Source organism: Pleurodeles waltl, chromosome 5, assembly GCF_031143425.1.
Source record: "Pleurodeles waltl isolate 20211129_DDA chromosome 5, aPleWal1.hap1.20221129, whole genome shotgun sequence".
In the NCBI taxonomy this organism is placed as follows: Eukaryota; Metazoa; Chordata; class Amphibia; order Caudata; family Salamandridae; genus Pleurodeles; species Pleurodeles waltl.
The window spans coordinates 1,055,219,143-1,056,372,575 of record NC_090444.1 but is presented as its reverse complement, the minus strand read 5'-3'; the positions used below and the strand labels follow the sequence as shown (position 1 = coordinate 1,056,372,575).

The window sequence follows — 1,153,433 nt, the reverse complement described above, 5'->3', positions numbered from 1 at the left end:
AGGATGATGCACTCTGGGCACCATGCCCCCTCCAGAACCAGTGGAGACTGTCATCCACAACCTCTGTCCTTAACAGGATGAAGCACTCTGGGCACCATGCCCCCTCCAGAACCAGTGGAGACTGTCATCCACAACCTCTGTCCTTAACAGGATGAAGCACTCGGGGCACCATGCCCCCTCCAGAACCAGTGGAGACTGTCATCCACTACCTCTGTCCTTAACAGGATGAAGCACTCTGGGCACCATGCCCCCTCCAGAACCAGTGGAGAATGTCATCCACTTGTGAGACTGTGGCTTTGCACTCCCCAGGATTGAACAGTGGGCAACCCACCCACTGTAGAGACTTGTGAGACTGTGGCTTTGCACTCCCCAGGATTGAACAGTGGGCAAACCACCCACTGTAGAGACTTGTGAGACTGTGGCTTTGCACTCCCCAGGATGGAACAGTGGGCAAGCCACCCACTGTAGAGACTTGAGAGACTGTGGCTTTGCACACCCCAGGATTGAACAGTGGGCAAACTACCCACTGTAGAGACTTGAGAGAGTGGCTTTGCACTCCCCAGGATGGAACAGTGGGCAAACCACCCACTGTAGAGACGTGTGAGACTGTGGCTTTGCACTCCCCAGGATGGAACAGTGGGCAACCCACCCACAGTAGAGACTTGAGAGACTGTGGCTTTGTACTCCCCAAGATTGAATAGCTGGCAAGCCACCCACTGTAGAGACTTGAGAGACTGTGGCTTTGCACTCCCCAGGATGTAACAGTGGGTATGTGGCCCCCTTGTGGATTTGGCGTCGTGCACTCAAGCGGCTGAGGTGCCCCCACATCCCCTCCCCCTGAGGTGCCTGTTTTATTGGTATCTGATGCCCCTGCAGTGATCTCTCCGTCATGGTCGGGGATCTTGTGTGGGCCTCGCCCATACCGTGTGGTCCCAGTGTTCCACGGACTTTCTTAGTGCACTACCTGGACTACTATGCTTGGTATATATTTTGTACATGGTGTATGCATATATTTCTGCCTACTTGTTTTTAATATATTACAATGGTTACACTCATTTTCTATTGTCTTTGCATACTTCCGGGAAGTTTGGGGGGTGTAACTGTGATGTATTGATATGCATTTGTGTGTGTTGTAGTGGGTGAGGGTGGGGGTGTTGCGTGTGCGTGTCCCTGTTTTTTCCCTCCCCCCTCCCTGTTTCGTAGGTGCAGTACTCACTGTGGTCTTCGCCGCCGGCGTTCGTGCTCCTGGTAGAAGAGCAGGAAGACTATCGCAGGTAGAATTTGGAGTTCCGGGTCCATGGAGTCCTGGTTCCTCGTGGGGTGTGTAGAGATAAGCGTTTTCCCTTTGAAATTCCTGTTTCCACCTTGTTTTTATCTGCGGTGAATCCACCCCGGAAAAGGTGGCGGATTGGCCTGTCATAATAGTGTGGGCGGTACTTTGTCCTCCGCCTGTCTGTTGGAGGTGACCGCCGCGCTGAACAAATTTTTTTAAATGGGAAGACGATTAGTCAAGACGGAGTCGGGGCTTACATAAGATGGAGCTGGACATTAAAGGCTTTACGTCAACTCAGGGGTGCCACTGCCTCTAGAGACCAATGGTACTCCTCAGTGCAATGTTTGCGGTTGTCCTTGTCTTTTAGCAGTCATCACATATTAAAATGGATCAATGACACAATATCGAGGTTAACAATATCATTTGACATAGATATCATGTCAAAAAAATTGTTTACCAAAATATCATATCCCTATACTTATATATCGGACATAAAATATTGTTTAACATTAGTATTGTCAAAAACATACAAATCATTAACACATATAAAATATACATATATATATATTGAAGTAAATTTGGTATTCCTGCCACATTTATTTCATATAGCAGAAAAAAGGGTCGCACCCAGCGTGTCAGCTTCTCAAACCAAAAGCTTTATTTGATTTGCCAATCCAAAATGTACATCTGATATGGCTACGCGTTTCAACACCAAAGTGTCTTCATCAAGGCCCAATCGAAAAAATCTGTGCATATTTATACTTGGCTTGCGCAGTGTTAGGGTCATTTATTTTGATGCTAAAACAGCGCTAATCCAACTCCGTATTTATATTTAGACGCTAGACCCATGTAGTGTCAAAATATTGGCGTTATCTACATTTTTAGGATGCGCGAATCCACCTTGCATCAATGAGATGCATACATGAGGTAGGGGCTGCCAACAAATGGTTATTACGTTATGTAGGAACAGAACACTGTCACAACTAAGGGTGCAAGGAGCATTGCCTGCATGGTACATGTGTGAGAAGGGTAGAACATCATTGTGAACAGTGGTCCCTCCATAAATGCCCAGGGATTGTATCCAATGTCAGATGCTGAGCCTACACCGTGTGTCCATGGGATTGTGTCCTGGCACTGTCAATGTGCACAACCCTGGCATATATTGGACTGTACCTCACGTATGGCACACACACATTGGTTGTGGAGTGCGCAATAGGTTGCCTTGACTACATAATTAGTTATGGGTGCACAATCAATATCCAAACATATGACCCATAGACACCGTCCATGGATGTTTTGGGACAATGCACTACCACATTTTCAACTGGGTTGAATGTAGGCAGAGTTGCAAATATTCACTATGTACATAAGGTGCACACTTGTCATACAAATCTGCTGTCTTGACACATGGCTACAGCTAATCTAGGCAAACATGTGCAGACTGATGTGTGGGTGTATGTTGTAGGTAGCAACAGGTTTGCCAGGATCAACAATGCTTGGTGTGTCAGCATGTATATCTAGTATTCTGTGTAAACTATATCACACAGCATAAAGCAATACACACCACCCCTTGTCACCCACATGACAGAACAGGTGCATGATAGCAACATTAACAAATAGTCCCATACATGTTGTGGCCTCCAACTTCGCAATCGGGTGTGGGATGTGCTACTCTGTTCAGCAATGTTGAAATATGTCTGAGACACAATGTCAAACTGAGTGACCTACTCATATATGTTGCAATTGGCAAATAAACTCTCCAGCACTGAGATGATGTGCCACCTCAATATCAGTCAGTCATGGTAAGAGTTACCTTGGTTGTGCCATGCTGGAAGAAAAGCAAACACATGTACAATGGACTTTCTGGATGGACTGCTTCCAGACACCTACGGATACTCAGGAAGTGAAATGGAGACAACAAAAGTGGTGTGGCAGGAGTGATGTCATGTGTGTGTGGAACTCATGACAACTCACGAAGACCGTCAATGGAACCGTAATCATCAAGTAGGCAGGAGAAGGAGATGTGAACATATTCCATATACACAAGTCACATGTTGCATGATGTCCATGTATGAATAGACAATGTTGCAGTAGAAGATGTGCACAAAGTACAAACAGACTAAAGAATCGGAGCAATGTGGGTGACAATACATGCCACACCAGTAGTGCAGGTGTACATGGAGAACGGAAACACATAGACCAACGCTGACAGTACAACACATCAATGTCTACATGTCAACATTTCATATATGTACAGAGAGGGTGGCCAGGTCAGTACATCACCCAGTCATGTTGGCCACTAGCATACTATGGTATTCGTCCATTGCATGCCACCATGACAGGAGGCTGTGACAGACAACACCATCTGTACCCTGGCATGTTTCCAATATTGAAGTCACAACAGAGATCCAAGCCCAAAAAGATGCCCAAGGAAACTGCTAAGGACATCAAAGCATGTCACATGTCTCAAAAGTGCAAGACCCGAATGTTGTATAAGACAGGAGAAAGCTGACATCAAGGACGGCAGAGGTAAATGTGAGATCCTGGGCTGTATAACCACCTTTGTGCATGTGTCTGTCTGCTGGGGAGTGTGCATAGTACTGCTGTGTAGCAAACATGAAGAGGATAGGTCCCTGCTCAATGAACCCACACACCACTGCTCTAGCTCCATGAACTTATCACATTGTCTGAAGCCTGATGCATGTGCACAGGGGGTGATTAAACTGGAGGTCCATTGGCTTTCCCCTTCACATGCAACCATAGGTTTGTGTTGCTATAGAAACGCACTGTTGTGATGATGGGAAGGCTGGCAGCTATGCCAGACTGCAACACTGTTTCACAGTGGTATGCCATTGTTTGTGACAGTCAATACAAATATGATGTGGACAACTATGGGTGCCTAGATGATGGCATGCATACATATGCCACATATGTCAGCACACATGTACCACTGCATTGGCTCATGCATGGTAATGTGTAAGGATTGAGAGCCAAAGGCAACCTAGCATAAACGTAAGGGCATAGGTATCACTAGATCAGTGACTGTCAGAAATGAGCTTCACATGTGTTCTGACATACGGAAACCTAGGTGACACTGATGTGACAACACATGCATTTGTCAAATGGCAAAATGTGTCCATGCAGGAAGATAGTAATGTGAGGTTTCACATCCCATGAACACACCAGTGTCGTCATCTGTGACAGAAATCACAAAACAGATGTCCATACACACACACAGCTGATACCAATCTTCCCCAACACATGTGCACATGACATCTCCTGCAAGTACAGTGCATGGGGGTACAAATGGCACACGTGTAGCAGAGCAATATGAAGGAAAATCCAGCGACACACCACAGAGTGGACACACATACACAGGCAAATTGGCAGGGTTGAGATGATGCCAATGCAGGCCAAGTCCACTGAGTACTGTGTGTAGAAACTTTCATGGTTGTCAAACGCTCTACCATGTGTTGGACATAGGCCACCAAACACATTTGGTGTTGTAGGTATCTGTATCTCAGGCATAACAATGTAGTCCACCCCCAAGTTAGTTTACATACGCATCCATACACACATAGCATACATGTGCCAACATGTCTGTGGACACAGTATAGCTACACTTGCACATGTGCATGAGGTATTGAGTAATCACATGCAGCAGACTCACAAACAAACCCATAGGTCCACCCTACCATTGTTACCGTAATGACAGTACTGGACATGCACCTACATGTTGCTATACCACATATACATCATTGTTGCACACCCCATGTAACATGTGATGTCACTCAGGGTTCACTCAAGACGCACAATGCAAAAATCCACGCAATGTTATCATGCGTGAAAAAAAATTCACACGTACATATATGCCATGCAATACCTCTAAGCAAATTGACGCATAGCCCCTGTGCGTCTATTGCGCGTGCACAGGCCTTTTCACGCTAATGGTGAGAAAATAAGATGCGTAACTGTCATGAGTCCAAAAAAACAATGCATGACTGAAAGACGTGAATCACATGCCCTGGATGTACCAGGATATCCTGCCTGCAAACATGCTACCTCACGGATGCAAGGCTGCTGCGGTGGGGCAAGGTGCGTCACCACCTTACCGGATATTTGCTACTGGAAGGAACAACCACCAAATAAAGCATCGCTGGGCAGATCGGTATCAAGGGAGAAGGATCTGTTCGACTATTTGGGAATTCAGATTGGTGGAACAGTTGGTAAGTCTCCCATTGCCATACAATCTCCTTTATTTTGCATGTGCATGACAGTTGCAGATAAGTTTAAGTGCTGCATGCAATGGTTGTGGACAAGTCGTATGTAACCTGCATGAAGAGTCCCTGCGCCATGTTAGGGTTGCATTTCAAATGTACAACAATAAAACAAATGCATCATTTACCCTGCACACCATCACAAAGGGTTGTGATGCACGCATAGTATAACTCGGTAATGAGCAATGCAAATGAGGTCTGTCCCATCCAACATGCATGAAAGGGGGTCCCAAAACATTGTTGGGATCCCAAAGCATGACCCTCTGAGTCCAAAGATTATTCCCTATGTGCAATTTTCAAGCACTCAGAAAGGCTGCTGAGAGAAGGTGTGATATGTGGGCATATAAATGTATGAGAAGAGCCCCCATGTACTCAGCAGAAATTATGATGATATGTTGCATCTCCTGTGAGTGCATCATGTGACCTTCACATGAATAGATGATGTTGGACCACACCTGCATCATGCTGTGGCCTATTTCTAACTGCGCACACATACAGTGAGTAAGGTGTGAACTGAGGACCACAAGGACACTATAGATGCGATTTGTGCTGCACCACTGTAGTTCTATCAGCCCCTTTGTGCCATTAGCCAAGGACATGTAAGGGTGCTTGATCATGCACTGGTCCAGGCAACTGGCAGTTCAATGTTCCAGTTCATTGTATATCATAGACAGCCTATATGATGTCCAAAACCAGACACATGTGCAGAGTCAGTTCAACAGGCCTGCCGCTTCTTACAGACAGTATGGGGCTGTCCTGCATCTGCTCCATCACTGGCACATTACTCACTAACCTGCACCATCAGATGTACCCTTTGACCACTGAGCAAGTGTGTCTGTGTTGAGCCATATTTCTATGCCCATGTTCTCATCCCTCACTTGTCTAACAATGGTATACCATGGCAACAATGGCAGGCTACACACTATTGGCACTATATCCATGTTTAATTCAGTCAATGTGTAGATAGGTACACCAACTTCACATGAGTACACTCCCATAGCAATTTTGAAAGTCTGTGTGCCTTGTGATGGCACACACATATTACTTACTTCACTGAAGGATGTATAATGCCATTCCTCAACATCTTGGAATACCCACACAACCCGAAGGTATTAGTTTGTCAGTTTGCTGTGACAATGATGTAGATGTATACAATATCTGATGCAGGCTGAAATCCAGTGGGTGTTACAATGGGCCCAAGCACTGCAACAACCATTGCATGACCCTTAGATGGAATATACATTATCAAGCAGTCCCAAATGGTTATGGAGGTGTCATGCTAACAGACAGCTGCATGACAGTGCCATGTATAAATGGTGCAGTGAGAAGCACCACAGGAGTGTCAGGGACAGTGATGGTTTGTAGGTGTGTGGGTCTCCCTTATATGAGAGTATGTGTGATTGAGTGATCTTAGATGTTTGTCAGTTACTGTGATCTACCCCTAGGATGACATCCTCTCTCAGCCTAACAAGTATACACTGTACAATGTTGTCCATTTACTGATACTTAGAATTTACACTAAGCAATGTTTTCCATTCATGTCTTGCAGGTGGACCATTGCCCTACATCACAGGATAGGTGGCGCGTTTGCAAGACCCCGATGTATCAAGTAAATGTCATATAGTGTATCCTGTGAGCAAATCCGGGGTTTGGTGTGAGTCAGTCAGAAGTGTGGAATGCAATGACAGATGTTTTTGCATGACCAATGATGTGATATCATAGGAGGATGGATGGTAACATCATGTGTGTTGGAATGTTGTGAAATGAGAATGGCTTGCATGTAGTTCATGGGCCAACGTGTGGTAGCATGGAATTGTGTGTAATAGGAATAGTAATGGCGGACCACATATTCATTGCTGCCTATCATTACAGGTCACAGGGCAGCTGTATATAAACATAGCATGCGTGTTGACAACAACTTTGTCATAGCACCATTGTCAGTACTGTGTGCCACACATAGCATACACTTATTGACAAGATGATACAGATGTGGGTTCTATCTGCAGAAGTCTTCAGGGAGTTTATGTAGGAGACACACACACCACAGGTGCCCTGGTACCCTTCAGATATAATGAGGTTGTAGTACTGCAAGGAGCCATAATGTGCTGCACAGCAGTCAGTAGTGTACACAATTTGTGGACAACTTCACTCCAGATGGTTGTGGGAAATGTCTATGATTCTCCCACACCAGACGTCTGCAGTTTGCACAACATGGTCCTGCCACCATGTTAATTCTAACTGATGTAGGTCACATCACATATACATGTGATGTGAATTGTGTGTGTACCTGGTACTTTGAAGATGTCTGACATGCATGTAATAATGATTTAACACGTTTCAGGATACAGTTGCAGCACTCAATGCAGTGCCAAAAACACTGTGGGCTTAAGGGCATCCATACAGCCACCATGTGTGTGCTGTTTAACACATGTAGGTCTACATAGCACCGGGTAGGGAGCTTCAGTTCTGTACTGTGTTGACAACAGTGATTTGCAGCTCAGGCTTTGCCCAACCTTTCTTCTGCCAACATTGCATCAGTTGTACATGTGAGCACATCATGGGAAAATGGTGTGGCCCCTTGTAACGCATGCTCAGGCCAGGTCTTACACCAGGACACACGTATGTAGATTTACCAAACCTTAGAATATCAGGTTGGTAGTTAGCAACCCCACTATTATAGGGGCCACACGTTAACTTCAAAATGAGTGGTCAGGCCTTGATGCCTTGATGTATCATCAAGGATGTTGAGGTGATGATTGCATGCCCAGCCCCCCTTATGCTCAGGGAGACAGGAAATCCAGACCTGTAGAGGAACGTGATCCTCACAAGTTAGATGACACAAATGTTGAACAGGGTTTTATTTGTTTCTATCAGCTCTGAGCCCATTTGATTAACAATGGACTGATGTCATCCCACTGACAAGTACATGATACTGGTGATGTCTGGTTGGAAATGGACATAGATGAGGAGGGAGTCACTGCTGAGGAATGTGTGCTGGACTGTATGTGTTATTTGCTGTTGCAGTGTACTGTACATTTCTGTACAAACTCCACCATATGCTGATACTGCTACTTGCTTGTCCTCATATTTCATCAGCCAACATGACTCATGAGCCGATGTGGAATTTTATGAAGAGGGCAGAATGTCACTGCCATATCCTTGAGGTGGAAGCAGGATACCGCAGGATGGGCCATCAATTCCGTCAGGAGAAAGCTTCAGGGGAAATGTTGTGCCTTTGCACATGGGGGACCAAGAAAGCAGGCACCAAAGGACACAGGAGTAAGCTCCTCAGGGGTGCAGGGGCTCACAGCTGGACCTACACCCTCCACATCAGCTCCACCTGTCTCCACACAGCCACAGGTACTGCCACCAGCAGATGGTGTTCCTACATAATTTGAGCAAACAACAGGAGGATGTTTAAGTACATAACAATGTTCAAAAAGAGGAATACAAGAACAATTAAACTTGTGAACTACCTCCCAGTTCCTTCCCCTCCCTTTTAAAGTTTTAATACGTTTTAGGTTGGGTTTTAGATAGTTAGTATTAGGTTAGTGTAGAGTTGTCATAAGTGAGGTTAGGTATAGAGGGGTGGGTTTTTCTTAGTATGTTTTAATTTGGGAGGGTTGTGTGGGGTGTCATGTTGGGGTATTTGTGTTTATAAAAAAAATATAAAAGCAATTATAAAATAATAATAAAATATATAACAAAAAAATAAGTATTTGTTTAGGCCATAAAATAAGTTAGTACATGTGTAGTTATAGTAATTGATGTCCTACTTGTATCTTGTTACTTAAGGGGTGTGGGGGACAATGTTTGGAGTGTTGTGTTCCATGTGTAAGATAAATTTAGAATAGGTTAGACAGATGTAGTTTTTGATAGGTATAGTTAGTATAGGTTAGTTTAGGATAGGGTAGGTTTCAATTAATATAAAGGTTAATGGTTTTATAATAAATCCTGCATATATGTTGTATAAGTTGCTTGAGTATCTGGGTCTTCTCATGAGTGCACTGGGCAAACTGGGGAAATAGCCTATGGAATCCTTACTGTCTTGACATCCCTGATTTACCATGTGCTTCCCCTATTGACGAAGGAGCTGTCACATTGGCATTCACAATGTCTATGTATACTTTGTCTTGGACAGGTAAGTCTGGTACACTGCTGTCACAGCTGACAACAAGCACACTTGACACTGTATCCTGCAACACTGACAGGTGCCCATCACTGATAAGGTTAGCTACCTCTGTACCACACAATTGAGTTGTTTTTGTACTCCCAGCTGGCTATATTTTCATTGACTTGGTCCTCAGCCATACCTGCTGTATATCAAAAGGAAATGATATATGTATCCATTTTTGTTTTTATACTCAGTGAATTTGTTGTATAAGACAACACCATCACACACCTTTCTCATGTTATGATCCTTGTGTGTAGCTTTGGGTCCCACAGTCCTGCACTCATGTACGGCTATTCTGTAATCATTGACATGGATTCACACAATACAATCATTCAGCTGAGTAGATGGATCACAGAAAACTTATACATGCTAAATGTGTACAAGGTGTTTATTTACAGGTGGCAGTGTTAACGTGAAAATCATAGATATGTGACACAATCAGAGTCCAGGGTTGAGGGAAATGTCATGAGACATGCGTAGGAGTAGTGTCCATTAGTGAGGGGAAACAAAAATTGCCAATTGATATGTCAGAGACAATGACAGTACATAGCAGACAAATCAACAGTGGGTGGGTGAAGAGAGCACATTTCCTACTGTCACAACACTGGCATGATCATAAGCCCAGAACTGAGGAGAAATTGTCCATGTGGCACAGACTGGTCCTACTGAAGGTTATTTCTTGCAGATCTTCATCCTCTGATGTGTGTGGTGCCTCCTGTGCCATTGGCGGTTCTGTTGTAGAGGTAAAGGGGGCCACACACATTTCAGGGGATAGAGATGTGGAGTCAAGGGACCCTGCAGCTGTCATTTATGGCAACACACAAGGCATCACTGCTGCAAGGAGGAATGCTGATTCTTCAAGACCACAATAATGTCACGGTGGTAGGCAGACATGTTTTCCCTGAGGGCGGCCACTTCCCGCTGTAGGGTATTCTTCATGCTGCTGGTATTTTGGGAGGCCATCTGTTGTAGCATCTGGTTCACCATAACAGCTATGTCCGCTAGGGACTGCTGGAGTCCAATTAGAGGGGAATGGGTGCCTCTAATGGCAGCTGAGTTGAACGTTTTTGGACTCGGACACCTCTGCACTCCCTCTAGGCTGCCTGCCATGGTCTCCATCCCCACCTGAACCTGCTTTGCCAGCTCATGCTGGACTCCTACCACAGTTCTCTGAAAGCTGATCTCTAGATCCTTGGAGTCCAAGGCTGTGGGTGGACTGGCTGGTGGTGTCTGTTGGTGGCTGGGTGGTTCACGTGGAGATCCCGCAATTCTGTTCGTCCCCCCAGCGACTGTAGGGGGCGTCTGGAGGGATCATAGGACATCTTGGAGAGTCTGTTGATTGGTGGTTGCCAAGACAGGCACGTCGGCAGGAGGTAAGCCATCATCCTCTGCAATGAGATAGTGTAATATCAATTTTACATTGCATTGGCTGTTGACATGGTACATCATGTATTTGTCATTGGAGACTTAGGTGGTCATTCCAACCTTGGCGGTAAAAGCCGCTTACCACTGTCAGAAGACCGCCAACATACCGCCGCGGTAAACCGCCACGGTCATTCTGACCCACAACAGGCAAACCGCCAAAATACAGACATCCACAAAAGTCCGCCACACCAAAGGTCAGCGAGAAACTGGCGATGACCAAACCTCCACCGTCACGCCAACAGAAATACGCCCACACTATCACGACACATGAATCCACGCGGCGGTCTTTCAACCGCGGTATTCCATTGGCGGTACACACCGCCGCGCTCAAAATACACACATATTTACAAAACACATCCACATTGGACAATTCAAAATACACACACCTGATACACATACACACACCACTCCCACACACCCAACACAATATAAAACACACACCCACATCACTCACAAACCCCCACTTCTAGAGAATCGGGACCACGTACTGAGAAAAAGAGAACTGAGCACCCAGACGTGCATTTTACTTTCACCCATCAATATTTCCACGCACTTCACACAACACACCAATACACATCACCACACAATCCACCCCACACATCACCCACACCACCCCATGGCACTGCAAAGACACCCCAGGTTCTCAGAGGATGAACTCAGGGTCATGGTGGAGGAAATTGTACGGGTAGAGCCACAGCTCTTCGGGACACAGGTGCAGCACACCACCATTGCCAGGAAGATGGAGCTATGGAGCAGAATAGTCGATAGGGTCAACGCTGTGGGACAGCACCCAAGAAATAGGGACGACATCAGGAAGCGGTGGAACGACCTACGGGGGAAGGTGCGTATTATGGTATCCAAGCACAACATCGTCCTCCCCCAGAATTTACAACATGGGAGGAGCAAGTCTTGGCGATCCTGCATCCTGAGGGCCTCGCAGGAGTATCTGGAGGAATGGACTCTGGTAAGTCTCATCTTCACTACTTCATCCCCCCCACCCCACCAGCATGCCAACTCATACCCCCACCCTCACCCCCATCACATCCTGCTCCTTGCAAATGTCTCACCATCACAGCCCACCCATCCCAACACCAAGCCCTGCATGCGACCACAAAGCATGGACACCCATCACCAAAGCATGCCCACTGCACATACCCATCTCCCACCAAATCACTGTCACAAAAGCCCCCACACGGGAATGCCAGCACTGGGGTACAAGGGCACCCACCCATTACACGCTATGGCACACACAAATGCAATAACCATACTTTTATACCCCTGCAGGACCCGAACGCCACGTCACCGCGCAGGAGGGTTCACAAATGTCCACTCCACTCCTAGAAGAGGCCCACAGTGAGGACAGCACCTCTGTCGACCTGGATCTAGATGACCAGCCTGGCCCATCGGGGACCTCGGGACAGTCGGTTCCCCTCAGACAGCCACAGCCCATAGCAGACCTTCCCCCCTCTGGGAAACCAGCACAACACCCACCCAGCGGGCCCATCCCTCAGTCCCCAGGACACGTCAATCAGTGGTGTGTCCACCACTACAGGGCACCCAGGTTAACCCCCCACCCCAACAACAACAGGGACCTGGGGGCAGTGGTATGGGCACACGGTCCAGGGGACAGAGGCACAGGGAAACAGGGGAACTGGGAGGGCTGCTGTGCGACAGGGGGGGGACAGGCCCAGGGAACCCACTCTCCACGAGGCCCTCTCCTCCATCATGGGAGCCTACCACCACTCCCAGGAGACGATGGCGACGGTCCTGGCCAGGTTTCAGGAGATCCAGCTTCTGCAGGAGGAACAGTATTTGGGGTTCAGGGAGGAACTACGAAACATCAGTTCCGCCCTGGCCACCATTGTAGGGGCTCTGAATCAGGTAGTCACCACATTGCGGGACACTGTGGCAGGACAAAGGGCCCCTGACACTAGCATGGACCAAGAACTGCCTACCACCTCCGCCGGCGCTAGTGGACAGGAGGCCCCGCCACAGACCAACAGGCCACCAGCACCCCACCCCCTGCAGAAGGAGAACCACCCCGCAAGCGGGCCCTGAGATCCAGGAAGAAGACAGAGTAAGATGCCAAGACCCCCGCCAGGAAAGGATAACTCCCTGATTGTCATCCCACTGTCCCACATTGACACCCTGTCCATTCTTATACTGCCCATGCTCCACTTTCCACAGGCATTTGGACATATCACCTGTGATACTTATAGTCTGGACTCTGCCATGGACAATCCTCCACCATCACCCCTCACCGACTTGCAACCACCCACCAATATAGATCACTGAAATAAACAGTTATACGACCAAACAATCAGGAGTCTGGCTGTGATTTTGTACTAATGTATTAGACATTACCGTCCCAAAATGCATATTTACATTGTGATGCCAACATACCACTGTCACACAGCTGTAGTCCATGGGGAAACAAAGCAGATGTCACGCAGTATAGCCCACATCTCTGAAATTGGAAGGGAAAGTCACAACTCAGTTACCATACACAGGGGGAAAAGGTCAGACAGTAGAGAGGTAGTAGGGGTTAAGTATATGTAATATGACAGGTTGGACTCTTACCTGTGGGTCATTGAAAATACTGCTGTATTACTGTGTTCCTGTTGTCCATGTCGTCCTCTTCGGCTTCCTCTTCTTCACTCTCCACAGGCTCCACAGCTGCTACAACACCACCATCTGGACCATCCTCCTGCAGAAAAGGCACCTGGCGTCGCAAAGCCAGGTTGTGAAGCATACAGCAGGCCACGATGATCTGGCACACCTTCTTTGGTGAGTACAATAGGGATCCACCTGTCATATGGAGGCAGAAGGTGATGACTCTTTTTCTCCCCCTGTACATTTCACATAGGTCAGCGCCCACCAGAAGATAGACATTTGGCGTGCCATCGCCAAGGACGTCCGGGCCCTGGGGGTCCACCACTGACGGGGCACCCACTGCCGGAAGAGATGGGAGGACATCCGACGCTGGAGCAGGAAGACGGCGGAGGCTCAGCTGGTGATGGCCTCCCAACGTGGGAGGGGTGCCAGTCGGACTTTGACCCCCCTGATGTCCCGGATCCTGGCGGTGGCCTACCCTGATTTGGATGGGCGCGTGAGGACATCACAGCAGACACAAGGGGGTGAGTACAACCTCTTTCTGCTGACTTTGCGTGCAGTGGAGGTGTCTGGGTGGGGGAGGAGGGCTGTGGGTATCCCTAGGCCAGGGCAATTTCTGTAGGCTAGGCCCCTCCGTAAGGCATGGCCCTGTGCCCCCGCCCCCCACCTCTGTAGGGTGCCAAGTACAGTTATCCATGGCCCTGTGTCATCTATGTGTGCAGTTGTCATCCATAGGCTTGTAGGCCATGTCCCACGGATTGAGTAGTGGTCCCCAAGTGCGCGGCGTAGTGCTGGGGGCTTCTGTGTCTGTCCTCTCCGCCAACGGTGTCGCCAATGCATGCCCTCAACATGTCTTTCTTTCCCCCCCCCTTTTTTGTGGTCTTCCTGTTCATGTGTGCATTAGCATCATCAGGCGGAGGAGAAGTGGCATCGGAGCACGAGGGAGCTGCATCCCACATGGCCCTGGAGGGCCATGCAACGGATTCCGAATACACCAGTGGGACGGATGGCGAGGGGAGCTCCACAGCGGGGACTCGTGCAGACATTAGTGACACAGACTCGTCCTCTGAAGGGAGCTCCCTTGTGGTGGCGGCAACATCCGTGCCCCCCGCAACAACAGGTACAGCCGCCACCCAGCGCACCAGGACCGCCCTCCCAGCAGCCCCTTAGCGTTTATCCCATGCCCGCTCACCCAGGAAGGTGGGCATCTCCTTCGCCCCAGGCACCTCAGGCCCTGCACCTGTCACCCCTGCTGCCCTCAGTGAGGAGGTCATTGACCTCCTGAGGACGCTCATTGTTGGGCAGTCTACCCTTTCGAATGCCATCCAGGGTGTAGAAAGGGAGGTGCACCAGAGTAATGCATACCTGGAGGGCATTCATTCTGGTCAGGCTGCCCATCAGCGATTGTTCCAGACTCTGGCCTCAGCACTGATGGCAGCCATTGTCCCTGTTACTAGCCTCCCCCCTCCAACTTCCTCCACCCAAACCCTATCACCTGTACCTCTGCCTATCCCAGACACACCATCAGACCAGCCTGCACACACCTCAACACCCAAGGGAAGCTCATCCAGACATAAGCACCACACATCACACAAGCATTCACATAAGCAACATCCACATACAGATATACCAACACCCACTGCCTACACTGTGTCCCCCTCCTCCTCGTCTCCCTCCTCCCTCCCTGTCACGTCTCCACTCACACTTGCATGCACAACATCTTCAGCCACTACGTCCATCACCAGCACACCCACCAGAACCCCCCACACACGTGCAGTCACCACCCCCACTACCATTTACACGTCCCCTGTGTCCTCTCCCAGTGTGTCTGTCTCCCCCTCTTCCAAGATACACAAACGCAGGCAGCCACCCACCCAACAGCCATCCACCTCACGACAGCCTCCAGCCCAAGCACCTGCACCCAAAGACACCAGACTTAAAACTCCTACAACCACAACCTCTTCCTCCACTCCCATACCCACTACACCTACCCGTCCCACTGGTCCTAAATTGCTATTCCTGTCCAAACTTAACCTCTTTCCTACAACTCCCCCACCCCGTCAATCTCATAGGACTCCAGTCAGCACCTCAGCCACCACAAAATCGGGCCCTGGGATGACAGTCTGCCATGGACTGTGGAGTCCCCCACCCTCAAGGGCAGCCAGTTCAGTACGGAGCCAAGGCACGGGCAGCCCACCCCCGGAGAAACACCCGAAGATAGTCAGAGGCCGGCGCGAGAGGGTGAAAACCCCAGGCACTAAAATCCCTACCATGGCTCCGGCACGAAGTGTGGAGACAGGTGGCACACCGCCCAAGGTGGGGAAGGGCCACAGGCGAACAGGGAAGGCTGGGAAGGGCAGCACGCCCGAGGAGACCGCCATCAGCCCTGCTGGCCAGGAGGGCCCCGCCCGCCCCATCCCAGGTGGGCAGGAGGACACCAACAGGCCCGGTACTGCAGACCAGGAAGGCCCCGCCAGCTACCCGACAGATGGGCAGGAAGGCCCCGCCAGCCACAGGACAGGTGGCAAATGACCTGTACGCCATGGCCGGATCCGTTGAACTGGGCCCTTTCACTCAAGCACTGCTGAACTGGGCCCTTTCTCTCAAGCACCGCTGAACTGGGCACCGCCGTCTCAAGCACCACTGAACTGGGCCCCGCCGTCTCAAGCACCGCTGAACTGGGCACCGCCGTCTCAAGCACTGCTGAACTGGGCCCGCCGTCTCAAGCACTGCTGAACTGGGCACCGCCGTCTCAAGCACCGCTGAACTGGGCACCGCGTCTCAAGCACCGCTGAACTGGGCACCGCCGTCTCAAGCACCGCTGAACTGGGCCCTTTCACTCAAGCACGGCTGAACTGGGCCCTTTCTCTCAAGCACCGCTGAACTGGGCACCGCCATCTCAAGCACCGCTGAACTGGGCCCTTTCTCTCAAACACCGCTGAACTGGGCCCCGCCGTCTCAAGCACCGCTGAACTGGGCACCGCCGTCTCAAGCACCGCTGAACTGGGCACCGCCGTCTCAAGCACCGCTGAACTGGGCCCTTTCACTCAAGCACCGCTGAACTGGGCCCTTTCACTCAAGCACCGCTGAACTGGGCCCTTTCTCTCAAGCACCGCTGAACTGGGCACCGCCGTCTCAAGCACCGCTGAACTGGGCCCCGCCGTCTCAAGCACCGCTGAACTGGGCACCGCCGTCTCAAGCACCGCTGAACTGGGCCCTTTCACTCAAGCACCGCTGAACTGGGCCCTTTCACTCAAGCACCGCTGAACTGGGCACCGCCGTCTCAAGCACCGCTGAACTGGGCCCCGCCGTCTCAAGCACCGCTGAACTGGGCCCTTTCACTCAAGCACCGCTGAACTGGGCCCTTTCTCTCAAGCACCGCTGAACTGGGCACCGCCGTCTCAAGCACCGCTGAACTGGGCCCGCCGTCTCAAGCACCGCTGAACTGGGCACCGCCGTCTCAAGCACCGCTGAACTGGGCCCTTTCACTCAAGCACCGCTGAACTGGGCCTCTTCTCTCAAGCACCGCTGAACTGGGCACCGCCGTCTCAAGCACCGCTGAACCTGGCCCCGCCGTCTCAAGCACCGCTGAACAGGGCACCGCCGTCTCAAGCACCGCTGAACTGGGCCCTTTCACTCAAGCACCGCTGAACTGGGCCCTTTCACTCAAGCACCGCTGAACTGGGCACCGCCGTCTCAAGCACCGCTGGCCCATTCGCGGCTGGGGCAGGCCTGCATCTGTGTCGGGCAGGACTGCACGAAGCACTCTGGGCACCAGTCCCCCTCCAGAACCAGTGGAGACTGTCATCCACTTGAGAGACTGTGGCTTTGCACTTCCCAGGATGTTACAGTGGGCAATCCACCGACTGTAGAGACTTGAGAGACTGTGGCTTTGCACTCCCCAGGAAATGGCAGTGGGCAAGCCACCCATTGTAGAGACTTGAGAGACTGTGGCTTTGCACTCCCCAGGATTGAACAGTGGGCAAGCCACCCACTATAGAGACTTGAGAGACTGTGGCTTTGCACTTCCCAGGATGTTACAGTGGGCAATCCACCGACTGTAGAGACTTGAGAGACTGTGGCTTTGCACTCCCCAGGAAATGGCAGTGGGCAAGCCACCCATTGTAGAGACTTGAGAGACTGTGGCTTTGCACTCCCCAGGATTGAACAGTGGGCAAGCCACCCACTGTAGAGACTTGAGAGACTGTGGCTTTGCACTCCCCAGGATTGAACAGTGGCCATGGAGGCCCCTAGTGGAACTGGCATCGTGCACTCATCTGGCTGAGGTGCCCCCCCTTCCCTTCCCCCTGAGGTGCCTGTAGTTTTCCTATCTGATGCCCCTGCAGTGTTCTCTCCGTTGGAGTCAGGTATCCTGTATGGGCTTTGCCCATGTGATTTGGGCCCAGTGGTCCACGGACAATGTCTGCTACAATGCTCGGACTTGTACATATATGTATATAAGTGTTTTTGATGTGTAGAAATATATATATATAATTCAGCCAGCATTACAATATATTCCAATGTTTAGAATCATTTCCTTTTGTCTTTGCTTTCTTCCGCGGGGTTTGGGGGGGGGAACTGTGATGTATTTCTATGCATTGATGGGTGTGTTGTAGTGGGTGAGGGTGGGGGTGGGTGTGTCGCGTATGTGTGTGCCCGTAACATTTTCTCCTCCCCCCTCCCCTGTGTCGTAGGTGCAGTACTCACCGTTGTCTTCTGCGCCGGCGTTCGTGCTCCTGGTAGAGGAGCAGGAAGACAATCGCTGGGAGGATGTGGAGTTCGGGTTCCATGCTGTCCTGATTCCTCGTGGGGTGTATGGAGGTGAGCGTTTTCCGTTTGAAATGGCTGTTTCCACCGTGTTTTTATCGGCAGGGCTACCGCCCCGGAAAAGATGGCGGATTGGTGTGTTGTGATAGGGTGGGCGGTACATTGTCTCCCGCCTGTCTGTTGGCGGTGACCGTTGCGCTGTTTGTTTGTCCTGCCGTGGCGGGCGGTGTGTTGATGTGGCGGTCTTTGTTGGCGGTTTCCGCCAGGGTCGGAATTCCATTTTTTTTACCTCCTGCCTGTTGGCGGTTTAGCCGCATCTTTAACACCGACCGCCAGGGTTGGAATGACCCCCTTAGTGACATGTCACTGACCCAAGGTTGTGGTTGTACTTATGTGTAGCACTGTGCAGCTCACACAGGTCAAGCTCACTAGTTATTGGGAATGTATACACAAATAACAAAAAAAATTGTGGCTGTGCAAAGATGGTGCGCACTTCCAGAAAGTAAGCTACCATATATGTGCAGAGTCCATGGTAGTAAAGTCTATATTGGAGGAGGGAGTGCCCAAGTGGTTTGGCACCCAGCCACAGGGTGCATGGACTGTCACCTTGAAAAGGCCAAAGTTGATTTGTAAGAAGAAGGAAAACCACGGCACATCGCAGATACATAGAGATTTCAATTTATTCCTCTGTGGTGTCTGAGGAAAAACATCACCTGACCCAGTAAGACACAATGGGCATGTGTCAAAAGGCCAATACAATTCTCATGTTCGGAAAAACAACAGCCAACACGTGTTTCGGCAGAATTGACTTTATCAAGGCTGTGAACATATACAGATGGAATACGTCAGTCACAAATATTGCTAGTATAGTCAAATACTACAATGCCTAGTGTGAACTGGAGTAGAAATGAGTCTTGTGAATAAAGAGAGAGGTCCGATGCCACAGATTGATGGTATGCCTTATTTAAACCACAAATAAAAACATAACACTTCTACAACACCAGTGAAAGTGAAAACATTCCAGTGATTGATATATAAATTTTCTTGGCAACAAAATGCCAGTGCCAACATGTAAAATGTGTAGTGGCAGGCAGAAAACAGTGAAAAATACATAATCAAAGGAAAAAAGAAACCAAGATTCATACACCGTGTTGAGGATTCCAACCGCGTTCTGTGTGGAGTTGTGGTAATAAATGGAAAGATTCTGCCATCAAGAAAGGCACATACACATGCAAGAAAAAGAAGCAGACATACCTCCAACTTGTGGAAGTATCAAGTGGTACTGTAAAGCTCCAATGGCCACTAATGTTTTAGAGGTAACATAGCATGAATTGAAAAAAGTATCCGAAGACCATGATAAGCCTAAATTGTAGAAATAAAAAATGAACCATACAAAAAAAGGATGATAGGATGTAATTTATGAGCTAAGCTCTAAAAACAGATTATCGGAATCAAGGGCAATTAAATAGATTCAAAAAAGTATTTATACTTATTCAGAAACAAATGACAGATTTGTCTGTCCCCCTTACAAAAAGTTTTTTCACTGTTGCCACTTCTGAAAATGGCAATAAAAGAAGGTGATGTAAAAATGAACCAAACAAAATTATCTCCTTAGTTGTTAAAATCTGGAAATTCCAACCGACATATAATAGGTGTCATGTTAATATGAAAGACCATTTATATACATATCTGTTCCTTAACTATTCAAAGTTGGAGAGCCGTTAAATAAGGATTTGGTAAAATAAACAAAACACGGCCTGCTCAGAGAAGTGTAGACCGTTTCAAGAAATGGCATGTATTGTGAAAGCATTTAAAGTCTTTGAACGCAGAGAATGATGATCTACAAAAAATAGAAACACGAAGCTGGCAGGAAAAGCAAACAAACGGCCGCTCGTAAGCTCATATGCTGTGTTGATACACCGAAGGAGACCGCTACATTAATAAAGCGTGTCTCCAAATAAACTGAATGAGATACGACTGAAAACATCTTACCTTAGCAGACAGTGGAGAGTGTTTGTTCAATCTGTTAACGGCGTTGCATCTACATTGCTCGCCAATGAACAGCTCCTATTTATGTTTAGCTAAAGATGAAGAGAGAAAACGGACTCAGACACAGCCGATTCCAGTGCCCGCCATCTTAGGAAGGAAACCCAAAGTGAAAAACATACGGGAGAGAAATGGTACGTGTGCCCGCAATCAAAAAGACAGTGCCATGCAAATAAATGATAAAGCATCACATCATAAAAAATATATACCAAATATATACAAATGCGCAAATTAAGATACGTAAATTGGCAGTTATTTTTCATGATCAATGAGAAACAAATGCGATCACATATGAAAAGTGAGAGATGTTTGTGGCATAGACAACATCATTTGAATTCCACAAAGGTTACAGTACAAAATGTGACAATTTGCAACAAGAAAGTCCAGAATTGTACATGTAAGAAACAAATATCATGATGGTGGTAACAATTCTAAAAAGGTTATATTGTTGAGGGTGGATGGACTACAGAAAAACATGTAGGTCTTTGTATGAGTTAAGACCCTCCTCAACTGCCTGTAGTCTAATGATCCATCTGCTCTCAAGTTGTCTAAGCCGGAGAGTCTTATTGCCACCCCTTGGGCAACTGCCCAAGGTGGCAATACCGTGTTTATGTATGCCCAGTCTTTCTTGCAACGGATGTTCCAAGTTATAATGCACCGCAAAGGGATAATCATTGTTCTTGTTTTTGATTGCCCTAATATGTTCCTGTAGTCTTTCTTTAAACGGTCTGATGGTACTGCCAACATAGATTTTTTTACAGGTACAAATAATGCCGTATACAATGAACTTGGTGTTGCAATTCATGAATTGTTTAATGGTATGTGTCATACTTGTATTGTAACAGAATTCCTTTGTTTTGTCCATTCGCATACATTACAGTGACCACAGTTATAAAAACCCAAGGGTGGTGAGGGTAACCAACTGTTGTTTGCAGCTGTTGGTAAAAAACGGTGGCACAATTGGTCCCTTAGAGTACGTTCCCTGCGGTGAATCATATCCGGTTTGTTTTTGAGACCTTTCTTGAGGGTCTCATCTGATAATAGTATATGCCAGTTGCTCTTGAGGATCTTAAACACATCTGAACTGGCACAATTATATGTGGTTATGAACGATAAGGCTTTCTGTTTGTCAACTTGTCTGTGTGATTTTTTAGCAAGTAGGGAAGCTCTATTGACTTTCACTATCCTTTCATGTGTGTTGCTCAACAATTTCTAGGAGTAGTCTCTATTCAGAAAGCGATGTTCTAGTGATTCTGGGCTGTTTAGAGAATTCTTGGTCTTCTTGGCAATTACGTCTGATTCTGACAGCTTCACCAAAGGGGATGGCTTTGATTTGAGAATGTGGGTGTGCACTACTGGCATGTAGAATCGAGTTGGAAGCCGTTGACTTTCTGAATAGCTTAGAGCAAATATGGTTCCCTTTGGTGTAAAGTGTCAGGTCTAGAAAATCTACACTAACTGTGCTGGAATGGCTGGTAAAGTGTATATTATAACAGTTAGTGTTTAAATATTTGGTGAACAAATCTAGTGTAATAGAGTTGCCTGACCAAAAAAGTAGAACTTCGTCGATTTACCGGCCCCAATATATGATGCACTGCGTAAGCTCTGGAGGGCCTTTAGTCCACATATGGTGATGTTCATAGTATCCCATATATAAGTTGGGAAAAGAAGGTGAGAATTTGCCCCCCATGGCAACCCCTTGCTTTTGTCTGTACCAAACCCCCTCATGTAGAAAGACATTGTTGACCATAACAAGATCAATCAGATCCATTCGCATGTTAGAGTGTTGCAAAAGTGTTGCTTCTCTTTTGTCCAAAAAGTGCTGAATAGCAACCATACCCTCTTCTTTAGGTATGCAGGTATACAGAGAAGTGACATCAAGTGTTGCTAGAATGTGCCCTTCAGTCCATTCATAGTCGGCTATGAGACTGAGGAGATGTGTAGTGTCTTTAATATATGAAGGTAGGTTACAAACAAAGGGTTGTAAATGGAGATCAATGAATTCGGAAAGTTTTTCAGTGGGGGAATTAATGCCAGAAATTATGGGTCTGCCAGGTGGAAAGGCTGCTGGTTTATTTACTTTAGGGAGAGTGTAAATGCATGGAAAACTAGGCCTAGGGTTGAAAAGGTATTTATATTCCAGATCTGTGAAGAGACCTGTGTCTCTCCAAAAGCCCAGTTTAGTCTCTATGTCCTTGGTTATTCTGCCTATGGGATTACTGTAAAGCTTACAATAGGCCTTTTGATCTTGAAGTTGCCTGTCAATTTCTCCAATCTAGTCTTTTCGGTTCATGATAATGATGTTTCCCCCTTTGTCCGCCTCTTTTATTACTAAGTCTCTAATATGGTCAAAGGAACGCAAAGCCTTGTGCTCCTGTGGACTCATATTGTGTGACCATGTTTTGCGCCCAAGCGCATATTGGTTTTCCAATTGATAGAGATCTTTGGTTACTAGTTTGTAGAAGACATCAATTGAATTGTCTGGTGATAGAATTGGTGTCTACCTAGAACGAGTTTTAAGGCCACTGTTACATGCTGCTGGGGTCATGATACCCAAATCCGCTAGAATGTCATCACAAGTAGGTACATTGTTGCTGTTGTCAATATCCTCCAGAGAGAGTAGGGTCTGTATATCTCTTAGGTCGCCAATAGAAAGTTCACATGGGACTAAATCCTCCCTGTTGTCTAGGTTGTGTTGCCGTTTATAGTTGAAATGTTTCAGTAATTTGCATTTGCGTATGAATTTGAAGAGATCAATGTGCATCCCTGTGAAGTCCGGAAATGACATTGGTACAAAACCCAAACCCTTCCTAAGAACACTCACTTGTTTGTCATCAAGTATTTTGTCAGATAGATTCATGACACATAGATTATCCCTATGAGTTGTGTGGTTCCCTAGTTTTTCATATTGCGTAAGACTGATCTTGTAGTCACTCCGGTCTTGTTTGCTACCGGTTCTGACACCTTTTCTCTTCCCCCTTCTGGTTCTCTTAGGTGTGTAGTCTGTGCCATTCTGTTGTATTTTTGGCCTCTGCGGAACCTTTCCATTTCAAAACAAAAAAAGTTGATTTGTTGTTAATGGTGGTTCTTTGTTCTTGTAGGGAGCTACTGGCTTCCTCGCTGGTGATGCTGGAGCAGCTGGACAGATCTGTGTCGCTGGCTGTAATATTGGACACAGTTGATAATGCTGGTAATGATACCCTATTGTCCTGTCTCTCCATGTTCATATTATCAAATTTAAGGGCATATGTAAAAACCCTGCCTGTGACATAATCATTGGCATCATGTATTAATTGGCGCATTTTCTACTCATTGATATATTCTTGGTGTTTCTGAAGTACATCTCTTAAGATGTTATAGTTTTTGCCTATTGCTTCCTTAAGATTTGTGTCCTGAATCTCTTTTTCTAGGACCTCAATGTCTACAAGTAATCGTTCTCTCTTTTCTCTAGCTTCTCTGATGAGTATATCCATAATTCCGAAAGAGGAAGTTATCAATAACTGTTCCTATTCTTGTAACAAAGTGGGGTTGAGATCCCCAAATGACGGGAAAAGTATAACTCGGAGCCCCCTAGGAATCTGTTTGATCTGTATATATCTTTCAAGGATAGTAAAATCCCACCACCTCGAGAGCTCTTGTTTTTTCATCCGTTCCAGTCTTACAAATTTAATTTTCAACCCCTCTTTCTTATTACTGGTATTGTTGACGAGAGTAACTACATTTGTATTGATATTGAAAAGTTCTTCTAGTAGGGCCTCTCTATTATCATTGAAAGTCGACATCTTGCAATTTCAAACAAGTCAAAATCATTAAAAAAATGGAAACATGCAACCAAATTCTCAAATATATGTAACAAATGTCATAAAGCTCGGAGTGCGTCTCCGTACACAAAGTATGCATACACAAGTAACAACAAAAATTGTGGCTGTGTAAAGATTGTGCGCACTTCCAGAAAGTAAGCTAACATATATGTACAGAGTCCATGGTAGTAAAGTCTATATTGGAGGAGGGAGTGCCCAAGTGGTTTGGCACCCAGCCACAGGGTGCATGGACTGTCACCTTGAAAAGGCCACAGTTGATTTGTAAGAAGAAGGAAAACCACGGCACATTGCAGATACGTAGAGATTTCAATTTCATTCCTCTGTGGTGTCTCAGAAAAAACATCACCTGACCCAGTAAGACACAATGGGCATGGTGTCAAAAGGCAAATACAATTCTCATGTTCGGAAAAACAACAGCCGACACGTGTTTCGTCAGAATTGACTTTTTCAAGGCTGTGAACATATACAGATGGAATATGCCAGTCACAAATATTGCTAGTATAGTCAAATACTACAATGCCTAGTGTGAACTAGAGTAGAAATTAGTCTTGTGAATAAAGAGAGAGGCCTGATGCCACAGATTGATGGTATGCCTTATTTAAACCACAAATAAAAACACAACACTTCTACAACACCAGTGAAAGTGAAAACATTCCAGTGATTGATATATAAATTTTCTTGGCAACAAAATGCCAGTGCCAACATGTAAAATATGTAGTGGCAGACAGAAAACAGTGAAAAATACATAATCAAAGGAAAAAAGAAACCACGATTCATACACCATGTTGAGGATTCCAACCACGTTCTGTGTGGAGTTGTAGTAATAAATGGAAAGATTATGCCATCAAGAAAGGCACATACACATGCAAGAAAAAGAAGCAGACATACCTCCAACTTGTGGAAGTATCAAGTTGTACTGTAAAGCTCCAATGGCCACTAATGTTTCAGAGGTAACATAGCATGAACTGAAAATGTATCCGAAGACCATGATAAGCCTAAAATGTAGAAAAAAGAAAGGAACCATACAAAAAAAGGATGATAGGATGTCATTTATGAGCTAAGCTCTAAAAACAGATTATCGGAATCAAGAGCAATTAAATAGTTTCAAAAAAGTATTTATACTTATTCAGAAACAAATGACAGATTTGTCTGTCCCCCTTACAAAACTTTTTTCACTGTTGCCACTTCTGAAAATGGCAATAAAAGAAGGTGATGTGAAAATGAGCCAAACAAAATTATCTCCTTAGTTGTTAAAGTCTGGAAATTCCAACCGACATATAATAGGTTAATACAAAGACCATTTATATACATATTGGTTCTTTAACTATTCAAAGTTGGAGAGCCGTTAAATAAGGATTTGGTAAAATAAACAAAACACGGGCCGCTCAGAGAAGCGTAGACCGTTTCAAGAAATGGCATGTATTGTGAAAGCAATTAAAGTCTTTGAACGCGGAGAATGATGATCTACAAAAAATAGTAGCACGAAGCTGGCTGGAAAAGCGAAAAGCGAACACACAGCCGCTCGTAAGCGCATATGCCGTGTCACTACACCGAAGGAGACCGCTACATTAATAAAGAGTGTCTCCAAAATATTTGAATGAGATACCTTAGCAGACAGCGGAGAGTGTTTGTTCAATCTGTGAACGGTGTCGCATCTACATTGCGCGCCAATGAGCAGCTGCTATTTATGTTTAGCTAAAGATGAAGAGAGAAAACGGACTCAGACACAGCCGATTCCAGTGTCCGCCATCTTAGGAAGGAAACCCAAGAGAGAAATGGTACGTGTGCCCACAATCAAAAAGACAGTGCCATGCAAATAAATGATAAAGCATCACATCATAAAATATATATACCAAATATATACAAATGCGCAAATTAAGATACGTAAGTTGCCAGTTATTTTCATGATCAATGAGAAACAAATGCGATCACGTATGAAAAGTGAGACATGTTATTGGGAATGGTTGAGCGCAGCACTGCGCTGAGAGTGGCAGCGCCCCTCTACATCATTTTCACAGATCAGGAATGCACAATATTAATTTGCACAAAGGGCACTCCTGTGTTGTACCCTGCCCTGGCACGAACTGGATGTGCCTAGTGCCAATGCAGGCATACTTACACCATCCTGCAAAGATGTCTGCATTGATAGGTTTGGTTGTTCATCTGTAGGGAGGTGTCCCTTCCTGCACATTAGCACAGTTTTGTGTCATTTAGTATAAATATAGGCCTAAATATTTTACTATAAAACATTAATATAATGTAAATTAGATACATTTAACTAATACTTAATACTACATATAAATATACACTTATATGAACACACACACATATATATGCGTGTATGTGTGCTTTTTATGTGTATTTTACACTATATAATTTTGTATTTATTTATATATATATATATATATATAGATAGATATATATATGACTAAAACTTAAGAAAACACACTTCAATTACAAAATATTACACCAGCTACCAAATAATTAAGATATAAAAAATTGAAAAACCAAAAACACAAATAAAAACAAATTATACAAATTTAGGAAATGTAAGAAAATATTTAAAATATAAAGAAAATATAAAAATGTTGAAAATATATAATCATAATAATTTTATTCAACTTGCAACAAACATCATACAAATATACATTGCAAAAAAAACAGAAACATTAAAGGGATGATGTTTAAAATCAGAACATGGTTAAAAACCCAGAACATTTTTTAAAAAATAAAGAGAGTAAGACCTCAGAGAGTCATTATGCCACAAACAACTTTGAACAAAGTGCTTAGTGCAAAAGAAAAGCATCCGATGGTACAGCAAACAGGATTATACCTGTTGGCAGAAAAGGTGCAAAAAAAGACTAGAGACTTGTACTAAAAGCACCAGCCAGAAACCTTGGCACACAAAAACACAATGTAAATATAGATAAAAGTTGAAAAAATGTAGGTCTAGTCTGTCTAAAATTCATGTGCAACAAAAGGGGTTTAATGTACTTAAAGCGAAGGGAAGTGAATCTGGGACAAATGAGCACTAAGTGCACACTAAGTCGCACACTGATACATTAGCACAAGTACAAGGAGGCACATTAGATGGTTTATGCCAGACCCCATTTGAAAATAAAAGCTGATGAGAAATGCCCAGTCTAAAATTGGTTAATAAACAACAGTTATGACTGGACATTTCTAAGAGGAGGTAGGGTTCAACACCACTCACAGATTTTACAAGTATGTAAGTTCACATTGACTGCTTGGATAAAGCAGAGGACTTCTATTCGGCTCCCACCCTATGGGAGAATGCCTGCTTGACTTTGGCAATATCTTTGTTCCTGATGCCCTCAGGTTCAGTAAATAAGACTGGCCTCCCTAAATCTTTGAAGGTGGACTTTATATAGTGGAGCCAGGGTATTTGAAGTGCGTTATCCAAGAACAAACATTCTCTAAGGATTCATCTGTTTAGATGTACTCCTCATTGTACCAAACTGAGCACATTAGTTAAAGTGGATGAAGTCAAATAAAATCTGTGATAAAACTCACACCCAGTTCTTCATGTACAATTTCGGCTAGACTGTCCTGTCCCACAGACAAAAGTCTACTCAAAAATGTGTTTTCTGTTGCTTGAATGATATCAAACAGTGTGTATCCTCAGATCTCACTCCCAAATGTTGTCATAGCGATACATTTGGCCTTATAAACATCTATCTTTAACTTTAGGGGGCTATGACCAAAATGACTAGCAAAATCATCCAGGCCAGAAATAGCCCTCTTTAGACACCCACCATTTTTTTGATCAATGGTTGACAACTAACACTAGACTTTAGTAAAATCTTCAAGCAGGGAACATTTTCCACCCTTCTTGAAATCTAATCCTGGGCTGAAAAGCTAGCTGTTTTCGTATTCTTGGGGTCAAGCCTGTCAACACCCTAGATGGACTGGGTCAAAAACGCAGAGCACTCAGTCATAGAGGGCTAGAAATGTTCCACCCAGATCCAAGCAGGTACAGTGGCCACCTGGTCAGAAAGCTGATCTTCTTTAAAAAACAAATATGGCAATGTCCTTCAAATTACATGCCATCACTAAATCATACCACAAATCATTCTTTAACTGATGCTCCCTATCCCTAAGCACGACTATATAGTGTGCCAACACCTTCTGACCTCCTTGTCTTGTGGTGTTTTTTTTAGTGTCATCAATAGCTCCTTTCTTGACTTACTGCAGTTCTTATCAAGCTATCTGCAGGGCATGGGAGGACCAGCCCCTCCCAGGTTTACTGAGTGCTAATTTTCTGTATTTACAGATTGCATCAAAAGTCTTCAGGATACTATCATCCAAAGCCTCATCATTTAAACTTACTGAAATCCATCTGTCAAGCCTAAATCATATCAGCCTATAATGTCTCTGAGATAACCTTTTCTCATATGACTTTTCCTCCTTTATCTTTGGTAGTGGCCAAAGCCTTATAAAGGGCAAAATTGTCTGCCTGTGTTATCTGAAACCAGAAAATAGCAAATAAGGGGTTATGTTCACTATGAACATTCCATTCTATTACAATGTAGTCAATAATGGAGCACTCCCACCCAAACCTTTGAATTTTGGAACAACATCAGCCTATTCTAAAGTGCATTTACTGAGCAGGTTGATTAATTTATAATCCGCAGCGAAATCGTACAGACAGTCCCCTTGGGCAGTATGCTTAACATGCACCTGTTCAAAATCTGCCTCCTTGGAATCCAAGCAATCATAGAGATAACAATTACTACATGGGTGAAGAATAAAATCCACGGGTTATCATAAAAACTGTGTGCTGAGGGGGATGAGAGGTAAGATAAGCATTTAAAAACTTAAGAAGTTCCTCCATTGCATCTGTAATTTCTCTCCCATGTATAGCACTATAAACATTGATACAAAGAATACTAAAATTGTACTCAAATGTTAATAAAACGCAAATAAAAGAGAGGAATTAGAGGGAATCACTTTGGGCTTACAATCCAAGTCTAATTTAACAAGGGTAACTATGCCCCCTCTAGCTTTTCCATTCAAAGATGGACTCCCCTTGATACTAAAGGCTCTGTAACCTTCTAAATGTAGCTCTCATTTGGGATCCCATGTTTCCAGGAGACTGATGATATCATGGCGACTGAGTTCCTTAAGCCAATCAAGGTCACCCAGTTTCCCTTGCACACCTGGTATGTTCCAGCTTAAAACGTTTAACTCCCTCATTGTGGTATTTACACTATGGGAACAGTGTAATCTGTACATCATCCAAATTAGTTTTGATCATTCAGCACACTCTAATGTTTGAACTAATCACTCAGTGGCATGGGATGTCTCTGAATATGACCAAGCACCCCATCTATGGTGCAAGTTATTCTCCCTCTGGTGGAGATCTCCCCTCAAGGGTTTGTAAAAAAAAAAAGCCAAGAAATAAGAGTATAATGTTACTGTGTGGAGCTTGGTTAGTCAGAGACTTTTTCAAAATAAAACCCACCCTGTTGGCATTGAAAAATGTTATCACAACACAATTCCAATCATTGATCTACAGAGTGTTGCCAAGCCAACCCACCCTTCTGATCATTATAATCTCCTCAAACAGGCACTGTCTCACGAGGTTAGGAAACCTGATTCAGCTTGTTTTACGGGAGTCAGATTGGCCAGAACTAAAACATATGGTTTACAGGCTGGGGGAAGTAGGATGGTAACATCACAAGGAGTGTAACTGGAAGGAATGTTATCAGTTATTTGTTGGCCAGGTCTTGACCCGCGTGCCTCTCAGTGTCTTACATAAGAATTCACAGAGGTAGCTAAGGACACCTTAAAGTGGACGGGGGATAGTTAGGATCAAGATTACAACAAACCACATGCCCAGATCCCCCATACTGGTCTGGTATTTGAACTAGGTTATTACTCCCCTTAATAACTTTTGAAAAGACGTTAGAGCCCAAAGAAGGGGTTGCAAAGAGGAGACCCTTCAACACAGTGACTTGCAACTGTTCTCGCAGGGTCCACAATGAATTACCTAGGGTCCCCACTGTAACCTTCAGGTTGGTAATTCTTTGACTGAGTGCATCGAATGTGGCTAGAATTGTACTTTCTATCTCCAGGTAAATTTCCTGTGAGGTACTCCACTTTGGTGATGTTGACGAAAGCCCCCTTTTTACTCCCACTGGCATTTTTGTTGCTTGATTTTTGACATATGAAGGTAACCCCTTTTTACTTTTTGGCCTTGCCCCACCTCCTTATCCTCCAGCTTTAATTACTTTCTGAGATACCCCATGACCTTGCAAGATGGGAGTAGCGGGTTTCTCCTGAGCTTCCTTAGAGGCAGAGGGAGATTAGGTAGGAAAGGGAACCTGAATTGGAGTTGAGTAGACTGTAAAAAGGCCCCTAAATGTAGGCTTCTAAACTACTGTAAGACAGTTTGATACCTTTTGGGTTTGAGTGAGTTGCTCTTTTACACTCGAATTTCTTCAGTGAGCACCTCCACCCGTTAATTAAAAAGGACAGAATTGTGGTTTGTTCTAAGATGTCTGTCCTACACATTTTATGCCTCCCCTTTCCCATTTTATCAAAAAATAGAAGGAAGATTGGGTTTCTACTGTAGCTCATACTATGGGGGGGCAGCCCACTCAGCTAAGCTCTTAAACACTATGGCTGGGTACAATATGACCTTGTTAAAGGAGATGAAGAATGCTCACAATCATTACACACCACCTCGATAACTATATAAATATTGCCTAAGCACATCAAGCAGGAGTAAAATCCTTAGGCAAGGTTGGCATCTCACAAAGGAGGGGGTCTAATATATAGAGACAAGTAAAACCAAATAATAAAACCCCCTCGGAGCAGCTGGCTTGGGCACTCCAACAAAGTCCTCCAAACCATGTGGAAGTTCATACAGCACCGAGGGCCTAACGCAGGTAAATGAGAATCATTCAAGAACAGGCTGATGCACTCTTCCAGGTAACTCAGCCTACCCTGCAGCAACGCTGGTGGCGAGTTACCCCCAAGACTGAGCAAGTTGATGGAATTGAAGGGACTGGATACAGGAAGGATCTTATGGCAAGCAGGCAAGATTAGACAACCAAATTACAAACTACTTACAGGGCCCCTGCAAATCTGCCTGTGAGGGCTCTAGTAGTCTGAGTTCAAAGCTCCCAAGCAAACAATACATAGGTGGTGGGATGGTAATTCAATACCCTGAGAGAGCTCTTACCAGTCTAGAAAGTGTCCTCACACTGAATCATGGGAGATGGCCCTGCCCTGCCTCTTCCTGGTGCTGACTGGTGCAGATGGGCCCGCCCTTGGCCCAGGCTTTACTCAGGTGCGGCATGAGCAGCTTCCACGCAGCAGGGCTGCTCAAAGCACTTTGTAGCGCAATGCAGGAGGCCAAACACCCTTCCTTTAGGTCAGCAGCTAGGTCTGCTGGTGTTATGAGCAATGGGCCATGGAGTCCCCTCAGGCCGGTGGAATCTGTGAGGGCCTAAAATCCTCAAGTCACCAGCAGTGATGAACCAGAATACTGGGCTGCTCAGAGCGCTTTGTAGTGCAATGTGGGAGGCCTGGCCCCTTCCTTCGCATCAGTATCTGCACCTTCTGGCCATTTTGAGTAATGGGACATGGAGTCCCCTCAGGCTGGTGGAGTCCGTGGGGGGCAAAAAAACCCTAGCCGCCAGCAATTATGTATAATAATAAAAAATAAACGTAATCAGTATGAGGAAAAGTATTGGAGTCTGGGGACATTAGATATACAATTCTCATTCCAGTTGATGCAACAGTCGGGAAAATGTAGGAATTTGGAGAGGTTAAGTTTACTGCTGCCACCACAAACAGCACAATAGTAGGCAAAGTGGTGGACTCCGTAGGGGTTGATTGACCTATTCCCATTCCAAACAACGCAGCAGTAGGGAAAGTATTACAATTCGGAGGAGTTAAAATTATGATTCCTACTCCAGTCAAAGCAACAGTAGGGACAACTTACGACTTTGAAGGGGTTAGATTTACTATTCCTACTTTAGTCTCTGCAATAGTAGGGTAAGTGTTGTACATTGGAGGGGTTACATTTATTATTATCATTTCAGCCTAAGCAACTGTAGGGAAAGTATAAACTTTGGAGGGGTTACATTTACTATTCCTACTCCAGTCACCCCAAAGTTGGGGAAAGTGCTGGACTTCAGAGAGGTTAACTTTACTATTCCCACTCCAAACAGTGCAAAAGTAGGGAAAGTGTTGGTCTTTGGAGGGGTTAAATTTACTATTCCCACTCCAACCAGTTCAACAGAAGGCAAAGAGTTAGATTTCGGAAGGGTAACATTTATTATTCGCACTCCATACAGCACAACAGTAGTGGTAGACTTTGGAGAGGTGAGATTCACGATTTCTACTCCAGTCAGCGAACACTAGGGAAAGGTTTGGACTTCCCAGGGGTTTACCTTTACTATTTCATCTAGTCTACACAACAGTAGGGAAAGTTTTAGACTTTGAAGGGGTTACATTCACTATTCCTACTCCAATTATCGTAACAGTAGGGAAAGTGTTGGACTTCGAAGGGGATATATTTTCTATTCCCACTCCAAACAGCACAACAGTAGAGAAAGTATTGGACGTCTGAGGGGCTAAGTTTACTATTTCCACTCTAGACAGCTCAATAGTAGGGAAAGTGTTGGGCTTGAGAATAGTAAGATTTACTATTCCCACTCCAGTCTGTGCAACAGTTGGGAAAACGTTGGACTTTGAAGGGGTTACATTTAGTGTCCCAATTCCAGTCTAAGTAATAGTAGGGAAAGTACTTTACCTTTAACACATTACATATTTGATAAACCCTATAAATTTCAAAAATAAATATTCAATTCTTAATATAAACATTACTAATTTTAATGAAATATATATTTATTAAAAATAAAAAACAATTAAACAATGTACATAATTAATACTCAATTAAATAATTAACCAATCAAATATTGTCATTAAATTATGATATAACTTTCCATCTGATACATCTGCAAGCCTAGAAGCCCACTCCTAAAACAAAAACTAAAATAAATAAATATAGCACAATTTACATAATTGATCATAAATTAAATATTTATTTAACAAGAAATAATTAATTGTTAATTAATTAATTATTACTTAGTTAACTTCCCACCCTATACCCCTACAAACCTAGCAACAGGCACCTAATATATAACTAAAATATATAAAAATTAGACAATTTAACATAATTAATAATCAATTAAAAAACTAACAATTATTAATTGTTACTTAACTTCCCCTCTACAGCCCTTCAAACCTAGTAGTCCACACCTAAAATGTGGCTAAAATATGTAAGTATTACACAATTTACATAATTAATAATCAATAAAAAAATTAACCCTATTTGAATAACTAACTGTTAATTATTTCTTAATCAGCTTCCAACCCTAAACTGCAACCAGCCTAGCAATCCACATCAAAAACGTAAGTAGAATAAATCAGTATAATATCATTTAAATACATAATATCAATCACTTAATTTATTAAAAAGTATAGATAGGCAGTAATTAATTATTATTTAATTAACTTCCTACAACATCCCGCTGCAAACCCAACAACCCACTATGACAACTTAAATTACTATTAGCAATTAAATAAAAATTCTGAATCACTTAAAATTACCAACTGTGTTAGAAGGATAATAACAATTATACAAAAAATAGTAACACATAAAATTAATATAGGATCTAAAACACGTCAAATAATTGAAAAATTATATTGTTCACAACTATATTACTGAAAATTACATTAAAAACAATGATATTCGTAAAACGATATTACCTAAAAAATATTCTTGACAACAATATTCTTGCATCACTATATTTTTGTATTACTATATTTTATTTCTGATATTTCTGCCTCCCGTCATTTACCACAAGGTATTTTGTCCAAACACCTTTTAAAACAGCTAGTCGGGTCTGTGATGCTTCAGTTCTCTCAGGGGTATGTGCTGTAAACTGCTGGGCCTTCAGCCTAATTTTGTATCACTGTTTGATAGGCCTTCCTTGGCATACTAGTCAGCTAACTGGCCGGAAATAACACACTTTGAAACCGCTACTGTCTATGCCTGCTTCAGTACGTTTAATGGTCTTCCTGCTGCCTTGCCAAACCTTAAAAGTCACATAATCCTCCTCAGTGTCATGTTCACTGGGTATTGTAATATGCAGTACAGCTACATCTGCTTTGCTCAAAAATGTCATCAATTCTGGAGTGACTGTCACCAGTAGAACGCAGCCCAAGTCCTGAGGTTCATCACAGTAGGATGGAACAGTGTATCTACAGCCACTACGGTATTTTAAGGCACTATGGAGGTGATGTTTTGGAAAGTTAAGTTCAAGAGTCAACAACACGTAGCTCTCTGTCTTCCAAACCTGCTGTCCCTATCCCCCTATTGTTAAAAAATGTTAGTTGATTAGCCATTAAGCCTATTCCAATTCATGGCTTGGAAATAAGTCCATCTTGTCATAGCTCTATCATGGTATCCCATATGCATTCTGGAAGATTATTAGTCTTCTATACTCAGAGTGCTTACCAAAATGGGCCACAATATATCGTGCAAAACATGAATGTACTTGGAATTTTCTGAGATTCACTTAGAATCCAAATGTACAAATGTTCAGAATAGGTTGAGCTTCCATGGTGTACAGTCAAGTAATCCCGCCGATGCTTCTCTAGGAATCCTCATGATCAAAGTGAAGAATGGGGAGTGTAAGGAGTATTGATTGTGTGCTTAAGTACATTAGGAGAATATCTTGGGACTTACAGATTCAATGTTCAGGTGTAGAAGGATGGAATTTCTCATGCAATAGTTTGGCATATTTAAAGAGATTTAAGAAGTAATAATTGGTGGTCAGTCAGGAATGTTAAAATGAGTGTATGTTAATCGAATGGAGAATTTACGTTTATAATTTATTAGTTCCGGTGTGTTGGTCCAATTGGTTCATTTAAACAGTATCAAGATTATAACTGCTAGAATACAACTAAAACTGCAGGATTAGAAATTGTGTATATTGTAACCTTCATTATTTGGTAAGCATGATCTTAATACTAATGAGGAAACATGAAGCAAAGAGAAAGGAGGGTGTTCTTCTCTGTGGCCTCGACATTGACTCAATTAGATTCTCCAAACTAAAGCGGCTCATCGGGAACTGGTTGGTGCAAACCTAGAGGAGCTTTTATTTTGCCCTAAATGCTCATGTATGCTTGTGTACTTATAGGTAAGGGGAAGGTATGTACCATCTAAAAAGAAGGCAGATTTTTCAATGCCCGGGGGCTGAATTTTCTTGCCCCTACCCTCTTCCTGCAGCAAGGTGGAGCCATTCAAAAGAGGTGAGAACTTGTAGTGTGAGGAGAGGAAGAGCAAACATTTATGCAAAGCACACACATGGCCCACCATTTCCCACCCATTCTATCACAACTTGCCTTTCTCTCACTTTCCAAGTCCTGCATCACAGCCACTTGAGTGCCCTGTACGCATTTCTGGCAGCTGGAATAGCTTGGATGGGCTGGAACATATCCCATTATCCTGCCCATATACACAGCACCTACAGTGGAAGTGACATTGATGCTTAAGCTCCTGCTACCACCAAAGCCGAGATAAGCAGCATCCCCTGACCACTGCTCTCCTCACCACCAGACTGTTACAGGTATGTCTGTGTTGTGAAGCAGGAGTGGATATGAGAATGCATGGATAAGCATAGCTGGCGTAGGGATAGTCACTGTGCGCATGTGGGTGTGTTTGTGTGTGTATGTGAGCCCATGTGTGCCTACATAAATATGTGCCTGTGTACATGCCAGAGTGAGAGATAGGGCCCAGAGATGCAGAGAGAAAGAGAAAGAGAGAGAGAGAAAGAGAGATAGTTTGAATGAAAGAGAACCTTTCTAAACAGTAAAAATGCAGATGGCATCTGACAGCAATCCCAAGCATGCTATTGTGATCCCTTATATATTACACTGATCCCTAATATCTTATGACAGTCCTTCGCCTGGTATGTTGATCATTAGCTGGTATAGTGATCTATGTGACAATCCCCAGCAAAGTATGCAATCCCTGGGATATGTAGTCAATCCTTGGCATATGATGCCATTTGTTGTATATGATGATTTCCCTTGCATAAAATTAAAATCTATCCTATTGGAGCACAATAAATTGAAAAGATTTAATGTAAATGATAGTGATCTAGCATTTGAGGACAAAATGAGTTTATTTAGTAATATGACAATATTTTTTGAGGATGCTCTATGTGGTAATGTTATTGAAAACAGTGAGCTGATGTTATTTGGGAATAACAATATATTTTCAGAAATACTTATTTTTAGAAAACATCCTGTTTTTCTTTAATCATATCGACTTTTCACGTTAAAAAAGCTCAACATGTTTCACCCTAAACATCAGCTTGTTTTGTGGAATGCATTTTTGAAGGTAAATATTCGCTTTCCATTTTAAAAAGCACTTATCTTGCCCCTCGACAAGAATGGCTCAAAGACAGCCAAGTTAATATCGGGGATAAAATAAAAGCGCATATGAGTAATATTTCAGAAAATGTGTAAGTGCACAATTATTTTACACCCTTAAAATAAAAAGCTGGTGTTTGAGTACAAAGGTAAAATCCCTGCTGAAAGTGATATGCTGAGGATAGTTATATTGTGTGATGATATTTTAAAGCATGATGGTACCTGAAAATGTGTCCTGGTGCTGCAGGATGCCGAGGAAAATGGTGAGACAAGCCATGTAAGCTTTGAAGAGCCAACTTTTGTTTGCTTTCTAAAAGCGAAATGATTGCCAAGAAGACAGACCTCCAACACCTCCCCCATTTACCCCCCCCAACCGAGGAATTCCAAATTGTAGCTGACGAGGAATAAGAGTAGCTATCCAGCCATGGGTGATGGACTTTGGCAACATGCACCAGGACCTTGAGTGCTGAACGAAGAGTACGCAATGGATGGTACAGATAATGTTGCAAGTAAGAAGGTTCTTGTTGGTTAAAATGCTCAGATGCATATGGCTTTGAACACAGAACGCTTACATAATAGAAACCAATGGAGCTTCTTAACAGGCAAGGAGGCCACTGATCAGGCAAACAGCAGCATGTTGAATAATCTGAAGGTGCTGGATGAGATAGGACAGAGGTCCTAATTCTAAGAGACGTCAATAGTCGAGGTGGGAGACAAAACATTTTTGCATCATTGGTTGTCAGGGGGTGGCAAGGAGAAAAAGAACCACCAGCCTCGGGATATGGAGTAACATGAAACAAGTAGCCTTTACAACCTCTGAGCAAGATGGTGTTGGCGTAGCGGAGAGGCTCGGAAAGCCCCGCCCACCGGAACCAAGCACCGAGCTGCTGCTGCCTCCCTTGCGTCCGAGGAACGCCGTGAATGCCGTGTTGCAGCAGCGAGGATTCCCCTCGTTAGAGGAACCCAGCCGCTGCCGCTTTTGAATAGAGATTCCCCTGCTCCCTCGCCGGAGATCGCGGGGGGCGCGGGGACGCCTTGCTCTCTCGGACTTTTTATGGATCTGAGAGACACATTAGACGCGGTTAGTATTCAGCGCTCTCAAGGCTGAAACCACGCTTTGAAAGGACTTTGAAATTGCTGTGTGTCTCGCTCCGGTAAGAGGGGAAGACGTGGATGGGCATTTTGGAAAATGCACAGTGAGTGCAGTACAGTGCTTATTGTGCCTTTTTAAGCACATAGTGATTCCTGAACTTTGCTGCTGGTCCCGGATGGGGGAAAAGACTCTTGTTTCCTTTGTTTGTGTCTAAGGGGAAAAATTTGACTATTTTTCTGAGGGGGCTGAAGGCATCAGGAACATGGAGGACGGAATGGCCGCTCTTAAAAAAAAAAAACTCACAAAAAAAGAGAGAATTACATAGTTAGTAACTAATCTCTGAGTGAGAGAAGAAAAAAAAGGAGGAGTGAAAAATACTTTTCATAACATTGAGGTAATTGTGTAAATAGTGAGCATTAACGGTCGGCGGCCCTATCCGACTATTATTAAAGTGCTCTGAAGGCAGGACAATGATTGTTAGCTAAACGTATCAGATCCCCACATTCGACAAAGCACTCAGGGGAAACTGAGGAGTGAGGCTAAAACAGTTAAAGTGTCAGGTGGGGTAATTGAAAAGCCTCAGGTGTGCATGGAGTGTAATGTAATGCAGTTTGGTATCAGTATACCCCCTCATGGCTCTTTAAAGAGTGCTATTGAACGATCAATATCGGACGTACTAACTGCAGTGGCAGGAGTCACAAGATTTATCAGAATATTATCTTACGCTGTCAAAATAAAAATGGCACCTAAACCCGTTCGGAATCTTGGAGATAAGAGTGGAGGGCTAAGATGACGCATATCGGTAAGGATAAAGGAGAGGCAGTAGGGGCAAATAAACACCTGACCTCAATAACTGGCAAAGCGGCTGGGAACAACGTGTCCGGAACGTCGAGAGATGCCAAGACGGGTAATAGCAATACCCCCCCATTGGAAGCAAGACCGATAGGCAAAAACCAGTCAAATATCACGGCCTTCCTTGCAAGCGGGATGCAAAATAGTCTTCCTACACATACAACCCCCCCTTTGGAAAGCAGAGGGCCAGGGGTGGAAACCCCTCTTCCATGTGCCGGTATAGCGATTGAAGACAGTAATAAAGAGATAAGTGAGAGAATACCTGGTATCTCTGGGCTCAGGCAATCCCAAAGACAACAACTTAATCAAAATGAGGAGTCGGAGCTTCAAAATAAGGTGGGAGCTATAAAAGCGTCAGGACCTGCATTAGAAAAGGATGACCTAACTACCCCTCTAGGAAATGGGAAACAACGGGATAAAGCAGTTGGAAAAGACCCCCAACTTATGGACTGGGGTAAAGACTGTAGTGATAAATTCGACTCTTTAACGGAAGAGTCTGATCTCAGCAGTGTGGACCACAGTTTTAGTGAATCAGAAGGGAGTGAGACATCTGAGGCTGACAATAAATCTCCAAGTAATGAACTTACAGTGCGGCAATACCGACAACGGAAAATGGTCAGAGCACGCCCTGGGTCTCAGGAGGGTGCTGAAAATACAGCATCTATGAGCGGCAGGACTTTAAAGTGGGACTACTCTGGTATTGGTTTAATAGATGTTCCTACCAGTGGCTTCCAGGGTCTTGATAAGGAGAAAACAGAAATTGGAGCCTCTGCAGGCATCCCTGGCAACGCATCTGCGTTGGGCACTGAGGCAGGGATCCTGCAGTCAATATATAACTCAATTAAAGAACTGCAAACTGAGACCAGGATCGAAAGCCGGCGGGCAAGGATCGCTACTAAGAGACTGCAGGGGACGGTTCGCAAAGTCGCAAAATCATGCACAGAGATTGAAGCCAAGCTATGCTCAATGGAAGAAAGGATTGTGGCGATCGAGGAGGATGTGGACACTCTGAAAGAGCAGAACGCCGAGAGAGACGGGCAACTGACAGATGTGATGTGGAAAATGGAAGATTTGGAAAATAGACAGAGAAGGAAGAATCTTCGATTTCTGGGCATACCGGAGGGGCTAGAAGGAAATAATATACAGGCGTATATGGTCAATCTCCTACGTGGGGCTTTCCCAGAGCTGGGGAACTGGGACTGGCATAACGAGCTACAACGGGTCCATAGGTTTTCAATAACCCAACGGGAGGGGGGCCAGCGAGCAAAATCAAAATATCCAAGAGCGATCTTGGTCTATTTTGGGAATTATTTGTTACGACAAGAGATAGCGGACAAAACCTGTCCTAATACCCCACGTTCTTTGGACGGGGTCACTTTCTTTACCCGCCCTGATTTTTGCCATGCTACCGTGGAGCGGAGATGGCGGCTACGACAACTTATCAAACCATTCTCAGACAAAGGAGGGGAAGCTTATTTGTTGGCCCCTGCTACACTAAAAACAATAATGAAGGGAAAAGTAAAGGTCTTCACCTCAGAAATTAAGGCAAAAGAATATCTAATGGGGGACAAGCAATAGAATATAGAAATATAGGGACGAAGTGGTGCTTGGGAGACGGATGGGTGGGTGAGCCGCTGTGTTTACGACACCAATATCCAGGCCATAGGTGGTCTGATTGCTCAACAAGGTGGGGGGCAGTCTCGGGGGGGTGGGAAGGAGATGAGGTGGGGGAGGGCGGAGACTGGCTCAGGGAGGTGGAGGGGGGATGGGGGGAACAGGGAGGAGGGGAAGTGTAAAGGGGGAGGGAGGGGGAAAAAACGAGGGAAGAAAATGGAAAGGAAAGGTTCAAGAGAAGCGAGAGAAATGGAGTGGGAGAGCAAGAAATGTCGAGCAGTCGGAGCGGATGATTCAAGAGAAAATGAAGCTAAATGTAAGGAACCTATCGAGTAGAAGGAGGGGAAGGGAAAGGAGGAAAAAGGGGGGGGGGAAAGGGAAACAACCAAAATAATGAATGGCTAGGCTTAGAATTGTCTCAATAAATATATGTGGACTAAATGACCCCCGTAAAAGAAGGGGTGTGGCCGAGGAATTGAAAACTTTTAAGGCAGATATGTTTTGCTTGCAAGAGACACATGTGGAATATAAAAACTCTGGGATCCTTGACTCGCTTGGTATGAAAGTGATCGCCCGGACAGAACAAGAAGCTAGAACCAAAGGAGTAGCAATATTAGACCGGACTAACAAACTAAATATTACTCGGCAGAAGGCAGATATAGGTGGAAGATGGGTAATAGTAGAATGTTGTTACGGGCATAGTAGCTTTACATTATGTTTTCTGTACGGGGTGGTTAAGGACGATCCAGTAGTGGTAGATACTCTTGCCATTGAACTAACAGATTGGGCCCCTCCCTATATTATATGCGGGGACTTCAACGGATCTTTGGAGGGATTGCAGGATTTACTAGCACCTACAACCAAGAGGTATCGGGGGCGCAAACCTCGGGTATATAAGGCAATGGTCGCTTTCCAGCAAGAATTAGGATTAGTGGACGCTTGGGTGAAGCTGCGTAAGCCAGACCCTGGATATACTTATTATTCATCCCCTCATGCGAAACTGGCACGACTAGATTATTTTTTAATCACTCCCGTACTTTTGAAGCAGGGTAAGATTGAGCTACATCCACGGATCATATCAGATCATAATCCGTTAGTTCTAGATTTAGAACTGAGTGGGCTAGAGCCAAAGGTTAGTAGATGGACATTTGAACGTGGGCTCCTCAAGGACCCGGAGTATTGTGAGCATATGAGAAAGTGGCTAGTGGAATTTCTGGGGTTTAACCAGGGGTCAGCTTTAGTAGAGATAATCTGGGACACTTTGAAAGCAGGAGTTCGAGGCGAAACATTGAGTTTTAGTATTAAAAGACAGAAGGATATCCAAGGGAGAATAAAAGAGCTCCAAGGGAAGTTGCAGGAGGCAGAGAGGCAATTGATTATAGCTATAGAAGCTGGAGCTGATGTAAGGAGTGTTCAAGAGGAGGTTGCTATAGTAAAAGCAGCAATGAACAGGGTTACGGCCCAAAGAATAGCAGAGAAATATCTAGCACAGCGTGCACAAGGGTTTGAGTATGGAGAAAAAGTCGGGCGACTGCTAGCGATACGATCAAACCAGAAAATAGCATCTGGGGTCATCAGAGAGATCAAAGACTGGCAAGGCCAGACAGTAACTGAAGTAGATGAAATTAGAAAGGTATTCCATAGATACTATCAGGAATTATATAATGATATATCTGGACATTCGGATGAAGAGATGTCGGAGTTTCTACACCCCATGAGGGTTGAGAAATTAGCCAAGAGTGATATATTACGCTTGGGGGAGCGGATAGATATCTCAGAAATTGATAAGGCAATGAGCGATCTACCTACCGGGAAAGCTACAGGGCCCGATTCGATTCCTTTAGAATTTTTCAAAGTTTTTAAAGCATTTTTATTCCCTGTGATGGCAGAGCTGTTCATTCAGGTTCAGAACGGAGGGGAAATTCCCCCATCGTGGGATCTGGCCAATATAGTTATGTTTTTGAAGAAGGGGAAACCTTCGTCAAGCCCGGCCTCATATCGCCCGATCACATTAATAAATAGTGATGTCAAAATATACTCAAAGATATTGGCTGCTCGATTGTCGCGGGTGATCAAGGAGCTTGTTTCCCCTAGGCAGCATGGGTTTGTCCCAGGAAGAGACACTACTAACCATATCCAGAGAGTCATAGCACTCTTGGATGCTACGGAGGTAGCAAAGGAGCCTATGGCGGTTGCTTTATTGGACGCAGAAAAGGCATTCGACCGGGTAAATTGGAATCATCTGTGGTATGTTATGGAATATTACGGGTTAGGGAAGAAACTTATTACAGCGGTAAGGGCTCTATATAGATCACCGGTCGTGAAAATACAGTTAATGGGAGGACAATCTGAGAATATTATGATTAGGAGAGGCACTAGGCAGGGATGCCCATGCTCCCCCCTTTTGTTTGCATTGTACATAGATCCTTTGCTCAGACAGTTGGAGGCAAATAGCAAGATCCCACCAGTACATAGGCTGAGATGGGATACCAAAGTATTAGCATATGCAGATGATATAGCCATTTTAACGCCCTCCCCCGACTTAGCACTGAGAGAGGTTGAAGAGGTGACTACAAAATTTGGAAAGTTCTCTGGATACTTGTTAAATAGCGCTAAAACGCAGCTGCTGGCTAATCAATACACAAACACCGAAGACAGTCGGAGGGTGGATCAGGCAATATATTTAGGTATCAATATTACACCAATGATAAATGAAATTGTTAATCTGAATATAGATCCTATACTGAAGAAAACTAGAGAAGATATGTGCAGATGGAACAATTTACATCTGACTATTGTGGGAAGGTGTAATATGGTGAAAATGATCCTCCTTCCTAAATTGTTGTATCTTTTTCGGGCCATACCATTGAGTTTTAATAATCTTAGCTTTAAAGAGATAGAAAGAGTGATTATGAGATGTATTTGGGCATATGGTAAGTGTAGAAGAGCAAGTAAATTTTTGTCTCTCCCTCGAGAAAGGGGGGGGTGGTCGTTACCGATTATAAAACTGTATCAAATCGCAGCAGCTTTTCAGTACATGCGTCCATTATGGGGTCCCAAGAAAGAAGGCAGTACGGAGGTAGACGGCCCTAGTATTTATGAGCTGCAGATAGGAGTAGATGCTAATGGGTGTTTTGTAACGTATCATGAACCTGGTTATTATAAGAAAACTAGATTTAAGGTTTTGGGAGCAGCATATAAGTGCTGGCGAGTATGGTATAAGAAGAAAGGACTCGGTAGATATCATTATTATACCATGATTGAGAAGAATCCACTGCTCCCCGAGATCTTTCAGGATAGATATATGGCAAACTGGGTCTCCTTAGGCATAAGTAGGCTAGGGAATCTCTTTGATAGTTTTGGGGTGAAGGCATTTGGAGATTTACAGGAGCAGTATGGTCTTGAGCAAAGGGACTTTTTTAAATATTTACAGATACGGGATTTTTTATGGAGAAAAACAGGAGGTGCGCAGGGATTCAGAAGTAATCAATTACTGAACGATATCCTGGCCAATCCTAATATAACCATCAGATCAATTTACCCTTTAATGCTGGCGGATCAGCTAGACGATCTAGAGAAGTATAAGGAGAAGTGGAATAAAGTACTGGTGGATGGGAGTAATAACTTTATGATCTGATTACTTGGTGCCACACTCCTCCACCTTACAGGTTTCTGACCACAGGCTTATCAGGGTCTACTACTACCACTGCCCTCTTCTTACGTGTTCACTACCTCACCCAGGTACACTACTGACAGGTCCACTCCTAGAAGTTTCAATTGACCTTCTGGAGCCCAGCTAACTGATCACGGGGCTCCCTCGCTACTTACCGTTGTCACATACCATTCTGGCCGGACGGCCCAGCCTTGATGAAGTCACTTGTGTGACGAAACACGTGTTGGCTGTATCTCATTGATGACACAATGATCTCTGGCATCTACAATTAAAGGCAACATCTGTAAAACAAGAACTTGGACTCCAGCCTACTTTTCACTTCAACATTATACTTTCAGGGATATTTTCCCTGTCACACCATTGGACTATATATTCTGTGTGCTGTGGCCATCTTGTTCTAATAACTTTATGAGGTCATTGGAGCTGGGATGTACCATTTTATTATCTTCTTCCTTGCAAGCGCAGCATTATAAAACTATATTTGACCTGTATCATACTCCAGCTCACCTTGCCAAATGGGGGTGTACGGCAGGAACAAACTGTCCAAGATGTGGGAGTTATGGTACGGATATCGTACATATGATGGCTACATGTGGGGAATTGGAGGCCTCGAGGGAAGGTATTCAATCGGTCTTGAAGGAGGTTTTGGGATGTGACTTCGTCCTTACACCCAAGATTATGGTTCTCGGGGTAGCTGGCGATCTGGATGGTTCACATAGAGCATTTATTTTTGTAGCCATGGCAGTGTATCGAATATGTATAACATCCGCATGGCTGAATGTACGACCCCCGTCCTGGCAGCAATGGTTGGCCAGGCTGCTCGCTGTATATCATCTGGAGATGGCATTATATGAACGCAAGGGGAAACATGCCAGGCGGAAAGAGAAGGCAATATGGGAGCTACTTCAGGTCTGGATTCGGACTCACAGTGAATAGCGTATAAGTGAATAAATCCCCCCCCCTATCTTTTTTTCTCTCTCTCCCCTGTTTTTTGTTTTTGTTTTTGTTTCTCTACTATCGGCTTGGAATGATATGTTCTCAGTGTAAAGTGATGTAAGAATATATTTGCTTTATGATTCTTTCCAATAAAAAATATTAAAAAATAAAAATAAAAAATAAACAAGTAGCCTAATGTTTGCTCATTTGATTGATAAAGGTGAGCTCCTTATCAAACGTAGTACACTCAATTGTTTCCCTTGTAGAGATCCTGCACCCTCTTGGAGCAGGTGCCTCTGCCAATGAAGGTAAAAGTCCTCCAGTAACACAGTTCAAACAAGAAGAGGCAGACACTCAGTGGCTGTGGGATTTCAGAGGAGCATCAGAGGGGCTTACAGCTGGTATCTTGTTCTTCTGAGTTATCAATGGCTTTGGGGGAGGCACCTTTTTCTGAACCAGTGGATAAAAGCAGATGGCCGGCTGCAAAACACTCTTCCCAGTGTTAAATTTCTCACTATGATAAAATATATATCAGACATTCATTTCTAAAACATTTCGAGCCTCATTTTTTGGACAACCTTAAAAGATACATTTGGGAATATCAGTTGCATCTTTTGTGGATTGATGGTGTCATCCATTTTGTAAAGATACTGTAATGCTTACTGTGAGAGTGATTGGTTGTGATAAAAATAACATGGAGGCAATCACATGTCGGTCGTGGGGCAAATGTCATGTGGTTCTGGGTTTAATTATGCATTAAAGGAAATTTCTATTCTCAGTGAGGCACTCGACTAGCTTTTTCGAGGGACTATCTACCGTGTTTTGGGCCAGATGTAGGTAGCCTTTTGCGCCTCACAAACGGCGAAAAATGCCGTTTGCGAGGCACAAAAGGCCTCACGCGATGCAGAAATACATTTTGCGAGTCGGAACCGACTCGCAAAATGTGTTTCCGACTCGCAAATAGGAAGGGGTGTGCCCTTCCTATTTGCGACCGCATCGCGATGTAGAGCTGATTTGTGACCGCGAAAGCGGTCGCAAATCAACTCGCAGTTACCATCCACTTGAAGTGGATGGTATCTCATTCGCAAACGGATGAAAAAACCCCAAACAAAAAGGTTTCGGTATTTTTTCAATTTGCAGCTCGCTTTCCTTTAAGGAAAACGGGCTGCAAAAAGAAAAAAAAAAACTGCTTTATTCAAAAGCAGTCACGGACATGGTGGTCTGCTGTCTCCAGCAGGCCACCATCCCCGTGAGTGCCTAGACTCGCTATGGGGTCGCAAACTGCGACCCACCTCATGAATATTCATGAGGTGGGTCTTTGCGACCCCATAGCGAGTCGCAGAAGGTGTCTGAGACACCTTTCTGCATAACATTTTGCGAGGTGCAAATTGCGAGTCGCTAGTACTCACAATTTGCACCTCGCAAAATGTTTTCTTCCTACATCTGGCCCTTTGTTCTTTTTGTAACTTCTCTTTAGCCGGTGTGCATTATTAGAGACATTGTACTTTTATTCTAAAACATGAACATTTATCAAAAAATCACGACAAGAATCTCCACAAAAAGTGCCACTCTGTGATTCGAGTAGAGAAATATCTGTATCAAGCTACTTTTTGTCTCATAAGTGTACTCTTTTGACATAATAAATGGACGGGATGTGTTTTAAATAGGGTGTCTAAAGCTGGGAAGAATACCCTACACAAAATTCAGGAAGTTTATTAACATCACCTCAAACATCAAAATGATTGTGAAGGTGTTAAACAAATTGGTGCTAAGGTAAAATCCTAGTAAAACATAGTTTAGATCTAAGGGTTTCTGTTCAAAACTTGTGGTTGAAAATTCTTCCTCCAGAAAATAATCTGCAAGAATGATGACGTCAGTACGAAATGTTAAGAAGTTGTTAAACATCAGAGTCTTTGTTTTGGGCAGTGTTTGTCAATTTTGCAAACCTCTGTGGCAAATATTCATCTTTCCACACTTTGACTCCAAAAGTAATCAATATCCGTCTCTCCTTTAATAAAAATCGTTGGTAACGAACCCACGTTCCCGCTCACAGTTATTTTGTTAAAATTAATGTCTGATAAGTCTATGCCAGAAATCCTTTTAAAATGCACCTGAAACTTAAGACCATTCTTTTAAATAAAATCAAGTGGCCTAAGTGAGTCAAGTGCAGCATTCTATACTAATGTTCTAATAAATAGATACTAAATAAAAAATAATCCTCAGTACATTTGTTACTCTAAAAGCGAAGATATTAATTTATCTCTGAGGCTGCTTTGTTTTCCTTGTAATACCCTGTCAACGATTCCTATGTGTTTCACCATTTAGGAGCTTTTCACTTGCAATGGTCTCTGGAAGATTTTTTTTTTTTTAGATTGTTACCAAATTATTATTTGTAGTTGTTTGTGACAATAAAACTATTTTTTTGCATTTCAGTTCCTCACAACTATTTGTAGTTTTTTGTACAGAAAATACCTCTTGTATCAAAGCCTAAAACGCTCACGTCAATGAAAGTTAGATTAAGCAGTTCTGTGATAACAGTTAACAGTGATAAAATGCTAGGGCATTTCCGTGTTTTATAGGTAAATACGCGTCAGTGGATTCTCGAGAAACATAGAAATAGTGTCTGTTAGCGTCTATTTTTTAATTACTTGTTTCTGTAACAGTGCTTTGTTGTGTAATTCTGCCTGTATGTTGTTTTTACTCTTAAGCAATTTAATCCCATCAAAATGGCACTCTCCTCATCGAATTGCCCAATTTATTAGTAAAGTCAATCCCAAGCACAAAAATAAGTGCCACTGGTGAAAGTGGCCGGAGAGGGACAACAAACAGGGCGCCAGCGGTCTCGAAACGTTGGCCTACGATTATTTTTATACTTTGTTTGACAGACACTTCTGGAAATGTCTTCTTGTTTTACGTCGTCAGCAGAGCTCTCAGCAAAGTTCCTTACGTATCTTTAAATACTGCTAAGCTGAAAGGCATTTGCTCTCCCACCCTCTCGGCAAGAATCATGGGGTCAGGCTTGGCAAGAATGACTATTATTTTTTTTTCTTTTTTAGGAGAACAGCTGTCCTGGGTGCTTCAGCCCACCCTGGCTTGTCGAAAAAAAGCCAAGGCCAGGCGTAAGAACAGAATAAAAACGTATTCTTATTAATTGGAGGGCAACAGCATGTCAAAAGCTCATATTGGTCCTTCGTGCCTATGCCCTGACATTTCCACAAAGAGCTTAATTGCTTGCACGGGCCACAAGGGTATGTTCTTTTTATAAATTGCATATGCTGTCTGCCAAATACTAGCTTGGGCTTGCTGCAAGTGGTTTTTAAATCAGCAGCAGCTCCTGCTATTTTGAGCTCTAACACAGCTTGAGGGTTTTTTTTTTTTAATTTTGGTGATCAAGTCAATCAGTTTCTGGCGATTCTGGGTTCAGATGAGCTCCAATAAAACGTCCTGCTTAAAGAGAAAACCACAAAGTCTTTGTAGCGGGAATCAAGTGTCTGCAACGACTCTATGATCGGGGAAAACTTGTAAAGCTTTGCATGTTTTTAGACATGTGGAGAAATGCAAACTCACCTGATCTCAACTATTATGATGCCTCGCTGTACTAACGTGGTATTATATAGATTCCACCTGTGCCAATACCATTTTGCACTGACATTTTGGCCAACTGACAATGCTACATGTGGCTATGCTCTTGTGAATCAATAGAAATGGGTCCTCGACCAGAACATATTTAGTACTAGACGAGTCAGTCAGGTTTTAAATCTCCATACAGCAAAGCTTTAAATTTAACATTAACCTTTTCAAAATAAAGGTCTACATCACCCTAACATTGTTCCTCAATCAAATATGTCCTCGAAGTTAATAGGCGCAGTGTGGGAAGGCTGAGGAGTTGATGGAGTTGACCAAAAACTCAATGTAATTTGTTTTTATTTTAGGTAAATTTTTAGTTGAAAAATGAAAATAGATTTCATTGAATCACAAAAGTGTTCTTACACTTTAAGATGTGCTGCTTTGGTTTATATTGATTTATGAAAAACATAATACTTGAAACTTGACCCCGATTTTGTGTATTTAAGCAATAAAGCAAAGTGCATTAAAATAAAGCAGACTACTTGGACGGGGAGTTAGGAGCTCGAAGAGCAATAGAGCACCCCGAACCGAATCAGGGAATTGCTGTGTTTTTTTGTTTTTCAATTAATGTTTTTTAACATTAGTATTTCAAACGTTAGCCCAGTAATTTTAAAAGGAAACAAAAAAATATTTTACAAATGTTATTCAATCCTCCTAAAAAATCTAAACACATCTACCATTGTGACCCTGGCTTTAGAAACCCAATACTTGAATGTCACAAGATTTTCTAATGCTTAATCCACAAAAAACAGAATTTCTTCTCATAACTCCCTGGCACAGAGATAAATGGGACACTACACTTTTGCACACATTGAATACCAAAGGTCCCTGCCGTCACCTCCCTCACTGTAAAATCTTTGGCTATTATCTCAGACACTACAGCAGTGGTGTAACAAAACCTGGGAGCACCCCCCTGCAAAATTCATGGAGGGGGCCCCCACACTCCAGATCCAGTCAGGAGCTCTCAGGCCAGGGGCCTGCCACCTGTGCACAGTGTCGGAGTGGTTCTCCTGGAGTTCTGGCCCCCACTTTCACTGTGGGGGTTGAGGTGGCTATTGTTACACCACTGCACTACAATAAAACTTACCCATCACATCAACCAAGATGGGCAAAAATCTGATAACTTCTACCTTCATGCCTTAAGGAAGATAAAACATTTAGGGCCAGATTTACAAGGCCCTAGTGCAGTGGTCTTCAAACTTTTTAATGCCGCGCCCCCCCCCCAGTTCAAAAATAAAAATCTTTGGGCCCCCCCTCAGAATTTTTCACAATTATTTTAGAAAGATGGCAATGTTTAAATATGTCTAAACCTATTTAAACATTGCAGTTAGGTATTGTTATCTTTTTAAAACTGCAATAACATGCTTCTGCTTAAAACAAAGGCATGTTATCTTTATAATATTTCTTCTGGACAGAGTTTGGCGCCCCCCCTGTGATCACTTGAGGCCCCCCTGGGGGGGCCCGCCCCCCCAGTTTGAAGACCTCTGCCCTAGTGCCTCATGCGCCACACTAACATAATTTTTTTTTTACGCTAATGTGGCTCAAGGGGGCAATTTTCACAGCGGCATATTTACAAAGTGGCTCAATGCATGCATTGCGCCACTTTGCGACCCCTTGCACCACATTATGTCTACGTCAGGCATAATGTATGTGAGGGCGGCTTTCCGTCATTTGGAGGCCCACAAATATGGCGCAGTGAAATCTACATGATTTCCCTGTGCCATTCTTGGCATCATTTTTAACACCTGCTGAAAGCAGACATTAAAGTGACACACCTATTTTTATCAATGGACCTCCTTGCCCTTTGCTGCACTAGCGTCAAACATTTTGACGCTAGTGCAGCAAAACGCCACAATAGTCAAAAAAATGTTGATGCTATTGGCCTAGCATGCGCCATGGTGCGCCGTATTGTAAATACGCGCATCCATGTTTTCATTAGGTGAGGCAGGGGCAACCAAGAAAACTGGAACATCAGCACTGATGCGCCAGTTTCTTGTAAATTTGCCCCTTAATCTCTTTGCATTATCTGAAAAATCAGTAGGAGCCCTCATTCATTTGAACCTTTGATTTTGGAATCCAGTCCTGGTTTGTGCCCCACAATCACTCTCTCCAATTAAGTCAATTTGATAGCCCTCTGCGAAACTTATAGAAAAAAAAAAAAAATCAACCACATCAGTCCAATTCTCTGTGATCTTCAGACTGTTTCTTACTTTTAGAATTTTTTTAAAACTGTGTTACCTCAACTAAAAAGTAATTCACTAAAACCATCAGCCCTCCAATTCATTCAATTTACTCACCATCTTGTGCAGATGCCGAGGACCTGATTACGATCTTGGCAGATGGGGTTACACCATCACAAAAGTGACGAATATACCATCCTCCATATTACAATTGCATTGTATCCTATGGAGATCGTAATACGTCAGATAGAATATCCGTCACATTTGTGATGGAATATTCCATCCGCCAGGATCATAATCAGGCCCCAAGTCTCAGAATTCAAAATGTCCTGCAGCACGAGGTACCATAACTCAAAACTTTATTTTAACAAACGCATTCTTTCACAACTACTATCACTTGGAATGTTTTCCCCATCGACAAATGAAAAAACACTTTTTCTCTTTAAGAAAGCACCTAAACCCTACCTCCTCTATCTATTTTTACACTTAACACTTCTCCTTCTCATCCTAATTCAGTTTTCAAAGCTTCTTTCCTAATGACTAATGCTTTCTATTCGTAACAAGGAAAATCTGAAATATAACTCATCCTCAGGCATGTACTTCTTCTCCTGACATGTTTCTTTTATCTCTTTTAAGGGGACACATTTGTTGTAAAGCCCCCTAATACTCACAGTAGAACAAAAGCGCTTTGACATCTTGAAATAAATCAATTAATAAATAGATATTAGCTTTTTATTCCACTGCATATGTAGTCATTCTCAATAAGTTGAAAACATTCTATGTTTGGAATGTGACAATATTTTAGAATTGCTACATACAAATGTAGAAATAAACTGGTAGCTGGCGCAATGTTCCAATTGTTTCTATGTGTGTGCATAAATGATGGATTTGTAGTGATTCACATACTTATGTTAATATCTAGTATTGGCTACCTGCTTTATCAGATGTACAAAATGAAAGTATTTGGTGTTCGGGCAGAATTGTGACTACTACCTATTGCATTACACCAATGCACTTGAAATAGATTTGTTGTTTTACAGTTTACAATTTCTTACTCATAGAAGGTAAAATCTGACTTGGTTGAGGCATTTTAACACTTTACACTATATTGATTCAGATATCAATTGGTTGAGATCTAGCTTGAATGTCACTAGCTCTGCCCTGACAATTATGACTATTTTTCAAGTACTAAAGAAGCCAGTGTGACTGCATCATAAGTCCATTTCTGCAGTGAGTTTGCCAGACTAACCCCTTTTCTCATGTATCTCTCTATCGCTTTCTCCTTTACAGGGAGACTTACTATATTTTACAACTTTAATCTTTAATTTCCTCTCAATATCTCCAACTTTGTAAAATATATCCTTGCTGTTGCTCTATGTAATGCTACTATTACTTGCAAATGTGCTACAGAAAAGTGTTAAGTAAATAGTTTGGTTTGTCATGGTTGCTCTCTTTTAGATCTTCTTCCTTATGCTTTTAAAACAGCCCAGGACACTGGCAGCATTTTACAATGGGCTGTGCAGTGATACAGTGTTATCCTATTTGCTGTTCTGAGACAATACTTGGCTTTTGGGGTAAGGAAGGGGGAGGCTGTGGTAATCTGAGATCTGAAAACAGCAGGGGGGGAGCATTGAAAGCTTCAAGGCCACTGGCCACCCACAAGCCACTTGCCCCATAAAATAAGTGGCCAGAATGCCTGAGGCAGGTGCTCAGAGAAGTGAGGCATGTTTTTTTTCTAACCAACAGTGAATATCTACCTTTCAGGGTTTGACCCATATTTGCCATCCATGTCCTTGAACAATCCTCTGACATTCCCATTTTGTTGCATATTACGCCCCTAGCGATATCACTTTCTTCAGTTCTAAGTAATCTTTTGACAGCACACATTATTTATTTGTAACACACATGCGCACAGAGTGTAGGGCGCTTATGGCAGAAGCAATCACATTGGTACATTGAATATGTCTGGATTTTTGAATATTCAGTATTTCAAGTATGACTGATGAATTCGACAACCTGCACGCTTGGTAGAATACATTTGTTAAATAAGTATTTCACTTCTATGTCACATTTGTTTTTATTTTGAAATATTAGGCATAGTGTTCCGTCGACCTGGGTTTCACTCTTCTGGAGTTTACTTAGGGCTTTAGTGTGACCACCATATAAATAACTAGGTAATGTTTTATTGCTTTATATTCTTTTTTATAGCAGCCTTTGGATTCCAACCTAATTTTGAATAAGTCTTTAAAATTGTATTAAACCTACTCAGGAACGTGCCTGCCTGCTGTCTTACAGATAGATTCTCATCTAAGTATGAGTGGAAATTTGCTCATATTTATGATGGTTTGTAGATGATTGGGCATTTTTTTCAAGTAGCTTACGGTAAATTCTTTGGCACATCTGTGATCTGTTCAGGCAGAAGATTTGCAAAATAAATGGATTATCTTTCAATTGCTCAATCCCAGTCAAACTAAAGAACAATGTTTTCTTTTTGTGAGGTGCACTGTGGGGTTCTCTACCCAAACAGCTGAAACTCGATGATGAATTAACAGAACTCTGGTTGTAGATGGAATTTCTCTTGCATGACATTGTATTGGATTCTACGTAGCTTTACTGCCCATGGAATGACTAGACTGGATATCTGAATTTCACACAGGTGTTCACAGACAAAATCCCTAGCGAAGCTGTCTGTACCCTTTCTTTATGGAAGACTTAATGGACAGCAGTTATTACTTGTGTACTACATGGGAAAAGCCTCACTAACTACACCTAGTATTTTGTGAAATTGATTCTAAGTGATGTATACTATTCATTGTTGGTAAGGTATAAATTATGGTGCTCCCTAAAGCATAGAGAATAGGAGTGTGTGGAAATAAGATATCTGACATTGTGTTTCTATTTGGTGCCATCTCAAAAACCTTGTTTTTCTGCATTCTTTTCAAATTATGATCAATATTTTATGATGTTTAAGCCTTTCTAAACTGTTCTATCTCCTTTTTGTTTGTTAAAATCAGAATATTTGGTTTACATGCTCCAAATGTTTTATTTTTAAGCAACTATAGATGATTTGTTGTAGAGGTGCATAAAGTGGGATGTTTTCTTCACAAATTTGTGGAGTTCTTCACTAGCTCTGCGAAGTTCACAAAAGTTACATTTTTTAACATTGCTAGAAAATAGCTGACAGAATTTAAGGCCTGAATATGAGTTTGGCAGTCTGACCGCCGTATTACGATGTTGGCGGATTGCTGAACTAGAGACCACCAGAGTCCCACCTACACTGCCAGCCATTCTCCGATGGCCTTGATGGCAGCTTGGGAAAGCAGCTTTCACAGGGCAGTATAGACAAGAGTACCACAGTGCACATTACGATGTGCTGTTCCACCGAGCCAACTGTGGCCAGAGAGACCGTCTGCTTTGAGATGGCTGAAATACAGGAAATGGGGTGCAATCGCCCCCATTTCCTTCTTTTCCCTTCTTTCTCTAAAGTGGGCTGCTTCACCCAGGGTCCCTTCTTCACAGCAGCAGCTTCACCCCTGACAAAAACAAAAATACAGGTAAGTACAATTTTCATTTTTCTGCCATTGACTGGACTGTGCCTATATGGCCCAGTCTCAAGAAATTGAATGGTACAGGCACTATATATTTTTACACTTTTCATGCCTATGTGTAACTTTTGGTCAAAATGTACACACCTGCATTGGCACAAATGTAAAAATATACCTTGTATTGCTGACTGCATCACCCGCCGGACAACTACCGTCAAGTACACCGCCGCTGGGCCAGCAGTAATATTGTAATACGGCAGGTGGGAGACCGTCGACTCACTGGTCTTTTTGGGACTGCCTTCCTGGCTGTCTGGAGGTCCAACTTCCAAACTTGTAATCGGGCCTAAGTTTCTTGGGGACCATCTCTGCAAAAAAAACACTTTTCAGTGTAATTTTCTCACATAAAAGATTTTTCCTGAAATATCTTCAATGAAAACTTGTTTTTGCTCAAATTTCACCCACAGGAAGCATTCTACAGAGCTGGCACATTTTAAAACATTTTGACATTGAAAAGCCATCACAGACAAGAATATAATTTTTCAGACTCCTGCTTTATTATCTAATTAATGTAGAACATTCTACTTTAGATAAAAACATATTTTGCTAGATCTTAGCTGAACTCTGAACAATCAGTTGCTGAAATAAACAGTGTATCTTTGCCACTGTTGATGCACAATTAATTTCGCAAGATCTCTTTGGAATTATACTGTCAGCAGCATAGTATAGCTTCGGAGTCACTGCTATTACACATCTACCCCAATGTCTACCTCAATATTAACCATTCATGACTCCATTACTTCCTGCCTGGCTTGCCCAGCTTCTTCTCATTTGATTCTTAAAAGGCCTTTGTTCAGTTCCTTCACCATTTGGGTTGTTTTTGGTGCGGTGCTGGGAAATAAACTTTTGTGTGTAGGATGCTGACATCATATCACATACTGTGGTGAGGTTATGCGCTTGCAGATCATCTTCATACTTTGACCAGGCTGCAGTAAAAAAATTGCTAAATCAAGGAGGAGACATTTTCATATATAAAATTAGGAACTGAGGTAATCCAGATAAATGTATATATTTATTTTTTTAATTGAAAACTTTATTATAAAATATTTATTATAGAAAGATACCAAATAACTTTGAAATGTCAATATTTCTATGTAATATTTTCAACAAAAGATGTTAAATAAATTACAGTGTCGCGTCACCAGGTTTATATGCTCTCATAAAACTAGGGATGTGTCAAAATCCATGGGTGCTGCGTGGGAACACCTACTGCAACACCCATGGAATACTTACCTAGTGCAGAGTAAGGCAACATAGTGACTTGTGCTGCCATGCCCTACTCCCTATCTATAAGGCCATTCAAAGCCACACAAATTGACAGATATGATTTTGTAGTCTGTGTTGCTGGAGCATCAAAAAAAGTGATGCTCCGATAGCGCACAGGGCTCATAAATATGTCCCAAAATGTTTTGCATAATTTTCTAAATACATATGTCTGATCAAAAACATACACAGTTTATGAAGTCAAGAAAAAAAGTAAACAATGTGGACCTCCACAAAGTCACAATTTACAACACCGGGGGCTGCATAGGTTAGGGATAACAAGATCAATGAGGCAGACTTTACATTAAATAGAGAATTCAGTACCTGGAACCATACAAGATCAGGTTCTGCACATTACGAGGAGCCACATGGCATCACAGAGAACAAGGCCACATGCAAAGTCTTGTGAATTCACAGTACTGGGTATATTTATAAAAAATATCATGCAACATAACTCAGCAACCACACGTTGTTATGCTTTGTGGCATGAGAGAAAGACCTTGTCATATCTACTAAGATATGGAGCTGGTGCTCTTTCTGTAGTGCTGACAGTTTGTCTAGTTTCGCGTATACACTTTTGTGCCATAGTTCAAAGGAATGTGCATACTGTTTGGTATAGGTTTTATGGGTACACTTTCAGTACAAAATACTATGCTAAGACTACCTGAATCTTTTCTCACTTGACTGTGTGCTGTACAGTGCAGCACACATGCAAAGGGTGGAAACAGTTTAAGAAATACAAATATTTCTCCATTTAATGCCTGTCTTGAAGCTGTCTTTTCTTTGCCACAAAGACCTCGCCAACTTTGGAAGGTAGGTATGTGCATCAAAGCATGGGTCGAACCTTTGCGCTGGAAAGTAAAACTCTAATTAACAATTTGCAGCTGTTTGCATCACTTTTGTAACGTAACCTCGGTGCAAATTGTTAGGCCATCTGCCCAAAGCTCTTGCATAATTTGATGTAAACTGATGTACAGTATTAGAGAATTAATTTTACATAAAACAGAACACCATTGGGATCACTCAGTGGAGTTTCCAATGAATACCCTAGAAACAACATGAGCGCTCTCGTTGGTCTCATGTAATTAAAAACAATCATAAATAAAAAATATATACATATATTAGTAATAGAGGAGCTTTGGGTGATCCTTCTTCAACCCCTAGCCTGCTTAACTGTCATTCACATTTTGCTTTCGTCCAAGAGAGTTTACATCTGGAGCAATGGATCAGAATATTTCAGCCATTAGCTCTTTGCACTGTAAATAATAGCATTTCGCGTGATTGCATGGACGCCTTTGCCGAAAAATAAGTGGGCTTCAGTTGCTGGGTGGCGAGCCAATCCTTTACTTCGACAATGTTTTTTTCCTTTCTTTTCGCTAAGCTGTTTTTTTTAAAGTAGTCATCCTGTCTTTAGGTTACAGCAATCTAAAGACAATAGTATATTTTCTTTGTACCAACAAAAATATTTTTTTCCTGTGATGCGCAATAAACTAAAAAGGTTTTCTGTTTAAGCTGTAAATATGCGTTAGAATACCACTGATTCCATGATATTTCTTCTAGACTTTTTTTCGTGTGTGATATTTCTGCCTTACTCAGAATAAGGAAGTAGGGTCGACCGGAGAAAAGGTTCTTTTTGTGTTTATTATTACACACGCAGACAAACCAAATGAGCATTTCCCCATTTTTTACCTGTGTAGAGTGTATGCAATTATACCCAGTGCCCGGGGAAGCACCAACTGGCTGCAGAATGCGCAGGATTTCTTTCTGCTGAAGCTCTTTACAGAGGTCGATTTTTGTTCTTTCTTGGTACTAAATTAGGTGCAGGTTTTTATGTAGAGAAAGGCACGTGTCTTCACGCATGTTCTCGTTTATTTTTCCAAAGCTGTGGCCTCTACAGGGGCTTGACCAGTGACCCTGAAGTTTAGCAGCCTCCTCGCGATCTATATTTACCTCTGGTTCCATTTTTGTGACGCTTCTCAGCGGTCGACTCCACCCACACAAACGCACTATTAATATCAATGCTGGGTAATGGTTTCTTATTCTGTCAGACTTTCTTGAAGAAGTCTCTGTCACCGTCAAAACTTAAATACGTTAACATTGTTTTACCTAATGCCAAGAAAAGGCACCGCAAAAGCCTCGAAATGATTCACCCGATTACCGCCATGTTTTTGGCCTTGTGCCACCCGCAGATCCATAGCTAGGTGCTCAGTATTTGCTCTCTTTTCAGGGTGGTCCCATGTTCATGTGCTCAAGGCTTGTATGTTTTCTCAGTTGTCTTTCCCAGTTATCCATGACAATTAACACAGGCATCTGATGGCTTTCGCTTGCCTTATGTTAAGTGTATTTTTGGTCACAAATAACCTTTTTTCTTCTCCTGTGAAGCTCTTTATAGGAATGCGTGGCATCCATCAACGTGTAACGTTCACAGTGCTGCTTTCTGTGAAACTGAAAACGTTTCCCTTTCTTTTATCAGTTGCACTAAAGATGTCTTTGTGAGCTACATTTCTCCCAAAAATGCAAGGGCTTCAAATATTACAGGCCCCAAATTTAAGAGTGTCTTTATTAGACGTTCAGAACCTATTGCAGCAACAAAATTCAGCAACTTGCTTTACATCATCTATATGATGTGATGCCCATCGATTTGCAAGACTGGTAATTTGTATAATCGCAATTTGCGGAAATGTGACCGCATAGATTCATGATGTAGGAGGAGAGTGGCAAAGAGACTGTACCAGGCACAGAAGCCAGAAAGAGATTTCACCTTTCGTTCTTTTAAGTTGGAATTCTCCCTCTTGCATGTCAGAACATAGTCTAAAGAATTACTTCATGACAAAGACATTGTTTACAAAAATATTGTCACATTCGGTGTAGATTTTCTATTATTCAATCCACTGGGGCAATATTTTTGTAGATCATATTTAGGACACAAGATTCTGACAATGAAATTCTGGTGACATTGGTCAATATTGCGCTGTTCCCTATTCTTTCCTTCTTTCTTGCTTTTAATTATTTTCATTTTCATTTATTTAGGGTTTTTTTACTGTGCTTCTGCGTTTTCTTTTGTGCACCCATGTGCTTCATTTAAAGTGTACTTCTAAAGTTGCCCACAAGCACACAGTTTTTAAAGTAACCACAATCTAAAGCTCTGTGCTTCAAATGCCTCCCCGCCTTCCAAAGGCTCTTAAGATGATACCTGAATTTTGGCACTGAGACAGTAAAAGGCTGTGTGACAGAAATACAAGAAGTTACTTAGTAAATGTTAATGGTTTCTCTAACAGACATTAGATATTGTGGTCATTGAATGATGTTGATTCATATTGTCCAAAGTGATGCATTCAGAAGAGGTGCCAGCAGAACATGGTAGAGGGAACAGAGTGTTTAATTCATTTATCTATTTATGGTTTTTTTTCAAAAGAGTTCCTACTGCCTAACACCAGAGATCATTTACAAGGGGTGCTGAACATTCTCACTTAACATTCTGATATTGAAAATGAGATAAAGGGTGTTCCCGATGTGGGGTGCCTACAGCCAGACTTTTAATATCTAAATCTAAATGAGGACAAGGAATTCTTAAGCCAACATAAACCTGGGGCTAACTGTTTTCCAATGCAGACAGGATTCTTTCTAGTAGCTCAGAAAGGATGTCATCTTTTGAGGCAGGATCCACCTGATTTACAAACGGTTGATCCCTTTCTTTGTGGCTGAGATAACCTACTAAAGGATGGGATGAAATGAAACTCAGAGAAAATCTCAGTAGTTAACACATTTTGGATTGTGCACGCATATCCATCACTTTTATTATTGTTTCAGAGAGTGAGTAGTAAGTTAATCACATGCTATGAGAATGTGAAAGAAGGCAATGATAAGATAATCTGCAAGTCATTAAAAAAGTAATTGAAAACAGGAAAGAGGTGAAACTGAATGGTGACTCAGAACTGGATGATGTATAGGTGAGGTATTGCAGCATGGAGCCTTCAACAAAGTGTTGTGCCTTCTACATAAAGTGGTGTATTATGCAAGGCAGTCTGTCTTCAAGAATGTATTTAAGTGGTACAACCCTTCACGATCACTGAGCTATAGTATCAGTCTCTGTTAGTGGTTCCTCATTTCTATCGTGCATCACTTGGTGATCAAGTCTTTTCCATCTCTGATGCCGAAAGATGAAATAAACTTCCTGTGCATCTCAGGGAAGGAGCACACCTTCTCAGGTTTGGGTCTTGAGACCCGTTTTGTTCCTATCAATATATTTAGTCATAGTTTGTCCCCAAGCCAAATAGTTGGTGATAAGTTTTTGGACTGGTTGTTACTGTTCATGTTTCAGACGTTTGAGTGGCTGGATATGCATTTCTGTGATAGTTTGTTGTTTTATACATTTCTGTAAAAATAAACATAAAAATAAACATACAAGTGTTGGAAAATGGGTTATTGGTAGGGCAGGTAGGTACCTACACCTAGCAACAAGCCACTAACCTCCACATAGGTACAGTTAGGTCTCAGTAAATTAATCCCAGCTCAACCCTTGGTAGCTTGGCAACGAGCGTCAAGGCTTAACTTAGGAGACAAAGTGTAAAGCATTCAAATATCACAAAACAGTAATTAAATAAAACACAGGAAACAGTTTAAAAATCCAAAACCAATTTATAAAAATAGTTTATATTTTTATCTTTAAAATGACACAAAAACGATTAAAATCGGTTCAGGGGAACCGGAGATATGAATTTTTAAAGAATTATTACTTTTCTAGCGCTTAGAAACAAAAAGCGCCAATCGGGTCATCTGGTTGCACCTCGACCGGGGCAAAGTAAAACTTTCAGGCCGACCGCGATGGAGCCCTGCTCGGCTACAGTCGCGGGAGGCCTCGGTTAAAAAGTTACCTTCTGACTTAGTCTTTATTTTGAAGTTTTTCTTCACCGGGACGAACCTGCCAGTTGAATCCGACCTCCTGGAGCCCTTGTCCGGATACGCGATGTGGGTTTCCTCGGTGGAGACTTTTACCTTCGGACTTAGTCGTTTTTTCGAGATGAAAATCCTTCGACCGGGGTAAACCTGGATCTTGATCCGACGTCCATGGAGCCCTTCTCGGATACAATGGCTGGGAGGTCCCGGTCAACTTTTTACGTTCGGACTTAGTCTCTTTTTTGGATGTTTTTCATTACCGGGACGAACCACGAAGTCAGGCTGGGTCGCGGTTGAGGCAAGCCGGCTAGAATTTCCGCGGCGGGTCGGTCCCTCTCTGGAGCTTTTTTCCAAAAATTCTCAAATCTTTTCCAAACTTCTGGGGCTTCACCCAGATGTTCTTTTAAGGTTCTTTTGGGGTCCACAGCTCACCCCAAGGGTCCAGAAGTTCTGTGATGGTCCTTGGGGGGGTGCGGACTTCAACTCCCAGAATGCACCTGGCGAAAACTCCTTTTTGGCCACTGGACAGTGGTCAGCTGGTCGCTTTCTTCAGGAGTTGGTGCAGGGGACTCTGGTTAGCAATTTTTCACCTGTAGCAAACAGGGAGTCCCTCCTTGAACCAGTTGAAGCCAGGCAAAGTCCTTCTTGTGGTGAAGCCCAAGTGTGCAGCTGGTGCAGTCCTTCTGAGTGCAGGGTCCAGGTGCAGGCCAGGGGTCCAGCAGGGCAGTCCTTCTTCTTCTTTAGTTCCTTTCTTGTTGAATTCTGGAGGGGATCTGAGGCGTGGGTGCAGGTCTGCCAGTTTTATCCTTGCTCCTGGGTGAAAAGCAGGGGGGCCCTGGTTCTCCAATCAGGGACAGGGTCGTCCCCCTGTGATGACCACTTCCTGGGAAGTGTGGCAAAAATCCATCCCAGAAGGCAACAGTCTCCAAAAATCCAACATGGATGAATCTGATTTTTGGAGGTTACATCTGGCTGAGCCCACCCACTGGTGTGGCTAAAAATCATAAACACACCCCTCTCCTGCCCTCTCCTAATCTAATCAAGGGGGCACCTAATTGTCTGGGGTTGCAGGATGTGGGGGTGTTGCTGGGTGCTCCAAATGTCCTTCTCTGCCTTTGAAGACCAGTTTGGCAGCCCTCCCCCTTCCTGCCTCACCATCTGCTGAGGGGAGATTCTCTCCCCCAAGCACATTCCTTTGTGTGAAGTCAGGCCACTTCACACCTCATCAAGGTAGCCTGGCAGAAGCTGCTGCAGGCTGGCCAATCAGAGCACAGCAGCAAAAACAATGCAGAGCTGAAATTGGCAACTTTTTAGGTAAAGTCTAAACTTTTTACCTGAACAAGTTATATTAAATCCAACAACTGGAAGTTGTGGGATTTATTACAACAATTAATTTGATACCAAATTCTTGGTATGTAACATTTAAGGAGACTTTAAAATTTAAAATAAAGTCTGCCCATTCTAGCCTATGAAGGCCATTTACTTCAATGAGGGAAAAACAAATTTGGCTGTTTTTACCTCACCAGGGCTTATAAATCTATTTTTATAAAGTCCCTGCTTATAGTTACATGGCACCCAGCCCTAGGGGCACATAGGGCACACCTTAGGGGTGACTTATATGTAAAAATAAGGTAGTTTAAGACTTTGGAAGTACCTTTAATTCCAAAGTCGAATTTGCATATAACTTTAATTTAAAAGCAGCCAGCAAGGCAGGCTTGCTTTTAAAATGACACTGGGCACCTCAGCAATGCACCTAGGTGTGCACCACCTATGCTGTGGTCCCTAAACCTACATGCCCTACCATATACTAGGGACTTATAGGTAGGTTAACTTAGCCACTTATAATTAGCCTAATTTGCATATCCATTTTACACAGAGCACAGGCCCTGGGACTGGTTAGCAGTACCCAGGGCACCTTTAAAGTCAGGAAAACACCAGCAAAAAGTGGAAAATGGGGGCAAAAAGTTATGGGGCCTCTGCAATCAGCCCTGTTTTCTCACACAACCCCCCCCCAGCCCACACGCCCAGGAGACTCAGCCCAACCCTGGGAGAGTCTTCCTGGCTTGTTATGCGAGGAAGACAGTGAAGAAAACTGGCTGTCCCTTTGCAGGGCCTACTCTGCCTTATATCCTCCTGTCAGGGTCACTCCCTATGGGTAGTGAAGCCATCCCAACAGTAAAAGGACCCAACTCAAACTGAAACTTTCCTCTAGGGGGGTCTTCCTCCTCTCTCTCTGCCAACTTGGGTAGTGAGGTGCCCACCTCCCCTACTCCTAACTTTGCTAGGGCAACACCTAGCTTACCCAAAGAGGTCACCCAACACTTGAGCAACCCCACCATGACCAATAGGGTCAGGGGGCCTACTTTGCTATTGGCCCTGGGGTCTGTCTCCCAGACCAAGTACAGTGCTGCCAGGAAGGCTAGCACCCAGCAGAGGCTACTGACAGCTGTCAGTACCCAGAACCACACCCTAAGCTCTCCACTGACAGGTGGCTGAGCTGCTTTAGGGGCATCTTTGGGGTCCTGGCACCCCTCTTGCTGTCTAGAGTGGGGGGCTACCACCTCCTGTGGCAGACACCCTCCTTCCACTCTCCCTTCTGTCAGTGCAGGGGCAACACCTTGCATCTGGACAGCTGCCTGACTACTCAGGACTTCCTTAGGGTCAGGGGAGGCCTCACCAGTGCCAACTCTGGGCTTCCCCCCTACTGGGGCAGAAGGCCTTTGGCTCCCTGGAACTCTCTTTAAGAGTGGCCTACGCTTCCTTTTCTTCTTTCCTTTTCTTGGGGACCCCTGTCTCCTAACTGTAGGGACTGACTCCCCAGGACTTTGGGTTGGGGGGGCGCCCTGGGCGACCACCCCATCTGTGACCAGACTCACCTCTGAGAGGTCATTGCCCAGGATACAATCTAGGGGGAGGTCAGCACTGACTACCACCCTAATCCAGTCAAGGATACCCTCCCTCTCTAGGGGCACTATGGCTACAGGTTTGGAGGTGACCTCCCCTGTGGCTATCCTGACTTTCTTTGTCTTTCCTGGGACATACATGTCTGGCGTCACTAACCAGTCACTCACTATAGTGTGACTGGCACAGGTGTCCCTCAGGCCAGTGGTAGGGATCCCATTCACTTGAATGTGGTGGAAGTGCCTACTCCCACCCTCAGGGATCACCAGCTTACCATCTGGTCCTGTCTCCCAGCTCAATGCTAGGAGGACTTCATCATCTGAGGAATCCTCCTCTATTGCTACACTGGACAGCCCAGTGCTAACCACTTTCTTTGGACAGGCTGCATCTCCTCTGAAGTGACCTGTCTGCTGACAGTCAAAGCAAGCCCTACTGTCCAAGAGCTTTTTTAACCCTGGGTCTCCCTGTCTCTGCTTGTCAGAGTGGGAGTGGGATTTACTCTCCTCCTTCTTAGGGTTCTGGGGTACAGAGGGAGTCTCTGTGGTGGGCTTACCACCTCCCTCCTTAGGTTTTTGGGGACCTGTCCCCCCCTTCTTGGAGTCTCCCCCCCGGGACTTGACAACCACCCTGGTTCTCAACCACTCATCAGCTGCCTCCCCTAGCTCTCTAGGGTTGGTCTGCTTAGAGTCCACTAGATGCTGGCGTAACCTTTCTTGGGTACAATTGGTCAAGATGTGCTCTCTCATGATCAGATTGTATAACCCCTCATAAGTATCTACTTTGTTACCAATAATCCAGCCCTCTAGTGCCTTTAGTGAAATGTCCACAAAGTCAACCCAAGACTGGGTACTGACCTTCTGGGTGTCCCTGAACTTCATTCTATATTGCTCTGGGGTCAGACCAAACTTCTTGGCTAAGCACCTCTTCATACTAGGGTATGAATCTGCCTCCTCCCCCCTTAAGGTCAGAAGCCTATCCCTCCCTGAGTTGGGGACCAACTCCCACAAAAGGGAACCCCAGTATTGAGGCCTAACCCTTCTCATTTGGAGTGCCCTCTCAAAGGCCCCCAGCCACTTATCTATGTCATCCCCCTCTACATAGGCAGGAACCACCCCTTTGGGTAATCTGGGGCAAACTCCCCCCTCCATGGACACCTCAGCTTCTTTATCGCTGCTTCCATCTCTTTTCTCTTTGTATGCCCACTTTTTCTTTTCTATGCCAGCTTCTCTGCTTCCAAAGCTATGTATGCTAGCTGGACCTCCAGCTCTCTTTCTCTGATGGATGGGTTCTCTCCTCCTGAAAGGACCCCCTTCCCACCACTAGCTTTGGATCTGCCCCTAGTGACTGTATTTACTGAGGACCGTTCTTCCTCATCCTCACTTGGGCTCAGATGCCTTCCCTCCCCTGAGTGGTTAGAGCTTGCATCCTCCCTTCTTTCTCCCTCCTCTGGAGCTTCTTCTGACTCTACCTCTTGGGCCTCAGCCCATGCTGTCACGGATGTGATCAGGATTTGCTTCCTGAGATCAGTGGTTGCAGGCAACCCTCTTTCAATACACAACCCCCTAAGCTGGACTACTGTCAGTGTGGGTAGGCTAGCCAGATCAAGCTCCATGGTTCCCTAGTTTTGTGTCAACAAAAACTTTTTGCAAAAATTGGAAACAAGAATTTAGAAAAATTACAAAAATTCAATAATTGAAATTAATCCAAATTAAAAATTAAATACAATTTTTGCACTAGGACAATTTAAAGGATTTTTAATTTGTTTTACCCAAAACTGTAACGTGATATTGAACACAAGTACAGGATCCCGTCTCTGCTTCCAATTATGTTGGAAAATGGGTTATTGGTAGGGCAGGTAGGTACCTACACCTAGCAACAAGCCACTAACCTCCACATAGGTACAGTTAGGTCTCAGTAAATTAATCCCAGCTCAACCCTTGGTAGCTTGGCAACGAGCGTCAAGGCTTAACTTAGGAGACAAAGTGTAAAGCATTCAAATATCACAAAACAGTAATTAAATAAAACACAGGAAACAGTTTAAAAATCCAAAACCAATTTATAAAAATAGTTTATATTTTTATCTTTAAAATGACACAAAAACGATTAAAATCGGTTCAGGGGAACCGGAGATATGAATTTTTAAAGAATTATTACTTTTCTAGCGCTTAGAAACAAAAAGCGCCAATCGGGTCATCTGGTTGCACCTCGACCGGGGCAAAGTCAAACTTTCAGGCCGACCGCGATGGAGCCCTGCTCGGCTACAGGTCGCGGGAGGCCTCGGTAAAAAAGTTACCTTCTGACTTAGTCTTTATTTTGAAGTTTTTCTTCACCGGGACGAACCTGCCAGTTGAATCCGACCTCCTGGAGCCCTTGTCCGGATACGCGATGTGGGTTTCCTCGGTGGAGACTTTTACCTTCGGACTTAGTCGTTTTTTCGAGATGAAAATCCTTCGACCGGGGTAAACCTGGATCTTGATCCGACGTCCATGGAGCCCTTCTCGGATACGATGGCTGGGAGGTCCCGGTCAACTTTTTACGTTCGGACTTAGGGGGTGATTCTAACCCCGGCGGTCTTAGACCGCCGGGGCCAGGGTCGGCGGGAGCACCGCCGACAGACCGGTGGTGCCCCGCAGGGCATTCTAACCGCGGCGCTTTGGCCGCGGTCAGTGCAGGAAAACCGGCGGTCTCCCGCTGGTTTTCCGCTGCCCCTTGGAATCCTCCAAGACGGCGCAGCTTGCTGCGCCGCCGAGGGGATTCCGACCCCCCCTACCGCCATCCAGTTCCCGGCGGTCCGCCCGCCGGGAACCGGATGGCGGTAGGGGGGGTCGCGGGGCCCCTGGGGGCCCCTGCAGTGCCCATGCCACTGGCATGGGCACTGCAGGGGCCCCCGTAAGAGGGCCCCTAAATGTATTTCACTGTCTGCTGCGCAGACAGTGAAATACGCGACGGGTGCAACTGCACCCGTCGCACAGCTTCCACTCCGCCGGCTCGATTCCGAGCCGGCTTCATCGTGGAAGCCTCTTTCCCGCTGGGCTGGCGGGCGGCCTGAAGGCGGCCGCCCGCCAGCCCAGCGGGAATGTCAGAATTACCGCCGCGGTCTTTCGACCGCGAACGGTAACCTGACGGCGGGACTTTGGCGGGCGGCCTCCGCCGCCCGCCAAGGTCAGGATGAGGGCCTTAGTCTCTTTTTTGGAGTTTTTTCTTTACCAGGACGAACCACGAAGTCAGGCCGGGTCGCGGTTGAGGCAAGCCGGCTAGAATTTCCGCGGCGGGTCGGTCCCTCTCTGGAGCTTTTTTCCAAAAATTCTCAAATCTTTTCCAAACTTCTGGGGCTTCACCCAGATGTTCTTTTAAGGTTCTTTTGGGGTCCACAGCTCACCCCAAGGGTCCAGAAGTTCTGTGATGGTCCTTGGGGGGTGCGGACTTCAACTCCCAGAATGCACCTGGCGCAAACTCCTTTTTGGCCACTGGACAGTGGTCAGCTGGTCGCTTTCTTCAGGAGTTGGTGCAGGGGACTCTGGTTAGCAATTTTTCACCTGTAGCAAACAGGGAGTCCCTCCTTGAACCAGTTGAAGCCAGGCAAAGTCCTTCTTGTGGTGAAGCCCAAGTGTGCAGCTGGTGCAGTCCTTCTGAGTGCAGGGTCCAGGTGCAGGCCAGGGGTCCAGCAGGGCAGTCCTTCTTCTTCTTTAGTTCCTTTCTTGTTGAATTCTGGAGGGGATCTGAGGCGTGGGTGCAGGTCTGCCAGTTCTATCCTTGCTCCTGGGTGAAAAGCAGGTGGGCCCTGGTTCTCCAATCAGGGACAGGGTCGTCCCCCTGTGATGACCACTTCCTGGGAAGTGTGGCAAAAATCCATCCCAGAAGGCAACAGTCTCTAAAAATCCAACATGGATGAATCTGATTTTTGGAGGTTACATCTGGCTGAGCCCACCCACTGGTGTGGCTAAAAATCATAAACACACCCCTCTCCTGCCCTCTCCTAATCTAATCAAGGGGGCACCTAATTGTCTGGGGTTGCAGGATGTGGGGGTGTTGCTGGGTGCTCCAAATGTCCTTCTCTGCCTTTGAAGACCAGTTTGGCAGCCCTCCCCCTTCCTGCCTCACCATCTGCTGAGGGGAGATTCTCTCCCCCAAGCACATTCCTTTGTGTGAAGTCAGGCCACTTCACACCTCATCAAGGTAGCCTGGCAGAAGCTGCTGCAGGCTGGCCAATCAGAGCACAGCAGCAAAAACAATGCAGAGCTGAAATTGGCAACTTTTTAGGTAAAGTCTAAACTTTTTACCTGAACAAGTTATATTAAATCCAACAACTGGAAGTTGTGGGATTTATTACAACAATTAATTTGATACCAATTTCTTGGTATGTAACATTTAAGGAGACTTTAAAATTTAAAATAAAGTCTGCCCATTCTAGCCTATGAAGGCCATTTACTTCAATGAGGGAAAAACGAATTTGGCTGTTTTTACCTCACCAGGGCTTATAAATCTATTTTTATAGAGTCCCTGCTTATAGTTACATGGCACCCAGCCCTAGGGGCACATAGGGCACACCTTAGGGGTGACGTATATGTAATAATAAGGTAGTTTAAGACTTTGGAAGTACCTTTAATTCCAAAGTCGAATTTGCATATAACTTTAATTTAAAAGCAGCCAGCAAGGCAAGCTTGCTTTTAAAATGACACTGGGCACCTCAGCAATGCACCTAGGTGTGCACCACCTATGCTGTGGTCACTAAACCTACATGCCCTACCATATACTAGGGACTTATAGGTAGGTTAACTTAGCCACTTATAATTAGCCTAATTTGCATATCCATTTTACACAGAGCACAGGCCCTGGGACTGGTTAGCAGTACCCAGGGCACCTTTAAAGTCAGGAAAACACCAGCAAAAAGTGGAAAATGGGGGCAAAAAGTTATGGGGCCTCTGCAATCAGCCCTGTTTTCTCACAATATCCCAGGAAGCCAAAACTTGAGGTGCAAAAAGAGCTATTGAATAAATGCAAACAGATACCTGCCAACTTTATAATAGAATGAGCATGTGTATCATTTACAAAAATGTTTTCCTTTTCAAAATAACGTCCCTGGCCCTAACCCGGGAATCACGTGTGCTCTAATCGTGGACATACTTCAGTCCACTTATCGAAGGGGGTCCTCCATGGGAAGGGCAGGAGGCGGGAGGTGGGGGGGTCACAGGGTGGGGAGCATGTGGTAAAAACGTAAAAAAAGGTTTCCTCATTCACCTCAATAAAAGTGGCACCCAGGTGATAATGGCGGGTGAGAGTAGTAAATGCCAGGATCCCTCTTCTGTTCAGTTATTCTCTTGAAATGTGAATGGATTAAGAACAAAGGGTAGGAGAGACAACATTTTACAATATTTAAAAGTCTCCCCTGCTCAAATTTTAATTCTACAAGAGACTCATCTGACTAGAGATGAGGGGGTTGATCTCTTTAAAAAGCTAGCATGGGTACACTCATTCGCCTGTACGGAGCATAATTTCAACACTAGGGGGGTTGCCATTTTAGTTAAGCATGGGATTAAGGCACAGGATTGTTAGAGGTACGATCTGATCCAGTGGGAAGGTGGATTATAGTTAAGCTACAAATTTATGACAGAAGATTTACTGTGGCGGGGTTTTATAGTCCAAATTGTGATGATACAGGCCCTCTTGAAAAATGCTTTTCACAGTTAGTCGACTTCCCGGATCCGGTCCTAATTGCTGGGGATTTTAATGTTGTGCTAGATAATAATTTGGATAGATCTGAGAAGTGCAGGTCACTAGGGACTCCAAAATCCCAACATTTTTTGAGAGGAGTGATGAAAGAGGAGGGGTTAAGGGATGTATGGCGATAGAGGAAGAGAGAATTAAGGGAGTTCTCTTTTTACAATCAGAAATAGAAGCACGCCTCTTGTATAGACTATTTTCTCATTGACTGTAGGCTTGAAGGTTTGGTAGCTAATATCACTTATTTGCCCACCCATCTCTCAGATCATGCAGCAGTGGTATTAGAATTAAAGGTGGTTGGATGGTCTGGCGGTAGCGGATGGACGTTTGACCACATGTTACTGCAAGATTTGGAGGCTCTTGCGAATAGAGGCGGCGATCTTTTTTAAAACCAATTTGGGTTCGGCTTCTCTGGCAGTGGTATGGGACACTTTTAAAGCAGTCATGAGAGGTAAGGTTATGAATATAGCTATCTATAATAATAGGCAGTACAGGGCCACTATTCTCCAGTTGGAACAGGAAATGCTTAAAGTGAGGAGGCAACTTTTAGGGGATACTAAGGGGGAGGAGGCTGAGGCTTTGGAGTCCAAGTTGAAGGGGCTAAGGCTTCAGTTGGAGGAGGTGTTACAAGTTAGAGTCACCAAAAGAGTAGAGGCTAGCAAATTAGCGCACTTTGAGTATGGGGAGAGTGCAGGTAAGCTACTAGTTTTGAAATGTAAGCAAGATTTAGTAAGGAACTATATGAAGGAAGTAGAGATAAATCAAGCAGGTGAGAAATCATCGAATAGGAAGAAAATGAAGGTAGCTTTCCACTCTTTCTTTTCTGAACTGTATAAAGAAGAGGCTGAGGTAGGAGAGGAGGATATCGATAAATGGTTGGTGGATGACACCCTCCCACCTATATCACAAGAAGAACAAACCGCTTTGAACAGTCCGATCTCAGCTGGGGAAATCAGGAAGGTGTTGATGGGTAGTAAAGATGGTAAGGCACCTGGGCCCGATGGCATTCCTATGGAATTCTATAAATTGATGGCGGAGTCAATAATTCCAGTTTTGGTAGACTTGTTTGTTGCGATCTTTGAAGACAGGGCACCTATCCCTGGTTCATGGAAAGAGCCTAAGATTGCTTTAATTTAGAAATCGGGTAAGAGTCCGGTTAAGTGTGAATCTTATAGGCCCATCTCTTTGCTGACTTGCGACTATAAGATATTTGCTAAGATTCTTGCTGATAGACTCAGCAGAGTGGTGGGTCAACTAATTCACCCTGGTCAAAAGGGATTTATAAAGGGTAGGTTTCTCTTTGAATTGACTTATAACTTGGTATATGGCTACATCCTTTGAAACGCCTTTGGCCGTGGTTACTTTGGATGCAATGAAGGCCTTTGATGGGGTGAACTAGATATACTTAACATTCATCCTGAGATCAGCTGGTTTAGGAGAAAACTTTTGCAGAGTTATAGATTTAATGTATAGAGATCCCATTGCCAGAGTTTTAGTAAACGGTAATCTTACTAAGCCTTTGAAGATTGCGAGGGGTACTAGGCAGGTTTGTCCTCTTTCCCCATTGCTGTTTGATTTGTATATAGAGCAACTAGCCAGAAAAATAAGAGGCAATTCGGCTATTGCTCCTTTTGAGTGCAATGGTTGGGTGAAAAAGGTGGCTCTGTATGCTGATGACCTCTTAATTTATTAAGTACTGGTTTCTGCCTTGCCTATGCTCTTGTCTTTAGCTGATGATTTTGGTAAAGTTTGGGGATTTTGGGTAGATGCAGAAAAGACAGAGGCTATGGCTTGGAAACATTTGTCGGTGGGACAGATACAATTGAAGAGAGAAATTAGATATTTAGGGATTCTATATACTCAGGATATTCAGCTACTTACAATAACAAATCTAAAACCAGTGATACAGGAAGGGTGCAGATCCCTTCAGAGATAGATGTACCTTCCCCTGACATTGGTAGGGAGGGTTAATTTGGTGAAGATGATGATTCTGCCTAAACTACATTTTTTGTACAGCTCTATACCTTTGCTAATGCATAAGCAGTATTTGTTAAAGCTTCAACAGGCTATTACCTCTTTTGTTTGGGCATCAAAGGGATCTAGGATATCATGGAAAAAACTGAGAAGGAGGGAAAAAGGGGGGCTAGCGCTCCCGGATTTGAACTATCATGCCTGGACTTTTCAACAGAATTCAGTAAAAATGCTGTTTTCTATTATTGACGCTTCGACGATCAGTGTAATGGTTAAAGCTATGTTGAGCTCGGTTAAGGGATATCTTTTTAAGTTTGGAGACCCAAATTTTTTTTTTAAAATAAAACTGAAAATCCTCAGTGATCTCACATCTAGTTGGTACTATTTGAGGCTGGCAGCAGGAGTTAGTTATTACAGTCCATGTGCTCCAATTTGGGACTCTCCTGGTACCCCTGAATGTTTTAAGGACGTTTTGACATTGCCATTGAAGAAGGCAGGGATAATGGCCTGGGGGGATCTGTTTAGCGATGGAGTGCTAATCCATCTGGAAGATCTTGAGGTGAAGTTGGGGTGTACCTTTTTTATATTGAAGCATGCTCAAATGAAAGGCTGGCTATGAGAATCACGAGTGGCATGTGGGGCTGCTGTTTCTTTGGAAGAACTTGTGTTATCTGAGTCCCCCAAATTTAAGCGGGTCTCAAGTTGGTATTGGGAGATACCAGAAGGCCTGGGTGGGGAATTTATATTGCCAATCTCCCGGTGGGGGAAGATTATGCCACAGGGAAATGCGTGCAGTGGTGGGAATCCTCTATGTCAACTCTGTTTAGGATTGCCAAGCCGGCATATCTTTGGAGGAATCATTTGTTTACGATTCATAGAGCATACCTTTCCCCAGGGAGACTCTCTAGAATAGGCAGTAACAAGGTAATTAAGTGTCCTAAATGTGACTCACAGCTTGCCTCTGATCTTCATATGTCTTATGAGTGTCCAGGGGTGGAGCTTTTTTGGAAAGATCTTTGTAAATATCTCTCTCATGTGTTGGGATGGGAGGTTTTGGTAACTCTCCCTTTGATTATCTTTGGCCAGACGCAAGGGGCGGCTGGAGGAAGGCATAAAATTAGTAAAGCACCCAAGGACTTAATGTTCTACTCTATCTTGGTGGCTAGGAGGGAAATTTGTCGAAAATGGACAGCGAATACGCCTCCATCGTTCAAAGACTGGCTGCAAGCCCTTTTTTATTTTGCAAAAATGGACCTGGCGGTGGAAGGCTCATGCAAGAGGAGAGAGGGAATGTGGGCTCCCCTGCTTGGTGGGCAAGGAAGATGAATATGGTTATAGTCTAACAGGGAGCGTATAAAAATGGTTTGGTTTGTTAAGGTCCAATGATTATTTCTCCTCCTCCCCATCTCTCGTTGACTGGCTGGCGCGGGTACATCATCTACCGCTTAAAGCCTATATGAGAGAAATTGGCGGCTTCTCTGCAGGATCAGCTCTTTTTGGGAAGTGGTGCCAGGATCAACTACGGGGCTGATATAGGAGTTTCTGTGAGGTGTATGAGGAAAAAACAAATGTTTTCCTTTTCAAAGAAGACTACTACAATTTTGCCTCCCCTAATCCCCCGCATTGTGCGACTCTATGTAGCTGATTCACAAAAAAATTATCAGAACAGGAAGTACTACTGCAGTAGTACTTTTACAGATACTCTTACATGCCTTTGTGAATCTGCTCTAAAACATTCGACTGCCTATATGTAAGAGAGGGTAAAGGTATTTTTGCTTGTAATGATTGTTTAGGAATATGTCTTTAATATATTCCCATGTATTCACTTTTTAGATGTTTTGGGAAGGTTGACAAAGGCTTGTAAGAGTAAGTGCAGAGTACTAGAGGACTACTACTTTACCCACTCTAAAATGTCTTTGGTAATTGGCCACCTATGTGGTGAACTATGATGAAGAGAAGATGTGCAACAACATTAATTACTTTAACAAATAAAAAAGGCACATGGAAGTGATGTATTAACGATATCTGTTTATGGATGCACTCTAGATATTAGAATTTAATATTTATCGTAAGAACTTTTAATCCATTTCTTTGCCTCATCAATATTAAAGAAAGTAGGGGTTGGAATGGGAATGTCCCCTCCATAGTGTATAATAAGGGTCCCCCTTCCCTGAGTGCCCAACTTTGAGTAACTGGTATCCGGGTTTTTGGGTTTGGCCCCAGTCTCATATTAATCTAGCATGAGTGAGGAGGATTAGGCCTGTTCCAAGAGAACTGTTATAGACCTGTCCTGGACCTGCAGGGGCACACCGATCATCTAAATACATGATTGCATCCTTTTGTGTGTGCCCTGCATGGTGGATTAGTGTGTATTTATGTACCAGAGTCAGAGAGACCTGTGGGTTCCATTTGGAAGTCCCTTGCCTGTTCCTGTGCACACAATCGAGGTGAGGTTTACCAAACAGCTAAAGTGTATCGCTGGTATTCCTGAAGCTGGAGGTAGGAGACCTAGACATTAAAGCAGGGAAAAGGGAGACAGCGTGGCTCCTTTTAGAAATTCAATTAGATCCGGTTGAGCAAAGGAGCTGTCAAGAGTCTCTATGAGCATAACCATTGGTAGATGGTGGGGGTGATAGGTGAATGCTGTCTCTATTGTTCAGAATGTAAAGGCCTTTTAGGTGAGTCCAGACTTTTTTCTCTTCCTGATTGTGTGTGGTGTCAGAGCTGCACCATGTCAAACCATGAGAAGTGCCTATGGTGGCTCTGTGACCTCTGACCCAACTGACTCCCCCTGAGCCCAGGAGAGGGCATACCAACCAACAGAGATTGACAGTCTCTGAGAAATTAAACCTGCAAATCTTGCTATCCAGACAGAGATCAGATTGCCGATGCACTTGCAGCCCATGTGTCTTCCTCCCAGAGGAGGGAGGTGAAAAGGAATGCATGATGCATCCATGATCCCAACTGGCAAGAGGACTCACATTGGTGAGATTAGCATTGGGATAAAGTATGTAGATCTTAGCACATGATCACTGCACTTGTGCCTGAAATCTTCTACACATACTTTACCTTGAGACAGAGGAAAGTGAGGTGGAGTAAGGGGGCGACCTTGAACCCTGGGTTTTGAGGCCCAGGCCAGTGGGTACTCCTAACTGCATTGTGTAGTGTGTAGTATTTCAATTTTAAGTGTATGTATCAGGCTAGCGAACAGATCACAATGCAGACCGCATGGAAGTTTGAGATGTTTGTTAACAACACCTGGATAAGGGTTGGTTGTTAGTTTGAAATTAAAAGCTGGAAATACTGTTGTATGTACTGCAGTCTGGAGTTACAACACTTCTTTTTTCCCTTCTCAGGCTCTTTGTCTTTTTAGGGCAGTTGGCTTCTCCTCTTCTAATGCCCCTTCAGTGGAAGCAGACCCTCTGGAAAAAAAAGTATTTTACCTATCTGGAATATCAGGCTGTTCCCTGCCACCATTCCCCAATGAAGTGTGTTTTTTTTAAAAATATGTGTGACATAGACATCCGTCTCCAATGTTCCCGTGCCCCATCCTGGCCCCTGTGTATCACACAAATCTGACCGGTCACCGTGGTCCCTTTGTCCCCACTTCACAAACATGCAACAGACAGACACTGGGCTGGACAATCCATTCTTGCACTGTTGGATGATTGTTAAGAGCTGAGCTTGATATACCCAAGCCCGGACTGGCTGTAGCAGGCATCGGGCATTTCCCCGGGAGGCTGGAAGGGTGGGACCTGGTCTTCCAGCAGTGGGGGCAGTTTTGTTACTGTGGCGCTGCAAAATCAGCCCCCAAAAGCATCAGTCCTTCACACTTACACCCCCGGGTCTGGTCTGACAATGTTGCCAGGGGTGGTTTGGGTTCCCTGTATGGCCCTTTGCTGGTGGTGCCCCTGAGAGTCAAGTGCTGAAACGGTTGTACTTAATCAGTTTGCACAGTCATATTAGGATGTACCCCTTGACATCAAAGGCAAACAACTCCAACCATTACGGCTGAAACTCAGTAGCCCCTGCATGCCCCATTGCCACTCCGACAGGAATCTGATAGTAGGATAAAACCACTCCAAATACAATAATATCAGAGAAAGTATTCAACATCACAAAGCGAGTGATCACAAGTGAAATTTATCGAAATTTTTCCATTGTGGGCAATTCCTCCGAATTTGAAGAACTGTAGCTTGTGAGATGCATATGACTCAAATGCTACCTAAATAAAAATAAAAAAACTAAACAAAAGACTGTCCAAGCCTGATCATTAGAAAAGTATATACTTGTGCAAACATTAACTTACAGTTACTAATTGATAAAAAAAGAGGGCACCAAAGAATATGAATGAGTCACAGTATTGAAATATAAATATAAAGAACATAGCAAAAAGTATAAAACCTGATATCAAGAAAGATAGAAAAAATGTAATGCATTTACAGGGGTTTCACCTTGAAGAACAAATTAGGTCATACCTATGCAAATCCACCTATAAAAAAGTTCAATAACTGAATGGGGGGGATTGTAACCACTTCTTAGTCACCATAGCTGTGGATCCTGTAATGTACACATATTCAGAAAGAACAAACTGTTTATAGGAAGATGAAAAGGAACAGGTATAGGTGATCTACAACCGGATTAATAATAGATTTTTAACCTGAAAAGCATTTGTTTAGTAAGTGAATGTAAGAAAACTGTTATTGACAAAATAATAAGAACTATAAAGTAACATGAATTCACCAGTTAGGGCTATAGGTACTAAAATAGGAAAACACATGTACCCCCGGCCCCTTAACTTTTGGCAGTCCCTACTGGGTGATTATAGTTAGGTCAGCGTTTCCATAGGAAATGCCTTTTTTGTTTTGCTCATAGCTTTGGAACAGTTAGACAAATTTTCACAAGACTTTCCAAAACAAGTGCTCTTTTTTGCTTAGTGTCTGGAAAGTTTACAGGTGATCCAACAAGCAGGGGCAGAGAGTAAAGGCGGTCCCAAAATAGAAAATCTTCATGTATTGTCCATAGACTTTTATTAGAAGCGTTTTCACAAAAACTCCTGAATGAATTGTACCAAATTTAACAGGAAGCTACAATTTGGCCTGCAGATTGTGCTTTTTGTCATTTGGTATAAATCTGTATCTGGATGGTTGAATGCAACCCAGTTTTAAAAAATGGAGTATTCTGATTGGCCCTGGGAGCTTTTTTCCTTTGGGCCAATTTGCTCCCCCAGGAGTCAGACTCCTGCAGGAACGAGCGCTCTGACTGACTGCCAGCAACATGAGAAAAATGTTGCTGGCAACCATTACAGAACTCGGGTCTTAGTGCCCTATCCTGAAGCTTAAAAAACATAATAATCCAAGTCAGAAGGGTAGGAATACCCTACCCCCCAAGGCCATGTGAGGGAGATGCAGAGGGAATCTCCCAGGGCTAAAATCAAAAAACAATTGCTGGTTTTTGCCATGATCCCATGGGACTCCTACAGGATCACTACAAAAGAAAAAAAAGAAAATGTTGGCTGCCATTTTCCTTATTAAATTTATGAGGCTAGGTTGTGGGTAGGTTTCCTTTCCCCAAGCCCATTTTGGGTCCCAGAGACCCCATCCCCGGGACAGGGTATAATTTTTAAGGAGAGGGGCGTATGACCCCCTTTCCCAAGACTAAAAGGCATTGCTAATTACCCCAGATGTGTGTATGTGTATGTATATATATGTGTGTGTGTTATAGTTAGGGTCAATATTTTCTTTGGCAACGTTTGATGAATCATCAAGAAACTTTCCAAAATAGTGGTAATTTTTTTTGGTATGATCCGTCAAGCGAGGGCCAAAAAAAAAGGGCGGTCCCAAAATGCAATGTCCCCATGCAAAGGCCATGGCATCCAAAGCTCTGGACGACATTCTCAAATCTGTTGATTGGTCTAATGTTTCTACATTTGGAACCTTTTATTGAAAATCAGTTTCTTATGTGGCGAATTCTGTTGTTAATATGCTTTAAACTAGCCTTCTGTCTTGTAATAAAATTGTGATTTTCCTGGCTTTAGTGAAAGAAAGTCTTGTTTTTTATTACAGACAAGTACGCAGGTATTATCCAACCACAGTAATTCTGGTAACCCTCCCTATTCTTATCTTTAGTACTGGTCGCATCTACGAGCCAAACTTCTTGAGATGAATACCTGGGTCCTCCACGACATTGCCAACCAGCATACTTCTCCTTTAGTCCAGTCCTACCAGCACATGAAACAATTTCCTAAATTGGCAGATCTGATGCCTTACAGGATATAAACTTTTCTCTATTGGATTTTTGAAGGACCTTTTTAACTCTGTTGATGGCTTTTGGAGTAGTTTTGTTACTGTTCTGTTGTTTCAAAGTTCTTGATCTGCTCCTGCAAGAAAAGAGGACTTGTTACTCCCAGTCAAGTGGCTTATAGACTTGTTCAACTGTGATTAGTTACTTCTTTAAAATATAAATCCTTAGTTGTTTCTCTATTGCACAAATAGAACAGTAGTTTTACCTTGGCTGCTATTTAAAAGCAAGAAAATACAGCATTAGAGAAGCCTCTTATCTTGTCACAAAATCTCCTCTTTTTTAATGTAAGTCAATGGGGAAAATCAAATTCCCAAGAAAGAAGCAAGTGCAGCAAGCTTAGCATACTGGACTGAGAGTAGGGGCAGTTGGAGCACAATGGACCATGAAGGGCAGGAGATAGGTGGCAGGTGCAGGCCAATGGACCATGAAAGGCAGAAGGGAGGGAGTCTGCAGATGGAAAACAGAGGGCAGGGTAGGAGCAGCAAGCTGTCCATGAAGGCAGACGGAATGGGCAATGGAAGCACAACACACCATGGAGTGCAACAGGGAGACTATAATGGCATATACACTGAATACGGAGGGAGGTTGGGAGGGGGTCAGGGCAGCAACTGACCACACAGGACAGGTAGGAGGGACTGTAGCAGCACAAAAGACCATGCATGGCAAGTAGGAGGGTTAGTGGAAGCACAATGGTCTATGGTGGGAAAGAGGGAGGGCGCAGGGACATGCAGAAAGGACCATGGAGGGCAGAAGGGAGGGGGAGGGGATGGACACAGACAAGAGAGGGCAGGGGAAGGGAAAGGGGCTTCACAACAGATCATGCAAGGAAGACAGAAAGAGCTATTTCAGCACAACTTAGCATGGAGGGAAGAAGGGAGAGGCAGCAAAATGAACCATGGAGGTTGAGGGGATAGAGGCAAGGAACAATGGAAGGCAGGGTGGAGGGGGCAGGATAGGAGGTAGCCATCTGACCACGTTGGGAAGGCAGGAGGGCCAGTGGCAGCTCAACAGAATGCTCAGAGTTGACAGGAAGGGCAGCAGCAGGTCCATGGAACATGGTGAGGGAAAGGGAAGGAGCAGGGGCATGCACACAGACATCAGAGGACATTGGGACAGAGGGTAGTGGCAGCAAACTAAGCATGGAGGCTAAGCAGGGGGGCAATGATAGGAATGTAGATTCAGGCAATGGAGTATGGTAGGAGAGGGCAGGGACATCAAGCTAACTGGAGGGCAGCGGAAGCACATCAGACCATGCAGGGCAGTATGGAGCGGGCAGGTCCATCAACTCGGACAATAGAGGGTAGGGAGAAGGTGGGTAGCGACTGCAAGTTAACTTGGCAGGGCAGGCAGGAAGATCAGTGGCAAAACAGTGTCCACAAAAGGCTGGACGATAGGGCAGAGTTATGAACTGTGAAGGGCAGGAGGAGTGGGCAAGGACATCCGGATAAATGAAGGGCAGTGGCAGCACATCAGGCAATGCAAGGCAGGAGGGAGGGAGCAGGTGCATGAACTGGGACAAAAAAGGGCAGGGAGCAGGTGGGTAGGGGCTGGAAGCTAACTGTGCAGGGAAGGCAGGAATGGCAAAACAATGGCCACAAAAGGTTGGACCGTGGGGTAGAGGTATGGACCTGGACAATAGAGGGCAAGGAGTAGGAGTAGGCAGGGGCAGCAGGCTTGGACGGAGGCAGCACAACTGACTATGCTAGGTCAGACCCTACATCCAGCCTCCCCACCATGTATTTCAATGGACATCTTACTTTATGTTAAAAAAAACTAGAAAGTCACTGAAAAAAAGGTTAAAGCGACATCATAGTTAGGAATTGTAAGAATATTTCTCATTACATTTTTAAAAAACCTTAGAAATTCACTGAATAAAACAAAGGTTAAAGGAATTTTATAGCTAGGTAAAAATGTTACATAAATCATACCATTTGAAACTAACAAAACTGACAAAACTCACCAGTAATAGTTATCTCAATTAACTATAACTCGAACCCTAAAGCAACTATAACTTGTACCCTCAACTTGCACTGCTTTTACCCACGCATATTAAATCACTCATGACATATTTATTGACTACATTTATAACCTAATCACACCTGAATTGCCATTGTTGTTGATAATAATCTGCACGGTGGTCTCGCAAAATTTATAGCTTCAATTTATCGATCAGCCCCACCCTCTTCAACGTGTACATGATACCTCTGGCCCACATCTTCTGTGCACACAGCATCAAAATCCTCTTCTTCACCAATGGCACACAACTCATACCCTCGGAGAAAACTCCCCAACACAAGAAACAACTTCATCATCTGCATGAACAAATCACTAACTGGATGAAAACCAACTGCCTCAAGCTGAGCACCGACAAGACAGAAGTAGTGTCCATGGGTAAGAACATTTTGCCATTGGTCTCCAACTGGTAGCTGGCCAAACTGGGACCCAAACCCACAACCAGCACCCATGTCAGGAACATCAGAATAATAATTGACAGCAAACTGGACATGATCGCACTGGTCAGTGTAGTCACTGTATCCTGTTTCCAGACCCTGAAGATACTGAGGAAGGTCTTCAGTTGACTTTCAATCAATTCCAGATAAACTGTCACTTGCACCCTAGTCATTAGCAAGGTGAATTAAACGAACACCCTTTTTGCTGGGATTATGAAGACTACAAAACATCCAGAACTTGGCAGCCAGCTTCTCCCTCAAATACCCAAACAGAAATCACATCACACAACTCTTCAGGGAGCTCCAGTGGCTCCCAATACACAAACATGTTGATTCCATACTCCTCACACACATTCAGGAACTATACAACTTAGGCCTCACCTACCTGAGCAATTGAAACCCCTACCACCAACCACCCAGACACCTCTGCTCTTCAAGACTCCCACTTGCACACATTCCACGCATACACAGAACCAGATGTTCCCTTACATCATTCATAAAGCATGGAAAAGCCTCCCACTCCACATCAGAACCTCCTCCCCCTTTTTGAATACCAAAAAGCAGCCGAAGACCTGGCATTTCAATTAACCAACTATCTCAGTGCCAGGATACACTTATGGATGATAGTTCACTTTAAAAATGCACATGACATAACACTATAGGAAAGCACATTAGTAGTAGGTGTAGCTACCCACCATTTAAGAGGCAGAAATGCATAAAGGTTTATTAAAGTTTAAGTTTTGTTTATAGTTTATAAAGGTGAGGGCAAGTATGTACACAATCCCAGAAAAGAGACCACTAACAACAACTTAAATGTGATCCGTAGAAAAGCAGCAAACCTGTGGGAGATTTGGTGCAATCATAGGTCCATCTGCTAATAAATATTTCTACTTAACTGTATTTGATAATGAAAGTAGTATCATTAAACATTAGAGACCTAAATTCAGCAAATAAAAGAAACACATTGTGACGCCATCTGTGGGAAAACAGCTATGATATACTGATACTGCAATAAACCACTTAATATAGTTGAATGAAAACAGACTTCAAAACAAACAATACCCCTTGGTTATTACGCAGCAGCTCTAGCAAAAAATATTGGAGAAGCCATCTACTTTCACAAATCTCTGGCATTTACGTGTAAGGTACAAGAGAGATAAGGAGGTTCAACACTTTATGATCTCAGGAACCATTCCAAACTGCACCCTCACCACTGTGATGCTTTATGTCCGAACTCAAAAATCTTGCAGGTTTTTCAGAAGGAGAGATAATTGCTATGCAGGATTTCAATTAGATCTGGGATGCAGTTGTAGTGAAAAACAGATCGGAACACCATGCAGCTCATTGTAACACCTTTTACAAAAATCTAGAGAAGAACAATAACGGAACTGTGTCTATATGATCCTTTGAGAGAGCTACATGCGGCCAAAGGAATTATACATTTTTCATAGGTAATTCCTACTCATTCCAGTCACAGCAACAAAATAAGGCATACCATATGTACCTCTAAATAACAAAATTAAATTTATTAAAAGGCCAACAAATCCAGTGAAAAGGATATCTACCCATCAGCAGCAGAAACCTGTACACTGCAGTAAAGCATAACAGAACAGATCCATACCAGGTTACATTTGTCAGTAAAATAATTTAGCTTACATTAAAAAATAAAGAGGTCCAAGCTACTCTAATGTTTTAAGGCAGCATGTTTCTTGGTTGTCTTCCAAAAAAAAGTCTAGGACAAACCATCTGGCTTATTCCAGTTTATGTCATTTACTATGGGAGGTCCTAAGGAGGAGGAGTTTTTAAGGTAGCATAACTAAAAGTAACTAGTACATTTTTGTGGTTTCGATCTGCCTGAGGCATAAGGCTTCTTTAAATGCTGATGGGGCCACATCCTGTAAGTACTTTAGACAGGGCAAATAGAATATGAGTTCACCTTCTGCCTCATCCATAGTTCAAGGTGGGCATGTGTTGGAAATGTGGTTACCGTTTGAGGGGGTGAAATCCTACTCAAGCAGCAACCACAATTTCTGTTAGGATGAAGTCACAGCACAGCCCAAATTAACCTGTGCTTGGCACAAAGCTGTCAGACTTTACCTAGAGGCAATATGTAAAGTATTTATGCAGCAGTTCAAACATTAATAACGTGAAAACACAACACAAGTAAAATCAAACACATTTTTTTACAAATAAATTACATTTCATAGATCATTTGACACAATCCATTTGTTACTACCAGGGATATGCAATTTCAAAGCATTAAGTAAAAATTGTGCCTAGAAACACAAAACACCAGCTGTCTTTATCTGCTTGTGTAGGACTGGGATAAAGTCACAAGTTCAGCCCCAGCATGATGGAGCGCAGGCCGGATACAGGGATCAAGCTATGCCTCTTGGACAAAAGTACCTTAAATCCTGGGTGCCAATCATTGCAGGATCCCGCTTCAAGAATGTGTCATCCAGTGGCAGGTCCAAGGAGCTGTGAAGCTGCAAAGGTCCTGAGTTGAAGATGCTTTCTGCACTGGTGGTTCTGAAGAGGCTGCAGGCCTGTGCCATCATTGAGAATGACATCGATGAGGGGCTTGCATTTAGAAGGCCTACGTTGAGGACGCATCACACAGTGGCAGTTCCGAGGAGGCTACGGGAGGCAATGCAAAATCTGTCATCAGGGATGTGTCACACTGCATGAGTTCCAGTGGAGCTGCGAGGTGATACATCAAACTCCATGAGTTCTGCTTAAAGGACCACAGTTGGGCTGGCAGAGGACCTTCGAGCCTACTTCCTAGGGACCAGGATACAGTTTGCACTACTTGGAATGTAGGACTCACAGCAAACAGAGCCTGGGTGCTGGATTCAAAGTGGGTGGATGTAGGAAAGTAACATCTTGCCTGGCATGTTACCCCCATTTTTACTTGTGTGTCAGTTTGTTTTTGCCTGTCTCACTGGGATCCTGCATGCTCAGTTTTCTTGAACCTGTGTTCAAGTACTTCTGCGGGTGCTGCCTGCTTCTGCGTGGGCTCTCTGTACTGCTGAGCACCTCCTCTGTCTCCTCCTCCAAGGGGCGACCTCCTGGTCCTTCCTAGGCCCAGGCAGCACCCATTTTCTTAAACCGCGACCTTTGCAGATAGCAAGGCTTCCTTGCGGTCTTTGTACGTGGAAACAACTCTGCATCCTCCACATTCCGTGGGACATCTTCTGTGCAAAAGAGAAGTTCCTGGCATCTTTCGTTGTTGCAGAATCTTCAGCTTCTACCACCCGGAGGCAGCCATTTTGCACCTTCATTCAGGGTTTAGTGGGCTCCTGCCCGCTCTGGACACTTTCGTGACTCATAGACTTGGTCCCCTTCCTTTGCAGATCCTCAGGTTCAGGAATCCGTCTTCAATGCTTTGTAGTATGTTGTGGTCTTTGCAGAATCTCCTATCACGACTTTAGTGTGTTTCTGGGAAAGTAGGCTAACTTTACTCCTACTTTTCAGGGTCTTGAGGTGGGGTATCTTGGACACCCTTAGTGTTTTCTTACACTTCCAGCGACCCTTTACACACTGCACTAGGCCTGGGGTCCCTAAGTGGTTCGCATTCCACTTTCTTAGTATATGGTTTGTGTTGCACCTAGGCCTATTGCATCCTATTGTATCCTACAGTGTTTGCACTACTTTTCTAACTGTTTCCTTACCTGATTTTGGTTTGTGTGTATATTTTGTGTATTTTACTTACCTCCTAAGGGAGTATATCATCTGAAATATTTTAGGCACATTGTCACTAAAATAAAGTACCTTTATTTTTGGTAACTCTGAGTCTTGTGTTTCTTATGATATAGTACCTATATGATATAAGTGGTATAGTAGGAGTTTTGCATGTCTCCTAGTTCAGCCTAAGCTGCTCTGCTATAGCTACCTCTATCAGCCTAAGCTGCTAGAACACTACTAATCTACTAATAAGGGATAATTGGGCCTGGCACAAGGTGTAAGTACCATCAGGTACCCATTATAAGTCAGACCAGCCTCCTACAGTGGAGACTTTTCTGTCCCTGAGGCTCTGATCAGGAATCACTATGATGGTCCTGGGCTCAAGATGCAGGTCCAGTTCTTTCACTCAGGCAGCAGAGCACCAGGGCTCCAGGGCAGGAGGGCAAGAGAGTAGAAGTCCTTCTTGCAGAGCAGCACATTAATCCTTCTGAGTCAATCACAGGTCCAGAGGTGTACTGCAAAGTTATGTCTGGGTGTCCAATATTTATACTTGGTGCCAGCTTTCAAGTAGGAGAAGGCTCTGGAGGTTTCGACCCAGAGGTGTTTGGCCTCCCTGCCCTGGCCCCAGCTTCTCTGGGGCCACAAAAGACTAGTGTCGAACCCTTTGTAAATGTGCCCAGGCCGAGCCTTTGCACTGTGCAAGTGTGGTAGGTGACAGTTCCTCCCCCTTATCAAGTCAGAGATGGCCCATCCAGCCAACATCAATGCTTCTTTGTCTTACTGTTCGGGAACATTAAACAAAGAACAACGGCCACCCACACCTAGTCATGTGACCCAGGAAACAGGCTGCAGGCATCAAATGGTAAGGACAAGAAAATGCTAACTTTCTAAAAGTGGCATTTTCCAAATTGTGACTTAGAATTGAACGTTACCACTTATCAAATGTAATAAATTAACCTCTCCTGTCATCCCTTAGGAGAGGTAGGCCTTACAGTAGTGAAAAACAAATGTTTTTCACTACCAGGACATGAAAAAGTTAAAAGTACATGTCACACTTTTTAAATAAACTGCACCACGCCCAATGGACTGTTTTGGGCCTACACTAGGGACTTATATGTATATAAAAGGGAGATTTAACACTGGAAAAATGTTTATTTTGCCAGGTTGATCTGACACTTCAAAACTACACACAAAGGCTGCAATGGCAGGCCTTGGACATGTTGAAAGGGCTACGTAAGTGGGTGGCATATGTAGTGCTGCAGGCACACTAATAGCATTTACTTCACAGGCCCTAGCTATATGTACAATGTGCCAATTGGTGTAAGCCAATATTACCATATGTAAGGGAGAGAGCACGTGCACTTTAGCACTGTTTAGCAGTGGCAAAGTGCAGGTAGTCCTAAGGCCAACAAAACGAGATCAGCAAAATTGTTGGAGTAAGGCAAACAATTTGGGGAGAATACCACCCTAAGGCTCACGGGTCTAACAATACGGCACTGAGAATGCTAGACACGGCACACAGCCTACAACTTTGACCCCTGTGCACTATCAAAGAAAATCACCCACCACAGCCATGCTTTCAGTCCAGCACATCCCGAACATGGCCAATGTTTGGGTGTGGTATATAAGGGATGAGGTACCCCCTCTGCCAAAAATTATAAGGAGATTGCAACTTACCGAGGAGTTATATGACCGTGCATCACCTTTATAAGGTCATGGAACTCCGTGGTGACTTGCAATATCCTTATCATGTATCCTTGGGGTACTTGATTTGTTCTAGTACATGATCACACCATCACCTTTCCTACAAACCACTTAAATACTTGGTGCTCTGCTCGTTCATGTGAACGAAATAGTATGTTTACAACTTGAAGAAGAAAAAGTAGAATCTGTAGTGCAAAATTAAACACACCGAAAAGCAGTTAGATATTTGTGTCAAAAAGATATTATACTCAGTTTAATAAAAGTCATGGTTTCTATCTTTTATATAATTACCTAAAGCATGCAAAAACACATGTTTTGCATATCTCGTTTCTGGTTGTCCCTGCTTAACTATAAAAACAGAGCAGAAAAAGGAAAAAACAAGTTTCAATTTAGATTTTTTTAAAGCTGCAGCTTTAACCATGCTCCGTTTCCTACCTTTCACTCTGGCTGCTGACTCTGGCTGAAGGCACTGTTTAGTCAGAGCTCAACTGTAACAAGTGATTACAGTTGAGCAGCTACGTCATTTCTTTATGACAGGCAACTAGTTGCATCACATGTTGCCTGTAATAAAGAAATGAGAGACAGAATTTTATACAGGGATTTCAGGACCCCTGTATTATATACAGTATAAAGGCACTACTCTCTGATATGCATTTTGACTAGTGGAAATAGGCTATGGCCCTGTGTGCACTACATACATGACATTTTCTTAATACTACACAATTGGATCCACAATTTGTGGCCAGATCCATGAACTTTATGCCTAAAACATGTTTTTGTTCCCCAACTGCACCATTTCCTACACCTCTTTGCTGTACTTTATCAACTTTGGTGTGAAAGTATGGCATGTTTGGACCAACCGTATCTTTCTTACCAAAGTTTTCTTAGCAGGATCAGAAGATCCCGCAGTCAGCAAATTCCAAATACTACATCAAAGATCCTCAAAAAACATTGTATTGATGCTCAAGTCCACCAACTTCATTGGGAGTTTTAATGTGACTGAAAATGTGTCAAAAACCATTCAAGAGTTTAAATTGGTTTGAAAAAACATTACTTTGTACAGACTCAATCCAGATTTGTACAGACTCGATCCAGATTTGTGCTGTTATTGGTTTTTACAACTGGCAACAAATTTCCTATGTGAAATTCTCCAAATAGCTTTCTTTTGGACTTCTCATTTAGGTGGTCATTACAACCTCGGCCGTCTTTTTACAAGACCGCCGAGGGACCGCCGTGCTGAAGACCGCCAGTGCAGGCGGTTTTCCGCTCAGCGCATTATGACTGCTGGCAGCCCTCCGTCCTTTTCCAGACGGAGAGCCGCCAGCAGCCATACTGGCGGTCGGCGGGGAAGTGGAGGTTGCTCCACCTCCACCGCTACGTCAACAGAACACCGCCCACCGAATCACGTTCTGTGATTCGGCGCGGCGGTGTTCTGATGACGGGGTGTTGGTGGCAGAGCAGCCCCCATGGATCCCGTCCCCTCACAGAGGATCAACGGACCAGGTAAGTTGATCATCCGATAGGGGAGGGGGGTGGGAGGGTGTTGTGTGTTGTGTGTGTGCATGGGGGTGTGCGTGTGAGTATGTAGAGGGGGTGTGTGAGTGTGTGTATGCATGCGGGGGTGTTGTGTGTTTGGAAATGTGTGCGTGGCTGTCTGTATGTATGTCTGTATGGATGTGTGCGTGTATGTCTGAATGTGGGGGTGTGTGTGTATGACTGTGTGTGTGGCTGTTGTCATGTTTGTTGGTGTGGGTGCAGGTATGTGTGTTGGTGGTGCCTGCATGTGTGTCGGGTGCGAATCAGTAATGTGATGTCCGGGGTGGGGAGGGGGTCCTGCCACCTTTGAGGGGTGGCAGGTGGGTGGGGGGTGTCGGGGAAGGACTCGGGGGTGGGGGTGGCGGGTGGCGGAGACCCCTATCAGTGCCAGGGAAGGAATTCCCTGGCACTGATAGTGCTCACCGCCATGGATTTCATGGTGGTTCCCAACCCCATGAAATTCATGGCGGAGAGCCGGGTCATGATACCGCCGGCGGTAGTGTGGCGGCCGCCGGGCTGGAGACCCAAGTCTCCAGCCCAGTGGTCGTCTCCGCCCTGGCGGTCTGATTGGAGAAGTGGCAGATGACCATGGTGGTAACCGCCATGGTCATAATTCAAAAATTTTTACCGCCACTTCTCCATCAACCGCCAGGGTCGTAATGAGGGCCATAGTTTTTAACCTCCTTTACCAAAATTTTCAAAATCAGTATTAATATTGAAGTTGATGAACTAAAAGAGAGAGGTATGTAGACAGGGAGTGCGTGAGTGAGGAAGTGCGTAAGGAATGGTGGGAGGGAGCCTGGAAAGATAGAAGGAGAAGGGAAGAAGGAAGGGAGGAAGAGGCAAAGATAGGAAGGGAGGATGGATGGATGTACGGACAGATGGATTGGGGTGATGGTGTTGCAGAGTTATTTTAGGTGAAAGAAACCATAGTCTCTAGATTAACTTCAATTTGCAATGGTGATCCAAAGGAAGGCCAAGTTTTTTAGGGTGGGGATGTGGAAATAGGAAAGCTCCTCTGAACATCTATTAGGGCACAGTCTCCCATCGATCAACTGGGCACAGAATGTTTTCTTTCAGAGGAGACCGTAGAAAGGAGAGCATACCTGCCCATTGACTGGGGCAGGGTTGGACACTTTCTTCTGAAGTAATAGTTGCTCACTTTCATGCAAGTAATGGGCTCTTCTGAAAAGCAATGTTCAGCTTAGGACTGATTTCACAGCCAACTTCCATTATCATTGCTAATATATATTGGCTTGAAGAGTCAAGGTGGCAGGTACTTTCTAACACAGCTCTGTGCCAAACCCCATTATGCATTAAGGCACATCTGCTAAGACTGCCTTTGGACCTAGTACACCACAGGACAGTGCCTAATTATTGGTGGAGTTGATGGCTGTGAAATAGCGGGGGACCAGCTCTTCACCTTCCAAAACCATTGTGCCCTAAGAAATGGTGATGTGGGGGGCTGCCGTTTCTCCTGTGGGGCCGAGCGGGCCAGGGGATCTGATGGGTGCTGCCACTGCACTGCGGGGCACAAGTATCAGAGGAATTCTCTGGTCGTGGAGACAAGGTGCGCTGATGGATGCACAGCAGCATGATGCCTGCCGCTGGCCCCTCTGGGAGAACTTGCGGCCTGGATTCTGCCAATGGCCCACTGGAAAGGTACTGTACACTAGCCTTGGCTTTCTTTGGCAAAATTAGGTCAGGGTGCTGTGCCTCCATGGGAGAGACACACCTAACTGGAGGTTGATGTGGGATGCTTATGCATGCAGGCCTCGATGCCCTCCTTCTGGCAGGGCTACCCTGCACTAAATAGCATTACAAATAACTCTACTACTTGGTAGCACAACGCAATGGGTTGCTGAAGCAGTGCCTACATGATTGCTGGACAGCCCAGACTCCCAGGATTCTTGTCTACATTGTAGGTAGGCGCTACTGCCCTGTGTGTTGATAAGTTACTATCCCTGGATGAACCCCCTCAAGGCAGAATTGTGGGCCTCTCTGCTGCATAGCATAATCGCACACTGTCTGCAGCAGTACACCACTTGAGCTGAGGCTGAGCTGTTTTGTTGACACCACTGAGCACCCCCTGTAGCCTGCTGGATATCACCTGTTCTGCACTTTCCCAGCAGCACTTGCTTCTACTTTCTCTTGCTGGGCAGTTACCGGCCTATCACCCTCGGCCCGTCGGGAACACAAGACTCTGTCCAAACTATATTCCATTCAACAGAGCCTGCTCACCGTCACACAGCCCCTGAAATCTTAAAATGTGGCACCATGCGACTTTCCTGAGGAATGCCCCACCCACTGGGCTGCTTGTGCCATGAAGTGCTCCACCTTACCTGAGTGCTCACAAGTGGGCCCACTGCCACGTGGAAGTCTGGTTGTCCCCCTGGCTCCACTAGCACTCCTTCAGCAAACCTGGGGTGTCTTCGGTCTGGAGCCCATCCTCCAACCTCGCATTCTTCAGCCCCACCCTCACTTGATCAAAGGGTGGTGGCCTCCTATGAGCCTTCAATCACACCTGCCACCTCAGACATCAAACTGGACATTATCCTGATAGCCATTGAAAAGTCCTGAGTATCATTACAGAACAAGATTGTTGCAGTGGAGACAGACCTCAATCTGTCAAGCGGCCACCATTGCAAACTAGCTGACAAAGTGACAACTATGGAACAGTCACTGGCCACTCTTCAACCTCAAGTACAGGAAGCATAGAATCAGTTGTGCACACTATGTCATCAGGTTTGCCTTTTGGAGGAGAGAGTGAAGGACGCTGAGGGCCGCAATCAAAGAAGCAATGTCTGCGTGGTGGCCCTTCCTGAGAACGCTGAGGATAGGGTTGTGGTGTCTTATTTGGATGCATGGTTCTGCAGTTTTGTCACCTCCTCTGCCATTTCTACCTTCCTTTCAGTCGAACAGGCTTACTCAGTTCTGATGAGGAAGCCCCTCCCGGGTGCCCTGCCGAGACCGCTGGTAGCATTACAACTTCACTACAAGGACTATGCTGTGATCCTAAGGAAGGCCCGCAAGCTTGATTAACTATTAGTGGACAATGCCCGAGTGATGATTTTCCCCAACTATTCATAGGCCCTTTAGGTCAATGGAGTTCTTTTTTCACTGTCAAGTGTCTGCTCAGTCGGTCAAACATTAAATACTCTCTTCTATTTCTTGCATGGCTAAGAGTCATGTAGGATGGCAAAACAATCTTCTTCACAGATACTAAAGAGGTCTGGGCAGTATACCACGAGGCCCTGGATGCTGTCTCGTCACAGGCAGGGCGATTAAGTTCCTCTGGAGTGTGCCATAGGCACCGTGGGAACTGGCAGTTAAAACAGGTGTTGCAGTCATCCAGCTCGCCTAATCTGGAGCAGGTCATACAAGAGAGGCAACAGGCAAATAACTGTGGCATGCCAAGATACTGCTTCGTCCTCAGATTATGTGTGAGAGGGCTCAAAATCTTCCACTGATTAGGAGTCCTCGGCATCCTGCTTTCCTCCACTGGGCTCCATCACATCACCCACAGTGACTCCACAAATGGCAGACAACATCCTTTATATACTTTCTGGTGGTGGGAACCTCTATATTTACACTTCCTTTCACATGCCCCAGCATCTATGTGACTACTTTTCCTACAGACACTACACAGCTTCTCAGGATTTGAAACACTGTATGTCTACCATGTTTAACATCAGCTCCTTATATTGGAGGAGTCCCTTAGAGTAATTGTACTCATGTACACTGGGCACTTTGTTGTGTTGTGCAAATATAGCTCCTCACTTGTTTACAGGGCCGTAGGTGACACTCTCCATCTCTAGCTTTACTGTGCTGACGGAGATCGCACACTGTTGTACAGGTTGCACACTAAGGGGCATGTGTCAGAGGCCTTTTTGTTTCTGAGGCCTACTCCATGGATACATGCCGCCGTGAGATGCAGTACACAGTGGATGCATCCTTTCAGTCCCCTTCGATATGCAGGGCCCACTCCTGCTGGGGTTGTATGCCTGTCACTTTCAAACCCTGCATGTTCCTCATGGGGTGACTTTATCCGGCTCCTGTCCCCTGGTCTCAGTCTCTGAGTCCATGCTTTAAACCTGCTAAAGGATGCCCTTGTTGATGACACCTGGTTTAGACTGTTAATATGTTAGATGCTGTAAATGAGCCCCATTTTACTCTCTTTGGTTTGTATGTGGTTTCTCCCCTACTACCCCAATGCTGGCCAATACGTAGAGTTTCCTTGCTAAATTTCTCCGCTAAGGCTGTTTTACTCTGAGATTTAGCAGACGGCAATGTAAGCAATAGGTGCTCCCAAACTACCTAGCATTGGGGTTTGCACCCTTGCAAGCTGTATACGCAGCCGCCCACCCTCTCATTAGTCTGCCTCCTCTGGCATCAGTTGCTCACAAGTTTGGGAGAAAACCTATTGTTCCTCCACTCTCAATTGTATTACAAGTTTTCTTTTGTTGGTTTTCATTGGAGCTCCCTTGTTGCCTGTACCTACTCTACTTATGGGCTCCTAGATGAGCTTTGTACCGCAAGCCTGCCCAGGGCTGGACACCACTCCTTAGATGACTATCCTAATGGCTAACAATAACATACTTACCTGGAAGGTTCCAAACATGCACACTCCTTCCCATAAATATGCAATATACTCCTATCTATGCTGCAGGGTGACACACATAGCATTTCTGCAACAATCCATCTAACAGGAGGCCGGGTATTTGCTACAAACTATTCCACATATGTCTGTGGGGTATGAGTCTGGATCAGAGCAGGTGCCTCTATCATTGCAGATGCCACAAATACAGATCCAGAAGGGCATTACATCTTTATTGAGGGCAGACTGGAGGGTCGCCATATGTTGCTTGGAGCGATATATATTTCAAAACTCTGAGCAGGCAGCTTTTCCAGATGCTCTATCTGTGATAATGTTGCCCTGGAGAGGACTCCCCTGGTTGATTGGTGAAATCTTTAATAGTATTCTATATGTTTTATTAGACTGCTCCTTTCCTCCATTCCCTCACACCATTCCTATGTCTAGCGCATGCATGCTATCAGGCTAGCTGACCCACTGGACATCTGGGGACATGCGATGTCTCCACAAGGGTTGATTCATGCTATTCAAGTCTACATGATCTCTATACTCAAATTGACTGCCTGGTTAGCACCACTAGATTTAACCCCATATGTCGTTTCCACTGATTACCTCAGAAGAACCCATTCAGATCACAACTCCCACATTTGCAATTATGCTGGAATAGTGGTTTCCCTCCAATCCCACTATGGTGCCTGCCGGTTGTGGTGCTGGCGGACCCCTCCTTCCATGCTTCCCTCAGCATTAACATATCAGAATACTTTGACAATAATTAAGCCACTGCTTCCTACCGTCTGATTGAGAGGGGATGCATTGAAGGTAGGGACTAGTGGATAGTGTCTGGGCTGCGCCCTAAGTATGTGCCACCAGCTTGACACTGAAATCTCCCAAGTGGAGAAGGTGCTGCTTGGGCATAAGTAACAGGTGCAATTTTTTATAGAAGGCAAGAAGTAACTACACCAAGTGTGCATGATCATTCTATGCTGATAGAAAGACTTGGCAGTCTCAACTACACGGCCTGCTGTGTGAAGACACACTCAGAGGCGAACAAGTCCAGAGCACTGCTTGCCTGGGTTGTCCTGCAAGATCAGCTATAACATCTCATACTTGCAATATGTACAGTATCTAGGGCTCTCATCCACACCCGGAGGGATAGACACACTGAATTTATGAGGCATTATGCATCTGTGGTGAATATTGATTCTTTCTTAACTAACATGTCACCCCCTCTGCTCCCTGCAGATGTTACTGGACCAAATCAAAGACTTTAACAGTGGCATCACACTGATTGAAATCAAAGAGGCTATACATGTGCTTTCATCTGGTAAGACTCCTGGCCCTGATGGACTCCTATCTGAATTCTAAAAAACTCATGCTACACTTCTCACCACGCACTTGAAGACACTCTACAATGAGGCAATGAGCGCCGCTTGACTTTCACCCTTGCTTCACAAGGCTCTTCTTATCTCTAAACCTAAACCTGGCAGGGATCCATCTGCCCTGAAATCTTGCCACCCACTTGCAATTCTCAACACAGATTATAAAATACTTGCTAAGATTCTAGTGGATCACCAAGCCACCCCTTGTCGCACATCTGGCCCATCCAGACTAAAATGGGATTGTAACGGCCAGGCATACCTACCTCAATCTGTGCCTGCTCTTTTGCATTCCAGAGTGTGATCCTGCTATCCGGCACTGAGCAGGTTGCCTGGTGTTAGACTTAGGAAAAGCCTTTGTTTCGCTGGAATGGACCTATTATTTGAGGTAGTTCTGAGATACACTCTCGGAACCCGCTTCATCTGCTTGATTAAACTCCTTTACACCCAGCCTCAGTCAGGGTGAAAGGGGTCGCCTCATAGGTTCCTGGCCCTGATGGGCTCCCCTCTGAATTCTACAAAACTCATGTTTCACTTCTCGCCCCGCACTTGAAGACACTCTACCACAAGGCCATGAGAGCTGCTTTGCTTTCACTCTCACTTCGCGAAGCTCTTCTTATCTCTAAACCTGGCAGGGATCCATCTGCCCTGGAATCTTATCAAGCACTTGCAATCCTCAACACAGATTACCAAATACTTGCTATGATTCTAGTGGATCGTCTAGCCATCCCTAATCCTGCATCTGGTCCATCAAGACTAAAATGGATTTGTAACAGCCAGATATACCTCCCTCAAGCTGCACCAGCTCTTTTGCATACTAGAGTGAGCTCCTGCTATCTTGCACCGAGCAGGTTGTCTGGTGTTAGATTTAGAAAAAGCCTTTGATTCACTAGAATGGACCTATTTGCTTGAGGTACTTCCAAGATACAGCCTGGGAACCCACTTCATCTGCTCGATTAAACTCCTTTACACCCAACCTTAAGTCAGGATGAAACGGATTGCCTCATATTTGACGTTATCTCAATTCACAAAGGCACCCGTCAGGGATGTCCACTGTCCCTCCGACTTTTTTCTCTTCCAATGGAACTGCTAGCTTAAGCCCTCCACGCACAAGTTCAACATTGGGGCATTCCATTAAAAGACAGGACTCAAGCAGTTTCCATCTATGCGGATGATATGCTCATCTACATTAGAGACATACATGACGTCCCAACAGACATAGCACGGATGCTCAATGACTTTGAGTGTGTGTCGGGACTCAAGGTTAACTGGGCTAAATCCTGCTTTTGCTCATTGTCCACAACTGCAATGGACCCTGTCCTTAGAATGAATAAAGTCCTCTTAACCTGGCAGCCAGTCATGTTTCATTACTTGGGCATTAGAGTATACCATATACCATTAGAGAATAGCATACCTCCGAGGACCCTCTTGACGGCAATCTTAAGCAAGCAGTGAGCATAAATTGCTTTCTGGCAGGCTTTACCGCTCTCATTGGTTGGCTGCATTGCTAAAAAATGGTGGTGTTGCCAAATCTACTGTACTTATTTGCTAATCTTCCTCTTTACAGCAATCGGCTGCATCTGTGGCTCGCTCGAACAACTGACAGGTGATTTCATTTGGCATGCTACCTGATGTAGGGTTGCACTCACAAAACTTTACCTCCCAACTGATCAAGAGGGCCAGGGAGTCACAAATATTGAGCATTATTACCTGGCTTCTCAGCTGCAATGGGTGGCGCACTGGTTGTCTGGTTGCCAGCTAGAGGATACCATGTCCACTTCCACTCCATGGGAGCTAACACTTATACCGCACCTTTTTCATCCTTTCACTAAAATGGAATTGCCCTGCTCTCGTCTCATACTGGCTGCATGCCTTAGCTTCTGGATACAGCTATATGCTCCTGCACTCCCACTGCTTAATACTCCTACAAGTATAACAATTACCTCCCTTACAGAGGTGGTCCTTTGGCATGCGGTAGAAATCCATAGTCATGGATGGCGTTCTCCTTTCACTGGAGGAACTCATTACTGCCGCTGGGCTTCATCCAGTTCAATTTCTAATATTCGACTCCCTTATCCGGGAGATGAGACTACACTGGGGCACAATTCAACAGGATCCCCCAATGCACCTAGTGAGTCAGTATTTGCATGTCATGAGGACAGACTGCCATCTAATAACATGACTTGCTGGCTATTTCCGTAAGCATGCTGCAGCACCGTTTACATCACTGCATCATCACTGGAACCAAGAGATGGGTTACCCCTGTTTGGACATAGAGTGGGGGAGCATCCAGGCATACCAGCCTTGGTATCTCATAGCGCTCAATTAAAATTAATTTGACACTACTTATTATACAGGGCCACCCTCACTTCAGATAAAATTAATCGCGACTTTCACCACACAGACGCTATTTGCCCCCTGTGCTACTTGATAGATGATGATTTTTTGCAAATGCTCTAGATGTGCCCCTCACTCTCCCAATACTGGCAGAACATCACAACTTTATTGACCCTCTGTACAGGGATCCAATCACTGGGGTGTGTGTCTGTTAGGCATGTTTTGATGCACAAAAAGGAATAATGTATCTGCGTAGATTTGGATCTGGCTCCTTTGCTATCTAAGCGATTGATCACTCATTGGTGGAAATCGCCCACTTGCTCAACACGCCGCCTGGACCCATTCCACTGATGTCTGGGCCAAGGCTAAGGTTCCACTCTTCATCAAGAGGATATTAGGGGCCTGTGTAACTATCCAACCTCTGCCTGCGGGGACACTTTGCTAACTGAGCTCCAGTCTTTGAAGGACGACAAACTTCTCCTTGATCTCACTATACCTTAGGCCCCACCACAGTACTTGATTTTCTTGATTGACACACTCATTGTTTTTTTGTTTTGTTTTTTGTGGCGGATAATGCCAATCTTTCCATTCCAGGTAACAAAAACTCCGTGCTGTGGCCGTTAACAGTGTTCACTGTGTAGGTATGGGCTGGTTACTCCGTTTGTAGTTGGATTGTGTTCGGTCTTTTTAGTACTCAAGTGACCAATCTGACGTACTTCTATTATATACTGTACTGTACACCTTTGCATTTAATGCTGTGCTACTTACATAAGTGTACTGCTCAAAGACACTTTTACTCGTATGCTTTACTCGTTGGCAGCATATCAAGCTGTACACGTAAACTTATAAAATGCTTGAATAAAAAGATTTTTTTTTAAACAATGCTAATGTGTACTTCCGCGTTGGTACAACTGCTAGCAAGGCCGAATGACTGGCAAAACAATATGGGTTTAACCGACGTTGTGAAATATGTTTTCACATGTGCACAGGGATATCCTGCGTTCCCTCGAGGCTGCCCTTGCGTGAAACTGAAATAACCAGGCTTTGCATGGGTGTTCTAAAGATATATGAAAACAACAGCTGATAATGTATTCAGGCAGTTGACAAATGACACGCTATCTGCACACCAGCTTGGAGACTCAGATGCCTCAATTCCTATATTGTGATTTATTTATTTTTTTTCTCCTGGATTAGAGAGAGCGTATTGACCAACCGAAGAGCACTGACTAGCTGGCCTTTCGTAAACCTGTATTCAGGGAGCATTTGAAATCAACTCAGACTCTTTGAATTGCTGTTCATCCTACTCAGTAATGTATCAACAGACTACAAACACAATTCGTGTCAATGTATCCAATATATACAGTGAGGTGCTAAATTCACTACACTATAGCCAGGGTCACTGGAATACTGCGTCAGCAGAGGCTCAAATTATGCAGCAAGGTTGACTAAATTATGCGGCAAAATAGGGCAAATTATGCAGTGAGACAAGATAAATTATGCAGTGTAACGTGGCACATTTTGTGACAGTATTACTACATGCTTTTGTCTTTTTCAATACGTTAACACTGTCTGCGCAAAGGTTCTACTGCATTGGTAACACTTTAACACTCAAATACCGCAATTGGCAGCAGAAACATGAGCAGCCGATTTTTGTCAAGGGCCTTCCACTGCCCAGCAACACGCGACACAGCGTTTTTAGTAGCGTTAAAACAGAATTATTTTTTTTCAGTAAAATCTGCAAATTGTGCAGCAGATGATGAATTATATCCAAATGCGCTGGACCCATAATTATGTGTAAAATACGCTGCAGCAGAATCGCATAATTCCAGTGGCCCAAACTATAACACATCGCAGAACTACATTAGCTTAGCTGTGGCTACAAAGGTAAAACATTTTATACAGACAATGTATTGTACTGCATAGTATTTGGAATCTCATGGCAAGTTGCAACCACAAATGTGGCTTTGTAGAACAGTTTTGTTCCTGTATAATTGGGGTTAGCTGAGGCTGATGTGTATGTTTGAAAGGGAACATAGTCACTGTGTCCCATATTTATACTTTTTTAGCGCCGCATTTGTGCCCCTTTTTGACGCACAAGTGGCGCAAACTTACAAAATATAATTGTATTTTGTAACTTTGCGCCGCTTGTAAGCAACCATTGTGTTTCGGTGAGTTGATTATGCAATAGTCATTAGGGCCACTACTCTTCCTTTTTAGATATTTCACACATAACCAGCCCTTCACTATGCTCTTCCTTTCTTCATCATATTAAACTGATCTGTGGATGCATTACTTTTATTCCATGGCATAGCAAAGGTACCGTGGACCATTATGCAAGCCAGGAAAATTGGCCCACTATCCCCTGCTTTGGTAGTGAAAAGCAGCTGTATTTGGCACCCAGTGAGCCCCTCACACCTCTGGGAACTGGTGCAACTGTACCTGCTGCATGGTTGATAGCCTCACCCTTGTTTTTACTTAACCTACATATACAAAATCATGTAAGATATATACATTCAGATCACTTCAAAAACTCTTCTAGGGAACAGGACAACTCCCAACATCACAAGGGTAAACAGCAAACCTGAAATAGGTGAATACATAAGATTCATCCTCTGGAACCCCTTCCAAGACCCATTTTCTATGACTGACAGATTCTTCTTCTTCGAAAATCTTTTTATCTCCGAGATGTTATGTTGCGTTTAGGCATAACTGGTTATTGTATACTGAGTGATGCAAACCGACTGCCCTGTTTTGAACAGATTTAATAACTAGACTGTATTTTTTTTCTCTCATTCTTATTTGATTTCACCTTTTTATGCAGTGTGTTCTATCATCTGCCCCACCCGAAGAATCTTTCCTTGATGATATTCCTGCAGTCCCTCGCAAGTTCTATGAACAGGGCTCACAATTCTCTTCAGAATTTGGAGTCTGCAATAAACCTTACCAAAAAATCCGAAGAGAAGGGCCTCAAAGTTCGTCTTCCAAAAATACGCTACCCGGAGAATCTCTTTTGTGGTCTGCACCAGGAAGTATTTTTCTGCAATTTGCAAATGTTCCTCCCACCAGTTGAATCTGAGGCACCAATGCACTCAGCCTTCCTTTACACAAATCCTCTCTTGACTGCCAGCGCACATACTTCTCCAAAAGCGTCCACTGAGAGCACTCAACGCTCAGGCGTGGCACATGTGCCACCTATTAGTTGGTCTGGAAGCAACTTCTCAGTTGCAACTGGTGATTGCCAAAAGTAGTGGGGAAGAAATACAAACATGCACTTGCACGTGCTAGTGAACCTAGCGAGCAAGCTCGATAATACCATGGAAGTTTTGGGGGGCGACCCCTGAGAAATGTTTTAAGGGATGAAAAGGACATTTACAACGGAAAACATATTAAACATATCAACAAAGTCCTGGTTGGCTAAGTGAGGATGCCCGTCCTGAGGGGTGCTTGCAAAACGCAAGACAGATGGCTTTTTAGATCACTAATTATTCCCCTGGTAATTGTATCCATTCTCCAGAAGCGGACAGACGTAATTGTGAACTTATTCTCATCAAACACTCCCTTAAATATCGGTTGCGCTCTTTGCACACCAGTGAAGCAAACGATTAATGATGGCACATGGCATTTCCATAGGCACCGTTGTGTGCTGATCAGCTGTTTAGTCATACTTGGTGCAATGTCATGTCCTTCCAAGTCGCGATGCCAATCATTTTGCAAGCTCTGGTTTGTAATCTCAGAATGCATATTTTGAAAGCCTAGCCCATTCTCTCTGAAGCCTGTGTGTCATACGTTTGTTCCTGTTTCTTTGGGCCTTATTTAGATACTGGTGGAAGAGTTACTCTATCACAACGGTAACGGATATCCCATCTGCCAAAATCGAAATCCCATTATACCCTATGGGATTTAGATTTCGGCAGACAGGATATCCATCACCATTGTGAAGGAATAACGCGACCCCCAATATCTACATCAGGCCCTTTATCTTTTAGTGTGTCTATGGGCCTGACTGATAGTCTGGCGGGGGGGTTATTCCATCACAAGCATGACGGAGAACCCATCTGCTGTATTACAAGTTCCATAGACTATAATAGAGTTGTAAAACGATGGGATATCCGTTACGTTTGTGACAGAATAACTCCCTCTGCTAAACTGTTAATCAGGCCCTATGTGTCCTGTCAGTCTGTGTACGTGTGTACTTCCCTGTGCGTGCATTTGGCATTGTTCATATCATTTATTGTGTGCCTGCCTGCAATTGTGTGTATGTGTTTGTGACTGTATGTGCTTCAATTGTGTCAGTCTGTGTTTTTGTTGCAGAGGCGTAGCAGTGCTCCATGATGAGAGTGCCATATTGTATCAATTCTAGTTTGAAGAGCAAACATCTTTACTATTTAGCAGGAGCCGAAATAATGGCAACCATAGAAACGAGAGAACGAATGGCTGTGGCATATTGTGACTCTATACATTAAAATCACAGAGATCCGGCTTCAGAAATATTGATTTATGTGTTTAGGGTGCACATGTTCATCAGTGGGTATGCTGGAGCTGAATAACACATATTCGCTACTGCACAACTCAGCAGGTCTCATTTTATCGACTTCATGTTCAGTGAGGATAAGTGGGCCGGCTGAGATTGGAAGTCATGCAGTCAAACACCGACTCCTGTAGAGAACAGTCCACTGAGGTTTCAGACCTAGCTAAGAAGCAGGAGGCTGTGGCTGACCAATTCTTTTCAAGAACTAATCAACATTACCATCTTTTGAACCCACACATCATATTCACTCACCTTCCCACTCATTTTCTCTGGTCACAATACTCACCCCTTCACTTTTGTCTTTTAATTTATTAAGAGATTTTACTGAAGGAGCATGCTTTATTTCAGTCTCCTCGTGGTGCTCTTGCTCACTTTCACTCTCCTACCTCCCACAATCCCCTACCTATTTACTTTCATTCATTTACTCACCCATTTGTGTATAACATTTAACTCACACTCATACACTGCCTTCGTTCTACTATCCACTCAAATTCACTCATCCACATAAGCTATCCACTACCATACACCCAACCCATAGATCCAACCAACTACATTTACCCAGCTATTCAGTCAATCCTGCAATCACCGACTCACCCATTCACACAATTGCACAGACGCATCCATTGAGTAACCAGCAGTGGCACGAAAAAAGAGCTACACTTTATAATGCTTGTTTAATTTCACCTGCATATTGCATCTGTTTATTGAGAAGTGGGACAATTAGTCTGCAGAGAAAATAAAACAAGCATCACTAATCATGACAATAAAACAGTTAGCACTGAACCCACTGTTGCTGAAATGAGACAACAGCATTTAGAGAAGAAAAGCAGGAAAGGTTAGGGGCTGGAGAGCAAAGAGTAGAATAGTGTTTCATCAAATTTCGTGAAACAGACACTCCGGGGCAGATTTAAAGCCCATATCCCCTCCTTAGCCCACATGAACTTTTATTTTTTACGTTAATGTGGCCCAATGTGATCTAAAACACTGCGCCAAATTTACAGAGTGGTGCGATGTATGCATTGTGCCACTTTGTAACCCTTTGCGCTACATTATGCCTGCTCCAGGCATTATGTATGCAAATGGGGCGTTCCCCCATTGGGGGAGCAAAATAAATGGCGCAAAGAAAGCATAGAGATTTCTTTGTGTCATTTTTTGGGGGGGGCACATTTAACGCCTGCTAACAGCAGGCATTAAAAGGAGGCACACCATTGTTAACAACGGGCCTCAATGGGCTTTGCAGGATTAACATCTACATTTTGGACGCTAATCCTGCAAAAATCCAAACTAGTGTAAAAAATGTTGATGTTAGTTGCCTAACTGCCGCCATAGTGGGCTGAATCTTACATATGGTGCCCACATGGTGGCATTAGGGTGGCGCTAAGGGGTGCTAGAAAGGTGGCGCTGCACTGGGTGAAGCTTCACTTTCTTTAAATCAGGCTGTAAGAGGCTCTACTTGTGTGCACCTTTTCAGGCAGTGCTCCTTCCAAATCATGGTACTCATAAGCACGATTTAAAGTCATTTCAGGTCACACTTGCCTCCAAACAAGCATTGGGTGAAGTCCTTTATTGACTTATATTCCTCTTTCTCTGCACTTCTATTGCTTCCGGGAAGGGGGGGGGGGGGGAATTACTCTTTTATAAACTTTTAATAAAAAGTGATTGTAGTGTCTCTGCCATCAGGTCGCATGCATCTTAACCCACCCTTTCCCATTTTATCATAGAGTGGGATGTGGTCAGTAATGTTCACTGATCTTACCACACCCCTTGTGGACAAAAAAAATGGTGGAGTAACAACAGCTTAGAGATGTGAGTGCTTTTACAGCCTGGACTGGATAGTAAAACACCCAAGGCTATTTTGCATCTGTTTATTGAGAAGTGGGACAATTAGTCTGCAGAGAAAATAAAACAAGCATCACTAATCATGACAATAAAACAGTTAGCACTGAACCCACTGTTGCTGAAATGAGACAACAGCATTTAGAGAAGAAAAGCAGAAAAGGTTAGGGGCTGGAGAGCAAAGAGTAGAATAGTGTTTCATCAAATTTCGTGAAACAGACACTCCGGGGCAGATTTAAAGCCCATATCCCCTCCTTAGCCCACATGAACTTTTATTTTTTACGTTAATGTGGCCCAATGTGATCTAAAACACTGCGCCAAATTTACAGAGTGGTGCGATGTATGCATTGTGCCACTTTGTAACCCTTTGCGCTACATTATGCCTGCTCCAGGCATTATGTATGCAAATGGGGCGTTCCCCCATTGGGGGAGCAAAATAAATGGCGCAAAGAAAGCATAGAGATTTCTTTGTGTCATTTTTTGGGGGGGGCACATTTAACGCCTGCTAACAGCAGGCATTAAAAGGAGGCACACCATTGTTAACAACGGGCCTCAATGGGCTTTGCAGGATTAACATCTACATTTTGGACGCTAATCCTGCAAAAATCCAAACTAGTGTAAAAAATGTTGATGTTAGTTGCCTAACTGCCGCCATAGTGGGCTGAATCTTACATATGGTGCCCACATGGTGGCATTAGGGTGTCGCTAAGGGGTGCTAGAAAGGTGGCGCTGCACTGGGTGAAGCTTCACTTTCTTTAAATCAGGCTGTAAGAGGCTCTACTTGTGTGCACCTTTTCAGGCAGTGCTCCTTCCAAATCATGGTACTCATAAGCACGATTTAAAGTCATTTCAGGTCACACTTGCCTCCAAACAAGCATTGGGTGAAGTCCTTTATTGACTTATATTCCTCTTTCTCTGCACTTCTATTGCTTCCGGGAAGGGGGGGGGGGAATTACTCTTTTATAAACTTTTAATAAAAAGTGATTGTAGTGTCTCTGCCATCAGGTCGCATGCATCTTAACCCACCCTTTCCCATTTTATCATAGAGTGGGATGTGGTCAGTAATGTTCACTGATCTTACCACACCCCTTGTGGACAAAAAAAATGGTGGAGTAACAACAGCTTAGAGATGTGAGTGCTTTTACAGCCTGGACTGGATAGTAAAACACCCAAGGCTATTTTTTTTATCTGTGCTGATGATGAAGGGAGAGATAAGCAAGAGATGTCACTCGTGCTATGAAAAAACATAAGAGCTGTGTGGGGGTGAGCCCTGTCAGCACTGCAGGCCAGCATCAGTCACATGTTCAGATGCTCACATGGGCGCAGTGAGGATTGGGAACATGCCTGATTTTCACTCTGAGTAAGGGTAGGCAGAAAGCAGAAAGTTGTCAACAAAAGGTTTTATTTTAAAATGTATTTAGGTAAATGTTTAAATAGATAGGCCACAAAACGGGAGGGGTGTAGCCCCAAAGCCCTTATACAACAGCCACCCCTGCAACCGCCCATTATATGATGCAGCCAATAAAACAATAGCACAGTTAAACTATGGGATCTCCAACGTCTTGTTTACTCATTGGAGTAGTGCTAAGTACAGCTTATATTTCTAAACAGTCAACATGTCATACTACAATGGCTGCAACTTCTTCATCAGATACTTTCCAGTGATAAAAAGCATTATTTTCCTATGAATGCCTTTCCTCCTAGGGAAAAACTCACCACTACGTTCTACTGAGAACGACTTGGATAGAGTTGTGTTGGCGTTGCTATCAGGACAAGGTACTGTTGTCTATTTTGTTTGTGATAGCCCAAATGTTCGCATCATCTGAAATACAGACTCGGATCTTTTCACATTCTAACCTTAACTCTGAACTGGTGAAATTCGATGATCATTTATTTGCCAAGAATTCAAAATAAAACTACAGCTTTATCTGGAGCTTTGATTCACTTTTAGGTGACATTGAAGGCCTGATTAAAAATAGCTTGAAATATACACCCCTGCATTTACTCCTACCTCCACAACCATTTGGAGTAGTAATCCTTGAATTTCCACCATTCACAGGTTTCCAGTCCCAATACTGGGAATACAGTGTGACAACTGCTATTTCCCTCTGCAAAGTTGTCTTCAGGAAGTTTACAAGATATTATGGCAAAACACTTCTTGATGTGCCTGCTCCTTACACCTTGCATGGGGTTTACTTCTGAAAAGTTAGACTCACTTGTGGCGTACATTTATGCAGTAGTAAAACCATTTACGCCTGCCAACTAGTCTCATGTATAAAACTCACAGGCATAAATTGAGGTATTTTGGCTGTAATTGGCTTTGAGAATCAGGTCCCTGTCTATATTTTTTAATTAATGTATACATTTATGTAGCACACCTAGATTGGTTGCCATGAGGGCGCGTTACAGTACAACAAGTTAACAAGTCTGTAAGGGCTACAGTGTTGAAGATAGCACAGCTGCACAGTTAACATTATTGCTAAACATGCGGTTCCACAGGAAATGTGTTTTTGCATTTATGTAGCCTTAGAACACTGAAGTTGAGGGTCCATGTTACCGGTTCTCATTCGGTGTGTCCTGATATCACACATTAAAAAATATAATTAAACTATTTGGAACACAAAATGAACATCCGATTACCTAATTTCAGTGCTCACTAAAACCCAATAATATTGTAATGGATTTTCATGAATGAGCAATATTGTGTTTATTATATTGTTCTAGACCACACTAGCGTTTGTCACGTTTGTTTTCACTGGATGTCAAAGTGATATGTTCTGATATTCCTTTTGGACAATGGAAATGTCTTAAAAACTGCGCACAAGAAAAAATCTACATGAAAAACCAGGTGAATAAACCACTAACAACATTTTGAAAACATTATTTTTTGTGAAAATGCTACAATATAATTTTTGATTACGCACATCATTATAACATGTGATCTAGAAAGCAACTGTTCTCAGTATATTAGAGGAGGAAAACTCCAAATCCTGCCTATTTCATTTATCTTTTTTAAGTGACATCTGCTTTACAGTCACAGCTGTCCAAATTCTGGCAGGAGCACTAGGATGAAGACTCATAAATGTCAATAAGGCACGTAGCATTCAGGAATCTTATCCAGAGAGTGTTAATATTTGAGAAAGGTTTGTTATGATTGTCCTCGGCAAAAGAGACAAGATTGGACGTAAAAGAATTCAATAAAAAAAAGAAATGGAAAATAAACTTTCCAAAGAATTTAATTATACGACACTGCTATACTTTTTCTGGCTGTGGGACAAAGCTGCACCTTGGGCAAAGGAAGGATGATCTACTGCAAAGGACTTGAGTCATCAAATTGCACTGTATTTTTATTGCAACATTTACGTAGTGCTTAGTACCCCTGTGTAGGGTACTGAACCGCTTGCCTAATTGGTTAGCAAGCGACACCAGATGCAAGCGGTGCACCAGAGCCATTATCACATGAAGTAACCACTGGGGGGGTCTATTTACTAAGTTTTAGCGCTGTGATTGCATCACATAACTGACGCAAAACGATGCTAAGGCCCTGATTTATACTTTTTGATGTAAACCTGCGTTAGCGCAGGTTTACGTCAAAAAGTATAGCGCCGGCTAGTGCCATTCCAGAGCGCCAGCCGGGTGCCATATCTAAGGAATGGCTCAAGCCGGCGCTAAGGCCCGGTTAGCGTCAAAATACATGATGCTAACCGGGTGGGGCAGTCGTAGGGAAAACAGGAGGTTGTGCATGAAAGAATGGTGCTATTCAGGTTAGAGTCAGAATAATGACTCTAACCTGACTAGCGCCATTGTTGGACGCACAGCCCCCATGGACATGACTACTGTCTAAGTAAAGACAGGAGTCATGCTCCCCAGCCCAGTGGCCATGCCCAGGGGACTTAAGCACCCTGGGCATGGCCATTGGGCACAGTGCCATGTGGGGGGCCAAGTTAGGCCCCCCATGGCACTTAAAAAAAAGGTAAATACTTACCTCTACTTACCTGTGCCCTTATTCCATGGTGTTCCACCATAGAAAGGGGCCGACAGGTCCCCTAACGCCTGCCCTGACCCAGGCGTTAAATAATGGCGCTAAGCAAGCTTAGCGCCTTTATTTAGGCCTGCCTCTCTCCCGTGCACCATTTTTGCATGGGAGGATAAATTAGACTTTAGGGCCTTTGAGTCATTTTTAGCCCGGGAACGACTACCTTGCATCTCATTGATGCAAGGTAGTTTTCCACAGGCAAAAAACTACTTTAACTCCAATATTTTGGCACTAGACATGACTAGCGCCAAAATATTAATATGGAGTTAAGTTTGTGCTGAATTCACGTAAAACAAAATGACGCTAATTCAGCACAAAACCGGGTATAAATATGCCCCCAGATTTTTTCACTAATTTACTTTCCAGCGCTAAACTTGTTTAGTGTTGGAAATTCACTCGAAAGTAGCACAAAGCAGCTCCTACCAATGCTCTGCATTACTTAGTGCCGAAGAAGCATATCATGGGTGGTGCATGGGAGTTCCCATGCAACCACCCAATGTTTCTGATGCTAAGCCCTATTTACTTGAAAAAATAAACAAGGTTTAGCCTCAGAAAATAGTATCCATTTCAGATAGGCGCTATGAAGGAGAAATGCTTTCTTTCTCCTTTATTTTCCGACTTTGCATGTGTGCTGCACTGTACAGTACACATACAAAGTGGGAAAATGTTTAAAGTTAGTCTAAGCATAGTATTTTGTACTGGAAAGGTATCCTTGCAGTAGAAAACCTATGCTAGACTCACAGAGTCACCCTTGTACTATGGTGCACAGGTGTGTCTGTGGCACACAGCCCCACATTTCTGTGCCAGCGTTAGGGAGAGGGGAGGAGAGTGCCATATTTCTGTAAATATTACACTGTCCAGCTCTTTTCTTCTCATGTAGCCCCGAATTTGCGGGTGCTGCACTGCGCTGCATGATAAACTGGTAAATCTGGCACTGAGTGATAATTTAAGGCATGTCTGCCACAGCTTTAGGCTGAAAGGTATCTTAAATAGTTAAAGAGGGGAAGCAGAACACTTTGACCATCTTAGACACTGTTAAATGATTGCTTGCCAAGGGAACATTAAAAACATGTGCTGTGTTTGGTTGGAAATGTAACAGCAGGGATAGTCATGTCTAAAGTAAATAAATGTACACAAAGCAACATAACAACACACTACGTAACATGACGCAACAGAACTGTCAAAGCAGAATGTGACATAGCAACCAGCAATACCTCATTGCAAAAATGCAACACAAAAAAACAACCAAGCACATCACCACCACAGCATGGCATGCAACAAATATGCTCAAACATTCTTGTCACAAATTATCACCTTTAGAAACCTGCTTTCATATTACATTGGTAAATGGTATTTATACCAAGCGCTGCCTCAAGTTACCTCAAAGCCCATGAAATACCAGCAAAATGTTTTGTGATCCATCAACAGATCCTGTCATTTTAGACAACTTTCAGAGTGGAACTGTAGGTCACCAACATCACCTTATCAAAAGCATATCAGCAGTGAAAATTCCAACTGCCACTTAAAGCGCGAGCGCACAAAAACAACCAAACACATTTAGCTGGAGAGCCTCAGGACAGTGGAAGGACCGTTTGAACCACAAACGAACGCCCAACTGAATATAGCATAGCAAGGGCAATGTAATTCACCATTACCATTCTAGTTCGTAATGAAGGTTTCAGAATTAACTTGTCACTGACCTGGTAACCTGTGCTTTCACCATTAAACCTGAAATGCACGAACAGAGATATATGTGCGTGCACCTGGTCTATGCAGACGTTGCACAGCATTTTAAATATGTGCTAGTATGGGGGGGTGGCCAAGCCAGTGGCCGTAATGGCCGCTCGGCTGTGAAGCTCCAGAGGAGATCCCCGAAGAGCAATGGACAATGGGCGGCCCGGGACGGCGTTCTTAGCCGATACCATAGCTGGGACACCCTAGAAGCTAGGGAAGTGCGGGGGAACCACTATTTAAGCGGCTCGCCCGCATACGGCCTGCGCACCTCAGAAGCCCTGCAGCTTCAGGGGCCTCAGGTGAGCGTGAGGCGCGCGTCCGGCTGCCCGGGAGAGGGTGCAGAAGGTGGCCTTCCCCTCCCCTGCCCATTGCCAGCAGTGGGCCCTCGCCCAGGAGCCGGATGGCTGAATGAGATGGGGGAAAGACTGGAGGCGGCACATGACCGGCACTGAGGGCTCTGGCTGCCCCGCGCTCAGTGCGGACCATTCATTTATCAGCCGCGCGTGACTCTGGGACTCTGTATGGACTTCTGAGCATGCTGCTATCCGGGGGCCTCTTAGAGTTGGATAGTGTCCTCTTGTCGACACTCTTTCTGGGGGCCCATGCGGGGCATGTGCCAGATGCGCCTGATCAACATTGCTGCATTAATTAACCAGTCACTGTATAATATCCAAGCACTGTCGCCGACTTGCTGTTCCTAACGCTTTTGGGGTGCATCTCTCCTGGAATTGTAGTGGCATTTACTGTACTGACATTGGCCCTACACATAAAGGCCCGCTGCCTCATCTGTGGCATAACGGGGCACAGCGAGCACAATGATACGGACATGGTGCATGGGGACCCCAAATGACGAAAGCTTCCCTACAAGAATCCTACATCAGAGCTCACGGGTTTGGTTCCTCTGGCAGAGAGGGGTGCTGCTGGCTGGTCGGTGAAACCGGGGAGGGCAGGTGCAGAGGACATCATGGCAGAGCTCCGTGCGGGCTTCCATGTGATTGATGTCCGATTCAACAACACCCTAACCTCCAGACTAGATGGCATAGGAGATTGTTTTGATAGACACCAGACCAGACTGGAGGACGCCGAGGAACATATATCATGGCTGGAGGATGGGGCCACAACAACAGTGAAGAGGCTGGAAAAGGTGGAGGCCAGACTACGCACAGTAGCGATTAACAACAAAGACCTAGAAGTGAGAGGTCACAGAATAACTTGCGTATCACTAGGACTGCTGAATACATAAGCACTGGCAGGATGGACCTTTTTGTGGAAGACCTGCTCGCAGAACTACTGGGGTGTCAAAGTTTCACCGCTACGTTCCTTGTTGAGCAGGCGCACCACTCTCTGGCTCCGCACCCGGCACCTGGGGCTCCGGCGCGGCTCATTATAGCGCGACTACTCAACTACAGAGACCGCGACACGGCACTCCGCCTTGCCAGAGAGAAGATACCCCTCCATTACCAAGGCATGGTTGTCTCTGTATTCCCCGACTACATCCCTGCTGTCCAAGAACCCCAGAGGAAATTCACTGATGCAAAAAGCGCACTTCAGAAACCGGCCCTACATTATGGCATGCTCTACCTGGCCAAACTATGGGTGGATGGGAATGGTAACTACGAAACTTCGACAACCCCACCGAGGCCATGACATACTGGCACGGATCTTTAGGTCTGAGAACATTACTGTATACTTGCTATTGCAATGTTTACTACCTTCTCTGATTTGCCATGTCTCACTCCTCAACACACCATGTCAATGACAGGTATCATATGTGTCAGGAAGTGGTCAACGGCGATGAGCTTCATGTCTTGGAACATACGAGGCCTTAATAACCCTCATAAGGGAAGCAAGTGCTGCAGTACCTGACCAGGCATGGGGTGCAAGTTGCCTTTTTACAAGAAACACATTTACCTGTGGGCTTCACACATTTGTTTCTGCTTGGGGTTCATACCCCTACTTTGCCAGTTACAGCACGTACTCTTTGGGGGTTAGCATCCTGATCTCCAAGAGCCTCACCTTTGCATACTCCTCATCCTACTCAGACGGAGAGGGTAGATTTGTCATGGTCACAGGTACACTTAAGGGCCTTAGGGTACTGCTTATAAATGTTTATGCACCAAATACTGACTCGTCTGACTTCTTTCAGGACTTACAGGCCCACATGGACTGCTTTGAAGCGAATCGTATACTCATGGGAGGAGACTTTAACATGGTATTAGACCCCTCGGTGGATACCATTGCCACAGTCCCTACCACTAAACGGTGGTCTCATTGACTCCTGGACAGTATCTGCAAAACATATTCCTTAAAGGATGTATGGCGCAGCCATAACATGGGCACAAGGGCATTCACGTTTCACTCAGCGCCTCACAGTACCTGGACATGCATAGATTACTGGCTCTTGTCTGGTCCAATTGCTCCACTGATTTCTGCTGTAAAGCACCTCCCCCTCACGTTATCTGACCATTCCCCTGTATTGATCACACTTACCCTTCCAGTGCGGGGGTGTTGCGCGGTCCTGGCGTTTCCCTGATCTGCCGTTGCACGATACAGCCTTCAGATCGGAGCTGAGGGAGGCCATAATTGAATTCTGCAGGATTTTTTTTTTATAAAGAATTTTTATTGGTTTTGCAATAAAATAAGGTAAAACAAAACAAGTATAACAGTTATATACATAGGTAACAAGGCGCCAATAGGCACCAAACAGTGGTCAATTCCAATGCCCCAGACAACACCCTGAATGAGTAGATTGTACATGTCTATGTTGGTGTGTCTCGTAAGTGCCTCATCCCATTCGAGAGGGGGTTGGAGGAATGTGTTTGGACTCTCCCTCTCATTGTGTCAGTCTGCATTATAGGGGGTTAAGTTGTCATGTCCTCCCACTTCCCCCAGATCTTGTTATATTTATTCGGGCACCCTCTAGCCTCATATACGAGTTTTTCACATTGAGCACACCAGTCCATCCCCCTTCTCCATTTGGTCAGGGCCGGTGCCTTATTGGCTTTCCAGTCCGTCATAATGTCTCTTTTGGCCACTAGGCACGCCACCCCTAGTAAGGTTCGCTCTGCTCTGCGTAGTCCCGATCCTCCCATGACCCCTAGTAGGGATGTCAATGGTGTCAGCTCCAAGTCCACTTGCAGGGTCATCGAGATCTCCCGCGAGATCATCTTCCAATAGGTTTTAATAATCGAACATGTCCACACCATGTGGAAGAAATCAGCGTCTGGTCTCATACACCGGGGACAGTCAGCTGTGGATCGGAGCCCCGCCCTGTGCATTTTGGAGGGTGAAAGGTAGGCCGTGTGGAGATAATAAGTCTGTATTAGTCGGAGACGAGACGTTGTGGTCAGGGTGTGGGGAGCTGCCAATGCCTCAGTCCAGTCCTCCTCTTCCATAAGGCCCACCCATCCCTCCCATTTCCGACGAAGCTCCTCCAGGGAACAGGCGGTGGTGGTGATTAGTGTGCGGTATACCTGGGAAATGCCTCCTCTACCAAGATTCCCCATCAGAGCCCTCTTCTCCATAGGGCTGCTTTCAGGTATGTTGTTCCCTGTCTGGACCTGCGTCAGTAGGGCGTGTCGTACTTGGAGATATCTGTGGAATTGTGTCTTATTTAGTGAAAAGGTTTCTTGGAGGTCCTTGAAGGAACGCATGTGCGCGCCCTCCCATACATCGCCCAGTGTAGAGATACCTATGTTATCCCATTTCTGGAATCCCTTAAGACATGCAACCTCTTTTAAGCACGTCCCATGCCACAGTGGGGTCTGCTGGGTAAGGCGCCCCCACCATCCTGATATCTTTTGGGCCGTCCGCCATCCCTGCAGCACCACCCCCGTCACCCCGGGAGTCCCACGTGTGATCGGGCTGCCATACAGGGCGTCAAAGATCTTAGGGTAACTCAGTGTCTGGAGTTCCAACCGGTACGCCGGGTCTGTCCATCCCCCCCCAACCAGTCATTGATCACGAGTAAATGCATCGCCAGGTGGTAGTAAAGGACATTGGACATTCCCAGACCCCCTTCATAGACGCCTCTCTGGCAGGTTTTAATCGCCAGCTGGGGACGGGTGCCACTCCACAGAAATTGGCGCGCTAGTGAGTCCATTTCTCTAAACCATTTCATGGGGATAGGGTGTGGATAGTTTTGGAGGAGGTAGAGAAGCCTGGGAAGGACCATCATCTTATAGAGTGGGATTCTTCCAAACAAGTTAAGGGGGAGGTCCTTCCACCGCTGAAGATCATTTTTTATTCTTCTGGTTAAGGGTGTGATGTTGAGCTTCCATGTTAATTCAGGGAGCGTTGCGACATGTACCCCCAGGTATTTAAAGCTATTCCTCCGCACTGGTATGTTTTGTTGCCAATCCATACAGTCTCTAGAGTGATGGAGGGGAACCAACAGGGATTTATTGGGGTTTAGGGTGAGTCCTGAAGCCTCTGAGAAGATGTCTAGAATTTGTATGATGCGGGGGCCGCTCCTGGCCGGGTTAGCGATGTAAAGTAGGACGTCGTCCGCGTACAGTGCCACACGGTCTTCCGGACACACATGCCAAGACCAGCCCTCTATCAGAGGGTCCTCTCGTAATAATTTCGCCAGGGGTTCTATTATTAATGCAAAGAGTAAGGGGGATAGCGGGCATCCCTGTCGAGTGCCACGACCAATCGGGAATACATTTGAGACCACTCCATTTACTTGGACCTGAGCCGTTGGATTAGAGTAGAGTAATCCCACCAGACCCCGGAACTTGGGTCCAAGTCCATTTTTTTTTGTACTTGTTCAAGATAGGACCAATCCACTGTGTCAAAGGCCTTCTCAAAATCAAGTAAGAGCAGCGCCAGAGGGGTGTGTGACAGGGTTTTACGGTGTGCTAAGGCAAGATGTAGTCGCCTAATGCAGTGCCTGGTGCTCCGAGTAGGCATGAAGCCGCATTGGTCAGGATGCACCAGGGTGGGCATTGCCTCTTTTAATCTAGTGGCCAGGATTGAGGCTAACACCTTGATCTCAGTGTTGAGGAGGGAGATAGGTTGGTAAGCCGAGCAGTTTGGCGACGGGGGTTGGGTCTTCGGTATCACTACTATTGTAGCTAGGTCAATCCCTGGAGGGAAGTGACCTTTCTGCTCAGCTTCTTTATACATCTCAAGTAAGTGCGGGGCCAAAATGTCACTACATTTCCTATACAACTCTGCTGGAAACCCATCCGGTCCGGGTGTCTTGCCCGATGCCAGGCTAGCGATTGCATTAGTTACTTCTGTGAGGTTAAGTGCCTCGTCCAACCTGGCCTTGGTCACCTGAGAAACTCTGGTGAGCGTTATGTCATTCAGGAGGGGGGATTCCTTTTCAATAGTGGGCCGGGGGTGTTCTGCATACAGGCGTGCATAGTAGGAAGCAAAGCTCTGTGCGATCTCGATGGGTGTTTTGAAAAGGGTGCCTGAGTCATCTCTAATTTCGGGAATGATTCTATTAACTAAAGGCCGGGTGGCCAACCAGTGCAAGAGCTTCCCGTTTTTGTCTCCCCAGCCATATATTCGGGCGGACGATGCCCTCCACATATGCTTTGCTGACTCTAGTACTAAGTGTTTGATTTCTTCTCGGACCCTGTTGAGCTGCCTCAATGCAGAGGCTTCGGATAAAGCCACTTGTTGGCGCTCCAGTTTTAACGCTTCAGCTTCCAACTCGGACACTCGTGAGTCGCGGGCGCGCTCGCGCGCGCGTAGGAGACATTTAGCATGTCCTCTTAGAGTGGCCTTGTAGGCAGCCCATAGTATACCCGTCGACTGGACCGTTCCCACGTTCAGTTCAAAGTATTGCGTGAGACGATCCCTAATCTCAAGGGTATAATCATCATCCTGCAAGAGCCAAGCATTCAGGCGCCACACCGGGCGTCTAGTGAGGTCCACTCCGCCCAGCCGGACTCGCACCAGTGCGTGATCCGACACCCCTCGAGGCAGTATCTCTGCCCCTGTGACGCTGGTGAAGTCCAGGGCCGGCATAAATAATAAGTAAATTCTAGAGTGTGTCCGGTGGGCGGCCGAGGTGTGCGTATATTGACGTTCCGTGGGGTGCCAGATTCTCCACACTTCACATAGGCCAAGGCTATCAGCCCAGCCCTTGAGGCCTGTGGCTCGGGTGGACCTGCTCGCGGCGAAATCCCCCGACACATCCAGTCCAGGATCTAGAACCGCGTTGAAGTCCCCTCCTACTACTGTGATTCCTTGGGGGAGTCCCGCTACTACCTGACGAAGTGAGAGTAAAAAGGCGCCAAATCCCACTGGGGACACGCACACAAGATTCAGTGGCGAGCCTCGAAGTAACCCTGAGACAACTACAAATCTGTCTTGCGGGTCGGACCTCGTAGATGTGACCACCATAGGTAGTGAGCGGTGGAGCAGGATAGCCACCCCCCTGGAGCCTCTGGAGAAGCCTGCGTGGTAAACCCTATCAAATCCTCCTTGTGCCAGCATAGGGCATTTAGTTCCCAGAAGATGGGTTTCCTGCAGTAGGGCCACCAAGGGGGAATACCTACGGAGAGTGTTAATTACTGCGGATCTTTTGATCTTGTCTAGCAGCCCATTCACATTCCATGAGATGATTTGTGTCAATGAGGACCAGGCGTGTGTTGCGTGGGAGTCTTGCAGTGTCGGGTGTCAGTCAATGGACGAAGAAATGACCAGTTAAAACTTAACAGTGCAATACTAATGTTATAAGGGACAATTGTCAAAATATAACTATCTAACCCTAACTTAGCCTTCTTCCCCCAAAACCTGCTCCCACCCCATACTCCCACCCAGGAAGCATCTGTCGCCCTAACACTCAACCAGAACAAAACAGCCAAAGGGGCTGTCATAGGAGTGGAGTGGTGGACCCCTCCATTCAGTCAGATCACTTACAACTATTCACAAGAAGTCAGGCCATACTTTACAGGTCTTAGGGAGAGCCCATGTCCCCGAAGTAGTCCCTCAAGGGTTTTCTCGGGATGGACCGGACTCTCCGGCCCCTCACACGCATCCCGCTCGGAGCTCCGTGTAACATGTCAGCCAAGCGCCGGGGATTGGCTCAAGCGGCCATCGTCTCCGGTCTGCGTCTGGATCTGCCTCTCTGGAGACTCGACGGGCAAGCCTCCTCTCCGTGAGCCAGTCTCTCCAGCCGTCTCCCCACCCATGGGAGTGTCTAAGTCTCTTTGTCTCCCTTTCCGAGATCTAGTGCGTTTACGGCCCCTCCAGGGCCCCCCAGCGGGGGGGGATCCACACGGGAGGGCTCCCCCCGCGCCGCGGACCCTTTTCGAGCCCCGATGCCCTCCTCAGTTAGCCAGTCCCATGCCTCCTCCGGGGAATCGAAGAAGTGCGCCTTGCCCGCCATAATGACTTTAAATCTTGCAGGGAAGAGGAGCATGTACGAAAGCTGCATAGCCCTAAGTTTTTGTTTAACCTGCTCATATGAGCGGCAACGGGTCTGGACCTCCCGGGTGTAGTCTGGGAATACTAAGATTTTGTGGTTTTCCCACTGAAGATTTTCAGAGCGCCTTGCTTCTTTGAGGATATTGTCACGGTCTCTGAAGTTGAGGATTCGTGCACTCATCGGGCGTTTTGGACCGCCCGGAGGGGGGCGCGAGGGCCCTGTGAGCACGTTCCACTGCAAACCAGGGTAAAAGAGTTTGGTCTGGCATCCAAGTCTTGATCCACTGCTCCAAGAATTCTGTGGCTTTATCTTCCTCCGAGCCCTCCGGGAATCCAACAAAGCGTAGGTTGTTACGTCTCGATCGGTTTTCTGCATCTTCCGCCCGGCGGTGTAGCTCGGATGTTCGAGTCTGCAGCTGGGCCACTTTGGTTCTAAGGTCAGCTAGTTCGTCTTCGTTTTGGGAGACCCGGCCCTCCACTCCAGTGATTCGATTCACAGCGTTTCTGAGGTCTTGCCTAATGAGGCCCATGTCCTCACTCACTTCCCCGATTTTAGTCTCCACAGCTGCTTGCGATGATTGAATTGCCTGGAGGATGGCGTTCACTCCGTCTGATGCTGGGCCTCCCGCAGCTGTCTCTCCTTCTCCTCTGAGGCCTGTTGATGTTGTAAATTGATCAATCTTTTGTTGAGAGGGTGGGGGATGTTTACTCGCTCTGTCCTTTCCCATTTTGTCTCGGGGGGATGGGGGTGACTTATTCGACTTCTGCAGCTCTTTTGTCTAAATTCTACACCCTAGGCGCATTCACAGGGAAAGTCCCAGAGGAGGACCATCAGTGGGGTCTCATCAAGGCGCGTTGGTGATCGCTGTTGTGGTCCCTTCCTTGGGCTTTGGCGGCCACCGATCAGCCACGTTCTGCTGGTCTGCCAAGTGGCTGGTTTCTCCCCGCTCCAGGTCCTGTCTTGCGACTTCAAGAAGTCACGGAGCGTTTTTGACCCTCTGGAGGCTTCAGCACATCCTCAGTAGTTCCCCATCACCGGGGTATGTTGGCATGTGTTATCAGCGTTGTGGCCGTGTGATGGGAAAGGGTGTCAGGGGGGTCTCTTCCAGTTAATCAAAGTTAAAGATTAGGGATTCGCGGAGGCACAGTCTTGTCGCCCAGGTCTGCTGTGCCATTTTGGGCCTTTATTGCGTTGTATTTGGGGGGCGCCAGGTCTCTCTTCTCCCTCCTTCCTCTCTCTCTCTTCCAGGAGGGGGCAAAATACTGATTGTTATTGATTCCTAATGTGTTGATTGATTATTGCTTATAATTAGTTACCAATGATTGATTTGAGTGATCCGACTATTCTTGGATGAGGAGAGCCCAACTAGGTTAAAAGGTCCACCGACCTCCAGCGTGTCCAAGTACAAGTATTTTATAAGGACTGAATGCTCTATCAGTAGATGATAGCAGAGATTGATGGTTTCGCCCTTTGGGACCCCATCCGAACAATAGGCGGATTCAAGTTAGAATTTTCTTTGATAAAACAAGTTGGAGAGATGATGATGCCCTAAATCCCCAATGACTTTCCCGGAATCTCGGAGCTTGCGAATGGAGGAAATGGAGGTGTGAGAATGTTTTCGGCGTTTCTAGTGACGGTATGAATGAAGTTAGGGTTTTGCGCTTGCAAAGCTTATGCCGCAGATGAATTGTGAAGTTTGTGAGGATTTTAGGGGGTTGCAAACTCCAAGGAAAATATTAGAGGAGTGACACTCCAAAGTGTGAGAGTAGGGAAGTCGTCGAACTTCACATGTGTGTAGCGCTTTTGTGCAGGAAAAATTGTCCACGTGGTTGTTGATGTTGAGAAGGGCCCTGCGAGGTCAAGAGACTCCGGAGTATGTTGAAAAGTGTATGAGACACTTGATTGATGTTGTAATCTGTTCGGTTTAATAGGTTGATCGGGCGTGGTCAACGAGTCAGTATGAATATTGAGGAATGAAAGAAAATTTTCGACTTTGAGATTTGACGAATTCTAAGGCGCCCTAGAATAGTTCATTGATCAGTTGAGAGTAAAATTTGCGGGTCAAATTTTGCTTGCGAAAGTGGGAAACCGAGAAAGATGGAATAACTGCCGAGGCTAGTGAAAAATCCCTAAGGTTTCTGAAGCGATTGTATTACCCTTCCTGTAGTAAACCGACAGATTTGTTTTCTTCCTTTTTGGTTAGTGCTCGCGATATGTTGCAGAAATCAGTTTTGAGTGAAGCTGAATGAAGGAGGACAAGCCGCGAGACTTTGTCAGCCGCAGTGTGTGGGTGTGACGTCACTAGGAGCCGCGCTGGGATAGGTTGGTTGGTGAGAAGGGTCGCGCGCGGATTGGACGCAGTCCGTGAAGCGCAATTGGTGGGGGCAAGGCAAGCGAAGAGTATTTAGGGAATTAAAGTCACTTATTGATTACATTTTAAGAAAATAAAAGACGGAAAGATGAAATTTTTCAAAGCATTTAAGAGTGCCTTGAGGGGAGATGTATATATTAAAGCAAATGTAGGAGAAGAAACACCGCCTGAGGGTACACCAGCTTATATCGTAATTGAAGAAAAGGGTGTCGCACCATGTCTTTGGTTAAAGCAATGGTGTAAATGAACAGAAAAGCATGGAAGTGTAGCGTTCCCTATCCATGGGTCGTTTAATCTAAGAGTTTTGGAGAATCTAAGGTTTGCGCTATACGACATGAAAGTACCTCCAAGACAAGCACAATTTGAAGCATTAGCAATTTGGGAGCTAATAGCTAGAAGGCAACAACAGAAGAAATTTGAAACAAGAGTGAGAAAAGTAGAAAAGACACTAGCGGATGCTAGGTGGGATAGTACTCAAAAGGTTTAGAGATCAGACATATTGCAGGGAATTAAATTGTTTCCAGCAATTACTGACGAAGCATAGACGGAAGGAAGGATAGCTACCTATAAAACAAACAGGAGTCAGTCCAGAGATAGAGAAGACAATAGAAATTCAAAAAGGTCAGATGAATCAGCCGATGAGGAGTTCATTCTGCAATTGCTAAATGACTGCCCGCCACCATATGTGGAAAGCGAAAACGGCCCAAGCACTAGTACTGCCCCTCCAGAACCAGTACAGGGTATTGTAACACCGAATTTGAGAATATCGCAGAGGCAAAGTAGTCCTGACATGCCTTTTACACCAGAAATACCACAAGTTCAGAGAATATATCCTGATGTGCCTAAATTGAAACCTGTCAATGATTATCAGCCACAGGTTCAAAGGTGCTATTATGATGAGCATAATTTGGAAATGACGTCTAGTTTAATGGCACAGGGAGGACAGAATTATCAAAGACTGACATTGATTCAAGCCGAATCAACACAAATTTTAATGCCTCAAAAGAAGATACAAGAAGTGCTGAGGTACACTCAAATAGCAGAAAACCAGTTAGACATGCCAGCAATGATGAACCATAATGTGGGAATTAACATGCCACAGAATTTGGGGAACAGACAGAATCCAGACGCAATATCTCTGCCTATCACTGTAGGTCCGCCGGTACCATTGTATATACAGGCAAAGCCGAATGTGTGCGACCAAGGGGTAATGACACAAAATGAGACAGGGAAAAGATGCATAGAAAATACTCCAGAAACAACTCCGGTAGGAACACTGCCAAATAGATCTTTGTTGGAATTTAGTCCAATTCCAATTTGTGCCCTGTCAACTGTGGTAAGGTCAGGTCTACCACTAACAGTACCGCTAACTTCAAAAACAGAAACGTTACAGAAACCATCAGTAGCAGTCGATGTAAGTGCTACATTGATGGGACTGAACGCGCAACAGTTAACACAATGGTTAAACAGCCTGAACTCCCCACAGAGTACACCCAGTGGGAAAGGAGAAGAGTATTTGAATAGAATAAGACTGGGCATGGAAGCAGATGAACTAGTAGAGGGTTTGAACAGGTTAGAATCATACACAGAAGAAGAGCTGAGATATATGTGCCCTAGAATTACAAGAGAAGTAAGCAGCATACATAAGAAGTTACAAAAAATTGCAGACAGAAACAAAGTCGACATAGGCAAGACCAAACACTTGAGCAGAAGTTACAGGTTAGACTTTGAGACAAAAGATTTTGAACACATGAGATCTGCAGGAATGAAAACACACCTTAAGGAGATACTGCAAAGCGTGCAGGTCTGGAGATGTTTAGACAAATGGGAGAGCAGGTGGGTTAAGAAAAAGGACAAAAAGAAAGAAAGTACCCCAGATCGGAATGAGAAAGTACAACAGAATGATGATCTGATAACAATGTTGCCAATGAGAGAAACGGCAGGGGGAAAACTTGTCCATGTACCACGGCACAGGTGTGATATTCAATCTTTTACGGATGATTTCCCAAAATTAAGAGAGAAACCGATCGAATGGTATCAACAAACAGATAGGTTTGTGAAACTCGCAAAATGTCTTTGGGAAGACCTGAATACTTTATTTGAAATTGTGGTTCCGGCAGATTTGTGGGAAGATTGTAAAAGGGCTGTAGGTTGGCCAACAAGTGAACCAGAAAGAGATAGAGACACAGGTGTGCCATCGCCTACGGTAATGAGTTTATACCATAAGGTGATTGAGCATTTGAAAACAAAGGTTGCGTCGAAAAATGTGGATTGGCAGAGAATTGACAGAACAGCACAAGAAGTTAAAGAATCGATACATGCATACTATGAGAGATTGTTGAAAGCATTTAAAAATTACAGTGGTACGAAACGATTGAGGCTAAGGAAATGCTCCATTTTGTGTTCAGAATTGTGGAAGGATTGAGACCCGAAATCAGCCAGATGATTAAAATGCATTTGATTTGTTGGTAGTCAAAGTCGATCGATGAAGTGTTGAACTATGCAAAATACTGCAGTGATGAGATTGAGACAAAGCAGAAAAGGTTGAAAGAAAAAGTGATGGTGATGCAGATTAGAGCAGCTCAGACAGGTTTGCAAGGTTTCCAACAACAGTTGCCGCAGCTGCAACAGCAGGGAAATGCTATGTTTCAGCCACAGATGAGAGGCAGAGGCCGAGGAGGTTTTGTGAATAATGGTCCTAATTTAAATACTGTTGTGATTCCAAATGGTATACTGGCAATGAAGAAGGTGATGGCATGTCACACGTGCGGAATCGTCGGGCATTGGAAACGGGAGTGCCCAATGTTGGTGCAGGAAGGTGTGAGTCAGCAAAACAATGATGTCAATTCATTTCAGAATATGAGAGGACCGAAAATGAGTGGTCCAAATCCAAATTTTCAAAATAATGTGAATCAGATGCAGGGTTTACAACCCGTACAACCACATCAGGTGCAAATGCCCCGTGTACAGATGGCACAGTTGCAGCCAATGCAACAGCAGTTTCCTATGGTACCTAATCAGCAAATGCAAATACCCTTAGCACCAATGAATCAGCAACAAGTAATGCTTCCTCAACAGGTCACGGGTCAAGGAATGAATCAAAATGACACTGTACACCAATTCCCGTTACACAGTGAGAATGGAATAAACGATGTGTGGGAGAGTGAAAGTTCAGATGAGGAGGGAAATTGTATGCTTGCAGCATCCTTGGAAGTTGATCAAAAGGGACCGTATGTGGAAGGAAGAGTTATGGGTCACAGCGCTTCGTTCTTGGTTGACACCGGAGCTACACGCTCTACAGTCAGAAGCATCGAAGTACCAAATTTGCCACTTTCAGGGAGAACAGTTCAAGTAGTGGGAGTAGCAAATAGGTATCTGACAAACCCAGTGCAAGTCAGAATTGGTAACTTTCAAGGATCACATAAATTTGTGGTGTGTGACTCAAGTCCGATATCCCTATTAGGGAGAGATTTATTGTGTAAATTGGGATGTTCGATTATGTGCTCAAATGATGGAATTAAAATTCAGACGAACAGTGATGACGAAGAAGAGGACAGTTTAGGAGAGGACGAAACGGAAACTGTCGATGAAGAGTATCCCCTGATTACTCTTTATCCTATGCTCAGTGAAGCAGATATTCCTGCTGAGTTACAGGAAACAGTTGAAAAAGAAGTGTGGGATATGACAGGGAAAGAGGTAGGATTGGTCAAAGGAGCAGAACCAGTGAAAGGGACTGTAAAACCCAATGTAAATTTTCCTCAGACTCCGTAATACCATATGTCACAGGACACTCTCATGAAAGTCGCCCAACTCATTGACGAGTTTGTAAAACAGGGATTACTGAGAGAAGTACTAAGTAGTCCATGTAATTCACCAATCATGGGACGCATAAAACCAAGTGGAAAGGTCCGAATTGTTCAAGATTTGAGAAAAATAAATGACATAATAGTAAAATGTTGTCCCATGGTACCAAATCCAGCTGTGATAATGTTTCAAATTCCCTGTGATGCAGAGTGGTTCTCAGTCATCGACTTGTCCCAAGCATTCTTTTCTGTGCCTCTTCATGAGGACAGCCAATTTCTCTTTTGCTTCAAATTCCTGGACAGAGTCTACAGTTGGTGTCGAATTCCTCAAGGGTTTTCGGAGTCACCATCAATTTTCAATCAGATTCTGAAGAAAGATTTGGAATCATTGGAATTACCCTTTGAATCAACCTTGGTACAGTACATTGACGATTTACTGATCGCATCCAAGACAGAAAACGACTGTATGGTTGACACTATAGCTCTGTTGAACCATTTGGGAAGAAATGGACACAAAGTATCCCCTTCGAAATTACAATTCTGTCAGAAGAAAGTGAAATATTTGGGTCACCAAATAGAGAAAGGGTCAGGAAGAATCATGAAAGAAAGAATAACAAGTGTACTTCAGATAAGTCCACCCAGAACGAGGAGAGATGTGAGAAAGTTTTTGGGAATGGTGAGCTACTGTCACCAATGGATTCCCAATTTCTCGGCTCTAGCCAAACCTTTACTGAAACTGACCCAGAAAAATGCGCCGGATGAAATAGTGTTGAAAAGAGATGAAATGGATGCTTTTATTGAATTAAAAGAATGCATGTGCAGAGCTCCAGCTTTAGGTATGCCTGATTACACAAAGCCTTTCACATTGTTTTGTCATAAACGTGATGCATGTTCCTTGTCCGTCTTGACTGAAGCCCATGGTGGCGTAAACAGACCAGTAGCGTATTTTTCAGCTACTTTGGATCCTGTCGCAGCAGCCTTGCCAGGATGCCTGCGTGCTGTAGCAGCAGTTGGTATGAGCCTAAATCAAAGTGAAGGAATAGTGATGGGACATCCTTTAACAGTTATGGTCCCTCACTCAGTCGAAATACTTTTGACACGTTCCCGAACACAGCACATGACCGGTGCTAGGCTTACAAGGTATGAGACAATAATTTTGGGTTCACCCAATGTGCAGCTGAAAAGGTGCTCTACGTTGAATCAAGCAACCTTGTTCCCCAGTGAAAATGCCGAAATTGAGAATGCCGAAGACATCGAGCACGACTGTCTCCAGGTGACTGAATTTTGTACAAAACCAAGACCTGATATCAAAGACACCCGATTGGAAGAAAATAATCAGATTATTTTTGTTGATGGTTCATGTTTAAGAGATGCTCTAGGAATATTGAAAGCAGGATATGCTGTATGTACAATAACAGGTGTTCTGGAAGCGTCTTGGCTTCAAGGAGTTTACTCTGCACAGGTAGCGGAACTAGTAGCCCTTACTAGAGCTTGCCAACTTTACACATTCATGAAAGTCACCATTTACACTGACAGTCAGTACGGATTTGGAATAGTGCATGATTTTGGACAATTGTGGTCGCAGAGGGGTTTCATGACCTCTTCAGGATCACCAGTGAAAAATGGTGAAAAAATAAGAGAGTTGTTACATGCCATCCAGTTACCAGGAGAAGTAGCAGTGGTAAAATGCAGTGCACACTCGAAATCACAAGACTTTGTTTCTTTGGGAAACGGATATGCAGATCAAGTCGCAAGATTTTGCGCATTGAACTGTATTTTGCTCAGAGACGAATGGAACTTGATAAATGAGCCAGAACTTGAACCAAGTGAAGCCTTTGCTCTAAAAGTTGTAGACACAATTGAAGAATTAAAGTTCCTGCAAAATAATGTTAGCAAGGATGAAAAACTCTCATGGAGCAAATTACAATGCGTAAAGAAACAAGACGATTTGTGGGTTTCAAGTGAAGGGAGATTGGTTCTACCAGACAGCCTTTTAACGCAATTGGCCAGGTTGTATCATGGACAAGCCCATCTTGAAGGGATTCCATGATTAGACTATTCAAAATTGATTGTTTTAATCCCAAATTCCGTCAAGTTGCTGAAGCAGTTTGCCATCGTTGCGTCATTTGCCAACAAATGAACGCAGGGAAGGGGACAGTAGTAAATTTGAGCCACATTGGAAGAGCAGGTGGTCCATTCAGCAGGATGCAAATGGATTTCATTGAGATGCCTATGCATGCAGGCCTGAAGAATGTGTTGGTGATTGTGTGTATTTTTAGTCACTGGATTGAAGCATACCCTACACGCAGAAATGACAGTCTCACAGTTGCAAAACTACTCTTGAGAGAACTAATACCACGTTTCGGATTCCCGATCTCTTTAGAATCAGATAGGGGAAGTCACTTCAATAACGAAGTAATCAAATTACTGTGTGCAGCATTGAACATTGAACAAAAATTGCATTGTAGCTACGGCCCTAAAGCATCAGGACTAGTGGAGCAAATGAATGGCACATTGAAGTCGAGGATGGCGAAAATATGTGCATCAACAAACTTGAAATGGCCTGACGCATTGCCCTTGGTGTTAATGTCAATGAGAAACACACCTGATAGAAAAACTGGACTGTCACCGCATGAGATCCTCATGGGCAGAGCCATGAGACTCCCAGCAGTTCCTGCAAATGCACTTGTAAATATTACCGATGATATGGTATTGGACTACTGCAAAGGTCTAGCTGATGTGGTCCGCTCTTTTTTTCACCAGGTGGAGGCAACCACCTTGCCACCGATCCAAGGTCCAGGACACGCCCTGAAAGCAGGTGACTGGGTCGTGGTAAAGAAACACGTGAGGAAGTCGTGTCTGGAACCCGTTTGGAAAGGACCTTTCCAAGTGATTCTGACAACTACCACCGCTGTGAAATGTGCGGGAGTTCCCAACTGGATTCACTCCAGTCACACGAAAAGGGTGACGTGCCCCACAGAAGAGGAAGTTGAAGCGCTAAAATCACCTGTGACTGACAAGAGAGTACCAGGCACCGAGACAGGACAAAGAGAACCTGGAGGCGAACAAGCAGAAATAGAGGAAGGGAAAATATTTTCTGAGGAAGAAACAGCTGATCCATTTGAGGAGGACCAAGGAGAAGCCTCAGGAACTGACAAAGATCCCGAAGGTGACAAAGAGCCTGCGACAGGTGAAGGAGCAGGAGAGCCTGATCAGAGGAGGGCTTTCCCAGAAGAAGACGATACAGGAAAAGGAAAGGAAAACCTGATTGACCTCCTAGGGGGAGAAGACAAGACAGGACAGAGTGAAATCGTTCAACTTCTTCCAGAACCGGTTGCAGGTCCGTCAGGTGAAAACAGTGCGAAACGGAGACAAAGCATATCGCCAGTGAAATTAAGGACTAAAGAAATATTAAACGAAAGTGAAGGGCCAAAGTTGAAAGAGAAAAGAAAAGAAGTGTCTGTTGCAATAACAACACCAAGTGAAGGGAAAGACCCAGCCAAGGAACAAGGCACCAGCGAGAGAGAATCAAAAGGAGATGCAAAATTGAAAAGGAAAAGAATACCGAGCAGAAGATATTCTGGTCCGGAGTGGGCATACATAGCCACTAACGATTGGTCAGACGAATTTCTATCTCTCAGTCTTGAGAATGAAGAAGCAGAATGACACTTTGGTACCTGAAAAGTAAAATTCCATGAACATTACCGAATAAGACATTGACAACCTGATTGACTTTGAAATAAATTTTGAGACAAAGCTGCTAAACCAATAAGAGACTAAGCTGCTAAAAGAAAACAGTGTGAACATTAACTCGTTCAGCTTTATATATATCTGCAAACTTGATTTGATAAAGTGTCTTCAACTTTCTGATTCTACATAGATCATGCCAGGCAGTACTACAAAGGGACATAAGATGAAGTGTTGTAAATACATGTGTATAGGTCTAATAACTGCACGTGTACTAATAATTATTGCAATAGTTCTTGGAATGCATGGGAAAAATGAGAGAGACGCGAATGATGCTTCTACTTCTAAAACTACTACTGAATTAACTCCTTTGCAGAAACTCGAACAAGACGAGAAATATTTACACGACAAGAAAGAATTATCCTCTAACGTTTTCTATCGCTTGCTGAATGAGTATGTTGAGACAATGGATGCGAAAGATTGTTATTTGTGCACAGTAAAGGAAGGAGTGACATATCATAGCATGCCTCTTACGTATGGAATTTCATGTAGTTTATTAATGACCAGATTTTATGGCCAGGAGTATATTCACTACTTTTATTCCAATCATGATGTTGTATTTGCATATGTCCCCATAATTGAGTACCTGAGTAAAATAGCAAGAGATTATTATATAAAGTTAGTTAGGGGTTTCTTTGAGCCATTGTCACCTTTTCACACAGCTTACGCTCACAGAGAAAAGCTTACATGCTTGCTTTCACCAATAGAGAAATGTTTTTTAGATCACACTGACGATAGGAGGAAGGTGGGGAAGGAGAAATTAGAAAGGGAATTACACAAAAGGACAGCTGTAGATAACTATGCTTTTGCCGCGATAAAGACACAAGGGAAACTAGCTTTAGATGCAATACACGTAGGGAGGCTTTGTATATATAGACCTAAATCATATTATGACACAATCTTTGTGGGAATGAGTGAATGTAAACATACGTTTTTGTTTCAGGCTAAATGGACGTTCATGTTAAATGGCCTAGACCCAGTTATTCCAGGGGTATATTATATTTGTGGACTTAACGCCTATTATCGTCTTCCAAAGGGATGGTATGGGAGATGTTATTTGGGAATAGTATTTCCAAAGATTTATCAATTGGACGACTTAAAGAATTTTCCAAAGCTGTCTGAATCACATCATGTTCAGAAAAGGGAGACAGCTTCTGGTGTGGTAGGAGATATATTTGGAGCAATGATTCCTTCAGTAGGAGTCATATTGAATTCAATTAAAATACGAAAGTTGTCTACTACTGTGGATAACATGTTGACAAAGTTCTCAGGAGCTATAATCCTGATGGATGCTGAACTTGCTGCAGAAAGAGCTATGACTCTTCAAAATCGGCTTGCTTTAGACATTCTTTTAGCAAAGGATGGCGGCATTTGCAAAATGCTTAGTGCACGTCACTGTTGTTCTTATATTCCAGACAACAGTGGGCAAATTAGAAAAATGCTTACAAATTTAACTAACAAGAGTACAGATTTGAAAGAATTGAAAGAACCAGGAGTATGGGAGAAGGTTGGAAAAGGATTTGCTTCTGTGGGAAATTGTCTCAGCAACATTTGGAACGGACTATTGCTGAAAAAAGTAAAAGGAATATTAATAACATTAATTTGCTTACTAGGTATTTGGGGAATATGGAAAGTTATTAAAATATTGAAAACAAAAAACAAAATGAAAAGAGATGAAAAAGAACAAAATAAAATGATAGAAATATACAGAGAAAAATCAAAGGGAACAAAAGGGAAGAGGGAATTGACTGAAGTGCCAAATTACTAAAACAGAATTTTAATGGAATAAAATTTGTTGGGAGATTTGATGTAATGACATAATTAGTCATCAGAGGAGGGATTGATGATGCAGAAAAAGAAGGACTAACAAATATTCATATATCAAGTAACCAAAATCGTATAAGGTAGTGTGATTTTAGCAAAGAAAAATAATATACGTGGGAAATTGTGCCCACGGGGTAGTTCGCCATTATTATAAACGGGCTTAATTAATCATGAAGAATTGACAAAAGTAGTAATCCGTCATAATTGCAAATGTATTCCATGATTTTCTTGTTGAAACTGTTATATGCTTAGCTTAAATTTAGCAGAGGCTTTGGCCTAGTTGCCTGGTCTCAAATTTTAACTGCGTGGTTTTTTCTTGCATTAACAAAGACATTATTTTATTTTAAGGCTGTATTTTTCCAGTAGAGATGACTAATACACTTATCTCAAGGTTTCGTGCTGGCCCTTTCTGATACTTCCTGGTTTGGCCAGAGCGTCTATCTGAAGATTATCTTTTCCCAAAAAGATCCAGAACAGTTTCAATGTTTAAAATATTTGATGTATTCAAGAGAATTGATGTATACGGTTTCAGTTCACGTAGTTTCTTCCACACATTCTCTCTTCCTGTCTGGACCCATAAAGTTAGACACTCAAGGCTTGAGTCACAAAGGTAAAATTACCCTTCTGTCCAAGTTTACTTCTTTTCAGTATTCAGAAACTATGTGTGGAGTTTTATGACTCCACACTTCCATATACTTACTTGTCCAGAGTTCTCCCCACCCAGAGAGTCCACAATAGGGGTAGAGAACACCATACATTTAAGTAGAGGGAGTCTGAAGTCATAAAATTCTACACTAGTTTCTGGATACCGAAAATTAATAATCTTGCACAAAAAAAGTGTGAGTTTACCATTGTGAACCAGGACCCCACTCAGTTGGAGGAACTGATGAAGAGGTATCAGGGAAGGGACTTCAGGATCATGCCATAATTCTTTTTGTTCAATACCCAAACAAAAGAAAGATGTATCTTCAAAGGTTCTGACTGGAAAAGGCTGAACACAAACCTACCATATTTTCCAGCCACTCATCACCAATGGTACTAGGAGATCTGCCCCCTAAGAAACAGCCACTGTAATGCTTGGATTATTTACCGGTAATCTTCATTACTCCGATCTCTCTTCCTCATCCCAGTACTTACTAAATGAGGTTAACCTCCTCTACCCCCTTTTCCAACACCTTGACCAAGCCTTTTTTCTATTCCTACTCTCCCTTTAAACTCCTCCCATAAATTCACCCCCGATCCCCAGCACTTCCTGAGCCCTACCAAAGCATAGCCAAAGAAGCCCAGATAAGAAGGCCAGGAAACAGGGAGGGAGGGGCGTAAGTACTGTGACGAGAAAGAGAGAATCAGAGAAATGAAGATCACCAGTAAGTAATCCGAGCATTACAATTCTCATCCTCTTCCTCGTCCCAGCCCTTACTAAATAAGGAAATACCCAAGCATAAGGCCTTCGTATCAAAACAGGCAGACCAACAGAAAACCAGGACACTGAGACATGGAGGTGGGAGTAATTTTTATTGAAAACAAAGCACACCACCTTACAAGCCCCAAATCTCCATACTATAAGAAAGGTCACACCATACTCCCACCCAATGGAACAACTCACCCTGGAATCTGTGAAGCATCCTTAGAACGAACCCCAGAAGCAAACTGAGACTCAGCAACATGCAGTCTATAGTGGGACACAAATGTGGACAGAGAGGCCCATGTTGCAGCAGCGCAAATATCTGCCACCGAAACCCCCGCCATTCTGCCCAGGAGGCAGCCTTACCCCAAATAGAATGATCCTTAACAAACACAGGAAACACAGAACCAGACTGCTTGTAAGCCAAGGAAATGACAGTTTTAATCCATTGTGCAAGGGTGGTTCTGGAAGGTTTACCACCTCTGTTGGCATGACTGAAATCAACAAACAGGTTAACGGATTTCCAAAACACAGAGAATTTCCTCAAATACACCTCAAGATTCCTCACCACATCCAAGAAGGAAACCGAAGGGTCAGAGGAAACATCCCTCAAAGATGGAAGGACCATGTCCTGATTTTGGTGAAAATAAGAGTTAATCTTGGGAAGAAATCTAGGACCCAATACAACACAACTCTATCTTCAAACATTTTCAAGTAAGGATAATAGCACTGAAGAGAGCCCAATTCTCCCAGTCGCCTGGCTGAAGTGATTGACACCAAGAAGAAAACCTTCAATGACAAAAACTTTTCCAAGGCCTCCTCCAAAGGCTCAAAAGGGGGACCCTGAAGGAAAGACAAGACCAACGGTAAATCCCATGGAGGACAAAACGACCTAACCTTAGGCCTAAGGAGGGAGAAACCCTGAAAAAACTGATGAACCAGGGAACCAAGAAGTTCCAATTACCCCCAGGGAGATCTAAAAGCCCTAATAGCTGACCATTGCAGTTTCAATGTAGAAACCGAAAAACATTTGTCAAAACCCTCCTGAAGGAAATACAAAATAGTTTCAGCTGAGCAATCCAGGGAGGAAAAACCCTTAGCAAGATACCACTTATCAAAAGAGGCCCAATGATGGTTGTAGGTAATCCTGCTGGATTCATGCCAAGAAGAGACCCTTCCTCAACAGACCCCTCCTCTCAACCTCCAGGCCGAAAGCCGAAGACGGCTCATAGACGGAAATGACAAGGGTGGATATATGATTGGAATGGGGGAAAATGAGGAATACACTCCTTGGAGACTGTCAGGGAATGAAGAAGAGAAAAACACACTCTCCCGGCTAATGTGGGACAATCAGAATCACATCCAAACCCTCCCTCTAGATTCTGAGAAGAAGCTTCCATATGAGAGGGAAAGGAGGGAAGGCGTACAGGAGACCCTGGGCTAGGGCTGGAGAAGGGCATCTACCCCTAGGGAGTGACTCTCCCGAGAATAAAACTGAGAAAGTTGAGAATTTGACCACTTGGCAAACAGATCTATGACTGGAACTCCCCACCTGCTGCACATATCCTGAAACACCAGGGGATTGAGGACAAAGTCCTGGGAACTCCGGAAATTTTGACTCAAACTGTCCACATGAATGTTGAGACTCCCCTGAATGTGGACTGTCCTGAGAGATAAGAGAATCTCCTCCGACCAAGTCATTATTTGAAAAACCAACTGATTCAGGGACTGACACTTTGTACCAAACTGGCGGTTGATGTATGCTTTTGCTATTGACCACTACTGCTGAGCCCCACACCTGAGACTGAAAAAACCTCAAAGCCTCCAGCTCCACCTTCAGTTCCTTCCAGTACGAGGAATGCACCCTGTCCTTGGTGGACCAAAGACCCTGAGTGGTCAACTCCCCCAGGAAAGCTCCCCCACCCCATTTGCTGGCATCTGTTATAAGAATCAAGGGGTCCAGATGGGCAAAGAAAACATCCTGTAGTAACACCAGAGAATGCCCAAAGTGGGGAGTGCAGAAAAAGTGCAGGCAGCACTCAGTGGCACAGACCTACTCTGCCAGTGAGGTCCTCATCCCTTTTTTCATTTGACGTGATGATGCTCAGAGCCCATATTCTTGCTTCTCTTCTTCAGACAGACCTTTTTAGAAGTCTCGAGGGGTAAAGAGGAGATAAATCAACACTTTAAATCAATTAACAGTGTAACATATTTGATTGCACATTAAATCATGGAAACAGAGAGTAAAGTTCAAGAGTTTATTACAAATTAAGGGCCAAACCTATTTAAATGAATCTCAAAAGCATGCCAAAGGTGAAGTAAATCGTCTAATGAGGTTAACTCATACAAGCAACAGGCATACAAGAATTTCAGTTCCAGCAATATAAAAGATAAGAAACAAGATCCGATGATCAATATATAAGTTGCAGTCCTCTTGGCTAATTATTGGGGAACCTAAATTAATCTAAGTACCAGAAACGAAGCAAAAGAAAGTCTTAATTATCTCTCAGGAAATACAAAAAGTGTTAGCCTAGCAGAAGCCTCAGTAGAAGTTCTGTTATAGAAAGGTGTCAGGTAGCGCAAAGCCACACAAAGGAATTAAGAGTAGAGAGGTCTGCACCTCTCCAATTCTCAAGGGGAATCTGCTCTCATCAGAAGCTAAAGAGAATCTGCTCTCCTCTAACTAAGTGAAAACCAATCAAACCTACATAACCTTTGGGACGTCTGCGTCATCAACACCAGTAGTTTTCCATCTTCCTTGTACAGTTGAAATTGGCATCTCTCATCAAATTACCATCCCACAAATCGAACATCAGGATGACCTTGACCTTGAGTGTTTCTTGGAGCCTGGTACTCAAACGAGAGTCTTCACTTCTCAGTTCGTTAGAACTCTGCTGGAGTGCCACTGGGGCCAAAAAAAGGAGTTTTACTCTCATGTTCTGGGTTCAACAACCACCAGCGCGCAGGTCAGACATCATCCCAATTCTCACATACAGAGGGTTACTGGATCTTTCGACTTGGTAAAGGAGGTAGTAGTCAGAAACACATTCAATCACAAATCAATGACAAATTACCATAAACATTACTGGACGCCACTGACAATTTACCTCTAAATCAAACTCCAAACCAAATGAATCTTCAAAGCTTTATTACAATCCCCAAATCAATGTCACATACATTTTGTGCAAAACTAAATTATACACATACAAGAAAATCATAGGCTGACCAAAGCGTCTGAAATGATTCATCCTACAAAACATCAATACCGTTAGACACTCCAAAGAATTACATAGATTAGCAAAAAGACAATATGAACATTAATATTATAATTCAGAGCAAATGATGGTGACATCAGAAAAACATCAAACTACAATTTCAGCAATAAATTTCAGATTTCAGGTTTCAGAGCTGGACCATTCCTAAGACTAACCAGAATTGAGACTTGCATGTGTGGGAACGGACTAACACACGCGGGCAAAAGCAAAAATAAAAGGAGACAAAAACAATTTGGAAAACATCTAACTAAAATAACTCACTACAAAAATATTCTAGTGCAAGTTACTGACTGAAAAGGAAAAACAAGAAACCACATTTAGTTATACCTCTTCTCATGGGACAGCATACAGTGTTGATTCATCAGCAGAATATTCACCATCTTCTGGCATCGGTTGGCAGCAACATCAGGACAGTGCAGAACACAGGGTGCACATAGGACAAATCAGGAGTCCAGAATTAGTTGGCCTTACTAGTACTGAACCACATAACAGGATCGGGCAGTTAAGACTATGATGAGAAAACTCATCAGGACATTCAAAGTAGCAGAATGTGAGAGAGCAGACTTAAGCAGACATTAACGGTCTTTAAGAAGAGCTGCCATGGACTGACTTCAAGAATGTTTAGAGGGATTCTGGCATCAAGCAGGTTTAAGAAGGAACTGACCACAAGAAGGGTTTGAAGAGGTCTGACTTCTGTTCCAAAGTTCTTCACTAATTAAAATTCACAAAATCCATCTATTGGTCCTTCTGATGGGCACATATTGGGCGTTAATTTCAGCATCCAATCATTGTAGATGGTACCAACAAGTTCTGCTACAGTTAGAAAAGTTCTCAGTAAATGTGCGTTGTCATTTTCCTCTGGTTACAGGATTCTGCCAAAATATTATATTTTCTAATAATCTGCTACATGCAGTTTGTTTTCCATGGCGCACAATAAACTAAACTAATATTCTTTTTCACATGAGAATCATGAGCTTCCTCTGCGAGTCAGCAGCTAGAAGAACTATTGTTACATTAACTAAACTTGAAACATGCTCTTCTCCTGGAATACAGTAGAACATTTGCATTACATTTTGCAGCCTAGAGAAATAATTCAGGTCAAAGTGAAAAAAAACAAATAACATTTTTCATGACTACTTGCAAAATGATCTTTTCAGGCCTAGTCAAGTTAAGAAACCTAATTGCACATTTAATACAGGTAATACATTTAACAAACCTTATTGCACACCCATAAATTGAAATCATGTACACAAAGCAATTATTTATCTAAAACTTTATTTGTGTCATGTCAAAGCAATTTCAAACACATGTTTATTTTCTACATATAATGAAAGCTATTTAATTCAATATAGGTTTGTTTAATTCTCATTTGTTTAATACTCAAAATGCATTTAATTTCTACTGTTTTTAAGTAAAAATTATATTTTCTTGTTAATGTTTATTAATAATTCACTCAAAATAAATGCACAATGGCTTCTTGTTAAACATGGTGTCAGAAAACAACTGGTAGTCACAAATGGTTCACTGTAATTTAAACGTGTACATTTTCAAACCTATGTTATTTTTATTTTAAGCTTTTAAACTGCATGCTTATTTGCTGCCATATGTTATTTTTATAGCACTAGTTTATTACTAAAACCTGATCCCTTTCAACTCTTTTGTCCTTGCCAAAGTATCCTCCCGTACCCCACTACCTCGGATACACAATATGCCTTTCATTAACGGTAGACTCAGATGGATGCACCTACAAAGAAAGAATATTGCAACACGAGGAAAACTACATGTTGACAGTTAATTAGATAATTTAAGGTCTTTGGATATGCTAACTTAATATGTCATTTCAATGCACCTTCGAAATACATGATTAAAAATGCGGCTTACTACTATAAATGAAAATAAGAATCATGTAAATGAAATATGATCATATGCAATTACATCAGAGCACCATCATTAGAATACACAAGTATAAATGTATAACAATTCAACATGTTAAATTCAAACATTAGAATACGCATATACATGAACTACTACTTTTCTATTGTGACTGCACTTTCAGTAATATGATTTAGATGTTCCACTTTACATTAGTAATGTTAAAGTACACAATATATGTATTGTCGATTACACTATGATGTCACTTCCTTAACAAATGATGCTGCAGCCAAAATTATGCGTTCCCTATCCCCTCCTCTGATGACATATTGAGTGATCACAACCATAAAAAAAATCCTTCAAGGAGGCCAGCTAGAACCTTGTAGTTTTCAACTGTTTCTGTCTAGACTCCTCCAGAAGCTCAACATCCTCTCTCTTCCTCTTCTTTGCCTGTTCAACTTTCATTCTCTGATAGATTCTAAAACCCACAAGTATAACTATTGCACAGATGGCAATAACCAACAACAACTTCAGACGAAAATCTACAACTCCACTTCCTAAGTTTCCAAACCATCTGTCTAAGCAGTAAATCCATCTCAAATAACCTCCCATGCACCTGTTGCTTCCAACTCCATCAAATCCACTGTCAAATCAGAAATGTTCTGAATGTATTTCTCCAGATCCTTACTTTTGTCTGGGATATAAGTACAGCATTGCTGAACCTTTAGCATCTGGCAGACTGTGCCCTCTTTTGCAAGCAGAAGGTCTAACACAAGTCTGTTCTGCAAGAAATTTGCTGTACTAATTGCCAGTTTATCCACTATCGTAGACAGCTTTCTAATCTTCAGATCATTCAAATCACACCTAGAGATGGGATTAATGCACCAGAAATATCTCCTACCACTTCTCCAGCACTCCACCTTTTTTAGTTCTAGGCTTTGTTTTCTATACAGGATCATTGAACTGTTCCACATGGTAAATTTTTGGGAAGACTATACCGAAAAACCATGTGCCATGCCACCCCTTGAGCAGTTTAAAATAAGCATACATAGAGTATTCTCTAGGAATCACATGATCCTTATCTATAAAAGGGATTCATTCTTCTCTCTAACTTCAAAGGTGTGTTCCTATAAATAACAGATCCAAATAACTCTGGTCAATATGCATGCAGAATTTACCTTACCCCTTTCTCACACATATACACACATACACCCACACCCACACACACAGCATATGCAAGTTTCAGCAGTGCCCTACGCTTGCATGCAATGTGTATGTATGGGTGAACAAGTGCCACCCACTGTACTCTTTCAGCCAGATGTAGCAGTAAGACACCCCGTTTCCTACATTTCCTAATAACCTGATCGACTGTAAGCGATTGGTGCGAGCCACACATGAGGGCGAATGGGAGTGCAAGACAATAAACTAGTTTTATTGACTGGCTTCACATTCAGTAACATTACTGGCAAAAAATGTACAAGCGCTGTCAATACACACCTTCTTATGTGCACAGTCTGTCAATGCCTGCGCTCTTATGTGCAAACTCTGTCAATGCATGCCTTCTTATGTCTCACTAAATGGATGTTTTTAGGTTTCGCCTGCACAGCACTTGCACTGTGCGTGTGAAATCTATTGTAGTTAATGTAAATCTTATAAGGGACTTACATCCTGCCCCTTTGCTTTCTTTGCTTTTCATTGGTTCATGTGCTTGGCACTTACTTTTCCTCAGTTTCTATTGACTGTAGCACTATTTCTTGGATTTACCAATACTTGTTCCTCCTGTGTTTGCTCTTATCAGTGTCCTGAGGCAAAAGAAATGTTCACATCTGCTTTTGGAGGACTTTTTTATGTTTTGGCTGCACAGCTCTTGTGCTGTGCTTGCTTTGTTTGTCTTCCGCTCTTTATGTAATTTGTTTGAGGCTGTCTTGTTGCCTACAAAGGTAGTGTGCTTTCTCTCAAGTGTGCTCTTCATTCTCTTGTTTAAGTAACTTTTATTTATATAACAAGAGGCTTGGGACACATCATTTTCCAAGCCTTGCTTCATTTGCTGTCCCCGCACTACAACACAGTCATTCTGTTGCCCATAGCTCCTGGCAAGACAAGATAGCTTTGATTAGCACTAGGTAAACTCAGCATCAGCAACCCCAGCGGTGGTTCCAAAGAACATAGGGTGCTTTTACTTTTAAACTAAGTAATCAGTGATGGCTGGAATAAATGATGCAAGAGCCACCTGCATGAGGGTGGTCATCGTGTAAATTCTGATATTGGATCGGCATGTGGCCACTGGCTCAAATTTAGTTTTGACAATGTTTACTTTGGCCTTGCAGGAACATCACTTACACCGGACCTGAAGGAAGAGGCACGCGAGGACATTGTTTGCAACAGATGTGCAGACGATGAGCTAGACGCTATTCCAAGTTATCCTTCTGGTGGGGAAAGTCCAGATCTGAACTATAGAAGGTAATGAATGACTGCTCACCACTGGCTACCGCTCCTTGACGAGGAAGGGAAAAAAATGCACCCTGTGATAAAGTGTGTGACTATCTGTATTATAATTAATGTCCAAAATACTTCTGAGTCGGCGTACACATGCAGCATAACAACTACATATAAATGAGTATCCCATAGAGTGTTTATTCCACAGCTTCCAAATTGGATACGTTCCATCACCTGCTCCAAGGTGACTCTGCCAGGACCATGGCATTGTTTCACGTTTATCACAGACAAATGTCAAATGCACATTCATGAGAGGTTTCCAATTATTGGACTGCTTCAGAACTTAGACTACATATTGCCACATTGATGATGTGTGAACCGAATACACTTTTTAGGCCTTACGAACTCGAGCAAATGCTCTAACTGGAGGAGAAAATCCCCCCCACCTTGCAGTGAGAAGTAAACAACAAATGGTGATGGAGCAAAAATGCTAGCAAATGTCGCAGCCACCTGCAGTTGCTCAGTGCACCATTCCAGTCAATCCTTTTTTTTGCCCCATTCCAGTCCATCCAGTTTTGTGCCCAGTGCACCACTCCAGACAGGGAGCAGTCGCATACTAATCAACCTTGGTCCTGCTGCTATAGGAACCATGTCGACTTAACTGCCAGGCCACATCCACCCGATTGGGAATAGTTCATCCATTCCACCACCCTCTCTGCTTGATTGTGGAATTCCTTACCAGCTGTACACTGTACACTCACGCAATTCTCATTGTGCAGTGATTACACATCAATCACCAAGCTATCAGGCACTGTACTAAGACACTTATCAGCCTTCGTTCATGCACCACTCATCCAGCATAGAGAGCACTCAAAGCATATAATTGCCATCCCCAGCTAAATGTTCCTTGTAAAGGCGAGACTAGTTAATTTAATTAATTACTGATGCTTAACCACGAATTTTCGGTGTAAAAAGAAATTTTACAGAAAATATTAGATCTGTCATTGTCCACTGAAAATAAAAGTAGCAAGAGCAATTTACCACGACTACCCAACACAACCCAAACAGTTTTTATTTCCCTCTCATCAGTACCTTGAGACATTTTTAGTAAGATTAAATATCTTAAATCTGTCTTAGTTCTGAAGAAATAAAAGTGTACCTTTCTGGAGAAGCTTGCCCCTCATGTCCATTCTTTCATTCTCCACAGCTTCAGGAATAGAAGCAAGGAGGGCTATGCCATTTAAAACTTCAACAACTTTATGTTCTCTTTGAGAAATATTTTTCAGAACACTATGTTCTTTTTCATTTCTGCCGGTAACGTGTGGAATGAATTTAACATAATCCAAATCCAAAACCACAATATGCAAAAATATGCATTTACATAGCACATGAATAACACCAAAATCCTGTTTAAAGCAATATCCAATGTCCATTTACATAAACACGCATGAAGCTTTTGAAATAAAATTCTACACAGTCACTGGATAAACATGCAGTGGCAAAGCCAAAAGGTCTGGTGTTAATCTATGGCCTCTTTCTGTTCACCCTTTGTCTGTACCTATGTATTTATTTCACAATCTTGTTGTCATGCATGCCACAGCACTGCAATCTCATGGAATAAAAGCTGCAGCATGACGCTAGCTTGAGGAGTAAGAAGCAGGGCAAAAATATAGAAGGCACATTGAGACAGATTGGACGGAGACACAACAAACATAGTCTGGGCACATTTGTGCATGCTTGTGGTTGCACTTGTTAGCACATTAAAACTAGACCTGTTAGCTTTACCACTGATTGTTGTCAATGTGTTCCCCGGTTTAGTGTGGGTAATAACATACAATGATGGCACAACTAGGAGATCTGCCCCCTAAGAAACAGCCACTGCAATGGTGCTTTGACACCCTATCACTAGAACAAGACCAAATGTCAGTAACTAATTGAAACTTATTGAAAGGGAAATGGGCCTCCACTGATCCACTGATTTCAGAAGTTTTTTTAACGAGCATTCCTTTCCATAACCTAACATGACCCAAGTTAGGAGCTTGAACTACCCTATAAAAACTCATGAAGAATGAACAGGACATGGTTATAGGCAAGGGATCATGGTCCACGTGTATGAAGCATTTTTCTAGTTGCAAAGGGGCCGATTCGCAGAATCGGCCCGTTTGTGACGAAAAAAATGTTTTTGGGGATGTACAAAGCCCAAACTGTTACCGAATCGCGGTTTGGGTTTTGCAATTCGGTATTAGGAAGGGGTGTGTCAAGGGCGTCCCTCCCTAATACCAAATCTAAATGGTATGTATGATTGTTTTGTGACCGCAAATGCGGTCGCAAAACAATCACAGTTAGCACCAATTTCAAATTGGTGCTAACCCATTCACAAAGGGAAGGGGTCCCCATGGGACCCCTTCCCTTTGTGAATGTATGTGAAAAAAAAATTTCAGAGCAGGCAGTGGTCCCACTGACCGCTGCCTTCTCTGAAAAAATGAAAAGGAAACGTATTTTTTTTTTCGAAACGCATTCCATTTTCCTTTAAGGAAAACAGGCTGCATTAAAAAAAAAATACTGCTTTATTTAAAAGCAGTCACAGACATGGTGATCTGCTGACACCAGCAGGCCACCATCCCTGTGAGTACCGACATTGCCAACGCGGTCGCAAATTGCGACCTACCTCATGGTCTATTCATGAGGTATGTCATTTGCGACCCGATTGCAAATCGCAGACAGTGTCACTGACACTGTTGTACATCCGGTTTTGCGAGTCGCTAAGATTCGCAGTTTTTGAGTCGCAAAACCGGATCTTCGGACATGTGGCCACATGTGCCTTCGAGAATCAAATTTGTAAAAGCGACTGGCCAAACTTCACTCTTACTTTACAAGGGAGCCTGCCCAGAAGCATTTAGAGAGGGAACTCAGAGTATTTTTTTTTCTGAAGCCTCAGAAAAGTCTCAGAAACTTTGGCTCAATTTGAATCATCACATCACACATCTATCTATCAATCTATCTATCTATCTATAGTAGATCATGGTGTAATATGCTTTTTCTTACCATTGTACCATAGTTATGTGTGGGGAGGGGCCATGAGTCAGGAGAGGCGAAGGCTCAAGGATGTCATGATGCACCTCTCTTCCCTCAACTGTGGTAAAAACAAACAGGTTATTACAGCATGTTTGTGCATGTGAGTGTGCACCACAGATGTGCCAGAGGAAAGCCCGACTGTGCTGCCTGCAACTGGATGATGCTGGGTGCGAGTCCTCCTGCTTCCTAAAAAGGCTTTCCCTAAGGAGTCTCTGGCAACTCTCTTTACACCAGACGGTAGACAAAATAAGACCAGCATCGATGCACTGAGGGCTGAGAATTTGTATCCTCACTGAAATTTCAGGCCCTTGCCTTAAAACTGTTGTTCTTTTACTGCATAAATCATCCTATAATACCTTCAATCTGTATCAGTTAAGTAATCTGTTGGGGCTGACAAGCCATGTGGCGCTTTGCTAAGTCATTCCAGGGCCCAGAAGACAGAACTGCTACAGCCTCTGTCTTTTAAGCCTTGGGTGGATCTGATCAAAGATACCCAAAAATCTTATGCAGTGAACAGGCTCGAGAGCCCTGTCAGAGAGGGTGCAGTGGGGAAGTGCAGAGGCAGGTGCAGGCTTCGCTCAGTGGCACGGACCCACACTGCCAGCGAGATAGATCCTCACTCCTTTTTCCATCGGACACTTTAGATTCAAAGTAAAAAAACAGAAAGCAGGAAATGGGCTGGGCTTTTGTCAGCGCTACAGATAAGACCCATTCCCAAACTGAAACCTGGAAAAATGGCTACTTTTATAAGTTGCACCATGCCCTCTCTCTCTCTCTCTCTCTCACACACACACTGCACATGCAAGTTTCAGATGAAACTAGCAGGGACCAACACTTGCATGAAAAGTGTATGTATTTGTATGTGTGAACAGGTGCTATCCTGCTGCAGTCTTTCAGTCAGATTGAGTAGTAGAACACCCTGATGCCCTGATGCAGTGGCGGCCATTTGTGCCAGCTACAAGAGTGCACATGAAAGGGCAAAGCATAAGCTAGTTTTGTTGACTCGGTCCACGTTCAGTAACAGTACTGGCACAAAAATGTACAAGCTCTGTCAGTACACCCCTTCTGATGTGCAAACTGTCAATGCACGCCTTCGTATGTCTCACTACAAGGATGGCTGTCCATTTCGGTAGTTGACATGGGCAGCCTGTCCCCATACTTATAGACTGCGCTCTGAGGAACGTGATTGCCTCTCTTTCTCTCTCAGAAGTCTAATTATTTTACTAATCATATTGTAAAGCACACAATGGAAATCCCCAGCGAAATGTCCCTTATAAAAGCGAAAGTAACTAATTAAATGAATTACTTGTGCTTTACCGTGCATTTTCCCAAACAACTTTTATAAAATGTTTTTCTCTGTAATTTTCTACTGAAAGTACATGTACTAAGAGCAATTTACCACAACACCCTGCAATCAGTTTTTATTTCCCTCGTATTGAGATTCTTAGGAAGATTAAATATCTTAAAACTGCCTTAGAAGAGATAGAACTGTACGTTTGTGAAGAAGCTTGCTCCTCATGTCACTTGAAATCGGCAGAACTTCAGGAATGTAGGTAAGGAGGAGTATGCCATTTAAAACCTCAATAACCTTATGTTCTCCTCGAGAAATATTTTTCAGAACACTGTGTTCTTTTGTAATTCTGCCGGTCCCGTACTGTGTGGGATGAACTTAACATAAACAAAAATTAAGCCACAATATGCAAAAATATGCATTCTTAGGAGGATACGTAGCACATGAATGACACTAAAATCCTGTTAAAATCGAGCACCATGGTCCACTTACATAAATATGCATGAAGCTTTAGAAATATCATTTTACCACACAGTCACAGGATAAACAAGCAAGGGCAAAGCTAATAGGTCTGGTGTTAATGATCTATGGTCTCTTTCTGTGCATCCGTTGCCTACTCTGTACCTATATTTTTATTCCCCAAGCTTGTTGTCATGCATGCCACCAGCACTGCAATCTCAAGGACTAACAAGCACTTGCAATGCAATAGGTCTCGCATTTGTGAGAGTTAGAGCTATTGGTGGTGTAAATGACAATGGGGGTCATTCCGCCGGGGTCGGCGGGAGCACCGCCAACAGGCTGGCGGTGCTCCGCAGGGCATTCTGACCGCTGCGGTATGGCCGCGGTCAGAAGAGGAAAACCGGTGGTGTCCCGCCGGTTTTCCGCTGCCCTGAGGAATCCCCCATGGCGGCGCAGTTTGCTGCGCCGCCATGGGGATTCCGACCCCCTCACCGCCATCCTGTTCCTGGCGGTTCCGACCACCAGGAACAGGATGGCGGTGAGGGGTGTAGTGGGGCCCCTGGGGGCCCATGCAGTGCCCATGCCAATGGCATGGGCACTGCAGGGGCCCCCGTAAGAGGGCCCCACTTTGAATTTCAGTGTCTGCTTAGCAGACACTGAAATTCGCGACGGGTGCTACTGCACCCGTCGCACCCTTCCCACTCCGCCGCTCCATTTGGAGCCGGCTTCCTCGTGGGAAGGGGTTTCCCGCTGGGCTGGCGGGCGGCCTTCTGGCGGTCGCCCGCCAGCCCAGCGGGAAAGCCAGAATGGCCTCCGCGGTCTCTCGACCGCGGAGCGGCCATATGGCGGTTCCCGCGAGGCGGGCGGCGACCGCCGCCCGCCGGCCTCAGAATGAGGCCCAATGTCTTTTACCTAGGTGTTTTGGTTTGGATTGTAGTGGATGAATATCAGATGCCACAGCAATGCTTTCAGGCCTGTCGCTGAGAGGACACAACAAGGTCGCCATCTTGGGAGTGTTTTTGCCCCATTTCTACAGACTGGCTGTGGTCCCCTAGAGATGCAACCCTTTCTAGTGTTTTAACCTAAACTTTTATAGCACCAAACAAGCCACAAAGAAGCACCTTTGTGGTATTTAACCAGGATAATGAGGGGGTCAAAAGAGTTAAGAAAAAAGCAAAGGGGGCAGCTATATATTTCTGTGTGTTAAACAGTTAAAGGAATTATTCCTCTATATTGCCAATAACAGCCTATTTTTTTAAAACATTGACTCTAGACAAAGAGAATAACAGAAGAGGCAGCTTAACTGACTAGGAGGCTTTAAATGTATGCAGGATGGTGAACAGAGATACAGTGGCAGATGGGCCGACAGGATAGGTTTGAGAGGTGCGACATCTGTGACCTTTGGTCAGAGTTTTAAATGGAAATACAGAAGGGCTGGTACTCTGTGTTCATTTAAAGCACTGCCTTTTGTTAATAGTCTCATGACAGCCTCAGGACTGGTCTCTGTAGAACAGATATGTGTACCTGAAACACCTGGGCCCTGACAGTGCCTTTTCGGTGCATACATTTGTGTACTGGCTGATAATTTTGAAGTGAGAATTATCTCTGTTGGGGTGGCTACTCAAAATTTGAAGTCTTGGCCTAGTTTGTGCCCTATGATAAGCTGCTTCTCTCACTGTGGCACCCTTATGTTAGATTATTTGCACTACAGGGTTAGGAAAATGGCTGCCTCTACTAACTGAACTCTATTTGAAGAGGCCCAATTTGCATCCAAAGGCTAGATGTTTTTTGCTATCAAGCTTGAGGCCGTGAAGTGTTTGGGTCTGGAGTCACAACTCCTTTTCCACCATTTTTGAGACAACACCTTTCCCATCTTTTTGCCCTGAATTAACCTATGTGCTTGGTTAGTGACCCTCCAGAGGTTATCAAAAGCACATGATATTGCCTAGTGTTAAACACTACTCAAGTCAGTTGGTTAATGCACCCACTGCAGAGGTCTTGACAGAACGAGATTGTCACAGTTTACAATTCTGAGATGGCTTTTTCACCTCTTCATCTCTGCAAAGTCAATGCAAACGAATGATAAAGATTTTGTTAAGAATGGCACTGGCTTTGCAGTGTTATGAAATGGCAGAACCTGTATTACCAAGCGCTACATAACAAAAACAAGTTATTCCCAGACTGCCCAAACTTGCACCAGACAAAGAACCTTAGGGGACAAGATCTGGCGTAAGGGCCAGAGCTTCCAACTTTGGAGCTGGGGAACACGGTTCGAGTCTTGGCGCCAGCTCAACATCCTGTGATTATGGGCAAATCACTTAATCTCCCCTTGCTACCAGAAATGAATGTGTTCTTGTGTAATATAACCAATGCACATGTAAAGTGCTGCAATACAATTGTATCAAGTTCATGCTAACTAAACTCTATTTGTAGAGACCCAATTTACATCTGGAGGCTATATGTTTTTGCAATCAAGCTTGAGGCCATGATGTGCTTGGTTCTGGAGTCATGACTCCTTTTCCATCATTTTGGTGAAAACACCTTTTGCCATCTTCCTGCCTAGAACTAACCTATGTGCTTGGTTGGTGATCCTCTATAGGTTATCAAGAGCATGTGCTATCGCCTAGTGTTAAACTCTAATCAAGTCACTTGGTTAATGCACCCACTGCAGAGGTCTTGACAGAATGTGAATATCACAGATTACAATCCTGACATAGCTTTTTCACCTCTTCATCTCTGTAAGGTTGCTGCAAATAAATTTTAGCGATTTTGTTAAGAATGGCACCTGCCATGCAGCACTATGAAATTGCATAACCTGTATTAGCAAGAGCTATGATAAAAAAAACAATTTATCTCCAGACTGCCCCAGCACGCACTAGACAAAGAACTCTAGGGGAGAGAATGTGACATAAGGGCCAGAGCTGCCGACTTTGGAGCTGGGGACATGGTTCGAGTCTCGGCGCTGGCTCAACATCCTGTGATTCTGGGCAAATCACTTAATCTCCCCTTGCTACCAAAAATGAATGTGTTCTTGTGTAATATAACCGGTGCTCATGTAAAGCATTGTAATACCTTTGTATGGAGTTTGCAATATATAAAAGTGCAAAAAATAAATAAATAAATAAAGTGCTCCAATACCTTTGTGGCGAGTTCGCACTACATAAAACTGCAAAAATAAAAAAATAAAAAAGACTCTGCTGACATTACAAAGAAACAGCAAGATACTTGATGAGGAAGAAACAACATACTGCCACGAGCATGAAGCGGCAAGGAAAAAAAAAAAAAATGCACCACATTAAGATGCATGCCCAATCATGCAATAATCCATGTAACAAGGTCAGTCTCCAAGGCAGTAATGAAATAGCCTAAAAGGTGGGACAAACAAAAAGCATTTACCAACAACATCAAGGGATTTTTGAAAGGCAGGCCCAGGAACAAATGAAAGTGATGGGCGTGAGATGGGCATGGTTAAAGCCCACGGAATACAGTAGATTACAACATGTCGAGAAGAGCTGAGCTTGTGCGCTGCTGTGCTCGACCTAAAAAACTGCAGCTTCACACAAGCTTGAGGAATAAGAAAGAGGGTAACAATTTACATTTGCAATGAAAGAGAAACGCTGCATTGAGGCATACAAAAAAGTCTGGGTACATTTGTGCATGTTTGTGGTTGCGCTTGTTAGCACTTTAAAGATAGAACTCTTGGCCTTGCAACTGATTGTTGGAAGTGCATTTGATTTCTCAAGATTTTTTATCACAGTTTAGTATGGGTCACGTGTGTTAAGGCAAGTATTTCGAAAGGTAATTAGAAGTGACTTACCCAATTTGAGTGGTTTAGAGCTTTCTGTGCGATATTATGAAAATCATGTTCAGGGCATGGAAGGTACAATGTTGTGGTAGGATTAGAGAGGAGAATCGTGCGTCTCTTCACCTTTTTCATTGTGGGTTTAAATTTCCCAGGAAAATCTGATCACAATTGTAATTTGATCAGTGCTATAATCTAGGAAGCTATCAATAGACTTTCTGCTGCTAAGTGGGCTATATAATGTGATCAGCTTCAGTGGTTTATTTATTTTTAGAACGTACACAATATCCAAAGGCATAATTATACTAGTAAGTAGCCATGGTTGCACACAATTGGAATCAACCCAAAAAAATGAAAAAGAAGATAGAGTCGCCTCTAGGAGCGAAATAAAATATACAACTTAACTGAATAGCAAGGGTTTAAAACGTCACTGAAATGCAGAATATTCCCAAATCAGGTGGAGGTGAAGTAGACGCTTGTTTTTATGGCTGGGGTGGGGAACTCTAAAGATCTCCAGCATGCTGTATACTGTCTTGAAATAGAAACCATGTACCTCATCTCCGCCATGTAGAAATATGGGGGTAATAAGGTTCAGCAAAAACTTTGGTCTGGTGCCCTATATGGCCCACTGCATGAAGCATAACATCTTGAAATTAACTATTTGTCTTATTGGAAGCCAGTGCACGGAGTGTCATTACCCTGGTCCGACAGAGATCAAAGATGTTTCTAACAACCATGTAACTTGGATGTGATGTGTGTAGGAGAAGGGTTACTGGGCAGAGAAGTAGTAATTTGTCTAAAGTTCCTCTAGCAGAAACATTTGTGTTTGTTTTTAGGACATTTAGCTCGGGAGTAAGTGTTGTTTGATGTGTGATCACAGAGTATTCAGATATGAGGTGTGTCAGGTGCAAAGTGTGTGGAAGAGTGATCTGAGTTGGGGTTGGGGTCGTGTTCAGTTCGTCAGTGGAAGGTGTGTTGCAAGAGATGTGATGGCGGGTAGGAGAGCAGTACCAGGGAGGAAAGAGCTTGTGGAAGGGAAATAGTATGGTTCGGAGACACTGTATCATTTCATGCCGGTGATCCAGCTTTAGTTTTATGTCATACTGTTTTTTTGGGAGTGGGATAAGAGATCCGTACTCTGGTCAGTATTAAGTAGCTGTAATGAAGCATGAGGCAAATAATCACACTGCTCTTGTAAATTACAGTCTCAAAGCCTGATGTCATTTCTGCAATCACAGTTTTGGTAAAATGTGGGAAATACAAATATTCAGAATAACAGAAATAGACAACCTGATAAAGAAAAAAGAAATATAAGAGAAACAAAAGCAAGGTAGGATGGCCAGACCAATCTCAGTTTTGACACGATGCAGAGAAAAAGAGAGTCGCTGCTGAAATCTAGTGAATAATGATCCCCAATTGCCACCAATTTGCCACATTTGGCTAATTTCTGAAAGACGAACCCATTATGAACTAGATGATGTCCCACCGTGCTGAGGGTATTCCAGAAAGTCCTGAGAGTGAACCTGGTGATACAGAGCGTCCACACTTGCCTGTCTGAGGTGAAGGTGTCAGGCAGGTGAATCAGCCATAGTGAAGAGAACTATAGTCTCTAGCACAGGCACCAGACAATGGATGGAACTCACTGCCCTGCTGCACCTGCCGAGGGGTGCAAGGGACATCCGAACCCCTGGAGACATTAGTAAGTAGTCACTCACTCTGCTGCGGCAATCCGTAAGGATTGTGCCAGGCTTGTTTTTTCCAGGGTTGCTGCGGCAGAAAGATTTGGCCAACTACTGAGGAGATTAGTGCACGTTTTGCTTGGAAACCAAGGTAAAATGGATGACATGGTGTCACACTGTAGGCCAGGAATTCTCAGGGGACACATTGTACAGTCACTTCTCAAAGAACACACTAAACAGTCTTTTCACCTCTGCACCTAGGTGAAGTGTCTACTAGAGACTAGACATGTATCGCAGATGGAGAACTAGGAGTGAATAAGAACAGATACTTGTCATTGATGGGAAAACTCATACAAATTGTGCAGAAGAGCATCCAAAATAAGGTTGTGGGGCAAACAAATAATACTTTATAACCTCCCCCATCAGAAATGCATTAAAAGAGGGGGAAAGAGAAGGGGAAGAAACGTTTAATTTCCGTAAGAAAAGATGCTAGCCAACAAGATTAAAGCAAGAGGGAAGCCTAACACTTACAGATCCCACCTGGAAAAGGAAGATCTTTGTCCATGGCAAACGTGAGGCACAGCTCTAACAAAGTTAGCACGCACAGACACCTTCAACACAAACCTAGGTGAATAGCACAAAACAGTAGAGAAGGTGGAAGGTTGGATGGCAGAGGTAAAGAGTTGAACAAGTTTGACATGAACTGAGAATACATTTGTGCCAGATGATGTAGGGGAGCTATAGTGCATCAAAAGGGTGATCCTTGAGAGTTAGAACCATACAGACAAAAGACTTGAAAGACTGTAAAAAACTCAGAGCGTCTAATTTGAACATGCTGTGTTTCTTGAACAAGAAAGAGAAGACTTTGTGGGATTCATTATGGAATTAATATAATATAGAGGCACTGGTGTTACTTCCATAGTATCATCAAACAGGGATATGCTAGTCATTCTAACTTGGAATTCCTAAAGAATTCCAGTAAAATTATACAAAACTGTGACTGCTGCAGCTTTAAAGGGGACTGCTTACTAGCAAAAGCAATTGCAAATGCGGAAATGTACCAAGTGTGCGTTCTGGAATTGATAGGAGTAAATCTAATGCCTATTTAACGATGAGAAATTTCCCAGAAATGATGAATACCCACAAACTCGACCCATACTGTGCTTTTCTACCTGAATAAATCCAGTTAATGAATGCAAAATCACGTTTGTGTATCGCAAAATTCAGTACTGTCACTGGCAACAGGAATACTGCCAATTCCAGTTTCCAGAAGGCATAAAAGGCAAGGGTCTTTCTTTCATTGTAAACACAAGATGCTAACTATGATGTATAGAAATTAGTAAGTAGGTATGTGTGGCTGCAGCTTTTCACTCACATTCTCTCCAGCACTTCATGCATATGCGTAGTGAAGCAAGTATGCACATGTTTGCAACATGCCTCTGAACCTCAAGCACCCTTAACTATCTAGGCAGTACTTAGTGGCATATTTACACTTGTTTTGCACCAAATTTGTGTCATTTTTTTGACGTAAATTCAGTGCAAAACTAACTCCATATTTATACTTTGGTGTTAGACCTGTCTAGCGCCAAATTTATGGAGTTAAAGTCATTTTTTGGACGTGGAAACCTACTTTGTGTCAATGAGATGCAAAGTAGGCACTGCCGTGCAAAAAATGACTCTATGGCCTTAGCGCCATATTTATCCCCCATGCTAAAATCACGCACGAGAGGGAGGAGGGGTCAAAAAATGGTGCAAAGCTTGCATTGCACTATTTTTTAACGCCTGGGTCAGGCCAGACGTTAGGGATCCTGTGGGCCTATTTCCATGGTGGAACACCATGGAATAAGCCCACAGGTGCCCTCCCCAGGCCCCAGGGACACCCCCACCCACACCAGAGGGACAGCGGAGGATGGGGGACCCCATCCCAGGTAAGTATAGGTAAGTACAGGTAAGTATTTATTTTTTTTAAGTGCCATTGGGGGCCCTGAAATGGGACCCGCTACATGGCACTGGGTGGAATGGCCATGCCCAGGCGACCCTGGTCCCCTGTGCTGGCCATTGGGGTGGTGGGCATGACTCCTGTCTTTCCTAAGACAGGAGTCATGTGGTATGGATAGTTTTGCATCAGAAAATGACTCTAAGCAGGTTAGAGTAATTTTTTTTTACTCCAACCTGCCTAACGTCATTTTTTGGTGCTAAACCTACTTTTTCTTACCGCCAGCCCCACCCGACTAACGTCATTTTTTTTTACGCTAGCCTACCCTTTGCACTGGCTTGCCCCATTCCATAAATATGGTGCTCGGCTGGTGCACAGAAATGGTGCAAGCCGGTGCTAAACGTTTTGGTGCATTAGTGCACTTTTCACCAAAAAATATAAATCAGGGCCTTAATTTGTAACATAATGAGTATTGGTGCCCGAAGCTCTGGGCAGAAGCCTCAAGCCAGTGCTATTAAATGTACCTGCACCGAATACCAAGACTGCATAGTCCTGAATCTACTTCATGCTTCTTCAATCCACTGCCAGACATTCCCTACACTTTTATTTCACTCTTGCAGGCTTCTGCTTTCTCCTACAAGCCAACCCTTCCAATTCAGATAGGAGACTACTGATTTCACAGCTGATCTTCTGCCTCCTGATTCCTGCATGTAGAAACCCAATATGGAGCTTTGTAAAACCGCCAAAAATGAAATTATGATGCCTGTCACACACATGGCAATCTCTCCCTTCAAGAATTACCACTGACATCAAAGGTTAACACTTAGGGCCTGATTACAACTTTGGAGGAGGGTGTTAATCCGTCCCAAATGTGACGGATATACCACCAGCCGTATTACAAGTCCATTATATCCTATGGAACTCGTAATACGGCTGGTGGTATATCCGTCACATTTAGGACGGATTAACACCCTCCTCCAAAGTTGTAATCAGGCCCTTTGTCCCTAATTCTCAGAGGTGGAGATTAGAGCATGTGATAGGCCTCAACATTTTATTTCTGGAAGTTCAATATAGCACAAACAAAAACAGAGTTTAGAACTCTGTTCTTGTTTGTGCTATGTTCTTAAACTTCCAATAATGAAATGATGATTTTCTGCCACAATACCTATTGTTAGAAATTGGGTCTCAAGTTGGCAGAGGTATGACCCTGTCCAAGTAGGGGCCACAATCCTAGAAAGGGTAAGTCAGTTACACTTTCTAGATTAACCTGTGCTCACCCTCTGATAGCTTGGCACAGAGCAGTCAGGCTTAAAGTAAGAGGCAATGTGTAAGGAATTTGAGCAACACTTGAATTACAATAACAAAGTGAAAACACTGCAAAGAGACTCCACACCAGTTTAGAAAAATAGGGAATATTTATCTGAAAAACTTAGGCCCAAACAACATAAATCCAATTACATTTGCATAGATTATCACGGTTAAAGTGTAGCATTAAAAATCGCAGTATTTAAAAAGAAGCGGGCGCTCCGGGAGTTACCTTAAATTCTCTTTAGAGGAGTACTAGGAGTACTAGGAAAGGGCTCGCAATTATAATTTCAATGCAGTCCACCTGATCAGAATAGTTTGCAGGGGATCATGTCCTCCCCGGCCCCTCAAGATTGGAAATCAATGCTGACCAGAAACACACAACAGGCAGCCTCAGAGCAGCTGCACGGGGTATCGAGCATGGAGACTGAGCAGTCGGCCCACTCCCCTTACTCACAGTGCCTTGTCGGTGTTTGGACTCCAGTGTCACATTGGCTGGCTCGGAAACAGCACAGCATTCAGAATGCTGGGAAGCGCTCAATACACACTGAGCTGGTAGACGAGGAAGTGCTATACGCACTGGGCTAATAAATGAAGAAGCGCTACAAACGCTGGCTTGCAAACAAAGAAGTGCTTAACACGCACTAATTTGGTAAACGAAAAAGCACTCGACACGCACTGACTTGTTGAACAAAGAAGCCCTCGACACACACTGACTTGGTGAACAAAGAAGTGCTCAGCATGCCCTGACTTGGTGATCGAAGAAGCGCTCAACGCACTAACTTGACAAACAAAGAAGTGCTTGACATGTGCTGGTTAGATGGAGTGTGTCACACACATGGAGCAGTCAGATACACAGTTCCTCATTGAAACGCACTGCTACCGGGCTCAAGGGTGACAGAGTACCTTGGCAGTGGTGCTCAGTTGAAATCCTTGATGGCCCAGAGATTTCCACCAGAGGGCAAGCCAACAAGCCCTTGGAGTTACTTGAGATGTCCTTTGAGGATGTAGAGCAGGAGAAATCCTTCTTACTGCAAGAGGCAGCAGGCCAACACAGCAGAGCAAGTTGCAAGTGGCATCCCTCCTAGCAGCACAGTAATCGGCAGGTCAACCCAACAGAACAGTCAGCAAAATGGCAGTCCGCCCTAGCATCAGAGCTTCTCTTCTTGGCCGAGTCTCCTCAGGACCCAAAAGTGAACTGATCTGTTGCGGGTCCAGTACCTATACCAAAATGTGTCTTTATAGTGGAGGGACTTCAAAAGGGGCCTTTAAAGATCATACGGTCCCTTCCCTTCCTTTCCTGGCTTCAGACACTGTACAGGGGGGTATGCAGCCCTTTGTGTGAGGGAGGCACAGCCTAATTCAGGTGTAGGTGTTAACTTCTCCATTGCTCCTAGTCCAGGAATACCCATCAGCCAAGTGATGGGCACTCAAGATGCAAATGTCCCACCCAAGCTCCCTGTGTGTATGACTGTCTAGAGGGAATGCATAAAGCCCAGATGTCATCTACCCCAGATGTGTGTTCAGATACAGGCAGAGGCACAGAATGGTTAATGTAGGAAAATGCCAACTTTCTAAAAGTGGCAATTTCAGATTTACAATTTAATACCCGTCTTCACCATAAGTTGAGATTTTAAATTGTGGGTCCAGAGACACCATCTCCAAATTTCTATCTCTTCCTAATGGTAAATTACACTTAAAGAATGTATTAAGGCAACCCCATTGGTATGCTATGGAGAGATAGGCCTTGCAATATTTGAAAACACATTTAAGAGTTTACCACTACATGGACATGTTAAACTAAAAGATGCATGTCTAACATTTTAAATACACTGCACCCTGCCCGTGGGGCTAACCAGGGCCTATCTTAGAGATGATTTACTTGTAATAAAAAGGAAGGTTTGGGCCTGGCAAATGTGTACACTGGCCAGGATGAAATGGTTCAAAACTGCACCCACAGGTTCTGCAGTGGTAGGCCTGAGACATGTTTGAAGTCTAATGTAGTAGTGGCACAATCAGTGCTGGAACCCACTAGTAGTATTTGATTTACATACCCTGCGCACATATAGTGCACTTTACAAGGCACTTGCAAGTAAATCAAATATGCCAATTGCGGATAAGCCAATGTTACTATGTTTAGAGTACAGAGCAACTGTACTTTAGCACTGGTCAGCAGTAGTAAAGTATACAGAATCTGCAAAGCCAGAAAAGAGTCAGAAAAACAGGAGGTCAAAGGGCAAAAAAGTTAGTGGAAACCATGCCAAGGATGTCAAGTCTAATACATACCAATAAACCCAGATCAGGCAGGTTGCCTCTACCCCAATTTAAGTTAATAAGGAAATACATTCTTCCGACTATTTCTTTCCAAATCTCCCACTTGCCTGCTCTAAAATGTTGGCATGAATGCTTGTTGACAGTTTTCCTTTCCGTCTTATCTTCCTTCTTTTTTCCTTCTTTCCTGTTTTGTGTTTTTCTCTTTCTTGCTCTCAGAAATGTCTGAGAAGGAAAAAATAAGTGCCAGTGAGCTTCATCTGCCAAAAAAAATGAGTGCTGTTAATCCCCCCCGCAACCACTGGCTAAAATTAAACACTGAATCTAGGTCTTGTCAAATCTGTTAAGAGTTACAATGAGGCTCTACAAGGCTGAGGCCTACTCCAGAGTCCCTCACCGCTGCAGCAACACTGTAAACTTCGTACTTGTATAGCACACTACTCACCCGTTAGGGTCTCAAGGCGCTGTACACACACCACTGTAGAACCCCTCCTGGCTTTTCCCTGTGAGGTGCCCACTCCTGGGCAACCTCCAAGGTGAAGCCAGGCATCCTAGCACTGTTGGGGTCGTTGTGGAGATTAAGCAAGCTATTGCCCAGAGTTACAGAGTGGGACCCATGAATTAGATTAGGCACCGATGCGAGAATTATCAGGTCCGAGGAAATTGAGCCCAAGCCCCGCCGAGGCAAGAATTGAACCCTGGTCCCGGGCCAGATTTCTGCATCAGGGTCTGCCGCTCTAACGATTGAGCCACACTTCTCCACTCTGGGCACTGGATACACTTAGAGGGTTACTGTGCACCGCCCCCAGGCAGTGCAGGCACCTCGATTTATTCCCTCAGCCCACGCCTGGCCCTCGAGATGAGTGGAGGTAACATTATATTGCAGTGGCCGGATGGCTCACTACATCCCTAACCACTTTAAAATTAAATAAAGAGAAGAAAGAAAAATAAAAGAAATAAATAATAACAACTCAACATCTCAGAAACAGTCAATTTCCAGGGGCATGAACAAGGACCACCACCAGCCGTATACCCATCTCCCAGCGCAGCCAGATCGTCTTCTCAGGAAATATCTCTCTAACAAACAAAGGGCCTCATTATGAGTGGGGCAGTCTATATACCACCTTACAACCCAGGCGGTCAGACGGCCAGGGAACCACTAGGGAACCACCAGCTCCACCAGGGTCTTGGATTCCGGCGGTCTGGTGGTGGCGGTGATCCTAATCCACCAGGTCAGCGTTGCGAGCAGCGCTGCCCTGGGGATTACAACCACGTTCTCCGCAAGTGGTTTCATTGTGGTAGCACTGCCATTAAAAGGCTGGTGGAGAACAGGTGCACAGGGCCACGGGGGGCCATTTTACTGCCCAGGCACTTGTCATGGGCAGTGCAGCCCCCCTCAGCCAGCACCATTGCAATGTTCACTGTTTGCTTTGCAGACAGTGAACATTGCAAGGGTGCTTGTACTCAAATATGAGTTGGAGACAATGCTGTAGCCGGTTTCCTGCTAGGCCAGTGGGCGGAACAATTGATTTCCGTCCACCAGCCTAGCAGGAAACCCATAATAGCTCTGGTGGGGAGGTCACCATGTAGGTGGCGACACCCTGTCGAGAGTTTGGCGGACAGCGTTTTCTGTCTGCCAAACTTGTAATGGGGTCCATAGTCTTTTAATCTTTGGCTGGGACATGGATTACTGTGCAGCTGATCGGGGTAGCCTGTCCTTTCCCTTTCCATTGCTAAAAAATGCAGCTGTTTCCCTTCTGGAACTGGTAGGATGGCTAGAGATGAGGTCTCAGCCAGGATTACAGTCTTCACTGGAACAACTGGGCTGTCTTGTATGCTGGAACAACGATTCCTCTCCTAGGATCTCATCCCACATGCTAGTGATCTCTGACTCCTTAGTTTGGCTACATTTTTCACCTAATCGTTTAAACCGGGACATGTTCCAGGATACCTGTGCGCTTCCACCACAGGCTGTGATCATAGTGCCTCTGACTCTCACAAATTTCCAGGTCTCCCTCTCATAGGGTGTGCACAATTTCTAGCCTGGATATCTGTCTTTTATGACTAACCGGTAACTTCCGCTTTTCACTCTCTGCTGGCCTTCTTGTTGTCTTATGACGTGAGAGATAGTCTACTGGGTTGTTCACCCTTGGCCTATGGACCATGTCAAATGAGTATAGTTGCAGCTGCACAGCCCATCTCTCAATCTGGGGTAGTCCCTTCCTTGCAGTGCCGAAACAGGGACACTAAGGGTTTGTGATCTATCAACACACAAAACCTCTGGCCACAGAGGTACAAGTGGAAGTGTTGGCACACCCACCGGATTGCCAGCACTTCCCTTTCAATCTAGGCATACCAGGTTTATACAGCCATGAGCGCTTTGCTAGCAAACGCAATGGGGACCCATTCTCCGGAGCTTTTCATCTGCATCAGCACTGCCCTCATCCCCATCAGCCTGGCATCAACAATGAGTTCCATCTGCCACTTGGGATTAAAGTATGTCATAGTGGCATTGGGCAGCAACCCTGCCTTCACCTCTTGGAATGCCTTGGCCTCCTCTGTTATCCATTCCCAAGGTGTGTGTTTTCATTTCAAGTTTCAGGGGGGCAGGAAAGGGTGGCAAGGTTTGGTATGAACTGTCCACAGTAGTTTGTCATGCCCAGAAAACTACGGGCCTCTGACTAGTTTTTGCTCTGATCGCTTCCACTTTTTGGAGGTCTACTTGCAATCCCTCTTTGGAAAATTGATACCCAAAAAATTCATCCTCGTTGGTGTAAAACATTCCCTTCTTGTGATGCAGTGCTAGACCTTTTTCAAGAAGCCATTGGATGGTGGCTGTCAACCAGGTGTGATGTTCTTCCAGTGTGTTGGAATAAATGAGGATGTCATCGCTCACATTGATGACCCCCACAAGTCCTGTCAGAACCTCGTGCATGGATTCTTAAAAGACCTCCGCCGCCGCTGACACCCGGAAGCTGAGGCGCTTTAATCTATGAAGCACCAGGTGGGTGTAAAACATAGTTATATATCCGCTAGGTTCATGTAACATCCTCTGGTGGTATTTTCAGTTCAAGTCAATTCTGGGGAGCCACTTGGCTCCAGCCACAGTCTCATCAATTGTAGGGGTAATGTGCTACTGCCAACAAATCGCCAGATTGGGCAGCCTCATGTCTATGCATAACCTGATGGCATCTGGTAGTTTAGGCTTTGGTGCTATGACGAGAGGGAAAGCCCAAGGTGTGGCCCCATGCCCTTTTCGATGACTCCTGCTTGGTCAAGTGGTTGCAGCTCCTTTTCCACCAGAAAGCATAAGGTTACCGATTTCACAGTTTAATCAATGTAGAGTTTGACATTCACTCCTTCGAGACACGCAAGTCTCTGAAACAACTCTGGGAACTTGTCTAGGATATCTTCGGCATGGGACTAAAGTACCTGTTTTGAAAAGAACATCAACCCCAGGTAACCGTTCCTCCTTAACTTCACTACCTAGGCACCTGCCGTGGCACCAGAGTCCTACACAAGTTCTGCTTCCATGGTCCAGGCTCTGCTGTCAGCTAGTTCGTAGGCCTTGCCCTCATGAGAGATACCTGGTTGCCTTAGCATCAGCTTCCTCAAGTTGATCGATTGGCACCCTTGGAATAACTGAGTCTTGATTTCATTGTGCTTGTCCTTTACAGTGCACATGCTTGTCAGCCTCGTTAGTCGTATGAAGAAAGTGTCCACGGGTTAGAAATGGGGTCTTTGGTTGGCAGTCAGATTACCCCCTTTCCAAGCAAGGACCCAAACTCTAGTCAGTTAACCCCCGCTCACCCTCCTTGGTAGCTTGGCATGAGCAGGCAGGCTTAACTTCAGAAGCAAGGTGTAAAGGATTTGTACCAACACACACAGTAACCCAGTGAACCCACTAGAAAATGACACAACACAGGTTTAGAAAAATAGATACTATTCATCTAAATAAAACAAGACCAAAAACTATAGAAATCCGACACACAAAAGTCAAGTTATGAATTTAAAAAGAAAAAGAGTCTTAAATCCTTTAGAAAACAGTGAGAACGCTGTTATTTCACAAAAGTATCTGGGTAGTGTCAAAATAAAGCAGCACGGGCGACTGTGCGTCGAAAAAGGCCAGTGATGCCTTGATTTCTCACCCACCAGAGAGAACGTGCATCATTCCTCCTTGGTCTGGTTGGCGGGTGTCGTTTATTCTCTCCTGCAAGAGAGCAATGCGCCGATCCAGATGGGCTCCTCGGGTCCGAGCAGGCTTTGCATTGATTTTCCGCACCCAGCGATGTTGCTTGGAAATCCCGGCACACGGTGTCAAGAAAGCGCGCTGTGTGGGGGCTTGCAACGTTAACAGCAGCCGCTGCGGGTGTTCCGCATCATTTCTCCAGCCACGTTGCATCAATCTCCCAGCCGCAATTCAGGTGGAGCGTCGATTTTAGCCGTGAGGCTGGCGGTGCGTCGTTTATCAGCCACGAGGCGGGTGGTGCGTTGAAAGTTTCCCCACATGGCGGTCTTTGCAGTGGATTTCTGTCCTTTTCCACCAGATTCACCTTTCAAGGGCCCAGAGACAGGTTAGGGCACCACTTGACAGGCAGGACTCTCAGCAGCAAGCCCAAGTGCTGGCAGAGAGAAGTCTGTGTTGTCCCTGGAACTTCAATAACAGGAGGCAAGCTCAGTTCTTCACCAGTGGAAAGTCACACAAAAGTCAGTCTTTGTCCTCTCTCAGGTAGAAGCAGCTACTGCAGGTCAACCCAGCAAAGCACAGGCAAAGGGTCAGTACTCCTCCACTGGCTTCTCGAGCTCTTCTCCTTGGCAGAGGTTCCTCTTGGTTCCAGAAGTAATCTGATTTTCAGGGGTTTTGGGTGTTATTCTTATACCCCTTTCTGCCTTTGAAGTAAGCCTACTTCAAAGAGAAGTTTCTGTTGTTTTCAAGATCCTGCCTTGTCCGGGCCAGGCCCCAGACACACACTAGGGTGTTGGAAACTGCATTGTGTGAGGGCAGGCATAGCCCTTTCAGGTGTAAGTGACCACTCCTCCCATCCCCTCAGCCCAGATGGCCCATCGGGATATGCAGGCTACACCCCAGCTCCCTTTGTGTCACTGTCTAGAGGGGAGGTGCAAACAGCCCAACTGTCAAACTGAACCAGGCAGGAAATCCACAAACAAGCAGAGTCACAGAATGGTTGAAGCATGAAAATGCCTACTTTCTAGAAGTGGCATTTTCAAACACACAATCTAAAAAACAACTTCACTAAAAGATGTATTTTTAAATTGTGAGTTCAGAGACCCCAAACTCCAAATGTCTATCTGCTACCAAAGGGACTCTGCGCTTTAATAATATTTAAAGGCAGCCCCCATGTTAACCTTTGAGAGAGCTAGGACTTGCAACAGTGAAAAACTAATTTAGCAGTATTTCACTGTCAGGAAATGTAACACACATAAGTACATGTCCCACCTTTAACATACTCTGCACCCTGCCCATGGGGCTACCTGGGGCCTGCCTTAGGGGTGCCTTACAGGTATAAAAAGGGAATGTTTAGGCTTGGCAAGTGGGCACACTTGCCAAGTTGAATTGGCAGTATAAAACAGCACTCACGGACACTGCAGTGGCAGGTCTGAGACATATTTACAGGGCTACTTACATGGGTGGCACAACCAGTGCTGCAGGCCCACTAGAAGCATTTGATTTACAGGCCCTAGGCACTTCTAGTGCACTTTACTAGGGACTTGCTAGTAAATCAAATATGCCAATCATGGATAAGCCAATGTACACATTTATTTTATACAGGGAACACTTACACTTTAGCACTGGTCAGCAATGGTAAAGTGTCCAGAGCAAACAAAACAGCAAAAACAGAGCCCAGCACACAGAAACAACCTGGGAAGTAAAGGCAAAATGTTAGGGGAGACCATCCCAATGATGCCAAGTCTAACACCACTGATTTACCTTCAGCCTGTCGAGCATGCCTGATTTGAATCTCTCGTAGTCCAGATTTAACTGGGGGTCAAAATGTCTATTCAAAGTGGCTACCGCATCAAAGATGTCGTCAGCATCTGTGTTTCGGCTTGTTTGTCTTGTTTCTGCGTGCTGGCATTGGTTGGGATGCACCTATTGATTTTCACTTTTCCTTCCTGTGTTTTGTTACTCTGCATTGATGCCTCACTGTATTCTTATTTATTTACTTTATCATGTATTTTGCGGTTTAGGTGCACCGCTCTGTTCACACCTTCCTTCTGTCGCTGATTTCTGAGCCCTGTGTCACTTACAACTCCTTTGTGTAACCTGCTTCCTCTGCTGCAGTCCTTACTTTCTGAGCCCTGGCACACAATGACTTGGGCCACGCACTCTCTTGTTTTTTGCCCTTCTGGCTTGATCTGGCCTCTTTCTCCCCCAGATGGTACTCTCTCTCTCTCTCTCTCAGTTTTTTTTTTGCCTTAGTGGCAGCCTAATTTCTTGGTGTGCAGTCTGTTCACAGGCCTCCTCACACATGTCCTTCCTGGTGTGCGCATCTCTTCGGCACTTGGCCACGCTGCTGATGTCTTCCAGCTGTCCCCTGGGGGTGATGTTGCTGGAGCTCACATGGAAGTATTCTTTCCGCCTCAGGTTCAGAAACCACACTAACTCTGATGGCATGCCACAACTTGTACCATCTACACTAGAGGTCGACCACATCGAGGAGTGTAGTAATCAGAATTATTCAACATAAACCAATAACATGAAAAACACAAACAATGTAAAACACAATAACCAATTGTCTACAGAAACAAGACTCCAAATTGAATAACATTTCAGAATTTTATTACAATCACAAAGCCAATATAAAATAAATGGTGGGCAGAACTAAAATATAAACGTACATGAAAATCATAGGCTGACCAAAATGTCTGAAAAGATTAAGCCCACTAAACATCAATACTATTAAACACTAAAAAAGAATAACACAAATCAACAGAACAATAATATGCACATACAAATTTGATTTGAAAGCAGATGATGCTGCCATCAGTAAATCATAAAAATTCAATCAATAACGATTTTCAGGCTAGGTCATCCTTATCCCTAATAAGAATTTGGACTTGCATGTGTGGGGACAGACTAACATGCATACAAAACAAAAGAAGAGATACAAATAATTTGAAAAATCATCTAACTAGGGTAACTCACTATAAAAATAAACTGGTGTAGCCATCTAAGCTGAAAAGGAAACAAGAAACCACATTTCAGATTATACCTCTCCTCATGGGACAGCAGACAGGAAAGGCTTGTCGAATCAGAATATTCACAGCTTTTCAGTATTAGTAGACAGCAGCATCAGGGCTGTGCAGATCATAAGCTGCACATTGGCCAGATCAGCAGTTCAGAATTTATTGGGCATTTTGGTACTGAACAGCATAACCAAATAGGCCAAATAGTAAGAATGACTAGGATCCCTCAAAAGGTATCCAAGGGGCAAAGGAATTTAGGAGATGAGAGAGAGAAGCATTACAGCAAGGCATCCTAAACAAGACTGACTAAAAGTTTCAAAAGTCTCTCACTAATTAAAAATGTCCATGAAGTTCTGATTGGTTAACTGTGTGGGCCCATCTTGCGCAAGTTCATCAATATCCAGTGGAAAATCATTGCTGACATCAAGTTTGCAACTATTCCGGATTTTCTCATGGAGGATGCAAAATCATCTCAATTAATTTTCATGTGAACTTTAATAGTTTGTCCTGTCTTGTTCAACAGCTAGAACAAATGTTGTTACATTTGTAATTGATTAAAACAAATCCTCTGTCTTCAATACAATAGGGCATTCTCTAACATGTCAGCAACCTAAGACATAACTCAGGTCAAAGGAAACATGATGAATTTGCATTTCTTCCACTACTGCTGCTAAATGAATCTTCAGGCCTAGTCTAGCTAAGAAACCCTAACGACATAGGGGGTCATTCCTACCCTGGCGGTCTATGACCGCCAGGGTAGGTGACGGAGGAAGCACCGCCAACAGGCTGGCGGTGCTTCCGGGGGCATTCTGACCGCGGCGGTAAAGCCGCGGTCAGAAAAGGGAAGCCGGCGGTTTCCCGCCGGCTTCCCGCTGCCCCAGGGAATCCTCCACGGCGACGCTGCAAGCAGTGCCGCCATGGGGATTCCAACCCCCTTCCCGCCAGCCTGGTTCTGGCGGTTTTCACCACCAGAACCTGGCTGGCGGGAACGGGTGTCGTGGGGCCCCTGGGGGCCCCTGCAGTGCCCATGCCACTGGCATGGGCACTGCAGGGGCCCCCTAACAGGGCCCCACATAGATTTTCAGTGTCTGCGTGGCAGACACTGAAAATCGCGACGGGTGCAACTGCACCCGTCGCACCCCTTCCACTCCGCCGGCTCCATTCGGAGCCGGCATCCTCGTGGAAGGGGGTTTCCCGCTGGGCAGGCGGGCGGCCTTCTGGCGGTCGCCCGCCAGCCCAGTGGGAAACTCAGAATGACCGCCTCGGTCTTTTGACCGCGGTACGGTCTTCTGGCGGTTCCCGCTTGGCGGGCGGTGACCGCCGCCCGCCAATCTAGGAATGACCCCCATAATCTAATTGCAATTAATACACATAAATCCTATTGCGCAACTTATATATACAAAGCAAATTATTTAATTGCTGTCATTATAAACAACATTAGAAGCAGTTTAAAAGTGTATTTATTTCTGCAAATATGTAACTCATGTTAATAAATTAATTTAAATCAATATAAGTATGATTAGTTCATGTTCATTTAAAACTCATAATACACTTCATCTCTATTGTTTCACTAAAAATAATGCTTTTAATTCATGTCAGTAATTCACTTGAATATAAATGCATAATATCTCTCATGGCAAAACGTGATGTCCAAAATCAATGGAGGACACAATGTCCACCCTCATTCAAACATGTACGTTTTCACATTTCATGTTAATTTCTCTGTTATAGTTTTAAACGAAGATTCATAAGTCGCCATATGCTAACTTCTATGCCACTAAAGTATTAGCTGTCACAAAAGGACATTCTCATTTACAGTGAGACAACTTAAAGCCTTGTAGTATGATAACGCATAGGTCTAGGTCTGCAGTAATTTTCAATTCTCTTCATGGTCTTCTAATATTTGTTTCTCATATTCTTTATTTCAATCTCTTACTTCCTCTCTTTATACTTTGCTCTTTGCATCTTCCAGAAATTGTAAGTCTTGTAAAATCCAAGTGCACAAATTATGCACACTGTCACAATCAATAAAGGTTTCAGGATCATTCCCACAAATCCATTCCCTAACTCTCCAACCCAGGTTTCCACCTTAGAGAATCCTTTATCTACTGTTTCCCAAATATTTGTCTGTTTCATGGCATTCAAGTCATTTTTCAGACTAATTAGATTAGAAAAGTATTTCCTTATCTCTTTACTGTTGTCAGGTATGTTAGTGCAACAGTGTTACAACTTTAAAACTTGACAGACTCCGCCTTCTTTTGCTAAAAGAATGTCTAACGCAAGGAAATTCTGCAAAACCACTTATCTTAATACAACCATTTCCGTATCCATTAGGAGCATTGCACCTGCAAAATCATTTGACATCTTATCTATTATGGTTGATAATATTCTTATCTTTATGTCATTGAAGATTACACCCACTGAAGGAATAAAAGCAATAAAAGCTTAAAAATATCTCCGGTAATCTCTGAACTACTTGCTCACCTTTTAATCCTGATCTTAAATTTCTCATTCCCTACTGGATTGTCCAAATTATCTACTTGATAGATTTTCGGAAAAACCACTCCTAAATAGCATGTGTCATACCAACCTTTTGGTATCTTGTAATAAGCGCTCTTCCCATAAATGCAATACACACCAGGCACAGCGAGGTCTTGCCTATTTAATATAAAGTCCCATACATTCTTAAACAAAAACACATGACTGAATTCAGTAGTCCCTACAAACGTATTTTCAGTTTTTGATTGCAACCTGTATATACAAAGCTTCCCTATTTATAAGTTGCCAATCTAAAGCTAAGAATCCTTGTGTGTCAGGTATGTTGTGAGCTGATTTCCTTTTGTAATCATGTGATACAATGCCCTTATCTATCTTTTCTTTCATTGCTTTCCTTCTGTCATCAATTATTAATAAACTAATTCTCTACCTGTGTAAGAATACATTAGATTATTCCTGTGAGTGTATGCTGTGCCAAATGTTAATATTGGTTCAAAGAAACCACCTTCTATATCTATGCTTTTAGCTTTTGCAATGCTACTTAAATGCTGATTAATGGGAACAAAAGAGATAACAAGGTTAAAGTTTGATTAAAAATACTGAATGTACTCTTGATTGTACAAATGTGTTAACAATAGGCTGCAACTAATGCCATACGTTAGTTGTATTGATGAAGGAATCTGTGTGCACATGTAATAGTCAAGCACATTTATTGTATCCACACACTCATTCAGCAGACTATAATAAACATTGGAAGACAAATCTCCCTTCATGTTTTCTAAATGAAGCAATCGTTCTTCCTTTTAGAAACTCATCCTGTTTAAATGGTGTTATTCCCTGCTTTGGAGTTGTTGTGCTCTGTATATCTTCTTTCATTGAAACACTCATTCCTGCAATCAATAAAATACACTTAATCATAAATACTATAACTAAACCAATGCACACATATTTACATCTACTACATTTACCCTGTTCCGGGTTCATGGTTTCTATACAATCAGATAGGAGAAAAAATGGAAAATTGGGGGAAGGAATTCCCTGGCACTGATAGTGCTTACCGCCATGGATTTCATGGCGGTTCCAAACCGCATGAAATCCATGGCGGTCAGCCGGGTCCAAATACCGCGGTATAGTGATGACTGCCGGGCTGGAGACCGAGGTGTTCCAGCCCAGCGGTCGTCTCCGCCCTGGCGGGCGGAACAGAGAAGCAGCGGATGACCATGGCGGTAACCTCCATGGTCATAATAGCAAAAAAAAGACCGCCAGCCTATTGGCGGTCTTACCGCTGCTTCTCCGCCGTCCGCCAGGGTCGTAATGACCCCCTTAATGTGTTGGCAGGAGTCAGTTGGCTTTGACTTTGCTCTTCTACATCTTCATCTGTATTTGAAATGCTTGCATTTTCGCCATTTTGCATGAGTTATGCTTCAACCACTTGTTCAGTCCTCACAGCCTGGTTAACCTGAACCCCTTTACATTCTGCATTCACTCCTGAGGGATCAGGCTCTGTGTTTTCAAAAGGACATGGAACTTTGCGTGTGTGGCTTGCATGAATCCAGTTTGGAAGACCAGTACACTTCACAGCTGTTGTTGTCACCAAGATAACTTGATACGGTTCTTTCCACCTTGGTTCTAAGCAAGTCATGTTTTTTGATGAGCACCCACTCACTAGCCTTTAAGCCGTCTTGAGCCGTTTGAACCATTGTTGCTTCAACCTGATGAGATAAAGAGCGAACCACATCAGCCAGACCTTTGCAATATTCCAGCGCTAAGTCATCTGTTATGCTCAAAAGTGTGTTGACAAATACTGCAAGTAACATCATTGCACGCCCCATGAGGATTTCACTCGACATCAATACTGTCATCCTGTCAAGAGTGCTATGCATGCTCTTCAGGACAAGTGTTAATGCATCAGACCATTTCAACGTTGTAGAGGCACAAACCTTTGCCAATTGAGCTTTTACTGTTACATTCATTTGTTCCACCAATTTATATGCCTCTTGTCTGTAACTGCAGTGCAATTTTTCTGTTAAATGGACCTCCTGTTCTGACTATGTGGCTCAAATTAAACACAGTGTGTTTTCCTACATTAATTTGTTACACATCTGTGACATACTACTTCCGCAATCAACCTAAATCGAGGGTTATACCATGTCTGTTTGAATGTACAAATCATTGCATCTCTGCCAAGATGAACTTGACCATGATAATATCTAGCCATAGAGGTCAGAAAACATTTTGTTGACACTACTTTCCCTTCATTTGAAAGCCAGACATCATCTTCCTCTCTTTGTACATAACCTGCTCTGCTCCAACTTCTGTGTTCTTCCTCTGTTGGCTCTTCCTACAATCTCTTAATTTCGTCCCAGGTATCAATTACTGACATACAGAAACTTTTATTTGTCTCATCGGTGTCACTTCCACCACCCCACTCTTCATTGAAGGTGACACAATGGAGTACACAATATCTGGCCATTTAGTTAGAGTAGGCATTGCCTAATGAGATATAATCATTCGATTTTTGATGTGCAAAACATTTTACAACCACAATTTTCTCAGGCAATTGTAATGCATTTAATAAACTGTGTATTGTTTCACCATTTCAAGTGGGTGATCCTGAAGAGGTCACAAAACCTCTCTGGTGCCATAACTGCCCAAAGTTGTGCACCAACCCAAATCCATATTGGCTATCTTTGAATATTGTCACTTTGAGCTGTTCAGATACACAGCATGCTCATGTAAAGGCAACTAATTCAGCTACTTGGGCAGAAATGATTCCTTGAAGCCATGAAGCTTCGACTTATCATGAGATGGTGCAAACTATTAACCACCTCTCAGAGTACCCTCCTAAACAGGAGCCACCAACAAATACAACTTGATCATTCTCCTCTAAAGGAGTATCCATGAATATTAGGTGTGGGTCTGGTGCATAGTTCAGTGACATGGAGGCAGTCATGTTCCACTTTGTTAACATCATTTGGGCCATCAACATTAACAGGTAACAATGTAGCAGGATTTAAAGCTGAGGGTCTTCTGATAGACACATTGAAAGATCCAAGAATTAATACCTCATAATGGGTACGATGGGTGTTAGTCCAATATTGGGTTTTGGTTCTGGTCAAAAGGACCTCAACTGAATGTGGGACATAAACAGTTAAATGGTGTCCCATCCCAATGCCTTTTCATTGACTAAATCAGGGGATGCCACATTCTTTAGGCAGCCAGGCAAAGCTGCAGGAACAGGATCCAATGTGGCAGAAAAATATGCCACAGGTTTGTTCGTTCCTCCATGCAACTGTGTCAAAACAGAAAGAGCACAACCATCACGTTCATGACAAAATAATAAAAAACCTTTCGCATAATCAGGCATTCCCAAAGCTGGAGCTCTGCACAATCACTCTCTCAACTCAGTGAAAGCTTTACTACATTCTTCAACAAATGGGAGTGGGTCAGTAACCTCTTTGTGCGTTACTTTCTATAGAGGTTTGAAAATCACAAAGAAAATTGGGATCCATTGACGACAGTAGCTTACCTTGCCCAAAAACATTCTGGCATCTCTCTGCATAACTGGGGGATTCATCAACATAATGGTTGCATCTCTCTCTCTGGACACTTTCCTTGAACCTTTCTCAATTTGGTGACCCAAATACTTTACTTCCTTCTAGCAATACTGTAATTTGATAGGGAAAACCTTATGTCCATTTTCACCCAAATGAGTCAACAATGCTATGGTATCTTGTCTGCAAGCTTTACGGTGCAACCATCAAATCCTCAATACATAGTACCAAAGGGGACTGAAGTGGCATATTTAAGAACTCCAAGTTCTTTTTCAGGATCTGATAAAAAATGGACGGTGATTTTGAGAATCCCTGTTGAGTATGACACCAGGAATACACACGGTTGCCAAATTTAAATGATAAAAGAAGCTGACTATCTTCATGTAAGGACACCGAAAAGAAAGTCAATAACAAAAAAACACTCTGCTTTGCATGGGATCTGAAATAACATTTCTGCTTGACTCGGCACAAACGGACAACAGGATACCACAATTTCTTTCACTTTTTACAAATTCTGGATTATGCAGTTTTTCCCATTTGGCTTTTGCAATCCCATAATTGGAGAATTACACGGGCTACCCATTACTTCTTTTACAGCTCTCTACATAACACAGTCAGTAATTATTTCAGTAATTCCCTCAATTACCTCAGGGGTTATATTGTACTGTGGCATTCTGGGAAAGACTACATTTGGCTTTATAGTTACCTTGACTGGTTCAACACCTCATCTGAGCCCAATATCCTTTCGAGAGAGATCCCAGACTCTCAACATTACCCTGTTCTATAATTCATCCGACAAGTCTCTGAGCGTCATGGCAGGAAACAATGTAATGAGAGGATACATCTCTTCAAACCGACTGGAAGTTTCATCATCACTATTTGTTTGAATTACTATACCTTCAAGAGTACAAGGGATGGAGCATTTTAATTTGCACAGCAAATCCCTTCCTAACAGACTTACAGGACTTGAATCACAGACTACAAATTAGTGGAAATCGTCAAAGGTTCCTAGCCCAACTGAGATATACTCTGTAATGGGGTTTTACCAAGTGCAGGTTTGCTACTCCTACTACCTGAACTGTCCTTCCAGAAAGGGGCATATTAGGGACTTCTGGGGGGGGGGGTGACCAAGCCGGCTAACATGGTGGACGCTTGATCGCTTAGCTCCGCATTGGCCCAACAAATATCCTGACTCAAGTACCCTATTGGGGCCCAGAACCTGACTCCACATGACAGCAGAGAAAGGGGAAGAGCTGATTGAATGAGCTGAGGCACTAGGGTGCTGAGAGGCGGTGGTACTGGTGAGGAGGCCTGCTCCAAATGAACGCCTAACATGCCAGACTTCCAGAGGAGGGGTCCCAGGCAGCCGGCGACATAGTGACACTGTGGGCCAGGATAGACTGCCTGGTCAGAGTGAGGGGACCGTGAGTGGCCCTGCAGCCTAGCCAGAGCCGAGAAGGGCCACAGGGCCTGCCTTCCCCCTCCGTTGCCCGCGAGGACACTGAGAAAGGAGTCACGGGCTGGACAAGACGCGTCAGGAGAAACGAGGCCTGACCTGACCCCCGTTGCTGTTGGCTACGCAGACAAGGGGAATGGCCCCACAGAGGAGCCACGCCCCATTCAGCACCCAGGAGGGCCATGAGGTGGTGCTGCAGATTCTTGGGAGAAGCCGCTCGCCTGGACGACGGCCTGCCTGGTCCCCTGGGACAGAGGGGGATGAGAGGTGAGCAGAGACGAATGGCAGTGAGAACCGTGGCTGTGGTGGCGGTCATAGGAGTAGTAGGGCCCTTTCTGGAGATGTTTGCATAGGCCCACAGGGAGCATACGACCGAGCGGGAGCAGCCCCTTGTGGTCACACTGGCCTAGAGTCTGTGGAGCTGCGAGAGGAAGTCAAGGGACTGCGGGGTGCAACCTGGTGCAATAATTGCAGACACTCCGCCTCCCCTGGTGTTGACAAGCGGGCGGCTATCGTTGGTTGCAAGTGGCTGCCCCTGTCCCCCACCCCCCTTTCTGGTCCCCTGGGACTTGCGGGCCCTGGTGACAGGGGCCAGTGCGTGGCTAATATTCTCCGCTTTGCCACTGCAGGCTAGATTGGACAACTTGCGCAGGAATGGACCTTGCTATCCACAATAGTGACCAGGGAGACTAATTGACCAGTAGGAGCCTCTTTCATGGCTGCATTTTACTTTCCACAACATCCAGCCTTACAGTATTGTAGCCCGAGGTGTTCATAAGCCCATTGGGGAGTATACTGGGGCTCTCCTGGGAACTCCCTACCTGCACTGCAGATGACTACCAAGAGCAGAAACAGAGCCAAATCACAAGGACAGAAGAGGGTGAGTGGCATGGCCACCCAGTCCCTATCTCATTACAAGCCACGCTGGATAAGATCGTGAGGGGCCATTGAAGACACCAAAACAACACTTCAGTGTGAAATAGGCCAGGTCTCCATTGAATTGGGCCTGCTGAGAGCTGACTATCTGAAGCTAGGCAATAGGGTCCGGAACACCAAAACCACACTCACGGACCTAAATCCATCTCACCAAGAGATGAAAGCCCAACTAGTACAATTGACCGAACATTTCCACTGCTTGGAGGGCAGAGCGGAGAATGCAGAAGGCCGAAACGAAGAAATAATGTACAAATTATCGGTCTTCGGGGGGCACCAAAGGGACTGACATGGTTACCTATCTGGAGCAATGGATGAGAACGGCGGTGGCTCCGGAGCAGCTCACTCCCTTTTTTGCATTGGAGATGGCACACCGAGTGCCAACGAGACCGCTGGCCCTGGGCCATCCCCCCTGCACGGTTGTGGCCAAATTACTGCATTATAGAGACAGAGATGTACTACTGCAGCAGGCCAGAGAGTCTGGACCTTTCAGGGTGGAACACGGCATGGTGACCCTATTCCCGGACTTTACAGCTGAGGTACAGGTCAGACGGGCCTCATGTACAGTGGTGAAATGAACACTCTGGGAGGAGGGCATCCAGTATTCGTTCTTGTTCCCAGCTAGACTGCGTGTAATAATGGAAGGTCACACAAACCTCTACCAAAGTCCGGAGGAGGCATGGGCCTGGCTGGAGACTTACAAAACAGGTACATATATCACCACTAAAATGGAGAAGACAATCCAGCGGGGGCGCGTGAGATCTGGGAAGCCAAGAGACCGCCCACGACGGGGACCCAGACCTACCCCCGGCACAGAATGAAATAGACAGAAGGGCAGCACTGAAAGCTGTGGCATCGTTACAGAGCACCAAACGGACAGGAGATACCAACAGAAAAGGTACCGACCGGCGAGCATCCTCCACGGACTCAGACTCGCATCACACAGATGAGATCATGTTCTTGACCCCCCAGACTGCGGACAAACTGGGGTGACCCAGTTTTCATCACAATGCATCATACAAATGGCCCTGATTGGGGCTTGCCCCAGCTCGTCAGGCCACAACAGCCATCTTCACCCCCAGGTTCTCGCTCAACACTCAGCTGATGGCGAGATTACTATATGACTTGTTTCAACTGTTATGTTAAATTTTTACGGTCAGGGCAAAAGACGGTTGCAGGATTGCCCCGGGAAGTGGGAGTTGGGGCTTGTTGTTGTATTACCAAGTTGCACAGGTGAGGTTGAATATTGCTGATCTGACAAGGATCCAGGCGGAAAGAGGGCGAGAGAGGGGGGAGGTCAGGTGCTGCCATTGGGGAGATATACACTTCACACTGATCCTGATTTATTACTATAGCTGATTACAAGCTGGTAACATGGAATATCCATGATATGGGGACCATCGCTAGACGCCACAAGATCCTGGCATATCTGTAGCGAAGAGGGTTCACATAGCATTACTCCAAGAAACACAAATTACAGCACAAGAGGCTGAAAGGCTGCAATGTAGATGGAGGGGGCAGATATTTGCCATCACATACTCGGCTTTTGCACGGGGCACACTGATATGAGTGGGGGCCGGGGTCTCGTTCGAAGCCATAGCCACTGATATAGATCAGGACAGCCGATATGTCCTGGTGGAGGGCAGATTGCATGGGAGACATGTCACCTTGGGATGTATTCAAGCACCCAACCAGGACCAGGTTTCGTTTCTGCATACCCTCTCTGGCAGATTGGCTAGATTCTCAGGGGGACAGCTACTGGTTTGTGGAGACTTTAATTGCACTCTTGAAATGAAGACGAACCACTCTCTCCCCCCATTACCTGGGGCCATGGCACACAGGACGACGAAGGAACAGAACGACTGGGTAACTCACTGGGGCATGGAAGATGTCTGGCGGATTCAGCACCCCGAAGACAGAGACTAGTCCTGTTACTTGAGCCTTCACCACCTCCACACCATAAAAGACCGGGTGGTACCACTAAGACTCTCAGCCCAGAGGCCGTGCACACCGAATACTTATGGCGCACCCTGTCAGACCACAGTCTACTGCTGCTCACCTGGTGCTGCGCAAGTAATAGGCCCCCAATCCCTACATGGACACTCCAGCCAGTGGCGCTGGAAGACATGACCTATAGAGACTCCCACAGGACCCATTTAATAGAACACATTAACATCAATAAGGGGTCCACCAAAGCCCGAATTATAGAATGGAAGGCCTTAAATGTAGTGACACGTGGACATTGTATGGGACAGACGTTGGGGGTCCTGCAAACCCTCGAGCGAGACCTAACCCACCTAGAGAAGGAGGTATACGATAGCAATAATGAACAAGGCACAAGTCAGGTGGCGCAACAAGAGGTGCTTAATACACGTGAGGCATATAATGAGACCTTGGAAAGGCTGCGTTGTCATAATTACCAGAGGTACTTGGCTTCAGTACACGAGGAAGAGGGTAAATCCGGCAGAATGTTAGCTTGGTTAGTGCGCCCTGGAAAGGAGTGCACCCCGATTACAAGCCTCCGTGTGGCGGATGGCACGTATATATTCCCCGAAAGGTATGAACGACGTGTTCAAAACATATTACATGTCCCTTTTCAGACCGCCGAGGATGAGCTGCCGCAGATGTTGGGACACCAATTGCAGACACTGACACTTCGAGCCCTTGAACAGGCAGGCAGGGACCCCCTGGGTGAGCCAATAACATTAGAGGAGGTTAAAGCCGATATTAAACAACTGGCAGTGGGCAAAACACTGGGCACAGACGGACTCCCTATGGAGTTCTATAAATCATATGCATACATCCTGGCACCCAAATTGGTTGAACTGTACACAGAAGCATACGACAAGGGTATACTTCCAGAGACAATGAGGGAAGCGCTAATGGTCCTCTTGCCCAAAACTAAATCTAAAGAGGCCTCAAAGACCGATTTCAGACCACTATCTATGGTGGACCGCAACTTCAAAATACCGAGCAAACCCATGGCTAATTAAGTACTCACTGATATCTCCCAACTAATACACGAGGACCAAAACGGTTTTATACCCGCACGTAATACATCTCTGAACCTTGGGCGTTCATACTCACTTTTGCAAATTCCCCACGACATGCAACACCCTAGTGCTATGCTCCTTTCAGTTGACCTGGAGATAGCATTCCACTCACTGAGGTGGGATTATCTATGGGCAGTGATGATCAGGATGGGACCGAGAGAATGATGGGTGAGGTGGGTGGAGCTACTATATAGTTTTCTAGTGACAAGAGTGAGAACAGGCAGGACAATATCAGAAGCCTACTGAATATTCCGAGGCACCAGGCAAGGCTGTCCCCTCTCCCCCTTACTGTTTGCCATAGCTATTGAGCTCTTCGCGGCTCAGTTCCCCATGCAAGGACAGGACAGAGGAGTGCTGTGGGGCACCACTAATCATATTATCTCGTTGTATGCAGATGACCTCTTAGTTTACATGTGAGATGGAACAACCGGGATCCATTTGGCATTAAATATACTTGAGGAGTTTGGGGGCCCTTCAGGTATTAAAGTGAACAGGAAAAAAACATGTGTGTTCCCACTGTTTGCTGCCATGGTACGTCCCATTACCTGTCCCCCTGACATTCCTTGGTCTCCCAGCACATTTAAATACCTGGGGATACAAATATTTCACGACCCTTGAGATCTCCGAGATGGAAACCTAGATAAAATGCTCAGGTCCCTACGATCTTGTGTAACATTCTGGCGCTCTCTTAGGCTTTCCCTGATGGCACGGATTTCCCTGTCCAAAATGATGAAGCTGCCCCCGCTCACTATACTTCTTTGTTAACTTCCCAGCGATCATACCAACACGCTGGTTCAAAGACCTGGATACTCTCCATAGGGAACTCCTCTGGGATGGTGGCCGGCAAAGGACATCCCTCTCTACTCGCTGCCGACCTACCAATGGAGGCGGCCTGGGGGTGCCAGACTTTGAGTTATATAATTTAGCTTTCCAACAACAGTGGATGGCGAAATGGATTGCAGTTTGGAACCACCTGCACCTGATTACATCCCAGGGGAGAGTCAGCAATGACGCGTTATTAGCTAGGATGCTCGACCCCAAGGTACCCCTTCTGGCCCAGAGTGCACTCCTGACAGCTGCCCTGACCTGCTGGTGACGTGGCCTGAGGTGTAATGGCGTGATGGTCCCATACGTTCCCGATCTGACGTTGATGGGCGTGCCTTATGGGACACTGGTCTGCCCCTTCACGGCACGTCAAATGCAGACCTGAAAAGACGCAGGAGTGGTGACACTGGGGCACTGCTTCCGGAATGGTGTTTTAATGCCATTCGAAGACCTCGCTGAGGAGACTGGAGTACCGGTGGGACAGTTCCTCACCTACTGAGCGCTGATGCATGCTACAAGGTGTTTATGGAGCAAGGTGAATGTAGAATCTGACATGCACAAAATACTTCAGCTATTACTGACAATGGGAGACGGTACTCACTTAGTCACCTGATTCTACAGAGCCCTCAACGAGATGACTCAGAAGTCATTGCAAACACTGTGAGCCAAATGGGAGGTGACATTGGTAGGGGAGGTAACAGATACAGAGTGGCAGAGGGTGCTGGGCTAGCACCACAGTGTATCCCATAATTCACAAGTTAAATACACTCAGTATAATTATGTCCATAGAACATACTTAACCCCACACAGACTCAGAACAATATATGGCAGGGAGCCCAAGGGATGCCCCAGATGCAATGCTCTGGACCCAGATTTCGATCACATGACATGGGAGTGCTCCAGAGTACAGTAGTTTTGGTGCAAGGCCCTAAGAACCCTGACTGGGCCCCTCTCTCTTCCTGCTAGGACCATTCCCCAGACCCACCCCCAGGAAGGTTGGCAACATGTTTTTGGATTTAGCCTCGGTCCTGGCTAGATGCAGGATAGCTATAGCCTGGAAATCCCCCATCGGCCCGACCTTGGCAGACTGGAAGTGAGATGTAACGAAGTGGGCAAAGGCAGAGATGTGCACTTTGAAGAGGGAGAAGGCATGAGGAATGCATGTGCGCGTCATTGCTCACCTGTGGTCCGAAGAGCTGGGGATGTGGGGGATGCAGGAGCGGCAGACAGAGGACAGGGTGCGTATAACCTGATTAGAACCAGACCCAACCCCTGCCTGGATGAGACCCTGGGGGAGGGACACACCTAACAAATACACCGCAGATACCAACCTAGGCGAGCACCAGCAGAGGCCGATGGGTGGAAAATGCTGGTGGGGCACTGCTGTAAAGTGCGCTAGCTAAATGTGCAGTCTCTAGACACGCCCCATACCTAATCAGAGGGAACTCCCTCTGTTACTGGAGACTGCGAGGCCTAAAGGCATTGGCTCCACCAACTGGACGCCCCCACAAAACCATGAATACCACTGCATACTTCAGCAAAGGTTTGTCCCTCAGGCACTATGTTCAAAGTTTCCAGTTTTTTATAAAGTTTTGATTGGTAATACCAAGATAATGTTGAATAATCAATCAAAGATATGATACCCTCACTGCAATGATTCATGGGTGCATACATGCTGAATGTCTAAACTGGTCTCAATGTATGAACCCGAAACGGGTACGGTCCCACTGCAATACCTGCTAGGTGCTAATGGATTGTGTGTACGAAACAAATACTATGCTATATCAACCCTAATCATGAGTTGTAATGCTTTTGCAAATACCAATAAAGGTTTTCTTTTTAAATTAGGGACTTCTGCAGATCTGACAGTAGAATGGGTTGCTCCAGTGCCAACCAGAAAGAAACATCATGACCCATAACACTTGCATTCACATAAGGATCACACTGATCTACTTCCAATGAAGCAGCCAACCCACATTCTTCCTCTTCTGAACTCTCATTCAGATATTTTTCATTCACTTCATAATCACTGAAATCAAAATTATGGGTATGGTGTGATTAACTGAATGACATTTGCATTTGCTCTTTGGTGTACATTCTGTTGAGGAGCCAGTACCTGTTGCTGTGCCATCAGAGCTTATGGAATCTGCTATTGCTGTGGAACTTGAAATTGCTATTGGAGAAATTGTACTTGTGGCTTGGAAACTTGCATTTGTACTGCTCCTTTAGGAACATTCAAATTTTGGTTCCGGGGCTGTTGAACTCTTTCATTTTTAAATTGACTGATTGTCAACCATCTGTGCAACACCACCACCTTGCACCAAATTATTTACGTCATTATATGGACACTCCTGTTTCCAATGTCCTACGTTCCCGCACTCATGCCAAGGAAGCATTCTCTTCATGTTTTAGACACCCACCAAATTAAAATTCTGATCTGCTCGAATTCCACAACCTTTATCTCTAAACTGTGGCATCCTATTGCCCTGCTGTTGTATTCCCTGCATTCCTCCTGCAGTACTTCATCAATCAGTTTACCTCGCCAGCAAATCAAATGATTCTGAATCATATTGCTAATTTCAGACTTCAATCCTTGAACAAATCTGAACACAAAATGAATTTTGTCTCTCGGTTCAATAATCTCTGTGCCAATGTATTGTTTAAATGCTTGCAACAATCTCTCATAATAAGCCTGGACAGATGCCCTTGACTCCTCAGCCACCTTGTCAATTCTCTGCTGATCAATATCTTTAGGGGAGGATCTAGTTTTCAGAAATTCAATCACCTTATAATAACTTGTCATCACCTCCTCAGAAGGCACACCGGTCACTGAATCCCTCGGCGGTTCACGAGTTGGCCAATCAACACTCAACTTACATTCGACCCACAAATCTGCTGGAACCACAATTTCAAATAAAGTGTTCAAATCTTCCCACTGACACTTTGCAAGCTTAACAAATCTTTTCATTTGTTGGCACCATGCCACTGGCTTCTCCCTCAACTTCGAGTAATCATTAGTGAATGACAATATGTCACATCTGCTCCAAGGGACTTGAACTAAATTCCCTCCTAGTATTTCTCTTATTAGCATCATTTTTACAGCTCCCTCAGCCTGCTGTACACTATTTAAGGATGCAGTTGTTTTTTTCTTCTGGTCTTTCTTCTTTGCCCATCTGCCTTCCTATTTATCCAATGCTCCCCAAGTTTGAATACTCTGAAACAATTCTTTAATTTGGATTTTCATAGCGGGTGATTTGCAATATCTGTAGCATCAAATTTTAATCTGTAACTTCTTTTTAACTGTTTGGATTTATTCATCTCAATTTCATATTTCTCGGCTAAGTCAGCTAATTTCACATAGACTTGTCCTACACAATGTGTGACATCCTTGCACACAAAGCGCAATTCATTTTCATTATAAGAATCCAGTCTCCCTCTAGCATTTAATTCAATTCCAATTTCAGTCTAGCCATATTCAGTGTCTTCTATCCTTCTGGCGTGTTTTTCAAAATTGTTACTTCACTCAGACTATCTAACCAATCAGTTAATTGTTGGGCTGATAACCTTTGTAAGCTAATATTATTACTTCAAGATATGGGTTGTGCATATGTACAGGGTGCTCTCATAGTTTGCTCCTGAGCCAGTAGAGTTCAGCCTGTACAGCATGGTGGACTTGTCATATTAATCAGCGGACCTACTTCATTACATATCTGGTTAGAACTGGAAGAATTCATAGGGGTCATTGCTGGCACAGTAGTGCTCAGTCTTTCCATTTCTGCTATAGTTCCAAAAGGAGAATTTACAGCCAATACCAGATTTGGAGTCTGTTGACCACTCCCATTACTACCCTGGGCATACAACAGAACGACTGGACCTATTGTCACAGGAACAGTCAATGCATCTGGTCCTAACAAATTTGTTTGGCTTGGTGAGAACATCAGTCCTATACCTTCACCTGTTAATATTGTACCAAAAGTCTGATTTGATTGATTTGGTACAACATTCTGTGGTGTCATTACGAGAGAATACATGGGCATTTTCTGACTCTAATTTATAATTTGTGCAGGTGTCTTTACGTTAGGCGTAGACTCTATTTAGTCACTCCTGAATTCTGAATTGGTGGTGTCATAACTGGGACTGGGACCTTCTGGGTTGTATATACAACAACAGGAACTGTCAGATAAACCACTGGTACCTGTGCTACAGTAACAGTAGGTACATTTGGAGTTACTTGAGCCTGACTTTGTGCAACCAGAGCTGTGGCTATACTCGGGACCACATTCTGATTTACTGATTCAACTGCATTATACGGTGGGAGGACAATTCTGTGAAAGCTGAGTAATAAAATCATCATCTGAATCACTTTCACTAGCTAATGTCTTCTTACGTTCATATAACTTGTGCTCTAGATCTTCTGCAGGTCACTTCTTGGCTTTAGTTCTAATACTTCCATCTTCCTCCTGTGTTATTGCTGGAAATAATTTCACTCCATGTAATGTTTCTGCCCTCCAGATCTTCTGCTCCTCTTCCCATCTAGCTTCTGCCAACATCTTTTCTGCTTTCTTCATTCTCCTCTCAAATTTCTGAGCCTCTTTCTGCCTCACAACTAACTCCCAAACGGCAAGTGCTTCAAATTGTGCAGGTCTAAGAATGGGTTTCAATTTATACAACACCCCCTCAAATTCTCCCATACCCTTAACCCCTTGTACACCACGGACATAATGGTTACGTCCGTGGCTGCGCCTCTTAGGCGCCACGGACGTAACCATTATGTCTGTGTACCGGCCCTCGGGGGAAGTGCTAGCGCTGCCCCAGAGGGCCACCCCCCCAGGTCAGGGTTGGAAGGGGAATTGCTTCATCTTCCACCTCTGCCCCTCCTTCCCCCGTGGTATCTGATGACATCAGCAGAGGCGCGGATTTGAAGAGAAATGCTGTTGCATTACTCTTCCGATCACTGGAGGGGCCAAGAAAGGCATGAAAGGAGAGGAAATGCCTTTCCTCTCCTTTAATGTCTCTCTCAGCATTTCTGCTGCCCGACAAATGCCCACTAGACACCAAGATTTTTTTTTTTTTGTATTGTCTTGAGGGGAGCGGCCCCTTGGGCAAGGGCCGCTCTCCAGGGGGCCAATTCTTTTTTGCCCATTCCTGCCCCCCTGGGGGCAGATCGGCCTAATATAATTACACCGATCTGCCCCCGGGGGGCAGAAAACCCCTAGACACCAGGGATAAAACATTTTTGTTTCTTTATTTTTTTTTATGTTTGGGGAGCGACCCTTTAGGCAAGGGTTGCTCCCCGGGGGGCCAAATTATTTTTAGCCCATTTCTGCCCCCCGTAGTATAATTAGGCCGATCTGCCCCCGGGGGGCAGAAACCACTAGACACCAGGGGAATTTTTTTTTATTATAATTACGCATAAGGGGAGCGGCCCCTTGGGCAACGGCTGCTGCCCAGGGGGCCAAATTATTTTTAGCCCATTTCTGCCCCCCCTGGGAGCAGATCGGCCTAATATAATTAGTCCGATCTTCCCCAGGGGGGGCAGAAAACACCTAGACACCAGGGATATTTTTTTTTGTTCATTTTTTTTTATATGTGGGGAGCGACCCCTTAGGCAAGGGTTGCTCCCTGGGGGGCTAAATTATTTTTAGGCCATTTCTGCCTCCTCTGGGGGCAGATCGGCCTAATATAATTAGGCCGATCTGTCGTCCCCGGGGGGGCAAAAACCCCTAGACACCAGGGATTTTTTTTTTTTGTACTTACACATAAGAGGAGTGGCCCCTTGGGGAAGGGCCGCTCCCCGGGGGGGGAGCTAAATATTTTTAGGCCAGAAACCACTAGACACCCAGTGATTGATGTGTGTGTATGTGTGTGTTTTGTTTGGGGGTGCAGTCCCTTGGGCAAGGGTTGCTCCCCATGAGGGCACATTACTGTTGGCCATATCTTCCCCCCTTGGGGGCAGATCAGCCTATTTGTAGAAGGCCTATCTGCCCCCAGGGGGGCAGAAAGCCCACCAGAGACCAGGGAAGATGTTTTTTATACCCCCACCCCAAATAAATGGGGCCAAAGTTGTTCTTTGGACAATTACCCCCGATCCACACCCTGGGGGGTCAGAAGGTCTACTAGATGCAAGGGAACTAAAATAATGGGGTGGTGGCTACCAACCAGTATGGGCCTGGTTATGCCCCAGCCCAACTGAAGGGGGTAACAGTCTTTCAGCTCTCCCCCGCACACTAAAACATCTTATCCCACAGCAAGCAAGAGGACATTTGATTATTTTGGGTTTTGGTTTTACATTTGGACCATGAGAGCTTGGCTAACTCTCAAAATCGTCCCACTTGGAATGGAGAGGGCTGCACTTTTTTAACTTTGGGACGCTGCCATGTAGAATAATCCACAAGACCTAGACACATCTGAAAACTAGACACTTGGTTGATTCCAAGGTGGTGTGGTTCACATGTACCCCGCACCATTTTCTTACCCACAATGCTCTGCAAACCTTCAACTTTGCTGGAAATCACACATTTTTCCCACATTTTTGTGATGGAAGCTTCCAGAATCTGCAGGAATCCACAAAATTCCTACCACCCAACATTGTCTCATCTATAACGATAAAAATTCTGCTGCACTTGTCAGCCTAAAAATGTTCTTTTTCAAACTGCCCTTTTGAACCCGCTTTGGTTCCCCCTTAATTTCGACATGTTTTTGGCCCTTCCCTATCACAGGCACTTGGCCCACCTACACAAGTGAGGTATCATTTTTACTGAGAGACTGAGGGGAATGTTGGGTGGTGGTCCCACAGAAATGTGGGAAAAATTTGATTTTTTAGCTAAATTTGAGGTTTGCTGAGGATTCTGGGTAAGAAAACTTTGGGGGATCCACGCATATCACAACTCCCTGGACTCCCTCGGGTGTCTAGTTTTCAGAAATGTCTGGGCTTGGTAGGTTTCCCTAGATGGCTACTGAGCCCACAACCAAAAACGCAGGTGCCCCCGCAAAAACAGGAAGTTTTGTATTTGATAATTTTGATGTGTCCAGATAGTGTTTTGGGGCATTTCCTGTCGTGAGCACTAGGCCTACCCACACAAGTGAGGTACCATTTTTATCGGGAGACTTGGGGGAAGGCTGGGTGGAAGTAAATTTGTGACTCCTTTCAGATTCCAGAACCTTCTGTCACCGAAATGTGAGGTAAAAGTGTTTTTTGGCCAAGGTTTGCAAAGGATTCTGGGTAACAGAACCTGGTGAGAGCCCCACAAGTCACCCCATCATGGATTCCCCTAGGTGTCTAGCTTTTAAAAATGTGCAGGTTTGCAAGGTTTCCCTAGGTGCCAGCTGAGCTAGAGGAGGCCAAAATCCACAGCAGGCACTTTGCAAAAAAACAGCTCTGTTTTCTTTGGGAAAATGTGATGTGTCCACGTTGTGTTTTGGGGCATTTCCTGTCACGGATGCTAGGCCTACTCACACAAGTGAGGTACCATTTTTATCAGAGGGACTTGGGGGAACGCTGGGTGGAAGGAAATTTGTGGCTCCTCTCAGATTCCAGAATTTTCTGTCACCGAAATGTAAGGAAAAAGTGTTTTCTGGGCCAAATTTTGAGGTATGCAAAGGATTCTGGGTAACAGACCCTGGTGAGAGCCCCACAAGTCACACCATCTTGGATTCCCCTAGGTGTCTAGTTTTCAAGAATGCGCAGGTTTGATAGGTTTCCCTAGGTGCTGGCTGAGCTACAGGCCAAAATCTACAGCTAGGCACTTTGCAAAAAACACGTCAGATTTCAATGTAAAAATGTGATGTGGCCATGTTGCGTTTCCTGTCACAAGCATTAGGCCTACACACGCAAGTGAGGTACCATTTTTATCAGGAGACTTGGGGGAACACAGAATAGCAAAACAAGTGTTATTGCCCCTTGTCTTTTTCTAAATTTTTTCCTTCCAAATGTAAGACAGTGTGTACAAAAGACGTCTATTTGAGAAATTCCCTGTAATTCACATGCTAGTATGGGCACCCCAGAATTCAGAGATGTGCAAATAACCACTGCTTCACAACACATTATCTTGTGCTCATTTTGGAAATACAAATGTTTTCTTGATACCTATTTTTCACTCTTTATATTTCAACAAATGAATTGCTGAATACCCAGTTAAGAATGAAAACCCATTGCAAGGTGCAGCTCATTTATTATCTCTGGGTACCTAGGGTTCTTGATAAACCTACAAGCCCTATATATCCTCGCAACCAGAAGAGTCCAGCAGACGTAACTGTATATTGCTTTCAAAAATCTAAAATCACAGGAAAAAGTTACAGAGTAAAACGTGAAGAAAAATGGCTGTTTTTTTAATCTCAATTTCAATATTTTTTCATTTCAGCTGTTATTTTCTGTAGGAAACCCTTGTAGGATCTACACAAATTACCCTTTGCTGAATTCAGAATTTTGTCTATTTTCCAGAAATGTTTAGGTTTCCGGGATCCAGCATTGGTTTCACACCCATTTCTGTCACTAACTGGAAGGAGGCTGAAAGCACAAGAAATAGTAAAAATGGGATATGTCCCAGTAAAATGCCGAATTTGTGTTGCACAATGTGGTTTTCTGATTCAAGTCTGCCTGTTCCTGAAGGCTGGGAAGATTGTGATTTTAGCACCACAAACCCTTTGTTGATGCCATTTTCAGGGGAAAAAAACACAAGCATTCTTCTGCAGCTCTTTTTCCGCATTCTTTTTAAAAAAACGAAATGTCCGCTGAATTTTGCCTAATTTCTTGGTCCCCTTCAGGGAAACTCACAAGGTATGGGTACCTCTAGAATCCCTAGGATTTTGGGACAAAAGGACGCAAATTTGGCGTGGGTAGCTTGCGTGGACAAAAAGTTATGAGGACCTAAGCGCGAACTGCCCCAAACAGCCAGAAAAAGGCTTGGCACCTGAGGGGGAAAAGGCCTGGCAGCGAAGGGGTTAAATTGAAAGTTCCGAAACAGGGAAAAGCTAAGTTACCTTCTTTCTCAGCGATTTTGCACCACTGTTTTACCTAAAGACATGCTGAAACTCCTTTCTCCTCCATTACTCCAAATGCTGGTGTTCCCTCAGGTGGAGTAAGTTCACCCTTCTGGACTGGAATAAAAACATCTCCTCTGAACGCACTACTTAAAGCTTTGAAAAACTTAAATTAACTCACAAGCACAAAATCTACCAATCTAGAAACTATTTTTAATCCCACAATCCTTTGTGCAAGCTTTCCTCAACTTAAAACAGCGCAGCACCGATTCGTGCGTGGCTCTTCTCACTAAACAACCAATTCCTGAGTGGACGAAATGACATCACACTCACTGTGACTCACTTCAGTGCCGTATCACACACCTCTCACGCATACACCTAAATGCAAATATTGCGAGCACAAAAACCAAACCTGCCTGCTCACTACAGGTAGGACTCAAACGCTTTGAAAGCTGCGCAGTTACACTTTTGACTGTGGCTTTCGCACATACACAGGTAAGATTTGACCCGCAAATCTCACTCCGGTTGATACGGATTCTCCCTGTGCTCTTAGGATTCACCAAATACCAACCAACAACTCACATGCACCCAAATAATCTACAGGTATTGTCAACAGTGCTCAATCGACCAACACCTCACTGCAGACAATAAATTACCCAAGTGTCTCCATACACTTGTGTGGTATTCCAGAGTCTTGGGTCATGCATGACCCATAAACAATAACAACCACCTGGGCCATTTTCTAGCACAAAGCGCACATTCACTAGGAGTATGCAAACTCCCTACTTTCTTACTTGGAGTGCGCCAACTCCCTACTCATTTACTTGGAGTATGCCAACTCCCTACTCACTTTACACATTACTTTTCATCACAATTTAGCCAAAAGCATTGCAAGCGTAAACCCTACTCAAAACATATACTGTACACTTGTAACACAAAGCTGGTATTTCATCCACCCCTACACTTCACCAAGAACAATTCACAATGTGGGCAAAATCTAATAGCTCCATAACTGCTACCAAAACTGATGCAGCGCACGCAGAAGTCTTCTTCCTGCCTCAGGTTCAGAAACCGCACTCGCTCTGATGAGATGCCACAACTTGTCCCATCTACAGGTGAGGTAGACCAGATCTTTAGACTCAGTGAGGAGTGTGGTAATCAGATTCATTCAACATAAACCAATAACATGAAAAACAGAAACAATGGTAAACACCATAACTAATTTGGCTACAGAAACAAGACTCCAAACCGAATAAAATTTCAGAATTTTATTATAACCACCAAGCCAATATAACATAAATGGTGTACAGAACTAAATTATAAATGTACATGAAAGTCATAGGGGATTACTCTCTCCCAAATGTGACAGATATTCCGCCTGCCATATTACAAGTTCCATTATATCCTATGGAACTTGTAATACGGCGGACGGGATATCCGTCAACTTTGGGACAGATTAATCCCCTCTGCCAAGGTTAGTAATGAACAGCATTAGCAAATGGTGCAAATAAAAAGAATGACTTGGATCCCACAGAAGCTTTCTAAGGGTCAAAGGGATTTAGGAGATGAGAGAAAGAAGCATTACAGCAAGGAACACTACGCAAGACTCACTAAAAGTTTCAAAAGTCTCTCCCTAGCTAGAAATGTCCATGAAGTTCTGATTGGTTGACAGTGTGTGCCCATCTTGCACAAGCTGATCAATATCTGATGTAAAATCATTGATGACATCAAGTTTGCAACTATTCTAGATTTTCTCATGGAGGATGCATCTCTATTAATTTATACAGTTCCGCCAAATTATAACACTTACCCTTCAATTGAAACTTTGCAATTCTGTCTCACGGTACACAGGATGATTCTAACAATTCTCATGTGAACTTCCTATCTTGTTCAACAACTAGAACAAATGTTATTACATTTGTTATTGATTAAACCAAATCCTGTCTTAAATACAATGGGGCATTCTCTAACACATCAACAATCTAAGAAATAATTCAGGTCAAAGGAAACATGATGTGTTTCATTTCTTCCACTTCTGCTGCAAAGTGAATCTTCAGGCCTAGTCTAGCTAAGAAAGCCTAACTACATACTTTAATGCAATTAATACACATAAATCCTATTGCACACCTTCCATTTTAAATCAAATATGCAAAGCAAATTATTTAATTGTAATCATTATATACGACATTAGAAGCAGTTTAAATGTGCATTTATTTTCTGCACACATGTAACTCACATTAGTAAAGTCATTTAAATCAATATAAGGACAATTAGTACATGTTCATTTAATACTTATATTAAATCTCTATGTTTCACTAAAAATAATGCTTTTAATATTAATTCATGTCAGTAATTCACTTGACTATAAATACACAATTTCTTTCATGGCAAAACGTGGGGTCCAAAACAAATGGAGGTCACAATGTCCACAATAATTCAAATGAGTACTTTTTTACATTTCATGTTAATTTCTTTGTTAGACTTTTAAACGAAAATTCATAAATCGCCATATGCTAACTTCTATGCCTCTAATGTATTAGTAAAATTTGATCTCTATCAATGTCGGCGCACCTACCTCTGCAGTGCAGCACTTCTGGGGGCAGCCATCCAGGATCACGCTACCACCGGACAGCCTCCTCAAAGTGAGTATCTTGCAGGGCTCCAACAAAGCAGACAGACGGGTTCTGCTCCTGCCGTTGTGCTGATGCCAGTCCTGGGGCACGATCAAGGTACTTGGCAGGATGACGCCCGCCTCATCGCCAATGTTAAGGGTTACAGTGGTGCTCCACATGGCTGAGGCCTATCCCAGAGTGTCTCCTGCTCCAACGACACTTAACATGCTTAGAGGGTTACTGTGCACAGCCACCTCTGTTTATTCCCTAGGCCTGCAACCGGCACTCGGGATGAGTAGTGCCATAGCAGTGGCGGGGTGGTTCATTTGAAAATCCAACAGCTTTCACACATACACCTCTAAAAGGGACAGTGCTGCAGACCAATAGTAGGCCCAGCAAGTTGTGCATTGATAAGGAGTGCCTATGAAAGTCTTTCCCGCTTAATTGTTGCATATATATATCACGATTCACGTCACTCAGCTGACAAGCTGTCATCCTGTTTGGAAATGTAGTTTTCTGCTTTCGGAAATTTAGACTGCGAGGGATCAATGCAAAATGGCTTAAATATGACATAAACTGTAATTAACAAGGTCCTACACAAATAACACAAGCTGAGTATTATTCATTATTAAACAGTTGCTAAAATACTGCAATCCTCTCAGAAAACTCAAGATTTAAGATACTGCGGGCATATTTATAGGCTCCTGGTGCCACCTTGTGCCACATTAACGTCATTTATTTTGACGTTAATGTGTCCTAACGAGGCCAAAATCCCCGCACCGTATTTACAGAGTGGCGCAATGCATGCATTGCGCCACTCTGTAACCCTTTGCGCGACATTATACCTGCGCCAGTCATCATGTATGCAAAGGGGGCGTTCCTCCGTTAGGGGAGCCGGACAAATGGCGTAAGGAAATCTATGAATTATCCTTGCGCCATTTATTACGGCACTTTTAGCTCCTGCTCAAGAGCAGGCGTTAAAAGGGGGCTTCCATTCTTTTTAATGGGCCCCAATGTACTGTGCAGGAGTAGCGCCAATATTTTGGTTCTACTTCTGCAGAGTAAATCAATAGCGTCATAAAAAATGACAGTATTGCCCCCTACCCTGCACCATGGTGCGCCATATTTTAAATACGGTGCAAACATGGTGGCGGTAGGAGGTGGCTAAGGGGTGCAGGGAAAGTGGCGCCACACTCGGTGCTGCAACTTTCCATAAATCTGCCCTAATGTGTTGGCACATCTTGAAACGTGATCGAATTAAGGCATACAGCAGAAAGCCATGTTGTACTTTTTATTTATGAGGGGGGTAAAAACGTAATCGCTCGCACGGGCTCTCTCGTTCTGTTCCCCTGATACAGAGTGGAAAAAGAAATCAACATCGCAATGAAACTTACAAATAACATAGCAGTTAGTTCGTGTCTAAGCACATCAGAGATAAATGTGCTTTATTTGCCAATCTTATGTACAACCCCAGATTGCTTGTTAAATTACTTCAATATTCAGTAGACTATAGTTACTGAGAAAATATATGTTCACATTAGGAGTGGGTAATTTTTTATGGAAGAAAAATTCACAAAATTGGCAAATTCAAGCATATTTTATTACATTTGGTGAATTTCACGGATGCAAATTTTTGTATGATTTTTTTCCCTCCGGAAAATGGTGTAGACTGAAAATGTCACTCAGCTGACATTCTCTTTGAGCCAGACACCTTCTGGTACGTTGTGACCTTTGAAAGGGATGTACATGTTCTATTTTTAACGGAGGTACTGTTAATTTGTTTGTTTGTTGTGAAATTTCATGTAATTTTATGTAATGGTTTGTGACCTTTCAAAGAAAAAATCATAATTTCGCACACCCCAGTTGTAATTTTTTCCTCTGAGTTGCTTTCACCTTCTGAAGTTCTCAAGTTGATCCTTCATTGCAAAGCTAAGGCTTACATCGCAGGCAAACTCCTCTTATGGTCCGTGCAATGAAATACTTTTTCTAATCAGAAACTGTCAATTGTTAGAATCTGGGTGTTTTATCCATTCATCATAACTATATTTATTCACAATTATAAATTGATTTGTTGTGTGCCACTTTGAGATGTTGATCCAGAATGTGAACATAGTGCATTACTTATGAGATGGTGTGGAGGTCCCTTAGGAAACTTAACTAATATGTTTCCTTTTATAGATTTGATTAGGTGATGCAATTGTGATGCACAAATGCACCTGCGAGTTTTTCGTGCTGCACAATGTACTTCTAGGCACACGCCTAACAGTAAATCAAGTAATTTTAGATGAAAAAAAAGCAGCGCAAACGTACAAAATATAATTATATTTTGTGAGTTTGCAGCAATTTTGCGTTAAAAAATGACATAAACGTGACACAAACTTTTCATAAATTAGGCCCTTAGTCACAATTCTAAAGACTCTCCAATTAGGTTAAAGCAAGATGATACAATTACACACTCAGTCAAGTCTTAAGGTTTTCTCACTTACTGTTAAAGAAAACATTTTAAGAACAGTCATTGTCTGCACACATATTATTCGATGCAGGGTGCTAATATGGTTTGTAATACAACCTTTGTGTCCTTTTCAACCTACCTATGGACATCTCAGCATGAAAATGATTCAACACAATTAGGGGCATATTTATACTCAGTTTGCACCAAATGTGCGTAAAAATTTTTGATGCACATTCGTCGCAAACCTTACACCATATTTATACTATAAAGCCCAGCCCCACGAACGTCAAAATTCCTCTGTGTGCGTCATTTTATGGATGCGGGAAATCGCCTTGCATTAACGATATGCAAGGTAGGCATTCCAGTCCAAAAATGACTTTAAGGCCTGTGCACCTTATTTATACTCCCGCATCATTTTGACGCACAGGAGGGGGCGGGCCTTAAAAAACAGTGCCCAGCTTGATGTGAGCAGTTTTTTAACGCCCGGGTGAGGGCAGGCTTTAAGGGACCTGTGGGCTCATTTCCATGGTCTCTGACCATGGAAGAAGTCCACAGGTGCCCTTCCGTGCCCCCAGGGACACCCACTGCCACCCCCACCCACCCTTGGAGGTCACCCATGGATGAGGGACCCATCCCAGGTAAGTGCAGGTAAGTTGAGGTAAGTATTTGTTTTAATTTTTTTTAGTGGCATAGGGGGCCTAAGTTGGGCCCACCTACATGCCAATGTGCCCAATGGCCATGCCCAGGGGACAGGAGTCCCCTGGGCATGGCCAATGGGCAGGGGGGCATGACTCCTGTCTTTCCTAAGACAGGAGTCATTTCAATGGGGGTTATGTGTCAAAAAATGGCGCAAGTCCGGTTAGAGCCATGATTTTTTACTCTAACCTGACTTGCACCATTTTTTGACGCACAACCCCCATTTTCCCCTATGCCGGCACTGCCTGGTTAGAGTATTTATTTTTTACTCTGACCAGCCCGCAGCGCCGGCTAACGTCAATCGATAAATAAGGCGCCCACCTGGCACATTGGAAATGCGGTTAGCAGGCGTTACATTTTTTAACGCAAACCAGTGCTGGTGCTGGTTTGCGTCAAAAAGTATAAATATGGGCTTTAGGGGCATATTTATACTCTTTGCGCCGAATGTGTTTCAACAATTTTGACCCACATTCGGCGCAAACCCTACACCATATTTATACTATAACGCCCTACCCCGCGAACGTAAAAATTCCTCTGTGTGCGTCATTTTCTGGATGCGGGAAACCGCCTTGTGTTAACGATATGCAAGGTAGGCATTCTCGTCCCAAAACTGACTTTAAGGTCTGTGCGCCTTATTTATACTCCTGCGTCATTTTGAAACACAGGAGGGGGCGGGCCTTAAAAAACAGTGCCCAGCCTGATGGGTGCCGTTTTTTAACGCCTGCCGCTGGTTTGCTTCAAAAAGTATAAATATGGGCCTTAGAGCTTGATTTATACTTTGTTACCTCTGCATGTGTGTCATTTTTTTACGCAAAAGCAGCGCAAACTTACAAAATTAAATTATATTTTGTAAGTTTACGCCACTTTTGCGTTAAAAAACGACACAAATGCGACACTAAAACAGTATAAATCAGACCCTTATTGGTTCCAGGCAAAAAGGATGTGCATACGAACTTGAGCTCCATATTGCCATGCACTTTGATATTGGCCCATGTGGAAACAAGTGATTTATTCTGGATTCACCCCTGCCAACTGCATCTTCATGACATGGAAAATATAACCGTATAAATCGGAGTTTGAAGAAAATCATGCAACATTTCAATAGTTATGTAAATCTGGTATTGTTGTGAGAGTTTATGGTACAGAGATCTAAGGTTCTTTCGATTCTGTGCTGTCTACAAAACTGTATGTATAATCTTCACAGCTTCACACCCAAATTGAGCAGAACAAAGGGGCTTGACCTATGAAAAGTAGCTAAGCTCTTTCCCATGAAACAGGAGTTGCATAAACAAACATCCCAGTAAATCTGCCTCGCTTGTCAACAAATCAAGTGGTTCATCTAGATTTACTGTGTGTGTGTATGTATTTTTTCAAAAGCTATGGACGATTACGTTTTACTTCAGGAAAATCAATTTTGTTAATAGTTTAAAAAAGCAGAGACCAATGCAGCAAACCGCTGCCCGACTGTGGGCTGAGGTTAAGCAACACTTTTGTTGAAAGATAAAAGGAAAGGTACATGGTGCCAAGAGGAAATAGGCTCTCAGGGAGGAAATGGTCCGTTGAAGAGCTGTACTTGTATTTTCACCGCTGGGAACCGTCTGAGGCAAAGCCATTCGCTTTGGCAGGATGAGGCAAATGAAATCCTTGAGAATGAAAAGAGTCAAACGACTGAGGAGGCGTAAACTGCGTTGTATACCTGAGGGCAGCAATCCTAACCTAGATGAACTCAGAGTGAGGTAGGTGATAAGCTTGTAGAACTAGGGCCCAGATTTACTAAGATTTTACATCAGGTTTTTCCACTTTTGAAACACAGCCCGACGCAAATCAGGATTACATTCCAAAATTAAAGCAAGGTACCCTTGTGTTACCTTGGGTCATGGAGGTGTTACTTGGGTGGAGTAGAGCACTCCCATGCACCCACCCATGTTTTTGAGGGATACCCATATTTACTAAGGTCAGTAAACATGGGTTTGCGCCAGAATGGTGCTTCCGCCCGAGGCGGTGTAACAATTCTGCATTCTGCAGCACACAAACATAGAGGAAATAGCCTCAATAGGTTTTGAGCAGAAAAGTATCCATTCCTTTACTTAAATTACCCTGACTACAACACAGGCACCTTTGTGACATGACGGGTGCCTGCACTGGAGCTAGTCAGCCACAAGTGTGACAGTGGTAGGAGAGAGCACAACTTCTCAAGTTCTGCTCTCTCCCCTTCATGCAACACGGCGCGGTGTATTGCACGAAATGTTATTAAATATGCCCCTAGGTGTGTGCAAAAGTTGTGTATTTTGCTTTCATGGAATTACGTGAAATTTCAGGAAAATTGTATGAAATGACATGTAATTATATGAAATGCAAATGTTTTCTTTAGCCTTATATTTTAGCATAAAATTCGTCTTAGCATCAGTTTTTAATACATGGACACACTTCACGCTAAAAATATACTGCGAGAAACACAATTGCCATGAACAACAGTCGCCTGCCTTCTGGCTGTTTGCATTGTTTATTTGGTCCAGTGCTATAATTTTGCCATGAACAGCAGCCTTATTATGCGAGATGGTGTAATGGCAGTATTCTGGAAATTTCACGTAAGAAGCATAATGCAAAATTCCCACAATTACACAAATTACACTGGTGTTATTTAAATTTCGCAAGGGCCTAGTAGCAACCAGCAACCTTTTTTTCCTAACAACGTATTTTATCGAATTTGTGAAAGAAGAACCGGTCTGCCATGCTTTGTGCTTCGAAGTACAGGGAAGTAGTACAATAACAAAGAGTCATATAGAATTTGTGGACTGTGTAACATTATTCATATCATATTGCAGCCTCTCACAAAACAACTAGTAGAACATGGAAAACAAAGCTAATGAGGACCATTGTACAGATCTAAATTCCCTATAACCCCACCCTCTCCCCAAATTGCTATCGACCAATTCTCTCCATGTGTGCTTTTGTGGTGTCTGATAGTCCCTGCGTAGGATGGAGAATTGTATAAATCTGAAGCTGTAAATGTGGGAAACTGAGCTGGGATATTTCAGGAGGAAGTGCCATTCTTTAACATGCAACACACTGCAAGTCTGTATCCCAGTGCGCTACTGAGGACCACAGATCAGTGTGTAAATGGGGCACATTTACCCCTGTAAATCCATTTAACTAGATATCTGGCCATCCTCAATTCGTGTACTTTGAAATAAAAAGTGGGTGTCAGGTTTTGCCTCAGCTCGTGACCAATGGGTGTGTACATATTGTTGAATGACAGTGTGCGTCAGAAAGTGGGAATTTCGCAGGGCGTGATGTTCATTAAGGGGCATATTTATACTCTGTTTGCACCAAATTAGCGTCTTTTTTTAAAACTCTAATTCGGTGCAAAACTAACTCCATATTTATACTTTGGTGCTAGACCCGTCTACTGCTAAAATGATAGAGTTAAAGTCATTTTTTGGAAGTGGAGACCTACCTTAACTTAATGAGATGCAAGGTAGGCGTTCTCGTGCAAAAAATGACTCTATGGCCTTAACGCCATATTTAAGGCCATATTAAGGCCATATATGGTGCCCAGCTGGTGCACGGAAATGGTGCCAGCCGGTGCTAAACTTTTTGGTGAAAAACAGATTTAGTGCAGTTTTGCAGCAAAAAGTATAAATAAGGGCCAATATTTTGAAAGTTTGCGCCACTTTTTCATCAAACATTGCGGCGCAAAAAAAGTATAAATCAAGGCCTTGGTGCTAGACGGGTCTAGCACCAAAGTATAAATATGGAGTTAGTTTTGCACCGAATTAGAGTAAAAAAAAATACGCTAATTCGGTGCAAACAGAGTATAAGTATGCCGCAGAGTATAAACATGCCCCTAAATATGGCGTTAAGGCCATAGAGTCATTTGTTGCACGGGAACGCCTACCTTGCATCTCATTAAGGCAAGGTAGGTTTCCACTTCCAAAAAAATGACTTTAACTCCATAAATTTGGCGCTAGACTGGTCTAGCACCAAAGTATAAATATGGAGTTAGTTTTGCACCGAATTAGAGTAAAACAAAATGATGCTAATTCAGTGCAAACAGAGTATAAATATGGTCCTTAGCGTAAACAAATGACACTAATCTGGTTAGAGTAATTTATTTTGACTCTAACCTGCCTAACGTAACTTTTTACGCTAGCCTAACATTTGCCACGGCTTGCACCATTCCATAAATATGGTGCCCAGCTGGTGCTAAAAAATGGTGCAAGCCGGTGCAAAACTGTATTAGTGCAGTTTTGCATCAAAAAGTATAAATAAGGCCCTAAATTCATTAAATTACAAATGAGACATCAGTATGCTTTCCACAAAGAGATCTCTAATCATGGAGATCCCTCTGTCTCCAATACATTATAGCATAGCTAAGCAGTAATGGAAGATGAGAAGGCCAGGTCAAGCCACATACTTTATGTATACCATATCTCGTTGAGGTTCGTACCTGCTAGCCAGCACAAAAACCATTGCAGTTGTCCGGCCAAGCACTATGCTCTGAATTCCGGGGCACCCATCCCTCCCTCCATTTGTGGTAACTTAGTAGAAACCAGCTACTTTGTATGCTGAGGGATCTTTTGCCTGTAAAAAGCAAAATATGGAGAAAATGTAGGGAGTTTCAAAATGTTCTGCAAAGAAAGTGATATAGAGACATAAATGCCATGTAAAGGATAGCATAAGGTGAGCATGTTGCATGGAGTGGTTGTAGCGTCTCCTGTGATGAGGCTAAATGCAATTACATCTATTCATCCCAAGTTTATTTCGATATTGAGGACCATACTGAACAGTTGGCATTTGCATGTAAATAAACTGCTGATGACATCCTAATCCACTTACTGTTAAAAAACAGATGAGACACAACTAACATCCACTCGTGCCTGCACCTCAAATACCATTTGACCTATGCCTAGACCACATGCACTTCTGCAAGATGAAGGCAAAGGCGATGGAGAGATGCTGACACCCCCCCTGTTTGGAATTATTTACAGCCCCTAAATATGGAAAATTTCAGGTTTTATATATCTATTAAAAATGTACATACAGACTTTTGAAGATATAGAACTATTATAGTTTCGTTACAAACAAGGACCATAAAGCATAACTTCCCCAAACTGTAAAACAAAAGTTTTAGCCATAAGAAAACTTAAATATATAATGAATGGTAGTAGGGATAATATTTTGGAGTCCCCACTAACATAGCGTGGGGATCTAGACATGATATAGACTGAAAGAGCACATTGTGGTCAATGTTTTCAAGGTGGTCCCATTATTCTACGACCACCACAGACTGAGTTATGAGCAAAAATGGTTTGTAAAAGTAATGCCATGCAAAGCATTATGGGACAAGTTTCCATGCCATGAATATTTTAATATGTTTATAAGACTGTAATGCATAGAGTAGCCCATAGAAAACACCACAGTGAAAATAACATTTGTAAGAAACATGGTCATGTGCCTATATAGTTAGCCTAACCACACAAAAAATGACAATAAATAATGCTGCATAACCATAAATTTAGCCACTAAAGAACATAGTGCATTATATATATATATATATATATATATATATATATATATATATATACTGTACATATATATATATATATATATATTCAGAAGTAGCATAACTATAACAATGATATTACAAAGAAGGCTCTTAAAACACAAACTAATCCCAGCTAAACAAAAGTCCCAACCATGAAAATGCTTAAACAGAGACTGAATGGTAGGAGGGGTTATTTATTTTGGAGACCCACTAACCTAGTGTGGAGACCCAAAGATGATGTAGACAGAAATAGCACATTGACGCAAATGTTTTGGTCCCATTGTCCTAGGACCACCACAGGCTGAGTTACGAACACAAATGTTTTGTAAAAGTAATGCCCTGCAAAGCATTATGGGTCAAGTTTTCTCAAGTGCAGTGAACATTGTAGTATTGGCTCTCCTGCTGTGCCGGGAGAACCGCTTTGACTTTGAGGATTTCTGTTTTACTAAACTTTAAGTGTTTTAAGAGGGGAGCTTCAAGAAATGATTCTGATTAGGTAACTGTGAACAATGTGACTAGCACTTTAATACCGCTGATCGAGTTCACCCTGTTGTACCTATTCACACTGTGAGCAACATGGCCACCATGGCCACCATGCAGCACAAAGGAGAGAGACAAAAGAAATAGTTCTCCCATGTTGAAGTATATTGGCAATCGTGCAATAATCCATGTAACAGGGAGACTCTGCAAGGCGTGACAAAAACAGCCTCAAGGCAGGACAAATGTAAAGCATTTACCAATGACATCAAGTGATTTTTGAAAGGCAAGCCCACAGACGAGTAAAAGTGATGGGCACTCAAGCGAAAGACAGGCCTTCTCTATGCTTCTAGGGTCTGAATCAAAATACCCATTAACATCAGAACATCTTAGACCCTCACACAAATCAGTGAAAAACTGAAGGCATATCTCTTAAAGGAGCTCAACCCTGGAAAACACTAGAGCATGTCTGTCGCTCTGCCCCTGGTAAATAATTGTAATGTCCTTTTGGGTAGCACTCTAGTTCAGCCTTTATTTGCTTCCAAGTTAGCTGCTATACAAGCAGTCCAATATACAAATATTCATACATAGATAAATAGATTCATACATAAATACATTCATAATTACATACATACATACACAGGCCCGGCTTTAGCACTGGTAGCGCCCAGTGCAACAATCTTTTTTGGTGACCCTCTCCCATGACTTCCTTGCTTTTCTTCACTTCCAACTGGCAAACGTGCCCCTCGTGTCTCCATAACCCCTCCCTCACACACATTTCAATTGTTTTAAAGTGCTGGTAAAGGCTGGATTTACTAATCCACTCAGTTGTCCACATAAAATACAGATCTGTTCTTTGCAGCAGACCAATTAACCCTCTGTGCTACTTTATGGCAAGTCAAAACTTCCACTAAACAAAACTCCAATCTCTCTCTTTAGCAGGAGCATTATTCACAAGAGTTATCTTACATTTTTTTTGCTGCTTGAAAGCTGGACTTACAAGGGAGCCTGCATCAGGTGCTTTTGAATCATAACGTGTTGCTAAACACAGCGTTTCCCCACCTGCTGTCACTGCCCCTCCTCCAGGTCAGCACCCAGTGCAACTGCACAGGTCACACACCCTTAAAGCCGGCCCTGTACATACATATTCTGCTGGATCCAGGTGGGGTGGTTGTCAGGAACAAGTTAAAGGTCCCTTGCATTAGTCACAAAGTCTACTGTGGGGAACGGTCAAAATATTGGTAGCCACTGTGCACCACCCAGGGATCAATGCTCAATGAGTGAATAGTTAATCAAGTAACAAATCCTCCAATGACTGATACATAGCACAGATCCTAGTGAGTAATTGGGGTTAGGTTAAACTAAACGTGATAGCCAAATCAAACTATAGGTTATTCAGGAAGTACTAGAAAAACCACGTTTTCCAAGTCAGTTAGAATTAAACTTTACACATAAATGAGGTTGTGGCTGAAGCTCTCACTTAACATGACTGTCCCACATACTTCATCGAGGAGTCTTTTCTGATAAAATTGGCACCACACAAAAGTAACAAAAATGCAACAAGCACCACTCTATAAAATCCCACCCTATAAATGAAAAATAATAAAAATATGATTTTTCCTGGAAGACAAGGATTACAGTGCTACAGCACTCTGTTAAAATTCTGCCATTAGAAAACGATAAAGATATAAGAAGAAATTACTTATTAAGATACAATCTATGAAATGGGTCGAATTGACACTGATATTCCGGCCTATAAGTGTCAATACTGCAATAACATATGGGCTCTGGCACTCGGACTGCATCCCACTCCATCATTTTTTTGTCAACCATGCCACCTCAGTTTTGAACCAGCCATATGCAAACCAGTCTTCACCCTGCTCCTCATGGTAGCAGTCCAGCCTGACCTGCCAGGTCCTCACTGCACAGGAACACAGCTGTTCCGATTGATTGTGATGCAGCTCTGAGTGATCGCCAGTGGCTGAGATTAATTCAAGCATTCCATCCATCACCTTGTTGCTTTTGTATATGCTGCCCTAAGTACACCAGGTATGCCCACACATGGGTGCCAGGCTCACTATGCCACTGGAGCCAAGCTATACCTGGCTGAAGAGCCCTAACTAGGGCAAAACTGGTCCTAGATTGCTTGTCTTTCAGTTCTGGTAGGACCTGGCCTGGGAATTTGGGCTAGACTGTTTCCATGATGAGCAGGGTCAAGACTGATTTGCATAAGGCTAGGTCCAAATGGAGATGGCATGGTAGACAAAAAAGATGATAGACTGGGAAGGGTCCCGGAGCGATCGCTAGTGTCTGAGATTAATTCAAGCATTCCATCCATCACCTTGTTTTAGCACAGGTCTCCTGCAGTGTCAGTTCTCTGTGGTTACCTGACCCTCTTGGAGTCATAGGTTTTTGTGCCCCTGAAACAGATAAGCAGGAGACCAATAGGAGAAACGAGTCCTTGTGTCCTGAAATGAGTCTGCTTCTTCCACAAAAGTCAGGAGTACTCTTCCAATAGGTCCATCTTTTCCTGTTGTTTTTGCAGGTCCAGGAATGTTCTTAGAAGGTGGTGGTGAAATGTTGTCTTCTCCACTTATCCTGTACACTAGCCAATGAGTGGAGAATTCCTTCCACCCAATCCTCACTACTTTCTCATAGTAGTCCCACCACCTTTTCAGCACCCCTTTCTGAATTTAATGCAAACCTTTCCAGTGTCCCTCAACAAAGATTGCCTTTGCTCTCTTCTATGTTATGTTAAGAGAACTTGATATAGCGCAAGTGACCCACTCCCAAAGGAGTTTCTCAGCGCTTTCCCTGAGACAGAGCAAGACAAACACATTAGAATAACCAGGTCTTTAGATTTTTTTTTTATCTGGCAAAGTCCGTACAGGAGGGCATATGGAAAGGAAATTTATTCCCGTAAAAGGGCATAAGGTAGAAAAAGGGTCCAGCCAACAAATCTCAAAGTACGGATATGGTGAGAAATGAGTAAGGCTTTATCCTTTGATCCAAGGTGGGGATCCACTGGCTCCCCATCAAAGAACGGATCCATTTTAAATCTCTCTGCATTGTCCATAGGGCCCTACATGTTAAAGGTCCCATCTCTATAAGGAAACGGATCTCCCTGCATACTCCTTCTAGGAACTTACGTTCCTCCTGTCTTAGGTATGCACACATTTCTCGATCTAAGAGAGCCTGGGGCAACAATTCTTTTTCCAGTAAGGCCTCCCACCTTTGGAATACCCTTCCTTTGGAGCTCCATTATGAATCCGCCGAGCACCTCTTTAGGAAAAAGCTCAAAACTTTTTTATTCTGTAATTAGCATTGATCCCCCCTCCTATTTGTGCGTTGCTGCTTTTAGCGCTGGGATGCCTTTGGGTCGCCATGCGCTTTACAAATCTTATAAACTAAACTAACTAAACTTATGGGATGAGGTTTACGGGATGAATTTCCTTAGTAAATAGATTGGACTGTTGCGAGCCAATGACTTATGAGTGAGACAAACAAGTTTAAACAAGGACCACTTTCTGAGTGGAAGACACTGCAGGGCTTTTAAAGTGGGTGCACTGATGGGGTTCCAGGAGGAAGATTACAAACCAAAGGTGCTCCTGTATTGTGAACAACCTATCGTTTGATAAGAAGAGTTTCATTTGCTGCAGCAGCTATCAGGGAATTGCCATAGTCAATATGACTCATGAGCATGCCTTGAATAAGAGTTTTCCTGGAACTTAAGGGAAGCCACTGGAACTCTTTTTTGAGCAGACGCATGGTAGGAAAACAGGTGCCACAGACAGATGAAACATGTTTCATTATTCTCAATACCGAGAGTTTTAACTGCCCTCCTTCTCCGACTTGGACAAGGAGCAGGACCCAATTCAGATGGCCAGCAGTCTGTAATCCATAAGTCCTTTGCCTTCACAAACACCAAAATCGTGGTCTTATCTCAAATTAGCTGTAAATAATTATGGGTCTTCCAAGCACTATATTCTTCATGCAGTCGATGAATCTCAATTTGACTTTCACAAGATTTGTCTCAAATGAAATAATTAATTGGGTGTCATCTGCATAGGATAAGATCTCAAAGCCACAATATTTGACAATCTGAGAAAGGGGGGCACATATATGTTAAACAAATTAGCGCTTAAGGTGAAACCCTGAGGGACACCCTTGTTTTCAAATACAAGATTTAAAAGAATCCAGTGCAATTGTCTAAATCCGATTTTCCAAAAGTCTTTGAGCCAATGTAAGGCTTTCCCATGGATTCATGACTTGATTAGCCTACCGACTAGGATGGTGTGAGAAACAGTGTCAAAGGCGGCTGACAAATCAAGCAGTACCAGCATTGCTAGATTGCCAGCACCCAGAGAAAGTCTAATTGAATGAGCCACAGCCACCAGTGACGTTTCTGTGCTACAGAAGGATCTGAAGCCAGATTGAGAGGGGTCTAATAAGCCATGTTCTTCCTGATAGACAGGTCGCTATTTATTGATAAGACCCTCCAGACTCTTACCTAAGAGGGGGAAGAGTGAAATGGGACGATAGTTGGTGAGGTTCTTGGGGCCTGTGTTGGTTTTCTTTAAAGTAGAGGAGATCTGAGCAGCTTTCCAATCCAGATGGAGTTTGGCTGACTCTAATGTTAGGTTCCAAACGTACGTTATGAAAGGTGTTAATGTGGCTGATAGGCTAGCAGCTATCGGGGGGCAAGGGTCCCATGTGGAGCCAGAGTTCAATTTTTCTAACATGTCCTGCACTTGTTCTTAGATGATGACCACAAACTTCTCCAAGCAAATTGTGGGATTTGCAGGTGGAGAATTTTAAGTGCAAAATCTTCTAGATCCGGAGCTAGCTTAGGGAAGTTCTGGTAAATTTTATTGATTGTCTCCTCACAGTAATCAGCAAGTAAATAACAGACTTCTTGTAAGGCCAGAATAGTGAATATGCAGACAAGCGGTTTAGTGAATTTGTTGAGAAACTTGAATAATTCTGTAATTTAGTTCTATCTGCAGGAGTTTGGCCCGCCCTCTCTCACTCCACTCCTCTCTGCCAATGTTAGAACTGGTTTTCCCTACTCACGGGAGTACAGACAGAATGTCGAGGGTGTGTCAGAATCAATGGCTGAGGTTTCTGGAAGCTCAGTTTGTCATTCCCACCTCAGAGGAAGAGCTATGAAAGATGTCCTATCTATGGGAAGATAATCCTGTCCATTACCCAGATGGCTAATCTCTCATAAATGCACACTGTTATTACCACTCCTGTTTTTCTGCACCCAGAAGTCTAGCCTTTGCCTTCTTGAAAGAGGTTTGTTAACAAATCACCTAAGAGTGTATATTCAATCTCTGGATTTAGGATGAGAGGAGTACCAGTTCTACACAGACTTTATGCTCTAGCAGAACAAAGTACTCATAGACAAAATTACTTTTCCACTAAAGTTATCAAAAATAAACTTTCACCATTGAACTGAATTTGTAAAACTAAGGGGAAAATAACGTTCAATGAACGCTCTAGCATTTTCATATATGTGAAAAAGTGATTTTATTCATAACTTTGCATATTATTGGGAAAACGTGCTCAGTGAAAACAGCCTTTTGTCATTTCTAACTATAACCGCTTCTTTTCCCGTCATCTGGTGTGCCCTAATTGTACATCTTAAGCACCCAGCTCTATGTACTTACAATGTACACATTGCGGCGATCACCGCAGTGGTTTTAAACTGCAGCCGTCAGAACCCCATTCTTCTCTTTGAGACCATATATTTTTGTCATGTGCTAGGCAGCAAAATACCCACTGAAACCCACACAACACGTATCTTCCATGTCACTTCGCATTTCATGTGCTATTTATCAAAGTTAAATGGACAAATTGGGTAAAACCAATTTTATGTCACAATTTTAGTGAGAGAGTATACACACTGGGGCAATGAAAGTCCGCATCACAGAATAAATCACAATATCAGAAAAACTAGGGTCCTTAAAATGGAAAAATATCTAAAGTGATCACGCACAAACGTCAGACATCCTGCTGTAAATATTAAATTCCTAAACGAAAAAAGCCTGTGATTTGGTATTTCGTTTAAAAGTACCTTCATGGACTACATTACTGTCCACAATGGTGCTTCAAGCAAGCACCATTCCTTTGTCAAGCGGAGAAACAGAAAACAGAAACTTATACATTTCAAGGGCAAAAGAAATAAAGTGTGGCTAGGGAGGTAAACCTTTTGGTGCTAGGGGCAAAAAATACTTGCATTAATACCTAGCCCCCAGGAGAATTGGTCAACAAAAGACAGGGAGAGGGTAGATACAGAGGCAGAAAGAGAACAACTGGATTGAAAGTAAAAAAAAAGTTTGAAAATACGTTTTTTATTTTTATTTTTAATAACATGGTGTACATATTGCATTTCCTCCTAAAAGCATTATACCAAGGTGCCTTACAATCGTGGCATGGTTTAGTAGCACTAGAGAAAGCAAGAAGTGCCACCACACAGGAGGAAATGCATGGGGATAATTGCAAATCTCGTGTTCATGCCAATTATTTACTTTTATATAGCCATACTTGTAGGAGGATGGCTCTCTATGTAGTGTTCAGAACTAGCATACCGTGCAGGGGGTCCAGGCAACCACATGTTGGTTTACAGAGGTGAAAGCTAGACCATCTAATGCTCCAATTTATATGGCAGCTTGGTCCAGCAGTTAGGCTAATCTTGGCGCAGTGCAACATATGTGGTGTACTCACAGTACCAATAAAGCAAGACACACATTAAAAAGAATAACTCAAGACCAATTCACAAAGCAAAATACTTAAGATTTTATAAAAATTTTAAGACCAAGATCTTCAAAATCGGGTAAGTACTTTTTAAGTTATGAATTTCTGAATTTTGTAATCAATGGAGAAAATATTTTGAAAATGCATATAAAATCAGGCAATGTGTTTATCAATTTCTTCTTTCACAGGTATGTCAAGGTCGTCGGTGGGTACTAAGGACCAACTGGAGAAGTTCAGGCGGTTCTGAGTATCAGCGGGAGCAGCTGCAGAAAGTCGCTGGAGCTTGTGCAAGGCCACAGCGAGAGACCACTTGGAAAAGCACTGCACAGGTGGACTTAAAGCTAAGTCCGGTGGGTCCCCTTGGAATGTTGAGGTTGCAAAGGGTAGGGGACCCTTAGGGCACAGCTAAATCTTCGGTGCAGGGCACAGGGCGGCCAGGTGCAGACCCAATCAGTGAGACATTAGCTGTGCACAAAGATGCCCTTGGAAGCAGGAGGTAGGTCTCTTTGAGGGTCACTTGCAGGTCAGCAGGGGCACTCTGGTCGGGAGTCCTGGTGGTTTCTGAAATCCCTTGACTGGGGCTTCCTTCTAGTCCTTTTACAGTCCAGAATGGACTGTCCTTCTTAGTGTCTGATGTGACGTGACCAGTACCAATGGCCATTACACGATTTGGCCGCTGGAGGGTGCAGTGCCACCAAATTTGGTCCGTCAGGTGGAGTTTGGTCTGCCTGCAACGTCTGGTTCATTGGTCAGCAGCCTGTCAGTGAAGTGGCCTTCACTGGGTCTTTGGTCTTGGGTTGTAGAAGAGTGATGCCTTCACTCTAGAGGGAGATCTTCAATGGAAGAATGGAGGTCCTCTGGGTTTTTGAAGAGTCTGTCCAATGTCTAAGTAACCCCTCATCAGCGATTGTCGAGTCCCCGGTGCAGCATGCAGGGTTTGGTGCCTTTTCTTGGTGCAGGAGGACTTCAGTTCTCGACCCTTGAGTCTTCTTTGTTGCTAGTCTTCTTTTGCCCATGGAATCTTATTTCTTGGTCTAGGGATGCCCACTAGATACTGTATTTAGTGGCTTTTTAGGGGAGTACCTACTAGTGACCAATGAGTCATCTACCTTAGGGTGGCTACACCCACTAAGTGACCACTTCCTGTGGGCAGAGCTCGCTTCCCTACACCTGATTGACTATTTACCTTCCTCGTAGGATGGAGGAAATGAAAAGGAGGGTCACCTTGCATGCAACACCTTACGGGTGGTGCAAGTTGGGGCTGACCACTCCTTCTGTACTTTGTGTGGTTTTCCTGCCATTGCTCCAGCCAAAAGTGAGGGTTTGCAATGGAGGCAGCCATCTGCTGCTAGCAGCACTTGGGGATTGTGTTTCAAGGGCGGTAAGTTCTTTAGAGCTTGCTAGCAGGGCAATGCACATTCCTGAGGAAAGGGGTGTTTGTACCTCAATCCAGGAAATGCTTTGTTCTGGGGCCCATAGAATAGGATCTCTCACCCCAGGGTTCTGGAATCTTGTCTGGTGGTGGCAGACTTGTTGTGACCAGCCAGCAACTATGCAGGGTTGTTAGCTTTTTCAGGGGCATCTCAAAGGTGACTCCTGGGTATGTTTGCTAAGAAATCCAATACTGGCGCCAGTTGGATTTATCATTCTGAGTTGTTTGATACTAAAACAAACAGGGTTCAGAGTAGCCATCATGTAGCTATGAAACTTGTACTGACCAGTGTCCAGCACATGTATTAAAATGGCTGCTTTGTTCACTTACTATGTCCCAGGTTTGGCAAGGACACTGTAGGGGCAGATTGTTCATGCATCTGTGCCCACACGAACAATATAGTGCACCATGCCTTAAGGCTGGAAAGCCTGCCAGATGGGTGACTTTCCTATAGTGCATGCAGTGTGCTGTGGACAGGGCACACAGGCTGTGTGCCATGTTGAGTTTCTCTTTTAGGATTGCATCAGAACACTCAGCCTGTAATGGCAGTGCTGGGTGCTTCTGGAAGCTTAGCCCTAGAGCAACGGTACTCAAAGTACGGCCCGCGGGCCGCCAGCGGCCCCACGGACCTAGCTTGGCGGCCCGCGAGACGCACACCAAACGCCACATCATAATGGCAGTAGTATGTAAACATAGAAGAGGGCCGCGGGAGCATGCTCCCGCGGCCCTCCTCTATGTTTACATACGGCAGCCATTGTTTATGGTGTTGCCCTGACGATCCTGGAAGCCAAAGCCCCATAAAAGTCAGCGCTTGCAGCTAACTTTTATGGGGCTTTGGTCGTCTGCTTCCTGTCACCGGCTCCACGTCTGCTGCCCGCCTGCCTGCCTGCTGTTCCATATTTGTGGCATCTTTACAGTGCTTTGAGTCAGGTAAGGCTCTTTGGTTATTTATTTATTTGTTTTTAATGTAGTGTGTGTTACTGGGGTAGGCGTGAGAGCAGATTGCGCTGTGTGTGTGCGCTGTGTGTGTGTGTTACTGGGGTAGGGGTGAGAGCAGATGGCGCTGTGTGTGTGTGCGCTGTGTGTGTTACTGGGGTAGGGGTGAGAGCAGATGGCGCTGTGTGTGTGCGCGCTGTGTGTGTTACTGGGGTAAGGGTGAGAGCAGATGGCGCTGTGTGTGTGCGCTGTGTGTGTGTGTTACTGGGGTGGGGTGAGAGCAGATGGCGCTGTGTGCAGATGGCGCAGTGTGTGTTACTGGGGTAGGGGTGAGAGCAGATGGCACTGTGTGTGTTACTGGGGTAGGGGTGAGAGCAGATGGCGCTGTGTGTGTTACTGGGGTAAGGGTGGGAGCAGATGGCGCTGTGTGCAGATGGCGCAGTGTGTGTTACTGGGGTAGGGGTGAGAGCAGATGGCGCTGTGTGCAGATGGCGCAGTGTGTGTTACTGGGGTAGGGGTGAGAGCAGATGGCGCTGTGTGCAGATGGTGCAGTGTGTGTTACTGGGGTAGGGGTGAGAGCAGATGGCGCTGTGTGTGTTACTGGGGTAGGGGTGAGAGCAGATGGCGCTGTGTGTGTTACTGGGGTAGGGGTGGGAGCAGATGGCGCTGTGTGCAGATGGCGCAGTGTGTGTTACTGGGTAGGGGTGAGAGCAGATGGCGCTGTGTGTGTTACTGGGGTAGGGGTGAGAGCAGATGGCGCTGTGTGTGTGCGCGCTGTGTGTGTTACTGGGGTAGGGGTGAGAGCAGATGGCGCCGTATGTGTGCGCGCTGTGTGTGTTACTGGGGTAGGGGTGAGAGCAGATGGCGCTGTATGTGTGCGCGCTGTGTGTGTTACTGGGGTAGGGGCATTGTTTTGAAAAAGGGGGTGGGGTGGTTGTTCCCCCTCTAAGCCCCGCCCCCTCTAAGCCCCGCCCCCCGCCACACTTCAGTGCGGCCCTCGGCCGCAAACCATACTGCAATTTTGGCCCCCGAGAAAAAGTTTGTGAGTACCCATGCCCTAGAGGGTGGCACAATCTGTGCTGCTGCCTTCGGGAGCCTACCCTTAATAGTCTATGCCCTGGGTACCTAAGTACCATTTACTAGGGACTTATAGTGGTAGCTAAATGTGTTTCCAATTGTGCAAATGCTTCACAACAGTTTTAGGGAAAGAGATCTGGCCCAGAGAACCTGGTTAGCAGGGGCCATGGGCACTAACAACTTTGAGACTACATCAAATACCAGGGAAAACGTGGGGACTAACCATGACAAAAGAGGCCTTTTCTCACAATATTGTTAACTAGTAGAGTCACCACACCGTAAAGCATGAAAATACAATAAACAGTGTTAGTTTCACAGAGCTGTGATCTAAATCATTTCTAAGCACTTCTATTCATTTGGACAGCAGAGCCTGGGAACCTTGAAGGATAAAGTTCAGTAAAGGATGAAATCTTTCACAACAACGGTAACCCTTCATACTGTCATCCTATGTGCTTTGTACGTAATCAAATTAGTAAGAGGCAGTGGGGTAGCAAACATGACACAAATACAAATATTTCTTTATTGTAGCATGTGCTTTTCAATACTCAAGTAAAATAAAAGTTCACTTTCATGCAATTTTCTGAATTTACCTAGTAAATACTTGGCAAAGTCTACATCAAAACTATAGAAAATGTGGATTGGAAGAGAGAGGCTGTAGTCTTGATATTAGTTGTTACTTTTCACACATGAACCAAACAATCCCACCCTCAAAAGGTCAAAAGTGGTTTCTGTGAGGTAATTCTGGCCCGCCCTTGGTCGACTGGATCGGGCAGTAAGGCTTTCCTCAGAGAAATGCATGTGAAACATGGATAACTACTTAGGCCCATGTTGACGGGGACTTGCACTGCAGTTGTGTCACTTTTAGTGACACAGCAGTGGCACAAACCCTTAAATCCAATTTATAAAGCAACACAAAGCCACTCTGCATGGCTTTGAATGGCCATGGTAAAGCATTATCAGGTATGCTTTTAACAAGGCCAAAAAATCTTTTCACCTAGCACAAGGGGTAGAAAGGTGAGGCATCAAAACTCAAACAACAATTCAAAATGGCAGTATGACCAATTTGGTCAGACAAGTAAAACTCCAGTCAAGAATAAAGTTAAGGATTTTATTACCAACTAATGCTCAAATTTTATATAAATGATTCTCAAAACAAGATTATAGATATACAGAATCACCATTGGTTGCCCAAGGCGTCACAGGAAGCTTAGGCGAACTAAAATCAAAAGGACTAACCACTCAACAATAGCAATACAAAACATCAACAGAATTATCTCATGATCTGAAAACAAGTGCTGCCCAGTTCTTTTGAGCATGAACGCAATTTGGGAGTCATCTGGGTTAGCTAGCTAAGATGAGAGAAATACCTACAGATTAACAATTTATAAGTAAGCATGTGTTTAGCTACAAGACATGAGGGCAAAAAGTAAAAAGAAAATAAAGGACAAAAAGAATTTGGAAAAACATGATCTGGGACAAAATAGGGCTGACCAATGTTGACAAAAAGTAGGTAAAAGGGGAAGGCGTCAGCATTTTGACATTTTAGAAGTTCGGTCAAGAGTCTTCTCCTTTATTCAAGAGAAACGTTCCAAGTCTCAGCAAAGCATTGAAAGTGAATGGTAAGGGTAGAGAGGTCTGTACCTCTCGAAGGTTCAGACGGGGTCTCTAAGGAAGAATGCTACTAGCCCCACTGGGGAACAGTATATTAACGTCCAATATGCATGATGATTTGTCAGTCCACATGAATCAGAATGTTTAACTTTCCAATAAGCAGTCCATTAATGAAACATCAGTAAAGATTCCCATTACCAGCATGGGAAAAGCATAGATCTTAGCTCATCTGTATGATTTGAAACAATTGTGTGCCATTCATTTCCACAGTTCCTTAATGTACTGGGTTCAAGGTTGCTTTCTCAGGCTCACTGTGGGTAAAACACTAGGACATTTATTTCCAAGCTAACATTTCATGGGAATTAAGTCTGAAAAGAAATATCAAGTTAGCAAGAATGACTAAACATTTTGCTTCCCATTTTATGAAACAGAGTCTTGCAGTCCTCACATAGACTAACTAAAGTGAATTAAATAATGTCACTGTAGTAGATACTTTGTCTACTCTCCAGCTCAATTTTTTCTTTTCTTTTTCCATATATAACTTGTAGAGACCAAAGGCAACTAATTCACACAAAATGATTATCAATATACGTCTCAGGATACTGCCAACAATCCTACTACATACGTTTCTGAACCATTTACCGACTGCTGAAAAACCACTCCCTATTGATTCCCAAACATTAGCCGTCTCTAACTCCTTCAAATCCTTTTTCAGGTTTGTCATATTCACAATGTTCTTTCTTAGCTCCTTACTACTGTCCGGTACGTAGGTACAACATTGTTGAATCTGTGGTATCTTGCAGACTTCACCCTCTTTCGCAAGAAGGATATCTAACTCAAGTTGATTTTGAAAAACCATTGATCTTGCAGCAACCATTTTAGTGTCTATTAAAAAGAAAGCACCTGCTGTATTTGTAGATAGCTTATCTACAATTGTTGACACCTTCCTTATCTTGTGATCATCCAGGATCACTCCCACAGATGGAATTATGGCACCAAAAATATCTCCTAAAATCTCTGAAGCACTGGCACCTATCTTCGCTTGGGTATTTGACTTCTCATCCAAAACAGGACCATTTAAATGCTAAATCTTTGGAAAAACGACTTCTTGATAACATGTTCCATACCATCCTTTGGGTAGTGTATAATAAGCCTTTTTCCCACAGATGAAATAGACTCCTGGTATGGCTGGGTCTTGTCCAGCTAACCCGAATGTCCAAAAACACATGTCTACATTTACTAGTCCCTACAAATTTTGTGTCAGTTTTTGATTTAGGACTATGTACACATAGCTTCCCTACATGTTACCAATCTAGTGCAAGGGATCCTTGAGTTTCTGCTAGTAAATGGGCTTCTTCTTCTCTAACCAACTATGTAGCACTACTCCTTTCTCTGTCTTTGCTTTCATTGCTCTTCTTCTGTCTTCAACTTGTCCTATAAACCCTTTTTTACTGATATAGTAATACAAGGTAGATTGTTTCTATGGGCACAGACTGCACAAAATGTAAAAGTAGGTTTTAAAGAAACCTCCCACTGTGTCAATGTTTTCGGTTCTGGCAATGTTGCTCAAATGGTTCACGATGGGGGCAATTGAGAAAAACGAATCGTACTTCGAATAATAATATTGGAAATACACTTGCTGATACAAAAGAGTCAGCAACAAACTACAGGAGAGTCCATAAGTCAAGGGGATACTATGATAAGTAATTCCCTCACTTGCTGATAAAGGCAATTGGGTGCAGACGTTGCAATTTTTAACTTCCATGGTATTAACATATTCATACAGTAATTTATAACATACATTTGAAGACAGATCACCTCTAGAACACTCAGCATGTAAGCATGTAAGTTTCTCATTGAACAAGGGCTTTTTATTTGCTATGGGCTTGTAGATATAAGGGCACTTGTGGATTTAACCTTCTCTGATTTAATAGGTGTGGATAAACTCAATCCAATAAGCAATAAATTAATCATTATAACTGTTATAACTAACACTCCTGCACATAAGTACTTCAGCGTACCACTCTTGTTTCTATTTGACTCCAAGTGTTCTCTAATTTCAGACCAAAAAAAAAATGCAAAATGCAAATTTGCTGCAACAAAAATATCAATTGTCTGTTTCAGTCCTTTTTTATTTGAGAGCAAAGGAAATAGAAACATTGTCTCTTCAGCACAGTGCACACAACAATCTTCTTCATCTTTTAGAAAGTTCATCAAGTTTTTGTAGCAAATATTAAAAAAACCTCTAAATAACACACAGTTCAAAATCACCAATAATCATATCCAGGATATCTGTTGAGGTCCATCCAGTGGCAATGACATTTCAAAGTTCAGTTCTGCCACAAGAACAAATTCAAGAATGTTCAGCTGGATATGTACTGTTAAAACAAAAGGTTGCAAATTCCTTCTCCCAGTCATTTGCTGCAAAACATGTCCATGTAGGTGCTGCGTACTTTTGACAATGAACTCTCTTTTTCTTTCATATCCGAGCTACTGGTATGTATCACTGTCGCTCTGACCAGATTCTTCAGTTTCTTCTGAAATAATTGAGGGCACTTGTACTACTGGCTCAGTTTGCTCATTTGGCCATTTGTCTCTGGGTACAACTCTTTTGCTACAGCACTAGGTACTTCATCAGCATCTGAGATTTTTTGGAGCCAACTGTTTCTGTCTTGACTGCTGTTGACCCACTCAGACCACTCCTGAGACCGCAATTGTACTGTATCAGTTATTTGTGCATCCCTAACAGCTTGACTAACCTGCTCCTTCCATCTCACTTTAAACGACCCTTCAGGGACAGGCAATGTATCTTCAAGGAGACATGGAACCTTGCGCGAATTAGCCATGTGTAGCCAACTAGGGAGATGAACACACTTCACAGCTGTCATTTTCACCAGCACGACCCGGTGAGGCCCCTTCCAGCACAACTCTAAGCAGGACTTCTGTGCATGTTTTTTCACTATGACATAAGGCATGACAGAACTCCTGTTGCGGCTAGACAGTAGCTTCTCCAAACTGATGAGACACAAAACACACCACATCAACTAGTCCTTTGCAATGATCCAGTACCAAGCCATCTGTGATGTCCACAAGCACATTTGCAGGTACAGCTGGCAATCTTATAATGCCCCATAATAATCTCATGTGGGGAAAGGCCAGTTTTTCTGTCTGGAGTACTGCACAAACTCATCAAAACAAGAGACAATGCATTAGGCCATTTCAATGAGGTGGAAGCACAAACATTTGCCAGTAGGGACTTTAACGTTCCATTAACCTGCTCCACCAATAAGGAATCCTCAGGCCCGTAACTGCAATGTAATTTTTGCTCCACTTGTAATGCAGCACATAATAATTTCAGGACTTCACTGTTGAAGTGTGTCCCTCTGTCTGATTCTAGAGAAGACGGGAAGCCAAATCTCGGAATTAAATCCCTAAGCAACAGTTTTGCTACTGTCAGACTATCACTTCCCCTGACTGGGTAAGCTTCAGTCCAACAAGAGAAAATGCATACAATAACCAAGACATATCTCAGCTCACTGCACAGAGATAGATCACTGAAATCGAGCTGCATTATATTGCAAGGTCCTCCTGATCTTCCTATGTGACTATGTGTATGTTTGCCTACATTCATCAGCTGACATGTAACACATCTATGACAAAGGATCTTTGCCATTAATCTGAATCTGGGGTTAGACAAAGTTTGCCCGAATGTCCTAACCATAGCATTGTGGGAAACATGAGGTGGTCCATGGTACTACCTTGCCATGTGTGATAACAAACTGTCACTGTCATCACAACTTTTCTATCATTTGAAACCCAAACCTTGTCTTTATCGGTTTTTATACAGCCTGCTCTACAGCAATGTTGCTGTTCTACCTCTGACACCTCCTCTTGCTACTTCTTAACTTCCTTCCAGGTATCTGTAGCGATGAACAAAAGATTGTAACATGTATCATCATTTGATTCATTGGGGTACTCACCATTAAAAGCAGTACAAATGAGTGCACAGTATCTTGCCACCTCATCGGCATAGTTGTTGCTGAGAGTTACATAATCAGTGGCTTTGCAATATGCAGAGTACCTCACGACCGCAATTTGGGCAGGAAACTGTAATGCATTCAACAGATTATACAGTTTTTATCTGTTTTGGATAGGCAAGCCATAAGAGGTTATAAAACCTCCCTAAGACCACAACTGTTCAAAATCATGAACAACACCAAAGCGATATTGACTATCAGTGAACATTGTCACCTTAAGCTGTTCAGAAACACATCATGCTCTTGTAAGAGTAACTAATTCATCTCCTTGGGCAGAAAGGACCCCTTGAAGCCAGCAGGCATTGAAACACCTGAGACTGTACAAACCGCATCAGCAGCTCCCAGAGACCCATAATTGTCTCTTAAACAGGAGCCATCAACAAACATCACATAATCAGATCCGGGAAGTGGAATATCTTGAATATCAACTCCTGACTTGGTGCATAGTTCAGTTGTGCTCAATTTCATCAGTACAGTCATTTACATCTTTTTCATTCACAGGCAAGGGCAACAGATTTGCTAGGTTCAAGGTATTATAGCCCTTACGAGAAATGTACCATGCGGTCAATATGACCTGTTCATGGCATGTTAGACGTGCACTAGTCAAATGCTGCATTTTGGTGCAGGTTAACAAAATTTCCACTGAATGGGGAACAAAACATTCAAAGGATAACATATCACAGTTCTTTTGCACTGTACAGCTGCAGCAGCTTTACAGCAACCAAGCAAAGCTGAAGCCACAGGATCAAGAGTGGCAGAAAAATATGCCACAGGTCTGTTGGCATTTCCATGCATTCGAGTCAAAACTGAGAGAGCACATCTCTCACTTTCATAGCAGTATAAATTAAAACATTTAGTGTAATCAGGCATTCCCAGAGCAAGGGCACAACAGAGATTTTCTCTCAGCTCTGCGAAACCAAGTTTGCAGTTGTAATCCAATGGTACCGGATCAGACACATCTTTGTGTGGCAGCCTCTGTGAAGGCTTGGCCAAAAGGGAAAAGTTTGGAATCCACTGGTGATATTAGCCAACTATTCCCAAAAGCATTCTGACTTCCTTCTGAGACTTTAGGGATTCATTTTCAGAATGGCTGAGATTTTTTTTTGAGAAAGCTTCCTTGCACCTTTCTCAATATGTGTCGTAAGTCTTTCTTACTATACTGCAATTTAGTTGGGGAAACTTTAAGTCCTTTCTCAGCTAAGTGGCTCAACATGGCAATTGTATCTCTCCAACATGCTTCTTGAGTATTTGATGCCACTTGTAGGTCATCAATATGGTGAACCAGGACTGAATGATAGAGCATTTTAAGCATCTTCAGATTCTTTTTCAAGATCTGGTTGAAGATGGACCAGCTCTCAGAATACACTTATGGTACTCAGCACCATGCCGAAACACAACTGTCAAACTGTAACGCGAAGAGAAACTGGCTCTCCCCATGCAACGGTATGGAGAAAAACGCTTGGCACAAGTCAATCACATTGACTCACTCTGCTTCACGTGGGATCTGAAATATGACCCAACTTGCCACAGTCGTGACACGGATTAGTTCTCTTCAAAGTCGGCACATCCACAACATCACTCTGATCTGACAGTACACCACGTCCTCTAACTTGCTGCTGGAAATGATTACCTCCCTGTTGTTGCACTTCTTATATACCACCAGTATTCCCTGCAAACTGTTGATTCTGACAAGCTGTATGTGCAGCTTGCAATTGCATCAGCTTTTCTTTCAACTGTTTCTGCTTTAATTCCTATTCATCACTGCAGTATTTTGCATACCGCAGGATCTCATCAATCGTTTTGTTCTGCCAAAAAATCAAATACTGCTGAATCATATTATTTATGTCTGACTTCAATCGTTGTAACAATCTGAGCACAAAATCACCCATGTCTTTATTCTCTATGGTCTCAGTACAATCGAAATGCTTCAAAGCATGCAACAATATCTCATAATAGGAATGTATCGACTCCTTAGACTCCTGAGTCGTTCTGTCAATTCGCAACCAGTCAATGTCTTTAAGGGACACCTTTTCTTTCAAAAAGCAAACTACCTTATGATACTTTTTAATTACCTCTTCAGACAGCTCATTTGTCACTGGATCTCCTAAAGGTTCACTTTCAGTCCAATCAACAGCAACCTTACATTTAATCCACCAATCACCCAGAACCACAATATCAAACAATGTATCCAAATCTTCCCACAGGCATTTTGAAAGTTTCACACATCTGTCTTCTTATACAACTCCACTGGTTTCTCTCTCAATTTCGGAAGGACAGAATATCACTCCTACTCCAAGGTACAGAAGCATGTCACCCACCAGTAATTTCTATCATCGGAGACATTTTCCCATTTACCTCAACTGAACTTGCTCCGACCGGAGGTAAATATGTTTTGGTTTTCTTCTGATCTCTTTTCTTTGCCCATTTTCCTTCCCACTTGTCTAAAATTCCCCATTTCTGAATGTAGCAAATGAATTCTCTTATCTGCAATCTCATTCCTTGAGATCTCATGTTCAATATATCCTTGTCACAAAATTCAAATCTGTAACTTCTCTTCAAAGGTTTTGACTTCTCTAAATCAACATCATATCTCTCAGCTACTTCAGCTAACAACAACAACTGGGTCATTCAGGGAATTCTATACATTTGAACATTCTGGACATTTATGGCCTCATTACGACTTTGGCGGCTTTTAAGCAGACCGTTGAAGCCACTGCAGTCAACAGACCACTAGTGCTGGCGGTCTATTTTCCACCATATTAGGAGTCCTGTTTGGACTGCTAGCCATTTATGGGGGTAAGTCCGACACCGTTGGCCTGGCTGGCGGAGTTGAAGAGGTTGTTGCATCACCAGCACAGCCACGCCAGCAAGACTTCCTCCGCCATATTACGATACATAATACTGCTTGCCGTCCATTACGGTGGTACAGAGCTGGCGGTGCAAAACACAAGGACCCATCCCCTCCTGGATTACCAGCTCACTGGAAAAGGTAAGTTGATCGTCCGAAGGGGGGGTTGTTTGGTGCATGTGTGTGGTGTGTCTGAGTATGGATTCCTGTCGCCAGGTGCGTGACCACCAGGGTTTTTGTAGCCTGGTGGTCTGCTGCCTTGTAATCCAGCTCACTGCTGGCTGCATCAATGCGACCACACCAGCGGGCCAGGCAGCTTTGAGGTGGTTTGGCTTCAGCCAAACCCCACAACTCGTAATGCTGCGGTCTTGATCACCAGGTCCGCGGCAGTAAGACCGCTTCCGCGAGGTCGGCAGTCTGATGATCACCAGCCCCGAAATGAGGGCCATAATGAGTGTGCATTATTTCTAGCCATGCCTGGAACATACAAAGGAACAACTAGACCTGTTGTCACTGGTTGTCAATGCATCTGGTTTATGTATTTCATCTGATTCTGCGGTACTGCCCTTCCTAAACTCTGTCCGGTCAAAGTAGTATTTAAGGCTTGTCCTGTTTGGGGTAAAAATCTGCACATGTTGATGTGAACTAAAGTTTTGCACAGACTGAGTCAAATTAAAATTCTGTGCTGGGTGATTCGTGTTAGAACTCTCAACTGACTGATTTCTGACAAAGCTTTGAACTGGTTGATTTGTATTGGGAGTCTGCCCTACTGAACTACATTCGACCTGTTAGGAGTCTGTTCAGCTGTTCTAGCAGGCACATCAAAGGTCATATTTCTCGCTGCTTCACCTGTCACTCCTATCTGCTCAGAATTATGTGGAAGTGGACAATTTAACAATAGCGGATTTATAAAATCATTATCCTAATCACTCTCATAAGTTTCAGCTTTCTTTTCAGTATCTGTTGCCTGTTCTGCCTTTCCTGTCTTTTTTAACTCTTTGGTTTATTGCTTTCTTCTTCTCACTAGTAATGGCTGGATACAATCTAGCTCCCTCAATGATGTCTGCTCACCAAGCTTTTTGCTAATTATCCCATCTTGCCTCTGCAACTGTCCTTATCACTTTCCTTACTCTATTCTCCTATTGATCTTTCTGTTTCTGATGAGCCAAATGTTCCCAAGTATTAAGTGCTTCAAATTGTGTGAGTCATGGAGGGGGTTTCATCTTATAAAGTACTCACCTCAGGTTCTCCATGATTCCTAAATTAAATGATACATAGCGGTGAAATGCTAATGCATCTTCTTCCTCAGTAATCTTATTCCACTGTTCAAGCCACAAACACGCATAAGGAACTTTTCAGACAAAACATTATGACTTGGATTACCTTCGGGTGGGGTCTTTATTTCCTCTCTAACCGGGATAAATACATCTCTTTTGTTCAGACTTTTCAGTGCTCTAAAGAATTTCATTTTCAATCAATGATACACAAATTCACAATTTACTTTTGTTCAAATTGGGAAATAACTGTTCCCACAATGCTCTTTTTGATGCTCTCAAACAATAGCAGTGCGGCACTCTGTGACGTGGTCCACCAATACCAAGGCACCTATACCACGGCCATGCAAGATGACATCAGTCTTACTCCTTATATCAGCTCTCCCTCCTTTACAATTCTCTCACACAGGCACTTTTCACACACCTAATACAAAATACTGAAAGCAAAAACCAACAACAGCTGTCTGCTCACTACAGGACAGGGTACCCACACGCTTTAAAGCAGTACTGAGCTGCACTTTCGGACTAAGCTTCCACAATTACACAGCGAATGAGATTTGAACAGCAGATCTCACTCCGGTTGATAGAGTTCCTCCATGTGCTCTCAAGATTCACTATTACCAACCATCCACACCAACACAAGGAAATACTATTGGCACTATTGACAACGTCTCATGACAACCACCTTATACTGCAGACAATAAATTAACAAAGGTCCATTTTTATACTTTTTTAGCGCCACATTTGCGTAATTTTTTACGCAAAAGCGGCACAAACTTACAAAATACAATTGTGACCAACATGGGGAAGGCATCCAGCCTAGCACATCTGAATGTTTTGAAACGTGTTATCGTCCATTTCCACAGTCTCTCAATGTAGTGAGTTCAAGATTGCTTTCTCAGACTCACTATGGGTAAAACAATAGGATATCTATTTTGAAAAACTAACATTTCATGGGAACGAAGTCTGAAAGGAAATATCACGTTAGCAAGAATGACTAAACATTTTTCTAACCATTTTATGAAATATGGTTTTGCTGGCCTCACATAGGGTAACCAAAGTGAAATAAAATACCACATTCATTATGTTAAGCAATTCACATATAACATTCAAATTTATGAATTCATCATCAATACATTTTGTCATGGTTCATGTTACAGTAGATTTAAAATGAAACAACTCTGTTAACACATTTCAGTTAGTATGATGCAGAACTACAAATTTCAACAATAAAATGTGAAATTGAGAACATTTTGGCCCTCATTATGTCATTGGCGGTGAAAACCGCCTACCGCCGTGGTGACGGCCGCCAAAATACCATCACTGCGGCTACCATCCATCTTCCATACTATGATCACTGCCGGACTTCCGGCACAAGAAGGGTGGAAATCTGGCAGTGATCATACTGGCGGATAGTGTTAAGCTGGCGCTGCTACCACCAGCACCGCCACGCCAGTTGAACACCACCAGCCGTACCATGACTTGTGATATGGCCTGGTGGTGTTCTGCTGGCGGGTGCTGCTGGCGGTAGCATCACCCCTTCCTGTTCCCTGCCGGTAGGCCTCCTAGAACAAGGTCAGTTGGGCTTCTGACAGGGGATGGGGGTGGGGGATGTTGTGTGTGGTAGTGTGCTGAATGTGTGCGGGGGTGTATGCATGTGAGTGAATCAGTGTAGGAATGGTGAAGTGAGTGCGTGTCTGCATGTCACTGTGAATGTGCGTAAGAATGGTGAAGTGAGTGCGTGTCTGCATGTCAGTGTGAATGTGTGCGAGCATGACTGGATGTATGCGTGTATGAATGCATGTATGCCAGTGTGAGTGATTGGGTGTATGCGTGGTGCGTATCTGCGGGTGTGTGCGTGTATGGGGGGAGTACGAGGATCGGAAGGGGGGTGTTTGGGTGGAGGTGGAATGGGGGGGATCAGGTGGGTGTTGAGGGGGCTGGGGTAGCTGCCTACCGGTGACAAGGAAGGAATTACCGGTCACTGGTAGGGCATACTATCATAGTTTTCGTGACATTAACCATGGTGGTAGGCAGGCTCAAAAAGCCGCCAGCGGTACTATGCCAGCCATCGGGCTGGAAATTGACATCTCCGCCCGGCTGCTGATACCGCCATGGGAGTATGAGTGGAGAAGTGGCCGACTGGCTGCAGCCAACCCGCCATTTTCATAATGTGGCGGTATGTACCGACAGCCTGTTGGCGGTACTACTACCACATTACCTATCACCGCCCGGGTCATAATGACTCCCTTTGTTCTAGAAATTCATTATTGTTTTAGTGAAAACTGATAATTATCATCATAAGGAAACATACGGAATCAAGTTAATTGACAATACATGAAGTTTCAGTGCTATACCACATCACTTAAAATCACTATTCAACAGTCTTTGCAATTTAATATAGGCTTTCAGTGCAGCACTTTACAATTAGGACTTACAATAGCAACATGCAAACATTGTCACATATAGATGATTACTGTGATATCAAATTAGCAATATCAGCCTCAAAAACATGGTATAAGACAAGGCAGTGCAAATCGCTGTGTTCCCTTAGTGTGCGCTAGGGAGGTGTTCCATGGGCGTTGCTGTCGGTGATCTCATGCCACACCAATGGATTTTGATGCATCCCCAGATTTACAAGACATTGTAAACCTGGGAATGCTCCAAAACCTTATGCCTTCCAAGGAAGGTGCAACAAGGAGAACTATCTTTATTTCTCCTTGTTTTTTCCACTTTCTATGTGTACTGCATTCTGCCCCACACATAGAAAGAGGAACAAGCCTGCCTGAATTGAGTTTGTGCAGGAAGGTGAACCTTTATGCACAAAAACAATCCTGCATTCAACGTAGACACTCTTTCACCACAGAGCAAGGGTACCTGCATTGGTGTTAGGCTGCCAGAACGACACCAGTGCATGGTGTAAGGACAGGAGTGCACCATATTGCTTAAATACAACACTTTCCTGTCCTTTACAGTTGACACAGGGCAGTGCTGCAAGGTGGCTTGCTGAGCTGCTCTGCACCAAAATCTTGTACAAGTGGGCCTAAGTGATACAACAATAGAGTTATGAAGTAAGGGACTTAGAAGTTCCAACTCCGACGAGCAGAACATAATGTAAATTTTAAGAAATGCAACAAAGTGAGAAAAACTAGTTTCGGGATTAAACCTTTCAGCAAAAATAGAAATGCTACCTTCAAAAGGAGAGGAAATCAAAGGTCCATTATTATTCTGTGGGACAGGGTCGATCAGAACCTAGGAACCCATTTCGCATGACTCGCTTCAGAATTTCTTTGAGGACAAATATTTCATCAGGACAAGGCTGAGGAGAGATTCTAAAATACTGGTGTAAATTATGGAATAATATATTAACATGCTTGGTAAATGGATAAAATGTCTAATGATGTAGGCACAATAGGAATCACACTGCAGGTCATTAATTCTACAAAATGTAACATTAAAAGAAATAGAAATAATTCCACTATAATAAAACTTCTTTTATTACAGTTTGCACTTTCCAACAGTAATGGTATGGTAATCTTTGAGAGGTCGTTTTGGTCTGAGTTCCAAAAACTGCCTCCGTAGCTGCTGACCAAATCACCACACTCTAATATGCTGGCAAGGCAGGCTACGTGATGAGCAGCACAGTGGGTACAGCTTACATTGGCTGTGTTACTAAGGATGTACTAAGCATCAATACACTATGGCCCTCATGACGACCCTGGCGGTCCGAAGACCATCAGGGCCGCTGTGGTGGTGTCACCACCGACGGGCCGGCGATCAATGCCGCCAAGTTAGGAGTTTGGCAGTTTGGATTTCAGCCTCCACCTGTACTGCCACATTATCACTTTCCACCGGGCTGGAGGTGAGCACCTCCAGCACTGCGGATGTCATGATACCGCTAATGTTATCATAAGGCAGGAGACTACCAGCATTTCTTCTGGCAGTCGCACTGCCAGAAAAAGATGTCTGTCTTGCACCCTGGCTACAGGAATAAGCATTCCTGTTGCCAGGATACACTCGCACACACGTCCAAATACCTGCACACATGCACTCAGACACTTCTACACACAAACACACCCCCACTCATCCATGCAAACGTGACATACACACCCATTCACACTGACAAACATACACAAACACCGCACTCATGCATGCATTCACTCTCCCTACTCCCTCCTGCCATGTGCATACATACATTCACACACACACACCCCTGCAGCGCATACACGCACTCACCCACTCTCTCCCAGCCACCTGACACAAACACTCATCCCTCCCTGTCCACACAATCACTCACACACACAGAAACGCACACACAAACACTCCTCCCTCCCACCTCATTCATGACATTCACACACACACTCACACATTCACACACACACCCCTCCCCTGTTGGATGATCCACTTACAGCATTGTCGAGGAGGTCGTCCGGGAGGGGAAGGGTCCTGGCGCTTCCACTACAAGTAGCGCATCGCCATCTGGGCACCGCCACACCATATCACCGGTTGTAATACAGTATGCAGTCTGTTTTTGGTGTTGCTGTACTGGTGGCGGTATCTCCTCTGCCCCGCTGACTGCCAGCACAACTGGTCTTGGAATTCCACCCTATTTCGGGCAGAATTCAGACATCAGTCATATTAGGGTGGTCTTAAGACCGCCAGCACTGGTGGTAATTCGGCGCCTGTGGCTTCAGCAGTCTTTGGAAAATACCACAGAAGTTGTAATGAGGGCCTATATACACTATAGGTATTGATACAGACTAGTATGTGGATATGTGTGTGGTTGCTAAGGTAGCACTGATAAAGCCCAAAATCCTGCAACCACACCTCCAATGCAACAAGCCTCCTGAAAACAAAGTCATAACCTACAGGACTAAGTTTAGCTGATGAAAAGAAAGGTCATGATAGGACACTAGAAGTCCTTCAAAACACCGTCGCCGCGGCTACCTACCGTTTGCCATATTATGACCGTAGCCGAAATTCCTGCTGCAGCCATGGCGGTGGACGGCGGTAAGGTGGCACTGCTGCCAGTAGACTGCCGCAGACCGTATCATGACCCATGATACGGCCAGTGTGTGTGAATGGATGTATGCATGCGTGGGTGAATCTGGGTATGAGTGTATGTATGCAGGTGTATGTTCGTGCGTGAATGTGTGTGGATGTCGTAGGGGTCTGGAGTGGGAGGGTGGAGGAGGGTTTTGGGGACGGGGGTGAGGGAGACCCCTATCTGTGACAGGGAAGGAATTCCCTGGCACTGATAGTGCCTACCGCCATGGTTTTCGTGGCGGTCAGGAACCACAAAAACCATGGCGGTAGGCGGGGTCATAATCCCATGGTTGGGACAGTGACGGCCACCTGGCTGGAGACTTTAGCCAAATCACCAATGTCATATTTTGGGGAGAAGTACCACCAGCCTGTTGGCAGTACTTTTCTCCAAAATACCACCATCCGCCAGGGTCATAATGAGGGCCAAAGTATGCATTGTAAGCTAAATTGGCATGAAAAAGCCTGCGTATGTTTCTACAAAGGAGGTTGGTGATGGATATTGTGCCATAACAATTATTTTCATAGTTACCTAGTTGGTGTAGCTGAAGAAAGCAAATGGTGTATTGATTTTAAATTTCATCAAAGGGCCAGCATAAATGTAGTTATCTACTGGACGATGTATGGTAATTTACCAAAGATATAAAGGCATGCTTTTCCAATCTTGTTCCAGAAAATGAAGAAAATCATACTATGCATCCAAAAATGCTATGATTAGAAAATTCCCTTATGCCCTTCATACTACTCAGACGAATTATAATGTGGATGAATCCCCTGTCTTGAAGAATTCCTCCAATATTGATCTATTAGCATTGAGTGAGGGCCTCATTATGACTCTGACAGTCACCTGACCACCAGGGTCACGGTCACGGTCGGACCGCTCCCAAAGTGGCGACTGCGACATTACGACCATGGAGAAAGCACCATTGTCGGACCGCCGGCACTGCCACATTTCGGCCAACCACTGCCGGCAGTCCCAGTCCACAGGGCAGAGCTGCAAGCAGCACTGCCCTGGGGATTACAACCCCTCTCTTCGCCGGCGTTAACATGGCGTGTCACCACCATGTACATGCTGGCAGAGATGGTGTGCCAGGGGCCCCTGCACTGCCCATGCACTTGGCATGGGCAGTGCGGGGGCTCCCCTGGCTAGCCCTGTCGCGCAAATCACTGTCTGGTTTGCAGACAGTGATTTCCGCAACTGGTGCTGGTGCACCCGACGCACAACGGCATTGCCGCCGGCTCTGTTATGAGCCAGCATCAATGTTGTGCAATTCCCGATGGGCCAGCGGGTGGAAACTGTTTCCACCCGCTGGCCCAGTGGGAAACACATAGTAGGTTCAGCGGGAAGGCAGCCGCACTGGTGGCCTCCTGTCCTGCAGGAGTTTGGCGGATGGCCTTTTCCGCTCACCGAACTCCTAATGAGGGCCTAAGTCTCTAAGGGAAGTTGCTCAATAGTATAGCTCTCTCTTTAAAAAGCTGAATTCCAATAAGAGGGATTAAGCGGCTGTCTTCCAGCCTGAATGTACACTCACATTTTCGTTATATAGTTGTGTAACTTAAAACCATCTCTACAAAATCCTGAAATTACCCATTCATACAATGAAGTACCCACTCGGTATCATTTTCCCCAAATACAACAACAGCAAATGGTTTTGAAATTTCTGATAAATTAAGTCTAATTTCATATTAATGAATTTGGTGTGTTTACACCTATGCACCTTTCCATTTTTATAACACTGATTCAAAATACTTAGCAAAAATTACATGCCATGGTAACTCTGGTAAAATGGCGATCGTATCCCTTTTTAATAGTCTTTTTTGCAAGCTAAATGGTTCCTTTTAAAAAAAAATGCAACATGGCATTGTGAGCTCATAGATTAAGTGGTCTCGACGAACCCTTCCACATCTTTTTGCTTTCTGCTAAAACAAATGAATAACATTGGATACAAGGGTCTGTTCTGGGTATACTATCTGTAGAGAGAAATTCAAGTTTCTGTCTTCAGTCTTTTGGATAAGTTTGAATGTGATCACAACACAGCTTTTAAATTTCGCATGATCACAATAATATGATTTTCCAGGTCCAGGTAATTATAAAAAATGCCAGAATTGTGACTGTTTTGATTTCAGTATCTAGGTTAGTCACAGCGCTATGGATAGCTCGGTAGATGCTACTGATCAAGGTGAATTTAACATAAACTCTCTAAGTATGTTACAATATTTACATTCCAATAATTTACTTTACAACCGTTTTTTTACCTTTTTTATTTTTGTCCAAGGTTTCTTATTTTGAACGTTTTAGTCGTTTCGAGGTTGAATAAGCAGTAAACCTTTAGTAAACTTTCGCCTTTTGAAATGCCAGGAGGAAAGCAGGAATAATAGTTTAAGAAAAAACAGGAAAAGGGCTTGACAGCAATTTTTGAAATTATATATTTGGCACCAGTCAGAAAAAAATCGTTAAAGTATAATGAAATCAAAATAATTCATAACAAACATAAAACATACCAGGAGAATCAGTGGGAAAATTGACAACCCAGCACCTGCCTGGAGGCAAAAATAAGTAAAGAGGAAATCAATCAGGTATCAGGGAACTTATGGCTATTCAATTACTTGTGAAATTGATTTAACATGAAGAAATATTTTAATTTGAAACTTTGCACAACGCACAATAATTTATTCAGCACTTCTTTCGCTGAAAATTCACTGTCACATACATTGTCCCACAATGCCACTGGCCTCTTGACCAAGACCCAGGTAAGTAAATTTACAAGGTTTTAACTCCTACCATAGATCATGGAGTGGCACCAGATTACAATTACACAGTCTAAAGGGCATATTACATACTGTAGCATTGTTGAGGCCATCTTTTTTTCTTAGGGTTAAGCAGCCACATTTCAGATGCATTAGGATAAAGAAGAGGAACTTTATTTATGAAAAAATATCACATCTCATTAATGCTTTATTTTCTTAATATGGATAAACAAAGCATGTAAGCAGACTTCAGCATTTGCATTTGAAGAAATCAACCATCTGAAAATCCTCAGACATGCACACCCATTTTCATAAGAATCTGTAAACATGAACAGTGTTCTTATTTGGCTTAACCGACATCTTTGCATCAACTCTACTCTCCACTTGCAGCTGGAATGTAAGGAACTTGATTACAATAAAATCCTCAGTGATTATACAAGTATGTCACATCAGAAATTGAAGAGCAGGCTCAGTTGCACTCGAAAGTCATTGGCTCTTTGGATCAAGAGGGCTTCTGCGCAGTTCAGGTTCCAGCATGAAAAGCAAGCAGTGGTTTGGGGGCAGCTGTCGCTGAAGCAATCCATGTCAAATGCAGGATTAACAAGGCTTTCCGCTCCTTCTGCAGCATGATGCAGCATGATAGATGGCAGCTGAAGCCACCCAGAGGCTCCCACACTGTTGATCTATGCTTTGGGTTCCCTGGTCCTGGGTTTCTATTTGTCACGGCATGGGATGTGCTTGCCTGGGTTATCGCTGGTTTGCAATGTGTATAGTCCTCCTCTTTCACTCCAGTCAATCATGCGGCTGCTGCAGAGCCAATAATGAAGTTAATGGATCACGGCCTCCTCTGCTTCCCCACAGTTGTGCCCTATTAAAAGCAGCCAGTTAACAGTCATCAGGAAGTAGCAACACTCCCTTCTTTCTACAATATCAGTGCTTTGGTTAGATAAAATAGGTACACTTTTTTATCAGATCAATACTTTTATTAATTGAAATTATTTCAGGCATCATCAGTGTTCAGAAAGCTGACATTTAAAACCCTAGCTTCTTTCTGAAAAATGGCAACATAATACTTAGTTGTTTAATCGCACGGCAATGTAAGGAAGGAATGTGTGATTATTTTATATGGATGGTCCCATTGCTTTTTTGGCTGTTTGTATAGGCAAATGCAACATATCGGGATCGCTGCCTAATCAGTATTGCCATTTTGTCAATTGTTGAAAAACTTTAGCTAAATCTGTGGGCATCCCTATAGACAATCCAGAGGTATCAAAGTGCACTGCAGAAGTGCATTTTTCATGCAACCTACCCTAGACCTATCTTTGTGAGCACACTTATATTTGTTTTATAGCACAGATTTGGCATTTGGATATGACCATCTATTTGCCTTTTTAAACACTTAGGGCCAGATGTATCAAAAAATGTTGCACTCAGGTCAGGACACTGCCCAGGGCGGCAGATAAAACCGCAGCAACCTTTAAACAAAGACTCTGAAGGCAGCTCCTTTTGAATCATGCCCCCTTCGCCCTACCATTGCACAATTCCATGGAGACCTCCTGCACAGATTACCTCCTTTATCCACCCCAGGACACAACCCTCTTCGAGACCCTCAGATGGCAGCGCCCCTTTGAAGCTCTCTGTCAACTCCTCAGACGGTGAGACCATAAAGAATTTCTCAACATATTGCACAAAGACCTTATGCTTTTCTGCACCAACCTCGTGAGGCAGCCCAATAATTAATTTAATTGAAACCAAGGATTAGCCGACAGGCAAAGGAGCTGAGATGAGCGCTTACCTCCCACATCCAACACAACTGCCCAAAGCCCCTGCCACCACTTATATCAGTGCCAAAGGAACTGTTCCGCACTTTCTAATATATTGTAAACTTGGAAAGGTTCCCAATGAGCAGCACAGTGCTGGCTCCAGGTGTTCCTGGAAACCTATCTTGCTGGCCACACTGTCTTTACTGCACTCTGAGTGGCTGTCACCTGCTCCTTGGCCGTTCTGGATGCAGGTGCCAATATATCAGGAAGGGTGAGTTGGACCCGGTAGCTGAACATACATCTCTGTAGCAGGTGCTGTGACCCGCCATGGTAATTCACTGCGCTAAAGAGGGACAGGTGCACTCCTCCCTTGACTCCTTTTTGTTCACTGCTGCTCCTTTGACTCTCTGTTTGGGACATATGTACTTCTGGCCCTGCAGCTGGAGTTCGCCGTACACTCCTGGGCACCACTGCTCCTCTGCTGTGTCCATGCTTCTTGATCAGGATTGCTCCCCAGGGACCAGCCTCCGTCCTTGGCTCGCTGACCCTGCACAAGTTCTCAGCCCGGTAGGTACCCTCCACTGCGTGGGGAAGCGTAATTCTCTTTGCACAGCATCTCTGGTGGCAATGGGCAGCCATCGATGAAGAATGGCCAGTCTTTGTTGGGGCTAGGACCGCTTAGCGCCATTATTTAGCATTTGGGTGCAGGTAGGCACATTTTCATGGCTAAGCACCATGGAAAGGGCTCAAAGATACCCACCTGAAACCCCAGGAACACCACCACACACACCATAGGGACACTACAGGAGGGGGACCTCCCTCCCAGCTAAGTTTAGGTAAATATATATTTTTTTGTAAGTGCGATTGGGGGCCCCTTACATGGGGCCCCCTGCCTGGCACTGGGTATGTTGGGCCTGTACAGGGGGACACTAGTTCCCTGTGGTGGGCATGACTCCTGTCTACACTTAGACAGGAGTCATTTTTTGGCTGCTTGGGCATCAAAAAGTGGTTAGCAGCATATTTCCTTGCCACTAAACAGCCTAACATCATTTCTAGACCCACTAGCGCCATTTTCCCTTACCCCATCCCTGACTGGCTAGGGTCTTTTTTTGTTAGACACTAGCCATTCCTTAGCACCATCTTATGTCATTTAATAAATATGGCGCAAAGATGGCTCTAAGGAATGGCGTTAGCCAGCGTTACGTAGAATGACGCAAAACTGCGTTCGCTCAATTTTGCGTCATTTATCACAAACATAAGCCAATGTTCTTTAACCTACCAAAGTATTTCTTTTAGAAACTCTCTGAGTCATACTCAATGTTTGAATGAAAAATATAAGAACAAGCACACTATTCCGGACCACCTGTTTTCTTCTGAGAAGCGACGCTTTTCCCCAAATGAAAACACTGCACCTCTACTGAGATGTGCGAGTACTCAGTACAGTAGGCATCTGCCCTATTAAAGCACTGAGCCTACAAATAAAAACAGATTCCAAAACAGAAATAGTTTGCGCGCACATCCTCAGCACGATCATCCTGCATTTCCATGTACAGCGTAGATTTTTATCTTCTCTTTATTTTGTAAAGGAAACACTGTTGACGCATCAAAAGCGCACGCCAATGGATTTTAAACGTGTCACTTGAATCATACTCCGACGGAGATTGTTTCAGGAGTAAGCCTCATTATCCCTACGAACCGATCGATGTGTTCCAGATTGTTCCATGACTTCAGCAATAAGTAACACGTCGCGCCGTGCCAAGAAATGTAAGGAAATAAGAGTTTGGAAGAAACTGAAATTATAGGCACAGAGGGAATCTGCTTTCATCACCAGCTCTGTTTTTACATTTACTCTGTAATGAGGTTTAGGTTTATGCCTGTTAGGGAAGTTTGTGTCCAGTAGCAGTCAAAAGTCTGTTAGTCAGTTAAGTATTTGAAAGAACAATATGGAGTTACATTTTTTTGGAATAAAGATATTTGTCAAAATATACATACATTTTTACATATTTTCCTATAGGATGCTTGCGGAGACGTGATTTACAAGGATCAGATTTCTCCCTCATCTCATTGGCTGGCTTGGAATTGATATGTCTAATGAACACTGTGCATCCGGACCCACTTCCTGGTATACATGATAATATCTTTACAATCAAGTTGTTGAGTTTATGTAATCACATTTAAAACATGCTGTTTCAAAGAAGCTGCTGAAAGCGGAATACCTATTAACACTTCCTGAAAGGCTCTGGCTCAGGTTTCTGATGTCACTGGGGAGGGTACATGTGCGACCTCGCTTTACCCCAAGTTCCATCTGTACCAGCAATATCATATTTGCGCACTACCTGTCACATTATGGTCGGGCACTGTCAGGGTAGGTGGGACAGTTTCACACCGACTAATGAGTGAAATGGCATCACAATGCTAGTGAAAAGATCACACACACACAGAAATGAGTGAGACACTGATACGCACTTATGTGAGGGACATGGACAGATGTACAAAGCATTTTTCCAGTCATAAACAGCCCATCTTCAGTTTGCCACCGGAAAAACGCTTTTTTTAATGTGCAAAAAGTAACTTGTTACCAACTCGTATTTTGCTTTTGCAATTCAGTATTCAGAAGGGGCATGTTTATGGCGTCCCTTCCAAATACCGAATCAATAGGGTATATCAGTGGTGGTGGGTAATTTTACAAGGGGGGGAAAGTTACGCATACAACTAACTCACACTCACTCATTGACACATGCACTTACAAACTCATCCACAACACACACTAACACATACATTCATACAAGCACGCACCAAACACAAAAAAATATATAAACCTTACCTCAAGAGCAGCAGCTCTGACAAGGAAGCCTCACAGTTCCCAGGAGTGTTGGGGCTGCTGCTTACCCTCATTGGCTAACCTAATGTCAGGCAATGAGGGAAGGCAGCAGACCCAATCTCATCACATAGTGGGATGGAGTCACTGAGACTGCTGACCCCACCTGACTCTGTGAAGTGGGGTCACTGACACTCAGCCCTGGGCACTTCAGGGCTTAAAACTGAAGCGACCCAAGTCTAAAGCAATCATTGACATCCCCCCTCATAATGAGTGGGGTGGCCTTGAGGCACCTTTGCCAGGCTGAAGAGGTGACGCCCACAGGAGCTGTGACTTCTCCAATCCAGCAAATTTCAGCTCAGGCAGCGAGGAGTATGCCCATTCAGTGCATGTCCATCTCCTGGCTGCCTGACCTGAACCAGAAGAGTATCTGTCAGGCTGACCTTTGTTCAGTCTGACAGACACTCCTCACATCAGGAAAAAAGTAGGGGGTGTGGCCCCTCAGCCCGCACGGACGGGCCGCTGCTGTGGTAAGGATTACTGTTTTGCGACCGAATTCCGGTCACAAAGCAGTAATACTTTACCACCAGTTTCAAACTGATGGAAATCAGTCTGCAAAGGGGAAAGGATCCCCAAGGGACACCTTCCCCTTTGAGAATGCAAATAATAACATTTTTACGAGCAGGCAGTGGCCCATGGAGCACTGCCAACTCTTATCTTAAAAAATAAACTGCAAAGTTGCATTTTTTCTTTTTGAACACATCCAGTTTTCCTTCAGTAATCCCACCCCCGATATACCGCTGTAAAAAAATTGTTGTCCTGAGATTTTCATTTTTTATTTGTTTTTTTTTTTATCATTAGAGAAGTAATTTAGCTTGGGTAGACATTGCTGATCGAGGCCAAATTTTTCTGGATGGCATTTTTAAAAATGGTGCATGTGCTGCAGTGTTGATGTAATATTGTAGGAAGCATGAGACCTATATACTTCATTTTGGTGTCAAAACATAGGTTTTGCACATCAACTAGTCTTATGGAGACAGACAATTCCTCCTCAGAGCAATCCTTCCACCATTTTCCAAAATGGTGGTTATAATAGAGGAAGAAGAGCCATATATAGAAATAAAACGAATAATAATGTCTTTTAATCCTGCTATGTATACACCTAACAATGTTTATGACCTGAATCTGAATAATTGGAAACCCTTGGTCACTCCTCGCATCGCCGCCCCACGCCACCTCCACTTGGCCGTTCCCTTTTGCTTAAAATCCCCGCCGCTGCGTCCCCACGGCCCCTCCCGCCTCTCCCACCTCCTCACCGTCCGTTTTCCATCTTTTTCTCCTTTCCCTTGCTGCTGCGTCCCCGCGGCCCCTCCCATCTCCCACCACCTCCTCACCATCCGTTTTCCATATTTTTCTCCTTTCCCTTGCTGCTGCGTCCCCACGGCCCCTCCCGCCTCCCCCCACCTCCTCACCGTCCTTTTTCCATCTTTTTCTCCTTTCCCTTGCCGCTGCATCCCCGCGGCCCCTCCTGCCTCCCCCCACCTCCTCACCGTCCTTTTTCCATCTTTTTCCCCTTTCCCTTGCCGCTGCATCCCCGCAGTCCCTCCCGCCTCCCCCCACCTCCTCACTGTCCTTTTTCCATCTTTTTCTCCTTTCCCTTGCCGCTGCGTCCCCGCGGCCCCTCCTGCCCCCCACCTCCTCACCGTCCATTTTCCTTTTGTTTTTTTCCCGCTGCTGCTAATCCCTGTGGCCCCACTCCCCAGCCTTCCCATTCGCCCCGGCCTCCCTCCTCCCAGCTGCCACTCCCTCCCTCCTCCCCATTTATGGCAGCCGCAGGGCTGTAACAAGGAGCAACCCTTGGTCGCTCCTCGCACATCCTCACCATCCGTTTTCCATCTTTTTCTCCTTTCCCTTGCCGCTGCGTCCCCGCGGCCCCTCCCGCCTCCCCCAACCTCCTCACTGTCCTTTTTCCATCTTTTTCTCCTCTCCTTTGCCGCTGCATCCCGCAGCCCCTCCTACCTCCCCCACCTCCTCACCGTCCTTTTTCCATCTTTTTCTCCTTTCCCTTGCCGCTGCATCCCCGCGGCCCCTCCCGCCTCCCCCACCTCCTCACTGTCCTTCTTCTATCTTTTTCTCCTTTCTCTTGCCGCTGCGTCCCCACGGCCCTTCCTACCTCCCCCCCCCCCTCCTCACCGTCCATTTTCCTTTTGTTTTTTTCCCGCCGCTGCTAAACCCTGCGGCCCCACCCCCCATCCTTCCCATTCGCCCAGACCTCCCTCCTCCCAGCTGCCACTCCCTCCCTCCTCCCCATTTATGGCAGCCGCGGGGCGGTAACAAGGAGCAACCCTTGGTCGATCCTCGCACCGCCGCCCTGCGCCACATCCACTTGGCCGTTCCCTTTTGCTTAAAATCCCCGCTGCTGCGTCCCCGTGGCCCCTCCCGCCTCCCCCACCGTCCTTTTTCCATCTTTTTCTCCTTTCCCTTGCCGCTGCGTCCCCGCGGCCCCTCCCACCTCCCCCCACCTCCTTACCGTCCGTTTTCCATCTTTTTCTCCTTTCCCTTGCCGCTGCGTCCCCACAGCCCCTCCTGCCTCCCCCACCTCCTCACCGTCCTTTTTCCATCTTTTTCTCCTTTCCCTTGCCGATGCGTACCCGCGGCCCCTCCCGCCTCCCCCACCCCCACCTCCTCACCATCTGTTTTCCTTTTGTTTTTTTCCCGCCGCTGCTAATCCCTGCAGCCCCACCCCCAGCCTTACCATTCGCCCAGACCTCCCTCCTCCCAGCTGCCACTCCCTCCCTCCTCCCCATTTATGGCAGCCGCGGGGCGGTAAGAAGGAGCAACCCTTGGTCGCTGTTCGCACCGCCGTCCCGCGCAACCTCCACTTGGCCGTTCCCTTTTGCTTAAAATCCCCGCTGCTGCATCCCCGTGGCCCCTACCACCTCCCCCCCACCTCCTCACTGTCCTTTTTCCATCTTTTTCTCCTTTCCCTTGCCGCTGCTTCCCCGCGGCCCCTCCCGCCTCCCCCCACCTCCTTACCGTCCATTTTCCATCTTTGTCTCCTTTCCCTTGCCGCTGCGTCCCCACGGCCCCTCCCGCCTCCCTCCACCTCCTCACCGTCTGTTTTCCATCTTTTTCTCCTTTCCCTTGCCGATGCGTACCCGCGGCCCCTCCCGCCTCCCCCACCCCCACCTCCTCACCATCCGTTTTCCTTTTGTTTTTTTCCCGCCGCTGCTAATCCCCGCGGCTCCACCCCCCCAGCCTTCCCATTCTCCCAGACCTCCCTCCTCCCAGCTGCCACTCCCTCCCTCCTCCCCATTTATGGCAGCCGCAGGGCGGTAACAAGGAGCAACCCTTGGTCGCTCCTCGCACCACCGCCCCGCGCCACCTCCATTTGGCCGTTCCCTTTTGCTTAAAATCCCCGCCGCTGCGCCCCACGGCCCCTTCCACCTTCCCCCACCTCCTCACCGTCCTTTTTCCATCTTTTTCTCCTTTCCCTTGCCGCTGCGTCTCCATGACCCTCCCGCCTCCCCCACCTCCTCACCGTCCGTTTTCCATCTTTTTCTCCTTTCCCTTGCTGCTGTGTCCCTGCGGCCCCTCCCACCTCCCCATCGTCCTTTTTCCATCTTTTTCTCCTTTCCCTTGCCGCTGCGTCCCTGCGGCCCCTCCCACCTCCCCCACCTCCTCACCATCCGTTTTCCTTTCGTTTTTTGCCCGCTGCTGCTAATCCCTGCAGCCCCACTCCCCAGCATTGCCATTTGCCCAGACCTCCCTCCTCCCAGCTGTCACTCCCTCTATCCTCCCCATTTATGGCAGCCACGAGGCGGTAACAAGGAGCAACCCTTGGTCGCTCCTCGCACTGCTGCCCTGCGCCACCTCCACTTGGCCGTTCCCTTTTGCTTAAAATCCCCGCCGCTGCATCCCAGTGGCCCCTCCCGCCTCCCCCACCTCCTCACTGTCCTTTTTCCATCTTTTTCCCTTTCCCTTGCCGCTCCTTCGCCGCGGCCCCTCCCACCTCCCCCCACCTCCTCACCGTCCGTTTTCCATCTTTTTCTCCTTTCCCTTGCCGCTGCGTCCCCGCGAAAGACCGCCTCAATAGGCCAGGTGGTGGCATCGACATCCTACACAGGGACACCATCAAAGTCACCACCAGCTCCCAAGACACTATCGACAACACAGAACACATGCATTTCCTAATCCACATTAACAACAACTCCACCCTCCGAGGTACACTAATCTACAGACCACCAGGACCACGCCCGCCTTCTGCGACACCATCGCCGACACCATCAGCTCGCACGCCCTCACCTTCACAGACTACATCCTCCTCGGTGATTTCAACTTTCACTTGGAGAACCTTCAAGACCACAACTCTACCTCCCTCATAGACAACCTTACCAACCTCGGACTCAAACAACTGGTCACCGCACCCACCCACTCAGCAGGACACACGCTCAACGCAATTTTCAGCTCAAGCCAACACATAGCCTACACCCACACCACCGAACTCCTCTGGACTGACCACCACTGCGTCCACTTCTCCTTCAACAAACCCCCCACACACCACCATCAACACAGCACACCCTACCGCATGTGGGACAAGATCCCCACAGACCGCCTGAACTCCCAACTGGCTCACAACCTCCCCCCCACACTAACGACCCCAACGCAGGAGCACACAACCTCTCTAAATGGATCACTACCTGCGCAGACACACTAACCCCCCTCAGAAAACACATCGCCACCCGCAACATCAAGAACGCCCCCTGGTTCACCCCCGAACTCCAAGACTCCAAGCGCAAATGCCACCAAGCGGAGAAAATATGGTGACAAGAACCCTCTACAACCAACTTCTCCACCCTCAAAGCCACCATTCGCACCCATCACCAACTCATACGCACCGCCAAAAGAGATCACTACAAGACACACCGTGACAACAACTCTCAAAACATCAAAGAACTCTTCACCATCATTAAAGAACTAGCCAAACCCAAAGCCAGCAACATAGACCCTACACACACACAGCCCCTATGTGTCGCCCTCTCCAACCACTTCCACCACAAAATCCTGGACATCCACAACAGCTTCATACCACACACACCCACCACACACACCCCTCACTCACCCAACTCAACCAACTCAACCCCCACTAACGACCCCCCACCACACTCACCACCTGGGCCCCCACCACACACGAAGAAACCAAAAAAAACATGAACTCCATCCACTCCGGATCCCCCTCTGACCCCTGCCACATCTCATCTACAACAAAGCCAGCCCAACCATCGCCCCCATACTCCGCAACATAATCAACTCATCTTTCGATTCCACCACCTAACCAGACCCCTGGAAGCACGCGGAAATCACGGCTCTCCTAAAAAAAACAAAGCCGACCCGGAGATCCTCTCCAACTATCGCCCCATCTCCCTCCTCCCTTTCCCCACCAAGGTTGCAGAGAAAATAGTCAACGCCCGCCTGTCCCGCTTCCTCGAAGAAAACAACACTCTTGACCCCTCACAATCCGGGTTCCGCAAGAACCACAGCACGGAAACCACCCTCATCGCATGCACTGACGACATCAGGGCCAAAGTCGACAAAGGCGAGACCGTCGCACTCATCCTCCTAGACCTCTCCGCAGCCTTTGACACTGTCTGCCACCACACACTCCGCACACGCCTCCACAACATAGGAATTTGCCACAAAGCCTTAGAATGGCTCACCTCCTTCCTCACCGACCGGACCCAGAGAGTCTGCCTTCCACCTTTCCACTCCACCGCTACCAAGATTATCTGTGGAGTCCCCCAAGGGTCCTCCCTCAGCCCCACACTCTTCAACATTTACATGATCCCCCTGGCCAACATCCTCCAACCACACGGAATCACTATCCTCTCCTACACAGATGACACCCAACTCATCCTCTCCCTCACCCGCAACCCCACCACCGCCAAAACCAACCTCCACGCTGCTCTCCTCAACACCGTCAACTGGATGACAACTAACCACCTCAAGCTTAACTCCAACAAAACCGAGATCATCATCTTCGGCCCCAACACAACCATATTGGACTACTCATGGTGGCCCACCGCCCTAGGCCCGCACCCACCCCCGCAAACCACGCACGCAACCTAGACCCCTCCCTCTCCATGACACAACAAATCAATGCACTAACCTCCTCCTGCTTCCACACACTCTGTACTCTAGAAAAATCCTTCAAATGGATTCCCCCAGAGACCAGGAAGACAATCACCCATGCACTCATCAGCAGCAGACTTGACTACAGTAACGCCCTCTACGCCGGCACCTCACTCAAACTCAAACGCAAGCTCCAGAGAATCCAGAACACAGCCGCACACCTCGTCCTTGGCCTCCCCGCCACGAACAAATCTCACCACACCTCAAATCTCTTCACTGGCTCCCCATAGACAAGAGGATCACTTTCAAGATCCTCACCCACACACACAAATCCCTCCACAACACCAGCCCGACCTACCTCAACGAAAAAGTGAACTTCCACACTCCCACCCGCAACCTCCAATCAGCTGACCTTGCACTAGCTACAGTCCCCCGCATCCACCAAACCACCACAGGAGGCAGGGCCTTCTCCTACCTCGCCCCCACAACCTAGAACTTTCTCCCCACCAACCTCCACAAAAAAAAGATCTCCTACTCTTTAGAAAAAACCTCAAGACATGGCTGTTTGAATAGTAGCTCCCCCTCACTCCCCCCACTAGCGTCTTGAGACCCTCACAGGTGAGTAGCACTCTCTATTAAAAAAAATTGATTTGATTTGAATAATGAGTAACACTCCTCTTTTAGACACATTTTCATAGTTCACTTTATTTATTTGTTTTGGCAATCACTTGTGGTACATTTGCAGAATGTTGAACATTTGAGAAAAGCATATCGACAGGGACAACTTTTTGTAGCACACTTTTTGCAAGCACATGTATGTGTAAGTTCTATAGGTAAAGGCTTTAGATATGTTGTCGGTTTTAGCACACCATCAGTATCTTCCCAACCAAATTCTACACAAGGTATTTTTCTACGTCTTTATAGTCACATTCTTCATCTGTCTCAGCAAATACTTTTAAAAACTTCACAGGTTCAGCAGTTAAAGCTCCAAGCTCTGTTACAATTTTGCTCATAGTGTCATCACCCATAAGAATATGTGCCTTGATAGAAACACTGGGCTACTCTTGGTCAAGTTTCTTGTACAGAATACAAAGCTGGATTAAGGGCCACATGTAGCAAAGTTCCAATTTGCGACTCACAATTTGCAAGGGAGTCGCAAATGCCCACCTCATGAATATTCATGAGGTAGGTCACAATTTGCGACCCCCTGGGGAATGGCAGTCCTCACAGGGAGGGTGGCCTGCTGGAGACAGCAGACCACCATGTCTGTGACTGCTTTTCAATAAAGCAGTTTTTTTTTTTGTAATGCAGCCCATTTTCCTTAAAGGACCACTGCCTGCTCTGAAAAAATGTTTTCTGTGACATTCACAAAGGGGAAGGGTTCCCGTGTGCGGATGTGTTACCACCAGTGTGACAATGGTGGTAACTGTGACTGCTTTGCGACCGCATTCGCGGTCACAAAACAATCCTACCTCACACTGCGAGTCGCAATTAGAAAGGGAACACCCCTTCCTAATTGCGAGTCGCAAACCCGTCTTGCGATTCGTAACAATGTTACCAAATTGCAAAACTGGGTTTGTGCATCGGGAACTGCTTTTTGCACGTCGCAAACAGCCAGATCCGCTGTTTGCGAGGTGCAAAAAACATTGTACATGTGGCCCAATGTGTCTTTTCTCAACTGTTCCATAACATATCCATAACCTTGACAATCTTTGATTTATGAACATTACAACAAATCTAAGTAGCACAATAATAACCTCTGTGTCATTTGACAAAACTATGACTCAATTGGAACTATTTTGAACTGCCGACTCAACATGTGGCACAATATGAAGGTCAGCTTCCTCCACTTTTCTGTTAAGTTCTTGAACAATATGACCTGTACCTTTTGAATATATCTCTGCAGGCACCAACTCCTCATTGGCAATCATTCCACTTGCAATAATTGGAAATTTAGTGCTTACTGAAGCATCAGCAATGTTTTGGTGAGTTAACATCACCAAGTTCATCTTGTTTGATGTTGATGACCAAAATGTATCAAGTTGCACAGGTATAGGTGTTGAATTTTTGATGCAGGCAAGGTCAATTGTTTCACTTGTAGACATTCATCTCATCCTCTCACATTCTTTGATAGATAGTTCAAGATAACTGTCAAAGACAATGTGCAGTTCTTGCAAAGTGCACACTGACTTTGATATCTGTGGAACAGTCTGAATGACCTCTCCGAAGTTTTGCATAGATGAAATCTGGACCATTCGCAATTGTGACACACAGTCCACAACAACAGCAGTTTTCAATGAGGACACATTTTTGAATTGGAATTCTTCAGGTGAAAGTTTTATTATTGAGCTCTTGTACAGGTTTGTGCTTCACTGGTATGGTTACAGCATCCCCATCAAATAATGTGTTTGTTTGAAGAAGATCATGCAACAGAATTTACTTGCTAAATTCACCCCTTTCTTTTGCTACATCCATCTATGTGTTTGCGAAAGTTGTTTTCTTGTAACCTGTTTTGTAGTAGCTGATTGGACAAACTCTTACTATGGCAATGAAAGCCTGGAAGTTTATCTTTAGTGATTATATCAAAAAGCTTTTTCTCGTTCAATGCAAATCTCTGCTGCTTCAGTTCTGCACATAGTTTTGATCCATGTTCCAGGACATCTAGTAGATGTGTCTTTATGTTGTTATCCACATATTGTTTGTTCACAAAGTTGTGTAGTTTCACAGGCTCAGTCATTTCAAAAGGTTCTTCTTGCTTCTGCATGAAATGAAGAAGGCTGTCAACATGTTTATTCAAATGTTCCCCTCTCTTTCCTACACATTCAAGGTGAGGAACAGTTTCACAATGATCCATTCATTTTGAATTTTTCATCTCCCTTAAAACGTTGGAAATAGAAAGGACTTCATGGTTAACTAGCTGCCATTGAGCAACATATTCACTTTTACGCGTCTGATCAACAATTCCCTTGAAGCTTTTCTGTGACCACTCTATCGTCTGTTCCAGTTTCAAATCTGGAGCGATATCATTGAACCTTCCCTCTCTGTCTTTCACCACAAAATATTTGTGGATTAATTTTCTGTACAGGTATGGTTTTTTCCACTTCTAGCTTATTCCCTCTTTCCAAATACCAGGACCCATATCTCAGGTGGTCCATGCAATCGAATTCGCGAAACACAGTAATCAGTGACTCCACAGTCTTCACATGCAGCTCCCAATCACCTTCCCAGCATGTACCAAGATTTTTAACTAGAGCTATCATGAGTAAAACATTTCCCCAGTACTTGCAAAGTTCAGATTTTTCTTCACAATCTTGGACAAACTCTACAAACTTGGTTTTCGGGTTTTCTGATTTTGAACTGAGTGTATTGAACATTGCCTGGCTCTGCATTTTGTCTTTTGAATGAAGTGCACCCTGTGCCTTGTTCATTTCTGAGATAAGATATGCAAAACCTAATTTGTCATTCTTGTTGCAGAGAGCATTCCAATACAAGGTTTCTATAGCATAAGATATGATGAGCATACCTTGTAATGAACACAGATAATGAGTTCTATTCAATACTAACTAGACAGTGTTGCTTCCAAAGATTTCAGCCTCAATAAGTGCATTGTCAATGCTACATCCACTGAGATAACATTGCACACCACAACACAACTTTTGTTAAATAGAAAACACCCATCATTAGATAAAGATCATTAAATTCTTCTGGATTGATCATAAAAATGTCAGCTACAATACAGAAAACACCTTCATCACAGAAAATTGCCAGGATAGGCTTGTCTTCAGTTGAGCATACACATTTTGGATTTTTTTTAGAGCTGTGTATTCTGTTGCTTAGTTTGTGACTGGAGAGTGTATTACTGGTAAAAACCCAACCTTCGTTAGTGGGATGGTATTCTGGGAGAACAGACCATGAATTCTAGCCCACAGAGGAACTGGCTTTTCTTCATCCTTAAATCTGCACTGAATAAGCGATATGATAAATTCAGTTAAATCAGCTTTGTTGACCACATCACCATGTAGAAGATCCATCTCTTCAGCCACTTTGAAACTTTCTGATAGACCGGGATATGTTGATGTCTTGTAGTGATTTTGCACACTTTGGCATGACAGTTGGGTTATAAGTTTGCAGCTTTGTTTGTTTATGACTACAGCTGACATCCCTAGTTTTTGAGCAGCTACTTCACAGGTACTGTCTTGAAAAAGCACCGGGGCAGTATCATGCATGCTGGTTCCAGACAAAGAAGAGCTGTCTTCAAAATCAAAATTATCAGGAGCAGCAATTGTAAATCCTTTCCTGGTAAAGTGACTTGGAAGTGGAGTGCTGTCGGATTCACAAGATTTTACAGCATGAGCTGCTAACAAGTTCCTGCTCAGTACTATGTTATTATAACTTGTTGGTACACCAATCCTATTGCGTGATTAGCTTTCTACTTTTGCACTTGTCATAGATTGCATGGGCAGTCATCATGTGTAGCAGAGTTTTCTTTTCACTATGATGTAATTAATAAAACATGATTTAGAAAAGACAATACATTTGCACAGCATAAACCTATTGGTTCATGGGATTGTCTTCCACTTCTTCACTTATATCTTCAAAGCCTTCATCAATATTGTTGGCTTCTGTTCCAAACTCAAGAACTTTAATCTGTAACAGTTTTGCTTTGCTGATATTAAACAATGATGTAAAAATGTTTTTAGACAACATCAGGCATTCTTGTTGACTCCCATGATTTGCCGAGCTTTGGGGCATCACAAAATGTTATTAAGTCGAAAATCTAAATCTTTCAGGACATTTCTTAAAATGGTTCCTGCTGATTTTACAGAATCCTGTTATATTATTTTGGCAGCAAAAACTTCAGGAGTCATTTCAGCAGAGAACACCATAAGTGGCTCACTCTTTTTGTTAGACTGACAAAAATCAATTCCGCCATTGTATATTCTCACCAGAAAAATCTTAATTTCTTTATTATGGATCAATACAGTCTCATCAATGTTGATAATTATTTCTCCGATCTCACTGAGTGTGAACCCGTAACCAGCACTCAAGAGTGGCTTTAAAACTTAATTTGTTTTTTCAAACAGTGCCAACTTAATTAAAGGCTGGTGGTTACGTTGCTGCTGTGAGCTCATTGTACATTCATATTTTCAAATGTGTGCACACATGCAGTTCGAGTGGCCATACAAATCTGCTGCAAATACTTTTACACCCAGTTCTGTTACCCAGAATCCTTTGCAAACCTCCAAATTTGGCAAAAAACACTATTCCCTCAGATTTTGGTGATTGGAAGTTATGGAATCTGAGAGGAGCCACAAACTTCCTTCCACCCATCATTCCCCCAAGCCTCCCGATAAAAATGGTATCTCACTTGTGTGGGTAGGCCTAGTGCCCACGAAAGGAAATGCTCCAAAACACAACGTGGACACATCACATTTTCCCAAAGAAAATTGACCCGTTTTTGCAAAGTGCCTAGCTGTGGATTTTGGCCTCTAGCTCAGTCCACACCTAGGGAAACCTAGCAAACCTATACATTTTTCTAAATCTAGACACCTGGGGGAATTCAGAATGGGGTGACTTGTGGGGCTCTCACTGAGGTCTGTTACCCAGAATCCTTTACAAACCTCAAAATTTGGCAAAAACACTTTTTCCTCAAATTTCGGTGCTGCAAAGTTCTGGAATCTGAGGGGAGCCATAAACATCCTTCCACCCAACATTCCCCCAAGTCTCCCGATAAAAATGGTACCTTACTTGTGTGGGTAGGCTAGTGCCCGCAAAAGGAATGGATCACACAAGGGTCAATGGTAGTCCTTGCAGGCGGACTGCTGTTAACCCTGGAGTGATCCATTCCTGACGCAGGCACTAGGCACAGGCACACAAGTGGAGTTGTGTTTTTATCAGGAAAAGTGGAGAAACACTGGGTGGTAGGAATATTGTGGATCTCTGCACATTCCTGTAGTTTCTGTGATGAAAAAGCAAGGACAAATAGTGTTTTTAATCAACGTTTCACTTTTTGCAGGGTATTCTGGGTAAGAAACTTTGTGAAATCCAAACACGCCACACTTCTGTGGACTGTCCCAGGTATCTAGTTTTCACAAATGTCTGGTTTTGGTTGGTATCCCTATACGTCCGCCGAGTCCAGGACCAAATACTCAGGTGACTGTCTTACAAAACCAAGCTGTTTTGTGGTAGGAAATTTTGATGTCTCCACAATCCGTTTTGGGTACTTCCCTGTTGTTGTCACTTACTCACCCACTAAAGTGAGGCAATGTTTTTCTCTGGAGACTTAGTGGAACGCTCAGTGGTAGAAAATGTGTGGCTGCCTGCAGATTCCAGGACTTCCCTTCACTGAAATGCAAGGAAAAAGTGTTTTTAAGCAAAGTTTGTGATTTCAAGGGGATTGTGGGCGAAGAAAAACTGTTGAGAGCCACGCAAGTTCTGCACCCTTGGGCTCCCTTGTTACTAGTAGGTTTAAGTAATCCACCACTCACACTGGTTGGTTTTAGCACATCCAGAAATTATAGTTTCAAAGCATGAATACTTATCAAAGTATCTGAATATTGAAACCAAGCCTTCTGAAGGTGGGCCAGAAAACCACATCAAGGCACCAACCTCTTTATAGTCCATTCACAAGCCAATCATGCACAAGAAGCAACCCTTTCATACAGCCAGCCACGGGCCCAATCCAACCAATCACTGCACTCACATTAACTTACCGCTGCCAGACAAGGGCCCATCATATTCATACAACACAGGACGGAATACGTTTGACTACATTTTACCACCTGTCTAGTAACCACCTCCTTCTCCCTGAACTTTACCGAAGGTATGCATAACAAACCTTTACCAATGACTCCCATGACAGCCACCCAAGGCTCAGGAAGACATGTTTTTCATGCGCTTTTAGTGCATTCACTGTGCTAAATCCAACTCCTTTCAGTTTGTGGATGCAAGTTGAGGGTGTCCGAGTATCCCGTACAAAGCTATTCCTCGAACTGAGTGAGCATATCTGCCTTTGAAACCAAGGCAGACATGCTGGGGAATTTTCATGATGTTCCCTAAAGAGAAGGTCATAGGCTATGAAAAAGGGTAGTTTTTGGCACACAGGGGAGTCCGTGAGAACGTAGCACATGTCCCAGTCAACATTATGTGCAGTGCTGTGACTGTAATGCACTTATCATACAGAAAATTGAACATCTACTAAGTTCTAATGGAGGATGAACATGAAAAGAAGGTCAAACACTGACCCATACGTGTCATTGTCCTTCAGTGCTGAGATGGCACCAAAGGGTTGACTCCATAGGCGTAGATGATGTACATCTGTACTACCTTTCCTATCTGCCTTCTCCCTTGCAATATCCCTGTGAAGGCACACCTACCATAAGCTTTGCTTACGCATTCTTGTCTCTGTCCTCATCAGAGTCCTGACTAATCTTGTGTAATTGCCAAGTGAACGTATACTAGTTTGTGGATGCAAATTGGGGGTGTCTGAGTATGTCTTCGGGGGCCTAATCCTCGAACTGAGTGAATATTGCTACCGTTGAAACTAAGGCAGACATGTTGGTGAAGAAATCTTAAGTTCTCCAAAGTAAAAAGTCAAACAAATATCCTGTGGGACTCATTCACCAACACTTCTACTTTGAAAGTGAAGCTACAAATTGAGTTTGCACACTTTCAAACAAGTAGAAATGTTGGTGAATATGTCCGACAGGACATGTGTTTGACTTATTACACTTACTCTGGTTCTCATTAGCAATCATGGTGGTCCTTGTGTAGCATACATAAGTTCCCTAACAAGCACTTCAAAATGTAGTCATGCTATTAACATTTTGCCACACAGGGTACTCCATGACATGTGGCATATGTTCTGCTCACTAGTATGGGGACTATAATGCACGCTAATTGAACAGAACACCTACCACGTTCTTACGGTGGATATAAGTCTCAAGCAGGCCATAAGGAAGTCCATTATTTCCTAAAGTAGATGAAGTAAAATTCTGTGGCAGCTTGCCTAACCAAGCAGTGGCCCATGGACGTTCGGTATCCATACAGTGCCACTGAAAGGATTACCCAACAGCAGCTCCACCTCAGTCGATTTCCCAGAACGCTGCTTTAGTATGATACAACGTAAAGCAAGTAGGGACACAGAGGCCTAGTTGAGATGGGCACTGGGGACAATAATACCAACTCTCCTGCCGCTTTCCATGCTTCGAGCACACTTTACAGTGACGACATGGACAATCCTTTTTGGGTGTTTTAGGAATGCAATCAGCAAAGTGTCGCTCCCGTAGCCATGCCACATCCTCCAGAACATATGAGGTGGAGGCTGCTGCTGCTTCTGTAACAGCAGTGAGGCTTTCAATTATAGACAACTGGAAGTCAGGGAAAGTCATGAGTCTTCCTGTGATTGTTTGACGGTAAACAACATACGCATTGTATGTTGCCATCTGGATCAGGTGGGTAAACAGTTTCTTGTACCAAGTGCGAGTTTTATGACACGCATTATATGGTTAAAGAACCTGGTCATTCTTGTCCACTCCTCCCGTGTGCTTATTGTAATCACGTATACAGATGGGCTTGTGGACTTCAGATATCTGACCCCCAAACCGTGATGGGAGAAGTGCTCGCATCATGAATTGTAGCGAGCATGTATACATCATGCCTATCAAAGAACTTGACTGTGAGCAGTTTGTTGGAACGCAATGCCACACTCTGGGATTTCTGGAGCTTCTTGCAAACAAGCTCCTGCGGGAATCCTTTGCGGTTGCAGCAAACTGTACCACAGGCCACAGTGCCAGCTTTGTAGAGCTCACTGAACAGCTCTACTCCTGTAAAGAAATTGTCCACATAAAGGCTATAACCTTTGTGAAGGAGTGGCTGGAAAAGTTCCCATACAATCCTACCAGAGACCCCTAATGCAGAAGTGCAACCTACAAGGTTTAGGGTAGAGTCCTTCCCTGTATACACTCTCAAGCTGTACACATAACCAGAAGAGTTCTCACACAGCTTTATGCCATAGCAAGCTCGTTTCCTCGCAATGTACTGCCTGAACCGCAGCAGCACTACTACAGGATTAAGGACTCATCAACGGCTATATTCTTTCCAGGAGTATAGCTCTCTGGAAACCTGGCAGACAAATGTTCCACAACAGGCCATATTTTGAACAACCTGTCATGGTCTGGATGGTCCTGGGCCAATGCAGCAGAATTGTCACTGAAATGCAGCATGTGCTGCAGTAGCAAAAAACGATCTCTGTTCATGTATGGTGCAAAGATGGGGGTTGCCCAAACCATGCGAGTCGTCCAGTAGGACTGCAGGGTGGGTTTCTGCAATAACCCCATTTTGAGCGTGGGGCCCAAAAATATCTTCAACTCTGCCAGCAAAGTGGGAGTCCACTGGCGTGGCCTGGAAGGGGTGCACTAGAGTGCCTCCATGCTCCCTCAGAAATTGGTCTGCAAGCAAATTTATTTGCTGCACAATTTCTTGAAGGAAGTCAACATCCAAAAATAGATGGACGTAGTCAACTAGCAAAAAGTTGGCCATATTGACTTTACATCTAGCGTCACCAGTAAAAGGTGAAATTTGGGGCTGAACTAAATTGAGGGGCTGCCACGAGAGCACTCTCTTTGCTTGCGGCCAAACGCACCTGCTCCCTGGGTTCAGCTAACCCACTGTTGTCCTGCTGTGCAGACTGTGCTTGTGAAGGGACAGTACGACTGTCGTCATCGTCTCCCTCAGAATCACTGGAAGAGGTGTCGTCGGATGGAACTCCGCCGACTGAAAAATCACCCCCAGATTCTGCCCCATGGTCCTCTCCCTCAGATGTTGTCTCAGTCTGTGATCCTGCCTCAGAGCTATCCTCCATAACCTGAGTTAGGGCTTGAGCAGCAGTCATCCAACGAGATGTCATCTCTGCTACTGAGTAAACTTCCTTCACCTTACCACATACCCATCAACACAGCCTTTAGCGCTGGTCACACCGACAGTCATTTTTGGTGCTCTGCCTCCCATGACCTCCTCTTCTAATTCCCTCAGTACCACCCAGCAAAAGTGCCCCTTATATCTCCATAGCCCTACTCCACATACATTTCATTTGTTTTAAAGTGCAGGTAACGGCTGGCTTTACTAATCCACTCAGCTAAATACATGTATATCCTTTGCAGCAGGCATATAATTCATCTGAGCTACTTTATGGTGTCAATACTGCCAGTAGACAAAAGACAGAACTATTTCTTTATAGAGAGAATATATATATACATACACATCTATAGAGAGATTTGTATCTCATTACATATATATATCTACACACATATATACACATGCATATATATATATATATATATATATATATATATATATATATATATATATATATATATATATATATATAAATATATATATATATATATATATATATATTTATTTAGAGGGAGAGAGAGACTGACTCTCTACATCACTTCTTTTTTTCTACATGTGTGCTTTCCCTGGGGCCAATCGTGACCCTCCATGGCAAAGCACACATGTATAAAACAAGCATTTGCAATGCAATGGGTCTCACGTTTGCTCGAGTTACAGCTATTAGCGTTGTAAACTCCTAACCGGACTTTTCTGGGCACATAAACTAAAAAGTAAAACAGTTTCACATGAGCAAGCCGATGGCCGCTATGAGCGCAAAGCAAGGACACAAAAGGAAACAGAAGTTCACTCACAGTAAAACGTATCCCCAAAAGTGCAATTATCCATGTAACTGGCAAAAGTGCAAATATCATGTATTTCCCTAATTAAATCACCTTAATTTTAAAAGGCAAGCCCACGAACCAACCAAACTGATGGGCTTGACATGGGCGTGGTTAAAAGCCCACAGAGAGATTACACCAGGGACAGAGCACTTTGCGCTCAACCCTAAAAATGCCCCCTTAGGGGGTCAGCCCAAAGGCTGCCCCAACATTTTCATTTGTTTTTTAAAATATTCCCTGGGGGCGCGATGGAAAACCATTTATTTTTAAATTCTAAAATATGCCCCCTCTGGGGTCGGCCCGTGTAGAAAGGGCCGACCCCGCCATTTATTTCTTAAAAAAACATTTATTTCTTCATCTGGGGGGGCGCAATCGCTCCGCCCAGAATTACCCCAACATCTTTTTTTATTATTTTGTGCCCCCATGGGGTGCCGGCCCAATTATACAGGGGCCGACCCCTTCAAACAAGATCCCTGGTGCCTAGGGGTGTTTATTGGCCATGGATCGCAGCCGCGCTGTGATCCATTACCAGGAAATGGTGCCAGGAAGGCATCGATGGAAAGGGGAGACTCTCCTCTTTCCATCGATGCCTCCTTGGCATCTGGGGAGGCCATTTTGGCCTTTTGTTCCTCCCTGGAGTGGGGAAAGGACGCTCACCTGCTCCTCCGCTGCTCTAGTGGGGAAAAATGTGATATCTGTGCACCACGCTGCGCGCTGACATCCCAGAGGGGCGGGTGGGGGACAGGTGGAGACGCGGAAGTTCGTCAGTGGCAGACGGCCACATCAATGGGGTTAAAGTCCTATAAAAGGTTGATGTTTCTCTATGTTTGAGGCTCATCCTGTTCCCTTTCTTAGAAAGTGACTCTATGCAGGATTTCCAGTAGAACTTTAAGTTCTTCTGGTACTTTATGATTTATGAGCTTATATACTAATTGATGGATGGTCCGGCTTATTAATTTCTGGGCAGATATTCTTAAAGTAAACTTTTAAACTTGAGTCCTTCCCTGTCATTCTTAATGGGAATTTTTACAGTGAATTTCATGTATTACCTTCAACCAAGTAGAGACGGGTCCAACAGGAAGCACTAAAGTTTGAAAGGGACTGCACCGTTTCCGGTCCAAGCTGTAGCATGCACTGGACATGCTGACAGATAAGGTAGCAGAGCTGAAGGTTCTGATTAGATCCATCCAGTTCTGACCAGACCTAGTCAGATGAGGTAAACTGACCATGGAATTGGCATCCTGTGCCTTTGTGGTTCAGGTGGTTTTGCCCTAAGATTCAAATTGACCCAGCCTCAACCTAATCCTGATTCTCAAAGATTGTGGGGACATGAGGTGGCTGTCTCAGTAAGCCAGAAAGAACGACATATAAAGAGGGATTTTTGTGTATATGGACGATGGATGAGAAATGAGACAAATCACTGTATATTAGGATTTGTAGTTTGAGATGTGGTGGTGAAATGCAGTGAACGGATTTTGAATTCAATTAATATGTGGTATTAATGCTTGGATTTGTGGGGATACGCATTTGCAATCTTGGCTCCATTTCTTGACATTTGAAGACCTTAGTGTATGATTTGTTTCAGCTTAAAAAAGGTTTGCAGTACAGAATTGTAGAGAGGTGCCTCAGATGATCAGTTGTAACCTAAAGATTTGCCAAAATATCAAAGTTGTCTGCTAAGGTGAGGCATACTGTGAAGTGTAATCAGTAACACCAGGATAGGGATGCAACATCTCTGTTGCATGAATATACTAAACAAGCTCAGTGGTTATTCATTCCTTAGAGCACAAAAGTGAGCGCACAGGATACTGAAGGCTCCTGTAGGTTGAGAGTGTATTGTTGTATGAAGTGGGTAGTATTCTCCTATCATAGAACTTTTTAATTAGAAAAGCAGACAGACGTTGACAATGAAGAATTTAAGAGGAGCTGGCAGTATATGGGTGGTTAAATCATAGGATACCTTGAAGGGATTGGCTGACGAATGCTGAAGCCACTCTGCAATTGGTTGACCTTTGGCTGAGACGCGCTGGTATTGGTGAACGGATCGTGAACTCGGATTTTGGTGGAGAGTGTATGAGATTAGAACGAAGACCGAGTGTAAACATTGACTAAATGGGAAACCCCTTTTAAAAAAGCAAAAAGATTTTTAAAAGGAAGAGAAATTTTTACCCAAAGGCACACCAACTAAGGAAATGGCAGAAAAGAGAGTGTTAAGCACGTGCATATGGCTCAGCCAATAACTCAAATACACAGAGAAAAATGGGGATCTACAGTTCCAACTGAGTGGCATGTTCCACATGCTGAGAAACAAAAACCTGAGAAGGACTATGTAAGACCTAAGACCCGAGCCCAGACCCACACAAACTGAGACACTGGACATTTGGGAGCAGATTGAAAATAAAAAGAAGAGAAAGATGTTTTCGCTAAAACTCCTAGATAAGGCTTATTTGTTGATAACTGCACATGACGATGTGGGCGGAGGAGGTGATTGAGAATATAGGAGCTTACCGGATGAAAGAGAGTAAGGACACAGAGAAGGGAAAGCCCATTGACAAAAATAAATGTAGGTATGAGACAGAGTCAGAGAGTGAGGAGTTGGATACCCCTATAAAATGCAATACCAACATCAAGCACCACAGCACCGACATCAAGCACCACAGCTCAGTCAGTAACAGAGAACGGTTTGGTCGCCATGACCCCTCCAGAAGCTAGCGCACCTCCAAGTTACACCTAGACTACTGTCTCACCCCTGTTCAGAACTGGGCACTTGTTGCTTTGGTTATGTCCCAGTCTTCAAATAACTTACGCATCTCTTTCACCACAGAGATCACTGGCACATCTCTGAATCAAACCATTCGGAGTATTCCCTGGAAACTGGTAGATGTATCTAGTATATTCGATTCTGGAACCACACAAGGAGAGACCTTAGGAACTCCTGTTATGGGAGGTACCACAATCACCATGACTTAACACACTATTCCACAACTAAAAGAAGAGGCCGCTCAAAGACTAAATATAGCTCAGTTAAAAATGTGTGAAGAGATTGTGAAGGGAATTGTAGGTGTGGGTTTCTTAGGACACAACCATGAGGATGAACTGCTTTACTTGAGTAAAGAGGCTGTGAGGGTGGCTCAAAAAGCTTATGCAAAAATGGGAAGAGTGCCAGATGAATATGGATTTGACCTCAGGCAAAAGAAGAACTTGCAAAAGAATGTCCAGATCATAATGGACGAGAAGGAATTGAGATTATTAAAGCTGAAGTGATTGAAAATGCATGTGAGAGAACTGAGAGTGATGTGGAGAAATTTAGGGAATTGTGGTTGAAAAAGGAAATGTTGAAAGTAAAACAAACAAAGGTATCCATAGAAGATGGCGGAGAATGAGTCACAGAGGGAGGTCCAGGGAGGAGCATGTGTACATGTTTCCTGGTCTCAAACTGACCTCTTCTATTCCAAGAATAGTCTTCCAAGACTGAGGGAGCATCCCAACAAATGGTACACACAGATGGAACAGATAGTGAAAATTTCAATGGTGTTGTGGGAGGATTTGGACTTGCTTTTTGAGATAGCAGTCTCAAAAGATCTCTTGGCAGAATGTAAGAGAATTACAGACCTGGCCAATGCGAGAACCCCCTAGAGTACAAAACATAAATGCTCTGTCACCATTGGTCAAGACCAAATATGATGCAGTCATCGCTCACCTTAAAACTGAAGTTCATCAAAAGGAAATTAATTGGCCCATGATTTTCTGACCATTGCAAGAGCCCAATGAATCAATACATGCATACTTTGAGAGATTAATGCAGGTATACAGAGCACATATTGGTCTAAATGACTTGCTCAGAGATAACATGGGAGGGTTTCCTGCCTACTTGGTACATGGGTTATGACCTGAAATCAGTAAGCAGATCATACAGGGTATTCTCTGCTGGCAAAGCAAGCCTATACAAGAAATACTGCGGTATGCAAAATATTGCAGAGACATGTTAATGGCAAGTGAAGATGGCTGAAGGAAATCCGTCAAAATCTGTCCACTGCATTTCACCACCAAATCTCAAACTACAAATCCCAATTGTTGGAAATGGCCCTTTTTTTGCGCTTCAATTCATTTTTACTGGTTTTAGAACTCTGAGCACTTTACCAGTGCTGACTAGTGCTAAAGTGCAAGTGCACCCTGTCTAAATTGTAGTGGTGATTGAGTTATCCATGACTGGCACATCTTATTTACTAGTAAGTTTCTACTAAGTGCACTATGTGCACTAAGGGCCTGTAAATCAAATGCTAATAGTGGGCCTACAGCACTGATTGTGCCACCCACGAGTAGCCCTATAAATATGTCTCAGACCTGCCGCTGTAATATTTGTGTGTGCAGTTTTAAACTGCCATTTCGACCTGGCACATGCACGCATTTCCCAGGCCCATACCTTCCCTTTTGCTACATGTAAGTCGACCCTAAAGTAGGCCTGAGGGAGCCCCATGGAGAAGGTGCAGTGCATTTAAAAGGTAGGACATGTACTGGGGTGCTTTACATGTTCTGATGATGAAATACTGCTAAATTTGTTTTTCACTACTGCAAGGCCTATCTCTCCCACAGGGTAACATGGGGATTGCCTTGAAATATATTTTAAGTGTACTTTTCTATTGGGACAGATTGAGCTAAGGAGTTTGGGGTCTCTGAACTCACAATATAAAAATACATCTTTTGGTGAAGTTGGTTTTTGAATTGTAAGCTTGAAAATGCCACTTTTAGAAAGTACCTGTCCTCCCACAAATCAGTCCCCCCTTTCCGCCTGGGATGTGTGTCTGGGGCCATGGCAGGGAAAGGCAGGGTCTTGTGCACTACAAAGACTTCTCTTTGAGGTTTGCCTAACTTCAATGACAGAAATGTGTATAAGTACTGGACCTCTGACACCACAGAGTTAGAACACTTCTGGACTGAGGACATTCTGCCAGGAAGAAGAGATGGATGCTCCCCCGCCTTCCCCCGCCGCTGCAGCTCCACCTGCCCAGGCTCCTGCCACCTCCAGCAGACCGTAAGTGCTCCTTCGCGCTCCCCCCTGTCCAGCCCCTTGTTTTCTCTTCTGTCTTCTGTGCTCTCTTCCTTGTCCAATTTCCTTCGTTTTTCTTCTGTCCTCTGTCTTTGTCCAATTTCCTTCGTTTTTCTGCTGTTCTCTCCTTCCAATCTCCTTCGTTTTTCTGCTGTTCTCTCCTTCCAATCTCCTTTGTTTTTCTGCTGTTCTCTGTCCTTGTCCAATCACCTTCGTTTTCTGCTGTTCTCTCCTTCCAATCTCCTTCGTTTCTCTGCTGTTCTCTCCTTCCAATCTCCTTCGTTTTTCTGCTGTTCTCTCCTTCCAATCGCCTTCGTTTTTCTGCTGTTCTCTGTCCTTGTCCAATCACCTTCGTTTTTCTGCTGTTCTCTCCTTCCAATCTCCTTCGTTTCTCTGCTGTTCTTTCCTTCCAATCTCCTTCGTTTTTCTGTTGTTCTCTCCTTCCAATCTCCTTTGTTTTTCTGCTGTTCTCTGTCCTTGTCCAATCACCTTCGTTTTTCTGCTGTTCTCTCCTTCCAATCTCCTTTGTTTCTCTGCTGTTGTCTCCTTCCAATCTCCTTCGTTTTTCTGCTGTTCTCTGTCCTTGTCCAATCACCTTCGTTTTTCTGCTTCCAGTCTCCTTCGTTTTACTGCTGTTCTCTGTCCTTGCCAATCACCTTCATTTTTCTGCTGTTCTCTCCTTCCGATCTCCTTCGTTTGTCTGCTGTTCTCTCCCTGTCCTTGCTCCTTCGTTCCACCCCATCTCCTGTGAATTTTTCCCTTTTTTTCACACTTTCCCTTCTTTCTGGGCACCCCGCCCTCTGCTTTCCCGCCGCTACCCCCGTGCGGCCCAGCCCCCCTGCTCCCATTCGTCGCCCTCCCTCCCACCTCCTGCCCCCAGCTGACCCCTCCCCCCCCACCTCCCTCTTATGGCGGCCGCTGCGCGGCAGAGACAGCGACCCTTGACCCTAGGGTAGGTCGCTTTCCCCGCCGCTGCAGCTCCACCTGCCCAGGCTCATGCCACCTCCAGCAGACCGTAAGTGCTCCTTCGCGCTCCCCCCTGTCCAGCCCCTCGTTTTCTCTTCTGTCTTCTGTGCTCTCTTCCTTGTCCAATTTCCTTCGTTTTTCTGCTGTCCTCTGTCTTTGTCCAATTTCCTTCGTTTTTCTGCTGTTCTTTCCTTCCAATCTCCTTCGTTTTTCTGCTGTTCTCTCCTTCCAATCTCCTTTGTTTTTCTGCTGTTCTCTGTCCTTGTCCAATCACCTTCGTTTTTCTGCTGTTCTCTCCTTCCAATCTCCTTTGTTTCTCTGCTGTTCTCTCCTTCCAATCTCCTTTGTTTTTCTGCTGTTCTCTCCTTCCAATCTCCTTCGTTTTTCTGCTGTTCTCTGTCCTTGTCCAATCACCTTCGTTTTTCTGCAGTCCTCTGTCTTTGTCCAATTTCCTTCATTTTTCTGCTGTTCTCTCCTTCCAATCTCCTTCGTTTTTCTGCTGTTCTCTGTCCTTGTCCAATCACCTTCGTTGTTCTGCTGTTCTCTCCTTCCAATCACCTTCGTTTTTCTGCTGTTCTCTCCTTCCAATCTCCTTCGTTTTTCTGCTGTTCTCTCCTTCCAATCTCCTTCGTTTTTCTGCTGTTCTCTCCCTGTCCTTGCTCATTCATTCCACCCCCATCTCCTGTGAATTTTTTCCTTTTTTTTCACACTTTCCCTTCTTTCTGGGCCCCCCGAACCCTGCTTTCCCGCCGCTGCCCCCATGCGGCCCCGCCCCCTGCTCCCATTCTTCGCCCTCCCTCCTGCCTCCGGCCCCCAGCTGACCCCTCCTCCTCCCCACCTCCCTCTTATGACGGCCGCTGCGCGGCAGAGACAGCGACCCTTGACCCTAGGGTAGGTCGCTTCCCCCGCCGCTGCAGCTCCACCTGCCCAGGCTCCTGCCACCTCCAGCAGACCGTAAGTGCTCCTTCGCGCTCCCCCCTGTCCAGCCCCTCGTTTTCTCTTCTGTCTTCTGTGCTCTCTTCCTTGTCCAATTTCCTTCGTTTTTCTGCTGTCCTCTGTCTTTTTCCAATTTCCTTAGTTTTTCTGCTGTTCTCTCCTTCCAATCTCCTTCGTTTTTCTGCTGTTCTCTCCTTCGTTTTTCTGCTGTTCTCTGTCCTTGTCCAATCACCTTCGTTTTTCTGCTGTTCTCTCCTTCCAATCTCCTTTGTTTCTCTGCTGTTCTCTCCTTCCAATCTCCTTCGTTTTTCTGCTGTTCTCTCCTTCCAATCTCCTTCGTTTTTCTGCTGTTCTCTGTCCTTGTCCAATCACCTTCGTTTTTTTGCTGTTCTCTCCTTCCAATCACCTTCATTTTTCTGCTGTTCTCTCCTTCCAATATCCTTCGTTTTTCTGCTGTTCTCTGTCCTTGTCCAATCACCTTCGTTTTTCTGTTGTTCTCTCCTTCCAATCACCTTCGTTTTTCTGCTGTTCTCTGTCCTTGTCCAATCACCTTCATTTTTCTGCTGTTCTCTCCTTCCAATCTCCTTCGTTTTTCTGCTGTTCTCTCCTTCCAATCTCCTTCGTTTTTCTGCTGTTCTCTCCCTGTCCTTGCTCCTTCGTTTCACCCCCATCTCCTGTGAATTTTTCCCTTTTTTTCACACTTTCCCTTCTTTCTGGGCCCCCCGCCCTCTGCTTTCCCGCCGCTGCCCCGTGCAGCCCCGCCCCCCCTGCTCCCATTCGTTGCCCTCCCTCCCACCTCCTGCCCCCAGCTGACCCCTCCTCCCCCTCACCTCCTTCTTATGGTGGCCGCTGTGCGGCCGCGCCGCTGGCGCACCAAAGGCTAGCCCATCTGCACCCGTCCGCACCTGGACCGCGCCCAGCGCCAGTACCCCTGGCCCCCAGGGCTCCCAAACCCCACAGCACTGCAACAATGCCGCCTCCCTCCACGCACTCAACCCGGGATGTACTACAACCTGCTACCAGGCCAGCCCAAAACGCACTCATGGACCCTTCGCATGTCAAACCTACAAGCATACCTTCCACCGCGACTGCACCCCGCCCACCAGCCCACGCGCCAATAACCACCTTAAGTGCATCCTCATCAACGCACGCTCTGTCCACAAGCACGCCATTGAACTATGGGACCTCCTGGACTCTACCGCACCGGACGTCGCCTTCATCACTGAGACCTGGATGAACGCCTCATTGGCCCCCGACATCGCCATAGCCATCCCAGACGGCTACAAGATCGCCAGGAAAGACCGCACCAACCAAGTCGGAGGAGGAATCGCCATCATATACAAGAACTCCATCAACATCATTACCTCCACCGAAGACACCCCCCTCGGCGCCGAACACATGCACTTCCAGATCCACACCGACCCCAGGACCACCCTCAGAGGAACTCTTCTCTACAGGCCCCCTGGACCACGCGCCCTTTTCAGCGAACCCATCACAGACTTCATCTCCCTGCACGTCCTAGCCTCGCCAGACTACATCCTCCTCGGGGACCTGAACTTCCACCTGGAGCAGAACAACAACACCAATACCACCATCCTGCTCGACAACCTCGACAACCTCGGTCTCAAGCAACTGATGAACACCCACATCGCCGGACACACGCTCGACCCCATCTTCTCCGCCAGCAACCACATATCCTTCAGCCACTCCTCCGAAATACACTGGACCAACCACAGATGTGTCCACTTCACCTTCAGACGCAAGACTCTCCATCTTCGCACACAACCTATCTCACGCAGACCTTGGAACAAAATCTCCACAGAACAGCTACTCTCCACTCTCAACCACAACCAACCTACCATCACCTCCGACGCCAACAACGCAGCCCTCAGCCTCACACAGTGGATCACCAACTGCGCTGACAACTTCGCCCCCCTCAGACGTCTCCCAAGACAGACCAACACCAGGAAACCTCAATGGTTCACAGACGCCCTCAAAGAATCCAAGAAAACCTGCTGTACCCTCGAGAAAACCTGGCACAAAGATCACACCGTCGAAAACATGTCAGCCCTCAAAATCGCCACCCGCGAACACCACCAGCTGATCCGCGCCACCAAAAGAGCGTCCTTCAAAGAAAGACTGGACAAGAACACCCACAACAGCAAAGAACTCTTCAACAGGGTCAAAGAGCTCTGCAATCCCAACGCCAGCTCCAACTCCATCACGCCCTCACAAGAACTCTGCAACTCCCTAGCTACCTTCTTCCATCGAAAGATCACCGACCTACACGACAGCTTCAGTCTACAGATGCCGCTGACCACCATGGAACCCACTGCCCCAGCCGTCCCCCTCAACGCCTGGACACCCATCAGCGCCGAAGAGACCAAAACTACCATGAACACCATCCACTCCGGTGACCCCTCGGACCCTTGCCCACATTACATCTTCAACAAAGCCGACGACATCATCGCCCCCTATCTCCAGACCATCATCAACAGCTTGTTTGCATCTGCCACCTTCCCCGAGAGCTGGAAACACGCGGAAGTCAACGCTCTCCTGAAGAAACCCACAGCGGACCCCAGCGACCTGAAGAACTTCCGCCCCATCTCGCTCCTCCCCGTCCCGGCCAAAGTCATCAAGAAGGCCGTCAACAAACAACTGACAAACTTCCTCGAAGACAACAACCTGCTCGACCCCTCCCAATCCGGATTCCGGGCCAACCACAGCACGGAAACCGCCCTCATCGCAGTCACCGACGACATCCGAACTCTGCTGGACAACGGAGAAACAACCGCCCTCATCCTCCTCGACCTCTCGGCTGCCTTCGACACCATCTGCCACCGCACCCTAATAACCCGCCTCCGCTCCACCGGTATCCAAGGACAGGCCCTGGACTGGATCGCCTCTTTTCTCTCTGACCGCTCCCAAAGAGTCTACCTCCCGCCGTTCCACTCGGATCCCACCAAGATCATCTGCGGCGTCCCAAAGGGCTCCTCGCTCAGCCCTACTCTCTTCAATGTCTACATGAGCCCCCTCGCCGACATCGCACGCAAACACAACATCATCATCATCTCCTACGCCGACGACACCCAGCTGATACTTTCCCTCACCAAAGACCCAGTCACCGCCAAAACCAACCTGCAGGATGGAATGACAGACGTTGCAGAATGGATGAAGCTCAGCCGCCTGAAGCTGAACTCAGATAAAACGGAAGTCCTCATACTCGGAAACTCCCCATCCGCCTGGGACGTCTCCTGGTGGCCCACGGCCCTGGGCACCGCACCGACCCCCTCAGACCACGCACGTAACCTCAGATTCATCCTGGACCCCCTTCTCACCATGACCAAGCAAGTCAACACCGTCTCGTCTTCTTGCTTCCTCACACTCCGCATGCTCCGAAAGATCTTCCGCTGGATCCCCACCGCCACTAGACTACGGAAACACCCTATACGCAGGAATCACCGCAAAACTTCAGAAACGTCTTCAGCGAATACAAAACGCCTCCGCACGCCTCATCCTCGACGTACCCCGCCACAGCCACATCTCCGCCCACCTGAGACACCTGCACTGGCTAACTGTCAACAAAAGGATCACTTTCAGGCTCCTCACCCATGCACACAAAGCCCTCCACAACAAGGGCCCCGAATACCTCAACCGTCGCCTCACCTTCTACACGCCCACCCGTCAACTTCGTTCCACCAGCCTCGCCGTCGCCGCCGTCCCTCTCAACCGCCGAACCACTGCAGGTGGGAAATCCTTCTCCTACCTGGCAGCCAAGATGTGGAATTCCCTCCCGCCCACCTCAGGACCACCCAGGACCACCTTGCCTTCCGGAGGCAGCTCAAGACCTGGCTCTTCGAGCAGCAGTGACCCCCACCCCCTAGCGCCTTGAGACCCTCACGGGTGATTAGCGGGCTGTATAAATATGATTGATTGATTGATTGACTGATGCTGTAGGAGGGACTGCCACTATGTCTGTTGCTTTGTTGTGCTGACCTGCTGCTTGCTGCTTCTGTCCTGGGAGTAAAAAATATGGACTTGGCTTTCTACATCCTACTTTCAAAGGTTCTCTAAGGGCTTGAACTGAACTTGCCTCCTGTTAAGAAGTCTCAGGAACATCAAAAACTTCATCTGCCAGTGCCTAGGCTCTTCTGCTGAGAACCCTGACTTACCAACTCCAGTACCAGGGCCCTTGGAAGTGTGACCTGGGGACCTGAAGGAGAAAATCTACGCACTTATGCGCTGCAGCTGAAAAATCAAATCAGCAGCTGGTCTGCGGCTGGAGAATTGACACAACGCCGGTCCCGAAGCTGCAGAATCGATGCTGCATTTGTTTCACCACAGCTCCATCAACTCAGTGTGTCTGGATTTTCCATGCATCATCCTTGGGTGTCAATTCTTCATGAACCCCTCACCGCAGTAAGGAACAGAGGCAGTGTGTCCAGAAATCGACGTATCGCCTTTCCCACGAGGAAGAATTGATGCATCACCACCCCTGTTGCCTCTCCTTTGAGGAACGAATCAACATATCACCTCCCCTGCACAGTGAGGAACCAATGCTTTGCCTTGCTTTTTCAGCACCTCACCTCCCTAGTTGCCCGCATCATCTTTGTTTTTGTTGCATCCCAGGTACTTTGTGCTAAAAAGATACAACCATTGATTCCTAATGATTAAGACTCATTTAAACTTTTAAAAAGTGATATCTTTACTTGTGTATTTTGGATTTTTGTCTTGTTTTAAAATATTGGCTATTGGCTATTTGTCTAAACTGGTGTGGAGTCCTTTTGTAGTATCTTCACTGTGTTACTCTGTGTGTGTGTGTGTGTGTATGTGTGTGTACAAATACTTTACACGTTAACTCTGAGATAAGACTGACTGCTCATGCCAATCTTCCAAGGGGGTCAGCAAGGGTTATCCTAGCTGTGTGACTCCCTTACCCGGACTAGAGTGAGGGTCCCTACTTGGGCAGGGTACAAACCACTGCCAACTAGTGACCCCATTTTAAGACCAATATGCACGGGCCAGCACATGTGGGGTAAGACGGTATGGTGATGAAATTTAGGCAACGTTGGCATAATCCACACTTTTGTGCAATGGCAGAGAATCTGTGCTGTGTGATTTGCCAAAAGCAAAATGTGGGCAAGAATGTTGTAGTAACTATAAGCCACATAGGGAAGTCTGATGTTCCTTTCAACCATCTCGAGATTGATTTCATGGAGATGCCCCAATGTAATCAGTTGAGGTATATTTGGTCATTGTATGCCTATCCTCTTGTTGGGTAGAAGCATATCCCACCAGGAGATGTGACAGTCTAGCAGTTACCAAACTACTACTGTGGAATTTGATCCTGCTATTTGGGATGATGGTTCACCTTGAATCAGATCAAGAAAGCCACTCCAAGAGTAAAGCAATGTAGTTGCTATGTACGACATTAGGTATTGACCAACTATTCCACTGTAACTACAGCTTCAGGCATAGTTGAAAGAGTAAATAAATATTAATGCAAAACTGGCCGAAACGTCTGCTACAATATTACTCAAATGGCCCGATGCACTCTCCCTGGTACTAATGAGCATTCGAAGCACCAGGTGCAAGAGAACAGGATTATCACCTCATGAGGTACTGATGGAGAAAGCTATGAGATTTTCTTTTGTTGCGGTGTCTGCTCTTGTAAATATCACAGAAGATCTGGTTCTCAAGTACTGCAATAAATTGGTTGAAGGGGTACATTCTATCTCTCACCAAATCGATGCCTCAACTCCATATGAGTGAGAAGATCCATGTCATGACCTGAGTCTAAGTGACTAGGTTCATGTGAAGAAGTACATCTGCAAGTTGTGCTTGGAGGAATGTCAGGAAGCCCATACCAAATAATCTTAGTTACCAAAACTGCCTGGACCTGATCGGTTGAGGAACATTGACCACAGAACTGATTACTGGAGCTTCATGGCTCAGGCGGTTTTGCCCCAAGATTTAAACTGACTCATCCTGACCTGGTCCTGATTCCCAAAGACCATGGGAAGGAGAGGTGGCTGGCTCAGAAAAAATGATGTATCAATAGGGATTGAGGTGTGTGAGGAAGGTGGATGAGGAGTGAGGTAAGCAGTGGATGTTGGAATTTACAGTTTGAAATGTGAAATGCAGTGGTCAGATTTTGAATTCAACTATTACATGGCATTAGTTCTTAGACTTGTGGATACAGCAGTTATTGTGTTCTTGGCAATGTTTTTTGACTTTAGAAGACAACATTGTATGAATTGTTTGAACTTGAAGGCGAGTACAGTATAAAGTTGCAGAGAGGTACCTCTGTCAAATTTCTCGAGCTGTCAAATTTGTCTGCTAAGGTGAGGAGTACTATGAGGCGCTATCATTCACACCAGAACAGACATAGCCTTTTGGTTGTGCAAATGTACCAAACAAGTTTGATGCTTGTTCATTCCTTGGTGCACAGGAGGGAGTGTGCTGGGTACAGCAGGCTTTTGCCAGTCGAGAGTCTGCTTTGGTGTGAAAGTAGATAGTATACTCTGTATTGTAGAAATTTTTGGTTAGAGGAAGAAGTCAAATGTTAACATTAAGAAAGATGGGAAGAGTTCCGGAGAAGCTAGCAATATAAAGGTGTTTACATCATAAGGTGCCACACAGGGTTTACTGGTGAACATGGAAGCCACACTGCAATTGATTGACCTTTGATTGGGATACGCTGGTATTGGTGGACAAATCGTGAAGTCAGCAGAGTGAAGTGTGTGAGTATAAAACGAGGAACGATTAAAAATATTGAAAGGATGGGAAATCCCTTTTCAAAAAAAGCAGGAACATAAGGAAAAGAAATTTCAAACGGAAGGCACACCATCTAGGGAATTGGTGGCAAAGAGAGGGTTACACATGTGCATGTGGCTTAGCCAATGGCTTGAATACACAGTGAAAGATGAGGAATTATGGCTCATTTTATGTGGTACATTCCACATACCTAGAATAGAAAACCTGAGAAGAAGAAGGTATGACTTAAGAACCCAGCCCAGACCAACACAATTTGGAGTCCCCTGAATCTCTTGGGACATATCAAAAAAGAAAAGATGAGAAAGAAATTTGCATTAAAAGACTGTGATAAGGCTTATTCATGACTAAGTGCACAGGACGATGAGATGGAGGGATGAAGTGATTGAGACAATAGAAGCATCCCTGCTGATAGAGGATGACACAGAGAAGGGACAGTCTATTGATAAAAAATAAATCTAGGGATGAGACAGAAGTAGGGAACCAGGAGGAGAAAGTCTTCATAGACAAACTCCTCAGAATAAGACCACCCCCACATAATGCAGGACAGGCACCAGGTGCCACAGCTCAAACCATTGCCAAGAACAGAGCGGCCACCATGACCCCTCCAGAAGCTAGCACACCTCCAAGTTACCCTGACAGACTCTGAGTAATACCCTCCCAAGTGTTCCCCTGAAATTAGTCAATGTATCCAGTATGTTAGGTCCTGGCACCCTACATGGAGATACGTTTGAACCCCCGCTATGGGAGGTCCCATAACCTCCACAACATCACAAACTACTCAGCAACTCAAATAAAAGACCCATCAGGGACTCAATGTAGGCCAACTAAAAAACGAGTTTGAAGAGATAGTAAAGGGCAATGTTGGGCTGGATTTCTTGGGACATTATAATGAGAATGAACTGCTTTAACTGAGTAAAGAGGCTTTGATGTTGTCGCAAGAATAGAAAGAGTAGCAGATGAATGTGGAGTTGATCTGATGCAAGGGAAAAAATTGTGACAAAACATCAGGATCATGATGGGTGACAAAGATCCAAGATTGTTAATCCTGAGAGGATTCAAGACGCATTCCAAAGATCCTATCGGATCACTTGGATGTGCTTTTCAAAGAAGGGGTCCCAAAGAATATGTGGGTAGAATGTAAGAGAGTTGTAGATTGGCCAACACAAGAACGCCCTAGAGTAATAAGCACAAATGCTCCATCACCTTTGGTCAAAACCAAATATGGTGCAGTCAATGCTCGCCTTAAGACTAAGGTTCATCAAAAGGAAATTAGCTAGACCAGGTTCATCAAAAGGAAATTAACAGGACCAAAATTTTCTGATTATCCCAAGAACCCAAAAAATCCATACATGCACACTTTGAGAGATGAATGCCGGTGAATAGAGAGCATACTGGTCTAAATGACCCCCTTGGAGGTAACATGGGAGAATTATTTGCCTATTTTGTACAAGGGCTACAACAAGAAAGCACAATCAGATTATAGAAGGTGTTCTCTGCTGTCAAAAGAAACCTGTAGAAGAAATACTGAGGTACGCTAAATATTGCAGCAACTTGCTGGATGCCAAAAGAAGAGGGTTGAAAGAAACATTTATGGTGGCACAAACCCAGTTAGTGCAAAACAGAGGTGCAAAGGGAATCCAAATGCATGGTCCGTGGCTAGACCTTGGTCCAACATAAGATTAAACATGCAGGGAGTCTCCATATCGCAAGCCTGTAGACATAATACTGCAATTTGCAAAATATTACAGTGCCATCCTAGATGCCAAGAGAAGACATGGGAAGGAAAGGTTCATGGTATCGCAGACTCAGTTAGCACAGAATAGAAGTGTAAAATAATTAAAAATGCCTAGTCCAGGGCTAAACCTCAACATTAGCAGAGGACTAAACATGCAGGGAGCCTCCATGTCTTAAGGAGGAAAAGCCCAAGGAATGTGAAGAGGACCGGCAACTATGTCTGGAACCAGTATAAGCACTTTGAAGAAGGTTACCCCGTCACATTTGCAAAAAGGCCAGCAACTAGAAGCGGAATGCCAATATAATCCTGACCAAGCAATGATTTATGCTCCAGCACCAAATATGTGATGCAGGGAGAACTCTCCCCTGTACCAAGATCCCTTATGACAAACCTAAGAATTCAGAAACCAGGTTTACCACAAAACCCCTTTATGCCCATACAGATGCAAGATGGAAATCCCCATTTCCAACCCAGCAACTAAACTCAGCACAGCCCATTTACATTTTAGACTGCCTGATTCCCATAATGTTTGGGAACTCCATGGACTTCGAACAGGCTCAATAACTGTGACTGCAGAGGGACGATTAGTGCGTGCTTGGCACTCTCCTAGAAGTGCATCAGAGCAGTCCATGTGTGGATGGATACCACGGACAGAAACCAAATAGTCATTCCATGCTATCCATAGGTACCAAATCCTGCCAAAATTCTATTCCAAATTGCCCCAGAAGCTGAATGGTTCACAGTCAGTGACATTTGTTAAAGCAAAAATCTTAATTATAAATTATTAATTAATGTTTATGCATTTTGAATGATGAAATTAGTAGAAAATGATTAACGTAGTGTTAGAAACGGGGTCTTTGGTTGGCAGTCATGTTACCCCTTGTCCAAGCAAGAACCCTCACTCTAGTCAGGGTAAAAGAGAATCACCCTCAGCTAACTCCAGCTTACCCCCTTGGTAGCTTCGCACGAGCAGTAGGCTTAACTTCAGAGTGCTAGGTGTAAAGTATTTGTACCAACATACACAGTAACTTAATGAAAACACTACAAAATGACACAACACAGTTTTAGAAAAATAGAAAATGTTTATCTAAACAAAACAAGACCAAAACGTCAAAAATCCACAATACACAAGTCGAGTTATCAGTTAAAAAGCAAAAAGAGTCTTTATGTAGTTTTAAACACACACTAACACTGTTAGCGTGAAAAATGTACCTTGGGTGCGTCAAAAATAACCCCCCACGGGACAGTGTGTGTCAAAAAGGGCTTGCAATGCGTCGATTTCACTCACGAGTGAGACCATGCGTTGCGTCGATCTACTCAGCACTCTCGGTTCCGAGCAAGCCCTGCATTGTTTTAACACGCCCAGCGGTGTTTGCGTTGGAAATCCAGCTGCACGATGATCCAAGAATCACACAGCGCGGATTGCGATCTCACTAGCCTCCATCTGCGATGCTGCGCGCCGTTTCTCCAGCTCTGTGGGTCGATTCTTCGGTGGCGTTGCAGGCGAGCGTCGATTTTCAGCCGTGAAGCCGGCGGTGCATCGATTTTCCAGACGCAGATCAGAGTTGCATCAATCTTTTCCCTGCACGGCGTTCTGTGCGTGGATTTCTTCCTCTTAGGCTGCCAACTTCTCCTTTCAGGGTCCCAGGAACTGGAAGGGCACCACAGGGCAGAGTAGGAGTCTCTCCAGAGACTCCAGGTGCTGGCAGAGTGAAGTCTTTGCTGTCCCTGAGACTTCAAACAACAGGAGGCAAGCTCTAAATCAAGCCCTTGGAGATCTTCACAAGATGGAAGGCACACAAAGTCCAGTCTTTGCCCTCTTACTCTGGCAGAAGCAGCAACTGCAGGATAGCTCCACAAAGCACAGTCACAGGCAGGCAAGCTCTTCTTCTTCAGCTCTTCAGCTCTTCTCCAGGCAGAGGTTACTCTTGGTTTCCAGAAGTGTTCTAAAGCCTGTGGTTTTGGGTGCCCTTCTTATACCCAATTTCTCCTTTTAATTGTGAAATCCTGCCTTGCCCAGGCCAGGCCCCAGCCACCCACCGGGGGTTGGAGACTGCATTGTATGAAGGCAGGCACAGCCTTTTCAGGTGTGAGTGACCACTCGTCCCCTCCCTCCTAGCACAGATGGCTCATCAGGATATGCAGGCTACACCCCAGCTCGCTTTGTGTCACTGTCTAGTGTGAGGTGCAACCAGCCCAACTGTCAAACTGACCCCGACAGGGAATCCACAAACAGGCAGAGTCACAGAAATGGTATAAGCAAGAAAATGCTCACGATCTAAAAGTGGCATTTTCAAACACACAATCTTAAAATCAACTTTACTAAAAGATGTATTTCTAAATTGTGAGCTCAGAAACCCCAAACTCCACATGTCCATCGGCTCCCAAAGGGAATCTTCACTTTAATCAGATTTAAAGGTAGCCCCCATGTTAACCTATGAGAGGGACAGGCCTTGCAACAGTGAAAAACGAATTTAGCAATCTTTCACTCTCAGGACATATAAAACACATTACAATATGCCCTACCTTAACCATACACTGCACCCTGCCCTTGGGGCTACATAGAGCCCACCTTAGGGGTGCCTCACATGTAAGAAAAGGGAAGGTTTAGGCCTGGCAAGTGGGTACACTTGCCAAGTCGAATTTACAGTTAGAACTGCACACACAGACACTGCAGTGGCAGGTCTGAGACACAATTACAGAGCTACTTATGTGGGTGGCACAACCAGTGCTGCAGGCCCACTAGTAGCATTTGGTTTACAGGCCCTGGGCACCTCTAGTGCACTTTACTGGGGACTTACTAATAAATCAAATATGGCAATCATGGATAAACGAATTACATAGATATTTTGTAAAGGAGCACTTGCACTTCAGCACTGGCTAGCAGTGGTAAAGTGCCCAGAGAAAAACAGCAAAATCAGAGTCCAGCACACATCAACAACCTGGGAAACAGAGACAAAAAGTTAAGGGAGACCATGCCAAGGATGAAAAGTCTAACACAGAAAATTAATGTGCACGTTTGAAATTGAGATCTCGGAGAATGGCCACCAGTACTTACGAATTGCACTAAATGAGGGATTAATATAAATGAATTATTGAAAATGTATTAGATTAATGTAGTAATATATCATATTGAGAGTTATAACCCATGTTCAGCAATAATTGTAGGCCTTAACTTACCAAGTGTCTTGGCCTAGTATTGCCAGGCCTCATGCAGAAGCTGTATTTCTTAACGTTCAATGGAAAATGCTGACAAAATGAACTAACCGTGAACTGCTCATTGTTTAATAAAAAAAATGTTTAACTGGAGCTTTTTATGAGAACCGACGGTCAGGAGATGATGATTCTAGAATTGTATCAAACAGTGTGTAATGTGTGCTAGATGTACTTTCCCAGGACTCGAACAATCAAGACACTGACTGGAAAAGAAGATGCTAAATTTTTTAGACCTGACGAGCAGGATGATGAGAACATCGTAAAGCGGACCAATCAACGACATGACAACTGTGAAATATTAGAATTCATAGATTTGATTTACGGACATTATTGGTTAGGGTAATAACGTATGATTAATTGAACAATTGGAAATTGGGGGATAGTCTTGGTGACTTTGATATAACAACGTGACAGAGGGAAGAGAGTTTGGATGCTAGGGGAGCGAGACTGCAAGTTCGTAAAGGTGATTCAAGATTCTGTCCTTGGGCTCATACTCTCTGACAGACAGCTTGATGCGATGCTGATCGACTGATGACCTGAGGACGAAAACTGACTCTGTTGCTGATCCATACCGAGGATAGGAAGATATGACGATGTGACTGAAATGTATCTTTGTGCCTTTTCTTTCTAGGTACCAACTGCGCTGTCTAAATAGTATTCTTAGCTAGATGTTTTCTAAATTCTTGTTCCTAAATTGTTTGCATGAAGTCTTACATGCTGATGCTAATCTGGGTAAGATGAGGGTTTTGTTACATGTCGATTGATAGAATACAGAGACAAATGGTTGACGGACTGTTTTGCTGAACTCCATGATTAGAAATGATCTATTACATTTGTTTCTTTTATTGACTTATGGAAATGCTTTAGAATATACTCTAATGCAAGTTTTGATTAGGTTATGTTTTTGGCGTCTTCTAAATAATTAATGCTGTTATTTGAATTGAATTGTGTTTGAATTAATCTTATGACTTAGTATTGTAACTAATAGGGAAATAAAATTACTAAAACATATACTGAGGTGTGGTTATTCATGGCTGAAAGGACATGGTGTGATGTTCATTGTTTTTTATTGATTATTGATTAATGATTTGTCTAATGGTTTTTGAATGTTGTGCCTTGATTACTGAGAAGCATTGGTCACATCAAAGCTAGGATACTCCATGCGAATATAAAGGTTCATCTACCTATACGCGTCACCTTGTAAGTTTACTTATTAAGGACCGACGTGCTAACACATTTATGTCAGGCCTTCTTTTCCATCCCCTTTCACAGCGAGATTCAATATCTCTATGCTTTTATACTCCAAGAGAAAACACTCATGTTGTGTCATGCTCCTTAGGTGTAGACAGAGAGCCTATCATATTTCAATCAGATACGGAAGAAGAATTTAGAGACTCTGCAGTGACCATGCAGTTCAACCCTAGTCACGTACATCAATGACCAACTTGTTGCAGTGATGACAAAAGAAGATTGTAGGCAAGACAACATCACCCTACTCAACCATCTTGCTGAGAACGGGCCTAAGGTTTCCCTGAAAAGCTGCAGTATTGTCAAAAAGAAGTTAAGTACAAGTGCATATTTTTGAGTGGAGTACAGAGCTATCCGAAAGGATTGCCCTTTATGCCAACGATTTTCTGTTCTTTCCTACTGATCCAGAGACCTCAGGGCCACGGCTCATACAGATTATGCAGATTTTTGGCAAAACCTCAAGTCTCTATAGGAATGCCTCAAAATCCATTGTATTCCCCATGAATGGCTAGGTGGGGACTGCAAGTTGGGTGGCAGGACTGACACTGGCTGATAGCAGATTTAAATATTTAGGGGTATATGTATCTCCAGATGCAACATTGTCATGATCCTGGAAGGTGGCGTCAGCCTCGACCCGTGAATCTATGCCAGCTCTGTGTAATTTGTCAAAAGCAAAATGTGTGAAAAAGGATTACTGTGATCATGAGTCACAGAGGGAAATCTGATGGTCCCTTCAACAGTCTCCAGATTGATTTTGTGGAGATGCCCTTATGTAATACATTGAGTTATATCTTAGTCATTGTATGCCTATTCTTTCATTGGGTGGAAGAATATTCCACTAGGAGGTGTGGCAACCTGACAGTTGCCAAACTAGTATTGCGGGAGTTGATCCCATGATTCAGACTGCCAGTTCATCTTGAATCAGATCAAGGAAGCCACTTTAAAAATTAAATGAAGCAGTTTCTATGTACAATGTTAGGGATTGACCAAAGATTCCATTGTAGCTACAGATACGAAGCTTCAGGCATAGTGTAGAGAGTAAATGGGATGATTAAAACAAAACCGGCGAAAACTTGTGTGACTACATCCCATAAGTGGCTTAAAGCACTTTCCCTGGTACTGATGAGCATTCATAGCACGTCCTGCAAGAGAACAGGACTATTGCAGCCCCTGAGTGCAGCTGAAAGATGACCGCCACTATCTTGTTTCACCCCAAAGAGGCCCTGGGGGTGACGGGAACTGCAGCATCCAAAACAGAGGGAGACTAAGGAGGGATCTGGGCCCCCTCACCTACCTGTTTTGGTTCGGACCCGTTGCTTCCAGGGGGCACCATGCTATATATTGGCACCCACTCAGGATGGCCTAGTGTGCGAGAGCGGCCGCGAGGCTGTCAGGCTGCCGCTGACAAGAGCAGGCTCAACAGATAGCAAGGGACATAGTGTGACTGCCAGGAGAGCCAGGGGGCCCCAATAGTTTATCACTATAGCGCTGCCTGGCAGCAGAAAGAGCCAGGTGGTGCTGAACAGTGACATTGGCCTGCGCAACGCCCTGGGCTGGAACTGGCTCAGAGGAAGAGGTGAGCCTGATGGCTCAGGAGAGTCATGCCAGGCAGCTGTAGGTGTTTCAGCAACCAGTCCCTAGTGATTTCCCAGTTTGTGATCCCCTCAGCCCTCCCCTAGAGGTGAGTTTGGGGATCATAGGCCAGAGACACATCTCTCTTCCCTCCCCCCCCCACTCATTGAATCCTGGCGATGCTTGAGGTCGGAGACTTGCGAGGTTGAGTTGGAGTCTGGAGGTCTTGTGGCTATCAGTTCATGGCACTCAGAGATGTTGTTCCTCCCTTCTGCCCCAAATGCAATTCAAATGACTGGGTGGCAGTACTTGGACACCTCTGTAGTAGTGCAATGGATATGTGGGGGTGCTCCTGCCTGTGGCACTGCCAAGAGAGTGCACTCTCCCTGAAAAGGTGTTGTGTGCACTTAAACCCTTGCCTGAGGGGTGTGGCCTATGGGTTGAGCACTTGGTGCCTGCCGGTGGCAGCTAATGGACTGGCACAACATGGTTTGTGATAAGGTGGTCCAGCTGACAGAAAATGATGCAGCCCGCACGGAGGTGAAGGGAGGTGACAGACTATCCCCACTGACAGACATTAGCCTCGAGGCGCATACGTACATTATCCTGAAGGCCAGTCAGGAAACCAACATGACTTTGTAGGTCAAAATAGACTCTTCTACACAAGAGCTGAACTTACTCAGGGCTGACAACAAAAACATTGGTGGAGACTGAGAGCACTGTAGCCCAGGTTTGACCTACAGCGACGGAAAACTGTATCTGCCTCCAGGTCCTGGAGCAGGAGGTGGCCAGGCTTGCGGCCAAACTGAACGACTTTGAGGGTCGAGCCTGATGCAATAATGTCCAAGTAGTGGGTGTGCCAGAGAACCTGGAGGAGCCCGTGTTGAATTATACCTGGATGAGTGGCTGGCTAAGGTGGTGTTACAAGGGAAAACCTTGCAGTGGTTTACAGTGGTTTACAGTGGAGTGCGCCCATAGGGTATCAAGTTGTTGGCCCCCTCTTGCAAGCCATGGTGGCCGGGTTGCTGAACTTCTGAGACAGATATGCAATACCCATACTACAGGCTGCACAGATGCATGGCCTGTGGACTGAGAAGGGTGCACAGGTGAATATCTACCCTGATCACACGCCAGCCGTCAAACAATACCTCCACAAGTTGGGCATTAAGAAAGCCCTCCTCTTCCCAGTAAAGCTTAGATTAGTGGATAGGTACAAGACCTACTTTTTCAGAGAGGCAGAGACCATCTGGGACTGGTTGGAAAGGCAAGGATACCAACTGCCGTAGGATGTGGAGGAGTGGTTTCAGGTACTGAGATAGCAGGAGCAAAAACAGAGACGAAAGGCAGGACAAAGGGTGGCATCAGCCACATCAACTAAGTAACAGGCCCAAACGGACAGGGATAGGGTTGTGATGGACATACAGCAGGGATCTTCCTGGAACCACTAACAATGCTGCACTTACATACCCAAAATGGATAACCATCCTAATAGTTACATTGTCAACATTACTAATGTTACTTATGAACTAATTGAATTAGAAAAAACATGTTCTTGGGAAGGAATGCGACATTCTGGTCTATTGGAAGGGAATTAGCCAAGATATGTGAATGGCTAGGAAGTGTAAGTGGAGGAATGCTAAAATTGCTTTTGACCCTTTTCTTGGTCATACTAATTGGCTTTGCATGTGTGTTTTTCTTCCTAAAACTTTGCAAAGGAATTCCATCAAATGATGGGTTAACCCGTCAGAAACAAGTGGAAGAAAGAGAAAGAGAGTTAATGTAAAGGTTGAAGATATGTGGAGAGAACTTTATGATACCATGAAGGAATTGGAAAGATCCAAGCAAAAGAAAGCTAGAATGATGACAACTATTGTTTAATAGATACATGAATGTCATGATTTAGAAATCATCAGAGGAGGAAAGTTGTGGGATCTTTTTTTACATTGTAGTGATTAACATATAAGAGATCAAGCTTATGTTAACATAAAAGAGCTCTATGCTTTTCTTCTATTTTGGATGTCATATAGTAGCTTGTCACATGATCACTGTCGCTGTTGTTGCTTTCACTGTATTTTAAGAATTTTAGGCTTTGCAATAGAAGGCAAGAATTTCCCAGCCATACTAAATGTGATGTACCTACCTAAGGACAACTTGTCTCAGACTGAGTAACATACTATGAAACATGTTGTGTTACACGAATAGGCTTTGGGAATGTCTGAGTCTGATGTAGTAGAATTGTGAGAGAATTCTCCAATGTATTTTGTAGCAAATTGTTCCACATTGATGAGCCAACTTGTTAGAATTTTTACAGCTTCACGTTAATGTATGAGATTTAATTAAGTAATGACGGTTCCATTGGGGAGCACCGAAATCTGTTAGGGATTACACTGCTTCCGGTCCAAGACGTTGGCATGCATTGGGTGGATAAATGAGACGTCATATAAGTAAAGAGAGGGATCAAGAATTGAACTGGAAAGATTGTCTTTAACATATTCAGTCTACCATATGTCTGATAACACATCAGGAAAGAGGGTGAGTCCTGATCTTCATAGCAGGTCAACAGAGCATTAAAGGTGCCTCTCTCTATTCTGACACTGAGCTGCTTTGCAGCTCACATGATCCACACTGTCCAACCTGTCAGAAGAACTACAAGAGGTTCTTGCCAGGGTTCCAATACTCAGTCAACCTGTCATCGTTCCAAAGCTGACATTGTTCCCTACACAACCCATGTATACCATTTCTTCTCGATTTGATGATAATTATTGTCTACCCAGTGCTTAATTTATGCTTGTGGTTGCAGGTGGTGGGCCCCATCATTAAGTCGTGGGAACTTTTATCATCAGATTTTGACACTGAGCACGAAAGGGAAAGGCAGAAAAGAGAGAAAAACAGGAGGAAGAGAAAAATATGATAAAGTTGTGAAATGGAGATAGTAGAAGCCAAAAGAACCTGCAGGTATGAGAATAAGAGACTGAGGGTGGAGGAAAAAAGAGTCATGAAGTGGAACAAAGACAAGGCAACCTTGGTAGGTGCTGAGAAATGATTTGGTCGACAGCATTTTTTTTAAATAAATTAAGCACAGAAACCTCTCATTATAACTGGATATCGTATTTCAAGTGTTTGAGTTATTATGTCAATTGCAATGTTGGCCCTCCACAGTCTTGGAATTATTGGTTCTCTGAAATCTCACGAGTATAAAATGTCGGCTAAAAACACATTGATAAACACGAATTGACATAAACAAATAATTTGGATCAATCTAGGCATGTGTATTATTTGAGTTCTACTTTAGTAAATGCAATCGCGATTTGACGGGATTCAGTGCTTCCTTGGCGAGGGTATGATTCGCTTATAATCGTAATTAAAAACGATTATGATCAAGACACGGTTTAAGTAGACTTTATTCGCAGCATTAAAAATAAGCGTACTTATTTTCGAATTGTCGTGTGCGGTTGAATAATCAGTTTACAAATCTGCAAAGCTTCGGTTGTGAATTACTGGGGCTGAAGAGAATTGGCGCGCGCTATATTTAATGGCACAGTTGGCACTGCGCGTTAGCAGAGACTACCTTAACCCGACACTGAACCCAGGGCCGAACCCTATACATCACATTACTGGAGAGGGTGGGTCACTTTCCCTTCATACGTGAAACCGGATAGCCAGGGTAGAGGGAATTCATTCAGGCCTGTTGCATAGGACTGCAAAGCTACCAAGCCTCCGTTAATGTCATTTAAGTATACACATCAGCAGCCCTGCCGAGTGAATGTGCCTGTGCGTTTAAGATGATTGAAGACACTAAAGACCGATGTGGTGTTTTCATTACGCAAACTGAGAGCGAGTACACAACGAAACTAAGCACCAAATGTTGAATTGGTTGCTAGATACTGCGTGTTTTCTTTTACTTCTAAAGTCGACCTCGCTGACATCAACAGCATTCTCTTTGTTTTCTGAGATAGATTTTGTTGTGAATTTTGAAGAAAAATTCACTGGAATTTCTAGTCAGTATTCATTTATTATCCAGCTCCTGTGTCCTTTTAGGAGACAGCCTGCCACCCCTGGGAATACATTCCCCTTCGCAGTGAGTGCATCAATGTGAACCCTGTCTTTCGACAGTGTACTATAAGAAGCTAAGAGCTTCGATTCACAACAGTGACGTTTGGTGTTAAAGTAATTCTAATAATAACCCTTTTTGTAGCACCTTGAACTGCGTCTCTACCATTTCTAGCACTGCAAATGGCAGGTTTTTTAGCACCCGACTTCACAGTGGTTTGTGCCAATCTACAATGCAGGGTGATATTAAGACAGCAAGAAGGTGAATGACCCTGTTAGTTACCGGTAAACCTCATTACCTCAAACTGAATAAGTTTCAAAAATAGCTAAGGTGCGTTTTTCTCCGTTTTATGAACGTCGCTGCTGTATTCTTCAGGTCAATTTCTAAACTCCACTTTAATTGATTCTATTAAACAGCTATTGCTACCATGAAAAATAAATGTGCAAACTGAGGGACATATTTACAAGCCCTGTGCGCCACGATACGTCAATGCAAAGTACCTATTCTAGGACAAACTGTCTCAGACTGAGTATCAAACTATGCAACATGTATTATATGAATACCCTTTGGGAATGCCTGAGTCTAATGTAGTAGAATTGTGAGAGAATTCTCCAATTTATTTTGTAGTAAAATGTTCCCCATTGATGAGCCAGCCTGTGTATTCCAGTAATGATATTCTGAGTCAACTTTTAGACTTTAGTCTTTGTGTGTCATCCTTACTTAGAATATTTACAGCTTCACTTTAATGTATGATATTTAATTAAGTAGTGACGGTGGAATACACCGCTTCCAGTCCATGACGTTGGCATGCATTTTGTGAAGAAATAAGACGTCGCATAAGTAAAGAAAGAGATCAAGAATTGCACTGGAAAGATGGCCTTTAAAAAATTCAGTTTATCATATATCTGATAACAACTGACGTAGGAGGCTGAGTGCTGATCTTCATAGCAGGTCAACAGAGCATTAAAGGTGTCTCTCACCATTCTGACACTGAGCTGTTCTGCACCTCACATGACCCACACTGTCCAACCTGTCAGCAGAACTACAAGAGGTGTGAGCGCCTCTAACCTTATTTGTTCTCTGGTAATTTATAAGGGGACGCATTAGAGGTTTGATGGACCTTTTGACTATGTTTAGAGTGATTTCACCATACACAATCCTTACTCATAATCTGATCAGCAACAACATAATATGAACAACAAATCAATTTTCAAAGACTTTGAGTCTGTAATATTTACACACCATGACCCATGTGGCCATGAATAACCACACCTTTTAGTATAATTATAAAATATATTTCCCTATATTAACAATGCTAATATCACATAGATTAGTCTCAAAGTCAAATGATAAACATATACAAACAACACAGGCTGACCAAAACAGGAAAAGAGTCAAAATTTAACTAGAGCATTGAGAATTAAACATTCAGGAGTTACATTACAAGTTGATAGCATCAATAACCGAACCACAGAGATAGCATACATCTAGCTTCAACAGGTGAACAAAATCAAATATTGGTTAATATCATTTGTAAGCGTGTGACCCTCTAACTAACTTTCTAATTCGAATGGCATGTTTGGACTTCATGCAAAAATGAATTTAATCAAAAGTTAATTTAGAAAGCATCTAACTAGGGCGCTATCAAAATAGCAGTTGGTACCTAATGAGAAGAACAGAAAATCTAGCAAAAGCAATAGCATTTCATTATACCTCTCCTCAATAGAGCAGCAAGCTGCAATTACTCTTCATCAGTTGGACATCCATCTGGTCAGCTTCAGCAACAGGACAGTAAAAGGGAATGACTCAGCCACTGTTGGTCTCTAAGTTAACTGAACCAACTTTAGAAAAATTGAACTAAGTACACAGCATCAACAACATTAATGCAATTTCTCTATGAGGATGGTTAAGGGAAAAAGACATCTGGAACTGCGGTGTTCAACAACAGGACTCAGACATGAATAGAAAAGAATGGGTATAGTCTGGATAGACTAAATTCCCTATAGCATTTTCTCCTGCCGTCATTGGTCAGGAAATTGTACCTTCACAGTGGGACCAATAGTCTCTAAATTCTAAATCTGAAATATAACTAGACAGTCTTTCACACGTCTATGATTGGCTCCTCTTCTCCAGTTCCCCTTGTCAGCTTTGTCACATAACGTTTGTTGCACATTACGGCTGAAGTCAGTGCAGCCTTATCAGCTCCTGAGAACCTTTGCTTCTCGTGCATCAAAATTACAATGTATCAACATCTAATACAGAGCATTACAGCAAGCAGTGCTCATGAGAAAGTTTAAGACATTTACAAATCGCTTGGTCAGCGCTGTGTAAACAATGGACGACATTAATTCTCTGCTTTCACAAAACATTTCCAAGCATTTATTTATGCCATGCAACTTAACATGAGTCTTGGTCGACTGAGCCCAAAACTCCTATAGTTAATCAATGCTCAAATATTCTTAGCAAATACATAATATTAATGGGTTATTAAGACCCACTAATACATTTTATTCTACGTGTACACATTATTTAAACCTCAAGTACGAATTCTTTATTAGTTGTTAAACTTAATTGTGGCCACTCAAGTGGGCACATGCTCCATGACAAACTATTTTCTAAGCGTTAGCCTAATTCATGTTAATTCTTAACCATTAATCAATGTAAATTGATTGGTAATTAATTCAGCTTTCACAATCCCTCCTCTGAAGACTAAGGCCCGACTGCCGCCCGCCAGGCGGGAACCGCCATATGGCCCCTCCGCGGTCGAAAGACCGCTGGGGCCATTCCAACCTTCCCGCTGGGCCGGCCCAGCGGGAAGGCGGCCTGCAACACTGAAGCCGGCTCCGAATGGAGCCGGCGGTGTTGCAGGTGTGCGACGGGTGCAGTTGCACCCGTCGCGCTTTTCACTGTCTGCTAAGCAGACAGTGAAAAGCATGCTGGGGCCCTGTTAGGGGGCCCCTGCACTGCCCATGCCAGTGGCATGGGCAGTGCACGGGCCCCCAGGGGCCCCAGGACACCCGTTCCCGCCAGCCTGTTCCTGGCGGTGAAAACCGCCAGAAACAGGCTGGCGGGAAGGGGGTCAGAATCCCCAGGGCAGCGCTGCTTGCAGCGCTGCCCTGGCGGATTCGCCCAGCCGGGGGAAATCCGGCGGGAAACCGCCGGACCCGGTTTTCTGACCGCGGCTTTACCGCCGCGGTCAGAATGGGCCAGGAAGCACCGCCAGCCTGTTGGCGGTGCTTCCGTCATTCGCGGCCCTGGCGGTTTTTACCGCCAGGGTCGGAATGACCCCCTAAATGTGTAATCACACCTTCTATCACTCTAACACAATTTTTGTTTACCTAAATTTGGTCTCATAATAACTTTTACATTTCTTTTTTTCCCCGATTTTCCCAAAAGTATCTTTCTAACTTAATTTCTTCCCTCCTCTGATCATTTTTCCATTTCCGCATTTTAATCACAGTATACGCTTTACGAATTCCCCATAATCCAACAATACGAATCATAATAATCAGTATTATCTGTATTATTTTCATAACTATAATTTTCCCTAGGTTGCTCAGCCAATTTCCCACAGAAACAAAACCTTTGCCAACCCTTTCCCAAACTCCAATTTCTTTCAAGTCTAGTTAGCATTAGTCAAATTGTTAATAAAGCATCTAATTTCTCTACTATTGTTAGGAATAAAGGTGCAACAATGTTGTGACTTCAGCATTTTACAAACTACACCCTCCTTTGCTACAAAGATGTCCCATGTCTAACGCAAGGTGGTTCTGAAGAGTCAGAGATCTTACTCCAGTAATTTCAGTGTTCATTAGGATCATGGCTCCTGAAAAACTAGTCAGCGTGCTATCCATAATAGTTGACAACTTTAGAATTTTCATGGAATTTAGGATAACTCCCACTGAGGGAACCATTGCTCCAAATATATCTCCAATAATGCCAGAGTAAGATTCTCTCTTTGGTCTAGCAAGATGTAATTCATTCAGTTTAGCTGTCTAAATCTTTGGGAAAACTATTCACAAGTAACATGTGCCATACCATCCTCTGGGATGATGGTAATACACATTTGGTCCACATATGTAATAAACCCCTGGAATTTCTGAGTCTTGTCCATTAAACATAATAGTCCATGTACTCTAGAAATGAAACACGTCTGCATTCACTCGTTCCCACAAATAATGTATCAGTTCTAGATTTTGGCCTGTATATACAAAGCTTCCCTACGTGTTGCGCATCTAAAGCAAACTCTTAGTTTCACTAAGCACATAATCATTCCTAAACGTCCTTTTCACTAAGCCCTAATCTAACTTCTCCTTTAATGCCTTTCTCCTGTCATCAGTTTGGTCTAGAAAACTATTTTCTACTGGTGTAAGCAAGCATGTGAGATTGTTCCTGTGAGCGTAAGCTGTGCCAAAGGTCAATGTAGGTTCAAAGAATCCTCTCACCAATTCTATGTTATTTCCCCTTGCTACTCAAGTATCTGATAATAGGAACAAAATAAAATACCAAATCATAAGTTGAATAAAAATACTAGACGTATGCTTGGTTATAGAACCTTCATAGTAGAAGACTGCAACTGATTCCATAAGTTGGTGGCAAGCTATGATAGGTTATCCCTTCTTCTACTGATGATGAAATTTGTGAGCAAACATAACATTCTCTCACATCCATTGTCTCAACATACTCATGCAATAAGCGAATGAAAACATTAGATGAAAGATCTCCTGTGAATCATCTGCATGTAAGTATATCTCTTCCCTTCTAAGCTTATCTAAGTCTGTAACTGTAGTAGTAGTTTCTAAAGCAGAGTTATAATTAGCTCTAATTTCATTCAATAAACCTATACTCACATTCAATAACAAACATACTGTCATGCACACAATAGCTAAGCTAATACCTATGTATTTACAACACCTATTCTTCCTATCCTGCTCATTGTGATTACTCATGATCTGTAGAGAATCAGAAACTAGAAGAAAAATATATATCTATGCAGCAAAATAACAAACATCTTCTCGGCAGTTATTTACAGCATTCAGTCTCTTTTCCAGAACTTTTGCCAAAATCACAATTTGTCAAAATCTGTTTAGCATCTTGTAAAAATCAGCTCTGTTTCAATAGTCTATTCAGGTTATTTAAATTGTCCCTTCACACTTCTCAGTTTCATAGAATTCTCAAAATTCAGCTCAAAGTTCAGTTAATTGACTAACTTCACATGCCAACACATTGGCCTGGTATTTCACAATCAAAACAAAAAGACAAAAATTAACTTTGCCAATCACTAGTTGTGGCATGCGCCCATTCAGGACCTTCATACCTTCAATTTGCAATTTGTTTTCTTTCCAGTCCTCGATCTCCATTTCACTCTTTATCACTCAAATCTTCCTTTCTTGTGGTGTCTACTTCTTCTTCGATCGTTGACCCTGAAATCTATTCTTTCCTCTTTGCTTGTGATTTAGGCCACTTATCTCCTTTCAGTGAATTCTTGGTTAATGCCCTTTTCAGTGTTGGACTTTCAGCTTCTTCTTCTTCTGCAGGATTTCGACTTGATGTACCTGCGATTTCTTTTGGAGAAATCAGATCGGTTTGACTCTGATCCAACTCAACTCCTTTCACTGGGTCTGCGTGTTGCTCTACTTGTCTTTTGAACCCATCTGCTTCTGGACGAGCCCTCCTCTGACTAGACTCTCCTGCTACCACAGTTGAGGTTGGTTCCTGTAGGTCCTCCGTCTCGTCTCTTACGGGAGTGTTTGGATTGTCTTCTGTCTGCTTAGTCTGTCTCTGAGTCTCCAACTTCCTTTTCCGATTCTGGAGTCTGTCCAGATGTTGATGGTACTCTCAACAACTCTTCTTCATTGTCCAAAGGACAGGGTACATTCCAAATATGGCTGGCGTGAATCCAGTTCGGGACTCTTGCATCCTTCACAGCAGTAATAGTAACCAGTACCACTTGCTGAGGCCCTTTCCCCGTGGGCTCCAAACAAGTCTTCCTTACGTGTTTTCTGATCACAACCCAGTTTCCTGCTCTTAGGTTGTGGCTTTGATCTTGAGATGGCTGCACAGTTGTGGCCTCCACCTGATGAGAGAAAGAGCAAACCACGTCAGCCAAACCCTTGCAGTAGTCCAACACCATATCATCTGTTATGTTCACAAGGCCATTGGCAGGAACCGCTGGCAACCTCATTGCTTGGCCCATGAGGATTTCATGCTGCGACAGTCTAGTCTTCCTGTCAGGTGTGTTTCTCATACTCATCAGAACTAACAGTAGTGTGTGGGGCCATTTCAAAATTGTGGACACCCACATCTTTGCAAGTTTTGACTTCAAGGTACCATTCATTTGCTCCACAAGTCCTGATGCTTTGGGGTGGTAACTACATTACAACTTCTGCTCAATGTTCAGGGCAGAACATAGTAATTTAATTAATTCATTATTGAAGTGACTTCCTCTATCTGATTTTAAAGAGACCAGAAAACCAAAACGAGGCATCAGTTCCTTAAGTAATAGTATTGCTATGGTAAGACTGTAATTTCTTCGTGTGGGGTAGGCTTCAATCCAATAACTAAAAATGCAAACAATCACCAGGACATATCTCAATCCTTCAAACACAGGCATCTCAATGAAATCCATCTGCATTCTGCTAAATGGACCTCCCACTCTTCCAATGTGGCTCATATTAACCACAGTTCTTTTACCCATGTTCATTTGCTTACACATAATGCAGCAGTGGCAAACTGCTTCAGCAACCTGTCTAAATTTAGGATTGAACCAATATTGCCTGAATGTGCGCATCACAGCAGCCCTCTCAATATGTGCTTGACCAGGAAAATAACTAGCCATTTGAGTCAACAAGTTATTTGGCAGGGCTATCTGACCCTCTCCTGACACCCAGACATTATCTTCTCTCGGTACACATTTCATTTTAACATACATTTTCTTTTCATTTTTGTCAACATTTTCTTGTAGAGCTTTCAGCTCTTCCCAAGTGTCAATTACAGCTAAAGCAAAATTCGTACAAATTTCTTCTTCAGGTAACAATTCCCATTTGTCTCTGAAGGATATACAATTTAATGCGCAAAACCTTGCAACTTGATGGATTCTCTTACCATTTCTAAAAAGCGAACCAGTGAAGGTGAGGAAACCCCTCTGGGACCATAGCTGACTGAAATTGTGGACTATTTCAAATCCATACTGACTGTCGGTATATATGGTAACTTTAAGTTATGCAGAGACAAGGCATACTTTAATAAGAGGTACTAATTCAGCCACTCCGAAGCTCCGAGTATACCAGAAATTGTGCACATTGCGTATCCTGATTTTAATGTTCCCATGTTATCTCTTAAACAGGAACCATCAACAAAGATAATCTGGTCATTTTTTTCCAATTGGGTATCTTGAATATCAGGTCTAGGTTTTGTGTACAAATAAGTAACTTCCAGACAGGCATGTTCAACCTCTCTCAATTTATCAATTTCAACATTTTCTTTTGGAAGCAAGGTTGCTGGGTTAAGCACTGTACACCTTTTCAGAGTAACATTTGGTGACCCCAAATTATAGTTTCATATCGGGTCAATCTTGCATTGGTAAGATGTTGAGTCTTGGTTCGGGTAAGCAAAACGTAATGGAGAGAGGGACCAAAACAGTTAAGGGATGTCCCATCACAATGCTCCCACTCTGAGTGAGGCTCAATCCAACTGCTGCTACAGTTCGCAGGCAGCCAGGTAACGCTGCTGCAACTGGGTCCAAAGTAGCAGAAAAATATGCTACTGGGCGGTTTACACCACCATGGACCTGCATCAGGACAGACAAGGAACGTGCATCATGCTCAGGACAAAACAACATGAATGGCTTTGTGAAGTCAGGTATTCCAAAAGCTGGAGCTTTGCACAGACATTCTCTCAATTCAGAAGAGGCGTTCATGCAAGCTTGATCTAACTCCATGGGATCACTAACTTCTTTGTGAGTCAGCTTCTGCAATGGCTTTGAAATGATTGAAAAGTTGGGAATCCGCTGGCGACAATAGCTTACCATTCCCAGAAACATCCTGACATCTCTCTGCGTAAGTAGGGGATTCATCTGTAATGTGGCTGTGACTCTCTCTCTGGAAATTTTCTTAGCTCCCTTTTCAATCTGGTGTCCCAAATATTTCACATCTTTCTGACAATATTGTAATTTTGCTGGGGACACTTTAAGTCCATTCATTTCCAAATGATTTAGCAAGGCAATAGTATCATTCCTGCATGCGTCTCTTGTTTTAGCAGCGATTAATAAATCATCGATGTACTGAACCAATGTCGATTAGAAAGGGATTTCCAATGATTCCAGGTTCTTCTTCGTTTTTTGATAAAAAATGGACGGTGTTAGAAATGGGGTCTCTAGTTGGCAGTCGGTTTGCACCCTGTCCAAGTAGGACCCTCACTCTAGTCAGGATAAGGGAGATACCCGCTCAGATAACCCCTGCTCACTCCCTTGGTAGCTTGGCATGAGCAGCCAGGCTTATCTCAGAAGCAATGTGTAAAGCATTTGTACATAACACACAGTAATAAATGAAAATACTACAAAAGGACACCACACCAGTTTTAGAAAAAGAGTTCATATTTATCTATATAAAACAAGACCAAATACGATAAAAATCCAACTTATTTCTCTGCTACATCTGCTAATTTCCGATGTACCAATCCTGCTTTGCTGGTAGTGTGCACAAAAAGCGCCACTTATCTTCTCTATATGAGTCAAGTCTGTTCTATCCAATTGTTCCCTCGATTAATTCTTCTACTTCTAATTTAAGCCTTGTCAAATTTAGTGGACTGTCTCCAGTTGAATCTCCTGGTGTACTATTCAGCTTTTCCAGACACTCAGTTAATTGTTGAGCTGTCACACCTTGTAACGAGATATGGTTATTACTTACATTGGGCACTTGTTGCAACGTTAGGCATGGAGTCTCTGCTGTTCTCAAAAATGGGCTTGGACCTATCTCTGGTCTCCCCGGATTATTCGGTGGAGTCCTGGAATAACTCAAGTCAATTAAAGGGCATGTCGTGCCAAACGTCTGCTTCATCTGAGATATAACTCTTGTATTTACATTAAATCTCTTCATTTCCACACTTGAATTCAAAATCCTTTGTTCATTGCTCTTTTTATTTCCCTGGGCAAACAATGGTATGACTGGACCAATAGTAATAGGTTTTGACACGGCGTCTGGACTTGGTCGGATGTTTTGGTCTCTAGGGCACATTACTCCTGTATTCTGTCTTGTCAATGCAGACATTTCTGTCTGTGATCCTGTCATGGGTGTGTACCTCAGGATTGTCTGTGCTTGCATTGGTGCATTTACATTTGGCGCACACTCTACCTGAATCAGTGTCTGCTTCTGATAAGTCTGTCTCATTTGTGAAACTTGTCCTGTTGGCACAATTAAACTCGCTGCAGTATCTACAATAGGTACATCTGGGTAAATTCTTGGTACGTCAACTTCTGGCATAAGTATCTGAGATGTGGAAGTAGTAGGAACATTGTGACTAATATGTATCTGCCTCTGTGTAGTTTCAATGGATACCGGAGCTGTAGGGTCTGCACTAATACTTGGACCTATCTCATGTGCTGCATATGGTGGGGGACGACTTCTTAGTAGCTGCAAAATAAACTCATCATCGTCTGATTCCTCATCATAGGTCAAAGATTTTCTAGACTCCTTTAAATTCTGTTCCCTCTCCTCAGAAAGATATGAATCCCTCTTTTTGGTACTCTTTCTGGCATGGTTTTCATTCTCTTGTGTATTTGCAGGAAACATCTCAATTCCCTGTAAAGTCTCAGTTCTCCAAAATTTCTGTTCACTATCCCATCTCACTTCAGCTAAAGTTTTCTCAGCCTTTCTCATTCTTCACTCAAATGTCTGTTGCTGTCTGGCCACCAACTCCCAAATAGCTAAGGTTCAAAAATTGTGCGAGTCTTGGAGGAGGTTTCGAATCATACAGTACTCTCCCCAAATTCTCTAAAATTCTCAAATTGAATGTTCCGTGGGCAGGAAATGCTAAGCTCCCTTCTTTCTCAGTCTCTCCACCATTGTTTTAGCCAAAGACTTGGCGCAGCACCTTGTTCTTCGAATACAGTGTATGTGGGTGCACTTTCTGGCAGTGTACTTTCTCCTATTCTGACTGGAATTTGCACATCTCCCCTTCGGGCACTCTTTAATGCTTTGAAGAATTTCATTTCTGCATTTTACGTTACTCTTCAATCGAATCAGGAAGTGAATTTCAATCCCAAAATCCCTTTTGCTTACCTGCTCAACCAATGACGTTTCACATTTGTCCACCAATACGTTCGCGGCCTTGTTCACCAACCAACCTATCCCAGCACGGCTCTTGTGACATCACACTCAAACGTACAGCGGCTGACAAAGCCCTTTGGTTTGTCTTCCTCAATTCAGATCCGCACCAAAATAAATGCAAATATTGCGAGCACTAACCAAAATCTATTCATAAAACATGTCTGTTAACTACAGGTAGGTAACACAATCGCTTCAGAAACCTTACTGAATTTTCAACTGCGGCTTTTAGCTATAACAGATACTCTTTCTATCTCAGTTTCCTTGACTCACAAGCAAAATTCAACCAGCAAATTTTACTCTCAGCTGATCATTGGGTACTCCTGGTGCACATAGGATTCACCAAAGCTCAGTTGAAAACTAACATCTACCTTGACATGCACTCTAAGTTTGTCAGCCATGCCTGATTGACCTATTAAACAGACAAATTACAACGTCAAACCAAGTGTCTCATACACTTGTAGAATACTCCGGAGTCTTAGGCCACACAGGGTCCATATACCAACAACCACATGGGCAATTTTTTAGCACAGAGCACCACACACATATGTAGTATGACAACTTCCCTACACACACTCTGTGGAGTATGCAAACTCCCTAAACAACTTCATTGGAGTACGCAAACTCCTTAAACAACCTCATTTGGAGTACGCAGACTCCCTATTCACTCACAACATCGCAATTCACCTGCGATTCACTTAAACTGTGCATGCACAAAATCTATTCCATTCACACTCTCACTAGGAACGCTGAGAACATTCTCAAACAAGCATTGGCTAACTCCAAGGTTTTGGGAAAGTCATGGTAGGTTCTTAGGGAGACATGATCATCAGTTTCTACTACCAAGATCTAACAAATTTATGGTAACTTTTTAAGGAGGCGTACCCTCCAACTCTTCTATCAATAACTGGAAAAAGTATGGTGGCCTCTTAAGGAGACTAACCATCCTCTGCTACCAAGATCTGTGAGCGCATCTAACAATATTTGTTCTCTGGTAATTTATTTATAAGGGGACACGTTAGAGGTTTGATGGACCTTTTGACCACGTTTAGAGTGATTCCACCATCTACAAATCCGTATTCATAATCTGATCAGCAACAACATTACATGAACAACAAATTAATTTTCAAAGACATTGAGTCAGTAATCGTTATGCACTATGACGCATGTGGTCATGATTAACCACACCTTTTAGTATAATTAGAAAATGTATTTCCCCATATTAACAATGCTAATATCACATAGATTAGTCTCAAAACCAAATAATAAGCATATACAAACAACACAGGCTGACCAAAACGTTGAAAGAATCTCAATTTAGCTAGAGCATTGGTAATTAATCATTCAAGAGTTACAGTACAAGTTAATAGCATCAACAACTGAACCACAGAGATAGCATACATCTAGCTTCAACAGGTGAAAAAAATCAATTTTTAGTTAATAACATTTGTAAGCGTGTGACCCTCTAACTAACCCTCCAATTCGAATGGCATATTTGGACTTCATGCAAAAAGTAATTTTGTCAAAAGTTAATAGGTAAGGTGCATTTCTTCCATTTCCATGTGACCCAGTGCACCGCAGCCATGTCACTTGATGCACTGCCTTGCACCATAGGGCTTGTAAATATGGCCCTGTGTTTTAGAGTCCCCCTTGTGAGATCCCCAGGTGCTAATCCAGGTACTCGTAATACAAAACAAAAATAATGCAGGCATAAAGAAACAGTCAAGCCTTAATTAGCAGTGAAATTGGAGGTGTTTCTTCATCTGCCATGGTTATAGTTTTACTGTTCTGAGAAAGGGAGGCCTTAAGCATAATGACAAGTCAAAAATAGTAATAGCCAATTATTAAGCATCATAAATGCAAGCTTTCTAATTGTGCTGACGGGTGGGCTTTGCCTTATGATGAAAATCATTAATACTTTCCCCTGAAGAGGTCTCATACTCATTCAAAAAGAAACGTTTTTGCATGGGCTCTTTTTATGCATTTTGGTTTTGGTGTTATTAGACTATTGAATCTACACTACAGTGGAGGCTGATAAAGATTGGAACTGGTAGTTTGTAACTAAATACCTACTCTAAAATGCACTCACTGAGCTAGAGATCCAGGCTCTCTCTAGACAGGCTTTCACAGGGAAGGGAGTAACTTCTGTAGAAAATCTGAAGGAAAAGCTGTGCCAAATGTTGTATTTGGAGGCACAATTTCCACATAAACTGGATAAAGTTCCAGAAGTCCTGGTGGGGCAGTAATACAATATTCCAATACTATCAAGGTGTTCCTGCCAAACCTTACTGACACCAGAGGTGTTGAGGGACCACCCTTCCCATTACTACTTAAAAAAATAGCTATAGTCAACAACATATTTTTTTCAGCAAACAATATCCTTGAGGGCTAGCTACAATGGTATGGTTATCAAAGGCAGCTAAAACATTTTCATTATGGGCTATCAGTAAGAAATTAGGTTGTTGGATGAGGAGGGTGAAACCCTTCTCAAGCAGCAACCACAATTCCTCTCAGGGTGAAGTCACAAGCAAACCCTAAGTTAACCTGTGCTCAGCCCTCAGGTACCTTGGCACAGAGCAGTCAGGCTTAACTCAGACGCAATGTGTAAAGTGTTTGTGCAAAATGTGAAACAGAAACACTGTGAAAACACACCACAAAAAGGGTTCACAACACTGTTAGAAACGTAGAGTATTTTTTAATAAATAAAACACCACCAAAATAACAAAAATCCAATTAGTGGAACCAGAGATATTGAATTTTAAATATTTTGGTAAAAATAGCGCCAAAGGCGTAAAGCAACAACTGCTGGGTCATGTTAGACCCAGACAAACTCATCAGGCTTACCGCGATGGAGTGCGGGCTGGCTGCAGGGAGCCAGTTAGGCCCGCTGAACAGAGTACCTTAAATCCTGGTGTGCGGTGCATTACGAGGATCCACGTCAAAGTGTCACACAGCCAAATCGATGCATTGGTTCCGAGATGCAATGAGGCTGTGGTGTGAGGTACTGCTGCATCATCATCAAAGAACCCTTGAATGAGGGCTTGTGATGCAAAGTCAGGAGTCGAGGATGCACCATGTGTCAGTTCCAAGGAGCTGCATAGCATCGATGTGGAGTGCTGTATCGTCATCAAGGCTTCAGTCATTGAGAGATGCGAGGGCCTGCACAGAAGAGGCATCGTACAGTGGGAATTCAGATGCTTGTGATGGGCTGCGATGCGATGCAGGTCTTTGCAGCAGTTCTGATCAATGCAGCAATGGTGATGCATTTGTTCTACTCAGGGTTGCACCATGCAGCAGAGGCAATGCAATGGTTCCACTGGATCCACAGAGGCAGGTGGAGCACCTTAGGCCCACTTCCACAGGTCCAGAGGCACTTTATGGCAGAGTTGACTCACAGATTGCAGAGTGCAGGTCCAGCAGCAAGGTTGTTGGAGCCTTCTGTCCCTGAAGCTCAAGTCAGGAGGCCAGCAAATTACCCCTTGGAGTCTCTCTGGGGTCCTGGGTTCAAGAGATGCAGGTGTAGTCCTTCTCACCCAGGCAGGAGGACAGCTGGCCACAGGATGGCAAAGCAAGGCAGTAGACCAGCAGGGTTGCACTCTGACAGTGTATCAATCCTTCAGCAGCTCAGCAGTCCTTCTTCGTGGCACAGTACTGTAGTGTGATACACACCAGATGAAATAACATGAAGAAATTAGGTCTATTAATATTTTAATAAACCCAGGACACAGAGCAACAGGAAAATGAGAGTTGTCCCGTAAGTAGCCCATAAGACTACGTGCTCCAGAATCAGACAACACAAACCTTCCGGAAATCCTCCATGTCATGGAACTACATAAAAGAAATACTACAGTGGCGGGTAACGTTCTGTGAAACTTATTAAACACTACAATAAGTAAAACATTGTAATACTACACACCATCCTCCTTTCAAAAGAAAAAAACCGAAATAACACAAATCTCATAACAAATGAATATATATTTAAACTACTATGAAAGATCATAGCCTAATAATCTAGATGGCTACTTAATAGGTCTTTGAAATTGAGAAACTGCCACTCCCCTAGTAGAATCACTACATTGTCCTCTGTAGTATCACTTTGGCTTTGAACATTTTTCTTTTCATCACACAATGGTACATTGAGATCTGTACTTATTGTGGAATCTTCATCCTCTGTAGCATTCAAGCACAGTTCTAGATACATTTCAGCTTGTTGAGCAGTGATAGGTATAACTCTGTTCTTATTCCACTAACCTTTTCCTGAAAGCAAAACCGCACTCTTCCTCACTTTCATTATTTTAACTGGAATGCTAAATTTTGATTCCCCTTTCAATACTTTTGTGGGCTTCTTGATCATCAGTCAGCCACCTTCCATACACTCAGTTTCTGTAACATGTTTCGTTAAATCAAAGTACTTTTTGGGTGAAATTTGTTTTCTTTCAACACTTTTCCTTACTTTTTCCAATAATAAAGATGAATCATTCTTCTCCTCACTTAACCAGTTTGGAATACATTTCAAATTAGGAATGTGCCCTCTCAGCAAGGCAAAAGGTGGTACATCAGTGGTTGAGTGAGGGGTGGTATGATAGGCCCATACTTTTTCTTTCATATAAACCATGACATTCGTACCTGATGATATAGTGCTCTGTATTCCTTAGTTCAAGAAACGATTCATCTCCTCTGCTGGTCCATTAGCTGATGGACTATATAACGCTACTTGTATATATTTAATGTCATATGCTTGTAGGAATTGTTGCATTTCTTCTGCAATAAAATGGGAGCCATTATCAGTCAAAAATTCTTTTGGTGGTCCTTCTAAAAAGAATGCGTTTGTAAGAAAATAAATCACATTTTTGGCATGAGCATGAGGAGAATCAACAGAATCAAAATAAATTCACTTTGAAAAGTAGTCAACTAAAACTATAGCATAATGATTTCCACCAGGTAACACGTGGAATGGCCCAGAACAATCTAAGGCCAATTTATGCCAAGACCCTTATGGCAATGCAACTGGTTATAATGGTTTCTCTCTTACCCTCCAACATTTGTCCAAAATGACACATTGTGGACAAACATCAACAAATGATCTCACCTCTGAATCTAATTTCGGCCACCAATAAAACTGCCTCACTCTATTACATGTGGCTGAGATTCCCAGATGACCTAAATGAGAAAATCTTACAATCTTTGACCTGAGACTTATGGGAGGAACAAACAACCCATTGCACAAATAAATATTACCTTCACATGTAAATTCTGATAAAACTTTAATTATCGTTTTACTTTTCTTGGCCATCCTTCTCTTATATACTTCAATACTTTCCTCATCACAACATCTTCTCCCATGGCCCTTTCCCAATCTATCTCAGAAACATGTCCATCCGTTCCTTGCACTGCATCAATTATTCGCACCACACACTCCAAGTCCTCTTCATCTGATTTGTCTTCATTATTCAATGGTAAACGTGACAGACAGGATGCTCTAAAGTTTCTACCAACCTGAATGTATTTTACATGCATGTTATATTCTTTTAACTTGGCCAAAATGGTTTTCCCCATACATATATACACTTTATAGTTTTGTACAGCTAAGACACAGGCTAGCACCTCCTGTTCCAAGGTTCTGTAGAAATATTCTGACTTTTAAAGTGTTATTGACGCAAATGCTACAGTAGTTTCTGTGCCACTCTAAAATTGTCCTAAAACTGCTTCTAGTCCTTTTAAGATAGCTTCAAAAGTGATTACATCAATCACATTGGGTTTGAATGGTTTCAAAGCCAGAGCTTTGATTACCATTTCTTTAATTGTTTCAAAAACGTCATTTATTTCTTGTGTTCACACAAATTTCACCACTTTACCAAGAAATTCTCTCCTAGGTTAAACAATCAGGGCATATTCCAGCACAAAACAAGCATATTACTCACACAGGTCTCAAAAAGATATTAAGGTATCCTTATCATTGGGTGCTGGTGCTTTTTGGATAGCTTCCAAATTGCTAAATTTAGGTTTTATACCTGTTGCTGAAATGGTGTGTCCAGGATAATCAACTTTTTTAACTAAGTTTCTGCACTTCTCAGGTCTCACCGTCATACCTCTATCCTTCAAAATGCTCATTACCTTTTCTAACACCATTATATGTTTTTGTTTTTCTCTTGTAAATATTAAAATGTCATCCTAAAATGGCTGCACACATTCTAAGTCACCAAAAAGAAATTTCATCATTCTTCGAAAAATGCTGCCCGTTGACGCCAACCCGAATGGTAACCTTAAGTATTTATAAGCTCCATGTGGTGTCACGAACGTGGTAAGTTCTTGTGATTGTTCATCTAATGGGATTTGATGGTAAACCAAATACAGATCAATCAATTATGGAGAAATATTTTGCTCCACTAATATTTGCCAACATATTCTGTGTATGAGGAAGAGGATCACAATCCACCACCAAGTTTTTGTTAAGTAACCTTAAGTCCACACATGATCTCAACTCCCCATTCTTTTTTTCACAATAACAATTGGAGAAACCAATTCTGAAGCTCCAGTCTGTTGTATTACACCTTTGTTGCATAAATTATCAAGTAACACTTTCAATTTAGAACGCAAACGTAGTGGTACGGGACACACTTTATCCAAGATTGGACATACATCAGACTTTAGTTTAATGAGATGTTCAAATCCTAAAACATTCCCTATATCTTTTCGAAATTTCCCTAATGCATTTCTAACTACATCTCTATTTTCCTCAATTGAAAATACAGGAAATTCACCTAATGTAACTGGTTCTGCACGTCCAGGTCTCAGTACTATCCCCAGTCTTGCCAGATCCTTCCATCCTATAGCTACCTAACAGCTACGTATACCTTTGTTGAGGTTATTCTGCTTAAGCACTCCAAAGAACTTTCCAACTAACCCAATATGTCAATATCAATCTCCCCATAAGCTTTGGGATTAATGTCAATTTGTTTTAATTTAAATCCTTGTGGCCATAATTTAAAGAAAGCATGATTAGCCAAAATGGTGACTGGTGCGCCAGAATCAGCCATAACTAAATTTTTCTTTCCGTCCATATTTGCTTGTAGAAGGGAACCTTTAATTTGTGACATTACCTTGTTATTTTCAATAGTCAACAATACATTTTCAAACCTTTCTCCACACTCTTCCACACCACTCATCGCTACACTACTAATTTTTAATTTACTGCTATTGCTTTTATACATTTGGTTTACTGCTCTGCAAATGGCTTTAAAATGTCCCATCTTCCTGCAACGATTACATCTTTTATTAATGGCTATTAACACATCTTGTGAACCATGACGAAAACATATGATCCCTCCTCCTTTAAAAAAAATCTTTTTTGTTTACTGCACACACAACTTCATCTTCATTAACAACACACACTACTAGTGAATTATTCTGGTTGTCTGCTCAAGCCTTCGATGAAACAATAGATCATTCTATACTTTTTGCCACATCAATAACATCAGACAATGTAGGATTTCTGCAAGTTAACAGCCTCTTCTGATTTTATTTTTAAAAACAGTTAAAGGTGAATTGGTTGTGAACATAAATGGCCATATTATTTTTTAATTTGCATGTTAAAGACACAAAGATCTGCAGTAAATTATTCTACCGTCTCATCACTACCTTGCTTTCTTTTAGCAAAGTTATGTCTTTCCATTAAAACACTTGTTTCTTCAGAGTATTGCTTTTGCATTCTTTTCTTTGCCTCCTCATATATATCCCATCTGAGGTTTTCTCCAATAGGTGTTGGGACAACTGGTAGATTACCTTCTGACCAACTATTATTAAATGGTTAAACAGTAATGCTCTCTTGAGTTCGGCATCATATTTAGCTGCTCCAATTGCCACCGAATAATTTTCAAATATAAGCAGCCACTGCTTCCATTTCACAAAGGGTTTTCCAGGAGATTGTAAAAAAGGGGGTGGTTGAATCACGGTATTGGTGGTAGCCATAATTTGTTATATTTAATGCTGATCAAACAGGAAGATAAACAAGAACATATACTGCAGACAGAAAGATAATAAAGTAAGAAACTTAACGCAGTTTATTTGCAGGCACACATTTGTACTGCCCACAACTAAATTTCCAAGATTATTTGCAGCCTTTCACTTATAAAAACGAAAATTGTAATCTCTAAGTGTCCCTCACCAAAACATTGTACTCAATGCTTGAGCGACTTAAAATTGAGCATTACCACTATCCATAAAGTACCGTTTATGCCCAATTAAAAATGGCGGCAATAAATGTGATGCTTATATAAACATAGAATACTGCAACTGACAACATGACGCTGTAGCCGAGCCTCTCACATGCTGCTCAGCGCTGTAGTCACGTCTCTTATGTGCTGCTCATTGCCATGGATTTCATGCATCACACGATATTCTAAATCCCAGGATGCTGTACAGCAAGAGACAGACTGAGTGTCTCTCCTGCGATGCACTGGATCAATGGTTGCCAAGGATTCCTTTTCTGTTTGAACAAACCAGCGTTTCAGTTGCATTGTGTTGATATTTCAAATGGAGCCCAGGTAATCTGTTATGTTTTTTCTTTTTTTATAAATCCTGAATGATCTTTCAGCTAAAATAAGCCTTACTTGCTGGTGAACAGAAGGAAACTCCACATTTGTCTCCGACATCTGTGGGTTTAAATGACACCTCCAACGTTTCTTCCTGATGTACTCTAGTCTGCATTACGATCTTCACAGCCTCTTTCTCTATTCCACTTCTGACAACAATATGTAGTGTGAAGAAATTAGTTTTAATAATATTTAGATAAGCCCAGGGCACGGAGCAACAGGAAAACAAGTGTTGTCCGGTAAGCAGCCTTTAAGAATATGCTCTCTGGAATTAGACAACACCAACCTTCCAGAATCCCTCCATGTCATGGGACTACATAAAAGAAATGCTGCAATCACGGGTAACATTTTCTTATACTTATTAAACACTACAATATGTATAACACTATAATACTACTACACATATCCACAGGTCCAGAAGCGTACTGAAGTGGTGGTGTCCGAGGTCCAGTATTTACACCCAGTTTTGCCAGTTGAGGGAAAAGCTTCTAGAGGTTTCCCTTTGAAGTTCCCAGGCATCTTTCACTCCCTGTTCTGGCTCCAGACTAACTGCAGGGGGTATGCAGCCCCTTGTGGGAAGGAAGGAAACAGCCTATTCATATGTAAGTGGGGCTGTGCCCAACCTCTCCTTCCCGTCCTGCCAGTGATGGTCCATCCAAGGACACCTGAGCTCCCTATTGTGGGTGGCTGTCTAAGAGGAATACACAAAGCCCAGCTGTCTGCTACACCCAGTCATGTGACCGATGTCCAGGCTACAGGCACTAAATAGCTAAGGCAAGAAAAAGTGGTATTTTCAAAATTGTAATTACAAATCCCACTTCACCATAAGTTAGAATTTTTCATTACAATTTCAAAGACCGCAAAAATGAACTTGTTACCTGCTTCCATTTGAAAATTACTGCTTATTAAATGCAATAAGGTAACTTGAATGTTAGTCTATGGAAGAGGAAGGCCTTGCAGTAGTGAAAAATTACTTTAAGAGTTTTTCACTACTAGGATATGTAAAACTTAAAAGTACATGTTCAACGTTTTAAATACACTGCACCCTGCCCTCTGGGCTGTCCATGGCCTATCATTGCGACGACTTATAGGTATTAAAAAGGAAGGGATGGGCCTAGCAAAAGGTTTATTTTCCCAAGTCAGAATGGCAGTTTTAAAACTGCACATACAGGCTGCAATGGCAGGCCTGAGGCATTTTTAAAGGGCGGCACAATCAGTGCTGCAGGCCTACTAGTAGCATTTAATTTACAGGTCCTAGCACATGTAGTGCCACTTTACTAGGGGCTTATAAGTAAATTACATATGTCAATATAGTATAAGCTAATGCTACCATGTTTTGATGAGTGAGTACATGCACTTTACCACTTGTTAGCAGTGGTAAAGTGCAGGGCATCCGAAGGCCAGCAGAAATAAGATCAGCAAAAATGGACAAAGAGAACAAAACGTTTGTGGGAAGACCACCTAATGCTGACAGGACTAAAAACTTCTATATCTTATTTCCTTTCCTTTTTCTTCCTGCCTCCACCAAGTAAATGCTCATTCATATGATTATGACTGAGAATCCACATAGAACGGGTGGGTCACAAATTAAAGTTAACAAATCTGTGGATTAAGCATCATCATTTCCAGTTCCCTACTTCTATATCTAGGATCAGAGGCGAAGCTTAGTCAATGAGATTTGAGGGGTATGATTTCAACATTCCCAACAAAAAGCAGTGTGCTGCAGGGTGGAGGGGTGAGATGACCAAGGTTCAGGATGGACTGTTCCCATGAGGAACTGGATCAGTTATGATTAGTAATAATTAGTATTAGGTTGGTCTCTATCTAGAGTGGCATAGTAGGAGCAAAACAATTGGTTGAAATGCTATCCTCAGTGATTGCCATTTGTTAGATTATCTGCAAGCATTCATCCCATCACCTTTTGGGTGTTTGATTGCAAGTATAACAACACAAAAGGATGATGGACGGAGTGCTGACAATGCAAACACTCACCCCCAGTCACAGATCTGGGTTTAATCCATCGTTCTTTTGCTCACCATGCCACCCCAGTTTGGACCCAGCCATATGCAAATCAGTCTTGACCCTGTTCCTCATGGGAACAGTCCAGCCCGAACTGCCAGGCCAGGTCCTCCCTGGACCGGAAACAAGCATCCTGGGACCGGTTTCGGGGTTTCACCCCTCATCAGCCAGGCTAGCTTGATTCCAGTGGCACAGTGAGCAAGGGACCCACGTCTGGGCATACCCTTCCCACTTAGGGCAACTTTAACAACACAAAAGGATGATGGACGGAGTGCTGACAATGCAAACACTCACCCCCAGTCACAGATCTGGGTTTAATCCATCGTTCTTTTGCTCACCATGCCACCCCAGTTTGGACCCAGCCATATGCAAATCAGTCTTGACCCTGTTCCTCATGGGAACAGTCCAGCCCGAACTGCCAGGCCAGGTCCTCCCTGGACCGGAAACAAGCATCCTGGGACCGGTTTCGGGGTTTCACCCCTCATCAGCCAGGCTAGCTTGATTCCAGTGGCACAGTGAGCAAGGGACCCACGTCTGGGCATACCCTTCCCACTTAGGGCAACTTTAACAACACAAAAGGATGATGGACGGAGTGCTGACAATGCAAACACTCACCCCCAGTCACAGATCTGGGTTTAATCCATCGTTCTTTTGCTCACCATGCCACCCCAGTTTGGACCCAGCCATATGCAAATCAGTCTTGACCCTGTTCCTCATGGGAACAGTCCAGCCCGAACTGCCAGGCCAGGTCCTCCCTGGACCGGAAACAAGCATCCTGGGACCGGTTTCGGGGTTTCACCCCTCATCAGCCAGGCTAGCTTGATTCCAGTGGCACAGTGAGCAAGGGACCCACGTCTGGGCATACCCTTCCCACTTAGGGCAACTTTAACAACACAAAAGGATGATGGACGGAGTGCTGACAATGCAAACACTCACCCCCAGTCACAGATCTGGGTTTAATCCATCGTTCTTTTGCTCACCATGCCACCCCAGTTTGGACCCAGCCATATGCAAATCAGTCTTGACCCTGTTCCTCATGGGAACAGTCCAGCCCGAACTGCCAGGCCAGGTCCTCCCTGGACCGGAGACAAGCATCCTGGGACCGGTTTCGGGGTTTCACCCCTCATCAGCCAGGCTAGCTTGATTCCAGTGGCACAGTGAGCAAGGGACCCACGTCTGGGCATACCCTTCCCACTTAGGGCAACTTTAACAACACAAAAGGATGATGGACGGAGTGCTGACAATGCAAACACTCACCCCCAGTCACAGATCTGGGTTTAATCCATCGTTCTTTTGCTCACCATGCCACCCCAGTTTGATTGCAAGTATCATGCCTGGAAACTTGAGACTGGTGCTGCTTTTCAAGCCTACTACTACTAATGTTTGCGAATTTAAAATATTAGTACATTTCCATTTATTCAAGGAGTACTTATAAAGGTACAGATTTACTAAATCGGTCACTATATATTTAAGATTCCAGTCCAAAAATGAACAAGTTAAATCCTCTTAGCGAAATGAGAATAGTGAAATAAACTGACACAGATGTAGCAGACCCGACTTAAGTCCCCCGTACCCAGCTAGGAAACCAAAAATGCATTAGAGGTTTGTCACAGCTTAAATATCCCTGATAAAGCTAACCCCTGTATGTTCCTCCTAAGCCTGGTAGTTCCCCAGGGGAACTCATGATTATTGTCATGTACAATCCAACAATCTGGAGTCCCTGACCTTAGAGCACATATTTTAAAAATCTTTTCACTGCACGCACTCTTTTTCGTCTCTGCTACAAGAGTTGTCAAATCAGTGCATGCATTCAGGACTCCATGTTTATAGTCCTTGCTTTTTACAAATCATTTTGGGCCAGATGTATCATCACGGCCCTTTGCGAGTCGGAAATAGCGATTTTTAGGAAATCGGTATTTCCGACTCGCAAAGTGCCATGTATCACATTTGCGATTCGGTAATAGCGATTTTTAAAAATCGCAAATGCTATTACCTAATCGCAAATTGCGATACCGGCCCCATTCGCAACAATGTCCCATAGCTGCGAATTTTTTGTATTTCCAAAATTGCAATCTCTGAACCAGAAATCGCAATTTTGGAAATGCAAAAGCCCAGGGTGCTGGGGGCCTAAGGCCCCCTCTGCAGCACCCCAAAATTTTTGGGGGGACATGTAAGGTGCACACATGCCAAAAGGGCATGTGTGCTTTACATGTTCAATTTAAAAATGCATTTTAAATGCATTGTTTAATTTTGCACCAGGTTATCACCTGGTTTATTTTCATGGTATTTTGCATGTGCAAAATGCCATTCTGCGAAAAATCGCAATTTGCGATTTTTTTGCAGCATCTCCTTGCGATGTGGAGTTTGAGAATCGCAAATTGCGACTCGCAAAACCAGGTCGCAACGCAAGAAATCGCATTTTTTGCGATTTCTTATTTGTGGTCTGCCAATGCCTTTCATGCATCGCAGGCCACTTTTTTGCACTTGCAAACGGCCGAATTTTGTGATTCGCACCGTTTGCGAGTCAAAACATTTTCATACATCTGGCCCTTTATCATGTGACTGACAGCCCCAAATACTAAGACCAAGTTAGAGGAGGGAATGTAGGCAAATTAATAGGACAAGCTGAGCCAGAGTGAAGGCATGGGCCTGATTTGTCTCTAACAGGCTGTGCATGAGTCAAGCCATGAATAAATTTGGCATGTATATTATACAACTAACATAATGTAAAAATAGGATTTAATCGCTTCAATTATTTTTTTTAAAGTGCATTTCTTTAACATCCAGAATTGTTTCACCTTAGTAAATTATATTATATCCCTGCATACACAGGCATTTATTAAAAGTGATGTTTTTTAGAAACATTCATCGCTCCATGCCCAACAGTGCCATTGGCACAGTAGGAGGCATTTCAGTAGTAATGTAAATCCTAAACATGGCCTAGATTTTTATGATAAATAGGCAAACATTACAGTCCATTAAATCAAATATAAGAGGTGCTTGCACAGCGCACATCCTGAACTCAAGTATTCAAGAGTGTGCTCATATGTGAAAATAAGGACAAATGGAGGCTCCATGAAATAAAATATTTGCCTAGGATCACACAGTTTGGATAAGCAAGGAAGCTGCTATTGATTCCAGGTTATCTGATTTCACATTTTGAAATTCAGTCACCAGATGGGTATCTCTCTCAATTTATAGGTCGCTGTTTTTTTCGGCTAATAAAACTGACACAGAGGTAGCAGAGCCGACCAAGGGTCCCAAGACCCAACTGCCAAGTTGCTTCAATTATCTGTAATGGCAAACAAAGTGCATTAATCCCCATCTATAAAGGAATGAATCAGGGATTTCCTCTTTTGTCTATTTTGTATTTTTTCTTCATGGAATCCTGTGTAGCATCACTTCACCAGACCCACTGATCTGATAACAGACAGACATACCATTTAAATGTTAGCTGAGTTTGGGTCTTCACCGGCTACAAAAATGAACCATAACTGGAGGGAGTGACTTGCAAAATCTTACAAAATTTCACGTATGCACCTGTATGGTCATATAACAAGAACGTTATAGCCATATGTTTAGAAGATTACCCTCACCTTAGCTTGTGCAAATAGGTTAGCTGGAGAATAGGGAGTCACTTTCATACAGCTAAAAATAGCCACTAAAATATCAATCAAGTAAAGGTGTTATGGGTATAAATTAGCTATGAAAAATGTAAGGGTTAATTTGCCAAACTAAATATTTGATCCTGGCTTTAGGGGTTGCAACATAACCAGTCAAATATTTATCTTATTTCTTATTTTGACGTCCTTTCAGATCACGTTTCTAAACTAACTTTTTTGCATATTTTTCTCTTTTGAGTCTGTGTTTTTTTTAAATCTCATTTTAACTACAGGGCGTTCATTCAGACTGGAGATAACAGTGTCACAATTAGCATAGCACTGATCCACTTGATTTTCTCTTTGTGGCTCTGTCTCAAGGATGAGCTGGTCTTGGTTAGTGTCTCCAATATGTCAAAAGGAATCACAGTAAATCAATAAAGTCTGTTGATTGAGAATTATTTTAGGAAGTTCAGCTAGAGCCATAATCCCTTAGTAACATGTCAACATAATGCCATATTTTACTCTGATGATATGACGACTTTGAATATTAGAAATGACAAAAATGAATGTCATCTTACAATCCTACAATCACTGTAGAATTAGGCAAATCGAATTGACTCATACAGCAGTGCTACCTCTGCATTACAGGGACCTTACAGGATTCAAAAGCAGAAAGATTACAATGTCTGAAAGCAACGCTGAGTATATCAGCATGTTTTTTTTTAATATAGATGATGTAATGACTACACATAAGTTAAACAATTACAGGCAGAACAGTAGGGCCCAGATTTAAGAAGGCCTAGCGCCCCCTTGTGCCACATAAGCACCATTTGTTTTTATGTTAATGTGGCCCAACGGGCCAAAATCGCCACACAAGATTTACAAAGTGGTGCAATGCATGCGCTGCTCCACTTTGTAGCCCCTTGCGCCACATTATGCCTATGCCAGGCATAATGTATGTAGGGGTGGTATTTCACCTTTAGAGGGGGATGGAAAAATGGTGCAAAGAAATCTAAAAGATTAATGTCTGCCCAGAGAAGGCATTAAAAGGGGGCACACCATTGGTTACAATGGGCACCCCATGTACTGTTCAGGCTTAGCACCAAAAGTTTTTTGCTAACCCTCAACAATACATCAATAGCATCAACATTTTTGATGCTATAGCCCCCTTTCCTGTGCCATGGTGAGCCATATTTTAAAAGCAGTGCACACATGGTGGCGGCAGGGAGCACTAAGGGGTCGCAAGAAAAGTGGTGCTGCACTGAGTGCAACGCCACCTTTCTTAAACCTGCTCCTAAGTGTTGTCTGGCCCCGAAGAACAAAATCAACAATAAGCTGAACTAGGCATGACTTATCACTTATATCAGAAATGTAATCATTTGTTGCCCAAACATCAGCTTGCCTGCCCATGGAAATACAAACTTTTTGTTATAAAAGAATCTTGGATAAATATGCTCAATTCCCAAATAAAAGCATGCAGTGTTAATAACTTAAACACTAAGGGCCGTATGTATGACCTTTTGTTTTGCGACTCAAAATTTGCGATCTGTTTGGGAATCGCAAATTGCAAGTCGCAAACAAAATGTACAACAGTGTTGAGTACACTCTGCGATTCCCAATGGGGTCGCAAATGACCTACCTCACAAATATTCATGAGGTAGGTTGCAATTTGCGACCCTATTGGCAATGGCCAGCATTCAGAGAGATGGTGTCCTGCTTGGGACAGCAGACCACCATATCTGTGATTGCTTTTCAAAAACGCAGTTTTTTTAAAACGTATCTCGTTTTCCTTAAAGGAAAACAAGATGTATTTCAAACAAAAAAATGAAAAGTTTTCTTTTCATTTTTTCAGAGTAGGCAATGGTCCGTGGGCAAACTACCTGCTCTGAAAACATATTTGTGCTTCCATTCATAAAGGGAAGGGGTCCTTTGGAGACCCCTTTTCGTTTGCAAATGGTTTAACACCAATTTGAAATCGGGGCTAACTGTGACTGTTTTGCGACTGCATTCACGGTCACAATACAATCATACATACTATTCAGATTTGGTCTTAGGAAGGGATGCCCTGAACACCCCCTTTCAAATACCAAATCGCAAAACCCAAATTGTGATTTGGTAACAGGTTACTGAATCGCAATTTGGGTTTTGTACATCCCCCAAAAAAATTTCTAGTCGCAAACAGGGCGATGCATTTGCGACTAGAAATATGCTTTGTACATGTGGCCCAAAGTTTGCCGTGACACATCAGATTTTCATTTTTATTGCATGTTTATATGCATTTAATATGTATTTGGTCCCCAAACATCAGATTGTCATTCTTATCTTGCCATCTAATACACCACAGACAAACCTGGACAGATTATGAATTTCATTCCCATTTATCGTTATCAAATAGATGGGAGTCTCCATCATATGGCAGGGATTTCCAAAGCTAACAGGCCAATGGCTTAGAGAACTGCAAGTGGACATAGGAAACTACAATAAATAGGGTCTTGTAGACAGGCAATCGTGATGTTAAATGAGAGTTTAGAACTTGAGTGAAATATTCCAGTTTTAATGCGTTCTGTTTGCTTTTGTAGACACACTTTAAGACTTTAAAAAATTGCCAAAATGTTTTTTCTGGAGAATGGGTCCAAGCCATGCAATGCTGTGAAAACTATGGCCCTCATTATGACATTGGTGGTAAATGCCGCTTACCGCCGTGCTGACGACCGCCAATTTACCGCAGCGCAGGCGAATATCCATTCACCATATTATGACACACACACACCAATCCGACAGAATTTAGCCACATACTCAATTCCGCCAGACCAAAGGTCAGTGATAAACTGGCGGTCCCAACACCCACACCATTACACCAACAGAACAACGCCCATCCCATTATGACCCACGAATCACCACGGCGGACATTCAACGGCGGTAAACCATTGGCAGTATATACCGCCGTGCTCACAATGGACACCCACAGATAAAACAACACCACATTAGCCAATTCAAACAAGACACACCTGACACCCATACACAAACCACACCCACACCACTATAAAACACACACCCACATCATTCACAACCCTTTACGAATACAATTCATTGCCACAAGACTGACACAAAGACCACTGCGACAACTAGACACACACACCTCACACACCCATCACGCACTCCCCATCACAAACACCAACACATTACCCAACACACTCTCACTAACACACATCACATAACACCCATGGCACTACAAAGGTACCCCCGTTTCACTGAGGAGGAGTTAGGGCTCATGGTGGAGGAAATCGTCAGGGTAGAGCCACAGCGAATCGTGGACAGGGTCAACACCGTGGGACAGCACCCAAGAACAAGGGACAACATCAGGAGGAGGTAGAATGACCTATGGGGGAAGGTACGTCCATAGCAGCAAGACACCAGCTCGCCATCCAGAGGACTGGCGGACGATCCCCACCTCCTCCCCCACAACTCACAGCATGGGAGGAGCAAGTCTTGGCAATCATGCATCCTGAGGGACTTTCCGGAGTTGTAGGAGGGCTGAAATCTGGTAAGTCAACTCTTAACAATTATCACCCCCCATACCTGCATGCCATCACACACCCACACCCTCACTCTCATCACTCCACTCCATCCCACACACTCCACCATCACATCACACTAATCCCAATGCCAAGCCCTGCATGCTGTACCAATGCATGGACAACCCCTCAGCCCTGCATGGACACTCATCACCAAAGCATTCACAGCATAGAGAAACTATCATAACCACTATACACCAACAGCAAAAGCTGGCAGGGGAACAACAACCATAGAGGGAAGCTACAGAAGTACAAATGTCAGACACTTGAGGCATAATACATCATTTACATATCACAGGTATCCCAGCCAATGTCCCTGGAGATAAGGTGCCACCACTATCCAGTCCCCCAACAGAAGAGGCACACAGTGATGACAGTAACTCTGAATTTCAAGATCTGGATGATCTACCTGGCCCATCAGGGACCACTGGACAGTCGGCCACCCAAGCCCAGTGACAGACCACCACAGAGCCTCCCCCATCAGGAACCAACACCAAAGCACCCTCCCAGTGTCCCCAAACCTCTGTCCCCAGGACACGTCAATCAGCAGTGTGCCCACCTGTACAGGGACCCCAGGCCACACCTCATACCCAAGACAATCAGGGACCTGGGGTCAGTGTGCACACGGTTCAGGGGACAGAGGCACAGGCCAACAGGGACACTGGGAGGACTGCTGTGCATCAGGGGGAGGACAGGACCAGGGAACCAACTATCGAGGAGGCACTCTCTGAGATCGTGGGAGCCTACCAACATTCCCATGACACGATGGGCCAGATCCTAGACAACGTGCAGGAGAATAGGCGGCTGCAGGAGGGACAGTATCAGGGGATCAGGGAGGACTTGCAGGCCATAAACACCACCCTGGCCTCCAGAGCAGGGTTGCTGGCAGACATGGCCAACATCATGAGGGAGGCAGTGTCACACCAGCGGGCCCCTACCACTAGCCAGTCATCTGAACAGCCCTCTACTTCTGCTGCCACTAGTGGCCAGGAGGCCCCACCACAGGACCAACAGGCCACCAGCACCCCTCCCCCTGCAGAAGGTGAACCACCCTGCAAACGTTCCCTGCAAACCAAACAGAAGCCAGAGACACTTGCCAAGACCACTGCCAGGAAATGAGACTCTCCTGATTGTCCCCCTTGTGTCCCACTCAGTCACCTTGTCCACCTTGAACTGCGATTGCTCCCCTTCCTATGTCCCCATGGACAATGCACCTGTGCTACAAACAGACTGGAACAATACCTTGGACTTTCCTCCATCATCACTCCATTCCATTGCACTTTCCCTTCTATATTTTAGCACTACAATAAGCACCCTTGGACAAAACGCAACTACTAGTATTTCATGTATTGAAAATGTTTATTGATTGAAACAGCTACAACCATTGCAAATGAACTGTACATAGAATAAGCATACAATTAATGACCAGTAGCTGGCTGCTGTGATCACACCAGGAGAATGTGTCATTTCACCAACATTTGCAAAATGAATATCCAGAGGCAACAATAAGTAGTGCAACGAAGTGGGTAATGCCAGCATGGCAATGCCACACAGAATACAACAATAGCCATAGAAATGTAAAGTTGCACTGTCTCACCTGTGTGTCATTGGAAGTACTGACGTATCACAGATGTTCTGTTGTCCACATCCTCATTCTCTGCTTCCTCATCCTCACTGTCCTCAGGGTTCACTGCTGCCACAGGGGCCTCTCCAGTCTCCTGCTCCTGCAGAAAAGGTACATGAGGGCCAGGTTGTGCAACATGCAGCATGCCACTACTATCTGGCAGACCTTCTTGGGTGAGTAGCACAGGGTTCCACCTCTTAGATGGAGGTACCGGAACCTGGCCTTCAGGAGGACCAAGGTCCTTTCAATGATCCTTCATGTTCACCCATATGCCTCATTATTTTGTTCTTCTGCCCTTGTCCTGGCATTCCTCATAGGGGGTCAGCAGCCATGATAGGTTTGGGTAACCAGAGTCACCTGCAAATATTGAGGGACAAAATTTAGCCACACACTATCCTATATGGCCAACACTATAGGCATACACCAACATATACTGGGTGGGAACCAGGGCTCCCCTATTAGCCACACCCTGTGCCTCTGTAGTTGGGACATCACATTTGGGATGCTGCTGTTCCTCAGGACAAAGGCATCATGCACTGACCCAATATACTTAGCATTTACATGGGAGATGTACTGGTCTACCAATCACACCATCTGCACATTCATGGAGTGAAAACTCTTACGATTCCTGAACACCTGTTCATTCTGGCAGGGGGGCACAAATGCAATATGTGTTCCGTCAGTCGCCCCAATTATATTGGGGATATGTCCCATTGCATAGAATCCGGCCTTTACAGTGGCCAAATCCTCAACCTGGGGGAAAGCAATGTAGCTGCACATGTGTTTTATCAGGGCAGACAACACTCTTGTTAACACGTTTGAGAACATTGGCTGTGACATTCCTGCTGCCAAGCCCACTGTCACTTAGAAAGAACCAGTTGCCAGGAAATGGAGCACTTATAGCCCTTGCACAAGAGGGGGTATTCCAGTGGGGTCACGGATAGCAGATATCAGATCAGGCTCCAATTGGGCACACAGCTCTGTGATTGTGGCCCTGTCCAGTTTATATGTGAGTATAATGTGCCTTTCTACCAGGGAGGGGTCTGTACAAGGGGCTATGTCCTCATCTTCTATTCATCCACAGCGGTAGGTATCTAAGGGACACAAGAGTGAGTAGGCTGTCACAAACTGAACAATGGAGCCACAACAGCAGTCCGCAATGTGCAAACATGTTATGGGACAGTGTAATTAGTGAAGTATGTGCCTATTTATCCTGTGACGCAGCAATAATCAATAGGTCTGTTCACCCCCCCCCGAAATGGCTACCGCCTGTCCTGTGTGGAGGGACAGGTGGAAGTGAGGTAATGCTGCTGACGCTGTGCAATATTGGGCCTTATGGGGTACAGTGGCCAATGATGATCTACACCGGCGGTGATGGTATGTACCACCGCTGACGTGACCGCCATTTCCTTTCTTATTCCTCACTTGTTTCCAGACCTTCCATAGGAGAGGACCTACACTGCATGTGCTGCTGTGACCTGTGTCTGGAACCTATCATGGCCTGTGTGACTGGGGAAAGGGCCCTACCCCAGTACTGACTGCTGTATTGGCCTCCAGGCCAAGGAGTGAATACACCTTGTGCACTCTGCATGTTACATGAATTCATGGAGTTGTGTGGGAAGGTCTTGTGTAAGGGGGGGGGGTGAGTGGATGTCCTCTTGGCAATGTACATGTTGTGCACTGGGCTATGTGTATGCCAATGGTGATGCAAACGGGTATGGTGGGCCATTTGTGTGACAGACTGGACTGTTTGTCTAATGGTGTTCTCCTGTCTGTATTGCCTCTGCAGGTCAGTGCCCATCAAAAGAAGGGAATATGGCATGCCATCGACACGGAGGTGCGGACCCTGGGGCTCTATGAAAGGCGGAGCATCCACTGTCTCAAACGGTGGGAGGACCTGAGAAGCTGGGCACGGAAGACCGCGGAGACCCAGCTGGGGATGGCCTCCCAACAAGGAAAGAATGCCCGTTGGACCCTGACCTCCCTGATGGCCTGCATACTGGCCGTGGCCTACCCTGAGCTGGATGGGCGCTTGAGGGCATCACAGCAGGCACAAGGGGGTGCGTACAGTGGCTATCATTACAACTTACGGCTGGCGGGGTGGTCTCCGGGTGGTGGTTGTGTGTCCTTGGGTGCCCCTACGCCAGGCCAGACATAGCAGCATAGTTCCTTTGGTGGCTAAGGGTGTCGCGCCGCGGCGCATGGTGCGAGCCGAACATTCGGCTCGGGCCGCAACACCCGGCTCCCAGACGCGACGCGGCCCCAGTCGCCTCTGCACTATCAGAGGCCCCAAATTGGGCATGGGGCCTCGTTTCTTTTCAGCGCGGCACACCTGCAAACCCACATCATCTCCCCCCACTACCTGTTATTTTTGTCCTTCTTTCCTGTCGCCCTCGTTTGTTCTTTCCTTTATGTTTTTTCCTTTTTCCCATTATCCCCCTCACTTCCCAGCATGCATTGGTTCCCTACTCACTATGGTTCCTTGTCCATTACTTTCTATGTATCTTTCCCTATCCAATATGGTGTCCTTACACTTCCTGCTGGTCGCTTCCTGTTTTATGGGTATTTAAGGGCTGTGATTCTTGTTCTCCTTGCACTGCAACACTTTCTGTTTGGATGGTGTCTTCGCTCCTTCTCCCTTGTGTCAGATACTGGTTACGCTTCGTTCCAGTGTTTTTTCCTGTTCATTTTTGGTATTGTATACTTCGTATTGATATTGTGTTTTTGTTCCAGGAATTCCCTTTTTGAGTTTTTTTTCCCCTTTTTAGTTTTTTTTTTCCCTCTGGCACTACTTCTGAAGGACACGGACTGCCCTTGGCGTTCCTATCGCCTGCAGCACCGTGGCTACCAGAAAGAGTCGTCTCTACCTGGGCCAAGGCAGGACGTTCAAGAACAAGAACCTCGTCACTCGTTCAGTGGACTCCAGGCTCAAGCACCGCGTAAGTCGTGACAAAGGGTTTGAATGGGAAGTACTGCTTACCTAGCTTGTTAGTATTCACTCCTGAGCAGGGCTGCGTTGGTCCCAGGTGTGATGCAGTTAGCGGTGTGTGCCCCTCCTCATTCCTTGGTGAGTAGCCATTTCACTGGTAGTGCCATGCATAGTGCGTAGGCCTGTTCCCTGTGTGTGAGGGTGCTGTGTACGCTAAGGGTGTGTTGGTGCAGTCATTGACCTTGTGTATCCCTTGTCTCTCTCCCCCCTTTCTTGTTTTGTCATCTTGTACTTATATGCATCAGCATCATCTGGCGGAGGAGCAGAAGCACCGGTGACAGAGGGAGCTGCCTCCCACAGGACCCTGGAGGCAGAGTCCACCGACACCGAGGGCACCAGTGGGATGGGGGGTGAGGGGAGCACAACGGCGGAGACTGGAGGGGACAATACAGACTCTGATACCTCCTTCGATGGGAGCTCCCTGGTGGTGGCGGACACCTCTGTGACCACCTCAGCTACAGCCGACACCCCCGTACCAGCACCGCCCTCCCAGTAGCCCCTCAGCGGGTTGCCCATGCCGCTCACCCAGGAGGGTGGGCATCTCGTTCTCCCCAGGCACCTCAGGCCCTGCCCTAGTGAGCCCTGCTGCCCTGAGTGAGGAGGCTATTGACCTCCTGAGATCAATCTCTGCAGGGCAGTCAACCATGGTGAATGCCTTCTATGGGCTGGCAGCCCAGATGCAGCAATCAAATGCATTCCTGGTGGGCATTCATGGTGGATTGGCCACCCAACAGAGATTGATTCAGGCTCTGGCCTCCTCTCTGATGGCAGCCATTGTCCCTGTTTCAACCGTTCCCCCCTCCAACTTCCACTTCCCAGTCCCATTCTCCTCAACCCCAACCCATCCCAAGCACAGAGCCAGATGTGCATGTACACAAGACAACACACAAGAGTGTCACAGGCAAACACAAGCACCACAGGCATTCACACAAACACCATTCAGTTGCAGACACAACAACATCCACTAGCTCCACTGTCTCCCCCTCCTCCTCCTCGTCATCCTCCACCTCCCACCCAGTTGCGTCTACACTCACACCTGCATGCACCACATCAATATCCAGTACCAGCATCATCACCATGCCAAGCAGAACACACACCTCACTGGCAGACACCTCCACAACATCCATTCACGCGTCCCCTGTGTCCTCTGCCACCGTGTCTGTCCCCCCTCCTGAAGTACACACATGCAAGCACTCAGACACCCAACAGCCATCCACCTCACAACAGCATACAGCCCATGCACCTGCACCCAAATCCAGCAGACAAAAACCTCCAACAACCACTCTCTCACCCTCCACTCCCATTACTCCTCCCTCTTCCTGCCCCAACATCCCTAAAAGGCTTTTCCTTTCCCAGATTGACTTCTTCCCTACCTCTCCCCCCCACGTCCTACACGTATGGGCAGGGTAGCAAGGACCATGCCAAGCACCTCAGCCAAACAGTCCACAGGCCCAGTGGTATTCCCACCTACTCGTGGTGGTAAGGATTCCAGGTCAACAATTGTAGGAAGTTGGCTCTGTATGCACTATTTCAAAGTAAGGAATAGTATGCACAGAGTCCAAGGGTTCCCCTTAGAGGTAAGATAGTGGCAAAAAGAGATAATACTAATGCTCTATTTTGTGGTAGTGTGGTCGAGCAGTAGGCTTATCAAAGGAGTAGTGTTAAGCATTTGTTGTACAACCACAGGCAATCAATGAGGAACTCACACTCAGAGACAATTCCAGGCCAATAGGTTTTTATATAGAAAAATATATTTTCTTAGTTTATTTTAAGAACCACAGGTTCAAATTTTACATGTAGTACTTCAAATGAAAGGTATTGCAGGTAAGTACTTTAGGAACTTTGAATAATCACAATAGCATATATACTTTTCAAATAAATCACATACAGCTATTTTAAAACTAGACACAGTGCAATTTTCACAATTCCTAGGGGGAGTAAGAGTTTGTTAGTTCTTGCAGGTAAGTAAACCACCTACGGGGTTCAAGTTTGGGTCCAAGGTAGCCCACCGTTGGGGGTTCAGAGCAACCCCAAAGTTACCACACCAGCAGCTCAGGGCCGGTCAGGTGCAGAGTTCAAAGTGGTGCCCAAAACGCATAGGCTTCAATGGAGAAGGGGGTGCCCCAGTTCCAGTCTGCCAGCAGGTAAGTACCCGCGTCTTCGGAGGGCAGACCAGGGGGGTTTTGTAGGGCACCGGGGGGGACACAAGTTAACACAGAAAGTACACCCTCAGCGGCACGGGGCGGCCGGGTGCAGTGTGCAAACACACGTCGGGTTTCCAATGAAAATCAATGGGAGACCAAGGGGTCTCTTCAGCGATGCAGGCAGGCAAGGGGGGGGCTCCTCGGGGTAGCCACCACCTGGGCAAGGGAGAGGGCCTCCTGGGGGTCACTCCTGCACTGGAGTTCCGATCTTTCAGGTCCTGGGGGCTGCGGGTGCAGAGTCTTTTCCAGGCGTCGGGATCTGGGAGTCAGGCAGTCGCGGTCAGGGGGAGCCTCGGGATTCCTTCTGCAGGTGTTGCTGTAGGGGCTCAGGGGGGGCAACTCTGGCTACTCACGGTCTCGAAGTCGCCGGGGAGTCCTCCCTGAAGTGTTGTTTCTCCACAAGTCGAGCCGGGGGCGTCGGGTGCAGAGTAGCAAGTCTCACGCTTCCGGCGGGAAACGCAGTTGTCTTGAAGTTGCTCCTTTGAAACAAAGTTGCAGTCTTGGGTGAACTGAGCCGCTGTCCTCGGGAGTTTCTTGGTCCTTCTAGAGCAGGGCAGTCCTCTGAGGATTCAGAGGTCGCTGGTCCTGGGGAAAGCGTCGCTGGAGCAGTGTCTTTTAGAAGTGGGGAGACAGGCCGTTAGAGCTGGGGCCAAAGCAGTTGGTGTCTCCGTCTTCTCTGCAGGGTTTTTCAGCTTAGCAGTCCTCTTCTTCTTAGGTTGCAGGAATCTGGTTTCCTAGGTTCTGGGGAGCCCCTAAATACTGAATTTAGGGGTGTTTTGGGGTCTGGGAGGGCAGTAGCCAATGGCTACTGTCCTTGAGGGTGGCTACACCCTCTCTGTGCCTCCTCCCTGAGGGGAGGGGGCACATCCCTATTCCTATTGGGGGAATCCTCCTTCTACAAGATGGAGGATTTCTAAAAGTCAGAGTCACCTCAGCTCAGGACACCTTAGGGGCTGTCCTGACTGGCCAGTGACGACTCCTTGTTTTTCTCATTATCTCTCCTGGACTTGCCGCCAAAAGTGGGGGCTGTGTCCAGGGGGCGGGTATCTGCACTAGCTGGAGTGCCCTGGGGCATTGTAACACGAAGCTTGAGCCTTTGAAGCTCACTGTTAGGTGTTACAGTTCCTGCAGGGGGGAGGTGTGAAGCACCTCCACCCAGAGCAGGCTTTTGTTTCTGTCCTCAGAGAGCACAAAGGCCCTCACCACATGGGATCAGAAACTGGTCTCTCAGCAGCAGGCTGGCACAGACCAGTCAGTCCTGCACTGAACAATTGGGTAAAATACATGGGGTATCTCTAAGATGCCCTCTGTGTGCATTTTTTAATAAATCCAACACTGGCATCAGTGTGTGTTTATTATTCTGAGAAGTTTGATACCAAACTTCCCAGTATTCAGTGTAGCCATTATGGAGCTGTGGAGTTCGTTTTTGACAGACTCCCAGACCATATATTCTTATGGCTACCCTGCACTTACAATGTCTAAGGTTTTGCTTAGACACTGTAGGGGCATAGTGCTCATGCACCTATGCCCTCACCTGTGGTATAGTGCACCCTGCCTTAGGGCTGTAAGGCCGGTTAGAGGGGTGACTTACCTATGCCATAGGCAGTGTGAGGTTGGCATGGCACCCTGAGGGGAGTGCCATGTCGACTTAGTCATTTTCTCCCCACCAGCACACACAAGCTAGCAAGCAGTGTGTCTGTGCTGAGTGAGGGGTCCCTAGGGTGGCATAAGACATGCTGCAGCCCTTAGAGACCTTCCCTGGCATCAGGGCCCTTGGTACCAGGGGTACCAGTTACAAGGGACTCACCTGGGTGCCAGGGTTGTGCCAATTGTGGAGACAATGGTACATTTTAGGTGAAAGAACACTGGTGCTGGGGCCTGGTTAGCAGGGTCCCAGCACACTTCTCAGTCAAGTCAGCATCAGTATCAGGCAAAAAGTGGGGGGTAACTGCAACAGGGAGCCATTTCCTTACACAAGCCCCCCCCAGCCCACAGGCCAGGAGACTCAGCCAAAGCTGGGAGAGTCTTCCTAGTCTGTCAGGCGAGGAAGAGTAGAGGAAATAGGCTGGTTTGTTGCAGGGCCTACTCTGCCTTACATCCTCCTGTTCAGGTCATTCCCTCTGGGGAACTGACCCACTTCCACAGTGATAGGACCTAGTCTGAATTGCCTCTTGTCTGTGTCTTTAATGTCTCCACCCATTCTCTCTATTTTGGGGTTAGAGGTATCCACCTCTGCTAATCTTATCTTAGCCAGGGTCACCCCTAGCTTACCCAAAGAGGTTACCCAGAGCTGGAGTAACCCCACCATGACCAACAGGGTCAGGGGGCCTAACTTGCTATTTGGCATGGGGTCAGACCACCATGCCAAGGATAGTGCAGCCATAAAGGCTAACACCCAGCAGAGGCCACTGACAGCTGTCAGTGGCCAGAACCACACCTTCAGCTCTTCACCTGCAAGGGAAGGAGCTAAGTTACAGGCTTCTTTGGGTTCAGGGTACCTGTCTGCTTTGTTAGATTGGGGGGTTACTACATCTTGTAGTAAACACCCTTCTTCCACTCTTTCTTCTGTTAACTGAGGAGCCACCCACTCAGGTTTAACAGTTGCCTGACTATCCATGACTTCTTGTGGGTCAGGTTGGACGTTACCAGTGCCATTTTTGGAGTTCTCCCCTACTGGGGCAGAATCTCCTTGGCTTGCTGGAACCTTGGCTAAAGGTTGTCCACCTTTCCTACTCTGTTTTCCTTTCTTTTTCTTCTGGGGCCTACTTGCAGTTACTGCAGGGGTAGCACCTCCAGAGTCCTTGGGAGAGGACTGGCACTGGACCAGTTCCTCTCTTGGGCTCTGTCTAACCTCTGGGTAGTCATTTCCAAGGAGACAATCAAGGGGGAGGTCTGTACTGACTACCACCCTTCTCCAGCTAAAAGTCCCACCCACTTCTATGGGCACAAAAGCCACAAGCCTATCAGTGACCCTGTCTGGGCTAACTCTTACTCTGGCCATCTCACCTGGGATGTACTGGTTTGAGAACACCAGCCTGTCATGCACAATAGTGTGACTGGCACAAGTGTCTCTCAGGGCAGTGGCTGGGATTCCATTCACCAGTAGGTGGTGGAAGTGTCTACTTCCCTCTGGAATCTCCAACTCACCTGTTGGGCCCTTTTTCCAGTTGAAGGCTATGAAGACCTCCTCATCTGAGGAGTCATCCCCAATGGCTACACTGGTCACCCCTGGGATTTTGCTAGGGGGTTTGTTTTTGGGACAAGAAGTGTCCTTGGTGTTGTGCCCTGTCTGTCTACAGTTATGGCACCATGCCTTAGTGGCATCCCAGTTCTTACCCTGGTACCCACCTTTGTTTTGGGTTGTGTCTCGGGGCCCACCCACCTGGTCTGGTTTTTGGGGGCCTACAGAGGACTCTTTTTCTTTATTTCTAGTGTCACCCACTTTCTCCTGGGGAGGCTTTGTAACCCCTTTCTTTTGGTCACCCCCAGTGGAAGTTTTGGTTACCCTAGTCTTGACCCAGTGGTCTGCCTTCTTCCCCAATTCTTGGGGAGAAATTGGACCTAGGTCTACCAGATACTGATGCAACTTTTCATTGAAGCAGTTACTTAAAATGTGTTCTTTCATAAACAAATTATAAAGCCCAACATAGTCATGCACTTCATTTCCAGTTACCCAACCATCCAGTGTTTTCACTGAGTAGTCTACAAAATCAACCCAGGTCTGGCTCGAGGATTTTTGAGCCCCCCTGAACCTAATTCTATACTCCTCAGTGGAGAATCCAAAGCCCTCAATCAGGGTTCCCTTCATGAGGTCATAAGATTCTGCATCTTTTCCAGAGAGTGTGAGGAGTCTATCCCTATACTTTCCAGTGAACATTTCCCAAAGGAAAGCACCCCAGTGAGATCTGTTTACTTTTCTGGTTGCACAAGCCCTCTCAAAAGCTGTGAACCATTTGGTGATGTCATCACCATCTTCATATTTAGTCACAATCCCTTTAGGGATTTTCAACATGTCAGGAGAATCTCTGACCCTATTTAAGTTGCTGCCACCATTGATGGGACCTAGGCCCATCTCTTGTCTTTCCCTTTCTATGGCTAGGAGCTGTCTCTCCAAAGCCAATCTTTTGGCCATCCTGGCTAACAGAAGGTCATCTTCACTGAGGCTATCCTCAGTGATTTCAGAGGTGCTGGCCCCTCCTGTGAGGGAAGCAGCATCTCTGACTAACACAGTTGGAATCAGGGATTGAGGGTCCCTGGGTTCCCTAGTTAGGACTGGAACGTGGGAATTCTCCTCCAGTTCACTATCCTCATCCTCTGGGTTGTCATCCTCAGAGGGGTTGGCTTTTTCAAACTCTGCCAAAAGCTCCTGGAGCTGTTGTTTGGAGGGTCTTAAGCCAATTGGGATTTTCTTTATTTTGCAGAGAGACCTTAGCTCCCTCATCTTAAGATGGAGGTAAGGTGTGAGATCGAGTTCCACCACATTCTCATCTGCACCAGGCATTATGTTTCTAAAAGTTGAAATACTTTTTAAGAATCTAAAACTAGTTCTAGAATCTAATTCAAACTTTCACAAAACTTTTAAACTCTAAAAGAAATGCTAACAGGGACTAACACAAGGCCTTAGCAGGACTTTTAAGAATTTTAGAAAAATAGTTCAAATTGCAAAAATCAATTTCTAATGACAATTTTTGGAATTTGTTGTGTGATCAGGTATTGGCTGAGTAGTCCAGCAAATGCAAAGTCTTGTACCCCACCGCTGATCCATCAATGTAGGAAGTTGGCTCTGTATGTACTATTTCAAAGTAAGGAATAGTATGCACAGAGTCCAAGGGTTCCCCTTAGAGGTGAGATAGTGGCAAAAAGAGATAATACAAATGCTCTATTTTGTGGTAGTGTGGTCGAGCAGTAGGCTTATCAAAGGAGTAGTGTTAAGCATTTGTTGTACACACACAGGCAACCAATGAGGAACACACACTCAGAGACAATTCCAGGCCAATAGGTTTTTGTATAGAAAAATATATTTTCTTAGTTTATTTTAAGAACCACAGGTTCAAATTTTACATGTAATACTTCAAATGAAAGGTATTGCAGGTAAGTACTTTAGGAACTTTGAATAATCACAATAGCATATATACTTTTCAAATAAATCACATATAGATATTTTGAAACTAGACAGTGCAATTTTCACAGTTCCTACGGGGAGTAAGAGTTTGTTAGTTCTTGCAGGTATGTAAACCACCTACGGGGTTCAAGTTTGGGTCCAAGGTAGCCCACCGTTGGGGGTTCAGAGCAACCCCACAGTTACCACACCAGCAGCTCAGGGCCGGTCAGGTGCAGAGTTCAAAGTGGTGCCAAAAACGCATAGGCTTCAATGGAGAAGGGGGTGCCCCGGTTCCAGTCTGCCAGCAGGTAAGTACCCGCGTCTTCGGAGGGCAGACCAGGGGGGTTTTGTAGGGCACCGGGGGGGACACAAGTTAGCACAGAAAGTACACCCTCAGCGGCACGGGGCGGCCGGGTGCAGTGTGCAAACGCACGTCGGGTTTCTAATGAAAATCAATGGGAGACCAAGGGGTCTCTTCAGCGATGCAGGCAGGCAAGGGGGGGGGCTCCTCGGGGTAGCCACCACCTGGGCAAGGGAGAGGGCCTCCTGGGGGTCACTCCTGCACTGGAGTTCCGATCTTTCAGGTCCTGGGGGCTGCGGGTGCAGAGTCTTTACCAGGCGTCGGGATCTGGGAGTCAGGCAGTCGCGGTCATGGGGAGCCTCAGGATTCCCTCTGCAGGCGTCGCTGTGGGGGCTCAGGGGGGGCTCAGTGGGGGCAATTCTGGCTACTCACGGTCTCGTAGTCGCCGGGGAGTCCTCCCTGAAGTGTTGTTTCTCCACAAGTCGAGCCGGGGGCGTCGGGTGCAGAGTAGCAAGTCTCACGCTTCCGGCGGGAAACGCAGTTGTCTTGAAGTTGCTCCTTTGAAACAAAGTTGCAGTCTTGGGTGAACAGAGCCGCTGTCCTCAGGAGTTTCTTGGTCCTTCTAGAGCAGGGCAGTCCTCTGAGGATTCAGAGGTCGCTGGTCCTGGGGAAAGAGTCGCTGGAGCAGTGTCTTTTAGAAGTGGGGAGACAGGCCGGTAGAGCTGGGGCCAAAGCAGTTGGTGTCTCCGTCTTCTCTGCAGGGTTTTTGAGCTTAGCAGTCCTCTTCTTCTTAGGTTGCAGGAATCTGGTTTCCTAGGTTCTGGGGAGCCGCCTAAATACTGAATTTAGGAGTGTGTTTAGGTCTGGGAGGGCAGTAGCCAATGGCTACTGTCCTTGAGGGTGGCTACACCCTCTTTGTGCCTCCTTCCTGAGGGGAGGGGGGCACATCCCTATTCCTATTGGGGGAATCCTCCTTCTACAAGATGGAGGATTTCTAAAAGTCAGAGTCACCTCAGCTCAGGACACCTTAGGGGCTGTCCTGACTGGCCAGTGACTCCTCCTTGTTTTTCTCATTATCTCTCCTGGACTTGCCGCCAAAAGTGGGGGCTGTGTCCAGGGGGCGGGTATCTCCACTAGCTGGAGTGCCCTGGGGCATTGTAACACGAAGCTTGAGCCTTTGAAGCTCACTGCTAGGTGTTACAGTTCCTGCAGGGGGAGGTGTGAAGCACCTCCACCCAGAGCAGGCTTTTGTTTCTGTCCTCAGAGAGCACAAAGGCCCTCACCACATGGGGTCAGAAACTCGTCTCTCAGCAGCAGGCTGGCACAGACCAGTCAGTCCTGCACTGAACAATTGGGTAAAATACAGGGGGTATCTCTAAGATGCCCTCTGTGTGCATTTTTTTATAAATCCAACACTGGCATCAGTGTGGGTTTATTATTCTGAGAAGTTTGATACCAAACTTCCAGGTATTCAGTGTAGCCATTATGGAGCTGTGGAGTTCATTTTTGACAGACTCCCAGACCATATATTCTTATGGCTACCCTGCACTTACAATGTCTAAGGTTTTGCTTAGACACTGTAGGGGCATAGTGCTCATGCACCTATGCCCTCACCTGTGGTATAGTGCACCCTGCCTTAGGGCTGTAAGGCCGGTTAGAGGGGTGACTTACCTATGCCATAGGCAGTGTGAGGTTGGCATGGCACCCTGAGGGGAGTGCCATGTCGACTTAGTCATTTTCTCCCCACCAGCACACACAAGCTAGCAAGCAGTGTGTCTGTGCTGAGTGAGGGGTCCCTAGGGTGGCATAAGACATGCTGCAGCCCTTAGAGACCTTCCCTGGCATCAGGGCCCTTGGTACCACGGGTACCAGTTACAAGGGACTCACCTGGGTGCCAGGGTTGTGCCAATTATGGAGACAATGGTACATTTTAGGTGAAAGAACACTGGTGCTGGGGCCTGGTTAGCAGGGTCCCAGCACACTTCTCAGTCAAGTCAGCATCAGTATCAGGCAAAAAGTGGGGGGTAACTGCAACAGGGAGCCATTTCCTTACAACAATACTAAAGGGGAAGGAGCCTACACCAGCAGGCAGAGGGGTGAAGAGACCATCCATCAGTGCCAGGAAGAGTAAGGGATCCCCAACCCATGAGCAGGAGGAGAGAAGGCAATCTACGCCAGCGGAAGCTGACAGCTAAACACCTCCACTACCAGCAGGTGTCACAGGCCCCCCACCACCAGCCGTGGTTGTGCAGCCATCAGAGAGTGCAGGGGCTGAGCAGGAGCCTCCCACAACCACTACCGCAGTGCAGCCATCAGGGGCTACAAGGGCTGAGCAGGAGCCTCCCACAACCACCACCGCAGTGCAGCCATCAGAGGGTGCAGGGGCTGAGCAGGAGCCTCCCACAACCACCACCGCAGTGCAGCCATCAGAGGGTGCAGGAGCTGTGCAGGAGCCTCCCACAACCACCACCACAGCGCAGCAATCAGAGGGTGCAGGGGCTGAACAGGAGCCTCCCACAACCACCACCACAGTGCAGCCGTCACCGCTGGCGAACACCATATAGTCCAGCCTCCAAGGGCTGATGTGCGGACTGCCCCCGCCAGAACCAGCGGGCAAGACACCCACTTGAAAGGCTGTGGCCTTGCACTCCGCAGGACAAAAAGCGCAGGGCATGTTGTCCCCTCCAGAACCAGTGGGCAAGACACCCACTTGAGAGACTGTGGCCTTGCACTCCCCAGGACAAAGAGCACAGGGCATGTTGCCCCCTCCAGAACCAGTGGGCAAGACACCCACTTGAGAGACTGTGGCCTTGCACTCCCCAGGACAAAGAGCACAGGGCATGTTGCCCCCTCCAGAACCAGTGGGCAAGACACCCACTTGAGAGACTGTGGCCTTGCACTCCCCAGGACAAAGAGCATAGGGCATGTTGCCCCCTCCAGAACCAGTGGGCAAGACAACCACTTGAGACACTGTGGCCTTGCACTCCCCAGGACAAAGAGCACAGGGCATGCTGGCCAATCCAGAATCAGTGGCCAAGACACCCACTTGAGAGACTGGGGCCTTGCACTCCCCAGGACAAAAAGCAATGGGCATGTTGCCCCCTCCAGAACCAGTGGGCTTGAACCCGCATCCGGCTGAGATGCACCTCTCCTCCCCCTAAGGAGCCTGCCTATTTTCCAACTGATGCCCCTGCAGTGTTCTATCCACATTGGTGCAGGATTCGAGTGGGGCCTTGGACTGTGCCCTGTGGCCACGTTGGCCCTTTGAACTATGAACTCGACAGTGTCCCTTTTGTATACAAGTGTACAGACCTGTTTCATGGCCAGATCGGATTGTTGATTTTATTGTTGGACTGATTACAATCATTTTCGTAAATTGCTGTTGCCTTTGCATTATTCTGCTGATTTTCATGGTCAAATTGATTTTTGTAATGCATATGGTTGTGTGTATAGCGTGTGAATGTCGGGTGTGTGTGGTGCGTGTGTGTGTCACTCTCGTTTTCCTCCGACCCTCCCTTGTGTGCTAGGCGGCTGCACTCACCATCATCGTCTTCGCAGGCGTTGGTGTTCCAGGTGGAGCCTAACGTAGAAGATCATCGGAAAGACTTGCAGTTCAGGATCCATGGCAGCATGGTTCTTTCCTGTGTCCCCAATGGTGAGTGCTTTCTCTTCTGTGATGTGTTTCCGCCAGGCTTTTGATGGCGTTTGTACTGCCCCGGAAAAGGTGGCGGAATCGTGTGTCAAAATATGGTGGGCGGTACTTTGTCTTCCGCCTAGCTGTAGGCGGCTCCCACCATGGTGACTGTTGTTTCCGCCCTGGCGGTCGGTGTGGTACATTGGCTGTCTCTTGGAGCTATCACAGCCATGGTCATAATTTGGCGGTACTTACCGCCAGCTTGTTGGTGGTATTACTGCCACTTTATCACCGACCGCCAGGGGCCTATATGTTGTAATACCATTATCTTTCTCTCCTGGCTCTGGGAATTCTTTGGGAGAACTTTTAGTCTCTCTAGTGGGCATAACTGTGAGTCAAGTTAATACTGTTCGGCAGACAGCTCTGCACACTCCTCCAGTGAATTTTCGTTTCCGGCACTTCTGCTTTTGGCACTACCCACGTTACTGGCCTGTGTAAAATATGTTGCCCTCCATTGGTTTTTCTGGAGTTAGCATCTTTCCCAGCCTTAATTTCTGGTAGCCACTCACATGCTTGCTATTTCTACCGTGTGTCCCTTACAAGATGTCTTCCTTCTTCCCTATTCAAGAACTACTGTTTGAGGGCGCCTTCTCTGGGCGCAAGTATTACACAAATCATGATTTTGATCACAGTCTCTTTCCTTCTCTGGGTCCCAAGACAAGACTGAGGAGATGTACTTCCGGGTGGACAAGAACAAAAGCATTAAAAAGTGAATGTTCTTTAACCATTTAAAAATGTTTAGAAATTAACAGCGTTTAAAGAAATCCGACAGAAGGATACGTGTCGAGCATTATTCCTTTTGAGAACAAAGAGTTCTTCCCCGCTTTGAGAGGGCACGTCATAGCTGTCACTTGCTTTGCTTCCCACAGGAGGAAATGAAAATGGACTGATATGTAGTCTTTTGGGCTTTTGCTTTTATTGTTACAGATGTTCGGCTAAAATTCACTATTTTGGTTAATTACCATTTAGAGGAAAAAATACAAGAGATGTTTTACTTTCTCGTTAATTTCCAATCATTGGTGATATTGTTCTACATGTAACAATCAAAGTAGGTGAAAACTAGTATTTTTGGATGACATTATTTTAATGTGCATTCCTAAAATTTATTTTTCGTTCCACTTGGAAGATAGAACTTCTAACAATTTTTCTTAAGGAATGCCATGACTTTCTGCAACCCGGTATCCAAGGTATATACTCCATTAAAAGTACCTTCGTCGATAGTAGGCAGGTCCTGCCCAGATACGTACGTGCCTAACTGTTTCAGTCGGTGTTTTTTTCTTTGCATTTTGGGACTGTAAGGCGTATTAATCCCATTATTTACAAAACAAGAGTGTAATTCCCAGAAAAACCCGACTGGTGTAGCTAGCAACGCGTGAATCTTGAAAACTCAGCAGCTCTGTGCTTTACATACAGCAACAGCAGAACAGAAAGCCAGAAGGAGGAAAAAGGGTGTTAAAAGTTAAGTAGATACTTAAGACATCCTTGAAATGTTATTGAGGATGACAGATGGTGATGGACTGGAGGTGAGGAGGCGCATGTCAAGTGTCAGTACATTAGGCTCAGAGAACAAGCTATCTAAACTAAGAGAAACAATATCAGGTTTTAACAATAACATGGTGTGGATGTTTCTCGGTCCGCCCCGGCCACCGCCGTCGTTACCATGTCTATGAAGCAATCCTCTTAGAGCTCTGCATGGATGAATCAAACACCAGCTCACTAAAGGCCTTATGTACAAATTGTACGTTTGCCAAAAGTGATTGCAAATTGCACCCTGACTTTTTGTAAATGCCACCATTATGCAGGTTGCTATTTGCAACCCCCGTGACTGTTTACAAGAGACAGCAGACCACCATCTCGGTGATTGTTTTGAAATCGGAAAACGTACTTTTATTTAAAATCAGGCTGCTTTAAAAAGGAAAAAGAATATTTTTGGAAAACTTGAGTGAGAGCAGGCAGTGGAACCCTCCGATTCCGGAAAAGGGGGGAGTACAAAGTGGAGCCTTCTACTTTGTGATTCAGTTACCATCTCACTGTGGGTGGGAGTTGATAACAGGTACAATGGTTTGCTACTGGAATTACAGTTGCAAAGCACTGATACGTACCTTAAAGACTATGTGGAAGGAAAGCCCTTAACACATTTCTTCCAAAATGCAATTCGATATGGGTTTCTAAATCCATTTTGTGATTTGGGAAAACTTTTCCCAAATGCAAGCTAGGGTTAGTTCTAAAGAAAAAGTAGTCTGGAGGTAGAAAATCCTGTAATTCAGGGTTTGCAAACACTAAATCACTTTGTGCATCAGGCCTGCCAAGTGCATGTCTATGTGATAGGTGGTGTGTGTATATATCTTGTGAGTTCCTCACAAAAAAAAAATCAAAGAGGTGGATATGCATAGCTTTTTCCAGGCTTAAATGTGACCTACTCCTAGAAACTGTTGTAAGAGCCCTGGAGTCACACAAGCAGTTCAGTCATGTGAAGATTTTCTCATAAATACCCTAACACACTGAGTGAAGATACCACTGATATGAGTGGCTGGAAGCTGAAACACAAAGGTTTTAGCTAAGCGATGTTACCTTTTGATGACTGTGTAACTACAAAGGACATCCCCTTCACTCCAGACCAGAAGCTTGTTGCCCTATATGTTTAGGGTACTCATGGTTTGATCTTCAATCAGGTAGGTCCTGAGTGCATGCTGTTGGTTTGTTTTAGTAATAGACCACTTACTAACTAGGGATCCTGAGCCCTGAAGAATGCCCCAGACCTATGTAGGCTCATAGTGAGGGCAGAAACTTGTTGGCTTTTATAGCCAGTTAGAGTAATTAGGCTTTTCAAACTATTCCAATGTTTTTTATCATACCCACGGACACCATTAATAAAGATGCAACCAGGGCACTCCAAAATAATCAGTACGAGATAAATAAAGTTGCAGGAAATGCTTTAATCCTTTGTGCTGGGAAAATCCAATAAGTGCTCAATGATAATCATGTCCACATGTTAGGAAAGGCATATCAGAGTTTAGAAACAGCCAGCACGTGTTTCGTCCACACGGACTTTTTCAAGGCTGGAAATAAAAACAAATGGGAACTCTTAAAAGTAATAACTCTACCATCCGGTAGGTACAATAAACAAAGATATATCAGATTGAAATTAAAGTTACAGCAAAGAGATTATTGCATGGAATGCATAGCCCTTCGGCGTGCAAGGATGATCTAAATAGAGATACTCCCATTATTGAAAAGTTGAGCACAAAAAAAATGGCACCCTGGTAAAACCGGTGGATAAAGGACAGAGTTGAAGGGAAAATGTTTATATTAGCGAGTGAAGATGTGAAGAGCCACCACGTGAATAATTGGTGCAGTAAAGAATGTGATTACCAGACACAAAATTAGAGAAAAGGGAAATAGTGCACATGCTATATACAAGAGTGGGACAACCGATGCCCATGGAGAATTTCACCTATAGGACTACAGTGAGCCGACCAATTCTTAGAGTCCTTCCGAAATAGCCATAAGCTGCGGTTCTAGATCTCAGAGAGGCCCAAAGGGATACGCACTATAGTTGTGAGATCCAAACCATAAAAATGTGTAAAAGAGAATCGGGGAGGGAGAAAGCAACTGTTTTCCTACCAAACAAGAATGAGTAGTCCAGCAGAAAATAGAGCCGTCCCTTGCAGTGTAGGGAAAGATGTAATCTTCCAAATCAGTATAGACTGTAGGCATTGAGTATAACCGTAATTAGGATAACTCTGTGTAGGTGGGCAAAAATAGACCCAGCCTGTAATTATGGAAAAAGAATAAAACATATAAGAGGCGACAAATAGTTAAGCAAGGCCACATGGATATATAAGGCATAAATTATGATAACTTCAATAAAGTAAGCCACTAGAAAATGCAGAAGTTCGTGCATGAAAGAGAAATTGAGCAGAAAGATGACCTGCCATATAGGGCAAGCCGGCAAAGTACATGTCCTAAACTACTGTAGCAGAACGGGTGAAGAAACCAAATGGGCAGTACACCCAAAATAATGTCAAAAAACCTAATTCCTAAGGCAGCTGTTTAGATAAACTAAATAGTCGCCAGGATGTAAAAACATCCTGGTTGTCGGGGTCTTAGGCTCCGTTAGGGTGACCATGAATAAAAATTAGTAACAAGATAATCACTATATAAGTAAAGAGAACCACCCATTACGCATCTCCCATTAACCAAAGGTCAGCCACTGTATGGAGAATGCACAAAGATGGCACTAAGCATTCCCCCTTACCTGTACTCTCCAGAAGTCCGAGAGTCAGGAAACGCAGCGTGTCTGCTCAGTTGCAGCGCATGATAACGCTGCCGTATTTACATGAAACATGCACCGGTGAGTGTCAGCGTCTAAATACGCGCACTACACCAATGAAATAAAAGAAGGACTCAAAGTCTACGGAGAGAAAGCGAGCATAATCCACTCGTCGTTCATGGCTCTCAACGGGTGCCATTTGGAAGTAATAGACGCTGTGCCAAGGCAATAATAGTAAACACAGAAACACAGAAAATATTATAGAAAATATAGTGTAGAACATCGAGCGAGAGTTTTAATTTCCTTCAGTGAAAATGTGCCCATAGATAGAAAGTGACGTAAGAAAGAACCCTTAACTGGAATTTTTTAGAAAAAGACCAAAAGAGGCACTGAATAGAAAGTAATTCCATACATATACAAATAAGATTACATCGGACAATAAGCACAATAAATAAGAAATAAAAAACAGTCAGATATAGTATAAAAAGATGCATATAGACTATTCAAAAGAAACATAATCATTTACAGCCCTAAAGGAGGGTACTATTAAATATGTACTTATATGATGTACACAGGAGAGAGAGAGAGGACAAAAAATATATATAGTTCTGTAGGCAGACAATCCTAAAAACATGTATGTACTATTTTTTTTCTTCCTTTTCTTTCGAAACAGGGCGTGGTGATGTAATATCCCAAAATATACATAGTAGTACAACCGCTGGAAAATATGCCCAGTGATCTCACAATGAAGGTGTAGTGAAAAAAGGGAAGTATCAAACAAAATAAAAAATTAGAGAAATACATGAAGGTCCTTGTGGATATTGAGGCCCTGTTCTACTGCTCGTAGTTTAATAATCCATCTGCTTTCAAGGCGTCTGAGGGCCAAAGTCCGGTTGCCTCCACTAGGCGTCTTGTTTAGGGAGTCAATCCCATGGATAGAAATGTCCAAGACTTCTCTGTGTCCATGTGTCTCATTGTAGTGAGTCACAAAGGGATAGTTGGTGTTTGATGACCGAATAGCTCTCAGGTGTTCTTGTATCCTCTCTTTTAATGGTCGGATGGTGCTTCCAACATAAATGAGCCCACACATACAGACAATGCAATACACTACAAAACTTGAGTTGCAATGAATAAAATGTTTAAGTTTGTGTGTAACCTGAGTTTTGTACTGGAAACTCCACTGTCTTTTCTTTAATATACCCACAAATGGTACAATGGCCACATCTGTATGTGCCTGGTGGTGGTTTCGGCAACCAGGTATCCCTACTTTCTGGTGGCATGAAGCTATGACATAGCTGGTCCCGTAGGGTGGTGCCCTTCTTGTAAATGATGTTGGGTTTTACAGTAAGACCATTTTTTAGTGTGTCGTCTGTTAGTAGTAATGACCAATGTTTGCGTATGGTTCTAAAGACTTGGGAGCTCAATGCACTATGTTTTATCACAAGAGAGATATGTTTGTGTGAACTGTCCTTCCTAGAATTGGTAAGTATGTTAGAACGTTTTGTTTTCATGATCATATTGCAGGCTTTGTTGAGAGTCTGTGGGTGATAGCCTCTATGTATGAAACGTAGTTCCATGTTATGCAATTCTTCTCGGAACACTTGATCCTCCCTACAATTGCGGCGGATCCTCATGCTTTCCCCATATGAAATGGCATTGATTTGGGGCTTAGGATGTGAGCTGGTGGCGTGCAACACAGCATTGCATGCTGTAGGTTTTCTGAACAGTTTAGTGCAGATTTTACCCTGTTTAATGTATATGGTGAGATCCAGAAAATGTATGGAAGACTGACTGGCCTCATGAGTAAACTTGATATTGAAAGTGTTATTATTTAGATGTTCTGTGAGGAGTGTTAGAGAAGGTGCATCGCCTGACCAAAAAGCTAAGATGTCATCAATGTACCTACCCCAGTACAAAATGTGTTGTGTCAAGGATGGGGGGCAGGAGTGCCACACATGTGTTTTTTCCAGGTACCCCATATATATATTGGCATAAGATGGAGAGAATTTAGCCCCCATGGCCACTCCTTGTATCTGACGATACCAACACCCATTGTGCAAGAAGATGTTGTTGTCCAGGACCATACTTATCAGGTCCAAAAGCATATTTGTGTGATCTAGTAGTGAGGCATCCCTGGTGTCCAGGTAGTGTTGAATAGCAAAAAGACCCTCAACTCTTGGAATGCTATTGTATAATGAAGTAACATCCAACGTTACTAGGTAGTGGCCCTCCGTCCAGTCAAAATCTGCAATTTTACACAGTAAGTCTTTGGTGTCCCTGATGTAAGAGGGTAGGTTCTGGACAAAAGGCTGTAGAAAGATGTCAATGTATTCCGACAATTTCTCCGTAGGGGAGCCAATGCCGGAAATAATGGGTCTGCCAGGGGGAAAAATGCCAGTTTTCTGTATCTTCGGTAGAATGTATATACATGGTGAAGTAAGTGTATTGTTGTACAGATATTTAAACTCCATATCAGATATCAGATCAAAATTCAGAAAGGTTTGAAGTTTCTGTAAAATGCATCTATTAACTCCCGACATGGGGTTAGAGGTAAGTTTAAGGTAAGCAGTACTATCCGATAATTGACGATCCAGTTCGAATATGTATTATGCCCTGTCCATAATCACAATGTTCCCACCCTTATCCGCCTCCTAAATGACTATGTCCTTACAAGTTCCGAGGGAATGTAGAGCTTGCTTTTCGGCCAGAGTTATGTTATGCATAGAAATGGACTTGTGTCCCAACAAGTATTGTTCCTCCATACGATAAAGATCGCTGGTGACCCTATTGCAGAAAGCGTCAATTGCATAATCTCTGGGTATTACAGGTGTGAACTTGGAAGTTGTTTTCGGGCCACTGAAAGTCTTAGTGTTGGAAACTATATTTAAGTCAGTAAGGATCTCCGCGAGTGATGGCATGGGACCCTCATTGTGCTCAATTGATAGTAAGGTTTGAATGTCCTTGACATCCTTGATGGTCATTGTGCTGGGGGTATGATAAAGAGCAGTAGCAACCTGGGAGGGGGTGTTTGTGTCATAGAAAAATTTGTAGAGTTTGCATTTGCGAATGAACTTGAAAAGACTGATATGAAGTTGTGTAAAGTCAGGGAGTGTGGGGGGTACAAAACCTAAGCCTTTTTTAAGGATGTTCATTTGGTCAGGATTCAAAGTTACGGAAGATATATTGACAACAGAAATGGTATCGGGAGTATACCCCATAGATCCACATTTATCCGTCATTGTTGAGCACTGTGAGTTGTCAAACGCGTGGCAACGCCCTATGGTCGTCTGTTTGTGTTTGTATTTGTGCTTTCCCCGCCTAGTGGCCTTGTGGTTATTTCTTCTCTCCTTTGAGGTTGTTTTTGGCCCCTCCGAAATCTCTCCAGTTCTAATAAAAAAGGTGACCTATGTGTGGAGGAGGGTAATAGTGCTTGGTCCCTTGCATCTTCACTGGTCCCACTAGTCCCACTAGAGATACTGGATATGTCCGTGTCACTAGTAGTGAAGTTGGAAGGAGAAATGTTTTTCTTAGTGATTGAGGATTCCCTGTTACTATCTAGTTTGGTATTGTCATATTTGCGTGCAAAAGTGAACACCCTGCCATTCTTGTAGTCATTATCATCTCTCCTGAGTTTGCGTAATTTCTTATCCTTTATGTAAAGCTGGTGTTTTTGTAGGACCTCTTTGAGAATGTTAAAGTTTTTAGTTTTAGTGTCAGGTGAGTCTATGTCATTAATCTCTTTTTCCAGTAATGTAATGTCCTGTAATAGTTTATCTCTCTTGGCCTTGGCATCACGAATAAGAATATCCATCATACCATATGATGAAGTAAGTAGCAATTGTTCCCACTCCTTTAGTAAGTCAGGGCTAAGGTCATCAAAAGACGGGAATAATATAACCCTCAAACCCCTCGGGATTTGGTTGTTTTCCATATACTTCTGTAAAATAGTGTAGTCCCACCAACGTGAGAGTTCTAGTTTTCTTAGACGTTCGAGTTTAATAAACTTAGTTCTAAGGCCCTCCTGTGTGGGATTAAGTGCACGGGGAGCACTGGTTTGTGTATCAGTTTGAAATAGTTCTTTTCACAGGGTATCTCTAATATCATCAAAAGTATCCATTTTCAACATGTAAAATTATTGCTGTAACAAATGAAAAATACTGTGCACAATAGAAAGAACCATGAATAAACCAAAATGTTAAAAACAAGATTGTGTAGTAACAGAGTGCAGACAGCATCCAATTGCAAACAGTCAAAGTTACTAAGCAGAGGTGGTTGACGCTATTTCGTCGCACATCCGAAACAAGGAGCTCAAAAGTACTCAAATCATATGTAAAGTCCTGTGAAGGGTGCTAGCCTGGTTCAGAAACCCAACCACCACGGGTTTCGAGATGCACAGAACATAGGCGGAACCCACCTATTTCATGTGCTGTAAAGTACAAAATGCAAGAAAAAAGAGCAACCAGGGCACTCCAAAATAATCAGTCCGAGATAAATAAAGTTGCAGGAAATGCTTTAATCCTTTGTGCTGGGAAAATCCAATAAGTGCTCAATGATAATCATGTCCACATGTTAGGAAAGGCATATCAGAGTTTAGAAACAGCCAACACGTGTTTCGTCCACACGGACTTTTTCAAGGCTGGAAATAAAAACAAATGGGAACTCTTAAAAGTAATAACTCTACCATCCGGTAGGTACAATAAACAAAGATATATCAGATTGAAATTAAAGTTACAGCAAAGAGATTATTGCATGGAATGCATAGCCCTTCGGCGTCCAAGGATGATCTAGATAGAGATACTCCCATTATTGAAAAGTTGAGCACAAAAAAACATGTCACCCTGGTAAAACCGGTGGATAAAGGACAGAGGTGAAGGGAAAATGTTTATATTAGCGAGTGAAGATGTGAAGAGCCACCATGTGAATAATTGGTGCAGTAAAGAATGTGATTACCAGACACAAAATTAGAGAAAAGGGAAATAGTGCACATGCTATATACAAGAGTGGGACAACCGATGCCCATGGAGAATTTAACCTATAGGACTACAGTGAGGCGACCAATTCTTAGAGTCCTTCCGAAATAGCCATAAGCTGCGGTTCTAGATCTCAGAGAGGCCCAAAGGGATACGCACTATAGTTGTGAGATCCAAACCATAAAGATGTGTAAAAGAGAAATCAACTGTTTTCCTACAAAACAAGAATGAGTAGTCCAGCAGAAAATAGAGCCGTCCCTTGCAGTGTAGGAAAAGATAGTAACAGGGAATCCTCAATCACTAAGAAAAACCCTTCTCCTTCCAACATTACTACTAGTGACACGGACATATCCAGTATCTCTAGTGGGACTAGTGGGACCAGTGAAGATGCAAGGGACCAAGCACTATTACCCTCCTCCACACATAGGTCACCTTTTTTATTAGAACTGGAGAGATTTTGGAGGGGCCAAAAACAACCTCAAAGGAGAGAAGAAATAACCACAAGGCCACTAGGCGGGGAAAGCACAAATACAAACACAAACAGACGACCAGAGGGCATTGCCACGCGTTCGACAACTCACAGTGCTCAACAATGACGGATAAATGTGGAACTACGGGGTATACTCCCGATACCATTTCTATTGTCAATATATCTTCCGTAACTTTAAATCCTGACCAAATGAACATCCTTAAAAAAGGCTTAGGTTTTGTACCCACCACACTCCCTGACTTTACACAACTTCATATCAGTCTTTTCAAGTTCATTCGCAAATGCAAACTCTACAAATTTTTCTATGACACAAACACCCCCTCCCAGGTTGCTACTGCTCTTTATCATACCCCCGCACAATGACCATCAAGGATGTCAAGGACATTCAAACCTTACTATCAATTGAGCACAATGAGGGTCCCATGCCATCACTCGCGGAGATCCTTACTGACTTAAATATAGTTTCCAACACTAAGATTTTCAGTGGCCCGAAAACAACTTCCAAGTTCACACCTGTAATACCCAGAGATTATGCAATTGACGCTTTCTGCAATAGGGTCACCAGCGATCTTTATCGTATGGAGGAACAATACTTGTTGGGACACAAGTCCATTTCTATGCATAACATATCTCTGGCCGAAAAGTAAGCTCTACATTTCCTCGGAACTTGTAAGGACTATGGGCCTGATTCTAACTTTGGAGGACGGTGTTAAACCGTCCCAAAAGTGGCGGATATACCACCTACCGTATTACGAGTCCATTATATCCTATGGAACTCGTAATACGGTAGGTGGTATATCCGCCACTTTTGGGACGGTTTAACACCGTCCTCCAAAGTTAGAATCAGGCCCATAGTCATTTAGGAGGCGGATAAGGGTGGGAACATTGTGATTATGGACAGGGTAGATTACATATCCGAACTGGATCGTCAATTATCGGATAGTACTGCTTACCTTAAACTTACCTCTAACCCCATGTCGGGAGTTAATAGATGCATTTTACAGAAACTTCAAACCTTTCTGAATCTTGATCTGATATCTGATATGGAGTTTAAATATCTGTACAACAATACACCTACTTCACCATGTATATACATTCTACCGAAGATACACAAAACTGGCATTCTTCCCCCTGGCAGACCCATTATTTCCGGCATTGGCTCCCCTATGGAGAAATTGTCGGAATACATTGACATCTTTCTACAGCCTTTTGTCCAGAACCTACCCTCTTACATCAGGGACACCAAAGACTTACTGTGTAAAATTGCAGATTTTGACTGGACGGAGGGCCACTACCTAGTAACGTTGGATGTTACTTCATTATACAATAGCATTCCAAGAGTTGAGGGTCTTTATGCTATTCAACACTACCTGGACACCAGGGATGCCTCCCTACTAGATCACACAAATATGCTTTTGGACCTGATAAGTATGGTCCTGGACAACAACATCTTCTTGCACAATGGGTGTTGGTATTGTCCGATACAAGGAGTGGCCATGGGGGCTAAGTTCTCTCCATCTTATGCCAATCTATATATGGGGTACCTGGAAAAAACACATGTGTGGCGCTCCTGCCCCCCATCCTTGACACAACACATTTTGTACTGGGGTAGGTACATTGATGACATCTTAGTTTTTTGGTCAGGCGATGCACCTGCTCTAACACTCCTCACAGAACATCTAAATAATAACACTTTCAATATCAAGTTTACTCATGAGGCCAGTCAGTCTTCCATCAATTTTCTGGATTTCACCATATACATTAAACAGGGTAAAATCTGCACTAAACTGTTCAGAAAACCTACAGCATGCAATGCTGTGTTGCACGCCACCAGCTCACATCCTAAGCCCCAAATCAATGCCATTCCATATGGGGAAAGCACGAGGATCCGCACCAATTGTAGTGAGGATCAAGTGTTCCGAGAAGAATTGCATAACATGGAACTACGTTTCATACATAGAGGCTATCACCCACAGACTCTCAACAAAACCTGCAATATGATCATGAAAACAAAACGTTCTAACCTACTTACCAATTCTAGGAAGGACAGTTCACACAAACATATCTCTCTTGTGATAAAACATAGTGCATTGAGCTCCCAAGTCTTTAGAACCATACGCAAACATTGGTCATTACTACTAACAGAAGACACACTAAAAAATGGTCTTACTGTAAAACCCAGCATCATTTACAAGAAGGGCACCACCCTACGGGACCAGCTATGTCATAGCTTCATGCCACCAGAAAGTAAGGATACCTGGTTGCCGAAACCACCACCAGGCACATACAGATGTGGCCATTGTACCATTTGTGGATACATTAAAGACAAGACAGTGAGTTTCCAGTACAATACTCAGGTTACACACAAACTTAAACATTTTATTAATTGCTAATCAAGTTTTGTAGTGTATTGCATTGTCTGTATGTGTGGGCTCATTTATGTTGGAAGCACCATCCGACTATTAAAAGAGACGATACAAGAACACCTGAGAGCTATTCGGTCATCAAACACCAACTATCCCTTTGCGACTCACTACAATGAGACACATGGACACAGAGAAGTCTTGGACATTTCTATCCATGGGATTGACTCCCTAAACAAGATGCCTCGTCAGGGGGAACCGGACTTTGGCCCTCAGACGCCTTGAAAGCAGATGGATTGTTAAACTACGAGCGGTAGAACGGTTCTCTTTACTTATATAGTGATTATCTTGTTACAAATTTTTATTCATGGTCACGCTAACGGAGCCTAAGTCCCCGACAACCAGGATGTTTTTACATCCTGGCGACTACTTAGTTTATCTAAACAGCTGCCTTAGGAATTAGGTTTTTTGACATTATTTTGGGTGTACTGCCCATTTGGTTTCTTCACCCGTTCTGCTACAGTAGTTTAGGACATGTACTTTGCCGGCTTGCCCTATATATTGCAGGTCATCTTTCTGCTCAATTTCTCTTTCATGCACGAACTTCTGCATTTTCTAGTGGCGTACTTTATTGAAGTTATCATAATTTATGCCTTATATATCCACTTGGCCTTGCTTAACTATTTGTCGCCTCTTATATGTTTTATTCTTTTTCCATAATTACAGGCTGGGTCTATTTTTGGCCACCTACACAGAGTTATCCTAATTACGGTTATACTCAATGCCTACAGTCTATACTGATTTGGAAGATTACATCTTTCCCTACACTGCAAGGGACAGCTCTATTTTCTGCTGGAGTACTCATTTTTGTTTGGTAGGAAAACAGTTGCTTTCTCTCTCCCCGATTCTCTTTTACACATTTTTATGGTTTGGATCTCACAACTATAGTGCATATCCCTTTGGGCCTCTCTGAGATCTAGAACCGCAGCTTATGACTATTTCGGAAGGACTCTAAGAATTGGTCGGCTCACTGTAGTCCTATAGGTGAAATTCTCCATGGGCATCGGTTGTCCCACTCTTGTATATAGCATGTGCACTATTTCCCTTTTCTCTAATTTTGTGTCTGGTAATCACATTCTTTACTGCACCTATTATTCACGTGGTGGCTCTTCACATCTTCACTCGCTAATATAAACATTTTCCCTTCACCTCTGTCCTTTATCCACCGGTTTTACCAGGGTGACATGTTTTTTTGTGCTCAACTTTTCAATAATGGGAGTATCTCTATCTAGATCATCCTTGCACACCGAAGGGCTATGCATTCCATGCAATAATCTCTTTGCTGTAACTTTAATTTCAATCTGATACATCTTTGTTTATTGTACCTACCGGATGGTAGAGTTATTACTTTTAAGAGTTCCTATTTGTTTTTATTTCCAGCCTTGAAAAAGTCCGTGTGGACGAAACACGTGTTGGCTGTTTCTAAACTCTGATATGCCTTTCCTAACATGTGAACATGATTGTCATTGAGCACTTATTGGATTTTCCCAGCACAAAGGATTAAAGCATTTCCTGCAACTTTATTTATCTCGGACTGATTATTTTGTAGTGCCCTGGTTGCTCTTTTTTCTTGAATTTTGTACTTTACAGCACATGACATAGGTGGGTTCCGCCTATGTTCTGTACATCTCGAAACCCGTGGTGGTTGGGTTTCTGCACCAGGCTGGCACCCTTCACAGGACTTTACATATGATTTGAGTACTTTTGAGCTCCTTGTTTCGGATGTGCGACGAAATAGCATCAACCATCTCTGTTTAGTAACTTTGACTAATAAAGATGTATTGTACCAGCAGTCAAGAGTTTAAGTCCATCTGGATCCCTGTTTTTGTCCATTAATTTTTATGTAAGAACTCTCTGTGGTGTAGTCCTTACCATGAGGTTCAGTATGCCCTGGTGGCACTGCCCTATCAGGGTGGGGAGAGGTGGCAAATGATGAAGCATGACATGATAAGTGTGTGAGACCACCTCTTCCATTAAGGAAAATTCCACCTTGGATAACCTAGCGTTCCAAGAAGACACCAGTACTGGGCGAATTGGCCCTGTTATTAGAGAAGACGAATTCTCCTTCTCCTGGTTTTACACTGCCACACCATTTGTGATTGTTGATTTTCTTAGAAAGGACGTGCGGTGTAGAGATTTTTTCTCTCTCTCTCTCTTGCTTTGGTTTATATGTAAAGTGCCCTGACATCCTACATTGGTATGAGTAATGCAGTAAAGGAGATGAAGTACACGTGAGAGAAGGGCTATGAAGAGATGAGGAGCATTGTTGGTGGGTGGTAGTGAGAAAATCCATGGAGAAGGAGGTCAACTGGAGCTCCAGCAATAACTGTCGCAATGGGCACAGCCAGAGCGAAAGCCAGCCCTACACCAAAGCACACAGTCTTGCTTCATATCACATGGGTGTGCGTTTTCTCTAAAGTGTAGGTTTTGTACTTGAAGTGGACCGTTTGAGTAGAAAAAATATCCTTCAACACTTTACCCACTTTGAATATGTGATGCACAAGGCAGCACACATGCAAAATTGGAAAAATGAAACCATTTCTCTTCATAATGTCTTCCTCGAGGAGGCATAAGGTTTTAGTGCAAATTCCTGGCTATGACTGTAAGTGGTTAGGCATTTGTGTCAAAACCCAGGGGTGGTTGCATGGAAACAACCTTGTGCCACCTATGGAATGCTGCTTGATGAGAAATAATTCAAAGTACTGCAAAGAGCAACATTGTGTTACCTTGGGGAACTTTCCAATGCAAATTCTGGTTGCTTTGGAAAGTAAACCACACCCTAACTCTTTGCACTAGCTTTACATCAATTTCGTGATGCAAACCCAGCACAAATCATTTGTATATCTGGGCCTACATCTTCAAAGTTATCATGTTTTTTACCACACTCCAAGGTCCCAGCTCCACAGTTTGGTTGCAGACTGTGCTGGTGTAGATACCCACCAAGGTGAGTGAACTTGTGAGCTGAGGTGAGTGGAGAGGATGTGGGCTGACCTCAGTGAGCAAGTAGTGTGATTGATTCCATGAGGGAGCTTGGACAAACTGTGGTGGACCTTGAAGCCCTTGCAGAGAAGAAAAGCTCCAAAAAGAAATCAGGCACATCTTGAAATAGCTCAACATATTTTCAAGTCCTCCTGATCTATGCTATTCGAATATTACAGCACTGGAAAGTGGACCTTTCTTGTTTTATTTCCTATTTTCTTGTTCATCTTTAGGTACGCTTGTCATCGTTCATTAAATGCATGTGCACTTTATTGGGGAGTAATTGTTCAGTGGGTGAATTTTGCGCTCTATTGCTGAACCAAAGCTGTTACTTGAGAGGTAATCATTGATTTTGGGACCAGAAAATGGCATATTGTGTTGGCCACCACACTGATTGTAACACCTCAGGTTATTTTCTGCGTTTTGTATTCTTTTGGTCAAGACAGAAATGTCTAACATTGTAATAAATGTTATAGTACTGATGTACTGTGTTGTTTCCTATAAACATTCAGACTAAAAATAAATGCCCAGCAGAAAATGGATGCTAGTGCTCTTCCTGATCTACAAAATTATATATATTGGATTACGTTACTCCTTTTGCCACAACCGATCTAAATGCTGAAAAAGTTAACCACAATGTTCCATCTCTAGAAAAATTAACTGTTGATCTAGTGCTGATCCATACTTTACTTCCTGATTTCCCTACACGTAATTTGTATAGTGAGTAAATGCTTAATCTATCCCATCCAAAACCCAAAGCAGATATCGCTTTTTGGCTCAATGCAGAAGATGATTCTACTCTACCCAAAATATCTATCCTGGGCTATTTTGCCTACACTGGTGACAAGCTGAGTTATATTGCAGTCCAGTCTCCACCATTTGCCTCTGACAATGAGTTGCAGCAGACAAAACTTTGAGCTCCTGTTTAGAATTGACTCATTTCACAATGAGAACATCGTACTCCCATTTATTGCTGAACCATCTATCTCTGCAATCATATTGTCCATTCAAGGTACTTTGACCTCTTTAGTAAAATTACTGAGTAGGCTATCATTGGTGCAATATCATTCTTTACCAACCTTAACTACAATATTACAAGTTTTAGTTAGAATGCCTAGCGCTACCATTGGTGGCCACCTGGAGAGCCTTTGGATGAACTGCATAATTTAACAAGTACCAGACACTAATAAATGGATGTAAAGCATCCATTCATGGTTGAGAAAATACTCATTAAAAATAATGGCAATGTTGATACATGCCTAGTTATAGAAACTGCTACTGTATTTCAAATCCACCATATGGGACAACTCTATAGCAAAAGTACTGAGTGATGCATTAATTGATGAAGAGGACCCCTTACCCTTTTTGAAATCTTCTTTACAAAAAGGGAATATCAATTTTCACACTATGAGGTCTATAACAAAAAGGATAACCATGAAGAAACATATCTAAGTCTGATTTCCAACTGTGGAGGATACACAATCCACTGGCTCAGTAGAGGCTGCCATAAACACAGAAACTTTGAATCCATTGGCAGTTGAATTTACCCCAACAGCTCCACATCTAAGTTAATTTAGTTTGGATGCTACAACAGAATTTATACCTGTACGTCAAACTACTCCACAATGTGTAGCTTTGGTACAGCTCATACTACGGATTAATTGACATATATTCATATTTGGGATAACTGCAGGGCTGACCAGGTGGATTTAATGCTTGAGGATTTATTCCCCAAGACACAGCAAATCATACCATTAAATCAATCTTATTTATAAAAATCTTTCAATCAATATTGCTATTGAGATTAATCGAATCTAGCAATTTGTATTTGGTAAGGGTGGTGCGAAATTTGATTTTTTATTCTTATGACAATATGAATTATTAAAACATTTTCTTAAACAAATTGGGGATATAGCTTAGCAATGTCTGGAGAATACTCTTATTAGGAAGACGATGGGGCTCATTACAAGTTTGGTGGTCGAACGAGCCAACTGGCAAACTCGTGGGGATGAGACAACTGTTAACCCGGCAGCCTCACCCTGTCGTATTACGATGTTTCCACCGGGCTGACCCACGGGAACATCGTATTACCACATTCCCACCAGTCAACCAGGCGGGCACAGTGCTACAGTATTGGCCTCAGCTCTCTTAACAGAGTCAAGGCCAATACCATAGAACACCTGCACCCTCAGAATGCGCACTGTCTGCAAAGAATATAGTGTGCATTCAGAGGGTGCTGGGCATAAGGGCCCCTGCATTGCCCACGATATAGTCATGGGCAGTGCAGGAGCCCCCCTGTGATGCCTGCAATGTGTTTCCACCATGAAAAGGCTGGCGGAAACTGGACTCGTGATCAGCGTGGCAGAGCTGAACTCAGCGCCACCGTGGCTGACCACAAATGTGACTGCGTTCAGCCCACCAATAACCATGTTCCTGGCAGGGACGGCGGTCCGACTGAAGTGTGGCGGTCCACCTGCCACCACTCCATTAATGGTCCTAGGACCGCCAATGTCGCAATGAGGCCCGATGCGTCCACAATTTTAAGTATAAATGTCAAAATTATTGAAAGTCCAAATAAATAAAGCCTCCTTTAGGATAGCTTATAACATCTTTCTTGCTACCCAAAGAGAATAAAACTATTGGTGCTCTGCTTATTATAGTAACAAAAGGGAGCGCAGCCCTAATACTCTGAATCCAACTTCCAGTACAATAGCACATGCACACAATAATTTGGCTTCTGTGCTGGGGATCTATCAGTCAATTACTTCATCAAGAATACATCCATGTGATATCTAACCCTCAACTCTGTATTATTATTATATTGAAATCTAGTACACGTTGGTTTACCCAAAATCATGGTGACTATATTATCCTTTATCAGATTAGATCAAACTGGAACCAAAGTATTTTTTGGAATGAAAGTATTGAGACAAACTTAGCTAATGGCTACCGTTAGTTTGGCTAACTGTAGTATGCCAAGGCTGATCTACCCTAACATTAAAAGATACCCATTGATTAAAGAGATTTACTAAAGAATAGGGCCAAAATTAATGGCTCCTGGATACCCAAGAGGTATCCTTTTTAATCCTTTTATGCCTCTCTCATTTTGAGAAGCAGGCTGCAAGATAAAACAGAGAGACAGAAATTGGTATGCCATTTATAAACATCTGTGTACTCGCAATATGAAGTACTTTGGATGGTAGTGGCTGGGGCATGGGGGAAAAAAAAGTAATATGAAACTAGTTCCTATTGTTGAAAAGGCATTGATTAGCTGTTTTAGAATGTTTTATTGATTATTTTCATTTGAGACAGCTTCTGGTCTATTCGTTAAATTGTTTCACACAACATATGATAACGATGACCCATTTAGCACTGAGTCTAAAAACATAACCTAAAGTTATACATTACACCAAGGGGCATATTTATACACAGTTTCCAGTGAATAAGCATCAAAATAAATTACACTAATTCAGCACAAATTTAACTCCATACTTATACTTTGGCGCAAGACCCATCTAGCACCAAAGTTATGGAATGAACGTCATTTTCTGGACGTGGAAACCTACCTTCCGTCAATGAGATGGGAGGTTGGCGTTCCCGTGCAGAAAAAGACGATATAGCCTTAGCGCCATATTTATCCCCCATGCTAAAATCAAGCACAGGGGGATGGGGGCCTTAAATAATGGCGCTAAGCTTGCTTAGCGCCATTATTTAACGCCTTGGTATGGGCAGGCGTTAGGGGACCTGTGGGTATGTTTCCATGGTCAGAGACCATGGAAAGAGCCCACAGGTGCCGTTCCCTGGCCCCAGGGACCCCTCCCACCCACACCAGAGGGCTAGAGGGACACCACAGGATGGGGACCCGTCCTAGGTAAGTCCCGGTAAGTATTGAATCTTTTTTTATGTTTTTTCTCTCTTGTGAGGTCCTAACTTGGGGCCCCTGCATGGCAGTGGCCCCAATGGCCATGCCCACGGCATGGCCATTGGGGAGGTGTGCATGACTCCTGTCTTTACTAAGACAGGAGCCATGTCCATGGGGGTGGTGCACCAAGAAATGGTGTTACTCTGCTTAGAGGCATTTTTTAGCCTCTAAACAGTATAGCGCCATAATTTGGCGCACAACCTCCGGTTCCTCCTACGCCTCCCTCACCCGGTTAGCGTCATTTCCAATGCATGGAAATCCAGGGCGTGCAGGACAAAGTCACAGGCGCTGCGTCTATATGGTGGGCGATGCGTTGGAGTTTCTGTCGCACGGCAGGCACTGCGTCGATTCCTCCCGCAGGAAGTCGGGCTGCGTCGTTCCGGTTCGACGATGTGTCGGTCCAGGAGGCTGTGCACCGAAGTTCCGGTCGCAACGCTGGCGCTGCGTCGATCTCCACTTGGGGAGCCGGGCTGTATCATTCCGGTTCGGCAGTGATGCAGTGATTCTTTCACCGCTAAGCAGACTGTGTGTCGATTCCGGCAGGCTCTGCGTCGATTTTTTTATTACTACACAAAAGGAGAGTACTGGGAGTATATCGACCCCACACAATCCCACATATCCATGAAACTATAACACAACGTGTATGGGGAATATTAAGAACGGTTCCCTCTGGCCTGTTCCTGAGGTGAGTAAGTTGCCGGTTAGGCGGACTACTTTGTATACATGGAAAAAGGTAGTGATGTTTGAGTGTTGAGGGACGAGTGGGGGAGTTCCCTATACGGACTAGGTGGTCTCACACAGATTATAGTGTCATGCTTCATCATTTGACCACCTAGCCCCACCCAGGTAAAATGATACCACCTGGGCGGACTCAAGCTCGTTGTTAAATGAACTCTGAGGGAGTGCTGAAATATTATCTTTCTGGATAAAACGGGGATCCAGTAGAAGGGAAAAAATACTAAAATTACCTCACAAATCACCTATATGGTATAATACTTTCATGAAGGGGTTTGTTGGTAAGGTTAAAAGCAGTATGTGACAGGCTTGAACATAATGATTCAAGGTGTCAGAAATCTATGACCAACATGTTTCTGCCCTCTCCAATACCCCAAAAACAGTCTGGGGCATTCATCAGGGTCTAGGATCCCTAATGTATATCAGGCTAGCTAGGTATGCTAGATTGTGAGTAAATACATTAAAGTGCACTCGGGCCTACCTGTTTAAAGTGTCCGAGGGAGGCCTAGAAGTGAGAACAAAGTGAATACAAAACCAAACTGTGGTGTATATGGTGCATGTGGGAACTCACTCCACATCACTGTACACTAAGGTGTAAAACACCATGCCATGGGTCAAGCAAACGATCTTGCAAGGCTATTCTAAACCATTATACTAGGATTATGATAAAGCCCTCAATATGTATATTCAACGAGGGCCTCTTACCCTGTGGAATAGAGGCCATTTGCCTCAAATTTGGAAATGGGGGTGGGGAGTTGCCCCTTTTTTTAAAAACAGATTTTATTGGTTTTTCAATTCAACAACGTCTAACCATCAGGAATGGCCCAATGTCTGTATGCATAAACCATAGGTCACTGAACATTTTTTTGATAGATGCTTCGCATCTTTTGCTGTCATTATATAATCACAAAGCAAATGAATCATATCGGAAGAAGCATATAACTTTCTCTCTCATGCCCCTTTTAGTATAACTTATTCTCAGAATACATGTGCATGAGGGAAACATTGGTGTGTATATTTCTCTTATCAATAGACTAGGATACAATAATACTCAGTGCCATTCAGCTCTAACCCACTCCCCATACCCTCGCCACCCACCCGCCCTCAGCCCTGTGCCATGGTTTCTTAATGCACCTAAGCTTGTGTTGCATTATGGTGTCACTCAGTTTGCTCAAATCTATAGGTCCTGTATGAGTTCTGGCCACTGCTCTGCGTATGTTTTACTTTGAAGGGAGTATTGCTTCATGTTGTGGCTGGTGTTGTATGTACAACCTATTCTATGTGGGAAGGCCTAACTTCTTCCTGCAATGTTGTGACAATCTGCTCCCAGGCATTTGTTAGTCCTGGGGATCCCCCTCCCCATGCAAGCTCCCTTTTCAGCACTAAGTTTTCATACTCTGCCCATCGCCTTAGTTCTCTCTTCCAACTTTGGAAGTTGGGACCCACCGAACTCTTCCAGTTTTTTGTCAATTCTCGTTTGGCCAGTATGTATGCAAGATCCTGGAATTTGCTAGTTGCCCTATTCTTGGGAGTATGGGGGAACCAGTGCTGCAAGCATTGGGCTGGTGTGCACGCGGCTTCTCGCCCGATGATTTCCACTACGTATGTGGTCACTGTGTTCCAGTAAGTGGTCAAGTGGGGTCAGGACCACAGCATGTGTATAAATTCCGCCAGTGGTCCCTTGTAGTCACACTCTATAGGAGAACAAGGGTTCAGGTCAGGGAAAGTTAGTAAAAGCAGAAGGTCCTTAAGACTCAGTAAAAAGTTCTAATTGTTTTGACTCATGCAAACATATTACCAGGCGGGGAACAGCTCGTGAGATATACAATATAATATAATGAACAGACGACATAGGGTTCCCCAGTCTGTAGTTGTAAAGTAAGGTTAGATTCAAGCCATGAATAGTGCAGAAGCCCTACTTGGGGTCATAGTTACATGACATATACAGTGAGGGACAGACAAAACACTTCTTATCTGCCCGGTGGGTCTCTGGGGCTCCAGGATGGGTGGACTTACTACTCTAAAGGCAGCATCTCTTGTGTTCACCTAGAGGGTTCCCCGTCCCAGCTGCTTGCTCGTGTGAGCTGGGACGCGGCACCCATATGTAAGGCTCACGTCCTGAGGATGTCAGAGCCTCTGAATTAGTTGAGTGTCTACCGCGTGTGAGGGGCACCGCGGGAGGGCAACTCCCATCGGCCCGGGCTCTTGGAAAGTGTAGTCCCAGAGCCCTGGTCTTCTGGAAAGACTTGCGATAGTTCCGCGAGTGAGAGGCGCGTGAGACAGACGTCTCTCATGCACCCGGGATCATGGGAGCTTTAGTCCCAGAGCCCGGGGCATTGAAAGCGGAGAAGGGGAAGAGGAAAAAAAAGAGGGAGGGGAAAGGAGGATGAATAATAATAAACACAAAGATCAAAAAAGAAAGGAAGGGAGAAAATGAAGGGGGAGAAATAATAAGATATCTAGAGTGATAGAAAGGGAAGGAAAAGACACAAGGGGGCGTGGGTGGGGGAAGGGGGAGAGGGACCAGGGGGAGCAGGGGGGTTTGTTTGTGATGTGATGCGGAGAGGGGGAAATGGAAGAGGAATACAGAGGGAGAAGTGGAGGAGGGGGAGGGAACACACTAACACAGGAGGGGAAGTGGGGGGTGGGTTTGCAGGGGCCGATTTTCTCTGACCAAGGAGTTCCTTTGCAGAGATTTTTGGCCCTGATACTTCAGGAAACAGGAGGCAAGCTCAATCCAAGCCTTTGGAGAGCACTTCTGAGCAGAGGCCAGTAAGGCAGCAGGGCAACAGCAAGGCAGCAGTCCTTCACAGCAAAGCAGTCCAGGTGAGTCCTTTAGGCAGCCAGGCAGCTCCTCTTGGCAGGTTGCAAGAGCTGGTTTAGAGTATCTGCTTCAGGAAGTGTCTACTTTGGTAGGGTCAGGGACACAGTTTATATACCCCCAAAGTGCCTTTGAAGTGGGGGACACTTCAAAGAGTGGTTTTGAAGTACACAATGTCCCCTTTCAGTACAACCCTGTCTCCCAGGGTCCCAGTAGGGGGTCCATTTGGCAGTCCATTGTGTGAGGGCAGGCCACTGTCCTTTGAAATGTAAGTGTCACGCCCTCCACCCTTCCAGCCCAGGAGGACCCATTCAGTATGCAGAGGTGTGCAGGTGTGACTGAGCATCCTGTGTTTGTGGTTGTCCGGATGAAATTCACAAGGGAGCTGTCAACCAGCCCAGCCCAAACATGGATCGGAGACAGGCTGTAAGGCACAGAGCAATTTTAAGTGCAGAGAAATGCTCACTTTCTAAAAGTGGCATTTCTAAAATAGTAATATAAAATCCAACCTCACCAGTCAGCAGGATTTTGTATTACCATTCTGGCCATACTAAATATGACCTGTCTACCCCTTTCTGATCAGAACCTAACACTCAAACAGTATATGAGGGTAGCCCTAATGTTAGCCTATGAAAGGAGCAGGCCTCACAGCAGTGGAAAATTAATTTAGGAGTTTTCCACTACCATGACATATAAAACACACAGGTATATGCCCTGCCTTTTACCTACATAGCACCCTGCCCTGTGGGTTATCCAGGGCCTACCTTAGGGGTGACTTATATTTAGAAAAAGGGGAGTTTCAGGCTCGGCAAGTACTTTTAAATGCCAAGTTGAAGTGGCAGTGAAACTGCACACACAGGCCTTGCAATGGCAGGCCTTAGACATGGTGAAGGGGCTACTTATGTGGGCAGCACAATCAGTGCTGCAGACCCCTGGGCACATGCAGTGCAGTTTACTAGGGACTTACAAGTAAATTAAATATGCCAATTGGGTATGAGCCAATATCACCATGTTTTAAGGGAGAAATCATATGCACTTTAGCACTGGTCAGCAGTGATAATGTGCGCAGAGTCCTAAAACCAGCAAAAACTGTGTCAAAACGTCGAGGGAGGCAGGCAAAAAGTTGGGGTCAGGTCTAACAGATGGTAATACTGTTTTTGGGGTTATGGGGTGGTTGAGGGTATTAGGTGGTAAGGGTGTTTTTTAAGGTGTAAGAGTGGGTAACGAAATTGGCTGGTGATGGTATTTTAGGGTTTAGGGCAGGTAGGGGTATTGGGTGGTAATGGTGTTTTTAGTGTTTAGGGATGTGTAAGGGTATTGGGTGGGAAGAATACCGCTGAGTTGAAAATAAACTCCATGGAATTTAGAAGCCGGAGTTCCGTGCCACGCAGAGACCTCCACAATGCGCCCATCTCAGAAGTGCTAAGCAGGGTCTGACCTGGTCAGCCAGGCCTGACCCTGCTTAGCGCTTCTGAGATGGGTGCATTCAGGAGGGCTGTAGGCAGTGAAAGCTGGGCAGGCCGGTGCACAAGAGGCCTGAGACGGCAGCTTTCTTTCGCTGCCTATGGTCCTGGCCTGAATTCAGGCCAAGTCGTAGGCAGTGCAGTGAAAGCTACCAGGCCTCTTGTGCACCAGCCTTCCCCGAAGACTGTTTTTAGGGGTGGGTAAAGGTAATTGGTGGTAAGGTTGTTTTTAGGGATGGGTAAGGGTATTTATGTTCTAGGATTAGGTGTGTGTGTATATATATATATATATATATATATATATATATATATATATATATATATATATATATATACTTACCTTAATAATAATTTCCTTAAATAGACTTTCCATACGTAGTAAAGGCATATGCCTGGTAAAAACAAATGTGTGAAGATGTCTATAGACCCAACCATTTTTCACTTCCAAAGGACAACTGGTCATGTCATTAAAGACTGCAGAAAAGAAGGTCATCTATTTTTCTCCTATTGCTTTAGCCTCTAAACATGATCTTTCTCTTACAAGCCATTTAGCAATTGTGAGCCAAAGATTTGTTTGTCCTTTTTTACCACACCAGCTTTGAGAGACAATGATGTTGCATTAAAAAAATTAGTTTGCTTCTTTAATATGAATCTTTTGCAATTTTCCAAACCCAGATTATTTTCCCATGGTTACTTAGTGTTCTGATAAGGTAAAGAGGTTTTTCCTTTGTTTCCTTACTCCTTATCAACGTAGCCCACAATACCGGCAGTAGACATTATATTTCCCCTGTTGGGCACTGGAGCACGTGTGACCGTAGGTTTCAAAGAGGAAGTAGACTTTGGTTGTCCACTGACGTAGATGTTAAATTCTTTCCAATGTCTTGCCCTATGTAATAAGATCACATTTACTAGTTCTTATGTGAACTCTGGCTCAATTTCTTAAAGCTAGTCATCCAGTTTCTGTTTGAAAATGTTATTCCAACAGATTCTTGTTTTTGATGAACCCCTAATTTTTTATTTCACTATTTCTTCGGAATTAACTTCTAGATTTCCTTTTACGCCCATGGTGAGATTATTGTAGTCGTTTTCATGCTTCCAGTTCATAGCTACGTTTTCAGTTTTGTGCCAATCAAAAGCTCTCAGAAAAATTTAATCAATCACTGATGAGCACCAATGGGTATCATATGCAGGAATAGTTTGATCTTGGATCACATAAGAATTATGTGTGCTAATTAAGGCTTTATTTACACATTTTAGTATAACTTTGTGTTAATGCAGGGATACCAAATGCTAACTCAACTTGAGAAGGTCCACCAAATTGAGTCCCCATTCTCCTAATTTGCAGTTAAATATTGCAGGAATCACAGTTGATTTCCTTTCCACGGGCAGTTTTATTGGGAAAAATGGATGCAAAACCTCCCTTTTTAAACCAGCAGGAACATACATTCATAAGACTTGTTAGACTTGGCATCCTCAGCATGGTCTCCCCTAACTTTTTGCCTCTGTTTCCCAGGTTGTTGATGTGTGCAGTACTCTGTTTTTGCTGTTTTTAATACTCTGGGCACTTTACCACTGCTATCCACTGCTACAGTGCAAGTGCTCCTATGTAAAATGTATGTGTAATTGGCTTTCCATGAATGGCATATTTGATTTACTAGTAAGTCCCTAGTACAGTGCACTAGAGGTGCCCAGGGCCAGCAAATCAAATGCTACTAGTGGGCCTGCAGCATTGGTTGTACCACCCACATGAGTAGCCCTGTAAATATGGCTCATACCTGCCACTGCAGTGTCTGTGTGTGCAGTTTTAAACTGCCAATTAGACTTGGCCAGTGTACCCACTTGCCAGGCCTAAACCTTCCCTTTTCATACATATAAAGCACCCCTAAGGTAGGCCCTAGGTAGCCCCATGGGCAGAGTGCAGTTTATGTTTGAGGTAGGACATATACTAATGTGTTTTATATGTCAGAACAGTGAAATACTGCCAAATTCGGTTTTCACTGTGCAAGGCCTATCTCTCTCATAGGTTAACATGGGGGCTGCCTTTAAATATTATTAAAGTGTGGATTCCCTTTGGGAGCAGATAGAAATTTGGAGTTTAGGGTCTCTGAACTCAGAATTTAAAAATACATCTTTTGGTAAAGGTTGTTTTTAGACTGTGTGTCTGAAAATTCCACTTTTAGAAAGTAGGCATTTTCTTGCTTAAACCTTTCTGTGACTCTGCCTGTTTGTTGTTTGCCTGTCTGGGTCAGTTTGACAGTTGGGCTGTTTGCACCTCTCCTCTAGAAAGTGACACAAAGGGAGCTGGGGTGTAGCCTGCATATCCTGATGAGCCATCTGTGCTGTGAGGGAGGGGAGGAGTGGTCACTCACACCTGAAAGGGCTGTGCCTGCCCTCACACAATGCAGTCTCCAACCCTCTGGTGTGTGTCTGAGGCCTGGCCTGGGCAAGGCAGGATCTTACAAACAAGAGAGACTTTCCTTTGAAGTTTGCCTACTTCAAAGGCAGAAAGGGGTATAAGTAGAGGACCGAAGCCCCCTGAAAATTAGATCACTTCCGGATTCAAGAGGAACCTCTGCCAAGGAGAAGAGCTGAAGAGCTTACGAGAAGTGCTGCCCCTGCCAGTGACTGTGCTTTGTTGGGCTATCCTGCAGTTGCTGCTTCTGCCTGTGAAAGGGGACAAAGACCGGACTTTGATGTGCATTACTGCTTGAGAAGAATCTCCAAGGGCGTGAACTGAGCTTGCCTCCTGTTATTCAAGTTTCAGGGCCATCAAAGACTTCCTCTGCCAGCATCTGGACAATCTGCTGAGACTCCTGTTCTTCCAGGTGGTGCCCTATCCAGTCCCTGAGTCCTTGAAAGGTGAAGCAGGCAGACAAAAACTGAAAATCCACGCACAGAACGCTGTGCGGGGAAATTTACGACGCAACTTTGGCAACGTGGCTGATAAACAACACACCACTGGCTTCGAAGCAGATATCGATGCTCCACCTGCATCGCAGCTGGAAGATCAACGCATCACCCCTGGAGAAACGACGTGCGACATCCGCTTACTGAGGCTGATAATGACACAAACTCCGCACAGTGCAGTTTTCTGATACTGTGCGACCGGATTTTCCAAGCATCGTCCCTGGGCGTCCAACTCAACCTGACTCTGTGAGGATCTGAGGTATCCAGTCTGGAAATCAACGCATCTCTCTCTTGCCAGGGAGAAAAACAACGCATCGCCGACCCAACCGGAGAAGGAAACGGCACAGGGCCTCACTTGCTAGTAAGGAATTTACTCATTGCTACCCTTTTCCAACACACGCTCGCCTGTGCGACTTTATTTTAGACGCTAAACAGGTACTTTGTGTATCAACAGCATTCTCATTGTTTTCTAAGGATTAAGACTCTTATTCTTTTGAAAATTCATATCTTGACTTGTGTATGTTGGATTGTTGTCATTTTTTTGTCTTGCTTTTTAGATAAATATTACCTATTTTTCTAAACTGGTCTGGTGTCCATTTTGTAGTGTTTCCACTGTATTACTGTGTGTGTTGGTAACAATACTTTACACATTGCTTCTGAAGTTAAGCCTACCTGCTCGTGCCAAGCTACCAAGGGAGAGAGCTGGGGTTAACTGAGTGTGATTTTCCTTTACCCTGACTAGAGTGAGGGTCCTTGCTTAGACAGGGGGTAACCTGACTGCCAACCAAAGACCCCATTTCTAACACTGGTGATCAGCGGTGAGGATTGCACTTATATTTGTACTTGAAATACAGTGATTAAGTGTACACTACTGTTTTCAGTGCAGGCCATTATGTAACCACATTCAGCTTGTTTTTGCTTTTTCTCTTTTGGGATTTTTTTCCCTACTTCCATATTTTGGGTGATCCTTGATTGACTTTTGAACTTCATTGGGAACTGTTTCTCTGCCTTGGAACTTTGCACTTTTGCTGATTCTTCATCATGTCTCAATCTGGAGATGCAGCAGCTGGAGCTGCTTTTGACTCAGGGAAACTGGAGAGCTATACAGTTGCTCAGTTGAGGCAGTTCTGCAAGAATCTTGCCTGTCCCATTAAGGGCTCCACCAGGAAGGAGGATCTGAAGAAAGCACAGAGGGCCTGGGTGGCAGCCAAGGAAGCCGAGGGGCACACAGAGGATGAGGAGGATGAGGAGGTGCAATCCATACACAATGGTACAGTGGGTGGGCCTGTTATGTCCAGCAAGAGAGTCTCCAAGGCAGTGTGCCATCCAAGGGTCTAACCCCTGAAGAGTTACAGGACAGACAGGCAGCGAGGGCTCATCAGTTGGAATTGGAGAAGTTTAGGATGCAAAGGGAGATGGAAGAAAGGAGGATGGCTATAGAGGAGAAGAAGATACTGCTGGCTCATGAGCTCATCTTGCGGGAGCTGGATCAGAGGAGCCAGTCCAGTAGGGATGGTGGCAGCAATATCACAGTGCAGCCTGAGTGGAGGGTGGACATTCCTAAAGACCTTGTGAAGGATTCCAAAAGGAAGAATGACATATTCTTGTGGTTCGAGTGGTATGAGTCTGCTCTGCATATGAATCTGGTCCGTGAAGCTCATTGGGGGGGTGGGTCTGTGGAAGCACTTTGAGGTAGAGGGGAGGGATACTCTGACATCCTTAGGGGATCTTCAGGGGCTCACTTACTCTATCATGAAGGACACCCTACTCACAAGGTATGGTCTCACCCCCTGAGCAGTATAAGGATGGGTTTAGGGCCTATAGGAAGAAGGTATCCCAAACATGGTTGGAATGTGTTGATTCGTTTGCAGGTCACTGAATGTTTGGGTGAAGGGCAATAAGGTGACAATGTATGAGGGGCTTTACAATTTAATTGCTTGGGAGCACTTTTACAGTTTATGTTTTCCAGAGCTGCACCAGCACCTGATTGACAGCACGCTGACTGATCCCAAGAAGCAGACAGCTGGGAGAGCACCAGGGTCCAGAAGAGGTATGGGGAGACCACACCAAGGGTGGGTAGGGTCTCTCTCAGAAGAAAGGGGGGGTACGGTATACAGGGGGAGTTCTCTAAAGGCCCCCAACCTAGTTCCCACGCTAAGGATTCCCAGCCCTGTGAAAAGAAACCATGGTTGTCCAAAGGGAAACCTGTAGAGGGGGGTCCACCAAGTGTTATGCATGAGAACAGGTGGATCATGTGAGAGGGGGATCCCAAATGTCCCAAGGGTACACCGACACCCACTGGTGCTCAGTCACAGGGTTTGGCCAGTGTAGCACTTGGGAAGGAGTGGGTTCCAGGTATGTGGAAGCCAGCTGAGATGACCCTTGTCTCACTTGGGGATAGTGAGATGGTCCAGAGAACCCTAGTGCCTGAGAACACTAAAAAGTACAGGCAGTGGGTGACCATTAATGGGCAGAGGGTGGATACTCTGAAAGTCACAGGGGCCAGTGTGTCTACAGTGAGGAGTCACCTGTGTCTGAAGAGCAGATAGATGCCCTTGTACTTCACCAAGTAGTTGCAGTAGACAACTCAGAGCGCCTGTGTAGCGTGAGCTGGTTGTACCCTAGTGCTTAGAGCCTTCCTACTGGGTCTGGCTTATTATGTGTTTTTAGCTGGACATTTGGGGCAGGACATAACCTTTGAACTGCTGGTCACCCACTTTTACTGGCCCCTAATGAGCAGGCACTCGAATGTTCATTGTAGGTCTTGCGAAACTTGTAGGCAAGTGGCAAGAGTGGGGGGAAATGTAAGGCTCCCCTTCAACCTTTTCCAGTGGTTAGTACCCCCTTTTAAAGGGATGGTATTGACATTGTGGGGCCTCTGGATCCCAAGATAGCCATGGGCAACAGGTTCATCCTAGTCTTGGTGGAACATGCCACCCGGTACCCAGAAGCCATTCCTCTGAGTTCAATCACTTTCCCTGTGGTGGGTCGTGTGTTGATGGGTGCTTTTACCCATATGGGGTTTCCCAAGGAAGTGGTATCTGATAGGGATACCAACTTCATATCTACTTACATGAAGTCTCTGTGGCAGCGGTGTGGGGTAACATATAAGTTCACCACTCCTTACCACCCCCAAAGCAATGGTCTGGTTTAAAGATTCAACCGCACCTTAAAAGGCATGATCATGGACCTGTCAGAGCCCTTGAGGAGGAAGTGGGACATCCTCCTGCCATGCCTTCTGTTCGCCTACAAGGAGGTGCCTCAAAAAGGACTTAGATTTAGTCCTTTTGAATTACTGTATGGCCACCCTGTTAGGGGACCTTTGAATCTGGTAAAGGAGGGCTTAGAGAAAGCCCCCAGTAAACCTCCCCAGGATGTATTTAGTTACATGCTGGCCTTTAGAAACCAGACTGCCTGCTTCAGAGCTCTCGTATTAGAGAATGTAGAAGCATGCCAGAAAAGACATGAAACAGTGGTATGTCCAGAATGCCACTCTGGTCGAGTTTCAGCCTGGGCAAAAAGTGTGGGTAATGGCGCCAGTGGAGCCTAGGGCACTCCAGGACAAGTGGACTGAGCCATTTGAGGTGGTGGAGCGCAAGAGCGAAGTCACCTATCTGGTGGACTTGCAGACTCCCAGAAACCCCTTGAGGGTCTTGCATGTGAACCGTCTCAAGCCACACTTTGAGCGGACTGAATTGTCCATGCTCCTAGCGACAGATGATGGGGTGGAGGAAGAGATTCAGCCTGACCACCTGTCTGCTGGAGAGGAAGACAGGTCTGTGGAGGGAGTGAACCTCTCCCCCTCCCTGACCTCAGAACAACTGAGGGACTGTCACCAGCTATTGGGTCAGTTTGCCTCCCTGTTCTCCTTGATCCCAGGGGTCATACACTTGTGTACACATGATGCAGACACTGGGGACAGTCCACCCATTAAACAGAAGGTTTACAGGGTGACTGATAAGGTAAGGGCTAGCATCAAAGATGAGGTGTCTAAGAAGTTAACCCTAAGGGTAATTGAGTTCTCTAGCAATCCTTGGGTCAGCTCGGTAGTCTTGGTCCCAAAGGCTGCTGCACCTGGTGCCACCTCAGAACTCTGGTTCTGTGTGGACTACTGGGGTCGCAATGCAGTCACTTAAACCGACACGCACCCCAACCCCAAGCTGATGAGCTCATCGATCGGTTGGGAGCTGCCAAATACCTCAGCACATTTGATTTGACGTCTGGGTATTGGCAGATCACCCTAACTGAGGGGTCCAATGAGAGGTCAGCATGTTCTTCCCCAAAATGGGCACTTCCAGTTTAAAGGGATGCCATTTGGGATTAAAAATGCCCCTGTCACATCTTAGAGGTTGGTAACCAGGTGTTGATTGGGCTGGATGATTTCAGCGCAGCGTACCTGGACGACATTGCAGTGTTCAGTTCCACTAGGGAGGAACACTTTCAGCACCTCTGCAGAGTGTTGGAGGTCCTGCAAAAGGCAGGCCTCACTATTAAGGCCAGTAAGTGCCAAATAGGGCAGGGTTCTGTGATGTATTTGGGACAGCAGGTGGGGAGTGGCCAGGTGGCACCCCTACAGCCACACAATTGACACCATTCTGCCTTGGGAGCCTCCGAAGACCCAGACTGAGGTGAGGGTCTTTTTAGGCCTCACTGGCTATTACAGGAGGTTTGTCAAGGGATATAGCACCATTGTTGCCCCCTTGAATGAGTTGACTTCCAAGGAACAACCAAGGAAGGTGATCTGGACAGAGGCTTGCCAGACCGCTTTTGATGACCTGAATGCTGCCATGTGCACAGCACCTGTGCTGAAGGCACCTGACTACTCCAAGGAGTTTGTTGTGCAAACATACGCCTCAGAGCCTGGTATAGGATCAGTACTCTCACAGCTTAATGAAGATGGCCTAAATCAACTGTAGCCTTCATTAGCAGAAGGTTACTTCCCAGGGAACATAGGTGGAGTGCAATAGAGCGTGAAGCTTTTGCTGTGGTCTAGGCGCTGAAGAAGCTAAGATACTACTTGTTTGGGACTCACTTCCGAGTTCAGACCGACCACCGGCCCCTCAGATGGTTAATACAGATGAGGGGTGAGAATCCAAAATTGTTGAGGTGGCCCATTTCCCTACAGGGGATGGACTTTACGGTGGAACACTGCACTGGCATAGAACATTCCAATGCTGATAGTCCGTTCAGATTCTTCCGCCTTAGTAATGAGAACTCCCATGAGGTTGGGTAGTTGCTCCCCACTGTCAACTGGGGGGGAGAGGGCACACATGTTAGACTTGGCAACCTTGGTGTGGTCTCCCTGAACTTTTAGCCTCTGTTTCCCAGTTTGTTGATGTGCGCTGGACTCTTTCTTTGCTGTTTTTGATACTCTGGGCAATTTACCACTGCTATCCACTGCTAAAGTGCAAGTGCTCCTATGTAAAATGTATGTGTAATTGGCTTTCCATGATTGGCATATTTGATGTTCTAGTAAGTCCCTAGTACAGTTCACTAGGGGTGCCCAGGGCCTGTAAATCAAATGCTGCTAGTTGGCCTGCAGCGGTTCTGCCACCCACACGAGTACCCCTGTAAACATGGCTCATACCTGCCACTGCAGTGTCTGTGTGTGCAGTTTTAAACTGCCAATTCGACCTGGCAAGTGTACCCACTTGCCAGGCCTAAACCTTCCCTTTTCATATATGTAAGGCACCCCTAAGGTAGGCCCTAGGTAGCCCCATGGGCAGGGTGCAGTTTATGTTTAAGGTAGGACATATACTAATGTGTTTTATATGTCCTAATAGCAAAATACTGCCAAATTTGGTTTTCACTGTGCAAGGCCTATCTCTCTCATAGAATAACATGGGTGCTGCCTTTAAATAATATTAAAGTGCATATTCCCTTTGGGAGCAGATGGAAATTTGGAGTTTAGGGTATCTGAACTCAGAATTTAAAAATACATCTTTGGTAAAGGTTATTTTTAGATTGTGTGTTTGAAAATGCCACTTTTAGAAAGTAGGCATTTTCTTGCTTAAACTTTTCTGTGACTCTGCCTGTTTGTGGATTCCCTGTCTGGGTCAGTTTGACAATTGGGCTGTTTGCACTTCTCCTCTATACAGTGACACAAAGGGAGCTGGGGTGTAGCCTGCATAGCCTGATGAGTCATCTGTGCTGGGAGGGAGGGTAGAAGTGGTAACTCACACCTGAAAGGGCTGTGTCTGCCCTCACACAATGCAGTCTCCAACCCTCTGGTGTGTGTCTGGTGCCTGGCCAGGGCAAGGCAGGTTCTTACAAACAAGAGAGACTTTCCTTTGAAGTTTGCCAACTTCAAAGGCAGAAAGGGATTGTAAGTGGTGGACAAAAACCCCCTGAAAATTAGATCACTTCTGGATTCAAGTAGAACCTCCGCCAAGGGGAAGAGCTCAAGAGCTGAGGAGAAGTGCTGCCCCTGCCTGTGAGTGTGCTTTGTTGGGCCATCCCGCAGTTGCTGCTTCTGCTTGTGACAGGTGGTAAACACTGGACTTTGTTGTGCATTCCTGCTTGAGAAGAATCTCAAAGGGTTTGAACTGAGCTTGCCTCCTGTTGTTGAAGTCTCAGGGCCATCAAAGACTTCCACTGCCAGCATTGGGATTCTCTGCTGATCAATACAGAAGTATTCAAAAGAATATCTTACATTTGTATTGCAATGTGTCTTATTTTCCACTTCTTTATGTGTTTGCACGACCCCCTCAGTTTCTCTCTTTTTTGTGATTCCCTCCTTGGATTTAAATTTGTCCTCCTAAAAAAACAAGGAATCTCACCAACCTCTTCAACCAGTCTATATGAAGACCAACTCTTTATTAAAGAGTACTGGGGATGGATGCTTGTGCAGTTCATCATTCGTTTCTGGAATTTAGTTCTACCACCTCTATCTAATTGGTGTAATACATATTCCTTTCACACAGGAGTGTTTTTTGTATGCCCAACAAAACCCATGCATTGGTTCACTTGAAATTGCTGACCATTTAGTTACAGGTGTCTACCTTTTCTGCTTCTTTGTGCAGTCTGCAAATTAGGATTTTTTTGCTTCCTTGCCTATGTTCCTTAATGTCCATTTGTCATATTTTCTACTTGGTTGGCCTGTTAATTTTTATTGAGGCTTAACGAATGTTTCTTATGGCGACCTTCCTCATGTCTTCCTTCATATTTTCTCCTTTTGGGGTTCTTGCCTCCCCTTTGGGAGCTCTTATTACATTCATATCAGCTTTTTCGATCCCTCTTTAGTCGTATATTAACATGCTGGGTAGCGGTCCTCTTGTTTTCCTCTCATTTGCTAAAATCAAAATCCTCAACAATTGTGCTACAAGACCTTGTCTTACTTCCTCCAGGGAAAAGGTTTGACTCTATATCATAAGTGCAGCATCCTTTCTCGTTCTAGGATCGCTACTGCATATTGTTAGACAGTGGCTCTGGGCAGGAACATTGGACTCCCAAACAAATATTGGGCTTAAAATGAAATTCCTGCTATCAAGCTGACCTTCGTCCCTTCGCTCAGGTAATCAGAAGATGTAGTTGAATCTGCCCTTGTTATATATCATGCATACCCTCGGTGATTATCCCAGAGGCTACTATGTTTGCTCTCTCCTGCTTTCTCATCTCTCTGGTGGTAATAGGCCTGGTGAGAGGCGCTCCCATTTAATCTTCCTCTTTTGAATATTAACTAGGTTAGTACCAATTTAATGACAAACAAAGACAAAGAACTTCTCTGGTTCACCTTAAGTGTTACCTCTCAGCCTCCTTTGTCTTGAGGTGCTCATGGCAAGTACTCTCTACAAAGTTTTGCTTGTTTCTTCAACCAGTTTTACCATGGATGTCAATTCACCCAATTTTAGCGGAAGTGACATGACATGTCTTTTGATCCACAATGACATCTCAGGAAGTGATGTCACAAAACATCGCCTTGGTGCATTACAGGAAGGGATGTCATAGGATTTTTGACTCAGATGAAAATGACACCAGCAATGAAAAGCAAAACGAAAGAAGTGCAAAATAAGGAAAATATTAATAACACAACAAAGCCGTTGCTAAACCAAGTATGTCTATTTCTGTCACCAGGCATATAATAGTTAGGCTTCGGCTATAATATGTCAGAGGTACAGCTATCAATATCATATCCAGGGATAGCTACAACATGCCATGCAAAGTCCAGTAACAGCCTAAAGTATCAGACACAGCCCCAAATGTCCAAACATAAGTAGAGCTGGAAGGGTCTCTCAAGCACACTGATCAGCTACAGTATTTTCTGTAGTAGTGTAGGCTTCATTCACAGTCCATACACGGAATAGCAAAGGCAGTAGCAGTCCAAGCTTCCCTTATCACACAAAACAGAAACAGAATTAGCAGCAGTAATGTCAAGTGAGCCTCCTACTGGGACCTTGACTGTGGCTAACCTTTAGAGCATGACTGCCTCGGCTTCCACTTTTAGTACAAAACAATTCATGCCAAATGTTCCCTCTATCAATACAAAAGGCTAGTAATAAAATTCGAAAAGTGCCTCAATACTTTCTAAATTATTAAGAATACATTTCTTGGATTACAAAAAAGCATGAACGCTTTTTTTCTTATGTAGCTGCAGCAAGTCTTTGTAAGTGGCATAATAGCAAAAATAAATGGGCCCTATATAATCATTACTTTGCTTTCATAGTCTTTTGAAAGACACCTTGACTTGACTGTTAAATGAGTACATCAGTCCACCAGCATAAGTCTATAGTATAGATGACATTAACAGAGGCCTGGCGAAATAATTTTTGGACCAGAGTTAAAAACTACATGTGGGCCTCCTTCCTTCTTTTGATCCCAAGAACTAAAGGAGGACATAGTGAAAAGGGTTCATCTCTATGCACATTTGGCCCGTAACAATACTTTAACTGGATAAACATTTGGAGACAAATAAAAAACTAAGGAATCCTTTGAAAATTAACGATATTTTACATCAGATCGGTCCTCTGACCCTAATGGAAAAGGGATAGGATTGAAAGCAGGTTTACATGGTGTCTGGGTATTCTATTCAATGAATTTCTGATAAAACTTGTGTTATGTGGTACATCTGAAATTGCATGCGCTCCTAACACGGCTGAAAAAAATATGATAACATTTTAAAATTACTTTACAAAAGATGATTGGCTCTTCCTAAGGCATTTGTGAAAAAATTTGGAACATAGTATACTTTGAAACATATAAGACCTAGAACATTAATGAAAACTACAGGGCGTAAAGGTAACTCCACAAAACTGTTGGGGATATTCTCTAACAAATTTGAGTGAAAATTAGGAACTATGCAAACAAATAAAAGAACACTGAGCTTGTGACAGTGATGAAAATGAACAGGATTGCAAAACAACTATTTTAGGGCGCTTTTGCGTTTCTCAGAGAGATTGACCTGGAAATGTAATGGCATAAATAATTTCAGCTCGAAATCAATTTAACTTAACCGAACAGGAGGGGACAGTTCCCAGTTCAAAGAAAGATATTTAACTGGAGTTTACACTTCTTTGAAATACTACTTTGATATCCCATGAGCTGCATCTGTTTTATTTGTAAACTGTGGAAACGAAAAGCTTACATCATATATTATATGGTGCTTGTAAACCACAGATTTTGAAGTTGTATGGCCGGTAAAAACGTTAATGCACCTCACACTGACCCTAAATGTTTTGAAATAATTGTGTTGTTTAACGGTAGCAATAAACCTTGTTTGCCTCTCCTTGGGATGGGAACCCAGTTCTCACTTACTAGGAACATTAAAACAATCCTGGTTATCTACAAGGAGCCCTGCTAAATAATATGCTAACTGGGCCATTTGTCACAGAGAGCCAACTTCTGTCATTATCTTTTCTGCCAGGAGCATGCAATGGGGGGATTTCAGAGCGTGCGGTTTCTTCCTGAAACAGCAGGCTCTTACTGGCCAGCATGGTCCTCTTCCTATATCTTTCTGTGATCTATTAAAATACGTTTGTGAGGACAGCTGAAAGAACTCCCAGTGTCAAACTCTCATTCAAAAGTAGTAGGGTTCCACTACTTAGATAGCTTGGTTGGTTAGGGCACACGATGCACTGATCTGTATGAAATCTGCAGATCCCAGGTGCAGGCTTTGTCAACTCATTCGTGTGACATAGTTTCTGTAGGCTTGAATCATAAGACACTTGCCTCTGGAACTAAAGCTTTCACAAAAGGTGAAATTTTGTCTGTAAATTGATTTACCTATGCGTTACCTGACCCCAAGATGGTGTAGTTCTATGCACTGGTAAACCTGGTAAATTCTACTCCAAGGGTAAGGAGTTGGCATTTTGTTGCCAATATATCCTGGAAAGTTTGTAATACAAACTGCTTTCCGATCTGTACCACATACTCATCCCTTTCCCGCAAAACTAGTAAAGAGTTGTGACATGGGTTCTCCACAGGACAAAAAAATAATTTCTCTGTGGAGAAAAGAAAAAGTAGTAAAAAGCACAGTTGCACAAATGAGATTCCATGTACCTACACACAGCTGTATGCTGTGTGCAAGCATACACTTGAAAATCCACCTGTGTAAAAACAATTAGAAATTGACAAAACTATCCAGGTGCACACTTGGAAAGGTGCAACTGTTGTATGTTTCCAGGAGAACTCATGGTAAGGTTTGTGAATGGCTGATATTCGTAAATTGGTGTGTGCACAGCTAAGGATGCAGATTCAAATAACTTTGTGAAAGGGGCCCAACGTGTGCCACCAAGTTAGATAATAATACCTGTTTCATAATTAAGGGGGGCAAATGCATGGCAGATACAGGAGCAGGCTGGGCTGGGTCAGGCTGAGCCACATAGGTCGTGTAGTCATCCGCCACCAAATAGAGCTAAGACAGTGGAGGTCTTAGGCACAGCAAGGTAAATGAGCAACATTCTCTCTCATCCAAAGGCTCAAGCAGAAGCCAGCTATGCAGCTTGCTCTGGTTTGATGATCTAAAAGCAGCTTTCCTGCAGATCTGGGCAATTTCTAGACTAGGTGGGTTGAGGGTACTCGGTCCTCATGTGCGTGTCTGCACAGTGCATGTAGAAACGTTAATGGCCCTTTGCGAATTCCGAAAGAAGAATCTTCCTTGCCTTGACCCAGCACAACTAAGGTACCTCCATAGTGGTACAACTTTCCAAAGCTGGAAATGACGGCCTAATGTGCCTTGGAGCGCCACATCCAGTGGCCGAAGTGGGGGGGATCGGAAGAGCACGAGTGCCCATACTTTTTTGAATTATGAAGCACCGTTCCCCTACTTTTTGCAAAAACACAACCATCACGAGACTTAATTTTTACAGTTTATATGCCTCAGCTGAAGTGCCATTCAAAGAATCTCCTGTGGGGTGAAACCAAAGCCGAGCAGGCAGCCAAACTTCCCTTCCTGACCAAGGTGCCTACTTGCCTGAAAGAAATGCAAATGTGCAGTGCAAGTTAATCTGCAAATGTAAAGGATGCTTGGGAGCCCATATTGGCTTTATTTGACCTAATCGCTCAAAGCTTTGTGAAGACAAAGATTTATTATTTTTCAATGACAGTGCAAAGAGTTAACAACTGACGCTTACTTCACCTGCAGGTGCTGAAGAGACAGTCATGTAAAAAATAAATGTGCATTTAATAAATGTGCATTACGCACACCCTGGGTATTACTAAAATCTATATTTTTGAAGCACGGTTTTATTTCAAACATTTTGCACATTTTGTAGCAGTCTATCTTATATTGTGTGTAGTGTAAGTTTAAAATAATGAATTACATTTCACAGTGCTTTCTATCACAGGATGTGACCAGCTAGCAATAAAAATGTACCTCACTTCTCTCCACTGCACCACAGAAGACATCATTCTGGGGCTCTCTGGTTACACACAGACCTCTGTAGTACATTAACGAATAGAGGTTTCATAATAAACTATAATGCATTTCCCAATGAGTAAAAACTTTTTAAAAAAATGTATTTTTCATTTAAGCTGCATGTTATATGTAGCTTTCTGAAGGTGAAAGACCTTCGAAAAAACTTACAGATTATTTTATTTTTTCTAGCCACATGTTTGACCCCACCCCACGGTCAGTGACCCCGCCCCCACTGCATGCAGCATCACAGTTCCCATACTTTTTTAAATGCACTTCAACTGTTGACCACATCTGTATGGAGCCCTGACAAGGCTAACGTTTTTTCACAGCTGCTATTAGCGTTTTAATCTTTCTTGTACTATGGGCCAGATGTATCAAAAAAATGTTTTGCGGTTTCCTAATCGCAAATCCTTGCAATTCGTTATTAGAAAATCGCAAACTGCGATGTACAACAGTGTTTTAACAGTGTTTTAACACTGTTTGCGATTCCCAAATGGGTCGCAGGAGACCTGCCTCATTAATATTCAGGAGGCAGGTCGCAGTTTGCAACCCATTTGGGAATGGTCACAATCACAGGGATGGTGGCCTGCTGGGGGAAGCAGACCACCATGTCTGCGATTGTTTTTAAATAAAGCAATCTTTTTTTTTTAAATGCAGCCAGTTTTCCTTAAATGAAAACGGGATGCGTTAAAAAAAGAAACATGAAAAGTTTTATTTTCATTTTTTAAGATTAGGCAGTGGTCTGTGGGGCCACTCCCCGCTCTTAAAAAATGTTTTCGTTACCATTCTCAATGGGGAAGGGGCCCATTGGGGACCCATTCCCATTTGCAAATGGATTACCACCAACTCAAAGTTGGTGGTAACTGTGAATGTTTTGCGACCGCATTCATGATCGCAAAAAATTCCTACATTCCAGTGATGACCTAAACACACCCCTTCCTAACACTGAATCTCAAAAGCAAAATAAAATTCAGTAAACAAGTCACCAAGTCACATTGTTCTTTGATACATAGAAAAAAGCAAAGCACTTTTTTTGGTAAAAATACTTTGTACATCTGGCCCTTAGAGTAAAGACAGTGTGGAGCCCAAGGCTTACATCATTGACTGATTTAACAATGGTAGTTCTCCCTTTTGACAGCACTGGATTAATACAGCATGGTCCCCCACAGTCCATAGCCTCCAGAGAGTCACTCATAGTTCGAAGTACATGCACTCCTTCTATGCAGACTCGGTTCCACTCTTGGGTACCCATTCAAAACTTGTTCGCTCAGTAGACTATAGTTTGGAGGCACGTGCCAGTTGCAGACTTTTCCTGACTCTGCATGTTTGTTGAAGTACACAGGGAGGAAAATAAAGACCTCCCCTAGACCTTCAGTAGCCAATAGACGGCGGCTGAATGCCCGAGAGAAAAGTAAGGGGCTGTAGGAGTCCACCCTTTTTAAGAACCTAGTTTTCTCATTGGCCCCTACCCTAGTGCTGTACAGCTAAGACAGGAAGAAGGTGTGGTAACTACAGAATGCAAACACCACTCTAGGAGTGCTGAGTTTGCTTTTTGTTTTTGGTGAAACCCAGTGTGCCAGGGACCACAAGGGATGGACCAGGGGTTGCAAAGGGCAAGCCACAGGTCGCAGCTGCGACCCCCAATTGACGTCACACCTTTCACCCTCTTTCTACTACACCCCCAAAATGCAGCATCATTACGCTTTTGGCACTTTCTGTCAGGAGGTTTCTCGGTACACCAGAGTTGGTAAAGCTAAATTTCCCTGGTGTGTCATGCAAAAGTTCCAGGTCCTTCAGGCAATGCAGTTCAGTAAGGCTAGAGATCTTAAAGTCTCTTCTGGTCTAATTCATTCTCCATTTTTGTTTGAGCTCTTATTGGGATATCAACCCCCACCCCGTGCATGGCATTTCTATCTTCCATGCTCTTTCAGAATTGTCAGTACTCGCTTTAGCCTCTGCTCCATGTGTAGTCTTCCTTCAAAAGTCCCTGCTACAGCCTCTTCAAGCCCAGGCAGAAGCCTTAAATCAAACCTATTCCCTGGGCCTACGGTCACGCTGATTTTGCTTTTCAATGGAGTTTCTTCTTTTTGAGATTATAAGACCTTATTCAAGACCTGTTGAAAGATGTGTATACGCTTAGAGAATGTGAGCGAGAACAGCATTTGATCAATTCAAGTATGTAGGTATTAGTGGAGACGTATTATCAGCATTGTTCAGTGGAAAAGGAATTCAAAGCCAGATCTGTTTTGCAAGCTCAAAGAAACCATAGAAAATGGTTTAATGCCAATTCCACGTTGTACTGAGCAAAAAGTTAGTCACCAATATATACGTTTTGAAATAGCGGCCAAGTGATTCATTTAGAAACATAATTTTCCAAATATATGAGTTGAAAGCTAAGCATTATTATTTATAGGCACTTCTGAATAGAACTTCACAAAGTATTCCAGTACGTCATGCCAAGAACCTGATATCATTAAGGCCCTCATTACGAGTTCGGCGGGCTTTTGGCAAGACCGCTGTGGTGGCGCCTGCCAAAAGACCGCCAGTATTGGCGGTATTCCACCTGCCCTATTAAGAGTCCACACTGAAGACCGCCAAAAAACAGCCAAAAATCCGACACCGCCAGGACACTGGCGGGCGGGAAAGAGGCGGTCCCGCCTCCAGCACCGCCACGCTGACAACTTACTTCCCACCATATTACAATCCACAAATCAGCACAGCAGTCTTTCCATGGCGGAAAACCATTGGCGGCCGAATCGCTGCAGCCAGACCATATACTCCTGTCAGAACACAACACCACATTGGCACCAGACACACATACACACAACAAGCACACCCACTCACAGGACTATATAACACACCCTTAAACAACCCACAATCCTCTGCGAAAAAAGCAACATAGACAGCGAGGAAGAACAAAATCAAATCTTATCACATATACACCATAGGCACATATACACCTCACACTCACCACACACCACACAACTGCACCACCCACACCATACACACATCACAACTACACACAAACATCACAACCTACCACCACTCGCCAACTAAACAACCCCACCCCACCAAGCACCCTACAGTACACCAACACACACAATCCCCACCCACAACACAACCACCATGTCCCATCAAAAGCACCCACGCTTCACTGATGAGGAGTTGAGGGTCATGGTCGATGAAATCATCAGGGTAGAGCCACAACTCTTAGGAGCACATGTACGGAAAACATCTATAGCCAGGAAAATTGAGTTATGGCAGAGAATAGTTGACAGGGTCAGCTCAGTGGGGACCCATCCACGCACAAGGGAGAACATTAGGAAGAGGTGGAACGACCTCAAGGGGAAGGTGCATTACAAAAACTGGATGCTTCAACTGAGGACCACTACATGGCAATGACAGCAATGAAATGGCACAACACAATGCCAAACTAGCCCAGATACAGCACTGTCACCAATCCTAAGGGCCACTAATCCAGGCCTACTACCCTGAAATGGACTAATCCTGCCCCCTAAAGCAAGAAGGTATACTCCATGCACAACAGGCACAGACAGGGCAAACAGCCTAGCATACACATAAACCCCCTCCCATTTGGACACCATGCTGCAATGTACAGCCATTCCCACTCACATAAACCAAGTCAGAATGTGCACCTCCTAACAGGGCAAAACTGTCAGGTGAACCAACACACAGGAACAGAACCCACCCAGCTAAAGTGACCAAGCCTGATTCACAATAAACCCAAGGAGTATGGTACACATGTCACCATCCACAAACAGTGTGAGCTGTGCTGCACCTGTCAATGCCATTGTTGGATCTCAAGTCATGCCACTGTATGCATCCCACTAACAGACAACCATACACACCTTCAACATTTCATTCTCTCTCACTCCATCCACAGGTACCCCTGCCACTGCCACCACGGAGCGGTTACCAGAGACTGCCAGCCCTCCTCTGGATGAAGGCCCCAGTGAGGACAACACCGCTGGAAGTCTGGGTAGTGACAGCCTACCTGGCCAATCTGGGACCCCTGGGCAGTCTTCCACTCCCTGCCTCACCCTGCCTACATCAAGACTCCCCCCACCCAGTGGCAACACCATCACAGCCAACCCTTCATCCCCAAACCTGTGCCCCAAGGACTGTTCAATCAGTAGTGTGCCACACAGCACAGTGACCTGAGTCGACCCCTCTCAACCCAGACAATGAAAGTCCTGGTGAAACTGGAAGTGGGCACATTGTGCCAGGGGAACAGGCCAATGCTGCGAGTGCGCAGCCGAACCCGAAGGTGAGATTGTCAGGAGACAGTCTCTACATATTTTAGACAGTTTTTATCTCATAACCTTATTAGCAGCTTATTTTAGCAGTTTTAGAAGGAGGGGAGGTTTTTATTAGGATCATCATTTTAAACTTAGAGGCCACTGAATATATTCATTATTATTATATATTTCACCTTGTTTTGGTCTGGGATTGTATGTTTGACTCCTGGGCTGCCTCCGGTCCGTGTTCAGAGGCTGGTGGCAGCAGGGAACAGTAGCAGCCATTTTTACCTAGGCTCTCTGGCACATTATTGGGTGCCATCTTTGAAGGTCAGCGCTCTAGCGGCCTGACTCTTCCAAACTGGGGGGAAACTATTTCTACTGCCAATGCTGCGAGCGAGCAGCCGACGCGCGCAGCGTGCGACCCAAAGGCGCAAGCCCGTCTGCGTCCGTCAGCACCCAGACGGAACCAGTAGCCATGTTAAAAAACAGGTCAGAATTTATATCCTACGACGCAGACTCTTTTCTTTCTCTCAGGCCCACTCCTCTATGTACAGTCAAGGAAAAGGATGTGGCACATGTGATGGGGTAGATTTCCCAACTATAGGACCCCCACTCATTGAAAATGACTTTGACAATTTCCTGCAAAATAGGTTTCTCTTGACTAATTGCAGATCATTAGCTGCCCGTAAGCTAGATATTAATTTACTGCTGGACACGCAGAAACCAACAGCACTGTTCCTAATGGAAACTTGGCTACATGAGGGATCAGGACCTGATGTAACACTGGCTTTGCCCAGTAACTATTCTATCATTAGGGTGGATAGAGTGGGGGGAAAGGGGGAGGAATTGCTATTATTTTTAAGGAACAGTCAAGGTGACCTCATCTCCCCTTGATAGTTCTGGGTGAGAGGGTTTACTTTTTTCCCTGCTCCTAACCCCTAGTCTCAGCTTTTCAGGAGCCCTAATATACCATCCCCCAGGTCCAGTGCAATGCTTTATAGATGCATTTCCAGAATCTGTTGCAGAGTTAATTTTTAATAAGCCCAATTTTACAATTTTAGGGGATTTTAATATACACGCAGAAATGGAGGACAAGATCATAGTCCAGAAATTTCTGTCTGACATGAGAGCCCTGGACCTTACCCAATTAATTACAGGTCCGACACATAATAAAGGCCATACGATTGACTTAATTTTTAGCAATATAATGAATCTAGTGGTCTCCCCACCAACCCCGTTAGTATGGTCTGATAATTTCTTAATTGATTTTAGGCTCTCTAACCAGCAAGATGGAAAATCTATGCCGACTAAATCTTACCATATAGACATTGGCATATGCTTAAGGGCAATGATTGGTCTAATATACTATCCAGTACAAAACCAACACTAAATGGGAACCTGAGTAACTCCATAGACTCTGCGAACAAATGGATCACGAATAGTCTGGACGCCCTTATACCTTACACAGTAAGGCGAGCGACTCCTAGTAGAAAGAAAAGGTAACCTTGGTTCTCCCCTCAGCTACAGTCACTTAAAAATGACTGCAGAAGACTTGAAAGGAGATGGAGAAAATCTTACAAGGTTTCAGCCAAACTTGATTACAGGAATGGGATTAGACTCTTCCATTCGGAAATTAAAGCAGCCCAAAGACTCCATTATGCGGCAATAGTTGAACAGAACGCTAATTCTCCTAAAGTAATCTTTCAACTACTTAAAGAGATTGCCTCTCCTCAGCTATATGTAGAAGAGGTAGAAACTTCCTATAAGCACAGTAATGATTTAGGCTTTTTTTTTCCAGAATAAAATTACTGACATCTATTCAGCATTTCAAGCCAACCCCAGAAGTCATATAAATACGGAGATACAACCTCTTAATGATACAGTAAAGTTCTCAGATCTTCCCCCTGTCTTGTTGGAAAGCGTTGTAAAACTCATGGGCACCATTAAATCAGGATCCCCTCTTGATCCGGCGCCTCAGCAGATCCTAGCCCTTGGAGCATCAATAATTGCTCCTACGATAACTGAGCTACTGAATTTGTCATTAGAGACTGGGAGCTTCCCCTCCCAATGGAAACACGCAATTGTTAAACCCCTTCTCAAGAAAACCAATCTAGATCCTACAATTTTAATTAATTATAGACCCATCTCCTTGCTACCAGTTTTTGCAAAAATATTAGAAAAGCATGTGAATAGCCACCTATCGTCCTATTTAGAGGACAGTGATATCTTACACCCCTCCCAAATGGGCTTTAGACCTCGGCACAGTACCAAATCAGCTCTGATTGCAGTAATGGAAGGGGCGAGACGACGCCTAGATGACGGTCAGGCTTCAGCAGTAGTGTTACTGGATCTCAGTTCCGCATTTGATACAGTAGACCATGGGATCTTACATCAGAGGATGAAGGAGATAGGAGTCACAGGGAATGCGTTAAGTTGGTTTAGTGAGTTTTTAAACTCACGTTCATTTCAGGTACTGGATAGATCTTTCTACTCACAGTGCTTTTATGGTAAATGGGGGGTACCTCAGGGCTCCTCCCTTAGCACTTCATTGTTTAACATTTATATGCGGCTTCTGGCCAAGGTAGTGGAGCCTTTTGCCCTTTCTTTGATAACATATGCCGATGATACGCAGCTGGTGTTTTCGGTGACCTCAAACCATGACTCTCTAGACACCTCGCTTGGTCCCTGCCTACAGGCAATATCAAATTGGATGTCAGACTGTAAGCTCAAACTCAATGCAGACAAGACAGAGATTATGTTTTTGGGCACTCAAGCTCCCTTGACGCCATCTCCTTCTGCTGCCAGACTTCTCTTCAATATGCCGAAACACGAATCAGTGAAACCTGCATTTGCCACCCTGCATTGGCTCCCAGTTGAGCAGCGAATACAATTTAAGGCTTTGTGTTATATACATAGATCCTTACATGAGAAAGGTCCACCATAGTTGCACTCTTTGGCTACCTTCTATAAGCCTTCGAGATTTCTCAGGTCGTGATCAGCAGCCTTGGTTGGAATTCCACGTGTAAAAAAGACTAGATGGGGAGGAAGGTCCCTGTCATACCTAGGCACAAAGATGTGGAATTCCCTTCCCCTATCGATACAGCTCACAGAACAGGAACCAATTTTTAGGAGGCTGCTGAAAACATGGCTATACTGATCTTCTGTGAAAATCACTGGGAGGTTCTGCTAAAGCGCTGGGGAGCCTTCGGGTAGCCATGCGCTATACTGGTCAGATAACATAACATAACATAACATGGGGGCAGGGGGTGTGGGAGGGCACCTGTGGGCCAGAGGATGGGGCAGCCAAGGGAGTCAACTGACCAGGAGGCCATCTCCCAAGTCCTGGGAGCATACTAACAATACCAGGACAGGATGGGCCAGATCATTACCATCACAGGGTTGCTCAGGGAGCTCACAACTATCCTGTGTCCCACCTTCATGCACCAGCATCCCTACCACTACCAACCCCTCATCTGAGCCATCAACATCTGCGGTGGGTAGTGGAATGGAGACCCTGCCAGGGGAACTACAGGCCACTGGCACTCCTCCCCCTATAGCTGAAGTACCCCTCATAAATGTTGATGTCCACCCAGACATCCGGCTGGAGCAGATGCCAAGACCAAACCCACTGCCTGGAAGTGACCCTCTCCTGATTACACTTCCTTGTGTGCTACTGAGACACCCTGTTGACTGTTCAAATACATTCCTCCACTTTCCTGTGGCCCATGGACACTGGACCTGACCTACCTACAGCTGTGCCTCCTACTCTGAGGATTTTATCTACCATGAACCCACTCACCTGTCTGCCACTCTACTTACAATAAACACCATAGATCACAGCTACTGCATATGTGTCTTTATTTGTACAGATACAATTGTATGTTAACCAGAATGTCAATGTGGAATGGGACACAATCCAACAGGCAGTGAAATGGACTGCAGAGGGAGGCATCATCTACAACAGACACAGTACTACAGATATGTGCCAGGATGAATGTAAGGGAGTCACTAGTCTTGCCACACACCAGACTAAATCCACTTAGCCAACCTGAAAAGAGACCATGACAGAGACCACCATAAGGAAAGTAGGCATGGGGCCATACAAAACACATATGTAGTCCATATTTGAGGTACCCAGTGTAGTAGGCAACTATACAGGCCACAACAGATAACACTTCTACATCACCAGTTGCTGGGCATACATCACAAAACACTTTAGACGGCACCTCTCATGTGCAAAATACCACTCAGTGTTGGCTCAAACAATAGGTAGGAGTGACTAAGATGCACAGTCAGTCGCTGGAATGACATGAGAACAGGAGAATGCAGGACACATAGCACAATACAAACCTGTCCATAGGAGATGTGAGTCTTGCAACCTGCATAGAGTGAACATTTGAGAGGTAAGACATTTCAACTCAGCACCTTATATGCTGTCACTCACCTCCCACAAGACACACATAGGGATAGGTACACATTACACCACCACTGATATTCCAAATCAGGATAGCAAAGTTTGTTGACATACAACACATGCATATACACAGACAACATACCTATATGTTACTGGATGTACTGATTTACGAGCTCAGCCCTTAAGTCTGCTGCACATTCCTCACCTGTCTCCTCATCACTTTTCACTTCTGCATCAGCAGCTACTGGTCCAGCTGCCTCTTCCTCATCAGCTAGTAATGGTATCTGACGTCTCAGGGCTAGATTGTGGAGCATGCAGCAGGCAACTATGATCTGGCATATCTTTTGGGGGATGTAGAGGAGGGCACCTCTAGAGATGTGCAGGCACCTGAATCTTACCTTCAGGAGGCCATATGTCTTTTCTATTATACGCCTTGTGCTGCCATGGGCCTCATTGTAATGGTGTTCCTCTTCAGTGGCAGTGTCAACAGCCAAGGAATGTTAGGATAGCCAGAGCCACCTGTGCGCACAGAGATAGGACCTGTATCAGGATAGGTACAGCCACAGGGAACATTGTGGTGACAGGTGCCATAACAGGGACACACATCCAAATGCTTATATAACAAAGAGCCTAACCCTCTCACTCTGTAGATGTGCCATCATGTGTGAGACATTGCTGTTCCTCAGAATGTAAGAGTCATGCACAGGTCCAGGAAACTTGGCTGCTACTTGGGAAAGGTACTGATCTGCCCCACACACACACCACCTGAACATTGATGGAGTGGTAGTTTTTCTGGTTCCTAAACACCTGTTCATTGACACTGGGAGGGACCAAAGCTATATGGGTGTCATCAATGGCCCCTATCACATGAGGGATGTGTCCCAAATCATAGACGTCTGACTTCACATAGGCCAAATCCCCTCTTTGGGGGAACCTGATGTAGCTGTCCAGGTGTTTCCAAAAAGCACACAGTACATCCTTCAACACAAGACTGAACATGGGCTGTGACATCCCTGCTGCCAAGCCCACTGTAATCTGAAAGAATCCTGTGGCAAAAAGTGTAGCACTGACAGAGCTTGAAATGTGGGAGAGATGGCATAGGGATTATGTAAGGCAGGCAATAGATCTGACTCCAACAGGGTACATAGATCTATGATGGTCTGATGATTCAGACGATAGTTCAATATTATATGCCTCTTCTCCAGCGTTGCAAGGTCCACTAGTGGACGGTACACTGGTGCATGTCTCATTCTCCTCATGACAGGGTATCTAGGATGGAGAGCAGAAATTGTACAATGTGAAATGCACCACACAGATGTTACCACAACATATCAAAATAGCACACACCTGACCCTGTAGACATGCTGCAGACTGCTCACACATAGTATAGGGCATGCTGAAGTGGCAAGGACTACACCCTTGATGTACATTACTGCCGCCTAAACAATACTTCATGACTTAAATCACATGTGTCATGTACCCTAAGTGGAACACTGACCTGTCCTGAACCGAGCATGTATGTAGTCATGCCCTATACCTATACGGTAACAGTGCCAATCGGGCAATTAATTTCTAGACATGCTGATCAATAGACAACCAGCCACATAAGGTCACTGTGTCATGCATGCCACATGTATGTGCCAAACCATGATGACACAACTGGACCCTACTGTGTATTTTGCCAAAAAAGGTATATGGAGCACTTAATTTTCTGCCTCCAGGCATGATATGTGCATAAAATAGCAGCGACCTGTCCTGCAGCATTGGACAGGTGGAAGTGACCTAAGTCCGCTGGCATATCTTGTCATGTCGGTAGGCGGTCGCAACCGCCATGCACCTTCTCATTGGGTAACACTGCTGCATATGGGGGGCTGGGGCCAATAGCAAACACCGCTGGGAGTGACGGTGCAGTACGCGGTGTCCGTGACCACCATTTTCTGCTGCCTTGCTCACTTGACTCCTGACACTCAAGCAAGCAAGACCTCCACTATGTGAGCTGCTGTGTACTATCTCTGGGAGCCATCATTCCGCATCCTGCAGGTAATAGGACCCCTGCTGTCACCCAAGGAGAGCTGGAAAAGTTGGTCGAAGGGGTCCTACCCATTTATAGACAGCTTTACGGGACATCAGAGGAATAGGTGAGGCCAATGCCTTAGTCATGTGTGATTGGGGTGTGTACGATGGTGAATCCTGTACGTGTAACGGTCAGGGAGTACATGCATGCAGGAGGGATGGGGTTTAGCCGTGTGAACCGTGTGGTCGGTATGTGTGGGCATTTGATGGGTCTGCTGTGAATAGTCCACTGCTGTTGGTATGGTGCCAGTGTACATGACTTTCTCCTACTGTCAGTGTCATCCATGCCGGTCAATGGCCATTAGAAGAAGGGGATCGGGCATGCCATTGTCAAACAAGTGTGGAGCCTGTGGGTCCATAGCCGGCGGAGCACCCATTGTCACAAGCGGTGGGAGGACCTGAGGTGTTGGCTCCGGAAGACCGCAGGGGCCGAGCTGGTGATGTCCTCTCAACGAGGGAGGGGTGCTCTTCAGACCCTGACCCCCTAATGGCCCACATTTTGGCAGAGGCCTACCCTTTACTTGGATGGGCATTTGAGGGCAGCACAGCAGCCACAAGTAGATGAGTACTGACTGTATCCTGGAACTTGACTGCCCTTAATTGGGAGATGGGTGCATCAATGCTGCAAAGTGCCACTGTAGTTAATGCCACACGTGCCTCAACTTTTGGGATTTGGAAATAGGCATCCTGGCAAGGTATTATAGGTAGATGCGTCCCCATGCTTTACTGTCAGTGAATGTACAGCTCCCTGTGCCATACCTCTCCATAACTGTGATGTGGAGATGCACTTATCACATAGGCACATGTGTGACTCCATCCTGGCCATATGATGGATGTGAGGTTCAGTAGCACCCTAAGCATTGTGAATCAGCAGCTTCATCCATCTTCATTGGTGGCTCTGAGGTGTCAATCCACTGCCATCTGTGCAGGCTAACATACAGTTATACATGCAACTGTGTGACTCTCCTTTTATCATTGGGAAATCATGTACTGTTTCTGGTATAGACAGATTGTGGGGCTAGTATCACAGTTCCACCACAGAACTAGCCTTCATGGGACAGGAGTACTGGCCTGAGATCTGACTAGGCCTATATAGATGAACTGCTGACTGTAGGGTACGTGTAGATAGGCCATCTGAGATACTGATACATGTTGATTTGATGAGGCCTGATAGCATAGATGTTGTATTCCTAGGAGCAATACTTGTAGGGATGTGGCTGTGGCCTTCCATACCATGGGTTGGTACTGGTGGTGGTAAGTACCCTGAAATGTCACCATGGTGTGTATATGGCATCTGTTACAAAGCCCCTAGCTTGTCCTCTGCTGCATTGCTGACTGACTGCCTACATCATGTCGACATGGATAGTTTGAGGCACATCATATGGCCTGTGACTCTTACAGCTTTGCTTGCTTATTGGGCTGTGTGGGCATAGGTTGGCATCATGGGGATGAGTCTAGTAGTGCTATCTACTTGGGTTTTGCTGTGGGTGTGAGGGTTAACAGGTAGTAGTAACATGTAATGACATAATGTAGGTAATGTGTCTTTGTAAATGAGATTGCCTAGCCATGATTTGTATTGTGACAGATGTACATGTTTAGCTGTGTCAATGGGAGGTGTATGTTAACCATTTTGTCCCCTATCTCTCTCTCTCTCTTTCTCCCTCCCTCCCTCTCTCTCTCTCTCTCTCTCTCTCTCTCTCATTGTGTGTATCAGCATTGTCTGGCAAAGAAGCAGGAGCACAGGCCAGTGGGGAAGCAGCAGCCCTCAGGACCAGGAAGGTGGCACCACTGACACCGAAGTACCCAATGGGACGGAGGGCGAGGGGAGTGCCACAGAGGAGAGCAGATCTAACACCTCATTTCTGAATCCTTCTCCAGTGAACACTCCCTGACGGTAGCTGACCCATATGAGACCACCCCAGCAGCCTCACTGTCAGCCACCACCCTTACTAGCAGTGCCCTCCTTGTAATTCAACACCCAGTTGCCCGTGCCCGCTCATCCAGGAGTGTGGGCATCTCCTTCTCCGCAGGCACCTCTGCCCCTACCCCAGTCAGCCCTGCTGCCATCAGTGAGGAGGCTAATGTCCTTCTGAAGTCCATCTCTGTGGGTCAGTCGACCATTGTGAATGCCATCCAGGGACTGGCAGCTCAAGTCCAACAGAGCCATGCGTTCCTGGAAGGCATTCACGGTGCACTGGCTGGCCTCCAGAGATACTTTCAGGCTCTGGCCTCCTCACTGACAGCAGCAAGTGTCCCTTTGTCTACTGTCCCCCCTCCACCTACCTCTTCCCAATCCCAAAGCCCTTTCACCACTCCCATCCAGAGCACACATTCACAAAAACATGCCTCCACCTCAACAGACTCGATTGGCATTGCCAAACACACGCACCACAAGACCCACCACAGGCATGTACACAGAAAACACTCACCTGCAGACACAACAACATCCACTCCCTGCACAAACTCCCCCCAAACCCCCTCCTTCACAGACACTACACCTGACACTACTGCAGCCAGCACATCACCATTTGTAGAACCAGTCACCAGTCCCATCATACCCACAGTCACCACAGTCACCACAATATGAGACCCTCATGCTTCCACCCCCAGTCACCACATCCGCACTCACCACAACTACTGACAACCCCATATGCAGCACATGTAACATATATGCACCAACCCCCCAACAGACAGTCACCCATCCAGCTTCTCCCCCCTTCCTCCCAAGACACCTAAATGTCAGCACTCACCCATCCAACAGACACGCAGCACGCACAAGCATTCCACACATGCACCTGCCCCAAGACACCCTCAAAGACACATCTTTCCACCACTCCCTCCACTCCCAAACCCTTTTGCCATGACCGCTACTGTGTGCCAAAGAAATGTTTCCTGTACAAATTTTCCCTGTTATCTACCCCTCTCCCACCCTGTGAGACACCTAAGCACTTTGTGGCCCTCCCTACATCCAGCCCTTCCACCTCCAAGTCCCCCCTGCCACCCCTGGTAGTGCCCATGCCCCTCTCCTGACAAAAAGTCGACCCCTCCAAGGCCAAGGAGCACCCTCCCAATCCCAGACCGAAGGAACCCCCACCCAAACCCAAACACAAGGACCCCCCTCCCAAGCCCAAACCCCCGACCTCTCCCCTTGCCACTGAGGTGCCTGCCTGCCCCTTGATGCCCCTACCCTGTGGAAGTCAATTTGCCACCAGGAGTCAAGTTGAGGCACAGTGAGGTGCCTAATGTGCCTTTGGCACCTCGGACATTGGACTGACCTATGGCCTATTTTGTACATAGTTAATATTTATTTCTTATTTACACAATTAAATACATCTGGACCAACAAGATGTTGACATCCATAGAACACTACTTGTCCTACCTTTCTTTCTCCATGTCAGATTTGTGTTTGTGGTCCTTAGTTTGTGTGTGGGTGTGACATGTGTGTGTGTTGGTTGTGCCTGCTGTTGTGCATGGCCTGCATTTGTGTATGAGGCCCTGCCATCAGTCCAGCTGTGATTGGTGTGTATTGTGTGTGGGACATGATTGTGTAGTTATATGCATGTGTGTAGCTATATTGTGTATGGTTCGTGGTGCGATGTGTTGTGGTGGTGTTGCGTGCCATTGTGTGGTTGTTGTGTGTGTGTCCTTGTGTGTGGTAATGGCTATGTCCTATTTGTTGTGTGCTGTGTGGGTGTGGTGTGACATATGGTATGTTGTATGGGTGTGTGATTGGTTGTGAGTTGTCAATCTGTGTTGTTGTCAGTGTGCGTTGTCATGTGTAGGTGTGCAGTGCATTGGCTTGCCAATGCGTTGGTGTAGTTGCGGTTTTGATGTCATTGTGTGGCTCAGTGGTGTTGTGTTGGTGTGTTTTAGCCAGTGGTGGTGATGTGTGTGTGCAGGGTGGTGTGTGGTTGGCACATGTGTGCTGGCCGTGGTGTGTGTGGTTTGTGTGTGCGCGTGTATATGTAGCTGTGTGTGTGTGTTGGTATGGATGTGTGGTTGCGTGTGTGTCTGGTCGTCGCTGGCCCTTCCGGCCGTTTGTGTTGTTTCTGCGTGTGTTCTAATGGCTTTCCCTCCAGTGTGTGCTAGGTGAGTGTACTTACGGTTGTTGTCTTCATCATCGCTGGTTCTGGAGTCGTAGTGCAAGCAGGAGTATTGGGGGAACTTCCAGTTCTGGTTACATGGCAGTTTCGAACATGTCTGTGTTCCTGAAGGTGATTGTCTCCTTTTATTGAGTTGGTTTCCACCAGGGTTTTGATGGCGCTGAGACCGTGGCAGAAACCCTGGCAGTGTGCAGCCTCATAATGTGTCTGGCAGAAACATGGTCCCCGCCGGTATGAAGGTGCCTACCTCTCTCCACGACGACCTAACCGCATTGCCGGTACTGGCAGTGTATTGGCTGTAAACTGTTGGCAAGAGTCTTCACCACCGGGCCATCGATGGTACGACTGCCACCGCCAACATGGCGGTCCGGGTACTGCCAAACTCGTAATGAGGACCTAAGTCTCTATAGCAGCATGTCAGTTATGTGTCTGTAAGAATAATGTGTCACTCTCTCTGCTCTGCTTTAAGCCTAGGCATAAAATGAACACCCTGTCCCACTTCCTACGTCCTCCTTAGTCATTTTTCCCTGTTTGACCCAGGTCAGAACAGGGTACACGGAAATATGGTGAACCTATAGAAGAATTTAGAATCTTGTTAATAAAAATTTTCATTCTGTAGGACTCATGAGCAACTGCATATTTTTCAAAGCAATATACACTTAACTTTGAAATGACAAGTGAAAGCTTGACATCTTGAATATCACATGGTGTTGTGAAACTGTCATATCCTACCAGAATATCAAGTCTGACTGTGATATCAGTTTATGAAATTTGTGTCTCATCACTGTGTTATAAATACAGCACTTGACTCCTCTAGTACCATATGTGTTTTCTTTTGTTTGCATTGTTCACTACATCATATCACAAATTTATGCAATTTGAATACATATATTGTTACTAATGTGTACTTGTAAAACACTGATTCTTTTGTATAATCACATTACATCAAGTTATTTTTGCCCACTATCAGCTGCCATTAATTTGCCTTCTTTGCTTTGTTGGAGGTTATTTATTTAATTATTTGCATGATTAATTAAAACCTTAGCTAAATAGTCAACTAATTACACAATCATTACAGCTGGATGCGTTTACTAGCTGGCGTCAAAAAGACAATAGAGGAGTCACATAACACGAAAGACCATAACTCCAATATCCGCGCTTGTATTCTATATATTACACATCTGCCCAGACATCGTCTTCTAGGAGCACTGTGGCAGGAGAGGAACCTAAGGAAATGAACCCCACATGGCTACATCTCACCTTACAACCCCCCCACATTCCACAACATCCACAGTGATTAGTAGTGGTGGGGGCAGACTTAAAAATAAATACATATTAAGTGCTTGAGCTGGTTTAAAAAGCACAAGAGTATGGGCTGATTTAGAGTTTTGTGGACAGGTTACTCCGTCACAAGTATGACGGATATCCCATCCGCCGTATTACGATCTCCGCAGGCTATAATTGGATCATAATATGCCAGAGGGGATATCCCTAACGTTTGTGACAAGGTAACGCCCTCTGCCAAACTCTAAATTAGGCCCTATGTAAGAAAGTGAAGACAGCCAATTTAGTCTGTTCTACAGCATTCCCAAGAGTTAGGTCAGGGGCATGATCTTTTCAGGTAAAAGCAGCACAATTATGGAATACACTTCCTCTCCCCTGATAGCTAGGTCATGTCCTTCTGGATTTAAGAAAAATCTGAAAACATGGCTATTTCCAAAATAGCAGCTAGGCTCTAAATTTAGATCTTTGGGGGAATACTGTGGAAGAAGAGAAACATGAGCATGATACATGGGTGGGAATCGGCATGGAATAATAGCGTCAAGATGTCTGTTAGAAGAACGTTGTGCTTAACAAATGTCTGTTACTTTCTTACTTCTATGAGATCAGGTAGAACTAGGTCTAAAGCTCTTGCAGTGAACAGAATAAGAAAGGCACAGGTTCTAGCTAGGTTAGTGAAAGCTGGGCAGCCTGCAAAGGTGTCTCACATGCAGGTCTCTAGGTCAGAATGCCTTGTATCAGCCTCGATTGTAGGACTTTTCAAGAAGTCCTGTGTTGGGGATGCAGCTACTGTACTCTCTATTCAGTCAGATAGCTCAGGACTACAAGGGTGTGTGCCACAGTAGCAGAAATGGGAGCGTCCTAAGCAGCAAACTGCGGTAAAATGAACAGTGGTGTTAACCCAAAACCAGATCAAGTGAAATTAACAAAGGGTTACAGTGATAACCATAATGCTATTCACATTAGCGATGAGGGCCCAGTAGCTCAAGAACCAACAAGTGATAAGGAAAAAGGTTCAGAAAGTCATCACCTAATTATCCCAGCTGAGAATTTACTTGTGCAAGAAAAAGCAAAATCATACTGTTTCAATATCGCAGACATAACTCCAGGGCAGGACAATAGCCAGTAGTCAACACCACTGGAAGTCCAATGTGTCATGCCTCCTACTGGATCGTGAAAGGGGGCACAACAACGGCATTAAAATTCACTAGCACCGCAAAATAAATTATATATTGCGCTAGACAGAGCAATAAATGCATATTTAATGTTCAATGTATAGTGGTGAATAATTGCAACTGTTTTTATGCACATATTGTTTGGATGTAAAATGAAATTTTAAAATGAAGTGAGACATGCATGTAGCATTCTTGGGTATGGGAAAGTAAATGGAAAGCATTTAGGGCAATGCTAGGTAAGCTATACCGTGTTGCCAAAAAACGAGGCAATTCAGTTTTTACCAATTTGTCTTGTTAACTAATGTGACTGAAACACATAGTATTTGCTTTAAACTAGAGTTTGGTTTCAGAGAAATGGAGCAAACCAACTTCATACTCTGTTGACTTTGTTTACATATTAATACATTGATTACAATACATTTTCTTCTCCTTTCGAATGTGGAAGATGGGATTAAGTTTGAGGCAAAATCAATTGGGTCCATTTTATCTTTTTTTTAAACTAGAAGAAATATTGCAACATCAGTTTGCTCAATATTTTTTTTCTTAAGGTGTTTTTCCGTGTGTTGAGATTTGTTGCTAAAACCTCCGTTGTCCATATAAAATGGTGTGTAGGCAATGTGTGTGCTCTGTGTGTTTAGCAAGGCTACACCAAATCTTTTCCTCCATAGTCGCCTTACATCAGTAATCTTTTTGCAACATGGATCAAGGCCTAATTACTTTGCTCCACTCCCCATTTTGTCAGCACAAAACAGTGCAAGTGGGTTTCCTGTCTTTTTAAAACCAGAAAGATTGGTTTCTTACCTGTAATCCCAGTTCTTTCATAGGGGAATCTCCATTGAAGTCATAAGCACTGAATAGTTTTGCCCACGTGCAGGAATCCTGGAGCACTTTCCCATAGTATATGTTCTTTAGTGTAGATGTTCACATTTCTTCAGTAAGGCCTGCAGAATGACTCAAGAAGGAAAACATTATTCAGCCTATAGGAAAGGCTACAATGGCCAAATTCTACAGACTGTAAATAAAGGGTCCATAAACCCTTAATATATCATTTAATGCTGATATGCAGTAAAAACATCTTAAATCTCATTCACAGGCCTTTAGCAGCACAGTGTAACCCTACAGGTTGTCAATATGTGAGTTTAAATTAGCGTCTGTGTGTTTAAGGACCCGGGGACTACAAGTATCCAATTATGCCCAGCAGGTGGCAGTTGCTTCAGTTCTTTTTGATGAAATGTGTGAGTGATAGGTTGGTCCCAAAATCACCTCTGTCATCTCTACGGGGGAGGCGGAGAGTTTCTTATAACTTCAATGAAGATTCCCTTAAAAGAAAATTGGGATTACAGGTAAGAAACCATGTCTTCTCTCTTACGAGATCTCCATTGATAGTCATAAGCACTGAATAGAGTAGCAAGCCTATCCCCACTGTGAACAGTGAAAAAGACAGAGAAAGGACTGAACTAGCTGTTTCAGCAAATACATTTCTGAGAGACTCCTGTCCTACTTAAGCATCTGTTCTAGCATCAGACTCCAAGCAATAATATTTGGTGAACATATGAACAGGTCTCTGTGTAGCTGCTTTGCAAATTTCAGCTATAGGGACATTTCACATTAACTCTGCAGTAGCCGCCTTGCCCCTAGTAGAATGTGCCTTAGGTCTAGCTGATAAGGTCTTGGTAGCTTTCTGGTAGCATAACATGATGCAGGATACTATCCATCAGGAGATGGACTGTTTGGAAATAGCGAAGCCTGTTTAGACAGGACCGTAATTAACAAACAATTGGTCTGATCTGTGTAAGTTTCATGTTTTGTCTAGATAATTTTTAAGTCTCCCCTTACGCCAAGGGAGTGGAGTGTTCTTTCAGCCGGTGTGAAAGGAAGCTGAAAGAAGGTTGGTAAGGTAATTGTCTGATGAATGACGTGAAAATCTGAAATCATTTTTGGAAAGAATTTTGGATGAGTCCTCATTACAACCTTATTGGAATCAAAGACGCTGAAAGGTTCATAAACACCTGGATTTTGCTAACCCTACATGCTGAAGTGATTGCTACAAGGAAAGCAGTTTTCCACAAGAGGTGATGGAAAGATGAGTTGTGAATGGGCTCAAAAGGAGCCTGCATGAGATGTGAGAGTACTATATTGAGCTTCCAAGGAGGAGACGGATGCCTTATGGGAGGAAAAAACTTATTTAACCCCAATAAGAAGTTTTGTATGACTGGGATTTTGAAAAGAGAGGTCTGTGAAATACATTTTCTGTATGCAGTAAGAGCTGCTAAATGAACCTTTGTGGATGAAAACTATAATCCCAATGTTTCTACATAGAGTACTTAAGGAAGAATGACATGTTCCTGGCAGGTTGTTGGGTCTAAGGTCTTATTAGCACACCAAATGCAAAATCTCTTCGATTTGAAAGCATAGGCTGATGCTTTGATGGTCATTTAGCCTCCTTGAGGATGTCTATATAGTCTAGTGGCTAATTCAAGGGCCCGTAATAAACTTACTCAGGAGTCAAGCTGCCAAATTCAAGGAGGAGAGATTGGGGTAAACCATCTGGCCTCCGAATTTCGTTAGCATGGAAGATTGAGAGGTGCTTGCTGTGACCAGTGAAGAAAGTCAATGAACCACCATTGATATGGTCACTCTGGAGCACTCAAAATCATTCTGGCTCTTGAGTAGGACAGCTTGATGAGGACTGACGAGATAAGGGAGATCGGAGGAAAGGCGTAAAGAAATATGACAGAACCCTCGATCCATAAGACACTTGCCAGTGTCCCTGTTTGGAAGAACCTTGAGGCGAAGCTTGGGCTCTTTGTGCGGAGCACCCCACAGCCTGAAGATGTATTGCATGACGTCCTCTTGAAGAACCCATTTGTGATTTTACTGCAAGACTCTGCTCAGGGAATCTTCTTGCACATTTTGCACAGCAAGGAAATGAGTTGCTGTGATTCTTAGGGCTCTGGCTAACAGCCACTTCCAAATTGTTTGGCCTCATGGAATAGAGGCCTGAACTTCGTTCCCTCTTGCTTGTTTAGGTAGTACGTTGTTGTTGTGTTGTCCGTCTGAACAAGCAGGGATCTGGTTGTGAATGTCGGAAGAAAGGCTTTCAGTGCCAGGTGAATTGCTCAGAGTTTGAGGAGATTGATGTGGATTGTCATTTCTTTCTGAGACAATGTTCCTTGGAATTGAAGGTGATCAATGTGCTCTCCCCTTCCTAGTAATGTGGCAGTTGTTACTAGTGTCTGGGTGGGAACATCCTGATGAAATGACATCCCTTGGAGCAGATTCTTTGGAGAGCACCACCATTTCAGAGACTGTGTTGCATGGGGGAAGAGTGTTTTCCCATCCTCCCGATTGTCAGAGAGTTGGTCCCATTGATCTCAAGACATTCCTGAAGAGGACGCATAAGGACATGGGCATTTGGAGTTAGGAAGAAGCGTGCAGCCAGTGAGCCGAGGAGAGTTGACACTGCTCTCAACATGGGATGAGAGGCTTTCAGTAGAGAGTGACACTTCCAATGTATTAATAATAGTCTCTCCCCCGAAGGATACGCTCTTCCTTGGCTGGTGTAACTTGGGATTGATCTGATGTAGTACGACCATTCAAAACTTCTCTTGCTGAATCCACTTGTTGGCCAATTTCAAGTTGAGAATGCATCTGATCTCATTTTGGTGGCCCTTCTTCTTGACCAGGAAGTATCAAGAGTAAATATGTCTATTCGTTGTTGTTTGAGAGGAACAGTTTCCAACGCCTGTTTTTGAGGAAGAATGTTGACTTCCAATCACAGCATCTGCAGATGTTGATTGGATGGCTTCGGTGGTATATCCGGTGTAGGAAATGTGAAACTGAGACAATACCCATTCTGAATAAAATTAATTACTCAGTCATCATTTGTGACTCTATCAGAAAATCCAAAATGCTTCCCCCTATCAGAATGGGTAACGGAAGGGGGAAAGAAAGATTCATGGTTTTGAGGCTGTTATGGGCTTTCCCTCTTGAACAGGCTGTTGGCTGGTTTTTCTTCTATGTTCTTTTTGCTGCTGCTGCTGGTAAAGCCTCTGCTGACGAGATTGCTGATGGACTTGGTACCAGTGAGGGGTTTGAACCCTCTGGGAACAGCTGGTAGGGCTTGTAGGGACTTTTTTGTTCTTTTTGCTTTTCCAAGCCAACTTCTTTGAGGGTTTCCATTTCTGATTTTATCCATACCATCTGTGTGGCTGCTACACAGTGTGGACCCTGAGAATAGAAAATTCAGGATTCTTTGTTGTGACTCACGTTTGAGGGCTGTGAATCGAAGCCAGGAGTGCCTGCACAATGCCACTCCATGACAGTAACTATGCGCCACTAGAAAGGAGGATTTAGCTCTGGCACTCATGATCTGATTGGAGACCATCATCCCCTCATTGACAACCTCTAGGAAATCCTCCTGTTTCTCTCTGGGAAGGTCATCAGCAAACATCTGTATAGAGCCCCATAAGGCTCTATCGTGTCTTCCCAACAGAGCTGATGCACTTACTGCCTTTATAGTGGTTGCACTCGTACTGCATACATTGCAGCCCACTAAAACCAGCTTCTTGCTCTCCTTGTCAGGTGGTACAGTCAACAAAAGAGCAGTAGCATGATGTTTCTTGGCTGCTGATCACAGAGTCTGGAGGCGCGTCAGAGAGGAGAAAGAGAGGATCCTGCTCAGGAGGTTTATATTTTTTCAGTAGTCTGGATTCAGCAGACTTAGCTGTGGCTGGAGTTAAAAATAGTTTATTTGCTGGTTCCAAAATTGGAAGAAGAGGCCTTGACGCTGACCGAAGAGGAAGGGTCTCAAATTTAACCAATGTGGAAGGTGATGGACTGGACATTTGCAGCCCCTCTCATCAGGACCTCTTAGAATGTGGTGATGTCATCAACTGGGGAGATTTACAGTGGCAGCGAGTCTGATAGATTTGGTGAAAATCTGCCTATAGAAGGGGAAGTGGAATAATAGGAGAGATGTCTATATGTTGTGCGTGATCTTGATAGTGCTCTAGAAGAGTGAGGGGGATGATGAAAGCCCCTCGAAGGATGCCTGGATCTGTGGCTTCTGGAATGGTGCAAATGGTGGGGCGTCCTTGAATGCAGCCTCCATGGAGAAACTCTAGGCTTCGGAAGAGAGGCCTCCACAGGTGGAGTTGGAATTGGAGTCAGTGGAAGAGGTGCTGGAAGTAGAGGCTGTGGAGGGGGTGGTGGAGGCAGAGGAGTAGATGGTGGTGGAGGTGTAAGAAAGTCTGGAAACAGTATTGGTGAAGAAGGGAAGTGGACTCTTGAGTATTCGGAGTCAGTGGATGTATAAATGCGTCACTGCTTTCTTCTTTCCTTATGTCGTAATGTCCTCGACATCAGTACACTCCTCGACGTCGGCCTTCATCTTGATGGTGTAAGTGTCTTCAACGTCAACTTACCTTGTCTCTACATCGACCTTCGTCTCTTCTTCGACATTGACCCAGCCCTCGAAGGTGAACAGGTAGGTGCAGTACCTTGTTTTGACGTCAATCCTCTTAACGTCAATCTAGAACAACGTGGTTTCTGAGCTGAACTCCTCATTTTGGAACTTTCATGCCTAGGGTCCTTAGAGGTAGATGGAAGACCCCTGGCAGAGGACTGACCGTCTCCTCGCTCTGATGTCCCACCTTCAGACTACCCCTACTTCCTGCATTCTCGTCTGTGCCAAGGAGGCAAATCTTCTCTCTCTCCCTCTGCGTTCGCCTTTAAAACTTCCTGCAGTGCTGACATTTGTCAGGAACATGACTTTATGGAAGGCAAATAATACACACGTCATGAGGGTCTGACTTGGCCTTCTTTCTCCTACAGGCAGGACACTTGTCAAATAAATAAGGCATTTTATTTGATAAAATGCCACAATCTTCTTGTCAGAAAAAGTCAGAAAGAGTAAGAAAAAGATGAAAAAGCATTCAAAGAAGTTGCTGTCACAAAAATCCACTGGTGATTTTTTAAGAGAAAAATCTAAAAAGGCTGAGCTCAGTGCTCTAAGAGCCTGTCACCAGGAGCCGGAAAAAAGAACTAAAGCAACTGCCACCTAGTGTGCATGATGGGATACTAGTGGTCCCTGGGTACTTAATGGTAGAGACTCTGTTTTATACTCACATAATAACAACCAATAAGGCTGCACTGTCCGTCTATCCTTCATCTTTCTACCTTTACAAAAAATGGTCTGTGAAAGAGATTTAAGCTGTTTTTACTGAATACTAGCATTACATGATATATTATTATGGGTTTATGGACCCTTTTTTAAGTAGAGTCTGATGAATTTGGCCATTCTAGCCTGTTCCTATAGGTTGCTTAATGTTTTTCTTCTTAAGTGATTCTTCAGACCTGCTTGAAAAAAAGGCGAACATCTACACTTATGAACATATACTATGGGAAAGTGCTCCGGGATCCCCATATGTCGGCAGAGCATAGTTTATGTGAACAGATTTTCTAGGGACGCTCTCTCAACCCTACACACCATTGGCACTGCCTCTTCACTCAAGGCTTCTACCTTAAGTTCTCAATGCAGGCCTTGTCCTCCCACTCCTAAAGACTCTATAATAGACCCTGATGACCTCACCAACTAATGGACCATAACTCACCCACCTTTCTGAGGAACGACATTTGAAAAAGGAATTTGTGCTCTGCACCGGAAACAACAAGCATAAATTAAGCACTGGTCCGTGCGCTTCTCCACATGAATAAATGAACAAATGAAAGATAATTTGTAAAGTGCGAACAGCTGCTTCCAAAGAAGCATCTCAGCACTATGTTGAGTTAGAAAGGGAAGAAAATCTGATTACACCTCTCACAACAACAAAGTCTTCAGGTGTGCCCTGAAGGCGGATTCCATGGGGATAGCCCCAAGGTATTCCTGTACAGTTCCACAGGCCTGGAGCAAAGAAGGAGAAAGATCTGCTCCCTGCTCTGGCTCTTTGCATCCTAGGGATACATAATAGGGTTTAATTAGAAGATTGAAGAGCCCTATGTGTGATTTATATATTTTTTCCCTTGAATGTAGGAGCATCCTTAGAAAATTTAGTAGAGTATGAGATATTGCATTCTGCACCGGTTGTAGCTTGTTTGTCAGCTCCAATGAAGCTCCTAAATAAAGGACCTTGGCACAATCCAGTCTTGATGTAATCAGGATGTGCACAATATATTTCCAAGTTACCACTGGGAAGTATTTTATCATCTTAATGACTCAAGAAAATAAAAACAGCAGCAGTATTTTGCACCTGTGGTTTAAAAGATAGGGCTAAGTCAAGTTGAACCCCTAGGTTTTGGGCTATAGATGTAGAAGGATGGGCTGCGCTTAATTCAGTAGACCACAGTCTAAATGTACCTAAGAGGGAGCAATCCCAAAAGAACAGGATTTCCGATTTTTAGAAGTTTAGCTTCAAACAAATCACTCCCCATTTGTGTTTTTCAGCATCAAATTACCGGCAAATGTAGCACTGTGTAATATACTCATATACAACTTGAACCATAAACATTGAGCTTACTGGAGTCTTGATTGCTGTCTGTTAAATTAGTGAGGGTAAATCAGCACATCACTCATAGAAGCATGTCTCTTTGTCATCTCAGCATGAGGATCCTTTCCTAATCCTCAATGAAATTAGGCAACTATTCAGTTGGAAATACTGAAAAAAACCACAACATTTACTGTACACAGAAACTGCGCAACCCTTGCTAGCTTGTGTTCTTGACTTAACCTGTTGCTGCCAACTGATAAACTAGGACAAAATATCACATCCGCTGGGCAAGAGAACAAATTATAATGAACAGTCATAAACACACAAGAAGCAGCCCAGAAAAATAGAAATGATGTTCTGCATTGCCTCTTTATCATCAACTTTGATTGGCTGACTTCTATGCTTTCACTGCTACGTTTTTTAAACACTAGTTTATACTTTTTGGCTAAACACTCCATGAGAGTACATGTTTTTCCCCATGTACTGTTCCAGTCGGGGCAACTGCACTGAACTCCTGATCATCGTCTGCTGCCCTCCCCAGCTCCTCTGGCGGCTGCTGCTGCTGCCTCTGCCATTTGCCTGGGATGAACTGAGAGCCTCCTGACTCTCAATTCGAGGCCCTTCACCGCAGGCTCATCCCTATACCTCATCCCTGGTGGTCTAGTGGCCATCACAAGTATTTTCTCTCTGTGGCTCTTTCACTCTTGCTTTTTCTGCCTTTTCTCACTCATTTTTCCTTTTCTTTTCCATCTCTCCTCCTTTCCTCTGCCCTCTTTCACTCTTGCTTTTCTGTTTTTTCACTCGTTTTTCCTTTTCTTTTCCATCTCCCCTCCTGTGCCACTCCGGCCCCTGCGGCCCCACCCGCAAAGCACCTTTTCTCCATCGCTTTTCCTTTTCTTTTTTATCTCTCCTCCTTTCCTCTGCCCTCTTTTGCTCTTGCTTTTCTGCCTTCTTACACTCGTTTTCCTTTTCTTTTCCATCTCTCCTAATTTCCTCTGCCCTCTTTCACTCTTGCTTTTCTGCCTTTTTTCACTCGTTTTTCCTTTTCTTCTCCATCTCCCCTCCTTTCCTCTGCCCCCCTCCCATGCCACTCTGGCCCCTGCGGCCCCCCCCCCTCCTCCTTGCAAAGTACCTTTCCCACCCTCCCGCCTCCCAGCTGACTGCTCCCTCCTCATCCCCTCCCCTTCTTAATGGCAGCTGCAGCACGGCTGTGCCGCTGGCGTGCCAAAGGCGAGCCTGTCTGCGCCCAGACCGCACCCAGCACCAGGAACCCTGGATCTCCGTTAAACCACCCCCTGGCCTGGATCCTTTACAACACCGAGACCCTCCTCCGCCTCAAAACCGGATGACTCCGAAACTGCTGCATCATCTCCCCCAAGGACACTCACAGACCTCTCACCTGCAGGAACTGCAACTTCAGTGCCAGCCTCAACAGGCTGAAGGTACTCTCCACACACAGAGATATCAACAACCTCCACAACCCCATCAACAGCCTGCTCCTGAATATCCGTTCCCTCCACAAACACGCCACAGAAGTCTGGGATTTGATCAACACCGCTTGACCAGACATTGCCTTCCTTACCGAGACCTGGACCAACTCCACCTTGGGACTAGACATCCCCACCCATTGCCTTTCCTGATGGATACAGCATCCTAAAGAGGGATCGGCCCTCACGCCCAGGCAGAGGACTCGCCATTGTACACAAGTCCTCACTACGTGTCAAGGCCATCCCAGAACAATGCACCACCATGGAACACCTTCACTTCCTGGTCCACTCCAACCACAACTCCTCAATCCGTGGCACTCTGGTGTACAGGCCACCCGCCCCCCCACCCAGCTTCCATAGATGACGTTGTAGACATCGCTACCACCCAGGCCCTGGCGTCAGACGACTACCTCCTCCTGGGACACCTGAATTTCCACCTTGAGGACTGCGCCGATCCAAACACCACCGCTCTACTCGACAACCTCACCACCCCATCTTCACCTCAAGCAACCGGATCACCATCGAGACCATCTCCACCCAACATTGGACCAACCACATCTGCATACACTTCACAAGCACAGTACCCAGCAGCTGCACCCGCACCCCTAGGAACTCCCCACAGGAAATGGAACAAAGGGCCAGATGTAGGAAACAGTTTGCACGTCGCAAACAGCGAATTTCGCTGTTTGCGACGTGCAAACAGCAATTGGCAATGCACAAAACCCCTTTTGTGATTCGGTAACCTGGTTACCGAATCGCAAAACAGGTTTGCGAGTCGCAATTAGGAAGGGGAGTCCCCTTCCTAATTGCAAGTTGCAGTGAAATGCCAGATTGCTTTGTGACCGCGGTCGCAAAGCAATCGCAGTTAGCACCCATTTCAAATGGGTGCTAACCCATTCGCAAAAGGGAAGGGGTCCCATGGGACCCCTTCCCGTTTGTGAATGGCATTAAAAAACATTTTTCCAGAGCAGGCAGTGGTCCTATGGATCACTGCCTGCTCTGAAAAAATGTAACAAAAACGTTTCATTTTTTATTTTTGTAATGCATCTCGTTTTCCTTTAAGGAAAACGGGCTTCATTACAAAAAAAAATCTGCTTTATTTAAAAGCAGTCACAGACATGGTGGTCTGCTGTCTCCAGCAGGCCAGCTTCCCTGTGAGTGCTGCGAGTCTCAAGTGGGTCGCAAATTGCGACCCACCTCATTAATGTTAATGAGGTGGGTCTTTGCGACCCCCTTGCGAGTCGCAGATGGTGTCAGGGACACCATCCTACATTCCAATTTGCAACTCGCAGATTGCAAGTCGCTGTGACTCGAAATTTGCAAGTGGCAAATTAGAATATACCTACATCTGGCCCAAAATCATCAACGAGCAACTCACCTCATTTCTCGCCAAATCCCTCCCTCCGATGAAACCGACACAGCAGAGCGCAATCCCAACACATGGGTCACCGAATGCACCAACACTCTAGCCCCCCTCTGGCTGACATCGGCCAAACGTGTACCGAAGAAAGCCAGCTGGTTCACCACCGAACTCCAAAAATCAAAGCGTACCTGCAGAAAGTTAGAGAAAAAAGTGGAGGAGCAGCCAAACCAGTGAAGACCTCGTCTCCTTCAGAGCCGCAACTGCCACCGAAAAATCAAGAACGCAAGGAAGGATGCACTTAGGGAGCACATCAGCACAAGCTTTATTCAGTCATAAATAACCATCAAAGCATATAATCACAACAATCCAAATACATACATAATAAATAAATATAAAAGAATTTATGAACCACATCACTAATAAGATAGATTTTTTAAAAACATGTGTGTGTATACCATGCGGCCGCAAGGAACTTGCTAACTGCACAAGTTAAAACAGGGGAAGTGTCACTCCTCAATATCCTAAGGGCAACATTACATTGTCTTATGCCCATATTCCTGCAAACTGGACGTATCCATTTTCGCCGAGAGGAGGCATACGCTGGGCAAAAAAACATAAAATTTGCTACAGATTCAGAAACACAATTCCAACTAGGACATAAATCAAGTGTTGGTAATAGTCACCAGCTACCGCTAAAAGACTTTAAGGGTAGACACCCAAATCTAAAACGAGCATACAGGCTCTTACCTAATAAGTCAAGAATTGAGTCCAAGTAAGATTCAAACTGGGGATACCATTTAAAATCAATAAATTGTGTCAACCAACTCCTCCACACACAACTCTAAGGAACTCTTCTCAGACATCAACAGGTTCACAGATCCCCAATCTGAAGCCACCAGCATCCCCCCGTCACAGGACCTCTGCGGCAAACTCGCCACCTTTTTCCACCGCAAGATCCAGGACATCTATGAAGCTTCCTCTCAGAAAATCCTGGCACCGGAACCTGTGACTGATCCCCCCCCCCCCAGAACCCACCCACACCATCCACAGCTGGTCCATGCTCACTATGGAGGAAACAGTCAGCATCATGACCAGCACCCACTCTGGAGCCCCCACGGACCACTGCCCACACCACAGATATATCAGTCAGCACATCCATGGCCCCGAGCTCTGGAACACAATAAACTGCTCCATCAACACTGGCACCTTCCCTGAGGACTAGAAACATGCCGAAATACGCCCTTTCCTGAAGAAACCCAGGCCTTCCCATCAGAACCAAAGAATTTCCGGCCAATCTCGCTGCTACGCTACCCCGCCAAAGTACTGGAGAAAGCAATCAACGCACAACTACGGAATTTAATCGAGGCCAACAACTCCCTGAACAGCTCCTTCCACAGCTGGCTTCCACAGCAACCACAGCACAGAGACAGCCCTCCTGGCAGCCACTGATGACATCCGATTACTCTGAGACCACGGTCACATTGCAGTGCTCATACTCCTCGACCTCTTAGCAGCCTTCGACACGGTCTCCCGCAGCACTCTACGCACCAGACTCCATGACATAGGAATCCGCAAAAGAGCCCTGGAATGGATCCACTCCTTCCTCTTCAGGAGGACGCAGAGGGTCAGTCTCCCACCCTATACACCCAGAACCACAGGGGTCAACTGCAGAGTCCCCCAAGTATCCTCACTGAGTCCCACACTGTTCAAAGTATACATGGCCCTTCTTGCAGCCATCGTCAGAAGCCACAGCATGAACATCATGTCATAAGCCGATGACAGACAACTCATCATTTCCCTCACCGAAGACCCGAACACGGCCTAAAGAAGCTTCCACTCAGAAATGGAAGCCGTCGCCACCTGGATGAGAGAAAGCTGCCTCAAGCTCAACTCCGACAAGACTGAGCTCATTATCTTTGGAAACGCCACCTCAGTCTGGGTCGACTCCTGGTGGCCTACATCTCTTAGCGCACCCCCCCTACACCGACTGAGCATGCCCACAACCTAGGCACCATCCTTGAATCCTGCCTATCCATGACCCACCAGGTAATGGACCCACCTCCTCCTGCTGTCACACACTCTGGAAACTTCAGAAGATCTTCAGATGGATCCCAGCAGACAGTCGCAGGACAGTCACCCACGCAAGCTAGACTATGGCAACGCCCTCTACGCCGGCACCTCGACTAGAAACATCAAAAAACTACAACACATCCAGAATGCCACTGCCAGACTCTTCCTGGACCTCCCATGCGGAGAACACATCTCCCAACACCTGAGGACCCTCCACTGGCTCCCGTCAAGAAATTATTCACTTTCAAACTACTCACCCACACGTACAAGGCCATACGCAAAGCAGGACCAGCCTACCTGAACCACCGGGTCTCCTTCCACACCCCCACCAGATCCCTCCGCTCCGCCCAGATGGCCCTGGCCACCATCCCTCGCATCCGCAAAGCCACCGCCGGAGGACGATCCTTTACCTACATTGCAGCAAAGAGCTGGAACAACCTCCCCCTGCACTTCAGACAAAGCCCATCACTTACCATCTTGTGGGAGAACCTCAAGACGTGGCTCTTCAGGTGAGGCCCCCGTCCCCCCCCAGCGCATTGTGACCCTCACGGATGAGTAGCCGCGCTTTTCCAAAAACTGATTGATTGATACTTTTTGGTTAAACACTCCATGAGAGTACATGTTTTTCCCAGTTTTTCCCTTGTGTACGTCTCTCCCTTTGCACTCTGTGTTGCTCTCTGTCATCTGTGTGCTTCTCCTCATCCCGCTCTATATTGCACTCACCCTCATGTGCTTTTCACCATTGCTTCTTCCGTGTGCTTCTACCCTGGCCATTCTACAATGCTCTCTTGCCTGTTGTTGTCCTCTTACCACTGCTATCTGTTGCTTTCCCCACCTGTGCCCTCATCTCTCGCTCGTTGCTTCTCCCCCATCCTGTGTTGCCCCAATGCCGGCTCCCTCTTGTGCTTCTTTCCTTCCCATTCCACATTCTCACATGTTGCTTCTCTTTCCCCCACTCATGCCCTCCATGTTGCTTCTGCTCCAGGTTGCTCCTGTTGCTCCTGCTTTTTTTCTATTTAGTTACTAAATCAACCCAGATCAGTAACTAAACAGAAAAAGAAGCAGCCATGTAACTTTCTAGCTGCACACATGCGTTTTTCACAAGCCCGCACAACGAAAGGGGCAGCCACATCAAAGATTTTTTTGTTGTCTTTAGCCATGCTGCACAGCCTCAGAGTTGCTTTGCAGCATTACTAAAGAAACATTTACAATGCAATAGGTCTTGCATTTCTTTGAGTTAGAGCTATTGATGTTGTAAATACATAACTGGACTTTTCTTGCCATATAAATTGGTCAACCCTGCCGCATAATTTGGTTCTGTCTGTCACAAAACTCTAGTAGCCCTGCATATAAATAAAGCACTTCCATTTACCTTCTTCCTCTATCTGCAGCAAAGATTTCCCCTCACTACTACCAGTTCAACAACCAAATATTGGAAAAAGGAATGGAAAGCTGACTGGTTAAAATTTGCAAAGGGCCTTCCACTCCACATTAACCCACTGCATTTTTGCTGCATTTTTAGTAACTTTTGAATTGTTTGAGCTAGAAACAAATTTTTGAGTAAAAATCTGCAAGTTAGGGAGAAAATGATGGATTATGCGGCAGATGCAGCAAATCCATAATTATGCGAAAAAACGCTGCTTAATCGCATTATTGCAGTGGACCTTCAGTATGACATCGAATTGTGGTTTCAGCAATTACTCAACCTTTATGAATGGACAAGAAGTAATGGACACTACTTATACCAAATTTGTTTTGACGTTTTGCTCAAATATTTTGCACACCAAGTAGTAAAGTTCATTGCCAACATGGGATGTCTTCCTGTTCCTCACCTTATGCTATGGGCAGTTTTGTGTATCATTCTGCTTCCAATGCAGTGCTTCGATTGCTGTGCAATAGGACATCTAAAAGTACTCTAAATCATCGCACATTAATGTATTAATCTCACATATGCATTGTATACAGAAAACAACCGTTTTTGTTTTGGTTCTACATTTTCGTAGCATTTTTAATATTTTACCCAAGGCTCAAAACGTAAGCCACCTCTATTGGCTTTGCCAAAGCTTGTTATTACCTTGTATTTGTAGTTCGCTGAAGTTGGGTGGTGTGTGTAGAACTATTAAAGCAGAGATGGACATACCTGTCAGGAAACTGGAAGCAGTCAGTCACGGACGTGTGTGTCCCTTTTAAGTGTCTCTCAGGCCCTGTTTTAATCATCAGAGGTGCCAGAGCCACTCATTGGCTCGCTTTCTGTCTTGTGTCTTTCTACACGAGAACAAGAGTAGTCAATGAACTCAATCCATCCTTGATGTTAATCAATACTAATCACAAAATAGGCACACCGTCAATCTTTCAGGTTTCCTGCTCCCAACAATTACTTGAGCTTGGTTCGCAGCAATAGATAGTTTTAAAACATTGCCCCTAATTTGAAAATAAAGCAAAAAGAAGAGTTAGAGCTTTTAGTGTTGTAATTACCTAACTGGACTTTTCTTGACACCTACATAGGAAAAATGAAAAGTAAAACAACTGACACAAGCAAGTTGATTTAAAGCGCCACAGCCGCCATGAGCGTGGAGAGACACAAAAGAATAAATGAAAAGTAAAACATTATTTGACATAAGCGAGCCGATTCAAAGCACCACAGCTGCTGTGAGTACTAAGGAGACACACAAAAGGAAAAAGAAGTTTCCTTGCAGTCAAACATATGGGCAACTATCCATGTAACAGGTTCAGTCCCCAAGGCATAACAAAACCGCCCCAAGGAGGGACAAACGTAAAGCATTTACCAATAATAACAAAGGATTTTTGAAAGGCAAGCCCACAAACGAGTGAAAGTGATGGGCATGAGGTGGGCATGGTTAAAAGCCCATATAGATACCAAGACGTCAGAAAAGCAGCGCTTGCGCACTGCTATGCTCAACCTAAAAACAGTGGCCACGCCTAAAGGTCGCATAAGCGAGACCTGTAGCCTCTGCCAAAGCTCAGTGTCTTTATTCCTACGTGCTCAAGTAAAAGTGTCTCTTTCCAGCTGCCATAATGGAGGTTGTATTAGGCCCTCTTGTGTACTTGTACCAAGGGACGTCTGCAAGAATCCTCTGAGTCCCAGGCCTAGCCCAATTCACTATGTTTCTTTGGGTCCCTTACAAGTTTCGCCTTATTCTTTTACATTAAGGCTGGCTGTCATTATTTCCATTTCCTAAGACTACCTAGCCACCTCTTTTACTTAAAGCGAAATGCTCAACAACTGCCAAATTCTACAGTCAAATTCAAACACTTCAGAAGATTTTTAAATATGTTTGAAATTAAAAGTGTATTTTTATGCATTTTATTACAATGCATTTTCCCAGTTACAAAAAAGAAGCACATGTAAACAGATTCTATTTTGTCCCACCTCCCACTGCCAGAGAAAAATACTTAGCAAAAGAATAACTGTGAGCTCTAGTTACCAGTTCTTTTCTCATGGTTTCTAGAGGTGATTCCCCCTATGAAGGCCTCGCCTGTTAGCCATGTCACTCAGTGACAGCGGCCAACACTGTATCTAAACATAGGACTTGACGAAGCAGCGTGGTAGTTGGCTTTATCAAGAATTGCAGGTCAGTAATATCCAAGGGAGGGGTGTGCAGAAGAAATACCAAGCACTCCACAGCATACCATTCAATAATGCCGCTGAAATATGGCAGAAAATACAAAGTCGCATTGTAGCATTTATATTGACTATGACGTTAAGAAGAGGAAAACCATGGCTGGGCCAATTTTGCAATACCATAAAATCCTTGGAGAAAAAGTGCTTGTGAAAATTACAGGATCATGATTAGATAAGACACTTGCAGCTCCCAGGCGAAATGTCTTGCATCAATTTCGAATCAGTATCACTCTGAGTGGTTATGCTCAATATACTTGTCACAACTTAGGACAAAAGAACAGGGAGAATTTGTAGCAAAAAGTGAGGACATTTTATTTACCCAGTAACTGTTCCTGAAATAAGGATCCTTTTCGGGCATACGCACCATTACCGTACATTCCATATTCGACCTGACTTTTCATTAGTGAGGGCAAATCTACTGTCTTAACTTTGGGTGCGAGATCTACATCGTTGTAATGATCATAGTTAAACCACTGGGATGCACTACGGGCAGGGCCGGCTTTTGGGCGGTGCGCCACTTTTCTTGCACCCCTTAGCGCCCACCTAACGCCACCATGTGTGCGTCATATTTAAAATATGGTGCATCATGGCGGTAGTTAGGGGACTAGCGTCAGAATCTTTTACGCTAGTCCGACACTTTGCAGGATTAGCATAATTTTTTTTTACACTAATCCTGCAAAACACCCAGAGGCCCATTGTAACCAATGGAAGACTCCTTTTAATGCCTTCTGTGAGGAGGCATTAAAAGTGCTGGAAAAAAATGAGGCAAAGAAATCTGTCAGATTTCTTTGCACCATTTTTTTGCCCTCCCCCCTCACAATGGGGAGATGCCCCCTTTGCATACATTATGCCTGGCGCAGGCATAATGTAGCGCAAAAGGATACAAAGTGGCTCAATGCATGCATTGTGTCACTTTGTAAATATGGCACAGGGTTTTTGGCCTCCTAACACCACATTAGCTTAAAAAAAATGACACTTATGAGGTGTTAGAATGGCACTAGGGTCTCTTACAAAAGTGGACACAGTGCTGCACCACTTTTCTTGCACCTCTTAGCATTCCCTTAACTCCACCATGTGTGCGCTGTAGTTAAAATATGGCACAACATGGCGGTAGTTAGAGGACTAGTGTCAGAATTTTTTACGCTAGTCCGGCGCTTTGCATGATTAGTGTCAATTTTGACGCTAATCTTGCAAAGCACCCAGAGGCCCATTGTAGCCAATGGAAGCCTCCTTTTAATGTCTGTTCTGAGCAGGCGTTAAAAGTGCCGGAAAAAAAAGCTGCAAAGAAATCTAGCAGATTTCTTTGCGTCATTTTTTTGACCCCCCTAGGGGGGATGCCCTCTTTACACACATTATGCCTGGCGCAGGCATAATGTAGCGCAAAGGGTTACAAAGTGGCGCATTGCATGCATTGCACTTCTTTGTATATATGACACAGCGTTTTTAGCCATCTAACACCCCATTAGTGTAAAAAAAAATGACACTTATGTGGTGTTAGAGTAGCACCAAGGGCTCTTACATATACCCCTATGGCAGTGCTTAATATGTGCTTGTTGTTTCCTGTGCAGAGCACCAGCACTTATTTTTGAGGGCCGGCGCTTATTTTTCTGCCTCAGGCATTTACTGTGAGAAAAAGACACATATGGGAAAGATGAAGGAATAGAAAAACAAAAAAGCGTCACAATGGGAAAAAGCAGAAATCCGCAAGCGTGAGCTGAAGGGGCAGGGATTGGCTGTAAATGGGTTGAAGAAGCCTGAGATGGCTTCAGGATTACACTGCCTCTGTATTCCGTGTTCACACATTTAATTGCAGCAGCCGTGTGTTTAAGAGGAGTGCTTTAGGCACCGGCATCCTTTTTATTTACAAATTAAGCACTGCCTTATGGGGCATATTTGAATAAAGTGGTGCTGCACCACTTTTCTTATGCCCTTTAGCGCACCCCCTAACGCCACCACCTGTGTGTCATATTTAAAATACGGCACACCAAAACAGTATTTTGGGGACTAGCATCAGAATTTTGTATGCTAGTCCGGCGCTTTGCAGGATTAGCATCAAAAATGAAAACGCTAATCCTGCAAAACACCCAGATGACCATTGTAACCAGTGGAAGCCTCCTTTTAATGCCTGCTGGAAAAAATCTGACAGATTTATTAGCACCATGTTTTTACCCACCCTAATGGGTGGATGACCCCTTTCCATACATTATGCCTGACTCAGGCATAAGGTAGCGCAAAAGGTTACAAAGTGGCGCAATGCATGCATTGCGCCACTTTGTAAATATAGCGCAGCGTTTTTGGCCTTCTAACGCCACATTAGCCTAAAACAATTACACTAATGTGATGTTAGCATGGCACTAGGGGTTCTTAAATATGCCCCTAAGGAGCACATTTGAAAAATATGGTGCTGCACACAGTGCTGCACCACTTTTCTTGCGCCCCTTAGCGCTACCCTAACACCACCATGTGTGTGCTGTATTTAAAATATGGCGCAACATGGCGGTACTTAGGGGATTAGTGTCCGAAGTTTTCTACACTAGTCCGGCGCTTTACAGGATTAGCGTAAAAAATGTTGATACTAATCCTGAAAAGCATGCAGATACCCATTGTAACCAACAGACGCCTCCTTCTAACGCCTGCCTTGAGCAGGCGTTAAATGTGCCGGAAAAAAAATGGCACAAAGAAATCTGTCAGAATTCCTTGCGCCATTTTTTTGGCCTTCCCTAACGAGGGAATGCCACCTTTGCATACATTATGCTGGGCGCAGACATAATGTAGCACAAAGGGATACAAAGTGGCGCAATGCATGCATTGCGCCACTTTGTAAATATGGCATGCATTTTTGGCCTTCTAACGCCGCATTAGCATAAAAAAAATTACACTGATGTGGAGTTAGAATGGCGCTAGGGGCTCTTAAACATGCCCCTATATTTTATGTGGCTAGCTGAATGGATTAGTAAAGCCAGCCTTTACAAGTGGTTTAAAACGCATGAATGTATGTGAAAGGGGAGCGATGGAGAGATGAGGGACACATTTGCCAAGTGGTAGTCAGTGAAACCGAGGAGGAAGTCATGGGGTGGGAGGCACCACAATAAACTATCGCACAGGCGCCACCAGTCCTAAAGCCGGCCCTGACTATGGGCTAGATGTACAAAGCATTTCGGAGGTCGCAAATGGCCCAATTTGCAGAATAAGGCTCTTTGTGACCACACAAATACTATTTCTAAAGTATAAAGACCAAATTGTGGTTTGGTAGCTTGTTACCGAATCGCAATTTGTGTCTGTGACCCAGTTCAGATTCTGTATTTGGAAGGGGCCTGTTTAGGGTGTTGTTCCAAATAATCAATTGTTGCTGAACAAATTAATGATTTAAGAAAAATGTGGTCACAAAACATTAATATTGTACCGTCAGTTCAAGGGAGGTGATAATCCATTCACAAATGGTAAGGGGTCACAGAGGGACCTCTTACCCTTTGAGAATGTTAAAAATATTATATATTTTTTAAGAGCAAGCTGTGGTCCCACAGACTACTGCCTACTCTTAGAAAACAGAAAGTTAAGTATTTAATTTTATTTTTTTGGAAAGCATCCCGTTTTCCTTAAAGGAAAATGGGCTGCATTTAAAAAAAAGCTTGCTTTGTTTAAATGTAGTCACAGACATAGTTATGTGCTAATCCCAGCAGGCCACCATCCCTGTGATGTCTGTCATTCCTATTAGGTTGTAAACTGTGACCTACCTCTTTAATATTCATAAGGTAGGTCAGTTTATGACCCACTTGGAATTGCTAATAAAAAAAAGTTTATTACATTAGGAATAGCCATTTCTTAACTGCAATTTGCAGAAAATCACACTTTGAAAATTAGTATTGTTAGAAATTGCGTCTCTAGTTGGGAGAAGTTTGCACCCTGTCCAAGTAGGGACTACAATCCTAGTCAGGATAAGTCAGTTATACTCCCTAAATTAACCTATGCTCACCCTCTGATAGCTTGGCACAGAGCAGTCAGGCTTAACTTAAGAGACAATGTGTAAAGTATTTGTGCAACACTTAATTTCAGTAACACAGTGAAAGACACCAATAAGTAAAAGTTGAGATATTAATTTTTAAAGATAAAACTAAATATAGGGCTTATAACTCACTAGCGGTCAAAAGGTTACTTGAGGTCACAAGGAACTGGTGCAAATCCAAAATTCAGGCTGACCGCAATGAAGGGTAGGCCAGCTACAAACCCACGCAGGATCCTGCTGGAAGAGTACCTTGTATGGAGCAAGCTTTGGCATTGAAGACTCAATGTGAGGAGCTGAGGAGGTGCCATATTATCGTCGATGGAGGCAAAGCATTGACGCCGATCCACGCAGCCAATGGAGGCTGCAGTGTCTAACCTTTTTACGATGTAGGCACTGCATAGATGTCGCACTGCAGTGTCCATCAGCGTCGAGCTGCACAGTCCATTAAGATGATTTTGTTGAGCAGCCGCTGCATCGAAGTGGGGTGCAGGAGTTCCGGTTGGTGCAAAGTCCCTGATGTGTTGATGCAAGGTGGAAAAAGCTGCAGAAACCCACATCTGAGGCCCAGGACTAGAGAGGGGCACCTCAGGCAAGGGTAGGACTCACAGATGGCAAAGTCTTGCAGCACTAGAAGGGTTGCAGGCAGTCTTTGATGTCCCTGAGACTGCAAGAGAACACAGGGCAAGCCAACAAGCCCTTGGAGAATCTTGAGTTCAAGGATGTAGAGAACAGGTCGAGTCCTCCTCACTCCAGGCAAGAAGCAACAAGCAGCAGGCCAATAGAGCAGAGCAAGTATCAAAGTGTCAGTCCCTCCTACAGCACAGCACACAGCAAGCAGTGGGCCAACACAACAATGCAGTTAGTAGAGTGGAAGCTTCCCCTGGCAGAACAGTAGTCCCTCTTCCCGGCAGAATGTCCAGTAGAGTTCTCCTTTAGTGGGGTTTGAGGTCCAGTGATTATACCAAGATGTGCCTTTGAAGAAGGGGAGACTTCAAAGAGGCCTTTGAAGATCTAAGGTCCCTGCCCTTCATTCCCTGGTTCTAGACACTCTATAGGGGGTTATGCAGCCCTTTGTGTGAGGAGAGGCACAGCCCAATGTAGGTGTAAGTGTCAGCTCCTCCCTCCTCCCTCCTATCTAACCAAGGAAGGCCCATCAGCCTGGTGATGGGCCATCAGGATGCAAACATCACACCGCAGCTCTCCTTTGTGTGTGACTGTCTAGAGGGAATGCACAAAGGCCAGCTGTCACCCACCTCAGATGTGTATTCAGAGACAGGCAGAGGCACAGAATGGTTAAAGTAAAAAAATGCCAACCTTCTAAAAGTGACATTTTCATACTCACAATTGAAAATCCAACTTCACCATAAATCCAGAGACACCAAACTCAATATTTCTATCTTTTGCCAATCTGAAGTTACACTTAAACAATGCTTCATGGTAATCCCCAATGTTAATCTATGGGAGAGAAAGGTCTTGCAGTAGCGAAAGCAGTTTTTCGCTACCAGAACATGTTAAACTTAAAAAAGTACATGTTCAACTTTACACACTGACCCCGCTCTCGGGGCTAACTGGGGCCTACCTTAGGGGTGGCTTCTATGTAATAAAAAAGGCCGTTTGGGGCCTTGCAAGCGGGTGCCCTTGACAGGTCAAAATGGCAGTTTAAAACTGCACACTCAGGCTATGCAGTGGCAGGCCTGAGGCATATTTAGAGGGCTCCTGTAGTGGGTGGCATAATCAGTGCTGCAGGCACATTAGTAGCATTTACTTTACATGCCCTGGGCACATATAGTGCACTTTAAATGGGACTTACAGGTAAATTAAATAGGCCAATTGGGGATAAGCCAATGTTGCCATGTTTAGAGCACAAAGCACTTGTACTTAAAGCTGGTCAGCATTGGGAAAGTGCCCAGAATCGTAAGCCAGGAAAAATGAAGTCAGAAAAACAGAAGGTTAGAGGGTCTAACAGCTATCCCCAGTGTTAGTATATCTGTCCCTATTTTAGGAGGGCAAAGGTAAAAACTGGAAAATGTTAGTATTTTTTATAGTAAAAAAGAACAGAGCAATTGGGATGTGAGCCAAAAACAGAAGTAGGACAGAGTCAGAATGGGTGCAATTTAAATTAGTTCCGGCAAAAAGGGCTCTATGTGCAACAGATATACACTTCTGAAATTGTTATCTCATTAAAACACAGATCAATCTTTACATTTACATTGCAAGGTTATGGAAAGCAACAATGTTTAATAGGGTAACAGAAAAAGGCTCTACATTTTGTATAAATGCAACAAAATAATCATCCTACTTTCTAGACAAAAGTGTGTAGAATTCCATATTGTGAGCCAACAAACACATTTACTAGAATTGAGGGGTTTTCCATACTTTTTACCAGATAAGAAAGATTTGGGTTTATAGAGGTTTTGGGAGAGAATGTGAGGTTAAATGAACAAATGTAAAAGGGTGTGTTTCAGTATTCATAAGCTTTTCAGAAAGATGTGGAATGAATGATGGACAGGAACATGGTTCTGAGCAATCACCAAAGGCTGAGAATAATTCAAGCACTCCTATCATCACCCTACTCTTTGTTGCAGCTGATGAACGCTAAGTGCAATGTGCATGCTCAGAGATGTGTTCTGTGATCACTGTGGCACTGGCCACTAGCTGTACCTCACTGAAAAGGTATAAGTACGTCAAAACTGGCTCGAGGTTGCTTGTGTTCCTATCTAGAAGGGGGATGGCTGGTAGCTTGGATTGGAATTTTCCTGTTGTAGCAAGATAAAGACTGATTTGTATTTGAATGGTGCTTGTTTAGAATGGAATATTTGGTGGAAAAACGATGGACCCATATGCGGTCCGAGCGATCACCAGTGACTGAGATCAGTTCAAGCATTCTTTGCATCGCCTTGCTGTTTGTTGCAAAGAACACAGATGGAAAAAGCTTAGACTACAGATACCAGAGGAATTTCTCAGGTGCACAGATCACAGAACTTTAGGTTCTCAGGCAGTTAACAATGGAACAGCAATAGGGCATGCTTGATAGCCTGTTCATCCAGTTTTGGAGATGTTTCAAAGTAGTAAGAGACACACTAAACTGTGTTGCCTGTTCTCCACCTGTTTCTGGGAACCAGAAGGCTGTCATGATATTGGTGATTGCAAAAAGGTGAGTTAGGGGTCTATAAGGCAAGTGGGCTTCTAGAAATTGCAGAACTAACAAACACAGGCCCTGGGGAGAAGTGTGCCAGCATGTAATAGAAGTTTCGGGAAATGTCAAGCTTAATTTGATTGACCTTAACTTCTTGCAAGAGACATTCTACAAAAAAAGCACTAGCAAAGCAGATAGGTCTAGCATTGGCTGCCAGTCTTTTGGCTTTGCAAATGCCTGTTTTGTGATGGCTTTTGCAAACTTTTATTGCTGAGAAAGCTAATCTAATGGTCAATCTAAAAAAAGGTTGGCTAAATGCAAATACATGTTTTGGTCTCAAAAGCATGCATTGCCATAATAGTCCCTGTCACTGAAGGGAACAACTTTGTGTGTGGATGTGCTCCTTGTGGAGCAGCAGAATATTGTCACTCACAGTGAATTTAGGACAAGGCAGAACTGGGCTGATCCATCACCCCATGCTATATGGTGTAGGGCTGGCTGAAAGCCCTTATAAGTAAGTATTTTTAAAAAATGATTTAAAAAAACACAAGACCTAAAAGTAGCACACTGAGAGCAATGTACGTGTGCCTTATAAAGAGGCTTCTTTGAGCCAACTTATAACTATTACCACACAACATGAATCTATTTAAAGAACAATGATTTTCCCTTCGCAATGGAACAGAGTATATGTCCTCTCCATTTTCATTCTATAGTCAATGCCACTGTCCCGTATACCAGAATTGCAGCAAACTCATTCCATATACTGTGAAGAGACTTTTTCGCTCTGAGGCAAAATGTTCATTACAGTGAAGGGACTAACAGGGATCTTAGGTGAAACTACAGCCCATCTATGTTTACTGGCTATAACCCCAATGCATTTTAAGGAGAAAACATAGAGACAATAGCTACACTGTAACTAAATGGCAATGGTGGAGTATGTACCCAGTAAGTGGATAGCTCTAATGGGGAAATGTAACAGAAGTGAACAACTAATGAACACACTTAATGAAACACGGTAAGGAAGCCTTTGAGGTTAATAAAGACAAAAGGTTGATGGACAGAATGCTTGGAATAATCTCCGCCACTGGCACGTACTCTGGGCAGCATTCCAGTCCATTGTAATTTATTTTTCCTGAATGTGTTCCTGTAGAAACAAATCAATCATATGAAAATCAGTGCTAGCCTGCCCTAAAAATGACAGCAAGCCCAAACTGTGCTGATTTACCCTAGGGTCAGAGATACTCAAGGCATATGTCTATAACCCTGTGAAACGTTGAATTTTACGTAAAACTCTTAAAAATAAAACACAACACATCAGGAAGTCTAAAGTCCAACTAGCATTTAATGCAAAATAGTAGACAACATAGCAAAAGAATCAAAGAGAAATGCTATTTCACCTGACAGGGTTCTCGTTAGAAAAAATCAGATGGAGAATAAAGTTAAAATCATCTAGCATTCAGACCAGTAAAAATAAGCCTTTTCTGAATGTAAGTCAAGGGAGCTTAACCATGTGACTGATTACCTGTTACTTTCAGCAAAAAAGCTAATGAGCTGGTGGCAGGAATGTCTCCTCAAGGAAACGAGATTGTCCTTGAGGACATGATGTCATTCATAAATACAATACTAGGTTCATTATTCTCCTAGAATCCTGCTTCCACTTGCTAGGTTAGAAAGTGAGGCTGCACTTCTTGGATATGAGCAAATGTACAACAATTGCATGGCTTCTGGATCTACTTGTGCTATGAAAATTAACAAGCATATTCTATTTGTTTGAATCGACAAACCATTGTAGAACATCCATATTTGATTCTAAAACACTGCCATATTCTTGATCACAAGTGTAAACACTAATAGAGTAATGCTTACCAGTATATTTGCATGATACAAAGAGGACTTAGATGTACACAGGACTAGGCGCTCCTCTCCACTGGTCAAGGGATGTGTTGTGTTTGTAGCTGCATCAATAGGATGCTGAGAACTCTCTAACCCTGGGGTGAAAGCATCATCATAGGGCCCATGCCTCACTCTTGCCATTGTGTTCTGACAGAAGTGGGCTCAGCATGAAACGTGAGGGAGCTTTCTTTGGATAGGAGAGTTGTGAGAACACACTATCACTGTGAAAGTCCTATATGTAAGGGGTATGGGAGATCCTAAATCGTCATAAATTTAACACTACCTAGTGGCTGGCCAAAGACTTTTCTAGGGATTGCCAAGTGGTAATATTCAGTTAAGACAGAAGAAACGTGTGTTATTCAAATCTGAGCTTTAGGCCAACATGTGTGAACCCCTAATGTGTATGTTGTACGTGTGGGGTTTTCATCAGGACCTGTGGTCAGTATATAAATAAGTGATACGAGAATAAATATGTAATTGAAGTTAATTTATGACCAGACCAACTTTTGGCAGTGCAGGGGCAGGAAAATGTCCTAGCAACAAAGAGCTATGGAGTAGAAAGTAGCACAATTAAACACAGTAATACATTGATCCATAATTCCTTATACAATGGTAAGACTGGAAGTAGTGTCATACAAAAGAATACAAATAGTATTAAAAGTATTCTAATAATGGCTCAAAAGCAACTTATTGTGAACAAGTGAACAGATCTACCCTTTCATCACACACACACACATGCACACATGAGCATCGCACACTTGTCACAACAGACTAGGACATGATCTTATAATTTATGTCAAAAGCTCCACATGCTGGACAAGTAAGTAGGAGGCACTATGGCTTCACTAAAGCTGTAACAAAACGGATGAACTTTCACAGAAATGGTCAATCATGAGCAGGGGTGTATAGGAATTTAGCGTCTGTTAGAGTTTCACCAAATTTCAAAGGATCAAGATACTGCTGCTAGCGCAGGTGGTTTTAATAAAAAATATTAATGAGTATTCATGTATTCTGAGTAATGGATTTGTGTAGAAAATTTAATAACATAGAAAAACAATGCACACATTGAAAATGTGATCACGATGAGTGGCCGCCAATGTTCATGAAGTATACTTATTAATGGCTTATTAATATGAAATGTTGAGCATATGTTTGATTAATGTGGTAATATGTCATATTGATGGTTATGCATTATGTATTAGCTTTATAAATTGTAGGCCTTAACTTCACGGAGGTATAGGCCTAGTTGCACTGCCTCATGTCAAGGTGTATTTCTAAACCGATTAAATGTCTGTCTTAGAGAGTTAAACTGTGATTTTCCACTGTGCGTCTAAATGTGCTAGTAGTTTAAAGTTTTTCTCATGATAACCGATTGCTAGAAGATTCTGTTTTTGCTAAATGTGACATTATAAATGTAATGTGTGCAATACTGACTTTCTCAGGAGAAGAACAATGGAGACACTGACTGGAGTATACATTGCAACAATATTGTTACCTGAGGAGCCGGATGATGAGGACATTACAAGAGGAGCCAATCAGCGACATGTGAACTGGTTACCAGTAGAAAGTATGGATTTAAAGTTTTAGTTTTATTGGACAAAGTGTGAACATGCGATCCCTTGACCAATAGGGACCTTGGAAGTAGTTTTAGGAAATTTAATTTAACAGGACTGCACTGAGAAGAAACCAGTATTACGCACTTTGCCTTTTGCCACAGCCATAATTTCTTGTACGTCTTGACAAGAGACATGCTTAAATTTAATGCTTAATGACTTTGCTTTTTCTGAACTTTGATGGTGAATCCTGATGCCTTGCTGACTGAACTGATGTCCTGATGACAAAGATTATCTTAGCTTGCCGATCCAATTGAGGAGAGGTATTGTTTTACCCATGTGTTGTGCTATGCCTATTTGCTTTTTCTTTCTAGGTACCAACCGCACTATTTTAATGGAGCCATAATTAGATGTTTTCCAAATTTATGTTTACTAAATTGTTTTGCATGAAGCCCAACATGCTGATGCTAATCTGATGTTAGATAGGGATCCTCACTAATGAGAATTTGCTATAGGGAATAACATTTGATAAAATTCTTTGCTGAATCTAAATGTATGTGATATGTTTGCATAATTATTCTTGTTATTAATTTTCACTGTAACTTTAGAATGTGTAGTAGTTCAAGCTTTGATTAGATTGTGTTTCTTTCGCAGATTTGGACAGCCAGTGTTGTTTCTATATGTGTATCATTTGATTTTGAGATTATTTTACATGACATTAGCATTGTTAATACAGGGAAATAAACATTCTAACTTTTACTAAATGGGTGGTTATTTATGACTGAAAGGTCATGGTGTGTGGCAATTACTGACTCCATCGATTACTAATGTTATTGAATGTCATTGGTTATTGGTGTTGATGATTAATTATTGATTATTGATCTGCCTGTACTGGATCTATGGTGGGAACCTCTTAATTGTGAGTCAAAAGGTTAATTGACCTATTGGGGTCCCCTTGCAAGTTAACTTATTAAGGTCTGATGCGCTAACAGTGCAATACCTCTTCTGCTCACCATCTCTTGTCTGGGGTAACTAAATGCCAGGATAAGTAGCTTTTTTTAAAGAAAGAGCGAATGGATGGCTCTTCTGTGCTATTGCGGCCTGACCACAGGTGAAATGACGTAAATATGGGGTGACAAAATCGCAATACATGATCATCACCATCTTTAGTTGAAACAAATAGAGATAACAGTTATTTACGCAATGGCAGTGTCTGGCTGCCAAACTAAAAGCTGTCAAAAGTAAACATAGAAGATACAGGTTAACTCTGTCATTTTCTTAGATTTCTGGAATTTAACATTGACGTCTAAAGAATACGTCTATGCCTGCTTAAACAATTATTCTCATCGGAGCTCATTAGAGCATGCTGAGTGTCACTGTATCGATGGTGGTCAATTCAGGTCAAAGCCTGTCACCCTACTTAGTCCTAAATGTGAAAAACACACTAAATGTCACAGAGGTACCATCTCCTATAATAAATTGTGTGCGTAGATTCCTTTGTACAAAAAAAGGTCAAGTAAAAAAAAAAATACAAAAAAAAGTGTTCATAGGAGAGAAGATGGTTAGGACGAAAATGAAAAGCATTAGTATTAATCATGTCCGCTCAGCATCTGAGCATAATCACAGATACACAGTATTAACTCACATGCCAAACAAGGTAGTCATCGTCCAGTACTTGTACGTCCGTACATAGGATATAAATCCACTGTTATTTATTGAGGATAAGCGGGTGGCTTGCATTCTGAGATGACACGTGACACAACATGCTGCCCTTCCTCTAAAAAGATGGTAACACCGGCTAGTGCCTAATAGCTGCACAGCAAGATGGAGGATTAAGGTATGAGCTCTGGTGACCCAGTAAACCGGTGAGATTAGGCAACACTATCTGACTCTATCAGCCAAATGTCTGCACTAAACAGTTCCCCCATTACAGTGTGATGTCTGCAGAGCTGGAGAAAATAACAGAAATCCTGCAGGGCAAGAAAAATAAGGACAATAGGGTCGTCAAAGCAGATTTGAGGCCTGTTAAGGCAGATGATTCTTTATGGGTGCTGGTAAGCGGCAGAGTGTGTGCTCAACAAGGTCGGAGACTCCTGAGAGAGGTGGTGAGGAACCGAGCAAGGTTGTTGTGGGTCGCGATTTAAGCCTGTGAATGCCAGACCCAACCAACCCATGGCTCAGAAGGTGGTGAACCCACAGTACTGTGTGACCAGACACTGCAGTCGGAAGTGGGGAGGAGCAGCTAGCTGACATAAACAGTGACCTAGTTGGCCTGGGGTCAACACCGAAAAATGGCCCAGTGCCAGATTATGCCTCTCTGTTGAGCAAGAGGTACAGCACCACAAAAAAAAAAAAAAATGGCAGCACTTTAAGGTCCATTGGACCTGGCACAGAGATCAGATTTCATGAGACAGGAGCCAGGAAGAAGGATCAGTAGTTGTGTGAGGTACAAGCTCCTGATTATGTACCACCAGGCATACTGGACACCTGATCTTCACATGCTCCTGTCGTGCTTCACCCCATTTCTTAGCCCATCCTCATATTGGAACAAACTGAATTGAGAGGGGGCTGAGAGAGACCTAGATTGAAGCACAATATGCACAGTAGTCACAGTAGTCATTCAGTTAATTTATCAACTAGCACAGCGTATTACTGGATGCAAAATGACACACATGGTGTCAGAGCTGCACCAAATGGTTTGGATTTCGCCACCTAGACAAGTCGAGAAGAAAACAACCAAAGCTGTGCAAACAGCCATACTAAGCCTCACTAGAGTGGCCTATGTTCCCGAGCAATGGCCTAATCCTAAGCTCGGGACACATTTGGAAAACCCTTTTTTTGACACATGGGAACCCCGTGTGAGGACCACTCGTGCCGCCTCAATAGATCCCACGTCTGGGCGAGGGCTGATGGGTCACAAATCATATGGGCACAGGACGCCCCCAGGCGCATGACCTCCGGAGGCCCATCATGGCAAAGGATACACTCTCCTAGCACAACAAACAGGAGCTAATGTTATGTTGCTGCACCACGACTTCCGCCGAGCTTTGAAAGGATAGCAGAAGTTGAAGTTAAAGTGACCAGAATGGAAGACAAAGATGTAGAAATGCAAAACATGATTCAATCTCCCAAGAGCAGGCTGCTGGGGTAGAAGATACTGAAGGGCAAGACAGAAGGAACAATCTTCGTCTTGTGGGATTCCCAGAGGACTGTGAAGGGCCCCTGCCAGAGACATTCATAGCTCAATAGCCATGCTCCATTCTGCCAGCCGGCTCTTTATCCATCTGCATTGTCATTGAATTGGCCCACAGAGGTTTAGCCCCAAAACTATCCAAAGGGTCCCCAGCCAGGCCGATCATTGTTCATATACTGAACTACCACGCCACAGACCTGACCTTAAGAATATCTGCTGTTTCAATCTAAAAAACTATTGTTTTTTCTGGACTATACCAAGATGGTCCAGAAACAGTAGAAATCTTTTGTAGGGGGTAAAGAAACTTTACAGCCTAAAAATCCACTGCATTCTGCTATACCCTTTAAAAAATCAAGGTCATATACCAAGCCCAAATCCTCTTCTTTGATTCTCTTGAAGTGGTATTCCAATGGACAGACGAAAGCACCACCATTCGGCCACAAATGCCAACTCCACTTGAAACAAGTCGAGCTCCAGAAATCAGCCTTGAACCTTCCCAAGGTAATCCAGAAAATGGGGGCAGAACAGGCACCACTCATGCTCCTCTTGGCGTGACAGAACAGATACATCTGAGGGGCTGCAGAAGAATCAGGGCCACAAGGTGATGGCCCCAGAGACAACACTGGCAGAGGCTGAGGATAGCACTATACTCTAAGACTCAAAGATCTAACCAGCACCAATCACGGAGGGGGAAGGGCACCAAGTGGGGAACCTTACACCTGCAGCATATTGTCTGCCCGTCAACCAGAGTTGACAGCCAAACAGAAGCTTTACTTCAGAAATGAGACCTGGGACAGGAGGGTAGTAGCGCCACACAACAGACCCGCCACCCCACAGCACCCAGTGTCCCGTGCGACAGAGAGACACAGATCATCCTGGTTTACTTTTTTTCTCGCAGATAGGAGATTTCTCCTTAGGGAAAGTTCTCTCAGAATAAAGAGTAGTGGCCTCAGGAGTCTCACAAAGCTCCTCTTTGAGCCCTGCACTGTTTAACATTCATATGACCCATCTTATTTCCTTGATTACCTCATTTCGCATTGCCACAACTTCCTACACTGATGATAGTTCATTTTATCCTTCGATAGAAGCTTTTTTGCTTCTGAACTCAATGTTTACAAATGCCTCACCAATGTCATCCTCTGAATGCAAAATAATTATTTGAAATGTAATTCGGATAGAACTGAAATTCTTTTATTCAGTAAGTCCAACTTTTTTTCTCTTACCCAAAGGTGGAACAATTCAGTCCCTCCTCCTCCAGCAACTGTGGAAGTTGCCTGGAATTTGCAAGTGAAGGTTGATACCATCCTTTCCTTCCACCCTCAAGCTGTGGTGGCAGCTGGCACATGTTTTCAATTGATAAAGTCACTCAAAAATGTTTTTGAGTTCCTCCCACTCACTGCCAGGAAAATGGTTGATTTTTCCCTAACAACCTCTAAACTAGACTACTGCAATAGATCGTATGCAGGGACCTCCAAGCAATTGCTCCATAAGCTTCAAATGGTTCAACATGCAGCCACCAGGCTGGTGTTGAAACTTCCAAAGTGGAGCTCTGCCTCCACTACACTAATGACACTCCACTGGCTGCCTATCCATAAGAGGGTCATTTTTAATACCTCTTATTGGTCTTTAGGGCATTCAGTTCTAATGAACCAAAATACCTCATAGCCCGTTTCACACGCTACAAAGCCCAGCGGGTACTGAGATACTCCCATGCTAACTTTTTAAAGCCCACTTCTTTTAGATTAAAGTACCATGGGGGAAAGTCTCTGTCATTTCTTGGGACCAAAGCTTGGAATCAACTCCTAAATTTCCTTCACTTCATAGGCAGTGACGTTTTGTTTAAAACAAGTTTGAACATGTGTCTTTTAGATTCTTCTGACTCTCTTTGTCATTCCTTTTCCTAATTCCTCCTATACTTTTTTAGTTGTGGATTTTAGCCCCACTCTCAGCTCCAGGATGCTCAATTGCGAGTGACAGTTGCACTTTAGAAGTTTCCATTCATTCATTCATCATTACACTGGGACACAGGGAAAGGATATAACTAGTTGGGAAGGGCTCAGTTTGGGGCATGGCACTCCCGATGCCCTGTTGGCACTGGGTGCAAGCCTGTTCTATGACAGATGCTTCATGGTTTCGAAGTATAGGGTGGGAGTGAATGGGATATTCTCGTATACAGTTATCGGCTCCAAAGCAATTCCCTACAGTCATCGCCGCCCATTACACCAACAGATCCATGCTCATTCTAGCTAGATTATGCTACAGAGGCTCAAAAGGACCAGATTCACACAGTATTCTGGAATGTGAATGGCTTATTACACAAGATCAAACGTTTGGCTGTACATAGGACCATTAAAAAGATGCAAACAAGCGTTCTTTTCCTCCAAGAGACCCACTTGCTGGCCAACAAGACACCCTTCCCAACCCATTATGGATTCAGTCAAGTATTTAACACAGGTATTACTAAGGACCCCCAGGGCGTAATCATCCTGATTAAAGGTCAGCTCCCTTTTGTGGTTAAAAAGAGTGGTCTGATAAATGGGGCAAGTATGTAGCAATTACTGACCTCCTATGTGGGCAATCTCTGACACTAGTGAACATATATGGCCCACTGCCCCTGAGAGCAGCAGTTGTAACAAGATTTGCTATGGATCTAACAGTGGGTGTTGCAGTCCTTGGTGGAGACTCAAACCAGGTCAAAGATGATGCTGCAGAAAGATTTTGCAGGGGCGGTAGGACCATCAACAGTCGTTTCCTGATGATACACCTCAGGGAAGCACTAGGCTCTGCTGATGTCTGGTGCCTAGTGTCTGCCTTATCTGTGAGAGAGAGAATTCACATTCTGCTCTGGGGTACACAACACTATCTCAAACATCCATTATTTCCTATTACCCAAGACAGCAATGCACAGGGTGAATATGACACGAATTGTGGCCCACGGCCTCTCAGACTACTCCCCAATAGAAATCTGCTTGATGACTGTGCACCTCCTGTTCACGCTGTGGTGGAGACTGGCCACTTGGTTCCTTCAAAACATGATATGTAACACAAATAGGCAAGGCAATTGACATGTATGTTTATAATAACCAGGAATACGCAGATTCCACCGCCATTCTATGGGAAGTCTACAAAACGACTCTCAGAGTAACCATCTTAAGCTAGTTGACAATCAAAAAATGTTTTAAAAAAATAATCAGAAAATGGTAAATTATCTGGAGTCCTGGATTTTGGATCTAGAGATGCGTTGTCTGGAAAATCTGCAACCGGGCCTGTGGAGAGAAATGATTCACAATCAAATGGTATAGTAACACAAATTGCTAGATGAGGAAAAGACTATGGGGGTCATTACAGCATTGGTGGTAAAATCCACTTACCGCCGTGCAGAAGACCGCCAACACACCGCCGCAGAATTCCGCCACGGTCATTATGACCCAAAGCCCGGAATTCGCCAAAATCTAGACACCCACACAAGTCCGCCACACCTAAGGTCAGTGATAAACTGGCGATAACAAAACCTCCACCATCAAGCCAACAGGAATACAGCCACACTATCACGACCCACGAATCCACGCAGCAGTTTTTCAACCGCGGCATTCCATTGGCGGTACACACCGCTGCGCTCAAGATACACACACACTTACAAAACACATCCACATTGGACAAATCGAAATACACACACCTGATACACATACACACACCACTCCCACACACCCAATACAATATAAAACACACACCCACAATACCCACAAACCCCTACGACAAAAAATTCCAAAAGAAGGCCAGAGACAGACACCACCATCAACAACACTAGCATCCACAGGCACACAACACCATCACTCACATAACATCCACGCACCTCACACAACACACCTTTAAATAACACCCCCCACATCACAACACACACCACCCCACACATCACCCACACCATCCCATGGCACCGCAAAGACACCCCAGGTTCTCTGAGGAGGAGCTCAGGGTCATGGTGGAGGTAATCATCCGGGTAGAGCCACAGCTATTTGGATCACAAGTGCAGCACACCACCATAGCTAGGAAGATGGAGCTATGGCGAAGAATCGTGGACAGGGTCTACGCAGTAGGACAGCACCCAAGAACTAGGGATGACATCAGGAAGAGGTGGAACGACCTACGGGAGAAGGTGCATTCCGTGGTCTCAAGACACCACATTGCGGTTCAGAGGACTGGTGGCGGACCCCCCACCTCCTCCTCCACAACTAACAACATGGGAGGAGCAGGTCTTGGCTATACTGCATCCTGAGGGCCTTGCAGGAGTAGCTGGAGGAATGGACTCTGGTAAGTCAAATCTCTCACTATTTCATTCCCGACCCAACCTGCATGCCACCACATACCCCCACCCTCGCCCTCACCCCCATCACTCCAACTCCTCACACATGTCCCAATATCACAAACCACACATCCCAAACCCAAGCCCTGCATGCAACACCAAAGCATGGACACCCATCACCAAAGCATGGCCACTGCACATACCCATACACCCCCCTAAACCATCATCACACAAGGTCCTACACAAGAATGCAAGCACTGGGGTGCACGGTCACCCACCCATTGCACACCATGGCACACACAGATGCAATAATCATGCTTTTACACCCCTGCAGGACCCCTACCCAATGTCACCGGACAGGAGGGTCCAGATATGTCCACTCCACCCACAGAAGAGGCCCACAGTGATGACAGCAGCTCTGTCCAACTGGATCTAGATTACCAGCCCGGCCCATCTGGGACCTCGGGACAGTCGGTTCCCCTCACACTGGCACAAGCCACTACAGAGCTTCCCCCTCTGGAAACACCAGCACAGCACCCACCCAGCAGGCCAATACCTCTGTCCCCAGGACAGGTCATGCAGCAGTGTGTCCACCACTACAGGGAACCCAGGCTAACCCACCACCCCAAGAACACCAGGGACCTGGGGGCAGTGGTAGTGGGCACACGGTTCAGGGGACAGAGGCCCAGGAACAAAGGGGAACTGGGAGGGCGACGGGGGAGGACAGGCCCAGGGAACCTAGTCTCCACGAGGCCCTCTCCAGCATCATGGGAGCCTACCACCATTCCCAGGAGACGATGGCAACGGTACTGGCCAAGTTTCAGGAGACCCAGCGGCTGCAAGGAGGAACAGTATTTGGGCTTCAGGGAGGAACTCAAATCCATCAATTCCACCCTGGGCACCATTGTAGGGGTGCTGAAGGAACTCGTGAACACCAGGAGGGACACTGTGGCACAACAAGGGGCCCCTGACACTAGCCTGGTCGATGAACTTCCCACCACCTCCGCCGGCGCTAGTGGACAGGAGGCACCACCACAGGACCAACACACCAGCACCCCACCCCCTGCAGTGGGAGAACCACCCCGCAAACAGTCCCTGAGATCCAGGACAAAGACAGAGAACAATGCCAAGACCCCCACCAAGAAATGAGACCACCCTGAATGTCATCCTTTTGTCCCACCTTGTCACCCTGTCCATCATTAAACTGCCCCAGCTCCACTTCCTATGCCCCTTTGGACAATGCACCTGTGAGACTAATAGAGTTGACTCTGCCATGGACATTCCTCCACCATCACCCCTCACCATTTTACAACCCCCTCCAATATTGAGCACTTAAATAAACACCCTTAAAGCACAAAAACAATCAGGAGTCTGTCTGTGATTTCGAAATAGTGTATTAGCAATTACAGTGGCAAAAAGCTCTTTGTATGTCAACATACCTATGTCACACAGCTCTAGTCCATGAGGAAACAAAGCAGATGTCACGCAGTGGGACCCACATCTGTGAAATCGTAAGGGAAAGTGACAACTCAGGGACCATACACTGGGTGAAAATGACAGACAGTAGAGAGGTAGTAGATTTAAATCAGATGTAGCAGGCAGTGTTGTCTTCTTACCTGTGTCTCACTGGAGGTATTGCAGGATTACTGTGTTCCTGCTGTCTATGTCCTCTTCTTCTGCTTCCTTGTCTTCACTGTCCACAGGGTTCACAGCTGCCACAAGACCTCCATCTGGACCATCCTCCTGCAGAAAAGGCACCTGTCGTCGCAAAGCCAAGTTGTGAAGCATACAGCAGGCCACGATGATCTGGCATACCTTCTTTGGTGATTAGAATAGGGAACCACCAGTCATATGGAGGCATCGGAACCTGGCCTTCAGGAGGCCGAAGGTCTGCTCTATAATCCTCCTAGTCTGCCCATGGGCCTCATTGTAGCGTTCCTCTGCCCTTGTCCTGGGATTCCTCACTGGGGTCAGTAGCCATGACAGGTTGGGGTAACCAGAGTCACCTAAAATGGCGAGGGACAACTGTTAGACACACACTAACTCATAGGGACATCCACAGACCCAGACAACTATTCCCACTGTATTGGGTCCATGTCCTCACCTAATAGCCACACCCGGTGCCTCTGGAGTTGCCCCATCACATAGGGATGCTGCTATTCCACAGGATGTAAGCATCATGCACTGAGCCAGGGAATTTTGCATTAACATGGGAGATGTACTGGTCTGCCAGACACACCATCTGCACATTCATGGAATGGTAACTCTTCCGGTTTCTGTACACCTGTTCACTCCTGCGGGGGGACCAAGGCCACATGTGTCCCATCAATGGCACCTATGATGTTGGGGATATGTCCCAGGGCATATAAGTCACCTTTCACTGTAGGGAAATCCTCCACCTGAGGGAAAACGATGTAGCTCCGCATGTGTTTCAGCAGGGCAGACAACACTCTGGACAACACGTTGGAAAACATAGGCTGGGACATCCCTGATGCTATGGCCACTGTAGTTTGAAAAGACCCACTTGCTAGGAAATGGAGTACTGACAGCACCTGCACTTGAGGGGGGATTCCTGTGGGATGGCGGATAGCTGACATCAGGTCTGGCTCCAACTGGGCACACAGTTCCTGGATTGTGGCACGATCAAGCCTGTAGGTGATGATCACATGTCGCTCCTCCATTGTCAACAGGTCCACCAGCGGTCTGTACAACGGAGGATGCCGCCATCTCCTCACATGCCCCAGCGGACGGTGCATATGGAGGAGAACAGCGAGCAGAGAGTCAACCAACTCTGAGGAACGTAAACACAGCTTACTCTGAAAATATTAGCAAATCTAAATTTGCATGTATGAGTGTTTAGGCAAGTCCTAGAAATGTGTGACGCAGTCCAAAATAATGCCATGTGGGCCCATTAAATGGCGGCTGCCTGACCTGTAAAGTGGGACAGGGGGATATGAGGTAACTGCGCTGGCGTTGTACACCGTTGCGGTAGGCGGTCGAAGACCGCGGCGCAATCCTGCATTGGTTAGTATTGGACCATATGGGTCCCAGGAGCCAATGACGATGTACGCCGGCAGTGACGGTACGCACCGCCGCGGACGTGACTGCCATTTTCTCTCTGTTCAATCACTTGATACCTGATCTTTGACAGGAGAGGACCTACACTGCAAGTGCTGCTGTGACCTCAGTCTGGAAGAGACAATAGCTCGTGTGTCTGGGTAAAGGGACCCTGCCTTCAGCACGGAGGAGTTGGAGAAACTCGTGGATGGGGTCCTCCCCAGTACACGCTACTCTACGGTCCTCCAGACAAACAGGTAAGTACACTGTGAGCATGCTGTATGGGCAATGCCTGTGTAGAGTGGGGTGGATAAAAGATAGGGGGGGGTGAGAATGAAGCATGCATGAAACAACAGTGAGTGCATGTGCGTCACGGCAAGTGTAGGGAAGCGGGCCAATGACTGTGACGGTGCAGATGGTAATTACTTCTCTTTTTCCCCTGTACAATTCCTGTAGGTCAGCGCCCACCAGAAGAAGGACATTTGGCATGCCATCGCCAAGGAAGTCCGGACCCTAGGGGTCTACCACAGACGGAGCACCCACTGCCGGAAAAGATGGGAGGACATTTGCTGCTGGAGCTAGAAGACAGCGGAGGCCCAGCTGGGGATGGCCTCCCAACGTGGGAGGGGTGCCCATCGCACCTTGACCCCACTGATGTTCCGGATCCTGGCGGTGGCGTACCCGGAGTTGGATGGGCGCTTGAGGGCATCACAGCCGCCACAAGGGGGTGAGTACACTCTCATCCTGCTGATTTTGCGTGCAGTGGAGGGGTCTGTGTGGGGGAGGTGGGCTGTGGGTTTCCCTAGGCCAGTGCGAGTTTAGTAGGCAAGGTCCCTCCGTAAGGCAGGCCATGTGGCACCCCACCCCACCTCTGTAGAGTGCCAAGTACACCTAGTCATGCCCCTGTGTCATCCATGTGTGCAGATGTCGTGCATAGCCTAGTAGGCCATTTCCCAGGGATTGAACAGTGGAGCCCAAGAGTGTGGCGTAGTGCAGGGGGCTTCTGTGTCTGTCATATCCGCCAACGGTAGCGGTAATGCATGCACTCAACATGTCTTTCTTCTGTCTCCCCCCCCCCTTTTTTGTGGTCTCCCTGTTCTTGTGTGCATTAGCATCATCAGGCGGAGGAGCAGTGGCACCAGAGCAGGAGGGAGCTGCATCCCACATGGCCCTGGAGGGCGGCACTACGGAGTCTGAATTCACCAGTGGGACGGAGGGCGAGGGGAGCTCCACGGCGGGGACAGGAGCTGACACCAGCGATAAGGACTCCTCCTCTGATGGGAGGTCCCTTGCGGTGGCTCTGTGCCCCCCGCATCTACAGGTACAGCCGCCACCCCCCCTACCAGCACTGCCCTCCCAGCAGCCCCTCAGCGTTTGGCCTGTGCCTGCTCACCCAGGAGGGTGGGCATCACCTTCACCCCAGGCACCTCAGGCCCTGCCCCAGTCACCCCTGCTGCCCTCAGTAAGGAGGCTATTGACCTCCTCAGGTCCCTCACTGTTGTGCAGTCTACTATTTTGAATGCCATTCAGGGTGTAGAGAGGCAGTTGCAACAAACCAATGCATACCTGGAGGGCATTCACTCTGGTCAGGCAGCCCTTCAGCGAGCTTTTCAGACTCTGGCCTCTGCACTGATGGCAGCCATTGTCCCTGTCTCTAGCCTCCCCCCTCCAACTTCCTCCACCCAGACCCACACCCCTGTACCTCAGCCTATCCCAAGCACACCATCAGACCAGCATGCACACACCTCAACACACAAGGGAAGCTCTGGCAAACATTAGCACCACACATCCCACAGGCAATCACGCAAGCATCAGACACATGCAGACACACCAACATCCACTGCCTCCACTGTGTCCCCCTCCTCCTCGTCTCCCTCCTCCCTCCCTGTCTCGTCTCCACTCACACCTTCATGCACTACATCCTCAGCCACTACTTCCAACACCAGCACACCCCGCTCACGTGAAGTCACCACCCCCACTACCATTCACACGTCCCCTGTGTCCTCTCCCAGTGTGTCTGTGAGGCCACCTCCCAAGGTACACAAACGCAGCCACACACCCACCCAACAGCCATCCACCTCAGGATAGCCTCCAGCCCATGCACCTTCACCCAAAGTCACCAAACGTACACCTCCTACAACCACTACCTCTTCCTCCACTCCCAAACCCCCTCCAGCTACCCGTCCCAGTGTTCCTAAGAAACTTTTCCTGTCCAACCTTGACCTCTTTCCCTCACCTCCCCCACCCCTTCAGTCTCCTAGGGCCCGACTCTCCAGGTCCCAACCTAGCACCTCAGCCACAACATCGGCGGGACCAGTGGTGCCAGTAGTCACCGGATTCTGGAGTGCAGCAGGGCAGCCAGTGTGGCAAGGAGCCAGTCCCCCACCTGTAAAGCATAAAAAGTTGGCCAGTGCGCGGCGGGAGAGGGGAAAGAAATCAGCCACCAAAGCCGCTCCCAGGGGTACAGTTGGGAGTGTGGAGACAGCTGCGACACCATCCAAGGTGGGGAAGGGGCACAGTAAAACCGGCAAGTCTGGAAAGATCAGCACGGCGGACAAGACTGCCACCAGCACCGCTGCCCAGGACAAGACCGCCACCAGCCCCGCTGCCCAGGACAAGAGCGCCACCAGCCCCGCTGCCCAGGACAAGGCCGCCACCAGCCCCGCTGCCCAGGACACCGCCACCAGCATCCCCCGACTGCCACCAGCCCCGCTGCCCAGGACAAGACCGCCACCAGCCCCGCTGCCCATGACAAGACCGCCAGCAGCACTGCAGGACAGTGAGTGCTAATGATTACAACGTTACTGAGGCCGCCACGGGCCGGATGAAGCACTCTGGGCACCAAGCCCCCTCCAGAACCAGTGGAGAGTTATATCCACTAAATCAGTTCTTGGCAGGATGAAGCACTCTGGGCACCAAGCCCCCTCCAGAACCAGTAGAGAGTTACATCCACTACCTCAGTCCTTGGCAGGATGAAGCACTCTGGGCACCAAGCCCCCTCCAGAACCAGTGGAGAGTTACATTCACTACCTCAGTCCTTGGCAGGATGAAGCATTCTGGGCACAAAGCCCCCTCCAGAACCAGTGGAGAAAGGCATCCACTACCTCAGTCCTTGGCAGGATGAAGCACTCTGGGCACCAAGCCCCCTCCAGAACCAGTGGAGAAAGGCATCCACTACCTCAGTCCTTGGCAGGATGAAGCACTCTGGGCACAAAGCCCCCTCCAGAACCAGTGGAGACTGTTATCCACTTGAGAGACTGTGGCTTTGCACTCCCCAGGATTAAACAGTGGGCAACCCACCCACTGTAGAGACTTGAGAGACTGTGGCTTTGCACTCCCCAGGATTGAACAGTGGGCAAACTACCCACTGTAGAGACTTGAGAGACTGTGGCTTTGTACTCCCCAGGATTGAATAGTGGGCAACCTACCCACTGTAGAGGCTTGAGAGACTGTGGCTTTGCACTCCCCAGGATTGAACAGTGGGCTTGGAGCCCCCTCGTGGATATGGCGTTGTGCACTCATCCGGCTGAGGTGCCCCGCCCTTGCCTTCCCCCTGAGGTGCCTGTTTTATTTCTATCTGATGCCCCAGCAGTGTTCTCTCCGTCTTGTTCGGGTATTGAGTGTGGGCCTCGCCCATGCCTTTTGGGCCCAGTGGTCCACGGACTATGATGGTGGAATCCCTTGGACTTGTGTTCTTGGTGTATATAATTGTTTATAGTGTAAATGTATATATATATGTAATTATTTTTGATTACTGTATTTTAATATATCACAATCATTCGACTCATTTCCTTTTATCCTTGCATTCTTCCAGGGGGGGTTGAGGGGCGTAACTGTAATGTATCATGCTGTATTTGTGTGTGTGTTGTAGTGGGTGAGGGTGGGGGTGGGGGTGTTGGGTGTTGCGTGTGTGTGTCACTGTTTTTTCCCTCCCTCCTCCCCTGTGTCGTAGGTGCAGTACTCACCGTGGTCTTCGCCACCGGCGTTCGTGCTCCTGGTAGAGGAGCAGGAAGATAAAGGCTGGGAAAATCTGAAGTTTCGGTTCCATGGCGTCCTGGTTCCTCGTGGGATGTGTAGAGGTGAGCGTTTTCCCTTCCAAGTCCTGTTTCCGCTGTGTTTTTGTTTGCGGTGAATCCACCCCGGAAAAGGTGGCGGATTGGCCTCTCATGATACTGTGGGCGGTACATTGTCCTCCGCCTGTCTGTTGGCGGTTACCGCTGCGGTGTTTGTTTGTACCGCCTTGGCGGTCGGAATGTTAAAGTGGCTGTCTATGCTGGCGGTTTCCGCCACGGTCGTAATTCCATTTTTTTTACTGCGGCCTTTTGGTGGTTTTACTGCCGCTTTAACACCGACCGCCAGGGTTGTAATGACCACCTATATGACTTGCCTAACAAACATGCCTCTATCTGTGGGGAGACAAGGCGAGCAGACTACTCCATCACCTCTGCTCCAACATACAAAATATGCCATGATCAAGTATCTTCTAGACTCAGATAGATCAAAAAACACTCGCAATGCAGCCATCACCTGGATCTTTGCGCATTATTATGCCAACTTGTAGGCACCACAGACATATTGCATGATGAACTGATCAATACATTTGTGTCCAATCTCACCCTTTGGACCCCTATCCGAGACCAAGAGATGGTCTCTGGAGTGAGTCCTTACAGAATCAGAGCTCTCAGTGGCCCTAAGCTTGTTAAATTTGGGGAAAACTCCAGGGCTTAGTGAGTTCCCAGGAGAGTTCTTTAAAAGGTTTCAGGCACAAACTGGGTTATCCTCTAGAAGCTGTCCTAAAAGAAGCTATAAAGAAATCAGGGCTGTTGTCTGACTTTCACAAAACAGAGATAGCAATTATCCACATGTCACTTATTCCTTTCTGAATAAAGTGGTCAAAATTATTGCGAGGGTACTTGCAGATCACCTGCTAATGGTAATTTCTTCATTGGTCCTTCCAAATCAGGCATGTTTTAGGCCCCGGCAAGCCACTAAACACAATATTAGGTGGCAATTCAATGCTGATAGATTGGGGCAACTGGCATCAGTGCTACTGGCAGACACAGAAAAGGCGTTTGATTCAGTGGGCTGGTCCTATCTTTGTGCTCTCCTTTGTCACCTTAACTTCAGGCCTGCTCTCTTCCCTTTGTGCGACTCTTGTCCACATCCAAGTAGGAACTGCTACATCAAAACCATTTGCTATCCAGAGTGGCACAAGACAGGGATGTCCGTTGTCACCGCTCACTTTTACCATCTCCATAAAGCCCCGGGCCAAATAGCTCCATATCGATGTACAAGTACAAGGGTTTCAGGGAGGAACAAGGGTCTTCGATAGAGTAGCACTCTAGACCGATGAGTTTTTGATCTTTCTGACAGAATCCAAGAGCTCTGTTCCAAGGATGCTACATAGACTCAGACTACGGTGAGACATCAGGCCTATTCATTAACCTGATTAAATCCTCAGTGTTTCCACTTCCCTTCCACTCCCCAGGACTTACAATGGGCATCTGAATAGATAACCATCACAAAAAGCTTCTGATACCCGGGATTGTATATTACTCTGAAAACAAACATGACACAGGCAAACAACATCCAACCACTGAAATATGCGCTGGTGGCGGAAATCAAGAGATGGTCCGTGCTCCCTCCATCTCTTATGGGTAGATTAGCCATCTTCAAAATGGTGTCACTTTTTCTGTTTTTTATACCAACTGAAAAATTATCCATACGATATGCCCTGATCCTTTTTTCACAAAATACACTATGCTTCTCAGTTTGCTTTGGAACCAGGGCTTCCCTGTACTGCCCTAAAAAAATACTTCAAATCCATCTATGAAAGCAGCATTGCTGTAACCGATATCGAATCCTGCTACAAGGCCTCCCATCTAGTTATAGTTAATGAGTGGTGGTATGACACACAAGAATACCCTGCATATTTGTAGAGAAGTGGGCGCTCCATGGGACATCTATCCAACACCTACTGTATGGAAAAAGGGCACATTCACTGCTTTCCCCAGTGACAAAAGTGGTAATTCAGACACGGACAACCACACTGAAGCGCATGGGATTGGGGTGGGTTAAGCTCATGGAGCAGATACCATTGTGGGTGGGGTCTATATTACCACAAGTAACGGCACTGAAGGGATTTAAAAAATGGTACTTTGCATTTCCTCTTTTGAGGACTTCATGAAGGGCACAATACTCAAGTCATATCCGACCTTACAGAGTGAATACGACCTACACCATAGCCAGTTCTAGCGGTATTTTCTGATACAACAAGCTCTAGTACCCTACATTGCTGAACGGGAGGATCTCCTGAATACAACCCCCTGGAGGCAAAGTTGCCCTTAAGAGACCTAAGGAACCATAAAGTGACACAGAAATATCATGCACTCATACATCATATACAAGCCAAACTTGCTGAACTCCAAGCTGCTTGGGAGCAAGACCTGTGTACAGTCTATTGATGAGGAATAGGCAGAAACCACAGCATCCCTGCAAAATTCAGCAATTGCTACTTAATTCAATCTTATCCAACTCAAAGACGTTCACAGATCATAACTCATGAGGCATAAACTTTGGAAAATGGGCGAAATCACCTCCCCCTCCTGTCTCCAATGTGAGATGCAAGGCGGAGACCTCCTATGTATCTCATGGATATGTGGCAATTTAGACTCATACTGGAGATGAGTACTCTCCTATTTGGGGCTTGTAATAGGAAAGCCTATAACCCACAACCCTGAGTTAGTCTATCTACATATCACCACGCACTTCGAGGAGGGCTGGCATAATTTGTCATAGCTACGGTTCGTCCTGATGGCGGCTAAAAGAGATATGGCCTGCCAATGGCAAGACAGCGACCCTCCCACTGTAGTAGAGGGGTGCAGAGGTTTTGACAGGTGCATGAGCAGAGAACAGTCCATGTACAAAGTTAGAGGTTGTCCCACAAGTACACAAAAATCTGGAACAAATGGAGGTACTACCGGGGAATCACTATTTCTCCAGTGGAATCACAGGTCAGGATATTAGAGGCAAAAGTCTGAATGTACACACGATGATTACATATAATTCAGTTCGAGCAGCCTGCCATGGGCTTTTCGGGGATGGGGGAAAGCGTTTGTGGAGGGAAGCACCATGGTTGTACTGTTATTGTATTGTTTCACTTCCAGGATGAAACGTCTATCAAAAACCAATAATGTGTGATATAAAAAAGAACAGGCATGAATAACTAAGAACTGGGGAAAACTGACTTTCAACAAGATTGGTGTCACCTTGGGAATAGCTGATTCAAAACACAAGCGGAAAGTGAGTGGTGACATAGAGCTTAAATCTATACCCCTGGAGATAAAACCAAGTCTTGTCACAATTATCGGCAAAATCTGGTCCATCACTCTGCAATTTGATCATATGACCTGGAGGAGAGAATTGACAAATATACCTTAAAGTTGGACACAGACGAAAGAAGGAGTACGATGTGAACAATGTTATAGGCGAGGTGCTCCACGTGGAAAACATTGCAGAGTACACACATCAAGAATAAGGATTTAAAAGGGAGATCCAGTCTCAACAATATTTGAATTCATGGGGTGCCGAACTCTGTACCCACTGAGCCAATTGAACAGCAAGTGTAGCAATACTGATTTCATTGTTTGGCAAATAATCACTGTCACATGCCTTCATTGTTGAATGCACACATAGAATACTTGCTTCTTGGCCTCCCTCACTTGCCCATGATACACACCATGACTAGTCCTTGCAGGACATCTGAATTATGGGTTTAGGGACACTATCCACGCCAGATTAGCAACAAAGACAGCATCCACTTTGAAGGGACAGCAATATGCTTTTACCATTATTTCATGTCAGCTGTCCATGACGTTAGACATTCATTCATAGAAGCTACAATAGGAAAATGGAATGTGCTGATGAATAATTGAGTGTCATCAGTGCCAATCACTCCTCTAACATGTAACAATATTGTAACCCCAAAAGCTGCTTTGAAGTATAGACAAAATACGGTGATTACTTATAGTACAATGGCTAATAATATTGAAGCCACGCTGGGCAGAATGTTGACTTGGTGCACACGCTGCTGAAATGAACGAATTACAGCATTTTAGAAGACTCAACACATTCATAAACTGATCATATGACTTTCTCCATTAGGCCTAAATGATATACTACCAGGCTATAAGCTGGTAACTTGGATATGCCGTGTGCATAGGATATGATTGATGTTTGGATATAAAGTACTGCTGTTTCTCTAGTTTCTAAAAGGATGCAAAAATATTGACATATGTGGTCATTGTTGGCAGTCATCGGGTCACACACAGATTCTCACAATGGGTAACACATAGATTAGAATTGATGGAGAGTTAGTCAGCCAGCCCAACAAACAAATGGGTATCGCAGAGTGTTCAAGGCCTTACTGACCCCATAAAAAAGAGACCTGGCCTTTTGTACTTAGAGAGACATAAGGCTGATCTAGCAATGCTACAGGAAACTTATTTATGCCCAACCTCACAGAGTACCCTTGCTGTTAAATGGAGGTCGCATGGCCATGATTCCTCTCATCATTCTCCTTATAGAGGTACAAGTGACCTTCATTTGGAGAAGCTTTACCTTTCTGATGCCGAAATGGGCAGCAAATATTCAGGAACGATATGTTAGAATATGTGGATGCCCGTATACACTCAGGGGGTCATTATGACCCTAGCGGTCTCCTGACCGCCAGGACAAATGTGGCGGTTACACCGTCAACAGGCTGGTGGTGAAGACCGCAGCATTATGAGGGTGGCGGGTTGGCCTCTGCCAATCCGTCACATCTCCACTCATACCTCCATTGTAGTTAGAGTGCTGGGCCGGCGTTGTGCATCTCTGACCCGGCGGTCCACAGAAGACCGCTGGTGGTATTAGGAGCCGCCTTTCCACCAGGTTTTTTTACGGCAGTGCCACCGCTATGAAAACCCTGGCGGAAAGGCTACCAGTGACAGGGAATTTCTTTCGTGTCACAGGTAGATCACTCACCCCCAGCAAACATAAAACCTCCCTTCCCCCCCACCACCCTTCCAGGTACAGCGCCCCATCCCCCCAACCTTCTCCAGGTACAGCGCCTCCCTCCGTGCATACATGCACACGCACACAGACACCAACACCACGCATACACTCATTCACCTACACTTATATACACGCATTCCCTCTGACGTATCTGTACTCACATTAACCTCAGCACTTACACACGCATTCAACCACGTATAGTCACAACCATCCAAACATGCTTATTCTCACTCTCACTCAGACAAACATGCATTCACCACAACACTCATACTTGCATACACACATGCATACACGCTCTCTCTTCTACATTCAGACACGCATAAACACACTCATGCACCCATTTAGACAACATCTACTCGCACACGCACACAAAACACCCCCCACTCTACTCCTCTGTTGGACAATCAACTTACCTGGTCCGGGGAGGAGGTTGTCCGGCAGGGAACGGGAATGGGCGCCCCCACCTCCGGCAGCGGCCCGCCAGAAGGACACCACAGGGCTGTATTATTGCACATAATACGGCAGGCGGTGTCCATCTGGTGGGGCTGGCCGAGTGGTGGAACCACCCCAGCGCCTCCACCCGCCAGCATGACTACTGCTGGATTTCCGCCCAGAAAGTGTGGTGGAAATCCAGCAGTGGCCGTAATATGATGGGCGGGAGACCGCCAGCACTGGGCGTCTTCTGGCGCCCCTGGCTTTGGCGGTCTTCCATGAAGTTTAATGACCACCTCAGTGTCAAAATGTATGGCCCAAACATTGATTTCCCTGAATTCTTCAATCAGGTGCAGGACATATGTAATACAATACAAAGAGCACATGATTTGAGGTAGTGGTTTAACACAAGTTAAGATGTGAATCTGGACTGACCCCAGCAGGTTTCAATGCCCCCCTCACAGGAGGGTATGACAGTACCATCACACACAACATTCATCCAGAAGATTATTAATATTAATATATTTTTTATTTTGGCCATGTGTGGCCATAAAAGATCAATATACATAAAACATATGTGCAAAAATCCCAATTCAATTAACAAGATACAGCAATTAAAAAGATGGACAACATTAAAATACAAGGATGAATCAATAAAAGAAAACATAAAATATGGCCAGTTACACCCAGCCTTCGGATAACAGTCAATGAACAAAACTAACTACTGGCCTCTCATAAGAATTATTTGGCGACACTGAACTTATATCATAACTTCCAGGCTTTATGCAAGTATTTGGCCACATAAAAACACATATAAATCTGTAGTTAAAATTCTGAGGGCATTCACAAAATTCCTCTCTCCAAGATTTCGCAACATGGGGACCAGCCAAGATTTCTGAATGCCCACATATGTGGGACAAAAAACATGAAATGTGCTACTGTTTCAAGAGGACATGTGCTGACAGACAGATTGGAGATACTCTAGTCTGCACACTCCGAATACTTCTATACTTGTTCACTGGTAGGATTCTGTATCGAAGTTTCAAGTATAGGGACCTCGCCTCAGGGGGTTCCATTTTATCAAGAACTTCTTTAAGCCACGGGGAGGTGCATTTCACTTCTAAAAATGTTTCTGTTTGAGAGCCAGAGCAAGATTTCAGGTAATGCTTGTGATCAACAAACGCCCAGTACCTGCTCCTCAGTTGACCCCACCATCCCCTTATTGCACAAGAAAGGATTATCTCAAAGCTCATTCAAATCAAGATTAGAGAGCTAACACATTTGTGCCAGGGTGTCCTTGTGCCAACATCCAAGTCTTTTATTTCCTTGAGTGCCATTTGATAATGCATCACATTTTCAGATGACCACAACCTTACACAATACAGAAGAGGCCTAAGATTTGAAATATCTGCAATATTTTGCCGCTCCAGATCCGACCATAAGGGAATCAGAGGGTCGCTTTGTGGTAAGCCAGTGATAGAGCTATTGTTATCAACTGAGACAAATTACCAACCCCACACCTCTGAACCATAAAAGCTGCATTAACAGTTTTTTGCTCTATAAATATGCAGTGCTGGTGATAGGGGGCAAAGCCCTCGCTACAGCTACAGCCCTATGCTGCAGCAGTGCCTTACTTTTCAAGGTTTGCGTACACCACAAAAAAGTGTTCATCAGTCAGACCCCAAGATAATCTAACTCTTTGACTCCTTCCAGGAAGACACTTTGGATATGTATTTTACCATTAAAAGACTTTGGGGGGGTTGAAATCCATAAACTTTGTTTTGTTAATATTAATTTCTGACCCAAACAAGACACAAAAACTGGCAAATTTTTCTAGCAAAGTTTTCTGCCCCCTTGGAGTTTTTGATAATGAAAGAGTGTTGTCGGCGAAAAGGAGAACTGGAATCTTCTCACCCCCAACTTGGGAGAATCATTATTGCAATTATATAAGTGCGTAATTACCCCATTTATATAGAGGGTGAGTAAGGTTGTGGCTAGCACGCAGCCTTGGCAAACATCCCTTTCTATTGGTATTCTGTCTGCCAGTTTCTCCTTGACCCATCCATCTAAGCTGTGCATAGGTATTGCTGTACAATCATACAATCAAGGACAGCAGTGGATCTTGTAAGCCCATTTTTTGCAAAGCCAGCCAAAGCTAGTTCCTGGGAATGAGGTTAAAGGCTGCCCTTAAATCAATAAACGCTACGTAAAAAAGCTCACGGCTCAACTTTATTGCCTTCCAGACCGAAACTTGATCAATTGTACTGCTATTTTCCCAATACCCAACCTGCAAGTGGGAAAGAAACTTTGTCCTGTACATCTAGGTCTGGACTATATCTAAAATCTGTCTACTAAACATTTTTGGGCGGTATCAATGAGGCTAACAGGTCAGTAATTAGCCAGTTTATCCTTAGAGCTCTTCTTAAAAATAGGGATAATTACTGCTCCTCTCCAAGTGGCGGGAATGTCAGAAACTTGTGCAGTCGCATTAGCTGGTAGGTTAAGGTATGGTCCCCAATCAGTTATTTCCAGGCAGTAAAAATCAGCTGAACTCTTGTCTAGTCCAGCTGCTTTATCCCCTTCATGGAATGAATTGTCCTCACCATTTCACCTAACATAAATACAATAGGGTCCAAGCTGCCTTTGTCTGTATTCCTTAAGGGCCTGTCTGCAATAACATAACATGATGGTCATTACCCTGATCAGCCAATGCATACAGATTCCTAAAATGCATATGCCATACGCCGGGTTGAATGTAAAAGTCATCTATCTTACTAGGAGCAGGACTGTTTTGAGAAAAAAGATGCCAAAATGTCATGCTTCTATTATTTTTTAAATATTCAATTAAATTGTGCCATTTCCTTTCCTCCCACCTCCGCTTACCATACTTTGAGTGAGTGTATACTTTATTCTGGTGGCTATGATCACATCTCTCACTCCCCCTCCTTGATTGCCTTGTTCAGTTAAGACGTTGCATTCTTGAGGAAGTGTTAAACAAGCCGGTGCATCTAACCACACTTTTCTGAGATGAGACAAACTTCATGAAGTGATCTCTAAGCTGGTCTACCATGCAACCGTGAACAGCCATGATCAGGATTCCCTCAGCGGGGATGCTAAAGTATGGCTCTAATAAATCAACAACTATGGCTCTAATAAATAAATGAAATAAATCGGCAACTATGGCTCTAATAAATCGGCAACAATTCCATAAATTGCTGCATATTTCATGAATTGTTGAGCCATCTAATAGTCCTCCTATTGTTAGAATTAAAGACAGATGCAGCCTGGAAAGAAGTCACCACCCTAACCTAGGAGTAGAAATCTGTTAGCAACAGTTTGAGGGCATTGTGGTCACTATCCACCTGTGAACCACCTTCATATCCCCCATATTTGCCCAAAAGCATAGATCCAGCAGGTTATACTTGAAATGAAGCACCACAGGTGAGATTAAGATGAAGTATATTAAACGTCCAGCAAGACCAGACAACTTCTTCCTCCAACCTTACTCAACCGTCTCTGCCAACCGTCCTCCCCCTGAATCCTCGCACCCCCAGCATTCTCCCTTCAAGCACCACACTGGGCACGAGAGAACAATACGAGAACCAGCATATTAGAAACACATTACTGACACATACGAGATATGATCCAACACATCTTCCCCCTTTATCATCAAATAATAATTGATAAATACAAAATACAGGAAAGGTGAAGAAAAACAACTTATATACAAAATGATATATTCGTGAAGTACATTCCAGTTTCTTATGATTGGTCCATTGCAAAATCATCAAATCTCTTGGGTAGTCTGACAACCCTGGTAGGAAACTTCTGTAAATTTGAATCTTCCTCCCTCCTTGTTTCATTGTTAACTTCACTGTGATCCAGGGATCTGGATAAAGAAATGTTGTCCTTATTCCACCACTTACCATCATCCAGTTTCACAGCACTCTTACCTACTCGTACAATCTTCCTCCTTGCACTAAATCTCGATTGACCCTTTGTAACAATTCTTGGCGACTTCACTCTCACACCATCTCTTCCTTCCAACTAAATCTCCGATTTTGTACCCTTTGAAGATCATGAGAATATTTCATTTGCGCACACTACATTTTTCTCATTACACCTTCAACTTTATACCAAGGTACCACAAAACGACCCATCCACTCTTTTGCTAACTTGAAAGATAGAATGCCACCACACAACAAAACAAAAGGAGAAACTTGAGTGTCAGCATTATTAGTGGTGCGTATTGCCAACAACAATTTTTCTAACTCAGATTTACAATGCAACCCACACACCTTAGACAATTGAATATTGTCTTTAATGACCCTCTTAAATCTTTTTACAAGCCCATTGCTTCTTGGGTGGTATAAAGAAGTCTTAGTGTGTCTGATGCCTAAAAACTCTAAAAACTTCTTAAATTGCCACAGATGTAAATTGACAACCATTATCTGTCAAAACTTCATCGGGAAAACCTTCTCTAGCAAAAATATATTCCAACCATTTTATTATGTTGCTAGTATTTGGTACTTTTACAAACTTCACTTCTGGCCATCGACTATAATAATCTATCAACACAATGCCATATTTCAAAACACAGATCGATAAATACATTGGTCCAATGATGTCAATCGCCAGCTTACTCCACGGCTTATTCAGGCACTTTCACAGCTTCCACTGGACTAGACGCAGTTACTTGGGACTTGTCACTGATAGCACAATTTACACACTCTCTGACAAAATGTTCCACACTCTTGTCAACTCCCAGCCACCAGAAGCCTTCTCTAATTCTCCTCTTCTTGGCATGCATACCAATGTGACCTTCATTAGCCAAACCTAAGACTCCTTTCCTCATAATCTGGGGTACTACTAATGACTCCCCCCAGAACAATAAGTTGTTAACTACAGACAACTCATCAAACACATGCTTATACTTGTTTCTAAGATCTTCTCCAGGATTCCATTCAGACCAACCCATAACAACCCCTTGCATTATTGACTTAAGATCCTGGTCAGCCTCACACGCATCTCTCCATTCTTGATCCCCTAACGCACCATCCAACTGATCACTTATGGAACACACAACTACATCGCCATCCTCACACTCTGTCTTGGAGCCAGACGTGTCAGCATCACAAGAATCAATTCCTGTATATCTAGACAAACAGTCCGCTAGCATATTATTTTTCCCTGGAACATACTCGATATTAAAATTGTGTTCACACAACTTATACTGCCACTTAGCAATCCTAGGAGTGGCTTTGTCTGCACCTTTAGTAGAAAATAATTGTACAAGTGGTTTATGATCCGTTCTCACAGTGAAACGAGTGCCCCAAACATACTGTTTAAAATGATTTATACCCCATCAACATGCCAGGGCTTCATGCTCGATTACCGAATAAGTTGCTTCGGCATCTCTTAAACTTCTAGAAGCAAATGCTAAGACTTCTTCGTTCCCTTCCCTCTTCTGCATCAAAACAGCACCTAACCCTTTCTGGCTAGCATAAGTCATTATAATTGTATGATCTTTGGTGTCAAAAGATTTCAATGGTATGGCTCGAGCAATTTCATTCTTGATACAATTAAATTCACCTTTACAACACTCATCCCAAATAAACTTAGCATTTTTCTTTAATAAATTCCTTAAATTGTCAATTTTCTCCGAACAATTGGGTACGAACCTTACGTAGAACTCAATCAAACCCATGAAACTGATCCTTGTTTTCAGGACACGCAAAATCTTCAATTGCCTTCACCAAACTAACTTTAGGTTTAATGTACTCTGCAGATAGTTCAAATCCTAAATAATTTACTGATGTTACACCGAAGCTGCACTTACTAGGGCAGAGAGTTACTTCCCTCATCGTCAACACATCAAGCACACGACTCAATCTTTCATCATGCTCAGACATATCCTTCCCATAAATCAAAATATCATGTTGGAAAGCTTGCACACCTTGCATGTCCTTGAACATACTCTCAACAGTTCTTTGAAAAACAGCAGATGCTGAAGCTAACCCAAAAGGCATCCGTTTGAATTGGAATAACCCAAATTATGTTATGAAGGCTGTATAATGCCTAGAACTGGGATGTATGTTAATTTGATGATACACAGACGTCATATCAAGTAAAGAAAATATCCTCCCACCCTTGACAGATGACAGCATTTCCAATATGTTGGGAAAAGGATACTGATCCACCCAAATTTACTCATTCAGGTCACGTAAGTCCTCACACATCCGTAGTGACCCATTAGCCTTACGAGCTAAAACTACAGGTGCAATCCAATCTAACGACTCAGTAGGCTTGATGATGTTTACTCTGCATAATTTGTCCAGTTATTATTTTAAATCATCCTTCAAAGTCAAAGGTACTTTGCGTACTTTATGCACCCTTGGGTACGCATCCTCATTGGTTTTGATTTTGTGGGAAAAACCTTTGAATAAACCTACTCCACTTTTAAATACCTCTGGCTACTGAAGTTCCCATTTGCTGCTTCTTATGGTCGACACTTGCATATATTCTCTCTTTATCAGAACTTGTTTGATATTATTTGGATCCAACACCATCTCTAAATTGCCTTGGTCAAACCATCCAAGTAGACATGTATCATCCTAGCCACATATACCATCCCTCGGGACACATTGCTTTTGAATTTTAGTTCAGCGTTAAAGTCCCCTACCACCTCAATAGACTTTCCTCCTTACCCAAAAGGTTGGACTTTTGAATGCGACAAAGTGAATCCTCGATCCTTGAACAATTCATTCCATTTAGCTTCACTCAACAGCGTAAATGGAGACCCTGAATCTGCCATGACTCTTACTTCAATACCGTTAATCTCTACTAGACAAAAGGGTCTTCCAGAATTTGAAGCATGTAATTCATAAACAGGTGAGTTACCAGCATTAACCACAAATATTTCCTCTTCTTGTTCACTGAAAGAAGGAGAATTATTTAAATCTATATTATTCACCTTGCTTGTTCCTTGCTTATTCAACTTACATGACTTGCACACCCTAGCAAAGTGTCCCTTCTTGTAACACTTGGTGCACACTTTATCAATGGCAGGACATAGCATTCCCCAAATTAGATGTACTACCACACCTATGAGATTAAGATGAAGTTTATTAAACGTCCAGCAGGATTAGACAACTTCTACCTCCAACTTTACTCGACCATCTCCACCAACCGTCCTCCCGCAAAATCCTCGCACCCCCAGCATTCTCCCTTCAAGCACCACACTCAGCACGAGAGAACAACATGAGAACCAGCATATTAGAAACACATTACTGACACATACGAAATACGACCCAACAATACTCTATTCTGCTTTTACTCTTAGCTCTCTTGAAGGTAAAACTAGGCTTGTGGTCAGAAGGAGATCGCCCATTGCATGTTTGTATCCCATCAAAAAAGCAAAAAACCCTAACTGAGAGGCTACAGGGGTTATTTTATGAGATATCTCTACCGCAGGAATATTCCAGGCCCTATCTTCTACTCCCATCAGCCCACTTAGAGATTTTTGAGGCTCAAAGGTTGTTTTGAAATCAGCTGCCAGTAGTAGAGGATAACTATTAGTATCATGATTCAGGTTGTCGTCCAATACCTGTAAGGTTATAGAGTCGTTCCTACGTTTGGGATGACGAAGGTAAACATAAAAAATGTTTACAGAGGGGAATCTTTCAGAGGAAACAAGTAGTCTCACCATATCAGGGAATCTTATTTCCAGTAGCTTGATCTTTATGGCAAGTGAAGTTTTAACCCAAGTTTACCCCGCTCTAGGGCCCCCTTGCGAGAAGCAGCTAAATCAGTGGAATAAGTGAAGTTAGCAGGGGGATCAAATCAAGATTGTTGGCATCTAGAGTGAGACGACACTCTGTGAGCAGGATCTTCTTCTCAATTACCCCCGCTGCACGCCTAATAAACCTGCCAAGCAAGGTGTCCTTAGTTTCACTAGGGTTGGGTGTTTTACGTTTACGCCTTTTTAATCCCCAGGCCCCAAACCTTAACAATAACAGGCTGAACTGAAAGGGTAGTCATATTACGTCCTCAAGCAGTTATTTAACCAGGCCCAATAGTCAAGTGGTGCACATGATGCTTAAACAAGTTATAAGGTTACCTCAGAACCTTGGCACGTATCTCACCTCAGGCCATAAATGATTTAGTAACATCAGAATCTAGTCATCCTAGAAGCTCAAGCCAAGAAGGGTGGCCTGGCCTGGCCCGGCCTCTTCCAGTCAATGACAGGTGCAAGATGGGCCTGCCCTTGGCCCAGGCACACCTTACGCCGCAGGTGAGGTGACTGCACTTTATAGTGTATAAATCAGAAGTGCAGCTTCAGCTGGGCAGGGGGTCTCCTTCTAGGCCCTGGTACTCTTGGGACTCGTAGTCCCCATGTTTGGCAGCTTGATGAACATTCATAAAAATTATTATATCAACACATGGTGGGTCTTACACCTATCAGATAAACATTACTACACTTCAATAAATTAAGTTTATTAGGAACATTTGCCATTAAACAAGATGCAGTACAAAAAAGATAAAACCTCCCTACAAACATACCAAAAGATATAATGATAAAAGGATAAAATCCAACCAGATCATTAAACAACACAACAAGCTATGATAATTCCAATATGTTTATCTGTTGACAGCACATATCTTCTCTAAAAAATGCATCGCAGATCAAAGGTACTTAGCTCCGAAGCAGTGGTTATAGTAGCATATTTCAAAAGAACTGGCAGTAGCGGCTTGCGTGCCACAGAAGGGGCGGGGCGGGAATAAACATTAATTTTTTTATTTTTTTTTATCACTTACCTCCTCCGCCGCTCCTCTGTCCCTTGACGCTCCTCGCTGCAGGGACAGGCTCCCAGCCTGCCCTGCGCCAGGGCACTCCCAGGCAGACTGGGAGCCTGTGCAGGCTCTCTCCAGCCAAGCAACCGTGTTGCTTCACTGGAGAGAGCCTACAGCGCATGTGTGTTTGGCCGGCCCTAGACGGCCGGCCAAACACACATGCGCTGTTGTCCCCCTCCATGCACATCACGCCCGTGGCCTCGCCCCTTTCAAAGAAAAAGATAATAAACACAGTTTATTATCTTTTTCTTTGAAAGGTTTTGCTTTTGCTGCTGCTGCTGCTGGCGGGCGGGCGGGCAACGCTCCTCCGCCCAAACAGAGAAGCCACCACTGAGAACTGGTTTTAAATATAATCTCTTTTGATTAATTACAATTATTCTATCAAGCAAAATATGTTCATTTGTACCTTTCCCTCCCACAGGACACCTGCAAAAACCTTCATTTTATTGCAACTTCTCGTCAAGGACTGTAACCGCATATGCAGGGTTCAGTCCAATTCTGAACCTCAAGATTTCTTGTCTCAGCACTCTATTTGGTAGTTTCTAAGTATAAGGATAACAACTTCATCCTTCCAGGACCTCAGAGAGAGGCTCACCGAATATTTTTGACTTAAATATAGCATGTCTTACTGTTGTATGTGACACAATCTGTTTATTTTGAAAGATTTGAGATAGACCTGATATTGGCTGTATCTAAAGCCATGCATGCACAGACAGATTTTCTTATTTTACATGTAGATTTAGCTTTGTCTAATTCACTATGTATTAATTGTTTATAGATAAGGATAGCAATCTTATCTTCTTCTGACATTGCTAATTTGTTTATGTATGGGAGGGTTAGATATTTGCAGATATAAAAGGAAGTAAGGTTCAATTCTGTGTGTATTATTTGGAATATTGCAGTTGGGGCTAAATTTAAAAGACTGTTTAGCAAAAGCTCTCCCAATGGTCCAAGTTAATGTTCCTATAAAGCTTGAGAGTTCAATACCTTATAAAATCATAGACTGCATCATGGCTTTATTCGCTTTTAACAAGGGGCAAACAAGGACACTCCATAAGAGTAATTAAACTATTTAAACCCGTCAATTACTGCGGAGACCTGACATTTTGCAAGGTCTATATGCTAAGTTCACTGCAGATGTTTTGGAATGAAAGCCTTAGATATTTATATCAGGTAACCGTCTCCACTTTGTGATCCCAATACACCATGTTTCGTATTTACCTCTAAAAAACAACATTTTGGTTGTGTACACATCAGTTGGACAAGTTTGATTACCAAAATGAAAAGTTTGAGCAGCTGAATAATCATAGGAGAAGTGCCCGTTTAAGGAGACCATGCCTCTGTCTGTAAAATTATTTAGAGCCCAACTTACAATCTTTGAGGAGACGGCCAAAGGGATTTCATAGAAGTCTAGAATGTCATCCAAGATCCTATACTGCACAATAGATTTTAACTGAGGTTGATATCTCCCATTACTACCACCATATGGTTCACAAAGCAATTTAAGAGTACATCTACATCTTCCTTCCAATTTAAGAAGTTGTTTATCATTATAATGTTGGTCAGCTATGGATACATATACATTGATTATTACCATGATTTCACATTTTACGACAGTATTGCACAGATCTATCTTTGTGTGAGTTACCATTTACAATTAGTATATATCTTAGAAACATTTTTGGATACCAATGTTGATATCAGATTTAACATATCTCCAGATGGTCAATCAGACTTATATTTCCGTCCATACACCTGCATTTAGATGAAACCCTCCATTAGACAGTACACACTTTACTCATCTGTCCATGACGCAAGCTCTCGCACAGATTAGTGGATAGTGTAGTGGAGCATAACAGACTGTATTCCACAAATGGAGTTGCTCACTGGGTCACTTTCAGAGCACTTCCTGATCCTCATGGATTTAAAACATCCAGTTTCCCTTTTGTGCAGAACAACGTGCTGGTTCTATTTTGGTTATTTGCTAGATTATTTCTTCAAAACTAAAATACATACAGCCATAGCAGACTTTAAAATAATTATTCTCTCTGTTGCTAAAGCAGAAATGATCTGGGAGGCATTAAAATTAGATGAAGAATATTTATAGCAAAAGAAGCTGGGGTGTCAAAGTATTAAGGAAGAGGCTCAGTAGGCTCCCAACTAAGCTCCACCAACCACAAACTGAATATGAAAGAAGTTGCACAGACTCCGTAAATTTTGGGAAGTGGCAGAGCAGGAGAGGTGATTAATGGGAACATACTGGGATTTAGGGGGAGGGATCAGCCTGGAACAACACTAGCCTAAGTACTTAATGATGGTTGTGAACACAATGGGATTTTGTATGTAGGCATGCCTAACTGCAAAGTAACCTTCAACTAACCTTTAAACTTCAGGACCGGAGATATTTCATTTTTAAATTTGTAGTGAAAATAGCACCGATAAGCACAAAGCGAAAATCATTTTATCTGGTCATGCTAGACAGGCGGAAAATCATAAATTCAGGCTGACCATAATGGAGTACCGGCCAGATACAGGGAACAGGTTAGTCCCACTGAAGAGTTACCTTCTTAAGTCTGACGCGAAGTGGTCCATTCGCAATGGCAGAGGTTGAAAGGAAGATGCGTGAAGAGCAGGTTGATCATCGTGGTCATTCATTTCTGTAGTGTCTGCCTGGGAGCGCCCTGCCAGGCTGCTCTTAGCAGCGTCAGCATTGGCGCAGGGCAGGTTGGGAGCCTGGTTGTTGCTGGAGATTCGCTTTGGTGGTCATTGTCGGCTGTTGTTGCTGTAGTGTGAAGCACAGGTCTTGTGTTGTCGTCGTTTAGGACAGTCACTGACGGTGCAAAGAGCAGAGCTTCATTCTGGAAACTGCTGAGAGTGGCAGAGTTTCAGAGCAAACAGGCCCATTGGCAGTTATGAGGTGCCCATACTTCAGGGTTTTTCACCTTTTCTTCTTGGAAGAGCTTCCACTCATTCCAGCCAAGGATCTAGGACCTGCGGGGCATTTCTTGGGGATCAGGACTCATTCTTGCAGAGGCCAGCAGCAGAGCTCAGGCCGGTCCAGGCGAAGCTGGTTAGTTGCAGGGAAGAATCTGAAGCTTGCTGTCCATGTAGCTCACACAAGAGGTTAGCCAACTGAGCCTTAGAGTCACTTTGGGTAGCCTGGAGCACGGAGAACAGGTCCAGTCTTCCTTCTTCAGACATCAAGGCAGTCCTTCTTCTGAATCTTCCACAGGTCCAGGAGTGTTCTGAAGAGTGATTCTGAGAGTGTACCTTTTACCCCTGTGCCAGCCTATGGGTGGGGAATGTCCCATTTTTGTCATCTTCCCCCTTTCCTGGGTTTGGCTCCAAACTAGCGAGGTTCCACAAAAGACAGGCCGGCCTAGGTGTAAACTACACTGTCAGTGGCAGCAGAGGCAGCCCTTAGAAGTAAGGAAGGGTGTCAGCAACCCCTAAGACTGTACCTTTGAAGTTCAGGAAGGTTGAGTGCGAACCTCCCATGACATCCTGCTGAGGGAGGCAACACCCTACCCCACACCCAAGGCCCTTTTGTGACTATGGTCCTCATTATGAGCATGGCGGCAAACACCGCACCGCCGGTGGCGGCGGTAAAAACCGCCAACAGACGTTCGGCCGGACCGCCAAAAAACGAACCACCTGAAACACAGGCATCCTGAAAACCACTCACCGCCAGCAGAGGAGTGCCGACAACGACGGCAGAGCCTGCCCACAGGCCGACAGAAAGGCCCTACCCGCCCATCAAATAATGAAGCACTAGACTGCTGTCAGTTCCGGGGCGGGAACCACCGCCACACAAAGCCAGGTGGAAACGAACCAAATATAAGAAAATCCTCACTGGAGGCTCACACAACATGCCGGAGCAGACATGGATAGAGAGCTGCAGATCATGCCAGCCCTGCTACTTGCCATATACCTACACAACCGAGACCGCCGACGAAGACGACGACAGGAAGTACCGCAACCTACGAAACAAGGCAAGAAAGGGCACAATTACATACCCACCCACCCTGCAACGCATGAACAACCCTTCACAGCAGCACAAGCCATACACCCCACAGCAAGAGGTACTTACCCGACACAAGGCAAATCCAACCTGTCCAAAGTACATACATGTGCCCCACACCCACAAACAATGAAACGAGAGACCACGGATCCAGAGTGTGCCTCCAACAACACAGGCCACACATTAACCTTTAATTTGCTCACTGAGCAACAGAAGTGGATATAAGGCCAATGGCCCGTCCATCTGAAGGCAAGACCTGACTCCCACAAGTGCTACGGTACTCCACCTCATAGGGGCAACAATGGGGCATTCCGGCACCTCATGGAACAGGGGGAGGGGGTGGTGGGGGTGGGGATTTACGACGGGTTGGGCCTTAGGTTTTCATTCGGAAGGTGGCGGGGTTTGGCCTTGGAAGGTTGGGGAGTGTGCTTGGACCGGGTGGAGGTAGATGGAACAGGCTCAGCATGGGGCTTCTTCCTCTCTGGGGAAGGCGCACAGGAATGTGAAGGGCAGACAGGGGCGGGCTGTGACGTGGAAGGAGTGGACAGGGCAAGGAGGTGTGCACATTTAGGGATGAGACGAGGTGGGCCAGTGGGTTGGAATAGGTCAGCCCGGGAGAGGAAAAGTTTCTTTGGTGCAATTGGGTTGGACCTGGAGGTGGGCATGGGAGTGGAGGTAGAGGGTGTGGTCATAAGTGGTGTAGGTGTGTGATGTGGTTGCAGGTGACTGGACAGTATGCTGAGGTGTGGTGGATGTGTGATGGGTGGGTGTTTTGGTGCGTTTGAGTGTCTTGGGAGGAGAGGGTGGGCATAATGGGACAAGACAGGTTGACAGTGTGAATGTATGTTGTCTGGGTGTCTGCAAGTCTGGTGAGTGTGCTGCATGTGTCAACTAAAGTAGTTGTGGTGAGTGCAGGTGTGGTGTCTGGGGTGCATGCATGGATGTGTGCTATTGTGGTGACTGCAGGAATAGGCTCAGCAACAGTGAATGAAGGTGCAGTGCCTGGGGGTGTGCATGTAGAGGGGACCGACAGGGAGGCGGAAGAGGTGGGCACACTGGGGGAAGTGGATGTTGTTGTGTGTGCATGTGTATGTTGGCTGTGTGTATGCCAGATGATGCTGATGTACACAGACAACACAAGAGAACAGGGGTGGGGAGACAAAACAGGAGAGACACTTGTAAATAGCTGAATGGAGGTACAATAGTGGTTCACACATACACCCATCCAGAACCCCCTCCAACAGGCAGCACCTACCGCTATACCCATGGCTATGCGCCTGACTAGTCCCCAGAACCCTGCTCTACAGCCATTCCCCAAATAACTTAAGGACCTGACGTGCAGTAGATCTGACTAAAACACCCCTACCACCCACGGGGCCATAATGTAAATGGGCATCAGTCATAGTCCCTGCAGCTAGGCAGCATAAATCCAAATGCACACACACACATGCATCACGGGTCAAAAATATGGTATGTGTACTCACCCCCTTGTGACTGCTGTGCAGCCTTCAAGCGCCCATCCAGGTCCGGGTACACCACCGCCAGGATGCGTTGCATAAGGAGGGTCAGTGCCCGACGGGCACCCCTTCCCCCTTGGGAGGACTTCCCCAGCTGGGCCTCGCAGATCTTTTGCACCCAGCACCGCAGGTCCTCGCACCTCTTCCTGCAGTGGGTGCTCCGCCGGTTGCAGACCCCCAGGGTCTGCACCTCCTTGGCGATGGCATGCCAAGGTCCCCTCTTCTGGTGGGCGCTTACCTAAAAGGGACACACAGATATGTAACACAGAGGTCAGGCACTGGCCAATCATATACAGCTGGCTATACGTCCACTATGGGACGGACAGTACAAACTGACTAACAGCACATACACATGCAGCATTTCAGGAACCCTGGCCCATCCAGTGTCAGAGGTGCACACATGTATGCAGCCAACACCAACCATTACACACATCCATGGCCCACAATCTGACTGTCTGTAGAGCTTGGCATACAGCGGCAGGACCCTGTCCACAAACCTCTCCAATTCCTCTTGGGTGAAGGCCGGGGCCCTTTCCCCTGCAGCACGTGCCACTTCCATGACCAGAGGCAGGACACAGCAGTACACTCAGTGGAGTACCTGCTTCCACAAGATCAGGGAGTCAAGTGAAGTTGGGTCGACGAGTTCGCGTATGCACTGCAGCAGTGTGCACCGTCACCGCTGGTGGCGATCATGATACACTAGGATTCCCCACTGACATCCATGTTAACCAATGAATTTGCGCACAGCGGTAAACACCGCCTTACGCTGTTATGTCAACCACTAGCGGTATGAGGTCAATTCCACTACGACAGTTAAGGATTTCATGGGGCAGACATTTTGGCTAAAACTACGCATTTGTAAAACTCCCATCTGCACAATGCAGGCCCTATTGTTCCCGAAACACCCATAGGCATGTGACAATTAACATCACCTCACCTGACCAGCCCTGATCTATCATTGTGGTCAAGTTGCTGTTATGTCACACACACTATGCATTAGTGTCGACGACAATCATGCCAGTAGTGCTGAATGACTAGCAATGTGTGCCGATGTATGTGTGTTCCTCACACGTGTTTTCTACTCCTCCTAGGTGCAGACCCTTGTGGCGAGGAAGGGCCCCATCGGTGTACAGACCACTTGTGGATTTGCGGACCACGGTGGAGCATCACATCATTATCAATTACAGACTCACTGGTGCAAATATTCTTGAAATTTGTGCATTACTGGATCCTGCACTGACTCCGGCAAACCGTAATCAACTTCTGAAGTGCAGGTGCTCTCTGCACTCCATTTCCTGGCCACTGGCTCATTTCAAGTGACAGTGGGCATGGGTGCAGGTTTTTCACAGCCAATGTTTAGCATTATACTGACAAGATTCCTGAATGTATTTGTATGGCACCTGCAGTCCTGAGGTTTCCCCAAAGTGCTGACCTCCCTGCCATCAAGTCGGACTTCTATGCCTTTGCCAACATACCCCATGTGATAGGTGCCATCGATGGCACACACATAGCTATCATCCCCCCAAGAGTCAGTGAACAGGTGTACAGAAACAGGAAGAACTTTCATTCCATGAACATTCAATTGGTGTGTACTGCAGACCAGTACATCACACATGTGAATGCCATGTTCCCTGATTCAGTCCATGATTCATTTGTGCTGCGCTATCCCACAGCGTTTGTGTTTTGCTTTGCTTTTGCCGCCCTAAGTGCGCTGGGTATGCCCAGACATGGGTCCCAGGCTCACTGTGCCACTGGATTCAAGCTAGCCTGGCTGATGAGGGGTGAAACCCCGAAACTGGTCCCAGGATGCTTGTTTCCGGTCCAGGGAGAACCTGGCCTAGCAGTTTGGGCTGGACTGTTCCCATGAGGAACAGGGTCAAGACTGATTTGCATATGGCTGGATTCAAACTGGGGTGGCATGGTGAGCAAAATAATGGATGGATTAAACCCAGATCTGTGACTGGTGAATGTTTGATTGGTTCCGCATTCCATCCATCCAGTTATGCTATCCCACAGCGTTTGTGTTTTGCTTTGCTTTTGCCGCCCTAAGTGCGCCGGGTATGCCCAGACGTGGGTCCCGGGATCACTGTGCCACTGGATTCAAGCTAGCCTGGCTGATGAGGGGTGAAACCCCGAAACTGGTCCCAGGATGCTCGTTTCCGGTCCAGGGAGAACCTGGCCTGACAGTTCGGGCTGGACTGTTCCCATGAGGAACAGGGTCAAGACTGATTTGCATATGGCTGGGTTAAAACTGGGGTGGCATGGTGAGCAAAATAATGGATGGATTAAACCCAGATCTGTGACTGGGGGTGAATGTTTGATTGGTTCCGCATTCCGTCCATCCAGTTACGCTATCCCACAGCATTTGTGTTTTGCTTTGCTTTTGCCGCCCTAAGTGCACTGGGTATGCCCAGACATGGGTCCCGGGCTCACTGTGCCACTGGATTCAAGCTAGCCTGGCTGATGAGGGGTGAAACCCCGAAACTGGTCCCAGGATGCTTGTTTTTAGTCCAGGGAGAACCTGGCCTGGCAGTTCGGGCTGGACTGTTCCCATGAGGAACAGGGTCAAGACTGATTTGCATATGGCTGGGTTCAAACTGGGGTGGCATGGTGAGCAAAATAATAGATGGATTAAACCCAGATCTGTGACTGGGGGTGAATGTTTGATTGGTTCCGCATTCCGTCCATCCAGTTACGCTATCCCACAGCATTTGTGTTTTGCTTTGCTTTTGCCGCCCTAAGTGCGCCGGGTATGCCCAGACGTGAGTCCCGGGCTCACTGTGCCACTGGATTCAAGCTAGCCTGGCTGATGAGGGGTGAAACCCCGAAACTGGTCCCAGGATGCTTGTTTCCGGTCCAGGGAGAACCTGGCCTGGCAGTTCGGGCTGGACTGTTCCCATGAGGAACAGGGTCAAGACTGATTTGCATATGGCTGGGTTCAAACTGGGGTGGCATGGTGAGCAAAATAATGGATGGATTAAACCCAGATCTGTGACTGGGGGTGAATGTTTGATTGGTTCCGCATTCCGTCCATCCAGTTACGCTATCCCACAGCGTTTGTGTTTTGCTTTGCTTTGTGCTGTATATCCAGACCAGCTTCCTCAGAGAGGGGATAAGAGTGATGGTGATGATGAGGAAGGGGAAAATTTAAATTCCAGGACCCAACTGATACAACTCTACTTCCAGTAACTATGTGGGACAATTGGATGAGATTGGTGTATGTGCATCATACTGTCAGTGTGCCTTGTCATCCAGGGGGATGTTGGGTCAATACTAATTGCCACTGTGACCAGGTCTGCATAGGATAGATTACAACTGAGTCTATTATTTCAACGCATATTTAGGCACAACATGTAAGGCGTGTGGTGCTTTTCATGCTACTCAGATACAAATAAAGGAGTTATCAACCAGTTGCATCCATACTTCACTTTGTTCAAACTTAATGACAGGGGACATTGTAACAGGTGAAAATGTGTTTTATTTGGTGCAGGGATAAAATCGTGCAGATTACAGTGATGGGAGTGGGCTAATGGTGGTTTTCCAAAATGGCAACATGGTGGCAGCATTGTTGGCAGTATTGGTAGGTCCATCCATGCTTACAAGAGTTTGTATTATTTCCGTCACTGTTTAGTGGTTGACAGAGTAGGACACTTGGTGGACAGTATTATACAGAGTCACTTCTTAGAGGGGGCCTTGTTCTTGGCAGGTGTTCCTGTGCCATATCTTGGCCTGAGGGTCCGTTTGGGCACCTGTTGTTGGCCTGTAGGGGTTGAGATGGATGTCCCCTGTGTGTCCTCAGAGGGTAGTACATGTGAAGTTGATGCTGATGCTCTTGTTGTCCGGTCTGTATCCTGTGCTGTAGTGGGGGCTTCCTGTTCTGTGTGGGCCTCAGGCTGTGTTTGGACAAGCTGTAGCAGTGCACCTGCTATGCTGGCCATTTTGGCATTGTGCATTTTCCACTGCTCAAACGCCTCTTGGTGGTGTGCTTGCTGCATTCTCTGACTCTGCTCAACCGGTGGATACTATCTGGGCCAATCTGTCCTGGATATGGTGGTAGGCTCCCAGGACCTCAGAAATCATGTCCTGGGCTGCATCATCCATCCTGTGGCCTCCCCCCTGGGCCACTGATGCCCTCCCAGTGGGCCTAGCCCCCTGTGCCTGTGTCCCCTGCACAGGTCTGGCGGTACCACTTGTACTGGGGCCATAGTCTTCCTGCCTGTTGGTAGGGGGTGACTGTGGCCTCTGCATTTGTGTATCACCAGTCTGTGGTGTGGATACACAGGTGTGGGGATGGTTGCCCTGGGCTGATGTTATTGGCTGGTTGGTATGGGTGTCAGTGGTATCCTGGGTGGGGCTGCTGGATGGTGACAGTCCAGGACTGTGTGAGAGGCCAGCCTGATCATCAGTGTCCAGGGTTCCATACCCAGTGTCCTGTGAGGTGCCTCTGTCTCCCTGTGGGGCACTGCCACTCCTTGTCCTGTCCATCAGGGTGGCATGGGTGGTGGTGCCTGTTGGGGGAAATGGACATGTCTGTTACATTAGCATGGTCGGATGGGGTGCAGAGGCCAGGGCGGGTTTGTGCAGCTTACACACTTTGGGGCCATGCAGGATGCTTTGGTGAGGTTAGCATTGCTTTTAGCTTAGGATGTGGAGGTGCATTGTGGGTGTTATAGGCCATTGTGTTTCCTTGCAGGGGTGGGTGGCTGTGCACAGGGGGAGGGATGTGGCCCTGTTAGTGAGGTTGTGTGCATGCAGGGGGAGTGGATTAAGTGCATGTGGGCTGGGTGAAGTAGTGGTCCTGGTGGGTGTTGGAGGGGTGGGGTGGTGCATGCATTGCAGGTGTGATGGATATGGGGTAATTGTAGGTGACTTACCCAAGTCCATTCCTCCAGTGAGTCCAGTGAGGCCCTCAGGGTGCAGGATGGCCAGTACCTTTTCCTCCCAGTCAGTGTAGTTGGGTGGAGTTGGTGTGGGTCCACCCCCAGTCTTCTGGACTGCAATGTGGTGCCTAGATGCCTTGGCCCTGACCTTCCCCCAGGTCATTCCATCTCTTGCGGATATCGTCCCTGGTGCGTGGATGGTGTCTCACTGCATTGACCCTGTTGACTATTGTCTGCCATAGCTCCATCTTCCTGTCGATGGGTTTGTGCTGCACCTGTGCCCCGAATAGTTGTGGCTCGACCTTCAGGATCTCGTCCACCATGGCCCTTAGCTCCCTTTCTGTGAAGTGTGGGTGTTTTGGGGGTGCCATGGTGAGTGTCATGAATGGTGTCTTGTGCGGATCTAGGTGAGGGTGCTCTTGTGTGGTTGGGTGTAAGTATCGTGGATTGTGGCGTTTGGTGTCTGGTTCTGGTGTTCTCTGTTTTCGTTGGCCTACTTTTGTTGCAAAGGATTGTGGGTTGTTTCTGTGAGTGTTTTATAGTGTTGTGGATGTGTGTCAGGTGTGTAGGTTTTTAACTTATCCAGTGTGTGCACTTCTTACTGTTGGGTCCACTTGCCGCCTGTGGCAGTCTGCACCGCCACTGGTCATTCGCCTTCCACTGACTGCCACGGTGATTTGTGCATCATTATTTGGAGGGCGGGGTGTTGGTGTGCTCAGCGATGGCGGGATGGGAGGTCCAGCATTTCTGCCGACAATGTCCTAGCGGTGACTGATGGAAGGGTGATTTTTGTCGGATTCAGATTTTTGTTTCATTACATGGCGGGTTTCTGTTCACCGCCAATGGCGGTCTACTATTCGCCATCACCACGGTGGTTGACGGTGTTTACCGCCAGGTTCATAATGAGGGCCTATGTCTGGAAGCAATACAGAAAACATCACAGGAGAGCCATTCACAGTCATGAAACTTGGAACACTAGCAGAAAGTCACATTTGGTTTAAGCAGGAAAATGCTACCTTTCTAAAAGTGGCATTTTCAGAACAATAACCTAAAATCTGACTTTACCACTAAAGAGGATTAAAATTACAATTAATTTGGTTGTAAACAGCTTTTCCTATCTGCTCCCAAACTAAAGTAGCACTTATTAAATGTAATAAGGTAATGTGGAATCTTAAGGAATGGAACATACAGTGGGGAAGGTTCCACAGTAGCTAAGGAACCATTGTGGAATGTTTGTGAGACAGTTGGAGCTCTGTGCTCCTGCTGTAGATAGAACCTGTATTCAAGAATAAATCTATGCCTGCACTTTTGATAGTGTTAGTTTGTGTGGATTTTTGGAATCCACTACAGGTAACCCAATGTAAGGCTATTGGTAAGATCGGACTTACAATAGTGAAAAATGACTCAAGGTTTTTTTTCACTATCAGGAGATGTAAAACTTAAATACAAATGTCCTACACTTTACATTCAGTGCCCTATAAACATTTTGTGCCTACCTTAGGGGTGCCGTATAAGTATTAAAAAGGAAGGTTAAGGCCTGGCAAAAGGATTATTTTGCCAGATAGAAACAGCAGTTTAGAACTGAACACAAAAGCTGCAGTGGCAGGCCTGAGACACATTTTACTTTTCTACTTTAGTGGGTGGCACAATGAGCACTGCAGGCCCACTAGCAGCATTTAATTTACAGGCCCTGGGTACAGGCAGTACGTTTTTTTAGTGACTTACAAGTACATTGACTGTGCTAATCAGGTAGATGTTATTTGTCCATGATTTAGGGAGAGCGCACAGCAATTTACCTCTGAATAGCAGGGAAAAGGTACACTGAGTCCTAATGCCAATAAACAGAGATTCAGCAACGTATGGCAAAAATCTGGGTTGTGACTCAAAAAATGGCCAGGCCCAACAATACACCATTGGGATTCCACTCATTTGACCTGCCATTAACCATCCACTAACCAACCTGAGGTCTTAGAGCCCACACAAACTCCAGGCCATAGATACTACTGAAAGAACTGCTGTGTAGAGGATTTGACCTGTGCTACCTCTTCTCACTCTCCACACTGGATGGATAAGCATGTGGTCCATATTGGGATTGCCCTCATGCTGTGTATTGAATCTGTGGGGACCGGATCCTTACCCTTAATAACTCATTTGAAGTGAGCCAAGCTGATTGCTTCTGTCCAGGAAGAGCTGTTGAAACCTTCTGCTCACCTTCCTGGGCTGTGGGTCTGAAGTGAGGGGCCACACTGGAGAATAATCTTGGGGGGCTAGTTGCGGAGTGCCCTGGTGACATTTAAACAAATCCTACTGCACTGTTGTTACCATTCAGCTTTGGGATATGGCGTATTGGGCTGTGTGCATATATTGGCCAGTGCTGTACAATTGGTAATATCAATACTAACAAACCCCCTCCTTTCAAGGGCATCATGGTAGCATTTCTGTCTCCACAGGTAGCAACTGACCCTTTGCGACAAATACAGTCTAACCTGGAGAAGCACTGTGAGAATTTCAATGAGTTTTGGCATGAAATTGTTGATACTAAATGTGTGCTGGAGTTAATGATCAATCAATTAATCAGTTTGTAAAGTGCAACTACTCACCCGTAAGGGTCTCAAGGCGCTATGACCGACACCGTTGCAGTGGAGGTGAACCTGCTCTGAGCAAATCACTATGAGCTGGAAAAATGATTATATGATAATGAATTCATGGTCACCTCTATGTGTCCCTAAGTGAAGGAAGCACAGTCCTAAATTCAGGTTCTTAAATCAGAGGAGGTGGATCTCAAGCTAAGGGTGGAGTACCCTGAAGGACAGTTCAGGTGCAGCAACATACATTTCAGAGGGCTCCCTGAGTGCTCGGAGGGGCAGAACATGGAATTGTTTTGGGCAGAATGGCTGAAGGGCACTGTGTAGGAAGGGAAGGTGCCAAAGTTCTTTTCAACTGAAAAAGCTCATTGGGCATTGGGATGCCCTCTTCTGCAAGGCCCTATGGTCACTCGATATTTGGCTATCGAGACAGGGACCTTATTTTGCAGCTTATTGCATGTATGGTACCATAGCTCTCTATTGGCATTAGTGTCCACGCATACCCTGACTTCACTGTGGAGGTGCAGATCATTCTTTGGTGTTGAAACTACTTTGACTGTTTGGGCTGAAATATGCACCTCTGTTCTATGCAAACCTCAGGGTGGTGAAGGGCGACAAATCACATTTTTTCACTCCCTGTGAGAAGATATGATCTTGGCTGCACGGAGCGCCTAGCCCCTCAGAGGTGAAGTGTCTGGTGGTAAAGAGGAATGGTGATGAACGGGAGGTAGTAGGTGAAGGAGATTCTATGGCCACCCCATTGAAAAACAGGCAGCAAAAGAAAGGGCACAGGTGGTGGTTGATGCTGCAATGAAGCCAAAACTCCTTTGAAATTCTAGTCTTGGATCCTGAGAGGGGCAATGACTCTGGTAGCTCAAGTGAATCAGTTGTGAAACTGCTGTGGGGTCCTGGTGTGACTTACAGGGCAAGACTGCAGTTCACTGAGGGTGGGATGCCCCAGTCCACCTATGGGCATCATAAACAAAGTGATTAATGGAATGCTTGAATTAATCTCTGTCACTGGCAATCGCTCAGACTGCATCCCAATCCATCATTTTTTTACCAACCAACCACATCAGTCTGGACCCAACCATATGCAAATCAGTCTTGACTGTGGTCCAATGCAAATCAGTCCAGCCCGAAATGCCAGGCCAGATGCTCCCTGTGCCGTAGCACAAGCAACCCAGGACCGATTTTCCCCTGATAGGGCTCATCAGCCAGGTATGGCTTGGATCCAGTGACACAGTGAGCACAGGACACGTCTGGGCATGCTCGTCACACATAGGATACCAAGAACAAAGTGATGGGTGAGTTGTTTGAATTTATCTCAGCATATGGCTACCGCTTAGGGAGGTAATCCAAATCATCATTTTTTGCACATCATCCCACCTCAGTCCGGACCAAAGTCATATGCAACTCAGTCTGTGCCCTCCTCCATTGAGAATAGTCAAGCCAAAACTGCCAGTCCAGATCATTATTTATCAAGATCAACTACAAAAAGACACTAAAAAATCAGCCTAGAGAAAGTGTAGCCACACACCAGCAGGGATTATCCAATTTCTTAACCAAGTATGGCTAAAAAATACACAGAAAACCAAACCTAAAATTAATAGATGGGCATGTATTTGTGAAGACTGGAGCAGTGGTGAAGAACACCCTAAAGTGCCCATGATTACCACTACCACACATGCCCTCAATACTATCCAGCACCTCCCTTTTGGCAACCACCAATGGGAATATCCCAACCAAGATTTGGTCCATCCCAGCCTTTTTTAGGCAGAGGAAGAGACAGAGGTCCTCATTATGACATTGGCAGTAAGTGCCACTTACCGCCATGCTAACTGCCACCAACAGACCGCGACCACGGCGGTACACCGCTATGTGTATTATGACCCACACACAGAAATCCGCCACTATACAGACACACACACAAGTCCGCCATCCCAAAGGTCAGTGATAAAATGGCAGTACCAAAATCCACACCGTTACGCCAACAGAAATACGCCCACAGCACTATGACCCACGAATCACCGCGGCGGACATTCAACCGTGGTAAACCATTGGCGGTACAGACCACTGCACTCAAAATACACACACACACATACAAAACACCACCACATTGGACAATTCAAAGTACACACACCTGACACACATTCACACACCACACCCACACGCACATACACACACCAATATAAAACACACACACACACTACCCACAACCCTTTACGGAAATTTTTTTTGACAACTGAGAAAGAGACAAGCCAGGAGCACCCACACAAAACACCATCCACGCACCTCACAGCACACACCCCAACACATCACCCCACACACACCACTCACACTACACCCATGGCACCACAAAGACACCCCAGGTTCTCAGAGGAGGAGCTAAGGGTCATGGTAGAGGAAATCATCCTGGTAGAGCCACAGCTATTTGGATCACCAGTGCAGCAGACGTCCATTGCTAAGAAGATGGAGCTATGGCGAAGAGTCATGGGCAGGGTCAACGCCGTGGGACAGCACCCAAGAACAAGGGATGACATCAGGAAGAGGTGGAACGACCTACGGGGGAAGGTGCGTTCCATGGCAGCAAGACACCAGATAGCTGTACAGAGGACTGGCAGTGGACCCCCACAACTAACAACATGGGAGTAGGAAGTCTTGGCGATCATGCATCCTGAGGTCCTGGCAGGAGTAGCAGGAGGACTGGATTCTGGTAAGTCAAATCTTTACTACTTCATCCCCCCTACCTGCATGCCATCACAAACTCCTACCCCTACCCTCACCCCCATCACTCCACCACCTCACAAATATCCCACCATCACAACTCACCCATCCCAATACCAAGCCCTGCATGCAACACTAATGCAAGGACCCCCATCACAGACCTGCATGTACACCCACCATCACAGCATGCACACTAGTGACAGTCACTTAGCCATCCAAATCACAACTCACACAAGCCAAAGCTGCCTTGGTAATAACAACCATAGAGGGAAACATACCCATGCACAAGATGTCAAACGCAGAAACAATAACACTGAATTTCCATCCCCATAGGACCCCCACACAACATCACCAGAGAGGAGGTGCCAGCAACATCCAGTCCGCCCCAGAAGAGGCCCACAGTGATAACAGCAGCTCTGCACACCTGGATCAGGGTGACCAACCTGGCCCATCAGAGACCTCTGGACAGTCGGTGACTCAGCCACATTCCCAAACCACCACAGAGCCTCCCCCTCAGGAAACACAACCACAGCATCCACCCAGCGGGCCCATCCATCTGTCCCCAGGAGACGTCAATCAGCAGTGTATCCACCACTACAGGGACCCCGGGCAATCCCACAAACACAGGATGATCAGGGACCTGGGGTCAGTGGCAGTGGGCACACAGTTCAGGGGACAGAGGCGCAGGACAACAGGGAAGCTGGGAGGACTGCTGTGGTACAGGGGGAGGACAGGTCCAGGGAACCGACTCTCCACGAGGCACTCACCAACATCCTGGGAGCATACCACCATTCCCAGGAGTCCCTGGGCCAGATACTGGCCAAGCTGCAGGAGACCCAGCGGCTGCAGGAGGGACAGTACCTGGGGATCAGGGAGGACCTGAGAGACATCCACACCACCCTGGTCACCATTGCAGGGATGCTGGCAGACAAGGCCAACACCATGAGGGAGGCAGTGGCACCCCAATGGGCCCCTGACCCTAGCCACACCGATGAACAGCCCTCCACCTCCGCTGACGCTAGTGTACAGGAGGCCCCGCCACTGGAACAACAGGCCACCAGCACCCCACCCCCTGCAGAAGGAGAACCACCACGCAAGAGGTCCCTGCGATCCAGTCATAAGCCAGAGACCCCCGCCAGGAAATAAGACACCCCTGAATGTCACCCTTGTGTCCCACTCCGTCACCCTGCCCACCTTGAACTGCCATTGCTCCACTTCGTATGCCCCCTTGGACAATGCACCTGTGATACAAATAGACTGTACTCTATCCTGGACATTCCTCCACCATCAAGTCAGCCCATTGCAATACCCCCTACACTTATTATCACAGAAATAAACACCCTTGGAACTAATACAAGTATGGAGTCTGTCAATTGATTGAAATATGTATTAGTTTAACAAGCTGTAAACATTGCAATTCAAATGTACAGTTACATACACATAGGTATGACCTGTAGTGGGAAGCAGTAAACACACCAGGAGCCAGAGTGGGGCACAGATATCTCAAAATAGAGATGCCAAAGGGTACAGTAAGTGGCCATAGAAATTGGAAAATCAGGCTGCCATGTACAATGTCCAACACAAAACTCCAATGGAAGGTGAAGTTACAGCGTCTTACCTGTGTGTCACTGGAAGTACTGTTGAATTACAGTAGTTCTGTTCCACGTCCTCTTTCTCTGCCTCCTCTTCGTCACTGTCCACAGTCTCCACTGCTGCCATACAGCCATCTCCAGCCTCATCCTCCTGCAGAAAAGGCACCTGGTGTCTCAAAGCCAGGTTGTGCAACATGCAACATGCAACGATGATCTGGCACACCTTCTTGGGTGGAGAGTACAAGGATCCACCTGTCACAGGGAGGCACCATAATCTGGCCTTCAGGAGGCCAAAGGTGCGCTCAATGATCCTCCTTGTTCGCCCATGTGCCTTATTGTAATGTTCCTCTGCCCTTGTCCTGGCATTCCTCACTGGGGTCAGTAGCCATGAAAGGTGGGGTAACCAGAGTCACCTGCAAATATCGAGGGATACCTGTTAGCCAGACACTCACCCTTAGGGCCAACCCCACCCCCATATACCTACATCAATTGTTTGGGGACCATGGGCTCACCTATTAGTCACACCCTGTGCCTCTGGAGTTGAGCCATCACATATGGGATGCTGCTATTCCTCAAGATAAAGGCATCATGCACAGAGCCAGGATGCTTTGCATTTGACATGGAACATGTACTGGTCTGCCAAACACACCATCTGCACATTCAGAGAGTGAAAGCTATTTCGATTTCTGAACAACTGTTCATTTCTCCGGGTGGGGACAAAGGCAATATGTGTACCATCAATAGCACCAATTATGTTGGGGATATGTCCCATTGCATAGAAGTCAGCCTTCACTGTGGCCAAATCCTCCACCTGGGAGAATACGATGTAGCTGCGCATGTGTTTCATCAGGGCAGACAGCACTCTGGTCAGCACGTTTGAGAACATAGGCTGTGACATCCCTGATGCCATGGCCACTGTCGCTTGGAAGGAACCACTTGACAAGAAATGGAGCACTGACAGGACCTGCACTAGAGGGGAGATACCTGTGGGGTGGCGGACAGCTGAAATCAGGTCTGGCTCCAGTTGGGCACACAGCTCTTGGATTGTGGTCCTATCAAGTCTGTAGGTTAGGATAATATGCCTGTCTTCCATTGTCGCCAGGTCCACCAGGGGTCTGTACACGGGGCTATGTCTCCATCTCCTATTCAACCTCAGCGGTTGAACTCTAGGGTGAAAACCGGTGAGCAGATGGTCATATTCAAACATATACTCAGATTAATATGCTTTTCTTTTTTTACAGAAACAGTATGTGAACGTGTCGGTCCATTGATGTGACCTATGTCTGCTGTGATGCAGTTAGGTGCTATGGCCTGTGCCCCCCTGAAATGGCGGCCGCCTGACTTGTGGGGAGGGACAAGTGGAAATGAGGTAATCCTGCCGGCGTTGTGCGTCGTTGCAGGAGGTGGTCGACAACCGCCGTGTAACACTGCATTGGTTATCATTGGAGCCTACGGGTTCCAGGAGCCAATGGTGATGTACACTGGCGGTGACGGGACACACCGCCGTGGACGTGACTGCCATTTTCTATCTGTTCACTCACTTGCTACCTGACCTTCAACAGGAGAGGACCTACACTGCAAATGCTGCTCGAGTGTCTGGGGAAAGGGCCCCTGCCTTCACTTCGGAGGAGTTGGAGAGACTGGTGGATGGGCTCCTACCCCAGTACCGTTTACTTTATGGTACTCCAGACCAAAAGGTGAGTACACTGTGAGCACGATGCATGGGGCATGAATGTATGGAGTGCTGTGTGTGTAAGCCTCGTGTAGAGGGGGGCTGAGGGGTCCCAGGCAGAGTGCTGCATGTATGGTGGTCAATGTATGTGCGTAAGGGGATGGGAAGGATATGTTGGGTCATGAGTATAACAGTCCGGATGGTACGAATAATACCTTTTCTGCTGTATCTTTTTCTGCAGGTCAGCGCCCATCAGAAAGAGGGTATTTGGCGTGCCATCGCCAAAGAGGTGCGGACCCTGGGGATCTTTGACAGGCGGAGCACCCACTGCCGCAAACAGTGGTAGGACCTGGGCAAGGAAGACGGTGGAGGCCCAGCTGGGGCTGGCCTCCCAACGAGGAAGGGGGGCCCGTCGTACCCTGACCCCCCTGATGTTCCGCATCCTGGCAGTGGCCTATCCGGAGTTGGATGGGTGCTTGAAGGCATCACAGCAGCCACAAGGGGGTGAGTACAGATTCAGAATCATGACTTTGCACGCATTAAGGGTTTTCCTGGGTGGGGATGTGGGCTGTGGGTGCCCCCAGGCCAGGGCGAACATGGCAGGGTAGGTTCCATTATGGGCAAGCTCAGATGCACTCCAACCCCAATAATGTTAGTGGGCATCTACTACTGAGCAAGGTCCTGTGGGTTTCAGGTGTGCAGCTAATGGCGTTAGGCATTGTACCCCATGGCCTGGTGACTAGCATTGTAACTAGTAGTGCATGGCCCAGTGAATAGGGCTGTTCCCTGTAAGTTGTGTATGCCAATGGTAGTGTTGTTGCTGGCATTGACCAAGTGTATCCTCTGTCTCCCCCTCCCCTTTTTGTTTCGGCACTCTGTCCTTGTGTGCATCAGCATCATCTGGCGGAGGAGCAGAGGCAGCAGCGACGGAGGGAGTTGCATCCCACATGGGCCTGGAGGCCGAATTCACGAGGGTGAGGGCACCAGTGGGACGGAGGGTGAGGGGAGCACCACGACGAAGACAGGAGGGGATAGTACCGACAGCGACACCTCCTCTGATAGAAGCTACCTGGTGGTGGCGGACACCTCTGTGCCCACCCCAACTACAGGTACAGCCGCCACCCCCGTACCAGCACCGCCCTCCCAGCAGCCCCTCAGCAAGTTTCCCATGCCCGCTCACCCAGGAGGGTGGGCATCTCCTTCACCCCAGGCACCTCAGGCCCTGCCCCAGTCAGCCCTGCTGCCCTCAGTGAGGAGGATATTGACCTCCTGAAATCCCTCTCTGTTGGGCATTCAACCATACTGAATGCCATCCAGGGTCTAGCAGGGCATTTGCAACAAACAAATGCATATACCTGGAGGGCATTCACTCTGGCGAGGCGGCCCAACACAGAGCATTCCAGGCTGGCCAACTCACTGATGGCAGCCATTGTCCCTGTCTCCAGCCTCCCCACTACAACTTCTTCTACCCAGTCTCAATCCCCTCAACCTCAGCCTATCCCAAGCACACCTTCAGACCTGCATGCATGCAAATCAACACACAGAAGTGGCCCAGGCAAACACAAACACCACACTTCATCCCACAGGCACTCACACAAGCACCATCCAGATGCAGACACACCAACATCCAATGCCTCCTCTGTGTCCCCCTCCTCCTTGTCATCCACCTCCCTCCCAGTAGCGTCTCCACTTACATCTGCATGCACTACATCCTCATCCACTTCCTCCATCACCAGCACACCTATCACAACATGCCCCTCACTGGCAGTCACCAACCTCACATCCATGCACACGTCCCCTGTGTCCTCTCCCACTGTGTCTGTGCCCCCTCCTCCCAATGTACACAAACGCAAGCACTCAGATACCCAACAGCCATCCACCTCCCAACAGCATCCAGCCCATGCACCTGCACCCAAACACAGCAGACACCTCCTACAATCACTCCCTCCACTCCCAAACCTTCACCCTCTCCCCACCCCAGTGTCCCTAAGAAGCTTTTCCTCGCCACCCTTGACCTATTCCCTGCCCCCCGTCCTTCACTTTGGGCTAAGGTGGCCAGAACCCAGCCCAGCACCTCAGCCACCCAGTCCACGGCCACTGTAGTTTCTGCAGCTACTGCAGGTGTGAGAGGCTCCAAGGAGGCACCCATCAGCACAGCCAGTGTGCCTGGCAAGGGCAAGAAGGGGCTGCCAGCTAGCAAGGGCAAGAAGGGGACACCAGCCAGCAGGGGGAAGGAGGCACTACCAGCTAGCAAGGGGAAGGAGGCACCACCAGCCAGCAATGGGAGGAAGGGAACACCAGCCGGCAGAAGCAAGGAGGCACCACCATCTGCCAAGGGCAGGAAGGGGACAACAGCTGCCAAGGCCAATGTGAAAGGAACTGACACCGCAGGAGAATGGATCTGGTGCCTGGGGCTGGAGCGGCATCTGGGCAAACAACACCAGCCATGGCACTTCAGCCATCCGAGGCTGCAGGTGAAGGGCTGGAGCCTCCCCCCACCACTGAGAGCACCGCCGCCAGCTCCAGCACCTGCACTGCCAGCAGCAGCAGCAGCCCCAGTGGGCAGCTGTCCGAGGCTGCAGGGGAAGGGCTGGAGCCTCCCCTCCAGACCCTGTGGGCAAACCACCCACTTGAGAGACTGTGGCTTTGCACTCCCCAGGACCAAGAAGTGGGCAAACCACCCACTTGAGAGACTGTGGCCCTGCACTCCCCAGGACATCGCAGAGGGCATGTAACCCCTCCAGGAGGAGGGGCGTTGTACCATCTTCTGGCTGAGGTGCCCCCCATTACCCGTCCCCCTGAGGTGCCTTTGTGTTTTCGACCTGATGCCCCTGCAGTGTTCTCTCCGTATTGAGGCAGGAGTCAAGTGTGGCCTTGGCCTATGTGTTATGGCCCCATGGGCCACGGACATTTTGAAGTGGGCATTGTCCCTCCATTTGTATATATTGTACATACTGTTTATTGCTTTGAGGACGTATTTATCTAAATTTGTAATATTACACTCAATTTAATCAATTCCTTTTGTCCTTGCGTTATTCCTGAGGGTTACGGGTGTATATGTGATGTTGTTGCATCTGTCTGTGTGTACGGTGTGGGGGCTGGGGGTGCGGGTGGTGGTGTTGCGTGTTGCGTCTCTATTTCCACCACTTTGAAGAAACTTATCTTCAATAGCAATAAACCATTCAAACAGGAAATAACCTTAAGGTGGAGATTCATAGACACTATCCTGATAATTCGGCAAGGTAATACACCAAAAGCTGAAACATTCTTTGCTTAACCCAACACTCTTGACACCTATATAAAATTCACTCAGACATAATCTGCTGAGCAGATTGCCTTTCTGGATCTCACAGTCAAGATTGAAAACAGAATACTAACAACAAACACATACCACAAAAAGACTGATCAGAACAGCCTCTTCAGGTATGATAGTCATCACTGTCTCCACAGAAATTGTAGTCCCCCGGAAGATTATGACAACCACACTGCTGAATTATTTATAAAACTCAGCAACAAATGATATTTGAAGAAAGTTATCCACAATAAGAGAAAGAGGGCATGAAACAACTAAAACCATCAACTGTCAGGATTACATTTGTTACCACTTTCAACCCAAGGTCCAATGACATCAAGAAGATCTTCAATAGAAAGTGGAACTTCCTCAACACGGGCCAAGTGAAGTTCTCCAAACCACTGTTCGTATTCATAAGATCCATGAATTTAAGAGATCAACCTATCCTCACACGACCACAGAAATCTATACCAACATAATCATGCACCGTATTATGAGGCCTTCCTAAGGTAAGGAGACATTACCCATGTGGTGATTTTAACATTTGTCACCTAACAGAAGTGACCAGAGAAAATGACTTGGGTCTATCCCACAAGTGGGAATTACAGACGACTTAGCACATATTCAGACATATAGCCGGGAAATAGATATCACACTGATTAACCCCCCTGAAGTATCAGGAACTTGAGGGACCTTTCAACATAAAGGAGATACACTGTATGATAGCCCATATGTCAAGAAATAAATCCCCTGGGACTGATGGCTTGCCCATTGAGTCTTACGCCACATATCAGATACATGTGGTCTGGAAATTATTGCAATGTATGAGGAGCCCAGAAAGGTTGGACATTTATCAGACTCCAAATAAGAGGCTCTGTTTGTGGTTCTACCAAATAAAGAGTGATACCAGTGCTTAATTTGAGCTGTGGTTGCCAGTGGGGGCCACTGGCACCCATTTTTGGGGATCTCCGCTTATTTTTCCTCATCAAACATTTCCCAAGAGAAAGACAGGAAAACACACAAATACACAAGCAGAAAAAGGAGGAAGAGAAATTTGGACAAAACCATCACAAAATGTGAAAGCAGGAAACTGCAATAGTGAGATAAAGGGGCAGGGAGTGTTGGGTAGCAAATTAAAGAGACTTGAGGTGGATTCCAGGACAACATAGCCTTGGTATTCAGAGCGTGACATTTAATACCTGCACTTTGGGCACCTGCATTCATTGTTTTACAAATTAAATACTGGGCAGAACCCATTAGATATGAGGTCTTATCGTCCCCTTATTATTGCTCAACATGGACTAAAAGATTCTAGGTAAGGTTCTAGTGAACTGACTGCTTCTAAGTGGTCGTGTCCATACGAGTCAATAGTATACCACCACCAAATTGGATTCTGGATTGAAACACTCAAAAATGCAGCAGAGAAGGGCGGTGGCATGGATTTGGCAGTGCCCCTTAACATTTAAAAAGTCTTTAACACACCTTAGCTGGGTGAACCTAACGGCCTCCCTGAGCAAGCATAAGGCTGGGGCCTGGATTCAAAAGCTGGGTGCAACTGTTGTACACAAACCAATTACAAGAGTACAAAGAGAGCAGACCATCTCAGCCAGATTTGATATACACAGCAGCACCAGATAGTTGTGTCCATTATCCCCAATCATCTTCGCACTGACCATGCACCCACTTGCATATCTGTAGTGAGTGAGAGCACCTAAATGGAACATAAAAGTAGGTGGCAGATAGCATGTGGTTCATTATATATAGATGATGCACTCACCTCCCTGCAGGAGTCGAGAGACTCCTGGCCGAAGCTGGTGAGCCTGTTGGATGAGTTTGGAGAAATGTCTGGGATAAGAATGAACTGAACCAAACTTGCTTGCTTCTGCTTCATAGTTCTGTGGAAGATCAAGAGAGAGATCCTCACCCTGTAAGGTCAGAGTAAAGCCTTAACATGTTTAAATACTTAGAGGTACATATCTACTATGAAGTTGGGTAGTTTATCATTGGTATCATTGGTAATCTGGGAAGGACCTAACATCAGTTTGCCAGTCACCGTCGTTCTGGTGAGGACTCCCACTCTCCCCATGGAACGTGTTGTGGTAGCTAGAATGTTGCTACTGCTGTGGGTTCTATATTTCTTGGCAGCTTTACCAGTCACCCTCAACAAGGCATTTGTTACAGATTTGCATGGTATTCTATTAGAATTAATTTTGGCAACAGGCAGGTAGCAGGTGACTTTAGGCAAAATATAGCGGGCATTGGTGAAGTGAGGGCTAGGGGCACAAAATTATGAAACATGTAATTCAGCAGTGCAGCTGCAATGGCCAATGCACTGGCCAGATGATGCTCCCAACACTGAGAAAACTGACTTGTTAGAGAAGCTAGAAGGAAGGCCCAAATATAGACTGGTTAATAGCCCACAATATGAGGGAAGCAATGCAGTGCAGACTAGCTAAGGGAGCAAAGAATTGTTGGAACAGATATGTTGGTGTACAGGGGATTCCAAGACCGTATGCACCTCAGATAACATCTGTTTGACTCCTGAGATGAAAGCTCCAGAGGGTATATGATTTGAAGGTATGGATAGTATATATGCAGATAGGGTTTTGCATACATTCCCCACAGTGAGTCATAAAGGATACCCCAGGGACAGTTTCTCACATATAATACCCTAGTACACCAATGTGACAAATGCAGGGGACAGGCACAATTGAAGCGTGCAATATTGAGGCCCCTGCAGTGGTTGTTCAATCAGAGGCACGCAGAAAGGCAATCACCCCACTATATAATGCGCTGCAAGCACAACTCAACAGCAGGGACTTCGATGTCGGAGAAAAATGGCAAAGAGACATAGGAAGCCTGAGAAGTGAGTGGCCTCAATGAAATAAATCAAGGGACTATCAAAAAATCAAAGGTTCTGGTTAAATTAATTCAGTTATTTACACCAGACCCTTCCTCACTCCAAGATGCAAACATCTGATGGCATCATTGGTTTGTCCATGATGTCAGCAATCGGATGCCGGATTTTATCACATGGTGTGGGTCTGCCCAGTGCTGCAACTGGCATGGGGCGAGGTCAAGGAGAATGTATCTGAGTTTCCTGATCATAGATTGCTCCCCACAACTGACTTATGCTTACTCAAGATAATGTCACGCCTAAAAAATGACAAATATCTGTGTAAATGTATGGATCTTCCACTTATATTTTTAAAGTGTTACATCACAATGTCATGGAAATCTGGTGATGCTATCATGACCTGGATAAGAGCCTGCATAAAGGGGCAGTAGCCCAGTCTGTAGTTAGAGAGCGACACACTGGTGGCGCAGTTGGAATATATGGGGAGTATACGGCACAAGTGGGGCAATGCTGGGTGGTAGGAATTTTGGGATTCCTGCAGATTCTGGAAGCTTCCATCAAAGAAATGTAAGGAAAATTAGTGATTCCAGGAAAATGTTGAGGTTTGCAGGGCATTGTAGGTAAGAAAACCTTTTGGAATCCATACAACGCACACCACCCTGAACTCCCCTGGTTGTCTAGTTTTCAAAAATGTCTGTGGTTGGCAGGTTTCTATGGGTGGCAGCCGAGCACAGCCCTAAATCTTGCAGATACCAGTATTGCTGACCTCTCCATGTAGCGCTTTAGGGCCTTTTGTGTCAAGGTCTCTTGGCCCACCCACACTAGTGAGGTACCATTTTTATCAGGAGACTTTGGGGAATGCTGTGTGGTAGGAAATGCGTGGCTTCCACAGATACCAGAAGCTTTCCTCACAGAAATCTGAGAAAAATATGTGTTTTTAGTCAAAGTTTGAGGTTTGCAGGGCATTGTGGGTTTGAAAATGGTGTGGAATCCAGGTGAAGGACACCTCCATAGACTCTCCCAGATGTCTATTTTTAGGAATTTTCTGCATCTGGTAGGTTGAATACCCTGTCCCCCCTAGGAGGGGCAGCAAATCTATTGGTTTCCAGGGTGGGAGGTGGAGTTTGGACCCATGCCCAGGGAGGCTCTCTCACTTCCCAAAAAATAATACTTGAATGCAGTTCCTAGTGTCTACTGGGCTATCTGCCCCCCCCCCCCATCCAGGGGCAGATTGGAAGTAATCGCCCCATCTGCCCCCAGGGGGATAGAAATGTGGCCTGCTTTGTTTTGGGGAAAATGTCCAGGACTATTTGTTTTTGGGGTGGGAGCATGGCCATGCCCATGGTGGGGAGTCCCCAGCCCTATATTCCTTTTTTTAAACTTCTGAGGTATCTAGTGGGCTTTTGGGTAATAACCCCCATTGCCCTCCCACCCCCCCGGGGGCAGAAAGACTGATGCCCCATTTAAATGAGATAGACGCATGGCCATGCTCATGGTGGGCAGCCCCATCCGTATATTTAAAAATAAATGTTTTCCCTGGCCTTGAGTGGGCTTTTTGCCCCCCCTACCCAGGGGGACACATTTGGGGTAATAACCGTCATCCACCCCCAGGGGAGGTGGGGAGAAAGACATATGCCCCATTTAAAATGGGTGAGAGCATGGCCATGCTCATGGTGGGCAGCCCACACCTCTATATGTATAAAAATTAATCCTTTCCCTGGTGTCTAGTGGGCTTTCTTACTCTCTAGTGGAGAGATTGAGGGTAACTACCCCATCTGTCCCCGGGAGGGCAAAAAGACTGATGCCCATTCTAATGGGGTGGAGGAATGGCCATGCCCATAATGGGCACCGCCACCATTATACTTATGAAAAGAATTACTTTCCTTGGTGTCTAGTGGGCTTTCTAGCCCCTGGGGGGGCTAGATCAGGGATAAGTACTCCCAACTGCCCCATGGAGAGAAATATTGAGATTGTTAAAGATGCTGGGGGAAGCTCAAGCCCTTGCCTAAGGAGCCGCTTTTTTACCATCTCTGGTGCCTATTAGGTGGATCCATGCTTGGGGATCACTCTCCTTTACTTTTTTTCAGGACTCAGGACCGAGTACCGAGTCCTTAGATGTCTGCCACCGCTTTCTGGTTGAGGTGGCGGCAGCCAATCAGATCTCACATTGAGATCTGTTGGAATCCTCTGAGCCTCTGGGTCGTTATATATATAAAGTTATTTTTTCATTAATTACTCAAATCCTACTGCATGGATTTACACCAAAACACAAATAAACACTCTTTCTGGACCGAGATCTAGCTTTCTGCTACAATCCGTGAAAATCCCTTCAGTGGTTTAGGCTGTAGCTGTGTCTAAGCTTCCTATGGGAAAATGAATGAGAAAATGTGTTTTCGAACTCCCTCTTTATTCTCAGGCCACAAGAAATGTCTCTTTACCAATTCCAACGTTTTTCGGATTCCTTTATGCCCCACCAGGGGATTTTCATAGCCATTTTTAGAGCCAGATTTTGCAGTTCACAAGTTGTTAATATAGGGCTCTTTTGTAATACGGCATACCTTCTTTCACTTCTCTTTCAGGTTTTCCCTTTGCCCATTCAGTCGTTTCTTTTAGAGGAAAAGATTTTTGCATTCCTCTGTCAACGTCTGAATATTGGATTACACATGCAAATTTATCTTTTGCGATGGCTGTTTTTTTCCTCAGGAATCTTATTGTCTTCCTGTGTACTTAGCTGAGACAATGCATCTGCTTCTCCAGTAGCCGTACCTGTTTCAGCGGAACAATGAATCTCAAGAGACCTTTGATATAAAAATGTCCAACTGCTGAATCTGAACCGCTCCTGCCACATAAAATGGCTCTTCTGGATTGGGATGTAACAATACTCAAGCTGTAGTAAAGGCTTCCTTTAAAAAATTAAAGGTTGTTTCTGTTTCAGTACTCTATTTAAATCGTATTCCTTCCTTCAACAAAAAGTGTAATTGGACTGACCTTTCCAGGAAAATTAGGACTGAATCATCTGTAGAAATGGCAAATCTAATAAAACTTTGTATTTCTTTGATGTTACTTGGAGTTGGCCATTCACAAATTGTCTTAACTTTAGCTGAATACATCAAAACTCACACAATCTGTAAGGCATTACTTAATATTCAAATGATCCATTTATCATTCTAAAGGCCGTTTTCCACTCATCACCTTCTGCAATTCTTATCAATGATATGTCCCCTGAAATCCAATTTGTACAAATCTTTGCACCATTTACATGATCCAACAATTCTGAAATAATTAAGGGCACAGCATAACGATTCTTCTTGGTTACTTGGTTTAAGGCTCGATAAACAATACATCATCTAAGTTCTCCATTTTTGGGTGGAATAAAAAATAGAGATGATGACGATGGTGACTGGAAGGACAAATTAATCCATTTGCTACATATTGATTTAAATATTGTCTAAAGTGTGCTTTTGAGCTTCTGTGACAGCATATATTCTGCTACAAGGCAACGTCACCCAAGGTTCTAATTTAATTTTACAATCATAAATTTCATGTGGTGGTCGTTTATCTGCTTTGTTTTTATTAAAAACATTCACAAAATCTTTGCACTCCTTAGGTATATCTTGCAACTCCAAGCCCTAAGGCAGGGTGCATTATATTACATGTGAGGGCATATCTGCATGAGCCGATATGCCCCTGCTATGTCTTTGTCAATTCTCACACAATAAGTGACCAGAGAAGCCATTTTAAATGCATGAGCTGGACACTGGTCAATACAGGTTCCCCAGCTACATAATGGCTTCACTGAAGATAGGGATGTTTGGTATCTAAGATCTCACAATGGTGAACCTACACTGATGCCAGTGTTGGATTTACCAATACATGCATCTAGAGAGCACCTTAGAGGTACCCCTGAATCCATACAAGACTCTGGTGTGCACTGACTAGTTTCTGCCAGACTGGCACTGTTTTAGCCCCCTAGGGTGAGAGCCTTCTGCTCACAGGAGGCCCAAAAAAGGCCTGCCCAGGAAGAGGGCATAACACCCCCTCCTACAGGATGACCTGCTTATTAGCCTTTCCAAGGCAGCAAGCTTCAAAGCCCACTTGGCATCTCGACAGGTGGGAAAATCAGCTAGTCATGCAGGTGTGCCACTTCCAGGCTATTACCACCCCTACAGTGGGTTACTGCAAGGTGAACATAATTATTCAGAGATAGCCATCTTTGAGATGACAAACCTAGGAATTCTGGGGAAGGGTTATGCCCACTTCCCTCAGGAAGTGCTCATATGGTCACATAGTGACCCCAAAGCTCAGGAGCCCAATAGCTATTACCCTACACAACCTTAACAACCCTAAATTCAGTAGGAAGGGCGCCCTGGCACCAAAGAAGCAGATCCTGAAGACCTAAGAAGACCAAGAACACAGAAGAGCTGCAAAAGCAGAAAAGGAGAAGAAAAGCAGTTGACCTGGTACCAACCCGAAGAACAGTTCCAGGTGCTTAGATTCATGAATTAAAGGGATCCTCAAAGGCACAGAAACTAATCAACCTGACATAATTAGTTGGGTCTCTCAGCTACTGATGCAATGGGCAATGAATTACAAGATGGTTATCACCACCTACTACCTGTCAATTGCTTGGGCTCATTGAGTTTACACAATAGCAGCTAAATTCAGCATCTAATCCAGCACAGTTATTGCTTTACTTTGAAGACTTCAGGATGAAAGAGTTAATATTCCCCATCGCTAGACTAAAGAGGTGTATATTCTCCAATCAGATATTTACCTTTTCAATATTTCCAGAATTAGCATAGGAGACAGCCAAGAGATGAGTTCTTTGTGCTATGATCCCTGAATTCAAAGTTTTGCCTATTTCAGCATCAATTAACGGATCCAATTGGAGGATTAATAGGCAGTGTATTTGTAAGACTTCTCAGATGTAACTGATAGACACTGGTTTATTTCCTTACACCAATCACAGCTGCATGATCTAAATCATAAGGGATATTTATTGAAGTAATGTTCCTATTGCATAGTTGCATATAGATTGACTTAGTAGGGTTGAAGGACTCAGGTGATGAGATGTATCAAAAGTGGCTGCTGGTGGGGAGAGATGGTACCATGTTTTCCCAAATGCATAATTTTGCACACAATAGGAGGACGAGGGCGGTTTCAATTACCTAGATGGGCTCTGCTGGACCAAAGGAAGGCAGGGCGAATACAGGGGGAAAGGGCTGGGATGGCAACCATGGATGATCCTAAAGGGTGAGAGGTGGGAGACAAAAGTGCATTAAAATAGACAGATATCTGTACAACTAAGACAAACTAGGATCTATGGCAACTATAATTTGTGGTAGATGGTTTCACAGTCACATATGGGTATATCAAGTGTTGGAAATTGGGTTATTAGATGTGTGGCCAGAACAAGAAATAGTTCCTCAGTTGTCCTTAGAGGGAACCAAACACCCCATTGTAGTGCTTGACTCTCCTGGGTAGCGAGGTGGAGCAGTCTAAGGCCAACTCAAAGGGGGTGGTGTGAACTAGGAATTCCCAATCATTTGCGAGCAATAATAACACTCAGTAAATGGTTGTCCAATCAGTACTTTTTCTTTGGGAAAAGAGTGGTACATTTATTACGCCCACAATACTAAATACTATGCAGTCATTTACAAATATGCATTGGCCGATGGAACATACCATAGATGACATTGTGCAACCACTGGTGAACCCATAGAAGGGTCACCTAAACGTATCAAGTGAGTTCCAACAGTCATGGTGTAGCAAGGATATTACTTAGGCATGAATCATTGTCATAATTGTGATAATGATGGATAAATAAAACATATGCAATCATCATGAAAACCCAATAAAACATTTATCATAAATAAACTTTGTGTTTGTGCATTCTTTCATATACTTGGCATTAGACTCTAATGGTCAGAAGAGGCCCTAGAGAGCATCACAGTAATAACAGCATGGTGAAAAACATTGCCACATAACAATACATTTAGCCCCTATGGGGCATGACCACATGATAAAACATTATAGTATAACCATACAATCAGCCCCTAGACAGCGTAGCGCATCACACATTTGTTGGCACTCCAGGCCTTCTAAAATGTTACCATACACAAGGCCCCTTGAGGGCGAACCACTCCTAGTTGCAGGGCAAACATGTGTTTTTAAAAGGAATGTTCCACAAAGCAGTATGGGGCGAGGTTGCAGAGTGCAGTGAATAGTAGAACAATGGCTCTCCCACTGTGCCGGGGAAAGCCGCTCAGATGTTTTCCTTTGTTTTGCCTTATAATGTGGCCTTGCCTGCGCTGCCTTTCCTTTTTATTTTTTACAAGTGGGTGTTTGGTCCCACTTGGTGTTGAGGTACCTTGGTCTGATTCCCTCAGGAGCAGAAGATAGATCCTCAGAGAGAGAGAGAGAGAGAGAGAGAGAGAGAGAAGTTAAATATAGTCTTGTGACTTATGAAGATGAGATTCTTATTGACTGTCTTTTTAGAAAGCTTTTACAGGTAAAAGTTTCCTTGAGGCTCATTCACAAGAGTTGCATAAAATACCTCTGAATACTTCTGAACATTTGTAGTCTTTAAACTGTTAACAATATTGTCTGTGGTTTATTGGAAATGTTCTTGCAATGTTCGAGCTGTGGAGCCCAGCTGGAAACTCTAGGGAACACTGCTAAATACCTTGGAACTTCAATCATCTTTAAACAGTTAACAATATTGTCTGTGACTTATTGGAAATGTTCTTGCAATGTCTGAGTTGTGGCGCCCAGACGGAAACTCTCGGGAACACTGCTAAATACCTTGGAACTTTTATCGTCTTTAAACTGTAAAAGTATTATCTATGGCTTACTTGAATGATCCGTTGCAATATTTGGGTAGCGGGAAGCTTGTTGGAAACCTTTACCTCATGTCAAGTGCTATCTCAAAACACCTCTGGATTTCAGTCAGAACACAGTTGAAGTGTGTGGCGCCTGAGCTGCGCGCACGTATTAACAGTTTAGGCTCTGGAGTGCAACACTAGAACTGCAAACTCGTATCTGAACAACCTGGCGGCCATCTGGGATTTCTTTCTCATTCTTTCCTTGTGATCTTTATTATATAACTCAACAAACTATCTGCCAATAAGGGCATCGCCTTTTCCACTGCAGATACTTCTTGATCTGCAGATATTTTGCTTTTCTCTCACACTTCACACGAGTCAGAACAATGCAACTCTGAGGGTTCTTGACACTCGGGCACCCCAGAGTTGGCTGATGTTGGAGAGCAGCATGGGGAGTCTACCCCCGCTGCCCTCACCAGCTCCTCGCACAGCCTGCACTCTTGTGTGTGGCCGCAAGAGCCGGCATTCCTATTGTTGTGTCTGCCTGCCATGCAGACATGTTTAGTGGTGGTCACTTCCCACTCCCTATAGACCGGGAATGGGGATTTCAGGTCATGTGTGGGGGGGTGGCATGCCAACGTCCTCAATGAATGTCACAGTGCCCAGGGATGAGGTACTGGACCCATTCCTCCTCCTGCTGAGGGAGCAAGACGGCGCTCCCTACCTCCTGCCAGGGGAGCGCGACGGCACTACCTCCATCCCAAGAATCTCAGAGAAGCACAACAGCGCTTCCCATAGCTGGGAGTACCAGGGGTCGGGATTGGGGTTCCAGCCCCTTCCAGTATAAGTCCACTCAGGAGATGGATATGAGCACGGGGCCCCATCCACGCCCTCTACCCAAACATGAGGAAAACAACCTTCTTGCACCTTCCCCACGGCCCAGGTTCACCCTAGGAGAGAAAGATCACACGGCAGAGGAACCCCTCATGCTCCAAGGGAAGACAAATTAGGTCAAAGGTCATCCAACTTTAAAATGCCATAACTTGGGCTCCGTTGGGCTGATTTTGACAATCCTGGGCTCATTTTACTCCTGGTGGTGGTGAGCTCTATCCACCAGGGGTATTTGCAGCAACCCTTCTTATCTCCAGAGCTGTGCAGTCACCCAAGAGCTGGTCCTCCTGGCTCCCTGCACCAGTTCTCCTTTGAGGCTTTGTTGGTGGGTGCAGAAAAGTCAAGGGCTTCATCCAACTGGTCCTCAGGGGAGTAAGGGAGCTACCCTCACTGGCCCTTGGGGAGCCCCACTGGTCCTGAGGTCAACCAGAGAGAGACCTGGGTCCTGAGTGGGGGTCACGGGGTTCCTCCTTTCAGTTCTCCATGGCAATTCCAAGATCCAGCAGTGCAGTAGTTGGAAAATGTGTAGTCAAGAGTCTTCCCCTTGTGCAAGGGTTTATACAGGGGAGAGAAAGGTTCCAGAAGACAGGCACCCGTAACCAGTCCTAGAGTGCCACAACACCTCTCCACCCCTTTCCCAACCCTTGTGCACAGTATGTTGGGACAATCCAAAATGTCATTCTCAAGGAGTCACTGGTCACATAAGCTTCTGGGGTTTCTGCTCCACCATACTGACATCACTGCCAGAGACTAGCACACTAGAATTTCAAAGGCGGTTCCAATATTGATTTGGCTCCAGTTATCTGGGCATTCTTCTTTGTTCAGTTGACTTGGGCAGGCCCATCACTGGTGCAGTGTGACAGTGGGGTAATTGATACATGTCATTCCACCCTACCACCTTCATCCTTAGGAGCAAGGAGAAGTAGTGGTAATTGCTCCTTTTCTGAGGGAGCGCCTTTGTTCCTGTTGCTGGTGAAAATCTAATTAATGGTCACAGAGGAGTGAGCAATAGGCATGGGCTCTGATCCTGAGCTGAGCCAGGAAAACATGTAAACTCTGAATGACCCACAAGATGTACAGTTATCATTTTGGAAGTTACAAATTTGGTTTTGTTGCACAGGTTACACTCTAATTCAAAACATCAATGGTCTCTGTAGGCCACGGAGAAGGGAAACTACACTATAAGGCAGTTCCCTCTCTATATGCACAATGGAGTGTCAATATAGTTAAGACAGTTATGCACACTGACTTTCCCTAAAAGTGTACACTACCCTTGTGAGGCCTATCTCAGGTGAATACCTAATCCTGTAGAGTCCCCTCTGCGCCAGTGAACCTATGCACTGTTACCGGAATGTGCCCAACAGTAGTCTCCCACGAGCAGTGTGCACACGTGTAACCAGTCAAGAGTTCCTTAATGCTGCTGCGATGCAGGAAGGGTATCTTAAAAGGTGGACACTTGAGGTAAACATGTGTAGTCCATTTACCATGCGATTTCTGTGGGGGAGACACTGGTAGTGAGGCTCACCCACAGTAAAAAGTCCCAAAAATAAATGACCAAAAAAGTGAAAAAAAAAGTCTGGGCATGCTGCTGGGACAGAACCCAGTGCAACATCAAGCATAAGGATAGTCACGCTAAATGTAAACTCCCAAACCAAAAAAAAGCTATTTAACCAAGTACTGAGTAGGCTAGACCCGGATTCCACCTTTCTACAAGAAACACAATTATCCTAGAAAGTTATTTGACTAAATAAATTAGTTGAGGAAAAACGTATTTATGACAGTTCTGTTAACACATCCATCAAAGCTACCACAATGTTCTTTTTTTAAACTTAATTCTTGGTTATTCATAATATGGCAGACCCCAGTGGGGTGCTAATAATCTAATTTAAAATCAGTGCAATCACTTTAAATACAAGTTCTGTTTATGGATTCAATCAAGATGATCCCACCATCTTTCCTGAACTACATGCACTTATTTTGAATAAACCTGCAGAACATATAGTTCCTGGTGATTTTAACTGCATACTGTTCTCCTGCTCTCACCTGAGAAAAACCAGGCAGGCCACATCATTAGTGGATTGTTTGGAACTAACCAGCCCTTGGCGAAAACTTAATTCCCGCACTAAAGCCTTTTCTGTTTATTCCACGGTCTACCTACACTATTCAAGAATTTACTATTTTTTTATGTTAGGCCTGGTGGAAGATATCTGGTGGTTACCTTCCACCAGATATGGGTATCGGACCATGTTCCTCTAGCCTTGGATTTAGAAATTTCAACTAGATTATTTACAACTTGGATATGGACCTTTCCCAAGTTCCTAGTATAGGAAAAACACCACACAACTGAACTGAAGGTTCAGATCATTGGATACAACCAAATCTATTATGATTCAGTTAGCATGACGGTGATATGGGGCACTCTAAAAGCAGTTATCTCTGGATTCACCTAGGAATTTATAACACAAACACGTTGGATAAGAGAAGCATGTCAGGACTTCTCCAGTAGCCTTCTTACTTGCCTCTACTATGAACGTCGAGTGGCCTTTGCCATCAGGTATTTTTTCTCTTGGCGCCTCCTTTGGTAGTAGGCACACACACCTCATGGATCAGGGATGCTACCTACACCCTGCAGTGTTTTGTAGGCACTAATCAGCATATTGGACATTTAAGTCCTACCGCAGACCATGCCGCAAATCTTGGGAGGGAGTCTCAGCAGTGGCAAGGCTCTGAATCAGGTTTGACATGGCTGGCCGAAATCCAGCTGAACTTCAAAGTCATGGCGGCAATTTTTGAAGATTCAGGGCTATAAATAACTTGGGTTCCAAAGTTTGATGCTTCGCATTGATGTAGCAGAAATTGTATTGCTGCCTTTGACGTCACAGTGATCATCTATTTGTGACAATCTTTGTGTTTTGGAATTTGAAGTACTAACAGATCTGTTGTAAATTGGTGCACTGAAAGCCATATTAATGTGCATTCACTTTAGAATAGAGAACTAATTTGTGGTGGTATAGTCTTAAAATTCCATGCTTAATCAAGTAATTAAATTCTATGAAATTCACTATGGTGTTTATTAATAGTCTACACTGAAATTACAATGAATTTCAGAAAAGCAATGTTTAAAATTTTACATGCAGAAGTTAAAGAATGTAGTTGTGAACTATAGTTAAAGTAATGTGTTAACAGTTATTTTGTTTTAAATCTACTATAACAAGAACACCGACAAAGCTTATTAATGATGAATTTATAATTCTGAATGTCACATGTGCATTATTTGCATAAATTAATGTGCAATTTTAATTCACTTTGCTTAGCTTAAGTGAGACCTGCAAGGCCCCGTTTCCTAACTGTGCAGACAATATTTAGTAATTCTTGCTAACATGACATTTTTTTCACGCTTTGTTCCCATGAAATGCTAGATTGGTAATAGATACTCTTTGTTTTCCACATAGTGAGCCTGACAAATTAAGCCTAAGCCCAGTACATTCGAGAACTGTGGATGTAAAATGTCTACATTTGTTTCAACACATACGAATTATCTAAGATGGATGCCTTTCTCATGTTGGTAGTGGGAATCTTCACTGATGTTGCAGTTCCATGTCGCATGACGAACTTTGTTTGGACAATTACACCTTCTGAGTCGTGTGGAGGGATGCATCAGCGAATCATGTTGCACTATGTACTTTAATATATTGTTCCCCAGTTGGATCAGCAGCAGTCTGCTCCATCCCACCCTCCTTGCTGGATCCTCTTGGACTCTGAGAGGTACAGACCTCTCAACCCTTAACCTTTTTTCCGAATCTTTGCTGAGACTTAGATTTTTTTCCCCTCACCCAGAGAAGAAGACTCTTGATCAATCTTCTGAAATGTGGACCTCTTCCCTTTCACCATACTTTTTGCCAACTTTGGTTAGTCACCTTTTGCCCCAGGTGTCATTTGTGGGTTTTGCCTGAGCTCAGTCTTATGTTACTAAAAAAAACACTATTTAAAGGCACTTAGAACCCTTACCTACTTTGTCCTTATTTACCTGAACTTCTTGTATGTTCATTCAAACGTCACTCCAACGTCGCTTCAATTTACTTGCTTTTTATTAGCTAGGAGGTCACTTCCTGCTCTGCTCTTCTGTTCTGCTTTTGCCGTCAAGTGGAGCGTACCGGAAGTACATCTTCTGGTGTTTGGTTACTTGTTAGTGTTTGTACGCAAAAAGATGAAATGAACGCAAGACAATTTGCATTGAAATGTGTGTAAACAAGTTGTCTATCTTGCAATGGAGTATTGAGTGCAGATGTAAAGCAAGCAGTGAGTGGGCTCATTATGCTGTGTTTTTTTATTACTTAATAATCACATTTCTGATGGATAACAGTTGTAAATATTACAATTATCTGTGTGTTCATTTATTAAATTACAACTCACTCACAAAGAAGAGTCATTTGTATAATTGGGTGACGTTTTATTTCGAATTGTTATTCTCTCAGTGACTTATTAATAGGCAGTCACAAGTGTAGTTATCTTGCAGACACTAGGGTCTTGATTTGAATGGTGCAGCGGGGTCAGTGACACCACGGCCAAAAGTTGTCAGAACTCCTCTACACAACAGATATTGCTATATTTTACTACTAAACAGGCAGTCGCAAATGCAGTTACCTTGCAGGCATTAGGGTCATGGTTTGAATGGTGCGGCAAGTGCAGTGAAACCAGGGCCACAGGGTGTAAAAATCCCTCTAAGCACAGATTATTGCTAAATATTACTACTAAACGGGCTGTCACAAGTGCAGTTAACTAGCAGGCACTAGGGTCATGATTTCAATGGTGCAGCATGTGCAGTGGCACGGGAAACAAAAGCTCTAGGAACCCCACCAAATACTTATTATTGCTATATTTTACAACTAAACCAGCAGTCATAAGTGCAGTTACCCTGCAGGCACTAGTGTCATGATTTGAATGGTGCTCCCAGGTGCAGTGGCACGGGTGCCACACGGTGTCAAAACCCCTCAAAACACAGATAATTGCTAAATTGTACTACTAACCAGGCAGTCACAAGTGCAGTTACATTGCAGGCACTAGGGTCATGAATGTAGTGGTGCAGCAGGTGCCATGACACCGGGCCAAAAGCTCTAGGAACCCCTCTTAACACCAAATATTGCAATATTTTACTACTAAACATGCAGTCACAAGTGCAGTTACCTTGCAGGCAACAGGGTCATGATTTGAATGGTGCATCAGTGGCACTGGAACCAAATGTTGTCAGACTCCTCTAAACACAGATTATTGCTAAATTGTACTACTAAACAGGCAGTCACAAATGCAGTTATCTTGCACGCACTAGGGCCATGAATGTAGTGCTGCAACAGGTGCTGTGCCACTGTGTCCAAAAGCTCTAGGAACCCCACTAAACAGAAACTATTACTACATTTGACTTCTAAACAGACAGTCACAAGTGCAGTTATCTGGCAGGCACTAGGGTCATAATTTAAATGGTGCAGCAGGTGCACTGGCACCTGGCTTTATCCAAAAATCAAGAATTCCCCTTGGGTGAACACTCTAAGCGTATCACTTCTTCCAAACACATACATGCATACCACCTGCTTAATGCCTTAGTATAGCGACCAGTACCACAACACCATATTTCCCCCAAGATGCACAATATTTTCATAAACTACAAAAACAAATCCCCACAGAAAGTGATAGGAGCTTGGCCATAAAGGGAAGAGATATAATGAAAGAGGGGTAAAAGAATTATAAGGATAGGCCTACGTGTAATATAAACATATTGATGTCTGGCCCTTCTGATTTGATGCACTTTATTCTTACAGTTGATGGAATGACCTGGTAACTAAAGAGGGTGACTGGAAAAAAGGAAAACAAGGAAGAAGGGAGGAAAAATAGAGGCCCCCGTAAAAGCTCTGAATGAGAGTGCTAACTTATGAAAGTGGCACTGAGAGTATGTCTTCAGTGAATAGGACCATACACACATTAAATAAGTAAGGTTGAAGAATTTTAAATATTTCTGTGTTTTGAATGGATGAAGGTGTCGATGAGTAACAGATTGCTAGATCTGGCAATGATTGAATATTTGTTGGTATGGGACAAACATGGGGGATTAAATATCTGTGTAGAAAGGAAAAATTGAGATAACAGTGAAAAAAATATTGAGATGGTCTGGATAAATGAAGAGGACTGGTTGGTCTTATGGGAACTGTGTGATTAGCGGTTGGATAATGCATTGTGCATTAGGACCAGCAGCACGACAGCATGGAATAGTATTGGTGTATAACTACAGCCTTCAGTAATATGTTAATAGATGGTATATGTTAGATATCTATGTGTTATTACGTTATACAAGCATGTTATATTGAGAGGAGATGTATTGAAAGGGATGTGGGTATGATAATATGCTCTTATTTTATGTTTTTAACAGATGGCTTTAATGTTCATGGGAGATCATATTACTGTCCTGAAGAAGGTGATGACAAAACTGTGAAGGCCACTGAAACATGTCGACATATATGTAATACTGAATCCACTGTATCATCCTACAACCAAACTTAAATATAGATACAACGGTCGTCCAGCATGCAGAATAACTATTTGAATCAGTAAATTCTATAGACAATTTTGTGCAGTCTTATCTGGGTCACTAAATAAAGGGGTCCCTGGAACAATACAGAGAGAGAGCCAGGGAATAAGATATATTCTTAAAAGGAAATGCCTCTCTCTTATATCAATTACAAAAAAATCTCTATACTTTTAAATAAAAAAATCCATATATTTCATAGAAAACCGTACAATGTTTTTATTCTTAATAATAATCAGAAAATAAGAAAAAAGCTGTATAAACATAAGACATAGAATAACAGCCAAACACAGACACCACATGGAGACTCAAGGCACAACACATAAAACAACGAATAAAATAAATTCAAACTTCAACACAATATTCACAAAGTATATCAAATGACATGCTTGCAAAATCATATAGGTAATATCAAACGCTAAATAAATAGTTCTTCAAATGCTCTGTCAACCCTTGAACAATCTGTTGCTGAATCTTCCTATATCCATAGTATCAGCTCACTCTGCTTTTCATAGTCTTTAAATTAACATTCAATCGATGAAGTCTTTTGTCCCAGTGTGCTTCCATACATTCCAAAGAAAGTCGAATGTCAATTTTCAAATACCAGCTATAATGATAGCGGCCACGTAATTCCTTGCCAAATATAAATTTTTAATGCCAGCTGTAAATATGATAGCCACGTAATTTGGATGTACTCCTTCTATGCCAGCCTTTGTATTACTTGCCGACGCGCGTTTCGGTGGATCCCACAAAGTACTGATATTAAGCCACCTTCCTCAGGGCTGCACACAATGGTGCACCAATGGGCTGGAATAATTTCTACAAAGAACAGATATAATCAAATAAATAGTGTTTGACTGGAATATTATTCTTATACATGTCTTACCCAACTTACCAGATAGATACATGGCACCAAGTGGTCATAGCTGTTAATGTGATGGAGGTGCCTCCCAGTGAATAAAGAAATAAATAGAACCCTTCACCTGAACACCAAACCAACACCAAGATTACACCTTTAAAATTCATTCCTCAACTTCCTTTTTTTTTCTTCCCAAGACATGAGGATTCACCTGTGCCCGAAATTGGCTAAAAAACAACCCAAAGGAAATGACACCTTAATCCAAACTGAATTACCTCTCTTAAAAAGACTCTATATCACATCCCAGAGTATGGTCAAACATCCAAGTTGAAAACACTGATTTGCACCCTCAAGGGCTGAAAAGATTTTAAAAAATCAAGATCATAATTACACTGCCATCCTATTTTAACCAATCCCGATACAAAACACTCAATACAGCACCCCTATTGTAAACCGAAACAAAAATTATACCAACAATCATAATACTAAGTGCCCACGCAGGACCTTGCATCAACGACTAGATTGTTATACAGTTATTAGAGGTTTAACACTTACTGCGATATTGCCGAAAATGTTTAATGGGCCAATATATAAACGCTCCATTTTCGTCTGATATTCGAACTTGAGGAGTGTTTCACAGCATGACGCATATAGCATCTTACTTCTCCGAGTTTGTAACAGTCTACACTACAATAGAGAAAGGACTCAGTTCAAAACCAATGGACTAACCGCTTCTATTATGGCGGCTATCTTGAAGCGGATATCTAAGCAGAATAAAAACTATTCCACCTCATTCCCAGCATGCCTAGAAGCTCTTTTGCAAAATAATAACCAACATGAACACCTTGAAGGCAGTGGCTATATTTAAAATTTTACTTACCTCATACTAGAAAATTTTGGGGCATAACTACTGCTTTCTAAATTAACAGTTCAAGTACATACTGAACCGTCGAATAAATACTATAACATCAAAAAGGACCCACACTTGTTCATATGCTCATAGTGTGCATAAATACCCACTACTGCTGATAACAACAAGTCAACCATTTATCACATTTTGCCATGGTATTTCCACATTTAAACCTTTTATGTATGTATTGAGAACACAAATCCAGAAAACTTCACGCTTTTTCCTTTTCTTCATGGTATCTTCCGTGTGTCTAGATATAATATTTTCCAGAATCGTCCATTTGATGTCTTCTTCTTTGTGTTTATACTCCTGCCAGTGTAGGGCCAAAGGGGCATTCAATTTCTGCGTCCTGCATGCTAAACAATGTTCATAGTACCTCAATCTGAACTCCCTTGATGTTTCACCCACATACCCCAAGTTGCATGGGCATAGAATAGGATACACTACATTTTTAGTTCTGCAGTTTGACATGTTTCTTAATTCAATATTCTTGTTGTTATATGAAATAGTACTCAATACTAATGCTCCCTTGCAGGCTCCACACGTACCACATTTGTGGTTACCCTTCACAGGTGCTGAACCACAAATGGATTTTTGTATAGGTACAATATGCTTTCTCATTGCTGATTTAACCAAAATACTTCTCAAATTCAGATTTCTCTTAAAAGCAAAAAGTGTTTTTTCAAATGGTTCTTGATCTGTTCTAACATTCAAAATATGCCACTGAGAAATGATGATTTTTCTAATTTTATCATTGATATTTGAGTGGCGGATGGAACAAACCAGCCTATCATTAACTTTCTTTTGATTTTTTTGGAACATTGCCTGGCGATTATAATATTTGGCTCTTTTTAGGGAGTCTCTAATCAGTTTCGGGGGATACCCTCTGAGTAAGAACTTTTTCCCTAGAATGTTTGAATGCTTTATGTAGTCCATCATACTAGTACAATTTCTTATTACTCACAAAAACTGACTAAATGGAATATTTTGCTTCTGACTCGCAGGAAGATAGCTTTCATAGTGCAATAATGTATTTCTGGCCGTGGGTTGACATAGAAAGAACCCCCTCTTTGTGAGCAATACATATGTCTAGGAATTCTACTTGGTCACGATCATATTTCATAGTTAATTTTAAGTTCATATCACATAGATTTAACCAGGTGAAAAACTCCTGTAGTTGTTCTAATTCTAAATACAAAAGGGGGGGAGGGACCGGGAGGTTATATGGTCCAGTGTACAGTCTCCCAACTATAGTAACATAAATAAGGGTACACTGTTCCAAACTATTCTAACATCCTAGGAGACCTGAAATCTCAGGAGCAAGAGCCCTCAAGCATCACAATGGATGACTAGTATCATCATCGGGAAATGCTCCTCACCAGGCCGGCGCTGCAACGGCTGACGGGCTCCCCGGAGGGGGCTCTAAGCCGTTCTTTTCTGATAGTGACTGGTGGGTTCAACTATCCAGACGCGGATACCTACATACAAGCACCAGCATAGGTTGGAGAGAACAGAAAAATATGTCTAAAATTGGTTATTCATCACACATCATAATTTTAATCAGTACAAGAAGGATGAAGACCAAGATTAAAAACATAAGTGAAAGTAAAAATGGAGTGCGATGCTCAATTACTTTCAAAAAGCAACAAACCTCAGGGGACTATAATTAATACAGTGCCACTAAACCAGGGTCAACATGTTTCGCATCTTTGCGGTCCAGTCGGATCCTTTGACACTTCATCAGGAACAAAACCATAAGATTTAATCACCTCTTCTCCAAAAATAATAACGAAAAAATGAAAAACCCTAATTTAGGATTTAAAAAAACGTCACTTACATTGAAGTCAACTGGTTAAGTCAGGTCGCCCTAGAAGACAAAAAGATACACACACCAGAAAAAAACCATAATGTGGTGACAAGAGTGGTTATTGTGAAATACATGTGTGATGGGTCAAACAAAGACATAGAGTCAAGGCTTACCATCCCCTAATTGAGACCGGGCTCCTTGGGAAGCACGTTCCAAGGACTCACATTAACACTGTGCATAATCAACAAAAGAATCATCAACATGATTTGCTTCAACAAAAACATATATATATATATATGTGTAATAGACAATGTCACGTATAAGCAAGGTAGCTGTAAACCACGGAGACTATAAAGGTCATGGAAGCACGTCTAATTACGCTTTAGAAAAATGTATATCTCCGATATCACTATCCTAACGTGCAAAAAGCTCACTACGGAGTCTGTTTATTTGAAATAATGGTTTTAGGGCTAAAACTACTGCATGCCCCAAATTCGGTAGGTTAATGTTACCCAAATAAAGTCCAAAACAAAACCCCAGCCTTATGGGTAAGCAGAGAGTACTTACATCTTTGTCAATGGTCCTTCGCTATGGACCTACCCTCTGGACGGCGCTCCCATTTAGGTTTCAGCGGGCGCTGTAATTCTCCCTTCCACGCGAAAAACACGTCCTCAATATACTGTGACCATCGTGTAATGTTCTCATAGAAAGGGGCAACTTCATTGTAAATGAATTTCTCTTCAAACAATCCTACATACAAGTTAGCTATACTTGGCGCACATGCTGCTCCCATGCTCACTCCTTTTACTTGATGGAAAATAGCGGAGTTGAACTAAAAAAAGTTATTCTAGATAACTGTCTCAAGGCAATCCTCAAAAAATTGTATTAAAGGTTTGGATTGCATATTTTGTAAGCTATGTTTCACACATTCTAAAGCTTGCTCTTGTGGAATGTTGCTGTATAATGCCTCTAGGTCCATAGTGACCAGAAATTCAGTATCAGGATTAAATTGTCTGCTTTCTATTTTCGAAATAATGTGACTTGTATCCCTGAGGTAAGATGGAAGTTCCAAGATACTTGGTTTCAAAAAATTGTCCACATATTTTGATAATGGTTCAATTGCTGAACCTATCATAGAGACAATAGGTCTAATAGGGGGATTTATGGTATCCTTATGGATTTTCAGAAGACCTTAAATGACTGGAAGTCTAGTGTTTTTTGGAGTAAGGCAATCAAATTATTTCTTACAAATAACCTCTTGTTGTAAAGCTCTAAGCTTTCTTTCCATGATCATATTCTTAATTTGTTTCTGGATTACAAGATACCTTTTTATAAAAGTCTTTACATTGGAGCATGTTAGACATTTTTTCAATATATTGTTCTGTATCTGGGTCTCCCAGTTTTTATACTTTCTGTGGGGATTTGTTTTTCGTGATTTTATTAAAATATTGGGCATCTTGAGGGGCAGGATGCTGGATTTTGTATTTTATATCATTTGAATCATTGGGGTCGGACTCAAAAACTCACTTGTTAATTAAATTGGACTTGATAAATGAAGAAGTGTATTTTTATACCCCATGCCTATAAATGTGATTTATATGGTGTTTTGGTACTGGTCGATGTACAAACGCAGTATGCATGTATGTGCTTGGAAGAAGTGATACGTTTACAGTGTGCACCCAAAGGGAATTTTTGATATTTCGGATAAGGTACGGTGCTCTGTCCCCTTATAGTGAGAGGCCCTCTCTCTGTTATTGTTTTGAGCAGTGACACCAGGGCCCAAAGTTGTCATAGATCATCCAAAACACTAAATATTGCTATATTTTACTACTTAACAGCAGTCACAATTGGGGTTACCTTGCAGTTAAAAGGGCATGATTTGAATGGTGCAGCAGATGCAGTGGTGCTTTACTAACTACATATTATTATACTCTAATACAATGCCATATTAAATAAGGTACATGTTACAAATTTGTAACCCTGGGATAATAATTCAACATACATCACAACATAAACAACTATTACAGGTTGATCGAATTTACAACAAACATTATTATAACCTTTTTTAATATTTATAATCCTGTAAGTAAGATAGAATGCAAAAGAAAAAACAAAGGTGAAACCTATTGGCTTTGCCAGTGCTTGTTCCAAATTCTTTTTGTCCTTTTCCTTTTCACCTTTTATTCCCAGTGTTTAGCTCCACATGTTAACTTTTTGTTCATCTGTAGGGATTCCTCTTGCCATAATTAGCTAAACTTAGATGATTTCTAAATTGCCTTAAAGCTCAAAAAAACTGAACAACACATGTTTTCCGTACATGGATTATCCTTCTGATGTTTTGTATTGCTTTTGCTAAATGTTTAGTCCTTTTGATGTTAATTTGTTTGACTCTTTTTCATCGCCTTGATCAACCCATGGTGATTCTGTATCTTTATAGCTTTGTTTTGAGAATTGTCTACGTACTTTGAGTCTGAGCCTGTAGTTCATACTCGATTTTTTCGTGTGTGGCCACTGGTCATAGTGTCATTTTAAATTGTATTGTTTGAAGGGACCCTGATTGAACTAATTCTCCACCTTTATGGGGGGGTGAAAAGATTTATTGACCTCATTGTAAAGCAAAATCCTAATGAAAATACGCTTTATCAGCATTAAGGAAACCTTACTCAGCGCATCACATCCTGCTTGCTGTTGATTTTAGGATTGACAACTTATTTTATGATAAGTAGCCCTTGATTATGCACTTATGCTTGGGACTTAAGGCCCACAGCTGCCATGCCCCTTTGGGGGGAACTTATTGAGGGTGATTTACCTGGCCAGCTGGCTGTGAACATTTGGCCTAGAAAACACTGTATCCCAGGTTGCTTGAGAGACTCGGGCATGTAAACAATGTTGCAGGACATTCTTTTGATGGTAACGCTAGATTGATTACGTTTGTGTATTATTGCTCTGCAATTACAATAAGAACTGTTGACTTTGTGCAACATGAGTGAAACACTTATTTGTGTGACCTATTCATTGGTGTGAATTATTCCAACTAGTACGAGTGGAGAGCATGCTTCTACTAGGTGTGCATGGTGTATAACGTGTGTCACGTTTGATGCATAAAGCGTGTTCAGCTAAAGTTCGGTAATCCCATGTCATGCCTTATACAACAGAGAGGGTCAGACTGTGATGCCTTAACACCAGAGTGCTCTGTATTCCAGGTGCTGTAACCTGGTATTGAGCTGCAAGCAGGTGCTGAGCATCCCAGTAAGGTAGAAAGTGTCAATTTCCGTTTTGGGTGATCAACTATCCTGCCATCTATGCTAATGTTTCAAATTCATGGTGCATTATGTGGGTCCGTGGGAACCTCAGGAGAGCACCTGCTCAGGACGTTTATTATTTTGGTAACTTGTTTTAGCCTTTTATTTTAGCTTGGTATTTTTAGTTTATTGTTTGTTCCCCAACACCTTTCCCTTATCTGCCTCCTGACGTCATTGCGTTTCCTTGCATCTGGTGGTGACCGGGTAGATGCGGGGGAGAGTCTGTGCATGATGCTCCCGCAAAAGTTTGGTCCCGGACCTCGTGTATGGTGGCCTAAACTACAAGGTGCTCTGACAAAGCAGGTGAGCATCACCTTGGAGTAAAACTAGAAAATTTAGAAAAGACATCTGTTCCATTAGTTTAAGCTCTGTTAATCAGCAGCTACTGATGTGGCAAGAGATATTATAGAAACTTCTTAGATAAAACTCTGTTAAACCTAGGTGGTACTTGTAACCTGCAGGTTATATAGAGACCACTGTTTAAGACACTCAGCCTCAATTATCTGACTGGGACTTCTAGATAACAGTTTTTGTGGTATGTCCTCAATTTGCCAATCTAATTATAGTCAGCATTTCTCAAGTTACAACAGGCAAGAAACTTCAATATCTGCAGGGGTGAAGGGGGGATGCTGCCAACAAACAGCATCATCCAGTCCTAAACTTCTCCACATGTCTCTCTCAAGTCTACCCTGCTTCCGCCCACATCTTATGATATGCACCCATGCCAACATTATCAAACAGGAAAGTGGGAGATTTGGGAAAACTTGGCATAATGTATCTTCTCTCTTGTGTTCTATTGAAGCACAGGCAATTTTAGGCAGGAGAAAGGCAAAATAAAGCCAATATTGGCGCCAAAAATAGGGAGTCTCCCTCCCGAATAGGGTCTGTTGGCATGTTTGCGAATGAAACACGATCCTCGTCAGGGATGCTTGGACAGCTGCTCCGACCACTTTCCCTGCCACCTCCTGTCAGGTACTGTCCTCTCCAAGAGTTCCCTGACAACGAGAGGGTGACAAGCAGTGCTTGAAATGGAAAAGTGAAAGTGCAGGTACTCTGTGCCAAAGTACCTACTTGTTTCTGAGAAGTGCCGGTACTCTCCAGCTAAAAGTATAACGTTTTTCTTGAAAACGGCCGGTACTCTCCCTCTCAAAATAAAAAAGTGCCGGTACTCAGTACCGGCCCATTTAAAGCACTGGTGACAAGTGTTCTTTTACTACTGCTCGCAGGTACCAGGAATGCTGCGTCTGACGCCTGCTCTGGCCCGTTTTGCGAGTCAGGAGCACCACCAATTCAGTTTATCCATGCGGCATCACGGACTTAGCAGGCAAACTAAGAAAGCCGTTGCGCACTGCCTGGAATGCCGGTCCATGAGCGCTGGCTTCTAATTGCCTCTTCCGGCGCAGTAGTGGAAGGGGTGTTTGTTTGAGGGCAGTCATTTCCGGGGCGGGATATATTTTTTTTAACCAATGGCAGGATATGTGAGGCGGGGCAACTAGTAAGCCCATCCCAGTACCTTCCATGGCATGTCAATCACTGTGAAGTAGCTTTCCCACTGTCTCTCGCTGCTCCATATGTTGAAGTCGGATACTCTGGAAACTAAAGTAGAGGCAATCGGATTTTTAAGATCTTCTGTCAGGAGGCGGGAGGTAAGGTCCACTTTGGGGAACCCCCACCGCTTGATGTGGAAGGTTTGGCATACATTGCATTTTACGTTGCTAGGTGCACGAAACAGGGGAATTATTTTAGCCACGCTTTTCTGACCATTACACCCTTTGCATTCCTCTGCCCTAAAACGAAAGCATGTTTCTGTGGCTCTTGTTAGATCAGCAGGTAGCATCTGCACTTTGTCCTCATGTTGTATAGAAAATAACGGTTCCTCATTAAATGTCGATTGTTCTAAAGTGATACTTCGTGCAAATTATCGACTAACTTTTTGCACAATCGGTCAGCAAGCGCCCTGGACATTCTCTCCAAAACCTGAAGCAGACAAGTCTAACGTAACATTCCTGGAAGGCAGCCCTTGCGTTTATTTTGTGGATGGTTCCTCGTCGGGAGCGGACTAGGATGCTTCTAGCAGCTCGCTCAGGACGCGGCTGCAGCTTAATTAAAAAAAAAAAAAAGTCACAACATTACGCACTCTTGCACGCCGTGAACGTGAGATGTGCCTGCGAGCCGCTAGAGTTTGTTTACATGGGAGACAGAGGTGCCGCAGCTGAGACGGCGTAGTTCAGAAGTCCGCTATAACACACGTTCGGCGTTAGTCATGCTAATAACGAGAAATGCGATCACTTGCTGCGAGGTGGCACGGACGGACCAGCCAGCCCGCGACTTATAACACAGCCGCTTGAACGGGTATCTTATGTTGAAGTCCGTGCGCTGTTCTCAATCTTGCTGTTGCCAATGCCCCCGCATGTTGTGTGACTCGAGTACAGCTTTTTGCTGCATTCCAGTTGTCATTGCTTCTCTGGAAGAGAGGCAGGGCCAGTGAGTGTGGGGTTGGAAGGGATTGCACCTTCGAAACCATGCTGGCGACAGAGCTTCAGTGCATGCTGCGTAGCTCCACTTTGCAGCTGCTGATCATATTTCATAGAGCTGTTAAGGCACTTAAAACCTAAAATTAGGTACTGTCCAGTAGTAAATATTTTAAATTGCTCCATCAAGAAATACAGAGGTGCCGCCGAAATAAGAATAGGTACATCCAATTCATATGCGTAGCAATATCTCCACTTTGAAAATATTTACTCCCCGCTCTAAATATGCAGATTGGGTAAAATGAATTCTGTATAGTTTATGTCAGTATTTTCGCCATTTCATCCTTTACATTTTAATATTTAAAGAAATATTTAGTGCTCATCGTGTGCATTTACACTTACACCTAACATGTGTACGTTTAGATAATTGCTACTTTGTTGTCTGTTGCCTTCCATCGTCATTATTCACTCCATGTATAAGGATACGACCATGCCGCTACGGGTTAAGATGTGTTTAAAAGAATCATCTTTGTTAAATATACCAGGAAGCCAGGAACAATGCATACACTGATCCGAGAAGAAAACGTATTTAGTTCGTAGAACACCGTAATGTTATGGCATTCGACCCATTCCCACCTTCACTGGACTTCATGCCAAAAGGCCATAGACTACATTAGTGAAATTCTGCCGAGCATAATTGAAGCAGCATGAAATAATATTTGACGAAGGGGAGCTGCGGGATCGAATATAGTAGTTTTTGCATATCTTAAATAAACGGTTGCTCCCAGAAGATTTTGAACTTTTATTTTTTACTGTGCACGTTCTACGTATGATCAGAACGTTAACCTTCCATGCTTTTTATCTCACGGGCTCTCAAACTACCAAATAGCATATTTTGACCCTCAAAGCCTTGCAACGATGGCTTGGTCGTCTACTCACCATGTGTTCAAATGCAAACTTACAAAATAACATTCTCTGCTCTCAGCTAATTTGTATGTATATATTTCACTAGTGGACATTTATATGACTGAAAACATGTAGATTTCAATATATGCAGTGAACTTATACTTTATCTTTATAAAAATACACCTTTATATATGTGACTGTAATTTCACGTCTATTAATGTATCCCGATATGCTTGGCTTTGTAATTGTAAGTGACTGAACAGTGGGTGGATGTTATGTTGAAAATAAGTAGCTGCTCTCCATGTTGTTGTTTTATCAAGTTATAGTTGAAGCAGTGACATGCAAATGCCTGTAAGGATGGCTCCTTCTGTGTCAATTTTGCAACACATAGTAAGATTAGGAGCTGAACTTGCTGAATCCCAATGGTTAGCACTTTGTGTAAAGGAGCTGTTGAAAAGTGGTGTATAGTTGATGGATTGTCTATTACCTGCCACTAAATCGGAGTGAAAATTGGTGCCCAGTGGCTCTTGTTCATTCGAGCCAGGAATACAAAACGGTGTAGTTTTATGGACGGCTAAACTCTGCCAGTAAACAAAATGATTATATGTTCCAAAGAAACACCATTTTATATGTCGCCAAGTGGTAAATTGATGACTTGGCCTTGGTAAGGGTTTAAACCAGAGATCCAATTATTTAGGCGGCCTTGCATCTTGTAGGAGATCTAGCTGAGTTAATTGCTTGTCAGACATCATCGAACCATACCCGATTCCACAGTGTGATACTGTAGGGGCGCACACAGTAAGTAACACTAGCCACAGGTCTACATATTCATACAGGCAACAGTTTTTACACGTGGCTACATAGATAGCTCTGCTGTACTACTAACAAATACGTAAGATGCTCCAGTGGTAGAAGGTTCAACTAATGCAATTAATGGGCGATTTGTCCAGCCTTCTAAATGTATTCTAGTCATCAACAGTAATTTGCTGCTTGAGTAACTGAGTAGGCAAAAGTAGTTTATTTTTCCAGCAACTTCTATAGATGTAACAGTGTAAAACAATTTAAAAGCCCACCTACTGGAGAGTAGAATTTTTTTTCCACGACCGTTGTTGCTTGCCTGTGTAATGGTCTGTATTCGACCGTTCTCTGGCACGAACCAACCTGGAAGAGATCCGTTTTCATAATTAAATCGTATTCGTAATGGGGCAGCAATACTTTTTCCGGATCTTAGTTCAGACAAGCATAATTTCGAAAGGCAGTGTTTCTTGAAACTTTTTTTTTGACAAAGTGGATCCGACTAATTGCTATCATCATGATTGTAAGAAGCTAAGGAACATTTCACAAAATGAGCGCAGCCGTTTTTGACATAGTTCTGGCAGTGCTTGAATATGCATTTGTTAATTTACGTTTTTGTTAAATGATTTGAAAACGGATGGTCACCCTCACTGGGCCTGCAAGTCCTTAACTTTAGTCAAATTCGTCCTTTCTGGAAGGAATCGTTTTAGTGTCAGACTGCTTTTACGTGTATTAAGTTAAATATTTCATAAGGTTGCTCGGCAGTTCAATTTGAGTTCCGCACTGTTACACTTTCTTCCCCCGAATGACTGTGGCTTACAAATGAAGACTTCTAGAGGCATATTACAATTTCAGCCCTATATCGATCAATTCATGTATCATTTTAAAACTATATAATAAATTAGGTAGAACTACCTGTAGAAAATAATGAAATCTTTAAAGGCATCAGGGTAGTATGGCATTTTTGGTGTGGTTGTATTATATGTCCAAGTAACTTCTTTTATTTACGTTTTAGCGTCATATATAAACTTGTTTTTACATAGTGCTCTACATAGCACACCTGTCATTTCGAGAGCTGTAAATAATTACTATTTTTGCTTTCTGTCTCTTGTGGCGATTACAAACGTCTATTCTACTTCCTTTTAGTATTCCAGAGTGTATAAAACTATTGCTCTGGAAGATATTACTTTAACGTTCTTGTGTGCACCTAAGTGTCACGCTGACTTGACTATACTAGTCTTTTGCTTTCTCTCTTCTTTGTAGAAGAGACCTTTGCAGCAGCACAGAAAACCACGTGACAGTTCATTTTATATTGCTAAAGTAAAATTTTGCCTGCACCTGGAATGACGAAATAGAAGTATGCATCGTTATTCCTTCTTGTGGAACGACAGAATGCACTCACGATGAACTGCACTTAAATTATCAGGTTATCCATGTTGTGGCTTGAAACGGTTTGCATAATAGTCTCTACAGCTTTTCTGCAGCATCAAGGGAAAGTAGTGTCTATTCTACAGCACTAAAACAATCACTCTACATAGACCACGTAATGAAATGAATGTTAAAGCAAGCACCTATTTTACGCAACTATGAATTTGTTCACCAGAGATGGTGGTGTAGTGTATTCTTGGGATCCGTATGTGGTATTGGTTTGCACAGCAGTGAGTGAGACATAAAAGTATAATTATATTGCATTGTAGGGAGGGGATTCTATAAGTGCCCCTGCGTGAGGCAGAGGACTTTGATAGTGAACTGGCGAGGCAGTGGATGTGGGCAAGAAGGACTGCCTTCATTTCTGATATTAACTTTCCTTGATAGATTTGAAGCTGTGTGTGAGAGCAGGTAGTTTTGGAAGCCTCAGAGAGAGAAACAGTGCCTAGTGGAGGTTTGAGCAGATAGTAGATCTGAAGACCATTGCAAATAGTCATAGAAATAAATGAATAATGTGTGACTCACAGAAAAAGGTGTCTTCAGTGAAGGAATAAACCCCTGCTAGTTGTGCAGAGTAATATTGAAATAATTGATGGGAATACCACTAGAAGAGTCAGAGGTGGTGGCTACCCTGTATGTATAACAGAGCACAGCTCTTAGAAGATAGTAAGCAGGATACAACTTGAATAATACCAAGCAATAGACTTGTATATCTGACTTCTAGTCATTTGGGAGTTGAATTAGTAGGTCCAATTTTTTAACAAAGTTTTCATTACGGGCGAGCCTGCGAGCGCATGCGAAACACTGTTGTGTTCAGTGAAGGGCTGGGAGCCTGCTGGTCGCTCACCATTTGTTGATTTGTGTGGCACTCTTCTTAACAGCCTCGTAATTTGTCAAGGCATGTCTGGTTTCATTTCTGTTCCTCTATGTGGAGCAGGGATCAAGCATTTATTGATTTCAACTTAATGTCCGTCATCTGCTCCTGACATGACCAAGGTACTATTTTGTTCTAAATTCCAGTGCCCTGCAAACAGAAGGCTTGTGACTGGCAAAAGCGTGCCCAGCAGGACAAACAAAATTGCAAAGGTTTTTATTTTTATTTTTTATTTTGTAACTAACTTTATTTTCTTTTGCTAAGCCATCTTTTCTCAGATTCCACTCCTTTTTTTCTTTGGCTCGTAGGTACTGTTGTCAAAAGATGACAATTAACGTGTTCCAAATGTGGAAGACCTATTGCATTGCAAATGCTTGTTATTTTTCTGTTAGGAAGCACAAAAATAAATAGTTGGATTGTCTATAGGCACGAAGAAAGCCCCAATCGGAGTTAAACACAATCTGTAAATAAACAATTTATTAAAAAGTATGTAAGTCCTCAGTGAGTCCTGGTTACAAGCATACCTACATATCTAACATACCATGAGGCCTATTCACAAAGGCATTTTGGAGTACGTTAAAATGTATTCCTGTAGTTCTCTTTTTACATGTTCTTACATGCCATTTTGAATCAGCCCCAAAATATCTCCAACAGGAATATTCATTTTCAATTGGTACAAATAGAAAACACCTTGCCCTCTTCGTACCTTTAGCAATTGGTAGGTGGACATCTCAGGGACGATTCACAAATGCATGTAAGAGTACTATGTGAGTACATTTGTTCACATGCCTTTGTAAATAGGCCTTTATCTGATATCACCCTCTTTTTAGATTACATAACATTGCTATTCAAGCACTCGACCACATCTCTCTCACTTTCTTTGGCATTTACAACTTTAATTAATCAACCTCTCTACTGTCATCCACTAGTCCATACCCATTGTACAACACTCTTTACTACAGAGCCAACCATGAGTAGTTTTTTTAAAGCTTAGTGCAAAACTAGTGTTACTCGGCCGATGTTCCAACTGTGTTTTATTTAACAGTATGCAGTTAGGAGCGTGGCTTTGCCAGCGACCAAGATGGCAGCATGACGTTAAAGCTCCGGAAGCATCGGGTCCCAATACCGGCAGAGCCCCATAAATTGGTCTCACAGCTACATCTTGTCCGCACGCCTGGGTGCCGGATGGCTTCTGTCCGGTGATGGCCTAAATTAGAGGATGCTGGAGACATGGGGGGGGATAGTAGGAGGCTAGCGGCCTCCAGCCTAAGTGTGGATGCCGTGCCTTTGAGGCCCCATGGCGACAGGTGCTGATCTGAGCCACGCAGTTTGTCTCGCAAATGCAGACAACCCCTCTCCATCTCTGCATGACAAACTTGGGACTGCCCTGAGGACCGGAGTCAGGTGCTGCCTCTGTCCTGCGGATGCTGTGCAACAGAGACCTGGGCCGCTGCGAGGAGTTTGCTGGCTGCGAGGTGCTGCCTGCACCACTGTGACTGGGTCGCTGGAGCTCTGGCCTGTTGTGGCGCTGCTGTGGTGCACCCCACCTCCCCACTTTGCTGGGCTCTCTGCTGGGATAAGGCAGATCCCGCATGAGCGCCCCATGCCTCCCTCCCACCAGGTTGACGCCGTTGTGGAGTGGTTCAGGGCTCATGACCGGTGGGTGAGTGCTGAGGCCACACTGCAATGATTACGGTGGGAAGGAGCAGGCGTCTGAGAGGTGCGTTTCGCTGTTCTCCTTACACTGCACAGCAGAGGTGGGGTTGCCCCCAGATATGTTGCTTGGCCTTCTATAATCTGCGCATTGGATGGGGCCCCGGCATTGGACCGCTTGCACGCCGCCGTGCCCTGGACAGATTCCCTATATTTTCCACGACGTGGGGTCCCGCGGTGATACTGGACAGCTGTGAACGCTCATCTTTGATGTGTGGCCCGTTCTGTCGTGAGTAAAACAGACCAGTGCAGTGCGTACTGACATGTGACAGGCAAAAACATTCGCAACAAGAGGGGAAGGCCGCCATGCAGGAGCAGGGCGGGCACAGGGACGAGGATGCAGTGCTGACAGGCAGCGCCACTACTATTCTGACAGAGCTAGGCACAGGCTCAATGGCCATCAGTGGTAGATTTGACACGATGGTGGGCCTCCTGGACCGGATGGGCGAGAATCTTGATCGCAGGACATACACCTGGACTAAGCAGAGGACTGAATATTTAAGGCGGTAGGCGTGCTGGAGGCCCGTCTCTGCACCATTGCAATAAAAAACAAGGATCTAGAGGTGAGAAGTAGACATAACAACATATGTATCCTTGGGGTAGCGGAGACTACGAACACGGGACATATGGACTTCTTTGTTGAACGTGTGCTTACTGAATTGTTTGACCGCTCCAGCTTTGCATCTACATTTGTTGTGGAGCGCGCCCACTGATCTCTCATGGCATGACCAGTGCTCCCCCATGTCCAATTAGAGGCCTCCTACTCAAAGTTAGGGACCGCAACACCTCCCTGCACTTGGCCAGCGAAAAAGCTCCTCTACAATACCAGGGCACCACGATATCCATCTATCCTGAGCACACACTGTAGCTGTACAGGAGGGCAGACAGAAATTCTAGGAAGCCAAGACAGCCCTTTGGAAACATGGCCTTCAATACTTTATGCCTCTGCCTCCCCATTAGCCAAACACTGGGGGCCACACCGATATTTCTTTAATTACAGTTCCTACTCACGGGGGGTCTGCATCCTGGTTCATAAAACTTTACCATTCCATCACCAACACACCATATCAGACACCAGCGGCAGATTTCTACTAGTTAGGGGCATTCTGGCTGGCCACCATATAGCATTACTCAACATATGTGGGCCCAACACCGATACTCCTGATTTTTTTTCACATGGTACAGTCGCACTTGGACAAATAACCTGCTGAGCACCTGTTTGCCGGGGGTGACTTTAACCTGCTACAAGACCCTACACTGGCCACCACCTCCCCACACCCCTACACCAAGCCACAGTCGCTGCAGACTCCCTGTGACATATGTGAGACACACTCACTCCATGACCAGTGGTGACTATCCACCAACACTGTGCTTCCATACACTTTCTATTCCGCCCCCCACAGCAACTGATCATGGATTGATTTCTGGCCGCTGTCTCCCTTGGTCATGATGTGGCAAGGCGGCACAGCCCATTTACCACGCACACTTTCAGACCACTCCCCAGTCCGACTTGAACTACACATAACATGCATGGACTATATAGAGCGCTAGTGACGCTTTCCTGTGATGGCCCTGCACGACAATGCTTTCCGCGAGGAGAGTCACTCAGCTATTATTGAATATTTCAACCTTAACACACCCTCAACCCCACTGTGGGCGGTGCTGTGGGAGGCCTTCAAGGTATACATCAGGGGAATAGTTATATCCAAACATTCCGGTGTACTGTGCTCTGTCCACTGGTAACTTGCCGCAGGGGAGGCCGCCCTGAATAAGCTTGAAGACGACTGTTATTAATCCTGACGAACTGTTGTTGCGGGCTAGGCCGAACTTAGGGGAATCACAGAGCGTGAAATGAAATTTATGGGTATATATGCCAGGGCACGCTGCTATGGTGAGGGCGAGAGGCCCAGCTGTACGCTGCCCCTCCTCATTCATCCATGTAGATCCTCCTCCTACATCCCTGAGATAAAGAGGCCAGATAGCACCATGGACATTTAGGCACAATTCCTTGACTTTTCTAAACAGCGGAGTACTGCCCCGAATCACCTCTAGCTCCCTGGCTTTCCTACAAATTTAGAGGAGGTGGCTATGGTCTCGCTAAGTTCAGAGCAACAACAATTCCTCAGTGAGCCCTTCACTGAGGAGGAGCTTTCACTGGCCATAGATGTGCTGGATGGCTGTAAAGCACCTGGGTTGGATGGCTTCACAGGTGCCTTTTATAAGACATACAAGAATCTCCTGACTCCTCACCTCCTCGACATGTATCAGAAGGCAGTGGTACAAAAAATATTCCCCATATGCTTAGATATGCAGTGATCACTCTTCTCCTGAAGCAGGGAGAGACCACAGGCTATGTGGTTCATATCGTCCCCTATCACTATTGAATTTTGAGAACAATATCCCAGTGAAGCTGGTCGCAAACCGACTGTCCTTGTAATTAGACCAGATTATCTCACCAGCCCTATTGGAATTTGTGCCACACAGATCTACATCTATCAACCTCTGCAAGCTCTTTGCAACTCTTCAGACTATCACTCAGAGCCCCTGCAGCGATAGCCCTGCTGGACGCGGTGAAGGCCTTTGATTCGCTTGAGTGGCCTTTCTTGGAGGCCACCCTCCACAAGGTTTGGATCACACTGGGCCTTTCTGCTCTGAAAATGCTGCTGTACGCCTCTCCAACTGTGAGCCTTCGTATCAATGGCCCACTAACTTCGGCTTTCTCGATTACTAGAGGCACGAGACAGGGATGCCCCCTTTGTCCCCTCCTATTAACAATTATGATGGACCCACTGATACGGCATCTACAGGAGATACACTTACATAGAGGAAAACAGTTCATGACCGGACCTTTGCTTGTCTCCCTTTATGCTGATGACATCCTCCTCTTCCTTTATTGCTCTGCCACCACCTGAGACCTGTAAGTTTCCCCCCACCGGGTGTACAGATCAGGTTAAATACCTAGGCATTTACATACATGAGTACCATGAACAAATAATCTGCCTCAACTACGACCCTGCTGTGGACAATTGAAATCTCAGATAGACCGCTGGATCAGCTTTCCATTGTCCATTGCGGGGCGTATTGCCTTGATAAAAATGGTAGTACTCCCATGGTTCTTTTATCTCTTTGTTAACATTCCAATCCTGCTTATAACTCCCTCTTCAGAACGCTACAGAGATCATTACATAACTGGTATGGGCCTGGCGTCGCCCAAGCATATGCTGGGAGACCCTCACAAATGAGGGGGATTTGGTGTCCCCCACTTTCAACTATATCTGACTGCACAGTGCCATTACACTTATTATTGGTACCACCCTGACGCCCACTTGCCACACAACATACCATAAAGGGACCTAGTGTTCCCTATCTGCATGACGACCCTGCTCCCATCTGGCGTCCCGTTAGACACTAAAGACATTCAGCCTCTTGCTACAACCTGCTTGGCATGACAACACTAAGGATCCCCCACACTATACTCACCAGCCCTTCCTTTGAGGGACAATTCGTGGTTTCCGCTTACACGGGAAAGGCTGGTCTACCGTACCCTTCACTCCCATCACTTACTCACCGTGGGCGACCTTTTCCCAGATGAATATATATTCTCCCAGACGGAAGACCCTTACTTCATAACAGCTACCCAAATGGATCACTTTGTCCTTAGTGGTCTCCAAAGCACATTAGTCACTCCTCACCACCTACCCCCCCCTCCTGCGGATTTTACCTCACTTACTTTGATGATTACCACAGACTCTAGTGCTGGTCTCATATCCAAACTCTACCACACTTGCCTGGCACAGCTCCCATTAATGACTGGCGGGTGGGGGAGGCGGTGATCTGGGATGTGATATCTCAGACAAGGTGTGGTATGCATGCTGGACACAAACACGTACAATATCCCTTAATCATAGACATAAACTGTTGCATTATAAATTTCTATGTAGAATATGTGTGACGCCTAATGGCCTAGCCAAGCTTGATCCCACCGACCCTCTAACTGCTTGAAATGTAATGCCGAACACGTGGACTTTGCCTACCTGGCATGGACCTGTGACAGGGTGTCAGGATACTAGAGAGAAGTTTTTGTTTAGCTTTCATCCATTATTGACCTCAATATTGCACCGGATCCCCAGATGGCCCTCATTGGATATGTAGCGGCAATTCCCAAGCCAATGCGGCAATTTGAGCAAAGGCCTTATTATTAGCTAAACGAGAAATATTGCTACATTGAGGATCCAAAACATTCCCTACGACAGAGATGGCTCCACAGTCTCATATACTGCGACACCACTAGCAAGATCTTCACCTCCTTGCAACCCCACCCAGTTTCCATCCCAGGGATATCTGGCAACATCTCCATGCTTACTTATGGACACTAGAGGACTCTGGACAGGTGGGCACCCACAACCATGGTTTCCTCTCAAATTAGACTATAACACCACCTGGCGGCGGACTCCTTATCTAAATCACTTTCGGTATGGTCAAAGCCGTGGTCAGACTCACATTCCACTGATGTTCTGAGCCACTGTTGGTTATATCAGTGTATCTTTGTATGTTTCTTTGTGTCAGACTTTATATGTTACTGGCCCTGTAGTGAGCTTGTTACTTTTTGTATGTGGCGTATGATTGCTTACAGCTGAAAATAAATAAAGGAAGCTGTAAAAAAACAGTGTGCAGATAATTAAAATCATTACACAAATGATAAAACACGATTTTAATACCCACAATCTACAGCAGCTCACAATACGAAAACTCTTAAAAGCCATTCCATTGACAGTAGTTTCCTAGTTTACGACCTTCTAAGTAATTTTTCTCTAAAGAAGGCTAAGGTGCTAGAAATGGACGTCTCAGCGTGTATGGTAAGAATACAGAGAGCTAACTTGTAACTTTCGCGCAGTTAGCATACTCTTTGTAACTTACTTCGTAACATTGTAAAAGTACAGTAGTTCACGAAGAACCCTCACATTGATGCTAAAAAACAAATTTGAAATTACAGGTGCTTGAGAATTATACAATTACAGGTTATTTCTAGTTGATTTGTTAACTAATCGCACACTTGTGTCCTGCGCCCTCAGTCTCCAAAAGCTTGCTCACAGGTTTCTCTAAAAATTTAACCAATCTGCACCTGAGCTGCACATTTTCCCCACTGAATCCTGCCATAATCACCGGCCTACACCTGCCTGGCCCCCTTTGGAGCCACGCTGGCAGAAGTAGGGTCTTGCGGTCCGCCACGATGCCCAACTGGCTGTTTAGAATGGAGGGACACATACTCAAATTAACACCCTTACAATTGGTTCTATTTACTGACCTGTAAGCAACAAGGCAAACAACTCTACACAGGATTTTATGGCTGGGCCAAGGAAACCTATCACGGAGGAGCATGATATTGGCAATGCAAAGCATAGGGCACACTGAGATCTTGCAGCTGTAACTGTTGAGACACTCAGGATAGATGCAATGAGGCCACTTTTGGTGCTGTCGTTACTAAAGCTGTGGAGATAGATCAGACTTGTTCTGGAAGATCACACATGTGGTGTTTCAGGCTGGAGTAACAGAAGTCTGTAATTCGGGAGCATAGCCTCCTGCCTGATGGCAGTCACTGATGGTGAGACAACACTGATTAAGTTTTCTCTGCCTCTCTCAAACAGTTGTAATGCTAACTTACCATGCTGCATGCTTCCCTTGGACCGCCATGCTATTTTCATCAAACTGTGTTTCTACCATTGAATCATTTCCTAAGTCTTTGAAACTTACTTCAGAAGGTAAGCTTTTACAACTTCAGCCACCTGACGGGGAGAAGCTAAAAGCTTGTTTTCTGGATTGCAAACCTGGCTTCCCGTTAAATCTGTGTCCCTCACACATTTTTTGAGACAGGTTGTTGATACTATCTACCTAGTTTATCTCAGTTTCGTTAATTCCTCCTTGCAGTTGTGTATGGTTCCTAAGGCAGTAAAGGGCTAAAGGTATTCCTCTCTTGAAAAAAAAGAAAGCAGATATTTCGTTTTTGTCAAATTTTAGACCATTTTTTTTCTTACCAGCCGCCTCAAGGATTCTAGAAAAATTGTTAATGCTCAGCTCTCAGAGCTCTTGGAGATATTCAAACATTTACATCCCTCTCAATCCAATCTCCGATCACGTCATATTACAGAAACTGCAGTGTTGGAAGTAGCAAAACCCATTAAGATGACCTTAGATCTTGGTTATAATGCCGCCTTGATCTTATTAGACTTTTTGGGTGGTTTCAAAACTGTATACCATGAAATTTTACTCCAAAGCTTTGCAGCAATCTGGGTGAGAAGATTGGCACTGACATGGTTTGGATCCGTTTTGAATCTCAGAGAGCAGGCAGTTTCGATGATGCCCTATTTTTCAGACTCCTAAGTGTCTCACTTATTCATAATTTATTTGTCCTCACTTGCCTTTTAAGTGGACTCTTCTGGCATTAACATCATCTCTTATGCATAGTCGGCTACTGCTCTCTTATGAGGACTATTCTGCCTCAACTAAGGAGAATTATTTTAGCCTCTATGAGGGCAGTCTGAGCTGGCTGAGATCCAATAATCTGCAATGCAACGCAGAAAAAATGGAAATCCTACTTTTTGTCCCTGACCCATTACCTAGATGGACTGGATATTGGCAGAGGGACTTTCCAGCTTCCCCTTCTTCCATGGTGGTGGCTAGGAATTTAGGGGTACTGTTTGAGGGTCATCTTTCAGTCAGTCAAGCAAATCTTTATTCACCCGCAGCCATAAACGCACAAAAGGCAGTAAAACACAGTACATTAAAATTCCAACATTAAAATCCATGTATCAATTTTGAGTTCATTAACTCAGGACACAGTGTTTATAAAAAAAAAAATGGTCACAGAAAAATTAAAACAGGATTTCTTTGATGGACAGAAGAGCCAACACAAAATATCATTTTAACAGTACGGAGGACTCATTCAATGTATAAAAAGTGCATATGTGTAACTTAGAATAATCTATTAATTTATAAAATATAGGGAGTCATATGTTGCCAATAAGAGTTGATTTTATAACATTTAACATCACATAACGGATTTCAAGTACAGGTATAATACTTAAAATCATCTTTTGAGTTATACTTCATTGAGATTCTTACCTTTTCCTGATTTTTGTTTGTTTTTTAGTTTTTGTTTTTTAAAAACGATTTTATAAAATGTAGTAGTGCATAGGAGGATTCTAGGGATTTTAGCATCTGCCAGGATATTAACCATTCCTTGACATGTCTCAGATTTGACTTGTGCAATATTGGGGTCAAGAACGAGCGTCTTGGACTTGAGTGCAAAGTGCAAGGCAGGATAAAGTGACTAGTGCATTGCGTTTAAATATTATCGCACCCACAAGGTATTCTGTTTCCAGGCCCCTGGCATAGGAACGGCAAATTTAAAGTGCAGCGTGCTCAGCCTCAAAAGAGTGAGCCAGTAACGATGTGTAGGGTTCTTAACCCACCCTAAATAAGGCTCTGTACTGCGTGTTGTTGACACTTGAGCATATTTAACGATTGTTTCTTTTGCCTGGGTAATTTCTAAGCATCTATTCCTACAATAGTCCAAATAGTGTTGTTTGACGTGTAACTTGTGTTCTGGTCCAATTATGTGAGGGTTTTAAAATAAATCCAGTAAGCCTAATTTCTTAAATGATTCTTTCAGATATGGGAGCCAAGATTTGTGACCTGCCTTGTCTAGTGACAGGCAGTCGGTAATGCAGGCTTTGGTCAGGTCAGCCTCTGGTGATCCCCAGATTTTGACCCAGAGTAGTAGATGGGCTAGCCCGATCAGATCTCCCAGGTATGGCATCTCAAGTGCCTCATGACATATTAGAGTGGCTGTACCTCTTGAAACTGACAGTAGTCTGCGCATAAAGCAGTTTTCTGCTCTTGGAGGGTACCAAACTCTGTTAGAGCCCCATTAACCAGCACCATATGCTCCCACTGTGATGCACTTACTCCTATACAGATGAAGCATTTCTGTAATTGGTTTGTTTTTCAACTTGTGGGCAAATCCAAATATGGCCTTGATAATCCTGCTGAAAGTCTGAATTCTAAATCTTAAAAGTGATGACCAGCTAAAAGATTGGTTTAAAAAAATCCCTAGATAATTAATGATTCACCTTTGCAAGATTAGAGTCCCAATTTTAGAGTGTTTTGATTTAGTTCTTGGGCGACCACAGATCATTCATTATACATGATTTTGAGTAATTTACTTGAAGATCTCGTTCCTTCATATATGCCAAGAACAAATCTAAAAGGGTCTGAAGGCCATTTGCTGTATGGGCGATCAACACTGCAATATCTGCATGTAATAAAATTAGTATAAACTTGTTCCCCATATGTGTCTCGTCCTTTCCATTTTCCACCAAGTGATTGTTGATCTCAATAATGCAGAGCAGGAAGAGGAATAGGACCTGGCTGCACCCTTCCCTAACACCCCGGGTGGAACTGATGTGGGGAGAACATTAACTAGAGAGGTCTGACGCACCCTTACTGTGAGATCTTGAAGTAATCGCCTGATAAGAGTTGGGAGATCAGCCTCCACTCCCATTTTGCCCCTCAGTTCCCACAGCATAGAATGATTCACAAGGCTGAAGGCACTTGATATGTCATGGTTCCCAAACTCTTGATCTAAACACTTTTGTGAGTAGTGGGCCCACAAGTAGGTAGTTGAGTAAAAAAATATCGTATGGGACTCCAGCCGGTCTCAGAGCGTTTTCTGTGCGAAACTTTTTTAATAGCTACAATTACCTCATGAACTTCAGTCAAGACTTTGGAGGTCACAGGGGGAATGTGTTGGTGGGGGGGTTTAATGGCCAAAATACAGTTAGGTCCTTGTGACATGGACCTGTCTCCTGGTGAAAAGATTTGTTTGTGAAATGAGATACCTAAATTCATTAAATAATGGTCTATTGACCACTTCCTAGAATTTTGAGCTGTCCCTCAATTTCCCAGCCATTATGAGATCTTCCCATGCTTTGTTCCTAATCTCGGATTTCCTTTCCTGAAGGACCAGCTTATAATTCGTGTTAGCTTCCTTGACCTCATATGCTACCTGTGAACAGCTTTTTAATGCAGCCATCTTTTTCTTAAGGGCAGGCGAACATGCTCTGTTAAACCAACAAAAGAGTGGCTTCTCATGGGAGGATACCAGGGACGTAAGATTATATGAAATAGATCTACAGATTTTAACAAATTCAGATTGAATCTCAACGGACCCTAATCCATCGGTTAAGCAGGCCATAATGGAAACCATGGAGACTTCAACTACAGTTTGTGTAGAAGCAGCTAGGTTGACCTTCTCCCATTTTAATTTTAATCCTTTATCCCTAGAAATCTTCACATTTTTAGGTCTTTTGAGTTTTGGCATTTTAATAAAGGAATCCAGCGTAACATAAAGTGAGTTATGATTGCCTAAACAACTGCTAAACACCCCAAAATCAGTTAGGTGGGAGGATAACTCAATTGATAAGGGTATATGATCCATGGTACTTCCTGCTTGATTCTCTGTGTAGATTTGAACACATGCATTTCTTGTACCAGATATAAAACTTGAAAAAACTAAGTAGTACTTTAAGAGCAGTTCATTCAGTGCCTCGCCATAAACAGAATGAGAAAAGTGTTTTACATTATCAGATTGATCATTACTCAAACCACAAACCTCTATATCTGAGAAATTAATGTTAAAATCTCCGACCCAGATAATATAGACAGTATGTTTTTTTTTTTTTTTTTACAAAAGTTCTTCAAGTTGGTCAATAATGTCTTTAACTGATTGTTTTTAAAATTATTATAGTAAAGGTTAATTATTAAATTCAGCAGGGAATGATAGAAGGGAAACAAAAGAATGAGGGTACGACCAGCATTTCATTATTTTTACATCAGTGACTTTAACAGAAAAGAAACTGTCAAGTCCCCCACTTGCTTTCTCACTTTAGATGGTATTGCGAGTTGGAAAAAGGCATGATACTCATCGATGTAAAAATCTGCCATCATCCAGGTTTCCTGGCACCATATAATTTCATGTGCATTACCGAAACTCAGTCAGTCTGGATTTGAAATTTTTGTACTTGCTCCCGCAATGTTCCATGAAACAATCCAGAGAACATTCTCAGCTGGGCTTTTTATGTGATTTTCCAAAGAAATTACCTTGGGCTGTAACGGGCCAGGATTACAGAAGCCGGATTCAGAATAATGATTTTGAATAGGGTGTGTGTCCCTTTTAACCACGTAGTAGGGTGTTTCCTTGATCCGGGGTAAGGAGTCTGCTTTTGCATCAACAGGAGTAGTCCTAGTGTGGCGTCAATTAATGTCTTCCAATGCAGCCAGGGATTCAGATGCGTTACTGGTGGGTATATGAAACCTATGTCTAATTGGAATGAAGCGACCATTGGCCTTAGCACTGTTTGCCTTGAGCAATATACATGGTCTGTAAAAAAAAATAGCCAAGAGGCAACACCTGGATGGAGCCTGGTGGTTGGAATTGATTTCCAAAAAGGTTTAAGAGTGATTTTACCACCATCAGTGTTCTACGTTAACAATCAAGCAGTCTCCCTTTGACTCCTTTCTGCCAGGACCTGTCCAGAGGGTTCTTCTAACCATCTTGATTTCAGATAAGTCCGACGTCCAGACCATCCTACTTTTAATCCAGAAGATCATTTTATTCTTCAGGCCTGCAAAATCCCTGTAAGCAGCTGTGGCGATGGCTGGAACATTTTTCGGAACCAAGATATAAAGGGTGCATTCATGTGGAAGTTGAGGGAAAATTAGTATTCTCTGCAAGCTTTGAATTATAACGCCTTGGTCCATTCCTCACAGACTCATTCAGTCCTGTCTTTGCTGGGAACCCTATTCCCTTCTGATTCTCTCTTTGGACCATTGGGCGGGTATTCAAAGTATTCAATAAGGAAGGGGTGCGTCCAGCCGAATTCATAGTTTCACAGTTTTCGCTTGCAGATGAAGACACCCCTGGCTTTGCCTCCTAGCATGCATAGTTTGATGACACCCCTAATTGTTATGATAAGATATTGGGGGTTGGGGCTGCTTACTTTGTCTTCAGTGGCGCCCGGGCGTGCATAAATGGGTTAAAATTTACTTGATATAAAATCCAGTATAGTGTCCTTAAGATCACTAAAAAGGACTTTCAGTCCCCCGGAATGAGCGTCACTTCTGCCTGCTCCTTTTCTGACGTAGGGGTGGGGTTATAGTGCAGGGCCTTGTGGATTTAGAGCTTACTGACGGTCTTTTCCATTTGCCTAACTGGCACCCAATTATCCTGCTAATCGCTTGGGGATTTAATGCCTTACCTAGAGGCAATGAAGATACGGAGGTGCTAGGTGGTGCAGTCACTAGCATCTCAGGGCTTGGCTTGTTATCTGAGGGGTTGGTTTCATCCTTTTTACCACCGTTTTGGGCGGCCATTGAAGCTGGGATAAGACTTGAGTAAACATTTGGAGGTGAGGAGAGTGACAGGCGGCGTTCCACCAACTCAATTTCTTTTGAGTTAATTACAGATGCTCTCTGTAAAAATCCTCCCAGAGTAGTTCCTGTGCTCTCCAGAGCTGCTACTTGGGGTCTTACGTTTCCCCATGTTTTACAAAAGCAAATACCGAAAAATTGAGAGAAAAATAGAAGAGAATAATGTGACCAAGCACGCAGGAACAGTGGCAGCAAATGAGTCTGGCATCCTATGTTCAAACATTGAGTATATGATGACAATAATGAAAGTTTCCTTTAGGTCCAAACAATAAACATAAAACTCTTACCAAGTTTATTCCTTTATACCGAGCCAAGTGGGGGTGGCCCTGCCTCTTCCTGTCACTGACAGGCACAGGTGGTGCTGGTACCTGGCCTTGGCTTTGCCGCAGTATGGCCCTGAAGTGCTTTATAGTGCTGGCAGCAGGAAGCAGTAGTTTCCTTACCCCTCTTCCTGAGGCATATTCCTTACCCCTCCTCCTTAGGCAAAGTCAGCTGGGACCTGGAGTCCCCCCAGAGAACAGCTCAGCAACTGACTGGTGTCCAATTGCGTGGGAGGTCCTGAAGCCCCTTATAGCGCTGGGGGCAGGAAGCAGTAATTTCCTTGCCCCTCCTCCTGAGGCAAAGTCCGCAGAGACATGGAGCCCTCACAAAGAATAGCCCAGACACTGACAAGGTGTCGTCATTCATTTAAGGCCCAAGTGTTTTCTGTAGTGAAGATATGTTTTTGAATAATGAAAGCACAAAAAAAGTTTTCGATCTTTCTCCCTTGGGAAGCACATAAAAGCGCTGATTCTATCTAGATTGGACTATTCCAATGTTTTCTATTACAGTTTACCAGACTGTTTAACTCGGCAGTTGCAATTTGTGTAAAATATCGCAGCCCATCTTATATTTGAGCTCACTGGGAGGTCCTTGTACCTAAGACAAATTCACTGGTAAGAGAATTATGTTCAAGGCTTTCGTATTATCTTACCAGGCCTTTCATGGAAAGGGGTCACAATATCTTAATACTAGGATACAGCAACAATGTCCTGTCAGGGCTTTTCAAAGCTAATAGTGGGCTTTTGTTTCAAAAAGCTGAGCCGAGGAGGATCTCTCTGTCTCCGTCTTTATTTGAAATCATCTTCATTTTAACTTGGAAATATTTCTAATGAGACTTCCTTTCCCAAATTGTTAAAAAGCCATCTGTTTAGCCTATAACTATGTGTCCCTGGCCTGTATTTGCCTCATTGTCGGGACACTCTGAGTACCCGTGCGCTTTATAAGTATGGTCATTCAATCATTCAATGCGAGGAAAGGCACCAAGCATTAGCCTGACATTCTGCTCGAAAGAGGGAACGGAGGGCTTGTAACTGTGGCTGGAGGAGTTCAGTTCAATTGATGGGTCTGTTTGAATCACAGATTTTACCACATGCCTTGCATCTGTCTGATTATCTGCATCTGTTGTTTTGTTCAAGCATAGCAGCGCTGCTTTTCCGACGTGTTGGTATTTATCTGGGCTTTTAAACACGCCCTCTGCACGTACATCACTATCACTGGTTCATGGGCTTGCCCTTCAAAAATCCTTTATTTTCGTTGGTAAATGCTTTACATTTGTCCCTCCTTGGGGCGGTTTAGTTACCACCTTGGACATCGCCCCTGTGACCTGACTAATTGCACTTTTGCCGATCCGTTTGACTGCGAGTGAACTTCATTTTCCTTTTGTGTGCTGCTTCACACTGATGCCCCGGGGCTCTGAATCGGCTCACCCGTGTAAAACTGTATTACTTTTCATTTTCAATTTATGTGGCGAGAAAAGTCTGGTTAGTAGCTCTAACTCGATCAAATGCGAGTCCCATTGCATTGCAAATGCTTATTTTATTTTGTAAACGTAAGTGGCCGCTCCGTTCTACTGATATGTATCTCCTAAACTGGTTGGCTCTCTTTAAAGAGGGCGTTTGATGTCTGCTAGCCACAGTGTCCCCTGCTAGTTTTGTTTGAGATTGGAAAATGAGGAATTCTTTGTAAAGGGCATTCCCTCAGCGTGTTGCTAGTCAAGTAAACTATTTAAACAACTACCTTGAAATTAACAGTGATGAAGACATGTAGAAAAGCTGATTCCCAATAAGGTTCAACATCTTTAGTCCATATTGTAAATGTAATAAGACCCTTTTTAAACGATAACTCTCTGAGAATATTTCTTGAAAAAAATTGTTGGAATTCAGAAAAGCCTCTGTCACTAACACTAACCCTAGACCATCAAAAATCCGAAGGAACGGAGCATGCCCCCTTTTATATTTCATCTTGGTAATTGCTCACTGCAGTTTTAAATTTGTGGTAGTCCCTATTCTTAATAAACAATCTCTCTGGACCTAAGCAGTCTGGTTAGTGCCTAGACTCTTTCGGTTCAGCTTTGTCCATTTAACTTGATGTAGCAGGTTGCAGGCTAAATTTTTATTAATCCGTTGTGCTAGCTGTGTTATTGAGGCAGTAGTTCTGTGTTTGTTCTTGAATTGTTTTAGGATGGAAATGTGTGGAAGCAGTGGCAGTTCTTTTGATTTCTGTTCTGTAGATTTTGAGCCCTGGATCATCTCTTGCACCACCTTTGCGAAGTGAAGGACTAGTACATTATGTCACATTGCTTATTTGTCATCAAATAGTAATAAAGCAGTGACTATTCCTCCATTCATTCACTTAAGTGGAGATTCCTTGATAATAGGTTGACTGAAACAAGAACATTTTTGCTTTGTCTTTACTTGGTGAGCTGGCTTAGGGTCAATGAGAATCTAAGTGCATTTTTCTGGGAGTACGTTTGACAGTGTCAACATTTTTTGCATTTGTAGAGGCTTTAGATTGACTATCTATTGTTTAGATCTTATTTAGTGTCCTACTTATTTCTTGGTGCTTCGTATTCGAGCCTCTCTTTCATTTTGGACTGCCTACAGATGTACCATAAATAAGGTACACATCTTCTTTCCCTTATTAGAACTGTAAAATGTACTACAGTTACATGGATAACAACTACTTGGCACAGGCACAGTATTGTAAAATTCAGTGGTTACTGATTTATTAAGTGTCAGAGCTTTTCCCTACTAGTTTGGAGAGGACTGTTCCTATTATGGCAGGACCAAGACTGATTGACATATGGCTGGTCTCTATGTAGAGTGCCATACTGGGCAAAAAATGATGACTAAAGTGCACCTGAAGCTGTCAGCAGCTGTGTTTAATTCAAGCTTTCCTTTCATCACCTTATTATTGTTGCATCAGGCACTGGGTATGCCCAGACAGGGGTCTCTTGATTCACTGTGCCAGAGGACAGGCTTGAGGGGATGTGGCCTACCAGTTCGGGCTGGATTGTTCTTTTTGGAACAGACCAAGACTGATTTGTATATGGCCGGCCTCTTTTCAGAGTGGCGTAGTAGGCAAAAAACCTTGGACTGGAATGCAATCCTGAGCCATTGCCGTTTGCATACATTTATTCAAGCATTTCTTCCTTAACATTGTTGTTTGTTTCACCATTTTTAATAGCATATGGGACAAGCTTCTTTCTCCAAGGTCCATCAATTTATCAACTTGAGAAAAGGTAACACTATACCCTTTGCTTAAGTGAGATGATCTGTTGATCTTTTAGTGTACAACTGTGCTTTTTCAGGTCCTGCATGTGTGCAGCCCCATGGCACATGCACAGTAGCTTTAGTCATTGTACCAGGATTAGAGGGTGGGCAAAGGGTGGTAGTTGAGGTTGGTCTGTTAGCAACACAACTGTATAAATGCTGCCTGGGGGCTGATTTAGTTGCTCTGTAGTAGGAAGACTCCTTGCATGCTGCAATAATGATTAGGGGATCTTGGAGGGTTGAGAAGGTGCAGTATCCTTTTTGAATGTTGATGGTCAGATAAAAAGAGCAATTTGATGAGTCTGCAGAGGCTTGTTAGGGCAGTAATCACCTTTGTCCCTGCCATCTCTTGCTGATATGAGTGACATGTCCTACCAATTGCAGTTGCTCTTACATGGAGTCGACTTGAGACTATAAGGATCAGACGGGAAACATCCTTTTTTACGACTTTTTTTTTACGAAGGTCGTGGTTAACGAAAGCGCAACAACGCTTTTTTTAACCACAACTTCTGTTTTTTGTGCCTTAACTACGTATGTTCTGAACAACGAACATGTGGTTAAGGTACAAAGAAGGGACTTGGCGAAGGTAAGTGGTGGGTTTAGGTTTTGGGGAGGGGGTGGGGGGTCAGGGGGTTTTAGGTTTTGGGGTGGGGTTGGGGGGGTGGGGCGTTTTTGGTTTTGGGGAGTGGGTGGGGGGTCAGGGGGTTTTAGGTTTTGGGGTGGGGTTGGGGGGGTGGGGCGTTTTTGGTTTTGGGGAGTGGGTGGGGGGGTCAGGGGGTTTTAGGTTTTAGGGTGGGGTTTGGGGGTGGGGCGTTTTTGGTTTTGGGGAGTGGGTGGGGGGTCAGGGGGTTTTAGGTTTTGGGGTGGGGTTGGGGGGGTGGGGCGTTTTTGGTTTTGGGGAGTGGGTGGGGGGTCAGGGGGTTTTAGGTTTTGGGGTGGGGTTGGGGGGGTGGGGCGTTTTTGATTTTGGGGAGTGGGTGGGGGGTCAAGGGGTTTTAGGTTTTGGGGTGGGGTTGGGGGGGGTGGGGCGTTTTTGGTTTTGGGGAGTGGGTGGGGGGTCAGGGGTTTTAGGTTTTGGGGTGGGGTTGGGGGGGTGGGGTGAGGGATGTAGGGTGAATGGTGCCTATTGCTAATGATTTTATCAGGAATGCCTTTACAATGAAATATCGTTGTTAAGGCATTCGTGGTAAAATCATTAGTAGTGGCAACGAGGTAGGTGTTCCGACCTCATTGTTAAGGCAGTAGTTTTTTTTGCAGTCGTTGTTTCGTCGTATATTCGGATCAGACATGTTTTAGGTCTCTTCTGATCATTGGGGCTCAACCAGGTTGAGTTTTCCATCGAGGTACTTCACCCATGTTGCTGCCACCACCGTAAAGGTGAGGATTGGTACAGGCAACAGGTATGACTCGAGACCTGGGAGTGAAGGTGGAGATATTCAAGGAGAACTGGGCCCGGTGAGCTCCTTGGTTACTGTGGAGGGGAGGGATAGTGCAGCAACTTATCAAAAAACTGCATACTGGGTAATTGAATGTGGAGGATCAAAGGGAAATTGTCTGAACTGTCTCAGAGCAATGAAAGTGAACATAGTTGAGAGAGGGTTTGCAGCTTTTCAATTCTAGAATCTTGTCACATGTATACAACTGCTGGTATCAGTGCTGTGGTCTCGGTTTGTGAGGGAAAAGGACGTTCTTTTTGGGCAATGATCAGTTTTATTTTTTATAATGATTAGATTTTGCTTGTGTAGTGCTTGCAAAGTCTTATGTTAGTAAAAAAAAAAAAAAAAATCCTTAAAGGGACTTGGAATCAGCCCCTACTTCGCCTCTTACTTACCTGACCTTCCCGTATGTTCTTTCAAAAGTCCGACTTACTTGCTTTTTATTGGCTAGCAGGTCACTTCCTGCTTTTCTGTTCTGCTTTCTGTTCTGCTTTTGCCGTCGCGTGGCTGAAGTACACCTTCCGTTTTTTGTTGATTGGTTACTTGTTGGTGTTTGTATGTGAAAAGATTAACTCAACACAAGTCGATTCGTGTTGAAATGTGTGTTAAAATGTCAGACATCTTGCAGTGGAGTATCGAGTGCAGATGTAAAGCAAGATGCGAGTGGGATCATTATGTTGTTTTTCATGACTTAATAATTATATTTGTGAAGAGTAGCAATTGTAAATCTTAAAATTATTTGTGTGTTAATTTCTTAAATTACCACTAATTTTTAATTAAAAAATTCATGTGTATAATGGGAAAATGTGTTATTTTGAATTGTTATTCTCTCAGTAACATATTAACAGACAGTCACAAGTGCAGTTATCCTGCAGGCAATAGGGTCATGACTTGAATGGTGCAGCAGATGCAGTGGCACCAGGCCTAAAGGTTGTCAGAACTCTAAACACCAAATGTTGCTATATTTTAATACTAAACAGGCAGTCACAGTTGTGGTCACCTTGCAGTTAAAAGGGGCATGATTTGAATGGTGCAGCAGATGCAGTGGCACTTTACTAACTACACATTACTATGCTCTAATAAGGTACAAATTATAAGTTTGGATCCCTGGGATATTAATTCAGCATACAGAACAACATAAACAACTATTAACAGTTTATCAAAATTAAAACAAACATTATTACCTTTTTCCAATATTTACTATCCAGTTAGATCGAATGCCAAAGAAAAAATAAATGTGAAACCTATTGGCTTTGCCAGTGCTTGTTTTTTTTTTTTATTACGAAGGATCAGAACATATGCTCAGTGGCTAGCAGGGACTTAAATGTGTAGGGAATTTCAGGACATTGCATATATCAATAGACAAACCTGTGAGCAGACATGAATGATACTGGTACACAGCACACTTTAGTAGGGGTCCTTGAGGTTTTTGTCATGTTGCTTTTACCTGGCTTTGTTAAAGAAAGCCTCGGCAATGGCATTTGGAGAGAGGCAGCTAACTAGTATTGTTGTGTGCATCTGTTTGTCTCTCTGGATATGTGTCTGACTCTGTTTCTATGTGTCTGACCTGGTATGTGGTTGTGCCTTGCGGTTTTGTGCACTAGACCTGGGTAAAATGTACTGCAAAATGCATCCTCACTTCAACAGAACTGCAGATCATCTAGGTATATAAAGTAACAAACTGGAAATGTGCCCTCTTTGATACCAAATTCAATTTTATGTTTGTTGTCATACAGATACTATGTGTAAGAAATTGGAAGTGAAACTGTGAAATGTGCAAGCACTTCAGACATTAATGGACACTGATCAATAGTGTTCAGCAATTGAAAGGTACCATGAGGGTGATGCACTGTTTCATACATGTGTGGGGCTAACACTTAAAGGTTTAATTCAAGGCAGTTGGTTCCTATACTGGGCTGATCTAGGAGTTCTATAACTCGACTAGCGTATTTGAGCTCAAAGCTGCAGGAATGTAGGATAAGTGCAGTTTATAATACATTTCCCACTGTTGTCTTTAGAGTACAAACATATGGTCAAGAGTGAAGGAGATATGGGGATAGACATTGTGCATATTCTGAAAGATACTGTTGGTGACTAGGTAGTGAGTGATATTGAGAGATTAGCAACTCGGCTAGTAAAAGGTTGGTGCTTTGGGCAAGATAAAAAAAAAAAAAAAAAAAAAGTATGTCATTGAAGGGTGGCAAAGTATCAATAAAAGTAGAGGCAGTTAGGAAGCCAGTAGAACAGTTTGCACCCAGCTATTTATGGAGAGGGGGCGTTGTAGAAATGTGATGATATGATTGTGCCACTGGTAGAGGCAAGAGGTGAATTACTTGAAACTGCTCATTGTTGGCATGGACGTAAGTGAGCAGCAACCAGGAGCATCATTAAACAAAAAAACTGTTTTTTAAGGTTAGCCTTAAGTAAGACATCTGGGGCCAGATGTACTAGCGATTGATTACCAAATAGCAATTTTTTGTGAATCTCTATTTGGTAATTGCAATTATTAATGTATTAAAGTTATATCTGGCCCTTATCAGCGGTGTGTAGTGGTTTGCAAGTAGATCTACCTCATGAATATTAATAAGGCAAGTAGCAATTTGTAAGACACTAGGATTTGCTGCCATAAAAGGGATGGTTGCCTGTTGGGGTCAGCAGAACACCATCTATGTGATTGCATTTAAATAAAGCAATTTTTAATGCAGCCAGTTTTCCGTAAAGGAAAACTGTGTTAAAAAAATAAAGAAATGCTTCATTTTTAATTTTTAATAGCAGGCAGTGGTCCGGGGACCACTGCCTGCTCTTAAAAATATTTACTTAAACATTCTCAAATGGCAAGACATTCTAAGGGGACTCCTTCCCATTTGCAAATGTAGGGATGTTTTGCAGCTAAGTTTCAGTCACAAAACGGTAGTACATACCATTCAGATTACCAATTTGGAAAGGACACCCTGAACACAACCCTTCTAAATAGCGATTCTGTTGGTGTTTGCAAACTCAAATTGCAATTGAGTTGGGCCGTTTGCAACCTGAAAAATTCTTTGTATAGCTGAGGAGTAGAACTCCTTGGTATGTTAAGATATCACTCTTTAAACTTACACCTAATTAGCTACTAGAAATTATTATAATTTTTATGGTCAAATACCAGGACCTTCATTTTTCTGGGTTAATTATCAGATGGCTTATTTCACAATAATTAGCTTGGGTATTAAATTGTTAGACTGCAGAAGTGATTTAGTTACATTTCAGTTATGACAAATAAAAGGACATTAATACAGTTTTGACCAACCTAGGGGAGAAAACCTTCCTTCTTTTATCAATACTTGTTGAAACGCCCCTTACGTATAGTTGTCGTTCTATGGCATATAAATAGCAGCAGTACTGATTATATTGATTTTCTTAGTAGCTCAGAAACAATGATGATTGCATCGTAGGAGAAAGTTACTGGTTCCCCTTTGGCACGAAGGTCTGCCTGCCACTGTGCAAAAATTGTGTCTTTCTTATGCATTACAATATTTTGTCAGATTATCTTCGGATATGCGTGAAAAAACGATTTGCTCGTTAAGATTGTACTCTAAAATTGTATTGTATAATGGACAATTTTGCACATAATTTTGTTTAATTGGAAATCGTTTTTAGAATCTGCCTTTGGTTTTACTGTGAGGGACTGACATTAGCAACCTTGTCGCATTTTACCTGTCCCAAAGCTCACTGGTGCTTTGGAGACAAAAGAAGATCTTTGGTTTATGAACAGCTTGTTCCGACTCACTAAGGTTTTTTGCATGGGTAATTGTGACCTGCTGTTGGAAATTCAAGAGTATGTCACACCTACTCAAAGAAAGGTCTGTCTGAATTTAATCATACGTTGGAGAAGATGGGTCAACCCATGGTCTTTGCATGAAAGGGTAAAGACCCTAGAATCCTCCTTCACCATCCTTAGAAACACTCACTTAAATTCACACAGTTTTACTGTCACTCCCTCCCTCCGTGCACAGTCTTGTCATCAGTTATGTCATGTCAGATGTTGCAGTAATGTCAGTGATGTCATAGATCTTGATATAAGTGATGTAATATGTGGACTAATTACAATTCCTATCTATAATGCCACTTTAATTTTTATGTTTTTAAAAAAATGCCAAGTAATATTTTTATTACTGTACATTAAGCAAACCTCACCACGTGCGGCCTTCGGCTGTGTGTGCTCTGGACTTGACCGCTGGGCCTTTCCTGTGGCCCCATCTTTTTCTTTATTTATGGGCTGTGGGGGAGCAATGGGACCCCCGCGGCCTCAGCCAGTTCCCCAGCCGGCACACATCAGGTGTGCCAACAGGTGCTGGCATAGTTTTTATTTGGTGGGTGTCCCACCTAGGGCACCCACACCTCTGTTTGTTGTCTGAGGCCCCCTACAGCCCCATCCCACTCCCCTGGTGGGTACTGGCCTTATTAAATTGGCTAGTGGGTCCCCCACCGAGGACACCTAAAATGTTGAGGCACATTCCCACTCTGATGGGGGGGAAACAGCCCCAAACGGCCTTCCCGACATTGGGGAAGGCCTCGTTTGAAAGGGGAGACTCTCCCCTTTCAAACGAAGCCTTCGGAAACCAGTTTCCTGGCCCTCGATCGCAAGGGCCAGGTAACCCCACTAGACACCAGGGATTTCACTTGGAGGGGTTGGCCCCCATGGCAAACGGCCGTGCAACCCCCTGGGGGGGGGAAGCATTTTTTTTATTAAAAAAAAAGACTGGTTTATCCATGGGGGGCCCGATTGCACCCCCCCTGGGATTTTTTTTTTTTTAAAGCACATTTAAAAAAAAAAAAAAATTGTCAAGGGGTCGCCCATGAGCAGGGCGACCCTCTGTGGGAGCAATCTTTTTTTTCTTTTCTTTTTTTCTAATAGTTGTATGGTTTCCCTGGGGGCCACTAGGGCCACCAAGGAAACCATGCAGCTATTAAAAAAAAAAATAGATCTCTCTCTCTCTCTCTCTCTCTCTCTCTATATACAGACCTGCTTTGATGTGCAGTGGTGCTGCCTTCCCGGCTGGACAGGCCGGTTAATTATCAAAAAACGAAGTTGTCCTCATGTGAAAGCGCACTCCCAACAGGTTAATATAAACAGGAAAAAAAAGCAGAGCCAGTAACTCACAGTGAATTCTTTAAGCTGTTTCATTATTCCACGCCTTAAGTTATAAAATCATCTCTGGACACGTGTTTCAAGGTCAATCCTTTCTTCAGCAGAGAAAAATATAAAAGTGTTTCACCCTCGTAGGTGCAGCCAGTGCTGGAGGTGTTCCAGGCATCTCTTTCTTACTGAAAAGACCGGCATGGCTTCAGCTTGTCTAATTACAGGCACCTGATTAGTCTCTTTAAATACTAGTCCGCCCCAGTGGGCCTCTCAAGTGAGCAGTGCATGCTGGTTGTGGTGGTCCTGCAATTTTTTCATTTTGCCCCAAGTGGGTTGCTGGAGCCAAACGAAATAATGACCCAAAGTGCAAAACCTTTGTAGGCGAATATATATATATTCGCCACCAGTTGTCTTACAGTTGCAGCTTGCATCTTCAAAGCAAAGCACAAACTTCAACAGACGTGTTTCAACTGTAGCTTTTAGGCAGCAATAAAAAAGTTGAGTAAATCGTGTGATTATGTTTCTGCTACAAAAGGGTCAGACTTTTGTCTAGTGGCAGTTTTGATGCCATAAAGTAACGCAGAAGGTTTATATGCCTACTGCAAAGATCAAATCTGTATTTTATGTAAATAGCTGAGTACATTAGTAGAGAAAGCCATTGCCTGCGCTATAATACAAATGAAATGTATATGCAGGGGGGCTGTGGGGAGATGAACAGCACTTTTGCTGGTTGGTAGTGAGGGAACCCGAGGAGGAGGTCTTGGGAGTGGGAGCACAAATAATGATTGTTGGACTGGGCCCTAGAGGCGCTAAAAACTGTGACGATTGGTATGTGACAAGGTGAAGTAATAGTGTGGTTTTTTTTTTGAGTGTCTTGAAAGAACGTGCAGATTGAGGGAAGAAGCGAAGGTAAGGTGACCTCTACTGTTGCACGGATCTCACACACCCACACGCCCACACACCCACAAGCAATTTTGTGACTGTCTACATAGGCTAGTGTTTTAGATCAACAGTTTAGCCAGAAGCAGAGATGGCATCTCGTTGGATGACTGCTGCTCAAGCCCTCACTCGGGTTATAGAGGACAGCTCTGATGTAGGATCAGAGACTGAGACAGCAGATACTGAGACAACATCTGTGGGATAGGACAATGGTGTAGACTCTGGGAGTGACTTTTCAGTTGGAGGAGTCCCATTTGATAACTCCTCTTCCACTGATTATGAGGGAGGTGATGAGGACAGGCCTGCAGTCCATTCGCAAGCACTGTCTGTGCAACAGGACAATAGTGGATTAGACCAACCCAAAGAGCAGGTGGGTGCAGCGGCAAGTACAGAGAGAGTGCTCTCTTGGGAGCTCCCCAATTTAGCTAAGCCCCAAATTCCACCGCCCAAATTGTATTGTGGAGACATCAAAATTGTCCATCACAAAACAACCTGGTTTTGTAAGGCAGGCATCTGCGTTTTTGGTCCTTGGCTCAGCGGCCATATACGGAAACATACCAAACCCAGATATTTTTGGAAACTAGATATCTGGGGGAGTCCACAGAGGTGTGACTTGTGTGGATTCCCCAAAGTTTTCCTACCTAGAATACTCTGCAAAGCTGAAATGTTGAATAAAAACTCTTTTTTTTTTTCTTTTCTTTTTTTGTATTTCTGTCACACAAACTACAGGAATATGCTGGGATCCACAAAATTCCTACCACCCAGTGTTTCCCCACCTGTCCTGATAAAAACACTACCCCACTTGAGTGCCTGTACCTAGTGCCTGCGTCAGGAATGGATCACCCCACGGTCAACAGTTGCCCTCATGTAAAGACCAACATTGACCTTTGTGTGATCTATTCCTGTCGCGGGCACTAGGCCTACCCACACAAGTGAGGTACTATTTTTATCGGGAGACTTGGAGTAACACTGGGTGGAAGGAAATTTGTGGCTCCTCTCAGATTCCAGAACTTTCTGTCATCTAAATGTGAGGAAAAAGTGTGTTTTTTGGCAAAAGTTTGAGGTTTTCAAAGGATTCTGGGTAACAGAACCTGGCGAGAGCCCCACAAGTCACCCCATATTGGATTCCCTTAGGTGTCTAGTTTTAAAAAATGCACAGGTTTGGTGGGTTTCCTTAGGTGACGGCTGGCTAGAGGCCAAAATCCACAGCTAGGTACTTTCCAAAAAACACGTCAGTTTTCAATGTGAAAATGTGATGTGTCCATATTGCTTTTCCTGTCGCGGGCATTAGGCCTACCCACGCAAGTGAGGTACCATTTTTATCAGGAGACTTGGGGGAACACAGAATAGCAGAACAAACGTTATTGCTCCTTGTCTTTCTCTACATTTTTTTCTTCCAAATGTAAGCCAGTATGTAAAAAAGACGTCTATTTGAGAAATGCCCTGTAATTCACATGCTAGTATGGGCACCCCGGAATTCAGAGATGTGCAAATTACCACTGCTTCTCAACACCTTATCTTGTGCCCATTTTGGAAATACAAAGGTTTTTTTTCAAACCTATTTTTCACTCTTTGTATTTCAGCAAATGAATTGCTGTATACCCGGTATAGAATGAAAACCCTTTGCAAGGTGCAGCTCATTTATTTGCCCTGGGTACCTAGGGATCTTAATGAACGTACAAGCCCTATATATCCCCGCAACCAGAAGAGTCCACCAGACTTAACGGTATATTGCTTTCACAAACCTGACATCGCAGGAAAAAGTTACAGAGTAAACCATGGAGAAAAATGGCTGTTTTATTCCAGCTCAATTTCAATATCTTTTTATTTCAGCTGTTATTTTGTGTAGGAAAAACTTGTAGGATCTACACAAATGATCCCTTGCTGAATTCAGAATTTTGTCTACGTTTCAGAAATGTTTAACTTTCCGGGAACCAGCATTGGTTTCACACCCATTCCTGTCAGTAACTGGAAGGAGGCTGAAAGCAACAATTTTTTTTAAATGGGGTATGTCCCAGTAAAATGCCAAAATTGTGTTGAAAAATGTGGTTTTCTGATTCAAGTCTGCCTGTTCCTGAAAGCTGGGAAGATGGTGATTTCAGCACTGCAAACCCTTTGTTGATGCTATTTTCAGGGGAAAAACCACAAGCATTCTTCTGCAGCCTTTCTTTCCCATTAAAAAACAAAACAAAACAATTTTGCTGTATTTTAGCTAATTTCTTGGTCCCCTCCAGGGGAACCCACAAACTCTGGGTACCTTTAGAATCCATAGGATGTTGGAAAAAAAGGATGCACATTTGTCATGTATAGCTTATGTGTACAAAAAGTTATGAAGGCCTAAGTGCGAACTACCCCAAATAGCCAAAAAAGGGCTCAGCACCAGGGGGGTGCAGCAGCTAAGGGGTTAATAAATGGTTCTGATTTATCCCTTGAGTGGCATTATCGTCTCTAAACTAGATTTTAACTATATATATATATATATATATATATATATCGTTAACTATCAGGGGAGTTCATTTTATGCCTTTTTATTAATTGCTCCCCTGTGGACCTTTCTTAGCCCATTTGTTTTTCTCCACTTTATATTTTATTTGCCCATTTTTAAGTCCACATTCATTTACTGTTTACTCATGTCGAACACATGCCTGTTTTACACTTCATAGCATGATTGTACTTGTTGTTATTCTAGATGAATGCACATTTCCTCATCTGCTATCAAACATTTGGGAAACGTTCTAAAACAAATTATATTTTGAATTGTATTATCAACGTTTTCTTGCTTTTGTTTCCTTTTTCATTTTTATGTATTTGATCTTTTCCCCAAAACTTTGATTTACAGTTGATTTCTAATTCTGTTTGATAATGCTTTGCCACAGCCTAAATATGATTGTCATTTTTAATTGCCCTGATGCATAAAAAAATCCTTTCTTTAAAAGGTACCTTGTGCCCCCGCATGTGACATAATTTATAGTATATTCCAGAATATAGATCATGCATCTGTCTCAAGATATTATCTTTAAAATGTCTCAGTCTTCATATTTGTCTCTCTTTCTGTTCTTGACACAATGGCTTCTTACTGGACGATCTGATGGTCATTTCAGCCTTTTATTTGACACATTTAGACTTTTTCCTTGTTTACTACTGAGATCCACATAAGTTTCTGTCACATTGTACTGTTTATGAAAAGTTCCCTTCATTTTCTTTTATTCTTCTATTTGCTGTTCCCATTATCAGAAGATCTGTTGTTTTCTTGTTCGTAGCTTTCATTAGCCCCTCTGCAAAAACTGTCTTTGGATATTTACATTCTCTTGAATCCTCCTATTGTTTCTTTACTATATCTTATGAATTCTTTTTCAGTGGAGAAATGTTTTCAAGTTCTCCAATTTAACTAATTTGTGATAGCTCTCTGTTTGGAGCACACTCTTTGTAGGCAGCTTTTAGGTTAGAGCCCACCAAACGTCACAGCTGTCTGGTTTGCTAAAGACATCTTTGGAACATTCAGAAAGTTGACCTAGGAATGCATTCTACCTGTTGCTTGCCATTGGTTTTTGTAGTTTGTAGCTCACATTCTCTTGCTTTCAGTTTGCAGGCTTTATTTGTTTTAGGATGTCCTGCTTGAATTCGTACCTTCCCTTTCCCAAACCTTATTTACAGTATCCTTCACAGTGCTCCCTTTTTGTAAACTGGCCCGTAAATCTTATTCTTATCTCATCCAAATTGTTGTGCTTTTAAAGACCGAGGTCAAATGTCAGGTGCTGCCTTCTACATTTAAATGACCTGTGTAAGTATTTTAGATTATATCAGAATCAGGAGGGGAAATGAAGCACATTTTTTGTTATCTCTGAATTGTGTTGGAAACAAATACGTTAGTATGATCAAAACAAAAAATTATATTAGGTGATGCATTTTCCACACATTTTCACCTGTGCACTGGATAGATTTAGTGATAAACTCTGTCTATGAAAATGTAATGGTCATTTCAATTCAAAATGTGTTGTCTGTAATGGCAGTGTGCTACCACACCATGAATACTCCACTCTACACCTCTCCACTCTACTCTGTGCCCTTCCACACCACTGCACTCTACTCTGCACCACTCCAGTTAACATCACTGCACTCTGCACCACTCCAGTCTATGCCACTGCACTCTGCCATTTCACGCAACACCTCTCTACTCTACCCTTTACTACTCACTGTGTGCCATTCCATTCTTCGCCAGTGTACCGTACACCACTGCACTCTTTGCCAAGGCACTTACCACCACTTCAATCTAGGCCTCACCAGTCTACTTTGCACAGCTCCACTTTACACTGCTGAAGTCTATCCCACATTGCATTCTAAGCCACTGCACTCTGCCATTACACTCTACGATAATGCACAGTACTCTGTAGCACTCAGCTCTATGCCCTTGAACTCTACGCCAGTCCACTGTACTCCACTCTAATCTTCTCTGCACCATTGCACTCTGTGCCACTCTATGCAGCTGCATTCTACCCTGCACCACTCTATTCTGTGTCACTTTGCTCTATGCTGAAACAATCTACTCTACGCCACTCTTCTCTGCATCACACCACTTTATAACACTGCACTTTATGCTACTCTACTCTTAAGTGCAGCATTCTCCACCAATGCACTCTACACAACTGCACTCTATTTCACTGCACTCTACTCTGTATCACTGTACTCTATGCTGCAACTCTCTACATCACTCTACTCTACACCACTGCACTCTGACACTGTACTCTGCAACACTGAACTCTCTGCCACTGAACTCTATGCCACTCTACACTGTCCACCTCCACTCTACGCCACTGCACTGTACGGCACTGCACTCTATGCCCCTGCACTTTTTGGCACTATACTCTACACCACTCTATGCTTCTCTACTTTCTTCCACTGCACTCTATGCCACTCTCACTCTACTCTGCATTACTCAACTTTATGCCACTCTGCTTGATGTCACTTGAATCTATACCACTGCGCCTGACTGCGCCATTCTACTCTGTGTCACTCCAATGTGCACTACTCCACTGCATTCTGTGCCACTATACTCTGCAACACTCTATTCCAATGGAGCCTACTCTAGTCCACTGTACTCTATGCCACTCTGTGTGTCTCCATACCTTGCAACTCCAATACCCAGCACTCTCTACCACTCCACTCGACAACAATGTACTCCGCTCTTCCATTCCACTCAATGACATTACAGGTCACTCTCCTCTATGTCACTAACTCTTAGCCATGCTTAACAGCAGCCACGTTGGTGCACAACATGGCTAAAGCCCATTGGTAAAGCTGATAGTTTTTGCATATGCGACCCTATTGGCTTTGCCAATGCTTGTTTATAGTGGAGGGTAGTTTGAATCTTCTTTTCCGATATGTAAATTTCGTAGTCTAAGAACGCTCTTTGTCATATATAAACCTTAGTTTACTCCATTTAAAATAGTTCATGCATTTTTTCTTGGCAACATGTCATAAAAATAAATACACTGTCAATGAAGCGTAGGCATATCACTCTCTTTAGGTCGAAGCTTACCAGTCAGCACAGCTGTCTGGTTGCAAAATACATATTGGGGCATACTGAAGCTGATCAAGGACTGCATTCCTTCTATTGCTTACCATTGGCTTTATGTCTTGTCATTCACATTTGCTTGCTTTTAGTTTGTAGGCTTACTTTGTTTTAGCACCTCCATGGCTTTCACCTTTCTATCAACAAAAGCCGTTTTACTCCTCTCTGATTGGTTCCTTTTATTCTTCCATGAGTGCTTGCATTTCTGGAACTTTGTTTCTTTTCCAGTGGAACACTCTATGAGAGTGCACTTCATTTCCAATGATCTCCTTCAGATGCTTTGCTCCCCACACTCTGTTGCTGTCAAGCACTGTGTGCCTCTGTCCACCCCTGTGCTCCACAATACTGTTTTGCCTGTGTGCTTCTTTCTGTCTTCTCTACTGCATCCCTATTGCTCTCCTTAAACAGAGGCTCTCTCTCTCTCTCTTTTTCTCTCTTCCTCTCTTCCACTTTCTCTTCCTCTCCCCCCTCCCCCCATCCCCCTCTTGGGGGTGTGGGGGGCTTTGTTACGCCCCTGTGTTCATATAAAAATTTGTCAGGGCATCGTTGGTAGCAAGTAGTGCAGACTGACCAGCTCAGTGCCTGGAGTGCTGTCCTGTGGGCTGGAACCTCAAACTGTGTTTTTGCAGCTCCGCGAAGACCCAGGGCCGGGCCAGTGCTTAATAAATAACAATATATTGTGGTTTTATTAGTAAAGCAATAGACTGTTGCCTGCCTGACACTCCCAAGGTATCGCAGTCAGCCTTCTCAGACGAAATTTAATTGCAGAAATGAATATACACGCAGCTGTGAATTAGTCTGTTTTGAAGCTGAGAACTGCCAGCGAGAATGTTTTCATCGCATCGCAGAGAGGTGCCCCTCTCTTTGCACCTGGGTAGTATTGGTTGTTGTAGTGCCTTAGAAAGACAAATTGAAACCTTTCTCTGATATTTATGAGTTTTTGAGAAGACTGTCTGCATCTGGTGTCCGTGCTCGAGACACTAGCTCTGCGTGGACACAGCCAGTCTGCGATATATAAGTTCTTATTTCCTGCTGATCTAAAACTCCATCACTCGCACCCTCCTGCTGTTTATTTTATCGTTTCACTTTTTTTGTTAGATATATTGAATAAGTACACATATTCTCGCCTACAACTAGCGGCCAGTGGGGAGCTAATAGAATGTTCAGCCAAGCTAGGTGTAGGCGGAGTATCGAAACATATTTAACTTCCGAAGGAAAGCGACCCGGCCAACACCCTTCCTCCTCTCCCACCCTGGGTACTCCTGCTATCGAAGAGCTTAAACTTAGAATGTGTTGTGTGACGCTCGATGGTAGCTGGATAACAGTGTCTGTGTGGGGCATGTTCACTCTTCCACAAGACTAATGAGCCATAGATATTGGGGGAGGTCAGTTTCTGAAAGTCCTTTGATAAAAGCGTTATATATGGTTTCCAAATGTCGAGGTATAGGTCCCCTTGTGAAACTAACATTATGGTCCGGTTCTCCAACCCTAGGATGTGCCAGAGGCGCTGAAACCACATTGTATGTGTCAGGATTCTGCCTGTCCCCCATTGGGCCAAAATCGCCTGGTGTGCTGCTCCCAGGGCTATACTGATTTACTGGCCTCTGCGGGCCTTGAGTGGAAACTTGAGGACGTTGGGTAGGCCCAAGACCGTGTAGGCTAGAAAGCGAGGTAGCGTGGTATTGAGGCATTCATCTCTCATTTAGGGCAGACTTCCAAAAAGGGGCAATTTTAGGGCAGTCCCGAAGTATGTGGAATAAGTGCCTGGGTGGTCGTAATGATACCAACAATGGGTGTCCCCTTCCGGGGTGCCCCTTCGTAGCCAGGCAGGCATAAGATACCAGTAATAGGTGATTTTAATAGTCGTTTTGATGCTTACCAAATTGCTAGCTGCGTGTCGTGCCCGGTGATAGATCTCGCACCACTCCCTGGGTAAGAACTGCCTGCCCATTTGTTGTTCCCAGCGGGTTTGACTGGAGGATTTGGGAGTTGGGGTAGAATGTAGAAGAATGCCACAAAGTTCCGTGCTTAAATGCTTGTCATCTGATTTCGTCACAAGCTACTTCTCAAAGGCTGTCATATGGCGACCTGTCGCGGCTCGGTTATTGGGGTTGGTGAGCCAGTGTCGGATCTGCACATAGTGTAGACATTCTTTCTCTGGTAAGCCATAAGAGTCTCTTAGGCCTTCAAAGGGGATGGGGGCCCTCATATCAAAACATTCACTCATCGAGCAGCAACCCTCTTCGCACCATAGATGAAATGAGGCCTGGTCCATGAGTGAAATCCAGGTTTACCCCAACAGGCTTAAGGGGTGATGAAAAGATAGTTAGGCTCCTGCGAGTGGCTGTTGTGTCCCACACCTGCAGGAGTACCCCTGTCACTGGGAAAGCATAGAGACTTTTGGGTCTTTGCAGTTTCTTCAGGAAGGGAACCTTCCAGAGGTGCTTACTGGCGAGAGCCCCGTCCATGAGCAGCCAGTGCTTTTAAATTCTGTCTGGGACCATTCCAATATGTAAGGGAGCTGGGCCGCCTGGTAATAAATTTGGAATTTGGATATATCCAGAACTCCCTCTGCTGGTGGACAGTGGCTCTGGTCTCCATTCATTCGGTAACACCCATCGGCCCATATGAAGTTGCGAAGTGCCTGCTGAAGAAACCAAAACTTTCTTTGGGGTGGAATCAATGGGAGAGTTTGGAAAAGAAACTGGATGTGTGGGAGGATTGTCATTTTGATGGTGGCGACCCAGCAAGGTGAGGTGATCAAGAGTACCATAGTGCTAAGTCCTTCACCACTTGCTAGCGAAGTCGCCCATAGTTAAGCGATGTGGTGCCAGCTATTGATGTTGCAAGGTGGGTGCCAAGATAAGCAATCGACCGTTCAGCCCACTGGATTGGGAAGCAGCAAGAGAGCAATTCCTCATGAGCACAGGGAACAGTGAGGTTAAATCCTTGAGATTTGTGGACATTAATTTGAAATCCGTCCACCTCACTAAATCTGCTAGCCTCCTAGAAGAAGGCCTGCAAAGAGGCTATGGGGTTGTTAAGGGCCACCAGAACGTTGTCTGCGCAGAGGCTGATAATGTGTATGTCTCCCTCAAAGCGGACCCCTGTGATAGCTGGGGTGTTGCATATATCCGTTGAGCGAATGGCTCTGTGTCTAGTGCGAACAACAGATGAGGCGGGGAAACCTTGTCTAGTCTCCTGCATATACTCATACTGTTTCCCTGGGGCAGCTGTTACAGTTATGTATCCAGATGTGAAATTGTTCTGCAATACCTAAGTGGGCCAGAGATGACATTAGGTAGGGCCAGTGAACGCAGTCAGACACCGTCTTGTCATCTTTTGATAGGAGCATGGGGTGGCAATTGGATCGTTGTGCTTTGTCTATTAGGTGGAGTAGTCGTTTAGTATTATCTGAGCATTGCCTATGTAATACATACCTGGCCTGATCTGCATTGATCAAGCGTGGCATAAGCAGATTCTGGTGTGCTGCCAGGATGCTCATAAAAATCTTTAATGCTAAGTTGAGGAGGCAAATGGGTCTGTATGATCCGCACCGGCTTTTCTCTTTGACGGGCTTCAGGAGAACAATAATCAAGGCCTCAGTCATCTCCAGTAAGACCGATCTATGGCCTTCAAAAGATCTAAGTTGCATGGTCAGTAACCCATCCAGGCCAGGAGATTTGTGAGGTTTAAATCTGGCTATGGCCGAGATTACCTCTTCTATACGAATTGGACCATCCAGGTCCTTGGCCTGGTCTGGGCTCAGTTGAGACTCAGCAATCTCTTGGAGATACTGAGATGGGGCAAGCCCGAAAAAGGTTCTGAGCTGCATATAAGTTGGCGTAAAACCTCTGATATCGAGCCATAATGTTCATGTCTCCAAAGCCTCCACCCTCGTAGCCATATTTGTTGGGCTCAGAGGCAGTTTGCCAGGAGCCTACCATGTTTCTTACTGCCGGTGTAGAAGGTGTGTTTAAGACAAAGAAGCACATACTCGTCTCTGTCCATGTCTAGCCCTGCCAGCTGTTTCCTGGCGGCTTTCAGCTGCCGCCAGATTCTCGGGGCACGTTTACATTGGTGTACTCGCTCCAGCTCCCTCACCTGGTTCTGCAATAGCCCCCTTTTCTCTCTTTCTCTCTATAGGATTTAGTGTCTGTGGAACATATGGCCCTAAATTCCCTTCGCATAACTGCCTTCAGCGCGGCCCACAGGAATGAGATGTGTTCCAGACGTATCATTAACTGTCAGGTAAGTTATTATATATATATATATATATATATATATATATATTTATTTTTTTATTATTATTTTTTTAATTTATTTTAAACGCTCCCTGGATCTGATTAATCAAATCGGGTTTGTGTAAGAGTGAGATGCGCAGACGCCAGTGTTGATGGGTGGATGTCGAGGGTGGTATGATCAAGTTCACAGTCACTGTGGCGTGGCCGGACAGGGAGCGAGGCCCTATATCCGCAGAGCCCATCATATCCTGTACCTCTTGTGTCCTCAGGAAGTGGTCTATTCAGGCGTAGGCCTTGTGTACATGTTAGTAAAATGTGTAGGCCCGTGTTGTGGGTTTGTGTATCCAGGTGTCCCGGAGGCCTAGGTCTGTCAGCCTATATATTGTCTTCTTCGACAGTCCCCCGTATCCCTCTGCTGCTATGCAGAATAGTTTAACTCGTTGAAGACCATAATAATGTCTCCCCCCAATAAAACCCTCCTGCAGTTGAAATTCAGGGTATCTATCACTCTGCGTAGGAAAGACTTCTGGCCCTCAGTGCGAGCATACAGGGATCCCAGGACAAAGGCCCAGCTGCCCACTTGCAATTGGTAAGACAGAAGTCTCTCTCTAAGCTCAGCTAACTTGTTGTCTATGACTCCTTGGAATTTGCTTGAAATCAAAATCCCCACCCCTGCTTTCTTGGAGGGGCCAGATGAGAAGAGCTGGTGTGGGATCGAACGGGATCTACATCCGTGCCAGTCAGCTGAGATCAAGTGGGATTCTTGGATTAAGCATATCTGCACCTGAGTCTGCTCCAGATAGGACAAAAAAAATTCTCCTCTTAACCGGGTTGTTCAGCCCCTTGAAGTTAATGGAAACTATTTGAAATTTGTCATTCAGGCCAGGCATAATGTAGGTGTATAAGGCGGCATTTGGGACCCTTAGAGGCCCTCCGAAGGCTGAGAGGGGACCAGAAGGCTTTGTCACCAGCCTCGGTGTGAAGTGGTCTGCATGCGGATCCTAACTGTGGACATGAGTACCCTTCCAAATTAACAAAATAACACAACATTAACAAAAAATGTCTCTGATATCCCGGGAGCCCTATAAGCCGCCTCTGGGAGACCAGTGGAGTCTTTGGGAGCCGGGTCATCAGATTGGTGACTTTCGGACTTCGTTGTGTTGCCTCCAGGTGAAACGGTCCTCTGCCCTCTCTCTTCCTCCCCAGCTGATGTCAGCGAGAGGGTCTCAGCTAGGGCTTCATTTCTTGGAGACCTGGCAAAATGACTCCGGGAAGGCTTTCGCTCTACTGCGAGATAGTCTCCAGGTCAGAAACTCCCAGAAACATAGGGCCTTGTTCTTCCCCTGTGGCATCTTGAAGCACTGAGCCCCCCATCGGAGGACTGGGAAGCCTCACCCGATCTGCAGCGATACACAGGAGTTCCATCGCAGTCACGATGGAGCAGAGTTGATTAAGCCTCCCGCCCCACCGGGAGATAAGGTGCAAGAGGGGCCCCCCGTTTAAGAAATATTATGCTCCCGTAGAAAGTAGGTTATGGGGTGGAAGTCTTTGCATTTTTGTTAGGTCAAAGCAGATGAGTCCTGGTAAAGTGGCTTTGAATGGCCTAGAAACTGAAGTTGTTGAGTTTCCTGGGCCTTTTGAAAGATCTGTTCCTTCACCGGGGATTAATGGACGCAGGTCAATATGTCCAAAGGGGAGCGGTCCCAGTTCTCGGGAGACCAACCATGTGCATGTAGTCTAATTAAATGGTTGAGCTGGATGGGGCCTCCAGTATATGAGCAAACAAAGGTTGAACATAAGCCTCCACATTGCCGTCCTCCTCATCGGTGGGCACTCTGTGGATGCTCCAGGTCCCATCTGCATGTGCTTGGAGGTCTATTTGCTGGTCTCTTAGGTGGAGGATTTCTTGCTGTAGTTGTTCGATTTCTTCCCCTCTGCTTGTCTCTTGATCCTCCAGGTTGGAGACCCTGTCCCCAGTGTCTACAATCTCTTTACGAACCGTCTTTAATTCTTGGGAGAGGTCTTTTTAGACTGTTTACAGGTATTCCCTGAGGGAGGCAAACAACGCCCCGAGGAAGAAGCGAGTAACAGGACCCTCTATTTCTCCCCCATCAGGCTATGTTAAGCGGCCAGCAATGGAAGGACCATCGCCACTGGATCCCGTAGACGGTCTTGACAGCATGAACTTACGGCACCTAACCTTTTTTGGTTTGGGTGATTGTCATGCTTATGCCCTCTAGCGCTGGAGGTGTATGTCAGATGCAGTGGCTATAAGCGCCAGTCAAGATCTGAGGCCAAGTGGAGGTCCTGCGGCTATAAGCGCCAGTCAAGATCTGAGGCCAAGTGGAGGTCCTGCCAGGGAATGATGATGTCCCAGACCCGGGCAAGAGTCTCTCTCCAGAGGGATAGGGGCCCAGCCAAGACTCGTAGGCCCCTATGCTGCTCTTGTGGGTGGGGGCGCGGGCCGTGGTTAATGTCCATTCTCAGAGTCATCCCGCTCTCTGTCCGTGTGGGATTAGCTGGCCACCAACTCCTGCATGATACCTTGGTAATGTCCCTGGCCCCGAGCCCCAGCCTTAATGGCCCATGCGCAGAGTCCAAGTGGTGCTGTCTGCAGTGGGGCTCCCGGGGTGCAAGAGGTGCTTAGGAGCGGGCTCCTCCTGAGGAGCTACACTGGGACTGCATGAAGTAAGGTAGCAGGTAAAGAGGTGCTTCCGAGGAGTCTCTCAGGGTGGAGTAGCTAGGTGTTGCACGGGTGGTAGAGAATGCCCTGAGCCTCACTGGTGCAGTGTGCTGTGCCCAGGTTCAATTCAAGGCCATCTGCTAATGGTGGCACTCATGAAAGTAGTTGCAGCCGGGTGCAGGCTGCAGCCTTGCTGGTGCTGTGTTCAACTCTAGAGGTAGGGGAGGGGGGTGGGGTGGGCAGCACATCCCCGGGCTTGATGTCGTACAGAAGAGCAAAGTTTTCAGCCTCACCAGAGCTCCACGCTATCCCAAAGGCCCATGCAACTGTCTAGGGCAAGGGGGCGGTCAAGCAGTCAAATAAAAAGGGGACCCGACCCAACACTGTTGGCACTGCCCCTCCGCTTAAGTCACTAGGCCCCGAGGGTCGACCCCTACTGGTCGCTTTGGGTGCGTTGTGCCAGTCTCACCTCTTTGTTGTGTGGGAGGCCTCAGCCAAGCCCGGGTGCAGGCAGCACGGCTCCTGTCCCTGCACCCGCTCTGCCCCGGTTCTCGTCACTCATCTCCTTAAGCTCAGCCATGGTCCTCATTGGTGCAGTCTTGGTGCCCCAGCTCAGCATTGGTATGCAGGTGGTCTCCGGCGCCGCACTTCCATCCTAACCTCATAGGTCCTAGACCCGCAGTGCGTCGGGTCCATAGTGGCTCAGAGCAGTTGGGTCACACCTGCCCTCTTGGATCCGGGAGCTCTTTCGCCCTCAGTCTCCCGCTGGCCTGCGGTCAGCGATCCCGGGTGCTGGGGTCGCCGCACTGCCTGGAGAGTGGTCCCGGATGCCAGTGCTGGCGCTCAATGCATTCAGGGAGCTTTAGATGAGGGGAATTTCATCCGGTCCTGCAGACAGTGGGGGAGAGGACTGGAGTCTCATCCTACTTGACTATTAAAGCAGTACACTGTTCCTAAGAGACCAAGGTGAACTATAGAGAGTACTCTGGGGTCCTAATTGATAGGAGCAAGAGTCCTCACACACCCAAATGGGTGTCATGCTTCATCATCGGACCAGCTCCTCGTCAGACCGGCGCTGCAATGTCTGACGGGCACCACCCAGCGGGGGGCTCTTTGCCGGAGATCTTTTTCTCAATGATGCCTCACTGTCCCGCAAATGAGTAGGGAGGAAGAAACGGGGAGAGTTCAAAGAATGAAATAGGAATAAAATTGGCTCAGGACCCTAGATAAATGCTAACTTTATTCTGTTTAGATAGGGTGAAGGCCAAGATTAAAATATCAAAAAGAGAAAGTGAGATAGAGATGATGCTCAGCCACTTTCAAACTATGGGCCTGATTCTAACTTTGGAGGACGGTGTTAAACCGTCCCAAAAGTGGTGGATATACCACCTACCGTATTACGAGTCCATTATATCCTATGGAACTCGTAATACGGTAGGTGGTATATCCGCCACTTTTGGGACGGTTTAACACCGTCCTCCAAAGTTAGAATCAGGCCCTATATGTCTAGTGATGGGAGGGTCAGGGTACTACGAGACACACCTCAGAATTGGGTCGACATGTTTCGCGTCTCGGTGGTCCAGAACGGATCCAATGACGCTTCTTCAGGACCTAGTGTGAAAGAACTTCTCCAATTTTACAGCTAAGTTAGCTAATATGTAGTATTTCTGATAGTCAAAAAAAGGTAATCGTCAGTCACTTACACAAGTCTATTGTGATCAAGTGTTTAGTTCCTAATTGTCACCCTGGAAAATATCAAAACATAAATTGTATCTCAAGACATTTCCTTGAGGAAAAGTAAAATAAAGTAAAGCAGAACGAACAACAAACTGTGTGGCAAACAGTGACGGTGTAGGTGATCACACAGCCATGCTTTAAGTACACAGAAGTTAGGCTTACCCTCCTAGATTGAGTAGGGGCTTCATGGGATCACGCGGGCCATAAGCCAGATCAGCACAACATACTCTTTTGTCATGTCAGAAATAGGCTTCCCCTGCCTGTATTTCTGCTTGACACGTTTACTAATGGGATTTTTGTCTTTTACAAATTGGCAATAAATAGACTATTGCTCAGTTATTAGACCAACGGTATAGTAGATTGGTTAACTGCCTGGTCCAAGCTCATGTAGGCACACCACGTAAGGATACTTAGCAACTGTTTTTACTCCACAAAAATTTGTGCATTTGATGTACATTTATCATTAATGAATGTTTTTGTTATACATAATAATCAAATGAACAGTATGTCCTTCTGCAAAGGGAATTCCCTCCTTTTCTGTTTTTTGACATTCACAAGTATTCTGTGTATTCTCTCGATGTGGTGAAGGGCATGATATATATTTTTCCCTTTTAACGTTTATATTTGTTCCCTCATTATATTTCTGACATGACAAAAGAGTATGTTGTGCTGATCTGGCTTATGGCCCGCGTGATCCCATGAAGTCCCTACTCAATCTAGGAGGGTAAGCATAACTTCTGTGTACTTAAAGCATGGCTGTGTGATCACCTACACCGTCACTGTTTGCCACACAGTTTGTTGTTCGTTCTGCTTTACTTTATTTTACTTTTCCTCAAGGAAATGTCTTGAGATACAATTTATGTTTTGATATTTTCCAGGGTGACGATTAGGAACTAAACACTTGATCACAATAGACTTGTGTAAGTGACTGACGATTACCTTTTTTTGACTATCAGCAATACTACATATTAGCTAACTTAGCTGTAAAATTGGAGAAGTTCTTTCACACTAGGTCCTGAAGAAGCGTCATTGGATCCGTTCTGGACCACCGAGACGCGAAACATGTCGACCCAATTCTGAGGTGGGTCTCGTAGTACCCTGACCCTCCCATCACTAGACATATAGTTTGAAAGTGGCTGAGCATCATCTCTATCTCACTTTCTCTTTTTGATATTTTAATCTTGGCCTTCACCCTATCTAAACAGAATAAAGTTAGCATTTATCTAGGGTCCTGAGCCAATTTTATTCCTATTTCATTCTTTGAACTCTCCCCGTTTCTTCCTCCCTACTCATTTGCGGGACAGTGAGGCATCATCGAGAAAAAGATCTCCGGCAAAGAGCCCCCCACTGGGTGGTGCCCATCAGACATTGCAGCGCCGGTCTGACGAGGAGCTGGTCCGATGATGAAGCATGACACCCATTTGGGTGTGTGAGGACTCTTGCTCCTATCAATTAGGACCCCAGAGTACTCTCTATAGTTCACCTTGGTCTCTTAGGAACAGTGTACTGCTTTAATAGTCACTTGCATCGGAGGGTATACACTGGACCTTTAATCCTCCCTATCCCCATTATTTTTGATATGTTCTGTACAGCAGCTGTGCTGTGGGATTTATATTAGTCTACTTTAGACTTCCCCAAGATGGATAATCTCCAGGGACTTAGCTTTGACGACGATATCGTCTCAGCAATTTTACAGACCCCTTCCATTTTGGAACATGAGGGGGCTGGACCTTCGGGTCCCACTAAAGCAGAATGGGATAAACTGTCCTCCCTGAAGCGAGATTTGATCAAGACAGTACTTCATGGTACAATTATGACAGAATACTTGAGAGCCAACATAGCCCCTAATGGACTACTTGTGTCCAATATGCCGCGCATTTTCCTACAGGACCTGGTCTTCAGGAAAGACTGGGCACAAATTGCCTGGAAATGCACCCGCGACTGGCTGCTACTCATCATCAACACCTCCAGGCGGTTAGCAGAATCCATGGCTGTACAGATTTCTTTTATGGAGAACACACTGAAAACCACGGTGTCTATTTCAGCATTTAAGAGCCGACTAGCTGAAATTAACTCGGACTTGAATGAGTCAAAAGAATTTTTGACTCAACAGAAAATCACTAAATTACAGAAGGACATCAGCAAGTTCAACAGAGAAAAAGTCTATCCCTACATCAAGGAAGACTACTCTGTTGACACTCAATCCGGCTCATCGGATGAGTCTTTTACAGCACCTAGGAGACCCCGTAAATATAGCCATAGTTCTTCATCAGACGGGTGGAGTACTGATGAAGAAAGATCACAACCGTTTTTCAATTTTCCACAATACCACCCTGGACAACCATTGGGGTGGCAACAACCCTTCCCCTTTTATCAACCCCGCCATATGCTACCATACATGCCTTTTTTAGGCAACGGCAGGGGCAGGGGAAGAGGCAGAAGGCGAGGAAGAGGCAGAAGAGTTCACTGGGCACAGGAGGAACCTCAGATGGTCACACGGAGCCAGGGCAGAGTCCAACAACCAAAGACTTAGTTGTCAACTTATCTGCGAGACCCCTCTCCCCTGAGGAAACTATGGTTCTTAATAGGGGTTTGGGGTTTGTTCCAACCCCTAGGGAAGATTTCTTCCGCCTTCAATGTGAGCTTGCACAATTCTTTAGGAAGATTCGACTACAGGCCTTTTTCCAAGATAAAACTACAGACACTACACCTTCTGATTCAGGCCTCAAAAAACCATTCAAATTTATGCCACCTTCATCGGCCATGCCATGTGAGATCCTGGCATTTGAAAAGGCCGTTAACACTGATCTAAGTAAATTACGACCCAAACAGAGCTTCATTAATATACCTAATAATGAGAAGGAGGCACTGAGAAAGTTGGCAACCGATGACAGCATCATCATTAAACCAGCAGATAAAGGTGGTGCCATAGTCATATTGAACTCAGCAGAGTACAGACAAGAATGCCTTTGTCTCCTGAGTGACTCTACCTACTATGCACAAATCACGAGTGACCCGACAACTAGAATACAAACTGAGATTAGAGGCATGATTAGTGAGGCTTCCCACAATGCTTGGATTTCACAGAAAGAAGCAGAATTTCTAGATACCGCAAATCCGAGAATACCTTACTTTTACTGCCTCCCTAAGATTCACAAAGGGAAGACACCTCCTCCAGGTCGCCCGATAGTGTCAGGAATAGGTTCTATCCTGGAACCCCTGTCTGCATTTTGTGATCACTTTTTGCAACCGCTTGTGCAGCAATCCTCTACATATTTGAAAGACACGAGAGATGTCTTAAATCTTATTGAGTCCATCAACGCTACAAGCGACGTCCAAGCTTTAATTACCTTGGATGTCGAATCCTTATACACTAATATTCCACAACAAGCCACCCTGGGAGTAATAGAGACAGCCCTGCTGTCAGCCACACTTGATACCGCTACCCCCGTGCATTTTATTATGCACTGTGCTAGTTTAGCTATGACAGAAAATTTCTTTCAGTTCGAAGACCTACTATTCCATCAGATTCGAGGTACTTCGATGGGTAGTACTTTTGCTCCCAGCCTAGCTTGTCTCTACATGTATGATTTCGAAAAACAATTCATACTACCTAAGTCGAACCCTTTTTGTGACAACATTAAATTATGGCGTCGTTACATTGACGATATCTTGGTCATCTGGCAGGGCCCCACCGACAAGGTAGCGGCCTTTACAACTTGGGTCAATAACTTAAATCCTTTTCTGCATTTCACTTCGTCGTTTTCAACGACGACAATCCCGTTTTTAGATCTGGTGATCAGTATCGTTGGAGGGAAATTGGAGACCTTTACATACAAAAAAATGACAGATCGCAACAGTTTATTATTGTATGACAGTTATCATCCTAAAGCACTTAGAGACAATTTACCCTATGGCCAGTTTTTACGGCTACGTCGTAATTCCAGCAGCATTAGTTCGTTTAATATACAAGCTACTGAATTAAGACATAAACTAAGCGACCGTCACTATCCCACCAGAGTGGTACATACTGCCTACAAGCGAGCCAAATATAGTGACAGAGATTCACTATTACATCCGGAACCCCGAGATGCAGAAAATAAACTGACCTGTGTTACCACCTTCACTCCACTGTCTAATACCATTAAGAAAATTATCAACCACAGATGGGATATCCTTTGCAGTGGGGGTGAAAAAGTCTCGAAACCTCTGTTTGCCTTTAAAAGGACTACAAACCTTAAAGATATATTGGTCCATACTCTACCTAAACCTCGGGCGCCGCCCAACAAGCAAGGGACCCTCTGGGGATTACCACCAGTGACTGGCCATTACCCTTGTGGTAGCTGTAATGTATGCCCACTCACGAAACAACTGGATTCATTAGATTTAGCACCCATTGGCAACTGGCGCTTACTTAAACACACCAACTGCAACACTAAATATTGTGTATATTTAATAACGTGCCCGTGCAACTTACAATATGTTGGGATGACCACAAGAGCCGTCAAACTCAGAATTAATGAACACCGCAGTAACATTCGCTGCGGTCGAGCTTCAACTAAACTTAGCATTCATTATATTGAAGCACAACACAGCCCTGATGATATGTGGTGGGTTGTTTTACAGACATGTGCTCAAAAGGAGACTAGGCCACTCTTTGAACTAGAGCAGCGCTGGGTGTTCAGACTTGGGACCCATCACAGGGGACTGAATGATGACATCCCTTGGAAGAGTCTCTCCCCTTGATCTAGGTATCCACACATGACAGTCCTATTGGCTAATCAACTAGGCAAACGCCTTTGCTCCTATCGGTCTTTATCACTTGTTGATCTTGATATGATGAACCACTAACCAACATAAGAAGCCCTAGCCAATAACTGGCTTCATACGATGAATTAGGAGTATACTCTTTTCCTTAGTGGTTGAGAAAATGAGTTAATGGGGCAAATTTCTTCTAATAGACGATGTCCTCACTACATTGTGTAATCATCAACCATCTTGAGACACGTTAGACGACAATTGGCCACAGACAATGAGCTGGGAATATGTCTACTGTTTGGGTTTTTGAACAAAGGAATCCATGGGGCATATTGAAGCCATCCTGGTTATTTGTTCTGATATACATTGTTTTCTATCAGCTTACTTTAAGATGGCCGCCGTATTATGGCCGGGTTCCCCATTAGTCCGTCAATAATTTTTACGAACGCCGCTCTCGGGACGCACTCGCGTCCCCCAGCAACGTTCACAGCGGTCGCCAATTACGCGCGCTGTGCGTTGTATTTTTACCCCTTGGCTCGCGTTCCCCGCTCTTATTCGGGAGCGCGTCCAAGGGGTAGGTTGAGCCGCCCTCCACCAGGTCCGTCCACAAGTAAGTGTAACGTCACGCTTCGCCTGCGCGATACCCTGGTTTCTGTTTGGAGGCAGGCTTCCCCTGCCTGTATTTCTGCTTGACACGTTTACTAATGGGATTTTTGTCTTTTACAAATTGGCAATAAATAGACTATTGCTCAGTTATTAGACCAACGGTATAGTAGATTGGTTAACTGCCTGGTCCAAGCTCATGTAGGCACACCACGTAAGGATACTTAGCAACTGTTTTTACTCCACAAAAATTTGTGCATTTGATGTACATTTATCATGAATGAATGTTTTTGTTATACATAACAATCAAATGAACAGTATGTCCTTCTGCAAAGGGAATTCCCTCCTTTTCTGTTTTTTGACATTCACAAGTATTCTGTGTATTCTCTCCATGTGGTGAAGGGCATGATATATATTTTTCCCTTTTAACGTTTATATTTGTTCCCTCATTATATTTCTGACATGACAAAAGAGTATGTTGTGCTGATCTGGCTTATGGCCCGCGTGATCCCATGAAGCCCCTACTCAATCTAGGAGGGTAAGCATAACTTCTGTGTACTTAAAGCATGGCTGTGTGATCACCTACACCGTCACTGTTTGCCACACAGTTTGTTGTTCGTTCTGCTTTACTTTATTTTACTTTTCCTCAAGGAAATGTCTTGAGATACAATTTATGTTTTGATATTTTCCAGGGTGACGATTAGGAACTAAACACTTGATCACAATAGACTTGTGTAAGTGACTGACGATTACCTTTTTTTGACTATCAGCAATACTACATATTAGCTAACTTAGCTGTAAAATTGGAGAAGTTCTTTCACACTAGGTCCTGAAGAAGCGTCATTGGATCCGTTCTGGACCACCGAGACGCGAAACATGTCGACCCAATTCTGAGGTGGGTCTCGTAGTACCCTGACCCTCCCATCACTAGACATATAGTTTGAAAGTGGCTGAGCATCATCTCTATCTCACTTTCTCTTTTTTATATTTTAATCTTGGCCTTCACCCTATCTAAACAGAATAAAGTTAGCATTTATCTAGGGTCCTGAGCCAATTTTATTCCTATTTCATTCTTTGAACTCTCCCCGTTTCTTCCTCCCTACTCATTTGCGGGACAGTGAGGCATCATCGAGAAAAAGATCTCCGGCAAAGAGCCCCCCACTGGGTGGTGCCCGTCAGACATTGCAGCGCCGGTCTGACGAGGAGCTGGTCCGATGATGAAGCATGACACCCATTTGGGTGTGTGAGGACTCTTGCTCCTATCAATTAGGACCCCAGAGTACTCTCTATAGTTCACCTTGGTCTCTTAGGAACAGTGTACTGCTTTAATAGTCACTTGCATCGGAGGGTATACACTGGACCTTTAATCCTCCCTATCCCCATTATTTTTGATATGTCTCATCCTACTTGCCCACCATCTTGGCCCCAACCCCATGCTGTATATTTTAAAGTTGTGTGCACGTTTCACTATTGGTTCACCTCGCATGAAATACACTACACAAAAGTTATTCTATCTTGCTGTGCTCAGGGGTGACTTGTGAAATCTGTTTGTTTGAGGAGATGGTTACTTGGTTTCTACAAGGCCTAAGTTTGATGAGGGCCCTGGCTCGTGGTGTCTACACCACTCTCACTCCCCCTCACAGATGGAACTGCACATTCTTTAGATATTTCAGGATTACACGTTAGCATAAACTGCTGCTGGGAGACTGCTATGTGATGGGAGACTGAAAAGCCCCAGGGACATCACCCAGTCACCTTACTCCTGACACCACTGAAGTACACTTTTCCATATCCACTTGTCAAGAAAGAAAAACACAGTAAAGAACCAATAATTCAAAATTGTTGAGGTTTTGTCTGTAATCAGAGGGGACTGACTTGCTTGATTTCATCTTTGCTGCAGAAATACACACAACCCTGCAGCAGGTGCATTAACATTTTGTCAGAGCAGCCAGCGTACACGGATTGGTGTACAGGCTTCTTTAGGTTTGCAATTGTTCAAGACACGTGCAGATGCACCAACCCTTGTTCATCCTCGTCATCAAGTGCATTAACCCTCTGCACAGTTGGCAGGCACAGAGCAGGTGTATGACGTGCCATCACTGCAGGTCATACACAGGTGTCCACAGCAGGTACAGGAAGATTTTGAGTGCAGTATTCGAGGGCTTACTACCTTAATACTGTTCCTTCTTTGTGCATTTTTATGCACAACTTAGAGGTAACCTAGGACAGAAGTACTCTGTACTGCATTACTATTAGCATAATGGTTAGCTGGGCAGCCAAGTCTCTTGAAAAGCAGTTCTAGGAAGCTGGCTCTCTATATGGTACACTAAAAGGAAATACATCGTGCAGAGAGTCTAGTGGATCCCCAAAGGTTTGCAGAGGCAGAAATAGATATGTCTAATGCTCTACTTGTGGTAGTGTGGGTGAGCAGTTAGGTTTATCAAGTAGTCGTTCTAAGCATTTGTTGTACTGACAGAGGCAATAAGTGAGACACTCACTCAAAGAATAAATCCGAGACCAAATTAGAAGAAGAACATTTGCTTTTATATATGCTTTGAACCAAAGAACTTTGCTATAATGTAAACATTTTTTAAATTAAAAACACTTTTCAGTTTCAAAAATTGACAGCGCAATTTTCAGAGTCTTCAATGTTAACCTATTGGAGGAAAACAAGAATGCAGTTTTGCTGGTATGTGCCCTATCTACAAATCCAGTCTTCAGAGTTTTAGGCCAACACCAGGGAAGGTTCAAATCAATACCAAGAGTGCACCTGCAGCGGCACAGGGGCGTTCAGTTGCAGAGGTCACATTGGGGATCGAGTGCCCAGTGTTAACCAATGGAGATAGGGTGACCAAAGATGCCCTGCTCACAGGTGAGTAAAGCGGTGTCAGGGGTTCATCTCCTGGGGGTGAGGCAAGCACCAGGGGTTTTAGGGGGGTGGCGGGGCACAAAGCAGCACCACGCTTAAACCCTCAGTGGCACAGGGACGGCCAGGTGCAGAGCTCCACAGCATTGGGTGCCCAATGCAAGTCGATGGAGGAAGTTGGTTTTGGAAAAAGGCTGCAGGCTTGAGCCAGGAGGCTGAATGAATAAAAACTCACAGCTTCCCTACTAAGCTCGAATGTTGAACGACTCAGGGACACCGTCGGTTCAGCTCCCCAAGGTCCACAGGCTCCGGATGCAGGGGTGTCATTTGGCATCAGACCAGTCCGGAGGGAGTTAACCCACAGTGGACTTCGGCTCATAATTGCTATGGAACCTTTACAGGACCAGTGGGCCATTCGGACTCGGTCCGTGAGCACCTGGTGTAGAGGTGGGTCCTGTGTGGTTTTTGTGGTTCCACAGAGCAGAGTTCTTTTTTTTTTAAAAGTTGGTTTCTTCTGGACAGGGCCACTGTCTACGGGAGATCTTGGTCTTTGTCAAAGGCAGGCAGTCTTCCAAGGTCCTTGGAGGGCACTGGGCTGCAGGACGGGTTGTCCTTTGCAGAATCGTTGAGGGCTGCAGACTGGTCGGTAGGACTGGGGCCAAGACTGTTGGTGTCTGTGGTCTTCTCTGCGTGTTCGACAATGTAGTTATTGTCTGGCTCTTCTTAGGTGGTCAGGAGTCTGAGTTCTAGGGTTCAGGGGTGCCACCTAAATACTGAATTTAGTGGCATTACAGGGCTCCCAGGCGGTAGCCAATGGGCTACACATCTTCAGGGTGACTACATCCTTCTTATGACCACTTCCTTTGGGAAGTGGGCATATCCCTGACCATATTGGCCTAATTCCTTCCAAACAAGATGGAGGAATTTAAAAAGTAGTGTCCACTTCAGCGCATCAACCTTAGGGGTGGGACTGACATGAAGTGGTTACTCCCCCCTAATTGTACTAATTTCCCCACCAGTCCTGCCTTCAGAAATGGGGTTAGGAACTGGGGTTAGCCTTCTCTACCATTTGGAGAGGCCTAGGTGGCATTTCAAAGGCAACAAGGCCTTTGAAGTTCCCCGACCTGGAATGTCTATCCTTCCTGAACGAGGTATTATCACCTCCACCTACAGCAGGCTTTTTTCTGAGCCCTCAAGAGCGTTGGCTTTCACATTAGGGGGCCAGAACACTGTCTGCGCTGGTTTACCCCAGTTGGTGACTGTGCTAGGGGTTGGTAGGTTTTCAGGAGGCACTTATAAGGTGCCCTTCATGTGCATGTCAGTAAATACTTCACTGAATTCAGTTAGGGTTTATTATTACAAGATGTTTGATACCAAACATCCTTTTCTTCAGTAAAGCCATCCTGTAGCTGGAGAACCAGTAGTGACCAGTGTCCAACACATGTACTTAAAATGGCTTCACTTGTCACTTGCTATGTCTGAGAATCAACAAAGACATAACAGGGGAATAACTGCTCATGCAGATGTGCCCACGCATGTAAAGTAATGCAGCCTACCTTATGGCTGTAAGGCTTGTCAGAGGGGTGACTTACATATATTGCACGCAGTGTTAGGGGACATGCCACACAGGCTGTGGGCCATGTCCTGTTTTAATTTTTATCTCTGCACCAAGACACGCAGTCTGCAATGGCAACACTGTGTGCAGTTGGTGAGAGGATCTTTGAGGGTGGCACAGTCTGTGCTGTAGCCTTCAGGGGCCTTCTTTAGTGAGCCATGCCCTAGGTAGCAAGAGTAACATTTACTAGGGACTTAAAGTGGCGTCCATCTTTGCATCACCTGCTCCTACTATCAATCCAACGAGCGCTATAAAGCGCAGGGGGCCAAACGCGGCACGGGACGCACTCACCGGAATCAAAGGGGACTACATATCCCAGACTGCCTAGAGGCCCTAGGAGGCGGCCATCTTTGCATCACCTGCTCCCATTATCAATCCAACGAACGCTATAAAGCGCAGGGGGCCAAACCGCAGCGCGGGACGCGCTCACCGGAATCGAAGGGGACTACATATCCCAGACTGCCTAGAGGCCCCAGGAGGTGGCCATCTTTGCATCACCTGCTCCCACTATCAATCCAACGAGCGCTATAAAGTGCAGGGGGCCAAACCGAAGCGCGGGACACGCGCGGGCCAAGGACGGGCCCATCCACGCCCGTCAGAGCCTGGAAGAGGCTGGGCTGGGCTGGGCCATGTGTCTTTAATCTTTGATCTGGCACTCCAGATCGACCTAGATAGTATTATCAGATAAGAGCCCAGGGCGTTAGGCTCTAAGAGCAATCCTGAGCAGGAAAGAAAGCCCTTGTATTAGACCTAGTGGAGGAGAAGGATTAAGCAGTTAGATAAATAGGTATGGGGAAACGAAAGGCATCAGAGCCCCCACGGGGAAAGGAGAAAATCACAAAGAAACTTAGGAATGCAGGTGAAATCTGTACGATATCTGAAATTGACGACCTAATAGAGGAGGTAGAATCTGTACTAAGTAATAGAACCAACTCTCGGGAGGGTTCTGATAAAAAGATAACTTCCTATTATGCAAAGAAACCAGATCTAGGGAAAAGGAAATCAATTGATAGGAAAGAGAGCGACGGCCAGCAAGAGGAAAACCCACGCTCTGATACTAGTTTAGCCAGGCACAAAGATGACACAATACGGACCTTATCCCATCCCCCAACTCCAGCAGAAAGTACTAGGAAGAAGGGCTATGTGCAGAGGAGTGATATTGTGTGCTCCAATCAATATGCAGCCCTGGTAGATCCCGCTATGAATAAAGTGCAGAAGGACCAGGAGGGGAAACCCACAGGCAAGCACGACCAAACCACTCCTTTAGTACAGACAGTCATAGAGAAGATAACATCGACTAACCAAGACCCAGATGACTGCATAAAATGCAAAACTAGGAGTTTAACAGATCTCTATGATCTAATGGTTAGACTAATGCAGGAAGTCAGGGAGCTAAAACTTGAAGTAGGAACTTTATCAGCTCTTGTGGAAAAGGGGGGTAGTATGGGAACCTGTAGAGACCAGCGTGCAGAGGAGGTTCCAACTGTATTACTACACTTACAAGGAAGACCCATATCCCCCCAGAGGCCGAATGCCCAGCCCAACCCTACTTTAATTAAAGCCAGTGTTCCCTGTGCACCGCGAGAATGCGCGAAAGGGGACAATGATTGCAACATTGGGTCAAATAATTACCTAGCAGTTAAGGTAGGAGAGTTACGACAAGAATCTGGGAATTGTCTATGGGAGACCCGCCCGAAACCATGGTGACAAGGAGGAAAGGTGGGACGTACACTTAAACCTTATACCCTATCATATAATGACAGCCCACTGTTATAAGGGGTAGACACCTCAAAGAAAATCTAAGGTCTCCTAGGGCCGATGCTATTTATTTGTTAAATGTCCCGAAATTGGCCCATAATAGTATGGAGGATGAGGACTCCCTAAAGAATAAACTTATATACTGGATCAGATACAAACGTCTTTGCCTGTCCCTAATCCGCTCAGATATCATGAGGGTGGAAAGAATTCCGGGAGAGGCTGGGAAACAAGATGTTGTTGCTGTGACACTAAGGGATGAAAGACTAATCGAAGGCTTAATTACTATAGAGCAGAGAGCCAGTGCTCCCCAAAAAAATGCCATGAGATTTAGGTGGTCATTCTGACCCTGGCGGTCTTTGACCGCCAGGGCGGAGGACTGCGGGAGCACCGCCGACAGGCCGGCGGTGCTCCAATGGGGATTCCGCGGTCGGACCGGCACCACTGGCGGGGTCCCGCCAGTGTACCGCGGCCCCATTGAATCCTCTGCGGCGGCGCAGCTTGCTGCACCGCCGCGGGGATTCCGACCCCCCCTACCGCCATCCAGATCCCGGCGGTCGGACCGCCGAGATCCGGATGGCGGTAGGGGGGGTCGCGGGGCCCCTGGGGGCCCCTGCAGTGCCCATGCCACTGGCATGGGCATTGCAGGGGCCCCCGTAAGAGGGCCCCTACATGTATTTCACTGTCTGCTGCGCAGACAGTGAAATACGCGACGGGTGCAACTGCACCCGTCGCACAGCTTCCACTCCGCCGGCTCGATTCCGAGCCGGCTTCATCGTGGAAGCCTCTTTCCCGCTGGGCTGGCTGGCGGTCTGAAGGCGACCGCCCGCCAGCCCAGCGGGAAAGTCAGAATTACCGCCGCGGTCTTTCGACCGCGGAACGGTAACCTGACGGCGGGACTTTGGCGGGCGGCCTCCGCCGCCCGCCAAGGTCAGAATGAGGGCCTTAGTCTGGATCCATTTACCTGTAAGTCTATAGCTCAGAGGAGCAACCATAGAAATGGGGGAGTGCAAACAAGAAAGGGAGATTCAGACCTTGAAGCAGTTGATTGACTAACTCAACCAGACCAAGTATACTTGGGACTGATTAGAGATCTAATAGTAGTAGTGATCCAGGAAGAAAATAATCACCAAGTTGCAGGGGTAGGGAGTGTTGAGGGGCATTTGCCTAGTAGAAAGGAGCCGATTATATCTCAGAGTCCTACTATTAATGCTATGACCTCAACGGGAAGGGGACCAGTCACTATGTTCTCCTGGAACGTAGCAGGCCTAAAAAGTAAGCTTATAGACCCTGACTGGCATGATTATATTGAAAAATTCCACGTCTCTCTTTTCCAAGAAACTTGGTTAAAGGACCCACCACATAAACTGGGTTACAAAACTTTTTTTATTAGTGCCACCTCAGTAGCAAGAGGGAGGCCGTCTGGGGGGTTGATTGCATGGGTGAAAATTTCCCTTAATATCGAGATAAGCAAACACGATACAGGATCTGCTGACATTCTGTGGCTGGAACTAGGGGGCAAAAACAAGGCGTTATTTCATTTATTCAATGTGTATATAAGGCCCAGAAAACCAAATCAGGAGTCACACAAAATAGAAATATTAGATGGTATGCTTAAGAAAATCCAGATAGGAGAAACAATCTTGATAGGGGGAGATTTTAATTGCAACTACGAACCCATAATTGGTCTTGAACATCTAGTAGAAGATGAAGATTTAGCAAGAGCAGTCCCCCTCCTATCTACTGAAGAGGCAGTCCCCGGTATGGTTGCTGCCCAGCAACTTATGGGCCTTGCACTAAAGTATGGATTGAGGGCCTGTAATGGTAGAGTGGGTCAAAGTGGCCTTAATATGGACATTTTCCAGAGATGCAACGCAGGTTCAAAATTGGACTACATCATGCATAGCACGATTACATGGGAGAGAATAGTGACCTTTAAGATAGATAAGAGGAGAGAAAGTCATCATTTTCCGCTAGTTATTGAATTGAGGGGCTACCTCCTAGATCTAGATTGCATGAAAAAAGACAAGGTGGAGTTGCAGCCCACCCTCAGTAATAATCGTAGGGCAGTAAAATGGCCGGCGATATTGGGAAATTTGGGTGTTATGACGAATATCTATAATATATATTCAGAATTGCTGGAACCCCATGCCCATAAAAATCGTATTGACATTCCCATTATAGATATTCATCAATCATTAAGCACTGCTTTGAGACCCTATCTTACTAAACAGATACAACAAAAGCACATACAGGGCAAGAATCAAATTATTTCATCTAATCCCTGGTACACCACTGAATGTAGAGAGGGAAAAACACTACTGGTAGAGGCTCTAAAACAGAAAAATCCAATAGCAGTGCAACAGGCAAGGGACGGTTATAGGAAAACCCTGGCTACAGCAGAGAAAAACTGGGAAGTCCAAAAATGGCATGACCTCTTAGAGGCAGCCAAATGCAATGATGTAGTAGCCTTTTGGAAGATAGTTACCCACGGTAGAAAAGAGGGGCTATTTAACACCGAACATCATATTGATACCAGTGTGTGGGTTAATCATTTTACGTATCTCTATTCAGATTCCTCCGAGCATGATTTACATCTTTCCCTGCATATAGAATTACCCTCTTGGGGCACTTTACCCGGCATACAATTTAGCCTGGAAGAAACGGTGACTGCCATAAAAGCGATCAAAATAGGCAGAGCCCCGGGTCTGGATAAAATCCCTGGGGATCTGTTTAAACATAATATAGAAGTTTGGGCACCCTACGTAAATCTACTTAGCAATGATATAGCACGGGGAGAGCCAGTTCCTGAGACATGGAAAGGAGCGGAAATAATTCCAGTCTATAAAAAAGGATCTAGGGAGGACCCTGGGAATTACAGGCCAATTAGCCTTATTGATGTTATGCAAAAAATATACGCTAGGCAGCTGCTGAATAGATTAGTTAGCTCGATAGAGGAAAATAATACTTTGACAATATACCAGGCAGGTTTCGGGCAGCAGACAAGTACAATTGACCAGGCCTTCAGGCTACTATCCATAATGTGGAAATACTCAAAACTAATGAAAGGTCATCTCTACATCGCGTTTGTGGATTTGCGTGCGGCCTTCGATTTGGTCCCAAGAGATACTCTATGGGCTGCGTTAGGGAATCAGGGTATGCCGGGGAATCTCTTGTACCAGATAAAGAGGCTGCACGAAAATACTTACGCAAAGGTACGGTGGGGCCCAAATGGAGAGCTGACAGACCCGATACCCATTAAGAGGGGAGTAAGGCAGGGTTGTGTGCTCGCCCCAACCCTTTTTTCACTATACATCAATGATTTGGTTGAGTACCTTAAACAGAGCAATCATGACTCACCAAGATTGAATGGAGATCCAGTTCCTGCTCTCCTTTTCACAGATGACACTATCTTACTATCTCAAACTCCCATGGGCCTACAGACTCTTTTGGGAATGTTTAGTAAATATTGCATATCGAAGGGGCTGGAAATAAACACAAACAAGACAAAATATTTGATTGTAAAACCCCACAAAGCACTTAAAAGAAGCATCCTGATCAATGGGCATGAATTGGAACGAGTTAAAAGCTTTAATTACCTAGGGATATTGCTGGATGCCAAGTTGTCTTGGACGCCGCATGTTAACAAAGCTGTAACATCCTTGGTTCACAGCTCCACGGCGATAAGTAATAATTATAAAAGCTCAAGAACTGAAATTGTCTCACCAGTGTTTGAGGTCTATAGATATAAAGCGCAGGCCGCTGCTTTATATAGCGCCAAACTCTGGGGAATTGCAAATCTAACCTCATTAGCATCCCAAGAAAACAGTTTAATCAGGGGGGTACTGGGACGGCCACCATCTACTCCATTGGTCCCTCTTTCTTATGACTTAAATATGAAGCAAATAGGTAACTTGGCAGTTTTGAGGCCATTGCTTTATTGGTGTAGGCTCTGGCCAACTCCAGAACTGACCCATTACAGGCAAGCACTAATTGAGATAATGGACCTTGATAAATCAGTTTCCCTTCCTTGGCTTCATCATATAAGGTCCTGGTTTTATAACCTAGGGCTTAAATCCTTTTTGGACGAACCCCATACCCTTTCGATACAATCCAAGACTCGGTTAAAGCAAATTTACTGGGATTATCTTTCGATTAGTCTTTTCCATAGTAAGGATCTGGGTAGACTGACTTCGAAATGTTTGGATATCAAACCAACACCAAGATCTGAGGAATGGCTAGATATAATTCAGCCTAGGCGAGCAAAAGCACTATTGATGAAATTTCGATATGGAATCCTTCAGATCAAGGCGTTCACCATCAAATGGGGCCCCGAGAGCGAGAATATTCATGATTCGAAGTGCGGATTATGTAATATGGAGACTATTGAAACGGTCTAACATGTTCTATTAATTTGTAAAGCTTATGATAAGCCAAGGAGAAAATGGATCAGACCTATTTGTAGGAATTTAGGAATTAGAAATTACAATGAAGCGGCTAGACTATTAAGGTCTAGTACTATTCCTTTTATTGTTTTTGGAATAAGCCGCTTTCTCCTAGCAACATCATACATTAGGGACAAGGAGGGCTTGAGGTTCTAGTAAATTTAGATTTATTAAACACCCATAGACAAACTTAATGGTGTTATAAATGGCTAATGGGCTTTCCATCATGTAAGCTAATAGATTCCTGGTAGTTAATTTGCTTAAGATGTAATTTTAGAACTTTTTAAATATAAGGGAAGAATATAGTTATTTCCCAATTTTAGGAATATTATTCCACACCATGTAATTGATTTTATTAAATGGTCAAATGGCTTTCTATTTGAAAGCTAATAGAACAGTGGCATTCCATTGGGTTTGGACTTAATTTTAGAAATGTTTAACTTTTCTAGCATAAGAAATTATTACAATTGATTACTGCTTACTGATTTTAGAAGTATTACCTGTTATTTATGTAACTGATTTTAGTATTTGTATGATTATTTGATATTTTATGATGCCTTGAATGTATTATCCGTTTATGGCTAATAGCCGAATAAAGGTTTGTTTGATGAAAGGTCCTGGTTGAAATCTGTTTTGCTCACTGTAACCCACATTACCACTTTCTAAGTGTCATTGGTGATAAATTATGCACGTTTTGTGGAATGAGATGATAACTGTGTGGGAGGACCTTGCAAAGGATGATGGGCTTCTATTTACAGCTGCTGCAATTGGGCACAATGTTTTCAGAACTGAAGTGAAATATATAGCAAAAAGTAATGAAAAGTGCAGCACACACCTCTAAATTGCACCAAGGATTGGGTATCAAGACTTAGTGACAAACATTGGGCAAGATACTTTTCAGCCAACTCGCCATTATTAATGAATTTGGTTAGCACAATCGATGCCCAGAAGAGGGCATAGTGTCTATGATATGGGTCACAAATTACAAACTTAAACATTGTCATTAAATACTTGTGACTAACCAACCCTCTTAACGGTGGATACTGCGCATGAGAAAGACCTAAAATAACTGTCTCCTTAGCAGCTTACCCTATTCTCTTCTACACTGCTGCACAAACAAGAATTTCATACTAGAATCAATCTTTATTTGCATTTTATTAACTAAAAATGTACAAAAAGAAGAACTATTAGAAAACAAATCATACAATTCATTAAAAAAAAACTTAAAACTAGACAAGACAACCTAATTGTACACAAAAAACACAATACTCTACAAGGATTAAGGGATAAGGTCTCCCCTGAGCAGTACTCCGTGGCCTAGATTGAAATGGTAGCATACGACTTGAACCTTGTTTCATGTGGAGTCTCAAGACTTAAATATGTTGTGTTTAAAACTATTCCTCAGAAATACCTGATGGAACCATAAGTTGCCTGAAAGTGTGGACATGCAGCTTGCAGCTATTTAAAGTGCAAATGTGGTAAGCAGTCACCATTCACTTGAGATGTCTCACAAACCACCCCCAAAACCACAAAGGATAATTGCTGATGCCTGTTAGATGATACCAGGCTTGTATTGTTGTCCACTTGAGCATTTTAACCATGAGTGCCTATAAGGGGGATTGTAGAATAAGGTGCAGGCTTGTGACCAATATTTTCTTGCATTGGATTTTCTTGGTAGCACCAAGCGTACGACTTCATCAGCAACAACCCTAAAATCTATAATAAAATGCAAGTGGTAAAAAAATAAAACTAACATGTGGAGACGTGATCACAAATAATGACAAATAAGTTAAAACAGCGCTCAAATGTAGATATAATCCTGCGATCGACTGTTGTCTTAATGTCCATAATGCTAGGGCCAGGGTAGCACAGGGTTTGGTAGGTAAGCTGAACTTCGACTAGCAACCAGGCCCGTAAAGTTACATACTTTTGTTGGTGCCTTTCCCTAAAGTGCCTAAAGATTTAAAGGTGTGACTGAGGTTTGCTGTAAGGAAACACAAGGCTTTCAGGGAGATCAAGATTTACAGGGGTGAAAATATAGCCAGCCCCCTGCCAATAAGCATTTTCACCGGGGCCAGTGATACGCTAGTGTGCTTGCTCAGACAGTTTCTGTCAAAATTTGTTAAAAATGTCATGTAAGTGCAATGTAGTATGGAGTTATCAGGATATAAACAGGATGACGGCGTGCCTACATATACGAATTCTTTTGAGCAAGGGCTTAAGGAGGAGCCTCCTTCCACGGCCAGCTTGGGGCAAATATAGGTTAAATGCAAAAGAATCTCATCGTTTGCCCCACATAAACAGCATTCTCTGCAAGGAGAGTGAGCACGCCTGATCCACAAGTCGCACCCGGTCTTCAACCTTGTGCAGCTGCTCTAGCGCACAGATCTCCCTGAGCAAAAGTACTGAGGGCTGGTGTACTAGGGCGCTGGAGGTGCTGTGGCAGAAGTTGAAGCTGGCGGTCCAGGTGGGCGGAAAGCCAGGGGGCATGCAGGCTGGTAACAGTGGATATGTAAGTTAGCCAGCCGAAGTGACCGTCCCCTTCTGTGTGCCCCGTCTACCTCCTACCAGCTGCTGAATTGCATCACAGCTGTACAGAAGCTGCAGGTGTGTGGGAAATGGCCTAGGAGGAGGAGGCCAGACCGTAGCAGATGAAGGCAGGCTTGTGGCTAGTAACTGGCGCATGCGCTCTGGGGCGGGTGAGCTGCAGGCAGCTGACCACCAAATCAACAGCGGTTGACAAATCCGACCCAGCACCCGGGCTCTGCTTCTGCCAGCTCTGCTTAAAGATCTTAAGTTGCTTTTCGAGCTCCCTGGGCTCGGCCCCATGTTCCTACTCCGTCACTCCATGCGCACTGCTGCAGCTTCCTCAAGGTGCTCCTTGTCCCGACAGGCTGCAGCCAGATGGGAAGCCTGACCTTTGTCCTTTGTTTGGATTTGGTTTTGTGCTATCCACACTTAAGCAGAACCAGGATCTCGATATTTATTTAGTGCTGCTTTTTTTTTCTTTACACAAGCAAAAACTCTAGGCAACCAAGAACTTGCTCTGTGCCAACTCCAAGAACACGCTTTGTGGTTACTCACACTTAACAGGGCCCAGAAGACCCTCTGCATTCGCTCACAGTTCTTCAGAACTAGGAACTCACTTTGTGGCCCCACCACTGCTTCTGCCCATCCACCTTTCAACATGTGTTGCTTCCACGCCCCATCCCGCCCCCCATCTTGAGTTACCTCCTGTGTCGCTTCCTCCATTCCCACTTAATTAAACAAAAACTCTGTCACATACTTATTTCTTTTTAATTATTGATCTAACTTGGATCAGTCTTTACAAAAAATGCCTATTTTAAAATAAAAATTCTTTAGCAATTCTTCACAGCATTGAGGGTGCTGTACAGAATGTCTGACAGCCATTGGCAAAGTGAATGGGTCCCCAAGGTGAGACCTATTGGCTTTGCCAATGCTTTCTCCTCCCCCTCACCCCCAGTAACTTTTGCCAAGGGCTGGATACAGTGAGGCTCTCTGGTCTCTTTCATGATAGCTACCCTGCACTTAACTTACATGAGAAAGATGCCACATGCCTCCTTACGAAGGTCTCAATTGGAGTTAAAAGCCATAAAAGGCAAATAAAACTTCTTGGCAATGTGGGCAGTTCTTGATTGAAGAAGAGTTTCACTGCCACTTCAAGTTGGTATTTAAAATCCCTAGCCAAGCCTTAAACTCTCCTTTCATTACATATAAGTTACTCATAAGGTAGGCCCTACATGCCTCGAAAATTCATAGAAATGTTACTAGACCTGCAGGTCGAGTAGCTTGAACAATCTATTCGACCTAACTGTAATGTACTTGACCCAGAAACTGGTCTCAAATTGTGTGATCCTACGCAAATATTGTATTTTGCTGTCACCTTTTTCTCCATTCTCACATGAGTGCACCTTCAAATATGCTAGTTCAGCTTTTCTGCTGTAAAAAAGTCCTTTTTTGTTTGATTAATTACAGTAAACGCTTGCTCCATGTATAATAAATCTAGCCCACATATAGGGTACACATAATCCATGCATGACATGCTCCTTAGTTTTCTAATAGCTTTGCCATCAGGGCAGGAGTGTTTCTCAGTTTATGTTTAAACACCCACTTTTAATAAGTATATTACTCAAGCATGATGTGGTAGCGCACTGCCATTTACAGTCAGTAAATTTCCAAGAAAGGTCCAGAAACCTTCCCACTAACTTGCAGCTTTACTGATAAAACTAGTGTATTAACAATAATCTGTGAAAATTAGGTTTCAGAAAAAATATTTATTATTTGCACATCACCAAGTAAAGTGTTCTGACTTTTTTTTCATCCTATTAAAATATTTTTTTCATCACACAATTACAAAAAATGGTCTTTCACAGCTACTGAAATGTATTTTGAAATGTTTAGTTATGTAAATGTTGTGTGTTAGGAAAGACCTGATACCCACAGCCTTTCAGTTCATGCAGGTCAGTTCACCTTACAAAATCCTGGAACTCTGCAGTCAAAAGGAAAAGTATTTGCATTGATAGAAGACAAACTGACATTTGACCTCAATCTCTGAACACAGAGCAAATGTGACAAGAATAAGATTTAAAGGTCTCTTAATTGTTAATTCAGTTTCTGCCTGTTCTTTGTCCATTCACCAAATAGCCAGTACATTTTTCGAGCCCTGACCTAGGTAGCCCATAGAGTAGGGTGCTATATAAGTAAAAGGCAGGACTTGTACTTTTAAGTTTTACATGTCTTGGTAGTGAAAAAATCCCAAATTAGTTTTTCGCTACTGTGAGGCCTACTCCTCTCATAGGCCAGTATTGAGAATTCCTTAATATGCATTTAAGCTGTCGTTCTTGATCAGAAAAGAATAGTGACATCATGTTTCATATCATTGGAATGGTAATGATAAAAAAAAATTAAAAAAAATTCTATTTTTTATAAATGCCACTTTTAGAACATGGACTTTTCTATGCTCTTACTGCTCTGTGTGCCTTGCAGTCTGTCTCCAATACACGTCTCGGATGGGTGACAGAGACACTTTGTGCATTCCTTCTAGACAACCACAAACACAATTCAATGCAATTCTGAAACATGAATTCACACTTGTCCTACAGGTTCTCAAAATGATTTAGATAAGACTTCGATCTTTGCAAAAGAGACAGAGGCAGAAGTGCATTAGCTTCCCTACATTGGATCTTTTATGGGTAAGTTGGATAGTTATTTGTTTCCTTTGCAAATTTTGTTTGGAACAGAAGAAGGAAGAACACTTGTCCCAGTGCTGTTAGCTAGCAGAGTAAGTGGGATGTTATTATTAGGTTTAGTAAATCAAGAATTACACTCCAAAGGGAGCTAAGAAAGTGCTTAAAGTGTCCAGAATGCTGATGGCTTCACGGCCAATAAAGAAGCTTCATTTCCACTACAGGTCGCTTTTGGCAATCCAAGAGAAATACTCTCTTGGTTTCACTGCCTCTCCAAATAAAGTGATTTTCCCAATTCCTTGGGTGCAGGGACATAATACTTATTGCTGAAAGGTTATCAAACAACATCTGTATTGACAACAGATACTTCAAAGCTCACAGAGGCTAGTCATTCTTCACTGCAGCTCCAGGATCATGCATACGCCATAGTTCTGCTAAACTTTAGCTTTGTTCTCTTCCTCTGCATTGGAATAATACATGCAATATAGCAACTGAACCAGGCTTTGCTTTACTCTTTGGGCACTGTTATTCATTGTCTGAGAAGGACGTTATTAAGGCCTATTTACAAGAGAATGTACAGAGTGGGCTGACTGCCCATTCTTCATCACCAGCTATAGCAGCCTTTTTCTTTTGTACAAGGAAAGATTGAGATCTCAGACCTTTTATTGACTACAGAGGGTTAATCAAATTACGACTAAGGATAAATTGTTGTTACCTCTAATTAAAGACTTTCTAGAATCTGTGTAATGGGTCCAAACTTGATTTGTGCTGTGCATACCATCTCCTGCACATAAAATAAAGTGTTTTAGTTAAAGTGTTTTGTCACAACCTTTTTGGGCACTTTGAGGGAAATGGGAATTTGAGAAGGAAGACAGATAGTTTGGTTTTAGGTTGAATGCATCCAGTTTGTCTATGGCTCCTGTTATACTCATTGTTAGAACTCGGGTTTCTGGTTCTCTGAATATGCACCCTGTATAAGCAGGAACCACCCCTTCTAATCATGGAAAGCTAGATACACACTTAGAGATAACCTGTGCTTTCCCTCTGGTAGCTTGGCACAGAGCAGGCAGGAGTAACGAGAGAGACAATGTGTAAAGTATTTGTGCAACACACACACACAGTAAAACAATGAAAATACCACAAAAAGACATCACACAGGTTCAAAAAAATAGAGAATATTTATCTAGGTAAAACAAGACCAAAACAACAAAAATCAAAATCAGTGGAAATCGAGATATGAATTTTTAAAGACTAAGCCAAAAATAGTGCTTAGACGTTAATAGCGGTAAAAGGTAACTTGAGGTCACACCAGGGTAAATCCAAAGTTCAGACGGATCGCAATGGAAGGAAAGTTGGCTACAGGACCCACACAGGACCCGCTGAGAAAGTACCTTGGATGAAGCAAGCTTCAATGTTGAGGAGCAATGTGAAGAAGATGCTTTGACTCTGATCTGCACAGTCGGTTGATGCGCTGGGTCCCGCGTTGGCATCAAACTCCATTGAGATGCAAGTACTGAGTTGCAGGTGAACTGTGCAGACTGTCGTTGTCAACCCGCTCTGGCTGTAAAACATCAAGCATCTACTGTGTCGTTGGCACAACCCCCTCTTGAGCCCTATTTTCAGTGGGTTATACACTCGGGGCTCATGTAACCCTTACCCTGCAGCACCCATCTGTTTTGTGCAATCCATCGTACCCTTCCCTGAGCTCTTGAACCTTTGAACCTCCTGTACTGTTACTAGTTTAGTCTTGCACCGGCAAGAAGAACCACGTGTTTCCTGGGAAATCAACGGTACCCACCTTGACCTGTTGACTTTTACCATAATGCCCTTGTGTTCCGTTAATCATGGTTAATTGTTTCCAACTGCCACTTACAAGGTCCATAACTGTTTTACTCTTCCATGTGAAACATATGCCTTTCTGGAACAGTCTCTCCCTTCCAGCATAAATAGCCTCATCTGAACCTGAGTCAGCGCTCGTCCTCGTTCCAGTCCTGCGCAAGCATCTTCCCTGCACTCACCTCCTGAGTCGCCCTGAACCCCTGATGCTGTGATCCTGTCTCCTGCGACGCCTTTTGTGTCTTCGTTCATGGGCTATGATTCCATCTGCTCTTGGGCTTCTTGCACCACAGCCTCCTGTCTTCCTATGGATTTCAGTTAAAGAATTAAGACAAGACTAAGTACTTGAGCCTCAGGTTAGTGCACACTAATCCTGAGTTATGTTAGTTAAACCAAGACTGAGTATGTTGAAGGTGCAAGTTTATCCTTGGAAGTTGGACATTCTACGACTCCCCAAGTCCTGGAGTGGCCCAGTGCTTCAGACTCTTTTCTTGGGAGCACTCTGAACTTTATTGTCCCTTAACTGAGGTCTATTTCTACAGTACTCATTGACTGGTTGTATTGAGTATTTGGAGAAGCTTCAAGCGCAAAAACTTATATCCAAGTTTCTATCTTAATTTTGTATGTTATTACTTTCTTAGCAGTGTCAGAAGACGGTATATTTTTTAAATTGTTCCTGCTCTCTCCTGCAATAACAATGACGAAGCCTGTAAGTGTGCATTATTTGTAAACAATTACTAAAACATTATGAGTTCAGATCTGTTGATCAACAATGCTTCTTGTTGTTTCTAGAACTCTGCACCTCTCATCAACTCTGATGAGGTCCAGGGAGTTCAGGTCCTACTAAGCAGTGTTGCAAGGCAGCAGAGTACACACAGTGACTTAAGTTCATCTTATCTTGCTTTATCCCATTCCCCCTTCCCCTCGGGGGCAGGGAGTGAAACTAATCTGTTGTTACTTTTTTAGCCTTCGCAGCGTCAGTTGGGATTGGAGGTCCGGCACTGTCTCCACAGTTGGAGCCAGGTGAGTGAGTGACAGTTGTTTTCAAAGGGTGATGAGTCAGTTCCCATCGGCACAAAGTCACCGATGCATGAGCATCAATGTAGAAAACACTGCAGAAACCCATTTTTGAGGCATAGGACTGGATTGGCACCTCTGGAAAGGATAGGACTCACAGATGGCAGAGTCCAGCAGCAGTGTTGCATGCAATCTTTGATGTCCCCGATATTGCACGAGAACGAGAGGCAAGCCAACAAGCCCTTGGAGTCACTCTGGGTCAGATGAGAGGGGATCAGACCCTTCCTCAGCAGGGCCAGGATCAGCAGGCAGCAGGGTACCTCATCAAGGCAGAGAGCAGTGTTTCTTAAAAAGCAATCCAGTAGCGTGGCACTCCTTCTAGCACAGCAGTCCTTACTTCTAGCAGAGTTCTTCACAGGTCCAGTAGTGTACTGATTTGGTAGAGTCAGAGACCCAGTCCTTATATTCAAATGTGCCTCTGAAGTAGGGGTGACTTCAAAGAAGGGTTGTTGAAGTGCACAGAGGTCCTTTCTTCCTAGCCCTGGCTAAGAGGGAATCAGCTCTTTGTGTGGGGACAGGCACTCCCTATTCAAGTGTGTCTGCTCCCCTCCACACTTCATCTCAGGAATGCAGAAGAGTGCAGTTGAGTGCTCAGACACACCCAACCCTGCAACCGCAAGTATATCATCGCTGGTCTGTGAACCTGGGTGAAGCAGACAGGAAACCGTTCCTTGTCATCCTGCATGCTGTCTTCATGTTTGGTGAACCAGAGGACCATTATGCAGCTGGGGCACAATCCTTGTGTTCTGAACTTAATAAAAAAAAAGAAAACAGTACGCCTATAAATGATCAGCATAAGCATAGCCTGACCATCAACCCACACTGGTGAAACAGGGTAGCGCTCACAGGGGACCCCTTAGGTTCAATTTATAAAAATAACTGCAAAAACTTGTAGGATTCATGAGTCATATTTCTCACTTACAAATCTCCAACATCTAAAGTGGGGATTTGGCCTAGGCTACAGGTCTAGGCCGTGCACAGTAAGGGTTTTGATGCAGGGCCATAACTAGGTTTGTTCATTAAGTACATCATTAAAAAAATGACTAAACTGAAAAAAACACAGTTAAAACATACCTATTTTTCTGGCTAAGAAGCACAAAACCACTAAAATTTGCCAGTTTTGGCTATCAACAAATGCAACACAGTCCTAACCTGCGATGCCCTCCATGTTCAAAACATACATTTACCAACAATCAGAAACACAAAAACAGTTATCTATTGAACATCATGGAAGGTGAACCAAGTTATGGTATGTTAGATAACCTTAACTGCCAATTTTTTGTGGTTTTGCACGTTTGAGCCAGAACCAGCCATAACTCAGTTTTTAAGTAGGGCAGAGACAATCTGATGAGTAAGTGCTTGCAAAGCTAACACATGACTATTTCTGTCATAGCCCATTTAGATTTTCAGCTATGATACTGACATGTCTCTGACTGAGTTCAACACTATTACTAACATAGTCATGGGTTGACAAACAACTGAATCTGAACAGGCTCTACAAGTCAAATCTGTCATTTGACTGACCCTTGCAAGGCCCTCCTGGTTTACAGGTGAGCCGGGCATGTGGCTGAATATTTCTGACTCCTGCCAGACTGACAGTTTATTGCTGACATATGATGTGCTCAGTTTCGAGGCTGTCTGTCTTTCAAAGATGATCCAGACGTGACTGCATTTCTGCCAAGTTGCCCAAGTAATCATGTCATGTGTGACAAATACCGCTTGTCTGGACTGATAATGTACACGAATGACAACTTGGAGCATTGCATATCTACACATTAATTTTTTTGATTCCTTTTCAGGACATGAAAATTAAACATATAAACCCGATTAGAACCAGGTAACCGACGTGTGTCTTTCAAAGTTTCCATGCCTGCGAAGTTCACATGGACATAATCGTTGGGCCGAGGAAATAGGTGAATCCAGATTGACCCTCTCTAGTGAATGAGGAGATATTATGAGGCTTACATTAGATTTCATTTGTATTTTAGATTCTTACCCCAAACATTGGCTACTAATTCTGAGTCCTGATTGGAGGCGAGGATTATGCTTTCTTTCTACTTGTTTTAATATAACCAATTTCCAAACAGCAGTCATTTTAAATCACCATTTTTTTTTCAAAACTACTGTTCCCATAACACCAGGAAACTACAACAAGTCCAACATCCAGTCAAGTGACTGGAGTCCCGAACGTAGTCCCTCATTGCGCAGTCCGCCACCCACTATAGGGTGCTGTGGGCTTCGCGTCTCTATGGTTCTGAGGCGCGCCTCCTTTCGTCAGATCAGATAGATTCTAGTGCATGCGGTCGGAGCCGCCAGAGCCATTGAAGCCCATAGTCCTTGCCTGGGTGACACCCCACGGGGCTTTATTTTCCAAAAACTACACCTTGATGCTCCCCTGGTTTCGGTTTTGTGACCCTCTGTGGGGTCTGTATTTGGCAGCTGTGTAGAATGGATTTCAGACAAGTCCCTATAGATTCTTATGGGAGAATGCCCCAGGGTTTACGCTCAAAGAATTGTGTAGCCTTCGGCCCAACCACAGTCACTGGGATCCCCAGTACCATCTCAATACTCTGCATGTTCAAGACAGCATTCTGTTTAATTTGCATACTATAGTTTCAGTCCCCTTCATTAACTGCCACAGCAGTTAATTCATAACACATGCCTATGTTAACGACAATTCTCCTTGGCCCTAATAATGCATAGCTCCCAGAGCAGTTATGAGGAGCAGGACTCCATATCTTGCATGCAGTGAGAAAAAGAGTTTTATGAGGCTGTAAACACCTCCATTTACCAGGCTGTCAGTGTCCCCTGGAACAGCGTCCCGTGCAACAGTTAACATGTGAATGTGCCAAAATCCCAAGGTCTGACTAACCTCCCCCAGATCCCATCCCCCCCCACCCCAGGATACCGCAGATGAGACCATGCCCCATAAGCAGAAATGCGACACAGGAGTGGACCACAACATGTTTGTACTCCTCAAAAGGGCCTTCTTGGCCCAGGTGCCTGTATTGCTCTGGCTCAGCCTAAGAGGAAACAATGCCTAAGAATGCAGCACTCTTACTGTGGGAAAGTTTACTAAGGCACTTCCCAAATATCAAATAAAAGGCACACAGAAATATGAAAATAAGCACATAACTCAAATGAAGTAAAATGTGTGTATATAGAAGAATAATGACAGCAGTTAAGCAATCACAGAAAGAAGGGCCAGATGTAGCAAATTCCCAAATTGCGACTTGCAATTTGCGAGTCCCTGCGACTCGCAAATTGCAAGTCGCAATTTGGGATGCAGAAAGGTGTCTCAGACACCTTCTGCGAGTCGCTATGGGGTCGCAAAGACCCACCTCATTAATATTAATGAGGTGGGTCGCAATTTGCGACCCTATAGCGATTCAGGGCACTCACGGGGATGGAGGCCTGCTGTACTCAGCAGACCTCCATGTCCGTGACTGCTTTTAAATAAAGCAGTTTTTTTTTTCCAAAGTGAAACCCGTTTTCCTTAAAGGAAAACGAGCTGCACTTTGAAAAATAAACCGAAACCTTTTGTTTCGGTATTTTTCAGGGCAGGTATTGGTCCATTGGACCACTGCCTGCTCTGAAAAATTATTTTTTGGTCCAGACACAAAGGGGAAGGGGTCCCATGGGGACACCTTCCCGTTTGCGACTGGGTTACCATCCACTTCAAGTGGATGGTAACTGCGCTTTCATTTGCGACCGCAATCGCAAATTAAATTGCATACCAGTGCGACTCGCAAATAGGAAGGGAACACCCCTTCCTATTTGCGACTCGGAAATGTATTTTGCGAGTCCGTTCCGACTCGCAAAATGCATTTCACATAGCAAAGTGTCTTTAGCGACTCGCAAACGTCGATTTTCGCCGTTTGCGAGTCGCTAAAGCTTTGCTACATCTGGCCCGAAATGTCCAATGCAGCAACAGTGATATATAAGAAAAATGCAAAATAATAAAAAAAATGCACCACCAGTGTTTTTTTTTTTTTCATCATCCTCGCCAGCCAGACTGGGTAACCCGTGATTAGCTAAGGCAGGCGACCCCCAAATTGGGATCAAAGAGATCCTGGGCAGCACGTCCGCTCCACAGGTGCGTTGTTGCCTTGGTGCCAAGTCACTCTCTGTCTTTTATACCTTAAACAAGCTCAAGGAGAGATTTCTAAAAAAAAATAAAAAAAAAAAATAAAACACCCTTCCCTCTGTTATGAAATTAAATGCTGGCTGTACTTTGTCTGCGTCTAAAACATGCAAGAGAGTTGGCCATACTCCCCATGCTTATTTTTTGAGGCAGAGCTGTACATTCCTCTAATCAAAACATTCTCAGCCTTGTGCACTCATATCTAGTCCGCGTCCCCCATAATATGTCCCAGCACAGTATAACCCTATAACTGTAGCAGGGCACAAAATTAAATCACTCACACAGAATAGAGTCAGTGGTCAAACATGGAGTCGGTGGTTAAATACACATAGCATTAAAGTGCCCACCCCAGAAGCCACCAACCCTTCCGACTCTTACCCAGAGCCTTCACACCCTGACTCCCCAGACCAACCGGTAATTCTAACCTATTAGGAAATAAGCATCTTTGTATTTAATGGATGTACAATGTAAAATTAACTCTTTAATTTTCACTTCTCTACCTTTATGCAATTTTGTGGAGGTTTACTACAAGCTACACAGTGAACTTTGTAGTTGGTAAGGTGCAGTCTATGTAAAGTGACTTAACCTGCATTATGCAAAAAATGTTATTCAAATATTCAGCCCAAAGACATTGCAGATTAAAAATGACAACTTAGCCCTTTGGTTTGTACACTTATTAATAGCAGTAAAACCAATCTCACACAAATGAACACTACCTCTGTTATAAAGTAAATTGATTTTCTTTGCGGCTCAGTCTTGTTATTGAACTACTGAAAATGTCCAGAGCATCAGTCTCCAGCTCAAAATGTTGCTTTGGTGGCCTAGCACGTTTTGATCTCTATAACATGTATTTAAACCAGAATATTCCGACATGACATACATTGAGTGTTCAAGGTTTTTATTTTTAGTTGTATTCTGAACTGCTAAACTGTTTTGGTCTATGGTGCAATTCTGTGGCACCAAGTACCATACTTACACATGTTCCTATTGTAGAAAAAGATTGATTTGAGGCTTTTTGCCATATTGAGACACTGATTGGCATTTGACATGTGGTTTCTCTCTGAAATGGCCTACAAATGTCATCGAGTTGCAGGGTGTATGATACTTGTGTTTAAAATTGTGCCACTTTAGCATTTGTGTGAATATAGTTACTGAGAGGATGTCCTGATATATTTTCTCTGTGTGTTTGGGGAGGGGATGTGGCTAGTAGGTTGGAGTTGGACAACCCCAGGCTACAAAGATCTACCTATGTTATTCTTCACTTCACAAAACCCATATTTAACTTGTCAAACTCACAGATGCCAAACCATTGGAAAATTGTGCAACGTTTGCACTTTTACAACCAGGCAGTAGTTTAGTCTTAGCACCATTTTACAGAACATGTATAGTTCTTAATTTATACATTTTAGGTAGCATTATTTGAGATACTGCACATACATTTCCACGTGGCATGCAGTTGTGCCTGAAACTTGGTGTGTCAACAGTAATACCAACATTTCTCCAAGTTTGCTGATTGCCAGGTATGTTTCATCTACACAAAATGAAATAATGTTGTTGTATGTTGGCACAATTTATTTAGTTACCCTTAGCTTCCTATGTCTACCGGGATTTTTGGTCAGTGTCTAGGTTCACACACCGAAAGAGCAGGTCACAAAATGGTACTTATTCACCAAGCAGAAGTTCTTTTAAATTGAGAATAAAACAAAAGCTTTTGACTAGGAATCGCCTTGTAGATGTACTGTGATGGACACAGAAGAGGCCCTCATTATGAGTTTGGCAGTCCTGCCCCGCCACGCCGGCGGTCCGACCACTGCCAGCGTGGCAGGGCAGGACCTCAAAATTATGATTACGGCAGTGAACTGGCTGCCTTTGAATCAGCGGTCCAACTAGCACCGCCCGTGGTATTACTGCCAGGGATTCCGTGACGGCAGCCCAAACACGAAATCCCTGGCAGAAAGGATACTGGTGACAGGAATTCAAATTCCTGTCCCCACAGCAGGACTCCTCAACCCCCACGACTCCATCACAGGCCCCCCCCACCCCCAAGCAGTGAAGCCCCCCTCACCTCCGGTCCCTGTACTGATCCCCCTTGCTCCCACCCCGATCCACCCATGCACACACCATACTTACAGACATACACGCAGACATTCATACTCACTCATTCATACACACATGACACACACCCCACTCCTCGCATACATGCACTCATACCCCCTGAATACACGCATTCATACTCCCCCCCCACCCGCCGCATACACTCATTCACATAAGCACACAGACACTTGCACACACACAAACATACACAACACCCCCACCCCCCTCCATTCACACACCCCCATTCACGCACACAACACTCAACCCCCCCTCCCCACTTCGTCAGACGATCACCTTACTTGGTGGTCCTGGTGGTTGTCCGGGAGGAAATGGGATCCATGGCGCTTGCTCCGCCGCCAACACAACACTGCCATGCCGTTTACAGTGTTGTAATACTGCGGGCGGTGTTGTGGTGACATGGCGGTGGAGCATCCTCCACAAGACCACTGACTGCCAGCATGGCTGCTGGTGGCTTTCCGCCCAATTTGTGGTCATATGGCGTGCGTATGTTTGGCGGTCTACGTAATAGACCGCCCAACTCAGAATGAGGGCCAGAGTCTTTTAAAAGTTAATGTTATTTCACAAAATTACTGTTAGTATGTGGGGGTTAGTTACAGTTTAACATAGGAAAAAGAGGGAATTCCAGAAATCTGTGTTTTTCTTTTTATCAAAAATTGGCTTAAAAAAAAACAAAGATTTTTGGGACGAACTTTACCCCAATTGGATTCCAAAACTAATTGGGTACTCGTCTGCTATAAAAAAAGAAATCCATGTTTAGAATGGTTTCTTTGCATGCTTGCAGTGTAGTTGTTTACTCCTCATCATGACTGATTGGCAAAATAGATATAATGATGTCAACCGAGTTTCCTGCTATTTTAAGCCATTTATGTCATTAATGGGAGTGCTATCTGATGCTTTGGAGTGAAGCTTCATAGATGATGTGATGAGTTTTATTAGTTAATGTCATTTGTGTTATGAAAACGCAAACTGCATTACTAGCCTACCTGTGATTTTGAGAAATGTGTTTACTTCTGCTTAAGGTTACCATAAATTTATATAGAAAGTATACATAGCATACATTTTGTGTCAAAGTACCCTGGTCTGGTCTAAGGATGTGTCTGGGTTTGCTCCAAACACAGTTTGTTTACTTTGGGCGTGGGTGGGGAATAACATAACAATTTTAATTAAAGGAAAGAGACCAATCTGAAACAAAAGATACTTTCTCATGGTTCATCAGGAGAGGAATTGGCATATGCTTGAGCCTTCACAATCTTGCACAGCAGCTCATCTTGTTTAAGCTAGTAATTTTACATTCATCGGAAAGAATTTAGTTTTTTTCTATGTACATTTAAATAGAACACGATTAGATCTTTAGCCAAGTTTCAATTTGAATTACCTTGTACATGTATCTGGTTTCCGAAACTAAATATTTTTGAGTCATAAGCCAAGTCTGTGCACAAGAGTTTCAAATCAGCACTAGCCATTGAAGGGAAATCTGTTTTAGCTCTGATTCAACAACTTTTTTCTATTGAAATATATGAAATGAATACATTGTTTTCTGCAGTGCTTACTTTTGCTGTTTCACAATGGTCTAAAAACTAAATTTTCCAGCCCAAAGGAATATTTTGTGGCCCACAGAAAAACTAGTGGCTAAATTAACTCTGCTAGAACCGTGATGGATCTCGGCCATAAAGGGTTAAGTTTGCTAAGCCTAGTTTCAAGACTGCAGAATTTTAAATAAAGTCTCAATATAAGCTTAAGCATTTCTTAAGTCACATTCTCAGGTAGACAAGATGCCAGAAAATACAACTGGACAAAAGGAAATGGAAAATAACTGTTTGAGATTTCTAAATAGACTAAAATGATTTGTAAAGAAAGGTTTATGATTTGGAAAACGAGTAGCCTATTTCTACTTTTCCCAGTTTTCGTAGCATTTGGAATTTAATAAAGGATACAGTTCTTCCATCTATTCTTTCAACGCAAGCCTACTAATACTGATGTTTGTTGTGTAGCAGTTGTACTGCAGTTTTCCTATGTCCATGTGCTGTAAACAGTGGCTGTTGTTATTCCTCCATCTCAATGCTAGTCAGTGTATGTCAACTTTGAAAGACTAAAACGTTTTGTTAATTTTCAGAGCAGTATTGTTCGTTCTCGATGAAAAAATGTACCATGTAAATGTGATCTTTGTGGAGCATTTATTTTAGCAGTTGGCTCTACTGCGGTCCCTCCGATTCTCACTGCTGCTTAGCAGTAATGATTTATTAATTCCTGCAGTGGCATTTTTCATTACAGGCCTTCAGGTTTATGTGTTAGCTGTACTCACTGCAAACATCCCACATACAGCAACTTACTTGAAAATCAGCATTTAGAACCCAAGACATCTGTCCTTGATTGATGGAATAAACCTCAAATTACCTAAATCTCACTTTTACAACATTTGCAGCACCAAAGGTAGATATTTAGCTCTGGCTTAGTGGGCAGGTTATGGGAATCTGTCTGCAACCTCTAGATTACAGGCTTGGATCCCAGGAGACCAACTCAGCATTTCACTCTTGTCAGGACCTTGCACTGCTGACCATTAACTTTTAAAATGTTTAGAGTGGTTTGTTTATAGAGCTCATTTAACAGATGGCTGTGTGGGAGCCAAGCACCAACAATCATCTGAACCCCAATATGTTGAACACTCTGATTTTTACCTAATCAATTTGGCTCCGAAGTTTCCTGTTAAAGACTACACTCCGCATGAAAAACACATAATTTAACAGAGTGAAAAAGAAATACAATTTTGAAACTACTAAAAACTGAGTTCTAGATAAAAAAATAGGAAAACATTGATTCACTAAACAATTATTAATAAATGCAGTACAGAGAAAAATGCATTAATCACTATGAAGGTCTACATACAGAATCACAAAACTTAAGCAAAATCCCCAGTTATACAAGTGTAGACAAAAATCTAAGTCAGACTCTTTAAGAGTACTGACAGCATCCCAATAAAGTAAATCTAAAAACGAATGGACTGAGTCCCAGGAGAAAAATGGAAAGTCACCCCAGAAGCCCCAGATCCCAAAACCCAGGGTTTTTATTAATACACAATTCATGCAAGCTATTAATAGATGCTGCAAATTCGGTATGGTATGATCATGGTTAGTGTTGTATTGGCAAATTAAGAACAGCTACGTAATACTTTAAAACTTCACTACTAGCCCATTTGTATGGTAAGAGAAAGTTTCCACTTGCTTCCTCAGCAACTGCCATCTGGAGGTGTACAACACAAAATGAAACATTAATTAAACAATGGCTGATAGATTCATGTCCTCTGGTATGCCTTCATTGGAACTTAGGGTAAACGATAGAGCTTCATTCACAATAAACCCTTTATAACACCGTTGTCCACATTTGATGTCATTCACCTGGTGCTCCGTGGAAACCAAGGGAGGGATGTCTTGCAGCTGGTCACTGATTCGGAGAGGGAATGAGTATGAGCAACATGTGCAAAACATCACAACCTGCATGTATCTAAAATAAATGGTGTCCCCCACAAAAACGTGGTGTAACTAATTTACAGTATAAATTGCACTTTTTAGGTATTAGTCAATTTGTTACATTTTGAAAAAAACTACTACAATAGTTGCTACAAGCATTAGTAAATGGAAGCAAATTATATTCACCATGTGTAAGTCACGCCAATCAGATACACTGCACTACTTTGTGCCTCCTTATACAGGAAAGTACGACTTGGGTGCATTGATGGTTCATGAGGCATTCATCATTAGGCAACTTGTTCAAGTGCTTACAAGCATGAAAGAAGGAGGCTTTCTCATCCGCCTAAATGGTCTCCGAAATGTTGAGCTGTATTTGAAGCTTGCAAGGCTGGTATTGATTTTTTTAGTCTTCATTGGTAAGACACTCCTCCCCCACCCAGTGCTTCAGTGGTGTCATCTATTTTCACAGCCTCATTTAGAGTTGGCTCCCTCTCATGTGATGTAACCAATTCCTCATCAGAGGTTAATCTGATTCTGCAGTACTTACCTTTTACCACATTGCTTACCAGCATGCAGTTTCGAGTTGAAAAGCAGAATTGCATGTTAATGTGACACAATGTCAATGCTTCTGTGAGAAAGGGTTGAAGCAGGAGAAATTGTATGTGCACGCTCAGTGAGTTATGCCTTTTTGACATTGCAGGTTTTAACCCAGTTTTCCATATTCATGTTCTTGTTTTCTCTTGTCGTTAGCATTAGTACCTTGTAAACCATACCAAAAATCTTAATTTGAAAGGAATGTAATCGGTAATCATATCCTATATAGAACAGCACATATTGCAGGGACACAGGTACTGACAAAGTTAAAAGCATGTTTAATTATATGTTAGCAACATGTTAAGTGACACTGCTGGGTGCAGTCTATTGCTCTGTCTGGAGATGAGCTGCTGGGTGTCACAGCTGTGTGGGAGATTTGGCCTGTGGTCTGCAGCTGCTCCCAGCCAGGGCTCCACTATCACAGATCCTTCATGATGAAAATATGTTATGTAGTTGGCAGTGTAGGAAAGGCAAGAGGTCTTTTTCTATGTGATGCTAAATAATCTTTGAATTTTCATTTTTTTATGGCTTGCTTAAGACGATCCTTTTAAGTAGCTACAGGTTTTCTTCTATTTTTATTTTTGTGGTATATGCATGCTTTCCGTGCAAATAATTAAATAAATAACCATTTCCTAAGCTTGCTGAGACACCCACTTGCTTTGCCAATACTTGTTCCTCTCCTCTTTCCCATGAAAACTTTCTAGAAGTTCAAATGAGGGTATCAATGTTGCCCAGGGAAAGTTATACCCGAGATGACTTTATTATAGATTGTCAACTAGTGGCGCCAAAGATTAGGGAATTCTGAGAACAATTTGACTCTCTTCCATATCAGCTCTTCACAAGTTTTGGCAGGGAAAAACATGACTTAACATTCATTAATGTTTGATAGGTTTTCATTTGGCAATTTGGCTACATATATTGGTGCGCTGAGCTGCATGCTTGCTGCTCAGTGTTAATTGTCATCTGATGGGGGAATGATAATTCATATAAATACCATCATCACAGAATTACAAAATCCAGATATCCCTTACATCATAAAGTTCTATTTATGCACTCAAATAACTTAATTGTATTGTTCATTTGTCAGGCAGTTACACAGCTATACTACGGTGTCCTACAGGACCGAATACGCCATAGAGTCCTTCTTTCTGGTATTTTTATTCTTTTGTCTTCCTACTAGTCTCTATCTTTTGGCAGGGATGTATCTCTAGTAAAATGGATATGAGATAGAGATCAAATTTTACTAATACATGAGTGGCATAGAAGTGGGCATATGGCAACTTACAGATCTTTATTTAAAAGTCTAACAGAGAAATTAACATGGAAATGTAAAATGTGCACACGTAAATTATGGTGGACAATGTGGCTGCCATTCATATTTTGACATTACGTTTAACAATGTATTTTACTAGATGAATATTAGAAGAGAAGCATTAAATGAATATGAATTAAATTGTGTTTTAGTGTCGTAAATAATGTTTTGCAATAAAATAATTTGCTTTATCTACGTGATTTAATTGTGAGGTGTGCAATAGGTTTTTAAGTGTATTATTTGTATTAATGTGCATCTAGGCTTTCTCAGGTGGACTAGCCTGAAGTTTCATTCTTGCAGCAGTAAAGGAAAATTACTTGCCTATTCTGTTCCCTCTGACCTGAATATTTTCCCTAGGTTGCTGACGTGATACTGAATGTCCCATTGTATTGAAGACGAACAACCTGTTTCAGTATTACTATTGAACAAGACAGGAAACTTTAATAATTGTATGTGAGAAAGGCTTAGCTTATTTTGTGTGTCGTGAGAAAGAATTGTTATGTAGCAAACAATTAGAAAATGTAATATTTGGGCAGAACTGTGTGGAATCATTAAAGTGACAATGTACTTTAGCTGATAAAATCCGAAATAGTTGCAAACCTGATGGTGTCACCGACAACCATTGTCCAATCAATCTTGTGCGTAAGATGAGCCCACCTGAAGTACCAATCAGGAGGACCATGAATATTTCTAATTAGTGAAAGACTTTGAAACTGAGAGTTAGTTAGTGTTCGTTCGTCGAAACAGTCCGTCTAATACCCTGAGAGAGTCAGCTACTCTCTCCTCCAAGTCTTCTAATAAGCTTCCTCTTAGTCTTAATTGCCCCATTTGTTTATGCTGTTTAGCACCAATATGTCAAACTAATCCTGAAGTGCTGATCTGTCCTATGTGCAGCCTGTGTTCTGCACTGTCCTAATGCTGCTGTCTACTGATGTTGGAAGACGTTAAACGCTCATCTGATGAATTATCCTGTCTGCTGTCCCATGAGGAAAGGTATTCCTTTTCAGCGTAGGTACTTGCACCAGCATATTTTTATAGAGTTTGATTTAGTGTTAAATTGTTCATGGTGTCTAGAATTGTTTATAGTTTTATGTCATTGATTTGTGATTGAATGAAATCTTTCTACTATACTTTTCGCCAAGTACAGAACATCTAGTCGACCTCTAGTGGTGGGAATAGTGATGTCTCACCTGCGCGCTTGTCGTTTCTGAACCCGAGGCGGGAAAGACCTCTGCGAGTGTGCCAGCATGTGTACATTCCATGTTTTCAATAATTGGGTTCTAATAGGAAGCAGAGGTGCTCCTTTAAATGTGTCATATGGAAGAGACACATGAACAACATATTTTATCATGTCTTGTTCTGTGTATCATCCTAGTTTCCTTCTGGCAGAATACATTTTTGTAAAATACTATGCTTCTTTTGCACAGCTCCCTTCTGCCATTTTTTTGGTTTTATTTTTAATTACTGCATTTGCTTATGTAAAAATAGCAACCATATATTTTTCCTTTCTGACAAATGGCTACCAAACAAAGCAATTTCTGGGTCCTTGGTAATTGTAGTATTACATATGTACTTACCTATTTGTGTTCTAAGATAGCTAATAAAAACACTGATTATGTTCAGAATACATATACAAGGTGCAGTCAGATATCTAGACTCTAAGGGCCTGATTACGACCTTGGCAGAAGAGATTGCTCTGTCCCAAAACGTGACGGTTATCCCATCTGCCGTTTTACAAGTTTAATAATATTCTATGGAACATGTAAAACAACGGGCGGGATAGCCGTCACGTTTGGTTCGTAATCAGGTCCTAAGTTACAGGCTGAGAAAAAAACTGATTTTTTTACGCCTAAAGGTTAATTTATATCCTAATTTTGCACATTGAAAGTGGGTGGTTTAATTTAGACAAACGTCAAAGAGTCTGCTGACTAGGTTTAATTTGCTTATGTCGTATGTGCTGGAATTATGAGAAAGGCTATTACAGAGTATCCAGCAGTACTTGATGCAATGTTATTTTGCTTTACAGAGGGTTCTAATAAATCAGTATTTAGACGAAGTAAAGGAATATCATATTACTTCTGGTGTGCATATATATATATATATATATATATATGTTATTTGCGCTATTGCTGGCATATAAAATGTGGAGCTGTGATTAACCAGTTTTTAGTTTTTGAATGACGGGCAAACTTATATCTAACTGCTTTTGTGCTTTTGCTTTTGCTTTTATGTGTATTATTTCCTTTATGGTAATTTTATTTGCATTTCCTTCATGGTAATTTTATTGGAATTGATTTCCTTGTCGCACATTCTAAGATGTTGAGATGTATTTTATTAAGTGTTATGTTTTCATGTTTTTCTCGATAGAAAGGAGTGAGTTTTTCTAGTGAACATATTCCCATAAGCACATTTCAGCTTTGCAGGAAATGCAAATAGGAGCAAGTCGGATTTCTTGAAGCTGTATGGTTTTGTTAGTTCCTGTTTGATGACAAAAATAGTAATTTTGTATCTACTGTGTTTTTCTAGCAGCTATAAAGCAAGCAGATTAAGATGAGATTTACCAACGTAAAGTTATTTTTATAAGGCAGTTTACAATAGGTTTCGAATAATATTCTAGTGTGATTTTAAATGTTGACATTGTCCTGCATGTTTTATCGATGAGGTGTACACAGACTTACAAAACAGGATTGAATTGGTGTAATTAATCAAAGCCACATTCCCTTTGTGTAAATAGCCCATGAATTGGCATTTTTGGTTAAAGGTTACTTGTTTGGTTTCAATTACAGCTTGTTATATGATGCCTTCAGAGTCCTGAGTAGTTCAATTTACAGGAAACATATTTTTTCATATCTTACAAATGTGGAGTTTGGCTTTATGTAATGTTCTGTCTGTTTGTTACCTTTTTGAGGGCAGTTGATGTAAGAGTTGGAAAATTTGTATATACGTTGACAGGTCACTTTTGCAGATGTAAAATAATCACTCGTACATTTTGTTATCGACAGGCAATAAACTCAAATAGCAGCGTGATTTGATTGACAATGATTTACGTCAGTTGCTGGAGTTTCCCAAGCCAAAGAATCCAGTGCCAGAAGTAGGCCGAACCCCACCACTTGGTGTATTTATTAAAAACAGCAGGTTTTCCGTCGATGCACATGCACCATTACACATCTGTCTCAAGCCAATGGACGAGGGTTTCAAAGCGAGGGAAGCTAATGGCTGAAGGAGGTGGAGCCAAAGACCTTTAGGCTATTATAAAATAAAGTATGTTTACTATGAACAGAACAAGCGTCACTACACATCATCCCTAAAAAAGAGCATGATGATTTTGCCTGAAATGCACATCTGTATTTCACATTTGTAAACAGGTCATGCATTTCGTCCCTCGGCACGGACACTTTGAAATCAAGTTCCATTTTTCAGATTTACCCTGGCCCGGATACTCTTTACTCCGTTCCCTTTACAATAGTGCTAGGTTTTTGTGACATGATCACTGGTGCTGGAGATGTGAATTATGACACTGTCCTCTTGGGAAGGTGCAGCTCCACTCTTTTTTCACTCGCTCCTTGTCAAAAGACCAGCTAACAACCTCTACCACTCTCTTGGAAATTTGCAAATCTCCGATGATAGGCCTCCTCATCCCTTTCTCACTGTGTTACAGAGAGAAATCCTTCCACGGAAGCTCATTGTACATCTAGTTTTCTAAATTCCACACTAGTTAGATAAATGCTTATGAACTCTGTAGAGGCATAATTCTACTCTGGCCTCATATCAGGATTTCCCTTTAAAACCAGTGATACATGTACCTTGTCCCTGTGGTAGCTAAAAACTGCAAAACTCTATATTTGTGTTACTTTGCTTTCACGAGATTTGCAAATATAACTTTCCCTGATTTTGCACAAACTACGTTTTTTTTACCATAAACTGTAGAATGTTTAGCAAGTGATGAAATTATGTGTATGAATCCATTCTGGGCTAAGGCTTTGCTTTCACCTTCCCATATCTTATTGTTTTTTATAGTAGATATTTGGTTTATTTGCTTATATATTTATGGCTTACAGTCCTTATTAAGACATTACACTAAAGCCTAATTTCAGTCAAAAAGCAGTGCAAGATAAATCTGCTATCACAATAAGTTTTCATCTGTAAATATGTGAATTACTCCGTCACATTAACAGTGTGATGTTGTAGCCACCTTTGCTATCTTACTGTATTTCTTTCATCCAATGTAATAAGTTTTCGTTGATAACTCATATATTGAAATTAATGTAACCAACATATTATTGCCTTTTTCATCCACGCTCATGCTTTGTAAAATGTCAGGGTAGTAGGTGTGACTAATTTTCCAATAACAGTTGATGGACTTTCTTCCTCATTGCAAGCACCCTGTTAACACGTCAGTCCCCCTTTTTTTAATGACCTAACAACAGAACCTGTGTCAAAGGGGACATTTAGCCCCGTGTTGAGTATCCCCTTCGTCATCCAGAGAGATTCATGCATTTGCTATAATCATCTTCAAAATACATTGGATCCTAAAATATTGGAGCAGTTTAAATTCCATCTTTTTCTGATACTCTCGGTCAGGGGTGGATAGCTAAGAAGCAATGCCTTTTTTGTGCTTGGAGAGAGAAAACACTTACGCACATTGTGTTCTTTTGTGAAAGTGTGGAAGGTTTAAGGACCGGAGATCCATAAAGGTAAATATACTCATCTAAATGTACTCGTGTGTATGTTTTCTTTGTGCCAGTTTGCTCCTTAACATTTCTGAGTGTAGAATTTACACCTAGGTGTAGACTTGCATGTCTCCACTCCCTCAAAATAGGAGTGGAACTCCTACAACAGAATTTACAAGTGTGCAATTGCTACTAGCAATGTTTAACGTTTTGGTGGAGACCCTGCTAAAGGGGTGGAAATTTCTCTGTTACAAAGTATAGGGGAAATGATTAAAGTTTAATATTCTTTAAAAACATATGTAAATGTACATTCATTTTAAATAGTCATTACTCTAGAAATAACATATTTACAGCACATTTACCCATTAAATTAAATCTGTATTGTTTAAAAAGTATAACCTATTAATTGTACATAATCATTTTTAGAGAATACTTTAAAAATACCCTTGATAACACTTAGATTTGTATTTAATATTTGGTAAGCTTGGTTAAAACTAATCTATTTAAGTTTGGCAGCTTTTACTTTTTTTTGTTTTAAATGTTAGTTTGTTTCCATTTTTTTTTCACAACCTCAATTGTATATAATTTGTTATCACTTAAAACCCATATCATTGTAAATGTCAAACTGATTTAAGTTATTTAGTTATTATTAGTTTCTTTGGGAATTCCCTGCCACCAATATTTTCCATGTGTATGTGTTGCAGATCCAGTGGTTTGCCATGTGTTGTGCTTTACTTACTGCAAGGTTTGATTGGGGTGCTCTTGAGTCTGTCTCGACACCTTTAGTTAGGGCTGTACAGACCTAGAGAATTCATAAAAACTTTACTAGACAGGTAGGTTTAGTAACTTAAATAATCTACTCAACCTAAAAGTAAAGTTGCTGACCCGTAAACTGTTCTCAAATTGTGTGAAAGGCAAATATTTTATTTTACAGAGCTGCCTTTTTCTGCATTCGAGAGCACCTTCAAATATGTGAGTTCAGCATTTCTGCTGTACAAACAAAAATATATTTTTTTGTTAAAAAGATTAAACGTTTGCCCCATGTATAATAAGAATCTACCATATATAGGGTACACGTGATCTCTGACTTGCCTCTTAGTTCACTAATAGCATTGCCATTAGGGCAGGGGCAGTACTGTTTCTCAGTTCATGTTTAAAAAGTCACTCTTAATAAATATATTATTAGTGTGATGCAATAGCGCAATCATTTACTGAGAGATAATTTGCCATTAAAATGGCCAAAAACTTTCCCATTAGCGGTTTTACTGCAAACACTAAATAGTGTATAAACCTTCTGTGAAAATTGGATTTCAGCAAACATATTTGGGTGAGTATGCCCTAAATATAGCTCACCCTGAGAAAATCTGACTTGCCGTAGCAATTGGGGGAGTAGATTTCTCAAGACCTGCTGTAGTTACTTTAGTGGTATGGTTTCTGAATTGTAATATTCTCACTGTTTTGTGGGTATTTGTTTTAAATTAACATATGCTTCCCAAACCCACTCCTTACCCTCCATAAATATTCTATCCCCCTTCCCCATTCAGTAGTAATTATTCTCCACATTACAATCACTTCCCCGATCATTCCCTCGTTTAATGCTAATTTGCATACCTGTGTGACCAGAGATCTTCACCATTGTAGCAGAGATCTCTGTGCTGAAAGAGTGACCTAAGAAGTGTGATCAGTGAGTTGTAGATCTTTATTTCGATTGCACCTTAGATAACCATTGTAGCTCTTATATGGCAGTAGTACTAGACTACTATCCCATGTGGATTCTTTGGAGCACTTTTGCTCAAATTGTTGGCTAAATACTGAAATGTTCTATGTTTGTTACTCCTTTTAGTTCTGTCATAGAAATTGTCTGTGGTGGAAGCAAACCGAGTTACCCTGATCAGGGTTGTGTTCTCACTATTTTTTTAATGAGGTGCAATAAATAGTACCTTGGCGTTGATTAATTTCTTACGCATTGATGTTCCCTTGTAGCAGTTAATCTTTCCACAAAATATACATTCTTCAGCATACATGTTTGACTTTAATGATGTTCTTCTGTTTAAGCGTTTACTCATGCACTCACTCGTTCAAGCATCATCTCTGACACTTGCTTCAGGTTTTCGCTTAATAGCCTCTCAATCTCTCTTCATAGTAAGCAGGCTCCTACACTTCTTGTTGTAAAATACTTGGGGAACTGTGTTGCTTTCCACATTTCTCACATTTCTCACAGTTCTAACAGTGGAATGTGATTCCTTACTTGAGCTGCCTCTAACAAAGTTTTCCATGATGAGTAGTCCTGCAGGCTTGTCAGCGTAACTCCATGTCTCACTTTTGACCATACATGAATTATACACTGGGGATCACAGGGACAGGATGTGCTTGTTTCTGTCTTCCTCATGATGCTGCATGGTCATTTACACCAGCTCTGGTAAGAGACGTTAATTTAAAAAAATGTATACATTTTACTTAACAATTTATATAATCGCATTTACTGTAATTGTAATTTTTTATAATAAAATTCCCAATAATAAAAATTGACAATTTTAGTTACATCAAGATATCTTGGGAGTGGAGTGGTAACTCACAAAAGACTATGGGCCTGATTACAACTTTGGAGGAGGTGTTACTCCGTCCCAAAAGTGACGGTAAAGTGACGGATATACCACCAGCCGTATTACGAGTCCATTATATCCTATAGAACTCATAATACGGCTGGTGGTATATCCGTCACATTTGGGGCGGATTAACACCTCCTCCAAAGTTGTAATCGGGCCCAAAGAGTTATGATTTGCTATCTCATATTTTCCATCTAGGCGTCCATACCTTGCCAATAAATCATATTAGAACCTGTCCCCCCAAGTGGCACCAACAATATGGGTGGCTCAAGGTCTACAAAATGGAGCATAACAAAGAGGCAGATTTTTGTAAAATCTATTTCAACATTTACTGTGCCTATTGCCACTAGGCTATTTGTAAGATTTGTACTGCCAAAATGTATCCTGTAGTGAGGACTGGGTAATTATGGGTGTTGTAAACTGAACACCACTTCCAACTGCAATCACTGGGCCAACAGGTGTTTAGAGTTTGTAATCACTCTGATTCTTTTTTATTATGCAAGGAGCTTTGGGACACATCTCCAGTGTTTCACTGTGATTTCATTGTTTGTTTTTATAAATACTTAGCTGAAATAGTTTAATCTTAAATGCTACTTCCCAGAGCTATAAGGATGATAAAAAAAAGGACAAACAAAACAACCAATTTCTACACACATGTACATTAGTCGTGATCTGAATTGTTCTGAGTACAAGGCTACCAGTCTACCGAAAGTGCTTCAATACTTCATTGCGGCCATGAAATGCTATGTAAATTTAATTGCAAAAAATATTACTTAAAAGTTCCTAGATGGCAGAAGCTTTTTTGTTGTACAACAATTCAGATGAATGTGTGAGTCAGAGGTTGATTTAATATTAATGGAGCCCAGCATTTTTGATGGATTCACTTCTCATTCACCAGTGCTTCTGTGGTGTTGAATATATTGTCCTGCTTCTATTTCTAGTTTCTTAAATGGCACCATATAAAGTGTATCTTTGCAATTTATTTTGTTATTTCCAGACAATTAAAGGAATAAAGTAAGGCTTGTACAAAGTGCCTAAGCAGACCTCTTTGCTCTCCCACATATATAACACACCGATACTCTGTGCCACGTTGCTACAGGTTCTTGCAGATGCTGTTAGTGCTTGTATTGTCCCTGGCACCCTTGGCACATACACATACCCATGCATTATTAAATGTAGAAACAACACTTCCTGTAAGATTTTATAAAGAGAATACATTTTTACTGTGCTATTGAACCATTCTAAAGTGAAATATATGTTTCTTTTATGTATATTACGTTCTAACACTGTTCATTCTGTTTGTTGTGCACAGTGATGGTTTATCTATTTCATAGGGTATTCTCCACAGCATAATCCAGGTAAAAGCCTTCTTCACGGCCCCCTGAAACACAAGGCATAACAACATTGCTGTTGGCATTAAGTGAACTCATAGTAGTATCTAGGGACCAAATAGACAAAACACTGGTCGTAATTTGTGGCCACTATCTTTGCAACCAGTTCTGTATTTCGTGAACTGACCTATGTACTGATAGGTCAGTAAACAATATATTGAATCGTAGATGCTTGAAATTAGACCTACCTCATGAATGTTAATGCTGTAAGTCACAAATTGCGATCCACTACCATTGACAGCAAACACAGGGATGGTGGCCTTTTGGAGTCAGCAGTTCACCCTACCTGTGATTGATTTTAATAAAGAAAATCTTTTTAAATGTACCCCATTTTCCTTAAAGGAAACAAGACTGTGTTTAAAAATAAAAGTTTATTTTTGTCTTTTTTGCTTAAGAGGAGGCAGTGGTTCCATGGTTCTAAATCAGTCTTTTTTTTGTACATTCACAAAGGAGTTATGTATCCTTCCATTATGCAAACCAATTACCACCACAACTTGTGGGTCAGTAAACTATCAATGTTTTGTGACCGGATTTCAGTTGCAAGATATTAATACATATGATTTTGAGTCAATATTTGGAAGGGAGGATTACAACACGCCCTTTCCAGATACCGATGCGGTATACATTTCTAAACACATTTAGCGATTTGACAAAACTTTCTGAATCGCTGAATGCATTTAGTACATAAGTAAAAGGGCATTTGTGTTAACAAGCCCTCTGATTGTCCAATTCTGAGGGTTTGCGAACGGTAAATCCATCGGGCACCTGCCCTTCAGTTCCCTAAAATAGCAGACAGTACTTGTAACTGTGTTTGCCTGTTTGTAGCTGAGCTCCCATGGCCCAGTTGAACTGGCATGACATGATGCCAACATGGTTTCTGAACATCTGTGTAGCAGTAACATTACTGAATTGTTTTTAAAACGTAGGCAAATATGAATCATTTATGTTCTATACAGTAAAAACTTAAATATAGTATTTGCAGTAAGATATTGCTTCATTTGTTTGCGTAATGCTTTTGCAGAGAACACAGTCTAAAGAATCCGAAAAGTCTAAAAAGGGGAACTATTTCTGTTGCTTTTATATAACTCGTAGTGTTGATGGTCTTGTGCATTCACACAGGACAGCAGTTTCTATTTTGGCAGGTATGGACCTTTAAATTGGAACCAATGCTTAATGTCAATATTCATAAATCCTTTTTCAAATATGTATGTTTTTTTTCACGTGCATCATTATGTTTCTTTTCACATTGACTTTCCTGCTTTGCCATTAGGACTACTTCTCAATCTATTTCAATATATGTTTTTTTTGTTATATGAAAGGCTGGCCAAGTTCCATCTGGCATCAGAGCTCTGTGCAAACCGGGCACCTTAGTTTCAAATATGGAAGCCAAAGAGAAAATTAGTGTGCAAAACAATTACTAGTATTAACCTTGGGCATTTGTTTGTATCCCAAGGATTACATTATAGCTGTCACAAGAATTATGCTTTCAGTTCGTAGAAAGCATATTCAAACAATGGTTAGGACTCAGAAATAATAAGTGTTTAAAGGTGAAATTGCAGGTTTGTGTGTTAGGGCATCACGCATATGGTAAAAATAGCATTGTGCATATTGTAAAAATAGCATTGGTTAGTGTTTAGTCAAAGCTTGTTTTACCATTGGCTCTGTTCTGTTTTTTACATGACTGTAGCCATGCACCTTATGCACATCAGCATCAGTTTTAGCAATTTGGCGACTGATTCTTAAAGCAATGTGTATATATACTCCAAAGGCACCAACATGTAAGTAAAATGTAGATGCATAGAAAATATTCTCTAGTACCCCCGACAGGCCCTAATCCATAATGTTTTCATATACACAAGTTCAGCCCTAACAAGGACTTCAAATGACATTGGTTTGATCCGTTCCTGGCACTAGGCTCGGCCACATAAGTGGTGTAATGTTTTCCAAGTGGGGTAAAGCTTTTGTGGATTTCTGCGCATTCCAGAAATTTCCATCACAGTAATGTAGGACATTGTGGGTAAGAAAACGTCATGGGATCCACGCAAGGCACACCACCAAGGAATCCCCTGTTTGTGAAGTTTTCAATTTGTTTTGTGATTCATAGGTTTGCACGAGTGACACTGCAGCTATCCTGATTGCTTCTCTCAATGTAGCGCTTTCGGGCCTTTTTGTGTTGTGGTCTCATGGCCCACCCACACATGTGGTATACTGTTCTTATTGGGGGACAATTGGGAACTCAGGGTGGTACAAGATAAGTGGCTTCCTGTATATTCCAGAAGTTTCAGTAAAAGAAAATGTGAAGAAAATATGTGTATTTTTTTTAACCAATTTTTGACGTTTGCAAAGGCTTATGAGTAAAATTTGTTAGTGAGAGCCACCTAAGTCACTCCCCTGGTGGTCTAGTTTTCAGAAACGTGCAAGTTTGTTGGGTTTCCCTAGGTGCCGGCTGAGCTAGGGCTCAAAATCCACAGCTACCCACTTTGGGGAAAAAAAGGGCCAGGTTTGAGTGGAAAAATTAATGTATCCTGTTCTGAGCGCTAGGCCTACCCACCCAAGTGAGGTACCATTTTTATTGGGGGACTTGGGGCAATGCTGTGTGGAAGAAAGCTTAACGTGTCCTGCAGATTCCAGAACTTTCTATCATAGAAATGAGAGGAAAATGTGTTTTTAATCAAAGTTTAGGTGTGCAAGGGATTTTGGGTAAAAAGAAAAACAGCTGAGGGCCACCCATGTCATCCCACTCTTGTTTCTCCCAGGTGTCTAGTTTTAAAAAATGTGCACGTTTACTAGGTTTCCCTATGTGCTGGCTGAGCTAGGGTGCAAAATCCACAGCTACCCACTTTGCAAAAAAGGCCTGTTTTGAATGGAAAAATGTGATGCATCCATGTTCTGTTTTGGACGATTTCCTGTCACGGGCCCTTGGCCTACCCACAAAAACGAAATACCATTTTTATTGGAAGACATGTGGGAGCATAGAATAGTAGAACATTTGTTATTATTAATTAGATTCTGAATGTGCCTTCCCAATTTAAACCAGTGTATAAGAAAGAAGACGTTCTAAAAAAACATCTTCTACATCACATGCTAGTATGGCTACCCACAAATTCAGAGATGTACGAATAACCACTGCTCCTAAACTCCTTATCTTGTGCCCATTTTAGAAACACATAGGTTTCCTTGATACCCTTTTCCACTCTACATATTTCATCCTACAAATTGGTCTGTGCTCGGTACACAATGGAACACCAATGTATGGTGCAGCTCAGTTGTTGGCTCTGGGTATCTTGACTTCTTGGAGAACCTACAATCCCTATATATCCCTGCAAGGAGGGTCTAGCAGACGTAATGGTATATTGCTCTTGTAAATCAGCCATAGTGACAAGTTATAGATGAAAATGTTGTCACAAATGGTGTGTTTTTTACTACTGGGTTTCATTATTTCTTTATTTCAACAGTTAGTTTATTTGGGAAAACCTTGAGGGATCAACACGTATGACCCCTTGCTGGATTCTGAGGTTTGTCTATTTTTCAGAAGTGTATAGGTTTCCTGAATCACCAATGGGTTTCAAACTTGTTTCCACCACAAACTGGAAAAAGGTTGAGAGCACAAAAAAATAGGAAAATTGGCTACCATTTTGGAAAATGCCAAAACTGTGATTATGGGGGTTATTACAACTTTGGAGGAGGTGTTAATCCGTCCCAAAAGTGACGGTAAAGTGACGGATATACCACTAGCCGTATTACGAGTCCATTATATCCTATGGAACTCGTAATACGGCTGGTGGTATATCCGTCACATTTGGGACGGATTAACACCTCCTCCAAAGTTGTAATAACCATATATATATATATATATATATATATATATATATATATATATAATATATATATATTAAGCTCTGCATGTTCCTGAAATAAAACCAGACACTTTTATCAGGAGAAGTGTGTTCCTATTTTTCCCAAAAAACTAAAAATATAGCTATATATTTCCCATATTTCGGTCCCCTCCAGGGTAGTCCACAAACCACAGGTCGTTGGGGAAAAAAAGGACTCAAATTTGACATGGATACCTTATGTGGAAAAATGTTATGGAGCCATAGCGTGAACTACCCAAATAGCCAAGAAAAAGGTACAGGTCCGGGGAGGAGGGGGTCAGCAGCCCAGGTGTTACGGGGTTAATCTTAACCATCCATAGAACAGTTTGGTCCTTAGCTTTATACATAGAAGTTGTTTGAAGTTAACTTTCTGCAATTTTTTTGATTATTATGAATTATTGATTTGAATTGACTAAACAATTACCTTTTGCTTCCTGTAATCATTATTAATTTTAAATAAATATTCGAGGTTTGGACTTTTAATTCTTGTTTTGTGTAGTTTTCCATTACTTGCCTTATGCCCTTGTACTTTAGCCTCGTATTGCCCCAGTTCACCTAAACAGCCCTTTGAATTTCTTAGTAAAAGGTGCGGTCACGAGGTAAGGCGTTGATTTAGAAAGCTTTGAGCAAGAATGTGTTGCTTTTGCACACCTTCTATCACTGGTAGGCACCAGGGAAAATCGACATCCTGGGCATTTCCATTTGCCACAGTTTGATGGGTGTTGTCACCAGTTAAGAAGGCGAATATCTGGCAAGTATGGCTGGTTCTCAAGTTCACTATAAGTAGATAATCAATGGGGTGCCTGGCAGAGGGTTCTATAGCCATGTGGGGCACTGATATAAAAGAGATTTTGCACAATTACAGTTTTGTCATTTTCTGTGGCACACAGGCTTTGTGATATACAGCCCACCTCTATCTCCCATGAAAGGCGTATATGCCATGGGGGTAGTAACACCTATCACAATTGTTACCAAACCATCAAGGCAGAGCCCTTTCAGCATAAGGTATAAGATGATGTTGTGATACTAGAGCAGAGCATGCATGCCCACTTGGCCAGTGGTTGCCCTGCATCCAAGTAACATCCTTCTATCTAATAGACTATTATTGACAGTGATAGCAGCCCAAATATGGTTCTCATGCTTTAAAATAGGCCATAGGGAACTGTGTTATTAAGGGAACAATGACTCCTTAATAAGAAATATTCCCCATCTAATGTGTTTATTTGGTATTCTGCAGACCCCATTGTGGTTCTCAAATATGCAAAATCTTAATGAAAGTATATCTAAGATAGTCTATGCCATGATGATTGAAACTGCTTGCTCCGTGATTGATTGAGCAATCAGCATCCTGCTTCAGGAAATTACTATTGGGTCTTTCCTTTATTTTCTGTTTTCTTTGGTTTGTCACTGGTGAAAAGTAACTGTTCTCTTCATAGAAATCATTAGACTTGGGTAGTAGATTACAAATGGGTTTATTCAGTGAGCCTGTTATCTTTCATGTTCTATTACAAATGATTAATACATGGGATTGGGTTTTACGTGTCTATAATGAAAAGGTTCCAGAGAAAATACCGTGAAACTTCAGTGAAGTAGTCTTAGAAGTTGGGTTTCTGGTTGGCAGAGATATGCACCTTGCCCACACAGGAATCACAATCCTAGTCAGGTTAAGTCTCAAACACACCCTAAATTAACCTGTGCTCGCTCCCTTTAGATTTGCACAGAGCAGTCGGGCTTAACTTAACAGACAATGTATTAAGTATTTGTGCAACACTTCAAACACTAAAGCAGTGCAAACACCACCCAAACAGATATCACCCCATATTTGTTAAATCGTGCTTCATTTAATGAACAAAACAATACCAAACCAACAAACATCCAGTTAATAGAACTCGTGATACAAATTTTTAAAGAAGAAACTGAAATGTAGTGCTTTAAGCCATAAAGTGCCATCTGAGACTATCTGGTCATGCTGGAGCAGATCAAATCTGAAAAGTCAGGCCAACCTCAGTGGAGCACAAGTCAGATACAAGGACCAATCTTGGCCTGCTGAAACACTACCTTGTTTGCGTTGACGTTGAGGGAGATACGAGGAGCAGAGGAGGTGATGCGTCGTCGTTGATCCTTTAGATGGAGGCAGTGTGTCGGCTCTGAGTTGCACAAAGTTGGAGATCTGTCGGAAATTGAGGTGAATCGCCACTCAGTTTTTGGATGAAGCGACATTTTATACCCAGTCCTGGATTTGCACCACTTAGCAGGGCAAGACTCGCAGACAATAGAGTCCAGGTGCTGGATGTGAGTTGGAAGTCTTTTGTGTTCCTGAATCTTCAGAAAACAAGAGGTAATCCAGCAAAGCTCTTGAGTCACTCGGGTTCTGGGTTAAAGTATTGTGGGTCCAGTCCTTCTCAACCAGGCAAGGAGGGCAGCAGTGAGCAGGCCAGCCCAACAAGAAAGCAGTTCATCCAGATCAGCAGTCCAGCAGAGTATCCACAAGTCCAGAAGTGTACTGAGTTGCTAGGTTGAGAAGTCCAGTTCTTATACCCAGTGTTGCCTATGAATTGTGGGAGCCTTCAAAGAAGGAGTTTAAAGTGCACAGAGGTCATCCATTCCTGTCTTGGCTGCTGACTCACCACAGGTGGTTAAGCAGTTGTTTGTGTGGGAGGCAGGGCACAGCCTATTCAGGTGCAAGTGTGAGGCTGTGTCAAGTGCCATCCTCACATCCTGCCCAAGACAGCCCATCAGTCACACCAACCTACCTTTGTGTGTGGCTGTCTAGAGGAACTGCACAAAGCCCAGCTGTCACCATACCCAGACGTGTAATGGAGACAGGCTGCAGGCACACAGGGCTAAGAGGAGGAAAATGCCAACTTCTAAGATCAATGTATACCGTCTTACCATTGAGTTGAGAAATTTGTCTGTGGTCTTTTCTGATTGACTAGGTAGCAGCCAATAACAAAGCACCTAACACATGACTGTACTCTGATGATTTGAAAGGGTGGCCCACCATATTGCTGATAATACAGCAGTCTGGTTGACCACCTTTTCAACTGTCAAAATGGGTTCTGGTTGGTTGCCAACAGCCAGCCATAATGGCTATAGGTAGTGCACGCCTCTTAGGACTGATTTCCTTTTGTTGTCCAGGGAGCCACGGGCAGCCCAAATACATCCTGGGAGCAAAATCTGCCCCTTTATCAAATCAGATTGCTGAATTGATTTTGGTGTTTTTTATTTACACCATATATTGCTCCTCAGGAGAATTACAAAATGAGTGGGTTTTAACATTTTTTCTTTTCGGCAAACCTTTTTATCATTCTCAAAGAGGCAAAATAACAAAGTACATTCTGTTGTTGGTGGTCATGCATGGCAACCTAGGAGGAAGAATTGAGCCTTTGGCCATACCCTGAGTTTGTCTAGTCCCCTCATGCCCAATACTTACTGTTTATGGCTGATTGCAGACTCTGGGCTCGGTACCAGAGGGAGCGGGGTGCAGGGTGTGGTCGCAAGCCATACCTTGCATTCAGTGTGCTGTATTAAAGGCCATGTGAAAGTTCCTCAATTATAGCATCCCTAAAGTAAATGTCACAGTGTAGGCATTATGATTGAAGTTTTAACATTATTGAGCATCGGAACCTCTAGTCTTGATGATATGATCACAGGCACATTGCAAGTGGTCAGTGTGCCCGGCATTATGACAACTATTAAACCAGAGACTAAAGGCAAACAGTTTATACTGATAACAGTGTTTTTGACAGGAGGAAATTGAGGATAAGCTCCCCCTTCTTTATTGTGCATTAAACTAGCAAAGATTCCTCATTTGACTTCCTGTAGGACAGGTTTCAATAATGTAAACACTTTAATCATAATCACAGCATCAGTGATAAAAATGATGAATTTATATGCTTCTTTGTTTATGTTTCTCTACATTTTTTTTTTTAGCTGATTGGGTGTCCCTCCCAGCCAGAACAAAAGAGGATGCTGGACAGCCCTATGTCATACGCCAGATTCCGACGTGACTGAGGGAGGACCGTGGGATAAATGAGATATTTTTAAACTTTTCTTTCAGGTAAGGGCCAGTTCCTATTCCCACAAGGCTCTCTATTTATTTTTGGGGGGTGGGGGGGTGCTTACCACTTATAGCTTTCCCGTCCTTGCATGCAGATCACTAACAGCTGTAATTACCCCTTTATTTGCTTTTGCCTTCTGCTCAGGCCCATAACTGTGGGGAGGGAACTCAAAAGCCATTATTGCCCACAGGCCCGTGCAATAATACTTAAATACATACCCATATGTATCCTATCAGTGTCTGCTCAAGTATACCACCCATAAGTTAGTAATCCTTTGACATTGAAAGATTTGCCCCCCATTACTTAATGTTTTTATGCTATGGTCTGTTTTTAGGTCTTGCTTGTTTCGTTCTTGAAAGGTCTAGTGTGGACAATACCAACACTGACTGCAGACTTTGTCTTAACCTCTTGCTTATAACTTGTTAGCTTTCTTGTCAGTCTCATTTGCTTGCTTCTTACACATTTGCTTGCCTTCCTTTTTTGTATTTGGCCTTCAACTGGCCTCTCATCTTTTTTGGCTGGATCGCTTGTATCCTTCCTCTGCTTATATTGAGGGACCTGCTTTTCTTGGGGCCTTTCAGAAAGTTGACCTGGGAATACATTCCTCTCAGTTGATTACCATTGGCTTTGTGGTTTGTAACTCACATTTTCTGGCTATTTGATGGTTTTGTTTGCTTTAGGCTCTCCAGGTTTAGTTTGTCCCTCCAATTGCCTAAACAATGTTTACTGTATTCTTCCACAAACTCCCTTTCAATCTTGTTCTTACCTTGTCACATTTCGTGTGCATTGAAAGATCAAATGTCAGGTGCTGTCTTCCGAGGGTGCTTGTTTACTTTTCTTTCTCTGACTGCAAAGTGAGAGGATTTATGTTAGAATCTTATTAGATACTGGGGATAGAAAAGGTTTTTTCTAGCACATGACAACATTAAAAAGAACTGTGTACGTATTTCAGAATATATCAGAATTAGCAACACAAATGAAATACATTTTTTGTTGTTTCTGATGTGTGTTGGAAACAAATCTTTAATATGATCAAACAAATCATTACTGCAATTTTCACACATTCTCTTTTGTGCACTGTAAAGGTTTATTAGTAAATCTGCATGTCTGAGCAAACATAATGGTCATTTAGATCGAAAATGTGTTATTTGTAAAGGCATTGCACTACCTTACCATGCAAACTCTCCTCTACGCTACTCCACTCTGCTCTGCACAGTTGGACAGTTGCTTGGGTGGTTGTGACAATGCAACTCCACACCACTGCATTCTACCCTGCACCACTCCACTTTACCTCATTCCACTCCACTGCACTGTGCACCATTCCACTCTTTGCCACTCCATGCTACACCTCTACTCTGTCCTGTACCTCTCTACTCTGTCAATGCACTCTTTGACACTCTACACCTCTGCAATCTTTGCCACTGCACTCTACACCACTCCAGTCTAGGCCACACCAATCTACTCTGCACAATTCCACTCTATGCCACTGTGCTGTACGCCACTCTGCAAGACTGCACTCTACCCCAATACACTCTATGCCAGTGCACTTTACTCTGTAACACTCAACTCTGTGCCCCTGCATTCTATGCCAATACACTGTACGTCACTCTAATCTACTCTGCACCACTGCACTCTGCCACTGCACTCTACACCACTTTACACCATTGCACTCATTGCCGTTCTCAGCAACTGCACTCTACACTGCACCCACTCCACTTCACTCTACTCTGAAACAATCTACTCTATGCCACTGCACTATACGTCACTATAATCTTAATGACTCCACTCTGCATCACTGTACTCTATGCCACTCTACTTCACTTTACACCAGTGCAATCTGACACTCTACTCTGCAACACTGCACTCTCTGCCACTCCAGTCTATGCTACTCCACTCTACGCCACTGGAGTCTACGGCACTATGCACCACTCCATGCTACTCTACTCTGCACCACTCCATGCCATTGCACTCTTTGCTTCTTGACTGTACTCTGCACTCTGTGCCACTACACTGTATTCCACTGCACTCTAAGCCACTGTCCTCTGCATCACTCAACTCCACTCCACTGCACTCTGCACAACTGCATTCTACTGTGCACAACTCTGTCACTGTATTGTACGATGCTGCATTGCGTGCCACTGAATTCAGTGCTACTGCACTCAATGCCACTACACTCCATGCCACTATACTCTGCAACAATTTATGCTAATACACTCTACGCCAATCCACTCTACTCTGACACTCCAGTGTATGCCACTCTACGCTACTCCACACTATGCTATTCCAGTACATGACACTTTTTGCCACCTCACTCTCTGGCACTCTACTCCACTCTTCGCCATTCCACTCTACAACACTCCATGTGTCTCTCCTATGTATACCACTAACTTTTATCCATGCTGAACAGCAGCCACGCTGGTGTAGAACCTAGCTAAAATACTTTGGCAACGCCAATAGCTCTTGCATAGGCGAGACCTGTTGGCTTTGCCAGTGCTTGTTTCTTTTGCTGTTACCACTATGTGGAAGTGCATGCGTTTTCAGGCTCTCTTTCGTATGTGGTGCTTCCCCCCCACCCTATGTTGTCTGTGTTTCTCTCTGAACCAACAGCTCATTGGTTGCCTCGCTCACCCCTCCCTGCTCTTCTCTTTTTAGGGTTGAGCGCAAAGCGCTCTGTCCCTGGTGAAATCTCTCTGTGGGCTTTTAACCATGCCCATGCCAAGCCCATCAGTTTGGTTGGTTTGTGAGTTTGCCTTTCAAAATTAGCTTGATTTAATTAGTGAAAGGCATGCATATGTCATGCCTTTTCCAGTGTTTAGCCAGCCTCGAGCATACCGGGCAAATACCGAAAACATACAAAGCTCCATGTTTTCTGTATGGTTTCTGCACTATTTTTTCCTCTTTATTTTATAGGCAGTGTGATCTCGCTGGGCAGTAGTAGAGCGCTTTGCATGACATCGACCCTGTTACGTGGATATTTGCACTTCTGACGGTTACATGGATAATTGCACTTTTACCGATACGTTTCACTGCAAGCGAACTTCTGTTTCCTTTTGTGTGCTTTGTGCTCATGGCGGCCATTGGCTCGCGTATGTGAAACTGTTTTACTTTTCAGTTTAACTGGCAAGAAAAGTCCGGTTAAGAGTTTACAACGCTAATAACTTTAACTTGAGTAAACGTGACACCCATTGCATTGCAAATGCGTGTTTTTTTGTTTTTGTTTTAATTTAAAGCCCACTCTGTTACCCTGCTCCTTCCTGCTCTGCTTTTTAATAACTCCCTCTTCCGTTTCTTCCTTGCTCGAGACCAAACAGTAGTCCTGAACTGTTCACTCAGTAATCTGCATTACAATTCCACCTTTCAATTGACTTGTGGTACCATGATGGAAGCTGCTGCAGTACTCAACCTCACTTGATTCTGACAGTGTTTTGGCATACTATACTATAAGCAGTGAGGAAAGATCCGAAGTTGAAGGTGATGAGGGAGAGTAACGTCAAGGCATAGAGGAGTTTCATTCCTATGAAAAGTCTTCACTCTCCAGTGCTCTTCTGTGCTGACTGCACCTCCGTCTGCTGACCCATGCTACAGCTGAATTTTGCCACCTTACCCCACCTGCACTCATTTCTTGTGACCCACTGCCCTATCAGCATCCACCCCCCCTTCTCGCCCCCATTGCTCACGTAGCTCTCCTTGTCTACTGCCTCCACCTGCTGAGTGTACGCCCCCTCTTCTGACCTCTCGCTTAACTCAATGCCCCATGCAGTGTCTGCAACTCTTGTTTTATCTAGCCTGTGCTGAATTTGTTGCGCCTGTATTCATCACTAGTCCACATAGTTGCGTAGTGGCTGGTGGGTCTAAATTACGTGACATAATCCTCTCTGGCTATTTGCATTCTGGCTCTCGTTTAGCTGTTCGAAGTGGTTCTTTGAAGGCCCAGATAAAAAAAGTGGAGTCAAAGAACAAGAGTGATTTAAGACTTTTGCTTTGGGCTAGTTAGCATCAATGTTTTCAGTTAAACCCCTTACTGGCTGGTGAGGTACTGTCCTGCCCTTGGAGCAACAACACTCTGACCCCATTGTTCCCCTGCACCACCTCATCAGCACTCCCCTAACCTCACTTGTCACTGATTCTTTTTCTACTCAAAGCCCCATTTACCAACTCTTTCACTAAAGCTTCATCCCTTCTTGGTACTGACTTCACCACATGTTAGCAGTACTTGGAACAGTGCACTTCCCACTCCATGTTTGAGTGCTACTAACAGTGCTCTTCTGAATTTGCGCAGGTGAAGATGTGTTTCACTTACATCAGTTAAATAAAGGGAAGGTGACGGTTCAACTTCTTCCACGTCTGCTCTAAATCTTCAGTTTGCTACAGTCATAAAATTAACTGTTGACTAGCATAAACGGAATATTAAGTAAGGGACATGCTAAATACCACCACCGACATAGATACCTAGTGATAACTCTGATGTAGGAGTGTTGTGGAACTCATGGGGGAATGAGAGTTTTACGAACATAAAAAGTTAAGATCATCATTAACAATAATTAGGTTAACCATGGGTATTTTATAGACATTTTGTATGGTTTTATTTGAATGAAGCGCAAGAAAACGATAGTAAAAGTAAAGTAAATAACCGGATTTAAAACGGTAATTTTCGGGCAGACTGAGGAATATTGGTTACCCAAGATAACATATTTGTATAACACACCTCAACTATTCTTTTACTATGAAGTTGGAAATGAGTGGTGCCATGTTACTTGCTACATGAAATCACCTGAGGTGCAGTTGTGGTTTGAGTAGCACCCCCAGAAAGGTATTTGTATTTGACAGCACTGCTTCCTGTTAGCAAGTTTTTAGGTTGAGCAGAGCAGCACACAAGTGCTGCTTTTCCGACGTGTTGGAATCTATGTGGGCTTTTAACCACGCGCACCTCACGACCATAACTTTCGTTAGTTCATGGGCTTGCCTTTCAAAAACCCTTTGTTATAATTGGTAAATGCTTTACGTTTGTCCCTCCTTGGGGAGGTTTGTTACCGCCTTGGACACTAACACTGTTACACGGATAATTGAACGTTTGCTGATATATTTGACTGTGAGCAAACTTTTTTTTTTTTTTTAATCCTTCCTTCGTGCTCACGCTCATGGCGACCGTGGCACTTTGAATCGGTTCGATTATGTCAACTGTTTTACTTTTCATTTTCAATTAGGAATTTCCAGCGCTAATAGCTCTAACTCGAGCAAACACGAGACCCTCTGCATTGCAAATGCTTTTTTTTCTTTTACCAGAAGGCTTCATAGATGACGTGCATCTAAAGCTTATTCTGTAATTTCAACATCTGTTAAGGCGATGTAGCAGAATTAAATTAAACGTAATCACCAATATATATGTTATATGTTCAGATATTCTGTAATTATTCACTCTTAGTTCAGTACAGAAGCATTCTGTCAGAGAAAGGTAAAATTACTTTGTTTGGTCCCTAGGAAATCTGAAATAAGTTACTGAGAAAGGGATTCCTCGTGATCTTAAGCGCAGCTTGATTATTCCATGCTGTGTAAATATGTCAAAAATAACATCTAGCTTGAGTCACAATTTTCTCTCTCACAGACCTGCTTCAGGTGTTTAGTTAGCTCTTCCAAACAACTGTGTGAAATGCCAGTTGGATGTATACCTTTGGAAAAGGTTGAGTGGGTTTTTTGTGTGAAATGAGGATGGAGCGCTGCTTGCTTGCTTGCTGCCCTGCAGGAGAATAGGGCAGGTTTCTCCAGTTGTTCATGTGTGGGGCAGCTCTGTCAACCCTTCTCATCCATTGGTCTGTTCAAGTGGCATTCAGATTTGGCTTTCGGCCACAACAGCCTACAGCAGGGGCCGTGAGTGAGCCAACATCAATGGTTGGCTCTCTTGACTGTGAGTGATGGCATTTTGCTTTAATGTTCACTTCAGCCTAAGACGTAGTCCAATTTAACTCTGGGGCTTTGTTGTGTTGTATATCTTGTTTAATGGGATGTTTCTTTAAGCGTTACCATGTAAGCGTTCCAATGGAATATTGCTTTCAACTTTGTCCTTCGTTCGCAGCAGTTGCGATGTGACTGGCCAGGGAGAAGGAGTTGTGCTTGTTCATCCGAAGTAAAGTCCTATATTCTCATTTAACAACTTACTTCTGTGTCGGCATCATTACTACATTTTGGCAACGAGTCAGGATTTGCTTCAGTCACATCCGTGATGGTCCAACGTTTGGACAAGACGTGCTCCGTGTCTCATTTTGATTGCCGCATCTGACAGTGGACTTTGAAAATTGAAGTCCACAGTATACGCGCAACTTGTGTGGCGAGAGACCGGCAACATTGGCACATTACCAGTGAGGTCTCTGTTTGTTGTTCAAAACAGTGTTGCCACATAACGTGCGTGTGCAGGGCTTACTGGTGTTCCTGCGGCGGTTGCCTGGCAACGTGTATACAACCATGCACGCGACGAGCTCGTGCATTAAGCTTGTGCAGATTCTCCAGTTTTGATGGCTTCCGTGTTTGAAGTCTCTTGGGACTCGCACTTTAAAGGAAAAGCCCTCAGGAGCGCTGCCTTGCTGTATAAGGCAGAAACTGAAAGTGGACTTGTGATTAGCCTTGAGCATAGTGGAGCAGCAGTGCTCTCAACTTTGTTACTCTTATGTTCAGTTGTCTGTGACACTTGTCATGGCCTCCTCTATCAATTTGCCTCCCACTTTGTTGGACCAACATGGTCAACCAGCCATTCAGTGGGAGGAGTGGATAGACATTTTTGAATTTTTTTTATTGGCATTAGATGGACAAACATTTTCACCCTTGAGGAAAAAAGTATTTTTGTTAAGTACAATTGGCAAGGAAGCACATCACATATTTAAATACTTACAAGAAATTTGCGACAATGATGGTCAGCCTTTGCAAAATGTATTTGATGAGGCGAAACTACGTTTGGAAAAGAGATTTTCTAAGGAGGAGAATATTGTTATGTCAAGATATAAATTTTACACCAGACACCAGAGAGAAGGAGAGTCGCTAGATGACTTTACATCGAGTTTATACGAACCTTCAGTGAAAGGTACATTTGGTACAATGACAGATGAACTGATTTGAGATTAATTTATTGTCACTGTCGGAGCAAGAAGACTCAGGAACGGTTATGAGCAGCGAAATATCTGTCTCCCAAGGATGCGATAGCAATAGCTAAAATAGTGGAGGAGTCGGAGTTGTGCCTGAAGGAGATTAGTAAAAAAGACAACGTCTCAGGGGAGGGTGATGTGGCGCTTATATAAAAAAAGAGTACCGCTTCTAAGCATAGTGGTTCTACTTGTAAACAGGTTGCAAAGGAGAGTAAACCAGCAAAATTTTAAGGATGCTTCATGTGCGGGAGTTCATCTCACACCCGCGAAGCTCAGTGGTGTTATGCTTTAAATAAGGATTGCAGAAAGTGTGGTCGCAAAGGGCATTTTGTGCGAATGTGCAATGATGGGTACAGAACACGTGTGACTGCGACTGAATCTTATGGGGAGGAGAATTGTTTGGAAGACTGAGTGCTTATGGTACGCTCAGATGAAACTGATGTGGAGAGAGAATCAAGACCGAAGAGCTATTTTTCCATTTTGGGCAAGAGTGTAGAGTTGATGGTATATTCAGGCTCACTATATACGATTGTCCCGAAGTCAATGTGGATGGAGGATTGGCCTGAAGTATCTTTTAAATTTTTGGTGGCCAGGTATGGATGACTTGCTATCTCATTGGGTGGAAGATTGTGGGGTTTGCAAGGAAAGTGAAAAAAGATTGAAAACTGGAGCCACTAGTGTGTGTGGGCACATTGAAGATCCAGGCTTATCGTGGAGTACAGTTTGCCTGGACTTCATTGGTCCTATACATGGCATAAGGCATAGTTTTCGAAATGCCCTAGTCATGGTTAATGTGCATTCAACGACAAGAAGTACCATTGAGACCTTAAACGGGATATTTGTAGAAGAGGGACTTCCACGCATTTTAATAACGGATAATGGTAACCAACTCACGTCACGGGAGATGAAAGGGTTCCTTGACTGTCAAGGAATCATTTACCATCGTACTGTTTTATACAATCCCCAAGCCAATGGAATGGTAGAGAGAAAGGTACCATTCTCATGGCTATTCAAAGTGGGGTGGAAGTGATGAAAATGGGAGATATGGTTTGGGCCCATAGCACCACGGTTACAAGGCAACAGGTCATTCCCCGTTTGAAATGATGAGAGGCAGAAAACCAGGTTAAGACATAACCCCTGCTTGGATGTTGTGTGGTGATTCCAAAAATGTGGAGGTTATAAAAGAGAAGGGAAGGAAGAGTGATGTGGTTGTAGGAGATTGGGTGAAAATCAAACGTGGCAGTTTGTCCGGAAGACTTTCAAAATGTATAGGCTAGTTCAAAGTTAGTAAAGTAGGTAGGAGTTATGTGGTGTTAGAGAATGGAAACAAGTGGAATAAGAGGAGAGTGGCTCCTTATCAGAAAGGGAATGTTGGAGATGTGAAGCTGTTGCATGGTATGTCTGATGGTAATAGTTTTATGTTGATGAGTGATGAGGAGTTTGGTTGTATGTCCAGGAGTGGTAATACTGGAAACCGTGATGGAAATAGTGACTCTCGAAGGTGCGAGGAGATTGCAGGTGATCGCTCCTCAAGACCAGTTGAAGGTCATCGGAGTCCAAGGATCAGGAAACCACCTTGTTACTTAGAGGACTATATTCATTTGTAATAAATGTACGGTTTCCCTTCCATCTTGATTATGCCATGGGTTTTTGTTTTGTGTTGAAAATTTTTATTTGTCGTTAAAGGTACAGAAGGGAGGAAGATATATGTTGTGTTGTATATCTTGTTTAATGGGATGTTTCTTTAAGCGTTACCATGTAAGCGTTCCAATGGAATGCGGATTTCGACTTGGTCGGTTGTTTGCAGCAGTTGCGATGTGACTGGCCAGGGAGAAGGAGTTGCGCTTGTTCATCCGAAGTAAAGTCATAAATTCTCATTTAACAACTTACTTCTGTGTCGGCGTCATTACTACAGGCTTGAAGACCAATTTCTACTTTCATTTAATTTTTTTTTTTTTTTAATATATTTACAAGGGTTCTGTGTTTAAACTGTTTGGAAACATGCACTCCGTCTTTATACTGTGGTATTTTTTACTTGCTATTCCTTTTACACTATTTGTGTCAATTTCATGTGTTTGCAAATAAATGAATAAAATCGCAAGCTTGCCAAGGCCAGATCTATTTGCTTTTCCAATGCTTTTTCAACTTGCATTTGTCCTTCAAATCGCTTTAACAAACGACCAGCTGTTCAAGATGGCAGATGTGATGATGTCTGTGCTTAAGGAACCCCTTAACAGTCTGCTTCTAGATCCTTAAAACTACTGCGAACCTTCTATTCAAAATCAAAATGACTGCTCTGAAGCCCCCAAACCAGATATAAAAATTGATGGATGTTAATAACTGCCCTCCTCCCCCCGTCTGTGCTCCTGCCAGAGAAAAACTCCATTAACTATCTAGTCATTTAAGACATTCTAATAGCATTACAATGTCGTATGTGCCACTGAAAGTTAAATCTCAGGATAAATAAAATGATCACAGCTGTGTGGAGGGCACTTTTTTGTGGACGCACACAACTTCTGCTCAATCAAAACATGTGCTCCTGGCTCCCTACTTGGCGTAGGTAAAGCCCCCTCTATTGGTGTTTCTCACATAGTTGTCTGACGACAGCTGCGCTGTTGATTCAGACCATGAAAATAGATCTGTGTCAATGACAAGAGGTACTTGGGCTTTCCATTTAGTCTATTTTATTTAAATTGCTGAGGCAAGCCAGGGTTTGCAGCGTGGCACTGGCTGCACTTTATTTATCGGTTTTAGGAACCTGTATATGTTGTGCCAAGTGATCTTTTGTACTGTTTAATGAAAGGGCCCACAATGGCTCTTAACAAGCTGTGTGTCACAACACAAAAGCATTACAGCACCATGTCATTTCTGTGTGTGGCTTTAGACAACTTTAGGTACAAGTGACGTCATGTCTTCAATTTTTCTTAAAAACTAGAATAAATACAGATAGAGAGAAATGTGCTTTTGGTCACCTCTTTTCATTCATTGTCTTTCATATATTGTTCATTGATTTCTGATTTTTGGAGGGCCTATCCATCACAACCATGGAATTTTGTTGATGATTAAGTTATCCTTTGTGTGTTCCCAGTAGGGTTTTGTGATGGAGCATATGACATAGTTATTTTGTTAGACTGCAGATACAGTATACACTGTAGTCTGTTATTTAGAATCACTGTGCATCCTTTTATGTATTTACCTTGCTGAGACAATTATATTTTAGTTTCAGATTTTTTTAAAAGTGGGTGCTGTTCAGATCCCTTAGTCTTTCATAAAGACACAGAGCTTATTCACTATTTGCCCTTGCATGTTCATTAGTTTTGTCTTGCCTTCATGATGAAATGTTGTTGAATTTATGTTTTTTTGTTCACTAAGTAAAGACATACAAACACTTTATTAAAAATGTAGCAAAATACTGGCTATTTATCAAAATAGCAGTGTTTTGATGTGTACACATTTTAGATTTACCATCACCACTTACAATATAAACATCTTCTGATTCCTTTTCTTAACCATAGTGACTTTTATAATGCAGAATTTTAAGCACAGTGCCCAAGCTTCGGTAGTGCTGTGAACCAAGACTTTTCTTCCATATCAGACATTTCTAGGACTCTAAGGGCCACACACTCAAGTTGCACAGCTATTATCTGTCACAATGTTTGTTTAAATGTTCAAGTGAGCCAGCACATACCATAGACATATAAGCAGGGCTGCTGGACTTGGGTGATTCTACGGCTGCAGCATTGTATGCATAGTCACAGATTTGCTGCATTTGCCACATAATACATCATCTGCTGCACAATCTGCAGTTTACCCAAAAATGTTGTTTCTGGCTCAAATGGATCAAACGTTAATAAACACATGTTCCTGCGCAGTAGAAGACCATTTTGCAAAAGCTGACACGTCATCTTTCAGTTGCCTATTACAGTATTTGAGCGTTAAATTGGTACTATTAAGGTGAACTCTTTCCCCAGACAGTGTTACCATGTTAAAAAAAAATATGAAAATAATGATGTAGTACTATCACAAATTGTGTCATGTCAGGCTGCATAATTTGGCTTTTCTTGCAGCATAATTTAGCCAATCCTGCAGCATTATTGGTTTCTCTCCTGCTACATAATTCCAGTAGACCTGCATATAAGGGTGCCTCATTTAAAATGGTATTAAGTTGACACCCCCAGCAGTGCCCCAGGCATCCACCATGTTAAACATAGCTCATGATGCAGGAATCCTGTTTTGGGACAACAACAAAAACTTGCATGGTGGTGGACACTCACCTCTGCACAGATTGCCTCAACTGCAGTGTCTGGATCCCTGTTGTTGATTGTTGTTATTTGTGGACCCCAAGGAATGCCCTAAGCACTACCCTCATAGTGATGAAAGGCTCCAGCTTTTACCCAGGGTTACGTAGCACAAATGTAGTTGTTGCTGCGTACCATGTAATGATCAGTAGGCGTAAATAGGCCTTTTTTTTAACCTGTGTCACTGGAGTAAGGCCTGCAGACTCACTCATGTAAGGTCATGCTGCTGTGTGCTTAACTTAACTTTGTCCTTCATCAGTTTAGTATGTAGTGCTGCGCATTGAGTGTGTGTGTTAAATGCATGTGCTGGGAGTATTTGTGCCTGTAAATGGTACAATACATGGAATACTCTGGGTTCCATTTTGGGGAGTCCCCTGACAAACTGGAAGAATTTGAGGAGGTGGAGGAATCCTCCCCATCCCAAATTAGATTTGTGGATTACTGACTTCCTGAAAGCTGGGTCAGACTCATTGTTAGGCGTAGAACCAGGCTCTCCAGTACACTTCAAATGGTGCTCTTTAATTTAGAGAGAGAGAGAGAGGTCACTGGAAAGGGGCCTGGTCACATCTCTGGATGGAATAGGGCTGGGGTAACATTTTGATATACAAATTACTGTGGCTGGAATCCATGTGTGAACCTCTTGGCTTCTGTTGTGGGCTGTCAGATTTGGAGTTGTTCCTGCACTGACTGACTGCTTTCTGGAAGGATGGCAGGTCAGAAGAGAGGGCACTTCAAAAGGAAGCAGAACCCCAACACAAACTTCAAGGACTCAGTCCCCAAATCACATTTGATGCTTGGAAATGTACTATAGGAAGGGGAGCTTGGGGCCCCCAAAACTGTCAACTGTCAAGCAGCCACACAAGCTGCACATGGAGGAGAAGCTCTGCAAGACATCTGCCTGTGACCATGGCTGGAGGCTAAGGTGAAGGCCTGCCAGGTTCTCAGCTGGGTGAGGGGACATAACCCAGGGGCGCCCAAAACCACCTGTCCCTGGAGCACCAGTGTCTGTCCGCTTGCCAAGACTGTGAGCCCTATGAGGAAGAGAAGAGCTTGAGGGAGTGCGGTACAGTCGGGGATCTTAATGAGTGGATCCCTGTAGCAAGTTGTGACAAGATGGCGCCTGCACTGATTGGGTCATTGCCTGTGAGCAGGTTTAAGTCAGTGATCCTGTATGCTGCGCCCGCGCCCAGCGCCACGACCCCTGGTCCCCAGCTCTCCCAAACCCCGCTGATCCGCTACGACCCCACCACCCTCCTCGCACTCAACCCAGGACGCTCCAACACCTGCTTCCAAGCTCACCCCAAACGCACCCATGGACCCTTCGCCTGCAACTCCTGCAAACGCATCTTCCACCACGCAACTACCACGACCACAAGCCCACGCGCCATCAACCACCTCAAGTGCATCCTGGTCAACGCTCGATCCGTCCACAAGCACGCCGTTGAACTCTGGGACCTCCTGGACTCCACAGCACCGGACGTCGCCTTCATCACGGAGACCTGGATGAACGACTCCTCTGCTCCAGACATCGCCACCGCCATCCCCGAAGGCTACAAGATCTCCAGAAAAGACCGCACCAACCAAGTAGGAGGAGGTATCGCCATCGTCTTCAAAGACTCCATCAGCGTCACCACCTCCACCGAAGACACCCCTCTCGCCGCTGAACACCTGCAGATTCAGATTCGCACCGACCCGAGGACCACCCTCAGAGGATCCCTCGTCTACCGTCCTCCCGGACCGCGCGCCCCCTTCAGCGACGCCATAGCCGACTTCATCTCCCCGCACGCCCTCGCCTCACCGGACTACATCCTCCTAGGCGACCTCAACTTCCATCTGGAACAAAACAACGACCCCAACACCACCACCCTGCTCGACAACCTCGCCAACCTCGGCCTCAAACAACTGGTGAACACCGCCACCCACATCGCCGGACACACGCTTGACCCTATCTTCTCCGCCAGCAAACACGTCTTCTTCAGGCACACCTCCGTTCTACACTGGACCGACCACAGCTGTGTCCACTTCACATTCCGCCGCGAGACCCGCCACCTCCGCACTTAACCCATCCCTCGTCGACAGTGGAACAAGATCCCCGAAGAGCAACTCTTCTCAGCACTTGCCGCCAACCACCCCACCCTCACCACCGACCCCAACGACGCAGCCCTCAGCCTCACAAACTGGATCTCCAACTGCACAGACAACCTTGCTCCCCTCAAACGCATGCATCGACAGACCAACACCAAAAAACCTCTCTGGTTCTCTGACACCCTCAAAGAATCAAAGAAAACTTGTCGCGCCCTCGAGAAGGCCTGGTGCAAGGACCACACCGCTGACAACATGACCGCCCTCAAGAACGCTACCCGCGAACACCACTGCCTGATCCGCGCTGCTAAAAAGAACTTTTTCACCGACAGACTGGACAAAAACAGCCACAACAGCAGAGAACTCTTCAGCATCGTCAAGGAGTTCTCCAACGCCAACGCCGTCACGCCCTCACAGGATTTGTGCGAATCCCTCGCCACTTTCTTCCATCGCAAGATCAGCGACCTCCACGACAGCTTCGGACACCAGACCCAACATAACACCACCGAACCCGCACCCCCGGCCATTACCCTCAACAACTGGACCCACATCAACACTGAAGAAACCAAATCCATCATGAACTCTATCCACTCCGGCGCCCCTTCGGACCCCTGCACTCACTTCATCTTTAACAAAGCCGACGACATCATCGCCCGCACCTCCAGACTGTCATCAACTCTTCTTTTTCTTCTGCTACCTTCCCCGAATGCTGGAAACACACCGAAGTCAACGCCCTACTAAAGAAACCTACGGCTGACCCGAGCGACCTGAAAAACCTCCGCCCCATCTCTCTTCTGCCTTTCCCAGCCAAGGTAATAGAGAAGACCGTCAACAAACAGCTGACCACCTTCCTGGAAAACAACAACCTGCTCGACCCTTCACAAACCGGATTCCGAACCAACCACAGCACGGAAACCGCCCTCATCTCAGTCACTGACGACATCAGAACCCTGATGGACAACGGTGAAACAGTCGCCCTCATTCTCCTCGACCTCTCGGCTGCCTTCGACACCATCTGTCACCGCACCCTAATCACCCGCCTCCGCTCCACCGGGATCCAAGGCCAGGCCCTGGACTGGATCGCCTCCTTCCTCTCAAACCGTTCCCAAAGAGTTTACCTCCCTCCGTTTCGCTCCGAACCCACCGAGATCATCTGCGGCGTACCTCAAGGCTCATCGCTCAGCCCGACACTCTTCAATGTCTACATGAGCCCCCTCACCAACATCGTTCGTAAGCACGACATCATCATCACCTCCTACGCTGACGACACCCAACTTATACTCTCCCTCACCAAGGACCCCGCCAGCGCCAAGACCAACCTACAAGAGGGTATGAAGGACGTCGCAGATTGGATGAGGCTCGGCCGCCTAAAGCTGAACTCTGAAAAAACGGAAGTCCTCATCCTCGGCAACATCCTGTCCGCCTGGGACGACTCCTGGTGGCCCACGGCCCTCGGCACCGCACCGACCCCCACAGACCACGCCCGCAACCTCGGCTTCATCTTGGACCCTCTTCTCACCATGACCAAGCAAGTCAACGCTGTGTCCTCCGCCTGCTTCCTCACCCTCCGCATGTTCCGCAAGATCTTCCGCTGGATCCCCGCCGACACTAGAAAAAACGTGACCCACGCCCTCGTCACGAGCCGCCTGGACTACGGCAACACCCTCTACGCCGGGACCACAGCCAAACTCCAAAATCGCCTGCAACGCATTCAAAACGCATCGGCACGCCTCATCCTCGACGTACCCCGCAACAGCCACATCTCCGCACACCTGAGACACCTGCATTGGCTCCCAGTCAGCAAAAGGATCACCTTTCGACTTCTCACCCACGCACACAAAGCCCTCCACAACAAGGGACCGGAATACCTCAACCGACGCCTCAGCTTCTACGTCCCCACCCGCCTCCTCCGTTCCTCTGGTCTCGCACTCGCTGCCGTCCCTCGCATCTGCCGCTCCACGGCGGGTGGGAGATCTTTTTCCTTCCTGGCGGCCAAGACCTGGAACTCCCTCCCCACCAGCCTCAGGACCACCCAGGACCACCCCGCTTTCCGGAGACTCCTAAAAACCTGGCTATTCGAGCAGCAGTAACCCCCCCCTTTCCCCTAGCGCCTTGAGACCCGCATGGGTGAGTAGCGCGCTTTATAAATGTTAATGATTTGATTTGATTTGATCTGGTGTAAGGGTGCCGCCACGAAGATTGTCTTGCTGATCGAGCCATCGCCATGTGTGGTGTGACTCAGCGACCCCCGCATGTCTGAGTGAGCTACTGTAAGTGGAACCTGCTGCTGTGTTAATCAGGCCATCGTCTAAGTGAAGAGCAGGTGTGGTGATGCCTTATGCCAGAGGTGGCCACTGGAGGAAGACAAGGTGCACAGCTTGGTAGATGTCATCGTCATGAGGAGAGGCCGCTGTCGTGACCCAAGCAGGCCTGAGCCATACTGAAGATCGGAACCAGGAACTTCTGACAATGCCTCACTACTCTTGAGTGGATGATCAAAGATGGCTTACTGTTGCATCAGTGGAGTGTCAAGGACACCCAGCCTCTGCCCCTGTGGAGCTGAATGTGTGATACTCACCCAATGCCGCTGCTGCAGCCACAAGAGAGCCACTCTCAGAGACTTTCGTCTGACAATCCTTGCTTTTGCAAGTAATTGTAATTGCATTTACATAGCACTTGCTATCCCTGGTCAGGTGTTAAAGCTCTTTATAGAGAGTAGCACGCTACTCAGGAACCCAAAGAAAGTAGTTACATTTTGGTTATTGTGATTAGTCATATGCTTTCAAGGGAAAATGCATAACATGCATTTCCTAAGTTATTTTGTGATGGATTATATTAATACCAGTTAGGTGTGATAATTAGTGGTGACTGTGGTTTCAGGTGAACAGTTGGTGAAATGGATAGGCTACTGGAGATTTGGCATTGTTAGGCTGCAGGGATAGGGTTTTAAAGTGGGAGAGGTTGTGATCTAGGAAGTGAGGTTCCAGCCTTTTGCAGAATTTCAATAAGAGTGAGTAAGGCAGACGTTCATGAGACTGAGAGGAGGCTATACTCACAGATAGGCGCATGTGAAAGATGGAAGTTACGATGAGAGTCACTCTGTAGAAAGGAATCAAGTGGAATTAAGTCAAGATCTGTTTTTCAGGCAAGGTTTTACGAGTATTATGGGAGGTAGCTTTCTGAGCTAACGTGTAATCTAAGGATGTAAGCTGTAGAAAGCAATCCGAGGATGTAAGCAGTAAAAAGGAAAAACATTATACAGAGTGCTCCATATCCAGAGCAGACAGCTTAAAATCTGCAAGTGCTAGTGGACCCATCAATTAAACATTTAGTACCTCATTCCGACCCTGGCGTTCCTAGGACTGCTAGGGCCGTGGCGGCAGTTGGACCGCCTCCATAATGGCAGTCTGACTGCCACATTACGACTGTGGCGGAGACGCCACGGTCGGACCGCCGACATCACCAGGTTGCTGACAGTCTGGCGGTCTAGGTGGTCTCAATCCGCCAGGGCAGCGCTGCTTGCAGCCCTACCCTTGGTGATTACGCGTCCCCTTTCTGCCAGTCTTTGCATGGCGGTTGCCCCGCCATGCAAAGGCTTGCGGAAATGGGGTGCTTGAGGATCCATGGGGGCCCCGGCACTGCCCATGCACTTTGCATGGACAGTGTAGGGGCCCCAAGGACAGCCCAGTCGTGCTTTCCATTGTCCGAATTACGGGCAGTAAAAAGCATGACTGGTGCTGCTGCACCTGCCGCACCGCCACAGTTACGAGCCGGCGTCAATGTTAAGGCCCTGCGGTGAACTCCTAATAGGGCCGACGGTGTTCTGACCGCAATGGCAGTCTATCGGTGGCATGAGTTTGGCGGGCGGCCTCTGCCATCTGCCGAACTCAGAATTAGGGCCTTAGAGTCTAGCCTGATGTGTGCCAGTCCTAGGGATAGCCCTTTTCAACATAGGCTGGACTATGCCAACCTTGGCACAGAATCTGAGCGTCTCATCAATGTGTAGTCAGATATTACACTTGTTTTGTTACCTACTCCCATGCAAGATTGTTTCTACACCACAGCAGATTACCTGATTATATGAAATGTATTTACAGCATGAAACACAGTGGGGAGGGGTGGATAGGAAATATTTAACAAGGTTCAGCACACAACCTCCTTGGACTAACAGGCTGTAAGAAAAATAGTGTGCCGATCTGCCAGGAAGCCAACATGACCCATGACTCAACAACAACCACAGATCCAGGGGAATCTCCATCTAAAGGATGCAATAGCCTGCGCCGTCGGGCTAGACCCCCACTGAATAGGTGCTGCAACACCCATTGGGCTCTTAGAAACTGTGGCTCCCTGTCAGAAATCCCCCACTCCTCTTCCTCTGCCCTGGCACCAGCTCGAGTCAGGCCATGGCCCTTATGGGGCAACTGTGAAAATGGGTGGCAGAACAGGTGACAGAGAATTGATTGAACACCTGCACTCCCCCAGCAGCACCCATTCCTGGCGAGTGCCTGCTTCAAGACCAAAAACATGACTGAGCTAGGGCCAGAAGGCTCCTGTGGGATCTTATCTGCCAGATATGCTTGGTTGCTTGGACACTTTTGACTTTTCTGACAGAGTGAGAGACGGGCTTCTGAGACTCTGACTGCTAGTGGGGCCCTACTTGAAGGTCTCCTACTCTGAATGGGCATTAACCATTACTGCTAATGACAGAGAAGTGGGACTTAGGGTACTGCCTTTAACCACTAGAGCCCTGACCGCAGGGGGCTGTGTGTATTGTTTTTGTATGCCGTATTTCACTTTGTGCTTGCAAATAAATGCTACTTTTGCTATAAATTAAAGTATTTGACTGGACAATCATTTGTTGTCGCTATTGAACTTATTTTGAGTTTTGAGCCTGAGCTTACCCCCTGTATCTACCTCTCGATCCAAGGAGCCCTAGATTGCTCAACCCGTGCTACCACTGAGAGTCCAGTACTTGAAGGGGTACTTGGCCCAGTTGCTCAGGATCCATAGAAGGTTGTTCCCTGGGACATCTTGAGGAAAAGGCCTCAACCCCCAAAGTTGGGCCCAGTAGTTCCTGCTTGCCCCGTGACCCTCTGAATGGAGTTCTGAACCCTACAATTAGTTTTATTTTTTGAATGAATGACATTGTATTCATCAGATTATTGAAATCTAATGCATACATGTAATTACCATGTTTTAAAATATATTGAAGTATTAATGTTTACTGAATCAAGAAATACACATATTTTTCATATCATTTTTAAATGGTCTATGTATCCAACAGTGATTACTTTGTACTTGAAATGTGCTTTCCTCTTCATGCCTCCTGTGTATGAACGTTGCCAAGACAGAAAATCTAGAAATCTAAGCTCCCTAGTATGATTCACTAATATTTGTCTGGGTGTCAAACATGATGCAAAATCATGTTTTTGGTCCCCAGACATTGTAATGTTTCCCTTAACCTCATCAGAAGTAAGGATCTTGGGAATTCTTTTTGATGCAGACCGTATGTGTGCTCGCCCAGTCATTGCCATGGCAAAGCATATGAACATACAGCTCTCTCTTCTCCAGACAATTCCCCCCCCCCCTCAATTCTTCACCATGAGCAGACAATTCAGCTGACAAGAGCCCTCCTTTTGCACATATTGATTATTTTGACGTAATTTGCCTCGATTTTCACCACAAACACATTGCTAGACTACAGACTTTGAAACCAGACAGCCAGAATGTGCCGCACCCACATGAGACCCACTTTTAAAGCACTGCACTGGCTTCTTGCAGAAGGTAGGCTGCATTTATGTACTATCCAGAACATATTTTCAGGAAGAGGTACTGCATACTTGAAAAAACGGACTCATGACTATATCTCAACCAGAGTTCTTTATTCAGTAGCTGCCCATCGAATCATCCAGTGAGCCTTCAAGATGATGAAGCACAAAGCAGACATGCCTCTGGTGGTGCAAAGAACAAACCTTTGGAGCACCCCAACTCCTGCTTGAGAGGTGAACCCAACCACAAAAGGTTCAGGAAACTCCGGAAAGTGACATTTTCAGACTGGCCGTCAACTGAAGTCCCTGCAGAACAGGGATTGTTGAAGTATATCGACATGGTTACTCACATGGGGACATGGTTTCTCGCCCCACCTGATTGAATTTTAATGTTTCAAATCATCAAGCTGTATTCTTTATACCTCAGCACCCTAATGTTACTGAAAGAAAACGCCTGTTAGAGAGCAAACATTACTAATAAATTGTGAGTAAGCAAGTCATATAATTAATCTGTCTTAAAAGGCTTAATTAAAGAAAAATGTGCAAAAAATGTAAACATGCATGTTTGAAATAAGGCTGACATGGTGTCCGCCACCTCGAGTTCTATGTGAATAATATTTAGATGAATCATATTAATTTGTTCTGACAAAAGATGATTAATATTGATAATCAAAACTCATGATTTGAAATAATTGATTAATAATGTATTAAGTATGGTTTGAGTATTAGACTTCATTTATTAGCATTAGTAGAAGGCCTAAGCTTTAGTATTTGTCCACAGTACAGTATTGAGATGTTATGCTGACTTCATTGAAATCCTTTACAAGCATTGTTTATTAGCTATTCCGTTGAAAGCTCACAGTGGAAATCTACCATCTTGTTCCACTCTGTTCATTCTGTACTTTCTTGTGATAATGGTTTAAAGTTTTAACAGTGGGTCTTAGTTTATGGTAGGCAGTTATGTTAGCTAAAGTGTCCTGTTCTGTGCTGTTTTCAACAATGTTAATATTCTGCGGAAACTGCTGACCGGGGAGAAGTGTCCTGAAAAAAGTGAAGAAAAGATAGAAACTGTGGAGAAGTGAAATTCAGTTGGTTGCGCACTGAAACCGCATAGTCTTATTCAGTAGAACTTTAGCTAGTAATTGTAATTTATTTAACTGCGTAATTAATAAAAACCAATGCATCATACATACATTTTAAGGTACATACATTTTTAAGAAACTCTCCATTCCAGTCTAAAAAATTTACTTTTTGTCTTTACGTACAGTCCAGCATCTCTTCCCGTAACTTTCCTAGTGTATATTACATGGGAAAGATAATGTTGTTTAATGTTTATTGCTGGTAATGACCTCCTGTTTAGAGGTGAGCATATTATTGTCTGACAATTTTGTTATAAAACACATTATTTTATCTGTACCCTCGTCTTTATACATGTGAACCGAGTATGCTATAAAAGTAATTCTTTAAAGGTAGATGCTAAACAATATTTTCATATTTACTATACGAGCCCATGAGCCAGCATGTTATATTTTTACTGATTTTGAACTAGTAGTAGTTTTTTTTATATCAGTGGTAAAAACTTTGTAAATTTTGCATTCAAGACAAAGTCAGAAGGTTTAAAGCAGCAATCACTGCTTGTCTACAGGACCGTATCCCCCTTTGGTTGAATGCTGCCTTTAATAGAAATTTTGGTTCATTTTGTAGGTTGTTACAGATACAGATCAGGTGAATTATATCTTCCAGTCCACATCCACACAGCCTACACTGAGGAATTGTTAGTGCGTTCCCATGGGGGTCGATGGGCATCACCAGGAATAATGCCAAAGCGATGTCTGATGAAGGAATCCTTGTCTGCTTTTGACCACCCAGCCTCCAGATAAGGCTGATATGTCAGGAGTTTGTACTCATTTATTACCATCCAAGAGTGCGATCTGGTAGCTAGTAAGCTCTTATCCATAATTACCAATCTTTTCTTCACTGTTCGGTTTAAGATTTTTTAGAACGCGTAGTAGGGGAGATTTGAGTCCCATAATTCCCATACTTCCAAGACTTCTAGGGCCTGATCTAAATACTGTCTTGACTTGGTTTTAGGATTTGCGCTTATCTCCTTCCAAAGTGCCTGGCAAAACTGATTTCCTTTTGTTGACTGTAAATGTTTCCAGGTTTTGATGTAACTGGATTGCCTAGCTAGGCACTGGTTTAAATATCCAAACTCCAGCCTAATTTGTGCTTGGGAGGTGTACCCTGGTAACTGGAATTGAGACCTTAGTACTTTTCCTGTGATTCTGTTTAGGGTGATTGCATCTTGTCCACACAGTGCTTCGCTGCCGTATCCTAGAGTCAAATTTAGTTTAGTTCCGACGACTTGCAGCAAGGGACGGTAGCTAGGGTCATTGAGCACCTTTCTCAGGGTGTGAAAGGCAAGCGGTAGAACATTTCCTTTTCTATATAGTTCCTGCCTCTGAGGGAGAAAGGACCCCCGTTCATCAAATAGTACGCCCAGGTATCTATATTGATTTACTTGTTCCAATTCTCCCTTTTGGGTGTACCATTTTTCAGCTCTGGAGATTTTATTACTAATTTCCATCACTTTGGTTTTTTTCTGATTGATTTCCATTCTATTTTGCTCAGCATATTCCGATAACTTGACGATAAGGCGTCGTAGTCCTACTTTAATTTGACTCAGAAGTACTACATCGTCGGCGTATAGCAAATTCGAAATACGCATGTCACCAACCTTAGGATAGTGCGCATTCACCTTATTTAGCTTTATGGTCAGATCTGACAGAAAAAGATTAAAAAGAAACAGTGCCAGCACACAGCCCTGTTTCAGACCTTGTTTTCTGTCAATTTCCCTTGAAAGGAAAGATCCCTCTCCTACCTTAACTCTAATCCATGCATCTGTGTATAACTGCTGAATAGCTTTTAGCAGATTCTCCGGTATTCCCCAGCAGGCAACTTTTTCCCACCGAAGACATCGTTGTACCAAATCAAAAGCTGATTTGAAATCTACAAAGCACAGATACAGAGGTTGGTTCTTTTGTTTGCATTTGTCAATGATAACGGAGAGAGTTAGTATATTTGTGGCCGTTCCGGGGCCCTTTGCAAAGCCTGTCTGATTGGGGGGAATAAGGCTGTTCTCGGTTGCCCACCTCCGAAGATGCTCCAGTTGTAGCCCAGCATAGTATTTGGCCTCGACATCCGTTAAGGTAATCAATCGATAATTCGCTGGATGAGATTTACAACCTCCTTTAAATATTGGGTGCATTATTACCCCCTCCAAGATTTTGGAATTGTACCTAATTCTATGCAGTTGTTATAAGTTGAGATCAGCTTTTCTCCCCAAAAGTCTGGATTCATTTTGAACAGTGCATTTGGGATCCCATTTATGACCTGGGGCACCTCCACCTTTGCTTTTCTTTATTAAGTTTACAAGTTCTGACATTGTGAATGTAAATTTTTCCGATTCCTTTTGGACAGTAGGGGGCTTTAATATAACTCCTTTTGGATTTAAGACATTGGTTGTCTTGTCTAAGTTTTTGATTGTTCCCTTATTTCTGCCAAAGTGATGAATTAAATAAGCAGACCATACGGGTTCTGAAATATTGGAGCTAGTAAGGGTCATTGGAGCTTTATTCAAGTCATTTACCATTTTCTAAAATCCCTGCACATTTGATTTTTTGCTTAGGAATAAAGCCTTGGCCCAAAAATCATGATTCTTCTGTCTTTTATGATCCCATATTTGTTTCCAATAGTTATTGTTTAAATGTCTTAGGTCAGCCTTAACACGGCAATCGGTTGGATTTATCTTATATAATTTTAGGAGTCTATTTCGTTGTCTTCTTAATTTAATCATGTGTGCTGAAATTTTTATATTCTTGGTTGTTTTCGCTTTCCCGTGACTTGGGTAGTTCTTTTGCGATCTGTCTGTGAGCAGACCAGTTGCGAATCTGTTCGGGAAACTCAACCAGATATTTATTGGGTCGCTAGTTGTATTGTTATAGGAAAGGTCTATCATCGCCATTGACCGTTCTCCAGTGGATTCCAGTGTTCTTTCATTCCATCAAAGTTTGTTGTAGTTTGTTGTAGGGACATCCCTTGGTGCAGTTGGTGCAGAATTATATATGGGGAAGCCACATCCAATCTCCAAGCATTGTTGACCACGATCACTTTTATCTGATTTTACGATTTAGTACTTTGTAATTAAAGTAAGTAGAAATAAAGAGGCCACAGTGTAGTCAATTGTAGCTTGAGTTCCAGTGACATAGCAGGTGGTTGCCGGCAGACTATCCTGTGGGAACCTCCCGTTTAGGAGTCTGAGCCCAGGGGCCTCAAGATCTTTTACTAGAGAAAGTGCCGTTGTGCCTGGTTTACCTTGCGCTATTGACCCCAAAGACTGTTGTGGTACTGCCCACAATTGATCTTGCATGATGATTTGGGCATCCCTTTCCACGAGATTTAGTCATTTCAAATTGAAGTCCCCAGCTATTAGAAGCTCCAGGGATCCGAAGTCCTGATGGGCAGTTAATATTGTATCTATCAGTTTGGTGGATATATGTTTCTTAGATCGTGCATCTGGATGGATATAAACATTTATTAGCAGGAGTGGGCTGGAGTGTTCTTTATTCCATCCATCTAGCTTTACTAGCAGGAACTCTTTGTTTTCCTCATATAGTCGTGTAGATGATTTATTTAACCCTGCTGAAATAAAGATTGCTAATCCCCCCCCTTTGGATGGCTGAACCTTTTTCCCCTGATTATTAGGTTAAAAAAAAACCATAAATCTTTCAATAGTGAAGGATTGGTAGCCCAAGTCTCCTGCAAAAAGAAATCTTTTTTTTTTTTTAATAGGCTTGTCAGATCCTTTTGTACGGTGTTTGATCTAACCCCATTTATATACCAGGAGCAAACTTGGAGGCGTTTATCATGTGGAGTTACCCACCCATAGTGATCCTGACTGCTAGGAAGTCACTGATGATTTTCTACACGGATTGCTTCCGACATCCAACCCAAATCTAGCTGCATTAAGGGGTGCGTGTTTGGTACTTTGAACCCTGTGGAATGTTCATAATTTCTTTCCAATTGCAGATCTAAGAACTGAAAAAGGTTTATTTAGCACTTTTGAATTTGTTAGGTTCAACATATTAGTTTGATCCTCTAGAGGGTCAGGATAGCCTGTTTGTTTGGGTATACTCAATTTGGTTTCCCATTTTAAGGAGGAGATTTTTTCTTTGACAACTCTCCTAACCAAGTGTGTTGCCTTCCAAGTTACCAGGGTTGATTTGCTTGATCCTCCTTCATTACTTTTGACCACCGGTAGAAATTCTATAGAAACAATATCAGTGTACTTTTGTCTTTTAGAGCCGGGATAGCTTGTAACAATTTTAATATATTGCCTCTATTTAAGATATCATGTGAGCCCCTGGATTGATATTGAGGTTCCAGGATTAGTTGTTTACAGTCTGTAGACGGGACATATTTGGGACTTCTTATAGGGTCCTCCGTTTCTTCCATTTTAGCTGTCCCCTTGTGTTCTGTTACCTCTGACCGGGATAGAGATTTTCTATCTGACCAGCCTGTATTAGCAAGAATTTGCCTCGCAGCTGATCTGTTTGGGTATTCTCCCTCCGAGAGTGGTCTAGCCCCTTTTCCTTTTTTAGGCTGGTGCTGAGTCATTTGTGCCCCTATTTTAGTTCCTTGATGCTCAGCATGTTCTGGCTATGCAACTGTAATTGTTATGCTATCTTCGTCAAAAGACCTCCTATTAGTTAAGGGACTGTAACTTAGTTCAGCTTTCACCTCCCGTTGATGTAGATTGATGTTCTGTATTTCCTGCTTAATTTGGCCTATAGCATTTGAATTTGGCGAAGCTCGTTGGCTATTATACTTCATTAACTCCACATTGGAGTGTGGTACGTTTTGCCCCTTGTGTTTTTGGAGAGTAGGGCCCCTCGTTTGAGAGTTGAATAATGGAAACAGTTTATTTGCCGTTGGAATACTTTTTATGTTTCTAATCGCGTCATAGGGCATTAACATATCATTACTTGTATCCAGATTTAAAGAGGGGCTTGACTTTGTAGCAGCAGGGCCCATAGAGGCACCCCCTATTTTGTTCCTTGCTTTTCGCTGTTTTTTCTTTTGTCTTTTTGTAAGAGTCTTTTCTAGGCATAGCAGATGCCCCACAGATTTTTTTTGTTGGGGGAGGAAGTGCATTTATTTGAATCTCAGGCTGACATCCTTTTCCCATCTCAGGGGATTTTAATAAGCGTGCATTTTCCTTTGGTACTCCTTCCTGTCTGCATCCTGGTTCATCAGGGGATTCTGTTACCTTGTCAGACATTTCCTCAGGGCGACAATAGGCCCTGTTGTCAGTAATTTTGTTGTTTTCGGCCTCCTCCCTTTGCCTGGGTGATTCTTCGGCTGATATTTCACCCCCTCTTTTCATATTTAGATTTTCTTTAAGATTAGTTATCATCGAATTTAGCGCTTCTGGAAGTGTGGCCAGTTTGTTGATTATAGGCTCACAGGTGCAATCTGTTATTGTCATTTCTGCAAGGTTCTGAGCTCGCTTTATCAGATTGTTTAAGTTTGCCAGTTTCTGATCAATCCCTGATACTGAGTTGGCCATAGCATTCAGTAAATCCACCTGAACGTTCATTTTTGAGGACTGATTGCACAAGGCATCTAGTGTTAGTTGCGAGGTTTTGATAAAGAGATCGCAAAAAGCGTTTTTATCCAAACGGTTTTGGGTATTTTGTGAGGGCAATATGTTCTCAGAGTTTTCCTCCTTAGTTCCGAGTTCGATTATTTTTATTTTTAATGTGGCAGAGGCATTTTGGGATCTGTATTAAAGGGCGGAGGTATCCAGTTGAGTTCCTGAGATTTCAGCTTGCTCATCATTTGGTTTTGCCCCCATATCTTGAAGGAAGGGTCCGTTAGAGGTATGTGCGATAGGGCTCAGATCCACATGTGGACAGGAAGGTTTTAATTTTGGTGATTCTAGATTTTTGGAAACCTCCAAGGTGTAAATAGATTCTGGAGGATGATTCCCGTTCCATGCTTTACCGCCCTCTTGTGGCCTCAAGGCAGGTAGACCTAGTGAAGAGTCCTTGGCTCCTTTAACAATCACATTTACCTCCGGGGAGGTTGAATCCCTAATCGTTGAAAGTCAGTCTGATTTTCCAAAGATGGAGAGTTGGAAATCGGAGGACGGTGATGATGAGCGGAGGGTCAGTAATTCTAGGTCACTGATTCAGCCCCAGACATTTTCTTTATAATTGCCATTGGTTGGTTTTTCGGTGTTGCCGAGGGCAGTTTTTCCAGCCAGCTCCTCCTCCTTGAGCTCGCTTTTATCACGTTGCTCCTATATCAAGCTGCTTTCACTTTTTATAGGGGAAATTGGGTGGGGTAAAGACCCAGAGCCGTTAGGTAAGGAAAAAATTGCATCCACGGGGTCCTTCAGAAAAACAATTTTGCGAGGGACGTTCACCGATTTTTGAAATCTTTGAAAGAAGGGGTTTATCGGGGAAACCAGGAGTTGATGTTTTGACTTAATTTTTGCTTCCCATTTTGACATTCAGGGCGGAGAGGAGGGTTTGTTGGACTTCTTACTTCTTTTTGCTTGCAGCTGAAAAGGCCTTTCTTTTCCTGATCGCATCTTTGCCGTCTGTAAAGTTTTCCCATAGGATTTTCTTTTTGTTTTTTTTCCTTGCCTAGTATACGCGCCGCCACACCTCAGGGTTGAGGGGCACGAGCATGCGTGGTTCTCCACATGGTACTCCTCGAGTACCGCCCAATATTTATTGCTGGCTCTTGTTATGTCGCTGGAGGCCTGAGCTTTCTGAGGCAGCCGAAAGGTCCCCCTGAGACCAGCCGGGGCTTCCTCCGGACTTCCAGAAACCCTTAGATTTGTAGATGCGCCGCCTCACCCCAGGTGTTGTGGGGCACGAGTGCGTGTAGAGTTCCTTGATTGGTTCCCGGGTCCTGCTGGGTCCAATGTAGAGACTGCAGTTTTTTCTGATTGACCCTTAAGCACTCTGTAGATTATGAGGATTGTGTTGGTTTACATTTGAAATTCTGATGTTCTGGCGACTTTTCACTAGTTCGTAGCAAGGTGGAACCCTTGTGTCGTTATGCCGCCACACAGAGGGGGCTGCAGCACGGGTGTCTTTTATCAATTTATGTTGCCCAACTAGGTCGCGGCTCCCTAGGCGATTTTCTGAGAAGTTTTAACCCTCGAGGGCGACCTCTAGGCAGTATTTATGGCAGTCTTTAATGGAAAGGAATGAAATTTGGAAGGGTATTGTCCCCTCTAGGCAGACTTAATGTCAATCTTAATGAAGGAAAGAATTTTGAAAGGGTATTTTCCCCTCTGGACAGTCTTAGTGACAGTCTTAATGGATAGAGTGAATTTAGAATGGGTATTGTCCCCTCAGGAGCCACTATGCCCAGCTTGCCAGTGTCATACCTTATTTCTGCCTCCTGATCGCTTCCAGGTGCCTCCGGATCACTCCGTGGGACCCCCGGCCCCATCTGCCCCTTCTTTCCTCCCTTCTTTCCGCTGATGTGCCGACAGGTACAGTTCCAGGCGCCCGGCCGGCTCCCAATGCCGTCCGCTGTCCGCCGCTGATGCAGCGTCCACATGGCCCCCGTACTGCCCCCGTCTAGTTGGAGTAACTTTTCCGAGGCTCTCTGGGGCTTTCTGGGGGCTACCGAATCGTCACAGAAACACGTAGTCCAACGGTCCAGCGGCGCCCTGCTCCCCTGCTGCTCGCGCTGGAAGAAGTCAAATGTCAATACACCCACATCTCGCCACGTCCTCTCTGTCTCTGGCTGGAACAGTCAGGAGCAGGGCAGAGAAACATGAAATCGGTTCAAGCTGGAACAAAACAGCTAGTGATTTTTGTGACTTTAATTTAGCAAAGTTTTCCAGTAGATGATAAGAAGTGCTGTTATGTTTATAATTGTAACAGTGCAGATACTTTAGGCCCAATATTACTTAACTGTGGCCCCTTTCCTGCTCCTGATCGCTGAAGACCTGATGTTCCTGTGCTCTGCTGACGAAGACTCTGCTAACTGCTGTCTCATTTAGGAGAAGTATAACCAATGTGCATTTGTTTTCTTTACAGGTTTCCCCTTAGAAATCCAATCACATTATTTTTGTTAGTGCCATAGTTAGATGTCTTCCAAATTAATTTTTGTCTTATTTTTGATTTTTGCATGTGACAAAGCCCAGCCCCAAACATGCTTTTCGAAAAAGAATTTGGTAGTAAGGATGTCTAACCCAATAATTGAATTGAATGTTTATGAGATGATTATGATTGGCTCAACTGCACAACTAAGGAAATCTGTTACTATTTCTCAAACAATTCTGTTGTTGTTTTTGGATAATCCTTTTGGAGTTTTTAATGGTGATTGTTCTTATTAGGTTAAGATTTTTCAGACGTTTTGGACAACCTGTGTTTCTGTATTGTTATCATCTGGTTTCGCGTATTATTTACATGACTATAGCATTTTTAATATAAGGGCAATAAATGTTTGAACTTTATTAAATAGGTGTGGGGATTCATGACTACATAGGTCATTGTGTGTATAAATGATTGACTCCTGTTTTCAATTTCTTGTTGTTTTTTGGGCCATTGGTTCTTATTGTTAGATTTGATGATCTTCCTCTGAGAGTAGTTGATGTCACTGCTCTACTATGTGTCACCTAAGCCTAATTTAGGAGGACACATCCACAGAATGAAGAATGTTGAAGAATATCAATATGGTTACTCAGATGTTGACATGGTTTCTCGCCCCACCTGATTGAATTTTAACTTCTATTTTCAAACCATCAAGCTGTATTCTTTATATTTCAGAACCCTAAAGTTACTGAAAGGTAGCACCCAAACAATATCTAGCTAACTAAATGAGGCTAATTGAAACTCTTGTGATCGTAACACCCATTGTTAGCATCACCTAAAACTCAGACCTTTTTGTTACATTTAGGCTCTTGTTCTTTGGAGCAACACTGGATGGGAGGGAAGAGGCTGGAAGCACATTTGCAGGCTGCAGGCAGAGTTATAAGTAGCAGCAGTGTCCTTCTACTAGGAAGAATGGACGAATCAAGCTATAGAGCAGAGCTGGGTGTGAACAGGCTACTTCCTACACTGTCAAAGAGTTTCAAAGGGTTCAGCCCGTCATTTACCACATTACTGGTATTTCACACAAAATTTGGAGTTTAACAGGAGGTGGGCTGCACATACTGTTTATCAGTGCAATAAATTGCTTGCATGCATCCTTCAGGGCTTTATTGGGTAGTGTTGAAAGAAGTCCCTGACCTACTTCATAACTGCAAAAACGATGCACATCCCAGAAGGAAATCTACTTGGCCAATGGGTGGTGTGCACCTCCAAATTCCACTGTGCCTGTAATTGTTGCAGGAAGAAAGCAGTGACAAAACAACACTTGACCAATAAACGGAAATAAGTAGTCTGTTCAAGAGCATGAGGGCAATTTGCAGGCACAAAAAAAGGCAGTATGGCAGTTGGTCTAGGCTTCATAATAAACTGATGCCCAACTAAACAAATGTTTTAAACACGATGCTTCTGGTGCAGAGGGCACAAGGCATCTATTTAAATAGTCTGTAAAATGTTATGCACTTGTCACCTGATACAAAAGAGTATGAGTTGCAGCTTTTTGGATTCTTTGCAACCGACAAATGAGATCGACCAGTAGTCCAAAGAAAGGCTTATTAACACTGTTGGTCTGGAAAAGGACCAGCATTATTGTATACTGAACTTGATATGACAATTACAAAAATGAAATGATAACTTCCTGGATGAAGTTGATAAAATCTGCTTTTCCTGGTGGGGGCAATCTGAGGCTTTTAAGTTAAAAGCATCCCTGGACAGATCCTATATGCCAGAGATTTCTTGGCTGGGATAAAGATGGAGTTTCCACATCCAGAATCTGTCTTTCTCATTAATTTCGACGGAGCTCAATCCTGCAGCTTTGATTGAGGCCTTCTACTACGTTCATACGCAGCCCTTTGGGAGTTTTGGCTGGCAAAGCAGAACAAAAATTGGCAGTCAGCAGACCTACAGATGTTTTGCACTGAAGCCAGGAAAATGTATGTTGGCAGTAATACAGGCCGGAACTATCTCCTGCCCCATTTACAGTGTTGAGAAGAGTTATTGAAGCACATCTTTATTTTACCGTTAGTAAGTGGCAAGAAAATGAATGTCCCTTATTCAAGTTCACTTTGCACTTGTAGAAGTTTTACATAATCTGTATTTTATTGCTTTTATCAATTAATTGCATATCTACACAGAAGGTGCGTGTCAAGTGTGATTGCACAGTTTAACGCATTGAGCTAGAAATTCTATAAATAAACCAGACAAAACTAGGGAATTGGGAAAAACTACATAGTGCTTCACTTAGTAAGAAATGGGAGAAATTCCCATTTACCAGAACACTTACAGATGGGAACCTATATAGATTCCAGTCATTGTCAACAATCTTGTTCCAAACCCAAAATGCTCTCATGTGACCTATAATAAGTACGAACAGTTGCCGAACTGGTCGCTGGTAAAACACCACACACGAATGGCCACCCAGCTGAGTTCTATATAGCATTTGCTGCCACCCTGGCACCTAAGCTAGTTGGGGCATATAATGCAACCCTAGAAGCCAGCCTTTTACTGCTACTCTTTCGGAGGCGACCGTGACCTTGATATTAAAACTGGGGTGAGACCCCACTGACTCTGCCTCCTTTTATCCTCTTGCCTTTATGACAGTGGGTCTACAAGATCCTAAGAAAAATCCTGGCTACCTTATTCCAACTGGTGCTCCCACAACTAGTCCATGCTGATTAAAATGGATTTGTCCCTGGTAGGAACACTTATCTAAATATGCAAAGGTTGTAAAGGATTATGGAGACTGTATGCCCCAACTGGCCCAGGGCGGCTGTTCTTGTACTAGATCTGCAAAAGCATTTGACACAGTGCATTGAGATTACCCTTGTCTGGTCTTCTAAAGGTCTTGAGCCAGCACAGTTTGATGATCTGGCCAGGGACCCAACGATTCGAAGCTCTCTCTGTGTGGACAATATATCATTTTACCTCAGAGATATTGAGTGTGACCATTCTGGTGTAGCCATCCTCCTTTCGAAGTTGGGAGCACTGTCGGGCCTTCAGATTAGCTGGAACAAGTTCTGCCTTTTCTTGCGGAGCCCTGTGACCTATCCCTAGACTGTTTAAACTGGATGACAATCTAATTCCCTGGGTGGGAGTTTCTTTCCTATATTTTTGCATCTGTATCTTTCATTCTGACCTGGACATCTTAGATGGAAACATGACCTCTGTAGCTAAGTCTCTCTTCCCTCAAATTACATTCTGGCGAATACTCCCATTATCCATAATGGGGCGCATAGAGGTGACCAAAATGGTAATCCTGCCTCACCTCCTATATCACTTTGCTAATCTCCCAGTGTTCCTCCCACATACATTTTGAGATATGGATAGGCTTCTAAGAGAATTTCGGCTGGCACAGGTATTGCTGACATGTGACTCTCTGCTCAGTCATCTCGTATGCCCCCACAATACCACTGTTGAGCTTACCCAAACCTGTTGGTCACTTAGAGGGTTGCAAGCTGTACTTCTTAATTCGGAACTTCCTTTAAAATGGCTTTATTTGGGCTCCTGCATTTTACTTCAGTGCAGAAATACTCCTGACAACCTGTCTCAATAAGGTAAATCATTCTTTGTAATCTTACTCCCCTATTTACTGATCTAATGAAACTTTGTGTCATTATTTAATGGACTGCTTACTATGACAGCAGTATGCTAATATTTTGACTTCTTACATATTATTAGGTACACTATTTCTCCAAAGTAAAACTCAGATTTTTACTGATTTTATTATTTTCATTTCTGATAACTGCAAAGGTGATTGTGTCCTCATTTCCTAGGTAACTTCATATTTCAAATTTATGCTGTCATTGAGATGAGGTTTTAAAGCTTAAAACTGATGATGTTTTCCAAATGAAAGCTAACATTATGTATAGTTATTTATAGCAATGTTTTGTTATTGCATTGCATTGCAGCATTTATGTGGCGCTTACTACTCTGTGTGGGATGTTGAAGCTCTTGCCTAAATAGGTAGCACTCTACACCATGTAGGGTTTGTGGCTGGAAGGATGTTGTCTTTTGATCCTGTTTGAAAAGTGTTTCCATGTCATGTGCGATGACCACCAAGGTGCAGTTATCTTGTTAAGGGACGCAGCGCAGTGGATGTTGAAGTGTGAGAGACAGACGTGCAGTTTTTCTTGTTTTCAATATGCTGGAAGCTTTGAGACGGTCTGCATGTCCCGTTATAGTTTTTCTTAGTCTGCTTAGCTGGTTGCTGCACTGGCTTGTCCAATCTGAGATGTGTATAGTTGTGTTCCGGAGCTGGCATGGTTCGAGGTAGAGCGAATTGGAGAGATCTGTTGGGATGGGCATTTTTATTATCATCCCTTATGTAAGTGCATTTGTGAGATGTAAAGAAGCGATCAGATCACATAGATATTTTGGACCCGCAGTAGTAAACTATATTAAGTTCTCCTAATTGTCCAGGAATGTGTGACAAATCTTTTTAGTTACTCCATACCTTTTCATTTGTTGATCTGTTTGATTTTCTGGCTGCACAGTACTGGTGACACAGTCCTCATTGCAGGTATGTCTTCTTTGAATTTAAGAGGTATAAGTTATAATTTGCTGCTGACTGCTGCGTAATATGGGTTCAGTATTATTGTGGGACATAACTGTTACATATGCAAGTACATAACTATTTAATGCCACTGTGAACCATAGGTCAGCCATTCCTATCTGATTATCTAAAGCTGCTTGCTGGTTGAGTTGTTTGTATTTTGTGGGTTGTAAGCTGAGGATTTCGTTTGAGGGTGTGACTGATTTCCGGGCTCTCTTTCAGGGACGTAGGTGGTGCAATATCTAGGAAATATGCCATGTTTTCAGCTGTCTTCAAAAGTGTTTCTGCACATGGGTGCTTCTAGTGGCAGCTGGTAGTTAGTTCCAGAGCTTGGCGGCTTGTACTGAGAAAGCAATGCCTCCTATGGAATATTGATGGTAGGGTGGTATGAAAGTGGTGCAAGCCTGGAGCGCAGTGTTCTATTTGGTTTCTAATTGCTTGAATTAACTTGTAGGTATAGCGATGTTTTCCTTGTGATGCACTGTGGTTATGCCCATTTGTTTGAGGAAGGTGTTTTTTAACTTAATAGTTCTGGTGAGTTTCAAAAATGTTGTGAAGTACCTAATTGTGTCTTACCCCATAGTTCCTCCTACATTACCTGTCCACTTAAAAGGTATGGGCCTGATTCTTGAAGGCAGCATGGAAAAAGTTGGACATTTGCTTCTGTTTGTTTATTCCATAGTTGGGAGTTATTTCCCAATTTCGAGGGATTTACAATGATTCTTTGGTTGATTTCTAAAAATATCTGACACTTAGATTTCTAGAGTATCCTGTGTTGCAACATTTACTCATGCCACATTTTTACAAGGGGAACATTTTTGCATAAGTAAATTTTGCAGAAATGCTCATTTGCATATTTGGGGTGCAATTCGCAAAATCAAGGCAAACATTGAAATTCGGAATTCTTGCTCCCCTAGGACTACTCAAACATTTTGGAGCACGTCTATACTTTTGAGATTCTCAAAGACTCCTATAAATGCTCCCAGAAAAATTCAAGTCTTACTTTTGCAGGTGTACTCACATAAGTGAAATGTGTGCCTGCGGAATTTCTACTGGATGAAGAATACCATATATAGACTATTACTAATATCACAAAACGTGTTGCATTACGCCGCATAAATTGCCCTTTCTTGCCGCATGATGTAGTGAACCCTTCCTCATAATTTGGCCCTCCCCTACAGAATCATTTCAGCAGCTTTAAGTAGAGTAAATGGGAAGAAAACAGGATTGCTATTTTTTAAAAGATCGAAATGCAATAGCTTTGCTGCTTTGCCACGTAAAGTCTTTCCCACATCTGTTTCACATTTTGGTACTTATTGTAGCCCCCCCCCCCCTCTACCTTAATTTCCACGCTGGTGTTTTGCAGTGCCACAGATATCTCGCACAGCAAACCTAACCACAAATATGTACAACATCTTGCAGGACTTGGGTGGAGGAAGCGCGTTTCCCAAGTCCTCGGGCACTGTACTGGGAGGCCAGAAAATTGGGTAATCACTTTCATTTAACACATCATAAGATTTTGCCTGTTTTAAGTCACGTTGTTTATGCCATGCGATTTGCTGAACACGTTATGTGCCTTCAGGGAAAGAAATAGGATTCTGGCCATTGAATTATACGCAATTTTTCTAGATATATTATTAACGCCGGCACGGTTCCTATTAAACGTGTATGTGGATGTTTGGTTGCATTTTAACAGCATCTAGTAAATGTGAGTTTGTTTTTCTTTCTGTTTTTTTTACACCCATGAGCTTTGTTTTGATGTCTGCTTAAACTGCAGCCGTCATTAACCAACAATATTTAAGATAGCTTCACAAATCCGTAAATGGGTGCTGGTTTCTTCTGAGGGACATATTTCTTTGTTTATCACAAGATTTAGAATAGGCGCCATTCCTCAACCAAGGATAGTGGCTCGTTATCAGAGTGTGTCAGAATTTTATCATTTCACCTTGTTTCAATCTTTCCATAGATTCTACCGTTGTCAGTACGTGATGGAAAAAAATGCTGATGGTTTCTTTTTGTGCCCAAGGCAGGGAAGAGCATCGCTGTTGAAGTAAAGACGTCACTTCCAGCAAAAATATTAAGAAAACCTGTGAACCCCCATGGATGACCCCCAGGATCTGAATGATCAGTCGGTAAGTGCCATGCTGATCCATGCTTGATAAATGGAGCAAACCTCAAATTGAGCCGGCGCTGCCCTTAATGTTAAATTTTAAATGCAGAAGGCCGATGGGTGCCTTCCTTTTGAGATCAAAGAACATTGACTTTGTTGGTTCTCGGTGTAATAGATATATTTTTAAACAGTTGTTTTGGAGCACTTTTATTAATGGTCCTTGACTTACGAGTTTGTGAATTGTTCCAATAAGTGGAAATATTTGTCAAGCGATTTTCAAAATATTTTATTTGTTGTAATTGGCGCAACGGTTTAGCAAAAACATTGTACATGAAGCACTTCGCAGAGTACATTATTTGCAAAAGTTAGAATTCTTTCTTACTAGAAATGGTTAGCTAATTTCCCTGGTAAGCCTCAGAAAGGTCGTTTGGTTGGAGCTATGGGATTTAATTTGCTTTTTTTCATTAATTCACACTGTACCCAACCATAGCTTAATGTTAACACTTGTTTTCTCAATGACTCATTAGTTGTGCTTGTCTAAGGGGTTCTGCCATTTCTTTATGTTTCAATGAATATGATAACTTGATATTGCGCACGAATCATCCCAACTGGGGTATCTCGGTGCAAGGACAGCCAGAAGCAAGTATGCACGGAATCTAAAACAGTGCCTTTTTTTTAGTAATTTCCTGAATTCGCTGATGAGGGATGATATCCCATAAATGGTCCCAGGATACTTGTTTATGGACCATGGAGGATCTGGCCTGACAATTCAGGCTGGACTGTTCCAATGGGGAACAGGGTGAAGACTGATTTGCATACGCTGCGTCCAAACTGGGGTGGCATGGTGAGCAAAAGAGCTATGGATTTAACCCAGATGTGTGACTGGGGGCGAGTGTTAGAAAAGTTTTAGCACTCTGTCCATAATCCTATTTTGGTACTTACTATGTGCGTATGGGAAAATATGTTTGAGTTTATGGAAAATTGTTAGCAAATTAAAGGAGTGATGTTAATGAATGTGAATTGGGGGTACTGTCATTTATGTTTTGAGCAGTTACTGTAAAATGGGATTTGTGTGTTTATTTTGTGAATTAACATAATACGATATTACGAAATACATTGTTATTTTGATAACATTTCTATCCCATGGAATGCACTCTATAGAGGCAAATTCCTCACCTGCCCTCCGGTGGAAATACCATTTAATTCTTTAAAGCAGCATTGGAAAAGGGAATTAGTGTCATCTTTGATTTTGGGTGCTGACCAGTTCGCTACAGCTGTTTATATGTGACCACTATACTAAAAACAATAATAACAAATACTACTGAATTTTAACACCTCTAAATGACCCAAATGCCATTTTCTGATTAGTTTCAGAGCAGATATTATTTAGGGGAAATTTCGCAATCCCAAGTCAGCCTTGCCAGTATGTGTAAGCCATCGTGGATATCGGAAAATGTCAGTGCCTGCTCAAGATTGTGTTTCTGTTTAAGGCAAAAGTGCTTGGTTTTAGCAGTTCACCAAAGCAGTAGGTTCATGGTTCCAGAAGGTCTTCCAGACATATGTACTGTGACTCCTGCTTGCCCTTCAATGAGACCCGCTCATCTGGCTCTACCTATCTAGTGAATGATGTCAGAACAAATGCCAAAACTACTTCAAATACTTCTGACTGTGTGTGTCACCTGTGTAGTTATTTGATGAAGGCATCCTGCTACAAAATGGTCTACTTTGACTCCACACTTCCAAAGGGGCAGTGAACCTAGGAGCATTGATGTTGGTGATTTCACAGGCCTTTATGCTGTGAATGCGTTCCAGACTGTATTACAGGGGAAATGTCGGATCAAATAACTCTGCCGAGAACCATCTTTCTAAAAATGTTTTTCTTTCAATGTGTCCATAGCGCTATTTAATAAGAGTAGGTAAGTTCTGCCAATCCCAAGCACCCTGGGCCACAGTTCCTATCTTGAAGACACTAAATGGCAGATCTCTATAGCTTTAGGAAGTTGATGAGTTTGAAGCATCCATGGTTATGTGCAGAGACTGTGGAGAGGCAGGCCATACATGCTTTTTGTGTGAGAGGAAGGAAGGCAGCATGGTATTTGAGTAGAAATGCGTAAATATCTACAGATGTCTGGTATCAACTGTTACACCAGCACTTGCGCTAACCTAAAGGAACATCAATAGTAAAGTGATAAAGAGGGATTCGAGAACTTGAGGTTCAAGGAAGATATGTGTCTCTGCCTCCAGTTTATTGTAAATACAATGTCCTAAACATGATCACAAGGTTCTTCTACATCTTACCAAGCACACGCCTACCACACGTCACATTTACTAAGCTGACAGGCTGTCATCTAAAAATTGAGTTTTTTTGCCCAAATTACTGGTCTTGTTTTTCAAAGCCACAGATAAATTCTATATCAGGAATGGACGCTCCGATTATGGACTTTTTTTCTCAATTTTATTGCTCAGCAGCCCAATAACATCAACATAATAATATTAAAGACTACAAATCTTATGAGTGTTTGATTTGAACTTCATTCCAACCATAGAGTCCACCATATAAAAGATCCACCAAGGAAAAACACTTCCTCTTTCTTTGCTGCTCAGCAGCCAAATAAGTGCTTTTCCTTGATATCTTTCTATCTAGTAATTTGCTGTTGATGCCATATTGCTGGTTGCATTATTCTTTTGTTGCCCTGTTTTAGTGGCGAGCGCGCAGTGCAAGTTTTTTTCTTGACATCGAAGCTCTGGCAGAAAGGTTCTGTGCGTCATCAGTCTTCGCTGGTCAGTTTCACTTCTGCAGTGACTAGTCTTCATCGCTAGAGGGCGGCGAGTGTGCGTCTCACTGAACCTCTGCGCTGCAACGCTGCGCTGATTGAGTGCATCCCTCACATTCATTTCGTTCTTGGCATTGCGTCTGGCTCTGCTCTTAAGCTGTTTACCGCAGAAGGGGATTTGAGCAATCTTTTTACATGAGAGCGCGCGGAGGCGGTGTAGTAGCGAGTCAGAAATTCCTCGTCAGTTTCTAGTTTGATCTTTAGCCCCAGCTTCAGCGTCTCGCTGCGGAATGTTGGTTCTCTCAAGTCCCTTGATAATTAGAGGGCATACTCACTGAAATGCAACAAGCATTGCTACCTGCATCAATCCTCGGATTCTGTCACTAAGCACTGGCCACTGCAAATATTAAATTTTTTCCCCCTTTTTTTTAGTTGGTCAGCTGCTGCCAAGGTACTTGGGGTACTTTACAACATAACCTCTCCTACCCTGTTAGGCATCTCTCCGTACCTGAGCACCATGGCAGGTTCCAATCCAGAGTCATGGGATGCTAGGGGTGAGGACAGTCTCTCCTCCCCATACATTTAGAGCTCATAGGTGCCATCAGCATCTCCCTCTAGAGAGCATTCCCATCAGCTTACAACCCCTGAGTAGGCGGATTGTCCAGGTTACAGCACAACGCAATGTGTTATTCTCACAAGGAGGAGAGGTGGGGTCTGTGGCCCAGCGTGACACTCAGGGCAAAAAGGCTTCAAAATCTGGCCCTAAGACCGGGGTTGTTACTGTTCCCCTGATAGATGCCTTTGAATGGCTCCTTGCTGCCTTTCAAAGAAGGCAGCTTGAAACAATGGAGATATTGGACTCGGATTCCCATCCTGGGGTTACCCCTGAAGATGATGATGTCTACTCCCCTCAAGGGGTGGATGATGATGCCGGGGAAGATTCAAACAACCCACATGAGAATTCTGGTAACAAACCAGGTCCCAGTAGACACTGGCATCTGGAAGGTGGCACCAAATGTCACAGGCTGGAAAATCAGGGTGCTCTGCTGCGCAGGAGTTACTGAACATACAGCATTTGCCTGATGATATTTACCACCCCCGGTTGGTAGACTGGGTTCCTGCCACTAAAGTAGCAGCATACGTGGCTTCTCGCATTCACAGGCCATTGGACAGGGAGGTTGGGCGGTTGAGGGTGGAATATCCGAGGCCTTCCCTGCCTGGAAAAGTGTACTTTAGCCCAGAAATCGCTGGTAAAACTGTTACTTTTGTCACCATATTCATAAAGGTCCTAAAAAGGGCCTTCACTGATCATGGAGATCCTTCAAGGACAAGGTCCTGGATGCACTGGGGCCTCTCACTAAATTTTTTGATGTGGCAGAAGCAGCCTGTGAATCGGGCAAGTTTATTGACCCCGTCATTCTTTCCTGGTGGGCCCATCAGGCTATATGCTTTCTGGGGAAACCAATTGTGCGTTATCTTCCAAGCATCGTTGCTCCTTGCTGATTTAAATCAACCCTAAGTTAGGAAAGATTGCTACAATGGAGGCTGTTGCAGTGGCAGATGAAGGTCTCTTTTGGGACTCATTCCTTAAAGAACTGACACTTTTTCCTCTCTGGACAAGACCCACCATTCTCTCCATTAGGTCTTTAACCAGAGGGGTTTTGATGCGGCTATAAAAGGTAGGGGGTGCTCCTCCGACTGTGTGTACAATTCTAACCCCCACAAGCTACAAACCAGTCAGGACTCTAACGCCCACAAGCTACAAAGCAGTGGCATCACTAGAAGAAGCTTGGAGGCTTTGGAGGTTACAGTGGTTTGCTCTGATGTGCGTCTTGCTCGTGAGAGATGCATGGGTGTTGCAAACAGTTGAAGGTTTCCATATAGAGTTTTATGGGACTTTCCGTCAACCAAGGGATCCTTAGCCTCTGGTCTTCCCCCCAGAAGCTATGCAGGTAGACAATAAAGAGGTCAGGGATTTGTTACAAAAGGGAGTGATCATTCCCACAACCTATCAATCCAGGGATTTCCTCAGCAACATCTTCCTAGTGGAAAAGAAAGAGGAAGGATTCTGCCCTGTTATCAATTTACATATTTACAGTAGTTCAACAGTTGGGTGCTGTACCAAAATGGAAGAGATCCATCTCCTTCGGGACATCTTTCTTCTAAATGACTGGTTGGTCAGATTGGACCTAAAGGATGCCTAGCTTACTGCCCCGATCTTTCCCCTCCATCAACGGTTTGTGCAGTTTGTGTGGGAGGAACAGGCCTTCAAGTTCACATGTCTCCCTTTTGTTCTCTCTTCCGCTCTTGGGTGTTTCACCAAGGTGCTTCATCCCACCATAGAGGGGCTGCAAGAGAGAGGAGTCACACTAATCGTCTATTTGGAAGACATCCTGTTGATGCACCAGCTTCGAAACAAGTTGGAAACACTGATATCACAGCAGTTTCTTTTTCCGGGCTTCGATATAGATACTGTAGCTCAGCTCCTCAGATAACCCCACAAGAAGATGCTACTCATCTGCAGGGATCTGCGGAGGATGCTAGAGAAAGATCGTATTACCCTTCGACATCTAGCCAGGATCCTTGGTCTCCTTTCTTCATTGATTCAGGAGATGTTTTTGAGCCCGCCTCACTAAATAGCGCTTCAGTGATTGAAGGCGATGCACCTCAAGAGAGGCCTCTACTATGCCCAGGAGGTCAGCCTCTCGCCGGACGCCCGAATGGAGATGCGCTGGTGACTGGTCCACACCCAAGCATGGCATGGCAGAGACATCTTCGGCACGAAACTGAATCTGGTCATAGAGTCTGATGCAAGCTGGCAGGACTGGGGAGCCCAGTGTGGTCTTTGGTGAAGCATCGAAGAAAAACCACTCTCTGGTGATCAATAACTCTGTCATGGCAGACTATCTTCCAGGTTGTCTGAATCAGGCTGCAGCGTGGCAATCTCTGCATCTGAGGGATTCCAGTGCCTGGAAGTTGGACCAGGCTCGCTTTCAGGCGATCGTGCTCAAGTGGGGTCAATGCCAAGTGGACCTATTTACCTCTAGGCTCGATCATTAGTTACCCCGTTTCTTCAGTTGACATCCGGATCAGTTGGAGGAAGTGACACATACCTTCCTGCAGGGCTGGAAACAGTTCCCGGGGTATACCTACCCACTGTTTTCAGTGATTACTAGGCTCACAGCATCAGAGGCATCAGAGGGCACGGGTGATCCTATTGACACCTCTGTGGAAGTCGCAAGTGTGGTAGCCAATTGTTCTGAAAGGTTATACAGATTTTCCAACCTCACATCCCCAGACTCCTCATCTTGTGAAGGACAATCATGGCAACTTGCATCAATTGGTGCAGGGCGGCAGTCTTCGGGTGATGGCATGGAAGATTACAGGGGACGTTGCAATGTCCTTGGCCTTTCATCACAAGCTCATCAAGAGAGCATGGACCGATTCTACCATTAAGCGATATGGGTCGACTTGGAATAGATGGTCCCGCAGGTGTCTCTGGTGCCTGACTTCGATGCAGTGGGGACAGATGTTGTTCACATTGTGAATTTTCTGACGGAATTGGGAAGCATGGGCTAAGCATGCTGCACGATTAATGCTCGCAGACCAGCCATTCCAGCAGATCACTTACCCTGTCACGAGATTCAGGCTTGGGATACACACCAAAACACTGAAAGGAATTAGGTTATTTACTCCCACAGAATCACGTTATTCCTCCCTGTGGGATGAGAATCTGGTTTTGTGCTTCTTGATATCTTAGCAAGATAATGAATATTTGTCACTCTGGGAGTTGTGGGTGAAGCTGGCAATGCTTTTATGTTTGATCTCCTGCAGAAGGGTTTCTGATGTGCGGGCGCTGGACATCACAGCATGCTTATTTACCCCAGAGGGGGGTCGTTTTCTCTATCTAGGCGAAGCAAAGCTAATGCCAGAGTGGTGCATTACCCAGCTTTCCCTTCACATCCTAAGCTTTGTGTGGTTAGGTGCTTTCAGACATACAAGGCTATGACTGAAGAATACCACCCTCCAGGGACAAAGCAACTTTTCACACCTCTCAAGAAACTGTTCAAGCTGGTTTCTGCGCCAACTTGTCAGATGGGTGAAATGAATTCTACAGGAGGCGGGTATTTATACCTCCTTTTTGGCAAACATTCGACTAGTGGGGCGATGGCCTCAAAAGTTTTTGCTTTGGGGGGGTTGTGATTGGAAGACACCCTCAGGGCAACTGATTGGTCCTCAGATTCTATGTTTAAGACCTTTTATTTGAAACCAATCCCTGGAATGGCCTCGCTGGTAGTCGATCAGCTTTAAACTTGCATAATCTGAGCCTCTGGTCCTGACACAGAATCTACAATTTCCTAGCTATTGTGAAGGAAGAGGAAGTGCTTTTTCCTGGTGGAACTTTTATAAGGTGAACCATATGGTTAGAATGAAGTTCAAATCAAAGACACATAGGATTAGTAGCCTTTACTGTTATGATGTTGGGCTGCTGAGCAATAAAATGGAGAAAGAAAGTGCATAATCCTCACCTCCTCGTCCTTAATAGAATTCAAACTTTGCTTCACAATAGCTAGAACATTTTACATTCTCCCTGTAGAAACTCTTCAATCCAGAGTCCATGTGTCCCAGTTCATAAGTGATGATCATCCAGCTTTACTCTCCTGGTCACACCAAAGCCTTCTGGTTGTTTGTTTTTTGCTACAATTATGCAAAATTGCGTAATTTCAGGACTCTTGCGGAACAAGGATAATGGGAAATTCTCTGAATTATGCAAATTATGCCAGCTAATTTAAAAATTGCCAGACCTAGTATTGAAATAGCTGTTTTTTAAAGACATTCATATCTTTTTGTATTAATTATTAAAATTATTGGAACAATATATCTTTTAAAATGAAACATGGAATGTATTTGCATAATGTAGTTATACAAGAAGTTAGACTTAAGGATAGAAGGTTAGTTTACAAAACAATTAAGATAGCCTTGTTATTGCTTTGTGGTCATCCCTATACTACTCCTTCTCTTTTGTTCGGATCATCATACTTAATGTGGCAGTGGGTCATGGGTTCATGGCAGGAACTATGCTTTTTGCTTTGAAGGTGCTATTAAGTCTTCCCTCAGGTAAGGAGTGGTACACTTTTCTGAAATTCTATGCACAGGACTGAAGTAATTGTATTATGAATAATTTAGTGCAGAGCGCTTTTCATCCTGTTGTTGAAGGTCATCCTGTTATCTACCTACAGGTAATTGTTCAGGAAATACCAGCTGAGAGCCACATTATTGCAGCATATTGTTTCAGGAGCTAGGAAGTTTGATGCAGTTCAGTTCTTTATTTTGACTCCTCAGCAGACTACTATGGTGAAGACCCTCACCAAGGATTTTTGAAAGTGTCATGGATTTAACTAACTTTAAAATTGAGTGCTATTAGGTAATGTTAATGGTTTCATATAGCGCTACTTTTACTCTACAAAACATAACTTACATTTTACATTTTCGGGGTAGTGAAGTGGGGTTAGCTGCCTGTGAAGTTGGCTGTCTGATCTGAGTGCTCCCTGGTCTCTGCTCTTTAGCTATTTGAATTGAGACTCCTCCCTCTTCTGCCCTCTCCTCCGTCACACGGAGACCCCGCCAGACCAAAGTACAGAGCACTGTGACCCTAGAGGCATAAGTTACTTGACAGAGCAAAACCCGTGAAGCGTCATGGAAAATAGACTTAGAGATGTTTTAAAGATCAGAAAAGTGCCTTGGTGGAGTCATTTTACAAGAGTAGACCAGGCATGAATGGAAAACTGTTCTAGGAGGGGGCAAATAGTTGGAATGCATGTTCCAAGAGGGAGAACTATGAAACAAAAGGAAAGTTTATGGCAGTTTCAGGAAAAGTGCTTTGGCATAACACATTTTCCTTTGGATTGTCCATATTTCTCTAAGTAGCCCTCTGTTATGGGGTCTATAGTTCGCAGTCGGTTTGCAGCATGTCCATATAGGGACCCTCTCTCTAGTCTGAATAAGGAACATACCCGCTCAGATAACCCCTGCTCACCCCCTTGGTAGCTTGGCACGAGCAGTCAGGCTTATCTCAGAAGCAATGTGTAAAGCATTTGCACATAACACAAAGTAATACAGTAACAACACTACAAAAGGACACCACTCCAGGCTTAGAAAAAATAGCCAATATTTCTCTATATAAACACAAGACCAAATATGATAAAAATCCAACATACAATAAATAAGATATGAATTTTGCAAGAAGTACTTAAAAACACAGTTCCTTGAAGTCAATAGCTCCGTCTGGGGCTATCACGGCATTGTGAACAACAAATCCAACAGTTCAGGTCGGCTGCGACGTTGTGGGCTAGACACTGTGTTGGGAAGACCCACAAACAGTACTCAGGGCGTTGTGATCCTCACAATGAGGTTCGGAGAGCAGCGTTAATGGCGTCGCTTCCGAAGGTCCGTACGGGTGTCGTCGGGCTCTTGAAGTCACCCGCAGTGCTGATTGAACTCTAGGCTGATGAAGCCAGGTGCGGGGGCTCTGGCGTGGATGGCGTCGGGGCTTTGGTGCGAAGCGGGACGATGCAGGCAGCGGCGTTGTCGTTGCTGAAGTGCTGTTGTCGGTAGGCCCAAGTCGGCGGTGTGTCACAAGATGGGCTCCGTGCGGCATCCAAGGGTCGCGCGGTGCAGACAGGGGCACCTGGTGGCGACACTGGAATCAATGGTGCTGGCGTCGGTGGACCGTGGCTGTGGCGTGGTGCGGGACGGGATAGTGCTTTGTGTACTTCACGAGCGGTGTCCACAGGCCACGGTGCAGGTAGCGGCGCCAGTATCAGCAGGAGCAGTGCCGTTGGGGATGCCTAGGCTATGGTGTGAGCAAGGCGATGCCGGAGTGCGGGCCCACAGGTCACAGTGCAAGCAGTGGCTCGGTGGCAGTGAGACCAGGGTTGCGGTGCGAAGCGGAGCGGTGCGGCTCCATGCAGCGTTGGCAGGTCATGGTGCAGGCCAGCGGCATCGTTGGCAGCGTCGCTGTGGTTTTTCTTCTTGAACAGCACAGAACACACAGTTCCAAGTGCTGCAGGCAGATGAAATTGAAGTATTTGGTATCCCTGAGACTTCCAACAGGAGGCAAGCTCTACTCCAAGTCCTTGGCTTGGAGAAACCACTCAAGCAGGATACACAGCTACGTTGGCACTTTGCTCTCTTTTAAGGCAGAAGCAGCAACTGCAAGCCAACCTAGCAAAGCACACACAGCAATGGGGCAGTACTCCTCCTCCAGCTCTTCAGCTCTTCTCCTTGGCAGAGGTTCTTCTTGATCCAGAAAGATTCTAAAAGTCTGGGGTTTTGGGTCCACTACTTATACCCCTTTCTGCCTTTGAAGTAGGGAAACTTCAAAGGAAAGTCTGTGTTGTTGACAAGATCCTCTCTTGCCCAGGCCTGGCCCCAGACACACACCTGGGGGTTTCAGGAGCTAGGAAGTTTGAGGCGACTGCATTGTGTGAGGGCAGGCACAGCCCTTTCAGGTGTAAGTGACCACTACTCCCTCCACTCTAGCCCAGATGGCCCATCAGGATATGCAGGCTTCACCCCATTTCCCTTTGTGTCACTGTCTAGAGGGAATTCACAACAGCCCAACTGTCAATCTTACCCAGACGTGGAATACACAAGCAGGCAGGGCACAGAATGGCTTAAGCAAGAAAATGCCCACTTTCTACAAGTGGCATTTTTAAACTGACAATCTAAGAACCATCTTTACCAAAAGGTGTATTTTTAAATTGTGAGTTCAGAGACCCCAAACTCCACATTTCCATCTGCTCTCAAAGGGAAACTGCACTTTAAGAATATTTAAAGGCAGCCCCCATGTTAACCTGTGAGAGAGTTAGGCCTTTCAACAGTGAAACCCGAATTTGGCAGTATTTCACTTTTAGGATATGTAAAACACATTAGTACATTTCCCACCTTTAACATACACTGCACCTTGACCCATGAACACAGACACTTCAGTGGCAGGTCTGAGACGTTCACAGGGCTGCTCATGTGGGTGGCACATTCAGTGCTGTAGCAAAAACAGATCTGAAAAAATGGGAGGAAGAAGACAAAATGTTTGGAGATAACCCTGCAAAATGGCCCATTTACAACACCCACCTACTGGTTTAAGATTTGTGAAAGGATGGTTGGAATATTAGAGCAATGCTTGATGAGACACAAATAATTATTGGGTATTAGGTTTGTGTAAGTTTTACGATTCTAAAGGATTGCCAGTGTTCTCAACATGGAAAAGAATGCACAATAAGAAGTGGAAAACACCCTTTGAGTCAAACTATGAAGCCTGAATGAAGGAAATGAAATAAATACGATGGAGTCTTATGAGATGATCACCCATCAAGTGTGGGATCAAGTTTTTCCTGTAAGTGGTTGGGTAGAAAGCGGTGAAGGGCCACGTTCTATGTCAGGAATGTTTATAGATGTACATCACAAAGTGTTCAAATATCTAGTGTCTTTCATTTTAGGTCTGGGGTTAACCAAGATCTTTTGTTGTTACTAAACTACCTATGTAGGATATATTTATAGGGGCATTAAACCGACCCTCTTTATCCATTGATCTGTTGTTGTTCCATTCACATTCTCTCAGTGTCGACTGTGTTTCTTGTGAAGTGGACTGACAACCGATTTAATAGTTGAGTGGTGCTATGCAAAATGGAAGTAAATGAAAACTACTGTCACTGGCCATATATACTGCCTCATACACCTCAACTGCAGTAAAAAAAAAAAAATCATATGTACTTTTCTAAGTGCATTCTCAATGGTAATATGCAGCACCTCCATACTGACTCCTTTGGTTTTTTTCCTGTCATAGTTTGGAGAAGCTGAGAACATTTAACAGTCGGAAATTAAGAACTTCATACTCATTAGATGAAACATTTTGTATGTGAAGACTTTCCTAACTCACCTGCTGCAAACTTTGTATTCAAATTCACTATATATATATATATATATAAAATGTGTTACCTAGTGGTCGCCACTCGGTAGTTATAGTTAGGACCTGGTTGCTATAGAAAACGCGTTTTTTGTTTTGCTATTAACTTTGGCGCCATTTGATGAATCTGCATGAAATTTTACCAGAAATTACGATGCTCACTTCAGAGTCTGTCTGGAAAGTTTCGGGGTGATTCATCAAGTGGGGACCTTAGAAAACGTCCCAAAACGTGTTTCGCCATGCATTTTTCCACAGGGATATTGAACGCTGATGGTGCCCGTACCACTGGACAGAATTACACCAGATTTGGCAGAAAGGTACCTCTTGGTTCAGAAAGAGTCCTTTTTAGGTTGAGCCTAGGAGCATGCATGATCTGCTCTCTCAACATGCTGTAATCTACTGCCACACCCATCTCACGCCCATCACTCTCATTCATTCTTTGGACTGCCTTTCAAAATTCCCTTGATTTTATTAGGTAAATGCTTTACATTTCACCTGCCTTGAGGCTGTTTGTTACTGCCTTGGAGACTGACCCCGTTACATGGATTATTGCATATTGCCATATAGCTTAGTTTGGTCCACTACTTCTTTCTTTTGCCTCTCCGCTTTGCGCTCCGTGGCCGTATGTTGTTTCTTCCTCTTCCTTGTTTTTATGCATGCCGCTGTTTCTTTGTGGCGCCCAAAGACTGCAAGCTGAAGGGGGGTTCTTTTTTATTTATTAATTTTTTTGAAGTTTTTAGTAGTGCGATGTCGATCGGAGGAGCACTTTACATGAGTACTACTTACGTACAGGTTAAGCAGTTGAAAAATATACAAACTGGTGCATTTTAAACAGAAAACCCCCCCAGAAACCCTCGACACATCTCCCCGGCAGAGCTAGAGAGTCAATACTACAATATTCACTGCACTTGGGAAACACACGCCACAATGCTTTGTGGAGCATTTCTTTTACAAACCATTTTTGTCTAGAACTCAGCCTGTGATGGTCCTGCAACAATGGGACCACCACCAAAACGTTCAGCACAACACACTCTTTCAATCATCTATCGGTCCCCAAACTAAGTTTGGTGGGGGGTGGGGCAAAATAATAACCTCCCCCATCATTCAGTTTCTTTTTAAGCTCTCTGTAGCTGGAAATTTTGTTTTACAGCTGGGAGTGGTTTGTGTTTGTAAGGGCCTTGTTTGTGATATTATTGCAGTTGGGCTGCTAGGCCTGAAAATGTGTAAGACACTACACCCTCTAGGGGCTAAGTATATGGTTACACTGAATTACTTTCTGCCATTCTGTTTTCATGTGATTATATAGTTACATGACCATGTTTCTTCCAAATGCTATTATCGTGGTGTCCTCTAGGGGCTGTTCTGAGCATTACAGTCAATATTTGCTGCACTCGGAATCTCGCCCCATAAAGCATTGTGGGGCATTCCTTTTACAAAACATTTTTGCCCATAACTCCCTGTGTGGTGGTCCTGGACAATGGGACCACCATTAAAACGTTCAGCATGATACGCTTTTTCTGTCTAGGACATCTCTGGGTCCCCAAACTAGGTTGTGTTGGGGGGGGGGGGGCAAATAATAACCTCTTCCACCATTGAGTGGCTTTTTATGCTGTCTCATGGCTGAAACTTTGGTTTTACAGCTGGGAGTAGTTTGTGTTTTAAGGGCCTTACTTGTAATAATACTCTAGTAGGCCTGCTAGGCCTGAAAATGTGTAATGCACTACGTCCCCTAGGGGTTGAGTATGTGGTTACACTGCATTGATTTCCGCCATTCTCTTTTCATGTGGTTATGCCTTCCACGGGCTGACTTTATGGTTACATGACCAAGATTCTTCCAGATGCTATTTTTATTGTGGTGCCCTCTAGGGCTGTTCTGAGCATTATAGTCTAATGCCAAGTGTATGAAGGAATGCACAAACACAAAGTGTATTTCTAGTAAAGGTTTTTATGGGGTTTACATGGTAATTGTATCTGTTTTATTTCACTCACCATATTGCAATTATGACCATGATTAATGCCAACTCAACATCGTTATTACACTATGACTGTTTGAACACCTGATATGTTTGGATGGCACTTCTAGGGAGTCATAAGCTGTTGCACAATGTCCGCTATGGTATGTTCCACCTGTCAATGTAATTTACTACATGGCTAAATACTTACATGGTCCCAAAGGCGAGACCTATTGGCTATGCCAATGCTTGTTGTTATTTGTTTAAATCCGTTAAGTAGCTATAGAGAAATTAAAGAAAATTCTAATTTGTACATATATATGGATGCGAAGGCTCCGCAAACCCTCTTGATCTCATGCTGAGATCGGATTGGCTGCCAACACTTCAGCAGACAAAAATGTAAAGAAACAAGAAAAGGGGCAGGGTATGGACTCCCTGAACCCTTATCTCTGGTGCTGGGGAACCCCACTCCTCCAGAGCCAAAAGAAAAGTATTTTTTAAAGATTTTTGGCAGGGGCTGTGGCGGATCCGCCAAAATTCTCCACCCCCCAAAAAAAGAAACAAGCGCGGGCTCCCGCACCTCTCTCACTAAAGCCCCCGGGTAGGCCAGGTCCTGGGGTATTGCTATATAGAGTACTTCCACCTCCCCGGGGCTTTAGTAAAACACAGTGCTGGTGGCCACTCCACAGCCCTGTGGACCGCCACTTCACTGGGGCTTTAATAAAACACAATGCGGGGGGCCACCCGTCCTCCCCACATCCCCAGCTCAAGTTATAGTTACCTTAGGGCACGGTTTATAGTTACTTGAGATAACTCTTACTATAGCAGGTGAATTTCTATGGTTTGTATGTTTAAAATGTGAGTCTAACTATGATGTTCCTGTAACCTTTGGTTTTTTAAGTGATTGTATATATGTGTGTGTGTATATATATTTATATATGTCTTATATTGTGTTAGTCTGCTATAGAAGTATTATTGGTGAAAATGAAAACCAATGTTGACTATAACAATGGCATTTCTGTGATTAGGTAGGACTTTGGGTGGGAGTTAGGTGGGGGGATAATGGAAAATCCATCAATTTGTGGAGGAAGTTCTAAATCTAGACGAGACCCCACCAGCAACACTTTTTTCGACAAATCGTACAGGTAAAGAACGTCTGTTAGTGGGCTTTCCTCCTATTTAACATTTCCTCAAACAATAAGGGGATTTACATTATCACCCTACTGCAAAACAAGCCCAAAGGTGTTGTTTTATAGCAGTAAAATGTTTACCAAGCCCCGTTACGTGCTGCTTTTATGAAAACACTGTCAGTAGATTGGGATTATAGTTTGGCATCCAGACCAGGATGTCTGACAGTAGGAGAATAAGTGGTATAGACATTAAACCATCTGTTTATTAGAATTCCATGGGCTCAATGTTGTTATTGAACAACAAATGACAATAGATTGTTTGTGTTCTTAGTGGAAAAAAGGTACTGCAGTTCTAGATTCAGAATCCATTTTAGGCTGGACGAATAATTAACACGTTCATACACACAAGCAAAATTATCACCTCGACCCCCCCATATGCCCTGTTTGTTTCAGTTTGCATGTGTGACTGGTTTAGATTGCGGGGCCACACAATAAATACACAGCATCCCATTTGCATAAGGAATAGACACGAATATTTTCCCTAGAAAAACTAATAAAGAAGTTTCTCAAAACTTCGCATTGAATCCACAAAACATGATGATTTTAATTTTCTTGACAGTTGTCTTTTCAGCTTTGTTGCTTTTTACATTCATTTTCATCTTTCTGCTGCTACCCTACTTGCCTTTTCATCTCATCATTACTTTGCCAGTTTTCTGCCAGTGATTGTTGATGGAGTTAGTGTCCGTGCTTCTCCTGACACACATTGTAGTTGTTTCTCTCTTACTCCTTAATTCGTTTTGAGATTATCAGCTAATGGTGATATGATCCACCATGTATGTTGGTTTTCCTTCTTTAAATGATGATAATTAATTTTCAGTTTCCAATGCTAACCATATTCCGATTGAAGCAATAACTACATTTAAATAGCCTTTGTTGTTCGAGCACAATAACAAATCACTGAGAAAATCTTCAGTGTCAGAATTGCACATACTGATGAAAAAATAAAAACAAGCTGTGGCAAAGTGAAATTAATTTTACCTTTAATAAACAGGTGCACAGCTATTAGCTTCACAAATGTGTGCTGGCCTTGGCATGAAACAAGGTAAAAAGAAATGAAACAGAAAAAACATACTAAGATGCCCACCCATTCTGTGCACACAAGGGCACATGGCGCTACCCATCTTGGAAAGGTTAGTTCTCTTACGGGAAAAGCACACCAAGATAGTCACATGTGACTGTGACTATGCCTCCTCCTTCTTCAGCCTTTGCCCTCTAAACTTCTACCATCTCAGAGACATTTTATAGAAGCCTGAAGGCGAGCTCCAATTGGGTGAAATCAACTTTTTGTATCCAACTCTTAAATAGTTTATTAAAACTTACTGTTTTTCTAATTCTTGTGGGAGTTTTCCTGTGTTGTGATTTCACTTTATTACTGTTTGCGTGCTACATAAATGCTTTACACATTGCCTCTAAGTTAAGCCCGACTGTTTTGTGCCAAGAACCCAGGTTAAGCACAGGTTTAGTTATTGACTTTTGTGGTTTACCGTCACAGTGACTTTGGCTATTGCTTGAGCAGGGTTAACCCCCCACTCTATCAACCGCCCAGTTTGTCAAACCTAATAATCCAGTACAATAAGGGGCATAGATGTTTTGCAAAAAAAAATGTTTTCAAAACTTTCATATAAGCTAAATGGTCTGTATAGTCTGGACGTAGAGAGAGACTGTTTCATAGCTGAGATCCAAATAGATAAGAGAGTTTCCATCAAGCTGTGGGCACTTAGGCCCTCATTATGACCCTGGCAGTCTTTTGAACGCCAGGGTTAATGTGGTGGTATCACCGCCATCAGCCTGACACATTATGAGTGTGGCAGGTTGGCCTCTGTCAACCTGCCACATCTCCACTCATACCGACAGGTACGTTCATCTCTGACCTGGCCGTCCACAGAAGACCGCCTGTGGCATTATGAGAAGGCCTATGCCATGGTTTCTGCGGCGGTAGCAACGCCACGAAAACCATGATGGTAGGGCTACCGGTGACAGGAATTTCCTTCCCTGTCACTGGTAGACGGCTCATGCCCCTCCCCCCAGCAAGCACCTGCACCCCCTACACACATAGCGCCCCCCACCCTCCCTACAGGTACTGTATCCCCCAAACCCCCCTACAGGCACTGCACACCTCACCCCCTAAGCCCCCTCCCCGCATACATGCACACAGACACACCCACACGCACCCTGCATACACCCATTTACTCACAATGATCCATACACGCATTCACTCACACATACACACATTCAGGCACGCATCCATACTTACATGCTCACGCATACATACTGACACGCAGACACGCACACACTGCAACATTCAAACATGCATTCACTAACATGCATACAGGCACACATACACCACAACACTCACAGATGCATTCACACACACATTCAAACACACAGGCAGACACAACACCCCCCTCCCTCCCCCCCTCCCCTGTTAGACACCTGACTCAAGTTGTCCGGTGAGGAAGTCGTCTGCCTGGGAACGAGAAGGGGCGCTACTACTGCTGGCAGTGCCCCACCAGCAGGACACCACCAGGCCATATGAATGGCCGTAATAAGGCTGGCAACGTCCTTCTGGCGGGGGTGCAGGTGGTAGCACCGCCCAGGCGCCTTGCCTGCCAGCATGGCTACTGTCAGATTTCCGCCTTAATTGTGGCGGAAATCCAGCAGTGTCCATTTTATGGCAGGCGGAAGACCGCCAGCACTGGAGGTCTTCTGGCGCCCGTGGCATCGGCGGTCTTGAGAAAAAAACACCGATGTCATAATGAGGGCCCTAGTTCTGTGTACCGTAAGGAGAAACTACGAGTGGAAATGTAGGTTTCTACCTGATGAGTAGCAAATGATATTTTGCCTTGGACATGCTATCCCAGTGCTGTAATGAGCTTTATGAATATGACACGGAGCTTTAAAAGACATGTTTTGCTTAACTGGGAGTTTATGTAGCTGTGATCTCATTTGAGAAATATGTTTTGACAATTTTAGATGAGCCTCTTAAGCACTTTTTGAAATGCATAGTTGTGAATCATCCTCAATGTGTACGTATGCTTGTTTCTGAAACACAGAGATATATGTTTCAGTAATCTATTTTTGATCGAACACAGATAGAAACCACTTGTGAATGATACTCCTATGGCACAAATGTTAGAAATGTCCATAGAACCTTGAGCCCATAAAAACAGGCAGATGAGACACTTGGGAGGTGGGAAGAGATAACCCAAGGGCACAGGCCTTAAGGTAGTTTTCCAATGATTAGTTTGAACTGTTTTTAGTTTTTAGTTTGTGAATTTCAGTGGTGGTCTCTCAGTGTCTTCCAAACCTTCTCAAATTACTGCTTATCAGTGTTTATTCAGCTGCATATCCCTCATAATAGGCATAATCTGTATTTTTCCGGTGTTTAGAAAACGTGTTTTTTTTGTTGTTAACTGATTGTAATAAAGCACATATTTAATTTAAAGAAGACGCAATGCCAGGTATTTAGTGTCTTTAAATTGTCAGTGTGCCCAATGCACTTCCGTTAGACAGTTTGTCTACGTAGTCGACTTTCACTCAGACTTACATTTAATTTACCTCTCTCTTACTTCATTACATCTCACACTCACTCTGTCTGGGCTCTGATTTACAGGACCTTTAATGGATTAAAAAAGTAAGAGTGACATATTCAAATATTTTAATAAACAAATACCTTGATTAAGTTGGAGGCCAGTTAACTTTTCCTTACTGAATATTATGACATTATAGTGGTGGTCAACACTGCCAACATCATAGTACCCAGTGAAACCGTTAGCATTTTGAAATACACCAGATTTATTTGTATCCCTGCATTCCAAGACACCCGAAACATGATGCTTTAAGCTTGCTGACCACTGGTGTTTTTTTGTACTCTTTGCCTGACTACATTAAGATGATTCTGCTGTTGTGTGGACATTCTTAGCGGCCAAGTGTCCTCATGGCAAATGTTTCACTTTAAGTTAGTCCTGACTTTTTACCGGACTTCACTTTGTGTTGGGGGACTTGAGATTTTGTTATTAACATTGTAATTATGGACTCAAAAAACCCAGTAGTAATGCACAGTTTGGTAAAATGGCTGGATTAGCCGAAGGTATAAAACATATCAATGGGACAGTTTACAGCTATGAATATTGTTGCTATGTGGAATGTCTTGTGTCATGTTTTTACCACTATCACGTGTGCATGTGACAGCACTCTTTTCACAGGTTCCTGTTACTGCACCTTGCACTAAATGTTTAAAGCCTGAAGTGTTCGGCAGTTGACCTGCTATCAGTGCTGGCTTATTAAAAAGGGGGCTAACCCAGTTCTGTGCCTGTGAGTACATGTGATAGTACATACTGGCCAAGATTCTTATGACTCAGCCATTTCACTGATCAGTGAAAGAATTGAACACTGTTAAAACATCAGATATGATTTTAATACTCCCAGATTTGCTACAATATATAAAATAATTAGATCAGACCTAAAACCTATACTTTAATCCAAGCACAAATTCAGATTTATTTGTATAATTAATTAAATCCATTGTATACTATTTCTATAAAAATATGAAACCAAATCTAATACAGATGTTTAAAATACAGTTGTATTCTTTGTAAAAACTTTACTCTAACCTCACCTTACGAAACCAAATCTAATACAGATGTTTAAAATACAATTGTATTCTTGTAAAAACTTTACTCTAACCCAAGCTTACTTTTGCACCCCAAACCTTGTTATTATGTCATAAGGCCTATAACTTAATTGATGCTGTAAAAAATAAAAAATGCAAATAGCCGATTCAGGATCTTTCATTGACCAATGTAGCGCCTGCCCTTGTTTCGTTCACAGGTAAAGTGAAAGTGCTTTGTGCAAACAAATAACCTATCAAGTCACCAATCCATGCTACTTAATTTTCCTCCTAACCACAGATTATTGACCACTATTACACCAAGTCTCCAGTCCTTACTGCTTCATTTTACGAGACTTGAGGAGCCCATCTTACACCTGTCATTGCTCAGTTTGAGGGTAAAATGCAGGTGTCATATACATATCCATAGTCTTGCAAGTATATCACCCTTGCTGATTCATTCGTCCCCTAGCAGCAGATTAAAAAGAGCAGATTACTTATAGGGTTAGTTATCATGAAAAATTGCCAGGCCTTGAATCGTTCCCTAGAAAGATGGTAATACTTTTCTTCTTCGTTAGCTTCCTTAGAGCTGCTATAAAATTCCTGTGCCTTATGGTGTTCGGTTCTCCAAGGACGTGACCTTAAAAGTATGTATAAAAAACATTTAGAAGTGAGTTAGACCTTACTCGCTCACTTATCTAGTTCCTTTAGGAGCGGTTTTAGGAATTTTACCCCCTTACAGGCTAAGGGGTTTGACGTATCACTTAACCAAGTAATTATTGCTTGCCTGCAAGAACCAATATGCAGGTTTAACAGTATTGGTTCCAACAGATTTTTTCCTTTGAGCCAGGGCCACTGGACATAGGCAAAAAATGTGCTAATGAGTCTTGCTTGTAACCACAAAAAGACGGCAGTTTTCGATGTTGTCACTGATGTTTCCAGGCTGAGATCTTTGGTATCTTTGGTCCTGAAGCTAAATAACATGAACTGATGCTTTAAGGCCTGGGAAAATTGGGCTGAGAGATATTCCTGGGGTCTCGAGGTGTTGTATGAGTTGATCAAGGACGAGGCATGCCGTCTTCATGCATGGGCTCTTTTGTCTGAAAGAAACAAAACGTGGAAGAAACAATATTTTAGAGAAAAAAAAAGTCAAGCAGAATAATCTTAGACACACATTGCTACAGTGGTTCCTGGCACAGAACAAAACTACTTTGTGTGCCAATATGACCCTTGTGGAAGAGCAGAATGCTATCACTCATAGTAAAGCCACCCTATAGATGGATAGAGAGAAATAGCATTTTAATGAAAACAAAATGTCTTGGTTAAAACCAGACCTATTTAGGGGATTCATTCTTTAAAAAAGTCACAAACGTGCACCCATAGTATATGTCTTTGCATTAGTGGCTTTCATGAATTAACAAGAATTTAAAGAAGTGGACCAGAAAAATGTAATCCTAGAAAATATTTGTGAACTATATTTTACCATGAGCAAATATGCATGTGTAGATTTGTTTAAAAGTTCACTTTTCTCCCTACCACTCCCCTCCCCCCAACACTGAAAGAAGGTCTACTTCTGCTCTTGTCAGGAGTAAATGTCCAACCTTTCTTAGTATGGAAAAAGATTAGATAAGAGCTGGTGAAAATCCTTAAAACAGACAAGTTAGTTGGTTTACACAGACTAAAAGGCATTCCAGCCCTGGATCTATTACGTACTGTCCCCTCCAGACCCAGTATGTAGATCTGTGGAAAGGTGGCAAAATAATGAAATTGCTATACTAGGGCTACCCATTGCTAGTAGTCAAGCCCTACTGTAGTATTAGCCCTGGCATAATCTGAGGCTATTATCAAAGTTCTCACATAATGACATTTCTGCCATTATTTGTCACTGGCCTCACTTCTCCCAGTCTAAACCCTTATTGTCAAGGATCAGGGTTGTCTATGTCTTCTAGATGATGGTGACTTGTTTATCCAAGTTTCTCCCTGTTACTTTGCAAAGAGCTGATGGGTGAATTATCTGACTATAATATATTTCCAGTGAGGACCCATCCAAACCTAGATTATTGCTAAAGGCCATATTACTTGACTGAAAGATGAATAATTAATTGGTGAATGCCCTACTACAGAACCCTATGGCACTAAAATAACACAGCCATAGTTCGTTGTATGCGACACAGCCATCCAACCATAGATGGACCAGAATACATCACTTAGAACATCATATAGCAAGATAGTTTAGGCTCCAGTTTCTGATGGCAACCTTAGAATTGCTTGCTTAGGCCGAGACGGGCAAAAGCATTTTGAGGCCTTACTAATGACTGTGCACTATACCAGTGCCAACCTAGCATAAAATGTTTCTGAATCCTAAAGCTACCAACTGCCTCTTGAATAATATCCTACTGGGCTTTGTGACATTATGCTAGAAATTAAAAGGCAGTCTACACATCTCCCAATTTAGGTTGAACACATTTCTTCACTACCATGCGAAAGGGACAGGAATACACCTTTCACATGAACAACTATCAACTGGGCAGAAAGTTGAATATAGCCTTAGAACCCGCCGTAGTGGGCTCTACCGGCTATTAAAGGCCTGCTCCCACGTTAAATGCCCGAGCCGAAGGCGAGGGCATTTAACTAGGGAAAGGGCCTTTAATAGCCGGTAGAGCCCGCTACGGTGGGTTCTAAGGCTATTAGAACATTCTGCCACTCAGGGCAGAATGTTCTATTACAGGGAGTGCAGAATTATTAGGCAAGTTGTATTTTTGAGGATTAATTTTATTATTGAACAACAACCATGTTCTCAATGAACCCAAAAAACTCATTAATATCAAAGCTGAATATTTTTGGAAGTAGTTTTTAGTTTGTTTTTAGTTTTAGCTATGTTAGGGGGATATCTGTGTGTGCAGGTGACTATTACTGTGCATAATTATTAGGCAACTTAACAAAAAAAAATATATACCCATTTCAATTATTTATTATTACCAGTGAAACCAATATAACATCTCAACATTCACAAATATACATTTCTGACATTCAAAAACAAAACAAAAACAAATCAGTGACCAATATAGCCACCTTTCTTTGCAAGGACACTCAAAAGCCTGCCATCCATGGATTCTGTCAGTGTTTTGATCTGTTCACCATCAACATTGCGTGCAGCAGCAACCACAGCCTCCCAGACACTGTTCAGAGAGGTGTACTGTTTTCCCTCCTTGTAAATCTCACATTTGATGATGGACCACAGGTTCTCAATGGGGTTCAGATCAGGTGAACAAGGAGGCCATGTCATTAGATTTCCTTCTTTTATACCCTTTCTTGCCAGCCACGCTGTGGAGTACTTGGACGCGTGTGATGGAGCATTGTCCTGCATGAAAATCATGTTTTTCTTGAAGGATGCAGACTTCTTCCTGTACCACTGCTTGAAGAAGGTGTCTTCCAGGAACTGGCAGTAGGACTGGGAGTTGAGCTTGACTCCATCCTCAACCCGAAAAGGCCCCACAAGCTCATCTTTGATGATACCAGCCCAAACCAGTACTCCACCTCCACCTTGCTGGCGTCTGAGTCGGACTGGAGCTCTCTGCCCTTTACCAATCCAGCCACGGGCCCATCCATCTGGCCCATCAAGACTCACTCTCATTTCATCAGTCCATAAAACCTTAGAAAAATCAGTCTTGAGATATTTCTTGGCCCAGTCTTGACGTTTCAGCTTGTGTGTCTTGTTCAGTGGTGGTCGTCTTTCAGCCTTTCTTACCTTGGCCATGTCTCTGAGTATTGCACACCTTGTGCTTTTGGGCACTCCATTGATGTTGCAGCTCTGAAATATGGCCAAACTGGTGGCAAGTGGCATCGTGGCAGCTGCACGCTTGACTTTTCTCAGTTCAAGGGCAGTTATTTTGCGCCTTGGTTTTTCCACACGCTTCTTGCGACCCTGTTGACTATTTTGAATGAAACGCTTGATTGTTCGATGATCACGCTTCAGAAGCTTTGCAATTTTAAGAGTGCTGCATCCCTCTGCAAGATATCTCACTATTTTTGACTTTTCTGAGCCTGTCAAGTCCTTCTTTTGACCCATTTTGCCAAAGGAAAGGAAGTTGCCTAATAATTATGCACACCTGATATAGGGTGTTGATGTCATTAGACCACACCCCTTCTCATTACAGAGATGCACATCACCTAATATGCTTAATTGGTAGTAGGCTTTCGAGCCTATACAGCTTGGAGTAAGACAACATGCATAAAGAGGATGATGTGGTCAAAATACTCATTTGCCTAATAATTCTGCACTCCCTGTAAAAAAAACAAATTGCTCACGGAGCCCGAGGGGATTAAAATCCCCTCGGGCTCCGTGAGGCTTTGTTCACAGCTGCTGCTGTGAACAAAGCGAACATTGGAATGTTGGCGCTGCGGGCTTTTACTGGCCCTTTTTTTTCTGCAACCATTCTATTTTCTGCCTCCAGAAACATTTTTAATGTATTTTTCTATTTTTTTAGAAACTCACATTTACAATTTCTGAAAGAAATCCTGAAGAGGACACCTTTTCAATATAGTTTATTGTATACAGAGCCCCCCTCCGTATAATGTTTGATGTGATAATAGTTGTCATTTTGGGGAAACGCTGCCATGTGCTCTCTGTTCGGCTACCCATGTGTTCCTCAGCGAAAATTATTTTATTTGAGCCGGAGGGACTGGATGGAGTTCTGCATTACCCAGGTCAAATTTAGCTTTGCTTGCAAGTTTCACCACCAAGACTTGGCCTGTGTCCCAGACTGCACATTTTACATCACTCCAGGTCTCCGGATGAGTCAGTGTAATTCACACCTTTATGTCATGCAGCAGTGTCACACTGACAAATTACATCTCACTGTATAAACTGTACCAAGGATGCATGCTTAGATGACTCTCGATCAGAAGCTGGGCACTGGGCGGAGTGGGGTCTATAACTGAATAGTCACTGTACCAAACCTGGATTCTTTAATGTTGGCAAGAGGAGGTGAAGTTGCAAGCACGGCTGAAAGTTTAGACTGGAACAAACTGTTCAGTTTTATAGTGAGGTCAGAAAAATGTATTCATTCCCTGCAATTTTGAAATTATAGTGAGTTTCTTTTGTTCTACATTCGAGACAACAATCCGGTTTCCTTTTATTAAAATACAGTCTTTGGCAAAGTCGTTAGGTCTGCCGTGGCAAGCCATCAAGGGTTTCTTTTTTTAAACTTATGCAAAAGAATTAACAACAATACAGAACGAGCACTGACAAAGCCAATAGGTTTCTCCTATGCAAGGTCTATTGGCTTTGTCAAGCTTTTTTTACATGTTGCTTTGCAACATAACAGACAGAGAGTCAGAGTTGACGGGGAGGAGGCATATAGAGTCCATAAAGACAGGTAGTGCTAGAGAGAATAGGGTAAAATGTGGAGATAGGCTTTATAGACAAGGTTGTGGATAGGAGCAGCAGGCGAAAGTTGAAGGAGGGAAAAACACACATGGGTTTGGTGGACTGATCAACACTTTGAGGCACTGTGAGAACAACTCCAGTGATAATTTAATAAGCGCAGGACAAGAGTGAGCAAGGGAGAGAGGGGCACGTCTACCAGAATGTGTTCTCACCAAGGTGCTAGTTGGTAGTAGAAAACATGAGACGGGCTGGGCAGAGACGGCACTGGGGGAGCACAGTTCCCAGCTTTGGCTGCATCTCTGGCTGACCGCAGCCTCGCTTGTTAACCGGGAAGAGAGGGCACTCCCAAGAAAGGCTGTTTCGTAAACATGATCCTTGCAAGGCTTGGGGCACCATGTGACTGGTGTTTATGGGTCTGGTGCTCGGTCACGTGACATCAAGCAAGCCTGTCCCCCTCCTCTGCCCTGTATGTCAAACCTCCTCATCCCTTTCTCCCACCACCCCAGCTGCTCTACCTCAGACCAACCCAACACTGACCTGCTTAGTAAACCAATCATCGGAGGCGGCGGCCACGGACCCAGCTCTGGAGAACCAGGGCTTTCATTCATATGGTTATTTGTTCCTTCTACTGCTACGCTTTTTACACCACATTTCCAAAGTATGATTAGCATGAGCAGGACAAAAGGCAGGCCATTTTCAGAATAATAATAATACTAGGAAAAAATTCTGCACAGCTCGCCGACTGTGGACGGTTGAACATTAAAGCCAAAACTCAAACTGAATACTAAACGTGCATAACAAAGAAAAGGTAACATGAATTTTAACTGAAGGGCCATCATTTGCATGCACGAACTTAGTGTGCCACCCATTTACGTGGTCAATGTTTTATTTCAAAGCTTTAATAGAGAAGTGCAGGTACTTTCTCTGCAACAAAACAAGAAAAGTGGCAAAACAAAGAATGTGTAGCATGAGGAGGTGGAGGGGTGGGAGGATTAAAAAGAAATGCTCCTACGGTCAGAGAAGGCTTGGTGGGAGGGAGAATTGACACTGTTTGACCGAGCACCTCCAGGATGTACTTCACGCTGCCCCGTACACCGTGGAAGTAAACAAAAAAGTACCTTTGGGAAGCATATGGTTAGTGGAAGGACATTGACCATTAGCCAATGGATGTGACCGGAAGGAGTTCTTGGTCCCGAGGCAAGACGACGGTATGAAGGCAGAGCACCAAGCAGCAAAGAGCCAAAAGTGGAAGCAGACAACACTAGTCAATCAGAAGCAAAGAAATTGGAGCGACATTGTAATAAGCCAATGGTAAGTTCAGGAAGTAAGGGGCTGGTTCTAAGCCCCTTTTACGTTTTTTATTTTTATTCAAAATAGATTTCGCAAGCAGCGCATGTGCAGGCAAAACCTAAAAAGGAGCGACTGAGTAGAGTGCTGCACAAGCCCTGGCACTAAACAGAACTCATTTTCAGGTGATTGCACATATAATAGGGTAACATGCCATCCCTCCAAGTGCAAAACAGCCACTGGATGAAAGGGGCTGATTCATTTGCCACTTGCTGTACGCTGTGGTGGTCAGAAGCAAAATATTAATGACCTGTGAACAGACCAATAGATGAAGAGTGCTGACTCAAAGCCCCTGTTTGTCTATATGTCAGTATTTTTATTAGGATATTTTTGGAAAACGTAAGGGTGGCAACACAGCTGTTTCTAGGTTAGGACTAAAAAGAAAGCATGCGCCATCAATACAGTTTTTACCTCATTTTAGAAAAGGAAACCTTCCAGAAAGGTCAGTGTATGAAATCTGCATTTTCATTTCTGACCATGGAATGGCCTACAGTAACTCTGTTTAGTTACCTTAGCACCAATATTATTTCAGAGGGCAGCATGATGATGCTTTCTACTATTGTTTTCATTGAAGATTTCATCATGTTGTTTCTCTTTTCAGCAGCAGGAAATAAATGTGTTTTTGGTTTGCTTGATTTTTAAATCTTATCTTGTCTTTGACAAACAAGGAAAACATAGGAGGCGCTTTTGAAAGTCTTGGGAATTAGGCTTACAAAGCAATTGGTCATACATCCTCTCAAACAAACAAGATGGCTTCCTACAACATTCAAAATACAACCAAAGTGCAGCATACAAGTATTATCTTAATGTTCCTGCATACAAATAAAGACAGGTGTTGTGTCAAAGGCCCATTGGCGACCATTGTTCATTGTTAATTTATTGATCAGTTACTTAAAACCATTACAAATACAAGTAATAGAGCTCATGTGAAACAAGATCATGTTAAAACAATTTAAACTTAAAATGATGAAAGAAATCAAAGACTAAAAATTATGTGGTCTGCTGTCTATTCTGCTACCTGGGCTAGCGCTCTCCTGAGTGCTGTCACATATTTTGCACATCTTGCCAAAGCCCAGGGAGCAGAGTGTGAAAAGCAAAGGTTAGATACTTCAATACAGGACCGAGCTCCCTGGGCCAACGCCAGTGGTTTTATTAATTGTCTTCTTTCGACTGCTAGGCCAGGACAGCAGCACAGCAGGTGTAGCCAGGTTTCTCAGGGGTCAGAGCAGAGTCTACAGGCGCTATTATGCCTGTGTGTGGGCCAGGAAGGATTAAAGTCCTTGATTGGGAGGGACCATGTTCGCATGTAGGGAATTTGGTGCTGAATGCCTGCATTTATTGCTGCTAGGAGGTATGGTTGAGGGGCTCCGACCAAATAAGAGTCATTTAGCACAGGCACAGTTGTGGGTGATTTGGCTAATGATAAGTCAGACTCACAGGAGAGTTCCTTCGCTCTTTTGTTAAGTAATGTTTTACAGGCAGCGTAAGTCAATGAGTCTAATAGCTTGATGGAATCACCCATTTCAAAAGTGTTCTGCTCTTTACTTAATTGCGTGTGCCATGGATTGCCGGGGGCCTCGAATATCGTTCTCAGGTATGGTTTTAGTGTGAGCGAGTTGGCCTTCCTGAGACTGATGTAATATTTCAGGATTCCTGCTTGGCAGTCTATAAGTTGTGACTTTAGGCCCATTTCCAATCTGAGTCTGGTACGAATTGTGTACTTTGGTTGTTGTAGAATTTTTAAATATGCCCTTCAATGGGCCTGTTCTATAGTGGATTCCAAAGACCCCGGAAATGCTAGGTAACCATATTGCAGAGCAGGTAGTAGTATCGCCTTTGTTACTCTCAGTATTGGTGCTGCTGAGGCGCTTCTGAGTCGGTTATTCAGTTTGGTGAGCTTGTATGCGATGGCAGCAGCTTTTTGTCTGATTGTGTTTTTCTGTGCCCCTGTCGTGTTGTTATCTGTGAACCACACCCCCAAGTAGTTGTATTTCCTGGCTGTGTGGATGATGTAACTTCCCATTTGCCACGTGGTGAGTTTTTTATGCTTATAGCTTCCGAATATTAGGACTTTGGTCTTTTCATAGTTGACTTGCAACTGATTGTCCTTGTTAAAATTATTCAAGGCATTTAAAGCTCACTTTAGCCCAGTTTTCGTACAGTCCATTATCACAATGTCGTCTGCATACCGAATGATTTGAAGTCTTATGGGGCCCAACTTTGATAAGACCAAACAGCTAGCTTTCAAGTATTTTTCCAAGTCTGCAGTGTACAAGTTAAACAGTAGCGGGGCCAGAGCACAACCCTGCTTTAGGCCTCTGTTTGTTTCTATTTTCCGTGATAGTGACTGGGGCCCGGTATGGACCCGGACCCAGGTACTGGAATAGAGTGAGATGATGGCTTTTAGGAGGTGAGCAGGAATGCCCCATAGTGCTAACTTTTTCCACAGAGTATCGCAATCAACCCTGTCGAAGGCCGCGCTGTAATCAACAAAACAGTAAAATAACGGCTGGAGACCATAGTTGACTGCCTGATGCTGTAAGTATGCAAGTACCACAATGTTGTCCACTGTTGAGGCCCCCGCTCTGAAGCCGGATTGAAAAAAAGGCTGGATTTGAAGTTCTTCTACCCAAGCTTCCAGCTGATCCAACAGTAGTTGGGCATACATTTTGGCCTCCACATCCAGGAGGGCAATTAGTCGATAGTTTGCTGCTAGAGAGCGGTCCCCCTTTTTGTAGATTGGGAACAGTATAGAACCTCTCCAGGACTCCGGGATTGTGGTCAGGTGGTATGCGTCATCAAAAAGGTCTGTCAGCTTCTCTGCCCAGTCCGATAGAGCACATTTAAACAGTGTAGCGGGTAAACCGTTTGATCCCGGCGCCCCGTCCTTCTTGATCCTTTTTATGACTTTCTCAGTCATACTCATGGAATAAGAGGTTAAAGTTGTAGACGAGAGATTGTCACTTTGGGGGATCAGAGGGTACTGAACGCTGCCCCAGCTGTTGCTGGCGAAACTTAAAGATGGGTTGGTGTTCGTGTATAGAGTAATTACATGCGAAACCCATTCATACTCTGAGACCCCGTTCTCTCTTGACTTATGATTGTTTCGTAGTTTGTTTACGTAGTCCCAGAAGCGGGCGTGATTGGGGTCTTTAAGAAGCTGGAATAGGGCACCCCATTCCTTCCTGTCTTCTTCCATCTTGTGCTCCCATACCAGTTTCTTAAGGGAATTTCTACTGTTTGATACCTGCACCACTGTGTCTGACGTGAGCTTTTGCTTGTGTTTACGTAGGGCTCTCCGGAGTGCCCACCTTTTTCAGAGCAAGTTGTTGTCCATGTGTGTTGTTGTGCCTCTTTGGGTGGGGAGGGTGGCTTGAGTGTGCCGCGAGTTGCCCAGCAACAGCTTGTGCAGATCGTCCACCGACTTCGTCCACCATTCTAGGGATGTGGTTGGTGCCCGGGGCTGGGTACTTAGCCTTTGGAATATTTTGGAAGCATCTTCAGGTCTTAATTTTATTCTTTTCATCAGCTGAGCTTGCTCTGTGCCCGTTGAAGCCCCTACCACTACCTGGTGTTCGGCTGCTTGAGCTTGAAGATCAATAGTACACTTCAGTGGATTGTGGTCACTCTTCACCGTCTCAGAAATTTCAAAATGGCTGACGCTCTGCTTCAGGTTTTCCGATAGGTAGGTGTAATCGATGGTGGATCCTCCCTTAAATGATGGAGGAAGGAGGCACCTAATTCGATTCTCCCTTTGCTCCTGTCTGGCTGACGATAGACTAAAGGTTGTGAAGAAGTTTTGGAATATCTGACGGCCTCTGACCAGAGGGAAGTCCTCTGTGTTTGCATCAAGCCCCTGTATGTTAAAGTCACCCGTCATAATTATTTTGTGACCTGGGTGGCTGAAGATTACCATTTCCAAGCTTTTCAGGAGATCAAGAATTAATTCTACTTTGGATTTACTTGGAGCATTTATGTAGCAATTAATCAATATGAGATCCACGTTTTGCTGATCAATAGTCACACTGTTAGTTGTTATTACTTGGGCCATTTTGCTCTCGATGATGAGCTCAGTACCTACCAGGCGAACTGAGTGCCTGATGAAAATGGATAATCCGCCAGACGGTCAGCCAAAGATACTGGGACGTGTGGCTGACTGGAAGATTTCATAGTAGCCTGGTAATAGAGAAGGAGCACATTCCCAGGTTTCTTGCATGCAAATTATGTCATTAGAGTTAAGATAAGACGTGGCCGCGACGGATCTATAGATGCTCCTGAGACCTGCCACATTCCATGACAGAATTGACAGAGTTTTCCGTGCTTGTATAAGGTGGTGCTCTATGGTCCCCATGGTGCTAGGGCCGATACCATGGCTCTTCCAGATCCCTCTGCTTGCTTTGTGGGTGTGTTTGTGTAACTGTGTGAACTTCTCTTCTGTTTTGTGCGCAGACTATGGTTATGGACTGCGGAGCCACAGTTGTCTTGATCAAATGATTCTGCCCCCCACCTGAGCCTCTTCGAACCGATTTCCGCTCTTGTGAGGGAGCAGTGTTTAAGAGGATATATGGGTATTTATCAAGCGGGAGGATGTGTAGTTCGATGCCCCAGTCTGCGAACAGCTCCCTAGCTTTCCAGACTGCTGCCCTCTGTGCTGCTGTTTCCCAAGGTGTTTTGGTGATCTCGTTTTTTCCATCCAGTGCCGGGGGCACAAACCTTACCCATTCCATATCTTCCGAGGTAATATGCCTGAGAGAAGGAATTTGAGTAAATAGACAGAATAAATTCCCTCTGTTTCGAGTGTCTATGAATCTTTTTGAGGTATAATGTGAAATAAACATGAGGTCCAAAGAATCCTGCTCCACAGGGTCTGATGTGGCTTGACCCACTGACAGTGCTTTCAAGCTAGCCCAGTGAGTGGAGCCTCTGCCGTTGGAGGTGTGATGAATTGAGTTTACCGCTGGGAGGAGAGCAAGCTCTCTGTTAACCGCTGGGGCAAGGATTTGAGCTGTTTCTTTGGGCTGAAATAGTTGTGCCCTCCTTGTGGCCATTTGCCACTCTTGCTAATTACGGTAATCTGTGTGCTGTGTGACATAGTATTCTCCCTTGCCCCTTCCGTGGGGGTGCAATCTGTTATGGGCCTTGTCGAAAGTGTTTGCAGGGAGGGCCTTGCATGTTGAATCTTTTGGTCCTTGGAGGAGGGCTGGGCCCCTGGGCTGATCGATAAGTTGAATGGGCCGCTGTTCCTGTAAGCTGAGGTCGCGCCCGACCTGATTGTTTCTCCTGCGTCATGGCCCCCGGGGGTTAGCGTTGTTTGTGCTGCTATTTGATCTTGTAGTTCAGCCTGGGACGAAGACCGTGGAGAGGAGGGTGAAACTTTCCCTTCCTCATGTCGCTGGGCCACCACCAGTTCCGCCTCGTGTTCGTATTGCTGGACTATAGATAAGGTGCATACCTCAAACATTGGGAAGTACTTTACAGTGCCCTTGGTTTCTGTTACTTCAGAGACATTGCTTGTTTTATGTGCTTTGACTGATCTGACTTGGGTCCTGTGTTTCCTGGCTTGGTTTTTTAATTTCTTTCTTGCTCTCTTTGTGAGGGCTGTAGATAGCTCTTGGGTGGACTTATTGTGAAGGGTACGTGATATCATGGGTTCACCTGTAGCAAATAGGTCTTTGTGCCACGATGTTTGCTGTGAGACTGCTGGCGGGGGCACTCCACTGTGGATTTGTGACAGTGAATGTCGCTCTCTGCTGTGGTGGAAAAGACACTGGTTAAGGGTGGCAGCGGTGCAAGCTTGTGACAGGGAGGTGTCATAGAGTGACGAGTCGTGGTGGCCAGTTGTGAGCAGAGCTGGTCTTGAGAGGGATCTGTGGGTTCTGATTTCTTCTGTAGGACTGACTGTGTCTGGTGAGCTTGTGCCCTGTGTGGGGCTTTACTCCTCTGTGCTGATCCGGCTGTTAGCTTCCGCCTCTGTTGCATGCGTTCCTACATGCTCTCTTCCCCACTCTGGACTCCCTGTTGCCGTTCTGCGCAGGAATCGGACTATGGAGCCCCTTCCTTTAAGTTGGACCTGTCTGGCCTGTGCGACCGTCTGCTCCGGGAGCGTCTCCGCCTCTTTGGGCTCCCTCTCTGCCGACGGGTTGGTGGCACGCCCTCCCGGACGTTTTGGTTGTGGGGTCGAGCAATCCCCCATTCCTTGTCGACGAGTATATATTTCCTTTCAGGCATTGCCCTCGAGGTTTGCAGGTCTCTACGGAGGTTGGTGTGCATGGCGATCTCGGGGAGCTGCGCCGCACCTAGCGAGCTCCTGACCCCTTGTTCCCACTGTCGCTGTCTCTGTCTCGGTCTCGCTGTTACACCTTGTGTACAACTTGTGCTTTGGCCGAACCGGATAACGTTTGCTGAGCGCCGCCTCTCCTCCACGTCGGTGAGATGTGACTGGCACTGGACGCCAGGCACTCAGTGTGTGGTTGAGACCGTGGAGGGGCATGAGCATGCTGCCTGGAGCTGTGGCCAGGCGATGGGTGAGTGGGATGCCGATGGCAAGGTGGTGAGGGGAGCGGGTGGCTGGGCTGTCCTGGCTGCCCCTGCGCCCTATGCCCAGCACTTCCGCACTTCATGCCCTTCTTCCGGCACTGGTGGGACCACGAGGGGGCCCCTCCTCTCTCCCCCAGCAGCCTGCGGCCTGCTCCCAACCTCACCGTAGGCTGGACTGTGCTGCGGTGCTGTTCTGGGTCAGGGACCGGGGGACCAGGGGACCAGGAGCACGGGGGCAGGAGGCAGGAGCACTTACCAGAGGGCTGGCTGACTGCTGAGGGCTGCCGTGGGCTGGGGTTGAAGGGTTGGAGCCACTGGATCTCCCCCCCCCCTTGTGTCTTAATCCGGCGTCTGTATGGAGACAGGAGGCAGGCAGCAGGTGACGGTGGTGAGGGGGGCGGGGCACGCCCTCCTACAAGCCGCACCCGGTCGGGCTGCTTCCGCGGGAGTCCGCGGGGGCTGCGGGCCCCCCTTGAGCTATGGAGACACGGGAGGCGAGGACCGAGCCTTGCAGGCAGGCGGGGCAGGCAGGAGGCTCCGCTCACTGTCCTTCTGCTCCTCAGGCGCTGCCTCTTGGCTCACGTTGCTTCGCCTACTCCTGACTGTTCCGATTCCGGTTCACACAGGAGGAGTTCTGGCGTCGGGCGACCAGATTTAATACATGCATAGTTTAGGAATAGGATATTTTTCAAGGATTAAATGGTTGTTTAGTGTGGACTTGTTGGAATTGTGTGCAAAATACTGGATTCCGAGGTGGGAACTGACGACTGTGGAAAGGAGATGAGGCCAAGCAAATAGGTATGGACTGAGTGGTGTTTTTTAGAAAGTACATCAAGTCTCTGCAGGGAGGGAGAAAAGGTTCTAGTCAGGGCAATTCTCGTGAGAGGGTGTATAACATGGCAAAGTTTAACTTTGTATGTTTGACTGAATATGAATATGGTGAGGGTTCCTGTCCTGTGAATCACCACTATTTGAAATTGCATAGCAGACAGAGGACAAACCTCTGAGCAAAGCTTTTTTGGTGTGGGGACCATCTTCCTCTGGGAGAACAATTTCTCCATACATGATACAAGGATGAAAATCTCTCGGGTAGGTGCTGAACATCAGGGGAGAAATAGTATACTTGCAGAGTACTGCAGCGATGTAGTGCTGCCTGACTCCCATGATACCGGTGTTGAGCTGGCCTTAGTTGAATGTACTTTTGGGGCTAGGTGACTATGAATGAATGGTCAGCACACAGCCATCGTAGAAGGATAGATGTTTTGGGATAAGTCCTTAGGTACAGCAAGAAATTTGTTGCCGTTTTCTTAGAGTAACAGAAAGTTATTATACAGAAAGTAACAGGTAGCTCTGAGGAACTGGTCACCAATTTGCATAAGAGAGGACTTGGTGACTCAGTGCAAGCTAGGGTAATACCACTATGGCTTTGGGAATCTGTACGATATCAGGAGGTTCTCTTGAGGAGTAATTTTGGCAGATGGATGATTAGTTCGAGTTATGTTACAGAGGCATTGTTAAGAGAAAGCAAACTGAGTGCTGTGTATTTGACTTTTGGATGGACAGACTTGTTTATAGCAGAACAAGAGAAGCAGTTTGTGAAAATATGTCTTTTAGATTTAGTGAATATGATTTCCATCTTGAAGTGATGAGAAATGCTTGGTGTTCTGGCAGTGGCAGCACTGGAGGGAAGAAACGGATTTGGAACGGAAATTATGTGGAGTTTTTTTTTTATTGAATCCTAAATATGTAACCCTTTTCATTTGTAACCTACAGACTGTACGTTCCATTGGTTTCCAAATCTGGGATAGTTGAATGGGAATTGTACAAGTTCCCTAGAAAGGATTCCAAATCTGAGATAGTTAAATGGGATTTGTACAAGTTCCCCAGAAAGGATTAAAGTGTAGATTCTGAGGATAATAAATATTTTATGGGGTTAATATCTGTCAAGGTGTGTACTAATCTGTGCAGCGTCCAACAGAAGCAAGGTTCCTTTCTGTATTTCACCATCCCCACTAGTGACCCTATGTACTAGGATATAAGAGCTAGTGGTAGGACCGGAGAAAGGGAAATGTGATAAAACGGGGGCACAAGACTCCACATTGTGCCTCCTCATTTCGGAGGTGAAAGAAGGCCTTAGATTTTAGTAATCTCTGCAAAGCAGAAAAGACACTGAACAGAAATGTGTTTAGCAACCAGCCATCCATTCTTGGACAGCCACTGGGAATTCCTGAAAGCTAAAGGTAAAGAGACATATCTTTTTAGATGTGTGCATAGCTCCACCTTTACCTATGCTAGAATAACCTCCTCAGTCTGTGTCACCTAACACTTGTTTGTGGAAAGTGACTAAAGTTTCTACTTGACTGCTGTAAACTATAAACATAAGAACATTGTATAGATATGCATACTGGAATTTTATGTCAAGACCGGAGGCTCTATTATGCATTCTTTTCTTACTTTATTTTATACAGCAGCAGTCAAGAACTACAGCTCCCAAAAGGACAAGCAACAGGCTAGCCAATGGGAGTAAAAAAGAGTCAAACGTATGACCAATAAGGAGACACCACCAACCACAGAGTCTACCCTTGACTGCAAGCAGCCCTCTTTTCTTGCTGCTCGCAGTCAAGATAAGTACTCTTTCATGGTTTCTCTTCTAGTGTGTTTTTATTAATATTCATACGTTGATTTGGTGCTCTTAAAAAATTGTTATTTTATTGTATTCAAACGATATTGGTGTGTTTTTGCGCCATTTCTGGTATTTTCTTATATTTTCTTGACCCCCCCTCCCCACTCAGGTTACCTCTTGCGCGTGCGCTTCTGCTTCAGTAACCGCTGCACGTTCGATTACTGTCTCCCGTCGGGTTTTTCCTGTCAGAGCGCTTCCTCTGTTTGCGTGTCTGACGTCGCAGGAGGTCCGTTTCCTTCACTACAGGCGACGCTTCTCCTTTGCCGGCGCCTCACAGCTGCTCGGTTCACCGCGTTGTTTCCTCTGCAGTCCGAGCGCATAATTGAAGGCGCGGCTTATTTCCAGCCCACTTCCTGCTTCTGCTCTGCCCTCGGGGAGGGCTTCTTTCGCCGTAGGAGCTGTATTCACCGGTTAACCCTTTCCAATCCAGGTTTTTGGTTACTAGTTTACATCTTTTTACACTTCTATTTTTGGTATTCTGAAAAACGTTTATTGACTTCAATAATAGCTTATTGTTTCTATGGATTCTGATAATTCACCAGTTATGCCAGATATCAATGAGGATGAGGAAGTTTTCAAACAGGATTTAAAAGGATTTAAATATATTTATCCAGTCATCAGTGAAACATGCCTTACAGGCATCCATGGAGAAAATGTAAAAAAATATTGAAAACACAGTAAAATCCATGGTGTCCAATTCTCTGGCCCATTCCGCGGGGGAAGACAGAAAACGTAAGCAGGCTACGGTCAAACCTGCTAAAGGCGCTCAATTGGACAGAGAGGTTGCCTCACAACAGACTGAGGACTTGATTCCTCCCAGGCCTCCTGTGAAGGAGGGTAACATTTCAAAGAAGTTTTCTTCTTCTCAATTAAAATGCAAATTGAAATCAAAACATATTGACGCGCCCAAAAAGATTGTTTCAAAAATTTTGAACACCGATGATGAGGATTAATTGGGAGACTGTACACTGGACCAACTAATCTCCCAGTCCCTCCCTTTGTTGATACTTCATTGGAATCCAACATAACCGCCACTCCTACTATCGATCAGTCCTTCATCACCTTTTTTACAAAGTTTGGCAAGGACCCCCGCAAGGGCGTCAATAAGGCCTGGACAACTTGCCAGGACAAACTTCTGGATGTGGTGGGGCCTCTGGCTCGTATTTTTGATTTAGCGGAGGCGGCTAGACTAGAGGATACTCCAATTGATCCGTCAGATCTCTCACTTTGGACTCAAATAGCTTTCTGCCTTTTAGGCAATGCTAACTCAGCAATTATCCATGAGAGACGAAAGGGGCTACTGTTGAAAATGGATCCCAAGCTGGCTAATCTGGCCACCTTGGATCCCAGCATTCAGGACGACGGCAAGCTGTTTGGCGACACTTTTATTAAAGACCTCAGCCGCTATGTATCCACGTTTTCATCATTAGACAAGGCCCAACAATACCTAAAAAGGTTTTCAACCAGCATGTTTTTATACGGGCCGGTAGAGGCAGGAGCCGCTTTACCGGCCTGGCGTACCGAAATCAGGGCACAAGAGGCTCCTACAATTCCTACGCACAGGAGTTTAAGCCGCAGTTTTATCCGCAAAGGACAAGAGGCTTCCGCAACCGTGGACAACGTTATGTCAGATCAGCCAATTCTCAAGGTAAGCCAAGTTTCTGGCCTTCCTGTAGGCGGCCGGTTACGTTTTTTCCTTCCAAAGCGGAGGTCAATTTCATCAGACCCGTGGGTTCTAAGTACAGTGCAAGGTTATTACATCGAACTCTTCTCTCCTCCTTTTCAGTCCCATCTTCCCCCTCCTCCAAGATTTTCTCTTGCAATGTCCTCTCTCATTACTTCGGAAATTCAATCGCTCTTAGACAAAAACGCGAACCAACCTTGCCTTCCTGATGCCTCCGGTTTCATCAGTTCCCTCTTTCTCGTTCACAAGAAAAACAAAAAACTCAGACCGGTAATCAATCTCAAATCGTTCAATCAATTTGTGGTATACCGGCATTTCAAGATGGAAACTATTCTACATCTCAGGGACATTCTTCTTCAATACGACTGGCTGGTCAGATTAGATCTTCAGGACGCTTATCTCACCATTCCTATCCATCCTGCTCACAGGAAATTCTTGCAGTTCCAATGGAGGTCAAAAACTTATCAATTTTCCTTCCTTCCTTTTGGTCTTTCTTCGGCACCCTGGTGTTTCACAAAACTGTTGAAACCCGCTGTAACATATCTCAGGTCCCTGGGTATCAGACTTATAATCTACCTCGACAACATTCTTATTATGCATCAGAATGCGTCTACCCTTCTTTCTCATCTCCAAATAACAACTTTGCTCTTCACCGACCTAGGTTTCCTTATAAACCAAGAAAAATCGATGGTCGTACCCTCCCAACAAATAGAATTTCTTGGGTTCCAAATAGACTCGTCTTGGCCACCCTTCTCCTTCCTCCTGCCAAGGTTTCCGCAATCAAAAGAGAACTTTCTCTCACGCTTCAAAAAGACCAAATCTCTCTCAGGTCCCTCGCAAGGGTAGTAGGTCTTCTCTCCTCTTCAATTCAGGTCATTTTCCCAGGCCCGCTCCATTACCGCGCTGTACAACGACTGAAAATTCTTCACCTTCGCAGGGGGTTGGCCCTTTCCGACCTCGTGTCTCTAGACGACAAATCTTGGATGGAAATTCAGTGGTGGATATCCCATTTAGAGGCCTGGAACGGCAGATCCATCTTCCCCTCTGTGCCCGATCTTGTGTTAGAATCAGATGCAACTCTAACGGGCTGGGGCGCCCGCTGTGGTTCGATTTCAACTGGCGGTATATGGTCCATAGAGGAGTCAAAATTGCATATAAATTGTTTAGAGCTTCTTGCAGGCTCCTTTGCAATCAAAAGTTTTACAAAAAACAGGGCCCGAAGCTCCATCCTCCTCCGCATGGACAACATATCCGCAGTATGGTACATCAACCATCTTGGGGGCACCAGGTCCAGACCCCTTGCCCTTCTAGCCAAGAGTCTTTGGGAATTTTGTCTGTCCCACAAATTCTCCCTTCTGGCCGAATACCTCCCAGGCTCTTTGAATTCCACAGCAGATTGGCACTCACGTCATCTCAAGGATACCAGCGATTGGAAGCTGCATCCGTCAGTTTTCCAACAGCTTGTGGACAAGTGGGGTCCCTTCCACATTGACCTCTTTGCGTCACGACTCAATTCGCAACTTCCTCTTTTCTTCAGTTGGCGCCCCGATCCTCTGGCCACCGCTACGGACGCTTTCCTCCAAGATTGGTCTCAATCACTCAATTACGCCTTTCCTCCTTTCATCTTAATCAACAGAGTGCTTGCCCAGGTCAGACGCCAGAAGGCATCCCTGGTCCTAGTAGCCCCCTTCTGGCAGTCTCAGGTCTGGTATCCTCCCGTCCTCGAACTAACTATAGACTTTCCCATTCTCCTTCCAGTGTTTCCCTCTCTCCTTCTAGACCCATCCGGATCTCCCCACAATCTAATTCTCAGCGATTCACTAACCCTTTCAGCTTGGAAGATCTCCGGTTGCCCCAACATGTCTTCCCAATTTCGGCAGAGGCTTCAGAACTCATTTGCAATGCCTGGGCACCTGGCACAAGGCGAGCCTACAGATCAGCATGGTCTCTTTGCTCAGGCTGGTGTGTTGGAAAATGTGCTGATCCCTTTTCAGCTAATCTAAATTTAATTATTAACTGTTTGGCCGCTCAAGCTAGTGCAGGTAAGTCTTATCGAACCATAAACCTTTATAGATCTGCCATTTCTATGCACCACTGTTATGTCGACGGTAGACCAATTGGGGAACATCCTTTAATCTGTCGACTCTTAAAGGGAGTCAAATTGTCCAAACCTCCGTCCTCCAAGTATTCCCATATTTGGGATGTTTCCCTGGTGTTGAATTTGTTCCTTAATTGGTCGGACAATGCAGTCCTTTCTCTGAAAATGCTTTCTGCCAAACTCACAGTGTTGTTGTGCTTGATTTCTATTAAACGTGTTTCCGATGTTAAGTCACTAGACGTTTCCTCCCGTCAGTTTATGCCTACAGGCGTTCTATTTCATATTTCCAAACGCACCAAGACCAATCTACATTCTGTTTTCTATCCTTTTTTCCCTGACAAACCAAAACTCTGTGTGGGTTTTTGTTTAAAGGAGTATGAAAAAAGAACCTGTAACCTGAGAATGTCCTTGTCTAATCAACTGTTAATCTCTTTTCGTAAGCCCCACAAACCAGTTTCTTCAGCCACCTTGGCCCGACGGGTTAAATGGGTTATGTCCTTAGCGGGTATTGATATTTCCATTTTTGGGGCCCATTCTACTAGGGGAGCTATGGCTTCTAAAGCCTTCTCTCTGGGCTCCAGTTTGGAGGACATTCTCAGGTCGGCTGACTGGTCCAACTATACGGTTTTTAGGACGTTTTACTGTAAACCTGTTAGAACTGCAACTTCTTTGGTTATTGACATGCTTTAAACTTGCATAATAGAGCCTCCGGTCTTGACATAAAATGTAGATTTTCCTAGTAATTTATGACGGAAAGTCTTAATTTTATTAAAGACACGGAGGCGAATATTATCCCGCCGCTGTTTTCTACTAACATGTATTTTTTCTTTCCCTCCCAGCGACTCCTGCATTACCTCCGTCATCGGGATAATTCCAGTTACTCCATTTCCACATCTGTCGGAACAGGATTCCAGGATTCATGTATTCGGGCTCCTCAGAACCTCCATCTTTCACCATCATTTTCCTGGCTGGTTGCCCGTGTTCAGGACTTCTTCTCTGTATCTCTCGCCTTGGCAATTTTAGGACTTATTTACTCTTTGTTCTATGACTCTGTTTAGCCTGCTCGATCAAGAAAAGAGGGCTGCTTGCAGTCAAGGGTAGACTCTATGGTTGGTGGTGTCTCCTTATTGGTCATACGTTTGACTCTTTTTTACTCCCATTGGCTAGCCTGTTGCTAGTCCTTTTGGGAGCTGTAGTTCTTGACTGCTGCTGTATAAAATAAAGTAAGAAAAGAATGCATAATATTCGCCTATGTGTCTTTAATAAAATTAAGACTTTCTGTCATAAATTACTAGGAAAATCTACATTACACCTTACACAGTTGTGCACTTACGTTTGTAAACCTGTGAAATGTCCTTTTAAATTCAGTACTCTTCTGCTGCAAAACATAGTATTCAGAGTTCTAACAATGTACAAGTCGTTTAAAGTTATTTTCATATTACACACAACAACTTCAGCATACTTCTGAGTGCCAAAATATTAATATTCTAATTCTTAGATAACTAGGGGCCAGATGTATGAAAGCATTTTGCATTCGCAAACGGTCCGAATGCAAAATGCCATTTCAGAATGTATGAAATACATTCTGAACGCAATTTTAAGGAATCGCTAAAATAGCGATTCCTTAAAATTGCGACCCTGTTTAGAGAGTCGCAAATTGCGACTCTCCTAATTAGAAATCGCAAATAAGGATTCCTTATTTGCGATTTCTTAGCACATGTATGAAGCCATTCCTAAATGTGATTTTGGCATTTAGGAATCGCTAATTACCACAAAGTTGAACTTAGTGGTAACCATGTGCAAAATTTAAAAATGCATTTAAAATGCATTTTTAAATTGTACATGCAAAGAACACATGCCCTTTTGGCATGTGTGCACCTTACATGTTCCCCAAAAAACTTTTGGGGTGCAGCAGAGGGGGCCTTAGCCCCCCAGCACCCTGGGGTTTTGCATTTCCAAAATTGCGATTTCTGGTTCAGAAATCGCATTTATGGAAATGCAAAAAATTCACAGATATGGGCCAACAGGCCCATAGCTGCGAATGGGGCTGGTATCGCAGTTTGCGAATTGGTAATAGCATTTGCGATTTATAAGAAATCGCTATTACCGATTCGCAAATGTGGGCACTTTGCGAGTCGGAAATAGAGATTTCTTAAAAATCGCTATTTCCGAATCGCAAAGGGCAGTGATGATACATCTGGCCCTAGATGCCTTACTGCGTGGAAACCAGCATGCAAGTAGTGACATTGATGTATCTGTCTCAGCTTTTTACATGTCTTTAGTGTTGCATTGCAGTTAAAAATGCATCCTTAAATCGCCATGTTTTTTTCTAACTCATACAGAACTGCACACATTATTTGCAACTAGGCATATTGGCATAATAACAGATAATAAAAACGTTTTCGTCCATGATGTTAAAAGGATGGTTACAAACAAAGTTTAGGTAAATTTAGTAGCGCAGGGATGTTTGATGAAAAATGATTGAGGCATATTTGAGTTTTGCCATAGTACGCATAATTGTTGCTGAGCAGTTCATAATATTTACAATTTTCCTAATGCACCTGTTTTATAGGCAACTAGTATGTAATTAATGATCACATACTAATATACCAATTATTGTGTATCTCCTCATTTCAGGGCTGCTGGGCAGGGCTGTATACAAACCACACATAAAATTAGAGATTCTCTGACAGGATTGTCTGACTCGAAACACCCCTTTCCAATCAAGCTTAATTCAGTGGAGACAGAGTACCTGGAGTGACTTTTTGGAGCTTGTTGGTGATTGGGCTTAACACTACTGTGGTCCAGCTTTAGCAATACTGCAGTACAAAGTTCTAGTTCAATCCTTTTTTTAAATTTAATTATTCAAGTAGACAGGGTAAAGGCATTACAACGTATAACCATATAATAAGTCATTAGTAATTCGCTCTTCCCCTAAATTCATTACTGTGCTCTAAAAAGGAAAGTAAGAAAATAAATTAAAAAATAATGGCGCAGGAAACAGGTGAAATAATTGAAAAACACATTATGCATAATTTATCTATGTTTATTCTAAGCTTCGTAAGGTCCATGCTCCCGGATAAACTGCTATTTCTGCAGTGCCCCCACTCTTTGCGCATATCGTTTTTTCCTCGATTTTATCTTCCCCATTTTATGCATCCAAGAGTCAAAAGAAGGAGCTTCTACTTATTTCCAATTTTGGAAAATTAATAAATTGGCCACCAAAGATGATATTAAAAAAAAAACTGCTGCTGTCTTGCAGATAGGACCTTTGTTATCAAAATCACGAAAAGAGCTTTGTGAGGATCAGGAGTCAGGACTATCTCAAACTTATCACTGATCCACTGGAATATCTTCAGACAAAATGTTTCTAGTGTGGGGCAAGTACAACATATGTGTAACCAGTCTGCTGTGATACAGTCACACCTGAAACACTCCCCAGAGATTGATGGAAACAGTTTGTGTATATAAGTTGGTGTATAATAGAGTATCCATTTTGAAAAAAGGTCATTCTTCTGAAATTGGCCCCTCTGATAGCTGTGTGTGCCAATTGGTTATAAAAATGGCATGTTCGTAAATCGATCTTACACCATGTGGTCGCTTCTATCTTAGCCAAAGCGGCTGGAATCAGAGCTATTGGAATCTGTAGTAGTAATATACGATACCAGTTGCCCACACCTGTAAATCCACTTATAAAGTACGCGTGGCAAATAATATTGGCCAATAAATCATTTTCTGGCTGAAAACTTTGCTTAAAATGACAAATCTGCATATATGAAAAAAACAATGTTGAGGGGATCACGGAGTTACCCCAACTTTTCCAGGTTTTCGGAGTCAATATGAAATCACTGAATCCACAGATTCCTACCTTTTCCCTAATTGCGGGCCTATTAGACCACATTCCCTTAATTGTATGAGAGGGTGAAAATGAGGGAAACGGAATTCCTCTTTGAATTGGGTATATCGATAGAGCCTCATGTGGGGAGGCTTATACTTGGTATGTTTTGGGAGTTTGGGAATCTTAAGGAAAGTGTAGAGCTGGGCATTGTCTTCCAGAAGTATTTGTTCAAGATAAAAATAATTAAGTGAGTTGGAAAGAATTACTGCCCGCGTCATCAAATTTAAAAATGCGGCCTGGTAGTATTTTTTTTTAAGTGGGGTGTCGCTAAACCCCTGTCTTGTATATTCAGTGGTAATGTCTGCAGTGTGGTATGAGCTTTCTTTCCCAACTTACAAATTGACACAGCATCTGATCTATTTAGTTGAAATATTTTTAAGAGACTTTAATGATAACATTAGAGAAAATGAAAAGAAATATGAGGGGATCATCATTTTGATCAGGGCTATACACCCAATAATTGTTAAGGGTAGGTTTTTCTACTCATTGAGTCATTTCTGTGCTTTATGCAGGGTATTTATGTAGAAAAGTCGTTATGCATCTAAAAAGTTATGCAGTACAAATATCCCCATATACCTAATTGCCCGTCGGGCTGTGAAATGAGGCTGCATTTCTTTATGGAGAACTGACACCGAACTGTTAAAGAGCAGAGATCCCAACTTTGTGTGATTCACCCTATACCCTTTTAATGAATATTTGAAATTTATCAAAGGCTCTGCCAATGTTCTCCTCTTCTGCTAACAGATACAAAATCATATAATCTGCAAACAGTTTGATCCTTGGTGCACCCTGTATAGGGGCCTTAATCTGAATGTCTTGACGCAGAGTGGTGGCCACAGGTTCAATGAATAGAACAAATAAAACCAGAGACATAGGACAGCCCCGGAGCGTGTCCCCGCTAACAGATATACTTCCATGCATACTCATATTTGATACCACCTCAGCCTCTGCCTTGTGATATAGATTTTCCAGCAAACATACCAGCTTCAAGGGGAAATTAAAGTGATGTAAAATACCGAAAAGAACCTCCCATTTCTTAAAAGCTTTCTCTGTGTCCAACATGGTGATGGCTGCCTTGATTTTATTATTTGAAAAGTTGTCTATAACCTGCAGTAGTAAATTTGTATTTGTTGATAAATTTCTGCCTGGTAAGAATCCAGATTGGTCACCGTGGACTTCAACTTGTGCCAATGGATTTAGCCTAATGCTATAATTCTTGTGAATAACTTATAATCGCCTGGCCTATCGGTTGGCTTATCTTTTTTTTAAAAGCTAACCGTTACGGCCTTTGTAAAACAGCTTGGTATCTCAGAGCCCTCAAGTATTTCATTAAATAATATTACTAGAAGTTTTGCAACTTGAGCTATGAATACTTTGTAAATTTCAACTGGCAGACCGTCATTCCGCAAGCTTTCTCTTTGGGAGATGTTTTAATGTCCTCCATTACTTCGGCCAAGTTAATTGGTGCTTTTGCAGAAGCTTGAAGTTCATTACTGAACAGTGGGACTTGGATTGAACCAAGATACTCCTTCACCTGTTCTAAGGAGGCCTGGGACATAGAAGCATATAGATTGGTATAGTATTCTAAAAATACCCTACTAATAGGGTTGATTCACCATCTGGTGCCTTACCTCATCATATATGGACTTGATGAGTGCATTATTTCTTCTTTTCTTTACTGACCAAGCTAAAAACTTTCTGGCATGCTAACCCTCCTCTTAGTACTTTTGGAATCACGTATTATGATTTATTATTTCTTGAGGGATATAATTCTCTATTAGCGCCTGCCTTGCTAGCAACAGTGTAACTCTCGAAATTTGGGAATTTAAATTTCATGTGAGCCAAAGTTACATGATCTTAATTCCTGCTGTAGAATAACTGTTTTCTTCTTCTTACTTTATTAATTTAGGCCTTATATGCAATTGCTTCTCCTCTGATGTATTCTTTACATGCTCCCCAGACCGCAAATGTTGAGGCGGAACCTATATTCCTGGCAAAGTAGTCTTCGAGAGCAGGGTGCATGATTGCCAGCCAGGTAGGGTCTACTATTAGCGTCTAGTCGACAACCCATCGTTACTGATCTCTCTGTCTCATTTGAATGACAACATCTAGTAAGGGAACCAAATGATCTGAGAAAGGATTAGCCTTTATTAATTATTTTGTTTTCGACATTCAATCAATCAATCAATCATTCGCATTTATAAAGCGCGCTACTCACCCATAAAGGGTCTCAAGGTGCTGGGGGGGGGTCAGTGTTTGAAGAGCCAGGTCTTGAGCTGCCTTCTGAAGGAGAGGTGTTCAGGTATGGCACGAAGGTGGCTGGGCAGAGAGTTCCAGGTCTTCGCTGCCAGGAAAGAGAAGGATCTTCCTCCGGCGGTGGCTTTGCGGATGCGGGGTACGGCTGCCAGGGCCTGTCCGGCGGATCGTAGAGTGCGCAGAGGAGTGTAGAAGGAGACGCGGTTGTTGATGAGTTTGGGTCCGAGGTTGTGAAGGGCTTTGTGTGCGTGGGTGACATTTGGAATGATGTTAAAAAAAGTCGATTCTCGAGGCTGAATTGAACCGTTTGGAGAAGCAAGTAAACTCTAATAACTGTGGATGTTCCTGACGTCATGAACCGACTATTGCTAGATCCCTTGTCATTTTGGCTAAAAAAGTAACAGCCCTGGGTTTATTTTGAAATTTTGTCCTGTGCGAGGAATTTTGCTTGACATCTTGTATGATAATAAAGTTGCCCCGATCACATTGAAGCCCTGAAGCACAGATAAAAGATTGCATACTTCATTAAGGGAAGTCATATCATAATCAATCAGTCGATAGAAGCTAGCTAAATGAAGCAGTTGATTCTCTATCTTCAGGCTGACTAAAATCCATCTAGCTTTGGTGTCCTTGATCACCTGTTGAGCTTGACCCCCTAAATCACGTGAAATCAAATTGCTGAACCTCAAACTGCTTCATTAGCACAGGAAAAGAATGGATGTGAAATGAAGTTGGGCAACTGAGGCTCTTTCGCTTGTGACTTAGAATGGGTTTCTCAAAGCAGAATTATTTGTGTTCCTGACCCCTTGAGCCAGTGTAGTACTGATCCGAACTTAACTTTATTATTTGCTCCATTAATATTGCACAAGTCTATCTTAATAGTTTGAATAATCATAAAAATGAATATTTCCTTTGCTTTGTCCTATCCCACTGCATCTCCCGGCTAGTCTGCCTGTTATGCATGTTATTTTTCTTAATGCTAGCATACTCAAACCCTTCCCTTGGTGTGGATTCCAAACGATCCCTTTCCTTTCTACCATTAGTTTTCTTCTCCCCCATCTGTGCCCCACCTGCCCCACCCTCCCTTATCTAAGTCCATAACCTTACCCTCACCCCACCCGCAGTCTTCTTCCCTGAGCGGAGCCCTCCCCATCTGGGGCTTACCCTGGATGCTCCCTCCCTCTTCCCGAGTCGTAACCTGCCTGTCCTCCCCCTTCCTTCAAATACCCTAGAGACCCCACCCTTATAGTGGTGCCTTGACATAGCACCCAGAGGCTACCCAAAGCAGCCCGCAGTGGCCTAAGAGAATCTAGTGCTAATCTTATGGGCGGAAACAATCAAAACCAAAGAGAATACTGAGTACATAAACGATCAAAAAAGCATAGAAATCTTACTTAAAAGACAGTAATACATAGTCTTCTGATTAAAATCTCGCAGTTGCATCCCTTGCATTATCCTGCTGTTGTAAGGAGCGCAGAAAATCTCTTGCTTGTACTATTATCTGGAAAATATATGATCGTCCTTGATGAAAGACTTTAAGCTTGCTCTGATGGACAATGCCTGTGGGGGCCCCTAGATTCTGGAAAGTGGAGATCATGCTTTTAAACTCTTAAAGACGTTGAGCAGATGCCACCGACATGTCAGAAAAAATGTTAAATGTATTCTTTTCTGATGTCCTTTAGCTTTTATCTTGGATGGCATTAGCCAGAATGTGCTCCTTAATGTGGAAATCACCAAAGTTGACTAGGATTGTTTGTGGATACTTTGCATTTTGGGGTTAGGTTGACTGGATGCTGTGTGCTTGTATTATTGCCAAATCTAACTTCTGGGTAGCAACTTGCGGGTAAACTTCTTTACAGATAAGATCTGAAATAAGGTTACCAACTGATTGCCTAGCTTCAAAGCCCTCTGGGATCCCATTGAACCTTGGGTTGGAGCGCCGAGATCAGTTTTCTGCATCATCAAGTTTAATCTGAAGATCTCTCAACTCTGCCTGTAGTTTGTAGGAAAGTGCCTCCTGCTGAAGTCTACCATCTTCCAAATCAGACACCGGCTGTTTGATCTGCAATATGCGCTCTGTCAATTGTTGCACTGTAGTATGAATTTGACCAAGCTGCTGTTCTGCGCTTTTTTGTGCTTTTTCTTGGGAAATGTTCATTGCTCTAAGCTCTTCCAAGATCTGAAAAAGGACGGAGTTGGTTTTTTTCTGATAGCTGGCCTTGCGTAGTATCCCTGTTTGCTGCTTGCAATACTAGCCCCCCCATTTGACAAACCCCATCTTTGAGGGGCTCATGTTTTCTTTTCTCGCATACTGATGTCCTGTGAGAAATGACCAGGGGACGTATTAATCATAGTGCGTAGGAAGCCTGAAGTTTCAGGACAATCAGACAGCTCCATTTCAGGCTCTGAGCTAGAGGAGGTGTATGCCTTTCCTAATATCTTTCCTTTTTCTTTATGCAGCACCCTCGTTGAAAATAAAGGATATGTCTATTTTTGTCTTTTCGCTTGAAACTTCCCGGGGTTCAGAACTTATAAATACTTAATGGAGTGCTGTCTATTTCTGAAAGGCTTTGAGGCATTCGTACTTGCTTACTGCTCTTTCTTCTCTCTTTTGTTGATCCCATGATTTGGGCAGTCATTGGGGTTTTAGAGCCAGTTCCCTAGAGCTCAATGTGTGTCTTCAAATTCTTTGCAGGGGTAGTTTTGGTCAGCTCTTGTTCCCTGAAGCCAGAAAATAATTGGGCCGTTATGTGATCCATTGTAGCTATGGGGGTTGTGGATTCAAGTCCCGACTATCTGGACTCGCTGTCTTTCATTCTGTGTATATGACTGCAGTTCTTCATAAAACACGTATATATTTTCCAGTACTCTGGTTCTTTGGCAGCGAGTCTCTTGGGAGTGGCTTTATTGGTCGCAATGAGTTAAGGCAAGTGTTGGAGTGCTCTTAGGGCATCGCAAGCTGCACCCGTAGCTACATGAACCGCTTCCGCAACTGCCCTAGGATATATTGCTCCACCTAGAGACAGACCTAGACCTTGCCCCACCGTTGTACTCCTGCCCCAACTTAATATTTTTTTTCATCCAATTTGTTTTCAAACTACACTGTGGTTGGGCTTACGTATGCCCGAGGGGGGTATTGTCACAGAGGATTTTATTCGTGACACACAGTGCACCTGTCTTCCTCCCCACAGAGCGCTTACAGTTTATCCATGCTTTTCTTGCTTGCCTTGCATTTCCTTTAGTTCCTTTAGAATTCTCACTGTCTTCTCACATTCCTCCCCACTTCCTAGAGGATAAACTCAATTCATGCCGGTCCAGCTCAGCGAAACACTCTCATGCTGACCATTAGATTATTGCACATTCGCCTCGTACAAAGCTTCCTGCTGCTGTAAGTTAGTTCAGCCATAAGCCTGCCATGCTTGCAATAGGTATCCGGGGTAAGCAATTAAGATAAATAGAGTACCCTCTGTCCCCGTAATGTCCATCTCCTCGTGTTGGAGAATTGGGCAGACAGGTATACGAAATGTGTGTGCTGCATGTGCGGAATGTGTGGAGTGCTGTATGTGTTTTCTATATGAGTCAGGCTACAACAGGTAACTCCTCTCCCCCACAACGCCGCTTTGCCGCTTGACCTGGCCCTGCACGTGCAGTAAGATATGTAGGATCTAAAATAACCCAGGATAAGGGAGGCCAATTTCTATTCTAAGTGGGATAACTCTAAGAGGTTATTGAATCTTAGGCAAAATCTTCCTCGTTCAACCATTGGCTGAGTTAATTTTGTCAAGAAGGTAATTATTTGGAAATTACTGGTTGTGTGTCAACATCTGTAGGTATGTGTCCCAAATCCTTTCTGTCATGCGTTAGAATACACAATAGTTACCTCGATTTAGGCAAGGAATCATCTTTTAATTTCTTTTTTTTCAAATTGGTTTATTAGTTTTCATGTCATGTTAAAATAGAAAAAGAAAACAACCTTACAAATGAAATCACTGTCCCGTTCCACCCTTTCCCCGCCCCTCTCCAGCTAAGGAGAGAGAGCTAGGTCACAATATATAGCATTAGGCATCAGCCTACACATCGCTATGAAATTATACTAAGAAAATAAGTGTTATCACATGGTCAGTTCCATTGTATTTACAAACCATCTATAAATTGTCATACATCAGTTTCATCTGTCCCTAATTCAGGCTAAGGATCTCTCAGCTCCTGTTGCAGTCTGACCTCCACCAGGTCCCAGTCCGCCTTCCCTCCCTATTCCACTCCATTGTAAATCAGTCTATGTCGTACCCCACACACCCACCTTGCAAATTCCTATAGCCATTGTTTTTGTCTGGGCAAGTCTTTAGTCATTCATCTCAGGGCAATGCCTTTTTTTGCCAATGTGAGACCGAGTTCTGATACCTTCTCTGCGTATTTAGTGTGCTTGGTACTGGAAATGAGCATCAATAAACATAACTAAACCAATGGTTGGAATTTTATGTCTGTTAATCATTCTAGAGTTTGGAGCACTTCAATTCAGAAGCTGTTCACGCCTGGGCACGTCCAGCGCATATGAAGACAGGTCCCTTCTGACATTTGCATTTCGGGCATCGCCCTGCTTTGGAGGGATCAATTTTATGCAACCACTTCAGAGTTATATAGTCCCTGTGTACGTATTTATAATGTATGAGTTTGTCGTGCATTTCGCGTGACTATTTCTTGCTTTTACCCAGTATTGATATCCAATCTCTGTCCCCTAATTCAACGCTTAAGTCTTCTTCCCATTGTGGTTTTAGTGTACCGATGCGTGTAGTTGTGTGTGGTGTCAATAGTGAGTAAATTCTGAATATAAGCTTTCCATCGTCACCCATGTCAGGGAGAACTTGGTTTATGATATGTGTTTCGGGTTTTCATTTGAAACCTGCCCATGCCTTGCGGACTTCTGCTGCTAGACCTGCATATGTGAGAAAGCATCCACCTATTATCCCCCATGCCTCACAGAAAGCTGCATAACCTATCATCTGGCCATCTGCATATCAATCTCCCATATCGCATATCGCTTCGTTGCCTAAAAAATAGTGGTATGTTTAGAGTAATCCTGGAGTGCCAGGGTATCAACTATTGCATATGAACAAATTTGTCCTCATCACTTTTTGTCACCTGTCCCCAAATATCCAGCAGGGTTTGAACCTGCAAGGTTAATGTTTTACACTTCTTGCGAGGAACAAAGGGTAGCTCCATCAGCACCGTCGGCTGTGCCTGGCACGTCAGCATCTCTGCCACTGTGTCCATGTTCTCTTCTTGAAACCATGGCATTACGTATTGGAGGTGTAATGCCCAGAGTAGTTCTTAAAATGTGGTGCCTGTCGTCCTCCTCTATCCCATGGCACTCTCAAGACATCTAGGCTCATTCATGCCCTTTCATTACCCTAGTATAATAAGCAGAGTAATTCATCCCATTTACGGAAACAGGATTCAGGTATGGACATTGGCATGTGCTGTAACACATATAAGACTCAGAGCAATGCAATCACTTTACTTATAGCAATGTATCCCATCCAGGACATTTGAAACTTCAACCATTTACACATGCTACGCTCCAGGGTAGTCAGTAAACTACCCTCATTTGCATCATATGTTTCTGTTATATCGGAGCTCAGATACACTCCCTGATATTTGACTGGTGTAGTTTGGAATTTTATATTAGGTAAACATACATCTCGAGCCACCGTAGTCCGTACAGGATACAGCACCGATTTGTTGCTGTTTAGTCGTAACCCAGAGCGCACCCCAACTTAAACCCCTCCAGACGGCCCAATCCGCAAAAGATACCACAGATCGTAGTTTTGGAAATATATTGGCCGCAGTTTATTGAGAGGTTAATTACAGCATGTCAGCCCTTCTTTTATGAGGGTCATAAATCAATCATAATTTTAGCTGTTAAGGGCAATAAATCATTATACCATTGATACATTTGTGTTACATGCTTTCCTTAACAACTTTCTCATTTAGACGATGATTGTTATGGCATGCCGTTTGCTCTTTGTTTTCCATCATTCTCCCACGTTGTCCGTCATTCTTTAACTAGGAGGGTACTCGTATTTTGGTTTTAGGCTTAGCTCGCTACCTTGTTTTGGTCCTTGTGTCCCGCTCTCCAGTGGACCCGGGCTGCGAGTGCCGTGTTACCGAGTAACTCCCCTGACTGCCTTACCCTGCCGTGAGGCATCCCAAGGTAAGTAGCCTTGCCACCCCGCGGCGCTGGGTGTGGCCTTTGTAGTTCTTTTATCCTTTCTTTCCGCCACCTCCTTCCCTGTGTTTTCGTCTGATGACCCAGCCTGCGACGCTCTGGGTTCCTGCTGATCTATAGGTGTGGGTGGGTGGGTATTTCTCTCCTCCTGGCTGCCTGGTCACCTGCGTTGCCCAAGGTGCCGGGCAGCCCCCCTTTTAAATGCCTTTGCCCACCCCCAGGGTGCCCCCCCCCCCTTGCTGTTTGTTTTCAAATTTGCGCTCCCACGATTGGTTATGCGCTTCTTCCTGTCCCCCCACCTCTTTCCGTTTCCGCCCTAAGCGTTGGCCCTACGATGGGGCCGGAAGGCGAAGTGCAGGGGGGGGGGGGTGCCTTCGCCACCCTTTTTCTTTTTTGTCTAGGGCGCCATGTTTTGGCGCGATTGCTATGCTCAGGGCCGCGGTTGGGTTTCCGCTCCGGCCACTCTGAGCTCCCGGTGGTCGCGGGCCTTCGCCCTAAACCCCTCCAGACGGCCCAATCCGCAAAAGATACCACAGATCGTAGTTTTGGAAATATATTGGCCGCAGTTTATTGAGAGGTTAATTACAGCATGTCAGCCCTTCTTTTATGAGGGTCATAAATCAATCATAATTTTAGCTGTTAAGGGCAATAAATCATTATACCATTGATACATTTGTGTTACATGCTTTCCTTAACAACTTTCTCATTTAGACGATGATTGTTATGGCATGCCGTTTGCTCTTTGTTTTCCATCATTCTCCCACGTTGTCCGTCATTCTTTAACTAGGAGGGTACTCGTATTTTGGTTTTAGGCTTAGCTCGCTACCTTGTTTTGGTCCTTGTGTCCCGCTCTCCAGTGGACCCGGGCTGCGAGTGCCGTGTTACCGAGTAACTCCCCTGACTGCCTTACCCTGCCGTGAGGCATCCCAAGGTAAGTAGCCTTGCCACCCCGCGGCGCTGGGTGTGGCCTTTGTAGTTCTTTTATCCTTTCTTTCCGCCACGCCGCCCTTTGGGTTACCGCCCGAGGGCGGCTCCCCCTTTCGTTCGAGTTAGTTGCAGCCGGCGAGCCTTAATGCGGCCCACAGGTTGTCCCAGAACACTTCTATCCCCTGCCTGGATAGGTGTACTCCGTCTGCTGCAAAGTATTCTGGTCTTTGAAGGTTGATTAGCCCGTGTCTGACACTCTCCCAGCCGTTTTGGATGCAAAAATTTTTGGCTGTGACATTTAGTTTCTTCCTTGATCTGTCCAACGCCCCTGTTGATATGGCCCCCCTCCATTGCTGCCTAGGGATGATCTCTGACCAGATCAATGCAGTCCCACCCATGCGTCTGGCTGCTGCTGTGAAATTTGAGGCTTTTCCTTCCCATCTGTGCCAGCTCGTTCCCCCCTAGGTGGATCACCAGCACGTCGGGGGGGGGTCTGTGAGGCCAGGAGCTCGTTAATTCTGTCCATGAAGTGCTCCCACTTCATGCCTGGGAAACCGAACCATTTTATGTTTGTCCCCGTTGGGCGTTGCCTGCCTGTGCTGCCCGTTGATTCCCACCAGGATTTAGTTCTCTGAATGAAGGAGTGACCGACCACCCACGCCGTTTTATGAGTACCTGTGGGTGGAAGGGGAAATTTGCGGTGTGAATTTTGGTCCACTCAATGGTCGTTACCCCCTGGCTTTTCCCTGATGTATCTTTTGTAGGTGTTGGAGTGCCATCTCCCGATTGCTTTGATGCCTGGCTCTGACATGCCGTGGCGGGCTGCTGTGGTGGCAGCCCCTATCCTGAATGAGTGGGTGCTGAAGTCTTGGGTGTTGAGCCCTGCCCTGGCCACCGCCCTCCTGAGTATTGATTTGAATTGGAATAGGCTCAGGCAATCCCCATTCTCGTGTGTTAGGAGTGCTCCATGTGTTTCAGGGGTGATTTGTAGGAGCGCTTGGGTGTTGCAGACTGGGCATGTTTCCGGATCATCTATGCATTTCAACTCTATCTTTGCCCCTTTTCCCAGTTGGTCTGTTTTGGATTTCCTTAGTATGATTTGCATCTGCCTGTGGCCTATGTGTACGTCATTCCTCTGAATTCCTGCCTTCTCGTGGCCTGCTTTTGCTGGCGCCACAAGCTCACTTATCCTGAACGCCCCGAAGAACGCTAGTGAGAACGCTGTCTTGAAAAGGGTACATTCGAACTTGTTGCGGCATACGTCCCCTAGTGTTCCTAACAGTTGCCTCAGCATCCTGTAATCTATGGGATGCCTTTTGTCCACTGCTGGCCCTTCCAATCTGCGCCACCCTTTCATAGCCGATTTTATGTAGTGGGAGTTAGTGGGGTCCCTGCCTGTTGCCAGTTTGCTGAAGTGTGCTACTGCTGTCAGGTGGGCCTGGGCCCATGATTTTGTTTTCTTCAGCAAGAATGCCCATTGTATGAACCGTTCGACTGCTTCCTGTGATTCTTCGTGGTGGTGCCAAGACTTCAAACCTGTCACTGTCAGTACCCTGGTTGCGTACGCCGTGTAGCGCTTGCCCGTTTTAGGCGCCAATGCGTGGGCTATTAACGTCGTTAAATCCCCTCTACCAGCCCCCATAGGCTGCTTGGGAATGGGGTCATTTCTTTCTCTGCCTCCGGGGCCAATCTCCTGAATTTCCCCATCTGGAAACGAGAGAGGGCATCAGCTTTAGAGTTTGCGATCCCTTGCACATGTCTAGCTCTTAGTTCTAAATTACCCTCCAGCTGCCTGAACACCACATGTCTCAATAATTTTAGGATAGCCGGGCACTGTGACGACCCCCTGTTGATGGCGTGGACCACCGCCTGGTTGTCTGACCAGAGTGTGAGCTTCATGTTTCTTAGCTGCTCCTGCCAGATTGTTAGAGCCACCGCGATGGGGAATAGCTCCATTAGTGTGATGTTTTTGTTCAGGCCTTGCCTTAACCAGTCTGTTGGCCATTTCATGGCGCACCATTTGTTTTTTAGTATTGCCCCAAAACCTATGCTGCCAGCCGCGTCTGTAAAAAGCTCTATTTGCCTGGTGGAGACCCAGCCTTCTCTCCATATAAGGGTCCCGTTAAAATCTGCTAAAAATGCTTGCCACGTCTGCAGGTCCTGCTTGGCCCCAGCTGTCAGACGTACGTGGTGGTGTTTCTTCTCTAGCCCCCTAGTCAACTGCGAGAGGCGCCTCGAGAATACTCTGCCTGCGGGGATCACTCTAGCAGCAAAGTTAAGTTTGCCTATGAGCTCCTGTAGCTCTCCCAATGTGGCCTTCTGCTTCCCCAATAACCGTTTGATGGTACTTTGGAGGTCTTCGACTTTGTCCACTGGCATGCTGGATGTGCCTGCCTCAGAATCTAACTCTATCCCTAGGAATACTAGTTTTGTGGAAGGGGCTGTGGTTTTGTCTTCCGCCAGCGGTACGCCCAGTGCGGTTGCTAAGGATTGGAATGCATCTAGCAGCTCCTGGCATTCTGACCCGTTGGGCTGGCCTATGAATAGAAAATCGTCTAGGTAGTGCAGCTTGCTGCCCTTTGGGTGCTGCTTGTGTAGTGCCCATTCCATGAAGGTGCTAAATTTCTCAAAGTATGCGCACGATATCGAACATCCCATGGGCATGGCTTTGTCAAAGTATGTTCTGCCCTCAAAAGTGAACCCTAACAGGTGATAACTCTCTGGGTGTACTGGGAGCAGCATGAAGGCTGCTTCGATGTCCGCTTTTGCCATTAACGCGCCCCGCCCTTTGGCGCGCAGTAAATCTACTGCATCATCCACTGATGCGTATCCTACTGCGCAGTGTGCTGGGTCTATACCATCGTTCACAGACTCCCCCTCCGGGTAGGACAGGTGGTGGATGAGTCTGAATTTACCCGTCTCCTTTTTGGGGACTACTCCTAGGGGGGAGATAATTAATTCTTGTGGGGTGGGGAAAGGGAGCGGGCCCTCTACTCTTCCTAATTCTATCTCTTTTTTAATTTTGTCTTTTATGACTTCTGGGTACTCGCTTGCTGAGCGTAAGTTCTTTGGATTCTTGTTGTGGGGTCTGCATGTGGATGGTATCTTGAAGCCTAGTTCGAACCCCTCGCATATCAATTTTGCATCTTGTTGGTTATTGTATTCATTAGCAAGTTGCCTTAACCTGACTGTGTTAATTGGGGATGTAGCCAACTCTACCTCTCCCCCTAGCCAGTCAATGTGTGTGGTGCGCTCATTTCTTTCTGTCTTTTTCCCGCTTGGTGGTATTGCTACCCCCCCGTTTGCACTCCGCCGCAGGGTGGCCTCCCCCACAGGCAGAGCATACATGCCTGAACTTGCATGCTGCTCCCCATGAGCATTCGTCTTTCTCAAATTTGTAGCAAATGGCGGGTGCCGTTCTCGCTGCCTGGGACCCTCTCCATTGTGTGAATGGCTGTCTCTTCGGGTAGGGCTTGCCCTTTTCTTGCCTATTCTTCGTGAAGTTCCCGCGAAAGGGCTGCTCTCCTTTTTGGGACCAGTTCCTAGCCTCCCTTGCTACCATCATTTTATGCATGTACCCTTCTACATCCTCCTCGTCCCACTCCATTTCTGGGTGGGCTTGCATCTTTAACCTGAAACCTTTGTCGTAGTCTAGCCAGGCGTCCCCTGAGAACTGCCTATGTGCCTCGTGGATTTTTGATTCGTAGAGCCAAAGGTCCTTTGCGCAATGTGGAAATTTCTCCACTATTATACATGCCATTATCCTAAAGGCATCCAGCCAGTTGTCAAAGTTCCTTTCCTTCCTAACCCGGTTGCGCTCCCTCCTGTCCTCTTCTTTCTTGTCTACTGTGGTTAAGTCTAAGCCTTCCACCTGTATCTCCAGTAACGTAAAAATATCTATGAACTCCCTGCGCCAAATCCTCTCTTTCACTGCTAGTGAGATACGACTTGCTAGCCCAGGGGCCCTTGATACCATGTAAGGTTTCCCTAGGGACCCTCTTTTGTAAGCTTCAGGGGACTGCCCTTCCGCCGTTGTGTGGCGCCGTCTGTGTGCTGGTCTGTTTGGCCCTGTGCCCCAGGCTTGCGTGGGCCTGGCTGGGGATCTTGGGTGTGCTGGTTCTTCCCCCCCACTGCCCGGTGACGTGCTCCTGTCAGGTGTATTGGCTGCCCTGGCTGACTGGGATTTTTCCCCTCTTGCCCTTCTGGGGGGTGAGCCTTTCCTTATCTCTGAGACCCCAGGCTCGTTTTCGGTTCCCCCCCCACCTGGCCTAACAAATAGTAACGGTGCCATGGATTTCAGACATTCTTGCACAATTATGCTAATTTGCTCACCGTTCGATGTCTTCGCTTTCTTGCTTGGCCCTGGGGTTGCAGTTTCCGTGGGCTCGCCTGTCTCCTTCCTGTCCCCTTTTCTCACTCCTCTGCTCGCGTTTCTTTGTCGCTTCTTTGGTTCTGGAGGTGTTGTGTCGCTTCCCGCCGCCTTGGTTGCACTGCTGTCCCCGCGCACTTCGCGCAGGTCCTCCTCGCCTGTCCCTGCGCCCTTTATTTGTTTGAGGATCCAGTCTTTGCTGCGCGTTGTCGCTGCCTCTCTCGCCGCTTTGATGATCTCCTCCAGATCCAGCTCTCCGTTGGTCTCCACCCTCTCCATGTTGGTTTGCCACTCTGGAATTTGCTGGACTTAGGCTTGCTTGCTCAAGGGGCCTTCCCCAGTCGACAAGCTGTTAGGTTCACCAGGCCTCCTTTGCAACGCTCCCTCCTGTGCCCTGTGCACTGGATCTGTACTCTGTTTGAGTGTTGCTCTGCCCGTGGCGGTGCCCAAGGTCGCGTCGCGCTGAAAAGCGCGGTCCCTCAGGGTGCTGGTGCCAGGTCTAGGCCTCTCCAACGTAGGTTTGCTCTCTGTGGCCGGGGTCGCGTCGCGCTTAACCGCACGGTCCCCCAGGGCAGAGTCGGTAGTGGCGAGGGGGGGGCGTAGCCGCGTTTTCGGCGCACTGCCCGGGGTTGCGTCGCGCTTAAAAGCGCGGTCCCCCCCAAGGCTATGCGGCTCAAGGTAAGGGAGCGTAGCCGCGCTTTCGGAGCCGTAATGCGCTGACGCGCGTTTAAGTTCTGCTTGGCGGGGCTCCTGCCCTGAACTTGGTGCGCGACCGCGCACGCACAGCGGGTTGGAAAAAACCCGGGGCCGCATTGAGGCTTAGTGCGCGATCCCCCGGGTGTTCGCCTCGTGCTCGCCGGCACGCTGGGCTTGGTGCTTGGCGCCTGGTTCAAGGCGGTGCCGGGGTCGCGTCGCGCTGTGGGCGCGGTCCCCCGAGGCGCTGGAGCCTGTCTCCGCTGTATTGGCCGCGCGTTCGGTGCTGGCTCGAAGGCTCAGTTGAGCCTGGGGTCGCGTCGCGCTGGGAGCGCGGTCCCCCAGGCAGAGCCCTAAGCGTTGGCCCTACGATGGGGCCGGAAGGCGAAGTGCAGGGGGGGGGGGTGCCTTCGCCACCCTTTTTCTTTTTTGTCTAGGGCGCCATGTTTTGGCGCGATTGCTATGCTCAGGGCCGCGGTTGGGTTTCCGCTCCGGCCACTCTGAGCTCCCGGTGGTCGCGGGCCTTCGCCCTGAGTCAGTGTATTGTATATAGCTGGCCACGTGATCAATAGGTGTTTAAATGTAAAAAATATATCGTTGACGTATAATGAGATAGTTTCCCACCATTATGCCATCATTTGAGTGTTTAATGAGTATAATCTGCACCAATGGTTCTATGATCAGTGCAAATATTAGTGGCGAGAGTGGGCAACCCTGCCTTGTCCCTCTGTCTACCAGTCAGCTGTCCAAATATTCTGATGCCCCCTTTCACTCTAGCCCTGCTCTCAGTATAAAGCAGCTTCACCCATCTCAGGTATGTCTCTCCCAGGCCATACTGCTGTAGCGTGCGGTCCATATACTCTCAATTAAAAGGCATGCAACCTTGCCATTGTACATGGATCCTCCCCCTGCAGTACCTGCTCTACAGTAAGGAACGTTTTTCATGTTAGTAGATGTACTGCGGCCACCCACAAAACCAGATTGATCAGTGTGCGCCACCCCTTCTGCTGCTTTTGCTAGTCGATGTGCCAATATTTTCCCAGTGTTTTCGCATCCACATTAATCATTCACAGCGGGCGACATGATTCGCAGTCTCTGGGATCCCTTCCAGTTTTAGGCAAGACCACTATGTTTGCTTCCCTAAGTGATGCCGGCAATAACCCTTTCTCAAATGCTTCCCTGTACATAACTAGTAACAGTGCCAAGAGTAGGTCCACATATGTTGGATAAAATTCAACTGTCAGTCCGTCAGTGTCAGGTGTTTTCTCCATATTAATTTGCTTTATAGCCCACGTAATGTGTGCCTCCTCTAATGAAGCATTCAACATAGTTCTCTTGTCTTCATCTACCATTGGTAGGCATGCTTCACTTAAAATGTTGTCTGTATTTACATAATCATTGCCCTTGTGTTCCTAGTACAGTGCCTTGTAAAATTCTGCAAATCTGTCTAGTATATATCGGTTTTTGTTGTCAGTATCTCCACCATATCTACTTTAAGGGCAACAACTGCCCCTCCCAACTCTTTCCCTATTTACTAGCCATGCCAGTAAATGTCCAGAATTATCCCCTTCCACGTGTTGGGTTTCTGTACATGTTCTGTAGTCGTGCTTCCCCAGTGTTTCCTGTGCCTCTTCCAGTTCAGCCATTAATTTGTGTTGCATCTCCCATGTTGTTTCATCATGTGGGGCTTGTCTGTCTATCTCTCCTATTTGTTGTTCTAGTTTTGTGACCAGGTCCCTCAATGCTCTCCATACCCCATGGGTTGTGGCCATACATTTCCCTCTTATCGCAACTTTATAATTCGTCCCATATCACCCCAGCTGAGGACACCGTTCAACATTTACATCAAAGAATTCCCTGGCTGCTTTTCTGATTTCCTCTCGGTATGCTTGCTCGCAAAAGGCACGGGCTTGGAAATGCCATTGTGGTATCGGCACTACATATGCCTGACCCTGAAACTCTACTACAAGTGGGGCGTGATCTGACAGCGCACGGTCTAAATATCGTGCCAATCCAAATTGTGCATCCTGTTCTGGGTGATTGAGCAGGAAATCTTGTCGCGTGGGCTCTCATTATCCTAAATGAGACTACTGGATTTCTAGGCAGCAGGATCGATAACGGTGTGGGGGACTGAGTCTGACCCACGTGTAAGGAACTCTGTCACCCTAAATCCGGTTGTTGCTCCGGCTAACTAGCAGTGCCTCATTTCTCCCACGGGGAAGAAATGATTGGGCAGCCGAGCGCATGACATCTTTGGAACTTCTCAGGGAAGTCGTGGTCACTCAGATCCAAACCAACTCTCTCATTCACAATATGGTCTCATATACAAATGACAAAGACAGTATAAGTTTTATATAATGTTTTAATAAAACGACTGTATTTTAGATATTAAGGCGTGAGCCGCAATAACCAGAACAATACAACATAGTAGGATTGATATAGTAACCAGGAGAGTAAAACATAGAAATAAAGCTATCATAATTCCTAACCGTTTCTACTCTCCCTCTGTTTGTTCTATTTAGAGCACAGCATGTTAAGCTTTCAGCTTGCCTTTCTGTATCACTAGGGAGACGGATACACTCATACCTGAGCAAAGGCCTGTGATCTTGGTTCAGCATCTGCAACGAGGCAGTCAGCGTCAAGTTGTGGTTCCCTGGTCGGAATCTCCCTCTTGCATGTATTGGGACAAGGAAGTGATTTTATAACTAACATGTCATCGTGATCACAAAATGTTCCTACGCAGGAATGGCAAGTCTAGACTCCTACCACGTCTATCAGCAATGTACCAGACTGTATCCTTGACTAAAGCACAGAGTGAATATGTTATGAAGAACTCCAGTGCTGAAGTAGGCAAAACAGTGTGATATGAATAAAAAACAACACCGTAGAACTGGCTATTCTGTAAAATAACAGTACGAAGCCTAATAGAAAGCATTTAGAGCAAAGTGCACAGAGGCTCTAAGCTGTTAGCAAATGAATAAAATATATTTAGGGCAAAGTGCACAGAGGCCTAAGGCCTGAAGCTAATGCGCAAAATATACGTAAAACTGACCACACTACAATCTAGTCTGGAGAAATTCTTGTGTGGTGGGGAGAAAAAGGGGTAACCCCTTGTGTTTGACCTGGTTCTTTTTGCAGGGTCATCCCTAAACTTTTTGCCTCCTTCATCCTACTTTTTCTGAGCTGTTTTTGTTGGCTTTAGGACTGTGGACACTTTACCACTTCTAACCACTGCTAAAGTGCATATGCTCTCTGTCTAAATTGTATTGGTGATTGGTTTATCCATGATTGGCATGTTTGATTCACTAGTAAGTCCCTAGTAATAGTGCACCATATTTGCCCAGGGCCTGTAAATCAAATGCTACCAGTGGGCCTGAAAGTGAAGTGGAGTGAAAGCTGACTTGAAACCAAGAAAAATCAGGCACACCAACTCCGGACGACTCTAGAACTGGCACCGCTGCACGACTCTGCTGCCTGCAACTCGAAGCCCTGGTCCCAGCTATAGTGCGACGACCCAGACCATTGCTGCAGGCACAACACCACCTCGCTGAAGTCCCGCAACATTGTGAGTCCTGAGTGCTGTGTCACTGATGTCTGTGACACCCGACTCTGCCGTGGTGCCAGTAGTCCAGTGGCGTGACTCTGAGAGGTCACCCCACAGCGCCTTGATGCTCAGATTCAAAGACCCCTGGCGGATCGTAAGAACCTGATGCATCGCCCGACTCCGCATCACCTCCCCTGTTCTGCAGTAAGGAGCTGAAGCCTCACCAGATCCAGCGATGCCTCACCTCCCGACTCCGTGCACGGACTTGTTTGCCTTGTTACCAAAGGTGTACTGTACCTGGGGGTCAGTGCGACTCTGACCAGCGCCGCCCTCCCTGCAAGTGGCATTGGACTGTTGGGAACAACTCCGTCAATTACGTTGTGATAGCCCCAGTTGAAGATATTGTGTTTCTGAATGTTTTTAGCGGGATTTAATATTTTACAATTGTCTATTTTGAATTTTTGTCATTTTAGTCTTTTAGTTTGATTTAGATAAATATTGGCTATTTTTCTAAACTGGTGTGGAGTCCTTTTGTGATGGTTTCACTGTGTTAATGGGTATGTTTGTACAAATACTTTACACATTGACTCTGAGATAAGCCTGACTGCTTATGCCAAGCTAGCAAGGGGGTGAGCAGGGGTTATCTGAGCTGTGTATCTCCCTTACCCTGTCTAGAGTGAGGGTCCCTACTTGGACAGGGTGTAAACTGACTGCCAACTAGAGACCCCATTTCTAACTCCTCGTTTGACCATGTTGTGTCCAGAGTTCCACTAGATTGAGGGAATAATTTTTTTCCAATAATGCTCTGGATGATCTGCCTAAATGTGTAATGTTAGGTTTAGAGCTATCTATTGTCCTATCCAGAACACAATTATAGTCGCCCATCCATATACTATTGTAGTGTACATAGTGTGTAAGGTGCATAAGGTGTCATCATGCGTGTCACTCCCTCAAAAAACTCTGGGGTGTCCGTGTTGTCAGTGTTTGCCGCACATTAATGTAGCAGTAATATAGGTTTACCACAGATGTCTTCTAGCACCCCAACGTATGTGCCGTCAGCGGCCTTAACCTTAGTCATCACCTTACGTGGTACACTTCAGTCCACCCATAGTAATACCCCTTGTGATGAGGATGTAAAACTGGCATACCACAGCCTGCCACTCCACTTAGTTTAGATTTTTTTCGTGTTCCTGTGGGAGCCAGTGGGTCTCTTGGAGCATCAGTTGCATGCCTGTTTCTTAAGAATGTAGGACCATATCCTTTGCCTTTTAATGGTGTTCTGTATCCCCTTGACGTTCCATGGTAGAGCTGTTACTACCATTCTGTAGATGTGTGTGTTGCTTCTGCCTGTAATCCGTTTCTAATGTCATGTAACTGTTGTGCATGACCCAAACCTCCCTCTCCGTAGTCCAGTGATGATAACTTCCCCTCAATATACTCAACTGTAGAACCCCTGATCGCCCCCTCCCATGTGGCCCACCCCAACCTGGCCTCCACAATTGACACATAGTGTAACATTCCTCCCCCCTCAAATAACAACCTAAGTCAGCCCACCTGGTGTAAAACTCCTGTGTGCCCCGAACTCGAAGTGTCTCAGAGGCCGCACCACCAGTGCATACATAAAGTTTAGCAAGAACCAGATTGGTTGTATAACTCCCCTCATCGCTTCTGATGTGCGTATCTCAGTTCTTTAGCTTTTCACAATGTTGCCCTTATACCACCATCCGGTCTGTAATCACTGCAATTTCACAGGCCTCCACTCCCACAAGAGGCACATGTGACACAATTGTGTGGCACTGATAATGAGTGGGAAGAAGCTCACCAAGTGAAGCGCCTCTTAGTTCCCCTGCCATTTTCTCAGTTTCTTAGCGCCAACCACCTCAGATGCGACAGAGATTATTTATGGCAGCCTGCACATTAGCCCAACAGGTGTCATTCATTAGTTGTCTGTATTTCGGCTCCCCCAACTCAGCCCTGTTTGCCTCCTGTAACCGGGGTAATGGTTCACCGTTTATTTGAGCATGTGTATATCCCCTGCGGCTGCCTCTGCCGACAGTGTAATTACATCTGCAGAAGCGCTATGTATGCCTTAGGCAAGACCTGTGTATTCAGCAGTGCACCTTAAAAGCTAGATGTCGTCTTTGTTGTGCTCATACTGTGTCTCCCTCACCAATTAAGCCGTCGACCCCTCCGCTTCACTCAAGCGCCAGACCGATCAGGTTGCTGTGCCGCGTGCCCCCACATGCCATCCTCTGTGCGCACCCCAGGGTCATCAGGCCTTCCTGCTTACCTCCGGCCACTGCGTACAGTTTCTTCCATACCTCAATCGGCTCACAGTGTCGCCATCTCCGTCTGTGCACCAGTTTTCCCCTTGCAAGTAAACACTGCGATCTAGCAATGCAGAGGGCGCCCGTAGGCGTTTGGGATGCTTGTCTCTCGCACCTGCGTTCTTCCTATCAGGCAAGTGCCACCAAGCAGCAGTCAGTCCCGGAAGTAGGGGGAGAAATCTGATTCACCGTTTTATGCCCTCAGCTATGATGTATGGGACCGAGGAGGGGAGGGAATCCCAAAGTTATGATCCATCGGAGCTGCCGTTAGGTGCATCTGTCTAGCCAGCCATCTTGGCTCCTTCTCTGATAATCTGTGAATTTCTAGAAAAAAACGAAGCCGTGTTGTAGAAAAGCAGGGTTGGCAGGCGGGATTTTTGGTTGCACAGTTGGGTGTCACGGTTACATCTAATTCAGTTCCTTCTGGCCCCAAGAAATGCCTGGATTTGTTATGAAAAATGTTTGGTGGCTCTGATTTTTCCTCTCTCCTGGCAGGAGTACTAACTAGGAATAATCAACAATCATCAATCAAGTATACACAACCACATTTAAAAAAAATGATAATAATATAGCAACTAATCAAAGACTGCACATATTTTGTGGGGCCTCAGTAGTACTTTGGGCTTCCTCCTACAACCCTTATCTCACATTTAATAATATCCTCAATTTCCTTTGCTTTAGATCCCCCATCAACTCCCCATTAGATAATGAAATATGTGTTTTAAATAATGTATTGTAGGAGTCTGTAAATGTAGTCAGTCAGGAAAGTAGGCAAAAATGAACTTGATGTCATGGGTAAACCTTTAACCAAAACACCGTAGGTGCTCTGAGTACATGGAGATCAGCGATTGTAATATGGATTAAAAACCAGAGACTTTCTCTCCCATTTTGGAGTTCAAAGAACAAAAGATTGTATTGAGGCTGCCCAACACCTGCTGTTCAGTATGTCCACTTAGGGGAATTTCCTATAAGTTCTATGAAGAACCCAGAAGAAAAATAAATAAACAATAAAATATATTGTAGAACAAATTGCCTAGCATGGGTGCCAGGCACCACGAGGGAAGCAGTACCTGAAGTTCCATCATGGCTTCCATTCATCTGTATGTGTAAGAGTCTGTGTGTACTACTGGAAAACGTTCACTGCTATACTACATGGCGCATGCCTAATGCACGTGCATTTGTAGTCGTCAGCGCCAACACTCTGTACTGACTGCAAGCCTTTTTCTTTACTGGGAGGCTCTCAGCTTGGATGATCTGAAATGACTGCTTCTTCACATTAACCTGACATGAGGCTAAGCATCACTTAAGCCCTCTAGCTCCTGTACGGGAGATGCATTGAAGCACTATATGTATATATAAACCTATTACTCCAGAACCAAACAAGGAATTCTAAACTCATGTTTGGAGGGAATTACATGGGTGTGACAAGAGGAAAAGACAACCTCTACGAGGAATACTAAACTAAAGAAGTTAAAGGTGCCTTATCCTTGGGGAAAGACAAGGGTAGCACTAATTGACAATTCTGAGTATCTTTCACAGAACAAAGCCAGATGTAATGATCTCTAGGGTATCAGTTGCATGCATGCATAAACCTTTTTATGTGGCCATTGTAATATGTGCACAAATGGTGCATAGATGTGTAGCATATCATAAATATTACAACGTTTAAATTGTAAACCTGTTATATTGCTGATAAACAGTGATGTCTTCTGGTTTTGGTATCTCAAAATGGGGACAGTAAATTTACCCAGACCATCCTGTGTTCCGGGTGAACCTTTAGGCTAACGTGATATGATTTTAGGCAGAACATGGCAGTGCATGCTTTAGTTGTCAACTAATAGCAGCATAATTTCAGGGGAATGCAACTGAGCTGTTAATGCATGCAGTTATGTCATTGGAGATTTATTAAAAAATGCAGCATTGCACTCAAAAGTGTTAGGTTTAGTATGCAAACTAAGCCTAATGCAGATGATCATTTTCCAAATACTTGTATGGTTAATCTAACCCAATATTTGTTCATTTATATGGTTGTTGATGGTTAAAACAATATTTTGCTGATAAGGTACCAGAAAGCATGTAGTTGTGCTGTTACAAACAATGTATTACTGTGTGTAGAGCACAGCAATAGATTGATCTGAGTTGGCCAAGGACTGGCTTCTTTATTGCTAGAGCTAACATTGGATTGCCACTGCTTGAGGATATTGTTGAGAAGATTGGATGAGAAGACATCCTTAATTTGCCAGAAAAGGGGTGGGAAAAAAAGCTTTTGTATCAAAAAGAAAGGGATAAATACAATTTTATCATTATATTGCTATGTGTAAATCCCACATTCATTAGGGATTCTGAACACACAGTCACTTGATTTCCTTCATTTGCCAGCTTCAACAACCCATGGATAACTATGGTTGCAGTTCCTGGGCAGGCTCCATGGTGGGGGAGTGGGGGTAAAGGGGTACGGGACCGACACTTGCAGGAATGGAAGTTGAACCCCATCACCAGGCAGCAGCCCATGTCCTTTTATTTAATATTGGCATCTGGAGGGATGGATGGCATACCTTTGGGGCAGGAGGGTGGCCTGCATCCTTGCTGAAGTTGGCACTGTGCTTGAAAGGTGAGGCAAGCTGCTTTACACAGGCTTCAAATGGGAGCCAATGAAGCTCCTTGAAAATGGGAGGTATTTTATTCAACGTTTGCTATTCCTGATATAAAATGAATTATGGCTCTAAAGTGGGTCTTGGGACTTTAGCGGTCGTTGCATTTCTGGGGTCAGCTGTGGATTAAAGCAGTGCCCTCTTCCTTCTGTCCTACTTGTCCTATGAATGGTGTAACCTGCCACAATAGATGGACGAGATAGTTGCAAAATCCACTGTGTCTATGACTAACCCAATAGATTTTGGTGATGTATCTTGTAGTGAAGCTAGCATATAATCCTCATACTGCTCTAAAAGCCAAGACTAAATGGGTAGAGCACCCTTTAAGTCAAGAAATTATTCTGATAGTGATGTATTCTAGTTTTAAGAAAATAGTAAGTCGGTTATCTATGTGCCTCCATTGTTTGTGAGTGTATGAGACATCAGATCTCTTCAGTAATGTTGAACCTTCAGTGTAATGGGGGCCCTTTGCTTACATGTCTGTGTGCTTAAGTGTCTGTGGCTAGAAACTAAGGGCTAGATGTACTCATGCACCCATTGCAAAAACTGTTTGCAATTTTTGTGACAAATGTGGAATTCATGAACATAGGAGTGGACAGTAGTCTGACCTACCTCATTCATGTTCATGAAGTAGGTTACAAATTGTGATTTACTCTGAAAGATAGCTGTCACAAGGGTGGTGGCTTGCAAGGGTCTGCACACCACTCTGTCTGTCTTTGCCTTTCAGTAAGTATATATATTTTACATGCAGCTTTTCTTTTTTAAAGGAAACAACAATGTTTTTTTAAATTAATACTTTTTTTTTCTTTTTTCAAAATTTCTCTCTGAAACTTTTTTTTCAGCATTCACAACTGGAAAGAGGTCCAAAGAGGAGACCCTTCCCTTTTGTAAAAGGGTCACCACCCAAACTTGGGGGTCGATCACTTTTCAATGATGTGCCTTTGTAACTCCAGTCAGAAACCATTGATACATTGCAATTAGGATCTGCATTCAGACGAAATATGCACAACATATCCCTTCCAAATAATGAATCTGTATTCAGTATAATCCCGTTTTAGGTGCTGGTAAAACGTTCCTGACTCCTGAAATGGGATTCATACATTGCAAAAAACATTTCTGCTGTTACAGTCTAGCCCTAAAATCGTTATCCTGGTTGACCACAAGTGCATTTGCACATGTATTTCTATTTATATTTTTGATCTATAAAGTGCTAACATATCCCAGAGCGAACTTCAAAGAGTATGCAGAAATGGATTGGAGCACAGTCATCAGACTTTCGGCTGCAAAGGAGCATAGTTGAGAAGATTGGATTCAGGGTAGTCATGAGTGGGAATTTAAGGAGTAAGCATGGGGGCCCAGACCCAAAATGCCAGGAACATATTCTGCTTGCGGATCCTTGGTTTCTTTGAATGGCTGTGTCTTCTGTGCTTTTCTGAAGGTCGGCTCAGGAGAGTGTCTAAAGAATTTCAAATAAGTTCCCTGATCTCTCACCATTTTGCTCATACTTAATTTTCTTGCAGTTCGAAATTCTGACGAGACTGGTAACAATAGAGCCGAGGATGTCTGTATCAAAACATAGGAGTCCATAGTATCACACTGTTGACAGCTGAGCCTTAAACATGTCCTGTCCTGAACCACTGACATCATGCTCTTCCTTACTCACTAACTTGCTGAAAGCAACTGAAAAGAAAAAGAACAGTACAAGTGCAGAACCCTTCTGCCAAAGTCCATCCTGTTTCTTCGGATGGAAAAGTGAGTGTGATGTTAATGTGTTGTATTGCATGCAGGTGAGATCCTGGTCAAGAGCAGCCGCTAAATACCATTATGGTAGGATGGCTCAGTGTACTGAATTATTGCCCGCTAGAGAACATGACTTTGAATATTGACAAGGCAGACTCTGCCTTACATCCTTCGGAGATCATTACATTGAATACCATTATTGGAGCATAAAGTTTAGTAATGTTTAATGGCACAGAAGTCCACATTAATTGACTTTTAGAGTCATGCTTAATGCCTAACAGAGCTCAGCTGCACTGAAATATGGTGGAAATTGTGTCTATTTTGGTGGACGTTGTGCTTACCAGAACTGACAATATATTAACATGATTAAACAATATTGAATTATATTTGAATCATTAGCATGAATTATTTATAGCAGAAATGAAAATGACTTATAAGTTTGTTACATGTGTGCAGAAAAATAAACGCACATCTCTGTCACATTTAATGTAATGCATTGATGAGGTCTGGGTGGAGTTCCGCTATGCGGATCTCTGTGAAGTGACCAAGACAATTTGGCCGCTCTACGTGGAGTTCGGCAAGTGCGGAGTGCATTAGGTCACACTGTTTGCGCTAATTTTTAGCACCGGGTGTTTGTCCTGCACTGACAAATCAGTGTGAATGGCACCACGCCCAAGTGCGAGAGGGTGCTGCTTCTTTTCTGCCACTCGAGTAGACTTTCTACTCAAGCGGCATCTTCCTCAACATGAACGGAAGGTTTCTCAATGCGAGCGGTAGCGACCATATGAGTTGAGATATCTGTCTGGAAGGTGGTCTGAGTAAGCTTTTCCTCACTCGCCAACTTAATGTTGGTGATCGCGAATGAAGAAAAAAGCTCAGCTAGGCAGAGTTTTTTGGAACTCTGCTCTGTAAGTGGAGCTCGGAGTGGGAAAAATGTTGCAAACTCCACAAGCGGAGTTTACTGCCCACGACTAGTTTCCATAAATTTTACAATTAATATTGAATTGCTTTTACATATTCTGATGAGGTAGTGTTAATGATGAATTCATAAGTTTGCATATTAGGTGTGTTTTATTAATGGTAATTTTAATGCATTTTTTTATGTTAGCATTATAGGCCTGATGTTTTCCTATTTGCAGCAGCTGTAAAATGCCAAGTCATTTCTTCTCTCTAACATGAATTTTTCTACTGGGTTGTTTCTCATGAATAGTGAAGAGTATTATGTGTAAGTTTCATTCACAGCAACCTTGGATGTTGCAATATTAGAACATTAGAACTGTAAAGTAAAGCAACACTATTATTTGGCTGTTCATTCTCATGAGTACTGTTGGAAAAATCGTGAGCCATGGGAAGATGTTGGAATGTATCAAGCAATGTACAGAGGTGCTAGTTATTGCCAGTGTCACACGGAAGGATAGATAACTTCATTCAGACGACCTAGGATTCTTCATTGTTGTTACAAATTCATCTTGTTTTTTTAATTTACATTGGATATTGTCCCTTTGTGTAATGTGGACTCATCCAACTGACCAATCAAATTGTTGAGTACAAATTTTTGTAGGGACTAGTAAGTTAGAGAACACAGCCCCTTTGAATTTTGATCTGTTAAATTGTTCCCTGGACCTTTCCTGATTCCCATGTACAGCCCGTGTTCTGCACTTTCCCCTGATGCTGCTTTGAACAAACTTTGCTGAAGATTTAGGGCCTGATTATGACTTTGACGGAGGGGGTTAATCCGTCCCAAATGTGACGGATATCCCACCTGCCGAATTACGAGTCCATTATATCTTATGGAACTCGTAAACATTTGGGACGGATTAACTCCCTCCGCCAAAGTCGTAATCAGGCCCTTAGTGTTTTGCAGACAAATCTGAATTGTATGCTGAACCCAGGAGAGATATATTCTAATGCAAATGTTATTTCCCCTTGACCTGTTTTCTTGAGTAGGGTTAGCATGCTGACACCTGCCTATTCTATTTTTCTAGTTAGACTAACTTAGCCCTAGATAAAGGACTTTTCAAAATTATTTTTGCCCTTATTTTCTTTGTGTTTTTGCCCGCATGTGTTAGCCCGTTCCCACACATGCTTGTCTTAATTTCTGATAGCATTAGGTTTTCCCCCACACCTTTTTCTCTTAATTTGATATATTGATTTGTGAATCTGGCTTGACTAATGTCCTCATCAAATGATTTGAAATCTGTTTCTGTTGCACAAATTGTTTCTTTGCTAGTATGTGTAATTCTTTTGGAATGTATAATGGTGCTAATGTCGAGTAGATTAAATTGTAGGTTTGGTCAGCCTATTGTGTTCATTTATCTCTATAATCTTATCTTGCGCACAATTTACGTTACTTTGGCTCTGTAGTTATAATAAAGCTTTAATACGTTTCACAGAGTTTTCTTTCTGTGGCCACATTGGTCATGATGTTTACACTTGTTTATCGATTGAGATTGGAATGATTGTATGCAGTTAACCACACTCCTCACTGGGTCCAAATATCCCATGAACCTTGGGGAGAAAAGGCGTTTTCGAATCCTGACCAGGAGGAGAAAACGCATTCGCGCCATCAGCTGGGTAATTGTAGCACCTGTCATTTTTCTCCTGTTGAAGTTTGTTGTTAATCAGAAGGAACTTTAGCATTACATTTTTCTTTTGTAAAGAATGGACAGGTGGGCCAGTTTCTAAATAAATCTTGGCTCAGAGATTTGTTGGCCAATTGGTTAAACAAAAAACAGATTGAAGAGACAGAAGAAATGAAAACCCTTAGCAGGAAGGAGGACACGTCACCTCCTCCCCTCGTGTACCCTTCCCCCACCTCCAAAAACCTAGCCCTTGTTTTTCCTGTCTATAACAGTGGTCAAAAGCCATGCAAAAAGCATCTGATAGCAACGTAACTGACATATCTACAAAACATCAGCAAATAGATGTAATTACCATGTAGACATTTTAATTTTTGTTCTATTAAGGCGGAATAATAATAAACTTATTTTCTAGGGCTTTGCACTGTGCCGTTCTAAGTGTTGTATAAAAATAAGTGTCACTGTAGCCTTATGTACAGCCTGTTGTAGCTGATGTAGAATAGCTTTTTCAATACCTCAAAAAAGGTGTTTGCCTCCATTACATGATTTGAAAAAACACTCAAATCAATATTGGTTTATATAATGCAAACTTTGTGTTTTCAAAGGGAAATTATTAATGGAAATATGTACATCTCTATAAACATATGTGATACATTTTGAAAATAGGCTCTCCCCCTCTCACCATCCACCCATCACTGAGCACCAGTTCTTCTTATTTTAACTACCCCCTTCTAAAGATAATTTTGGGTGTCATCTTCAAGCTTTGGAAGCCCTCTTTTAGGCAAACTGGCATATCCTCAGGGCCGATTTTAGGGCAGTGCAACCGTGCCTGGTGCTGTATTGGTAATCATAGTGGGGGTGTTTGGTGAGGGGTGCTGTTTTAGGAATAACTTATTGGTTTAAAAGCACCCGCTGCAGAGTTCCTTCTGTGTCCCACAGTTTTCAGGCAACAGTAAAATTGTCAAGATAACTTTCATTAATGTTTTTGTTGGAGAGAGGCGGAGCTTTGCCAAGTGACAGTTCTGACTCATCATAAGGCATTTCAGAGGGCGAATATGCCAGGTGCAGAAAACGTGCACCATGCATATCACAGTACTGTCTGTTATGTGGATAGCTCAGTGGGTAACTACTTTTGTCAGAGATCATTTTGTTATTTTGTTACTTGCAGGTCATAAGTTAGAATTATAATATAGCACATTGATTTATGACTTGTCATCGAAGAGCTGCATGCACATTTGCAAGGGTTGGAACCTTATATTTTTCACTAGGCTTGCTTGATGTTAATGTTGCTAAAAAGGGTTAGTTGGAGTAGAAATACATTAGCTTAGTAAAGCCAACCGTAGACACCGTGGTACGTTTTAAGTCTCGAGTTTATACTTTTCCAACCCAAACATTTTTAAAACATACTGCCGACTAGTAAGGATACCATGTGATTCCAACATATTATAATCCTCATTGTTTTATGTGACATTTCTTATAGACTCATTTACACATGTATGATTCGCTAATGTGTGTGTGATGTAAAGTACGCTGGTGTGAGAAGCGCTATAGAACCATAAAATGCATGCGAGAGAGGGACGCTGTAGAGGTGCGGGGTACCGTCGCAGATTTGTAGTAGGGGAATCCGTGGAGAAGGACACTGGGGGTGGGGTGCCAAAAAAGGATTGTCGTAACTGGCACCACCAGCCCTAAAGTCTGTCCTGGACCAGCGTCTTTATAACTTTATAAACTCTGTCCTGCATATCGTAATAATAACAATAGTACACGCCCTTGGCGTAATAAAAGAGAGCTCTGTGAAGGTTTTTGATTAACTCTGTATTAGTTTTCTCTTTTTAATCATTTATTTTAAAGTAATTTTCAAAACAGACCCGCAGAAGGGGGAACAACAAATGATGAGAGAAGATCGCTTCCGGGAAGAGGAGTGAGGAGGTGGCGGGAGTAAAATGGGGGCGGATTGACTCCGCTTTCTACCGTGTGATGTGATCTGTGTTTCTTACCAGTGCACGTAGATTCCCTTTAGGATTCCCAATGGAAGGATCTGCTCAAGTTAGGCTCACAAATCTTTGAAAACGTGGAGTCCTTTTCTAGCTTGTCCCACTGCCCTGTTTGCGTCACGGTCCATCTGTTGCTGCAGCAAGGGTAGTATTTCAGCAGAGGAAATACTGCAGCTGCATGGAATACAGAAGCGACAACAACCTGTCATTGTGTGAAGGATTTGTGGCCTGATTATGCATACCGTTTATTTAAAGATTATTTTGTATGCATCCGTACTAAATAAATAAATGGGGTTGCATTGCTGGCAAACTAAATATGGCTTGTACTGCATGTGATCTGGTGAAAAGTACTTTCCACGGTTTCTCAAATTTGGCAGCAGTCCTTATGTTGCCTGTATTTTAAGGAAATAAACACGAGTTGTTTTTCAGTAGTGCAGATTTCAAAATAGACCCTCTGCGTGGTTTGAATACGGATATTTTACAAATAATTCAGCCCTGCCTGCCCTACATGTTATGTTTTGTACCGGATTTTATTACTCTGCTTGGTGCCACTGGTTCCAAAATAAACGAAAAAGCAATTGATTTTATTGGAAATAGTTGAAATAAAAGTACACATAAATTATGGCAATACCAGTCTCCTTCCTTGGTTTACTCTTGCATGTGGCAAAATATTTACTAGTGCAATTCTGAAATTACATCCCGAATGTACATGTAGACTGCACAAACGTTTTTACATGCAGTTGTTTTTCCTCTCTGCATGCAAATAAAGTTTAAAATAGTTATTCATACAAATATCTTTAATTTATTGTACAGAGGTTTGTGTTCTGGCTTTTTAGACCAACAACACTTTGCAATCTGATATGTCTAATGTAGCTTTCCTCGTGTGTATGTGCCTTTTTAAATTAAGTTGGATATGTATATAATGTTTTATGCCGCAATACGGTCACTTCAAAGTGCTTACAAACCACTGCGGAAGTGCGGATGAGTGGCGTTAGAGGGTAGATGGAATAAGGAAGTACCAGAATAGAGGAGAGGAGGGAACAAGATAAAGGATTGAGGGACGAGTCTTGTCTATACATTGATTGAATGCAAAACCCTGGTAGTTCATCAAATGAAGCAACGGTGTGGTGTGGGTAGCCAACCTCCAGTGCCTGGTTGTCCATTTTCAAGGAAAGGAGGGAATAGCAGTGGCCAACGAGAGAGCAAGTGGAGTCAGGACGGAGAAAGAGACAGTTAAATATGGTGGAACTCTGACTGTGAAATAGTTTGGCCGGTGGGACGTTAACCCAGTGTGCAGGAGAATATTCATTTCTCAATGTCAATAGCAAGGGCTCTCATGTCGCCTCCATAGCAGAGGCGGGAGTTAAGGGGAAAGAGGGAGAGCTGGGTATGAGAGAGTGCTCACATGGAGGTGGTCAGGTTTTTGCAAGGACGGAGTCAACCATTTTGAAGGGATGCACCCGATGGGGTCCTGAAGACTTTGTCCTAGCCTTCCCCGAGTGTGACTTGCTTAAGTGTTTCTAAACACAAGATGTCTTTCAGAGTTGCTTAGCTGGCTACTTCTCAACCAGCGGTCAGCTCCTGAGATGTAGCTTGACGATGACTGAATTTTGCCTTGAGACACATGGAGGATGCTGGTTGCAGAACTTTGCCCACTGTCCTGCAGGAGTTCTAGTATAGCATCAAGTTGCCACAAAGGCCCAATCTAGTGTGCACCACTGGCTCGCATGGTGTACTGTGCCTGTAGTCTGGTTAGATACACAGGCCAGACACAAGATGCAAACAATTTTTATCAAGCCTTCTGAGATCCAACAGTTGTTGTTTTAAGACTAGGCTAACTGGCAACGAGAAAGCTTTTATTGGGTGCAAATGATCAACACGTTCCCTCATCTGTGCCCCACCCCAGTATCTTGTAGCCCTTAAGCAGCTCCCATAAAGATACAGCTTTTCCTGGGTGATGCTTTGCACTGTAAACCTTCCTCGGATATCCTCATATAGCAAGCATAATGTCATCTGATTTTTGATGAGCCATATACTGAGCAAAGTCCTTGCTGTGCTTCAGCAAGCAAAGCACACACCTGTAAAGAAAGATAAGCAATAAAGGCAGGCACCTTGGGTGGTAATATTCTGATATGTTGTATATATAAACTATATGTTGTTTCCTTTATCACCAAAGACTTGGAACACATTTTTACCACATTTGTAATAAAAAATGACCCGCTTAGGCTACCTGACTGGTCTGATGCCAACTAAAATCAGAGCAGTGACACTATTGTACTTGCTAAGTCTGAAGCACACTTGCCAATGAAGTCCGCTAACTGTCAACGGGCGTAGCAGGAAAAAAACATATTCAGTCTATTTAATAAAGAAAATAGACCAGCCTAAACTATTGAATTTTGGGAACAACATTGACATGCTACCAGCCAGAAAATAATATTTTTACAACATTATCACCCGTAAAACCAAACAAAAGAATCCGCAAAATCTAAAATAGTAAAATGTGTGCTAACAAATGTGATATCTGCAGGCTGAAAGGCCATTGAATTTGCAGGCGTACAACGTAGAGCTACTTTTCAGTACATAAATTTGGCTTACGAAGGGCTCAGGCCTCACTCCAGAACGCATGGACTCAGTAAAACCTAAATGATTAAAGTTACTTCATCAGCATTGACTAAACAAGACTGAAGGTGAGAGCACAATCGTCAGACATTTGTAGATGGGTTAACATTCCACTCCACATTTATAAATGGATACAACGAAATAAACTACAACCAACCCGTAGACAAACTGAAACTCCAAGGGAGGGCCTTAAAGTTTCCTTATGGCTTTGTTGGTCTTCCTCAATTTAAAAGTAAGTGCTCAACCCCTACAGCAATAGCCAACTATTTTGGCGCCTGTATAAACAGCAAGCCATCTCGTGGCCCAGAATTCCGGTGGTACACAGGCTTATTCCACATTAGTGCCAAAAAAGAATGAACTCATCCTTGATGTAGCCACTTCGACTCCAACTAGTTTCTGCAAAATTCCTCTTCTGCATTGAGTATTTTAACAGCTTATAGATCAGTCTGTCACAAAATGCAAAACAAAGTAGACCACAGAACGCAGCAGCTAGGATTTTGACAAGAGCATCACACTATAAACATCGCTCAGATTTTTATGGATGAGGTCTTGAATTCATAATAGACAGACTTAGCAAATAGTCAAACCATGCAGTGTCCTGTCCAGCTGCCCTGCAACTAGACATCCGAGGCTTAACGAAGGTTAGAATGAGAGGAATAGCATCTTTAATACAAGCCCTTACCAGATGCTACAAACCACCAACAAATATTTGAACAGGAATAGGCTGAAGTTCTGAAAATATTTTTAAGACATGACTTCTCATCATCTAGCCTCAGTCCATTTGACCCAACTTGTTTCTCAGCCTCTGGGCAGGACTACTGTAATTATGCGGTTCTGCGGCTGTGACTTTTTCAAAACTATTATGGATTTGCCCCAGTTGCCACACAAGCAAGCATGTGCTTAAAAAAAAAAAAGTCTGTAGCCCAAACAGATCAAAAGTTCGTGCTGCCAGACATGTTGTCACACAGGGTCATGTAGTTTTTGCAGAGGTTAACTGGGTACCTTTCAGTTGCTAACTGCTGTATTTAGGTGTTAAACTGCTACTAATGAGGTGAAATATGTGCCCAGGCAGTGTTAGCATGTGTAACAAGCATTTTCAATGCCACGGGTCTTGCATTAGTTCGAGTTAGAGCTATTAGTGTTGTAAAGAAAAAAAAACGCAGCGCTATCGCACTATGTAAAATGCAGCACGATCGCGCTGCGTGGAAAATAAATATAATCCAGACAATGTACTGAAAACATCGAGCCTCGTATGTGTTTAGTAGTTTGCTGGTGCTGTGTAGGTGGGCGAAATACCGGAAAAGGCATGACGTATGCATGCCTTTCAAAAATGAAATCAAGCGGATTTTAAAAGGCAAGCCCACGAACCAATGTAAGTGACTGACGTGACATGGGTGTGGTTTGAACCCCAAAGAGAGATTACAGAATGGGACGGAGCGCTTTGCGCTCACCCATAAAAATGACAAAATAGTGACGTAATACTGCCACAGAATGTACTCCGCTCGAGTGCGTTTTTTGGCTTTACTTGCAGCGTAAAATAGTCCCCCCCCTGTTGAATAATTTGGTCCTTCCCTTTCGCATAACTCCTGTGGCCCTTCCTATGGCCTTGGGTACCAAGAGCCCCGTAAGGGGTGGGCAGCAATTAACAGTTATCAGGACAGGATGGACATAACGTGGTCCTATTAAGAGGACGGTGTGGTAGGACCAATACGATTGTGGGGAATAATTTCCCCGTCTCACATTTCTGTGTGGAATTTCCTGAAGCTCGTTGTTTTTTGTTTTAGCCATCTATAAGCGCACAAGGTACATTGAACTGATGGCAAAACACACGAGGAGGCAGGAGAGATGTATGTATACGTCCCAGGGTTAAGCAGCTCAGTCTTCTGTTTTTTTTCATTGTTTCTGTGGTGCTTTGGAACGCCTTGGTGAAAAACAGCCTTTATGTTCAGGTAAGCCTAGTAATGTGGTTGACATAATCTAGTGTGAACCGTCCATTCCCCTCCTGTTCCTAGCTGTGAGACGCAAGAAATATTCTTTTATGGAGGGAGGGAAGGGTTGGGCAATGAGACCAGTGCAAATGGGCACCAAATCGCATGTGCTAAATTCGTAGCACTACACTGCAAACAGCCATTGAAGTGGTTCATGTGTAAAGGTTTTGTGGGTGTAATTAGTGGTTTGGACAAGAAGATTACAGTTCACCAAGAATGAAGAGATGCCTGAAAGCCTGCTATTACCAGTCAGTTTATTACGAATTGTACATGCTGCATTTCTTTTATGGGGTTTTTGTTAGCAGGCTATTCAGATCTGTCCGCATTGTGTACTACTTTCTCAGAACGCAAAAATGTCAAGCAGAAGTCAGAGAGGTGGGAGGAGGGGGACGGAGTGGAGGAATTCCTGTAGGGAAACACTGATTCTGTGAGAAGCCAGTGTAAAGGCTCATTTTGCAAATGGCGTCCATCGACAGCTACTCTTGTTGACAAATGCCGTGACGTCCCACTAGCGAGCAGCCAAACTGAGTGTACCCTGGTCTGATGTTACAGAGCCTGCAGGGAGCACAGGAGCCCAGAGAAAGGTGGGATATGGTAGAAAGCCTCCATGTGTATATTTTGGAATGTATATTCTGGATGCTGACCGAGGTGAGGAGTGTGGCCTGATGCCAGGCGTGTTTTATATTCCTTCTAATGGAAGAGAGGCACGGTTGGTAGCAGGCGCTCAGGTATATTTTATGTGTATGAACGGAGATAATAACGTGCTGGGGCAGCAGGGCAAGAGGCCACAGGAATATTTACTGTTCTTTTTGGGTGCCCAGTAATACTTCTTAATCCTGTTGCTTGACCACGACAACAGCACGGGCTGAGGGAGGGTGAGGATGAAGAAGGGAGGTGAGAGTGCCATATATAAGCTAAAATTGTTTAGCATAAGCTATAAACATGCTGATGGTTTCTACACCTGAGCTCTGTCAGCCAGACAGCTTTAGCTTTGCTCACATCATCTGTAATGCCATTCAGATTCCCTGGGCGAAAACATCCCTGTTATTACTTACTGATGTCCATATGGGGTATACTGAACAGTAGACAACGTCAGAAAGTGTTGGACTGAGTAGCTCGTACATTAAGTCACGGCCAGTTTGGAAATGTACGCGAGATCTTTAGGAACATGGAGTGCCAACTATTCTTAGCAATGAAGAAGGTTTGAAATGCTTATGGCCTGATTTAGGGTTTGTCGGACGGGTTACTCCATTACAAACATGATGGATAGTACTGCCCACCTTATTAGAAGTGCCTAGGATATAAGGGATGTGCAATAAGGGAGACTGTTACAGAGTAGCCCGTCTCCCAAACTCTGAATCAGGCTCGTAGTAATTCTTTTTGTAAGAGAACATTTAGAGCACTTTTTTATGTGATTAAATAATCATTCTGCTAAGTTTGATACTAATGTGTAACAATGTATAGAATTAAAATATAGATCACCTTAACGTGACCCTCTAGCAATGTTCTCTTTTTTTTCAGAAAACGAAATAATACAGACAGTTCTTCCAAACTATCTAGTTTAGTTTAGAAATATTAATATAAATATTTGCTATATAGTATTCCACTTTCACTACTGTGTTTAATTTTAGCATGAATTCCACACTTGGTTGCAGTTTTGCATTTCCTATCCTATTACAATCTACCTTGGACAGATAAAAGGGCATGCTAAATTTGTATTTAAGAAATCGTTGAGATTTTTCAGAAAATAGGTACTTGAAGTGCCAATCCGGAGCCAGTGATGGGTTGCCACTTATTCGCCACGTTTTATCCAAAAGCAGCACAGATCTTCCACTGTAGCAATTTGCACAAATATTTGCATCATATAGTTGGTAACATTGTGGTACTAGTATTTTGATGGGATTGCCACATGAAGATACTCTGCAAGCCATAGGGACTGAATTTACAATCTAGCTTTTGTTTTAGTGCTTGGTACTTCTGTGGTGATGTTTTCTTGTGATTATGAGCCTGACTCAGTCCATGCAGAGGACATTTTATATTCCGATCATACTTAGAAATGGAGTTTCTGATTTTTCTAACAGTGATCCTTTTGGCCCTTTTATAAGGCTTCAAGACCACAATCTCTCTCTCTTCATAACATACAGGAACAGGAAGACCCATGACCACAGGTGCAATACATAATAGCCAAAGCCATTGAACTTGTATTTTTTTAGTCAGTTTAGTATAATAAGTATAATTAGATATTTACCCCATTTGCCACACAGTATATTAGTGTGTCACGTTGCATTCCAATCTTCCACTAAAATCTCTAATAGTGGCTGTGGTTTTTTAGTGCAAATTGAGACTATGTAAGAACACTCTACCTTCACTCGAATCTTGTGGTCTTATCTTCATTTATGATATTACGTCTTGATTTCTACAGTTCTTTACACATTGGATTAACTAAATATTATGGTGCAGACTGTACAGACAGTACAGAGTGCAGCTGGTGGCTTTGGCCTCAGCTCCCATCATTTTATGCATCAACGCTTCTGCTTTAAAGTCTGACTGCATTCTGCGCTATTTGATTGAGAGGCAATATTCTGTACTGCGTTTCTATTTGCAGTCTTCAACCAAGTGATAGCCTATGTGAGTTGTTTCCTCTATCTGTTGACAGTGTACAGGAAGCCACAATTTCTAGGAACTGTCTACTTTTCTCTGCAGCATGCCTCCTCCCAGCGTTCACTTTACTTTGTCATTTGTGACATAGATATCTTCTGAAGATGCGATTGTTCTTTAACTGCATTCAACATTTGTGATAGGTCCAAGAAACTCAAAGAACAGTTTGATTGTTTTAAAAAGGCTGCTCCTTACCTAAGTAAAAAGGTTTATAGGTCAAACAGATCAAACGCTAGTATAATTGTGTATGTGAAAGACTGTTGTAAGGCTTTGGCCAGTGTGAGAAATGAGTGTTCTCTGCCCGCATGTCAATATTGTTAGTCCATGTCCTCTGTGGAGCTGCCCTATTTAATTTTATAGACCTGGCCCCTGATATACATCAGAAAAAAAATTGTTGTCCAGAGATTTTCATTTTTAGGGTCGAGCGCGCAAGCGCTCTGGCCCCTGTTGTAATCTCTCTGTGGGCTTTTAGCCACATCCATCAGTTTCATTGGTTCATGGGCTTGCCTTTTAAAATTAGCTTGATTTTATTTGTGAAAGGCATGCGTACGTCATACCTTTCCCGGTGTTTAGCCCTCCTTGAGCGCACCGGTAAACTACTGGCTACTACTACTAGGCTCCTTGTTTTCCTCATGGCTTCTGGACTACTTTTTTTTTATTTCCTACCCAGCGCGATCTCGCTGGGCAGTAGTCGAGCTCTTTGCATGACATCGACACTGTTACACAGATAATTGCATAATTGCTGCTACGTTTGACTGCAGGTGAACTTCGGTTTCCTGTTGTGTGCTCCTTCATGCTCATGGGCGTGGTGCTTTAAATTGGCTCGCTTATATAAAACTGTATTACTTTTCATTTTAAATTTATTTGGCAAGAAAAGTACAATTAGGACTTTACAACGCTAATAGCTCTAACTCGGACACATGTGAGAACCATTGAATTACAAATGCTTGTTGATTTGTGTTTTTGGATCATTAGAGAAGTAATTTAGTTTGGATAGACATTGCTGATCCGGGACCATTCTTTTTTTTTTTCTGGACAACATTTTAAAAAATGGCGGATGTGTTGCAATGACAATGTAATATTTCAGGAACCATGAGACCTATATACTTCATTTTGATGTCAAAACATAGGTTTTGGGGATCAAGTAGTCTTATAGAGACAGAAAATAACTCCTCAGAGCAACCCTGCCATTATTTTCCAAAATGGCAGCTCTATAATGATGTGTTTTAGCCATTATATTCGTAATTTATTTCAATATTTTTTTTGTTTCAGGTTTTCTGTTGATTCAAATCTGTAAACATGAGCAAAGCTGGTGGTAGCAGAGGATTTTAACCTCCTGACAGTGTGTTGCTAACTAGAAAATCTGAGGACTCCATCAACAAAGAAAAATGTGTCATATGCCAAAGCAACCTGAAAAAAAGCTAACATCAACTGTGGCTGGACAGAACAGAGTTCGAGATGCTGCAGAAATATTGCAAGAGGAAGTTCACAAAAGATTAAAAATGATGGGTAAAAAGGAACAATTATTTTGTCATTGTAACGACAAGTGCTACAAGTCGTATACAGTGGAAAAAAGGCAGGAACAAAATTGCCAAAAAACAGCAGAAACCAGTAAATCACAACAAGAATCCAAGTCTTCTGAGAAAGCAATGACAACCAAACCCAATGCCCATCCACTTAGAAGATCGATGGCTACCACTCGTGCACCTCCAACAACTGATCAGCAAGCAGAGGAACTTCATTTTGGTATCTGTGGTTTAGCCAGAACAAGGGCCAAAGGGTTTGATGAAAGAACAAAGTACAGAGTATGTGAGTCTCAAGGGGCAAACATGTTTTTATCTGCAGCTGTTTTTTGCCACGATGACTTTTTCATACGAGTAGTTGATCTAAACAGCAAGAGCAATGTATTTGCAGCGGATTTGTATGCCCACCTGAATTGTATGCATGCATACTTTTGAAAATATGAATGTAATATGAGCTCCCAGCAGCAATGTAACCGCCAGCCTCCGTTAAGTTTGCACTCTTTGAAAAAGCAAATTAAGTTTTAAAGCCACTCTTGAGTGCTCGCTACGGGTTCTCACTCAGTGAGATCAGATAAATAATGGTCAACATTGATGAAACTGTACTGATACATAATAATACAATTATGATTTTTTCTGGTGAGAATGTACAATGACCAAATTTGTTTTTGTCAGTCTGACAGAATGAGCCACTTATTGTGTTTTCAGCTGATTTGACTCCTGAAGTTCTTGCTGCCAAAATAAGATCACAGGATGCAGTAAAATCGGCAGGAACCATTTTAAGAAACGTCCTGAAAGATTTTTGATTTTGGACTTAATTTCAAATTTGGTGATGCCCCAGAGCTCTGCAAATCTTGCGAGTCAACAATAGTGCTTGATGTTGTCTTAACATTTGTTACATCATTGCTTAATATCAGCAAAGCAGAACTGTTACAAGGTAATGTTCTTGAGTTCAGAACCGAAGCTGACAACATTGATGATGGCTTTGAAGATGTGGAAGACAATCGCATGAACCGACGGCTTATGCTGTGCAAATGTACAGTCTTTTCCAAATGATGTTAATGAGTTACATCACGGCAAAAAGAAAACTCTGCCACACATGACTGCCCACGCAATGTATGACAAGTGCAAAAGTAGAGAGCTAATCACTTCAATGAGCAGGATTGGTGTATCAACAGGTTACAATGACATAGTACGGAACATGAACTTGTTAGCAGCTCATGCTGTAAAATGTTGTGAATCTAACAGCACAACACTCCCAAGTCACTTTACCAGGGAAGGAGTAACAATTTCTGCTCTTGATCATTTTGATTTTGAAGATGGATCTTCTTTGTCTGGCACATCCAGCACACGTGATAGTGCCTTGGCGCTTTTTCAAGACTGTACCAATGAAGAAGCTGCTGGAAAACAAGCTGTGTTCAGCTGTAGGCATAAACAGAGAAGCTGCAAACGGATAACCCAGCTGCCTTGCCAACGTGTGCAAAATAACTACAAGCCATCAACATGTCCCAGTCTGCCAGAAAGTTTAAAAGTTGCTGAGGACATGGATCTTCTTCTACCTGATGCTGTGGTCCCCAAAGCTGATTTAACTGAACATATTATATCCCTTTTTAGGTGCAGTCTTAAGGATGAAGAAAAGCCTGTTCCTCCGTGGTCTGGAATTCATGCTCTAATCTCCCAGAACACAGTCTCACTAAGGAAGGTTGGGGTTTTACTAGTAATACCATCTCCAGTCACAACCTACGCAACTGTATACACAGCTCTAAAAAAAAGTTTCAAAATTGCATGCTCAGGTTGAAGAACAGCTTATCCTGCCAATTTTCTGCGATGAAGATGTTTTCTGTATTGTAGCTGACATTTTTATGAGCAAGTGAGTAGAATTTGATGATCTTTATCTAATGATGGATGTTTTCCACATGGCAAAAGTTGTGTTGCAGTGGCTTTGGCATTGACATTGCACTTACTGAGGCTGAAAACTTAGGAAACAAAACTGTCCAGTCAGTATTAACCTGAACTCATTATGTTAATTTGTTAAAAGGTATGCTCATCATATATCTGAGTCTATAGAAACATTGCATTGGAATGCTTTCTGGAAGAAGAGTGACAAATTAGATTTTGCATATCTTATCTCAGAAGTGAAAAAGGCACAGGGTACACTTAATTCAAAAGATATAATGCAAAGCCCGGCAATGGTCTATACACTCAGTTAAAAATCAGACAACATGAAAGCCAAGTTTTTACAGTTTTTTAAAGAATGTGAAATAACATCAGATCTTTGCAAGTACTGGGGAAATGTTATACACGTGATAGTTCTACTGAAAAACTTAGTACATGCTGATCGGGAAGGTGATTGGGAGCTACACGTGAAGGCTGTGAAGTCACTGATTACTGTGTTACGCAAATTTGATTGCAGAAACTACCTGAGATGTGGGTCCTGGTATTTGGAAAGAGTGAAGAAGCTAGAGGTGGAAAAACCATACCTCTACAGAAAATTCATCCAAAGACATTTTGTGGTGAAAGACAGAGGGAAAACTCAATGCAGTGGCTCCAGATATGAAACTCGAACAGATGATCCAGAGATCACAGAAAATCTCCAAGGGAAAGATCACAGAAAAGCTCCAAGAGAATTGTTGGTCATACACTTAAAATTGAATATGTTGCTCAATGGTAGCTAGTTTACCATGAAGCGCTTTTTATTTGCAATCTTTTCAAAGAGATGACAAATTCAAAATTAATGGCCCGTTGTGAAACTGTTCCTCACCACGAACCTGTGGGAAAGAGAGAGGAACATTTTAATAAACATGTTGACAGCTGTCCTCATTTCATGCAGGAACAAGGAAACTCCTTTGAAACGACTGGGTGGGTGCAACTATTCAACTTTGTGACCAATCAGTATGTGGATAAAGATATAAAGACACGTCTACTAGATGTCCTGGAACATGGATCGAAACAATATGCAGAATTGAAGCTGGAGAAATTTGTATTGAAAGAGTAAAAGCTGTTTGACATAATCACTAAAGCTAAACTTCCATGCATTAATTGCCATAGTAAGAGTTTCGTCCAACCAGCCACTACAAATCAGGTTACAAGAAAACAACTTTCGCAAGCACATAGCGAGACGGATTTCTCTTCTGGTGAATTTATCAAGGATATTATATTGCGTGATCTTCTTCCAACAAATGCATTATTTGATGGAGATGCTACAACCAAACCAGTGAAGCACAAACTCTTACAAGAGCTAAAACAAAAAAAAATCACATGAAGAATTTCAATTCGAAAAGGTGTCCTCATTGAAAACTGCTGTTGTTGAGGACTATATCTCACAATTGTGAGTGGTCAAGCTTTCATCCATGCAAAACTTCAGAGCGGTTGTTCAGACTGTTCTACAGATATTAAAGTAAGTGTGCACCTTGCAAGAACTGCACATTGTCTTTGACAGTTATCTTGAACTATCTGTCAAAGAATGTGAGAGAATCAGACGAATGTCTGCAGGTGGAAAAATTGACCTTGCCTGCATCACAAATGCCACACCTATACCTGTGCAACTTGATAAATTCTGGTCATCAACATAGAACAAGAAGAACTTGGAGATGTTAACTCACCAAAACATTGCTGATGCTTCAGTGAATACTGAATTTCCAATTACTTTAAGGGAAATGATCTTTATTGAGGAGTTGGTGCCTGCAGAGATATATTAAAAAGGTATTGGCTGTATTGTTCAAGAACTTAGCAGCAAATTGGAGGAAGCTGACTTTCGTGTGGTTCCCCATGTTGAGTGGGCTGTTCAAAATGGTTCCAGTCGAGTAATTGTACTGTCAAATGACACAGATGTTATTATTGTGTACTTAGAATTGTTGCAATGTTCATAGTCATCGATTGTCAGGGTTATGGATATGTTATGGAACAGGTGAGAAAAGACACTTAAACCCGCTTCATATTCTGTACAAGAAACTTGACCCAGAAATGCCCAGTGTTCTTATCAAGGCACATATTATCGGTGAAGAAACTATGAGCAAAATTGGAACAAAGCTTGGAGCTTTAACTGCTGAACCTGTGAAGTTCCTAAAAAGGATTTGCTGGGACAGAAAAAGAATGTGACTTTAAAGACTAAGAAAAATACCTTGTGTGTGTGTGAAAACGAGTTGTGTCACACATTTGACTATCTTCGGTACAGTGAGTTCAAGAGGTCAGTCCAGCAAAGTGACCTTCCATTGATGTCATATTTTGTGTGGACATATTAAAAGAGTGTTCTACTTGATCAGAAGATGTGTAAATGTGTTGGATCATGCATACGTAGAGAAAGATCCATGTAAATTTGGTTGAGATGATATTGATGAGTGCCAAAACCTAAAATATTTCCGAAGCCTCTACCCACAGAACTTAAACGTTCATGTATTTGCAAAACCTGTGCTACAAAAAGATGTTCCTGTCGATATGCTCTTCTCAAATGCTCAACATTTTGCAAATGTACAACGAGTGATTGCCGAAACAAATAAAGTGACCTAAAACAGGAGTGATATATATTTTTTTTCATATTCCGATCATAAACATTGTTTGGTGTATACATGAAAGGATTAAAAATTATTATTTGTTTCATTTCTATAAATGTCTCTTCTTCTACTATTATAGCTGTCACTTTGGAAAATGGCTGAAGGGATGCTCTGAGGAGTTATTTTCTGTCTCTATAAGCGTACTTCACCCCCAAAACCTATGTTTTGACACCAAAATGAAGTATATAGGTCTCATTATTCCTGAAAAATTGCATCATCACTGCAGCACAGTCATCATTTTTAGTGTCAATCGCGTAAGTGCTCTGGCCCCTGTTGTAGTTTTTCGGTGGGCTTTTAACCACACACATCAGTTTCGCTGGTTCGTGAGCTTGCCTTTTAAAATTTGCTTGATTTCAATTGTGAAAGGCATGCATACGTCATGTCTTTTCCAGTGTTTATCCCTCCTTGAGAGCACCGGTAAACTACTGAAAACATTCGAGGCTCCATGTTTACCGCATGGCTTCCTGACTACATTTTCTTATTATTTCCTACGCAGCGCCATCTCTCTGGGCAGTAGTCGAGCGCTTTGTATGACATCGACCCTGTAAGATAGATAATTGCATACCTGCCGATACGTTTGACTGCAAGTGAACTTCTCTTTCCTTTTGTGTGCTCCTTCACACAATTGTAGCACAATTGAATATTTCTGGCACGCCCTTAAATTTCGCAGTGTTGTTTTTTTAATAGTTTGAACAGATTTTAACTTTTTTAATATTGTTGATAGCACTTTTAATAATTGTTGTTTCTTTAGGCTGTGCCACTACTTCTACGATATTTTTGTTTCGGTGCAAGGACTCCCTTTTTTAATTCGAGTCTTGAGGGGGCTGTTTGGGAACCTTTTAAAAATATTTTTACATTTTTCTCTTGTTGTGTGGCTCTGCACCGGTGCCCGTGTTTTTAGGGGCTCCCGGTCGCTTTTTTAAATCTTTTACTTGGCAGCCATTAAGGTGCCATTTTGCGACAGCCATCTTTGTTTCCGGACTAGTGGTTGGTCATGGAGCGAGGTCGGGCCTCCCGCATGCCTCATTTAAACGCGGGCGGCCGCCGGCTCCAGTAAGCACAATTGAATATTTCTGGAACGCCCTTAAATTTAACAGTGTTGTTTTTTTAATAGTTTGAACAGATTTTAACTTTTTTAATATTGTTGATAGCACTTTTAATAATTGTTGTTTCTTTAGGCTGTGCCACTACTTCTACAATATTTTTGTTTTGGTGCAAGGACTCCCTTTTTTAATTTGAGTCTTGGGGGGGCTGTTTGGGAAACTTTAAAAAATATTTTTACATTTTTCTCTTGGGGTGTGGCTCTGCACCAGGGCCCGTGTTTTTAGGGGCTCCCGGTCGCCTTTTTTATCTTTTACTTGGCAGCCATTACGGTGCCATTTTGCGGCAGCCATCTTTGTTGCCGAACTAGTGGTTGGTCCTGGAGCCAGGTCGGGCCTCCCGCATGCCTCATTTAAACACGGGCGGCCGCTGCCAAAGGCAAGCCCGTCTGCGCCCGTCCACGCCCAGTGCCCAGGGATGCTGCTCAATTTTCTACGAATAGATTGGTGTATTCTTCCTCTCAATTGCACGCTCTTAGAGGCACCCATATATGCTCTACCCCTGCAGGTACTTCTCAGTCTTTTGTTTGTTCCTCAGGTCCTAGCTGCTCTTGGTCGCCGATTGCCGCCCCTCCTCCTAACACCTCTTCTCTTCAACTGGGCAAACTGCTGTTGCTTAACTGCCGCTCTCTATCGGCACATTCGTTACACATTTATTTAGTACCGGATGCCTTATTCCTGATGGAGACTTGGCTAAATGTAGAATCTTCAGTCGATGTCTGTAATACCTTACCCCCTAACTACTCTATAGCTCATATAGATAGACTCCGGATGAGAGGCGGCGATTATCTATAAAAACTCGATTAAGTGTGCAACATTGCCACTTGAGATCCCAGAATGTGAAAGTATGGGCCAGATGTAGCAAAGCAACATTTTGAGACTTGCAAATAGCGAGTCATAGCGACTCGCTATTTGCAACTCGCAAAATGTTATGCAGTACGGTGTCTCAGACACCGTCTGCGAGTCGGTATGGGGTCGCAATGACCCACCTCATTAATATTAATGAGGTGGATCGCAAATTGCGGCCCCATACCGACTATGGGCACTCGCAAACATGGAGGCCTGCTGTAGTCAGCAGACCTCCATGTTCGTGACTGCTTTTAAATAAAGCATTTTTTTTTTTTTTTAAGTGTAGCCCGTTTTCCTTAAAGGAAAACGAGCTGCACTTAAAAAAAAATCAGAAACCTTTAGTTTCGGTATTTTTTCAGGGCAGGTAGTGGTCCCTTGGACCACTACCTGCCCTGAAAAAATAATTTGGGGTCCATTCACAAAGAGGAAGGGGTTCCAATTTGCGAGTGGGTTACCATCCACTTCAAGTGGATGGTAACTGCGACACCATTTGCGACCGCATATGCGGTCGCAAATGGTATTGCATACCACTAGGAATCGCAAATAGGAAGGGAACACCCCTTCCTATTTGCGATTCTGAAATGCATTTTGCGAGTCGGTCCCGACTCGCAGAATGCATTTCTGCATTGGAAACACGCATTTGCGAGTCGCAAACGGCAGATTTTGCCGTTTGCGAGTCGCAAAGTGTTTCCTGCATCTGGCCCTATGTTCTTTTCTCTGTACCTGTCTTCTACCTTCACTTTCTCGGGAATTCTTCTTTATCGTCCTCCCGGCCCTTGTGCAGGTTTTTTGGAAGTTATACCCGATGTACTAGCCAGTCTCATCGGTAAAACTCCCAATCTAACTGTCCTTGGTGATTTTTTAATAATCATTTTGACAACTTAGTTTGTCCTTCGGCGAAATCTCTGTTAGCCTCCTTCACCGCAATGGACATGGTCCAACCTGTCACTGGTCTCACTCATCTGAAGGGTCACACCTTAGACCTTATTTTTAGCAATATCTCTGATCTTACCATTTCATCTTCTCTGCCTTTACTCTGGACGGATCATTTTCTACTCTCATTTACCTTTCCCTATGATGTTTCTAGAGATCCCCAACCCAGGCTCACCACTGAGGGGCGTATCTGGTCGAAGTTGGTACGAAGTTCTTGGCATACCGCACTTCGTGCCTCTTCTACAATTAATGACTATGCCTCCCCCAATGCCGTGGAGCTATTTGATAGCTGGATCTCTACCTCTTTGAATTCAGTTTTGCCCATTAAACTGAGAATAACAAAAATGGTTCACAAGTCTAATCCTTGGTTCTCATCCTCTCTATTAGAACTCAGAAAGAACTGCAAAAAATTGGAAAGAACTTGGAGGAAAAATTATAGCTCCTCTGCCAAAGAAGCTTATAGACAAGCCACTAGATCCTATCATTATAATATCAAGGCAGCTCAAACTGCCTATTATAGCAAAAGAATAGAGAATTCTTCTGCCTCTCAGAAAGACATTTTTCAGATTTTTAAAGAGCTTACCATAATTCCTATGCCTCCCTCACCGGTAGAAGCTTCCACTACATATAGTAATGTCTTAGCAGCTCATTTTCAGGATAAGATCTAAGACTAAGATATACTCTGGTTTTATCTCATCCCCCTCTCAGGAGAAGCCAGATGAGCAGGATACGAATCCTCCTTTTGCTGGGCCCCAGCTAACTAATTTTTCACCCCTCACAGACGCGCTAACTCTTGAATTTCTCTCTAACATCAAATCGGGCTCCCCTTGGACCCTGCCCCCCGCCTATTCTTTTGAAGGCTGCAGACATTGTTGTCTCACCTCTGACAGAAATACTCAATAGCTTCCTGTCTTCAGGTATTCTTCCCAAGTCCCTTAAACATGCTATTATAAAACATCTTCTGAAAAAGCCAAAGCTTGACCCCTCTGCTTTGGACAACTACAGACCTATTGCTCTCCTTCCTATTTTAGCTAAGATTCTGGAGAAGCATGTAAACTTGCAACTGACCAGTTATCTTGAGTCATGAGCTTCTACACCCCACTCAAATGGGTTTTAGAGCCCAACACAACACGGAATCGGCACTCCTTACGGTGACTGAATCGGCTCGTCAACTTCTAGATCAAGGAGGTCATGTTGCTATTATCCTTCTTGATCTTAGTGCAGCCTTCGATACTGTTGATCATACCCTCCATTGTGATAGGCTCTCCAAGACAGGGCTAGGAGGCATGGCCCTTTCTTGGCTTTCTTCTTTCCTCACAGGAAGATCCTTCCAAGTTTTGGATCGTTCTTTTCTGTCTGACGTTGTGCCTCTGACTTGTGGAGTTCCTCAGGGCTCTTCTTTGAGCCCAACTCTTTTTAATATCTATTTATCATCTTTGGCCACAGTAGTCACTCCCTATAATCTTTCAATGGTCACTTATGCCGATGTTACTCAATTAGTGGTATCCCTTTCTAGTATTGGGGATTCCTCTTCCGCCAATCTGGCCTGTTGTATGAAGGATATCGGGGATTGGATGACCTTATCTAAACTTAAATTCAATGATGGCAAATCGGAGGTACTGATCCTAGGCAATGGTACCCTTGCCTCCCCTTTGGCATTGCATTCAGAGGCTTTTTTTTTTTGATAAAGACTTTTTTTATTTTGCAAAGAGAAAAGAAAAGGGTAAATACAATGGTACAAACATAGAACAAGATGCCAACGTGCATCTAACAACAGCCGAGCCCATGCTCCCAGACAGTACAATATGATTGGTGGCTATACTTTGTTTAATCTAAGGACCTGCGGCAGCCTCCTACTTCCCCCATATCTTATCATATTTGTTTGGACAGCCTCTGGCCTCATATACAAGTATTTCATTCTGCGCACACCAGTCTACCCCTCTTCTCCATTTAGTCAGTGTTGGGGCACCTATAGCCTTCCAGCCCGCCACAATATCCCTCTTGGCTACCAGGCACGCCACCCCAAGGAAAACTCGGTCCGGTCTCCTCAACCCAGTGTCGCCCATGATCCCCAGAAGGAGGGGCAGAGGTCTCCTCTCTATGTCTTCCTGTAGGACCTCGGAGATTTCCTGCAAAACAGCTTCCCAGTATGTCACTATGACTGGACAGGTCCATACCATGTGGAAAAAGTCGGCTATGGGGTTTCTGCAGCGAGGGCATTCCGCTGTGGGGCGTAAGCCCGCTCTGTGTAGTTTGATGGGAGTGAGATAGGCTGTGTGAAGGTAATATGCTTGTGTCAATCGAAGGCGTGTGGCCATCGCTAGGGCGCGTGGGGCCATCAATGCTTCGTCCCAGTCCATCCCCTCCATGGGGCCCGCCCATCCCTCCCACCTTCGGCGGAGCTCCCCCAGAGAACCCGGGGTGCCGGCGACCAGGGCACGGTATATCTGGGAAACACCTCCCTTACCCAGGTCCCCCATCAGCACCCTGGCCTCCATAGGACTATGCTCGGGTATGTCTTCTCCCATTTGGACATGTGCTAGTAGGGCGTGTCGGAGCTGGAGATATCTGTGGAACTGTGTCTTATTCAGGGAGACATTTTTTTGGAGATCCTCAAAGGATCGCATATACGACCCTCTCCAGACGTCCCCCAGAGTAGAGATACCTATATTGTCCCAGTTTCGAAAACCCTCCAAGCCCGCCACCTGCGCCAAGTATCTCCCATGCCATAGCGGGGTCTGTTGGGTGAGACGCCCCTGCCACCCCGTCAACCTCTGAGTAGTCCGCCATCCCTGTAAAATCACCTTAGTTACGTCCGGGACGTCTTGAGAGATTGGACCTCCGTAGAGGGTGCCAAAGATCCGAGGGTAGCCCATGGACTGAAGTTCCAACCGGTATGCCGGGTCTGACCACCCACCCCCCACCCAGTCGTTAATTACAAGCAGCTGCGTCGCAAGATAGTAAAAGTGGACATTGGACATGCCTAAGCCCCCCTCGTGTACATCTCTTTGGCAAGTTTTGAGCGCCAGTCGTGAGCGAGCTCCGCTCCATATAAATTGGCGCGCCAGTGAATCCATTTCCCTAAACCATTTTATGGGTATAGGGAACGGAAAATTTTGCAATAAGTAGAGGAGCCTAGGGAGGATCATCATCTTGTAGAGCGCTATTTTGCCGAGCAAATTAAGGGGGAGGGTCTTCCAGCGCAGAAGATCAATCTTGATTTTCCTAGTTAACGGCGTAATGTTGAGTTCCCATGACAATTCGGGGAGGAGTGAGATGTGTATTCCCAAGTACTTAAAACTGTTTCTTCGTACTGGGATGTTTCGCTGCCAGTCCACACAGTCCCTAGAGCTGTGCAGGGGGACCAATAGGGACTTGGTGGGATTTAGGATCAATCCTGAGGCCTCCGCAAAGAGGCCTAGGATTTCCAGTACACGGGGGCCGCTTTTGGCCGGGTTGGAAATATATAGGAGGACATCATCTGCGTATAACGCCACGCGATCCTCTAAGCAGGTGGGCCAGGACCAGCCCTCGATTAATGGGTCTCCTCGGAGTATTATCGCTAAGGGTTCTATTATCAATGCGAAGAGCAGGGGAGATAGTGGGCATCCCTGTCGGGTTCCACGGCCAATGGGGAATGGATCGGAAACCACCCCGTTCACCTGAACTCGGGCTGTCGGCCTGGAATATAGGAGTCTCACTAGGCTTCGAAATTTGGGGCCGAGCCCGTTTCTTTGCAGAACCTGTTCGAGGTAAGACCAGTCCACTGTATCAAAGGCTTTCTCGAAATCGAGTAGGAGTAGTGCCAAGGGTTTGTGTGACAGGGTCTTGTGGTGGGCCAGGGCCAGATGTAGCCGCCTGATGCAGTGTCTGGTGCTGCGGGTGGGCATAAAGCCACATTGGTCAGGATGCACCAGAGTGGGCATTACTGTTTTCAATCTAGAGGCAAGGATCGAAGAGAGCACCTTGACCTCAGTGTTTAAGAGTGAGATGGGCCGGTACGCCGAACAGTGTCGTGATGGTGGTTGGGTTTTGGGGATCACTACAATCGTGGCTTGATCGATCCCTGTTCTCTCAGCCTCCTCGTACATGTTAAGAAGGTGTGGACCCAGAATGTCACTGCATTTCTTGTATAACTCTGCTGGGAACCCATCAGGGCCAGGGGTCTTACCCGATGCCAGGCTGGAGATCGCGTTGGTGATTTCTTCGAGGCTAATAGTTTCGTCCAGCCTGTCTCTTGTCTCCGAGGGGACCCTAGGAAGGGTAATGTCGTTTAGAAGGGGAGCATCTCTCTCAATGCTCGGGCGGGGGTGCCTCGCATATAGGCTGGCATAATATGAGGCAAAACTCTGCGCAATATCAATAGGTGTTTTGGTGAGGGTGCCCGAGGCATCTAAAATCTCTGGGATAACTCTGTTGGCCAGTGGACGGGTGGCCAACCAATGCAAGAGCTTCCCATTTTTGTCTCCCCAGCCATATATTCGGGCAGTGGAAGCTCTCCAGATATGTTTAGCCGATTCTAGTATTATGTGTTTGATTTCGCCTCTGACTACGGTCAGTTGTCTCAAGGTAGAGGCAGACGGCAAGGTCGCTTGTTGGCACTCCAGCCTTAAGGCCTTGGCCTCCAGCTTGGAGACCTGAGAATTTCGATCCCTTTCGCGGGAACAGAGGAGGTATTTAGCTTGCCCTCTAAGGGTGGCCTTACATGCTGCCCATAGTGTTCCCGGAGACTGGACTGATCCCGTATTCAGATCGAAGTATTGGGTAAGGTGAGTCGTGACCTCGTGGGCATAGTCTTCGTCCTGCAAATACCAGGCATTCAGTCGCCACACCGGGCGCCTGGAGGGGTCTGTTCCGCCCAAACGAACACGTACTGGAGCATGATCTGAGACTCCACGAGGGAGTATCTCTGCCCCCGTAACGCTCGGGAGGTCCGTGGCGGGCATGAATATAAGATCTATTCTGGATTGCGTTTGGTGGGCAGCTGATGTGTGCATGTATTGCTGCTCCCTGGGGTGCCAGGTTCTCCATACGTCACATAGGCCTAGGCTCTCGGTCCAGCTGTTGAGGGCCAAAGCCCTATTGGATCTACTGGCAGTGGCCCCGCCAGACACATCCAGGGTGGGGTCGAGAACGGCATTGAAGTCTCCTCCCAACAGGGTGGCCCCCTGGGGGAGCTCTGCCGCCACGCGTCGGAGCGAGAGTAGGAAGGGGTCCAGTCCCGCCGGAGGGGCGTACACACAGACAAGGTTTATTGGCGACCCATGGAGCGTCCCCGTGGCCACTACGAATCTGCCCTGTGGATCGGATTGTGTGCCTGTAATCACCATGGGTAGGGAGCGGTGGAGTAGGATGGCCACACCCCTGGAGCCTCTAGAGAAGCCTGCATGGTATATTCTATCATAACCTCCGCGCATAAGCATGGGGCACCTAGTCCCGAGGAGGTGAGTTTCTTGCAAAAAAAACACCGAGGGTGAATATCTGCGAAGAGTGCTAAATACTGCTGACCTTTTGATCTTGTCTAGCAGGCCATTTACGTTCCAGGAGAGGACCTGTGTCAGTGCATGCCAATCGTGGATTGCATGAGTATTGTACCGAATTGAGTGTCTGGTTGTGGATCTAGGGATGGCTGTTTTGAACTTAACAGTGAGATATTAAAATAACAAACGAGATTAAGCGACTCGTTACGCTTTAAACTGGTTTCAAACCCCCCCCCCCCCTAGCTGCCCCCCTCCACATACTCCCACCCCGGAAGCATCTGTCGCCCACATACCCAACCAGAACCAGATAGCCAGAGTGACTATCATTGGGGTGGAGTGGTGGACCCCTCCATTTAACCGGATCAACTGCAATTAGCGGCCGTGTGCCGAGGTAAGGTGCTGTACGTCAGAGGGGCACAGCGTGACCAACGACGGTCCCCTAGGGGCCCGCGTCTTAAAGGTTGAACAACCCGGGTCACCCCCCGGGGGTCCCCCAGCAGGGGTCAAGTATGTTTCATTGTCAGTATTAATCAAGTGCCGGGGACTGGCTCAAGCGTCCGTCGTCCATCGCCTGGGCCGAGGCCCGAGGCTCGGGAGGGTCCGCACTTCCCTCGATCTGTGAGTCTAAGTTCCGGGCCGTCTCATTGTTCACCAGAGTGTCTGGATCTTTTCCTTTTATCCCCCCCCCCTCCGGGACCTGGTACGTCTCCGGCTCCTCCGGGGCCCCTCCGGGAGGGGGTGTCCCATCCGAGAGATCTTTTCAGTAGGACCCGGGGGGCCCCTCCGGGCTCTGACGCCCTCCTCTGTCAGCCAGTCCCATGCCTCTTCAGGTGTTTCAAAAAAATGAGCTTTCCCGGCCAAGAGGACTTTGAGTCTTGCGGGGAAGAGGAGCATGTAAGAGAGCTGCATTGCTCTAAGTTTTTGTTTAACCTGCTCATACGAATGACGGCGAGTCTGGACCTCACGGGTGTAGTCCGGGAAGATTAGGATCCTGTGGTTTTCCCAGTGGAGGTCTTCCAGACGCCTAGCCTCCTTGAGGATGCTATCTCTGTCTTTAAAGTTGAGGAAGCGAGCAATCATCGGGCGTTTTGGGCCGCCCGGAGGGGGACGAGGGGCAAGTGCCCTGTGGGCTCGCTCAACCACAAACCAGGGCGAGAGGGACTGTTCCGGCATCCAGGTCTTGATCCAATTCTCTAGGAATTCGGAGGCCCCGCCGTCCTCTATGCCCTCTGGAAAACCAATGAAGCGCAGGTTGTTGCGTCTTGACCGGTTCTCCGCGTCCTCAGCGCGGCGGTGCAACTCTCCGGATCGAGTCATCAGCTGGGTTACCTTGGCTTTAAGGTCGGATGGGTCGCTTTCAGTCTGGGAGACTCTGGCCTCGACCTCAGTGATCCGGTTCACTGCGTTTCTGAGGTCCTGCCTAACAAGGCCCACATCCTCCCGTACTTCCCCGATTTTGGTCTCTACAGCGGATTGCGAAGTTTGGATGGCCTGGAGGATGGCGCTCACTCCGTCCGGCGCCGGGCCCCCACTAGCCGTGTCCCCCTCTCCCCGCTGTCCTGTCGGCGTCGTGAACTGGTCGATCTTTTGCTGAGAGGGTGGAGGTTGTTTGTTCGCCTTGTCTCTCCCCATCGTGGCGCAGGGGGGGGGAGTCGGACAGGTTAAGTCTTGCCGTGTTTTGATTTAAATCTTGGGCCTTGGTTCACTTGTTATGATTGGGAATCCACGGGGTGGCTCGGATCCAGTCTCCCTGGATGTCGCAGTGTCCCAGGTTCACAGCCTGTTTTTCGTCGCGTTGGTGGTCGGGCCATTCAGGTCAGCGGCCTCATCGGGGAGGGTGAGATTGGCCCGCCGGCCCGCTTGTCGATAGCTGCTTGAAGAATATGTGGGGTCACCTCTGATCCCCCGAACGACTCAGGCATGCCACACGCCCCACCCCAAGACAATCAAGGCACCAGGGTGGAGGGAGGGAATGGGAGCCGCGGGTGGGCATCCTCCATACCACTGTCACGCTGTTCCTCCTCGTGCCAACAGCGTCCCGCCTCCCTTCAGTGGGGTTCCGTGGGTCCTCTCCACCGACAGTTCAGCTGGGCGTCCGGAGGCAGTCCCGTCGGCGCAGGGCCCCTCTTCTTGGGCCGGTGGCAGCGTTGCCTCCTCCAATCCGTGGGACTTCGCGCCCCAGTGCTCTCCAGGGTTCCCGGTGCGTCCCCCGTCCGGCGGGTCACCGCGGAGCCTCCCCGTCGATCGTCTCTGTGTGGGCACCCCGGGGCCGCCCTCTCGGCGCAGGGCCTCTCCCCCGAGCCGTCGTCGTCCCCCCAGTCCGCGGGGTTCCGCGTGTGGGGCGCGGTCCCAATGCCCTCCCGGACCCCCGGCGTACTTCCGGTCCGGCGGGGCCCCACGGGTCCCCCACTCCGGCGGGGCCCCGCGGGTCCCCCACTCCGGCGCCTCCGCGCGGGCACCCAGGGGCGGCCCCGCTAACGTAGGGCCTTTTTCTCGGGCCGGGACAGGGCCGTCCCTTCCGTCCACGGGGCTCCACACGCGGAGCACGACCCAGCGCTCTCCAGGGCCCGCGGGGCGCCCCCAGCCCGGTGCCGCGGCGTCAGTAAGGGCAACAGCGTCGGAGCCGAATCAGCCACGGAGACCCCGTCCCAGCCGCCATTTTTTTTTTTCTTTCCCCTCGGAGCCGGTCGGGCCGCGGCGGCAGATCGGAGCCTGCCTTTCGCCACCGCTCACCTCCACCGGCTCCTCGGGATCCAGGGATCACAGGGAGAGTCGAAGCGGCATCCCTCGCTCGGCAAAACCGCGTTAGCTATGGGCGGATGACAGAGGGGTCCAGAGCACTCTCAGAGTGCGACCGCCATCTTGACGCCCGAAGCCACGCCCCCTCCAGAGGCTTTTAATAGCTTGCCTTCCCCAAAGGCACAGGTAAAAAGCCTAGGTTTTCTGCTTGACCCCCGTTTGACGATGGAGCTGCAAGTAAAAAATAATCTCCTCTTTGTTTTGGCTTTATCAGAGCTCTTAGGAAGATTCTTAATCTTCTGCCTTTTACTGCCAGAAGAATTCTTGTCCAGGCCCTGGTTCTCTCTCGCCTAGACTATGGGAACTCTTTATATCTTAGTTCCCCCGAGTATGTAATAAAGAGGCTGCAGATTGTGCAGAACGCAGCAGCTAGACTTCTTATGAACTCCCCCAGGCACCTTTCTGCCAAACCGGCGCTGGTAACTCTTCACTGGCTCCCTGTCAAACAACGTATTCATTTCAAATCTATGTGTTTTATTGATAGAGCCTTACATAACAGGGGCCCTCTTTTTTTTCAAAAGCGGATCTCCTTCTATGTTCCCTCTAGACACCTGAGATCTCTATCTTCCCGATAGATTTATATACCTCGTGTCAAGAGATCATGGGTTGGTAATTCTTTTACCATCAGGGCTGCCCGGTTCTGGAACGCCCTGCCCTCTGAACTTCGCCACGAATCCTCAGAACTTATGTTTAGGAAGAAGTTGAAAACTATTCTTTTCTGTAGTTGATCTGCTCCCTTTGGTCTTCTGAGATTCGTTGTGTACTTCTAGCGCTGGGATGTGCCCTAGGGTAGCTATGCGCTCTATAAACTCATAAAACTAAAACTAAACACCCATGGCATGGCGCTTTAAATCAGCTCAATTATGTAAAACTGTAATACTTTTAATTTTCCATTTATGTGGCAAGAAAAGTCCAGTTAGGACTTTACAACACTAATAGCTCTAAGTCGAACATTGCGAGACCCATTGCATTACAAATGCTCGTTTAAAAAATTTGTCTAGAAAAAAACAGCCAAGGTCAGCAATGCCTACCCAAGCTAAATTACTTCTTGAATGCTCCAAAAATTCAAATAAAAAATGAAAATCTCTGGATGTCCATTTTTTTATGGAAGTATATCAGAGGGCTGAGATTATTAGTTCAAAATTAGATTGAGACAGTTGCAGACCCAAGGTAAAGCTTGCTGCATAAGAGTGATCCTACTTGGATGATAACACTCTGACAACAATAGAAAGGGTCTGGATGCCCTCTTCTGTGATACCACATTATCCCAGGCTTCAAGTCATTACTGCGACAGTGTCCTATGGGGGATCAGAAAAATGATAGGATCTGCTGACTCCACAGACGTCAGGGCCATGAAGCGACCTGTTGACATCCAGACAGCTTATTGGTGATTAGTGGCCTGGACGTTTGACCAACAACTGTCAAAGGGCAGAAAGAGCCTGAAGATGGATCGTCAAATAATGGTGAACGCCTCTTTTAAATTATATTTTTCCTGTGTTTTTAGTGTACAAAAAACAAATTCGAACTCCCCTGTAGCATCTACGAAGAGAGTCTCTGTCAGCGGCGTTTTGTGGTGAAGAGATGATAACTGCACGGAGCAGAGCCACATGTCTTTGCAGGTCTCAAAACAATTCAAGAAAATGCTATGGGATAGGTACTTAAAAGGGCAATCGATAGTCTTCGTCTTTGGGTATTATTTGTAACCAAAAACTCAAAAACGCAGTTCCCATTGCTTTATACTGATATCCGGAATTTCCCTTTTGCTGCCATTTAAGGAATAAAGTACATGGAGGGCGTGTGCCGAATAAATGGTGTGCTCATTAGCAACTGTAAGCAGTTGATGTATTGGTGATTTACTTAAAATACCTCCAGGATGGTGCTTTCGCATAAACTGTGGGGCACCTAACTTTGAAGGCCAGTATTACTAATTGTTGAATCTGTTGTTTACTAAGTTTCTTCAGCCCAGGAAGTAAAACAGTCTTTCGGATTATTCATTAATTACTATTTTTTTCATTGTCTAACTTATAAATAACATTTTCGAGCTGCCAATGTTGCATTAATTTAACTATTCTCGGGAAGAGAAAGTACAATGGGGAACATGAAGATCTGAACAGCGGACAGTATTTGCAAACAGACAAAGAAGCTGAACCAGGATAAAAGCCACACTTTAGGAAGGTAACCGATCCTGGGAGTAGTTCTGCCAAAAAGCTGAAATTTCAGGTTGGGAGAAGAATGCCATTATGAATGAAACCGGACACCGGAATATCTAAATCTGCTATCGGGGCAAATGTGTCCATAGAAAAACCTGTTATGATTTTGATGCTGCCAATGAGAATCTTCAAGAATGATGTGGGTTTAGTAAGTCATTCTGTTTGTGAGGTATTGTGATATCTATCCAACGTACTGTACTGTACTGTATTTAAACTGTCTCGTTACAAAAAAAATGAAAGCCAATGCGTTCTCACTTTAAATAATTTGTGATTGTATTGAAACAGCATTTCTGCATGTCTGGGCTGAAATATGCAAAAAAGTCAAACCTATCGACTTTGCCAATGCTTGTTTATCAGTATATATGGAGGTCTGCAGGCATTCTAACACCCCAGTAAAACATTACAAAAAAAAAACTCTTCAGTGATAACATCAAAACAAAACAGATTGGTCCCTGTATCTTATTTGTGTATATAACACAAATAATTTAATATGCAGTGATTCACTGTACTTTAGGGACGTACAATAGACTCTTGTGCACTACAGTGCAAGCATTGTGAGGCAGAATGATGTACGAAGTAGTTAATAGCATGAGGCGACAGAACCACTCCTTGGAGCAGAATCACAGCACACTGTGTATATTTTAAAGAATTGCCAACGTAGGTATTGAAGACAGACACATTGTCCAGCCACATCTAAAAAAACAAGGGACAACTCTTATAGGGAACAATTAGTAGAATGCACTGATGACTGATGAATATCAAGTGAAAAGTTATATAATCATATAAAAACAAGAGAAAACTCTTATAAAGGAACAATTAGTAGGGTGCATTGATGACGGATGCATTTTAAGTGAAAATATATATATTCATGAAACCTACTGCAATTCAAAAATCCAACATCTGAAATGTTTTATTCAATCCAGAGTCACAATTCGAGGAGTTCTTGAAACAATGGCACATTTAATGTTGTAAATATTTATACTGATGGCATTGAAGAAACTGTATTAGGGATTTACAAGTAAGTTAATTGACTTTGTACTTTTCAATGCAGTGTATAAATATAACATAATGGTTGCTTAAAGAAAATGTTTATTAAATAGTCCGTTCATAACTGTACATAACACCATTGAGTGATTTTTGAGTTCTAAAATCTATTTACAGTATATATAGTTTTTAAGAGAGTATTGAGATGAAAACAGTTACTGGGGGAACTGGCGTTCTGGAGATTTCAGAGTTTCTAATCAGAGGCAAATACTGCTTCAGTTTTTCTGTTGGACTGTCTGAAGTATTATTTCTAGAAACACGACCTCACAATAAGAGATTCTCTCTAATGCTGTTGAAAGGGCGAGTAAGAGCAAAATACTATGGGTTAGATGTATTGTCCTTTTTGTAGTTACAGGAAACGAGGGGGGAGTGGACAGGGTTGGTCCTAACTGAAATGTGTGTTCCCTCAATTCATTATCTGCTGTCGACCAATCCAATTATGTTATTACATGTTGTAAGATAATCACCTAATGTAGAATTTATTTTTTAATTTTGATCATCCTAAATTGTCAGTTGCGGGGATGTATTTTTTGTTTTGTTTTTACTAAGGTAAAAAAACTAGTATGTTATTATCCTTCTATGTAATTTGCAGGAAAACAACTTGGCTAAATGGAAACTCTTCTCCCCTACAAAGCAGCAGTCTTACGTATTGGCTCTTGACCAGTCACTGAATGTCACTTTATTACATAGCGTTTGGTATTCTCATGGTGTTTCTTTCTTTACTTAAATGTGTTTTCTAGGGTTCAAACCTATCCCCAACAGCAGCAGACCACTTAGCATATCTTGATAAGAGTGATATACTTAGCAAAGAGTCAATGTAGCCTTAGTTGTTATCTCTGTCAGAAAAGGTAATATTGATATCTCACATAACCAAAGGCCACCTCAGCAAGAACCATCTCATTGACCCTCTGCATCCATTTAGTGAGGCCACCTGATGGCCTAATGCATGTCGGGTGTTGTTTTGTTTTGCTTCCATTGAATTAATTAGACTGACACGCCTGAAGTCAATAATTTGTTGGTGAAAAGTTCCAGACTGGAGAAAGTACCCATAATGACGTAGTGAGGTAGTCGGCCAAATCTTAGTCCTAAGTGCGTATTTTGGCTATGCGGCAGCAAAGGGACTGCTGCCTGTAGGGGTTTCTGTGTTGGTGCTCACGATCGCTGTAAGTGAAGGTATTTAGTTCTCAGTTTAACTGTGTCTTCCTACCCTGCCCTATGGGAAATGTGTTTTATTGCTCACCATTTATTCTATAACACAGTGCATTTGATTGTTTTGTGTCTCTGTGAAAAATGATATGATTTTTGCTGAATTCTGAGAGTGCTTAGAGATCAGATACTTGGCTTATTCTTTTGTTAGGTAACCAGACTACTTCTGTCCATGAGGACTTAGGAAACAAAAAACAAGAAATTAGATCACCATTAACCTGGACCTGTTTATTACGGATATACTTTCCTTTGGTGTCATTTTGCTTTATTGCACTCTTTCAATAAAATGCTGTAACCAATAAAAAGATTCTATAAAATGCTGTTACAAGCAAAAAGACATATTTATATTTTATTCATACCTTTTTATGTTATTTCTGCCCTCAGTTAACCTGTAAGTTTATGAAAATGGCTCCAGCTGTTTTCTATTTTAAATGTGCTACATACTGCACTCACCTATCTTTATTTAGTAAATGTGCTTTCTCGTGTGTTATGCACACATCAGTCGAGGTGTATTGTAGACAAAATGGAACCTTTAAGGTTTAAAGTCTCTTAGAGCTTTGCACTATAATGTATAATAGTCTATGTGTTTATATTGCTTTTACATAGGAAAATAAAGGCCCCCAAAGTAGCATATTCTGCTCTATGAACAGGATTACCATGTATAGCCTCGTTAGTAAGCAGAGCTTAAGCTGGCACCATCTGCCTGCATTCCAGGACAATAACTGTTGTGCGAGGCATCGTGTCTTGCTTTGGTAAAAATCAGATGGTCACTCAAATTGCACCCCTTTGACAGTGGCCTTTAGTTTCTCATTTACCACTGTTTGATTTCTGGAAAGCAGGGAAGTGTGGAGTGATTTACTGATATACAAAACTGTGAAAATCAGCTCTGCCAAGTGAGAGCCATGTTTTGAGTATGAACCTTCCAACCCCACCGACACCTCCACCAACCCCCTCCATGCAAACGGCTCAGTCATCATCGTTCTCAGTTAGATACACTATGGGATTTCTTAAAACCATGATCTGGCTGTTTCTCAAACCAGGCTGTGTTTCTGTCCAAAGCACCTATATCTTGAAACGAATTGGACTGTGGTAAAGCATGGGACTATTTTACCAGCACCTTCTCCGATCCTGAGGCATTCATTTTAGTCTTTTTTGGCTAAAAAATATTGGCATAAAGGTACTGAGGAGACGTCTGACCTTTTGTGTCTGACATCAGAGGTCGTGAGTCTGAATCTACACCTATGGAGACAGGAAGGGGGTACAGCAGCAACTAGATGAGCTTGTCTGCGGTATCAGATTTTACTACACAAAATACAGCAGAAGTACGACTGTTTCAAACGATTTAATATACATTTTTGGACTTTTTAACTTATTATGATGCATCAAATTTAACTAAAGTTCACTACTTAATACCTGTTTTAATGTATATAACAGAATTGCAGTTGTTTGTTCGGGATAAAATGAAACAAATGTTTAATTCTGATTTGATTTTACAAACCTTTACTATAGAGACATTAGACATAACAAACATTTCTTAAATATTGCTACTTAGACTCTTATTCCATTCTGTCGTTTTATTTTTCATCTGTGTGCTTAAGGATTAACGCAGACCATATCAAACTCGGACTTGATCCCGCCCCAAAGAAGCAGTCCAACATTTAGAAAGGCCAGGTGGTGTCCATACCGCACATAAACCCAAGCTGCCTCAGACGCTTTTGGTCCTGTGAAGCCTTAGTGAATTTGGTGAAAACTAATACAATCACCCAGAGAGACGAAAAACGGACTCATACCATAGCAAGTTAAATTTGTGAAGGGCATCTGCCCACACAGTCCTCCAGCAGGCAAAGAACCCCAATAGAATTGAAAATCTAAAAAGGATTTTTGTGCTTGCGGGTTTCTTCCAGTATCACATGTTTTACATTTTGTATGGTGTGTAGTTGGATTACACATGACTGTTTACGATAAGAAGGTGTTGTGTCACACTATAGTACATATTTGCATTCCTGTGTTATAAACATGCCCCTTAATTTCTTTAATGCATATGATCGTTCTTTCTGTGATTCCAAGAAGAGAAATGGTCGATGGGATTGTGATTATTTTCACCAATAATGCCTGAGGTGTCCCTCTCGTTCAGTTGAAACTGTTTGTAGAGCCTTTGCTGCTTGGGGGACACATGGGCTGGTAACTGGGAAAACACAATAGATAAGAATGTGAGAGCTTTCTGTAGTGTGTAGCAAAACTGCTTCTAGTTATTGAAGGCACGTCTCCTAAATCAACTGAATGTCTATGTTACTTGTCATCTGGGTTTATTTTCTTCTACACATTTCTAGAGTCCATGGTGGGAGAATTCCCAGAGCCCCCACTTCCTTTGTGCTTTAATGGTGCATTGATGGCAGGTGGAGTTTGCCTGTAAAAACAGGTGCTACACACTAATAGGTTGTGTAGACGTATCTTCAGAAAATCAGTATGAGATGTGAGAAATTCCCTCACTCTGTATGGGTTTGAAAGTGCAGGGGACCATGGACTTGCGATGATGTCTAGTCTTTCTGTCGATATAGCTCTAGTTGCCATCTTGGCATGAAATCCTCCTTCTAAGGAAGTACTCTACCAACACTTGAAGAGTTGGGCATATAGGTTTGGCAAGCTGTTGATGACTGGCTCACTAATAACCACATTATTGTGCCCATTAATAGTATTTATTAACAAGGTAACTATGATTGTAAGGTGGAGGTGCATGTTGTCCTGCTCGTTAGGGTTTAAAGGGAAATAGTTTCTACCCTGGTGCCTTTATGTTCACCACTCTTTCCCTTGAGAATGAAGGTTTACTCTAAGAGCTGGTCCGTCTACTCACAGAGTTCAATTCGCTTCTGTGCTGCGTAGTCGTGCCCCGAGTCAGGTCTGAAAGGTATTATTCCTCATCTCAGCTGTCTTGTCTAAAACTTGATTAGCAAGGTCGGTGTCAATTATTTGATTGGTGCAAGGGGAACTAACTATAATATGAATTAAATAATTTCTTCATAGATAAAATTGTATAAAACAATGTAATTTTTATGGACTGAGAGACTCTAAAGTAAGAGAGTGATAACTAGTTACCACTTCCAGGCTCCAGGGTAAATGCAGATGTGCTGTAAGGCTAAAACTTGTCACAGAAGCATATGTGCTAACTGACATATCCAGTGACCAAGTGGCAAATGTTACTAGACACTGACAGGCCTTGGTCGTATTCTGAGCTTTCACAGACCAAGTAAAAAATAATCTCCTTGCAGGTTTAGCTATAAAGTAGCTCATAACACTAGCCTAATCATCAGATGTCAGATGATCAGTGACTGATTTACACATACTGAATCTAGTAGGTGACTGTGATGACTCATACAGTGATTAGACCAACCAGTTACTATAAGATACTTTTCAGAGGTCATAACCTGTGCCACAGTGAGCTGTACCTACAGTCTACTATAAACACTCCTTCTTCGAATAATGAGCACATCAATGTGAATAAAAACCATCCTGCACTGCTATTGAAAAATAGAATAAACATCGATGAATCCAGGCCTTTATCCCCTCACAAACGCACTTTTTTCAGAAAAATATAAGAAAATCACAAGTATCCAGTGCTCGACTGAAATATTGTTTTCAAACACATTCGTCTACAGCCTTTAAACAGACTTTCCACCCAGTCCTCCGTGATTGTCTCCACGTAATAGGTGACAGGTGGCCGTATTGGATGTTTAAGGACTGTTAATAAGATTGGCCAATATGTCTTTATGTTGACCTTGAAATGATACAGGGCCTATAATGAAGAATGCTGGATTGCTTTCTTATTTACATCAAGTCATCAATGCTGGTTAAAACTTACATCAATCATTTGATCAGTGATCGCCACGTTTTCATAATTATATTTTCCTTCTCCAACACATAAAGCACTCGTGAAAATACTGGCTTCTGGACGCCTTAACATTTTCTAAAAATCCTGGAAGAAAAGACTGAATTATTGAGTCTATTATTCATTACGTTCAGCAATTTATAAATTTAATTGTGGGTGAAAAAACTAAACAGTCCCCGCAAAATTGCACTGTCCAGCTATCCTCACATGTGATTCTCTCTTGTTCCAGCTGGACTCTTACTTTTGGATCAAGTGCTTAGTTAATCAAGTAGCCATATGTCCAAACTTTGATGTCCACCTCTTGAAAATGAAAAAACTCTTAATCGCACTAATTTCAGAGCAGTTTGGTAGGCATTGATAATTTCAACGGTCGATGCCTGTAACTCTGAATAGCCCGCTGCTCTTCAGAATAGTACAGCTCGAAGCACCACTTCACTCTGCAGCCCTTGGCCATTGGTAGTGACAACTGCAAACATATCACTGACGTTCTAACCATCTATTGATAACGACCACTGGAAGCCAGTCTCAAAGTTTGATTTTTATAGAAAGTTATCTATAAAAACCCACTTTTGTATCGCTCCAGAGAACTAAAATTCTCTGGAGGAGCCAGAGGCCTAAGGAGCTGTAACATTTGACAAATTGAACAAAAAGTGCCCAATTTGAAAAAACACAGCTGCTACGGGTGTGCTCTTTCAAGTACCCGGGACCCAAATTATGCATTACTCTTCATGTGGTTTTACCTTCACTCCAGCTACGCAATTCAGACGTTCTTAAAAGACAACCTTTACAAATTAGAAATTCATTCCCCTTGCTGCCTCAATGCAGTGAACAACCCTGTTAAAAAGTTTCCCTCAAGAATTTCTCCTCAGTTTACATCCTTCAGGCTGCTCTTTTTTCTCTTGTCCTTTGCATTATGTTGTCTTATAAAGTACTTAGTTGTCTCTTCTGTCCCCCTGACTCTAGCCTATTCCCTTGGGATCTCCCATGATTTGTACAACAAAAAGAGCGTATTTGTTTAAATAGTTTTTGGTTTTGGTTTAAAGTGGCCCTTAACTGTGTGCTACTATATTGAATGGTTGAGGCACTTAACTTCAATTTGATTGTTTCTGCCATTGTTGACTCTTCACTGTTGGAAATTTCCAAAGTAATTTTAAGTGGTTTCAAGCTTATGTTTTGACCGCACATTAATTTGCAGAAGAAAAGCTGACTTTTAGATACCAATGGACTTTACCCATGATTATTAATTTATTAATTTTAGTTCAATGGTAACAGTTTACAATATATGTTTATTCTTTTTTTTAAGCAAACATGCCAAATAGCTAGGTATCATGAGAAACAAATGACAAAGAGGAACTAATATTTTCGACATTTTGCCATTCACAGTATCCCTCTACATGTGGCCAACAGAAAGCTTCAGGCAATGCTTTGAAAGGCTTTTGCCAAAGGTGGAAAAGAACACCCTACACCTTTCGACATTAGGCATTCACTTTGAACTACGCTTGTTTCAAAGCACTTGGTGGTTTTCAGGATGGACAATGGCATGGGTGCAGCAGGAATCATACTTCGGTGTCTACACATTAGGTGCACCTCTAAGATTACATGTAAATGTCAAGCTACAGTGAAAGCGAGCGATCAGTAACTGACGAAGGCCCTGAGTCTGGGGACGATGCCAGGCATCCAGGTGTGGCTCCAGTTGAATGCATCAGATCATGTAGAAGATGCCGGTTTTCTATCAGGAAAAGGATCATCCTCGATGGTACAAATCTGAGTCTGTTTTTTTATTTAAGTTTATTTTTGTTTGATAATGTGCCAGATGACTGATGCTTTGCAGCTTTATTTTGTCATTGTAGTTCATCATAACAGTAGTAAATAAAATATGATACTTAAAACTGCAGATATTTTCAAGACTGGGCCACGAACAATCTGAGCAGATGTTGTATTATCCCAGCCCTTTTGGAAAGTTGTCCCAAAACTTAACATATGTTGATTGCAGTTGAAGCGCTCTAATGTTTCTGCAATTGCCAGTCATAATAATGGGCCATTCCTCATCAGATCCTACATGTCTAAAATATCACTGAGAACTGCAGGACTGAAATGAAAGGTATATATATACATATATGTTATTTTTTAAAGGTCTTCATCCTGCCTTAGATAAGAAGCCTTTGAAGATTCATACATACATCTCACATGGTACTGTGAGGTGAGGTTTCTTGGAAAATTACAGAGGGTGATGGAAATCTGACTGGAAAACTCCCCTAACAATGTTTATTGGTGATGAATTCCAAAGAAAAGAAAGAATCTATAAAGGTGTGCATCACAGGGTCCAGTGCTTGTGAGGTGACCTAGCTGTTAGTTAGCTTTGCCTTTGTGGTCTCACAGAGAGCGCTTAGGATGGAGATGTCACGAGTGTGCTTTGGCAGACCAGTTGCACATGAAAGTGATTGAGAGAGCGTTAGAGGACCTAGGGGTGTGGGGTAAATGCTACAAGAGGTAGTCGACTATCACGAATCAGACAATGGATCTGGCACACTTTCAAGAATCTATAGATGCAGGTTAGAAAAGCAGAATGTGGGGGTCCAGAAATAAACACCAGAGTCCTACTCCCAAAGAAAAATAATCATATGGTAAAGTTGGAGGGGTTGGGCTGTCCTTGACACGTGCACAAGCAACAAGACAACTACAATTGCTACATGCTAATTAACGGTGATAATTGTAAAATATAGATATCATATTTGTATATGTTTTTTCTTGGTGTTCTAGAAAAAAAGATAAATGAAGATTTTGAAAAATATCACTGAGCACTGGATAGTATGTACAGTATGAGCCTAGTTGAAGGACGTGCCCCATCATCTAAAAGTTGCAGGAAGGAGGGACATAAAATTTTAATTTGAGACCAAATGACTCACAGAAGGTTGAATGTTTAATGACTGCTCTTTGTGCCATACTTTTCCTGCTGTTTGTTCCCCCGCTTGCTGTGGCCTATGCGCAGGATGCATGTTTTTTCAGCCAGGGATGATTCAGACTTCGTCTTGTTGGCCGAACACCTGATACCGAATGTGACAATGTGAGTGGTAATTGTGGTTCAGAGCTTTTCGGGAGAAACCTGATCTTCTTTTCTTGTGATGTACCTGTGGAATATCATTTCCTTTCACCCGCCTGTGCCCCGAGGCGAGGCGCGAGACGGCCGACATTGTCTGACACGCATTCAGAAATTGAAAAGCGATTGTCAGAAAGGTTGAAAAATAGAGGTTTGCCACGTATGATTTCTGTAGTAATTTGGCCGGAGAGTGAATTCTCGCCCGTCCATCAATTAAAGCATAGACAAAGCTGAACCATATTGTAAAGGATACACATCCCTCACTGCCAGTGAATGAATGTTAAGGTAAATGGTTTAGATATTCTTCAAACTGCAGTCTTCTCGTCCTCAAAAGGCTTGACATGAGTTCGTAAGAGAGGTAGGGTGGTTTCCTTATCAGTTGTAGAAAGTGTGATTCATTCGAAAATGTATCTTTGTCAATTTTCGTCAGATGTAGAAGTTTTTGTGTTGTTTATCCAAATGTGACAGGGAATTTACCCAGTAGTGCTCCGTTTGTCAGCCCTGCCAGAAGTAAAGGCGAATTTGCCCTTAACTGGGTTTCTAATTCGTGAAGGTAGCGTCAAAAAATAGATTATGTCAAAGTTTTTTCCAGGGGACTACTTTAGTCCATAATGTAGCCTACATGCGCAATAGCACCAATAATTCTTAAATCTTTCGGAAATAGGACATTTGCTTACTTTTGTAAACGATTCGTGTTCTCGAAGGCTTTGTTCATAAACTGACAATCTGTTCAGTGCATGTTCTTTATATGTAGTTTTGGTCTGCTGTGAAGTGTGAAAGGACGGCTCTCTTCTCTTTTTTTAATAATAAAACTTTGTATTCATTTTTAGTAATAAAAAAATACGATCTCCAGAAGCAAAATGTGAATGGGAGTTAAGTCTCTATGAATTTTCCAGAGTTGATCGACATAATATTTCCATCACTCCTTCATATTTTTATTTTAAAAAATTGCTGGATTTAAATATTTCCCCCATTTGTTTCTACTATTCGCCTTGCTTAGCGTTAAATTAATACAACAGAAATGTGCTATCATTCATATTTTTACAGGTACAATGATACAGCAAGACCTTAGGTCCTTTATATTTGCAAACCACTTACGTTTTCACACCTATTTCTTGGTATGTTCATTTTATCTCTCTTGCTTGCTACTGTAGTCCATGCACGTTTAAAATAGTTTAATTTCCCTAAATCTCGGTGGTAGTGCCCATGATGGTGCGCCCTTCGAAAAGTAGTTAAGCAGTACTTCCCAGGATGTCTGTGTTTGCAGTTGTATATAATATATTAATATATTACCAACTTTCAATACTGTCAATTCGTCTTTGGCTCATCTATTTCATTTTAATTTCACTGCTGCTTAGTGGACACATTTTATTTTCCTATTGTATCAATTACAGTTTATTCGTGATATTTGTCTCTCAATAAGGCATGCTAATTCACTTTTCACATATGAGGATGCAGGAGTTTCACGCTACTGGTGTTCTTGGTGCCATAATATCTTGGTCAATTGATTTGTGATGTTTTTTTTTTTTTTTTTTTTATCGCTCTCTCTACTTTTTGGAGTACTCCCATTTTCACTTTACTCCTTGAACTTTCAGTATATTTCTTTTTGACAAGTACATTCCATCCTATGTAGCACATAAACTGTTTTACAAGATATTCTCTCCTCATTGTTAATTTGATAATTTGTTTGCCATCCAGTGTCCTTTATTCTGTCATGCTGGTTTGTCTTATACTTGGTTATTTCTTTTAAATATTGTCCCTGTATTGGCTGCCAGATGTCTTCTCTCCACTGCTTCTTTTTTAGGTCGAGCCTAGGACGTGCGTAAGCGCTGTTTCTCGACCTGTTGTAATCTACATCTGTGGGTTTGCACCACGCCCATCTCACACCCATCACTTTCATTCGTACCTTGGCCTGCCTTTCAAAAATTCCTCCATTTTGTAGGTAAATGCTTTACATTTGTCCCACCTTGCGGCAGCTTTGTTACCGCCTTGGAAACTGACCCTGTTACATGGATTATTGCAGGATCGGCCATATACCTTAGTGTGGCGCACTACCTTTATCTTTTGCATTCCCACTTCATGCTGCGTGGCCGTATGTTGTTTTTTCCTCTTCCTTGATTTGGGCACGCCACTGTTTCTTCAAAGTGTCTGTGCACAAAGGCTGCAAGTTGGAGAGGAGTCCTTTTTTATTTATTTAATATTTTTTGTTTGTTTCATATAGCGCAGGAGAACTGCTTTACATGAGGATGTGAAGTTTCATATAGCGCTACCTTGATCTGAGGAGCGCTTTACATGAGTACCACTTATATGCATGTATAGCAGTTGAAAAATCTACAAACTGGAGCATTTAAAACAGAACAAGACACAGAAATCCTCAAATCGGCTCTCCTGGCACAGTGGGAGAGCCGATACTACAATATTCACTGCACTTTGGAAACTCGGCCCATAATGCTTACGGAGCATTTCTTTTTTACAACAGTTTTGCTCATAACTGAGCCTGTGGTTGTCCTACAACAATGGGACTTCCACCAAACTGTCCAGCACGACACACTCTTTCTGTCTATTCTCACATGGTAATATTTTGTGTTTTAAGGGCCCTATTTTTAATAGTAATGTAGTTGGCCTTATGGGCCTGAAAATGTGTAAGGCACTATGCCCTCTAGGGGATACATATATGGTTTACTGCATTACTTTCTGCCATTCTGTTTTCATATTGTTTTGCCCTTTGGTGGGGGGGGTTATTCCTTTTACAAGACAGTTTTGCCCATAACTGACAGAGTGGTGGTCCTAGGTGGTCCTAGGACAATGGGACCACCATCAACATGTTCAGCACAACACACTCTTTCTGTTTAGGGCATCTCTGGGTCCCCACACTGGAGGGGGGGCAAAATATTAACCCCTCCCACCAGTCATTGTCTTTTTAAGTTTTCTCATGGTTGAAACTTTTGTTTTACACCTGGGAGTAGTGTGTATTTTAAGGGCCTTGTTTATAATATTATTCTAGTAGGCATGCTAGGCCTGAAAATGTGTAGTGCACTACGCCCTATAGGGGCTAAACAAACATAAGGTTACATTGCGTTACATTCTGCCATTCTGTGTTCATGTTGTTATGCTCTCTAGGGGCTGACTATATGGTTACATGACCATGTTTCTTACAAACGTTATTTTTATGGTGGTGCCCTCTAGGGGCTGTTCTAAGCATTACAGTAAAGATACTACATTATACGCTGCACTCGGAATCTCACCCCATAATGCTTTGCGGGGCATTCCTTTTACAAAAATGTTTGCCCATAACTCACCACACCATGTGCTCCTTCTGTCTAGGTCATCTCTGGGTCCCCACACTAAGTTAGAGGAGACCCCAAAATAACAATATATATAAAAAAAAAATAATGGCAATATTTTCCTTTTTTGCTGTAGCTAGAGGAAGAAGGTAAATGGAAGTGCTTTAGTTATGTGCAGGGCCACTGGAATTATGTGACACAGGACCAAATTATGCTGCAGGATTGACCAATTTTTGTGGCAAGAAAAGTCCAGTTATGCATTTACAACACCAGTAGCTCTAACTCATGCAAATGCGAGACCTATTGCATTGCAAATGTTTGTTTCAAAGTGACGTGATTCTGTCACCTATGGAAGCCGTTTTCTTGTCTACTACTGATAACCATTAACTTACTACTGGCTTTAGGTGCGCAACCATTTATAGCACTTTCCAATTTTGTTACAAACTGTGGTTTATGTTCCTACAAGATTTATTGTACTGCCATGATAAAATAACTTTTTTAAATTTGCAGTATAAATATTTCTCTTGTCCTTGCTTGATGGCCCTGCAAGCAGCAAATCCTTTCATTAGTTTTGACCTCTGCTCAGAGAATCTTTTAGCTCCATTTTAGGACACCCTCTATTCTTGAATCTTTGTATCATACTGGTTGCTTCTGAATGCTTCATTTCTGAGCTTTTGGGTGCTTGCAGCAAGCACATAAGCTACACGTGGATGCTGTTATTCTTTGGAATGATCTTTGTCTTAGCCCTGTAATCTACTATAACACCTGCTGTGTTCCAGAAATTGAATTTGCCTATACTATTCTCAAATGTGAATTCTTAAAGATATGTTATTTTCATAAAGGTGGTTGATTAAACTTACCAGCATTTTTTTTCTCACCATTCCATGGTGAATAGATAATAAGTGATCCTTGCACAGAGAATAATATCCTATATAATTCTGACATTGTCCTATGCTGAGGCCACCCCCTGCTTCCACCACCTAAAGAAGAAATTGGCGTAGGTCGGAGTAAAAGCGGTACCCAGGTAATTGCACCAAACGTAGTGGTATTAAAATATTTCACAGAGAACTTTGAAGTATGTGATTTTGTTTTTGTGGTTCCCTGTGAAATACAGGTTTCGTTATCGTAATGATATCCCACGGACCACTCTGCAGAGATTTTTTATTGTCAGGGTAACTACGAGTATGCAGATACTTTATTGAACATTTGTGCTAAAGTAAAAAAAAGACACATTTTGTGGCATTATCTCTAGTAGTAGTATGTTGATCTCTATTTGATCTAGGAACCATATTTTTTTTTAGAAATCTACAAATGTGGTACATCCATAATTATGCAGTAAATGCTGCAGTCATAGAACTATAAAAGTAAACTAACGCTTGCTGCGTCATTAATAATCAATTTATTCATTAAACTTAAATTGAAACATTCAAATTACACCCAGTGCCCATTCTTCTTCACATTTACGTTTTTTAAGCTAGCATGTACTGTATAAAAACATAACCTGTATTATGGTCCTGTATTACCATCTCAAGCTTGTGGTGACATTTTCAAACTTCTTGACCTCTGGCCTCCTGGTTTGTTGTCATCCTAGCCCCTTGATAGTAGCACTGAAATATATCACATAGTTATCCATGAACAATCCCCCCCTCTCTCTCTCCCTTACATGAAAAAAGTATTTCAAATATGAGTCTCCAGTTTGACACGGTAGTTATGGTTAGATCTTAACTTATCTTGAAGTTGTTTGTTTTACCTTTACCTTTCAGGCTGTTTGACAAATCTCCAGAAACCTAACAAATTAATTTTGGTTGATTCCAGATGTCATATTAAGTACAAAGCCATCCGAGGGGGAGAGTTGTCAAAAAATTTGTATTTTGACTCCATTAGGAAGTTATTCATTTTGACACAACAAAAAACACAATTAAAGGAATTGCACCAAAATTGCCATGAAAATAGAACTTCACGGAGAAAGTGTGATTTTCTTTTTTTTTTTCTTTTTATTTGGTTTAAATCCTTTCAGTAGGTTTTTGAGGTATTAGCATTTGGAAAATGTTTGGACTGGTATCGGGGGCGTTTAATTTCACCAGCTAAAAATATGTTTATTGTGTCAATCACCTATGAATTTTCAAGAAAGTGATTGAAGGATCACTGCGTTCATGTATGTTTTTTTACCATCTTGACGTTTTTGAATTTTTCACAGTTGACATTCCATGCCATGGAAAAAAATTCTGGGAGTAGGGAAGGCAAGATGATTGGTTCTAAGTACTGGTCGGTGTGGGGGTACATATTGTCAAAAAGGTATGAACCAGTTATATACAAAATAGGAAAAGTGCACTAAGCACGTGGGAAATTCACAGTTTAAAAAAAAAAATCAGCATCACACAGCCGCGATTTTGTATTCAGAGAAGGCAATATTTTCACAAAGTTGTGAATTTGGGACAAAGGGTGTGTGCACGGCAGGATCCATGGCATAGGTGATGGCCTTGCCTCCAACAGGTCCTGTTTACGAAAACAATAAAAATCAGTCAAAAAACATATTTTAAAACATTATGGTTCAGGCAGTGTAGCCACTAAAACATTCACAATGGAGAAAAGACTCAGTGAAATTGAAATAAAACACAGACAAAAATTGATGTCACAGTTCAAGGTAAACCTACGCACAACACACATAAATAACTTTGCATGGAAAGTAAGGTTTCCTTTGCTCAAAAGACACTGATGTATGTTTACAAACATTCTTTGAAAAAATCCGGTTAAAGTGTCTAAGGTAAATGAAACAAAATCTAAAAAACACTGAAACTAACCAGATGTGGTTAACTATCTAAACGTAAACTATAACTCGGCCCGTATACACTTCTCATTAATGCGTGGTGTGTCACACATGATATCAAAAACAGCAACACACTTGACATTTCCTGTCGTCTTGACATGTGCAGGGTTTACAAATCTGCAACCAGAAAAAAATGTGTATCTAAAATGTAATTAAAATGTCAATCCGTTGAACCCGAACCACGAATCAAGTGCTAAAATGTGTGTGTGTTTTTTTTTTTTTTTGGGGGGGGGGGCATGATTTGTCACTCTTGGTTATAGCACACTCCACCACTCTGGGATGCTTCACCAGTGTTGTTATGCTCCCTCATTCTCTTGTTTTCAGGAAACAAGCTTGGGGGCTTTGCGTCCTATGGTGGCTGCAACAAAAATGTCAGTTGCAACCGTCATTAGGTCGTCCGGGATGATTCCTGGATGCAACCTTGCGTGAATGGAAAAAATGTCGCCTTTTCCAATCCAGATGACTATATTATTATCGATCATTCATATTTTTGTATGCTCAGAGATTTCAAGGATCCGGATGTGTGGATAATTAGAAGATAAAGGGTCAATATATACAATTGATTAACATCTTAAAGCTCACTATAGTAATGCAAACCGTTACTAATGAATAGATTTATACCGAGCTAAAAAGTAAAATGGTCCTGTTTGTAAAGATCAAGTTTCATGTAATTCTGATCAGCAGTCTGTAGTTTATCGGTCAGTGAAAATTCCTAGGTTAGGTGGAAAGGAAAAAAGGGAAACTCAATTTTTGCTCCCTCTCCCCCAACTTTTCTCCACCTTTGGAGAGTTGCCAGAAACGTGATGTGTCAGAACCTAATCACAATATAGCTAGGTGGGGCAAATGAGTTGAACTTTTTCAACCGGTGCCAAAATTATAAGCACACAAAACACTAAAACTTGACCATAACTACACAGTGTGTAATATATACAGTATATATATATTAAGGCTGCAATGGACAACCAAAACGCGTCAGAACTATAACATTCACTTCTGTGATTTATAATTAAAATGCCTCACTTCACCATTAACCGGAGTTCGACACTTTTCTCTTTGTTAGGGAGAAACTGATGGAATATATATATATATATATATAATAATAACTGAGCCAATGTTTTTCTAATCTTCCCAGTGCTGTTATGGAGCAGTTGCCTTACTTGTTGGTAAAGTGGTAGTTCCTTTTTAATAATGCACTTTGTCCAGTCTGGACTGAAACCTTGCAAATCCCCATGTCATCATCAGCATTATTTAAAAGATGGCACAAACATTGACATCTGGGAGCCAATTCATCATTTAATTAAATTATCCTGTAATGAAATCTTCCGTAATGAGATTAATTTTAATTATTAATCAGAAGCTGACATCGGCACAAGACACCATGAATAATAAATAAGGGCTTTGTCTGCTCTGTTTCTAAGAAAGGACCTACTTTACTGCAACAATGCTTTTCTGAAGCTATGTAGTTGGTTATTTTTTCTGCAATTTGATCACAAGCGCTGTTGAATTGATTTTTGTTTGGAATTTGAGATATTATGCATGATATTTTTTGCAAGGTATTGCTTTTTCTAGAACAGCCATTTAGTTTGTTTTCCAGTGATGCTGTGCATCCCTTGAGTTGTGTAACAGTACAAACAGTAATTTTTCATATTTTTATTCGTACATACAAAAAACTGGTAAGTACATATTAGTGGTTTTGAAATAAAACGAGTACACAAAGAAGTGAAACGTTGTTTTATGCAAAACGTAAGTTTGTTTAGCCACCAGTTTTAAGGGTGTTGTGTATGATTTGGCTTCTTGAGTTGTAATAGTTGAATCTGTTATTTTTGTACTTAATACCTCTAGTTCATTAAAAGAATATCAACCTAATAATGATGAACGTCATCAAATGTTAAACACAGTAGGAGGGACATTTGCCTCAAGTATACCACATTTTTTGCAACCAGGCACCAAGGTACTTTGAATTGATGCTATATGAGGGTGCGTTGGTGTGGTGTGGTGTGGCGATCAGGAACGCTGGTTGTTTTTTTAGTTATATTGTATTTCTAACCAGTGTTTTGAAAGCACGTATGAGGCAACCTCTAGCAGTAAACACATTTTATTTATTCCCAGCATGACAAGTGCCCATGTTAACAAAGAGTACTATTTTTGTATCCCTGGGGGAACGGAGGTTATCCCGTGGAACCAATGTACCCGTCTTTCCCTCACCTGATACTTTCTCTTCCTTTTGTTGACTTGTTTACATGCAGGACAGAAGTTCTATAACCAGTTGTGAAGTATTCATTAACCAAAAAGACAGCTTATGTGCTATTGAACCACCCTCCTTCTTTGAGTGATAGTTATTTTATGAGCTAATAGACTGTTACTTTTCCATGTAAGTAATGGCATACACCAGGCCATCATGTAGTTTAGTGTCCTGCTGTGCTAGTGGTGGGGAAAAAAGAAGCAGTTCGCTACCACTTGTGTTCATTCCTACCCCCCTTGGTTTTTAGATTTGACATGTCTGTGGTTTGCGCCATTCATGGTTAACATATTGTTATCATAAAGGTATTTGTATTTTCGGCTGCAAATATATGATTACACTCAAAAATATCTCCATGTATGGCTATTGAGAATTCACCAAAGTATTCCTGGTGGGTATAATTGGATTTAGTACAGCATTCTTTTCAGTTACTAGTGCGTAGCTATCCACACATTTGGTCGAGGTGTACAGCAGTGACTTTCTCTATGGGGGTAATATATCTTAGCTAAGGAGAAAAAAAATGAGCATCTGGATCAGCATGCACAGTCCTGTAGTTCTGGGACACTGTTTGAGTAGCCGTGCACTCTATAAATGTTGGTGATTGATTGATTGATTAATCGATTGACTGTAGGGCAGACTACATTATCCCTGTGCTGAATTCTGACATTGATGCTATGTAGAGTTCCACAAAGTAGTACTAGGAGCCTGTGTGAGAAGTCACAATACACCATACAAATGCCATACCTACTGGCTTTGCCAATGCTTGTTCTGCTCTGTATTAATCAAGCATCTACATTGTTCTTGTTAATGACCTAGTAAAAACCATTATCTGGATGGAGACGAACTAAGCTTTTGAAAAAGCACAAGCATTACACATAATGTAATGCCATGTGTAATGCCTTTTAGTCACTCCATTTTTGGTAATTGTTGTGGGGCTTTGCACCATGTTGTGTTCTCTTTTTTTGAAAGGGTTGGTATTTTGCTATACATTTAATTTAAAGATAAGCATTCTCATTTCCATTGGATTGACCTGTGAATTCTTTTTTCAGAGAGATTGTTTTCCAGGGGAGAGGAATTCCTATGGCCCCAGGGCGTATTATTTAGGGTCAAGGAGAGGTCTCTGTGTTTTTACTTGTCCTGTGGACAGGTATGCTCAGCACTGTGGAGCACAACCCTTTGACTGCCAGATACCCACAGTAAGGTTGGGGGAAAGATTATTTACAGTTTAGGCAAGCTATGTATGCTCTAGTACAAGATGTTTAAGTTGTGTATATGATTCATTATCTCAAAGCCTTTGTTGTTGAGGCGAGTGCTCTCAGTAAATACATTGATTTTTAATCTCATGTTGCGTTGCTGGCAGTGGTTCCAATATAAAAATGTGTGTATGTGTTTGCAAACTTTAATTCGTGGTTATTTGTTGTGTTTCGATAATGCTCATTGATATGCACATACATGCAGAAAAAAATGGAAGCAAGATTGGTGATAGTTGGCTTTCAAAATGAAGTACTCACAAAAAATATTTGAAACATGAAAAAGAAAGCGACAAAGGTTGGGGGCAGATTTGTTAAACTATTGTGCCATTTGCTTGCTTTCAAAATAATACGGACCTAAAAATATTTGCAACTTGCAACTTTTCAGTGACCGCACACTTTGGCATCTTCCATCCTGTATTCCAGAAGCATGACCCTTTTATGCAAGTTCTCAATGTAGGCCTTCATCTTTTTAACATAAGGTTAGAGTGTAGTCAATTAAGAACTTGTTTCTGCAATTCTGTCAGCCAGCTTTCTCTGATCTGCATGCAGAAGTTCGAAATCCAGACATTATCGTTTTTTCTGTTCTAGGATTTTCCTGGTATTATTGATGGCCAGTACAATCGAATGTAGCTTGTGTGAGGAAGTGGAGGAGCACTTTGGATCAGTGAGATCCCAGTGTAACATAGCGGCCTTCAAGTGATCTTTTGTAACCAACGTTGACATTCGCAAAGCCTGAGATGTGCCTTTAATCTGCTGAAAGTTCCCAGTTTCCAAGCTAGTTCACTCAAGAAAATTATGAAGAGTAGCAATGTCAGCCATGCAAACTCTCCAGGCAAGGCAGTAACAAAGCATCAGTGTCACATTCACTAATCAGAGAGAGATGAACATGTGCAGCCCACTAGGATGCCTTCCAGTTACACTTCTGAGGATGTGCCCAGACTTGCTATTGGTGAAGGCTGCAGAAAATTTTGCTAAACTATAGTGAAATTTGTTTGCGTTCAGAATAAATGTACTCAATCAATTTTAATCCTATTATTGACAATATGAAAAAATGGATGCCCCATTCATTCTTTTAAAATTGATTTTGCCTTAGTAACACAATGAACCACAAGAACAAATGTGCATTCACCAGACCACCTGCTTATCCCGGTGTCGTCCATTGCAGTAAAATAGCATGTAGACATGCATATCTGTTCCCCCATGAAAATATATTTTGGTAATTGCAATTCCCCTTCAAAAAAATTTAGACCCACCCCTTCGAACAATAGCAGTTCTTACAAGTCCTCGGTTATCACTCGTAAATATGCTAAATAGGGTCCCCATATGCCCTTTGACCTAGATGGTTTTGGTAATTCCTCGTCATAAAGTTCCATTTGAGTTCAACAGTACATCATAAAAGATAGCCAATTCTTCTTGGTGGTTTTGACTCTACTACCCCAATAGAGAGCTGCCCGTCCCTTTACCAGTACTAAAGCCACTGACACATATCTTCGATTGGAAGCCTGAAGGTCTTTAACCATTTCCAGCAAACACACCATTGGGTCACAGGGCACAGAGTCCGCCACCATTTTCATCTAAGCCTCGGTCAATCCAAAACTGCATTACAGTGCCAGGCCAGATGGACAAAATCCGCCTCCAACTCCCACACATCTTATATACTTATACAGTTGGCATTGTCCCGTACCCCAGTATTGTAGAGTTTAATAGGAGTGTAGTGTGTTTGGTGCAAAAAATGTTAATGTATCAATCTCAAATTACAATTGGATGTAAGCGTGAGTAGTTGTGCGCAACAGAAGCGGCACTCAGCCTCTGCCAGAGGGCGAGTCAGTATTGCACTCCAGCTCTCAAGTGCTTTTCCAGTGCTAGCTGGTTTATCCTCCAGCAATGCATTGTATAGCTTAGTGATTAAATCGTGGCGGTGGAGTTAGTAAGGAGAACGTGTAACGCAGTAAGGATAGGGCTGCTGAAAACCAAGGATAGAGATCAAGTAGTGCTGAATACGTGAACACCATGAGTCGTGTTGGGCCTAGCTCACAGGAGAGCTCCTCTAGGCCGATAAAAACATCATTAGGATAAGCATCCCCGTCTTGTGTAGTCCCCCCTAAGCTATCAGTGTATCCTCCTGTGTAACTAAAAGGTCACAATGGTGGTAGAGTGGCAACTTAGGCGCTGCCAAGCTACAGAAGTAGTCTTGATCATGTTTATTTCAGTACGTGGGACCCCTTCACGCTTGTGGGTTACGATAGCAGGGAGTGGCACAAGATGAGCATCATCATTCTCTACTGCAAAGTACGGCGTGTGTTCATGCGCCACGTACCAGTAGTGGGTAAAGTGTGCCTGTGTGCAGAGATAATAGAAGTAAAAATCCAGGGCAATAAACCCCCCCCTCTAACACAGGGTAAAGTGGGTATCTCCCAGTTGACTCTCGGTTGCTTACTCCCCCAAATCATCTGCAACAGGTGTGATCGTAATTGTTGGAAGAAATATGCCAACAAAACAACAGGGATGTTTACAAAGAGGTATAAGAATTTAGGTAATGTTACAATTTTAAGAACTGCTATCCTATCAGCCATTGGCAGCGGGAGCTTGTTCATCTAGCCACTTAATCATCCAACTTTGACATTGCTCTACCGTAGTTTGCCTGGACTACTTGCTCTGGGTCTCTGTGTACCCATATTCCTAGATATATAACTCGTTCATTGTCGCAAATAAGTGGGAATTCCAGTGGGCATTGTGTAGTGCCCAGCATTAGCGGGATTATAACGTATTTCAACCAGTTAATATATAGGCCGAAGTAATATGCATTTAATAGATCCACAGATCAAGGGAGGCAGGTGCCTGTGTGGATTTTGAATATAGACCACCATATCATCCACATAGAGTGAAATACTCAGAGGTTTTAGCCTAAAAAACAGGGCAGAGGAGGTGTACCTTTGACAAATAACTCATGCCATCAGTTTCAATAGTATTGCAAATAACAGTGGTGATGGAGCACCCCTGGCTTATGCCTCTACCCACAGGAAAGCTCCCATATGTGTGCTCATTAACTCACAATGTATATAGAAGTTGTATCCATTGAAGAAATACATTAGACATAAACATACAGGCCATAATAGTGAACATGTATTCCCATGCTATGGAATTGTAAGCTTTAGTGGCATCCAATATCACTGCCGCTGCCTGAAGCTCAGAGTCTAACTGATGGAACAATGCAAATATGGTATGCAGGATATGAGTAGTAGATCTGGATAGTATAAATTCAGACTGATCCGGCAACATCAGCTTAGGAAGTAAGGGCTGGAGCCATGTCGCCAGTATTGTGGTCAAAATTTTCGTATCAATATTTATTAAAGACAGCCAGCTGTCTCCATGATTCACAGAGTTTTAGTGACATGTTTGGCTTCAGTAGATTACTATTAGCGCCCCCTGTGGAGAGGGTGGAAGGAACTGTTTTTGATATGCTTTCTCATACACTGCATGGAGCCAGGGCTAGAATCTCACAAAACTCTTTATAAAATTCCCCTGTCAGGCCATCCAGCCCAGGAGCCTTGCCAATGGGGAGTGCTCTTATAGCCTCTCTAACATCTTCAACCATGATATGTTGCTGAAGATACTCCTGCTGTCGCAGAGATAGCCACGCAATAGCCACATCTTCTGGATATCGATGTTCTTTTGCTGCAGGGGCGGTTTCACGAGTTCGATACAGTGATACATAAAAAAAGACCTGAAGGCTGCTACTATGCCCAATGCAGTTACGTGTGCGTCCACTAACTTAACCGTAGGCTCCACACTCTTCTGTTTCCTAAGCCAGGCAGCCAGGGCCCAGTACTTCCCTCCCACCCCCAAATACCTGAAAATAAATTGTGGTTCTTGGAATGCTAGGTCTTGAAACTCCGTTAGGTGCTCCTGAATAGCCACCAGGGTGGCCGGGTTGGACCTACTCTCATAATCACATTCTAGGGTCCCTAATGTGTTTTCACTTGTGCGTAATTTGGTGGGGATCACTTTTAATACTCCTACCTGGGTGCTCAAGCAGATCCCCCTGATTGTCACATTAAAGGCCTCCCAGATTATATCTGTCCGGCTACAGTCCCTGCATTTTAATCAAAATATTCAATGATTGCTGCACGTATGCTGTCCTTGAGTGCAGCATGTAGTAACGCCTTTGCCCTAAAATGCCAGGCAAAGGTGGGAGGGGTGGCGGCGGGTAGCACCAGACTCAGGAGGTGATCAGACAGTGTTTTGGGCATATGTTTTATCTCTGTGACCCATGAACAGCTTTCTTTAGATATCAACCAATAGTCTAATCTGGACCACGTCCCATGTACTGGCAACTCAAATGTGCCTTCGCTCGTCAGCAGGTGCTGCCAGGCATCCACCATCCCACTCTCCTCAATGCCCTCTAGGATAACATGTGCTGAGTGCTTACCCTGCCAGTCTGTTATTGCTGATCTACCTATTGTGCGGTCTAGAAATGTGTTCAAGTCCCCTCCCCATATTGCTGTGTATGGAGGCAAGGCATGTATATGTTGCTGGACAATTATAAAAATTGCAGGGTCAGCCACATTAAGAACGTAGGTATTTACCAGATGCTGGTTCCATATAGTGTGCCCTGGACAATGGCAAAGCGATCCTGATCATCGACTTAAGAGTCTGTTACCACAAAGGGGACCCTTTGCTTCACCAGCAGCAAGACCCCTATAGCATAAGAGGAAAAGGAGGACACAAGGCTATATGATGCCCAACGAGAACCTACATGCAGATCTGTGGTAGGCGATAGGTGCGTCTTCTGTAACAGGACAATCTGAAGATTCTTCCTATCTAGGTAGCTTAGGACTAACCAACATTTTCGGGGTTTATAGAACCCACAAACATTCAAGATGACAAGTCTCACCGGGCCCCCATGATCTGTTCATGGGGTGGGTGTATTATCACTGCGCGCACGTATGGGTCACATATCAATCGTGTGTTGTGTACACTAATGAGCATATTGGGCAGTGTCTGGTGTCGAACTTTCCAATCAACCGTAAAACTCCCTCCCCTCACTTCAGCAATCCCAATCTGCTAAAGATATCCCCCAGTTAACAACAAGCAAGGAGAACAGAAGCATGCGCATACCAACAACATAAATCGACACAATACAAACGTATTGCGGTGTTCCCCCTTGAGGTGATGCCATGTGCCTGATTACCCTCCGACTACGCTGAGTTGAAGTGTGCCATCCCGCCAGGCCATTAGAAGTAGTACATAGTAGACAGTTTATGCAACTTCTTCAACTACAGTATCATCTGGCTGTTGATTCCATTTCTGCGATGAGAGCGATTTGATTAAATCTCGTGCTGCTTTTTGGTTGTAGTACAGACTCGTTTGTTCCCTTGTAATCAGTTTGTAGTCAAGCTGGATAGAGTATTGTGTAAGAAATGCCTGTCTTTGTAACATTTTCTTGATAGGTGCAAATTCTCTGTGGGCCGCCTGTGCTGCCTGTGTGAAATCCAGGTATAAAGCAGTTTGATTCCCTTGATAGTAAACTTCACGTTTCTCACGCGCCAAGCGCCACACCATGTCTCTATCTCAATAGTTGAGCAGTCTTGCAATGATTGGGTGGGAAGGTGCACCATGCGGTGGCCACGCCAGGATCGACCAATGCGCTCTTTCCACGATCATGTGCGAAGACAAGTTTTCTATCCCGAAAATTGTTGTCAACATTGTCTCTACGTAGTCTTCCATTCTTCCAGTGTTAGTGGACTCTGGTACCCCACTAATTTTCACATTATTTCTACGTAATCACAGTTATATATCTTCATTTTTTGTGCAAATGACTGCCAAGACGTTATCCATAGTGAGGCATTTCGTGGTGACAGATTGCAAATCATCCTCCATGGTCAAGATTCTCTGCTCCGCCACTGTAATCCTCATTGACTGCTTGTCTAGTTTAGTAGATAAATGATCTATACGCTTATTAAGGCTATCAATTGATTGTAGGCTAGCCTGCATCGCCACCAATGTGGATACTACAGTAGTGGACTCCAGCTCGGGTGCACTCTGCAAAGACGCACCCTGTTCTGTAGCAACTACAGCATCAGATGCCGATCTTGCAGCGCATTTAGCATCAAAAGTAAGGCACGGCTGGTTCTTGTCTACCTTTCCCATATTGCCGAAACAACTTGTTAAGGTCTCAGACCTTCAATTTTGGCTGTCACAATAGGCTTGCCTGGTGGTGCTCATACGTCACTAGCAAGCAGTAGAGTGGAGCTGTAGCACCATTCAAGGCCACAGCAAGCGATTATACCACACAGGGCATCCCGATAAAGTTCTTCTCTCAAGCCACTCAAGGCCTAGGTGGAGCTCAGATATGCTCTGAAGGTTCAACATTCAACCTTAGGGGCCACGTCAAGTGTTGAGGCAAGATGTCACATAGGTAGCCTTCCTCAGAAGTAAGGGCAAATGCATGGGCAGTAGTAGCAGATGACAGTACGCCATGCACAGGGAGACTCCCACTGTGTCTTGTATTACCTTCAGGCCGCCACAGTCTCAGTCTCCCAGGCAATGCACTCTATTCTCAGTTGTGTTGTTGCACATCAAGGCCTGCTCGCTCCTCGAAGCAGTGCCCTTGTGCTAGGTATAATTGGCTGGATGGCCATCAACTCTGCGACCATCGGGGCATTCTTCGAGGTAAGACCCGCTCTGGCCGATTCATTCACTTCTTTTCACATCCCCCAGCTGGCAGGATATTAAATGGACGGCGTGCTCGACCAGCAGAGCTACACGAAAGTGCGGCCATCTTGCCGCGGGCTATCTGGCGCCTCTGACCCCCATTCTTAAAAAGAAATTAACTAAAGTGCTCCTGCTTGTCTGTGACTTTGCATGGTCAGATTTTTCACTTTCAGCAGAAGCAGACATGGAAAACCGCAACAGTTGCAGGTTCCCACATGCACTCTTGGAAAAAAAAATAAGAATTCTATTTTTGTGTAAAAAATTATTCAAGAGTATATTTGCTTTTGTGAAATTTTGTGGCGCAAGTGGAAATTCACTTATTAAAACTTTTATTCTTTTTCCTCAACTGGAAACTCCCAACTGAAAAATACCTTCCCCTTGTACCCGTTTATGCTGGGCTCTATCTACCTTGGTAAGCGTTCTCCTGCCCTTGTCAGGAGTACATTATCTACCCTTTCTAGGGTGAATAGGGGTTGCAGAGTCTTCAGAAAAAAATTATTTGTGTGTTTGCATCAACTTGCAGGGCAACCCACCTCTGGAACTACCAATTTCCATTTGCTTCCAAACTCTCCGAGTAAATTTGCTGACATGAAAATCTACATGGAAGCAAAGCTTTTTGTGAAGGCAAAACCAGCTTTTCCACATGTAAGCCAAACCACAACACATCAGTACTTTTAAGAATCAGACCCATAACATTTTGGCTTTGAGGAGACTTTGTAGAGAATTGTTGTGGATTTTAATGCCTAGTTCATCAAAATCTACATTGTTTTGGTAATTAGCAGGTATTTTAACCCATGTAGGTGTATGGTGCAACCTAAAAAATACATAATTCCAGTATGTGCAGAAACAGGAGTTACTGCTCGTTCTGAAAATTGAACAGGTCACTTGTAATGAGGACTAACCATGTTTTTGCTGAGCCTTTTTTTTCTCTAACACAACTCTGCTGCTTTTTAAAAATTGTCTACAAATTTTGGCCATACTGTTATAATCATGTGTTGTGGCCTACTGTTATATCCTATACATATAATATATTGTTTTATGCAAGAAAATCTCTGATTGAGTACTTCTAAATAAAATATTCGCTTATTAAACTATTACATCATGTATGCCTCCCCATGGAAACTCATGGCAGCAGAGATTTCTCGCATTGAAGCAAATACTAGACATTTTGTTCCAGCTTCGAAGATCCCCCAGGAAATCTTCCTTGAAACCCTCTTTCATCCTACATGCCAGCTGCACTGCCTCTGGCCTCAGTGAGGCGTCCTTGAACAGGAAGTCACCTATTGTCACCTCAGGCAAAGGAATGGGTGAAGGAGTATCCTTTCCTCACCTTGCTTGGCGCTCTGTAAAATCAAATGAATAGTTGCAGATAAATGTATTTTATAATATATCTGTGCAGTCTGAGGTTAAGGAAAGCGAGGACTTTTGTGGTACCTGTTCACCATATAATCTAGGTCAACGGAATTATGTAGCCATGGAGCACCAAATAGTGCAACATGGTTTTATTAAATAATGCAGTAAGAAAAGGACAATTATATTGCAAGATACATCAATTTACCGGGCATTCGTTTTTCGCTATTTTGTCTTTTTGTTTTGTTTTAGATAGCTTTATTTTTCCATCGCAGGCTATTTTGTCATGTTAACCCCTTCGCTGCCAGGCCTGTTCCCCCCCTCCTGTGCCGAGCCTTTTTTTGGCTACTTGGGGCAGTTCGCGCTTAGGCCCTCATAACTTTTTGTTCACATAAGCTACCCACGCCAAATTTGTGTCCTTTTTTTCCAACATCCTAGGGATTCTAGAGATACCCAGACTTTGTGGGTTCCCCTGAAGGAGACCAAGAAATTAGCCAAATTACAGTGAATTTTTTTTTTTTTTTAAATGGGAAAAAAGGGCTGCAGAAGGCAGCTTGTGGTTTTTTCCCCCTGAAAATGGCATCAACAAAGGGTTTGCGGTGGCAAGATCACCACCTTCCCAGCTTTCAGGAACAGGCAGACTTGAATTGGAAAACCCAATTTTTCAATAAACTTTTGACATTTTACTGGGACATACCCCATTTTTACTATTTTTTGTGCTTTCAGTCTCCTTCCAGTTAGTGACCAAAATGGGTGAGAAACCAGTGCTGGATCCCAGAAAGTTAAACATTTCTGAAAAGTAGACACAATTTTGAATTCAGCAAGGGGTCATTTGTGTACATCCTACAAGTGTTTCCTACAGAAAATAACAGCTGAAATAAACAAATATTGAAATTGAGGTGAAAAAAACAGCCATTTTTCTCAACGTTTTACTCTGTAACTTTTTCCTGCGATGTCAGATTTTTGAAAGCAATATACCATTACGTCAGCTGGACTCTTCTGGTTGTGGGGATATATAGGGCTTGTAGGTTCATCAAGAACTCTAGGTACCCAGAGCCAATAAATGAGCTGCACCTTGCAATGGGTTTTTATTCTATACCGGGTATACAGCAATTCATTTGGTGAAGTATAAAAAGTGAAAAATAGGTATCAAGAAAACCTTTGTATTTCCAAAATGGTCACAAGATAAGGTGTTGAGAAGCAGCGGTTATTTGCACATCTCTGAATTCCGGGGTGCCCATACTAGCATGGGAATTACAGGGCATTTCTCAAATAGACGTTTTTTTTACACATTTGGAAGGAACAAATGTAGAGACAGACAAGGGGCAATAACACTTGTTTTGCTATTCTGTGTTCCCCCAAGTCTCCCGATAAAAATGGTACCTCACTTGTGTGGGTAGGCCTAGCGCCCATGAAAGGAAATGGCTCAAAACACAACGTGGACACATCACATTTTTTCACAGAAAACAGGTGTTTTTTGCAAAGTGCCTACCTGTGGATTTTGGCCTCTAGCCCAGCCGGCATCTGGGGAAACCTAGCAAACCTGCGCATTTTTTAAACTAGACACCTAGGGGAATCCAAGATGGGGTGACTTGTGGGGCTCTGACCAGGTTCTGTTACCCAGAATCCTTTGCAAACCTCAAAATTTGACCAAAAAAAACACTTTTTTCTCTCATTTCGGTGACAGAAAGTTCTGGTATCTGAGAGGAACCACAAATTTCCTTCCACCCAGCGTTCCTCCAAGTCTCCCGATAAAAATGGTACCTCACTTGTATGGGTAGGCCTAGCTCCCACGAAAGGAAATGGGCCAAAATACCACATGGACACATCACATTTTTTCACAGAAAACAGAGGTGTTTTTTACAAAGTGCCTACCTGTGGATTTTGGCCTCTAGTTCAGCCAACACCTGGGGAACCTAGCAAACCAGCACATTTATTAAAACTAGACACCTAGGGGAATCCAAGATGAAGTGACTTGTGGGGCTCTGACCAGGTTCTGTTACCCATAATCCTTTGCAAACCACCAAATTTGACCAAAAAAACACTTTTTCCTCTCATTTCGGTGACAGAAAGTTCTGGAATCTGAGTGGAGCCACAAATTTCCTTCCACCCAGCGTTCCCCCAAGTCTCCCGATAACAATGGTACCTCACTGGTGTGGGTAGGCATAGCGCCCACGAAAGGAAATGGCCCAAAACACAACGTGGACACATCACATTTTTTCACAGAAAACAGAGGTGTTTTTTGCAAAGTGCCTACCTGTGGATTGTGGCCTCTAGCTCAGCCGGCCCCAAGGGGGGCAGGAATGGCCTAAAATAAATTTGCCCTCCCAACCCCCCTGGGGTGCGACCCTTGCCTACGGGGTCGCTCCCCCTGCGTGACATTAACGCAAAAAAAAGATCCCCGGTGCCTAGTTGTTTCTGCCCCCCCTTGGGGGCAGATTGACCTAAAATCGGCCGATTTCCCCCCAAGGGGGGGCAGAAATGGTCTAAATACAAATTGCCCCCCAGGGGAGCGACCCTTGCCTAATGGGTCGCTCCCCATCTCTTAAAAAAACAAACAAACAAAACAAAGAAAACACAAAAAAAAATGTGCCCTGGCGCCTAGAGGTTTCTACCCCCCCTGGGGGCAGGTCGGCCTAATACCAATAGGTCGATCTGCCCCCCGGGGGGGCAGAAATGGCCTAAAATAAATTTGCCCCCACCCTCCTGTGGAGCGACCCTTGCCTATGGGGTCGCTCCCCTTGCGTGACGTTGGCGCAAAAAAAAGATCCCCAGTGCCCAGACCTAAAATCGGCCTAAATACAATTTGCCCCTCCAGGGGAGCGACCCTTGCCTAAGGGGTCGCTCCCCATCTGTAAAACAACAAAAAAAAAATTCCCCCGTGCCTAGTGGTTTATGCTCCCCTTGGGGGCAGATCGGCCTAATTAAAATAGGTCTCATCTGGCCTAAAATAAATTTACCCCTCAGGGGAAAGACCCTTGCCTAAGGGGTCGCTCCTCTTGCGTGAAATTCGCGGAAAAAAAAAAGAAAACTCCCTGGTGTCTAGTGGTTTCTGTCCCCCTTGGGGGCAGATTGGCCTCATAAAAATAGGCCAATCTTCCCCCAAGGGGGGCAGAAATGGCATAAATATAATTTGCCCCCTAGGGGAGCGACCCCTGCCCAAGGGGTTGCTCCCCTTGCGTAAAATTTGCAGAAAAAAAAACTCCTTGGTGTCTAGTGGTTTCTGTCCCCCTTGGGGGCAGATTGGCCTCATAAGAATAGGCCTATGGGGTCGCTCCCCTTGCGTGACGTTGGTGCAAAAAAAAGATCCCCAGTGCCTAGTGGTTTCTGCCCCCCTTGGGGGCAGATTGACCTAAAATCGGCCTAAATACAATTTGCCCCTCCAGGGGAGCGACCCTTGCCTAAGGGGTCGCTCCCCATCTGTAAAACAACAACAACAAAAATCCCCGGTGCCTAGTGGTTTCTGCTCCCCTTGGGGGCAGATCGGCCTAATTAAAATAGGCTGATCTGCCCCCCAGGGGGGGCAGAAATGGCCTAAAATAAATTTACCCCCCAGGGGAACGACCCTTGCCTAAGGGGTCGCTCCCCTTGCGTGAAATTCACGAAAAAAAAAGAAAACTCCCTGGTGTCTAGTGGTTTCTGTCCCCCTTGGGGGCAGATTGGCCTCATAAAAATAGGCCAATCTTCCCCCAAGGGGGGCAGAAATGGCATAAATATAATTTGCCCCCTAGGGGAGCGACCCCTGCCCAAGGGGTTGCTCCCCTTGCGTAAAATTTGCAGAAAAAAAAAAACTCCTTGGTGGCTAGTGGTTTCTGTCCCCCTTGGGGGCAGATTGGCCTCATAAGAATAGGCCAATCTGCCCCCCAGGGGGGCAGAAATGGCCTAAATATAATTTGCCCCCCCTAGGGGAGCGACCCTTGCCTAAGGGGTCGCTCCCCACCTCAAAAATATAAATTAAAAAAATGCTCCCTGGTGCCTAGAGGTTTCTGCCCCCCTGGAGGGGCAGAAAAGGCCTTTAAAAAAATGCCCCCCCCCCCGGGAGCGACCCTTGCCCAAGGGGTCGCTCCCTCATGCCAATTTCATGAAGAAAAAAAATCCCTGGTGTCTAGTGGGCGTTTTAGTAGCCAGATTGCTTGAAATCCGGCTGCTAAAACGCTGAGAGAGACTTCAAAGGGAAGGAAATAACTTTCCTTCCCTTTGAAGTCTCTCGGCCTCCTCCACGTGATCGGAAGATAAAAGCTTTTGCATTTCTCTTCCAATCGCGCTGGAATCTGAGCTTCCTGCGCAATGGGAAGAGGCCTTGTGAAAATCAGCGCGCGAGTTGAGTTATGAAGTCATGATGTTTGCTGCCAGAGCCAGCAGCCAACCTGAAAGGCCAGTCACCCAACATTTTTGCAGCTGCAGTTTAAAATGTGGCAGCGAATAAAAGATCTAGGTTTTACATTCTTCTGATATATTTTTCCTCGGAGTCTGTGATGAGCAGATATTAGATATTTTTGGGATCTTGTTTTTTTGCACTGAAGTCATTACAGCAAAAATAGACTACTTCTTTATTTATCTACACATTCTGAACCCCATCATTTTTTAATCTGACATGTTAAAGTGATTTTAATATATGTTTGCAACAAAATAATAACAGTTTTGGATGTGGTTAGTATTCCACCAGATTCTGCTTTTGTCCTTCGGGTATGAAAATATACTCTCTCTCAAGAGATCAAATTGTTATTAGGGAAGGGTGATTATATGACAGTGTCTTAAAAGAAATAGAGGACCAGATGCACTAAGCATTTCTCCATTTGCGGAGTTTGTGTTAGTTAAAATGTTTTTCCTCATGTACTGATCCCGTTTCAAGAGTTGGTAAAGTTTTTCGACTCCTACATTCGGATTACGTTTGTGTTTCCCATGGTCTGCCCAACTGTATCTGTTGTGTTTTTTTTCATTTATACATTTTTATAGAGAGTTTTATGGGATGTGCGTTGTATGTGTATAATCAGTTATGCCATTGCTTATTTAACTATTTCAGACTAGGTAACATTTGTAGGTTATTCAAGTTCCAAGACTGAACCTATGATTTGTTCATTGTGATTGTATTTATGTTCCACAAAATGTTGTTGTTTTTTTCTTTGAAGAAATGTTACTTTTATTTATACAGAAAAGTCGACTGCATTTCTTATGGGCTGCACTAAGAATCTTCGTTAATGTGACATTATTATTTATGGAGCGATTGAAGAGTCAAAATGTTTCCTGACTGGCTGACTATCCAGATATTTCAATTTTGGATACAACTAGAATCACTCGCATATCTGTGGTTGCAAACTAATATCAGTAAATTAATTAATTTAATGTATAGCATTTGCTAAGACAGATTTTGAAGTTGTGTAGCAGTGCTGGTATGGTAAAGGTACCCACCTTAATACATTCAGTAAGGATACAATGTTGAACAGTGTGGTACCAGTTTTAGTAACTTGAGAATGGATGGAAACTGAATGATCCTTGATGTGATTCAAAACTTTGCTATCTTTTACCCACATATTTTTCTGTGGGTGCACTTAATACAGTAGATATATACATATATCATGTTTATTTTCCTTTTTTTTTTAAATCAGTATTTTATTGTGTTATTAAAAAGGTGCCATTAATGCATGCTAGAAAGTGGCTCTGGTTAGTTGTCCTACAAATCTAGATTTTATCAATATTTAATATTTGTCACTTCTCTTTAGGTTATATTTGCTGTGTTTTTTCCTTTTTGAATATAAAATATAGCTGGAATAGCTAAACAAAATGTGATGTTATATAACTCTGTTTATTGTAAGGAATCCATGGTTTGATGCAGTCCTCTCCCTAAGCTTCATGTTTGATCTGCTGAAAGCGGTGTTGTAGATTAATGTAGTGCCCTACCCTGAAAATGCCTGAAATTCACATGTTTTGCTTTGGAACATACACCATAATTTACATTGCCCACCATGGTTTGCTCTTAGTAGTGAGGTTTGGCTACGTGGTGTATTAAGCATGGCTGGTGATGTGAGTTTTGGATTGCATTGTAAATTATAACTGGTGAATTTCAAGAATTTTTCAGCCGTATTTGTTTTTCAAGATACAGGAACTATACCCACAACCTACAATGGCAGCCACAAGAGAACATTTTCTCTTATGTCTGGTCAGTCATATTTTTTGTGGATCTGAAACGGATGGATCAATGCAGTAAGCCACCTCGGCCTAGGGGAGGCCTGTTTTTTTTGTTCTTTTAAATTTACCAGGTTCACAGAGCTAAAATGGGGAAATATTTTACCCCCTTTGCTCTTTTTACTTTTTTCCCTAGAATGAACTACACAAAATGTGGCATGTTGGACATTAGCAGCATAAGCTAAGTGAGTGACAGATTTGGTGCATATCCACATGTGGTGTCCAAAGTGATGGCAATTCAAACAAATTATTTTCAATGGCAAGTGCAGGTGAATCATAATTACACAGTTGTAATTGTTTACACATATATATATATATGTATATAGATAGATGGACATCGAACAAGTCTACTAACAAACTCTTGTTCACACTTTAATTATTATAGTGCAAAGTTCAGGTCAAATTGTATGCTATTATCATAGCTCACACAGTGAATGGACATTATAGAATGCCTGTTGGTGATTGCTAGTGTTGCAGGACTGGGTAAAGATCTTTTTTTTTTTTCAACGCCAGGTGGCCCCTTTAACTGACTTGAGAAAACTGTGCTTGCTGGCTTGCAGATTCCACTGTAAAATAAGTTGACAGAGAAAACCAACTGGAGCTAAACTAACGCTTAGTGGTTGTGATTCTTTAACTGTAATGGTTTAATCCCTTGTGTTATGCATTTAATTATTTACCTTTACTTATAACAGCTGCACGTTAAAAAGGGCTGGGCATAAACCATACATGCAGATGTGCAGAGTAAAATATGCTGTTTTATTATCACTGCTGAAGGAGGGAAGGAGCTTCAGACTTGAAGACTTGACACTTCTCCTCACAAGAATCACTGACCTTCATCAACAGTGGGAACAAAAATCATATTATGCTTTGTGCATCTGCATCTATCTATATATGTGTAACTATATCTTACTCTTGATGAACCTGGTGATTGCAAACACAAACTAGAACAAAAGAAACTGTGTAAACGCAATCATTTACATGACAGCACCCCTGCAGAGAAAACAGGACTGTCTCAGAGTTTAGGAATAAGGAGAACCTGGGAAAATCATTTAATCTCCCAGGTAAGGGTTAGAGGGTCTCGCCATACATGATTATCCTGCAACCTCGGGGCTCTGTAGGCTTTGGGACTGTGGCCACGCTCAAGGCAGACCAACCCAAGTGGTAAAGGGGGGCAGCTGCAGTTTCGCCGTCAAGGATACTATGACTTCCTGTAAGTGAGCCACAAGTAAACCCAACAACATTGCACCACATAATGTAATGATAGTGGTTCTTTACCTATAGATCATACCAATGTGCACGGTATGAATGCATTTCAGAATGTGGTTGTGGTGTAGATAACTTACGATGTTGTATCACTAAGGTGTTGTATAAAGTTTGCTAATATGTTAGATGTTTTCTTTAATTATTATATGTAAAGGTTGGTAGGGCACATCCAAAGGAACAATGTGTAAAGCACCAAACAGCGGAATAAGAATGTTACCAAACAAGAAAAATAAAATTAAAATTAAAAACAATTAAGGAATATGGAGCCTATTTTTATGACTTTTTAGAGTCCCTGATGACTAGAATTGACCAAAGAGATCCAGAGGTATTATTTTTTAGAACATTTAACATTTTTAACATTAAGCGCCAATAAGCATTAGCAAGTCAAAACTTTGCAAACTCTTGAAAACTTTGTAAAAGTTTGAAACATGAGTTAAGCGACTCCAACCTGGGTTGGGCGACCAAATTCGACAGGGTAGGTGTTTAGTTGTCTTTAAAAAAAACTTTGGATAGTTACCTGGTCCCCACAGCCTCTTTAAAGTCAGTTCCAATCTTTACAGGACAACCGCCAACTTCTTTAGAGTGGTCCTGATGCTGAGGTATGCAGGCTTAAGGATGCTCAGTGAATGCTCCAGATGCTGTGCGGTCCACAGGAGTGAAGGCCGGTTGAGTCCTTGATCCACAGGTGAATGGGTGCAACTCTGGCCACGGATCTAGGGGTCTCAAGAAGTCCTGTACACGGGGGTCAAAGGGCTGCTGATGCAGACCTTTCATTTTTGCAACACATTGGTTCCATTGTAAACCTTTGGTGGGGGCTAGTGTTACTTAGGGTGGATGAAACCGGTCACAACCAACACCCACATATCCAGCACACTCTGGTGCAACTTCTGGCTATTTCCAAATTCTGTCGAAGCACCCAGCATCCGGTAGCAATAAAACAGCTGCAGTGGTTACCAGGAATGGGGATTTGGGCTCTTCCAGCTTTAATGTCCCCCCGTGCCATTCTGGGTGGCCAGCCAACTGACCCTTGGGGTCTCTTCTTCAGATTGGGCCTGGGAATCAACTTTTCCCCAAACCAGGCACGCAGAACAGGGTCCAAACTCTGCTAGTCCAAAGTGTAGCAGGTGCAGCAGGTGCAGTCGCTCCAGATTCGTAGCCTCTCTTTGTGCGCTTTCAATCGGTGCAGTGTGGTCCTCTTCTCCTCCTTGGTCCAAATCCAGTGAGTATTAAAATCTCAGGTGCCAGGGGTGTCCATTATATCCCAGTAAAGTGCCTTGAGGGGACAATGAGGACAGCATTAAATAGGACATAAATATCAACTGCACCATTGAGTCACATTTGATGGCCCCTTTAATTTGATACCTTTCATGACATAGTTAGGCAGCTTCTGTCAGAAATTAGCCTCATTGGAGTGTCAACCGTTAGCTCTGCAATTACCTTATAAGGCTACTTAACAGTCCTCAGCAAACACTGACTTTTTAGGGCTTTGCTGTATAGACATCAGAAAATGCATGCCAATCCTAACAACATACAGGTCCTTACGATAGGGCTTCATAGGCCTGCCTTAGAGGAGACTTACATATATATACTTAAGGGTCTAATGGACTTGGACATTAGTGGTATTTGCAAAGTTGTGTGTGCAGTGCTTACACAGCCTCTTCAGTCTGCAACTGCAGCTGAAAGTCGTGTTTTCATTTTGTCACACACACAGTGGCGTAACCAGTGCCGCAACTCTTGTGTGGAGACCCAGCCTTACATGCCCTTGGTGCCAGGGTACCATATGCTATGGACTTTAGTAAGTCATTACATGCCAAATGGGGGTACCCAATTAAACATCCCATTTTGAGAGAGGAAAGAACACTGTCACTGAAGTCTGGACAGGAGGACTCCGTGCACTCTCAAAGAAGAAAATCAGCAGCTAGAAGTCCAAAAATGGGGCAAAAAGTAGGAAGAAACCTGCAAAAGCCTATTTTCTTACAAAAACGATTTTCTTGCTATTATTCAATGAAATATAGTCTTGGACGAATTCCCAATTAGATCAAATCCCAAGATTTCTTTACATCCAACAAAACATCTCTAATTAATTTCTTAAGTCAGAATCTCAAATGCTTGCATTGAAACACTTGTTGGGTATGCTTGGACCATTGCTGCATCCTATAAGTTAGCAGTCCATTTAAAATGCATTGTTTTCAAAAGGTCATTTTACTGGCATTTTTTGAAGCTTTTCAGCAGTGTTCACACAGCTATTACAAATATCCTTCTTGCTAATTTTCGTTTTATTTAGCTGTGTAGAAATGTTGGGTAGCGCCCTCCAACTAAACTTGTGGGTAAAAGACAAGATGGAGGTATTAAAAAATATATACCACAAAATTTGCCTTTCCAAGCGTCTACAGTTTGGAATTAGTTATGTGACCCAATCCCGTCGCAAAAAGTGCAGTTTGCTTTAAGAACTCAACTATGAAATGTCAGCTTCTTAACCAACATATGAGATGCTGCTTTCTGGTCATTTATACGCTGAAAACGACCCTGCCATTCATCCCTCTCAAGGCATACCCCAAAAGTGCCTTGTCCTACATAGAATTGCTGCTATATAGCACAAGGAAAGGCTGTCGGAGAATCGGAACCACAAACGTCTCCTGGCACAGGATGCTGCTGTGCACCTTGCTATGGCTTTGAAAAATCTGACCTGAATTCAGAAGCCAAGATGAAATGTTACTGGCTGCCTGCCGGTTCACAGCTGGGTTGCTTTCATCGGAATGAATTTGTTTTTATGTTTTTTTTAAATACCAGCTGATGTTGTCTGAGAATCCCTGATTCATTCCACATAGAGAAGAATCCTTCCTTGGGTCTAAGATTAAGGGCAAGCTGAGGAAAAAGTACTAGACACTTGTTAAGAGAAGAGGAGATTACGTTTTTGGGTTACCTATGCCTAAACCATGCTTCCCAGTCATTTTCCTATGATTCAGTCCCTCTTAATATTAAAAAATGCATGAGGTGGCATATTTTAGGGTATAGTTAAATCCCATTAGCCATCACTAAGTTCTTACTTTGTGATGTTAGGCATTCTTTTCTTAGAGTGTGCAAAGTGCGTGGCAGAAATTTGGGCCTGATTTAGAGTAGACTCTAAATCAGGCCATTAATTTTTATAGATACTCCTAGCAAGCACTTATATAGCAAAACAAAATAGGAACTGGGCCATGGGAGGGGGGTGAAGCTGGGTGAGGAGGAGGAGGGAGTGCACCTAAATGCGCATATGTGTTTGGCCGCTGTCTTAGGCCGGTCAAACACTTATGCGCACATAGGTTTCTCCACCCCTGCTGTGTTGAACAGCCAGGCTGGAGAAACTGCACGGACCCCAGGGCAGTGTCTGAGTGACAGGCCAAGCCGCTCAGACCAATCCTGGCACTGCTTTCATGCTAGGTCTAGCATGAAAGCAGAGCCAGGATTGCTGGGGAGCCTGTGCTGGTGTCCCAGTGAATTCTGGGACACCAGAACAAGAGCAGAGGAGCAAGTTTGCTGTCCCGGTCACTCCCCTGCTACCTTCTCCTCCCCTGAAGATTTGTGGTTGCAGCCGCGTTTGGAAAGCGAAAGACAGAGAGCGGTAGAGGCTTGGACGGTTCATTGCAGTTTGATAGCTGTAGATTCTGTGGCTGAGACCAGCCATTTGAGAGCACATATTGATATTTAGAGACAAGCACAATTAATCATCAAGAAATATTGTCAGTGACCTTATTGCTACCAGGCTTGTTAGGTCTTATCTAGTATACAGTGCATGCGCTATGTGTTGTGAGACATATTGTAGGCTTATCAATAACATACAGTGGCTAAAGCTCGCCCTTATAATTGACTGACTTTCCTGTTACTCTCATTTGCCTACTTGCTAGTCATGTATTTCCCAGCTTGATTTCCTGTGTTTTTTGTTTCTTTTTTGTTACCGATCAAACTTGAATTGGTAGGTACAAAGAAAAACAAGCATTTACAATGCAATAGGTCTCACATTTGCTTGAGTTAGAGCTGTTGGCATTGTAAATTCATAACTGAACTTTTCTTACCACATAAATTGGTCAAGCCTGCCTCATAATTTCGTATTTTCCTGCCACATAATTCCAGTGGTCCTGCATGTAATTGAAGCACTTCCATTTACCTTCTTCCTCTATCTGCATCAAAAAATGAAAATGTTGCCATTAAGCATCCTAATTTAAATCTGCCATGCTAATTCCAATAGAATACCACTTTCACTACCCCACCATTAGAGTTGCTGGTTGGCTGACACAAATCCTCAAAAAAAGACACAAGACAGCCACCGAGGAGAAATAAACTAGAAGGATCACCCAAACATATCAAGAGTGTTCAAACAGTCATGGTGTAATAAGAATGCTAAATTAGCCTGAATTACGGTCATAATTATAATAAGGAGAGATTATTAAAACATAGACAATTCTCATTTAAACCTTTATCAGAAACAAGTGTTGGGCATTTGACTATAATGCTCCAAACAGCCCTTAGAAGACACCATAACAAAAATATAACTTGTACAAAGTATACCCCCTGAAAACAAAACAGGAGAAAATAATGCACTATAACAATATACTTAGCCTCTAATGGGTGTTTGTAGGACCAGGAGGCCTACTGCAATGATATTATAAACAAGGCCTCTAAAACAAAACTTCTCCTAGCTATAAAACAAAGTTCTAGCCATGTGAAAGCTTAAAAGACAATGAATGGGGGAGTTATTTTTTTGGAGTCCCCACTTAGTGTAGGGATCCAGAGATGGGGTTGACAGAAAGAGCACATTGTGGTCAGTGTTTGAAGGTGGTCCCATTGTCCTAGGACCACCACAGTCTGAGTTATGAGCAAAAACGTTTTGTAAAAGTAATGACCTGCCAAGCATTATGGGGCAGGTTTCTGTGCCACGATTATTTTATTATGTTGAAATGACTGTAATGCTTAGAACAACCCCTAGATAAATGAAAATAGCATTTGTAAGGAACATGGCCTTGTAACCGTATAGTTAACCCCTAGAGGGCATAACCACACAAAAAGAAAATGGCAATAAATAATGTAGAGTAACCATATATGTAGCCCCTAGAGAACATAGTGCACTAGAATTTTCAGGGATAACAGACTATAGTAATAATATTACCAACAATCCCCTTAAAACACAAGCTATTCCCAGCTAAAAAACAAAAGTCCCAGCCATGAGAATGCTTAAAGAGAGACTGAATTGTGGGTGGAGTTATTATTTTGGGGTCCCCACTGACCTAGTGTGGGCACCCAGAGATGACCTAGATAGAAAGACTGTGTTGTGCTGAACGTTTTGGTGGTGGTCCCATTGTCTGAGGACCACCACAGGCTGAGTTATGAGCAAACATGTTGTGTAAAAGAATGCTTGCAAAGCATTATGGGTTGGGTTTTCCTGATTGCAGTGAATATTGTAGTATCAGCTCTCTGGCCGTTCCGGGAGAGCCGCTTTCGCTTTGAGGATTTCTGTTTTTATATGTAAAGCATTTACCAATTTCAAGTGTTTTAAGGGGAGAGCCACAAGAAATGACTCTGATTAATGAACATTGAACACTATGGGGGTCATTCTGACCCCGGCCGGCGGCGGTTGCCGCCGGCCTGGCTGGGACCGCCAGAAGACCGTACCGCGGTCAAAAGACCGCGGCGGTCATTCTGGGTTTCCCACTGGGCTGGCGGGCGACCGCCAAAAGGCCGCCCGCCAGCCCAGTGGGAAACACCCTTCCACGATGAAGCCGGCTCCGAATGGAGCCGGTGGAGTGGAAGGTGTGCGACGGGTGCAGTAGCACCCGTCTCGAATTTCAGTGTCTGCTGAGCAGACACTGAAATTCAAAGTGGGGCCCTCTTACGGGGGCCCCACGACACCCCTCACCGCCATCCTGTTCCTGGCGGTCGAAACCGCCAGGAACAGGATGGCGGTGAGGGGGTCGGAATCCCCATGGGCAGCGGAAAGTCAGCGGTGCACCGCCGACTTTCCGTTTCTGGCCGCGGCTGTACCGCCGCGGTCAGAATGCCCAAAGGAGCACCGCCAGCCTGTTGGCGGTGCTCCCGCGGACCCCGGCCCTGGCGGTTTTTACCGCCAGGGTCGGAATGACCCCCTATGACCTGTGCTTCAATACCAATTTACACTGTTGTGAGGGTTTGCGCTGTGAGTGCCAAGGCCTCCATGCAGCACGAAGGGGATAGACAAAAAGAATAGTTCACCCATGCTGAAGTATATCTGCAATCGTGCAATAATCAATATAACATGGACAGCTTGCAAGATGTGACAGGTGGGACAAATGTAAAGCAATTACGAATTGACATCAAGTGATTTTTGAAAGGCAAGCCCACGAACGAGTGAAAGTGATGGGCGTGGTTAAAAACCCACAGTACTTACAACAGGTCAAAGCGCACGCTCAACCTAACAAGGCGTCATTTTGTATGCGCATGCATGCATGCATGGGACAAACACCTATAAAATATTGCAGCTGACTACATCAAAGTTTTTTTTTGTTATTTAGCCATGCTGCACAGCATTAGGAATGCTGTACAGCATGGCTTAAACCATTGGCAAAGCCAGTGGGTCTCAAAGACTAGACCTATTGGCTTAGCCAGGGCTTGTTTTTTATGCTGCCTTATGTCTGTCTGTTGAGAGAGGTAGCTTGTTTAGTATCTTGTCCAGTTTTTAATGAAGTGAGAAGCAATCTCAGCACTACACATGCATGCAAGCAGAATTCCGTATACACACACACATACAGACAACAATCAGTTGCCAGCTCATAAGATTAAGAACCTAAAAAACGTGTAAAGTACTTTAACACGGATACATTTGATAACCATGAACTGTCATAGACTGCCTTGTGGAAGGTCTTTGCTGTTGGACGTCTGAGTGATGCATTTCAGCTGAACTTATTCACATGAGTGGAAACTTCAATTGAACTACACAGAGACCTAGTTCAGTTCATAAACATGGTTTGAAAACTATTATGTGGGGATGTCCGTCTCAGAAGAAACCCTGCAAGACTAGCACCAGACTTACGAATTACACGAAGTTCCACAGCAGGGGTTCTCCACAGACATCTATCTCTTTCCAGGTCCGACATTCAGCGACCACCACAATGTCATTGCTCACAAAGAAACATCCTTAGTGATGACTGACAGCCTTGTTTGTGATACAGCTCTCTTTCCCAAACTGTTGGTATAGGGTGAGATACAACTTTATTGCGAAACTGGACGCAGTTTATAAGCATAACTTTGTTGTGGTTCTTCTGTGTCTTTACCTGGTATTGCTCTGACGTTTGGAACTGAAGGGACCTTCTTGAGTGATATTTTGCTCTGTCTGAAAAATGATTTGTGAATGTGCTCATCTATGTATAGGTGGATCTCTTACACATGTTCAGTAGCATGGTGGGCTGTATTTCTTCAGTATAATAAGAAACACAACCATTGCACACATTTCCAAAGCTGCATCTGTTGTTCAGCCTAATTATACAGTAAATATTAATGTACTGTATTTTTTTTTATGTTTGGGATGTACACTTAATTTTTGCAGATAATGCCCAGGGCCACACATTCTGAGTGCTCAGAGGTCTAGTTCCCATCTCCAGCTGAAAATTAGAGCACCATATGAATGAATGTTTACAGTTATCTATGTGGCTTAACATCTCAGAGTTTATGGAAGCGTATTAGCCTTACTGACAACACCGTTTGATTTATATTATCAAATTTCATTTTTCCATTGAATTGTCACAATGCTCTTCAACTCCCCTCACAAACGTCTTCCAGACAACTGTTTGTCGTCACACTGACCAATTATTTGGGCTTCATTTGTGTGGCAGAGTTGTTCATAATCTCTAAATATACTTTTTACAATCAGCCCATCCCCTCACACATGCGTGCCCAAGCACTCTTGCAGCACGAATACCAAATTGTCAGATGCCAAACATTCTGTAGGTCAGCTTTTTCCAGGCAGTCCAGGGATGGCTCATCGCAAAGCTTCCGGGAGGAGTTATTGCAACTGTTCAGCACTAATAGTTTGCTTGGCCTCACTTTAGCTTCTACCCCCTGCCGAGTTCTGCAGAACACTGTACCGGAGGCTCTTGGGTTCTTGCCGGTATGCCCTTCCTTATAGTACAGAACACACTTGTCTGTTGGGAAGTCTGCTTCCATTTCTCGCGCCCCTGCTCACCTCTCCATCACGTTTGTATTGCTTGAGTGCAGCCAGTGTTCTGAGGGAGTCTAGAAAGTAAGTTGGGTTTCATTCTGATATGCTAGATATCGTCTGTGATTGACGGGATTGGGGTTATCATGATCAATAAAATATCCTACTTACTTGAGTCTGCTTTTGGTAAGGTGTCATTCCGGTCTTTCACAACAAAGGAGGCATTATCACTTTGATGGATCAGTGAGAGCGGATTTTGTATAAAACAAATTAGCACATTAAAATTTAGAGTGATTTTCCTCTAATTCCACGTTGCCTTCCATCTGTGGTCACCATTGGTTACGGAAAGACATGATTCACATTTATAAAGGTGGCTACTACTTCCATAGAGATATGGCAGGAGTAAAGCGGAAACCATTAATGTGGTATGAAAAGTTGCACTGCACCTCGGCTTGAGTATTTGTGCGAAGTGATTTTATAGTGGACCTCCGGCAGGCAGTGAGCTGGGTTAGTTAAACACCAATGAAATCGGTTGCAGATCTCGTAGTATACAAAAAAATGGCGGTGGAGGGGAAGGAAGCGGATCACCTTGCCTATCTTCCGCTCTGCCAGAAGAGTGTTTTTTTATTTTGTTTTAAACATTTTTATTGGTCACTACAAACAATGCGAGTGGTGGCTTGTGGCACCCAGCAAGAGCATAGGACATGTCAACTAATCTAGCATGAAAACAGAGCAGCAGAACAGTAATGCAAAATTTGAGAACCATGTGTGTCAGGGTTGCATAAGCATGAATCTCCAAAGCTGGTCCTTGGTACGTGTGCGGTTTTAAGTGTATACTTCTGTACCTGGCCCAGTCTTTCCACATCTTAGTGTTTCTGGGGGCATCCCCTCGCTAAATAAATATGGCATTCCAGTCCCATACAGAAATCCATACCCTTAGCCCACGTGTCTGTGGGAGTGGAAGTGTACGGCACCATGTCTTTCCAGGCCAGAGCGATGTCCCTTTAGCAACGATCAAACCCAGCCAGAGCAGTGCCCTTTGATATTGATTGCAGAAGAGAGTTTTTATGCTTACTGCTTGAATTGTCTTTGCAGCTAGAGACATCCCTGTCACCACTTTTGTGGGTGTTATAAATTGTGGCTCATAGACAAGGAAGAATTTTAGGCACATACTACCTACTACAAAGTAATTCCTAATTAGACGAGCAGAAGGAAATGTAGGTATAAAAGAAAATGTATTTGCCCCCTGAACATCCTAAATTATGGCAAATGTATTTTCTCTGTAGAAATTTGGTTCCATGTTTTTCTCCAGAGGGTTCTCATTGAAGTCTTGTTCACTGTAGTGGGACTTTATATATCTCATATGACTCTATACACATCTATCCTTGGCCATTTGCATATCCTATATTTAAGGGTGGACAATTATAGCATCTCCAGATCAGCCTATGGAGTTGTAAATGGATCTTCCCACTGACTGAGAAAAATGTTTGTTTTCTGATAGCACCTAAAGTACATCAAAGTCATCTTTCACGCCAGGTCAAGCATTCCCTTTCCAAGAGAGCATGAATTCTCTCAATTCCATAATTGTTGACTTCCAGGCACAGTTCAGTATTTAGGAAAAACTTTTCAAATAGTTTCTGCATCTGTCTAAGGCTACAAACCTGTAGCACGGACTACCTCACGAGTAATAAGAATCTGGACCCAGATCATTGTACTGTGCAAACTGATAAACTCACTCAGGAATATGGCAACACTGTACTGTGGGCCATCTGTATACTACATTAATAAGCTCCAAAAGCACAAAATGCAGCAGGGCCTCATACATATCATAAAAAACTCCTGCCTATTGCTACCTAACTGCAAAGCCTCTACTGGCTCCCTGTAAAAGACCAAATCTCCTTAAGGATCCAAAGTCCAACACACACCTGAAAAGAAATGCTTTCACCTACCTGCATAAATTAATCTTAGCCACTGGTAATTCTTCAGGGCTGTATTCCAACCCATCATCCTGTTTGCACACCATGCCACCCCAGTTTGGACCCAGCCATATGCAAATCAGTATTGACCCTGTCCAGTAGGAACAGTCCAGCCCGAACTGCTAGGTCAAATCCTCCCCAAGTCAGAATACAAGCAACCCAAGACTGGTTTTGACGTTGTTAGGGCTCATCAGTTGGTTATAGCTTGGTTTAAGTAGCACAATTTACACTGGACCCATGTCTGGGCATACCCGTTTCACTTAGGGTGTCAGACTGAAGTGTGCAAAAAAGTGATGGATGGAATGCTTAAGTTAATCTCAACCACTGGTAAATACTCAGGACTGCATCCCAGTCGATCGTTATTTTGCACACCATGCCACCTTAGTTTGGACCCAGACAAATGCAACTCAGCCGTGACCCTTTTCCAATGGGAACACATCCCAGCCTGACCTGCCAGGCCACGTCCTCCCCAAACTGTAACACAAGCAACCCAATACGAGTTTTACTCTTACTAGGGCAATTAGAAGGGCATATCTTTGTTCCAATGGCACAGTATGCACCTACCCCCAGGCTAAATCCCCATATAACCAGGCCTTCCCTCCTACTCCACTCTGCCTGCGCTGACCTCCTGTTGGGAAGTAGAACCAAATATACGAGTAAAATACAGAGACAGTTTGCTGCCTTGCCTCTAGTTCATTTACACCTCTGCAACACTAAGGTTTTTTAAACTGTTTCTGCTGAGTTCACTTTATGGTTGTCGAGGCTAATGTCTGTCTCCAAGACGATACATAAATTTCTCACTTAGTCTTGGCTGGAGAATCTTTCACCAAGGGGAGGGGTTTTCATAGAAGTCTCCTTTTAGGAGGTAAGGATACTGGGACCAGTATTCAGGTTTTGGAATCTCACTTTCTAAGCTGTTTGACCCATCCAGAACTAAGTTGCATCTGTGACTTTAAATGCCCCTCCCCCCTTTACTTTTAGTTGTCATCAGTCATAGCTGCATTTCTGTGTAATTTGCATTGTGTCAAAGTGGAGAGGGTGGTATACGAGCTGGTCCACACATGTTGTTTCACTGATGTTGAAAAGGGAGAGAATATAGCATGGCAGGACTGTGCATGGCTAATCCTTGGTGACTAGGCAATATAATCTTAACTTTGGTCTTTAGTTGGCTAGGAATCTTTGACTAATGTCACAGAACGCACCCTCAATTAATTCAGTGATAGGAGATAGTGGAGGGAGAAGTTTGTTGTCCACAGTATCACAGGTAGGTGAGAGGAGTAAAAGGTCTTGTTTGCTTCCCAGAGAGGCTACTTCTGCTGATTTAAGGTTATGTTCCTGGAGGAGACCTGGATCATCTCTGTTCCATGCAGGCGCAGCATGATTGAATGCCCGAGATTTTGGGAGATTTTTGTGAGTTTGCACTGGAGTAAAATAGTTAAGTTCTAAAAAAAACTCATGCAGTGGTGAAGACGTTGTCAGGACCTGCTGGATCAAATTCGTTGTTATTTTCCTTTTTTTCCACAAAGGAGGTTTTCCTTATACTTGGGGTCAATGGGTACTTAACATGTTCAAGGAGGGCTATTGATGCAGGTTCTTTTCACCGCACGTGGTTTCCAGTTGCTGTTTATCTGTAAACTGCTCTGGGACATGGCTTCTTCAGGAAGCACCTTCATGTGGGTGTTCTAAATGCGTTGGTGGCCGATGGCTGTCAGGGCAGTGCTTGTAAATTCACTGTCTTAAATGTTTACTACATCAAGGGATCCAATTCCTAGCATGCCCTGCCTCACCGTGTCTCCCATCCCTTATTTCTGTGGCTAGTTAAATTACCACGAGCTGTCTCTTTCCCAATAAAAGGCAATAACTATTTTTTGCAAACTGACTGGCAACAAATTGCAACTATTGCGTGTTTTTGTGCTGGCAAACTAGATCCTACAGATTCTTCTAAAAGACATGTATTGTATTTCAACGTAGTTTCCTAATTGTATGGGCGGGCCTTAAATCTTTTTTTGTTTTCAATTTATGAAATTCAGAATCCTCAAACGTTGCCCTTTAAAGAGTGTGTCGTAACAAAGTGTATTTTTAACCATCTTTTGAAATCAGCAAATGCTTCCATGATTGCTTTTTATATCGAGCATAAGGACTAGTAGCAAAACACGTTGCCTGTTTTTTTTTTTTGCAATTTGTGAAACTGCATTTTTCTGAGAAATCAAAATTTCGATTGTAGTTTTCATTTTCATCGCTGGAGTGTTGCAGTATTTTTCGTAGCTCGGGAAAAATGAATATTACATTATAAAATTGTGGGTTTAACCACCAGGAATTTGTTAAAAGCCGGTAATCTGGGAATGAGGAGATACTCATCCACTTCATGCCAAGCTCTAACTTCATTTCAGTTCGTATTTTAAGGGTGGACACTGCAAATATTAACCGTTTAAACTTGCAGTTGTTGTTGGAGGTGTGTGAAATGTGCGTTATTATGCGAAATTGCAGCAAATTACGAGTAATTACGCGAAGATGCAAATCTCTAATATCTTGCTGTATTTTAGTTCTAAATACATCCTTGCATCAGTTTTTGGCACGAGGATGCTTTGAAACAAAAGGACAGGAACTACAGCCACTTGCGTCCTGTTTTTCCTGTGCATTTGTAGTAAGTTTTTTTCTGCGAATTGTGCCATTTGCAGTAAACTTTTATTGTGGATGACGCCTAATTACGCAGATTTTGAGAATTTCACGTTAGCAGTATAACACAAAATTCCTGGAATTACACAAATTATCCTGGTGTAATTATAATTTTGCCCTGGTCTCATTTATTGTCGGCATATGAGAGCTGTCTCATGGTGTGTTACAGGGGACAAAGAAGACCAAATCCTGGCTGCAGGCCTTGCTGATGAGGTAGTACTGGTTCAGTGCAATAAGTGCTGCATAACGGACAACCGTCGAGTTGAATATACATAGCAACCGTAACAATGAAACAGTGTCATAGTTGACATTGCATATGGAGAGAGAGTAGGGGATGGGTAATCTATTAAAATCAAAGTGCCTACTGCCAGTAAAAAAAAAAAATGTCATGCATTTGTGTCTTGGCTACCCTTGAAATAAGGCATACAAGTGACTGACCAAACAGATGGGGACGATGCCTGACTCTTCAGCTCAGTGTCTGGTCTTCCCAGCAATACCCTGGTCATCTAAGGTTTGTGCAGTGGCGTTATGTGATAGCTGTCAGGCATCCAACTTTCCATTGCGTTCATCTAGACGGGATATAATTGAGATTACCTCTCTCATAGAATGTGTTTGGGTGTCTAGAGCATAGGTATGAATTTACTGCTCCAGTGGAAGCTCCCAGTAGCTTCATTCAAGTGCATGAAGCATTGTGAAATTAAAAAAAAAAAGTCCACCACTACCACCTAAAAAAAAAAAAAAGAGTTACAAATACTATGACAAGTCATAGCATGGAGGAATTATGTTCAAACACACCTCCATACAACATTTCTTCCAGAACTTTGCATCACTTTTCCAGTGCAAGATCTCTCTAATTGAGCCCAGGCATCTATCTTTCTGTGGTTGCCTCATTATTCAAATTATTAAGGACGCAATCATGAAAACCTTGCAAAAATAGGGTGCAAATTACATATGCACTAGTGATTGCACAGGAATTTCAAATTAGTTGGTGCACAGTTTGCACCTCGTTGCACATTGGGCCCCTTGGCATTGAGAAAATCCGCAAATAGCAATGTACGCAAACAGTGCATGTGCGCCGTTTGCTCCCACAATTTGCTTATCCATCATAATACCATTTTTGGTGCTAGTGAAGTTTGCGCCCAGAACAGGATTAGTGTCCCCGTCAGGGTCTTATAGTTAATTTTCTGTCAAAATTTGGGGCTGCTTTTCCAAAACACACAGTACTCCATATGAAACCTTATAGTAGTGTGTGTATTCGAAAAGATTGTCACAGAGCCTCTCCCAGAAGTAGGATTGAATCATAGGTGTCAGCATTACCATCACAGCAAGTTCTTAGAAGTCAGTGCTTCACAAGAAGATGCATTGTTTGCAGTTAAAGGGAATTCAAAGACTATGCTATGTCTGCTAGCAAAATGGCTGATATAACTATTTTCAGCCAATTAAAATATGTTATTGAGTAAACATAATGTTTTAACAGAGGTTGTGAAGTAGTTTACCACTCTGATGCACAAAATGATCCAATTTCTGGACATAGTTCGCACAATCATTTCTTTTTTTTAACTTGATTCATAAAGTATGGATTGTTAAAGTTTTAAATCTACTCGTGTTGGATTATTCCTCCCTTAAAGTAAATCTTTGTCTTTTAATGAATTTACGGAGAATTACAGGAGTAGTCATGGAAATATTTGTTAGTCATAGATTTCAAAGTCCTTCAGATTACTAAATTCAGTGATGTGATATTTCCAACAGGAGAAAAACTCTGCCAGCGTAAATGTTGAGGAAATGTGCATTTGCACTCATAATATATTGTTTTTCCCAGTGGACAAAACTTTTCATCTGTATACAGTGCAGTATTTAGTTGTTGAGGAGTTTTGCAAAACACTGTCGCCTTTCAGTTATTCCGAAAAGCTTGACACAATGGAAAATACTGCTTGATGATAAGAGGGGAATTTGAAGTCCAAATGGGTCAGGGTAAGCAAACCATCACCAAAATTCTTTGCTGTACCTCCTTTCTGTGTACAGTTAAGTTATAGGTCAGTCTGAATAATTCAGTTTCCAAACATTTCCTGAATTTATTGCATGCAGTTGGGTTCAAATCTCAATAGCATTCAATAATTCTAGCCTCTTACATGCCCACTAATCAGCGCATCGCCTTTCATCATTTTCACTGGATCCTTGCTTAATCTGATGGGCTGATACTGAGAAAGATTCTGGTTGTGGTTGTGGTGAGGTGCCAGTTTCTGCAATTATACTGGGTCTTTGTCTCACTTTACTCCATAGATTGCATACAGTCCTTAAATGTAATCCTGACATCTACTGGGAGCCAGTGCTTTAAAAGAGGATTTCATGTGGTTCCCCTTACAAAAACTAAGGTATGTGATTCTGGACTTTGGAGCCTGGCCATGAATTTATTGGTGAGTTCAGTGTAGATGATGTTACAATAGTCCGGATGTGCCATTATGACGGATGTTGATATATTGACTCTGTTGGATCTGTAGAAGACGGATTTGTCACAGTAAGGGTGCAATTGTTGTTGACTCGAGGACCAAAAGTGAGATTGGCTTCAAAGATCCCCTCATATTCCTTGCTTTTGGTTGAGTCAAATGCACAGTGGGTTAGGCTTAGTGTTTCAAAACACTAGAATCCCAGCCTTGGCAAATTTCATGCACAGGAAGCTCCCCTTCATCCACTGTAAGATATGGTCCAAGCATGAGGTCATATTGGTTGGAGTCTCTGCCTTTGTTTCCAAGAGGAAGTAAGTGTGTATGTTGTGGTTGTATACCTGATAAAGTCCCCTAGTACAGTACACTGAAAGGAAGACGCATGATCCTTGGGGAACACCACAAGACACCGTGCACGTGTAAGATTGGAATGATCCAATCCCGACTTTCTGGCTGCAGTTGGTGAGGAATGATTGGACACAATGCAGTGTTTGCTCGGATATGCCTGCCTTGCATTCAAGCATTTCCAGCAGAATTGTTTGATCACTAATGTTTATCGGTTGCAGAAAGATCAAGGAATGTAAGAGCAGTCTTGTCCTACTTAATCTCTTTCTTCATGTTAGCTGTGGTGGTTTTGGCTCCCCTTCCACGGCCTAATGAGGAATGGTGTTCACAGAGAAAGTTGTTTAGTCAGTTGTGCTGTTGAAGTTGTTTATGTTCATATGAAGGTGTCCTTTTACCTTCCTACCCTGGAAAAACATTTTCCCCTGCCTGTTACTGAAATTGTGTTTTCAGCATTCATAGAAGTGGAGGTCTATTAGTTTAGGAGTATTTGCTGCATTTTGCGGCCTCTGCCTCATGAAGCACCCATCCCTGTTTGTTTATTTACAAATTGGGAAAGCCCACTGTACTCAAGGATTTCTCACATTTCTAATTGTGATTTATGGGAGAAAACGTCTTCATTCAATTAGAATGTGGACTCTGAAGTGGGACTTGGGTCCATTGGCGTTTTGTAGAGTCTGGTTCTTTGCATGTACCTACTTTAATATAGTTCCACAGTAGTGATAGTAAACAAATCAAAATACATTATTTTAAGATGATTCTCCATTTATAACAGCCCCACCAGACTTGGAGGCTGCAGTTCAGGATGGGCACTATTTGTATTGGCTTTAAAGAATTTCCAACACTACTTGAAGAATATACAAAAAAGTAACTTCTTTAGGGAGATCCTTGTTGTAGGAAAGTACCATCTTGTCTGGCATGTTACCCCGATATTTCACTGTATGTATGTTGTTTTAGTCCTTGTGTCACTGGGACCCTGTATGTGTTCCCTGTGTGGTGCCTAACTGTATCATGGAGGCTCTGCTAACCAGAACCTCAGTGTTTATGCTCTCTCTGCTTTCCAAATTTGTCACTGCAGGCTAGTGACTAAATTTACCAATTCTCATTGGCACACTGGTACACCCATATCATTCGCTTGTATATGGTACTTAGGTACCCAGGTTATTGGGGTTCCAGGAGATCCCTATGGGCTGCAGCATTTCTTTTGCCACCCATAGGGAGCTCAGACAATTCTTACACAGGCCTGCCACTGCAGCCTGCATGAAATAACGTCCATGTTATTTCACAGCCATTTACCATTGCACATAAGTAACTTATAAGTCACCTATATGTCTAACCTTCACCTGGTGAAGGTTGGGTGCCAAGTTACTTAGTGTGTGGGCACCCTGGCACTAGCCAAGGTGCTCCCACATAGTTCAGGGCAAATTCTCCGAACTTTGTGAGTGCGGGGACACCATTACACGCGTGCACTATACATAGGTCTCTACCTATGAATAGCGTCACAATGGTAACTCCGAACATGGCCATGTAACATGTCTAAGATCATGTCCTGTGTTCTGGTATTGGGGTAGACAATTCCATGATCCCCCGGATCTCTAGCATAGAACCCGGGTACTGCCAAACTGCCTTTCCGGGGTTTCCACTGCAGCTGCTGCAGCTGCCAACCCCTCAGACAGGTTTCTGCCCTCCTGGGGTCAAGGCAGTCCTGGCTCAGGAGGGCAGAACAAAGGATTTCCTCTGAGAGAGGGTGTTGCACCCTCTCCCTTTGGAAATAGGTGTGACGGGCTGGGGAGGAGTAACCTCCCCCAGCCTCTGGAAATGCTTTGATGGGCACAGATGGTGCCCATCTCTGCATAAGCCAGTCTACACCGGTTCAGTGATCCCCCAGCCCTGCTCTGGCGCAAAATTGGACAAAGGAAAGGGAAGTGACCACTCCCCTGACCAGTACCTCCCAGGGGAGGTGCCCAGAGCTCCTCCAGTGTGTCCCAGACCTCTGCCATCTTGGAAACAGAGGTGTTGGGGCACACTGGACTGCTCTGAGTGGCCAGTGCCAGCAGGTGACGTCCGAGACCCCCTCTGATAGGCTCTTACCTTTCTTGGTAGCCAATCCTCTTTCTGGGTAGCCAAACCTCCTTTTCTGGCTATTTAGGGTCTCTGCTTTGGGGAATTCTTCAGATAACGAATGCAAGAGCTCACCAGAGTTCCTCTGCATCTCCCTCTTCGACTTCTACCAAGGATCGACCACTGACTGCTCCAGGATGCTTGCAAAACCGCAACAAAGTAGCAAGACGACTACCAGCAACATTGTAGCGCCCCATCCTGCCGGCTTTCTCGACTGTTTCCAGGTGGTGCATGCTCTGGGGGTAGCCTGCCTTCACCCTGCACCAGAAGCACAGAAGAAATCTCCAGTGGGTCGACGGAATCTTCCCCCTGCTAACGCAGGCACCAAAAGACTGCATCACTGGTCCTCTGGGTCCCCTCTCATCCTGACGAGCGTGGTCCCTGGAACACAGGAACTCCACCCAAGTGACTCCCGCAGTCCAGTGGCCCTTCAGTACAAGTTTGATGGAGGTAAGTCCTTGCCTCCCCACGCTAGACTGCAAACCTGTGTACTGCGTGATTCGCAACTGCTCCGGCTTCTGTGCACTCTTCCAGGATTTCCTTCATGCACAGCCTAGCCTGGGTCCCCAGCACTCCGTCCTGCAGTGCTCAACCCGCTGAGTTGGCCTCCGACGTCGTGGGACCCTCTTTTGTAACTCTGTGTGGACTCCGGTTCACAAATCTTCCAAGTGCCTGTTCAGGTACTTCTGCTGGTGCTGCCTGCTTCTGTGAGGGCTCTCTGAGTTGCTGAGTGCCCCCTCTGTCTCCTCCTCTAAGTGGCGACATCCTGGTCCTTCCTGGTCCTCAGCAGCACCCAAAAACCTCTACCGCGACCCTTGCTGCTAGCAAGGCTTGTTTGAGGTATTTCTGCGTGGGAACACCTCTGCAAGCTTCCCCGCGATGTGTGACATCTTCCTGCCAAAGGAGAAGTTCCTAGTCCTCTTCTTTCTTGCAGAACTCCAAGCTTCTTCCACCCGGAGGTAGCTTCCTTGCACCTTCATCCGAGGTTTTTGGGCTCCTGCCCCCCCCGGACACTATCGCGATTATTGGACTTGGTCCCCTTGCCAGGAATCCGTTTTCAGTGCACTGCTGGTGTTTTCTTGTTCTTGCAGAATCCCCCTATCACGATTATTGTGCTCTTTTGGGGTAGTAGGTGTACTTTACACCTACTTTATCAGGGTCTTGGGGTGGGGTATCTTGGACACGCTGACTGTTATCTTACAGTCCCAGCGACCCTCTACAAGCTCCCATAGGTCTGGGGTCCATTCGTGATTCGCATTCCACTTTTGGAGCATATGGTTTGTGTTGCCCCTATACCTATGCTTGCCTATTGCAACCTATTGTAATTCTACACTGTTTGCATTACTTTTCTGACTCTTACTTACCTATTTGTGGTTTGTGTACATATAACTTGTGTATATTACTTACCTTCATACTGAGGGTACTCACTGAGATACTTGGGGCATATTGTCATAAAAATAAAGTACCTTTATTTTTAGTAACTCTGTGTATTGTGTTTTCTTTTGATATTGTGCATATGATATAAGTGGTATAGTAGGAGCTTTGAATGTCTCCTAGATCAGCCTAAGCTGCTTTGCCATAGCTACCTTCTATCAGCCTAAGCTGCTAGAAACACCTCTATTCTACTAATAAGGGATAACTGGACCTGGCACAAGGTTTAAGTACCTCTGGTACCCACTACAAGCCAGGCCAGCCTCCTACACTTGTGACCCTAGATAAATATTTATCAAAAACTGAAACTGGAGTTCATGGATCAGTGGCAAGTGTCTTTTGCCCTTAGTAATCCATGACAGAGTTGGAAGGCAGTGGTAGGGAGCACTCTGGATTACATGACAATGCCATGTTGTCTGTTCTTTCCTTAGAGACCCAGGTGTAACAACTCAAAGGCACAGTTCAAGTGGTGAACCTGAACCACTTGAAATAGCGCTTCACTCTGAAGATGCATCAACCTGAAATTGATAAATAGATTTTTGAATGAGTATGTTCTACCTGTAGATTTTACCTCCAGTGTTGATGTGTGAAAAACCTCCAGGCATCTTACAAAATGCCAAAGGTGGTGATGTCTTGAGAAGTACTGTAATAGGTGAATCGTATAGCACATCAGAAATAGCCTTGGTAGGTGCTACACTCCATTGATGAAAATGGACCATGGCTTTTGAGAGAATGCTTCTCCCTTTGCAGCAGTTCTACTTTGACGAGGCATCAACTGCAACCTGTTAAGGAGTTGATTTCAGGCATTCTGTGGATTGAAAGATCGCTTCAAGGGCAAGTTGCACACCTTTTCACAGGTTGGGAAAGCAGCAACTATTTAAACTGTGGTTAGAGACAAATATGAAGTGGCCAACTGTCCTCTCCGGTAAGCAGCCTGTGACTTCACCTTAACAAATGGGCATGATTATTCAACCCAACAACTTAGGTCAAGAATGAACTTCTGATAAACTATTGCAGTTCTGTGATTCCTAGTCAACCCAGTTCTTTGGGGAATAATTCACTGCACCCCTCTCTGACCTCTTTTTCCTCAAACTCCATTCCCCCAAGCTCCTCTCTTCATTGTTTCCCTCATCCGCAATTCCCCAAGTCCTGAAATCTTATCTTTGAGGAAGAGCTGCAGCCCAAAGAGAATATCCTGAGACAAGATTCATATAATAGATCATGGCAGAACTGCAAACATCCAGTGCAAATGTCTAGCTCGCTAATTTGTGAGGCACAGGGTTTTCAAGTTAGTGGCTCCTCAGTTTGTCCTGACTACACATTGAACCCTTTGGAATGTAGCCAATACGTGACTAGCACAGACTGTTCCCCATTCCTAAGTATGCAAACAGTGCATATGTGCTACTTGTACCCATGATGTGCACATTCAACTTCTTGTTTTTGGTGTACATTTGCAGGCATTTAAATTTGTTGTGTTTGCTTGCTTCGTTTTGAGAATTGATATGCACACAACGTCTGCATTCTAGGTTGTATGTATTTAGTTTTATTATTATGATAAAATTATTTAAATCTGAAAAGCTTAATGTTGCTTTCAGAATGTCTCTTTTACGCCAATAGCCACATTAAGAAATTGTAAAAACAAATTCTGTTTGCGAAAGAAAGCAAGACTGTCTATACTCTGAAGCAATAATACTGCAAGTTAATTGAAATTGAGTGTTTGTAATTGAACAGTATAGTTTCAAAAGTAACATAAGAGAGAAACAAATCCAACATTGCCGAAAAATAGTTTCTCTCTGTCTTTTGGCCATTCTCCAGTGTTCTGGACAGGAGCCCTGGGGAAACTGGATATAATGCGTGACTTCATCTATTGATCTTTCATTTGGCGTGAACTGAATTAACTTGTGTCTGAAATTTTAGCACCCTCCTGTGAAAAAGATCACATACCCCGGTTCCTTTTTTAAACCAAACTTTATTGGGTTTCATTGGTATTGACAAAGTCATGCAATAACAAGACCAGGAGCAATGCAATTGAGCAGTTGTAGGGCATTTTTGTAGAACTGGTAGAGGCATGGTAATATGCCACTACGGACTCCCTTGGACTTTATCGGGCTCATCTGATGCAGGATATGCATTACACTGGAGTTTGTAGGTCTAACCTGGTCTGCCTGACACGCATAATTTTTCCTCTCTTGGTTATGCAGCAGAGAAGAGATGGTGGATGAATGCTATGACTTCACATGGCTGAGGCAGATTTTGCACATCATGAATTCCTCGGTGCTTGCAGTGACCTTGATTTGATTTCCAGTCCCACAAAGAAAAGTTAGATCATGGGGTTCTATTTGTTCACTGCAGAGGTGCTCAAATCAGTTTTTCCTCAGATGACCCATTCCTTTCCAAGATTACCACATACTTTGCTACAAGAGGTCTTCTTTCTGGTCACTCTGAGCGTTTTACAGCAGTGGTACCTCCGGCTTGCAAGATCGCTTTACTGTTAACTGCCCATTAATCAGGTTCTTTATGTTTGTGTCTGTCGAAATTAGAAAGACACGGGCTGAATGTGCACCATGCACTGGGTGCAGTTATGCAAACACCCAGGGGCAACTATTGGTGAATAGAGTGATCACATACATTCTGCAACTTGAGGTGCTTCATATGGGTAACAGAAATAAGTATGTCCTCTCCAAAGACCACTCTCTACCACTCTGGGGTCATTTCTCTAAAGTATATATGTGTAGGTAGGAATTGTGTGTATTCAGTTTTGCAGCCAATTGCTCCCAATTATTTTACACTTGAAGAATTTCAAGCAAAAGCTGAAAATAATGTTTTGAACGAGGGACCGATTTGATTTAAATCTGTCCTTGAGGGCCAAAGATGGACACCTCTGAAGTGGGTTGAACAATCTCACATATTTCTCCTGGTATGGGGGGGGGGGCTAAATAGTGTTAAGGAGTTGATATGATTATGGTGTAAAAAAAAATTCACTTGCTTGTTCTTCACCCCTTCCCAAAAGCCTGATTGCGCTCAAATTTGAATCCTTTATGTTATTGCTATTTGTGTGCTGCAGTCTTGGGTCATCATTCGATTCCACATTTCTAGGGTACTTAATATGCCAATTGTTCAGCAGGGTTGAGCTGCTGGCTCTGTGGTCTGTCTGCGCTGTATATAGCAACTTTCTAAAATCTTCTGTGCATGAACCTTAATGTAGCAGAAATATTATTGCTTCTTTTGATGTCACGGTAATCATCTATATGACAATCTTTGTGTTTTGTTAATTAAAGTACTGATGGATTTGTTATAAAGTTGTGCACTGAAAGCCTATATTAATGTGCATTTCCTGTAGGATAGAGGACAAAACTGTTGTGGTATATCCTTAAAGCTTCACGTTTAAACAATTAATTCAGTTCTGTATGATTCTTTATGGTGTAAATGAATAGTTTCCACTAAAACAAAAGTAGATTTCTGAAGATAAATGTTTTAAATGTTCCAAGTAAATGCTGAGATTGCGGATCTGCACAATAGTTAATACTAGTGGCGGCCGGCAGTTTTAGGAGGGAGGGGGGTGGGCGGGAAGCACACTCACACTCATTCTTTCACACACACTTGCATGCACGCCCATCCATCCATTAACAACACTCATCAACATTCAAACATGCACGCACACACCAAACATTCATTTAAAAGCATCACACACACGCACACACACACGCGCACACACACACACACACACACACACACTTACCTTCAGCCTCGGAGGTCCCAGGAGGGACTGGAAGGCAGCAGTCCCAACTTCGTCACAGAGTGGGATGGGGTCAGTGAGACTGCTGACCCCACCCCACTCTGTGACAAGGTGTCACTGATTGACACTCGCCCTGGGCACCTCAGGGCCTAAACCTGAAGCGCCAAAGTCAAATTCAATGGGTGACGCTTCCCTCGTCACCCGGGGGAGGGCCTCGACACACCTTTGCTGAGCCGAGGAGGTCACGCCCACAGAAGCTGTGACCTCTTCAGCCCAGCAAAGTTCAGCTCAGGCAGCCAGGAGTCTGTGCAAATCACGCTTGTCTACTCCTGGCTGCCTGATCTGAACATGAAGAGTGTCTGTCAGGCTGACCTTTGTTCAGCCTGACAGCCGCTCTTCATGAGGGGAAAAAAGTAGGGGGGCGTGGCCCCTCCACCTTAAAGGACAGGCCGCACCTGGTTAATACAATGTATTAACAGAGTTACCTTGTTTTAAATCTATTGTAACATGAACACTAATAGAGCTTATTAATGATGAATTCATAATGTTGGATGTTATATATGGATTATTTTCATAAATTAATGTACTTTTTTAATTCACTTTACTTACCCTAAGTGAGGCTTACAATGCCCTTTTTCTTGACTGAGCAGAAAATGTTTAGTCGTTCCTGCTAACATGACACTCTTTTCAGACTTTGTTCCCATGGAATGCTAGTTTGGTGATAGATGTCCTATCATTTTACCTTTAGAGATTAAGAAATTCACCTTGATCCCAGTACATTCAGAAACTGTGGAAGTCAAATATCTACATTTGTTTCAACTCGTACGGATGAGCTAAGATGGGTGCCTTTCCTATGTCCGTAATGGGAATCTTTACTGATGTTGCAGTTCCATGTTGTATGAAGGACTTTGATTGGACAATTACACCTTCCAAGTCATGTAGACTGATGGATGAGTGACTCATCTTGCACTATGGACTTTAATTTTTCGTTCCCCAGATGGATCAGCAGCATTCTTCACTTGGCTTTCCTTAGACTCTGAGAGGTACAATCCTCTCTACACTTAGCCCCTCTTTTACAGTGCTTTGATGAGACTTAGACATTTTCCCAAACCCTCAGAAGAAGACTCTTGATCGACCTTCTGACATGCTGACCCATTCCGTTTTTACCTACTTTTTGTCAACTTTGGTTAATCACTTTTTTCACAAGATGTCAATTTTCCAAATTCTTTTTGTGCTTTTTCTTTTTACTTTTTATCCACATGTGCATCAGCATATGTTAACTTTTGGCTTGCTAATCTGTAGAGTTCTCCCGTGTCCTAGCTAGCCAAGCATAAATGACTTTCAAATTGCCTTAATGCTTACAAGAACTGACAAGTGCTTGTTTTCTGTCCATCAGATTATTCTTCTGATTTTTTTGTATTGCTTTTGTTGAAGTTTAGTCCCGCTGATGTTTGTTTATTTGAATATTCTCCATCGCCTTGGCCAAAGAATGGTGATTCTGTATCTTTATAATTTTGTGTTGAGAATTGTCTACATGACTTTGAGTCTGAGCTTGTAATAAAACCCCTGAACCTTATTTCAGAGTGAAGTTTTCGTTGTGTGGCCAAATGGGTCGTACTGTAATTTAAATAGTGTTGATTGAAGGGATCCTGATTGAACTATTTTTCCACCCCTTCATGCTGGGTGAAAAAAAATGCATTGGCTTCGTTTGCAGCATAACCACAAGAAAATGCTTTATAAAGCCTGTAGAGAACAGACTGGTGCCTGAGCAGTAGAATTTTGTTGAGACGTCAAATGAAGTTTATGATCCTCTGTTGAACTCTCAAGGCCCAAGCCAAGTGGTTCTCTCCTCTGAACATATTCACAGTCCTCCTTCCAGGTCAGTGACTAAAATGATTGCTTTTTTGGCAGGTCTGGTGCTGGATCACAGTAACCTTGATTTCAAAGGTAATATGTAATGAGATGATGTTTGGGGGTTCATTCGTAAGACTGTTGTTTTTACTAAAGAGGGTAGATTTGAACCAAGTTTAATGATTTACACAACAAAAGTTTAATCAAATAGAAATCTCATTGTAGGAAAAAGTATTTTCTCTGGTCCACAGACGGGCACTAAATACACTCAAAGGTGATAAATAAAAAAATAAAATACTTGAAAAATTAACAGACGCTTATAGTCTTGGTTTGGATTTTTTGAACACCAACATCAAAAAATATAAGGGATAGAATCTCCCTTTTAATTTCCTCCTTCTAGAGTGTAGGGCCCTTCATTATTACAGTCCGTCCTATTTGAAGATTAAATTCAACATCTATGTCCCTGGGTGCTCTCTTCTCTCCCAGGACTCGTTCCTCCTCTCTGTTCATAGATTTAATCAAGGTCGAACCTGTGGCAGAGCTTTTTCAGGGGTGGCAAAATTATGGAGTACTCTGCCTCTTATGATATGAAAAAGCTCCTCTTTTAGAAAGGTCCTAAACAGTGGGATATATAGACTGCAGCTGATGACTTTTTCGTTTTTCAGGATTATTGCCTTATAGGCTGGTGTTTGTATCATGTTTTTGCACCAGGTCACCTTTCAGCTCAATAAATAAAATACAAAAAAATAAAATACAAGCACATTTAGATGTGTTCGCTCGTCGATGTCAAACTTGCACTGGGTGCATTGTATTGGATAAAGTACACCTATTGCAGGCATAACTCATGTTTGCCTTCATGTAGTATTGAACAAAAAAATAATACTGCATTGATGGATGTTTGTATCTCAGTTCACTCGTAACTATCTTCAGAAACTGGAAACAACTTGCTTGTATTTAGGAGAAAAACAGTCCAGTCTAATGGTGGCCTATACACAAATATGACAGATTTAAATGTTAGGTTGTGCGGATATGTAATTTTCTTGGATAAATACTCTGCCATTTCAATAAAGTATAAAGTTGTATTTTACTTAACTATAAGTCTGGATCCTCCCAAGGTTTTATTATTGGTGTAGCACACCATTATAATGGCATATTGCAGGTAAGCATACTAGCACCTGCTATTGCAATTTTTTTTTTCATATGTTGGAATACAAATATGCAGTCAATTGCTACTCTTTTCAGTACCTGGGCCTGGGAAGTCCATAATTTTGTAACCAATGTAAATTGAAAGCTGAAAAATGAATCTATAGATACACATGCTTTGCATAAGTCTGCCATACAGTCTTGGGCTCGGAGTGTTACAAGTTGTTTTTCTTCGAAGAAGATTTTCGAGTGACGGGATCGAGTGACTTCTCCTCTCGGTGATACTGCACATGGGCATGGAGTCCTTCTTTAGATTGTTCTCTTTCCGCCGTCGGGTTCGGACGCGTTTCCTCTCGCTCAAATGGATATCGGTATGTCTAAACTTTATTCAACTTTTCTGTAATATCGTCGGTATTGTTTCGATGGCGTTCCCATCTATATTCGATCCGATTTAGCCTGTTGGGGTCGAATTCCCCCCCTTAGAAGGGCCTTGCCCTTTTTAGGGTCTACTTCAATTTTGGGCTGATGGAACAAACTCTGTTTAGAATCAGTCCTCTGTGTCACGCTTAATTTACATACAACGATCAACATTCTATGTGTAATCTGTTTATCTCCAGATCATCGAGAAGAGACTTGCGAGCCCTGCAGATCGTTTTGATCTAAAAAAGACTCCCCCGGACCGCAGAGCTCATTGTCTCTAAATGGCGTCCAAGTCCACAGAAGACACACCTGATATCTTTGGTGAAGAGCACGCCTAGGAAGACGTTCGACAAGGGGCAGTGTTTTCCATCCAAGACTCGGACTCTGATCTGATGATGATAGCCACTACGTGCCTCCGGCTCAGGCTGTGAGTACAGCTGCCCCATCGCACCACACAAAGATACTTAAACAGACTTCCGCACAAGGCATTGGTCCTCCACTGCCTTCGGGCCATGGTCGGATCTGAAAACAAAGTCCGGATGACAAGCCTTTGGATTCGGCACCGAGAACAAAGACTAAAGTGCATTCGCCATCAACCAAACAGACTGCTACATTTGTCTCGGAATCAAGCTGAAAGTCAGAAAGGATAACTTCTGAGCTGAAAAAATTAACAACACCTTTGGAGCAGATGTTTTCAGTTCGAGCCATGCACTCCATACATAAACCTTTGTTGTCGAAAGACACGGGTAGCGAGCAAACTACTTCTACCCACCAATCTTCAGACATACAACCTAATTTAGAGGTGATGGACGCTAAACAGAAAAAACTACACATTGAAAAGGACACAGAAAGAATAATCGCTTCTCCTCCAATGTTCTGTAAAAGGAAATCAACTTTTAAAGATAAATTAAAGGATGCACCTCCACCAACAAAGTTCTCCAAGGATAAAGAGCAGGAAGAGGCTACAAGACACAAACAGCCTTCACCAACACATTTGCCTGTTCTTCCTCCTACATCACCACCACCACCATCACCCACATATGAAACACAGTTGTCAACACACATCCTCACTATCACCACACAGGGATGATTTTAGTGATGACCAGCAGGATAAAGATCCATAGGATATATATGATCCGGATCCTATTCTTTCAAATGATCCACACTTGAATCCTGCTAGCCCTTCCCCACCAGAAGACACTGCTGCATATAACCAAGTAATAGCCAGAGCCGCCGCTTATCATAATGTGCAGATGCATACAGATCAAATAGAACAAGCTTTCCTTTTTGACACACTAGCGTCGACATATAAACAATATCAATGTCTTCCAATGCTTCCAGAAACGCTCACACATGTTTCTGATATTTTCCAAGAACCCATAAAAGCCAGAATTAGCACTCCTTGGGCAGATAAAAAATATAAACCTGAACCCTCAGACCCAGAGTTTATCAAAACTCAGTTACTACCTGACTCAATTGTGGTTAGCGCAGCAAAGAAAAGGGCCAACAGTCAGTCCACAGGAGACGCTCCTCCTCCAGACAAAGAAAGCAAGAAAATAGATGCACCATGTAAAGAGTAGCTTCATGAGCTGCAAATCACTGGAGGGCTAGCCAACTCACAGGCTCTCTTAGCTAAGTATGATAGGGCCCTCCGGGACACGATGGAAGAACTCTTGCAGTACCTTCCTCCAGAACACCAAAAAAGGAGACAAAAAATAATAACAGAACTGCTGGCAATATCTAACAATGCTATTAGATCTGCTATGGATGCAGCTGATACAGCAGCCAGGGCAGTCAATACCAGTGTCCTTATTAGAGGACATGCCTGGTTAAGACCTTTAGGATTCAAACCTGAAATACAGCAAGCTGTTTTGAAAATGCCCTTTGATAAAGAACATCTATTCGGTCCAGAAGTTGATACAACCATAGACCAGCTTAAAAATAATTCTGAAACCACCAAAGCAATGGGTGCATTATACACCACACCCACTATAGGAAATTTTCATAGACCACAGTTTAGAGGGAGTTTCAAGGCATCAGCCACAGAAACAGCAACTTCCCAACAAAAACAATCCTCACACTTCTATACAAGAGGATCTTTCAGAGGCGCCTACAGACGATCTAACAATAGAATCATAGAAATTAGCTACTTACAACTTCCATCTGAATGTATGGATATTCAAAAGGAAGCACACAAACCCACAGCTGTTATGCAGCTAAATGGAAGCGTTTTGTCTGCTATTGTCAGCTCAAATATATTGATCCACTTAATGCTTCAGTACAGGATATTGTTTGCTATTTACTACACTTACAAAAAGCAAACCTTGCATATTGATCTATTAGGGTTCATTTAACAGCTATAGCTGCTTACCTCTAAAACAGACATCATACTTCTCTTTTCAGGATTCCTTTTATAAAGGCTTTAATGTAAGGTCCTAAAGGGTTATTCTACCTAGAGCTCCTCCAGTCCCTATGTGGAAGCTTAATATTGTACTTGCACTACTTATGGGGCCACCATTTGAACCCATGCATTGTTGTACTCTACAGTTTTTATCATGGAAATTTGCTTTCTTAGTAGGAATCACTTCTTTATGAAGAGTTAGCGAAGTTCAAGCGTTCCCTTTCAACCTTTCTTTCAAATTCATAAACACAAAATAGTTCTTAGAACGAATCCAAAATTCCTACCAAAGGTGGTTTCACCTTTTCATATCAATCATTCCGTGGAATTGCCAGTCTTCTTTCCACAGCCAGATTCAGTTGCTGAAAGGGCTCTTCACACCCTTGATGTTAAGAGCTCTCATGTACTATATAGACAGAAGAAAAGACTTCAGAAAATCCAAACAACTCTTTGAGGCATTTTCAGAGCCTCACAAAGGTTAATCCTATTTCAAAAAATGGATTAGCCAGATCGATAGTGAAGTGTATTCAGACTTGCTATCTTAAAGCTAAAAGACAGTTACCAATAACTCCTAAAGCACATTCCACTAAGTAAAAAGGAGCTTCAATGGCATTCTTAGGTAATAGACCAATGGCAGACATATGTAAAGCAGCCACATGGTCTACAGCACACACATTTACCAAACACTACTGTGTGGATGTATTATCTCACCAACAAGCAAATGTTGGACAGACAGTGCTTAAAACACTATTTTAAACTACTCCAACTCCTACAGGCTAACCACTGCTTATTTTGGGAGGGGAATGCTTTACAGTCTATGCAAAGCATGTGTATTTACAGCTACACATGCCATCGAACGGAAAATGTACTTACCCAGTAGGCATCTGTTCGTGGCATGTAGTGCTGTAGATTAATTTGCACCCTCCCACTTCCCCGGAAGCCTGTGGCCGTTGTAGTACTATATTTTGTAAATATGTATATACCTTGCATGGACATCTCATTTCTTTACTATATATGTGCATATACACTTTTTACTTCACCCTCCTGCAGGAAAACGATCTAACAAAGGACTCAATGCCCTTGCGCATTATCACCGAGAGAAGGAGTCACTCGATCCCTTGACTCGAAAACCTTCTTCAAAGAAAAACAACTTAAAACACTCCGAGCCAAACACTAGATGGCAGACTTATGCAGTGCATATGAATCTACAGCACTACATGCCACGCACAGATGCCTACTGGGTAAGTAACATTTTCCATATATTCACTGAAAAAACATAAAGCTTACAGGGACGTTAAAGTTAGCTTAAAATTTTACATGCACAAAACCTTAGGCACTCAACAGTTATGGTTATATTTACCTCAAGAAACTATAACTTGTGCCCTAAGGACACTAAAACTCATGCCCCCTCCAGGCACAGTCTTCTCATCACTAATTTTATGGTAAATGTTGCAGTTAAATTGTGAAGGATGTCATACAAGATTTAATATGTGGGGTAAGTGTCAGTTTACGGTGAAAGCGCAGTAGTCGTGTAGTCGTGTCTAAAATCTCTGTGGAATTAACATTGGAAAGGCACTTTTTTTAACCCCCTCCCTTTTCTCACCCCTGCTTGATGAATCACCCCGACACAAGAGGGCACTTTTTTGGAAAGTTTTGTGACGATTCATCAAACAACGCTAAAGTTATAAGCAAACCAAAAAACACTTTTCCTATGGAAACTAGGTCCAACTACCTTCTTCCAGCCAGCACATAATGTCTTCATATTTAATGGTGCACATAATTTACGAAAACAAGGTACAGCTATGGGGACTTCATATGCTCCAACATATGCAAACCTATTAATAGGATTCTGGGAAGCAGAAACGATTGAGCGAGAAGAGGAACAAGAAAACCTATCACATTTGATCTTGTGGACAAGATTTATAGATATTTTTTTGATTTGGTAAGGTGAGATGATGGAATTGGAGAGATTAATTTCCTCTCTCAATGATAATGATCTTAACTTGAACTTCACCTCACATGTGTGTGCGATGCAAGTAACATTTTTGAATGTTAATGTTTTTGTTAAAGAAAAAACTTTGCACGAAAACCCATCGAAAAGTGACTTCATGCAACAGCTTACCCCATGCAAACAGTGGTCATCCAAAGAAATTTAAGTGGAGCATCCCATATGAAGAAGTGTTAAGGGCCAAGAGAAACTGCTCTGAAACAAGAGATATACAGGAGCAACTACAAGACATGAAAGAATGTTTTTTGGCAAGAGGTTATCCATTTGAAGTCTTAAATGATGCCATGAAATGAGTAAAAATGAGACCAAGGGAGGAACTGTTAGTGGCATGTGTTGCAATAAAGGGAAAGAATGAGGAGAAAATTTGCATTATCATAGATTATAATAATCAATACAAATAACTCAAGAACATCTTGGAATGGAACTGGAGGATACTCCAGCAAGATAATATTTTAAAGAATGTACTAACAGAACATCCCTGTGTCACCTACAGGAAAATGGCCTCGTTAGGGAGTCTCTTGATTCAAAGCCATTTCTCTAAAAAAAAAAAAACTGCCACCTATGACTATGTTAAACACGACTGGCTTTTGCCATTGTAAGAAATGCAAAGTGTGTGAATTTGGGATTAATATGTCATCATATAAACTATATGATGGTTGAAACGAGAAAATCATGGAACACATAACGTGTGAATCAAAATTTGTGGTCTATGTTTTGGAATGTTCCTGTAAAAAACAGTACATAGGAAGCACAAAAAACAAATTGAAACTAAGGATTTTACAAAATGTACGTGCTATAACAAATAAGGGTTTTTTATTATCCACTTGCAAAACATTTCCATGAAAAACATAGTGGTGGCATCAGTGGATTAATGTATTATGGAATAAAAGATATCACAGTTGGAGAATGTGGAGGAGATAGACAATTAACCTTGAGGAGAATGGGCTTGCGCTTAATAATGTTGCTACCAACAGAGACTCCATATGGACACAACCTGGAAGCCGAACTACATGTGCATTTATAAAAAACATTTGGTCCCAAAAATTTTAAATTAGGTGGCACTTATACGACATTGACTATATGCAATTCCTAAACACAAGTGAATGAAATATTAGGATAAGGTTTGAAATTAGAGAGAAGGTGGACTATGATGCAAATAATGGTAGAGATCCTTGTATTGCTTGTTATCTAATTACCTTGATGAGCATGAGATGGCAAGAAAAAGAAGACTTGATTATGTATTGAGCATATATCATATGCATGAGTGCTTTATTTCAAACCAAAAGAATCTATTTGTACCTCCTAAATTTCAGCCCTTTGTATAATCATAGACAGTTGTGACACTTTCATATAGAAATTTGAGTGGATGAGGGGATACTTTATCAGTTAAATGAGAATGATGTAGTAAAAATAATGTAAATGTTTATAAAGTTAGAAGGTGCTGGTAAGTGAAAGGCAATATATTAAGAGTTGGAGAAAATGTTTTATAACATGTTCAAAGGGGGCATAGTTGCTTCATTGTACTTTACAGAAATTTGAATAGGAGTAAATATGGCACTAGAATTGAGAAGTAGAAAGAAGCAAATCATACGCTCTAGTTTATTGTTTTTAACGGATATGGTAAAGGGACTAAACTGTGTGAAAACTTTTTAACGTAGACCATTGATAATGTAAACCTCTATGGTCCAGTTGAAGGCATAACGCCAAAATGGGTCAACCAAATGTTTCTAATCTCCTTCCCCTTCCACTGTTCCACTGAATGCACTTTATGGAGGAATTAATTGAACAAAAATAAAACGAAATTGAAAATCAAGGATGAGTCCCCGGTGCGGTATTTCTGCCCTGGAGGCAGGATGGAAGTTAATGGAAAAAAAAAAAAAATGTGTATATATATATATATACATATATATATAGAGAGAGAGAGATATATATGCCAAGCAGTAAGTCAGAACAGAGTCTCGTGGCAACCCATTTATTTCTTAGTCACCGTAGATGTGGTGTCACTCTACTCATCAACTCAACATGAGGTAGGTCTTCAAGCCCTTGGATATTTTTCTCAGACAAAGAAACATAAAGGAAACAAAACATTCAATGATGCTCCTAGAAATGGTGGAAATGTGTCTCCATAATAACGTGTTCCTATTCAACCATCAGGTGTACAAACAGGTACGCAGAACTGCCATGGGCATCTCTCTATCACCGAGCTATGCAAATCTCACCATGGGGTGGTGGGTAAGAGAAGTGGCATGGCAAGATGATTATCATGAACATCTTGACAAGAGTGTCTTATGGCTGCGTTACATAGATTATCTGTTTATAATATGGAATGGATCAGAGAAAGAATTTGGTAAATAGTTTCAGCAGTTGAATCAAAATGATTGTGGCCTCCTGTTCACATGTAACATTAATGCAACACAGATAAACTTTTTAGACATTCAAGTCTGTGTGGAGAACAATCAACTACATACGACCATGTACAGAAAAGAAACTGCTACAAATAGCATCTTATATGGAACAGGTTTCCATCCCAAACCACTACTCAAGGGTATCCCATTCGGGGAGTTCTTGAGGACCTGAAGGAATTGCTCAAATGATGGTGAGATAGAAACTCTGTTCATGGATGTGAAACAGAGATTCCTTCGGAGAGGATATCCCAGAGCACATATTGAATTGGGAGCTATGAAAGCAAGAGGTAGAACACGTCAGCAAACATTAATTGACAGTACATTAATCACTCTGCAAAGAGAAAAAAAAAAGGAATGTTCATGGCTTTATACTAACTTACAGCAATGAGAGTAAGGCAATTGTTAAAGTTTTCAAAAGATACTGGCAAATACTGAGAAGTGATCAAGACATTGAGCAAATAGTAGGTGCAAGACTCCAAGTAACATACAGAAAATCACAGTATGTAGAGGATATGTTAGTCAGAAGCAATTATATCTCACAACCCACAAAAAATTGGCTGAACAAAGAATCATCAGGTTTCTGTAAGTGCAACAATTGCAAGGCCTGTCGAATAGCTAAAAATGTGAAATCCTTTAAAGACTACAAGGGGAGAGAAATACACATTTCACAAAGAATAACATGCAACAGTCAATATGTTGTTTATTTAATCGAATGTGAATGTGGCTTACAATATGTAGGCAGTACTTTTTGCCCGTTGTAGAATAGAATACTGGAACATGCGAGAGTGATACAGCACCAGTATCAAGGATATGATGTTGCAGAACCTCATAACAGATACCACACAATGGACTGGAATAGCATCAGGTTCTTTGGCCTGGCACAGATCAATAATAATGAGCGTGGTGGGGACAGGATCCTAAAACTGCGAAAACTTGAGAGCAGATACATTATCCAACTTCGAACTAAGACACCTCACAGGTTGAACATGGACGAGGAACTCTTTGTACATTTATAATAGGCAAAACATCATGATTTGAAAAATAGAAAAAAAAGTTTGATCAGCTTTTAATAGGTTTTGGTATTATTAGGATATTACACATTGACAGAACCAGCTTCAATACTATTGCGTTAATGGCACTAGTGATTATATCTTGCTCTTACACCCGTATAGCCTCTGGTTAATTGGGGTATTTTGTATCTCATAAGGGAAGGTCTAAATATGTTTTATTTCTCTGTTTTTATAGGCATGATGACTTAAATATCACAGTTTATCTAAACTTATGGCACTTAGCCTAAATTTTAGTTACAATTCGGTGGAATCAATAATATATACTCCTTTCCTTTGTGTTAAGGATAGTACATCATATGCTAACTGGCACTCAGCCTGTACCAGGTAGACGTCTAATATGAAGTAATGTTCTTCGTTGGCAATTATTCTGGTTCTACTAAACCTTTATGCAAGTAAGATCCGGTGGAACAATTGAGGAACATTACTTCCATAGTGCCTAAAATATGTGTGTATATTCCTAAGTATAATACAGAGTGGACTTACGTTGTCGGCTTATGCAGTGGTTTACATATGTTGTTTAAAACATATCCCTCTTGAAGTGTACGAAATGTTATATTCTTGTTTTGTTATGTTTGGTTATATTTTTAAACTACTATATCCAGAATGCCTCATTACAAGCAGGGCGTAACATAACTATTTAAAGGCAATAGTAGTAGGATTCACTAACCATGAGCAAGACTCTTAAGGAGTTGAAACGCGTTGGTGGTTGCTGATTGTTTTGAATAAAGACATTACATTTGGATCTTTTGGACTGCAGTGAATTTTTTGGGGATTAAAAAAAAAAAATATATATATATATATATATATATATATATATATAGTATTATTTCTATTTTACATAGTGCACAGTGGTTTAACTTGACTGCTGACTCCCAACAGTCGTCGGTGGAGGTCAGTGGTGCCCTTTCAGATGGAGGCTGCAGGCAATCATGGACCTCAACAACAGCGTGGACATGTTGGTCATTAGACATGGAGCTCATTGTGCGTGTGTAGGCCTGAAGTCTCAGTGCCAAAAAAAGCATGGAGTTTGGAGTCATGTATGCGCTGCTGCAGTATGGTGCTATTTGACTGCTCTATTGAGCATTAGCGGGAGAGGCTTTGAATGAAGGAGTTCTGTTTTCTAAACTGGGAACACACAGTCTGAGTAACCCACAGGGTGGGAGTCACTTTCTAGGGTTGCAGGAAGTGCACTGTGTTGAGGGCTCTGTCTGATGGCTGTGGTGTGTGGCAAGTAGTCTTGGAAAGGGGTGTCAAACAATTTAGGAATCCATATGCTTTGCCTTTTTACAGATAATTGTGCTATATCAGTCTCCACTGAACTCCTAGTTTCCCTTGCTTAAGGATCCCATATCTGAGGTATCTAAACTTGCCCGACACTAGAACACATTTACTGTGTAGACACTGCTCTCCCAGCATTGCTGCTCATAGGGATGGCTTGTGAAACATTGAGGCCCCACGATGCCTTTCTATTGCTCTTCCCTGAACTTAAAGCCATTCTTACGCAAGCCATAGACAATACATGTGCTAGCCTGCACATTAAATACATGACATCAGATGAAGATAAACTGCTTTGCATCATAATGCTATGACCACCACTGGGCCCTATGTCCATCCTAAAGCCACCTGACTTTTCTGGTGTGTCTGTGTGCCGCACAAGCTGTTAGAACAGCACTGAAGTGTGTCCCGACAATTGAAGTAACCCCACTTTAACTCTGCTTCAGCAAATCCAGCAGAACCACTCAAAATCTGTCCAGCAGGGAAATTTCTGTGTAAATGGAGTGAAACAACTAGTGAGAAACTGAGGAGAATGCTACAGTGCACAGACACCTCTGGCAACTCAAGGGCCAAGAGAATATATTTGAAACCCTCACATTCAGACAAAATCTTTAACGCATCCTATATTTACAAGAAATGTTTTCTCAGAAGACGTTTGTATCTGCTCCTGGAGCTCTCTTGTGGACTTACCTATTTTTAAAAACGTATTTGAAAATGTGTTCTTAAGTATGTTCTCCACCCTGGCTTTACCTTCCACTGCTTCTGATTGTAATAATACATCCAAATTCCCCAAGTTTCATTTAGTTTTGGAAGTGCATTTTATTACTTTTTTATCTACTCTTGAATGTTACTGAACCATCTGGAGCCTTTGTCTACTTAGACTTTTTAAAGACCTGGAGTCAGTGGTTGATAAACTGCTGTAAATTAATCATTATGCACTGGAATAATACTAGAAAAAAATTACCTTGTACTGATAATGCCTCAGCCAAAATAAAATCTGCATCTGATCACAATGACCTTTTGGATTTTCATTCTATCTCCATCCTTGTTTTTCTGGCCATATTCCTGGAATGAGCTCTGACTGCTGGCTTGAAACCTTTGAAGAAGGTCCCGAAAAATTCAGTAGTTTCAGTTTTTTTTCTTCAAACCAACATACGGCCTGGCACGCACACTGAAAATGTGATACCTTCTCCTAGTAATCTTGGGAGGAGGCATGGATTAAGGTGGTGGTGTCAAAGTGCAGATAATCTTATGGATTTATCTTCTGCCTGTGACACTATCAGCCAACCACTCCTTCAGCCTTGCTGCTGCATCCAAGTTACTTATACACAATACAGTGTATTTCAAATACGCTTCCTTTTTGTGGCTTGGCTCAACTGCCGTTTAAGTCCCCTTCAAAACCAGTACAATTGAGCATAAAGTAGAGTTCTGCTGTTTCAATCATCTTTTTTTAACTTGTTTGTCCATTGGTAAAAAAAAAAAGTTTCCTTCTTGCAGTGCTAGATTTATTAATCATGAGAAGAGGGTTTAGGAAGTTAACAGTTGCTGCTAACCCCCTGTGATCTGAAGGTCATAAGTTCAAATCCCGACAAGGCAAACTTCAGTCTTCCATCCTTCCATAGACAGTAAATTCCACACAATTTAATTGAGGAATAGTAACCTCTTACCTACAGTACTTACAACTGGCAGAAGTGTATTGTACAGTGCTGAACATTATGTATGCTGGTGATAGCTAGATCTGCGCCCGAGGTATTCAAACTATGAGGTGCACCACCCTGTGGATCTGTGGCTGTTTTCCCAAGGGCGTGCAAATGCCTCAGAAAGTACTTGTAAATGGTAATGGCCTAGAAGTACAACCTTGTTTATTTGGTGCGTTTCCAGGCTGTCTTCATTTAGGTGCAGCATTTTAAGTGCATAGAAAAGTATGAGAGCTGTGATGGTAACTGCAACTGGGGCAGGAAGGTCAGTGTGCTTGGTTTGGTGGTCAACGACGTGACTAAAAAGAAGAAAACATTTTGTAAGTATTCTGTTATTGTTTTTTACCTTCAGGTAACTGGCATATCCAAATAATCCGCACACCTTAAATGTAAAAAAATGCAAATTAAACTAATCTGTGGGCAATAGACTAATTTATGCCACCGCATCTCAGTTGCTTAAGGCAGATGTCTGTATGTGACTAGGCAGTCAAAAAATCTGGATCTCGGATGGTACAGGGGGGAAAAGGGACTTGTATACTTCCAGTGCTACAAGGGCCAATGCTGTGACGAAAAGCACTGTGTACATTGAAGCCATTATTTTACAGTTGTATTACATACAGTATAAGATAGGCTGTACCAAAATGATGTAATGCTTAAGACAAAGCAAGCGCTTTCAGAATATATATTTTAGTAATACACAATCAGACTGTAACTAGTGCAACATTTTTATGTGTGTGTTTAAAGGAGGCATTGCAGAATTCATCTAATAACACCCTTATATTGCTTCTTGGAAAGAATAAATCTTTGTGACCATGATGCTCTGAGTAACTCCATCAAAGTCTATACTGATTCATAAGCAGCCCTTTCATTTGATTGATTAACCAGTTGTTTACATTTGCACTTATTTGAGGTCCTAGGCTCCCTTCTGAGGAGGGCTGTTTCTTCTTCAGCTTCCTGTTCCTCTGAAACCCGACCCCTCCCCCCTTCATTTTAGCCAGAGGAGCCTCAAAGATCTGCATTAAAGGTTCAGGGATAGTTATTTGTAACGAAAAAGTATAGAACTGTTGTCAGAAAATTTAAAAATAAAAAAAAAGTAATGGCACAGCAATCGCCATGGACCCTACCGACTTAACCATCTGTTTATTTGGGTTTATCCTTGCTAGCATCAGGGCCCTAGTCACCCTTGCTGCTCAGGGAAAAGTTTCAAACAACAGGGTGGAGCGGCAGATGTTGGGTTTTTTTTATACAAAGGAACAGGCAACCTTCCTTGGCCCTCAGGCCTAGGAGTGATGGCCCAGTGGAGCTGGCAAAAGAGACCCATGTTAATACCAAAGGGCAAAGAAGCCAGCCCTTTTTCGATGCAGTTACTATCATTAGTGAAGCAGGTGCAATGTCACTTGGTCCCAGGAGTGAGACGGGGGCCTACTGAATTACAGTAACGACTGCCTATATTTACCGTAGGGGCATAAGAGTTCACTTTTCTTGCTAACACCAAGTCCAAGGGCACTCTTGCTGCAAAGAGTGAGACAACATATTGGAACTAATGTTTTTATGAGAGGGACAGAGCCTGTTTTCAGATTGGAGTGTTGAACAGAGGATGTTGGGGATGGGTAAAAGAGGCAGAAGAGACAGTCTGCAACTCAGGGTGGCAGCTAACGTTAGTGCAGCAAATGTAGTCATGTTGGGGTACATGTGTGATGGGCTCACAACACCCCAATTATGGGAGCACTGTTTTCTGATAAATTTCTATTTTTGTTTGATGCATTTGTCCTTTTCGAAGTCTCTCATTTATGACCTACAGAGTAAGTACCCCTGAAATGTTCTCATATGCTCTCCCCACTACCTCAGCCATGCCGCCCCCGCTCCCCCAGACTGTGCTATAAAGTTTCGGGGGGTGGGGGGCGCTGACTTCAATATACTTTGCTTAGGGGGCTCAGAGAAAAAAGTTTGAAGAACTCTGCTGCATGTGGTTTCCTTTTGGATATTGACCATTAGCACTAAACATAAGCCCAGCAAGTCTACCGTTTTTAAATAATCTCTCCTCGTGGGATACTTGGATACCACGGTGGCCTTTGGGGCTGCCCCAAGCCAGCCTTGGTTCTTGGTGAACAAGAACCGTGACCTCCTGATGGATTCCGGTGTTTAACTTAGAGCAGAGCAGTCTAAAGCAGCTGTTGCCACCAATGGAAGCTGATGTAACTCATGCTGCCACATCGTGCTTCTTCCCATCTGGTGGTGACTGTCACAACTTTAGTCCCTTCTTTGACAGTCTCTTCCGTCGGCATGTGCTCTAGGCTGCCGCGGCAGTCGTTAAGGCACCGCCAGGATGTCAACAAGGATACATTTGCTTACAGAGCAAATAGGCACTTTTAGCCATGGTTCCCCAGAACTGCATCTACTACATTGGTTTACCACGAACAGGTTCAGTGGAGTTGTGCGATTCTGCAGTGTGCGCATTTTCTGCATAACTGTGGATATATTGCGCTTGCCACATAATCCGACATCAGCAGCATAACTTGCATATTTCAATAGCAAACCTTTCTTGCAAAAAAATCAAAGTTACTAAGCAAAAGGAGAAACATTTAAATAATAGGAGCCTCCGGTCTTGTCATAAAATTGCCGCTTGAGGCGGAATCAAAACTACACAGCCTTGGCCTTATGCGGAACGAAATTCAGTAGCTCCAGTCGCGCAGGATTGTGAGCAAAACTTTGTCCCTGGCACCAATTCTTTTAAAAAATAAGCACCGTTGATATGTTACAGTCGCAAAGTGGCGACTTAGTTACTGTAAGAAAACGCGCTGCGTGTGTCAATTAAATTGCTGATCTTTAGGTGTACCTTCCTTTGCCGCATAATCGCACTGGCTCTCAGCAGGAGAATACTCCACCTGTGTGGGCATCGTTCACAAGACCTACTGTCGCGCAGGCCCGCCCATTTCATCCACTAACCTTTACCAGTTTAAATCCGCTGTGTGTTTTTCATCAGATTGCAGTGGGTTGAATCACAAAGCTTGGTGCCATTAGTGGGTGTGACGTTTTCTTGGAAATTAAGCCCTACGTCATACTTGCTGACAAAACAGTATCCGGGAATCGGCCGTAGGCTTGTAATGTTGGAGTGTGCACGTGCAAGAGCGGAGGAGCGCTCCTTTGAAGTCCGATTTAGAAATTGCAGACTTAACGACATCAAGGGTTAGTCCGATCACCTGAGATGCCCGAGAGTCTCGAAATATTGCTGTGTGACTTAACAAATCTCGTGTTGTGCCTAGAGTACACTGCAGTCATGTCTAAGCACCGTCTCTGAAGCGGTGCAAGTATACCTTTGTCATAGCCCGCCGTGTTTAAACTCACCAGAACATCATTCATTTTCAGTTAGGATCTTATTTAAAAGCCCTTTGCACCACCGCCGCATAATTTTTTTAACGCAGCTGTGGCGTTAGCAGTGCACTCCATATTTACAAACTGACCCCTTGAGCCTAATGCGTCAGTTTGTCAAGCGCTGGTCTTTAGTTTGAATTAAATTGAACTGTTTAATTATATTTTACAAACCCTATCCCTGCGCATTTTTAGTTTGTATCTTAATCATATACAACCTATGGTCGATTTTAGTTCAAGATAGCATGTTTTCTTTTATTTTTTTACCGTGTGCTGACTTTACACTAATTGTAAACTCTTGCTATCGTTTTTTCATAATACATTGTACACTGTGTATCTCTACTTAATAATTGGAGGGGCGACTCCTCGGGGTGCTTTCTACTCTGTGCTTATTCTAAATCCGGAAACTGTTAATCGATTCTGTGGAGCTCATTAAAACATTTGCAGCCCAATAAGATGTCTGGATCCACATATTCATTAATGTCCCTTGCAGTCTTGGAACACCATTCTATTAATAAAGTACCGGAGCTGTCAAAAGATGGCACCAATCTCATAATCTGAACTGACATATCTTTCGAGCCCAGTTCATCAATCAAGTTTTATTGGCTTTAACAGAGCCAAGCTGCTATCTGTCATTGAAACTTTGTGGTGGTGACAAAAACTGGTGCCGCAAATGTGCTGCAGGTGTAACTTTCACTCAGAAACTATTTCTGGGAGTCGAGAGGGCTGGTCGCGTGGGACGAGGGCGCCCTCTACTGGCCAATGACTGTGAAATTTTCATGTGCGCAGTTATTTGCATCGAATTTTCATGTGCGCAGCTATTTGCAACGAATACGTCTTCTAAGGCTAATTGCTAAAGAGAAAGCATATATTTTGATGAGAAAGATACCAGGTCGCATTATGGTTTTTTTTTTTGGGGGGGGGGGGGGTAGTGGGGTTGAAGAAAGTCTGGAGGTTTCAAATGGCTTGCGAATACAGTCTTTTACTAGTATTGCGATTGTTTGACATATTACCGAAACGGTTTATTTATGACTGCTGGCTGCTGAAATTAGACCTTCAGACCGTTATGATGGCATTATTGCTTTGGTAAAGCGAACCTGTGTGACGTCGGTCGCTGCTGGCAGGACTTGTCAGCCCGGCTTTGCATGTACAGAACTGTCATGTACGCCTGAGACATCGAGCCAGTCTTTACCCATGCTCCCAGCCTGCCTGTTAGAGACAATAACAACCAGGCCATTGCAGGTGTCGAAGCTGTAATTTTCTTCGCCTTATAAGACACAAGACTTAAGATGTGGCGCAATGGTTGTATACGCTATTGGGCAATGGGTATACACACCTAATTGGCAACGTATACAATCAATCAACATTTAAACAAGCAGGCTTATCACCCAGGGGATCTCAGGGCGCTAGCTGGTGGACGCGGGTCGGTCGAAGTTCCAGGTCTTGAGGTCCCTCCTGAACTGCGCCAGTCATGGGAACTGTCTGAGGTGGAGCGGGTTCGTGTTCCAGGTCTGCGTGTCGAGGTAGAAGAAAGATCTTCCTCCAGCCCTGCTCTTCCGGAACCTGGAGATGGGGTATACACACTGCATTATGGGTATAAACCAGAGGTCTTCAAACTGGGAGGGCGGGCCCCCCTAGGGGGGGCCTCAAGTGATCCCAGGGGGGGCGCCAAATGCTGGCCAAAAGAAATATTATACAGATAACATGCCTTTGTTTTAAGCAGAAGCATGTTATTGCAGGTTTAAAAAGGTAACAGTACTTCACTGCAATGTTTAATTGGGTTTAGACATGTTTAAACATTGCCATCTTTCTAAAATAATTATGAAAAATTCTGAGGGGGGGTCCAGAGATTTTTATTTTTCAACTGGGGGGGGCGCGGCATTAAAAAGTTTGAAGACCACTGGACTATAAACTGATGTTGCACCATGAACTTACACCGCTCTTTCACAGTAGGCGTCACTACTATTGCACAGTGAGCATTGAACACGATCACACGATTGTACAGTTTGATATTAGATGCACCCCACTAATGCACACTTGACCTACCGCGTGCTAACTCCTAAAAACATCCAATGTGCAAAAAATAGCAGGGACCGCATTTATGAGAGTTGATGTAAAAAAAAGTAAAGAAAAAAAACTGATTTACGTTTTTGCTCCCATTAGGACTTTATTTTTTATTAGAAGTAACGATGTTGTATTTGTACTGCCCACGCTGTTGTTATGGTTTGTGGACGGACACAATGAAGATCCACTGCGCAGCGTGATATGTGCTTACATATAGCATAGAAGACAACCACAACGTTTATAGAAAACGCCACAGTGCGTTTTCCCGGTGTGTGGCGTTTTGGACTTGGTGTGCCCGGTTACACCTAGTGTGCACCTGAAGTGTTATGACAGTTGAAAGAATATCTTCTGTCGCTGGCTATGCAGCGCCTTGTGGTTATGTCGCGTGCGGTTACTGCCTGTCAGTCAACCGGCTTCCTGCAGAAACCCGCAGCAGCCGCAGGAACTTTGCACAATGAGCGCCAGATGCGTCACGGTGACAGCAGGCAAGCAGGCTCCGCGGAAGGTGGGTTCATTAAAAGAGCCCTGGGATGAGCGCCTCGCATTCGAGCCCCCACTGAAAGACGTGAGCTGACGATGGCGGTGACCTCTGAGTGCAAGTCACCGAACTATAAACAGAAGGGCGCGGAGAGCCATTGGCCGCGGTGAGGCTTGTTCACTATCCTGGGCTTCGTTTTTAGTTTATCCAAATAAGTGCGCTGGGCCCGGGCTGGGCAACTGCGCGCCGCAGAACAAGGCGAGGCGGCCGCAAGGCGGGCAGTTCACCCCCCTCCTCACCCCCGCCCCCCTCCGCGCATGAGGAGCTGCTCTGAAATCTGGTACACCTCGGAACACGCAGTGGGATTTGGCTCGTGACTCTGGATACTCCTTACTATTTTTTTTGCTAACACTCAGCACATCTCAGACACCAGGATAGGGGATTCCAGTTTATAACTACAAGCAAGGTGAGAGCTTTAATTGTGTCACTAAGACTGATGGATATTAGTTCAAGACGACTAGAAAAATGTTTTTTAAAAAACAAAAAACAGGCGTGTTCTGATGTCCCCGTGTACCAGCCTGCGAAAAGCCTGTCAGCTCGGTCATATGCTTTTCTCTCTCAAAGGAAGAAGTAGGCTTCTGTGATGTTTTTAAAATGCGTTAACCTTTGTACTTACATATTGCATGCCTATTTCAATATGAAGCATGTAACCATTATTTAAATGTCCAGTTTTGAGTGTTAATGATGTTATAGATTAACTGTAATTCACTCACTGTGGACGCGTGTTTGAAACACAATAGCTTAGAAAGCCGGTTGTATCGAATTGTGATATTTTCATTGCACACTGTATTCTAATGTAACGTATAGAAGAGTGTGCGGATATCATTACTCAAGTATTGAGCGTTTCTTTGTTGAAAATATTGTTTTGCTGCAAATAATGGTCATACTGTTACGGCGAGGTAATCGGATATTTAATATCAGTACACGATTATAGTTTGCAACAATCACTTAACATAAAATATCTTTAAAATCGTATTTGTCTTTGGTCGCCCGAAGAACTCCTTTGGAAGATTTATACTGAGTGGTTTTGCCGGGTGTGTCACAAAAAATGATTACAGATTTCCATGTCATGGACATTGAATCTCGGCTTCCCCCTTTCCTTCATCAAAATGTTTTGTCGGGTAGATAAGATCACTTTGTGCACCATTTTCCTTATTTGGCAAAGGAAACGTTAGCGCCCCGAGGCGTTTCATTTCGGAGCTCGTCGTACACAAGGAAACCATTGCGTTATATGCGCTTCCGGGACATTCATTGAAAGTGGTCAGTCGCTTTTAACTATATGTGATATCCGTTAGGTGTAGTGCTACAGAATCAATGTTTAACATTTTTAATGAAATATGTAATACTTAATTCACTGAACCTCTTATATATTACCGATACCTTTTTGGTTTTGTGTTTGATGTTGTTCACTTAGACGCGAATCTGCAGTTACAGGTGCACCCAGCGAGCTAGTAAGCGTCTTTTATTTGGGTGTTTTTTCCGCACAAATGTATCTCCTCCTCCTGCTAGTTCTTATCGCAGGTCGTGGACCTGCTCAGCTGTGAAACTTCATTTCCTTCTGAGGGGAGTCAGCGAGTACTTTTCGTTGGGGCGGAGAGGGCCAGGTAGGGAGGCAGTTTACGCTACTGCCGTCAGGCCTTCTTTAATTTAGTTCCTATGGTCTGGTGACCCGCGAGCCCCAGGGTCCGGTTACACGCGTCTTTTCTCGGGCTGCCAACTGTTCTCCAAGGCGCACCTCAGATGAATGATGTGAAAGACGCCGGCGCGCTTCCCTTATTTTGTTCCCACCGACGTCAGTAGGTTACTGCGGAGAGCGGTCTCGGCGTGCCAGCTCCAAGACGGTTTTTTAATTGTTACTCATAAAACGCGCAGAAGCGGCGTCACGCCACACAACTTCGACTGTTGACGCCTTTGGCGCGGAAGAAGGAGGGACACAGACGCATGACGCGGCGTCCTGTGCGTGTCACGCTTGCGCTTCCCAAAGCCCGTCTCGGCAGATCCCGGGCCGAGATGTAACTCTGCATCATGACCGGACTCTCTCCGTCACGCATGCATACATTGTTGCTTCAACTGGCCTCTGTCTGGCAATCCTCAAAAATATTTCTGTCGGGAGCCATTTGTGTGCTGTCAGTTTACCCTTTCTCTTAGCACCAAAAGCGGGGTTGTGTTGTTTTGTTCTTTTTTTTCGTTTTACTGTTTACCTCCGGTCTTATCGTTGTGTCATTCTGTATCAGTATTTGTTCACTCCTTGTAAATGTAGCTGTTATCTAGTGCGCGTTTGACAGTCAAGTCTCTGTTTCTGAGATATCACCACAGCTCGCTCTTTTAGCTCAAATCCATCGCAAACATTAATTGCTGCTAATGCGGCATGAAGCTAGAACGCGTGTTTTTTTGGACAAATCTTTTTATTGTGCAGTCTAGGGAATTACATATAAAGGAACAAACGAAATACATTTTCAAGCACATCAGTGGAAAAGTCGAAAGTTCGAGAGGGTTTTCCGGTTCCATGCATAGCACATTGTTCATCCCTAATGGAATTTACAGTTCACCGGTTGCCATTGGTGTCTAGTAGGCACAGTTTGCACTACTCGGTTTTCGGAGAGAAGCTGAAGTGCCCTGAATAGAACTCATGTAAATTCCCATGGCATGTTGGCACTGTGGTCTACTAACCTTTGGCTTTAGTTGGCATATTCTTTAGCAGTGCTTTAAATGGGCCGGTACTGTCCGGTACTGAGTACCGGCACTTTTCTATTTTGAGCGGGAGAGTACCGGCACATCTCAAGAAAAACGTAATACTTTTAATTGGGGAGTACCGGCACTTCTCAGAAACAAGCAGGTACTCTAGCACAGAGTACCTGCACTTTATTTTTTCCATTTCAAGCACTGCTTTAGCCAGTAAAATCTGACTTGTTTTCCCGACTGGATGCTCACGAAGGAAGTGAATCCAAGATTATTCATTTGTGACTAGTAAACTGCCGTTTCCACCAGGGCCATAATTCGAAGGTTACATTGTTGTCAGTAAATCCACGACGTTTAGCCTTTATTTGCAGACATATAATTTAGAGTGAGTCAACATCTTTTTGATTTTATCTGATTTTTGTCCAGTGGCACATTTTATGCAATTTTAGGGTTCTCATCTTACACCCCAGCATCAACCTTCTTCTTTAGCATCCATCTATTGCAATTCAGTACTGCCTCCTTTGAGAAACTTTCACTTACTTTTTCTGCACGTATAATGCTTTCGTAGCACGCTCTTCTTCATACTTAACACCCGTTCTTCATCAGTGTTCCCTCACCTGTTTCCCCTCCTTTACCATCACCACCCAACTGCCCTCACCCACTCAGCTTCACCACTTCATGTGTTTCCAGTAAGCATCCCATCACCTTTCCAACTATCCCCTTTACCACCAATGTTTTCTGTGCGTTTTCTGCACAGAGGAAATTTACCTCCTTCAAGCACTTCACTAGTGCCCTAAGTATTTCACTTTTTTACTTTCTGTACTGCCCCTTTCTGATAGACTTTACCTTAATCATTTGTCCTTCTTAATGTAACAGCGGTTAACACCACCTCTCGCATGTCATTGTTCTGTAGAGCAAATGCAGTACACTCAAAACACCATTCCTCAATTTCCCGTTGTCCTCAATTTTCTGTTTGTTTTAAATCTTAAGAAAACTAGGTGGGGTAAAACCCACCAGGCCAGTTTGTATAGCCTGTTTTAATCACATTAATGCATTTGTGTTTGTGTGTATTGTAGCTCACAGACATGACACGTCGAATTGGCGTTGGTTTTAACTAATCATGCTAATAAAATTAATATATATATCATTCTGCTTTATTTGCTGTGTCTCACTCCTCATGCTTCAGGTCTCCTTTCTCTATCTCCATCAAGTCCCTCATCTTCCATGGTTCGTCTCTCTCCCAGTTAGCACTTATGTCAGCACTCCATCCCAGTACACAGCCATGCTTAATCCGTGTCACTCCTGTACTCACCACTCCTCTCTGTCTACTGTACCACAACAGACCTTGTCTCATCATTCTACTACTGCTGCGCGGTACACCTTTCAAAGTCCACACTCCTTCCATCATTACCAGGTAGATTTGAATTCCGTTCGTTAGAAAACCTATCCCTCCTGCTCACACCTTCTTGGTAATGCTATAGGCAGAACTTGTCTCACAATATCAACACCACTCTCATTGACCCCATTTCATTTAACATTCCCCTTTAGGTCCTCTCTATTTTCCGCTCCCTTCTCAGTTCCATTGTTTAGGGGTCCCCTCACCTTTATCACCCTTAGCATCCACCCCTCCTCAGAACTTTATATTCACATTTATCACCCCCTAATTTCTTTTCGTGTTCATTCCCTCTACTCACCATCTGTCCAAGCCTCGTCATTCTCCAAGCAAACAAAACCACTTTCCACCTCTCTACCTTCATTAGCCACTTCAAACCTCCCCCTCATAAATAGCCCAGTTTTTGTTTATAGCCCTCTCTCCTTCAGGCCTCCATTTTATCTCCCTCATCAGCCAACTGTTTAAAACGTATTTCTCTTCTTCTAATTAACTCTCTTAAGTCCTGTCCCTTTTGGTGCTCTTTTCCACATCAGAGTACCCCCATCATCATTTAGAGCTCACACACGTTTCCAGGCATATTTAGGACCCTGTTTTTACCCCATTCCCTGGTTGTTAGTATTTCATAATGATTTTATGTTATTTGCTTGATGCACCATATCCTTTGCCATTCCTAAGTGCATATTTTAGTCAACCTAGCAACACAAGTTGATCGTCTCCTGGAGCATTAGTCTAGTGGTCCTGTCATTAAGTTACTGAAAGGTGTAAGACAATGACTATACACATGGAATACTTTCAGCATAAAAGATATATATATATTTTTTCAGAATCATCAAATATTTGACTTTTCCATAGTGACCTTACCACCATTGAACTCAAGATGGATTATTCTGGGTATCTGTTAAATATTTGAAAGACAATGCCATCACAAACATTCATTAATTGTGTTGGGACACAGTGATTTAGAAAATTCCTTTGGAGTGTTAACTTTTCAAAAACTCCCTAAGTTAACTGTGTACTTTTTTCCTAAAGCTGTTACTAAGTAATGTTGGATGACAGACAGTGTTGTGTGGCATTCTAATTAGCACTTTGATAAGGAAAGTGCAACAGGAAACGTTTTCAGGTGCATTATGACCGGGAGTTGGGCTATTGTTGCACCACAACCATAAAAGGTGCTTAGGGCCCCTGGCCCTCTGAAGTATTTACTTACAGCTTCTGCTGCCCATGTTTCACAGTTGCTGCTGCACACACAGTAGTACCTGACAAACATCAAACATAGTCAACAGGGGCTGCAAGAGCGGAAGTCAGAGCTCACCATTGCTTCTACCAAATAGCTTTTCCTCATTTGGCAAGGCAGTGGTGGACTCAGGATCTTCCGAGATTTCCTCCCTTTCCTCTTTCTGCAACTTAATGGACTATGTGACCAAAAGAAGGGTGGGGGAACTCTAGCTGTTTTCCTTCGCTCGCACTCACTGCATGTCCCGTTCCTCTGCCCAGTCCCCGTTTACTGAGAGGTAGAGACCGAGGCTGTAGATTGAGGTATTGTAATGTTGACAGCAGCTATACCAGTATCTTGGCTTGCTTCCATGTTGTCCTCAGTGGAACAGTCAACATTTGAATGTTCCAATACTTTTTTCTTTTAACTAACAATAATCCTTTCACCTTGGACATGTTATCATCCTAGGTTCTAAACTATGTAGTCTTTGCAGGTCCTTATCTTGTTCATAAAATCATTTTTGTGAGTAATGAAGTGTTCAACTATTCTGGCAATTGATCATTAGGCTCAGTGTGTAACATACAGACGTCGAATACTTACAAACCTGTATTTGATCCAAGGCTGAGGGTTCACTGCCATGGAATGTCCCTTACGATTTTTAGATATCACAGCCAAGATGAAGTTGATTCCCTGAACCAGGAGTGAGCAGAGCGTTTTTCAACAATGTATTTCTAAACTAAGTACCCTTTGTTTTAAGTGCAGTTTAATGGAAAATATCATTCTGTCACCCACCATTGCGTCTCTCCCAGACATTACATTAGACGGTCTGAAGCGTTAGAAAGGGGCTTGTTGATTGTGTTATTCACCAATGTGAGTGTGGGCAGAATACTCAAGCAAATGAACGATTGAGAGCCAGGCGCAAATTGCCCAGTCTACGTTTTTAACTTGTTGGGGGGATGTGTCTCCTTAGACGACTTATAACCATTGGGCCGGTTTGTCACTTTGTAAGATGTCATGGAAGCCTTTAGTTTGGAGGAAGGGGGAGGGAGGTCAGTTTCTCTATTATGCCAAGAGAGAATCCACAGCAAGGAAAACATGGAGGGGATTCCCCAATGCCCCTGAGCTCACTCAGACTCTAGTTGTGCTGCTAACACTGATGAGCAGAAGGAAGCTTATTATCCATTTGTTCAGCATGCTGCGGGCAGACAGACCTAGACCTTCCCTTAAGATTGAGGGAACGTGGCAGCAGTTCAGTGAACATCCGATAATGACTGCGGAATGGACTAAGGTACACAGAAGGGTGAGGGAAGTGTCTGCCAACTCACGGTTTAAACTCAATACAATAAAGTGCACATCGCATACTTTTTGCTTATGTCTCTGTATACAGTGTGCCCCGCCTAGGAGTCTGAGGTATACACGGTGTGGGCACACAACAGCAGGCTTCTTTCATGTCATCTGGACTTGTCTGCAGATCATTCATTACTGAAAAGAGGTCCAGGGGCACCTACATATTGCTACTGGGTGGGTGATACCTGGAGACTTGAAACAATGCCTGCTGGGACCGGTGCCTGTTGAGGAAAAAATGAATCTCAGTTTGGAAATTTGCAATCCTTGGACTGACTTTGACCAAACAATGTATAGCCATTAGATGGCTGAGCCCAACACCTCCTCAGATGACTGAATGTCTGGAATATTTGACAGAATGAGCTAGGGCTGAGGAAGCACATATGAAATCGGTGTGGTGTGATGATATGCTGGAGGATGATCTTCTGGCATGGGGAGCCATGATACATGACCTAACCGATGGTGGAGCTGTTGTCTCCATGACTGCGACGAGTGACAGTGACGAAGAACCTACTCTGATATCACTCTCCTAGACTATGGTAGGAGCAGGATGAACTGCTTGGCAGGATGGATATTGATCATGAAAGTTGGGAGTAGCTGTGGGGTGGACAGCTGTGGTTGAATTGAAATGTTGGGTGTCCTTTGGATCATAGACCTTGCAATGAGCAGAGTATGAGATTCGGGTGTTTTTTTTTTTTTATGCAATCTGGTTTTTGGGGATTTTCGAAGTGGGATTTTAATGACTGTATGGCATTTGGTGTTATAGAATGTGTGGACAAGTGCTTGAAAGACCCATATGGCGATCTTGCTTATATTGTGGGGTGCTGTGTTACTGGTTGTAGATTTAATGACTGGCAGTACTGTGCATGATCTAGATATGTGTAATCCTGAAATACCAAGAAAAAGTTAAAAAAAAAACAAACAAAAAAAAACGAGCCAGGACTGTATATAGACTGCAGGGCATGTTTCATCACCAAATTATTGACAAGATCTCTCACTTGCTCTCTGAGAGGCTTCTTAATGGATGGCGCCACTTCTGCTGCAGCTTTGGCTGAGCTTTGCCAGTACTTGACAAAGGAATTCATAGGCTCATATAGTACAGCTTCATGGACTGATTTGCTCATGTGCTTAATTTGTGCCTGTGTTTGCAGGGGATGGGCACCAGCAGTCAGTTCTTGGGCTAGGGCTTACTTTTCCTCTTTAGATCTATAGCAAGGGAAAGAAGGACAAAAAAGAAAGGAAGGGGGAGGAATAGAAACATAGAAGAAAATTACAAATGGAGAAAGTAGACATGAAAAAGAAGCTGCAAGAGTTTGGTATAGGGACAGGAGGTGGAAAGTGCATGAAGAAAAAGGCATAAGGTGCAATCTAGGCAGCCTTGACTATCTTCTACTTAAGAAGAAGGCTCCTAAGAAAATGTTTGTGCCCATGCAATTATTTATTTATTTGTTTTGCAAATTAAGCACTGCCAGCCTCATTCAGCAGAATGCTCTTTACTCTTGTCTAGCGGCACACACTACTGAATTTGGCTACCAGGCTTGTTGGCAGCTTCAAGATCACATTACATCTCATCTCACCATGTTTTGCTGTCTTCCTGTTACTAGAAGGCGTATATTATTGTTCATCTAGGATCCATCGAACTTTCAATTGGAAAAGCCACCAAGAACATCCTTGATCCTTTGTACAGGGGACTACGTTTACCAGCATCCTCAGGGCCTCAGGAGGTGGTTCCTGAAAACCCCACCACCTCTTGCTGATGGAAGCACTATAAAGACTGTTTCCTTGTCCCGCTGTTTGGGACCACCAACAGCATTCTTGATTCTTTGTGGAGGGAGTATGTTTAACAGCAGCCTCAGGGCCCAGGAGTCAGTCCCTGAAAACCCCACCACCTGCTGCTGATTGACGTGCTATATAGTGCTCTTCTTAGTCCCGCTGCGTGAGAGCAACAACAGCAGCACTCTTGATCCTTTGTGAGGAAGCTAAGTTTACCAGAATTCTCAGGGCCCCAGGAGTTGGTCCCTGAAACCCCCGACACCTGCTGCTGATTGAGGTGCTATATAGCGTGTTTCCTTTTCCCGCTGTGCCGGACGCGGGCAGGCACGTCCTCCACCTGTCAGCTCCAGGAAGAACCGGGGCAGGGCCACCCCCTTGGTTTTCTGGCTGAATCGCTCGCTGCCCGGGGTTATTTCAGGCACCACAAATATTTTGTGGCCTATTGACTCACATGAACTTTGTACGGTAATATTTCCGCTGGGTTGTACCCGTTTGTGGCCCTAACCCTGTGACTCCTGTCGGATTGCTTTGCCATCCAGCTACAGCTAAAATAGCCTTGTGGTACCATTTTGTTTCTACTTTTACCGTTTCACTATACTGCAGCTTGAGTGTAATTTATTGCTCTGATGTTTGGTCGGTTGTATGTATATTAACCAGTTGGGGAGGTTGCTTATCTACTCAGTCCTGTTGCTGCTACCCCAATAGTCAGTGTTTTTAAGAATTTGAGCATTTTTAATTTGGTGATCAATTGATGTTTAAAGTTATGGCGAATAGAAAGTGCTCAGAAAAATTTGTCGGTGAATCCACGGGGAACAAAGCCCTAGATTGTTCCTTTCATACAAGCAGTTTGGAAGACATTGACAACGTTATAGAGGAAGTGGAGAATATTTTGCACCCAGATGCACCAAGTAACTCTGGGGCTAAACCAAAAAATTTGCAAGTTGCTCCCCTACTTAGGAAAAAGGTTGGCAAATCTAAATCATTGCAACCGCGGGTTATTAGCCCTAAAGCGAAGGAGCAGAAAAATAATGTTGGAAATTAGCCCGAGCTGTGTTGTTTTTCTAAACCCCCAACCCTCTAGATCCCGTAATTGTATGTTTTAATCGTCTTTCTCTATTGGCTATCAGTGCCCTGTCCCTTAATGATTCAGGTGTGCCCACAGCTCCGGCCTCTCAGATGCTAGCACTCAGATTCAAGAACTTTGGGCAGTCATCAGCTCCCCGAGGGCTGAAATAATGGATTCCTATTGAAATCCGTGTATCCTGGGCCCCTGCCTGCAGGCCAGAAAGAGGGCTGCTCATAATTTGGGGGCTCCATCCCATTCTGACCCACCTTTCAACCTGCCCCACTATAGATCTTATAGTGAGGTCACTGAAGGTTCCCTCAACCATTCTTGGGCTCCTGTTTGGAAACCTTAATTCGTCCGCCTGTTGGCAAGTGCCATAATCCTGCTAGTACTGGCATAGACCATAGTTATGGAAGCTTGAAGCATGGCCTCTTGGAGAGAACAAGAGGTCCCTTGCCTAACCCAGCTCACCCTCCTTCCAACCCTCTTTTAACTCCGGCTGCAGCTCAGAAATCTGCCTTTCCTTCTAAGGTATTCCCTTCTTCCCATCCCTCGACTAGCACTAATAGCAACATTTTTTTCCCACATCCGTACGATCTATATGATGGGTTTTCCACAGCTACATGCACTCATTAAGGAAGAGGCTTCTTTAATAAACAGAGTGACACACTCGATCAGAGACATGAGGAATTGCTATAGTGTAATTCACTGAAATAGTTAGGGCTACTCGATTGTCATTTTCAGATGACTCACACTGTATTAAACTGCTTATTTTCTGATCCCTCAATTGTGAATGGCTTACTGTCCCTACAGGCGCGAGCCCTTATTCCTTCAGGGTCCTTGATCTAGTTTAAAACGAGTTTTCCCCCAGCAGAGGGTGGAGCAAACCCAAGTCCTCTCCCAAGTTGGCTAACTGGATACCATAGGCCCCCACATTGTGAGCAACAGCCCACGTTGCAAGCCTTTCCCTAAACAGGTTTCTATCGAAAGACCCGGTCTTCTCCCAGTTTGTTCCTTTGGAGGTTCCAGGTGGCTTGATCCATCCCTCTAGTATGGAAGTGTATTTTTCCCCTACTAAAGATATTTTCAGTCCCCTGTAAGATGTTTCCACTTTTTTTACCCGGGGATTGCAAGTTCCTGCTAAGACTACCCTTGCCAACTACCTTACTTTGGTCTCCTGGAATATTGGCGGGTTAGGGAGCAAGCATGCTCAGTGGGATTGGGGGAGGGGGTGGCTTTTATTGATTCGGCTGACATTTTCATGTTCCAGGAAACTTAGGAGACTGACCCCTCTTATAGGCAAGGCTTTAAGCCCTTTCATGGGCCGGCCCACAAGGTTAAGGCAGGTAGACCTTCAGATGCCTTGTCCATTTGGTTTAAGATCTCATTGGATTGCCATGTAAGACGACTACCCATTGATTCCCCTGACTTGCTTGGTCTCAAGGTTTCTTCTTGGAAAAATGTAAAATTACTTCTTTTTAATGTATATAGTAGGAGCGTCCCCAAGACAGCCAAGCCCCCAGTTGTACATCTTTTGAGTGCTATTATTTCTTCAAAGTCCAAGGAGAAGGCAGTTTTGGTCGTGGCTGGGGACTTCAATGTGTGTTTTGCGCCCTCCGCACTATTAGGGGAATTAACAGGCAGCAAAGATCAATACTAGGGTATCAAATCCCAGCCCCCGGTCTAACAATCCCCCAGGGTAGCTCTGCCTTTCTGGATCACTGTATGTGTTGTCACCCGTGGCAGAACCGAGTCGGATGAAGAAAGGCACTCCATTTTCAGAAAGAACTCCTATTGGAGCCACATAGACTATATCCTGATGGATCTTCGATCCTGGGAAAAGATTATCGATATGGAAGCTTTGCCCAGGTTTGAGAGCGACCACCTTCCCTTGCACCTTACCCTATGTGGTAATTTAGACAGGGCAAGCAAAACCCAACGATTACCCTGTGGTGATTTGTTGATTAGTAATAACTGGAGGAAGGTTAGATGGGAGAGTGTAGTGAATAATGAGGACGTATATGCCCAATTATATCAAGGCCTGGTTTCTATTTTATCCCTGATAGCGGAGTCAGCACTTGATACGATCATGGATGTCCACGTTAAGTGGTTTGAGGAAATTAATTTTTTTTTTTTTTTTTTTACCCAAGCCCTGCCTCATAAGAATTATTTTCTGACATCAGACCCTAGGTGGTACAATAGGGACTGCACGGCAGCGAAAAGCCACCTTCTTAACGCTCTGAAAGGTGAGCTCTGAGAAGATATTCAATCCGCTAGATCTTCCTACAAACTAGCACAAAAGCATGCAAAATCCACATGGGATACAGACATTTGGAGCAACATTCTGACAGCTGTGCGCCCAGGCAACCAGTCAGCTTTCAGGCACATGAACTCTAACGGTGCCAAGAAGTCTTAGATTAAGCCTGAATCCTTTATGCTCCCACAGGACTGGGTTAATCATTTTGAATCCCTGTATAGTAGTTCTTCATCTTACTCTCATTCTATGTGCCCTGTTAATCCGGCCCCAAGCTGGCTGCAACATCTTGTCTGACTCCCTATGAGTCTGATCTTTCCCAAGCTGACGGGTTCTTCACTATGGCAGAAATCAATTTAGTCATTAGTTTGCAGAGCTCTGGTAAGGCCCCTGGGTTAGACCGGATCCCGGTGGACCTTTTTATCTCTGAACCTGTCATTTCGGCTCCCTCTCTTATGTGCATTGCTAACACACCATTATGGTGGGTGCTGAAATACCTATATACTGGAAAGGTGCAGAGATCATTCCCATCTATTAAAAAAAAGTCTCTAAGTCAGACCCAGCAAATTATTGGCCAATCAGCCCGATTGATTCTAGCCAAAAATATTCTGTGAGCTAATACTTGATTAGTTATTATCCTGGATCAATGAAAACGAGATCTTTACCCAGCATCATGCTGGATTTCGCTCTGAAACCAGTATGGTGGACCAGGTTTTTATGATCCAACTAATTAGATGGAAAGAAATCAATCTGAATAGAGGTTGACTCTATGCCACTTTCATTGATTTAAAAGCGGCATTGGAAATGGTCCCCAGAGATAAATTATGAAGTACCCTTAGAGACCCAGGGCTTCTTGGGCCTCTCCTTCACATCATTATCCAGCTCCACTGTGATAATTTTCACAAATTCGCTGGGGAACAAACGGGGAAACTACTTATCCTTTTAGGGTTGATAAGGGAGTTGGGCAAGGATGCAGACTTGCTCTCACGCTGTTTCTGTTGTTTATTAATGGTTGTATAGATTACCTAATGGGCTGCAACAAGAATTCCCTGGTACTAGGGGGCACTAAGGTACCAGCATTGTTGATCTCAGACAATACTTTGCTAGTATCCAAAACTCCTAAAGGCATTTAGACTCTTCTGAATTTTTTTATTTATTTTGCTTGGATCACGGCTTGGTAATCAATGCAAGTAACACAACGTTTATGGCCATTCTCCCTCACAGAGGATTTAGAGGAGTACTAACCTTAGAAGGGGAGGAGCAGGATAGACTGCTCGGTTTTGATTATCTTGGCATCCCTTTATTTAGCGCAAACACCTGGATTGACCAAGTCACCAAAAGCACTATTCTACTGTATAAAAAGACGGCCACTGTCCTAAAATTTGCAAACAAGACCTCCTTTCATCCAGTCTTCCCCCCTTCTTGAAGTTTGGAGGGCCCAAACGGTAGTTGCGGCAATATATGGTGCAGAACTTTGAGGCTTTAGTAACATAAACACATTGGAAGCAGTGTAAAACAAATTCCTGAGAGCGAGGCTTAATCTCCCCACTTCTTTTTTAAACAAGATTTGGGTATTCGGTCCGGGGTTTGAAGAAACTGACTATCATTTATTGTTCTTCTGCCCTAAATAGCTTAAGCCGCGCAAACGTTGGATCATCACCCTATGTCGCTTCCTAGATGTTTGCCAATACAGCGTTGCCCTGAGAATATGTAGAGCAGACACGCCCCATGTCATTTCCATTGCTCAGTATTCAGAGAGCATTTGGCCAATACAGCCTAAAATAATCTCCTCATTGGCCCCAACAGATCAATCTCAGCCTCTGTTAGCCGCGATCTCGATTTCGGATCTTTTAGATATTTCATTTTAATTTTGTACTGCATGGTTTTATCGTTTTTATCATTGTCATAACTGTGCTGCTGCTATGTGAGATTGAAAATTATCTTTTTTATTGAACTTTTTTAATGACTGTAAAGGTGCGATGTATTTGTATTGTGGTATTGATTTGTTACTTTTATGGTCAATGACCAAAATAAAGTACTCGAATTGAAGAATTGCAAACGCTCTAGGTGTGTCGATGACACTTAACGCACCTACTGCAAACTCTGTCCGAGTGATCCATTTTTGCTGAAATCCCAGGCTGTTTTTGTGCATGGAGGTTTCCATAGACACTTAAAACCGAAGATGCGTGTGTTGTGATATATGGAGTTATGTGTTGTTGGGTCCCGTGTTGGTATGAGTGTGCAGGTAAAATAAGGGTCTTTTTCTGTATTTGCTGTAATGGAGCTGATATACATAGATTGATACACAGATAATGTATAATCAACGATTGAACAAAAAAATGCTGCGGGACAGCACCACGGTGTCTCACGTGAGTTGATAAAAAGAAATGCATGAACCTTTATTAAGAACTCTACGACCCCAAAGGGCAACCTAAAACAATTGCTGTTTATTTGAGGATTTTCCAGGTTTTGTGGTTTTTCAGAGTCTTGTCTTTGTTGGAACAATGGGTAGGAAATTATCGAGAAACAAAAAGCATCTTGTAGGCCTGTGGTGCCCAACACTGATCCACATGTAAAGGCAGAATCATATAATAATAAAACAATACCTTCATATAATATTAATAAAGTTAATATCATTTTTATATAGAGCTTCAAACCCCATTCTGACATTTCCAAACACTGTAAATAACAGGTGTTAATATTACCCAATTTAATGGGATCATTATGAGATTTATTAGATATACATAAGACCATTTCACACACTTATTCTAAATGGAAGCATTTAATCAGTGAATAGCATTAATGTTTGTCATGAATCCAGCTTCAGGAGACTTACGTGGCCCTTGTCTAGGTACTGTGAACCAGAATTGCTCTTCTCAAATAGAGGTTATGGGGCAATATCCCATCTCCAAGGGACTTCCAAGGGAAACCTCTGCACCTGCTACTACCCCTGCTTGTCAGTCCCTACCTGACCAAGTGGGGTGGGCACGAATGATGTTGGTTGTTGAGTCTAGGAAGTGCTAAGCCATTTTTGTCAGAGGGCTCGCCATTTTGTGTTATGATGCTGTCTGCTCCATCCATTGCACTTATTCAGCTTTTTAAAGCAATAATGCGTTTCATAACTTCGGCAGTTGAAATTATGAGACTGCAGCATTCTCATTTGTGTCTGATGAAATCGAGTGTGTTTAAAGTACAGGGGTGCATTACTGTCTACAACACGTGCACTCATTGTGCCCATCAAAAAGGCACTTTAACAGCTCTGCTGATTGGAGTTCATGAATGTGGTTTGTTCCTAATCAGTTTTGCACTGTACAGTATTGGGGTAACAACGGCTTACTGGGTTTAGTAAGCATGCAGATTCTCCACCTTACTCTGCCACACCTCCATCAGCCAAGTGTGCCTCCCCTCCAAGCCCTTGCAACATGAAAAAAATGTCTCACCCCAAATTAATCTAAAAATCTCCGTCTAATAATTACTCATTCTTGTTTCTATTGCACCATTGTCCGACCCCCGCCTTCCACAGCTCAGTGCCTGCATAGAGCAGGAGAACAAACCACCCACCTGGAAGCAGCTCTGCCTTTGTGACAGTCTTGGTCCAAGGATAGCTGCACCCCTTGTTTCCTTCGGTCTAAGCAGACAGTGGCATAGTGAACCCTCACACCCCCACCCTGACAATTTATTCAGATATTGCCGTGGACTCTGATAGACTGGTGAACTGGGTCCCCCTAAACCATTCATTAGTTGTTTATTGACCTTTTCTGTCTGCAGACAAAATAATAATAAATAATACTGTTAGGAAATATTATGTTAGAGGGCTGTGGGCAGAAATGCACAGTAAATGTAACCGAGAAAGAGATACATAGAGACAGTGACAGGAAATGGCAGAGTTAGAGACAAAGGTAAGAAAGAAAAAAAGTAGGGATAATAAGATGAATAGAGGAAAGAAAGTAGGGAGGAAATAAGAATGGAAAGGGCAAAGGTAGGATGGAAGGAAAGGTGAAAGAAAAAAGGAAGAGTGGAAGGATGGATAATAGATGGAGAAGGATGAAGGAAAGTATTCTTGGAAGGGTTGGGGTTGCTTGTGTAATGTGCTCTGTGTGAGGAGAGATAAAGTTGAATTGGGGGAGGCATTTAATTTTTCAGGCTACTCCCTTGTTCGCAGAGTAGGTGAAGAAGTCTGTTGAGGAAATGAAAATGTTATACCTTCCTTGGCTTTATGGTGTCTGTGTGAGGAGACAGAGGAAGTGGAACAAGCAGGTAGAAACAAACACTGAGATTTTTTTTGGGCAAGACAATGACTAAACCCAAAAAATGAAGCTCCCATGTTCAAGGCTTTGTCTTCAAAAGAGAGCAAAAGGGGAGTTTTGCCAAGGCCTTAGGGTAATTGGCCACAAGGCTTTCTTCCATATAACGGATTTAAACGCTATAAAAGGTGACACACCATCAAGGACATCCTGGTGGCACCGCTTTATCTGGAAAGACTGCCAACAACGAAAAGCCTCAGACAAGAACCAGTGTCTTTGATGCAAAATACGGAAGACTAATCTGAGGAAATCTGATTGTGAGCACCCAGTGCACTAGAATGGGTCTTGAAGAAGGCCACACCATATGCATAAGGTCAGTGCCAAGACACCATCACACATCATGTTGAATGAAAAACAAGCAAACAAGACACATGACGAGGAAGCTTCAACTCACTAGGAAAGCATGGTGAATACATTAATGAATTTTAACTATTGCTCACCCCTGCTCAGCTAGTACGTGAAAAAAATCATAATAATAGACTTATTTGATGTGTTTGTGTTTGTATGAGAGGCCTGGGGAAACCCAAGTACCATCATGGTAACCACGAGAGAAAGTAGCTCTCTATGGGTGCATTTATAGTTAAGTAAGATTACCAGTGCATAATAAATAGTGAAAGGTGAGTGGAAGGGAAAGTGTGGGTCATAGTCTTGTGCCAAAGATTGAGCTTGGTTTCAGAAAAGTGCAGCCATCCTGGGTGTGCACAAATCAGTTAGGACCATTTTGTTTTTCGAATCACATTAAATCCAGGTCTTACAGCCTTTTTGGGTTAACGCATTTTTTTGCAATAGCATACGAAGATCACTGCACATTTAAAAACAATAAAGGGGAGCACATGAAATTTGGGCTGTTGCATGGTTCTGTCATATAAGCAGTCCTCACTGAAGAATGGCCATGTGGATCTAACCAGTGTTCCAGAAGCAACATGTCTTTTTTTTCAGCTCATACTTTGGTAAAGTCATCCTCTCATCTTTGAGGAATTACCCCAAGGGAAAAATGTGCACATTGCTAAATCCGTCCGCTGTCTCAACCACCCGTCAAGAGACTATGTACAGTGGACCAGTTTGATGCAATCAAGGATTCATGTTGCTGTTACATTCTGAAGCGACTTTGTATTTTCTTTCTCTTCTCCGTTACTTTATCTACTGTGCTTCTACCTTGCTTCTGCTCCAGTAAATGTGCTTATAACGGTCATACTTTTGCCAGTTTAAATCCCATGAAGTGGGTGTATTTTTGTCAATGCACACATAATCTATATTCTTTGTGTTGTCGATTGTCTGAGCACCGTTATGAGATCTTCTTCTGACCTTGCCTTTCCACTTTGGTTCATTTCCTTTTTTACAGTTGCCCTTATTTCTCATAACATGACTGACCTTGCCCGTAGATCTGTTCCCTTTTCTCATGCTTTAAAGTTAGACTCATGACCTAAAATCAGTTGCAATTTTGAGCTGAAAATGTATTGATCTGCTGTAGCTTAGGGGGTGCGCTGCATTTGTGGAAAGCTGCATTGGCTGATAGGCCAAGAACCCAGTTCCCAGCCAAAGAGGCATGGGAAAGAGATCTGGGGACCGCAATTGCGGTCGAATGGTGGAACAAGATGTGCTTGTTGGTGTGCAAAGTGTCCTGCAATGGCAGGTTTAAATTGACGCATTTCAATTATCTACACCGTATGTATATCACCCCGGTCCTGTTACACAGGATGGACCTTAATAGGTCAACCGACTCTTCCCGACTAGGAAGTCAATGCAACCTTCATACACCTTGCCTGGCACTGCTCAGGTGTGAGGGCATATTGGGAGGAGGTGTTCATTATTTGGAGACCTCTTGTGGGATAAGATGGGAACAAGACCCTGCAGTGGGACTATTGGGGCAGGTACATTTCCACAAAGGTAAAAAGATGGAATATAAGTTTACGCAACTGACACTACTGCTAGCCAAGCACAGGGTAGCCATGACCTAGATGAGAAGGAGGGGACCCAATGTGGTCCAGTGGAAGAAAGATGTAAGGGAATGGGCGGTAGCAGAAGAGATCTGTCTTAAAAATATACACACGGGTGATAAACTGGAGGACGACTTGCACCCATGGGGAATACTACTGAATAGTTTTGAAGGAGGGATACCCAATCCTCAAGAGATAAAATGGATGAAGAGGGGTGAATAGTGGTACAAGGGAAAGGTAAACACCAAAGCATTGAAAATAGTGGGGCCATTTCAGGGGGGAAATGAGGTTGATGATTGCAATGTCGGAATTATACTATACTTCAGTATGACTCAATGTGGAAACTGTATGATTTTTATTTGCACAATTAAAAGTAACAGTGATCTCCAATGTTTAAAAGCTGTTATTCAGTTGTTGCAGGTGCAATGATGTAACTCTGAAAGAAGAAATCAATAAACAGATTCTTAAAAAAAAAATGTATTGATCATGTAAGGGTAATGTCTGGTTTTACCCTGATTGCAACCTTGTAGGAATAAATCGCACAGTGCTCCAGTTTCTGAGCAATAACTAATTTTTGCCGACTACTGCTTTCTCTCAAGATTATTTGGACAAATGAATGAGTTTTTCCATGGTAAGAATAAGAAATGTCCTTTTTGCGCGTCACTTTAGCACCAAATCTGAGCGAATAAAGAATTTTTGGTAAGCCCGTCACAGAGGAGGAAAACACTTAGCTGATAAGAATATTAAGCTTTGGGGAAAGAATAGCAGTTACAGCAACAAAGATAAAAATGCCACCTCTGTGCCTCTTCCTCCCCTCCCTCTTTTCCTGGCTGCTTTCAAGTACCAGGCAGGGCGGAAAATTTAAGGTCGAGCAAGTTGTACTTGAATGGAATAATTAATACCTCCATCTTTCATCAAGAAATGGGAAAACTGAGGAACTCGACCAAACAGTTGCCGCCCTGGTGACATCAACTAAGTCTGGATCTTAATCAGGAGAGGATATAGGGTGCATGTGAGACAAGAGACCTGGGTGCAGTTACCTAGCTCAGCTACTGAAAATGATAACTTTACAGTTAACTGCAGCGCCTCTTCTTTTTTTCAGAAATGTAAAACTGTCCAAAGCTTAATTGTGAAAATGTCTAACAAAAACGTAAAAAATAAATATGCAAAAGGGGATTTTGACGAAAGGAGGTTTTGATTGTGAAGTATATACTTTTTTGTATGGTATATGTGCAGGTTCTGGAGTTTAATAGTATATTACACTCTGCACATCTGCATTTGTGGTTTGTGCCATGGCATTTTCTTTTGGGCATTTGTTTTAGCAAACGTGTTAAACTAAAACCAGGATGTAAGTGGTTAAATTTGTGTATCCATGTAAAATCACAGCCAAGAGGCATCTTGACAATTGGTCCTGAAGTAAAAATTGAAAGGACACACAAGGGGACAGGGTGGGGGTATCCTGAAATCCATTGTCATGTGAGGGTTGGGGTCCCGAAGAGACCTTCCCTTAAGTCAGTAAGCACAGTGAAGAAGTAAGCACAGTAAAGAAACATAATTTTAGGTCTCCATTACTGTGGTAACAGCTCCAGGTACCATAGCACCACCTGTGGCACAAAAAACGATAAACACAAAAATTACATGGATCTGACCACAGGCCAGACCCTTCCGGCTTTTGCCATTGTCCTGACCATAGACCCTTCCCACTGGAGGTTTGCTGCGGACTGTGGGTTGGGCGCAGTACAACCCCGCCAGTGCTCACTGCTGAATGCTCTGCACAGTGGGAGTTGGCAGCTCCTGGGGTTCATTGTCTCACAAATGTATTGTGGTTGTCCACATCCTCGTTAACGTTGGAAAGTGAATTAGTTGATCAAAAGTTTCAGTTGTTCTATAATAAAGTCATCATATCCGGACACTGATCCTTAAATTACACCAAGCATCACTAGTCGCAAATACCAGGAGATGACCTATTCTAATCCTCAACAGTTTCCATTTGGTGCAGACATCTCATGGCCTCTAAGAAAAGATACACCATTATAATGTCTACATTAACTACAATTACTTTGCATATCTACTACCTTGCCCATTCTTTTAAGTGCATTTCAGCCAGTCTCCTAAATATAACTCGTAACATCATTTTGTTGTGATAAATGTATAGGGCTCCTCGTATACGTATCCACTTCATGCAGTAAGCCTCAATAGTTTCCTTTACCAATGTCAAGATAAGTGCCATAGTTCATCTTGATCTCGGACCCATCTGCAGTCAGATGAAGTCTATTGAGGTGTTCTTTATTATTTCGCAGTCCTATGAGCTTTCTCCAAATTGGAGCTTCTATTTCACCTACCGGAGTACTATTAATTAGAATCTGATCGTCGCTCCTCAGTCAGTGGTTGATTGACGTTGCTTTGGCATGTTTTGCTTGCAAGAATGGTCTGAATGGGTACCTGCCTGAGAAGTAGGAGATCCTTTACCATTAGTGTTTGTTGTCAGTTTGCTTCGATTTGAGAACCACAACTCATCTTGCTATCAAATACTGCGCCAAAGTTCTTTATACTGCTTAGCCTTATCTTGTGAGGCAAAAACGTGTAGTGTGCCTCTTATTTGCTGTTCTTTAAACCAGACATAGGGCATTCTGTTTAATGTATGCTGTTTGTGGCAGCTTGAGTCTTCTCTCCCTCTTTTGCTTTTGCCATCACATTGTAAAGAAAATGACATTTATTGAAGGTTTCTTTGTTTGCCCTTCGATGTTGTAAAGCAGTGAGTTGGTGTTTTTACAGTGCCTTATTTCCTTAATGGATCTTAGATTGCACCACCGTACTTTATCGAATTGATTGACCTGGAGTTTCATTGGTGAGACGTTATCGGACTGGGCATGTAAGGTTTTAGCATATCCAATAATTTCAGCATTGCTGATCTGTATTTAGCATTAATTGTACATGTGTGTGCGTTGAAGGCTTTTCCTCTAAATGGATGGTAAGTCAAATGATGTTGTCCTTTGCAGCCATTACTTTTATTTTATAGCTGTTCATGCATTACCAAGCCTTTCCAAGTGACCTAAAATATTGTTTTTTTTCCTCTTTCATTGTAAACATTTGTGTTTCCTCAGAATGTTCTGATGATGGATCAAGTTGCCCTTTATTCTTAAAAGCAGTTTCCAACTCATAAGAGCAAACAACATATGCACAGAGAGTGGTGCTGTCATCGCACATTGTCTGGTTTATCAGTCGAGGCTACCAAATGAATGCTGAATGTGGACAGTGTTCGCTGTAAACTAAGCTGCTCCTCCTTTCCCCATGCCATTCAGTCATATCTTGAGCTGTCACTGCCTTTGCATACCCCAGGGTAGAATTTCTGTTAATTGTGGGCATCTAGTTAGTAGATGACAATCCGTCAGAAGCTCATGCTTACGCCTTTCCACCTGTTGCCATGGCCGTTCGGATGTTGTTTTGTGTGAGGTAAGCGGTTGCTTAGCAGGTGCCTAGCATTGCGGCTGAAATCTAACCTTAAATTGCTTTTCCTACTTAAAGGTTTTAGAGTACACTTAGAGTTCTGTCGCCACACTCGCATAAATTTGCAGTATATTAAATTAAAACAAAATACATCTTCATGTGCTTGCTGCATTCTTCTTCTGTTGTTTTTGTTCTGCATTGGGATGTGGGCCAACTCATTAACTCCTTTGCAAGTGAAAGAGCCACATAGCCAAACAAATAATTTGATTTACAAGTTCAAAGAATTCTTAAATGAGAACTTGCACTTGTAAATCCTTATTCCCATGTATACAACTGGGCCATGATCGTGTATTGTAGTGCATTGACACATTTGCTTCCTCGGGTTGAGGGAAGTTGGAATCACTTCCGGAGGAGGGGGTTCCTTTAACCTTTTGAAACATCGCAAACTATGAACGTTGAAAGTATTATCAATCAAACCTCTGACAGCTTCTGGAAATGGTTATAGATTTTCTCATGTCATGGGTAGGAGAAAGTCCTTGATAGTTTGGGAATAGGAAGTGATCACCACCAAAACTGGTGTGGTAAGGCGTTCTTCTGGTGCATGGGGTGGCGGAACATTACTCTCATGATGAGAAAAAAGCGCAACTGCACATATGTGTTAATATGTTGGCATGCACAATTACATATGCAAAAAGCTTTTCACATGGTTGCAGTTAACACAATATTTCCAGAAATATTCTTGGAAATCTTTATAATTTCCCGTTTGTTGCAGATCTACACCCCTTGTGAGGGTGTAAAGTAGTGGGAGCAAACTTCCGAACACTTTTGACACAGGCCGTTTCTGTAGTGTGCAAGCCGATGTTGTACATAACGCTTCTTTTCTTACATCCTAACATTATGATTGTTCTTTTTTCTGTGTGTTACATTGAATGTGAGAGGTTGCCTTGCCATTCTTCTCGACAGTGACCGCATTTGAATAACCAAATTAGTTTTAGAAATACCACATTGCAAATGGTTGCCTAATCACCACCTAAATGTCACCCATTCCCCAATACAAAAGGAGCCTAGCTGTGTTAGGATATGATAAAAAGTTTAATGCTAATTTTAACAAAGAGGAATCACTCCCTAACTATTCATTTGACTAGTTTAGTAACTCATCACGCTTTGAAATGCATCTTTGAACACTTCATCATACATTTGTGATCATAAAGGAATGTTAAAAATGAATTATTTTACAAAAGGAGATTGGTAACTAAGAACATGTACAGTTGCAGATTCAACCTCCCTCTAATAAACAGTTTTGTCTTTGGCGTGGATGGACAGGCAACCTGAACATCTACAACTGTGCAATAAAAGTGTGCACAGTCAAAACTTTATGTCTGTTTCTGTTCCAACCATATCATTTTTTTTTTTTTTCGTGCATGTGTTTACTTTTTGCAGTGGAACAGTACTTGGTGTTTGACCAATACATCCTTTTTAGTGTAAACATGTATTTTATTGAATTTCCACGACATTGACAGATGACAAATAGAGTGCATTAAAAATACTTCAGTTTCTACTAGTAGTATTTTACGCAGCAAACTCTTCGATCCAAAGCAATAGTCATTCCAGAGGCCAGCAGTGGCAAGTTTGGTATTTCAGCTTCCTTTCCTTGTCTCACCCTTCCCTCCGGGGTGAGACAAGGTAAGGAAGCTGAAATACCAAACTTGACACTGCTGGCATCTGGAGTGACTATTGCTTTTATTACTTTCAGTTAAAAAAACGAACCCTTGAATTTCACAGCACAAACCGAAAGTTAAAGTGATGTTATAGCTAGGTGTGTCAAAAGGAGCTTAAAAAAAAAAAAAGCAAAGATTAAAGTAACATTATAGTTAGGTGAATATGTCAGTGATAGCAATAGCGTTTTGAACTTCATAAATAACACAGAAATTCACCAGTTATAGTTAGCAGTGCAAACTAGAAATTGCGCCCCCGCTATTCACTGCTTATAACCTCATGTATGGCATCGATCATGATATGTTCCATGACATTTATGACATCACTAATGACATTTCAAATGACATCATTGATGTCATCACTGATAACATCATCCACGCTTCGCTTTTCTGCAAATCGGTCTATTAATTGCTATGACTTTATAGGCCTGGCAAGTAAGTACAAAATAGTTCAGGAGAATATCAGCCATTATTACTGCCATCACAGATACATCTCTCCTAGGTGTAGAAAGCATGCATTATGTGCAACATTGACCCTATGCCATACACTTTGCAGCTATCATAGTTCACATTAACAGTCAACCACAGATATATAGGAAACCCTCATTGAGTACGGTGTTCAATCTGTATACCACTGTTCAGAAAGATCAGGAAAAAAACAAGTTCCTAAAAATACTGATTGTCACTTCCAAAACAAATGACCTACCACAGCTTTTATCTGAATCAAACACCTGAAACTCACCAAACCTACATTGACAATGAAGTTGATATCTGTAGAGAACTGGGTACTGTATACAGTGGTTATACTACGGAGAGAGCTTACTTTATACCACACTGTTTGCGAACAGTGAAATGTTCATAAGAAACACACCACTGAGTATTAAAATGTATCTACTAAGAGTTCTGTACACTCTGCGGCAGTTGTTAAAAAAGATAGTATTTGCTTAAAGAATTATCAAGATCTGAAGGTGCTAAACATCTTGCCTGCACTCTTTGTAATTCATAAAAACTCTACAGATAGTCCATCTCCTCAAGCAAAACAAGCACATGTATAAAGATTAGTACTTGGTGCACACAGTCTTCTAAGTTATGAAGAAATTGGCATGCTGGCACTATACTGTGTACTAACTTAAGGCTGCTTACAAAAGTTAGTATCTACTATGTAGAATCTTATTCCTAAGCAATTTATTAGTTAACAAAAACCATAAATAAACAGAAAGAAACAAGTAACAGTTTGCCAAGTCCATCATTAAACACATTTAAAAACGCGATACCAACTTATCCTATAAAATACATATACAATACTTATTTGAGTGATCCTCCAAGATTGCCTGCCCCCTATACTCCCCTCAGGAGGTGTCAGCAAGGGTTGGCACACCCCATCATAGTAGCAGCACAAATATCACAATTAAAATCCATGGGGCATAATAATTCTGTTATTTTACAAAGTACAGAGTGTATAAAAGAAAGACAGTAAACGGCTCCATCCCTTAATCATTCTAAATGTCTCTTGACGGGACGAGGGCAGCAAACATTAAAGAGTCCACAGACATAGCAAACCTCCTTTTCTGGGACAGGGGCCACACTGTTCTCCTCACTTTTGCACTTGCTCTGCCCCCTGACAACCCATTTCCAGAAGGGGCCTTCTATGCCCACACCTTCTTAATACAGGGGGTCTGGTCAATTCCTGTTTAGGGCCTTCTTTATTGCTGCTCTTACTCACCACCTGGAGCTGCAGGACCACCCTACTGAGCGACTTAAAAACTTTAAGTAACTGTATCAGCCTGATGCTCAACACTATGTTTCTTGGGTCCAAAGACTTAATTAGGGCTTGCCTACAAGACTGAAAGCCTAATACGTTTAATTCTCTTTTCAGCAGTCTTCTTCGCTGTAAGGTCATGGCTGGACGGATGTAAATTAAATGCTGTAATGCCTCCTCTGCCTGGAACATAAACAGCACTTCTGGTCTTCTCTCTGGCCAACTTCCCTCCTCTTTTGGAGGAAATGTAATGTTAGAAATCACCAAATCTTAGAGAAAGCAGTCTTCATCTTGTCTTCAGGACATATGTGGCCTCCAAAAAGATTGACTCTTTTTGGTCTTTGTAAGATTTTAGTACCAATCAACCATGCAACCTCTTCAACACCTCGTTTTTATCATTTGCTCAACTTTGAAATTTGACAAACTTGTGTACTGCTTTGCTGAAGGCCTGAGCAAATATGTTAAGGTTCCACAAGTCACCCAGCTCCAGCCTTTCAATAGTGTTTTCGAGGTGCATTTTATAATCACCACTTTCCCTTGCCAGGTTGATTTCTGTCCACACAAAATGTGCCAAAGTGCCTTTATCGGCTTGCCGAAGTTTATAGCATTTAATAAATGCTGTAGGCCTGGCAAATGACTGCTTTATTAATGAAAATTCCAGATGCCGATCTGGGTAGACTGAATACTTGTTTGTATATTCTTATCATTATTTCATCTTGGAGAATGGTCTCTGTGCTTATCGTTATTTCAGTATTGCAGGCTATAGTTGGTAGTAATTTAGCCTTCATTACTGAAACCAGTTCTTTAAGGTTGTGCCCCCAGATAGTCCTTGCTAATGTCATAAAGGCATGATTGAATGCCTATGCTTTTTCCTTCATCACTTCTCTTTGGGGTACATACAAACCCCTTGTATCTATCTTGACGCCTAGATAGACGTAAGTGGCTGTTTCATCAATTGTGTTTTCATTTTAGAACCACTTACGCTGATTTAAAATGCCGCGATTAAAGGAGATCATTTTTGTTTTTTTGCAGTTTATTTCCAACTCTTTGATCTTTGCATATGTCCCTAAACAATGCAAACGCCTCTGTGGGCCTACTCTAGTGATGCTGAGTAACAGCAAGTCATCTGTGTATAAGATATTGGATAGTTGCTGACCCCCAAGACTAGGGGTGCGGGCTGTCTGTCTATCCAGATCTAGGGAGAGGTTTGCAATATAAAGATTAACCCTCTTTCAGACGGGTTAGGGTCTTTACTTTCCTTGACCAGTAGGAGCCGTCCACAAGCTTGACTTTAACCCATGTGTCAGAGTATAAGAGTCTATTGGGTTTCAGGATGTTCGATGGTATTCCCAAGTGCTGCAACTTAACCCATAATCTTCCACACAGGACACAGTCAAAAGCTGACTTAAAGTCAACAGAGCACATGTACACAGGTGTGCCTGTGGCCTTGGCTCTACTGATGGTTAGACCTAGTGCCAAAAGATTTATTAGTGTGCCTTGGTTCTTTATAAAACCAGTTCGATTGAATGGTGATCTGCGAGTGTCTGACACCCATGCCTCAAGGTCATAAAGTAGGTATGTAGAAAAGTACTTTAAGTTGACATATAGAAGAACAATTAAGAGATAGTTGCTCAGCACGGATGTGGCTCCTTCCGTAAAATGGGATGGATTATTGAGTCTCTTCAACTCTTGGGGATTGTTCCTGTTGCCAGGATGTAACTAAACATTTCTGCCAAGAAGTTTGCCTATCTTGATGGCGAGTGTTTGAAGAGTGCTTGTGGTATCCCATTTGTGATAGGGGCTCAATCCGACCGGGAGTTTTTAATGATCTTGATTATTTCTGCAGAGGTGAATACTGAGTCTACCTGATCCTCTATTACCCGATTGCTCATCTGAAGCTGGTCTATATCAGTTGTAACATACAAACTTCCCTTAAGGTGGGTCTTCAGGAGTTCAACCCAGTCAGTTTAAACTTAAATTTGTGTTATGTGCGGCTCTTGGTCTTTTTTGGTATTATTAATGAGTTTCCAGAACGAGTCAGGTGATTTTGAGGCATGCAGCAGTTGCTCCCACAGCACTTCCTGTTTAGTTTTCTTCACAAGACCATATCTCCTGTGTTAACAGTTTTTACTCCACGTGCATCTTCTCATCCTTGGGGGTGGGGTGACGTAATTGCCTCAGGAGGCTACCAACAGTGGCTCTTCTTAGGCGGACAGATTGTGGCATTACTATTCTACTATAGTGCCCCAAGCGAACTCCCTTATTCTCTCTGGGGGCAGGGTGTTTATTTATAAGATTCTTTGCAAATACTTCCCATGTGGATGACAGGATGACAAGTTTGTACTTCCTGCGGCCTTGCTTTCCAGGGTAGCCACCGCCTCCTCTGCCAGGTCTTTGACGGAGCTGGAGTTCCACTTAAAAAGCTTCAGCTTTTTGGTGTAAATCTCTCCCTGTAGCGCAGTCGTGGCCTCCTGTTAACACACTGTTTGTGTCAAAATTATCTGTGGATGGTGAGCACTCTCGTCATGGAGCGACACTTTATTTTCACACACTTGGCTGAACAAAGGAAAGTTTACCGTGGTATAGTCCAGGAAAGAGACCTATTTGCCCAGTGCTCTTGTCCAAGCTGGTGGTATATTTCCTGGCTTCCGACCATTTACAGCAAGCAGGCCAATTAGCTCACACGTATTTATCAGTTTCTCTCCTATCTTATCCTTCCGATTGTAATGTGGCATGCTTTGAATCGGTAGGTGCCCAACTGTGACTGCATGCTCCTTAATTGGTTGGTGGAATAAGTTGAAATTGAAATCACCTGACACTAGCCAGTATGGAGGATAACCTGTGTTTTTTTTTTTTAAAGGGAGGAGAAATGAGATAAGTTTATCTGCTGTTGCTCCCTTTCTCTAGAGGTTAATATACACGTTTATAAGAACCAGTAATTTCCGTGTATGCTTAACCCAACTTATCCATGCGTATGGTCAAAATGCATGATTCGCTCGTGTGAACTTCTGAGACCTCGGCCAACAGGTTAGTATTAAAATAAGTCCCCAGGCCCACTTTTGCCCTTCCAATGGTGCTACTTTTGTCGATAGGCTTACAAAATCCTTCATAGCCAATAAGTGAAATACTGCCTTGAGACCAGGTCTCCTCAATCATTATTATATCAAATATGACCAGGTGCTGGATGACAGCAGGACCTTCGGTTTTTGTCTCTGAGCCGCCTATATTCCAGGGAGGGATCCTGAACATGAGCAGTTGGTTGGGCTGCCAGTCAGTCTTTACAGGATTTCGCCTGGGGTAGAACTGTAGGGACCCAGCTCCAGTTGCTTTGGGGCTTGCACTTTGTTGTGATTTTTCACTGCTGAAAGTGCCCTTCTCCTCTAGTTATTTGAATGGTAACATTGTATTGTCCAGATACACCTTTTTGGCAGCCCCCGCTTGCCCTTTTTAGGACCGACATAGCTACATCCGAGATCCTTTCAGTGTGCTGCTTTTTGAGTAACAGGTGAGGGTATCTATCCCCTTGACAGTGTATTAAATCCATGCCCCAGGCCTTCAACAGCTTTTTCCTTTCTAACACTTGGGCGAGAAAAGCTGTGGGTGCAAAAGTCATGAGGGTTGGGTGTGAGTGCTGCCTCCCTCTTGCTGGAAGAAACTTTATAGCCAGGATGTCCTCTCACACTACATGGTCTAAGCCTTTTAATGGCTTTATTAGTTTTAGAATACTTGTGCGGTTAATTACATCCTGTGGGCCCCTTGACTGAAATTCGGGTATCCATAGTAACTTCCCTCTCTGGGCGTTATAGTCCCTCGATTGTAGGTTATAATCACTCTTTCTTGTTTGACCCCCGGATATGTCTTTGAATTCAGTTGTGCTACTACCAGGTCCAACGTGGTCCCTTCCCAGCACTGTCCTGTGACTTTCTATTCCTGTTTGCCCACCAGGCGCTCCTCTGCCTGCCTCTATGATCACTTTCACAGCTGACTGAGCTCAGTTTCTCAGGGGACCAATTCCACTAAATTCAAAGTTTGAGTTGCTTCTTCCTTAAAGAGTTTTGACTGATTTCTCTTCTCATGTCTGCCATTATGTACCCGTGCCAGATCATCCAATTTTGCTAAGCCCACATCGTTGTTAGAAGGGGCGACCTCCACCGCTGCTGCTTGAAACCCAACTGGTAATATAGGCCCAGTGCCAAACAAATTAAATTTTGGATTCCAGTTTAATTAGCCTGGGATCATGTTCTGTCATACTCTCTACCTTGGCCTTCTTGCCTTCATTAGTTGGGGGTGCGTTTGCAGTCGCATTTGCAATTACTCTGTGTTCGTGGCAGGCTTAATTCTGCCCTTCCTTGCACGCTTCATCTTGCTCTTGGTCAGTTGTAGTGGGGTGTGATTTTCGTTTGGACACCTCACGAGTACTGTATTTCTACGAGGGCTGGCATCCCCCTTTGCAATTCTTTCTTGCCTATTCTTGCCTCCACTGCCTCTGAGAGGTCTAGCCTTCCGGTCTGTTACTCCTGGTTGCTTCATTTGCTGCTGTCTATACTTTCATCTAGCGATATGGTTTTTAATGTCTTCACCTGCACAACCCAGTATGGTGGGACAGATTCTGACTTCCTCCAGCATTCCTTCCAAAATTGCCGGCAGTTAGGTCAATCTATCAACTACCTCCTTTCATGAGCATATCGCAAAGACATTAAGGTGGGTTGTTTGTACACTTGTTATAGGGGAATTTAATATCTCAAGTTTGCTGTCGATTGCAGAAATAAAGACAGCCATTGTGTTAAGTAAATCCACCTGAATATCCATTTTGTTTGAGTGGTGGTTGAGGGCCACTTCTGTGGCTTGCATTGAACTCAGAATTGCAGCCTACATACTGCTTGAACCGTTCATAGTTAGCCAGTCCGTAATGGATTCATCTACCTTTCCCATTTGACTTTTTTCTCCTCCAACAGGGGTTGCATGGTAACTCCCCTTCATTTGGGGTTGGCCTCCTGCTTCAGCCCTCCTGCCTTTGGCGAGCAGGTTAAGAAAGTCTAGCTCCAGGGCACTACTACCTTTGAATTCTTGAAAAGAGTCAAACATGAGGTTGGGACTCTTTGGTATATCGCAGGCGTGGATTCCTAGGTCTGACTTATGAGGAGAGCCAGGCTTCATTAAAGGGCGACAATACGTCTCCGGTGGGCCTTGGCATCCCAACACTACAATATCTTGTTCCTTCTTGAACCAGCCATGGAGATGCTGTTTTTTTGTAATTAAAATTATTGGCGAGAGCGGGATTCTGGTTGAAGTTTCCTCTATAACCTCCTTATTTCCTTTACTCAACTGGGTGTCAACACATTGAGAAGGGTTGGGAGGTTTGGGGGAGGCTTACTGCACTTGGGGCTACTCTTCGATAGATAGTACTTTGCCATCTTCCTCTCTTAATGTCAGGAAAAATCTGTTACCTTGGGTATTCTGTGTTGTTGATTCGAGCTCCCAATCCCTTCCTCGTCTGGGATGCTTCCGGGATTACTCTGCTGTGTGTGCTTTGTTCAATGTCTCCGACATTATCTAAGTACACATCAAAGTTACTATTGTAAAACATGAGGAGTTTGTGCTATTTGCTCTTTTTTTTTATGCCACTTCTCGTCTTGCTGGTTTCCTTTTTTCTCTTGTTGGCGGCTGATACTTTGCCTCTTACTTTACCAGAACTCATTCTAAGGGAGGAGATATTATTTGAATGATAGCTGGATTTTGACACTGCTTATTTGCTTAACATGTGCTTGGCGCCTTTTCTTTTGTACACCTGACGTACCTGGGCAGAGGGGCATGAGCACGCTAGGGGGTAGATAATCTCAGTTGTAGCTCAAGGGATTCTCCCTTGCGCCTCCTCATCTCACCCAACACCCTTGCGCCAGAGGAACACAGGGACTCAGGGACCTGGGGATTGGGAGGGCACAAGCACGCCAAAGATGCCACCTCACCCTCTGTGGCAGTCTCCTCGGGAGGCCTCCCCTTTTCTCTTTTTAAATCCTCTGTTAAAGGTGCATCCTCAGTTAGCACAAGTCACTTCAGTATCACTTCAGAGTGGTATGTCTGTTTGGCAGTGTGGCGTGCATAGCAATGGTGCAGCAATGATATAGCAATGGTGCAGGGGTGCAGCAAGACAATCTAGCAATGCTGCGGTGTGACTGGGATTAGGAGATGTGTAGAATGATGGAGTATTAGATCTTCAAATGCACACTATGTCCTGCATGTGTGGCCAGCAGAATGAAGCGTGGAGATGGCTCACCTTGCAAATGCTCTGCATGCTCTTGATCTGTACATCTTCCAACTCGATCTTTCGTTGGCACGGGGGAAGGGAGGCTGCTTCCTGGAACCCTGAGCCTGATGCCCGGTGCTGGTGTTTCTGCTGGTCTTTCTGCTGGAATGTCTGCTTTTCACCCTTCTCCACTCCTCCTCCACTCCTCTCCCACTCCTCTGCTCCTTTGCTCACCTGGAGGGATTCACGCCACTTCGCAGCCACTTCGGTCAGAACCACTGGCTTTGAGTCCCCACAGCAGAACGGCTGGATGGACCGTGGTATAGGAGCAGCCCTTCCTGCTCCCATGCAAACAGTCCAGTGGAGGTGGTGGGGGTAATAGAGGGCTAACAAGTGGGGAGTGAAGGGCTCCGACCTCTGAGTCCCCAAACCCTCAGCACACCGCACTCCACACGCAGCACACCGCTGTCTCCTTGCTTCTCTTCCGTTTCCTGCTTTCAGGATCAGCTCCGCCCCTTGCGGGAATCAATGTACCAATGAGTCCACCCAGTACAGTATGTAAAAGAGTATTCCTGTTGAAAAAAACTTCTGCAGAAACATAAAACTTGTGTGGAGCATAACGAACACTAGTCAACTGTCAACTGCACACAGAGTTACTCTTGAATGCAAAGATTTATAGCGTGTTCAATACCTTTTCACACTTATGGTGATTTAGGAGCAGATGTGTTTTGTAAACACTTACATCCATTAGCTGTACCTAGGCAGTACACAATTAGGTAGGCAAGTAATATTGTAATTACCCGCCACTATATAAACTATAAAACAAACTAGCACACTCATTGGATGATGTCATCAGTGATGTCATTTGAGATGTCATCATTGATTTCATAAATGATGTCATAGAACATGTCATGAGTAATGTAATGTGAGGTCAGAAGCAATGTATGGTTGGGGCGCAAGTTATAGTTGGTGCCAAATTACCTTTTAACTATAACTGGTGAATTTCTGTGTTTTTTCCAGTTTAAAACATTAATGTTATCACAAACATATTCACCTAACTAAATTAGTTGAAGCTTTTCTTTCCAGTGAATGTATATATGTGTGTGTGTGTGTGTGTGTGTGTGTGTGTGTGTATATATATATATATATCTATATATATATATATAATTTTAATTCACAAATTAGAATTGTTCATGTAAAAATACATATATATTAATATATAGACAATTTCATCTATTTAAATGTAATAGGTTACAATCTATAATTTTCTGTATTTTTAATAATTACAATAATTAAATTTTAATCCAAAATTAGTAAATAGCAAACTAATGTTGTCATTAAAATGTATATTACTTGTTTAATTATATTTAATTGTGTTACTTAATGTAATTTTAAACTACATACCTCTGACTCACAAGAAACGCCTTCCTACCCTACACACACCCATCCATGCTGCCTAAAAACTCCTTGCTGCCCTTAAACACCATGAATCCTTGAACCCTAAAAAACGTTACTACCCCTTTGTGCTAGCCATGCCTGAACCTTAAACTCAACTCCGTACAACCCTTAAAAAAAAAGTATGAAAGTTAAAAAAATATATATATCTATATATATATATAGATATATATATAGCTTGAACCATATATTTAATTTAATGTTCACATATTTAATTAAATTAAGATTAAAATGTTAAATAATCCTAGTTTATGAATTACATTAAGTCTAGTTATTTAAATGTGTTATTATAATTCAAGTTAATGTAATTAACATGTAATGTTGTTGTTTTGTGTAAATATATAGATAGATATAGATTTTATATTTGGAACCTTGTTAAAATAGGAAATGCCTTTTTATGTTGCTAGTAACTTTGACACTGTTTGTCGAATCTTCACAAAACTTTCCAAAAAATGCTACGATTTGGCTAGTTTGCACATGGAAAGTGATAGTCAAGCAGGGGCTGAGAACAGAGGGGGTTTCCTAGATGATGTTTCCCTCATTTGTTTTCTCATTAGGATCTTTAGACACAGCTGCAGCCGAAACTGCTGAATGGATGTACACCTAGTTTGACAGAAAGCTAGAACTTAGTCAAGAAAGAGTGCTTTTTGTGTTCTGGTGTAAATCCATTCAGTAGTTTTAGCGAAATAAGGTCAAACAAAATTGTATATCATGTCATGAAGGATTTGTGGACCCAGAAAATCTCAAGTTGAGATCTGATTGGCTGCCACCACATCAACCAGGAAGTAGAGGCAGCCATTTAAGGAAGCTGGACTCAGGCCGGAGTCCAAACAAAAATGCATACAAATAAACATATGAGGCAGTGGTTACACTATGGAGAGAGTTTACTTTATACAAATACAAAGAAACCGTGCTTTATGTGATTGACTGTTCTTGTTTGTTTCACATTAGATAGATTTCAGTGTTGGAACCTTGTCACATTGACAGTGTGTTGTAGTCTAAAAATAGGTGTTCTTGTCTATTCCGTGAAGGGGTACATTAGGAATTCCAGGAAGAACTACACTAAGACGTTCTGAGCCAGTCCAACAACCTTTAGTAGGGACGGGGAGAGGGACCAACTCTAAAGAGCTAGAACAAATGTTTCCTAAGGTGCCATTGTCACCACAAGTCACGTGCATTTGTATATACTGACAATGTTCAGTGAGCTGTTATCTTTGTTTCTTTTTCAAGGATATGTTACGCAGTGCTCAGTGTCAGTGTCAGTGTTTCGCCTAAGATGTAGTAGTACCGCCCTTATTGAGTATCGTGCCGCTGCAGACTGGTCTCGGTTGCATTGTGCCATCTGATTTTTCCATATCAAGAACTAACTTTATATCACAACTTGTACATTCCTGTAACAAATGGACAGTTAAAAAAGTATTGTTTGCTCTTCTGTGAGCCACGCTTTTGTTTGTTTTTTAAAAAGGGATTGTTAGCACCAGACAAGGTTGAGACCAACCGATGTTATTTTTTAAAAATTCCAATGTTTCCATCGTAGTAATTGCAGTCCGAAATGTTCATGCAGGGATAGAACAGTTGAAGGAACAGGCCTCTTGTATACATTAACTGACTGCTCAGTATCCTTGGTACTGGATTTATTGTCAAACAGCGGCATGAAAATCACCTTTAAAAGGGTGAAATTGTCGCCAGTTTTAATAAAAATAGCAGATTTCAGGCAGTTGCTTCATTCTGCTAAACAGTATAACATGCAGCCAACAAGCTCCACAGAAAAAAAAGATGCTCTGTATAATATTCGTTTGGGTATTAATGGGACACAATACAAAACCCGAATCATCCAGTGTTTATATTTATTTTCAGTAAGGCGGAGGCTGTCAATGGTGACGTTTCAAATACCAAAGTTGGAAAAAGCTGACAGAATTTTTACTCGTGTAAACAAAATGGCTGAATGATTCTGCGATCTTGTATTGTGGACCATCCAATGCCTAAAAAATGGTCTGTGTCAAAATTCCCCATCAAGGGGGTGTTTTCCAAACCTACTAGTCAAAGATTTGCACGCGGCACCTATGCTGTGTAAGTATAAGGAGTGTTGGAGAAGCCCCTCCGCAGTAGGCAGACGCTTCCAGCAGCTGTTACACCCTGGCAGAATGTGCCCCCTACACTTGCACAACGTGTCCCGTTAAAACGTCTACTTTTAGATCTGGCGTTTGCTGCTCTTCCCCAGTGAAAACACAGATGTCGGTGTTGACAGATGCCACGCTGCACTCCAAGCGTTCCGGCAATAAGGTGCTCAGATGGTTAATGGACACTGCCCGCTGCCCAAAGCTTCTAAAGTGCAGCTGAAAGAGCCGAACAGGGCCCGGTATAAAGAAGGGGGTCAAGACATCAACCCCGAGACCTAATTTAATTCACGGAAGAGAGGAAGGTTCAATCTGATCGCAGAACATGGGCACTAGTACTGTCCGTTCACGCGTATATGGCATACAGATATTTTGGAGTGTGTTGCACCAGGAAACCAGCAGCAGAAATGTCATCGTGGCGTTACCTGCTGATTGCCTGTCAAAAAAAAATATACAAAAAAATGAACATCCATTTTTTTTTTTTTTTTTTTTTTAGAAGTGCCATTTATTTATGTTGTTTTTACGTGGTGAGTACAAATGTTCTCGTATCGGCGGATAGACTATTGTAGACTTCCCCCCCTAATTTACTTATTTTAACTACTTGCTATGGAAATCAAGATTGAATGACGTGGGAAAGATGGATCTGTACTTCTGTTTATCGTGTATTGCACAGGAAATGGGGTTGGCGTGTTTAACCAACTTTAACTTTGCATCCGTGTGTTGCTCTCTTGTGTTTCGTGGGGGTGGGGAGAGTTATGCACCTCTGTCGAGCAGAACTAGGTCTCGGGTTCCCCTAGAAAGTGACAGATTTGCACATTTTGACCGTAGAGTTTTAGTTTCCACATTGCCAAATCCGAATAGGTCTCTTCCCTCCAAGAGACTTCTTTGTGACTGTGAAATTAGGACGTGTATTATAGGTGTGCCATGTCCCTTTTAAAGCTAACCTACCCAGACAATGATTTGCTTCTGTGGGTTGAATAACAGACTTATTTAGAGCAAGACAAAAACACCAGCTGTTTGTTTGTGCTGGCACAGCCTTCAGTCTGGGGTTGGAGAATACTTTTTGTCCTTGTGTTCTTCATGCACATGAACATTTTGGAAATCAACCAGGATTTCCCAGGTCGTGTGCTGTTTCATGTTTCTTCATGCACTGTACAGGATGCGTTGTGATTTACAAGAATGTATTTATTATTTTTGAATAGCGCATCGAAGGTCCAGGAAAATCAGAGCGATTCACAAAGAAAAGCTTAAAACCTGGTCTATAATAGAGCCAGAAGTGAAAACAGTAATAAAATAGTAAGAAAACACGTATGCACAGTTGTATCAAGAAGTATTTGAGTCAAAGATATAGGGGGAAAAGGAGGAAGTGGGCAGTCCTATCAAGGGCGGTGAAGTGGCAAAGTAGGCCTAATTACAGACCTCTACCTGTTGAGGTTTCAAGTACAAGTAAGCAGGAGAACACCAATGAGGTCGAGGGGAAAGGGGGAGGTGTTGAACAAGGAGAAGCTATTTTAGTTCTTTTTTGAATGATGAGAAATAAGGTACCTACTCGGAGAAAGACTGATTTAGAATATAGTTCTTGTGAAAAGGAGGCATTTCCAGGTGGGGAACAAATCAATCTTCAAGCAAGCCAGGCTGTTCTATAGCAAGTCAGTTAAGCACAGACGATAAGCCTAGGCATGCACACAACTCAGATGCACCTGGAGATTTGGGAAGACTAGGAGACCTGCAAGTGGTGGGCAAGGTAGGGTCAGTGTGTGCAGATGCTATGAGTTTGTTGTGACCACGGCCAAGACCACAGTTAGGTTGACAGGCCTTGGCATAGCATGAGGCAGAGGTAATGCACAGAGATTTGGAATGGGTATCATCCTAGACTTTATTTGCTTGAATAGGAGATGGAGTCATGAGAAGAGGGGCAGGTGCTGAAATAGCTGGAGTAGGGACATTTTAGAATGAAGAAAGAGCAATGAGAGGAGGAGGAGGAGCAGAGAAGAGCTGTATTGGTCATATTGAGAGTTTGTAATGCTGGTCTGTTGCCCAGTAGTTAGTGTAAGTCGGTATGTGATGTTGGTGCCTCTGTGGTGGACCTGAACTGTGTTGGACATGTTCACCAAACATTTTCTGTTGTGTTTGGGTTGTGCTGTGATGTGATGTGATTGCTGGCTGACTAGCATATCTGGACTGTATGGGATGTTGTAGAATGTTCATTCCAAAGTAACCAGCTGCATGCAGTGAGTAAATGCTTTGGTATCTTCTAGTACATTTCTGTGTGTAGTATCGGTGTTTCACATCTTGTGTGGCTAATGTTTTTTGCACATGTGATGTGCTAATAAACCATCATGAGCAAATGTTGGAGCGATAAGTCCACAACTTGTTAAGTTTGCATTGTGTTAGATGTGAGAGAGATGTTCACCTAAGTGTGCTTTGTTTTAATTTGTACGTCGTGTAACTTGTTATCTAATGGCGTTGGAAGCACCACAGTAGCCAACTTTAGCATATCTGTTTCGCTACCTGCATCTTAGATATTTGGTCTAATGTGCTGTGTCACATTCGCAGGTTAGGACTGATAGTTTCTGTAATCTTCCCTATTTTCCCTAATGTCAATTCTAAGGACAGCTAACGACTGACAAATTTAATAAATTACGATCTTTTCTGGTCCTATAATGGAGCCTCTTCATATCCCTTGTGAAAATGAAGTGCACTTGCAGTGTTCTTTTAATGGGAGTCGGTCGAAAAACAGCTGCAACCCCTTAGATCAAAGCTTGTTGTTAACCAATGAACACACCTTGCCTTCTGTAACAGCTGTAATGCCACTTTGGGATAAAGCATGCTGGTCTTTCGGAAACATTTTAACCAATGTTTCACACGATAAATTGCCCTCAGTCGTGGTGTTTTCCATTAACGTGAACGACTTCGATGTAACTCATCAACTTAAAGCAGTGATCCAATATATAAAAAATGTGTTTTTTCCAGCTACAATGCTTAAACCGAATCCCTACTATTACGCACATGTCTCCCATTAGGTTTTTTCTTGCACACATGCAAATGGAATTCTATCGGAGGGGAATTCTTCCTAAACACTAATAAAGTCAAAAAGGTGGTGTGATATACACCTGTCATCATCTCCATTATTGTGTGATTACAAAAAATCATTAAAAACACATTTAAGGATAAAAACACTAAAAACATGCATAGCCGTGGAGCAAACAGCTCAGGAGCTCAAAACAATGCCAGCAATTAAATATTAAAAGTGGGGCCCACATGAAGATTAAAACAAAAGATAAAACTGACAGTAAACCTCCTAAGAAAATCAGGCATGCACAAGCCATGCCCACCTCATTATGCATTCCGATTGCAAAGCGGGCTGTGGACGGTGGAAAACCAAGATCTACACGCTGACATGGCAATGAAGTGCAAACAAGCTGATAGATAAAGTGCTGCATACTGGTGCTCAAGCAATAGAATGCGATGTGCCTTAAGGTAACTGCTCTCTCTCATCTTGAAGCCCCTGCTGGCTCAGCAAAATGTTTACCGAAGTGCCACATGCGGATTCTTATGTAAACAGGCATAATATTAAAGAGCAGAGTGCCTGGTGTATGAAAACATGCACAATGTTAAGGTGGAAAACTCCTTCTGCAATCTAAGACTTTATGGGCAAGCCCTTTGTGAATATACTGCATTAAAGTGCACGCTGCTTTGTCGTGGGGCGCATGCGTGGTGTTAAAAAGCATGGTGCCCTTGGAGGGGAACTCCTGCTGCAATCTGAGACCAGATGGTTAAGTACTTTGTCAACATGGAAAGCGTTAAATGTGGAGCACGTTCCCCGTGCGGCATCAGATTGTTTGCACTTTCCATTAATGAAACTGAGCACATTTAGGCTTCCGTCCCCCTTTTCTGGTGGACACTACATAGGCGCCTTCCAGCCCCAGCAAAAAACTTCCCACTCCGTGATAAGTCCATTGGGCTGCCTGTTGTAGCCAGCGCCTCTTTACTTGTTCTTATCCCATTTTGCAAGAAGATGGTTCTCAAGTATAGTCACCTCTGATGAAGCAGTGCGGGGCAACAGCAAACAACGTGCGCGGCCGATTCAGAATGAAATTGGCACAACCTGCATTCCCCTTGGCCAGTGGGAATGTTCTTCCAGTGGGACCGGTATTCCCATATAGCAGGGTTAACAGCCTTGTCAACAGAATATTCCTTAGGGCTTGTTACCCAGGGCCGGTTTGAGATATGATTTACAAGAGATGACTACATGCGAGGTAGCTCGGCCCTCTGGCTCGGAATGTTGCTAATTTGTTCTATGCCCTGCTCCCTTGATACACGCTTACCTTGCACTTTTATCGACCTTTTTCAAAGGGCCATTGTTGTGAGAGGGTCTATAATGCCCTATACGGACATATTCAATTGGGCGATAGCACTGTCCACAAACCTTTATATACACCTGTCCTCCTCGGGCTTCTGATTCTGTACGTAGTTGTTGAATCAAAGATGTTTAGCAACAAAGGTTTCTTTACCTTTCTCGGTTTTAAACCTCCTACTTCACGCCTAAAATATTTTTGCCTTTCTATTCATGGCTATGGACATTTGCTCGCTTTAATTCAAGACACTTGCATCATCATGGAATTAAAATATACAGTTAAGTGTTTGCAATAAATTATCATTACGCTTGTTCAATTATATAAAAACAAAGTTCTGTGAATCCGGTAAATTATATAGAATATACTACCTGATGTATTATACTTCCCTGTACAAAAATAGTACTATTATGCCCTTACCCACAAAATTAACTCCAGACGACAGTTGCTTCTATTTTGTACTGTATAACTGAATTTGGTGCATTTGATCATGTGAGGATACCCTTTCTGTGGCCTGTCATGTGAACCCTGGAAGTAGGGTTTTATGTAATATCTGGCTGTAAAGAATGTTACTGTTACTAGTGTCTGTTTAAAAGAAAACAACTTGACTTTAACAATGCTTCAGGGTCACGGAAACATACACAGTGAAAGTCATCTCTGCTGCATTGCTTGGGTCAGAGAAATAGGGAATTGCCTGTTGCTGAGAGTTATTGATTGTGGGGAATACCTTTTCACTGTTACTCATCCATTTACCGAAAAGACCACACTAACCTGCTGGATGGAGAATGCACTTTTTACTCCTTGAAAAATGTGCTAATCATTTTTTCCATTGGCGTTTTGGGTGCTTCTGAGGATACATTCTGAAGTTGCCTTTCTTTGGACACAGTTATAGAAATTGATGTCTTTTAGAGAAAAAAGTACAGCTGGAGGAGGTTTGGTTTGTTAGGGAGAGAAGTACATTTTCAGCCTGAACCCCTGAACAGTTTGCAAGATTCACAGATCCTGAGACATACTCTCCCAAGCATGTGTATGCCACCTTAGCCTCCCCCCCACTAATTATTTTTGAAAACGAAATTATTATCACCTGCTGTAGTGCCATCTGATGCATTGAAACCACCTCAGATACTGCCTCGGAAGCCTCTGCCACGACCCCTTCTAGATCTGGAGGGGTAGAATCCAGATGCGGCATAGGTGCCACCTCGTCCTCTTTGTGAATAGCCTCCTGAGGCCTGGTAATATCCACGGCCTTGCGCACGGCCCCTGAAGCGCCCAGCGATGTCAAATAGGCCCCCACTAAACATCATCTTCATCGAAATTCGGGCCTTGTCTAAGGCAGAAAAGGAGGCCACATACTTTCCCAAGTCTTTAACAAATTTATCCCTGAACACCATTCCATTTGCCAAGGTCCGGCTTCGTTGAGTGCCAGCTCCCGGTCAGTTCGCATGATGAGGAAAGATCGTCTACACTTTGTAGGCATCACACAGTTGGCATTGCCTAACAGGCATATGGCTCACTGAGCCCACTCCAAAATCGTATCCGGGTCTAATGGCAAACTAGATTCCTTCGCCTGCACTGCGAGTTCTAGGATTTTCGTGAGGGGACTGGAAATGTCAAGCATCTTGTCCTGGTAGCCCTTCCATGCCTGGTCCAGATCCTTCTTGGGATCCTTTGTGAATATTTTAATAAATGTCGCTAAGTTCGGGTCCAACTCGGGCGTTTTCTCCACCTTGCCCAATAGTGAGGGACGTGGGCATTCGGAGTGCAAGGTACTATGGACATCCCGATCAAATCCTTAATGTTGTCTGTCCTGCACATAGTGTGCTACCTCACCACAGGGCACCCATTCAGTGGATTGATGGTGGATAATGGTTTCTGGGTCAAAAGATAAAGTACGTTGAGTCTGATTATCATCCTCAAGGTTCCGGGATTTGCATTTGCGCTTACCCGATTCTTGAGGTCATCTTGCGCTTGATCCAAATCAAAGGAGTGGGAAGAGGTAGACAGGGAGCCATCCAATGCGACTGTGGAGAGCCTTGGGGCTGAGTCTGAGGCTCCCAATGAAGTGAAGGAACCATATTCATGGGCTTTTAACACTGATGCAGCCATCTGCTCAAGAATCTCTGCTTATGATGCAGGACCAAGAGAGGCTCTCCGGGCAAAGCCCGAATCAGATGTCAGGCCATCTCTAGACACATTTGAATTAGGGGTCTGTCCCCTGAGTTAGTGATGACCATGTCTCTTCAAGGGGTGAGCTAAAGGTGTTGAAGCCTTAATTAGAGCCTGATTCACCGAGTCCTGCACGATTGCCCAGTACCTCAACTAGTCTCTCCTCCATATTATGGTCTTCATTCACTTCAGGGAATTCCTGATAATATTCTTCCTTATTGGCGTAGTACGTCATTGTTAAGATTAATAGAAATGGAGGATTTCAAGGGGGCAACCCATCAGGTCAAGCAATTATTATAAGCACCAGGTGCATGAAGGATAAGACCGCACTAAATATATGTGGAGGGAGCACCTGCTTATTTACCCATAGGGCAAAGCACTGCACTGTTTTTGCACCCTTTTGGGAAAAATCAGTAGACTGTAGCACACGATGCGCTTGGGACGACACCCTCGAAATACAGAGCAAATCGTCCGAATGCATGCACAGCACTAGAAATAGAAAGAGGACTATGTCCTCTTACTCCAGCGGTCGCCTGAAGGCGTGCCTAAGCGCGCAGTGCCACATGTGCCGAAATTGGCTGATCAACCTGCTTTGGAGCAAAGCTCACTTTCGAAATAAATAACACAATGCTCAAGTCGTTCTGCGAGCAATCCGACTCCCCAAAATGCCTAAAGCAGATCGCGTGCGCGCAGACGGAAGAACAGGCACAGCAGCATGTCGGGTTTGAGTCCCGCTACCGCTCCATGCTGCCAGTGAACATATATAAACACACACAGTATAATACCTTATGAAAAGGAATGAAACACTTATCTCGGGCTGCAAGCAGCAAAGAAAGAGGAAGGACTTTGTTGCATGGGCATATATATATATATGGTGATGACATACAATTGGATAGTGATACGGACTAATGGGGATCTTGGGAGAAGTAGTTTTTGTGTTTAATATATTTCATTGGCTGCTGTGTTCTGTGCAGTAAAGAGAGAGAAGCATAATCCGAAGCCTTCGGTTCTGACATTGAGTTGAGTGGTGTTTGTCTATTTGTTGGCCCAAGATAACATATACTTAGTTTGGTTAGGTATCTTACTATTGACATTTTTGTCTGGCCAACAGCAGGGAATTCCTTACCAAGAAAGACTATGTTATTGTCAATATTACCCGCTCTGCATTATTGTACCGTCACCATACTGCTTAATAAGAAATATAGTGAGCAGGATGTCAGATCCAGAACATGGCATCCCAGTAGTACGATATGCATTATCCCAACATCCCAGGCGAGCTTGGGCACAATGCGCATGGAAGTTTAAAAATGTGTTATTCCAGTGAAAATTATGTCACAATGATTCTGTACTGAACCTTTAAGTACTGCAGTAGAAATTAACTGCTTGCTTCTTGAAACTTTCATTTTACAAACCAGCTGTCTATGTATAACATTTATATTGTTTTAATCACTTTTGTTAGGAGTTGTAGTTGCATCAGTGCAGTCTTATATTTTGGTATGGCATAGTATGGTTGTTATAGCTTTCATGTACTTAGTTTACATTAATATGAACATTTACAAAGATACTAATATTCCTGGCCTGATTGTCTACTGGTCTTATTGGTCTCCTACAGTATGCTATACTGTGTTAACCCTACACAACCCCTAAATACTATTATATCAGGAAAGGTATTTGTCCTTGCTTTACCTCTGAAGCCATACATGTCTAAACACTCCCTCCATGAGTAGTAGATTTTAGAGGTAAAGCTGTACTTTTCACGAGTCCAATATGTGCACACTATCCTTGCAGTGAGTTGTTTTTTTACTGAAAATTGGTTGATGCAACGCAGAACCATTGTGTAGAAAATGCAGCACGAAAGACCTGTAAATGTAAATTTACCACATTCCCCACTAATTCATGTGCCTTAGAAGTTTTGTTTGACAGGCCAAACACCCTACTGGAAATATTGTGCAGTATGGCAAAGCTGGCCTGTTTTAAAGAGACTGGGCAGGTGCCGGCTCATGTGTATCTGAAGTACTTAAATATCTTGAAGCACAGTACTCCATGGTCCACATGATACCAGTATCCCTTGGACTCTGACTCCGGGCTTGATAAGAAAATGTTTGTATGTGTAAAAAAGCTTTAAGGGTGGTGTCGTAACAGAGTAGATTGTGCCTGTGTAGACATGAGAGCAGGTTGTACAAGGTTTCAATCATTATACAGTTTTCAAAGCGTTTCATTTGATGTAAATATATTCTCTACTGCACACTAAATGAAAAATGCTATTATCCATTTTTCCATCACCTTTAATGAAATTCTTGGGGTACAGAAGGGTGAAGGTATGTTGCGCCTGGCACAAACAGAATGGAATTATGCCTAGCTTTTGGGTGAAATTTGAATTTACTTGTCATGTACCATATTTTCATTTTTTTATTCATGATTGTTACACAAAAGTTCCCAGTAAGCCTCATAAAAGAAGTTTTTGTGAAGGCGGGAAATAATTATGGATCGGTTTCACAGAAGAAACACACATCTACTATTAATCTTAAACTGTGCTTCATAGGATCCCAAACGTTTCCCCTTGAAATGTATGACTCCTGGATCTCCATGAGTAATCCCCCTTTCCTATAACAATGACATGGGATTGACTACAGTGAACAATCTTAGCCTTGGATTATCCCCATGCCCACATATACAACCCCACTCCCATAAGCATCTTTCTGATCACTAATTGAGTATGCACTTTGTTCCATTCTTAGGCACCACAGAACACACATTTTCAGGTGTGTTACTTGAGCCCACTCACAGAAACTGGCCACCCACGTTTAAGGAAGGGAAACAGGCAATATGGTGCTCATCCGATCTCTTTCACCTGTCTTCAGAAGTACTCCGAAGTGATACCAAGCCAATATGTAAATAACCAAATGAATACATGCATTTTTCTGTATACTATTAACATGTCACAGTGAACAAATACCATTTTTGATTGAAGTCCTTGATGGTTTTCGTTTTGAAACCAAGCTTTTCGAGATAGTAGAGTGCTTTGCTGTGCGACGACAGATAAAAAGATCACTTTTGCTTTCATTTCAAAACTTTAAAGTTAATTTATTGATTTTTACATTTGGTGGTTCAGGTAATTAATGTTTTTTTAGCAAGATTTTTTTTCTGTTCATGGTATTGCTGAAACTGGGGATCTAGTGATTAGCTTTGTGTCCTCCTCATAGCAAGATTCACTGTGATGTAAATAGCTCATGACTTGCCCACATTATACTGTTAGTGACTTCATTAAAATTAATTGCGTCTGACACCAAAAGAGATTCTCGGGGTGTTTCAAATCTGTTTCTCTGGATACGGTCCAAACCATCCCTATTATTTGAGTTCTAAGCACAGCATGTTTTTGAAGACCTTAACACCAGAAAGTAGGTCACATGCAGCAATGTTTATTGTAGTTCTTCAATTTCGTATACTTTGTAAATAAATCGCATGTGGTGTACATGACTAAGCTATGTTGGACCTGTGTTCAGCCCATAGCTGAGCCTATAAGACTAAGCCTGTGTTAAATGTAGAAGCACCAAGTTCTCATCAGCATTCTTATTTAAACAAAAAAAAATGCTTGTGGAGAAACTTGGGTAATTGAGAGATTGCAAATAGGATGGGTAGTTGTGAGAGGGGCATTGAAGCTTCTTGACTAGTACAAAATAAAATTAATGTAGAAAGAATGAAGAAGATTGTGTGCTACCAAGCACGTGCAGTTGCTAATGGTACATATGCATGCTGTTATTAAGTGTTGTGGAGATATTTCATGTCAATTTCCCACCAACCATTACTGTTTGATCTTAGCAGCATTCAGTGATGCATAGGAGTCTGCTGATAATAGTTTACACATTCCGTGATAGTCCAGTCAGCTCATGATAGTCGACTACATATGGTAGTCCAGCCTGGCGAGAGTAGCAAGCTGAGAATAGCTGCCAGGAATAGGCTGCTGGTTATAGTCTAGTAGAGTGATCTTACTAAGTTGATAAGTCTGTAGTCTGGTGATAAGTGTAGTCCAATAATGATAATTGTGTGAATAATCACTTGATCCAACCAGGTGATGATTGTGGGCTATTGTGAGATATTGATAGTTGGGTGTTGATAGTTGGGTGGTATTCTTCAGTTTATATTAGTTTGACCTCTCGTCTCTGGTACTTTTTCCCCCAGACAACCTGAATATTAAACCTCACCTAGCCTTTCGCAATGCTCTCAGAGCTTGATTTTTAACTCGATAACCCACTGTCATCGTGCCATCTTGTTTTCAATGTTAAAGGTCACCATGGAGGTGTTCGCTGCTTCTAAGTGTTCTTGATAAATGCTTAAAAAACAGATATTCCTCAAATCATGATCATTTTTGCTAAACTTTTAGAATACACATTGTTGACTTTAACTCGTAGCCATTACAGTGTAGACAGAGATGTTTTAAGGCATAGCCAAAGTGGGCACTGGCCCATGGAACCAGCCTTTCAGGGGGCTACACAGATAGGGCCAGCTCTGATCTGCAATCTTGCCCTGATGACTTTGAATAATTCTTAAACGTATTGTTTTAAATGCCGTTTTCCTTTCATTTATTTTTAATGTGCTTGATGTGTGAGAATCTGTTACTGACATTTTGCAGAGAAATGTTGTGTTTATGTTTCATGCAACATCCATAAAAACGCTCTTTAGCTTAAAACAGGACCTCACTTATGAGAAATGGGAGTGTGCACGGAGATTATTTTTTAGTAATATTAGTGAGCAGCTGCTGTAATACAATATTGAAAACAGTCACTATCCCTTAATATCAGATGTAAACACATAATAATTTGGACGAGTGTGCATGTGCACTGTCAGTGACCTGGCCAAAGAGGGCATAAAAGAGCTGAAATTGGATCATAAACAGGGCCCCCAAAATATGTTTGCTCCAGGGCCCCCAAAATCCTTAAGATGTACCCGAGTGTAGAGCAACAATGACTCATTGTATCAATATAGGATTTGTATTAATAAACTAGTATTAATTAACTAGTTAACAGTTTATGCTCATTGGCTCTAACTTGAAGGTATAAGTGGTGTTTTGAATCCGTAGTGAATCCCTCTCCCCCCAATGAATGGCATAAAAAACTATTTATTATTAACTATATCCTTAACCCAGCTCTTGCACGTGCGTCTGGAGTTTATTAAGGCACAGGAAACAGAAGCTGTACCAGTGGGGAACGCATTTCTCTACTTGGCCGAGAACGGCGTGATTTTAGTTTTTTAAATGGAAGGCCCTGCTCTTTGGTTTCTTTGTTACCTCGGTTGGACTTTTCCCAAGCCATCGAGCCAAGCATTTTACATACTAATGCGGTCTTGGTAAGTGTCTTTGGCAGCTGTTCATGTGATAATAATGAAACCTACTGTGTAACTCCCATACGGCTGCTGGAAAAAGTGGGAATTGCTTACAGTGAACGTGAATAGTAAAACTCGATTTATAAATGCACTGAAAATTAGTTTGGACTACGATTTAAGGAAGTGTTCTACATATTCGAGTTAACTGGGCTTATTTTTCTTTTTTAAAGGTAAAGAAAACTTGCACAGAATCAGATGTTTCAGAGCCTCAAAACTCCAGGTAAACAAATATAAAATATTCTCTGACTTCCGTGTGGATAGATAACATTTGAAGAAAAAATATTCTGGATTCATGGAGTATATTCTAGATAGTATCCAATGAAAATGTTGCATCATTTTTGCATGGGCATGGTAAACACTACTGAAAAATATTGTTAAATGGCTCCAGCAGAATAAAAAAAAAAAAAACAGGAGATGTGATTAAAGAGGTAAACGTTGTGTGTTGTCTTCACTCTTTGCTGCACATGACATGGAAACACAATGTTCTCCACGCCTCAAAAAATGTAATTGAACATACATTCTTAATTACAGACATTTTTCATACCCTTTCCAAATCCGCCAGCTGTGTATTGATTTTGAAGAACGAATCTTGTGAACATTTTATATTGTTGGCCTTGTACTTCATTTTGAAGTTAGTCATTTTCCCTCTTTCTCTGTTTCACTTTGCCATCCCAGTTTGGACTCAGCCAAATGCAACTCCATCTTGATCCTGCTCCCCATAGGAACAGTCCAGCTGACCTGCCAGGCCAGGTCCTCCCCTGGACCGGAAACAGACATCCCTGGACCTGTTTCTGGGTTTTACCCTTTCCTCATCAGTCAAGCTAGCTTGAATCTAGTGGCACAGTGAGCAAGGGACTCGCATCTGGGCATACTCTTCCCACTTAGAGCGACAAAAGCAAAAAGAACAGATAATAGTGGAATGCGGAACAAATCAAACACCTCCATTCACCGATCTGGGTTTAATCCATTGTTTTTTTGCTCACCATGCCACCTCAGTTTAAACCTAGCCAAATGCAAATCATTTTTGGTCCTGCTCCCCATGGGAACAGTCCAGCCTGAACTGCCAGGCCATGTCCTCCCTGGGCTGGAAAGAAGAATCCTGGACCAGTTCACCCTCATCAGCCAAGCTAGCGTGCATCCAGTGGTATAGTATGTGTGCAGTGTGGAAGGAGTACGTTTGGGTGGGGTGGTCTAGGATGAGGAAGGAGTCAGGGCCAGGGCAAACATTAGGTCCTCCTTGGGGATGCACGGCAAATAGTTTTGACAGCATTAGTAAACACCTAGGCCTGAATACATCCCTAAACCCCTTCAGTACAGAGCAAAAACTTTTCAACATAACCAAAAGAGACATGTTGGGCCTGATATTGACTCATCAAGATGGGATACTCAAACATCTATGTGATGCAACCTTCCATCTGCAATTGTCATTTCAGGTATCACTTTGCTCACCATCATTGTTTTCCCATCTGGACATAACTAAATACATTTAAATGTCATTTGGGGTATGCATAACTCTATCAGCAATGTAGACACATTCCTGTCTATTTCAATCAATGCACTTTGGCATTAAAATTCATTTTGTTTGACAGAGGCTGGCTTACATGGTCATTTGGGAAGAACTGAGGATTCATGACAATCTGCTGCTGTCTACATTAAATGAATTGAATTTTGCTATTGAAACATTTTCTAACAAATTTCAGAGAAAGAATGATGCCATTGTACACGTTTCCAGTGCTTTGGTGATTGTACCAACTTACCAATGTAAACTCTGAAACAGCAACTGTCTCACAAGTGTTAATGTCACCAGTAATAGGGCCTACATTAGCTACTCACATCTGTGATGGAGCATCACAGCTGACCTAATCCTCAAATGGGGCACGTATAGTACAAATGTCCCTCATGACATGAAGACAATGCAGGTACCCCTTTTTTCGCATGCTGCCCTGTATCTGCTCAAACACGTACTTGCTTGTAATGAGAAATCCAGTGACAAACATTAGCGCAAAACTTTATTGCAAACACCGCATCAGACACTGTCTGAAAAACTTACACCCATCATGTTGATGACAAAAAAACATTGCTGTAAATAAAAAAGGTTAAACAACAAGATTAGCTACATACAGTAACTCACCCCCTTGATGCTACTGTTGAGCCCTCAACTGCCCATGAAGCTCCGGGTAGGCCACCACAAGGATGCAGGCCATTAGAGGGTTCAGGCTGCGGCGCATTCACTTACCTCATTGGGAGGCAGAGGCGGACTTCTGCTGACTTCCTGGTCCAGCGTTGGAGGTCCTCCTACCTCTCCCTGCAATGCAGGCTGCAGTGCATAAAGGTCCCTGGGGTCCGCTCCTTCTTCACTATGTCCTTGCACAAATCACACTTCTGATGGGTGTTGACCTTTATGGGTGAGAACAAATAACAACAAAAGAGGTTTTGAGCAATTACGTTAGTCTGTAGTGCAGTCAAACAATTTCGTAGCAGCTCTTACTTGCATTCCCAGAACAGTCAGTACAGAGTATCTACAAATGTTTCAAAGATCATAAGAAATTTGATCTGTGGAGTAGTTTCAACATTCTTTTCCTCATGTTATAAATACAGGACACAAACACCATTTAAGTCCGGGATAGGAAACGTGTCATGTAGTGAGACCCACTCCACATTAGTCCAACTCATTGTGAGTTACTAAAGGCTAAACAACCTGTACATTATTTAAACATAACCACACACACATCTACATTTTATTCATGCCTAACCTTCTAAGAGTCCGTTACTATGGGTTGCACCACATACAGTGGCTAAAGGCAGAGTGGGCGGGCTGCTTTTTGTCAGTGAGAGCTTGGTCTTGAGAGTTGTATGAATAAGTGTGTGTAGTAATGGGACACATGTATATGGCTAATTGAGAGCCTGTGTCATTTAGACTGGCAGCACAGGAAATACCTTTCCCCATATGTGGCACCACAACATATTTAAAACAAAGATACCCAAATCCAAAATATTGCCTGTACATTAAGCATCGGACAGCTCCATTACTTTAAAGATTCTACTTGGAATGTAGATTTCCACAATTTTTACCTGGGCTGGATGTTTCCACTTAAACTGGTGGTACAGTGCCTACTAGCCACTGGAAGCAGGGGCCTGCATTTTGTTGCATGAAATCTGGAATTATGAGCAACAGGCACTGAAAACTCAGCTAATTCTTACAGGGGACTTTTCATTTCAATGCACAGACATTTCTAACATCCTCAAACAAAAACATTGTACCCAGCTAAATCATGCAGTCCACTACCTTCCGATCACAACACTTAACTCATGAACAAAAGGGAACCAAATGCCTGTGGATAAAGAGGAAACAAGTTACTTTGGCAAACATTTCCCACTCAAACATGTACCTGTTCCTTTGGATTCCCATACAGCTGGGTGTAAAGGGACAGGAACTTCCTGGTGAGGAGTTCTAGTTCCTCAGGGAAGAAGGCAGGGCCCCTGCCACCTGCTTTGCCTGGCATCCTGGCTCCCAAAGGTCAGTAACTTCAGCTTTAGGTTGTGAGGCTGTGTATTTTTTAATTGTTAGTGCGTCACCAACCCTGAAAATGGAGGCTAGTGTCTAAACAAATGTTAGATATGAACTACACTGTTTATGGCAAGAATTGACGCATTACAACGTGAACCATGACTGTGTTTGGCATCAATAGTGTTGCGGGGGAAGTAATACCTCCATGAATAGTATTTTGGAAAAAAAAAATTATAAAAAAAAGTTACATGCAAATAATACATTTCAAATGTGCGATTTGCACATAATTAAAGAAATTAGACATGTAGAAATGTTTTAAGTAAAACATAATTTGATAACATTATATGTACATCTATGGCACAATGAGAGTCCTAATGTTACCAAGACATAAGATGTGTGTTGATTATCAAAGTATGGTGCTACCATTTAAGCTGATATTTTCTTTTCCACACATGCAGACATTTGAACCCTGGCATTGGAATGAGGTGACGGCCTCAGGTTGTTAGCCATTTCCAGACTTTTCCATCATGGAGGAAAGGGATGTTAGTAAAACGTTTCACTTAAATAGGGAAACTGTCATGGATTTGTGTCATCTGCCTAAGCCTAATCACCTGCATCACAGTAGGAATACAGTAGTAATAAAACAAACAGTGACTCATGACAGTATTTCATTTTGTGGCCACTGGCTCTTTTCAGTACTCTTACAATACACTGCGGCAGTACCTGGAGGCATGTCACAACCAACCTTCAGTGGTGTGCTACAAGAAGTCCTTTCTTCAATGCTGAGACACATCATCAGCTACATCCAGTTCCCTCGACAACAAGATTTGGCCACTTTGAAGGGAGAATTTTATGCTTTGGATGGCCTACCACATGTGATTGGAGCAATAGATAGAAAACCTACTGCCTTGTTGCCACCACATGCAAGGAAGCAGGTCTGCCACAATCAGAAGAACTTCCATTCCATCAATGTGCAAGTTGTTTGCTTACCGGATTTGTACATCTCAAGTGTGTGCACCCACTTTCCTGGGTCAACACATGATTTCTTTGTTTTACGGAACAACACCATACCCCTGCAAATGTCTCAATCTGGAGCTGAGAGGGCCTGGCTTATTGGTAATGACAATATGACTTGAGGATCATTTGCTTTAACCCCAAGGGTGCCCCGGACTAGCTGGTCTCGCCCACGGCACCGTGCAACCGGTGCCCAGGATGAGACCAGATTGTCCTGCTATGGCCCCCGGGGGAGCGCTGGCCGAGCACCCCCCTCCCCTGGGCAGAGATGGAAGGGGAATCGCTTCCCCTTCCAACCCCGCCCCCGTGGCATCTGATGACGTTGGCGCACTTTCACGCACTGGCCTCATCCAAGGCCTACTCCCCCCCCCCCATCGAAGGAGAAATGCAATAGCATTTCTCCTCCGATCACGTGGAGGGGGCAGAGAGGCATGAAAGGAGAGGAAAGGCCTTTCCTCTCCTTTCATATCTCTCTAAGCATTTCTGCTGCCTGATCGCGATGCGATGGGGCAAATTATTACTAGGCCATTTCTGCCCCCTCCCCTCCAGGGGCAGATCGGCCTTGCGATCTGCCCACGGTGGGACAGAAACCACTAGACACCAGGGATTTTTTTCCCCGTATTTGTGCATAAGGGGAGCGGCTCCTTGGGCAAGGGCTGCTCCCCAGGGGGTCAAATGATTTTTAGGCCATTTCTGCCCCCCCCCGAGGGCAGATCGGCCTAAAATTATTAGGCCGATCTGCGAGCCTTTAGGCAAGAGTCGATTCCGGGGGGGACCAAATTATTTTTTGGCCATTTCTGCCCCCCCGGGGGCAGATCGGCGTAATATAATTAGGCCGATCTTCCCCTAGGGGGGTCAGAAACCACGAGACACCAGGGGATTTTTTTAAATTTATTTTTACGCATAAGGGAAGCAGACCTTTTGGCAAGGGCCACTCCGCAGGGGGGGGCAAAATATTTTTAGGCCTTTTCAGCACCCCCCGGGGGCAGATCAGCCTAATATAATTAGGCAGATCTGCCCCCGGGGTGGCAGAAACCTCTAGACACCAGGGATATATATATTTTTTTTATTTACTTTATGTTTTTATGTATGGGGAGCGACCCCTTAGGCAAGGGTCGCTCCCCTGGGGGGCAAATTGTATTTAGGCCATTTCATCGGCCTATTGTTGTTAGGCCAATCTGCACCCAAAGGGGGCAGAAACCTCTAGACACCATGGATTGGTGTGTGTGTATGTGTGTGTTTTGTTTGGGGGGGCAGCCCCTTGGTCAATGGTCTCTCCCCATGTGGGCACATTACTGTTGGCTATAACTGCCCCCCTTGGGGGTAGATTGGCCTATTTTTGGATGGCCCATCGGCCCCCAAGGGGGGGGTGGGGTGGGGCAGAGAGCCCACCAGAGATCAGTGAAGATTTTTTTTTTCAAAATAAGAGGTTGGGGGTATGGCCATACCCCCACCTCAGATAAATGGGGCCAAAGTTGTTCTGCCCACCAGTGGGCAGATTGGGCAATTACCCCCGATCCACACCCGGGGGACAGAAAGTCTACTAGATGCCAGGGAATACAAAAAATAAAGTAATCAAAAGAAGTAATCAAGACATAATAAATGCATTAAGCGCATTCCATAAAGGAAAGAATCCCTATTCTAGAAATAATAATGAATAAAGGTGTGAGTTAGAAATCTATAAAGAGTTCTGAGTTTAAGGGAGAGATCATAAGCATGAAGCTTCATCATAAAAAATCAGTTCAGTAATTCAATATTCAGTCAAAACAGAACTTCTCATGAAGAGAGGTTCAATAAGTTCAGTAGAGTCTTAGAGTAACATGGTACAAGGCAGTGAGAAAAGTGGCTGAGTGAGGTAACTTACTCTAGGAACACACACTATTATAGACAAAACACATTTTTTGTGTTGTATTTCATTGCTTCTTCAGCCAGCCAATCATCTTTCGATGCTCTCATGGGAATAGGATCACTTCTCGTCTTCTCACTAGGAACATAATAACTTTAGATGGCAACTTTCAACACTACAACTATTCCTGATCAAGTAACTGTTTGGTCTTGTCCTCTCATGATTTGTTCTCCTATTCAAAACAGCATTTCATTTTTTTTATTTTTTAAATAACTTAGGCCCTCATTACAACATTGGCGGTAAAAGCCGCTTACCGCCGTGCAGTAGACCGCCAACACACCGCAGCGGCCGCGGAATTCCGCCACAGCTATTATGACCCACATCTCGGAATCCGCCAAAATTCAGACACCCACACAAGTCCGCCACACCAAAGGTCAGTGATAAACTGGCGATAACAAAACCTCCACCGTCACGCCAACAGAAATAAGCCCACACTATCACGACACACGAATCCACGCGGCGGTCTTTCAACCGCGGTATTCCATTGGCGGTACACACCGCCGCGCTCAAAATACACACACATTTACAAAACAATGCCACATTGGACGATTCAAAATACACACACCTGAGATACATACACACACCACTCCCACACACCCATTACAATATAAAACACACACCCACATCACCCACAAACCCCCACAACAAAAAATACAGAAAGAAGGCCAGAGAGAGACACCACCAGCAAGTACAACAGCATCCACAGGCACATAACACCATCACCCACACAACTTCCACGCACCTCACACAACACACCACTACATATCACCACACTTATCACCACACACTCCACCCCACACATCACCTACACCACCCCATGGCACGGCAAAGACACCCCAGGTTCTCGGAGGAGGAGCTCAGGGTCATGGTGGAGGAAATCGTCCGGGTAGAGCCACAGCTATTCGGATCACAGGTGCAGCACACCTCAATTGCAAGGAAGATGGAGCTATGGCGAAGAATAGTGGACAGGGTCAACGCAGTGGGACAACACCCAAGAAATCGGGAGGACATCAGTAAAAAGGTGGAACGACCTACGGGGGAAGGTGTGTTCCGTGGTCTCAAGACTCCACCTGGTGGTTCAGCGGACTGGCGGCAGACCCCCACCTGGAAGAATGGACTCTGGTAAGTCAAAGCTTTACTATTACATCCCCCACCCTACCTGCATGCTATCACATACCCCCACCCTCACCCTCTCCCCCATCACTCCAACTCCTCACAAATGTACCAATATCACAAACCACCCATCCCAACACTAAGCCCTGCATGCAACACCAAAGCATGGACACCCATCACCAAAGCATGCCCACTGCACATAGGCATACAACCCCCTAAACCATCATCACACAAGCTCCCACACAGGAATGCCAGCACTGGGGTACACGGTCACCCACCCATTGCACACCATGGCACACACAGATGCAATAATCCTGCCATTCCACCCCTGCAGGACCCCTACCCAACGTCACCAGACAGAAGGGTCCAGACATGTCCACTCCACCCACAGAAGAGGCCCACAGTGATGACAGCAGCTCTGTCCAACTGGATCTTGATGACCAGCCCGGACCATCGGGGACCTCTGGACAGTCGGTTCCCCTCACACAGGCACAGTCCACCACAGACCTTCCCCCCTCTGGAAATACCAGCACAGCACCCATCCAGCGGGCCCATACCTCCGTCCCCAGGACACGTCAATCAGCTGTGTGTCCACCACTACAGGGAACCCAGGCTAACCCACCACCCAAACAACAGGGACCTGGGGGCAGCGGCAGTGGGCACACGGTCCAGGAGACGGAGGCCCAGGAACACAGGGGAACTGGGAGGGCTGCTGTGTGACAGGGGGAGGACAGGCCAAGGGAACCCACTCTCCACGAGGCCCTCTCCTCCATCATGGGAGCATACCACCACTCCCAGGAGACAATGGCAACAGTACTGGCCAAGTTTCAGGAGACCCAGCGCATGGAGGAGGAACAGTATTTGGGCTTCAGGGAGGAACTCCGAACCATCAGCTCCACCCTGGGCACCATCGTAGGGGTGCTGAAGGAAGTACTCAACACCAGGAGGGACACTGTGGCACTACAAGGGGCCCCTGACACTAGCATGGACGATGAACTGCCCACCACCTCCGCCAGCGCTAGTGGACAGGACACCCTGCCACAGGACCACCACACCAGCACCCCACCGCCTGCAGATGGAGAACCACCCCGCAAACTGGCCCTGAGATCCAGGAACAAGACAGAGAACGATGCCAAGACCCCCGCCAAGAAATGAGACCACCCTGATTGTCATCCTACTGTCCCACTTTGTCACCCTGTCCATACTTTAACTGCTCCAGCTCCACTTCCTATGCCCATATGGGCAATGCACCTGTCAGACTAATAGACTGGACTCTGCCATGGACACTCCTCCTCCATCACCCCTCACCATTTAACTTTCCCCTCCAATATTTTGCATTTAAATAAACACACCTAAAGCACAAAATGATCTGGAGTCTGTCTGTGATTTCGAAATAGTGTATTTGCAATTACAGTGACAAGATGTTTTTGAAATAGTAACATACCTATTTCACACAGCTCTAGTCCATGAGGAATTTAAGCAGATGACACACAGTGGGACCCACATCTGTGAAACCGTAAGGGAAAGTGACAACTCAGTGACCATACACTGGGTGAAAACGACAGACAGGATAGAGGTAGTAGTGTAAAAGTACATGTAGTAGGCATGATTGTATTCTCACCTGTGTTTCACTGGAGGAAATATTGCTGGATCACTGAGTCCCTGCTCTGCATGTCTTCTTCCTCTGCTTCATCCTCATCACTGCCCACAGGCTCCACAGCTGCCACAACACCGCCATCTGGACCATCCTCCTGCAGAAAAGGCACCTGTCGTCGCAAAGCCAAGTTGTGAAGCATACAGCAGACCACGATGATCTGGCACACCTTCTTTGGTGAGTAGAATAGGGATCCACCTGTCATGTGGAGGCACCTGAACCTCGTCTTCAGGAGCCCGAAGGTCCACTCGATCACCCTCCTAGCTCGCCCATGGGCCTCATTGTAGCGTTCCTCTGCCCTGGTCCTGGGATTCCTCACTGGGGTCAGTAGCCATGACAGGTTGGGGTACCCAGAGTCACCTGCAAATGGCGAGGGACAACTGTAAGACACACACTAACCTGTAGGGATAACCCCAGACAACCATTCCCACTCTCTTGCTTCCAGGGGCTCACCTAATAGCCACACACAGTGCCTCTGGAGTTGACCCATCACATAAGGGATGCTGCTATTCTGCATGATGTAGGCGTCATGCACTGAGCCAGGGAACATGGCATTCACATGGGAGATGTACTGGTCTGCCAAACATACCATCTGTACATCCATAGAATGATAACTCTTCCGGTTTCTGTACACTTGTTCACTCCTGTGGGGGGGGGGACCAAAGCCACATGGGTCCCATCAATGGCACCTATGATGTTGGGGATATGTCTCAGGGCATAGAAATCACCTTTCACTGTAGGCAAATCCTCCACCTGAGGGAAAACGATGTAGCTCCGCATTTGTTTCAGAAGGGCAGACAACACTCTGGACAATACGTTGGAAAACATAGGCCATGGCCACAGTTGTTTGAAATGAGCCACTTGCAAGGAAATGGAGCACTGACAGCACCTGCACTTGAGGGGGGATTCCTGTGGGATGGCAGATTGCTGACATCAGTTCTGGCTCCAACTGGGTACACAGTTCCTGTATTGTGGCACGGTCAAACCTGTAGGTGATTATCAAATGTCGCTCCTCCATTGTCGACAGGTCCACCAACGGTCGGTACACCGGAGGATGCCGCCATCTCCTCACATGTCCCAGCGGACGGTGCCTATGAAGGACAACAGCGAGCACAGAGTCAAACAATTCAAAGGTGGCCTGTATGTGTGTTGAGACTAGGCCTAGGTATGTGTGACCCAGTTGAAAATGAGGCCATGTGGGCCCCTGAAATGGCGGCTGCCTGACCTCTAAAGTGGGACAATGGGATGTGAGCTAACTGCGCTGGCGTTGTATACCATTGTGGTAGGCTGTCGGAGACCGCGGCGCAATGCTGCATTGGTTAACATTGGACCCTCTGGGTCCCAGGAGCCAATGACGATGTACGCCGCAGACGTGACCGCCATTTTCTATCACTTCAATCACTCGATACCTGATCTTCGACAGGAGAGAACCTACACTGCAAGTGCTGCTGTGACCTCAGTCTGGAAGAGACAATGGCTCGTGCGTCTGGGGAAAGGGCCCCTGCCTTCACATTGGAGGAGTTGGAGAAGCTTGTTGATGGGGTCCTCCCCAGTACACGCTACTCTACGGTCCTCCAGACAAACAGGTAAGTACACAGGGAGCATGTTGTATGGGCTATGCCTGTGTGGAGAGGGCTGGATGTAAGAAGGAAGGGGGCAGAGTGCTGCGTGCATGTAAGACGGTGAGTGCATGTACCACATGGCAAGGGTAGGGATGGGGGCCACTCACTTTGACGGTGCAGTTGGTAATGCTTCTCTTCTTCCCCTGTACATTTCATGTAGGTCAGCGCCCACCAGAAGAAAGATATTTGGCGTGCCATCGCCAAGGACGTCCGGACCCTGGGGGTCCACCACAGACGGAGCACCCACTGCCGGAAAAGATGGGGGGACATTCACCGCTGGAGCAAGAAGACGGCGGAGGCTCAGCTAGGGATGGCCTCCCAACGTGGGAGGGGTGCCCGTTGAACCATGACCCCCCTGATGTTCAGGATCCTGGCGGTGGCCTACCCGAAGTTGGATGGGCTCTTGAGGGCATCACAGCAGACACAAGGGGGTGAGTACACTCTCATTCAGCTGACTTTGTACGCAGTGGAGTTGTCTGGGTGGGGGAGGAGGGCTGTGGGTTTCCCTAGGCCAGGGCGAGTTCCGTAGGCTAGGCCCCTCCGTAAGGCATGGCCCTGTGGCCCCCCACCCCACCTCCGTAGAGTGCCAAGTACAGCAATTCAAGCCCCTGTGTCATCTATGTGTGCAGATGTCGTCCATTGCCTTGTAGGCCATTTCCCAGGAATTGCACTGTGGAGCCCAAGAGTGCGGCGTAGTGCAGGGGGCCTCTGTGTCTGTGTTGTCCACCAACGGTAGCGGTAATCCATGCACTCAACATGTCTTTCTTCTGTCCCCACCCCCCTTATTCTGGTCTTCCTGTTCTTGTGTGCATTAGCATCATCAGGCAGAGGAGCAGTGGCACCGGAGCACGAGGGAGCTGCATCCCACATGGCCCTGGAGGGTGTGACTACGGAGTCGGAATTCACCAGTGGGACGGAGGGCGAGGGGAGCTCCACGGCGGGGACAGGAGCTGACACCAGCGACACGGACTCGTCCTCTGATGTGAGCTCCCTTGTGGTGGTGGCAACATCTGTGCCCCCCGCATCTACAGGTACAGCTGCCACCCCCCCTACCAGCACCGCCCTCCCAGCAGCCCCTCAGCCTTCGCCCCGTGCCCGCTCACCCAGGAGGGTGGGCACCACTTTCGCCCCAGGCACCTCAGGCCCTGCCCCAGTCACCCCTGCTGCCCTCAGTGAGGAGGCCATTGACCTCCTCAGGTCCCTCACTGTTGGGCAGTCTACCATTTTGAATGCCATCCAGGGTGTAGAGAGGCAGTTGCAACAAACCAATGCATTCCTGTAGGACATTCATTCTGGTCAGGCGGCCCTTCACCGAGCTTTTCAAACTCTGGCCTCAGCACTGATGGCAGCCATTGTCCCCGTCTCTAGCCTCCCCCCTCCAACTTCCTCCACCCAGACCCAATCTCATGTACCTCTGCCTATCCCAAGCACACCATCAGACCAGCCTGCACATGCCTCAACACACAAGGGAAGCTCAGGCAAACATAAGCAACACACATCCCACAGGCATTCACGCAAGCAACACACACATGCAGACACACCAACATCCACTGCCTCCACTGTGTCCCCCTCCTCATTGTCTCCCTCCTCCCTCCCAGTCTTGTCTACACTCACACCTGCATGCACTACCTCTACAGCCACTACGTCCCTCACCAGCACACCCACCAGCACACCCCGCTCATGTGCAGTCACCACCCCCACTACCATTCACACGTCCCCTGTGTCCTCTCCCAGTGTGTCTGTGACACCCCCTCCCAAGATACACAAACGCAGGCACACACCCACCCAACAGCCATCCACCTCACGACAGCCTCCAGTGCATGCACCTCCACCCAAAGTCACGAAACGTACACCTCCTACTACCACCACCTCTTCCTCCACTCCCAAACCCCCTCCAGCTACCCGTCCCAGTGTGTCTAAAAGAATTTTCCTGTCCAGCCTTGACCTTTTTCCCACACCTCTCCCACCCCGTCCATGTCATAGGTCCCGAAGTAGCACCTCAGCCACAACATCTACGGGACCAGTGGTGCCGGTTGTCACAGGTATGTGGAGTGCACCGCCCACCAGGACAGCCAGTGTGGCACGGAGCCACAGCACAGCCAGTCCCCCCCGTGAAGCATCAGAAGTTGGCCAGTGCCTGGCGGGAGAGGGGGAAGACTCCAGCCACCAAAGCCGCTCCCAGGGGTCCCAGTGGGAGTGTGGAGTCAGCTGTTACACCTCCCAAGGTGGGGAAGGGCCACAAGAAACCCGGCAAGTCTGGGAAGAGCTGCATGGCGGAGAAGACCGCCATCATCCCCTCTGCCCATGAGGCCACCGCCAGCCCCATCCCAGCTGCCCAGGAGGGCCCCGCCAGCCCCATCCCAGCAGGAGGGCCCGCCAGCCCCATCCCAGCTGCCCAGGAAGGCCCCGCCAGCCCCATCCCAGCTGCCCTGGAGGGCCCCGCCAGCCCAGGTGCCCAGGAGGCCACCGCCAGCCCCAGCCCAGCTTGCCAGGAGTCCACCGCCAGCACAAGCCCCGCTGGGCCATGAAGGACCGCCAGCACAAGCCCCGCTGGGCCATGAAGGACCGCCAAATCAAGCACCACTGAACAGGGCACCGCCAAATCAAGCACCGCTGGGCCGGGCACCACCAACTCAAGCACCGCTGAACAGGGCACTGCCAACTCAAGCACCGCTGGGCCGGGCGCCGCCAACTCAAGCACCGCTGAACAGGGCACCGCAAAATCAAGCACCGCTGGGCCGGGCACCGCCAACTCAAGCACCGCTGAACAGGGCACCGCCAAATCAAGCACCGCTGAACAGGGCACCGCCAAATCAAGCACCGCTGGGCCGGGCACCGCCAAATCAAGCACCGCTAAACAGGGCACCGCCAAATCAAGCACCGCTGAACAGGGCACCGCCAAATCAAGCACCGCTAGCCCATGAGCGGCAGGGGCACTGACGCAACTGGGTCCGTCACGGGGTGAGTGATGCACTCTGGGCACCAGTTCCCCTCCAGAACCAGTGGAGACATGCATCCACTACCTCTGCCCTTCACAGGATGAAGCACTCTGGGCACCAGTCCCCCTCCAGAACCAGTGGAGACTGTTATCCACTTGAGAGACTGTGGCTTTGCACTCCCCAGGATATGTCAGTGGGCAAACCACCCACTGGAGAGACTTGAGAGACTGTGGCTTTGCACTCCCCAGGATAATGCAGTGGGCAAACCACCCACTGGAGAGACTTGAGAGACTGTGGCTTTGCACTCCCCAGGATAATGCAGTGGGCAAACCACCCACTGGAGAGACTTGAGAGACTGTGGCTTTGCACTCCCCAGGATTGAACAGTGGGCATTGAGCCCCCTTGTGGATCTGGCGTTGTGCACTCATCCGGCTGAGGTGCCCCCTCTTCCGTTCCCCCTGAGGTGCCTGTTGTATTTCTATCTGATGCCCCTGCAGTGTTCTCTCTGTTTTGATCGGGTATCAAGTGTGGGCCTCGCCCATGCATTTTGGGCCCAGTGGTCCACGGACTATAAATGGTGCAATACCTGGACTTGTATTATTGGTGTATATATTTGTTTATAGTGTATATATATTTTTGAGTACTGGATTTTAATATATTACAATGGTTACACTCATTTCCTTTTGTCTTTGCATTCTTCCGGGGGGCTTGAGGGGTGTAAACTGTAATGTATCAACATGTATTAGTGTGTGTGTGTTGTAGAGGGTGGGGATGGGGGTGTTGCGTGTGTGTGTCCCTGTTTTTTGCCTCCCCCCTCCCCTGTGTCGTAAGTGCAGTGCTCACCGTGGTGTTCGCCGCCGGCGTTCGTGCTCCTGGTAGAGGAGCAGGTAGAATTTGGAGTTCCGGTTCCATGGTGTCCTCGTTCCTCGTGGGGTGTGTAGAGGTGAGCGTTTTCCCTTCGGAATTCCTGTTTCCGCTGTGTTTTAATCTGCGCCAATCCCGGAAAAGGTGGCGGATTGGCCTGTCATAATAGTGTGGGCGGTACATTGTCTCCGGCCTGTCTGTTGGCGGTGACCGCCAAGCTGTTTGTTTGTACCGCCGTGGCGGTCGGAGTGTTAAAGTGGCTGTCTTTGTTGGTAGTTTCCGCCACGGTCGTAATTGCAAGTTTTTTACCGCCGGCCTGTAGGCAATCTTACAGCCGCTTTAACACCGTCTGCCAGGGTTGTAATGACCACCTTAGTTTTTTGGTTTTTCAGCATTTCATAAATAATACTGCAAGCAGTGCAATAAGACTTAGAACGTGCACCTGACTATAAAAGAACAATGGAAGAGGCATGCAAACGCCTACACCCACCCAATCAAGCACATGGGGCAATTGCATGACATTCCCATATTCAGAAGAAATCACAATGATGAACACAGTAAAACTCCCACCCTCCCCATAGTTTGTAGCATTTGCGTGAGCATCCCCTGCTTTTGTATGTGACCCTTTCTCCCGCCATGTATGTCCATTCCTCTCTTCCATTCCAGCAATGTCGGGCTTCAGACACTCCCTAATGTCATGCCACGTCCCGCTTGGCAACTACCAACCTTAAATTGCAAAACAGTTGTACCTTGGGGGTGTCAACATCTCTTGCCACTCCCAACAGGATATACTTGGGGTTGAGAGGAATGGTTGCACCTACCACCCTACCCAATTCTCTTGTGTCCAGTACTGCTGAATAGCCGGGCAGCTCCATAGCATATGTATGTAGGAACTTCTCTCGTCCCCACATCGGAGACAGTCCGGGATGCCACCTTTCCCATCCTGTGCAGCCAGTCCCTTCCATAGTACACCTGGTGAAGGATTTTCAGTTTTATCAAGTGCAGGCAAGATGTTATTGCCACCTCCCTTGGGTGCTTCAAAGCTGCATTCCAGTCCTTGTCCTTTAGCCTCCCCACCACCCCAGGCACCACAATTCCCTCAGTCTGGATAGTCTGTCTGAAATATTGTTATTAAGTGTTTTGTATGTGAGGGATTTAGCCTTGGAAGACATTCCTTCACAGTATCTGACCCTCCAATTGGGCGAATTCAGGTAAGTCCATCGTCTCTATGCCCTCCGTCCGCCAAGCATGCCGCAGCTGGGCATATTTCAAAAATTGCTTGCCGTGCATAGAGTACTGTCGTCGGTGAGATGCAAACATCAGCTCACCACCCTCAAGGAGATCCCCTCAATTTCCCAATCTCTTTCGAACATGCTCCCCTACCAGAGTGATGTCCTGCGTGTCAATTTGCTTGTCGAGCCCAAACTTCCGGTGGCTGTCTACCAGGCCTCTGTTGCAGCAGTCGTTGAAGTTCATTTCCCCCATACAGAAAGTGGAGGTAGATGCGGCTATTAAACTAGTTGCATTCCAACTTATTGGGGAAATGGTCTTCAGGGCAAATGGCCATTCATTTACCGCCACCTTGTGCACTGCCTATTAGTAAGCCTTAACTGCTGGGAGTGTGATTCCCCCAATGTAGGGGTTTCTTGGGAGAGGGCTATTCTAGAGTGCTTACCACACCACAGCAGATCATCACAGGAATTGGGTAGTAGGTATTCTGCTTGGTGAATAACAGCTGCGAGAGTGTAATCATTTGGAACCAGGCTGCTCTTCCCAATAATGTGAGAGGCAGCGCTTGCCAGCGATCTACACCATCTTGAAAAGTGCAAATCAATCTCTCTCGAGATCTCTGGTGACACATTGCTCCTGATGCGGCATCACATACATGCCCAGATATTGGAAACCCTTGGTCACCACCTGGAGCACGTGAGGGACACCGGTGGGGTCCAAAGGGATGTAGAGATGGCAGAGCACCAACTTATTCCAATAAATATGATAGCCGGTGTGAGCCCCGTAGGACTCAAAGGTATTTAGGATCATCGGTATGGCGGTCTTGCGTTCGGTGACATACAGCATGATGTCGTCGGCATAGCAAAGCTTCTTTTCTGTTTGTGAACTTTCATATCTACCTTTGTACATAACAGCCCAATTCATTAGCTAACAGTGATCGTTTTGTAAATAGAAACATTTGCAAAATTAGATCAAAACATTTATGCAACTATCATTCATTATGAAAAACATGTCCATGGAAAGGTCAGGAAATAAACAGTTTATGTAAATTAAGCATTCTTTAGTCATGTCAGCTTGTCAGGCAATATTCAGGCCTAGTATGAGTAAATATGGTTGCCTTCTACAATGTTTGCATTTAAATGCATTTATTTTCATTAAAGCCTACACATTAATTATGCACATTATTTTAAAACTGCATTATTTTTCTTGACATTGTAAAATGCTTCAACATGGGCTACACCACCAATTTACACTGGGCTTAGAGCCCCCCTACTGCTTTCATTGATAGGCTTTATTGTCACTGTCATTTGCTTCTAAGAAGATGGCTTTTCATCCACTTCCTTTTTAGGGTTTTGCTTGCGTCGCATGCGCTTGCACATGTGTTTCGCTTGCAAGACGCTTTAGGAGTCAGAAAAGAGCTCGAAGCCCCGTTCACGTCATGTCAGTTGTCTTTTATTGGTTCATGGGCTTGCCTGTTAAAATCTGCTTGCTTTCATTAGTGGAAGGCATGCATACGTCAAGCCTTTTCCAGTGGTTAGTCCTTCTCAAGCGCAGCGACCAAGTACTGAAAACATGCGAGGCTCGCTGTTTCCCATCCGGTTTATGGACTACTTTTTATCTTTTGTTCGCAGCGCGATCTCGCTTGGCAAAACATCGACGATGTTACATAGTTAATTGCACTTTTGCTGGTTATGTAGATAATTGCACTTTTGCAGATAGGTTTCATTACGAGTGAACTGTAGCAGCGCGATCACGCTGTTTTTTTATTTTATTGTGGAAAGAAAAATCCGGTTGGGAGCTTACAACTGCCAATAGCAGCGCGATCACGCTGTTTTTTTCTTTCAATGTGCAAAGAAAAATCCGGTTGGGAGTTTACAACTCCTAATAGCTGTAACTCGGAGAAATGCGAGACCTTAGTGCATTGCAAATGCTTGTTGTTCTTATTCCTTCCCTGGACCATATCCTCTTTAACATCTTTGATATTTGCTCACTTGTATCCTTCCACTACTCACTTTTCACTTTCAGAGAACTACTTTTTCCTTTCTCATTAAGCATTTCTTTGGAGTGCATGTGTTTTCTTCTTTGTGTGAGTCTCCTGTGCAAAGTACCTGCCTCCCCGGCACTCTGTACTCTTCTCTCTCTCTCTCTCGTTTGCTTCTTCCCCTGTGCTCTACGTTGCTTTTTCTCTTGTGTACCTATCCCCCCACACTCAATGTTGCTTTCTCTCTCGTGTGCTGCTTTTCTCTTCCTTCCCGCATCTGTCTTTATTTTACACCCTCCCACTCCCCGTTGCTTCCCTGTAACCTTCTGTTACATTGTATCCTCACACTTCACCAATTGACACCCACTGTCCTTTTTTGTTGTTTTAATTTGTTTTGGAGCACCCTGTGGCAAATAGCTGTCAACACCACTTCCTACTAAAAAGCTATTTCGCTCTAGTAATATTTTTTTATTTTTATTTAGCGATCTATTTTGAATCTGTAAAAAAAAAAAAAAAGTAGTTCCCTCATCATTTCATAGGCGTGCGCAGTGAGTGACGCATGCACGTCCACATGTTATCCCACATGTGCATGCCTACAAAATGATGCAGCAGCGTTATCACATCTTCTTTTTTACATTTTTTTCCCTTTCTTTTGGCGATGCTGCAGAGCATCGGCAAACAGCACTAGCAAAGCCAACAGCTCTTAAAGCTGTGCCAATGTGTGTTATGTTTACTCCGTACAGAAGCCAAATCTGTTGGATGTTCCTTGGTATTTTTTCCCAGCAATGTTCCTCTCCTTTTTGGTGGTAAGTAATAGCTCATCTTTTTACAAATTTTTCATTTTAATTTTTTTTTCTTCTTGTAAACCTTTTAACTGTTTAACTCCCTTTTTCACTTATCACTCAGCTTTTACAAACCAATTATTTTGTACTCTACCTCTGTATTGAAGATTTGTTTCACTAATTCCTCGAACTATACTTTTATGTGAAGTCAGATACCTGAGTTCGAAGTACCCTGTTTCTATAATGAAACCGAGAATATCAATGCAACATGCAGATATTACCTATTGATTACAAACATTCCTTCGGAATGTGGTTTTCTTTTAGCATAAGGCGTTGTCTTTTTCTGTAGAGAGTACTTTTTTAATTTTGCGTATTTTCTGGTAATGATCAGAATAACTTGAATAGTCTATTGTGTCGCCTCGCTGTTGAAAATAGCAGTTGTTATCTTACATTGTTCGAATTTATTAAGACTTGTCCCCATAGAATCCTTCCTGCGAGTTGTCACCCATCACCTTCTATTTTTGAGAGCCATGTTCCTTTTTCACGGTACCATTTAAAAGCAAATAAAACGAAATCGGTATCGACGTGTATACACAGATTTAAAGCCCTAAGCACGTTAATGCTTTCCTAAACAAAAGTTAAGTGAAAACATTGCTCACAAAATGAAACTTAAGCATAAAAGCGAATTGCAGAGACACATTGCATAGCCATCAGCCCGTGGCTTGGGTCTCAGGCCAATGGAGTACATTTATTTGCTTAGGTTTATAGTGTGTTGGTTTTGGACTCTTAAACATTTGAATAAATGCAGATGGAAAGTGTTATTCTAGGGGAAGTTTTTAAATTGTGTGTTGGAACTTAGGGTGGAGAATTCACGGAGTGACATTTGTATATCAGCATATTCTTTGTCTTGCTAGAGCATTTTATCCTTAGAAAAAAGGTATTTCTGCTACTCATGTGGCTAGTAGTATTGTATGAGAGAGTGTAATGAAACTACAGAAATTATGCATGTTTTTAAAATCTCTATATACGCCAGCTGTTCTCAATAAAAATGGTATCTGAATTGGTGTCTGGGCAGATACGTTTCTGTGCAAGATCAACTAGCAGAAGCATTGAAATGTTCAAGGAAATTTTGTGGGGTGCGGGCACATTAGTTGGACAGTCAGTCAATGGCATTCCAAAAGGCTGAATTTTAAATAAACATTTAATTTCTTTGAGGAATTTTGTACCGTTCCAGTAAAGCCTCATCCAGCCTATTTTTAGGTGCTTACATGTCCAGTTGTTTAGATATCTGAGACTGAGTGGAAAAGAGTGGGTGTTGGTAGTACATGGAAAGCGTGACCTCAAGAGAGAAGTTTGGTCCAACTTCGCTACTGTAGTTAGGTGTGGAGCGAACACCTGTAGGCGTCAGTAGGAAGGGGAAGATGGTGTCAAATTGTCTTTGTTAAATCTCCTTAATTTGAGTAAGGCTACACCGGCTTTACTCTCCTGACCGTCAGCACACAGCCAAAATTTAGTTGAAAGCCTTCTTAAATAGCTTGATTTTTGGGGTCTCACACCTGTGTTCACCTTGTTCTTTTACTTCGTTTGTTTAGGAGCCAGGGCATCCATCTTATCACATTAAAATCCATGCTGTTGACCTATATCCAGAGCTCCAATTGCCTAAAGCTCTGAAATCACTATGGGTCAGATGTATCAAGGTTCTCATTTGTGAATACCAAATAGCGATTTTTACAGAATTGCTAATTGGGATTCTCAAAATGTGATATAACCAGACCATCGCAGAATTTTTGCAATTTCTTAAAATTTGCGATTGAAAATAGTTTTTGGAAATCGCAAATTGTGATTTTTGTATTCTGGAGCAACTTGATGACATCACAACCAGGAAGTAAGTCAGTGCATGCTGTATCCAGAAGCCTGAGCCACAGGAGCAGGCAGAGAGACCCAGCACAGCACCAGGGTGTTACTCAGGTGAATCAGCCAGGACCAGAAAAAACTATGGCCACCGATGGGAATGGGAAGGACAAAAGAGAGAGAAAGCGTAAACTGAAATTCAGTGAGCAACAATTGGAGGTGCTCACAGAAGAGGTGGTCAAGAGCTATGACCAGTTATTTGGCAAACACTCACTACAGGTCCCAGGAAGTGAGAAGAGGAAAATGTGGACTGACATCCAGACCAAAATATGCGCAGTGGGTGTTGCGCAGCGTTCCATCAAGGAGATACGCAAGTGCTGGTACAACTTGAGATCACGTGCCAAAGAGAGGGTAGCAAGCAGGCTGAAGGAGGCAAGGAGCACTGGAGGAGGATCAGCCACCCAGACACTGTCCACCCTCAGGGAAGACATGGTGGAGTCAACACTGCTCCCTGAAGCAGTTAGTGGTGTCACTGACATTGACACCTCAGGCACACCCGACACCAGCAAAGGTAAGGGTAGCAATGATTTGAATCACCATATGTGCATGTACAAATGCCCCTTAGAAAACTACAATGGCACTATGCACAGTGATAAGTAGTCCATTCCACATATTCCATTCAACACAGCAATGCCTTATGAAAGTAGTAGTTCATAACCCAAAAGTGCATCTACTACATAAATAACAATATAGTGTAAAACCAATGAGAAAAATAACGCAACAGACAATTAGAGACACTATGCCAGGGGAAATGTTTATCATGAAAGTAACAAATCCAAGGTGAACACCATGAATGACATGCTGCGCATTGTTGTTGCAGATGTTCTGATCCTAACACAGCAGAAAGTGGAAATAGGGGAAATGACAAAAGTCAGCCGCAGTCTGACCAAACACCAGTGAGTCCATCGTACAAGCACCAATTAGACGCAGGGCAAGAGTGCTACCCCTCCCTGAGTTTACCCTGGACTCTGAGTAATTGCAAGAAGAAGTACCCACACCACCTCCAGAGGTTAGAAGCACCGACAGACAGCAGTCCCTTTTCCAGCATCAGTCTACTCCCCTCAGGAGGCATTGAGAAGAAGGCAGACAGTGCACAGAGGAAGGTGACGGCCCATCACCGTTTGGTGCCCTTGAGGCATCCATGTTGAAAGTGCAGCGCCTGCAATGGAAACACATGAGATCAATGCACAGGCAGTTGGTGTCTATCGATCACAACATGGGAACAATACACAGGCAGTTGGTGTCTCTCAATAACAACATCTGCAAGCTGCATGAGGGACAGCAAGCTACAGCAGAACACATAAGGGAGATGACAAATGCCATTAGGGAACTCTGCACTGTAATGCAGCAGAAGCATGTCACCCACCGTAGGTGCCATCACCAATTGATGGGCAGGTTGCGTGGGTTCAGCAGATCTGTCAGTCGGCTCACTACCTCAACTGCTTTGGTGTCACAACGTGCAGTGGGTATGCAAGTGGAGATGGCACATTGCGGTCGGGACATTGCACGAGGATTGGTGCAAGTCACTAATGTACTGGAGACAATGCAAACAGCCCGGAGTGCTACAATCAGCGAACTGGGTGGTCGGGATAGTGAGGAGCTCTCTAGCCTCAGTAGTGTCACAGCCCCTGTGATGGATCCTATGGGTCGCAGTTCTAGACACAGTACTGTCTCTGATCCGCAACAAGAGGTGCCACTGAGACCACTGAGTGTTCAAGTGGAGTGCGTGGACATAAAAAGTAATGTGGAGAAATACAGGCGACTTGCATATCATATGGCAATGCATTGATACAAGGTTTGTTAGTAGTGTCAGACTGTAACTGGGACCTGATTGTGTATTCTGTATACCCATGTCCTATTCACACTTATATAACATGAAGTCAAGGCAATAACTGTCATACCTACAGCAGTAAATGAAAGTAGATGTTGTGTTGTCAATACTTACATCATAAATAGTTGCACGTAATCTCAGCACGTCTTTGTTTGCCCTCTGCTGCACTGGTTCTGTCTCCTAGGTGAAGGGGTGGCAAGGGGTCGATAACCTCATCGGAGCCTGGCTCTGTGGGTTCCACTGGTATGCCTCATGTTGTTGCGATGTTGTGCAGCATTGCAGATGTGGCCACGATTTTGCAGGTGGTTTCCGGACTGTTTTGCAGTGCTCCCCCACTCTTGTGCAGGCATCGGAAACAACTCTTCAGCAGGCCGAAGGTCCTCTCAATCGTGCTACGTGTCCTCCTGTGTGCTGCATTGTATCTCCTTTCACTTGGCGTGGCAGGATTGAGGTAGAGTGTTAAGATGAAGGACCGCACTGAATATACACTGTCTCCTAGAATGAAAGGAGAGTAAAATGAGTTATTATCTGTGACATCACATAGACGTGATGCAACATTGTTCACGGTTACATTACCAAGTAGGTATCCTTCGCCAGACTCCCCATCAAGAAGTCTTGTGTGTTTTCCACTGTACCTGAAGATGTATGAATCATGTGTGCTACCTCGGTATCTGGCCACAAGATCCGTTATTATGTTGGAGGAATTGCATATGACCTGGATATTCATGGAATGTGTACACTTCCTATTCTGATATACATACTCTGTGGTAGATGGTGGACATATTGCTACATGTGTGCTACATGTGTCCCATCAATGCAGCCAATGACAGGTAGAAATTGGTCTTCCTGGTAGAAATCAAATTTGGTGCTTTGCAAATCCTGTGGGGTGTTGGGGAATTTTATGTGCATATGGATTTTGGTTAACATGGCATTTAGGAATGCACTAAAGAAGCATGAAAATGCACTTTGAGATACACCTCCAGCTGCTGCTATGACCCCTTGATGGCTTCCTGAGGCTAAGAGGTGAAGGGAGCCTAATACCTGCACATGAGTGGGTATGGCATTGGTTCTGTGTGTGTGTGTGTGTGTGTCGCTGTAGTAGGGGTTGTAAATCAGCTATCAAGTCAAGTATTATGGCAGAGTTGAACCTGTACTTGTCAAAAATCTCCTCCTCTGTCTGTTCAAATAGGGTAATGCGTACTCTAAAAATTTGCTCCTGTCTCCTCCTCCCTCTTCAAACCTGCCAGGATCCTCATCGCCATGACGTAGAGTGCAGCCATTGTTGAAAAGAGCTGATGCATTCTGGGCCTCTTTATATAGGTTGCACCTGTTTACCACCCGATTTCAATTCATGGTAAATTGCACATGCAAAAACCCATTTTGAGACTAATCACAATTTGAGAATGCTTGATACATTGAATTTCGATTTGGTATTTGCGAATCGCAGATCTAGTCACAATTTTAAGGAATCCGTATTTTTGTGATTCCTTAATATTGCACTGCGAATGCCTTTCATACATCGTGAAAGGTGATTTTGCATTTGCAAACAGTGGATTTTATCGATTCGCACCGTTTGCGAATACAAACTCCTTTGATACATCTAGCCCTAAGTCTTGCGTGAATGAGTTTCCCACAAGGATGTTTTTCAGATTTTAAATATTTAAGAATCTTTACTGTCACACTTGTTATGAGGCTGTTGCAAATTGTTAATTTTAGGCAGTCTTTAATTGGTGTGCAGATTTGTTGAATTTATTGACACAGCTTCCAGAGTTATTTAACATATAGACTCCTCTAACTGTAAAGTGGTTGTTTTAATTAACCCACAGGGTGCCGGGGCGAGCTTGTCTCGTTGTGGCACACGGTTCCTGTGTGCCCGGACGAGACCAGCTCATCCTGCACCCGCCACATGGGAGGAGCGCTAGCGCTCCCCCGTTGGCCTCCCTCCCACACACCCCAGTCGGGGATGTAAGAGGAATCACTTCCCCTTCCATCCCATCCCCCCAGTGACGTCTGATGATGTCAGTGTGCAAATCACACGCTGACCTCATCAGAGGATACCAGCGCGATCCCGGAAGAGAAATGCAAAAGCATTTCTCTTCCTACCGGGAGGTAGGGCGGGAGGGACATGAAAGGAAAGACATTTCCTTTCCTTTAATTTCTCTCTCAGCATTTCTGCTGCCTGATCGCTATCCGGCCTAATATAAAACCCCTAGACACCAGGGATACATTTGTTTTGTTTATATATATATTTTTTATATGTGGGGATCAACCCCTGAGGCAAGGGTCGCTCCCCGGGGGCGGACAATTATTTTTAGGCCATTTGGCAGATCGGCCTAATATAATTAAATAATCTAATATATTTATTAAATAATATATTTATTTTTAATATAATTCAAATATTTTTAGGCCGATCTAAACCTCTAGTCATCAGGGATATATTTTTTAATTTACTTTATGTTTTTATGTATGGGGAACGACCCTTTAGGCAAGGGTCGCTTCCCTGGGGGGCAAATTGTATTTAGGCCATGTCTGCCCCCCTTGGGGGCAGATCGGCCTATTTTTGTTAGGCCAATCTGCCCCCAAGGGGGTCAGAAACCACTAGACACCAGGGATTGGTGTGTGTGTGTATGTGTGTGTTTTGTTTGGGGGGCATCCCCTTGGGCAAGGGTTGCTCCCCATGGGGGCACATTACTGTTGGCCATATCTGCCACCCCAAATAAATGGGGCCAAAGTTGTTCTGCCCATCAGTGGGCAGATTGGGCAATTACCCCTGATCCACACCCCGGGGGGCAGAAAGTCTACTAGATGCCAGAGAATAATAAAAAAAATAGTGGGGTGGTGGCTACCAACCAGTATGGGCCTGGTTATGCCCCCACTCCAACTGAAGGGGGTAAAAGTCTTTCAGCCCCCCGCACTCTAAAACATCTTATCCCACGGCAAGCAAGAGGACATTTGATTATTTGGGGTTTTGGTTTTACATTTGGGCCATGAGAGCTCAGTAACTCTCAAAATCGTCCCACTTGGAATGGTGAGGGCTGCACTTTTTGGACTTTGGGACCCTTCCATGTAGAAAAATCCACAAGACCTAGACACATCTGAAAACTAAACATCTAGGTGATTCCAGGGTGGTGTGCTTCACAGGCACCCACACTTTTTCTTACCCACTATGCCCTGCAAACCTCCAACTTTGCTGGAAATCACACATTCTTCCCACATTTTTGTGATGGAACCTTCCGGAATGTGCAGGAATCCAAAAAATCCCTACCACCTAGCATTGTCTCCTCTAGACCGATAAAAATTCTGCTGCACTTGTCAGCCTAAAAATGTTTTTTTTTTCAAACTGCACTTTTGGACCTGCTTTGGTTCCCCCTCAATTTTGACGTGTTTTTGGCTCTTCCCTGTCACAAGCACTTGGCCCACCTACACAAGTGTGGTATAATTTTTACTGGGAGACAGAGGGGAACGTTGGGTGGTAGGAAATTTGTTCTGGCGCGGTGATCCCACACAGAAATGTGGGAGAAATGTGATTTTTTTTTAGCTAAATTTGAGGTTTGCTGAGGATTCTGGGTAAGAAAACATTGGGGGATCCACGGAAGTCACACCTCCCTGGAGTCCCTCGTTTATCTAGTTTTCAGAAATGCCTGGGTTTGGAAGGTTTCCCTAGATTGCTGCTGAGCTCAGGACCAAAAACGCAGGTGCCCCCTCGCAAAAACAGGTAGATTTGAATTTGATAATTTTGATGTGTCCAAATAGTGTTTTGGGGCATTTCCCGTCGCGGGTGCTAGGCCTACCCACACAAGTGAGGTACCATTTTTATCGGGAGACTTGGGGGAACGCTGGGTGGAAGAAAATTTGTGGCTCCTCTCAGATTCCAGAACTTTCTCTCACTGAAATGAGAGGAAAAAGTGTTTTTTTGGCCACATTTTGAGGTTTGCAAAGGCTTCTGGGTAACAGAACCAGGTGCAAGCCCCACAAGTCACCCCATCTTGGATTCCCCTAGGTGTCTAGTTTTCGAAAGTATGCAGGCTTGGTAGGTTTCCCTATATATGCCGGCTGAACTAGAGGCCAAAATCCACAGCTAGGCACTTTGCAAACTTTGCAAACAGCTCTGTTTGCTTTTGGAAAATGTGATGTGTCCATGTTGTGTTTTGGGGCATTCCCTGTCGCAGTCACTAGGCCTACCCACACAAGTGAGGTGCCATTTTTATCAAGAGACTTGGGGGGAACGCTGGGTGGAAGGAAATGGTGGCTCCTCTCAGATACCAGAACTTTCTGTCACCGAAATGTGAGGAAAAAGTGTTTTTTTGGCCAAATTTTGAGGTTTGCAAAGGATTGTGGGTAACAGAACCTGGTCAGAGCCCCACAAGTCACCCCATCTTGGATTCCCCTAGGTGCCTAGTTTTCAAAAATGCGCAGGTTCGGTAGGCTTCCCTAGGTGCCGGTTAAGCCAGAAGCCAAAATCTACAGCTAGGCACTTGGCAAAAACATGTCAGATTTCAATGTTAAAATGCGATGTGTCCATGTTGCGTTTCCTGTTGCGAGCATTAGGCGTACCCACGCAAGTGAGGTACCATTTTTATCGGGAGACTTGGGGAAACACAGAATAGCAAAACAAGTGTTATGGTCTTTCTCTACATTTTTTTCTTCCAAATGTAAGACCGTATGTAAAAAAGACGTCTATTTGAGAAATGCACTGTAATTCACATGCTAATATGGGCACCCTGGAATTCAGAGATGTGCAAATAACCACTGCTTCTCAACACCTTATCTTGTGCCCATTTTGGAAATAGAAAGGTTTTCTTGATACCTATTTTTCACTCTTTATATTTCAGCAAATTAATTGCTGTATACCCGGAATAGAATGAAAACCCATTGCAAGGTGCAGCTCATTTATTGGCTCCTGGTACCTAGGGTTCTTGATGAACCTACAGCCCTGTATATCCCCGCAACCAGAAGAGTCTAGCTGACGTAACAGTATATTGCTTTAAAAAATCTGACATCTCAGGAAACAGTTACAGAGTAAAACGTGGAGAAAAATGGCAGTTTTTTCACCTCAATTGCAATATTTCTTTATTTCAGCTGTTACTTTCTGTAGGAAACACTTGTAGGATCTACACAAATTACCCCTTGCTGAATTCCGAATTTTGTCTACTTTTCAGAAATGTTTAGCTCTTTGGGACCCAGCATTGTTTTCACACCCATTTCTGTCACTAACTGGAAGGAGGCTGAAAGCACAACAAATAGTAAAAATGGGGTATGTCTCAGTAAAATGCCAAAATTGTGTTGAAAAATGTGGTTTTCTGATTCAAGTCTGCCTGTTCCTGAAAGCTGGTAAGATGGTGATTTTAGCACCACAAACCCTTTGTTGCCATATTCAGGGAAAAAGCCACAAGCCTTCTTCTGCAGCACTTTGTTTCCATTTGTTTTTTTAAAAACGAAATTTTCGCTGTATTTTGGCTAATTTCTTGGTCTCCTTAAGGGGAACCCACAAAGTTTGGGTAGCTCTAGAATCCCTAGGATGGTGAAAAAAATAGGACGCAAACTTTGCGTGGCTAGCTTATGTGGACAAAAAGTTATGAGGGCCTAAGCACGAACTGCCCCAAATAGCAAAAAAAAAAGGCTTGGCACCTGAGGGGGAAAAGACCTGGCAGCAAAGGGGCTAAAGGGGCGTTTCATTTTTTTTTTTTTTTGCTGACCATCAATGCTAACTTGATTTTTACTTCCTATTTCAGTGATCCAGTGCAGTGTTGACAAATTGTTTTGAATGCTGGTTATATGTTGTAATTGATCTGTTGTACCATGCATATAACCTTTTGCTCTTTGGGACTTGTATGCCCTGGGCATTTGTTTCTTTATTTTAGGCATCTGAACTGTTGTTAGCGAATGCTTGTTACTTGGTCTAGCAGTCTCGTAGATGGGGTGTAGTCAGAGTCCATGTTCTGAAGGTATCCTGTTCAGTGACACTTGTGCATCATTCACTTGATCTTGATCTAAATCCTAGATGCCACTATGACCCAATGGTCTGCATTCAGTGCATGCATGATATGGTTCAGTTTTTTTTCTCTTTTGATGTTGTGGTATTCACTGGAGAAGCAAGCGCTTTCCATTGTGGCATCACAGCAATGGAAAATAGCTATTGTTTTACCACTCCTGTGACATTGAAGCAGTGAATAACCAGATTTAGAATCCAGTATTCATGCAACTGGCTGTCAGCTAGTGCCATCCATAACAATTTAACAGTGTAACAGAGCAGGGCTCTACATAGCAAGTAACTCTTTTTTTGAAGACCCATGGTAGCCTGAAACGTAGTGCTTAAAACCTGCAAGCTTTAAAATCCAGGAAATGTTGCCACCAAGGCTGCACCTTTTTTTAGCAAGCCTGGTTAAAGTAAGGTAACTTTTGAGTACCCTAGGTCTTGGTTTCAGGTTGTGAAAAATGTCCTTACAACTAGTGATCAGGTCTGCAACTACATATCTAGGTATAAACAGGGCCACTGGAATTGTGTGACAGTGAAACCCATTGGGTCAACAGTGTTGACTAAAGTATGCATCAAGGAAGTGAAATTATTGGACGTTGTTTATCAAATTATATGGCAGTGTTATCTTACTGTGATGAGCTTTTAAGGCACTTTTGTACAAATGCTATTGCAACACTATTTCAAAATGCACTGTTTTTTTAAAGAAAGAAAAGTGCGCACAACAACCAGATTATTTACCTGCAAATGGTGACTTTGACCTACAGGGAAGCAGAAGAACACCATTTTGTAAATACCATCCATTCTAACACTAGAGTAAAATAGTATGTACACTGTATATTGCACTCCACACAGCAGAGAAGCCTAAATATGCAAATACACTTCTTGTAATAAAAGGTGTACTTCTATGTGATGAAAAAATATTTTAATAAGATGAAATCAAATCAGAACACTTGACTTGGTGATGTGCTAATGATAAATATGTTTCTGAAACCCAATTTTCACAGAGTATTGTTAATACACTATATCAGTGGTGCCCAAACCTTTGACTTCTGTGGACCCCCACTTTATCATTAATGGAACTCAGGGACCCCCACTGAATCATCATTGGAATCCGGGGACCCCCACTGAGCAATTACTGGAAGCATGAGACCTAATTTGTCAATATGTGTTAATATTTATTAATTTTCTAAGCAGTCATTGACCACCTGAGAAGGCTTCACAGAACCCCAGGGGTCCCCGGACCACAGGTTGGGAACCACTGCACTATATAGTTTTATCAGGAAAGCTGCAAGTTAGTGGGAAGGTTTTTGGACATTTTTTTGGAAATGTACTGCCTGTAAATGACAGTGTGCTACCACATCATGCTTTACTAATATATTTATTTAAAGTGAGTGTTTAAACTTCAACTGAAAAACACTCCTGCCCTTGTGGCAATGCTATTAGTAAACAAAGAGGCTCGTCTTGGACTACATTCTTATTATACATGGAGCAAACATTTAGTCTATTTAATGAAACAAAATAGTTTTTTTTGTACAGCAGAAATGCTGAACTCACATACTTGAAGGTGCACTCATATGTGAGAATGAAGAAAAAGGTGTCTGTAAAATAAAATATTTGCCTAGGATCATACAATTTGAGACCCAGTTACGGCTCAAGTACATTTCAATTAGGTTGAGTAGATAATTCAAGTTACTCATCCTGCAGGTATAGTAATAGTTTTATGATTTTTCGAGGCCTGACATAATTGCAGAAGCCCTGCTTACGAGTGTACTAGTTTTCTTCTGGCCAGACAGAGCTTCCTCTTCTTCAGTGCCTTCCCCCCTTGTAGCAGCCTCCTTACGGTTTAAAACATTCCGAGTATAGCTAGAGACAGGCTATCCACAGTCCTTTACAAGGCAGAGAGAATTCTTCCAACTGTCCTGAACAACACTCCCCATTCAGACCTAGACAACCACCTTTCAAGCCACAGCATCTGGGCTCCATCAGCAGGTTACCCATAGACTACCGTCTCTGTGAAATCTGCAGCAGGTATTGGACTATCCATTAACAATTTAGTTTTTAGCATCCTCAGACCATTCCTTAAACGAAGCCCAAAAATGTGGTTACATTTGGTTGCAGTTATACAAATGAATCCAATGAATATCTCTTGACTGCACCCATCCAACCTTCAACCATATATTCAGTTTTTACTATGCATGTCTGACGTATTTTATGCTTTGTGGGCAAAAACGATAAAAAATAACACACATTCTTCTTTGCATTAGAAGCTGACATACAGCATGCCAGCAAGAATTCTGTAAACTTGCATACGATTATTCTACTAATACTTGTCTGGCACTGCACAGTTTACAAACATATGCAAGTTGTTTACTCTTTGCTGTCAGCATTTCAGGCATAGCAATTCCTCACCCAGTTGGAATATTGTGAGCTGCTTTGGAGTCCAGTAGAGCCTATGCAGTATGAGTTTTTGTTTTCCTGAGTGGGACCCGTCCTAAGATTTTATACAGGTTCATTGATAATCACTTGTTCTCTTGAAACCCCATCATTGGCTAGCATTTGGTTCATAGTTGCTCTGCTGACTGATATTTTCTTCCAAAATCTCCCAAAACAAGTTGTATCAGTGTGTCTCTTCCCTTGGAAAAAAACGGAGTTTTCAGTAATAATTTGAAGCCAAATGTAGCTGCACTGCAGGCAAACTTAAGAGTTTGCCACCGAATTCAGCTTTATCATTAACAAGCTTGCCTCTTAAAACACCTTGACAAAGTTGTTGCACATACCCTTAGACTTTGCGACTTACTTATTGTCTACAGGAAAATGAATGGTTTGAAAAGGCAATACATTTAGTATTGATCAATGTTTGAGTACATCTGTGCGTACTACTTACATGTCTTTCCTTGTTTCTCTAACCTATATTGAGGTTACTGAAGGATAGCCCCCCTCAAAATACAATTGAAAAGCAAAAAAACCAAAAACAAACTCTAACCTGAGTGTGTAGAGACCGCTTAATCTGTTTTCTGTGGTTTAAATTGTGTTGGCAGTCTTTAACACTTGTTTTGGGGCGGTAAGGGAAGATTTTTTAAGTGTGCAAGAATGCAATAAGCATTACTTAGTGGCTTTACATTGGACCTTACTTGCAGGGTTGAACAAGAACTGCAAAGTTTGTACTTGGCCAGTCTGCATCCAAGGAGATTGTGAGCTGAACAGCAGCTCTCTTCCCCCTCTGCACACCAGTCTGTAGTTAAATGATTTGGCCAGAATCATCTAAGCAGGCCTTCCTCCTCCCCTAACACTTTATACAGCCCTATGTTTCAGGTCACATTCTCTAAAAATAAGGTTTTTATTGGTTGTTGAACTTGCATTTTGATTGGCCCCTAGGGCTAAAGTTTTTACTGAATCTAGGGTTTAGTGGCTAGGGTTTTTATTGGACATAGAAGCTTAGTGATTGGTTGATAGGGCTAGAGTTCTGATTGGTACCCAGGGCTAGGGTTTAAATTAGACCTAGGGCTTAGGGTTTGGGTTGTGATTGGTTGATAGGGCTAGGGTTCTGATTGATTCCCCGGGGCTAAGGCTCCAGTGAGTCCTAGTGCTTAGGTTCTGATTGATTGATAGAGCTAGGGCTCTGATTTGTTTTTACGGATAGGGTTCCTCTTGGCCCAAGGCCACCTCATCACTAGGGCTATTTAACTCTAGGTATCAGGACAGCAAGACCGAGCATCCAAGTAAAGGGTGACAGGTAAAGGGTGTTTCCTGTTTGGGCCTGGAAAGTGTCTAGAGACAGAAACTCTGCATCTCCAGCATAAGAATTTCAGGTAAGCAATGTCTTGCTTACAAAATCTTTATATTTATTGACACTTCAGCATGGGCGTCTGTGAATCCTGAATGATGAGATGTCATCTCACTCTAACTATTGGTTATTCCTTCCTCTTAATATATAAACCACTACACAGCAGTGTCAACTTTAAAGAAGTCCTAATTGATACAGTAACCAATGAAAATCAGGACCACCCAACCGTATACGTTCTAGGAGACCTCAAGCTATTGTGTGACAAGAAGAATGTAACCACAACCACATGTTACCACAACCAACCTTGAAACCTTTTCCTTATGATAAATAGTTTGTGGTCCCACACACTGCACAGGACACACTCTAGATGTCATATTTGCACCTTACTGACAGCTGTAGTTATAGACAACTCCCCTGTATGCTAGAGCAACCACAACATCATCACCGTCAAGATCTACACACCTATCAATAACAGTTCGAAGACATCAAAAAAGCAACAGCGAACACTCAGACAGACAATAGGAAAATACTAGACACCCAGCAACTGAACATCCAACTTAGAAAAACCTCAATTAACATGTGGCTGAAAGACATACATACCTTTTACAACTAAATTTCCTCTGACTGGACAAACAGATATCAACAAAAATCATATCCAGGGTTGACCACAAAAAGAACACCACCTGTGTTGGTGACAATATCAAAATAATGAAAACACAACTCAACATACTATAAATGGAAACAATCAGGAGATTAAATCGACAAAAGCACACTACAGTACTATATCAGAGCCTACAAAAAAAACTGCAGAACTGCACAAATACACCATTACTCCACAAGAATAACTGAAGCAGGCTGCCCTTCTAAGAAACTCCATAACATTTTAACCGAGTTCCACAATACAGAATGCCTAAACACAGAAACACCATGACCACAAGACTTCTGTGACAACATCACAAATGAATTGATCTAAAAAATTACAAAGATTGAAAATGACCTGTAGGAGAACCTAGACAACACCACAGCAAAAAATGACCTAGCCACTGAGAGAGCGTAGCTTATATAATCAATATTAACATGAAATGATTATGAAATAATGTATAATAATGCTGCATAGAAAATGTATTAATATGTTTTGTTAAACGCATGCTTGAAATGTGCCCACGGGGAGTGGCCGTCAATATATACGAGGACTAATGAAACTGACTAATAATTATGAAATATTATATTGAAAAGTGATTTGTACTAATAATAATGAAAGGTTATATGTTAGAATTCTGTTACTAGGTCATTGGGCCTTAGCATGAGTCGAGGCCTAGCTGCCTGGTTTCATATAAATGTGTTTTTCTAACGTGCAATGTGCTGACTTGCTGAAGGACATGAACTCTTGTTTTTTCCAAACTAGAAGATGAATGTAACTGTAGTAGATCCATTCTCATGAAATTCGACTGGCTTAGTGAAACATTCTTGCTGAGTGCAACAGTGTAGACTACTGGCAGGTACAAGGTCTCCTGAACCGGTACGGACAATGGAGCTACTGACTGAAGATGTGCAAAGGACCACGAGAGTATGAAATCATACCGGACATTCCACCCACTAAAGACGTCACTCATAAGGACCAATGAAATACGTGAGAACTGTTATAGGGTGACAAATTTGATGAGATAATTTAAACTTAAACTTGGAGGGAGATAGTGGGGTGCAACCCCTCATCCAACCAAATTTTAGGGGAATGTACAACGAAAATGGGATAAAAACCCTTGACACAAGGAAGAGAATTAGAATAGGAGACTAAGAGATAGAGGAGGGGGAGATGCTGATGCGATTTGCTATGACCCAGACACTTTGTCACTCTGCATAGAGACTTTGCTGTTTGGTTCTTAAAACCATTCTTGCCTTATATTGCCCATTTACACTTTACCTCCTTATGAGGGAAGTGCCCCTTTACCCGACTTGCTGAATTCCTGGCTGATGGCAAATCATCTGATGTCCTGAGGACAAAGACAAATCCTGTATGCCGACTCAATACGGAGGGTAACTATATGAAATTGTGATTGTCTGTTTGCTTTTCCTTTCTAGGTACCAACTGCTGCTTTTGACAGAGACCATAGCTATATGTTTTCTAAATTGGTGTTACTAAATTGTTTTGCATGAAGCCCAACATGCCAATGCTAATTCGTGGTTAGGAGAGGGGTTCACTAAAGTGACGCAAATTGATAAATGACTGAATCTATGCTTTGTTGAATAATGCGCTAATGTTACTCTGCTAGGGATAACTTATGTTGATGCCGTGTTATGTTCTAATATTCGTGATTCTTGCTTTGGTGAAATCTTATCAGAGTTGCCATATTGTGACTATGCTAATGTGTTTCCTGGTTTTGAGATGAATAAACTTATTAGTAGAATTGTAATCAATAGCGAATAAACTTCACAAAATCGTACTAAACTTGTGTGGTTATTCATGACTGAAAGGTCATGGTGGTTTTTGAGTTTTATTAAATGTCTTTGATCAATTTGAATTGTCGTATTACTGTGAACTTTAATGACGTTATTGAAATATTGATTGACATGCTGATTAGCTATCTCTTCCTAAGGTGTCTTCAATCAGGGTCAAAAGATTCATTGGTCTAAAGCGAGTCCTGAAGTGAGTAAATTAGTCATAAAGGGACGCGTTATCACCACCACACAAAGAAGCACCAGTAATCATCACAAAAATATTCCCTCAATTTAGTCTTTGTAGCCAGACCATTAGGATGACCATCACACCCAGCAATGTCAAAAATCTTTATAAATTGCCTTCCCTCAACCTCTGTAAGGGAGGTACACAGATACCTATTCAGTAAGTCCCTGGAACTAGGTTCTTTCCCACATGGGCTCAAAACCTCCCTCACCAAACTTCTCCTCAAGCAGAAACACCTCAACCCACCTGACCCAGTAGACTACAGGCTTATAGCAAATGGACCATCCCTAAGAAAAAAGTGGGAGAGAGCAGTGCTTACTCAGCTCTCTGACTTTACTGTACATTGTAGCTTACTGTCAGACCAACAGACCTGTTTCAGACCAGGCAGAAGCACAGAGCCAGCCATCATATCCATCAGTGGACAAAAACTGATGAACTGCCTTATTACTTCTGAAACTTTTTCAGCTGCATTTGACACTGTTCACCACCCCACACTACTGCAAAGAATTCACAATATCTGAATCCGTCAAAATGCTTTAAATTGATTGCTTCTTTTACAGACAATGTGTAGCCTAGGTGCTCCCTTTCATGTCACCTCCTCACACACAGCACTGTTGCGTTCCTTAGGGCTGCTTCATTTTCCCTCTATTATTCAATATTTATGTAAACCCCTTCCCAAATCAGATTAAATCATACAACCTTACCTGTTATAACTATGCAGATCACACCCAAATCATTTTTTAAATGATTAGCTACGAAGACCTCTGCAGTTCACAACTTGATGCCTTCCTTCGTGCCCTAAACACATTGATGATGAATAACCATCTAAAGTGTAATAACGCAAAGACTTGAGTTTGTGCCCTGTGGACAACGGCAAAACTACCATTCTACTGCCATATGGCTTAAGAAACCTGAAGCCCCTCAAAAACATCAAGAGAAGTTAGAAATCTAGGAGTACCAATGGATTCAAACCTATCTTTGATACTGCATGCTAGCAGCATCACATAGCGTGCCTGCTCGACAATGAAAACACTACATAACATCTTCTCATATCTTGCACACAAACATAAACTGCAAACCATCCTCGTGCTCATAATCTCCAAGCTTGACTATGCCAATAGTGTATACCTTAGCCCAGCCGGATTCGTTATATGCAAAATACAATTCATTCAAAATGCTGCTGTAAGGCTTCTTCTGCGCCACCACCCAAAAGAACTCATGACTCCAGTCCTGCAGGCCCTGTAGTTGGAAGGGAAATATTCAAAGCACTCCGCATTGTCCTCAGAGACTCCGAAGGAAGGGACTGCTTCACCTTCAAGTTAAACTTAAGCAATACAAATCAGACAGAACATTGTGCGGTGGGCTTGCACCCCTCATCATAGCACCTTACTGTAAGAAATCCGTAGAAGGAACTACATTCTCACTGCAAGCTGCCAGGCTCTGGAATTCACTATCAGCCAGCATTAGATGTACAAAGGAGAATATACACTTCCGAAGACAGTTGAACACATGGCTATTTCTTAGGTATTTGGACCACCCACATCTGGGCAACAGAGTACAGAAAACAGTTGCACTGTGAAGCGCAATCCTCAGCTTACAGCTCACAAAGTGCAAACAACTAGACCAGCAAACTGCTTTTGATATGCAGATAAGCTAAGAAGAGCTGACCTATGTTTCGCCTTGGCAGTATATAGTTATGTCCTTCAGTATTACGCAGCTGGCAGCAACAAATTGTAACTTATATCTCTTAAATTCACATAAGGCATATCTGCTATGAGGATAGACATCACCAAACAAACAAGCATGGAATAACTGAAGAAATCTGTTGCACATTGTTGGACAATTTGGAGGACTTTAATATAGTCCACCAGTGCAGGTATCAAATATCGCTACAATCTGACCACTTCCTTACATCTTTCACAGACACTTCGCTATGAGATAACAAAAATGCCAGTCTGAACAGATTTTTCACTTTTCCCCTCCCTCCAACCGTGTGAGCTCAGGACCACAACTACACACAAAATATCAGATTAGATAATCCAGTGCAGGGACCAGTTAAGCAGACTCTGGCCCTCATCACGACCCTTGCAGTCCGAAGATCGCCAGGGCAGCTGTGGCAGTGTCATTGCTGATGGGCCGGCGGTGAATACCGTCAAATAAGGAGTTTGGCGGTTTGGCTGAAGCCAAACCGCCGAGCCTCCACCCGTCCTGCCATATTACCGCGTTCCGCCAGGCTGGAGGTGAGCCCCGCTACTAGTATCATGAGGTGGGAGACTACCAGCATTTTTCTGCCGGTCACACCGCCAGGAAAAGCTGGCGGTCTTGCACCCTGGCAATAGGAATAAGCATTCCTGTCACCAGGATACACTCGAACACATTTCCACATACCCGCACACATGCACTCACATACTCCCAAACACACCCCCATTCATCCACGCACTTACGTCATATACCCCCATTCAGATTAACATACATACACAAACACTGCACTCACGCATGCATTCACTCCCCCAGCGCATACATACATTCACTCCCCCTGCACTGTATACATACATTCACACACCCCTCCCCTGCACCGCATACATACTCACACCCCCTTCCACAGCACCACATACATACATACATTCATACACCCTTCCCCAGCGCATACATACATTCACACCCCCCCTGCACTGCATGCATACATACACACCTCTCCCAAGCATGCATACATTCACTTTGCCCTACCCTCTGCACTGCAAACATAAATTCACACACCACTCCCCCCTCTGCCCCAGCACAGACATACATTCACTCCCCCTGCACTGCATACATACATTCACACCCACCTCCCCCCTGCACCGCATACATACATTCACACCCCCTCATCCCAGCGCATACATGCACTCACCCGCTCTCCCGATTTACTTTCACAACACGCACCCCCTTCCCCGTCCACTCACACAAACACGCACCCCCTCCCCGTCCACTCACACAAACACGCACCCCCTCCCCGTCCACTTACATACACATGCATACACGCGCTCACCCCTTCCATCCGCTCAATTGCACTCACGCACTCAATCGCTCACAACCTCACACATGCACTGACCCCCATTCACAAACACTCACCCCCACCCCATCCACAAACACTCACTCATCCCCCACCCTCAATCCACACTCACTCATCCCTCACCCCAATCCACAAATACTCATTCCCCACCTGCATTCACAAACACTCACTCCTGCAGACACGCACCCATAAACACCCCCCAGCATTCACAACATCCATAAATGCACTCCCAACCCTCCCCTGCCTTCACGACATTCACACATGCACTCACACACACACACACACACACACACACACACACACCCTCCCCTGTCGGCCAATTCAGTTACCCCGTCCATCGAGGAGGTTGTCCGGGAGGGGACGGTCCTGGGGCTTGCACCACTGGCACTGCTTCGCCATTTGGACACCGCCACACCGTATTACAGGTTGTAATACGGGTGGAATTCAGAGATCAGTTGTATTAGGATGGTCTTAGGACCGCCAGCACTGGTGGTATTTCGGGGCTGGAGGCTCGGTGGTCTTTGGAAAAGACCACTGAAGTCGTAATGAGGCCTTTGTCATATGAAATACCATAAAGGGGCCTGAAGAGCTGTTCGTGGCTACCAGCATATTGAAAACCATGAAATTGTTCATCTTTCTCTCACACTTTATCATCCATCACACTGCCACATGCTGCATCCCATAACACAGTGACTGCACCTCGGTGATAATCCCACAGAACACGAAAACCCTTCCCACAAAAATAAAGGCAACATCATGGTGTATCATGCAACCTATGAAGGCAAGCACTTCAGTAGCCCACACAGCGATAGTAAGTACTATATAAATGTTGCAATGCAATACAGTACAACCTATTATGGTCAGAGGGAGATGACTGCAACTCTTCAGTGACAATTTCACATGTGTTGTTATTTTGTTTCGGTATAATGCAAACGTACGTGTTGAGATAATTTGTTACATAAATGTTAAGATACCTTATTTCTTGGGTGCTTTGTAGGGGACACATTGTCTGACTTCCAAATCATACTCAGATTTTAAGCTTTTCACACATTATGCACAAGCCCACCTTTTACCCAAACTAATTACGGATCATGCTAAACATTTCAAAGAGGACTGGGAAAGAGGCATCCTTGACTATTTCCTCTTTTAGCCAGAAACTTTGATGTGAGAGTCCAATTTACTATGACATCAGCAAATGCCAGTTTAGTGGTCCACAGCCTGGCTCAAACCAGAAATGTTTTAAAGGTGTGCATAAACGAGACAGGCTGACATAGTCAATCGCTGCTGTGGGCATCCATTGTATAAATTGCTATTGGGGCATCACATTCTGCCGCAAAGTCAAATTACTGACCAGTGAATATTTTGAATCACTGAGATGCCTGGAGGGTATTAATCCGTTTTGAACCTCATGTGCCTTTTTATCTTTTACCTCCTTATTTTGACTTGGATGCCAGAAAAGGCCTTTGCATTGCTACATAATACTGAGGTTGGCATATATCCATCACACTGTGAGAGAATTTTAGTTTCAAGATTAGAGTTAGGATTTATTTTGTCGAAGTGTCAGGGGCCCTTTGACCCACCATAATTGAAAAGGTCAAGCCAATAGGTACAGCCAAATCAGACAGGATTTTAAACACTCCTGTCTGCTTCCCATCCGTGTCTACAGCCTTACATCTTTGTCCCTGAACTGGCTTCCCTGATCTCTGCTTCGAAAATTGACCCGTCCAAATCAGTTTCCTTCTCTATATTCATCTAAGGCAACTGCAGTCCTTCTAACAAGCCCTCTATAATTTCTTCATTGGCCAGTATTCTCATATACTGATGTAAAAAGTTAATGGATGGCCATTTCTATCTGTCATTGAGCCTGTGAAGTAGACTGAAACTTATCACATGGGATTAATCACTTCCTTGATATTATTCCGTAGCCTGTCTGACCTATCCTCCCAGACCAATAGGGAACCACTATACTTAACATGTTGATGCTCGCTAATCTCCCACCTTTCCACAAACGAACACTCTTTTCCAGCCAGTTGACTTTTTGCCTTTGCTTCCACCTTCCTAAGACCTCCAGAACAGCTTCAGCTCTGTACCACCGGGTAATGATGCGTGGCAGCTGCCGCTTGACACTCTCTTGTGTGGCACTGACTCCACTATTTCCACACTATTCCTCCACTATTTCCAGATTATTTCCACTATTTCCAAACACTTATGTGCCACTTCACCTCCACTGGCTACCCAGGGATGGGAAGGCAGTTATTTTTCTTTCTTTTGTTTTTCTGGCTCTCTGTTTTGTGACAGCTGGGCCTGATTTAACTTCCTGTGACTTAGGCTCCTATTTTGCCCTGCGGAGTCGGGGAAAGGACTCTGTGATAAGTCTTTTGCACAAAATTGAAATAGAAAGCAGGCTATATTCTTCAATTTCCCTATTAGTATAAGCAGTGGAACTCGCCTTGTTCTTGCAACAAATCTCAATGTCTCAAGTGTAAAAAAAAAATATGTCCAAACAGGAAGAGTCTAAATTAAGATATTACTAAATATACAGTGTACTCCACCTCTAGTCTCTCATAGATTTGGAGGACACCCGACAAAACAACTAAAATATTCTTCCTTTTGAATAGAGACAACCTCAAGAATCATGTCAGACTAACATCTACCTATGTCAATTGCAGTTTCAAAGGAAGTGGGAAAGCAGATACAACTACATAAAAAGTAATGAATTAAAAGTTTCCAAGCTATTGTAGCGGAAAGTTTCAATTCCATTAAGGACACGGAGGTGAGAATTACGCTTCTTCTTTCATTGCTTTATTCCACAGCACCCAAGCATAATTAACATAAACCTTAATTTCCCATGAGCCCATAGGAAAACTATAACATTTTCACAACTATAAACAGCCAATCAGAAATCCTTTATACTAACAAAGTCCCTTGTCGCTGTTGTCTCTCCCTCCTTCTTTCTGGGACAGAGTTCGACCATCATCCGTCTTTACTCCTGTTTGGAACTGTCTGAGCCTACTATATACAACAGGACCAATGACTCAATATCCCCCATTGTTGTCTCCCATACAAAGGCAAACAATCCATATGAGCTATCTTGGCAAGACAATGTTGATCACCACTAAGCAGTATTTAGAAACCAGATATAGATGAGTACCAACCTTTACAGCAGGACGTCCACGGTAGGGAATATGCATGTCATAATGGGTAGATTAATCCTTGCCTCCATGTCCTTAATAGCTTTGAAACTTTATTGCGATAACTAGGAGAAATGTTTCATCCTATGTCAGGATCGGAGGCGAGGATTATGCTAATTTAAAGCTTTCCCACCACTATCAATGCCATATCTGGAATTGGCTTAAAATAGAATCTCTTGAATGTGGAGTCCGAGAACCAATCTGCAGCACTGAAGTTATCCTCTAGACGAGCCCCAAGGAAAAATGCTTTAGAGGTCATCGCTCCTCTGACCGAGTGAGCACCAAATATTTTGGTATCAAACCAGCTTCTTGCATTGCCCAATTGACCCACCTGGTGATGGTAGAGTAGGCCACTGCCCTAAAGGGTTTCCTGAGAGCGATCAGTAGCTGAGCCTCCCGTGTGGGCGGATTTCTTCCGTCATAACCTCATAAGCCTTAATACAACGTACTGCACTTAACTTCAGACATTCCAGGAAGGGAGGGTAAGAAACCACACAAGAATTACACTTTGTTCTTCTATGAATGTAAAACGTCACCCCTTCTGGAGTGAATACTCTACCTGTAATGTCTAGAGCACGTATGTCTGAAACACTCATGTGGGATACTAAACATAGTAGAATGGCTAATTTGGCTGACAACTCCTTCCTAGATAGATATTTATTTGCCTGCCATGACAGAAACACATTTAGAACCTTATTTAACATTCCACGAAGCTGAGTACCTAAGCTCAGGTGGGATGGAGAAGTGGATACCTCTCATTAGCTTCCACACCAAAGGATGTTCCCCCACTGGATGGCCTCCAATCGGTGCATGACCTGCCGAAATGGCTGAGCTGAAGGAATTTATCGACCCTTCTTTGGCCTAAGAAGCTAAAAAATGCAGAATGTGGACAGCATCGGCCCCCACTGGATCCAAGTGTCTGCTGTGACACCAGCCCAGCCATCGCAACCAAGTTGATCGATATTGTTTGACAGTGCTGTCTGCCAATGCCCTAGAGAGCAGACAGGCAGCCTGCTTCAAAATTCCAGGGACTTTCCAGCGTACCCGGTAATCCTCTGTCCAATAAGTGATACAGCCCCGGATGTCACTAGAGGTTGGGGACTCCCCTCTGGATCCCGAAGGAGATCCGGACCAGAGGGGTAGAGGGATTGGAAGATCCCAAGTAAGTTCCAGTAGAACCAGATACCAGACTTGTGTTTTCCCTATCAGCATCACCAGTACCACATCTGCTCGCTGTCTCCGCACTTGTGCCGATAGATGGGTAATAATGGCGAATGGTGGAAACGCATATCCCAGTTCCTTCTGCCAAACCTGCAGAAATGCATCTGTGGTGGTTGTCTCCATATCCCAACGCCAACTGCAATACCTGGGAAGTTTATGGTCCAGTCGTGAGGCAAAGAGATCCATTGAGATAGGACCCCACTGGTTCTGAAGTGCCTGAAATAGACAAAGATTCAATTGCCAGAAACTTATATCTCTCAGATCTCTGGAGTGCTAGCCGGCCACCTGGTTCGGATGTCCCGGAAGGTGTTCCACTATCACCAGTTTGTTGTGCTCTAGGCAGTACTCCCAAAAGAAACTTGCCACATCTGACAGCAACATAGAGTGAGTGCTCGCAAGACAATTTATATACCTCATGGCTGCTACATTGTCCATCTTCAATAGGACACAATACTTTACCTGTTCCTTGGTCCAACATCTGACTGCGAACGAACCCGCTAGGAGTTCGAGGCAGTTGATGTGCATTGCTTTTTCTTGAGATGACTATAGCCCTCCGGTAGAAAAAGACCCGCTGGACGCTCACCAGCCCGAGCCGCTGGCATCGGACTCGATAACCAGGTCTGGGGAGGATCCAAAGATTGCGTGACCATTACAGGCCTCCATATGGGCGGGTCACCACTCCTCTCATGCTTCTTGCGAGAGAGGAACTCTCTGAGAAGTTGAGAACCCTCTTCTGAGGTGGATTGCCTTGAGGCGCTGCAGAGCCTGATAATGTAGTGAAGTGGGAAAAATGGCATGAATGGATGAGGACAGCAGGCCTACAGTCCTGGCAATTTGCCGGAGGGAGGTAGGTTTGGGCGCCAGCCTGCACAGCCCGTGTCTGATCTTGTTGATCTTCCTTGAGGGAAGGCTGCGAGTGGCGCGAACCAAATCCACCACAAATCTGAGAAACACCAAGAATTGAGTCGGTGTAAGAATGGATTTGTGCCAGTTGATGATGAAGCTGAGAGACTTCAGAAGGGAGATCGCCAAACGAAGGTGGGAATTTAGAAGTTGGGTTAATTGTCCCATCAAAAGGTGGTCGTCCATGTACACTATGAGTCAGACGTCCCGGGCTCTGAGGCCTCCAAGGAATCCCACTATCAGTCTCATCACCTTGGTGAGGCACCAGGGTGCGGACGATAGGCCAAACGGGAGAGAAGTGAACTTGAAGGTCTGGTCTCTCCACCAAAACTGTAGGAAGCATTGATGTAGTGAGAAGATCGGGATTGTCAGGTAAGTGTCTTTCAAGTCCAGATGTACCATCCAGTCACTGGGTTGAAGGATGTCTCTCAGGAGATGGATATTGGCTGTTGCCGCATTTCTGCTCTAGAAAGATGTTGCTGATAAAACCCTGTGGGTGCAGGGTTGTCTGCACTATTGTGCCTTTGTGTGTCAGATCTGCCACCTCTGTGTCCACCAGGGCATATCCTCTTCCGAAAATACTAAAGAGAGAGGGCGCCTGCGTTGGGTGGGTGAGCTGAAAAATCTGATATGGAACACTTGGATTGTTTGGAGCACTCACCTTGGGAGTTGAAAGCTCTCCCGCCTCTGTAGCCGCTACGCTCTCCTATGTGCCTGAGATAAGGTCTGGTCGGGTAGAAGGTCCCAAATCTGGAGGTATCTTGATATTGCCCTTTTGAATGCAGTGCCCCTGCTAGGGGACTGTGACTATGAGTGGCTGACCGAGCGCCCCCTGCCTCGGCCAGCTCCCGGGAAAACCCAGAGGTTGAAAATTTACTTGACTGAGGTTTGGGCCTTGTCCAGCGATGTGAAAGTTTGTACGAACTTCCCCAGCTCGCGAACAGAGGGTTCGCCCGAGGACTCCCAACTTGGGATCTATCTTTATAAGCAGTGATCTGCAAATCTCCGTCAAATGGCACAGTTTCCTAGGAAGATAAGGGCTCTCTGGGCCCATTCCAACAGGGCATCTGGAGAAATGATGGTGCCGGAGGTTTGCGTGTCCTCTGCCATGTCTAAGATACGGTCCAGAGGGCCTGAGATATTGAGGAGTTAGTCTTGACAGGCTTGACAGGATCTGTCTATCCCTTTCTTTGGGTCGCACATGAATTTGCCCAAGAAGGTGGCCATGTGTTCATCAGTGTAAGGGGTCAAGGCCACCTTGTCAGGTTGGGAAGGATGGGGCAACTCCGCCTGCAGGCAGTTATGAGCCTCTTTGTCTAATGACTTGTGGAGCTGTCCGGTGATGTAGCGCAGCGGTCACAGCGACTGCCTGAGGAGCTGGAGACCGGGGTTCGATCCTCGACATCAGCACAGCGTCCTGTGATTCTGGGCAAATCACTTTGGGCCTCATTCTGAGGCCGGCGGGCGGCGGTCGCCGCCCGCCTGGCGGGAACCGCCATATGGCCGCTCCGCGGTCGAAAGACCGCGGAGGCCATTCTGGCTTTCCCGCTGGGCTGGCGGCCGACCGCCAGAAGGCCGCCCGCCAGCCCAGCGGGAAACCCCTTCCCACGAGGAAGCCGGCTCCGAATGGAGCCGGCGGAGTGGGAAGGTGCGACGGGTGCAGTTGCACCCATCGCGAATTTCAGTGTCTGCTAAGCAGACACTGAAATTCTTTGTGGGGCCCTCTTACGGGGGCCCCTGCAGGGCCCCTGGCATGGGCACTGCAGGGGCCCCTAGGGGCCCCACGACACCCCATACCACCATCCTGTTCCTGGCGGGCGAACTGCCAGGAACAGGATGGTGGTATGGGGTGTCGGAATCCCCATGGCGGCGCAGCAAGCTGCGCAGCCATGGAGGATTCCTGAGGGCAGCGGAAAACCGGCGGGAGACCACCGGTTTTCCCTTTCTGACCGCGGCCAAACCGCCGCGGTCAGAATGCCCTTGAGAGCACCGCCAGCCTGTTGGCAGTGCTCTCGCGGTCGTTGACCCTGGCGGTCAATGACCGCCAGGGTCAGAATGACCCCCTTAATCTCCCCGTGCCCACAGACAGCTCCTTGAGACCCTCACGGGGTGATAAGCCATGCTGTATAAAATATACTTTTCATTTAGCATTTTTCGGGGATGAAGGACGAGGTCTGCATGCAGCATATCAGATGACCCTTTGGGTTTGGTGTCATTTTGAGGTTCTAGGAGCTGGGCGGAGGGGCACCAGTGACGTGATCCCATGTTTTGGTCCGTGCCTGAGGATGGGGAGTCCATGTCGGGCTAGGCCGGAGGAAATCTGGAACTGTTATAGGAGGAGTCTGCATCCCGAGGATGCAGGTTTGGGTCGTCTGGCTCCTTTAGGAGGGAATGTGCCATAAAGGCCTTTTTGCGTCTTTCAAAAGCATCCGTGTCCACGCGTGAGTCAGAGAACCTTTTGCGTTTGGGATTAGGCAGAGGCACATGGTCGGAGCGCCACAGAGGTAGGGGGGTGCGAACCCCGCAGTGTCTTCCCATCCGAAGTAGAGGGGTGGCACATTTTTCTGTGAACTGTGAAATTTTCTGCTCCAGGGGAGCCACCGCTTGTTTTACTACTGCCCAAACAGAGGCATCCATGATTTTACAGAAGTAATTGTGTATAGGGAGGTAAGTGACTTGCTCTTCCTCCATGTAGGTACCTTCTCAATCACTCATGGTGAGAGTGCTTCACTAAATATAAATAGACTGGTTGTTTGTTTATGTGTCATTAACATGGGCCCTTGGGCCTTCAGTAGAGGGTATTCCTGGTTGGGGGTGTCCCACAAACTTTACACTGACTCGCAGAACATTTAATCAAAGGGGCAGGCCCCTAAGCACTGTGCACACCCGTTATCTACTTTGGCCGATGTAATGCTATCTGTATTTACCATGACTCCATCTTGACCACTGGCTCCATTTTGTGCTTAGCTTCAGGTGCCTGCTTCACATCGGTGGTGCAGGTATTTTTACACAAAGCCTGATTTCTACACTAAATGTGTTTTCCTCTTCTCACCAGAGCAGGGAACATATTGTGGGGGATGCAGAAGTGATAAGAGTGTACGAGGGTGAGAATGCTTTCAGCCGAGAAAGGTACAGCTATTTCTCAGGAATCCGCATCGGGGCAGGGCCTGTTCCTTTGCATGTTTTCGACACAGACCGAGTACAGCCAGGGCTTAAATTTCGTAACTTACTTGAATGGAGGGGGAGGTTGCCAGAATCTTCCTTTTGGGATTGTTTAAGGTATATAAGGTGGGGAAGCTTGGCACTGAGGTAAAAGGAACTCATTTTGGTGGTGGATGCACTGCCCAAATCATATCCTATAGGAAAAGCTTCTCCTGTCTCTGTGCATATTTTTAATGTAGTGCACTTTTTATGCATGTCATTGTTTAATTGCTTGCTGTGAGTATTTTGGCATTTACAATTGTTTTACTGCATTAAAGTTAAATGCTCATGTTTATATATCCGTGTGCTTTTATTTGATATCTGGGAAGTGCCTTAATAAATTCATTACTCAAACTAGGAGTGCTGCATTTCTTGGCATTGGTTTCCTCTTAGTTTGAAGCAAAGCAGAACAGCCTACTCCCGCTAGTGCTACACTGATGTGGAGCACATCTCAGATTACAGCGGAGCTCTGGTACAGACCCCAAACAGGGGCATCACTCTCCAGGCGGGTCGGGGCTAACTGTGGCTTCACAGCGGGAGAACGGGCACTCGGTCAGACGCGTTGCTGCCGATACGCTTCCCGAACATTTCAAAAGCCGTGCATGCTGGCCGAGACATCCTTATCAAAAGAGTGCGTCTTTTGATTACAGAGGGGTACCCTCTAGATGCCAGAGGACCCCTGCGCCACTCTCCAGACACGCCAAAGTGCGTATAAGTGATAAAGATCTCGAAGGAGCAGCTAGCTTTCACGCCGACCGTAGACTGTAGACCGTAGATAAAACATCTCAATAGCAAATAGGCCAGTAAGCGTTCAAATAACACCACACTGGGTCATTGGCTGTGTCCGTTGGTGCCCCATTCTCTCCCCATTGAGTTACAGTCTGGTGGTCACCATAAAACATCAGCGCCTTCCTACTCGGGTGTAATGTCCTCTGCGTAAACTGTATTCATAGAAGAGGCAATGCAGCCGTTTTCTAATGGTTCTCTCCAGCGTGCCCTGCCACACATGCTGCTGTATCATTACGTTTCAATGTGCCAGAAAATTTACAGATATAGCTAAGTTGCCCTCACAAAAAGTCTCCCATAGCACACAAAACATTTGGTTTCTTTCTAAATTGACAGCAACACAGGAAAACAACATATTGAATGTACTCTCTCACCATCGCCCACAAAAAACATTTGCGAAATCACTCACAAATATGTGAACACACTTTTACTTGAACCCGAATAACGCCAATGTGTTGTGCACAAATATGGCAGCCTTACATAAAAGAATACAGTGGCCAATGAAAGCATACCTAGACCTAAAGAAGGTCACTATATTGGTGCAGCGAGTGGCCCTCACTCAATTCTGCTTATTATAGTTTACAATTTATTTACATGAACTCGGTAAAAAAGCCAAAACTGCCCTTAGACAGACCTAAAAACGGTCGAAGTTAGTGGTTTTATTGCACCAGTACAGCACCAAGGACACTGCTTAGCTGGGGAAACGCTGAGCTTTGATCACAAGTATCACGAGTGAGATCAGTTCAAGTTACATGCCTTGTTTGTGTGAAATTCCATATTCAAAGTGTTTCATATCCCTTGTCATTCAAATGTCTATGCAGGCACTTTATTTTTTCTGAAGACCAAGACTTTATTTAATTAAAGAGATGGTCTCTGGATGAAATCTTGATGCTTGACGTGGGTATTAAAGACTGAGTCTAACCTTCCCATAAACACCTCCTTTTTACTTCAAAAATGTTTCTCACGATGCTAGCATTTTTGGTTATTGCCAACTTTTATTTCAAAGATATAAATGGCAGTAACCCAAGATCCCAGTACTACAGGCTTCCAAATACCAATCACACATGTTATAGTTAATGTAAAATGGCTGCTTGTGCAACATCGGTGATTACATATTAAATCTACTTAATTCAACGCACTCCCTGTCCAATTGAGAAACTTCTCACAGTAATTTGCATGCTTAGTAAGGACAGCCAGGGTGGGTTACCACACAATTTTTAAATCCAAACGTTCTTCGCAGAAAGTTTGAGATGACTCGGAGCATATTCACTTAATATATTCACCACTAATTCATTTTTTATTTTGAGCTTCCAGTAGAATGCCTCACAAGCAGCTCAGCATAGCTGATCTTCAATCCATTTTGTTTTACAATTTATATATCTGATTCATGGTGTTTATGTTTTAGAAAAAAGGGATTACACACCCTGAGTTTTTAGTTTTTTTTTTCTAAAGCAAGGCGGTTCATTTAGGTCCATAGTCTATGCCTTGGACTGCAAAGCGTCCTTTTCATTTTAAGATGGCAGGTAAGTCCTGAGTCTCTTGTAGGCTACTGTTGGATGAGCACTGGTAGCATCCAAGCATATAGGGTTGAATTCATTTGATAAAGTGTTTATGGGCTTTCCTAAGAATGCATTTGTGAGAGAGATGGAAGATCTTGATGGCGATTTGGGTGCTGATAGGCAGCCTATGCAATGAATTTGATTCAGAGAATTACAGCCCTATGGTTTCTTTCCAGTTACTAGCCAGTCTGTGACACTCTAAACCATTTTGATATGGGTGATTTGAAGGTTTGGCAGACCATAGTGATTTGCCTAATTGAATTAGGAATTGATGTTAGTTCCCACTACTACCCGGTGATTGCTCACTTGCAACTGAAAAAAAGAGGATATGGCAATGAAACCAGAGCTAGAAATGACACTCTCGCCATCTACAAATTTTGGCATCTAGAAGTTAAAATAGTGGCTAACCTACTCTTCCATTTTAAGCTTGGTGCCTGGGCAAATTGTCTGATTTGGAGGGAATTGAGTGGCTGGGAGGTTAGTCATCTGTTTAGGATTGAGCTAAAGTAGTAGTGTGGTTTAGATCCACTGTTTTTCATTAAACTGTTTGCTATCAAAGGTTCGTTGGTAGAGAGGGAGTTTGCTTGGGCTTGGTGTTTTCTTTATTGATGAAGTGGTGGTAGATTTATGTGTGTCAAGAGTGCAAGCATGACAAAGGGGGTTACGAACAACGATAATCTTCTGGATGGGGCAGAGGTAGTTGTTGTTATTAGTGGAAGCAATCCCAGTGGGATCCTGCCCAAGATCTTGCATGATTGGCCAGGTTATGGCCCAGTTGTTAGACATTTGAGATCAGCCAGGCAACTGTCCAAAGGTCTGACTAAGACAGTTGAGACAACAAAGCAGATTGATATGGTCAATGATGCCAAAGAAGGCTGAGCAAAAGTACAGTAGCACCAACAAGCAAGTCTTGCTTTCACCATCTGCTTCATAGGCAACATCACATATTTTGAACAGGGCTTATTTGGTGGAATGCCAAGAATGAAAACCATACTGTAATGAGTCAAGAAGACTGTAATTGCCAAGGGATGGCGAAATTGCTGGTTATCTACAATCGTTAGAATCCTGAATGAGGTTGGGAAGTTGGCTATGGGTTTCTGTTGGTTTGTAGTTGTTCATCGTGACTGTATCGGGTGTGGCTTTGTTAGGCAAGGAAGAACTAAGGACTTGTTTTCAGGTGGCTACTACTTTTCCTTATTAAATTACTGATTTCTGTGATAAGATATAGATGGGGCTAAGATTCCTGCACCTTCTCTCAGGATATTTGCAGGTATAATCCTATTCAAACAGAAACTATATAAATGACCTCCGAGGGCGTGCTTCGTAGTCGTTCAGTGAACAGGTGCATTTTGAAGAAAGAATCTATATAAAGGTTACTTAACAGAGGGTCTCCTTTGTCACTGTTCATTTGAATATCAGTCTTTGCTATTTAGTCAGATTTTCTCAGGGCTACCCTAGAGTCATCTTTGACTGTTTCTCCAACCTCCAGTTTTCCAAACATATTACTAGAATGCTCTCACTCATAAAGAATATCTCGTTCTTTCTCTCCTACCCCCTCTCTCTCTCTGTCAGCCCTCTTCACTCATTGGTCACTTCAAGTCAGATGTCTTAAACATTATGCTTTCGTTTTGCACAGCATATGGCATGGGGTAATGGGTCAGCCCACTTGATCCATTGGCTGTCTTGCACAGTGAGGGACAGCATTCGATCTAATCACATGTGCACAGCGGCATCAAAACGTGTGGTTTTCAGTGCTAGGACTGAAGCGCCCAGGCTTCTGAGCCACTCATTTGTTTTTTACATTTTCAATGTTTTTTTTCATTTTTGTATGTATTTGGTCGATACAATTAAATTTAAAAAAATACTTGATTGCTGTTGCCGGACTTACTAGCTTTACAAATACTTGTCTGAGTCTTTTAATAACAAACATTGAATGTTGCAAAATTGTTGGCATTTGTTTACTGTAAGATCAGGGCAAGGACAGTTTTTATTGCTTTGAATCTGAATTTTTCTCTTAGGCCATTTGTGGCATTTATTATCTGGAGCCTTTCTTAGCGGCGATGCCCACTCTGATGTCCCATTACAGTAGTCTTGTATTGTTTGTGGGTGAACACGGTGAGCGACTTCATTAAAGCTCATTTCTTTCTTCTGGATATCTGCTTCAGTGATCTGTGGCCATACATCCTAAAATCACTTGCTGATGCACTTTTTAGTGTGTCCTTGGTGCTCAGATCAACACTTGATAGTGTCAAGGACACAATTAAAGCTCTATTTTTTTCTGGAGTGATCACTGCAGGATCTAACTGTAGTGAGCATATTTAATGAATATTTATTGAGCAGCAAGTTGACTCGGTGACACAGAACTCTTCCAGTCATTTGGCAGCCGATATTCTCTTAAATATTCCAATACAAATGCAAAATACAAACATTTATTTAAGCATGGACATTTAGACTAGCTCCATTTTGAAGCAGGAAATTCTTAAAATAAGAAATCGGACCATCACAAGTAGCCTCTTCCACATCTTGTTTCAGACATTGTTTTCATTGTATTGTAATTGGATTTATATAGCACCTACTACCCCTGACGGAGCATTGGAGCTTTGTGGCGAGTAACTTGCTACTTGAGAACCCAAGGTTAGTGGTTAATCGAGTGGTTATTGATTTTTGTAGGTTATTGAGAATTGCGGTTTTAATAAAATAACATGATGCATTTCATCCGGTCTTTTTGTGGTAGATAGGATTAATAGGGGTTTGATATGATTGTTAGTGGGAGCTATATGAGTTCTTGTGGATGGCTTTTGGAATGACTATATAAGTTAGGAGAGAGGTGTTGTTAGATTGCATGGATATGGTTTCAAAGAAGGGGAGGTTGTTGTCTAGGAAATGAAGTGTTGACAATTTGCAGAAATACAATAAAGGAGATTAAGAAAGAAAAGCATACAACCGTGAATAGGCTATACTTAGAGAGAGGAGGTATGCATGGATGGAGGTAAGGAAGGGGCATCTAAAGAAATAAAATGGAACAAATTAAAGTATTACATCGAGGTCAGATTTTCATGCAGAGTTTTAGGATATAGTGGGACTAGACGTTTGGAGATAACATGGAAGCTGAGGCTGTAAAGCAGTAGAAAGAAACTATTTGCATATAAGATAATGTTATTAAGTAATTCGATAGGCACTAGAATCAGGCAAACGGTCTGTCCAGTATTGAATTGATTTCAGTTTTGACTGGAATGTTCCCTGCATGATATACATGTATGTAACCCTGCTCTTAGTGTCTGACTGTGTGTGTATCTGGTATCCTGATGTTATTTTGTCACTGGCATCACACTAATCTACTGTGTGACCTTTCTCTGACAATGTGTGCCCTCTGACCTGGAGTTATGCTCCGAACAGCCCTTCAGAGTAGACAGAGGACTACTGCCCCTGTCTTCGGTTTAGCACATAAAGTGTGTCTATAACATCTCATGTTTTGTGATAGTTGACCAGGCCTCTTGTATAGAGTTCTGCTGATATGCAAAAAAATAGAAACTTAGGCTGATATCCTGTTTCTGTAAAGTATGTGTGAAGTATGCATGTACAACATGTGTAGTAGTAAAGCTCTATGTGTGTTTTATGTACTGAAAGCAGTGGGCCTAAGTTTGAATGCCCCTGGATAACCAACGCACTAGAAGAACGACAAAGATAGCTTCCCAGGCAGTGGAAGTGTATTGCATGCAATTCTGTGGCTAGATGTTGGAGATCCAGACAATGAAGCCAAGAGGATGGAAACAGCACTACCATTAAAAACTTTAAAAAGACTTTATTTGCAAGGTGCTGCTGGTTAGTTCTTCCTGGACACTGCCTTTTGGTAATTGGTAGGGGTGAGGGGTGGGACTGCACTATTTCTTGTGCGAGCCGGTGCTTAATTTGTGCTTGTAGTTTCAGGTGTGGAGCACCAGCACTTATTTTTGAGGGCCACCACTTATTTTTCTGCCTCAAGCATTTACTGCGAGCAAGACACATATGGGAAAGACAGAGGAAGAGAAAAAGGAAAAAGTGTAACAGTGGGAGAAAGCAGAAAGCTGCATGGATGGGGTGAAAGGAAGAGAGTGGCTGTAAAGGGACTAAAGAGGCCCAAGATGGCTTCAGGATTACGCTTTCTCAGTATTCTGTGTTGGCACATTTAATTGCAGCAGCTGCGTTTTTAAGAGGGGAGCTTTGGGCACCAGCACATTTTTATTTACAAATTAAGCACTGGTGCGAGCTCAGGAGAATTCTAGGTCAGGCTTGCCCTTATGGCGCACCCTGATTGCTACTTCAGAGAGGGAAGAAATTTCACTCACCAGTTTGTATCTCTTTACTTAAATGATGTTCCTAGAATGCAGAATGAGAACAACACTTAAAAGAGGACCACCGAAAATGATACAAAATCCAAACATTGTTGGCACTGCAGAAAGTGTTTTCTCTAGCAAAATTTCAAATTTTAAAACAGAAAGGTAATGGTAGGTGGGCCCACACGCAGGCAGCATCCACAAACTCTATTTTTATTATTCAGCATGAAAGGCAGACACCATGACCCTTGCTTTGCAATGTGAAGCTGCTCTGATTCCAGCAACACCTGGCTGCTTATTTGAGACTGACGCCCCACCCCCTATAGCCCCCTTCACCTCTTTGAATTTTGGAGTTTGTGCTGAAGCTGTTTGCAGATTGCTTACATTTCTGAAGCTACATTTTCAGACTGATTTATCACCGTCAGATCTCTGAGGAGGTGTAATATCTGTAAATGAAATTATGTGTTCCTCATACTACATTATTCATGAAGGGACAAAAGGACATCCAACTGTTCCCTGTTTCCCTAGACTGGAGCTTAATAATCTGAGACCACAAAGTCTCTGTATCTATCTCACTAAAACCCAAGTTTTCTATTTTCCTAATGTTAACTGGAACTTGTTCCATGTTCTGGTGGTGCGATACTACAGAAACTCCGGGAGACACAGGGTGGGTGGCGTAAGATAACAGTATGTCACTGTGGTGTGTAACTGCCTGTCAGAAAGTCCCAAACATTAAGTTTCTATCAGGAAATGTGAATAGGATGTCCATCCTCAACTGAGGGTGGGTGTGTATGTACACACTCACACACACCCTGACTCTGTCTCTCTCACCTCTCTCTCACACACACACACACACACACACACTTTCTCTCTTACTATCTCCTTACCCATATACCGATCACAACAACTCATGTTCTTTACCAGCATTTGAGATGAAACAGTGGAGGTGGGATAATGCAAACTAACTCAACAAGCCATCTACTAATTGCATGTACCGCACGTTTTCCTAGGGTCACTGGAACCCAGTTGACCCACATTTGTGGAGCAGTCTGGAGAGTCCAGCTCGATCCACACTCTTGGACATGCTTTGTCAGCAGTGGTTGTGGCTCGACATTGGCCATCATTATGAGTGACCAGGCACTCCTGATGTGGTTTGCAACAGAAGCTACTTGCTACATCAGCATTACAAGATGTGCTGCAGATCGGAAGAAATACCACAGTTCCACTTTTTTTGACCTGGGCATTTCATCTGCTTAAAGCAGGCAAAATACCAGATCAAAATTCACCTCTCAATGGCAATGACGTGGGAGAATCCGTGTGGATACACAGGTTCCTGCATATTAACCCTCTTTTGATAGCCATTGTATTGTAATACTGGGTGTAGTAGTACTGCACCACAATACTGGGCAATTCATGATGAGATTCACTGTGCCTTAAACTATTTAATGTTTCCACTTCTCCAACATTTCACCTCCGAACCTATAGCCTCTTTATCGTGTTCGAATATTGCAGCACCTTCTGGTACGAAAGGCGCCACATTTCTTTGAGAATAAATAACTTTTTATACTTTTACATCGATCCTATGTAGATTAATACACTTCTGCTTTGTAAGCTACCTTCCATATTAATGCCCACTTACAATTTATTTCAATAAACTGTCTGCATTTCACGTGCTGTATTAGTTTTTTTTTAGTTTTCTTTTTTTAGCAGGACTGAGCTGAAGTTCTCTTTCTGTACTTCACGTGATCTCTCCAATCCATTCAGGGGTGACACTAGGAGCCAGATGACAACATGTGGAATATCTTCTTCTGCAGGCAACATCTGGTTCTTTGGCAGATTTCTTTTTCACTTCTCTTAATGGGCTTACGTTTGCCAGAGGTCTTTGTGCGGTTAGAATGCATCTGACTTCTCAATAATGCCTCTTGTGTTTTGTTTAGAATTTTCATTTTCATTCCGTGTGAAATGTTGTCTAATGTTCTTACAAGTTCCTTTGCATTGCACATATTTAAAATAATAAGCATGCTGCTTTAGAATTAGTTCATTATGAAATTAGCATTATGTACTAGTATTTAGCAGATTATTGATGCAGTTATTCCAGTTTAGGGAAAATGACACAGTCGAATGTTAAACGGACATTACATAATCTATTTTAATTATTGATTTACCGTTTTGTTGGATTTGAGCCTGAACATGTAAAGCCGTTTCCCAATATGTAAAATAAATATATTCATCCCGTGAATTCAATATTTGTCTTTTTTGTATTCTTCCTAGGGGCGTCTTTCTGATAAAATCGGTATTTGTAATGCTCTTCTCTTTGCTGCATCTGATTCTGCCTTCAGAGTAACTTTTCATAAATTGTATGTCTGATGGGTAATCTCTTAGCCATCATGGATAAATTATTTGAGCAGTTTTGCTGCCTTCGGTCTTTGTATAGAAGCCATAAGTAGAGGTTTACAATTTTTTTTCCTATGTGGTAAAGAATTAGGAGGGTTTAAAGTTTTGTGTGTAATTAATTCTTCAAATGTTGTCATCGTCACACTGAATGTCCCTTTTCATCTATTATGCATGTGTATATATGGTGTCCACCAGTGGAGGCAGATGCACTTTTGTTAGCAATTGTAAAAGTTTGCGTTTGGTTCTGTCTGTGCCAGTACTTAATTTGTGCTTGTTGTTTCCGGTGCTGAGCACCGGCACTTATTTTTGAGGGCCGGGCTTATTCTTCTGCCTCAGCATTTGCTGCGAGCAAAAGACACATATGGGAAAGAAGGATGAAGGGAACAACGAAAAAGCGTCACAACGGGAGAAAGTCGAAAGCTGCAACAGTGAGCTGGAGGGGCAGGGAGTGGCTTTATATGGATTAAAGAGGCCCGATATGGCTCCAGGATTACGCCACCTCAGTATTCCATGTTCACACATTTAATTGCAGCATGCGCTTGTTTAAGAGGAGGGCTTTGAGCACTGGCACCTTTTTTTTTAATGACAAATTAAGCACTGATCTGTGCATATGTATTCTCGTGTGTATGCATATATCTTTTTAGGCGCCGTTTCCCCCTATATATACTACTAAAGCATTATTGCTATTGACCACTTTCCAACGTAGTGGGCATGTTTAAGATGGGGCTGGTATGTGTTATGTTTGATAAGACGGAGACGGGTCGGCTGTCCCAGATTGTGAAAAAAAGTTAAGTAGACTAAACATTACCTCAAGGTTCCTTTCACCCTTAGGACCTTATGTATGTGGTGTAACATGTGAAAGCAGTGCCTCTGAAGGGTCATGGATGACCTGAACAAGTTCACCGAATATTCCATTACCCAATGCAACAACAGGTTCTTCTTGAATCAATCTGAGGCGACTAAATGATGCTTCCATATTTCAGTTCTGGCAGTGGAGTCCCTGTTGCCTGAATGGCTTCATGTGAAGAGAAGGGAGACAAATTGAAGGCAGAATGGTGGTCTTGAGAGTCCTTTAAGCATTGCTAAACAGGTAGTTGAGGATGACAGGCATTGAAACCGCTGCTTGTTTAAGAGCCTGGATTTACAACACACTTAATGTCCAGGCTTTTTATATGCTCTGCTGTGAATCCACATGTTTAGAGAAAACTTTGAATGTAAAGTTCATGAGAGGAGAAACAAGCATTGGCAAAGCCAATTGGTTTCACCTATGCAAGAGCTACTGGTTTTGCCAAAGTGTATTAACCATCTTGGACCCTTGGATGGCTGTGGCTGCTGTTCAGCATGGCTAAAAGTTAGTGGCATAGAGGAGAGTTGTTTGGAGCGAAGTGTTGTAGAGTCGAGTGTCGGAGAGTGGGGTGGTGTAGAGTGGTGGGGAGTAGTGTCAGAGTGAAGTGGTATAGAGTGGAGTAGTGGCATAGAGGAGAGTAGTGTGGTGTGGTGTAGCATAGAGTGGCTTGGAGTAAGCATGGGGTGATAGCGCACTGCCATTACAGACAAAATATTTTCAATTGAAATGACCTTTACATTTGCACAGACATACAGGATTACTGCTAAAATTATAGAACGCACAAACAATAATGCTGCCACTACAGATAACACATTTCCAATTGAAATTATTATTATGTTTGTAAAGACATATCATTTTACTGAAAAAGGTTATACAGCACACAACAATAATTTGTGGAAATGGCATCACCTAGTGAATTGAAGTGTTTTGATCATATTAGAATATTTGTTCACACCACACTTCAGAAAGTACAAAAAAGTGCTCTTGTGCTTTCCTAATTCTGATGTATTTTGAAATAGTTACACAGTTAATTTACAGACACTTAATTTTTGTGCTAGAAAAATGCCTTTCCTTTCACATCCCAGATTGTCATAATCCTCCCACTTTGAATTCAAAGAAATAAAAGTAAATATCAAGCTCCCCCTCTAGGCAGAACCTGATAGTTGACCTTTGTCTTTGGATGCACCGCAAATGAGATGACATAAGAGCAAAATGTAAAGGCCTGTTTCCAGAAAGCGGGCACTCTTAGAAGAATACACGGAACGAGTCAGAGAGGTGATAACAGGCTATGCTTCACAGGAGGGACAAAGATTTGCTGGACAGCTTAACAAATAAAACCGGCAAATAGTAAGCAAGCAAATGTTAGTTATAAACCAGAAAGACAGTGGTAAGCAATGGGCGGAATGCACTCCTAGTTCAACTTTCAGAATGGCCCCCGGGAAGTCTTCAACGAGACAGCTGCACTGTCTAGAGTGCTTCAACCTAAAAATGTGTTTCGTCTTATAAATCACTTAATCCCTGATGGCAGTGCCAGCAGCCACACATTGTTTTCCTGAAAATATTTATTGAAAAACTGGAACAGATGAATGTAGCATATTCCTGTGCTGCTTCTAACACTTACTTGCAGCTTCTTGTTATGATTTGGGTAAGGCAGCGGTCGCAAGCCCATCTTTTGCTGCCTGGTATTATGCTGGTTTGGTTAACATCAGGATAGTTTACATTTTGCCTTCTTGGGTTTTAGTCCTCCATTAGTATGGAAAGGAAGCTCAAAAGAGGAGCTCAGATTCACAGTTTTCTTTTCTTTTTTCATTTGAGCTGGAAGGGCGCCACTTAGGGTGGTTATGGAGGTGGGGAGTGCTCTTAAAGCAGCCGCATGGTAGCTTCTATGAGCTGGTGATTGATAGTATTTTTAAATGAACACATCACTGGCCTGGATGATTTGGCGAGACGAGATAGTTTGTTTTTCTGGTTTATGACAGTGCTGCTGTTACACAAACCTATTATTCTGTTATAGTGGGCTTTGTCTCCCCCTTCTTCAGATTTTAACCAACCTCTTTTAGCCCTTGACTTGACACTTAAGTCTTAGCTAAGCCCTTAAAGTATTTCTCTCTCACCCTAAGGCTGCTGGATGTTTGAGGCTTTCTTTCCCCTACTCCCTGCCATTCATTCCATTTCCCCCTTTTTATTACTCTTCCCTCCAGCCTTTCCCTCCCTGTAGCTTCTCAACAGTAACATAGAAAAAAGCAGTCCCTAACGAAGGCTGTCTATCTATCTATCTATCTATCTATCTATCTGTCTATCTATCTATCTATCTATCTATCTATCTATCTATCAGTCTATCTATATCGGCAGAATCATATCTTTCAAATGGAAATAAAAACGGACTCTAATTACGGCTGTGTTTCTTTCACTCTAGTGTTGTTTCATTTCTATTTGAAATGAAGAATAGGCAAGTGAGCCTTCATGTGGTCCGTCGTTTCTTTCAGAGCGATTATAATGATGGATCCATGGTCGTTCAAACTTGATTTCCCTTAGTCATAAAAATAGGACTTTAGTGCAGGCACAGATTTCCTCAAAATAGTCAATTTTTCGATTGTTAGATTTACCTTACTTTACTCGCCTAGTTCTTTTTCTCAATACGTTAGCACGATAGATTCACTTGCTTTACCAGTGCTTGTTTATTTGTGTATTTTTAGGTGGTAGTTCCCTTTAACAACTGTGAGAGTTGTGGTATTAATGTTTAAGAATTGACAGAAGAGGCCTACAAGTCCTAAAATAGCAGAGTTTCGTTCTAGCACGTTGGATAATGTTGGAACTATTGAGTCATTGATTAGAGGGCAATATGCTGGTGGGTGTGCACAGCCGAATCAGCGTGAAAAATAACACACAGAGTTAGCTACAGAAATATTATGCCTCTGGTGTGGGATTTCTATGGCACACACACATCTAGCGAGCCTCACTAAATATGCCTCTTTCGGCACACTTTTCCATTACAAGTGCCAGAAATCTTTGGCTTATTCAAGAAAACCACAAGTTTACAAAATGCCTTACTGTGCTTGAAGATGCAGGTGTCATTTGAAAGCTTGTGTTGAAGTAGAAATTGCAAAAGGTTGTTTCGAGTGCAGTTTATTTTTACATTCCTAACGACAAACCTCGGAAAGTAATTTTTGACCGTAGAAGTTAAATAAGTAGGTAACATGGGCATTATATCATTCACCCATGATTTTCATGCAGTTGTTACAGTAAATACCCCCATCTCGGAATGAATGCAAAAACTCGCAAAGGAACATCAGCGTGGAGGGGCATAATGTTTCAGCCTCTGTCGTGGCATTGGTTAGAAGGAAAACATACATAGTGCGTTCTTTACGTACTGCGTTTCTTAGTGACTTCTCGGAGAGCAGCAACTCTTATAATTCGGGTTGTGTTCTTTCAGTTGGCAGACACACCAGTACGAGTATGAATCAGACGATGACCATGTTCTTTCCAAAACTACAGCTTTGTATTTGTTTTTTGTACGCTTTCATGAGCTATTGTTACATTCACACTCCTTGTTGATTATAAGTCAGTTGTAGGTGCGTTCTTGGCTCCGAGTTATTGTGTGCTCTAGAATTGCTTAAACAAAAAAAAAAGTGACAAATTAACCATTGTGATAGGTGATTCTTCCTATATGCGCATTGTTTACCTGGCCAGAGCTGAAGTCGCACGTGGCCTCCCTACTCCTAGTTTGAATGTGTGCTTTTCAGGTTTTTTTCAGGTTCTCCATCAGAATGCTTAGGTACGTACGACTTTGGTATACTGTTTAGGTATATACTTCCTATTTTTTGGAGTTTGTTATACTTTTACCTTTAGGGGAAGTATGTCTAGGAATGTTATGACACAAGGAGGACACGCATTTGATATTGTAGCATTTAAAATGTGTTGCCGTCGCTAGATGCAAGACCTCTTCAGTGAACGACCTAGTCTAACAGCCAGTCCAACTGTTGTATGGCAAAGCGTCATAAAAATACGAGGCTCATTCTCCCTTTGCATTTGTTGCCGGGCTGCTGCAGGCCTATGCCTATCTGACCTTTGAAGTTGTTAAAAAGGGGAGCCTCTAAAATTAAAGCTCGCCCCCCAGTTACCACTCACTGTTCTTGCACGATTCTGTAGAGCAGTATTAAACTTTGAACTCAAAATGTTTTTGACTTTTATTTTTATTTTTATTTTTAAATTTTTTGGGTGCGATCAGCACCTGTCAAACAAGTCCTAATAAATTCTAGTCTTTACCTTGGTTTTCACAAAGCACTCACATGGTGCTGCAATGCAGTTCTTGACTCTAATTCAGTAATGGAATATTCATGCACTGTTTTCACAATTTCTTGCATTTCATTTCACCCCTTTCAGCAAGACCAGTACATTTCTTGTTCACATTATTTGTCTTCTAATATATGAGGATTTTATATTAATAATGCATTTAGCCTCATACTTACATCTTCAATTAATTTCATTTGAGGACACAAGTGAATAATTGCACGCAGTGAGACTATTCCCCAATTAAATTTTACCCAGCTATTTGCTTGCTGTTTGAAACGACCAATCTTCAAATACATTTGTTGGAGCGGGGATCTCAGTTAAATTATCACTTTACAAGAAAGGCTACCAACTCTTCTGGGAGAAATCCCCGCTGTAAAGTTTCCATTAGGTCTCTGGATCTTTGTCATTGAGTGAGAATTAGTCAGGAGCTGTAAATCACATCACATTGGCATCACAATTTCTTTTTTTACTCAAAGAAGAGAGTTCGGTATGTGTTCTTTGCTTTACTAATCAAATCTTTAGTAGCTCATCTTTATCAGAATCAGTATACAAGTTATCAAAATGAATCTTAAGTTTGTCAGTAATCAATAGCAAAGAAATGCAATCAAGCTCATTCTATAAAGGACACAATCCCTATTCTAAGAATGGGGAAAAAGGTGTTAGAGAAACTCCTAAAGAGTTTCAAAATTGAAAGAGTGAAATCACAAGCATAAGGTTTTAGCATCAAAGTCAGCTAAGTAATCAATACTAAAAACAGAACTTCTCGAAAAGAGAGTTCTGGAAACTCAATGAAGTCTCAGCACAATGGGGAAATCGGTAGAATGGCATGGAAAGGAATGAATGAAGTAATGGTAACCTACTCTATGAACACACACTATTATAAACATCACATATATTCAAGGTATCAGTTTGTGCTGTCTTTTTACTCCAAGCGACCAATAAGCTTTTGATATCTCATGGGAACAGGAACACTCATTGTCTTCCCACAGGGAACACAATACCTTAGATGGCAACATCAAGTGACCACAGTCACTTCTAATCATCTAAATGTCCTTACTTTCATGTCGTATGATTCAGTCTTTCATCAAAAAATATTTTTTTCCATGTGTGAACTCGCATAGCTAAGCTTCTAAATAATAACCCTGTTCATTTATTTACAGTGGTCCTTGTGTAAGTAGAAATAGTTGCAGAGTTAAACAAAAACATTTTTTGTAACTGTTATTCATCAGGAGAAAGATGTCTATGGGAAGGTCCGAAAACAACACTCCTTACATATTAATCATCTTCCAGTCATGCAAACTTATTAGGCAACATAGCTTTAATTATGTAGGCTTGGCACTAGTACATATGGTTGCTTAATCCAATTTTTGCATTTTATTTTATTAAAGCGTACACATTTATTCTGCACATTATCATTATTAAATGCATTATGTTCCTGTTTTTTTATATACCCATCCCAACACAATTATGTCTTTTGTCTGAAACATTTCCGTTTCTGTTTCCCAGATAACTCTTACCTATTAAAATAATTATGACTCAATCAATCAATTCCGTTTTTATAAAGGGCAACTACTCACCTGTGAGGGTCTCGAGGCGCTGGTGGTGGGTCTGGGCCTCATTCGAAGAGCCATGTCTTGAGGTTCTTCCTGAATGTGGTGAGTGATGGGCTTTTTCTGAGGTGTGTGGATGGGTTGTTCCAGCTGTTGGCTGTGATGTAGGTGAAAGATCTTCCTCCGGCGGTGGTTTTCCGGATGCGTGGAATGGTGGCGAGTGCCTGCTGGGCGGACCGTGGGGGGTCTGGCGGAGTTGTGGAAAGAGATGTGATGATTCAGGTAGGCTGGTCCGATGTTGTGAAGGGCCTTGTAGGTGTGGGTGAGTAGTTTGAAGTTGATTCGCTTCTCCACTGGGAGCCAATCGAGGAGTCTCAGGTTTTGGGAGATGTATTCCTGGTGGGGGAAGTTCAGCGCGAGTCTGGTGGCGTTTTGGATGAGTTGTAGTTTCCTGATGTTCTTGGGTTGGTGCCAGCGTAGAGTGCATTGCTGTAGTCGAGCTTGCTTGTGGCTAGGGTGTGGGTGACTATCTTGCAGCAGTCATGTGGTATCCATTTGAAGATTTTGCAGAGTTGGCAGAGGGTGTGCCAGCCCTGAGTTTACCTGTCGGGTCATTGTTAGGGAGGAGTCGAGGACGATTCCCAGGTTGCCGGCGTGGTCAGTCGGAGTAGGTGGGATGCGCAGCGATGTGGGCCACCAGAAGTCATCCCAGGGTGAAGTGGAGTTGTCTGAGTTGAGCTTGAGGCAGCTCTCCCTCATCCAGGTGGCGACAGCTTTCATTCTGGTGTGAAAGTTCCTCTTGGCTTTGTCCGGGTCTTCTGTGAGGGATATAATGAGTTGTGGTTGTGCGTCATCTACGTATGACACGATGTTCACTCAGTGGCCTCTGACACTGGCTGCAAGCGGGACCACGTAGATGTAGAAGAGTGTTGGGCTTGGGGAGGATCCCTGAGGTACTCCGCAACTGACTTCTGTTGGTTTAGATATGAAGGGTGAGAGCCTGACTCTGTGTTCTTCCGGTGAGGAAGGAGTGAATCCTTTGCAAGGCTTTTCCGCGGATTCCTACATCGTGGTGTCTGGTGCATAAGGTGCTGTGGGAGACCATGTTGAAGGCTGCTGAGAGGTTGAGGTGTATGAGTGCTGCAGTATGGCCGCGGTCGAGGAGTCTGTGGATGTCATCGTTGGCTGCAAGAAGAGCTGTTTCTGTGTTGTGGTTGTTGCGGAAGCCAGACTGGGAGGTATCCCGAGAGTTGTTGTCTTCAATGAATTGTCGCAGCTGTGAGTTTATGGCTTTTTCCAGGACTTTGGCCGGATAGGGTATTAGCGAGATGGGCTGGAAATTCTTTAGCTCTAATGGGTCGGCTGTGGGTCTCTTCAGGAGAGGGCAGACTTCAGCATGTTTCCAATCATTGGGAAGGTGGCTGTTTTGATAGAGCAGTTTAGTGTCTTGCGGAGTTGGGGGCGATGGATGCACTAGCTCTGTTGTAGATGTGGTGAGGAGAGGGGTCTGTGGGAGCTGTTCATGATTATTTCAGTTTCTTCTGTGATGAGAGTGGACCTGCTGTGGACAGTTTGGGTGGGTTCTGGGGGCTGGGTCTGTCATAGGTTCTGAAGCTGGGCAGCTTCTGTGGGAGGAAGCTGTCATAGATGTCCTTAATCTTGCAGTGGAAGAAGGTGGGCAGTTTGTCGCAGATGTCTTGAGATGGAGGGATGTTGGTGGCTTTGGAGGGAGTATTGGTGAATTTGTTGATTACTGTGAAGAGTTCTCTTGTGTTGTGCGGGGAGGTGCTGATGCATTTCCGGAGTGTGGCTTTTTTTGCGTTCTTGATGCATCAGTGATGGGTGGCAGTGGCGGCTCTGAAAGAGGCGAGGTCTTTGCTGGTTTTGCTGTTTTTCCATTTCTTCTCTAGGCTCCTGCAAGAGCGCTTGGATTGTTGGAGTTCGGTGGTGAACCAGCTGGCTCTTTTTGGAATGTGCTTGACTGAAGTTGATCGGAGGGGGGGCTAAGGAGTTGGCACATTCGGTGATTCAGGCGTTGAGGTTGTGTGCTGCGATGTTGGTGTCGTCAGTGGCGTGCAGGAGTTATTTGTCAAGGGTTGTGGTGAGTTTCTCAAATGTAATTTTGTTCCATTTCCTGTGGGGGGCCCTGGGGACATGGGCGGGCGTTAGGTGCGGTAATGGCAAAGTCTAGACAGTGATGGTCAGTCCAGGCCGGAATGGAGATATTCTTTATGGTAATCCGGCTGCTTGAGGTGAAAATGGGGTCTAGCGTGGGTCCTGCGGCATGCACAGGTGCAGTGATTAGTTGTTGGGGTGGCGAGATTGTCGAGTAGGGAAGTGATGTTTTGGTCATTGTGGTCCTCGAGGTGGAAGTTCAAGTCACTGAGCAGGAGGTAGTCAGTCGACGCCAGGGCGTGGGGGGTGGTGATGTCTACAATTGTGTTGATGAAGGCTGGACAGGGGCCGGGCAGTTTGTAGGCCAGGGTGCCATGGAGGGAGGAGTTGTGAGTGGTGTGGATCAGGAAGTGTAGGTGTTCCTTTTGTGTGCAGTGTTCCTCCCTGTTGACAGTGATGCGGAGTGAGGACTTGTATACAATGGCCAATCCTCCATCCAGAAGGGGAAGGCTGGTCCTTCCTTAGGATGTTGAATCCGTCTGGGATTGCGATGGCGATATGTGGTCCAGAGCTAGGGTTGGTCCAGGTCTCGGTTTGGAATGCAATGTCCGGATGGGTGGAGTTGATCAGGTCCAAAAGTTCTGTGGTGTGCTTATGGAGGAAGCGTATATTTAGAAAGAGGCAGTTTATGAGGTAGTGGCGGGCATCAGTGGTTTCATGTTTGGGGTGTTTCGGGTGTTTGTTGTGGCTGAACCTGAGGTTGCTGTTCCGGCAGGAAAAAGGTCTGTGGGCGTCCTTAAGAGATGCGGTGTACCAGGCGCTGAGATGTCCGATGTTAAGGCAGTGGAGGGTCTTGTCGTCGTAATGGAGGCTGGCCAGGGAATGACTTGTCGAAGAACCAGGGTTCCTGGTGCTGGACGCAGTCCGGGTGCAAACAGGCTTGCCTCTGGCATGTTTTTGATGCGCCAGCAGCACGGCCGCAATGCAGCCGCCATTAAGAAGGGAAGGGAGGTGGGGGGGTCCAGTCTGCTGGGAGGTGGGAGGGTGGGAAAAGTGCTTCGTGGGGCGGTTGGGGGGAGAGGCCGCATGGGCAGCAGCAGGACAGAGAGGGTCAAAGAAGAGACAGAAAAAAGAAGAGAAACAATAGATAAAGAAAAAAACAGTGAAAAACAGCAGAAGTATAAAAGCAGGAGGAAAGGAGAGACGGAGAGAGATGCTTACTTGTAGGTGGCCACTAGGCCACCAGGGATGAGGCGCAAGCAGGAGCCTGCGGGTGGAGGAGGGCCTCGAACTGAGAATCAGGCACGCTCAGTTCGTTCCCAAGGCAGAGGCAGCAGCAGCCAGAGGAGCTGTGGAGGGCCACAGATGCTGACCAGGAAGTCGGTGGAGTTTCCCTCACAGCGTTGTGGCCGCCATTAAGAAGGAGAGGTAGGCGGGAGGTCCGTTAGGCTGGGAGGCAGGAGGGTGGGAAAAGCGTTTTGCTGGGGAAGAGGGGGTGGGGGCCACAGGAGCAGCAGGACCTGGGGAGGGCAACAGATGCTGACCAGGAGGTATGACTGATAATTAAATACTTTTGGCCCTAATGTGCAACCCCATTGTAATCTGATAGGTATGTCTTATATGTGGTAACTCATTATTAACTCCTTTGATGTCTCATGATTGTGCGTAGGATGTGTACGTAACTCTGACTTGCGGTTTTAGTGAATGTCTTTATTTTATGTCTGTTCCTCCTCATGTTTCCCTATGTATAGCTGTCTGTCAAATACATCAGACTTCAGTCAACTTTACTTGTCTAGTACTTCATACTTGTCTAGTCCTTCAGCTTCTTCTGTACATCCATCATTGTGCATAATCAATACAACTTCCATACATCATGTCATTACTTATTGATGCATCATTCATTATCCACAGGCACATATTTAAACTAATTAGTTGAAGTAAACCATGGGATCAAATTAAATTGTATTCATGAACTACTTTCCAAATGTTTGGTGTTTTATAAATAAGAAAGGTCAGTCACGCATCTTTGCATTTTTTCAGTTGGATTTCCACTGTTCATCGTCTAATAAATGCCTATCTTCAGATTTTTGCATGGCAGTATTAGCAGAAGCACATCTAGCTGTTAATCCATCACTGTGCTGGATGTTTGAAGATAACATTTATGAAGGACACAATAGAATAGGTAGAGAGAAAAGTGCAGCAACTCCAATATACATATTTCATTGTCACCTACTATTCTTTAACAAATAACGTTCCACGGCCACAATGCCTTCCTGAGGAATAGATGTTTATAAGGCTGTGACGTTCAGTGTGAACAGGCACTTTAGTGCTTATTTCTGCTAGCATTTGAAGGAAATCAGTCATATCCTAATATTGTTCTACTTCTCTCTGCAAACAATGGTCTAAATATTTCCCTACTGTTTCTTGAACTGATTTACTCCCGCTAATGGTGGGTGACTCGGTTCAATCCTTTGGGTTCTTAAGCATTTTTGATAGCAAATACTCTACCAGCTCTACTCCTAGTTATCCTGTTATGTGCTTTCAAGTGTTGTCTGAGATCCATTCGTCTCAGCCCATTCCAGTATTTTATTCAACATTTAGGTATAGTGGAATTGCCATGAAGAGTCAGGTACACTGTTCCATCATTCATATACACCTCCACGTTTCTGTCCTAAAATATGTCCGTAAACATAACCATTATCTGCTATTTTAATAGGGATATCCTTGTTCCTTGCTAGTTTCTCATTGTATGTATTTGCTTCCTTACCCATATTGGCAATTATTTTTTTCTTTAAAACGGATAGTTTTCAAATGTACTTGCACATGATTTTTAAATAGATGAAAGATCTTATGGCTGATTGGGGATTGAAAGAGCACACATAGGGCCTGATTACGACCCTGGCAGTCTTCAGACTGCCAGGGTCGCGGTGGAGGTCTGACCCGCCGCCAAAGCGGTGGTCCGACTGATTTGGCGGCAGTATGACAGCCACATTATGACCGTGGCAGTCATGCCGTGGTCGGACCGCCAGTTTTCCTACACAGGAGGGATTGGTGGTCCTGACAGTCCTAATCTTCCAGGGCAGTGCTGCAAGTTGTGCCGCTCAGGGGATCACCAACCCCCTCTCTGCCAGCGTTTACATGATGCTAGCACCTCCATGTAAAGGCTGGCGGAGACAGGGTGCAGGGTGCCCCATGTGGGCCCCCGCACTGCCCATGCAGCTGGAATTGGCAGTGCAGGGCCCCCCCGGCCACTCAGTTGCAATGTTCACTGTCTGCCTAATGGGGCCTGCGGGAAGGCGGCTGCACTGGCGGCAACCTGACCGTCTGGACTTTAGCTGACAGTGTAAACCGTCCACTGAAGTCATAAAGACCCCCATAGTGTCATGAAAGAATGAGTCGTCCTTTTTAAGACACTACTTCAGTTACATCTGTTGCTGAGCTGCTCCAGACCTTTGCCTAAGAAACCCCTCAGTTTCTTCGTTTCACAGGTGGGAGAGGTGTGACGCTTTGAGGGAGGAGCATAATATAAACACTAATTGGCCTTCTGAAAAGTTGGTAATTTTCAATTCAGGAGATATTGACTTATATAATTGATTACACTTTTCCTCATTATACTTAGATTGTAACACGGAGTTGGAGGGACATTACAGCACAGTTGCAGTGGTGGAGGTGATGCACAAGTCTGTCTGTATTTGATCATCCTATTGTATTGTGAGACATTTTAACACACAAATGTTTCAGTGCCTTTGGTGGAATGCTGTATGGAGACATCGAGTGTGGCAAAATAGCCCCACCATGTTTGACAAAAAAAACAATTCTAAGAAAGTTTGTTTTCACTCATTTTCAGAAGTCAGCTTGAGTTTCCTGGAAACATTCACCTTGGCAATCGAGTGAAGGCCGAGTACTCTGATTGAAAGTACCTGGACGGGCATTGTGGGTTTCCAACTGGGAAACTGTCAGATCTGCCTGGAATGTATTAAGCTGAGGATGTTCTGGTTTCTCTGTGTTGCATAGGTTGCCTTCCTATTTGTCAGACTATTTTTGACATCATCACCTCATAAAAATGAATGAAATCTGAGTTAAAAGACAGTGGATTGGTGATGCCTGTGAACACATTTTTTAGCTTGAATTCTGTTTGGGGGTGAATAGTGCATTGCAGGGACACAGCAGCATAGGCATAGCAAACCTGTTATCTGATCCAAAATCATGGTGGTATCAGGCTCTCTGTTGGAGGGGCAACAAACTACACAATGGTTGATTGTCCAACCGCCAGATATGAGAGAGTTTTTATGGTCTGTCTAGCACTCCATTTGCATACCCTATGGTCTACAAAACTGTCAATGGCATTGGAAAGAGTTTCAGACTTTGTGAATCTTAATGACTGCTCTGTTATGCAAAGATTTCCGCCCCAGTGACCTACCTTTCAAGCTGCTGAAAAACATGTAGGAAAAGAACTTGTGTTTTTTGTCTGATTTAAAAGAGAAACAAACATATTTTGGGCATTAAGAATCATTGTTTCTGTATAAATGTGGTGTATGCAGCGTCCAGTCACACTATCTTTGAAAATCTACATCCCGCACTTAATTGTGAGACCTCAGTCTCTGAGTTTCATGCTCAACCAATGCCTATATATATGAGCGCACGTTTAAGGATTGGTAAAAGGCACACAGTTTCAGTTAAAGTGGCTAAATAGAATCAAAGCATTTGTTCCTTAAGAGGATGTCAAAATGGTGATATATAGTTTCCAGTCCTACCCAAATATGTCTAGCTCTACTGAAAGTGGTTCTAAGTGCAGCAGTTGTTTTAGCATCGGAGAACATATGACTACATTTCAGTAATTCGGGACACCCTTAAGTGGCTTCCAGTTGAAGGCCAAAGCATCTTTAAACTCGCCTGCATTTTGTAATGATCATTACGCTCTGGGCTCCGAACTGCCTGACCCAGAAACTGGTCATCTCATGCGTCCTGCGGTAACTCAGGAATTCTAACACCCCAAGAATCTGGAACTGCATACCATCAACATCCAGAAATCTTACCTGCACAGAATCCTTCAAAAGGCAACTGAAGTTCTCACCGTTTCAGCACCATTTCCACCTTGGAACGTTCATTGCTGCCAACTAGAGCTCTGGCTTTTAGGCTCCCCTGAACTCCATGATACATTCGGCAGATCGCAACCTATTATCAGACAGCAGACAAGATTATACTAGCTCAAACTCCAGGCCGTATGACAGTGCACATAATCAATTGCAAAAATGTATACAGAATTATTTAGAACCTGCTTGCTGGAATGTTGATAGTTGTCCATCCCTGCTTGATATAACATTGCCATCATGTAAATCAATCTGCCACTTATTTTATGTCTTGTTTTTGCTGTAAACCTCTTCAAAATAAATTAATAAATGTACACTGACATGAAGGCTCCAGTGAGCTTGGTTTCGCCTCTGGACTTGAACCAGTCCTTAAAGTGTTTCACAGACTCTGGTGTCCATAGGCTTGTTTTTCTTTTGCTTGAACATAATGTACAGTGAAAGTAAATGGAAGCATAGCACTGTCGGTGCCTTGATTGAAAAATGTCTAGGAAAACATAATGGTTACATTTTGAGCACACTCTTAGGTGTCATAAGCACATATGAATTATAGATAGGGATAGAGCATGCAGCAGCCTCGTATTTGTTATTTGTTATGAAAGCTCTAGTTTTCATACTAAAGAATACTAGTAGAAATAGTTCAATCTTCCCTTGCTGAAGCAGCATTCTTCTCTGGTGACCTATGTGACCAGAGCTGCAAGGCTGATCTTAACTCGAGATTGTCAGAGTGGACAGAGGAGAAGGGGGTGCAGTGTGTTGTGGGAGCCCTAGAGGCAGTGAGCAGAAAATGATTCTAAAAGAAAGAGTCCAAGTCTTCTAATGACTTTGTTATTTTTCTTCTTCTGAATAGGTCTATGGAAATGCAGGACTTATCAAGTCCTCATACTCATGTTGGGGGTAGCGACACACCTGGTGCTTCCAAACTAGATAAAGCGAATCTCAGCAGCACTTCAGCTACAACTAATGGCACAGGAGGTAAGCTTAAAGTCTACAGATCAACTTTTGCCTACATTTTCTTATTTGTTATACCTAGTGCTGCTTATTTTATGCTAGAATATGTATATATTGTTACCTACCAATGCCCCATAATGTGCCTTATCAGGTGCGGTAGGTACTTTCACATAAAGAGTAATATCGATAGTACAAACTCTAAATGCAGAAACCTGTTGACTTCATAATTTGAAGTCGACCAGTATTTTTAAATTCACTCAAAAGCCTTTGGTTTCGCCTTATGTGTGTGCAGTCCCAAGCAATTGTCGAAATCCAGTCTGCCCTGTGTATAGATCATGTGTTTGGCGCAAATGCTTATTTGAATGCTTGACCTGAACATCGCTCCCCTTCTCAGGAGAGAACATGACGGTGTTAAACACTGCCGACTGGCTGCTGAGTTGCAGCACTCCATCTTCTGCAAGTACGCTAGGCGATGGTACCGTGCATGCGGGTGACTGCGTGCTTCTTGGATTGCTGTGCCTTGCGTCTCTGTTTTGCACTTGCCTCTGTTTCTTCTTGTTTGAATCGTTTGCGTGTGTCCTTCTATTCTTCTTAAGATTTCTAACAAGCAACAGGAAAGTTGCACATATATTGCGGTGGCGGGTATATTGCGATGGTGGGTATATTGAGGTGGCGGGTATCCATACAGAAGTAGCGGGTATACTGAGGTAGCAGGTATTGAAGCTAAAGCCTGTTGTGTAGTTGCTTGATCTCATGGTGAATAGAGCCACGTCATACTGTTAGACAGGTTACCAATGTGGTCTCAGATAAAGTATTAAACATCACATGAGCAACCACCTGCCAATTCCTTTTCTAGTGATTTGGGGTACAAGGTTGAGTTTTAAAAGGTCATTATCCGTTCTAAGATGTACTAGAACATTGTGAACAAGAAGAAGCAAATTCATAGCACTCTGCATTAGAAAGATGGTACCTTTTTCTGGAAAGGAGTGCGTGACACTGCCCACACTGACATGCCTTCATCATGAAAGGCCAAGACAAAAGTCTTAAAAATGGCCTCTCCCGATTCTTTAAATGTGAACAATTCTTGTGAAAGCGTCTAGTCGGGAGGTACTCGGAGGTGTGATAAGGATATAATGTTAAACTTTTCATTACTTTGTATTTATTGTTGTGTGTTGTGCAGAGCTGATTTGGCTCAGAATAGAACGTTGTAAGCGTCAGAGGTTATTTCGCCGCGTATCAGTGAAAGAAGACATTTAACTACAACTGTACTTCTTGCAGAGTGTCTTCCAAGTTTTAGTTGATTAGTATGAACAATTCTAATTTACTTTAAACACAGTACAGCGTTTTGACGCTTTTAAGTGTACTTCATTTTCATTCTAAACATATGCTTAGAATGTTTTGTCAACCGAAGAAGCAATCTTTAAAAATCAAGGAAGAACGATTAGCAGAAACGTTATTTCAACTATTCAGCAAAATATATAGGAGGTTAAATGGCAACTGCTTTTTTCAGCATCAATTACATTTGGAGCTAACTGTCTTCTTCCGCCAGAAAGTACATTAAATCTGAAATGATCAAAGGATTCTGCTGTATTTGTAATAGTGTTGACCACAGTTATGGACCCCTAGTGAAATTGAATGTTGTATTCACAACTTCCTGAATTCCTTTTGGAATGTGCTTGATGCGAACGGTATTTATTCATGCAGCGGTTAGGGCTCATAAAAGTCCTTCATGAGCAAAAAAAAAAAAAAACATTGGCAGGGCCGAACGTTTTCCCCAAATCCACCTACTGCTACCGTCAATTTGCCAAGCTGGCGGAAGAGCAAACCTGCGTAGTTTGGCTCCAAATCATACAGCTCTTTTCCACCACGCTGCTCTCTCCTTTTGTCGCTGGTGTCCTAGTTCTCTTTTCTTCCGCCTATCTCCCTTCCCTTATTTGCCTTTTCATTGGTTGTGGGTCATAGCATGATGATGAGAATACCTGACAGTCCCTAAAAACAGTGCTTAATTTGTGCTTGTTGTTTCGGGTGCGGAGCACCGGCACTTATTTTTGAGGGCCGGTGCTTATTTTTCTGCCTCCAGCATTTACTGCGAGCTAAAGACACATGGGAAAGACGGAGGAAGAGAAAAACGAAACAGCTTGAGAAAGCAGAAATCTGAAAGAGTGAGCTGGGGGCAGGGAGTGGCTGTAAATGGATTAACAAGGCCTGAGATGGCTTCAGGATTACGCTGCCTCAGTATTCCATGCTCGCACACTTAATTGCAGCAGCCGCGTGTTTAAGAAGAGGGCTTTGGGCACCGGCACGTTTTACTTTACAAATTAAGCACGGCCTAAAAATGAGCACTGGCGTCCATCACCTGCAACCACCAGCACAAATTGGGCAGTGGGTTGATCTGTATCTTTCCGTGCAGGTTAACATACTTGCATTTTGCAACACGTCTACCATCAACAAGGCAAAACGGTAACTTTTGTCACATTACTCATTTGTGACACAGTAGAATTGTTGTGAAAGTTCAAAGCCTTTAGCAGTGCAAATAAATGATCACTTAAAAAGTCACTAATAAAACATAAAGGCATTATATATTAATAGTAAATTAGTAAAATGCTTAGAGTGGAGCAAATGACCAGTCTGATTGGTTTTGACTGTTCAGGATCTTTATTTTAATAAACGAAACATGTTAATACTATAATTTAAATCATTATTCTGAACTCCATTGGAATGTTTGGTTTTGGCTTAATGCTAACTAGCCAGTTAATGAATTGATGAATGTAAGTTCTGATTAAAGGCTAATCCATCCTAACATCATTATTAAGATTTGTATTTGCTCACCTTCATTTAATGTTGGCACTTATGTTTTTTAACATTAGAGAGAAAGGCCCTAGATGCATACCAGCAAGTAAGACCTCATGCTGCTAAGCCTCTCTCCTAGTTCAGCTTATATATGTATATATAGCCAAAAAGACAAAAGAGGTCATGAAGAAAAGGCACCTATACATGTCTCTAATCAATATCCAAATTTTCATCTTGAGGAGTAGTCAGAAAAACATGTACTAGCACAAATAGCCAATCCATGTTTTGTGACTTTCTTTTTTCTGTTGTGCTTTTCTTTTTTCTGTTGCTTCTTTAGGGTTATCAAAAATGTCTTATTTAAGAGACAAACGTGTAATTTTGTACAGAAATGTTGAAGTGACTGGTCAATATGATGCTCATATTTGATATTTACAACCAGTTTCCTCTGGGTATGATAGCACCCTGGGGTCCCATTATACAATCAGATTAGGCCTTTTCATTCGTTTGTCTATTAAAGTGTTATTTACATTTTGTTTCCTACCACCACACCATCCACAATAAGCCAATGGGTCAGCCGACTTAAACCGTTGACTCTTTACACTATGAGTGACAACATTTTGCTTGTGTACATCCGCCTAAAAAGTAGACCTCTCTATTGCTGATAGGCCAGTCTCAGCTTTCCTTTCTGCTTTTAGTTCATGTTTGTTTATTTATGTATTTTTGCAATGGGTTATTTTTTACTTATGTATTTGCAAATATATATGCACCTTCTTTAGCCTGTGGTATTCTTACTTTTTGCTATGCCTAATCTTATTACAAATTGATTTTGAGAAACAATCTGTATTTACTTAGTGGGACCTCACCATTTCTTCGAACCACGTTTTCCTATGGAGGACTAGGGTCCAATGTCCTCTGGTGAAGTGCCCACGCTCTAAAACATTAAAAGGCATTCTCATACAGGGAGATTGTGGTTTTGGACCCCCCTTTTCTTCTCATTGGAGTAGCGAGTGAATGGGTGTATATGAGTGCATGTGTGCCAGTGAATGGGTGTATCTGAGTGCGTGTTTGGGTGCAAGTGTGTGGGGGTGTATGTAAGCAAATGCGTGGGTGAGTGGGAGTGCGTGAATGTAATTGTGTTGTCATGTTGGGGGGGGTGTCTGCCGGCGACAGGAACGGAGATTTCTGTCACCGGGTGCAGGACAGCCAGCATTTTCGTGGTGGTGTGACCGCCACGAAAATGCTGGTGGTCTATCAAGTCATAATACCAAAGGTGGGATTATGGCTGCCGCCAGGCCGGAGGTACTTGCCTCCGGCCTGGCAAATGCAACCGCCCTGGCAGTACAGGTGGTGGTTTGGCTTTGGCCAAACCGCTGAAGTTGTAATATGGTGGCCTTTACTGCTGGCCTGGTGGTGGTAAGACCACCACCGCAAGTCTTGCGGTCCAAGGACCGCCAGACTCGTAATGAGGGCCTCAGTGTGTTCCATTGTGGAAATTCAGGACTTCTGTACCTGCCTTTCTCATTACCTTTTGGAAGTTTGAGATTTAAGGGCAGTGAGCTGCTGGTTATTTTAGTATCTTGTGTTCTGTTGTTCAATAAAACCTAATTGTTTTGCATTGCCTAATGGAGTTTTGGTGATGCATTTCTCAGCTGAAAGCTTCATTTAGTAGATCGGTTTTGTCTCTGGACTTAAAAAGACTGAGACGGGACAAGAGATGAAAAGAAAATGTTCTGTTTACTTTCCAGTAATCCAGTTGATCAGATGCTGTGTTCTATTCATTGCCTTTGTGAAGGGGCACTCGTCAGCCCTACTTCGAGAGCTTGGGTACCTTGCAACAAGGCGGTTGCGGATTTTCATGAGTTCATGAGGAGGAGGGGAAGGGAGAATTTTTAAAACATTTTTTAAGTTATGTTCTTCAGAGGTGTGTCCAGGATGATTGACTCACTTCTGATTACCACTTTGGATTCATAAAGCTATATGCTTTGACTGTACAGTACCATATACTTGTAAAATCATGTAGATTTTATTTTAGGACCGAACAATCTTCTAGGATGCATATCAATTTTCTTTTTGGCTTCCAGGTAATGGATGGTATTATCTTTCCTTACTCTTTCTGTGCCAGTTGGAACAAGGTGGCATGTTTCTCAAAAGTTCAGTGGAGCATACAGAGCCTTGATCACATACCCTTTTGATAGTTCTTTGTTACTGCACTTACCCACTTATGGTTTTCAGCATTTTTCTGTGCCTTAGCTCTGATTATCTGCAACCACATTTTTACAAAACAAACTCAGATCTGGCCACTTTGTTCTCATAACGAAATGTTCACTCGTGAGCGAAATTCACATTGTAGTTAATATTCTTCCTCAAAACCAAGTAAACGTTTGAAAACACGAGTAAAAGATTACACAACCTTTACAAAAAATATAACGTAGAAACAGTAACAATTGCTTACAATCACAATAAAAAGACAAATTAACACAATTAAGCGTTGGTTCATCTCCAGTCAGCGGTTGGGTCAGTGTGGCTAAGTCATACACCAGCCCTAAATAAGCGGCTACTTAACACAAGGCGGCTCTACAGTTCGTGTCTGCAGATAGCTGTCTACACCACGTCCACATTTTTGCACATGTTGCATTTTCATGCATCGAGCATGTGGAATTGGGTTTATACAACATATCAATACATTGGCTACATTTATTGGGATCTCTAATGTTGTTATTTTTCGGTTGCTCTCCATTAATGTTTGAAGATATTTTATAAATGAGCACTCCTCTTCTCGCAAATGCTCGTGCAAAGCGCATACCATTGGCAACAGTGTCATCGAGCTGTCCAAATGTAATGTCAGTTCAAACTGAATTCATTGAGTTGCATATTTAGAAATATTTCCAGAGTGGACCTTACATAAATAACTAAATAAATACGTTTAGCATAAACTAACGGCTACATCCAGAAACCCCACTGGAGCGCCATAAGTATGACTATTTGAGCTTTGAAAAGCGATGCCACTGTTTTTCAATATTTGGCACAGTCGCTGAGCATATATGACCTTTAATCAGTGCCCGGCAAGGAAATTTTTGCATGCAAAAGAATGTCTAAATTCCGTTCTCCTTTCCAGCCCCAGTTTTTTGTTGTCCCTGTTATTACCAGCGTTGCTAAAGATCCTGTTTATTGTCTTGTTTTTTTAGGTTTGTCATGAGCTTTGGTGCAACATTTGATCATAGAATGCAGTTTTTGCTGCATCTCCACTGCTGTGTAATCCCACAGGGTGGTACTGAGCGGAGAGAAGTGCCGTCGTCCAAGAATTAGCGCAAATGTACTCCGAGATGTTAGTAACAGTAGTAATTAGGACGCAGAGAAGATAAACTACAGTGGAGTGTGGAAACTGCTCTAATTTGCACTGGGTGCAGCTCACTTGATTATCTGAACTGTAGTGAATTCGCTTTTTTGTATGTCTGTATTTTTCTCCTTTTTCTAGGCCCCGCACATTTGCTGGTATTAGAACTGTGTGTCCAGTGACAATGCTAATTCGTGACCCAATGTGTGTTATCTGTCCTAAAATTTGTATTGATTTTAAAAATAAATCACCCATTTGATGTATTTAACTTTCCTGGAAGGCCACACACTAAATGTTATGAATAAGGCACCAGAGACATGGGAGTTAAATGCCATATGTGGGCTGCAGTGTGTATTTTCACCACCTCATATAAGACAAATATAAGTCTGTCAGGAGCACCACTGTGTCCTGGCTGGGCCGCAGTGTAAAGTGACTGTGGTAACCATATTTTGTCATGCAGAAAACCTATTTTTATGTATTAATAATTCACCCTTAAAGTGTATTTTATAAGCCCAAAAGGCAGTGTGCCTAGGGGTACCCTCCCTGTGACTAAAGGCCACAAAGCTATCCCCTGTTTAGGTCCACCCATAATTTCCATAGGACCACTCTAGGTGTGACTAAAATATTTAATTTCATATTTCCACCTGTGAAAATACTACCTCATTACTTCAAAGTTGTTTTGTACCTAATTGTTCAAATCAGATTTGATGGAAAAATAACTTTATTAAAACGTGCTTTAAGCTGCCTGAGCTAGAACAGGCTGAAAACGAGTTCGGCCTCACATTACACCTCTAGAGCTGGAATACTTTTGGTTAGCTGGGAGAGTTAACAATCCTGGCTCAGTAGAAAATGACCTGCCTCTGAGCCGGGAGGGACATGTAAGTGTTAACTGCTACCACGTTTAAGGAATTAGCTATTTTGGAGTGAATAGGAACAGCTAGCAGAACAAAGGACAGCCTTTGCACTGCCTCTTTTAACTTTGAGATGCCTGGGAGAGCCTTTCCTTTCATCCCCAAGATACCCCTAATCAGACAGTCTCCAATCATTTGGGAGGGGTGGTGGTCATGAAGCTGAAGACATGCCTACTTGCCTATTGCAAAAAGAGCTTCCTGTGTAATTTTACATTGAGGCCAAGAGTGACTGCAAGAAAATAGTTGGGATCGGGTGGCAGAATTTCTCCAGTCATGGGCTACTACACAGGATAAATCTACCATCTCCACCACCACTTTCTCATAACATTCCTTCACCTGGGAAGTCTCCATCTGAAGAAGAATCCCCTGCTAGAAGTAGAGAGTAGAGGAGTCTCTCAAGGACTCAAGAACTTGTTGCCCCTTCTGGCACCCAGGAACTGGAACTGCTCTCCAAGGGTAAAGTCATTATTATCAGGTTTTCCTCCATCAAGTTCACAATAAGCAAAAGGCATACTGACTCTAAGAGAGCCCAGCTTAACCACAGAGGATGGGATCCTGTGGAGTTTACTGAAGAGAGATCTGGTTCCTAGACTTGCACTGAAGAGCTAATGGTTGCATGTCTAACCAAAAGGTACTTTCCCAGCAGTTGGAGGGTAGTAGGTCTTAGTCATTTCTTTCACTTCCAGAGGGGGCCAGTACATGGTTTTGAGGCCTGCCCAGGATAAAGTCTGCACCCTACATGGGCAAGAAAACCAGACTTGTCCCGGTGGGTGCTTTTTGCTGAGGTAAAATTGGTTCAGAGGGACTTTGCCTAAAAGGTTTTCGGCTTTGTGGAGCCCTGCCTGGCAACATCTTCCAGCCTTGACAGACTGGAAGATTTTGACTTCTAAAAAGTGACCAAGTCTGAAAGTACAAGGTTGATCCATGTTGAGGTGGCACATCTTCTTTACCAACAAAACACCTTCTGGAGCAGCTAAATCTAGCATTGTTCCCGCTCAGAGCTCCTGGTACCAAAACCAAGACCTTCAATGGGTGCTTGACGATTTTGGGGGACCCTTGTCAGCCAGTACTGGACATTACCACGCTGGATAGTTTTGACTACCAATTCAAAGACTAAGTTTGAAGGGTAAAACTTTGACTAGGATAACCTGCTTGGTGTATCCAACTTTCAGTGTATCCCATCTCGGTCCGGGTAACCTGTGAACTTTTGCTTCTGAATGGTGGGTCACTCTTTCCATGTGCTTTTTACTTTAACTATTCATATTTGTACTTCCCCTCATCATATTTTAAAGCTCTTGTTATCTTTTTGTTCATTACATTTTTCTAACTTGATCTGGGAATTTTATTGTGTTCTTTACTTTTACATTTTTGGTACTTTGTGAATTTAACACAGCCATCTCTGGAATTGCCGGTCGGTTGTGCCATAGATACCACAATTTGAGCAGAGCTTCGACTTAACCAGGTTGTGTCATCGCCCCCGTCACCCAAGATGAATAACCCAGTTCTTTGCTACATTGAGCATTTCCAAGTGTAGAGTGGCTGAATACGCCCCAGTAATAGGAGTAGGGACTCACAAGCCATTTATCTTACTTATGAAAATATGCCTATTCTATTTATGGAGTGGTGAGGCAAGATGTGTAAATGCACAATCTGACTGAGCAGATCGCTCGTTTTGCTGATGCAGGTAATACTAAGGCATTGTGGATGGTGGAAGCCTCCTTTCTAACCTCTGTCTGTGCATGAAGGATACAGCTAGTGGAATGAGTTCACAAACCAGATCAGGGGCGAGTCAAAATTATTCTGTTTATGACTGTTTATGATTTTTTTTTTTACTGGTGAGCAAAAGCTGGATTCAGGTGAGGTAAAGGGGAACATAAGAAGTATTACACACACTGTACAAAAGACTTTGCCATTTCTCTTTATCTACTTTTAAAAGTGGATCTATAAAGCCCATTCCCTGCTTGTTCTCTGGATGTATTGACAGCCATCTGGTATTTCTGTTCTTGAATGATCAGTGGTCCAAAGTGAGATTTCTTTGTATGCAGTGGGTGTAATTACTTTTCCTAATTAAGTATTCCCACTTTCAGCCATATCTCTTTTTGAAATTTAAATTTAAATGTTTGTTACTTCGGAGTCAGCTTGGTGGTTCCTTCTAGGGAATATTCAACCCGTTTTTAAAGATGTTTGTTCTTGAAAAGGAATCAGGCATATAGTTATAATTATGAACTAACTTTATTGTTAACGCTAATGGATACTTTAGCTCTGAGTTTCTGTTGATAAGGGCTACTAATTAAACTAATTTAATTATGTTGGAAAAGGAGCTTTATTGGGCTAACGAAGCAAGCTTTAGGCGCAGGTTGTTCTGTTTGTCAGTCCAAAACAATGAGCTATTACCTTGAGAGCATGAAAATAGTGACCCCCTCAGTAGTTAAAAAGCATTGAATACATTTTATTGGCATTTTTAAAGTAAATATAGCATCCAGTTACAGTGTTGTAAGGATAGAACATTTGAACGCATGGAGTGATATCATCTCCCTTGCAGTACATTTGCAGGGCTCTTTCATTGCTTGGTTAGTTGGTGCCTGGTGGATCAGGGCATTTTCATAAAAAGACTGAGGTATAACGTGACAACATGTTAAAAAAAAAGGTGCATAACTGCTTCACTTCTGTAATGCTAGCAGCAAGTACAGCTGGAGGCTGGACGGGTTAGACTGAGTAGTTCTGCACAGCGCATTGCAATTGCTTTCTGTAGCTCTCATTATGGATGGAGGCAACTTCAAATTGTGAGACAGTGAGGGATGGGAGTGAAGTTTCAGTGGAAAAGCAGGAAGCATAGTTTCCTGAAAGATGGCCTACTCAATCAGTGGTGTCCTACTTCAGTGAGCAGGCAGTCTTGATCTAATTTAGGGCTTTGTTGGAAATGAGGAAACTAGAGGCCTTTCATTAATCTCAAAGTCTGGTTCATAGTGGGGAAAGTGGTTCTCAGTGTCTGGGCAAGGAGCTTGGAAGGCAGAATGTTGTAGGAGCAAAACGTTAATATCTTATCATTACTCTGTAGAGTCTACTTTTGACAGCATTTTGAAAGTCATTCAGTTGTAAAGGTTGGAATCTTAGGCCTGGGCAAATCTGTGAATATGCCAATAAAGCTTACCAACGTTCTGAATTTTGTGTAAATTGAAATTCACAAACTTGGTCAGAAGTTCACATTGCACAATATTGTGTAACTTTTTAGTTTCAGTACACTTTACATATGGATGATGAATTTTACAACATGGAAAGAAAAAAAGGAAGAAAGCAGATCCATCTCCCCCTTGCCTCTTCTCCCTCCAAGCCATAGATGAGCCTATTTTTACTGTCTCCGTTGTGACATTTTTTGACATTTGTTTATTCTGTTTCAGTCATATTTTTATGTGTATTATGGATTTTAAGGAGGAGCTCCAAGCCAGCAGCTATGAGTCGGTAATTGTGGGGTTTGAGGCACAACTATTTGAGGCTATTAGATGTTTGTTTGTGGGTCGCAGAGGAGTTCCGTTCGGTGTCATGTACTCAGTGGACTGTGATCGAGTATGAAGAATGCTTTCGGCTGCTTTAGGTGATGGTGTTTCCATTTGAATTTATTGAACTGATATTTTTTCAAACAGCCTTATTTAAATGCTCAGATACAGCGTTATCATTTACATACCCTGTGTTAACTTCGAGAGTTGTATCACAAAAATTAGACCCCGAAATATTGTGATAGTATTACACCTAGCAGTTCTAGATCAATATATAATAAAACTTGCATTCAGGAGAGAAGATGAACACCTAAGAGATCCAGCGCCAGAAGATGCACCTTGCCTTCCATTTCACAACAGACGTGTTTATCTTAATTCTTCCTACATTTCCCTCAAAGGTCCTGTTTCCACAGGTTTGTTACCACAGTACATTGCACCTTTGTCCACCATCAATTATCTCCAAATCGACTTTTAACTATTTAATACACCACATTGTCCTTAGGCCAGCCACTATTCACACAATACTTCACTTGCTTCAGCACCTCAATCTGATTGATTCTTTACGTCCACAGTTCCTCACCAATCACACTACAGATACCCAATTTCATTAGCAACTAACCAGTTGTGTATGTTTTCATCCTTTCTCGTTGTAAACTAGACAAGTAATCCGCGTTTATGTTCTTTCTGCCAAAGACAATGAAATCTTTTGTAGGTAATAAGCCACTTTCACTAACCGGGGAGTAGCTTTTTCACCACCATCCATTAAGAATATGATAGTTAACGGTTTGTGATCCGTCCGAAACTCGACTGTAGCGCCCCATACATATGTCTTAAAATGCTTAATGGCCCACTCTCATACCAAAGTGGCTTTTTCAATCATATTGTATGCACTCTCTGCTCCTTTGAATGTCCATGAAGCAAAGATCATTATTCTTTCTCAGACTTTTTTTCCTGTATCAACACCACCATCATGCCACATGTGCTGCCATCCGTGACTAGCATTGAGTAATCCTTACCATGAAATGCTTTCAGTGTCACAGAATACCTTATGCATCACTTTATCTGTTCAAATGTTTTATCACAAACATCAGAACTCTCACATTTTCTTGCACAAAGCCCTCAGCTCTGTGGTCCTTTCTGAAAAATGATCCATGAGTTTGACATAATTCTCCTCCATTCTATGGAATGAACTTAATTCTTCTGAATTCCTTGATGATGGTGCCTGCTCTGTCACCTTGATTAATTTTTATTCTGGTTTTACACCATCTCCTGATGAACTATGCTCTAAATACTCTACGTCATGCACAGCAAGCCATTTGGTAGTTCCAGTCCTCAACCCAGCCTTGCTTACCACCTTCATCCCTTTCCACAACACCTGATCATGCTCTTTATGATCGCCCCCCTACACAAGTGTATCATGTTTAAAGCATTTCACACTGTCCACCTCTGTAAACAATTTTTGCAAAGATCTTAGGAAAACAGCAGATGCAAGGCCAAACAGCATTCTCTTAAACCTGTACATCCTTCACTCTAGAATCTTTAATACTTTTCCTCCTCCCACCATGCAAAACAATGTGTTAACATTGTGTAGAATGTGCGGATCTACCCATATGGCATGATTATAATTCTAAGATCCACACATTTGTACATTCTTGCATCAGGCTTCCGTGCCAAAATATTTGCACCAACCCATTTTGTACTCTTTCTGCGCATTAATTCCACACTCACTCTGCCAGTTTACTTCAGTGAAGTGCTGATCTGATGGCTAACACACTCCTTAATCTGTGTACACATTGGGTCACACCCTCCTTTACAGTGATCTTGTGAAAAAACATTCATGCAAATGTCCCAGAATCTCAGAAATGCATTATTCCACCTACACGTCTCCGCCTTGTCATCTGCTGTTGACAAATCTGGGTTATGGTGATTATGATCAAACACAAGATCTAAACCTTTTTATTCGTTCCACCACAATAAACTCTTCACATGACTGACCACATGTATTGTGGCCAGTATTTTTTGTTGTTTGAATGCAATGTCAGTTAGCATCCAGTCACCAAAGGAGCCCGTGGGGTTTACTTCAGCAACCTCTGTCTCCATCATGATAGGTTTCTTAAGGTTTGTGACATAAATTATAGATTATGGTGAGCAGGGCTCAGCCCTAACATCCAGCTCAATCCCCATAAACAGTATTGCTCAAACAGGAGAGCAGTATATTTCACTTAAGCTATTAAGTGAAACTTTTTTAAAAAACATTTGGGATCGGCATGTCTGTCTAGTTAAATCATGCCCTGTCTGTTCACCTTTCCTTAGAACCTTGTAGAACACCAGCAGCGCTGGAGCGCCCTCTGTCTTCATAATGAGAACATCCATGTACTTTGATGCCTCCAAATCTTGTGTATTCTGAATAGTTCTATCCACTGATTATACCTTCACACTTAACAGTTTTACTCCAATCTTCATATTATCAGTTTTGTTCGTTGTTGACCCCCTTATAATTTCTATATTGCGAATCTTTAAAACTACTTTTCAGCGTTACTGCATGTAAACTATTAATGTGCACCGCAGCTGCTTCCCCTGGCTGTTCAAGTGAGAAGAATCAGTGCCATTCAGCAGCTACTGCTACTTTAGCCTCATAGCTCTCTAATGCTAGCACAGCCTGGGCACATTCATGATATTCATCCTTTATCTGCATGCCATCCTCTCCTAGTGCCTCACTTTCCGGCACAGGTGACTGTTTAATAGTCTTCCTACCCTCTCCACACAGAGATTATGCATTCGAAAAGCTTATTTGCATTCAGGCGAAAAAAGTCTCTCCCCCCAGTATATCCTAAACATGTTTCAAAGGTGTATCTTCAATCATACTGGGACATTATCAGATCGACAGGGGCTGGGCCTACCACAGATTCCATCCTACTTATACTGCAGTGTTCCACAAACACCATACAGAATAGTAAATAACATTCCGCGTTGCCTGAAGATGATGTTACAATGATGTAAGCGCGAGGCAGCAGGCTTTAGCACCCAGAGTGAAATAATTATCAGTATTCAGGAGGTCCTTTCACCATAACTTCCGCTAGCGTCCTGTACGTGGTTTTGCACTTGCAACAGAACAGCTCTGCACTGAAAGTTTCTCTCACTGTACAACACGACGTTTTCTCCATGAAGGCAAAATGTAAGGCTGGGCGTTAAATGTAGGCAGAGGACAATCGTCTCTACTAATATGTTTTCTCCACGCAGCCCGATGATTTTAAAGTTCATTTTACTCCACACAACCTGATAATTTTAAAGTTCATTTTACTGCAAAGCTCAGCTGGTACACATATATCGCTTTCCCCAGTCAACAACAACTGCTGGCCCTCTAATTTCAACCCATAGTCATTCCGATTCCCTTTGCCACCAATTGATCTCGTGGAATATTCTGCAGTAAACGCAGCACATAATGCTGGTCTGGTGATCGTACCCTAATCTGCAGGTCTTCTATACTTGACTTGATTTGTGGCTTTGGTCTATTTAACTTTGCAGTATTTTGGCAAGTATTGTTTATCTTGACTGTTAGCTTTAATAGAGAAAAGTGTGTCCGTTCGCCAAATGTCAAGGACAATTTATGCTGAGGCTTTTAGTGGCCTCTTAACTTGTGGTGAAAAAGCTAACAAATTCTGAGGCAGTGCCAACGCAAAGATTTGCTTTGACTCCAAAAGCAAAAGTTAAACCAAACAAGTTTCAAAATACAGAAGATACAAGGAACCAAGTAGCATATGTAGGGCACAGTACATTTTATTAACTTTTGGCCAGTATCCATCGTACACTCCTATTTGGAAAACAAATATGCCTACCTGGTTCGTCTGTCGATGACCTGTCATAATAATTCAAATGGAAAAAATAGGTCGCCACTGTGACCTGCCCTACATAAACAGTGCAGCACTACCCAGTGGGCCTGTCAGGGTTTGCTTGCCCACCCCCACGTTCTGTATATCAATTTGGAAATGGAAACTGATTTTGTTGTTAACTATACTGCTTATCTTACAGATCCCCTAGCCCTGTTTAATTTTGCATCAGGGTTCAGTAGGATCGTCGGTAAGAGGATGAGAATGTTTTTTAAGGGGGAAGGGGGGGAAACAAGTAAGTTGTCTAGAACAGCATCTTTAACTTTTTTTTGTGACTCTAGAGGAGATTATCAGGGTTCTAAAATCTATGTGAAATATGAACAGTAAAGTAATTACAATGGGAGGCATGTACTGTGCACTTTTCCCTAAAGAGATCATTAACTTGCTATAACATATTTGAGGAAGGAAAAGCACAGAATTCTTTCCCTAAATATGTGTAATATGTAACATTTGGGCAATGTGCCAAAGACCTGTCATCGTAAAAAAAAAAAAAAAAAAAAAAACTTTACTTATTTCTCAATGGAATAATCTGAATAAACGGAATTCGACTGGAGAAATATTTATTCATGAGCTGCTTTGACAGATTGGAGTGTGCATTTCTCCTGTCACGTTAAAGTTAATATAGGATTGCTACTATGCCTCTATGCGCTAATGAAAATACTCAAGAATGTTGGCTTGCTCCAGTAAAAGTTCTTCAAAATGGCCTACAGATCCATTGAGCAGTTGACAAGTAGCATTAACCACCATTTTTGCAACCTAGCAGAAAATTGTATTTAAAGTGGGCAGTTTCATATTGTAAATCCCATAAAATAACATATGATTACATAATGTTAGTTTTGCCTTTAGACAACCTTTCGCAGTTGTTTAGGACTCTTCAGTTCAACCCAGATGGCCTGTAACCAGGTGTATTAAAGCTTAAGAAAAGCAAATATGGAGCCTATGCTTTAGTAAAACCCCAATATTGTCCAACTCCAGAACATACCAATGATCACCAATGCTACAATCATTGTGATAAAAATAGGTGCATCTTCCTTTTGTTGCATCCAGTGTGAACTGTAACATAACAAACGTGGTAAGCGATAATCTAGCAATTCCTTTCTAACCATATAATACAGAGTAATAATTTGTGTAAATTGCAGTGTCTAGAAGGCTGGAACTGAAGTTGAGAATTCAGTTTGTTCATAAAACTGGCATAAAAATACATGTAACAATGCGCTGAAATTGAGTCATTAAGACAGGTCTTGTTTACGGTCTTTTGCGGGTTCACAGTGCTCTGATAATTGATTAATTTTGTAAGGTCAGCGAATACGATGGGGTTGAGGCAAATCAATAATTTTTTACCACGTTTTAGTGACCATGTTTTTAGCTCTTAGTGGAGTAGTTTCAGAAAGAAGCCTCATTAAGCTCATTCTTGGGGAGATTTGGTAAATACATTTTTACGTGGAGTCAAAGGGAAATAATGAAGGTGCAAAGAACTCCTTATACTAAACCCGTATTGGTGGTTGTTCATGGTGGATTTACCAGACAGCTCCACACATGTTACTCCTGTAAAACTGCCGAGGGACAGAGCTCCATGACCTGTGCAGGAAGAAAGGAACAGTGTTTGGGAATGCTATCAAGGATAAAAAGGCAGGAGTAGTTGTAAACCTCCTGTCTTAAGTTTGTGACATTGTCTGTGAATGCGACCCATGATCTGTAGCTTCATGACAAGTACCTAGACATAAAAAGTATTATACAAAAAAATTCCCAACGTCCTTTATTGTTGGGATTAGAGAACCTATAGTACACGCTATTCAAGTTTGTTTACAATTGTTTTTCGAAAGAGCCAACTCTGATGCAAAATAAGTCAAGTAAAACCAAATTAAATGCATTTTATAAATCGTGTGATCCATATAACCCAGGGCTTTCCAACCTTTTGTGTAATAACAGCTAAGTATGTTCAATGAAAATCATCACATGCTACTATTATTACTAGTGTTGTAATAGCGACCTCATCAAACAAGATTATGTAAGTGGCCACTACATGCAAGTTTACTAAAAGCAATCATCTGAGGGCATCAGGAACGGTTGCCAGCAGTAGTTTAAACAAGCATTTGCAATGCAATGAGTCTCACATTGGCTTGAGTTAGAGCTATTGGTGTTGTAAATTCCTAACTGGACTTTTTTTGCTACATAAATTGAAAATGAAGTGTAAAACATTAGTTGACATTAGCGAGCCGATTCAAAGCACCATAGCCGCCACGAGCATGAGCGCGAAGGAGAGACACAAAGGAAAAAGAATTTCCCTCACAGTCAAACATATCGGCAATCATGCAGTTATTCATGTAATGGGCAAGTCTGCAAGGCGGCAACAAAACCGCCCCAAAGAGGGACAAACGTAAAGCATTTTCCAATTATAACAAGTGATTTTTGAAAGGCAAGCCCATAAACGAGTGAAAGTGCTGGGTGTGAGGTGGGCATGGTTAAAAGCCCACAATTCTTAAAACAGGCCAAATGGATTGTGCGCTTGACCTGAAAAGACAGTCTTCCAACATGATTTATGACTTAAAAATCTGCTTTAAATATGTTTTGGAAATTCATATATTTTTCTTCGAACATCAGCTTATGACTTCTTTAAATTCTTGAGTACACAGTTTTGGCATACATGTATTTATGCAACCAAGCACAAGGCTTCGATTTTGTAGGCTAAAATGCCCATAGGAGAACTACTCATAGGTAGCAGGAGAGCTATCAGTAGCTCACAAACTACTCATTGGAGAATACTGATACAGTTAATGTGTAATGATTAAAACACTTAATGAAGTTATGTTTGCCTCTTTGGACGCCCTATCTGGAACATCATAAATTTAATCTGATATAATATTACACATTTTAGCTCTCTGTTTCACCATTGTTTGTGCTGTGTGAAAGAGCTTATAAAATTATGACTATGGGTGTCTGGTTGGTAATCCTTTTTGAGATCTACCAGTACATTCACTCATTTTTGCATTTTAAGATGCTTGATTTTGCCAGGAGTTTAGACTAAAGCAGTTGAATCGGGCTTCTGAGGTATTATCAGTCTTGAACTCCACACAAGGGGAATGACCCAAACAAAACACAATTGCATCCCATAGCGGCCAACTTTTCATTCTACAAACGCTTAGATGATAGGCAAAATCAAAAGAATAGGGCAGGGTGCAAGGGGTGCAGGCTTCTCTTGCAGACATAGAAAAGGAATAGAATAGGTATCAGAAAGTAAAGACACACTCACCTCTGCACATATTTATGGATATGGGCAGCAATTATGAGTAGCAGTAAACAGCTCCTTTTGGGAACGAAAATTCAGTTGTCGACTTTGTAGCATCCACAAGTCGTGGCTCAGGTCTGAGGTACAGCTATTGTAAGAACAGGAGAGGGCTCTTCCAGACAAAAGCCACTGAGGTTAGTCTGAAGTCTGTGAACATTTGGATCTCTGTAATGGTGACTCATGGAGGGGGTTTGGCCTGAGAGGACATCATTTGGATGAGAGGCAATAAGGGACAGTTGAGCTGCAGGAAGTATCAAGCTTGGTAAGCTGTGACAGGCTGATTTCCTCTCTTCAGCTATAATGCCATATAAGCTCGCCTTCTAACAAACGTTCTCACTGCACAAAAGTAAACTTTTCAGCTTCTTCTGACTTGGCTCCTGCTCACCACAACGAAGTGGTAGGTGGAGTTACACAGTAAACAGCTTGCACCTCTTGTGTTGCCTCCGAAGGTGAATGGGGTGCATTTCGACCAGGAGAAGCGAGGAGGGAAAAAGTAACAGAGACCATGGAAAGTTGACAAATGAAACACAGGAAAGAGGGCAGGTTTCCTGTCACCACTCCAGTGGTGCTCTGTGGATTACGCTTTTTGGATGGTGAGGAGAAACCTCAGCAGAGAGCAGTGTATTTGTTCCAGCGAATCAGTGTAAGTTTAACTAAAGCAAATCAGTACAGTGCACTGCAGTGTGAACCAGGCCTACGCTGCAGAAGAAGGACGTGTTGTAGGGAATCACTTCCTTGCCTACAGCCCCTGTGGCCAGTGCTGCTTCTCTCTCACTAGACTGTTCTCAGCGTCTTTTTAAGCTCCATTATATTGTTCTCCCCACTCTCAGAGTCGCATATTGATCATTTGGACCATCACAAAGTGGTCTGTTGGGGACACTGTGCTTTATAGAGGCACTGCAGAGACCTGCTGTTCACAAGAGGAATTATCTATTTGCTTTGATACATCAACTTCACATGTGGTTGGCTGATAGATGTCTGGTGCTTTCCTTCCTTTCCATGAGCAGTTATTGTTGGGACTGTGCCACATAATTTATTCTGCCACTTTTTTAACAGTTGGGCTTCTGCCATTTTGGTTGTTAAAAAAAAAAATCCTGCACCACTGGCAACACGTTTTTTACTTTTGTGCTGTGAGCATCCATATGATCCAGACTATCTGTCAGGCACCGTTTGCCACTGTCCGTATGTGTACTTTATATTTATATATTGATTTAAACTGACCTATTGTCCTGGGTAATTAGAATTTCATACATTCTACATTGACTGTTCACTGCCAGAACAGCTTGTGGCAGTGTTTGTTGGTACTGTAATGATTACCAACTTTGGGCTAATGTGGAATCATTGTTGCCTGTTGTGCTGAAGAGACAAACAGCACAGAGACCAATTCTGAAAGTTGGAAAGCATGTTTTGGAAATTGTTTTTAAGATCTTGGTTGGACGCAATGATTTTTTTAAAAATGAAGTATTGTGTGAATTCTCAAAAAAATCTTCTGCATGGATTTCCTAGAAGTCTATTTTACAGCGCTATCGAAGTGATCTCTCAAGTTGGATTGCTGTGCCGTCTAGTAAGTCATGGTGTCATTTTTGCATCGCTGCGTCGGAAGGGAAAGAAGTATGGCTTATTTGTTTATAGAAGACCTGCAGAGAGAGTTTAAGTTAGGGAGTAAAATTGAATGAATGTTGCCCTAGTTTGTACTCTCTACTCACTATAATGTTGCACTTGAAAGTGCAGAATCTGATGTGTTTGGTCTGATGGATTTACGTTGCATTATGTAAATAAGAATTTAGGAAACTTACGATATTTGAAGTTACGGTATTTGACCTACAAGAAGCAGTAGGTGACATCAGCAGTACTCTTTACATTTATTTGTAAGAGGAGACTGATAACAGGCGTGTGAAAAAAGGCAAAGTATTTTCCTCAAGTTATTTTATGACTTCACAGACAACGTGTTCTTCAACAAGACTGTGAATTTTTCAAAGCTATGCTCAGTAGCAGATAATGTGGGGACATAAGGTTGCTGCTAGTAAAGCTACCAGAGTGAGAACGTACATGACTTTATTGGAAAAGGTGAGTAGATGTAAAATCCTCTGTAGTAACTCTGACAGTGAGATGAGTTATCTTGTTATCTTGGTTATTCTGTACAACAGGGTGAAGGAACGTCTGTTGTGTTAAATTCTGTTGTCGGTACTTCATGCTGTGGGTGCAATCCCTACCAGTAGGAGAGCATTCAGTGCAGTTCCAAAATAGCTCATAGTATATCTTTCCATTTAAGGCAGGAACCCGTGTGGATGTTCAGTGTCACCAAAAGGGAAACTCATAGAAGGAAGATGTCTAGGACACTGTAATATTTGGCACATTGTCACAATGTATGCTTCAAACAGTATTTCTGACATGATTATGACCCTTTTGTTAGGAACATCCAGGATGCATTTGTGAAGACATTAAAAGCATGGCTTGATGAGACTTTAAGTACTACCCATATCTTGAGCTTCTACCAACAATACACCAACCTTCTTGGTTTCCTATCGAATAGCTTCAGCCCAGGATGTTGTTGTACCTCCCCAAGTTTTACCACTCAGTTGTCCATGCCAATAAGGATGATCATGCTATTAAATCTCTCTGGTATCGGTCCTTAACCTCGCAAGCACAAACCTTTGTCCTTTTTACTAGTCATGTAAGCACTGACTAGGAGACAAATCCTGCTCTGTAAATATATAGGCTCACAGCACAAAACAGAAAGCTTAGGTTTAGTAGAAAATGTGCATCACTATTGTGGTAGCCATGATATTCCATACCAAAGTGTGATTTCCAGAAGGTAAACGATTAGAGACTTTATTATGTAAACTCTTATTTGGTAGTGGTGCCTGCTGTGTGTGGAGAAGAGTGGCTTTGCTGCTTCTTTCTCAGCTACCACAAATAAGGATGCTAATATTTGCCTTGTACAAGATTAGGAAATATGCCAAAGCAGGAGCCTTCAAACAACCATTCAGAATTTTCTATGATTCTATCCAGAAATTGTATTTTCTTCAAATATGAGAAAGAGAAACTCCCATCCTCTCCTGGAGAAGTACAGAGATGTTGGTATGTTCCCTTTGACGCTTTGAGTTTATTACCTTCCTAAAGTTCTGACGGGCTGTGAAAGTAGAGATTAATAGGAGTGTGCCCAGTTTTTAATTTTGATTCTGTCATTGAAAATTTAGAAATTCCTGGATTTGCTACTTCTGTATGATGTGATGGTAAAAGTATATCCTTCACTCTATACGCCATACTCTCGGTGTCCTGGGGCAGGAAAATAAAGAGCAGAAAATGACAATTGACAAGCTGCACCCTTCTGCAAAACATCAGTAGGTGTCGAGCATGCTATTAGGTGGGACAGCTCGCTGTAGGAGTAAGGCCATGAAAGATAATGGCTTGTAGGCAGAGTGCAGGCAGTTGGACTGGGCCAGATAGGAATCCTGTGCACGGTAGTATGGACTCAGGGGATGATAGGGATAGCTGCCGAGTAGCACCGGTCCTTCCAGTGCCCTAGTGCCCCTGTCTGAGTTTCTTGCTGCCTCACAGGGCCACCAACACTGCCCCTTATTATTTATTTTTTTACACTATTGGCTGTATGCCCTTTGCATAGCTCCTCCTAGGTTAATAAAAATATTAAATTGTGGTGACTATTTGTAAAATCAATCAAAATTATATCATCACATTTGGGTAAGTATTTTGTTGTCGTGTTATTCTCCAAAGGAATTTTCGATATGTTTTTTTAGGCATTTAAATTATCCAACTAAATTATTCTCTTAGTCATAAAGTATTTTGGGACTACTCCATAAAGCATTTTGACGCCTAAATTAATTAAGACATGCAAATAGTAGAATTTCCTTAATCCGCAGATTGATTCAAAGATTTATAAACAATGTATTTTGCGAACCTCAATTTCCACTTAAGACAAGGGTTTTTGGGAACAGCTGAGAACTCCGGGTGATTTTCAGTAATTCTTGTTTTACATCTGATATTGAATGTATGCAAATGTTTTTAATGGACTGGAATTTGTATTTCGTGCCTCGTTTTTATTTATTATGACTTTGACAATGTCAAAATGGGGAAATATTCCAAATTCTGTTTTACAGAAAAAATCCCCTCTTGCTGACTTGGAGTTGCTTGGACTTCCTCTTTCACAGTCATTAGCCAATTGACTTGGACTACTGAAAAACATAAACCGCATTACTGAGTTCTCTTGCTCTCTAGCTATCATGCTGGTGTGTTAGTTCCATTTCATTTTTGTGATGTTATCCTATGGTTTAAGCATATCTTGCTTGTCTTTTTGAACATTAGTATGTGTACCTGCTCCTGTTACTGCACTGTAATCTCAGTTGAGATGTTTTTTTCAAACACAAAGCAGAAACCAATACATTTAATTATTCTCTTTCTCTCTCTATCTGATTCTAATGGAGTTGCTATAATCATTCCTATAAAAAACACAAAGCCCTCATTGCCAGGAAAGTACAAATCTCGATTGAGATGAAAACTCCGATTTACACACGAATATGGATTCCAAGTCGGGTGCTGATTGCATGTGCTGCAGGTTGTTTGCCCTCCTGATATGGAATCTTCGACACAACATGCATGCAAACTGCACAAATGTTTGCAGTATGTATGTCACAGTGGGGGAATTAGTGCAGGGTGAGCAGACTGGAAGGGGATGCAAGTTGTACGTCTGGTAAATACAGAACCTTGCATAATATGCCTTTACTAGGGATAGATTTTAAGCCCAGCGTTGTGCCTGACCAGGAATGAATGCCAAAATGCACTGTCTGTTAGATGTAGCTTTTGGCGACCCATTGGTACACACTTACAGTTGGCTGAATGGGTGGAGAGCATCATCAAGGTGGACTACACAGTATTAAATTGTATATTATGAGGGCTTGACCGGAGGAGGTAAAAATGCATGCCTGTTTCACTATCTACCAATACTATCCTCTTTGAGTTTCTAAACTTTTCAGATGCATGCACATTAAATCAGGAATATCCTAAGTGAAACTGGCATGAGGTCTTTTGTGGATATTTAGATATAAAACAATCTCATGTCTACTTATTCTTCTGTGTAGTGTCTCTTCTTGCAGTCAAAACAGAGCCACTGAACAGCAGCGAAGCCACGGCTACAACTGGAGATGGATCCCTTGACACTTTTACTGGGTCAGGTAAAGCTGCAAACTAATTATTTCCACACAAAATCTTGGAATATTTTTAGAAGCATAGCTCACCAGGCAGACTAGCTCCTAAAATCACGTTTTCATTGGTTCTGGAAGGGTAGAGTTTAGGAACCATGCAAGATTGTCAAACACTGTCTGGATTGTGTCATTCATAATGCCTCAAGTCACCTTGCACGTGCTTGGTGAATCTATTTGACACTTTCATTAGACTGAAGCTCGAAATAGGATGCACAGAACACTAAGGTGATGCTAGCATTGTATGTTTTAGCTCACCTGTGATTGTATTGCTCTAAATATGTAGACCGAAAGGTATTTGCTTCAACAGATTTTTGCTTTTTGTAGCTGGGTGCAAGGTAACTTGAGTTTTGTTTGACTTATATAAAACACTCAGTTGTAAACATAACAGTGAGTAGTGTAAAGTGATATTATATTGTTTGTGTGTTCCAAGCAGATCATTTTGCTGAGAGTGTAATGTTTTATGTTGACAGGGCAAATACTTTATAAAACTTGAGTGATTGTCAATATTCATTCAAAGTGAAGTTACTCTTCGTTGTATGACGTCGAACTTAATGTAGGGCAGGTGCTCTACAGTGGGTAGAAAGTATGGTTCGATTAAATCTCTAGACATGATGCATCATTGCATTTCTACAATATGGGTTCATTCAGCAGCTTTGTGTCGTCATCAATGTTTGTAGGTAAAATCGTCAACTTATGCTACTTCCTCTGGGGTTAGCTAATATTGGGAATGCTTATTCCTCCTGCAATTACTGGTCTTTTCACACTGTAAAAACACCATGCTATCGCAAGTGCCGTATATTCTAAAATCCATTTAGGTTATCATCCTAGCCTTCCATGTGTCGTGGTGCTGTGATGTTGTATGGATCAGTGAAGTTTTTCTACTTGTGGTAGTAGTTTTCTATAAGTCCATTAATTCGACAACATTGTGTTTTCCCTAATAAACCTTGACCTTGTTTGGATGCTTACTATTTTAATTACTATTGGTAGAGAACCTTAAAGGGGAATGTGTGAGGGACAGCTTCCTGTGACTAATTCATCCATAGCCTGGTTTTTCCCACAACCTTCTTCAGACTGACCAATCATTGACCAATTTTGGCTCGCTAGAGGTGTTCACAGACCATAGTACAATAGAATACCATTTCTTCTGCATCCTCTCAGTAAAGTAGATGAATAGAAGTTTGGCTATTCTGTTAGGAGCACTCCTGCTCCGATTAGTGAAAATGCTGGAATGTAGGAAAGCCTACACTGTAATGGAAGATTTTGAATGAATGCTCAAGTGTGACAGGTCCCCAAGCACACACACTTCATGAATAATGCATGCGTTGGCCTGACCATTGTTTAAACATCCTACTTTGTGCAACGAGATGATTGTTTATTAACCTGCAAGTGAAACAACAGGCTTTCTATTTGTAAAGGGGCATAAGGATTTGTGTATAACCAGAATATTTAGTTTTTCTCTTGTTAAAACTGATAGGACTACAATGCTTTTTTCCAAAGTATTTCATTTGTGCGAGTCCCAACTGTGGTCTTGGATTTCGAAAGGCTGCAACACATGCCTTGTACTGCCACCTTCTGGTGAACTCATCAATCTTTCAGCTGTTGATTTGGCACTGATTATGTAAACAGTTTATTTAGGACAAATGTATTACTTTTGTCCTTCTTTTCCAACCTTCAGTGGTTTTTACTTATCTGGTGATTAATAGGGTAATTATTAGTAATGAAACAATCCTTTAAAAAAAGAGTTGGTTATTTAACGTCTTGAGTAGTATTTATAAAGGACAAAGAAAGGAATATTTAATAGGGGCTCTAAAGAAACCTTAATATATCAAAACAATTTTTGTGATGGAAAAGTCCTCTACATGGTAAAGACACGTACCCCCGCCCTGAGTGCCCAAGTAAGTGTACTGTTTTTTGGATCCTTAAGGTTTATTTATTCTTTTGTCACAGGCGAACACAGATCATGCTTGTGCGCCATCAGATAGGCCTCTCTCATGGATTGCAGTCTTTTTGGACTGGGAGAGGTGCTCTCGCATACCCTCCTAGTGGCAGAAGGCAGACACCGTCTTAATCAGGAGTTGAGCAAGACAAGTGCTGTGGTATCAGCGTACCCTGTAGTGATCAGTAGCAGGGAAAAGGACCTTTTTTACCTTTTGTAACTGGAGTGAGGCCTACAGACTCACTCACCTTTTAAAAGTTCTGCTGTTTTGTGCATAACTCACCCTTGGCCTACATCAGGTAGATGTGGAGTGGCGCATAGCGCAAGAGTAGTGACTGTGTGGTTGTATTTGTGCTTGGGAAGGGTACCATACAAGGGTAGAGCAGTACTTTGTAGTACATGCAAGATTAGTGCATGTGCTTGAGTGTGTATATGTGTTAGAAATGGGGTCTTTGGTGGTCTCTCTGTTCAGGGGAAAGGAGAATCACACTCCGTTAACGTCTGCTCACCCCCTTGGTAGCTTGGCACAAACAGGCAGGCTCTGCTCAGAAGCAATGTGTAAAGTATTTGTACCAACACACACAGTAATACAGTGAAACCACTGCAAAATGGACACCACACCAGTTTAGAAAAAAAAGTAATATGTATCTAAATCAAACAAGACCAAAACGACAAAAATCCAACATACAAAAGTCAAGATTTGAATTTTCAAAAGAACAAGAGTCTTAGTTCATAGAAAACAGTGAGAATGCTGTTGTTACCTGGTTAGCGTAAAAAATAAAGCCGCACAGGCGAGCGTGTGCCGGAAAAGGCAGCGATGCGTCAATTCCTTCCTTGCAAGGAAGGCCATGCGTCATTTTCTTCTCCGGTCAGGTCGCCGATATGTAATTTCTTCTCCTTCGCAAGAGAGAGATGAGTCGATTTCTGGACGGGGCACTTCAGATCCACGCAGTTGGGTTGATTTTGATGCCCAGGGACGATGTATGGAAAATCCTGTCGCATGGTGTTAGAAAACCACACTGCCTGAGGTTTGCGTCGTTATCAACAGCTGCAAACGGGCATTGCGTGTTGTTTCTTCGGCTGCGATGTGTCGATCTCCCTGCCCCAATGCAGGTGGAGCTTCGATTTTAGCCGCGAGTCGTTTATCAGCCGCGTTGCGTATGGTGCGTTGAAAATTTCCCCGCACAGCATTCTGTGTGTGGATTTTCAGCTCTTGTGTGCCAACTTCACCTTTCAAGGGCCCAGGACTGGATAGGACACCACTGGGCAGGAGTCTAAGCAGAGAGTCCAGATGTTAGCAGAGGAAGTCCTTGATGGCCCTGAGACTTCAGAACAGGAGGCAAGCTCAACTCAAGCCTTGAAGATTCTTCACAAGCAGGAATGCACAGCAAAGTCCAGTCGTTGTTCCCTTTTACAGGCAGAAGCGGCAACTGCATGATAGCCCAACAAAGTACAGTCACAGGCAGGGGCAGCACTTCTCCTCAGCTTTTCAGCTCTTCTCCTTGGCAGAGTCTCCTCTTGAATCCAGTAGTGATCTGATTTTCAGGGGGTTTGGGTCCAATACTTATACCCCTTTCTGCCTTTGAAGTAGGCCTACTTCAAAGGAAAGTCTCTGTTGTTCACAAGCTCCTGCCTTGCCCAGGTCAGGCCAGGCCCCAGGCACACACCAGGGGGTTGGAGACTGCATTGTGTGAGGGCAGACCAGCCCTTGCAGGTGTGAGTAACCACTCCTCCCACCCTCCTAGCACAGATGGCTCATCAGGGTATGCAGGCTACACACCAGCTCCTTTTGTGTCACTGTCTAGAGGAGATTCACAAACAGCCCAACTGTCAAACTGACCAGGCAATTCACAAACAGACAGAGTCACAGAATGGTTTACGCAAGAAAATGCATACTTTTTAAAAGTGGCATTTTCAAACTAACAGTCTAAAAAACAACTTCACTAAAATATGTATTTTTAAATTGTGAGTTCAGAGACCCTAAACTCTACATTTCCATCTGCTCTCAAAGGGAATCTGCACTTTAAAGTTATTTAAAGGCAGCCCCCATGTTAATCTTTCAGGGAGATAGGGCTTACAACAGTGAAGACTGAATTTAGCAGTATTTCACTGTTAGGACATGTAACACACATCAGTACATGTCCCACCTTTAACATACGCTGCACCCTGCCAATAGGGCTGCCTAGGGCCTACCTGCCTTACATGTATAAAAAGGGAAGGTTTAGGCCTGGCAAGGAGGTACACTTGCCAAGTCGAATTGGCAGTTTAAAACTGCACATACAGACACTGCAGTGGCAGGTCTGAGCCATGTTTACCAGACTGATTACGTGGGTGGCACAAGCAGTGCTGCAGGCCCACTAGTAGCATTTGATTTACAGGCCCCGTGCACCTCTTGTGCACTTTTCTAGTAAATCAGATATGCCAACCATGGATAAGCCAATTACACATACATTTTACATAGGAGCACTTGCACTCTAGCACAGGTTAGCAGTGGTAAAGTGGCCAGACTATCAAAACAGCAAAAATAGAGTCCAGCACACATCAACAACCTGAGACGCAAAGGCAAAAAGTTAGGGGAGACCACACCAAGGATGCCAAGTCTAACAGTATGCAATACATGACAGATGCAGTGGTGTGTAGTGGTGCACAGTGTAGTCATGTGCTTGAGTGTATGTGCGCTTGCATAAAGTACAATGCATGAAGGGTGAAGTGTTGTGCAGCGTGCACATGGTGAGTGTGTTTGTGTGCTGGCAGTGTGCGTCTGTAAATGACACACCCTGGTTAAAGATGAAAATTCTTCAGTGCTGAACAGTGTGCGCGGATTGAGTGCGTATACTGAATGCATGTGCACATATCAGGGTACAATGCATGGAGATAACACTTCTGGGTCAAAAGCGTGCTGTGAATGTGCACTAAGTGTGCCTGCAGTGGTACATTGTATGGAGGCCATGGGTTCCACTTTGAGAAGCCCAGGCCTGCCTGGTGAGAGCATGAGGAGGACAGGAATTCCCCAGACAGATGTGAGTATTGCTGCATTCCTACGAGTTAGAAACAACACACTCTGGAGGAAAAAGGAAGAGACTCCTGTTATGTTTCAAAAGATTCCTCTTTGATTCAGTGATAGATTACAAGGAAGTCGCCTGGCCACATCTCAAGAAGGGGGATGGGGCTGATAATGGAATCATAAAGGGAAGGACTGGGGGTCTAGGATTAACCTTTTGATGCACATATCACTGTGGTTGATATCCAGGTGTGAACTTTCGTCACTTCCAGGAATTGTGTTGTGGGGCAGTTAGTTTCAAAGCCTTGCCTGCTGTGACAGACATCCTTCTTGAGGAAAGACAAAAGAGAAAAATCGCCACTTAAGAAGAAGAAGAAGAAGAAGAAGACCAACATAAAACTACAAAGACTCAGATCCTAAATCATATTTGGTATCTGAAAATTGGACTATAGGAAGTCTCCAAAATGTGTCATCTGTCAAGCAGCCAGAAGGGCTGTGAGAAGAGGAAGCTCTGCAAGACTTCTGCCTGTGGCCAGGACTGGGGGCGAAGTCCTGCTAGTTTCCTTCCTTAGTGAGGGGACTCACCAGCCCTGGAACTTATACTACCATTGCCTGCCTGCTTGCCAAGATCAGTGTGCCCTGTAAGGGAGAGGAGAGCACTGGAGGGAACAAGATCCAGTGGAGAGCTCTGCATGAGGATTCCCTGAAAGAAGTGTGAGGCTGTGCACAGATTGGGCCTTTGCAGTATCTGCTCTTTGGCCCTCGTGTGCCAGGAGAGTGCCACCTTGTTCTAAGCCATACTGGAAGCGCTGTGCGGGAAGCGCCAGGGCGCACCACTGCACTGTAGTGACCCCGTATGCCAGAGGGGGTCACCAGTGAACTTATTTAGGACCAAGAGCGTAGGTCTTGTGACTGCCCAAATCAGCAACCCCATATGCCAGGAGTGGCCCCCATAGTGAGGGTGATCTCGTAAGGATAGTCTGCGCTTGGATCATGATTACACAGCAACCCTGTATGCTAGGAGGGGCTGCCGGTATAGTTTAGGCCTAGGTTTTGGGTTGTCGCCTTGACCCAAGGAATGCTACTGTGACCAGTGGGTCGAACCCACACGCTTGATCCGCAATTGACAAAGTCCCTGGGGTTCACCAAGACTCCGCTGAGGATGTCGTACCCTTGTTGGAGCTCTGGTTGGGAGCAGTAGGGTCATACCAGGAAACCCCCTCAACACCCACCTACTAGGGGGAAGAGCAACTTACCATTGTGTATGCAGAGCAGCAGCAGCTACGAACACTGGAACAGACTGGCATTACTACTGAACGGAGACTTTGATCCATGGTGCTGCTGCATCCATCACAAGTGGCCTAAGTCGTGAGTGGCCAAAGTGGGGGCACCCACTGCACCTCTAAACAATGCCATAGTGCCTGAGTGGGAAAGACTGGAAACTGTCTTTTTGGGCCCTGGAAACTTGCTGCTGACAGTGCTGCAACACCGTAGACACTTTTGACTAATTCCTAAAGAGCCAAAGGGAACTCTTGAGTACGGCCTAATAGTTTGCATTCCCTGTATGTGGGACTGGGATTTGCTTGGTAACTACTAGAGCCCCTACCTCAAGGGGGATTGCGTTATTTCTTCTGAAAGTAGTACACTGTTACATGTGTAGAGTTAGAAAAAAATACTTTTGCAGCAATGCCACTAGCATTTATGTCAACACCTGACTGTAAACAAGACCAAACATATTCATAATTCTAAAAGTATATTACCATGAACATGTTGTATGAAGCAGGAATTCAATTTAGCAATACGAAGGATTCAGGAAAGTACATGGAACATGAATTTTATTGATAAAACCTGTAGTGCCTTTGTACATCTCTTTATCAACTTCTCTATGTTAGTGCCAGCTCTAAATGTCCTAAGTAGCATTTATTGTATTAAGGAATCTGGGCAAATAAAGTTCTGCAGGTTAAAAAACAGATTAAGTGACACTCACTGATAGAATTATCAATGATTAGTTCACTCTGCTGCTTGCAAAATATATGTGAAACCCAGTTACCCTTTCTACACTCTTGAAATTCATTATGCTCATTGACAGTTGCCCTGCACTTAAAAAAATAACATTTTAACCTAAAACTATTATGGAATAATGTGAACGTCGGCCTCAATATCATGTCAAGTGGTCTTCCCTTGACAGCTATATTTGAGATACAATCATGAAATGCTATATTTATACGACAGGAGAACCAAGTGAAACAACAGGTATTGGTATGAGGTAGCGAGCATCACACCATGAAGTGTATCAGTATTACAGGTAAGTACCTTCCCATGTTCTCTGATAGTCCGTAGTACAATATAGAAGAAACCAGTCACGTAGTACCAATTGGTATCTTTAAACCGAGTTTGTGCCTTAATGTGCTACATTTATAGCCAATACAAATTGTTTTCTTGCAAAGGCTTATTCATTTTGAGAAAGGCCTGCTTCAGGGTTTGCATACTGAGATAGTATTCTTACTAATCATCAGAACAGTTTTTACAGATTACTGCTAATTGTATCATACTTTGTGCCCTCAGTGCGCTTAACACGAACCTCTGTTCAGTTATCACAAATGTGCGTGCGAGCAACTGGCCCATAAAGTGATACCTTTTATATCCGCTTTTACTGATGGCTTGGTTTACCAGTTCCATGAATCTCTTGCACTACATTTCTATGTACTGTACTGCTTTCATGTCATAGAGTGGGACTGTATTTGATTACAGAAGAGCCTCGTGTGTCTCTCTCGGGTCAAACTTTGTTTTTGAAAGCTGAGCCTCTGAATTGTATTGTACCTGTGTTAAACGTCTAACCGGTCACTTTTCAGGTTGGGGGAGATTCCCCCCTTTATCTTCCTAACTCCCTAAAATTACAAACACATGACGAATTGTTGCTCTGGGTAAAGAAAAGGGCGAAGAAAAGAGGCGGGAACAGTCCTTAATTTGTAAAAATATAAGTGCCTGAGCTCAAGGTATTACCCTTCAGCTGCCACCACCCTCCGCTCCAGCCACTGCTGCTGAATGGCACTGCCCTGTGTGACATTTTAGACTGCTGCAGGCCACTCCAAGCTGTTGGGATGGCCTCAAAGTCCGAGTTTTATACTTTTTTAATAGATTGAATCTCTAAACACTCGTGCTGAGCTCAAAATGTAAAGTGACAGTTACTCCATGTGATTTACTCTCATAAACATGAGATGATGTTTAAAAATAGGTGTCAGTGCCAAGCACTGGCAAACACCGGTACAAATTAAGCACTGGGTGGAAATACTACTGATAATGGACTTTTGAGGAGCAGTCTGCAAGAATGTATATTTCCAAGCCGATTCCCTCATGTTCTGTTCTGTTTTTCACCTGGAGTCTCTGGCTGCTTTCAGTATTTATGATGGCAGTGGGGGCCGGTAACTACCATTAGCGGACCCCTTATGGAATACCATGTTCGCTCTTGATGAGGCCCTTAGCGTGGTGTGACAGCTCCTCCGTTTCATTTCCTTGACGATGTTTAAATGTAATAACTCGGAAAATAATCTAAATTCTATTGCTTATTGTGCAAGATGCTTTTCGAATGTGTACTATTCATAAACACATGTTGGTGACAGCACCTTCTCTATAGATAGAGGTTACTTTGAGGTATTTTCAACACCAGACAGAATCAACAGTCCTATTATGACACGCATAGACAGATATGGTGTCTATGTGCTTTCATAATGATGCAGCTTAAGCTTAGCTCTTAACAATAACGTGTGTATAATTTTCTTGCTGTTTGCTGCACGTTTCTCATTTTATCATTATGAAGAGTCTGGGAAAGCAATATGTATTTATTTGAATTATGTATGCTTTGCATGCACCCCGCTCCCTAAAGCACCCCTGTGGATTTGTTTTCCAGAAGTACACACAGTAGTATTGTAAGAAATCGGGTTACTAGTGGAGGGGGAGGAGAGCACCACTCAAGTAATAAACACCATCCTTGCTTGTCACGGTGAACTACAGAAGACCAGTGCTTAACCTTGTGGTAGCTTGGCACAAAAGCAGTCAGGCTTATCCAAGAGGGAATGTGTAAAGTATTTATGCAGCACTCAAGTAGTAATAATGTTAAAACTGAACACAAGAAAAATCCCAAACCAACTTTAAACAAGTATTTGCAATGCAGTGGGTCTCGCGTTTGCTGAAGTTAGCGCTATTAGCGTTGTAAACTCCGAACCTGACTTTTCTTGCCACATAAACTGAAAATGAACAGTTTCACATAAGCGAGCCCACGGTCGCCATTAGCGTGTGGGAGACAGAGAAAAGAAAACAGAAGTTTGTTTGCAGTGAAACATATGGACAAAAGTGCAATTATCCATGTAACTAGCAAAAGTGGAATCATCCATGTAACGGTAAAAGTGCAATTATGTATGTAACAGGGTCGATGTAAAGCAAAGCACTCGACTACTGCCCATCGAGATCGCACTGCCTATGAAATAGATGGGAAAAAGTAGTCCAGAAACCAAACGGAAAACATGGAGCCTCATATATTTTCAGTAGTTGGTTGGTGCGCTTGAGGAGGGCTATGCACCGTAAAAGGCATGATGTATGCAAGTCAAGCGAATTTTAAAAGGCAAGCCCTCGAACCAACCAAACTGATGGGTGTGGTTACAAGGCCGTAGAGAGATAAAAAGAGGGACAGAGCGCTTTGCGTGCTCGACCCTAAAAATGGAGAATATGGTCATAATTAAAATGACACCAAAACGGAAAGAATTCAACCTGTAGACCTGGAAACATGATTTTTTAAAGGTTTAAGTAAAAATAAAGCCAAGAAGCACAAAGTGCCAATCGTACTTATCTCTTGGCTCTGTACTGGGTCAAAGCCAACCACAGTGGAGCACAGGTCAGATACAGGGCCTGGTTTCTTTTGGTGAAAGTTGACCTTCTAATTTAGTCCAGTTTTCATGCATGAAGCACTCATTGAGGTCGTCGCCAGTCATGTTGATAGCGAGATTTTGAGAGGCGGGTTGCTAAAGTCTCAGGCCTTGGTTAGAACTCTGCGTTGGTAGATCGGTTGTCAAGGGCGCAAAGAACTGGTCGACGCTCAACACTTTGCGATGATGGAAAATGTGGCGCCGTTGTTGTCGATGTGAAGCGCTACGGGCAGGGGTTTGCAGTCTGTATCTGAGAAGGTCACATTGGTAGTTGGATGCAGGTCCCTCGTTGGCCTTGGTGAAGTCTGCTTGTGTTCGCAAGTCAACTGGGGACTGTGCTTTTTGAAGTGAAGAGCCCAGGACCTCTGATTTTCCACCTCAAGTCTAGTTCTTGCAGTTTTGGGTTTGGAGAAGTACTCTTAACACCAGCCAAGCATCCAGGAACTTGAGGGGCACCTCTTGGTGATTAGGACTCACTCTAGCAGAGACCAGCAAGCAGTATTCAGGCACGTCCAGTTAGTACTGGTCAGCTGGGCAGGAGCAGGGAAGGACTCTAGAAGCTTCTTGTGTCCACTTATCTCAGACAGGTCAGCCAGCTGACCCTTGGAGTCACTTATTTGGTCCTGGGTTCAAGGCAAGCAGGTCCAGTCCTCCTTCAGGCTTCAGCCGGGCAGACCCTCTTCTGTGTCTCCACAGGTCCAGGAATGTTTTGATGAGAGGTTCTGAGGGAGCCACTTTTATACCCAGCACCAACCTTTGTGTTGGAGTCACCCCTTTTTCTAACTCTAATTTGGTTCAGATCAGTTCTTCCCTTTTCTCTGGGTTTGGTCCAATCTGTCTACGGGGAAAAGAGCAGGCAGGCTTAGGTGTGAGCTGCATTTGCCAGTGACAGGACAGGCATTTTCAGAAGTCAGGAAATGGCTGGGTACAGGCCTCCGGCTATCCTTTGAAGCTCAGGAAGTGCTGAGCAGTACCCTCAAGCCATCTTGCCCAGGAGAGAAAGACCTTTCCCCACACCTTAGGCCCTTTTTCTCCATTGTCTGGAAGGAATACACCTGGCACCACAGGGGAGTTGTTAAGTCACGTGACCATGGACCCTGGCAGTAAGGCCCATTTTGTTTATGGAGGAAAATGTCAACTTTCTAAAAGTGGGATTTTCAGGATAGTAATTTGAAATCTGAATTTACCATTAAAGAGGATATTAAATTACTATTCACATGAGCAGAAGAAGCATTTCTCTAGCTGGTCTCTAATTGACATAGTCATTTATTAAATGTTAGAGAGGTAACCTAATGTTAGTCTATGGCAGAAACAATTTTAAGGTGTTTTTTCACTGCCAGGACGTGTAAAACCTAAGTACACCTTTCCTTCTTTTTAAATACTATACACTCTGCCCTTTGAGTCTTTTATGGCCAAGCGTAGGGGTGAATTTCAAGCATTACAAAGGAAGGTTTAGGCCTTCCTGAAAGATTAATTTGCCAGGTCGAAATTACAGTATAAAACTTCCCTGCAAGCTGCAGTTGTCGCATTTAGTTTACAGGCATTGGGTACATATAGTACCATTTACTAGGGACTTATAAGTAAATCAAATGTGATCATTAAGTGAATACCAATATTACCATTTTTAGAAGGGGAAGCAAAAAGGACTTTACTTCTGGTTAGCAGGAGTAAAGTGTGCAGAGTCCTAATGCTAACGGAAATGGAGGAATGCAAAAGATGGTAATTTCCAACATTCTTCATGTAATTGTAGAAGTTAATTTTTCTAGCTGAAGTAATGACGTAGTAAAACAAAATCTGTGAAAAAGCCTAATATTTTCTTTAACCTGATCCCCCTACATTTACTATAAGAGGGAAGCGTGAGTTTTACAGGCATGGTTGATGAAGCACACGAGTAGATGTATTGAGCCTTACAATTCAAAATATTTCTGACAAAAGTTGGTGATTTTAAACTTGTCATATTTATTCACACATAAGGCATTTGGTATCACGAAATGCCATTTTGGTTTTTGCTGAGTAGCAGGTAGACCATATGTGATCTGTGAAGGAAATTTATTTTGGTAATAAATGGGCAGTGGACTGCCGTAAGTGGATTCAAAAGAGGTCACTGCATGAGGTAGTGAAGTGCTATAAATACTTGGATCTGTATTTAGCCTTAACCCATCATTTGAGGCTCACACCCTATCCCAAAAGGGTAAATTCTTGTCTACCATGTGAGTTTTGTTGACCTTCCGCACATCAGTCGGTTGCATGGATATTAAACCTTTGAGGATGGTATATGAAACCAACATTTTCCGCATGACATTGAATGGGGCATGAGACATTTAACATCAGTTTGCTGTCTCTGAATTCCTTACACGGCCATGCTTATAGTTTCCTAGCCCTACAGCAGATATTTGCTTGTAGTTAGGTCTGCTTAGTAGTACTTACAAAGGTATTGATGGCTCTAGATGGTTCTGTGCTTCATCTGATATTTAGGAAACAAAAAAATGCAGAGGCAAATATGTGCTATTACTTGCTTTGTCAGTTGCACTCTGAGAAAGTTAGAGTTTAATGTGCTGGAGGTATTTAATGGCATTCTGTTAGCTTCTGTGAAAAGCTCACTAAAAACAGCCATTGTAGAACGAAACTGTGAGATTGAGTTTATGAGCTGTCGTGAGATTAAATGTTTGGCCACCATGGGTCTGAGGTGAGGTAAAACATATTTTCATGTTATTTCGGTGATATCCTCGAGGCCAAAGTTCACCACTTTTGTTAGGTCTGGCGTTAGGCAAGACCTTTTAATTTCACAGTGATGATATGTGTAATTTGCTTACACATAGGGGCTTTCAGTCATCCCTCTTTATCTGTTGGTCTGTTAATGTGTTGGTCACATTTTTCTTCCACCTCCTGCAAAATGCAGAATGGGGCAGTGAGTCAGCCCACTTCTGCCATTGGCTAACTTCCCTGTGACTGACAGCATTCTTCCTTTTACAAGGAGCACATCCTAGTAGTTCCCTTCAGTGCTCTGCACTAATTTTTACAGTGCGAGCGTTTTGAGACCAATAAAATATGATTTACTTTTAGCCATTTTTATGTCGATTAACAACAGCCCGCTGCTTCCCCCACAGTTTAGTTTAGCTCAAAACAGCATCACAAAACAAGCATTGACAAACCTAAAAGGCTGGCCCAGGCAACACAAGACGTACTAGCTTTTCCACTGCCCGTATTAATATGAAATCAATCGGCTTGCCTTTTACTGATGGTAGGGCATCACTGACAGGAGAGGGAGGATGCATAGGAAACCTATGCTTAAGTAGTCGATTTCAATATCTCGCTATCTATCTTTTATATCCACCATTGGGCCTGCTGAAATGTATATATATATATATATATATATATATATATATATATATAAAACCAGTCTTTTTAGAAAAGCGGGATACAACAGTGCCGACAAAGCCGTCCTTTCTTTATTTTCCTCAAACAGTGACTGTTTGCAATTGCCTGGTTTACTGTTTAAAGTTGTTTATTTTGTTTTCTCGGAATTTTTGAGTTCCAATCCATATTTTAAAAAAAATCAGAACATGAGGGGCTATGAGCTATTAAAAATTATGAGACTCCCTGCGGGTTACCATATTTTGGTCTATGATAGAGGTCACCATTTTGTGTGAAATTCCCTCCATTCTTAGTCTAGATTGAGTGTTTACCGTGCATAGAGTTAGTACTGCGGTGTCATGTATTTTATGAACTCCTCCACCATAAACATTCATGAGTATACACTTTTTGTTGCTTTTTGTGTGGACAGCTGTCTGGGTCTCGGATGTCATTTCGTGGGAATGTTCTGCCCCCAAGCGGCAGGAATAAGAAGCAATCTTTTCACGTTGAATTAAGTAGGGACCTGCCATCTCTAACATCACTGTTGTAACCTGCAACTGTTCTTCACTAATGGACTTCTGGATTTTTTTGCCCTCGTCCTTTACTTTGGCGAACAAAAATGTTATTTCCGTTGTTTATTTATTTGAATCTGTTTTATTCTAACTCCATATGCTATATGGTCATTAAAAAGGTACAACTTCAAATTAGATGCCGTCTTGATCTGTCTTTTTATTTGCCTGTAATTCGATCACGTTCAAGGAAGAGCGTCAGACACAGCCAATACGTCAAATTTTGTGTCCAAGATGTGACTTTTTTAAGGGTGCCAAGGTAAATGTGCAGATCTTTGGTGTGTGCTTGTTGTGAATCTGTACACAGGTACTCTTTAATTATCTTCTTTATTGAGCAAACTCATACATGTTCGCATGTCAGTACGCCCCCAGCAACAACACACAAGTATCTATCCCCAACATTCCAGACGCCTCCTTAAATACTAGAATAATGTTAAGCAATAGATTCTATGCCATACAAAGTTTCTAATTCCATTAACCCACTACTACACATCCCTTCCCTTTAATATTAAAACCATTTAAACATTTTGTGAACAACCAATATATCTCTTACATGAAGAAAAGTAGCACTGTAAAACAAATACTTGTAAAAATTAAATAATCAATAATCATAAATAATTGCATGACACAAATATAATTTTCTAATTTTTAGGTTGTATGAGTTTCTATCGAAGATACTTGTCTGTACACCTTCTTCCAGACTAATATGGTAATCACTGTCAGTAACAATATTTTCATGACTCTTTCTTTCAATGGGACTCACCCTTTCCTCATGTAGAGGGAGAGGGTCATTCTCACCTTTCTCACTCTGATCATTACTCACCCTAATGTCGTTTTGTTCTAGGAAATCTTGAATCTCCCTTTCCTTTTGAGAATTTTTAGTTTCAGGATTTATCCACCAGTATTTATTAGTCTTGTTGCTTTCATTATTCATATGCTTGTTTATATTTATTCCATTGCATTTTACTAAAGTTAAACTACTCATTTAACATATGTTGCCATCATCCAACTCTACAGTACTTTTCATCACTTTAACAATGTGCTTGGTGTTTCTGAACTTGCTATTGCCTTTGGCAACTTTTTTCACACGCACCTATTGTCCCTCTACCAGTTTAACCTCTTCTACTCCATGTTTGGTGTCAATGTACCTTTTGTTGTTCTTTTCGGATGCTGGAATACATTTTTTAACATCATCAGCATCCAACTCTATTTTTCTACCTCTTTTCATCCATCCTGGATTAGCTTTAGAATGTGGTACTCCACCTCTCATTATTCCAAATGGACGTTCCCCAACTGTATCATGGGTTGTCATTATATATGTCCACAACATCTTTCATAACTCGTTTTTCCAGTCCTTTCTACTCTGACTAGCTTTCTGCAATGCGCCCTTAATAACTTTATTCACTCTTTCCACAACACCATTTTCCCTGGGATGAATCTATGTGTGATACCAGCAAATTTGATGAAATCCTTAATTTCTTCACATCTAAACTTAACTCTATTGTCAGTAAGTATTGATACAGGAAATCCTTCTCTGGTAAATTCGGACATCCTAATGGTGGACTGAGTGTTTTTTGTAATTTGTAAGACTTTTTGTATTCCATGCACAATCTCACAAACCCTTCAATTTCAATATCTATTTTAGGCCACCAATATAATGTTTTAACATTCTTTTTTGTATGTGATATTCCCGCATGACCATCATGACATAGTGACAATATTTTGGGTCTTATTTTACAGGGAGGTATCTTTTCGCCTCTTACTACAAACATGTCTTCTGTTCCCAATTCATCACTGAGTTCCCAGTATGCTTTCCTTTCACCGACAAGTTCCTCTTTCACACAATTTTTCCAGCCATATACAATTTTTTCTTTAACCCAGTTCAGTAAGTCATCATCCTCATATGCTTTCATCCATTCCTCCTTTTGTAAACTTTTAATTTCACTGTGTGAAAAAAATCTCTGCAACACAAGTCATTCCACTGACTATTATCCACTCTTATTTCTCTGACGGGTAGTGACAACCTGCTTAAAAATTTGCAGTTATATCTTTTCTCCTGGCATATGGTGAAGTTCCTATATAAAATGTTGTAGGCACATAAATAATCTTGCAATTTCTGCTGATGCTGTAGGTAAGCCATCAGTTGTGAAAAGGTTTGTCAAAGGTTTATGGTCCGATCTAACAACAAATTTTCTTCCCCACAAAATTTTGCAAAAATGGTCTAGTGCCATACACATGCTAAGGTTTCCCTCTCAATAACAGAGTACTTCTCCTCTGTGGGTGACAAGGAACAGGATGCAAAAGCTATGATTACTTCACTCCTTGATCATTTTTTTTGAGTAAGTACGATACTCAGACCATTCACACTTGCATCAGTTGTAACAAATGTTCCTGCAGTGGGATCGAAACCTTGCAAGGTGGGTGCTGTGCTAATGGCTTGTTCAATCTCAGCGATGGACTTTTAACAGGTAGAAAACCATTCAAATGTGCCTTTTGTTTTAGCGAGGCATGTATCTCGTATGTTTTTTTAGAGAATTTGTCAACAAACTTAGAATAGAATTCAGCTAAATTTAAGAATGAGTGGCGTTCATTCTTAGTTTTTGGTGATGGTGCTTTATTTATAGCTTCTACCAATTTCTCCTTAGGTTTAATTCTGTTGTCACTGATTTAATTGCCAAGATGTTTGTCTTTACGTTCAGCAAATTTACACTTATTGATTTCTGCAGTTAAGCCTTTTTTTTTTTTTTTAATGGTTAACACCCTTCACAAGGTTTCATCATGGTCGTTTTTGGTTTTTCCCATGATCAGAATATCATCTTAAAAAGAAAGTAACCTCCTTAGTATTGCCGAACAATTGTGACATGAGCCTTTGAAAAACTGCCACCGCTGACGCTAAGCCGAATGGCATGCGTCAAAATTGGTAACCGAATGGCGTGCAAAAGGCAGCAAGATGTTTACTCCCAGGATCCAGAACTGCTTGCTGATAAGCAGCAGAAAGGTCTAACATAGAAAACCATTTCACATTTCTGGTCAAAGATACCAGTTCATCAATACAAGGTAATGGGAATTGGTCCACAATTATGTTATTATTAGGTCCTCACAAATCAGCACTTAAGCGTACCTTCCAATTTGCACACCTGACTGCCACCAGTGGAGAAATCCATTTGGCCGCCTACAGTGGTTTGATAATGTAGACTTCTATAAATTTGTCTAATTCTGATTTCACCTCTTCCCTGACAATAAATGGAATGTTACGTACCTAATGAGTTCTTGAAATAGCATTTTGTTTCAATCTAATTTGATGAGCAAAGCCTTTTTATTTACCAAACCTTCCACTAAATACAGAGGGAAATTCATCCATAACCCATTTTCTGGTGTCTTCTCTATCACATGTGTCTAACACTTGTTCAGGAATGTTTGGGTCTAGAATTATGTTGAGTTTTCCTTGATCTTACCATCCGAGTACGGTTGGACCTTCCTTAGCAATATAAAGGTGCAGAGAGCATGTCTATTCTTGAATCAAAAAATTAATTGTCTCAGACCTAAAATATAAATTTTCTCACCTGTGTAACTCTCAGGATTAATATCTGAAGGTTCTAAATGGTCACCAATTATTGTAATAAAATGCTTCTGCCACACATTCTCTGCATTAAATGTGTAAGGGGGTCCAGAACTAGCTGCAGCTTGTCACAATAGTCCCTCAAAAGAAACCCAACATAAAGGTTTATGGTTTACTTCACCAGAAAGTTTAAGAATCCCTTTTGTTTGATGTTCAAACTTGCAGTTAACGTCATTCACACATTTATATGATGTACAGTCTTCTTCATCACTTTCTTTCACACATGCTTCTTTACCCTTACTATTTTTTTCCTTTGCGCTTACATACTCTAGCAAAGTGTCCCACTAAACCACATTCTAAAGATTTAGCTGATTGCGCTGGACACTTATCATATCTGGCCGAATGTCCACTACTACCAGAACGGTAACAGGTATAATTATGATTATTTATATTAATAGAATATTTATATTAATAGAATGATCGTTTTTCTGCTTGTCTTTCTTTCCGTTATGTTACTCTTGGTTTTGCAACAATTTATTCTTTCCATCAGATATTTTATTGGCAGTGTCATCTTTTTTACCCTTGTTAGAAATGGGGTCTTTGGTTGGCAGTCAGGTTATGCAAGGACCCTCACTCTAGTCAGGGTAAGGAGAATCCCCCTCAGTTAACCCCCGCTCACCCCCTTGGTAGCTTGGCATGAGCAGGCAGGTTTAACTTCAGAAGCAAGGTGTAAAGTATTTGTAACAACACACACAATAACTCAGTGAAAACACTAGAAAATGACACAACAAAGGTTTAGAGAAAATAGGTAATATTTATCCAAACAAAACAAGACCAGAATGACAAAAATCCAACATACACAAGTCAAGTTATGAATTTTTAAAGGATAAGAGTCTTAAATCCTTTAGAAAACAGTGAGAACACTGTTAGCATGAAAAAGTACCTGGGGTACGTCAAAATAACACTGCACAGGAGAGTGTGCACCAGAAAAGGCCAGCGATGCATCGATTTCTCACTCGCAAGCGAGACCGTGTGTCATTCCTCCTCTGGTCGGCCTGTGTCGTTTTTCCTCTCCGCAAGAGAGCGATGAGTCGATCCGGACAGGCATATCTGGTCCAGGCTGGCTTTGCGTTGATTTTCAGCGCCCAGCGATGTTGCGTCAAAATGCGGTCGCACGGTGTCAAGAAACCGCCCTGTGTAGGGCTTGCGTCGTTAACAGCAGCCGCTGCGGGTGTTGTGCGTCATTTCCCCAGCCACGTTGCATCAATCTCCCAGCCACGATGCATGAGGAGCGTGGATTTTAGCCGCGAGGCCGGCAGCGCATCGTTTATCAGCCGCGATGCGGGTGGTGTGTCGAAAGTTTCCCTGCACAGCGGTCTTTGCGTGGATTTCTGTCCTTTTCCACCAGCTGCAGCTTTCAAGGGCCCAGAGACAGGTTAGGGCACCACTTGACAAGCAGGACTCTCAGCAGAAAGCCCAAGTGCTGGCAGAGAGAAGTCTTTGTTGTCCCTGAGACTTCAACAACAGGAGGCAAGCTCAATTCAAGCCCTTGGAGATTCTCTACCAGTGGGAAGTCACACAAAAGTCAGTCTTTGTCCTCCCTCAGGTAGAAGCAGGTACTGCAGGCCAACCCAGCAAAGCACAGTCACAGGCAAAGGGGTAGATTCCTCCTCCAGCTTCTCCAGCTCGTCTCCTTGGCAGAGGTTCCTCTTGGTTTCAGAAGTAATCTATTTTTCAGGGGTTTTGGGTGCTCCTCTTATACCCCTTTCTGCCTTTGAATTAGGCCTACTTCAAAGAGAAGTCTCTGTTGTTTTCAAGATCCTGCCTTGCCGAGGCCAGGCCCCAGACGCACAAGGGGTTGGAGACTGCATTGTGTGAGGGCAGGCACAGCCCTTTCAGGTATAAGTGACCACTCCTCCCCTCAGCCCAGATGGCCCATCAGGATATGTAGGCTACACCCCAGCTCCCTTTGTGTCTCTGTCTAGAGGAGAGGTGTAAACAGCCCAACTGTCAAACTGACCCAGACATGGAGTCCACAAACAAGCAGAGTCACAGAATGGTTTAAGCAAGAAAATGCCTACTTTCTAAAAGCGGCGTTTTCAAACACACAGTCTAAAAACCAACTTCACTAAAAGATGTATTTTTAAGTTGTGAGTTCAGAGACCCCAAACGTCTATCTGCTCCCAAAGGGAATCTGCGTTTTAAGAATATTTAAAGGCAGCCCCTGTGTTAACCTATGAGAGAAATGGGCCTTGCAACAGTGAAAAATAAATTTGGCAGTATTTCACTGTCAGGACATGTAAAACACATAAGTACATGTTGCACCCTTTACATACACTGCACTGTGCCCATGGGGCTACCTAGGGCCTACCTTAGGGGTACCTTACATGTATAAAAAGGGAACGTTTAGGCCTGGCAGGTGGGTACACTTGCCAAGTCGAATTGGCAGTTTAAAACTGCACTCACAGACACTGCAGTGGCAGGTCTGAACCATGTTTACAGGGCTACCAATGTGGGTGGCACAACCAGTGCTGCAGGCCCACTAGTAGCATTTGATTTACAGGCCCTGAGCACCTCTAGTGCACTTTACTAGATACTTACTAGTAAATCAGATATGCCAATCATGGATAAGCCAATGTACCCATATAATTTATACAGGGAACACTTACACTTTAACACTGGTCAGCAGTGGTAAAGTGTCCAGAGCAAACAAAACAGCAAAAACCGAGTCCAACCCACAGAAAACAACCTGGGAAGTAGAGGCAAAAAGTTAGGGGAGACCATTCAAATGATGCCAAGTCTAACAATCCTGCACTAGGGTGACCTTTGGACATCGTTCAGATAGTACTGCTTTTCCTACAATAGCAATTATTCCTTTAAGGCTGGACGTCGCCAAAATCTGTAGTGAATTTGTACGCAGGTGCGCTTTAATTATTTTCTTTATTGAGCAACCTCATACATGTTTCCAGGCCAGTATGTACCCAGCAACAGCACACAAGTATCTGTTCCCAACATTCCAAAAGCCTACTTATATACTAGAATAATAATAATCAATACATTCCATGACAAACAAAGATTCTAATTCCATTAACCCAGCACCACAATGGTCTTTTACATTTACGATGGTTAATACATAGGAGACCTGTTAGTAAATCGCATAAGTTTCATTGTGCAGCACCAGCAAATCAGAGTCTTATTGTGATCAGATGCAATCCCTCAGTGCTATCACTGGGATAAAACCTAAATGTGCTTGGTGCACCCCCTTTGGTGTCATGTCATGTCATTGACCGAGTTCATTGATTTAGAGGCTGGTTGCACTCGTAATTTGGATAAAAGTTGGCATTTGTTAAGCTTTTTGAACTTCTCCTACTCCGGGTGACAACACAGTGACTGGCATGATGCATATATAACTGACAGACAATGTATTTTATCTATTGCTCTTCTAATAGAGACTACTTCAGTGGACTTGATATTGTTTCATAGTGGATAATATCGGTTCTTTTAATATGTCTGCTTCATGCTATAAATTTTACCTCCTTCCTTTCAAACCTTTCTCCTGAGATGTGCAGCTAATGAAAGGAATTAACTCAGTGGAGGCCGTAGACTTTAACATTCCCTGGCAGTGAACAGATACCGTGACAGAGAGTGGTGCCATGACTGGATAAGGATATTTTATATCATCTTTATCAAAACGAGTGTCATAACTTTGAAGTGAAAGGGCCATTCAGTCTTACATGGGCGTTCTTATTCCGCCCAGGGAAGCCATTACTTATGTTCAACAACTAAATATGATCTTCTAGCAGATATCATGTTTAAAAGAGACTCTGTCCTTTCAATATCAGAGATGAATGTCTGGCTCCAGTAGACCAGGGTTAGCAGGTTCCCCATTAAATCTCTTTAACTCAAGCTATGCACTAACTAGCGCTGTATGAGTGTGAGTGCAAACATACTTTTTCTACTGTCCTAGGTAATTTACACCAGAAATAGGTAGCCTGTGCCAGAATCTCTCAGAGGAGTGCCCAAACTATTACATCAGAACAAGTGAAACAAACGTAAAAGAAAGAAGTCAATTGGTCCAAAGGAATGCCTGCTCTTCATTGGTATTGAGAAATACCTCAGACTGAGCATGCTTATCTCACTCTAGACTCGAGAGAAAAAAGAAACTTAGAGAAGTGTGACACCCACCTCCTCTACCTCTCTGCTTTCTGATGCTTCTGCTGTTTTTCTGCATTGACTAGAACTGTCCGTCTTTTCACATGTTTTCATCACACTCTTAAATGACTGCGTCAAGTACTTGTTGAGTACCCTGCTGACCTTCACCTGCTTCATCCACTAACTCATAAAAGGCCAACCCTCCAACCCTTGTGATGGTTCAACAGAATGCCTGATGTGGTCACCTGTAACCTCCATCATCCGTATTTTAGCCCACCTTTAAGGCTGGGAGTAAAACCACACCCAGGACATTTAGATACTGATCTCTTTAACCAGTGCATTTGTGTTGTAATGGAAACCAAAGAAAACCCAAAAAATACTTGCTTTTTTTCTCTCTGTTGGGGAAAGGCACATACGGGAGAGTTATTGACAGGATTGTGCCTTAGGGCATCTTCCTTGTTGTGATCTGTCTTGTAGAAGAATACAACAGCTAGACAGAGTGTATGTAGAACGGCACTTAAGTTATACAGGAATGCAGACATAAGATAGTCTTTCAAAATCCATTCAGTTCTTCATGCTCACTTCGACCTCTTTTTGATAACGGATGATTCCAAAGAACCTGATTTACCATAAGAATAGGTAGGATTTCTGAAAGAGGCACCCACGTAAAAAAAAGCCTCTGTCGTGTGTGCCCCAGGACTGTCTCCTTGTTTAAACAACTCCCACAGAGCTGCACCTGAAAATTGAAAAAAGGCAATAAGGGCAGATGCCAAACTGTAGAAGCTGGCAGAAGCAGTGTTTAATCTGGAGCACAGAAAGAATAGATAAACCAGAAGGTTTCACCAGAACCTGTCAGGTGGAATCTGTACAAACAGATCCAGTCATTCCAGAAATAAAGAGTTTGAGCCAAGTTTTATAAAGGAGAACAAACAATTAGCCGCATGCAGCAATTCAGTTTAGAACTGAGAGCAGCAAGATTAGGGATCATCTATCTGCTCTTCAGAACTGGCAGAATGTGATGACATTCAATTATTTGTATTGTGTTGGCTTGTAGATCATATAGATAGTGCAGCATTGAAGTCCTAACTAGAGGTGAGGGACTTTCATTGTGTGATATTCAGAGGAAGACAACTCATGGGTGGGAGGTGGAAGCCCATAGATCGTGATGTTGAGGGATGGAGCAGCAAGCAAAGATATTTTGAAGAACCCAAAAGAAGGCTAAATTTGGCTAATCGTACCTTGACATTTGTTTCTTAAATTCAGCTACGGCCACTCCCACCTCGAATTTAAACTGTGTTGACGAAAATATCAGAGTCATCCTTTTCTGTCTGAGTTTTAGTGAAAATAGATTTCTAACACAGCTTAGCCTCAACAGTAAAAACGAGCCCTGAACAAGAAATTCTTCTGACCTGAAATTAAAAGGGCAGATTGGAGAATTAGCAGCGCACTGAGAAAACACCATAGAGGCATACATAAAGACAAAAGTGAAGAAAAGCAATGAGAATGTGTTAAACTGAGGTGGATCGAGTACCCTTGAGTTGGGTAACAAACATCCATTTCTATTAATTACACCGAAGCACCTCCTTGGAATGAACAAGTGGGCAGAGAGAAATATCTGCAGAGAGGAAAATAGAGGGCTGTAGGGCATGGCCTCATTAAGAGAGAAGGATGTCAAAGCCAGACGAGATAGTCTAGTGAAGATGCAGAGAATGGGAAGCCCGTGTACACAAAATTCAGTAGTAATACGAAAGGGAAATCCAAAATTGAAGGCAAAGTTCGACTGAGATAGAAATAATGAAATTAAAATTGCAAACACAGAACTTCACAAGAAATGATCTGCAAATAATGCTCCATGATAAATGCATCTGAAAATAATGTAGTTGGGGAAAACAAATGGAATACTAATTAGACAGTGTTCCTAACGCAACTGAAAGCCAGTCGCAAGCAAACTTTTCAAATTTCATAATCCTGTTTTACTTAGAACTTGATCTAGATTACATCAAATATGGTGCACTTTTAGACTCTCAAAATACATTTTTACAGTCTTTTCCATGGTAGCCCAAAAGTGGCATTAGAGTGGTTATGTTGGCATTACTGTAACATCTCCACAGTAGAAATGAATTCAAACGCTTTGATGTAATCTTGCCTAATTGGTAGTATCTGAAAGTGGTAATTGGCAGATTTGTTAAATCTGGATTGTGTGTCGTCTGCTGTTTAAGGGGTACAAAGCATATACCCTCCTGGAAAAACATTGCGTTCATAGTTTAACCACTTACATTCTTCTGTTTTCATTGACCTATGTAACCGATATTGAGCTTTTACCCTACCACACCTCTGATGCAGCATTTTCATCCTTCGCAGGAATCAATGCTCAACACAGTGGCTGAATCTTTGGACCCTGCGACACGGTGTGGTAGAACCATGAACACAATTTCAATAAAAACCAATTAAATTATACGCCATGACCAGTGTGGCCACTGAATGAAAACTCCAATCAAGAATAAAGTTAAGGGATTGATTATAAACTGAAGCTCAAAGCCATGTAGATAATTCGCAATACCAAATTATAAAGATACAGAATCACCAAGGGTTGCCCAAGGCGGCGAAATAAGTTTCAGTGAACTAACATTACTAAAACTAAACATTCAAGAAGGGCAATACATGTCATCAAAAGAATTATCTGTGATACAGAAATTGAGCATTGCTCAGTCGTAATTTAGTTAGGTACAAGAAAAGCCCTACAGTTGACCAAGGAAAAAGGCAAAAACAACAGAAAGGAGAAAAAGAATTTGGAAAAGGAATTCTCGGGAAACAGGATACTAACTAAAGTGGGCGAAAGATAGGTACAAAGGCAAAGCGTCAGCATGTCAGAAGCTCTGTCAAGAATCTTCTGAAAGAGGTTAGGGAGGAATCTCTAAATCTCAGTGGGACATTTCAGAGGACAAATAAAAAGGATGATACCTCTCCAGGCACAGCATACTGGGTTATTCATCAGCAAAAGGTTCTGCTCACTGGGCATCTGCAAAGCATCTGGAAATCTGAATAACTGACCAAAGTCCAACTGATCAACGACGTATATAAGTTCATAAAGCAATTTGATTTGTTCCGAAAAGCAGCCCATGTTACGTTGAAGGGGCATCATCCTTTAGTAATCAATCACGTGACTCCAGGTTGAGCCATTTTCTTCCATTCCCAGGTCTGGTCTTGAGAATCTCATCCATCCGTGTAGCTCTACACAGGATGAAAACATTTCTGTAATTTATTAGTCCTTCTACTCAGAACTTCTGATTCTAAGGATACTGTTACATTTTCTCTCTGTCTAAACAGTAGGGCCTATTACCAATGTTAGTCTTCTCATGGGAACGAAATCTGAAAGAGGGATCATGTTATGAAAAAAATGAATCCGCATTTCTTGCACAGTCACAAATTAAAAATGTTAACAGGCCTCACTTAGGCTAACACAAGTGAATTAAAGCAATACATGTAATAAATATGTTTTAATAAACATACTTTTCATATGCAAACTTGTAAATGTTTCGATAATATGCATGTTACATTCATTAAGAACTTTGTTAAAGCATTCTGTTAGATATGATGAAGTACATTTCTTTCATATTTGCATGCATTTTTAAATCATTAATCATTACAAATTCAATATTGTTTCAATACATTCTGTTAGTCTAAGGCCTAAATTATAATATCATATCATTTAAATCTTGCAAACGCTTGATTTAATTCAAATACCACCTAGGTCAAACTCTACAGTGTAAATGAATACACATTTATAAAGACGCATCAGTGCAGTTTCTACACTTAAACCATAAGTGCTTTTGAGTAACATAATGCATAAACTGTCATATATTGGTTACTTTTGTGACATAAGAAACAGTACTACAATTTAGACTACATCATCTCAAAGGAAGCCCTCATGCTAGAGACCTCCTGTTGAGCCTGGTGTTCTGCCCCTGCCCTATAACATGAAGGGAAAGAAGGCCTGCAATGTTTAGTCAGATGTAGATGTGTCTGACAACACTTGGACCTAATCTTCAGCCAACCGCAGTGATGGATTTTACTAACCTGAGCTTCAGCAGAATATAGTTCTTATTCACAAACTAATTGAAAGCATTATATTTTATAGATATCTAATCATTCCACTTGACAATTTAGAACAGATAAACTACATGCCCTATAATTGGTTCTGAAATCACCTTCAAGTCAAATCCATGTTACCCACAGGGAATATATCCTGCAGCATAGCTGTCTCGAAACATGCTGTTCCTCGACTCCTACACTCTGAGGTAAGTAGACGTCCCAACTGCACTGTCGAACACAGATCAGCCGACACTTCACTGAATCATCACCAAGATGGTCACAAATCCAATGGTGGAATATACATGGATGTTCCCTCTGGATTCTTTTAGCACTCGTCACCTTTATGAGGTAAGTAGACAAGGCATATACAGCAGTTGTGTGCATAAAAGTGTTGGGTCCTTATTGGAGCATCCAGGCACAGTCAAAGCCAGATCCAACTGATAAAAAATGCCCCAAGAGAACCTAGAACCTAATATAAGCACAAGCAATACTTGACTAATGAAGATAAAGATGAACTCCAGTCATGTTGGAAAGTCCATGCAAGTACAAGAATCTTAGTTATAAAACATGTAGGATGTAGCATACATAATACATAGCTTACTACACACTCCGATAGCTGTAGCTTGTGCAGCTAATTTGCTAAAGTCAATATGACAAGTTAGACTAAAAAGGATTGCTCTTTTTAACAGAGCACATGGCTTTCAGTTACTGCACTAGTCAAGAACAGGTGGTGTCCAGAGTGAAAGCATGGAGAGAACAGGGCAAACAAACATATTTTTATGCTCACAGAATTTTAGAGATTTCGTGTCTTCCAGGTATTGCTAAAAGCAAAAACACCTGATACACAGAGAGATAATTGGGACTGTAAAATGAGTTAGTGTGGTGTGTCTTTCTATAGCAGAAGTGAATTGACTGAAGCTAGGACTGTAGTATAGGTTGCCTGTTTTCCATCTGTAGATTTATAGTGGCAGTTGTTAGTGTTCTTGAAGTTGTGTAGGGCATCCATTAGAGCAAAACGTAGGTTGTGGATGTTTTTGTGTGATATTCAGGCCAATTGCACACATAGCTAATGGAGACCAGTGAGTGACTGGGCCTGTTGTGGCCAGAGGAGCCATGTAATGTGGAGATGAGGCACATAGTTATGTACCATCTACAGGTTTTGTGTAATGCTATGATACTCTGATTGCTATTGATGTAATCCAGTTTGGGTAGTATTGTAGCAATCAATAAGATTTGCTGTCACAGTGTCCGCCATGGTGATATATCACTTATGTTTTATGTTGACCAGGGCTTTGATTTCAGTCTGCTTTCCAGGGGACAAGGGACACACCTGAAGCAAACAACCAATCCATGTATCACAACTAGCTTTATAGAACAGGAAGTGGCTTCGGTGTGTTTGCACATTAAGGCCCTCATTACTACCCTGGCGGTCGGTGTTAAAGCGGCGGTAATTCCGCCAACAGGCCGGCGGTTAAAAAAAAATGGGACGGACCCTAGCGGTTACCGCCATCCAGCACCGCCACTTTAACACACTGACTGCTAGGGTGGTAACAGTCGCTGGGCTGGAGACTTTGGTCTCCAGCCCGGCGGCCATCACATTTCCACCCTCTGGATTATGACCTGGCCTACCGCCATGGTTTCCGTGGTTTTTGTACCACCATGAAAACCATGGCAGTAGGCACTATCAGTGCCAGGGAATCCCTTCCCTGGCACCGATAGGGGTCTCCCCGTCCTCACACCCTCCCCAGAGTCCTCCGCCACCCTCCCCCACCCACTCCTGCCCCCCGCACATATACACACCCACACGCGCACCCATATACACACATGCACATACGCATACCCACCTCCACCCAAGCATGCACAAATACATACCCGCACACAACACACACCAACATACCTTGTCACACACATGCATCCACAACACACAACACTAACAATCACTCATTCATGCATGCATCCAACGCGACTCACACCCGCATGCACGTGTCCCAAAACATACACCCATCCCCTCCCACATACACACAACACCCCCCACCCCCCTCTCTGATCGGAGAACCCGACTTACCTGCTTGTAGGGGGTCCTCCGGCTGGAGACGGTCCACTGCGCTGCTGTCAGCAGCGGCATCCGCCAGCAAAACACAGCCGAGCCATATCATTGCTCATGATACGGTCGGCTGTGTTTTGCTGGCGTGGCGGTGCTGCTGTCAGCAGTGCCACCTTACCGCCATCCGCCACCATGACCGTCGGCGGTGTTCTGGCAGAATACCGTCGGCGGTCATAATACTCGTTGCCGGCTGGTAGCCACGCCCGCCGCCGTGGAGGTAGGCGGTCAATACCGCCAATGTTGTAATGCGGGCCTAAGTCCTTTCGACAGATTGCATTAAAAAAACAGATGCAGCACTCCTTTTCTTTTATCCTACTTTCAGCTTCATGGAGGAGTGTAGTAAACTATTGTACACACTGTTTATTTTATCGAAGGTAGGAGGACGCTGCAAGGTTATCTGTAAAGTAATTAATGGACATTACTCTTATAGATGTCTTGCTGCACGTGACTTTGTAATGATAAGAGACATCTGGAAGTCATTTGCCTCCAAGAATTCAAGAATTATACAGGTGAAGTAGTCATTTGAAATGTGATCGAAAACAAGTGAATTTCACTCAGTGGCATGCGATATCTTGTTATCCATTACATCTCTGTGTGCCAAAAGGACCCCTATTTTCACATGTCTTGTGATAGGTAGTGTTGTTTATCATAGTTCATAGCTGAGGGCTGTTCTATCAGTCATTCAACTAGCTTGTATAGCAAGAACAAAACACCGAATGACTACTGTAGCCCGTGGCCCATACTTTCAGCCATATTTTTACACCCTCAGCCAAGATGTACGTATCTCAACCACACACTTCAAATCATCAGCCTCATTCTGTACAGCCTTATCCACTTTCTACAATCTCAGCTGTGTTCTCTGGGCCCTCTGTCGAATTCCCCACACTTACACTCTACGCACTCGCAACTCTGACACTGACACCATTTCATCATATATATGTATCCCCAACATGTTCTGCACACCCAAATTCACCCTCAGCCACACTTTGTAGACTATAAGCCACATTCCAGATACCTTCACCCACAAAACAAAATTAATCTGCTTCTTTCTGTAATCCATCAGTCACCCCCCCACACACCTTAATTTATGCTCTCCGCACGACAGATTATCCCCTAGACATTCTTATTGAAACCAAGAAATTCAGTCTGTACCTTAAGGCCAAGGTCTCCACATCTTGAGCCGCGGTGTCTGCATACACTTAGAAGCGATATGTACAATCTCAGCCACCACGCACACTTTCATGCATGATCACCCACACATTTTTAGGTCGAGCATAGCAGCACACGTGCGCTGCTTTTCTGATGTGTTGGCATGTATCTGGGCTTTTAACCATGCCCACCGCACGCCCATCACTATCACTCGCTCATGGGGTTGCCTTTCAAAAATCCTTTGTTTCCTTTGGTAACTGCTTTACGTTTGTCCCTCTTGGGGCGGTTTGGTTACTGCCTTGGCTGTCGCGCCTGTTACATGGATAATTGCACGTTTGCCGATAACTTTGACTGCGAGCGAACTTCTTTTTCCTTTTGTCTCTTTCTTCGTGCAAACGGCAACGCTTTGAATCGGCTCACTTATTTCAACAGTTTTACTTTTTATTTTCAGTCTGTTTGGCAAGAAAAGTCCAGTTAATAATTTAGAACGCTAAGAGCTCTAACTTTTTTTTTTTTTTTTTTTTTACTTCCACAGTCTAGCGAAGTTTTTATAGATCTTTGGACCTGGGATACTTTGTGGAGTGTTTTATTCATTTTGGATATCTGGCCCTGTTTTGGGATTTCGTTATTTCTTTCTGAACCCTAGCTGTGTGGTATTAGACATGCCATGCGATTAAGTTATCATCTCGGTAGGGCACATTTCTAACTCGTACCCATCATTTCTTGATGTTCTTATCAAAACATACCTCTAAAAACAGGAAACCGCTTTAAATCACTTAAGTTTCTTATCGGAAAATAAATCAACCAAAAGTGAGGCAAGAAAGCAGTAACATTCTTTGCCGTTAATTGTGGTAAACTCACGGTCACTACAGCTGCTGCCAATTTTTGCTGCCAGAATTGGAGACGAGGTAAACATCACAGAGTTCTTGGTTGGAGGATGGGTTTCAATACCAGTATTAATTTCAGAATTTTAGTTTCCTCCCTGCTAGTCACCAAGTTCACCACGAGTGTCAGTCTGTGACCCTACATCATTGTCCCTTTGGTATAGGTGGAAACAGTGCACATTGTAGGGTTTGCCTTGGGCTATAGCCTTCCACCTCTGATATTCCCACTGAAGTACCGGCAGTTCCCACAGCTATGATAACGACCACTTTCTATAACCTGTTTAATAGTTCTATATGAAATTGTCAGGGGCTCAAATTAGAAAGTGCAGCTTCCTTAGTGACCCTGCTTGTTCTTTCATAACCATGAGTATGAAACCACCTTGATAACAGAAATTTGTGGCCATCTGAGGCATCCTTGCAAAGGGAATGGCAACTTCAGTTTCTGTACTCCTTACCAGCTCTGCCTATCTTTGCTATTCAGTGTAGAGCTACAAGTCATGCTGATGCCTTGTTGATTAATAATAGGGTTGATACTGATTTCTTGTCCAATACTTATTGAATTGGTCATTGCCTGTATCGTACAGCCCAGTGGTAGTTCATGGTACACAGGTGAGCTCATCTAATTTTCTTGTTTTCAGAGCAAATAGAATACAGTAGAGAGCTCTGTTCCTTTCAATCACTGGCTGATTTTGACCAGCCCTTTTCAGCCATTGGTTTGAGACTTTGTCAGTCATGTCTTGTCTCAGTCCAGTGGAGTATTTATCTCTCACCTAATGCTGTTGGCTGTTTAGGTGTATCCTTTTGCCTTCACTCAAGTGCCTGCATTTAGTGGTATGAATAACTACTTTAAAACTATAGCCCTCTCTGCCCAATGTGTCTTGCTCTGATCTGCTAATGCTGTATACGTTAATACATCAAACCCGGATCTATTTTTCCCATATGTGACTCTCTCAGTGTACCTCTTTATGCTTGCCCTCATTTGTTTCCACCCATAAAATGCCCATGGCTCAATCTCATTTTTGTCGGAGCTGAGAGAATTAGAGATGTAGTATTCTAGTCTGCCATCAGTGCAACTGCTGTTCTGTGGGTATGGCACTCTGTGGGATAGGTGGGGAAAAGTACAATTAGTTTCTTAAGAACCTTTATCTGCAGATGGTCATTTAATAGAACCATGCTTTTTACAAATCAGGCTCCTCGGCTTCGTCTTCAAGTATCAAGGAGGCTAAGGTTGTTACTGCTTTATGTCAGGGTTCAAGTTTCTAGTTCGTATTGCTTAGAAAGTTTAGCAAAAAAAAAAAGTTACTAATTTATTTTAGAAATTACATTCACAAAGTCATTAGAAGTATCATCTTCCAATTGTGCGTACTATATCTGGTTACATCTCTCACCCATCTCTTAGAGCAGTATTCACATCCACATAATTGTTTTGCAGCATGAACTCCACTGTAAACATCCCTCTCCCAGTACCCCACATAAATCCTCTTGTCACTCCATCGCTTAATATTAAGTAATTGCTACATAAATGGAGTTGTCCAAACCCCCCTCTTTTCCAGAAAGCACCACCCCCTTCTAATACCTTTTAATGCAGCACTCTGTGTATTTGGAATTATTTTAGTGGCCATTTTGGGTAGGGATGTGCACATTGCTAAATCTCACGCCCCTAGTCCACTGGTGCTGAATTTCTCGCTGTTTCACACATACACGTATGTTTTTAGAATCCATAGCTGGAATGTGGTTGCATGGAGACACAATTGCCCTCACCTAGTCATGCACACTGTTGCACACAGACTCAGGGTACCACAGCATCTCTTATATTCTGAAGGGCAAATTGCTTCTAGAGAAGATGTGGCATAACAGCCAGAGCTGCTGACTAAGGAACTTAAAAATCAGGTTTGAGTCTCGGTGTCCACTCACTATCCTGTGATTCCAAACAAAACACTTTAATCTCCCTGTGCCTAAAATCAACAAGAATTGGCAGTCAAAAAGTTTCACCTATGCAAAATCTGTAGTACAATTATTTATTTTCTGCTCTTGGGCAATGTCACCTGTACCAACTGTTAAGTATATACTTTTTGCTCCTGGGAGTAGTTTGTGTTTTAAGGGCCTTTTTAAAAAAAAAAATTCCGGTAGGCCTAATACCCCATTAGTTATATACAGAGCCACTAGAATCATGTGGCATAAAGCACCAAAATATGCAGCAGGGTTGACCAATTAATATGGCAAAAAAAGCCCAGTTATGCATTTACAATGCCAATAGCTCCAAGTCAAGTAAATGCAAGACCTATTGCATTGCAAATGCTTGTTTCTTTTTTTAATCACTTTGCATAGTGTTTGTTTACCAATGTATAATGTGTCTCTGAAGGGCAGTTGAGCTTTCTATATTTTTCCATGGGGGAAAATGTTTGTCCCATGAAGGAACCCATCCCTGTACTCCCCCCCCCCCCCCCCCCCCACACTTTTGGGGGATGGGAGATCTTTCCTTCAAGTCCCAACCTAAATACATATTTACTTGAGCCCTATACAGCAGAACATTTCTGTTGTCTCCAAGGTTGGAATGTGTTTTGCAAACATTTACAAACTAATAGATTTTTAGGTGTTTACCAACTTTGCGAAGTATTCCTCCCTAAAATGAATACTTCCACCACTTATTAACAGATTCACTCTCACATAATAGAACAACACATTAATGTAATGTTTTAATGAGTTAAAGCCATTTACAAGGTTCCAGTAAGGTTATGTGAATTGCAGAGATGTTTGTTCATTTATTTTGCTATTCTACCCCTAGCATAAAATGCTTGTTTTGGTAACAGTTATTTTGTGGAGTTACTGTGAGGCATCTTTACTCTGCTATGAAGTCACTACTCATTTAACAGCTCACTTCGATGTAACATGCTATTTTGCTTGGTACATGATGCTGCTGTTTTCAAAATGAAGCTATATCTTAAGTCACTTTACCTACTTCATCTGTATAGAAAATATTTTCCTTCATTGAGTAACTCATCTGCTTTGGGACTACATACAATAATACCCTTTGCTGCAATGGTCCAGTGACTAGGAGAGAAGTGAGGCACTGAGAACTGCCAAATTAGTAAATAAATACATAGGTGCAAGGGCCTAAATTTTTACTTAGGAGCCCACCAACAGCTCTTTCAATGTGTTTTTTTCCCCTTTCTTCTTCTTCCTCCTTCTTCCTCCTCCTCTCTCCCTTTTCTGCCTTTCTCGTGCTCACAGTCAAAGTCTGAAAAAACATAAGTCCCGATCCCCAGAAAATGAAACTGGCAATCTCAGTTTACACCCCCCTGCACACATTAAGCACTACTCCAGTAAAGGTTTGAGGGTAATTCTTGTGATAAAAATGCACATTAAATTAAAAAAAGAGTGGCGGTGTGAGCCGCAGCATGGTACTGAAAGTGCAACATCCCTCCTTGCTGTGGTGAGAAAAGCATGTAAGTGCAGTCAAACCGGTGTTTACCATTTTAACGTACATGTTACTTACCTTCGGTAACGATATATTCGGTAGAGACATATTCTATTTGCAGATTCCTTACCTGACGCCTGGGGAAATTCAAAGATAAGGAATCTGCAACTAGAAATCTCTATCAGATACTGCTTTACATGTATTTATTTTTTTGGGCAGGGATCGAGATTTTGCAACGTAATTTAAGCTTCTTTTAGTCTGATCTCTTTTTAGTATAGTGTAAAATATGAACATTTTATTTATCTAAAAATGTTTTTGCCTCGTTTCTCACTGGCTAAAGGCCTGTTAATTTTCACGCAGTGAATTTCACGATTTTTTTTTAGTTGAAAACAAAACTACAGTCCTCATTATTTTGTCTAGTATAAAGTATTGGCTTAAGAGACCTACCCATCAGCTGGGTTGTTATTATATTAAGTCAGGTTTATTGTCTCGAGCTAAACTATTCCTCTCTCCAAGACTAAACGTCGATTTATTTTGGTGTATCTGGACTGCTTTGCATCATTTCTATGCCCTCCCCCACTGTACTTGACTTGAAAATATCCCTCTGCTGATTTCCTGGTCGTTGGGGAAAGGGCTTCCAGACGGGGATGGGTTGAAAGTTCCTCGGAAGATGATTTCTGCAGTCCTCGGACTTTGACGACAACAAAGAACCTAAATGTCATCTAAATTGTGTTTTTGGGACCCAGTTCTGAAGTAGGAAGGCAGTCACATTTTTGTCGCTCCACAGTACAATTTTAGGTAACTAATACCATAAAAGTAAAAACAGGCGATGTATAAAGGACATATTTTTAGTGCATTTTGGAAAACCTTCGCGTAAGTGTCTCAGCATTACGGCTGAGCGCAGAAATTATGATTGATGATGCTGCAGACAAATCAGTACAGAAGCGAGTAAGCTTTCATCTTTTCCAAACTGTAATGAGGAGCAGATGGCTCAATAAAGACGACGTACGCCTGCCCAGTATAGATTTGCTCCGAAGGGATTGGCTCACCTCTTTCAGAACATATATTTGGAATACATCTGCCTGAGCCCAGACAGATGGTAAAGTGTTATTGACATTTCCAAACCCTCTGGAAGTTGTCCACGTACTCACTGCCTTCGGATTATCCCTTTAATTGGATTCTCATGTTCATCTGCATGTTCCGCTGGAAAGATTCAGTTTGCAGCCAGGGTAGGCCTCGAAGCCTAGAGGTTGCTACTGCTTTTCACTAACTGCGTATTTAACATACAGACACCCTAACTCTGAATTGTCCCGCGCCGCGCATTAATGGAATGTTGCAAGCATTTGATTATGTACATTTTGATTCATCTAACAATCCGTACTCTCTGTAAACGAGTACTGGTGACACCTTGTTGTGTACTAACTTCCGGCATGCATAACAGTCATTGAAGGCGTTTGTTTGCTAATGAATGTCACTTGACAACTAAATTAGGCGCCAGACCATCCGTCCCCCATACGCACGCGTGGGCGCGTGATGCATGATGTGCAACAGTATTCTCTTCAGGAGAGCAGGAAGTTGTGGAGTTAGTTTCTGAGCAGCGATGGTCATTCTTGCATTTGACGTCAGTCATTCGTTTATGATTGAAACGCTTATAACGTTTTTCATGCTTTTGTGTTGAAGCTGATAGTCTTTCAACATGTGTCTGTGATACTAAGGTCTGTGAGCGTGTTTTATGTTTTACAGTAATTACAAGCAGTGGCTACAGTCCCAGATCGGCACATCAGTACTCTCCCCAGTTATACCCTACCAAGTAAGTGAACTCCAATCTGCACTAGTCATACAGGATGTGAGAATACAAACCTGTTTGATGTTTTATGCTGCAACGGTTTTACTTCCTGATCGTGACCATTTACATTCATGCGTGCACAATGAACTGTCAGGGTCTGTTAAATTGATAGCGCTTTCCCCTCTCAGCCTTAGCAGACAGGGGAGCAGAGGTTCAGTGAGATAAAGTGTGATCAGGACGATCACACAATTTGGTCAAATAAGTAAACAGTAAAAAGTACGTGGGATTGTGATAAAATGTTTCGTGTAAATCTATTTTACCGTCCTAGATCCTACAGGGTGCAGTTGATGCACACAATCAAAAAGTATGGTGCTTGTGATTAGTACTTTGTTCATTGAGAATATATTTCAGATTTAACACATATTTCTGGCATGTTACCCGACTATTGTGGCATCATTTCACTGATATCCGAGTGGAACAAGTGGTCTACTCGCCTCCCATTTGACCACTTACGGAAAGTGACATTACAGAAACCCTAACCCCAGTTCCCTGCTTTTGAGGTTAGGACAGATTTGTGAAGGGCACAACTAATCCGGTATTAAAACCAGCAAAAGCTAAAGGGCTACTTACTTTGAATCCTCCATTGCTTTTACACCACAGTTTGATCGGACACATTGATTGTAGAACTAGTTACCTCGAAGTATCTGAAAAAGATGCCTCTGTTTTCGTTGGTTTCAGATCCTTACCTAGGAATTTTCTTGATCCCAATTTTGAGTTGTCAGCAAATAGGCAATCACTTGGTTCTGGATTAATCCATTAATCTCCCTGTTCATTAAATTGTAAAAATGTGCAAACCGATTTTACAGTGTGTTGTCTGTTTCTGTCCCTCTTACCTGTTTTCAAAAGTCTTCCCCTCCTGGTTTCTAATCTGATCTATGTGGGATTCAGTCCCAAACACAATACTGTTCTAGGTATAACACATTATGCTTGTGATTGCTTTGCTAAAGTAAATAAGCATTGGCCGAGCCAATAGTTTGGACTTTTTTTTATAGTGAAAATCGTGTTCTGTTAAAAAGAAAGACCCGTTAACCCACAGGATCATAAACAGGAGATGGTGTGTAAAAAGCCTGTGTGCTTTGTTTTTTGGCAAAATGTATCATACAGAAAAAGAAGAGTGAATTAATCAATACCGCCCTGAAGAGATGGGGTGTTTGATGTGTAAGGAGAGGCATATGAAGGAGTACAGGAGGTTTGTAAATGAATAGAGGGGCAGTTGTGTTTGAGGGTTCCTAGAGTTGCAGAAGCAGTAGAGAGGGAAAGGGTGGCAGAAGATAGGGCGCTTAGTAAGGAATGACTGGGAAATAACTAAGGTGTGACATGGGGAAACAGTTAAAAAGTGTCAGGTTCTTAAGTACTTAAACCACTACCTACCCCCCACATTGGCCAATAGCCAGGGGAAGGTTGTTTGGCTTGCGGACCAGAGGTAGTTAATCTGTTCTCTGTTCTCTGTTTGTATCATTGACATACATTAACAATGAACACGAAGGTCCCCAAGAGTTAAGGGGCCTTTATAACCTCTGCATTAATGAGCATCTACAGTCAAAAATCCTTCACAGTTAAAGCCATTGCAACACAGTATCAAGTACTAGCACCACTGGTCCTAACATCCCGTTCAATGGAGATAAAACACCCATCAACTTAAAAATACTAGACTAATATAGCCTATTTGTGGCTCTTCCCCAGTAATACAGTCATACTTGACTGGACCAAAACGTGGCTTCTACTTTGCTTTCACCATATACAACATATTAAAAATTAAGCACAAAGCAATACATGGCGTATACACCAATTACTTTTCTGGTATCTTTCTGTTACACTTCAGCATAGCATTAAAATAATGCTAGCCATAATCGCTTTGCTGATCGTAGCCATCCTATGCCACTTCAGGTTCCAGTCCTCTAACATGCAAGGACCTCTAAGCTGAAACTCTATGCAACCAGCCATTTATGCAAGCTTTTTCTTTGTATGTTTCTTTTTTTGTATGGTGTTCTGTTTGAAATGTTTCAGTGTCCACACAAATATTCCAGTAAAGAGTATCAGTTGCCCAAGGTAATAATGATGCCATGTAGTAATGAGCCCCAGTGGCACCAGGAAGCAGTGCATTACACTGGTCCCTAGCAGAAAATAGCCTCTGTTGCCCCGGTTTTATGTAGTCTCAGTGTTCTGAGGCAGTAATGACCTACAGATTTCCTGGCAGTAATGAACATAAATGGGACCAAACAGTAATGAGCCTGGATGGCCTGATGCTGTAAAGAGCATCAGTGTCCCCAAACTGCAAGGCGACCCGACTCATGAATGAGCTTCAGTGACTGAATGAACATCAGTTGCCTGAGCAGTAGTGAGCCCCAGTGGCCCCAAATTTAAAGAGTATAAACCCCTTCATGCAGCCTACTCCTGAACAAATCGATACAAGACACTTTTGCTTAGTTTGGAAGATATTGGCCACAGTTTATTAACATAGTTTTATACCAGTACTTCCCTTGTTAGTTTTATTAGGGCCATAAGTCACTCATGCCTGTCATAAATCATTTTGACATTTATGATAAATGCAGGTCATAAATCATTATTGACAGACCTACCATAAATAATTCTGACATTTGTATATCGCATGACCATAAACATTTAGCCATAAATCAATCAAAGTTTTGTCTTCTGAGTATGAAGTGCTTGGCGCTGGTGTTGTCTTCTCCTGTGGGGGTACTCCTATTACCTTATTCAGCTTAACTCGCTACCTTTGGTTACTCATTGAGTCCTGCCCTCCAGCAGACCTGGGCTGCGAGTGCCGTGCTACCTCCACCATCTGACTTGGCCTGGCATGAGGCATCCCAAGGTAAGTCATCCTGCCACCCCGCTGTGTCAGGATGACGCAGGGTGATGCGGATGGGTCAGTGCCCTGGTTGCGACTCTGCGATTGGTCCTGGTGGCATCTTCTGTGCTGTGGTGGAGAGCCCTTGATCCTAAAGGGTCGGGATGACCGCAGAGCTCTGTGGCGTGGTTGTCAACCTGCTTGTTGCTCCACTGGACCGCAGCGGAGAGCGATCAGTCCTTTCAGCTTCTGCGGGCTGCAGCTCCTCGTGAACGCCCTTGTGAAATCCAGGTAGGTGGTCTTTGTTGCTCGCTGCCTGGCCGTCCTGCTGCAAGAAGGGCGGTCCAAGCAGCCCCTTTTTAAGCCCTCTCGCTATCCTCAAAGTGTGAAGGGAAGAATTCAAAGTCCAACAAGGCCTTCCATGGGCCTTTTGCTTTCGAGCCCTTCCAGCCATTTGGCGCTCCTTTCCTCAACCCTTTTCTGCCCAGCAACAGGCAAAAGGGGTAAGTATGGGGTGCCACTTCCTGTTGGCACCTTTGTCTTGTGTGCACCTTTTTCTCCTCAGGCTCGTCTTCAGCCGGCCTTAGCTGGGTTCCCGCTCCGGCCCCCCTACTCTCTTCCGGGTGCGGGCCTTCGCCCTAAATAGTCTCAAGCTGAAAAGAACATCAAAGGCTCTAGGGTGACAGGTGCATCAATCCCTCCTGGTATGAAAGTGTAATAAAGCCCCCTTGCAGTATTAAGCCCGAATGAGCCCCAGACATTAATTGCCAAAGGCAGTAAAAAGGCTGAATTGCCCTAGGCATTAATGAGTGTCAGTGGATCCAGAAGAAGGAAAGATAACAGCTGTTTATTGTCTTATTTGTGTATGTGAATAAGATGTCTTAGTTGTGTATGTGAATAAGATCCAGAACAGCTCTTTGAAATGGGTGGATGGTCTTGGAGGTTGTGAAATTTGTGAGAGATTAGTTGGGATGATAGGATACACAACAAAGCCATACCAGTGTGTAGAAAAGCCTGCAGTCCAGTAAACCTAGCTCTCATTTGGAGAGTCCTTGTAAAAGTATCTTTATAGAACCTACAGCAGGATGAACTACATTACACTTATTGGTTATTCCGTGAGGTTGTTAGTATTTTGGTGGTACGCTAGTGAAACATAAACGTGCATGCCAAATGTGAAGATGCTGAAGTTGAGCATAACTAAGATGAAAGATGCTGGATAGTGAGAGCCGAAGCATCACTTTTTATTGCATCAAACTTCAAAGAGGGCACTGTGAAGTGCTGAGCTAGCACAGTCGGCTGGGAAGAAAGTGCGCTGACGTACTCTTGGCATCCTAAATGTAGCCTTTGTGGATTAGCATGCAGTTTCAATCACAGTTTTTCAGTTCTACAGAGCGCTAGTGCATCCTTTTTTATCCAGGGTTATTCTGATGTGAGATCCTTGTATCGAGTGTGCAGAGAAGAACGTAACACTGATGCGCACATTCAGCACTGAAGAAACCTGTGTTTTACCAATTTGTCCATTAAATACTGCTGTTATTTTGGTCTGTACGTCTCAGTGTGTAACAGAAATGCACATAGTAGGGATCAGCACAATAGGGAACCAAGCTGGGACATAGATAATTTGCAGAATCGATATCTCCGATGGCGGGTTCAAGGTCACCAAAACATAATTACTAGTACAGTGTATGAAAATGTACCTAAAGGTAAAGAGTTCAAAGCTAACTAAATATCATGGTTTCCCCAAATTATTCAACAGGAACAGCAGAAATGCATTCATTTTTTTTTTATTACGACCAAGGTTGCGTCAGCAATGGTATAAGTAAGGGAAGTAATAGTGAAATGTTTGACTACGTGCTACAAGCTTAAAGGGAATGCAGTTATCTATATTTGAAGCATGCCCAATTCTTTCAAACAAAATAGCATACATGTGACGAGTAATAATCGGGATGAATATGAGTTGGTCAGCAATGGAAAAGTTGAATGTTGCAAAGAAGGGAACCAGTGTTTGGTTGAAGTGATCAATGAGTGCTCCAAATCAAGTTGGGACCTTGATCAAGGAACAAGGGCTATTGTGTTTTATGGAGAAATGGCAATAGGAGTGATTTCAAGATATCTCAAGTTATCTCTGTGTTCTGGTGATAATTTGGATCACTTAAGAAATTACTCGCACAAGTTGTGATGTTGGGTGCAAAAATTAGTTTAGCTGTATTCGTGGTAGTGTAATTAAAATGTATGTTGGGAAGGAATCAGAGAGAGTGTCCTCAGTGTGGCTTTCAACAGTATTAGATTGAGTATGTGTAGAATACATGCTAGTATTTTTGTTGCTACCTGTTCCCTTCTCAGAATCAACAAATTGAAAAATAGAATGGAGGAGCCTGTGAAGTCCCCCAGTCCTTAAGATCTGGTTAGCTCCAGAGATGAGACACCTGACCACCTTCTTTATCAGGCCTGATTGTCTGTAGTTCAGAAGTGCACAGTTTGTATGGTGTATGTCAGGCTGTGGGGTGTATGTGTTATTCATGTGCGGGGCATTCTAGAGACAGCTACGTATGAGGTTTCTTTATTTAGTAGCTTGGGTTTCCTGTTTGCTGTAATGTATAGTCCAATAAGCTTTAATTGGTAGGGATCTGCATTGCCTTTATTACAAAGAGGTGAAATTGCATACTTTTACTACTGATGGGTCGAGAAAGGAATTGAATACAATGCACGATAACTGACACTTGGTTAAAAATTACCTAGGCTTAAAACAAAATGGTGGATGAAAATACTCAAATCCATCTAAGCAATTGGTAAAAGCTCACAACTCATTTGATACCATCAGTCACATGTGCCATCACAGAAGGGTATCAACCTTTAACAAATCAGCGTTGGTCCTGCTCCAGTAGGATCAATCCAGCCCAGGGTGAGACCTACAGCAGGGTTGTGATTTCCATATAGGTTTGGCTGATTTTATGGGAGCAGGGAGAGGGTGTCTTTACGGTTTTTACTGTTGCCTTAGGTGTAGCAATTTTTGTGTATGGAAGGAGAAAAATGTTGTTGGATTGTTAGGTTACAGAGAGTTTAAGATAGTACAGATTCATTCACGAGCATAATAGGACAGTGGAGACGACAAATCCATCATTGAAGAAAAAGTGTGGCTGGCTGCGTAAAAGTGTAAAAATATTTGAAAAACACGTATGTGGACTGGCGGACAACAACAAATCCTTTGGTGGGTCAGTGCATTTAATTTACAGAGAAGATGTAAGCTGTGTGGGAAAATAAATCCTTAATCGATTAACAGAAGGGTTCAGGTTACACAGAATAGCTGAAGGAGGTGAGGAATATAATAAAAAGCTACCACGAGCGGTACACAGCTTGGAAACTAAGGGCCTCAATTCAAGTTTGGAGCAAACTTGATATTTTTCGATTTCTGGACCACATTTCCTCCACAGCAGCATTCCAGTGCTAGATGAAATTCAGCATGAGGTTTATACTCCCAAAATGGTGGTAGTTCCGCTAAGTTGGGTTAGAACTTTGAAGCCTGGTATTCTGCTTAGCCTGGTGACTTTTTAACATCTGTTTTAATGTTATAAGCTTGTTTACCTCCCCAGTGTGGTATAAACATACATGCGTTCTGTGATGTATTTTTAGAACACTAAGGTCATCTTCCAGCAACATGCCACAGCAGTGCAAGCTTCCAGTGCAATGTCTTTCTGTAAAATCAGAAGTGAGTGTGATTTCACTGCAGTAAAGCAGCTCCCACAGTCATTTCACTCCTGGAAGGGGCAGCTTGCAGTGTCCTGTGTCAGCAGTAAGGCCATTTTAAATGGGATATCTGTGTACAAGAAGAGATCTGAGAGTGGTGTCTCGGGCCGTTTCGTTTCAACTTTGCCTCCCACATTGAGGTTCGGTTGATCCCATAACATTCTTACCCTGGCTCTCACGAGTAATTCACTGCATAAAAATCGACTTACCTGTAGAGGGTAGCATGTAAGTGCCCTAGTGTGTGCACCCACTCAGAACACAGTAGAGGAACTGTGTAAAGGGGATCTGCAAGCAGTGGCTGCAGGTGAAATGTAAAAGTGGTGGGGCGTTATTGCCAAAGTACACAGGGTTTAAGTTAGTATGCTAAGTGGGGTGGGGTCTTGAAAAGGATAGAGGAAAATGTAACAAATTTACAGCACAAACTGAAACCGGAAGTTTTAATAGTTGGCTCATTGCATCAGCTTTGCTATCTCTGAAAGATGTAAAAATTGTATAAATTGACCTTGTGAATCCCCCCAAGGCAGAAGACAAGTGGTAGAATGAGGTCTAAAACTTCATTGCATTTGCATTTTATCCTCAGCTTCCCCTTTCACTAAAGTAAGTGATCGCCAGAAAAATAGTTCATCACCCTGTGCCTGCGTTTTATTTGCTGACAAAATTAGGAACATTCACATACAATCAGAGACTCATGCATTAAGTGGATCGTAAACACAAAAAATAAGCATGTGTGATTTATTTTATGGTGATGAATTATACTCCTTGGTTACTTCAAGCCAAGGAAGGCGGTGAAATGGCTTTTTCAAAAAGTTGCCTATAACTTGACTTGTGAAAGTGTGTAATTGCTCTGTGCCACCCAAAGTGCCTGAAGGAGAAGCAGCTTCCTGGTCCTCTTTCCCTCCTCACTAAACCGAAAGTGTGTTTTTTGTACACTACATACCTCAGGCTGTTCTGGGTTAACTGTCATTGTTGTGAAGATTGGGGGTATAATTTCAAGTAGGTATGAGTGGTTTGCCATTCTAGTCACCCCCCACCCCCAGTCTTCCCACAAGAACCCTAATGTGTTACTTCACTTGCAGATACACTACATGGAATTCAAATGCAAATTGAGGTTGCACATATGCTGTTCACCATTAGCTGTACCTGCGTTTCTCTCTTTTGACAGTACAGAGCGCATGCCACAGGCCTGTAAGTCCCTGTAGATAAGTGAAAAGAAATACTTGTTGGTGCTGCTGCACTGTTCATTTCATGACGAGTAAGTGGTGCCTGGGAATCAAACCCACCCCAACATTAAATCTGCACTGAAATAATCTCTTCAAATCATCAAACTATAGTTCAGAATGCATGTTTTACCATTTCAGTTTTCAGGTAGGAGCAAAAGCAAATGCGGAGATAGTCACCAGCAGCATAGTGAAGGACGGTAGTGGCCCTCTGAGTTCAGAAGGCAGCGAGATGCATGCAACTTCTGCTTCCTTGGACCAGGGTCTGGTACATCAACCAGCCAGAGGACAGGCCTCAGGCTTGGGACAGAGGTTAGGACCTACTTTAAATTAAAAACAAACATGTCTACTTGTTTTAGCTTAAGCTGGTTTGAGAGCGCCATTATATGACTGAAAAACAGTGTTCCAGGACACTTTTGGTTTTACAGGTTTCCTTAAGCACATTAAGAAATTAGGAAAAAAGTGATGCACTGTTTTTCAGTCATTAATTAGACACTTTGGCCTGCCACACAGCATAGTCGAATAAAAAAAAATAATGGAGACTGGCACTTGTTCTTTATTTGTAGTCAGTGTTTGTAACTAATTTTAAACAATAACTAACATGCTGTGATTCAGGGGTGATTTCTCTTTTAGGGCTGAGGGGCTGTGCCCCTCTGAAATTCCTACACATTCATATAATAAATATTAAATAGATTGATTTGTTTAGCGATACAGTTGTATCGCTAAACAAATCGATGCATTTAAGTCTGGGCTTTCTGCCCTAGGCTGCCTGCCCCGCCTCGCTTTGAAGCACAAGACAGAAGCCAGGCAGTAAGTCAACTTTCTACATAGTGACGCACGACGCAGGGCTGACTGTTCTAAAGCCCTTCATTTCCATTGTGGTTTATGGCAGTATCCACTATAGGCCAGTGAGGCTTTTCTCATCATGATTGTGGGCGTCGGAGCCTTCATCCCTGCGTGAGGGCAGCCATCTGTCACTAACAGGCATAGATCCCACTCTTTTCCCATTTGTCACGCAGTAGGAGTGGATGCAAGCATGTGTGATTTAGTGCCTTGTCTTCGGTAACTATAAGTGTTATAATGCCAATCTTGTGTTTTTTTTTTTTTTGTACTGAGACCACTTGTCATGCTAACCTTCCCCATGTGAGACTCCAGGCCCTGGCTTCAGATAGCTGTCTCCTTTAGAAGTGGCACAGCTGTATTTGTTCCTTGTGAAACTGTTCCAAACGATGAGCAGGGTTCTTGCTGCCTTGCAAAATGGATCCAAATACCCGAGTCAAGCGCCAGGGGAGAAATACGTCCTTACAGTAAAGGCAGTTATCTGCTGTATGGCGCTAAAGCTGGCCCTATCTTCATGCCCTTAATATTAATGCCACAAACATGGATTAATATGCAAACAATGAATTTTAAAAATGTGTGAAATGTGTCAGCCACTCAGCTCCTCTTATTTCACACGTTTTACTTAATTTTGCATTCCCCAATAGAGTTACCTGTTTCATCATGCTGTATTTCTGTGCATTGTATTACTCTTGCATAGTACATACTTTGACTTGTGCCAGGTGTTAATGAGGGGCTTGGATTGAGAGCGCTGGTTCTCAGGCTGAAGGCAAAGAAAAGTGCCTGACGGCGAGTTGGTCTCTCTGCACAGCACATAGAACAATGGCCATGTATTCCAGTTGCAAATGAAATTCAGTGAAAATGTGTGAGGTCAAAATATTTAGAAGGCAAAAGCAAAATGAAATAAAGTGCTTAAATGTGACTGAGTGCAGTGTATGTTTGGAGTGGTAAAATTAGGAAGATGCGACGGAGTGCATTCAGAGGAGAGGGAAAAGAGGGTGTTGAAGAAGAAAGAGAGGAGGTTGAAAATGTGCACATGGATGAGATGTGAAGAGAAAAGGTGTACATATCTAACGTAAAGCACACATAACAGAAGGCCCTACTGCTTCCATAGGTCTGAATAATATTTAATTCACAGTCTCACAATTTCAGAATTGAAACATTTTCAATGTTAATTATTTATAACTAATCATTGTTGTTACTCATTTATCTTAAACAGCTAACAACCCTTGACAAAACCTATAGTACTGACAAGGTTTAGGTGTATGTCAGTTGTTGTTGTGTTATATTTCTGGATGCAGTAACATCTCAGAGAGAACCCAAAATACAGGCCGGGTGGCACACCGTGGGAATCACAGAAATTTATTTTACATGTTCCTTTTTAGAGAGACCCCACTTTTTTCATCCCACTTAAAGATCTGTCTGCACATATTTCTGGTTGATTGGTTGCAGCCAGCAGCTGTGGGTGCTTCCTGATGCCTCATTAGAACATTTTCTTCCAAAGTTGATGCTGCATGCAGTGCAAGGCACTGGGCAAGCACACACTTTAATGGGCCTGAAGTTGTTGCGCTTTTCAATTTGAACGTCAAAGTAGCTGTTGAACGTATTAATGCAGTATGATATGGGGCAGTTTTTAAAATGTGTTTAGTATTTGAAGACTATAATTTCCCACTGCTTTATAAACCTGGCTTTCTCCCAAAATTCATTTTCTTTCAAGTGCACTATTTGTCAATCTTTTTTCAATTTTTCCTTAGCAGGAGGACACACCTTGGACCCTACGTTTGTCCATTAAGCTTGCCCGCTTCATTCGCTACATAAGTCAGACCCAACTTTTACGCCCCACCACTTTCAGATGTCACCAACCACCACCGCTGCAATTGCTTCTGCAGTTGCAAGAGGTTTACATCCTTTGAACTAACTGAACAGATTGAAGGCAAATATGCAGTTAACCAAGATAGAGCTTTGTTTAAAAAGGTAAATCAGGTTGTGAGTGCACTCACTGGTGAGTCAGCCCAACCAGGAGCAGCTTTCTCCAGAGTCCACAGCAACAGAACCCGGAGAGCTGCCTTTAGTGCTGGTGGTGCCCGATGCGACAGCCTTTTTTGGCACCCACCCCCATGACCACTTCCTCCATGAATTCCCTCACTACCACTCTCCATCATTTCTCCATAGCCTCACTCTGAAATATAGTTCATTTTTTTATAGTGCTACTCGTAGTTCACTCACACTCAGTTCTGTGATCTGCGTGGTACACCTTCTTTGCAATAGGCACAATAACCCTCTGCACTACTTTATGATGAGTCAAAACTGCCACTAGACATAATTCAATCTCTCACCAATAGAAGCATCAGTCACCACAGTTATATTGACATTTTTATTGTTGCCTGAAAACTGCTGGTCACACGAGAAAGTTTATGTGCTTTTAAACCAATAGTTTTTTTTAAACACAGCGCCTCCCATCATAATCAGTAGCAGGTGCAGCTACACCAGTCGCACCACCCTGAAGGCGGCCCTGGGAATACGTCCGCTGCAGCACTCCTTGTCTTCGAGAAAAGTTTGTGACAGTCAAAAGTGAAAGTTGCCTGAATTTGCCCCTCAGGACTCATGAGTCAGTCAGTAAAAGCCACATAAGCATTGGAAGCAGCGGAGTCTGCATTTCCATGGTAGACACCCACTCCTACATCGTCTCCCTGGGTTTTCCCTGCCCCAATACATGAATGGAGCTCTGCAGACCCCGCCATAGGCCAGAACAGTAAGCGCCCCAAATCAACGAATGCCTCACCCAAAAAACCGGTAACACCTTCTACAGTAATGTTGCTGCCCTGGTTTGTGCCTTTAGGGTGAGAACCATATTCACTTGGCACATGCAGTGGAGCATTCCCTTCTTCAACCACCCGAAAAAACGAAAACTCCTATATCACAGAGCACCTATCAGCTTTTTTGAGTAGAGCTGCTCATTGGTTCTCCTCCTCCTCCCTGTGGTGGTAGGGTGACACCCCTCCGACCCATTAACACTTGCTGCCCCTATTGTCTATAAGCAGGCATCTGTTAGAGTTGCACCAGTTCTCAGTGTGATGCAGTGCAGCCAGCTGCCAGTGGGCTATGCTCAGACTTGGGTATTGGTCAGTTGTCATGTCTACTATGAGCCTAAGTCTTGCACCGCACACCAGTTTGTTTAAGCAACGTTAGACAATGCCCAGCCTGAAGAAATAGACCCGGAGAAGAAAGTCCCCGAAGAGATTCAGAAAACCTAGAAGAATCACACATATAAACATGGACGTCATTTAGGGGTCCCCTGGCTTGCCCCTCGCGACCCCTGGTACTGTCTTTGCGAACCCTGGCTACAGAGGTGGCAATATTAGTGCCAGGAGCACAATGACAGTGCGTCCTTACGGGGGTCGGGCAAGGCTCCGCTCTTGTTGTTTATAACACTAATAGTAAATAATGTTTAATTATTCCCTATTAATATAATAAAAATACAATCATCTGGACTATGACCCTCCCTGGCAGCCGAGGTAAATAAAAAATGCTTTTAAATGCATGTTGTGTGTGTGTGTTCGTGAGAGTGTGTATGTGTAAGCGTGCGTGTGAATGAAATTGAAGGTCAAAGATCTTGTGATGTCACTTTCGCTACCCCGGGCATTTTGGTGAACTGACGTTCATGCATATAACGTCCAAGAAAGGTAAGAATTTAATATTTCTTCTAAAGATATTCCATAAGTGACATTGATGGTCCTGCAGAGGGAGCCCTCTTTCGTTCCAGACACAGATATTACACCGTTTGAAACCCAAGTATGCCCATACATTTAATTTGAAAGTGTAGATCACACACAGGCGACTGCATAGGTGCTTTTATATCCCCCTAGCGTAGCTGGATCCCATTATCTCCAGATAAAATTTATTTACGCACTCCCTCCTTTTCTTTTAACGGCGAGATTGAGTCCGCCCAGGTGGTACTATCCTACCTGGGTGGGGCTAGGTGGTCAAATGATGAAGCATGACACTATATAGTGTGTGAGACCACCTAGTCCGTAAAAGGAAATTCCCCCCCCTACACTTGTCATAGCACCCACACCACGCATTCTCTGCACCCAAAGAGGTCCAGGAGCCCACGGACATTCTCCCGTATACAGAGCTCTACATTATCGGTGAACCCCATACTTTCTTGTGGTAACTAGTCTTTCAAACGATGGGACGCTTCCCACCAAATATATTTTTCTAATCTCCCTCAGAACTCTCTAGTAGTGTGATTATGCACTGCTTACAAACACTGACATTATAGTTTTTTTTGATAGTTTTAGTCATGTGCCAGGTATCAAATTGAGTTAACAGTGTCATTAGGAAACTTATTCCTTTACATGGATTTATTTCTCCTTTCTATTTTTTTGTGATTTACTTCTTTCCATTTTTTGTGGTTCATAGGTCACTATAAGCTGCAATTTTCTCCAGTGGGTTGTGTAGCGTCAGTTCTTTATTATTTTCTTATTCTTTGGTTGCTTCTGGTGTTGAACCATATTCTCAAACACTTGTAAGATTAGAGAACACACTGGTTTCCAGCGTGCTGTTGCTTCCTGCAGAGGAAGTATTAGTTCTAGGAAGACGCCACGCCAGCGCCCTTTAATTCCACCTCAACCTTTGCCAAGCTAACAGCTCTTATGCGATTTGTTGTAGTCAGTCAAGGTGGGGCTGAAAGATGGTTTCTGGTAAGCAAGAAGGTAGCTGCACCTTCTTTGCGTATTGTCTTTCACCGTACTCAGTGACGTAACAAAACTTGGGAGGGGCCCTCTGTAAAGTACATCGAGGGGCCCCTCTCTGGAGGCACTCAGAAGCCCTCTGGTCAGGGTACGGTGCCGAGGGGGCCCCTGGAGCTTGGCCCTCCCCCCGCACCGCAGAGGCTGCGGAGGCCTTTGTTACGCCACTGGCCGTACAGCTAGAAAGGGAGGGCGCAGCCTTCGTTCCTCTCCATGCCATTACAGTTTCTGTCACAGACCGGCTGAGGCCCTATTGACCAGATACATATCAGGAATTTGGCCTTGCACTAGTGGGGGAAAGAAGGAAAATACCAAATGCCTACATAACGTGGTACACAAACACTTGCCACTGCGGATGAGAACGCTGAGGAAGTGTATGTAATACATGCCAAAGGCGAAATGTGTCAGAGAAGAGAACAAATGATGCATATTTAGAAAACTTCAAACAACTTTTCCTGAATAATTTATGAGACACGTTCAAAAATGTAAGTGGGTTGTGGGTGTTTCGTTAGGACATCAATCTATCAAGGAGCAGGCCCTTATAGAAAACATTTGCTCGGTCGGTTGCACATCACGATTGCTGCCCTGTCCTTATGCGAATTCACAGACTTCGTTTGGTTTTCCTGTCAATTTTTGCCGCTAGCAATCTTCCGTCTCTTTCGCTCTTAAATGTATGCTTTGACAGTAGAGTCACAACAGGCATAAGCTAGCACCATATGTGTAGTCATTTATGATAAACATTAATTCAATATTAAAGGCTAGTGTGGCGATGTTAACTATTTAAGAACCAGACATGCTTCATATCGGTGTTATCTTACACGCTCCCATCCTAGTGCCCACTACGTTGCAAACAGCGAAAACAACAGCCCTGATCATATCAAAGTCAATTTATCAATCGATTTGTTTGAAGTATTTAAGTATATGCAGGTGGAGAAAGTGATGTAAAGCAAATGTTAAGAAATTTGTTGCAGATTTTAGTGTTCAGATAGAACCTGTGAACAAAAAGCAGACTTTTATTTACAGAATATTTTTCTTGTAAATCTGCTGTAATTCCCCACAAATCATATAATGTTTTGACCGTTTTAGGTGAATAATTTCGGAATGCACCGGTTTGTCTTGCTGTTGGACAGTTTTTAACAAATGTACACAAAATGTGTCTTCGGAAACATATGTCCGAACAGAACAAGATCTTAGTATGTATTGAACCCTAAAAGGATTTTTTTTTAAATCCCAAAAATCATTGAACATTGTGTAGTCAAGTCTTTCGGATCAAGTTACTCGGCAAGCTGCTTAAAATTATGCATTGGTCCCATTATCAAAGTCAGGGTGATTGTTAATTTATCCTAACCATATCTTAACCATAGGTTCCTCTTGGGTGAGCAAGAAACCATCTTCTTAAGCATGACCTGCGAGTTAGGTACAGGAGGATGCTGGAGATCTTAATGCACAGAGAGAGCTAAGAAGAGACCGAGGCTGTTACAAAGAACATTAAGAGAGTCGTTCAGAGTCCTGGTGTATAATTAAATCGGGCGCAAGCAGAGTTTACATCCTATTTTGGATTCCGAGTTCAAGACCTTGGACCTAGGGTTTTCTCCATGCAAATTTACCTGGGGGAATTTGTCTGTGGAAAACAAGTCAAACAAGCATTTACAATGCAACGGGTCTCGCGTTTGCTCATGTTAGAGCTGATCGCGTTGTAAACTCCTAACCCGACTTTTCACCTATCAGGCAAAAGTGCATTTGTGTACATAACCCGAAAAAGTGAAATTAACTATGTAAAGCGCTCGACTTCTGCCAAGCGAGATCGCACTCGTAAATTAGAGAAAAAGAAGTCCACGAGCCCGATGGAAAACAGCGAGCCTCGCATGTTTTCTGTACTTGGTCACTGCGCTCGAGGAGGGCTAGCCACCGGAAAAGTGACGTATGCGTGCCTTCGACTAATGAAAGCAAGCAGATTTTATTAGGAAAGCCCACGAACCAATAAAAAACACTGACGTGAAGTTGACAGGGCTCCGAGCCCTTTTCTAAATACTAAAGCGTCTCGCTGTGATACGCATGCGCGAGCGCATGCAATGCAGGCTCAACCCTAAAAAGGGTTTGGAGGGTGCAGGATTCCCGTTCACAAAAAGCACTTTTTTTTGCAAAATCAGGTTCTAGTAAGGTTGTAACCCTGCTAAAGTGGCATTTCTTCCATGCAGTATATACTGCAGAACTCCAAACGAGGACCAAGTCTCCTGAGATTTCTGTTGTGTACTTTTTTAGGCAGTGCACCTCCTTCAATGCTACTAAACTTGCACTTGACTTACCTTGATCCAGTTATAGAAAGATTGAAGTATATTTTCTTATTTATAAAACTAGAAGCAGTCCTTGGCTTTCTGTGGCAAAAGGGTTATGTGGTAATATGTGTGGGTACAACTAACTATCACGAGAACAGTATTCACATGTAATATTGTTACTTTACTCGAGAAAAAAAAGGTACCTGTCATTCCGTAGAAAGAGATAAGCATTTACAAATTAAAAAGATACTCACACAATATTTATTTCAGTTATTAATTTAAGCACCTAATTTGCAAGGCTTTGTTTTAAAAATGCTTATTTTAATAATAAAAGTATTTAATTTTTGTTTAAGTACATTCAAGTAATTGAAACTGACAAAAATTGAACAATTAATTCTGTACTTACAAAGTATTTATAATGTCCCAAAATGTGGGTGTTCCAAGTTGTCTCTCAAGGTGAATACTGAAAGCAAATGGATATAATACATATGAATACACAATTCGCTTCTTTTTCTGTTTTTGTAATTTATTGTCTTCAGGTTTGTTTGAAAACTAAATGTTCAAGGTATGTGTGACGGTAGATACACATTCTTTGCATAGTCCTGCCATCTAGTGTTGAATCCGGATGTGTGCCTGTTGTTTTTCTTCTAAAAAGTATTTCAAGTCACGAGGTAAAGTGACTCCTCCTGTTTGTGATAATGCGCATGGGCATCAACTCCATTGTTAGATTGTCTTTGCCTTAGAATGCCCTGCTAATAGAACAGACTCCATTCCACTTCTGCTCGAGGTGCCATGTCAAGTACCTGAGGTCCGAATATCAGGTTTGCAACCCTTGCTTATCTCCTGATCACAGAAAAGAAGACTATGAGGCATGCCGACCATTACGATTAAAGAAAATCTTACGGGACCGAAGTGCGTGTCACAAAGAGATAAGACGTAGGGACGTTGAATAAACATCCAACATCTTGTTGAGGATGTAAGTGTGGAGGAAGAGACCTTCTCCGTCAAAGAAAAGCACGTCCCTCTCCATAAAGACCCTATAGAAGAGGATTTCCTCTTTGAATCTTTTCCCACTACGCATAGGACTACCCAATATTTCCCTATGCTAAAAGGCATGCTGCATCACACTGACAGCATCTTTAAAGACCCTGCGTGAGCATGCATCATCACTCCCAGTGTAGACAAAAATACAAAGCTGCACCCTCAGATCCTGTTTACATCCGAGGGCAACTACCCCCTGACTCATTGGTTGTGTCCAATGCCTGAAAGAGGGCTGATTCACAAAACACAGCTGACACTCCACCTCCTGATAAAGAGTGTAGGTTAACTGATGCTTCAGGGAAGCGAGTAATGGCTCAGGCTGCTAATCACTGGCAAAGTGCCAAGTCGATTAGCCAGGTACGATTGCACCCACTGGAACGAGATGAAGGAACTCCTTCAGTATCTCCCAGAGGAGCATAAAAAAGGGGACAGAAAATAGTGCAAGAGAGTAAACTCATTCCCAACAAATTAATTAGGCGTGCCCTAGATTCCGCAGATATAGGTGCCAGCATACCAATGTGTTGCTGTGCAGACATGCTTGGCAGCGGATATCTGGCTTCAAGCCAGAAGTTCAGTAAACACTTTTAACCACTACTCTGCCAGGCCTTTTCCCCCTCAGTTGCCAGGCTTTTTTTTGGCTATTTGGGGCAGGGCGCGCTTAGGCCCTCATATCATTTTGTCCACATAAGCTACCCACGCCAAATTTGCGTCCTTTTTTTCCAACATCCTAGGGATTCTAGAGGTACCCAGACTTTGTGGGTTCCCCTGAAGGAGACCAAGAAATTAGCCAAAATACAGTGAAAAGTTTGTTTAAAAAAGAAAACAAATTGGAAAAAAGGGCTGCAGAAGAAGGCTTGTGGTTTTTTCCCTGAAATTGGCATCAACAAAGGGTTTGCAGTGCTAAAATCATCAGCTTCCCAGCTTTCAGGAACAGGCAGACTTGAATCAGAAAACCTAATTTTTCAACACAATTTTGGCATTTTACTGGGACATACCCCATTTTTACGATTTTTGTGTGCTTTCAGCCTCCTTCCAGTCAGTGACAGAAATGGGTGTGAAACCATTGCTGGATCCCAGAATCCTAAACATTTCTGAAAAGTAGACAAAATTCTGAATTCAGCAATGGGTAATTTGTGTAAATCCTACAAGGTTTTCCTACAGAAAATAACAACTGAAATAAAAAAATATTGAAATTGAGGTGAAAAAAACAGCCATTTTTCGCTACGTTTTACTCTGTAACTTTTTCCTGCAATGTCAGATGTTTTAAAGCAATATACTGTTACATCTGCTGGACTCTTCTGGTTGCGGGGATATATAGGGCTTGTAGGTTTATCAAGAACCCTAGGTACCCAGAGCCAATAAATGAGCTGCAGTGGGTTTTCATTCTATACCAGGTATACAGCAATTGATTTGGTGAAATATAAAGAGTGAAAAAATAGAGTATCAAGGAAACCTTTGCATTTCCAAAATGGGCACAAGATAAGGTGTTGAGAAGCAGTGGTTATTCATCTCTGAATTCTGGGGTGCCCATAGTAGCATACGAATTACAGGGCATTTCTCAAATTGATGTCTTTTTACACACTGTCTTATATTTGGAAGGAAAAAATGTAGAGAAAGAGAAGGGGCAATAACACTTGTTTTGCTATTCTGTGTTCCCCGAAGTCTCCCGATAAAAATGGTACCTCACTTGTGTGGGTAGGCCTAGTGCCCGCGGCAGGAAATGCCCCAAAACACAAAGTGGACACATCACATTTTCTCAAAGAAAACAGAGGTGTTTTTTGCAAAGTGCCTACCTGTGGATTTTGGCCTCTAGCTCAGCCGAGGGGGGCAGAAATGGCCTAGAAATAATTTGCCCCCGAGAAGCGGCCCTTACCCAAGGGGCCGCTCCCCTTACTTGAAATAGCCCACCAAAAAAAAATATTCCCTGGTGTCTAGTGGTTTCTGCCCCCCCCCCCACCCCCCCGGGCCTAATAATAATTTCTCCTCCCGCGAAAGCGCGCTGACCTCATCAGATGCCACGGGGAAGGGGCGGGGGTGGAAGGGGAAGCGATTCCCCTTCCATCTCTGCCAAGGGGAGGGGGGTGCTCGGCCATCGGGGGGAGCACTAGGGGGCCCATAGCAGGACGAGCTGGTCTCGCCCGGTGCCAAGGGCACCCAAGGGGTTAAGCACCCCTTTCAACAAGGAGTTCCTGTTTGGTCCACAAGTGGACCAAACATTAGAGAAAATGAATAACACAGAGTTTGCCAAATCCGCGGAGGAACTCCAAACCCAATGGCTTTTTTTGCCGCTCCTCATATAAGCCAGGTACAAAAGCGGCATCTTCCAATGATTCTTCATACTCACGCACAGGGGTAAAAACTCCAAAAGCCGCAGCAAAGGTGCTTCCTCATGTGGTGCACTATCCACCACTTCTCCTTCCCTCGATCATTAACACCTGTCGGCGGTTGATTACAACAGTGGTTGGTGACCGTTATCCAGCATGGTTATTGTCTGGAGCTGAGCGCCGCACCTCCAGACATTCCACCCCACAGACAAACTCTCTGTGCAACATCAAAACCTGTTCAAACAGGAAGTGCAAGCTCTCTTGCTCAAAGAAGCCATAGATCCCTTCCCTTTGCAGTATCCGTGATCAGGACTATTCTCCCTAGACTTTCTCAACCCTAAAAAGGACTGCTCACTATGGACCATTTTAGATCGGAGGCCCTTAAATTATTACATCCTGTCAGAGCATTCCCACATGGTCACCGTCCAAGATGTGATCCCACTTCTCCAGCAAGGGTACTTTATGTCAGCACTAGACTTAAAAGACGCCTTCTTTCACATCCCAATCCACCCAGCACACCGCAAATATCTATGGTTTGTCATAGCTGGAAAACATTATCAGTTCAACTGGTCATAGATATTTCCCTACACTTTTCCATCTCTCCCTCTTCTTCCATTTGTGGTACGAAAGCTCAGGCAAACATCTCTTACCCTCATTCTAGTAGCTTCCACTTGGGCTCATTAACCATGGTTCTCCACACTACTCAAACTCTCCATAGTTCCCCTGCTAGAAGCCTCACCTCAACCCAGATATTCTCATTCAGAACCATGAATAAATCAGGCATCCAAATCCAAAGAAACTCAACCTTGCAATTTGGCTCCTGAGGTCATAGAATTTCATTACCTAAATCTTCCACCTGAATGTATGACCGTTCTTAAAGAAGCTCACTCACCTACAACTAGAGCATCTAAATGGAAAATATTTGGCTTTTATTGTCGTAACAAGCACATTGACCCATTTGATGCAGCTGTGCAAAACATTGTGTGCTACCTTCTTCATTTACAGTTCTCTGGCCTTGCCTACACTTCAATCTGTTTGTATTTAGCTGCAGTAGCTGCCAATCTACAAAGCAGGCAACACTTATCTTTGGCAGAGTATACGTTAAGTCATTTTTGGAAGGCCTCAAAAGAGTAATTCCACCCAGAGTTCCACATACACCCACATAGTATCTCAGCATTGTCATCACCAGACTTATGAGTTCACCATTTGAACAATTACATAACTGTCCCCTCCAATTTCTGTCTTGAAAGGTCGCCTTTTTGGTTGCCATCACTTCACTTAGGCTTGTCAGTGAGCTCCAGGCACTAACCTTAGAAGAAACTTTCTTTGAACTACACACATGGATAGGGTGGTCTTTCACACCAACCCAAAATTCCTTCCAAAGGTGGTTTCCCCTTTCCACGGTAACCAATCATTTGATCTACCTGTTTTCTGTCCTCAACCAGACTCAGTTTTGGAAAGGGGTCTTTCATACACTAGAAGTTAAAAGAGCTCTAATGTATTACATTAACAGGACAAAAGATTTACGTAAAACCAAACAACTCTTTGTTGCTTTTTCGCCTCCTCATAAAGGAAAGCCTATATCTAAATCAGGCATTTCTAGATGGACAATTAAATGCATTCAGACTTGTTACACCAGAGCTAAGAGGACTTTACCTACACCCACTAGAGCACACTTTACACATAAAATAGGGGCTTCTATGGCTTTCCTGGTCAATATCCCAATAGCTATAAGGCAGCTACGTGGTCTGCACCACACACTTTCACTAAACATTATTGTGTGGATGTTCTAGCACACCAGCAAGCTAATGTAGGCCTTGCTACATACACCTTACCAAACAACTGCAACACCCACAGGTTAGCCACCGCTTTTGTAGGGCATTGCTTTACAGTCTATGCAAAGTATGTGTAGTTACAGCCACACATGCCTCGAACGGATTATGTTGCTTACCCTGTTCGTAGCATGTAGTGCTGTAGATTCACATACGCCTACCTTCCTCCTTGGACACCTGTGGCTGTTCTAGTTCCTTTTTACTATTTCATATGTATGAACATCTCTTTACTAATGCTTACTCACACTCCATTCTCACCCGCCTGCAGGAAAACAATCTAACAAGGGAGTCAATGCCCATGCACATTATCATGACTCGAAAGAATTCTTCGTAGAAGAACAACCTGCACACATCAGGATTTAACACTAGATGGCAGAAATATGCAAAGCTTGTGAATCTACAGCATTACATGCTACAAAAAGCTGCTTACAGGTACTGTTAAATATGCAGAATCTATATTTCTTACAGCGGGTGTGACGCTGTACATGCCAAATAATTAAGGTGCAAGTTGCTGAAGCATCTATAAAAGTAAAAACTGTTGTACAGTTGAACCTAAGCTGGTGCACACCGTGAACGCTTACTCCTGTTTACAAAAGTAAAAATAAACACTTTAGCATTAATTATTAGTTAAACACAAGATACTTGGTACATAGTTGTTAACAAAGTTATGAGGGCTACCAAATTTAACACTGTATACTGTTGTGAAATTGAAAGCTTTTGTTCAACTAATGATATCTTTCCTAACATTTAGGCCATACCCACACATCCTTTCTACTCCAGCCGCGCAGACAATGTCGGCCTATGCTGGTCAAACGCAGTATTCTGGGATGCAGCAACCAGCAGTGTACACAGCCTACTCCCAGACTGGGCAACCTTACAGCTTACCCACTTATGGTATTATACTTATGTTTTTTTCTTAACAGTTCAGTCATGTTAAATTTAATAATGTACATTGATTTTTTTGGTAACTGTTCTCAAGTTTGCCTAAAAATGGCTAACTTTATTTGCTTGTTTCTTTCACAGATCTAGGTGTGATGTTACCAGGCATCAAGACAGAAAGTGGCCTTTCCCAAACACAGTCTCCTTTACAGAGTGGGTGCCTCAGTTACAGTCCAGGGTTCTCAACCCCACAGCCCGGCCAAACACCATATTCATATCAAATGCCAGGTTTGTAGCCACTATTATTTTTTCAGTTTTATAGTTGATTTGTTTAAATAAATTCACTGATCAAATGTCACAATTTAGGGGTTCAATCCTATTTAAACTGTGAGTTTCACAATTTTTGGGGTATGGTGCGGTATCACAGGGGGCCCCCATGCTCATTGAGGTAAGCGAGACCTGCAAGAAAGAAACACAGAGCTCAACAGCCGTTTTTAAATTGTATAATGTGGATCGGGACCCACACAACTGTTAAAAAAAAAAGAAAAGCTCAAAAGAAGCTAGTCCCATATAATGACAATGATGACGTTATCATCATTGTGTGTTAAGATTGGTTCAGGCTTCTTTTTAAGGGCATCTGTGCATGTTCTGAGGAAATGACCCCCAACTGATTGCTGAAGAACGGAGTCCAGTTATGGAGTTTGAGTAAGTGAGACACAGATAACATGCAGAAAAAGCTTAAGATAATGGTAAGTTGGTTCACTAGTGCAAGACTGGGAAACCCAGATCTCTGGAATCTGCAGGGCAAAGGAAGAATCACTCACATTCTGAACCACTTCTGCCCCAAAACTACCAGCCTTTTAGAGGTACCATCTGTTGAGTAGTCATTAGAAGGGCGTTTTAAAAGCGAAGTGGGAGCTACAGGAATCGTAGAAAGCAATAAGAGCTGGGCATTCGCAGGCACAAAGGGCAGCGATGAGAAAGAAGGTGGTGACAGGAGATGGGGGGGTAGGTATGGCTTTCAGAAAATATGTGACTAAAGGTGACATTAATGGGACTGGACGGAGATAGAAAGGGTGGTCTCTCATAGAGGATGTGTGACATGACAGTAGAGGCCAGCAGGGACAGGAAGCCACTAGGAGAAGAAATTGGACAGTAATAGCGGGCAGGGGAAATGACAGAGTGGCTTCCTGTTTGAAAGGGTTTGTCAGTGACAGTAAAGTTGGACTCAGATGGGAGGTGGGCATTGAGAGAAAAGTGGTTCAGTGACATAGGGTGTTTGTAGTCATGGAGGAGTTGGAGAGTGATACAAAAGTTGAACAAGTTCAGGAGAGGTGGGCACTTAATGATAGAAATGAAAAGTGTCCAGAATAGGTTGCAAGGAAAGCCGTGACAAGAGAGATGAACAGTGAACTGTGAGGTGGTCAGCGACAGAAGTGGGTGGATGTAGATAGGACAAAGGACACTGTCAAGGTGGACACTGCTGAGAAAATGGACACTGACAAGAGAGGGGTCAGTAGTGGGAATGGTGGTCAGTGATGGAAAAGGAGGGCACTGGCATGTGAGGTGCATAATTGAGGGAGGCATTGACCATTATGATAGGAGTTGCCAGTGACAGAAGAGCGGTCCAGTTCGGGATATCAGAGCAGTGCTGTAGGTGGTAACAGAAAAGTTGTGCTATGACTCGTGAGGGGGCATTGAGGACTATGAACAAGAGAGCGAGGGGGACAATGATAAACAAAGACATGAAATATAGGAGAAAGGGGGTAAGAGCTCAACCGTGTATCCCTAGTGCCCCAGCAGCATCTCCATAGGCCAGTGTTTTTAACTTGCTTTCATCACCTCCTTCTCTGAAAACTAGCATTGGTACTGTGACCAATCACTTGCATGAATGCTATGTGATTGGTTTTGTATGAAAGCACCCTTCCTGTTCTGTTAGATTATTGTTGGCTTGCGAAAGCTTCAAATAAAGTATGAATGAGAGAGGCATATCTGGTGGATTTGGGTTATAAGGGGACTACGTCCTTATGATGTCTCAGTTCTTCATTGAGAAGATTGTAATGGCCTGAGGCACTGTAGGTTTTGAGGATTTTTTATGACTGTCACTATTCTGAAAATGTCATTCCTAGGTCAAATAGTGCACACGTCCTCGTATTCTATTTAAATGTACAGTTAAGAAACCGGAAGTGAAATAAGTAAAAAGTGTAAAAAAAAAAAAAAAGTGTCACAATATGTGAATCAGTGGTGTATGTGGCATGCTTTAGAAGAGACCCTACACCCAGTGTATGTGAATGCACACTGGGTATTCCCATTGACCAAAAAAACATCTCTTTAGATATTGTTTGTGCTATAGAAGCTTACATTCCCTTGTGGCTGTCTCAGATGAGCACTGTTTACAGTGAGGAAATTCTTTTTCCACGTGATGCTGTTCTTTTGTATGTGATCAATTGTCATTTGCCTTTATTTCTCAATAGAAACATCTAAATAACATACTTGACAGGAAGTGACCTTAACAGTACTTTGAAAGTGCTTTTCAAACGTGACCACAACAAAGTAAAATGAATAACCATTAACTGGAAAAGGTTGGGTAGTCATTATTTTGAGTTCTTTTTACTTAAGATATAACAGGGCAAAGCATGACCAAAGGATAGCTCCAAGATATATTTTTCTATAGTTTAGGAAAAATAAGTCCATGCTTTGTAGCATACGTCTGCAACCACAGATACTGGTGCCAATCCACAAAGCTTTTGCCAAAGCAAAGACTGCCACAAGCAGACGAGACTCATGGGCATTGTCTTTAGTGTGTGGACTCTGATCAAAACTCTTAAGTTGTGTGGCCAGTGTGCCCTTATGTACCTGTAGAAGATCTGGAACCAGGACGTGAAGCTGTACATCTCTGACCATAAGAACATTTTGCAGACACTGAGCAAGTCTTATTCCTGGTCCAATTCACAGGACCTGCCTGACTGGGTCACAAGACCGTTCCTGCAACCACTCCACCTTCCGCTCAAAATCGTCAGCTACATTAAAGTCCAAACGTGAGCACAAGAAAGGAAAGTTGGATTCAACCCGATCCCACTACTCTGGCTCCAAAGAGAAAGTGCAAGGGGATGAACATTAAAGCCACATTTGAGGTATCCAGCTAAGGAACAGATTTCTCATCCGGATCCAACATGGGCCAGTTCCATGAGCAGTCACCAACCCTACAGCAGATGGAGGCCATGCTAAAATCTTTGGTGTGCTTCTGGCTACTTCTGGCACGCCTTCAAGCACTACAGAGTCACAGGGACGCACTTTTGGATTACCACCAGTGTGTGTTTCCCGATGGCATCTGCCCCTTTGTGACCCTTTGCCAGGCCTGGGCCGCCTCCAGTAGAAGCTGCACAGCAGCACCATTGTCCTTTTGATTTCTGGTACACTAATGCAGTTGCATGCTCCACCAGCAACGGTCAGTGATCCAAATCTGGCTCCCATTTCGGACCCTCAACTGATATCAGCCTGAGCTCCCTCTGTGTGGCACTAAAAAATGTCTAAGGTGTAACCAGTTGTCATGCCACCTGATTCTAATCTAACCCCTTTCCCAAGACACCACTATCAGCAGAGACTCCACTCTTTTTTTTTTTGGCTTTGACTGTGATACCGTGCCAGAGCAGGGAGCATCCAGTGATGATGGGGAGAAGGGCAGCTTGCTTATTCCTCATTATACTGGTGAAGTCTTATAACATGACCCTGCCCCCTCCTCTCTGAACAGAATTTCTCTCATGACATCAGTGGAGGACAACTGAGGTACATAAATTGTAATTCTTCTCCATTGAAACTAAGACAACTGTTCTGACAGAGATTCTCCAAGCTCGCCCTGTGACATTGAAGCCTTTACTACTACTAACCAGGTTACATAGGCCTGTTCTTGGTGTTTTGATTTTCTCACCAAGCACTTGACCCTGGAAAAACGTATTGTGCAATCTTCAACCAATAAGGTTAATTTTCACTCATTTCAGACCCAGAGAATCGAGAGAGAAAGAATCCATATAGATTGATGCTTCTGATAAACTAATGTTTTTTTCTGCCAATTTGGCTCAGCGATCCATAAACGCTGTCTGCCTGTTTGGCTGATATAAACATGCCTTGTGCGACATGGCCAGCGAGAACACCCTGACGGTCCTGAAATACCTTACAACCTCCCTGGCTTAAAAATCAGTGATGAGCAGGATGCAGTGAAATAGGTTAGCAGCTCAGGCCTAGATGCTACTGATTTCCTGGGCTGGGCTGTTGGCAGTAGTGTTGAGCTTCGATGACACACATGGAGGAGATTGACCGGATTTTTTGTCAATGTGTAGGCATACCTAATAGAAATGCCCTTTGATGGCTCTAGAGTCTTTGGAGAAAAAGTTGACTCTGCAAGTAAACATTTAAAGACAGGCGAGAAACAGCACACAAATTGGGGGTTGTTGATGCTATTGAAACAGTTGACCCACCAATTCAGGATATTCCGTTGCCATTCCAGGAGGCAAGCTTATAGGAAGTGTCAACCTTCCTGACTGGTAGTACAGCAGACTGTCTAGTCCTCCAGGGTCACAGACGTGGTACTGGCAGACACCGCAGCAGGGTCAACAGTCATCCAACTCAGCCACTCCCCCACAGTAGCAGTGATCGAGCTGCTTTCGTTTGTCCTTAACAGCCCTTGTCAGGCTGGTGGGAAGCAGCATGCAGCATTTCTTTCCCGGTTTGAGATCCATTATAACAGACAAGTAGGTCTTACAGATTATTCAGAGGGCAGTGCCAATTACTTTATTTCCTCCCTGCCCCATGTCTCTCTCCTGTCCGAACGTACTCTGGAGGAACTCTTGACAATCCTAATGCAAGAGGTACATTTTTTACTCCCAGAGTGTGCCATTGAAATGCTTTTCACCCTAGTTTGCCTCCTAAAAAAGGTTGGGGCGCTAGGTCTATTGTGAATTTCTGCCTGTTGAATGCCTTTCTGTGGCAGGGCAAATTTAAAAAGTTAAGGTTTCTCGGATTCTCTCTGCTCTGGACCCAAGATACTGGATAGCATCCTTGGTCTTGCAGGACACTCATGCGTCCTGCAGTCCCACAGGCATTATCTGCGGTTCAAGGTGGGCCAGGAACACTTTGTTTCCTTGCTTCCTTACACCATTACCCTGGCCCCTCATGTTTTCAGAAATGTGATTGTTGTGGTCACAGTCCATCTTCGGAGGTTTTATTGCTGTTATTCAGTGACTGGCTGCTAAAGGCTGGTTCCATGCAGTAATTTGTGGACCTCATCCGGATGATGGAAAAACACCTGACTTCATTGGGGTTCACATTCAACAACTGAATTCCCACCTGCGCCCCACACAAAGACTCTGATTCATTGGGGTGATTCTTGGCACAGTGGTGTTCCAGGCTTTTTCTGTACAGCAATGAGTCTGAAACATCCAGGCTATAACCCAGAAGTTTCAGATTCAGTTCTGAATCTCAACAAGAATGGCTCTGTGGCTTCTTGACATCATGCTTCCTCCTTGTCAGCAACTCCAGATTGACAATGCACTTAAGTGGAACCTTAAAATACAGAGGGCCCATTATCAATGGTGCCTCTCCGACTCCATCCAGGTTTCAAGGGGGACAGCCCATGATTTGTTGTGGTGTCTGTTCATTCCCAATTTGTCCTGGAGCACACCTCTCTAACTTTCCCCATCCAGAGCTCACAGTGGTGATGGACACTACTGAGATGGGCAAGGGTAATTTAGGAGAGGTGAAATCTAGAGTACTCAGGTCTCTAGCTGTCAGTCTACCGGGCTGCAGGCCACTGATTTGGCCCTGGAGGCTTTTCTGTAATCTGTCAGTGGGAGGGTGGTGCATGTCCTCATGGTCAACATAGCCACCATGTGGTACTGCAGCAAGCAGGGCAGAGTTGGGTCCTGAGATAAGAACTTTATGTCCCTGCAGGTGGCTTGAGAAGAAGAGCCTCCTTCTAATAGCCGACAACTTGTATAAGAACCCAGAATACCAGAGCGGATTAACTGAGCAGATGTCGTCTGGCTGATTAAGAGTGATGTGTACACCAAGAACGTGGCACAAATTTGAACAGTAGGGAACTTCCTGGTTAGGTCTGTTTGTAACTGCTGAGAACATGCAGTTTGGAGGTTCCATGTGAGCAGTGAGACACATAATTGCTTGAAGGGAACAAACCATTCCTGTACTTCTTCCCAGTGATAGCATTCCTGTTCTGAAGAAGATGAAGAATGACTAAGCCCAAGTCATCCTAATTGCCTTGGATGGGCCTGGCGAGTGTGGTACCTGGAACTCCTGGGCATGAGCATATGTCCTTCAATTAGGCCATTGCTTCAAGAGCACCTCCTGACTCAGCAACAGAGTATGGTCCTCTATCCAAAACTCATCAACTTACACCTCCATGCATGGAGATTGACCAGCAACAGTTGACTCGATTTGAAATGCTGACCTAAGTAGTAATGCCATCCTCACTGCTAGATGGCTTTCCACGAAATCTATCTGTGCTGAGTCCAATTTGTTCCCTGGTATGGTGTGGGAGACGTTGACCGCTTACAAGTTGACCTTTCAGATATTTTGTTGTTTGTTCTATCTTTATCCAAAAACGACCTTGCAGTGGGCACTGTAGAAGTTAATTTGTGGCTCCCACCCTGTTAGTGATGCCCCAGTGGGACATTAACGTGGCCCTGAAATATCTCATGTGTACACGCTTTTACACCCTTTGAGCCTAACAATAGTAGCTTGCAGCATTCCTGATCCTGAAAGCAATTTTCCTTATTTTGATTATGTCATCTGATCAAGTAGGTGAACTACAGCCCCTTTCAGTAGAACTGCCCTACATCACCATCTTTCCAGAGTTATTGGTAGACTCAGACAGTCTTCTTATCAAAGGTTGTGGCTCCCTTCCACGGTGTACAGTAAATCCCTCTGCCAGCATTCTTTACTTCTTTTCACAGTTCCAAAGAGACGAGGCTCCACCAGTTGGACCCCATAGTTTTTATATTGGTGAGTCGACTAGGTGATCATTTATTTGTGGGCCTTTACTTTCTTCTTTCCCTTTCTAAAATGAAGAAAGGGAAGGCTGTGCAGAAGAGGATCCTGTTGAGGTAGGTAGTCCTTTGCAAGGACAAGCCCCCTGAGGGGCTGAGAGCCCCTTCTGCCATAGCCAAGGCCACTACAAAAGCTTTGTCACCTGTCCTTGATAGCTGACAGACTGCAAATTGAGCATCAGTATGCACGTTTATGAAGCACTACTGCCTTGAGAGCCAGATCTGTCAGAAAGCACACTTCACCTGCTTGGTTCTGTGGGACTTTTTGTTTTGAACCTACTCTTTAGACCCTCCATTTTGGGAGGTAGAGCTTTGGTATCTATTCAAAATATGAGGAATCTTGGGGTATAAGTTTCCATCAGGAGACCAAGTTCCTTACCTATAGTATGCTCTTTCTGGTTGATATTCTCTCTAAGCACACATAACTCACTGCCCTCCCACCTACCCTTTCTGTGGAGTTGACTCTTCAACATCTAAAAAGGTTCCAAGTTAGAGATCAGCAGACTGTCACCAACAACTGTTTTAAGTCCCACATCTTTATGGTGCAGAAAAGCATGAGCTAAGAAACTGACGTCAGCGCACATGTATAGTGCTTATATGCAGCTCCTCTCCTGCATTACCCGGGTGTTAAAAATAGCCAGCAGAGTAGCACCTACTAGTGCACAGGAGTGCTGCTGAAAAATTCTCTGGATCCATCCTGCCTGGCACTTGGAGGATATTCAAAAGATAAGGAGTTTTGTTCTACTCAAGATAGTTGTACATTATCTGGGTTTGAATTGTGACACAAGTATAAAAAGCAGTGATCGAAGAAGGCAGATTATGCTTGATAATTTAGTGGATAAGGAGTTGTGTGCTACAAACCTGGGAGTCACAGTTACTGGTAACAGTGAGGAGCAGGATAAAATGTAGCGAGCCAAAATCTCCATGGGAATTTTGATAAAAGCCTGCAAGAGTCAAAGTTGCCCGAATTACGGTATTTTGCTGCTTACATAAGCCATTGTGTGTGATTGACTGAATGTGTGTTTCCACACAAGAAAGTACTTGTTCTAAGTATTTTTCATGGTCTGCTGTGCAAAGTTTGTACTAACAGATTTGGATGTCTTTTGGCAACACTTAGAGAATGACAGCAGAACAGTTGTCAATAATCTATCAACAGTGCAGTGTAAATGACTGTTCCGTCTGGCATACCACTAGCAGAGAAGAGTATCATCAAAGTAAATAGCTCAATTATCAAGTAAATATATCTTGAGGAACAACCCTTACAAGGGGGCGGACATAGTAGCTAAATGATTCTGTGGCAGATAATCACTTGTCTTTGTGCTCGTTACTCGTGCGCTGTTTTGGACAATATCTTCAGCTGTTGTTTTATAACTTCGTTTTTCTTGTTTGTCACTCTAGGATATAAAATTGCCATACATTTGTAGTGAGAGTAATGGGATTAAATACTTGGTAATGTGACGTGTTCTTTGTTTCACATTTGTTTTATTGAAAAAACAGAATGAATCAGTACATAGCAATACAGTAAAACAAGGGAGAACCAGGAGACCAGGAAGGAAACAAGACAAGGCTTTGCCTATCACAACATCACGGTATATCTTCATTGACAAAATGCAGGCAGGAGATGCGCGTCTGCCTGGTGTGTGCAGTGTGAGTTATACTGGGTAGATGTTTGGCTAAGAGGTATTTCGTGGGGTATCTGGGGAAGTAGGGGGCTGGCACTGTGGATGGGATGGGGAGAGGGGGGCGAGGGGGTGGTGATGGGGGGGGGCAAGTAGGAGTCACGTTCATGATCCAGGACATAGTGCTAATAGGAGGAGACTGGGGACAGGGCCTGGAGGAAGGGCGAGCATGTTCGAAAAAGACTTCTGCTCTGTCGTGGAGAGCATAGATGATTCGCTCATGGGAGACCTTCTGGTACATTGCCACAAGCCATTCCTCAGTGGTAGGGGCTGTGAGGGAGTGCCAGTGGCGGCAGATACATGTTTTTGAGGTGGAAAGGGCCGTATGCTGGAGCCAGCGTTCGGGATGGGAAAGGTCTGGGATGTTCCTTGTGTCGTGCAGAAAGAGCAGGGTGCGTGGGACGCTGGATTGAGGGGGCAGTCGCAGAGGATTTGCAGTAGGTTGCAGTAGTCTTTTTGGCAACGTCAGTAGGAGGAGTAGGGTAGCGTTCCATCGCACACAGCCTCACGGGGTCAAAAACCAGTCGTGCAACGTCTTGAAGAGGTAAAACTTCAGACGAGCCTCCCTTGTCCCTCAGTCAAGCACTTCTGGGAGGTAGCCCAGTCTTCCTCCTCCTAGTTAATTTGCAGCTGGGTCTGCCATTTAGTGCAGAGGTTAGTGAGGAGGGGGCAGGGGAAGAGATGCCGGCTTATTAGACTGTACAACCCGGACATGACTCCATGGAACCAGCCCCATACCCTAAGATAGGTTATTACTGGGTAGGCAGGAGGGGTCGCGGGCCCAGGGTCGTGGGCCCAGGCAGTGCCAGAGGCAGTGCTGGAGTTGAAGATGTCTCCGTTCCTGTTGTCGGGTGGTAGTTCAAATTCCTCCCGGAGTGTTCTGAATGGTTTGAGAGCACCTCCATCTTGGACCTGATGCAGGCTAATAATGCCCGCTGATCCTCCCTTGCCCTAGTGCAGAACCGTTCCAGTGATGCCGAGGGCCGAGTTCCCCCATAATGGCACGTTCATGAAGAAGTGGGTTTGCGTCAAAAAGATGGCAGGCTCGTTACCAGGACTTCAGCATGGCTTGTATGTTTGGGTTGGTGGGGTGCATCTAGGCTCCCCATGCCTGTAGATTGGTTGTAGGCCTTTCCTACACGCCACGAGTGAGCTCTCTGGCGTAACCCACATGGGCGGACCTGGTGTCCCAGGGAGCGTATAAGGCAGTTGAGATAGGTCCTGGGCAAGGCCATAATGTTCAACAGAGGGAAGACACATACCATTGCACGAGCGGTGTGCCAGGAGTTTAGACTGGGCCAGGCGAGAGTGGTTAGACCCCCAAACAAAAGAGCAGATGCCTGCATCCACTGATCTCAGGAGGTCAATGAGACCAGTAAGGGCAGCATGCCTAGTACATAGGTGAACGTTGGCAGGGTCACAATTCGGACAGTCTGTGCTCTCCCCCACTTAGATAGTCTAGGGTGGGGCCATTTATCAAAGCTGAGTTTAATGCGGGCTAGCAAGGGATCTTTGCTGTCCGTTATCATGCGTTCTATGCCCTGTTTATCTAGACCCCAGGTATACAGTGCATTCCAACGAAAGGGGTATTCAGCTATTGCCGCATATGTCGTTCGTGAGAGAGGTGGAGTTTTGTCCCAGTATATCTGGTACCCTGAGGGCGCCGCAAAGCCAACAGTGCTGTCCAGCAGAGCCAGGAGGGATTGCAGAAGCTCTATGAGGGTGAGTAGCATGCCATCCATGCACACCTATACCTTAGAGGACCCTTCTGGTAAAGGGGCACGCGAGAGTAGCAGGGATTGGCGTATGGAAGCCGCAAGGGGTTCCATTTTTAAAAGGAACAGCAAGGGTGACCGCAGGAAGCCCTGCCGGGTCCCGCATCAGCTCGGGAATGGTTTTGACAGGAAGACGCCACAGTTGCCCTGGGCCGTGGGGGAGTCATAAAGCCAGCAAACCCTGTAGATGACTCCTTTCTCCAGGCCAAACCGTTGCAGGGTCACAAAGAGATAGTCCCAATTTATTCAGTCAAATGCCTTCTCAGCGTCCAGAGAGAAGGCAAGAGAGTCGCCCAGAAGATCTCTGGCAACCCAGAGAGTATGTGCGAGGTGGCGTAGGTGGTTCCTTGACGAGCGACCGGGAACAAAACCCACCTGTGTGTAGTATACCATGGTCGGGATCACCTTGCGAAGGCAGGCTGCGAGGACACCAGCGAAGATTTTGATATCCCCATTGAGTTGTTGAGCATATAGCTGCCACAGAGGAGAGGATCCTTTCCTTGCTTTGGGACAACTGCTGTCACCTTCTTGTTAGAGATGGAACTGAGGGAGCCTGACGTTTGGTTGCGCGTAAGACATCGTAAAAGGTGTTGACTACATCCCCATCTGTCCATTTATAAAAACTCTGCATGGGTGCCATCTTTCCTGTGGTCCTTCTGGTATGGTAGGGGAGGCTGGAAATGGCTTGCTCAATTTCCATTTTGCTAATCCCCACTGTCCAACCGAGCTCTGCCGGAATCATTGAGTATAGGAAGGTGGATGCTGTCGGAAAAGGCCTCCAAGTGGGGTAGGGTCTGTTGAAACCTCCAGTGCTTAAAGCGTCCAGTAGAAACTGGCAAATTTGTTGACTATATCGTGTGGGAGTGGGAGTAACGAGCCGTCCCTGGAGCGTATGACGGGAATAGCAAGTGCCGCTTCCTGTTGTCGCAGCTGTACTGCCAGGAGACGTCCCACTTTCTCACCATCTTCATAGTGGCAGCCCTAGAGCCTCTGGAGTATGTATTCGGCCTTCGTGGTGAACAGGGAGTTGCAGTCCATGCAAGCCTTCTCCAGTCGGGGGAGGGGGGGCTCACAGTGTAGAGGTGGGCAAGGGTCGCAAGGCCTGCCTCTAGGTCTTTTTGTTGGGCTGACAGTCTCTGATTATCTAGGGCTGCGTCTCTCATTAGTTGTACGCGTTTGGTGGCCTTTGAAGCTGCCCATAGGACCCTGTGGGAAGAAGCAGAGCCTTTGCTGTCAGTAAAGTATGAGGAGTTGTGGGAGCAGAGTTGTTTTTTTTTGCCTTGAGGGGTGCCATAGCATGCCACGCTCAGGCCCCACAGCTTTCGGCCTGGGGAGACTAAGCCTAGGTCCAGAGCTAGCAAGACTGGGAAGTATTCAGACAATGCTGCTTCCAGGATCTGTGATTCCCGGGGGAGGGCCACCGTCCGGTGGGAAAGCAGGAAGTAGTCCAGCCTGGATTGGGTACCGTGTACTGTGGATAAGAAGGTGTATTTCCTACCTGCTGGGTGTGAGAGCTGCCAGTGATCCAACAGGCTGTGGTCAGAGATCACGTTGTTTAGGAGAGCTCTGTCTGCGTTGTTTCCAGTATCTAGAGGTCTAGTGCGGTTCCAGGCACCACCGATGAGAAGGTGAGAGGCATCAATTTCCGTAAGGAGGCAATTGAGTTGTAGGAAGAATGAATGTTTGGGCCTGAGGGAGCATAGACCGAGCCGACAGACATCGTCCGGTTCCCGAGCTTTAGTTTTGCAAAGACGTAGCAACTGTCCGGGTCAGACCAGGACTTGAGGACAGTGACAGGTAGGGACTTTCAAATGAGAATTGCAGAGCTGCATTCCCTGAGGAAGCTGGACCCGGGTGCAGTCGCCTATGGACAGCTGCTGTGAAGCGCTCGTCCCACCGAACCCTGTCACAGTTTTTCAGACTCTGAATGTGAGAGATGGGTCTCTTGCAGTAGAGTCACATCCACTCTTTTGGACTGCATGTAAGAAAGCACTTTTTTGCACTTTATGTAGTGCAGTAGACCATTGATGTTTTAGGAGATGGTTTGTAAGAAGGGCTAGGCGCACACAGGTTGGTTGACATCAGGCTGATGTGTAGGTTAGCGGATGGCAGATGGTCACAGGACTTCTAATGCAAGGGAGTGGTGGTGGTGTGAGTGAGGTGTGTGGGGGGGAGAGAGGAAGAATGGGGGAAAAGATGAGGTCAGGTGAGGGGAGGGATACAGTGTGTAATACAGGCAGAACTGCCCAGTGCTGTGGTATGGAGTATAAACCGACTCTGGGCCAGAAGTGGGCTGCGAGGAACGCCTAAATCTGTTAACCGCGGGTCTAAGGTTGCAGCACCAGTGTGCCGAGGGCGGCGCACTGAGGGTTCGGGAGATACATACTCGCCGAGTTACAAGGATGGGATTAGCAGCAGGTTGCCGGGGGTTTGTGGATCTGCGTCATGCCGGAATGTATCCTGTATTTTGACCCAATGGTAATGGGCAATAGTGTCTTGTCGGGGGGCAGGAGGGGTCCATCAGTGTGCAGTAGATGGTCTATTTTGGACAGTCACCTCTGTCGTTCATGGACAGATAGTGAAGTCAGGATAGCGGGCGACAAAGGGGACTGCAAGGCCTTGTGAGAAGTAGCAGTTAATAGGTTACCGGATATATGGTGTGAGGGAGGGAAGCCTAGGACGATGGTGCTAAGGGCATTCTCCGGGCTGCAGGTGCAGCCATGCAGATCATGCATTAAATGTGGCTTGTGGCATTGACAGCCACAGTGGGGGTAAACATCAACAATCCTCACAGAGCGGTGCATAAGCATGCATACTTGCAGCAAGGGAGAACAGTGCAACCGAGAATATTGTGGAACATTTGTAACATTTGCAATAATTTGTAAAGATACATTGTAGCCATTGGGTGACATGCAATAACATTTGACAACATAGGTAGCCTCAGAGAAAAACATGCAGGTACAAGTGAAATACTCATTCGTTAGCCGGCAGGAAGCCAGGGTTTCAAAGAATCGTGTCCAGGTGAGCACAATTTAGTACAAGGCTGGTTGGGGTGGGGTGGCATGACAGTACCAGGAGTTGTGTCTCAGTCTTCAGGCTGGGGAGGCTTCAACGGGGATCAGGATTTGTTGCAGCCCTGGTCTTGGGTGATAGCTGCCACCGCCTTGAGGGCCAGAGCTCTGTCATCCTGAGAGTGGGGCGGTCACGCCATGACTCTGCCCCTATTATGGCTCCCCTCAGAGCACCACTGACCTCCTGGCGCTGTTGTAAGGGGGAAGGAGGGCAGAGGGCAGGAGTCTAACAGGCAGTCCGGGGAGGTCGTATGGTCCATGGTATGGGTGGCAAGGTCTTCCATGAAGTGGCGTAGGGCATACGGGGCCAGAAAGTCCCTGGATCTGCTGTCCTTCATCATCCCATATGGGCAGGCTTAAACAGGCCAAATATGGGAGGATCCAAGGTGAAATGTGAAAAAGAGTGGATGCAGGGCGGAGCGCGAGAGCTCCCTTGCAGGGCCCCGTAGATATGTGCCCGGGATGTCCTCAATGCCAAGAGTCTGACAGCGACAGGATCGTTTGGGTGGAGGAAGGTCCATCCAATAGTTGGTAGGTGTTCTAGGCACAGAAGTTCTAGGTTCGCCCTACTTCTCCCAGGGGGTCGGAGGGGATGGCCAGATAACTAGAGGCTGTCGCTCCCTCCTCTCGGGAAAGGGCAGCAAGAAGATCACTCGGGTGGGGGAGGAGGGCCCAGTGTTGGCACGGCAGGGGCCTCAACACCTCAGAGGGGGCCCAGCAAGAGAGGATCCAATGAGGGATTCAGCCCTGGGAGCAGGATCAGTGATGGGGCCCTGCAGTTTGTAGTCTGGTGGCTAAGGGCAAAGCTGGGCCGCCAAGGAGGGCTGTGTTGTGGAAAAAGGCCTTCCGGGGCTGACTATGGGCGTGTAGGTGGTTGAGGTTCTCCTGGTCGCCACACAGTCAAGCCAGTTTGGGCAGAGAGAGGGAGAAAGTCTGTGTGTGGGCCGGCCCTGTATCCCAAGGGCTGGAGGGGTTAGAGTCGCAAGCGGAGTGGGGGATTTTAGGAGCTGGAGCGCACACCTGGCAGGACTGGCATGAGCCGGTAACCTCAGTAGGCCGTTGCATGGTGTGACGGTTATGGTTTCAGGCTCCCCAAACTGGATCTCAGCATGCGTCCGCAAAAAAGAGTCCAATAAGTTGGCAGCAGGCCTGGGGGGGTCATGTTTACTTCACACGTTCCCTTGCTGACCCCTCTGTTCATCGGCGGGTGTGTTCTGGAGGAAGAGCTGCTGGGATGGAAAGGTGCTGCCCCCCAGATGGCGCTCAGCACTGGGGGGGAAATGGCACGTCAGTCAGGCTGGATGCTGGTGGGCAGCATTGTTACTTTAGGCTGCTCCTTCAGACCTAGATCGCGTTGCCTGCAGCAGCTGCTACTGCAGTGGTGTCGGCTGGTGGGCGTTCGGCTGTACACTGTGCACTGAGTTACGATCGTGGCCATTCCCCGCTACATGGGGGGTGGTGATAAGTGCCAATGCCCCCACGGCTGGATTCACTCCATCGGCCTCTGCTGCACTAATTTGGCGCATAGAGCTTTTTGTTTAAGCAGCCATCTTCTTGCATGGCCAGACCACGCCCCGAAGTGTGTTCTTTGGAAAGAGACTGATTTGATATGGGAATGCATAGGAAAAGTGCAAGGGTCTTTAATTGAGAGCAATCATGTCTTAAATAGCATGTCCTGAATTATGCAGATTGTTTGTGGAGAACTTTCCAATTTCATGGAATAAGGACGTGAGGCATGAGAAATCGCGGAATCTTGAGCAGCATGGTATTTACTAAGCTTGATAAGTTGAGGGAAACAGGCTAATCATTTCACAAATAAACAGTGAGCCTTTCATATACAGGACTTGTTCAGTGATACCCTTGAAGGGCAACCACTGAAATTTAAGCAGTGTATGCAGAGTTGTTAACATTGGGAAGTTGTGCTATTGCAGATGTAGACTTTTAGCCAGGAAACCAATGAGTTTGGTAGCCGATTAAGCAGGTAGTTTGATAAACCTTGCAAACAAACTGCACCCACTTCACCTGCTCCTGTGATACAGACATGCCCTTGAAATAGCAGCAGATGCACAACATCATTCTATTAGCAGTGCTTATTTCATCATGTTATTAGCACTTGCCCCAGAGTGTAGTTTTGCTTTCATTTGCACATATTGTAAGTGACATCAAGTTTGAACATCTGAGATGTAGATGCAGTGCAAGATGAATAACTGCAAAATGTGGGGCTCATTTTACAAAGTGGGAAAAATGTTGTAAATGTGCTTCCAGATTTGTAGCCAATTTCCAGATATTATGGGATTTACAATCAGTTCCAGGAGTAGTCCTGGATTGCAGCATAACATGTTCAGTAGTATTCACCTGTGCAAAATTTCAGTAATCCAGATTTTTAATTGGTAGAAAATTATGCACAAGCAAATAATATCTAAGACGTGTTCCATATGGAAAATGTTTCTTTCCTGTTAAACATTGGGTTCTTCCCTAATTATTCCCATCCCGAAAATATACTTACTCCTGCTTTCCACAGTGTCATATGGAAACTCCTAATTTTATTATAGTTTTGGGTGTACTCACTCACCCCTACTAGGTTCCCATCATTTTTCCTGCATTTACAGCTGTAGACTTTGGAGCAACTGGTACATTTTTTAGGCCGGTAAATGAACTCTCTATTAGTAGAATTCTATGTACCATAAATTTGTTATTCAATTGGTCCGGAGGTCTACTTGTTACATGTGTAGGAATGTAGGGTCTGTCACATTTGATCCACCTCAGATTCAGCCTTTTCTTCATAATTGCAGAAGCTTCAAGGTGAATGATTAGTTCCAGTGTTGAAGCTCAGCCAAAATGTTTCTGAGACAGTGGGGGTCATTACAAGTTTGGTGGGCGGAAAAGGTCGCCCACCAAACTCCTGCAGTCAGGTTGCTGCCACTGTGGCCACCTTCTCGCGGGCCCCATTACGAGTTCCCAGCTGGGTCAGCTGACAGAAGCTTTGTTTCCGCCTGCTGGCCCAGCGAGGAACAGCCCACAACATTGACGCCAGCTCATAATTGAGCCGACAGCAATGTTGCCGTGCATAGGGTGCAACAGAACCCGTTGCGCTTTTCACTGTCTGCAGACAGTGAAAAGCATGACCGGGCTGTCTATGGGGGCCCCTGCACTGCCCATGCCAAGAGCAAGGGCACCCATGGGACCCCCTGTCTCCGCCAGCTTTTACATGGCGATGCAACCGCCATGTAAAAGCTGGCAGAGAGGGGAGTTGTAATCCCCAGGGCGGTGCTGCATGCAGCTCTGCCCTGGTGGATTAGGACCACCAGTTCTGCCAGTGGAGGGAAGCTGGCGTTGCTGGGGGTTCGACTGTGGTGCAACTGCCATGGTCATAATGTAGCAGTCAGACCGCTGCCAAAACAGTGGGACCACTGCTTTGGCGGCGGTCATACAGCCACCATGCGTAATGAGGCCCTATATCCGTCTTCAGATTGCAGTGCACTTTTTGTTCCAAGCATTCTACCATGAACTTGGGACAAGATGGGCTTTACCTATTTTGAGGAAATTAGTTGAGATTATTTTTTAATTGTTGTCTTCCATGATTCTTTCTATCTAAAGTCAAAAGATCAGATTGTTTAAATATTTGAAAATAAATACCATTGGCTGTATTTAATTGTAATTGTATTTATGATCGCTTACTACCCCTGATGGGGCATTGAAGCACTTTTTGGCAAGCAGCACACTATTCCGGAACCCAAAAATGGATTAGTGGTGGTTCAATTAATTTGGATTATTTATTAGTACTTTTTTAATTGTTGATATTGGGATAGGTAGATACTGAAGTTTTAATGATATTTTTGTTAATTTGAGCACTTTAATATTATTTTGTTTTAGGGAATACTTTAATGTTTTCTTGTTTTAATCTGTGCATGTTTACGAAATTTTATGTTCAAAATTAAAGTTTACATTCTTTGAGTCACTATATTTGTCATTTCCCCTTATAAATTGCTGTTTTTTTTTCACAACAAAGATTAACTTTAGTGTGTAAATGTTTTTGTGACCTTATTGTTGACTTCAAACATCTTGTGTGGTGCAGGGAATATGGGGCTTATGATAGTTTTAAAAAACGTGATTCTGTATCAGGACCGGAGGCGAGGAGTATGCTCCAACTTTCTTATCCTTTAATTCTTCCAGCAGCATTAAACAACAAACTACATTTTTCCCAAGAGCTCATGGGAAGGATGTATAGAACAAACAAAACCGTAGCCAATCAAATAGCTGAGCTACAGTTCATATAACCAAGCTTCTCCCGAGTCATTTTTCTTTCTTTCCTGCTTCCAGCAGAGATAAGTGCTCTTAATTTGTTGTCATTCGATTAATAAGTGCTTGTTAATGGTGCTAGCCTGTTTTTTTGTTTTACTCAAACAGCATTCACAGCAGGGGCGCTGGAGTAATCTGCTCCGTTCACTGCAGTTTTTCTCAGGTTGTCTGGGACCGTGGACCACTAGAGGGTGGGAGATGGGCACACTTGGTGCTTCACTTAATTGTAGGACGTAAGCTTCTGCAGAAAAGTACTGTTGGAACGACTGCTCTTTGGCTTGCAGCCCTCTTGCCACCAAGCCGCCTATACCACCTGGAAGCCAGATGCCCTTATCTGACAGGGTCCGTATTGGTTAAAAGGACGAGTGGCAGACACCCGACCTGGGTCTGTAGACACAGGGAACTGGAGCAGTCCCTTCATCTTATCCTTCATGTGCATGTAGCATGCTCTGCCGCTTGGCCCAGGCAGTAATTGCCCTCTTGAATTCAAAGGGTACACAGCCCAAATCTGACCGGCATTCAAATGAGTGCTCTGCATAGACAAACATTCCTGGTATGATACCACTTTAAGCATTGCCTCCAAGGCCTAGGAAAGTTGACGGTCTTTCTACCCCTCCATTTATATGGGCTTCCGTAATCGCTAAACTCCTTGCAGGTTAACTAGTGGGAGGTATCTTATACTGGCAAGCATGCACTCCGAGGAAGATGGGGAATACATTGAGGAGGAGACCATGTTGGTCCTCCACACAGATGAAGCATACTGCCAGTCAATGGATGCCTCCATCTATTAGGCAGTAGCGTCTACCATAGAACCTTTGGAACGACGCCTGTTGCAGGTGACCTCCTTCTGCACAGTCCTCCTGAACATATCTCTAGGCCCCCTTAATAGGGGCATATGAGTTTTAGGGCACATTTAAGAAATATGCAAGACCACACAGTATAGAGTTGTAACACAGTGACAAAGATATTTGTTGATGATTTATTCTTGGCCAGATTGGCCTATTCTTTTAGCCTTCATTTTCTGCCAACTCGTGTTTCGTCATCTGGGATTGTCCCGGATGACTTCATCAAGGCTAAAAGTAAGAAAGAATATCTGCTGTTGTACTACAATATAAAATATACGTATGTACATTTCCCACCAATCATTTGTGATTGTGTGTAATTTCATGACATCGTAAGAAGTACGGTTGGAAACCCATGCACTTTTTCAAAGTAGAGATCATTAGCACATGAATCCACATAAGTAGCGTAGAAGAAACAAATGCACCAATTTGTTATAATAATAAACCCTACCATTTAGTAAGCACAAACAATATACTATGTTTCATGCTTAATTTGGGACCCAACGATAACGTGATAAAATAGCAAAACCACACCACACATATCCAATCTCACACAAGCGTGACAAGACAAACAAGTAAATCTTATGTGAAAAAAAGGAGCAAAAACGCATGCCCGTGCTCTCCTCAAAAACATACAACTAAAACAATACCTGTCTGATATCCAATTCAGACAATCAACTTCCTATATGACAAAGTGGAATCAGTCTGTAAAACCAGTTGTCCACCATATACCTGACATGTGAACTCAGTGAGTTCCCTACCTTAGTTACTGGTCACATTTCTACCCGGAATAGCCTTCTTTCTAATTGCATCACTCAAATCAAGATATCAAAGTGAAAACATTCAATATACGTCCAGAATACTCAACTTCATGGACTTTCCTCCCTGTAATGAAATAAATATTGGACAAACAATAAGCCTAATGATACTTCATCAGATAACTCCATATCTCTATTTGACCATGTAATACAGTCAGAACGATAAACTCATATCATATGACATAGCGTGAAAATCTCTGATCCTCTCCCTAGCGAGTGCTCTTCGATCTGGCATAATAAATGAGCGCCATTATCTCCCATCAAAAGGTGTCTGGGAGAAGAAGGACTACACGTAACGTGTGAAGGTCGAGCACGTCTCTGAGCCCAACTTGCTTGTATGGCTGCCATCTTTGAAAAAACAACACCTATATTAAAAGAATGGTGGTAGGCTCACTTGTAATGTACTTAAAACCTCCAAAATAACACAAGGTGCGCAATCTAACAGACCATTCCTTATTTGTAGGGGGATTTCTCCTAGGACCTGCTATGTATAGTATTTTCGTATAAGAGCAGTGGTAGCCTTATTTAGAACTACTTGGAGCAAGATATTTAACAGGAAATGCATATTCTGAAAAATAATATAGACTACAAATTTCCTGACATATGTATCCTTGTATTTCAGTTACCCTAAACAAAAGAGTAATATGGTATTGATATTTAGCAAAAAAAACCATTGCAGAATATCTGACAAGGAGTACATGCCACACTTGTGGAAAACTAAACCAAGTGGGAAGGAATTCATTTAAAATAAGCAGACAGGGAAATTTTTAGGGTACGTGCATTTGTTCCATTCAACTTTCACAAAAGAGAATTAGGTATAATAAATCACGTTAGATAAGCAATATCGGTCATGTTTTGGTCAAATAGTAATCTCCCAAAAAGTACTCCAATTCCTGGTCAATATTTAGACCTGCCTCAACTGCCCTTAAGCGCAATATCAACATCCCTTAATGTTTTCGGAGCCTTAGAGGATTCGCTCCGCAGGGATGCTATAACCCCATTTTTGCTCCATCTCCGGGGTATTTTAAGCAGTATCTTCCTGGTAGAGAAGCGGGATGGCAGACAATGCCTAGTCATCAATCTGCGGGACTTCAGTGACTGGCTAATACACAACCATTTCAAAATGGAGAGGATTCACCTCCTCAAGGACTTTATGCACCCGAACGATAAGATGGTGCACTTAAACCGCAGGGACGTGTATTTGACGGTCCCTGTCTTTCCCCCTCATCAACACTTCTTACAATTCAAGTGGCGAGGATCCATCTTCGAGTTCAAAACTCTTGGTGTTTCAACAAGGTCTTGAAACCGGTGGTCAAACACCTGAAGGCTCAAGGGCTTTGCCTGATTATTTACCTGGACAACGTCTTTCTAATGCACCAGTGCCCATCCAATTTAAGAGATTAATTCCAACTCACAATCGATCTCTTGGAGAGTTTGGGCTTCCTCATCAACATCAAGAGATCAGTCTTGGTTCCTTCCAGACAGATCACCTTCCTAGGTTTTGTCATAATCTCAGTGGACAGAACCCTCAGTTTGCCTTCCTGGAAAATAACAAAAATCTGCAGAGAGTTGAAAAAGACGCTCTCATGACCCTCGACCTCCTTACATCAGATCTCATTATCAAATCAGATGCCAGCAAATCTAGATAGAGTGCCCAGTGTTGAGAGTCGTTCACAGGAGGAAAATGGTTGGCAGAAGAACAGTCTCTTCACATCAGTTTCTTGGAGCTTATGTCGGGCTCCTTTGCAGTCAAATGCTGGACCAAGTAGAAAGGAAACTGCTGCGTGCTTTTGAAGATGGACAACGTCTCAACTGTCCACTACATAAATCATCTTGGGTGTTCCAAATCGAAGGTCCTAGTGAACCTTGCCATAGAATTTTGGACGTATTGCCTCAGCAACTAGGTATTGGTTACAGCAAAACATCTCCAGTGAGTGTCCAACCAAATTGCAGCTGGTGCTCATGGGAATGGCCAGAAATTAGTTTTTGGCAACTGGATCCCTGGTTCTTCGCTCTGCTGCAAAAACACTGGGACCCTTTCTCAGTAGACTTCTTTGCTTCCTGTCTGGATCATTAAGTTCCAAGATATTTCAGTTTGGAGCCAAACCCCCTCGCGCTTGTGACGGAGACATTCCTACAAGACTGGTGGAAGGAGAAGGGATACGCTTCTCCTCCCTTCGCCATGGTAATAAGACTGTCTGCCCAGTTGAGGAGACAGCAAGCTGAGGTAGTGCTGATCACCCCGATATGGAGATCGCAAACATGGTTTCCAGTTCTTCTGGAACTTTCTTTGGATTTTCCAGTCCGTCTTCCCCTTACGCCAGATATTCTTCGGAATCCCCTCAGCCAATGCCATCTGCTAGTTCTCCAGGGCTGTCTACTCCTCATGGCTTGGAGGATTATCAGGAAAGATGGCGAGTCCCGGGCCCTTCACAGGAAACTGGAAGTATGTTGGCTAAGGCCTGGGCAGAAGGGACTTCCAAATGTTATATGTCAGCGTGAGCCAGACGGGTGCGTTGGTGTGTTCAATGCCAAGAAGTTCCCATGGGGTGTAACATTTTTCCAATCCTGAATTTCCTGGCATCTTTAGCGTCTCAGGGCCTAGCATGCAGGATAATAAATACTTAGCGCTCGGCTAACTCTGCAGGGCATTGGCTGATGCAAGGGGATCCTGTGAGGGAATATTCCTTTGTCTGTAAACTGCTGAGAGGAATCCAGTTGTCCCTGCCTCCAGAATCTGGGTATTCCACTCTGTGAGATATCAATGTGGTCCTGAATCTTTTCCAGTCCTGCCAGATGAATGAATATCTTTTGCACAAAGAATTGTCTGCAAAGCTTGCGATGCTCCTCTGCTTGGTTTCGTGCCGTAAGGTGTCAGAGCTCTGGACATCTCAAGTAGAGTATTCATCCTCATGGGGTCACGTTTCTTATTTCCAGAAGAACTAAAGCAGACACATGAACAATATCTTACCCGGCCTTTGATTCCCATCCCAAGATTTATGTGGTGAGGTGCCTTAAAGCATATGAAAACCTGACAGAGGAGTTCTGTCAACCAGGCAAGATACAATTTCTGATATCATTAATAAAACCTTTCATGGTTGTCTCTTCCCCCACCATCGTTCGCTGGGTCATGCTTGAGGCGGGCATCAATGTGCCACATTTAAGCACCCATTCCGTGAGAGGGGCAGTGGCCTCAAAAGCTAGAGGGCAAGATTAGCGGATATCGTTAACGCCACAGACTGGTCTTCAGACTCCATGTTTAAATGGTTTTGTTTTAAACCAGTGGTGGACATGGTGTGTCTGGTGGTGGACAAGTTTTAAACAAGCATAATCCTCGCCACCGGTCCTGATATAGAATGTAAAATTTCCTAGCTTTTGTAAAAGAAAGTTTCAGTTCTATTAGGACACGGAGTTGAGGATTATTCCTACCCTTCTGTTTTCACAGTTTTTCCCCTCTCCCTGCATCAGGTGTTCTTTATAGCGAAAGATTGGGGAACATTTTGTTCCACTTAAGTAAACTTTGTTGATTGCATATAGATATGCATTCTTGTGGTAAATAATGTGTTTGCATTGGCCTACAAGTGCAAGTTTAGAGTTATGAAGTATGGTAATGCTACTTGTTGTTTAAGGCCTTTTATTTTCTTCTGTTATCACAGATTCTTCATGTCCGTTTTTTGTGTTTACCAGGTATGGATTCCAGTAAAGGCGAATGATTCTGCAGGTCGCACACAAGAAAGAGGGAGTGCCTCAGTGGACGTTTGGTTATATGGACTGTAGCTCAGATATTTGATTTTCTACTGTATTGTTTGTTCTATACTTCCTTCCCAGGGGCTCTTGGGATAGGTAGTTTGTTGTTGAATGCTGCTGGAAGTATTGAAGGCTAAGAAAATTTGAGCATAATCCTCGCCTCCGTGTCCTTGATAGAATTTAAACTTTCCTTTACAAAATCTAGGAATTTTTACATTTTTAACTCCCAAGCGTGTGTGCATTTAGATAGTGTATCAAGAAAATATGGATTATGTCCCAAACCTTTTAACAGTCGCAACCCCTCTGACTCGCTACATCACAGGTTTTGCAACCATTATAAAGAATTTTTGCATTTAGTAAAACTATTTACTGATGTGTAAAAAAAAATCTGAACCAGCAAATGGGTTTAGAAATGGATTATGAATATCTATTTAGAAGCAGCATGTTGTGGGTACACTTCTGATTTCGTAATCTGATGGGTTTATGATCATAATCCTGGTCCCAAACCAGTGATTCCAAGTTGGATTGGTAATTGATTCACAAAGGGTAAGGAGTCTCCTTTGAACCACTTCCCTCTTATGAATTTTGGAAACAGTTTAAAAGAGAGTAGGTAGTGGTCCAGGAGGCTTTTACTTTTTTAAAGCTGTCCTGTTACCTTAGAGGAAAAAGATATGTATTTTTTTTTTTCAAAAAGTTTTCTTAATTTAAACACAATGATGCACATGGTGGTTTCTCGGCCTTGAAGGCCGCCATTCCTGGGGTCGCTAATGGCAACTTGCCTAATGAATATTAATTGGAAAGGCTTTAATTAGGCTTGTATTTGATCCCCTGCGACTCTGTATTTTGTGAACCAACCTATTTATGCCTAGGTAGGTTCGCAAAATAAGATTGCTTGCTACCACAGAAAGTCCGAGCACAAGTTGCAACTCGTTTTTAATAATATGTTCTTTGTACATTAGGCTCACAGTGCTTGCCTATGTGTATACAAATTAAAATATATGTATATATATAGAGATATATATGAATATACATCTATATATATCTATATCTATATATATATATAGATATATATATCTAAATATATATATATCCATCGAAACAAAAGGTCACAATTTTGACACGATGCACTCAGACTGCCTGTGCCAGTGGTAGGAGGTAGACCATTCCTCCTCGTTACGTAAATGGTGAACCATGAACAAGACTCTTTTGGAGTTGAAACGCATTTGTTGTTTGTTGCTGGCTTGGAATAAAATATTGGCTATTCGGTGAAACGGAGTGCAGTGGTTTCCCCTTTTTTGGATCTATATATATATATATATATATAGCCTAGTCAGTTTTCTGAATAGTACCTCTGGAGCCAACAAGAACCTTTAAGTTAAAAAGCACCATTATTGCTATGAGGGCAGAAAATAAAAATTTAATTCAATAAAAAGCCATATGTCTCCAGAAAGACCAAGTGAATGTCATCTACACACTGCAGACTGGACTATTTCACACTAGACAAATATATAAAATTCTTTAAAATTTGTCTCTCGTCCGAATACCATGGACTCACTCTCGCAACTTTCACATATGTGCTTCTGGTTTGTCTTTAAATGAATATTATCATAGCGGCAAGAAGTTGTGTCCTGATAGTATACACTCCTAATAGTATCAGTGTGCAATGATATAATAATTAAATTAGGAATGTGAAGTCAGGGATCTCAAAAAGATTTTTGGTCTCAGAAAATCGATTTATTTCAGAAAATGTGTAACAACGTATGCCTGCAGTGATTACATAGGATTCACGAACAGGCAAAACGTACACAATGTATTAATTTATTCCAGACATATATAACATACATAAATCAATACTGAAGGTGGCAAAGTGCGCATATCAAAAAGCAGTCACAAGGTCAATGGCAATTAAAGACACTGCAAAATGGTTAATTTCCATAAAGTGGTACATTTTAGGGGGATTCACAAACTTTTAAGAGCATACTTTGCAAACATCCAAGAAACTTAATTTGGTCTTAACTGGAGCTGGTAAGGTTGTGTACAAAGTGGATGCTGGAGATAAGAAAGGGTGCCATGCATTAGAAAATGTTTAATTTAAGGGCAATATAGAAACGTTTATAACATTTGGAAATTCCATATAATTCCTTACCTCAGACACATGTAAACTAAGTAAAACAGGCCCAGAGTGGATGAATGTTATTTCTACGTAACTGTGCATCTCATCCTTGCATTTACTACGTGCACAAGTCACTTACATATTTGAATTTGCAGGAAAGGTTAACCTGTGCAAGTCTATAAACGTAATTTGTGCAGTGCCCACATGTTTTATCAAGTCTTTCTGAATGTGCCCTGGACGCTTTGGTCTAACCAGAAATTATTCTGTCCTTAGTTGGTGGGGTTAGTAACCAACTCTTAAATGTAATTGAAATAGTGGAAGAATGTGTTTTTTGCTGCAGTAAATGACTGTATATATGTACATGTTTTTACTGGTAGTTTTGGCACTTAACCAGCATATCTTTTTCCACAGGTTCTAGTTTCACCCCAGCGTCTGGTATCTACGCAAACAACTCCAATTCAACAAACTTCAGTGGTTCGCAACAGGTACATAAAGGCGAATGTAGCATCGGTAAAAAAAGATCTTTTTGTTATAAGGTTATCTGCGGTCATTTATTCATTAGAAAGTATCAGCAGGAAACTTTTCTGAAAGGACTCTGCCAGATGCTTAGTATGCAAGAATGTAGACAGTGTCTTTGCACAATTGGGCACGGTAACATCCTGTAATTATTGTTTCCGCCAATGCTGGAATACTGAAGGATCCATCAGCAGTTGCTGAACTGGATCCAGCCCCAGTGAAATGTGCCCCTGTAGAGTTTGCTGACACTGGGACACATTCTGCAGCACCTGCACGTTGCTTTTTGATTCTGGAGCAGCGGCCTGCAGGCCTGCAGCTAATGAAGAACGTCTCTTGTAGAACTTCTAGCAGGGATAACAACATGCCTTACTTACCAGCCCGTCAGCTCTTCTTTTAATCCTGTCCTGCTCGTCCTAGCTGGCAGCTAGCCAGAGGCTACCACTTTGGTGGCAATGCCCTAGACCCTAGAGACCCTAGAGACAAAAATATTCGGCTTGGTTCACTTCACAAGTGCTTAAGAGGTGAACTATGATTTGGAGGCAGGTTTTTTACTTTTCCAAGCCATATGCATAAGACGTATGTTTGCACTGTAAGAACATCAAATGTATCTGTCTATATGTGTAATTACACTGTTAACCACTGATGAAGAATTTACTAATACATGTTTATTACTACTAAGAGGAACCATTTTTAGAAACCTTGTAATATTGCAAGGTTGAGGAAAAAACAGTAAGATTCTATACTTAAGCCGTGCAGTTTGCATGTTGCTCCTTGTTGCCAGTTCATAATTCACTAAGCTATAACAGAGAATTGTAACTTGTTACCTATAGACAACACACAGATCTATGTAACTAAAGTACTAATCCACAGTGATATCTACATAAAATACAAATCTATCACCTGTATTTAAGATATGTTGTGCTATGCAGCAGGCACATTAACCCACTATGGTATTTTATGATGACTCAGACCTGTGACTAGTCTGAACACAGATCTCTCCAGCCAGAGCCTACCCACTACACCTATGTTACTGCTAGTATACCCTGGAACCTGCTAGGTTCACAAAGATTTCTACAGCAGGTGCCTTAACCCATTAAGGTATTTTAGAATGTAGTCTATTTATGACCAATTACGTAATCCCAAAAGGTTTTACTGTCTCATTTGTCCTTTTTTTCTAATTTCTTTGAAGGGGGAGTTTACAAAAACATGTAGCTATTAATTGTTAGATTCTGCTCCTCTGGAGTCCTCCTTTTCTGCTGCCAGTCCTTTATCCCCAATTTATGGGAGTTCATAGTAAAGTTTCCATTTCCAGCACTGCTTATCCCTTATTAAAGCTGGGGTCCTGTATGAAATCAAAACAATCAAAACAGTCTTATAAATGCAATCAGTATACTTATATAATTGTGTTTGTGCATTTCTTTCTAAATGAATGAAGTAGTGCCATCAAAAGCTCTTTGGTACTTGAAGCGCTATTTAAGTGCAATTGCAGAAGTGATGGAAAAACTGGAAAAAGGGAAACAAAGCTGCCTTAAAGATGAAATGATGCAAGGTATTTGTGGAATGGGCAAAATGTAATTAAGATGGTTATTTTCCAAGTTTTTACCACATAATTTTCAGTCTTCTCTTTTACATTTTTGTTGGAAAAACAACTTCCCACAGTATAGCGCATCGTTCTCAAAACCCCAGATATAAGATGTTCAAGCCAGACTTATCTTCCTCTCTCCAGTTTTTGTTATCTTATGCAAAATGGCACCTTTAAGAAAAGCTTTTCAGGCTTGGCCAACGTCCTCTTCACTAGAGTTTGCCTGAGCCATGATATGGAAGTGTCAAATAGGTAGTATGGAAATCTGACAAACAGGTATCAGGGGGCTGCTGCTGAGCTTTTGATTTTTAACGGAGGGTGTGAGCCTACCTGACTGAGCCTGCACGTCAGATAGTGAACTAGTGCATTCGCTTGACAATTTACACATTTCATTGCACATCTATTTGCCACTTAAGTGTGTCAACAAATATTCAAACTCCCTATTCACAGAACTTGAATTTATGGGATACTATACATAATGTGCACTTCGACAGGTTGAAATCTGTCACAAAATTGTGGAGTTCTCACAGTTGCACATTTAGTTTTTGGGGAGAGGGAGATGGGTTTGTGGGTAGCCCCACTGTAGAAGTATTCTATTGTAACATTTATATATTACACTGAACTATCCCATGTAGGGTGGTGAAGTGTTTGCCTACATGGGAGGCATGCTGGACTGCGTAGGTGTGTAGCTTGAAGGGTGTTATCTATGTTTTGATCCTGTTTGGGAAGTGTTTCCATGTCATGGGTGATGAACCTAAGCTGTGACTATTGTGTTATGGACACAGCGCTTAGCAGTGTTATGAATGAAGAAGTATGAAAGAGAGGTGAGCAGTATCAGTAAGCTGACTGTTTTGAACAACTTTGCAGGTCCCTTTATTGTATTTCATGTGACCATAGTCTGGTTAGCTGGTTACTGCAGTGTATTGTTAAACTTTAAACTAGAAATCTCAGAATTATGTCCCGATGAGGAATAGGCTGGGAGAGAGATGGTGGGGGGGATCAGCTTGGATTGACATTGTTACTATCATACTTTGACTGTCATTGTGAGATGTCAAGAAATGGTCGTAGTATGTAGTGTTTTGGGCCTACAGTGGCTAGAATTATCCATTGGCCAGCCTTGTGTGACAGATATGTTCAGTTATTGCATGTGTGTTCCATTGGTGATGAGTAGTATATTGCTGTGGATCGTACTGTACTGGGTAATGGACATGCCCCATAGGGGTTCTGTCTTAAGTGAGTGTCCAGCACAGCAAGGAAATCATTATACAGCCTGTTTGAACTACAGTCAGCTGCCCAACTGCTGGGTGGTGTGGTATTAGCTTTGGTGTGGATCAGAAGCATTGTATTTGACATTACTGTATGATACCCAGGCTAGACCTAAGATAGCCCTTCAAAACTTACCTAGACATAGAAAAGTTTGTGTGGCTTGAACAGTAAACTGTTGACTGTACATTGTAGTTGAAGAAACAATTTTTATTCCAGGCTCTATCCCATGGTTGTAGAACGATGTAGACATCTTGGAAATAGGCTTGTTTTACCTCTCTTCTAAAATTTATCTGTTCCCCGAATGCTTCAAATCATTCGTAGGTTCCCAGTTACCACTATTCTCTACTATACACAGGGCTTCCTGAAAAGTTGCGCAATTATTGTACTGGTTGCAGGGACATCAGCTTGCAAAATGTTCATACACTGTCATCAGGAGCTACTGGATTCCCATTTCGCTGTTCTCTCTTTTTAGACGCTCTTACATTGATCATAACCTGCAATTTTGAGAAACTTGTGCATTATTACCTTTCTGATCATGTATATTTGTGGTATGTGGATTACTCTTAAATGTTTTTTTGCATTACCCTGAAATTGTTATTTTGTTACGGAATTCTTAAGAACATGTCTTTGACAATTGTGTATGGTTTGGGGAGATTATGACTATTTGGTTAAGAATTGGGTGATTTGGTATTAATTCTCACTGTTGTTCAATTTAAAATTTAAAACATATCTCAGTATTTATTGAGTGGTCCCCATCTTGAAAAAACGTCTTTGTAATTATCCCATGTGGAGTAGTATTTCTTTTATGTTTATTAACAAGGGTTATTTAAGCGTAGCTGGGGAAGAGTGCAGGTTTTTTCAATCTGGCCATGATGAAGACACTTTGGTGTTGAAAAGCGTTGCCACTGTATGTTTTTTTAAATGCTTTAAAATTTTGTTTAAATAAAGCTTTATGCTTGAGGAGTGGACATATTGGGTGCGACTTTTTTTATTTTTTGCCCTTTAATGTAGTGGCAAAAATAACTCTTTTTCGCATTTATAACAGGTTCCACTACCGTTTTGTTGCACCAGCCTTGCTTGGTGGATGTAGCCGGTATCAGTGGATTGTGTTTCTGTTGATATATATATACACATAGATATATACCTACCCCTTCTTCCTCATGCTGAAAGTTACCTAAACATAGCAATCCTGATGAAAAATAGGTTTCAACTGTATAGTGAAGGGAGGATATTACACTCAGTTCAGGAGAGTTTTGCCACAGGTTAAGCCTGTGGATTGAAAATGAGAAGTGGTATATTGAATCTCGGGAACGATCAGGAAGAGTTGGTTTGCAGAGAGTAGTCTTTTTTGCTTGTGTGAAGTAGGCCAAAGTGTCATTGAGATGAAGGGATATACCCTATGGAGGGTTTGTAGTGTTGCAGGAGGCATTCACATTTCACCTTTAGCTTGACAGTTCATCAACAGAAATGGTGTCAGTGATGGGAGGCTTGGTTTCGAGATTAAAGTGGACAGGGAGGTATTTGGATTTAGAAAGAAAAATGGACTAGATGATTTGAGATGTGCGAGGAGAAATCCTAAAGGGCAGCAGTTCCAAAGCTAAGCAAGGTTAGAGCTGGCTGCAACGTCATATTCTTGAAAGTGCCAATGACTGCAGAAAGTATGAGACAATAAGGACTGGCTGTGGATGTGTGATGGACAGAACTAATAAAATTAGAGAAGTGGAGTGGAGCGACCTTTGTGAAGTGGAGTGTGTTAAAGTCCAATTGGAGAGGGTTAAGAAAGTTGGAGGAAATATAGGATGTGAGCAGATGGAAATGTGCCAGTACTTGTTGATCTTTAAGAATAATTGAGTTGAGGTAGACTTTAGTTTGATGGAGAGAAACCATGGGCTCCAACTTTCTTTATACAGTCATTATATTAGAGCATTTTGGTTAGCTCTGAAGTGGTTGGGAAGGGGTAAATAACCCAGATATGCTAGCATGGATTGTGAAGAAGAGGGAGAGATTGAAGCTGAGTGTCTTGAGAGAGATGGTGAAGGTAATTTTGAGTGAAGTGTTGAGTGTCCACATTTTATATTGTCAAAAGCACAAATTAGGTTATTTAGAGATTTCGAGTTTAGTCCATGAAGTTTCTACATTTGTGTAAGCAATTGCACATAACTGTTCTAAAGAAAATAAATAGCTGATATTCATGGTACTGAGCGATGGTTTACAGTGCTTAAGGTGCAAAGGGGCTATTGAGAGATGACGATGGGGGGTTGAAAGGATAGATATTGATAGTCATGTTTTTGAAGGTGTGACTGGAGTGGAAGGTATTTCAGAATGCAAACAGTACAGTTTAGTGGGATTATTTTAGAAATAATCCATCACAGTTGACTGTATGTGAAGAATGAGCGAAAATTGTATGGCTCTTGAAAAGGGCAGCACTCCTCATTGTGCCATTAAGGTTCAGCCACATCTCAGTGATTTTAAGTGATTCTTGAAAAAGGAGGTTTTATTGCAAATACTTATCGCTTGCCACAGGCAGATTGAGATGGTGCGAATGACAGGCCATTCATTGTAATTTAATGTCATTGCACTATGTCTAGTGAGATAAGGTAGCAAAAAAGACATTTGAGTGGTAGTAAAGTGCTAATCATGGAAGGATTAATAAGTATGAGCTGGTTAGTGAGAGAGAAGATGGAGAAGCATGAATGTCCCTGTAGGCAAGCACCCCTGGCAGAGAAAGGAAAAACATAGAATGAGAATGTTGATAAGGAGAAATATTTTTTCAGTAGGAAATGGGAGTGCATGATGGGTTGCAGTGGATGTAGGATTTTCATTGACTACAGTGGGCTAATGATCACTTAAAGTATAGTTTACACTAGAAATAAGTGAGTTCACAGTAGGCACTTGTGGTACCGACCACTTTATCAATAGTTCATAGCAGCTGCAAAAGTTTTTGGTAAAACAGGCACTACAGTGTGGTGGGGAATGGTGCAGTCCTCCAGGTGGGTGGTTCACACCTCAGGACCGAATCATGCAGTATGAATCTTATTTGATTTACTAGAGAGAGTTCATTCTTGTTAGTACTTTTTAAAAATGTGGTTTTAACTTTCTAACAATATTGTTGGACTTGTGGTGCTGCTGCACATGCTCTTGAAAATTGTCCTTGTGAAATGTAACGATTTTCTGCCCACCTCTCTAGATTAACATGTACAGTTAGGGAGAGGATGTCGCACAAGATGGAATATTGTGGATCCAGATGTCTTATGAAACTGAAGTTACTTCAAATTCAATTGGGACTTGGTGTTGTTTTTTTTTAGGACTAAGCGTACCAGGCAGTGCAGCTGTCTGGATTGCTAACGCCTTGTGGGCATTCTGAAAGCTTCCCTGGAAATGCATTTCGCTCATTACTTTCTATTGACTTTGTGGTTTGTAATTCACAGTTGCTTGCTTTTTATTTGCTTTAGACTGTCAGCTTGATTTCGTCCCTCCTATAGAACATCTCTTGTTTACTGTGTCTTTCCAAGTACTAGCTTGCTGTAAATGGTGTTCTTATCTTCATTACATTTGCTGTGCATTCAAACAGAGGTCATATGTCAGGTTCTGTATTCCAGGGAGCTGACTTCAAAGTCAGAGAATTTATGTGGCAGACCTGATGGTTACCCATGTGAGAGGAGAGCCTTAGGATGTTACTTTTTCTAGCACACAACAAAAAGTACTGTGCCGAGAGTTCACAATGTATCGGAAGTAGTAAAGTAAAAATGAAGCACATTTTTATGTAATTCTTAAATGTGTTGTAAACAAATATTTGAATACGATGAAAACACATCACAACACCGGATGATGACAGTGCCACACATTATTGTGTATGCACAGTTAAACTGTACATCTGTGCAAGTGTAATGGTCATTTCAATTGAAAATGTGTTGTCTATAATGGCAGTGCGCTACCATCCCATGCAAACTCCACGCTATGCCACTCCACTTTACACCACTCCACCCTACAACACACTACTCCACTCTATTACCTTGCACTCTATGCCACTCCATTCTACAACACTCCTCTCTATCCTGACATTCCACTCTACACTCCTCCACTCCTCACCTTGACACTCCACTTTGTACTCGCCACTCCAAGACACTCTTTACTCTAAGCTGCTCTTATATATGCCCCTCCACTATAGGCCAATCCACTCCACACCCCTCCACTCCATCTTCCCCTCTCCACTCCAGTCTACCCAAATCCACTCTACTCCAGTCTACCCCTGTCGACTCCATTCCAGTCTGCTTCATTCAATCTACGCCACTCCACTCCAGTCTGCCCCACTTCACTCCAATCTATTCCACTTCACTCTAGTCTATCCACCACCACTCAATTTACTCCAGTCTACCACAGTGTACTGCACCCCAACCCGGTCCACTCCAATCTACCCTACTCAACTTCAATCTACTTTACTCCAATCTACCCCACCCCACTCTAGTCTACTCCAATCCACTCCAATTATCACAAAGTCCATCCCGCTCCAGTGTACTCCAGTCCACTCAAATCTACCACACTCCACTCCAGTCTACCCCAAACCACTTCACTCCAGTCTACCACAATCTATCCCAGTCTACCCTACTAAACTCCAATCTGTTCCACGCCAATTTACCCCATTCCACTCAATTTACTCCACTCTACCACACTCTACAGCACCCCACTCAAGTCCACTCCACTCCAATCGACTCTACTTTTCTCCAATCTGCCAGTCTACCCTACTCCAATCCACCCCATTCCACTTGAATTATCACAAAATCTACCCCTGTCCATCTACCCCAGTCCACCCCAATCTACCCCACCCCACTCTACCCCACTCCAATCTATCCCACTCCAATCTACCCTAACCCACTCAATTACAATATACCCTAATCTGCACCACTCCAGTGTACCACACTACCCAAACCTACCCCACTACAACCAACCCCACTCCAATCTACCCAGTCGACTCCATTCTACACCAGTCCCACCCGGTCTGCCCACTCAACTCCAATATACCCCACTTCATTGTACCCCACTCCACCCCAGTCTGCCACACTCTACTCCAGTCTACCATACACCAAGCTACCCCACCACACTCCAATCTATCACCACCCCACTCTACCCGTCTCCATCCAAGTCTACCTCAATTGACACTGCTCCACCCCACTCCAATCTAACCCACTACACCCCACCCTTTCTACCCCACTCCACTCGAGTTTACTATAATCTACTGCCACTTAATCATTCCACTCTGCTATGATCCAGTCTACCTCACTCCACTACAGTCTACCCCAATATACCCCACCCCACTCAAGTCTACCCCACTCCACCTCAATATACCCCACTCCAGTCTACCCCCTCCCTTCCAATCTACACCACTCCAATCTACCCCTAATCAACTCCACTTCAATCGACCTCACTCCACTCCGATTTACCCCATTCCACTTCAGTCTACCCCACCACATTTCAACCCAATATACTCCAATCTACCCCAGTCCACCCCAGTCTACCCCATTTCAATCTACTCCACTCCAGTCCACCCAACTCCACTCCCATCTACCCACCTCCACTCCAGTCTACCCCAATCCAAACCATTCCTCTCTACCCTAGTCCAACCCACTTCTCTCTAAACTACCCCACTCCACTGCACTCCGCTCCAGTGTACCCCACTCGACTCCATGCCAGTCTACCCCACTCCACTGCAATCTACCCCACTCCAGCCTGCCTGACTCTATTCCAATCCACTCTCCACTCCAATCTACCCTACTTTACTCCACTGTACCCCACTCCAATCTACCACAATCTACCCCACTACAGTCTGCCCCATTTCACCCCAATCCCCACCCCACTGCAATCAAATCCACTCAACTCCAACCTACCCCACTCCACCCCAATCTACCCAACTCCAGTCTGTCACCATTTACCAGACTCCAATCTACCACAGGCTACCTCAGTCCACTCCACTCTAATCTACCCCACTCCAATCCACCCAGTCTACCTCACTCCACTACAGTCTACCCCATGTCACTTAGTCTAACCCAATCAACCCATTCCCACTGCACTCCAATCGAGCCCACTTAACTGTATCCCAGTCTACCCCACTCCACTCCAATCTACCCCACTATACTCCAGTCTAACCAAATCCACCCCACTCCTCTCAACCCACTTTAATCTACCCCACTCCAATCTACCCCACTATACTCCAGTCCAACCCACTCCACCCCAGTGTACGTCAAACCACCCCACTCTGCCTCACTTCACCCCAGTCTATTCTACTCCAGTTTACCCCACTTTATTCCTGTCTACCCCTCTCCACTACAATCTCCAGTCCACTTCAATCTCCACTTCTCTCCAATCTACCCACTCCACTCAATCTAGCCCACTTCACTACAGTCTACCTCAGTCCTTTCCAATCTAGCCCACTCACTCCAGTCTGATCCACTCCATTCCAATCTGCTCCATTCCATTCTACTCCTCTCCAATCTATGCCACTCCACCAGTCTACCCCACTCCACTCCAGGCTACTCCACTAAACTCCAGTCTATTCCACTCAACCCCACTAAATTTACTCCACTCTACCCCAGTCTACCGCACCCCACCCTAGTCCACTCCAATCTACCCCATCCCACTCCAATTATCACATAATCCACCCCTCTCCAATCCAATCGACTCCAGTCCATCCCAATCTAATCCACTCCAGTCTGCCCTGCTCCACCTCATTCCACCTCACTCAAAGCTACCCCACTCCAATGTATCCCACTCCACTGTACCCCAGACTACTCAACTCCAATCTACACCACTCCACTCTACCACAATCTACCCCATTCCATGCTACTCCAATTTACCCGCTCAACCCCACTCCAGTCTACCCCACCCCAGTCTATCCTAACAGACTTCAATCTACCCAAACTCACCCACTCCAGTACACCCCACTCCATTCTACCTGACTCCAGTCTACCTCAGTCTACCACACAACACTCTACTCAACCCCAATCTTCTCCACTCCAGTCTACCATACATTAAGCTACCCCACTCCACTTCAATCTACCACCACTCCATTCTACCACCACTCCACTCTAGTCTACCCCAGTTTACACTGCTCCACCACCCTCCATTTTACCTCACTAAACCCCACCCCAATCTTTTCCACTCCACTGTATCCCACTCCACTCCAGTTTACCACAGTCTACCTCAGTCTACCCCAATCCACCCCACTATGATCCAGTCTACTTCATTCCACTCCAGTCTACCCCAGTATACCCCACTCCACCCCAGTCTATCCCACTCCACCACAATTTACCTCACTCCACTCTAATCTTCCCCACTTCACTTCACCCCAATATACCCACCCCACTCCAATATACCCACTCCACTACAATCTACCCTTCCCCTCTAATCTGCCCACTCCACTACAATCTACCCCATTCCAGTTTACCCATTCCACTCCAATGTACCCTACTTAATGCTAGTACACTCCAATGTACCCGCTCCACTCCAGTCTACCCTACTCCTCTTCAATCTACCCCAATCCAACCCATTCCTTTCTATCCCAGTCCAACCCACTCCTCCCCAATCTCCCCCACTCAACTGCACTCCAGTCTACTTCACTCCCCTTCATTGTACCTCACTCCACTCCTTTTAATGTATTCCACTCCAATCTACCCAATTTATTTTACTTAACTCTAGTCTACCCCACTCAATCCACTCTAGTCAACCCCACCCCACTGCACTCCAATTGACCCCACTTCACTCTACCCCAATCTCCAATCTACCACACTCTGCTACAATCTACCCTTGTCTGCCACTATCTACCCCACTCCAGTCCACTCCAATCTACCCTACTCCATACTTCCTCACTCCATTCCAATCTACCCTACTCCAGTCCACCCCAATCCAAATCACTCTAGAGTGGAGTAGATCGGGGTGGAGTGGGGTATATTGGGGTGGATGGGGGGTGGTCTAGTCTACTCTACTCCATTCCTATCTATCTGACTCCACTCCAGTCTACCATAGTCTACCCCACTTCATTTTACTATAATCTACCCCACTCCACAGTAGTCTGTCGCACTCCAGTCTGTCCCTCTCCATTCCACTCTGCACTACTCAACTCCAATACACCCCACTCCTAAAATGTCTTCCCATATCTATCACACTCCACTCCAACCTAATGTACTCTGTTCTACTCCAGTCTATCCTTCCACTCCAATCTACACCACTCACTCACATCTACCCAACTCCATTCAGTCTACCCTGTCTATTTCACTCACCTCTATTTCAGTCTTCCCTATCTCACTACAATCTATCCCAATCTTCCCTACTCTGATCTACCCCGCTGCACCTCTATGAACCCCTCTCACTCCAATCTAACCAACCAATCCATTCAGTGTACCCCAGCGCACTCAACCCCAGTTTACCACACTCCAGTCCACTGTACCTGAATTTATCCGACTCCACTCTACCCCACTCCATTCTGCCACACTCCACTCATATCTACCCCCACTCCACCCCAGTCAAGAACACTTAATCCAGTCTACCTCACCTTTCTCCAACCCAATATGCCTTACTCCAAATGTTCTCACTCTACTTCAGTGTACCTTACTCTACCCCACTCCATCCCATACTACACTACCTCACTCCAATCTGCCCATTTCTAATCTACCTAATTCTACCCTACTCGAGTCCACCAAATCTGCCCAACTCCAATTTACCCCCACTCCATTCCAGTGTACTCCAACCTACCCTGTTCCACTCTACACCAATCTTCCCTGGTCTACCTCACTCCAGTCTACCTCATACCAATCTACTCCACTCCAATCTAGCCCACTCCACTCCAATCTACTCCACCCCACTCCACTCTAATCTACTCCAGTCTACCCCCTCCATTCTATTCCACTCCACCCTAGTCTACCCCAATCCAATCGTTCCACTCCAGTCTACCCCAATACAGCCTACCCCCATTTCTGTATTTTTTGTGTATCATCAAATCATCAAACATGCTTACGCCTGGGTCCCCTGCTTTATGTAATGACTTAGTGGGGGTCCCCAGGTTCCAGTAATGATTAAGTGAGGTTTCACAGACTAAAAACCACTGATCTAGAGCAGTCTGAAATTGTTGTATGGAAGCTTTTTGTGGCTTGGCATAGGTGCTCTTGCTTCAGAGCACGTGGGTATGCAAAGTGCATTCTTTGCTTCTTGCCTTTTAGAATGGACGATGGAGTCCTTGGGCTGGGAGACGCAACTCCTACAGTTTTGCACCATGGAGAGAACAGCTCATGGTTATAAACAGTGATCCTTCGTAAGTAGTTTAGTGTTTTTTTAATTGTTCAATGGCCCATCCTTTACATTCTCAATGCCAACGTAGAGCACTTCACTAGCATTCATTCTGTATGAACTCATAATGTATGGTTTCTCGTATTTACAGATTTATTTTTTTCCATTTGTGTTTGTTATGGTAGCTTATGTATTGTTGTAAACATGACCTTGTTCGCTCATACTTTTTAGTCCATTTAGCTTATTGTGCCACCCACACCCCAGAGATCCCCTTTCATATTTTCATCATTGTTTCTGACATATCACCAGCATTTACCAATTCATATTTTACTATGATAAAAACTAAGAATTGCGCTCTGTAACAAGTTTCATTTACTGTTGTAGGATTATCCTTCTTATCCAACGTTTGGCCAAAATCAGTATGCACAGTATTACTCTACATCAACGTATGGAGCATATATGACCTCAAATAGCACAACAGATGGTACCTCTTCCTCCTCCTCAACCTATCAGCTACAGGAGTCTCTCCCAGGGCTGAACAATCAATCAACACCAGACCTTCATCCAGGTAAGAGAGTATATGTTGTAATGAATAGAGTTGTCATTACTTTCTTTATGACTAGAAACATATTTGGTAAATAGGTATTATACATTTGTTATGTATTTCTCTCACGTAGAGCCTCTATTGTTTACTTCAGTTTCCAAATAACATAACTCACTTCTATGAGGTAGCAACAGTTGATAACAAAATTTGTTACCTACAGTTGCAGGGCCCGGTCAGAACCTGTCAGTGCTGCTCTGCTTGACTGCTTTCACTAAAACAGAAAGCGCAGCTGAGGCAGAGGGAAGAAAGGCAGGGAAGGTGGAAAGGATTAGTCAATGATGCCAGTTAAGTTTTATTTATTGTTTCCTTTTGGACAGGGTTACTTAACCCCTTCACTGCCAGGCCTTTTCCCCCTCAGGCGCCAGGCCTTTTTTTGGCTATTTGGGGCAGTTCGCCTTTAGGCCCTCATAACTTTTTGCCCACATAAGCTACCCGCGCCAAATTTGCGTCGTTTTTTCACAACATCGTAGGGATTCTAGAGGTACCTAGAGTTTGTGAGTTCCCCTGAAGGAGACCAAGAAATTAGCCAAAATACAGCAAAAAAATTGTCTTGGGAAAAAAGGGCTGCAGAAGAAGGTTTGTGATTTTTTTCCTCCTGAAAACGGCATCAACAAAGGGTTTGCAGTGCTAAAATCACCATCTTCCCAGCTTTCAGGAACAGGCAGACTTGAATCAGAAAACCAAATTTTTCAACACAATTTTGGTATTCTACTGGGACATAACCCTTTTTTACTATTTTTTGTGCTTTTAGCCTCCTTCCAGTTAGTGACAGAAATGGGTGTGAAACCAATGCTGGATCCCAGAAAACTAAATATTTCCGAAAAGTAGGCAAGATTCTGAATTCAGCAAGTGGTCATTTGTGTAGATCCTGCAAGGTTTTCCTACAGAAAATAACAGCTGAAACAAAATATTGAAATTGAGATTAAAAAAAGCAATTTTCCTCCACGTTTTACTCAGTAACTTTTTCCTGCGATGTCAGATTTTCAAAAGTAATATACCATTACGTCCGCTGGACTCTTCTGGTTGCGGGAATGTGTTGGGCTTGTAGGTTCATCAAGAAGCCTAGGTTCCCAGAGCCAATAAAGGAGCTGCACCTTGCAATGGGTTTTCCTTGTATACCTGGTATACAGCAATTCATTTGGTGAAATATAAAGAGTGAAAAATAGGTATCTTTGTATTTCCAAAATGGGCACAAGATAAGGTTGAGAAGCAGTGGTTATTTGCAGATCTCTGAATTTTGGGGTCCCCATACTAGCATGCGAATTACAGGGCATTTCTCAAATAGTCGTCTTTTTTACACACTGTTTTACATTTGTAAGGAAAAAATGTAGAGAAAGACAATGGGCAATAATACTTGTTCTGCTATCCTGTGTTCCCCCAAGAATCCCGATAAAAATTGTACCTCACTTGCGTGGGTAGGTCTAATGCCCGCAACAGGAAACGCAACATGGACACATCACATTTTTACATTGAAATCTGACCTGTTTTTTGGAAAGTGCCTAGCTGTGGATTTTGGCCTTTAGCTCAACCCGCACCTAGGGAAACCTAGCAAACCTATACATTTTTTAAAACTAGACGCCTAGAGGAATTCAGAATGGGGTGACTTGTGGGGCTCTCACTAGGTTCTGTTACCCAGAATCCTTTGTAAACCTCAAAATTTGGCAAAAAAACACTTTTTCCTCACATTTCGGTAACAGAAAGTTCTGGAATCTGAGAGGAACCACTAATGTCCTTCCACCCAGCTTTCCCCCAAGTCTTCTGATAAAAATGGTACCTCCATTGTGTTAGTAGACCTAGTGCCCGCAAAGGAAATGCCCCAAAACACAACGTTGGACACATTACATTTTCCCAAAGAAAACAGAGCTGTTTTTTTTGCAAAGTGCCTAGCTGTGGATTTTGGCCTCTAGCTCAGCTGGCACCTAGGGAAACCTACCAAACCTGTGCATTTTTTAAATCTAGACACTAGGGAAATCCAGGATGGGTGACTTGTGGGGCTGTCACCAGATTCTGTTACCCAGAATCCTTTGCAAACCCCAAACTTTGGCCCAAAAACACTTTTTCCTCACATTTCAGTGACAGAAAGTTCTTGAATCTAAGAAGAGCCACAAATGTCCTTCCACCCAGCGTTCCGTCAAGTCCCCCGATAAAAATGGTACCTCACTTGTGTGGGTAGGCCTAGTGCCCGCGAAAGGAAATGCCCCAAAACACTATGTGGACACATCAAAATTATCAAATTCAAAACGACCTGTTTTTGCAGGGGGAAACCTGCGTTTTTGGTCCTGGGCTCAGCAGACATATAGGGAAACCTACCAAACCCAAACATTTCTGAAAACTAGACACACGAGGGAGTCCAGGGAGGTCTGACTTGCGTGGATACCCCGGTGTTTTCTTACCCAGAATCCTCTGCAAACCTAAAATTTAGATTTTAGAAAATCTAATTTTTCCCACATTTCTGTGTGGGATCACCGCACCGGGTCAAATTTCCTACCACCCAATGTTCCCCTCAGTCTCCAGGTAAAAATGATACCTCACTTGTGTATGTGGGCCAAGTGCCTGTGACAGGGAAGATCCAAAAACATGTTGAAATTGAGGGGGAACAAAAGTGGGTCGAAAAAGGCAGTTTGAAAACAAATAAATTTAGGCTGACAAGTGGGGCAGAATTTTTATCTGTGTAGATGCGACAATGCTGGGTGGTAGGAATTTTGTGGATTCCAGCAGATTCCGGAAGGTTCCATCACAAAAATTGGGACAAATGCATGATTTCCAGCAAAGTTGGAGGTTTGCAGGGCATTGTGGGTAAGAAAATGGTGCAGGGTGCATGTGAAGCACCCGACCCTGGACTTACCCAGATGTTTAGTTTTCAGATGTGTCTAGGTCTTGTGGATTTTTCTACATGGCAGTGTCCCAAAGTCCAAAAAGTTCAGCCCTCACCATTCCAAGTGGGACGATTTTGAGAGTTAGCCAAGCTCTCATGGCCCAAATGTAAAACCAAAACCCAAAATAATCAAATGTCCTCTTGCTTGCCGTGGGATAAGATGTTTTAGTGTGTGGAGGAGAGCTGAAAGACTGCTACCCCCTTTAGTTGGGGTGGGGGCATAACCATGCCCATACTGGTTGTTAGCCAACACCCCACTTTTTTTTTCTTTTTTTTTAAAATTCCCTGGCATCTACGAGGCTTTCTGCCCTCCCCCCACCCCTCCAGGAGTGGATTGGGGGTAATTGCCCCATCTGCCCACCGGTGTGCAGAACAACTTTGGGCCCATTTTTTGGGGTTGGCCATACCCCCCACCCTCTTTTTTTGAAAAAAATAATAATTTTCCCTGATCTCTGGTGGGCTTTCTGCCCCCCTTGGGGGCAGATGGGCCTTCCAAAAATAGTCTGATCTGCCTCCAAAGGGGGCAGATATGGCTAACAGTAATGTGCCCCCATGGGTAGCGACCCATGCCCAAGGGGCTGCCCCCCCATACAAAACACACACACCAGTTCCTGGTGCCTAAGTTGTTTCTGCCCCCCAAGGGGAGCAGAAATGGGCTAAAATAGCCTAAGGGGTCGCTCCCCTTGCGTGAAATTGGTGCAAAAAAATCCCTGGTGCCTAGTGGTTTCTGCCCCCCTTGGGGGTAGATCGGGCTAATATAAATGGGCTGATCAAATGGCCTAAAGATAATTTTGCTCCCAGGAGAGCAACCCTTGCCTGTGGGGTCGCTCCCCACATATTAAAATATAAAACAAAAAAAATAAAAATCCCTGGTGTCTAGGGGTCTCTGCCCCCCCTTGGGGGTAGATCAGCCTAATATAAATGGGCCGATCTGCCCCCGGGGTGGCAGAAATGGCCTAAAGATAATTTTGCTCCCAGGGGAGCAACCCTTGCCTGTCGGGTCGCTCCCCACATATAAAAAAATAAAAATCCCTGGTGTCTAGGGGTCTCTGCCCCCACTTGGGGCAGCTGGCCTAATTATAATAGGCCGATATGCCCCCGGGGGCAGAAATTGCCTTAAAATAAATTGCCCCACTGGGGAGCTGCCCTTGCCAAAGGGGCTGCTCCCCTAATGCGGAAATACAAATAAAAAAAAATTCCCTGGTGTCTTGTGGGCATTTCTGCTGCCCAATCGCATCACGATTAGGCAGCAGAAATGCAGACAGAGACATGAAAGGAAAGGCCTTTCCTTTCCTTTCATGCCTCTCCCGCCCCCTCCACGTGATCGGAGGATAAATGCTTTTGCATTTCTCCTCCGATCCTCCAGCGCGGTGAGGGAAGCCTCTGATGTCGTCAGCGCGCGATCACACACTGATGTCATCAGACGCTACGAAGGGCCTGGGGAAGCGATTCCCCTTTCCTCCCTGCCCAGGGGAGAGGGGGGGGTGCCAGGCCCTCAGGGGGCCCATAGCAGGACGAGCTGGTCTCGTCCTCGGCACCGGGCAACTATAGCCGATACCAGCTCGTCCAAGGCACTCAAGGGGTTAACAGAGGTCATGATAAGTATGGTTCACCCCTTACTTCTCGACCCTTGCCTAGCCATTGAAAATCGGACCAGATGATTTTAAGGGCCACACAGAACTTAAATTATATATGGATGAAAAGTGAATTATGTTGATGTTTTTCACCTCCGGTGGTGAATGACATCATAGAAAACTCAAGCTTCACTCTTATTCTCTTATTGTCTATTTGAAATCACTCGGAACCCCTCAGTGAAATACATCCCTTTATTTCACTGTTTCTCATCTATTATATATACATATATATATATATATATATATATATATATATATATACATACATATTTATATATACACACACACACACATGCATACATATATATATATATATATATATATATAGAAACTTTCACACAAATTATCAGTAACTTGTTGGCAGCAGAACAAAATGAAGTTTTGTTGGCATGGACATGCTTGAAATATATCATTTTTTAAAAATCTGCCTTTCGTTTTTTATCACTCCTCTCCTTGAGTCCAGTTTTGTATTTTCATCTGTCGCAATCAGGACATAACCATTGGTGTTGTCCATTGTCAGTGTATTTCCTTTGTTTCTTCTGTTCTGTGCCTTTGTGACGTTTCAAAATCTTGGCCTGATTACGATCTTTGTGGACAACGTGACAGAAATCCCATCTGTCGTATTACATCTTGTGGAACTTGTAATACAGCGGATGGGATATACGTTATGTTTGTGATGGAGTATCTCATCCGCCAAGATCGTAATCAGGCCCTTAGTTACAAATGATAATACAAAACACCTAAATAAACAACAATAGCCCATGGCTTTGTTGCATGGAATGTTCTTTAAAATATATTTATTTTCTTATATTTTATTTAATTAATAAGGAAAGTACAATGAGTCTAATAACAGTTGGAGTACGTCAAACAGGGAGAATGCAGAAACAAGTAGAGTTTGTTACCAGCCAAGTAAATGCTAACAGAGTAAGCCATATATTTTTGGTAGAAAAAGAAGCAGCAAAGAATAAGGGTATTGAGAGAAGAATACAAAAAAGCACTGTCATTATAGATAAGATCAATACAGAGTCATAAGACCCACTATAGTTATTCCAGATCGTATAAAACTGTGTATAATACTTCTGGGGGATAATAAAAAGCTCTTGTTAATGCTAGTCAATCTCGTTAGATTTCTCAACCAATTTTCTACTCACAGCTCCTGCTTAGTTGTCCAAAGAAATAATATTGCCTAGTGCACAAAAGCAAACGTGCATTTGTGTGATCACAGCGAATAGAAAGCTTCTAAAAAATGTAACGGAGCCAATATTAAAGATCCTTTAATATTTCAATCAGTCAGTAAGCTCAGACCTACCCCCAGCAGTCCAAAATCTTACCAAACTACCAAGTTAAAAAAAGCCTAATATCACTGGAATCAATGACATTAGCACCAATCTGTCAGAGAACATTCTAAGTATCCAGACCAGGCCACACCTGTTTCAGATATTCATGACTGAGGTTTTTGTGTCTTCAAAACATAAGACTAAGGATGCTCATCTGGCTGGCTTCCCAGTCATTAGTGAGCGTTTTAACTATAACAGTTAAGAGTCAAATATGGAATATTTTACTTTCTCATATTTTCATATATTTGTGTTTAAAGTGGCATGCCACAAAGTGACCTAATGACATTTTAAAAGATGAGACTTTGATCCAGGTGTCAAAAGTTTGGCATAAAAACTTAAAGCAGCAATTTGAAGGAAAACTGTTTGAAACAAACACACAATGTGTTACAAGTTAAATTGAAACATGGGATGGAGTACCTGGTTCCGGTGCATTGTTGTGAAATGAAGAGTTAAAACAAAATGGGCAAAGCTGGTGTATTCAACTAATGTGTGGAAATTAACGTGATCACTCAGAATCAACAGACGACAGTAGGGAGTATGGGGGGAACAAAAGGAAGGGGCTGTGGTGTGAATCTCCCCTTTTAGGTGGGAGCATGAGTGGCAGATATAGCTTGACACTTATTGCAAAAGGTGGCAATGCAATGAAATCCTTAGTGATAATGGAAATAATGGAAACAGATGAGCAGGTGAGACTGAATTGAAATTGACTGAAAGCATATAGAATTTGCAGCAGCAGCGAATAATGTAATGGTCAGTAAGAAGGAATTAAAATATAAATTCTTCTTAGAGCAAATTCAGTGAGGAGCATCTTGGTAACCTAGAAGTCAAAGTATGATTCCGTCTAAATGTGTAGTGCATAAACACCACAAAGACACAATTACAATCCTCATATGTGTATTGACCCCTCAAACCGGCAAAATAGCACCCACCCCACAGTTGTGTTGCCCATTTCAATACCAATTGGTTTATGAAACTCGACAGTAGCGCCTGAATCCAGTATCTAATTGCAATACAGTTTTGCATTTTTAACAGGCATGTGGACTGCCATATATATGTATATGGCAGTCTACATGCCTGTTAAAAATGCAAAACTGTGTTGTAATTAGATACTGGATTCAGGCGCTACAGGCGCTACTATATATATATGGTATTCTCTAAGGTGCCAATTCACAAAAGAAAACATAAACCGACATCTAAGTTTAGACCTGAAGTCTAAGTTTAGACTTCAACTCTAAATTTAGGCTTCAGGTTTAAACTTAGACTTCAGGTCTAAACTTAGCCAATCTAACTGAGACTTCAGGTCTAAAGTTGACGTAAGGCCTAAACTTTGACTTCAGGTTTAAGTTTACCTTTGTGAATCGGACCCTCAAGGTATGCAGGTGGAATTACTTTTTTTATATAGCACTTCATACCCCTTTTTGTCTGTTTCTAAGTACTATAAATAAAATATATTGTTATTACTCAGTTTACTGGGTTAATTAACTGACCTCAAAATGATGGAAGACTGAATTGGCCTTAATGAGATTGATAATGTGCAGCTTTCTGAAATATATGCTACAAATACTGTTTTGATAAGGGAAGGCTTCTATAAGTGAGCAATTCTTTGAGTGTAAATCACAGACATTAAATAGAGAGGGCAACTCTCAACTATTGTTTCCTGGTGCAGCCTGCTGCTGAGATGCCCACCCTTTGAATCCCCTTCTCTCTGGAAGCACCCACCTGGCCTAGAGCCCTCTGGCAGAAGCACATTCTTGGCTCCCTGTTCGAGGGCCGTGGTCTTGGCAGCTCCCTATATAACAGCACATCTGCAAGAACCCTGTGATAATGCTCAAGTTCACTGTTTGTTCCCCTGAAGTGTTATTCAGCATTAGACCAGATCTATGGACATGCAGACAACCTTAATTAACCCTCTTAAAGAAGAGGCCCCTACACATTGAGTCAGCATTGCCACTGATTAGCAGTTGTTACTGTTCTAATGGATTATTTAATCCAGGCATCAAGTGATTGATGTATAGTTATGGTCCAATAGAATTATAAAGCCTTTTTAAGCAGAGGACATTTGGTGTATCAATACTTTGAACTAATATATTCTAAAAAGTACTTAATAGTAGAAACAGTAAGCCAGGACACATGCATTTGGTGGACCTTTTATTGTATTTCATTTCCATAATTTTGTCCCCATTAATTCAAAAGTCACTAAATTATTGGCTACATTTAAAGTAATTATTGTACCATTGTGGCCCTATAAAATAGTAAGGTCTCCTTAGAAGAACACATCTGATTTCTCTTTAGCAATAGCATCAGCCAGCTGTTCCTAAAATCCTTTAAAAAACAAATTCATAAAAGCAGATCAAGGAATATTGATTGAAGGCTGGGGCATCACAGTTGCATGAACCTGAATATGTTCCATTTGTGTGGCATTTCCTTTTACACGTGGCTAGTTGCATAACACCCAACCCTTCATTACAGTTTCACGATGGAGGTCGGACCGCCACCAAAGTAGCGGTCTGGCCTCCACATTACGACCCTGGCGGAGCCACCACAGTCCAACAGCCGGCACCGGCAGGTTGCCGCCAGACGACAGCCTGGTGGTGCCAGCGGTCTTAATCCATCAGGGCAGCCGGGGGATTATGAGTCCCCTCTCCGCCGGCTTTTGCATAGCGATCCCACTGCCATGAAAAGGCTGGCAGAAACAGGGTGCTGGGCCCCATGAACTGCCCATGCACTTGGTATGGACAGTGCAGGAGCCCCCATGGACAGCTAGTTGCGCTTTTCACTGCCCGAATTACTGGCAGTGAAAAGCGCGCCGGGTGTACCCGACACATTGCAACATTGCTGCTGGCTCAATAACGAACCTGCGTCAATGTTTTGGTGAGTTTTCCTCGAGGCCAGCGGAAAACTCACAATAAGGCTGGGGGGCGGAAAACCGGTGTGGCGGTTTTCCAACCCAAAGAGTTTGACAGAAGGCCTCCCCTACCCTCCAAACTCTTAATTTGCACCCCAGTCTTAAATTGACTTAGATCAAGTGCACATAAAAGATACATATTGTCCATGTATCATCTTCTGCCCTAAACACATTGCAATCAAGGTATGAACTTTTAACATCAGTGTCACTGGTAGTCTGTACTGCATTACTTTCACCCAGCTTCAGAACAGAAATTTAGTAATCTATACTTTGTGAATGGCCGTGGTCCCAGAGATGTGTTCCGACTGGAGTTGACCATGCAACCCTTTTATGTCTGCCTTTCTTGCCTTAAGTTCTGACAGAGATCAGGAACAACCAGGCCCAAGTCATCTTAGCAGCTTCAGAGTGGGCCAGGAAAGTGTGGCACGCAGACCTTCTGGCATGAGCATCTGTCCTCCGATCAGGCTTCCCCTTCTGGAAATCCTCCTTTCTCAGCGACATGGCAGGGTCACCCCCCCAGATCTGCTCAGTCTACATGCAAGGATGTCATCTTTTCCATAAGGTGCCCTACCACGAAATCCATTTATGCTGGGCACAGCAACAAATTTGTGGCCTGGTGTTGCATGTGCAAGACTAACTCCTTACCAGCAAAGTCATTGGACATCCTTTCGTTTTTTAAAATCATTGGCCCCCCACATCTTTCAGAAAGAAGTGTTAAAGATTGCTTGTCATCCCTTTCAGTCTTTCTGCATTTTCCAGACCATCCGTCCTTGTTTAAATTAGAAGTTGTGATGAGATTTATTCAAGGTTTCACACACATGTTGCTTCCAGAGTGTTTTGTGATGCCACAATGGGACCTAATCCTGGTCATGAGTATGTGCAGTTTGAGATGATGCATAGCTGCTTGCTGTGGCTTTTGACTTGACAGAGCACCTTCGTCATTGTGCTTACGTCAGCTCAGTGCGTGAGTGAGCTTATAGCACTTTCACTGCAACAGGACAGGTTGGTGCTGAGGACTTGAGCGGCATTCTTGCAAAAAAAATTGACTCTCTTCCAAATTGGGCATCAGTCACTGCCTGCAGTCCATTTTTCTCCTAATCCCTTGAAAAGGGAGAACAGGCTTGATTGGCTGAACCACAGGAGGGCTTTGGGCTTTTAAATTGATGAAACTAAGGATCATCAAGTGGACACTCAACTTTTTTTTGTGGGGCCCTAAACTGTGAAGAAAGAGTAGAGGACCTTGTAGAGGTGGATAGTCCTCTGCATTATGATCTGCTGCACACTGGCCAAAAAGCAGCTTCTGGAAGGTCATAACCCATTCTGCCAGGGTTAAGGCTGCTACTGCTGCATTGACATCACAGTGTCTGATTTGGACATATATCGGGCTATGATGTGTGCATCAGTGCCCTACTGTGTTGACACCTAGGTCTTACTGGAAGGGCATTTCATCCACACTGTCCTGCAAGAGTTTTTGGTCTGAGACGCTCTACAGACCCTACACCTTGGGGAAGTTCTGCTTTGGTATCTAGTCTAAGGTGAGGAATCTGTAGATAGAAATTTATATGAGAAGAAAAATGTATTTACTTTTGGTTACGCTGTTTCTGGTCTATGCTCTAACCGCAGACTCCTTACTGCCTTTCCACCTCCCTGTTCTGTAGACCGGCCTCTTTTTGACATCTGGAAAGGTCCAAGTTAGTGATCAGCACAGTGTTACTAATCATTGACCACTCTTCACTTCTCAGGAGGTAGTAAGAGAAAAATAAGAATTTGGTGTCCGCACTAAAGGAGTGGTGGATATGTGGCTCGCTCTGTCACTTCTGAGGCAGTGTGTAGTCAGCCTGGCACCATAGTGTGCCACCTAGTGGCACACAGGAGCACTGCTAAGGATAATGTTTTGCTGGTCCACTCTGACTGCCTAGGATTTGCTTTCAGTTCTTTAATCCCGGGTGTATTTCATGTGAATAATTATTTGCACCACAGCTCCTCTCCATCCATTAGAACTCCTCCTTCTTTGCTCTAGCCAGATAGATTATTGTGTTATTTCTTTGGTGATTGGCAAAGCTATATGGGCCCCTGACTGCTGTCTCAGTCCAGTGACAACATCATGTAAGTGCTTTGTCCAGGCTCAAGTTTTTTTCACAGATATTGATAAGATTTCACGGTTTCTAATTTTTCCTGTTGAGTTAGAAGCTGTCTTGTATAGTAATGCTCTGTTTGAATCATCATATTAGATTTGTCTCCACTACTGATCAATTCATTTTGTGGAAAGGATTTTTTAGCTGCTATTAGTAGTGCTCTCAAAGCATCTGGGGTTCTTGCAGCGAGCACAGAGTAGTCTGTGTCCATCAATGTCAGGAACTTCCTTTTCCCTAATCTTGGTATGTATGCTCTTATAAGTCAGGATATCATAGCTATCATTGATATAGAGATTGTATAACACTGGAGCAAATAGGCAGCCGTCTTATACACGTTTGCTGGCGATCGTTTTGGCCAAACTTAATGTGTGTGTGTTATTTAAATAAAGCTGTTGTATTGTGGAGCTCATGACTGGGCCCGTTCGTCGGTTCTCTAGTTTTGATAATAGGATCTTACAATTGATAGTATTGAATACCCTCCTAGAATTGACCGAAGACAGTTATAGTGGTTTTCACTTTGGATGCTAAAGACTTGTTCAACCATTGTAGCCCTTCCCTAAGATCACTTTGAACATTGGTTAGTGTTTTTCTCCTCGAACAAGGTTTGCAAATAGAACCGTGGGCAGTTGTTTTACATTTTCGGTTCTGTGTTGATCAAACTAATTGTACATTAGGATCTAGAGTTGGACTTGTGTTGTGATCCAGGAACGTGATGAAGCGAGGTAAGAGCGGAAAATAAGTTTATTTGTGAATCAAATACAGGAGCCACCACAACGCGTGTTGTTGGCAGCATGCCAACCGCCGATCTCATTCCCCATGAGCTTCCCCAAGCCCTCTGTTCCACATTCCACCACCCCGAGCCCTGTATTCTAAATTCCAACTACATAGTAAACATAACATAGCATCTCTCCCCTTTTTAAAAAATAAATAAATAACAAACATAACAAAAAAAACAAATATCTAACTGTTAACATAAATATTGAACAATTCCTGAAAACACTCTGTTGTGAGCACAGAGACTAAAGCAGCAACCATCACTCAACAGACCTCAACTTCCATGGTAAAAACTTTTCCTGGGAAAATCTACGCAAACACCCTTCTGTAAAATTTGTAGCTGAATTTTGAGTACTAGACCTATGTGAATTTTGCACATGTACCTTCGAATTACCACTTTTACATCCCTCACCATAATCACGCTGACCACTAGCACTTGGAGAAAAATCCTCGGACACCTTTACAATCTTTGACATATTCCACCACCGACCATCATCAAGCATGATCGCACTTCCACACACTTTTCTCACCCTAAAAGGTTTACTGATATACGTACTAAGTCTCCAGGACAAAACACCTGCAACTTAGTGGCTTTAATCACATCGTATCTCTTCTTCATGCGTTGCTGTCCTGACTCCACATTCTCCCAACTGACACCACCTTTCATTACACTCTTTCCTTTATTTTTCAATGAACTTGCTAACCAAGATGGAAACAAGGTGGAAGTAGGTTTGCGACCTCTTAACGCTTCAAAAGGAGACACATTAGTCAAGGAATGAGGAGTGGAACGATAAACCCACAACATGGTGCTAATCGCCTGTTGGATGTCATAATTATTGAGTCTAGCCCATTTTATGCAATCCCCAACAACCCTATTCATTCTTTCGACCAAACCATTAGTTTGGGGATGATATAATGAGCTTCTCAAATGTCTAATGTCAGCTTGCCGTAAGAAGAGTTCCATTTCAGAATTAACAAACTGTACCCCATTGTCAGAAATAATAGTATTCGGGAAACCCTCGCGCATAAAAACCTCTTTAAGAAAATTGACCGCATTGGTCGCTGACGGAGCGGCACAAAAATAAACCTCTGGCCACCTGCTGTGATAATCCATGAGAACAAAGGCATAACGCAAATTATGAGGAAGAAAATTAAATGACCCAATCATATCAATACCAAGTTTAGACCAAGGCCTTTCCGGAACCTGAATAGGGTGTAAAGGCGGGGTACAAACTTTCAATCCCTTCTCAGCAGAATTGCAAATGACACAACCCTTAACCACAACATCTACATCTTTATCCATAGATGGCCACCAATAACTCTCTCTTAACCTCCTTTTGGTCATAGTAGCTCCAAAATGACCTTCATGTGCTGAATTAATCAACCCAGAACGAATACCAAACGGTGGAATGCACCTCTCACCCCTCAAAATTATCTGATCTTCAATTGAGATCTCATCCGCAACCTTACAAAACGGTTGTAGCGGTAAAGGAAAATTTTTCTCTTTCGGCCAACCATTAGTCACAAATTCTTTAACTTGAACTAAAATCGGATCATCCCGGACTGCTATCTCCCAATCAGTTTTGCTAAAAGTCTTGAATACTGGAAGATCCACGCTGGCAACGAAACAGTCCTCTCTATCATTCTCAGAATCAAAATCATCCAAGTCCTCAATGGGTAATCTAGAGAAAAAATCAGCCCTTACATTAAGTTTACCCGGTAAAAACTTAACCTCAACATTGTATTGCAAAATTTTGTAGTAAGACGAGCAATGCGCGGGGTAGTATAATTAGTTTTGTCACCACTCAAAATATAAAGCAGCGGTTTGTGATCGGTCACAATCACAAACTTCCTTCCCCAAACATAACTTCTGAACTTTTCACTTGCCCAGACACACGCCAATAACTCCTTTTCAATAACAGAGTAATTCAACTCTGCCTCTCTCAGCACTCTAGATGCATAACCGATAGTTACTTCTCCTTGTTCAGTATCTTGGACGAGAACAGCCCCCAACCCATATTTGCTGGCATCAACCATTATTTTACACGTTAACAGGGGATCGTAAGGACATAGAGCTTTAGCATTGGTCATTTCATACTTCACTAAATCAAAAGTGTCTTCACAACCTTTGTCCCAAACAAACGCAACTCTATTTTTCATCATGTTAGACAAACACTTCATCATAGAGGCATAATTAGGAATAAACCTGGAATAAAACTTGCATAAGCCCATAAAAGAGCGCAACTCGTCCTTATTTTTAGGGGGAGGACAATTCCTAACTGCATCGACTAGACCAGGTCTTGGTTTGACACCCTCCGATGAAACAATGTGTCCCAAAAACTCAATTTTCCTCTTCCAAAATTCACACTTCTCATCTTTTACAACAACCCCACTCTCCTCAAAGACTTGTAATACTAATTTAAGTATTGCGTCGTGTTCTGTCAATTGCTTAGCAAAAATAAGTGCATCATCCTGGAACACCAGGACCCCTTCAATATCCCTCAATAGTTGTGACATGATGCGCTGGAAAACTGAAGCTGCAGACGCAAGACCGAAAGGCATCCTGCGAAACTGAAAAGTACCAAAGGGAGTGTTGAAAGCAGTACAATGTTTAGATCTTCTTCAGGAACAACTTGGTGGTACGCTGAAGCCAAGTCAATCTTGGAAAACCATTCTGCACCATTGAGTTTACCCAACAAGTCGTTAATACTGGACAACGGAAAAGAGTTGACCCATATTTCCTTGTTTAAACTCCTTAAGTCAACGCATAAGCGCATTTCGCCACTGCGTTTGCGAGCAACCACAATGGGAGACAACCACAAACTGGACTCCACCGGTTCAATTACCCCAGCCAATTGTAATTTATCCAACTCTAATTTAAGATCCTCTCTCAAGCTGAAAGGGATTGCTCTCAATTTGTGCTTAATGGGAATGGCGCCCTGTTTGATTTTGATCCTATGTTTGAAACCCTTGATACATCCCAGTTCTTTTTTAAACACACCAGGAAATGTCTTATGCAAGATTTGCAGATTTAGACCACCACAATCTTTAACCACCATTACTTGCTCACTGGTACCCGGTCTGAGTACCATACCAAAGAGGCCTTGGTGGAACCACCCTAATATGTTAAGACCCTTTACAGCAACATACACTTTTCCCCGGATTTTGCGCCCCTTGAACTCCAAAATATCTTCAATGAAACCTTCAAGTTCTATCCTCCTACCCTCGTAGGAGACAGGAGCTCTGTCAGGTGGAAATAATTTCCTAGAACCCCACGTCTTCTTAAATAAGTCTGATGTCACCATGGTAATACGTGCACCAGAATCAACGAGCAAATGAAGAATCTTGCCACCCACAGCAATGTCCACATAGGGGTCAACACACTCTTCAGGATTACCTGAAACAGCCTGTTCATCTGTGACCACAACAATCATATCATGGAACTGACTTTCCAAACTTTGTTCTGATACTTCACTGGCTTCACACACACTGTTAACTTTGATATTCTTGCTCACACTACTCTGACACACCTTAGCGAAGTGGCCTATGTGATCACATTTATGACACACAACGCTCTTGGCTGGACAACCTTTAGAGTCTTTTGCATGTGGAAAATTCCCACATCTAAAGCAAATATTTGTTCGTTTGAAAAATTGATTGGTCACAGATTTAAGTTCTTTGCGCGCAGAGACAACATTGATATTGACTTTCTCTTCTTCCTTGCGCTGAGCTGATAGTTCTTTAAGAGATGCTTGAGCCAATTCAATACTCTTAGCTTGCTTAATCACATCTTCGAGTGAAGGGTCCCCCATTGTAAGTAGTCTTTGCTGGATGTGTTTGTCAACACAATGTCCTATCAGCTGATCCCTGACAAGTTGATCCCGAAATGTGCCAAACTGGCATTGTGCGCATAATTTACGAAGTGCTCTGACAAATTCATCAATGGATTCATTTTGCAACTGGGCCCTCTTGAAAAATTTGTGTCGTAAAACAACGATGCTTGGTTGCTTATCAAATCTCAGAACCAGTTTTGGAAGACAAATAGACCTTTAAAGTATGAAGAACAAAACGTAGTGAATAAGAACCAGTCAATCCTAGAACTTTGGTTGACTTTAGACAATGAGCAGTGAAAAGGAAACAGACAATTACTGTCTAATTCCTGTCTAACCGCACCACACCTTTTAAAGTACAAATAACAAGATAATATTAAGCCGCCACAACTTTCATAAGGTAAGATCCGCCGTTTTTGTAAGCCTTGTATTCCTTGTAAAACTTCAACAGTAACGTGAAAATCCTCGGCAAAGATAACAGTCCGTTGCCTAGCAATCGTTGGGCAGACGAAGGCTCTTCCACATGAGCTTTCCGGTTGCTAGGAAACAAAGTAAACTTGAATCATCCGATCGGCGAATAGACGGACGCGCGCACACCCTGCTCACGCGCTCGTTGGTCGTAGTGCGGGCTCGTGCAAGTTTATCTCAAGGCGTAGTTAAAAAAAAAACAATAAGACAATACGACCTTCGTGTCGAGCGATTGTAGGATTGCAGCTTACTGACAGAGAAAGTCTTCAGTTTTGTAAATGGAAACAAGAAGGTACGCCGAAGGCTCGCGCAGGTTCCGCAGTGGCTCCAGCAGTATGAACCCCTTGTCGCCAAAATTGTTGTGATCCAGGAACGTGATGAAGCGAGGTAAGAGCGGAAAATAAGTTTATTTGTGAATCAAATACAGGAGCCACCACAACGCGTGTTGTTGGCAACATGCCAACCTCCGATCTCATTCCCCACGAGCTTCCCCAAGCCCTCTGTTCCACATTCCACCACCCCAAGCCCTGTATTCTAAATTCCAACTACATAGTAAACATAACAACTTGTCACTCTGTTTATAGGTCACCACATTGTACTTTCGTGCCAAGAAAGCAGGACTTCTTGTGCTAAGGCGGTTGCTCTAAAGATTGATTTCAGGATCGGAATCCATCAGTCCATTAGCAAGTAAAAACATTGCGTTTGGTGTTCAAGGTGGCAGTGCTAGCAGCCGCCCCTGCATAAGGAAAACAGGTTATTGCTGCCTTCTGGTGGTGCCAGTGGTTCAGAGAGAAGGGCTGATGCAAAATATACATTTTTTTTAATCCCTTTACTGTCCTTCTTGAGATATGGTCCTTAATATTTGCAGATTGCAAATAGTACCCAGTAATTGTTGAACGCTGCATTATACTCCTTGCTAAAAGGGATAGTTATTAGAGGTGTTTTACACTTTACGCTCTCTTCGTGACTCAGACTTTCGCAACTGCGAAGATTTTATGAACACAAAAAACTAGTGAAGATGACGATTGGCTTGAGACTGAAAGCACTGACAAAATGCTCTTGTGTCTGGTGGCTGTTTCTCTTTTCCGTGCTTCATTGTTAATGTGCTCCACCTCTTAGAGCTGTGGTACCACAGTCAGAGTAGGGGTTCAAAGAAGGTGTGATGTTCTGTATAGATTCCGGCACAGTCTTGGAGATAGCCTGAGAACTTTATTAATAATGCAATCGTTTTTCCTGTCAGTAAACTTTTGTTCCCCTCCCCAATGCTCTAAGATGGCAGTTGTTCATTTGAGCCCTTTACAGTAAACCATAAGATAAATAGACACTTGAAGTGAAACAATGATCCACACAGATAACTCTTGTGTAAAAATGTTTTATTGGTGAAAAAAAAGCCTGATGCGAATCTTGAACATGTAATAGTCTTTCCTGGGTAATGGTATTTTCCAAGTCAAGAATTTCAAACAATAGTAATCAATTTCAGAAGGTGTCTACTTCTTTTCTTTTGAAATATCCACTGGGTGTCCACTTCAAACGAAGTTCGGGAATGTCAGACATGAGACAACATTTCATGGGCTGTTCCATTTGCTGTTGATTGTGTAATTTTTGCTCAAATCTAAGATGATGCTTAGTAGAAAGCTTTTTTATTTATGTAAGCTTTTTTATGGTTTTAAATCTGTTTTCGTTTTTTGTAAATGCCTCAGTAATAGGTTTTAAACCACTAGCCCTTGTTTTTTTATTACCCAGTTTTCTCTGAAATACCTGGTGAAATTGCTGCTCTAAAACATTCTCCGTGACCACCTGACTATGTTTCTGTGTTGAGGGCCGTGCACACGGGGGACATTTTGAAGAGCAAGACCAAGCCAATGTGGGAGCATAGGTCTGTAAGGGAGCATCTTGTGTCACACTTTTAAAATTAAATTGAAGGCTTCATGGTCTGGAGCATTGTTTCTAGGACCTCATGTTATAGTAGAGTCACGGACATTAATAGTATAGGAAATGCTGTGGCGTGTAAGTATTACGTTATCACAGAGGGATATCTCAAGATTGTTATATTGTTTGGGATGGAATCATGATGTACCCATTTATGCTGCTTTTCACTACTTGATAATTTATATCTGAACTCAGTGAGCGACATTCAAAATTGTGATGATTTTACAGGAGAGTTTGATACAGTTCAAAGTCCATCAACACCAATAAAAGATCTTGATGAGAGGACGTGTAGGACATCTGCGTCAAAATCACGAGGAAGGGGTAGGAAAAATAATCCATCACCCCCGCCAGACAGCGACTTAGAGGTATTTCTCATTTCAAATGATTATTCGGTTGTATTGTGCTTTATTGATCTGTTACTAGAAAACCCATAACATCCTCTGTGTGTCTGGTATAACAGTTATGCATAAGTGAACGAAAATGCCTTATCTCAGCCATTTTCAGTTTCTGTTAACATCGACAGCTAGGTTTTTTTTCATTAATTTATTTGAAAGCACAGAATTATTGTTCACTTACATTGTAGGACTAACAGGCATTTTGTCACTCCGCTCAATTTTCAGAACTTTGGATTTAAACATGTCATGTAAGTTTTGCATTGAATTTCATGCTGTACAGTATGAGTGTGCGAGGCACACTAGCAATTGTTTTCATATTAGGTTAAGCTATTTGTTATGTTATATTGTCAGCATCTTTGCAGCCGATATTGTTATTACACACAAAAAAGCTAAACATAGAGTCTTCTGAAGCCAAAGTTGACTTTATTAGGTCTGGTATAAATAGACCTTGTTTCAATGTATCACTGATTATGTATAGGTGCTACGTTCAATCACTCACAGAAATAGAGCTTGCCACAAGTTCTCAGTCATTCCCCCTCTGGACCATTGCTGAACAACCCAGGAGCCGTAATGGAAGCAGAATTGTCCTTGTCCCTCCCCCGATAGTATCTTTTGAAAGTTTGTTCTTCCATCTGAAAACTCTCATGAAGATTTTCAAGTTGCCAAGCCTTTGAGATTTTTTGTTACCATTCCTTGTATTAGCATGTTACAAACTGATTATGGAAACAGTGTGAATCTCAGGGTCTAGAGTACCCAATCCACTGCTTTCAGCGTCCACAGAATCTAGTGACTTGAGTGCTTTTTCATCTTCAGCTTTAGAACAATATATCCCATGCTTCACTGTCCCTGCAGCAACCAAAGTAGAATGCCTAGCACTGTGCACAATGCACCAAGCATTACATCAGTGTGTACCATAATCATTTTGGCATATCACTAATCACCACTTGCCCCCAGATTCTTCAATCTGTAAGTGGAACCACTAGTATCAAAACTTTAAAAAAGAAAAAAGTACTAATTACATACTAGCATTTGAAAACCTGGCGGGTACGTGGCCTTGTATTAAGAGTGTGAGTTGCTTGCAACTACTGATAAGCATTGATGCTAAAACTGCTGCGTTTGTCCTCATATGAAACAAGGATATCCGCTAAATAATTCCATTATCCTATAGAGAACCATCTATAAATATTAATGATTCATTCATGTATCTTAGGATGCCTTTTGTTTTCTGTTGTGTGGCAAACCAAAGAGAATAGCATCTACCTATCAATGAAATGTCTTAGGACTTATATTCTCAATATAACTCTCTCAATAATAGCTGATTTCACTGTTGAAATTGTGAAAGATGGTTGTTTGCCAAGGAAATGTCTGACACTAGGAACCTTGAAGGTTGACCGTGCACTAGAGATAAAACTTAAAGAGAATAGAATGAAACCCAGCATGGTGTGTAAAAACCATCTAACTGCAGACACAAATGCACTTCAGTGTAGTGGTAATATCTCTTATCAAGTAGAGGTCCTTTCCTGTTCCCTGGCAGATTGTCCCTCCAGAAGACTTATATTTGTTCTCCTGTATTAGCTGATTCATATTTTTTAATATATAATTCTAACATGAAGTTAAAAAAAAGTGTGTTGGTGCCCCAGAACTCTAAATTCAGCTACAGGTCTCATGTGATAAATGTCCACTGACCTCCAAGTACTTCGGCCCACCAGGGAAAAGCCATGTGGAATAAAAGACCTGTCCGGCACTGAGAGTGAGGGTGGGTCAGTAGACACCAGAGTTGATTGGAGGAAGATAATTTGTATCTATATCGTATTTGTATTACACGAGCCCGGCCAAAAGGTTGCGGAGCACTGCAAAAGGTCAAAGACAAGAAAATAGTTTATGGGAGCGAATACATTCATGTTTATTAAGTTGGCTTTTGTTACCTTTTGTGTGGTAAATCAGAGAAAATAGCATCTACCTATGAATGAAATGCATATTTATATCAGTCCTCTCTGCTTTGTCTACTCAGGAGTTGGCCTTAAATTTATAAGAGCATTGAAAAATAAAGAAGGCTCAATTCGACCTTACTGTCGTTGGGGTAATGGCTGGGAAGAAAGGAAAGGCATGCCTTGAAATCCTCAATAGTATTTATCCTCGTGCATTTTCACTCCATGCTAGGATCATGATTGTAGTCAAACTGGACAAATGACATTAAAGTATGTGCTATGTTATGTTTGATATTGTGTTTGACGGTCTAAATTGCGAATTCCTTCAACTTTCAGCGAGTGTTTGTGTGGGACTTAGACGAAACAATCATCATTTTCCATTCGTTGCTTACAGGATCTTATGCACAGAAGTATGGCAAGGTAGGCACGTTGTATTTAAAATATTTTGCCTACATGTGAAGATTGGATGTTCTATAGAAGTACGTTTATAAACTGAAATTTAATTATAGTTGTATGTGAATGTTGTTAATTTGAAATAGTTGCCTGAAATATAAGATATTCATCAGTCTTTGGATATGTTGAAAACTACAGCAAGTATTTGTAATGCTTTTATTCACATCAGTGCAACCATTTGATATATGGAAGTGACGCATTATAGCAGCATAAATTGTAAGCAAAGACACTCCCTCCTCCATCCAGGGTACCAGCACTCGTTCACTTTTAACTCTTCATGAGGTAATTTTGCAGAGGGCTGAGGTGTTTCATTATTCACTTTTCTCTTTTTCCATAAAATGTTTGTCAAAAGCCAATCTTTTGTCATTATCTAAGATGCCCAAACATAGTATTTTTCTTTTTCTAAAGTTCTCAAGCAACTGAAGATTTGCGTGAGAAGCCTTATAAGTAACTTTTGATAAAACATGGTAAACCTACATGTAATTTTCAAGAATAAATTGTCACACAATTTAAAGTTCATAAAAACGTATTGTCTATTGCCATATGGAACATGGCGATGAAGCCTTGTAAGGCAGAGTACGACTCTACACCCCTAAGTTTGGCACAAAAGACCCATGTGTTTTCCTTTTCCTCTATATATCTCTTTAGTCACTTCTGATAGGTGACTACAGAAAACAACTTGATGTTGAAACAGATCTTCTGATCGCAATGTTCCAAAAATTATTAGTACTCTTAGGACTCTCTTACCCCTGGGAATGCCTCAGCTTTTTTATTTACTTATTCACTTTAGCAGTGACTTTTGCAGATGCTCTGCAACATCAGCAAAAATAAGAAGTATGATGAAGCGCATGTATGTGTTATGATGCTATAACAGCTAGGCGTTCTGGTGTATGCGCATGCACAGCATGTCGCAGTGGCTATTTTGGGTTTCTCTTTCTATTTACCATTCCAAGATGGCAGATGCAGTTTAGAGCAATAAATAAAACAAATACATTTAAATATGAGCTGGCACGTTTTGAAAGTGGAGCTACCTTAGGTTAAATGCCATTATGAGGCCCTGCAAAAATTGATTAAAAAATGTAAAAGACCGCGACGGGAAGAGTGGGGTGGAACGTTAATGCAGTGGTAATAACAGGGAGTGTACAAGGGAGTAATAGAGGGGGTTGAGGCAGACAGGAATTTAAAAAAATAAAAGGTACATAATGCTGACATTCGGGAAGCAATAAAATAGCTGTGGGTAGGGGCAGGAGGAGCAACATAGAGTAAGTGAGGTCAGTTATTTGAGTGGGGTAGCAACGCACAAGTGAGAGATGAAGAAAATATATACAATCCTGTCCTGTGAAAAAGAAACAAGCATTGGCAATGTCATAGGTCTCGCATTTGCTTTAGTTAGAGCTATTGGCATTGTGAATTCATAACTGGAATTTTCTTGCCACATAAATTGGTCTACTCTGCCTCATCATTTGGCTTTTCCTGCCATATAATTCCAGTGCCCTTGCATATAACTAAAGCACTTCCATTTACCTTCTTCCTCTATCTGCAGCAAAAAATGAAAATGTTGCCATTTAGCATCCTGATTTAAATCTTCAATGCTAATTCCAATAGAATACCACTTTCACCACCCTATTAGAGTTCCTGGCTGACTAACACAACACCTCAAAAAAAGACACAAGGGCAGCCACAGCGGAGAAATAAACTAGAAGGGTCACCCAAACATACCAAGATTGTTCAATACATGAAAAACTGGAGAAAGTAATGCAGTGTAACCATATACTTAGCCCCTAGAGTGCTACTGCAATGATATTACAGACAAAGACTTTAAAACAAAACATCTTCCAGCTATGAAACAAAGGTTCTAGCCATGAGAAAGCCTAAGAGACATTTAATGATGAGAGGGGTCATTATTTTGGGGTCCCCACTAATCTAATGTAGGGACACAGAGTTGATGTGGACACAAAGAGTGTTTTGAAAATGGTCCCATTCTCCTAGGACCACCACAGACTGAGTTATGAGCAAAAATGTTTTGTAAAAGTAATGCCCTGCAAAGCATTTTGGGGCACATTTTTGTGCCGCAAATATTATAGTGCAATGCTCAGAACAACCCCTAGAGGACACCACAATAAAAATAGCCTTTGAAAGAAACATTGTCATGTAACCATACAGTCAGCCCTTGGAGCATAACTACCTGAAACAAATAGGAGAAAGTAATTGTCACAGAATTACAGAGATGGTTCCAGAGTGGAATGACATCTCGGATCACACGAGTAACACCTCTCACATTGAAGAGCCCATACTCCGGAAGTGGGAACTGCTCCAGGGAACAAAAGGGGAAGGAGGACGGTGACCTAGTGGGTAGCGAAGGGACGGAGGCCTGTGACCTGGTGGGAAGCAAAAGGAAGGAGATGACCGATTGCAGGAAGCAAGACGAAGAAGATGTGGGACCCGAGGCAACAGAAAGACAAAAGCAAAAAAGAGGCAAAACCCAAGGGCGACGGTGTAGCAACACTACAGCAGGCCTGGAGAGAAGAAGGAGGATGTGTCTAAACCAGTGTACCACGCCATGTTCCTATAGGAGCGTGGCTGGACAAGGTACGGTCTTTCATATATAAAGACAAGACCAGAAAGGGGAAGGGGTGTGAAAGGAGGAGGAGTGGAGAGATAATACATTAAGGATGGGGTTTTGGGTTCCTGTGGATGGGACACCATGAAGATCCCCTACGCACGATGCAACAGCATGTTTTTCACCCCAAATCTAGTTTGAGGCCCTCCACCCTTCCATCACGAGCACTTCCCATTACCCATCCCGATAACCCCAAACATTAAACACCCTTAGCTTATCAAGGACCCTTGTTTTCTCCCGCTCTTCTTCCGAGGTGGGCTGACTGGAGTAAAATGAGTGCCCCAGAGTACGCCTTCCAACCTAAGAAACAAGACAGGCCTAGAGGATTATTGCCTGTATTTAGAAGACTCCCCAGACCAGGAACTAAAATAAGAACTTCAAAGTGAGAAACATCTGAAGAAAAAGCAAATAAAGAAACATCAGTGACCCTAACCAGTCTAGCTATCAGTTCTTTCAAGATACGATCCACGAGAGTAATGTAGTATAACCATATATTTAGCCTCTGGAGGGTATAGGGCATTACACATTTTGAGGCAAGCAGGCCTATTGTAATGATATTATAAAAAAAGGCCCATAAAACATAACTTCTCCTAGCTGTAAAACAAAAGTTCCAGCCATGAGAGAATTAAAAAAGTTAATGAATGGTGGTAGGGGTTGTTATTTGGGAATCCCCCCTCACATAGTGTGGGGACCCAGAGATGATGTAGACCAAAAGAGCACATTGTGGTCAATGTTTCAAAGGTGGACCCATTGTCTTAGGACCACCACATGCTGAGTTATGAGCAGAAATGTATGTAAACATAGTGCCCTGCAAAGCGTTATGGGACTGGTTTTCTGCCATTAATATTTTAGTATGTTGATATGACTGTACTGCTTAGAACAGCCCCTAGAGGACACCATAAAGAAAAAAGCATTTGAAAGAAACATGGTCATGTAACTATATAGTTAGCCCCTAGAGGGCATAACCACGCAAAAAGAAAATGGCGATAAATATTCCAGTGTAACCATGTATTTATCCGCAGACAACATAATACATAACACATTTTCAGGGGTAGGAGGCCTAGTGCAATATTACAAATACGGCCCTTAAGACACAAGCTATTCCCGACGGGAAAAAAAAGGTTCTAGCCTTGAGAGTGCTTAAAAAGACACTGAATGGTGAGATGGGTTATTATTTTGGGTTCCCCACTGACATAGTGTGGGGACGCAGAGATTATATAGAGCTAAAGTGCACGTTGTTATGAACGTTTTAGTGGTGGTCACATTTTCTTAAGACCACCACTATGAGTTATGAGCAAAACTGTTGTGTAAAGGTACTGCCCTGCAAAGGATTATGGGATGAATTTCCAGAGTACAGTGATTATTGTGGTATCAGCTCTCCCGCTGTGTCGGGATAGCCACTTTCACTTTGAGGATTTCCATTTTATGTAAAGCATTTACCAATTTCAAGTGTTTGAAGGGGAGAGCCACAAGAAATTACTCTGATTAGGTAACTGTGAACAATGTGACCAGCTCTTCAATACCTCCGATTGAGTTCACGCTGTTGTGCTTGTTTGTGCTGTGAGTGCTGCAGCCACCATGCAGCACAAGGGGGAAAGACAAAAGAAAAACAAGCATTTGCAGTGCAATAGGTCTTGCATTTTCTTGAGTTAGAGCTGTTGGCATTGTAAATTCATAACTGGACTTTTCTTGCCACGTAAATTGGTCAATCCTACCTCAAAATGTAATCTTTTCCTGCCATATAATTCCAGTGGCCCAGCCTTTCACTAAAGCACTTCCATTTACCTTCTTCCTCTATCTTAAAACATATATAGTTATCATAAAACCTTTATCAGAAATAAACTTGTGGCATCAGAGTGTAATGCCCAAAACAGCATAACAAAAATATTATTTGGGGAGGATTGGAGGGTGAAAGGAAAGAGAGAGTCGGGAGTAAAGTTGGAGAGGTCAAGTGGCATAGTAACTGTGTCATGGCCTTGGAGTAAGAAAGGAATATGGTTGACTGCAATTTTGGTAGGAAAATACACCAGTAAATAGAGCTGAGTGAGGTCCATAGGTCTCTGGGCCCCGTTGCCACCACACCTGTTGCAAAGAAATAAAAGAAAGAAGGGAAAGAAAGATTGAGAAAACGAAAACACAACTAAGAGAGGAAATAGAGCAAACGTGTGAGACACAAAAAAGGGAAGGAAGCTAGCGAGTGAAGGATAGAGGAAAAAATAATGAAAGAAGTGTGAACACAAAGAGAAAAATGAACATTCGAGAAAAAAAGAGCTGGGGAGAGAAACAATCAGCGAAAGAACTAGGGCATGTATGTACTGACACATTTCCCACAGACACAGAATGGGAAACCCAGTTTGACACTTCGGTCCGACAAGTTACATGTGGCTTCCACATGCAGACAGGAAAAAGAGGGATTTTTAGTCAAACATGAATTAACAGATAAACATAAGAAAAACACCGAGAAAGGATGGAAGAAAGATCTAAAAAACAAAAAAGTGAAAGTACGCATACTGAGGCAAAGGAAAGAGCAAATAAAGAAGACAAAGAAAGAATGAAGGGAAGAGGAAAATGAATTGTGAAAAAATGAACCCCTGATGAAGAAAAAAGAGAGGAACGAAACAAGGAAAGACATAACCAAATTTTTGCAAGTTTGAAAGAGGAGGGAGGAAGAGGGAAAAAAAGGGAGATGAGTAGAAATAAACAGTTAAAAGAAAGAGGAAACCTGTTAATGTCTGGATTTTAAGAGCTGGAAAGAGAAAAGTTGGGAGAAAGAAAACATTGAGAGTAAACAGAGTAAATGAAAGAACAGAGTGAGATAGGTGAAACAGACCCTTCCAAATGAAGATGGCAGCTAAGAACAGATTTAATTGGCTCCCCAAGTCCTCAAACAAAAGTCAGAGAGTGGAACAGCAGGGGGCACTGCAGAACAGCAGGAAGTGCATTAGCAGAGTTGTGTCTGAACCCCAATACAGCAATATTGGGGTGCTTCAGATCAGGATTGGGGGTAAAGACAGAGCTGTGTTCCGGCCCAGTGCTGGAGTAACAGAAAGGCAGCTGGTGAGGAATGAGAACCAGAGCGCCATGTAACTCCTGGTATTGGGATAATGGGGAGCTGCAGGTTAGGGTTGAGGTGCACTGACAAAGTTGTATGTGGGCTGCAGTACTGGAATAGTAATGGGCACACAAGGTCAGAAGTGAGTTATGTTAATTAAGCTATGTGTGTAACCTAGTATTGGCGTGCCAGTGTTGCCGATTGTTAGCTTTGAGGTCCCCTGGTGAAGCTGCGAGTGGGGTCCAGTATGGGAGTGGCTTTGCCTCTAAACCACAGAAGTGAGGGGCATGTGTATGAGTCTTAGTACTGAGAAGAAATGTGCACTGAATGTTAGAATTGATGGATTCTGGTGGAGCTGTGGTGGTTCACATCAACAGTGCACTGGCTGAGCAGTGTTTTGCTCTTTTGGGTCCAATATTGGCTTGGCAGTGGGACTTAATATTAGAATTGAGCTGCTCTAATGGAACCATATGTGAGCGGGGTCCCAGTATAGGAAAGGAATTGGTCTCACCGGGGTAGAACTGAGGTGCACTGATGGAGCTGCACCCGAGGTCCCAGTACTGGAACAGTAGTGTGTACTGACTGTGAGAACCTAGGTGTTCTGGCAGACAGTGTGTGTGGGGCTCTGGCACGGATAAGGGGATTGGAGTGTGTGAACTGTGGTTCACTGATTAACCTGCGTCCAAGATCCCAGTACTGGAGCAGAAGAGTGTATTGACTGCTAGAATTGAGGTGCTTTGTCAGACAGTGTATGTAGGGTTCCTGGCACTGGCACGGATGAGGGCTTGGAGTCTCTAAACTGCGGTGCACTGATGGAGCTGCACCCGAGGTCCCAGTACTGGAGTAGCAGAGTGTACTGACTACGAGAACTGAGGTGCTCTGGCAGAAAAGATGTGTGGGCTTCTTGTCACTGGTACAGCTGAGGACTTGGAGTGTGTGAACTGAGGTGCACTAATGGAGCTGCGAGTGGGATCCCAGTATGGAGCAGAAGAGGGCACTGTCTCTAAGGATTGTGGAGCCCTGGTAGAGCTGGGTGCCTAGTCTATAAGCATTTACAAGCGATCCCACGCCCTTGCTCTCAGCACACAGGCAGACACACTTGGTAGAGAAAATCCAAGACACGGAAGGGCGGGAGCCAGGCAGCTGAGAGAGGGTGCAGAGACCACATGTGACCAAGATAACAGCCTGGTTTATAGCCTTTTTTTGCAGCTAAGCTCACTGCAAATTAAAAGGGAAGCCTCCCTGGACAGGAGCAGGAAACAAAGAAAAAAAAAAAAAAAAGGTACCCTACAGTCCAGATAAACAGCACAAAGCGTAATTATACAGTTTTTTTGGTCCCTGCTTCCACACAGAAGAAGGAGAGACAAAGAGGCATGACTGGCCACTAGCAAGCAAGGATTTATAAATGACACTGAAACTAACAAATTAAGTAGCTGGAATCCCACAGAAGAAGTATACTAAAAAGTATAAAAGAGGTCCTATGCTTATGCTCGACCTAAAAATAGTTTGCCCACACTGAAGTATATTGGCAATTGTAGAATAATCCATGTAACAAGGGAATTCTACAATGACAAAGGCAGCCTCAATGCGGGACAAAGTTAAAGTATTTACAAATTACATCAAGTGATTTTTGAAAGGCAAGCCCAATAAGCGAATTAAATTGATAGGTGTGAGATGAGCATGGTCAAAAGCCCACAATACTTACTACAGGTCAAAGCGCTTGCGCTCTCGACCTAAAATGTAATTATGTGAATATGAACACTTTATACTAGTCATCCAGTCAATACAGTGTAAAGAAGCTCTGCTCCAGGAGAGGGACCAACAGAACAAGAGGAAGGAAATTCATAGAATAAGAACCCGCAAGAGTAAGAATAGAGATAACTAATGGTAAGCGATGGGCTAGCACAAATCTCCCTATATGTTTTAGTATGCTGCACAATAGTTTTTTTTTTGGCAACAGACAGTTAAAATATGTCTGTAGATAAGACCTAAATATAAGTATGAATTACATTTTTTTTAAGTAGGAATTAAGTGATCTGTTTTCTCATAGTAAGCAGTCTGTGCAGGTATTCAATTGTAATACAAAGCAAATGCATTGAATGTAAATATCTTCTCTTTAACACAAGAAAATCTACCTCGAGTGTGTATCTACCATGCACCTTGAAGTGTTCTTTTTACCTGAAATATAAACGTATTTGTGTTTAAATAGTCCTACTTCGCCTTCAATGGTATCAGATCACTTTACACAAAAGGGAATATGTGGTTGCCCAGACACATCAATTACAAGTAAAGAACTTGCAAAATGGAAGGAGGGGAAGTTGTGGGAAGTGGGGCAGAGAAGGAAGAGAAAGACTAAAAATGAGATGTTTGGTGTTGAAGAAACCAATCATTGTAGAGAGAAAACCAGCTGTCGAGTTTTTTGGAGAGCTGTTAGAAAATAATTTTATCTACTTGTAAGAAGCTGAGTCAGAAAGACGATCGTTTTGAATTTTTCTTGCCGAAAGAAACACGACGCAGACTGTAGCACTTGTTACTTCTAGCTAACAAATATCTGAACTAGTATAGTGCATTTTCTCAAGAGATGCCGCCCTTAGAAGAGGCTTAATATTCGTGAGTGCTTACTTCTTTGCTATTGGAGCTATTGGGAAGAACATCCACTGTCCCTGCATATTCTTTTCAAACCTCAGGTCTGCAAATCTTAGAATGAAGCCTATATTAATATTCATAATTAAATACTATTATTTATATATACCTAGTAATATTTCAGAAAACTGTTGTTGATGCTTGTTTTTAAATTATTTTATATATGTTTTTTTTTTTTATATATTTGCATTAATGCAAATTAAATGTGCCTGGCAAGAACGTCGACTGAATAAGTAAGATGTTTTCTCAATGGCAAGCGATTGTCTTCATTTCAGTTTTTGCAAATTACTGAAAATGTGTTAATTTGTGGATTAGGAGTAAACAGAACTATGATGTGGTACAAGCTGATTTTATTGAATTATATGCATTGGAGAGGGCGTGTTAAATGTTTAGATCATACTGTAGTTGACTGAAAATGTTTGTGAGAAATCCAAAACGTGAACATTGCATAATATATAATTTATTTATCTACAGTCCAGCAAATATGGGTCAGTGTGCATGCATTTCACTTTTAGTAGCTCATTTACCTAGAATCCAGGCTTTTAACAAACACCATTAGGTTAATTTGCGAAGCTTGTGCACACTTGAAAGTGCAGTGCCACTTTGGACATTATTTAGAGTTTGCCAGATGGGATGCTCCGTCAAAATGCGATGGCTATCCAGTCCATCGTTTTATATGTACCATAAACTATTACAGGACTTTCATGTGTTTTTCATGTGGCAGACGGGACATCCGCCACATTCTTGATAGACTATCCCATTTGCCAAACTCTGAATGAGGCCCTTTGTGCTTGTGCCTCTTTGAGACTATACAGTCTGTTTAGTCAGCACGACTGAGGCATGATACACCTGATGTAATGATGGGGTATCGTGCTTAGAAGCAGATGTGAAATTTGGCCATCATGTGTAGCTCTAGGCAGGACTTCATTCAGTGGAGCATGCGCAGTAACAGTCTATGATGTAGTAAGATCCATTAGGGAAGATGTTGTAATATATTGCTAGTCATGCTTATTGTCAGTCAGACCTTTGAACTTAAACAGGGTGCGAGGAAGTCCATCTGAATTCCTAAGTAGATGTCCAGTCTACCACTAACCCAAACATAACGGCTGGAAAAATGTGTGACCTTAAAAGAAAGGCTGCTGATGCTACCAGTGCTTAATTTTGGTTCTAAAAATAGAGCACAGATGCCAGTGGTTGTTCTGAGGAACACTCCACCACATTAGCGTTATCAGGATTGCGAAGACCGAGGCTGCCTAGTTTTGATTCCCACTCATTCCTGTGTAATGTACTGTCTTACAGTTCCTGTCTCTTCCTCACTCCTACACGGTCTCCCCTGCTTTACCCATGTATCACTGACCTGTCTTTATCTTCCTTCTTCCTTCTCTCTCTTCTTCTGGGTTAAATTCTGATTAAGAGCGTTTAGTTTGGTCCCTGAAAATGAAAGCAGATGCCCACCAGCAGCAGTAATTACGTGATTGATGATAGCACTACATATCTTAGACTGCATGATGAGATACTGCTGGAGTGCTAAACAAATGTCACCTGGCGTACGATGAGCTATATTTATTTTATCAATTAAATGCTAACAATCACAAAAAACAGTTCTCCCAATGGATGACTGCAATGTATTTCTTTTTTAAGGTCTATCACTCCTTTATCATCCAGCAGTGTCAATCGACACCCAGGATTGAGACCACAGCTAGTTCAGGTTGTTTCGGAGTGACTAACAGCGTTTGTTATTGTTGGTGCTGTAGGTTTCACAGAGAAATTGTTAATGTCTTTGCGTGTCCTCTTAGAGCACTGCCGGCACAAAGTAATCACTCAAACAAATCAACACATCCACAAGTTTTAGCAGCTAACGTGAATGTGTGAGCACCTCCCAAGACGACAATAGTCGAAATTTGTCTGCCTATTTGATGGTGTGTCTTCAGTCAGTCATGCCAAGATTAGAGGGCTTGAATTATTTTTAAAAACTACTGCAAGCAGGTATGTTTTTCAACATTGTTGAATTTGTAAAGAAACATAGACACGGAGACCGAGGTTTTACGTGGGAGGCCTCGGCACTAACGAATGCCGGCGTTGCCACAAGCCAAAGTTGGTATTTTGATTTCACCTCATGTCTCTTTTTTTCTGCCACCATATTTTTCCTACCGCTTCGCAGGTTTTTATATTAAATACTGGGGTCCAGGTTTCCAAGACAACTGACAGGAGGATTTCTGAAATGTACATATATATCTTCTCAGTCTTCTCATTGTGGATAAGGGAAAATGATTGAGATAATGAGAAGACTGCGGTGGGATACCAGGGTTAAATTGTAGCACTTTGTCCTGAAAACCATTTAAACTCCTGGTATCCATTTCAGCAGGATATTGTTATTGATGTCGGGTTACATCTGTAGAATAGTAGTTGAATGATTCATTATACTTTATGTAATTTAATATATCTATTCATGACAAGTTTTTACAACTTATTTTTAAGGACCCACCAATGGCAGTGACTCTTGGACTTCGAATGGAAGAAATGATTTTCAACCTTGCAGACACACACTTATTTTTCAACGATTTAGAGGTAAACAAACGCATCTATTCCATTCTATTTGCAGTATTCAACCTGATGGGCCGAAGGTGACCGGTGACAAACCGTTTTTCAGATGCAAATTAAAGTACCGGCACTTCAGCCAAGTTTATGTTAATTAACACAATATTATTCCACGTCGTGTGTTAATTCACTTTCAGTTTGCTGACTTCACTTTTTGGACTTCTAGATTCCATTTAAAACACACGGAAGTGTTTAATATTCCCTATCGTCGATTACTTTAAGACACTCCTTTGTCTAATTAGAAACAAAACGTGTGAAATCTTTTTTATAATTAAGGCCCTTACTTCTATGTTTTAACCCGGACTAAGCATGTACACCACTGATAGACTTAATTGGAAAAAGCTGCAGAGCGATTCCTTCTCTTAATCAGATCATGAAACGAGCGAAAAGTGTGGGATTTCCAGCTCCTGGCCCATAAGACTGTATTTCCATCAGAAGTATGTTTACGTATGCTTAATTCGATTAAGTGTTTTCCTAAATGGAGGCTGCAGTGAAGGCACCTTTCGGAAAATGCATCCTTATATGTGTTTTGATTCCAGCGACCTCCTCTGTGGTAGTCCTTCAAAGACCATAGTGAAGCAACAGTTTTTTTTGTCCTGGGAATACATAAGGGATTGTATTGCCATTTTAATGCAATTAAAACTACAACTCTTTCAGACTAAGACAAGGTTGAAACAGAAAAGGAATTATTTTTGTAATTTGGACCACTATTTTTTTCAAACAATTCTCTCTAATGAGAACGTTTTTTTCAGTACCGTGGTATGTTTCTGAGCCCTCAGACCGTGGAATAATGGGGGTGGGAGATGGCAATATATAACTCCACAGGGAATTATTTAGTGCCTCCGGACTTTGCTGAGTGACAATTTGTTTAGAGTCTCAATGCAATCCAGTGTAGTGTGGATCCCCCATACACTCACATAATTTTCTTCTAGAACATAAAAGCAGGCCTTTCTAAGGCATTCTCCTTACTGCCCACTCTGCCAGCAGTGATTATTCCCATTTCTCGTTCCTGCATGAGGTGCTGAGGAGCCTCAATCAACGGGATGGTACAGTGACCTTGTGCAGCCTGCTGCCCATGTGCATGGCCTGTGGATCCAGCTCGCTAAGACTGAGCCCTTTGGATTGCTGAACTGGACTTTGGACCCTTACCTTTACTGGAGAACTGTCCCCTGCAGCCTAAGCAGCGCCCCTGGACTGCTCCCCATAGATTATGAAACTTGGGCACCTCTGATGGATTTCACTGCTCGCTACATGCAGGTTCACAGGTGAGACTTGAAACACTCTGGGGGTGGTTACTGGGCAGCTGGAGCACCCCTGTAGAGCGCCGTGCAGGGGTCCCTTCGGTCCCCTCTCCTGTGTGTGCGAGTATCTGCCCTGTCACCCTACGACACAGCATCCTTGCATTACTCTGGGGCGGAGTGGACTTTCCATCCGACAAAACTCTCTTGCTTACTCTTGCTTACTCTTGCAAGTCTGGGCCCTATATTGTGACTGGCTGTGATACGTCTTCTGGAGCGGGTCTCCCCTGAAGCGCCCAAAGCTCCTGCCCCCTGGCACTCTAGTCAGCCGTGCAGGGGGCTACGATGTCGCCCCTGGACCTGAGGCCTGAACTTGGTTAACAAATGCAGCTCACAGTTACTCTGACAGCCTCTTAAGCCACAAGTGGCATTAGACATGTTTACTGGGACCTTGCCTTGCAGACCCCTGGCACCGAATTTCTGGCAAAACTGTTATGCTGCAGGGTCGACCACTGGCCCCCTATTCTTTTTGCTCCCGAAGCTGCAGCCCATTGTACTTAGTAATAGATGCTGTGGCCCCAGAGCCATACCTCATGAACTATACTGCCATTTTAAGGGTCCCATGTGTGGTTCTTGAATTTATGGAAAGTCAAGTATTCCTTGCCTTCATTTAGTACTACAGGACTAAGACGCATATCTAACAATTGTTGCTTGTCAGTGCGAAACTCCAACCACCTTGATTTCCCTGTCCAGGGCATCTTGTCAAGACCTGATACCTGTCGCACACTCTTGCTACCATCCTTGGTTTTGCGACCATCTATAACTTTCACCTCTGCCTCCCTGCACTTTTCCATACAAGGCTGCCCGTGCTGCCATGCTTATGGAGCCCACAAGCATTGAAAAGTGGGTCCCTTGCAGGGTCACCAATACTTCTTCTCTACGACGATCACACACTGCATATCTAGACGGGGCGATTACGCACGAGTTCTCATGGCACATCCTTGCACTTCTCTGTGGTCACTAACTGGGACCTTAAACACTCTGAGACACCCAGATCCCTCTGCATCCATCAACGGCAAACTGAATTCTGTTCTGGAGGCAGTTGAGAAACTTGGAACTTCATTGGCCAATACCCATACTTCTATGGGGAGCAAAATAGATAACATGACAGCTGATCTTACGCTGTTGCTTGACAATCACTGCAAATTGGTTGACAAAGTACATGACGCTGAACAACTCCTCACTGAACGCTAGCTGAAAAACCCCAAATTGGACTCCTAATTAACCTCCTTGGCCGGACATGTCCACACCCTGGAGCGCCGCGCTGAAGACGTGGAGGGCCGATCGAGAAGAAACAACATTGGGTGGTCGGACTCCCGGAGGAATGTGACGGATCGAACTCAGTGGCATACACTAACCAATGGCTCCGGGACTTGCTCCTCCTAATGGCACGCTCCGTTCTTCTCTGTGGAGCACACCCACTGTGTCCCGGTGCGAAAGCCACCGCCAGGGGCTAACCCCAGGTGGTTCCTGTTTCAATTTCTTCATTACGGTGATACTCTATTTTACGTGAAACACACAAATTCAAAGACATTACTGTTGAAAATGCCTGGATTATTTTCTTCACGGACTACAAGGTGTCTGTCCAACAGCAGAGAAACTCTTTCCTAGGGGGTCAAAAGCCTCCTTTGCTAGCTGGACATCTGTTGCTCACTCTTATTCCTGGTGCATTTGAGAGTGGTTTCGGAAGTGAAAACATATTTCTTTGACTCTGCAGTGGCCACTTGGGGCTGGTTGGAGTCTACAGAGCTCATATCCTCAACTCAACCCAACCCAAGCCCAGCCTGAAAGCACCTCGAGAATCTACCACAAGCCGTTGCTGTGGATGTTGACCATGCTCAAACAGCTCATCACAGCTGAAACCTAACCCCAAGCTGGAAGAGGTCATACAAGAGAGGCGCTGGGCCCTACAAATTGCCGCCACATTTCGTGAAACCACGGCAGTCATAAGGCCCCGAAGAACCCTCCTCCAAACCCATAAGTGATAATGGCTCTTCAGCCACTTGGCCATCTGGTATTGAGTCCCTTGTTCCTCCCAACGTAACACCACAGATAGCTGAGGATATTATTTGAACTATATTTTGTCTGACTCACCATGTTTAGCTGAAGGGCTGAAGGTTAACAGGGCAAAACCCTGCCTGTTTTCCCTTGTGCCCGAATCACCTGGCCCACACTTTACCCTTAATGAGGCATGAATCACCTGGCGACCACATACGTTGCAAACCTCTAGTTGCAGGGTGACTTTAGCAAATTTATATTCACCCCTAAACCAGGCCAGATTTGCAGTACCACTCCTGGAACACTACTACCTGGCTTCCCAGATCCATTGGATTGCCCATGGATGGCCAGCTGGAAACTGACAAACACAGCCATGACTGCCTGCCTGGAATCTGTCCACCATCCTTCAATTATTCCACCATTGCTCCCGGCCTAGGACTGAACTCCTGCAATCCTGAGTACCTTATGCACCAGTGCTGGTGATCCTAGGCACTCCCAGTGGCAACATCTTCACTTCTGTTACAGAACTAACTATATGGCATGCTTCTGTTATACACACACTAGGCGACCTGTAGCATAGCAGGAAATTGTTCTCCCTATACATCATTAATAACAGATGTGGGCTTGTCCCCAGGACAATATCTATTGTCCAACTCCTTACTAGCCTTGTTGGAGAGCAGAAGGAGCGATATGTCCCTTGAACCTCCCATTAACCTCGCAGTCCAATACATCCATGTGATGGGAGAAGGCCAATGTCTGATACTTTGGTTTGCTGACTCACTCGCCACCCACACTGCCTTACCACTTACGACTCTTCGACAACAGTGGCAAATACATCTTAAATTGAAAAATCTACAGAAATTAAATTCCTCAGCTGGATAGAATAGTGTTGTATGTTTTCAGGTATCTCTGGTAAGTTTCCTGCAAGTGTTCTTTGATGTCTAATGATTAGATCCTTGGGGAAAAGTAGAGCCTGATTCAGAGATCGGTGTAACAAAAAATCTTTTTAATTCTGGAGCAAATGCTAAATACAGAGAAGCCACCAGCTGAATTTCCTCTGTCAAAAGGCTAATCCGGTGAAGGAAATTAAGCCGGTGGAATTTAGTACAGATTTCCTCAAGAAACTGGACTCTCTTCATTTACCACCAAATCCTGAATCAGGCACCGAGGTTCAGATGCGGTTGTAAGCACTGTGGTTCGCAAAATTTCAGGGCCTGCAAGTGCAAGGGGGCTTTTCTTAATGTGCATAAACCCTTTTACAAGTCTGAAAATGCTTTTAAACTCGTACAAGGGCTTAGGCAATACTTTTGAAATCATAAATAGGAAGGAGCCCTAAAGGTGACTTCCCCTCCTACTACAGATTAGGAGAGGAATGTATCAATGGTTTGTGACTGCAATTGCAGTTGAAAAGCATGAGTTATCTACCCATAACCTGGAGTGGTAACTGGTTCACAAATGGGAAAGGACATAGGGTGGTTTAAAAAAAAAAAAAAGTGGTTTCCTATTTGCAAGCATGAGGAAGGTAGTCTGCTGTTCTTGCAGACCACCATCCACGTGTTTGCAGGGAATCACAGGAGGTCCCAAATACCAACCTACCTAATTAATGTTAATTAGGAAGATCGTTCCTTTGATTGGAAATTTTGCGATGCAGTCTGTTCATAGGTCGCATTGCAAAATTAACAACTAGTCTTAAAAGTCAATGCGTACTTTGAAATCTTTTTGCAACCTGAATTTTGGGTCCCAGAGATCACAGGGAAGTTCATTCCAGAATTTGGAAGCTACGTAGGCGAAGGAGCATCCACCTACCTGCAAGCAAGCATATTGTGATATCTTCACCATTTTCGCTCCTGAAGATCTCAAGGTAGATGGTTGAAATAGCCTATGATGATGGATAGGGCCCTTTTCTTGAAAACTAAGTGATGAGGAGAGCTTTGAACAAAAAGAGTGGAATTATTTTAGACAGGACTAAAGATGGCTATTGTAGGAAACCTGCTTTTTCTGCATAGTCAAGCTGGATTTTTTCACCTTTTGTTGGCTTAAACATTCTGTGTACTTTACCTCACTATCCAGTAGTAGAGTGCCTGTGCTCCCCTTTTAACATGGTTGAATTGGAATATTCCTAATTGGTATAGTTAACTTACCTAGAGGTCCCTAGTATATGGCACGATGTGTATCCATGGCCTGGTAGGTAAATGCCACTAGAGGACTGCAGCACTTATTGTATCGTTCACTTCAGTGGAAATCAAACATGGCTTCAGGTCTACCACTGTAGCCTTACTGTAACAGTGCAAAACATGCACTGCAACCTGTCAAAGTAAACTTTTGACAGGTAAAAACATCCTTTTAAGTATTCATAGGTCACCCTTGTGGTAGGCCTTGTAGCCTGCAAGGCTACGTAAATGGTATGTAAAAGTAAGGCATATAGAAATGTAAAGTTAGCACTGGGGGAAGGCTGGCTGGCCCATAGAGAAACATTGGGAAGCAATATTAAATGCTAATACTGTATGTCATGAGAGTGACGAAGTAGAAAAATATTTGAACCACTGTTTTTAATAGTCATTAAAAATTAAATTTAATGAAATTAGATTTTTAATAAATGTTAAGTAAAGGTTACATTTAGCAAGTAACCTTTTCCCTGCCCCAGGATCTGGAGGCTAATTTGCATTGCCACTCCAGCTTCTCCCACCCAGCTGGTAATTAACCTTGAAAAAGTGTGAGTAGGTGTGAAATGTCTCACAGGATTAAACAATAGGCTTACCTGAAAGGGGCAGAGGAGGAATCATTGGAACTCTTCCAAATATGGAGTTTGGGGGCTGTGGACATCCTTTTTGACCTTACAGTGCTGAATCCTGCTCGACCGGTCTGCTGAGCTCACATTTAATACTTGGAGCACACTTAAAAGGTGAGTGACCGGGATGCCAAGACAATTCTTGTGGATCTGCTGTCTCATTGCTCGCACCTCCAAGCACACACTTCAGAACACTTCCTGGACATTCAAAAGATCAGAAGAGGTCTTGGCTGCTATTTATGACCTTAGAGGAGAGCTGAAGGACTGGACCTGCATCCTCTTGCACCCAGAACAAAGAAGTGGACTCTAGTGGTCATAAGGTTAACCTCCTGTTCAAGATACAGGGACACAACATGCCACCAGAGGCCTTTTTATTTTTTTAAGAAGTACCAAGCTGACCAGTGCTAACTGGATTGGACCCTCTTCTTGGCCTTTGCCTGACACCTGTGAATCTCTAGGTGCCTCCCCTTAGGTCGTGGGGGCTTTAGAAGTGTACTCCTGTCATTTGATGGGACTTGAAAGACTAAGCCAGAAGGCAAAATCTTTGACCAGCAAAAAACTGGTTGGGGTATCTGACTTGCGCTCCATGGTAGTCAGCCGCAAATTGCTCCTAGGTCCTGGTCTACATTGTTCAGGCACTATTGTTGATGGTTTGTGCTTTTTGGCACTATTTCTACCTGAAACATTAAAGAGTTTGGAAGAGCTGGCTCATGGCATGAAGAAACATTGGGGACTACAAATAATACAGCCATGAGAAGATCGAACAGAAATGCATGGTTCTCTCACGTTTAAAGGACTACTATGTGATGTGAAATGTGGAGAAGAAAGAAAGATTTATTTCTCTGTGTGTATTCATTCAATATTTTTGTTTGTTGGTAGTAGACAAAACTTTGCTTTGTGTCATTTGAGGAGAGAGATGTGTTATATCTGTGGTAATGGAATGGGAAGCAGAATGGAATCTTCAGCACGGAGATCCCTGAGGGGAATGTAGAACGAAGGTGAGAAGACGTTGGGACAGAGCTGAGGCTGGGAAGTTTTGTTCAGACCCTTTGTACTTTATTGGCATCAAATAAAACGAAGACAACTACTTTCCACCTGCAGTATTCTCGATTTAAAACAGAACCCCCTGAGCTCATTTCCAAATGTCTGGCACAATGGCTGTGAAAAAAAAAAAACACTGAACAAGCTGCATGAATACTGGGCAGCTCAGGATCAGGGTCAGTGACATGGATCTGAAGGGCTCCTGAATTTAAAGTGGAGCTTGATTTGGATAATTTATTGGCTAACTCGGAGGCAGTAGGTGAGTTGCAATGGGAACAGGTCTGCTTAAGAGGTGTGATGGAATCAATAGTGGTAGAGAGCCACAAATTAAGATATTGTATCAGTTAATATGCACCCATAGAGGGATGTTAGCAATGAAATCAGGCCTTCAGCAAGATTGGGTGGATGATTTTAGACCAGACCTTCAAGAGTGTATCTCAGGGGCCTGTGGAAAAGGTTTCTTACATAAAATGAGCTGGAAAGGAACCATGGAATGGCCCAATCAGATTAATGATAGAGGGGAGGAAACTGAGAGATTGGGTATGTTAGAGAAAATAAGGTCCAGAGTACGAGCAGGTGGATTTGTCTACTAGCTGTGAACAGTTTAGAGACCCATCAGGATCTGTTAACATTTGGGAGTGAGGGTCTGTAGGGTTGTTCTCATGAACAGTAAGATCATCTAGGTTGGAAAAATGTGCATTATGTAAGACAAAGGAAGCAAGCAGGTCTGCACAAGGATTGAAAAGGTGCACCGGGTAGCCTGTAGTGAGAGAGGCTTATCTCAAGACTATGAAGAAGGAGAAAGTAGGATAGATTTATAAGAAAAAGAAAAGGCCTTCAGTTTCAGACATGTTCAGTTTACAGATTACTAAATAAGTGAAGTTGGATTGGTAAATGATAGCCAGTCCACTACCTGAGTGAAGAATGCTGTCCTGATGATTAAGTGAATAAACATTGGGGATAAAGCATGCAGTATTTTGATTTGGTGTTTCCGTGAGCCAGTTTTTCGTAAGAAACAAAGCTTCCAGTTTTGTACAGATCACAATCCACAAAAAGAACTATTTAATATTGTGCATAGCCTCTCTAAAATGGATAGAATCAATTAGCCTGTGATATACTCACAAGAAAATTGCAATGAACTCAATGTATTTTTTATTGAAAAAATTAGGAGCATCACAGATGCTATACTTACTAATTCTTGTGGGGATTGTGTCTGGTTAGAACGGGAGGTGTATCGTCTTAAAAATCAGGAGCTCCATGTGATCCTTGCCCTCCTACAGTGCTGCATTGAATGGCTCACTCCAGCATAGAACCTCTTACTAACTTATATGAATCATTGAGGTAAGGGAGAGTTCCAGATTACTTCAAAAAGCTACTCTATTCCCACTAATATAACTGTCTGGTAATAATCCAAAAATCCTAAAGAACGCTCGTCCAGTTTCTTTTTTGCCCTACTGCATTAACGTTTAGAAGCTCATATAGTGCAGAAAGTGAGCTCTCATTTCTGACTCCAAATATTTAAAATTGTATTAAGCAGGTTTTCAGCTTAAACCTAATACTGAGACAGTATTAGGTCTTGGCCAAAAATCAATGATGGGTATATCCCAACTTTGATTATGCTCGATTATCTGTGGCTTTTGATATGGTTGACCACAAGGCTTTTTTCGAAGAGCTTTTAACTTGCTACCTCTTTTTTGGAGCACACGGCACAAGCTGGCCAACTTACCCCATTTAGTGCTACAGAAATAAAGATAAAGTGTGAAGTTCCTCAAGGGTTTGCCATGGCCCCCATCTTTTTTATATTCATATACAGCCCCTTATAAAATGATTGTCAAGAAGAGGCTGCTGGATTTTTAAATACGCTGATGACTGTCGGGTTCTAGTTCAGCTGATGATTTGGCCCGAGTACAAGATCATTTTAAAGATATAATTTGATTTATTGGTAAATGAATGAGATACAAGCACATAAAAGTGAATGTTCAAAAGACCAAAATCATGGTTTTAACTTAAACCACATCAATATGGACTAGATGCTATTGCCCTTATAAACTGGTATGTTACCGTCAATAAACCTAGGTCTAAAAAGTTCTGGTGTTCTACTCGAATCAACATCTTTTAAGCCTCAAATAAATTAGGGTGTTATTGAAATGTATATTCAGTTTGCAAACTATTAATAAGATCCAACCATTCCTTTCGCTTAAAGATATGAAGACTATCATGGCCGTTGTTATTGGTGCTAACTTGGATTATGCTTGCAGCACATACCATAGTCTCCCTCAGTGTGATATCAAAATACTTTTGATTGAGAACGTTGCAGTTAGGCTAGTTTTTAGAATTCCTTGGAGAACACAGATTAACCCTTTCTTGAAGAGCCTTAATTTACTGCTGATTAAACAGCGTACTACATTTTAAATGTGTTGTTTAGTTTTCAAACCAATAAAGGGAATGGGCCCATTTATTAAGAGATCAACTAGTTGAATATGTCCCTCAAAGAACACTTTGATCGGCTTTTCAATTCCACTGCTACTTGCCTTGTTTGATAGCGCCAAGAAAACCTTGGGTTGATGTTGTGCTTTATAAATTCCCCATAACATAACATGAATCAATAAACTTGAATATTTCAATGTTATATTTAGGTAAAGATTTTGCATTAATAAGGAAAATATTCAAGCATTTACTGCAGGGAGATGGCGTCCTCCTATGTGTGAAACTGATAGAAAATTTTGCATAGGTGAAAGTTAATAGGACCTTTTAGGCAGTGTCAACATCAAAGAGAGGGAAAGGGAGTATTGAAGGTCCAGTGTACAGTCTCCCACAGTAACGATGAACAATAATGAATACACTGTTACTGGCAAAAAAGAGGGAAACCCACTGGTTTAGGAGCAAGAGCCCTCACACATCCATTCGGATGCCATGCTTCATCATCGGGGTGCTCCTCGTCAGACCGGCGCTGCAATGTCTGACAGGCTCCCCGTGAGGGGGCTCTTTGCCGGAGATGTTTTATAATTACTGCCGTGGTAGAGTATGAGAAACTAAAACCTACAGGCAGGTAATAGCTCAAGACAGGAGAGAGTTAAAATTGGTCCTGTATCCCATCAAAATCACTAATTTAATAGTCATCAAGCGGATAAGACCAAGATTAAAAACAACTCGAAAGTGATAAAATGAGATAATGCTCAAACACTTTCTAGAATTGTAGGGGGCGGGAAACTATCTCAAGGCCACCTAAATATTGGTCAACATGTTTCACGTCTAGTGGCCTTTTAGGCATTGACCTGGAAAAGTAGACTGACATATACCCGAGGAACGGCTGTGTAAGTGATTTGCCCCTGCAGACCTGAAGCCAAAATACCAGGGGACCTGTGCTGGGCAGGCCGGCTGTGCAGACACGCTGCCATATCTTTCTTAAAGTGCACCATGTTGTGTGGACCAGGCCTTTTCAACCCGGAGCACACTGCTCTCAGGCACAGCGGGGGTGATCATAAAGTAAGAGCTGGGGGTGGTAAAGCTAAAAACAAAAGTGGGGCCCAGCAGCTCCATTGGCTCAAGGCACTCTCCCTTGTCTGCAACACTGATAAGGAAATAGGACACAATTAAAAGAAGCAGGTGAAAATAAAACCATAAAAGTAAAAGAAAGATTGTTTCAGCCAATTCAGCTGTAGGAGCCATATGCCCCCTGCCAAAAAGATACAAGGAGAGAAACACAGGGGGTCCCCAAGTCAGGATCCTGGTGGTTTTTGTCTTCTGTAAATTTGCTGCCTTTGACAGTCCTAAATGGTTCCATTCATTTAAGTAGTCACAAAGCCCCATCTTTCTAAAAAACAAAAGTGCCATGTTGAGGAGGCGTGTCCTCAACAACTAGAACCTGTCGCCCTCTGGAACAGTGGTGCCAGTGATAAATTAAAAACTGGGCAGGTACTGTTGGGAGCTACTGATTAGTATGGCAGCCTGATTTGCGTCACCATCAAATACTTAAAATTATTAATATTGATATTTTACTGTAATATTGTACGGTGGTAATTACTGAGTACCTGCTTCAAATATCTGTATTCGCAAGCAACAGTTTTCTGCAAACAATAGAAGAAATAGTTGTATGATAACTGTTGTTTTTCCAGTGTCTCCAAAATGCTCATCTTGGGTCGAACATGCGCCTGGTCTTTAAGAAGGTCACAGTGGGAGGTTATTAAACACATCATAAGCTTTAGTCTATACAAATGCTTTCAGTGTTGCAAGACTGGGCTATTTCCCGCACAAATGTGCAACATTTTTGCCACTTATTCATAAAAAACACAACTGCCTCATGACAGATTGTGTTCATACATGTGACTCAGGAGTTTTTCAAGTCACTTGTGCATCATGCTTGAGGTCCAGCCTGGGAGGAACGAGAACAATATCCTTAACTGGTCAGCCTGTCCACCTTGCTGCTGAGTCGGAGATCACGTGTGCCCGCCAACTTTCAGAGGGTAAATAATAAGACCATGCTGATAGTTAATGTCTTCACTGCAGAGATCTGCATCTTATTTAGTTACAGTATTGACTAATAACATAGTTTAGGGGTTAATGTGCCTGTGGCAGAGCATAGCTCTTTTGTTACTTGAAGTGGTAAGTTGCAGTCCTTCTAATATAGCATAATGAGCTATGAGTCAGCATCCAGGATATACATGCACACCTATGCCTACCAGTATAGATTATATGTGGCTCCTACACCTTTTAACCCTCAGTGTCTTAAGTAACATTCCCTGTAAATTGAGTTACTCATTTTTATTATTCATTGTCTCTGTATAATAAGTGTATGATATAAAGTGCTATGACACCCTACCCTCATCCTGTGATGACAACTGCTACATAAGAAATTAAATAAAAGAAAACATTGAGTACAGTTTAAATGATCAGTAGTTCATTTACTTATACAGAGCAATACATCTGACTATTACATTGCTACAAATCCCTTACATGTAGGTGCTGACGTCATAAACACACCTCCAAATCATATTTTTTCTTAAGCACTTGTGAAATAAGCGGACTGCCCTTGTTTTCCTTCATTGTATTAGCATCTAGGTGTTAGGCTCTAGATACCTGTGAGTCAGGATGCGATCCCAACAGCAGGCTGATGGTCCTTTGAATGAGGCCTTTGGGTTGGACACTGCTGGAAGTGAAAAAATCTTCATCAGTTTGTTGCTCTGAAAGGAATGCAGACATGCTGTGGGTGCTGCTGAATGAGTCCTAGTGTCAACAGATTACACCAGGACAAATTCAATAGTCCCTGGCCCAGAACCACATCAAATTATGCACTGATGAAAGGGAATATATAAAAAGGACGAAGTGAAACCCTTATGCTGAAGAAGAAAGACAATGCATGAGATACACAGAATTAGGTTTTCGGAAAGTTGTGGGGAGAAAAGAGTCCAATAACCATGGCCTCTCCTTGCCCATATGGGCACCGGAAAATAGTTGTGATTCAGTCTGACTGTGAGGGTATTGCTTTCATTGACAATTGGCATACAGGGAGTGCAGAATTATTAGGCAAATGAGTATTTTGACCACATCATCCTCTTTATGCATGTTGTCTTACTCCAAGCTGTATAGGCTCGAAAGCCTACTACCAATTAAGCATATTAGGTGATGTGCATCTCTGTAATGAGAAGGGGTGTGGTCTAATGACATCAACACCCTATATCAGGTGTGCATAATTATTAGGCAACTTCCTTTCCTTTGGCAAAATGGGTCAAAAGAAGGACTTGACAGGCTCCGAAAAGTCAAAAATAGTGAGATATCTTGCAGAGGGATGCAGCACTCTTAAAATTGCAAAGCTTCTGAAGCGTGATCATCGAACAATCAAGCGTTTCATTCAAAATAGTCAACAGGGTCGCAAGAAGCGTGTGGAAAAACCAAGGCGCAAAATAACTGCCCATGAACTGAGAAAAGTCAAGCGTGCAGCTGCCACGAAGCCACTTGCCACCAGTTTGGCCATATTTCAGAGCTGCAACATCACTGGAGTGCCCAAAAGCACAAGGTGTGCAATACTCAGAGACATGGCCAAGGTAAGAAAGGCTGAAAGACGACCACCACTGAACAAGACACACAAGCTGAAATGTCAAGACTGGGCCAATAAATATCTCAAGACTGATTTTTCTAAGGTTTTATGGACTGATGAAATAAGAGTGAGTCTTGATGGGCCAGATGGATGGGCCCGTGGCTGGATTGGTAAAGGGCAGAGAGCTCCAGTCCGACTCAGATGCCAGTAAGGTGGAGGTGGAGTACTGGTTTGGGCTGGTATCATCAAAGATGAGCTTGTGGGGCCTTTTCGGGTTGAGGATGGAGTCAAGCTCAACTCCCAGTCCTACTGCCAGTTCCTGGAAGACACCTTCTTCAAGCAGTGGTACAGGAAGAAGTCTGCATCCTTCAAGAAAAACATGATTTTCATGCAGGACAATGCTCCATCACACGCGTCCAAGTACTCCACAGCGTGGCTGGCAAGAAAGGGTATAAAAGAAGGAAATCTAATGACATGGCCTCCTTGTTCACCTGATCTGAACCCCATTGAGAACCTGTGGTCCATCATCAAATGTGAGATTTACAAGGAGGGAAAACAGTACACCTCTCTGAACAGTGTCTGGGAGGCTGTGGTTGCTGCTGCACGCAATGTTGATGGTGAACAGATCAAAACACTGACAGAATCCATGGATGGCAGGCTTTTGAGTGTCCTTGCAAAGAAAGGTGGCTATATTGGTCACTGATTTGTTTTTGAATGTCAGAAATGTATATTTGTGAACGTTGAGATGTTATATTGGTTTCACTGGTAATAATAAATAATTGAAATGGGTATATATTTTTTTTTTGTTAAGTTGCCTAATAATTATGCACAGTAATAGTCACCTGCACACACAGATATCCCCCTAACATAGCTAAAACTAAAAACAAACTAAAAACTACTTCCAAAAATATTCAGCTTAGATATTAATGAGTTTTTTGGGTTCATTGAGAACATGGTTGTTGTTCAATAATAAAATTAATCCTCAAAAATACAACTTGCCTAATAATTCTGCACTCCCTGTATATGTTAGCATCATTCTGTGAGCTCTACAGAGAGGGTAAGGATTGATTGTACATGTGGTGTGCGCACCTTAAGAAATGTGTACTACTTTCAGCCTCCGGGCTCTCAATTGTGACCCATCATAAACACCCACCCACAACATGAACTCACTCAGATACCTGAAAGTGACTAAGTTCACAGTATGCACCATACAAGGGTCATATGTTGAAGAAAATAAAATTAAACACCTCTGGGAAAATTCACTCTTAGATAACCAAGGATGAAGTAAAATATGTGAAATGTAGAAGGGGACTGTTTTCTTGACATGGATTACACTAGATTTTTTGTTTTACATTAGTTATTGAAAAATCAATGGAGACTTTTGCCAGTTAAATAAGGTAAGGGAATATAGGCGTATAGGGACCACTTTTAAAGTCCGTCTTAGAACGTGCTCCACTTAAAACCCTAGATGGGTGATAGGTGTAAAGGGGCAACATGACCTAATGAGATTGCAGTGGTGAATGATGGTGTCAGAGCGGGACACTGCTAATGATGAAGTGGAATAGAGTGGGATGGACCCAGAGTAGTGGTGCGCAGCACATGAGTAGTGACTCTGTGTTAGTTAGATGTGTGCGGGGATGGGTACAGTACAAAGTGGGAGCATTACTTTGTAGTATGTGTGGTTAGTACATGTGCTGGGTGCGTGTATGCCTGGGAAGAATACATTACATGAGAGATGTAGTGCTGTTCATTATGTGTATAGGAACCGCATGTGCTGAGCAGTATGTGTGCTAAGCGTAAAGTACAATATATGATTGGTAAGGAGTTGTGCAGTGCACAGTATGTGTGTGCTGGCATTGCATGTTGTTTTGAAATAAAGCACCCCTCTTAAAGATAGGAAAGCTTTAGTGATGAACAGTATGCATAGACTGAGTGTGTGTGCTGGATGCATAGGTACATGGAAGGATACAATGCCTAGAGTTATTAGTGCTGAACAGAACGTGTGCTCTGAACGTTCACTTACTGAGTGTGTCCCATTTTGAGAATCCCAGCCCTGCCTGGTAAAGACATGAGGAAGAGAGAAATCCCCCCAGACAGATTTGTGGATTGTTATGTTCCTGTGAGCTATGTTAGGACACACTGGAGGGAAGAGTCTCTCTTTACATTTCAGACTGATCTTGATTCAGTGATAGATCACGGGGAAGGGGGCTGAACACAGTGTGGGACTGGGGACTTGGGATTAACCCTTTTGATGCACATGTCACTGTGGCTGACATCCAGGTGTAAACACCCATGAATTATGTTGTGGACAATGCATATGGCTGGGTCTAAACTGGAATGGCATGGGCAGCAAAAAAACGATGGATTTAGGCCCAGATCTCTGTACTGGGGGTGAATGTTTGACATTGTTCAGCATTCCGTCCATCACTTGTTCTTTTTGCATTTGTCACCCTAAGTGGGAAGGGTATGCCCAGACGTGGGTCGCGTGCTTCCCATGCCACTGGATTCAAGCTAACCTGGCTGATGAGGGGTGAAACCCTGAAACCGGTCCCAGGAGGCTTGTTTCCAGTCCAGGGAAGACCTGGCCTGGCAGTTCGGGCTGGACTGTTCCCATGGGGAACAGGGTCAAGACTGATTTGCATATGGCTGGGTCTAAACTGGAATGGCATGGGCAGCAAAAAAACTATGGATTTAGGCCCAGATCTCGTTACTGGGGGTGAATGTTTGACATTGTTCAGCATTCCGTCTATCACTTGTTCTTTTTGCATTTGTCACCCTAAGTGGGAAGGGTATGCCCAGACGTGGGTCCCGTGCTTCCCATGCCACTGGATTCAAGCTAGCCTGGCTGATGAGGGGTGAAACCCAGAAACCGATCCCAGGATGCTTGTTTCCAGTCCAGGGAAGACCTGGCCTGGCAGTTCGGGCTGGACTGTTCCCCTGGGGAACAGGGTCAAGACTGATTTGCATATGGCTGGGTCTAAACTGGAATGGCATGGGCAGCAAAAAAATGATGGATTTAGGCCCAGATCTCTGTACTGGGGGTGAATGTTTGACATTGTTCAGCATTCCGTCCATCACTTGTTCTTTTTGCATTTGTCACCCTAAGTGGGAAGGGTATGCCCAGACGTGGGTCCCGTGCTCCCCATGCCACTGGATTCAAGCTAGCCTGGCTGATGAGGGGTGAAACCCCGAATCCGGTCCCAGGATGCTTGTTTCCAGTCCAGGGAAGACCTGGCATGGCAGTTTGGGCTGGACTGTTCCCATGGGGAACAGGGTCAAGACTGATTTGCATATGGCTGGGTCTAAACTGGAATGGCATGGGCAGCAAAAAAACGATGGATTTGGGCCCAGATCTCTGTACTGGGGGTGAATATTTGACATTGTTCAGCATTCCGTACATCACTTGTTCTTTTTGCATTTGTCACCCTAAGTGGGAAGGTTATGCCCAGACGTGGGTCCCGTCCTTCCCATGCCACTGGATTCAAGCTAGCCTGGCTGATGAGGGGTGAAACCCCGAAACCGGTCCCAGGATGCTTGTTTCCAGTCCAGGGAAGACCTGGCCTGGCAGTTCGGGCTGGACTGTTCCCATGGGGAATAGGATCAAGACTGATTTGCATATGGCTGGGTCTAAACTGGAATGGCATGGGCAGCAAAAAAACGATGGATTTAGTCCCAGATCTCTGTACTGGGGGTGAATGTTTGACATTGTTCAGCATTCCGTCTATCACTTGTTCTCTTTGCATTTGTCACCCTAAGTGGGAATGGTATGCCCAGACGTGGGTCCCGTGCTTCCCATGCCACTGGATTCAAGCTAACCTGGCTGATGAGGGGTGAAACCCCGAAACCGGTCCCAGGATGCTTGTTTCCAGCCCAGGGAAGACCAGGCCTGGCAGTTCGGGCTGGACTGTTCCCATGGGGAACAGGGTCAAGACTGATTTGCATATGGCTTGGTCTAAACTGGAATGGCATGGGCAGCAAACAAACGATGATGTTTGACATTGTTCAGCATTCCGTCCATCACTTGTTCTTTTTGCAATCATGATCACAGCCATGTCTGTTGTGACAGACCTCTTTTTTGAAGGAATCTGAAAAGGGGGAGTGCCCACTTCAGAAGTAGCAGAACCCTAACATAAAAACTTCAAATACCCTAAGTCACATATGGTGTCTGGAAAAGGCCTATAAGAAGGGGAGGATGAGTCCACAAAAAATGTATCATCTGCCAAGGCAGATGGGCTGTGTGAGATGGGGAAGCTCTACAAGACTTCTGCCTGTGACACGGACTGGGGCCAAGGATTGCTAGTGCCGCTGGTGGGTAAGGAGATATCACCCAGGGAAACCAAGACCACCTGCCCTTAATCCTGGAGCACCTTCTCCTGCCCGCTTGCCAAGACCATTGTGCCCTGTGAGGAAGAGGAGAGTGTTGGAGGGAGCAAGGCCTTGTAGGTAGCCCTGGTGAGGTGTGAAGAGAGCAGCTGCCCACTGATTGGATTGTTGTCCATGTGCAGGAACAGTCTGGTGACTCCCATATCCCAGGAGAGGGCCGTCGTGATCTCAGCTGTATGAAGTGCGCCATGCGGGAAGCACCAGTCTGGCACAGCGGTGACCCCGTTTGCCAGAAGAGGTCACCGGTGAACTTAATGGGGACGAAGCATGAGAGTTTTCTAGGGCAGCCACCACAAAGAGTGTGCGCTTGTAGTGAGCCATGCTGCAATCACTTATGCCAGCAGGGCTTGGCAGTATCTCTGTGGCCAACTGTTCGAGTTGTGGCTCGGACTGGAGGATTACTGCTGTGACCAGCTGGTATGGCTCACCAACTGCACCTGACTGTTTCCTATAGGATTGCAGACACTTCTAAGGACGTCAGATCCTCACCGAAGCTCCAGTCGGTAGCTCGAGACTGATCTTCAAATGAGTAGTAATTAATAGATTTGAAAATTATTGTGGAAGTGCATGAGTGCTCTTTGAACCTTCTTTCACTATACACACTTGAATACAAATGAGAAGTATGCTTAAAACGTCTCCTGAAGGCTATTTTTACAAAATATGAGGGGTGCAACTTGAGGCTGGTTTTGGGGTGATACTGGTTTCCGTTGGGGTTGTATTTAGACAGCTTTGTGCTTGGGACAGCTCTCAAAATCTGGCAACACAGAAAGCATTTCTATTTTATATTAGATTAGGTAGCACTTGTATATGTTCTAGCTTCCTTGAAGATTGTCACCACAAATATGTCCATCATAGGAGACATCCAGTAACTTTTATTGTTAGTTTTATCAGTCCCCTGCTCTTGAGTACAGCATATAATGCAAGTGGGATTTGGTTGGCTCTCATGATCTCTGATATGAATCCCTTAGACTTCGACTAAAACGATTTAGCACTGTATTAAAACTTGGTAAACTTTTTCCTGTACTGACGTTTGAAATTGATTTGAAAACAAATCTGTGAAGTCCCTTCGATCCAAAGCAAACTGCACTCATTAGCTGTCATTTGTGTAAATTGATCATTTATTTTCAGAACTGGTGTTTATTTTCTGCTCAATAAGTCGCTTCACCACACTATCCATCCAATATTTGATAATGCAAAATGTGTTTTTGCTTCCAGGCATTACCTTTTGTTGCGCTAATAAGAGACACTGTTCTAATATTCCTTCTCGCCTAATGATTTCAATTCATGATCTCTTGGTTACTCCCACTAACGAGTGACTGGTTTTCTTTTGATAAAGCATTTTACTGAAAAAATATGGAACGAGAAAGGAAGTACAGAGCACAACTGTTATCACTCTAATATTACCAAAAAGCCACCATCTAAAATCCTAAATTTTAATTTTTCTTTAGGAATACCTATATAGGACATGCAATAAAATACAGAGATAGTCAGTTTTTGAGATGTGTACTGTCTCATTCTAATTTATGCAAAAGCTAATTTCCATCTTATTTTATTTTCTTAGGAATGCGATCAAGTGCACATAGACGACGTATCCTCTGACGATAATGGGCAGGATTTAAGGTAAGTGTAAGCAACATGTTAGCTGACATTCACATTTCAAAATCATTAGCAGTGGTGAATGGAATATTTCAACGCATGCTCTGACATTTCTCTTAGTACCTACAGTTTTGCAACGGATGGATTCCATGCAGCAGCGAGCAGTGCAAATCTGTGTTTGCCAACGGGTGTGAGAGGGGGCGTTGACTGGATGCGGAAACTGGCATTCCGGTATCGACGAGTAAAAGAGCTATACAATATGTACAAGAACAATGTTGGAGGTAGGCTTCAAAGCAAAGGTGTTTGGTTTGAATCTTGACAACTTTACACTGATTGATTATTGTATTTGCTTGGTGAATTATTGTATGCATTCATAAGAGTGTAGTATAAAAATGTGTGCTGCAAAAATATTGAGATTTTGACTACATAAATATTGTGGAGGAAAATATATTTAAGTAATGTACTTAATTCAATATGTATACCTTGATGATAATCTATCTATCTATCTATCCTTAACAGTATTTTGGAAGTCCATATTCTGGATACAATATTTTTGGTAAACATCCTTTTTTACGACTTTTTTATTACGAAAGTCGTGGTTAACGAAAGCGTAACAACGCTTTTTTTAACCACGACTTCGTATTTTTGTGCCTTAACTACGTATGTTCTGAACAACGAACATGCGAGGTTAAGGTACAAAGAAGGGAGTTGGCGAAGGTAAGTGGTGGGTTTAGGTTTTGGGGTGGGGTTGGGGGGTGGGGCGTTTTTGGTTTTGGGGAGGGGGTGGGGGGTCAGGGGTTTTTAGGTTTTGGGGTGGGGTTGGGGGGGTGGGACGTTTTTGGTTTTGGGGAGTGGGTAGGGGGTCAGGGGTTTTTAGGTTTTGGGGTGTGGTTGGGGGGATGGGGCGTTTTTGGTTTTGGGGAGTGGGTGGGGGGTCAGGGGGTTTTAGGTTTTGGGGTGGGGTTGGGGGGTGGGGCGTTTTTGGTTTTGGGGAGTGGGTGGGGGGTCAGGGGGTTTTAGGTTTTGGGGTGGGGTTGGGGGGGTGGGGCGTTTTTGGTTTTGGGGAGGGGGTGGGGGGTCAGGGGTTTTTAGGTTTTGGGATGGGTTTGGGGGGTGGGGCGTTTTTGGTTTTGGGGAGTGGGTGGGTGGTCAGGAGTTTTTAGGTTTTGGGGTGGGGTTGGGGGGGTGGGGCGTTTTTGGTTTTGGGGAGTGGGTGGGGGGTCAGGGGGTTTTAGGTTTTAGGTTTTGGGGTTGGAGGGGTGGGGCGTTTTTGGTTTTGGGGAGTAGGTGGGGGGTCAGGGGGTTTTAGGTTTTAGGGTGGGGTTGGGGGGGTCGGGCGTTTTTGGTTTTGGGGAGTGGGTGGGGGGTCAGGGGGTTTTAGGTTTTGGGGTGGGGTTGGGGGGTGGGGCGTTTTTGGTTTTGGGGAGTGGGTGGGGGGTCAGGGGGTTTTAGGTTTTGGGGTGGGGTTGGGGGGGTGGGGCGTTTTTGGTTTTGGGGAGTGGGTGGGTGGTCAGGGGGTTTTAGGTTTTAGGGTGGGGTTGGGGGGTGGGGAGTTTTTGGTTTTGGGGAGTGGGTGGGGGGTCAGCGGGTTTTGGGGTGGGGTTGGGGGGGTGGGTTGAGGGATGTTGGGTGAATGGTGCCTATTGCTAATGATTTTATCAGGAATGCCTTTACAACGAAATATCGTTGTTAAGGCATTCGTGGTAAAATCATTAGTAGTAAGGACGAGGTCGGTGTTCCGACCTCGTTGTTAAGGTTAGTAGTTGTTTTTAATTCGGTGTTCCGTCATATAATCAATATTTTTAGGTCCGTCAGTCTTCTCCGCCAATAACACTCAACAAGAAAAAACAAAACCTCCAGTTAGGTGGTTGTTGCTGTAATTGCTGTTTTTTCCAGTCGTCTTTTCCTATAGTAGCACTCACTTGACTCCAGTGTGATGTTGCTAATCCATAAGGTTTAGTTTATGTCTGTATATGTGTAGGTTGGCTTACGAAAGTGGACCAGACTGAAAAAGTAAGCTGCGTTTGTTACTTTTACTCTAAAATCTTGCTTGATAAATACCAATCATATTGGTGGATACAGATGTGCAGAATTCAATTGCAAATGAACCTCGTGTGTGTGGGGTATTGAGTTTATTCCAGAACATTGCTTTCTATACTACCGTTTGAAAAACCTTTTTATAAAACCGGTTTGGCATTTATACAGCAGCAGCCTAATATGCTTGTTTGCCCACGTTTTGCCGGTGAGAAACGGTTTTGATTTTAGATTGCCCGCCCCCCCTATTGTTCCTACTACTTTGTTTTACTTATTGCATTTTTTTCACATCTCACGCCAAAACGTTGGAACGTTGGTTACTGTGATTTCCTCGAAATGAGGTTGAAGAGATAATTGTAGCTTCCTAAAACCACCCCATAAAAGCACAGACAGTTGTACTGACGCCCAGAATACAAAGTTTGTTCTGGTTCTTTTCCGTCGGACCTGTGCCATTGAACGGGAGTGAAAGGAAATAAATATCCCTTTTAGAAGGCAAAAGAAGCCTCTGGATGGTAACTCTCATGCCTATTATATCCCCAAATTGGCATTCTCTTTCCTGCCATCGGTGCCTGTCACTGGGGCATAGAGTGCCTTTGTATTACCAGTGCTGTGACTACCAACAATGTACACTGGAATAAATGTAAATGAGGTGGCACAGGCGGGATACCTTCGATGATGACTGTAAAAACTAAACATGAATCCAGGCTTTGGGTGATTTCAATGAAAATAAGACTTGCTTATGCTTTTGCACTGCAGCCTCCAAAGCTCTTCTCATACATGCTCTCGCACACAAACACCATTGTTGTGGAGGCTGGGATGCTTCCATGTAGCAAGCCTATGCAGATTTTAAATTTGCACTTAAAAATAGACTAGAGGCAACTATGGAAACACGCTTGGTTCACAGTATGCTGAAGAAGACTGGGACACAGCTCACTGGTACCAACTGGGTACCAGATTCACTGCCACAAGCAACCTTTTGTCTAAAAGAATGGTAGAGGTCCTGACCCCAGCAGAGATGGTTCTCTTGTGGAGTTTTATAAATAATATTCAGAGGCACTAGCACCGATTCTAAAAGAGGTCTTAAGCAAGGCCTTCAAAAGTGACAAACTCCCCACAATGCTTAGAAATGCAATTGTGATTACCCTCCTTAGACCTGGAAAACCACCACATGTATGTAAATCCCATGTGGTGTTGTCACTAATAAATGTAGATAACAAATGTTGTCTAAAATCATTCCTAACAGGCGTCTTCCCATATTTCCCAATCTAGTGTGCCCAGAGCAGTCTGGCTTTATTCCAGATAGATCTACTGCACATAATCTCTGCACATTATTCACCATTGCCTGTCAAATCGATCCCAACCTCACTGTGTCAGTGGCCTTTTTAGACGCAGCCAAAACATTTGATTACATTGAATGACTTTTTGTTCAGATAGTGTTGGGTAGGATTGGTTTGGGTAAAGCACTCTTAAAATAAATTTCCCTTCTCTATTTTTGTGGACAGATCAGATCCCCCATAATCCATTTGAGTAGGAGGGCTGGCACCCTAGGATTTCTCAAAATGCAGTTGCCATATAAACAGGGAGGCTTTGCAGCCCCCAGTTTTCAGATATATCACATTATGGCAAAATCTCAGGTTGCACATTACTGCCTCCACCATACTAGACAATCACCACACTGCAATCTAGAAGCTTGATTGGTTAACCCACTGCGTTACACAATGCCATGCTATTAAACATATCTGACTTCCATGCTGAGATACATATGATCAAATGTACAGGGTCGGCTTGGGCTAGACTCACACACTCGCTGCAACAAGGGAGATATATTCTCTACATCTCTCTTTCATCCTAAACCCACACGTGAAAATGATTAACGAGCCCAGGGTAGTTAGATAACTACATCCCAGAGAGCTACACTCTGCTGGGGAAATCTTTGTTAATGGCCGCTTCCAATCCTTTACGGATTATTTGCTGAACACCCCTGAAAATCCTTGTGAACTCACTGACTGGACAGACCCGCTGGAGATGTTGCTACCTCAATGCGGATTCCCGACTAGTGGCTTGGTCCTGTCCTCACGTGTTTTCGTTTTGGCAGAGAAAGTGGGGAGAGCTACAGTTGATGAACACCTTTGCTCTTGCTGTTACACCACTGATGGCATTATTGGGATATGTTGAAGGAATTCCAAAACCTTATTGTAAATTTCTTGCACTAGTCCTCCTATTAGGTAATAGAAGAGTTTTTGTGAACTGGAAGGGGTGAGTTACGTCTAGGTATGCATAGTGGTGTAAAGATCTTACCACTTGCTCCGAGCTTAATGACCCTAACCTATCACCTCACATTTCTCGACCTCGAGACATATGGTGGCCACTTTATGCATATCATGTTAACCTTAATCATTGTTCATGACTTTCTATGGTACATTCTATTCTAGATTACATTATACCTGCAGTACATTGCTACTACAACCTCTATGTTAGGCTGGTGGGCCAAGCTAGTCAGAACTGCATATTTTATAGTTACTCCCCGATGCATCACCTCCCTTATAGTCACTGTGATAATGTGATACTCTTGTTCTATTCTACAAATGCTGAAATTTACGTATTTGGTTAAATTTAAAAATATAAGATTACAAAAACAATGTGACCGGTCCAGAGGATATTAAGAAATGTTACAAATAAGTATATCAGTGTTGTTCTGCTCTAGTACGCACCTACCAGAAAAAAACTCCAAATGAAGAACGCTTGTATGGGTTCAAATGCAAGAAGCTGCAGAAGATGTCTTGTTGCGGTCTGCTACTTTTGGAATCACTAGAGTGTTACTTGAGTGTTCTGTATTACTGCTCAAAACGACATCAAGTAAAACAAAAGTTGGCAAAGCTGATAGGTCTCGCTTTAATGATGGGCGTGCCTTGTTGTTGAGGGGGGGAGCGCATCACACAATGGAGTGCTGAATGAAAAGTAACACATGCAGCTCCCAAATAGGGGCAGTGTACAGGTACAAATCAGCCAATCCAAATGATGACAAAGAGTGTATGTTTCCAGGAAGGGACAAACACAAGAAGAGAAAGTCAAATCACCGCGCACAAAGCCGGGAAAGCGATGGTAAGGCCACTGTAAGGTTTTATTGCGGTCCACAAGAGGCTTTCACGTATAGACAGTTAACGCAGTGTGGTATGTTAGACCTAAAAAAACATATTTCTGTGCGAAGAATTCACAAAGAAGTAAAGACATTTGAGAGGCAGATGGCACCACTCACATTAAGCACGGACCCTTGTAAAACACGAAACAGCCTTGAGCATTTTTAGGCTTAAGAACATTTATTTGGGCCTTACCTTCGAGAGGAGTGATCCACGAGAAGAGCTGTTTAATGGAAAAGCAAAATCAAATCAAATGGCTGATGTTTTCATATCGTTGTTTCAGTGGAATACAAATGCGCAGATGAAGACATGCTCATTAAAAAACATACGTTTCTAAGTGAAAACGATTGTCTAGCCCTCCATGTGGCCATATTCATGTTTCAGGTTTAATAGAACACAGCTTATTGTTCGAAGTGATGAGGAAAGATGATCAAAGCCTCACACTTACCGTTCCTTAGCCCTAGTTTTAGTGCAGCCTTTGGTGTAGGGCTCAATGCTACTGGAAACAGGGTAGTTCTGAATTCTCAAGAAGCTGAATTCAGAAAGCATTTTTAAACTACAAAAAGGAGTATTCATTTTGTGACACGTGTACGCTTGGAATTGTTTTAATATATCTGTGCCTCTCGTGTTCTCGTTATACCTATTTAGCTTATAATTTAAATGTTGCTTGCAAGATTGCTCACTTAATTTAGCACTAGTTACACAGCTCTGTCCTAATGTGATCTGAAAGTCAGAGTTTTGAATCAGAGTGGGTAGCGCAGCCTGTCATCCTTCTGAGGGGAGTTAAACCAGTACTTTTGAGTTAGATAATAAAAAAACTATACCATGCCAAGAAGCAAGATAAAAGATTAAGGCACAAATTATATAAATGACCCACAGTTTAGTAATTTTCGATGTGTGATTTAAAATGTAATTGTGGTAAAATTACAATAGGAAGATAATACGACAGACAGTGATTTTAGGACAAAAAACGTATCTGCATATTATCGAAGAGCAAATAGACACCTGGTTCTGAGGGACAATTGCTGTCCAGTTGGTATAGTTAGGACCATGTTTCCATAGAAAAAGTGTTTTTTGACTTGCCTATATCTTTGGCAATGTTTGACGAATCTTCACACAATTTCCCCCCAAAAAGTGTTGCAGTAATTCTTGTTGCTCACGGAAAGTCAAAGGGGGTTTGTGTGAAAAAAGTTGCGTTTCTCATCTTAATTCCCAAAGGACCTTTAGACATGTCTGCGGCCTGAACCGCTGGACAGAATTACACTAAATTTGGAAGAAAGCTAGCTTTCGGTACGCAGATTACGATTCTGCTTATTTGGTGTAAATCCGTCCAATAGTTTTTTGAGATATTAAAGGGAAAATAAATCTGTATATCTCTGGCTGTGATGACTTCGCAAATATTTCGCAAATTTTCACAAATACGCGTGCAAAAAGAAGTGTTGCAGTTGGCGGACCACAACCGGACTAAAACGTTGCAGTCGCCATTTTATGTCACCGTCACCGGGGGTGAAAATACAAATTGAAAATGGCATAGCGAATCACGATGAAGGTACCCTGACCCCAGGGGAGTGATACAGGTATGTTTTATGGGCAAATTATAGGTTTAAAATAATCTTTCATCACCATGCATGGTATTCGTGAAAATTCACAAATTTTTGCAAATTATACGCAAAATATTCACAAAAATGAAAAAATTGGAAAGAAAGAACACTCAGTCATACGCAAATTCATCCACTCATACATGCATTCAGAGACTCCGGCGCCCACTCAGACACTCATGCACCCACTCAATCCCACTCAGAGACTCACACACCGACTTTCAGAGCCACTCAGACACTCACGCACCCATTCACAGATCCACTAACTGAGACAGACCCGGTTGCCAGACTGCACTGTGCAAAGCCAAGGGCCGTGCAAGGCAGGGTTTGGAATGCCGCATAGTAATTAAAAGGACTTTACATTAAATAAACATAGAAATTCACTTAAAAAAAATAAAGGTTACTGGGATATTATAGTTAGGTTCTGAATTTACGTGTACAAAATCATTGAAATTCAGCAGTTATAGTTAGAGTTCTTTTGAAAAACTATAACTTGGCCGTAAGGTAAATATAACTTGCGCCTTCGCCATGCACAGCTAATTACTCCATATATTATATCATTGATGAAATCTTGTATGGCATCTTTGAGATTATCACTGCAGCATTTGTAATAAAATTATTGATAAGAAATCTGTGCATGGCAAGGGCACGAGTTATAGTTACCTTAGGGCACGAGTTATAGTTACTTGAAAGAATTCTAACTTATGAATCTCTATGATTTTGTAGGAGTAAATTCAGAACCTAACTATATATATATATATTTTTTTTTTTTTAAAGAATTAGCTTGCTAAGATTTTTTCTGCAAAGTGCAGCTAAAATTGTCACTGGAACTAGAGTGTCTAGGATTTGTTTACCTTCAGACAGTGGGTAATGATGCGTCAGTAAATTTAGACAATTCTGTGCCTGCAGCATTTAACAAATCTTTACGAATTTACTGCATTTACTTCATAATTTGCAAAATTTCAGATTTCACCAAAATGTTGTTTCTATCTCAAGTGGATAGGTATTATTAACAGATAATGTGCCACATTGTTTTTTTTTTCATTAGTTAGACATCCCTTCCTCATGAATTTGGTCCTCTGCCTTATAATTCTTGTAGTCCTGACAATCTTAAAGCTCTTTTAAGTAGTTTGGGGGCTGTCATTATGATGATTAAACCATATTTCACAGGAAGTTATGAATTAGCACCAAAACATCATGCTTATGTGCATTTCTCTTGGACTTTTTTTCAATTATTTTTCCTTTAAAGGTCTCCTTGGTCCAGCTAAAAGGGATGCCTGGCTACAACTACGATCTGAGATTGAAGCCCTGACAGACTCGTGGCTATCGAATGCACTAAAATCATTATCAATTATTAGCACGAGGTAGGTTCTTGATGCATGCGCTTAGGTGTGCCAAAGTACTTGTAAGCCATGCTGCTTTCAATATATGCCTGCTGCTGGATAACAAACACCATAAAGTGGCTACCATTGTATTTTGGGGTTGGGTTTGCTCACCTTTTTATTGCCTCAGTTACTGTCATTGGTATCCTTAACCTTCTTTGATGAATACTTTTTTCATTAATTGCTTGCTTTAAGTTTTTATGCTACCAACCCAATGACATTTGGAAAAAAAATCTTCCTTAGAAGCACGTTTTAAAACTGTGTATGTAACTATACTGTTCATTTTATCTAGAACAGTGGTTTCCAACTGTTTGACTTCTGTGGACCCGCACTTTATCATTACTGGAATCCGGGGACCCCCAATAAATCATTACTGGAATCCAGGGACACCCCTCCCCCTAACCCCCACTGAGTCATTACTGAAAGTGGGGACCTAATCTGTTAATTTTATTTAATTTTCTAAGAAGTCACAGACCCCCTGAGGAGGGTTTGCGGACCCTCCGGGGTCCCCAGACCACAGGTTGGGAACCACTGATCTAGGATAAACTACTACCTTTATAAGCTTTACCGGGTGGGCACAGCCTCCTTCTCTTGGCTGTGCCAGGAAGAGAATAACACGTTTTGTCAAATACTGGTGATACTTGATATACACACCTTGGTACACTTTTGTTTGTCCCAGCTGACCCACTGTACAAGGGATTGATAGGGAGTGTATGGTGGATTGATGCTACTTCCTTCCAGCATGGGTCTGTGTATTAGTTGCACTGTCAGATAACATTTTCCCAACCCTGCCATGATAGTGTGAAATTTTAACAAAGTGTCAGAGTAGTGTGGTATTAGACCGTGCATTCAGTGCACATTTTGTTTGGATAGTATGGGTAGCTGTTATCACACCTGTGTGTCTATATTTGATGTCAGCATATCATTTCAGAGACATTCATAAAGTACCAGGTGTCTTTTCTTCATCTGCACTTGGTGGAGATGAGTCCATGCTAAGTCACCTACCTTGGCGCTTTCATTGTGAGGAAAGGATTAGCCTGTGTCCTTCATGCATTGTTGTGTATATTACCACTGAAGAGGTAATGTGTGAAGATTCACAGATCTAAGTTTATTGTTGCAGAGCTAGAGTAACCTCTTCTAAACATCTGTGGTTGCTTTCCTCTTGAACAAGTGAAGTGTAATATAAAGGAATAAAGTCCTCAAGAAACTATTGTAAATGTTTTTGCACTCTTCATACACACACCTCATGCAATACCTTCTCTTGAGATTTTTTCTTCAATACGTAACTGATATTTTTACATTCTTACAGCATCTGGTGAAGGGAGTGTGGGTCTCTTGAAAAACTGAATAAGGTAAAAAGGATGGGGTTTTAGACCCTACATCCATGGTGCGGTATTCCCGCAAACATTTTGCCTTCACCCCTCCTGTTTTCTAGATTTGTTCATTTTTGGCACTAGGACTCTGTGCTCTTAACCACTGCTAACCAGTGATAAAGTGTTTGTGCTCTCTCCCTAAAGCATGGCAAAATTGGCCTACATCTCATTGGCACTTTAATTTACTTGGAAGTCCCTAGTGTATGGTACAACCTGCACCCAGGGCCTGTAAATTAAATGCTACTAGTGGGCCTGCAGCACTCATTGCACCACCTTCTAATGTAGCACTCATTGCACCACCTTCTAATGTAGCACTTTAAGGCATGTCTCAGGCCTGCCCCTGTAGCCTGTCATCCAGTTTCAAACTACCATTTCGACCCCGCAAAATAAACCTTTTTATGGCAATGGCTGGTGGACAGAATAGCACCTGACCTGAGGTGCAAAATCACTAGGGTGTCAGCTAATGAAGTCAAAGAAATTATAATCCAATGTAGTCATTTTATAGAGTTAATCATTTTGTTCAAACATTTTTCATTCAGTCTTGTTCTTCTTTTGCACTTACAATATGTTTAACAGTGTACACACTGAAACAAAATTGCCAATCCAGGCCTTTTTTGTATGAGATGCCAATCCAGGCTTTAACTCTCAACACAGAGTAAATGTTCCTCTTTTATTCACACACACAAAGTTGTACATCCAATGCATTTCAGGCATAAGCCCTTCATCAGGGATATCTATGGTGCAAACAAAACAGCTGCATCAAAACCAGTGTGTACAACGTATCTCTAAACATGCCATTATGAAAATCTGAACTCCTCACTAAAGGTAATACTCTAAATAAAGATAAATATGCGTAGCTGTGAATTGAAAGTCAAAACGAACTGTCATGCCTAAATAATTTATCTAAATGATAAAGCCATCTGCGTAACTGAAATGAGCTTGCTTATTGACCATTATGCCAAAAAACAAACTGCGTTCTCAATGCTGCAATTAAAAAGTGTCTAAATACATGTGCCACATACTCATTACTCAGCGTGAAAATGAAGCATTTGCCAGGCTAAATCTTCCTTTTTAATACAAATGTCACCCATAAGGTAGGCCCTAAAACGTGTAGCGGGTAGGGTGCACTGTATTTAAGAAGTAGAACATTTATTTTTTAGCTTTAACTTGTACTGGTAGTGAAAAACGCACAAGTTTGTTTTTCTCTACTGCCAGGCCTACCTCTCTTTTAGAGTATCATTGGGTTACCTTAATACATTTAATAAGTGTTAACATTCGATTGCGAACTAGTAGAAATGTCATGTTTCATATTAAAAGAATTGTAATTTAAAATTCTCTTTTATGCTGAAGTTGGATTTGAAGTTATAATTAAGACAATGGTACTTTAGACACTTGCCACTTTCATGTAAGTCACCCATAAGGTAGGACATAGAAGCTCATAGGGAAAGGTGCATTGTATGTAAAAAAAATAGGACATGTTGGTTTAAGGTCCTGGTACTGAAAAACTCCTGAAGTTAATTTCTTTCTACTGTAAGGCCTATCTCTCCTTTGACTAATAGTGGGTTACCTAATTACATTTAATAACTGCTAAGTTTTGATTGGGTGCAGATATGGTGGTCATGTTTAGACTCGAATAATGTAATTTAAAATCTTCTTTAGTGGTAAAGCCAGATGTTAAGTCACAATTCTAAAAATACCACTTTTTGAATGTTGGCATTTTCCTGTCTTAAGTATTTGTGTCTACTCTCAGTGTCCTGGGTCACATGACTGTGAATGGCTGTGCTGCTGGGATTTGTGTATTCCTCCCAGACATTGGCACAAAGGGGATTAGATGTGGACAGGATGGGCCATACTCTTAGGATGACTGGTGGTGGATCTGTTTCCTGCCCCACTTACACTTCACAGGGCTTGCCTCCAGCGCACACAAAGAAACCTGATGCTAGCCTTTTGTCACACCAGACTTTTTGGAGCCTTGACGGGGGAAGGGAAGAACTTTCCAGAACTAGATGTGGGAGTAGCACAGTGTGATCGACCACACCCAAAGGCTGGCACCAGGTATAAATATTGGATCTTCATAACAACTCTTCAGTACACTCCTTGACCTGTAGAAATCTTCAGAAGGACTACCCTGCCACCAGAGGTCTGCCATGCTGCTTTAAAGACTGCTTTATTGCTTATAGGAGAACTACACCATCTCCTTCTACGAGGATCACCAGAAGTGAGTCCACAGGCTAGTTGGGTGGCCTCCGGTGTGAGCTGCAGAGACATATCAAGCACCTGAGGCCTTGAATCCTGCTGCTTGCCTCTGCAGGAGTGTGTCCTAACTCTTCAAGTGGTGACCCCCAGGTCCCAGACCCTTGGAAGTGCTGTTATTGGCCCCACTCTTGCCTAACCCTAAAACCTGGGGCTAATAAATGTTTTCACCACAAAACTCCAGAAGAACCGACAAAAGACTGGGACCTACCTGCCAGCCTAATTGCCCAAGTTGCATCGCCAGTCAGTTTGACTTTGCTTGTTGGTCCGGCTAACTTATTCTCCGTAGTAGCAAATCCTATTTAGAAGGACCTCTCAAAAACGGTATCCAGCCTCATGGAGCCCTAGTACCACTGGAGATTTTTGACTTCCAAAAAGTTGTCCAAATCTGAAGATAAAAGTATTGAAGGCTTTTGTACTAAGCTACCAGAGGGGGCAGGAGAGGGGGTAGTGTATGGGCGTCTGTCTCCCCACTTCTTGGCCACAATGGGTTCTTGCTGGATGCCACTTTGGATTACCACACTTCTTCTGCATCTCTTCTTGTGTGATCTCATTAGCAAGAGTACCTACCTTGGTCAGTCCACAGTGTATATATACACATTGTCAGTATTTCTTCTGCGAGAACCAGCTCTAAAGGTTTCTGAAGTTCAGTGATTTTGTATAGCATTTGTTAGCATGTGCTTTAGTTAAGAGCCTTAGCATTTCTCTTTCACAGAGACCAGTGGTAAAATAATGAAACAGGAGTGAAGGATGTATTGGTAGAAAAAACTCAGTTTACAGTCTTAGAATCTCCAGGAATTAATGCTTCTGCTTTCCTTAGACATTTTAGTTAAATATGTAGAACCAGTGATTGTTTAACTGGCCCACATGTTTTGCACTGAGAAAATTGTGTTTTTATTATGCTATAAAGACACTGCCATCAAGTGTCTGGACTGAATAAAAGGATAGCAGCTGAGTACTGTGACAATAGGTTAATCTTTATTCAGTTGTGTTTATAGACTAATATACTGTGTCATCCATTGGTCTTAAATCAGGAAATTCCTGTCTTCACGCCTGTTTCAGTACCTAATATTTTACAGTGTTTTAAGAATAGATTTTGAACAGACAAAACTGTGTGCCATTGTCCAGATGCATAGGTTTTATAACTATCTCCTTCTGCACCACTTTGAAGGACATATAAGGAATCAAGAACATTGGCCCTCATTACGAGTAAGCGGTCCTAGGACTGCCAGACTCGTGGTGGCGGTCGGACTGCTGCCAATACAGCAGTCCAGTCTCCACATTATGACCGTGGCGAACGAGCCACGGTTGGACCACCGGCACCGCCACTTTTTCAACAGCCTGGCGGTGCCGGCGGTCTTAATCCACAAGGGCAGCGCTGCAAGCAGTACTGCCCTGGGGATTACAAGTCCCCTCTCCACCGGCTTTCACATGGCGGTTGCACCACCATGTAAAAGCTGGTGGGGATGTGGTGCCGGGGGCCCCCATGAACAGTGCCGTTGTGCTTTTCACTTTCTGCTCAGCAGACAGTGAAAAGCGCGGTGGGTGCTGTTGCACCCGATGCATGGCAACATTGCCGCTGGCTCGATTACGAGCCGGTGTCAATGTTGTGGGCTGTTTCTCGCTAGGCCAACGACGGAAACTCTGTCCAGCAGGAAACTCCTTATAGGGGCTGCAGGAGGGCTGCAACAAAGGCGGTAACCCGACTGCGGGAAGTTGGCGTGCGGTCTTTTTTTTACCCACCAAACTCATAATAAGGGCCATTTTTTCTTCCCAGTACTTCTGTTGAAAGTGAGCACGGACCTGGGAAAATCACTGCTGTTGATCACTATTTTCAGCAGCCCTGCCCAGAACAACCCATTCCGTGTATGCTACATACTTGTGCTACTTTATATTTGGTGTGGCTGGTGCCAGAATTTGATAGCTTGAGGACAAGTAATGAATAGCATCCTGGTAGGAAGACATGCTTGCAATAGTAGGACTACTCGGAAAGCACAGATGATTCAAGTGCTGGCCCTGAATAGCAGTGGCTGCTTTGGGGTCTGGCTCCTTCAGCACAGTGTCTGCTTTCTAAGATGTGAACAGTTGGCCCTGTGAATATTAATATAAAGAGTGGTGGGTCGGAAAGGACCCAGGCTTATGAGTACATTTCATGTCCAAGGTTTCACATACTTTGCATCATTGGAATAGGACATTCTGTAATCTGTCAGTGTGCTAGGAAACGACCACTTGTTTTATGATGTTAAATGAAAGCAGTCTAGAGCTGTCATGTTAAAAAGTTTCCAAGGGAAACAGTACTTGAGCTTAAAAAACAAAGTGATTTTATGTTCATTATAGATTAAGTATGTTATTTTTCTCGAGTGATTTATGTGTTTTTAGCCTCACAACGCATCTGCAAGCTGAGATGAGGTTATACTTCTAAATGTTTTCTGAACTGTTTATTGAATTCACTTATTGATGTTTTTTTTTTTTTAATTAACACAACTCAGGGAAGTGCTGTGTAAAATCATAAAAGTAGAATTACAGAGTATATTAAACGACAACGGCTTAATAATCAGCAAAATGAATGCAAGACCAGCAAAAGTTGATTACGTTCATTTTTTCTTTTCAGGAGCAACTGTGTAAATGTTCTGGTAACAACAACACAACTCATCCCAGCACTTGCTAAAGTGTTGCTGTACAGTTTAGGTGGCGCGTTTCCAATTGAAAATATTTACAGTGCAACTAAAATAGGTATGCAAATATATTTAAACTGAAAATATTGTCTGCCATTGTCTCAAAGCACATTTCACAAGTGTAAGCAAAACATGTGTCCTTTTGTTTTCTCGTGTCCATGGTTTATATCACCTTCATTATTCTCTTCTTCAAAGGTGTGCAGCAGGAGATGGTGACTTTGAAGGCTTGCCTTGTTAGTATCGTTGTTAAGAGAAGTGACGAAGTTATAGGCATAAATGGTTTTATCCATGCATTTTATCCTAAGTATGATCACACTGCACACATAGATCTGTCGGAACTTGATCCGTTTTTTCCACGTACTTTGCAAAGTATGCTCCTTGATTTCGCTCTTTTTTTCTGAAGAATTTCTTAGGATTTCCACCTCAAACCATTTTGACTATCAAAAGTGCCCATTTACCCAAATGTTCCCTGCTGGTGGGTGGTCAGGGTTGGATAAGCTTGAGTGTTATGTCCATCAAGAGTATAACCCCCTTGTGTCAGCTCTTCTACAGGATATAAGTTGAGATGTTTGTATTTATTACTTGAACTTTCGCTTCGCCTTGTCACCCTTATCACAGTCCTGCCCAGTGCACATGCGGGCCAGGGCTCAGCTTTGGTTACTCTGACTTGCGACCCTGGTAGATCATGTCTTTCCTCTCTTGCGGGGGTTAGAATGTGCCTCTTCTAGAGATATGGTTAAATCTATTATCTTAACAGGTATTTGCTTATTTAGAGTTTGGTGGTTATTACTTCTGCTCCCTCCCAAAGCTCACCCCTTCAACCTGGCAAGCAACGAGCTGCCTTCCAAACTCGAAATGAAGCCCTATGTCCTCCGTACCAAAAAATAGCATGAATATTGTAATCCCTTTTGGGTCCGTTTATCATTCCCGTCGTCACTTGGAGACATTTTCCAGCGCATGTTTATACCTATTGCTGTTCAAAATTAGGATTCGATAATTTTCCAAAATCTAGCTAATTGTATAGTGCTACTTACTGTTTTTCCACGCCTCCAAAAAAAAATACAAAATATGTACCCTACGACAGGCCTCAAAATAGTTTCTACATTAATTATCTCCGGAATGCGCCACTTTGTCACCCACATAAATCTGCAGAGTGCTTAATACCACATTTCCAGTTATTTCATTTTCTGGTGGAGGCTGAACACTGCAAATTTCTGCACGTTGGTATTGTCTTACAAAAGTGCAGCGAATCAATTCAGTTAATTTCATACTTGAATGACTTGGAAAAATTGAGACATTTTCAGTGCTTAGAAAGCTTATTCTCAATTCAACTTGAAATTGATGTTGAACATCATGGGCTGTTTCTTTTCTCATTAGATGAAATTTTCAAGTGATATTGATGACTAGTTGGAATGCGATTTCTCTCAGATGGCAAAAATGGCTTAAAAAGTGACAGCTCTGTTAGAGTCCATTATCGTTTGGTTATTTGTGCATCTCTAGATTCTCATAGCATTCACACGTTTTGTACTCTTCCCCCACCCCCAATCGCATCTTTAGTTACAGTTCCTAAAGTTGAATTTAGGAAGACCGTGGTTTAAACTTTTGGTATGCTTATTGGATTTCCTGATGAAAGTCATGAAGGAGTCAACTCTTTTGCAGAGGGTTGCTCTTTGTAGGCAATTGATGTTGGTAAGGCTGGGCAATTTACAGAGCTGCTTGATCAGCAGCTTCAGTTTGGCCACAATCCAATGACCTCTCAGCAAAATAGGAACTTTACCCTAAGTCAGCGGCTTTTAATCTGTGGTTGCTGGGCTCTTGATGGTCCGTGATGCCTTCCTAAGTTTAGAAAACTAAACAATATTAGCATATTTATAAAGTATGCATACACATGTTAATACGCACAGAATCTAGTATGAATGATTTGTGGCCTGGAATTCTCTGACAAAAGGACAGTATGCATTAGCAAAAAAGACAGTGATATGCACGAGTCTACCAAATCACATCATCTTTTAATAATAAAACAACATTTTGAAAAGTTCCAACTTTCCCATTACAATTTCGAGCTTTACCTATTTTTGTTAAAATATTTCATAGCTTTCCAGTTTGTTTGAATAATACTCATTTCTGTGCTGTTGTGAATTCTTTTGGAATGCAAGTAATAGAAATTGCTTAGGCAAGGCCCCCGAATTCCAGTAATGATTCAGTGTGGGCCATGTAAGTAAAAGAACCACTGTCCTAAGTCATATGATCAAGCAAAGGCGGCATTACAGTTTCCTCATCCCTGTGTCAGGTGTCTCACCATTTTGTTGTATGGTAAGTGTATAGAACTTTCTGGGCAAAGAAAGGTCTGAAAATTCCTTTTGACAAAATAAACATATTTGCCAACATTATCAGCAAAGTTAGTGCAAATGGCACTTCTTCAACACTTTGTAGATGCGGGTCACAATACACTTATTAATTCACTTTACATTTAACATGCATCCAGTGTGTCATCTCCTGCCACACGAGAACTAGGATGCCATCTACACAAAGAAGATGTGCATCTCTATTTCAAAGTCCCGGGGAACTCAACAACTTTCTCTTATGGCACATTTGTAAAATACATTGAATACGAAGTGTTTGGAGTTTCGTTAGCGACACAACACAAATTTTACTGTAGCCACAAAATATAGCATAATCAATTATATGTCAGCATACTCGGCCCAAGCTCTGGAAGGCATCACTGTCCAAAGATTAAAAGTACAGTTAGTTCAATTCCAAGTTGAACAAGGAAAGAAGCTAGGCCACGCCACCCTAATCATACTGTCAGAAACTGGAAAGGTAAATGAATGGGAAACAAAGAAGAAGCGTGATAATGAGAGTTCTAGTGCAGAAGTGTTTCATATCTCGCACTGCACAAAAATGTTTCTCCTGATTACCGAAAACTTATAGATAGATGTTATAGATTGAATTGGGACAGGTAGCCCCATATTAAGTCAGAAACTTCCAATTCTCAAAATCAACCTGGCGAAACCTCTGCAGAAAGGATGGTTAATGTCAAACTGGCCCTGTCCTGTTACTAAAAATGTTCAATTCCAGATAATGATTTTTTGCTGTAATGAAAATATCCACTGGTGCCGGGCGGCAACCCTGGAACAGTAGTGGACTTCACAAAAGCTATTTTATTTCAAATATAATTTAGAGTGTAATAGCGTATTGCGTGCTTGGTTTGTGTATGAGTTTTGCAAATGTGTCTCATACCTTCATGTGGAATGCATATCATGGATGTATTGTGAGTGATACATCCCTGAGAGTATTCCTTCAGTTGCAGAGGGAGTGGTGCTGAGTTTATAATAACTGAAGCTCCAGACTGGGTCTGTTAATTGGAATCTGTTTCTTTATCCGAGTAGCCTGAACATGAAGATGACCCGTGCCTTGACACCTCCACTCGGACGTTTGTGATTACAACATGCATTTGTTATGGTGATTGAAGGATAAAATGTCCATTGTGTTTTTTCAGGAAAAGAAAGCTGTTTTGAACGTATAGTGTCCAGGTTTGGCACCAACATAACATATGTTGTGATTGGAGATGCCCGCGATGAGGAACATGCTGCTAACCAGGTAACTGAGCGCTGAACTGTTATCTTATTTTTTTTCCAGGAAAAGAAAGTTGCTTTGAGCGAATAATGCAAAGGTTTGGCAGAAAAGTAGTATATGTTGTAATTGGGGATGGTGTAGAAGAAGAACAGGCAGCAAAGAAGGTAAAGCAACCGCACAAAATGTTGGTGTGACATTTAGCTACTAGTGCAAGCCTGATTTGTGTCTGCATTACTATAGCTTTGCACAGTGCCACTTCTAGCAAATGTGTTAACCAGACTTAAAGAAAGCAATAAGAGCATGCCTTTAGCTATGTTTTGAATTCAAAATCCCGACCATTTGGATTCCAGCATTTGTTATTGCAGTATATCTGCCAAATGTCAAAAGTGGAAATCACTGTATTCAGAAAATGAGTTCTGCAAACTTCAGTCACACAGACTTTTGTCCACAAGGCGCCAATAAACCATAGAGGTGCCAGTAAACCACAAAGATGTATATACTTGCAATGAGAGTGATGTTGTGGTAGATGAAAAACAAATTATTGTGTCAGGAGTGGACACTGCAAACAGACCACTATGAACGTTTCTAAGTGACTCACACCTCCCACATGCAAATCGTCATTTTTATTGGTGGAGTTTATGTCACTGTGGTCCAAATTCTTGGTAGATAACTTGCAGCACACTGTCAGTACCTTTTATTTGGTTCTATTTTAAATATGTACTTCATTGTAAGTACGTATGTATTTATGAACATATACCCATGTATACATTTAAAATTATTTTGCTAAATATATTTCCCAAAAGTATAGTTTATACACGTATAAATTATATTTATATACACTGGGAACCCAAAAAAGTAATGCTACATTTGGAATTAATACATCAACGTAGTTTAAATGAGTCTGATTTCAGTGTTCATTATTTTTTTATTAGTCAATACCAAAATGAATCCACCAGCCTGCAGAAGTGAAGTAGATGTAGGTGCAAGTGCATTTTCACATAAGAGGTGTAAAATGCTGCTGCCAAATGGTTCCTTAATTTTTATTTACATTGTTTCTGTTGAGTAAAAAAGAAACTGTGGAAATGAGACTACACTGTGCATAGCCACATGTTTGCTTCTCAGCTTCTTCAAATAAGAAGCCACAATTGGGTGTTTCATAAGGCTGGGAATTGCAGACTGCAAGTTGCAGTGAAACACCCAACAGAACAGAGTATTTTTAAAATAAATAATGTGATGTTTGACACATTTCTACAGTTCTACGCTTGTACAGGCTGCAATAATAAAAGGAAATATTGAGTGTATGCCGTTCTGCAGGTCCTGCAAAAGCTATAACACTGCTGCTGTTTCCATTCTAAATGGCAAAGACACATCTACTTTATTTCAAACATTTGCCATTTTTATAAAGTTTTACTTGTATCATTTATACTGGTAAATTAAATATTTTTTCCAAAACTCTGTTCACTGTCGGAGTTCATCAATAATCTTTTATCAAGTAGGTTGGCATAGTCTCATATTCTCATTTCCACATCATGTCTTTTACTATGGTATAGATTTTTTGTTACTGGTGATGGGATAGAGCTCTAGTAGTTTGTTGAGCAAGAAGTGCTTGGGTGATGTAGTTCTTGATTTGCATGATTGTGTGTTGTGGGGTTTGTTTAAGACACCATGTAAACAAATAATTATGGATGCAAATAGATCTGAATTGAACATATGAACATTCTCATAATACATTTACAAAAATCCAGTTCTGTTCAATGCCTGAGCCTAAGCTTCCCAATGAGGATTTAGTCTACACCTCAGTTCCTTAATATTTTACAGTGCCCTAATATTTATATTTTACAGGTTTCCCTGTTAATATAATGGATCAGAATATACATCTGACTCCTAAATTTAAGATTCAATCTCAGATCTGTTTTGCAAAACTGTTATCTATCTAGATTCTAATGTTTGACTCATTACTGGGCTTGCTGCTGACCTATAATGGAGTCATTGTATTGATATGACACTTGCTATTTTTCCCTTCCCACAATCTTCACGATGACCACAGCACAACATGCCATTCTGGAGGATATCAAGTCATTCAGACCTCTTGGCTCTACATCAAGCACTGGAACTAGAGTATTTGTAACTGTGTTCTGTAGTTGGAGATCCTTTTTATAATTCAAGTACACTGAATTTTTATGTGTGATTCAACGCCTCTGGCTTTTACACATATGAATTGTCTTAAAAAGGGAAGAACTCCTGTTGAATGAAGAAGATTTCAAATTGTTGAAAGGAGTAAACATTTTAGTGCTACGTAAGGAAACTCTATGGTCTTACATATGCAACATTTTATTGAATAAAAAACCATGGAGGTTGCTGGCACACACCGGACGATCCCTAGGCAGAATGAGAACAGCCTTTGGTACAGGACTCCTGCCAGCATATCAGCATTCATTTTCTGACCGACAAGGTGGTGTTCAACATTCCTCATCATGGGATTTTCTCAACACTGAGGTTTGAATCAGACTTTATCCTACCTAACCCAGAAAATATGAATTGGAATGCACTCGGACTGTGTAATGACAATCATGTCTAGACCTGTAATATGTGTAAATTATTGATGGATAATTTACTGTGATCTTATTAGCAGCTAACCTTGGAAATAGATGCAATTTTTCCTTTTTTGGGTGGGAATGGGTATACATTATTGTCTTTTATAAACGTTTGGCAATCAGAATGTGTATAATGATGTGTTGTGCCTTAAGAGTAAGAGACAGTGTTTGTGTGTTGCAATGTAATTTTGGTTAAAATATGTAGATACAAAAATCTTTCGTGATCATTTTTTTGTCATGACCAAATTTCAAGTTCACTTATTGGTGGGAAAAACTGCATCATAAATAATTAAGTATTTGTTGCAGTTAAGAAAATAAATAAAGAAAAGTTTGTGTTTTTATTTGGAAGCTGAATAATTATTCTAGAGTCAAATAGTAAACTTCAGAAAAAGCGGAGTGATTCAAATAAATTTGCTATAATTTTCATTAGTACCTCTTACTTTAAAAATAACAAAACTAAACATTTAATCCAAGAACGTTTCCACATGTTACTTGCTATCCAGTGTACATCTTATGCTTTCATTTGACTCTTTGTTAACAAGTATGCTGATGATCATATTGTGTCAAGTCTTTGATATGTATTAAGTTGGGTAGGTCATGTGAAACTATTTTGGTGCAGCAGCTAAAGTATATATGTGTGTCCCAGCATACAAGCTACATAGAGAACTTGTTCTACAAAAAATAGAAGGAAATGGCAGACTCCTATTAAGTCATTCATGAGAGCACCTGAACACCTCAAACGTTTGTGCAAATAGATGAAAACATGCTGCACCCATTATGAAGAAACCCATTGCGATTCTTTAAGAAAACAGTGAGCAGCCATAGTATTGCAATGTACTTTGCTGATTGGAGTAAACCAATGAAAATCCAAAGTCATGAATTTGGAACACCATTAAAGAAGATTGTATCAATGGTTTATTGTTTAGTCGTTCAGATCACACAGGGTCTTATTACACAGGATGATGAGATTGAAAGTTATGGAATCCTCATGACTCTTCTCTGGAATATCTTCTCTGTTTCTGACCCTGTCTCAGTGAATGGAATACGTGGTTTAATTGTTTATAGGTTTTGTGCTGTTGATCCTAGTAGAATATTACTTATTATTAGAAATGTATAAACATGTCTCCCCCCAGCACAAAATCAATGGCAGTATTTAATTATTTCAGATTTGCATCAAATTGGGAAACTTTGATGGAGGGAAACAGTTTAGAATAGAGGGTGCTTAAACTCACTGTGGACCTGGTTCATGCCTCTAAAACAATTACAACAAGCACATTCACATTTGTAAGTTGTTTATAGGTTTTTTTAAAGCTTCATCTTCTGTGTGTCTGGCTGAAGAGATGTTAAATATTGTGGCATATCCAGGCTAAAGTAAGATTTCCTTGGTGTAGCTTCTTCATAGAAATCTGTTATTGAAGCTGTTGAAAACCACATAGATCCTATGCTGTATTCAAATGTTTTTAAAATGCAGCCATACCCATTCGGCATGGCAACTTCACACCTGCCTTGGCTTCCTGACTCTGTTTTACTTGCAAATGATTTAAATGTACTCAGAGATGTTCCTTATTCAGGGATCACCTGAATTAGCGATTGCATCCTCAGTGCATTAGCTTGCTATCTCCTCTTAGTTCACACAAGCCATGCCCACAGTGCAATGTACCTAAAACTCATTAAAAGCTATGTTTACTTTCTGCAGCTCCTGCCCAAGTTTTCTCTTTAAGTCTTTAAGTAGCCCCATCTTTTCTGCTGAAAATGGGGAGCAACAGTAGCAGCAAATCTTCATCCATTCTCACTATTTCACCAAGAAGTGCTACTCACGTTATAGGCAAGAAATATTTCCATTTGTTATCAGGAGCCTGGTATCATGCTGCTCCCCTCTGCCTTTCTATATCTCCAGTGGCAGAGAGAGGTACACAGTTACATGCAGTGGGTGTAGATCATGTGCACTGTTGCACGATGGAGAAATGAATGAGAATTGAGGAGTGTGCCGAGGGATCCTTTAGCCTCTTTGGCCTTTGTGAAATCTGGATAAAGCTACATAAGGTATGAAGGTGACAGGCCGAGGGAATGAGATGTGCCTGGACATATGATGTAATACTAGGCCGCATTTGGCATTCTAGTCATTGCCTATTCAATATAGCCACTAAGATAGCAGTACCTGTGCCTGTGAGGAAAGCCTTACCCAATACATGTGATCATATATGGCACATGATGAGTTACCCATGACCTTTGTTTGCCATGCCCCAGCATGTTATGTCTGTGCTTCTGGCATATGATGTCAGTTCCCTAGTTAGTTTGTGAGAAGAAATTATTTTTTATCTACTCTAATACAATGTGTGTTTATTTTTGTGGCTCGGTTTTGTTTCGTTAACTTGTGATGTCATTTCATATTGTGTCACTAGCAGGTGATGCTACTTCTGGTTATATTGCCAGGGAATGAGGGCCACATTATGCCATTCAACCACTCTTAAACGTTTGGTGAATCAACATCACTGTACTCAGGACATATCCACTGTCTAAGTAATTTATAATTTTCTACTTTTCATGTTATCTGCTCTCATGCTTTGTTGTGGCAATACATCTCTGTGAAAGTATTTGACAAGTTGATGTATCTTCGGTAATGTGAACTTCTGCCCTTTCTGCATTGAGGTTACCCTGAGTTTTTTAAAGAATCATCTTTACAAATTCCATCCAGAGAGAAATCTAGGCCTTTATGATGAGGCTCTGAACAGTCAGGTAAGTTGCACGGTGACAGAGAGAAGCTCTTATTACTGATGCACAACATCCATTTATGAGCTTCATGTTTGTGACTGAGAATGAAAACTCTAGTTCTTCCTCACTGGTTTATGACACCACTTAAGCCTCGTTCCAAGTTTGCTTGGTGCATGAGTCTGCATAGGCCAGATATCTGTAAAGACTCAAGCTTGATAAAGGTGTTGGTGTTCATGTACTAATTCTCATATCTAGGCTGAATATACTGCATCGAGCCACTCTCACCTGAGAACAGTTCCACCAAAATTTTAATTAATCTGTGAGTACACTCCTTCTCACGCTATTCCAATGACTCTTAAGTACGATTGCTCAAGATTGCTATGGTTTACTCCCAGTCATCCTAGAGGATTTACACTTCATCTACTTCTCATACACAGCACATAAATGTTTTTGCAATCACAACCCCATCTTCAGTTTAAGTCAAATCATCCAAAACTGTTAAATAATAAAATGGCAAAGGGTTCTCACTGAAGTTCTACATATTTCTTCAGTCCCCAGGGAAGGTAGTTGACCCAGATTTAATTCACCTATATTTCAGTAGTACATAGAAAATGGAGTAAAACATCCTTTTTTTGATGAGATGTCTCCTTTTCTGGTTGAGCAGCACTCGTTCCAACTGCAGGCAAGTGTTAGGGTGCTGCACAGTTTTTAAGGCCTTTCATGCATAAAATATTGGACAACAAATGCTCGACCCACAAAGATGAGTGCATCTTCATTTGATGTGGGGGAATAGTGATGGCTGGGCTCCACAGTAAAAAGGGGCATGCCACTTCCCTCAATATTATAAGGGTTTAAAAACCCGAAAGATTTGAATGAATAGGTCTGTTGTGTGGAAGGTGCCCCTTGCTAGATCAATGGAGATTCTGCCAAGGTGTACCTTCCCCTTGTCTCGAAGGATCCAGAAATACACTGATTCATTTTAACTTGAGGAGGCAAAGTAAATACAAATGAATACAAATATTTCGCTTAACTCGAGAAGAGGTGTCCGTGCAACAAAATAATGCTTATATGTTTGATCTCTGAACAAGAGGTGCCTCATAAGATAGCAGACCTTCCATTTGATAGTAAAACAATCTCTTCTCTGAAAATTATGTTTTAGGTCAGTGTAAAGCATGAGTGGTGACAGCAACGTCATTCTGTACCATATCTACACATGCACGTTGTCCCCAAGGATTATTCAAAATAAATATAAAAAACAATACGACACAGATACACTATTTACCTGTCATTTATGCCCTTTGTACTGTGATTTTTAGATGGCTGCTAGCTTCCCCCCTTTTTTCATGTCTCCCCTCCTGACTGACTGTAAGGTGGTTTGCAAGGATGAGAAAATCATACTTGCTCTAAGTACCAACCTGTATTATCATCCACTTCAGTGACACAAGAAAGTACATCGCCCTGGATGGAATATTTAATCCACATGCCAGTGAATGGGGAATGAGCAATCACACAATCTGCAAAATCCGACTGAGTGATCAGATTTAACCTCTCTCTCCTGTCCCAAAAATTGACTGAGCCTTTAGGGAAGCTTGAGAGAGAGAGCCTACCCAAAAGGCTACGTAAAGAAATGAGTGTATCACCTAGCCACTCCTCTTAAATGCAGTTATAGCATGTATTTGATCGCAGAAACTTAAGGGAGTCAACCGTCCTTAGACATTTTAGTGTTGGAAACTGTACAAAACTACATCAAACGGTGACTGCCACATTGTTGTGTTGTACTTCCTCATTGAAATATCAGTGTTTTTTTCTAGAAATAACTTGCATACAGTGTTAATAATCGGAAGGGAGCGACCCGCAGTTATGGAGCTCAGTGTCTTATAGCTGTGTCATATTGGACATAAAGTACATGACCAAATCAATCCAGAAAGTCCTAAAGCCCCCTTGGAGTAAACATCCCAAGTAAAGTTGAACATTTGATACCCAGTCTTGGAGCCCTGAATGCAAAATGTAGGCATTTAAACATAGTCCTTCATCGCTATCTCTTAATAACCAATACATTTACCATGTAATTACTCATAGGTCCCCCAATAGGTCCCCCAAATTCCATCAAGATAATATCTGCATAGAAACTGTAAAACAGTTTCTCTTTTTTGGGTGAAGATGGAATCAGTAGTTCAACATTGCAATAGTTCACCATTTATAAATTCAACAACACCTATTTCCAAATGTTGCCTAATATGCTACCAGGGGCAGGCAGTATAATGAATCAAACTCTCAAGAACTCCAAGGATGACATGCTTGAAAGAGCCAAAGCTGAACTACTGATTCCATCTTCACCCAAAAAAGAGAAACTGTTTTACAGTTTCTATGCAGATATCATCTTGATGGAATTTTCAGCTATAAAAGAACTAGTACAGATAACCAAAACTAAAACATGCTTTATATATTAAAAAAATAGGAAGCATAAAGAAGGGCTTTAGGGAACTATTCCGATTCCAACATTAGAACAAATGTGAATGTGTGAAGGAGTAATTTAAATGACTGCTGCTCCAAACAAAGCACCCACAATACAAATACTGCAAAAATTAAATGCAACTGTTTTTTTCAGAACTTTTAATTTTCTTTTCTGGGCTAAAACAGGGAGCATATGAAGATCACATTGACTGCTACCTTTCAAAAAATGTTTGAACTTTATTTAAGAGTAGCTTGCGAGTAAAGTGGCTAGCTGGCTTGGGCCCTAGAACTCATTTTTTTTTAACAGATTAAGCACTGACCATACATTTATATAAATGCATTTTCTTACCAGCTTTGAGGAATAACACAGTGCCATCATGGTACAGCTTCAATTTTGCTATGCTATGCATATGACATAGTGAGTTCAATCATCTCAGATAATTGCATGGGGGCAGAAAGAGACTCAATTAGAAATGCAAAAAGAATGGGTGAAGGAGCAACTGTGAGAACTACTGATAGAAATCATTTTTGGCATCCACCCGTGTACTAACTGAATTGTTTGGGTATAATGGTACCAGAACTCTCTTGAGTTGGGGGAAGCCAAATGCCTGAAGGATAAATAAAAGCCCAGCATTATGACAGTGGCCATTGTTTGGTTGGTTGGAAAAAAAACTGTTGCTTCAGTAACATAGTTTGTGTTAGTGGAAAGTTAACTTCCCACAATGAAACCTTTCTGATCAGAGTGGATAATGAAGGTAGATCAGCAACCATATTGCTAGGGCTTTTTGTTAAATTCATATAGTCTGAATAAAGTAATGAAAGGTGGAAAACACTTACTAAAATAGCCTTTCTTTTATGTATGTTATTTAGCCCATTAGTATTATACAGTATTGCTCTCAAATGTCCCATTTATAAATGCATACCAGTTGTGCATAATGATGTTTTCTGTGGTGTGATAATCAAAGTTATTTGACTTAAAACATAAACAAAAGATTTTTTTTTTTTTTTTTACTCTGATTCCCTCCACAGAATTGCCCCAAATTCATCACCAATGCATTAACCTAAAGTTTTCCAACCCAACCGTTCCCCACCAACCCTTGCTGCATCAGACCCCCATACGCCTTCCTCTTCCTGTGGTGGGTGTCCTGATGTAGCACCTGCTCCAGTTTTCTCTGCCCTAAATGAAAGGCAAAATAAAATTGAACAACTTTATTACGGACTGCTATGTCTGGGTAAATAAATCAACTTCAGTGAGAGAAAATTTGAACAAATGTAAAAAAAAAAAAATTAACAATTGTATTCTTATTCTCCTTCCTTGTCCAGTTCCAGAAGAAGGTTCTGAGCCACTGTTGCTTGTGCTCCTACAATGCTTAACTGAGGTAGCGTTTGTTTAAATTGCCAGTGCCGTCTAGCAGTTTCAGTTATCATGTCTGAAAAAAGGTCTTAAAATAAATTTATTGGTGACTTCAAACACCTTAGCTTGTATAGTTTTTAAAAGAATTGTGCCCTTGGCGCAGTAATTCTAATCAAAATAATGCATCGGGTGGCACTTACAAGATGATTAAATGGAGTATGATAAGCATGATTAATAGTTGGCTAACCTTGGAAGTAGGGAATCACTAATCTATTGATTAATTATTCCACTTGCTCTGTGGGGGGTCGGATCTATCTTCATAATATTCCAGTACACCAAAGAAGCAAAGGTTGAAGTTATTCAAACTGATCTCAAAATCTTCCTGTTGGGTTTAAATAACAGCTTATTCTTAGTTTTAGGGATTTCATTATTAATAAGAATATTGATGATAATCCTTTAAATTGTACACCTTTTGCTTAAATTCCATAATTCTGCTGAAGAATTCATTACATTTTTTCTTTTATTTTTTCTGTTTTGGCATTTTACAGAGAAGGTGTTGTTTCTTGAGTTGATGGTTCCATTTTTTTAGTTCATTTAAAAAAGTATTTTTTGGTCAATCAGAAAACCTTGAGTTTCCTGTGATATGATGCAGCTAGATTTTAAGACTGTTTTCTCTGTTATTGCTATTCATATCTCTTGAGAGTCTTAGTTTAGCATCTGACCTGGGTAGATTAACTGGGATAGGAATTCCTGAGTTATATCCTGTGTTGTTTCTTTCTCCAATAAGGGTTCCTGTAGGAACTAAGAAGTGTTTTCAGAAACTTTCTTTCAGAAGTCCAGCAGTTTTAACAAAGACTAAATCCAGATTGGTGTGTCTGTTAATTGACAAGGATGTCAATATTGTACCTTTTGAGCATTTAATAACATCATCTGATCTGAGAGTTCATATTATGTGGATGTCTTGTAACTCTTTTATTAGGAATCTGCCATCCCCTGAGGTACTTGAAAAGTATGTCATCTCATCTCTTTTGGTAGTATGACAAGAGGGACTCACTGTGCTATTGGTTTGAGAATAATAGATAAGGACAAGTGGTATTGTCAGACAATTTTTTCTTAGGAGGCGATGTATATAAAACATCTAATGTGTTTGATAAATCCATATAGGGCCACTATTTAAATCTGTTTGTGGAATTTATACTTTAATTCTTTCTCATCTCGACCATGGTTCATTTTGTGATTCATTTCTTCATGGATATAGGTACCTGTTGCTCGTTTGTATTTTTAAACATAGCACTATGGACTAGTAAAAAGAAAACCCAAATGTCAATCGAACAGACAGTCATGAAATCAAGCTAAACTGTTTAAAATTTTGTTATGCAGGAATTTACAGTCTGCTGAATTATAGATTATCATTTGGAGCTGCTAGCCAAAGAGGTGGTTCTAGTACATGATGAGCTTCCAAAGCCTCCTGCTGAGACATGAAGAAAGGAAGTGGTCTGATCGGATGAATAACTCTGTCACAAGCACACCCCTCGTAACTTGTGCAGTGTTGCTCTCTGATGCTGTATGACATCGCTGAAAATCATAGAGAAGCCATTTATGACTCCAGTGTTCTAGTCTCACTTTACCACCGTAATGAGAGGTAGAGGTATGGCCACACGCTCAAAGTTGTGACCATTGGGCCAGCAGGATTTCCCAAACTTCTCAAAATGTTCCTTACTGTAGTATTGTTAGTGTTAAAGAAGTATGTGAATTACTGCACACCATTATCTGGGAGTAAAATTGCTCGATTCACAAGAATTTCCAGTGCTTCCTACAAAAGCATGTTGGAAGAATTATGAGAGTCCAGAAGTAGAAGAACCTGTAGAATTGAGAACAAGTGCACAGACGCGGGAGAACTGTTCACTTTGTTTGGAGTCGAGAAAGCTTCTTGATGACTGTTCTAATTGATACCACCACATGTTTATCCTTTCCTTGTCATCTTTGGCCTTTATATCCTTAATTATGGGAGCCTGAATCTCTAGATCTTCATATTCGTGGAAACACTAGTTTACTTTGAGCATCTAATCAAAGAAGACATCTCATTCTCCGACTGAACTGCGTGATTGATTACATATTAAGCTACACCTTATCCAAAAGCAAATCAGAGGTCAAACTGCCTTGCATTTAAATTAACCCCTTTTAAAATATTTTGGGATGTTGTTCATGCTGTTCATGGATGTTTACATAAGATGTATCCTACAAGAAGAAGAAATACTTACCTGCTAACTGAAAGATCACTCATGACATATATAATTTGATGAGGCAGCCTGCTTATGCTTAAAATGATGGTGAATTAATTTATTACCTTCTCATGCATTATGATTTTCATAATATTATCCACATTTTTATTTCAGCATTGAAAAACAGGTATAAAGTTTCATATGGTGCATGGCATCCCTCAGAATGTAAGTTCTCAAACTTTGTCTTAAGTATAAGACTTTTGTAAACTTCCCATTGTGTACAGTTACAGCTATAGCAGTTATTATTCTCTTTTGCCGACTAGCTTGATGGTTAATCAAGAATCTCTATGGCTCATCTATCTGTTTACAAATTGAAAAGACTGCTACTTTTCAGTTTCATATTAGCTCAATAATTACTGCACTGACATTCCTATTTTGGTAGCCGTTCACTGATCACGGATACAGACAAAGCTCAACTACAGTTGATAAGAGATTTACCATGTGCACTACTGAATATCAGGGCCTGGAGTTTATGGTGCTACAACAAATATGAATTTTTTTGCAAATTGCTAGATTGTCCTAACCAATAGAGTCCTGACTATCATTAGTAAAGGCCCCACAGGATTCCTAGTAAACCCTCACATTTGCTTAATATTTGGAGATCCTCCTATCAAGCAACATCAAATTTTATGGTTTCCTAAAATGGTGTTGCTTTAAAACAGATGATGGAGGTAGAACCTGTGGCATGTTTACACTAACTCAAATAAAGTTAATATCAGGCGCGTACAATCTAACTATTAAAAATAGAATCAGCCACTTAAAGACAATTATACATTTATAGAAACAAAATATGACTAATTACTTCAGTCTCATAAGTGGAAAAACAAAGGACTCAAATTAATGAGTCTTCTTTCTGATCCAAACTATTCCTGACCATAACCTAATTCCAGAATATGATCATAATTATGACACCATGAAACCCACGTAAACGTCACAAACTGAGGTGCCTCTTCTCCTCTTCTGTTGATACTGTCAGGAATCAGTTTTTGACTTGTCACTTACTCTGGTATTGTAAAAAAATATATGTTCCTTTTGTTGTGAAGTACTAAATTGATAGTCGTTGTCTTTGGTACAGGCAATTTAGTATAGATTTGGCTAGCTTTGGTGTGGATGCAATGTCTCACCTTAAATAATTTAGTACTATAGAAACTTTACTGATAGGTTTTCTGTTAGACATGGGGAATTAAGACTGTTGTGTTTAACTAAAAATGAGCAGATAGAGTAGTGATAAATATCTATGGGCTCGAGTATTTGGTGTCTGGAGTGGGCCTAACATTTCTATAGGAAGCACAAGTCTTATCAACAGTAAGATGCCAGGTTGGGAAAAACTGTACGATTAGTTGCAAGCCTCTATATCACTGTGAATCTGGAATGTTGATCATTGCCCCAATTTCAGATGAATTTCATGTGTCACCCTCTTCCTTTGCACAAGATTTTGGAATTTACTTTGGAGCATTCTGCCAAAGTGAGCTCCACACACATATTAATTTACACAAGTTTGCCAGTTGGTTTAATTTATTTACTGTTACTTATGAATGCTTTTGGCATCTATAATATTATGTATGCTACTGAAGACAATGGTTTGTTTATTTATCATCCTTATTCATTTGTGATTTTCTTTAAGGATGGATTGCGTATTTATTTGCAGTTCTTTAGCCTTTTCCACTAGTTTTTATAAACAGAACGTGTTATGTGATGCTCTGCTCCTGGTTTTATCAAAGTGCGTAAACCTTATTCATTATAAAAGTCGAGGAGATTGAGTGTGTTACTTTTATAAAGGTCAATAAAATTATGTTTAGCAAAAGTCTTTTGGCCCAAGTGCTTATTCAGCCCCACCTTTGTTGTTAGGATTGTGGTCTTCCTATTCCCCAAACGAGCTGTTATTATTAAATAGGTGTGTCTGTAGACAGTATATTCTCTAGAATTCTATGGTGTGCTGCCAGAAGCAATACTTTATTTCTTAAAAAGGGAAGACTTCAAACTATATTGCAACTTAAAGCTTCCTCTGATTGTTTCTGAGGTGTATGTTTTCCCAGAGTGATTTGAGCCTAAGTTTATATGCTGTACAAATATAAACTTTTCATTTGTACTGATAGAATTTAGTTGCATAAAATCTCTTGTCATTTTCAGTCAAACTAGGGGAATCATCTTTGGCATTATAGTAACTTTGGCATTATAGTATGTCAAAACCACAATATACAGTTTAGGGTTGAAGGAGTCAAGACATAGCCCAGCCTTATGATGTTACATCATATTTAGAGCTTTCAGACCATTGAGTTTGAGGGTTTAAAAATGAAGTGTTGTGCTAGGTGACATAATGGTATCTGCAACTATTTCAATTTGTAATGTTTTGAAATCAAGAAGAGTTATGACTCCACAGTTACGTCAGTAAACCTAGCATAAGTTATTCTCTGTTCGTAAGCCCCTTTATAAGTTATGGGACTATGGGCCAGATGTAGCACAAAGCGATTTTGCGAATCGGAAATTGCGAGTCGGTGCGACTCGCAATTTCCGATTCGCAAAATCGTATGCAGAATGGTGTCTCAGACACCTTCTGCGAATCTCAAGGGGGTCGCAAAGACCCACCTCATTAATATTAAAGGAAAACGAGTTGCAATACAAAATAAAAATGAAACCATTTGGTTTCGTTTTTTCAGAGTAGGCAGTGGTCCATTGGACCACTGCCTGCTCTGAAAAAATATTTATAGCGACATTCACAAAGGGTAAGGGGTCCCACGGGGACCCCTTCCCTTTTGCGAATGATTTAGCACCCACTTCAAGTGGATGCTAACTGCGAATTGCGGTGCGAGTCGCAAATAGGAAGGGAACACCCCTTCCTGTTTGTAAGTCGCATTCCCATTTTGCGAGTCGGTACTGACTCGCAAAATGGGAATGTGCATCGCGATGGCCGTTTTGCATGGCGCAAACTGCGATTTTCGCAGTTTGCGCCATGCAAAACGGTTACTACATCTGGCCCCAAGTTCTTTAGTTTATTAGTAAAGGAATAATGTGACATTGTCAGCCTTGAGGCATTGTTTATGTTTTTTGTACTTCAAGTCAGGAACATTTCTATTAGAAAAGACCCTTTCATCTGTCTTTACTTTATCTTACTTTATTTTCAACCAGGCTTACCCAAGTGCATGCAGTAGTTCTCTTAGTGCAAGCACCTTTCTCAGCTGTTCACTTAACAGATCACCAGACTAAAGCTGTTCATGTGCAGGTGTGAATGGCTCATCTCTTTCTGTATGTCTTTATTATCCACCTTCACCGTCCAATTTCTTCACATTGTTAAGGTGGATCTCTGTTCTCTTGGTATCTTAGAAGGTGATGCTTGTCTGGCTGAGTACATTCTACAAGTTAAGTCTCATCAGCTTAACCAACAGCTGCCCTTTTTTTAATTGAAATCACAGTCACGCTCTCAAGATGGTAACGGGGGTACCCTTAAGTGTATACTTCATTTGGGAGTGTTGGACCTTCAAGGGCAGGTAAAATCTCTTGCCTCCATTTTTTGTATTATAGTTTTTGACAAAAATAAAATGAAAAAAAATAAAATTATAGAAGTAAGGGTACTGGGATCACTGGAGTAATAATGATTGAATACATCTTTCCTCAACTTTGTCTTCAAGCCTGCTATTTTAAGAAATAAGAGAAGAGAATATGGAGGTCTCCTTTTCCCAAGTCAAAATAGGTAGGTTGAATGTGAACAGTTTTCCAATGGTTATTAAACAAAAATTGGCGATCACTTGATTGAGGCACTAAATGTCTCTATTAAGATTTTTACAAGAGACTCAGGCCCTAATTATGAGTTTGGCGGGCAGAAAAGCCCGCCAGACAAACTCCTGCGGTCAGGAGATCGCCAGTGCGGCCCTTCCTGCCAGCCCTTTTAGGAGTTTCCTGCTAGGTCAGTGGGCGGAAGCACAGTTTCTGCCCACTGGCCTAACATGGACCCTGGCTCATAAAAGAGCCGGTGACAATGCTGTTGTGCGTCGGGTGCACCAGTGATTTGCATAACAGGACTGGCCATGGGGGCCCCCACACTACCCATGCCCATTGCGGGGGATCCTGTCACTCTGTCTCCGCCAGCCTTTACATGGTGTTAATCCCCAGAGCAGCACTGCTTGTAGCGATGCCCTGGCGGATTGAGACCATTGGCACAGGCAGGCCATCGGGCAGCCGAAAAGTGGCAGTGCTGGCGGTCCGTAATGTCACGGTCGGACCACCACCATGACCCTGGCAGCGAGGAGACCGCCAGGGTCATAATGAGGGCCCCATTCTCAGAAAGGTAGGGAACACACTATTATTTGCAGCTGAATTCAAGAATGTTATTTTCCCTGATCTTAGCATCCCATAGATGGGGCTGAGATCTTACTCAGTAGGCACCTACTGTGTAAAATATTGTCCATGGAGACAGGGCAAGAGGTTTTCACTGGGCAATGGTGAGGTATCAGATAATCCTTGTTATTCTTATGATGCCCAATGTGTGGCATTCCATCCTCTATGTATGATCTAGCCCGGCATTTAAAAACCAGCCATATAAGAAATATTATATTGGCAGGAGATTTTAGCTTTATTCCAGGTGCCTCATCAAAGTCTTGAAATATCAAATGAATTCAAAATTAATCACATAAGGTAAAGCCTTCAGACAAATAAAGCGAGAGCTAGGAGTCTGTGATCTTGGAGGTCAGATAATCTTGAAATTAAACATTTTATATTTCTCTGGTGATTTAGGACAGCACCCATTTTGGATTTCAGGGTACTTCTTGTGCAGAGTAGACTATCTTCCTTGCTTTCAGGTGGTAGTTATTCCAACAACAAATATATCACTAACCTATCAATACAAGCGTCCACTTTGGAGAATAAATAAAGCTTTGCTTAATATGAATGATTTTCTTAATAAATCTCAACTACTAATCTCTTTGTACTTTCAAGAAAATCTTTGTTCCACAGGCATAGCATTTGCCTTGTATTCATACATAGCAAAATAAGGGGTCGGATCATTAGGTATTCAATTCAGAGAAAAAAAAAAACACTAGATCAGTGTGTGGACAATAGCTATAGAAATATTTATATGAGGAAGAAAATGATTTTTTAATAAAAGCTCAAGTGAAAACTACAATAATCTAAAGGCAGTGCGGGATGCGTTAAAGATTTGTTCTGAACAAATCCAAGCAAAAAGATCAGAAATTGTATTGGAAATAATTATACAGGAGAGCTGTTAGCATAGGCTATTAGAGGAAGACTAGTTCAAAATACTACAACTAGTAGTCTTCACCCAGTTGATTCAGAAGTTACTGGTGATTTAAATGAAATAAATTCGACTATCAGAGATCATTGTGTGCAAATTTACTCAGAATCTACAGATGGGATTGCAAAACATACTGCAGAGAAGATCACAAGCCCCAATTAAACTTCCCATTTTAGGAACTGACGCTCAAGGATATCTGTGCTTTCTGATCACAGACAGCAAAGTGGCAGATGTAAATGCAGGGCTGTAAATGCCAAATCCCCTGAGGAAGATGGATTGCCACCAAAGGGGTATGAGACCTCTTGATATTTGTAACTCCCATACTCTCACTCATGTGTAACAGGAAGTCCCTGCATCTTTTAAAATCCAAGGAGTGGTCAGCTTTCCAAAAACAAATAATTCAGGCCTACATTGTCTAATTAAATTGTTCAACTCCAGTAAAATACTCACAAAAAATATAATTATATTCTTATCCTTAGCTATCATTTATTCATATAGATCAGACTAGATTTATACTGGGGCATTAGTTCCCTGCTAAGAAAAAATTGTGGCCTAAATTATTGATCTAGTGATACTTGGAGAAACAAGCTTTCATTAAGTTTCATGCTTTAACCTCATCTGCTGAAGGTTTCTTAGTCTGTTTCAGATTATAATTTTTCTCCCTTGCTCACAAGGTTAATATAAACTGATGCTGAGATAAAAGTATTACAATAAACAATGAAGACGTGTAAAAGTTCGGCAACTCGGGGACCTGTCAAACTGCCTGCTGTCACCAATTTTATTCCCATTATTTGCAGGACCACCAATGAAATTAATTGTTGCTTAATATTCACACCTTAACCATGAGGCTTACTCATATTAAATTATGTATAGACCACATTACATATTATTTAAGAGCATAAACACAGGCGATTCAAGCAGAATTCAACATTACTGAACGTTTTACTGAGTATTGAGGTCATAAAGTTAATGGCCACAGAAGCCTGAGATTGTACTGTTTAATAATTCAAAGGCATTTGTTCCAGCAGGGTTAGACCGAAAACCTATATACACCTTGAAAGATATTTGAGAATCAACATTTTAGAAAATGTAGACAGCTTATCTGATTTGAATTACTCTCTCACTTTCAAAAAATGAACAATATGTTACATCCTTGGAATCATGTATCTATCAGTAATTGACCGAGTGTCTTTTATTACTATGCCTTTCTTAGTATTTTTCAGTTCTCTGACCCGTTTTTTACCTGCTAGTGTTTAGTAAGATTGAAAACAAATAGCAAATTAATTAGTTTATTTGGGCAAGTAGATTTCCCAGTTTATGTTCAGTGCGAATTAAAAATACAGTACTAGGGGGAGGTTTTGATTTACCCAACATTTGCGTATTCTGCATGGCCTCCTCTTTATTGTATTTTGCACATTTCATTGATCTGTAAAGATCTAGGCATTTTAGTAATAAACCTGTTAATAAAGTCACAAAATGGATTTCAGTACCTAGTCTCCCCTGTTTTATTCATATACCACTTCTCCAAAGTCTCTCATTTTAAATGTTTGGTAATATTAACTGAACAACAGACACTTTATCACTTTATTTTTTTTAAAGTTCTGTTTATTGAAATTTTGACTTAATCACTATAATCATAAAGTATTTAACATACAGCTGAGTGCCAATCTTGTAGACATCTATCTTTGCAGTGAGTATAGTTATCTACCCGGTATCTTATTTGAACTACAAGCACAAATGGTCACATAAATCACTTGAGCAGCCCCGTCCTTCAGCCTTTCTTAGGTTCACCCCAACAAATTATGGCCTTTTCCTGGTATGTGTGGTCTACTGATGTTGAAGTGTCCCTACCAAAGTTCCCTGATTCTGGCATGCTTCTGTGTGCTGCGCCTTGCTTCTTAGACACATTCTTCTGCAATAGAACAATAATATATACCTCTAAGCGATTTTGAGTGGGGCAAAGCCTCTTAAGACATCTAACGGCTGGCTATGTCACATTTAGTGATCATGCACCCAACCACTATGAATGTTTTCTGCCAACAATGACCATCCCATCCCTGGAACCCCAGCCCCCAAAACAGCCATCTTTTTCTATGTTAAATTGGTAAGCTCACGACTCCTTCCAGTGTGCCTATGATTTTAGTTTGATATGCTAGTATAATATTGCATCACCACATCATGCGCACAAAGGTGTCTCTGGCTGATTTAATCTGAGGAATGTGATTTTCTGCCTCTACCCATCATACAGAATCTATCTAGGGTACAATTGATCCTTTGAAAGTATTTAAATTGGATGAGTCTCAGGTGAGCTGCGATTTCCAGCTATTTAGCAGCCATTGTTGCTACCATCCAGTCTTCTTCATCTATTTTCCCCAGATTCAATTCCCATTTTTCCTTCAGTCTCACCATGGGGTCGAGAACATTTACTACCAATGTTCTATATACACAAAAGATGCTGTTTTCCCCTCTTATAATTCCTTAGTGATTTGGGGTTTTAATGGATTACATTCTAGGAATGAATCTTAATCATAGATGGAGAAAGAACTCGGATTGCTTGCAATATTTCAAGGATTAAGTGTGCAAAGAATAGCATATGGTTGTGAGTCCAGATGTCTCCTAGCTTCAACTTTCCTTATTCTATCCCAGGATCTAAAACCCTCCCTCTGGAACCCTCCTTTCAGCCAGGACCCTTGCCACAGCGACGTTTCCCTAGTTAATCTACCATTTTACCCCATCAACTATAAAACTATTCTACCGTTATCTTTGTTATTTAAGGTATGTTTGCCAGGATGCGACTCCCATACAGCCACAACCTGAGGGCCGTTTCATCAAATGTGGCTGTCTTCAGCCGTATTGCTGTACCTTCTTTATATCAGAAAATCCATTTGTTTATTGGAAGTATTTGAGCCTCCCAAATAGTATTGGTAATGTTCTCTGCCCCACTTGCTTCATCATATGTTATGTTAAATGGTTTTTATAAAGCGTGACAATCACCTGAAGGCATTTAGGCGCTGCAAAGACTAGAAGGAGAGATTGCCCATTAAATATTTAAAAAACTGGTTTTAAGAGCCCTTTTAAAGGTCAGTAAATCAGGCAGAGATTTAATGTGCAGGGGAAGAGAATTCCAGAGTTTTGCGGCCCCTAACGAGAAACTTCTGCCACCCCATGCCGAAAGCCTGAACTAAGGGACCAACCACGTCCATGGCCGAGCTTGAACGTAGCGACTTCCCTGGCTGATACCATCTGAACGTATCTTTGAGGAATGTAGGCCCTAGATCACGTAAGGCCTTAAAGGTGATACACAGAACCTTGAAGCTCTCTCTATTTTTAACAGGGAGCCAACGTAACTTCCTTTTTTATCGGGTTTAGCTGACTGTAATTTGGGGATTCCCAGCAGTAGCATGGCTGCTGCATTTTAAAGGGCCTGGAGATTGTTAGCAAATTGCAAATGCAAATTGAAGTATAATACGTTGCAGTAATCAAGTTTGGCTAAAATTAGTGCAGTCACTACAGTTGTTTGAAGCATTTGGGGGATGTACGGCAACATTTTCTTAATTATCTTGAGCGCATGGAAAGATATTGAGACGGTTGCTTTCACTTGGTCACCGAATGCTAGTTTATTATCCATCAGGATACCAAGATTCTTCACCTTACTGGCTCTGGCTGGAGTTGGTAACGTACCCAAATCTGAAGGCCAACAGGATGGCACCCAAAAGGAAATATCCCTCCCAAAGAGGAGGACCTCTGTCTTTCTGGAATTCAATTTGAGACAGTTACAGTCCATCCAGCCGCGGATGGCTATCACACAGTCATGAAAGTACCGGCAGGTGTTATTGAGAGGGTTAGAGATGGACACAATGATTTGAGTGTCATCAGCGTAGGATGTTAAAGAAAAGCCAAATTATTTAATCAACAACGCTTGGGGCGTCACATATTTATTGAAGTGTTGGATTTAACAATGACCCATGGAGCTTGGGTACATTTCTTATGTGGTACGCTTGGAGGATTCCATCCCACGTTAAACCAGTGACGCTGGCTGGTAGTTCAGAGAACCCCTCTGGGGAGTGGATCCTAAATGGGTCTCATGCAGTATGTATAGTATTTGTGCAATGCCACCATTTCATACAACACACACCTGCCAGTCATATTTAGAGTTAATTTAATCACTGTGCCATTTGGTCCTAAAGTTTCCATTTTAGGGGCACAATATTTGCCTCCCAGCAGATGTCTCTAAGTAAGAATTTCATCATACTAAGGTAACTAAAGGCCCCTTTTATGCATCTAAGCGAAGGAGCAGTAAGGAGCAGCGTTGGGTCACATCCAACCAAAGGGATGATGGCTGACTTACTCCAGTTCTCTTTGAGGCCTGGGGCCTCTTCATATACTCCCAAAATGTGTATCAGTCTGAGGAGTGAGAGGTGAAGCTGCTGAAAATATAGGAGAACACCATCAGAGTACAAAGAATGTGGTCCTCATATCTGAACTCCCATTCCAACCCTATACCTTTGTGTCTTTTCTTATCTATCCCTCTGGAGGTTCTATTATTTAGGCAAAAAGAAGGGCAGAAAGGGTGCAGCTTGGCCGATGTCTGCAATATGGGAACGTGCCTGGACATTGCACCATTGCTCTTGCTCATTTGACTAATCACATACACCTCCAGAAGTATGGGCCAACATTAATTCTTTTCAAGACCCAGTGGAGAATTTGCCACTCAACAAAGTTGAAAGCTGTTTCGAACTCTGATTCTATTAGGCCCATCAGATTTTTCACCCTCCAAAACCGCCTCACCCCCCAACCTCCTTGGGCTTACCAGAACAATGTTAAGCTTTTGGATACAATGTTTTATACCCCTTGCTGGCATAAATCTGTTTTGGTCAGTTTTAACTACAGCTCTATCTTCTTCACCAATCTGTCTGCCAGAGCTTTTGCCAATACCTTTGCCTCAATATTATCAGGTAGATTCACCTATTTGAGACACAGCTCTCCAGCGGTTTTCGGGCTCAGGGATTACTATCATAGTGGCTGCACAAGTCTCCAGAGTCCGGTTCAGTTTCTGAATTGACTCCTCAAACATTGCCAGCTAGGTAGGAACTAGTCCACTCGCATATTTTTTGATAATAGGAAAGCCGTTAGGGTCCAGGGTCTAACCCGAATGCATGCCCTCTGCGGCCAGTGGCTGTTCCTACTCCGTGAGTGGAGCATCAAGGTTCTTTCTGTTGGCCAACAGTAATGTCATCTTTATCATATTGATTATTGGGATTTGCTGCTCTAACTCTAAGTGATGCATCATGACTTAAGAATGCCTCAGTGGTCTTTTGTGCTTTATCAAGATCTTCCCCATTGGACTTCTTATCTTTGTTATAAACCTAGATTCTACTACTTTATTCGTGAGCCAGTAAATAAGTTTTCCTTTTTTTATTCCAAAGATCTTATATTCTATGTTGAGTTGCTGTGAGAGTTGCTTTGGCATCACCCAGCAGATGTTGTTTAAGGTTCTTGTCTAGTAGCTTCCAGCATATATCACACCTCATCTTCTCTGTGCAGTGCCTGGTGCTCCTCTGGTGATTGTATCTGCTCCTTTAAGGCCACCTGTTCTCTGTCCCGTTCCCTATCAGCCAGATAGGATATTATTATGCTTCTGATCACATCCTTCATTGCCTCCCATACTTTAGTGTGAGCCACCCCCTGTGGGGCAGGTAATGAAATGTAATCTAGTTCATCCCTGATATACTCTTGTAACTTTTAACATCTGGTAGCCAACCAGGGTGTAGGTGCCATTGACTGGAGTGTCTGCCTCTGAGATTCCCCATTGTGACCACAAATGGAGCATGATCTGATATTGGTGGAGGCAGCATGTTGGCTGTTACCACACTTGCTAGGTTCACCACCAATATAAAAAATCATCTAGACGTGAAAAATACTTTGTGAGTAGGAGTAATATGTATAATTACATGTTTTTGGCTTCCTGATCTTCGACACATCACTGAGCCCGAATGCATCAACCTATAATGTTAGTTCCACCACTCTGCTGTGAATATGTGTGACTTTGGTGGTGTTCTGTATGCTCTTTAAATTATTAAAGACCCTTTCACTTATGACTCTACCTTCAGTGGTAGTCTCAACAGTTTGTGTCAAGAAGGCGGGGAATGTATATACTAATAATCAACTAAATTCAGCCTTCTACTGATCCTTTGATTTGAATATATCTCCTCATTGGGTCCACTGCAGTATCTGCAACCACTAAAGCAAATGGTTTGTAGAGGAGGATAGCCACCCCCCCATCCCCCAGGGTAAATCCTGCTATATGTATACCCTGTTAAATCCGTAGTGGCCCATAAAGTTGCATTTAGTCCCTAGCATGCAACTCATGTGGCCCTTTAAACTTTATCATTTAGCCCATTTACATTCATGAGAACAACCTATGAAATAGAAATTTACCAGCCTGCATCACTGTGCAATAAAGGAGATCGTAGGTGAACCCATGTAGGAAGACAACTGCATGTGTCATGCTGAATAAAACTTAAACTCAACCCCAAAGCCCAACTCCCCCCTCCCCACCTTCCCACACTTTTAAACATGAAGTGTCTTTCGCCCTCATGTTACACAATCGTAACTCGTATATATGCAGCTTCCCGGCCTGCAGGGGTGTTTCTCTGCTCACCTGTTGCCAGGACACCATCAGACTGTAGATGAAGAAGTGTAAAAAAGAATGCAAGATAGGCTTTTCCCGTCTATGCACCAAGGATATGGAACATCCCTGTATCCATCATTACCGCCCCAACGTTGCTCCAGTTTAGGAAAGTGTTGAAGTCTCACCTGTTTAAAGAATATTACAACACAGTGCATTGACTATCCACCACAGAGCTTCCTCTCCTATTACTCTTTGAATATATGCCAGACTTTTGGCAAGGTTCCCTTCACTCCTCTCAAGCGCAACTTGTCAGCCACTACCAATGTGTCAGAATAGGGTTCAAGTGCCAAGGGTACTTACTCCTAAAATTCTTCAAATCTAGGGCCATAAGTACAAGGCATTTTCCCATTGACACAGAATGGGGAAAACCCTTTGATACATCTGGCCCCTGGTCCATAACACTATATTTCTCAGTTTCCTTATCAACAGGAAGGTATTGAAAGGTGGTCATATGGCCATAAACGCTTTTGCACATTCCCTGTATTGCAAAAGAATGATGGTCCACATAAAGAACACCAAACCCGTACTTCAACAAGTAGGCTGACACCCTTGAGCACCAGCTCAGTCACCTGGTGACCAAATGCTGTGTGGCACTATCTCTTGCTATGTGGCAAGGACATTCATAACTAGAGAAACCTACATAAGCAAATTGATTTGTACTGCATGCAAATGTACAATAACAAACTTGGTTATCTCCTTCATATTGAGGCACCACAGACCTCACAAATTGACTAGTTTGTGTCCAGAGGCACCTCATGCATGGGCAGGGCAAGCCTGTCTCTTTGTGAAGCATAGCTTCTGAACTGGTTGTTGCTCACCCACTGTGACTACCCACCCCCTTGCACTCATTCAAATGTAAACAGCCTTGAATATGGTGGCCTGTCTGGGGCAGATCTGGTTTGTACCTGCGGTCATGTCTTTAAATTTAAATATGCCTTAATAGCCCCGTGTAGTGTTCTAGAACTGGGGCTAGAATCTTGAGGGAAGGATTCGAGGCGAGGAAACGGTTGTGGAGACGGGGAGTTGGAGAAGGACCACCCGTCAAGAGTGTTTCTTGAGAGGCGTGTCGCGGATGGTTGGGCTGCAAATTAACTTGGAAACTAATTTAAGAAGAGACTCAACGAAACCCTGTATGTGGAGTTACTTTTCTACATTGGCGACGAGTGGGCGAACGACAATTTCTACAGCTCAACATCCAAGGGCGGTTGGATCGTGAATTGTGAATTTATGACTTTTCGCATGGCTGCACTTTAACGCTTTCAAACTGTACGTTCCACAAGGTACTGTACCGTATTTCTTTATTTCGCTTGGTTGTGACAGTTGATTCTCGTGGAGCTCTCCTGTTATTGCTGGAGAGTTCACGAGGGAGTCACAAGAGCGCTGACGTCCTTTCCTTTGTCATGCATGGACGTTCCTGTGTATGTCGGCCTCCAAGGGCTGTTGCTATGTTTACATGGCAACGTTGGTGGTAATTGACAGCGCATGGCTGTCTCATGCTGTGCTGCCTCTATTGTGTTTCAAGGAATTTCAATCTTGGTGACAACGAAACAGACCTCCTGGGTCAATGTCAGCAGTCAGTTTGTTAGTTCCAGCGGAGGTTTTGTAGACAAGTTTATTGCTTATTACGTTTTATTACGCCGGTCTCAATCTTTTGGAGGACTTTTGTGTACATTGCTGACGTACACAGCGTAAAGCCCGTGCATTTTCTATGGGCTGAGCGTACAACATCGGATCTTTTGTCTGCTCATTTGTACTGTTTATTTAGTTGATTGGTAAATCGCTGATGCCCACAGCTTTTGGACTTATATGTGTGCATCGCTCAGCATCTAAAACGGACGTGCAACGCTGATGTGCACAGCATGGTAACTCTCGTTCAGTAAACATATATTTGGTGAATCGCTGATGTGCACAGCTTTTGGACTTATATGTGTGCATCGCTCAGCATCTAAAAAGGACGTGCAACGCTGATGTGCACAGCTTGGTAACTCTCGTTCAGTAAACATATATTTGGTGAATCGCTGATGTGCACAGCTTTTGGACTTATATGTGTGCATTGCTCAGCATGTAGAATGGACGTGCAATGCTGATGTGCACAACATATTAACTCTTGTCTGCTGATTAGTACTGATAGTGAATTAATAGTAAATATTCGTTTGGTGTTTGCTGATGTGCACAGTTTTTGAAGCTTGTGTTCATCGCTCACATCTTTTTATAGTTTGTCTTGGTTGATAGGTATTTATTGTTCTAAGGGATTGATTTGTTGTTAGTGGGTGTTATTCTTGTGGGCATTGTATGGTGTGTATGTGTGGCTGAAGTAGCAAAATGCAAAATGTCACAGCACCTCCATTTTTTCTTTCTTCCCCGGGTGAGCCTCCTATTAAGTGGGCAAAATGGAAAAAGGTGTTTGAACATTATGCTAAAGTATGCAGTACCTCTTTGAGTGCTGAACGATGAACCGCCTTATTGCTCCACTGTTTGGGGTCGGAAGGTCAAGAAATATTTGATCATCTTCCCGATGTTCCAGATAGTGAAGCAATAGATCTTAATGAGTGTGAAATATGCATACGGAAATTAGACATTCACTATCTTACTAAGGTGAGCACTATTTTAGAACGGTATTACTTTGGGAAAAGGTTACAAAGGGAGGGTGAATCTATTGAGGACTATGTGACAGATCTCAGACGGCTTTCCTCTTCATGCAAATTTGCTTCTCTGACTGATAAGAGGATTAGGGATTAGTTTATGTTAGGCTGTAACATTGAGAAAGTCCACAAGGAGTTGTGGCTTATGGATGAACCCTCTCTTGAAGATGTGTTGATGGTTGCAAAAAGAATTGAGCATACACTCAAATGTGTGGATGTGATTAAGAAGGAATCCTCTAATGTGGTTTGTGCTGTTTTAGATAGTAACAAGAAAGTGCTTGGTATTAAGAAGAAGGTAACTGATTCTTCCTCAACAGGTAGAGAAAAGAGGTGTTTTCGGTGTGACAAACTGGGGCATTTTGCTAATGACAAAATGTGTCCAGCTCTTAGAGCGGTATGTACTTTCTGCAGGAAACAAGGGCATTTTTTCTCCGTGTGTAGTTTAAGAAAGTCTAAACAAAGTGTTTATGATGTTCATACTGGTAATGATGAGGATTTGGCTGCTGATGATTTAGATTGTGGACAGATTGTACTTTAAGTACGTAAGGGTAGAGGCCCTCTGGACTCTATCCTTGTAGGAGGGAAAAAGACTCAGGTTTTGTTTGATTCGGGTGCGAATATTACAATTGTATCTAATGATTTCTTCTGTTGTTATCTTAAAGGCAGTGTTACTCTTCTCAAACCAGACATCAGGCCATGTGCCTAAAAGGGGAGGTGATTCATCTGCATGGATATTTTGTTGGTTTAATTGAATACAAAGGTCGTTTCACTTCTGGGAAGATTTGTGTCGAAAAGGGGTGACAGTATTATAAGCTGGTGGCATCAAAAGGATCTTGGAGTAATGTTGGATCCTAATAGGGAAAATCCCATTATATTGAAAGATGTTTCTTCTATCAATTGTGTTTCACATCAGGCTTCTGCTACTGATTCAGACTTACAGCAAGTTTTATCTCAAGAATTTCCCAGAATTTTCAGGAATTAATTAGGCTGCTTAAAGGGTTATCGTCATAACATCAAAGTTGTTCCAGGTTCAATTCCATTTTGCAGCAAGGTTAGAGATGTTCTTGTTAATGTCAGTAATGAAATGCTAAGTGAGTTGAATAAACTCAAGGATCAAGGTATCATTGCGGAGGTGGAAAGTACTGCTTGGTTGGCCCCAGTGGTTGCAGCCAGGAAGTCCAATGATTCACTTAGGTTATGTGTTGACCCCAGATAATTGAACAGATGCGTTGTGGTGGATAGGTACCCATTACCTAACATTGCTCAATTGCTTACGATGGTTGGTGATGCGAAAGTTTTCAGCACTATTGATCTGGCCTTAGCATATCATCAGATTTAGCTTGATAAAAATTCTATGGATCTTACTGCCTTTATAACATCTTTTGGTACATTCAGGTATACCATACTTCCTTTTGGTTTAATGTCGCCTGCTTCTGTGTTTCAGTGAGTTACGGAGAGGGTGCTTAAGGGGTTGGATGGGGTCTGTGTATATCAGGATGATATTCTTGTGGATGGGAAGGATCATGCTGAACATGGTGCTAGGGTCAGGCAGGTGTTAAAGAGAGTGAGTGATCACAATCTAACTGTGAAATTGGAAAAGTGCAGGTTTGGTACTAAGACTATTAATTTTTTAGGCAACACTATAACTGGTGAGGGTGTTGCCCCTCAATCTGATCCTGTGAGTAACATTCAAGCGATGGTTTCTCCTACTACGAAAGAAGAGCTCATGAGGTTCTTAGGTATGGTTGAATATTATCATAAATTTGTTAAAAATTTGCTGAAATTACTTACAGTGTGAGAGGTCGTTTGAGGAAAGGTGTGGATTTTGTGGGGAGTGATGTGTGTGAAAAGTAGTTTAAGATGATCAAGGATAAGTTATCTTTGGCACCCTGTCTCAAGAATTTTGATCCAAAACAAAGTTCTATCATTACAACTAATACCAGCCTCAAAGGTCTGGGAGCTGTTTTGAAGCAAGGTGGGTGTGGGTCGCAGAACACCATTATGTTTTTATCAAGGAGTCTCAAAGGCTCTGAAAGCAAATATTCTGTATTTAAAAGAGAGGCACTTGCTGTTCATTGGGCCATCAAGAAGTTGAAAGCTCTGTTAAACCGTTGTGTGAGGTCTTCAACAAGCAAAGGATAGATTCTATCTCCTCCAGGATATCCAAGTGAGTGGTTGATCTCCAAGAGTTTAATTTTGAGGTAAAGTACATTCCTGGGTTGAGAATGTGATTGCGGATGCTTTATCTAGGTTGGTTTCTGAGAATGGAACTGGATTAATGGATGATGTTTGTAAGGAGGATATCGATTTTGTTTGTGAAAGTAATCATGCTGTGATTTCAGAAGACAGATGGCGCCAAGAATTGGAAGATGATTCTACTCTACAGAGAGTGATTGGTCTTATCAAGGGTGGTTGGAAGTACAAACATCAAGGTGGGGACCTATGTAAGGATTTTTGGTTTGTTAATGACCAGCTAGCAACCAGGGATGGTTTGCTGTTACGGGATACTAGGTTGGTGCCCCCAGATAAACTAAGAAAGGAGTTGTTGGACATAGCTCATGATGGTCACTCAGGCATCTCTAAGACCAAGGAGAGATTGCGATCTAGTTATTGGTGGCCTGGTATGGATATCCAAATTGAACGACTACTAAGGGAATGTACTCAATGTGCCATGAGTGAGAAAAGTGTGAAACCGAGAGTTCAACCCATGTTGTTGAGAACTCGTCCTGAGAAGCCATGGAGAGATATTGCGCTAGGCATTCTGCAGCCGATACATGGTTATGGTAAGGAATCATATATCATTGTGGTTATTGATATGTTTTCTCCTTGGCCTGAAATTCATTTTTCCAGAGGTATTGAGACACAAAATGTCATAGGTTTTCTGAAGGATCTGTTTCTGAGGGAAGGCATACCTGAAACATTACTTACAGACAATGGGGTTCAGCTTGTTTCCAGAGAAATGGAGAACTTTCTTCAGCTGTGTGGGGTCAAACACAAAAAATGTGCCTTGTATCATCCAGAGTCAAATGGTATGATTGAAAGATTTAATAGAGTGTTGAAAGAGACAATAGCTTTGGCTAAGAATGACAACAAGAACTGGAAAGATGAAGTCATCAAGAGAGTTCGGGTGTACAGGTTCACGCCTCTTACGACCACTGGTGTGTCTCCTTTTGTTTTGTTTCGTGGGAAGTGTCCTAACACTGTTCTTGAACCGGGTTGGGTAAATACATTTTTGGATGCAGATGAACGTCCTGATAGAAATGATCAAAGGAGAGAGAGAGAACTTTTCAGGATGAGGAGTAGCAAACTACATTTTGATCGTGGTCATGCAGTCAAAGTAACTAAAGTGAATGTTGGGGTCTTGGTTTTGATGAAATGTCCTGGATTATCAACCTCTGGGAACAAACTGTATAAACCCATGAGAGTCATCAAGATTTTTACTAATGCTGTCAAAACCAGTGATCCTCGTGTGTGGAATCTTAATAGAGTTGTTGTGTATAAGGGTAGAGCGGTGCAGGATGATTCGTCCAAAGTTGGAAGTAACCCGGAAGAGGCGAAAGAAAGAAGCTATCCGAGGAAGTCTAACAGGAAATTGCAGAGCGCGGCTTATTTGAGGGACTGTTTAACTTTTTGTTTTTATTTGGGGGACTATGTTTAACTCTTTGTTTTTTTGTTTGTGTTGTAGAGAGGGGGGTATGTAGTATTCTAGAACTGGGGCTAGAATCTTGAGGGAAGGATACGGGGCAAGGAAGCGGTTGTGGTTGTGGAGACGGGGAGTCGGAGAAGGACCGCCCGTCAAGAGTGTTTCTTGAGAGGCGCGTCACGGATGGTTGGGCTGCAAATTAACTTGGAAACTAATAAAAGAAGAGACTCAACAAAACCCTGTATGTGGAGTTGCTTTTCTACACCCTGCTCCTCAAGAAACCAATACCTTGCTCAGCAATGCAACGTTTGTCAATTCTTTAAACCATGGAGAGGTACCAAGATCATACTAACAGAAGAATTGCTCACTACCAGAGATCTGGGATGGAATTGTATCTTGATCATCCTCAACCTGTGCTGCTGCCTTTGATACTTTGGACTATGGCATTCTTCTTTCTCATCTGCCTAGCAGTTAAATCTTTCCTCTCAAATCGTGCATAGCATTGAAACTTTGGTCCTTTATAATCTGTGTGCAACAAGGCTTTCTTTACTGGCAAGGTAATCTTTGCAATAGTTGTGTGACACCTCTAGTAATCATCCTTAACAGTTACACTGTTAGCCATCCTACTTATGTCAACAATATTTATAATACCAAAATACCGTAAACAGCTGCCCCAACATGGAATGCATCTGACACATTCAGCAATGTGTAGCTAGGAACTATCTTTGCCTTAATGTTTATTAAACAAAGAGCTTACTCCTTGGCTCCAGGGATTATTTGGTATTTTTGTAGCCTCCCTCAGGCACTGGATATTCATGCTTCACTTTCATGTTTTATTAGAGGTTAGACGGTTATCTATAGCTCACATATATCTTTTACCACACAATTCAACAGTGTGACCAAAAATGTGTTTTTCCAGCTGTCACCTCTATAGGTGTAGCACTAATCAGTTCCTTAGCAATATGTAATATTGCAGTCACAATAGCAGTCTACAAAAAAATGCATGCTTTGGAGGTATTAGGTCATTTTGACCAAACATTATATCTTTGGCAGTCAATATTAAATTATAATAATGTATAAGGTAAGACATTGATTCAATAACTCTAGACAAGGTTTTTCTGTTTTATGCAGTTGGCAATTATACGTAAAGCATTGCTGCCTTCCTATCCACATCTAGAACATTTTATATCAATTCTACATTTCCATTTAAAAACCTTCACAGGCCATTTCATTGCCAGGTCATCGTCCTATGTGCCCATAAAATGTTATAGCACCCAGACATTCTATTACTGTTTTGCATCTGATGATGTAGTTCTATCAACTCAATTTCATTTATCTGTATATTCAGCGTATCATTTTTTTGTCAAAATAATCTCTCAGCTCAATATACTCCAAAAAATGACCTGCCGGAGCAGATGGTCTACTTATAAATCAGAAAGCGTGTAGAAAATGTGTTTATAAACTGCCAAACAACTTTCAAACAGTACTTGGTCCGGAAGATGCTCATTTATTGTCCACTCTTTGGGCGTAAACATTGATTAGTTTTATAGTAAACAGATTAACCCATTTTTTCTCAAATATCCCTGACTGCTTTTTAGACATTTAAGCAGACTCACTGGAAGTAACTATGATCAACATATTTTAGCCAGAAGAGATGGGTATTAGTGCCAAGACTCTTTTGGGACATCATATGAAATCGCTTTTGGGGAACTTCTGTAACTAAGCATCACATTTGCTATGCCACTGTGGCCCAATAATAAAATTTTAAGTCCGGCATTCTGATCCATCTTTTCAGGAAAGGTCTTTTCATAAATTGCATGGCTCTTTTTGCTCTACGGTGGCACAAAATAAACCTTCCCACCACTTAATAAGTGCATGAAAAGATTTATTTGGAGCAGTAAGTAATTGCACTAATAAAATCCTGAAATCTGGGCAGAATATCCTTTCTAATAAAATTACATCATCCGATCACGGTTAAATATTCTTTAATACTGGTGTAAGGTTAACAGTTTTAATCATAGATACGGTTCTAAATATATGGTAAACATCAAAGGAGAAAAGAGGCATCTGTGATGTGTTACGCTAGTTAAGGTTAACATGTTAGAGGCTTTCCCTAATATTGCACCCATTACACCAGAACATTAGTGCAACACCAGTATTCTTCTCATGTACCAAATCCAATTTTAACCATGACCGCCACAGAAACTGCTAGAAGACGCAAAGAAAGGCTGAATGTACGGAAACTCACCTCAATCAAAGATGGCAGTTGAATTGTTGATATCTGTAATGGTGCAACACTGTTAAAAAATCATACTGTTCCTTGTTGACTAGCTGTTTAATGACTAATGCTAATCTCATTGCTACAACCTTAATATAGGTCGAAACATCTGAGTTAATTAAAAAAATGACCTAGAAGGAATCCTTGCAGTTCTTTTTTTTCATAAACATACAATAGTAATTAAATTCCATGTTAATGATATTGCTAGTCCGTCGTTCATTTCTATAGCAATCAAAGCCTGCAAAGTAGCTAAGGTTGAGTACTTTTTAAAGACACTTGCAGGAATTGCATCTCCCAGAATGTTTTTCTAAAGCATATGGCCTGTACTTCAGATGTATTTTCTTCTATCATAATCTCCTTTGCTACCATTTCCTTGTCGATGAATTAAAGTTGTGGTAAAATCAATGCTGTTTGTGTAAGCATGTATATCAGTATATAATTTCTGATCATGTTTTGGAAATAAAGTTCCAGATTCATTACTGATTCCCCTGATTGTGTTTTTATTTACTCTTTCTGTGTTTTTGTAGGGCCGAAGACAGCCAGTTGATGGTTCAGTCTATTCCTTCTCTTGCCCACCCCAGTAAACTAGATATGCGGCTGCACTTTCTCCTCAAGTATCTGTCGAGCATATGAAAGCACGCAACCTTTTGCTTGTATATCTTTTTATTAGCGCAGCCATGGTTAATAATCAATAATGCCTAGGTGCACTGTTACGATATTTAGGACACCAGACAACCAGTAAGATTGGGGGGGGTTGTCAGGTCATCAAAACACATCAGTTTGTTAGGAGCAAGTGCCCTTACTCACCAGTAGGTGACATGCTTCATCATCATGCATTGCTCCTTGTCAGGCCGGCACTCCAATGGTTGACGAGCCCTGCAAGAGTGCTCTTTGCCAGAGATCTCTTGTTCGTGATTGTGGAAAAAAGTGAGGTGTGGAGAGGACTGGAACAGGTGTGATTAAAATTGACTGTAGGTGCCAGACTGGTAAACTTCATTATGAAAAAATGAGACCTATAAAATGGTAAAAACAAAACAAGGAATATACCAGGTACGATGACCTATTTTCATCAGAGTAAAAAAGTTCCCTCTACTCAAAGTGTGTGAGAGAAGGGAAAGGGAGTGTGTGTGCGGACAGTTACCTACACTACAGAAGTCATGACCATGTGGTTTGATGACCTGACAACGCCCCATCTAATTGTTTGTGTGATGTCCTACATATTGGAACAGTATTCCTAGGTATTATTGCTTTACGATATAACAGAAGGGTGTACACTGGACCGCACAATGCCTCCCCCTTCCCTCTTTTTCACAGCCATGATTAGTAGCCATTGCAAGTTGCAAGTTGTATTTCTGAAGTGCTCAAAAGGACTAAATCCTGATTGTCATACTGTTTTGTTGCCCTATTCACATACTGGAAATTCCTGCCTCATATGTATGATTTTATCCCATAGCACTGATGGCAGTAGGAAACCTATGTCCTAGAACTCATGGATTAATCCTAAACTATTAAATGTGTGTTTAAATTCTGTTTCTGAATTAGCAATTAGTTGTGGTCTGATATGATCTTTCTTTGGACACCTGTCAATACTATTTCATGCTATCCATTTGCACACATAAATGCCCATGTGCAGGTTCAAAATAGGTAAGGCAATTGCTATTCCCTTTGTGTTCTCCATATAACAATAGTTCTGTATACTTTCATGCATTTAATAATAGTTTGGCAGACTTTACGTATTCTTGGTATGCTTCATGAATTAGTTGAGCCTAACCTATAATCCATAATTTAATTTAATTAATCCATTAGAAACATCTCCGTCCACCAGTTAACTAGCTCTAAGACTATAAAAATCAAATATAGTATAAAATTGAATAATAACCCATTGACCAAACCCATGTGTTACTGTTTTCAGCACCCCCAGTTCTCCCTTTTTTTTGGCCAAGTATAGACACTCCCCTGGTTGGAATCGTTTGAGCGTTCCATATGTTTCCATCCTTATATATTATCCTATACATTTCAGCTTTCTTTCTTTATATGCTATACGAGTTTCAAATAAGCAAACTATCAGATTTGTTGCCAACATCTCACCTCCTACTCAATGCTTCCACAGAATATTCAGGCCACCGACATGACAACAAACGATTGCTAGTTTTTTGTTTTGTTTTAATCACGAATCACACATTTTGATTTGTTCAAAGATCATGCGCTTACCATTAGAACAAAAGATATAACTACTTCTTAAGGGGATTTTGATCTGCACAATATTGATTCACCATCCTTTCTTTCCCCTTTTTTGCTGGGCAACAATATAACCCCTCACACCTACAAGTTATGCCACCAAAATATTGCTTGCCCCCTACAAGAGCAAGCCTCTCCCTCCACCAAGGGTTAATTAGACTCCACACTGCAGTTGAGGATGGATAGCACCACTAGCATCAGTAATGTTTTTTTTCTGCAAACATACCCTGGACAACATAAGGTATAATCTCCTCCCATTTTGTAACGATTGGTCCCTCACTTCACGTTATCAGTCCCATACTTCTAGCCATTCATGAAACATGTGCATTCTGTTTTCTAATACTCTATGCTTTTTTTTATTCCACATTGCTCAAACAATTTTGGATGTAAGGAAATTGCTTTACTTTTAGTTTAAGATGCTGACCGCAAATCAATCCATTATCTTGCATCAGTATCTTCATTACAAAAATGTGTATAACCATTTAAAGTTACCTTTAATATGCAAGGTTTTTGCAAATAAAACTAAGGCCCTAGTTCTTGTAATGGTGATATTATTTTTTGCATCCTCTAAGGTTGTTAATTTGAGGAGTGACAGAAATGGTATTAAATAAAGAAGGTTGGGAGTGCTTTAGTATATATTTCTTACAGAAGAATACAATTCCTGACATATATCAAACTAGATCCAGGCTGAGAGCTGGGTATGGGGACTGGAAATTGATGCACATGCTGTATTTGAAAGTCTAAGTCCAGATCTGAAAGGTCAGTGAATGCCTTGCAGAGTAGCTCAACACTAGCATGCATCTTTCCCATCAGTGCCCTCTTTCATGCCCTTTATAGGTAGCTTGTTGCAGTGCTGCTGATTTTCCAGTCCCTGTACTGTTCCTTTAAAATCTTGTACCATATAACCATGTTCCTCAACTTATCGCATTTTTACAGAAGCCTCTTCATTCTCTGCTGTTTTTCTTTCAAGTTCTGGTATGCATTCAGCCACCACAATGATAGACTGCTAATGTCTGGCTGGAGTTTTGAGTTTTTATTATAATTAGTTTGAGTCTCTTCCCAATGTGTTTGTATAAGATGATATTTTTCACTGAGAGTGGAATGTATCTACTTAACTCATTTCCATCCCTGATTTCAATACCACTCAATTGTTAACAATTGGTGGTCAAAGGGAGTGTCACTGCTGGATGACTGTTATTGGCAGACTAATACCTTTAAGCTTGCCCTTGACCGTATTTGTATGTAACTCATCATTCTTTAAGCTCAATTCGTCGTGCCAACACCACCATTTTGTTGTGTGACTTAATATTTTCCTTTGTAATTCAATGTGATTTTATTTTTTGGTTGTTTGACATTATTATCTTTATAAAACATGTAATTCCGCAGTCCCTATATAAAAACCAGTCTCTAATGACTTTATTATAGGCAACTTGTGATGCACCCATTCGCCTACTATAAAGAAATTATGTAGCTGATCAACTGTAATAAGTTGAGTTCAATTCTGACGTCACAATGATTGCTACCAGAGCATAATTAAAGCAGCTATTTAAAGAATGAGAACAACATATGTCTTTTCCTTCTCCTTGTAAGTTTTTCTAGATATACAGTGACCAGCAGAAGGAGATATTTATAGAACATATGTATTTTTTGCACTCCCTTGGTAACTATAAAAGCTAGAATCTGCCTGCATGTGTGTGCACATTCTGAGCTACTGCCCCCTTTTTAACAAAAAAACGGACTTGTATTAAACTGATTCTAATATCTTTTTGCTACATGTTCAGTTTTGCTTTAGAGATTCCATGTTTATTCTTCAGGTTTGCAAACATACTATCTCTAACATATGAAGGAGCAGCGCATTAAGGATTTAAATTGTTTTGTAGGAAAGGCGGTCTGGCCAAGTATTATATTGAATAGAATACCACTTGCCATACATGATAGGGATATTGCAAGTCACCTAGGAGTTCCATAACCTTCTAAAGAAACTCTACACTTGGCGCTGTTTCTCTTTGTGCTCATGGAAGTCATTGGTGACTTACAATATCATTTTAATGTACGTCAGGGTGTATATAATCAGTGATAGGTAGTTTAATCCTCTTGTTGAGAACTTTGAGAGCCAGTGATTTGAGTGCTTTATGCCCCATTGATCTATACCAGTGCCTTTGCTGTTATTGGGTCTTACTCTTAGTCAGTCAACTGTTGCGAGAGTTAGTTTCTCAATTTATTTCTGATGTATGTGGTTTTGGTTCTTTATTCAGTTAGTAAATCATCCATCCATGTCATGGATACCTGTAGTAACACTCTTCACATTTCTTAGTTCAATTACCTTTGTTTCCAAACAACATTCCTGGAGAATCTCACATCTGACCTGACATTACAGAGCCTCCCCCTTTACATCCTACCACATCATAGAATGTCATTTGCTAACATTCAGCAAAAGATAAGGAAACCATTCTCTACAAATAAACCAATTAATAAATAGAAATGCATATCACTAAAATGCCACCCTTATTTATCAACTTTGTCTCTTCAAGCAATCCCATGGAGTTAGAGTTGATTTCAGGGTTGACAAAATATTTGTATTTACATTTAATGGTTTTCTGATCCCGCATTCCCAGAGCAGGCAGTCTAGGCATGGGATTAGATTCTCAGGTATTTGTGGTATTAAGATCCTGCTCACATATGTCCCTTTACAGGTTTCTAATCTTACTTGGTGAATGTTCATCTGCCTTATCTTTCTCAAACACAGTTTCTTACTTGGCACAGTTCATTTTCAGCCCCAATAGCAGCGTACTTTGACTCTATGATTAGCAACTTTTTGGCAGATTAAACGGAGTATAGGTATTGTTAACTTCAGTATTTACAGGACCAATTGCAATGACCAAGCACAATTTTGTCCTTTTTTAACCCATACATATTAGTAGAACTGATCTGCCACTGCCTGTTGATTTCACACTTCATTTCCATTACTAGCTTCTGTGACTGTTTAGACCTCACTGGATATTTGTAGCAGCAGAAGGTACTTTCAACATCATATCGTAGCCTCAGCAGTTTCCATAAAGTTGTACTTGTGCTGGAAGTACACGTCTCAACCTGAGGTTGAAACTCAACCCTGCCAGGAAAAGAGGTGCCATTCAGCACAGACACCAGACTCTTCGGTAGTGAGCTACCTCTCTGTTGGACTTTGCAACCATACACTTGTGCTACTTCCTCCTCTGCCTCCACTTCCATTCCTCCTCTGGCAGCCACACAAAGTTTGTGTCTCCAGCCCAGCTGAAGAGGCCCAACCTGCGTCTGAAGTCTACAGATCCCTGAGTTACCAGTGGCTGCTGTAAATCCTCCACACTAAATTGTGTTGGTTCCACTGATTTAGCACCTCTGCGTAGTATGAAAGGCAACCATCCTGTGGCCGATCTTGTGTCTAATTTTGAGAGTGACCACAATTGTAAATGGTGTAGCAGAAGAGCATATGCCTAGAGCAGGGCCTCAGAGATGCCTTATGGAAATGCATTTATTTTGAGATGAGTGTAATAAAATCCTGTGCCTAAATTTGAGTTGCGGGGATGATGTCCAAAGTGCAGACTAATAAAGCAAGAACACCCTCCTGGGGCTGCCACTAACTGACCGCCAGCTTTGTAATGTTGACCAAATAGTCTACCCTAATTCTCATCTACCAACTGCCTCATTGTGGCCACTTGTTTCTGCAACCTTATCATGGTAGAATCTACCCTGTTCTTAGACATTCAAGTTAGGAGTCCTGAGGAAACAGTCTGTCGTAAATGGTACAGACACATTATACAATTTACCTATTCTCTGGTGCATATCATTCATCCTCACAAATGGACTATATATTTATGCCAGCTAGTGGGATCCCTGCCATGTTCCGATTCTCCCCAGAGGACTCTTCAACCATGCCTCTGTAGAGACACTTTCCCGCAGACATGAAGGGTGGTGCTGGGGAGTGTGCAGTTTGAATGCGTGGTGACTCCAGGATATCCGCCTGTGTGATTTCCTCGGAGACGGCATAACTGAATATTTCAAGATTAGCAACGATTTGGTTTCTTCCAGGGTGATTCTTTGGTAAGCCTTTAAAATGGTTAAGGGGAATGCCATGTCACATGGTAAGAATGAGGAAAGGGAAAAGGGAATTAACTGGCCTTTCTGGAGGGCCACCTTAGTCTCTTTAAGACACAGTGGGCCGAGGACCCAAGGGATGATACTCTACAATACATCCTTTCTGCTAAGAATTCCCTCTGACATCACCGTATGGGTGCAGCCAACCATGCATGGCTCCTTATACAACATAAAATAATTGCAACCTTTGCAAACCATTATTAGGAACTTTATTCTGTACATTTTAATGGAGTGGAACCTACTCACAACTAAAATTGAAGTACACCCAGCAATCTCAGATATGCCCTCTGAAAAGACTCCCGGCCCACAATGGCATTTCTCTAGAATTTTATAAAAAGTTTTCTTTGCTCCTGGTTCTAAACTTTTTTGTAGTGTATGAGGAGGCATAGGATAAGGATGAGCTGCTGGATGACCTGCAAGGTGCCACTATTAATATTAATTCCAAGCCAGTGGCTTTGCTACACTCTCTGCTGGCCAATCTTGCTTATTAATCTTGAAACTAAAATATTTGTGAAAGTTTTACACAACAGGTTCGCCTGGAAGATCCACACTTTAGTTAACACTATCCATTTCCTAAGGCTCAATATAGCAATAACGCAAACCTATAAGCTACAACTATAGACAGCTTTTCTCTTGGTTGATTTCCATAAGGCTTTCGACACAGTGCACTGGCCCTTCATTTTTGAAGTGCTTAGAAAAATGGGCCTTAGTTGCAGTTTCCTTGCCGTTGTGAGAACATTTTGGGCTCTGGGCCATGTACACAGTGCTTATCAGCTTAATTTTAAATCTGCTGAGACATATGTCTGGGGTTTCTCCCTCCTTCTTACCACTACTCAGCTGGCCTTTTCGGAGTTTCCTTAAATAGACTATCTCCTTCTGTTTATACAATGCCAAAGTACTCCATTCCCAGAATTTTTCATTTGCTGCAGGTGTATGGGAACTCCTCCCAGTGCATTGGGAGAAATCTACTTATATGTCACTTATCTGTGACACCCCCACCCACATAACTTCCATATAACCAAACTGAAAGTGACCCCATATCCATCTTAAATACCTAGGCCCTCATTACATGGCTGGCGGTCAACAGACTGCCAGCCTCGTTATGGCGGTCGTACCGGCGCGGAGCCAGCGGTAAAGACCGCCGCATTACAAGTTGTGGGGTTTGGCAGAAGCCAAACCTCCACAATGCCGCCTGGCCCGCCGGTACAGTCGCACTAACGTGGGCAGCGGTCAGCACCTCCAACCCGGCATCAGGCCCCAGCCTGCCGGCCGTATTACAAGGCTGCAGACCACCAGGGTTTCCGTGGTGGTCACATCACCTTGAAAACCCTGGCAGAAACGCACTTGGTGACCGGAATCTCCATTCCCGTCACTGGCACACGCACCCCCACACGTCCACACCCACGCACTCGCTACATACACCCCCATTCACTTGGAGAGACACTCTCAAATGCACACTGAAACACGCATTCACATGCTCAGGCACACCCATGCATATGTGCACACGAACACCCCCATTCACACGCACATAAGCATTCACATTCAATCGCATACACGCATGCAATCACAATCCTCCCTCCCCCTCCAAATACTCGCACTCACACGCAGACACGCACACCGACACCCTCCCAACCATACACATCTATTCACACACACATACGCACACCCCACAACCCCACTCACTCGCTCACAAACATGCACTTATACACCCCCATTCGCACACATACACACACACATGCACCCAACACTCCCCAACCCCCATCCCTTTTTGGACAATCACCTTACCTTTTCCTGCAAGCTGGTGGTCCGCGAGGGGATGGGTCCTGGTAGTTTTGCACCACCAGACGACCTCCTCGATGGATGAGGTAAGTGGATCGTTCGACAGGGGAGGAGGGTGTGTGTGTGTGTGTGAGAGAGTGTGTGTGTGTGAGAATGTCGTGAATGCAGGTGGAGTGGGGGTGTTTGTGGGTGCATGTCTGCATCTGTGAGTGTTTGTGGATGGGGGTGAGTGCATGTGTGCGGGTGTGAGCAATTGGGTGCGTGAGTGCGATTGAGCAGATGGAAGGGATGAGTGCGTTTATGCGTGTGCATGTGGATGTGGATGTAAGTGGATGGGGAGGGGGCGCATGTTTGTGTGAGTGAACAGGGAGAGTGGGTGCGTGTGTGTCAGTGGTTGGAGAGAGCGGTTGAGTGCGTGTATGAGGTGCAAGGGAGATGGGGGGCTGAATGTATGTATGCCCAGGACGGGGGCATGAATGTATGTATGTGCTGGATGGGAGGAGGGGGAGTGAACCTGTGCGTGCGGTGTTTGTGTATGTATGTTAATGTGAATGGGGGTGTACGAAGCAGGTAAGTAGGGGTGTGTGCTTGTGTGTGGGATTATTTGGGTGCATGTGTGCGGGTATGTGGATGTGTGTGCGAGTGTACCATTGCGGATGGAGTGCTTATTCCGGTCACCAGGATGCAAGACCGTCAGCTTTTTCTGGCAGTGCGACCGCCAGAAAATTCTGGCGGTCTCCTGCGTTGTTATACCGCTTGCAGTATTACGGCATGTGCTGTGCTGGGGGTGCTCACCTCCAGCCCGGCAGACTGCAGAAAAGAGGTGGGACAGGCAGAATATTGACTGTTTGGCTTCGGCCAAACTGCCGAACTCGTAATTTGGCAGTCTTCACTGCCGAAGGTGAGACCTCTGCCCTGGCGGTCTTCAGATCGCCAGGGTCGTAATGAGGGCCTTGGTCTATAGTGACCAGGGGGATGAAGTGGTATGCCTGGAGCGGATGATTCTTGATCCAAATGTAAAAAAAAAAAAAAAAAAAAAATCCCCTCTTGGCATAGGGAAGGGGACACTTTAGTCCCACTAGGGGCAGAAATCTCTCTTGTCCATTCGAGGGCAGGAGTAGTGGCTCAATACCAGAGTAGGTAGATTGCGCAGAAAGACTGATGCACATCTACTGGGCTGGGAGTATGGTGTAGTATCTGGGTGAGCTGTCCTATCCCTCTTTTTTCCCTTGGTGTCTAGTGGCCTTTTTGACTTGCTGGGGCAGATTTTGTGTAAACACCCTCAAACCACTGAGGGGGGCAGAAAGACTGATGCACCTATTTTGGTGTGGGATCACAGTTTGGTGCTTTGGCACACTGCCTCCACACTTTTTTTGTAGGCATAAGAAAAAAAAAGTTGTGGTGGCGGCTTTATTTAAATGCAATGTTGTGTAGCACTGCACTCGTAACAATAATTTTACAACATGACTTATGAAGCCAATACAACCTTCCTTTCAGAAATCCAATTGTCCATTCTATGACTTATCATGTTTGCTTGCATGCATTATTGAACCTTCTCTCTCCAGCCAATATTGAATCCAATGTCACAAGGGATATGCACTCTCACCTAAACAAATATAAACAATTTAATAATATACAATAGTGGATTTATTACATCAATAATAGAATGTTGAATTATAAAAATATTATTATTAAGCAACCACTTCTCTCAAAACTCTCCTGTAACAGGTTTCATAATGCACACTGTGGCCTTCCTGGAGACCCTGCAACAATGTATGTTATAAGGCACCTGGATGTTTAAATTGGCGACATTTTCTATTGAAATCGAAATATACAGATTCTGCTGGTGGACAAATGAGGTTATGTGTATCATCCACATATCCAATTATAGTTGGGGAATTTGCAGTAGACATGCAATATGCCCACAGCAACTGCTACTGTAATCTTATGACTCCCAGATACAAGGAGATGAAGGCTACATAAAACTTGAAAATGTGGAGGAATAGCTGAGTGGATCTTCCTGTAACAGACTCCAACTAAGAAATGACCCTTAAAATTGCCTCCTTAAAAAACATGTACCTCCTGTATCCCTCCTCGTCTGTTTGTCCAAATAAAATAATCCTCCACCTAAAACTACTCTCTCTTTTCCTCTTCTACTAGGTTTCTGGAATGTGCATCCACCTAAGTGTTACATACCATGCTGCCATTAGGAAAGACTGCCATGCATTTTGGATGAAATTTTAGACCTTATGACAGGTTACCACATGGTTCAAATTGGTGTTAAATTGCTTGTGCAATTTGATGTTTTTGCAACCACTGTTAAACGCTTAGTATATTTGATTTGTGCTTTGGTAATTGAGATTTGCTATTTAAGAAATGCAATAAGTAATCAAAAAATAAGAAATGAGTGAAAATTAGGTTAGCTATGCAATTTTTGCGAACTTATATTTTCCAACTCATGATACAGCAAATGAGGCCTATTTATAGTTTGCAAACCGTTTTGTAAATTGTTTCCAATTTCTTGAACCTTCATACATCAGGCCCCTTGATGCACATCTGCTTTGAGAACAACATGGTGAAGCACAATATAATTGGGTGAAATACTCAGGCCATGTTTACTTGGTGTTGGTGACTACATGTTTCCTTGCCTTATTTTCTGACAATAAATCATAACTCATCTGTTTAAATCTGTTTAAACATTTTTTTTCCCCATTCCTACACTGCCTAAAAATACCACCACCATGAATATTATGCCTTAAATCTTTGATTCATGTTTTATGTATACTACCATTGCAGAAAATCCTTATACCCAATAGGAAAACAAACTGTGAGCAGTCTTGACGCTTGTTTTTTTGGTTATTCCTTACTAGGAAAGATTTCTGTTCTTTTTAGTGACCCTCATCCACTTTAGCAGTGGCATGCTTCATCATCAGATCCATCCCAGCCCCTAAAAGCCAGGGTGGGGTCAACCGACATGCAGGAGCACTTATACAGATCCTACCCGGGGTCTAACAATTAAAAAAAATACTTTACTTATCACAAAGGTGTTCCTTTATTATCTGTGTCAGTAGGTATGATTAAAAAAACAACAAAAAAAGGTGGGATACCCTAGGTTTTAAGGTTCTATGACCCTCAACTACTGTGTTGACATGTTTCAGCCCTTTGAAGGCCTTAAAGGTCCTGGGCTTTCTTCATGACAATAATTGTCAAATATAGCCCCGGTTAGTGATAAAACACATCAATAGTCTAAGACAGATTGTGCATAACGTATTAAAAATGCATGTAGGTTGTGAGTCTTAACTGGTCTGTAAGTGAATATAGAGTGACCCATGACCTGCTTTTAAGGTCAGAGCTCGCTCCACACGCCGGGCAGCTCCACCAGACTGTGCCCGTGCCCTTTACCCCGCCCTCGCTGCTGCCGATAGTTCGAGGGCCTCGCCTGTGTCTCATCCCTGCTGTCTAGTGGGTTTCTGTAAGTATTGTGTGTTTGTTTTGTATCTGTCTTTGTTTTGTGCCCTTTTCTATGTTTTTTCCTCGTTTCTTAGCCTCTTTTCCTTTTTTGTGCTTTTTGTGCTCGCTTCCCGCCTGTTTTTGTCTCATCTAAGCTGTTCTTTCCCCGCCACTGCGGCCCTGCCCCCCTCGCACCCCTATTCGCCCACTTCTCCCGCCTCCCAGCTGCCTGTCTACGCCCGTCCGGGCCTGGATCGCGCCCAGTGCCAGACCTCCTGGCCCGAGCGCACCCCACGCCGCCAGACGCTGTTACAGTGCCAATGAACTCCACGCCCTCAACTCAGGCTGCTCCACCGCCTGCGTCCAAGCCACCCCGAGGCACACCCACGGACCCTTCGCCTGTCGGATCTGCAGATTCGCCTGCCCCCAAGCTGCCAAACACCATGCCAGAACCTCACACAACCACCTTAGCTGCATCCTCCTCAGCACCCACTCTGTCCACAAGCACGCCGTCGAACTCTGGGACCTACTCACCTCATCTTCCCTAGACGTGGCCTTCCTCACCGAAACCTGGATGAACCCCCCTTTGGAACCCGACATCGCCATAGCCATCCCTGAAGGCTATAAGATCACTCGCAGAGACCGCACCAACAGACCGGGAGAAGGAATCGCCATAGTCTACAAGAACACCATCAGAATCTCAACCAACACCAATGACACCCTCGATGCCGCCGAACACTTACACTTCCAGATTCATATCAACGCCAACACCACCGTCAGAGGAACCCTTGTCTACAGGACCCCAGGCCCCCGTCCACAGTTCAGTGACTCCATCACCGACTTAATCAGCACCCAGGCCCTTGCCTCTACAGACTACATCCTCCTCGGCGACTTGAATTTTCACCTCAAGAACGCCAGCGACAGCAACTCCACCGCTATGATCGACAACCTTGGTCTCAAATAACTGGTCACGACGCCCACCCACTCCGCCGGCCACACGCTGGACCCAGTCTTCTCCGCCAGCAACCACGTCACATTCAGCCATACCACCGAACTCCACTGGATCGACCACCGCTGCGTCCACTTCACCTTCCAGAAACCTGCCACCCACCACCGCCCACAACAAATCCCCCGCCGCAGCTGGAACAAGATCTCAGAAGACCAGTGATCTCCACCCTCGCCCGTGTCCCGCCGACCTCAACACAGCCACCCTCAACCTCAGACATTGGTTAGACAGCTGCGCCAACACCCTTGTTCTGCTCAGGAAATCCTCCAACAACCGCACCAACACTAAGGCCATCTGGTTCACCGCCGACCTTCAGGCCTCCAAGTGGGGCCACGAACAAACAGCAACCACGCCGCCCTCAAGACAGCAACCCGCAAGCACCACCAGCTCATCCGGACCACCAAAAGATCCTTCTACGAGGATTGCATCGACAACAACGCGCACAACAGCAAAGAGCTCTTCAGCATCGTCAAAGAACTCACCAACCCCTGGTCATGCTCCACCGACCCCCCTTCTTCACAACACCTCTGCGGTTCCCTCGACACCTTTTTCCATCCACAACAGCTTCAACTCCTCGCCCCCCCACGACCACCGTGCCGACAACTAAACCCAACGCACCCAGCCACACCAACCTCCTGCTCACCTGGACCTACATCAACGATGAGGACACCATCAAAACCATGAGCACCATCCACTCCGGATCACCCTCCGACCCTTGCCCCGCCATGTCTTCAACAAAACAAGCCCCATCATCGCCCCCCCAACTCCGGATGATCATCAACAGCTCCTTCGAGACCGCCAACTTCCCGGAAAGTTGGAAGCACGCCGAAGTCAACGCCCTGCTAAAGAAACCCAAAGTAGACCCCGGAGACCTCAAGAATTACCAGCCCATCGCCCCCCTTCCCTTCCCGGCGAAGGTCATCGAGAAGATCGTCAACCGCCAACTGATCCGCTTCCTGGAGGATAACAACACGCTGGACATCTCCCGGTCCGGATTCCGTAGGAACCACAACACCGAGACTGCCCTCATCACCGCAATCGACGACATCAGGACCATGCTTGACAAAGGCGAAACTGCTGACCACATCCTCCTGGACCTCTCGGCTGCCTTCAACAACGTCTGTCACCACACCCTCTGCACTCGCCTCTACGACGCCGGGATCCACCTCAAGGCCCTGGACTGGATCACATCCTTCCTCTCTGGCAGAACGCAGAGAGTCCGCCTCCCTCCCTTCCTGTCTGAAGCCACCAAGACCATCTGTGGTGTTCCCCAAGGATCCTCTCTCAGCCTAACCCTTTTTAACTTCTACATGGCACCGCTCGCCAACGTCCTCCGATCCCACAACCTCAACATCGTCTCCTACGCCGACGACACCCATCTGATTCTCTCACTCACCAAGTACCCTGCCACCGTCAAAACCAACCTTCACCACGGACTGCATGCCATCGCCGACTGGATGGAGAAGAGCTGCCTCAAACTTAACTCAGACAAGACAGAGATCCTCATCCTCTGCTCCAACCGCTCCGCATGGGACGACTCCTGGTGGCTAGCCACTCTAGGAACCGCACCAACACCCACCACCCATGCACGCAATCTAGGTTTCATCCTAGACTCATCGCTCACCATGACCCAGCAAGTCAACGCTGTTTCATCTTCCTGCTTCAACACCGTCCGCATGCTTCACAAGATCTTCAGATGGATCCACACCGAAACCAGAAGGACGGTCACCCACGCTCTCGTCAGCAGCAGACTGGACTACGGCAACGCGCTCTACACGGGAACCACGGCTAAGCTCCAGAAGAAACTGCAACGTATTCAGAACGCCTCCGCACGCCTCAACCTCAACATCCCACACCGCAACCACATCTCAGCCCTCCTCAGAGACCTACACTGGCTTCCCGTCAACAAGAGGATCACCTTCAAACTCCTCACCCACACCCACAAAGCTCTCCACAACCCGGGCCCTGCCTACCTCAACAAGCGACTCACCTTCCACACTCCCATCCGCCAACTCCGCTCCGCCAACCTCGCCCTCGCCACCGTCCCTCACATCCACCGAACTACAGCTGGCTGTAGATTCTTTTCCCACCTTGCCGCCAAGACCTGGAACTCCCTCCCCTCCCACCTATGACAGACCCAGGACCTCCTGACCTTCAGGAAACGCCTCAAGACCTGGTTACTCGAGCAGTAGCATTCCTTCCTCCCCCCCCCCCCCATCAGCATCTCCTCACCCTAGCGGGTGAGTAGCGCACTTTACAAATGATTGATTGATTGATTTGAACCACAGCTGTGGTTCCTATAAGGAAAAAAACACAGAAAAGAACACCAAAGTATAAACACTGTGGCAACTACAAAGATAACCTCCTTGGTAATCAGGAGTTGCCTTTTGTAATAAATCTAAACAAGATAAAATCACTGTTTTATGCAGGACAACACACATGGGCATATTGCAGGAGCCTAGTATCCAATAATGACTGCATGCATCAGGTGCAAGGACGTGTGCATAATGACACACCACCTAAGTAAGACAAACAAACTTACATATTGATAATACAAACTAAACATGTGACAATGCACATATATACATATGATGAACAAGTTTGCACTCACCCATATCGGGAAACCATTTAGCTTTACTGGGGAGCAGGGGAGCGTGCCCCTGTAGACACACACTGAGGGTTTTTTAAATGTGAAATTATTAGACAAATGTCAACAGCCACCGTCAGGACATGCACCGCAATAATAATGTAGACTTCGGCAGTCATCATGCCCAAATATATATCTATAAATAAATAAATAAAATCTCTCGGCCCGGCGGCCACCCCCCCCATTCCTGCAACTTGCATCATCAAGGGGAAACGCAGCAATTTGCAACTATAGTCACCTCTCACCCAAGTTTAGTGCCGCCATTCGCAGTAATCATTGCCGAGTCGCAGTTGCTGTTTTGACTGTGGCTAAAGACGTGCCACAGCATGGTCACATGGTGACATCAGCATAGCTTAGCCAATCCAGGGGCTCAGCTCCACAACCCAAATTGGCTGCCTAAAAACTGGGTAACCCAACAATACTGTGGAAGCAATTGAAGAAATTGTTACCTAAATGCTCGCAATTGCATCCGATAAGTATTGTCCTGCGAGGAAACAGGCATTTTTACTTCACCACTTAGGTGTTGAAGTGTGTAGGTTATATGAGGATTTACTGGAGATTTGTTTAGGCATGGGAGATGAACAAACTAGCAATGTTTATGAAATATAAAATATAATTTTTTTTAGATGAACTGAATGTAGTGCTAGAGTAACACAAATTATTTTCCCAAGTGCGGGGGTTAGATGAAAATATTGCATCTAATGTGGCTGCATTGAAAGGTTTATCTTTGACCTTTATGAAAACTTGTGTGATTTCCTCGTAAGGGATCAAATTGTGAGATGCACAAATAAAAAAGAGAATGAATGGAAAACTACTAATCAAAGACTCTATGCTTGAGGAAGCCATACAAATTGCCATAGGTTTAGAACATACAGAAATGTGGACAAAAGAAATCGACAAAAAAGTGTAAGTGAGATAGTAAAAGAGCATCAAGTGAGCAAGGTATCCGAAGTGTATTTACCAGTGGAAGAGATTAGTAAAGCCAAACTTAACGAGAAAGTTCAGCCTCAAGTCAAATTCAAGGAGAGAGTAAAAGTTCAATTTTAATCTCAAAGTACAATAACAATGAAATGCGATTGTTGTGGGGCACCTGGTCATAGAGGATCCAAGGCTATGTGTGCAGCAAAGAATGCCATATGTCATTATTGTGGCAGAAGGGGACACTCCGCTAAAGTATGTAGGGCAAAAAGTCAAATAGCAAAAGTGAAGGAAATAGATGACGCATGTGAAACTATATGGGAACGAGTGCCTCCTGTAGAGGAACTGACTGAAGATGAAGAAACTTTGGGTATAATCTTGCAAGGGAAGGAAATAGAAAAAGAAAGTACGGACACATTAGAGAAACCTCATTAAAACATGAATCTTGATAACCAAGAGGTAAGAATGCTACTGATTCCGGGAGCTTATAGACATTACTGTCCAAAGAAACATATTTCAAAAACTGATAAAAGGCATATATTAAATGAAGCGAGTCTAACATCAAGGCTGTGGGGGTATGGAGGAAAAAGAATAGACATCATAGGGATGAAGTAGATGGTAATCAAATTTGAAGGGGGACACGTTTTAGACCACCTGTATCTAACAAATCAAGGTTTAGACCCATTTGGTTGGCGCCATCAAAAGGATCTGAAAATTATTCTAAATCCCATTTCTGAGAAACCTGTAAAGACTATTGAGGTGCAGAGTGTCGAAACAGATAATGAAGCATATAAGTCGAATGGCGAGAAATTGATGAAAAGGTATCCTGAAGTGTTTACTGGGTAACTAGGTAAATTGACAAGCATCTCTCACAAAATAATATTAAAGAAGAATGCAACTCCTATTGATCACAGAGTAAGGAATATCCCACGTTTGATGAGAGAGCCTTTACAGAAGGAATTAAACAAATTGCTGGAACATGGAATAATAGAGCCTATTCAACCCTCAGAGTGGTTGGCACCAGTGGTAGCGGCACCGAAGGAGGAAGGAAAAATTCAGCTACATATTGACTTATGCGATCTGAATAACAATATATTGGTGGACAGGCAGCCTCTCCCAAATATTTCTGAAGTATTAACAGCAATGGGGGGAAGACTGATCTCCAGTGTAATTGACATGTCTGCAGCAAATTAGATTGAACTGCACAACAATTCCGAACATCTTACATTGTTTGTTACACCGCCAGGGGCCTACTGTTAGGGAAGGATGCCTTTTGGTCTTGCTTCATCCTCAGTGGTGTTCCAAAGAATGATGCAACAAATATATAAGGACTTGAAATACGTCCTATGCTTCTGGAATGATATTCTAATTGTAGGAAAGAGTGAAAATAAATATGATTAATTGATGGACATAGTGGCGGAACAATTCAAAAGTATGGTTTGACGATACAAAATATAAAATGCCAATAGAAAAAGAGCAACATGGCGTCGGCGTCAGCGTAACTGCGTTCTTGCAGTTACGCCCACCAGGGGAGCCGAAGGATCGGCGGTCGAGGCGTCCGTGGTGAAGCAGCCTGACACGCTGCGAGCTTGCTTCCTCTCCCGCGGTTGTACTCGCAGCGGGGAGTGTAATCGCGGTGGCCGCGGCGAAAGAAAACGGGCGGATAGAGGCCGAATCTCGGCCCGTCTTTATTATTCACTCTCCCCCGCGGTCCAGCGGGGGGGGGGGAGGAGGCCGAAGTGATTATGGCAGCGAAAGGCAACTGAAACCGGGCCGAGGGTGGTGTGCCGGTCGTTTTGCCTTCTTTTTTCTGTGTTTGGTTTTCTTTACCCCGCATGGAAGAAAGTGTGGAGCCACATTGAGCCACTGGCGTTTGGGGTAAGATTGCACGGATAAGGCTGCACAAAGCTTGACAAAGCTTGACAGTCTCTTTGCAAGAAGGCATATGGGGCATATGGGGCGGAGAGGCTTCCCTTCCTCCCCCCCCCCCCCTTTTTCTCTTTGGAAGATTATGCTTGAAGCTGCAAAGGACTTAGGAGTAAAGGACTACCAGGATTAAAAACTCTGCTTTTATCTGGAGGAGCAGAAGGGCGAATTTAGGAGGAGACTAAGAAGATCAAGAAGAAAGCAGACAGGACAAGGACAAAGGACAAGAGCTCGGCTGGAGGGGAAAGGAGGGAAGAAAAGAAGAAAAAGGGGGGAAAAAAAAACAATAAACAGGAGAAAACAAACAGGTGGAGAGCCAGGTGTACTCTACTACTCAACTACTGCGGTAAGAGGGGGAGAGGTAAAATATTGGACAGAGGGGAGCGGTTTGAGGGGGGGGAAAAAAGGGAGAAGGGGGAGAGCGAATATTTGAGAACTCTGATGCTGGTATTAAGTGTGCAAGATGATTTCGGTCGACATTTATATACCCCCTTATGGCTTTGGAAAAACTTGACAAAACAAATAATAGTAGATACAGCTTTAGTGTCGTCTGGGGTAAAAGGACTATTTAGGCTGTTGGCACATGCATTAAAAACTAAGATGCCTCCCAAACCCTTCCGGAATTTAGGAGAAAAGATGGAAGGGGTGAAAGTGACTCGGGCTGGTCGCGGCAAAGGAGAGCAAACGGGATCAAACAAACGCCTGACGACAGCGGTGGCTAAATCGGCTGTGGAAAATGTGTTGAGAGGTGTCAAGACAAGTGAGAGTAGTATTACCACTCCCCCCACCGAAATAAAGGTCAAGGGCAAAAGTCAATCTACTATCACAACGTTTCTTGAAGGAGGGGCACAGGATATGCGGCCGGTACATTTTACCCTCCCCTCTGAGAGTAAGGTGGTTGGGACAGAACCCCCTCCGAGCAGTAGTAGTAGTAGTATAAGTGGGTGTATTACGAACAACGATCCCTCTGTGAAACTTAAGCAAGGCATACCAGAGTCAGAAGACAGTCAGAGGGAGGTAAGGGGAAAAAAATTCTGGCTCCTATACAGAGATTAAGCAGCCTCAGGCACAACATCTCGACTGGTCTGAGCAATTGGAATATCGAGATGGGGAAGGAGGTGCGTCTATATTAAAATCTACAACAGAAGAAGAGAATTTGCATAAGAGTTTCGCAAATACTAAAACTTTGGGCAAAACAGCAGGAAAAGTCTCTCAATTGGCGGAATGGGGAAAGGATAATAGTGATAAATTTTATTCTTTGACAGAAGAGTCTGATCTCAGTAGTGGTGATCACAGTCTTGGCGGGTCTGAGGACAGTGAAACGTCGGAGACGGAAGATAAAACCTCAAGCAACGAACCTACAGTGCGACAGCTGCGTCGACAGCGTAAATTGGTCAAAGCACGGCCTTGCGCTCAGGGGTCCTCAGGAAACCCGTCATCCACGGGCGGTAAGAATTTAAAATGGGACTATGCAGGTATTGGACTCACAGATTCCTCATCTATAACTTTAACTAACCAGGGCTCAGCTAATGGCAATAAGGAATCAGATATTGGCCCTCTTACTTATAGCCCACCCGCGCTGGGGGCTGAGGCAGGAATGTTGCAGTCAATTTACAACTCAATCAAAGAGTTGCAAACAGAAACAAGGATCGAAAGTCGACGTGCAAGGGTTGCCACGAAGAGATTACAGGGAACAGTTCGTAAAGTGGCCAAATCATGTACAGAAATTGGGACTAAGCTATCCTTAATGGAAGAAAGGATCATAACGGTCGAGGAGGATGTTGTTAATCTTAAAGAACAGAATACTATGAGGGATGAACAATTGACAGATGTAATGGGGAAATTGGAAGATTTTGAAAACAGGCAAAGAAGGAATAATCTCCGAATTCTGGGCATACCGGAAGGGCTAGAAGGAACTAATATACGGACATATATGATAAATTTTTTGCGTGGTGCTTTTCCGGAGCTGGGGAATTGGAGCTGGGAGAATGAACTGCAGCGTGTACATAGGTTCCCACTAAACCGGCGGGAGGGGGGCCAACGTGCAGATTCCAAATATCCCAGAGCAATTTTAGTGTATTTTGGGAATTATTTATTGCGACAGGAGATCTTGGATAAAACCCGCCCAAATACCCCTCGCACTGTGGATGGGGTGACTTTTTTCACTCGACCTGATTTTTGTCATGCTACTGTTGAACGGAGATGGCGGCTCCGACAACTTATTAAACCAGTTCTAGAAAAAGGCGGGGAAGCGTATTTGCTGGCCCCGGCTCGCCTCAAAATAATATTGAATGGGAAAACAGAGATATTCACGTCAGAAATTAAAGCAAAAGAATATGTGAGGGGAGCCAGATAACGAAATAGAGTTTCTTGGTCAGCAAAAGTGCTCCGGTAACTGGTGGGTGGGTTCGCACTTTCACGACGCCAACATTCAGACCATGAGTGGTCTGATTGCTCTACAGGATGGGGGGCCAGTCTCAGGGAGGAAGTTAATACGGGAGGGGGGTGGGAGGGACTGGTCCAGGGAGGGGAGGGGAGGGAGGAAGGATGGCGGTTGGGGAGGGGGAAAGGAGGGAGGGGTCGGAGAGGAAGAGAAGAAGGATAGGCAAGGGAGGGAAAGGATGGAAAACGAGGGAGTAAAAAGGAAAGGGATGGAAGTAGGAGTGCAACAAGGGAAGCAACTGATAGCAGGGGCAGGAGAGACAAAAGGAGGGGAGCAAATTGAGTGGAAAATTCAAGATAAAGCACAGTCAGATATGAAAATCTGGGAGGACAAAAAGAGAGAAAGAAAGCCTAAAATAGAAAATGGCTAGACTTCGAATCGCTTCAGTTAATATTTGTGGGTTAAATGACTCTCGTAAAAGAAGTAGAGTAGTGGAGGAATTTAAAACTTTTAAAGCAGACATTTACTGTTTACAGGAGACACATGTGGAATATAGGAATGTCGGAATTCTGGGTACACTTGGTATGAAAGTAATTGCCCGAACAGAACAAGAGGTTAGAACTAAAGGGGTTGCGATATTAGATCGGACTAATAAATTGAATTTTGGTAGGCAAAAGGCAGATAGGGGAGGAAGATGGGTAATTGTAGAGTGTAGTTATGGACATGGTAGCTTTACACTCTGTTCCGTATACAGCACGGTCACGGATGACCCAATAGTTTTAGATACCCTGGCTATAGAATTAATAGGATGGGCTCCCCCGTATGTTCTTTGTGGCGATTGTAATTTGAATGGATCCTGGGAGGGACTACAGGATGTTTTAGTGCCTACAAAGAAATACCAAGGGCGGAAACCGCGAGTATATAATGCAATGGTCGCTATTCAGAAAGAACTAGGATTAGTGGACGCATGGGTGAGATTATGTAAGCCAGATCCTGGATATACCTATTACTCCGCCCCGCATATGAAAGTAGCACGACTCGACTATTTTCTGGTTTCCCCAGTACTATTAAACCAGGGTCAGATGGAGTTATATCCGCGGGTGGTTTCAGATCATAATCCCCTAGTACTAGAATTGGAGTTAGACGGGTTGGAACAAAAGGAGAGGAGATGGACATTTGAAAGAGGGCTTCTTAGGGACCCGGAATATTGTACGCATATGAGTAAGTGGATAGCCGAATTTCTGGGGTTTAACCAAGGGACAGCTCCGGTAGAGATAGTCTGGGACACTTTAAAAGCTGGAATACGTGGTGAAACATTGAGTTTTAGTATAAAAAAGCAAAAAAGTACCCAAAACAGAGTAAAAGATCTTCAAATGAAACTGAGGGTATTGGAAAGACAGTTGGTTGTGGCGATAGAAACAGGGAGTGATGTTAAAAAGGTTCAGGAGGAAGTGGTAATAGCTAAAGCCGCAATTAACGAAACTATGACTCAAAGAATAGCAGAGAAATATCTTGCGCAGCGTTCATTAGGATACGAGTATGGAGAAAAATCCGGGCGTTTATTAGCAATACGGGCAAGCCAGAAAATAGCATCCGGGACTATTAGAGAGATTAAAGATTGGCAAGGACAAATGGTTGTAGAAGTGGATCAAATTAGGAGGGTTTTCCACAGATATTATACGGAATTGTATGATGACGCATCTATATACTCGGATGAAGAAATATTGAGATTTTTAACCCCCATTAAAGTTAATAAATTATCGGAGAGTGATACTTCATATCTAGGGGAACAAATAGATATCTCGGAAATTGACAAAGCACTGGGGGATTTAGCCACGGGTAAAGCTACAGGCCCCGATTCAATTCCTTTAGAGTTTTATAAAACATTTAAAGCCATATTGCTTCCGGTAATGATAGAACTGTTTATTCAGGTACAGAATGGAGGGGCAATTCCACCATCATGGGATACGGCTAATATAGTAATGTTTTTGAAGAAAGGGAAACTCGCATCAAACCCGGCGTCATACAGGCCAATTACACTAATCAATAGCGACACTAAAATATATTCAAAGATATTAGCCGCTCGACTATCTCTTGTGATCAGGAAGATAGTTTTTCCTAGTCAGCATGGGTTTGTGCCAGGAAGAGATACTACCGATCATATCCGAAAAGTTATTGCACTTTTGGACGCTACAGAAGTGGCCCAGGAGCCGATGGCAGTTGCATTATTAGATGCGGAAAAGGCGTTTGACCGGGTGAGCTGGAAGTATTTATGGCATGTAATGGAGTATTATGGGTTAGGGAAGAAATTTATTGCAGCAATAAGGGCTCTATATAGATCACCGGTAGTCAAAATACAACTAATGGGGGGACAATCGGAGAGTGTCCAGGTTAAGAGAGGTACTAGACAGGGATGTCCATGCTCTCCGCTCCTGTTTGCTGTTTATATAGATCCCTTGCTTAGACAGATTGAAGATAACAGCAAGATTCCACCAATTCATAGGCAGGGATGGGATATAAAAGTTCTAGCATATGCAGATGATATTGCTATACTAACTCCCACCCCTGATCCGGCATTGAGAGAGGTTGAAAAGGTGTCAATGAAGTTCGGAAGATTTTCTGGATATCGTCTAAACAGAGATAAAACACAGATATTGATTAATCAATACACCAGCACTCAGGATACACGAAGGGTCGACCATGCAGTATATTTGGGAATAGATATCACGCCACAAGTAGGAGAAATTGTTAAGTTAAATCTGGATCCCATACTTGCTAAAGCAAGACAAGATATGTGCAGATGGAATAATTTACATTTAACCATCATGGGGAGGTGTAATATGGTAAAAATGATTTTCCTCTCTAAGCTGTTGTATTTGTTCCGGGCTGTACCATTGAGCTTTACTAACTCGAGATTTAAAGAGATAGATAGAGTGGTTATGAGATTTATCTGGGCATATGGTAAATGCAGAAGAGCAAGTAAATTCATGTCACTTTCCCGAGAAAGGGGGGGGTGGTCTTTGCCGAATATAAAATTATACCAAATGGCGGCAGCCTTTCAGTATATGCGCCCTTTATGGGGTTCTAAAAAAGGAGGGATTCCAGAAGAGGATAGTCCTAATATATATGAGCTGCAGATGGGTGCAACAGCTAATGGATGTTTGGTAACTTTTCATGAGCCCGGGTACTATAAGAAAACTCGATATAAGGTATTGGAGGCGGCCTATAAGTGCTGGCGGTCATGGTATAAAAAGAAAGGTTTTGGTAGATATAATTGTTATACCATGATCAAAAAGAACCCATTGCTCCCCGACATATTCAAGGATAAATGTATGGCAAGCTGGGTTTCGGCAGGTATAGAGAGGTTGGGGAATCTCTTTGATAACTCGGGGGTTAAGGCATTTGTCGATCTACAGAAGTGTTATGGTTTAGAGCGTAGGGATTTTTTTAAATACCTTCAGATACGAGATTTCCTTTTAAGAAAAACAGGAGGGGTGCAGGGATTTAGGAGCGTTCAATTGCTGGATGATATTGTGACTAATCCTAATATATCAATCAGGTCAATCTATCGATTATTAATGTTAGAACAGCCCGATGATTTAGAGAAGAATTGTGAAAAGTGGAGTAGGAAACTGGAAGACGGGAGTAAAATCTTTCTAAGGTCATTAGAATTGGGACACACTATTCTACTCTCTTCCTCCCTCCAAGCACAACATTATAAAACTGTGTTTGATTTGTATCATACCCCAGCTCATCTTGTTAAATGGGGCAGTTTATTGGGAACCAGCTGTCCAAGATGTAGAATGTATGGAATAGATATTGTACACATGATGGCTACATGCGGGGAATTGAAGGATCTGAAGGAGGGCATTCAATCTGTATTGAAAGAAGTCCTGGGATTTGATCTAATCCTAACCCCCGAGGTAATGGTTTTAGGGGTGTTGGGTGATACGGACAATCTTTATGAAGCATTTACATTTGTGGCTATGGCAGTATTTCAATTATGTATAGCATCCGCCTGGCTCAATGTCCGACCCCCGACTTGGCAACAATGGTTGGCCAGATTATTGTCAGTGTATTATTTGGAAACAGCATTGTATGAACGGAAAGGGAAATATGCGAGGAGGAAAGGGAAGGTAATATGGGGGGCATTTCAGGATTGGATTTTTGCTCATAATGTTTAAATGTTTAAACCAAAATGGTATGTCACCATTTAAGAGATGGACATTTGTCTTCCAAAGGTTTATCCCCCGCTGGGTGTTATTTGCTTTATTTTCTTATTTGTATTTGTTGTATGATACCTTTCCAATAAAAAAAAAAAAAAAAAAAAAAAAGAAAAAGACCCAAGTTACGTACTTAGTGTCAGAGTCACCAGATCCTCGGGGTCCGTGCACGTTCCCAACACTTCCACCACAAGACAGCTCCAATACTCTGATTAGATTTATCACAGAGTCTAAGAGAGTACAAGTGGGGAAAAGGGGATTAGGACGGGAACAGCTGGGAAGGAGACCTGTAGGAAGCAAAAGGTTAAAACACAACATCAAGATTACATCTCATGAAATCAGTACCATGCTAAAACATGAACAGCCCTGGAATAATCCTAAAACTGACTAGGCTTTGGATGACCGAATACCTGAGGAGGAAACAGGAAAAGTTAAATAGGACTTTCAGATTCAAGTACTTTCTTTAGCATGAGAATCAGGAAACACTCTGAGCAATTTCTAAACAACCATATGAATCTCCTTTTATGAATACATATCAGGAACACACAGCATTACATCTAGAACTTTGGTATTGTTGTGTTCATTTCAGAAAAAACATTTCGAAGTAAACTGCGCACATTGCAGATTTTTATATGAGTATTAAACACCATAAAGGTTTGTGCACCATGAAATCACACAACGTAGATTCAAGGAATAAATCACGCGACGTGTCAACTTGAAATGCTACCAAGAAAATGTCTTAGAATGGAAGCGCACAGCAACTTACATTATTTATACATGAGGAAAGAATTGCGCGTCTTGCCGATTCAAATGCCACCATACAAATGCCAAGAAATAGTAGCACACAATGAACAACATGAAAAGCACTCAGGGAAAGAATCGCGTGTTTTGTCGAGTCAAATGCCACCATACAAATGCCAAGAAATGGTAGCGCACAATGAATAACATAAAAAAAACACTCAAGGAAAGAATCGCGCGTGTTGCCGATTCGAATGCCACCATGTAAATGCCAGAAAATGGTAGCGCACAATGAATAACATGAAAAAACACTCAAGGAAAGAATCGCGCGTGTTGCCGATTCGAATGCCACCATGTAAATGCCAGAAAATGGTAGCGCACAATGAACAGCATGAATTACACACGAGAAGTGAATCGCGCGTTTCGCCGATTCGAATGCCACCATGTAAATGTCAAGAAAAGATAGCGCGCAATGAACAACAAAGTTAAATGCTCATGAAACGAGTTGCACGTCTTGCCAACTCGTAAAACATCATGTAAATGTCAAGAAATATCAGCGCGCAATGAACAATAATGTAATAATGAAGTCAAATCTTTATGGAATAAATTGCGCGTCCTCCCTATTTGCAAAACACTATACAAATGTCAAAAAATGGCAGTACACAAATAATCTGTTATTCATTTAAGAATTATAAGCAAGAATATGAAGATTCTCAATTACGGTGTTGGGAAATGTCCAAACACCATCTTACCGCCTGGAAACAGTGATCACCAATGAGAGATGAGTGCAGAAGACTGGAAAATCCAAATAGGCCGCCGGGACAGGAGTTCAGGAAGAAGCTGCTGCTCTGCACCGGGACCTCTGAATAGTGAGCACTGGAAGTTGGGCTGACTCTCTTTTATAGAGTCTTGGCCCAGCCTAGAACCACGCCCAGGCATGTTGCAGGGAAAGTCTCCAGAAGGCCCTGGAAAGGGACCACACCCTAACACACTCTGAATGTCTGCAGCAATACATTGTAAATGTACAGTATTTATAAGCACCTTAAAAATGAATCTTTTGGATGGAATTCTGCAATGCAAAAGGTTAAACAACAACATATCATCACAATGCATAAATTACTTTATCTTGCAAGTGTTGGGTTTTTGCATTCTAGATGCCCGTAGAGCGCGCACTGTCCTGGTGTTGACAGTACTCCCCTCTCCCAGGCGCGCTCTAGGGCCTGGTTTATCTGGATTGAGGCGATGAAAGCGTCTCACAAGTACTGGAGCATGAACATCAGATGCGGAAACCCATGAATTGCTTTCAGGGCCATAACCTTTCCATGAGATTAAGTACCATAGATTACGCCCTCTCAGTTTAGAGTCCAACACTTTCTTGACTTCATATTCTTCTTCCCCCTGTACTAGAACAGGAGCTGGATGAGGGCGGACCTTTTGGACTGCCTTCTTTAAGAGGGAAGTATGGAACACTGGATGAATCCGTAATGATTTTGGCAATTGTAGTTTATAGGTCACAGGATTGATTTGCTGAAGAACAGTGTAAGGACCTATAAATTTGGGGTTGAACATGTGCTTCGTCTTGAAGTCTATATGTTTTGTGGAAAGCCACACTTTGTCACCCGGTTAATACTGCGGTCCCTCACAATGTTTCTTGTTATAATGCTTTTTGTATTTTTGTTTGGCTTTTTCTAAATGTTGTTGAATTGATTTCTGAGTTTGATGCAAATGTTGAATGATTTCTGACACAGCTGGAGTGAGAGAGCTTTCTTGAGGAATTGTGATGGGCAAGGTGTCAGGATGATAGCCAAACAAACCAAAGAAGGGTGTAACACCAGTAGAAGTGTGGAAGGAGTTGTTGTAGGCTAACTCAGCTAACCAGAGCATTGATGTCCATGAATTAAGTGCTTTTTCAGCGTAAGCACGTAGGTATTGCTTCAAAGTCTGATTTAGTCTCTCCGTTTGACCATCTGTTTGAGGATGGTGGCTAGTAGATACGGTAGATGTCACTTGGAGTGTTTTACACCATGTCTTCCAGAAGTTGGAGGCAAATTGCGATCCCCGATCGGAGAGGATCACTTTTGGCAGTCCATGATAACGAACCACTCTATTCAGTAAGATAGTTGCCAGTTCACTAGAGGTGGGTAATTTCTTACAGGCAATGAAATGTCCATATTTTGTGAGACTATCTACTACCACCAAAATTACTGAATGCTGTTGAACCACTGGCAGACCTGTAATAAAGTCTAAAGAGATGTGTTCCCACGGACGACTTGGGGTTGGGAGTGGGTGTAACAACTCTTTCGGTTTTGAATGACTTGTTTTAGTGCGAGCACAGCCTTCGCAGTTGTTTACCATTGTTTTTACATCCTTTGTTAAGGTAGGCCACCAAAAATAGCGTTGGATTAATTCAAGAGTTTTAGGAGTACCAGGGTGACCTGCTGTAGGTATAACATGCAACCAATGAAACACTATCTTGCGAAGTTTGGTAGTGGGCACGAACAAACGAGCATCGTAAAAGGGTAATCCTTGCTTGATTGATCTTTTCGGATCTGCTTGGGCCCACGCCTGCCATTTTTCAACAGTGAATGAATTGCGGATGTCTTCAAAGAAATCTTCTGTTTTTATGATACATAGAACCTTGTCAGGAGCAATGATAGCTCTGGAGGTTTGAACTGCAGGCAATGTGGTAGACTCTTGGCGGGACAAGGCGTCAGCTTTGCGATTATCTTTACCAGGCCGGAAGGTTACCACAAAATCAAACTCGGCAAAAAACAGCATCCAGCGTAATTGCCGAGGAGTCAAAAGTCTGGCAGAACTCATGAATTGAAGATTGCGATGATCAGTATATACTGTGACAGTATATTTAGCTCCCAATAAATGATGTCTCCATTCTTTAAAGGCGTCACGAATCGCCAGAAGCTCTTTTTCAGCAATGACATAGTTCTGTTCGGCTTCGTTCAACTTCCGAGACATGTAAGCTACAGGATGAAGCTGAACAGTGTCTTTGTTTCGTTGTGACAAGACTGCTCCTATCGCCACATCTGAAGCATCAGCTTCCACTATGAAAGGTCGATCCGCATCTGGATGAGTCAAGACTGGGGCAGTGGAGAAAGCTTCTTTCAAAGTTGAAAAGGCTTGGTCTGCTTCTGGGGACCATACAAATTTTTCTTTCTTTCTTAATAACTTAGTAATTGGAGTTACTGTCTGGGAGAAATGATTGATGAACCTCCGGTAAAAATTTGCAAAGCCCAGGAAACATTGTAAATCACGAACAGTCTTTGGGATGGGCCATTCAGATACGGCTTTTCCTTTCCTTTCTGCCATCACCATACCTTGAGGGGTAAGGATAACCCCTAAAAACTCAACTGTGGTAACATGAAACTCACACTTGGTTAGCTTGCAATATAAATGGTGTTTACGAAGGGCTGTCAAAATTTTCTTGATATGTTGAACACGTTCATTCTCATTGTCTGAGTACATCAAAATGTCATCAATGTAAACTATGGCAAAGATATCGAGGTACTCTCTAAGAACGTCATTTAAGAAAAATTGAAATGCTGCTGGAGCATTGCACAGACCAAAAGGCATGACGGTGTATTCAAAAAGGCCATATCTTGTTTTGAATGCCGTTTTCCATTCGTCACCCTCTCTCATTCTGACCAAATGGTAAGCACCTCGAAGATCAAGCTTTGTGTAGATTTTTGCTTTCTTTACTTGTTCCAGTAAGACCAGAATTAGAGGCAAAGGATATTTGTTCTTGATGGTGATTTTATTCAAGCCCCTATAGTCGATACAAGTTCGAAGCTCTCCGTTCGCTTTTGGAACAAAAAACAAAGGAGAAGCTGTGGGAGACTTAGAGGGGCGGATGAAACCATTCTCTAAGAATTTATCCAAGTATTTTCGTAAATGTTGATTTTCAAATTCTGAATGGGCATACACACGACAGTTGGGAAGTATCCCCCCTGGGACTAGATCAATTTGACAGTCATAAGATCTATGAGGAGGTAAGTTCTCTGCTTCCTTCTCATCAAATACATCTTCATAAGACGAATACTGTTTGGGCAACTGAACTTCTTTCTCTGCGGCGGTAGCTATGTAAGAATGGTGAACTTCCGATTCTTGAGTCCTTTGGAGACATTGGGGGTCATTCTGACCTCGGCGGTAAAAGGCTCTTACCGCCGGTCAGAAGACTGCCATTCTACCGCCGCGGCCGCGGTAACCCGCCACGGTCATTCTGACCCACAACTGCCAAGCCGCCAAAAACCCGACATCCACGGAAGGCCGCCTCATCAGCGGGCAGCGATAAACTGGAGATGACCAAACCTCCACCGCCACGCCAACACAAACACGCCCATGCCATTACGACCCACGAATCCACGCGGCGGTCATTCAACCGCGGTATTCCATTGGCGGTACACACCGCCGCGCTCAAAATACACACCCAGCTCCAAAACCCAGCCACATTGGACAATTTGAAATACACTCACCTGATACACATACAAACACCACCCCCACACATCCAAGCAACTATAAAACACACACCCACATCACCCACAAACCCCCACTAGTTGGAAATCGGAGAGAAGGCGATAGAGAGCGAGCGAGCACAGCAATCGAAAACCCCAACACACACAGGAACCCAACATCATCAACCACACCACATCTACGCACACATCACCACACACCACCACTCACATCACCACAAACACCACCCCACACCTCATCCACACCACCCCATGGCACCCCAAAGACACCCCAGGTTTTCGGACCAAGAACTCCGGGTCATGGTGGAGGAAATCATAAGGGTAGAGCCCCAGCTCTTCGGCACACAGGCGCAACACACCACAATAGCCAGGAAGGCGGAGCTATGGCAGAGGATCGTCGACAGGGTCAACGCTGTGGGACAGCATCCCAGAAACCAGGAAGACATCAGAAAGCGCTGGAACGACCTACGGGGGAAGGTACGGTCGATGGTCTCCAGACACAACATCGCTGTGCAGAGGACTGGCGGCGAACCACCACCCACCCCTCCCGAATTCACAGCATGGGAGCAAGAGGTCCTTAACATCCTGCATCCTGCGGGCCTCGCTGGAGTAGGCGGAGGAATGGACTCTGGTAAGTCTAGTCTCAACTACTCCCCCCCCCCCAACCACCAGCATGCCAACCCACACCCCCACCCTCACCTCCAACCCCCCAGCACACATCCTCCCTGGCAATGTCTCACCAGCACAACCCACCCAACCCAAAACCAAACCCTGAATGCCAACACAAACCATGGACACCCATCACCTATGCATGAACACTGCACATACCCATCCCCCCCACAAACCACCCTCACAACTCCTGCCACAAGGGAATGCCAGCACTGGGGGACAAGGGCACCCACAAATCGCACACCATGGAACACACAGAAGCAATAACCATACTCTTTCACCCCTGCAGGGCCCGAACGCCAACACACCGGCCAGGAGGGTCCAGATATGTCCATCCCACCCCCAGAACAGGCCCCCAGTGAGGACAGCAGCTCTGTCGACCTGGAACCTGATGACCAGCCCGGATCATCGGGGACCTCTGGACAGTCGGTTCTCCACACACAGACACAGGCCACAGCAGACCTAACCCCCTCTGGGAATATCAGCACAGCTCCCACCCAGCGGGCCCATGCCTCTGTCTCCAGGATAGGTCAATCAGCGGTGTGTCCGCCACTACAGGGCACCCAGGCTGACCCAACACCCCAACAACAACAGGGACCTGGGGGCAGTGGTAGTGGGCACACCGTCCAGGGGACAGAGGCCCGGGGAAACAGGGCAACTGGGAGGGCTGTATTGCGACAGGGGTGGGGAGGACAGGCCCAGGGAACCGACTCTCCAAGAGGCCCTCACCACCATCATGGGAGCATACCACCGCTCCCAGGAGACGATGGCGACAGTAATGGCCAGGTTCCAGTAGATCCAGGCACAGCAGGAGGAACGGTACATGGGGTACAGAGAGGAGCTCAGGAACATCGTCCAGGCCCTGAACCTAATAGTCACCACATTGCGGGACCATGTGGCACCCCAAAGGGCCCCTGTCACCAGCCCGGACCAGGAACAGCCTACCACCTCCGCCGGCGCTAGTGGACAGGAGGCCCCCACACAACGACGGGCCACCAGAACCCCACCTCCTGCTGAAGATCAACCACCCCGCAAGAGGAGCCTGAGATCACAAAGGAAGACAGAGTAGGATGCCAAGACCCCCGCCAGCCTAAGATCCCCCCGGATGTCATTCCACTGTCCCACATCGTCACCCTGTCCAACCTTGAACTGCCCCTGCTCCATCCTTCCACAGGCATATGGATAATGCACCTGTGCGACCGAGAACTGGACTCTGCCATGGACATCACTCCACCCCCACCCATCACCGTTTTACTATCATGGACCTATATGTAGCACTTTAAATAAATCACTAATTGCACTTAAAACACTCAGAAGTCTGCTTGTATTCTTAACAAATCTATTACACATAACGGTTCAAAATTGTTCAGTTACATTGTGATGACAACATACCAATGTCAATGTGCTTTACTCCATGGCCGAACAAACCAGAAGTCACGCAGTGGGTCATACAGCTCTGAAAAGCCAAGGGAAAGTCACAATTCAGTTGAAAGGAACTGGGGGGAAACACAGAAAGTAGAGATGCAGGAGGCCAGAAGTAAATGTAAAATGCCGTGGGGGATTCTTACCTGGGTGCTACTGAAAATACTGTTGTATGACCGTGTCCCTGTTGTCCGTGTCGTCCCCGTCGTCTTCCTCCTCTTCACTCTCCACAGGCTCCACAGCTGCTACAACACCACCGTCTCGACCATCCTCCTGCAGAAAAGGCACCTGGCGTCGCAATGCAAGATTGTGAAGCATACAGCAGGCCACGATGATCTGGCACACCTTCTTGGGTGAGTACATTAGGGATCCCCCTGTCATATGCAGGCACCTAAACCTGGCCTTCAGGAGGCCGAAGGTCCTTTCTATGATCCTCCTAGATCGCCCATGGGCCTCATTGTACCGTTCCTCTGCCCTGGTCCAGGGATTCCTCACTGGGGTCAGTAGCCAAGGCAGGTTGGGGTAATCAGAGTCACCTATTAGCCACACACGGTGTCTCTGTAGCTGTTCCATAACATAAGGGATGCTGCTATTTCACATAACATACGCGTCATGCACTGACCCAGGGAACATGGCATTTACATGGGAGATGTACTGGTCTGCCAAACAGACCACCTGGACATTCATTGAATGGTAACTTTTCCTGTTTCTGTACACCTGCTCATCGTCTTTTGGGGGTACTAAGGCCACATGGGTCCCATCAATGGCATCAATGATGTTGGGGATATGTCCAAGGGCATAGAAGTCAGCCTTCACAGTGGCCAAAACACCCTCCTCAGGGAAAATAATGTAGCTCCGCATGTATTTCGTCAGGGCAGACAACACTCTGGACAAAATCTTAGAAAACATAGGCTGAGACATCCCTGATGACATGGCCACTGTTGTCTGAAAAGACCCACTTGCCAAAAAATGGAGGACTGACAGAACCTGCACCAGAGGGGGAATTCCTGTGGGTTGGCGGATGGGGGACATCAGTGCTGGCTCCAGCTGGGCACACAGTTCATGTATAGTGGCTCGGTCAAGTCGGTAGCGAAGTATTATATGACGTTCCTCCATTGTCAACAGGTCCACCAGCGGTCGGTACACGGGAGGATTCATCCTTCTCCTCGCAAGTGCCAGCGGACGGTGCCTAGGAAGGACAACATGGAGCACAGAGTCAAGCAACCCACAGGTACGTAACTACAGCTTGCACAGTACACGATTCTCAATGCATTGAATGGCTTGTATGAGTGGCAATGCAAGGCCTAGGCCTGTGTGACGCAGTAGTAATTAAGCCCTGTGGTCCCTTGTAATGGCGGCTGCCTGACCTGAAAAGTGTGACAGTGGGATGTGAGGTCAATGCGCTGGCGTGACACACCGTGGCGGTAGGCGGTCGAAGACCGCGGCGCAAAGCCGCATTGGTTAACATCGAACCCTATGGGTTTCACAAGCCAATGACTAGCTGCGTCGGCGGTCGCGGAACGCGCCGCCGCGGGCGTGACCGCCATTTTCTATCTGGTTAATCACTCGAGACCTGATCATCCACAGGAGAGGACCTATACTGCAAGTGCTGCTGTGACCTCGGTCTGGGAGATACAATGGCTGCTGCGACTGGGGAAAGGGCCCCTGCCTTCACTACAGAAGAGTTGGAGAAACTTGTGGATGGGGTCCTGCCCCAGTATGCGCTACTCTACGGTCCTCCAGACCAACAGGTAAGTACACTGTGTGCACGTTGAATGGGCTATGCCTGGGTTGTGTATGGTGGATGTAAGATGGTGGGGTGGGGGGACAATGACGAGTGCAAGGCACGACAGATGAGAGCATGTGCCACATGGCAAGGTTGGGGAGGGGGGGCCAATCGCATCTATCATGCTGAAAATTGATGATATTCCAATTTCCACCCTGTACATGTCAAATAGGTCAGCGCCCATCAGAAGATCGACATTTGGCGTGCCATCACCAAGGAAGTCCGGACCCTGGGGGTCCACAACAGACGGGGCACCCACTGCCGCAAGAGGTGGGAGGACATCCGCCGCGGGACCAGGAAGACCGCCGAGTCTCTGCTGGGGATGGCCTCCCAACCTAGTAGGGGTGCCAGTCGTACCCTGACCCCCCTGATGTCCCGGATCCTGGCGGTGGCCTACCCCGATTTGGATGGGCGCGTGACGACATCACAGCAGACACAAGGGGGTGAGTACCAGCACATTCAGCTATCTTTACGCGCAGTGGAGGTGCCTGGGTGGGGGAGGAGGGCTGTGGGTGACATTAGGCCAGGGCGCTTTCTGTATTGTATTCCTCTCCTTTAGCCATGTCCCTGTGCCCCCGCCCCCCACCTCTGTACGGTGACAGGTACAGCTATCCATGGTCCTGCATCACCCATGTGCGCGTTTGTTGTCCCTAGACCTGTTGGCCCAGTCACAAGTACTCAGTAGTGTACCCCGATTGCGCGGCTTAGTGCATGAGGCTCCTGTGTCTGTCCTCTCCGCCAACGGTGTTGACAATGCATGTACTCAACCTTTTTTTATGTCTCCCCCCCACCCTTTTTCTTTATCTTCTTGTGCATGTGTGCATCAGCATCATCAGGCAGAGGAGAATTGGCACCGGAGCACGAGGGAGCTGCGACTCACAAGGCCCCGGTGGGCCATGGCACAGACACCGAGGCCACCAGTGATACGGAGGGCGAGGGGAGCTTCACAACGGGGACCCGTGGTGAAACCAGCGACACCGACACGTCCTCGGATGGGAGCTCCCTAGCGGTGGCGGCAACATCCGTGCCCCCCGCCTCTACAGGTACAGCCGCCACCCAGCGCACCAGCTCCGCCCTCCCAGCAGCCCCTCAGCCTACGCTCCGTGCCCACTCGCCCAAGAAGGCGGGCATCTCCTTCGCCCCAGGCACCTCAGCCCCTGCCCCTGTTACCCCTGCTGCCCTCAGTGAGGAGGTCATTGACCTCCTGCGGACCATCATTGTTGGGCAGACTACCCTTTTGAATGCCATCCAGGGGGTAGAGAGGGAGGTGCATCGTAGCAATGCATACCTGGAGGGCATTCATTCGGGTCAGTCTGCCCATCAACGATCGTTCAATTCTCTGGCCTTAGCACTGACGGCAGCCATTGTCCCTGTTTCCAGCCTCCCTCTTCTAACTGCCTCCACCCTGTCTCTGTCTCCTGTTCCTCTGCCTATCCCATCCACACCATCAGACCAGCCTGCACACACCTCAACACCCAAGGGCAGCTCATCCAGACATAAGCACCACAGATCACACAAACATTCACCCAAGCAACACCCAGATGCAGACATGCCAACAGCCACTACCACCTCTGTGTCCCCCACCTCCTCGTCTCCCTCCTCCCTCCCTGTGACGTCTACACTCACACCTGCATGCACACCACCAACAGCCAGTACTTCCATCACCAGCACACCCTCCAGTACAGTCCGCACACGTGCAGTCACCACCCCCACTGCCATTTACACGTCCCCTGTGTCCTCTCCCACTGTGTCTGTCACCCCCTCTTCCAAGACACACAAACGCAGGCAGCCACCCACCCAACAGCCAACCACCTCACGACAGCCTGCAGCCCATGCACCTTCACCCAAGGACAGCACATCTGACTCTCCTACAACCACCTCCTCTTCCTCCACTCCCATAACCACTGCACCTACCGTTTACCTTGGTCCTAAAAAGTTTTACCTCTCCAATCTTGACCTCTTTCCCTCACCTGACCCACCCCCTCCATCTGCTAAGAGTCCCAAGAGCACCTCAGCCACCACCAGCCCGGGTTCACGTGTCAGCGTAGTCCATGGAGTTTGGAGTCCCCCCTTTGCCAGCAGTGAGACATCGGTCAGCAGGAAGGGGACAGCCAGCCCCTCCCCTGGAAAGAGGACCCGGAAAGTGAGGGGCCGCCGCGAGAGGAGTGCCACGGCTGCCCCCAAGGACCAAAGTTCGGCCACTTCACCTGCCACAACATCCAGGGGAGGCAAGGGCCAGAGAGCCAGATCGGAGGAGGGCAAGGGCAGCAGGGCGGAGAAGTCAGGCAGCAGGAGCGCGGACTAGGAGGGCCCCACAAGCCCCATCCCGGATGTGAGGGAGGACACCCAAGGGCCCAGGACACTGTCACCGAAGGGTCCAGCAACTGCACGGTCGGAGGGCGACTGAGCAGGGAGTCCTGCCCAGGTCTGACTCCCTGGAATTACAGGACAAGCACCGCTGAAGAGGGCCCCGCCGTCCAGAAGGGCACCGCTGAAGAGGGCACCGCCGTGCAGGAAGGCACCGCTGAAGAGGGCCCCGCCGTGCAGGAAGGCACCGCTGAAGAGGGCTCCGCCGTCCAGAAAGGCACCGCTGAAGAGGGCCCCGCCGTCCAGAAAGGCACCGCTGAAGAGGGCCGCGCCGTGCAGGAAGGCACCGCTGAAGAGGGCCCGCCATGCAGGAAGGCCCCGCTGAAGAGGGCCCCGCTGTGCAGGAAGGCACCGCTGAAGAGGGCCCCGCCAAGACAGGCCCCGCTCCGCTGGGCCCTTCCTGTCAAGCACCGCTCCGCCGGGCACCGCCGTCTCAAGCACCGCTCCGCTGGGCCCCGCCGTCTCAAGCACCGCTCCGCTGGGCCCCGCCGTCTCAAGCACCGCTCCGCTGGGCCCTTCCTGTCAAGCACCGCTCCGCTGGGCCCCGCCGTCTCAAGCACCGCTCCGCTGGGCCCTTCCTGTCAAGCACCGCTCCGCTGGGCCCCGCCGTCTCAAGCACCGCTCCGCTGGGCCCTTCCTGTCAAGCACCGCTCCGCTGGGCCCCGCCGTCTCAAGCACCGCTCCGCTGGGCCCTTCCTGTCAAGCACCGCTCCGCTGGGCCCTTCCTGTCATGCACCGCTCCGCTGGGCCCCACCGTCTCAAGCACCGCTCCGCTGGGCCCCGCCGTCTCAAGCACCGCTCCGCTGGGCCCTTCCTGTCAAGCACCGCTCCGCTGGGCCCTTCCTGTCAAGCACCGTTCCGCTGGGCCCCTCCGTCTCAAGCACCGCTCCGCTGGGCCCTTCCAGTCATGCACCGCTCCGCTGGGCCCCGCCGTCTCGAACACCGCTCCGCTGGGCCCTTCCTGTCAAGCACCGCTCCGCTGGGCCCGCCGTCTCAAGCACCGCTCCGCTGGGCCCTTCCTGTCATGCACCGCTCCGCTGGGCCCCGCCGTCTCAAGCACCGCTCCGCTGGGCCCCGCCGTCTCAAGCACCGCTCCGCTGGGCCCTTCCTGTCAAGCACCGCTCCGCTGGGCCCTTCCTGTCAAGCACCGCTCCGCTGGGCCCCGCCGTCTCAAGCACCGCTCAGCTGGGCCCTTCCTGTCATGCACCGCTCCGCTGGGCCCTTCCTGTCAAGCACCGCTCCGCTGGGCCCCGCCGTCTCAAGCACCGCTCCGCTGGGCCAATCCTGTCATGCACCGCTCCGCTGGGCCCCGCCGTCTCAAGCACCGCTCCGCTGGGCCCTTCCTGTCATGCACCGCTCCGCTGGGCCCCGCCGTCTCAAGCACCGCTCCGCTGGGCCCTTCCTGTCATGCACCGCTCCGCTGGGCCCTTCCTGTCATGCACCGCTCCGCTGGGCCCTTCCTGTCAAGCACCGCTCCGCTGGGCCCCGCCGTCTCAAGCACCGCTCCGCTGGGCCCTTCCTGTCAAGCACCGCTCCGCTGGGCCCTTCCTGTCAAGCACCGCTCTGCTGGGCCCCGCCGTCTCAAGCACCGCTCCGCTGGGCCCTTCCTGTCAAGCACCGCTCCGCTGGGCCCCGCCGTCTCAAGCACCGCTGGCCCAATGACAGTGCTGGTTCTGTGTAGTGCTAATGTTCACGCTGCACTCGGGCCACACTGCCTCCTCCATTGCCTGTGGAGACTGTTATCCACTTGATGGACTGTGACTTTGCACTCCCCTGGATATGACAGTGGGCAAGCCACCCACTGTAGAGACTTGAGAGACTGTGGCTTTGCACTCCCCAGGATATGACAGTGGGCAAGCCACCCACTGTAGAGACTTGAGAGACTGTGGCTTTGCACTCCCCAGGATATGACAGTGGGCAAGCCACCCACTGTAGAGACTTGAGAGACTGTGGCTTTGCACTCCCCAGGATTGAACAGTGGGCATGGTGGCCCCTTCTTGGATCTGGCGTCTTGGACTCATGTGGCTGTGGTGCCCCCCCTTCCCTTCCCCCTGAGGTGCCTGTAGTTTTGTCATCTGATGCCCCTGCAGTGTTCTCTCCAACGGACTCAGGTCTCCTGTGTGGGCTTTGCCCATGTGTTGATACACTTTGGCCCACGGACATTTGCAATTTCTGTGACTGTGCGGGACTTTCTGCCTCTATTTCTCGGTTACGCAATGTTTACATTTGGAATTTTTTGCATCATTTTCCTATTTTACCATGTCTTCAATGAACCTATTTTTTACATAAATGTTGTTTCTCACTTTAATCATATCTTTTCGTTATTCCGGGGGGTTTGGGTGGGGTCACTTTGACTTGGTGCTCTGCATTGGTGTGTAGGTAGTTGGGGGGTGGGTGTAATGCGTATGTGTGTGCCCGTAACCCTTCCTCCTCCCCCCCTCCCCTGTGTCGTAGGTGCGGTACTCACCGTTGTCGTCTGCGCCGGAGTTCGTACTCGTGGTAGATGAGCAGGTAGACGAGAGCAGGTAGGATGTTCAATTCGGGCTCCATGCTGTCCTCCGTCCTCGTGGAGTGTATAGAGGTGAGCGTTTTCCCGTTCGTAGTCTGTTTCCGCCGTGTTTTTATCGGCGGGGCTCCCGCCCCGGAAAAGGTGGCGGATTGGTGAGTTGTGATAGGGTGGGCGGTACATTGTCTGCCGCCTGCCTGTTGGCGGTGACCGCCGCGCTGTTTGTGTGTCCCGCTGTGGCGGTCGGAGTGTTAAGGTGGCGGGCTGTGTTGGCGGTTCCCGCCAGGGTCAGAATTCCATTTTTTGGACCGCCAGCCTGTTGGCGGGTTGGCCGCTGCTTTATCACCGACCGCCAGGGTCAGAATGACCCCCAATGTTCTTTACATAGCACTGATGAGAACATGATCTTTCGTTCAGCCCAATTAATCTCTGGATTGTGATGAGTTAACCATGGCAAGCCAAGGATGATCCCATACTGGGGAGCATGGATCACGTCAAGGATGAGTTCCTCTTTATGTTTCTTTCTTTGATTTTTACCTTCACAAATTATTGTCAAGGGGACAGTCTGAAGAGTTATCGGACCTCCAGTCAAGAGTTTTCCATCAACTGCCTGAATGGTTTCTGGAGTCTTCTTTTCAGTACATGAGATCCCCCATGCACGAACCAATTGGGGGTCAACAAAGTTTCCGGTAGCCCCAGAGTCGACTAGAGCCTTCTTGAAATAGGTCTTTTTCTTGACCTGAACTCTTATTCCCAATTTTAGATGTTTGGATTGTGAAGGATCCACGGTGACACCCAAGAGCAACCCTTCTCTGCAACTTGGGTGCTTTAGATTTTCCAACTCGACTGATGCATTGGTTGCAACTTTCTGAACTGGGCCTCGCTTGCTCTTTGTTTTGATTGGACAATCTTTGGCGAAATGACCTTTCCGCCCACAATAGAGACATTGCCCATTTTTTCTGCGTAGGTCCTTTTCGTCTTTGGTCAAAGGTCTCCTGATGGTTCCAATTTCCATCGGTTCTGGCGTTCTTTCTCTCGGAGTTCTTGAGTCTTTGTTATTATGAGCATGCCAAGAATGTTTTTCAGACTTTTTACGCGTTCCTTTTCGTTCATTTAAACGATGATCAAGCCTCAAGACAAGGTTTATTAAATCTTGACAGTTTGCAGGTTGTGGGTCGATTTGCGCTAAGATGTCTTTTAGCTCCTCTTTGAGTCCCCTGTAAAACAAGGCCGCTTGTTTTTCTTCAGGCCAGGATGTCTCAGCGACCAGACGATTAAAGTTGGCTAAATATGACACTAAGCCCTGATTCCCTTGGCGTAAGTCTAATAATTCACGATCTGCTGACTGTGTTACAGTTCTACGATCGAAAACTCTCTCAAATTCACGAACAAAATGTTTCCAGTTGTACAACAGGGGACTATTTTTACGCACAAGAGGAATAGCCCAGGAAGCTGCATCTCCAGACAGATATGACAACAAGAAAGCTACTTTAGACTGGGCATCGGGGAAGGTATGTGGTCTGCAGGTGAAGTGAAGTTCCACTTGAACCAGAAACGATTGCGCTTTCAAGGGATCACCTGAGAAGCGT

At 43.7% G+C, this 1,153,433-nt stretch overlaps 1 protein-coding gene across 16 annotated transcripts; it reads left to right on the top strand.

Annotated features, from left to right (window-relative positions):
- The first annotated feature begins 469,745 nt into the window (after window positions 1-469,745).
- On the top strand, window positions 469,746-1,084,296 carry EYA4 (EYA transcriptional coactivator and phosphatase 4). 16 transcript variants are annotated; one of them, XM_069235265.1, is made up of 21 exons: window positions 469,746-469,954; window positions 565,572-565,698; window positions 600,735-600,840; window positions 824,192-824,241; window positions 894,180-894,304; window positions 894,675-894,740; window positions 917,079-917,171; window positions 952,082-952,148; window positions 973,764-973,906; window positions 974,036-974,179; window positions 999,705-999,778; window positions 1,012,315-1,012,498; window positions 1,030,650-1,030,786; window positions 1,033,081-1,033,164; window positions 1,043,991-1,044,080; window positions 1,063,214-1,063,272; window positions 1,063,369-1,063,529; window positions 1,071,267-1,071,381; window positions 1,077,637-1,077,758; window positions 1,081,200-1,081,300; window positions 1,083,324-1,084,296. In XM_069235265.1, exons 3-21 carry the CDS (start codon window positions 600,808-600,810, stop codon window positions 1,083,402-1,083,404), a joined length of 1,929 nt encoding a protein of 642 aa, XP_069091366.1. In that variant the 5' UTR covers window positions 469,746-469,954; window positions 565,572-565,698; window positions 600,735-600,807; the 3' UTR covers window positions 1,083,405-1,084,296. The 16 variants fall into 16 exon arrangements, with proteins under 16 accessions (XP_069091366.1, XP_069091360.1, XP_069091359.1 ...); XM_069235268.1 differs by having other exon boundaries at window positions 469,848-469,954; window positions 600,739-600,840; XM_069235266.1 differs by lacking the exon at window positions 469,746-469,954 and adding an exon at window positions 508,788-508,892.
- The last annotated feature ends 69,137 nt before the right edge of the window (window positions 1,084,297-1,153,433 follow it).

Coding starts and splice junctions, on each gene's coding strand:
- EYA4 (XM_069235259.1), top strand. CDS start 469,880: ATGTTGAAGTCGGATACTCTGGAAACTAAAGTAGAGGCAATCGGATTT. Junction 1,030,787..1,033,080: donor CGCCAGACAGCGACTTAGAG/GTATTTCTCATT, acceptor TTCAACTTTCAG/CGAGTGTTTGTGTGGGACTT. Junction 1,063,530..1,071,266: donor GTACAAGAACAATGTTGGAG/GTAGGCTTCAAA, acceptor TTTCCTTTAAAG/GTCTCCTTGGTCCAGCTAAA.